We start from the raw sequence: 1,058,692 nt of genomic DNA, 5'->3' as shown, positions 1-1,058,692 counted from the left end.
ATCCAAACAGATGGGAGAAAACAGCCATCCAGTCAGCTAATGGCTCCTCCAAGCATTTGACAGTAGAAACACCTGTTTCAGAACTCATAAAGAAAAAATGATTAATGAATAGGTCATATTTTCATAATTAGAAAAGATCTGGGGTTCTACAGCTTATTATCTCTGTTTGAGATTTCTTTCCTGGATGCCTGGTTAATCTGAGACTAATTTTCCAAGTATTAGGTAGGCTTCTGTCCACTGACTTGAGCTCTGAGACAAAATTTAAGGTAAAAACTGCTAATGGATAACTGAAACAATGAAATACATTTCCTGAGATGAAGCCCTCCAAGGACAGAGATGGAGAAAGGTTTGGTCTCGATGGATGAGATCCAATTTCAAAATCCCTTTCTTGGCTATCTTAACATCTCTATACTCTAGTTGCTGCTTCTCTAGTGTACATTGAGAGGTGAAATAATTCCAGAGATGTATTGGGGTATGTCAAGAAAGGTGTTTTTTAATTTTTTTTAAAAAATATGCTGCCAACCTAGTAGCACAACTATATCCATTCTGAAGTTATACAGATTTTTTTTCTTTTCTTGCATGAAAATTACATTTGGTTGTTCATTGTACGCTATGACTATCATTAAGTGTTGTACGTTATGATTCTTGATTCTTAATGAATGTACCTTTTCTTTATGTATACTGAGAGTATTTACACCAAGACAAATTCCTTGTGTGTCCAATCACACTTGGCCAATAAAGTATTCTATTCTATTCTGTTCTGTTCTATTCTATTCTATTCTAAATAAGGGAGGATTTTTCTTTATAAAAAAAGTTCACTTACAACCCTGATGTATTTATTTAGCCTTTCTGGCATGACCTCAACAGGATTAAAATGGAGATTAATTTTCTTGCACTGGTTTAAACATTAATGATTTCAGTGAATTTTTAAAAAATCCTATATAATGAGAAATCTGCCTTATGCAAAGTCTTGGCTTTAGCTCTGAATAGGCTTCTGAAATTGACAAGAAAATGAAATGTTTGATATGACTGGATGAATTAAGTACTACAGAATTGAACTTGACTCCTGATGACTGCATAGAAACATGTCTGCTGTATTTATTTGCCTCTTATAATACATTTTTTTAGTTCTTCCAAGGATATGCCAACTGATCACATTTATCATCATCTATGGTTTTCTATTCTTCCTCTCTTCAAAAGCCTATGAAGTATGATTTTTTCCCCCCTGGTTTTTCTATTCACATAATTTCCTCAAAGTATGTGAGTTTTCTACTTGCTGTTTATCAGTACATGGTGCACATTGATCCACCAAGTCTGCCAGACATTTGAAGACAGAAGAACAACCATAGCACAAGTGAAGTGAGCACTCCAAAGCCAGAGCTGCAAATGCTGCAATACCTGGTGCTCATACATGCCTGCCTGACATGTGGCAGAACATTTTGTGCCCATATAGGCCTTACCAGCCACCTGCGGACACACCGTGGACAGCCTACAACCTATTAGATGTCAAGGTCCTTTTTGAATACGATGGATGATCAGTGCATAGAAGGCAGTCAGTCTTTAGTTGGCCTAAGAGTGGTTGTTGTTGTTGTTGTTGTTGTTGCAATATCTAGTACTCTCGTCATCCACTTTCAAATTTTATAAGTCATAATTAGAAGTTATCTATACTTTTGTTATTTTTTTTAGAACGTCCAATTTAGCCATGTATTATGGAAAGGTCATAACTTTAGCTATTAGCAATAGCACTTAGACTTATATGTCGCTTCACAGTGCTTTACAGCCATCTGTAAGAGCTTTTACAGAATCAGCATATTGCCCCCAACAATCTGGGTCCTCGTTTTACCAACTTCGGAAAGATGGTAGGCTGAATCAACCTTGAGCTGGTGAGATTCGAACTGCCAAATTGCTGGTAGCCAGCAATTAGCAGAAGTAGCCTGCAGTACTGCATTCTAACCACTTCGCCACCATGGCACTTAGCTATTATGATATTCATTTTCATAGAAATGTACATTGTGATTTTTTTTCCTAATTTGTCATTGCCAGCTAAGGTTAATCTTATCTTTATTTGTATAAAACGCCTCCCGTCTCTATTATTTTATCAAAATAAAAGTACTACCTTCACTTCTTTATTGTCAATTACACATTCACTGAACATGCTGGCTGATATTATTCATAGTATTGTATTAATATTTTTGCATGCTGCCCATTCTCTAAAGCTCTGAGCAGCTAACAATTAGGAGTTAGCAAAAAAATGAGCAAAAAAACTCTCTGGAAATAATGTGACAAAAATCTGAATATATCAGAACAATGTAAATAAAAAGTGAAAGAAACATATATCTGCCAGTTTATCTTCTCAATATTTAACAATAGCCCAGAATTTTCACTTTCTATTTTCCATTTTTACTTTCAAATTAGTTTGAACTCTTTTTTTTTAACTTTTGATTAACAATATGGTATTGTATGTTCCAAACAAGTAGTGTTTTATTTCAGCTGTTATTTGCTTAATCCTTTTCTCTGCATACACTGTTTACTCTCATGGATATTAATATATGTATGTACTTCTCCTATCCTTTTCTATTAATCTTATAGAATATCAGTGTCTTTTCCTACTCTGAACCACTCTGTTTCTCCAGCTCTTAACAATAATTTCTTGTTTATTGTAACATGTTCTTAGAAAAATAAGCAGGTGAGCATACCAATTAGCCCTAATATAGTGCAACTTCTGGCATGGTTGATACCATGAAACAAACATAAATCTCTAGTATTTTCTTGCTCTTTTCATTATCCATCTTAATATTTTATACATTAGCTAAATGAACTCACTTTTTTCTGCCTGTTCTAAAACTGTTTTGTTCATTTGACATTTCTGTCTTAATACATCACTCTACTCTTTATTTGTAAGTTTGTAAGCAAAATTTCCAAGTTTGAGTAATTAATGCAACTATTTGGTACTTCGCACCTTTCCCCTCTTCTTCAGGTATCTTATACATCAATCTTCTTGAAGCAACACACTCTTATTTCACATTTGTCAACATATCAGCAGGAACACTTAAACTGCTTCTTCTGCAGTTTTAAAATTATTCATTGAGTTATGAATAATTTGTGCCTAGTGTTTTTCGATTCATCAACTAGTCTACTGCTTAATCATGTCTCACTTTCCAGCAAAAACAGTTCTTAAATATTACTAGTTACATGTATATGCTGCCCAGCTCACAATGACTCTGGGTAAGTTACAGGTTCTCTTTCTACGTATCTTTTTGTCAATGTATCATTTAATGTAATAGTTTTATCTTTAGTCACATTTGCCTCTGATAAATTTCTTCCATGATTGTTTTTAAGAATTCTTATCATATGTGTACGTTTACTTGTGTTTTTTATTAGCTTCTTAAAAGGACCTCTTATTTCCCTTTTCTGACCCTAGGGTACTGCTCCATTTGTTGTCATTCTAGACTAAATAGACCTTTCCTTGTCTTTCCTTATTTCGTATTAGTTAAGGTGCTGGCCTAGAAACTAGGAGACCGTGAGCTCTAGTACTTCCTTAGGCATGAAAACCTGCTGAGTAACTTTGGACCAGTTATTCTCTTTCAGTCCAATTCATCTCACAGGGTTACGGTTGTGGGGAAAATAGGAGGAAGGAGTGTTACAGTATAAATGTTTGCTCCCTTGGGTGATTTATAAAGTAAAAAGGTAGGATAAAAATCTAATAAATAAATGTTCTTGTTGTTTAGCATTTCCTTCTTCCATCATTCTTTGGCTATCATAACAGCTTATTCTGGAAACATATGGACTTTTTTTTCCTTTTTGAAATTCTAAGAATACATTTCCACTTTTTTTTTACAGTGTTTTGCTTTTATTTCTTCCTATAGCTCCTCAGATTCAATTTTACAGAAGTTCAGCATGCTAAATCAGACTCCAAGTTGTATCTTGTTGGCACACATACTCTTTAATGGACATTGTTACACTATAGGGGGTAAAATTCTATTTAAATATAATTTAATTGTAATCCATTAAAAAACAAATCAAATTTAGTTTTCATCTCAGCCCAATGCACTATTGAGTATCTATTCTTGCATTCTAATAAGAGCCCATCTATGATCTTCACCCTAAAAATGTTATGCACTGACTGTCAATAGTTCTGCAGATAGTCAGATAGGAATATTTTTACCTTAACTCAAAGGTGGATACTGTAAAGTATATACTGTAAAGCAGTGGTCTCCAACTGGTGGTCTGCAAGAAAATTTTGGTGATCCGTAGAGAACTGTCACCCCCAAAAGCAATTAATCCAGGCTATGCAGGATCAAAAGGCTGCACCGCCCACATGGCCCATGGGAACACAAGGCTTGCGTCACTTGCATTGCAAACTACACGAGATAGAGAGGGAGGGGGGAAAGGCAGAAGGGGGAACTTGCCCCCTCACCCCATGCACCTCACCTGGCCACCGGCTGCTTCTTTCCACTTCTTTCTTCTTCTGCTTTTGATGCATCGCAAGCAAAGTCTTTCTTTGTCTCCCCAAACTTCTGCCAGCAATGAGTCTTTGGGACCCTGCAAAGCATCCTGCTCCAAGAGGCTATGCCGGCAAAGACTCATTTCTCACGGAGTTTGGTGGAGGAGAAAGAAAGACTTCTGCTGCTTCTGCTGCTTTCCTAGCAGGAAGCCCAAAGTCTCTCTCTCCCCTGAGAACGAAGCTGGTGTTGTGGTTCGCCGACAGCAGGTGCGGACGGCTAAGGTCTTGGAGAGTGAGGACTCAGATGAGGGGTCTGCGTGATGCAGGGATGGGGCCAGGACCATCAGGGAGTGGAATGCTGCCTTCAGAGATTGCGGAGGCTGGCAGCAGTGATGAAGAGGTCCCTGAGAAGCCTGTGCCCAGTGCTCATGTGCTCAGGGCTGCTTGAAGGAAAAAGCAGCTGCAGCAGCACGGGTGACTGGGGAGTAAGGCTGCAAGGTAATGGCCCCTCCCTTAAGAGAGAAAAACCAGCTGAGAACCGGAGTTCTTTGCAGGAAGCAAAGAAGCAAAGAAGTTTTTGCACTCAAGCCTTGTGGATGCTCGGAATATCTTGGCTGGTATTTGGAGACTCTTCATGTTTGACATATTTCTTAGTAACTTTATCTAGTGTTCTTGGCAGCCTTGCACAACCTTGGCAAGGCTCATTCTTATCAGAGACAATTAGTTTGAAACAGCCTTTTAACTGGGAAGGAACGGAATTAGTAAAGAATCATTAAAATGTTTTGCTGTTACCTCTGTTTCATGTTTGTTTCCTTGGAACAAGGTTTGGGTCAGAACAGCTGAGTGGTATCCTGCAATGTCAAATAAAGAATGATCGATCGGTAGGAAAATGGGGTGGGAATTTTCTGCAGACTTAGATTTTCCCAGGGTCTCTGTCTGCAGAGACCCTGGGAAAATCCCTAGAAAAAGTATTAACTATTAATTATTATTATTAATAATAATTAATAGTGATATTAATAGTTATTAATAATTAACTATTAAAAATTATAACATACTAGTGAGCTCACAATCCCCTTCTCCACAGCCCAGGGCTTGTTGGATCTGTGATGCAAGCTGGGGGAAGTCAAGGAAACTGTGGTTAACAGCAACCCTACAATTCAGGGTTGATATGACCTTGTAGATTAAAGTTTACAACCCAAGACAAAGTGTTCTTCAAATTTAGCTTCCATTCTAGCCCCTCTGTGATCACCCAATCAAATGAATGAGAGCTAGTGTGGACTAGTAGTTTAAAGGGTGGGCTATGAATAGAAAGATTCAGAGACAAGTTCATGTGCAGCCACAAAAAAACATGGTGCATTATTTCAGGGCAGTCTTCTTAATCTAGCCACAAGGTTGTTGCCATGAGGAAAAATAGGAAGTGGGAGTGCTTTATTCTCCCTCATGAGCTCTTAAATCCCATATTTTTTAGCCAGGTTGATTTTATATTGTTTTTATGATATTGTATTGTATTTGTATTATTAGGAATTATTGGTTTATTTTTTAATATTGTAATATTAAAAATTATTAATATTGCAAGCCACTCAGTTACCATGTGGCAAGGTAAGCGGCTAATACATTTTACCAATAAAAAAATAAATGAACAGTCAGATGGAGATGTAAGGTATTCCAACCTCAGCTCTTGAAAGAATGACAAAATATAATTTTAAAAATAAATAACAGCTGTGTCAAATATTTTCTCTAAATTTTTATTAAAATAATGTGCAAAACTGTGGTGCTTAAATGTTTCAGAAACCCTGGGGCCTTCCTCTTCCATAAATTCAAACCACCCGCAACTATCCTGCCTGACCCACCACATAGAAAATTAGCTAAGCGGATAGGTACTGTGTTTACAGTGATTTAGATGTAATCTATAACATACATCTTTCCTCCCGATCTAATTAATTCCTCTAATAGAATTAATCAGCACCCTAAATACAAGGCTTGCTAGCAATTAAAAAAAATTAAAAATGCTATCTATCCTAAAATACAATTATCCCGACAAACTCAATTACACACCTCAGTTCCTTCTTAAATTGTGTTGCTGACTTGTTTCTTCAAACCAACCTGTGGCTTATTCAAGTTTTGATTGTTAAGTGAAATCACCACTCTCTAAATCAGATGGTGTTTACAAATATATATATATATATATATAGCCAGGGCACTTTATTACCCCCATGGGTGAAGTTAAATTGATACATGGAAACCAAATTAGTAAAGCCAGGCAGAAAGCAGCTTCTTTGGGGGGTTTTCCTCATTCATGTTAATGCCTTTTCTATTAGAAGAACATTTCACCTTCTTCAGGATTTCACAAAGACAAATCACCATTTCAGGCTCTAGAGATCAAAAAGAATTTAGATCCAATCAACAAACATCAGTTACAGATTTTTGAATGGTGGATGTGACGAGTGGAGACTGGTTATTTTCAAATCCAGCTTTGAAAGAGGCAATGTCTTCCTAAGCTGCTGGCTTTCTCTTTGCTTATTCTTCTTAGATGTATGTTTAGGGTTTTGTAGCTCATGGAGTTTCTGCTATTATAGCATTCCATTATCCCCGATGATAGTAGGAAGTCTACAGTCAGGCTTAATTTGAAAGAGAAATGGGAGAGTATTCAATAAAAATTTGAGTTGATACTTCAGGTAGTCCTTGACTGAAAACCATTCATGATTGTAGTGGCTGTTCCTGGCACTGAAAAAGTGACTTATGACCATCTACACACTGAAAATTATTGCAGCATCCTTATGCTCACATGATCAAAATTTAGCTTGATCATATTTTTATTTATTTATTTTTATTTATTTGATTTGCCAATTGTTTACAAGATAATAAGTATAAATGTATACATAGTTGTGAATACATGAAATGGGTACATATAAGAAAATAAAAGAATAAGAGAAACAATAGGACAGGGACGGTAGGCACGTTGGTGCGCTTATGCACGCCCCTACAGGCCTCTTAGGAAAGGGGTGAGGTCAATAGTAGACAGTCTAAGGTTAAAGTTTTTGGGGTTTAGGAAGAAACTACAGAGTCGGATAGAGTATTCCAGACATTGACCACTCTATTGCTGAAGTCGTATTTCCTGCAATCAAGTTTGGTGCGGTTTACTTTGAGTTTGTATCTATTGTGTGCTCTTGTGTTGTTATGGTTGAAGCTGAAGTATTCATTGACAGGTAGGACATTGCAATGTATGATTTTATATACCATGCTTAAGTCAGACCGAAGACGGCGTAATTCAAGGTTTTCTAGTTCTAGAATTTCAAGTCTGGTGGCATAAGGTATTCTACAACGAGTAGAGGAGTGGAGAACTCTTCTTGTGAAATATTTCTGGACTTTCTCAATTGTGCTAATATCAGATACATAATGTGGGTTCCAGACTGATGAACTGTATTCGAGTATTGGTCTAGCAAATGTTTTGTATGCTCTGGTTAGTAGTGTGATATTACCAGAGAAAAAGCTACGTAGGATTAGGTTAACAACTCTTAATGCCTTTTTGGCTATGTAGTTGCAGTGGGCTCTAGCACTTAGATCATTAGAGGTGAGTATTCCAAGGTCCTTTACAGAGCTTGGGTCATCAACAAGATCTTGACTATTCAGCTTGTATTTTATTTTCTGATTTTTTTTGCCAATATGTAAGACAGAGCATTTATTTGTTGAGATTTGAAGTTGCCATTTGTTTGACCATTCTGATACATAGTCAAGATCTTTTTGTAGGGTAGCAGTATTGTCTGTGGTATTGAACTGCTTTACATCATCAGCGAAGAGAACGCAATTGCTCTTAATATGATCACAGAGGTCGTTTATGTAGAGTATGAAGAGAGTTGGTCCTAGAACACTGCCTTGGGGAACACCACTATTGACAGGTACTGGATTTGATAGGACGCTCCCGATTTTGACCATTTGTTGTCTGTTTGCCAGGAATGCTTCTATCCAGTTATTCAGTTGTCCAGAGATACCATAGGATTTTATTTTTAGGAGTAGTTTGTCGTGTACCACTGAATCAAAGGCTTTACAGAAGTCTATGTAGATTGCGTCTATTGCTTTGCCCTGGTCGAGTTGTGTCGTCCATATGTTTTTGCAGTGTAAGAGTTGCAGATTACAGGATAGTTTTTTCTGAAACCAAATTGTTTATTGGAGAGTAGGTTATTTGTCTCTAAGTGGAGGATGATGGATTGGTTAATAATTGATTCCATGACTTTACAGGTGACGCAGCATAAGGAGATTGGCCTGTAATTTTCAACTAGGCTTGGGTCTCCTTTTTGAAGATGGGGATGACTGTGGCTTGTGACCATAGGTTAGGCAAGGAGCTGGTTCTGAAAGATTTTTCAAAGATTATGCTTAGAGGTTTGGCTATGACAGTGGATAGCTTTCTTAAGAAGTAGGCACATATTCCATCCGGTCCAATAGATAGAGATGGTTTTAGATTGCGTAGTGCTTTTTCAACATTGTCTTCTGTGAAATCGATATGTATTAGATCATTGTTGTTATCTGTGGTACGGCTAGGAAATACTGGGCATGATCCATTGCTGTTTACAAATACTGAGCCGAAGAATGTGTTAAAGATGTTGGCTTTAATGGTGTCGTCGTTGCAGTCTTTACCATCAGGTCCTATCAAGGGAGGGATGGACCTTGAGTCTTTTAGTTTGTTGTTTACAAAATTGTAAAAAGCACGGGTGGAATTGGTGCTTAGAAGGTTTTCCTCTTGTTTAATGTGATAATTGGTGCATTCGGTCTTTATCTGGTGGCATAAATTTTTGTATCGGTTTTTGAAATTGGCAACGTGACCAGATTTGTTTTCCGCCAGAGTGATCTCTTTTTGGATTGAAGTTTCCTTATTGATATGGGTAATCTGCTTTTTTGTTTTGTTTTGGGAGTTGTTGTTGGTACATATAGTTTGATGACTCTTTTGACTTCAAGTAAAAATATGTTGTAATGGTCTTCAACAGTATTGCATCCAGTGAATAGAGATTGCCAATCAAGGGATGAGAGATCGTTGTGTATAAGATCATAGTTGCCTTTTTTGAAGTTACAATTGGGGATTATGACCATGGAGATGCTTGGCAATTGGCATGCATTTATCATGGTTGCAGTTGTGGCTAGGAGAGCCTTTGCACAACTTCGTGTTGTGCTCCAATTGCGGCTCTTCCTGGATCAGGTTTCCCTATGCTCAGTTGTTCAATCCCTAGTTGGTCTATTGTAATGCACTCTACATGGGAATTACCCCTGAAGCACATTCGGAGGCTACAGTTAGTGCAGAATGTGACGGTGTGGGCAGGATTGGGCCCCCCAAGAATGACCCCTATAACACCACTGCTCTGCGAGCTGCATTGGTTGCCAGTCTGCTTCCGGTGCAATTCAAGGTGTTAGTGATCACCTTTAAAGCCCTTCATGGCATGGGTCCAGGTTATTTGAGAGACCATCTCACCCCATTAAGATTGGCCTGTCCCACTTGTGCCAGCAGAGGAGGTATTCTATGGGTCCTGTCAGCCCAATTATTCTGGCTGGTGGAGTCCAGGAGGAGGGCCGTTTCTGCTGTTCTTCCTGCCCTCTGGAACATCTTGCTCCCTGGTATGGGGTTGGGCCCAACCCTCCTATCCTAAAGACCTGGCTCTGCCAGTAGGCCTGGGCCTCCAACAGGGGAATAGCACAGTGGAGATGGTTGATTAACAACAGATCCCATCTCCCCTCATTCTGCTACTGCCCTCCCCATGTGTCCTTCAATTTTAATCTTTGGTTTTAAGTTATGTTTTAATGTAGCTATATATTTTTATGGCTGTAAGCTGCCCAGAATTATCTTATGGTAAGATGGATGGCCAATAAATTTTATAAATAAGTAAATAGATAGATACTGAAGCTGAAGCTCAAATATTGTACTTCCACCACCAAATGAAAAGAGAGGACTCATTGGAAAAGACTCTATTATAGTTGGGAAAGGGTTGGGAAAGATTGAAGGCAAAAGAAGGGGGTGGCAGAGGATGAGATGGATAGATATTGTCATCGACGCACTGGGCATAGGTTTGGGTGTACTCCAGTAGGAGGATAAGGGGAACTGGTGTGCTGTAGTCCATGGGGTTGCAGGGAGTGGGGCATGACTTAGTAACTGAACAATAACAACACCAATCAACTGCTACCCTGAGGAAGCAGAGTAGTGCCAAGAAATTGCATACCACCCTGTTTCCTCTCCTGGAGTTTGATCCAAGTTCTTTCTAGATCAGGGGTGTCGCATCACATGATGCATCAGGACTTTTTTGTCCTTCGCTAAACCGGGCGTGGCCAGCGCGTGATGCATCTGGCCCATAGGCCGGGAGTTTGACAGCTCATGATCAGGGTTGGGTTATGAACTCAAAATTTCATGAATTATATTGGAGCAAGGAATGGTTTTCAATGCAGGTGGAAAGCCAAGATTCAACCCTTATTATGCCTGTCTAAAAAGACTATTGGGTAAAATAGCAGCTAATATGAAAGCTCTCTGATTTAGTCCAGGGGGAGCCACTGCCAGGCTGAGTGAACAAGATGGATTAATAGTCTAACCTACAGCTGCCTCACATGAGTTTCTCCAACTAGATCTAAGCACCTGTGTAGGGAAAGGTGCCATCATTCGTGGTAGAGTTTAATCAGAAAGCAACCTCCTGCATCAAGTGGATAGTTTCAGCACCTTAGGTATGGTATTGTCTGAAATCACCCTTTGTTCATTCCGTGCATGTTTTTCCACAACAATGATGCATGAGCTGATACTCTAAAACGGCTACCGAGCTCATACAATATTAGATAAAAATTACAAGTGAGAAGCTATTTTACTGCTATTTATTTTCATCAGCTAAGCATCGCTCTCCTAAATGTCATTGCTGGCTGGTCGATATTGGTTTTTCAGTCTCCTGAAAAGTTTGGTAATTCTTTTTTCGCATCTTATGTATAAAAATCAATAATAGTTTGCAATTTGTTGAAACTGTGAAATGGCCCAAGTTGCTACTAATGTATTTCTGATTTCTCCTTGTATTATATTCCCATTTGCCCCACAGAATGTAAATGATTTATCCTCAAATTTAAGTCCTGTTTATTTGCTTTGCTTAAAGTGGTTCCTTAGATCTTAATACTCCCTGCACATCTCTCAGCCTTACTTTTAAAGTTGCATCAAAGAAAAATAAAGATGCCACCGTGGTATATGAAGATGAGAAAGAGTGTATGTGAGTTAATTTTATGCTGTTGTGGACCCAGTGAGCTGAGACTTCCCAGAATTCCCCAGGTCAAAAGGATGTATGAGCTGAATTCCTACGTTTGCCTGTTGCTGAATGACAATTATACTGCTTTACGATTACATCATGTACATATCAACCTGATCCATTGTGTTCTTCCTGAAACCCAACCCAAATGTTAACTGAATTCAAGCGTCATACAAATCTGTATTATGACTCTCTAAAGGACAGGGAAATCTGAACTATATAAACTGTTATAAGTTGAAGACTACCTGTATAATAGTAATAGTATATAATACAGAAGTAATACCGTTTAGTATAGAGGCAGTTGCTACAGTAATAATACTGTGTAGAATAGCAATAGAATTAGAATATAGGAGAGTAGTAACAGGAAGCATTCACATGTATACTTGTAAATTTACGTATTTTTATGACATTGCTTTGTTTTACAAAATAAAAAGTCTCCCCATCTCTTATCTATTTTTTATCTTCTATCATATTTATGTATATATGTATTATATATATACACACACACATACACACATATGTTCCTCTTGGCTTCTAGGTGCTCACTAAGAAAGGATTTTTTGAAATGACCATCAGAGCATTAGTATTTCCTATATTATTATTAACATGCATTGATGCTAAGGAGTTCTACTCCCCCTCCCCACCTGAAAAGAAATCTCTTCCAAATGCAAAACACAAGCAGAGGAGAGGAGTTTCAGTTTCACAGCAGCAACCAGCTTTAGTACAGAATAGTTAAGCTAAGCCATGCGCAGGCTCCTTGCTGTCTCCTTGCTCACAGTGCAAATACTGTTTCAGTTTCCATGTTTCAGTTTCCAAACAGCCCTCAACTTCTCACACGCTGACAGGACGCTAGCCAGATGAATACCGATGGATGCTGGTAGGCAGAGGCACAATTCCCCCCCCCCCCTTATTTTCCTCCCCAAAAACTAAGCTCAATCACATAGTTTCGTAGTGAAGCCCGGGTATAGAGCTACTAGGGAGATATACAAACTTTATCAAAGTCCAGTGTTTTTGTGTCTGTGTTGAGTCTAGGTGCATTTGGGTATGATTTAAAAAAGAATCCATGACACTATCTTCATTCATTATGACTATTTCTAAAGGCAATCTGCCCAAGTTCCATACAAGTATTTATTTTACTGTGCATTCACAGAGCTGGAATGATACATACTTCTTTAAAAACAACTTGTTAAAAGATTGCAAATCTTTAATAAATCATTGAATTACGCTTATTCTTCTCTGACCTTTCTGATGTTGAGCAACCATTTTATGTGCTGGGAAACCAACATTTGTTACGTGTAATTGTATGAAGTGACACCAATCTGACTTTTCGGAGCTCTGATTCTTGCCCCTGATTTAAGAATGAAAAAATGCATTTATATTTTAAATTAAGTTTTGGCATAAGGCATGGCTATTCGTTTAATTGGATCCCATTTTATTTTACAAGTTACACAAGGCAGCAAACATATCCAACACATCTGGCTTTTATGGGCAAAGGCAGGACTTGAACTCACAGTCTCCTGTTTTCTAGCCTAGTACCTTAACCACTAGACCAAACACATCTTAATACTATCTAGCAAGATTTACATACTATAGTAGGGCCACTGCAGGGATTCATATAACCTTCTGTGCATAATCAATGGTCCATAACCCACAATATTTAACTAAGCCAAAAATTGAGCATTCCATTTTATGGTGTGAACCCAAACTTTTTTATCATAACAAAGGGACAAAATGAAGAGGATGCAGCTGTGAAACAACTTGTTCCCTCCCTTCTGTATGCATATGTATACATATAAATAAAATCTAAGACTAGAATTCATGTATGTATGTATGTATGTATGTATGTATGTATGTATGTATGTATGTACGTACGTACACAGACACACACACACCCATGAGGTGTGTAGCTGACATGCTTTCCATGTTTTTGTGTGTCATTTTCAGTGAACTATGCAGTCAGTAATTTGTCTGGTCTCAGGTTGCCATCTAGTGTTTGACAATGCAGTACAACTTTTATTTGAAATGACTATGTTGCTACATTAATATAGTTATCTTCATGTTATCTTCTCCTGCAGATAGATTAGAAAAATAGAAATATGTGTAGAAATAGAGAATAACATTTTTAGGATTTGGATTCTACCTCAAGGACACTTATTCCCTGAGCCATGATGGAATCTTCTCAGGATATGAGATTCCAAGTTGTCAGCCTCCTGTAATTAAGCAATTAAATAGTTTTTTCTGCTGAACAAGTATTCATCCATTGCATTTTGCATTGCTGCTCTTCACATAGCAGTGACTCTTGGTGATATACAAGAAGCTGAAACAAAATAATAAAACTGAACAACCAATAATACAAATTTAGGGTTAAGAAAACTCATTCCAAATTTACCATGCAAAAAAAAAAAAAAAAAACAGCAATAAAAAACAATAAACCAACCAATAGAGCTCATTTGCCAACCCAACTTTGATCCCAGAGGAAACACTCAGGGTTTGAGTGCTCTATGAAAGGATAACTGGGAGAGGGAGCCATTTGAGTCTCTAGGGCTGTGATGGCGAACCTATGGCACCCTTGCCGGAAGTGGCACACAGAGCTATTTCTGCCGGCACGGGAGCCATCGCCCAGAACAAATCCACTGTGCGTGCATGTGCGCCTCCTGCCAGCCAGCTGATTGTCGGGTATCTGCCATGCATGCACAGGGGACAGGGCGCATGCAGGAGATGTGCATACATGTGCTGGGGCCGTGGCGTGCTGTGAGTCATGCAAGCATGCCCAGAGGCACACAGTGAATGCGGTGGGGTTGTGCGTGCATGCACAGGGGGGCGGGTGGTGTCACGCACACATTGCATTATAAGTGCGCCAGCGCGCACTTTCGACACCCGACGATGAAAAGGTTAGCCACCACTGCTGTAGGGGCATGATCTTCTACAGGTGCTGCCACTAAAAATGCCTGGATTCAAACAGATAATATTGCTAGATATAAAAGAAATGCAGACCACGCCCACCCCAGCTCTGCAAAGGCAAAAAAATCCTGATACATGCCGATATATCACTCAATAGAGTTTGACACCCATGTAGTAATCCAAATGAGAGGTGGCTAAGGTATTAGTCACCATAAACAAGGCCATGATCTACACTTGTTCTGAGTAGGACTCATGATTCCAAGAGACCTCCCAAATTGCACATCAGCTCAGGGACTGCTGTCCCATTCAAGGTTAAAGACCGAAAACCTTTGGATCTGGTGTCCTCAAAACACACAGCTGTTTAATCCTATAATGCAGGGGTCCCCAACCGTCCGGACCGGTACCGTCGCGGAACAAGCCTTACCGGGCCGCTGGTTGCTGGGCGCCACCATCTTTTTGGTAAAAAAGCAATTTTTCAAAAGATGAGCGGGCGCCAAAGTGCTGGTGAGCTTTTCCGGCAGAAAGCCATTTCTACCCGAAAAAGCTTCACCAGAAAGCGCTTTGGCGCCGCTGATTTGACGAAAAATCACTTCCGTGACGCCACCGGGAAGTGATTTTTTCGTCAAAAAGATGGCGGCGCCCAGCTGACGCCTGAACCGGGTCCGCGGCGCACAGCTGACGCCCGAACCGGGCCGCGGCGTCGTAAAGGTTGGGGATCCCTGCTATAATGCCTTTTCTCCCCCATACAAACCCTCACAGAGACTGGAAAGAATCTCAATAGCATTGCTTGGTTGGGCCAAGGTAGAGATTATCCATGTCAGCTGATGACCTTACCTAGGAAATTGGTGATGAGAGCTGTTGTCTTCTTTCTGAGTTTGATTTTGACCTAATCACACTGAAGGACAATTCTTACATCCAAGAAAACTCCTGGGGATTAATAGAAAAACGTAAGTACTATCTAATAAACCATACTTTGGAAGGGTGAGTATGGTTCTGCGTGAGCCTGAAGAAAGAGGCAGCTGCATTAATAAGCTACTCTTAAAATCTAATAATTTGGAACCCTGAAAGAAAGATGTGTCAGCTTAATGAATAGCAAAGCATTACTTTGCTCTCATAAGGTCTAGAGCAATTCTTCAAAATTGTTTTTGAAATATGAATAGAGTTGTTAGCACATATACTGTATGAAGAATTGCTTAAGACACTACAAGAGCAAAAGTGGTACCAGTCCTTTATGGAAGACAAGTAAACCAAAAGTCACGTAGGCCAATATTACTTTTATTATAAACTCATGGTATTTAGAATCTTGCAAATCTGAAAGGAAAGGGCTCGTCTGAATGTTTCATGCATATTACATCCCTGTTCCAGATTCCTTTTATCTGACTGTTGCATTAGCAGTGCTTCTTCCTCTATTATGAAAATACCTTGTTGGAAAAAAATACATTATCTCTTTGGCTTTGCAAATTTGCAATGGACTATAAATCAAAACAGAAAAAATGCATAAATTCTACTTACAGCACTAGATATCTGCTCGGAGTATGAGGATAATGGTGATAATGATGATCACCCAGACAAATGTACATACAGTAATATGTGGTACTGTAGTAGTAGTATGTTAGTAGCATGTGCTAGCAACTCAATGCATATTTCAAAAATAATTTGGAAGAATTGCTTGTGAGCAAAGTAATGCTCTGCTATTCATTAAATGGACTCATCTTTTTTTTGGGGGGGGGTCCAAATGATTAGACTTTTAAGAGTAGCTTATTAATGCAGCTGCCTCTTTTTTCAGACTAATGCAGAATATGCTCACCCTTACTGACAGGCCGGTAGCAATTTATTTCATTTTCATTTTCAGCATATCTGGTTTTGCACACTCCTTTTTGTTCAGCATGGAGCATTGAACAGCTCATGGTGTTCTCTATTGTTGCCCGTGTTTGGTGTCACAGGACCAATGGAGCTTTGAACTGTTCTTGAGGAACCTGTTGTGATTCGCCGGCAGCAGGTATGGATGGCTGGGATCTTGGAAAGCAAGGACTCAGATGACGGGCCTCAGTGGTGGGATTCATTTTTTTTTTACTACCGGTTCTGTGGGCGTGGCTTGGTGGGCGTGGCAGGGGAAGGATACTGTAAAATCTCCAGTCAGAGGTGGTATTTGCCGGTTCTCTGAACTACTCAAAATTTCCGCTACCAGTTCTCCAGAACTGATCAGAACCTGCTGAATACCACCTCTGACGGGCCTGCATGTGATGTAGTGATGGGGCCAGGACCATCAGGGAATGGAGTGCTGCCTTTGGAGATTGTGGAGGCTGGCAGCAGTGATGCAGAGGACCCTGAGGAGCCTGTGCCCAGTGCACGTGCGTGCAGTGCTGCTCATAGGAAAGAGCAGCTGCAGCAGCATGGGCGACTTGGGAGTAAGGCTGCAAGGTGATGGCTCCTCCCTTAAGAGATAAAAGTCAGCCTGAGAGACCGGTATTCTTTGCAGGAAGCAAAGAAGTTCTTACACTTTAAGCCTTGTGGAAATTCGGACTATCTTGGTTTGTGTATGAAGACTTTTTGTCTGGAATATTTCTTGGCAACTTAATCTACTGCTTTTGGCAGCCTTGCACAACCTTGGCAAGGCACGTTCTTATCAGAGACAATTAGTTTTATTAGCCTTTTAACTGTGAATTAATGGAATTTGCAGAGAAGCATTAAAAAGTTTTGCTTTTATCTCTGTTTGGTGTTTGTTTACTTGGAGCAAGGCTTGGGTCAGAACAGAACCAGAAAGCCAAAACATGATGTGAAATGCTCTTAGCTGACTTACAGCAGCTTCTCAGAACAATGTACCATCATACTGGTTTCAAAAACACAGTGGCCACACAATAGTATTAAGATTAAAGAGAACCTAAGTTAAAAATAAAGCCATTATTGCTGATGTACCATAACATAAAGCATTATTTTCATTGTTCTGTACACTAACTGAGGCTTCTGAAAGTAATAAACTCAAAGGTTATTTTCCTCTACCACTAGATGCTGCTCCTGCCGCATTATGAATTAGCTTACATGATTTTGTCCACTCAGCTTATTATATAATTCAATCGCATAACTTTTCTGGCAAAAAATGCATAACCTGGAGAAGAAGGATCTTTATTATATCTCACGTCCTCCCAAATCTGTAAACTTTGCTCTCCAAGCCTAACAATATATTCAGTTCTATTTGCACATACAATTATTTCCATACTTACCCTTTATCAAGGGCCAAAACAGTTCAGGCATATCTTGCTACAAAACATATAGAACAGTGATTTATTTTGAACCTAGTGCAGTAAAAATGGATGAGATTGATTTGGCTACAATATCTATTGAAAATACGCTTTAGTTTTTAAGACTTGATAAGAAGAAACGTAGTCACTTTTAAATTTGTATCACTGTTGCATTGGCCGCATCCATTAAAATTTGTGGTTTCTTATACTGATTGATTTTTTTTTGTCCCTTCCTCAGGCTCTGTATCTTCTTCTACACCCGGCACTGCCTGGGTGTAGCCAACTCTGAGACACATAATTCATTGTCACACTTGACCCTGGTTTTCCCCCATCCCTTGGGTGTATCGTAATTCATATTCTACAATGAATATTTCTATGGTCTTTTTAGAGTTGCCATTAGGCTAACCATGCTGAGTACTTTTCAGCATCTTTCATATATATTTAAAAATGCATATATTTAAGAATTTAGTTTATAATAGTAAAATCTAATAGCAACTAAACTTTTTTAAAAAGAAGAGAATAGAAGGAAGTAAAAAGTGCAAGAAGAAAGAAGAAGAAACCAAAAAGAATATAATAAAATATATATATACAGAAATAATGTCATTAATGTTTTAATTGCTTGAGTTTTATAGTTTGATATGATTTTATATGTCTTTTAATTTTTTATTGGGAACTGCCCAGAGTTGGTTGAAAGATGAGCTGCTATATAAATGTCTTAAATAAATAATACCTTAGAACTAACTAATGAGCGATTTCCTTGTGAACTGACAGTCCTTTAAAACAGGGGTCCCCAACCACCGGGCCACGGACCGGTAGCGGGCCGTGGAGCACTCTTTACCGGGCCGCAAAGAAAAAAATTTTTAAAAATGGCGGCTTTCTTCGCCTTCGGTGAATGCTGCTGGGATCGGGGATCAAGGACACAAATGAAAGAAGGGGAGGGAGGAAGCAACCGAAGCCTGTCCTGCTCTCTGGCTCAGCTCTCTCAGTCGCTTTCTCGCTCCTCCTTCTTCCTCCAGGAAGAAACTGCTTCAAAAAGCGGGGGTGGCTTTTCCTGTCGCCGCAGCTTCCCGAGCGCCCGTTTCACCCCACCCCGCCCGCCCGCCCGCTCGCAGTTCAATCCACAGTGCTCCGTTCTGCCTGCCTGCCTGTCTGGTTGTTTGGGAGCAGCTTCATTTGAGAATAATAACTATTCGCCTCTTTTATCAGCGAAGCTGCTCAACGCAGAGCAGGCAGGCAGGCAGGTAGAAACGGAGCACTGTGGATTGAACGCGAGCGGCGGGCGGGTGAAGGGAAACAGCTTCGGGAAGCTGTGGCGACAGGAAAAGCCACCCCCCGGCTTGGGCTGCTGGAGGAGCGATAGAGTGACTGAGAGAGGAACGAGGCAGACACCTGAGGGAGGGAGGGAGGGAGACACCTGAGGGATGGGGCTGAGGAGGCAGGGCGAGGCGCTCCCTGAACTTGGTGGTTTGCTGGCAGGCGTTTATTACCCGACTAGGTAACAACATCAGATGTTACCTAGTCAGGTAATGAAAGCGTCTGCAAGCAAACTACCAAACTCGGATTCTTCCCCTCCCTCCCCCGGTCCTTGAAAAATGTTTCTGCTTGAAACCGGTCCCTGGTACAAAAAAGGTTGGGGACCACTGCTTTAAAAGTATCTGCTGCCGTTGTGAACACAATGGCTAATCCCATCATCTCCCCCAGCACTCAAACCCATGGAAACCCACTGTCCTGTGGTCTGCTTGCAGGGAGCAGCTGTCTGGAGCTCATATGGGCAATCTCCCATCCTCTCTTTATCCAAGAGAGGTTCCAAAGAATTAGTCTTCTCACCAGTTCCTTGATCTTCACCAGGGTCATTAGCTCTGCTTTTATCCAGGTGTCTTCAAGTCACCATAACTCCTCTAGAAGTCCCCTATCCATCACACTCTGCCCTTTTGGCTCAGTCGTCCCTACAAGCTGAAAGAATTTGCCAGCAGATTCTCCTCCCCTGCATCAAAGCTGTCTCGAGGCAGCTTCATTTTTGAGTGACAACTTCTTGATCTGAACTCCCATTAAACCTAAATGAATGAAATAAAATAAAACAAGCTGCTCTCAGAAATTTGGGGAAGATTCAGAGTACTCATTTAAGTGAAAATAAATTAAAGATAGTGAGCTTCATTATCATAAATTGTGGAAGAGGTAGGCCAGGGATTGCTGTCAAAGCTTGCTCTTCTGTGTTATCATTCATTTTGCAATTAATCAGTAAGAGGAATTATTTCAAAAAGGAAAGAGTGTCTCTGTGGGGTTAGACCCTTTTGCTCCTGTGAATGGAGAAAGTGGAAAGAAGCAAAGATGCTTCCAGCCTCTGTGACAGTCTTTCTCAACAACGTACAGCACCGCAACACAGAGCCTTAGTACATAAGACAGCTAGCATCCTTATTCCAGCCCTTTCCTTTAAGATTAATATTTCTGTGATGCACATGGATAATCAGCCCATCCTGACAAGAGTGATTCTAAGCATTAGAAAACCCTGGAGGGATTTATGTTTCTAATCTGAGATTTGTGTCTACCTTTTCTCATCATTTCTGATTGTTTAAACTCCTCAGCCGTGAACATCTATTCTCTTGTTATCCATCACTTCAGGTGGATACCTTAGTTTAAAACTAAAACAAAAATGGTTCTCTCAGAATTCCTCATTCTATAATCTGTAATGAATTATGGATTGGCCCAGAACAAGAAATAAGAATTTCCTGGGAGTGGGGCTAAGACAGGTTCCTGACCTTATTGTTTTCAAGCCCCAGGCTCACAGAGCCCCCCTCTCAAAAAAATCCTGGGGTGCAGTTCCCAGAACTTCTCCATTGAAATATTAAATGTGATAGAAGAGGAAGTGTAGGAAGGAAAATCCATCTGGTTCAGTTCCAAGCTGGGAGAAAGACGCTGGAAATAACATGGAATCTGATTGGAAAGAAAGTTTCTATTTATTGGTGAATAGAACCAACTTACATACACAGCGGGCAGTTCTGAGTCAGCTGACCAACTGGTTTGGTTTGTACATGGACTTTTACAATCAGCCTCCATGTTATTTCAAAGTTCCAAAAATTCAGTGAAATCCTTGGCATCTCTAATTTGGACTGAGATTCTGGGATTGGAGATGGTCCTTCTGCCAAATCTGTAAGGCAAGGAGACAAAGGAGAATTGCTAGCTGATTGATGTTGAGCTGAGCATTTTGTGTCTTTGCTTACTTACGTGTTTAAAGCTATGACTTAAACATTAGGAAGATATGTACACACCTCAACGCTATACCTCGAAGCTGTAGAAGACCCCCAAATGTTATTATTCCATGTCATCCAGTAGACCAAGTGACCAAGTTTATAGCCTCTGCCTCTGAGAAAGAACATAATGAGCAAGGGAAGAGTTATCTGGCCCTTTTCATTTTTCTGAAAACAAATAGCTGTAAAGGGTTGTTTCTCCACTTCCTAACTCCCTTGTGGTGACCTTAACGCAAGTACACATTTTTCTTTGATAGATGTATGAGGGCCAGTGTACTCTCCACACCCTCATCCCACCCTTACACAATCTTGGGATTGGTCTTGGAGAATAACTCACAGCCAACTGTTGTTACTCAGCCAAGAATGCTAGAAAGGAGAGCCCAACATGGAGAAACTACATATAAATCCTGGACTGTAGCTTACGACTTCATTCTGGTCTTGAGAAATGAAAACTTTTCCTTTCCTCCCATTTTTCCCCTTGATTTTTAAAATTAATTTTTAAGTGTAATAAACAGAGGCTGTCCCAGATTTTAAACATGATTTGCTCACTGGAATTTTTATTTCAAAAAAGTGAGATTAAAATAAATCAACTTGACTTAGAGCTGGCATTTGGAAGTTCCTCTCATTATGTGGTTCCACAAAAAAAAAAACACCTCAGTTTTTTTCATTTTTAAGAAGGAGCAATGTAGCACATGATAATAGCTGTAATGGCCATTAACTAAAAAAAACTTCAACAGAAATCAATATGTCATACACCTTTCTTAAATCTGGTGGTATCTACTGCTAGAGTAGAGGAAGGAGTGAAGGGACTAGCAAGTTTAGAGTCCTTGCATGGCAGGAAGCAACACAGATCTATAAAGAAGCTTTCCCTAATGGACATGCAATGCCAGGAAAAATATTTTCATTTTTTAATTTACCATTTAACATACAAAGTCTTGAAAAAGGCAGTAGTAGGATAGTGACTCACAGTTAATTTAGTAAAAGCAATAGAGGATTAACTCAAGGCCATTGGGAATGGTTCTTTATATTGTTTTGCATAATCAAATTGACTAGGACTGAGCTCAAAGGCTAAGCAAGGCCAGGCCAGTAATGGGTGGAAGACCACAAGACATAATCATTTATTTATTGCATTTGTATCCTGTTGCAATTAGTTCAATTGACCTTTGCAACTGTAACTAAAAAAAACCTATCGTTTTATTCTATGTTATTGCCAAAGAATGATATGGACTTAAGGAATCATGCTGGATTCAGAAAATGTATCTCTTTAAAACAAACAGAGGATTCCCAAATTGTCACTACGCTTAAGAGTCTCATGTACTTGCTGCACAGGGAACTATAACAAAAAATGCAATTATCTGTTTTCCTCTGAGATTCTGCACCAGTTGGAAATTTAGAAGTTAACCAACTTAAATATCATTTCTGCTGTTTCTTTAAGAAATGTGAGAACATATCTGATCGCCATGACAACCATAGGCTGCCCAGTTTGCTTCTGCCTAAGAATCAGGAACTGTACATGCAAGATGCTTAAAGTATAAGCACAAGATTAAGAATAATCTCCTTAACTAGAACATACTCTTCAATTGCTGGTGTCTATTGGAGAAATGTCTGCAGAATATATATAGTATATTTCAGCAGCCTGAACTGAAAGCTCTTAAAGTGCAGCTCTTACATATATATGTTAGAACACTTGCCAGAATTTAAACACAGATTGTATCCTGACATATTACATTCCAATTTTCTTTTAATGCTGGGGTGCCCTATAAAAATGTGATCCACAATTAGTAACAAATTCAGTTTTACCCAGAATCCTTGAGTTTAATGGCACTTAGTTCTAAGTAGATACGCATCAGATACATGGATTATTTTTCAGTTGGGTTCCTTTCCTAATTGTATAAAAGGAAGTAAGTCAGAACATATTATTATGAATTCAGGAGTTGGTGAAGATAATATATCAAAGGATCTGTTTCATGAGTCCAATGTCCTTAAATCTGAAATATCGGTGCAGTTTAGGATTACTAACAATCTGGAGATTAGGTCATGGGTGACTGCTTATCCTTGGTCAATTGTGAAGCATTACATTGGTTTATCTAATATATAGCAGCACACACTACACCCATGGGCTTGGTTCACACAATACACTCTGATAAAATATAGTTGGTTAGTTCATGGTTTTTGTAGCGTTCGCAATGGACTAAGCCGAAGTCTTCACTCCGGTCCGTGTTTCCAGCGGGAACACGGACCGTTCCTACTGGCTGATGCCGTTTGACAAACGGCTATAAAAGGGAGCTGTCAAACAGCATTAGCTGTTGTCCGCCAGCTGGCTGCCTTGTTAACGCGGCAGCCGCGGCAACCCTTTATTGTCTCAATAAAGTTACAGCTGAAGTTCACTCTGAGTTTTGCCTCAGGTTATTCCGCCGCTCTACAACAGTTTTGAAATCCCTTGGTGATGTTTGAAGGTGCTACTTTCTCCCCTTTCAATACACAAGGAGAAGTCTATGGAGATTCTCAGTCATCCAGTTCATGCTTTTCCCGAAAGGCAAGCTGGACTTTCTTGGTTTTTTCTTTTTTCTTTTCTTGAAGACATTTCATTGCTTATCAAAGTAGCTTCTTCAGAACTGTTTTAATTTTAAAACTGGGATTGGAAAGATTGCACACAAATCTTCTGTCATAATAAAAAAATATAAAACTTAAAAACTCCAAAAGAACAGAAAATTACAGGAGTATTCACAATGGTCTGCTCTGGCAAGCAAAGGCTCTTGAGTAAGAAATATGTTTCTCATTTTCAGTCTCCTAAGGAACCATACAGAAGATTAATACTTGGTTCCAAATTTTATTCTTGGTGTTGCAAGTTAAGGGGATCTAAACTTGTAATACTAAGGATAAAACTTGAAACTTAAGATTAACCTTATTATGGATCCACCCTAAAAAAAAAACCAGAGCATTTAGATGGCTGCTGTGATGCCATCTTACTGGGGATATAATTACTTGTTCTTCCTATTCATTTTGAGAGAAGGAAGTCTGAGACTATAGCCATGATGGTGAACCTATGCCACATGTACTGGAAGTGTCATGTCACATGTAATGGGAGAGTCATGCACTCTGGGCACACCAGCCATCGCCTGTTGCTCTGGGTTGCGGTGTGCACACGCACTCCGGCCAGCTGGCCTTCGCGTGTGCAGAAGCACCGGAAACCGGAAGAGCAGCTCCCCCATCATGCATGCATTTTTGGTCGGAACCCGATTTGGTTGTGGTCAGAAGCATTCGTGACCAGAGGTTCTACTGTAATGGCAAAGGAAAAATTGTATCTGGGTAAGGTTGTTTTGTCACGCAATACTCTATAGTGGTGTCCTGATGGGAGTAGTTGAAACAATTTATGTCCAGAATGTGAGGAACCTATAGATATTTTCTCAGTCCCCTTTCTGGCTTGGGCAGTATAAAGAGCCTCAATGGAAGGCAGACATAGCTTTCATAAGTCATCTTATTAAAGTAGTTGTATTTTTGTCAGGCTTGTAAAAAGAATCCCCACAGATACAACACTTGGGTTGGTGAGAGTATCTCAAGTATCTCAAGTGTGAATTTCCAATAATATTTTTTATTTCAAACAATTCTGCAGAATCTGTAGAAATAAGAAAGTAATATTTTTGTCCAGGTAGTGTTGATAACTTGGGTGATATATTATAATTTAGGACTTGAAATGGTGACCTAGAGGTGGAGCTCTTGCCTCACAATTGGGAGACTGTTAGTTTGATCCTAGGTAGAGGCTAGTATTTGGAATAGACTCTCCTGCTCGAGCAGGGGGTTGGACTAGAGGATCTCTAAGGTTCCTTCCAACTCTGTTATTCTGTGTTCCAATCCAGACAGTTTTTGTAGGATGAATTAAAGTTAACAGCTCTTTTTAAAAAGCAAGAAAGAGAGAATTTGCTTGACTGCATGCTTTGTCTCTCTCTGCTGGTGGTCTAATGCTTATTATAACATTTGCAAGAGCTATTCTAAGACAGGTGCTCTAGTTGATGGCACCTGAATTCTAATGTAACAAATTTCCTGTTGGATCCCATGAAAAGCTTATCAAATATATTATCCTGTTTCATGCAGTTATTTCTGTGCGATGCAGGTCTGTTCCCCTTTCATATCAGGCAACAAAACAATGGTAATGGGCAGGAAGTGAAGTACATTTACTCACAGTCACCTAGGCAGCAGAATAGAGGGAACCAGGAAAAGAGCATAGGGGACCCTGTTAGGAATATGAGTCACCTAACAGCTATTTGGGTTAGAAATATATAAACCAGGATAAACATTTTAAAACTGTAACTTTAAGAAAATGCAAAACTGTAATTAGATTATGGTTTCTCAAACGGCCATAAGATGGAGCCAGAAACCTGGTTTGTTTCAGTCTGAGTCTCAGAAGAGAGTGTGAGTGTATCTCTGTTTCCTTCTGTTGGAAAGTATTGCCATTCCTCCATTTTTCCTAATTGACTGATATTACTGGATTTGATGTAAGTCTGATACTGAACTGTTTTTGACACTGGAATTTGATATTTGGATTATCCTTGGATTGAAAAACTGACTGATTTACCTGTGAATGACTTTTGGACTGCTTATTTTGGACTTTGCTTAAACCTTTCTGGAAGTAAAAACCTACATTTACTGTACAGTGTATCTGTGTGCTCTGTGTGTATTATTCCAACACTACTCTCTATACGTCTCCCTGTATGCGCTCATTCTCCTAACAGGGAATTACCTCAACAGATCCCAAAAAGAGGCATGCCAAAGATACACTTAAGCTCTATGGGCAGCCTCCTGAAGATAATTGGGAGAGCAACAGGTATCTCCATAAATGACTTAAATCAGCGGTCGCCAACCGGTGGGCCGCAGCCCACTGATGGGCCGTGAGAAAATTTTGGTGGGCCGCAGAGATATCTCACCCCCAGAGCACCCCCACAAAGCAATTAATCCAGGCTGCACAGAAACACAAGGCTGTGCCACCCACATGGCCCGCGGGAACCCTCCCCACCCACTCACTCCTTACCTGGTAAACTTGCCTGCTAAATTGCTATTTTTCCTTTTTCCGACCATCATCTGTTCTGCTGTGCTAGGAGATTTAGATTAGCTAGGAAGCAGGAAATGATTGGATTTCTTGCTTTCTAGCTAGTCTTTAGATCTTCGGCTCAGCACAGCCAAACCTCCCTTAGGACTGAAGGTTTGCTTGCAAGCAAATTCAGTGCCGACGCACGGCAAGCAAATTTGAGCGACTGAGCTAGCCGATGGCAGATAGATAGATCACTGAATGATTCTGTGAGCAACTCAATCTGCCTGCCTGATTTGCCTGATTTTGGGTAAAAGTTGCTCTTTTTTTAATACAAAATTCAATATTTATATAAATATTTATAATATTTACATACAAGCCATGCCCAGCCAGTCACATGACCACCAAGCCACACCCACAAATTAGGCCACACCCACCAAACCGGTTAGTGGTCCCTGGGATCTAAAATTATGAGTTTGGTGGTTCCTGCAGTCCAAAAGATTGGCGACCCCTGACTTAGATGAGGAAATAGAAGGAGAACTCATGAAATTTGCAGATGACAACACTAAGCTGGCAGGAATAGACAACACCCCAGAAGACAAGCTCAGCATCCAAAAAGATCTTGACAGATTTAAACAATGTGCTCTATCTAACAGCATGAAATTTAATGTGGACAAAAGCAAGGTTTTACACTTAGGCAGGAAAAACATAAGGTGCAGATTAGGTGAAACTGGCTCAAAAACCGTAACTGGGAGAAGGACCTTGGAGTCTTAGTGGACGATCCCTTAAATATGAGCCAGCAGTGTGCAGCAGCAGCTAAAAAAGCTAATACAACCTTGGTTGTATATACAGAGGCATAGAATGTCTATGGAGATTCTCAGTCATTCAGGTCATGGTTGTCCCAAAGGTAATTTTTCAAGAGGCAGCTGAGCTTGATGTTTCTTTCAAGGTGTTTCTCTTGGATGAGAAGCGAAAGCCTTCAAAGAAAAACAAGAAAAAAGAAAATCACCATATTACAAAAAGGATGTTGAGACTTTGGAAAATGAGCAAAGAAGAGCAACTATGACGATTAAAGGCCTGGATGCTAAAACAAATGAAGAACAGTTGCAGGATATGGCTTTGGCTAATCTAGAGAAAAGGAGGACGAGGGGGCATACGGTAGCAGTATCCCAAGGAGAGAAGCAACCTGGAATTGAGGATCAATTTCTCAATGGTGAGGACAATATTTTAACTGTTTTAACCAGTAGAATAGCTTGCCTTCAGAAGTTGTGGGTACGTCATCACTGGAGGTTTTAAGAAGAGATAGGACAGTCACTTGTCTGAAATGGGATAGATCTTCTGCTTGAGCAGCGGGTTGGACTAGAAGATCTCCAAGGTCCCTCCCAGCTCCTATTCGGATTGACTGTAACATGCTTCTCAAGCCATCAAAATTAATTACCCTTCTTGGGGTTAGTCTCAACAGAATGCAGTCTTGTAAAACTATCTCAACCTCCAGTCACTGCATTAAGCTTGTGCTGCAGGAAAAAAAATATCATTTATCCATCCCATCACCCTTGCAATTCAGTTCACTATTCTGAAACATAGGATTGTATACGTCAGCTGTGTGTTTGTATATACAGTATATTTGTGGTGGAAGACAGTAGTAGTGATAGATGAAGTGGTGCCAAGTGATAGCCACATCCGAAAGAAAGAGTATGAGAAGCCAGAGAAAGACCAGGGCTGAAGAGGAAGTAGAGAAGGTGTGTAAAGTAAAGCCCACTGCTGGTTGGAGCATTCAGGGCTGTGATCCTAAGCTTGGAGAGTAGCTTTGGATCCCAGGACTCTCTGTCCAGAAAACAATGCAATGCTAGGAACAGCTGAGATACTGCACAGAACCTTCAAACTCCCAAGGCCTCTGGTAGAGGATCCAGAGGAAGACCTGGAGGAAGACCCAAAACGTCCATAAGGGTGAGAAGCATTTCTAGCATTTTCCTGCAAGTGCAGGGTGTGCTTTTTCAATTATTGGGTGTGATAGGAATTGGCTGACCAGCTTCTTCCTAGATTTGGACATCCTATGTGTGTATGCATATGTCTATCCTCTCTTCCAGCATTAATCTCAAATCTAGAAACCAAAGGTGCCAGACACATTTGCCAAGACTACAGAGATTTCAATACCTTGATAATGGTGCAAATTCTATTACAAGCCAGCAGGTGCTGCTCAAGTCAAAAGCAGGATCTATTTAAAGAGCCCTTTCACATAGCTGGTATATTGCTGGTTGTTGACTCATGCTAAAAATGTTGCTCTCAAAAGTATGATTTACCTATAGTGAGTCAGCCAAAAGTTCTTCCTTTCCTCCCTTTAAAAAAGAAAAATCTTGTGTGACTAGATTAGAGGTGGATTGAACAATGCACAACCGAGATAATGTCACACTGCTCTAACCTACCTACAATATAAAAATAAATGTGCATCAGATAACAGAGACAGAATGTTGGGATGACTATTTGAAATGGCTATGGCACAAAAACTGAAAAGCTTTATTTGGGATTAAGCTACTAGCTTCAAGTGAAAAAAAAATTAAAGTAAAAAGTGATATTACAGGGAATCATTCCCTGTCACCAATAATACAATATCAAAAAGCTTAGTTATTCAGAAACAGGACTGTGGCGGTCATTAGTGGCCAGTCCAATAAATTTACAGATTAATTTACAAATTAACAGAGTTGGAAGGGACCCTGTAGGCCATTTAGTCCATCCATCTAGCCCAAGCAGGGCCATTTCTGACAAAAGGGCAGTCTCAGTCTCTTCTTGAAAGCTTCCAGTGATGAAGCTCCCACAATTTCTGAACGCAAGCTGTTCCATTGGTTGATTGTTCTCACTGTCAGAAAATTTATCCTTATTTTTAGGTTGAATCTCTCCTTGATCAGTTTCCAGCCATTATTCCTTGTCTGGCCTACAGGTGCTTTAGAAACTAGCTTGACCCCCTCCTCTGTGTAGCAGCCCCTCAAACATTGGAAGACTGCTGTCATGTCTCCCCTTGTCCTTCTCTTCACTAGACTAGCCATGCCCAGTTCATGTAACCGTTCTTCATATGTTCTAGTCTCCAGTCCTCTAATCCTCCTGGTTACTCTTCTCTGCACTTTTTCTAGAGTCTCAACATCTCTTTTATAGTGTGGTGACCAAAACTGGGTGCAGTTTTCTAGGTATGGTCATACTAAGGCTTTACAGAGTGGTATTAGTACCTCACTTGATCTTGATTGTATCCCTCTGTTAATGTAGCTTAGGATTGCTGTATAACCAATAAGGTAACACTGCAAGAGTGTGCAATTTGTGCACTGCCGGGTATTCCCTTGCTTCTGACATATTGGCCTTTTTAGTTGAGACTGACAACAATTGCTGGATTTTTTTTTTTAAAAAAAGCCTTCTTGTAGATTATAAGCAAAACTACAAAAGATTACAAGCCCTTCTGATAGCATAGTTGGGAAAGATCTCCGACACTTTGAATGACTTCTTAAATTTGAAGTAGGCTAAATGTAACAAGCATTTAACTCACTTTAAGTTTGCTCCTTATTCTTAAGTTACTTCTAACCTAGTGCACTATTTTGCCATTCTGGATTGGTTCCACTAGTCCCATCTTCAGTGCTTATGGACCAAAGTTTTGCACCCATTCTTAATTTAGCATTCTGTGATATAGACATATTTAAGAATTTCTATAATTTCGGGGAAGGTGAACAGTATCACCTGAAGTGCTACGACGCTGTTTTCAGAACTCTGACTCTGCATTAGAAAAAAAAAAAATCAGTGTCTGATAACTGAAGCATCAGATTGTTTAGAAAATGTTATCTTCAATTACATGATTTCACAGCAGATGTTTTAGAAATGACATTGAATAAGTTACATTTGCCATACTTTATTAGTTCATTATGTGTGAAAAACTGGGTTGTAGACAGAAAGGGAGAGAAGAATAAAAGTTTCAAAAACCTCTTTAATCCTGCTCCCAGGTCTCCTATTACCCCAGTACAGCACAGAAGAGTGAACTGCCTTCTCCTTTCCAAGACATCTAGGGATGATTGAAAATATTTCCAAAGGTTAGAATAAAAGACATCTCTGCAGCATGTATAGCTTTCATAAGAAAATGCTGCACGATTACATAGCAGTTGTGGGCACTATATCTCAAAGTAAATATTTGAAAAATGTGTTGAAGCTGTGACTGGTCAATTTTTCTATTGACACTACTGAGGCAATTTGGCAAGGGGGAGAAGCTGCTCAACATTCTTTGTATCACGCTTACAGGTGAAACTCGAAAAATTAGAATATGTGCAAAAGTTCATTTATTTCAGTAATGCAACTTAAAAGGTGAAACTAATATATGAGATAGACTCTTTACATGCAAAGCAAGATAGTTCAAGCCGTGATTAGTCATAATTGTGATGATAATGGCTTACAGCTCATGAAAACCCCAAATCCACAATCTCAGAAAATTAGAATATTGTGAAAAGGTTCAATATTCTAGGCTCAAAGTGTCCCACTCTAATCATATAATTAAGCCATAACACCTGCAAAGGGTTCCTGAGCCTTTAAATGGTCTCTCAGTCAGGTTCAGTAGGAAGCACAATCATGGGAAAGACTGCTGACCTGACAATTGTGCAGAAAACCATCATTGACACCCTCCATAAGGAGGGAAAGCCTCAAAAGTAATTGCAAAAGAAGTTGGATGTTCTCAAAGTGCTGTATCAAAGCACATTAATAGAAAGTTATGTGGAAGGGAAAATTGTGGAAGAAAAAGGTGCACAAGCAGCAGGGATGACCACAGCTTGGAGAGGATTGTCAGGAAAAGGCCATTCAAAAGTGTTGGGGACTTTCACAAGGAGTGGACTGAGGCTAGAGTCAGTGCATCAAGAGCCACCACACACAGATGGATCCTGGACATGGGCTTCAAATGTCGTATTCCTCTTGTCAAGCCGCTCCTGAACAACAAACAACGTCAGAAGCATCTTACCTGTGCTAAAGAAAAAAAGAACTGGTCTGTTGCTCAGTGGTCCAAAGTCCTCTTTTCTGATGAGAGCAACTTTTGCATTTCATTTGGAAACCAAGGACCCAGAGTCTGGAGGAAGAATGGAGAGGCACACACTGCAAGATGCTTGAAGTCCAGTGTGAAGTTTCCACAGTCTGTGTTGATTTGGGGAGCCATATCATCTGCTGGTGTTGGTCCACTGTGCTTCATTAAGTCCAGGGTCAACGCAGCTGTCTACCAGGAGATTTTGGAGCACTTCATGCTTCCCTCCACAGACGAGCTTTGTGGGGGTGCTGACTTCATTTTCCAGCAGGACTTGGCACCTGCCCACACTGCCAAAAGCACCAAAACCTGATTTAATGACTGTGGGATTACTGTGCTTGATTGGCCAGCAAACTCCCCATAGAGAATCTATGGGGCATTGCCAAGAGAAAGATGAGAGACATGAGACCAAACAATGCAGAAGAGCTGAAGGCCGCTATTGAAGCATCCTGGTCTTCCATAACACCTCAGCAGTGCCACAGGCTGATAGCTGCCGCATTGAGGCAGTCATTGCTGCAAAAGGGGCCCAAACCAAGTACTGAGTACATGCTTATACTTTTCAGAGGTCCGATATTGTTCTATGTACAATCCTTGTTTTATTGATTGCATGTAATATTCTAATTTTCTGAGATTGTGGATTTGGGGTTTTCATGAGCTGTAAGCCATAATCATCACAATTATGCCAAATCACGGCTTGAACTATCTTGCTTTGCATGTAATGAGTCTAGCTCATATATTAGTTTCACCTTTTAAGTTGCATTACTGAAATAAATGAACTTTTGCACAATATTCTAATTTTTTGAGTTTCACCTGTACAGCCCGACAGGTTGTAAGCCAGTGTTTCTCAACCTTGGCAACTTGAAGATGTGTGAGCTGTAACTGGCAGAACTCTGGAATTCATGTCACTCGAAGAATTCTGCAACCTGAAGTTCACACAACTTCAGGTTGCCATGTCTGAGAAAGTGTATAGATAAGACAATCCAGATGGAGATCAGGCTAGCACAATTGTTACTCGTTTTCAGACGAAGGTTAGAAAGGAAAGCAGGTTTAATTGACCTCACATGCTGTGTGGTCTTTTATTCTTTTTTTCCCTCTTTTCTTGTATTTTACTTTATATCATGTCTTTTGATGTGGGATTTTAGGACTGTTACTTTATTAGTATTTTAGTTATACTGTGGCTTTTATTTTGTATATATCGTGTAAAGCACAGGTGTCAAATTCGCAGCCTCACGCCTTTGCTAAACTGGGGTGGGTGTGGTTAGCACATGATGCATTTAGCCCATGATGCATTCGGCCCGAGAGTTTAACACCCCTGATGTAAGGCCTTGAACATATAGAAATAAATGTAACAAATAAATAAAGCAGGAGTAAGATAATAGATAACAGATAATCAGAGTTGGAAGGACCTTGTAGGTCATCTAATCCAACCCCCCACCCAAGTAGGAGACCCTACACCATTTCTGACAGATGGGAGTCCAATCTCTTCTTGAAAGTCTCAAATGATGGCGCTCCCACAACTTCCAAGGGCAAGCTGTTCCATTGGTTGATTGTTCTCACTGTCAGAAAGTTTCTCCTTATTTCCAGGTTAAATCTCTCCTTGTTCAGTTTCCATCCATTATTCCTTATCTGGCCTTTAGGTGCTCTGGAAAGTAGCTTGACTCCTTCCTCTCTGTGGCAGCCCCTCAAATATTGGAAGACTGCTATCATGTCTACCTTGGTCCTTCTCTTCACTAGACTAGCCATGCCCAGTTCCTGTAACTGTTCTTCATGTTTTAGTCTCCAGTCCCCTAATCATCCTGGTTGCTCTTCTCTGTACTTTTTCTAGAGTCTCAACATCTTTTTTATAGTGTGGTGACCAAAACTGGATGCAGTACTCTAGGTGTGGTCTTACTGAGGCTTTATAAAGTGGTATTAGTACTTCACTCGATCTGTGAATGAAATATGTTGTTTGCTTCTGCCTTTGCACATTGTGGGACTGCAGTCACCTGTGGCTTATTTTGAAAAGTCTGATTGAATAAACCATGGCTTCACATAGGGACTAAGCAAGGGTTGGAGATGCATCAATGAAATTTCCACACTGAAGTTATTCTTATGAATATTCATTCACTCATTTAGCGCAAGTTGTTACTTCAGATATGTTCCCTCAGGACTCACATGAGAAATAATATCTTTCCTACAACTTCATTGTACTACTTTCATATTGTTTTCCACTCAGTTAATTTTTACTTGGTAAGACAGATAAAATTAGAATGGAAACACCAGCCGGTCAAGCTATGGATTAGGGCAAATAGACCAATAAGGTAAAATGATTTGCTGAAGGTCAGCAAGCAATCAAGGACAGTGTGAACAGACAGCAGATCTGATTCTCCAGCTATGTGCTAATTAATGTGTAATCATCCATCTGCAAACAGTTTACCTTAAGAGATTATTGTAACAGTTAATGTCCTATGTTACACAAACATTTTTAGAATCTTTTTAGCAAAGCAACCATAATATCTGTTGTCATATTTTTAGTACTAATTCAAAATCAATCAAATATGGACAGATGGGGAAAGGAAAAATCTGTAATGATCTGTACATTATTTTTATTGGTTTCAATAGCCCAGGTACATCCTTTTAACTGCAGTGTTGATGGGAGAGCTGATGCCCAGTATATTCTAAAGGTGGATTGGAGGAGAATCAATTGATTTAATGAGAATGAGCTCATTAATTAATTCAACATAACTAAGTTAGCTGATCATAATTAGCAATACTAACTAACTGTACTTAAAGTTTGTTGTAACATCACTTCCTTGAATTTCTAAGGTCAAGCAGGCAGTCCTTAGTTCCAAGGTGGTTGTGCACCTGTGCTGAGGTTAGAAACAATTTGCCTGGTTTGAATTTGAAAGAACTTTTAGTTCCCAAAATGGATGATGGCGGTTTTATGTGATAACCTTTTGTGAAAGATCCTTAACATGAAATATGCCTTTTGTTGTCAAACTCAAGGTAAACCGCTTCAAACTCGATTGCAGAAAATATGACTTCAGCAACAGAGCGGTCAACACCTGGAACACCCTATCTGACTCCATTGTTACAGCCTCAAACCCTCACAGCTTTAACCTCAAATTGTCTACCGTGGATCTCACCCCATTCCTAAGAGGTCCTTAAAGGGGGCGTGCATAAGCGCACCAGCGTGCCTACCGCCCCTGTCTTACTGTCTCCATTTATCTGTATTTATTTCCTTTGTTCCTGTTTATGTTCATACCTATACTTGTTATCTTGTACTTGCACAACAAACAAACAAAGTAAATAAATAAATAAATATACTGAGTTAGCATTTTCACTGAACTATCCACAAACTGAAAATCCTTAATCATTGCTGTCAGTTGATATCCAATAGTGTTTGTGTGGACTGAATCTATTGCTTCAGCTCCATTGCACAGATTTTCAGTATTAATATTCATTTTTTAAAAAGTCATTGCAAATCTATTTTTTTATACTATGTATTTTTGTATCCTCAGAAAATCTGGCTGCTTTATTCTTTGTCTTGAAATCAGGTACATTTGTAAGGTAAAGTAAAAAAAAAAAAAAGGAAATTAGCATAGAAATTTGGGATCTGGCTCCCCTTATGCTCTGCTTCCTGCATTTTAGTTATTCATCAGCTAATGTTGCTTTTATCCCCTTTTGCGTGAAACCAGAAATTATCAAAAATTTCTGAAAGTGAGGGAACAAAATATTTAGTGAATCCTTTCTACCCGTATGCTTCTGGAGTGACATGTCCCCAAAGTACATGCTGAAATTGATTTATTTGATATCTGGAAGCTTTGGATAAATTAACTTTGTGTGTAAATTACAGGACAGTAGTAGGTTTTTAAGGCTAAACCTTTGGGAACTTGCGTATTTTCAGTTCAGTTAAAAGTCTGTGGAGATTCTCAGTCATCCACGTTATTGTTGTCCCGAAGGTGCTTTTTCAGGAGGCAACTGGACTTCTCAAAGAAAAAAGCAAGAAAAATCCACCTGCCTCTTGAAAAAGCATCTTTGGGATTTCAGTTCGATTCACTTCTTTCCAGTTCTAAAACAAATTATAAAACCAATGCAGAACAGATTTCAAAATAAAACTATATCGCATTTCCTCATGCATACTCACACTTTATTAAATACTGTATGAACTACAGACTATCAGATCCAGACATTATATTTAATACTCAAACACATACCTAAGAACAGCTCTGCTGGATCAGGCCAAAACCTATCTTAGCTCCGGGTTCATTTTCACAGCTGGTAAACAGAGTAATCATAAGCAGCATGTGGAAACTCTCTCCTTCTGCTCCCATATACTGGCCTGCAGACCCTCAGATCAGAAATCCCTCAAAACTTCTGTTTTTATTGAACAAGTTTACTTTTATTCAGAAAATGAAAATCAAAAATAAGAAAAGTAAACAGAGACAAAACAAAAACATTGGGGGAAAAAATCTGAATTAAAATTAAAAAAAAAAAGAAATTAAAATTAAAGAAATTAAACAGCTCAACTATCTTAGTGAAATACTTTTGTCCCAGAAAGGACATATTCATTAAACAAGCAAATCTCTTTAGAAAAAGGAACCACTCAAAAATGTAGATGGCTAAATTGCTGAGGATTTTCTTAAGGCAACAATAAAATAATCTGGCTGCTTAAGCTTGAGTCTCGAATGTGGGTGAGACCACATTTCTTGTTATTGTTTTCTACCCCTATTCTGTCACTATGTCCCGGCAATAGTCTTTATTCTTTATTAGTCCTGAATGACTTTATTCAATTCTCCCTTTAAAGCTATCCATGTTAGTAATCATCACCAAGTCTTATGCTGGCGAATTCTACTGTTTTAATATATATCGTGTGAATGCTTTAAATTATTTGTTCTAAATTTGTTCAGTTATATTCTAGTGGACAGTCCTAGTGCACAACCATTTAAATATGAGCCAACAGTGTGCAGCAGCTGCCAAAAAAGCCAACACAGTTCTTGACTGCATAATCAGAGGGATAGAATCAAGATCACATGAAGTATTAATACCACTTTAAAACGCCTTGGTAAGGCCACACTTAGAATACTACATCCAGTTTTCCTCGGCACGATATAAGAAAAGATGTTGAGACTCTAGAAAGAGCACAGAGAAGAGCGACAAAGATGATTAGGAGACTGGAGGCTAAAACATATAAAGAACAGTTGCTGGAATTGGGTATGTCTAGTCTTATGAAAAGAAGGACTAGGGGTAACATGATAGCTGTGTTCCAAAATTTGAGGGGCTGCCACAAAGAAGAGGGAGTCAAGCTATTCTCCAAAGCACCTGAGGGCAGGACAAGAAGCAAAGGATGGAAACTAATCAAGGAGAGAAGCAACCTAGAACTAAGGAGAATTTTTTTGACAGTTAGAACAATTAATCAGTAGAACAACTTGCCTCCAGAAGTTGTGAATGCTCCAACACTGGAAGTTTTAAAAAAGATGTTGGATAATCATTTGTCTGAAGTGGTGTAGGATTTTCTGCCTAAGCAGGGGGTTGGACTAGAAGACCTCCAAGGTCCCTTCCAACTCTTCTATTCTATTCTGTTCTGTTCTGTTCTGTCCTTTTCCAAATGTAATGACCTAAAATAGTAATGAGAGCCACTTTGGTGTGATGGTTAGAAATCAAGAGAGTGGGACTTCTACTTCTGCCTTAGGTACAAATCCAGTTGGGTGATCTTAGCCAGGTACTTTTTCTCAACACAAGGAAGGAGGCAAATTTCTTAAAAATCTTGCCAAGAAAACGGCAGTGACTTGTTCAGGCAACCTCTGCATACTGGATGCAACTGAGGAACCATTCTGTGTTTGAATGTAAGGTTCTAAGAAACTGGGCTTCTGTTTTTCCTCCCTAGCCTTGTTAAAGTACCCAACACAAACAAGCAGGCCTGATTAGGATCTCTACATGCTTTCTCCTTAGGAGTGGATAAGACTGAAAAAGACAGCCAGGAAAGAAATCGCTTCCAGTAGCAATTTATGTAGTTATTTCTTATTTCCCCTTTTCCCAATGTAGAACATAAAACACTTGGGGGGGAAAATGAATCACTGTCTTCCAAAACCTATGGGCATTGTTTATAGAAGTTTCCCTTAAATATTATAGTTTGGGAAATTTAGATACTGAACACAGCTTGATAGAAGAAAACAAATCCCCCCTTCACCAGAGTTTTCAACCAATTCATCATTTGGGCATGAAGCCTGAAACAAAGATTTAATTTTCCCTTTTTTATTTTGCTTCTGTATTCAATTCATACATCACACTAATCCACTGAAGCCATGCTTTGTTTTAACTGTAATTTATTGAACAAACTATAGCAGACTGCTTGATAGCAATGCTCCCAAATAAATGTTTACAGTGATGTTATTCTTGAAAACAAGAATCCATAGCTGGATTTTGGGATTGGTCTAGTTAAATGTTTTTCAGAATGTTTTTTTTAGGGGGGGACTAGCAACAGAGCCTGAAGATAGCCTTCAACAACACAATCCTAGGGACAACCTGGATAAAATCTTGAATTAACTTCAATTCCACAACTTTCATAAACAACAAGAAAATAATTCAAAGAGGGGCAAACTCAGTTCTGAGAAGAAGGCAGAGGAAAAATAAGGCAGAACATTAGAATGCCTATACTACTCCTTACCTTGTTTATTTTAAAGGACCCATCCAGGCATTTTTCAGGGATCTAGCCCTTTAAACAAGATTCACCTGAAAGGAAGAAAGGTGGGATGGGGTGGGATAGGAAGAAGATGACTCCACAGGAAGAGCCAAAACCAAGGAGAGGAGAAAGTAAAAATGGAAAATGAAGCCATGTGCATTGGAGAACAGAGAAATGAAGGGGACCAGGTAAGAGCAGCTAAATGATATAACATGCTACACTGGCAGCAATTGGCAGAACTCAGCCATATCTCCTTGAAGCCTGGATGCTGACAAAATCTCACGACAGCCTGGCAGGTATTTATTTATTAAATCAATTGATATAAGTGCCAATCTCACTTATATGCCAATCTCTGGGTGGGTAATGGGTAGTACAACAGTAGAACCATGAAAGGCCTTCAGGTTGGAATCACCCTAATATCTGGAGGGAGAATGTTCCAGAAGGCAGGTGCTACAGCAGAAAAAAACATCATGTAGGTGACAGGATCCAGAGCATATGGAGCAGAGGTGGTATACAGCAGGTTCTGACCAGTTCTGGAGAACCGGTAGCGGAAATTTTGAGCAGTTCAGAGAACCAAGAAATACCACCTCTGACTGGCCCTGCCCCCATCTATTCTCTGCCTTCTGAGTCCCAGCTGATTGGCTGGGTCTTCTTTTGTTGCCCTGCACAGGAGAACGGAGCTGGAAAGCAAGTTAGTAGGGTGGGGAGGGAATGGGATTTTGCAGTAACCTTCCCCCAGGAGTGCAGAGGGAATGGAGATTTTGCAGTATCCTTCCCCTGCCATGATCACCAAGCCACACCCACCAAACCACACCACGCCCAAGCCACGCCCACAGAACCGGTAGTAAAAAAAAATTGAATCCCACCACTGATATGGAGCATCTTGCTGGATTGGATAAGGTGGGCAGATACAACATTAGTGGCAACAACAAAACAAAATGGCAGCTCAGTGGGGAGTCAGGTCCTAACAATCAAAAGCTATAGGAGGCTTCAGAAGGTCCAAGCAAGGTCAGCAACTGTCCTACACTGTAAGAGACAGCAGTAGCTGACACCAGCCCGTACTAGATGCTCAGATGCTGGGCTGCAATTCTGGAAAAAAACTGAAAAGTCCAAGGTGAGCTAAAAAAAAAAAAAGGTCTATGTTAGTGGTGCCTCATGTGGCCTGACATGACTGACTGTGGGACAGTGTGGATTGGGAGGAAATGACCCAAGTCTACAGGTTTAGGAAAAAGAAAAGAGGAGAGGGAAATATAAAGGATATAGTCAAACATATCAGAATTGTAGACAATGTAGGATAGAAGATAAGGAGACATATGTTCTAGAAATGGAAGTAAGGTAGAAAAAAAGTGGCACAACACATTATATTATGAACAAATCCTTATTTTAACATATCTTTCTGTTATAAATCCAATTTTAAAAGAATGGCTCTTCCTTTTGACTCATCCTATCACCATCCCCTAACTGGGACCCTTTTCTAATAAGTAGTGGCTTAACTTAACTTTATGACTTCTTCTATGATTCAACCAGAGGGTCAGTGGTCAGTGGTTAAGACGCTGAGCTTGTCAATCAGAAAAGTTGGCAGTTTGGTGGTTTGAATCCCTAGCGCCGCGTAATGGAGTGAGGTCCCATTACTTGTCCCAGCTTCTGCCAACCTAGTAGTTGGAAAGCATGTAAAAATGCAAGTAGAAAAACAGGGACCACTTTGGTGGAAAGGTAACAGCGTTCCGTGCGCCTTCAGCATTTAGTCATGTCGTCCACATGACCATGGAAACGACTTTGGACAGCGCTGACTCTTCAGCTTTGTAATGGAGATGAGCACTGCCCTCTAGAGCCAGAAACAACTAGCACGTATATGCGAGGGGAACCTTTACCTTTACCTTTATCATCCAACCACAAAGCAGCTGCCTTTGGACTTTACAAAAACCAGGACTTGTAGTACAAGACAGATCTAATTCTTGGTTTAGAAACCCAAGCAGCACGCAATTTGAATTCCAGTGATACAATCAGCCACAAAATGTATTTAAAAACAGGAAAAAAAACCTGTTATGTTTGTTAATTGACCTTTATAGCCTAATGTTTAGAGCAAACACTGCCAAAAGGGCCCTTCAACCTGCTGTTGTGACAGTCTAAGTGTTATGAAAGAAGGACAAGAAATGTCCTTCTGTGGCAGGCAGCTTCCTTGTCTGAGGTATTGGATTAGGCTAATTTACAAGTTCCTTGTGTTAATTGCTTCAACCAGGAAAGACAAAGGGCATTTGGTTTTTATCTCACCCGCTTCTTGCCAAGATTGAACAGCTAGTACTAAACAGCTATAAAACATTTTGTTGCTGACTGCTGTAGCTTCCTCAGATTAAAGTAAAAAGAACCCCTTTTGCTCTTGGGCAATAACAGATCAGAGAAAATTATCACATATCCAGCATGTTTGTGAGTAACTGTCCATCAACATGGCAAGAGCTCCTTACAATGAAGTATGCAATGCAATTGTATCAATGAATTTATCAATGCCTCTTGCAGTTTTTCAAATTCTGAATAGGCCTGTTTAGATGGAGGCACATCTAAATAACGAGATCAGACACTCAAAAAAAAAAAAAAAAAATAGAAGGATGAAAACAATGAATAGAGTCAACCCATGGGAAAAAACAACCATATTTATTACCTGAACTGCAGGAGGTGTGTTTCCAGGAGGGAGGGGTAAGGAGTAAGAGGCAGCTCAGTTCAGATATTGTATGTAAAAGAAAGAGGATGAAGATAGCTCTGCTCTAATAGTTCACTGAATACGTTATAGATGCTTATAGAAATTTGGAGAGGTTTTGTCCATAGGTGTGCGACAATAAGTAATGCAGATTGGAAGAATCGCTATACGTCGCTATTATTTTGAGGCCTGCCAATGTAGTCTTTGCCTAGAAACATTTACGAAAGCAGTCGAGAACGCTAAATTGATTCTCAGTTAGAGCAGTCCCTTTATTCAAACTATTCACACATGGCATCTGAATCTCCAGTCATCTACACAATATGGGGTAAAAGCCGGAAGGATGGGAGTACACATGCAACAGAATCAAGTTTCTTTTCTTTTTAAGCAATTATTTTTCACCTACGATACGCCAAATGATTTTTTTTTTACTTCTACATCTTTCAAATGAAAAATTGTATGAGGTTAATAAAGAGACAACTGAGATAATAAATGAGAAATGCTATCAATATTTTGCATACACCTATCATATGTACTTCTGTACAATATAAAAGCTTGTTTTTTTGGTCCTAATTTAATATATCCTTATTTAATGTATTAGTTGATGGATGCAAAGTGAGATCTTGGCCCTGCTAGATAGGAAGAAGGTCCTCAATACATCCCTAAATCCTAAGGGGTGCTACTGTTACTTTCTGTAATGAGCTTCATCCAGAAAATCCTTAGAAACCTGTTTAGTATCAATCCCCACTATGACACCTGTTTTCTAAACCCATAAAGTTGTTTCCAAGATTAATTGGACTCCTGGTAATTTATCTAGATACATCCATGATATTTTATTGTCAAAAGTAGCTTGACCTTGTCTTCTTTCTGGATTCCCCCCCCCACACTCGAATTTCCCATAGCCTTAGATTTTCCAGTTTGTCCTTCATCTAAATCAGGGATCCCCAAGCATAGCTGGCTGGAGAATTCTGGGAGTTGAAGTCCACAAGTCTTAAAGTTGCCATGTTTGGAGACCTCTGATCTAAATACTAAACAGGGATGATCTCATTTAGCTTTCTACCTCCACCAAGAACACCTGGTATTGCTGAGGCACTCAGATTCCTCTTGAAGTCCAATCATCTGTAGAAGACTACACCATACACCTACTCAAAGAATTTTGTAGGCTAGACCATAACATTCTGTCTGTGGATCCTGATTAGTGCTGGTTGGGCCCTGGTTTGCCTTAACATTTGAAAAAAAGAGAAGTTGCCAGAGGTGGCTGAGAAGGCACTCTTTCTCAAACCTCAATTTTTTATTTGATACCTGTAGTGGCTTTCTTGCTCTTTCTGTCAAGCCTGATCCCATGAGATACCTAACAGCAAATTCATCATTGACTGAGGCTGTAGGAAATTAACAGGAACTAACAATAAGCTTGTCATTGGGATTCCTGGAAGACCTGATATTAGAACTTGTAAGACTGTCTCTTCAGTTTGTATATTTGAGTACAAATTTCACAGTGACAGGGCTTCTACAACATGCTGAAACATGGCATGTTTTGTCTTGCCTTTGGGGACAGAGGGCTCACTGTGATATACAAAGTCCATATGGTTTCTGAATGCTGATTTGTATCTTAATATTATAGGTGAATCCATGCATAAGAGTTCATTTTTACTAAGATAAAAAGATACAATGAGTGCATCTAATCAATGGAGAACTTAAGATGAAATCAAGAGAACAATTAACTGCAGAGGAATTTAGGTTTTGATGGTTTTTATATGCACAACTAAGAGACAGAGTTTTTAATCTGTAAAAGCACCAGGAACAGAATATCACAAAATTGAATTTGAAAATGAATTATGCATACATGATGAACATTTGGTTGCCAAAATGTACAAACTTTGTTAGGAATATAAGTCACCTAACAGTAATTTGGGTTGAAAATATATAAACCAGGATAAACATTTTAATACTGTATCTTTAAGAAAATGCAAAACTGTAGTTGGGTGTGTTTTCTCAAACGGCCATAAGATGGAGCCAGAAACCTGGGTTGTTTAGTCTTAGTCTCAGAAGTGAGTGTGTCTCTATTTCCTTCTGTTGGAAAGTATTGCCGTTCCTCATAATTGACTGCTGTTCCTGGATTTGATATAAGTCTGATACTGAACTGTTTTTGACACTGGACTTTTTATTGGATTATCCCTGGACTAAAAACTGACTGATCTGTGACTGACCTGTGAATGACTTTGGACTGTGTTTGAACTTTGCTTAAGCCTTTATTGAAAGTAAAAAAAACCTACATTTACTGTACAGTGTATCTGTGTGCTGTGTGTGTATTATTCAAACACTACTTTCAAATACGTCTCCCATTCTCCTAACAGGGAATTACCTCAACAAACTTTTGCTGAGATTTGAAATTGAAGAAGAGCCAGTTAAGGAATGCATGATAAACAAGCTAAGAATTTTGGTTATAATGTTCAAATGAACCAATGAGGGAGAATGTAGTTAAAGATTTAAACTTCACATTGTCTCATAATTTAAAAGAAAAGTTTTATAAAATAAAAGTCCATTGCTCTAGGGAAAAGTTCTGCTTTTTTCTGGAAGGAAATGTTTTTTATTTATAGGTATTGACTGAGAGCTTGTCATTAATTTTCATTCTTAATGGGAAAATAAAGTTTAACTTTAGAAATAATTTAACATTTGCCTTTTATATCTGGATAGTTGAACCTTTGGTATTTTTCAGTGATATGTTCCGGTGAGAATATATCAATTACTTTACAAATCTGTCACGCAGAATTAGTCATCACTGGTAGATTGATGCAGTCTTCCAAAATTTTCACAGTCAAAGTATCCAAATATTCCCTTCATCTTTGTAATGGTATGCAAGAAACACCTTGGGAGACTGGAGAAAGAGCTGCAGACTAGGCTACAATCAATTAGCCCACTCAAACAATGGGAATTGGTCAAACCTCTCAGAAAGGGACCCACCCTAATTTCTTGGACTAAAAAGCTTAGGAGGAGAGATTTATTTTCAGGCATGCAAGATTCTATTAATGTAATCTTACAGTCTAAACTAAGCTGGGAGGAATAGCCTAAACCCCAGAAGACAAGCTCAGGATCCAAAAAGATCTTGACAGACTTGAACAATGGGCCCTATCCAACAAAATGAAATGTAATGTGGGGAAAAGCAAGGTTTTACCCCTGGGCAGGAAACAACCAAAGGTACAAGTACAGATTAGGCAAAACCTGGCTCAAAAACAGTAACTGTGAGAGGGACCTTGGAGTCCTAATGGACGGTCCCTTAAGCATGAGCCAGCAGTGTATTAGCCAAACAGCTAATACAATCTTTGGTTGTATAAACAGAGGCATAGAATCAAAATCTTGTGAAGTATTAGTACTGCTTTATAAAGCCTTAGTAAGGCCACACCCGGAATACTGTATTCAGTTTTGGTCACCACATTACAAAAAAAGATGTTGAGACTTTGGAAAAAGTGCCAAGAAAAGCAACTAAGATGATTAAAGTCCTGGAGACTAAAACATGAATGGTTGCAGGATTTAGGTTTGGCTAGTCTAGAGAAAAGAAGGACTAAGAGGGACATGACAATAGTATTCCAGTATCTGAGAGGCTGCCACAAAGAGGAGGGGGGTCAATTTATTTTCCAAAGCACCAGAGGGCAGGGCAAGAAACAATGGATGGAAACTAATCAAAGAGAGAAGCAACCCAGAATTAAGGAAAAATTTCCTAACAGTGAGGATAATTAACCAGTAGAACAGCTTGTCTTCAGAAGTTGTGGGTGCTTCATCACTGGAGGTTTTTAAGAGACTGAGCAGTCACTTATCTGAAATGGTATAGGGTCTCCTGCTTGAGCAGAGGGCTGGACTAGAAGACCTCCAAGGTCCCTTCCAGCTCTATTCTGATTGTTTGAAAATAAAGCTAGTGTCCTTGGTAGTGCCTCTTTTCTACATTACCTCACAAGCCTGTCACTCACTACTGTCTTATCCACCTATCTATGACTAGAATTCATTAGTGTTTTTATATTGGGGCACGAATACCCTGCAGGCTTTCTGTAATTCACATTTCCTCTCTAAATTACAGCTGCACTTTCCAGATCATTTAATTTATTGAGCCGTTTTCCAAGTTTCTTTACCTTGAGATTGGAGGCTGGGATTATAAATGCAAGCAAACCTCCACAAAAAGTAAGTGATGCATTCTAGTCTGCTTCTGGCACCAAGACAGAAAATATGTTCTTCCAGCTGAGACAGTCATTTTACAAAGGCCTTTTCTTGGACAACATTTCTGTATCTTTCATCCCCCGCCCCCACACCGAAATTCCACAGACTCAATCTCAATCCTACTGGGCAGATCTAAACAAAAACTTAACTCAAATTTTGTAAACTGCCCAAAGTCACTATATGTGAATTCAGAACAGAATAACAGAGTTGGAAGGGACCTTGGAGGTCTTCTAGTCCAACCCCCTACTCAGGAAGCCCTATACCATTTCAGACAAATGGTTGTCCAAACTCTTAAAAACTTCCAGTGTTGGAGCATCCACAACCTTTGGAGGCAAGCTGTTCCACTGATTAATTGTTCTAACTGTCAAGAAATTTCTTTATTGGGTAGTTATATAAATTTGTTTAATTAATAAATAACAAACCCCTCAGGAAGAGTAAAATTATATTTTATTAAGATAGGCTATAATAACAAAATCTTGCAAAGCTGATTATGGGTTACAAAATCTTGCAAACTTTCCTTTTGGTATTTCAGTGAATCAGGGTGGAGCTGGCTGAATCTCTTCCATATGCTATCTTGCTGTTTAGAACTAAAATAATGTTTCAGCCCTATTTGCTTATGTGACAGTTCTTGTACATGTCTATTAAGGTCACTTACTTTTCTCTCTAGAAACCTGTATGATTCACATAATGTTAGTTTTATGTTTTTTCCAACACAACATGCAAAACATTCATTGCTGTCAGTTCCAGAACTTTTACTACACTGACATTTTAATAACTTTATTTTTTAAATCAAAAGTATTTAAATGTCTGACCCTTCTCAGTTGTGTGTTTTAATAATAGCATCTTTTCCACTGAACTTCATATGTGCAATAGCACTCAGTAACAAAAACTGTTAATTCTAAACTCTCTTTTACAAAGGATTTAATTTGAAAGCAATCTCATAATTATGAATGTAATTGTCATTTTCTTCAGTTACAAAATTATAAAACTAGGATTTAAGTGAATTATTTTCTTTTACTAGGTTAATTTGTTAAACTCATCACAAACTTTATTTTACAGGATCTAATTATAACTTTGATGCAAAATATATTACTAAGCAACAGGTATTAATTTGACAATGCCAGATTCCAGTCAGTACAATATTTCTTCCAACCAGCATTTTATTCTAGAAAAAGTACATCTTTTTTTTGTATTTTTTTTTAATTACCTTTGTGTTGATTTCAGTTCTCTGGAGTGGTAAAGAAGTTTCATGTAGTATGTATCTAAAGATTTATATGTCTAGGGAAGGGTGATTAATTATAAAAACAGATCATTTAGGACAGTATTTCCTTTGTATGCCTCTTTTTATATGAAAATCGTATTCAAACTTTTCAGAAGAAGATAAAAACTGATAAACACGAATATAGGGTCAAGAAAACAAAAAGACAAAAAAGACAAAAGTGTAGAAAAAAGAGATAAAAAGAAATAGAAAGATGCTTCCAATTTCCTATGGAGCAAATACAAGTTTAATTACAAAGTCGTCTCTTACTTTATAGTTATAAAAAAGTTCACTTTTTCTATTTTTCTCCTAATCATCAAAACCATGTAACATAAATGCATTTTTTCTCTGTTGCATGCAAAAAATTTTACTGTAAAGGGTTTTTCTCAGCCAAAAATATTTATACTGTCTTTTCTTTAATCAAGGAAGTCAATTGGACCATATCTGCAAGTTACCTCACTTTCATCAACCATTCCTCCATTGTGAGTAGTATTGAACCTACTTTTAAGGATATATTAACCTCACTGCAGTTGTCATATATATAAAAATAAATTTCCATGACTTTTTTCTATTTGTCTGTCCCTTAATCCAAAAAGAAGTTATTCTTTAACATTTTCTGTATGTATGTATGTATGTATGTATGTATGTATGTATGTATGTATGTATGCAGTATACATTCAAAGTGCCTTTATCCATTCTAGACCATTTCTCTGCTGAGAAATACCAATGGCATACAATTTTCTCTTTAAGACTTGAACATAAAGTAAAATGCAGGTAGTTTGAACCATATATTTTCTCATTGATACATTTATGTATTGCAAACAGCAACAAAAAACAGCCATTTTATTATCTATTCTTTCACTTGTTCTTTTTCTGTCTCAGAATTCAAAATAATTTGTAAATTTTAGCAATAACATGGTTCTCAATTGTATAAAGTTCTTTTTCAAATTTAGTTCCTACATTGTCCAAAACCATAAAATCGTTTGCTCATTTTATACCTGCCTAATAATTGTAGAAGCATATCTTTTTGTTATCAAAATTTTTCTTGATTTTATTTTATCGAGAAAATCCTAGTGTATAATGATAAGTTAACCATCTATGTTTACTTATCATTTCTCAAATATAAAATGCTTATTGGGCTGAGATCCACAAAGGTGTATTCATGCACCACTTGAATTTGTATGTATTTCATACTCTCCGAATAACCCACCTGCCTTTCTACACCTCTTATCAATCTACCTGTAACATGATTTGTGATTCCTTAGAATACACATCCACTGTGAATGTAACAATTACATATCCTAATAGTTGAGTGGATCCTTTTTCCATGAAATTAACATCGCAGCCTTGATGACTAGTTCAAAGATTTATTGTGTATCCTATGTTTTTTTATTTCTTTTAGGATAAATATTAAAAAGAAATATTCATAATTTGACTCTTAAAACTCATTTGCACCTAATTTTAGTAGGAAAGTTTGGGGAAAGAATCCTTAGCTGACTTGTTGCTGATCTCAAAAAGATGAACAAGCCCAGAATTGGGTAGCATTTAGATGACAAATGACCAAGAAAAGAGCTAAGAGCAAACATTTCAGAAGGCAATGGCCAACGACTTTTCCAATGTCACCAAAAGAAAATATACAGACCTGTTCAGGTAATCACACTGAGTCAAGCTCAACTCAAGAAAATCTTTACTCTTCTGTTGAATTAGCAATATGGTATTCATGAAAACAGCTCTTAAAACTTTGAAACTTTGGAAACTTGTTCTGAAAATAACTCCACGTCCTTGTTGTTTTTAAAAGGTAGCCCACTGCTGAGAATCCTATCGTTCCTGCTCTAATTAATGCTTGTTGCTCAGGGGTAGCCTTCATTTTTAGACAGTAGCTGGTCCTGAGTTCATGAACCTGATCCCCCAATAAATCTCCCAAAACAGGGTTGCTTTGGCTTTCTTCAATTCTGAAGAAGATGAATCTCTCAGTTCTGAGAGGCTGGCTCAGAGCTAGAAAGTATCTTTAAAGAAGTAGTAAAGTTCAAAAGCACAGTACACATTCAAACAATTCACCCCTTCCTCACCTGCTTTACAAACCATAGTCACCTCTCCACAGCTTCATGGAAAAATTTCATAGTTATCTTCCCTTGGCTACTTGATCTTTGTTGAACCTCCTCCTTTTTAAGCCATCTGAATCCCATCTGTTTTTCTTTGGCTCCATCAGCAACAATTCACTCACAGCTGACACCTCTTTGCCTGTGATCTTTTTTATTTTCAAGTAATATTTCTGTTTCTCTTACTTTTAAAGTTTTGACTCAGTTATGTCCTTTGTTTGTCTCTTGCTTCAGGCCAGAGGTCTCCAAACTTGGCAACTTTAAGACTTGTGGACTTCAACGCCCAGAATTCCTGAGCTAACATGACTGGAGGAGGAATTCTGGGAGTTAAAGTCCACAACTCTTAAAGTTGCCAAGTTTGGGGACCCCTGCTTTAGGCCAACTGTTTCTTCCACTCATCCTGCCCATTGCTCCAGGCTAACTTTTGCTTTTCTCCTTTTCTCTCCCATCCATAGCCAGTTTGGGGTAGTGGTTAAGGCACCAGGCTGGAAACCAGGAGACTGTGAGTCCCATCTTATGCACAAAGCCAACTGGATGCCCTTGGGCCAGTTCATCTAGTCCAAGGTTCTTCAAACTTGGCAAGTTTAACACTTGTGGACTTCAACTCTCAGAATTCCTGAGCTAACAGGAGGAATTCTGGAAGTTGAAGTCCACAAGTCTTAAACTTGCCAAGTTTGAAGACCCCTGGCCTAGTCCAACTTTAGAAAGCAGGGAATAGCAAACCACTTCCAATATCTTGCCAAGAAAACTGCAAGGACTTGTCCAGATCATTGCCAACAGTTGAGACTGGCTTGAAGACCCTAAATTAAACATTGAAGGTGCTTTGCACTCAACAGATTTACTGTTTTACACTATCCTCCAGACTTTGTTTCTTTCCTGTCAATTCTTTGGAACAAACTACCTGTTCTCCTTGAGAGATCCTCAATTTTGATTTCCTTGTGGGCTCTGCATTGTCAGCAAATAAATCCCTTATCTCTTCTATGCTCAGTTTACCTTTATTACTTTCTTTGTGCCTTAACATCTGAGGATCCTGTTTTCTCTGCTTCTGATTCCTTTTAGTTACTTAACCTATGTAGCCAGATTCCAAGCATCCAAGTTACTGTAATTTCCCTATTTGTCATGGTAAATTCGTATTTGCACCAGATTTATCCATCTTTTTCTTTCTGTTCTGCATGAGATTCAAAAAATTAGGAAGACAGTTCATAATATAAATGAACTTTTTTGCATTAAAACAGAAACTTTAAGAAGAGATTGGACAACCATTTGTCAGAAATTGTATAGGGTTTCCTGCATGAACAGGAAGTTGGGTTAGAAGACCTCAAAGTCCTTTCCATCTTTGTTATTTTGTTCCTCTGTTAAGAAGCTATTTTAAGATTTACAGGTAGGAAAAAAAAGACAATGTGCTTAGTTAACATGGGAACACATGGAAGCTAATATTTGCTGTTTTATTAAATAACATAGTGAAAAATAGCTTGCAAAATCCCTTTTGTTGATTAAGTTTTTCCCTGCAAAGGGAATGACCAAACCAACAATGGTATACATCATTGTAACCTTTCGGGTCTGATATTTATGGAAATATTTTCCCCCCAGAATGTCCTAGTTAAAGTTGTAAGCTTCTTGGTTTATTGCTAAATTCTTATGGACCGGGGAGAAAGTGCAAAGGAGATGAAGTCCTCATAAAATAGTCTCTGACAACAAACCTGATTTACTCGCACCTGACAGCTTTAATCAAATTGTAAATATATGGAGAATACAGCTATAACTAGATCTAGGTCTGGTTTGTCTCTCTTTTTTAAAAAAATAAGGTACTTTAAAAACTAATAGAAAATTAATCAAGCCTTTACAATTCACAAGGAATCACGGAGGCTGCCTTTTGCTTGGCAGACAAATTTAGATTCAAGGTTACAGTGCTTGATTTAAATATGTTCAGAGAAGATCCTTTTTGTTCCATACTAGCAGGCTTGTAGGCCTGCATTCCTATTGGTCCAGAAAAGCCGGGCCGTGATTGGACAAAACTAAGCGTTCTGATTGGTTCTTATTCGGCTGTTGCGATTGGGTAAAACCAAGCGCGGCAAGCTCAAATGCATGTCATAGGCTGCCTAGCCGCAGCCAGCTCTATAAAAGGAGCTGCCTCGGCTGGGAGCTTTTGTCTCAGTATCTGGTTTCCTAATAAAGAGCTGTTTTCACTACTTCAAGTCTCGCTCTCTTTGGGACCCACCGCCCAGACTTAACACTGGCGACGAGGATGGGATACTGAGACAACAGAGCTGACTAGCACGTGGCAGAAAGCGCATAGACGACCAGCAAGATGGCCAGTAGCGCCGTGCCACCCGCACCATTCGATCCAGCCAGCGAGGACTGGGAGTCCTAGATCGATCGTTTCTAAATGTTTTTGGAATCAAACAACCTGAAGGACGCCACCGGCAGCAAGAAGCGAGCGGTCTTTCTAACACACTGCAGACCTGCCGTTTTTAAAATGGCCAAAGCGCTCGCGAAGCCCGCAGACGTCAAGACAATGGATTGGGATACCCTAGCTCCCATCCTACGGAACCACTACGCCCCGGCAGTGCCGACCCTCATCCGTTGGCATGACTTTTACCAGAGGGATCAGCACGAGGGCGAGAGCATCGGAGAGTTCGTAGCCGACCTGAGGAACCTAGGAGTTTTGTGCGGATTCGCCAATCTAGATGAAGCCATGCGTGACTGAGTCGTCCTCGGCCTGAAAGACCCAGCTCTCCAAAACAGGCTGATGGCTAAAGGGGACATCTCCCTCGCCGACGCCGTAGCCGAAGCCACCGCAGCCGAGGCCACCCGTAAGTCAGCAGCGCGAATGCGGCATTCAAACAGAAACGACCGCCAACCCACCAGAGAGACAGCAACCGCAGCAGAAAAACACACAGCATGCACCCACCACGGCCACATCAAATCCTCTTCTGACAGCGAAGAGGAAGAAATTCACAGACTTCAGTCGGAATGCGAGCGATGAGACCGGCTTGGTCGTAAGTCGATTTACCAATGTGCTGGCTGCAGAGGAAATCACCCACGTTCCGAATGCAGGTTCCTGGACGCTGTTTGCCGTTTTTGCGAAAAACGAGGGCATATTGCCAAAGTATGCCGCAACAAATGAAACTCCAGCCCCTGACGATGGGGAAACAGCCCAAGAAGAAGTGATGGCACCCCCACCATGAACTGGGACCGCCAAAATGACAGCCGATGGAACCGGGACAGCCGACCCAGGAAGTTCATCGAGGTACCCAGAAGAGAAGAAACGCACCAAACAGTCACCATCGGCCACGCTTCATCAATAGACGCACGGAAGATACATGTAGAGGTCACCATCAAGAATCAACTTTGCACCATGGAGGTAGACTCCGGTTCCTCCCTCTCTATGGTCTCCTGGAGGACCATAAAACGACTAATTCCCAGCATCCACCGCCAAGAGCTAAGCGACCAAAAGCTAATATTAAGAGACTATCAAGGTAATCGCATCCCAGTCGCTGGCACTGGACATTTTAAGGTTTCCTTCAAAAACCACACCACCATCCTACCACTCACAATCGTCGATAAAGACCGACCCAGCCTACTCGGGTTGCAGTGGTTCGCACTGTTGGGGATCGAGATGGCAGGCATCAACCACACAGAAGGCGAAGACTGGGAAGCAACGCTCATCCAGGACTTCCAAGAAGTCTTCAGTGAACATCTAGGCAAGTACAAGGGGTCCCCCATCTCCTTTAATCTCAGCCCTGGCATCGCTCCCATCCGTCTCAAACCGCGCCAAGTGCCTTTTGCACTCAAGCCTAAAATAGACGAACAATTAGACAAACTAATAGTGCAAGGTGTGTTAGAACCCATCAATCATGCCCGTTGGGAGACCCCAATTGTCACCCCCATCAAACCTGATGTCTCCCTGAGAATTTGTGGTGACTACAAGGCCACCCTCAACAACGCATTGCAGCAGAGCGCCTACCCGGTGCCAGTAGTCCAACATCTCCTGCACTCACTAGGGGGTGGCAAAATCTTTGCAAAGCTCGACCTGGCTCAAGCTTATCAACAACTGCCAGTTGATGCTGAAACCGCCGAAGCCCAAACAATAGTAACTCATAGAGGGGCGTTCAAATGTAACCGGCTCCAGTTCGGGGTCAGCGTCGCACCGGGCATTTTTCAAAGTCTAATGGAGAGATTGCTGCAGGGAATTAAAGGAGTTGTGCCCTATTTCGACGACGTTCTGGTAGCATTAATTTCTATAACATTTTTCTACCCCAGAAAGCGACTGTCGCAGAGCCTCTGCATAGACTCCTTGATAAAAAGGCTTCCTGGATATGGGGACGGCGAGAAGAGCACGCTTTTCACCAGATAAAAAACCTTTTGACTTCAGACGCAGTCCTCATGCAATGCAATGAAACGCTACCTCTGACTGTTACTTGCGACGCATCACCTTTCGGGGTTGGCGCCATCCTGAGCCACGTTTTACCAAATGGAACGGAAGCCCCCATTGCATTCTTTTCCAGAACATTGTCCAAGCCAGAGAGGAACTATAGCCAGCTGGACAAAGAAGCCCTCGCCATCGTTTCAGCAGTAAAGAGATTCCACGAATACATTTATGGTAGAACATTTTCCATTATTACAGACCATAAGCCCCTACTTGGCATATTGGCGGGTGACAAGCCAACTCCACACATCTTGTCACCTAGAATGACAAGATGGTCTGAATTTCTTGCCGCTTATAATTACAAATTGATACATCGCCCTGGCAAGACAATCTCTCACGCCGACGCCTTAAGCCGCTCCCCCTTGCCAGACTTGCAAGAGGACCCAGCACCCACATTACCAGTCTTGCAAATTGAAACGATCCCCATGCCACCAGTAACCACACAAGACATTGCCCACGAAACTAGGAAGGACAGACGCTTGGCGCGAGTTCTCAGCTGGGTGGAGAGGGGATGGCCAGAAACCGAGCCAAACAAACTTTTTAAACCGTTTAAAAACTGGCAAACTGAACTCTTTTCGCAAAGAGGTTGAGTGTTGTGGGGAGACCGGGTAGTAATACCAGAGACACTACAGAAAAAAGTTTTAGACTTGCTGCATGACGGACACCCTGGTATTGTGGGCATGAAAGCCCTGGCCAGGAGCTACTCTTGGTGGCCAGGCATGGACAAGCAAATTGAAACCTGGGTTGCCGCTTGTAACAGATGCCAAGAGACTCGCTCGGCTCTCCCTAAGGCCCCACCATTAGAATGGGAAACACCCAGAGGCCCTTGGTCGCGCATCCATATTGACTTCGCAGGGCCAACCAAGGGGCACACCTTCTTAATCACTGTTGACGCTTATTCAAATTGACTCGAGGTGAGCACAATGAAGACAACCACCACGGAAGCTGTCATCAAGAAACTAAATAGACTTTTCACCATGCATGGTCTGCCAGATGTGATAGTATCTGACAATGGCCCACAATTTACCGCCTTGGCTTTTGAACAATACTTGGCAGACCGCGGCATCCGACACGCATTGACATCGCCAGCTCACCCGGCGGCGAATGGTAGAGCTGAACGCATGGTTCAATTTACAAAAAAAACTCTGCACAAAATGGAACATGGCAACATACACAAGAAGATCACCAGGATGCTTCTTCTACAACATATCACACCAAATACCACCACCAACAAGAGCCCAGCAGAGCTTCTGATGGGCAGAAGACTCAGGTCACCTCTAGACCCCCTGCACCCTGCTTACACCCCAGAAAAACCCCTTGGTTCCAGCAGCAAGCACCGTGCCTTCAAGGTAGGAGACACTGTTTTTGCCAAAAACTTTACAGGGGACCCACTTTGGATCCCTGCAAAAATCACCCAAGTCACAGGCCCCCGCTCCTACCGGCTCGAGACCACCGATGGGAGGTCGTGGAAACGTCATATTGACCAGCTAAGATCCAGGCTGGCCGCTTTCCCCCTCATAGACTCTAACCAAGGAATCAGGGGGGGGGAAACCTCAAGTTCAGAAAATGACCGAACATCTGTACAAGTAGAACACCCCCCACAGACATTAAACAAAAATCAACAATACTTACCAGCCAGAAGGGAGTCGTGGCAGATGGGCACTTCGCCTGGAAGCAGCAGCTGGACAAGCTCCACCAGCCCAGAGAGCCCAGGCGGGAGCAGCAGAGCAAACGACTCAACCGACCCGGAATCACCAGGCGGGAGTCGCAGCCAGAGGACCAGCTGACCCTTCCAGGCAGTTCCATCTTGCAGCTTGAGAGCGATGCAGAGCCCGTCCGAACCCGATGGTGAACAGAGACATTGTGAACTGTGCAAGTCTAGTAGGCAGGTATGAAGACCCGCCTACTTGCGTGATTACGTGACCCCGCTCCTTGGACAGAACCAAGAGGGGAGGGGTGTTCCATACTAGCAGGCTTGTAGGCCTGCATTCCTATTGGTCCGGAAAAGCCGGGCCATGATTGGACAAAACTAAGCGTTCTGATTGGTTCTTATTCGGCTGCCGCGATTGGGTAAAACCAAGTGCGGCAAGCTCAAATGCATGTCATAGGCTGCCTAGCCGCAGCCAGCTCTATAAAAGGAGCTGCCTCGGCTGGGAGCTTTGTCTCAATATCTGGTTTCCTAATAAAGAGCTGTTGTCACTACTTCGAGTCTCGTCTCTCTTTGGGACCCACTGCCCAGACTTAACACTTTTCTTTGTGAATCTCTTTTCCCTTTCACCAGGTAGAAAGTGATCTAAATAAGTAAGTGCACTTAAATAAGTAAGCAGGGAGCCTGACTAAATGCTTTAATTCTAAGACAGGAGGCAATTTAATTCAAGCATCAGTGTGTTGGGACTAAACTCAGCAAAATAAAAGATAGGACAGAGTCTTCCACTGAGTTAGATCAGTGCTGCATGCACCAGTCTTCTATAGCTTTAATAGAATTCTTTATTGGCCAAGTGTGATTCGACACCCAACAAATTTGTCTTGGTGCATATGCTCTCAGTCTATATAAAAGAAAAGATACATTCGTCAAGAATCATAAGGTACAACACTTTAATAATAGTCATAGGGTACAATAAGCAATCAGATCATACTAGGAAACAGCCAATAAAAATAGTTAGGATACAAGCAACAAGGTTACAGTCATACAGTCACAAGTGTGGGGGATGGGTGATAAGGAATGATGGGAAGATTAATAGTAATAGTAAATGCAGACTTTGTAAATAGTTGGACAGTGTTGAGGGAATTATTTGTTTAGCAGAGTGATGGCGTTCGGGGAAAAAACTGTCCTTGTGTCTAGTTGTTCTGATGTGCAGTGCTCTATAGCAGTGGTCGCCAACTGGTGGGCCGTGAGAAAATTTTGGTGGTCCACAGAGAAATGTCACCCCCAGAGCACTTCCCCAAAGCAATTAATCCAGGCTGCACAGGAACACAATGCTGCACCGCCGACATGGCCCGCGGGAACCCTCCCCACCCACTCATTCCTTACCTGGCAAACTTGCCTGCTAAGTTGCTGTTTTTCCTTCTTTTTCCTGACCATCAGCTGTTCCGCTGTGCCGGGAGATTTAGATTAACTAGAAAGCAGGAAATCATTGGATTTCTTGCTTTCTAGCTAATCTTTAGCCTTCCTTAGGACTGAAGCTTCTATTATTCAGTGAAAACTCAGGTAGCCGATGGCAAAAAACCCAGATCTCTAAGTGAATCTGTAATTCTATGAGCAACTCAATCTGCCTGCCTTTTTTGCCTGATTTTGGGTAAAAGTTGCTCTTTTTTTAATAAAAAATTCAATATTTACATACATGGTGTGTTGTGAGTTAATTTTGAGTTTGCTTGCAAGCAAATTTTATGTGACAGACTCAGCTAGCCGATGGCAGAAAGATAGATCTCTGAATGAATCTGTAATTCTGTGAGCAACTCAATCTGCCTGCCTGCTTTGCCTGATTTTGGGTAAAAGTTGCTCTTTTTTAATAAAAAAATCAATATTTACATAAATATTTATAATATTTATATACAAGCCATGCCCAGCCAGTCACATGACCACCAAGCCACACCCACAAATTAGGCCATGCCCAAGAACCAATTAAGAAATTTGAATCCCATCCCTGCCTCTGTGTGTTTATCTGTGTGTGAGAGAGAAAGAGAGGGAGAGGAAGAGGGAGAGAGAGAGAGAGGTTAGACCAGATCTCTCTCTCTCTCTCTCTCTCTCTCTCTCCCCCACCAAAGTCAGCAAGCCACCATCAGTCAAAATTCATATTAGTGGTCCCTGGGATTTAAAATTATGAGTTTGGTGGTCCCTGAGGTCCTAAAGGTTGGCAACCCCTGCTCTATAGTGTCATTTTGAGGATAGAAGTTGAAACAGTTTATGTCCAGGATGTGAGGGGTCTGTAAATATTTTCACAGCCCTCTTTTTGGCTTGTGCAGTATACAGGAAAATAATCAAACTTACTTTCCAATTCTACCTATAAATGCCAGAGATCTGCCACATTCTGCACCCAGAACAAATGTTCAGTTGCAAAATCATTGCCCTTCCCATTTTCTTAGTGCTGAATTGGAAATAACTGACAAAAAATTAGAGGGAAATGTTTGCAGACATTAGAAAGTGGTGTGAATATTAACTGAATCTGTTTGGATGATTTAGGTGAGAAATGAATTAATTGGGTTGTCTTGAAGAAATTTAAAATTAGTTATCTAAATTGCACCTTTACATATAAATATTTCAGTTCACACATTTGGTTTAGAGCTCCATCGATGAGCAAACAATGTGTTCCACTGTCCATATAAAGTCTTTTAATAAACTTTTAAGGATTGATTAAAATATGATAATTGCCATGACTCTTTGACAACCTCACCCAAAATATATGGCAAGGAAGATGGATTCAGAAAAACAAAAAATTACAGAGTTGGAAGGGACCGTCTGGATCCATCCAACCTTCTCCAGTACTCAGGAAAACAAATTAAGCCACCTTTGAGAGATAGCTGCACAGCCTTTTCTTTAAAATCTTCAGAATAAAATATTTTATCTTTTTATGAGTAGAATATTTAACCTTTGTACAGATTTTACAACAAGGAAATTTTTCTTCCTATATCTGAACATATTGTAGATAGCTGCTACTATCTGCTTGTAATATTTGTGGCAAGGCAAATGTGATGGAATGGTGTCTAGAAAGGAGGGTCTTTTCCCAGGAACAAAGAGACAACAGTAGCTTGGAATCTTTGGCATATAGATAATAAAACAGGCAAAGGCAGACCCTCTCAACAGTTCACAAGGTATCTCTGATAGTTATTCACAACTATGTATACACTTATACTTATTATCTTGTAAACAATTGGCAAATCAAATAAATAAATAAATAAATAAATAAAATAAAATAAATAAACTAAACCTCCTTCCCAGGCAGAAGGAAATCAACAACTAGCAGATGACCTGAATGTGTTTTACTGCAGGTTTGAAAGGAAACTACAGCCACCTATCTCCACAACCCACATCTCAAACACACCAACAACAGCCAAGCGTCCTACAACTGGCCCCAATCCATTGGGCTCACAGCCTCTGGTGATCACAGAAAAAGAAGTGCAAGATCTATTACACACTCAAAACCGTAGAAATGGTGGTAGACTTTAGAAGAAACCCTCCCATACTACCACCTCTTACAATACTAGAGAACACAGTATCAACAGTAGAGACCTTCAAATTTCCAGGTTCTACTACATCACATGGCCTAAAATGGACAGCTAACATATAAAACGTCATCAAAAAAGCACAACAAAGAATGTTCTTTCTGCGCCTACTCAGGAAGCTCCAACTGCCCAAGGAGCTGCTGATACAGTTCTACAGAGGAATTATTGAGTCTGTCATCTGCACCCCTATAACTGTCTGGTTTGGTTCTGCAACCCAACAGGATAGACACAGACTTCAGAGAGTAATTAGGAGTGCAGAAAAAAACAATTACTACCAACCTGCCTTCAATTGAGGACCTGTATACTGCACAAATCAAAAAGAGGGCTATGAAAATATTTACAGACCCCTCACATCCCAGACATAAACTGTTTCAACTCCTTCCCTCAAAACGACACTATAGAGCATTGCACACCAGAACAACTAGACACAAGAACAGTTTTTTCCTGAAAGCCATCACTCTGCTAAACAAATAATTCCCTCAACCCTGTTCAACTATTACAAAGTCTGCACTACTATTACTGTTAATCTTCTCATCACTCCTTATCACCCATCCTCTCCCACTTGTGACTGCATGACTGTAACTTTGTCGCTTGTATACTTATGATTTATATTGACTTGTTTCCTAGTATGATTTGATTGCTTATTGTACCCTATGACTTTCATTAAGTGTCATACCTTATGATTCTCAACTCCTGGCAAATGTATCTTTTCTTTTATGTATACTGAGAGTATTTACAACGAGACAAATTCCTTGTGTGTCCAATCACACTTGGCCAATAAAGTATTCTATTCTATTCTATTCTATTCTATTCTGTTCTGTTCTGTTCTGTTCTGTTCTGTTCTGTTCTGTTCTGTTCTGTTCTATTCTATTCCATTCTACTCTAAGTGTTGTGGTCTGGCAAGCAGTCTGTCTATAAGCAAGCAGCAATAAAGAAACTTCCATGCAGTAACTCCTCCTGTTGTTCTTGTTCCTTGGGTCTGACAGGAAAATAGTTCTTAACCATTTCTCGGTGGTTTCCCTTAATGTAATGGAACGACTATCACTTCCCCTCAATTTTCTTTTGTCCAGAGTGAACATTGCAGCTTCCTGTAGCCTATCGTCTCAGAGTGTGCCTTTGATCTCTATATCATCTTCGTCACTTTCCCATGAAGCTATTCTAATCTGCCAATATCATTCTAGAAATATGATGTCCAGATACATATACATTATTTATTTATTTGTCAAATTTAGGTACCGCCTATTTCACTCATCTTACTTCAGGATCACTGGTGCACTGGTTCACTGGTGCAGAATGGAAAGGAATGAGGATTTCATATATCTCTGAAACAATGTTTCATCTGAGCTAGAATTGGGTTCGTCTTTTGGGAGTTAGCCTTTTTAGCTGTTGACTCATATTGTTGGTTGAGGTTCAGTATATTTTTATTTATTTGTTTTATTTATTTATTTGATTTGTGAATCGCTTATGACACAAGTATAAGAATAAACATAGTTTTGAATACATGAGATGGATACTCATAAGAAAAATAAAAAGAAACAATAGGACAGGGACGGTAGGCACGATTGGTGCACTTATGCACACCCCCTACAGGTCTCTTAGGAATGGGGTGAGGTCAATAGTAGACAGTCTAAGGTTAAAGTTTTTGGGGCTTGGGGAAGAAACCACAGAGTCAGATAGAGTATTCCAAACATTAACCACTCTGTTGCTGAAGTCGTATTTTCTGCAATCAAGTTTGGTTCAGTTAACCTTGAGTTTGTATCTATTGTGTGCTCTTGTATTGCTATGATTGAAGCTGAAGTATTCATTTGCAGGTAAGACATTGCAATGTATGATTTTATATACTATATTTAGATTGGACCGAAGGTGGTGTAGTTCTAGGTTTTCTAGGTCTAGAGTTTCAAGTCTGGAATCCCCCTCTTTTATATGTCTCCCTAAATGTTTATATCTCCTCCCTAAATGTTATTTCTGCTTTTGTGAAGGGCAAAAACCAGGGGAGAGCTGCTACAGGTTCTCCCAGACCCATAGCTAACATTATGGCTAGTTCGGTGAACCACCAAATCCCACCCCAAACAATCAGTTACATGGTCCAATCAAGGTGCCATCTGGTCACCTGGTAATGTCACTCCTCTTCTCTTTGGCCAGGTGTTAGAATGTCCTTAGTTCCCAGGGGAAAGTATTTTATTTTGGCTACAAAATAAAATACTTTTAATAAAACAGCTGTCTCTGTTCCCTTCTCCCTATTCCTCAGCTCCAGTGTTGCAACACTGAAGCATCAAAATGGCTGCAGTAGGTCAGCTTCAGGGTTGACAATCTTGCGTTTAGCAGATGTTGGGTAGTTGAAATATTTCATTTTCATGACTCTTGTAGCTTCAGTTTTGTGTTTTAATATATCTTTATCTACCTCTTGTGAGTGATCTGGTGGTTTATAAAAGATTCCTAGCAAAATAACCATTCTGTTAGATCAGACCAGTGGACTTCTGAATAGACAATTTCATTCTTAATGTGCATCTCTTTTCTTGTGTTATTTGTTCCTCTGAAATAAGTTACATCCCTAAAGCCTAGTGTTCCATTGTTTTGATTCATCTCTGTAGAATTATTTATATTTGTGACTCTGCAAATATTTCATCTTGTTTGTTACTCATACTCTGTGCATTAGTATAGAGACATTTAAAATAATGAGTTAGACGCTATATTCGTTCTCTATTTTTTCTTTATGCCAATATTTTCTTTCTTTGTTAAATTAATGGTTTCCAAAAAAAACCACTGCCTTGCTGTTGTATTCAAACCAGTATTTATCATTTCATTATTTACTTGAGCATCATTAGTAGCACAAGTCACAATGATGCTCCTCCACATTTCCAAGAGTAATGATATGCAGCAAAGATTAATATATGTGGAAAGATCCTATTTGAAGAGGGTGGCAGTAGGTGGCAACACATAGCTTGAACTCAAAAGCTAAGTAGGGCTGAAACTTGCTAATCCTTTGATCCCTCCAAGAATGTTGTAAACTTGATTAGGAAGTTAACAAAAATCCTGTAGGAAGGCAATGGCAAGCCACACCCAAATAGTATTCAAAGTATTTGAAAAATACTTTGAAGATGATTTTTTATTTTGTGTCTGCACAATATGTCCCTGCTATTAATTCAAGCAACCCATAAAAGACAAGTTTCCAAATAAGATTCCAATGGTTGCCATGAAAACTATCTGAATGTCTGTAAACTCAGCAGGTGTTAAGATGACTATTTGAAATTGAAAAAGACCTTGGCCTCTGCAGAACTTTGAACGTGATGGCAGTTGGATAACTAAGGCCATTTGTGCTCTTTGGAAATTTAAAAGACAATTGCATCCCCTCCCATCTTCTCTTCTCTTCAAACTGGATTTGAAGTAGCCCAGTGCCTCAACCTTGAGCCACCAATAGGGAGAAGCTAAGAAAGGAGGAAGAGGAAGAAGTCTTCATGCCTTTGAAGTACCCTGTGTTGCAATCCTCTCATCTATCTCATTCAAATCTGCATTCATTATGAAAATCTAGGGAAGTTTTCCTTGAGTTCATTTAGAGGGGCAGCAGAAGGGGGGAAAGGAAGAGAAAGGGAGAGAAGGAGGAAGAGATCATGCATGGTCAGCTTGAAAAATGAATGTAGTAATGGGAGTTGAAACCAAGGCCAAACACTTATTAGATTATTCAGGCAATTAGCAATCCCAGGTCTTTTTTAAAAAATAGCAGCTGCAACAATCTTATTCTCAATTAATGAGAGAATGGTATCAGGGAAAGAGGCGGAACTCTTAGTCTTCATTATAGATGTAATCCAGAACAATTTCTATCAATATTATTTACTTCAGAGGAAAAATTTCCCAGTTGTTCAATAGTAGTCTTACAGGATTAGTAATCAGATAGATAAGGCCATTCCCCTATCATGGCCTAATTAGTCCCAAAGCAAAATCCAGGAATAAAGATCTATATCTATTTCTTGTAAAACACTTCTCCTTCCCAGTTTAATATAGAATTCACAGGGACAGCTTCCCCCAAAACAGGAACAATAAAAGTAGCAGCCAGACATACAAGATTAAACTAACCATAAATCCTTCAAAAAAAAAAAACTAAGAACATTACAGCTATAAAAAGCCTTTAAAAGCCCCTGACAATTTAATTTTAGGAACAAATCCAGCTTAAGTCTTAAAGCAAATATCTGAATGCTAACAGATAAGGAACTGAATAGCTTATTCACATCTGAGGCTAGTGTCAGATCCGTGTATCTGTCATTTCTTCAGTGGAAGAAGAAAAGGGGGGTAGGCTGATAAAGAAATCCTTTCTTGATGTAACCTGAATATATTTAATCTTATATCGAATTTGTATAACCCACACATGATATAATGGAGGGAGAAAAGCCAGATGGCCAGAACTATCACCTCTGAGAGGCACAACCAGGAGATGAGAAGATCATAAAAATTCCACAGTGAGATGTGTCTTGGGAATCTCTTGAAAAGTTCGCTCTAAAAAGGGGGTGGGGGAAAATGAGGTATGCCCTGGGAAACTGTGAAAAAAGATTGTTCCTTACAAAAGGGGTGGGGAGGAATTAACATACTGGCTTTTGTTTCACTAAATACACATCGAGATAAGGGGAGGGGTTCTAAACTCCCTTATGTATCCCTGTATGCCCGAGAGACCTCAGACGCTGCTTTGAACTCCTACAGGAATTGTCTCATCTCAATAAAGGATTCCTTTTTGATATGTTTTGATACGTTTTCAGAAGTTCATTCTAGTTGAGTGAATGGGAAAAGTTCTGTAGCTAGTCTGTTTCAGGTGCCTTGCAAAGCTCCATTCACAGCCAGCTGATAGCTGTGGAGATGCTGTTTCACTTAATGATGTCCAAAGGACTGATCTCATAGGTGTCAATGATCCTAGCACAAATCACATCACTGGAATCCAAAGATCCCATATTGTCTCAAGAAAAAGAGATGGTTATATGAAGCCGAGAAAGCCATATACCCAGGCACAGAAGGAAATCCTGCCCTGCAGGAAAATGACCATGCATTTCTGGCTATATATATTTTACCTGGAAAGGCTCTCTGTTTGGTAACTGTCCAAAGGAAATATTATTTTACCATTACCACCTGAGATCTGCAGAAAGCTCTATTAGCAAGTTGGACTAAGTCCTGATTTCCTGCACCTCTTCATGACAAGGTTTTCAGAATTTCAGGCTCCATCCACTTTTCTCATCTTAAAAGCAGCTCTCTTAAGACAGGGGCTTCCAACCTTGGCAACTTTAAGACCTGTGGGCTTCAACTCTCAGAATTCCTCAGCCACCCATGCCAGCTGGTGAATTCTGAGAGTTGAGTCTACAAGTCTTAAATTTGCCAAGGCTGGACACCCCTGCTCTAAGGCTCGTCACTAAGCCATTCTTTTGAGGAAAGAAAGCAGATGCAATTTATTTTAGTTCATGGATTTCTCAGCTGAATTGCAGAAGAATTGGATTCAAGCCTCAAGAATTGGTTCAAGTTTCACACGCAGCAAAGATTCATGGATTGGCATGTGACGTTCAGAAGACAAGGTCAAAGAGAAAGACATATATATTCAAGATCTCAAAGAATCTAAGAACTGTAAGGCATGAAACACACGGACATAAAAATCGCTGTTTTATTGATTTGTCAGTTTAAATACCAGAGCCCAGCGGTGGGATTCAATTTTTTTAACAACCAGTTCTGTGGGCGTGGCTTAGTTGGTGGGATGGCTTGGTTGTAATGTGACTGGCTGGGCGTGGCCAACTCAACATCACTCACATCAAGGCACGCATCTCCTTGCCTGGCCTCTCGTGACTGTGGGGATGCTGCAATAGTCGTAAGTGTGAAAAATGGTTATCAGTCACTTTTTTCAGTGCCATTGTAACTTTGAATGGTCACTCCACACAAGCAAAGTACCAGCAAAGGAGGGGGAAAAACTCCAGAGAAGTTCCTGAGACAGGAAGTCTAGTCCTGCCAAGAATGTAATAAGGGTTAATGGAGAGGCAGTTTCTGTAAGTAACACCAGAATGTTTCCTTTCTGCCTTCCTTACAGGATTAGGCCAGTAATTTCTTCTAACAACCAGTTCTCCGAACTGCTTAGAATGTTAACAACCGGTTCTAGCGAATAGGTGCAAACCTGTAGAATCCCACCCCTGCCAGAGCCTACTGCTACCTGGTCAAGTAATAGCTAATTACCTAAGAAGACAGCATCACAGATAAAATCGGTACTTCTCCTAGAAATTGTTCAAATCTTAGGAAAGCTTACCATGTTAATGCAAATACTTAAATCTGTCCATTAATAAAAAGTAGTGAAGAGGGAAAACTTATGGGTAGGAGGTAATGTGTTGTTGTATTGGTTTTTTTCTCAAAGTAAAATTGACATGCCAGAGAGCCTGTAGGATTCTGAATGTTGTTGGCATCCCCCAACCAGAAACAAATGTCATGCCCTATGCACACATGTAAAAGAAGTTTATTTATTTATTTCATTTATTTGATTTGTCAATCACTTATAAGATAACAGGTATAAGTATAAACATAGTTTTGAATACATGAGATGGATACGTATAAGAAAAATAAAAAGAAACAATAGGACAGGGACGGTAGGCACGATTGGTGCGCTTATGCATGCCCGCTACAGATCTCTTAGGAATGGGGTGAGGTCAATAGTAGACAGTCTAAGGTTAAAGTTTTTGGGGTTTGAGGAAGAAACCACAGAGTCAGGTAGAGTATTCCAGACATTGACCACTCTGTTGCTGAAGTTGTATTTTCTGCAATCAAGTTTGGTTCAGTTAACCTTGAGTTTGTATCTATTGTGTGCTCTTGTATTGTTATGATTGAAGCTGAAGTATTCATTTGCAGGTAGGACATTGCAATGTATGATTTTATATACTATACTTAAATCAGACCGAAGGCAGCATAGTTCTAGATTTTCTAGATCTAGAGTTTCAAGTCTGGTGGCATAAGGTATTCTGCAATGAGTGGAGGAGTAGAGAACTCTTCTTGTGAAATATTTCTGGACTTTCTCAATTGTGTTAATATCAGATACAAGATATGAGTTCCAGACTGATGAGCTGTATTCAAGTATAGGTCTAGCAAATGTTTTGTATGCTCTAGTTAGTAGTGTGATATTACCAGAGAAGAAGCTATGTAGGATTAGATTAACAACTCTTAATGCCGTTTTGGCTATGTAGTTACAGTGGGCTCTAGCACTTAGGTCATTAGAGATGAGTACTCCAAGGTCAGAGTTTGGATCCTCAACAAGGTCTTGACTATTCAGCTTGTATTTTATTTTCTGATTTATTTATTTATTTTGCCAATATGTAAGACAGTGCATTTATTTATTGAGATTTGAAGTTCCTGGCTTTGTATAAAGATGTATCATACAGGCCCCCAGTTGTGTGTGAGACATACTACTCACTGTCCTCAAACATTGCCAGCTGTTTGAAAATCCCAACAGTGTAGCAGCTAATTCAGCCTTCACTCTTGCGTTCTTCTTATTTATTTGATTTGCCAATTGTTTACAAGATAATAAGTTTGATCTACATGAAATGGTTACAATAAAAAAATAAAAGAATAAGAGAAACATTTGGTTTTCCTTTCTGAGTATGGCTCCTTTTTTCAATGGTTTTTCAAGGAACCTAGAAATTACAGCACTTCTCTTATCTCCATTGCTATGTTATCTGATAAGTCCAACCTTCCATCTGTCCTCCATACTTCATTAAAATTATTTTAGATGACCAGATCTTCTAAGATTCTGCCTCACTTTACCACATATCTATTCTTTTGTTTAACTGTACCTTTTAGGAAAGTTAACATAATTCAGCTGATGTAGCATGGCTTTGCTTATGTTTAGGACATTACATTATTTCTTGCCACCTAATAATGATAAATGATGTGAAAAGAGATTTCCTTGAACCGATGGCTCTCGGTACTGGAGCTATTTTTTAAAGCAAACATATAATATAGACATCTCTTGTGATAATTCTGTATTGGTAGAACAAATATACAGAAAGAAAAATAGTTGTTTTTCTTTAGTTTTCATTTTGGTTTCACTTTGACTTTTTTCTATGATATAGCATATTTATTATCTTATGCAAATAGACAATGTAAACAAATCTAAATCTCCCTAGCATTAGTTTCCAACCACCTGTTTCAATAACTTATGTTATAAAACAAGTATAAGATTTAGGGTTCAGAAGTGTTAACTAACCGAAAAAAATTAAGAAGTCCTATAAACAGAATAGAGAGTACAGTGGGATTATGTCTGTTGTGAATCAATAAAAGTTACTAGCATAAATGCAAATCAGGGTTTGGAAACTTGCACACCTGATTGGCCCTTATACAACAACTAGGGATTGGTCCATAAGTAGTCCCTGATTGGCCACTATTTTGACACTTCTCATTGGTTATAAGTTTGAACTTGTTGCACATGTCATTGGTTAATAAGGTAGCAGATAACCCTATAAAAGGGTTGCTGTTGCCCATAGCCTTGCTCTGTTCTGTTCTATTTACGATTATTAAAGAGTTGAAGTCACTGGTCAGATGTCTGGTCTCCCTTATTCCCCAAACTTAACAATGTCCATAGGCTGCATTGCCCTTTCTAATATCAGAACAATTGAGGAACATCAGACAGATTCTGCATTTCAATCTGTCTGCATTTCCAGAGCTTATTGTACAACAATCCAGCATAGCTCATCAATGCTGAAATTATAAGGAAAAACAAATACATTAACATAAGAATTGTTGTTAGATATATATTTCAGCAATAGAATTGAGAAGACATAATAAAACATAATAATTTTAATTGATAGGTAATAGACATATTTCTCTTGGTGGATATACAAAGTCACAATACTATATATATATATATATTTTTTTTTTTTGCAGAAATGGTGTAGGATCTCCCGCTTGGGCGGGGGGTTGGACTAGAAGACCTACAACTCTTTTTTCTCTCTTATTATCTGTTACTTGTTGAGTTAATCACTGCAGTTGTCAAGTTAGTAACACAGTTGTTAAATGAATCTGGCTTCCTTACTGATTTTGCTTGTCAGAAGGTTGCAAAATGAAATCATGTGACCCAGGGACACTTCAACTGTCAAAAATATGAGCCAGTTGCCAGCATCTGGTCTTTGATCATATGTCCATGGGGTTGCTGCCACAGTCATTAAGTGTGAAACATGGCCATAAGTCACAATTTTTCAGTGCCGTTGTAACATTGAACGGTTACTAAACAAATGGTTGTAAGTCAAAAACTATCTGTAAAGGGGGGATAAAAAAAATACCAATAAACACATTAGTGGGTTTTCCAACCAGCTATTAGCAGTGGTGGGATTCAATTTTTTTTACTACTGGTTCTGTGGGCGTGGCAGGGGAAGGATACTGTTAAAATCTCCAGTCAGAGGTGGGATTTGCTGGTTCTCCGAACTACTCAAAATTTCCGCTACCGGTTCTCCAGAATTGGTCAGAACCTGCTAAATACCACCTCTGGCTATGAGTATTTTCAGTAGCTGTTTACAGTAGAAGAGGCAGGAGTAAAGGCCTTATTCACTTTTCTAACTTTATCATCAAATTGTTGGACTAGGAATTGTATGCACAAAGCATATTGATGCAGCAACAGAAAATGTTTATAATTTCACATCAGCTCTGGCAGAGAGCTGTTATAGGGAAGTGGCCCAGGCATTCAGCTGTGAGTCATTATATGGTGAAATATCAGAGTGTCATTGTAAATCAGCCCCGAAGCCTATGTTTATACCAACACATTCATTATGGAAAGCAATCAGATTTCAAGTGGTAGCAGCCCCTTGGCCACTATTTCAAGGACAAATCAAAATAATAGGAAACACCTCTACTGCACCCATATTTGAAAGCCAACAAACACTAAAAGACATCATTTCTTATGACCAGACTAGTAGCAATTATTCTGTTGCATTCTGAAGAAACTGCAAGGGAATAGGAACTACTGTATTTGTTAGAAATTTTTTTTAATGCAGTCCACTGGATTTGTTGAAAAGTCAGACATAGATTGGAGAAGCAGCACACAAGAAGATAACAATATTTGAAAATATGGGACTTTATACATACTTTGTCTACCAGGCTCTTATACCCAAAAAGATGGAAAGAGGAGAATCCACGACAAAAGAATGGATTTTGAAATTAATGGAGATAGCTGAGTTGGCAAAATTGACTGCTTCAAATAGAGACACTCACCCTGGAAAAAAAAAATTATTGCACCTTGCAAGTTCTTTCCTACAAAAAAAGAAGAAAAATCAACTTTGGAGTTTGGAAATTGAGGATTAGATGTGATTTGGTTAGAAAAATACTGTGGATTCTTAATAATATGGTTGTGATTTATTTATAGTTGATAGGTTATTATATGTTAGACTAAAAGTGAACTAAGAACATAATGTGATTGTTTTTAATGTTATTATTAGTGTTTTGAAGGTTTTTAAGTATGGATATTATTTAATTAAACTTAGACAATGGAAGTATTACTATCTCTGTGTTGCAAAAAGTTGAAAGTCATCTTTGTTACATTGGTTTTACATATTTTTGTCATTTTGTAACTTTGCCTTTTTAATCCCTTTTCTTTTGCCCCTGAATATTCATTTATATTTTACTTTTTTAATTTAATGGAAATATTTGTTTTAAAAAATCTATCCTTGAATACTTCATAAAATATTCTATTTAATTAAAAAAAAGTGCTTGGTAAAATATGACGCCACTATCAAGAACCTAAATGTCTTTTCCCACCCATTCATAGTGGTCCTCTCTAATCTCAGCCATCCATTCCTACAACTATCACAGCAGCCTTCTTTTGAATGAATATTAAATGCTCTACAGTGTAGAGTCTACACCAATCCTTTTATCCATTGCCCCTGGCTCTGGGCAACATGTTTTTTAACACCACAACCCATGCATAATTTTAAAGGTGTTGCTAGGCATGTAGAACAAGCAAAGCAGAAGCCTTTTGTTTGTCTTGTCATGCTCAATACAGCTGTGATTTGGGAAATATCAGATCTGGCCATTCAGCAGTGAGATTCTGCTTTTTAGAACTGCAGTCTCTGGAGCTGCTTGGCTTCCCTAAATCATCCTAGTTAGTTCAGCCCTTTTCTGACACCTTTCCAACAATCTTATAGACTTGGGATCTAGTTTTACTTTAAAAGTTGGATTTCCAAAATGATAGATTTCCTTGGAATCTAAGAAATTCCCAACATGGGTCAGATTAAAAAAAAAATAGCACTCAACTGCTGAGGGCCATAGGGACCCTTGTTCTCCCTGCCAGCTCTTGCTCATATTGGTAAACCGGATGACTAGAATAGAAATCAGCACACCATTAATCTAGTTGAATGGATGGTATTGGAACAAAACATTGCAGCCAATGTCACGGTATGGAGTTTTCATCTAAGGATATGCCATTGCATTCTCCCCCTCACCCCAACCTTGATTTCTGACTTTTTTCTCTCCAGCTGATTCTTCACATGTGCTGACTTCTGAGCATCCTCAACAGTGGTGAGATGCTGCCGGTGTAACAACTATTTGCTAAGTGCACACTTTGCACACACATGCATGCTTTGTGTGTGAGTGCACCTGATGCACGCTATGCACAGCTGTTGAAATTATGTACCTTCAATGTTACTTTGGGGAAGTAACACAGCTGAGGCGCTGCAATCCGCTCTGCCACGCGAATCAGCTGAGCAGATATAGGTGAGTACAGTGCAGGGGCGGGCGGGCAGGCCCACATGATCGTCTGAGCGAACCAGTTCAGAACCAGCTGATCATTGGAGCTGGGGGTTCACCGGAACTGGTTGAACTGGCAGAATCCCACCCCTGATCCTAAGGTTTTCTTAATGCATCCCTTCCATTAGGACTCCATCCCTCCCTGCAATTTTTTCAAGACTTTTAATTGCTAGGGAGGGAGGGAGGAGGGAGGGAGGAAGAAGGAAGGAAGGAAGGAAGGAAGGAAGGAAGGAAGGAAGGAAGGAAGGAAGGAAGGAAGGAAGGAAGGAAGGAAGGAAGGACATAAATACTAATGAAACAACTGGTATATTGTAAACTGGTGATATTGGAACAAGGAATCCAGGGTGCCATTTTCCATTCATAAGGTGATCTTCCTCTCTTATCTCACAAAGGGCCCCATCTATTAATCTGCTAACAAACTATTAAGAGATTGTATAAATCTGAGCTACTTTATTTTAAACTCTTTGTCTATGTTTTTGCCTGATCTCACCATTGTTAGGATCAGCAGTTAGGTAACATCTGCCTTGACACTTATCAGAAGTAGCTAAAAAGACTGGCTGCAAAAGCTTCATTTATAGGAAGGGTTAGTTTAGCTGACCAGTTGTGCATTTAGAGGAAGCAAACAAAGTATTCAATGTATCCTTTTGTGGAAAGAGGATTAAACACAACCAACACGCAAAACATCTGAGCATAATCCTTGATTGATCCCTTACATTTGCAAAATATCTTGAAGTAATCGGACAAAAATTGAAAACAAGGAAAATTTGATTAGGAAATTCACAAAAACAGGCTGAGGAGCACAAGCAAAAATATTGTGTTTAGTGACATAATCATTAGGATACTCTGTCACCAAACACAGCATACCAGTATGGGGAAGACGTTATCATACCAACAAGACTGATGTTCATCTTAATATCCAAATAAGAATAATATCTGAAATCCTCAAATCCATGCCACTCTCAAGGCTCCATTTTCTTTTTAATGTCCCTCTTGATCTCAGGCAACATTTCCCCTCCCCCCCAACCTTTGGCACGTGAAACAGGCACGTGAAATGCACCAGCTGCAATGACAATGCCATTCCCATGACAGTTTGGTGGGGGGGTAAACAGAAGAAGAGCAGGTGGCAAAATTGTTCCTTTTCCTACCCCCCTGTGAACTCTTAGTCACCTGCAAGAGCCAGAATAAAGTCTGGAGTTACAACATGTTGAACTCCATCAGCCTTCACAAAAGCACTGGAGATGTCTCTGCTGAGGAAAATAAATCTCAACTTGGCTGCTATTGGAAGGGGAGGAGAAGGATTTGGAAGGAATGCAATTCCAACTTATGTCCCAAGCCAACTCTTCCTTCTATTGCATAGTAGTAAAGCCCCTCTCCACAATACTTTATATACATATTCCATGAAAGGCATATGGTGATCTAATTTACAGAGTTTTCTACAACATTTTATGAGCAAGTCCTTTGTTAACAAATTGACAGCAGAGCCTTGAAACTTTTGGAAGGAGGAGGCAAGATGAGAAGAAGCAATGGCTGAGGCAAGCTGGGTTTTATGTCTTTATTGAATATTTAATGGCTTATGAGATATAAGCAACTTAGAATTATTAAATGAGTTATAGGGTTGTAACTTACAGAGTTATAGTTTTGAAAAATGCAATGGGTGTGGGCTGCTTCAGAAGTGATGGTGATAAAACCAGAAGATAGAGGATCATGAATGAACGAGTGTCAAAGGAATTTGGACTGAATGTAAGAATGAATTATTGATATGAAAAAAAAAATACTTTGAATGGTTTTGTTCCCTGGAAAGAATGCATGAGTTTCAAACCACAAAGAAAAGTTGCAAATGGGTTGAGAGGAAAGAGAAAAATGAGAAACTCATTGTGATGGACCTGTTGAATTCTTCAAAACAAAAAAGGTGAAAAGTTTAATGAACAAACAATGATGTTCAGATATACCGGAAGTAAACGATGATTTGCCAAGACAGAAAGGTATGGACATGAATTGTATACAAAGTTTGTATATAATGTCTGCTGTGTAATCATGAAATATGATTCAGAATTGGCTCTTCCTCTTCTTTTATCTCTTTTGCTTATTAGTCCTTATTCCTTTTCTCTTCTTTGCATGGCATTGCTTACCCTAAAGCAGAGATGGGGAAAGATGGTCCCTTTAGGACTTGTGGACTTCAATCCCTGAGCCAGCATGGATTAGCTCAGGAATTCTGGGAGTTGAAGTTCATAAGTCATAAAAGGGCCATCGTTCCCCACACCACTCTAAAGTGAAGAGCATTGCATATATTTAATAAAGATCTATGAAGATATGCTAGATTTTCATCGTTTTAGGTCAGGGAGGTCAAACTCAATTTCATTAAGGGATGCATCATTGTTGCGCTGGACTTCGAGGGAGGGCTGGGATGGGTGTTATTAGATCTGGAGGAGTGGGCGCAATAACGGAGACAAGGCATCGGGTAGTGACTCAACTCTTTAATAGTGACTTCAGAACAGAGCAAAACACTTGGGCAGCAGCAGCTCTTTTATAGAGCTGGCTGCTGCCGCAATAACCAATGGGAACGAGTTTAACCGCACTTAGTCTTCCAATCAGGGATGGCCGCTGTCAGCCAATCAGGTTAGCTGAAGGCAGCCAATCATTGATCGCTTACTTGCGGGCCAGTGCAGGATTACGAGCCTGCAGTTGGAGCGAAGCTCGAAGAGTTTTTAATAATGAGTTTATTTAGTTAGTTCGTAACAGGTGTGGCCAAGGTGGACGTGGCCAGCATGATGTCACTCATGTTGGGGGGCACCTGTGGTGGCCCAAGCGCTCTGGCAGCAAAAATGGGCTACCAAGCTCAGTTTTCGGCTGTGACGGCTTCGTACAACTCTCTGCCAGGGAAAAAAGAGCTCGGGAGGGTCACACGTGGCCCTCACGAGCTCCATTTTCACTGGCAGAAGCACCACAGGCTGGTCCGTTGCTGTTTCCAGGGTGGCCCCACAGGCCAGATCTAAGCATCTTCATCCTCAGGCCTTGAGTTTGGCACCCTTGTTTTTAGGTTATTTTGCATATTTACCACTTCAGCTGGGACTAGAATTTCCATTGCTAAGCAAGGTGGTTGTTAACTGAATTGTGCCCAATTTTATGACTTTTTTGCCAAGCTGCTGAGTGAATCACCACAGCTGTTTATATTATTTATTGATTGAATATATTTATAAACTACCAATCTCTGTCACAGACTAACTCTGAAGCAAACTCGGCTTTCCCCATTGACCTTGCTTGTAGGAAGCCAGCTGGGAAGGTTACAAATGGTGATCACCTCACTCTGTGATGCTACAAACATCATAAATACATGATAAATACAAAGGCACCCAAATTTTGATCACATTACTGCAGGGATGCCGCAAAGGTCATACATGTGAGGACAGATCATAAATCACTTTTTTTTACTGCTGTTTTAACTTTGAATGGTCACTACAAGAATGGTTCTAATTTGAGGACTTCCTGTATACATATCTTGTTATGCTACTTTCTTTGAGTCAGAATTTACATTTCCCCCCCCCCTCCCTGGTGTTTCAGTGTGAATTTGTGACAGAACAAGACTCTGCAGATTACAGGTTGGCATATATAGTGTGCTATTGAGACATCTCTGTCAAAGCTACATGAAAACTGATACTATATGTTTAAACAAGGGGTGGCTAAATGGTGGAAAGAATTATTGCATACCCAGCAACCACTCTCTGTTCCTCAGTAGATATTTGTGATAACAGGATGAAATGTACAAATTTCCTTCTCGCTAGTGGCATTACACATGGTAATGGGAAAATAATGTTGCTGTCAAAGCAGAGCTTATTGGACTCTCCACTATGATAAATTTCTGATGAAATGACCTTTAATAATGTTGATGGGAAAACTGGTTACAATACTTTAATAAAATCAGTCTTGAGACATGGGGCTTTAACAGAGATTTCTTGACCCGGATAGCCTATAATAGATGTGGTGAAGAAGAACTTAATCTGACAGAATCTCCAGATGAAGATTCAGGCATTAAAGCCCCAACTATCTTCATTCTAAAACCTCTTTGAAAAAATCAAAAACCTCTTTGAAAGAATATCCATAGTGCTCTGCAGTAGTCAACAGGCAGGAAATGAGGGCAGTAGCCTTTTTCTGTAGTTGATGTTCCTCATCCACACATTCTAATAGTAAATATTAAGCCAGGGATAAGCAGCCTTTAATAGTCCAGATGGTGGTCAGCTAGAAAGTCCCTGTATCACTAGTAACCATTGCTAATGGACACTGCTGTTGAGAATTCTTCCTCACCATTACTTGCTGCACTACTGTCTCCACTAACCGGTACTATTGAATTTGGATTTAACATGATACGTTGAGCCAGCCATACTGATTTGTAATTTTAAATATATATTAAAAATATGTTGAGACTCTAGAAAGAATGCAGAGAAGAGCAACAAAGATGATTCGGGGACTATGGAATCTAAAACATATAAAGAAGGACTAGGGTTCACATGATAGCAGTGTTTTGATATCTCAAGGGTTGCCACAAAGAAGAGATGGGCAACCTATTCTCCTAAAGGCAGAATAAAAAGCAATGGATGGAAACTAATCCAGCTGAGAACCAATATTGAAATAACAAGAAATTGCAAGATCCAATCTGGGTTGGTCACTGGGACCAGAGGTTTACTCTTCCAAACTTTCGGACTTGTACTGGAGCCCATCTTCAGGAAACTTCTCTGTACTGGAACATGTGATTTGGACTATTCTATGAGTCATATTTGTTTTGTCATAGTTTTGCCTTCCTATTGGTTGATTGCTGTGTTGATGGTTGGCAATTGGCTGTTATTTACTTGAGCAGAGGAAACAGGGAGTTGGACCAGAAGGACCTCCAAGGTCCCTTCCAAATCTGTTATTCTGTTATAAGTTAGACTCATCATATAGTGAAATCCTAGCCAACTGCTGTTGATTTGAGTCCACTGGAGTCATATGAGTAGGTAGCATGCCAATGTGGGTAAGAGGAATGTTCAGTAAAGCATGGCTTAAAGGGGTGTGAGATCTAGGACATTGCCTCTAATTTTGGTGATATCATCAAAGGATTTAAACAAATCCTCTTTAAAACCATGAAACGTAGTGAATGCAAAGCGTACTTAAGCAAAACACATTTCCTCTTTTCTGTTTTAAATTTCTGCCCTGTTAAGCTTTATTAAACAACTCTGAGTTCTGAGAAAATTCTTTAGAATTTATTCTACTTTTTCCTTTCAGGAAAACACAGCAATGTTTTGCTTTGCACTGAGGCATTTAATTTACTCTGCATTTCTGATTTTCAATAGCAGCAGCCCTTCAACAGCTGATGGTGCCTTAGATTTTCTATATGTACTCTTACTACTGAAATATGGACTGTTCCACTTATATACAGCAAAATATGCCTAGTATTTTGCAAGGATTTCAAGATGATTCTTACCATGAACTGCAGACATTTTTTTCATTCATTGTTAAGATTGTCTGAAATGAAACACTTTGCCATGAAATTCAATTGCTATGTAGATTGTTTATAACCCTATAAAATATACCAATTTTGCTTAGGATGAAATATGAAAAATTCATATAGAACTATAATAAATGCGTTAGTAGAATGTTCTACCTGTAGCAATAAATCATGTCTGAGTAAATACTTGACTACTTCAGAATCTGTAAAACTATTTATCAACAGCTCAATTACCCTTTTGGAAGGCATACATATAGAAACCTTATTAAATCTGTTGACTAGAAAAATAACATTTTATTAGCGTCAGCCCTTCAAGATAGGCAAGGTCAGGAAACGGAAACAGCAAGGTTTCTAGAAATGCACTTTATTGTTACAGAATAGGACAAGAAATTTTTTTTTAATTGTATTTTTTTAAAGTGAAGAAAGAAAGGTATAATCTTGATTGATTATAATTATTTATAAATATGCCCAACTTGCTGAATCAACTCTAGGTAAACATTCAATTAGAAGGCATTATAAAACATTAAAACAATAATTAGGGAAATTAAATTTAAAATTCAGTTAAAATAAAGTAATAATAACAATTCCAAAACAGCTGGATACAACCTGAACATCATTGGCATCAACAAATTCTCCATCAGTCAATTGCAAAAGGCAGCTTTACTTGGAGTAGCTTACATCCTGCGATGATACCTATAACACCATCAAACATCCACATCTACCTATCCCAGGTCCTTGGGAAGGACTCAATAGATGGATAAAAATGCCAAATCTAGTCTGAACATCTGGTTGACGATACAACGAACCACAATCAAAGAATAATAACAAAACAGTAAATGATACAAAGAGCTTCGAAAGCCTGTCTCTCTATCCATCTTATATCATAGAAAATCAAGACAAGTTTTGTTTTCTCCTCCTTTTCTTTTTCTCAGGACTGAGTAAACTCTCAGAAGATTTTTAGCAATTCCTTCATTCCTTCTCCTCTAAAGGACCACATCTACATTCTTCCATAGCTGATTAGGAAAATGAGCAAGCCCTTTACCCAGCAAAACTGTTGGGTTTTTTAAAAAATTTCTGAAGATACCTACATTTTAAAGGTAATATTTATTTGTAATGTTATATACAAACAGCAGCGTAACTATATAATTATATGACTATGTTATAAAAATACAGAAAGACATTTAGTATATAAAAAGGGATATACAGTGAGAAATATAGTGAGTGGACTGACTTTGATCATTATAAAATAAATTATAGGGGACAAAGGAAAACAGTGCGCGGAGGCAAACCCTGAAAAATGAAAAAAAAAAAAATCCTTAAAATATAACTAAACAACAAACCAAACAATCAAATTTACATATAAACATGTATGTATCTGTGTGTGTATCAGGCTATTAAAATTATTTAACTCTCTCCTTGGGTGACCTAAGAAGCTTTCAATCTAAAGCAGATTTCAGGAAAGGACAGAAGAAACACCAAAGGTTTCTTTATTACACTGGTTATTCGAGGCGTTTTATGACTGCCCCCTTCTATTGAATAACTGCTCTCAAAGAGAAATGGATGCCCTCTCTCACTAAGACCTTGCTGGTCCAACAGCTCTTTGAGAAATAATGGGACCAGTGTTCTCCTAAAGTAAGATTTTTCTTTAGACCTGCATTTGCTTTGTTGTTGCTTGGCACTGTATGAGATTGTTGTTGTTATTGAGCTTTTGTTTACTGTTTTAATCTTTTTACTCTAATTGGGCATAAAAGCTGCTGAGAGTCTGTTTACTACAGAAACAGCTTCCAAGCCTGAGTAAATAGATCATGAATAAACTTCTGTTTTAGACTAGAAGAAAAACCCTGTCTGAGGCACAAATGGAAGCACAGGTCTTCACATCCTTTTATTTGCATGGCCCAAAGATGACGTGGGTTGTATCTCATCCCCTGAGCTCACAGAGCTGGTTTAAATTTGTATCTAGCTACTAGTTTTAAAGAAGAGTGGTATTTTCTCTCTTCTCCTGTCACAGTTTTGACATTCAGTATGTTTCACTAACTGTATTGTTACTGATGTTGCCGGGGTGGGAATCAATTTTTTTTACTACCGGTTCTGTGGGCATGACTTTGTGGGAGTGGCATGGCTTGATGGGCGTGGCTTGATGGGCATGGCAGGGGAAGGATACTGCAAAATCCCCATTCCCTCCCCACCCCACTAACCTGCTTTCCAGCTCCGTTCTCCTGTGCAGGGCAACAAAAGAAGATCCAGCCAATCAGCTGGGACTCGGGAGGCAGAGAATAGATGAGGGAGAGGCCAGTCATTGGTGGTATTTGCCAGTTCTCCGAACTACTCAAAATTTCCACAATCAGTTCTCCAGAACTAGTAAGAACCTGCTGAATACCACCTCTGGGTGGGATCTGTCCAAATTCCTCTGCCCACCTTAAGGTTGCTATGGACAGATTCATCTCTTCGCTGGTTGCCAAGTAGTGCTCTCTATTTTGGCTTGGAAGATAAGGAAGACCTGTTCTTTGACTTTTACAGAGGCATCTCCCTACATAATTTCTGACAAGGGCTTTGTGGATGCGTGTGCTAGGTCTTAAGTGATTCCTTTACGTGCATGACTTTAACAGACATTTAGACTTGCTTTTTCAATGTTTCAGTCCTGCCCTGCATAGAAGCAAAATTCAAATAATAAAAGTCAGGTGGGTCTTGTCAACTGTGTACTGCTGCCAAGATGTGTGGATCAATTTCCCACTACTTCTGCCAACAAAGGTGTTCTTGTGATTGTACTTTTTTGCTGTTTAAAAAAATGCTTTTTATTAGTATTTTGCCTATTCCTATGTTATTGGGGTGGTGGGGGTGGGGGTAGTTATCCCAGAAGCTACTACCATAAGTTATGAAACCACTGATGGATTCCTTAGTCACTCATTGTTACTTGCAGCAATTTGCAAAATAAATAAAACTTCATATTGAGACACTCAGGAGAAACTGTTTTATTTATTTTTTTGTAAGAGTGCACTATTTATATCAAGCCCATGTTGAAGAGGACAGAATACTTGGTTAACTGCAGAGGTGCCAACTTACTGTGAATTGTTTTCTTTGTATCTACTCGCATAAGTTTTATATTTCGATATGCTCAAATAATTAAATCCATAAAGACTCCTATTCTATTCTATTCTATTCTATTCTATTCTATTCTATTCTATTCCATTCCATTCCATTCCATTCCATTCCATTCCATTCCACTGCACTGCACTGCACTGCACTGCACTGTATTAACTTTCAGTTACAAAATCAGTATGCATGCAAAGGATGCAAGAATGCTAGACCTATCTTGATTTTTTAAAACTCCCTCTCCCCTCTAGATGTGTCTGGATAAATCGACAATTCACATATTGCATTGGTATGCAAAATGGAATACCTCAAAGTTCAATTTATTGTTATTAACTGAGAATTAAGAGGGGCTATTAAAATGGCTAAACCTTCTAACAAAGCATTAGGGAATGTAAAACAAACAAACCTTCAGACTAGATAAACAGGTTTAAAACAACAAGTGCAAGCAAGCACCCAGTAAAATTCATGAGGGAAAAGAATCCAAAATTTACATATATAGTAATGAAGTTTAATATGGGAATAAGTGAACAATAAACTTGGGAAACAGCTCCATAAAAACAATCACCATCATGTAATATTTCTGTAAAAAACAAAAGATGAATTCCACATAGGAATTATTAGAAAAGGATTTGAAAATAAAAGTGTTGCTGTTTTAACTAAAATCTGAAGTTTGTGTATCATCAAAAGCTAAAAATAAACTAAGAGAGAAAAGGATGGGAAGGAGGACAGGGAAATAGCTAAGCACACAATGTACCAGAAGTTACAAGAATATTCATATTTAACTTTCTAATCCTGGTGGTGCATGATATATGGCCGGCATTAATCTGCTTAGTCACGGAGTGTTTTATACAGAGGAAGCTATAATATATCTCCTCGCTCTAGTCAATAGTCACATTCTCAAAATGCATTGCTGTTAATCTATTTGATGATTATGTCCCTCTTCACTTACCACCACCAATAACATTCATACAGAAAAATGTCATGTTCTACTGCTCTAAAGCAGTGATCCCCAACCTTTCTTATGCCGCGGCCTGGTATCCCCAACCTTTTTTATGGCGCGACCCGGTACCGGCATTAGCTGGGCGCCGCCATCTTTTTGATGAAAAAGTGCTTCCGGTGACCTCACCGAAGCACTTTTTCATCAAAAAGGCATGGCGCCTTTCGGAAATGGCTTTCTGGTGAGCTTTCCGGGTAGAAATGGCTTTGATGAGTTTCCGGTGAGCCCGGAAAAGCTCACTGGAAGCGCTGGCGCCGCTATCTTTTTGATGAAAAAGTGCTTCGGTGAGCTTTCTACCCGGAAAAGCTCACCGGAAGCACTTTTTCATCAAAAAAAGATGGCGGCGCCCAGCAAACCAGCGGCCCGGTAGGACTTGTTCCACGGACCGGTACCGGTCCGTGGACCGGTTGTTGGGGACCCCTGCTCTAAAGCATCCCAGAGCTATTTTCCAGGTTCACATTTCAGGGGCTTTCAATGCGGATTGGGGGGAAAATGAAAACAAATTAATTTGTCTTTTCTAGAGCTGTGCACCAGACATAAACATATAGGCACAGGATAGGTCTTCTTTGCTTTTCTAGTCAGACTCCGATCCTATCTGAAGGCCTGTTCGTTTTATCAAAAGCCTTTCTGGAGGGAAGCATTTGATGATCATACTGTACTACAAAATGGCTGCCGGGTAAACTTTGCTTGTTCACAAAATAGTTGTCCTAACAAAGGTAGCCAGTGGTAAAACTTTCATTTATTTCTCTCCATTCAGGCACCCTAAGGTAAGCTTGTGATGGTTATGAGCACTGAGACTTTGCTTGGGAATTTGCTAATTTCTACTGGAAGAAAAATCCAGTCTGGTTGCAAGCCGAGAAAAAGCTGCTGGAAATAAAATGCAGGCTGATTGGAAAGAAGGACTCTTGTTTATAGATGAACAGAACAAACAACAGCATGTAGTTCTGGGACAGCTGATAAAATGGAGTTGAGATAGGTTGGATTTTATACATTGTTTGGGATTTTGTGTTTGAAATGCTCCAGGGATTGTATAATGTATTGAGCTTTGCATCTTTTGCTATTCTAATGGTGGTGGGTGTCCTAAAATATTATATCCTAAAAGTCCAGTCCTCTCCTTCTTAATCCCATTAGCTGGAGCTACAGATGTTTTGTTTGTGAATAGATTAGCCCAATATTTCTTAAGGGGCACAAAATATCCAACTTTAAAGACTTCAGGCATCTGCTGTAGGCTGTTGGGTCTGCTTTCTGCCTTTGTTAAGATTTTTCACCATTTCTCCTTTGGGGAAATATAATATTCTGCCTCTTTTAATATTCCCCAAAATATTTCGTTTGGTGCGGGGGAGGCTTCCTACATTTCCTATTTCATTTTTATTTTAAAAGGATTTTTAAAGAAAGAAACGCATGGAATAAAGAAAAATACCACGGTGAGATTTTTAAAAAGTACCAAAGTCAAAATAAAGAAAAAGTATTTCAGAGAATAGCATGAAAACACACTATTGAAAATAAAAACAGCATTGACTAACTAAAGAAAAGGACATCTTCTTTGTAAGCTAAGGTGCTGTAATTGATTATGATTCTACACTGTCATAGGCAAAGCAATTTAATTTGTAAAAACCAGGAGAAAAGAGAGCATAATTTCCTTTTCTCTCAATAACTGGGCTAACTCAAAAAAATAAATTGCATTTCTGTTATGCATTTCCTTCCCTGTTGTATGTCCACCTACTTCATCAGACAAATTTACAAGAATTAACTTTGTTAGCTGTTTTGTAGACTGTGGTTGAAGCTAAGTGCAGGAAGGAGTATGTTTGTTTATACGTGGAACTGTTTTCTTTGTCAGACTTTCAGAAGAAGTCTGTACTTATTTCCTGCAAATGGACTCCAAATTAAGATATATCTGACTGTTTATTTAAATCAATAGCGTTTGAATGTAGTTCTGAATCATTATTCCCACATGGCTATTTTACATTCTACTGTTTCATATAACACAGCAGCAAGGACAGCCATCAGGAGAATGCAGCCAAACAGCTTTTCACCCGAACAGAAGTGTTTATAAAAACCAAACAAATAAAGAAAACCTGAATGGAATAACTGTTGCTCAGCCAAGAGGATCTCTAACTACCAGGATACCTTTTCAACATTGATTTTTTTCCTGTCAAACATTTCCATATCTTCTAACATTCCTAAAGCCTCAATTACCCGGCTTTTTTCCTGAGCTGTGGGATAAGCCAGAGATGTGTTCACCCAGACAGATTATATGGTCTGTTTCAATTAAGTCAGTTTGGTCCAGTGATTAAGGCACCAGGCTAGAAAGCGGGAGATCATGAGTTCAAATCCTGCCTTAGCCATGAAAGGTAAGTCCCTCTCTCTCAGCCCAACCCACCTCATGGTTGTGGTGAGGAAAACACCTGAGCAGAGGATTGGATTTGAAGACCTCCAAGGTCCCTTCCAACTCTGTTATTCTGTTAACATAGGGGGAACAAGGTGTGTTGGAATTATTTGTAAAAATAATAAAGGAGCGATACAAATAAATACATGAATAAATCTATGTTTATTCAACCTGTTGTGAGTTTCTGTGTCTGTACATGGGTTTATTGTTCTTTTTTAAAACAGAATTTTATTATTTTTTAAAAAAAATTAAAATGTTAAAGTACAAAATTACAACCAAAGAGGAAAGGAGGGAAGAGGCTGAACAGGGAAAGTTAAAAAGTGACTTTAAAAAAACCCACCAAAATAACAAAAATAATAAAAAGGTAACTTCCTATTTTCTTCAATATAGATGCAGATATATAATAAAATACACTCTTGTTTTAGTTTAACAAAAAGAACCCTAAAAACATAAAGATAGAAACCAAACAATCAAGTATCTCTGACAGAAATGGACAGTTAAGAAATATGAAAAATAAATTAATAAAATTAAAAATAGTTATAGCAGCAGTACATGATATCATCTCTTAATCTGAATAAAATATATATTATCAATTCCAAAAATAGACACAATATTACTACATATTTTTGTAATGCACACACATATATATAATGGAACAACCTCTACTTTCAGGTTGAATAATTGCCTGAAAACTTAAGGTAAAAATGTATGATAGTTCTTTTTAAATTGAAAGAAACCCAGAGAGATTGCTGAGTTGCTCAAATTATTACCAAACATATTTGTTGCCTGAAAGTTTTTTAAAGAATCATTCAGCAAAATGTTTTTATCAGCTGGGTGTAGTCAGTCTGGACAAACATTCCATGTATAGTTTCCACTGGGCAGGACCCAGTGGAGAGAAAAGGCCAAAAAAAAAAAAAAAAAAGATTAAAACCTTTTGAACAGATCTGGTTTCATCCAGCAGAGGGCAGGAGTGCAGGCAGATCTCCAGGGTACACAAGGAAACAACCTACTAATTTTGTTTTGTGTCTTTCCCTGTCTGTGTGCTTGTGCACGTGGACAGCGTGCAACTTCATGAAATCCAAAGAAGATGATCTGAAGGCTGAATCTCTTTCATCCAATGAATCCCAACGCAGCTCCATATTTGTCTATGAGATGTATATTGTTCATCATCTTGTTTAGGTAAGCTTTTTCCTGTCCTGGCAGGCTTCTGTGCTCTGTGAGTTGAATCTGGTTTGTCTTTGGCCAGAGAAACACAGTTTAAAAATGGTTTTATCATCTTGCCTTTGAAAGCTTTTTTCTTTCCTGATTTTTTTTTAAAAAATCCATTGAAAACCATCATGTACAGCTGCTGTTTCTTTTTAAACAGGAAAGTTAAGCGGTGGCCTGCATGTTTATGCGCACGTAGAAAATCTCCACAAAAATTGGGGAGGATATAATTTTCAGACCATGCATTTTCAAATCAAAGGTCATTGTTGTTTCTAATAATGGAGATTCGCTTTTTTGTTACATTGGAATATTTTATTTCTTACAACAGGGATGTAAATCATTCGAATCTCTTTTGGGTTTCAGGTTCAAAGACAGAGAAGCTTAATTCACACTTGAGATTTAAAAGCAACAAGATTGATTCAATTCCAATTAAAGTGAGGTTTAAGGTTCAGTTCAATAAATGATTCAGCTCTAGACTGTAATGAGGACGTATCAGAATGCCTTCAACTGCTTCCTTTTTAGTAGAATATGATCAAAACATCAAAGTGATAGATCCTTTAGAGGCATCAAATTTGCCAAGTTGAAGCTGAATAGCTTCGAGAGTTTTACCACCATAATTTTATGAAATGTTTCCTCCATACCACTTTTAATGCATGAAGGAATGAAGAGAGGCATCTTCAATTGTCCATCAAAAGGCCTTTAGAGGTATTGTGTTAAAATCACTTCAAATAATGTCCTACTCCAACTTAAAAATAAAACAAACTTTCAAACACCTTTTAAAAGCTAAGCTTTAGTAAAGATGAAATAGTTCACCACTTCTTGACAGATGCTTTTCTAGATTGTTCATCTTGTTGGCAATAAGTAGCTCACGGCCTTATCGGTGAGATGGGTAGCATGCAAATTTAATAAATAAATGAATGAATATAAATAAATAACTAGCCAACTACTTACCTCTGCACTAGACAGCACATCACACTGAGTTCCTGTTTATGGAAAGAAAACAACATTAGAGGCTCCGCGAAGCCAGAAAGAATCAGAAAACTTATCAGATCTCTAGATCACTTTTAAATCCTGTTAAGGAGTTTGCTCTAGCACACAGGTGTCAAACTCAGTTGTGTCACATGACATATCATGATGTATTGTGATGTTTTTTGTCCTTGCAGAGCTGGAGAGGGTGTGGCCTGCCCGTGACGCATCCGGCCTGCAACCCGCCAGTTTGACAGACCTGGTCTAGAACTTCTTTCTCTATGGTATTGCTTGCCTGCCCATCACTCACTGTTTCTTAACCTTGGTGACTTTAAGATGTGTGGACTTCAACTCCCAGAATTCCCCAGCCAGCCTTGGTTGAGAAACATTGTTCTAGAATCTAGATGTTTGTTTTGGCACTTTGATAATTTTTAAGTCTCACAACCACGTCAAATTTTTAGCTTGGTCTTTTTAGTCACCATCTGTTTCTTTTTTCTGATTTGTATTCAGTTTTTAATACTTAAACTCCGCCAGATGCCTAGAGTCCAGCTGATTTCAGGCAATCAGATAAATGTCATACATACATGGTGATTCAAATGCATTTAATTCATTATGTAAAGCAACTCAGAGATTGACTCTGATAATTTTGTTTGAAGGAATGATTCAACTGAATTTCCTACAAATTGAATAATCCCTTTGGACTTGTGTATAACCCTTTAAAAATCCCTTATGGGGTAGCGAGCGGATTGTCCAGGAATGAAAAGCTATGGTCCTTCAGGTGTTGTTGACCCATATCTTCTACCAATCCAACATCTAGAGTGTTGTTAATTGTCTAATCTTGCAGCTGTGCCTTTTCTTGGCCTACTGCTGATCCCAGGAAAAGACAGGTCTGGTTTAAGATGATCCCAGCACATGCTGCCTGTAGGTCCACAATGCTCCAGATCACAGTTTGTTCTTCAAATCTGGATCTCTGTATTGTCCTACTATATAGTCAAGGTTTTCTGTGAAGAATATCAAAGACCTAGTTACACTACTGATCACATATATTAATGGATTTCTCAGGCTCTACTTCATCAACTCTGTCATACAATAGCAATAGCACTTAGGCTTATATACCACTTCACAGTGTTTTACAGCCCCCTGTAAGTGGTTTACAGGGTCAGCATGTTGCCCCCAACAATCTAGGTCCTCATTTTACAGACCTGGGAAGGATGAAAGGCTGAGTCAACTATGATTCGGTGAGACTTGAACTGCCAAACTGCTGGCAGCCAGCAGTCAGCAGAAGTACTGCATTCTAACCTCTGTGCCACCAAGGCTTTCCAAAGCCTCTTAGAGCATTTTCTCTTTTTCTTGCAGTTTAGCATTAATTATTATTGTAGTGGGTCGTACAGTCAGCCAGATGTTTAGATTGGATTTGGCATTTTATTCCACCTATTGAGTCCTTCCCAATGACCAGAGATAGACAGATGTTGTTTTTGATGGTGTTAAAAGTGCCATGACAAAATATAAACTGTTCCAACTAAAACTGCCTTTTGCAATTGATTGATGGAAATTTTGTCAATGTAATACTGTTCAAGTGGATCTCCAAATGTTTTGAGATTGCACCCAAAGCGCCTATTATTATTGGTACTATCTTTACTTTCTTTTGCCACAGTTATTCTACTTCTATTTGCATGCCTTTGTATTTTGTGATTGTCTCCTGTTCTTTTTCTATTCTGCTGTTTTCATACTGCCACATCTATTTCCCAGACTTTTTTGTCTTTTTTTCTGCCAATTTTATTATTATATGAAGTCACAGCTGCCACTTCTTTTGTTGGTGTTGGCCTTCATGCACATCACATTCTTCCCAAGGACCCAGGATGTCACAATGTGTATGTGTAGTATTTATGGAACCAAAAGCAGTGTGGCTTTTTGTAATTGACAGGAGGAAATTATGTCAATGCACAGATTGGCAGAGCTGTCCAACATTTTTTATATGACAACCAGTTTATTGATAACCATTGGGACCATCACAGTTGGTTTATGCCGTAATCTTTCAATTTCAGTTTTCAGATCTTGATACTTTATTATCTTCTCCAATTTTTTTTTGTCTTCTATTCTACCACTCCATGGTATTATTACATCAAATATACACACTTTATTCTGTTCAATCACAGTTATATCTGGTATGTTATGAGACAAGACTTTATCGGTCTATTTTTAGAAATCCAATATTTTAACCTGCTCATTTTTGGCTATTTTTTCAACTCTGTTTCTGTCAATTTTTCATTACTGGTACGTGGATATTATGGATATTCCAATGAATCATTTTGGCAACTGTATTATCTCATTGTTTATAATCAGTTCGTGCAATCTTGCATGAGTTGCATACATGGTCTATTATTTCTTCCACTTCTTTGTACAATCTGCACTTTTCAATTTTGATCTTGATTGCATGCGTTCAAATAGCTTACTCTCGAGCAGCCAAAATCAAACCTTCAGTTTCTTTTTTTAATATTCCAGTTGTAAGCCATTGCCAGGTTCATTCGCTTTCCCCTTGCTCTTTCCTAGAAATTGACCATATAATGGTCAATTGACAACATTCTGTTCATATTTTTATTACATTATTTCAATAATCATTTGAGGTTTTCCTGTGAATTTAATAAGTTCCAATTTTTAACTTGCATTGATGCTTATTCTTGGTGGTTTTTTACATAATCAACCAATGCACCCTTATTTCTTAGACAGTTTGTTTGACTTGAAGTAAACCTCTGCCTCCATTTCTGCAGGGCTGGTATAATCTACCAACATCACTACAGGGATGTAATGCATCTTGAACAGTCATCATCTTTCTTATTTTTGATCTATCCTATCCAATTTGGTTTGTGTCCAATTAGTAATTCCAGTAGTGTATCTTATTATTATCATACTGTCCAATTTATTCACCATCAAACTCCCAGTGTGCTTTAAACTGTACATGTGAGTTTACATATTAGGTTTGGTACTTGGACATGTTTGTGCATATCCATAAGCAAGGTCTTTTATTTTAAAAAATTAAGACTAATTCTGACAATAACAAAAACCATGTGACATGCTTGAAGTACTGATACACTGTGTTGCAATACACATCTCCTTCTATATTTCCCCTCCTTTTAAAGACAAGATAAAAAAAAAACACAATGGTGATTTTTTTTAAAAAAAAGAAACATCTGGTGAAAATTTTCCTCTCTAGAATTTTAGGAATGTATTAGAACTTAAATGTTTCTTTCCCATTGTCACAAATAATACATATCACATCTTTTAGAAAGGAAGGCCTTCAACCGCAACAATACAAGAGCACACAACAGATACAAACTCAATGTTAACCGCTCCAAACTTGATTGCAGAAAGTACGACTTCAGCAACAGACTGGTCAATGCCTGGAATGCACTTCCTGACTCTGTTGTTACATCCTCTAACCCCCACTCCTTTAACCTCAAACTAACCATCTCCGCTGATGAAATACTTGACATTTCACGCATTGGCCGAGAGCTCAATAACAGTGACGGCTCTGTAGCCCCACGCCTGTGCAGAGTCATTTGCAAAAATGAAACAAGCAAACGTAAATTCATTTATACTATAAACTCACTCGCCAAAACCAACACCAACCATAAGAACCTCCGTTCGCCCCTGACCTAACCATACAGCAACGTGCCCGCTCCCGTGTACTCCGCATTGAACTCAAAAACCATCTAGACAATGGAGAGAAGGACCTGTACATTGACTACCATGCTGACTGTATCAAAAGTAAGCCACGCAACCCAATACTCAGCTTTTACCCTCAACCACAACCCTACCTCAACCGATCCACCATCACCCAAGACTAGGCACGCACGCCCCCAACTACCTCAATTCCAACTACTGCCGGCCTTAAATGCAAACTACTCAATGCAAGAAGCCTCGTGAATAAAATACCTGAATTTCTCATCCTCCTAAATATGGCTAACTTTGACATTATATTTGTCTGTGAAACATGGCTCAATGCATCTCTCCCGACTCCATTACCACAGTAAGAGACTATCATGTTTACCGATCAGATCGTGAAAATCGTCGAGGAGGTGGTGTTGCTATCTTCTATAAAAATCCTTACATCTAAAAATATCCAAGTTACCCAGGAGCTTGCTCTTCCTGAGACCATCATCTGTGAACTATCCTTAAATATCACAATTCGATTCTTACTATGTTACAGAGCACCTGATTATGACATCGAACATGTAAACAAGCTAAATACATTACTAACATGGGCTGCATCCTGCCCATACCCTTTTATCTTTCTTGGTGATTTCAATCTACCTCATATTGACTGGACCCTAAATGATTGTACAACTGAAATCATACACACAACCTTCTACAATGCTATTACAAATCTGGGACTGGAACAACTAGTAACCAACAACACTAGACTAAACAACTGCCTCGATCTCATCTTCTGCAATAGTTTGAATTTAATTTACGGAATACAAACTACAGAACCCTTTTCCAGTAGTGACCACAATATGATTGACTTTTGTCTCAACATACGCCCACACAAAAATCACCACAATGATGTAATTCCCAATTGTAACTTCAAAAAGGCAACTATGATCTTATACACAACGATCTCTCATCCCTTGATTGGCAATCTCTATTCACTGGATGCAATACTGTTGAAGACCATTACAACATATTTTTACTTGAAGTCAAAAGAGTCATCAAACTATATGTACCAACAACAACTCCCAAAACAAAACAAAAAGCAGATTACCCATATCAATAAGGAAACTTCAATCCAAAAAGAGATCACTCTGGCGGAAAAACAAATCTGGTCACGTTGCACAATTTCAAAAACCGATACAAAAATTTATGCCACCAGATGAAGACCGAATGCACCAATTATCACATTAAACAAGAGGAAAACCTTCTAAGCACCAATTCCACCCGTGCTTTTTACAATTTTGTAAACAACAAACTAAAAGACTCAAGGTCCATCCCTCCCTTGATAGGACCTGATGGTAAAGACTGCAACGACGACACCATTAAAGCCAACATCTTTAACACATTCTTCGGCTCAGTATTTGTAAACAGCAATGGATCATGCCCAGTATTTCCTAGCCGTACCACAGATAACAACAATGATCTAATACATATCGATTTCACAGAAGACAATGTTGAAAAAGCACTACGCAACCTAAAACCATCTCTATCTATTGGACCGGATGGAATATGTGCCTACTTCTTAAGAAAGCTATCCACTGCCATAGCCAAACCTCTAAGCATAATCTTTGAAAAATCTTTCAGAACCAGCTCCTTGCCTAACCTATGGTCACAAGCCACAGTCATCCCCATCTTCAAAAAGGGAGACCCAAGCCTAGTTGAAAATTACAGGCCAATCTCCTTATGCTGCGTCACCTGTAAAGTCATGGAATCAATTATTAACCAATCCATCATCCTTCACTTAGAGACAAATAACCTACTCTCCAATAAACAATTTGGTTTCAGAAAAAAACTATCCTGTAATCTGCAACTCTTACACTGCAAAAACATATGGACGACACAACTCGACCAGGGCAAAGCAATAGATGCAATCTACATAGACTTCTGTAAAGCCTTTGATTCAGTGGTACACGACAAACTACTCCTAAAAATAAAATCCTATGGTATCTCTGGACAACTGAATAACTGGATAGAAGCATTCCTGTCAAACAGACAACAAATGGTCAAAATCGAGCGTACTATCAAATCCAGTACCTGTCAATAGTGGTGTTCCCCAAGGCAGTGTTCTAGGACCAACTCTCTTCATACTCTACATAAATGACCTCTGTGATCATATTAAGAGCAATTGCGTTCTCTTCGCTGATGATGTAAAGCTGTTCAATACCACAGACAATACTGCTACCCTACAAAAGATCTTGACTATGTATCAGAGTGGTCAAACAAATGGCAACTTCAAATCTCAACAAATAAATGCTCTGTCTTACATATTGGCAAAAAAATCAGAAAATAAAATACAAGCTGAATAGTCAAGATCTTGTTAATGACTCAAGCTCTGTAAAGGACCTTGGAATACTCACCTCTAATGATCTAAGTGCTAGAGCCCACTGCAACTACATAGCCAAAAAGGCATTAAGAGTTGTTAACCTAATCCTACGTAGCTTTTTCTCTGGTAATATCACACTACTAACCAGAGCATACAAAACATTTGCTAGACCAATACTCGAATACAGTTCATCAGTCTGGAACCCACATTACGTATCTGATATTAGCACAATTGAGAAAGTCCAGAAATATTTCACAAGAAGAGTTCTCCACTCCTCTACTCGTTGTAGAATACCTTATGCCACCAGACTTGAAATTCTAGAACTTGAAAACCTTGAATTACGCCGTCTTCGGTCTGACTTAAGCATGGTATATAAAATCATACATTGCAATGTCCTACCTGTCAATGAATACTTCAGCTTCAACCATAACAACACAAGAGCACACAATAGATACAAACTCAAAGTAAACCGCACCAAACTTGATTGCAGGAAATACGACTTCAGCAATAGAGTGGTCAATGTCTGGAATACTCTACCCGACTCTGTAGTTTCTTCCCCAAACCCCAAAAACTTTAACCTTAGACTGTCTACTATTGACCTCACCCCTTTCCTAAGAGGTCTGTAGGGGGCGTGCATAAGCGCACCAACGTGCCTACCGTCCCTGTCCTATTGTTTCTCTTATTCTTTTATTTTTCTTATATGTACCCATTTCATGTATTCACAACTATGTATACATTTATACTTATTATCTTGTAAACAATTGGCAAATCAAATAAATAAATAAAAATAAATAAATAAATAACCAGCATTGACCTCACCCCATTCCTAAGAGGTCTGTAAGGGGCATGCATAAATGCACCATCGTGCCTCCCGTCCCTGTCCTATTGTCCCCATTTATTTGTACCTATTTCCTGTATTCTTACTCATGTTTATATTTATACCTATTATCTTGTAAGTGATTGACAAATAAAATAAAATAAAAAATTAAGCCGATGCATTTCGTCAGTTCAATTTTCACCAGGCTCAAGCTTGGCTCATCCTTCTGAGGTGGGTAAAATGAGGACCCAGATTGTTGGGGGCAATATTCTGACTCTGTAAACCACTTAGAGAGGGTTGTGAAAGCACTGTGAAGCGGTATATAAGTCTAAGTGCTACTGCTATTGCTATATGGAATCTCCTCAAGACTTACTGTGTATCTGCTGGTACACAGATTCTAATTCACGGTTGTTAAGTGAATCTGGCTTCTCCACTGACTTTGCTGTCAGAAGGTTGCAAAAGGTAATCACATGATCCCAGGACACTGCAAACATCATTAATTTGAGCTGGTGTTATTTTATTGCACAGGGAAGGCTTTCTTTGTTTCTTAAAACAATGACTCATAATTTTTGCAAATTATCCATCCATTTACCCAAAGGGTCTACCTTTTATCCCTCTTTTCTAGATGGGAAGATTCAGTAGGAAAATTAAATCCCTTCTTGTCCAACCCAAGGAAAATATTGTTAGGTTGCACTGAATAATGTTCCTTTCCTATTCCCTTCTTTACAAAGAAAATAAACTTAAGGCATTGCAGATGATCACTCTCTTGAAAATCCACCGCAGCAGCCATGTTTTCCCACTCAGGAGATCACGGCCTTGGGCATGCAGCCATCATCAAAAAGCACATGGCGTAAATGTTTGTTTAGAACTTCAGTAGCAAAAATGATGATCTTTTTCCCCACCCTCAAATGTGCAGGACCTGAAATAACTGTGTTGTACACACGGAGCATCAGAAAATAAATGTAGTAACTGAAGCTCACATCTAATTTGAACTAGCAACAATCACAAAAAGGTTCTGGAAGATATTATCAATCCTCGAGTTTCTGCTTCTACCCACAAAGCATTGCCATATATAACAAAAGGCAAATGTTGCCAGTAAATCATTTTCTCCACTTTGATCAAAGCCATAAGTTACAAAGCTATAAAAGAGATTACATCTCAATTTATATTCCTTAGACCCAAAGCATAAAAGACTTATGTCCTTGGTGCAGCACATGCCTGCCGCAGGTCATCTCTGCTTTTAACCTTTCAAGGCCTATCTAGCTTGGCCAAAGTTTCCAGGGTCATCATCTCTGACAAATTTAGGCCACCCTGTGTGCTCATCCCAAAACAGTCTGCTGAGGATACCCTGGTGTAAAAAGAAAAGAAAAGAAAAAAAGAATGGGGGGTTTGAAGTATGCTTTCTTAATGGAGGCACCTACTGTTGTGTCTGCAGCTTGTAGAAGCTATTAGCTCAGCCACAGAATGCAGCTAGTCCTCATCTCACAAACGAGCCCAATATTTCCAATGCTTAAGTGAGTTTCATCCCCATTTTACGACCTTTCTTGCCATCGTTTTCCAATGAAACTTTTTATTGGTTTATCAAAATATAAAATACAAAAAAAAAAGTAACAGAAAACTAGATGGGGAAGGAAAAAAGGAAAAAAATACAGTGTAGAGAGGGAAAAGGAAAGAAACAAGCAGCAACTTCTGATTCTGTTTGTAGCACAATAGAAAATAACCGCAACTTTTCACTTTTACACAACAGTATGTACACTGCAATTGTCATGAATTTGAGTCAGTTGTCAAGTGTTTGAATGTTGAGCCTGTGACCACAGGGAGGCTGCAACAGTCATAAGTGTGAAAAATGGTCATGAGTACACACACACACACACACACACACACACACACACACCATCTTTGGGGAAGAGAAAGAAAACTGATTTCAAATCCTGAAGTAGAAGATGGGGAGTATGAATTGGAATTACTGAGCTGTTATCCCAATACAAAAAATGGGGCCACGTTGGACAATCTTCAGAACCAGTGGGATATATTTTAGAAAGCTAGGCAGGTCATTTGTCAGGATTAAGGTTTAGGACCAGCTGATATACAACATTATAAATTCAAAAAAGTAATTACTATTCAAGAATACAGTTTTCATACCTACATTGCAATATAACCTAAAGCAGATTACACATTAGAATTCAGGAAGAGAGGAAGGAAGGAAGGGAGGGAAGGAGGGAGGGAGGGAGGGAGGGAGGAAGGAAGGAAGGAAGGAAGGAAGGAAGGAAGGAAGGAAGGAAGGAAGGAAAGAAACCTTACAGTGGAGAGGAAATCCAAACCCCATTATCAGGGCGGTTTTCAGGAAAAGGAGAGACAAGGGAGAAAGTGAAATTGAGTGGATAGCAAGGAAAAAGAAAAAGAAGCCATTGCTTAATAGAATATTCTTTATTGTCCAAGTGTGATTGTCTTGAGTGATCTTGAAAAACCTAAACTGAGCTGGGTCTAATAAGTAGGCTGAAGATCCCCATAAAATCCAGGTGGTAGGCTAGACAGGAAAGGTGTTTTTTTTAAAATCTAAGAAGTTAACAGTTACTTGTGGTTTTGCCATGATGATTATATGGACCTGTCCATATAGAAATCACCAAGATTTGGCCTTGACCAGGAGTGTCTTCAGGGTATGGACAACACAAATAAGGAGGGTGGTGAGATGCTTCTAATGCAGGGGTGGGCAAACTTTTGGCTCGGGGCCGCATTGACTTTTAAAATTTGACAGGCGGGCCGGTCAGCACAAGATTTTTTGGGAATCGCCCCCCCCCCCCTCTTCTCCTCCTTCCCCTCCCCTCGGAGGCTCCCCTCCCTCGGAGGCCCCTGAGTCAGGAGTTGCTACCTCCGGCGCGCTCACGCTGCTCCAGTCCCGTGTTGCCTCGGGAAGGAAAGGCAAAAGGAAGAGCCGCGGCAGTGCTTTGCAACGGAGCAGCGGCACCGGAGGCTCAGGCTCAGCGGCTCCTGGTTTTGTCTTTCCTTCCCAAGGCAACGCGGACTGGAGCCGCACGGAGCTGCGCCAGCGTAGCAACTCCTGACAGCCCCAGCCGGACACCTGAGCGGAGCCCGGGCAAAACTGCCTCTTGCTGCTGCCGGAGCACCGCGGTCGCCTCCTCCAAGCAGCCTGCCCGCCCACCGGGCTTCCTCTGCCGCACGGCTCGGGGCCAGGCGCAAGCGCGCGGAAGGGAAGCCCGGCGGGCGGGCAGGCAGGCTGCTTGGAGGAGGCTCCGGGCTTCCCTCCCGCCAGGCGTGAGCGCCCGCGAGTTAAAACGAAGCCGAAGTTGCTGGGAAGTTGCTCGGTTTTCCAGGGCTTTGCAAAGGCAAAGTTTGCAGGCTGGAGCATCTTCCCGCCAAGGAGCGGAAGGGTTCCACCCGGCGGGTGGGGCGGGCTGCTTAAACTTTGCTCGGGCGGCACTTTAAAAGCCTGCTCCCAGCACCAGAGCAACTTCCCAGCAACTCGGCTTCGCTTTAACTCGCGGGTGCTCGCGCCGCCCGAACCGCACGGCAGCCCACTCCAAGCAGCCCGCCCGCCTGCCGGGCGGAACCCTTCCCGCTCCTCGGCGGGAAGACGCCCAGCCTGCAAACTTTGCCTTTGCAAAGCCCTGGAAAACGGAGCAACTTCCCAGCAACTTTCAGCTTCGCTTTAACTCGCGGGCGCCGCGCCTGGCGGAGGGGAAGCCCGGAGCCTCCTCCAAGCAGCCTGCCCGCCTGCCGGGCTTCCCTTCCACCGCGTGGCTCGGGGCCAGGCGCGAGCGCCCGCGAGAGTTAAAACGAAGCCGAAAGTTGCTGGGAAGTTGCTCGGGTGCTGGGAGCAGGCTTTTAAAGTGCCGCCCGAGCAGGACCGCCGAGCCGGAAACGGGCACCAAGGCAGGGCAAAGCTCCACCAGCAGCGGCCTAGCTTTAGGTGGCTCCAAGCAGCCCGCCCCGCCCGCCGGGTGGAACCCTTCCCGCTCCTCGGCGGGAAGACGCTCCAGCCTGCAAGCTTTGCCTTTGCAAAGTTTAAGCCTGGAAGCCCCGGAAAAAAAGGGGATCGGGCGGGGACTCACCTTCGGAGAGGTCGCACTCGAAGGTGATTTCGAACTCCCAGCCGAGGCCTTTGCAAAGTTCTTTCTTTCCTACCCCTAGATCGCTCCGCACTGTTTTGCAGCTTTGGGGGCCACGCGGCACAGGCCACCACGCCACGCCCAGCGATTTTTTTTCAGGGGCGGGCCGGATTGGACAGACCAATGGCAGCGATTTTTTTCAGGGGCGGGCCGCATTGGACAGACCAACGGGCCGGATGTGGCCCGCGGGCCGTAGTTTGCCCACCCCTGTTCTAATGCATATGAAAAATGAACAGCCATCTTTACAGCCGCTATCTTGACTTGTTTTGACCATACCTTGTGGACATCCCTCAACTTGACTCAAGTGAGAGGGTCCTTCCTTTTATATTTCAAGAATGGATAATTGGAGGGAGGGAGGGGGGGAGAGAGAAAGTGTTTACAGTTTCTGTAACATATTTTGATGTCTGTCTTCATATAATAAATACAATATAATCAAATACAATTAAGTATAATTAAGTTTTAAAACACTAAACCAGAACATTTTTAATTAGGGTTTATTGCAAAACCATAATGACCCAGTTTATACATAATGCACGTCATAACAGCTGAGCTCTCTCATTACTCTAAGCCCCAAACAAGCAGTACACATTATGGTTTAACATGATAAATGAACACCACCTATAAATGCTTCCCATATATTTTAAAATGTGGGGCGTGAATGTGTTTTTATAATTACAATTCCCTCCCTCCTTCCCTAAACTGTGCTGATGACTTGCTTTTTCTTAATAATCCTGAGAATATGAATATCTCAGTGCAGTAGCCCAGAATTAAGCCAAATTAATTGCTGAACATTTTAAATAGATTGATCCCAGGACTTTAACTCTACAATCGAAGGCAAAGCCAGGATTGAGTTACAGGATGAACGTATATCTTGGACCATGTGGAATATGAATCCTCAAAAGATCAGGGAACAGCATGAAACAATTCAAAGTCCATTTCAGGAAACATTATCCTTCTGTAACTAAGGCCACAGGCCAGCAATAATTTTTTTAAGAAAATCAGGAGTGTTCTGGTTTCCATCAGAAGCAACTCTGTAACCCATATTTCCACATTATGCTTTAGAAAAAGGGTCAAACAGCAAAAAAAAGAGAAAACGCAGAGAAGAGCTGATGCATCCAGCACTAAAGGATGTTTCTTCTGGATATATATGGCATTTCAAAATTAATTGAAAGTGGTGAATTTCAAACTCCATGCATATGCTTTCCACTTAAAATTAAACAATAAGGCTAGAGCTTTTATACTGCAGACCATCATTCTGCTATCATTCCCACATAATCAACGTCCAGAAAGAAGATAATGTGTCATTTTTATTATTTATTCATACATCTCTTTTCTTGCAATGAGGCCTGAAATTAAGCTTTTGGGGATCCTAGTGATTCCAGTCAGGGAGATTTACTCAGCAACCTTGTAGAGGCCTATTCAGAAGAAAGTTTGATTGATCTCAATGAGCTGATTTGCAGGTGAGCAAAGAGAATTTTGTAGCTTGACTCCCTAGATTAATTCATCACTGAAATCAACAGCATTTAACATGTTTCCACTTGGCTGATGGTGCTCCTGGATTTGAAATGAGCTCCTTTGTTGTCAGATTCCTCCTGACCTTGCAAAGGATTCTTCAAGGCTAAGCCTAGAATGAGTTTGTCATGCCCCTGTCAGAGTCTGAATCCGAGGAGGAAGACAAATGGCTCCATTGGCTTTTGAGGAAACTGGGGAAGGGCAAAGTCAGGCTGGGCAGAGCAGGGAAGAGGTAGAACAAGGGAGAGGGGGTTCAGAGGATAACCAAGGTCCACCCCCTCTTCATCCTAGGGCACGTAGAGAAGAACAGATAAGAGAGCAACGTGGGGTGCATGGCTTACGAGCGAGGAAAGGGCCCTGATTCCCTACACAAGGCACACCTGGGGATGGAGTTTAGAGGAGAGGCAGATGGTTAGGGCAGTTGTCGGGATCAATTGCTGGTTGCCGTTATCAGAGTTCCTGGCATCCTCCCAACTGGTTTGATTTCCTGCTGTGTTACTTCATTTCTGGAATTCCTTTTCTTACCCTGCCAGATTTATTACCTTATTTTGCCTTGTTGGATTTATAATTTAAAGTTGTCTGTTTACAACGTTTCCATTGCAGCTTTGTGGCAGAGTTTTTTCTCCAGACCGGAAGGTAACCGGGACATTGGGGACAAAGTTGGAGCTAACAAAGGGACCCATATTTATTCTCTGGCTGAATTGCCTTTGTGCTACGCCCTGGGTCATCACAGAGCTAGTCTGCCAAAGCTTAGACACAAATATAGTTTGTGTGTTCACCAACCTTTCTATGATAGGTTCCTTGTGGCAAACTACACTGCTGATGATTGAGCTTCTCCACTGATTTTCTTCACTAGGAGTTCTGAGTGCTGAGTATAGGTTTGGATACAGATCTCTTCAGGACTTGACTGTTTTCAACAAGTATTATGAGGGGAACTACAGGTAATCATCAACTTACAACAGTTCATGTAGTGACTATTCAATGTTACAATGGCACTGAAAAAAATTGACTTATGACCAATTCTCACACTCACAACTGTTGCAGCATCCCTGTAGCCACGTGATCAAAATTCAAGTGCTTGGCAATTGTCTCATATTTATGACAATTGCAGTGTTTTAGGGTCATGTGATCTCCCTTTGCAACCTTCTGACAAGCAATGGGGAAGCCAGATTCACTTAACAACCGTGTTACTAACTTAACAACTGCAGGGATTCACTTAACAATGGTGGCAAGAAAAGTCATAAAATGAGGCCAAAGTCACCTAACAAATGTCTTGCTTAGCAACAGAAATTTTGGGCTCAGTTGTGATCATAAGTCAAAGACTACCTGTATTCTCCTTCCGAAGAGTCAACTTCATCCTTTGGGTTTTGATTATAGCCTTAGAACTGCAGGTAATCAAAGACGTGTCTTTTACGTGCTACGGGGAATGTACAAGAAGTCTTTGACTTAGAACCATTCGCTTAGTGACTGTTCAAAATTACCACAGCATGGAAGAAAGTTACTTATGTCCAATACTCACACTTATGACCATTGCAGCATCCCCATGATGATGTCATCAAAATTCAGACAATGGGCAACTGGTTTGTATTTATGATGGTTGCAGCATTCCGAGTCATTTTTCATGTTTGCACTACACTATTTGCCAACTTTCTAGAGCAGGGCTGTCAAACTCGAGGTCCGCGGGCCAGATGCATCACATGGTGGCCATGCCCCTGCCCGGTTTAGCAAAGGAGGGAAATTGCCAATATATCATGTGATGATGTCATGACGACGTGAGTTTGACACCCCTGTTCTAGAGGGCTTCTGAAAGCAAAGTCAATGACGGAAGGTGGATTTGCTTAACAATTGCATAATTTACTTAACCAATGCAGTTTCACTTAACAACTCCAGTCACAAGAGTCAGGTGCAACTCATTTAATAATTGTTTTGCTTTGGAAATTTTTGTTCCCAATTGTGGTTGTAGGTCAAAGACTACCTGTATATCAGTAACAGCAACCTTCTCAAACTTGGGAGTTTTCAGATATCTCAGGCTTCAGTTCTCGTATTCTCGTTCCATCTGGCATTAGGCTTCGATGCTGCAAAAAAAAAAAAAATCTTAAATAGCATTCCTACTCATTAGGGGGCTCAGGAGTTGCTGCAAACAAATTATTGCCTCCCATCAGAGCAAATTTACCTACATAGTAAATGTGCTCTGAATTAGTTTGTGCTATGAGCTGATCTGAGACTATTCATTAGGGAAGTAATCCAATGTATCCATGTACTACAAGGCATGTTAATGCAGGGACGATCAAGGCGTGCTTGTAAATACTGACAATCGAAAGCAAATCTTGTGAAAGTTAACAGACACATAAATGCTGCTATTGAGCCCCTTGTAGAGACAGGGAATTTTCCTCTTTTTCAGGCATTCCTGAAATTCTCCTAGGATTATCTGCATGTATGTAAGTGTCAACCTTCATCCGTTTTTGGTGATTTGTGGTAACATAATATAATGTGGAGGTATTCGATAACTTTAAAAAGAATGAGAAAGTCGAAATGAAGAAATTGCACATCTGGATTGCATGTGCAGACTACAAATGCTACAGCAGGAAGCATCTAAGAAGCCAATTAATGGTTTGCTGGCAATATGCACAGGGTGTAAAGAGTCAGAATGAGAAATAGAGATATTTTATTCATTATTGCCTGCCATAACAAGTGAATCAAGGACAACATAGGTCAAATTTGGTTAAAAATGAATGATAGGTCATTTGATTTAGTCCCTAGGAAAAAATGAGGGGGGGGAATCCAAGGAAGGATGATTAACTTTACACTTTGTCTATCAATTCTGTCAGTGAAAAGTTCTCTTAATTTTTATTGATTTTCACAATGGTATTTTATTAAGTTTGATTGTCAATTCTGCTTACAGCATAAAATATGCATCTCCTTCCTGAAATAATGATTGGTGACCATGACAACATTTAAATTATGCAAAAGTTTGTTGATATACAAAATGATGAAAATGAATGGGAAGTGAAACAGAACGTTAATTGAAAATTGATAAAGAAAATGAAGAAAGTCTACCTGCCCAAAAACATCTGTATTTGTCTGTCTGTCTGTCTGTCTATCATCTAGACTAGATAGATAACCATGCTTGTATTGTTCTGAGGAATATTTGACATATTACTCTTACCACATAGAATAACAGAGTTGGAAGGGACCTTGGAGGTCTTCTAGTCCAACCCCCTGCTCAAGCAGGAGAGCCTATACCATTCCAGACAAATGGCTGTCCAGTCTCTTTTTGAAAGCTTCCAGTATTTTGAAAGGCTTATGCTGTCCCACCTGAAAACCATCATGAATCTGCTGTTAGATCCCATGCAGTTTGCATACCGAGCAAATAGATCGATAGATGATGCTGTTAACATGGCTCTGCACTACATCCTACAACACCTTGAATCTCCAAATACCTACGCAAGGGTCCTCTTTGTAGACTTCAGTTCAGAATTCAATACCATCATTCCAGACACTCTTCTAAGTAAATTAAACCATAGCAGTACCTGAACACACTTGTAAGTGGATCATAAGCTTCCCAACAGACAGGAAGCAGCAGGTGAAGCTAGGCAGAATCACATCTGATACCTGTACAATTAGCACAGGGCCCCCCCAAGGCTGTGTGCTTTCTCCACTTCTCTTCTATTAAAATACTTCTATTAAAATACTAAAATACATCTATTAAAATACTGAAGTTTTCTGATGACACAACAGTGATTGGTCTCATTCGAGACAACGACGAATCCACATACAGACAGGAGGTTATACAACTTGCCTCGTGGTGTAACTGGAACAATCTGGAATTGAACACACTCAAAACTGTAGAAATGGCAGTAGACTTTAGAAGAAACCCTCCCATACTACCACCTCTTACAATACTAGACAACACAGTATCAACAGTAGAGACCTTCAAATTTCTAGGTTCTACTATATCATATGACCTAAAATGGACACCTAACATAAAAAATGTCATCAAAAAAGCACAACAAATAATGTTTCTGTGCTAATTCAGAAAGCTCAAACTGCCCAAGGAGCTGCTGATACAATTCTACAGAGGAATTATTGAGTCTGTCATCTGCACCTCTATAACTGTCTGGTTTGGCTCTGCAACCCAACAGGACAGACACAGACTTCAGAGGATAATTTAGTTTACTTGATTGTCATTGCACCTGTACAATGAAATCAAACACCATCTTCAGTGCACATCATGACCATGAGCATGAAAATACTCAAACACATATCCTTCACCCTTCACACATTGAACTGGAAACCCCCCAACACCACACCAACACTGCACTATACAGCAGAATTCAAAAGAGCTACTGCCCTGGGATAGAAGCTGTTTTTCAGCCTATTTGTCCTTGTTTTTATTATTCTGTACCATCTGCCAGATGGTAATAGTTCAAAAAAAGGGTTCCCAAGATGAGATGGATCTTTGAGAATGTTTTGAACTTTCTTAAGGCAGTGGGAGCTATAAAGCTCTTCCAAAGAGGGGAGAGGGCAACCAATGATCTTCTGGGCAATGACATTAACCCTCTGGAGTGCTTTCCTCTCTACCACTGTGCAATTGGCAAACCATACAGAGGTGCAGTAAGTTAAGATACTCTCTATGGTGCAGCGCTAGAAGGTCACCAGCACTTTTCATTCAGTTGTTGTTTGCTGAGAAGTCTCAGGTAGTATAATCTCTGCTGGGCCCTTTTGACCAGTGCTGCAATGTGAACACCCCAGGTCAGGTCCTCTTTTATGGTAACACCCAGAAACTTAAAACTGGCCACTTGCTCCACTCGATCTCCATTGATAAGCAAGGGCTGGATGTCTAGTCTGTTCCTTCTATAATCCACTATAAGCTCCTTGGTCTTATTGGTGTTGAGGACCAAATTATTGTCTCCATACCACGAAAGCAACTGGTCCACCTCATCTCGGTAGGCAGACTCATCCCCCCCGGAGATAAGTCCCACCACTGTTGTATCATCTGCAAATTTAGCAATAGTATTACTAATGTGAGTGGGAATGCAGTCATGCACATAAAGAGTATAGAGTAAGGGACTCAACACGCAACCCTGTGGTATACCAGTGTTAAAAATAAGGGCTGAAGAGGTATGATTACCTAATCTGACCCTCTGAGCAGCCAGACAGGAAATCCATAATCCAAAGGCAGATTGAATTATAAAGCCCAAGGTCCAGAAGTTTAGACACTAGTCTATGTGGAAGAATTGTGTTAAACACAGAACTAAAATCCACAAAAAGCATCTTCACATAGCCCTCCCGCTGTTCTAGATGAGTCAGAGCAGTGTGAAGAGTGATGGCTATAGCGTCCTCTGTAGATCTATTTTTTCTGTATGCAAACTGGTGTTTATCAAATGTATGCGGAAGACCAGAAATGATGTGCTGGCAGACCAATTTCTCAAAGCACTTCATGATGATAGGAGCAAGTGCCACTGGTCTGTAATCGTTGAGGTTATTGATAGGGAACTTCTTTGGCAGCGGAACAATTGTGGAAGCCTTCAAACAAGATGGAATAGTAGACTGGGATAAAGACCGATTGAAGATCCTGGTAAAGACTCCAGCCAACTGATCAGCACAGTCTTTAAGCACTCGGCCAGAGATACCGTCAGGACCGGCAGCCTTTCTAGGGTCCACAGCCCTCAGAATGCTCCTCATCTCCTGTTCTTCCACAATGAGGTGGGGGCTACAATTGGCTGGTAGTTGTGTTTTATCTGTCTCTGATGTTTCCACTTCAAAGCGAGCAAAGAAATGATTCAGTTCCTGTGCCAATGAAGCATCCCCCTCAACAGGGATGACATTGGTCGGTTGATGGTTTGTAATTTGTTGAATCCCTCACCACACCTGCCTCATGTTATTGCTATAAAAATTATCCTCAATCTTCCTCTTATAATCAGTCTTGGCCTTCTGAATACCTTTCTTCAGATTAGCTCCGGCAACACTGTATCTTGCCCCATCACCGGACCTAAAGGCCTTGGTCCTGTCATGCAAGAGGCACTGGACTTCCTTGGTCATCTAGGGTTTCTGATTGGGATAGATCCTAATACATTTATCCACAGTGATACTATCTGTGCAGTGTTTGATATAGCATAGAACAGTTGCAGTGTGCACTTCTAGGTCAGGGTGGTAAAAGATGTCCCAATTTGTGTTCTCAAAACAATCCTGAAGTTGTTGGGAAGCATCTTCTGGCCAAGATTTCACTGTCTTTATTATAGGGAGAGCCCGTCTCCTAAGAGGGATGTAAGCTGGTGCTAAAAGCAGTGACATATGGTCTGATTGTCCCAAATGTGGTAATTGTATAACCTTATAGCCATGTTTGTCCAATATGTTTGCTCCTCTGGTAGCACACTTAACATGCTGATAGAATTTAGGGAGCACTTCTTTTAAATCAGTTTGATTAAAGTCCCCCACTATGATATGCACAGCATCAGGATGCTTATTCTGCTGATTACTAACTGTTAGGGTTTGGAGATTAACCCCTAGAAGAGTATTGCAGCAGTAGTCAAGCCAGGCAACCAAATGAGAGCGGAAGGGCCCCAGAGTATACACACACTGAACACAAACACTGTTTGTAGTTTAAATAGTTTTTAATCCAGTTAGAGTTTAAGCATTGTCATTCAGTCCATTAAGTCATTCACAGTATTTCCATCCAGTAAGACTCACTAGTATAGTCCAAGTTAAGAGTCCTTGCAATATCTTTATCAGCCGATAAAGATATCTTCTCCTCCTCCGGTTTCACTCTCCAGAGAAAAAAACGCTGGATATTCAGCAAACAGTAGCAAACAAAAACAGTTCAGTCACAGGCACTCACAGTCAGTAATCACAGTTAGTCGCAGCAACACACAGTTACAGCCAGAGACAGTAACAGCAAGACACAGTTACAGCAAGAAAACTTTCCAGCTTCTAATGCTTCCTTATATTGTAACTTCTAACCGCACCCTTAATCGGCTAATTGCCTGCTGCATTGTGCTTAAAGTGATAAGCACTTAAACCATGATATCTAAGTTTTATATATTTATTCACCCAAACCATATTTGGTATCAATGTTATACCTAACATACTCCCCTTTTGGGTGAAATAAATATATAATATCTTTACAATCTAACCCCATAATTTTCACAACTCTCCTGGTGCTTACTGGCACCTTGGGCTTTAGTAAAATTATCAGCTAAATTGTCCTCCGACATACAGTATTCTAGCTGAATCATCTTACTTCTTACAGATTGTCTCACGTTTAGGTATCTTAGATCTGTATGCTTGCTCCTTGTTTTTACTCCAATATTTGTGGCCATTTGAATTGCTGCCTGATTATCTTCATGTATAATTATAGGATAATCTACAGTTATACCTATATCAATTAACATTTGTTTATACATTATTAATTCTGTACATAACAAAGATAAACAGGAAAATTCTGCCTCCATAGTAGACAAACTTATATGCTGTTGTCTTATTGACTTCCAGCCTATTAATGTCTTACCCAGCATTATGGCTGTTCCTGAAGTCGACTTTCTAGTGTCTCTTTCTGATGCAAAGCTAGCATCTGCATAAGCACACAGAATTAAATCACCCTTTGGTTCTAAATACAATGAATAATTCATTGTCTTTTTAAGATATCTTAATATCCTCTTAGCTGCAATCCAGTGTCTTTCACATGGTGCAGAATTGAATCTAGCCAACTGATTCACGCAGTACGATATATCTGGTCTAGACCAATTACTAATATAACTCAAACTACCAATTAAAGATTGATAAATCACCTTATCAAACTCAGGGCTTTGTACATCAGTGTTGCTAAACTCCTGACTCATTGGAGTCTTAGCTGGCTTACAAAACTCCATCTTGTAATCTTTTAGTAATTTGCTTATCTTATCTTCCTGAGATATCTTAAAACCTTTCCGTGTTTTCTTTATATTCAAACCGAGATACTTCTTTATCTCCCCTAATTGCTTGATCTTTATTCTCTTTCCTAATGATGCTATTATTTTATTTGCTTCATCATTAGTTTCAGTTATCAATGCAATGTCATCTGTGAACAGTAATAATAATGATACTTTCCCATTTGTCTCCCTCTTAAACAGACATGGATCGGCTAAACCAGCTTTAAATCCTATATTGTCTAGTTCCTCCACAATATACTGGTTCCATTCATAGCCTGATTGTTTTAGACCATAGAGACTTTTCTTTAACAACCAACAATCATTATTATTCTTACTTTCACTTTTAATACCAACAGGTTTTTTCATATAAATAATATGTTTTAATGGGGCGTGCAAGTAAGCAGTTTCCACATCTAAATGGTTAACTATATAGTTTTTACTAGCTGCCCACACTAAAGCTGCCCTCAAGGTTGCTGCCTTAAGACTAGGTGCAAACACCTCATCATAGTCATTAGCATTCTGCCTAAAACCTTGGGCTACTAACCTTGCCTTATGGATTAAATTACCATCTTTATCTATTTTTACCTTAAATATCCATTTGCAGCCAATGGATTTCTTTCCTACAGGTAATTTGGCATTTTCAAACACCTTCATATCACTTAATGAATTCAGTTCCTTATTCATTGCTGCATACCATTTTTCTTTTTCCTTATTAGGATACTTTTCAATTTCTTCTACAGAATTAGGAACTTCATTAATCTGGCACACTGTGTTAGCCTGGTACCTATCAGGCGGTCTAGATACACGTGTAGTTCTTCTGGGAATTACAGGGCTTACAGGAGGACTTTGTTGAACTACTACCTGTTCATCTTCCTCATCCTGTTCAGCTATTGAATCTGTTTCTTCCTTTATGGGCACTATTTCATCCTGTATTTGTCTCTTTACTTTATTTTTAAAGTTACAGGGATAACTAATGGGTTTTCTATAGGATTCAATAATTACATCTTTATTGGCATCCTTTTCTAATTTCTCCCATCCTTCATATTCTAGAAATTGGGCACTAGCACTACATAACACTTTAGATGTGCCTTTCTCCCAAAATCTATATGCCCTATGGTTTGCCTGATAACCAACAAAGAAAAATCTTTTAGCTCTATGTTGCCCTTTTTTTCTGAGTTGTGCAGGAATATGCACCCATGCTGGTGCACCAAATGTGTGCAGGTAACTTAGATCAGGTTTCCTGCCATGCCATCTGGTAAATGGTATTTCACCTGTTGTTGTATTAACAACGTTGTTCAATATGTTATTAGCACACATTGTAGCCTCCCCCCACAAAGAATCAGGTAACCCAGAATCATTTAACATTGTTCTAACCATTGCCTGTAGTGTTTGGCCTCTTCTTTCAATAAAAGCGTTATGTTCTGGCCTGTATGGAGCAGACTTCTTATGCTCTATTCCAGCTATCTTAAGTCTGTTCTGGAATTTGTTATTAACAAATTCCGTACCATTATCTGTCACAAGGGTTATCAGTTGTCGTTTAGACTTTCTTTCAGCAAATCTAAGCCAATTGAAAAAATGTTGATATGTTTCAGTTTTGCTTTTCATTAAATAGCAAAACCCATATCTAGAATAATGGTCCATAATGCTCAGTATATATCTAGCACCCCCCATACTGGGTTTCTTTGGACCTATGATGTCTGCAAATACTACTTCTAAAGGTTCTTTTGTTTTGAAACCATTTAGCCTATTTGCAGGCAATAATTTGCTCTTATCTTCACAGCAAACATTACAACGTAAATATTTATCACAAGGTTTTAACCTTATTCCTTCAGATAACTCAACTGTACGTTTTAGCATTTTAAAATTTACATGCCCCAAACGCCTATGCAATAAATGGATACATTCATCATGAGGCTTTATATTATTAAATACAGTTTGAGCCTCCCCTTTCTTAGTATTATCTAAGACATATAATGTTCCATTTAAAGCTGCAGTTACCCTTTTGTTATCTTTTTCAATTATGCAATTATTATCTTTAAAAGTAATTACATAACCTAATTTTATCTAATACCCTTACTGAAAGCAAATTAAACTTTAGTTGCGGTACATACAACATTTTTATATCCTGGTTTATGTACGGACAACGTGCAAAACCTTGACCTTTCGCTTTCAGGTTCCAGCCATTTGCAAGTGATATATGTTGAGAGCTTTTAGACATTTTTATAAATTTTGTCTTATCTCTTGTGATGCAGTGGGATGCGCCACTGTCAACCACCCATAAATTATTCTTCACATCAGAGTTGCTAAACATGGCTAGTTCAAATGCTTTCTTTGGCTTTTTTACATTCTGGCTTTTTCTCTTTTTGCAGAACCTTGCCAAATGTCCTCTGCCTCCACAATTAAAACACTTTTAATTGTGTATGCTGTCGAAGATAAATTCTCTTCTTCCAGGTGCTTTACTTTGCTTTGCTGGTTTCTTTCAAGCTTTGAAGATAATTTCTCTTCTTTCTTATCTTCTCTCAGCTCGTCACGCTCACGCCTTCTTCTGGCTTCTTCTAATAGCCTGCCTGTAATCTCGGTTAATGAGAGGCTTTCTTTTGGCAATACCTCTAACGAAGTTACATAGTCATCATAGCTTTGATCTAATGAAGATAATATTATGTAGACTTGTTGCAGTTCATTAAATATAAGCTCTTTTTCTTGCAAATCTTGAAAAATGCTCTTCATACAGTTTAAATGAACTAACATATCTCCATTCCTCTGAAGATGCGTTCGAAAAAGCTTCCGTGTAAGATTTATATGTGCTCCTACACTGTCCCGAACATAAATCTTCCTGAGGTTCTCCCAGCAGTTTGCAGCATTTTCTTCTCCACGAATATGGACAAGCTGCTGATCACAGAGAGTCAGTCCTATGATGCATAAAGCCTGCTCATTCTTCAGTTTAAAGTCTTGTAACTTTTCGTTATCATCATCATTAGCAGGATCCCAGCTACTCACATCTGGTGGGTTTGCTATAATGTCCCACAAACCTTCTCTGCGTAGAAGTAAACTACATTTCATTGACCATGAAACATAGTTTGTTCCATCCAGCCTGGATATCATGGACAGTTGTGACAAATTTACTTGTGCCATTACTCTTCAGATATTTTGACTATTTTAAACTAATTAAAACAGTTTGTTTTTACAGTAATGTGCAACTCACACCAACTCTCTCTGCTATATCCTGGTTAGTTAGACTATGCTACTGGGCCCATAACCAATGTTAGGGTTTGGAGATTAACCCCTAGAAGAGTATTGCAGCAGTAGTCAAGCCAGGCAACCAAATGAGAGCGGAAGGGCCCCAGAGTATACACACACTGAACACAAACACTGTTTGTAGTTTAAATAGTTTTTAATCCAGTTAGAGTTTAAGCATTGTCATTCAGTCCATTAAGTCATTCACAGTATTTCCATCCAGTAAGACTCACTAGTATAGTCCAAGTTAAGAGTCCTTGCAATATCTTTATCAGCCGATAAAGATATCTTCTCCTCCTCCGGTTTCACTCTCGTTTTGGCTTCCTGGCTTGACTACTGCTGCAATACTCTGCTAGGGGTTAATCCCAAAACCCTAACATTAACAATGTTATACAAGAATCCCAAAGCGATGGTAGTATTGGCATCAGGTGGGATATAGACTGCAGCAATCAAAACCACGCTGAATTCCCGCAGAAGATATATGGGTCTACATTTAAGAGTCATATACTCCAGATCCATGGAGCAGTGGCTGTCTACAGTCTTTGTATTGATACACCAGCTTTTGTTCACATAAAGGCTTAAACCTCTCCCTTTGATCTTGCCAGAATCTCTACTCCTGTCCTGCCAGTGAGCTATGTAGCCTTCCAGCTCAATAGCTGCATCTGGAATGAGTGAATGAAGCCAAGTTTCTGTGATTAGCAAAACACAGCAGTTCTTGATGAATTTAGTCTTTGCAATCTGTAGCCTTAATTCATCCATTTTGTTAGTCAGAGATCTTGCATTGGTAAGAAATATACTTGGAATTGAAGGGTTGTGTGGAAACTTACTCAGTCTAAAGAAAACCCCCAGCACGGCATCCTCTCTTCCTCTTTCTGTTCTTCTTTCTCCGCCTCTTCCTCCTTCTCACAGGGATAGTGATCCATGGCTCCCCCCAGGGGCCTAGCTGCCTCCTTCGGTATGTTATGAGAATTTATAAAATCGTCTGTAATAGCCTTTTCACATTTCAGTCCAATTTGTAACAAGGCTTGCCAACTATGGTGGATTGACATTTGAAATGAGACACAGGGAACTGTCTCTGAGAAAAATGCCAACCCTGAGAGAACTCAGGTAGCAGTATTTATTGAGAAAAAACACAAGCAAAATATACAGTATGCATATTCAGAAAACAATGACCTCAACAGAATTACCTCACCAGCATGAGAACACACAATCTTGGAAAGTCCCAGATGTTACCTTGCTAGGATGAGATCATACAGCCACAGAAAGTCTCATGGGAAAGTTTGGAAAGTCCCATGAGAAAGCACAACTATGTATCTTGAACTTTCACCCATTTTCCTGTTCCTTCTAAACTGGCAGAATCAAAACAGAATGAGGCACTCTGAGCAAAGATACTCCTACCCCCACCAAGAATGCCCACATCTCCTAGACTTACTGCTAGTTATACAAAGGCCTTACAGAAAATGATAAAATGATCAATAGGTTATATTACCACATTCCCTCCTTTTTTATTTATTCAAAGATAGGGGTGTTTTAGTGGCATAGTACACAGTTCCCTCATGACCTGATCCCACACGCCGGAAGACTGAGGTACACATTTGTAATAGATTAGGAATACATTGAATAAAACAACATAATAAGATACATATAGCAATAATAATAACAACCCCTTGCAATAAGGAGCGAAACCATGATCCATCAGGAAGCCAGGACCACAGACTGTCCCAGAATGATGCATTAAACCCATCGGCTCCAGATTGATGCTGAGCAATACGATCTTCCATATCCTGAACAGTCTTTGTAATGTTTGGCTCATAATTATGTATAAAAACACAACAATGCGAATGAATTAAAGCACAAACTCCTCCTTGAGCAGCTAACATAATATCTAAAGCATATCGATTTTGCAAAGTAACTGTACGAATTTCAGACATTTCTACATTAATCATCTTAATATTCTTTATAGTATCATTAAACATAGCAACAGTAAAATTATTTAAAATATGAATATCCCTATAGTTCATAGCAATTCCCAAAGGCGGGATAAGACCTCGAGAAATTTGTGTCCATAGATTACCTCCCATGGTTAGACCCGAATCCAATTCCCGACGATTTCGGATCCGAACATCAGGAGGTAATGTATCTAACTTATAGATAACCGGAATGACAAACCCCAAAGTACATGTCCCTGACCAATTTGCAGGGATTTGTCGATATGCCCACAGTCCACATAAAAACCAAAACCCTTCCAGCTGTACATAACCTTGTTGACTTGCCGCTTGCATCAGCTGTTTCATGTCTAGATATTGATACTGGCCAAATGCGTCAGACTCATTTTTCCCATTTATCCAAGTTATGTTGTTCTCTGAACCATTTGTCCATTTAATAGTGTAATTGCAGACACTATGATTCCCCAAGAATTGTGAGTTTGTAATGTTTTGGAAACATAAATGTGCTGGAGACTGCAGTGCAGTCTTCACCTTGACCGTGAAGTTCATGGCATATGAAATGTTATGCTTTCCGGTCTGCAAAGTAGACCGATTAAATGGAACTCCATGTAGAGTCAGTCCTTCTCCCACTCTCCCAGGAAGGTGCATACACAACCAACAATTGGTGATGTTCAAGTTTTTGGCAGTTGTGCGCAAATCATTAATGTAATTATTATCTGTCCACAAATCATCGCCCAAATCTCCGGCACGCTGAACATGCTGTCGCTGCTCTCTCCGCACCCGAGCAGCCCAGGACAGATTAGGCAGAATCAGCAGGATCAGGAACCACAGATGCGCCATCCTGCTGTTCCGAAACTTCCTTCACAGGTGCCTGCGAATGATCAGGCCGAACACACCGACCAGGAACCCAACGAATTTGACCAAGATGTTCAACTGCTGCATAACCACGTCCCCACGTTATCAGCTCAGCAGGAACCCATGCCGGATCCGGAAGGAACCGCACCAACACCCGAGGTCTCACCGCATCTGTAGAAGGAGAAGAAAAATGCCTGCTGGCGCGGCCGCAGGGGGTTACCAGACAAATTTAAAAAATTTAAAGTATATAAAGCTAGATTTAATTGATCTTGAATCGCCGGAAGCCCCAGGAGCTTCCCTCCTTTTTTATTTAATTTAGTCAACATGGTCTTGAGCGTAGCATGTGAGCAACAAAACACACATTCACACGCTGCTCCAAACATCCTTGTAACAACAAAAGCAATCTTAAAATATCAGGTGATATTCCAGGAGACAAATAAGAACCTGCTACAAAGGGTAACAAATTATACACATACAATGAATCCACTATTAAATTAAAATCCTGATTGTGAAAATTTTGAAAAGCCAAAACTACAGCAGCAAGTTCTGCCTGCTGGGCAGACTTCTGCTCTGAAGTCACTTTTGTATGCCAAATTCCAGATTTATCTTTCCAAACACAAGCACCAAAAACTTTCCCTCCATCAGTAAAAATTGTAGGAGCATCTGATATGCCCAATGGTATCCTTTCTTACATTTTGGGCACACTGATTTAGGACGAACACCCTGTCTCATTGATCTCTTATTCTGCTGACTTTGACCCCCTCCAGGAGCCCGACATTGCGCTTTAAAATGTCCAGGCTTCCCACAATTGAAACAATTCCCCTTTTGAGCATGTCCTGTTTGTAAAGCCAGAGCTAAAGTTTCCATGTTAAAAGACTGACTCCCTACCTTTCTACATGCATTAATCAAATCCGCGATTTCTTGCTCTCCACTTGCTATAAGTGGATTTAAAATCTTTTTGCAATCTGTGTTAGCTTGTTCTACTGCTAACTTAAAAAGCAACTCTTTCTGGGCGAATTGATTATCAATTTGTCTTTCAATAGCCAATTTCAGTCTGCTAATGAAATTTTCATAGGGTTCATTGTTCCCTTGTTTAATGTTAGTAAAGGTCTTCTCACCACCTTCGCCGTCAGGGAGAGACCCTATGGCTTGAAAAATTATTTGTGGGAGAAGAATGAACCCTTCCTCAGGCATACCATCTCTCTGTTGTTCCACTGTTGTAAAATTACCAGCTCCGTAAAGCTGATCTGGGGTAACATTTGCTGTTCCCCTCTGGACTGCCAGCTGTCTCCATTTCTGATCTAACACCAAATATTGAGCTGGAGTTAAAATCATATTTAACAGAGCTTTCCAGTCAGCCGGAATCATTTTATTTCCATAACCAACTGCTTCTAACAATGCCTGAGTATATGGCGTTCTAACACCATATTCTTTTGCTGCTTGCTTAACTTCCCTCAAAATTCTGAGCTGTAAAGGCTTCCACTCCCGCTGGATTTAATGCAGCATCCATGACAATTTCTACTGGATTAAGTTGAACTTCTACTCCAAACTCCACCAAATCATCTCCTGATAATTCCCCTCTATTCTTTGCTTCTTGAATAGCTGCAGTAACTGCATCCACCTGAACCCTTAAAGGTAAACTCTTATCTTCTGACAAAGTATTTCTAGCGCCGGACAGTCCCCCAGATTTATCTGGAGGTGCCGTCGGCGGCAACAAACGTACCGCATGGTAAAGCGGCAAACCTTCTTCGGGGGGTGCTAGGAGCGGTTGTTCATAAGTAGCTAACGCATCCATAATCACCCTCCAGGTTTGTTAGGTATAACATTGATACCAAATATGGTTTGGGTGAATAAATATATAAAACTTAGATATCATGGTTTAAGTGCTTATCACTTTAAGCACAATGCAGCAGGCAATTAGCCGATTAAGGGTGCGGTTAGAAGTTACAATATAAGGAAGCATTAGAAGCTGGAAAACTTACTGTCTGACTTACTGTCTGTTACTGTAACTATGTGCTGTCTGTAACAGTGTGCTGCTGCGACTAACTGTGATTACTGACTGTGAGTGCCTGTGACTGAAATGTTATTGTTTGCTACTGTTTGCTGAATATCCAGCGTTTGTTTCTCTGGAGAGTGAAACCGGAGGAGGAGAAGATATCTTTATCGGCTGATAAAGATATTGCAAGGACTCTTAACTTGGACTATACTAGTGAGTCTTACTGGATGGAAATACTGTGAATGACTTAATGGACTGAATGACAATGCTTAAACTCTAACTGGATTAAAAACTATTTAAACTACAAACAGTGTTTGTGTTCAGTGTGTGTATACTCTGGGGCCCTTCCACTCTCATTTGGTTGCCTGGCTTGACTACTGCTGCAATTCTCTTCTAGGGGTTAATTCCTCAAACCCTAACAAGGTTAACAAAATTGAAGAAGGGGCACGAGGTTCCTCGTGCAAAAATTTCCCTATCTTTTTCCAGGACTCTACTTTAATACTACCTCCCTCCGGATATGACTTAATATTTTTCCAAACATACTGTAGTAAGTCCTCAATTTCTTTCTTTCCTACAGCACAACCCCTACTGCCAATTCCAAATCCAAAACTATTCCCAATGATCCCTCTCAATTCCCTGATGTGCTCTTTCTGAGCCTTGAGAGATCTCCCCCCATACTCACGAAAAGAATCTATCTTCGTCCAGCAAAGAAGATGAGGGCCCAGTCGACGTCCGCATGACGATGAGTATAGGATGCGGGAACGTATAGCTTTCCAAGCTATCACGTCGGGGTCACCATTTATGGTGGATTGACATTTGAAATGAGACACAGGGAACTGTCTCTGAGAAAATGCCAACCCTGAGAGAACTCAGGTAGCAGTATTTATTGAGAAAAACACAAGCAAAATATACAGTATGCATATTCAGAAAACAATGACCTCAACAGAATTACCTCACCAGCATGAGAACACACAATCTTGGAAAGTCCCAGATGTTACCTTGCTAGGATGAGATCATACAGCCACAGAAAGTCTCATGGGAAAGTTTGGAAAGTCCCATGAGAAAGCACAACTATGTATCTTGAACTTTCACCCATTTTCCTGTTCCTTCTAAACTGGCAGAATCAAAACAGAATGAGGCACTCTGAGCAAAGATACTCCTACCCCCACCAAGAATGCCCACATCTCCTAGACTTACTGCTAGTTATACAAAGGCCTTACAGAAAATGATAAAATGATCAATAGGTTATATTACCACACCAACTATAGATGCTCTTTGCCCCACGGGATTCAATCAAGGATAGGATCCAAAACACACACAGAATCATACACACCATACACTGAAAGAAGGAGTGGTTAGCTGCAGCATCCATGTGTGCAGCCATCTTGAAAGATAATTAGGACTGCAGAAAAAACAATTACTACCAACCTGCCTTCAGTCGAGGACCTGTATGCCGTACAAGTCAAAAAGGGGGCTGTGAAAATATTTACAGACCTCTCACATCCCGGACATAAACTGTTTCAACTCCTTCCCTCAGAACGACACTTTAGAGCACCGCACACTAGAACTACTAGACACAAGAACAGTTTTTTCCTGAAAGCCATCACTCTGCTAAACAAATAATTCCCTCAACACTGTTCAACTATTTACAAAGTCTGCACTACTATTACTGTTAATCTTCTCATCTCTCCTTATCACCTATCCCCTCCCACTTGTGACTGTATGACTGTAACTTTGCCACTTGTATACTTACGATTTATACTGACTGTTTCCTAGTATGATTTGATTGTTTATTGTACCCTGTGACTATCATTAGGTATCATACCTTATGATTCTTGACTCTTGACAAATGTATCCTAAGGTAAGCTGTTCCATTGATTGATTGCTCTTATCCTTAGAAAATTTCTCCTTAGTTCTAGGTTGCTTCTTCTCCTTCATTAATTTGTATTAACCATTGTTTCTTGTGTTGCCTTTTGGTGCTTTGGAAGATAGTTTGACCCCGATGTCATTTCTGATCTGGACAGAGAAAAATCTCATTTAAAAAAAAATTCCCTCACTTCCACCTTGAAACTAACTTGATTTTTGTTCTGATTCAATCTAACTTGATTTTGTTCTAACCTGATTTCTTTGAACAATTTGATTGCCGATGTTATCTACAGAATGTTTGTAGTTAGGTTTCAGTTAGTCAAAAACCAATAATAAATATGTCAGAGTATGCACAGTGTGACTAGGTGAGACAACCCAGATGCAAATAGAGTACACAGGTTTGTATTTACATATAGTGGTTTTATCCCTACAAAAGCATATATAAATACAAGTACTTTGAGACAGGCCTTGAACAAACAGCAATCAGTAATTTACAGCAGGGAAGCACACATGGAGAAAGAGATACGCCTCAACAGGGCCTCTCTTATAATACAGCCTCTTAAAGTGGTAGCAGACAAATAACCCTGCTGACTCATTACTATAATTGCATCATCATTACAGCATTACAGTATTACAACATTACAGTAGCTGGTCAGCTATTAAATCATCATTATCCTGATAAATGAGATGGATGTGTTTGGAGTGTATAAGAGTCTAAATGTGTGAAGTATCAGCCAGGGACTCATGTAGCTTTCAAAACTGAAAAGGTAATATGGTCCACACAATAATCTGAAGGATTTCATTAGGTGTAGAATCTGTGGCTCCCTCAACATCTTTGAATGATGTATCCCTTCAAATGTTCCTACTTAATTGCACTGAAATATAAATCTTCCTTTCTCTGGGAACTCAGCTCAGCTTATGTGGGATCTATCCCCCTAATTTTATTTCCACCACAACTTAAATAGAAGACTGAGCTAAGAAAGAATTGTAGTTTGATAGCAAACTACCAAACTCAGCCATCAAGTTGTAAGCCAACAGCTTAATTCTTTCTCTACTGACTTATGGATATTTTCTATCACCTGAACTTATTGATATTTTTTATCATTTTTAAAATGCTATAAGCCCTCCATCATATTTAAATAGAGAAAAACTTGAGCCAAGTTGCTGTTTCCACCATTACATACAGGAAGAGATTAACTCTGACCCAAAGCTTTTCTTGCTGCATATTAACCCATCAAGTGGATAAATTAATGGCACGGTGATTCTTTGGAGACTTTTAAATGTCTTTTATTGGCAGCGAAGAAGAAATACCCTAGTCAACCATGTAAAATACGTCTTTAAACCATCCAAAGGAAAACTCCCATTGGTCGTTGTTTATGTACAATGCTGTGCAATTACTTGTAAAGTCTCAATTTGTTGGCTGCAAGACCAACAGCAACAATGATGGAGAGTTTTGTTCTTTCAAATGAAGCTTTTAAAACACAGTTAAAAGAAGAAGAAAGTGTTTCTCCAGCCTTGATGAATTGACCAGGTCAACTTTATTGGAAGGAAGTTTGCAAGCATTCCTAGATCACTGTTTGATTTGGATGAGTGTTTTATCACAACCTCCTTGTCAAGCAGTTTAAACATTATTTTAAAATTTGAAATACAGAAATACATTCAGCATTAAAATGGATATGTCAAAACGAACAAACAAGACTTTTGAAAGGAATAGCAACATCTGTTCCCTAGACAGGCGAGATGAAATACAGGCTCTTTGGCAAAACTCAAAGAGTTTTATTGGCCTTTCATCTTGCTTGTCAACTTACAGAGTACATGAGCCAATCAGTTTTGCTTTAACCATGATTTGATTGTAAGCCATGTTTTATAAACCATGGCAATTAAAACAAAAATAATTCCAACCCTACCCAACATATTAGGGTATACTAGTCTGTGTAAATCAAACCTATGACATAATTCATGCAACAGAGTAATGAGGGAGTTCACATAATCCCAAAGGTGCTTTTTCAAGAGGCAAATGGACTCTCTGGGTTTCTTTGAAGATGTTTCAGTCCTCATCAGTGATGATAAGGAGTGCAGTTTGCTCTCAGTTTACTGTATATTCTAGTGTCTTACCCTGTCAGTATTGATGGGAATGGTCTTAGTTTCTTTGGTTGGTCTGTTTGCTATTATCTTGCTTAGCAGTTCATTCAGTGGGGTATTGCTTACTTCTTGATGGTTGGTCTGATGTTAATCTTGGACTTCATCTATGCTCACCTGGATGCTGACTTCTGGTAGGGAGGTGTTTTGGTCTTTTTGTTCCCCTTTTGACTTGTTGATAGTCACTTTTGCATAGTAGGTGGGTATAGTTTATATCTATGCATCTACTAATGGCGGTTCAAATCCCTAGCACTGCATAATGGAATGAGCTCCCATTACTTGTCCCAGCTTCTGCCAACCTAGCAGTTCAAAAGCATGTAAAAATGCAAATAGAAAAATAGGGACCACTTTGATGGGAAGGTAACAGTGTTGCGTGCACCTTCGGCGTTTAGTCATGCTGGCCACATGACCACGGAGACATCTTTGGACAGTGCTGGCTCTTTGGCTTTGTAACGGAGATGAGCACTGTCCCCTAGAGCTGGAAATGACTAGCATGTATGTGCAAGGGGAATCTTTACCTTTACCTTACTGGTGGCTAATTTGTCAGGCTAATAAGAATTAGTGATCTTTTGAAAAGCCACCAACCACAGTCAAAGAAGAGTACTCATTAGGGACTGTTTGCTTGTTTGCTTACTTTCTCTATAAAGAGGCTTATAGCTGTAAGGCTGACATAAACACCTGGCAGGAGAAGGCCAGGCATATTCAACCAGGGAACATTAAAATTCGCTCTTTATTCATATTCACTGGCCATGATTGTTTAAAGTGTTGTTTATACATCTAGTCTCTCTCAGTGTCTGCACTGTTCTTGCACAACCGGGCATGCTTTGGGTCTCTTCTGTCAAACATCTTGTTGGACTCTGAAGTTGTGTCTTCTTGGCCATGCCTGCTTTTGGAAGAGCATGCCCAAGAAACCTAGATGGCTCCAACCCTACTAGGTTTTTGTAAGGGGTTGAAAACCTGCTATTTCTCTAGATGTGCTGCTGTTGACAGGTTATTTTGTGTTTGGGGTTATTGTCTCTTTTGTGAGAAATCATATACATACACACATCTTGACAAAGGATGCTGGATTAGATAGAAATTTTGTCTGATTCAGCAGGATTCTTTTGCCGCAATAGCATACAACAACCTTAACCATGATAACTGGCTATGATATCTAGAGATCATAGGATTTATGGCTCATCATGTACAGGCATTGAGAGACAGAGGAGCATGAGGAGTACTGATCCATAGAGTGGCTGAGGGTTGATGACAACATGTACAGAGAGGACTGGATGCTGAAAATAAGTATGTACTAGGAAAATAGCTCTGATAAATAAGCTCTTCTTGAGTTTGCATGAAGACTGGATGAAGCTGGATATAGCAATAGCAATAGCACTTAGCAATAGCACTTATATACAGCTTTACAATGCTTTACAGTCCTCTCTTAAGTGGTTTACAAAGTCAGCCTATTGCCCACAACAATCTGGGTCCTCATTTTATCCACCTCGGAAGGATGGAAGGCTGAGCCAATCTTGAGCCTGGTGAGATTTGAACTGCCAAAATGCAGGCAGTCAGCAGTCAGCAAAAGTAACCTGCAGTACTACACTCTAACCACCATACCACTGTGCCTCATATGAACAGGAATTCCTAATTGTGTTAGGAAACTGGTTTGCCACACCAAACCTGCTTGATGATTTGGACATGGAACTGAAATAGCTCTCTATGATACCCATTATTTTTTGAATATGATTTGGGGTAATGTTCTAATTTGAAAGCCAAACAGATGTTGCAGCCAGATTCTGCCATGCTGCAGTTTTGGGGGTGGTCTTGGTGAAGGCTGTCTAGAAGATCATGCTAGAGCTATTGGTTACATGAGCACATGATACAATATTTATTCTGTATAATCAAATACAACACTGAGCCGAGAGGATTGTGAAAGGATGAATTCCCCAAGTTTAGTTGAAAAGAAAAAGTCTTTGCCTGGTTTATTATCAACTGCAGAGAAAGTTCAATAGCCAGCAGTCTAAAAAATAATAATAATAATCAAGGGAATTAACAAAAGGCCAGATGAGTCATCCTAACTTCCTTCCTATCTGTGCTTAATACCTCCAACTGACCAGGAATTTAGAGGGATTAGCTATCATATTGTAGGAATAAGATACCTCTGTGCTGTAGCCCTGTAGGCTGCTACATATATCCTTCAAAAGTCTAAAAATATTCAGGCACTATTCAGACAGATGTTTCAGCTTATATTCAATAGATATTCTGCAGTGGCTATATCTTTCCTTAACAGATTCTTTTAAGTTGACAGATTTAGTGATGCATAAACAAATTAAAAAATAAATAAAGATGAATTGATTGACTTGATCTAATTCTTTTGCTTGCCAACAACAGTACTTCCAGTGGGTTATATTCCTAATTGTAATAAAACATGCTTGGCATTATAATCGAGAATAAATAAAAAATAAAGCTCCACTCAAATGAAAATTCTAAGAGTAAGCATTGAATGTAAAGAATAGATGTAAAATGTAATGTAAAAAATAGATGGTAGTGTTTATATTATCCTGGCACTAAAATGGACTTCTCATGTTATAACATAGCTAAATCACAATGTCACACATGGAGGATTCTGATACTTACTAACTCTTCCAACATGAGAATGGCTGGATTCACACATCGCACTAAGCTGAGCTATAACGCACTGTGGTTATGGTTTGCACATTATAGATTATAGTTTAATGAGTTTGGCCATCTGAGTTTGGGAAGCCCAAAGTTAGGTTGTAAATCCCCACTTCCTCATTCTTCACCAGTTATTATTTTATCTTATATGATTGAAAATTATAAATTGTACATCTCGACAATTTTGCTTGTGTTAATTCTAAATGGCAAAATCTATGGCTTGTCTTTTTAACTTTTTCTCCTTCTTCTCCGTTTTTGTTTTATGTAACACTTCACTACTTGAAAGCTTGCCTCTTCGTATGTGTCTTTAGGATGGGTAATATTTTTGTTAGTAACAAATGAGTTTTATTTTACTGTGTGTCAAGATTGCTAGCTTTTCTGTTACTTTTCAACTTGTCCAGTGAGTAATTCTGTAAAAAGCCTTGCAGTTAAAATCACTGAAAAGTTTCTAGAAAGAAAGCCTATATTTGCTTTGTGGTTTCATATATATGTGTCTATGTGTGTGGGGGGAAAGGACCTATTTCAGTGTTGCGTTGATATGGGCTTGTAAATCAAGTAGTGTTATCAAGCCTTAGTTATTCATCACCATTCTTCCTTTTCTAAAATGGATCTTTTACGCAGCACCACTTAGTTTGTATGCTGCCCACATCAAAGCCAGCCTTATTAATGGTACCGCCTTATCTTTTTACTGTTCTCAGCCCACACAATACTCTGCCCCAGAAAGACGGCCTGCTTGTATTACACATGTATAACAGAAGTCTGCCAGATAAGTTGCCTTGTTGTTGCCAAGAATCAAGATAACATAACAAAACATTGTAACGTTCCTTATCCAATTCAAGGTGTTTTTTATTTACCAGGCCAGGATGACTTAGTATCTGCTTGTATATAATAGATACCACTCTAAGTGAAAGCTACTCATTTAGTAAAGGCAACAAAAAAGATATGCTGTAGTTGCGTCTCTAAACATTAGCCCATTCAAGATGCTTCCATTTGCTCTAGTCTTTCTTTCTTTCTGTCCTTTCTTTTCTTTCTTTTCTTTCTTTCCTTTCTTTCTTTCTTTCTTTCTTTCTTTCTTTCTTTCTTTCTTTCTTTCTTTCTTTCTTTCTTTCTTTCTTTCTTTCTTTCTTTCTTTCTTTCTTTCTTCTTTCTCTCTCTCTCTTTCTTCTCCTTCCTTCCTTCCTTCTTCCGTACCTACCTGTTAGGGATATACACCCTAGCAGAACCTGCACGGCAGTCAGGCAGTCAGGCAAATATGTGAGATAAACGTTTTTGTAGCTTACACTCAGTAAAACAGATACACTGTGCTAGTTAAATAGTTTATTCCAGTAATAGTTTTAGCATAGTCAAACAGTCCATATATCATACACTAGTTCAGTCCGTCCGGGGATTATTCAGTTGCAAAGTCCAGTGTTGAAAAAGTGGTCAGTAAACTTACAAATATCAGTCCAGTAATATATCTCTTCGCAGTAGAGATATAAAGAAGTCAAAACTCCTTTCTTCCTTCAGCAACAGGGAACACGCAGTTTATCAAACCATCAATCCATCATTGTCAGCAAGCAATCCAGTAAGCTAGCAATCAATCAAGTTCTCTTGCTCCCTCTTATGGCGATTTTACAGCCGCACCCAAAATTACATGCTTTGCAGTTTAAAGTGACACACACTTAAATTCACTATCATAGTTTATATATATTATTTTACCCAAACTACGTTAGGTAACCATGTTATTCCTAACACTACCTACTTACACCAAAGAGCAACAGAAAAAGAGTAGCTTTTGACCTGGTCTCACATTTTGTAGTTAAGAAGGAACCTGTCCAGTGATGTCCAATTTTTTTTATTACTAGTTCTGTGGGCGTGGCTTGGTGGGCATGGCAGGGAAGGATACTGTAAAATCTCCAGTCAGGGGTGGTATTTCCCAGTTCTCTGAACTACCCAAAATTTTGGCTACTGGTTCTCCAGAACTGGTCAGAACCTGCTGAATACCACCTCTGTGGTTGATGAAGAAAAGGAAACATACCAAGCTTCTGCTGGCATGAGCATCTGGCTCTTGTGAATATTAAAGATGCACGCTAAACACAAAATGCTTTGGCTCAGATCATTTTTAAATATGTGTTTGTCCCGTAATGATAATATATGTAAAAATAAATATTTTTAAATGAATCAGAGTAATCTGGTTGATATGGATAGCTATAGAAATTGAATGAATGGATGGATGGAGGAAGAATAATGAAGCAACCCCAAGTATTCTCAGTTTGGGATCTTCTTTTTTTCCTACTGGAATATAAACATGTCTTTGAATTCTTGCTCTCTGAATAACTGCAGAATAGTCAGATGGGAAAATTTTGTAAACCATCCAAAGTCCCCTATGTGTGAATTGGGCAGCTACACAAATTTGTTTAATACATAAATAAAAAGTAATAAAAAGAAGGATATTCAAATTGCACACACAGATTTCAGATATCTAAACTGATGTGGATGTGTGATGCTATTTAAATCCGGGGAAATAAGAAAAACAGGCAGAATGGGAAGAGGAGGTTTAAATAAAAACTCAAAGACCAGTAACTCGAGATTTGTTTTGGCAAACTTTCCTTTATTGCATTTATGATGAGGTCCACACATAATGGTAAGGCTTGACTCAGTTGCATTCTGGAACATCCCTATTTTTTTCCTCTGAGTTCCATCATTGCAACAAGACTTTTCAATTTAACTTGGGAACGTGCAAGTCCTGATCACCTGCAGAACAAGAGAAGCTGAGAGACCTCAGGAATGGTAGAGTTACCTTACAGACTTGAAACCTCTTTTTCTATTGCCTTTGCACATTTGTGGTTCTGTGCATGGTTATTCTTTTTCATCCCATTATTAATCTGTGCATGTCTGCATATCTCATCATGGTCCAGAATTTTTATACACCCATTATCCAAACGTGCTAGAATCCAATTTTTGAAAAGGATGATTTGGGGGGGAGAAAGGGTAACCAAAAATGTGCTGAAAACCTCTGTCAGGTTGAACTCATTATGATCCGTTGCATCTTTCCAACCAGCAAAATTTCACTTGTTGGCTTGGGGGTTTATCCAGTTTGATACAATCTGATTCACATTAGCCCAACTGATGTATGCATAGCATTTGTGTTGTTCTCAAAGACCCAAGAGTACACTTTTAATCATCTTCCCATCCACAGCGGTGGGTATCTGCAGGACTGGGTCAGAATATAAATGTTACTAAATAGAAACAGGGCTGGCATCAGGGAGATGCCTTTTCAATAATAATTGGTTAAAAAAAAAAACCTAACAATGGCATCCCGTCTTTTCTGTATATGCAAAAACAGCCTGTGCATTATCTAAATCTGTTTTTAGAAGACAATGCAGTGTTTTCGAAGGCAATGCAGATAGCCAGAGAGAAAGAGCTTCGGGTGAAATCGTGTTGTAACGTATAGATAGTTCTTGACTTACAACCATTTGTTTAGTGAGTGTTCAACATTACAGCGATGACTAAAAAGGTTGCTTACAACCAGTCCTCGTATTTATGACCATCCCAGCATTATCAGAATTGGAGGGCTTGGCAACTGGCATGTATCTGTGACAGTTTCAGTGTCCTGGAATCATGTGATCACCATTCACGATCTTCTCAGCCAGCTTCTGACAAGCAAAGTCAATGGAGGAAACCAACTTTTTTGATTAACGACTACATGATTCATTTAACAACTGAAATTATTCGCTTAATAGTCGTGGCAAAAAAAGTAATAAAATTGAGCATGGCTCACTTAACAACCACCTTGCTTAGCAGTGGAAATTCTGGTCCCAAGTCGAGGTCTATCTGTATTAGCCTTGGTCAGTGCCATTGTATCAACTGCTTTCTAGGAACAGCAATCTCAGTTCTGGAACTATCATACAGGAGTGATGGTGAAATACTAAACATTGTAGTCTTTAAGGTCTTCTCATCCAGCTTGTTGGAGCACCACTGAGCTCTGTCGCACCATCTTCCTGAAGCTCTTCCTTTGCTTCTTTGCACTCATTCTTCATCTTCATCATTCTGACTCTTGACATGATTTTGCCAGAACTATCCTAGTCATTGCTTCTTTGAATTCTTGTGAGCTCCTGCTTGTGTTGATCAAATATAGTCATCTTCAGTTGGCCTGTCCTTTAATTGCCTTTGATTCCTCCAAGCATTGAGGTCTTTTTCCAATAACTTTTGCCCTTGTATCATATGTCCAAATTTTTTAGCTGTTAGCTTCCTTATTAGAGCTTCTGGTGAGCCATCTGTTTTTATTTCATCTAGGGCTGAAGTTTTTGCTTGGAAAATATCCTCGGCCAAAATATCCTCCAATACCACAATTTAAAGGCATCCATTTCTCTTCATTCAACCTTTCTGATGGTCCAGCTTTCACAGCCATTTATTTATGACTGAGAAAACTATGCCCTTCACTACTAGTATTTTTGTAATCCTTATACCTTAATATCTTGTTTAAATACATCTTTTTTTTTCTCCTGTTGGAAGAAATATCCATCTGGTTCAGTTCCAAGTGGGGAAAAATACACTGGAAACATGGAGGCTGATTGGAAAGATGGTTTATTGATGAACAGGACTACATGGGTTTGAGGGCCTGGGCAGCTGACAACATGGAGTGGAGAATGAGGGGTTTTTATACCTTCTTTGGGTTTTGAACTTGAACTTCCTGTTCCTGTGCAAGAGCATGTATTCTATTGGTTGCTGTCACCATGGAGTTATGCAGGGGTCATAGCTGAGGTTGTCTGAGCTCCCAGGTTTGGTTGAAGCTTGGAGGGTAATGAATAAAGAAGCTTGTGTTCTGAAAGGGTGTTGGGCAATTCCTATTGTGTCTTAATGGCTTTGTCCTGGTTTTGGATCCTGAGTGAGGGCTAATCCCATCACTCTGAGGCTAAAGGTCTTTTGTCTTGTCGATAGAATGGCCCAGTCTTTCTTAATTGGCACCAAATATCTGCTGGGGCAGGGAGCTGGGGCTGAGTTTTTGTCTCCCTTAAGATTTCTATTTCTCTTTTAGGGGAAATTTAATATTCTGCCTTTTTAATATTTCCTAAAATATTTCATTCTTCTGGGAGGAGGTGGCTTCCCACACTCCCAAGTAGAGCGCTCAGGCCACCACTGGCGCCCCAGACACGAGTGACATCGAGCTTTCCATGCCCATTCTGCCCCCACTGAGGTCACACACAACCCTGATGCAGCCCTCAATGAAATCGAGTTTGACACCCCTGTTCTAGGACATGTCTCAGAAGGCAATGAGGTCTTCAACTCACCTCTGATATGCCTGATTATTCATGTTTATATCCTGCTTTTAGTTTATAATAATAATCCACATCCATACAATATGCAACATAATGAGCACTAAACACATTACAGTTTAGTATGACACCTCCACTCCCACATTAAAGTTTAGTGTGACACCTCCTGAATGATTCTATTAAAATTATCATTTGGTTAATTAACTGTTCAACTATTATGAGAATATCCTACCTGGGATACGAATTTGTGTTGGAGACTTGAATTCAGTAGGAATTCTTATTAGAAGGTATCTTCTGAACCGATAGCTGAAAGAACACTGCATAATTAAGTAATAGGAAGTATCATTAAAATGCAACACTTCTAGGCAAGTGTTGCCTAGAATGTAAAGTGTAGACTTAGTGCACCTATCAATGAAGTAAAGGCTATATTTACTTCAGGTTTATTTGAAGTAAAGGCTATATTTATTAAGACATAGATGAGGATGGAAAGTCTTCACTTCTACCTAAACCACAAATTGGAAGGAAGGAAGCATGGGGCGGGAGGTGGTAAGCAGTTCCCTTTATCTTTTAAACACATACAGTCATTTAATTGACAATAAGTCAGGTTACAAAGAGAGAAGGGATTGTATGTGTAGACCCTTCCCATCTATCCCATTTGGCCTAGCAATCAAAAAGGCTCCTACATTCAAACAGGTAGAGTCATCTCCAACTTTTTAACTTGAGCCAAGTCCTGCCTCTGCCATCTTCCTGGGCTTCCACCCCAAGTTTTGTACCTTGGCTGTAAAATCTTGACACAGTCCTAAACTCCAACTTTCTACCTTTTGGCTAGTCTTTATCTGTTCTCACTTATTCAGCTTTGGCAGTGCCACTGAGTCCTCTGTAGCAAACTACTTGGAATGTAATCCTGAAGAAGCTATATTTGCTTTGAGACTTGGCACTGGTGAATTAAAAACTAGTGCAGAAAACCTTAAGCTTCTTTTTTTCCCCCCAACAAAGGTGTTTAACGCATATTCTTTTACCAACTTAAAATTTTACAAATGAATGGGTTAGCTATTCTTGTGGCATACAGTTAGGCATCACATTCTGTAAATCTGAAACTTCTTGTTGGAGGATTACCAACTGAGCTGAGAAGAGAAAAAAAATGTACTTTTGTTTTGCAGTGCTTACTGACAAAATGAGAAATAATTTAACTATAGTATGCAGCCCTTTCTTCCTGCTCTGGAATAGGATGATTTGTCAATGACAAACAATGTGTTCTGAAAAGAACAAGACTTTTGGAATGTGTGTGTGTGTGTGTATCAAAATTAATTTCATGTCCTGTAGCTTTAATTTTGAGGGAACCAAATTAATCTCCAATACTGAACACTTCAGCAAGAGAATAATCAGGGAAGCCATCGAAATAGAGAAACACCCCCATAATATGAATAAATGGGATGATACCTCCCACCTACCAGATATATGGAAACTAGCCATTATCAACAAACGAGTCCCAGCCACAAAAACTAACACTGGACCCAAAACAACACATGACACCACCACCAATCTCCTCACCAGATTCAAACCCAAATCCATCCCATCGAAAGGCAACCACCGTCCAGAAACCAGACCACATCTGCATCACTAGCTGCCACACACTCCAACCCCCAAACTAAGCAAACTGACACATGCCATGAACATATAGCCAGACCTCAAACTCGGAGCCAAATCAAAACCTGGAATGTTACATCACAGCCATCTGCTCAGGATATCACATCACAGAACTCAGAAGGTTACACCACAAAACCTCAGGATGTTGCAACACAGCCAATGACCCAGGAGATTACAGCACAAGACCCAGGATGTCACAACAATAGCACTCAGAAGGTCATCACACAGCCCATTACTCAGGTCATTACAACACAGGAGGCTGATAGACACACAGCCAGTACCTCAGCCACACAGATTCTTACGAAAAAGCCAACCAATCTGCAAACATCAATTCCATCAACCAATCAAGAAATAACAACACAGCCAACCAGCCTGCTTACAACAGAGCCAGCACACCACACCTCCCCACCAGTATTTATAGAGAGACGGCAGCTCCGATCACACTTTACTTGCACAAGCATGAAGCCAAAAGCAGCAGCCTGAAGATGGCGAGTGGGACCTCGTTGAAACGTCACCAAGATACTCCCAATCTTACATGGGAAAAGACCTGAACACTCCAAAACCAAATCTACAAAAACTATGTGTGTGTGTGTGTGTGTGTGTGTGTGTGTGTATGGATGGATGGATGGTATTCAGCTTTGTTCAGGTATTTTCCCACGTCATTATAGTTGTGCTTTTAAAGTTGTAGCAACATTTTGGCAGAATCTCGTCTGCCATCATCAGGCTTGATGATGCACAGGGGACTTCATGCCCTGCCATATACATTGGACAGACCAATAGAAGAATAAGTACCCACCTGGATGAACACAAAAATGCAGTAAAAAAGCTGGAACACACTTCCTCACTAGTCCAACACATGAAAGCAACAGGTCATAGCATCAACTTCAATGGCACCAAAACCCTAGCCACTATAGAAAACCCCAGCCAAAGAATTATCAGAGAAGCCATAGAGATTGAAAAAAGACCTGAAAGCATGAATAGAAGAGATGACTCCACCAGACTGTCAATTATTTGGAAGCCTGCACTCTCAAACAAAAAAATCTCCACACCACAAGCCAGGCAAACACCTGGGCACAAACAGACTCCCCCTGATACCTCTAGCTCAAACACACCCCAACCAGGCACCCAGATGAAACCTAGCTTCCTAATAAATGATAGTCCTCCGTTTACTCAGAGCCAAGCCACACTAAAAGCCTCCAATACAGGAAACACAATGTTGCCAGCCAATCAAGACAAAAAAAGCTAAAAAACAGACAGAAGATATTAGAAACACCAATCAAGCAGAACACAGCAAACTCCAAGACCAATAAACACAGACCAAGACTCCCAACCAATCAGGTTGGGAGAAAAAACCATTCTGGCACAGTGTAGGCCAACACCAAATTTAAAACAGAAACGGCTGTGAAAGTCTGACTCACAGATGAATACTATACAGAAGCCTGATGATGGCAGATGAGATTCTGCCGAAACTTTGCTACAACTTTAAAAGCACAACTATAATGACGTGGGAAAATACCTGAACAAAGCTGAATATCATACATATAAATACCCGTGAAAACTTAAGAAAACAAATACATACATACATACATACATACATACATACATACATACATACACACGGTATATATACGGTATATATACGGCAGTGATTTACTACCAGTTCTGTGTGCCTGGCTTGGTGGGCGTGGCAGGGGAAGGATACTGTAAAACCTCCAGTCAGAGGTGGAATTTGTCAGTTCTCCAAACTACTCAAAATTTCAGCTATCCGTTCTCCAGAACTGGTCAGAACCTACTGAATACCACCTCTGATATACGGTATGTATATGTATATAGTATGTGTATATATATATTTTAGATCTCTTTCATGAATGCTTTTTTATCAAGTGGGATCCATTATATCACTGCCTTGGTTCATCTGCCATTAGTTTTTCTTGCTATGTGACCATTTCCATTTCCACTTCAATTCTTTCTTTATGAATAATATGTTTGAGTTAGTGTAATAATAAAAGGATTTAAAATCAGAAACTTTTTTCCCCTTAAGTAAACTCTAAAAGAGGCTGAATGTCTTTTAGTCAAATGTATCCCTTATGAATATTGGTGTTGCAAGGAATGCTATTTACCCCTAGATAAAAAGTTACCATGTTTGGGTTTTGCTTTTGCACGTTAGGAATGCCAGTAACATAGGATAGGATATATAAAAAAGGGTGTGGAAAAAATGGAGGCGTTTTCTGGAAGTAAAGTCAATATCATCCCATGAAACCAAATGGCAGAAGATTCAGGGAAGATTAAGAATAAATTATTGCTTTACACAGCACAGAATTAAATATGAATTTGCTATGGCAATGTGACATAATGGTCAGCAACAGGATGACTTATAAAAGGATTGATATAAATTATATGGAGAACATCCTCTTCTGCAACCAACACCCAGATAAGCAGGGATTCACACCAGAAAAACTTCAAGCAGGAAACAATGCCATAATCAAACTATCAGGAGAAAACTGCACCTTTACCGGCAGGGCAAGTTCCTGCATATTAACAACGAGCAAAACCCACACCATGATGTTGCCTAGTTGCATAATGTCTGTAAGCAAACAACAAAATTCAAGGAGCATCAAGAACTCCACAGTCCAATCCTGAGCTATGTATATTCTCTTTTGTTGAGATTGTAGAAAGTTAGCACCCACCCTTTCCTAGAAGAATGAAATATTTTAGAAAATATTAAAAAAGCAGAATATTATATTTCCCTGGATGAGAAATGGAGAAACATACTCTTGGAAAGCAGTCCCCATTTTTCTTAATAGCCCTCAGCAGATATCAGCACTTAAGCAAATACCCTCACCCAAGATCTAACAAAGGTAGGATTAGCCATTAAGCCATAATGGGAATTGCCTAACACCTTTTCAGAACACAAGCCCATTCATTGCATCATCTCAGTTGCACCACTCCCAGCAAACTTCAACCAAACTTAGCTCAGACAAACGCCTAGGATTTGTACATGGTCCCATGTGAGTCTGACATCAGCTAATAGAATACATGTTCTTGCATAGGAACAGGAAGTTCAAGTGCAAAGGCCAAGAGAAGGTATAAATACCCCCCCACACACACATACACTTTCAACTCCATGTGGTCAGCTGCACCAGAACTACAAACGTGGTTCTGTTCATCAGTAAATTGACCCTCTTTCCAATCAGCCTCCAACCTCCATTTTGTCTCCAATGCCTTTCTCCCAGCTTGGAACTGAACCAGATTGATATTTCTTCCAACAATATGAAGAATAAGACTTCACCTAATGACCGCTCATGACTATGGGGGAAAACTATGAATGATTTTTACTTTCTCTTTTATTACAATACTATGTGTAAAACTCCTATTAATGTGCAAGATCAGGCTTCAACTCTTTTTTCAAACACATTAATGCTGCTTCTGTGTTAGATTATCTAAGTATAAGTATATGTGTGGATATGGGAATGAACTACATTTCCCTGTAGCAACAGTAGGAATTTCAATGGAAGAAGAATATCACATTTACTTTAAACGTTATACTTAGAGAGAATTTGTATGAGATGCTTTATCATTATTATACAGTCTTGACTGCTAAAATGAATAATCCTTTTTCCAATAAATAAATAAATCCACAAGTGCTGGCAATGTAATGAGACTAGATTGTTTATTTTTTATATATATGTGGCAATAATAGTTAAAATATACTGGAAAACAATTCAGTGTAAAATGGAACATATTCTAAACATTGTAATTCCTTTACAACCTGAGATAATCTTACTAAATTTCACTAAACCAAGTAACCTTTTAAAATACAACTAATTGGCACTGAATAGGTTAGTAGTGCTAAGAATTCTACGAGTTAAGATTTTTTATTTCTTCTTCAGAACAATGGCTAACTAAATAAGGCATATGCCTTGTTTAGAATAACTTTTCATTTAAAAAATAAACCTGACATAGAATCCAATTTTAATAGGATTACATGCCATGTCCAAAATTCATTATTTTTCAGTTAATATCTCATTTAGATTCATAATGTAAATTATTGATTTAATGTATTGTTTACTATCAATGGTCTTTTGTAATGACTGAAACAGTGTTAATAATTTTTAGCTTCAAGTTTGACGTGACTTGTGAGTTCTGATTAAAAATGTATATGAAATATCTTATAAGCTTATAATGATTTATTACATTGTATTAGCTTGATATTTTAGGTTTGTTTCTTGTTTATCCATATTTCATTACATGTACCTGATTTTCTTATTTGTATCACCTACTTCTTTTATTCCTCCAAAAATATATGATAATAAAATGGGGGGAAGCATATGCATGATTATGCCAGACATCAGCAGATGGTGCTGTTGAACATCATCTTCCAATTTTTTCAAAAATGGAAAAGAAGAGATACTATTGATAATGATTAGAGGTCCAGGGAAATGTTTTAAAAATGGATGCAAATAGAACAATCAGAGAATTTCCTTTTTTTTTTTTTTCATTACACTTGGCATGCAGAAGTAGTTTTATTATTTACTTCCCTATAAAGTGTTCTTTGGAAGACAAATGAAAATCCCCGTTGTCATAACATTTATAGGATGTATAAAACTGTTAGCTTAATACACCTATTCAAATAAACTCCTGCAAAAGTGATGTCCCTTTTTTGTTCTGAAAATTATGTTTTACTCAATTCTCAGATCTGTAAATTGAGAAAAAGCAGATCTAACTTTTTTTATATTATATAAACTTCCCTTAGGGAGCATGTTTGGTACATTGGTTATGATACCAAGCTAGAAACCAGGAGACAGTGAGTTCTAGTCCTACCATCAGAGATGGTATTCAGCAGGTTCTGACCAGTTCTGGAGAACTGATAGCAGAATTTTTGAGTAGTTCAGAGAACCAGCAAATACCACCTCTGACTGGAGATTTTACAGTATCCTTCCCCTGCCATGCCCACCAAACTATGCCCACAGAACTGGTAGTAAATAAAATTGAATCCCACCACTGCCTACCTTAAGCACAAAACCATCTGGGGGGGGGCTTGGGCCAGTGATACTCAGCCCCAGGAAGCATGCAATGACAAAATTGAAGAGAGTTAATGCCCAAGTGGTCATCAGGAGACTGACTTGATGTCAGCGTTCCAGGGAACCTCCATTCCAATCAGTAACTCCGAGACAAGCATAATCTCAAAAGTACCTTTATTAGAATAGCACCTGGCACATCTGTGGAATTTTGAAACTAAAAGTTTCCCGGACTTCCCACAATGTCCCAAATTACAAACTATCCCCCTTTCTCTCATCATCACATCACATGAACCAATCCCAAAGTAAGTTCCTTTTTGTTCCTGTGCCACACTCCATGACCTTGAACTAACAAAAGAATTCTATTTTGTCTACTTAGAACTACTCAATTAAAATCACCTCCTCCCACTTTCTCAAGCTATGTGGCAGTGATGAATAAGGTTTCCAAAACTGACATTTGAAGGCACAAAATAAAATAAAAAAGACCCAATACTTCATAAAAACACAAACCCATCTCAATCAAATTTACATGAATCTGACTGCAACAATAAATACAAAAAAACCCAAACATTAAAACAAGATAAGAATATAGAAAAATAAAATTATGGCAATATTAAGATTGCACCAGCCAACATAGGGTAATCTCAACTTTAATCCTAGTAATGTACAGTGGTAGGATTCAAAATTTTTTACTACCAGTTCTGTGGGCGTGGCTTGGTGGGCGTGGCATGGTGGGTGTGGCAGGGGAAGGATACTGTAAAATCTGCATTCTCTCCCCACCCCACCAACCTGCTTTCCAGCACCGTTCTCTTGTGCAGGGCAACAAAAGAAGACCCAGCTGATCAGCTGGGACTTGGGAGGCAGAGAATAGATGGGGGGTGGGGCCAGTCAGAGGTGGTATTCCAAACTACTCAAAATTTCTGCTATCGATTCTCTGAACTATTCAAATTTTCCACTAACAGTTCTCCAGAACTGGTCATAATCTGCTGAATACCACCTCTGGTATCAATTATCTCTTCTCTAAGATTAACATGGTTATTTGGCATATATCCTCCATTCCATACAACACAGTTTACTGACTCAGGAGAGGCATCAGGAGAAAATTGATGATCAGCAGAGGTTAGTAAGCTATAGAACATTCCTATTCAACACCAAAACTCTATGGGTGGCCTTGGGATACAACTTTGTTGGAAGAAAACTATTGTTCACTTTTGATATCTGCTGTGTAATTTGATGTTTTCAGAGCACAGATCTCAAGACTGAACAGTGAAATTCTTGGCATCAACAAGCTGAAATAGATTGGAATGAGTCACTTCATGTCAGTGGAGTTTCATATTTGTCTATGTAGACAAGAAGGACCTAGAAGAAATAGAATAACCATCACAATGAATAAAAGGGTGTCAAGTACCCTTGACTATAACCCACTAAATAATAGAACAATCACAGTCCAAGTCCAAGACAAATCAGTCAAAATTATGATTAATCAAGCTCTATCTTCCTTATCACAAAAGAGGCAGAAGTTGAATAGTTCTGTACTGATTTGCACCACTAAGTCAAATAACACACAAACACAAATCAAAGCACCATACTAATTATAGGTTATTGGAAAGATAAAACTGGGTGAAAAATAGCATCTGGAATTATAGCAAAATTTGGTGTTGGTATGTGAAATGAAGCAGAAGACAGACTATCAGAATTTTTGCCAAGAAAAGTTAGCTTTTATAACAATGATCCAACAAACTCCAAGACACTCAACACATGGACATCATTGAATGGACAACATCAACTTAATTATGTATTCTGCAAACAAATATGAGAATATCTATTCTGTCAGCAAGAACAAGATTTCACTGTGGCTGAGATCATGAATGCATTGTGGCAAAATTACAAGTTAGATTACAGAAAATAAATAACTGATAGACCAGCAAGATACAGCCTCATCTATAATAATATGATTGTGCAATGAAAGTATAGAATAGATATAAGATATTAGATTTAATAAAAAGAGTGTCTGAAGGATTCGGAACATATATTTGTTTAAAATTGCAGCAAGCAAAAATTGAAACGCAAAGAGAAAAAGGGGATGAAATGGTTGTCTGCAGAACTTAGACAAAGAAATATCCTAAAAATAGTTGATATGCATGAAGGTTTGACCGTTGAACTAGAAATGGACATTCTGGAAAGTTAAATGGGCCCTAGAAAATGTTGCTAGTAATAGAGCTACAGAGGTTGAGTAAATAGAAGCTTTTCTATTTTGCAGAACCATTTAACATAAGATAACACAGTTAAAATGCTAGTTGTGGTTTCTAAGCATGTTCATAATGATCAAGAGACTGGAAGAAAATCAAATTATATCTCAATACTTCTCTCTTTGGTTAAAAAAACAGTGCCAAAGACTAAAAAACTGAATAATTACGCCTATCTCACATGTAGTGAGATAATGCTCGAGATGTTTGCAATCTGATTTCAACAATATAGGGAGCTATATCTCATGCAATCAGGTAGAGAAGATGGTGGCTTGCTCTGCAAATGTTGGTGGGAGACTCTATAATTTCTCAAAATATGAACAGACTTAACCATAGATCCAACTGGGAAACTGTTACCATCCTAGACAAATCAAGTCCAAAAATGCTAGACTTTCTAGAAGCCTGACACTGACAAATTAGTCAACAATAGACACATAGAGGTAAACAATATCTATCTACTGTGCAAAAGAGACAATCAACAACCCAAAAGGAGAACAAAAAGACCAAAACACCTCCCTGCTAGCAATCAACACCCAGATGAGAATAGATTAACTCCAAGATTAACATCAGACCAACAATCAAGAAGTAAACAGAAGTAAACAATACCTCAATCAAATAACTGCCAAACAAGCTAACAATAAACAGCCCAACAAAAGAACCTCCAAGAACATTCCCTCCAACACTGACAGAGCAAGCCACTAGAATATAAACTGAGAGCAAACTTCATTCCTTAGTAGCACTAATTATGTTACCTAGTTTGGGGAATAGAATAGAATAAAATAGAATAGAATAGAACAGAACAGAACAGAACAGAACAGAACAGAACAGAATAGAATAGAATAGAATAGAATAGAATAGAATAGAATTCTTTATTGGCTAAGTGTGATTAGACACACAAGGAATTTGTCTTGGTGCAAATGCTCTCAGTGTACATAAAAGAAAAGATACATTCAACAAGAATCAAGAATCATCAGGTACAACACTTAATAATAGTCATAGGGTACAATCAGCAATCAAATCATACTAGGAAACAGTCAATATAAATCGTAAGGATACAAGCGACAAAGTTACAGTCATACAGTCACAAGTGGGAGGGGATGGGTGATAAGGAATGATGAGAAGATTAACAGTAATAGTAGTGCAGACTTTGTAAATAGTTGAACAGTGTTGAGGGAATTATTTGTTTAGCAGAGTGATGACTTTCGGGGAAAAAACTGTTCTTGTGTCTAGTTGTTCTGGAGTGCAGTGCTCTAAAGTGTCGTTTTGAGGGAAGCAGTTGAAACAGTTTATGTCCGGGTTGTGAGGAGTTTGTAAATATTTTCACAGCCCTCTTTTTGACTTGTGCAGTATACAGGTCTTTGATGGAAGGCAGGTTGGTAGTAATTGTTTTTTCTGCAGTCCTAATTATCCTCTGAAGTCTGTGTCTGTCCTGTTGGGAACCAAACCAGACACTTATAGAGGTGCAGATGATAGACTCAATAATTCCTCTGTAGAACTGTATCAGCAGCTCCTGAGCTTTCTGAGTTGGCACAGAAAGAACATTCTTTGTTGTGCTTTTTTATGACATTTTTTATGTTAGGTGTCCATTTTAGGTCATGTGATATGATAGAACCTAGAAATTTGAAGGTCTCTACTGTTGATACTGTGTTGTCTCGTATTGTAAGAGGTGGTAGTATGGGAGGGTTTCTTCTAAAGTCTACCACCATTTCTACGGTTTTGAGTGTGTTCAGTTCCAGATTGTTCCAATTACACCACGAGGCAAGTTGTATAACCTGTCTGTATGCAGATTCACTGTTGTCTCGAACGAGACCAATCACTGTTGTGTCATTAGCAAACTTCAGTATTTTAATAGATGGGTCATTTGAGATGCAGTCATTGGTATATAGGGAGAAGAGAAGTGGAGAAAGCACACAGCCTTGGGGGGGCCCTGTGCTAATTGTACAGGTATCAGCCTAGCTTTATCTGCTGCTTCCTGTCTGTTAGGGAGCTTATGATCCACTTACAAGTGTGTTCAGGTACCGCTAGTTGGTTTAATTTACTTAGGAGAATGCCTGGAATAATGGTATAAATGCTGAATGTCTACAAAGAGGACCCTTGCGTAGGTATTTGGAGATTCAAGGTGTTGTAGGATGTAGTGCAGAGCCATGTTAACAGCATCATCTATTGATCTATTTGCTCGGCATGCAAACTGCATGGGATCTAACAGCAGATTCATGATGGTTTTCAGGTGGGACAGCACAAGCCTTTCAAAGATTTTCATAACTACAGATATTAGAGCAACTGGTCTGTAGTCATTCAGTTCCTTGACAAAGGGCTTCTTTGGCACTGGGATAACAGTAAAGTGTTTGAAGCAAGAAGGAACATAGCACATCTCTAGTGATCTATTGAAGATTCGGGTGAAGATGGGGGCCAATTGGTCAGCACAGACTTTTAAGCAAGAAGGTCTTGCTTCAAACTTTTAAGTTTTTAAGCAAGAAGGTTCTTGTCTGACCCTGGTGCTTTTCCTGGCTTTTGTCTGTAAAATAGATCTTGCACTTCTTTTTCTGTGATCACCAGAGGTTGTGAGCCCAATGGGTTGGGGCCAGTTGTAGGAGGCTTGGCTGTTGTTGAATGAAATGTAATGAAACATCCAAGCTCAGAGAGGACCAAGGACCCTTCTTTTCAACCCTGAGCTGCAAGTATTCACCTTTATTGCAAGCAGATAATATTCTGAAGCTAAGGCAACTTATGGGCCACTAGGATTAGGGGACTAAGTTAAGAACTCAGGCTCCACTATTAGTCATGATAGCTCACTAGATGACTTGGGTCAATCCTTACTTTTCAATCTAATTTTCTGTAATTTGTATGTAGTATCTTGAAAAGCAAAAGAGTAAAAACATCTAATATACATTATCATGCATATTTACTTGTTATGTGATTGTGGTTATTTAATGCTCCTTAATAAATCTTGCAATCTGCCTTAAATTCTGTAACGTTTCAGTACAGAGCTTCCAGACCAACCAGACAATGTCAGGGTAAAGAAGCATTTTTAATCTATATGAGCAACGAAAGAATTATGCTGCTACCAGCTTATTTTCATAGAAGACAGATGGGAACTGCACACAGATGTTGTATATCAGCTAGAGTAAATGAAAAATATGCTTGAATATTTTTTTATCAATACTAGCCTATATACCTTTACTTAGTAACATGTTCTATTTGTTTAAGCTCCCAGATAATCCTATCTTATATTGATCTTTTGTATTTTGTTGAAGTGGGAGGATTCTATCTCACAAGTGAGACTTTTTCCAATTAGTTGCCCGTTCTGTTGTTTCAGTTTAAAACCTGGGATATACAGTATTTCTGTCTTCCATTATTGGTCTGTAGATTCTAAAAGATTGGCTGCATCTAAAATTCACATTATATTAAGTCATGGGGAAAAGCCATAAATCATGGTTTACAAGGAATCGTCACTTGGTTCACACAAGCTACGTTGAGAATAAACAAACTACATTATGTGACTATAAGCATTATGCTTAAACCAGGTCAGTGATAGCTAGGGTGTTAATGTTTTTCTCCTTTTGTCTTGAAGGCCTTCAAGCTTTAAATTAAGAATGTCTTTCAAACATCTAACCTAAAAGAAAATGTTATTAGCTTGTTCATCTATCAATTAATTAACGTGGGGAAAAATATACAACTGATTTGTGTGCCATCAAGCTGGTGTCAACTTTTAGGAGCCACACAAGTAGATATTTTTCCCCCAGGAGAATCTGATTCCAGGTTCTTCAGGTCTTCCAACAGAGTGCCTTTTGTTGCTATAATTGAGTTTATCCAGCTTGTTGCTGGTCACGTGGTCATGCTCTTTTTCTCTTTCCTTCCATCTATCCTTAAGAGCCACGGTGGTATAGTGGTTAGAATGCAATATTGCAGGCTAACTCTGCCTACAGCCAGGAGTTTGATCCTGACCGGCTCAAGGTTAACTGAGCCTTCCATCCTTCTGTGGTCGGTAAAATGAAGACCTAGATTGTTAGGGGCAATATGCTGACGTTTGTAAACTGCTCAGTGAGTGCTGTAAGGCACTAAGGAGTGGTATATTAGTCTAAGTGCTATTGCTATCCCAGCCTTACAGACTTCTCTAGCAAGGTAACTTTTTGAATAGGTCCAAAGTATACTCATTTGAGGCTGGTCATCTGTATCTCAAGTGAAAGTTCTGGATTGATTTTTTTTTTCCTAAGATCCATTTCTTTTCGTTTTTCTTGGCTGTTCACAGTATTCTCAGGAATTTATTCCATCAACAAAGTGTGCAAAATTCTTTCTATCCTGCTTCCTCACAGTCCAATTTTTGCTTTTGTAGAGGAAACATGCTTGCCTGCATAGTCCTGATCTCTGTAGATATAGACATCTGAGGGTGTTTTGCAAGGCCTTCATTGCTACTTTACGAAATGCCATGGCATCTGTGGTGTATTTTTGAATGCACAAAAAATATAAAGACAAAACAAAAGTATCATTGTCTAGAAATGAATACCTTTTTAAAAATCAAATCAATATCTTTAAAAGATAACATTTTGAAATGCTATTTAACTCTCAGTAGTTTATTGAAAATGTGCCCTTTAGTTTTATAGACAGGAAATTAAGTTTTGGTTAAGAAATTGTTCCCTTATGCTCTAGAGCAATTTAAGTTACCCTGTAATTGGTAAACCTCTATAATAGAACTGTTTATTTTACTTGTTTACTGTTTTTATAGATTTAGCATACACAGTAATGGTTTGTATTTTTTTATTTACTGTTTTTGCCATATTTACATTATTGCATTGGAGGGTAATGAAAAAGACATAACGGCTACTTTTTTTGCATTAGAAATCTCTATTAGACAAAGGGAGACTACTCATACAGAGGGAATCCTTAAAACTAATCCTTTATCATGAATATTGTTGATCCTAGAACATATTTTTGAAAAATAAGCCTTTCCCCAATTTTAAAAGTAGGCGCAAATAACTAGGAAAAGGAGTGGAATGCACTAAGAGTTTATTATTGCTACCTCTGCACAAGAATCTGGTCTATTATCAGTCATGCTAAATTGGCACTAGGTAAGAGGTGCTATTCAGCAGGTTCTGACCAGTTCTGGAGAACCGGTAGTGGAAATTCTGAGTAGTTTGGAGAACCAGCAAATACCACCTCTGACTGGCCCTGCCTATTCTCTGCCTCCCGAGTCCCAACTAATCGGCTGGGTCTTCTTGTGTTGCCCTGCACAGGAGAACAGAACTGGAAAGCAGGTTAGTTGCGTGGGGAGGGAATGGGGATTTTGCAGTATATCTTTCCCCTGCCACACCCACCAAGACACACCTACCAAACCACGCCCACCAAGCCACACCACACCCACCAAACCACACCCACAGAACTGGTAGTAAAAAATTTTGAATCCCACCACTGGTCAACAGAATTCATTGGGGCTGGACTTGGGTCTCTTGTGGCTGTGCAATGACTCCAAACTGATGATACATTTAACTCTATCCTCCAGCTCAGCCTGCTCATCTCCTATACATAGACTACTAAGTTATGGTTGATACAAGTTCCTAAGTAATTCCTAAGCAAGTGTTGTTGTGTAAGATGCGAGTGACTGGGCTTTGAATTTTTTCCCCTTTGTCCTTATTTCCTATCTACTTCTACTTTGACTTCACTGAGAGATAGCTGCAAGAAAATCTTGACAACAATTAAAACATTCTTTCTTCTCCTAATTTGATGCATGTGCTGTGTAACAATAATTCACAACATGCCCTGCAATAAGTTACAAATGAGTCAACTTTTGAAAGACTAAATGGTCTTGCCACAGACAATGCTTGCCACAGACAAAGCAACCACCAGCCATTGCTAATCACCTTTATCAAGATGCACTCTGTGAAATCAGATTGTGCGGTTATAGAAAAAGGACAGTAAACTTTGGGGCAATTACACTTCAAAGGACTCATTTGTGAATATAGTATCATTATCTTCACACACTAAGTTATAGGCCAGGCAAATCACAATGCTAAGTAGTAGCTAAGGTGACTGTTACATATAATCATGTTCTTATTTATACTATATTAAACAGAAAAGTTAGATTCACATATGCTAAACAATTGCTTGTTTAACCACAACTCAAATTTACACAATAGTCCATGGATTTGCAAAGATATTCTTTCATCTCATTTAAGAGGTTCCTTGGGCCTTCTGAAGAAATCTGGAGATTATTAGGATAAGGAAATACAGGAAAATAGTTTCCTGGGATACCATTTTACTATTGTACAGCTAATTTTTGTTTAAAGACTAAAACTTGCATTAAATACTTTAGCAGCCTCAGCAGGTACCAACTCTAACCTGACCTTGGCTGGCCTCCAAAAGTCAAGCAGGACTTTATTCTGGTTAGTACTGACATAGGAGATCAACTGGAAATCCTTGAACTGTAGGTTAGATGGGAACATCCTGGAAAAAGGAAGTGGTAAAACCTTTAGGATTTTTGCAAATAAACTAAACATATTTCTCTGTGAAGTCCATAAGAATTGAGCTGAATTTGAAGAACTGGAACTTTGAATTTTGATGGTGTAGATTCCTTTTTCACTGTTCATTCTGAAATGCTGATATATAAGAAATTCATGTTGCATTCCTATAACCACTGATTTCACACAATACATCCAACTCATTGAACTTTGTAGAACATGACCTGTGCTGCTAGATCACATTAATTATAGTATATTGGCATCCTATCATATTAATTATAGTATATTGGCACCCAATGATCTATCTATCAATCTATCCATCCAGTGTTGCGATTCAACCGATGTTATAACCTGTTTGGTGATCACGCGCTTTGATCGTGCACACACCAAACACGCACTTTAAAAAAAGACCATTTTCAACTATAATACTTACATTCTACTGCAGTCCCGGTGAGTAAAACAGCTGAGGCGCGGCAGAACTGCTCTGCTGCATGAATCAGCTGTGCTCCAAAACAAGGAAATAAAGCACAGGAAAGAGCAGGGATGGGGTGGTGGTGAAATGATCACCGGAACTACTGGTTTTCCCAAACTGGTCCGAACCAGTAGAATCCCACCCCTCTCTCTCTCTCTCTCCCTCCCTCCCTCTCCCTGTCTGTCCATCCACCCACCCATCCATCCATCCATCCAGCCAGCCAGCCCGCGTTTGAGACCTGAGCATCACACAACAGGTTGAGCTCCTGTTCATCTAGCAGTTCAAAAGCATGCAAATGCGAGTAGATTAATAGATACCACTTTGGTGGCAAGGTAACAGCATTCCGTGCACCTTTGGCTTATAGCCATGCTGGCTACATGACCACGGAAAATGTCTTCTTTGGCAAGAAATGGAGATGAGCACCACACCTGGAGTTGGACAGGGAAATCTTTGCTTATAAGTGTTAGTCTGGATTGCAGCAACTCACCTATGGCAGCTATAAGATTGGTCGAGCAGCAGTCTACAAACCAGGATATCATAAGTTCTAGTCCTACCTTATACATGACAGCCTGCTGGATGACTTTGGGTCATTCACTCTCTCTGAATTCAATTCACCTCACAGGCTTGTTGTGGGGAAATAGGAGGAAGAAAGTATTAGGTATGTTCACTGCAACCAGTCATTTATAAAAATAATAAAGGTGGGATAAAAATAAATATAACAAAAAATAACCATAGGTTCTGAGTTTATATGAACAATGAGTTGTTCCTCCCAGCTCTCAACATCATTTGTAAAACATTACTATATTGGCAAAAGTCTGAGTTTCTATTATATTGTCTTCACTGCCTCTGTGCAGGCATAGAAATGTATTCTTTGTAATACAGATCTGGCTTCCTTATAGACTCAAAACATTGTTGAGGAGCGGATCATTTCAATCTTTTAATATAGATCGGAATGTAATTTTGCACTTCTTTGCTAGAGGAAACACCGTAAATGAGATAATGCATTAAAATGGAGGTTATCTTTCTCAAGACTTACTTAAAGAGGCAGAAAATGAGATGTTACATGAGGATCTGTCAGCCATGTATTTAGCCACACATCTTTCTAAGTATTTCATGCAAAGGCTCCACATATGTTTTTTTAAATACACTATAAAGCCTTGTTGTTTGCATCTCTACTCGAGTACACAGGGAAGGTGGGTGGATAACTCCTGGACTATGTAAATGAAGAAAATTAGATAATAATAATGAAGTGTAGAGAATCAACAAAATTAATTTTGTCTGCACATTTTAAGAAATGTCTTTCTCTTGCCCATCTGCATATGCAAAGGATTATTACCCATTGCCTAAGCTACTCCCTTCAGGGAGGATAAAACCACAGACAGATACTGAACGTTGTCATGCGGTAGATAGACAAGATATCCAGAGCAATCAAAGCAGAATAGTCATGTTAAAAACAGTTTGTCACTCTTGTGTCGGCAAGATTTAACAGCAGAGAAAGGAATCAGGAAAGTTAAAACCCATACATTGTACCCAACTGATTTGCTCTGGGTTGTCACTTGAGAGTTGTTTACAAAAGGTGTAAGTGTACGGAAATCAGTAGCAGTACTTCCGTTTTTCAATAATAATAAAATTTGATCCGGAGTTGCAGGCAGAGAAGCTCTGCTTGTCTGTTTGTGTCTCCACTTCCACTCGGGGGCATCACAACCGTGCAATGAAAACCCTTCTTTCTTTCTTTTTTTAACCTGTGGGACAATGCACCGTCTTGCTTCTGCTTCCCTGGAACAAAGTCCTAATGTATCCGGGAGACTGAAGCATTATGTATTTACACTGGTCTTCTGCCTGGAGAGTTTTCATGGTAGAACATTGACAGGAATTCCTTCAGGAGCAGAATCTATCCGAACAAAACAGCAACCTGACCAGCTAAAGAGGTGCGGATCTAACAAAATAAACTGACTGCAGTACAATTCCATTCCTGTGCCACCGAAATAGCATAGAAAATATGACCTCAGGAGGGAATTGCTGGTGCAAATGAAAATCAGATGCAGCAACGTAAAGACCGCAGGGCATATGGCTCATCCAGATGCACTGAGATTTATGTACCTAAACAGAAAAGTGTTGCTTATATATTGTGTTTCTCCTAGATGGGGATGAAAGCTACTCCAGGAGCTTTCCAAAGAAATACACAAGTAACAGTGGGGGAGGAATTTATTCATACCATGCATACGTACATATGTATGCATGCACACAAGAGCACACACAGAGTCTGCTTTGGGCTCTGAAAACAGGGGCACCAGCTTCTTATTCACTGCTTCTGCCAAATAATGCCCTGGGCAACTTTCAGCTAGGCAAACATTAGAGGAAAAGCAACAGCCTCAATGCAATTTCCCTCCCACCCACTTTCTGCTACACAGCTACAGTTTTTTTCCTGCAGATTCAAAGATGTTAATTGGGAGTTCTTCCAGAAGAAGACAAGATATAATGTGTGTTCTAAATAGCTCCTTAATTCCTTGCTGTTATGATGATTAAATTTAATTAACTAATTAAATGGAATCCCAAATGTTCAGGTAATGTTTTTAGAGGTTTGCCTGGTGTGGTTGTGTTCAGGATCCACTATTTTGTTAACACTACTGGTCTAGTAAGATATCATCTAACATCTCCCAAAACATTTTACATTATCTTTTTTCACTGGTTTTTTGTTTTGTTTTTTGTTTTGCTTTATTTTACTAGGGTCCACTATTAAAAGGCCAGATGATCTTGGAGAAGGGTCTATCTGCTTGGACACTTAAGAATTGACACCCACTGGAAAGAACATAATCAACTGATCATCAATCCATCAGATTAGGAGTTATAAATGGGCAATAGTATTCTGATTTCTCCTATAATGCTAATTCATAAATTATAATTTACCCAAAAAAAATGATTTCATACAAATATCATACTAAACCAAATCCAAAACAATCACAATATTTCTTAGTGCAGTGAGGAGGAGCCAGTCAGTATAAATCAAACTTAAACCAGCTTTTTCTCAAACAGGAAAGGCAGGTTTAGTAACTGAGGTCAACAGCAAAAAACAACAACTAATAACGGAAGATTTCTAAGAGTGTGGAAATTAACCAAGAACCAATTGCTTTAGTAATTGACTTTTCTGCACATAACAGTGATTCCCTCAAATCCTCTTTCCAAAATCCTCTTTCCCAAAATCTTCTAAAGCAGAGGTGTCCAGCCTTGGCAACTTCACCTGGCTGGCTGGAGAATTCTAGGAGTTGAAGTCCACAGGTCTTAAAAGTTGCCGAGGCTAGATACCCACGCTCTAAGGGATAAGCAGTAATTCCAACAGCAGGATAAGGCAAGCTTTACAGAGTTTGGAGCTAAAAGTTACCAATTTTTTCATAGGTAAATATAGTTTGGATATTCAAAATATATTTCTTCAAAATGCCCATCTCCTTCATCATACTGTGGGCCATGACATCCCTATCCAGTGGTGGGATTCAAAAATTTTTACTACCAGTTCTGTGGGCGTGGCTTCATGGGCATGGTGTGGCTTGGTGGGCATAGCTTGGTGGGCATGGCAGGGGAAGGTTACTGCAAAATCTCCATTCCCTCCCCACTCCTGGGAGAAGGTTACTGCAAAATCCCATTCCCTCCCCATCCCACTAACCTGCTTTCCAGCTCTGTTCTCTTGTGCAGGGCAACAAAAGAAGACCCAGCTGATCAGCTGGGACTCGGGAGGCAGAGAATAGATGGGGGCAGGGCCAATCAGAGGTGGTATTTGCCAGTTCTCTGAAATACTCAAAATTTCCTCTACCGGTTCTCCAGAACTGGTCAGAACCTGTTGAATACCACCTCTGTCCCCATCCCATCCTACAGCTTGCAGGATCAACTTTCTTCAAAATACGGTTGCAACATTCAGACTTCAATTTGACTGTTGATCCAGCTTCAAACATTATGGGACTGCCTGAAACAGATATATCCTGCAATCATATCCCAGGGCTAGTGTTGGCTCTTTTCCTTTCTTATTTGTACTGCCTAGTTGTTAAATTATTCTTGAAAAATGGCCTGGTGAGATGAGATGATTCATTTCAACCATTTGATGTAGCAGCTTCATGGGCCACCAGTCTTGTGTGGTTGATATGTGTGGTTTACCAGAAAAGGTGTCCATTTATATCAGGGGTGTTCGAACTTACATTGTCATGGCAGTGTCACATGATGTACTGGGATTTTTTTTTTCCCTTTGCTAAACTGGGAAGGGTGGGGCCAGCATGGGATGCATCTGGGCCACGGACCACAAGTTTGACCCCCCGATCTACATCATATTGTCTACTGTACACAGCTTGACTAACAGACCTTTCTCAATTCTCAGGGTCAGTGAGTACACTTACAACTATACTAAGCCAAGGTTTATCTGAGCCTTGATTTTAAACAAGCCAGAAACAAGCAGATGAGTTAAAAAAAAAAAAAGCAATGATTTATTTCTTCAAAGCAAGAAACAGCTCCTGCTTTGAATTTCTGTAGATTGAATCGAGGCACGGGGAAGGCACAAAACCAGAAAGGAATACTCTAAGAAAACTCACATAAACCATAAATCCTTCTTTGCACAGTATATTAGATCAGTATTGCAATTAGTGAGGCAACAATAAACTAAACTTCTAAAGTAGTATATTGCCTTTAAACAAATCCTGGTTCATTGTTCCCCATACATAAAGACAGTAAATTATGGCTTAGCGTGTTAATGGATCCAATAATTTTTGCACTTTCCTAATTTTTTCTCTAATGTTTTCCTTCAGTTACCTTCCCTGAATTCCTTACCTCTCATTTCCTTCTTTTCAGCACAATCAATGTTCTGGATTAATCATTAAGTATCAGTTCCTGATTCTCAGGACATTTCTGCACAACAACCTAACCTGCTTGTCATCTATGCTGCTCTGGGCTTTTATTTTAAAGCTGGGGTGTCAAACTCATGCGACACATCTGGCCCACGGGCCGGGAGTTTGACAGCCCTGTGTTGTGGCCTGTCAGCCACCGGCCCCTCCAGCAGCCGAATCAGAGGTGGAAGCATAGGAGTCAGGATCAGCATAAGGGCAACCTGGGAGCTCTGAGGGGGAAGAGGAAATAGACCTGGCAGAGAGACAGAGAGAGACAGAGGCGGAGCCTGGGCCATCCATCAGCCCTCAGATGGAAAGTCAGTAGCTCCCCAGGTCTGGAGATGGTTGATCAGTGGTGGGATTCAAATTTTTTTACTACTGGTTCTATAGGCGTGGATACTGTAAAATCTCCAGTCAGAGGTGCCAGTTCTCTGAACTACTCCAAATTTCCTCTACCGGTTCCCCAGAACTGGTCCAAAACCTGCTGAATACTACCTCTGTGGTTGATGAAGAAGAGGAGGAACAGCTGGGTCCTGTGCCTGATGCATGGCTGCGCAGAAGGCAGAGGAGGGGAGAGCAGTGGAAAGTCACAGGCCAATCCTTGGGACGGAAGAGCCAATACTGCTAGAGAGGCTCTGGAGATAAAAGGGGGAAGGGAGATTGTAGTGTACTCATGTACATACTTCTAATACTGCATTTCTATTGGTTAGTTAATATAGCTTAACGATTGGTTAATAAACGACAGTCTCGGATTGCGCCTGAGCGGCGGGAAGTTTGAATAAATGCCATTGGTTGCGAGCCGCGAGCAATGGGCTATAAAAAAAGGCTGCGCGGCTCGACTTTAGTTGAAGTTACTAGTTGCTAATAAAGAGCTGAATTCAAATCCGGTCTTCGAGTCTGCTTTGTCCTGGCGATAGAACAGAGATGATTAATGGTGTGGTAGAGAAGTGTTCATCTTCTGGCTGTATGGACTTGTGAGCCTGTGAGAGAAACTTTTTGCTGGGGCTGCCGGCATTCCTAATAAAAGAATCTTTTGAGTTCAGAGGGTTTATGGTGTTTGGGAAGCTGGGTCAAAACATCCTGTTTTAAAAAGGAACTTTGGAGCTTCTCTGCAAAATCTGGACTGTATGGGTTGCCAGTGGGATTAGGCTAATACTCAGCCAAACTAGGCCAATGTAGGATCCGAGTCATCTTTGTACTTCTCGTCTTCTCATTATTTTCAGGGAGGCCTAGCATTATAGGATGGCCCATATGTGTGAATGGCTGTCACTATATTGGACATTTCCTTCTGAGGACAGGGGGTGCCCCGTTTTGTCTCTTTCTCGTGGATACCCTGCCCCTGTTTTCTTGCTTTCTGCCATTTTAATTTTACATAATCCTCCTTTTCTTTTAGCTTTTCCTTCCCTTTTCCCCCTTTTTAATCTTGTATCAGTGAACTGAAGCTGTGGACTTTTTTTTTTTTTTTTACCTCAGTTATGCTTCTTGGCCCGTCTCCATTTTTCAATCCCCTTGCAACAAGCTGATGTGTCTCTAGGAGTGTGGTGTGATAATCCTTGACCACTATAAGCCATAGAACAAAAGGGAAAGATTGCATGCATGTGGCAGAGAGTGGTTAGGAGATAAAGGACAGGAAGCTTCATGAAATCTGGGGGAAACCGAAAAAATGTTTTCTGGGAATAATAAAGGCTCAAAGCAGTGGGAGCTTTTATATACCCAACAAAAGGGGGGGAAAATTTTTTTTCCGGGGTCTTTTTTAATTTTAAAATTTTGACACGGCCCACCTGGTGTCAATGCCTGTCATTACCAATGAAATGCAATCATTCAGTCACTCCCACCAACCCCCCCCCCCCCCCGGCCGGATTAAAAACCAACGGGCGGAGGCGCTCACCTCCCTAGGAAATCACTGTCAGGTCAGCCTTGGATCAACTGCTAGATTTTTATCAAGTCTTTGTTTTACGATGTAATTAGTCCTCGACTTTCAGCAGTGTGTTTAGTGACCATTCAAAGTTACAATGGCAGTGAAAAAAGTGACTTATGATCGTTTTTCACTTACAACCATTGCAGCATTTCCCATGGTCATGTGATCAAAATTCTGACGCTTGGCAACTGATTCATATTCATGACGATTGCAATATCCCAGGGTCATGTGATCACCTTTTGCGACCTTCTGACAAGCAAAGTCAATGGGGAAGCCAGATTCACTTAGCAACTGTGTCATTAACTTAACAACTGCAATGATTCACTTAACAACTGGGGCAAGAAAGGTCATAAAATTAATAAATGACTCACTTAGCAATGTAACTTTTGGGCTCATTTGTGGTCATTATGTCAAGGACTATCTGGAGAGAGAGAGACAGAAAGAGAGAGAGAGAGACACACACACTCTCTCCCTCTCTTTCTCTCCCCCTCTCTCCTTTCTCTCCCCCCCACTTCCTTGACACAGAGTGAGAGAGACAGAGACAAAAAAGCAGAGATCTCAGCAATCCAGGAAGAAATAGCTTCACACAGCAGATGCCAGACAAGTCAAGTAGCCAATCACAGCTAATCAATGATGGTTAACTAAATTGGAGGGGCTTAAGGTAGCTTGGCAGAAAAAATGCTGCTTTTGAGTCACAGCTGGAAAACAAGGGGCAAGAACAGGCCTTGCAATGAACCCAGTGTTGCCCATTCCTACTTTGTGGACCGTATTGGCGACTGGCTCAGCAGGATCTGCCAATTTGCCTTGTGCGTTCATAGAAGTTTCAGAAACAGCAGATTTAAAAACTAGCTTCATGAAAGCTTGGGGACCTTTGCTCCCTTTGCAGGCAACATTCCAAGCATTCTTCAGGCGTACATTTTTAGATCCAGCAAGGGACAAACTGATGTTCGACTTACAGTATTTCTCCAGGGAAGGTTTGTCTTGTTTGTTGAACATTTGCAAAGCTCTAAACAATGGGCAAATTGTATTGTTTCTCTCTCTTTGAATAAGGTTGTAGCTCACTGATCAGGCACATGCTTTGCATGCACACAAGGTCTTAGTTTGCTCAACCCATTGTCATTGTCATGTAGAACTGGGAAATAGCTCCCCCTAAATTGCTGTCAATCAAAGGCTGGGTTTACACATCATATTAACTTCTGCTCTTTCTAATTGATTGATTGATTGAGCCTAATTAATAATTTCAAGTTACTTAACTATTGTGGTTGGTTTCACACATAATCATAAAAACATGGTTTACAAAAGGCCAAGTTTACAATCACCTTATGGCAACTCCAAACAAACCATGTAATGGCTTAGCACATGTCGCCATGAATGAACAAGCAATACTGAGCTACTTGGATCAGTGGTTGAACTTGATCTAAGAGAGTCTCCAATGAGTTTAACCACTTTTGTCAGCGAAGAACAGATGTGCAAAGAGCTGCATTTGTATATTTAACCATAACTCAGACACTGATACATTCTGACATGCAGCAGATCCCTAATATGGACTCGCACAGTAGATTAAAAATTGTTTTTGCAGCACATTCCAACTTACATTGTTACAGCATCAGCTAATCAGGTAATGTCTCTGCCATGTGAAAAGGGGAAAGAGGAGAGAGAGCAAAGAAAAGAGAAAAAAAGAGAAGAGAGGAGAGGAGAAAAGAGAGGAGAGAAACGAAGAAAAAAGAGAGAAGTTAGAAAAGAAAAAAATAAAATAAAAAAAGTTGTGCCCCTATTATGCTGCAGAAGTTTGGGGCTGAACTTACAAACTTCTGAAGAATAAGCATCTGATCGGTCCTTAGTTTTTTACTTCAAGTTACAAAATATAAGAATATTACCTACCTAAGGTTACTGTCTATAAGTGCTATGAATTCCTTGTACAGACAAATATCCTCCTATTAATCTATTTGTCCAAGCATTTAACCCACTCAGCAAGTCCTTCTGATTTTTGAGAACATTTATAAGTACTATACAAATCTTCAGTGATTCTTCCTCCCTCCCCCCTTCTTTGGCAGGCTTTATGATAGAGCTAATTTTTGGTTATGAAAACAAACAAAAAGTTAAAGATAATAAATGCTTGGAAAGCATTTTTCTCCTGAGGCTGGATTTCTGAATTCTTAGCACTTGATTCCTCTTCAGAACATCCAGTGTCTGTCAAGTGGCTGGAATTTAAAGATACAGTTAAAGAACCGTCGTTGCTTAGGAAGAAATACACACAGAGAAACAATGTGGAATACAACAAAGGAAGGATATTAAAATCACATCCAGGAGGTAGTGAGGGAGCTAACACACACACTGTCTCATGAAAGACATCAACTTTCAATATTTCAAAAGAGCTACACTTTTTAAGATCTAAGGAAGCTCAACTGTGTTTTTGAAATGGCTGGGGAAAAAAGTTGCCTTTTTTTTTTTTCTTTTAAAGGTATTCATAGCCATTCCACCACCACCCACTCAAACTCGTGTTCTCCTTACTCTCAGGTCACTTCACAGGAAAGACTTTTACAGAGGAAGATAAATATGCATGTTTTCATGTCTGTAATATGTCATCTGCATTTTTGCTTTACTTGTGGCAAACTTTGGAAAGTCATGAAAATGTGTAAAGATTGTATTAATTATCTAAGACATTTTGACAGGATGTTCGCCTCGCACTATGTGATCAAATGATTTCATTACATAACATTATTTGATTGCAACCCAAAAGCTTGCGATCCAGTTGTGGTTTATTAAAAACAAAGGAAAAAGGAAAAAAAACAAACTAAATACAGCATGATTTAGTATAAAATGTGAAAGCATCAGCCGAATGTTGCAGCTTTTGAACGTAGCCTAGGGAAATATGAAATTTGCACTTTGATAGGGTAATTCACAAGTTCAAATCAAAGGAGATTTAAAATACCTATATAGGTCAAGGGGTGCCAAATTCATGTTGTCATGGTGCCGTTACGTGGCATATCGCAACTTTCTCCCCCCTTTGCTAAACTTGGTGTGGCTAGCGCATGATACGTCTGGCCTGCAGGCCGTGAGTTTGACAGCCATGTTATTATAGGTAGTCCTCTAATTACAACCCCAATTGGGGCAAGAATTTCCATTGCTAAGAAGGGCAGTTCTTAAGTGAGTCACACCCAATTTTACAACTTTTTTTAAATGGTTGCTAAGTATTTAATTGAAGTTGTTAAATGAATCATGCAGACTTTAAGTAAATTGGGTTTCTCCCAGTGTGGGAAGCCTGTTGGGAAGGTCACAGATGGGTTTCACATGACCATGGGATGCTGCAACCATCCTAGATACATGCTGAATTTTGGTTATATGATAATGGGAATACTGCAACAATCATAAGGCCTGGGTTTAGTGTATTTTTGGAATCTGTATCAATTATTTTTTTTCCTGGATATTAGTTATGTGGTTTTGCCCATGTTTCTTTAAAAGCACAATTTTCTTTTAAATATTGTGCACCACACAGAATCTTTTTGACAGTCCAATAAATATATATAAAAGCGAAATACCACTCATGCATCATCACAAAATCTCCAGAACCGTAAAACCTACAAACTTGAAATTTGGCACGCATGTTCCTTTTGGCTTCTAGGTGCTCACTAAGACAGAATTTTTTTTGAAATGACCATCAGAGCATTAGTATTTTGTATATTATTATTAACATGCTCTGATGCCAAGGCATTCTACTCCCCCTCCCTGACTGAAAAGAAATATGTTCCAAATGCAAAACACAAGCAGAGGAGAGGAGTTTCAGTTTCACAGCACCAAGCAACTTTAGTACAGAACAGTTGAGCTAAGCCACGCCCAGGTTCCTTGCTGTTTCCTTCTTGCTCACACAGCAAATACTGATTCAGTTTCCAAACAGCCCTCAACTCTTTCATATACTGATGGGACACTAGCCAGATGAATACTGATGGATGCTGGTAGGCAAAGGTACAATTTTCCCCTCTTATTTTCCTCCCCCAAAACTAAACCCAATCACATAGTTCCGCAGCGAAGCACTGGTACAGAGCTAGTAAATAAATAAATTAGATGACATCATATTTCTATGTAGTGTAGAAATGGCCGACATTTAAGATTATTGGCCGGTCAAATAATAATACTATGCATGATATTCATACAGTGGCTTTCTACTCTCTAGCTCTCTGTCTCTCTCCTCTAACTTTTATGGGACTGATTTGCATATAATATTCCAACCCAACTAAATGGCAACATTTAGTTGTCAGCTTTGGAAGCCATATTTTGAGCTCTTGGGTAAACTCAAAAACTAAATAGCACTTTAATGGACCAGCTATATTGCTAGGAAGAAAACTTTAAAAAACCCAGAAAGCAATATCAAACAAATATCTTATTATTGCCATATAAATTACATGGATATGCGGAAGACATTATTATGAAGGATCACTTTCACTTCAACACAGTGTCTTGTCATTCAATTCAACACAGTTTCTAGTCATTAGAAACTATTCATAATAGAAAAATGTTTCATGCAACTAACTGGCTCCTATGGCTTTGTCGCAAAATATGGTGATATCAGAAAGGGTGCTAGAAATATTCACAAAGGATAGCTCTAATGATGATGGTAAGACTTAATTGTTAAAGAAATCTGCACCTTCAGAAGCAGCAAATCAAATACAGGTAGTCCTCCACTTACAACCACAATTGGGACTGATGCTAAGTGAGATGGTTGTAAAGAGAGTCAACCCCAATTTTATGACTTTTTTGCCACCATTGTTAAGTGAATCCCTGCAGTCATTAAGGGAAGCACATGGTTATTATCAGAATCCAGCTTCCCCTTATGATTTTGCTGGTCAGAAACTGGTTGCAAATGGCAATCACATGATCCCAGGATTCTGACACCATCATAAATCCATGTCAGTTGCCAAGAGCCTGAATTCTGATATGTGACTGCAAAGATGCTGTGAGGGTCATAAGTATGAGGACCAATCTTCAGTTACTTATTTTTAGTGATATCATAACTCAGAACAATCACTAAACAAATAGTTGTAAGTCAAGAACTATCTGTGTGGAACTTCCGGTTTGCTGGGCTTCGGCGGCAGCAGGAATCCGCGATCGTGCACGGTTTCTGCTTGCGCTCGCCGCTGGAGTGCCCCGAGCCAGCCAGCTTCGGGGCTAAAGCCACCCTGTAGAGGTGGCTGAAGACAGGGGAGACCCAGCAGGGTTCTGAGGGGAGTCCGCACCTCCCCTCCTCAGCTGGCTTAACTCCCTTTTCCGAAGGCGGTAGAGCGGTGGTCAGAAATGGCCGCCTCAAAGAAGCACTCATCCGGAAAAGAATGTGCAGGAGGAAGCTAAGAAGTGAAAGTTTTGGCTGACCGGGATAAGAAGCAACATTCAAGATATCCTGGAATTTAAACTTTAAAAAAGATTCATCGTTCCCAAGGAAGATCCGGAAGCAGCGAATGAAAGTGAAAAGGGAAAGTTTGTTTTTTCTCACTCTCCTTCCTTACGTTGACAGCAGATGAATGAGAAATCGGAAAAACCCGCTTTGGCATCAGCAGCTAATTAAACTGAAAATCAAAGCCAAGGGGACAATAAAGATTTCTGAACACTGAAAAAACTTTTTTTCCGCTGTAAGTGGGAAGGGAGAAGAAAAGAATAAAGAGTAAGATCTGGCTGGAGGAGACTGCTTGGAATTTAAAAGAATTGAAAGTTAAATTGTAACAAGACTTCTAAAAGATACATTTTAATTGGAACTTTGTAACTGAATTGTAACCCCAGGAAGAGAAAGTGAAAAAAGAGGAAAGTGTTAAATGAAACAGCTTGTGTGTATTTGGACTGCTTGGTGACTTTGAGACTTTTGGAAATTATATTTTAATGATTAAAAATACTTGGGTGGTTATTTAAAAAAGTTTTTTATAATGGCATCACTTGTGGATGAACTGAAAATGGAATTCAAAAAATATAAAGAAGAGGAACAAGAAGGGAAGGGCTCTTTTGGCTCTGTTTTCCACTTTTTAGAAATGGCGATTTCTACCTATGAGAAACTACAAGAACAAGAAGATTGGGACAAAGAAGAAGCCATCTTTAATGAACAAGTAACTTTATCTGGGGGAGAAAGGGGAAAGAGGGGAAAGAGAATGGAGAATTTAAGACCTAAAAAAACAACCAAAAAAGGGAAAAATAAGGTGAAAAGTAGATATAATGTCAGAAAGCAACAGAAAAGAGGAATACAGAAGAGGGAAATGGAGATGGGGAGACAAGGGGGTAAAAAGGGCAGAGTGGAGAAGCAAGGGAGGAAGGAAGGGAAGAGAAGCTACAACGGTTTGAAACAAGATGTAAAGAAACAGGATTTATTTAGAGATAATGGGTAAAAATATAACTGAAAAAGAGATTCAGCAAAGGTACATATAGACTGTATTGTTGTATTTGTATTAGAAATAATGTTAGAAAATTGGAACAACATATGATTATAAAATGGGCTAAAATATTCAATGTAATTTAGTGAAACTTTTTCTTTTTCGAACAAAATAAATGAAATGAAATATGAGAGAATTGAATCAAGAAGGAATGGGAACATCTTAATTACATAATGTTTTAAAATAAGTGAAATGGGGGGGAAGTAATTACGCAAAATTTATAAGGGTTCCCACAGAAGCATGATACTTATTTGAAAAGGAATGTGTAAAATGTTTAAGATTTAAATGAATATTAATTTTAATGATAGAGTTCAACTGGTATGGATTGTTGTTTTAATTATATTATATATTTATATATTTTTTTCTTTTTTTAAAATATAGTGTGTAGCTTTAGAATGTACTAAGCAGAATCCGAATGAAAGTTATGTATTATAGTAAGTGTTAAATTTAGGGGAAAGATATAAAGGCGTCATACTCCAATCAGTGATTACAGGAGAAATTTTGTGTTAATGAGAAAAGATAATAGACAGTTGAAACAGGACAGACAAAGGATATAAGTATAATGATTTAAACTGAGATGAAATAAATAAAATAGAATTAAGAGAGTGAAAAGAGGGGAGAAGCTATATAGAAAATGTAGAATGGTAATAAGATATGGAATGGTATATAAAAGTGAGCATGAACTTGAATTTATCTCTGTACGAAGAGATGTAACCCGGGATCAAGCTGCTTTCAAAAAAGATGTTTTATGTTTTCATGTTTTGTGTTTGGTTTGCATGTTTGTTTTTTTAAAAAATTAATTTAAAAAAATTGGGAAAAAAAAAGAACTATCTGTGTCATGACAAAAAGTAGGACAAGGTTGCTATCAAGATATCTACCTGCAAACTATTCAGATACATCTGGCTGTTGGACTAGATGGTGTCTGATGCAACCCAACAGAGCCCTTCGTTGTATGATTTGTTGGTTTAGGTATCAGACATAAAACAAGAAGTTCTAGATTTCTGCAGACGAGTTGCAGAAACTGTAATCACATAACATACTGAAGCCTAAATTTCTCAACCAAATGTTTAGTACCTCAAGCAAATTAGTCCAGAAAAGTCATTGGGTTGACCATGGATAAGTGCATTGTACAAACAGCTCAGCTTAATTTCCTTCATAGGTTCATTGTGAAGATGCAGTAGATCAGTGCAGAGGGATGGTATGTTATCTTTGGTCCCTTTGGAGCCTTTTGGACCTCAGGGACCACCAAACTTATAACTTTAAATCCCTCGGACTAGAGACCCTGGGAAAATCCCCCAAAAAGCCTGCAGGAAAATTCCCCACCCTGTTTTCCTACTGATCGATCATTCTTTATTTAGGATTACAGGATACCGTCTCCAGCTCCTTTCTCAAGGCAAGAGAGAGAGAGAGAGAGACACTTTTGGCTTCATGCAAGGAAAGCAGCAGAAGCAGCAGAAGTCTTTCTTTCTCTCCTCCAAACTCCACCAGAAATGAATCTTTGCCTGCTCTTGGAGCAGGATGCCTTGCAGGATACCTTGCAGGGTCTTTCTTTCTCTCCTCCAAACTCCACCAGAAATGAATCTTTGCCTGCTCTTGGAGCAGGATGCCTTGCAGGGTCCCAAAGACTCATTTCTGGCAGAGTTTGGGGGAGAGAAAGAAAGACTTTTGCTGCTTTTCTTGCATGCAGCCGAAAGCAGAAGAAGAAAGATGTGGAAAGAAGCAGCCCAGTGGCCAGGTGAGGCATGTGGGGTGAGTGGGGCAAATTCCCCCCTCCACCCTTCCCCCCCTCCCATCACTACCTCCTGTTGTTCGCAATGCAAGCGACACAAGCCTTGTGTGCCCGCAGGCCATGTGGGCGGCGCAGCCTTGTGTTCCTGGATTAATTGCTTTGGGGGGTGCTTTGGGGGTGACATTTCTCTGTGGACCACCAAAATTTTCTCATGGACCATCAGTGGGTCCCTGGCCCACTGGTTGGAGACCACTGCTTTGGAGGACTATTAGATAGGAAGGTAAGAAATAACTAATACTTGAATTTCCTAAGCTGCTTCCTTTAGCAATGCAAGACAACTCCATGTAATATTGGAGACAATCTCTAGCTATAAATGGACAGAATGATGCCAGTAATAGCAGAGTAAATTTCACCCTTTACCTAGAGCTTTCTAAACTGACAAAACAGCTGCAAATGTATGATCTAGCTGGGACTTTAAAATGCAGGCAAGCATTTGCATGATTCTTATGTCAGGACTCCATCTTGACCTAACTTTATTAATGGATTATTTTCTCTCCATCCACATGGCTGCTTTTGCCTCTAGTAGAAAGTTAGCAGCTTAGCATAATCTTCTCCTAGGCATTATCCTTTTTTTTTCTGAAAGAGGAAGATGTGTTCCTGCTGCTGTTGTTATGAAGAATAACCTTTGTAAAGAGCAGCAATTTTTTTAAATAAAAAAGAAAACCTCCTAGATTGTTTAGGCTGCCTCTAATCAGGAAGGAATATAAATCTGTCTTCACACAAATCACTAAGATATGGTTTGCTCAACTGTTGTTGGTTGGGTTTCACAACACATGTGGGGAAACTGCAATAGGTGGGCCTCTACCACATACTAAGCTGTAAACAAACAAGCCACATGTTGCCTTTGATCTTTAGCCCCATTGTTATTTTTGGTTTTGCTTTCTGATATTGACTCTTGTCTTGTTTTCTGATTGGATAATAAATTTTGATTGTTCTTCATTTCTGATGCTCACCAGCTGACTCATTGACCGGACTCACATATCTTGCTAAGCCTTTACATAATTTGTTTGACTTAGTTTTAGGGATTGGGCAAACCCAGGCTTGGTGATTTGCAACCTGTAATGCATGCATTAGTTTGACCTGAGAATACGTATGTTAACCTTGTGACATAGTCCAAATCAGGAATAGTTACATTAATAGAATTTTGCAAGTCTGAAAATACCCTCCTGTCCCTCAATTTTACTCTCGCAAAAACTAGGGAAGGTCCTTTCCGAAATGCTTTTCCTCCTCCTTCTCCATTGGACTCAGATTTAATCAGATTGTTGTCTGGGCTTTGGATCTTCCTCCTGTCTCCCAAGCTTGTTCTCACATACAACATCTAAACTATGGCTTGGTCAAAGAAGCAAACTTAAATAAACTATACCTTAGTGCAATGTGTGAACACGGCTGTATGAAAAATAGTTGTGGTGGACCAAATATATTTCTAATAATATTTGCTGTTATTTAAAGCCACTGCAGTTCTTTTTTGATCATTTGAGAATTCTACTACCAAGCTCTTATAGGCAATCCTTGCTTTGAAATCTGTTAAAAATATTGTTGCACAAACTCTATGATTTAGCTGACTGGAAAGGGAATTTAATTCTAGAACCAAAGTTTATATTATTGAGTATCAGGTTCCCTGAATAAGGCTGAACATACTATATGTAAGGCATCCAGAAAGCATCCACAATATCAATCACTCCGAGTTTTGAAATTCATCTGCCACTATCCTTTGTCTTGCTAAGTCCTTTCAAATGTGATTCATTGTTGTACTATTTCATAAGGTTAACATTTTAGTTACTAACTTTAATTCAGATGTCTAGACTAGTGTAGGCGGAGATTTCTGTCAAAGACATCCTAGCAGGTAATCAGTAAAGGTAGGCTTCAGCACAAAAAGGTCTTGTGAAATGAAAAATGGGCAGCTTGGATGAATATTTCATGGCTTGGGTGTTCTTCTGTATTGATACCAAGTTCAGAACATGCACATCTGAAATTGTTCAGCTAACTGAGTCTATGATGCTGAATCTAGTCACTGGCATTCAATATGTTATGATATATTTCCCTTAATATGATCGACTCAGCTGATCTCAGAAAACTGGGAGAGCCTATACTTTGATAAGAGATTACCAGGAAGATGGGAAGGGAAAATAGCTGTATGGACTTGTCCCTGAAGTCACCAGGAATTGAGGTTGACTTGAATAAGACTTTACTGAAGCTTTTAACTGAAATGCAATTTCTCCTAAGGCACTTGATGCTGGCTCCCCAGCATGCTGTTGATTGTATATTACGTAAGTCAAGAAAGATTATTTACAGAGTATATTTATGGAACCATTAACTCACACCATGATTGAGTTTCTACCACCCAAGAAGTTTATTAATGACTTCATAAAACACACCCTGGAGTATCAACATGATCATGTGACTGATCTTCAGCTTTATATTTCATGACTGGGCTTAATTATAGAAGCGTTTTGCCATCAGTTCAAACATCACGGCAAGTTATTTCAGTCGGAGAGCTCAAAGTCAACCCTTTCACTTGCTGTAGGAGTCTCCTAGCTGGTTGACACGGGGTTATCTCACCCAGTTTCATTTCTTTGTCCTGCTACAGCTAATCACTGCAGAGACTTTGCACCTCTCAGGTCTTAAAGGTTTTGTTTCCTTTTAAATTCCTGCCCCAATAATTAAATAGGGACAATTATATCCATTTATCTTGCTTTGGAATAAAAAGATAATACAATTCCATATGCAGTTATTGAAGTATTGGTGTCAGGATGCAGACTGAACTAAAGAACATACAACTAGAACCGATGACCACAAGTGGGATCAGAATTTCTGTTGTTAAGTGAGTTATGCCCAATTTTGCAACCTTTTTTTGCCATGGTTGTTAAGCGATTTACTGTAATCGTTAAGTGAATCGTGAAGTTAAGCAAATCCAGCTTCCTCTATTGCAGGGTTGTCAAACTGGCAGCCTGTGAGCCGGATGCATCATGCACAGCCATGCCCACCCTGGCTCTGCAAAGCCAAAAAACATCATGATATGTCATGTGACGTGATCAAGTTTGACACCCATGTGCTGTATGAGCCATGGTGGCACAGTGGTTAGAGTGCAGTACTGCAGGCTACTTCTACTGACTGCCAACTGACTGCAATTTGGCAGTTCGAATCCCACCAGACTCAAGGTTGACTCAGCCTTCCATCTTTTCGAGGTCGGTAAAATGAGGACCCAAATGCTGACTCTGTAAACTGCTTAGAGAGGGCTGTAAAGCACTGTAAAGCGGTATATAAGTCTAAGTGCTATTGCTATTGCCTATGTTTGTCAGAAGCCAGCTGGGAAGTCACAAATAATAATCACATGACCCCTGGACACTTTACAAGCATTGTAAATATAAGCCGGTTGTATTTTGATCATGTGATTGTGAGGATTCTGTGATAGTTGTAAATGCAAGGACCAGTTGTAATCACTTTTTTCAATCCCATTGTAACTTGTAACTAGTCTCTAAAGAAAATGGTTGTAAATTGAGGAAGACCTGTAGAAAAGGAAGTGCAATGCAACAAATTCAAATATAAATCAGAATTGTTATCTTCGAAAGCAGGTCTTCAGATCATGAGGATGGCATTCAATCAAGAGAACTACAAGCTTTCTATGTTGCCTTTTTACATTCATCTGTCTTATGCCCAACAAAGTAATAGAGGTAAATAAATGTGACATCTATTCAAAAGCAAAATAAAAATAAACATTCTTTTTGATGTTGATGTAATTGACGCAACTTTTTATTTTCATGCAACGAAGGAAGACCTGTTACTGATACAAGAACATAGGGGGCATGCATAAGCGTCCCTGTCCTATTGTTTCTTTTTATTTTTCATGTATTCATAACTATGTTTATACTTATACCTGTTATCTTGTAAGCGATTGCCAAATCAAATAAATAAAATAAGAACTATTTTTTTTAAAAAAAGAAAAGAAACTTCTTTTTTGTTGTATTCTCAAAAGAGAATGCACTGAACTTTTTGTTGTTGTTGCAATAATCAAATTTATCCAAAGCTATGGTGTTAGGGAACATCACTAATGAATGTCTGCAAAGTGCTACACAGTCCCCTTGTAAACAGAAAATGCTATTATTAGCTTCTTTCTGGCTTGCTATGCAAGTGACCTATGTGATGGTTTTTCCATAGTGCCTACCTTCAAGTTTACAGCAGCCTCCCCAGACAGTTTTGAAATGTAATGGTTGCTGAGAGCATTTTATTCCAGACTTACAAAAAAAATGCCTCAAACCTGTTGAGAAGAGTAGCTTTTTAGTTATGGCTGTTCTAGCCATATAGGAAACAGACCAAGGCCAGGTTGCCTGTTGCCTGTTACAAGTGTGCTGCACAGGGAGAAAATGAACATGACTGTTCAGTGAGGTGTGTGTGTGTGTGTGTGTGTGTGTGTGTGTGTGTGATGTTGACCTATTGACCCATTTGGCAGGCTGGCTCTACAACAATCCTGCTGAAGGTAATCCAGAAACTATGCCGTTGCATCTGTCAGCATTGCCTGCCAGCATAGCACGAACTGGAAGGGAGGATCACATAAAACTTCACTCAAAGATCCTGTTTTCCAAGGGCTTGCCAGTAAAAAGACATTTATTAGAGCTCCCATGAATCAGGCAAAGCCTCCTGGCACACCCTAGTCTATAACCAGTGTTTTTCAACCTGGGAAACTCGAAAATGAATGGACTTCAACTCCCAGAATTTCTCAGTCACCACAGGAATTCTGGAAGTTGAAGTCCACACACCTGCAAGCTGCTCGGGTTGAGAAATGCTGATCTATACAGATGTGGAAGGTTCTTTTATTAAGCCAAAGAAACTAAACCAATCCCTGAATATTTGGCAGACCAAAATTTCCCCCCTCCCTGGTAGGGACTGGTGAAGCTGATAACCCTCTCTGGGTGAGAGAGGGTGAGGGCAAAATTGGTGTCTGTGATAGGGTGACAATTTCTGGTCAGTTGTAAGGAGCAATTGGTGGCATTGGGGTACCATGGTACAAACTGAGATATGGTGCAATCATTATTTCTTCCCATTTTTGTCCCTATTTTTCGGTATTTTAGTCCATGGTGGGAAATATCTTTTGCAATGATTAATATATGCGCTGTTTGGAAAGAAACTTTTTTTTTTTCCAAAAAACTGGTAAAAATTCATTGCTACCACATGGTAAATAATTCAGAAATTCAGGCTGGGTTTTGGTGCATTTCTCGAAAAATTAAAAGTAGGAGCAAGAGTAGAAATTTGTAGTATTTCTAATGCAGTTCTTTCTTTTACAAACTAAGGGTCCAAAAATGACTGATTGTGTTTTCTGTCATCAAATAATGTGTTAAGCGACAAGGTATGCATGGTGCTGAAGTGATATATGCAATTCCCCATTTAAATTATAGCCATGTCCCTGTGATGACCTGGGATATGGCACAAAGGCAACACAGTCAGATAATCAGCAGGAGTCCCTTTTTTAGCTCCAACTTTGCCCCCAATGTCCTGGTTACCTTCTGGTTGGAGAAAAACTCTCCCAGGAACAGCCTTTGGCTACAGAGAATCAAGTCAAAATGTGGTCAACAAAAACTGTAACTATAAGTCCAATCAAGGCAAGATGAAGAAATTAGTCCAGCAGGGCAAGAGAAGGAATTCCAGATGTGAGGGAACGATAGTAATCCAATATGGTTGGGAGGATGCCAGGAATGCAGATAGCCAAAGTCAACACAAGATAAACTCACCTTTGTTCCCAGCAGACGCCACGCTCAGCATGCATCTCTTTTAAACTCCCTTCCCAGGTGTGGCTAATGAAGGGAATCAGGGCCCTTTCCTCCTCCGTAAGCCATGCAACCCATGTTGTTCTCTTCTCCGTTCCTTCCTGCGTGCCCTAGGATGAAGAAGGGGTAGGCCTGGGTCTTCCTCTCCCTTGTTCTATCTATTCCCTCCTCTGCCCAGCCGGACTTTGCCCTTCTCCAGTTTCCTCCAAAGCCAACGGAGCCACACTCTCATTCCCTGCCAGCTGTTCATCTTCCTCCTCGGATTCAGACTCTGACAGGGGCATGACAGTCCCTCATATTCTTCCGCCCTGAGAAGCTTTCCCATTGTGGTTTCTCTGCCAGTTTATGGCAGTGGTAAAGTGTGGTCCTAGGACCCCTCCCCCTCTCTTCCCAATACCCTATCAGTGGTTTGCAAAATAAAAATTATTTGCCAGCCAATGTTGACAAATAATGCAATATTCAAATCTCATCAAACAACCACGAGAAGAGGTAGACGTAGCAGATGCAATTTTAATTTTTAATATGGCAAATATTAATAAATAGTCCCCATAGAAACAAAACTCTTTTGAGGGAGTCCTCTATAATTTTTAAAAGTGGGAGGAGAAAAAATGTTTAAGTAACACTAGCTTATTGGGAGAGTGGCAGTGCATGGCCTATAGGCAACTATCCACCCCATTCCATTTTTGTGGCCCTGAATTTATGCATCTGCATTTAGCAACAATGATGGCAACAGCATTAGTACTAGAGGTGGTATTCAGCAGGTTCTGATCAATTTTGGAGAATCAGTAGCGGAAATTTTGAGTAGTTTGGAGAACCGGCAAATACCACCTCTGACTGGAGATTTTACAGTATCCTTCCCCTGCCACGCCTACCAAGTCACGCCCACAGAACCAGTAGTTGTTAGGAATAACATAGGTTACCTAACGTAGTTTGGGTAAAATAATATATATAGACTATGATAGTGAGTTTAAGTGTGTGTCACTTTAAATGCAAAGCATGTAATTTTGGGTGTGGCTGTAAATCGCCATAAGAGGGAGCAAGAGAACTGGATTGATTGCTGGTTTACTGGATTGCTTGCAGACGATGATGGATTGATGGTTTGATAACTGCGTGTTCTCTGCTGTTGCTGAAGGAAGAAAGGAGGTTCGACTTCTTCATATCTCTACTGCGAAGAGATATATTACTGGACTGATATTTGTAAGTTTAATGACCTCTTTTTCGACACTGGACTTTGCAACTGATTAATCACTGGACGGACTGAACTAGTGTATGATATATGGACTGTTTTTGACTATGCTAAAAACTATTACTGGAATAAACTATTTAACTAGCACAGTGTATCGTTTTACTGAGTGTAAGCTACAAAAACGTTTGTCTCACATATTTGCCTGCCTGCCTGCCTGCCTGCCGTGCAGGTTCTGCTATGGTGTATATCCCTAACAGTAGTAAAAAAAATTGAATCCCACCACTGATTAGCACTTAGATTTATATATTATGTGATGATCCAGGGTCTGACACAAAAATAACCAAGTCACAACAATAGAAGAAAGTCCTTTTAATGCCTCCAACTTGGTCCCAATGTCCAATTATGGAGGGAGTAAATGCAGTCCACACCCAAAGTAACGTTAATTTGAAATAAAAAACCCAATACACCACACTGAAGGAATTACTATGGCAGGCAAGGATGATTAATTGCAGACTTCTACCAGTTGGGAGGAAGCCAAAAAACAGATAAGCTCTGACAAGAATGCATGCTTTGCTTCCAGCAACTTTGCCATGCGCAGTTTGTCTTTTTAACCAGTCCTCCCAGCTGCAGCCCATGAAGGGGATCAGGGCCCCTTCCTCCCCCATAGACCACACCACTCATATTTCTCCTTTATCCGCTCCTCCCTGCGTGCCCTAGGATGAAGAGGGGATGGGCCTGGGTCTTCCTCTGAATGCCCATCCGGCCTGTGCCCTTCCCCAGTTTCCTCCACAACACCAGAGCTACACTCCCACTCCCTGTCAGCTATTACATCTCTCCCTCAGAGTCAGACTCCAACAGGGGCATGACATATTACACCATAGCTCTTTATAGCAGTCTCTGAGCAGTTTACCATGTCAGCATATTGCTACCAACAATGGGTCCTCATTTTACCAATCTTGGAAGTATGGAAGGATGAGTCAACTTTGAACCCCATCAGGATCGAATCCCAGAATGTGGGCAGAGTTTTCCTGCAATACTATGCTCAAACTACTGTGCCATTAATGTTACCAAAACGGCAATAGTTGCAATGTACTAATTGCTGTGTTCAGAGACTAACAGCAGTCCTCTCTCTGGTCCGCCACCTACGCGGGAGCGCCGATCGCTCCCATTGGTTGATGCCGTTTGACAGCCGGCTATAAAAGGGAGCTGTCAAACGGCATCAGCTGTCGCCGCCAGCTGGCTGTCAATTAGTCCCGGCAGCCGCGGCGACCCTTTATTCGATAGAATAAAGTCTGTTAGCTTTAGCCTGGCTCCGTCTCACTCTGTAACCGCCGCTCCACAACACTGGCGACGAGGGCGGGATGCAGCAAAGACGACCAGGCAAGACAACTGAGCCGAAGTCACACTAAGAAAGAGCTGAAGCCGCTGCGAGCTGAACGAAGTCACTGTTGCTGACGCTCTCCAAAGAGCGCGAACTTTAAAGCTCCCCAGCTGAGGAGCCGAACGCCGCTTGGCAGGCGCAGCCAGAAACGCTTTTCTAAAAGCGAAAATTCGAAGTTCCCTCAGCTGAGGAGACCGACGCTGCCACTCTAATGGCTTCAAACCCGACATTCCCTCCCTTCCAGCCGGGGGCAGAGACATGGGAATCATACATGAACAGATTCGAATGCTTCCTAAATGCCATTGATCTGTCTGAAGCCACTGACCTGAGGAAAAGGTCCTATTTTTTAAGCTTCTGTGGGGCTACAGTTTTCGATACAGCCTCTGCACTAGTGTCCCCACGTTCTATAAAGGCTATTCCCTGGGATGAGTTGAGGGAAATCTTGTCAAACCACTATTCCCCCAGACCCTCTCAGATAGCTAGGAGATTGGCTTTTAGGAGGAGAGTTCAAGCTGAAGGGGAAACTGTGAGTCAGTACATGGCAGCCTTAAGGTCAGCTGCCATACACTGTGGATTTAGGGATTACCTTGAGGACATGCTGCTTGACCAAATTGTGGGAGGAGTTAGGGACCTAAAGCTACAGAGGCGGTTACTTGCTAAAAAAGATTTAACCCTAGCCTTAGCTATTGAGGAAGCTCAGGCTGCTGAGCTGTCAGAGCTATCAGCAGCTGAAATTCAGGGAAACCCCTTAAGGCAAGGGCACTCTACAATCCACTATGATGAGGTCTCCCAAGAAGAAGAAGAACCTCTTGAGGTAAACCGCCTCACACGTCCAAGACCCCCCCCCAGGGCTACCTAAGAAAAACAACAACCAGACAGTCAGACAGCACCCCAATTGTATGAGCTGTGGGGGTAACCACCCCAGATCAACTTGTAGATTCAAGAACGTTATCTGTTTGAACTGTCAGAAGAGAGGGCACATAGCCAGGGTTTGCCAAGCCGAGCAGTCCTCCACACAAAGACCTCAAGTTACTGCCTCCTACCAAAGGCAAGTTGAAGATTGCTACACGTATTACCACGCAGACAATAGGTCTAACAAAATAAGCATTTCTCTTTTTATAGAAGGTAAACCCTGCCGGAGGTGGACCCGGGTCTGCCCTCTCCATCATCTCATGGGCCACCCTGAAGAAGTTGCTGCCTTCACTCTCAAAGAAGAAGCTGATCAACTGCCACCTGACTCTTCGAGACTACCAGGGAAAGACCATTCCAGTCCTGGGTAAGAGCAAATTCCTCATTCAATTCCAGAACTTTAGAGGCCACTTGCCACTGGTGGTTGTAGATGGTGCCCTTCCTAGCTTGCTAGGACTAGATTGGTTCCCTGCCCTGGGCCTTAACATTACAGGGATTCACTCTGTGGTTAATTCTGAAGTAGATGCCCTCTTCAGGGACTACTCTGATGTTTTCAGTAGTGAACTAGGTTGTTATTCTGGCACCCCTATCTCTTTCGATGTGGGCCCACAAGCCACCCCAATCTGTTTAAAACCGCGAAGGGTACCTTTTGCCATTCGGCCTAAATTGGATGCAGAATTAGACAAACTTATTAAACAAGGAGTGCTGGAGCAGGTAGATTTTGCCAAGTGGGAAACGCCCATAGTCACCCCCTTAAAGAAAGATGGCAGTGTGAGAATCTGCGCTGACTATAAAACGTCCCTGAACCATTTCCTCCAGATTAGTGCATACCCAGTACCTGTAATCCAACACCTGCTACACTCCTTTGAGCCAGGTACAATTTTTGCAAAGTTAGACATGTCCCAAGCATATCAGCAATTTCCTGTGGACCAACACACTGCTGACTTGCAAACTATAGTTACACACAGGGGCACCTTTAGATGTAAACGTTTACAATTTGGAGTTAGTGTAGCCCCAGGCATTTTTCAGTCCCTCATGGAGAGAATCCTCCAGGGTCTGCCGGGGGTAGTACCATACTTCGATGACATTTTAGTCTCTGCCACCAACAAAACACAATTATTACTCAGAGTCAGGTCTGTCCTTGACAGGTTTAGGCAAAACGGGCTTAAATTGAAAAAAGACAAATGCACCATTGCCACCAAGCAAGTGGACTTCCTTGGTTATCGAATTGACGCCTCTGGAATTCACCCCATAGAAACTAAGGTTAGAGCCATCCACGAGGCACCCACACCCTCTAACAAAACAGAATTACAGGCCTTTTTAGGGCTCCTGAATTTTTATGCAGCCTTCCTGCCTCACAAGGCCTCTGTAGCTGAACCCCTACATAGGCTCTTAGATAAAAAGGCCCCCTGGCACTGGGGACAGAAAGAAGCCAACGCTTTCCAAGCAGTTAAGTCTCTTTTAACTTCAAACGCTGTTTTAATCCAATTTAATCAAAACCTACCCCTGGTGTTAGCCTCAGATGCCTCACCCTTTGGCATAGGAGCAGTATTGAGCCATAGGCTCCCAAATGGATCTGAGGCACCCATTGCCTACTTTTCAAGAACTTTCTCTGCAGCTGAGAGGAACTATAGTCAAATCGATAAGGAAGCCCTAGCAGCTGTTGCTGCTGTAAAATAATTCCACGAGTTCCTCTATGGCCATTGTTTTGAACTTGTAACGGATCATAAGCCTCTTTTGGGACTCTTAGCTGGCGATAAGCAAACCCCACAGGTACTATCCCCGCGAATGACCAGATGGACTCTGTTCCTGGCCGCCTACTCATACAAACTGGTACATCGCCCGGGGAAGAACCTGTGCCATGCAGATGCCCTCAGCAGATGCCCCCTGCCAACACCAGTCGAAGATCCAGCTCCCATCCACGCAATCTTCAACTGCAATGTACTTGACCTGCCAGTCTCAGCTGGGGATATTGCTGCCCACTCCAGAAGGGACCAAGTAATTTCCCAAGTCCTGGACTGGGTGGGGAGGGGGTTGCCTGATATTCAGTACGCCCCTGAATTCATGCCATTTAAGACCCGCAGGCAAGAGTTGTCTTCACTTCAGGGCTGTCTGTTATGGGGGACAAGGGTAGTTATACCACCCACCTTGCAAGAACAAGTTTTAAAGGCACTGCACGAGGGTCACCCTGGCATCGTGAGGATGAAGGCCTTGGCCCACAGCTACGTATGGTGGCCAGGATTGGATGCCTGGATTGCCAACTGGGTAAGCACATGCCAGCCCTGCCAGGCAACTAGAGCAGCCCCACCAACAGCTGCCCCAACCAGATGGGAAGATGCTGGGGCCCCTTGGTCCAGGCTGCATATCGACCTGGCTGGCCCTGTGCAGGGGAGGACCTTTTTGGTTGTAGTAGACTCGTTCTCCAAATGGACTGATGTGGCTTTGCTCCCCTCCACCACAACACTGGCTGTCACAAGGGCCTTGACCAGACTGTTTGCTACACATGGGCTCCCTGACACCTTGGTTTCAAATAATGGCCCCCAATTCAGTTCCAATGAGTTCGCAATCTTCGCAGCCAACCTGGGCATCAGACACGCCCTCACTGCCCCCTTTCACCCTGCAAGCAATGGGATGGCTGAGAGGGCTGTTAGGTCTGTGAAGGAAGTTTTGGCCAGGCTTGGCCAAGCAGACTGGCACTCCAAACTGTCCACTTACTTGCTCACGCAACACGCTACTCCGTGCCCCACTACCAACAAGACCCCTGCAGAACTTTTGATGGGCAGACGTCTCAGGACCACCCTGGACAGGTTGCACCCCCACTATGCTTCTAGCACACCACTGGCTTGTGACAGCCATGCCAGGGAATTCGCCCTGCAAGACCTGGTTTATGCCAGGAACTATGCAGGGCATCCCTTATGGCTGCCAGGGCAAATAGTCTCTATTACAGGACACAAGTCCTACAGGATCCTCTTGGAGGACGGACGAGTTTGGAGAAGACACATAGATCAGCTAAGGAGATGCTGGAAGAAGCCTGCCACCGAAATCCCGGTCTACCAGCCGCCGGACAACTCGGTCTACCAGCCGTCTGCCGCAGCCGACCCGCCAGAGGCCCCGGTCTACCAGCTGCCCGACAACCCAGCCTACCAGCCGCCGCGAGCCGATCGAGAGGACTCACCCAAGCAGCAGCCGGACACCAGGACTCGGACATCCGACAAGCTCCAGACGCCGCCCGGGGAGAGCAGGACTCGGTGGCAGCCGGCAAGCCTCAGGAACTGCGAAGATCAGGCCGTGAGCGAAAACGGCCAGCCCGGCTGCAGGACTACGCATGCTCGTGGCCAGGGGAAAGGAGTGCTGTGTTCAGAGACTAACAGCAGTCCTCTCTCTGGTCCGCCGCCTACGCGGGAGTGCCGATCGCTCCCATTGGTTGATGCCGTTTGACAGCCGGCTATAAAAGGGAGCTGTCAAATGGCATCAGCTGTCGCCGCCAGCTGGCTGTCAATTAGCTCCAGCAGCCGCGGCGACCCTTTATAGAATAAAGTCTGTTAGCTTTAGCCTGGCTCCGTCTCACTCTGTAACCGCCGCTCCACAACACTAATCATGGTGCCAGTTCTGTTTTAGACTTGCACTGCAATGTTTGGGTACAAGCCAGACTAGTGTCCTCATGGTGTGCCCCGGGCAAAGTGACTTTTTCACGGCTAAATAGTCTATACATTCTGGCTGCTGGACCTCACAAAGGTCTCCTAGCAGCATGAGTACCAAAAATAAAAACAACAGTTTATGTTGTATTCTGTCATAAAACTGCAATGTTGTATATGAGTGTATAAGTGAAACAGTTTGACTGCACATATTTTGTCTTTTCTCCATTCCCTCTGGAAGCCAGTTTCTATGATCAGGGTATTTCTCCTGTCACGTAACCTTACTCCCCAAGGCTCATTGTTTATGCTGTTGCAGTGATGGAGGTGTGTTTTTTTTCCTCATAACACACTTGTAATATTTTACAGTACTGTTTTAAGGATAAAAAGTTCTTTTTTACAATTTAATACTGTCCCTCAACATTCCAAAGCTGAGGAAAATAGTGACAACCAGAAATGTAACTTTATTACCGCACAGACCAAGCTTTCTGTGATTTTTGGAGGCCGAATACAGCAATTGTCAAACAATTTGAGAATCACTTTGGTCTAGCGGTTAACACAGAAGCCAGGAGATTGTGAGATCTAGTCCTGCCATAGGCATGAAAGCTGGCTGGGTGACCTTGGACCAGTCATTTTTTTTGTCAGTCCAGTCCACCTCACAAAGTTGTTGTTGTAGGGAAAATTGGAGGAGAAAGGAATATTTTGTATGTTTGCTGGCTCGAGTTACTTATAAAGTAATAAAGACAGGATTAAAAAAATCTAATCAATAAATATGAATAAAATGGTTGAGATTGCCCTTTAGAATTCATGAGTAAATTTATATGGCAACATTGCCAATTATGGCTTATTCAACAGAATATGATCATTGTCTGCCATTTGTCAGAAATGGTGTAGCATTTCCCGATTGGGTGGGGAGTTGGACTAGATGATCTACAAGGTCCCTTCCAACTCTGATTATCTGTTATCTGTCTGAATGTATTTGTCTAAATGAGGTCTGTTTTTCTCTTCCTAAACCTCAACATTTGCTGAAACTGCAACTTCCACATGCTTTAAATTCTGGCAACGTACTCCTACTGTAGTTGAAGCTCTGTAGTTAAAGTCTCCTCCTTGTCTGGGTTGAAAATAACCTATTCCCCACAAGGTGGCAGCAAAGAGTTTTCTACAGGTCTTTACTGCCATCCAGTGGTTGTCTGGGATTTTTCAGTAATCTGAATTTCTCATAGCATACAGCAGGAGGAAGATAGTTCCCAGGGTATTCCAGTGTTGTTGTTGTTTTACTTCCCCAAATATCCCACAATGCTGGGATTTCCTGGCAAAATTCCCTCCAGCTCCTACCCAAATTTAACTTCGCTTAGCTGTGGAACCCAGAAAAGGTCAGCTGGGTGCCATATAGTGCCCATATAGGGCAATTGAAGCAGCAATTTTCTGCCATTGCTGGTCTGCCAGCAGTTGGGATTTTCACTTCTGGTTCCTGGGAACTTGGAAACCAGTTCCTCCCTCCATCGAACTGCTGCCATCCTGCTTCCTGATTGTAGTTCTTTAGAAGAAGGGAGGCAGCCAACTAGTTTAGCTGCTTTCATGAAGAGTCTCTTGCAGCTCCAGGCAGGGAAGGAAGACTCTGTGTGAAACTGGCAGGAACTCTGATGAAACCAACCAGTTCTAGGATCCCTTGTGCTGAGATCAAATCCAGGGCAGCGGGGTGCTTTGGAATTAAAGATGAAAAACAAAGCAAAACAAAACCCACTAGAGAGGGTGGTTGTGTCTTGGACAAGACCTCAGGGGGAGAAAGCCAGAGAGACATAAATAAGACTGGCCTGCTGCGCGTAGGAGGAACTATTAAGTCTTTCTTCAAACATCCACCCAGCATGGAGCTATGTTGTCATTGCATCTTTATTGTCTTCATTTGCGGCACATTTACAAACTTGTTTATTGTTGCATTTGCTTTTTGCTGGAGAATTTGGGGTAGTAGATGATTCCAAAGACCTGCTTGGAGAAGACATAGCTTGGAGCTGAGATTGTTTTAATCTCTAAATGTTCAACTCTAGATAATTTAAGAGATGTCTCCCACAAAGTCTCTGGTGACACATCACAAACCATATCCTTTTTCTAAGATTTCCCCCCTCCCCAATTTCCCCCCCCCCCATTTGCAGTCTTGGCATGATGTGGTGTCTGCTCCAGAGGTGGTATTCAGCAGGTTCTGACTAGTTCTGGAGAACTGGTAGCAGAAATTTTGAGTAGCTTGGAATACTACCTCTGACTGGCCCTGCTCCTGTCTATTCTCTGCCTCCCAAGTTCCAGCTGATTGGCTTTTGTTGCCCTGCACCAGGAAACAGAGCTGGAAAGCAGGTTAGTGGGGTGGGGAGAAAATGGGGATTTTACAGTATCCTTCACCTGGAGTGGGTGGGAATGGAGATTTTGCAGCACCCTTCCCCTGCCACGCCCACAAGCCACACCCACCAAGCCACATCATGCCCACAGAACCTGTAGTAAATTTTTTTTTGAATCCCACCACTGGACTCTGCTTATCCAAATATTGGCTTTTCCAACTTAGTTTAATTTTTCAAGTTCAGCCAAGGAGAAGCGGCTGTATGATTATACTTTCCTTCTTATCAGGAAACCCAAGATTTCTAGAAAGGGTAGAAATCCATGGCCTTCTAGGTGATTGACCTCTAAAGAGCCCTGACCAGCAGGGTCAGTATCCAAGGATGAAGCAAAGTAAAGCCTAATTTGAATTGTGTGTTGGGCAGGGTTGTCTACAGATCAGGGATGGCTTCACAAACTCATTTACATTCCTAGATTTTTCCGTATACGCCAAAGTTTGGAATGTTACCCTTATCTGTATCTCAAGTTGTAGAATAATAATAATAATAATAATAATAATAATAATAATAATAATAATAATAATAATAATAATAATAATAATAATAATAATAATGATAATACTTTGTTGTCATTGTACGTATATACACAGTATACACATACAACGAAATTCATATAACTCCCAGAGACCAGACCCAACACACACACACACACACACACACACACTCTGGACAATCCCAAAACTCACCCCCACCTGCCAAATTCCCAACCCCCTAAAAACACACGAGCATCCACACAACAGACCAGGTAATACCATCCAAACAGCTCACCCATGGTGGTCCTTAAGTTCATTGTTAAGTGCAATTATAGCTCTGGGATAAAAACTGTTCAGAAAATGTGTGGTCCGAGTTTTAATTGTTCTGTATCTTCTGCCAGAAGGCAACAGTTCGCAAAGATTGAATATTTTGTTTAACAACACTCCAACCTCTTTTGTCTGAAAATTCAACAAACTGCTTGTTGGTAAAACACCAGACAAATGCGGTAAGGAAATGGTTGTTCCATGAACCATTGAAACAGATTAAATCACATTCTAAAATAATTCCTATTTATATCAGTAGCATAAGCAGGTAAGTCATTTATGAGCTCAGTTGTTATGTGTTTATTGCCTAGCTTTTTTTCCTAACTGCTACTATTTTAAGTATAACAACAATGTTCCTATACTCCGTGGTGCCTTTATGAAAAAAAAAATCTACATATTCTGATCTTTATTTCAAAGCACTAATTTGTACACGCCTATTCAGAAATAGGTCTGGTTAAGTATAGTAGCCTTATTGCTGAGTACACAGTAACAAGCAAATGAAACAAAATGTGTTCATCTGCAATTAACCATAGCATTCCCCAAATGAGTGCAGAAAGGACAATTGGTCAAATAGCAGCCGCAGGACATGTACAAGATTAAGATGATTTTGTTATATTAATTTTTGTAAGAAAAATGTACCTTATGCCCTTGTTGCTAAGTTGAATTTAAAAGCAAAACTGCACATCTTCAGAGTATATTTTTTTTTGAAATCTTAACTTTTTTTAATCCCACTTCTTTAAAATAAATAATTCAAGGTACATACTCCTTTGTTTCTCAACAATAATGTATGAGCTGAGTTGGTCTGAGAGAGAGAGTGACTGGCCAAAGTCACCCAGCTGGCTTTCATGCCTATGGTGGCACTAGAACTTACAGACACCTGATTTGTAGCCTGGTGCCTTAACCATTAGACCAAACTGTTTATGGAGATTCTCAGTCATCCAGGTCATGGTTGTCCCAAACGTGCTTTTTTTCAAGAGGCAACTGGACTTTCTGGTTTTTCTTTGAAGACGTTTCGCTTCTCATCCAAGAAGCTTCTCCAGCTCTGAGAACTAGGCAGTCCAGTTGCCTCTTGAAAAAGCACCTTTGGACATTAGGCCAAACTGGCAATTTCTTTTTTGTTTTTGAAACCCTAATTAGCTGTCAGATTTGTGCCCACAATCTATCAGCAATTTGAAAGCTATTGCCATGTGAAAGAGGACCCTATTTGGTTCCCACACCAGCCCCCCAATTCTGCCTTAAGGGACAAGGTCAAAGAAGCTTGCTTCTTTGAAGGGTGGCCCTCTGGGAGGAATGATGGAAAACAATTTGGAGGTACAGTGGCCAGAGTCACTGAGGCTCTCTCTTGTAGCTACACCCCCATTGATTGTTTCTTTCTCCCAGTCATCATGGGGCTGATTTTTTGAGAAAGATACAGAAGACAGCCCTATAAAGATGGGGGAGGGGGGGGGGAATCCAAACGTGTGCATGAAAATCTACCCTAGATATAAGCCTGGATCCTTGAGATGCTTCTCTTTATTGTGGTTGTTCCGCTCTGAGTGCTAAAATATGTATTTTGTTTGTTTGCTTCTTAAATTTATATGCTACTCATCTCATTTGCAAGTGACAATTTATCTTGAGGGTGTTTCTACAGCAGATTTCTGGGCAACTTGTAGCTTATTTTTGAACTCTCCTGGTAACTAGCTTCATACTTGCTCAACTCCAGTTTACACCCTTACTCATTACATACTTATTTACATATTTCCTCATCCTCGACTTACAACCATTTGTTTAGCGATCATTAGAGTTACAACGGCATTAAAAAAAATGACAACCAGTCCTCACACCTAGGATCTTTTCAGCATTCTCATGGTAACCAGATTAAAATTTGGGAGTTTGGCAACCGGCATATATTTATGATGGTTGCGTCATCCTGGGTTCCTATGATTGCCACGTGCAACCTTCCCAGCTGGCTTCAGACAGGCAAAGTTGACGGGGGAAGCCAGATTCATTTAACAACCACGGCAAAAATGGTTGTAAAATTGGGTGCAAGTCACTTAATAGCCATAATTTGCTTCAGCCGTGGTGGCGCAGTGATGAGAATGCAGTATTGCAGGCTAACTCATTGCTCATTGCCAGCAGTTCGATCCTGACCAGCTCAAGGTTGACTCAGACTTCCGTCCTTCTGAGGTGGGTAAAATGAGGACCCAGACTATTGGGGGTAATATGCTGATATTGGTAAACTGCTCAGGGAGTGCTGTAAAGCAGGGGTCCCCAACCGCCGGTCCGCGGACCGGTACCGGTCTGCGGAACAAGTCTTACCGGGCCGCTGGTTGCTGGGCGCCAGCGCTTCGGTGAGCTTTTCCGCAGAAAGCCATTTCTACCCGAAAAAGCTCACCGGAAGCGTTGTGTTGTTATTTGATAAAAAGTGCTTCCGGTGACGCCACCGGAAGCACTTTTTCGTCAAAAAGATGGCGCCGCCCAGTTGATGCCGGTACCAGGCCGCGGCGCCCAGCTGATGCCGGTACCGGGCCGTGGCATAAAAAAGGTTGGGGATCACTGCTGTAAAGCACTATGGAGCCATATGTAAGTGCTATTGCTATTGCTTAGCAATGGAAATTCTAAGTCCCAATTATGGTGGTACGTCAAGGACTACTGTACTTTTTCTCATAACACTACAGACTTTTTATGCATGTACTATATCCACACAAGTGGTTTGCTTCGCACAGCATGCAAAGTCATAGGGTTATTAGGCTTAGCGTGAAGTCTAAACCCAGATTATAATTCTAACTAAGATGGAGCACCATAATCACCTTGGTTTGCTTTTACTTTGTTACTTTAACCATTGTGCTTTATTTGGCCCCAATCTTAGGGAGGGAGGCTAATTAAGGATGACCTTCGCTTCCATCTTTCAGGCATGCAGAGAAATGTGGCCACCGCCAACCACATTGTGTCCGCGGCTGGCCCCAGCATGAAACGAGAGCACGGAGGAATGTGAGCAAGCATTGCATTTTCTCACAGGCATGGGAGCTCCCATCTTCATTAAGCTGCTAGGATTTCTTTAATATCCAAACCGAGGAAGCGTCAGCCAGCTGCTACAAATTACTGGGATATCTACTGACAGAAATAACTACCGGCAAACTGCTGCTTGCCCTGTTTCTTGTCTTAGATGAGTCTTTTATCCGTAGTTTCTTCTAAGCAAGATTTACTGTTGAACGCAGAAACAACCAGCAAATTGGGGCGGGAGAAAGCTTTCTTTTGAGAAGTTGTTACTAGGGACCTAGAAGGTGGCATCTTTCATATGTCATAAATTCTACGCTCAAAAAGCAGAAGAAGGGTGACAGAGTATCAGCTGTGTACCCACATGGACTTAGAGACCACCAATTAAAAATCTGGTGGTGAACAAAGGCAGGCAGGGTCGCTACTCCATTAGTTCTCTCTGTTCAAGAACCGTTTGTTAGATCTTGTCTCCGAGGACTATTTTTTTTGTAATGTTATTAACTGCCACTTGGCCCCTGAACAATAAATCAATAAATAATGAACTGGCAAATCCGTGCCAATTATAGCTCAGATGCAGGTTTAAAAGAGAAGGAGTTAGGCAGGATGTGGACAGAAGCCAAAAGTGAGGTTCTGCAGTGGGATCCTGTCCATTTTTCTTGTCTTTTTCTCATTAAAGTTTTTTATTTTTATGTTGTAACCTATAAAAATTTCAATTTCAGTCAAACAGTGTGTTGCCTAAGTACATGTCGTTTTAGAAAAGAATGATCAAAACATTTACAGCAATAGTCATTTCATTGATATTAATTCTATATAATGTTTGCTTATCCATTTTAACAAATCTCTCTTATAATATCAGATTTTTTTCTTACATTTCCACGTTTTCAACTTCTGCTTCTATTAGCCAACCATTGATAAAACCGGTCCCATGTGAAAAAAATATTTAATTTCCTCCTTTTCCTTAATTGTCAGTGTTAGTCTATCCATCTCTGCATATTCTAATGTTTTTTTAATTAAGTTTTCATCTGTCAGGATTTCTTTACTTTACCATTGTTGTGCAAATGCAATTCTAGCTGCAGTTAATACATGTAAAATCAAATATATTTTCACTCTATCATATTCTTCCGGTAGGATGCCCAGCAAAAATATTTCAGGTTTCAAGATCTACGTACTGTTTTGTCCTTTTTTTTCCCAACCATGTATGTATTTTTGTCCAATATTTTTTTGTCTTTGGGCAGGTCCACCACATACGATAATGTGAACCAGGTTTCTGATTACATTTCCAACACTTAGTGGACATGTCCATAAACATCTCTGCCAATCTTGTTGGTGAAAAGTGCCATCTATTAAATATTTTATACAAAAACAACCCATTTTTCTTTTAAACCTCTCCCCCCCCCCAGTATTTTTGAGATAGAGGGAGGGGCAACAGCTTCAAAGCCCCTCATATCTTCTCTCCATGGTCTGGAAAATGGTTTTGGGTAAAACTTCAAATATCCCAGCGCTTTCTATTTTTTTTTTTTTTTTACAAAAAAGATGACAACTGGACAAGTCCGGCAATGAAACCTCAGAATAGCTGGAAATACTGACATAATTGCATCCAGCTGTTTCTCTGATGCATCGCTTTGATTACAGAGCACCTCTCTGTTTTTTAAAAGAGTCCATGTAAAATGGAGACAAAGAACTTCAGAAAGCACTTAATGCCACACCATTCATTGCAGGTAATCCTTGACTTACGACCACAATTGAGCTCCAAAATTTCTGTTCTTAAATGAGACGTTTGTTCAGTGACTTTTACGACCTTTCTTGCCTCAGCTGTTAAGTGAATAATTGCAGTTGATAAGTTAGTGACAGCTGTTAAGTGACTCTGGCTTCCCCATTGAGTTTGCTGACCAGAAGGTCACAAAAGGTGATCACATGACCTTGGGGACGCTGCAAAGGTCGTAACTGTGAAAACATGGTCATAAGTCCCTTTTTTCCAGTGTCGTCGTAACTTTGAACGGTCACTAAATGAACTGTTGTAAGTTGAGGACTACCTGTAATTGGATAACATGATACTATCATTCTATACTAAAGTAGATTTAGGAATAATGATTTTTTTTAAATGAGGAGGAACAGTTTAATATGTATTTATTTAAATTAAATGTATATGGTCACCCATCTAATTCGGCAATTCAAGCACAATGATAATTATAAACATTTTATTTATATAAGTGTGTTTAACACATGTCTATGCTGCTTCCCATACAAATTCATCTCAAAGTGGTTTACAATAAAAACACTGAAAAATAATATTGAATGCCATCAATTCTAACTATGTGGCTAGAAGGAGTCAGAAATGATTTAAAGGTGTGAATCAATCAAACAAATTAGTTAACTGGTACCCACCTCTGTTCTTCTAATTTTAACAACTAAGAACTTTATTTCCCTCATCACCAGAAAATAAAATAGAGCTGAGGTTCCCAAGATACCAGACTGATGAGAAGCTATGTGCCCAATTATTTATCATTTTTAGGTAAACAAGCATTTTGTACTTTTGCGTCAACATCCAAACAATGCTATACTTGCCCAATCCATTCCTAATATTGTTCCAAATAAAATATTTCTTACTCCTACTAATGAATTGCAGGTAGTCCTCGGCTTACAACAGTTCATTTAGTGACCGAAGTTACAATGGCGCTGAAAAAGTAACTAATGACCGTTTTTCACACTTACAACCATTGCAGCACGTGATCAAAACTGAGACGGTTGTCAACTAGTTCATATTTATAATTTATAATTATGGCATTCTGGGGTCACGTGATCACCTTCTGACAAGCGAAATCAATGGGGAAGCCAGATTCACTTAACAAACGTGTTGCCTATTTTAACAACTGCAATGACTCGCTTAATAATTGTGGCAAGAAAAGTCTTAAAATGGGGGGGGAAAAACACACTTAATCACTGTCTCGCTTAGTAACAGAAATGCTGGGATCAGTTGTGACTGTAAGTTGAGGAGTACAGGTGGAACTTCTGGCCATGAACGCTTCCGTTTGTGACCAATTTGGGAGACGACCAAAGGGTTTTATCTCTGGTTGCGAACAGGTGCTCGGGTGGTGACCAAACACAGGTGCAGCTATTTTCTGTTCTGCCCCAATTTCCCCTTCCACGCCACACCATTTTTTCCCACGCATGCACTTCTGGGAATGTCAAAATCGGGTGATGACTGAATTCTCGGAACGGATTAAGGTTTAATTATATTAATTAAGAATTAAGGAACCTGAGGTTCCATTGTACCTGTAATTGCTTCTTCTAGTCTTGATTCAGTGGTGGGATTCAAATTTTTTTTACTACTGGTTCTGTGGGCATGGTTTGGTGAGCGTGGTGTGGCTTGGTGGGCATAGCTTGATGGGCATGGCAGGGGAAGGATACTGTAAAATCTCCATTCCTACCCCAATCCTGGGGAAGGTTACTGCAAAATCCTACTCCTTCCCCACCCCCACTAACCTGATTTCCAGCTCTGTTCTCCTGTGCAGGGCAATACAAGAAGACCCAAGCAATCAGCTGGGACTCAGGAGGCAGAGAATAGATTGGAGTGGGGCCAGTCAGAGGTGGTATTTGCCAGTTTTCCGAACTACTCAAAATTTCCACTACTGCTTCTCCAGAATTGGTTAGAACCTGCTGAATACCACCTGTCTTGCTTACATCACATGTCCGGTTCCAGTGGGCTTCTTCTTGTTGATCATCACTTCAACGGAACTGCTAACCTTTATTTGAGTCCTGGTACAAGGTAACCATCTCCATAGTTGTCTTTTTTACCTCACGTTTTTTTTCAGAGTCCAGCTTTCACAGCCATATTGTATATCCCCACAAGAAAGACCATTGCTTTAACTACTATAATCCGTGTTGTCATGGAAATGGCTTTATCCTTCTTGATCTTGTCTGAGTTTTGCATTGCTTAGTTCTATAGAATTAATCCCCTGACACTTCCAGCACACTGTCCATCTGCGTTCATTTCTTGGGGCCAATATAATAAAACTCGATTTTTCCATTTTTATTTTCACAATACATTTCCTTTGGACTAAAGAAGAGCAATTTGCCTGCATATCTCCATTTTTTTTTCTACCTCCAATTTTTATTCCCAACTTTCTTACTTCCCTATGATAGTGGCACTGAATTCTTAGGTAGTCCTCGACTTATGATCACAATTGACACCAAAATTTGTGTTGCTATATGAGGCATTTGTTAAGTGAGTTTTACCCCATTTTATGGCCTTTCTTGCCCCAGTTGTTAAGTGAATCATTGCAGTTGTTAAGTTAGCAATAGCAATAGCACTTAGACTTATATACCGCTTCACAGTGCTTTACAGCCCTCTCTAAGCGGTTTACAGAGTCAGCCTATTGCCCCCAACAATCTGGGTCCTCATTTTACCCACCTCAGAAGGATGGAAGGCTGAGTCAACCTTGAACCTGGTGAGATTTGAACTGCCAAATTTCAGGCAGCTGGCAGTCAGCAGAAGTAGCCTGCAGTACTGCACTCTAACCACCACTGTGGCTCAGTTGTTGAGTGAATCTGGCTTCCCCATTGATTTTGCTTGTCAGAAGGTCACAAAAGGTGATCACATGACCCCAGGACACGTTAGTAATGCCTCTTCTTGGGGATCTATATTTCTCTCTCATATACCCAGAAGTTTCTATTCTTGGACCTAACTTAAAATTTTAGAAGGTAGTCCTCAACTTACGATCACAACTGAGCCCAAAGTTTCTCTTGTTAAGTGAGTTTTGCCCCATTTTACCATCTTTCTTGCCACAGTTAAGTGAATCACTGAAGTTGATAAGTTGCTAACCTGGTTGTTAAGTGAATCTGGCTTCCCCATTGACTCCGCTTGTCAGAAGGTCACAAAAGGTGACCTTGGGACTCTGCAACCCATCATAAATATGAACCAATTGCCAACCATCTGCACTTTGATCATGTGTGACTCTGGGGATGCTACAACAGTCCGAAGTGTGAAAAATGGTCATAAATCACATTTTTTGGATGCCAAAAAGAGCTATTATAAGTCGAGGACTATCTTTACTGTTTTATTACAGTATGTTGTAAGCTGCCCCATGTCGTGTGCCTGTGAGATGGGCAGCATATAAGAGTCTCTGTGGCGCAGTACTGCAAGCTACTTCTGCAGCCAGCTGCCTACAGTTTGGCAGTTCAAATCCCAGCAGGCTTAAGGTTGACTCAGCCTTTCATCCTTCCGAGGTGGGTAAAATGAGGACCCAGATTGTTGAGGGCAATAGGCTGACTCTGTGAACCGCTTAGAGAGGGCTGTAAAGCACTGTGAAGCGGTATATAAGTCTATGTGCTATTGCTATTGCTATATGCATTTAAAAAATAAATACATGATTGAAGTTGTCCAGACCTTTGTGAAATAATTACTTATCCATCTCTGCAGAATTCATTGAACACGACCATGTATATCATTGTGTGTCGACTGTTATGTTTCCCAAACATCTATGGAGATTCTCACTCATCCAGGTCATGGTTGTCTCAACCTTTTGAGTTTCCCAAAGTTAGGTTTGCAGGACAGGATAAGTTAACAATTACATTGTTACACTCTAAACATCACACTATTACATTACATTATACTCTATACATCACACTACAATTTGATTAGGGTACATTTTTTGTGAAATTTGCATGGAATTCAGTTTAACTGTGGTGGCGTGATGGTTAGTGTGCAGTACTGCAGGGTACTTCTGCTGACTGCCGGCGGTCCGCAATTTGGCAGTTCGAATCTGACCAGGCTCAAGGTTGACTCAGCCTTCCATCCTTCCGAGGTCGGTAAAATGAGGGCCCAGATTGTTGGGGGCAATAGGCTGTGTAAACTGCTTAGGCTGTAAAGCACTGTGAAATGGTAGATAAGTCTTAAGTGCTATTGCTGTTGCTATTGTTATAACTACTACACTACTTATTTTATGAAACATGGGCACCCTGTAACAAGCAGCGAAAGACATCCACAAAAGTTGCTGAAGGAGAACCCAAGTATTTCTCTGGGGTTAGGGTTTGTCAGACTCCTGAATGGAAAATAACCTTACAACATAGTATGGGTGACTTGCAGGGCCAGGGCGACGTGCAGTAAGTTCACATGGTGCAATAGGATTGTGTGTTTGTTAGTAGGATTCACTGGGTTAGGGATTTTTCTCTCTTCACTGTGAGTTGTATTGAGTCGGAGGGGGGGGGGGTTGCATGAAAGACGCCTCAGCCAATCTCATTGTATACAATATGTTGTCTTCTGACAATAAAGGTTTGAATGTGTTTGTCCAGCCGTTGTTGTACAGATCCTTTTATCACGTGCAATAAGTACAGTTAACTCTACAACCACGGTAAATTTCACACGCTTGAGAGGCGGCGTCTGCTGGAAAGGAGAAGCCAACTTTTACGCATTGTGATAGGCTCAGGAACGAGGGGCAGGTTTGGAAAACAAAGGAGACGCCCCCTTTCCCCCCCCCCCCAAAAAAAGAAGAAACAACAACAACAACAACCAGCTGGGCATTAGCCGGACCCGCTTTCTGGACGCTATTCCCTTGGTGGTGGGGGGGAGTTCATAAAGAGAAGCACCACCAAACGCACGTGTCCCCGCAGCGCGCGCCCCAGTCCCGTTCCCCCCCACTTCCCCCGGCAGCGAGGATCCCAGTTTTCCTCGGCTGGGCGGGGCCGAGGGCAGGAGGGGGCGGAGAGTCGGCCGGGCGCCTGCGCCAAGCCATTCCTATCGCTACTCTGGAGCTCTTGCTCGGTCTTGGTGGAATCGAGCCCGGGCGAAAGGTAACAAAACAAGCGGCGTCTTTTGTATTGGCTTAAAGGAGCCGCGGTCGGTCGGTCGGTCGGTCGGAGCCCCTCGGAGGAGAGCAAAGTAGCAAAAGAAAGGGGGCAAAGAACGGCGGCGCCAAGTGAGGGGCGAAGAATCCGGGACCGGGCGCTGCCCCGAGGGGAAAACCTCTCGGCGGGGAAAGAGAATTAGCTAAGAGGAAGAGAACCGGCCGAGATCCGCGCAGGTTGGAAAAAAACCCCAGGAAGAGAAGCGGGGCAGGACGACGACCCGGTGGTTACGATGGGAACCTCGTTGGAGGCGCCGGTGGAAGAGGCTGCGGGCATGAACCGCGCATAGTCGCTTCGGTGATGGCTTGAGCGAAGCGGCTGGAAAGTTGCCGGAGAGCTTTTTGCTCTATGCCCGGCCGGTCGGGATCCTTTGCCCGGAGCAGCCCCGCGGTGGACGTCGGCTCGATCCTTTCCCCCCACCGGCCCCTCTCCCGGTGTAAATCCCCCTTCCCTTCCTTTTGCGCGCAACTTGGCGACCCGATCGCCATGTCGAAAGTGATCCAGAAGAAAAACCACTGGACGGCCAAAGTGCACCAAGCCACGGTGAGCCGCAATGCTCAGGGCCAGCTCGGGGTCACCGTCCTCGGGGGAGCGGAGTACGGAGAGTTTCCTTACGTCGGGGCGGCCGAGGTCGAAGGGGAGGCGGCGCTGTCCGGAGACAACGGCGAGAGCAAACTTGGCGAAGGGGAGCTACTCTTGGAGGTGCAGGGTGTCCGGGTATCCGGGTTGCCCCTCTACGACGTGCTGGAAGTTATCCGGAGCTGCAAGGAGCCCATTGTTTTCAAAGCCGTCAGACAAGGTGAGAGAGAGAGGCGGGCCGCTTGGCAGGACTTTGGTGCGGACTTCCAGACGGGGCGGTGGGGGGGGGGGCGCTGCGCTCCAGGAGCCTTTGCCTTCATTGTTTGCTGCCCTCAGCGAAGGGGGCGAGGGGCTATGAGGGAGGGTTGCCGGTCCTGATGCCTTTTTGGGGCGAAGTTGTGAGGTTCCCCCCTCCAACCTTTTTCATGAGGTGGGGTGGCTGAGGAGACCTGCCTGAATGGCTTGTTTTTCTGGTCAACACGCGCGACAGCGACGCTTTAGAGTTTAGACGACCTTTCCTGCCTTTCGTGGATTCATCTTCTGTGAAATATGTGATCGGTGGTTGTTTGTTATTAAAATGAAAGCATTCCGGTCGTGTTTTCCTCAGCCATCCATCCCGTGGGACTTCTAGCTCCTAAGGGTGCCTGGGACTTAGGAAGCCGCTCTTCCTAGAATTTTAAACCCTGGATCTTTAGGTAAAATGGCATTCTGCCAAGGCATCAATCAAGCGAAGGACTTTCATTGGTTTGCTGGATCTGCAGGGATCTTAAGTTGCCTCGGGTGGGTGGGTTCTGACTGTCCAGTCCTGATGAGATCCTAAAGTTATTGGCTTTTATTGTACGGTTCTGACAGATTGTTAGGGTTGACTCCTGAACTAGTTTGATTGCTTCAAATCAAGCTTGTTGGACTTGGAGCCAGGGATAATTTGCATGTGTTTTAATTTTTATCCTTTGTACTTTGAAGTATGAGCTATGGTTTCACTTTAGCAGTCCCTCCTGTAATGTACATGGCTGAAATCCCAGACCTGCCAAAGCAGTAATCTAAAAACTAGCTTAGCTCTCCCAAGATTGACATCTTTTCTGCAGCGTGGAGCTGTAGATACCCTATTGGGTTCATAAAGAATGGTGGCAAGTCTTTTAAAAAAAAACAACCTGCCAAGAGTCAGACAAGTTAATTCCTACTTGGCTCCAACTTGGGTAGCTTTCTTATATCTTTTGAAAGACTAACAAGGTTCTTTGGTACCCTTGAAATTATATAGATGTATTATTGCATAGCTTTTGTGGAATGCATGTCATGGAATGCATGTTAAGGATTAGTCAGTAGGTTTTTTTATCCTTGTCTAATTCTTGGAAAATTTGCAGTGTCTGTCTTAGAAAAGGCTGAATTTTCCCTTACTGGGCAATTTTTGTCCCTTGGCTTGGATGCAAAAAGTTCTTGGTCTTCCATCTATCACTTTGGCAAAGCAAAGAAACTCTCTCTTTTTTTCTGTGTAGTTTGAAAGATGTGCTTTCTCCCAGGTCCACTTTACAGTATAGCCCAGGGATGTTAAACTCAAGGCCTGCGGGCTGAATCTGGCCTGCAGGGTGCTTAAATCTGGTCCACAGGGCCATCCTGGAAACAGCAAAGGACCAGTCCTCTGGCCCTCAAAGAAATCCAGTTTGACACCCCTGGTATAGCTGGACCTGGCAGATGAAGGATGTGGTGAAATATTGGGCTTTAAAAAAAAAGGAAGGGTAACTTCTCGAAGAAGAAAATTGTTAGGTAATGTTGGGTGTGCATAAGCTTCAGGTGCTTATCAGATTCCAGTTAGGACTTTATCTTTTAAACTCACAGGCAGCCAGGCAAGAAATAGGAAAGTTTAATTTGTTTGAGTGACTTCTGAGTCATTTAGATTTTTTTTTAAGGTTCCAAAATAATGCAGCTTTTCTACCTTTTTCTTTTTCCAGAAATTTCTGTACATCCTGTTTCTGAGGATTTGAAAGTGAATGAATTAGTTTGTTTTCTTTCCTCCTGGACTGCAAAGTTGCACCAGGCAGAGCCACCTTCAAATAACATTTATTCATTTTGTTTTTATTGCAGCCAGCAGTCAGTCTAGTTTCTTCTCCTCTCCCCTTATCTTGGCATTATTAAAGGAGCTGAATAAACCTACAGAAGAGAAGGAGAAAGGGCCAGAAGCAATATGTTTTGTTTGGATGCAGGACATCAATTGGGAGAAATGCATTCACCTGAGAAACTGAGTCACTATTTCTGTCTTTTCTTCTTCCTCTTCTTCTTCTTATGGATCTTATATTTCTCTCTCCTACATCCTTACGTTTCTACTCTTGGACCTAACTTAAAGTTTTACAGGTAGTCCTCGACTTATGACCATAATTGAGCCCAAAGTTTCTGTTGTTAAGGGAATTTTGCCCCATTTTACCACATTTCTTCCGACAGTTGTTAAGGGCATCACTGCAGATGATAAGTTAGAAATCTGGTTGTTAAGTGAATCTGACTTCACTTGTCAGAAGGTCACAAAAGGTGATCACGTGACCTTGGGACTCAGCAACCATCATAAATATGAACCAATTGCCAAGCATCTGCATTTTGATTACATGACCATGGAGAGGCTGCAGTGTAACTGTGAAAAACGATCATAAGTCACTTTTTTCCAGTGCTGTTGTAACTTTGGTCACTAAACAAACTGTTGTAAGTCGAGGACTACCTGTACTTCCACATCCCCTTGGTCTATAAGTGACACGGAAAGTCCGATGTTCTTGTCCAGAATTCAAAAATATTTATGATCTTGGCAAAGTTTTCTTCAGTTCACTGAATGGGGAATTTCCAGGCCGGGTGGCAACTTCTGTCAAAGAGCCAAAGAAATATTTCACTTGACTGGACTTGGAGGAATTTCTGGAGAGAAAGGGGAAGGCTTCTCCTATGGCGAAGTATCCCTTTGAATTGGAACATTTTGATTTCTCTGCTTGAGGATGACTAAGATCTGTGTATGTGAGGTTTCCCGCCTCCCCAATGGAAGCATGTGATTGCCAGCTGCCTCCTTCCTTTACGTCAAAAGGATGGCATAGACTTTGCATGGAGAATGGATTATTTTCCTTCCCCTTCTCCCCACCCCCACCCGGACTGCTGCTTGCCAGGAATGGGTTATTTTCAGCTTTACTGAAATCCCAAACATTCCTTCAAATAAGAAACTCCCCTAGCAACAGGATGCCTCTGGATCGCTTTTAGTCTGTACAAAAATACATTTTCATGTTTTCTGCCTTGGGCTGTTCAGATCCCGGTGGGCACCCTCAACAGTAAGTAGGATCTCTTGATTAAGGAAGTTGAAGATGGGCAACCTGTGGCTCTTCAACTGAATTATACCAACTAATGTCTCTTACTGTCGGCCATCTTGATTGGGATGGTTGGGAGATAATCATCCCTCAGGAGCAGCAGGGCTTTTGAGTTTTTACCCTTGAAGCCAATTGAGTCTTGGCTGTCCACCAGGACGATAACAAGAGACTTAGCAACCTTGATAAAAGAGAATTGTTGTTCCTGAAGGGATACTTAAGCTGTTGGCGACCTCACCTGAGCATCTAGCAAGTGGCTTATCTGCCATGTGGGTTTTATCCATCTTTAAAGTATAAATTTATATAATTTGTATTAAGCATTTTGATTGTAATAGTAAAATCTAATCCAAACTAAACTTAAAGAAAAGAAGAATAGAAAGGAGTAAAATGCGCAAAAAAGGAAAAAAGAGAAGAAAAAGAAAAGACACATTCTGGTGAGAGAGAAGGTCCCTGAGGGTGGGCTCCAGCACAAGTCCGAAAGCCCAGAAAACTAAACTCTGGTCCTGATGACCAATCCAGATTGGATCCTGCAACATTGTCCTGGGACACGTACATTTGCCTTCATTCATGAAAAAAAATAATAGTAAAAAAAGAATATATAGAGAGGTGCCTCCAACTCCACAAGTAAAAACAAATGTAGTGACTTTGCCCTCCCCTCAAGATTATAAACATTTATCTCTTCATCCCATATCCCATCTTGTAACTATAAACAATTCCATAATGCATTATCTTTTCAATCCTGATGTCAACAGAAAGTCCATAAAGAGTAGCCAAAAATACCAACATATCTTGTTTTAACCATGATCAAAGGAACCACTTTCTATTTCTTCCTTTTACTTCTAACAATATTAATCTTTAGTTCATTCAAATATTGTCACAAGACTTTATTTTTCTTTGCTTTTTTTTCTTTGTTTCAATGCACAGGCCTTAACAAGCATGTTCTGTAAATACAATGGGGAAAAAATTAGCCAAGTCACTTCCTTGGTTTGTCATTTGTATTTCCCTTTTAAATTTTAAAAGCACTGGATTTATTTTGTAAATCCAAATGAAACACCCTTTTCTAAATCATTCTTTTGGACTGTCAGCTCTACATCCACTTTCAATACTTATCTATCTTATCAGTTATTCTTTTCTACATCTGTCATTTCTTCAATAAAGTCTTTTGGACATAGCCTGACCATAAAAGCAGACACAGATATTTTCTGATTCTGTTCTTCAGATGTCTCCTTCAATATTTTCAATGTCATGTTTTTCCAACATTTAATAAACTTTGAATTTTTCCTCTACCTAAAAAGTTTAGTCTCCATTAATGAACAGTTTTTGAAATAATTAAATTGCTTATTTTTGTTTTGTCTTGTAGAAACCAAAACAGAATAGATTTCCCAAGAGAAGCTATTTGTTTTTTTATAATTAATTCCAAAACCTTATTATCAAAGTTTCAGTATTTCAATTTTATGTGGACCTTTAGTCCATTTATAACTTTCTACGATCAAAATTTTATTTACCTGTTTATTCCAGATTCCTTAATTTGTTAAACACATGCATATTTTTTCTCATTCAGGATTGACATTTTCAAACATGATGTTCTAAAGGTCTCTCATAGCTTAGAAGTAATTGATGACCACTTGTGGGCAAATCTCCTGTCCTCTCATTATCCTGGGAGGTTCCAAGTAGCCAATCTATTCACTGGTTCCTTGGCCTTTGCTATGGTTGTTGGCTTTTGGAGAGCTAGCTTGTATTTGAAATACTTCTCGTGGAACAGCAATTTTATCCATATGGATATAAGGAGCATGGTTTGACTTGCACTTACAGTCATCTGGATAATATATTGTAAGCTGCTGTTAACTATATTAATTAAAAAGTGAGTCTATAGGACTGAACTTTAATGGTCTTTAAGTTTTAGAGAATAAATCCAATCAATCCTTGGCATAGTTTTCTTAATTCTGATAACCTAGACTGTTAACTGGGATTAGATGGAACCCTCAAATTTCTAGCCACTGTGTGGTTTTGTTTGTTTGCTTCTTTATCACAGTAGGTGAGTACTGAAAAGTTTAAGTCCAGCTGGAGGATGTGAGGTTGGGGAAAGTTCACGATGGTTAAGTTCTGTCATTAGTGACAGGCTTTTTTTTTTATGAATGTGAATAAATTTTGTCTGGATTTTTTTTTTTAATTATGCAAAGTGTACTTTTGGAAGGGTTGAGCAGTTTTAATAGTAACTTAAATAAAAAGATTCCTCTTGCACATACGTGCTGGTCGTTTCCAGTTCTAGGGAGCGGTGCTCATCTCCATTACAAAGCCGAAGAGCCAGCGCTGTCCGAAGACGTCTCCATGATCATGTGGCCGGCATGAATGAAACACCGAAGGTGCACGGAACGCTGTTACCTTCCCACCAAAGTGGTCCCTATTTTTCTACTTGCAGTTTTAGATGCTTTTGAACTGCTAAGTCGGCAGAAGCTGGGACAAGTAATGGAAACTCACTCTGTTATGCGGTGCTAGGGATTAGAACCGCTGAACTGCCGACCTTTCTGATCGACAAGCTCAGCGTCTTAGCCACTGAGCCGCCACTTAGAGACTCACTCTTGATTAAATCCTTGCAGTTTAAAAGAATGTCTGGGTTTTGTTTTTCCCCAAATAGTTTTTTGATGGAGTTTGTATCTAGAGAATTAATACCATGTTTCTCATAAAATAAGGCCGGATCTTATATTTTTTGAGTCCCGAAAAAACGGCTAGGCCGTCTTTTCGGGGGTGACTTAATTCCCCCCTTGCATCCTCATCTAGAGTGCCCCGCGGGCAGCTTCACCACCAGCTGCTCCTAATGGGTGATCATGGCGAAGCGTAGAGAACTCCCTACTCCCACCAAACACCTTTGCTGCAGACCCAAGACCTTTGGCACCCGCCGCTGTTGCTTTCCATTCTGCCCATTCCGCTGCCATGTTTGGAGCTGCTGCTTCCGTGTTTGGAGTGCCGCTGCCATTTGGAGTGCCGCTGCCATTTGGAGCACCGCCGCTACGTTTGGAGTTGCCGCTTCCATGTTTGGAGTGCCACTGCCATTTGGAGTGCCGCCGCCATTTGGAGCACCGCCACCACGTTTGGAGTGCCGCTGCCATTTGGAGTGCCGCCGCCATTTGGAGCACCGCCATCATGTTTGGAGTTGCCACTTCCGCATTTGGAGCTGCCGCCGTGTTTGGAGTGGCGGCGGTGCTCCAAATGGCGGTGGTGTTCCAAACAGCGGCAGTGCTCCAAACTTGGAAGCGGCAGCTCCAAACGTGGCGGCAGCTCCAAATGCAGACATGGCAACTCCAAACAGCAGCAGTGCTCCAAACAGCGGCAGCGCTCCAAACGTGGAAGCGGCAGCTCCAAATGCAGCGGCAGCTCCAAATGCAGAATCGGCAGCTCCAAATGGCAGTGGTGCTCCAAACAGCAGTGGTGCTCCAAATGTGGAAGTGTCAGCTCCAAACACAGCGGCGGCATGGGCAGAACGGAAATCAACAGCGGCGGGCGCTGAAGGTCTTGGGTCTGCTGCAAAGGTGCTTGGCAGGAGTAGGGAGCTCTCCGTGCTCTGCCATGATCGCCCATTAGGAGCAGCTGGTGGCAAGGAATTGCTGCCTGCGGGGCGCTCCTAACGGCAAGTCCCCCCACCCTTCCCCCCATTTTGCATGTTTTAAAATAGGCCTAAATTTGGGGGGAGGGGCTTAATTTCATTTTATGCTTAGAAAACATGCTGGGTCTTCCTATTGGGGGAGGTCGTATTGTTGGAGAAACACGGTATATGCATTGAAGAATATGAGAACTGCATTACAATAGTTGCACACATTTTGCTACATTTTCTATAATCACTTGGTGTTCATTATGGCTTAGAGGTTAATGCAAATGCAATGTTTTTCTAACTCTCTAACATCTTTTGGTGGGGTTCACCCAAATGTAATGAGCCACAAGTCAGTAAATCACACTTAGTAGTGTTAGTGCTAGAAAAGCAGCAAGCTTCTTCAAAACTCCTAGAACATTTTAGCATGGTTTGGATAAATTGAAAAGTGTCTTACGGTTTATTTGGTTTGGTGATTTTCTGACTATTGGAATTTTTTAAATCACTTCACATATTTGTACTACATGCTTTATGACTTTATGTGTGAATCTACTTGATTGTAGTTCAGTAAACCTTAGTTATACCAATAAGGACTTAGCAAAGTGTGGATGTTTCTTTTCCCATCAGTATCCACTGTTGTCCTAACGGTGAGAACAATCAACCAATATAATGGCTTGCCTTCTAAGTTGTGGATGCTCCATGACTGGAGGCTTTTAAGAAGAGATGGGACAGACATTTGTCTGAAATGGTACAGGGTCTCCCGCTTGAACTAGGACTAGAAGATCTCCAAGGTTTTTTCCAACTCTGTTATTCTGTGTTTCATTTCAGCCAGTGCAGTGTAACATAGTGCCAGAATTTGAACAGAAGTTCAGAAGAATGCTGAAGAGTGCAGTGGTGGCTAACCTTTTCGGCACTGAGTAACGAAATGGGAGCGCGTGCACTGGAAGAGCAGCTCTCCGATGCACGCGTGTGGGAGTGCCGGAAATCGGAAGCTTAGCTTCCCGGCACGTGCATGCACGCCAGCCACTTGTCTTCCAGTTTCTAACGCACATGCACATGCGAAGACCAGCTGGCCAGCATGCATGCACGCACAAAGACCAGCTGGCCGGTGCGCACATACACGCCGGGAGATGCTCTTCCAGTTTCTGGTACACATCCCGCGTGCACGAAGACCAGCTGGCCAGCGCTCATGTGCGTGACGGAACCTGGAAGAGCAATGGGCGACAGCTGGCGTGCCCGGAGAGATGGTTCTGTGTGCCACTTCCGGCACACATGGAATAGGTTTGCCGTCACGGCTATAGTGACTATCCCAAATTTGGATTGCAAAAACCAAGAGAATCATAAGTGGAAGCAAAGAGATCTAGGAAAATCTTCTTGCTGCTGTCTGGTAGTCATCTGGACTTTTGCAGCTCAGATCGGGCAGGCATTGCAAGAACTTGAAGGTCCGGTTCATATACTTGTGATTTGACTGAAGATCTCTGTCTTGTTTCAACATTATCCTGGAATTTGTAGAGGTTTAGCCTGGTGGCAGCTCTGGAATCTGCCTCGGCTGATGTAAATGATTTATGTATGGCAGTGCAAAACTATTTGTAAGTTATGGCAGCAGCTAAAGTGATTAGAAAATGTAGAGGCTTATTTTGAAAGCACTTTTCTGTTGATTATCTTAAGTCAAGATACTGAAATGAGAGGCAGAACTGATTTCCTTGAGAGACCATGGTTTAATTGTAATTAGGGCAGAGTGAAATGCCACAATCCATACTCAGCCTTTAATTGTGATATCATGTATGAATTGCTGGGAGTTAGGAATATAAATTTAACAAATTATTACTAATTATCATTCCTACTGTTATTATGTTGGAAATGGTGGTGGTTGAACCTAAAGGCTCACCACCTGTATTTGTTTTCAAGATACAGAGACAGGAAGTAGGAGAGGACCCAAAGAGAGGACCCACTAGCATTCGTTCTTTCAGTGCTCCTAACTTTTTAATTTATCCTTGGTGGGTGGAGATTGAGATAGACTGGCTGATCAGGTTAAGGCTTTTTTAAAATTTTTTAAATGAAGTATTCAGAAGCGAAACTATACAAGGAAGTCTCGTTTTGCTGCTGGTAGGAAAGATGATCGAGATATCACCAAAATGAAGGGAAACCAGCAAGGTGACATGCTGTAATGTACCACTGTTAGTGCCAGTTCTGGCTCTTAGTGTGCCAATGTACTGAACTGCCAAAATGCACTGAAAAGTCAGGCTAAGACTTTTGAGAAATGTTAAATTTTTCTTTCGTAGGAATCTTATTAAACAAAGAAGCATTTTAAAAATGTGAAATTGAGTTAGCATTAGTTTAAAGCTAGATAGGGCTTGCAAAAGCAACCATTACAAATTATTTACTCTTTTTGCCCCACTGTAACTTCATATAGCCCACTTTACATGGTGTTATGGGATCTTTTATTTGTTTTGAGTAGTTTTCCTAGAAATGCTGAAGGAGATTGCAATGGCAGGGGCAAAGAGAAAAAGCCATTGAAGGCCACTAAAAAGATCTTTAATTCTAGTTCATACCCAACATGCAATGCAATATGTAACATTAATGAGTTATCAGGACCTGGCATTGGACATGTCTAAATCTGAACTTGTTTGAAATCAACAACTCTTTGAGTTTGATTAGGAACTTGGTGTCCATTTTATGTGAGAGGAGCCATTGCTCAATCTAAGTTGATCAGCAAGAGATCCATTCAAGCATCATGATGATAGGGTCCTAACGCCATTTTATTCTAGCCCAAGGCTGTAGAAGAAAATCGATTTTTAAGAGCAGTAACCTTTCCCATAGTGCATAGGCACACTTTATTCTCCCCCCACCATCCACTAGTCCAATTGGTTTTTATGGATTTATGATTAAATGCAAAAACTTGTAAAACTTGTTTAAGCAGTGGCAAACATGGGAAGAATTTCCATATCACTGAGCAGTGATTTTCTCTTCCAAATTACTCTGATAACTGTTTCTAGCCATGTCTGATAGAATTTTCCTTTTCTCCTTCCTTCCTTCCTTCCTTCCTTCCTTCCTTCCTTCCTTCCTTCCTTCCTTCCTTCCTTCCTTCCTTCCTTCCTTCCTACCTATCTACCTTCCTACCTACCTACCTTCCTTTTCACATTTTTGAACTACCTGTTTCCCTCAAACAGGGAGGGATTATGGGACTTGAAGGACATGAGGTTGGGTGAATGATGCTACAATCATACTCACTAAAGACATGGAGAGAAATAATAGATCAAAAATTAAATTCATCAAGAAGTACAGTAAACCATTGAGTGCTTTTTGCCTTGACTTCCTGTTTTGATATCTTAAGGCAGAGTATAGCTATAAGGTTAGTTGCCTGATACTGAGCAGTATGGAGCAGCAATAAATGATTGGAAGATAAGATACTTCATGTCACCATCACCTATCTTATACCTTCCAAGTTATATTGCTATCTTTTAACGGAATGGATGATTCTGTACCATCAACTCATTGTTGAAGTAAAATGCAGTTACTTGTCCAAGGCCTGTATTGATTTGTCAGTTGATATGTGGTTATACTCCAACAATTTGGTGGTTCACCATTCCTCTGACGGTAGCTTATTGCCAGGGAAACCTAATTTTCCACTAACTTTTCCAATTTTGCACTAGTCTTCTAAAACATGCTGGAATTCTGTTTCACTTATTAAGCATGATGAATTTTCACTGAAGTAAATGCCCATCTCCATAATTTTTGAAAGGCTAGTCTGATGATTGCATTGGCTCTCACTTAAATTGGTGTTTCCGTGTAAGAATAGATTTCTACAAATTGGTGGAATGCTTTGAATTCCAATAGACAGAATAATAGTCAATAACCTCATTCTTTTCCTTTGTTTGCAACAGGGAAGTTGATCTGAAACTTTCCAAAATCTGCCCTGAAACTAACACGAGGCCAAAAAAAAAAAAAAAGTCTTAAAAAAGTGAAAACCTGCAGATGACATTAAAATGCAAACTTGTTTGTTCAGATTTGACTTGTTATCCTTCAATTTATATCTGAATTTTAAAATCAGTCTTGAATGGTAGGTTGGTGGTGGCTGAATATTATGAAATTAAGGAGGGTCTCTGTCAGTTTTTCGGTGAAAGAGGATCTGGTTTTTATAAAATTCATCTACTCTTACATTCCAGCCTGAGGATAAAAAAACAGTGCAAGTCTTCCCATACGCGATTCCTGTTTTATTCCAGTGGGGACACTGTAGTCTGTATTCCAATGCCATGTTTTAAGTGAATTAATTCTCCAAGTAGTGTAGCCGCAGTATTCAAAAACTTTAGTCAGTTTTCATGCTTAGACTTTTTTTTTAACCTGTAAGTATCTCTGGTTGCATAGCTGAGCATGTTTAATTTAATCTTTTGCAAGCTCTCGGGTTGCATCATTTAAAAAAAAAGTTTTGGGTTTCCAAGAATAAATTTCATTAAGCTGGTTTGAGAACAAGCTATTGTTATGTTGTTATCATTTGCCTTGCAGTTACTTCTCTCTATTTTGCATCCCAGGTAACTGACCTGCTTCATCCAAACAGTTCAAGTCTGCCATTTTAGGGCCAGGGCGTTAAGTTCTACCATGAAGGTGGAAAGTTAAAAACAGTGGTGGGCTACAACCGGTTTAACAATTGGTTCTGTGAGCGCGTGCACAGCGTTCAAAGTACAGCCATTTGAAGCTCAACTGCTTACCTTCTAGGGCAGCCCTGGTAAGTAGAACAGCTAAGGTATGGAAATCAGTTGTAGTGCATGAATCTACTGAGCCAGAAAGAAGGAAATATAGGACAGGATAGGACGGGGGTGGATGGGCGGGGCCAGCTGATGGTTGGAACTGCCGGTTTGCTAGAACCGGTCCGAACCGGCAGCAGCTCACTACTGGTTAAAAACAATGGTTAAATTAATTCCCATTTTCATGCTATTGTTTGTTTCCATTGAAGTTAGAGGGAAAAATGTTCTAATAAAACTGTAAGTGATTCTTAGATATTTGAATTTATTTTCACGGTTCAAGATCCTTTTCAATCAAATTGTGCAGCAACATATTCTTAACTAGCTGGACATTAAGAGTACACTTTCTGCACTTTGGTTTAGGGTTGTCCACTTGTATGTCTTCTCTTTGCTTCCAATATTAATTGCAATGGAGCTGGAGAATAATATGGAATTAATATTTTTTAATAATGCAATTACCAGGATCTAAGCAAAGTGCTCTTTCTCTAAAGCCTTTTCTGGTTCTGTTAAACAGATACATTAATGCCTACAGAGCAGAATTGCTGTGTAATGTACTGCTGTAATGTACAAAGACAACTAACTGTATAAAGATCTTGATAGCTAAACACTTTGGAATGCCAGAATGTTCTCTTTAGAATTGGCCTGATTTGAATGTGAGGGTGGGCTGAGGTGGAGTGGAGGATGGAGTGTGGCGGGAAACCATCTATCATTAGAACATGCTTGTACCTTAAAAATCTGGCTTCACCTCTTGTATTAGCTTTTTGTTTCAGCTGTTGCATTTTCTATTCCTCTCTGTGAATTAATCAGTCTAAAGTTACTACCCATACAGATTTGTTTATCCGAGTGATGTAGTTAAAATATTTTGAGGATCGCTAAAAGGAAAGGAACAAATGCAGTGAGTTAATGAAGAGAGACAGTGGTCCTGTTTTTCTGCTTGCCATCATATATATTGATCTGACAACATTAATTTGAGTCTGACCTGACTTTTCAAAACAGAGAAAGAGGATGGTGGATTTCTTTGCAGGGCTGGCATGAATTAATCCAAGTCAGCTGTGGAATGTTAGGCTCAATTACATTTACCAGTGTGAATGAAACAGCCTCTTTAATTCTGACATCTTTTCCCCTGAGGGTGTCTGAAAGGGATGTGGTGGCTTCAATAGTCTGTATTTTTTTCCCTTGTTTGCATCTCCTCCCTGGAAAACACTCCAGGGGTTTGGATAAGTAAGAGCAGGAGGAGAGAGAGAGACATATTTATCAGTGCCTCGGTGAATTTTTATGTAATTCTCCCATGAGCTGTTCAGAGCATCCAGTAGTGGGAGGTGCTTCAGTCTCTGCATGTGTAGGCTGGGCTTAATTTGTGGAATGCTCCTCCTCCTCCACAGGACTCCTCCCCAGTGTTCCCCAGTTCAGCCTCATGAGAGATAGGCAGTGCTTGTGATTCTTCCTTGGCCGAAACAGGAAAAAAAAATCCTTTCGTTGCCAGCAGGTTTGACAGTTAATCAGCTTGTCTTTAGCCTTCTATTCCATTCCGATTTCTAAAGTTGGCTTGCATTGTAGAGATTGCAGCCAGACAGGTCCAACTTAGGGAAGCGCCAATTCGCGCCCCAAAGCGGCGGGAGATTTTTTTGGCGCTGCTCTACGCCCCCTCCCCACAGCCGGTATTTCTACCCCTGCCATTTTGACTGATTGCCGCAGCGTTTTCTTTTAATCAGCGGCATGACTTTTCTCTCCAAACTGAGTTGTATCGCTCTCCCCCCTCCCTCTGAACACCATTTGGAGTGGAGGATTTAAACACTTGGTACCTTCCACCCTTCCCCGCCGCTTAGCTTCATAGAAAAAGCCATCGGAGGCTATTCATTTACAAGGCGGAAGTTTGCTGCTGAGGAGCGCGCCAAAAGATTAACGGCCGGAGGTCATCTTTTCTGTCAAGACCTCATGGCCGCGCGCCAGTATCCATTCTCATGCTGTGTGAGGTAGCTCTGCTCGGAGCAGAGGTTCCCTTCAGATATTCTGGGAACCATTATACCCTCGTCTTGATTTGTTTTCATTCGAGGCTATTCTTACATTCAAATTGTTGGCTTAACCCTCACAGCCCAATTAACCCAGCGGCACAACAGCGAGCACCCAGGCCTGTGTCCGCCTGTGTAGGGAAGCTGTTGAAGGCCTCTACCCTTATCAATCTGGGCCTTTAGGCGTTCGCAATTTGGCTGTTTGGCTTTGCTCTGCATGTAACATCGTGCCACTTAATTAACATTCTTATACTTATTATATATATATATATATATATATATATATATATATATATATATATATATATATATATATATATATATATATTAGTGCTTATAATAATAATAATAGTAATAGTAGTAGTAGTAATAATAATAATAATCAATTTCTCTTCAGTATAATATTTTAATTTCAATAAAATATTATTACTGAGATATGACTCATTTTAGATAAGTATTATTCAAAAAAAAAGAGAGAGAGAAAAGGGGGCAGTAAAATCATCATCAGGGCAACTGGTCTATCCTCAGATCAGGCCCCTGGGCGTGCCAACCACCTTCACAGTATTGCATTGTATAACAAGCATACTGCAATTACAATTTGAATCGAAATGGCAGACGGTAGCAGCTCTCAGACCTCATCCTTGAAGGCAAAAGCCAAATCTCAACACAAACCTAAGCAGGCTAAGGGGAATTCTAAAGCCTCAGAAAGGGACGCTATCAGGTGCCATAAAGCTTTACAAAAGGAGATAGATAAGCGCACTCGGGAGGCACACAATGTCTCACAGGACTTCCCTTCCTCCAGCCCAGGTCCGTCTCTTCCCATCCTCCTCCTCCCCTAGATCTCTCCAGGCGCAGCTTGGCTCCCCAAGGCCAACAGGCCCAAGTGCCTGGGATACCGACCACACGAAGGGCTCCCGAAGCCACATTCACTCCGACGGCTGCTGGTCTTCGTCAGGGCGATAGTCTTACTGAGGAGGTTCCAGAGAGGATGAAAGCCTGGATGGAGCTGGCAATCCGCCAGGGAATCGCAGCGGGGCTTCAGCACGCAGTTATGACCAGGGAATATCCTGTGATCACCGATCATGATTCCCAATCACTGAGGTCATTGATCAGGTCGGAGCAGCACCATACCCAGGTACATTTACAGGGGGAGGTCCCCCTCCAAGGGCCGACGGAGGAGGAGGAAGAGGAAGAAGTGGATCAAATTGATCAAATGGAAGAGACTGAATCAGGATCAATACATGATAGCGAGCCCCTGTCAGAAGCAGACCCCTTAGAAAGGGGAATGTCTGAGGATGAGGGCCTTATTCCTGACCAACTGTTTTCACAGGCTTATTCCGCCCACAGCTTTTCAGATCTCTCTTGTTTAAGGCAAAAAATATTGCACGCCTAAACAAGTCGACCCCTTCCACCACACCAACTCCTTCGGAAGAGGGACCAGACGATCTGATTTTCAACCAACCAGTAGTTGAAGCAGAGGTGATCCCAGTTCCTCCCATGTTTTCGGACCTGGTACAGAAGCAGTGGGCCTCTGCAGCGGCGTACACAGCCCCCACTGGATATGACAGGAAATATTTCAATTTGGCTCCTGATTTCTCAAAATTATTGAATACTCCCGAGGTAGATCAACCTATAGTGGGATTAGCGTCCTCCCCCATTCCCAGTGATGCACTGGAGGCATTAAAGCCGGAGGAAAAACGGACCGAGCTAGCCCTACGCAGAGCCCATCAGTCTGACGCGTGGGCCATCAGAGCAGCCACGGCCGGCTCTTTCTTCACACGTTCGTCTCTCAGATGGCTCCGCCTCTTACAGGAACATGTCCCTAATTCTAACCTTAGAGCGCATCAAGATATTGCTAAACTTATTGCTGGTGCTGAATTCTCAGCTGATGCAACTTATCATTCAGTCAAGTTTTCAGCCAGGGCCATTACTTCACATGTCACAGCGCGACGCTTGCTATGGTTAAAACATTGGCAAGCCGACTTTAAGCACAAATGCAAGCTGGCTTCATCCCCAATTGTGGGAGACAGACTGTTTGGCCCTTCCCTTGATCCGCTACTAATCGAAACCCGTAACAAAAAGAAAATTCTGCCTTCCCTTTTTCGGAAGTCAGATCCTAGAAACCCCCAGTCCTTTTGGAGGGAATCCTTTCGATCCTTTTACCAGGGATCCTTTTCACCCAGATACCAGAGACCCCCATCATTCAGACCAGGGCAGCAGCCAGATAGGTCTGACTTCGGGGATAGGAGCAGAAGGGGTGGCCAATCCAAAAGATCCTTTGGGGGAGCAGGAAACAGGCCTTTTCGGCATACAAGATAACTCCCGGGACCCGACCCCCATTGGCGGACGCCTTAAATTATTCACCGACCAATGGGACTCCTCAACCTCTGTTTCCTGGGTCAGAGACACGATCAGATTTGGCCTTGCGCTGGAGTTTCAATCCACTCCCCCAGATTTTTTCATGTCATGCCCTCTCTCCAGAGACCCGGTTAAACGTAATCTCATGGAATCGGCTATCCAACACCTACTGGATATACGAGCCATCCAACCAGTAGCTACCACTCAACAAGGGCTAGTTTTCTATTCACATCTCTTTGTTGTGCCCAAAAGTTCGGGGGGGTGGAGAGCGATATTGGATCTGAAACATCTCAACCGTTTCTTAATATATCGGAAGTTTAAAATGCATACTCTGCAATCTATCTTACTTGGCATCAGGAAGGGGGATGTCCTCACGTCCATTGACTTGACGGAGGCATAGCTGCATATTGCTATTCGGCCTTCCCACTATAAATTTCTGAAATTCTGTTATAATAACCACCGTTTTGAATATGTGACCCTTCCTTTCGGACTAGCTTCTGCCCCTAGGACCTTCACGAAGGTCCTCGCAGCGCTAGCTGCTCATCTCCGGGACATCCCCGTACGACTCCAGTGTTATCTCAATGACATCTTGATTTTGTCATCTTCCGCCCATCAAGCAGTCAAAGACACTCAGAACACATTACAATCCATACAAAAACATGGCTTCTCAATAAATTGACAAAAGAGTCAATTAACACCATCGACTCGGTTAACCCATCTGGGGGCTGTCATAGATACAGTGGAAGGCAAGGTTTACCTGTCACCAGATAGACTAAATAGCATTCAGCAATTAGTTAAGGAGATCAGGGGTCTTAAGTGGGTGTCCCTAGCTGGACTATCAAAATTGTTAGGCAAGATGATCTCATGTATATCTATCATCCCTTGGGCCCAGCTCCACACTAGATCCCTCCAGTGGTTCCTGCTTCCGTACCAGCGCTCTGGCCAAAGCAACTCCAAACACAAGGTCAGGGTACCACCAAAGGTCCTCACATCTCTCCTCTGGTGGACCAGACCAGTCATTAACAGAGGCTGCCTCTTCAAGGGGCCACACAGACTTACCATCACCACCGATGCCAGCCTGTTTGGATGGGGAGCTCACGTTCAATCGCTTACAACCCAAGGCCGCTGGTCCGCCATAGAACAGTCGTGCAGCATAAACTGGCTGGAGCTTCGAGCAGTACACCTGGCTCTCCGCAGCTTCCTTCCTCAGGTACACGATCAGCACATACTAATGCTGACCGACAACGTAACAGCCAAAGCTCACATAAACAAACGGGGCACACAGTCGAAACATCTCACGCGGGAAGCGGAGCGCTTGTGTCGTTGGGTGGAGACCAACCTACTTTCCATCAGAGCAGAGCACATTTCGGGTCTGTCGAATACACAGGCAGACTGGCTGAGCAGGGCCACCATCGATCAATTGAAGTGGCGCCTCCATTCCTCCCTGTTTCAAGAAGTGGTCAGGACATTTGGACAGCCGGTGGTGGACCTGTTCGCTTCCCCCCTCAACACTTCAGCTCCTGAGATTTTTTTCCAGGTACCCCTCGCAAGGAGCGGAGAACTTCAACTCGCTCTGCTGTTGTTGGCCCCCGGGACTCCTGTATGCATTCCCGCCCCTTCCACTGATTTCCAAGGTCATCCAGAAATTGCTAGACGAGAGGGCGGAACTACTTCTAGTAGCTCCTTACTGGCCCAGACGGCCATGGTTTGCAGACCTCCGCAGTCTCTCCGTATCGGCTCCATGGAGAATCCCGCCAGCCAGGGTTTCGTTAACTCAGTGGCCCCTTCAACATCCGGACCCTAAATGGTTGCACCTGACCATCTGGAGGTTGGGCGGAGTTGTCTGAAGAGCAAAAAGCTTTCCAACAGAGTTGTCACCACTATCCTAGCCGCAAGACGCCCCTCAACAACTAGCATTTACAATGCCACATGGTCCAGCTTCTGCAAATGGTGTACCGAGTCTCGAATTGATCCCACCTTTCCTTCTGTGGCTCAAATTCTAGAGTTCTTGCAAGAGGGACTTGACAAGGGGTTGTCACCTAATACGTTGAAAAGACAGGTGGCGGCCTTGGCGCCAGTTCTCACTTGTAAAGGCCTATTTTCTCTTTCCCATCATCCGCACATACGGTCTTTCCTTCAAGGAGCCACAAATTTACGCCTTCCAGCGGTACACCACTATCCCACCTGGGACCTTAACAAGGTTCTTGTTGCACTCACTAAGGGCCCTTTCGAACCCTTAAAATCATCAAGTCTACAATTTCTGATGTATAGTTTTCCTTGTAGCGATCACTTCTGCTCGTCGTATTTCGGAGATTGCAGCCTTGTCTATCAGACAAGATCTTTGTGTTTTCCATGCTGACTGGGTGGTCCTTTGCCCTGATCCTACATTTATACCCAAAATTAACTCGGCTTTTCATAGAGTACAAGAGCTGATACTTCCTAATTTTTGCCCCAGACCATCCCAAGGGATGGAACTGCAATGGCATAGGCTTGATGTGAGGCAAGCATTGCGAATATATAACAACCGCACAGCGGCTTTCAGAAAAACGGTGGCCTTATTCGTGTCCTTTCAGCCCAACACTCAGGGATGCAAGGTCTCACCTTCTACAATAGGCCGTTGGCTACGGGCCGCAATAGCGAAAATGTATCAGACTTAATCCCTGCAGGTGCCCAGGGGCATAACAGCTCATTCAACAAGGAGCGCTGCAACATCAGCAGCGTGGGCCACACAGGCACCAATAACTAAAATTTGTCAAGCCGCAACTTGGGCTTCCCCATCGCCATTCATTAGACATTATAAAATAGATGTGTTTGCATCCGCTGAGGCTTCCTTTGGCAGAAGAGTTCTGCAACAGGTCCACAGGGACCAGGAGGAGATTCCAGGCCAGACGGAGTCCCTCCCGTAGGACAGGCCAAGCTTTGGTATGTCCCACTACTGGATGCTCTGAACAGCTCATGGGAGAAAGGGCATTGGTACTTACTTGACACGCCCGTTCTCTTTGAGCTGTGAAGAGCATCCAGCCCCACCCTTTTTCCGTCTGGTGGGGTCCTTTTTCGGCCAACGAATTGTTAGGGCATTGAGGACAAGGGCGTTTATTTCTCTCGTCTTCGCCAAAACTGGGGAGCGCTGGGGAGGAGTCCCATGGAGGAGGAGGAGCATTCCACAAATTAAGCCCAGCCTACACATGCAGAACCTGAAGCACCTCCCACTACTGGATGCTCTTCACAGCTCAAAGAGAACGGGCGTGTCAGGTAAGTACCAACGCCCTTTTTTAACAGCCTTATGTATACAGAGAAGCGATATGTTAACTTTGTTAATAGATAACTTCAGTAAATAGTTATAGGCCGGGCTAGGGTGGAAAAGGTAACTGAATAATGATATAAGACATCATAGGGTGGAAGCACTATATCCTATATTTTGAGAAACCCATTTTAGTTTAATGTCAATAAGGTTTTTTTTCTCAGTTTTATTTGTTCTGAGCATGAAATATGGAAGTCTCTCTGGTCATGAGCACATTATTATTATTTATAAAACTAAGCATGACACGATACACCCAAAATTTTAGGAGATGCTCTTTCTTGAAATTGTCATGTCCTCTTTAAAAAAACCTGCTTTTCTGTTTTGCATTATTGTAATATGTATATACAGTGCGGTACTTCAAACAAGCATAATGCGCAAAACCTGGAAGTTTGAATAGATGTATCTAATGGAAAAGGCTATGCTGTATATTTTAGGACTGTAACTAGATGTACCTATTAACTTGCTGATTAGCATTTTATTTTAGCCTACCAACAGTTCTTTTTTTCCTTTTAACCAATTAAATAGAAGTTTTGGAAATCAATCCTGCAGATTTAGTGTTTCAGGGTATTCATTTTTTTGGACTGCTGAATCTTTCTTCTTGTTGTTCGGTGTTTTAGTTTTCTATTTTATAGTTTAAGATTATTTACTTTGTTGAGTGCTTTTCACCTGAAGTTCTTATTTTTGCTTGACTGATGGGAAGATTTACTAACTGTCCCCACTACTAGGAGTTTGATCCTGACCGGCTCAAGGTTGACTTAGCCTTCCATCCTTCTGAGGTTGGTAACATGATGACCCAAATTGTTGAGGACAATATGTTGACTCTGTAAAACGCTTAGAAAGGGCTGTAAAACCTTGTGAAGTGGTATATAAGTCTAAGTGCTATTGCTAAGTAGAAAACCTGGTCATTGCTGGAAATTAAGACAGATGTTTGCACATCTGTAGGACAACCTCTTGGAACAGGCTAATTCTTGTCTAGTCCTTAAAATTATTGCTTTTTCTCTCTCATAAGATTCCTATTACCTTTTCACGTGCCATAATTACTAGTTTAAGGATAACTCATAATATAGATTTTTATAATTTTTATAGTATTACGCTCATAATGGAATAAATTTGGGTTGTATTTTCTTCAACATGATTAAGTCATTCTTATGAACTAATATCTCCAAATGTAAATTTTTGAAGTTCAGTGACCACTGAGCAATTACCCTTCCATTATAAGTAACATTAAGTACAAGCATTACAAAATTAATGAACAAAAACATCCCCCTAAATTATTTAAAACCATAATCTTAAATAATTTAGCTAGATTTTGATGGTTGTTGTGTTCTTATTTTTAAAATGAGGATGATCTGTGTCACCCTATATACGCTTTTATCCTTCCACACAAATATTAACATTTAGCTGTTCTAGCTGTAAGCTCTGAGCTAACCACTGTTAAGACAGTTGGTATGTACCAGAGGGTATTCAGCAGGTTATGACCAGTTCTGGAGAACCGGTAGCGGAAATTTTGAGTAGTTCGGAGAACTGGCAAATACCACCTCTGACTGGAGATTTTACAGTATCCTTCCTCTGCCACGCCCACCAAGCCACACCCACAGGACCCATAGTAAAAAAATTGAATCCCGCCCCATGTATGTTTAAAAAAAAGGCCGGGGGCCATAGGGCATGCCTCAAAATAAACTTTGCTTATATTAGCTTAAATATCACTATATAGATTTATATAGATATAGCTGTTATGGTAGGGTCAGCAACTCTAAGATCATCTCTGTGGCTTCTAAAATCATGCTATCAAGCATTGATAACAAAATACCCTATTTCCTTCCTTCCTTCCTTCCTTCCTTCCTTCCTTCCTTCCTTCCTTCCTTCCTTCCTTCCTTCCTTCCTTCCTTCCCTCCCTCCCTCCCTCCCTCCAGGCATGATATTCTTCCGATTAAAATCGAATTCCAATTTTTTGGGAATCGCCCCTCCTTTCCCCCCACCCCTTCTTCTCCTCCTTCCCCTCCCCTCCCCTCGGAGTCCCCGAGTCAGGAGTTGCTGGCGCGGCTCCGCGCGGCTCCAGTCCCGCGTTGCCTCAGGAAGGGAAAGGCAAAAATGAAGAGCCGCAGCGGCGCTTTGCAACGGCAGCAGCGGCTCCTGGTTTTGCCTTTCCCTTCCCGAGGCAACGCGGGACTGGAGCCGCGTGGAGCTGCGCCGGCGGTAGCAACTCCTGACAGCCCCAGCCGGATACCTGAGCGGAGCCCGGGCGGTGCGAGCGGAGGCCGCTGAACGGCAGGAAAAGGGAGCTGGGCCAGCCACAGACCAGCCTCCGTGCAACACACCGCCGCCCGGCCCTGGTGAGGGAAGGCAGCGTGCGCTCCCCGGGCGCGCGGCAGGGGGTCTCTTTTGGCCGGCCCCGATTTTTTTTTTCAGAGCGGAATATCATGCCTGCCTCCCTCCTTCCCTCCCTCCCCCCTCCCTCCCTCCAAAATGGGAGCCAGAAGTGTCTGGAAGGCAAGCTATTTGCATTCATTTCTTAACCCCCATCCACAGGGTAAAGCCTAAATTGTACCTCTGAAATTTTGCCATTTTACCAAAACACCACTGTTTTATTTAGATACATGAATTAGATTCAGAATGTTGGTCTAGTCCAATGTGAAGGAGGTTGGGGGGGGGGGGTTGGGAGTGGAGGACAATGGAACAGTCTGGATTATCTTCACCATGGTCCATTTTACACATCTCTAATTGTAACCCTCAATTCAAAGGAAATTGCCTATCTCTGTACTAGGTTTCATATAGGAATTATGCCTTTATTTTTTTAACTTAGGTAACTCCTCTTTGATTAGTTTTAATTAAATTAATTAACTACCCAGGGTGGTTTGGATAGTGAGATGGATGACATCTAAATGTAATAAACGGATAAATTTTAATCGACTTATTTCAAATCAGGTCTCTTTCTCTTTAGTTACACTGACAATCTTTCCAAATAAATTTAGCCTCTGCTTACATGGATCAGGTTTAACTAAAACCCACAAAGATTTAGATGAGACATGTACATATATCACAGAGGGTTAAACTCACAAGGATAGTAAGGTCCTGTCTTCAATTTCATGATCAACCAGTTGCTCCAAATGTTCACAGTTAATCTATTTCTATTACTTATCCGCAAATGGTTCAATTCTAAGATGATGTTGATGTTGTTGATTAATAATAATAATAATAATAATAATAATAATTAATAATAATGTTATCCCAATTGTAATTGGAGCCCTTGGAGCAATATCTAAAGGGCTACCTAGCTATTTGGAAATTCTGAACTTATCAGACTTGTATAACCTGATTCTACAAAAAACCACCCTACTTGGAACAGCTTATATCCTCTGATGCTACCTTAACAGTTCCTAGGTCCTTGGTTAGGACTCGAGCTGTACCAACCAGTATTTAATCACTAAAGATATAACAAATAATAATAATAATAATAATAATAATAATAATAATAATAATAATAATAATAATAATAATAATAATAATAATAATAATAAATTTAGACTTTGGGCTCTGCAATATGAAGCAGAAAATAGAACCAGAATTGAAGACTTACAGCAATAGCACTTAGACTTATATACTGCTTCATACTGCTTTACAGTATTCTGTAAGTGGTTTATAGAGTTTGCATATTGCCCCCTACAATCTGGGTCCTCATTTTACTGATTTCAGAAGGATGGAGGTTTCTGGAGTTGACCTTGATCTAGTTAGGATTGAACTCCTGGTTTAATTGTAAAACTTGTGATAAGAATATGGTCTCTGCCTTTCAAATTGTCACTGTTAACCCATTCAAATCATTATTCAAAGGACTTTAACTTCCACTAGACTCATGCATATTTAATATCCAAGTGTAAATGAGGAATACTATCCTTTTGACTGGCCACAGTTATCTACTGTACTTTAATTGTAGACCTGAATCAATACTCTTTTAATCAGGAATCTGGATTTTTAGATGCTGCTAATGCAAAATATGTTCTAATTGAATATATTATTTCTGAACAAGGAAAAACCAAGTTTTACCAATTTTTGCAGAAATACTTGGTCTACAGGAGGTATACTAGCTGTGAAATAGTTTTGGTGTGGGATCTACCCAATTATAAATAAAACTGTAATACATCATGAACTGTTTGCTCTCAAGTCCAGCTGCTGTTAGACCCCAAAATATCTTTAATTTGTGTAATAAGAGAAGCAAATAATTCTAATATCAAAACAATTTATAACTCAAATTCTTACAGGTAGTTCTTGATTTACAACCGTTCATTTAGTGACCATTTGAAGTTACAATGGCACTGAAAATGCCAGCTTATGACTACAGGTAGTGCTCAACTTAGGATGATAATTGAGCCCCAAATGTATGTTGTTAAATGAAAAATTTGTTAAGTGGGGACTTCTGGTGGAGAGGTCACAGCGGAGCAGGAGAGCGATCTCTGCAATCCTGTATCCGAATTTTTGTGCTTGGAAGCTCTCAGAGGCATCGTGAAGCTTGGAGAGACACACGAATTAGAAGGGAAAGCCTAGGAACATAGTGGAGGAAAGCAACCGCCCACTGCGACGAGGGAAAGCCCTTTGAATCTGGTGCAAAAGAAACCCGGCATCTACGGCGGGTCCGAAGCTGTGACAGCCAGCTGCGATCGGGAAGCAGGAAAGTGGATCAACGCAAGACATCAGAAGAAGAACGGCAGACTGGGACAGTTTTTGAGAGGTGAGAGAAGAGAGTCCTGTGAAAGACTTTGACAGAGGGAGTCTCCGGAGAGAGTGAATACAGCGACTATTTGGCAGGGGATAGCGGAGCGAAAGGGAGAGGAGGAAATAGAACAGTTTGACAGCTGAGAGAGAGCACCGCAGAAGAAAAGATGGAGACTCTGTGAATAAAAACTGAAAAATTCTATGATTTGGATTGATTACTAGCAGAGCAGAAAAGAGACATTAGAGAGAACAATTGGAACTTTAATGGAGAACTGTAGCTGAATGGAGAGTGGAACCATTTTGATAGAAAGCTGTGACTGTGCAAGTTGAGAGTGAAAGTGACTAACTAGTTAAAGACAACTGAGGAAACAGGAAATGAGGAAAGGAATGTGACATTGTGCAGAAGAAAGGGAAAGAAGAAGGAAGAAAGAAGAAGAAAGCTGAAGTATTAAATTCAAAAGTGTATATTAAAAAAATCTAAAGCAATACACACACACACACACACACACGTATGTATGTATATATATATATATATATATATATATATATGATTGCTTGCAAGAAGAATTAATTCATCCTATTTCATAGATTGCTACATTCTTTATAACTGCTATACCCTATATATCCTTTATATCTTTCTACAATTTGATACCTAGGATAACAACTAATTAATTAATTGATGTATAACTAATTAATGACTATATATTGATTCATAGACTGAATTGAACTATAAGAAAGTTATAAGATATAGTATATAAGAAAAGAAAACAATCAAACACATATTTATCTATATTTATTGAATTATATATGTTTACTATATAAGCTATTATATTTAGAATTATACTTAATTAACTTATTAAAAGGATTAAATAAGATCAGAAAATTAAGAGGGTTACAGACTATTATAGATTATAAACAATAATGATATTTAGTTTTACATTGTTGTATAAATACATACATATATATATAAAGTGTGCATAAAATTAAGGAGAGACATTATTAAGTATATTAGACCTTGTAGTGATAAACTGAAGGAATTAGAATAAGATAAAAGGGAAGTGATAAACATAGAAAATGCAGAAGGGAGTTGATACAACGGATTATAATATTGAAATACTTTCTTAAGAACATAGCTAGATTTGGGAAGCCTAAGAAGTCCACCACGACAACTACTGCTAAGATTGGGAAGAAAACAACATCCAACCCAACATCAACGATAACATCACCAGCAGGACAACGTTCGATAGAGGGCATGCTGAATCCTGAGAAGGCGAGTCAGGTATCAAATATGCAAACAATTCAAATGGCCTTAACAACAATACAAGAAACGATGGTGAGAAACCATGCAGACTTTAAAACTGAAATGGGGGAAATGAAAGGTAAAATATGGAAACTAGACGAGAAGATAAGTACAATCCAAAAAACAGTAGTAAAGACGGAACATAAAATGAAAGCAGTGGAGGCAAAGGCCGAACAAATATAAGAAAGTAGAATCAATAGAACAGAAATTAATGGGAGAGAACAGGAAATTAGAAGAGGCAATTGCATATTTGGAGATGGAAAAGGCTGATTTCTTCCTCAGATTTCAGAATGTAACAGAAGAAAGGGGGGGAGGACTTGCCCAAACTAATGGCAGATCTCATAGCAGAAGTGTTACAAAAGAGAGCAAAGAGGTTCGAAGGGAAATAGATGAGGTATATAGAATATATACCAACTATACAAGACGTTTTAGATTTCCAAGAGAGGTTTATATACGATTCTCAAAGAAACAACTAAAAGATGAGATATACAAAGTGACAAGAGACGAACCGCTGAAATTCAAGGGAACAGAAATTGTAACGTTGAAACAAATTCCAAGAAGAATAAGGGAACATAGAAAGAAATACAGATTCCGGGCCGCCCAACTGAATAAGAATAACATCCTGTTCAAATGGCTCATCCCAGAGGGAATGTTAATATGGCAGGATAAAAAATTTAAAATAGACAGTATAGGAAAAGCGAGGAAATTTTTTGAACTGTATGTGGTATCAGGAGAAGACCAGAACAGCAAAGAGGAAGTGGAAAGTAGGAGCCAAGAAGAAGATCGGGTGGAGGAAAGAGAAACAGAACAAGAGGAAAGAGAGCTGGAAGAAGTGGAAAGAGAAGGCGTAAGAACGAGACACCAAACGAGAGCAAATAAGCTTCAACAAGAAACAACTACAGAGTAAGATGGCAGAAGAAATCAAATTGATTTCCATTAACATCAACGGTTTAAATTAACAAATTAAGAGGAAAAAAACGATAACTAAACTACAGAAACTGAACTTAGATATTATATGCCTTCAAGAAACACATATCTAGAAACATCAAAGTAAACTGTTAGAAGCACCAAAGTTAGGAGATTTATACGTATCTCTAGCCCAACAAAAAAAGAGGGGGATAGCAATATACATTAGGAAACATTTACAAGCAAACCAGGTATATGCAGACAAGGAGGGTAGGATTTTGATATTAGAAGTTTATATAAATTATAAGAAAATAGTATTGACAGTGATATATACGCCAAATGAGAAACAAGAAAAAATTTATACCAAACTATACAGAAAATTAGTAGAACAGGAATATGAGAACATATGCTTGCTAGGTGATTTCAGTGCAATAGTAAATTTAGGAAAAGATTACAGCAATGGAAATCCAGGGGAAAAAGGTAAAAGGAAAACATTACCAAAAGTATTCTATCAAATAGCGGAAGAATTAGGATTAAAAGATATATGGAGAGAAAGAAATCCAGTCAAAAAACAGTATACTTACTATTCAGCACCACACACATCATGGCCAAGATTGGATATGTTATGGACAAATGGGGAAATGGAATGTAATATAAAAGAAATAGAAATTGAATCTAACACATGGGTGGACCATAATCCCATTAAAATAATTTGGAAAGGATTGAAAAAAAAACAGAAGATGGATACTAAACAAGGAGATCCTAAAAGAAAAAGAATATGTTAAGATGATGGAAAAAGAATTGGAGTTCTTTCTGAAGGAAAACAAAAAACAACAAATATCAATTCCAAACCTATGGGACACGACTAAAGCATATATCAGGGGCCTAGCAATTTCATATAATACACGTAGATATAAGGAAAAAAAAGGAGAACAATCTAAAGTACTAGATACTCTTAAGGAGTTAGAAAAAAACACTAGAAAAAACACCACATAATAAGACAGCAAATACGGAGAGGATAATGATTAGACATAAATTGAATATTTTAGCACACGATGAATGGTTACAGGACATGAAAAAGATAAAACAGAATTATTTTGAACACGCGAATAAGCCAGGAAAGTGGCTAGCCTATAGACTTAAGAAAGAAAAAGAAAAAAAAGAGTAATTCAACAATTGAAAGACGCTGATACAACATCAAACTGAAAAGAAAAAACATATTGTTAAAAGTTTTTTTGAGGAATTATATAGTAGGGAAGAGGGAAATATCCAACATTACTAAGAAGGAAAAGGGCTACCTGTGATCCCAGAAATAGATAAAGAAGAGATAAACAGGGAAATAACATTAAGAGAACTGCAAGAGGCAATCCTGAAACAGAAAAACAGTAAGACACCAGGACTGGATGGTCTCCCAGGGGAACTGTATAAAATGCTCCAAGAAAAATTAGAAATGCAATTATTAGAACTCTATAATGAGAAACTGATGACAGCAAAATTATCTAAGTCATGGGGGGAGACATACATAACATTGATCCCAAAAGAAGATTCGGAACATCAATTAATTCAAAATTATAGGCCCATATCCCTTTTAAATGTTGATTATAAAATATTTATGTCTATAATGGCTGAAAGATTGAAAAAAACCCTTAATCAGATCATTCATAGTGACCAAAACAGATTCTTACTGAATAGACAAATTAAAAATAATACCAGAATGGTATTGAATATAATAGAATATTATGAAGCAAACCCAGGAAAACAATTGGCAATGGTCTTCCTCGATGCGCAAAAGGCATTTGACAATGTTAATTGGCAGTTCATAAGACAACAATTAAAAAGCATGCAATTTGGCAATACATTTATTAAATTGATTTCAACAATGTATACGACACAGACGGCTAGTGTAATAATGAACGGTGACAGAACAGAAACATTCAAGATCAACAAGGGAGTAAGGCAGGGATGCCCACTGTCACCCCTTCTCTTTATTCTTACCTTAGAAAACTTATTGGAAAATGTTAGGAAAAATGTAGGAATCAAAGGGGCTTTAATTAAAAAGGAGCATTATAAGGTACAGGCATTTGCCGATGATATAGTATGTTTTTTAGAAGATCCAGAGGATACAGGAGTAAAATTAATAAAGGAAATAGAGGAATTTGGCAAGGTCGCAGGCCTTAAGATTAATCAAAACAAAACGAAATTATTGACTAAAAATTTAAAAGATAAGCAAAAAAAAAAAAAAATGGAAGGAAAATTGGGAATGCAGAGTGTGAAAAAGGTAAAATACAGTATTTAGGCATTTGGTTAACAGCAAGATGCTCTTCAATCAAAAAAGATAACTATGACAAATTAATAATACAAATCAAAAAAGAATTGGAAATGTGGGGGAAATTACAGCTATCACTACTGGGGAAAATTGCGGTAATTAAAATGTCTACCCTACCAAAAATGCTATATCTTTTTCAAACTGTACCAATAAGATTGGATAAAACCTTTTTTAGAGAATTAGATCGACTAATAAGTAAATTCGTTTGGGATGGGAAAAAAGCTAGGATAAAAATGAAATTGTTAAAGGACAAAAGAGAAAGGGGTGGCTTTGGATTCCCTGACTGGGAAATGTATTATCAGGCTGCGGCTATGATATGGATTAAAGATTGGATCAACCTGGAAAATAGAAGAGTATTGTCGATAGAGGGTCACGACTTGCAGAGAGGGTGGCATAGTTTCCTATAGGATGGGAAATGTAAACAGCATGCATATTTTCAGAGACACATGATTAGAGATTCATTAATTTGGACATGGAACAAGATTAAAAAGAATCATTATACTAAAATACCAAACTGGCTCTCAACTATGGAAGCACAAATCTACCCAAATGCAATGGATCTGGGGAAAAAGAGGAATTACAAAGACCTATTAGACACACAAGGAAGATTAAAAACGAGACAAGAATTACAGCAACAAAATATAAAGATAGATTGGTGGCCATACATGCAAATTCAGGCAAGATATCAGAAGGACAAAGAACAATTTGGTTTCTGCATGGCAAAGCATCGATTAGATAAAATTCTATAAGAAATGGAAAAGAAAATGATTTCAAGAATATATAACTTTCTATTAGATTTTAAAATGGAAGAGGAGGTGGTCAAAGAGACGATGGTGGTATGGGCGAAAAATGTTGGCCACAATATAGACCTGGAAAATTGGGAGAGAATGTGGGGATCAAATTACAAACTAATTACATCCACAGCATACAAGGAAAATCAATACAAAATGTTCTACAGATGGCACCTTCCTCCCGCTAGATTGGCAAAAATGTTTTAACTCAGACCCAAATTGTTGGAAATGTGGAAAAGGAAAAGGCACTTATTTTCATACCTGGTGGACATGCCAGGAAGTGAAAAAATATTGGAATACAATTAGACAACGGATAGAAGAAATCATGAAACAGAAAATTGAATTTAATCCGGAAACTTTTTTATTAGGTATAACACAAAAATGCAATAAAACAGATAGATATATTATGTTACATATATATTAACAGTTGCAAGGATTTCGTACGCACAACTTTGGAAGGAAAAAAGGGTTCCACTGGAAGGCATGGTTATAAAAAACATAATAAATTGTATAGAGATGGATAGGCTAACAATGAAAATAAAAGTCAGAGAAGATTCAATTTATTATACCTGGGATGCCTGGTATGAGTGGTTTAGAAATAAAAATAAAATAAAATGGCAATTAGGAAAAGAATGAGGGAATATGTAAATATGTAAATATACCATGGAGAAGATTGGGATGTAAGGATAAAAGATATTGATCTATAGTAAGAGTAAGATGTAATGGTAAAGGAATAAGTAAATACATATACTGAAAAATGTGAGGAGAAGCAAAAGATGTCTTGATGTTGATAACAATGTATAAAGTTTTATTTTATGTTTTTAAAATTTGGAAACTTAATAAAATTTATTTTTAAAAAAAAAGGAAAGAAAAATTTGTTAAGTGAATTTATCCCATTTTACGATTTTTCTTGGCCCATTTGTTAAATGAAATTAGTAACCCGGTTGTTAAGTGAATCTGTGTTCTCTATTGCTTGTCAGAAGGTCGCAAAAGGACTCCCACACACTGCAGTCAGCATAAATATGAGTCAGTTGTCAAGCATCCAAATGTAAATCACGTGACCATTGGGATGCTGCAATGGGTCATAAGTGTGAATAATGGTCATAAGTCTGCAATTTGGCAGTTCAAATCTCACCAGGCTCACGGTTGACTCAGCCTTCCATCATTCTGAGGTGGGTAAAATGAGGACCCAGATTGTTGTGGGCAATAGGATGGCTCTGTAAACTGCTTAGAGAGGGCTATAAAGCACTGCAAAGCGGTATATAAGTCTTAAATGCTATTGCTATAAGTTGCTTTTTTCAGTGCCGTTGTAACTTCAAATGGTCACTAAGGGAACCGTAGTAAGTCAAGGTCTACCTGTATTTGTAGCATTGCAAAACGTGATCAAAATTTGGACAGTTGACAACCGGCAAGTATTCATAACAGTTGCAGCATCCTGGGGTCTTGTAATCATCATACGTAACTTTCTCAGCTGGCTTCTGACAAAGTCATTGAGGGAAGCCATATTCCTTAATGATTGCATGATCTACTTAACAACTGCAATGATTTCTTTAACAGCTGTGGGGGGAAAAGGTTGTAAAATGGAGCACAACTCATTTAAAAACTGCCTTACCAATGGAAATTTTGGGCTCAATTGTGGTAGTAAGGCCAGGGACTTACTTGTATTTGCTAGGTAATCACCTAGCAGAGAGATTTCAGTTGTTCAGGAACCAAGCTTTAAGGAACTAATTTTAAATGTCAGAGCAGAGAAGTCTTCTCTTTTTTTAATCTCCCCTCCTTTAAATTTCTTTGGGTTACAACTTTTTCACTCCCCGCCCCCCACCTTCATTAACTGATTTTATAGGCAGTTCAGAGTCATTTGCAACTAGAGTAGCCAGAAACTAAATCAATCACTCAAATCAATGAGCCAACCAAGGTCGCTTATCCTGAAAGAGACTAAATATATGTGGTGGCATATATACTTATATGAGCTCAAATAATCTTTTGAAATAAACATTATATTAGAATGGAATGGAATGGAATGGAATGGAATAGAATAGAATAGAATAGAATAGAATAGAATAGAATAGAATAGAATAGAATAAACAGAGTTGGAAGGGACCTTGGAGGTCTTCTAGTCCAACCCCCTGCTTAGGCAGGAAACTATACCCTTTCAGACAAGTGGTTGTCCAATCTCTTCTTAAAAACTTCCAGTGTTGGCACATTCACAATTTCTGGAGGCAAGTTGTTCCACTGATTAATTGTTCTAACTCTCAGGAAATTTCTCCTTAGTTCTAAGTTGCTTCTCTCCTTGATTAGTTTCCACCCATTGCTTCTTGTCCTGCCCTCAGGTGTTTTGGAGAATAGCTTGACTCCCTCTTCTTTGCTGCAGCCCCTGAGATTAAAAACAAGTGCTTTGTTTTATGGAAAGAGGATGTTCTGTTATCTTTTTGTTTTTCCTTAAATGAAAATATTCACCAATCCTTGTAAAACCTCAACTGGAATAGAAAGCCGGATGATCATCAGCAGGGATGTTTAGTGGCATATAGTTGGCAGTGGACACCCTAGTTCTGGCTGGAAAAGATGATGTACCTCAGCTGTTCTTGTTGCACAGTGCTCTGAAAAACTGGATTTGTTGAGTTGGACATCACAGTGTCCATCACATATTGTGAGGATATGAAAAAGAGATAACCGTTTATTCAAATGTGTCCTAAACCTTTGGAATAAAGCATGCTAATTAAGTCTTCCTCAGATAACAGTCTGCCTAAGCTAGAAGTACAGGCAGTTCTCAATTTATAACAATTCATTTAGTGACTGTTCAAAGTTACAATGGCATTGGAAAAAGTTGACTTAGCCTTCCACCCTTCCAAGGTGAGTAAAATGAGGACCCAGATTGTTGGGGGCAACATGCTGACTCTGTAAATCGCTTAGAGGGAGCTGTAAAGCACTGTGAGGCGGTATATAAGTCTAAGTGCTATTGCTAAATGCTATTTTTCACACTTATGACCTTTGCAACAGCCCTATGGTCATGTGATCAAAATTCAGGTGCTTGGCCACTGACTCATATTTGTGATGGTCCCAGTGTCCTGGAATCATGTGATCACCTTTTGTAATCAATGGGAAAGTCAGACTCACTTAACAACTGTGTTATTAAGAACTTAACCATTGTGGCAAGTAAGGTCGAAAAATGTTTGTTAAGGGCAAAACTCCCTTAACAAATGTCTCACTTAACAACAGAAATTTTGGACTCAATTGTGGTTATAAGTGAAGGACTATCTTGAAGAATATTCTTTCCCAGGTATTTATCAATAGTTCATTGTTGATTGTAGGCTATATTTTGAACTTTAAATTTTCATTCTTCCAAATGTCAAGTCAAACATAGAAATTGGCTTAGGGCTATAGGGAGAGATAATAGCAGGGGGGAAAATATAAGCATGTCATTTTATGTCTACCCAGTCCTTTAAGAATTTAAGAACTAATATCTCTGCATGGGTACTTATTTTTTTTCCTGCATGACTTATGTATATGATGCTTCATAGTAGGAGTTAAGGGTATTTTTCATTATTTAAGAATTGCATTGGGACTGTGGGAAAACAGTGCTTTATATTTTCAAGAAAACCTCCAGGAAAACAAGGAATAATGGATGGAAACTGAACAAGGGGAGATTTAACCTGGAAATAAGGAGAAACTGTCTGACAGTGAGAACAATCAACCAATGGAACAGCTTGCTCTCGGAAGTTGCGGGAGCGCCATCACTTGAGACTTTCAAGAAGAGGTTGGGCTGCCATTTGTCAGAAATGGTGCTTGGGCAGGGGGTTGGACTAGATGACTTATAAGGTCCCTTCCAACTCTGATTATCTGTTATTTAAGCTCCATATTTTGGGGGAGAAAAGATGGATTGAGTGTATGGATCTGTACATTTTTAGAAGCAAAATTCCAAGTGGCAATTGAGAAAACCTTCAATTGTTCTTTATGGTATGACAAGGATTTCACTTTTCTGTGTAAGTTCCCTGTCTAATGTGGAGTTATAGATAATTGTTGAAAAAGCTGCAATAATATCAGGATAATTTTCGACAGGTTACTACAGAAGGGCTTCTGAAGCCCATCTTAGAAATTATCTTGACTTATTTATTCTCTTACCACAGGAGAGCATAGAGAACAAAGTAATGTAATTATGGTATATGTGACAAAGCTCACACCTTAAAGTAGATGAAGTGATGACAACAGCTTTAATCAGCCTCCCCCAACTGGCCCAACTGGCCAGCTTTTCTGCATAAATACTTCTAAGATTATGGTCAAAAGCAGACAACTGAAGTTGTACAGCTATATGTGACAGTCTCTCTGTCTACCTACAAGTAATAGTGTATTATAACTCATTTTGTATATGGGTTAAAGATAGAAGAAGTGGAAATTATCTTTCTCTAATAAAAGCTTGCTTTTAATTGAAAAGACCTGTTGATATTGTTTTACTTGAGAGATGGGATGAGTGCTTTGGCCTACTGCTTTAAATTATAGTTAGTCCTCGATCACAATGGAGCCTGAAGTTTTTGTCACTAAGCAAGACATTTGTTAAATGGATTTTGCCCCATTTTACGGCCTTTCTTGCCACCATTGTTAAGCAAATCACTGGAGTTGTTAGGTTCGTAGCACAGTTGTTAAATGAGTCTGGCTTCCTCCATTGACTTTGCTTGTCAGAAAGTCGCAAAAGACGATCATGGACCCTGGGCATGGCAACCGTCATAAATATGAGCCAGTTGCCAAGTGTCCGAAATTTGATCCCATGACTGTGGGGATGCCGCAATGGTCGTAAGTGTGAAAAATGGTCGTAAGTCACTTTTTTTGAATTCCATTGTAACTTCCAACAGTCACTAAATGGATTTTTGTAAGTCGAGGATTACCTGTGCTGCTCATATATCCCTAGCCCATAGGGCAGAGGTGAAGGTGATATCTTGAGGCACTAAGCAAAGGAACACTAAGAATAATTATAAATTATTGCAATGATTATGCAATGAACATTTTGATGCAAGCTATTCTTAGAGCTGTAGACCTTAGTCCAGACGGCAATGGATTTTTTTTACATTTCTTCAGCAAATATTCATTCAGGCATCAAGTCCCACAATTCCTGGAACAGCCTTGTAAAGTATGACAGTATTATCCCCATATAGCAGCTAGAGATTATATGTTTTCTCTGCTGCTGTTGTTTTCAGTAGCATCTTGATACTCTGGCATTACTGCTTCTACTGAATGCTATGCTGTTAAATATTCAACTGCTACCTTTAACAAGCTTGATATGGTCAGTTGACATCCCTATAATTTATTGGCTTTATTTTGTTAAGGGCAGCTTGCCCATCCAAGAATGCCTGACTGGGTGGCTTACAGACCTCCCCAGACAATAATAAGATTAAAACTGAAGCATAAATTATAGATATACCAATATAACAAAATAACAGTGTCATAAATAATGCAATACAGGTAGTCCACGACTTACAGACATTAGTTAGTGACCATTCAAAGTTACAGCAGTATTTAAAAAAGTGACTTACAACAGTTTTTCACACTTATGACAGTTGCCACATCCTTATGATTGCATGATCCACATTCAGATGCTGGGCAACTGGTATGAATTTATGGCTTTTGCAGTGTCCCTGGGGTCATGTGATCACCTTTTGCGACCTTCTGACAAGCAAAGTCAGTGGGGAAGCCATTTTTGCTTAACAACCCTGTTACTAACTTAACAACTGCAGTGATTCACTTAGCAACAATGGTGGCAAAAAATGGTAAAATGGACAAAACTCACTCAGCAATAATATTTAGAATGATATACCGCTTCACGGTGCTTTTACAGCCCTCTCTAAGCGGTTTACAGAGTCAGCCTATTGGGTCCTCAACAATTTGGGTCCTCATTTTACCCACCCTGGAAGGATGGAAGGCTTGAGCCAGTGGGAATTGAACTGCCAAACTGCCGGCATCTGGCAGTCAGCAGAAGTAGCCTGCAGTACTGCATTCTAACCACTGCGCCACCGTGGCTCCTTAACAACTGCCTTGCTTAGAGATGGAAATTTTGGGCTCAATTGTAAATCAAGAACTACCTGTAACTGACACTAAGGAGCAATCATAACACTATCCACACAAAGAGGTATACAATAACTTTCTAAGATGTCTGTCAAGTTTCTTATACAGGCAAGATTTGAAGAGGCAACCCCTTGATTACTGTTTAGTCAATATACGTATTATCTGCAATTTGTGGGCATCTGCAGCAATTTCTAGTAGATTTGTTCTGCATTTCTTCTTGACTGCTTTGATCGTTGCCCGGGGATCATGATTTTTAGGACACCTTGTTCCATTTTCATTCTTCAGTCCCACCACAGTATTTAACAAGCTTGATAATTTTGAAGCTGAATCATAGCAATTCCTGTAGCTCTGTCCCTCTGTAAACAGACAAGGAAAAGAATAGATTCTTATTCCTTCCGCTCAGCTTTGCATGTTTTGTGTATTTGGCTGTTGTCCAAAAAGCCCTGTGCTGGAGTATGAGAGGAGAGCTGATTGGCTGTCTACATTAAATGTCAATCTTCTTTCATATAAATAATTCCCATTGCATGTTCTGAAGAGACCAGAAAACACTGTAGCTTCATAGCCTGAAGCTTTTGTCAGCAGCTGTAATATGTGTTGAACCTGTGCACATGGGGTGCGTACGTGTGTCTTCTAGAGGAGTGCACATGTTTCCTTGAGCTCAAAATTGGAGATAGGGAATATGAAGATGAACAGATTTGTATAGGAATTATGAAGGTTTCTTGTGAAATCTGTTGGGGATCTTTTAAACCAGACATCAGGAAATTGAACGAGGCATCAGACCATGCAAATAAAAACACAACTCATGCCTGAGCTTCACAATGCTGTAGCACAGGGGTGTCAAACTCCCATCATCATGTCGTCGTTGTGGCACAGAATTTGGACAAGATGTTGTGCTGCTAGTCAAGAAGTCTTTTGTTAGGTTTTGTATCTGCATTTCATCACCTCATGCTTCCAGTTATTTATTTAGGAGAGGCGCATGGCTGCCCAACTCAAACGATGTGAACCCGGGCGGAAAATAAAATCATGAAAAATACAAAAGAAAAATAATACATACCACTGAAATAAACTAAAGCCATTAAATAGTGACCAGGATTAAAATATACTACTAGCGATATAATTTTTATTAAGAATTGTGAGTATAATTGTAAAATCTAATGCAAACTTCTTTTCTTCTGAAAGAAAAAAAGAATAGAAAGGAGAAAAAGAATGCAAAAAGAATACAATAAACAAAGAGAAAAAAACATATAAAGAAGTGTCTTTCACAAGAAGTAAAAAAGAAATTTAGTGACTCTTCACCTTCTTTAAGATTACAAACCATTATCTCTGAATCCCATATCCTATCTCTTATTTATAAACAAATCCAGAAAGCATAATCTTTTCAGACCTAGTGACAACAGAAAGTCCATACAGGGGTGTCAGAAGTAACAATATTTCTTGTTTTAACTTTAATCATATGAACCTAAAAGATACTTGGTGCTAAACAGATTCTAGCAAAATCTTAGTTCAGTTAAAGAAAAACATTTTTCTCCCTGGATGAATTTCTCATCCTTGTCCATTTCAGAACTAAGTTCGGGGGGTGGGGGGGGAGGACTCTTTTTAAAGAACTCTTAAAAAATCCTTCTGTATAATGGAAAAACAATCTTAACTTGGCATCACCGTTACTGTCATTTTTTTTTGAAAGTTGGTAGTTTCCGCATGCTTTTAGAATAGGATCAACAGCCTAGGCATTTGCAGAAAAAGTGCCACCATTGAATGTTTCACCACCACCACCCTCCAGCCCCTCACAGGGGCTGTTCTCATAAATCAGATTATCTGAAATTATCTTTGAGATCTTTGCAAAAAATTCTGTTAAGAAATAAGTTTACCTTTGGTGTTTGGAAGCATATGGGAGATGGCGATGGCCGAGATCCAAATCATGTGTTTCTAATTTCTCTTTTTGCTGACCCCCTGCTTTCTTCCCGTTATATTTAAAAAAAAACCTGAGATGGCCTCAGTTGTGAGAGGCATCATAAGTCATCCTTTCTAGACCAGCAAACACATTTATTGCTGCTTGTAAATGGACAAATTACTCAGATTCAATTTGGGGTAATTTGGAAGACCTTGGGAGCAGCACATATAACTTTTTTTTAAATGAAATATGATATTATCTCATGATAGACTGTCTACTATTGACCTCACCCCTTTCCTAAGAGGACTGTAGGGGGCGTGCATAAGCGCACCAACGTGCCTACCGTCCCTGTCCTATTGTTTCTTTCTATTTTTCTTATATGTACCCATTTCATGTATTCATAACTATGTATATACTTATACCTATTATTTTGTAAGCGATTGACAAATCAAATCAAATAAATAAATAAATAAATAAATAAATTAATAAATTAATAAATAAATAAATGATAGCAGTGTTGTTCCACTACATGTATTTGAGGGGCTGCCACAAAGAAGAGAGAATCAATCTATTTTCCAAACACCGGAAGGCAGGACAAGAAACAATGGATGGAAACTAGTCAAGGCAAGAAGCAGCCTAGAACTAAGAAGAAATTTCTTATTTATTGAAAGAAATTTCAACGAGAACAATCAGCCAGTGGAGTGGCTTGTCTTTAGAAGTCATGGGTGCTTCCACTGGAGGCTTTTAAGAAGAGAGTACACTGGAATAGTACAGTATAGGGCCTCCTGCTCGAACAGTTGATTGGACTAGAAAACCTTCAAGATCCCTTCCAACTTTGTTATTCTGTTATTTTGTTCACTATCAACAGAGTGAACTTATTTCATCCCCCCGCCCTTTCCTGGTTAGAATAGAATATTCACAGGTGAATACATGAGAAAACGTCTTTTGGTCAACCTGGCTAGGAGAAAATACACTTGCCCATCTCCTAATGTGTGATGCTCCTGTTATACTCTTTGCTGACCTGGAAATTCTCATAATTCCCTTTTGCGTGGGAATTCTAGGAGATGCATGCCTAACCCTTCTAGAAAGCCCCAGTTAGAGGAAGAAAGATCTATTCTTTCTTTCTCTCCTGGTTTCAGTAGAAAGTATTTAAATGCTTAAAGAAAGAATCATTTCCAGTATCAATAGGCACTACTGAAATGAGGAAACAGTAGATAGCTTATTAAGGGATTAGTCATTTTAAAGCTCTTACCAGCAGCAAAATAAAACCTTAAAGATCATCAGTGTAAAAAACAAACAAACACCTCCTCTAAAGCATTTACTCTTTCCTGTAGTCTCAAAAATCCAATTCAATCTTAATTTACCTGTAGTTCACAAAATGTTTGGGAACGTCAGATAGGCATTATCAGATAAAGAGTCCAAAAGGATATGTCTTACATCTACAATATGTAAAGTGCAGATGCTTTCCATGAGCCATCTTAAAAGAGATTTAGTATGTATTTTCTGTAAGCATTTTGTTTCCTAGTGAAGTCACTCAGAGGTCAATTCACAAGCTCCTACAGATCTGTTTCTTTTATAGTAGCTTTGCTTAAAGTATGGTACCGCTAATCTCAAGAAAGCAGCATGCATGAACACCCCGCCCCCCCAAAAGAGAAAGAGGTCTAAAATCTGTCTTAAAGCTGTTATCTCCCAAGAACAGAACCGGCAGGAGAATTTGCAGTAACATAAAAATAAGAGGAGGAGAAAGAGAAAGCGAACTAACTGATATAGAAAAAGGCAAGCATCACCAAACTGGAAGGAAGTTTGTAAGTAGCCAACATTTCTGTTCATAAAGCAAAGTAAAAGAGGACAAAATCCAACCAAGCCTAGGATCTATTCCAAAGTGCATTAATGTTTCCACACATAGCAAAACAAAGGCAGGCAACTTTTTTTCTAGATAAATGGGTTTTCTAATAAATAATAAAGAGACACATGCGTAGTATCAACCTCTTAGTGTTGCAAAAGTGTGACATGATGTCATTAGAATGTAAGGTCAAACAAGTATCAACGTACTGCACAGAATTGGTAGGTTTAATATTAACTAGTAAGTTCAATGTCTTATTTAATCTTTCATGCTACCTCATACAAAAGAGCTGGGTCAAACATTTAACCAGATTTTATATCAACCTTTCTATTCTACAATATATTAATTTAAAAATAGTCTGCAGGTTATTTTTTAAAAGAAAACATTAAAAAGAGTTGAGTAAATAAACATTATTTCTACCGTTTTTTAAAAAAAAAAACAATAAAAAAAAGTTTTTAGCCCTATCGTATTATATATGCTGATTCTGGAGCTTATTTTTTAACATTTTAGTAGACCAGTGGCTTCAAACAAATATTGGGCACATACAGACTTTGTTTCCCATAGTTCCCATCCATAGGGAAAGACCAGATCTTTTCCATTCATAGAAAAGAAAATGCTGCTGATATTCTCCTATATGCTCATGAATATGAGTCTTCCTTTAGCCTTCAATTGACAACAACTGGTAAGAGAGCTTCAGTTTAATCACGTTTCGCTGAACAAACCTACAGATATAGTTTAGCGTGATGGGTAAGACTAGTCTTTGCACCAGAGGTGGTATTCAGCAGGTTCTGACCAGTTCTGGAGAACCGGTAGCGGAGGTTTTGAGTTGTTAGTAGAACCGGCAAATACCACCTCTGACTGGCCCTGTCCTCATCTGTTCTCTGCCTCCTGAGTCTACCTGATTGGCTGGGTCTTCTTTTGTTGCCCTGCACAGGAGAACGGAGCTGGAAAGCAGGTTAGTGGGGTGGGGAGGGAATGGGATTTTGCAGTAACCTTTCCCCAGGAGTGGAGAGGGAATGGAGATTTTACAGTATCCTTCCCTTACCACCAAGCCACACCTACAGAACCGGTAGTAAAAAAAATTGAATCCCACCACTGCTTTGCTCTTCTTTAATTTCGATGACACAGAACTGAAGCTGCCTCCTTGTTACTTCCTGCATTTTTAAGGCTGTCTATTCAACAGTATCATGCTGATATTGTCTTTGACGCTGCAGCTCAAAATACCAGTGTTTGATGTAATGTCTGAATCAGTAGATATGTAGACCCTCTTGAGCAGCAGGTAAGAAAACAGTTCTCATAGAAATACATATTACAGCTCCTCTGCTTGAAGTAACATTGCTGCTTAATAAGAACTGCTATAGTTGGGTGATCTGAGGGCATTCCAGACACATCTGCCTGTTGTAAGCTGGTATTTCTATTTTTACCAACTTATCTCCCTCATTCACCAGGGGCACTGATTCCTCCTTCCATGGGCAACAGTCATGCAGTATATTTTTTCTTGCTTGGGTATTTTTGGCTAATCTTTGACATGCGTGCAATTTTTTTTTAATATATAATATAATATTTAGGACAGTTTTTCCCAAACTGATGCCCTCTAATTACATTTGATTAATTTCCAGTTTAGCATGGTGAATTGTTGTCTGGGTATTCTAGGAGTTGTACTGCTAGCATATTTGGAGAACAGTAGAGTCGGAATCCTGATAGGGTATTCTCAGGTATAGGAGTGTTTGCTGCATTTAGTTTGCTGTTGTTTCAGCACTAACGTATTGTGTTCTTCGTGTTTTTTTCTTCTTCTCATCAGTTTTCCAGGGACTATCCAGATGGCACAATGTAATTAAACTTCTCCAAATCTGTTTTGTGTCTGTGTCTGTATGTTTGTGTATGTTTTTTTTAAAGAGATTGATAAATGCTTGACTTTCCAGAAAGAAGATAAAAATAAGTTGGGGATAGAGCCATTGTCACGGGTGGATAATAAGCTAAACCATTCATTCATTCATTCATTCATTCATTCTTTTGATTGTTGACCATCTCAGCAAGTGACTTAGTAGTGAAAAATCTGAAAAATGAATTAAAATACCGGGGAAGATGTCCTAAAGGTTTTAGAATCCATCCCCACTAACAGTCACGTATTTACATTTCAGGCATTGATTGCAACATCTTGAAGTCTGGTGACCACAATTTGTGATGTTTTGTCAGTTTCCAGCAAAAAAACTTCCATTCAGAAGAATAGGTTTGCACTTATGGCTGCAGCCTTTGCTTAACAATTGAAGATTCACTTAATGATCATTGTAAAACATGTCATAAAATCAGATCTCGTCACGTAGGTCCCTAAACTTAAGACCATAATGATTTGCAACCAGAAATCCAGTCCCAATTGTCACCTTAAATTGAGGACTGCCTGTATTTGTTATTCCCAGTAAATCATTGATTGTGGTATTATGATGGTCATTTTGTGACCATTTTGTGTAATCCCTAATAGAAGCCGCTGTGTGAAGTCACACAAAACCTCCTATCAAATGTGTCCATTTCCTTTGCCCTCTCCAGCATTGCTTAATCTCAACTGGTCAGTATATTTATATTTTTCATAACAACTTCTTTGTCCTAGGCCTAACCTAGGTCATATTGGAGATTAGATAACAAAGACCCAAATTCAAGTCCATGCTTGATCATGGACTCAGTGGACATGGATCAGTCAATCTTGGTGAGATAGAACTATTTCACAAGGTTATATGTGTCAATTCCTATATGTGTTAACTTGAGGTTTCAAAGTTAGCTTATAATGGTAAGAAGACTCTAAATAAATTAAGTAAGCTTTGGAGAGGAACATTAAGGTATGGAATACTCTGTCAGCAATCTGCCCCTTATCATCAAACTATATGTACCAATAACAACTCCCAAAACAAACAAACAAACAAAAAAAACAGATTACCCACAACAATAAGGAAACTTCAATCCAAAAAGAGATCACTCTGGCGGAAAAACAAATCTGGTCACGTTGCCAACTTCAAAAGCCGATACAAAAATTTATGCGACCAGATAAAGACTGAATGCACCAATTATCACATTAAACAAGAGGAAAACCTACGCACCAATTCCACCCGCGCTTTTTACAATTTTGTAAACAACAAACTAAAAGACTCAAGGTCCATCCCACCCCTGAAAGGACCTAATGGCAAAGACTGGAACAACGACACCATTAAAGCCAACATCTTTAACTCATTCTTTGGCTCAGTATTTATAAACAGCAATGGATCATGCCCAATATTTCCTAGCCGAACCAAGGAAAAATACAATGATCTAATACATATCGATTTTACAGAAGACAATGTTGAAAAAGCACTATGCAATCTGAAACCATCCCTATCTATTGGACTGGACGGAATATGTGCCTACTTCTTAAAAAAGCTATCCACCGCCATCGCCGAACCTCTAAGCCTAATCTTTGAAAAAAAATTCAGGACCAGCTCCTTGCCTAAACTATGGTCACAAGCCACGGTCATCCCCATCTTCAAAAAGGGAGACCCCAGCCTAGTTGAAAATTACAGATCAATCTCCTTATGCTGCGTCACCTGTCAAGTCATAGAATCAATTATTAACCAAATCATTATCCTCCACTTAGAGACAAACAACCTACTCTCTAATAAACAATTTGGTTTCAGAAAAAAACTATCCTGTAATCTGCAACTTTTACACTGCAAAAACATATGGACTACTGTTAGGTATAACATTGATACCAAATATGGTTTGGGTGAATAAATATATAAAACTTAGATATCATGGTTTAAGTGCTTATCACTTTAAGCACAATGCAGCAGGCAATTAGCCGATTAAGGGTGCGGTTAGAAGTTACAATATAAGGAAGCATTAGAAGCTGGAAAGCTTACTGTCTGTAACTGTGTGCTACTGCGACTAACTGTGTCTTACTGTGACTAACTGTGATTACTGACTGTGAGTGCCTGTTACTGAACTGTTATCGTTTGCTACTGTTTGCTGATTTACTGCGTAATTCTACTGAATATCCAGCGTTTGTTTCTCTGGAGAGTGAAACCGGAGGAGGAGAAGATATCTTTATCGGCTGATAAAGATATTGCAAGGACTCTTTACTTGGACTATACTAGTGAGTCTTACTGGATGGAAATACTGTGAATGACTTAATGGACTGAATGACAATGCTTAAACTCTAACTGGATTAAAAAACTATTTAAACTACAAACAGTGTTTGTGTTCAGTGTGTGTATACTCTGGGGCCCTTCCGCTCTCCTTTGGCTTCCTGGTTTGACTACTGCTGCAATACTCTTCTAGGGGTTAATCTACAAACCCTAACATTGGTTATGGGCCCAGCAGCATAGTCTAACTAACCAGGATATAGCAGAGAGAGTTGGTGTGAGTTGCACATTACTGTAAAAACAAACTGTTTTAATTAGTTTAAAATAGTCAAAATATCTGAAGAGTAATGGCACAAGTAAATTTGTCACAACTGTCCATGATATCCAGGCTGGATGGAACAAACTATGTTTCATGGTCAATGAAATGTAGTTTACTTCTACGCAGAGAAGGTTTGTGGGACATTATAGCAAACCCACCAGATGTGAGTAGCTGGGATCCTGCTAATGATGATGATAAAGAAAAGTTACAAGACTTTAAACTGAAGAATGAGCAGGCTTTATGCATCATAGGACTGACTCTCTGTGATCAGCAGCTTGTCCATATTCGTGGAGAAGAAAATGCTGCAAACTGCTGGGAGAACCTCAGGAATATTTATGTTCGGGACAGTGTAGGAGCACATATAAATCTTACACGGAAGCTTTTTCGAACGCATCTTCAGAGGAATGGAGATATGTTAGTTCATTTAAACTGTATGAAGAGCATTTTTCAAGAATTGCAAGAAAAAGAGCTTATATTTAATGAACTGCAACAAGTCTACATAATATTATCTTCATTAGATCAAAGCTATGATGACTATGTGACTTCGTTGGAAGTATTGCCAAAAGAAAGCCTCTCATTAAACGAGATTACAGGCAGGCTACTAGAAGAAGCCAGAAGAAGGCGTGAGCGTGACGAGCTGAGAGAAGATAAGAAAGAAGAGAAATTATCTTCAAAGCCTGTAAGAAACCAGCTAAGCAAAGTACAGCACCTGGAAGAAGAGAATTTATCTTCAACGGCATACACAATTAAAAAGTGTTTTAATTGTGGAGTCAGAGGACATTTGGCAAGATTCTGCAAAAAGAGAAAAAGCCAGAATGTAAAAAAGCCAAAGAAAGCATTTGAACTAGCCACGTTTGGCAACTCTGATGTGAAGAATAATTTATGGGTGGTTGACAGTGGCGCATCCCACTGCATCACAAGAGATAAGACAAAATTTATAAAAATGTCTTCAAGCTCTCAACATATATCTCTTGCCAATGGCTGGAACCTGAAAGCGAAAGGTCAAGGTTTTGCACGTTGTCCGTACATAAACCAGGATATAAAAATGTTGTATGTACCGCAACTAAAGTTTAATTTGCTTTCAGTAAGGGTATTAGATAAATTAGGTTATGTAATTACTTTTAAGGATAATAATTGCATAATTGAAAAAGATAACAAAAGGGTAACTGCAGCTTTAAATGGAACATTATATGTCTTAGATAATAGTAAGAAAGGGGAGGCTCAGACTGTATTTAATAATATAAAGCCTCATGATGAATGTATCCATTTATTGCATAGGCGTTTGGGGCATGTAAATTTTAAAATGCTAAAACGTACAGTTGAGTTATCTGAAGGAATAAGGTTAAAACCTTGTGATAAATATTTGCGTTGTAATGTTTGCTGTGAAGATAAGAGCAAGGTATTGCCTGCAAATAGGTTAAATGGTTTCAAAACAAAAGAACCTTTAGAAGTAGTATTTGCAGACATAATAGGTCCAAAGAAACCCAGTATGGGGGTGCTAGATATATACTGAGCATTATGGACCATTATTCTAGATATGGGTTTTGCTATTTAATGAAAAGCAAAACTGAAACATATCAACATTTTTTCAATTGGCTTAGGTTTGCTGAAAGAAAGTCTAAACGACAACTGATAACCCTGGTGACAGATAATGGTACGGAATTTATTAATAACAAATTCCAGAACAGACTTAAGGTAGCTGGAATAGAGCATAAGAAGTCTGCTCCATACAGGCCAGAACATAACGCTTTTATTGAAAGAAGAGGCCAAACACTACAGGCAATGGTTAGAACAATGTTAAATGATTCTGGGTTACCTGATTCTTTGTGGGGGGAGGCTACAATGTGTGCTAATAACATATTGAACAACGTTGTTAATACAACAACAGGTGAAATTCCATTCACCAGGTGGCATGGCAGGAAACCTGACCTAAGTTACCTGCACACATTTGGTGCACCAGCATGGGTGCATATTCCTGCACAACTCAGGAAAAAAGGGCAACATAGAGCTAAAAGATTTTTCTTTGTTGGTTATCAGGCAAACCATAGGGCATATAGATTTTGGGAGAAAGGCACATCTAAAGTGTTATGTAGTGCTAGTGCCCAATTTCTAGAACATGAAGGATGGGAGAAATTAGAACAGGATGCCAATAAAGATGTAATTATTGAATCCTATAGAAATCCCATTAGTTATCCCTGTAACTTTAAAAATAAAGTAAAGAGACAAATACAGGATGAGATAGTGCCCATAAAGGAAGAAACAGATTCAATAGCTGAACAGGATGAGGAAGATGAACAGGTAATAGTTCAACAAAGTCCTCCTGTAAGCCCTGTAATTCCCAGAAGAACTACACGTGTATCTAGACCGCCTGATAGGTACCAGGCTAACACAGTGTGCCAGATTAATCAAGTTCCTAATTCTGTTGAAGAAATTAAAAAGTATCCTAATAAGGAAAAAGAAAAATGGTATGCAGCAATGAATAAGGAACTGAAATCATTAAGTGATATGAAGGTGTATGAAAATGCCAAATTACCTGTAGGAAAGAAATCCATTGGCTGCAAATGGATATTTAAGGTAAAAACAGATAAGGATGGTAATTTAATCCATAAGGCAAGGTTAGTAGCCCAAGGTTTTAGGCAGAATGCTAATGACTATGATGAGGTGTTTGCACCTAGTCTTAAGGCAGCAACCTTGAGGGCAGCTTTAGTGTGGGCAGCTAGTAAAAACTATATAGTTAACCATTTAGATGTGGAAACTGCTTACTTGCACACCCCATTAAAACATACTATTTATATGAAAAAACCTGTTGGTATTAAAAGTGAAAATAAGGATAATAATGATTGTTGGTTGTTAAAGAAAAGCCTCTATGGTCTTAAACAATCAGGCTATGAATGGAACCAGTATATTGTAAAGGAACTAGACAATATAGGATTTAAAGCTGGTTTAGCCGATCCATGTCTGTTTAAGAGGGAGACAAATGGGAAAGTATCATTATTATTACTATTCACAGATGACATTGCATTGATAACTGAAACTAATGATGAAGCAAATAAAATAATAGCATCATTAGGAAAGAGAATAAAGATCAAGCAATTAGGGGAGATAAAGAAGTATCTCGGTTTGAATATAAAGAAAACACAGAAAGGTTTTAAGATATCTCAGGAAGATAAGATAAGCAAATTGCTAAAAGATTACAAGATGGAGCTTTGTAAGCCAGCTAAGACTCCAATGAGTCAGGAGTTTAGCAACACTGATGTACAAAGCCCTGAGTTTGATAAGGTGATTTATCAATCTTTAATTGGTAGTTTGAGTTATATTAGTAATTGGTCTAGACCAGATATATCGTACTGCGTGAATCAGTTGGCTAGATTCAATTCTGCACCATGTGAAAGACACTGGATTGCAGCTAAGAGGATATTAAGATATCTTAAAAAGACAATGAATTATTCATTGTATTTAGAACCAAAGGGTGATTTAATTCTGAGTGCTTATGCAGATGCTAGCTTTGCATCAGAAAGAGACACTAGAAAGTCGACTTCAGGAACAGCCATAATGCTGGGTAATACATTAATAGGCTGGAAGTCAATTAGACAACAGCATATAAGTTTGTCTACTATGGAGGCAGAATTCTCCTGTTTATCATTGTTATGTACAGAATTAATAATGTATAAACAAATGTTAATTGATATAGGTATAACAGTAGATTATCCTATAATTATACATGAAGATAATCAGGCAGCAATTCAAATGGCCACAAATATTGGAGTAAAAACAAGGAGCAAGCATACAGATCTAAGATACCTAAACGTGAGACAATCTGTAAGAAGTAAGATGATTCAGCTAGAGTACTGTATGTCGGAGGACAATTTAGCTGATAATTTTACTAAAGCCCAAGGTGCCAGTAAGCACCAGGAGAGTTGTGAAAAATATGGGATTAGATTGTAAAAGTATTATATATTTATTTCACCCAAAAGGGGAGTATGTTAGGTATAACATTGATACCAAATATGGTTTGGGTGAATAAATATATAAAACTTAGATATCATGGTTTAAGTGCTTATCACTTTAAGCACAATGCAGCAGGCAATTAGCCGATTAAGGGTGCGGTTAGAAGTTACAATATAAGGAAGCATTAGAAGCTGGAAAGCTTACTGTCTGTAACTGTGTGCTACTGCGACTAACTGTGTCTTACTGTGACTAACTGTGATTACTGACTGTGAGTGCCTGTTACTGAACTGTTATCGTTTGCTACTGTTTGCTGATTTACTGCGTAATTCTACTGAATATCCAGCGTTTGTTTCTCTGGAGAGTGAAACCGGAGGAGGAGAAGATATCTTTATCGGCTGATAAAGATATTGCAAGGACTCTTTACTTGGACTATACTAGTGAGTCTTACTGGATGGAAATACTGTGAATGACTTAATGGACTGAATGACAATGCTTAAACTCTAACTGGATTAAAAACTATTTAAACTACAAACAGTGTTTGTGTTCAGTGTGTGTATACTCTGGGGCCCTTCCGCTCTCCTTTGGCTTCCTGGTTTGACTACTGCTGCAATACTCTTCTAGGGGTTAATCTACAAACCCTAACAACTACACACCTCAATCAGGGCAAAGCAATAGATGCAATGTACATAGACTTCTGTAAAGCTTTTGATTCAGTGGTACACAACAAACTACTCCTAAAACTAAAATCTTATGGTATCTCTGGACAGCTGCATAACTGGATAGAAGCATTCCTGTCAAACAGACAACAAATGGTCAAAATTGGGAGTGTCCTATCAAATCCAGTACCTGTCAATAGTGGTGTTCCCCAAGGCAGTGTTCTAGGACCAACTCTCTTCATACTCTACATAAATGACCTCTGTGATCACATTAAGAGCAACTGCTTTCCCTTCACTGATGATGTAAAGCTGTTCAATACGACAGATAATACTGCTACCCTTCAAAAAGATCTTGACTATGTATCAGAATGGTCAAACAAATGGCAACTTCAAATCTCAACAAATAAATGCTCTGTCTTACATATTGGCAAAAATAATAATAATCAGAAAATAAAATACAAAAAGTCAGACTTTGTTGATGATGCAAGCTCTGTAAAGGACCTTGGAATGTTCGTCTGTAATGATCTAAGTGCTAGAGCCCACTGTAACTACATAGCCAAAAAGGCATTAAGAGTTGTTAACCTAATCCTACGTAGCTTTTTCTCTGGTAATATCACACTACTAACTAGAGCATACAAAACATTTGCTAGACCAATACTCAAATACAGCTCATCAGTCTGGAACCCACATTACGTATCTGATATTAGCACAGTTGAGAAAGTCCAGAAATATTTCACAAGAAGAGTTCTCAACTCCTCTACTCGTTGTAGAATACCTTATGCCACCAGACTTGAAATTCTAGACCTAGAAAACCTTGAATTACGCCGTCTTCGATCTGATCTAAGTATGGTGTATAAAATCATACATTGCAATGACTTACCTGTCAATGAATACTTCAGCTTCAACCATAACAACACAAGAGCACACAATAGATACAAACTCAAGGTTAACCGCACCAAACTTGATTGCAGGAAATACAACTTCAGCAACAGAGTGGTTAATGTCTGGAATACTCTACCTGACTCTGTGGTTTCTTCCCCAAGCCCCAAACACTTTAACCTTAGACTGTCTACTATTGACCCTACCCCTTTCCTAAGAGGTCTGTAAGGGGCGTGCATAAGCGCACCAATCGTGCCTACCGTCCCTGTCCTATTGTTTCTTTTATTTTTCTTATATGTATCCATTTCATGTATTCATAACTATGTATATACTTATAACTATTATCTTGTAAGCGATTGACAAATCAAAATAAGTAAAAAAATAAATCATTTGACCTCAGCTTCATATTTTAATTGATATTCATGTAAAAGGAAAGATCTCTCAAATGACCCATTTGAGTCTAGGAAGCACTTATTGCCAAGTCAGAGTGAACAAGTTAGTCTTCGTCTGCCCAACTTATAGTGTGAGAAACCTAAGTAAATATTTTATTATTGCTACAAATGTACAAGGAATTACATTTCCCCCTTGTTAAATGCCATGCTATTTCTCTACATATTCTTGTGCTGGGTACTTTTCATTTATCAGCCACCCTAATCCTTTTATACATTTGTTTATAGAAATATTTGTGGACATAAAGCTGTCAGTTTGGTTGTTAATTTATAGCTATTAGAATAATATACTCTGATGTTCATAACTACGAAATGTTCCCCTCCTTAGAGAACAGCAGAGAGACTGCATTCATTTCTGTCAGCATCTCTTATTTTCCATAGCTCTCTTTTTCAGTAACATACAATCTAGCCTGCCTTTTATACTTCCTTGTATAACGCACAGAGAGATGTGTGTTCACAATAGTATTTACTTTAGGGAGGAGGGAGAAATAAGTGCTCTTAATTGCATTCCCAGGTCAGTATCAGGGCTCTTTTCCTGAGGGAAAATGTCATTAATGCTCACATTACAAACACTAATAAAGTCTTCTCTCATATAGGAAAAAAAGTGAGTATTTTTCCTGAAAGCTGAGCATAGGACATATGGTTTGTATTTTTTTCTGAGCTCACCTGAAGGGATGGAATCGTTTTACTTATCTGACGCCTGTCTATTCAGAGTGAAGTCAACAAGGTCTTTTCAAGGATTGGAATAAAAGTAGAATGCTAGTGATGGCACTCAATGGGATTCAACTGGCCTAATTGAAAACTGAGGTCTCACCCTCAAACTACCTTTTCAATGCTTCCTCTGGGTCAACAATTTTGGTCACCGATATTAGCACACACACACCCTGCTCAGAAGCCCTAGGGTGCTATTGTCAATTGATTATTACATAGATTTATATACTGTAGTTGTCCATCTCAACAATGGTGATAGAGACACAGAGGTATGGTGCCATCTCACCATGGATTTCATGGTGGGCTTCATGGCTTCATGGGGATCCTGGTGCTATAATACTAAATGCATAAATCTTTTGACCAAAGTGGGGAAATGATTATATCTGAATGTAGGAGAAAGAGGGACAGAACCTTGAAGGTGGAGTCAAGCGAAGAATCAGCCTAGAATTGTGACATTCCCACAAGCAGTCCAAGTCCAGCCTCCTGAATTCCATTAACTCTGATCTAGCGCCAATTTTAGTTGACTAGATTCTTGAGAATAGACATGAGCAATACGTTAGGTTAATTGGTCCTAATTCTTTGTGCCTAAAATCGTGATATCCATAGATTTTAGTACTAAAATTTCCAAGTAAGTGTTGTCATGTTACAACTCCTGGCATTCCTTTCCATTGACTATGATGGCTGGGGATGATATGAATTGTAGTTCACAATATTTGGAGGGCCCTAGTTCCCCCCATCTCTGTTATATTCTGTGGTGAAAGGGGACTTTCAGGGAGAAACTATGATCAAATAAAATTTATATGCATCTCACTTTGTTAAAATAACAAGCTATCTTTATTTAGGCCATCACAGGCTGTTCTTCTAAACTGAAAGGTATATACAGAATTTATGATGAATGCATTCGTTTGGCTCATGTTTCTGTATTCAGGAACAAAATGCCTGTAACTATATAGCATATAAGTGAACTATAAGAAATCCATTTCTTGTATCGGATAATGGAGTGGTGGTAACCCAATAATACATCTTTAAGAGTTTACTATTACAGTTTTATGTGCTTCCAAGCTTTTTGCACTATATAAAATGAATTGTTATTTTAAAAAGTCTCTTGACTTGGATGTCTTAAAAAATGAAAAATCACCTAAAAGAATCTGTTTCAAAAAAAATGGACAAATGAACTCAGGAATTACATTCCTTAATTTGATATCACATTACTAATGGAAAATGTTATGTGGTATCCACATTGTTAAATTATTCCACATTGGGAGATTCCAAGTCAGAATCTTAAATCTTGATTTCAGATCTATGTTAATTATTAACATATTTCTAACCTACTTTGCCTGGATATAAAGGCAGTCCTCATTTACCAACCAATTTCTAGTTTGGTCTACAAAGTAGGTGTTGGTTGAACTTATTTTTTTCAGGCACAAGTACTAATAAATATGCCTATAATGTAATAATTCAAATACTCCAGATAAATGTAATTTACAACTACCATTAGAATTACTAGAAAGTAAAAGAATCTTAAGCCTTGTAGGTTTTTTTCTAACAAACTGGATTAATTTCCCCCCCTTCCCCCAGCTAATGCTATATACACAGGAGAAAACAATTGCAAGGTAACTCTTCTTAACAAAATAACAAAAATTATATTACTTATAAGATAATATTTAATGAGACCATTTGAATGCTAAAAAAGTGCTTGCAGTTCAAAATAGATTTAACACTCTTCTCCTCTGCAAATCTTCCCTCTCCAGAATAATTTTGCATATAACATTTAGTTTTTTAAAACTAACTTAAAAAAACATATTCTATGAGCTTTTAAACATATTTAAAATCTGACTAAAAACTGACAAAAGCAAATTTTATGTTACCAGCAGCATAAACAGAAATGATTGGATATGGGAATTGAACATTACCAAAATTATCTAACCTGAAGAAAAAAGTTTCTTGTTTTGGGAAAAAGTAATTATCAAGCATATATCCCTGCACATTCTTCTGGTGAGTATTCACAGTGGCTTAACAAGAAGCAATGTTTGTTGTTTGAGAAAATGCTGTGTAACAGATGAGAAAAAGTTGGAATAGTGGTGAGAGCGTTTTGTTCATTTGGCCAATAGTTGATTTTAATCTCTAATGCTGGTGCCTTTAGGCAATCTCTTCCCTTGGCTTCTCTTGGCTTCCTATCTGTAGATATGCCCCACGTCATTCCTTTATCTTATTGTTACATTGTGCTAATGAAACAATGCATGGTTAGATGTTTGAAGAGTATTTTTTAAAATACGTTAGCTTTCTGACAATAATCAGTGAAACTGATAATTATTGTGAGCTCTAAGCCGTAACTGAATTATAATTCAAAACAATTGGTTATGAAGTTTAAGACTAATTAGAGATGTAAAATTGTTATTCTTTGAAGAAGTTAGCTTAATAAACCCTTGGTCCTATTTTTAACCGAAAAAATATGGAAAATTGTTCATATGTCAAAAACAGAGATCAAAACCATTATCTGTTTTTTTTCTTCCTAGAAAACTCTGGGTCTAATTAAATGCCTTTTCTGTACCTGATAGGTTCCCAAGGAGAAATAATTCTACTTTTCCAAACTGGGTAAAGTAATCAATGAAGGTTTCCAAGATGGCAGAATGATATTCCCAATAATCTACAATGACTAAGAATGACCTTGTAGTCCTCTTTGATACAGCTCTTCAGAAAGGTGTAACTTTCCTTAATCACATATTTTAAGAAACAGAAATTGGGTTATGGATTTCAAAATTTTTACTTCTAAAATTGGAAGTTGTGCCAACAGTAACACAAATCACAGATGTTTCTTTCTGTAGACCCTCTTGAAGCATCCCTTGGCATGACATTTTATATCTCCTGCCCAAAGCAGGCTCTGCTTTCTCATCTTTTCTCTCTACCTGGAAACAGTCAATATTGTGACAACATTGTGAATTCTCTCCCTTTGCTTTACAGGTAATCCACCATTGGAACCAGAATTTTTGTTGCTAACCAAGGAAATTGTTAAGCAAGCCACATGTGATTTTATGATCATTTTTGCCATGGTTGCTATGTGAATCACATAGTTGTTAAGTGAATCTGGCTCTCCCCACATTGACTTTGTTTGTCAGAATCCAGCTGGAAAGGTAGCAAATGGCAATCACATGACCCCTGGACACCACAACTATCATAAATATATGCCAGTTGTCAAACTCTCAAATTTTCATCATATGACTGTGGAGATGTTGCAATGGTTATAAGTGCAAGGATTGGTCATAAGTCACTTTTTTTGGTGCCATTGTAAATGGTGGGTTTTAAGTTGACGAAAACTTGTATAGATATGCAGAGGTCAGATAAATTCACCAGTTGATGTCCCAAAGGTGCGTTTTCAAGAGGCAACTGGACTTTCTTGTTTTCTGACTGGATGATAGGGAATGGAAGGATTTATATTCCTTGCAGACAGATGGTCATTTGTCTTCTTTTAAAGAGTCGTTGAGGCCACTTGGAGGTTTGTCTACCTCCTCAGGGTCACCTGAGTAATGCAAATGGACCCTTCTTGGAACTACTAAAAGGACTGTGTTGTAGACTGGAGATAGATGATGTCATATTCCTCCCCCTCTGTTGAGAGAGGCCTGTTCAATTTTGACATGGCCTCTTTGACCTGGATGAATGAGAAACTCCATAAACATTCACCAGCTGATGTTATCATTTTGCACACTTTTCATTTATTGAACATTCTTGATGGAAAAAATAGAGAAACGTAAGGATATAGCTCCAGTGTTGAATTGGTCCAATAAAGAAGGAAGCGTTGTACTGTTGAACATATTCTTGATGTTGCACACAAACCTATCCGCTACTCATGATTGGAAAATAATAGTCTTTTGCCAAACACGAGTAAATAGAAACTACAGAGTAACATTTTGGCAGCCAGCCATGGTCAACACGATGGGGTTGTTTATAATGGAGAATCCTTTGAGAAAAACAGTTCTTCCTAGCTTGACTGGCAGGCAGGATAGTGTTTATGTAAGACATATGCTGCTTAAGGAAGTTATTTCCACAAACTATGCAGAAACATTATTCTGTTAAAATAGTAAGGATACAATTGGGTTTCATGTTCTCCCTCTTCCAATTATAATTATTGCACATAGAGAGCTAAGGGGCACCTCATTGATGTGGAGGCAATCTTCTTACCTCTGTACCTGGGTACATAATACATAAAACACATACTCATGTTTATTAGGTGACTGCAGAAACTAAGAGTCAGCTGAAATCTAGGAAGCCCTGATAGACACTTCTGGATTGCAGGCTGTGACTAACCTGTTTCTTGTTGCATTATTGCATTTTACAGTAATTGGATGCTGTTATTATTAAAAGCTATGTAGAGTTCTTACAATATTTGTGGATCTTAGGTTGAAGCCCAAGGGTTGTACATGGCAATCTATATGGCAAATGTGTTTGTCATGACCCTGTTGGAATCTGATTCCGAGGGGGAGGCCGAGCAGCTGACAGGGAGTGGGAGTGTGGCTCTGTTGGCTGTGGAAGAAACTGGGGAAGGGCACAGTCTGGCTGGGCAGAGCAGGGGAATGGTAGAGCAAGGCAGAGGGAATTCAAAGAAAGATCCAGGCCCACCCACTCTTCATCCTGGGGCATACAGGGAGGAATGGAGAAGGGAGCAATGTAAATTGCATGACTTATGGGGGAGGAAAGGGCCCTGATACCCTTCCTTAGCTGCAGCTGGGAACACAGTATTGAAAAAGGGAGTTTGCGCACAGCAACTTGTTGGAAACAAATCATGTATTATCTTGTTTTGTCAAGGCTTACCTGGGTTCCTGGCATCTTCCCAACTGTGTGTGTTTTGTTGGCCTTTGAAACCTGCAATTCCTTATCCTGCCCTTTCCAGTTAATTGCTGCAGCGTGGCTTGTGTTGATTTTTATTTACAGTTTATGTGTACTTTGTTTTCAGACTGAATTTCCTCCACTTAAAGACTGTTCTTGGGAGAGTTTTTTCTCCAGCCGAAGGTAACTGGACATTGGGAGCAAAGTTGGAGGTATTAAAGGGACTTTTCTTACTTATGTGACTGTGTTGCCCTTGTGCCATGCCCCAGGTCATCACAGTGTTTTTGTTTTTTGTTTTTTCCTGAACTGTGTAGGAAATGACTCCTTAAAGTCGTTTGTTGAAAGGCAACCCATTTAATGCATTTGTAAACATCAACTAAACACTTTGCACCAGAAACTGAAGCGATTTTAGACATCTTTAATGGCAAAAGAAACACCCTTCTGTGATATTATTCTTGTTCTTCATTGGAATATTAGAAGATTAAATGCAAAAACTACAGGGGAATCCATCTGTTAATTGTGCTTGGGAAGGTGCTTTGAAGAATTCAGTAGAAAAAGTTTCAGAGCAGTGGTGGGATTCAAATGTTTTTACTACCGGTTCTGTTGGGCGTGGCAGGGTAAGGATATTGTAAAATCTCCAGTCAGAGGTGGTATTTGTCAGTTTTCTGAACTTCTCCAAATTTCCACTACTGGTTCTCCAGAACTGGTCAGAACCTGCTGAATACCACCTCTGGTTCAGAGGTGACCAGAACTTTGCCATCCAGAGTTGCTTTGCCAAGATGTGGGGTCATATAAATCAAATAAATAAACATTTGGGAAGTGCAATAGGTTTATGTCAGGCTGAAGCAATACAGATCAGATTTTTGCTGTTTAGCGGACCAAAGATGAAATGCATGAACGTGAGAAAGAAAACTTGATTGTGTGTTAGTTGAATAGGCTTCAATTATAAACGTTTTGTCTGACTATGAAGGTTGATTGTTGAACACAATAGGAGCGGAGTAAACAGGGAGTAAACCTGTTTTTGCACTTTGCTATTGTCCTGCTGGTAGCTGTCTAAAAAGCTTGAAGGGCATCATGCCTCCTTGAAAACCTTGGCAGGAAGAAATCTCAATCTCATCTTTAGCCCTTAGGCTAGGATGTTAATTGCCTCAAATATGTGGAGTGTTCTGGGCTTTGCAGATGCATCTGGTTGGCTTCCTTGAGGTCAAAAGGTAGATTAGAGAGTCCTCGGGAAAGATCCTGCAGGGTCATTTATAGGATCTGAAAAAGAAATGTAAGATGTATTGAACTGGACGTTAAAAATCTCATCGTTGTCACATCACAGTGTGAAGGAATATTTGCATTATCTATTTTTTCCTCCTATTTCTCTGGCATTTTCTCTATTAAAAGTTCCTATCTGAGTTGTATTTTGAAATTGGGAGCTAGAGTGGGAAGGGCAGAATGTTAACGCTTGCAGTGTGCAATAACAGATGCTAATTAATATATGCATAATACAGAATTGGTTTATAATTATTGCAGCCCCCCTTATGGGAACCAATGGGGTCTAATAGTTCACTTTCTGGACCAGGAGCAGGAAACCTGAATTCTGATCGCTCCTTAGGCATAAAGCCAGGGGTGACCGAAGGCCATTCACCCCCTCAACCTTAGGAAGAAGGAGGCAGACAACTCTGAACACTGTCCCTGGAAAATTGCCTGGGCTTGTTCATGTAGTTGCCAGGAGCCAAGTCCAATGTAAAGGGGGGGGGGGGAAATTCCCTTGTGTTTGCTTATATATTTGTCAGCCTGTGCCAGACCTTAAATCATGTTGTGTTTTGAAACCCTGGAAGGACCAAAGTGCTTATATTAAGTGCTGATAACATGTTCATCCCAGATAGAATAATGTGGCTAAATACAGGGACCAGTTTCTATCTGATGTTGAAGTCCTGAAAGCTCTTGGCATTTTTCCCCCCTTGTTTCTTCTTCTGCCCAGTTGACTCTTTCTTCTTCTTCTTCTGGAGAACAATAGTGCCTTGTTACTCTGTTTTTGCTGTGTTTCATTCAAACACAACAGTTTCTTATGTAAGGGAAAGAGGAAATTAGAAAGGGCGTTGAAATAGGTTCCCTTCTGTTAAAATATTTAGTTGCCCTGGCCACATATTGAACAACAAGACTGTACTCTTATGTGTTTAGCTTCTTGAGAGTTGCTCCTTCCTTCCTTCCTTCCTTCCTTCCTTCCTTCCTTCCTTCCTTCCTTCCTTCCTTCCTTCCTTCCTTCCTTCCTTCCTTCCTTCCTTCCTTCCAGCAATTGCATGTGAATCCATGTGGTGAATGTAATTCTCATCTTGTCTGTTTTCATGTTCCAATAATGGCACCCTGGCTTGAAATGCTCTTTTATTGGCAGCAGGCTGACACTAAAATTATTTACTTTGTATCATCTGGTCAATACTTGCCCTTGCCTTTAAAAAACAAAAACAAACTAGGAATCTCTTTTCTTGCATTATGATGTTGGTTCTTTTAATTTTTCAAAGATTTGTTTGTTCTTCCCTTCATCATGTGCATTTCATGGGCTGTAACTTGGCCTGAAAACCTTATGATAATGAGCAGATTATAAATATTCAAAGAAACAAAGCATTTACTGAATGCAGACAAGGAACACTGTTATACCTATGTTATGATTATCCACAGGTAGTCCTTGACTTACAACAGTTCATTTAGTGACTGTTCAAAGTTACAATGGCACCAGTGGTGGGATTCAAATATTTTTACCACCGGTTCGTGGGCGTGACTTGGTGGGCGTGCTTTGTGCGTGTGCACACACTTTGCGTGCATGTGCCAAATGCGCACTTTGCACAGACACAGAGGTGTTTGTGCAGGCACAGAGGCATTCTAACTCACCTCCTGCAATCGATCCCGGTCGATTCAGCAACTGCCACCTGTGCCGGCGGGCGGGCGGGCGGGCGGGTGGGCACAACAGCGGCGGAGAGAACCAGTTCGATCTCTGCTGCTCATTGCTGCTACCGGCTTGGCAGAACTGGGCAGAACCGGTAGAATACCACCACTAAATGGCACTGAATAAAGTGACTTATGGCCATTTTTTTTCATAATTATAACCCCATGGTCGTGTGATCAAAATTCACATGCTTGGCAACTGGTTCACATTTATGATGGCTGCAGTGCCCCGGGGTCATGGAATCACTTTTTGTAACCTTCTAACAAGCAAAGTCAATGGGGAAACCAGATTCACTTAACAACCAGGTTATTAACTTAACAACAATGATTCTCTTAACAACTGTGACAAGAAAGGACATACAATGGGGCAAAACTTAACAGCTGCCTCATTTAGCAACATAAATTTTGGGCTCAGTTGTGGTCATAAGTTGAGGGCTACCTGTATTAATTTGTACACATTCTTTAGAAGGTAAGAGTAGAGATTGCATACCTCATGTTTGAATATTCTGGAATTTCTTTAATATGTGGATTCTTGATAGTGAGTACAGATTGTAGCACTTATTAATCATGTGTTTCCTTTTCTCTGAAAAGCTAGGGCTGATGCCAATAATATAAGTCAATCTCTGTTGTCTCAGTACAGTGTTTAACTCCAACACTGGAGGTTTTTAAGAAGAGACTGGACAACCATTTGTCTGAAATGGTATAGAGCTGTGATGCCAAACCTATGGCATGCATGCCACAAGTGGCACGCAGAGCCATTTGTGCTGGCACGCGAGCTGCAGGCAAACTTACCTCACTGCTCATGCCCGTGCCACACAGCTGATTTTTTTTCCCCCGGTTGGTTTGAGGCCTTCTTCAGCCTCCCAGAGGCTTGAAAGAAGCCTCTGCAAGGCTTCACAGGCCAAATTATAGTCCCGTTTTGTCACTTCCTGTAATACCGGAAGTGACGAAACGGGCCTATAATTCTGCCTGAGAAGCCTTGCAGAGGTTTTTTCCAAGCCTCTGGGAGGCTGAAAAAGGCCTCAAACCAGCCAAAAAATCAGTTGTGAGGCGCAGTGCAGGTAAGGGGGTGGGGGTGGGGATTGCGCGGGCATGTGCAGGCGGTGTGGGGAGTGGGGGCGTGCATTGCATTCTGGGTGCCGGCATGCGAGTACAGGCGTGCTGGCGCGCTCGTAATTTTTGGCACAGGAGCCCAAAAAGGTTAGCCACCACTGGTATAGAGTTTCCTGCCTCCAAATTCCCTTCCAAATCTGTTATTCTGAAATCAGTGTCTGGGCTGAATATGAGGAAGGGACTTCAAGTGGGGAGCTTTTATTTATTTATTTAAAATATTTATATAGCTATCCATCTTCTCTTACCGATTTTGAGCAGCTTCTATTCGAAGTCCTGTTTAAGCTTTGCTTCTCAAAATATTGAAAGTGAACCATTATGAATACAAGACAAGGTAAGTGTAAAACAGAGCTGTTCACGGGCCACGGGACAGATGTGTCATGCACTGGCCATGCCCATGCTCGGTTTAGCAAAGGGGGAAAAAGAATCCCGATACGTCACGTGATGCTGCTGTGATGCTGCGAGTTTGACATCCCTGGTCTAGAATACTTTAAGAATCTCACCTTTACAGTATCTATATTTAAACATATTTTAATAATATATTTTTTAAACATAAAAACATATTTGCATAGCTAAATGAAGGGAGGCTTCATATCATTTAATCTAGACTCACCGAGATCAAATACTTATCCAGCTGCGTAAGGTGTTACCAGTTAAAGCCCCTGTTTATTTTTCTAATACTTTTGTATTACTATTCATTATGATCATTCATTTGCCTGTCACAACAGCAGATGTATATGAGACTAACAGCTGTGATGAATAAGGCTAGGTTTTCCACTACATGTAAATCACTGAATCTTTTAAAAATATCTTCTCAGTTTTGGGACACACTTTCTCGTTCCTAATATTTTTAATTGTTTGCAAGCGATATGATGGCTTGTGTCTGAAAACTCTGAAATGGAGGTGAAGAAGTTGCTTTTCAAAGTCCCTCTTGCAGTACCTAAAATTAGATCTCTAGTATAACCTTGAATCTCAGGTGCTACCGATCATCTCTTCAGATTCTCCAGGGAGAGATTTCCTGTAAATTTTGGTACTTGGCTGAGTGAGAAGAATATTATATAGGGATGAAAGAGAACAATGTGGAAAGTAATTTCTAGACTGTCTTGTAGACTGGGAGAACATAACAAGAAACAAAGATTGATTTAGTTTGCAATAAGAGGTTCTCCCTCATCCATTCTGTAAACAATATCAGTTCAGAATGATTTTTTAAAATATAGAGACTGTTTTTTTATCATCTTGTGTTACTAATCTTGAAATGGCTAATTGTGTTGTACCTGAAAGTTAAAGGGTTCCCTGATCATTCTTTAGGAGAGGGGTCTCCAAACTGCAAATTTTAAAACTTGTGGACTTCAATTCCCCAGCCAACAAGTTTTAAAGTTTCCAAGGTTGCAGACACGTGATTTAAGACAAGACTTCCAAAATAGTGAGATGAGCCTCTTTTGTCTAGCATAAGTGTAAAAAACCTTTCCTTTTAAAAAAATCTCTTTATTAAAAATATAGATTCTCTGTATGGTTATATTAATTTGTGTTTGGATTTTTAAGGGATGTGTATATACAATTATATCTAACAGCATAGACAAATCCTTCATGATAAGATTATATCTAAGAGAGATATGATGGCAAAACATTTAGGAACCCATGTTTTAGAGTTACTATTTAAAATGAAAGTTTATTAAATCAGAAAGACATTTTGGTGTAATGCTTAAGGTGCTGGCCTAGAAACCAGGAGACTGTGAGTTCTAATCCTGTCATAGGTATGAAGCCATCTTGGTGACTTTGGTCCAGTCACTCTCTCAACACAATCCACTACACAGGGTTGTTGTTGTGGGGAAAATAGGAGGTGGAAGGAGTACTAGGTATGCTCACCACCTTGAGTTATTTACAAAGTAATAAAAATGGGATAAAATTTAATAAATAAAGATGCATTATTAACCTTAAGCTTCTTCTAAAGCAGGGGTGTCAAATTCACATCGTCACAGCGGCATCACGTGACATATCGGGACTTTTCTCCCCTTTGCTAAACCAGGCATGGGCGTGGCCAGTGCGTGACGCATCTGGCCCATGGGCTGTGAGTTTGACAGCCCTGTTCTAAAGCGTGCTAAAAACAGTTGCAATAGTTCAATAATTTGAATTTCATGTTCACATTTCCCCCCCTCCCTAAATTGTGAATGACACAAACTGGATTCACATATCACATAGAGCCATGATTTCTTTGCCACATAAATTGGCTGGGATCGTGCAACGTCCCAAACTATAAGCTAAGCTTGCAGGTTTATGAATGGAAAAATCTGGGTTCACACAAAACACTGAACTAAAACCAAACTATGATTTGGCACAGCATGCAGGTTTTGAAACCAAGTTTGTCTGAGTGTAAAGCAAGTATTTTATAGTGATGTGAGATAACTTTGCAAGAAAAAGCAATTCAGTGGAGATAGGAATGTCTTCAGGGAAAAGAGCCAGCCTGTTCTGCTAGATCTCTGCCATAAAAAAAGTTAATCACAACTTCTTCTGGGTTGCTGGGTTACCTTGCTTTAATAGAAATGCACAAGGCTGCTGGGAATAATCAGAACAACAGCAGAAAAAACACGCAGATAAATAAAATGCCACAAGTCCCAAAGAGATAACCCGTTGCTTCTTTAAAATAGTGGTTAGAAGGGGGTGTGGTTGAACTCCACCATTATATTATTGAATTGATTTGTGGTTGAGCAAAACATAGCAATCCTTCTTTAATAGCTCAGCTGCTTTTGTTTTGTCTACCTTGGTCAGAAGATTGGAACTGCTGGAAAAGATATGATATTTGCACAATGTAATCATTACTTTGGGAATGAAGTAAGAGGAATGCTATTTGATGGAAAGACAGCTATGCTTTAGTTAATCTAAAATAAAAGCAGTTGGACAGTGTCTTCAGTGGAGATATGATGCATGACTTTCACCTCCTGGAATATGTTCTGCCTTGTCCTTTTTCATAAATACTGACCTTCCCAGAAATTAATCTCTGTATTAATAGAAGAGAACATTTGTAGCTCAGTGTTAAACTGTGGGGTCCTTGGTGCTCTCTGAGGTTGTTTGTTTGCAGACATTTCATTACCCAACTAGGTAGCATCATCAGTGTTAGAGGGGACTGCTCTCTGTTTATATCCTAATGGTTTGCCCTGTCAGTGTTGGTGAGTGTATTCTTGGTAGAACTGCCAAGAACTATCTTGGTAGTTCTACCAAGAGCACTCCCACCAACACTGATAGGGCAAGCCACTGTATTATACACAGAGAGCAAACCCCAGTCCCCTCTAACACTGATGATGTTACCAAGTTGCGTAATGAAATGTAATCTCGTTTTCTGAGAGGATAAATAGATTGGGAGAAGGGTTAGCTTGGTTCAAGACTTGTGTGCATATGCCAAAATATTTAAGGACCTAAGAATGTAAAAAGCCTGCTAGGCTCCTTATACTGTCGCAATCAACAGAACTTTTCATAATCTTGTCCTGAGCAAGTTGAGAGACACAATGCCTCTTGATTATGGAAGAAATATGCAGCTATCATGACTTGTATCATTTGATAACTAAATTGATAGAGCAGTTTTTCTCAACTTTAGCAGTTTGAGAAGATGAGCGGACTTACCAAAGGGAATAAGGTGAGGTTAATATTGAAGCAGGCCAAGAAAATAGAGTGAATTTGATGAAAATTAAAAAGAGGAAGAGAATGAAATGAGCCGATCAAGCAGTTTTTCAAGGCAGAGAGAATGAAATTAAAAAAAATAAAAGAAGATAAAATAATTTGGGATGAAACCAAGTAAAGGGAATATTAAAAGGAGTTGTGTTAAGGATTTTGGATAGGCATGAAAAGTGGCATTGAAACATATGATACAGTTTCTTGAGAACTAACATATACAATGAAAAGGAAATAATAAATGCTGAAAAATGGTAAGGTAGTAGGTACAGTAGGTGTAGACAGTATATGCCTAACCACTAGGACTTGCTTTGAAATATGGGTCTTCATCAGTCTGCCCACAGGAGACAGGAAGAATGACAAAGATTGTCCCAAACAGTCCAGAGTTCTAGCAACAGAAAAAAATTACACATGTTGAGAGTCTGCAAGGAGCAAAAATGACAGGAATGCAAGCCTGGAGCATGGAACAGTCGCTTTCAAGTATGGAGCTAGGTCCAGGAGACTGTTTTTATATAGTAGCCCCAGGTAGTAGCAGGGTCATCAAGAAGGATGCAACTGCTGTCTCCTCTCAAGGAGACATGCCAACCATCTTTGCTCAGCCTTTCATAACTACCACTCCAGACACCTGACCAGAATCTGGTTCCTCATAATTAAATATGGTCCCACCTGCTCAAGCTTACCGTTTCCTGGGAAAGCTGCTTTCTCTTCAGCCTCATGGTCTGCCTGGCCTGACTCAGAGGATTCAGAAGGGAGGACATAATAGATGGCAGCGTACAAAATTTGAGAAGGTTTTTTTTTTTTTTGGTCAAGTGGAGGGTACATAGACCATTTTTCTCTATTCAACGGGCAAGAGAGAAACACCTGAATACGAGGAAGAACGTTTACTGTATGTTTCTTGCTTTAGAGAAAGTGTATGGTGAAGTAAGCTTGAATTATGGAAAGTGATACATCAATATGGAGTTGAAGACTGGTTCCTGACAGTCATAAAGAGATATTTGATGGGTATAAAAGCATATGTGAGAATAAATGGAACGTTAGCAAATGCTTTAATATAAAGTAGGCAGTAAAGCCAGGATGCTATTCTGTTGATGGAATAAATATAAGTGATGCTTGTTAGACATGGAGGGATAAATTCTACATGTACATTTATGCACAGGAACGTATTATTGTTTGAGAAGTTTATAGGACAAAAAGCTATATTTAGATGTAGCAGAAGTAGGGATTGCATGTAAGAATAGAACAGGTATGGCATTGCTGTAAACTAAATTTAGCTATATTTCTTTTTCTTTATCTTGTCTCAAATCTTTATTTTTTGTGTAATATTTTTGCTCCTTGCTTGCTGTTATACTTTTTGTACCATTTATTGGTTAAGAGAGACTTATCATTGGCATTTATCCTGTATTTCATATTACCAACTTGCTCTGTTTTGGGATTGAGATCTCTTTCTATTTCCGTTTTTGTTGCATCAGTGGTCCAAAGCCCATAAATATCGTAGATGAGTTTTGTTGCTTTCTTTCACTATAATAGGTTAGACCAGGGGTGGGCAAACTACGGCCCGCGGGCCACATCCGGCCCGTTGGTCTTTTAATCCGGCCCATCGAAGATTGGTACAGAATTAAGGTTTGATGTGAATGATTGAATGATTGCATTCATTTGATTTTGACTTGTAATGACAAGCATTTCGACACCAGGTAGCGCATTAGGCGCAGTGACTTGATTTTGCGGAGATTTTGCAGTTTTTATATGTATCATATCTTGTGCTGACCCGGCCCGTCTGTCAAATTTTAAAAGTCAATGAGGCCCCGAGCCAAAAAGTTTGCCCACCCCTGGGTTAGACTGTCACTAATGTTTGAGGTTCATTAAGTTTGCGATTCATTTTTCATGTATACCTAAAAAGCATTCATTTTGATGTATATGGCTAAAAATTCAGGCTCCTTTTCCCATTCATTTCATGTTGGATTATCACTTAGATTCTTGCCTGTCTAGGAACAATTCCTACAGAAGTGCATGCAAAAGATGAAAAGGCTATGAAGGAACTGAGTTGAGACGAATCCTGCACTTCAAAGAGCATGCAGTCTAATTAAAACCATCCATCACGAAGAAAGTGAATATGCTTCCAAGTTTTATTCTGCAAAAGGGAATGGTGCAAACTGCTAATCTGAATGTTGGCTTTCAGTTGCCAAGGAAATTATTATAGGTGTAATTAAAAATGTGCAAATGGCTTTGAAATATGTTATTTTGGAAATAGGGACCAGAGAAACTGCAGTGGCTTATCAAGTAATGTAAAGAGTGGCTGTTGAAAAGTATTAATGAAGTCGGGGCGGTGGGGGTGTTAATTTGGTTAGGACATGGATCCTGAGACTTCTGGAATGTTAGAGCACTTTGTGGGTGCTGTCATAGAACGACTGGGAGGCTCTTCATTCACAAAATGACCACTGGGGTAGGGATGGCTGATCATTAAAAAAAATTGCAGGTAGCCGAAACAGTCTTACAAAACTTACCACCATCTCTAACCCCCTCTTTGCCCTCATCTCTCTTTTTATTAACCTAGGTTTCATTTGTCCTTGAGAGGTTGTGGCCAACCTCAAAATATGTGGGCCTACTGATTTTCTTGCAAAGAAAAGATTCTGCAACTGGTATTTCATTTCAACATATGTTGGCTTATGGCCAGGTATGGTAGCAAACTTGGGAAGCGCTAAGAGATATTTTGATAGCCATGAGCCACCGTCCTATGGTGTGTTTGGCCATGGACTACTCTAGAAACAGTTTTACCAGTAATAAAAAGAAACTTAACATTTTGAAATATAGGCATTCCTTGACTTACAATCACAATTGGGACAGGAATTTCTGTTGCTATTGATGTGGATATCAAGTGAGCCATGGTTACCATAGTTGTTAAGCCAATCAACAAGCATTAAATGACTCCAGCTTCTCTCATTGACTTTGCTTCTCGAAAGTCCCTAGGAAGATTGCACACGTCAATCATGTGACACCCCCCTCCTGCCAGTCTTTATAAATACATGCGAGTTGCCAAGGGCCTGAATCACAATCACAATGCAATACATGTGTGTCCTCCGTGCATGTATGTACATCCCCTGTGCATGCATGTGTCCCCGTGCATGTGCCCAGTGCCCTACGCATACGCACACATCCCCCACCCATGCGCCCTGTCCCCCACACATCCGCAGCAGACCCAAAGACCAGCTGACTGTGGGCACACTGTGCCTATTGTAAGTGTGAGGACCTCTGGCAAACCACTTTTTTCAGTGCTGTTGTAACTTCATACAATCATTAAACAAATTGGCGTAAGTTGGGGACCAAGTGTATGCTATATCCCCATGATGGCAAACCTATGGCACGTCTGCCAGAGATGGCACGCATAGCCCTCTCTGTGGGCATGTGAGCCATCGCCCCAGTTCAGCTCCGCCGTGCATGTGTGTGCTTACCTCCTGCCGGCCAGTTGGTCTTTGGGTCTGCCGCACATGCGTGGGGAACAGGGTGCATGCATGGGAGATATGTGCATATGCGTAGGGCACGGGGTGCATGCACGAGACCCCATGTGCATGTGCGGGGGTGGGGGGCTTGCACGGGGGACTGATGAAGTTGCTTGAATCAGCAACGAAACGTCTCAGATTAACGAAGTTTGGTCCAGTTGCCATGATTCAATCTTTAAATACATTTGGCCTAGATCAGTGACGGCTAATCTTTTCAGCACCAAGTGCCCAAAGAGCGTGTGTGCGCACCCCCAAAATGCAATACGCGTGTTTCCCCAGAGCATGCCCCCACCCCCTGCGCATGCATGCTCATCCCCTGTGTCTCCGGCAGGAGCTGGAGCAAAGGACAGGAACTCACCCCACCCCATGGCAGCACATGGATCTTGAACATGATGTTGCTCACCTCAAACCCAGAGTCCTAACCATGCGGAGCCATTGTGCTCTTAAAGTAGAAAGAATATAAGAAACAAATATTAATTTTGTATTCAAACAAAATTCCTGGCTTATTGTTCCCTATCAAGCCAGAATCTGAAACAAGGTTTTGTTTTTGAATTGTGACTTCTGATTTGAATTTAAATGCAGAAATTTGTCTTCTTTTTAAGTCACTAGTTAGATCAATCACTCTTAGTGTGATTGGCTCCAGAAGATGGGTGGACGTATGACCTTGGTTTTTATGAAAATTACTCTGGAGGGAAAAAAAGCAAAGCAGCATCTTGACAAGAATCAATTTTTAAGTGGAAAAATGCATCACTTAAACCAAGAGTTTTACTTAGTAACAGAGTTCTGCTCTGGAGTATATTATGATCTTCTGGAAATAAAAAGAACAAGCAATCCAAGAAGAAGAAAATTAGCAAGCCAATATAGAAAAATTGTTGGTTAGATTTATAAAAAAAAAGATTCCCATTTTTGTGTTACTAATCTCTCCCAAGACTATTCATTATATCTTGCAGGTATACCAGAATAACTGTACTTGCATTAATAAAAAATTGTTATTGAGCCAAGGAAAAATACCGCTGGCCACCTTTCTTTCTTTATTCTTTGTCTTAATATTTAATCATAATCCAGATACTTTACTTTTGAAATAAGTCCCATTAAGTCTTCTTTGCTGATGTCTATGTCTCAATTTGATACCACATCTCTAGGTTTGAGAAGGGCTTTTAGGGAGGACCCTACTAGAATACTAGATACTACTATTTATCAACTGAGGTAGGTTCATGATGTGAGCAAAACTCCATTACTAGTTTTGTTAATAAAGTCAAGATACAGATAGTCCTCATTGTAAAACCATTTGTTTAGAGACCATTCAAAGATACAGTGGCACAGGAAAAAAGTCACTTACAACTAGACAACGCACCTACCACTGTTGCACCATCCCCACAATCATGTGATCAAAATTTGGCAGCTTGGCAACCACATGTATTTACGATGGTTGCAGAGTCTGAGGGTCATGTGATCACCGTTTGTGACCTTCCTAGATGGATTCTGACAAGGAAAATCAGTGGGGGAAATCAAATTCACTTAATGACCATATGATTCACTGAAGTTCTCAAAAGGTTGTAAAATTGGGTGTGGCTCATTTCACAACCAGCCTTGCTTAGCAATTTGGGGAAATTCTGGTCTCAATTGTGGTTGTAAGTTGAGGACTACTTGTATACACTTCACAGTTTGCTCAGGTTTTCAATCAAGCAATTTCCTTGCAGTTTTCAAACAAAAATTCCTCTATAATATTATTTCAATATGACCAGAAAGATTAATCCAGAATTGATTTCCTACTGCATACTGCTCCTAACCAATAAAGTACTGTATATAGGAGTATAGAGTATATTTCATACTTTCCAGTTTCCCCAAATTGCCATACTTCATATTGCTAGCCTTCAATATCTGTGATTCCCAATAACCAGGGTTTGGAGACATGCATGTTTTGGATTATACCCATGCTGTATTACATGGAAACAATTCCATTTTATGGGCCTGAAGCCCAGTAGATCAGAAGTATACACAAAAGTGACCACAATTTTTAAAAATATTGGATAAATAAGTCTTTGGACTTGTTACTATTGTATTGTATTTTCCAATTCAAAAATGTTTCTTTTCATTCATGTTGTAGCATGTATATCCAACTGGGAATTTATTAGATTATTTTAACATCAAATAGACTATGCCTTGGAACTATAAAATAGAAATGATCCAGCTTGGCTGTACGTTTCTCTTTGAATAAGATGTTCAATAGAAACGAAGGTGCAAAGTCAATATGATATACTGTAATTTATTTATAAATAATTTAATATCTCCCTTCAGAAAGTATATTTACTTAGAAAAAAGTCCTCCTGACTCCATGAGAACATAATTTTCACAGTAATATGCTTAGGACTAATATTCTGTATAATAAAGTACTTATTTTGTAGGTCTACCCTTTTTCAATCTCATCATTCCACTCTTATTTAGTAGGATACTCAAGTTCTGTCAGAATAATGTCCTAAGGTAGCACAAGAGGCTGAAGAATGGTAAATAGAATAATTCATTAGTGTGGGTCCCTAATAGTGAATGGAATTTTATAATACAGTAGTATTCTGACATGTCAGCTTCTCTTTTTTACGGAAGTGACAGTCTTTTTTGTGGAAAGAATATAAATGATAAATTATAGTTATTTCTTCCATATAGGGCAGAGGTGGGATTCTACCAGTTCACACCTATTTGCTAGAACCGGTTGTTAACATTCTAAGCAGTTCGGAGAACAGGTTGTTAGAAGAAATTACTGGCCTAATCCTGTAAGGAAGGCAGGAAGGAAACATTCTGGTGTTGCTTACAGAAACTGCCTCTCCGTTAACCCTTATTACATTCTTGGCAGGACTAGACTTCATGTCTCAGGAATGTCTCTGGAGTTTTTTCCCCCCTCCTTTGCTGGTACTTTGCTTGTGTGGAGTGACCATTCAAAGTTACAATGGCACTGAAAAAAGTGACTTATGACCATTTTTCACACTTACGACTGTTGCAGCATCCCCACAGTCATGAGAGGCTAGGGGAGGAGATGCGTGCCTCGATGTGAGTGATATGGAGTTGGCCACGCCCAGCCAATAACATGACCACCAAGCCATATCCACCCAGTCACATGATCACTAAGCCACGCCTACCACCTAAGCCATGCCCACAGAATCGGTTGTTAAAAATTTGAATCCCACCCCTGATATAGGGTAATTGTAACACAAGTGGTTCATCAGTGAAAATTATCCCTTTTCCTCATCTAATTATTCTTTGGCCTTTAAGAAAAAGCATCGTTGCTGTAAAAAGATCTTGTGAAATTCTAGTTAAGTACTCTGGATTTGACAGCGTCGACCAGATATGAGAAACAGACTCTCTAAAATGACTCAATCTATACTAATTTTTTTTTTTTGGAGCAAGGCTATTGTCAGACCTTCAAGGTCGACCAGATCTGGAAACAGACTCTTTAAAATATACTATAAGGCTATATTATAAGGCTATAACGACAGACTTTTGTATACTTGACTGCATTTTTTTCTTCTCCCCTTCTTATAAAGCCGGGGGATCAAGGAGGATTCAATCTGAGTCTTTCTCCAAAGTCACCTCCATGGTTTCATCCAGGATTGTAGAGTCTTGTAAGACTCAAGTTTCATCTTAACTGCCTAAATTGGAGCCTTCAAGAGATGCCCGCTGGTCCCCAAAATTGCTAGTGAAGTGTAATTCCAATTGGCCTTAGGCCCCAAATTCCTTAAAGGAATACATTCATGTTTAGCATATCTGCATCTTTGGGCCCTCAATTTGATTTTCAAATGATGTTTGCAACATCAAAGGTTAATTTGGTGGAGACCATAGAGATGGAATTACGGCTACGATTTAATGAATCTAGGTGAAGTTAAAGTATGCTTGTCATCTATTTAAGACTTTAATATTTTAATGTTTAAGAATTTAACATTAATTGTTAGTGCTATACATTTCTTGTCTTAACCATATTTTAATGATGGTTTTATTGTATTAATTAATTTAAATGTGATTTAAAAGTGTACAGCTTGGCTTGGCCCTTTTTATATCTAGGCACAGTTTGCTTTCACTAGTTTTCTTGTCACCCAAAGACCAAAGTGTAGCTTGACTCTAAAATGGCTGCACATGATTGAGACAGGAAACATTTTGTGTCTTACAAATGGTTCAGAATGAATGAATGGATACTCGCTTTTTATACCCTGTCTTGGAGGAAAACAAAACCTTTGTATTCAGAGGCATCTCCTGATCATTTTTCAGTGATCTTAGGACTTGCTGAGGGCCGATTGACATCAGCTGGTGACATCTGGAAAATATGAGTGGGATTTTTTTTCTTGAAAATCATGCTTCCATTTTCCTGAGGTAACTTCATTTTAATGTTGCATTTCTGATGGTACCTGATAAAGTCAGTTTATCTCGGATCCAGGGCAAATCTGGACTGTAACTATTGTGTGTATGCAGATAGTCCTTTTTTGTGAATGTTTTGAAATGCCAATATTATTATTTGTTATATATAATAATATAAATGCCAATTATATTATTATTATAGTATTACACTTCAGTTTGACTCTTCCCAAAAGTTGAGAGGGATGCATAGAGTCAGTTTAGACCATTATCTAAATTATCCAATTTGCAGAATACGTGTGTCTAACAGATGGGTAAGATTCACATTTTTTGGTGAACATGAGAGTGTAAATAGCTTTTGCCTCCACTTTCTAGCTCACATTGGGGTAAAGTGGCTTAAGCCAAGGAACCCCAACAAAATTAACCTCATCAGGGTTGAGATTTTTTAGGCACGGTGTGGGCATACTTGGGAGATGAATACCTTGATGTGGATTCTCTCTGTTTACCTGAGAGTAAAGTAGAACTTCCCATCCATTTAATTATTGTTTTAATTTTAAATAAATGCACATGTACACACCCCCAAGAGTCAAGTGAAAAAAGGAGCCCAAGAGATGCCAACCATGTCCATAGACATCACATAAGAGAATTCAAATTTAAATGATACTCTGACTTCAAACCAAAGTGGTTGGTTCAACCAAGAGAAGATGCCTTGCTTCAGATGATAAATTATTTATTTAATTTTTATCCACCTTTATTACTTTATGAGTAACTCAAGGTGGCAAACATTCCTAACACCCCTTCCTCCTCCTATTTTCCTCACAACATCAAGCCCTGAACTGAGAGAACGTGACTGGCCCAAGGTCACCCAGCAGGTTATGTTATATGGCGCCTAAAATGGGACTAGAACCCATCATCTCCTGGTTTCTAGAGCCAGAACTGTAACCACTACGCCAAACCTAGCTCTAAAATTAATAACGTTGTTATGGCTGAGTGAATATGGAGCCCAGTTTTCCTTGGCCAAATCCAATAATTTTGCCACCTCATAACTGATTCTGAATAGGCACATGTGTTTATTGAAATGATGATACTCCTAAAATCCATGTGGTGATGATCTGCAAAGTTGCTATTGATGCAAAAAGACAGATTTCTAGGTGTAGTCAATTCCCCATCAAATTCTGATAGAACATTCCACAAGATGAAATGATTATATCAATTTTATATGATAACGTGGAAAAAAGCATTCACCTCAACAGATCATGGACTGATTTGTAAATCAGAGAAATTTTACTCTGAATGTGATTGCTCATCTCCATCAATACTACGCCGCCTACGGTTGGACTTAAGCGTAGTACATAATATTATCTGCTACAATGTCCTACCAGTCAATGACTACTTCAGCTTCAACCACAACAATACAAGAGCACACAACAGATACAAACTCAATGTTAACTGCTCCAAACTTGATTGCAGAAAGTACGACTTCAGCAAGAGACTAGTCAATGCCTGGAATGTACTACCTGACTCTGTTGTTACATCCTCTAACCCCCGCTCCTTTAACCTCACCCCATTCCTAAGAGGTCTGCATAAGTGCACCATCATGCCTCCTGTCCCTGTCCTATTGTCCCCATTTATTTGTACCTATTTCCTGTACCTTTAGTCATGTTTATACTTATACCTATTATCTTGTAAGCAATTGACAAATAAAAAAAAAATTAAGCCGATGCATTTTGTCAGTTCAATTTTCACCAGGCTCAAGCTTGACTCAGCCTTCCATCCTTCTGAGGTGGGTAAAACGAGGACCCAGATTGTTGGGGGCAATAGGCTGATATTGAAAATACATGTTACTGTATTTTCTTTTCTTTTGAAGAATATGTTTGGATGTATATTCTGGAGAGCAGATGAAACCTGAGCTGGCTATACATTCCACCAAGGTTAATGTGAATCTCTGGTGTTAAGAAAGAATGCAGAGTGTGGCACACGTTGTATATGCATTCTGTGTATTTAATTTCAGCCACATATCCTGTCTCCAATGATTGTTAACATACCCTGCTGTGCTTTAGTCTTTTGCAAAGATTTCCAGACATTGGGTGGTCTTATGGCTGAAATTCTAAAGCCTAGGAAAGCTAGGTAACTGGAATTTCAGTGTTAATTTTAAATTTGCTTGTGTTTGAAAAGTGAGGCCAGAACAGTTCTCCATTTGATCAGATTTCTGGTTTAGCTTTGCAAAAAAAAAAAGTATGCTGTTTTCTTAGCTCCCCCTCTTCCCTCCACTCTAGTTTTGTTTAAAAAAAAAGTTATTTTTTAAATGGCTGCTGGGGATTTCTTTGAGGAAAGCCTGTTGAGAAAATGTTTTTGAAATTACAGGGATCTTGATTGTATCCTGCCTGTCCGTTAGGGTGCCTTTTATTTTCTCAATTAAGGAACAAACAAAAAACATATTGGCTGGTTCAACAGAGAAACTTAAGAGAAAAATGCGTTTGAGCATTTATTGTTAGATAAGTAAGGAATACAAATAGCTTTTGTGCCCTGAGATTTCCAGTGATGTTAATCATTTCAGAGTTCACTTATAGTCATTTTAACAGCCAGACAAGGGAAAGGAGGAAGGGGGGGGGGGAACATAACAAATTCTGCTTTCTTTTGTAGAGTTCTTGCTATGATCTTTGCCGTTTTTGGAAACCAGCCATAAAATAATTTTGCATGATTTAACCCATGGGGATTTCTTGGAAATTGACATTAAGAGAAAGAGCTGTGGAATTTTTTTTTTTTTTTTTGCTGCAAATCTATGTAGGGAATAAGCAGAGATGTTGGAGATAGATTAAAGGCTGATCTCCCATTAATGAATTCTGGCTTTGATTTTCCTCCCCATTTATTTATTTTGGTGTGTGCAGACACTTACTTATGTGCAAGAACATACATTTCAGTACTTACTGTGTTTGTAATGCAACAAACCAAGTTCTCTGGGCAGATAACAAAATGGCTAGATTTTTTTTTAAAAAAGCTGACAATATGTGGGATGCTACAGACAGCCATAAATGCAGATCCGTCACCAAGCGCCCCACATGCAGTCACATGATCAGAACCAGATCATAAATAAATACATGCAGACAGTTCCATTGTGACTTCACCAGGTTGGTTAAACAACCATCAAAAGTAAAGGACTACCTTTATTTGCTTTAAAGATACTGTATTTCCAAGCTGCTCAAGTCAGAACCAGAACCTTGAACTGGATCTGGAAAAGGGGTTATCCTTCTCCATCAACACACTTCTTTTCCTCTCCCCTTTTTTATACATTTCTTTAAAAAAAATTGCATATATATTCAGCTGGCTAAGCGCAACATCACTTGAGTATGTAGCAGGTTTAAAGCTCTATATTACATTAGCTGGAGTATTCCTAGTGCAGTGCAATTATCCAGGAGTAAACTTATTAGAGCATACGTAACTGAAGGCAATCAAAAATATAGCAGTAAGGAATTATGGGCCACAGATCAGTCTATAGCAATGTTTCCCAGTTTGGCAATTTCTCGATGTATGGATTTGAATTCTTAGAATTTTCAACAACAATCATCCTGATTAGAAAATTCTTAAAGTCTATAATTGGCAATTGACAATGTCAGAAAGCATGGATCATAGATCATAGCATCATAGATATATAGTGTTTCCAGGTTTTGTACTGGATCCTAAAACGATCCAGAGATACTACTCATGTCTCCACAAAAATAAGACTGGGTCTTATATTAATTTTTGCTCCAAAAGACGCATTAGGACTTATTTTCCAGTTAGGTCTTAGTTTTTGAGAAATACAGTACTAAATGCTTCTGTTTGGCTGATGATCTTAACTGGGGCATATTTTGGGGTAGGGCTTATATTATGAACATCCTGAAAAATCATGCTAGGGCTTATTTTCCAGTTGGGTCTTATTTTCAGGGAAACACGGTAGGCCAGTTCATTAATGGGAAACAGCCCTCTTTAAAACAGTAAACTCCCCCACTCCCAATACTATAATCCTGTTGTATCTCATGACTGTGCAGGTAGCCCTTGACTGATGACCACAACTGAGCCAAAAAATTATGTTGCTAAATGAGGCGGTGTTAAGTTTTGCCCCATTGTATGACCTTTCTTGTCACAGTTGTTAAGACAATCACTGCGGTTGTTCAGTTAGTAACATGGTTGTTAAGTGAATCTAGCTTCCTCATCGATTTTGTCAGGAGGTCGCAAAAGGTGATCACATGACGCAGGGGCACTGCAGTCACTAGCTCAATGGCTTAAAGAAACACAGTTGAGCAGCGCCCCCTAAAGTTGGCTATGACTAGCAGTAAACTTGCCGGGACTCCTTTACCTTTACCTCAGTGATCAGAGTTCTGGATTTCTTGGGACAGGCTTCATTCAAGAGGATCTTGAAATTATTTTTGTCACTGTCTCAGTGGTCAGACTTCTGCACCATTTGAAAATGTCTTCATTCATCTTATCTGACGCTTCTCCACCAGAAAGATAACATCTCCTGATCAGACTTTTTAAAACAGTTAATTCATAGTTCTTTCTTTTCTCCTCACCTTCTTTTTACTGTAACATACAAGTAGGTGTAGATGCAGTTGGACTGAGATTGATGAGGAGATTAGAATAGATCCATGAACAGCTGCCAAAAGGCCTCTAGCCACAAAATCCACTCTTTCTAATAATCAACCTACATCGAAATGACAGGGAACCTACTTCAGTTCTGCGGTCCCAACTCTTTGTTCCATTAGAATAACAAATCTATCCCAGTAATAGGGATGCTATTGATCAAACCTGCTTTGCCAGTTTAGGACAACAGTTTCAAACCTCTGATGAAGTGGAATTTGATCTGTAAAATTACTTGTTATGATGAAGTAGATGGGGTTTTTTAGGATGTTGTCTTTTTGTTCTTCTATCAAGATGTGATGGTTTTGTCCATTACAGAGGAAAGAGCTCTTCTACTCTCTTGTTAAAATGGATTTCAAAATGGATTTTGTATAGCAACAATTTTGGTTCACTTTCTCAATTTCCCTTGCTCTCTCTTCACGAAACTACAAGTAAAACTTAAAATTCATTTCCTTTCCAAATATCTCCATCAACCAATGTCTACAAAAGCTGATGTTTTAATGGATTAGGTGCACCCAATTCAATACTAGCAAATTGAATTTATCATCTGTAGAATCGGTGAGATGTGCCAGAGAAGAAATGAGTAATATCAAAAATAGATTTGTGGTTAACAGGGAAAATAATATTTTAACTGGATAATTAACTGTCTCACTCCTCCCTTTTGATTTAAAAGCTCTTAGTTTGCTGCTTTGTTACAAAATAGTTTTAAATGTCTTCTGGCAAATTTTATTTTGCATGTTAAATTGCGTACAAGTTATTTTCCATTGCTCTAGAAGGTAGTTTTGATAGTTATTTTGAATACTAAATTGATTTTAACAATTGCATGAGCAATTTCATGCAGTTGAATAATGTAACCATTGAGTTAGGGCAACAGTATCTTTCATCAAACAGGTATTTAATTAAATTTTCATTTATACTAATAAGTCTCCAGCAGCTGAGTAATTGTTGCAGTACCCAAACATTGCCTATGTGTTGCTTTTACGGGTAATTCTTCATTTTCCCACAGTATAAATTCTGAGTAATATCAGAATCCTTATAGACAAAAAATAATCTATAAATCTTAACAAAAACCTAGCTGTTGCCAGTAAAAACATATCCTAAACAAGTGTTCTGTATATGTGTGATTGATCCCCCGCACTTACATTGAAATGATGCACAAAAGCTACTATAAAGGTTCATTCATTATTGACTTTTGGGAAATCTGCATATTTGGCTAATACTATTGAAAAAAATAAATGAATATGCAAATCTAGAATGGAAAAAAATGTTTAATTTATTTCAGTTTGCATGAATAAATTCAATTAGATTTTGTTCATAAATTTCCATATAGATCCCTTCTTATCTGCAAAATTGGTTTGTTAATTGGTTTTATTGAAACGTTATTACTAGTAAATTTTTGTGTCTTTAATGTTACTGTATTAATCACTTTACTGATGGTTGGTCTTATATTGTATGCCCAGGGAAGGGTGGTTGACTTTCATTGTGATGAAGAAACATTTTAATAAAAACAGAGTTAGATTGTCCTGTGTCCACCCCAACAATGCCTTCTCTTTGCTCAAAACGTCTAGAAAAATGCAGTGAGAAAAAACTTCTTGAAGAGGGGAAGGACAAATGGCAGATAACAGTAACCTCAGCTATACTTCACTGGCAAAATTGATGCTTTCAAAAAACACAATGTCTTACCAAAGTATTCCAGGTTCTACACCAGTGTTTGTTTTTCAAAACAAACTTGTGTTTATCTTACACAGAGTTAGAATGCCCAATAGGCAAATATAATCACTATTTTAGATTTTTTTCCATCTTTGGATTAGATCCATAGGCCAGATCATAATCATTTTAGTGAGGGTGTTGAGAGACTTTGCATTCTTTGGATGCCACTACTTCAAAACCAGTAAAAAACACAAGGACTTTTATCGATTTGAAAATATATCTTTTTTCTTTCTCTCTGAGAACTTGACATCTAACATTTTTTATCTTTTTATCTTCTGATCTGATTAGGAAGTCTGTCAAGGAATGTGAAAAACTGAATGAATATAAACTCTGCATTTCTGTCCATGGGATAGTTTGCTCCTGATGCCACCGTTGTGGGGAAATCAACTACAGTTCACTTTGGATAGATTTTTCCTTTTTTTCTATTGGAATATGTGTAATATGGATCTCCTGTCTTGTCAGAGAGCATCACTAAATGCAAAATGTTTTTATGGGCCTCTTTAATTTGTTCAGGTTGTAAAACCAATAATGTTGATTTGTGGCAGTACTTTGAATAGATAGGCATATGTGTGTGTGAGCGCCCCAATTCATCTGATAGCTAAATTCCTAACTCCATTTTTGTGGATTCTATAGGGAACTGAGACCTTTATTTCTACTTTTTCAAAAAAAAATTCAAGCAGGCTGTTTAAACCATGCATATGCAAATTTTCTCTTACCTAGCTTTAGGCACAATGTGATTCTGGCAGTAGCCCAATTTTTTTTGCTGTCATGATCAGACAGGAACAAATTATTTTTTAAATGATCTGTTTGTCATGAAATATCAAAATGTATACCATTTTAATACTTTGCTCTTGTGTCCTTTGATTGTAATAAACCTTTCCACTCCATTCAACAGTTCTGGAGAGCATGGAGTTTTAGGAACACCTATAGCCCATAAGGTGTTTTCTTGTTTCGGCTTCGTGTGATGTTTAAACCCAGCCATTGTCGGTCTGCCAAACATTATTTACCATTTAGTGAATCTGGCCAGTTGTGGTTTAGTCAATGAATTTTGGGCAAGCAAAGCACTGTTGTATGACTTGTTATCTTAAGCATGAATGTAGACACATGTGGACCCTGGGAAAAATATGAGGTTCTAAATTAAGAATTTGTATGTGTTCCAGTACAATATAACTGGGGTATAAATTGAATGCAGACCAGCCACTTCCCATCTCTTCTTTCTTTGGACATCCATTTTTAGTTGCATAACAGATGACAGATAATCAGAGTTGGAAGGGACTTTGTAGGTCATCTAGCCCAACCCCCTGCCCAAGCAGGAGACCCTACACCATTTCTGACAGATGGGAGTCCAATCTCTTCTTGAAAGTCTCAAGTGAAAGGCAGGATGAAGTAACTGCCACTGCCACTGCCTCTACCCAGCAACTCACTAGCTTTGTGGTCCCAAAAAGTAAGCCATATCCCATTTTTTTCTGTACTTTTGGGGAATTTTCTCCTTCATTAAGGCATTTAATGTCTGAATTCAACAGCTAATGATTTTAAAGAAGAAAATCAAATTGCTTATTCTTTAGCAAATGGCAAGTTGCTGTCCTGTTTTGCTGGTGACCAGCACAGCACATACGAGTTGAATTGCCATTTAAAAAAGTTGGGGGGAGGGGAATCACATTTCTCAACCCTCTTTAATATGTGGTGCCACCTCTGGGAAATCCAAAATATAATTGGCTCCTAATGGTGAAATGCTGCTCTGTTCTATAATGGAGCCTTTTTGCCTGATCAGCAGAAGTTTTACATATCAACCAGAATAGAGCTGGAAGAGACCAACCCCCTGCTCAAACAGGAGACCCTATACCATTTCAGACAAAGAGGCTGTCCAGTCTTTTCTTAAAAACCTCCAGTGATGAAGCACCTACAACTTCTGGAGGCAAGCTGTTCCACTGGTTAATTGTCCTCACTGTTAGGAAGCTTCACCTAAATTCCAGGTTGCTTCTTTCCTTGATTAGTTTCCATCCGTTGTTTCTTGCCTGGTGCTTTGGAGAATGATTTGACCCCCTCTTCTTTGTGGCAGTCTCTCAAATACTGGAATACTGCTATCATGACACCTCAGTTCCTCTTTTTTCTAGACTGGCCATACCCAATTCCTGCAACGTTTTTTTGAGGAATCCAATAGATTCCTCAAAATTAGAACACAAAGACTGAAAAGGTTTCTTGTCCTTCATATTATTATTGTTTTTTGAGCCTCCAGATTCTACCTCTCATAAGTTGGACCTGCTGATTCAAGAATTCTTTCGTGACAAGTATGACACTTTAATAAGCTTGGCTTCTCTGTGCTTTTTACATTGCTTCCAAAACTCTGTTTGGTGAGCTGTGTGCACCTGATGCCCTGGCTGGACCGGTTTGACTAGTTTCACCTGTGGAAGGATCTACCTGCAAGCTGTGTTTAAAAATAAGTGTTGAAATCTCACCACCTTGGCAACGGTCTGTAAACAGCCTGTGAAGCAAAGAGTAAGGCCACCTAGAGAAACTTGACATACAGAGGTTGCTCTTCCTTTGATATCGCTGCACGATTGCCGCCTAGACCAGATGGGTCTTACTTCATTGAGACAATTTTGGGAACTTGAAATGTGCCCAGTAGATTTATAGCTGCCAATATCACATGCAGAGATAAAAATCAAGAGGATATAGGGAGCCAGAATGAAAGCATGTCTGCCCTCTCCTTTCAAAAACATATGTTCAAGTGAGCAGTTTGCTATGTGAAAACTATAACAGATAATCAGAGTTGGAAGGGACCTTGTAGGTCATCTAGTCCAACCCCCCTGCCCAAGCAGGAAACCCTACACCATTTCTGACAGATGGGAGTCCAATCTCCTCTTGAAAGTCTCAAGTGATGGTGCTCCCACAACTTCCGAGGGAAAGCTGTTCCATTGGTTGATTGTTCTCACAGTTAGAAAGTTTCTCCTTATTTCCAGGTTAAATCTCTTCTTGTTCAGATTCCACCCATTATTCCTTGTCTGGCCTACAGGCGCTTTAGAAAATAGTTTGACCCCTTCCTCTCTGTGGCAGCCCCTCAAATATTGGAAGACTGCTATCATGTCTCCCCTAGTCCTTCACTTTACTAGACTAGCCAAGCCCAGTTCCTGTAACCGTTCTTCGTATGTTTTAGTCTCCAGTCCCTTAATTAATCACCCTGGTTGCTCTTCTCTGTACTTTTTTTCTAGAGTCTCAATATCCTTTTTATTAGTGTGGTGACCAAAACTGGATGTAGTATTCTAGGTGTGGTCTTACTAAGTTTTTATCGAGTGGCATTAGTACCTCACTATAAAGTGTTTGCTATCTTAGTAAGCAGTTGCTTCAAGCATATAGGTAGTCCTTGACTTATGACTACAAGTGAGCCCAAAATTGCTATTGCTAAGCAAAACAGTTAAGTTTTCCCCCATTTTATGACCTTTCTTGCCACAATTGTTAAATGAATCACTGCAGTAGTTAAATTAGTAACACGGTTCTTAAGTGAATCAGGCTTTCCATTTTCTTTGCTTTTCAGGTCACAAAAGGAAAAAAGTCACTTTTTCAGTGCTGTTATAACTTCAGATAGTCACTAAATGAACCATCATAAGTGGTTCTGTACCAAGAATCTGTACCAAGAATCCCCAAAGCCAAAAACTTATCCCCTTTTGTGTTTCCCACCTATTAAATTGCCAAATAAGATACTTGAGTTTCTACATTAAGCTGACACATAATTATCACACTTCAAAGTTCAATAGATTGGTGTTTTCTTTTAAACACTTGGTTAAATGATTATATGAACTCACTGAATACTTTTATACCTACATGAACAGCAAATAAAGGGAAACGATTGCCTTTCTCTTAAACGTTTTCTTTTCAAATGCTTATCATTTATCTCCCTTTCTGATTTTTCTGGTTCATGAAATAATTTTGTTCATACTTGACTGGGATCTTACATATGCAAATGCAAAAATTGTTAGCAATGCATCGATAATCATACATGAATTCAGAATAATGTTGGTTTTTAAACGACTCAGTGTAAATACATTAATAATATAACTATATCTCCCCAGTAAGTACAGATTCAGTTGCAATGCATCAAACAGCTATATAAAGTTAATTCAGATTTTGATGACATACATTAAATATATTCTCTGTGCTAGAAATATTAAGACCTTGTAAAAGCAAGCCTGTATTTTTAAAACCCCTAATTATACCAAACCTAAAGGGGGCAATCATATATGCAATACTCTGGAAAAAAATTCCACTGGGCAAGGGGGCACACAAGATTTTACTTTAAATTTGTTATACTTTATTTGCTCATTTTATTTCTCTGGAAAATATCTGCATTGCATGAAGCAGTATCTGTCTACTGATAGAATTACTGTTCTCCAGAAATGTTTTTGTTAGGACATGATTGCAAGATTGTTTTAAAGCATTTCCTATTTTTCAATCGTATCTTTTAATACGGTATTGGAAAAAGGATTTGTTCCCAAAGCACCTGATTTTTGTTTTGAGATTTGCAGAATTGTATGTTATTGGTTTTTCTTTTTTCTTGCTTTGGTCTAATGTTTTTTGATGTATTATACATTACTTAGAGCCCCTTTGGCAATTGAGGCAATTGAGGTAGCTTATTTATTTATTTATAAAATAAAATAAACATTTTAATAAATCCTTGCTTCCTCCTTTTTGAAAAAATGTAATAGGCTTCTGGGCCTAATTCAATGCGTGGATTGTCACTTATGAAGCCATCAATGGGGTGGTACAGGATTAATTGGGGTCCATTTCTCAAGCATGATTCTTCCTTAAAATTGAAAACAATCTCAACCCTTTCTCCCATATGAAATGAAGAGGGGTTTCACTTGGGGGCAGTGGTAACCCCACATGATAAAACATGGAGAACTCTACAGTTGGCTCTTACCCCACTTCTGATTTAGGATAGCCCATAAAACCTGATATCAGAGGGCCTTCAGATTTCAAGATAATTGGGGGTGTATTGTTTTTAGAATATGTGTTTATTAAATCATTAAGACACCCTGTTTTGGTTTGTTGATGTGCACTATAAAGAGTCAGTTGCATTGGGGTGGTCTGTTGATATTGTAAAGATAAAGTATTTTTAGGCCTCAGAATTTAGTCATAGTAGGCCCTAAGGTTTTTAAGAAGGACAGTTACCAAACCAACATTTAGAGAACGCCTCTTAATTTCATGCTACTGTCAGCTCCGGAAAGTATTGGCCCATTTGTAAATGATGCATTCAATGGTCCATCGCATTTGCCACAGATGAGGCATCTAATCTACAGCCTTCCAGGTCCCCCAACTGTCCCCCAAACTCCTGCCGCGGACCTATACCCGACTCTTAGTTCTTTCCCTTAGTCAGGTTAAAAAAAACAGCCAATGGATAAAAAGTTACATTTTTTTTTGTCTGATAGAGATGCTTGCAAAGACTTCAGTCTCTCTAATGTTGTCTTGCAAAAGTTAGATGCTTCATTTGTAAAATGATGTGACCATGAAGTCCAGAGAATAGACTTGGGGTTTAAACCCCTCTGGGAAACTCCTCTGGCCTGAAACTGAAATCCTAAAATGTTTTGCTCGCAATCCTCTTAAAGCTTGTGTACAGCAATGCTTTCAGGGAACAGTGCTATCAATTATGTGTAATTAAGTATTACTGAAATAATAAAATGTATTTATTTTATTGCTAGGCCTCTCACCTGCATGCTCTCAGCAAGCCACAGCATTAAACAATAAAGGTAACCATTAATAAAAGATGACATTAAAGCAATACAACCGATACAAATGGACCTCATAAAATATCACCAAAAGAACTATTAAACATAAATGATAAATATAAAGTGCCAATCAGAAAGGGAAGGTTTATTCCCACTAAGTTTTTAATTCCACAAAGGTATTGGAAATTAATCATTTCAGTCTTCTTTTGCTCGTATTTGCATTCTGAGGTTAAAGAATATTTGAAACAACTTTGTCTAACTGATATCCTTCAAGTACAATAGAATAGAATAGAATAGAAAAACAAATCTTGCGAGTTTACCAGATGGATAGCATAGGGAACAAAGTTGTTATAGAATCTGGTAGACCTGCTAGAAATACTTCAGAGGGGAGCAACAGACACAGACCGTGAAGTGGGTGTGTGGGGTCTCTAACAATACTTCAAGCTCTAAGCACCATTGCACTTATAAGCACTGTCATGAATAACAGGAAGCGAACTTCTTATAATCTTCTCGGCTGTCCTTACCACTCTCTGTATGGACTTTCTATCTCAGGCACCATTGCCACCAAACCAAACAGTGATGCAGTTTGTTAAAACGTTCTCAATTGTGCCTCTGTATTAAAAAGTGGCCAGGACAGGAGGAGAAAGATGGGCCATAAGTCCCATATCGAATGGGGGAATATGGAGCATGTGATAGTAGGAGATCAACTGATTCAGACAGTGAAAATTGAAAAATTGATTCCCCATTTTACATATACTTAATATACAGAGTTCAGAGCTCCTGGATAATGTATTTGCTCCTAAGTATGGTATCTGATTATTGGTGGCCTCCTACCTGATTTGAAATTGATAAAACATGGCAAAACTGAAACATATTCATTTGTGGGTTATTGTTGTTGGTCAGCATCAAACATCCATGGGTCTTCTTCATAATACAGATAAAGTCCTTGACTTAAAACCATTTATTTTGTGATGGTTCAAAATTAAGCAGCACTGAAAAAAGTGAAAGGTCATAAAATGGGACAAAATGTCACTTAACAACTGTCTTGCTTACCAGTGGAAATTTTGGGCTCAAGACTATCTGCACAAAACTTTGTGTGCATTTTTATTTCAGTAAACATGCATCCCTTCTTACTATTTTCAGTTGACTCCTACCTGACTCACGGTGGCTTCCAAAATAACATGTTATAATAAAATATTATAATAAAATAGCCATGGTCCCAAATTCCCAACCGTATAATATAGCAAGATATATTCAAGCAAAAAAAATAATAATCAAGATCAATAGATAATAAAATTCTAATGACAGAGGGAGAATCTCCCTCAGTTTTTTGGAAATAACAGAAACAGTATTTCATTTTGTAGAGTATTGTTTTAGCAATCTTAAGTTATGTAAACTTCAACTCTCAAAATACCCCAGCCAGCATGAATTCTGGGAGTTGAAGTCCTCATATCTTAACGATGCCAAAGTTGAAAAACATTGCTGTAGAACAGGGGTGTCCAACCTTGGCAACTTTAAGACTTGTGGACTTCAACTCCCAGAATTCCTCAGCAAAGCTGGCTGAGGAATTCTGGGAGTTGAAGTCCACAAGTCTTAAAGTTGCCAAGGTTGGACACTCCTGCTGTAGAATTTCTTCTGATGCAGAGAAATACCATAGAGTATCCTCAGCTTATCCGTCTTCCTCCTTCTGCTACCTGTTCTTCCTGATTTCATAAAGTTGTTAAACAGTATCTATGTCCATGATTAAATCATTCAATCATTACTTTAGATCAGTCTAAAGCAGAATGGGGAGCGATGGCCCCTTTATGACTTATGGACTTCCAGTCCCAGAATTCCTGGGCCAGCCTGGCTGACTCAGGAATTCTGGGAGTTGAAGTCCACAAGTCATAAAAGAATCATCGTTCCCCACCCCTACGATTGTGCATATAATCAGGCAATAATCACGATGTAAATTCCCCAGGGCACAAGCTGAGGACAAGGTTAAGTTATTGTGCTGAAATTCAGCAGGTAAGGGTTGGTAAGCATTTCCGTGAGACACAGCTTGGGCAGCTCCAAGTCAGGCCTACCATCTTGATTTCTATGGTAGGAAGAAGGAGGGCATCTGAAAGTAGCAGTGATTAATAACTCACATGCTTATATCTTGTCATTTGAAGATATTGGATTGTAGCCATAAAACAAGAGGTAGCAGCTTTTAAATGACATTGAATTTAGCCATGAAGTCTTGTCAACGTGGTGCTTTTTGTGGCTTGAACTTTCACTGCAGGACTTTTCAGGAAGCAAGGGGTAATTTTATACAGGTACATCTTTATCACTTTATTTATAAAGACACAAAGTGCTGACTTTTCAAGGTTGGGGTAAATTTCCAATCTTGGAGAGGTTTTTTTTTTAAAAAAATAAAGATGCGGTTTAACCACAATCATATTTTTATGTTTTCTGTTGCTAGAGTGTAGTGGTTAGTTGACTAGTTTGTTATACACCAGACATTGGACTATGTAAATGAATTGCTGGATGCTCAGCTTAAAGTGGCTCAAAGCCGCACCTGTTTAATCAAAGCCGTAAATGCCTGTTTAGAGCAGCTATCGCTGACTAAATCTGAATTTAATGAAGCAATTTTATTTGAAAATACTGTCAGCAGGAAAGCTGGTGGCAACTGAGTCATTTGAATCCACCTTTTAATTCCCCAGCTGATCTCAGTCCTGGCTGTTGCCAATGAAAGGCCACTTCTGTGGACCTGCGTCCTAATTTCATTTCTGCAAAGCAGGTTATCCTTGTCCTGTAACCTTGTAATTACGTTTGTTCCATCTCTGCAGCATAGCCTGTTTTCTGTAAGCAAGAACAGGGCTTTGGCAAAGCAATGCAAGGGCATATCATACTGGATAGACAAAGTTATTTTCCTCAACGATATTATACAAACGCCGCAGACTTGATATTTGTAAGTCTTAAATTGGTGTTCCCCAGCTGGAAGTTCTAGGACCATGATGGCAAACCTATGGCACACGTGCCACAGGTGGCACGCAGAGCCATTTGTGCAGGCATGCGAGCCCCAGGCAAACTTATCTCACTGCACATGCGTGTGCCTCCCAGCTGATTTTCAGCCCATTTGAGCCCTTTTTCAGCCTCTCAGAGGCTAGAGGGAAGCCTCTGCAGCCTTTGGAGGCCGAAAAATAGGCCCGTTTCATCATTTCCTCTATTTCCGGAAATACCAGAAGTGACAAAACAGGCCCATTTTTCAGCCTGCAAAGGCTGCAGAGGCTTCCTACAATCCTCTGGGAGGCCAAAAAAGGCCTCAAATGGGTTGAAAATCAGCTGAGAAGCACAGTGCAGGTAAGGGGGCGGCATGGGGGATTGTGCGCGCATGCACAGGGCGTGGGGCGTGCGCACATTGCCTTCTAAGTGCTGCCATATGCACACACAATTTTTGGCACAGGAGCCCAAAAAGGTTAGCCACCACGGTTCTAGGATTTGTAGTTCAAAATATGTGGAGGAGCCTGGTCAACATGGTAATAAGGCAATTCTATATAGCCACCAACCTCATACCTCTTGCACTTTTGTGTGAATATACCATATCTTCAAGACTACGTCTTTGAGGTTTTGGTGGGTGAGAAAAGAGAAGGAATGGAGGGAGGGAGGAAGGGAGGAAGGAAGGTTGGCATTTGCGGGAGTAGGAAAATCTGTGCTTCAATCCATTCTCTCTTCTGCACTTATTTTCATGATGGTGTTTTATTTTCAATGAGGATGTTTAAAAAGGAAACTATCAAGGTGAAAGTTGAGGCAATGAAGCATCTTGACTTCAGGCAGAAGAGTCTGGAAGCCAGGAGGTAGGAAAAACAGGTTCCCACCAATGAGAAGCCATTTGTCTCCAGGCTCAAAACAAATGCTGTAGGGCTCCACTTCCCAAGCTTTTGAATGCTCTACTATGGCTGATCTCAAATTGATGCTGTCCTTCCATCATAGAAGGGTTTTTAAATGAGGCAAGGAGATTACATTAAAACCAAGATTGTTTAGAATAAAATGGATCTATGAGTTCCAGAGCAGCAGGTAGAACTTTTCTCAGGTCAGGAACCTAGCTGGTTCGAATCATGCCTGGGCTGCATTCCAAAAGCCATAGAACAAAAATAAAATTAATTGCCTTCTATTTATATGCAACTAAACTTTAGTATAGTTAATACATTTAATCTCCAGGCATGACTTTAATAAATTACAGTCTGGGAACACTAGTGGCTGTCAAGGTTCTGTGGATCTTCAAAGATCTTTTAACATTTGAAGGATCACCTCTTCCTGATTATATCTCACCCTATCAGGTTCAAGAGAAGAAGCATGCTGTAGGTCCAGTATGGGAGGGAACTACATCTGGTGGGACCCGGGAGAGATGCCATTTCACCATTCCACCTGAATTAAGACTGGCCCCATCTTTGACCTCCTTCCAAAATTCCTACGAAGCATGATTGTATCAACAGGCTTGGACATCTGAAAGTAATGGGGAATTAGTGAGGAGGCTGCAATACCTTTTCCATCAAATTCTGTCCGATCTGTTAATAGCACATACTGCTGTTTGTTTTTCATGGTATGCCACCCAGAGCCACATCTTGTGATACAGGCAGCTATATAAATAAGAATAAATAAATGGTTTGCAAGTCACTCTCAGACTGCAATTTATTAAGTATATTCCCAGTTTCCGTTGTGGAGCTGTAAGAAGCCATGGAAATATAACTTGTATACATTATAAACCAAGAACGTTGAAACTCATGTAGACTGTGGGGATCAAATTACTCATTGATTAAATTTCCAAGGGCTAAGACAGTCAGAGGCTTAGTATGGAATGGTGGTTAGAATACTGGAGACCATGTTTGTGTTTGACTAAATCACTATATGTTGTGTTCACGCAATAAACCAAGCCACAGTGTGTCCTGCTTGCCCATGTTTTAGTATGTTGTGTGAACACAGTGTATATTACTTTAGTCAAAAAGCTGTAAATAAACTGAAACTTGGCTCACTGTGATGTTTGATCCGAAGCTGTGTGAACCCAGGTGCATCTATGTTTGAATCCATACTGATCTGTGAAAATCACTCTGTGGAGCATAATTTTTGGCTAAGAATTACTTGCATATGCATCCTTAGTCATTTTCAAAACTCACCTGATGGAATAACAACATACATGACTTATTTTAAATATTATCACAAATTTAAAGGATATGGTTGCAATGTCTATGCATAAGATTCAAAATGCTGATAAAATAGAATTGTTAAGACTTGATTAAGTGAAATTGCTTTGCTGAAGTGTTAACATTTCTGCACACTTGCTCAATTATGCTCACTTATTTCTGTATTGCATTTGCTACAGCTTTAATATGACCAATTGAATCAGGTCTTCATAGCATACAAATTCATAGTTTCTTCTTAGCATTTCTTAGAAGTATTATTTTATTTATCTCTGTATTATTCAACATCTTCATAATTGAACAGTCTTCATTGATAGATATAATTTTTCTGTGGCTCATCAAAATAATTGAAGATACATTGGGAGGAGAAAGTAAATAGGAAAACTCAAATGTGTTAATTTCTTGCTCTTTTCAAGCAGTATAACAATTGGCACTTTCTTCTTGTGGATCCCTGAGGATTTAAAAATGAGGAGAGATTAAAACAAGTGGGTGCAAGACAGAATTTATTTTAAAAAATCTGTTTTCAAGTTCCAGTTCTATTTGAAATCTAATTGCGTCTCTGGGGGAGCCCTGGGAGCTGAAACTGAATGAAAATACAGATTTTGGTTTTTAAATTGATTTATTAATAGCTGAATTATTTCCCCTTTTATCACATGCTGTGAAAAGGTTCCGCTTAAGTTATGATAGAAACCACAGTCCAACAGGCTGAATCATGTCTTTTGACATTTAAACTGGTTCATTATAAAATATAGCTTTTGCTGAGCTACACAACTATATGCAACTAATCTTTAAATCGTTGCCTGGTTACATTTATGAATGACAATGCTATAGTGAAAAGTGAAAAATAGCTATACTTAACAAACTTACAGGTTTCCTTTTTCTGATTTTTTTTTTTAAATGCCAACCTTTTCCAACAATAAGGAAACATTTCCAGAGTTCTTTCCTTAGCTCTTTTCTTTTAAGAACTGTAAATTCTATTCCTTTTACTCCTGCCTACTGTCCTTTACTTTACATTTTAGCCCTATATGATATCCAGCCTTTTAACCCTTAGACTTCAGGAGGTCTAACTCAAGGTTTGAGTAGCCCTCTTGTTCTGAGTTGCTTCTCCGTCTCTCAATTCTTGCCAGTTTATTGGAGGGAGGGAAGCAATTACTTGTTGCTGGCTATAGCTGGTCTGCCTCTGCTGCTCCTTTCTCAGATGCAGTAGCTTCTAAGTCTCTGCTCCAGTGGTGGTATTCTACTGGTTCGGCCTGGTTTGGCCGAACCAATAGCTCTGAGAATCATCTGTGAGTGAACCAGTTTGTTCCAATGATCAGCTGCTAAGGCCTCCCACCTGCCCTGGCTCTATACTGACCTTTATTTCCTGGTTTTGAAGCACGTCAACTGTTGAAGACATAGGGAGAGTGCAGGATTACATGAGAAGGTCAGTATTAAACCCTTTGCGTGCGCGCATGCGCCCACCAAGCTACACCCACAGAACGAATGGTAAAAAAAAAAAGTTGAATCCCGCTACATCAACTATATGCTCACTACATCAACTGTTTTGGTCTCACCTTCTCCACACACAACTAGGTGCTGTAGCTCTCCAATACACTCTTATTTGTCTCTTCCACCAACACACACAACCTGGGCCCTTCAGCATTTCTGTTTTATCTTTCTGCAGATTGCTCCCTTGCTCTTTTAAAGTCCCAGGGAACAATCCATAAAGGACAATGTAATCCATAAAGAAGGAAAACCCATCAGCAACTTTGAGTCTTTCCTTCCAAACATAGTAAGAACACTGGACCTTCTGGGTTCAGGGTTGAACGCAGGAGCCCTATTGTTCCTCTCTTGACTATCATTCTGGGTATATTTCCTGGTACTGTTTGCATTGTCCTTGAGGGACAAATATGTGGGATTGGCAGGCTGTCAAAATAGCACAGGGGATGATTGTCTTTTTAGACCTTGTTCTTATGAAGACATAAGGACAGGTTGTTCTGGGGAAAGCCCTTAGGAACATATTGTGCTTCTGGGAGCAACGTAATTTGGGGCTGCAAATTCTTTGAAGAAGCAAGCAAGCAAGCAAGCAAGCAAGCAAGCAAGCAAGCAAGCAAGCAAGCAAGCAAGCAAAGTAGTTCCATGAAAATCCAGGCTTGGCTATTTGCAGTTTCTGCGAGAACAATCTCATGGGGATGCCATACTTGATATGCATGTAGTCCTTTCATCAAATAGCAGAGGTTCCTGTAAAAGAAGGAAAATTATCATTCAAACAGTAACATTGAGACACTGTGCTGTTTCTTCATATGCACAGATGAAGAGTTCAGAAAAAGCAGCTTTGCAAGGGCTACAATGCAATTCTCCTGCTTTTATTGCACAGTTGCCTGGCCTGATTTATAGAGTTGTTTTGCAATCTGCAAAAATCATCACCGTTCACTTACAGCACATTGTGTTGCTTTCACTATTTCTCTTTATATGCACACACAGCTAGATCAAAGGGGAAAAAAAAAAACCAGCAACAGACAATCTGCAATCCTCTTTGATGGGCTGTAGCCAGGAGCTGTCCATCTGGAAGCATGCTTGAAAATTTGGATTCAGCTTTGCTGAATCATGTAATAATGAGTGTATGACTGATAGGGACGTCAGGGGAATTTCCCTTTTCTTCCCTGTTTCCAAATTCCACCCAGCTTTCAGTGTAGTTTTGCCAGCATAGGAAACAGCTGTTTTCCCAGCCAGCATTCAAGGCCCAAAGGAACAAATGTTTTATTACAGTCCAAGGCTAGCTCATGCATTCAAGGCAAGAGATGACTCCCATAGCTGAGTCCAGCTCCTAGAACTTCAAAGTCACAGTGCAGAATCTCTACCATCCAGATGTGTTAGGCTGTAACATCAAGTTACTAGGGGGGAAAAGTAGAACTGGCTGGGGATTAGGAACATTTATTCATTAACTCAATGACTTGCTTTTACATGAAGAGCTCCTTTCATTTTATTTCCACAAAAACTCAGTGAGATAGATTGAGCTGAAAGAGGATGGTTGACCCAAAGATACTTAGTGGTTTTCCATGGCTGAGAGTAGATTTGACCCCAGGGTCTCTGCAAACTTATTCCAACACATTAACTCTTATTCCACTCTTTCTCACATGACTTCCTGGATTACCACCTCCAGAGGGCACACCAGGATGGGAAAAAGGTTGTGTATCCTCAATAAATGCAATCTTAGCAATAAGAATCTCTTGAGGAAGGCTTTAAGAATTCTTTTTTAAAACAAACACCTCTGCTTTTGCAGTGAAAGGGTATGGAAATTAGATGCATAGATGAAAGCTACATTGGAAATAAATTTAGCTAAATCATGAGATTTATGACATGATTTTGGTAGTCCCTTTGTCACATGTGGTGAAAGTTGATCATTCTAAGAAGAATCCTGATGGTTTTTCTTTTATTCTTTTTCAAAGTATGTAAACAGCTTTCTTTTTGTTAAAAAAAAACTACTTTTGGAACTTTAAAAAAAATGTATTGGCTTGGGAGATCAAATGCTATAGAATTGTCATCTCAATTTGTTTGATTAGTTGAAAGGACAGCCCTTCCCAACTTCAGTTTTTGCACCAGAGAAACAAAGCCATGATACCCATAATTTCAGAACTGCACCTTACATTCTGTCATTGCTTCAAATCATTACATTTAAAGTATGCTTCATTTGTTAGCTTTTAAAATACTGAACCACTTGAAAAGAGGTTAACTGGTATAGCAACCAAGAAACAAGCAGAAACAATGACAGGGCAAACCACTAGTATATAAGTAGAGAGCAAACCCTGTTCCCTTGCAGCACTGATGATGTTACCTAGTTGGGTAATGAAATGTCTGTGAGAAAACCAACTCAGAGAACACCAAGGACCCCAAAGGTTATTTGACATTTTTGAATAAAACTCGTCATTTCTGATTGTTTCTAACTTCTGTTGGGAAGGTAATGTTATTTGTTCCAGAAGGCAACCTCCCTAAAATAAAAAACTGAAATCAGACCTCAATCCTTTCCTCTGTGGGAAATTGAATTTGTTAAATTGCACCATAACTGGGACCCTGGCAATTTTTCAGAGTGTGATTGACTTCTTTTGTGGAAATGTTTCTCATATGGCTGGGGAAAAAAAATCTCATTTTTACTTTGTTAAAAATTCCAAACACAGTTGGGGAATTAGATGGAAACTGTATCCGTTAACATGTGTTTCCCTAAATTAAAAGGCCCCTGAAGTTGTTCTTTCTCCAGTACGAATATTATGGTATAGCATTCCACATGAACAAATTGCTTTGATACGTTTTTAGGTCTTGGTATTTTTTCAATACTTCTGATCTAGATGATTCCCCCCGCCCCTTCTAGTTTGTTTGTATGGGTAGGTGGGTGTCTTCTGTAGTTATAGTTAGCAATTTTGTCCCTTGCTGCTTACAAGAAAGCACGTTCCAGTCTTTGCTTTCCTTCTGGAACAAGTAATTTCCCAAAAGAAGTTGAAACAATCAGAATTGGCAGCGTTTTATTTAAAAAATGTTAAATAATCACTTATATACTTTTCAAAGTTGTTCAGTCTTTTTTTTTTTTAAACAAAACCAACAACTTGGCCAATATTATATTGGGTGTTTAAACGAATTCAGTCTTCTATATGCTATGTTCACTTGCAATCCTCAAACATTAATAGAAAATGAATACTGATGCACCACTTCTGTTGTTGCAAATTATGTTCAAGCATATGCAGAAAACCTGTTAATTTTCTTTAATCTTCTCGTGGCTGTTTATTTCATTTCATAAAATAAAAAAGCACCAATATATTTGCCAAGGGGTTCCATTTGAGAGGAACTCAAGCAGTGGCGGGCTGTTGACTGGCCACGTGGGTTTGGGTGAACCCGCAGTTTTGATTGCTGGCTAGGCTGGGCCCGCCCACCCGTTCCTGTGCTATGCTTTCCATATATAACTAACTTTCTTGCTCGTTCCCCCTGCCCACGCTGCCCAGCTGAGTTCCGCGATGCCCCTGCTGCCCTCACTGGAGCTGCCTGAGTTGATTAGCTGCATGTTTGAAGCTCCTTTTCAGTCCCAAAGGGACACACGCGTGCTCACAACTAGTGAACCGGTTGGTAACATAAATGCAGCTCACCTCTGAACCCAAGAAAAGGTAAAATGGTGCAAACCACAATTCCAGGAACATGGACTGCCTTTTGCTTTTGCTTTTATCCAGTTACTTTTGTTCCTTGACTCTTAAGATGGGGATTGGGAATGTGCAGGTGTTAGGGTTAGGCACCAAACCCTTTTTCTGCTCTTACTTATCTGACCTTGTTATACTCAGTTTCTACTATCAGGAACTGGAGAGAAAGTGGTTGCTAGTAAATAGTGGAAAATATGCTAGTTCTTGAGATAGACATTTCATACTTAAAAGCTTATGACAGTCCAAGGTGACCTTTCCCAAGGAGCCTATGCAATACACTTGATGATTCTAGACTGCTCTGAGATTTCTCTACATCAGGTATCAGTGGCCTCTTTAGAAGTCCCTGCTCTAGGGTCTAACCTTGCTTCCTTCTGTTTATTTCAATTTTGCAATTGCATTTGCAGAAACTCAGGGAGTAAGTCCACTTCTTGGCAAATTTGTATCCTACGCTGTTTACTGCAAGCAAACTAATGCAGCTGTAAAGGTACAGTCCTTTTATTCAGCAGAGTACTTGTGTGTTTCTGATCACAATCATCAGATATTGTAATTTTTCTAAGCCTCAAAATGCAGAAAACTTTTGTATTTCACTGGATTCTTCCTCTCATCTGCACCTCTGTAACTATCTGGTTTGGTTCTGCAACCCAACAAGACAGACACAGACTTCAGAGGATAATTAGAACTGCAGAAAAAACAATTGCTACCAACCTGCCTTCCATTGAGGACTGTACACTGCACGAGTCAAAAAGAGGGCTGAGAAAATATTTACAGACCCCTCAGATCCTGGACATAAACTGTTTCACTCCTACCCTCAAAATGATGCTGTAGAACACTGCACACACTGAAACAACTAGACACAAGGACAGTTTTTTCCTGAATGCCATCACTCTGCTAAACAAATAATTCCCTCAACGCTGTCCAACTATTTACTAAGTCTGCATTACTATCACTATTAATCTTCTCATCGTTCCTATCACCCATCTCCTCCTACTTATGACTGTATGATTGTAATTTTGTTGCTTGTATCCTTATGATCTATATTGACTGTTTCCTAGTATGATTTGATTGCTTATTTGTACCCTATGACTGTCATTAAGTGTTGTACCTTATGATTCTTGACGAATGTATATTTTCCTTTTATGTACACTGAGAGCATATGCACCAAAGACAAATTCCTTGTGTGTCCAATCACACTTGGCCAATAAAAAATTCTATTCTGTTCTGTTCTGTTCTGTTCTGTTCCGTTCCATTCCGTTCCGTTCCGTTCCATTCCATTCCATTCATAGGATTTTTTTGCTGTTTATTTTGACTGGGGGTACCTTTCTAAGTTTTCTTTAAGGAGGTTTTATAGAAGCATGGACTGTTTGAACTAGGACAAAAAACCCCGGCAGAAAAGTTGAAAAGTCACAAATCATCTTTTTCATAAGCTCCCATGGTCTTGTTTCTTGCTTTGGGAAAGTGACTTCATACAAGCAGAGTGCCTTCTATATTTATCTCCTAACCCCAGTGTGAACTCATGCTGTCATCAGAAGATTAAAAGGTAGAGAATAGGGACAACTAGAGAAAAAAATCTATAGTGTATCCTTATGGCCATGTAGAGTCACATAGCTTTTCTTAAAATGGAAATTAACTTTTCTTGAAAAAAAATATATAAAATTCCCTTTTTAACTTCAACTATCCAAAATATAAACATTTAGTAGTGAAGGAGATCAATTACAGAGCTGGGCAGATCATGACAAAACAGAAGTTTGGGGAAAAAGGTGATTATAAATAGATAGGTCCAGGTAAGTCATAATAGTCTAGAATAGAATTCTTTATTGGCCAAGTGTGATTGGACACACAAGAAATTTGTCTTTGACTCTAAGTGTACATAAAAAGAAAAAATATTCATCAAGAATCATAAGTTGCAACACTTAGTGATAGTCATAGGTTACTAAATAAGCAGTCAAATCATACTAGGAAACAATTAAAATCGTAGAGATACAAGCAACAAGGTTATAGTCATCAGTGGGAGGAGATAGGTAATAGGAAGTATGAGAAGAAGAATAGTAATATAGTCTTAGTACATAGTTTAACAGTGTTGTGGTAATTAGTTGTTTAGCAGAGTGATGACATTCAAGAAAAAACTCCTTGTGTCTAGTTGTTCTGGTGTGTGCAGTGCCCTGTAGTGTTACTTTGAGGGTAGAAGTTGAAACAATTTATGTCCAGGATGTGAGGGGACTGTAGATATTTTCACAGCCCTCTTTTTGACTCGTGCAATATACAGGTCCTCAGTGGAAGGCAGATTGGTAGCAATTGTTTTTTTCTGCAGTTCTAATTATCCTCTGAAGTCTGTATCTGTCTTGTTTGGTTGCAAAGCCAAACCAGACAGTTATAGTGGTGCAGATGATAGACTCAATAATTCCTCTGTAGAACTGGATCAGCAGCTCCTTGGGCAGTTTGAGCTTTCTGAGTTAACACAGAAAGAACATTCTTTGTTGTGCCTTTTTGATGACATTTATGATGTTAGGTGTCCATTTTATGTCTTGAGATATGATAGAACCTAGAAACTTGAAGGTCTCTTGTTGATAATGTGTTGTCTAGTATTGTAAGAGGTGGTTGTATAGGAGGGTTTCTCCTAAAATTTGCCACCATTTCTTTGGTTTTGGGTGAGTTTAGTTCAAGATTGTTCTGGTTGCACTATAAGGCTAGTTGTTCAACTCTTCTCCCCACCCCCAATACAGATTCGTCATTGTCTTGAATGAGACCAATCACTGTTGTATCATCTGCAAACCTGAGTACTTTAACAGAGGGATCTTTTGAGATGCAGTCATTGGTATAAAATGATGTTGATCTGGAAAAGTAGAGAAATTTAAAATGCCCATGAAAAGAGATAGGATACAGAATTCCATATTACAGAATATCTTTTTACAGAGAAAGGTGACCTGGAACCCAAACGAGAGTCAGAATTCAGGGTGATGTTTAAGCACCCAATTTTGTAGTTTGTAGGAGACAGTGAGACTTACTTAGCAGCAAATAAAAAAAAAACAAAATCCTAATGCAAGTCCCTTGGTAGATATATTTATCTATTACTTCAAAAAGGTCTTATATGGTTTTTTCCCCTGCTTATTTTTTTTTTTAACCTTACTTTTCCCCTGAAAAATTTCAAATTTTTATTGGAGTCTATGGAGACAAGGTTGCTTTGTGTTTTTCCCAGCCTTTGTTCCCAGCTCCTAGGGTTATGATTTTTTTTGTTTGGTTTTAAACTAATCTTTCTTCAGTAGAGGGAGACACTGAAGTAATCTGACTGTATATGTGATGAAAAGGCATGCCTCACACAGGGAAATAGCTTCCATGTCTGGCCTGTGGTCTGAGTGGCTGAGATTGTAGCATGCCATTCAGTATTAGTTTTAGAAGAACTCTGATTTTTTTTCACTTGTGGTCACAATACTTTAAAATAAGCTTGATGGGGTAATAGCTTACATCTCTAAACATTTGATTTATTGCATTTTTCTTTGCTCCCTAATTTTCTTATTCATTCCCATAAAGCAGCTGCTTCAAAGTCATTACTTCTCTCCCAACACTTGTGAGTAGGTTTACTTAGTGGGAAAGGCAAGGAGCTGTATTGGGAGCATTCTTCATGGAGTGCTTGTTCTACCATGGCTTACGATCCGTTGAGATGGGAGGACAAATAAGGGGGTAGGACATCCATTTGCATGGCTCTAATCAAAGATAGGTTTCTAGGTTTTCCAAGGGTAGAATCCATGTCTGGGAACCTCTACAAGATGGAACAAGATGAAACAGTGCTGTGATTTGGAACAGGGCAACATTCTATATTCTGAACTGATCCCTAAGGTTTGTGGAAGATTCTTAAGATTCCCAGTGCTGCACTTATTTTAAAGCTGAGGACACTTGTGACTTTTGTGCTACTTTTGTGCAACTTGCAAAAAGTAGTTGTGGCAAATACTCACAAATAGTGAGTAAGTCTTACTTACATAGTAAGGGTAGCTTAAAAGCAAAGACTGATCTGTGTATTTATTGTAATTAAATTAATACAATCTGTGTCTTCCTTAGCCATTATGTTTAGGTTCTTTAAAGCAGTTCAGGTGGGCATCTCCTTCATGTTATCTCTGCAATAAAAACCCCATGAAGTAAATTGCCTGAGGGTGTGGTTGACCAAGAGTCACTGAATTGTGTTTCCTGGGCTGAGAATAGATCTGTACTTTGGCCTCTTCAATTGTAAACCAATTCCTTCATAACTATATTATTAGTATCATTATCATTATTATTATTAATAATAATCATTATTATCATTATTATTATTATTATTATCATCATAATTATTTTCATTATTATTATAATGTATATAATTACTTTATATTTGTCTTTTTCTATTAGAGTAAATAATAATACGGTGACAAGTTGGTCAAGGGGTTGCCCTTAATTTACCCAGAGTAGTTTTCTATATAGCTTGATGCAATCTTGTCCCTTTGGGGCAGCAACTTCCAGATTTTCAGTCAGGATGGCCCAAGGAAACCTTCATTACAATCTGACATTTTACAGTTATCTCGGTGAAGGTTTCCTGCCTGAATAGGGGGGTTGGACTAGAAGACCTTCAAGGTCCCTTCCAACCTATTCTGTTCTGCTCTGCTCTGCTCCGCTCGCCTCCATTCCATTCCATTCCATTCCATTCCATTCCATTCCATTCCATTCTGTAAAGCCTTTGATTCAGTGGTACACGACAAACTACTCGTAAAAATAAAATCCTATGGTATCTCTGGACAACTGAATAACTGGATAGAAGCATTCCTGTCAAACAGACAACAAATGGTCAAAATCGGGAGCGTCCTATCAAATCCAGTACCTGTCAATAGTGGTGTCCCCCAGGGCAGTGTTCTAGGACCAACTCTCTTCATACTCTACATAAACGACCTCTGTGATCATATTAAGAGCAATTGCGTTCTCTTTGCTGATGATGTAAAGCTGTTCAATACCACAGACAATACTGCTACCCTACAAAAAGATCTTGACTATGTATCTGAATGGTCAAACAAATGGCAACTTCAAATCTCAACAAATAAATGCTCTGTCTTACATATTGGCAAAAAAAATCAGAAAATAAAATACAAGCTGAATAGTCAAGATCTTGTTGATGACCCAAGCTCTGTAAAGGACCTTGGAATACTCACCTCTAATGATCTAAGTGCTAGAGCCCACTGCAACTACATAGCCAAAAGGCATTAAGAGTTATTAACCTAATCCTACGTAGTTTTTCTCTGGTAATATCACACTACTAACCAGAGCATACAAAACATTTGCTAGACCAATACTGAATACAGTTCATCAGTCTGGAACCCTCATTACGTATCTGATATTAGCACAATTGAGAAAGTCCAGAAATATTTCACAAGAAGAGTTCTCCACTCTTCTACTAGTTGCAGAATACCTTATGCCACCAGACTTGAAATTCTAGAACTAGAAAACCTTGAATTACGCCGTCTTCGGTCTGACTTAAGCATGGTATATAAAATCATACATTGCAATGTCCTACCTGTCAATGAATACTTCAGCTTCAACCATAACAACACAAAAGCACACAATAGATACAAACTCAAAGTAAACCGCACCAAACTTGATTGCAGGAAATACGACTTCAGCAATAGAGTGGTCAATGTCTGGAATACTCTACCCGACTCTGTAGTCTCTTCCCCAAACCCCAAAAACTTTAACCTTAGACTGTCTACTATTGACAAGAGGTCTGTAGGGGGCGTGCATAAGCGCACCATCGTGCCTACCGTCCCTGTCCTATTGTTTCTCTTATTCTTTTATTTTTCTTATATGTACCCATTTCATGTATTCACAACTATGTATACACTTATACTTATTATCTTGTAAACAATTGGCAAATCAAATAAAAATAAAATAAAAATAAAAATAAAAAAATAAATTACTGTACTCATCTGCAGCCTTTGGATTCTTTTTTAATATAAGTTAGATTTATACTTTCTGCTTAGTGCATTTCTGAATCAAAGGAAATTTTCAGCATTCTAAGAGTACAAGAGTTTACTAGGCAAGAACGATCTGCTGCCTTTTCCTTGCAACCGAGGCTTGGAAACCTTATATTGAGGCTTCATTGCTGTGTTTCTTCCCATAACACTTGCCCTTCTCAACTCAGCAGCTTTGTAGATCCACGAGATGTGCCAAGACGAGAGAGATTTAGGACTGTGCTGTGAGCCGGACAGAGGAATGCGACTTAATCTTGCTTCACAAAGGGAAAACATACCATTTGCTTTGTGTCATTCTGTTTTAATTTAAACATCGTCTGGATAAAATGGAATTGATCCTTGTTGCAGCATTATTGGGTCAGCTGTAAATACAGCGGGCAGAAAGTATGCATTCATGCGGTTGGTCACATGAAGGTTAAATGTATAAAATACTTCTAGAGTTATAAAAGTCAAAAACTTTTATTTGTGGTGTGAGAATCAATCTGTGAGAATCAATCTAAAGCATCGCTTCTGCCTAAGGGGACCCTAATCCTTGGCAAATTCTTGGAGCCCTCTATACTATACAGCCCTTCTTTATTATGTTTATATTGGAAAATGCTGAGCTTTTTCCCTCTAGTAACAAATTGCAACCAGCTTGCCTTCTATTGAGGACCTATATACTGCACAAGCCAGAAAGAGGGCTGAGAAAATATCTACAGACCCCTCTCAACTTCTACCTTCAAAGCAATGTTGTAGAGCATCGCACACCAGAACAACTAACAACTAGACACAAGGACAGTTTTCCCCCCGAATGCCATCACTCTGCTAAACAACTAATTCCCACAACACTGTCAAACTATTTCCTAAGACTGTATTACTATTCTTCTCATCCTTCCTATTACCTATTTCCTCCCACTTATGACTATAACCTTGTTGCTTGTATCTTTATGATTTATATTGTTTTATATAGTTTCCTAGTATGATTTGATTGTTTATTTAGTATCCTATGACTATCACTAAGTGTTGTATCTTATGATTCTTGATTAATGTATTTTTTAATATACACTAAGAGCATATGGACCAAAGACAAATTCCTTGTGTCTTCCTTGTGTTCCTTCCTCACACTTGGCCAATAAAGAATTCTATTCTATTCTATTCTATTCTGTAAACTATTTCAAGTCTCCCCTCAGGACACCACATACCAAAACAACTAGACACAAAGACAATTTCCCCCCCATGCCATCACTCTGCTAAACATCTAATTCTTACAGCACTGTCTTATGCCTAAAGATATTTACCCATGTAGTAGAACTGTATTGCTATTATTATTCTCATCTTCTCATCTTTCTTATCTCTTCATCTTTCCTATTGCTTTTTCCTATTGGTATCTTATGAGTTATCACTTGTTTGTATCTTATGATTTATGATCTATAACTTACCATTTTGTTGTTTGTGTGTACACACAGAGCTTATGCACCGGAGACAAATTTCTTGTGTTTCCATTCACATTTGGCCAATAAAGAATATTCATATGTTCGTATAAAAAAATCAATAGACTTAGAACTTAGATTTAGAATAACTTTATTGTCACTTTTAAATGTACACAAGTCGGCATATATTAAAATGAATTTCATTGCATATAGCTCTCAAAGGGTCACCACCTCCAATATGTACTACATAAACATGACAAAAAATATGTATATACCCACATATATTACATGACACGGAGAAACAACACAGTCTAGTCCGGTTGTTATACATGTACAGGGCGAAAAAAAAGACATATCTTGTGAGTTTACCAGATGGATGACATAGGGAACAAAGCTGTTACAGAATCTGGTAGTCCTGCTAGAAATATTTCCAGAAATATTTTTAGAGATACACATTCTTCATTGGAATTGAAGTCAATCTCAAATAAAATGTATTCTCATCAAGCTGGGATATTTTGGACTACGGTTCTCATGATTTCTTGCCACAAGCCTTGCTGGTTGGAGCTGATGGCTGAAAACCAAGACATCTGGAGAGCTAGCAGGTTGCCTTCTCCAGCTGTATGAGAATATTGCAAACGTCATGAAATATTAAGCTAAGCTGCCCTGTGAGCTTCAGCCTGTCAGTGTGAATAATACAAGTCAAGCTAAAGTGTCCAAGTTAGAAGTTGATATAGTTGATGTATCCTGAAGCTTGAACAACAGGAGAGTTAAATAGAGCACAGAAACACATAAGGGATGGTGCCTGCAAACTTCCAATAAAGGAGTTTGTTTTGCATCTTGTTCACTTCTTCCTTGCCTCTTTCCTAGTGACCTGGTTGAGTACAATTTTCTTTCTGGAAAAATATTCTGGTTATATGTGTGGTTAAGAAGCTATTTTTCTCCCCAGTGATGGTCAAAGTCATTAATTTGGGTGTGGATTATCCCTTTGTTAAAAATCCATGGAAATTTCTCCTTTATCACAAAAGGTGTACTGTGCAGAACGTGGTGATGTTGAAGGCTGGTTTGCCTTTATAGTTCATTCTGTCATCACCGTCTCATAGCTAGAAGCTTTCAGGGGCAGGAGATTGTTGAGTTGACATGTTAATCATGTGTGAAACGAATGGCTGCTTTCCTTTGCTTCCTTTTTTTGTTTGCTTTGATATCTAAAATAAGATTCTGAATATATTCAGACCATAATACTTCTCAGAGTTCAGTCTTTCTGGAAAAAAGTATTTGTCTGCTGAGCCAGTTTTTCCTCATTATTTTGATCTGAAATACAAATAAGAGTTAGTGTTTCTCTAGATTGTGAGTCAGTATTAGCTGTTTCATGAACAGCAAATTCAATATTGGGTAAGTGCCGGTGCTACATCTTAATTAACAGTAAAATAAAGTAAAAAAACCAGCAACATAAAGATATTGATTTAAATATATTTTAGACTGGATCATGACCATATAAACATCCTCACTGTGTACATGTTTACATGCATATTCATATGTATATGTACAATACTTATCAGTCTATTTTTAGTTTAATTCAGTTTTAGATAACTATGATATATGTGTTATCTTCAGTCAATTAAAACACACAGATTCCTGATTATACTTATTCAGGTTTATTTAATTTTGTAGCCTGATGCACAAAGCAGCAATCAAAATGTTGTCAATTAAAAAAATTCTCATCATTTTTTTAAAAAAATATATCTTCGGAAAATTTAATTGTGGCAGCTTCTTGGTTATAGAGAAACCTGGCTAGTAGAAAGTAAATAAATGTGAAAAGCAAATACTAAGCATTTATAACTGAAGGTTTTTTAAAAGAAACATTTTCATATTATACTTTATGCTTTTAAAGTATAAAGTTGCTGGTGTTTCTTCATAAATGCAATGGCCTGAAACAGCAACATAATGGGGTTAATTTGGTTCCTAGTACAACACTGCTAAATTAGGAAGTACTATTGCTGCTAAATTAGGAAGTACAAATTTCAGCATAGCTTATTAAAATAGAACTGATTTAAAATTAAATTTATACTTCTTTGCTTCCCCTTGAAAGGAAAGTAAAAATTGATTTTTTCTTTCTTTCTAGCGTTTTCCTGCAGAACTGGGTCCACTTTCCCCCCCAGATCAACCAAGTGTTGCTCCATTGGTTACGACAGCAATTGGCTGACCAGCTTGTTGCCCCAATCCTGACATTGTGGGCTGAGAGAGAGTGACTGACCCAAAGCAAAATTAGAAAGTGACAGAATTGCCTCATAAATATGTCCAAGGCCCATAACTAAAACAATATTCGAATGCTGTTTTCATCATGTGATATGTTGGATTTTAACTTACTGTGTTGTATGAATTCAGTCAGTTATGATTTGTTTGGTGGGGAGGGTTTCCCCTCCTGTTCCTTATGCTTGCCTTGAGGTAGTTGAAGGAAAAAAATGTGGGACATCCTTAACCTTGAGACTCACAGGAATAATGTACACTATTAGTTGGGACTGAAGACAATCCTTACAGTTATTCCTGCAAGTGTAAAGTTTCAAATAGAACAGGGGTGGGTTTCAAAAAATTCAGCAATGGATTCTCTGCCCGGTTGCTGGGTAGATGTGGCCAGGGTGTGCATGGCCTAGTTGACCTCCTGCACCATGGCAGGGGGGGGGAAAGGCGTTTTTGCCTTCCCCAGGCTCCTCGAGCCTCTGGGGAGAGCAAAAACTGCCTCCCCTGGGCTCCGGAGGCCCTCCGGAGACTGAAAACGGGCCTGTTTCCTGACTTCCGGAACTTATGGGAGGCCCGTTTTCCCCCTTCCCTGAGCCTCCGCACGGACTCTGCACTTAATCTCACATCCAAAGCGGGCTGCATGGAGACTCCTGGGGGGGGGGGCAGGGGGGGTGGGCAGGGAGGGGCCAGCCAGGGGTGGGATTTGATGGTTCTCCAAACCAGCCATAACATTAGCAACGGGTCCTCCTGAACCTGGGTGAACCCGTAGGAGCCCAGCCCTGGACAGATGGTCTAAAGCATTCCTTTAAGGAGATGAGAGCTTGCTCCACATTAGATATTGTTGAAAGAAATATCCTTCTGGGATCAGTTCCAAGTGGGGAAAAAGACACTGGAAACACGGAGGCTTATTTGAAAAGATGGTTTAATGGGTGGACAGCAGGACCACATGGCTTGGAGCTGCAAAGTGAAAAAGAAAGGATGGTCACATACTTCAAGGTGAGAAAGTCAAGAAGGAAAGACCAAGATGCTGAGAGACCCTTGTATAACCTCTGTTGGACCCCACCTTAGTGTTTCCTATTCCTGCGTAAGAAATATATCCCATTGGCTGTCAGACTCCCAGGGACGGGGGTCTTAGCTAATTTTGTAGGCTTTGTCTGGACCACATGGCTTCACCTGAGTGTTGGCTGATACAATCTTCCCAGGCCAGGTAGTGAGATAGGTAGACCCTTTATTATATAGAACAGTGATCCCCAACCTTTTTTATGCCGCGGCCCGGTACCGGCATCAGCTGGGCGCCGCGGACCAGTTACCGGCATCAGCTGGGCACCGCCATCTTTTTTGATGAAAAAGTGCTTCCGGTGAGCTTTCTACCTGGAAAAGCTCACGGAGCTTACTGCGCCGCCATCTTTTTTTGATGAAAAAGTGCTTCCGGTGAGCTTTCTACCGGAAAAGCTCACCGGAAGCGCTAGCGCCGCCATCTTTTTTGATGAAAAAGTGCTTCCGGTGAGCTTTCTACCCGGAAAAGCTCACCGGAAGCGCTAAGCCGCCATCTTTTTTGATGAAAAAGTGCTTCCGGTGAGCTTTCTACCGGAAAAGCTCACCGGAAGCACTTTTCATAAAAAGATGGCGGCGCCAACAACTCAGCGACGGTAGGACTTGTTCAGCGGACCGGTGGTTGGGACCCTGATGTAAAATACTCTGGCCTAGGCCTTAATGGCTCATTAGCAAAGGTGGGTGGGCTGAGTTTCTGCTTCTCTGAGTTTCTACTTTACTCTTTTTAGGGGAAATATTCTGCCTTTTTAATATTTCCCAGGATATTTCATTTTTCTAGGAGAGGGGTGGGTGCTAACTTCCCACAATGTCATGACTGTACCTTGTTTACCTAGCTCACAAAACCTGCTGGTTATTATTGATTTCCCTGACATTTGCTGTATTTCATCAGGGGGTTGGATTAGAAGACCTGCAAGGTCTCATCCAGCTCTATTCTAATTCTGATTCTTCTGATTTTGACTGAGTTGCTTGATCATAGTTAGATACAAGAACCACCTCTATATTCTTAACTGCATACTTCTCATGACTGGCCTTTGGGTACCTCCTTTTGATGCACATCCAGGCAAGTCATGATTCAGAATTATAAACTATGAAATTGGTAATCTGCCTTAAACCACTCCAAATTGTTAGTCTTTCTCGTGTGGTGTAATATCTACTTTAGATCTTGGCCATCGCTTCCAGCGTGATCTTTTGACTGGTGACGGAAAAGTTTCTATGTAACTTCTGTTCTCTAGCAATGTTGTGGTTCCTGTTGGTCATGCTTCGTTGACCGAAAGCATTTTAAATAAGATGGATGACAGGCCCTCCTCTGTGCAGTAAGAGGTCTTGCTGCTGGCCATTTTGACTCCCTCAGAACACGACACTTTGTAGTATTTCATTCGTAGTAGAAAGCTGTGATAGTACTAAAATCTTCATTGGCACTGAAACCGTTTAAAATGTATGACGTTGGGAAGCCTTTCATAGGATGCTGTACACGGTTGAATGCTCTTATATTAAAAAAAATATTGAGAGGAGACTTCCTGGGGATAATTTGGTGGCCATAAAACGAAAACAAACATCCCCTTTCTCCAATAAAATGCTTAAGAGCCTTGGCTGGAGTGTTTCTGGTAGGGGGAAAAAAGATGTTTCATCTTATTTAGAATTGATCAAACTAGATATTTTGTGTAGCCATATTCAAGTAATGCTGTACATAACCCTGAGCTGTTTTCATGCTTGGAATAGCTATTGATTTATGTTTTTTTTAAACTATACAGTACAAATTTTAACTTATAGCCTCTAGATTCTCACAGCATGTAAATACTTCTATTCTGGTAACTGTAACCATGGAAAGCAAAGGGATGAGACTGTCCTTAAAGCAGAAGAGAAGAAAATCCTCCAGCTTCAAGTCCAAACTAGGATATAGTATAGGAATTAGATGAGGTTGAGTTTTATTTTTATTTTTTTAAAGATATACAGTAAAGTCAGAAGGGTAGCGGACATGGCATTTGGCATATTGTTCACACGTGCTTTTTGATTCTGTCAGGAATGGCTAAACTTTCAATGTTGGCAGCTGAAAGCAAACATTTTATGGGCGGCTGAGGGCTACAGTGTGATCTGGAGATGGTGTGGAGGAGACGAAGCCAGGATGTTCAAACTTTGCTTTATAAATTACACAACCAGGCCTATGGTTGTGTAGTTTATGATAGATGATCTGCATTAATATGCATTTATGCATGGATGTGCGAGTATGTGTACCAGACTACCAAGTTTTGATAATTGTTGTCAATATATGAATAGAGGTGAGATGCTGTCCTGTGTTTTCAAGTTGTCCAGCCCCGGGCTTGGTAATAGTTGTAGATATTAAAAGCAGGATATGCAGGATACAACTTATGATATTCTGCTATTCACTGTTACATTCTGGCAAGTGTTCTGAGTTAGCTTTATTCTTGGCATATTCCTCTTGCAATTGTTGGATTGATTCTTGACTTTAATGATGAGTAATTCTTAGCTCAATATAGGTTGATTGAGTTCTTTTACTATTCAGTGTCAAATATTTTATTACAGTATATACTATACTATAATAGATGGTACTAGACTAGGCTAGACTATACACTCCCTTTTTATGACCCTGTAATCCCTTAATTTGGGCTAGAATCAAGGGATTGGATGTAGCTGGATATTTACTGGCCGGATGCTCTTTCTGATGCCACGTGGAGTTCACAGCAGATACTTTTTCTTTGCGCCCTAGGAGAGAACCATCTGCTGCTACCTAGCCTTGAACTCTGAACCTTTGTCTTCATCACTAGGCTACCATATTGCTCACAATAGGATAGGATAGGATAGGATAGGATACCATACCATACCATACCATACCATGCCATGCCATGCCTCTTGAATTTATAAACTACTACTGGGGATGATGTACAACGGGACTTGAAGACAATAGAGGCATCAGAAATATTGCAGCTCTTTAATTCATAATTTACTTCATAGACCAGTCATTTCTCCTCCATGCTGCATCGAGAGCCCAGGATGGGTTGACTCCTTCCTATGAGGTCATTTAGCTGAGTCTGTACTAAGATATAAAAGCCAGCCCCCGGGAGAGACCCCAGCTTTTGACTCAGCTCCTTTCAGTCAGTAGCTGTGTCTCTGAAAGCGTTCTGTTAGATAGCGATCACTAGCGATCTTCAGTACTTTTTTTCCTCACATCACTATGGAATATTTTCCTGTACTTTCGTTTTTGTCTTTCAACAATGACCTAAAACAGTTGATTGACCTTTTGGGATGGCAACAAAACACTAACACTCCAAGACGAGATAGTGACTTATCCCTCACTTGGAGGAATACATTACTCTGCCTCAGTATCTCTGCAAATGATTTGGAGAAGATGAAATATTTTAAGTTTCTAAAATTATCTACAACACTTCAGGATGTGAAGAGTATTAAGTGTCTGGTGAGAAGAAACTGGAATAGGAAGAAAAGGAAGAGCCTCTTTCAGCTTAGATAAGCATTCTGGTGGGAAAGGGAAAGTTGGTGTAAACAACTTCCCATTAAAGATGCACTTTTGCAAACTTTTTTAAAAATGTTTTAAAAAATGTTCTCTTTTTAAAAAATGTTATGTTATTAGATTTTAAAAAAGCCTTCAAAACATTTTTCTGCCTTATGATTAGGTTTCTTGTTTATTTTCTGAATGTTGGTTATGTGGCTGTTTCATTTTCGGGAATTCCTTTATTGTTGTTGATCCTTTCATGTGATATGTCATTCCACCAACTGGAACAGTTTTTCTCTTTGGAGCCAATTTCAGATTTTAGATTGGCTGTCTGCCCCAAATCACATCAGGCTGGCACGAGATTGTGATCTCCCTACTATATTTTTAATGATGATATACTCTTAAGATTTCTGATCGTTGGGTTAAATAATGTGTGCATTCCTTCACATCCCAGCACATGTGTGCATCTATACATGCAATGTTACTTATACACACACACACACACACACACACACACCCCTCTTTCCTTTTTCCTTTGGAACTGTTGGTCCCGTCTGGTAAACCAAAATTCATCTAAACCTATGTTTTCTGTAAGCACTAAAGTATCCAAAGGGCCACCAAGCTGATGATGCTCTCAACAAGGGAGGTACAGGTAATACTCATCTTAGGACCACAGTTGAGCCCAAAATTTCTGTTGCTAGTTGAGACTATGTTAAATGAGTTTTGCCCCCTTTTACGACTTTCTTGCCACCGTTGTTAAGTGAATCACACCAGTTGTTAAAGTTAGTAACCTGGTGGTTAAGTGGATCTGTCTTCCCCATTGACTTTGCTTGTCAGAAGGTCGCAAAAGGGGATCACAATACCCAGGGACAATGCAGCTGCCATAAATATGAGCCAGTCGACAAGCATCCGAATTTTGTTCTCAGTGCGCTTAACAATTTCCCCTTCAACTTTTGAAGGAGTTTGAGGACTATAGTTTAAGTTTTCCAGGGTTAGGCTCCTTAATAAATATCAACCGTCCTCTGGGAGGCGTTTATGGGGGATGTGTTTTGTGAAGGTCTTTGTATCAACTGGAATTTTTGGATCACAACTTAAGAATAAATGTCAAAAGCAACATTTTTGGCTGGACCTTGTTTATATCCTGGTGACATGGAAATGACTTAATGAGAGAAAATAGTAGTCTCGAGGCGGAAGAATTACCAGATAGAAGCAATCAAGGAAGATTGAAGGCAGAGATAGAGTGCATTAAATTTGCTTGGTCAAGAGCCTTTTGCCTGAGCTCCAAAATAATAATTCCTTTTACTGATGGGCAGAAAAGTACATGCCTCTTGATTGAAAGAGCTCAGTCCTGCCTTCTCTTCACTGGCCTTGCCTTTTTATTTTGTCCAGATTGGTTTGTATTTCAGTGTTAGAGCTTCTTTCATACTGTGGAGATTTTCAGTCATCCAGATCATGGTTGTCCCAAAGATGCTGTTTACAAGAGGCAACTGGACTTTCTGGGTTTTTTTCTTTTTCTTTGAAGATGTTTCACTTCTCATCCAAGAAGAGCTGAAGAAGCTTCTTGGATGAGAAGCGAAACGTCTTCAAAGGAAAAAAAAAAACACCAGAAAGTCCAATTGCCTCTTGTAAAAAGCACCTTTGGAACATCATTCATACTGTTAATCTGTGGTTACCTATTAGTGGCATATGTCCACAATGCCTAACAACAGACTGCAAGACAGCTGAACTTTTATGTTTGATGGTTTCTAATCAGGTTAGATTAGAACACAAGCCTACAGGCATATCTGTAGCAACTACATATTTGCAAGCATTGCAAGCTGCAAGTATTTTCAGATACTATCAAAGGGGATTGAGTGATGATCTGGACGCTGGGTAATGTGCTTTTCAATCATAAGTGTATTATTTTCAAAAGTGAAGCGAGGGATTACAATGTTGTTAAGAGCAAATAGCAGTGGAAAAATCCCTTTGTTTGGTCAATCTGTTAAGGAATTGGATAACTTTCTTAACTTTATCTTTCACAAACACTTTTAAAAGCAATGAAGCTTGCACAATCCCTATCCAGAAGCCCTTTTTAAATCATCAGTCTTTTAGCATTTTACAAAGAGATGCAATAATTCAAATAATTCCAAACTAAAGAGAATTCATTCTCCATGTTTCCATTCCAGCGAAACTGACTATTGTAAACCAGAACTTCATTGCAGGAGAATGTGATTGTGAAAGTTGTACCTGTTGCATTTATGCATGGACACCTACCTATTATATGTAGTTTATTTTATAAGACAGAATTGTCTTGACTTCATTCTTCAGTGATTAAGGCAGAATGTTTCAATAGGTGAAAAGTTACAGAACAAGCTGCTGTTTGTAGAATCTTCAATGAAGTTTCTTACTCAGAGCCACACCTAGGAGGAAGTAGGTTCGTTTACTGTACATATTATAAGGCAGTTTAAGAAGGGACAGGATGTTCATTACTCACGTTTTAATTAAAATTAATTTGTTAACTCCGGCAGTGATTTGTTTAACAATCGTGGCCAAAAAAGGTTGTAAAATTGGGCACAACTCAACAATCACCATGCTTAGGAATGGAAATTATCTTCCCAATTATGATTGTAAGTTGAGGACTGCCTGTAGAAAACCGCCTTCTGCAACCTAGTCCCCTTCCCCACCTCTTTGAAGTGTGGGATTCCAATTCTCATAATTCCCAGTCAGGATAGTCTTGGAATTGAGTCATCTATGGTATAGTCTCCCTTGCCCGGAAACAGCAAAGGCAACATATAGCTGTTGTGCTAGGCAAGATGAATGATGTGTTCATGGGGAATTTGGATCTGTGGTTGCTTAAGCTTTTATTCCATGGCAACTTAATGTATGGGTTGATATCTTCATGGCTTATTTAATTACATTATAAGTCTTTGTTAGCACAGAACAAATCATTTTCAGCATAGTGCGCCCTCTAGTGGTGAATTGAAAAGAAACCTGTCTAAGTTTAAAATAAATGTTTACTTTTGCAAGATCTTCATGTAAATATTCCTCCCCCACAAGCCAATATCAGCTTTGTAAGAGTGATGCTGAGATTTTCTTAAAATCTTAGCAGATAACTGTTAAATCATAACAGTATGAAATTTAATTTCAGTTGGATTAAAAAGCAGTGGGTCTAGGAACAATGAAAATCCAATTGAAGAGAGAATACAGAATAAAATTGAAGAGAGAATACATTTATAAATAAAAACTGCACTGCATGTCAAATATCTGCTCACACTCTAAATTGTACTGTCCAATATAACGGTGAATTTAAAACAATTCTGCCTGGGATCCAATCTTCTTTTTCTTTGAACCCACTCTAGTTTTAAAGTAGTTACAGTGGGATGGCATCTCAATTTACTAATTTATTGAGTAGGTCAGCTCCAGTTTCTCTTGGTGTACTTTATCTTAGTTGGGAACTTTACTCTTGATTATGCAAACAAGCACTAAGAATTAAAACTAATGACATTGTGCATAAGCCTCTTGCATAGCTGTTGGATTTTTCTCCATTCTACTGAGTTTTTTCTTGCCTGTTTAATACCTTCGTTTGGTATTGGTAGTTATTCTAAGAATGTGCCATTGAATCTCCTGAAAAGAATTGGAGCAGATGCTGGAAAAAAGTCTGCATTTCTATTCTCCCCTTTCAAGATGCTATATTGTTTTAAACAGAACATTATATCAAGTGAGTGAGCAGTATGGTGGCCTAGTGGCAAAGACTCTCACCTCCCATTTGGAAGGTGAAGAGTTCAATCCTAGGTAGCGGCAGATGTTTCTCTCTCGGGGCACAAACAGAAAATATCTGTTGTGAACTCTGTGTAGGTGTCAGGAAGGGCATTCGGCCAGTAAATGCTCAGCTCCATTCAGTTGCCCTGACTCTATCCCGAATTAAGGAATTACAGGGTCATTAAAAAAAATGGATCAAATGAGTGTAACATGAATATTAGCAAACACACAGTCCTAGCAGTCAAAGTAGGTTGTAACAGGCCAATTCAGAATCTTCTAAATGATTTTGGCCTTCAGAATATCTGAAGGATCTTTTCTGGTTTCCTGAACCTATAAAGGAGGGTCTTATTTTTCTTCTAGATTTATCTGGATGGGATAGAAGAATCCTGGGTGCAGGGAGTATAAATGGCATTCTTGCAGGGACTCCCAGATTTTGGGGGGGGAAAAGTCTTAAGAACCAAGAGGCTGTTGAAAGAAGAATTTCAATCGATAAAATGCAATTAAAAGTTTATATTTCTGTTGTTGTTTTACTTTAGGCTTTGAATTATGTTTACATATGTGATGTCTGGAGGCAGATTTTCCCTGAGGATTCCAAGGATACCTCTCTTTAATTTAATTTTAATTTTCAAGTGGCCCAATAACATATAAAATTGGGCTGCCTTTGTTCCTAGCTGATGGACCGGGGCCAGGAATAGGATTAATTTTGTGCCTCTGGTTTTGTTTTATCTTTCATTGCTGCTGCTTTTTATATCTATATCTGTTCTTCATAGCCTGTGTCTCCATGTTTATTTTTGGTATTGAAACACCTACTCTAGCACCAGGACAAAATTGTAAGCAGAGTTCCCCAGTTTCAGATCTCGGTTTGCAATGTGAAACAGTATGCAGAATAAATTCTTCTCTTATGAATGCTTATGCAATAATAATTAGCTAATAATGGGTATCAAAAAGAATTCAGCAGAATGGCTTAAAACAGGGGTGTCAAACTCAAGGGGCCAAATCCGGCCCACAGGGTGCTTAGATAGGGCCCCTTGGGGCCGCCCTGGAAACAGTGAAGGACCGGTCCACAGTGTCTTTGCCAGCAAAAATGGAGCTTGGGAGGGCCGCGTACAGCTTTCCCAGGCCTTGTTTTTGGCCATAACGGCCTCCTACAGCCCTCTGCCAGTGAAAATGGAGGTCTGTTGTTGCTGACAGAGGGCTGCAGTAGGCCGTTGCAGTTGAAAATGGGTCCTGGAGGGGCACATGTGGCCCACCTGAGCTCTGTTTTCTTTTTTCTTTTTTCAATAATTTTTATTAATTTTCTTTTTTTTTTACATCGTAAAACATCATGGTATCAACAACATTCTTGGCATCTATACAGGATTTGATTTAAATATCACAATACATTATATTGCGTTTATCTACTATGAGCTCTGTTTTCACTGGCAGATAGCTGCAGGAGGCCGTCGTAGCCAAAAACAGAGCTCAGGAGTCCGTTTTTGCTGTCAGAGTGTTCAGGCCACCACATGAGTGATGTCAAACTGGCCACACCCACCCCAGCCACGCCCACCCCAGCCAAGGTCAAACACAACCCTGATGTGGCCCTCAATGAAATTGAGTTTGACACCTCTGGCTTAGAAGACACTAATTGTGAAATCCTGAAGTGATGCCAGATGGCACAGACTTATTCTCTGTTACCCCAGAACAGAGGACTAAAATTGGTAGGTCAGTTGTTTATGGGTCCCAAGAATTTTCCACAAAAAATTTTCCACAAAATTTTCCAATTTTCCAGATTTGCATTCTGATTTGGGTGATGTTGAGGATACAGATAAACCCCCAAGGGGCCTCAACGACTCTCACTGTGTTAACCATGCAAAGAATATAAATCCTTCCATTCCCCACCATTCAATTAGATCTGAAGAAGTTTCTTGGATGAGAAGTGAAATGTCCCCCCGCCCCTCTGGAAAAAAAATTCAAGTCAGTCCAGTTGCCTTTTGCAAAAGCACCTTTGAGGTAAGTTCTTGAGGAGATCCAGGCTAGATATCAAGAGCAATGTCATTACTCTATATCAGCCTTAGAAGGTATCCCAGACAAGAAGCTCTCTCTCTCTCTCTCTCTCTCTCTCTCTCTCTCTCTCTCTCTCTCTCTCTGTGTGTGTGTGTGTGTGTGTGTGTGTGTTTACTGAACATGTAATACCGTACTTAGCCTTGCCACCAGAGGCAAGGTTCTGACCAGTTCTGGAGAACCGGTAGCGGAAATTTTGAGTAGTTCAGAGAACTGGCAAATAACCACCTCTGACTGGGTCCACCCCCCTCTATTCTCTGCCTCCCAAGTCTCAGCTGATCGGCTGGGTCTTATTTTGTTGCCCTGCACAGGAGAACAGAGCTGGAAATCAGGTTAGTGGGGTGGGGAGGGAATGGGATTTTGCAGTAACCTTCCCCTGGAATGGGGTGGGAATGGAGATTTTACAGTGTCCTTTCCCTGCCATGCCCACCAAGCCACGCCCATTAAGCAATGCCATGCCCATCAAACCACGCCCACAGAACCAGTAGTAAAAAAATTTGAATCCCACCACTGCTTGCCATGTCTCTTTTTACTTTTCATTTGGTCTTTTCTTGAGGGTCAGTTTGGTCTCTATGATATTCAGTATGCCTTCCTGGTACAGTATATTAGCTTCAGTGTATCTTCCTCACTGTCCTTCAGATATTCTCCCAATGCCCCTTTTTCTTTTTTAACTGTCTGGTGTTTTTGTAGTGTCTTCATCCAGAATCTAGATGTTATTTCCATAGGACATTTTGGTTGGTTTTCATTGCTTTTTCCCCTGTGGATGGTAAAAGTGGCATATTTATTCAAACTCCATTGTGGTTTCTTGGCTGTATATACAGACAGTGTTGAGCAGAGTTTTTATTTCAGATGGTGTTTTTCCAACACCATCAGATTGTCCACGTAAAGGAGGTAGAACAACCTGGCTGACGTTTTTGATGTTTAATAGCCTTGGCCTGGTTTGTTCAGCATCGCTGACGGAGAAATCAGTGCAATGACAAACATTAGTGGCAGTAGTGAGACTCCTTGAAAGATTCCTCTCTTTATATTAATATCTCTTAGAGATTGACCAGCTATGTATTCCATTGAGGGAAGTCACCCCTCTTAGAAGAATGAAATATTTTGAGAAATATTTAAAAAGGCAGAATATTACATTTCCCCTAAAAGAGAAATGGAAATCTTAAGGGAGACAAAAACACAACAGTATCTTTCCTCCCCACTTGGAACTGAACCAGATAGATATTTCTCCCAACACCATTGTGCCATTGATCTTTACCCAAAGCTTCTGGTGTTTCTACTGACTCCTGTTATTTCTAGGCATTTGATTATCCAATAACGTGTCAGGCAGTCAAATGTCCTCTTGTAATCAATCCAAGCTACAATCAAGCTGGTCTCCCTTCTCTTGCAGTTTTCCAAAATCATTTTGTCAAGAAGTAACTGATCTTTTGTTCCTCTGCTGTTTGGGCAGTTTTCTTTTTTGCTCAAGTAGAAAGGTCTGTTCTCAAGTACATAGTGTTGGACTGTGCACCATACCCATTAGAAATTTGAAAGCAGATGATTGGCCTATAGCAGGGGTGTCAAACTCGATTTCATTGAGGGCCGCATCAGGGTTGTGTTTGAACTTGGGGGACCAGAGTGGATATGGCCAGCTCGATGTCACTCGTGTTGGGGGCGCCTATGGAGGCCCGAGGGCTCTGCCAGAGAAAACAGGTTCCCGAGCTCTGTTTATGGCTGCGATGGCCTCCTGCAACCTTCTGCAAGTGAAAACAGAGCTTGGGAGCCCCACTCCGGAGCTCCGTTTTTGCTGGCAGAGGCACCGTGGGCTGGTCCTTTGCTGTTTTCAGAACAGCCCCAGGGGCCAGATCTAAGCACCCTGTGGGCCGCATCTGGCTCCAGGCCTTGAGTTTGACATCCCTGCCCCATAGTTTTCCTGTAGTTGGCCTGTAGTTGCCCCTTTTGCTGGATCTTTCATTATCAGGTATGTTTTACCAGGTATTAAAAAACCTTCAATTTCACCTTCTTGTAAAAGCAACCCGACAGTGAACACGTGTAAGCCAGTCATATGCTTCTATCATAAACCAAGCAGTTCATCTTTCCCTTGTGCTGATCAAGTCTTCATCTTCCTTGCCCTTTTCTCCACCATTTCTTCCATTATTACAGGTTTTTCATTTCAGCTTCTTCTTTTCCACCTCACTTATCCAAGCTGCATTATTATATTTCTTTCTTCTTCTTCTTCTTCTTCTTCTTCTTCTTCTTCTTCTTCTTCTTCTTCTTCTTCTTCTTCTTCTTCTTCTTCTTCTCCTTCTTCTTCTTCTTCTTCTTCTTCTTCTTCTTCTTCTTCTTCTTCTTCTTCTTCTTCTTCTTCTTCTTCTTCTTCTTCTTCTTCTTCTTCTTCTTCTTCTCCTTTCTTTCTTCTCCTTCTTCTCCTTTCTCTCCTTCTTCTTCTTCTTCTTCTTCTCTTCTTCTCTCTTCTCCTCCTCCTCCTCCTCCTCCTCCTCCTCCTCCTCCTCCTCCTCCTCCTCCTCCTCCTCCTCCTCCTCCTCCTCCTCCTCCTCCTCCATCCTCATGCCAGCAATGTATGATATGGAATGGATTGACTGCACTGTCAACATACAATAAGTCACTTTATTTTCCAATTTAGAAGGATAATGGATTGATTTAGAGTAGCTTTTAATCAAGGAACCTAGAATGTCAGCAGCAAGAGACAAGTTGTAGCTGTGTCTCTCTGCTCCCTGAGTGTAGACAGTTCGTGATAATTATAGCCACCAATTAGTCATAACTCGTGACGTAGTCTCCAATTTTTCTTCCGCTCTCCCAGTTTTTTATTTCTATGAACTAAGTCAGGATGTCAAACTCAAGGCCAGATCTGGCCCTCAGTGTGCTTAGATTTGGCCCATGGGGCTGCCTTGGAAACAGCGAAGGACCGGCCCCTGGTACCTCTACCAGGGAAAGCGAGCTTGGGAAGGCTCTGTATGGCTCTTGCAAGCTCAATTTTTGCTGGCAGAGATTGCAGGAGGCTATCTCAGCCAAAAATGAGCCTGATTTTGCTGGCAGAGCGTTCAGGCCACCACAGGCGTCCCTGACACAAGTGACATCGAGCTGGCCATACCCACTCTGGCTCCCCGTGTTCAAACAAATGATATCAAGCTGACCACGCCCCCTCTGCCCCCCCTCCCTGAGGTCAAACACAATCCTGATGCAGCCCTCAATGAAATGGAGTTTGACAACCCTGAACTAAGTCAAATACTATCTATATTCCTCTATTTTTCCCCTCACAAACTGATTTAGAATTAAGACTTGGTCTAATGTTCTTAGACCTGTCCCAAAATTTATTTGTTCCTTTGCTGGAATATTCTTTCTATCCAACCAATTCAGAAATTTCCTACAGAAATGTCTAGTTTAAAGTTAGTATTACAAAGTCTGGCTTTAAAATATTAATTAATCTTTAGTTGGCAAGGTTGCCTTTTCTCTCTCTCTTTTTTTTAAAAAAAAAAAATGGAATTATAAGTAAAGTCAACGCTTTTTAGGGCTGTCTGCAAAATAACTGATACAAATAGAGAGCGCTGCAGGTAGTTTGAGAGCGATGAATTTTTGAAATATTTTTCCCAGGCATTTTTTCCCCCTGTAGGCAACCACCAATTAGATGCTTTAAAAATTGCACAATGTTTTGAGTTGATATGTAGCAGAAGGTAATTAGATCTAGTCTGGCTGGCAGACAAAAAGTATAGAAAAAGAATATGTAGTTAGCAAAAGAAATTCAAAGCAGCAAGTTGGAGAGAAGAGAAATAAAATCTAGTATATGCCAGTCCTGTTCATGAAACATTTTTATACCTTTTTAAACCTTGCAACCTTTTTAAACCTTTCATTCTTTAATCTCATCAGCTATGCCTACAACTTCCTTGATTTTCCTCTTGGATCAGTTCGTTCCTCCTTCATATATTTATTTTGTGATTTAAGTCTCATTCACTGTTTCTATATGATCAATCTACCTTACTGTACTCCCTTAATATTACTTACATAAATTAATCTGTTTGCCCTTGTTAATGGTCCCATGACTATTGTTCTGCATGATCCATCATAGATTTTAACCAATGCCCTCAGATTTAGATAAAAAAATAGAGGATAATTTTGAAGTTCGCTTAACAACTGTGTCAAAAAAGGTCATAAGATTCACTTAACAACTGTCTCACTTAGCAATAGAAATTTTGGGCTCAATCGTGGTCGTGATTTGAGGACTATTTGGAATAAGTTTTTTCATGATTTTGAAAGATATCTGGCTTTTTCTTAGTATTGCTAGCGAATGCTGCAGTAGTGTACCCTCCTCTGGTATGGGGCTCTTCACACATACTGCAAAAAATAAAGATAAAAAAGGTTTTCCCAGTCCAATCATATCTGACTATAGAGGGCAGTGCTCATCTCCGTTTCCTAGCCAGGGAAACCAACGTTGCTCAAAGACGCTTCCATGGTTATGTGACTGGCACGACTATATGCCGAGGCACACAGAATGCTGTTACCTTCCCACCAAAGAAGTGCCTATTTATCTACTTGCATTTGCATGTTTTCAAAGTGCTAAGTTGGCAGGAGCTGGAGCAAGTAATGGGAGCTCACCCCATCATGTGGTCCTTGGGTTTTGAACTTCTGGTTGACAAACCCAGTGTTTTAATCATGAGGTCAACTTATAAAATCTCAGACAGGGTAACTTATAGTATATTGAAAGAGAATTACGGACAAAGCCTTCATAAGTTACCGACAGGATATCTATTTACGGAAGGCTCTTTCTGTAAAATTACGGCATAGCCTGAGAAATGGTGATGATTTATACCTTATTTTAACCGGCTTATTGTTAAATTTGTTAAACCGTTTCAGCTCCTATGATGTGCTGATGGATTGTCCTGAAAGATTGCCAGGAGATACATCAAATGAAGAAACAAATGTGCAATCACTGTTATTCAAGAATTTTGAAAATGAGGCAGGAACAGACACGTTGGTATATTTAGTTATATTTCATGGCTTTTCCACCACGATCCTAAGCATTAATCAGGGAGCTTAGAATAATAGTTCAGACTTGTAAAAAAAAAAAAGCATTGAGGCGCTTTTGATCTATCTTTGAAGACGCTGACAAGCAAGGCAGCTCTGGGCATGCTCTTGCAGCGCCAAGGACTGAAAAAGGCAAGACAATAATACTTCTTCTTCATCATCATCATCATTATCTTTTTCTTCTTCTTTTTCTTCTACAAATACGATTACTCTACCGCTAAACTAATTTCAGACGGGTTTGCTGCAAACTTTGTGTCTACCCAGGGATGCAGGTAAGGTATCCTTATTCGTGTTTCATAAGCTTTTTAAAAGAAACTATTCTTTGTTGCTTGACATGGAAAGGAAGCAGTTGTGTCAATCTTTTGCAAAGCTCCTATTCTGAGAAAGCAGTCTGCGCTCTTTTTGAACTATTTTTTTTTTTATTCTCTCTTTCTGATGGGAGCTATCAGCCATCTTGCGGAGAATTTGTGGGAACTTTTATTTGGGGAATGTTTTTACATTTATTGACCTTGCTGTTGCTGCTGAGACTTTTTTTTTTCTTGTCAGGCAAATATTAAAGTGGCAATTTTAGCTTTTATTCAAGGAGGAAGTAGTAGAAGTGTTTATATCTCATCTGTTTCCTCGGTAAAATAAATGAATAAATTTTTCCCACCACCCAAGACAGAATATCCTTAGATTTTCACCTGCTTTCATTCTTTAAAAAAATATTTAAATGTATTGGACTCCTAACTTCAGTAAACATAGGTTTTATTGATATTAATTAATGCACTAATCATAGTTCATTAAATTAAAATTTGAAGTTAATTTGATAATAATAATGTTTCATTAATCATCTAAACCAAATCATATTATCTCATTTTCCTCTTCCTTGCTGTAGTTCTAGTAGATATAAACATGTCTAAAAAGCTCTTAAATATATAAATAGGATAATGACAAGCAAAAGAGAACCAAGAACCATTAAAATTTCTGGAACATTACATTTTGCGTATTTTAAGTACTTTTACAAGCTCAGTTTCTACCTTTTAGAGTAATTTATAGTATTTTATATTCTATTGTGTAGATGTAAGATATTCACAGCATTAGTTTGAAGAATATACCAAAATAATAATTACATAGTTTTTTCAGTTTTTAAAAACATAACATTTATTAATATTTTTATATTTTTAAAGAATTACACTTTTGGAAGCAATATTCTAATGCACATTATGATTGAAGAACATTTGAAACATTATGAATGCCTCTTTTAGTCTTATACATTTTGTTATACTAACTCTAGCAATATCCTTTTACCATGCTCAAATCTGAATTAATTGCAGTAAATGAACCTAGTTAAATTTTACCAAACTTTAAATAAAAATTTTCTTTCCTTTTAGGTCTTTCTATGGGGAAAGACAGAGACATATACTGCAGATGTGAGAATTTGTAGATAGGAATTAACAAAAGGATTTGTAAGTTGGAATTAAAATGAAATAAGATTGTCCACTTCAATGTTTCTCAACCTGAACAAACTCTAAGACATGTGGACTTCAACTCCCAGAATTCCCCAGCTGATCATGTTATGTCTGCCATCTATGAGTTGAGATCCACATGTCTCAAGGTTACCTAGGTTGAGAAACACTGGTTTATTTGTTCAGGTTGCAATTGGAGGAAATACAGAAGATCAGGGGTGGGGCAGTCTTCCCCAACTTGTTTATTTTGGCTAGAGGCCTAAGTCCTCCCTCCCAGTTTGGCATGTGCTAGTGTAATTGAAGCAGGTTCTACCCAGACATAGATTATGATTAACCAAGGGAACCATATATGTAGTCATTAAACAATTAACATAGCTGGTGCTTTTTAAAAAAGTAGACTTCTATTAAGATAATTAGTTTTTATTTTTATTTTTCTTCCTTTAAGGTGCCATAAAATCTATTGAGAGTTATTTTTCCTTGTCTAGCTGACTGACAAGCCTATCCTTCTTGAAATTACAGTAGGACTGATAGGGATTGTGATTGACAAAAACTTATAAGGGGAAGAAAAACAATTTTTTCTTCTCTGTATGTCAGACATGTATTTTCTAATCTAGAGAACATGGGTATCCAACCTTTGGGCTTGCTTGGGCCCCATTAAGTGAAGAGGAATTTCCTTTGGGCTGCATATAAAATACATAATAACATCAGCGTATATAAATCACATAATTTTAAAATCCTATGATCTTGTGGGACCACATTACCAGTTGTCCAGAGCCACACACACACACACACACATACCCACACAACCCCACACACCATGCCCACACCCACCCACACCACACCCACACCCCGATCCCCACCTACCCACACTCCTCTGCTCTGTAAGCTGCATTAATTGCCAGTGTGCTTTTGGGTGCTGGTTGATATTGATGTCTTAGGGCCTGGTTACCTGAGAAGCTGCTTGTCTCTCATAACATTTGCTCTGTGATCTGGCAGTGCCAATGCACTTCAAATTTCTTCAATTAAACAATGCCATCTATTGGGATCCAGAACTGTCTTTCTGTAAAAGTACCTGCCCTCTGGAACAAGGCTTCTCCCCAAGATTTGGATGACTGCCTCTCTGCTGGTGTTTGAAGGATCTTGAACATAATGGCTATTCACTCAGGCCTTTGGCGAGTGTAATTGAAGCCAGCTTTAGATTTTGGGGTTATATGAGTAATTTATAAACCACACAAAATCATTGAGAGTTGGGCAGTATATAAATATAATTGATTATGATGACAATAACCTGGACCTATGTTTCTCAAGCATAACCACTTGAAGAAGGGTGGAATTCAACTCCCAGAATTCTCAGCCAACCATGCTGGTTGGGAATTCTGGGAGCTGAAGTCCACCTATCTTCAAGTAGCCAAGGTTGAGAAACACTGATCTGGATTAAAATGTGAAATTTTCTTAACAGCAGTGGTTGTTCTGTTCTGAAATGTTTATGGATTTCAGTCTAGTCTACCCTCCAAAGAGCAACCAAATCAAACCCTGGTTAATATAACCATTTTTTTTCAAACTCCTCTCAGTGCTACACAGAAGGTGGGCTGTATAATGGTATAACTAATACCAAGGTAAGTATTACAACTATGAAGAGACAGTTAGTTGAAATGAGTGACTACAGTCAGGCAAGGGTGTCCTTATCTCTTATTTGAAACCTAAAACAAATGTTTTTAATTGTACTTCAACTTCAATTACTTGATCCCTGATGGCTTGCAGGAGACATGAGTGGTGGGTGGGGATTTTACGGTGAGGAGAGAAAGAGAGAGAAAGAAATCAAATTGTATCCCATACAAACAAGTTGCAACCCCAATTTCATTGCTGTGGAAATGTCACCAATAAGAACACTATAATGAAAGCTGTATATCATCGGTAGTAGCTACTGATACTGCACAACCTTTCTTTTTTCCTGGGAAACAGTCATTTAAAACAGTAAGTGTTGTGGGCCACATGTTGATTTATGGATTCTTAAAAAACCCTTTCCTCTTGTTGGACTTAGAGAATTTTATTCATCCCAGCAGAAATCTGTCTACTCTCAGCCCTCAGTGATGGAATTTTTTTTAAAAAATGTGTGTATTACGGGGGTGATCCTCACCTTACAACCATCTATCTAGTGACTGTTTGAAGTTACAATGGCACAGAAAAAAGATAATTACAACCATTCCTTACACTTACAACTGTAAGAACATCCCCACAGTTATACGTGAACAAATTGCCAACCACTGTGTACAGTATTTATGACGATCTCAGTGTCCCAGAGTCACTTGCAACCTTCTCAGATGGCTTTTGACAAGCAAAATCCATGGGGAAGACAGATCTGTTTAATGACTGTGCAATTCACTTCAAATCTGCATTGATTCATTTAACAACAGTGGGAGAAAAAAAGACATAAAATCGGGCACAATTTCCTTAACTCAGTCTTGCAACAGAAATTTTGATCCCAGTTGTGGTCATAAATTGAGGATTACCTGTATTTCCATTGAAAAAATACTGTCAGAGCTTTCTTTAGAAGTAGCAGGTTCAGATTTTAAGGTTCCGTATTCCAGAAAATTTAAGAATTGTGCTGTTTTCGTTTCAAAAGATGGCGTGCTGATCGATCCTTTCAAAACCTACCTAAATTATCAAAATGGATGGCCTTAAATCTCTAGAAGCCAATAATAAGCACTATGGAACACCTATTACAGCTTTTAGAAATCTTAATTCCTTAGATTTCATTATGGTAAAATAATTTCAGATACAGTAGCTAATGTAGATGTGGTGGTGTGAGGTTAAATAGATCAGAAATGCTTTGTCTTATAGAGGGGGGGGGAAATCTGTATTTCCAGTGCCTTGTGGTTTCATCCCCTTCTCTCTGGAGATGATAATTGCCTTCGTTACATGTATGCCTAAACTGCTCATCATAGATTTACAGAAGAATGATAGCGATACATTTCATGCCTCTCTCAATTAGTTTGACATGATGTGTCCTTTGCTAATCCAGTTAGAATCTGAATTATGTCTTGCTGAAGCAATTTTTTTTTTTTTTTAACTTGGAGACTTTTGCAGACAAGTCACTGCCAAAACCTAAAAACTGCAAGTCCAGAGCAGACAGGCGAGCTGCTCTGTGGAGCCTTCCCTTGAAATTACAGGGTCTAATTTTATTATTATGTTTTTAAGATGATTTTAATGAAAAAAAATTTTTTTAAAAGAAAATAATCCCTCCAATGGGGAATGCTTGCTGACTCAAGGGAAAGCTCCACCCTTAATGTTGTTTTTTTCCTCTCAAAAATGCTGCTGGCCCAATGCAGAATGCAAATTGGTGTCGTGCGAAAATGATGGAAAGCTAAAAAACATTGCTTTATTTGGAAAAATGCCAATATCTACCCCCCAAAAAAGTCTCCAAGGTGGTTTGCAGAATTTGAAATGGAAAAGTACCCACAATTACAGAAGCAAAGCACATCAAAAGAAATAAAGAAAACAGATGCATTAAAATAAAGGAAAAGCTTGGTGAAAAAAACCCATTTTATTTCTTACTTAATTTGTTTATTATGCATGTTAAAAAATAGCGGGTGATAGAAGCGTGTGGGAGAATGCGCAATTTTCTTTCCTGCATGGCCTTTTATTGCACCTCTGGGATCAGAGACATATTTAAATCAATCAACCTGTCATTCTTTTTGTACATCCATCCATCCAGGCCATTTCATTTTTTAAAAAGCATTCTGACAATGTACCATACAAGGCTGAATGTATTTCTTGGCTCAAAATGCTTTACTCACCACAGATTTTGATCTCATAATGTCAAGATAGGAAGGATTAATTTTTTTCTCTTCCATTTTTGTTGAAATGATTTTCTGCTACTATGAAAAAATTTTTGCCCCCTTTGGGATGTGTTTTCAGTCCTGGATACTATAAAGCATCTACTAATCAGTTCAAGATTCTCCCTTACGTCCTTTTGCTTTTCCCAATCTTGATGTTAGAAAATGTTGGTGCATCAAGAATTGCTAAGATTTTCTTGGGCATAGAAAGGTAGTATCTGTCTTCCTTTTACTTCCCTCTCTGTCAGGGATATCTGAAGTATCCCATGACTATAGCCCATATATCAAAGAATGACTATCCCATGACTATAGCCCATATATCAAAGAAAACAGCTGCGAAAATAGTGTGGAAAACACCAGATGTGGTGAAAGTTTAAAATGTGTGAATGTATTAAAATGGTTTTACCTAGCACTGAACAACCTTGATATTCTTCTTAGGGACAGCATCCAAATACACATAAGAGTAAGTCTCGTTTAACACAGTGAGACATTTCTGAGTAGGCATGCTTAAAATTGTGTGAATCAAGGTCTCTTTACTGTTCCAAGAAGCTTTTCCCCCAGCATTTCAATTTTTATTTTGTTTGTTATCTGATGAGAAATATAGTGGTGGAGTTATCCCACAGGGTCTTTGCAGAAGTCAACTTAGACTGTCTTTGTTTTTGTTTTTTCTTTGAAAATGTTTCGCTTCTCATCCAAGAAACTTCTTCAGTTCTAATGAGAAGCGAAGCATTTTTCAAAGAAAAACCAAGAAAGTCCTGTTTTCTTTTGGAAAACTCCCTTGGGGACAACCACACCTGGATAATTGACATGTAGTGGTGCTTTCTGAGTTGGGTTGTTGGTTTGTTTGTCAGATGTTTTCACTATCCGACTAGGTAAGAGTATGGATAATATTACTCAGTTGGACAATGAAACATCTGTAAGAAAATAACCAATGTCAGAGAACAGCAAGGACTAAACAGGTCAGGTTAACCCTGAGCTACAGATATTCTGTCCCATTAGACTCATTAGACATTAGAGGAACATAGTGATTGAAAGTTTTTCTTTAAACAGGAGATGTGGTCTTATTCACAAATGATATTTATTTGAGTTAATTTTTCAACAATAGCAAAGCACACAGCTGACATTGGCTGGTCTAGAAAACTAAGCAGGATCAGTCCTGATTAGTACTGTATTTAGATCAAGGTGTCAAACTCAAGGCCCAGGGGCCAGATCTGGTCTGCAGGGTACTTAGATGTGGCTCGCGGGGCCTCCCTGGAAACAGCAAAGGACCTGCCCAAAACAGAGCTCAGGAGGGCTGCGTGTGGCCCTCTCAAGCTCAGTGTTCTCTGGCAGAGGGTTGCAGGAAGCCATTGCAGCTGAAAACGGAGGGCTAAGGATAGCCTCCATGCTCTGTTTTTGCTGGCAGGGGGTTGCAGGAGGCCGTCACAGCCGAAACGGAGCTTGAGAGCCTGTTTTCACTGGCAGGATTCTCAGGCCACCACAGGTGCCCCCGACACGAGTGACATCGAGCTGGCCAAGCCTACCTTGGCCACGTCCATCCTGACCCCCCAAGATCAAGCCCAAGCCTGATGCGGCCCTCAATGAAATTGAGTTTGACACCCCGATTTAGATGGAGGACTACTTAGAAAATCCAGAACTCAGAAACTGTGTAATTGAAAAACCATCTTGGAAATAGGAAATGGGACATTATGAAAATGTCTGGTAACTAAGATAGACTTTAAGGTGAATTTATTTTTTTGGGACAAGCTGAATATTTCTTAAGCGGCAAGATTGAAGCTCTGCCGAGTATGAAATGGAGTCTCTATAGCATTTCTGTTTTGTACAATATGTTTGTAGTATAATTACAGTGTGATTTTCCACCCTTTTCTGATACATACCCAATTATGGATAAATAAGCATTATTTTTAGATTATTCATTTTTGCAACCAGAATTCTATTTCAGGTAAACGGTGAAGCAGCTACTAGGCTAATGATTTATGAGAGGATTAAAAATGTAATTTTGGCAGAGCACTTCCTAAGATCTGGGTATTGTAAAATATGCTGTTATAGAACATTTGATTCTCAGACATCAGCTACACATTTTGGGGAAGGTGCCTTTCAAATGTTTGGTTTGGCATATAAAAATACAGGTATTGAGATGCTCCATAAGAGCATGGATTAAATTTTTGAATTCGATTTGAATAATATTTTCACTGGTTCACTTTGAATTTGCCAAAACTTTGTAAACATTCTTAAGAATGCAGTCTTCTGGGTCTAGATTAATTAATAAGTGAGTACATGTGTAAGACAGAATCTAGTTTATTAAGAATAATTTATTTAGAGAAGTTTCTCAGTCTTCTGGTGTCTTGGCAGAGGACTGAACTTAAAATTACTATTTCTGCTTGAGGTTTCATTTTGCCAAACTATTCAATGATGAGAAAATCACTGTAACAAAACTGAAGAATCTTTTTATTCAGATCATCCCCTGTAGTTTTTCTCGGCAGTGTATTTCCATCTGATGAGTGAAAAAAAAACCACCTAAGATATTTATAAAAAAAAATCTCCTTATACACTAAGCTGTGTAGCAACATCTTTTGTTGCTCTTCATCTTAGGTAGCATTCAAGTTTTTAGTCTAAGTACAGATACAACCTTAACCCCTGTTTAAAACAGACCTACCAAATTTCAATTTCTGGATTTTTAGTTTAGTAGGCTCAGATGTTTTGGAATGTACTTGCTGCTGTTTCTGGAGCCCAGTTCCAAGGTGTACACAATAGGTGTATATGTAAAAAAAACATTAGGGTTCTTCATATTCTTAGCTGTTTTCTTGTAGAGCTTTCATCACCCAACTAGGTAACACCAACAGAGCAAATGTAAAGTATCATGCTAACACCCATGGTGTTACCTAGTTGGGTAATGAAACATCTCCAAGAAAACAACCAGACTCAGACAGCACCAAGGACTCCATAGTTCAACCCTGAGGTACAAATATTCTCTTCTATAAGAACAATCTAATAAGGTTGTTAATAAACATTGTGATTATTAAACCATAATAAGCTTATGATTTATAACCCATAAAATTTCAGTATTTCTGTTTCATTTTCATATCTCTGTGCCTGATGCGTAATCTTAAGTACCTGAATATGACTGAAATTAGATTTATCCCCTGCCATTGCTGCTATCCCTTAAATTTGTCCCTAAATGTCATTTCAAACTACATGCTCTTCAGGGGTTGAGAAAACAGAAAAATCCAGGACATGTGAGGGCAGAGCATTATGCATCTAGGAATGCAAACAGGCTAGTCAATATGATTTAATATTTTCTCCGAGGGTAATTTTGGCAGCAGTCTTTATGAGACATTAACTAGCTAATATATTCCATTTTGATTTTGCTTCTAAGCTGCAGCCTTGGCCCTGTAAAACTGCATAGAATTTAGATTAAGCAATGAGAAAAAAGAACTTTGTAGAGAGAAACCATAAATTACAACCAAATGCTTTTTTTTTCTTTTTTTCTTTTGCATTAACTTTGTTTCAAACCCTTTCCATCCATCCAAAGATAGAATTACAGAATGCACATAGCAGGATGGTACAAGGCAGTGGTGCTTTGCTACCGGTTTGGACCGGTTTCACCCAACCGGTAGTAACAAAAGCCTCTGACGATCAGCTGAGAGGAGAAGGAAAAGCGCAGGATAGGCCCTGCCACCTACGCCTGCGCTTTTTTTCTTCTTTATCCTCTCAGCGGATTGGTGCTGCTGGTCTCAGCTGATGTGGGGAAAGCTGCGCGTGCGCGTTAGGGTGCCCACGCATGCACGTACAATCACCGAACCTGTAGTGGAACAGGTAGGATCCCACTGCTGGTGCAAGGATCTTTCCTCTGTTCCCTTCAAACCATGCAAGGTTAAGGGTGTGTTTAGGCAGAGTAGTTCTCCCATATCAGATTTCATGATCAAGGTTTCTCAGTGGGACGTCTGCCTTTCTCTGCAAGTCCAATGATCACAATTCTTTACATTGGGAATTTTCCTTTGTTTCAGAATCATGTTGTCCCATGTTGAGATGACAGCAAAGATGTTTCAGAGACACCAACTTCAGTCCTAAGATGGCGCCGCTGAAATCTGATTTCAGTGGTATGATCAAAGCCTGATTTCTTGCTTTCCCTCTTTTGAAAACAGTGATTGAAAAGAGGTGTGTTAAGCCTCCACTAAGCTTATCATACTTATTTTGGTTTGGGCTCCTTTCCCTGAGAATTTCCCAGCAAAGCAGGAAAGGGGGGAGATTTGGGGGAAGAAATACAAAAAGCCATTTCCTCCCCCCACCCACCCATATTTGTCCATTTTTAAAAATTGAGCTGCCACATTTGTAGCGGCCAATGAGAGATGTCAGCATCAGTTGGAGAGCCACAGTTTCACCACACTGCTCTAGGCATCGACATCCCTCTCCACCCCCCCCCCAAAAAAGAAAGATGAGATGCTAATTTGACACAGGGTTACAAGACTGTGTATCCTAGGGTGTGTGTGTGTGTGTATGTGTGTGTGTGTGTAATACCATATATATATGGTATTCAGCTTTGTTGGGGTATTTTCCCACGTCATTATAGTTGTGCTTTTAAAGTTGTAGCAACGTTTCGGCAGAATCTCATCTGCCATCAATAGGCTTGTGTATTGGATTTGTCTGTGTGTCAGGCTTTCACAGCCGTTTCTGTTTTAAATTTGGTGCTAGCCTCGTGCTGTGTTAGAATGGTATTTTCTTCATCCTGATTGGTTGGGAGTCTTGGTCTGTGTTTATTGGTCTTGGAGTTTGCTGTGTTCTGCTTGATTGGTGTTTCTAATATCTTCTGTCTGTAGCGTTTTTTTGTCTTGATTGGCTGGCAACATTGTGTTTCGTGTATTGGGGACTTGTAGTGCGGCTTGGCTTCTGGTGAATGGCCGGCTATCGTTTATTAGGAAGCTAGGTTTCATCTGGGTGGCTGGTTGGGGTGTGTTTGGGCTGGAGGTATCGGGTGTGTGTGTGTCTGTTTGTGCCTAGGTGTTTGCTTGGCTAGTGGTGTGGAGATTTTTTTGTTTGTGAGTGCAGGCTTCCAGATAATTGACAGTCTGGTAGAGTCATCTCTTCTATTCATGCTTGAAAAAAGTTGAAACCTCCCCACCAGTATTTATAGAGAGACAGCAGCTCTGATCATGCTTTGCTTGCACAAGCACGAAGCTGAAAGCACCAGCCTGAAAATGGCGAGTGGGACCTCGTCGAAACGTCGCCAAGATACTCTCAATTTTACACAGGAAAAGACCCGAACATGCCAAGACCTGAATACCTGTACCCGTGAAAATCTGCAAATATATACATGCATACATTCATAGTAAATCTACAAATATATATATGCATACATTCATAGTAACAATTATACGTGTATGTGTGTGTGTGTGTGTGTGTGTGTGAATTCTTATCACAAAAATCCTTTGAGGTGGATAAATCCATGCATATGTAAAACTTGGGAATCCTCTATAGTATTCTGTCAGAGAATATGAGGGAAATAAGGACTGCCAAATTCTGCTGTGGCGCACTGTACATATTCTGAAATTTGCTTCATTTAGTAATTTCCCTCCCAATTAGTTAGAAGGCTAGGAGGTACTGTCTCAATATATTTCAGGGTTTCAGATTGTGAGAGGCTGACATGAAGGATTTTAACAGATTTTTGCATCCGAATTAGTCCAGAGAATGGGGACTCTTGATTGATCCACATAATTAGTGCTGACATTTCTGACATCAGATGAAAGTGTTCTTGCATTTGATAATATGCAATTATCAAGAGCCTTCAAAGGCTCTTGCTGTCTGTGCCAGATACTGAATCCCAGTGATTCTTTCTGCATATTGTCCTCTGTTCTTTGTTTATCTCAGTGATAGATATGTCTGAAGGAAAAGATGACCATGATGATAATAATGGGTGCAGATCAAAGGTGGTATTCAGCAGGTTCTGACCAGTTCTGGAGAACCGGTAGTGGAAATTTTGAATAGTTCGGAGAACTGGCACATACCACCTCTGACTGGAGATTTTACAGTATCCTTCCCCTGCCACGCCCAACAAGCCACACCTGAACAGAACCGATAGTAAAAAAAATTGAATCCCACCACTGGTGCAGATCCTAGAAAATACCAGTTACTTTCATATGTATAATGACTATAAATTTAAAAGACGTTGGATGTTGAAAATGGAAAATCTGAATTGAATCCAATTGCAACCATAGCGACTCACTGGGTACTTTTTGGCCAGTCAACTTCTCTTGGGGTTGTTGCTGAGGGGAAAAATTGAGCCCCTGAAGGAAAAATGGGATATAACTCTAATAAATAAACACTAAAATTTGCATGTCTGTGGAGGTTCTCAGTCACCCAGCTCATGGTTGTCCTAAAGGTGCTTTAAAAGAAAGGCCACTGGACTTTTATTTTTAACACTCAATAACCACCTAATTGGTGTCCCCAGAGCAGGGGTGGGCAAACTTTTTGGCTCGAGGGCCGCATTGACTTTTAAAATTTGACAGACGGGCCGGGTCAGCACAAGATTTTTTGGGAATCGCCCCCACCCTTCCCCCCTCTTCCCCTTCCCCTCCCTCGGAGGCCCCTGAGTCAGGAGTTGCTACCGCCGGCGCGGTTCCGCGCGGCTCCAGTCCAGCGTTGCCTCGGGAAGGGAAAGGCAAAAAGGAAGAGCCGCGGCGGTGCTTTGCAATGGCAGCAGCGGCACCGGAGGCTCAGGCTCAGCGGCTCCTGGTTTTGCCTTTTCCTTCCCAAGGCAACGCGGGACTGAGCCACTGAGCCGCGCCGGCGGTAGCAACTCCTGACAGCCCCAGCCGGACACCTGAGCGGAGCCCGGGCAGAACTGCCTGTTGTTGCTGCCGGAGCACCGCCGGGTCGCCTCCTCCAAGCAGCCCGCCCGCCGGGCTTCCTCCCCCGCGTGGCTCGGGGCCAGGCGTGCGCCGCAGTTAAAAGGAAGCCAAAAGTTGCTGGGAAGTTGCTCGGGTTTCCGGGGCTTCCAGGCTTAAACTTTGCACAGGCAAAGTTTGCAGGTGGAATGTCTTCCCGCCGAGGAGCGGGAAGGGTTCCGCCCGGCGGGCTGCTTGGAGGAGGCGACCGGCGGTGCTTGGTTTCCTCCGCCACACGGCTCGGGGCCAGGCGCGAGCGCCCGCGAGAAAAAGGAAGCTGCAAGTTGCTCGGGTGCTGGGAGCAGGCTTTTAAAGTGCCGCCCGAGCAGGACCGCCGAGCCGGGAACGGGCACCAAGGCAGGGCAAGGCTCCACCAGCAGTGGCCTAGCTTTAGGTGGCTCCAAGCAGCCCGCCCGCCCGCCGGGCGGAACCTTCCGCTCCTCGGCTGGAAGACGCTCCCGCCTGCAAACTTTGCCTTTGCAAAGTTTAAGCCTGGAAAGCCCCGGAAAAAAAGCGGGATCAGCGGGGACTCACCTTCGGAGAGGTTGCACTCGAAGGTGATTTCGAACTCCCAGCCGAGGCCTTTGCAAAGTTCTTCTTTTCTTTCCTACCCGAGAGCGCTCCGCACTGTTTTGCAGCTTTGGGGGCCACCAGGTGCATGGGCGTGTCGCCACGCTCAGCGATTTTTTTCAGGGTGGGCGGGTTGGACAGACCAACGGGCGGATGTGACCCCGCGGGCCGTTAGTTTGCCCACCCCTGCCCCAGAGTCATCTGAATGAGAGAGTGGAACCATCATGGGACTGCTGAGAGAAATAAGGAGTCTTATCCCTTCCTCCTATTGAGGGAGAGCTGTTCATTTTTGACATAGATATAGGAGTGGGATTCTACCAGTTTGGCCCAGTTCAGGTGAACCGGTAGCTTCAAGGATCAGCTGTGAGCAAACGGGTTTGCTCCAACGATCAGCTTTTGGGCCCACCTGCCTGCCCCGGCTCTAGTCTGTGCTTTATATCCTGATTTTCATGATTCGTGGGTGTCAGCGTCAGCTGTTTAACACACAGAGATTGCTGGAGAAAGTCAGTAGCAAATGCTGTCTCTGCGCACATGCAAAGTGCACGTTTGGTGTGCTCACCGAACCGGTTGTTACACAGGTTGAATCGCACCCCTGCATAGATAGCTTCTTTGACTTCTCTTTCAAACCGGCGGTTCTCTCTGTCCAGAATGTGAACCTTGCTGTCTTCAAAGGAGTGGCCCTTTTCTGTCAGGTGCAGACAGGGTTTTGAATTCTGCCCTGATTCATTGGGGCCCCCAGAATTCTAATGACTGACTGCAAAGGGTATGCTTTCCTTTCCCCACTACTTAGTTAGAACTAAGGAAGCTTCTTGCGTAAGAGGTGAAACGTCTTCAAGAAAAAGAAAAACCAAGAATGTTGTGCATATTCTGAAACTTGCTGCTGTTAGCAAAATAAAGGTGGGATAAAAAATGATCAGAAAAAAAAATCAGTGGTGTAATATCTTTCTGGTTTCTTGTTTTAACCAAAACAGAAATTTTCTTCTCAATCTATCATCGACAAAAATGCTGGAGGCTCCATCACTTTATAATCTTTGCAATCTTTTGATTGCTGGAATTTAAAAAATAAAAATGGGAAAAAATTAGTCCTGCAGTAGAATTTAGCTTCCTTGATACAACCACATTACCACACTGGAGTTTATCCTTCACTTTTTTGTGTCTGTGGAGACCCTTAATCATTCAGGGCATGGTTGTTCCAAAAGTACTTTCCCAAAAGGCAAAACAACTTTTCTTGTTTTTTTTTTCCTTGAAAATGTTTCTGTTCTTATTCAAGAAGGTTTTTCAGTTCTGAACTGAAGAACAGAACTGACAGAACTGAAGAAACTTTTTGGATAAGAAGCAAAAAAAATTCAAGGAAAAAAAAACACAAGAAAAGTTGTTTTGCCTTTTGGAAAAGCATCTTTGGGCTTCACATTTCTGTTTGTGCATATAATTTGATGATGAGTGTGTGAATCATCCCTTGCCCCGAGAATCACTTTTCATCTGCTGTTCCCTCTACATCAGGACTGTTAATCTCCCAGCCCCTGGGTCGGATGCATTCATGCACTGGCCACACCCATGCCTGGTTTAGCGAAGGGGAAAAAAGTTGCAATATGTCGTGTGACACCGCCATGGCAATACGAGTTTGACACACCTGCTCTACATGGTGCCCTCTAAATTTCTTGTTTCAATTGGTCCTACTGTTTACAGGAATGTGTCATATACAGCTCTGTCGTGAAACAATTGAATTTGAATGAGGGGTCCTTGGTGCTCTCTGAGTTTGGTTGTTTTCTTGCGGATGGTTCATTACCCAAACTAGGTAACATCAGGGGCGGGATTCAAATTTTTTAACAACTGGTTCTGTGGGTGTGGCTAAGTGGGCATGGCTTCTTTTTTGCAGCCCCCCCCAATTTTTTTTGCTTTCTGGGCCTCAGGGAAGCCTCCTGGGCGAAGTACTAGGACAGTGAGGGAGATCCCGTCACAGCTGATCATCAAAACAACTGATCGTTGGGAGGGGAAAAAAAGGAAATACCTTAAGGAGTGAGTGGGAGGAGAAGAATGCAGTCAGCGATATCGCACATGCGCGATAAAGACTGACTGGGCGGGGAGGGGAGGGGTGGGCAGAGAGAGGTGGGGCCAGTCAGGGGCACAATTTGCTGGTTCTCTGAACTGTGCAGAATCATAACAACTGGTTCTATAGAACTGGTCCGAACTGGTAGAGTCCTACCCCTGGGTAACATCAGTGGTAGCAGGGAATGGGGTTTGTTCTCAATTTATATTCTAGTGGTTGACCCTGTCGGTGTTGGTGGGAATGATCTTGGAAGTTTTTTGGTTGGGCTGTTTATTGTTAGCTTGTTTGGCAGTTCCTTAATTGGGGTATTGTTCATGTTTTGATTGTTGGTCTGGTATTAATCCTGGTATTAATCGATGCTCATCGGCATGTTGATTGCTGGTGGGGAGGGGTTTTGATCTTTTTGTTTCTTTTTTAGCTTGTTGATTGTCTCTTTTGCACAGTAATGTTGTTTATGTCTATGTGTTTATTGATGACTGATTTCTCAAAGTGCTAGCCTTCAGGGATTCTTTAGTGCTTTGGGACTCGGCTTGGTCTAGGACAGTCATGATTTCCCACTTGAAATTATGGTTAAGTCTGTCTCTATGTTAGGAAATTAAAGATTTTTCATTATGTCTTCTGACTGCAAAATTCATCCATGAACAATAATTAGCAGTTTGAAGTATGAAATCTAAGGTTCTTCTTGCCTCCTCTATTATCGCTAACATTCGTTCCTAGAACTCTAGAATTTCAATGGAAAGTTAGCCAGAGATCATTTTTTTGTTTCTTTTTTGATAATAGTTTGAATAATGGAATGTAATTATTCTTCCCCTTGGGGGAAGAAAGGACACATGCTTATTGCTGGAATCAATCAGACAAAAGTGGAAGGAGCCCACAGTCACTTATGGTCATAGAAGGACTTGGGAAGGCTTGCTGTATTGGAAGGGTCTTCAAACTTGGCAAGTTTAAGACTTGTGAACTTCAACTCCTAGAATTCCTGAGTTAACATGACTGGAGGACGAATTTTGGGAATTGAAGTCCACAAGTCTTAAAGCTGCCAAATTTGAAGACCCCTGCTCTATTGGCTCAAGTAGTTTAATGAGGAGGTGGAAAGTTTGTGCCTTCATGCTTGCAAGATTCTATTAATGTAGCCTTACATTAAGTAGAATTAGTTTATCTTGTTGTGTTTTCTGTTTGGTTTGCTGGAAGGGCTGACACAGTCTGTAAGGATAATTTTTTTTACAGATGTCATAAGTGCCTGAGCATTATAAAAGATGATGGCAGATTTATTTTTCTCTCATTCTGGTGGAGTGTTAAGATGTCATAAATGTTTCACTTGTATTAAATCATGAGTGCTTAGTTAATTTTACTTTATTTATTTCATCTCAATTCAAATTATTGTACTTATATTCTTTGTCTGTCCTGTTTCAACTGTCTACTGTGTTCTCTCATTAAACAGAATTTCTCCTGTAATCACTGATTGGAGTATGACGCCTTTATATCTTTCCCCTAAAATTATAACACTTAATATAATACATAACTTTCATTCGGATTCTGCTTGGTACATTCTAAAACTACACACTGTATTTTGAAAAAAGAAAAAAATTATAAATGTATAATATAATTAAAACAGCAATCCATACCAATTCAATTTTATCATTAACATTAATATTCATTTAAATCTTAATGTTTTACACATTACTTTTCAGATAAGTATCATACTTCTATGGGAACACTTATAAACTTTCCATAATTAATTCCCTCCCACTTCACTTATATTTTATAAAACATTGAGTAATTAAAATGTTCCCGTTCCTTCCTGATTCAATTCTCTCATTTATCCCACTTTTTAATCATACGTTGTTTCCCATTTTCTAACATTATTTCTATTACAAATATAACAATACAATCTTATGTACCTTCACAGAATCCCTTTTCAGTTAAATTTTCACCCATTATCTCTAAATAAGTCCTGTTTCTTTACATCTTGCTCCAAACCTTTATAACTTCTCTTCCTTTCCTTCTTCCCTTTCTTCTTCTCTCTCCCCTTTTTACCCCCCTGTCTCTCCACCTCCTTTTTCCTCTTCTGTATTCCCCTTTTCTGTTGCTTTCCAACTTTGTATCCAATTAAGAAAGTTAAAAGAGAGGAGAAGCTATATAGAAAATGTAGAACAGTAATAAGATAAGGAATGGAATATAATAATGAGCATGAACTTGAATTTGTGTCTGTACGAAGAGATGTAACCCGGGATTATGCTGCTTTCAAAAAAGATGTTTTATGTTTTTATGTTTTATGTTTTGTTTGTTTGTTTGTTTTTAAAAATCAATAAAATTTTCAAAAAAATCATGAGTGCTTGGCAGTATCTGAATCCTGTGATTTCCAGCTGTGATTTTGGTAGTATCAAAGAATCTGGAACTTGCTAGATGGCAGCAAAAAGACAACAAATCACTCTATGCTACCATCTATTGGTGATCTGTTTGCAGCAAAGATCTGGTAATCCGATATTACTATAAAACCTGGGAGCTGTCCGTAATTTAAAGACCAACCCCCCACACCAACCAAAAAAAAAAAAAAGCCCCCCAAAAAAAAATAAAAAAAAAAAAAAAAAAAAAAAAACCACCAAAAAAAAACAAAAACCAAAAAAAACAACACACCCCCCAAAAACCCCCCCACAAAAAAAAAAAAAAAAAAAAACCCCACAAAAAAAAAAAAAAAAAAAAAAAAAAAAAAAAAAAAACCACCCCCAAAAAAAACACCCCACACACACCACCCCCCAACACCCCCCACCACACACACCCATCTGTTTTAAAGGATTAGTTTTTCAAAGTTTCCTTCCTTGCTGCCTTGGGACAAGATTGTCAAACCCGACTTTCTCTTTCTCTTTCTTTCTCCTTCCATCCTTCCCTCCCTCCCTTCCTCTCTCCTTCCCTCTGTCTCTTTCTTTATTTTTCTAGACTGTCCATCCCTCTCTGGATGATGTACGTCTGTTCTCCTTCTAGTTTCTTAGTGTCCTAAAGGCTACAATCTATATACCCAATAGAAATGGTTCCAGTGAAGTCGTTGAAAAAAGATAACGATGGTGTGATTGTTTTAGAAGTCTAGAATCTATAAAGGCCAGTCTTCAGTTTGTCTCAAACACTGTTTTAGTAAGCTAATCTTTCAGCCTTTATCTATGAAAAGAAAAAGAAAAGAAAAGAATAGAAAGACAAAGTGTATGAATAACAGTAAAGAACAACTTCAAAAGTTCTTAAACTTACTAAGCAAGGAGTTTCAAAATATATTGTTTAGTCTTAAAACCACTAGAAGAATTTTAAAACAAAGCAATGCAATATGAGTATATTCAATCATTTGAAAGACATACATAGTGCAACATAAATATGGAAAGTTTACAAGAAAAAGAAGGAAAAACATTAAATTATCACAAAAACTCCCAGTGTCCCTCAAAACAGCAGATCCTTACATATTAGTAAAGTTTAATGAGTTTACAATTTCACTTTTTCCATGCTAGATCCTGCTAGATGCCAACATTTAAGGGAAGGTAAAATCTGGTAAAACAGGTAGATACAGGGAGAGGCAGTCCCACAAATAAGTTGGCCCTGAGCCATTCAGGGCTTTAAACATGATAATCAGCATCTTAAATTGCACCAGAAAAGAATCTGGAAGCTAGTACAGCTCACCCAACAACGGTATGACCTGGACAAATTGTGTGGTACTTAAAAGTGCCACTGCATTCTGGACCAGTTCTAATTTCCAGATGATCTTCAAGAGCAACTCCATGTAAAATGTGTTTTACATTGCAGGCAGCCCTCGACGTACAACCACAATCTGATGCTAAGCGAGACAGTTAAGTTCATTTTGCCCCATTTTGTGATCTTTCCACAGCTGTTACTGCAGTTGTTAGGTTAGTAACAAGGTTGTTAAGTCAATCTGGCTTCCCCATTGACTTTGCTTGTCAGAAGTTCACAAAAGGTGGACTCTTGGACACTGCAACCATCACAAATACATGCCAGTTGCCAAGCATCCAAATTTTGATCATGTGACCATGGGGATGTTTTGTAACTTCGAACAGTCAGTAAATGAACTGTTGTAAGTCGAGGACTACCTGTAGACCAGTCAACACTGTTCAACTATTTACAAAGTGTACACTACTATTACTGTTAATCTTCTCATCACTCCTTATTCACCCGTCCCCTCCCACTTGTGATTGTAGGACTGTAACATTGTTGCTTGTATCCTTACGATTTATATTGACTGTTTCCTAGTATGATTTGATTGTTGATTGTACCCTATGGCTATCATTAAGTGTTGTACGTTATGATTCTTGATTCTTAACGATTCTCCTCCATGCTGCATTGAGAGCCCAGGATGGGTTGATTCCTTCCTATGACGTCATTTAGCTGAGTCTGTACTAAGATATAAAAGCCAGTGACCAGGTCAGGATTCTTGATGTTTTCTGAGCTTGGTGGTTTTCTTGCAGACGTTTCATTATGAAACTAGGTAACATCATTCGGTACACAGACCAGGGTGTCAGTGACTGTGAATAAACCTCCAGGTCCAGGAATGCAAACAATTTGGCACCACTTTCACTTCTGAGGATGCCAGCCACAGTTGCTAGAGAAACATCAGAAAGAGGATGGGTACCAACACGAGTTCGAAAACTTGCAAGACTAAATCTCTGATCTGGGTGACCGACTCAGATTAGATCCTTCAATAAATTATCCTGGGACACTTCATTTGCGACTCAGGCCTATTAACTGGGAAATTCTCCACCCTTAGAACGGGAAATCTTTACTTTATTTTATATGTCAGTTCCAGAGGTGGTATAAGAATAGAATAGAAATAGAAATAGAAATAATAGAAATAATAGAAATAGAAATAGAATAGAATTCTTCATTGGCCAAGTGTGGTTGGACACACAATGAATTTGTCTCAGTGCAGATACTCTCAGTGTACATAAAATAAAAGATACATTCGTCAAGAGTCAAGAATCATAAGGTACTACACTTAATAATAGTCATAGGGTACAATAAGCAATCAAATCATATTAATAATAGTCAATAAAAAGGATACATACAACAAAGTTACAGTCATACAATCATAAGTGGGAGGAGATGGAAGAAAGGAAAGAAGGATGGGAGGATTAATAGTAATAGTAATGAAGACTTAGTAAATAGTTGAATAGTGTTGAGGGAATTATTTGTTTAGCAGAGTGATGGCGTTCGGGGAAAACACTGTCCTTGTGTCTAGTTGTTCTGGTGTGCAGTGCTTTATAGCGGTGTTTTGAGGGTAGGAGTTGAAACAGTTTATGTCCTGGATGTGAGGGGTCTGTAAATATTTTCACAGCCCTCTTTTTGACTCGTGCAGTATACAGGTCCTCAATTGAAGGCAGGTGGGTAGTAATTGTTTTTTCTGCAGTCCTAATTATCCTCTGAAGTCTGTGTCTGTCCTGTTGGGTTGCAGAACCAAACCAGACAGTTATAGAAGTGCAGATGATAGACTCAGTAATTCCTCTGTAGAACTGTATCAGCAGCTCCTTGGGCAGTTTGAGTTTCTGAGTTGGTGAAGAAAGAACATTCTTTGTTGTACTTTTTTGATGACGTTTTTGATGTTAGGTATTCAGCAGGTTTTGACCAGTTCTGCAGAACCGATAGTGGAAATTTTGAGTAGTTCGGAGAACTGGCAAATACCACCTCTGACTGGCCCCGCCCCCATCTATTCTCTGCCTCCCGAGTCCCAGCTGATTGGCTGGGTCTTCTTTTGTTGCCCTGCACAGGAGAACAGAGCTGGAAAGCAGGTTAGTGGGTTGGGAAGGGAATGGGATTTTGCAGTATCCTTCCCCCAGGAGTGGGGTGGGAATGGAGATTTTACAGTATCCTTCCCCTGCCATGCCCACCAAGCCATGCCATGCCACGCCCACAGAACTGGTAGTAAATTTTTTTTGAATCCCACCACTGGTCAGTTCCAAACTAATGCTAATACATTTATTTTGATAGGACTGTTCCTTTCCCTGCTGAATTTGCATAAAGTTTAAGGGTCCATGACAAATGATGGAGGGGGAAGTTAAAACAAAACTCGCTTACTCAATATTCTGAAGACTGGGGTGTTTGTGAAGAAATGTCAGCCTGAATAATGAAAATGAGTCTGTGGATGTTCCTACGTGATGACTGAGAGGAGATTTTATTAATTAGTTCATTACAGATAGCTTTCCAAGCTCCAATTTTCTTTTCTTGTTCTTCTTCCCTTTCATTACGGAGCAGTTACTCAGCACAGGAAAAAGAAAGCAACTAATGATTTATGGGGTATGCTTAGATAGGCAACAAAACATCTCAGTTAAATGGATAATTTATGTATAAATAAAAAGGAAGAGACAGATTTTTATAGATCCAGTGGTACAAACGGCAGTAAATTAGCACTTTGTTACAGCATTGCATAACGTTTAAACTAAATGATGTGTACATGTTAACTCGCAAACTTGGCTGTATACAATCATGTCTGTGTACAATCATGCAAAGAGTTTCTGCATTAGGTTTGCTTGATATCACGTTAATGTCCTTCAGCCAAGTTTTGAGAGGGCATATCATAGAGGGCGTGCATAAGCGCACCAATGTGCCTACCGTCCCTGTCCTATTGTTTATTTTATTTTTTTATTTTTCTTATATGTATCCATGTATTATATGTATCCATGTTTTTACTTATACCTATTATCTTGTAAGCAATTGACAAACCAAATAAATAAATAAATAAATAAATAATAAATAAATAAATAAATAATAAATAAATAAATAAATAAATAAATAAATAAATAAAAATAAATAAATAAATAAAAAAATAAATAAATAAAATAAATAAAATAAATAAATAAATAATATGGATTAAGAGAGTTAACTGTTTAGCAGAATTTAGTAATGTGGAATCTCCTTAAAGCTTTAAAACGGCTAGTCTATGACTAGTCTAGAGAGAAGAAGGACTAGCGGTATTCCAGTATTTGTGGAGCTGCCACAAAAAAGAGGAGGTCAACTTATTTTCCAAAGCACCAGAGGCAGGACAAGAAGCAATGGATGGAATGGATAGAAATTAAGCAAGAAGAGAAGAAGCAACCTGGAATTATGGAGAAGTTTCCTGACAGTGAGAACAATTAACCAGTGGAGCGACTTACTTTCAGAAGTTGTGGGTACTTCATCACTGGAGGATTTTAAGAAGTGAATTAGCTACTTGCCTGAAATGGTATAAGGTTTTCTGCTTGAGCTGGGGTTGGACTAGAAGACCTCCAAGGTCCCTTCCAGCTCTATTCTGATATACAAAATAAAAGTTAATAGCCTTTTGTTTATGTCCAGTTGTTTTTATGCCAATTGGCAACGGCAGAAGCCCAGAAGATTTAATTGGTATCTGCATTTGACAAAAAAAGTGCAGAAAGTCAACTTGTTTGATTTTTATAATGCTATTCCTGTCTTTTCCTGTTATTAGTATTGTGTGAGAGAAATTGCTTGGGAACTAAACAACATCAAACACCTTTAATTCAGCTGTTCTTAGTTACATTTGACTCAGTCTCTTAGAAATAACTTTTTAAATATATAGTAAGGAGAACCTTTATATTGTGGGCAAAGTGTGCCAAGCGGAGCTGTGGGGCTTTATTATTTGTTTTTATAAAAGGGAGTGAAGAAAGGTCTTCCAAACTTAGGAGTGGGGAGTTAGTAATGACTCCTGGCAACTTTAGCCATCACAGTCAATGTTGGGAATTACAAGCCAGCTATATTGGGAATATCACAGGTTTTTCAATTCCTGCCCTACATCAGTACTACACTGTGGTGGATTATAAATAACTTGCTTTCTTTTAGCCTTTAGAAAAGCAATGAATGCATGAATTATTGTATAATTTGGATAATTTTCTGAGGGAGCCTTTTTAATGTCTATTTTTTTAATTGAACATAATCAGTTGTACTGTTGCAATCATTTAGATGTTGGTGTCTTATTTGTTATTGCTTATACTGCCTAAAAACAAATGCTGTACATTTCCAGAGACTTTAAACGGAAGAATTCTGCGAATCGTAATGCAACATGTCTGGATAGCATCAGGATAAGAAAAACAAACCTGAAAAGAATGAACTGCCTCTGATCTTGAAAGGACAATGGCTAGGGATTCTTCAAAATAGCAAACAAATTTGCAAAGCCCACACCTTTTCCTCTATGCTTCCTTGAGAAAACCCTTTTTTCCCCTTGCATCAACAAGTTTGCAAATTCCCAAGAATGAATTCAGGTTTGTCTGCCTCTGGTGTGCAGAGCTGAGTCATCACCAATTATATAGTGTTCTGCTGGGGATAAATGTTGTTTATAGAAGATGATTTAAAGGGGAAAGGAAAATGCTTGATGCAGAGAAGTTCAGGACAGTGTGCCAAGCGGAGCTGTGGGGCTTTATTATTTGTTTTTATAAAAGGGAGTGAAGAAAGGTCTTCCAAACTTAGGAGTGGGGAGTTAGTAATGACTCCTGGCAGCTTTAGCCATCACAGTCAATGTTGGGAATTACAAGCCAGCTATATTGGGAATATCACAGGTTTTTCAATTCCTGCCCTACATCAGTGCTACACTGTGGTGGATTATAAAATTGGGAACAGCCATTTCCACTGTCATGTGGTTTTATTTTAAAAGGCTTAGTAAGAAGCAACATTTTTTTTGAACCAAGGGGTTAACTAACTTCCTTCCTTCCTTCCTTCCTTCCTTCCTTCCTTCCTTCCTTCCTTCCTTCCTTCCTTCCTCCTCCTCCCTCCCTCCCTCCCTCCCTCCCTCCCTCCCTCCCTAGGCCACTTACCAAGTCTTCAGCCCCTTCAGAAGGCCAAAAGGGTGGGTGTAGATCTCACCTCAGGGCAATGTTGTTCCTGGAGGTGAGGGTGGGGGAAATCCATGACAGAAATGCCTATTTTCCTCAATTCTGCCCTCTGGAATTCCTCGACTGATGGGTTCTGCAGCATGTTTCCTTTCAGACCCAGGTTGGATGGGCCAATCTCATTTGGGGGTGAGATGGTTCTTCAGGTAGCCTAGATCCATACCATGAAGGACACATACAAAATGGGTTCAAAAATCTGACCTTTGAAACCTGAGACAATGACTGCTACTGTGGGCTCCTGCTGAGGTCATATGATCTTCCGAGATCATTTCACAGCCAGTCTCGCAATCCCTTGCTTCCTCCCTCACCCAACACAGCCGCTTACCTGCCTGCTGGAAAAGGAAGGAAAGGGAGGGACGGAGGGATAGTGAGGAAGAAACTCCCAGGTATCCTTCCCGGCCAATGTTCCTCTGCATGCTCCCCCAACTTATTTCCTGTCCACCCCCCCTGCACCTTCCCTGACTCATGTAGTATCTCTTGCAGACCTCCAGGTACCCTTCCTGACCCACACCTCCAACACAGGGATGGGCTGCTGGGGGTTCACAGGGGTTCAGGAGAGCCCCTAGCTAAGATTCTGTGCAGTTCGGAGAAACCCTAAATCCCACTCCTGGCTGGCCCCGCCCACCCCACTCTGCCCCTCACAGGAGTCCCCATGTGGCCCCGCTTTGGATGCAGGTAAGTGCAGGGTGCGTGTGAAGGCTTGGGGAGGGCAAAAAACCCGGGCCTCCTGGAAGTTTGGGAAGGCCAGAAATGGGCCCGTTTCCAACTTCCAGAGAGCCTCCGGAGCCCGGGGAAGCTGTTTTTGCTCTCCCGGAGGCTCAAGGAAAGCCTCCAGAGCCCAGGGAGGGCAAAAATGCCATGGTGCAGGAGACCGACTAGGCCACGCCCATCATGGCCACACCCACTCAGCAACCGGGCAGAGAACCCTTTGCTAAAATTTTTGAAGCCCGCCCCTGTTCCTATATGCCTTTCATGATCTGCAGGACACTTCTTAAATGCCCCTATTATCCTTCTCGACTGGTGCTGCCTCCTGCCGCCGCACTCCGGAACAGTTCTTTCTTCCCTTCCCCCTGACTATCTGCAGTGTAAAAAGCTTTTTCCAGATTCCTCAGGTGATCGCTTCTCCTGCCCACCCCTTAGATCAGTGGTGTCCAACCTTGGCAACTTTAAGACTTGTGGACTTCAAGCAAAGCTGGCTGAGGAATTCTGGGAGTTGAAGTTCACAAGTCTTAAAGTTGCCAAGGTTGGACACCCCTGCCTTAGATACTCCAAGCCCTCCAAAACTTCTAAGGCTAGTCCTCTCCCTTATAACCAGCAAAGTCTAGACAAACCCTTTCTCCCAACTGTTCTCTGATCCTAAGCTCTCATTGCATTGCCCCCTTCCAATGGCATCCTTGGAGGGTTTTTTTTTTTTTTTGGAGAGGGGAGGAATAGGATTTATATGGAATTTATTGGTAGCAGGTTTTTTTTTTAACTGTAAACAAAGAGAACAATTTTTCATCAAGCATGCTTATCTCTGGTAAATCTATTTCATTTGCAGAGTTTTATGGGTAACAGGATATCGTTTTTCTTGGCAGTAAACTTTGGGGAGGATGTGGTGTTGACTATTCAAGAATCTTAAGGAAAATTTGAAAGGAAAAGATTAACATTTGTAGTTCCCTTGAAATCTATCTGAACTAGCTTTAAATGATATGCAAGTGATAATGCAAGTTAGATATTTAGAAGAAGGAGCATAGCAACACTTTTCATTTATGAGAAATATTTATAACGCATGTGACTGACATCAGCAAAGTTATCAAAAATTCATTTCTCAATCTTCCTAATATACAGTATAAACATCTTTTTTCCTCCCCACAATACATATGATATCTATCTATCTATCTATCTATCTATCTATCTATCTATCTATCTATCTATCTATCTATCTATCTATCTGGTTGTTATCGCTGCCCATCTCCCCCACAATGGCATTGGGTGATGTACATGATATAAACAGAACAATTAAAAACAAAACCTTTAAAACTATTGAAAACAACTAAAAACACAAAGAAAACTACACAGAATGCATTAGAATCTTACATAAAATTCAGCCATTCCTAAGCCTACTGATAAAACCTAGTGTTCTGAAAAGCAAAACACAAGGAAATTCATGCACTTTACAGGTTGTTATTAAATGCACAAAAAGCTGTATTCTGTTTTTGCACCTGCCCCATAAATTGCAGAGAAATTTATTGCCATGCAAATGATTTGTAATTTAGCAGAACTAACACAACTGGTACAGTTATAAAAGAAACATGCACCACATTTTAAGGGAGCATCTGGATGACTGAGAATCTCCATAGATTTTTCTATTCTATTCTATTCTATTCTATTCTATTCTATTCTATTCTATTCTATTCTATTCTATTCTATTCTATTCTATTCTATTCTATTCTATTCTATTCTATTCTATTCTAATATAACAGTATAAGAGAACTGGTTAACAGCTGGAGATGAACAGGTTTCGATACCAAGCTTTAAGACCGGGTTCACTCTGGCACATGTATGCTGCATATAAGATATGATGCTTCTTCTGTTGTATTTTTGTCAGTTGCCGTGTGTATTTCCTTCATATATTTAAGATAAGGCAGCTGTATTAAACTGGCACTTTGTCCTCTTTGCTGGCACTTGCATTAGCAAAGTGGTTCCTTTCAAATAGAAAACAGATGTTCCAGAGGCTAATGATACAGAAGAAATTGGAACAGGGCTTCAGTATATGCGATAAAGGAATGGGAAAATGAGTAGGAGCAAAGAAAGAAAAAATGACATGTCTAATGAATTAATGAGAAAATGCTTGTTTGTGGGAATTGGATTTTCATTTTAGCCAAAATAAATTGTTTGGTTAGCTCAGAATATTAGGGGAATCCATTTCTGATATTAAAATTACTTAGAAAGGGTCTTAAGACCCTTTTTCTAATAAAACTCAGTTTATTTTCTAATGAAAACCAGAGTGCCCACATTCACTTGTTTTTCTCATGACCTATCTTTGCCCTTCAGCTCTGTACATTTCCAACCTTTATTGACTGTTGGACAGGGAAGGGAACAGCAGCATCTTCTCCCTCGAGCCGCTCGGAGCATCCAGACTGTGGGATGTGCTTCTGAGTCCTCTTCTTTCAGGCTGAGCTTTAGACGAGGAAACGCTCCGCCCCTCCCACGTGCATCGCGCAGCGTCTCCCCAGTCTTTTGCTCAGCCTCGAAGAATCAGGCTGCGTTCAAAGAGCTCCTTGGCTGTTTCATTGAATCCTCCGTCCTAATAAGGTCTGCTTCCTTCCTCCTCCTGTGCAAAGGGTCAGGACTCAAGGGAAATTTTTCCCTGTCCTCAGGGCGAAGATTGCTGGGCTTGCAGCGCCTTCAGCGACGCCCCCCCACCCTTATCAGATCGCTGTCGCTGCCTGCGCGCGTTGCCTGTGGCACGCGCTCCTCCTCTGGATTCCCCCACCCTAAACGCCAACCGGGAGGGCTATCGCCCTAGGGCTTTAGGAGCGCCGAGCTGACCGGCCAAGCCTTCCTTTTCTTCCGTCCCAAGGCGCCCAGGCAGTTCAGCTCGCGGACGCCATTTTGGCTCCACCTCGTGGCCGGGCGCTGAAAGTTTCTTTTTATTTAATATTCAGCTGCGGTGAATTAAATCTCCAGGCCTAGGGTTAAAGCCTAGCTGCCCATCGAACTGCCTGGCTAGTCTTGGTTAGTGCTTGTTGGCCTCCCGCAGCCCTTTTCGGGCGAAGTTGCAGCCTCCCCCTCCGGTTTTTTTCTTCTGTTGTCTGGAGGCTGGCTGCCAGAGGCCTCTATTCAACTCTAGGCCTCAGGCGTTATTCGACTGATTCGGCACTGAGAGATATACATCCAAGGAAATAACTATAATAGAATTTATATTTGATCCAAATACAAAAGGAATAATAACAAAAAGAAATAATTTTTTGGTACAGCAATTTTTCTCTTAAGATATTGGATATATGGAGTACCTGTATATTCAGCTGATATAAAGAATATAAAAAGCACTACAGAAAGGAACAAAACAGGATTACATAGCTAAATATATATATATATATTTCTGTTATCTCTGTACAAGTAAAATTCCAAAGGGGGAGCGGGCCAGCCTCATCCTCACCCGGCCTTATCCAGGCCTGATCTGGGTGAGCCAACCCCTTATTAATCTCTATTGTTCAATATGGCACGACAATTCCTCTAAACGCCCTTCATTGAAGGCCAAGGCAAAGTCCCACTATTTGGCGCAAGCAGGACAAGGAACCTAAGGGCTCTAGAAAGGACAAGGAACCTTCCAAGGTTTCTCAACGTGACGCCTTAAGGCGCCACAAGGCGTTAGAAAAAGAGTTCGACAGGCGTTCAAGGGAGTCCCGCTCTGAACCGTCTCTACCTCCTCCTCCACCCCTACCTCTATTCAACCTTCTCCCCCAGGCCTTTCTTCCCTACCTAGGCGCAGTTCGCCCAGGGTCTCCCCGACCCCCGGTCCTACGATGAGTCTGACACCCGAAGCCACTTTTACACCCACGGCTGCTGGTCTGCGCCAGGACGAACCTTCTACATCTGAGGTGCCACCTCACATCAGGGCTTGGATGGAATCAGCCATCCGCCAGAGTGTTATAGAGGAACTACAGCACATGTCCAGATCAGGCTCTCCTCGAGTCTCCAGCACGACTCCTTGTCTATCAGATCCCTTCCACAACCGGTCCCCGGTTGCTCAGGTACTTCTCTCAGAGGGACAGCCCTCCCCGGTTGGGGCCCAGGTTGAGGAGGAAGGGGACTTTAGGGATTCGAGGAGGAGGATTCCCAGATGGGATCCTCCCGCTACAGTGAACCTCCCTTAGAGACTGACATCATGGAGGGGAGATGTCCGAGGACGAGGGCACTTCGACTGACCAACCCTCCTTTGGGGGCTCTTCAAACCACACATGTTCAAGTCCCTCCTTCTTAAGGCCAAGAATGTCTGGGCCTTCTTTCCCAGGCCCCTGCTGACCTCCCCCCATCCCAGAGGGCCCAGAAGATTCCATTTTCACCCAACCAGTGGTTGAAGCTGCGTCATCCCTTCCCCCCCATATTCGTAGATCTGGTAGCGAAGCAACTATCCTCCACAGGGACCCTCCCACACCTCCCAGCCAAGACAAGAGGTTCTTTAATCTCGATTCGGCACTGTCCAGCCTCCTGAACATTCCAGAGGTCGATGACCCTATTGTGGGTCTAGCTTCCTCCTCACACCTAGTGAGGCCCTAGAGGCCTTGAAACCTGAGGATAAGCGGTGGAGCTGGCCCTGCGCAGGCCCACCTATCCGACGCCTGGGCCATTAAGTCAGCTACCGCCTCTTTTTTCACTAGGTCCTCTATCCGCTGGCTACGCCAGCTCAGGGAACACGTCCCAAGCTTCCAACCTGAGGGCGCACCAGGACATTGGCGGTTAGGTGGCTGCAGCCGAGTTCTCGGCTGATGCCACTTACCAGTCGGTGAAATTCTCTTCCAGGGCCATCACGCCCCATGTCACGGCTCGTCGCCTGCTATGGCTCAAACACTGGCAGGCGGACGAAAGAATAAGGTCAAGCTGGCCACTGCCCCTATTACAGGAGACAAACTGTTTGGCCCGGCCTCGAACCCCCTGCTGGTCGAGGGTCGCAGCAAGAGGAAGTACTTGCCTTCCCTTCTTCGAAGATCGGAGACCAGGGGCTCTCAGCCCTTTCGGAGGAGCTTTCCCGCCCTTTTCTACCAACCCCCTTCCCGCCCAGATTCCCCCGACCCTTCCTTCCGATCCCAGGATCGCACGGACTCAGGCGACAGGACCAGGCAAGGGGGTGGTTATAAGAGACCTTTCGTACGTGGGAGGAAGGCCCTACCGCAGAAGGTAGAGCCTCCTTCTCCCTCCCCATTGGTGGCCGCCTCAGCCACTTCGCCGCCCAATGGGACAAATCCACTCCGATGCATGGGTTAGAGACACAATAAGGTTTGGTCTCGCCCTCGAGTTCAAACCACTCCCCCTGATCGCGTTTCTTCCCATCCCTCCTCAGGGGATCCCACCAAACGCTCATTAATGGATGCAGCCATCCATCACCTGCTTGATATTCAGGCCATTCAACCTGTCCCTCCGGCTCAGAGAGGAAAGGGATTTACCCCATCTCTTTGTCGTGCCCAAACATTCTGGGGGCTGGAGAGCCATCCTAGACCTGAAACGCTCAACCGTCACCTTATCCAGCGCAAATTCAAAATGCACACCTTGCAATCCATTCTCCTAGGCACCAGGCGCGGGGAGACTGGCTGTCCTCCATAGATCTCTCTGAGGCATACCTTCATATTCCTATCAGGCCCTCTCATCACAAATTCCTTAGGTTCTGTTATAATGGCCTTCACTATCAATACGTGGCCCTACCCTTGGGCTGGCTCAAGCCCCCAGGACCTTCACCAAGGTCCTGGCGGCCCTGGCGGCCCACCTCTGGAGAGCATTCCCGTCCGCCTCCACTGCTACTTGGACGATATCCTTATCCTGTCCCCGCTCCAAGTCCCAGGCAGTCAGGGATACCAGGGTCACTCCTTTCGCCCACGGGCACACGGTTTCTAGTCAATTGGCAAAGAGCTAACTTACCTCTTCCACGAATCAACCACCTGGGTGCCATAATTGATTCGGGTCTCAGAGAGTTTTTCTCTCCCCAGAGAGGTTTCTTAGCATTCAAACCCTGGTCAAACAAATTAGACGTTCTAGGAGGGTGGCCTTGCTTGACCTCTCTAGATTGTTGGGAAAAATGGTGTCATGCATCTCTGTTATTCCCTGGGCCCGCTTACACAGCAGGCTCCCTCCAGTGGTTCCTGCTCCCGTTCCAAAGATCCGGAAGAAGCAACTCAAAGATCAGAGTCAAGGTCCCTCCAAAGGTCCTCACGCCTCTTCTCTGGTGGACCAATCCGCCATCAACAGAGGCCACCTCTTTGCGGAGCCTCAAAGACTCACCGTCACTACCGACGCAAGTCTATCCGGTTGGGGGTTCAACTGCACTCTCGGGCGCAAGGCAAATCAAGATGCAGCATCAACTCACGGGTTCTGCGCTGCTTCCCCCAGATCCGCGAAGGCAAACAGATGGTCACGTTCTCGAACAAAGATGCAGCATCAACTGGCTAGAGCTCCATGCCGCCCATCTGGCTCTGCGCTGCTTCCCCCAGATCAGGGCCCGGTGACCAAGCAGAATGGCGACTTCATCCATCCCTGTTCAACGCCCAGGATCGGCCCCAGTGGTGGATCTGTTACCCCATCCAACACACAACTCGGTTTTCTCGTATCCGCTCAACGAACCTGCTGCCAGCCCCAGGGCTCCTATATGCCTTCCGCTCCCGCAGCCCAGAGTCATTCAGAAGCTTCGGGAAGCAGACCTTCTCCTGGTGTTTGGCTGCAGCACTTTCGCCCCTGCGCCAGATCCCCCAGGTCTTCCTCTCAGGGGCCTTCTGTAGCTTCAGGAGACCAGATCTAGAGAGTAGTAGTAATAGCAATAGTTGTCAAGGTTTCATACCCAGTTATAGCAATTACTCACTCCACAATGCTCATGCTGAATTAAGTTTAAAAATGACTTACAAAATCCATATGCACGTATGTTCATTATACATGTTATTTTCTGGGTCTCTTCTTCCTAACTTTCATATCAACAATGATGTGGCATGTTCAAGAGTTCTGCCCGAGTTTACCAAACAGTTTTCTCTTGTGAAAATCAAATTCCAACAGTGTTTAACTTTTACAGTTACGATCTTTGAGCCATTGCTTCTGAGACCCATGGCCACATTGGTTTCTTGGAGGACAGAGACATGTATAGCTGTTCGCTGTTTTCAGATTCAAGGAAGGACACTCTCCCACTGGCAAAGTAGAAGTAGAATCAACTACTACATGTGGAATAAGGATAAAAACTTGATTGGATTAGTCATTTGACCTGACCATATCAAAGGTATAAAGCTAATACAAATACACAAGTAGATACAAAGAAAACAATAGAACATGTTCATAGTAAGTTGTCACCTTTACAGTTAACCCAGTGGTGGGATTCAAAAAGTTTTACCACCGGTTTGGTGGATGCGCTTTGTGCATGTTCACACACTCTGCGAGTGTGCACACCAAATGTGCACTTTGCACAGGTGTAGAGGCATTCCAACTCACCTCCTGCAAGCCTGCACTCTCCCGGTCGTGCAAAGCAGCTGCACTTCAAAAGCGGAGGATAAAGGTGAGTATGGGAGCCCAGGCGGGTGGGCCCAACAGCAGTGGGGAGAACCGTTTCGGTCTTCGCTGCTCATCGCTGCTACCAGCTCAGCAGAACTGGGCCGAACTAGTAGAATACCACCACTGAGTTAACCCCAATCTCACCTAACTATTCAGTCCTCTTCAAAATGGCCTTTGAAATGAAGAGTTTCAAAACTCTGGATGATCCCTATTGCCATGAACAGTCTAGCAACACCTCCCGCTCAGCAAACCCAATCAAATCTTAGAGATCTTCAGACCCCTTGTAACACTAGATGTAAGATGAGCAACCTTAACACGAGTGCATTGCACCATCAGATTCAGATAGAATAGAACAGGACAGAACTGAATAGAATTCTTTATTGGCCAAGTGTAATTGGAATTTGCCTTCACTGCATAAGCTCTCTGTGTACATAAAAATACATTCATCAAGAATCATAAGATACAACACTTAGTGATAGTCATAGGATACTAAATAGCAATCAAATCATACAAGGAAACTAAATAAAATAATATAAATTGTAAAGATACAAGCAACAAGATTATGGTTACAAATAGGAGGAGATAGGTAATAGGAAGGATGAGAATAATAGTAATACAGTCTTAGTAATAGTTTGGCAGTGTTGTAAAACAGTGTTGGACATCAGAAAAAAACATTGCAATGAAAGAAGTCAGCGTAGTGAAGAATGTCATAGACCAGGCAAGCTGCTTTGCTATACAGAATCTTCAAGGAAAACCCAAGTAACCAATCAGTTTGCATATGCGAATACATCAGGTTCCTTCAATCTCATATCTGCAGATGACTGACTGAAAGGGATACATTACAAGCCATTCCCAGCTAGCTCCCCTTCTTGTTCTCTCACAGAGATGATTGATGTAGGAGATAACCAGACTGAGCCTGATGGTGGGGTCAAATGCATAATCAGTCTGGAGTCCCTACACTCCAAACGAGACCTAAGTGCATTCCCCTTGACTGTTATCAGGCACCAATTTGCCTTGACCATTAGTAGATCAGATTCTTGTGTATAGGAACCTTGAAATGAACTTGTAGTACTTTTGAATCCTATCCTATTTGAATCCTATTTCTTCTCCTCATTTCTTACACCTTACAATTAATATTACAATGATTCATATATCAACGGGGAATCTAGCAGGATGGAAGAATAAACTACGTGATCTACCTGAATTTCTGTGCAATGTTGGTCTGCTTGCAATAAAAGAGATCTGGTTAACATCCAGAGATGAACAGATTTTGATACCTGGCTTTAAGCCCTGGATCATCCTGGCATGAAAAATAAAAGGTGCTGCATGTAAAATAGAGAGGAGAACCACTGGCCAACTCCTGGAAAAGTATTAAAAATTGTGATATTTCACACATCTTAGCATGCCGGGTTCAACCAGTGGGAATTTCTGAAGGTGTAGGAAACATGGCTTAAGTTGTTGAACTGATGCCTTATTAATGGTATGTTAAACAGAGTTGGGCAGTCCCATTTGTTATCAGAAAGGCCTCTTCATTAATCTTTTCTTTGCTCTTTGTATTATGAGGTGAGTAGAAGACAGAATCTTCCAGAAAATGTGTTAATAAAATATGGGAACTCATGGTTGAGTTTAAAATTGCCTGTCAGATCTGACAACACAATCAACAAAATGGCTCAGATAATGTCCTACTTCATCTTTTTTCTTTCTTTTTAAAGAATCTTTTGAGGTGAAACAAAATCCTTGCTTTTTTTTATTCAGAGTGATGAACTTTTGTTTTAATGTGGTACAATATATTATTTAACCTGACAGGATTGCTTATTGCTTTTTTGTTATTTCCAAAATGTGAATAAATGTACCAAGAAAAATGGATTGATGTATTTTGCCAGTTTTCCTCTTATTCTGTGTAATTCTGCATTATCCTGTATCCTTTCAGCCAAATTCTGAAAGATCCATTTCCCTTTCTCTCCCTATCGCCTGAGGTCAAATAGTGTCACTCAAAACAATTCATGGTTTATTTCATTTATTCCAAGTGGATAGCTCTAGGAACCAAAGTTCACAATCTTATTTTTGTAAAATATTCCATATTGGTTTTATCATGGCATCGTATTATGAGGGCTGAAAAAAGGAAGATCATGGTTCCTTGCAAGAAGATAGAAGAAAATGAAAAAGTGGGATTTTGGAAGTTCTGGAATAGATTTTTTAGAGTTTATTATTTTAAAAATGATCCTGAAAAAAATATTATGCATCAATCCAGTAATATAACTAAATATTCATACTTAATTGATAAAACTGCTGCCAGCTAAGTGGACAACTGAAATGACTGTGTTTCCCATGTAGTTCTCTTTTATGGTAATGAGCCCCTCCATTCTATACATTTATTTTTAATGGCATACACACACTTTTCATCTTCTTCATTTTTGACTAAATGAAGACTTTTGCATCAGTGTATAAGAGGACTTCAGTGTTATAGCCTCTGGCTGACGAATGGCCTAAAAAGTGATAGGAGACTCTATTTTAGTTTCTAAAGGGAAAAAAAAGTCCTTGAATTTGTTTCTTCCACATGGAACTCATCAGGGGTGGGATTCGACCAGTGTAACTACCGGTTTGGTGATTTACAATTTGTACGCGCATGGCCACAATGGCCCTTTCAGGAGAGAATCAGAGTTGGGAAAGTCCATTGTGAGGAAGATGGAATGTTGAGGTCATCAGCTGAACAGAACAGAACAGGAACAGAACAAAATACAATAGAATTCTTTATTGGCCAAGTGTGATTGGACACACAAGGAATTTGTCTTGGTAGAAATGTTTCAGTGTACATAAAATAAAAATACATTCATCAAGAGTCAAGAATCACCAGGTGCAACAGATAATAGTCATAGGGTACAATAAGCAATCAAATCATACTAGGAAACAGTCAATATAACAGAAGATGGAAGATTGGGGTTTTTCTAGGTTGCCATTTCCTTTAAGGGCTGCAACTTGGGCTTTACTATTGGCTGGTAAATCATAGAATTATAGGGCTGGAAGGAATCCTGGAAGTCTTTTAGTCCAACCTCCTGCTCTAGGAAGGAGTCTTATACCATCACACTCAAATGATTGTCCATTCTATTTTTTTTCAAAATCTGCAGTGATGGAGCACGCACAACCCCAGGAGCCAAGTTATTCCATTGATTGACCGCTGTTAACTGTCAGAAAATGACTCTTTACTTCCAAGAGATTAAGAGAGAGACAGCTTTCACGCCCCCCCCCATTCTTCTCTAAGCTAGATATACCCAGGGGTGGGCTTCAAATAATTTAACAACTGGTTCTCTGCCTGATTGCTGGATGGGTGTGGCCATGGTGGGCGTGGTTTAGTCGGCCTCCTGCAGCACCCTGGTTGCAAAACGGGCCATGGGGGGGGGGTGCCCTCTCTGGGCTCCAGAGGCTCTCTGGAGGTTGGAAACAGGCCCATTTCTTCTGGTCTTCTGGAACTTCCAGGAGGCCTGTTTTTCTCCCTCCCCAAGACTCCATACGGGCCCTGCACTTACCTGCAATCCAAAATGGGCCTCATGGGGACTTCTGGAAGAGGAGGGGTGGGGTGGGTGGGGCCAGTCAGGGATGGGATTTGCCGGTTTGTTGAACTGGCCATAAAATTAACAATCAGTTTGCCTGAACCGGTGCGAACCCGTTAGCAGCCCACCCCTGGACATACTTAGATCTCTTTCCCGCTCATCATACGATTTAACCTCCAGATCCTTTATTGTGTTTGTTGCCCTTCTCTGCACACTTTCCAGAGTCTCAACATCTTTGCATCATGGTGGATGTAGTATTTAAGTGAGGTATCAGTGGTGCAATGTAAAGTGGTACTGCCACTCTTGTGTTGACTCCATCCCTCTGTTGATGTGAGGAAGCTTCTGGTTTTTTGTTTTTTGTTTTGGTTTAGAGAATATTGCAGAAGGGGACAGGAACAGTCGGGGACAGGAACAGTCAATTTAGGTTTGATAGTACAGAGAGTCCTTGACTTACACCACAATTGAGCCCAAAGTTTATGTTGTTAAGTGAAACATTTGTTAAGTGAGTTTTGCCCCATTTTTCCACCTTTCTTGCTACAGTTGGTAAGTGAACATTGCAGTTGATAAGTTAGTAACCCAATTGTTAAATGAATCTGGCTTCCCCATTGACTTTGCTAGTCAGAAGGTTGCAAAAATGATTACCTGACACTATGAACCAGTTGCCAAGCTTCTGAATTTTGATCACATGACCATGGGGGATGCTGCAAAGGTTGTAACTGTGAAAAACGGTCATAAATCACTTTTTTTCAGTGCCATTATAACTTTGAATGGTCATTAAATGAACTGTTATAAGTTGAGGACTACCTGTATTCAGCAAAGAGATGGACTGGATTTGATCCTGGTCTTGTCCAAAGAGGTGGTGGTGATACCACTGGTGGTTGCAGCCTCCATTTTATTTGTTACATTTATTTTCTCCATTATAACTGAATGCAAATTAATTTCCTGAGTGATCTTAATCAAATGATATCAATACTAAGCCTGGTTCCAACAGTGTTACCTGTACTAGATTGTGTACTTTTATTTGGAAGACGGTACCCATCAGATAGTGCAAGTCAGTAGTTAACTTCTTGGGGAGCTCATGAAGATGGAGTGCAAAGCCACTGTATTACTTCTGATATTGCCAGAAAAGGCAATTCAAGTGTACTTCGCTGAAAAGTAACAGCTATTTTCATTTCATTATGAAGTGTGTCTTAATGCAAATCGGATGTATACTCTGGATTTTATTCCTTATCAGTTTCCACAGAAATAATTATTCAGCATACTAACCATATTTGTCCCCACTGGATGACAAAATGGCTGTGGATTAATCTATTTTCAGAGTTCAAAGAGTAAATGATCAGAAACCTGGCAAAGATTGAATCTAAGCTTGCCATGTTGTGTAAATGTATCTACCAGCTTCTTTAACTAACCTAGGCTTTGTTTGCGAACTCATCCAGTTTTTAGTAAACAGAAGATTATCTGCTTATAGAATTTATCCTGTACGACATACTTGTCTTTATTTTTTGTTTTCATTTTGCTCTAAGTATAGAAAGTGAGATCTACCTGACACATGCACCTGAAGATGTTAAGAAGTGACCTCTGTCTGTTTCTTTCTTGGTTAATCTAGATATATTTATTTTTTGTTATGGGGTGCACCTGTTCTCTGTTTGGTGATGGACTGGTAGTTAGTTGGCTTTAATAAAAATGGAGCTGGAGGGTGATTGATGATTCTCTCTCATGCATCGCCAGAGGTACCTAGTTGGCTGTTTGAAAACATGTAACTCTGCAATTTTATTTTGGAAAAAAAATGTTTTTAGCATTATTGTCATAAACAACTGCAGCCACTTGATAAAATATAAATTGGCCACCTAGGAGAAAAAAATGAACAAAAAAATTTCATTGTTTTTTTAAAGAAAGATCTGTTTAAAAAAGGTTAAAGCTTTCTCTTTTACTAATATTGGTTCTGTTGAGTATGCCTTTTTTATTGCATTGTGTTTGCTTTTATGCTGAATCATTGCAGTTGCAACTGTAACCTTTACTGTATTTGGGGGAAAACATTCTGACTTATATATTATTAAATGCCTAAATGTTGGTTAGTTCCAGTTCTCACCAAAAAGGAAAGGAAAAGGAAAGGAAAGAAAGGGAGGGAGGGAGGGAGGGAGGAAGGAAGGAAGGAAGGAAAAAGAAAGGAAAAAAAAAGGAAAGAAAGCAAAGGAAGGAAGGAAACAAAAAAGAAAGAAAAAAGGAAGGAAAGAAGGAAGGGAAAAAGTGTCATGCCACATTTAAAAAATTCAGATAGGTACCCAGATCAGTAAAAATAAAAAGTATCTACATTTACTCTCATACTAATTTACTTAGAAAATTAGGTATTTTGAAATTCCATATTAATATTTAGGACTAAATCAAAATGCATAACATTTTGCTGTCTGAAGTTTTTATGGAATACAAATCATAAAGAGAAAGGGAGAAGCCTATTCTTTTGTAATCATAAAGTCTACATGGTGGGAATATTAACAGAAGAAGCATATGTAATGACAGTTTTATTTGTCCATCCATTCTTCCATCCATCCATCATCTGTCTGTCTGTCTGTCTATCTCTCTGTCTATCATCTATCTTGTCTGCCTGCCTGTCATCTATCTAATGTATATGCCACCCATCTCATTATCAAGTTAATTAATTTCAAGTTAACTTTGACCCTCCAACTTCCAAGGACAGCTAGCTTTTAACTTCTCAGTTCATAAGTAGGTACATCTGAAGTAACAGGGTACCCAAATTGGAGTTGGGCCACACAGCCTAAAAATTCTGGCAGGTGGAAACTCCAGGCACCTGAAAACAAGAGATAGGTGAAGATTTTGACAGACAGTCCTTGCCAATTTCAGTCATAAGCCAGGTAGTTAAGATGACATTTTTATTCATTCTTTTAATATTCTGAACAGCAAAAATGACAGGCAAAAAATCATATTTCTACAATATTAGCAGGAATCCTGTGCCTAAAATGGAAAACAGCAGGAGCCAAAAAAAAAAGCACTGTTAATGCTTTAATAAAGTAGCAGAACAGGTCTTTCTGAAACACTAAGAAGGATGGAAATCGTTTTTGAGATTACAAACAGGACAGATGATTATATATACTAGAAATGTATCATGCATTCAGACAACCATACGTAGCTAGGATTGTATATGTAGCAGATTGCTTGTTTCTGGTAATATCAGGCTGATTCTCTGTACTGAGTTCAAGTACTGTAGTTTTGTTGAATCACAGTGCTCAACAGTCCCATGGACAATGGTGAAGGTCCTCAACATTTAAGTTAACATTTTTTGGAAAGCCAGCATTTCTCTATCCGTGGTAAATTGAAGTATGGGAAACTATATGCTGATCAGCAGATGTTGCACATATAATTGGCTACATCACCACTATTTTTGGCAGCCTCTTCGTGAGAGCTGTCTTATTAGAATTGGCCCTGTGCTCATTGTGGAATAAATGAGCATCTATACCAAGTTAAAAAAACAACTTTCTTTTGAAAGATGGTAACTAATTAATTTGATTTGTATTATACTTTTTCTAGGGGAACTCAGAGTAGCCTAGACAAAACTCCCTTCCCCTGTTTTCCACCAAACAAGCCTGTGAGGTAGGTTGACTTGAGAGAGAATGAGTTTATCTAACACAGTGTGACACAACCTGGGCCTCTCCAATCTTAGTCCAGTATCTTGATTACTACAACACACCGAGGAGAAATTTCTCATATGAAATTTCTCATATGATTTTCATTTCTCATATGAATCCATAACGTGCAGAGCAAATACCACCTTAAATTGATAACCCTATTCTCAGTTTGGACTGTGGTTGTTAGTATCTTGTAGGAAGCCTGATGGGTAGTGGAATTGATCATAGACTATCCATGACTAGAGACCGAGAACAGAGTAATTAAAGAAAAGAAAGATAAATTAATCTATACATAAAATTAAAAATTGGAAACAGTAATGGTGTTGTTATAATATTTCATGTGGTATGTTAGAATGAAATATCTGGACTTCAAAGAGTTAAAATAAAATTGAATGGGAATACTGATACAGTTTTTGATAATTTTTCTCATATTCAGAATGCTTAATTTTCAATTTAATTCCCATAAATAACTTCTAGCCTTTCTAAAAGAGCTTAATAGTATATTTTATACCTTAATTCTGCAAAGTACCACATTAGGCAGATGTGAAGATATGAATCAAAACATCACTGTGCCAAACTGCCCATTAATGAGTGGAATAAATCTCTTGATCTTGGCAAAATGTGGCAGAACAATCTGTACTATTCGATTCACAACCTGAAGTTGTAAAGTTTAATAATATCACTTATTATACCATCTTGAACAAGTAAATAATAATTCTAGAAAAAGGTTTGTAATAACCTTTTCTCTTTCTTGTTCTCTTATAAGGGCCTCCTAGTTGCAAGATGAGCTGCAGCAACAATAAAAATATTACTGTGTGGGGAGAAATAATTTGCCTTGGAGGAATTTTTCTACAAATTAACTTCTTTTTTTAAATATAAATTTTATTTGGGTTTTCACAAAAAACATAATACAAATAAAACATCTTTTTTTTGAAAATAGCATGATCCTGGGTTATCACTTCTTCATACAGACACAAACTCAATTTCATATTCATCTTTGTGTTCTATTCTATATCTTATTACTGTTTTAATATTTTCTCCATAGTTTTTCCCCTCCCTTGGTTTTCTCAACTTTATTTTTAATTATCTATCTAAATGCAATTATATATCTTTTTTAAAGTTTCAGTGTCTTTCCAATCATTATATTTATACTTTTGTCTGTCCTGTTTCAATTTTATATTATCTTTTCTCATTGAACAAATTTTCCCCTGTAGTTACTAATTGGAGTATGACACCTTTATATCTTTTAATTTTATCCATTCAACTCTTATTTAAACTTCAATTTATGCCTTTAAAATTATAACATTCAATATAGTACATAACTTCCAATCAAATTCTGCTTGTTCAAATTCACTATGTTCTTAAAAAAATTATATATATATGACAATAGTAAATAAAACACTCATTCCATTCCAATTCAATTCTATCATTAATACTAGTTAGAATCTTAACGTCTTTAACATTTCTTTTCAGTTGAATATCATACTTCCTTGTGAACACTTATACTTTCAATAATTAATTCTTTTTTTTTTTCAAATCATTAATAATAATTAGAATGTTCCCATCCTTTCCTAATTTAATTCTCTCATTCACTTTATTTCATTTATTTATTAACAAACATTTCACTGCATTACAATAAGTATTTTATCCATCATTTTAATCATACATTTTTTCATATTTTCTAAAATTATTTCTATTTCTAATATAACAATACTATCTTATGTACCTTTTCAGAATCCCTTTTTCAATTAAATTTTCACCCATTATCTCTAAATAGGCTTATACTTTCAATCCTTATACTTTTTCCCTGTTTCTCTATATCTTGTTTCTGTCTTTTATAACTTCTTTTCCTTTCATTCTACCCCCTCTTCTTCTCCCCATTTTGCCCCCTTGTCTCTACTTCTAATTCTCTCTTCTGTGATCCTCTCTTCTGTTGCTTCCTAATATTGTAATTATTTTTCAAATTATTCTTTTTTTTGGGTTGTTTTTTCAAATCTTAAACTTTTCACTCTTCCCCCCCTTTCCTCCCCCCCCCCAACATAAAATTACTCGATCATTAAAGATGCCTTCTTCTTTGTCCCAACCTTCTTGTTCTACAAGCGTTTCTTGTTGTTTCTCATAGTTCCAGATCTCCATGTCTAAAAAGTGAAATACGAAGCCAAAAGAACCTCTTCCTTCTTGTGCATCTTCTTTCTGTTTTTTAAGTTCCATTTTCAGTTCTTCTAAAAGTGATGCCATTTTAAACACTTTTAAAAAACCACACGATTGATTTTAGTCATTTAAATCCAATAGCCAAAAATCCAAAAATCACCAAGTAATCCAAATAATCCAAAACTGTTTTTTCTTGCTTCTTGTTTCCACTTTCTCTTCCTGGGCTTCTATTATTTTGTTACAAAGTTTCAGTTAAAATTTATCTTTTAGGAATCTTGTTAAAGTTTCACTGTATTTTCCTTTTAGTTCCAGGCAGTCTCCTCCATTTTTCGAGATCCCACCCTTTTATTCTTTCCTTTTCTCTCCTTTCCTGCTTTTAAAGGTTTTTGAGTATCCAAAAGTCTTTATTATCCTTTTGACATTTGAGGATTTTTGTCAATTTCTTTCTTAAATCTCTTAGCTGTCAGTATAAGAAAGGGAAGGAAAAAAAAGCCAAATCCTTTCCCTTCCCTCTCCCTTTCACTGCTTCAAAGTCTTCTTTGGGAACAATGTTATTTTTTATAGTTCAAATTCCAGGGTACCTTACGTTGTTGCTTTTTCAGTTTAACCTGGTCAACCAAAACTTTCTCTTCTTATCTTCCTCCTGCACATTCTTTTCTGGTCGAGTTCTTCTTTGAGGTGGCCATTTCTGACCACCACTGCAACCGCCTTTGGGAAAGGGAGTAATAGCCAGCTGAGGAGGAGAGATGCGACTCTCCTTGACCCTGCTGGTGGTCTCCCCCCTCTTCACCACCTCCACGGGATGGCTTAGCCCCGAATCCAGGCGGCTCGGGGCGCTCCGGCAGTGAGCACGGATTGAAACCGCGCACGATCACGGATTTTGGTCTGTCACCAAAGAAGTTCAAACGGAAGTCGCCTACAAATTAACTGCTTAAGGCAGAGTCTTCCACTTATGAGAAAAGAGTGGTATTCCTATTCTGTAGCTCAGCAATCCACAACATTTCTAGATTGGTGCCCTGGCCCAGCGGGAAGTGGTAGGCGCATGCACTCACCTAGCTCCATTTGTTTGAGTGGCAGGCCTGTGTGCCCTCAACTTGCACAAATAGTGCTTAACATGTGAGAGGAGGGTGCTTGCGCTCATGCTCAAAGCTCCACTTGCAAAGTGGAGCTTCGCACGTGAGCGCTTGCTCATTTCTTGCAGCCTGGTTTTGAACTGGCCACAACCTGATCGTGGGGGTTTGTACCCCCCTGCTGTACTCACTCTCGTTAAACAGGTAGTGCTCAACTTTAAACAATGACAGTGATAATTTTTAAAAATATAGTTCTCTATAATAATGATAAGGGAACTCTGCAGTTCTCCTCCTCCTCCATTAAATAGAAAAACCACTGATATTTTTGAGAATTCAAACTAAATCAGAATTCATGTTTGCTTTTGGCTTAACATAATATGTGAATGCAGCATTGCGGTTTATAAACTGTGATCTGTAGCTTAATATATTGAGTGGTTCAGTAGAATGTCCTTTCTTGGAAGCTGTTGGGATCTATTTGAGGAGGAATAGGATGAGATCTACAAGATAAGATGGTATGGATGTAAAGACTTCAATTTCTCCAGTATACTGTAGCATGTTTTGGGTCCCATTAACAAAGCAGTGCCTTCCTTGTGGATGTGCCTGCCTTTTGGAACAGCGGTAACCATAAGTCCCTGGTTCTGTGACCTTTTATTTTCTTCCATTCAATTGTATCCAGTTGTTGGAGATTGGTCAAGTTCCTGAAGTTTTCTTATCCAGGTTTTTCAGAAGTAGCCTACCATTGCTTCCTTCCTAAGGCGGAAAGAAAATGACTGGCTCAAGGTCACCCAACTGGCATTGTACTGAAGATGGGACTAGAAGTCACCATCTTCTGTTTCTAGCCTGATGCTTTAACCACTGCACCAAACTGGCTTTTTTGGGTCTTTTATGAAAGCCATAAAGACCTGTCTTTCTCTGCAGGCCTTAAGACAGGATTTCAATGGTATTTGTTGTGTGTATTGTTGTGTGTTGTGTGTATTGTTATTTGAGGTGTCTAATACTTACTGTCTGGGTTAGCCTATTTATTTATTTTTTCTAAATGGGGACAATACTTACGTGTCAAGAGATAGCTAATAAATTGATTAAACAAATGAACAAATAATGTAAAAGAGGATTGTAGACAAAATAAGCATTTTTCCAGCTGGAAGCAATTAAACACCTGGTTTTGAAAATAATATTATTTAGAGTTTTGCTATTATAGAAAAAGTGCTGAGCCAGTCCTGAAACAACTGTGGCAGAAACAGATGGATATTTGGATTGTACAGCCAAAAGTGTTTTGTGGTCTGGATTGTTTATAACATCTAGAAAAACTGGAATTATAGCCAGAACTAATGAATCTAAGAATCAGTAAAGGAATAAGGACTTATTATGAAGGAAACGCTTGGGTTGGCGGTAGCTACATCTGGGTTTCCTATTCAGTGGGAATTGTATCCTGTTGGTGTTGTGGCCAGGAACCACCCTGCCATGAGGCGGTGACAATTTGACCACTGATACTCTCAAAGGATTGTTAGACTTGCTATTTTCTGTATTATTAAGTTGGAAGTAAACAGATGCATTTGAGGTTAGCTAACCAACTACTCAAGTACTAAATGAAAAGCCTACCTTAATTATGGAAATCTTTCTCATAGGTAACAATATTAACTGTCTGATCTTTAGAATGATTATAATCAGTGGTGGTATTCATTTTTTACTACCGGTTCTGTGGGTGTGGCTTGATGGGCATGGCAGGGGAAGGATACTGCAAAATCCCCATTTCCACCCCACTCCAAGGGAAGGATATACTGTAAAATCCCCATTTCTACCCCCACCCTACTAACCTGCTTTCCAGCTCCGTTCTCCTGTGCAGGGCAACAAAAGAAGACCCAGCCGATCAGCTTGGACTTGTGAGGCAGAGAATAGATGGGGAAGGGGCCAACCAGAAGTAGTATTTACTGATTCTCTGAACTACTCTAAATTTTCTCCAGAACCGGCCAGAACTGGCTGAATACCACCTCTGATTATAATTAGTTGATATTACCAACAGAAGTTAGTATGAATTTCAGTATTATTTTTTAGATTGGAACATTGTCGAAAAGGTGGCACATTCACTTGCTAAAATAAACTTCTTAAGTTCTTGAAAGCTTAGCTATGGGTTAATAGAATTGGGTAAAACCTATGCCGAGGCCCACAATAACAGCCGTGGGAAGAATAAACCAGTGATTTGGCTTGAGCATTAATTCCATAGCTTTGTATCGTTTCTGTTGCACTTAATATACTCTACCCCTGCAGGACCAGTTGCTGAATACCTTCTGTATATTTTCTTTTCATTCTTCATTGCTTTCTACTCTGTATGGTAAATAGCAGCTTAATATTTAATTTTCTCAGTGTGCGCAGACATCAGTCACGGTTCATAAGAATATTTAACAAGTAATGTGTACCGCTAAGGACAAGGCATCTCCCATGAAAATGCAAATTGGACATGCTCTTTTTTGGTTGGCTAAAGGTAACTGACCCTCAACACAGCTGGCAGGGATTGAAGGCAAGCGCCATCTAGCTTGTCTTTTTTAACAGCTGTGGTGAATCATGTAAAAATCAAAACTTATTCTAGGCTCAGGGGCCCTGGAATCTCCTCTAAGGCTTTGTGGCTTTAGAGAACTGAAGTCTGGTATGTTGTCTGTGCCAGAAAATTTTCATTTCTGTTTGATGCACAGAGCTGTGGGTTGCAGAACTGGTAGGCTCTTTAACAGAATAACAGAATAAAAGAGCTTAAAAGGGACCTTGTAGGTCTTCCAGCCAAACCCCTACTCAAGCAGGAAACCCTACACCACTTCAGACAAATCTCTTAAAAACTTCCAATCTCTTCTTAAAAACTTCCAGTGTTGGAGAATTCACACCTTCTGGAGGCAAGTTGTTCCACTGGTTAATTGTTCTAACTGTCAGGAAATTTCTCCTTAGTTCTCGGTAGCTTCTATCCTTGGTTAGTTTCCATCCATTGCTTCAAGGTGCTTTGGAGAATAGGTTGACTCCCTCTTCTTATGGCAATGTCTCTCTACCTTTTGGTTTCTGCAAAACTAGGATATTTCACTTCAGTGTTACAAGTAGGAAGGCCGCTTGCAGGTATTTAGTAGCAGTGACCTTAGGTAGGCAAAAGTATGACATAATGTAGCATTATTTTCAAAGAATCTAGCACGCATGACATTGCGCTGAGAAATATTCTTGCTTCCTCATTGTTTTTTTTACCATGCTGTACTTCCAAACATGGCTATATACTTGTATGTTCATTTCTTCTTTTCCACCACCCATGCTAAAGTATGCTTCATTTCCTGGACTTCCTTGGAAGATTACAGATCCTTCTGAGATCTATGGCCAAGGACCAAAGGATTTGAGGGATCCTTAGTGCTCTTTGAGCCTGCTTGTTTTCTTGAAGACGTTTCATTACCCAAGCTAGGTAATATGTGCACTAACTAGGTAAAAGTGCATAAGTACTGATGATGTTTCCTAGTTTGGGTAATGACCCTTCATGTCAACCCTGCGCTACCAATATTCTCCTTTATTAGTATCACAAGGACTGCTTGGAGACAATCTCATTCAATGCCCATGTTGCTTCTGAATTCTAGAAGGTGAGTAAGTGTATAGTAAGATTGCCTGCCCAATCCCTAAAGAAATCTCCAGGGACTCTTATAGTCATGTTCACCAAGCACAAGGGCTTTTTAAATTGGATTTAATCCATCTCAATGGACGTTGGATAAAGTGACAATACGCAGGTTTACCAGAAAGGGATGTAGCTTCCCACCCATAACATAAACCCATTTTTCAAGAACTTTCAAAATGATTTAACCTTTAATCTTAATTTTATAAATATTCAGACTATTGCACAACGATCCTTATAGAATGGTTGGACAGTGAATACGGATGGTCCTTGACTTGTGACCATTAGTTTAGTGATCATTCAAAGTTGTAACAGTGCTGAAAAAAATAACTTACGACCTGTCCTTGTTCTCACAATTGTTGCAGCAATCCTGCCGTCACGTGATCAACATTCAGCTACTTGATAACCGGCATGTTTACAATGGTTGCAGTATCCTGGAACACACACACACACACACACACACACACACACACATCTTTACTGAATTTCAACCCCTCCCAAAATAAAAAATAAATGAGCAAAAAGAAGAACTGAAAAAAGTCAAGAAAAGCAGGATTAAAGGGCCAAACATAGAAAGAATAATTTCCAAATTTCTTTGGCATATAGATAGACAGATAGATGGATGGATGGATGGATGGATAGATAGATAGATAGATAGATAGATAGATAGATAGATAGATAGATAGAGATAGATAGATAAAAAACACATCAAGTCTTACTCTAAAGTTCACAATCATTTATATTTTTTCTATAATTCCATATAATTCTGATCATTGAATTTGAAATAGAAATCAATCATAGTCATAAGTCGATACCTACCTGTACCAGTTTCATCAAGTGCTTTCTTGTAGAATATCACGAACGACAGGTCTAATCCTCCTCCTATAATCATTCCTTTCCCTATCATGCCTGTTATCAAATAAATAACCACTGATTAAGGAGCACATATAAATTCTCAAAGCCTATTGTTGCTATGGTTTTGGCTTAGGAAGATAGAGGAGAGGAAGAGAGAAATGTGTGGGACTCTGGAAAAGGAAGGGCTTTTCTTCTTCTTTCACATGAAACATTTCTGAATCTCTGGGTAAAAATTCTTCATCTGCTAGCGATTGTGATGTAAAATTGCTAGAAGTGGGAGGCCAAGTTTGTGAGGCTTAGCAAAACTTTGTTAAGACGGGAACAGGCGTGTTTTGGGGCTAGACAAGGTTGTGCTTCGGAAGTAATGAGGAACAGGTAACCTTCCTCTGTGTTCAGAGCAAGATGAGTTTGAAAGAGATTAATCAAGTTTGAAATCTTTTAATATCTCTTAGAAGTCAAATTGAATTGAATACTTTATTTGGCCAAGTGTGATTAGACACACAAGGAATTTGTCTCTGGTGCAGAAGCTCTCAGTGTATATGCAAAGCAATAGAATAATGGTAATCTTAATCATAACTGGCTGCAAATTTAATTGAATTCCCACTTCCCATTTTTTTCTTTTCCTTTTCTTTATGCTTTCAACCTACCTGAGAAAGATTAGGCATGCTTTTCGTTTCTCTTTGGGTTATATCCATTATCCCTTAGTCATAATTGGAACTAGAGGTTCAGCCTGTTTCCTTTTCCAAAAAGGCTGAAAATGATTTCCCACCCCCGTTACTGGTTCTTTGATTTTATTAAATGTGGTGTTGTACTAGCATTTGGCACATAATAAGCATTTCCTGAGCTGTTGTGAAAGAGAAAGGTCTTTGGATTCTGCAGTCTACGAATCCATTCATTTACACACCCTTGTTTTATTGGGCCAGTTGGAGGATACTCAAGAGATAGGCTCCAAATGGTTTGGAGTTGAATAGTAGAGTCCGTGTGGATTACAGTAAACCGGTCTTTTCTGCTTCTCTCCAAGAATGGAAGGGCTTAAAATAATTTTAGCCTATGTTTTCAGAAGTTAATATATTTCAGGTATTTCCTTCCTCAACCCAGGGGTGGGATTCTACCAGTTTGGACCAGTTTGGGCGAACTGGTAGTTCCAGTGAGTGTTTGGCCCCACCCACCTGCCCCTGCTCCCTCCTGTGCTTTATTTCCTGGTTTTTTAGCACAGCTGATTCATGCCGCAGAGGGCCTGAGCTGTTTCAGTCACAGGGCTGCAGTAGAAGGTAAGTAATTCATCTGAAAAAGGGCTTTTTTAAACGTAGAGCATGCATGCAAAGCACACATTTGGCGCGTGTGTGCCAAACCGGTTGTTACACCAGTTGAATCGCACCACTGCCTCAACCCATGATCTAGTACAGTGTGGGAATAAACTTTGGCTTGGGTTTAGGTACTGATTAATCTAAGACCTTATACATACATGCTTGTTTAAAGGTCACTGAGATAGTGCAAGGAAATTAAAAACAAACACTAGAAACAATCAAGCAGCTCAGACAACTGTAAACAAGTCTGTACTATATCTAATTATTGTAATCCACAATGTGATTGTGCTTGCTATGGACTAAAATCTCAATAAAAGGGAGCACTGGAATTTGCTCTAGGCTCTCATCCCGAGAACACATGCCTGTGCCTTATTTTTCCATGAGAGACCACCACAGTACAGGGGTGTCAAACTCAAGGCTCGGGGCCCAGATCCGGCCCGTGGGGTGCTTAGATCTGGCCGGCGGTGTCGCCCTGGAAACAGCAAAGGACCAGCCCACGGTGCCTCTGCCAGCAAAAACGGAGGCCATTGCAGCTGAAAATGGCACTCGTGAGGGCTGTGTGCGGCCCTCCCAGGCTCCATTTTCACTGGCAGAGGGTTACAGGAGGCAATCGCAGATGGAAACAGAGCTCGGGAGCCCGTTCTTGAACAGAACAGAACACTCAGGCCACCAAAGGCGCTCCTGACACGAGTGATGTCAGCTGTCCACGCCCACTCTGACCATGCCAACCCCAGCCCACTGAGATCAAACACAGCTCTGATGCGGCCCTTAATGAAATCGAGTTTGTCAACCCTGATCTAATAGGATACTTCTGTTCTTGTTCCAGAAAACAGGACCTACGAGGACCGAAGTGTATGTAATGCTAAAGAAAGAGATTTATAAACACTTCAGGAAGGGTTTTATGTTGGAGGGGTTGTAGTATAAAATGGGTGGGTGGAAGAGAAACACCACACAGGTAGAACTGTAATACAAAATGACTGGGACTGTATTATGCATAGACTCTCCAGGGCTTTGTGATGGTGGGTTTGGGGATTTTCTTTTTAAGGCCAAACATTGTTGGTTTTAGCAACAGAGGTTAACCGAGTCTCCACCTGGGCAACAGATAAAGGCAACTGTGCCTAATTTTGCTTTAGCCCAAATCTTTGGGATCCTAAATATCCATCCTTGTCCTAGCAAGCAGTTAGTTAGGCACAGGGCTTTATAGTTCTGTCAAATTCCTAGAACAATTCAGTGAAATAGAGGTAACCCTTGACTTATGACTGTCGTCCATGTGGCATCCAGCATCCATTTACATCCACTTGCAGTATTCCCATGGTCACATGACCCCAATTTAGAAGGTTTTCTTTTTGCCGGAAAACAAAAAACACCCAAATAAGGTTGGTCTTTTCTACTTATGACTGTCATGACATAAAATGGAAATTCCAGGCTACGTTACAGTGGGAATTTGAGGACTATCTATAAGTTGTTTTTCTAGTTTGGAAGCAGTAGGAAATAAGCGTGTGAGAGATACGGTTACGATTTGGATGATGAGATTTAAGTTGAGTAAATGTGTTTTGTTTGCTTGATGTATAATCCTGCCTATCCCTCAAGAGTCCAAGCAATGTGAGTTGCAGATTATTTTGCATCCCTAAACTAAGCTGGCCAATGGTGCCACTTCCTGCAATTGCAAAGATTTGCATGATTAGAACAATTTGGAAGGAGAGATCGCTTTGGTATCCTAGTGTTCTCCTAAGCTTTGGTATCCTAGTGTTATTCAGCCTTAGGGTAAAATTGGCTTTGAGTGCCAAGGCAGGCACTCTCTCTCTCAGTCCAATCCACCTCACAGGGTTGTTGTTGTGGAAGAAATAGGAGGAGGAAAGAATTTTAGGAATGTTCACTGTCTTGAGTTATTTGTAAAAATAATAAAAGGTGAGGTGGAAAGGAAAGGAAAGATATAGTACTCTTCTTCATTTTTTCCTCATTTTTCCTTATTTTTTCCTCATAGCCCTGGCTTCACAGGAAAAAGGCAGTTGAGATTGCAATGTGAATGTCTCACTTACATGGCCTAGGGGCCAAATTGTAATGTGGGGTCAAAATTATAGTTTGCATAAATTCTGGATTGCTTAATTCAGCAAACGCAACATCCTTGATTGGCCCAGGTTCAGAAAGTACTTCAGTTGAACTTCAGAATACAGGTAGTAGTCAACATATGACCACAATGGAGCCCAACATTTCTGTTGCTAAGCAACAGTTGTTCAGTGAGTTTTGCGTTGTCATAGGAGGGGTGTGTGAAAAGGAAAATTTGAGGGTCAGAGATGTTGGGAGGTTGTTTGAAATTTGAAATGGGGGATGTTTTTGAAGTCTCCTATGGTTTTTGAAACGTTCCCATCTCTTCGCATGGCGAGTCGGGTGGGTTGATATCCCATGGCTTTTATACCCATCCATTTTATTAGCCTTTTAAAAGACCATTATGTCCTGCTGAAATGGCTGCACGATGTTTAGTTTCTGTTGGAGAGTTCTTGATTCGTGGACCAACGCAAAGGAGTTTGTGCTCAGCTTTAATGAGCAAACAAGCAAAACATTTTGAAAGAAAAGTGCGCAGATAATACAATCCATGGCTCAAGGACAACTCTTGTCCACTTTCCCTGCTTATCCACTGAATACTTGAGCAGCCGATTTCTTTCTTATATTTGACTGTAGCTCCATTTACAAATATGAGCTAGTAGCGCCCCCTGCTGCCCAGAGGTGGTAAGAGGAATTTGAAAATTCCAAAATTCAAGAGTCTGGGGAGTGTGGAAGAACTTAAGCAATTTATATGCAAATAAATATTGTAGCGTGGCGTTCCTGAGGATTAAAAAAAACCCTTTAAATTGTAGCAGCAAATATTTACCAAGTAAGACGGCTGCATGGCAATATCTACTGTTATTATTTTCATATATAGATTGCACTAGACTGGAAAAATAAGATGTGAGAAGTGGACTTCACTGTTTGAGCTAGTGGAAAGTTTTGCATAGCCCAAGTGCAGCGTGACCTGCAGATAGTCCTCAACTTACGACCACAATAGGGACCAGAATTTCTGTTGCTAAGCAAGGTAGTCAAGAGAGCTGTGCCCTATTTTACAACTTTTTCCCCCAACAATTCTACATAAATCAGTTGTTAAGTGAATCACATGGATGTTAAATAAATCCAGCTTTCCTTATTGACTTTGCTTGTTGGAAGGCCGCAAATGATGATAGGTAGGCACGCTGATGCGCTTATGTACACCCCCTTTTATGCTAAATCACATGGTTCTGTATAACTATAAATATATGCAAGCCTATTTTATTACTGCTTTAAAAACAACTGCTTTCAAAAAACTTTTGCCAGAGCAATTTATTGTGGCTTATTTTCCAGAGTTTGCTTGCTTTATTCATAACTTTTTTTCCCCAGAGTTTGCTTGCTTTTTTCATAACTTTTATAGTTTAACCCAATCAGAAGATAAACTATGTGTAAAATAGATAATGCAAATAACACAAATAATGCAATGAACGCTAATCATGTCTGCCAGGATGGACACTTCTTAGCCATGCACTGGGTTTAATAGCTTGGTAGTATAAAGCTGTTTGGACTCTTGTTCAAAATGCCAGGAGGGAAGAAGCTGTGGAGACATCTGGAGCAAGCCATTCTGCAGATGTTCTTACCAAATGAGCAGATTCAGTATTGGCAAGGAAGCGTCTGATGTATTTTGGAACTATCATGTTTTAATTAAATATAGCACAGTGTTACATAATCACAAATAAGCCCCACTGAGATCAGCAAACTTTACTCTGAGAAAATGTGTGCAGAGTGATGTCAATTATCTCTTAAAAACCTCCAGTGATGGAGTAGCCACAACTTCTAAAGCAAGCCATTCCACTGATTAATTGTTCTCACTGACAGGAAATTTTTCTTTAATTTTAGGCTGGGTCTCTCTTTTCATGAGCTTCCAGCTGTTATTTCTTGCTCTGCCCTCAGGTGATTTGGAAAATAGGTTTCACCCCCTTTCTCTGTGACAGACCCTCAAATATTGGGAGACTACTATCATGTCACTCCTAGTCCTTCTCTTTGTTGAGCTAGGCATACCCAACTCCCGCAATTGTTCATCATATATGGGTTAGTCTGCAGTCCCCTAATCATCTTTATTGCTCTTCTGTACACTCTTTCTAGAGTGCGGAGTGACACGGTATTGTTTTAAGAAGAATTCAGATTGCTTCCTATAATAAGTATGAATTATTTCCAGTTAATGGAAGCTTATGAAAAAGCTTTCTTTTTTAGTTGTTACTCTTCGTTTTCCTGTGTTATACCAAATTACAGAATTGCTAATATTGTTGACTAAGGTATATTTTACTATATTTGCACAGCAGAATAAGCCATAATGTGGTTTATTTGGTTTTGGCTCAGGGTGCTGTGAATCTGGCCATTATGGTTGGTGGACCATGACGCTTGGATCAACATGTTATTGTTGTAGTTTATTGAATAAATCATGATTAAACAAATATTACTTACCTTAATGAGTGAATATGATCTTGATATGAAGATGACTAAATTCTTGGCAGATGGAATATAAGTGTTAAGCTATGTATTGAGTGATATACTTTCATGGTCTACTCTTCAGAATTGATAGAAGGCATAAAGATGCAATTGAGAAATACTGTTTCTCAGTTCTTTCTTTTATAGTGGTAAACAACTGTTTTTTAAGACTAATTAAATCTGTCGGTTCTGAAAAGACATGGAAATAATCAGTGTTGTCCTGAAATTAAATCTGTGGCTTTACCACTAAAGCCCTTTGTTGCAAATTAAACTGAAAACATAGGAAAAAATGGGAAAATTACTTGACCGTGAATTAAAGAAAAAGCAATCAAAGACTTTAAAAGATACCTAAAAGAAGCTGGCTCCAATTGCCTCATCAGTCAAATAGTCTGTGGGATTTTAATGAGAATTGGTTGTGGTTATCTTTACATCTGTAACTGCAAAAATAATGAAATTTTATTTTCATCATAAGAGTTCTTTTGAACAAACAGTCTTTTAATATCAAGTAGCTTTTCTGGAGGTATTTTAGCTATGTTTTATCAACACAGTTCTCTCTCTATGAATCAAATTCTGAGAAAAAAATATAACTTATCTGTCTGTCTCTCTGTCTATCTGTCCATAGCTATACTTAGTTTTATAGTAGAACATAAATTTTCATTCCCTGGAAGGTTTAATTCAAGGTTCAAGTAGTGTTGTGACAGATCTGAGATGGAACCTTTGAAGAGCCACTATAGCATTGTGGTTTGACTCTGTTCTTCAGGTTAGGAATTCTGCAACTTTTAACAGAATCACCAGGTATTCCATGTAGAACATATGTGGACAGGAATAAGAGGAAAACATGCTATAAAGAATGGATAGGACACCATCACTTCAATTCCCTCATGATTTGCTAGCCAATCTGTTTCAGTAAGATGTGTCTGCTCATCTATTGTGAGATTGCTGACAAGGGTTGATCTGTGGAAATGGACTGGTTGATGGATTGCTGGTTGTGTCTTTCTGCAGGAATTGGACAATTATATTTACTGCCTCCTAGAAGGAAGTCCTATGATTCTTACATTTAAAAAAATAGAATCTTTGTAGTCAACAGGATTTGCTGCAGGTATACTACTCTTTACTGTAAAAAGAAAAAGAGAAGTTTGAAACCAGAATGCAGTCCCAAAGTTGCAATCCTTGATGGCACTCTGACAAACTGGTAGATCTATCAGGTATCCCAGCTAAATTATTCAAAAAGATCCTTTCTCATTTCTCAGACCAGAAAACTCCAAGAGTCTAAATCACATCAGTGTGCATGACGCTTCCTTCACTGTGCTCAAAACAAGTGACTGTGTACTATGCATCAAATAACCTCAAATATAAATAGAGCTTCATGGCTGTCATAAGAATAAATTAGCGATTCTTTTTCCATTCTGCTAGAAATACTATGAAACGGTTGTATAAAACAGCTTTAAATAACATATGCTCAAAATAAGGCATGTATCATGCTTTAATTAGCCTGAAAGGATGCCTGCCAAAGCAAGGAATCACTAAGATTGTTTCTGTGTTCGAATTTTGTTTCAATTTGGGTGGATGCTGTAGACGTCTAAATCCTCGTATAGAATGCAATCGTTGTCCTATTGCAGAACAACCTTTTGAAATGGAGACTTAATTTGGACCTCAGGTATTTTGTAGGTGTGCAGGAAGTTCAGGAAGAGAAAATGTGACAAGCACCTTCCTCTACAACAAAATCAGCCGGAGATCTATTTTTGGCCTGCAGCATCCCCTACAATATTATCTGTGAAACAGCTCACTTTCTTCTGTCACTCCCTTGGTAATGAGCCAATCCAGGTTAGCAGATGTACCATAGTCACCTATTCACACAATTGTTAGAATTAATCTGGAAAATGTCACATTCTTTGACTCAAATGCTTATTTGTCTAGCAAGGGAGAAATCCCAGTGCCTTCATTATATATCTGGTAATAGCACCCACCCACACACACACCTCTAATGAAAATGCTGTCACCAGTAAAAAGAAGTTTGCATTTGACTTCATGGTAGCTGACATATCTTTTTCGATATGATTCATGCACTGTAAGCAGATTCTGAGCTGTCAAGAGATTTAACAGGCATCCCGTGTAGAAACAGCATTAATTAATGCCTGGGCAAGACAGAGCCAGCTCTCCTACAAAAGCTCTCAGCCCTATCGCTTTGGCGTTGACTCTGTTGATTCTACTTCTTCCATTTCGCTTTAGTGCTCCACAGAGAGAGTTTGTGTACCAGGAGGGGGCCTCATGCTGCTAACCACCTCATCTTAGAAGTGACAGAGACAGTTGTTTCAAAGGAACAGCTTTCACAAGGTCTGAACTGAATGTTCGGAAACCAGACTAGTCTAGTTAACAAAGCCTAACAAAGCAGGTGGCTTCAAGCCAGTTCCACTGTACAAAGAGGAAAGAAATGTGGGAGTTTAAAGCTTTGATTTCCCTGTAAATAGGTTTTGAATTTGAGATGCAGTAATAAGTGGGATTTTGTTCACAATGGCTTCATTAGTCATGTCTGCAATATATCTACTTGTTAGAAAGCCCTCTTGAGTTCTTGGATGCTTCTTGTGGCTGCTTCCCATTCACTTTCTCAAGGAAAGCTTGGTTCATGTATTCATTTATGGATCTTGCTACTTCTGGAGGAACCCTCTCTGTTGATTGTTGATAAGCAGTTTATTCCAAAGAAGTCAGCAATAGGTATTCTAGTGCCTGAAGGAAATTACATCTGAACCTTGAACACCTGTGGACTTCAACTCCCAGAATTCCACAGCCAGCATGCTAATATCACCTTGATCATAAAAGATCGGGGATTCACACATTTTCAAGATGCCAAGATTGGAAAAACTTGGTTTAGGTGATATATACCTACTGAGCACATTTCACTATAAACTCACCAATGACATAATGTGTTTCCTTTCTTTTATTATGTAATAAATAGAAGTTACTGTTTTTTCTTTTTAAAAAAGGAGCAATCTGAGAAGACTCTTTACCTCTTGTGGTAAAGCAGAGCAATTGCAAACTTCTGTTAAAATTGCCAAAGTTGAGACATGTTGATCAGGAAAAGACCTACTTAGGATCCTGTCCTCTTGAGAAGTGAGAGGAAAGGGGCCAAAGAACAAATTTCTCAGGGTTGTCTGTGCTGTCCAGCCAGTATATAGTTAATAGGGAACTGGGATAGTTAGTTAGGAATTGGGAGCTGTCCCTTAAGGGAATACATCATGGTAAATGTACTTAAGGTATCCTGGGAAATGTAGTCCATTCATGTGATCACATCAGTAATCCTGATTGGTCACTGAATTGACCCTTGGTGGGTTGGGGGAGGTTCCTTCACTCTTGCACGGACTCCAGCATCGTGTGGGCGTCTCTCCCCTTTGCTCCACTACTATGGGGTGAAAGATCACTATCCTTTAGTACCATAAAGTCAGTTATGCAGAGAATTGGACATTGAGAGGAATCTCGATGTAACTGTGAGTTATACTTGAGGATGCCTCATGAACCAATAAAGAGACTTCGTATGAATGCCTTTGTGGAGTTTAAATCTGTCTGCCTTTATACATTCAGCCAGTATTTATAAAGGGCAGAACAGTGTCCTTGCCATTATGACTGTGCTGTTCACATCTGGCTTCCTTACTCCTGCCTTCCTGAAAGGTGCCAAAGATATTTCTTTTCATTGAGAGTTTAGTCACTCAGTGACTGGGCAGCCATCAAGAATTTTGTTTCTTGTTATTTTAATTGAGGGGCATGAGAGTTGTGATTTAGGAAATGCTTTGATTTAATGTTCGATGTTTTTATACTCACTAAATTGCCCAGAGTTAGTGCGTGGTTTACAGATAGTCCTCAAATTAGGAATGTAATTGAGCCTGTCAACTATGATTGTAAGTCATGATGGTTGTAAAACAACTCACCATGTGACAGGATCCAGTTCAACAACCTTTTTTTTTTTTTTTTTGCAGCAGTTGTTAAGCAAACACTGTGGTTATTAAGCGAACCCATTCTTTCTTAAGGGGTGGTTTTTTTTTTTGCCACATACTGGAAATAAATGTTGGTTTCTGACAAAAAATATTGTAAATCACAGCCACGTGGGACACTACAAGTGGATGTAAATGTGAGCTAGTTGTCAAAGATGCAAAATACGTTCAGGTGACTGCTGGGGGGTGAGGATGATGTCCAAATTTCAAAGTTGGATTGTAAGTAGCTTTTTTTGGGGGGTGGGGTGTATTGTAACTTTGAATGGTGGAGTGGTGTGGTGGCCTAGAGGTGGAGCTCTCACCTCACAATCAGGAGACTGTGAGTTCAATCCTAGGTGGAGGCAGATATTTCTCTCTCTGGGCACACTGAGAATATATCTACTGAACAAAACCCCACATTGGTGACATGAAGGGCATCTGGCCATTAAAACACTCTGCTAGCCCCAATCGGTTGTCCAGACTCCACCTCTTAAGGAATTATGGGGTTGTTAAAAGAAGAAGATTGTAATTTTGAATGGTTACTAAGCAACTTATCATAAGTGAAGGGTGCCCTGTTAACATTTTATCGATTAAAAATGGTTGATTGAACTATGACAATAAATGACAATGAATATGAAACCCTTGTATCACTGCTTGTAGAGCAGATGGGTGCAACATGAGCTTGAAACCTAGGTGCACAGCAATGTTTTACACAAACTGGCTTTTTATATTGATGATAGAGCTGTCCTTTTGGTCATGTCTGACTCTTGATGATTTTCTCTCCACATCTTCTGATCATGCAGTATTTCTTTGCGTTGTTCTATGTTCTGGCTGGTGTCACCTTTGATGGTGTCCAGCCACCGTGTGCTTTGGGCAGCCTGGTTTCCTTTTACTTTTAATTGAAGGCTTCATTAAATCAAGACTTGACAAGAGGTATCCACTTTTAGAAGAAATAATTACACATTTGGGAGGAGTTTGCACCAGTGGTGGGATTCAATTTTTTTTTACTACCGGTTCTGTGGGCATGGCTTGGTGGGCGTGGCTTGGCTTGGCTTGGTGGGCGTGGCTTGGTGGGCGTGGCAGGGGAAAGGATACTGCAAAATCCCCATTCCCTCCCCACCCCACTAACCTGCCTTCCAGCTCCGTTCTCCTGTGCAGGGCAACAAAAGAAGACCCAGCCGATCAGCTGAGACTCAGGAGGCAGAGAATAGATGGGGGCGGGGCCAGTCAGAGGTGGTATTTGCCGGTTCTCCGAACTACTCAAAAGTTCAGCTACTGGTTCTCCAGAACTGGTCAAAACCTGCTGAATACCACCTCTGGTTTGCACTCTTTGGAAATGGTGAGAAAGAAGTCCTTTGGATTGTGTGTAAATGCACCAGCTCCCTTGCTTCAATCAGAATAGAGCTGGAAGGGACCTTGGAGGTCTTCTAGTCCAACCCCCTGCTGAACCCCCGCCATACCAACGGTCCCCAACCTTTAACGGGTTTGTGCCTGGGGGGGAAGAGGAGAACCAGTGCATTGCTCACACAAGTATATCTGCGTGCATTTGTTCGTGTTGCCTCATCACTTATGCAAGTTGTTCTGCATCAGCCAGTCGCTCACATGCCCCGGTTCTGAACAGGCTGTGGCCCAGTGCTGGGCCACAGCCCAGGGATTGGAGATCCCTGCCCTATAAAAGCCACAAGTATAAATGAGCTATATTAGCTTTACTTTCAGGGTCATGCAGAAGGCTGGAATAAGTGATGCTCCTGAGGAAACACGTATTTTGTCACCAGACTTGAAATTCTAGAACTAGAAAACCTTGAATTACGCCGTCTTCGGTCTGACTTAAGCATGGTATATAAAATCATACATTGCAATGTCCTACCTGTCAATGAATACTTCAGCTTCAACCATAACAACACAAGAGCACACAATAGATACAAACTCAAAGTTAACCGCACCAAACTTGATTGCAGGAAATACGACTTCAGCAATAGAGTGGTCAATGTCTGGAATACTCTACCCGACTCTGTAGTCTCTTCCCCAAACCCCAAAAACTTTAACCTTAGACTGTCTACTATTGACCTCACCCCTTTCCTAAGAGGTCTGTAGGGGGCGTGCATAAGCGCACCAACGTGCCTACCGTCCCTGTCCTATTGTTTCTCTTATTCTTTTATTTTTCTTATATGTACCCATTTCATGTATTCACAACTATGTATACACTTATACTTATTATCTTGTAAACAATTGGCAAATCAAATAAATAAATAAATAAATAAATAAATAAATAAATAAATAAATTTTAAGGTACATACTGTAGTTAGACTCTCTTAAACGATATATGGACTCAAAGATTCCCCCACAAATTTTATTAGACATGTGGCTAATTCGTACTCCTGCTAGTTGCTGTGTGTAATTTTTTTATTAGCATCTCAGCCAAATGATGGAATCTGGAAGTGATGGCAGAATCTCAGGGTTTTTTTGGGAGTAGTTGCTTAGACATATGGTTCTTTTTCCAAAGAGGTTTGTATGGCACTCATTTAAAGTAATGCACAAAAGTGTCATATGGTATTGGGCTTGCTGTTTTGATATTTGCCGTGAAGATTCAGGAAAATAATTACCAACCAATGCAATATTTTGATGTTTTACTTCTGCTATCCACTCAACTTCCCCCCCCCACCCACCCACCCTCCGGCCGCCAATCTTTTGGGTTTCAGCATCCCAAGTGTTCCATCTGTCATGCATTGCTCAGTGCTTTGTTCCAGGATTAATGGCCTTTACAAAGCTGTCTCTGGCTAAATTGGTTGGTTTCCCATTGCCGAGTGAAGAAACTTGGTTCCATGACAGGTCTGATCACAGCCAAGAAGATTCCGTGCTTAAATGTTTTCAGCTGGTGGGAGAATTTGGTCCTGTAATCTTTAGAAGGCTCCTCAGATAGTGAAGGAAGATAATGACCCCTTGGCTGTCTTTATGAATGAGGCAATGGTGGGAGAAAAGAGAGAGAGGGAGGGAGGGAGGGAGGGGGAGGGAGGGAGAGAGAGAGAGAGAGAGAGAGAGAGAGAGAGAGAGAGAGAGAACATATAGTGACAGATTTCTCTAATCCACATGAAACATTCAACGTGACTCTAGTATTTCTTCATTTAGGAATGTATCCAGTTGGGCTTCTTCTTCTTTTAATGTTCATGCTTTGTTTTGTCTTTTTTTTAAAAGCACAATTAGAGCAAGCCTCTGATGAAATTCATGAAATTCCCTGATGAGAAGACATCACACTATAGTATTTCTTTTCTTTAACTTTGGTGGGAACAGAGTGAAGACCCCAGAGGTCTATTGCTAGAGGAAGTTTGAGACCACCAACCTGTAAGATATAGATTAATCTGGTGTTTCTGCTACATTTGCATTTTCTCTGCCAAACTTATTATTTTATGTCTAGGTCAATCTCTGTACAACTGATCACCAAGAAACTGGTTGAAACAGATGTGTGATAAAATAGCTGTGTTGTCCAGAAATTGTCATCAAGCCATTGTGAAGCATTGCATGGAATGTCTACTTATCCATTTTGTATTTACAAGTGCTAGAAAAGAACAGAGAATATATCCTGTTGATCATGGTCAATATGAAGAGGATCAAAATGGAGGACCATCTCCAGTGATAACTTAGGCAAAGATTGTCTTCAGACATAGTGCTTAATGAAAACACTACTCTATAATCCCAGTTAGGTTTGAACCTAATCATAACTCAGAAACAACACATGAGCTTCTGTCCAGTTAGAAAGGAAAGAAGCAGGGATCTTGGTTAAAAATTGATTTGTTTAGCAACTCTTTCTGGAAGGATAAATCGAATTGGAATGGAGTGATAGACTATCATCGACAAATATTTGTCTCCACCCCTCCAAAAGGGAGGAGGCAAATGATAGACAGGAAGGTAGTAATGGAAGCTTCGCCTTCCCTGGCCGTTACAATTTAGTTTGAATGATAACAATTATGAGCAAACATGGGCACAGGTTTAGAAAATATTTGCAAGAGTATGTTACAAGACTTAAGAACACTGTAAACTAATAGTGCCTAATTAAAAGTATATATAAATGAACATTTTTTCTTGTAAGAACTACTGCTGACAATGATTTGATGCTTTTTAAAATTCTATTTTAGTATTTATTTTGAAAATACAGAACCTTAAAAAGGAAAATCAACCAATGACAAAAGCAATTAAAAAGAAAAAAAAAGAAATAAAATATGTGTGTGTGTGTGTGTGTAAGTAATTACATATTCTGTTTCTTTCATATATACACATGATCTTAAGGAGCAATAAAAACATTTTAAACTATTTAAACAACGCTGGTTTTGCCTACATGATTTGATTCAGATGTGTGTTTGATCTTCTTGGTTAATAGAGTTGATTGCAAATTGCCGCAACCAATTGACTGATTATTATTGTATGTAAAGGCAGCAAGTCTGTGTATCGAAATTATCTATTTTTTTTTTTCTTTTACTGTGGCTTTTTTGTGTGTGTGAAAGCAGTCAGCTCATTTCTCATTCTCACCCTGCGTGACAGAAGGTTATTGGATAATTGAGTCTGTCCTTGAAGAGAGATGACAGCTTTTGCTAGAAATTTGACAGTTGACTGTCTTTCAACACAGTTGCCTTGCTGGGTGACTTCGGAAGAGAGTGGTTTTGACTGTGCTTTCTTTTTCCCTATTAAGGATCTTGAGAATCTGTCATTTGATGAACTTCAACAATTATACCTTGGAAAAAGATATCATGCACCTGAATCTGCGCCACTTGGACATTTTCATTAAATTGATTGATTGATTATGTGCTATCAAGTCATTTTCAGCTCCTAGCAACCCCAAGGATTTCTCCATGATGATCTGTCCATAATTAGTCCTTCAGGTCTCCCAATGGTGCACTCATCGGCACTGTTATCTCAGTCCATCCACCTTGCTGTTGTTTGTCACCTCCTTCTCTTTCCTTCTACTTTCCCCAGTGTTCTCCAGAAAGCCTATTTCTGAGAGCTAGGTCAATAATAGAGAATACAGTAGTCCTTGATTAATGGCTATCTTGATTAGTGATGAATGAAGGTTATGATGGTGCTGAAAAAGTCATTTTATGACTGGTCTTTCTTGCAGCATCTCCATGGCCTCATGATTTGGCATTTGTGTTCTTCATAACTGGCTTCTGCCAAGCAGAGTTAGTAGAAAAAACAGCAGTAAAAGTTATGGTCTTGTGGTATCTGACTTAACAACTGTGGATGATTTGCTTAATGACCATGGAGGAAGTGAGGCCACATAAATCCATTGTAATAATCTGATGGCTTAACAAAAATCATGTCATTTATCAATGGAGTTGGCAGTCCCAATTGTTGTTGTTGGGCGAGGACTACCTGGATATGTAGTTCCTGGCTGAACTGCTGGTTGTTGTTTTTTTTTTTTTGGTGTTCTCTGAATTATTTTCCTGTTGATGTTTCATTATCAAGGTAGGTAATATCATCATTACATTTCTGGTGCTCATTTGCAACTGCTTCTAATGTTTAGGATTTAATGAGTAACAAAAGAATCACAAGCAGCACTATGTTGTTGTGACAGTAGTGCTAATAGGTCATAGTTTCGTACACCTGTAGTACCTTGGTTTGCAAATGGTTTTTTTTAAATAAAAGTTTTATTTAAGTTTTCACAAAGCATACAAATACAAATAAAATATCTTTTTTTGAGAACACCGTGGCCCCGGGTTGTCACTTCTCCATACAGACATAAACTCAATACATATTTATCTTATACATTCTAATCCATAACTTATAACTATTTTCACAATTTTTTCAATAGCTTTTCCCTTTCTTTACTTCCTATGGCCTTATTTTAAAATATCTCATTCCTTTCTTAATTCAATTACATATCTTTTTCTAATTTTTAAAATCTTTCTAATCAATGTTTTTATACTTTCGTCTGTCCTGTTTACAATTTCATATTATCTTTTCTCATAAAACAAAATTTCCCCTGTAATTACTAGACTGGAGTGTAACACCTTTGTATCTCTTTTCAAATCTTGTTTAAAAATTTAAGTTACAGCTTTACAGTTATAACATTCATTTTCTAACCTCTATTTTATAACACATACCTATTTTCAATCGAATTCTGCTTGGTACAGTCCCTTAAAAATACACACTAAATTCTTAAAATAAAAAAGTATATATCTGTGTATATATGTATAACAATAATAAATGGAATAATTATTCTATTCAAGTACAGCTCTGCCGTTAATATTAATAACAATTTTTTACATTTCTATTTCTTTTAACAAACATTACCTAGTAATATCAGTTGTCTTTCACTTTAATCATATTTCAATATTTTACTTATTGCTGTCTTTAAATAAAAAACAAACAAACAATAGTTATTAACAATAGTCAATAAAGTTACTATTCTTATTCAAGTTCATCTTGCCAACTGATAAAAATCTTCCATGTTTCAACAGAAAGGGGGAAAGCAGAATAAAAGGGAGGTGGAGAGACAAGGGGTTAAAGAGGACAAGGAGAAGAAGAAGCAAGGGAGAAAGGAAGGGATGAGAAGCTCTAATGGTGGGGAGCAAGATATTAAGAAGCAAAAGTTTTTCAGAGATAATGGATAGATCTTATTGTTAATGGGATTCTAGAAAGGTACATAAGATTGCATTTTTATATCTGTATTTAGAAGTAATTATAGAAAATTAGAAATAATATGTAGCTTAAAATGTGATAAAATATCTAACATAAATAAGTGAAATTTTTGTTAAGAAAAAGAGAGTACTGTAATGAAATATGATTCAAGATTGTGATGTGGGGGGTAATAATTGTGGAAAGCATAAGTGTTCCCACAAAGGCATGATATTCAATTGAAATGGATAAAATGTTTAAGATATAAATGATTGTTAAAATTAATGATTAGAACATGGTATACTAGCAAAATCTTTTGTGAAATGAGATTTGAAGTAGAAGAAGGAGGAACATTTCAACGAAATATTGAGCTATAATATGTGATGTGGGGGGATAATTATGGAAAATAGGGCTCTCATAAAAGCATGTGATTTAATTGAAAAGTAATGAGTTAAACGTCTAAGATATGAATGAATATCAATACTAATGAATAGATTTGTATTATTTTTGATAATATAGTATAATTTTAGAATGTACCAGACAGAATCCCAATGTATGTTATTATGTATTTTATATTAAGTACTATAAATATAAGGGAAAAGATAAAGGCATCATACTCCATATAGTGTACAGGAGAAGTATTTCTTCTTTTTTTTAAAGAAGAAAAATAAATGATTGGCTGGAATAGAACAGACAAAGAATAATAAATATTAGGATATGAATTGAGAGGAGGGAAAAAAAATTGAGAAAATGTAAAGGAGAGGAGAAGTTATATAGAAAATTGAAAATGTTAATAAGATATGAAATGGTATGTAAAATGAATATGAAACTGAACTTGTGTCTGTACCAAGAGTTTTAACCCGGGACTAAGCAACTTTCAGAAAAGAGATTTTTTATGTTTTGTGTTTATGTGTATTTATGTATTGTTTGTCTTGAAAATAAAACTTGTTTAAAAAAAAAATCTTCCATGTTTCTTTTCAGTTTTTTTTAAGCTTTCTTTTTAAATCATTGAGAGCCTTATTCTCTTAACAAATATTCCACTACACATCAATAGAAAATTTTTCTATCACTTTAATCATCTAACCTATTTTCTAACCCTTTTCTATTTCTAATATAACAATGCTATCCCATGCACCCTTGCAGAATCCACTCCTTAAGTTAAATTTTAATCATTGTCTCTGTGTCTTTTAAATAGGTTTATACCTTTAATTCTTGTACGCTTTTCCTGTACCTCTATATTTTGTTTCTGTCCTTTGTAGCTTCTTTTCCTTTCCCTCTTCCCCCTCTTCTTCTCCCTCCCCTTTTTATTCCCTTTTCTATCTGATTCTCCCTTCTGTGATCCTTCTGCTTCTTCCTGATATTATAATTACTTTTCAAATTACTCTTTTTTTGGTTGTTACTTCAATGAGTTTTTAACTCCCTTTCCCCCCCTTTCCTTTTTTTACCCCGCTTAAAATTGCTTGGTCATTAAAGATGGCTTCTTCACTGTGCCGCCCTTCTTGTTCTGGCAGCGTTTCTTGTTGTTTTTCATAGTTCAAGATCTCCATTTCTAAAAATTGAAATATGAAGCCAAAAGATCCTCTTCCCTCTTGTGCTTCTTCTTTTTGTTCTTTAAGTCTCATTTTTAACTCTTCAAGGAGTGATGCCATTTAAAATTTTTTTAAACAACCCCCAATTGATTTTATTTTGTTTCATTAGGATCCTCCATCCAAAGTTCCAGGAATCATCCAATAATCCAAAACTGTTTCTTGCTTCTTTTCTCACTTTCTCTTTCCAGGGGCTTTGTTATCTTGTAACAAAGTTTCAGCTACAGTGTATCTTTTGCAAGCCTTGTTAAAATTCCACTATTGATTTTTTTTTAAAGTTCCAGGTGGTCTCCTCCATTTTCCGGATTCCACCCTCTTTTTCCTTTTTTCCCTCCGCTACTTTCTTTCTTTTTTTAAAGAATTTTTTTTAATTATCCAAGAATCTTTATCCCTTTGACCCTTTATTTTCAGCTAGAAATAGCCTATTAATGTCAAAGTGGATTACTATCAATTTCTTATTTGAATCTCTTCTTCTTAACGTTCCAAGTCAATTAAAACTGTCAGTGTGAGAGGAAAAAAAGCCAGTTCTGTTTCCTTTCCCTTTCTCTTTCACAGCTTAAAATCTTTTTTAGGAATAGTATTAGTCTTTAAAATTCAGGTTCCAGGTACCTTAAATAGATGTTCTCCATTCAACGCAGTCAGTCAAACTTTCTCCTTTAAACTTCCTCCTGCACAATCTTGTCTGTTCGGGTTCTTTGAGGTGGCCATTTCTGACCACTGCTGCAACCACCTTTGGGAAAGGGAGTAATGGCCAGCCGAGGAGGAGAGATGTGGCTTTCCTCAACCCCGCTGACGGCTCCCCCATCTTCACCACCTCTATGGGGTGGCTTCAGCCCTGAATACGGGTGGCTCGGGGTGCTCTCGCAGCGAGCACGGATCAAAACCGTGCATGAATGCGATTTCGGTCCATCACGGAAGAAGCCCAAACCGGAAGTCCCCTTGCTTTGCAAATAGTTGTGAGGCAGGCAAGGAAGTGATTCTGTGGATTCATTGGCAAACCTTAGTGCTTCTCTGTTTCTCACCACTGATTGGGGCAATAAAGTATTCTAAAATCTGTATGATCAAACTATATCTCTCTCAAATCTGTGGTGGTGTTACAATATATCATCTTCTCATCAGGTGATTTTTCTTTCTTTGTTGTTATTATATTGAGATGCAGCTTTCAAATGAATCTTGATAGAAGAGCAACGTGCTTGTATAACATTACCCAAAAGATGTTCCTTAAAAGTTGATTACTTGATTAACGATGTAAGATCATTTGAAGAATTACACTACCTGCACAATGGATCCAAATCAAAGACAAATTTGTTTTAGATGAAAACTAGTAGTCATATTTTAATAGCATTACTACTAGATTTTCAAGAGTTGCCTTTTCTCAAGTCCTGTGAAAGGTTGATATTTGCATAATAAATCATTGTACTCCTTTTGCTACAAAGTAATTTCAAAAGGCTGATCATTGTCTCTAACCAGTTTTGATATGAAAGGTAAACACTAGGAAATGGTAATAGTACCATTAAAGTCATCCACATTTTCTCTCCAGAAAGAATGTAATAGCATTCTTCAAGCCATTAGAGGAGAAAAATGAGAGCTGTGCTAACCTGCAATAATTACAATAATAAAGAGGAAAGGAGCACTCTAGGTATTACAATAGAAAAAAAAAGCTCATTAGATATCCTTATCCAGATAGCGCCTACTCCATTTGAGGAATATTAACCTGTACATTAAGAGCCCAATCTCAGTTATTTGAAAAAAGTATAAGATTACAAGCTAGCCTAATTTAAATTGGCACTTGCTGTCACAATTTTTATTCATTTTAAAAGGAGGACGAAATAGGGTAACCCCTTATCCATTTGCACCCGTATCTGTTTAGATGTGTATTTTTCATTCTAAGTAGAAGTGCCCTAGAATTTGGAACTCTAGCTAGATTTTAAAAAAAAACCAGCCTAACAAATTATTTGCTGTAAAGTTTAATGAAATATTCTTCATAAATAGAGAATTTTGAGGTTTTGAAAATTACTACTTCTGCAATTTACTTATCTAGGAACTTTTAACGCCAACATAGCAGAGATTAGGGGAAAGACGTTCCAGCATTTATATTACTACATAGAGAAATGCCCTATTCTACTACTTTACTATTTAAAATGTTCCCCATATACCCCAGGAGTCAACAGGACAATGTTTATCATTTAATCCAGCCAAGCTCCATGATGGATATCTCTTTAGTTTTTAAATTACTTTATGTAATTCAGGGGAAAAAAGGATTTTCCAAAGCAATCCCCTCTATTTCCATCTTTACTATTGTTTTAAAATTTAAATTGATTGAATTAATTACATTTAATGTAATAAATTAACATTTATTATTGCTGGTTATCACCTTTAAAGCTCTACGTAGCTTAATACCAGGATATTTGAAAATGTTTTTTTTTTAAACTTTCTGTTTATTTGCTTCCTTTTTGAAATCATTGCAGTGTCCCACTTAAACTTTCTGATTGGATGAATTTTACACATTTGACAGACAAATCTTTAAGAGCAGCTAGGAATTCTGTTTTTATTGCTGATTTTATGGTATGGTTTGTTTTGGGTGTTCGATAAGTTAAGATAATAAAATGAAACAAATGTTAAGCTAATAATTCAATAAAAAATTTCAAGCATCACTCTCCTTCCAGCTAAAGGGAGGATGGGACCTATTCTGTTATAATAAGAATTTTCCCGCACTGTTTGCTTAGAAGCTTTCTTGTGTCTGTGTGTTTCATGTTGGAGACTTAATAAAAATGAAAAGTGCTAGCAATAACATATTGGCAATTTCTCCAGAATGCTGTTTTTTTGCTGAAAAGATAAAATAGTTCACAGTACACAATGGTGTCCCATTGTTATATATTTTTATGAGCACCTTTTAGAAATGACCTTAAGTTTACATCTTCTATCTCGCCTCATGTTAAATACATCTCAACTGTATCTCATCAAAGTCAAGGGCAATAGTACTGTGGTTTTATTTTACAAACTATTGAATTGTGCGTTTTTCTAGTTAACCTAGTGGAAGTTGACTGGATGACAGCTGAGAATGCTATTCAAATGGGCTAAGTGTCTGATGTGTAATTTCCAAGGTAGGGCAGTTGGAAGTTCCTAGGGTTGTGATTTCTGATCCGTTAACAAGTATGCATCTTTTTTTTTAATGTATTCATAAGAAAAATAATGAAAATACCATGAATCTGATGATTAGGCACACTGCTGAATATGGCTCACTTTAAAGCTACTCATGTCTGCATTTTTTTTTTCTCTCAGTGGAGATCATACTTTAGCAACCCAGCCCCCCTAATCCCCTCTATATGATACTGCAGAACCCTAAAACTAAAATAATTTAATTTGAATTAAAATAATAATAATTCAAAGGAATAATTGGAATCTCAAGAGTTTGCAGAAAACTTAAATTTGTAAATATTTTGTTGTGAGTTTAGTTTAGTTTACTTTATTGTCATTGCAACTCATACAACAAAATTAAATATCATCTTCAGTGTACATTATGACTATGAAAATAAAGACAAACACACATCCTTCACATTCTATACATTGAATTGAAAACCCCTGATATTGCATTAATATTGCACTATACAGTAGAAATCAATAGAGTTACTGCCCTGGGATAGAAACTATTTTTCAGCCAATTTGTCCTTGTTTTTATTATCCTGTACCATCTGCCAGATGGTAATAGTTCAAAAAAAAAAAAAAAAAGGGTGCCAGGATGAGATGGATCTTTAAGAATGTTTTGAACTTTTTTAAGGCAGCGGAAGCTATAAAGCTCTTCCAAAGAGGGGAGAGGGCAACCAATGATCTTCTGGGCAATGACATTAACCCTCTGGAGTGCTTTCCTATCTGCCACTGTGCAATTGGCAAACCATACACAGGTTTGAAGAAGAAGAATGTGAAATGGACAAAATCTTGCAATGGTTTGAGTTTTTGTGGGGTGAGGTGATGGTATCCAACCACAGAAAATGTGTAGCTGGTTTTTAAGGAAATCCCTCCCTCTGTCTGTTGTTAATCATAATGTCTTGGATGTAGTCCAGGACATATGGCACATACCAGATTGCAAAAGCAGATTTCAGAGAAATGGAATAAACTGTGATTTGGTATATTCTCCAAAGACCTTGTCTCTTTGGAACCTCTCTATCCTTCCCTAAAAATTTTAAGACAATCATTTTAATGGATATGTATGGCTTTTTTTTTTTTTTTTTAAATCAACTGGATGAGATTGTTTGGGGGAAAACACTGGTAGTCCGGGAAACAGGTAGTCTTCAATGTACAAGCACAGTTGGAACCAGGATTTCCAAGCAAGGCATTTGTTAAGGGAGCCATGCCCAATTTTACAACATTTTGGCCAGGATTGTTAAGCTGTTAAATGAATCATGCGATTGTTAAATGAATCCAGCTTTTCCCATTGACTTTGCTTATTGGAAGCCAGCTGGGAAGATTGCAATTGATGATCACGTGACCCTGGGACACTGCAGCTTTCGTAAATGCATGCTGGTTGGCAAGCACTCAAATTTTGATCACTTGAACATTTATTTATTTATTTATTTATTTGATTTGCCAATTGTTTACAAGATAATAAGTATAAGTGTATACATAGTTGTGAATACATGAAATGGGTACATATAAGAAAAATAAAAGAAGAATAAGAGAAACAATAGGACAGGGACGGTAGGCATGTTGGTGCGCTTATGCACGCCCCCTACAGACCTCTTAGGAAAGGGGTGAGGTCAATAGTAGACAGTCTAAGGTTAAAGTTTTTGGGATGCTATGAAGGTTATAAATGCAAAGACTGGTGGTAAGTAATTTTCCCCCAGTCCCATTGTAACTTTGAATGATCACTAAATGATTGTACATTGAGGACTATACCTGTGGCAGGGACACACTCTTATCTTTCAACTTCATATTCTCCTCCTGGAATGGAGGCCACTTTGCATAAGTAAAGTAATAACCAGCAGTCAGCACGGGTTTGTTAAAAACAGATCATGCCAAACCAATCTCATTTCATTCTTCAACACAGTGACTAAATTAGTAGACCAGCAAAATACTGTGGACGTAATATAGTTAGATTTCAGCAAGGCATTCGACAAAGCAGACCACAACCTACTTCTTAGTAATCTAGAAAAAAGTGGAATAGATAGCACCACCACTAGATGGACTCCCAACTGGCTGGCAAACCGTACTCAACGAGTAGTCCTTAATGGGGCTAAGTCTACATGGAGGGAAGTAAGCAGTGGGGTGCGACAAGGTTCCGTCTTAGGCCCAGTACTCTTCAATATCTTCATTAACGACTTAGATGAGGGAATAGAAGGGGAACTTACCAAATTTGCAGATGATACTAAGCTGGCAGGAATAGCTAATACCCAAGAAGATAGGCTCAAGTTCCAGATGGATCTTGACAGACTAGAACACTGGGCCATATCTAACAAAATGAAATTCAATGTAGAGAAAAGTAAAGCCCTACACTTAGGCAAGAAAAACCAAAAGTACACATATAGACTTATGAAACCAGGCTCAATAGCAGTAACTGTGAGAGGGATCTTGGAGTCTTAGTGGACAACCAGCTAAATATGAGCCAGCAGTGTGCAGCAGCAGCCAAAAAAGCTAATGCAATCCTAAATTGTATAAACAGAGGGATACAATCAAGATCAAGGGAAGTACTAATACCACTCTCTAAAGCCTTAGTAAGACCACACCTAGAGTACTGCATCCAGTTTTGTTCACCACATTATAAAAAAGATGTTGAGACTCTCGACAAAGTACACAGAAAAGCAACCAGGATGATTAGAGGACTGGAGGCTAAAACATATGATGAATGGTTGTAGGAACTGGGCTTGGCTAGTCTAGTAAAGAGAAGGACCAGGGGAGACATGATAGCAGTCTTCCAATATTTGAGGGGCTGCCACAGGGAGGAGGGGGTCAAGCTATTTTCTAAAGTGCCTGTAGGCCAGACAAGGAATAATGGATGGAAACTGAACAAGGAGAGATTTAACCTGGAAATGAGGAGAAACTTTCTGACAGTGAGAACAATCAACCAATGGAACAACTTGCTCTCGGAAGTTGTGGGAGCGCCATCACTTGAGACTTTCAAGAAGAGATTGGACTGCCATTAGTCAGAAATGGTGTAGGGTCTCCCGCTTGGGTGGGGGATTGGACTAGATGACCTACAAGGTCCCTTCCAACTCTGATTATCTGTTATCTGTTATCTGCATAATTGGGTTTAACAGAAGTTGGAAGGGACCTTGGAGGTCTTCTAGTCCAACCCCCTGCTCAAGCAGGAAATCCTACACCTTTTCAGAAAATAGCTGACCAATCTCTTCTTAAAAACATCCAGTCTTGGAGCATTCACAACTTTTGGACGCAAGTCATTCCACTGAATAATTGTCCTGTCAGGAAATTTCTCCTTGGTTCTAGGTTGCTCCTCTCCTTGATTAGTTTCCATCCGTTGCTTCTTTTTCTGCCTTCAGAGAATAGCTTGACTCCCTCTTCTTTGTGGCAGCCCCCTTGATAATGGAACACCGCTATCACCGCCACTCCTTCTTTTCTTTTTTGATTTAATTGATTGGATTTAATTTAATTTAGTCTAGGCATAACCACAAGAACAAGCAAGAACAACTGGATTTAGTGGATTGTTTTATTTGTAAAGACAATGCCTTTCTCACTCAATTATTACAGAAATAAATCCGCTCCTGAGATTATTCTCGTTATCAGGGAATTATCCTGCATGCTTTATTTGCAGCTTCTCTTTAATGCATTTAATGATTGGGCCTAGCTTCATATCTCTGAACATAAAGATAGAAGGTTGAATGGATCCAAACGGGTTTGTTTTAACTTTAATGATTTTTCTGCTATAGTGTCCTCTACTCTTCCTCCACCCCCCACCCACACACAGTGTGTATTCACAAGGGGAATATAGACATAAAATAGGAAGGTGGGGAAATACTCATTTTCTTTTCTAAAATGGAGCTGTTAAAAAAAAAAAAAGTATAAGGCTGGTTGGTTGGCCAGTCCTGGTGAAGATATTGGCCTAAAAAGGAGAATAACCAGTAAACTATGAATGCTTGTGATTTGCCATGCTATCTGATAGTTAGGGTCATGTCCATAGTTAGCTTATGTTTGGTGTATCATGTTAAATGAATTCCCTCTGTAGAGTACAACACAATGTTAAACAGTTTAAAGAATTCAGCTGCAAAAGCTGTTGAAGAACATGATATAAGTGGTTACCTAGATTAATATTGTGTGTCAATGTCTTGCTTTTCCATAAATAATGCAGCAGTTAGTAAAGCCAGTTGTTACAGTGAGAATCAGTGTGTTCTAGTGATTTATCTGGACTAGGTTTGGAGAGACTCCATCCAAATCCAGTAACCTCAAGTTTTGAAAGCTCTCTTGTGTATTCGTAGACCAGTCAATATATCTCAATTAAATTTACTCCATAGGGTTATTGTAAGGAAAAAGGGAGCCCTCAGATGTTTCCAGTCATGTTTTTTTTAAAGAAAAGGTGGAATATAACCCAGCGTAATTTTTAATGGCAAATTTTACAGATCCTCACTAAGTTTATTATGCATCCTCTTCCTTGTGCCCCATTTCCTGGTAATGCATAATGACAAGAAATTGATCCTTCTCATTTGTGATATTTAGTAGTCACCTAATACATTTGCTATGTCATGATAAGGAATTTTACAAGATGAATAAAAAAATTATGAACTTAATGAGTTGATCAGTTCATGTCATTGCTAGCTTAGCATCATACTTAAAGTCTGATGACTGTTGGATTATTGCTTGGAACCATTCCAAGCTTATAAAACAGCAGTCGCCAACCGGTGGGACACAGCCCACGGGTGGGCCATGAGAAAATTTTGGTGGGCCGCAGAGAAATCTCACCCCCAGAGCACCCTCACAAAGCAATTAATCCAGGCTGCACAGATACACAAGGCTGCACTGCCCACATGGCCCACGGGAACCCTCCCCGCCCACTCACTCCTTACCCAGTAAACTTGCCTGCTAAATTGCTATTTTTCCTTTTTCCAACCATCATCTGTTCTGCTGTGCCGGGAGATTTAGATTAGCTAGGAAGCAGGAAATAGTTGGATTTCTTGCTTTCTAGTTAGTCTTTAGAACTTTGGCTCAGCACAGCTGAACCTCCCTTAGGGCTGAAGGTTTGCTTGCAAGCAAATTCAGTGCAGACTCACAGCAAGCAAATTTGAGAGACTGAGCTAGCCGATGGCAGATAGATAGATCACTGAATGATTCTGTGAGCCCGCTTTGCCTGACTTTGGGTAAAAGTTGCTCTTTTTTAAAAATAAAAAATTCAATATTTACATGCATGGTGTGTTGTGAGTTAATTTTGTGAGTTTGCTTGTAAGCAAATTTTATGTGACAGACTGAGCTAGCCAATGGCAGATAGATAAATCTCTGAATGAATCTGTGATTCTGTGAACAACTCAATTTGCCTGCCTGCTTTGTCTGCTTTTGGGTAAAAGTTGCTCTTTTTTTATAAAAAATTCAATATTTATATAAATATTTATAATATTTACATACAAGCCATGCCCAGCCAGTCACATGACCACCAAGCCACACCCACAAATTAGGCCACACCCACAGAACCGGTTAGTGTTCCCTGGGATCTAAAATTATGAGTTTGGTGGTCCCTGAGGTCCAAAAGGTTGGCGATCCCTGTTATAAAACACTCTGGATTGTTTTGCAAATGACTTGATGAGAGTAGCTCTCTACTAGCAGAAGAAAGCTGATGTATATGAAGTAGTCATTGTAAGATTTGCAGACCATTCAAGCTTTATGCTTTGGACAACAAGGCCTGACTCTTTGCAACAAGCAAATGATGCATAGGTAACACTGTTCATATGTACTCTTCTTCTACTTCTTTCAGGAACATGGGAAGGTCACGCATGCATGTGCAGGGGGCAGGGGAGCACAGTGGGGTCACATGCACATGTGCAGGGGGTGGGGAGAGCATGAATGGGGTCGTGTGCGCATGCCCAGGGGATGGGGAAGCGCGGGGGGGGGGGTCGCACGTGCATTGCATTATGGGTGCAGGCACGCATGCGTACTAACGCACCTTCGGCATGCGATGACAAAAAGATTAGCCATCACCAAACTGGCTATCATGGGCCTTTAGTTCCTTTTTTTCCCCGGAGGTGCCAAAACCTACAGATTCCCACCCCACCTAGTAAGGTATAGAAGCTAGAAATTTGTGGAAAAAGACATTCCTGGCATATAAACATCTTGGATTTTGTGGTCTCTTTCCACCCCATGTAGTGTATTTTTATTTTGATATTCATGTGCAGTTTCCAAACTCTGGCCTCTGATCTTAAAATCCATTCTTTTTAAATAAATGCAAATTATTAAAAAAATAATAATTTCTTTGGAACCTGGACTGTCAACTTTTCGTGCAAAGCATATATATTCTTATATTTTTATTTTATTTCTAGTTGTATGGGTGATTTGCATGAATATTCTTAAACCTATTTTCTATAAAAATGAATATATGATATATATATATATATATATATATATATATATATATATATATATATATATATATATATATATATATATATATATATATATATATATATATGGTATTCGGCTTGGTTGGGTATTTTCCCACGTCATTGTAGTTGTTCTTTTAAAGTTGTAGCAACGTTTCAGCAGAATCTCATCTGCCATCATCAGGCTTCTGTATTGTGTCCGTCTGTGGGTCAGACTTTTACAGTCTGACCCACAGACGGACATACAGAAGCCTGATGATGGCAGACGAGTTCTGCCGGCGTTGCTACAACTTTAAAAGAACAACTACAATGACGTGGAAATACTCCAACCAAGCTCGAATACCATACATGTAATACCATGAAAACTTAAGAAAAATATATATATATATATATATATATATATATATATATATATATATATATATGTATGTATGTATGTATGTATGTATGTATGTATGTATGTATGTATGTATGGTGTTCGGCTTAAGAAAACAAAATATATATATATATATATATATATATATATATATATATATATATATATATATATATATATATATATATATATATTCTTAAGTTTTTGCGGGTACTTACATGTATGGTATTCAGCTTTGTTCGGGTATTTTCCCACGTCATTATAGTTGTACTTTTAAAGTTGTAGCAACGTTTTGGCAGAATCTCATCTGCCATCATCAGGCTTCTGTATTGTGTTCGTTATATATATATATATATAACAAAACGTGCAGTTATTTTGATATCTGACATCTAGAGGCAATGCAGAAAGGCATCTCCAGTGGCAGTGTATTGATTATGCTGTCCCATCTGTCACTTCTTTGGAAAATTATAAATGCTTCTGAATTAGGAAGATGTGCACAGTTTTTAAATCATGTTTTGACTGTTTGATGTAGACATCTTTTACAAGGTTGGCAGAAGGGGCTGATTGTGCATATATTTAAAAATGGGAAATATGCCATTAGCTTCTGCAGAATAGAGTGTAAATGCGAATCTCCTCTTTATGTTTTTCAGGTAAGGAATTACATTCACTGAATCCAGGATGCCTTTCGAACCTGACAGATGTTTCCATTTTACTGTCATTTGTAAGCTTCTAAATCATGCAAAAATGTTCTAGCTTGTGAAATTAGGGAGCCGCTTGTAAGTATTTTTAAAAATCCTCTTGATAAAATATTTTTAAACTGCTGGACAATTCCTGTTATTATATATGAATGGTTTCCTGCATGTTGCAAAGGATTGGCTTAGATTATCGTTTTGGTTCCAGTTAAAAAGCTGTATCATTCTATGATTCCTTAAGAGAACAATCTTCTCTTTTTTTTAATGTCCGTGTCTGCTTTATATACAGCTAAACACATGGTTAAAAAATAATAATCTGTAATGAAGAGACAAAAAGTGCATAAGCAAACAAACATTTCCATCTTCTGGGAATAACCAGCAGGCTAATAAACATAGAAGGTACATTACAACTTTTTCCTAAGAAATTAGTGCAGCTCATCACTTTTCTTCCTTTCTAGAAGAAAAGGATTCTGGTTATTTCCCTCCACCCCAACACCTTAAATGTTTGAACAACCAGGAAGGATTCATGTTGTTGTTGGCACATATCCCAATTTTAATTGCTTTCAGGGACAAGAAGTATAGATTCTAGGAAGCTTTTAGTACTAAGGAAACGGACTAATTCTTCTCTTAGTTCAGATATTGCTGATCAGATAAAGTAGCAAATATATTTATGACTGAGATAATTGTATTCTACAAATAATGCTAGTATATACTTCTATAATGTATATGGCATATTTTGTAGAATATTTTATGGGGTTGTTCATGATCTGGTTCCTAGGACCACTGAATGCCAGGTCAGAAGCAATTTGTAGAAGCTTGGCCAACTGGCTGCATTCTCTGAGTAGTGATTATTGTATTAGTTAGGCTGGATGGCACTCTCTGGTTGGGGAAAGGGTAGAGAAGGGGGACATCCAATATTGGGGGCAGGAGTAGGGCAAGCAGTAATATCTCTACAGTAGTGGGCAGAAAACAAACTGTTCATGGGGAGCTTAAATCTATACCAACACACTTGGTAGTGTTTTCCGACCCAGGATGAGGTCATGGATCGCAGTTTTGGCTGCTTCTACTGAATGTCAGGTTGGTCTGTGATAAGCCCATCCTCCTCCATGGGTGTGAGAAAAAACTTGCCATGTGTGATAAAATCTGAAATAAATACTGACGGGGTAGAGGGATGATCTTGGCTGGATCAGCAGTGGAATTTCCCAAAATGAAGAACCTGAGGATTTCTGGGTATGGAGTCAGAAGCAGCTCAGGTGTTCCTGGAAACAGTGGATCTAACATTCAGCAGAGTTCACATGCTAGATCACAAGGCATGTGAACTGTTTTGGGTTTTGGGAGATGGTAAAATTTGGAGATAGCATTACTTGGAGATAGCATTTGGGAAGAAGAACTGGCCGATTTGGCCCTTGGTCTACCTGTGCAATACAGAGGCCACATGATGCTGTCCCAGAAGTGGGTGCCATTTAAGAGTGGCTATAATTCACAATTCAATCTGTGTAAGAAGGCTGTGAGCTGTGGTGGTGCAATGGTTAGAGTGCAGTACTGCAACCTACTTCTGCATCCAGCTGCCTACAATTTGGCAGTTCAAATCCCAGCAGGCTTAAGGTTGACTCAGCCTTCCATCCTTCCAAGGTGGGTAAAATGAAGACCCAGATTGTTGGGGGCAAAATGCTGACTCTGTAAACCACTTAGAGGGAGCTGTAAAGAATAGAAGAGAAGAGAATTCTTTATTGGCCAAATGTGATTGGACACACAAGGAATTTGTCTTGGTATATATGCTCTCAGTGTACATAAAAGAAAAGATACATTCATCAAGAATCATAAGGTCCAATATAGGGTACAATAAGTAATTATATAAGTACTATATATAATACAACAAGCACTATAAAGCAGTATATAAATCGAAGTGCTATTGCTATGTGGCAGAGTAGTTGCTTCCCAATAAAGATTTATGAAAAAGATAAGTGGATGAGTTGTGATGGGGCATGGGAAGTAAAGTGTGGGACCCTGGGGGATGAAAGCAGGGAAAGCAGACCCAAGACCTGTGGGTGTGAGAAGCGAGGAGTGCCTTTTTTTTTTTTTGGAACAAATTTTATTAATTTTTAAAGACATACAAAACATAAATACACAAAAACACAAAACATAAAAACATAAAAATCTCTTTTCTGAAAGTTGCTTGGTCCCGGGTTAAAACTCTTGGTACAGACACAAATTCAAATTCATATTCATTTTACATACCATTTCATATCTTATTAACATTTTCAATTTTCTATATAGCTTCTCCTCTCTTTTAAATTTTCTCAATTTTATTTTATTTATCTCCTCTCAATTCAAATCATAATATTTATTATTCTTTGTCTGTTCTATTTCCAGCTATCCATTTATCTTTCTTCTTTGAAAAAACCTTCTCCTATACACTACACTAAATGCCTTTATCTCTTTCCCCTATCTTTATAATACTTAATATAAAACACATAACTTTCATTGGGATTCTGTCTGGTACATTCTAAAATTATACTATATTATCAAAACCAATACAAATCTATTCATTAATATTGATATTCATTTATATCTTAGACATTTAACACATTACTTTTCAGTTAAATCACATACATTTCATTACAGTACTCCCCTTTTTCTTAACAAAAATTTCACTAGGTTATACTAAATATTTGATCACATTTTAAATTACATATTATTTCCAATTTTCTATGGTTATTTCTAAATACAAATATAAAAATGCAATCTTATGTACCTTTCTAGAATCCCTTTTTCAATAAAATTTATCAATTATCTCTAAAAACTTTTGCTTCTTCACATCTTGCTCCCCACCATTAAGGCTTCGCATCCCTTCCTTTCTCCCTTGCTTCTTCTTCTCCTTGTCCTCTTTACCCCTTTGTCTCTCCACCTCCCTTTTATTCTGCTTTCCCCCTTTCTGTTGTTTCCTAACATAATGTCCCCTTTTCACCTTAATCTTCTCTTTTGGGTTGTTTTTCCAGATCTTAAAGTCTTCTTTTCCTTTTCTCTTTCTTTTTCCCTTCTCCGACCAAAGTTATTTGTTCATCAAAGATGACTTCTTCTTTGTCCCCACCATCCTGTTGCTCATTCAACTTTACATAAGTATAAACCGCCATTTCTAAAAATTGAAAAAGAGTGCCAAGGACATCTTTCCCTTCTTGCTTTTCTTTTTCATATTTTTGATATACAAGTTTCAGTCCATCCACAAGTGATGCCATTGTGTAGAGAAAAAGTTTTCCAAACAATCACCCAAGTGCTTTTAATCAGAAATAATTCTCAAAAGTTCCAAAATCACCAAACAATCCAAACAAGCTGTTTCTTTTAAATACCTTTTCCTTCTTCACTTTCTCTTTCTGGGGTTAAAGTTTAATCACAAAGTTCCCTTTAAAATATATCTTTTAGAAGCCTTGTTGATGTTTAGTAACTCTTTAAAGTTCTAGGCAATCTTCTCCTTATTTTCAAACTTTGCTCCAATTTTTTTCCCTCTCCCTTCCCACTCACAGCCAAAAAGCTTTTTCCCATCCGCTGTCACGTTAGGAAGGAGAGTGAAACGAAAAAACAAAACAAAAAACTTTTCCTTTTAGAATATTCGCAGCTCGTAACTCTCACAAGAAACAATGTATACTTAGCAGCCTTCAAGATTCCAGATCACTTTCTCTTGCTTTGTCCCAGTTGAAAGCAGCTTTCATATTTCTTCCAGCTTTCTCCCTCCTGCACCTGCTTGTCCGGCTGCAGATTTCTTCGTGGTGGCCATTGCTGACCGCCGTTCCTCTGCCTTGGGAGAAGGGGGTTTAGCCGGCTGGGGAGGGGGTCTGCGACACCCCCAAGCCCCTGCCCGGATCCCCTGTCTTCAGCTGCCTCTACGGGCAGCTATATCCCCCAGATCCAAATGGATTGGGGGAACCTGATGGCGAACGCAGCAGGGATCGCGCAGTGTCGCGAATCCCTGCCGCCGCCGAAACTTGCAAACCGTAAGAGAAGCGAGGGGTGCCTTATCACCTACTATGTCCTTCATGGCATAGACCAGAGATCTTCAAACTAGGCAGCTTTAAGACTTGTGGACTTCAACTTGAGTTGAAGTCCACAAGTCTTAAAGCTGTCAAGTTTGAGGACCCCTGGCATAGACCCTGGTTGTTTGAGGGACTCCCTACCTTCAGTAATTTCTGCTTGTCCCACACATTTTGACAAAAGTTGACATTTATCCAGGAGATAAATAATGTCTCCTGGTGGGACCCAGGAATGGCTGAACTAAGGCTTAGTCCAATGTATAAGACACTGAATTTTATACAGATGAGTTGTACCTTGTAGATGGATATAACCAGCTAAAATAAAAAAAATGGTGCTACTTTCATTATTCCAGATTCTAATTCACCTCTGATAGGAACAACTAACTAAAATTTATTCCTGTGCATATTTTTTATGTATCAAAATGGTATGTAAAATTGTAAGATAAGAAATTCACTTTGGGATGAGAGCTTAGACTACAGAAATATGACTGCCACTATTAACTTTCTGGCATGTTTTCAAAGCTGTTCCTTGTTCAGAAGAATTGCTAATAGCCTTATGCTGTGGATTCTGTTTTCTGTGAGACATTTGCCACCATTCATTCACAGATATTGGATTAGTCAATACTTCTTCAATTGGTAGCCAGTATATTGGCATGTTTAGTAAGCTGTCATCTAAGCAGATGGTCAGAAAATATCTGGCAGCACAGAACTCTGTGCATATTAATAAATATTTTCGCATAAATATAATGGACAAACTTCAGCCATGTTGGAAGTGAAGCCTGTATGCAGAATATTAATTTACACAAGCGTATGTGTCTGTATATGTAAAATATTTAATGTTTAAATTTTAAAAAATGTTTTACGTTTGGGGAACCTTTTACAGAATTACAGACTTGGGAGGATAAATTTAAAAATGGGAAAAGAAATGAAAAGGTGAATTAAAATGGTTGTTTTGTTTCAGCTGCTGCTTGAATAAAATTATAGAGTGACCACTAAAGTTATTTGAAGAGATTTCACCGTGAATATAGTTAGATCTAATTACTTGTATTTATAAGGAAAGGTCCGATACACAATGTTTCATCATGATGCCTAGCATGTTTTCAATCTATTATAGTTCTTGATTATGTACACATTATTACCTATGTCCTGGGAAAGAAGGAAATTCATGGCTTCTTTCTACAGTCAATTTAGAGAAATTCACCGGACAGATATTTGAATCTTTTATTAGTGCCATTAAGAGTATTGTCTATCATCAAATTAGAGGTAGTAGTTTTAATGACCATGAGATCTGAATCATAGAAGAGCACAGCTTACTTATCTTTGGAGGGATATACTTGGCCCTATAAGTCTCAGGGAGAGGCGTTGTACAGTATAAGCCAGTGGTCTCCAAACTTGGCAACTTTAAGACTTGTGGACTTCAACTCCCAGAATTCTCCAGCCAGCTATGCTCCACAAGTCTTAAAAGTTGCCAAGTTTGGGGACTCCTGGTATAAGCAGTAATATGTAAATGTTACAAATTTACATACCAGCCTCTCTCTTTATGCATATAATATAGATTGCAACTTATTACTTACTTATATCAAGGACCCCAAACTTGGCAACTTTAAAATTCGTGAACTTCAACTCCAGAATTCCACAGCCAATATGCTTCAAGATTCAAACATCTGTCCAGTGAGTTTCTCTAAATGGGCTGCAGAAAGTAGCCATGTATTTCAGTACAGTCAACCAATACACCGGTGGGAAATGAAGCTTTAAAAGTTTCAGAATGATTACTTAATTTTGCCTTTTCTTTCAAAATGGCCCAAATATGTACCATTTTCAGACACCAGGTGGCAATAATACCACCAATGTGTTCATTTGGAAAACATATTCTACATAGGGAGATCCGAAGACTAAAAAAATCCAACATGTGTGAATGAATATCTAGATACCAAGTTTTAAAGGATAACTAAATTCCTAGGTGTTTAGATTCTATTCTAATATGTTCCTTTTTATATGAATATAACTGAAAGATTTTAAAATATATTAATTAAGTTTGTGGGAAGTTGTTTAAAGTTTGACATTCTGTGATAGTGTAAATTCACTGGTGCAGAACGATTTGCAGAATAGAATTCTTGTTCTTTTTAACTTCTCAATGGCTTTCTATAATCATTGCATATCTTTTTAGACTGGCTTCGGAGGTTAAATGTGGGGACGCACTTTTATTCTACTTTTCAAACTTCAAACTTTCAAAATTCCCTTTGCTTTTAACAATCTTGGCCCTTCAAATAATGTTCTAGAACAATTTCTTTTCCTTTTTAATTTGTCCCTTCTGACAAAGTACTTCAAAACTTTAATGGGACTCTTTTGGAAATCCAATATAGGAAAGTTATCCAAGTCACTCGTCAGGTTTATTATTTGCATGTCTCTTTTAATTATTAAGACTTCAGGAAATCTGGAAGTATTAATGCAAAGGAAATAATATTACTAATATTACATTACAGCTTCTCCAGTCCAGAACTGTGGGTCAGAGCATCTGAAATTAATGTTCCTAATAAATGTCAGTTGCTTATTGTCTATATTTCGTATTTTGCTTTGGCCCAGAAAAGCTAGGCAAAGCAAATACAGAATGATACTATAATAGTATTTTTAAAATCTAATCTGAAAAAGGAATTTAAAGGCTCACGAATAGTACTTTTTCTGGTTTTATTAATGTGTTTTTTATAATTGACAAAAGGAATTTCTTCTTACTGTTAAATATGGGATTTATAGCAATAGCACTTAGACTTATATACCACTTTATAGTGCTTTACAGCTGGGGTGCATCCATAGTTTTGTTGTACTTGTACAATGACAATAAAGTTCTTCTAATTCTAATTCTAATCCAAGAAGCTTCTTCAGCTCTGACAGGATAGTGGGGAATGGAAAATGGAGAATTTCCTCCTAACAAAGCACTGAATGGAGATCATATATAGATGAGTTTAAGATAGGCAAAGGAGTGAGACAAGGGTGCCCACTATCACCTCTGCTGTTTATTTTATCCTTAGAAGTGTTACTTGCCACAATCAGACGAAATTCAAGAATAAAAGGGATCAAAATCAGATAAAAAGAATTCAAGGTCTGAGCATTTGCAGATGACCTTGTATTCATAGTGGAAGAACCAATAAAAAATGGACAAGTACTTCTTCAAGAAATAGAAAAATTTGGAGAAGTTGCAGGATTGAAAATAAATAAAACTAAAACTAAAATGATAATTAAAAATTGCACTGCAAAACAGAAAATAGAATTACAAAATAAAATGGGACTACAGAGTGAAAAAAAATATTTGGGAATATGGCTATCTACTAGGTGTTCGTCAGTTAAAAAGACAATTATGCTAAATTAATCGAACAAATTAGGAAAGATTTGGAATTATGGGGGAAACTACAATTATCAATATTAGGCAGAATTGAAAATGAATACCCTACCAAAATTGATGTATCTCTTTTAGATGATCCTGATAAAATTAGGAAGACCATTTTTACTGAATTAAATAAAATAACAACCGAATTCGTCTGGCTGGGCAAGAAACCACACATTAAATTAAAACTGATGCAGGATAGTAAAAGCATAGGTGGTTTTGGGCTACCAGAATGGGAACTTTATTATCAGGCAGCGATATTAAATTGGGTTAAGGACTGGGTTAAATAAGACAAAAGAATACTAACAATAGAAGGTCATGACCTCCAGGAAGGTTGGAACGCATACTTGTGGGAGAAAAAGGCAAAACGCATGCCTATTTTAACCGACATTTAATAAGAGATTCGTTAATACAGACATGGAGAAAAATTAAACATTATATGAAAAATACCACGTTGGTTGTCAACCATGGAGGCCACAATATACCCAAATAGATTGGGCTTAGGAAAAATGATAAATTATAATGAATTATTAAACACCCAAGGGAAACTAAAATCAAATCAAGAACTTAAAGAACAGGGAATTACAATCAATTGGTGGCCATATCTTCAAATTCAAAACAGATACAAAACAGACTCAGAAGAATTTGGATTTGATAAGGGGCAAAATCAATTAGACAAAATATTAACTGGACAAGAACAAAAATTTATATCCAAAACACATAGATACCTGTTAGACTTTAAAATGGAAGAGGAAACGGTTAAGAATACTATGATAGCATGGGTGCGGAATTTCGGATATAATATAGATTTAGAAGAATGGGAAAAATTATGGAATATAAACTATAAATTAACAACAGCCTCAAAATATAAAGAAAATTTATACAAAATGTTTTATCGATGGCACCTAGCCCCGGCAAGGTTAGCCAAGATATACCCAAATATCAGCCCAAAATGTTGGAAATGCCAACAAGTTGACGCTACCTTTTACCATATGTGGTGGCTATGCCCCAAGGCCAGGATCTATTGGACCAAAATCAAAGATTGGATACAAGGAATCACAGGACATCAAATTGAACTCAAACCAGAACTCTATTTATTGGGAATAATTAAAGACCGATACCCGAAAAAGATCAAATACATAATCTTACATATTCTAGTAGCAGCCAGAATAGCTTATGAGCAAATGTGGAAAGGGCCTAATGTTCCAACAGAAGAATTAGTCTTACAAAAAATAATAGACTGCGCAGAAATGGATATGCTTACATTAAAAATGAAGGAAAAAGAAGAATCCGATTATTACTCAATTTGGCATAGATGGTATGAAAGGGTTAGAAAAATCAAGATAAGGAATGAAAAGCGAAGATTATATAGAAGAATCCTTAAGGGAATGATATATAGATATGTAGATATATAAAATAGATAAAGATAGATATTAATAACAAGTATAAGTAAGGACAATAATTATTGGTGATGTATATGAATAGATGATAGAAAATATAAGATAATATTGTATGTCGATGCAAAATGCTGTTGAAAATGTAAATACAATTTGTACTGGTGGAAAAACAATAAAAATTATTTTTTGGGGGGGGAAAAAGCACCTTTGGGACAACCATGACTTGGATGATTGAGAATCTCTACAGACTTCTAGAACAGATAGGTAGTATGTATAGTGATGAAAGCATCAGTTTAGGACCAGGGGTTTGAGTTCTAGTTCTACCTTAGGCACAAAACCAGCTGAGCTGCCTTGGTCCAGCCACTCTCTCGTGTCTAAAACCATAGAAAGGCAGCAATGGCTAAAAACTTTTGAAAAAACTTGGTGAGAAAACTGGAAGAATTTTTCCTGGCTATCTCTGAGAATCAGTTAGGATTGAACCGAAGGGGGAATGGGGGGGAATCCTACTTGAAAGAAATTGATTGCCCAAAACCAAAATTGTTATCTTTTCATATGCAAAGAGAGAGCAGCCCCTCTGACAGTGTTGTGTATCCCAGCAGTGATCTAACTACCATTCTCTAGGGCTGAACTTAAACAAACTGGGAAAACTTTAAAGGCTGGATATTTATATTAACTAGTTAGAGATTGCACTAAAATGGTTTGTAGTGTTTCTAATGATTTTATGGCTGTTTGAATCTGGTTACTTAAAGGTTTCAATCTGGTAATTTTGGTTTGTTATTAAAAAAAAGGCTGGAATGAGGGAGGTATTTATGCGTATCAAGTTTCTGTATAAATGCTTGATGTAATTGCATGTGAGTTCGAAATGATTCTGTGCCAGACATATATACATTTAAAGGATGTCTAGCCAGCTTTTCAGAATCTCTAAAACCAGGTGTATAAATATAAAACTAATCGACATGAAATGGAATAAAAATGTGAACCACACAAGAAGCTGTGTGAAAAACACAGATTAAAAATACAGACAAAATGCCTATCTTATATTAATGAAATTTCAACAGTCTGATTTTTACGTTTTAAAATCAATGTGATATTGAGACTTTTTGGAATGCAACTGAGCACAAATTGGAGCCACCTAAATTAATCTGCAGCAAATTAATTAATGCATTAAAAATAAACCTTCTGAAACACTTAACAAAAATGTACGCAGTCATATTTTGTTTCTGTTTGTTTCTTTCATCTGTACGCACACGCACTTGTATATTATTATTACTATTTTGTTCTTCCTTCATTTTTTAAAAAAATCAAACTTTATTGCATCTCCTTTTATTACCCATTAGAAATAGGTTGCTTACCACTTCAAGTAAATAAACAAATAATAAATAAATACATAATCCAGAGTCACTTCAAAATGAGATGGGCAGCAAATAAATTTATTTAGTAATAAATAAGTTTCACAGCAGATAAAGAAAGATTTATTGATGTTACTTGTTTTTACATCTCCTCTGCATTTTAGATGATACTTCCAATTTTTGTTTAAGGTTAAAACTGAGCATTGACTGGATTCAGTGTTTTTAGTTTTGGCTTAGTGTGCTACATGAATCCAGTCAGTCATTATAAAATGTAAACCATTGTTTATGGCCTGCAGAAATGAGGGAATCTAGTCATTGTAGTTTGATAGTTCTTCATGGATTTACACAATACATCGATGCCTTTGGTTCATCTGTCCTAGGTTCTGGCCTCATCTGCTCAGAAACTTCATAGCTGCTACAGAATAAAGTCTGTTCTCATCCTCTGTACTTGGCTTCAGTTTGTACAGGTAGTCCTTGACTTATAACAGCTCATTTAGTGACAGTTCAAAGTTACAAGGGCACTGAAAAAGTTACTTATGACTGTTTTTCACAGTTATGACCTTTGATCACAGTTATGACCTTTGATCAAAATTCAGATGCTTGGTAACTGGTTCATACATAGAGCTGGTGCTGTGTCCCAAGGTCATATGATCAGTTTTTGCAACCTTTTGACAAGCAAAATGAATGGGAATGCCAGATTCACTTAGCAACCAGGTCACTAATCTATCCACTGCAGTGATTCACTTAACAACTGTGGTAAGAAAGGTTGTAAAATGGAGCAAAACTCGCTTAACAAATGTCCACAACAAGATTTTGGGCCCAATTGTGGTCGCAAGTCGAGGATTACTGTATCAGTTTCTCTTTTTCTCATCTCAACTTTGCTCAAGATTGACAGAGAGTTGTAGAAACCCTTCAAGCTAATTAATTCTTTATAGTACTTTGTTCATCTGGGGATGATTTCTCTTGTGATTTATGACAAAATTAAACACCTTCAGATGGAAATTAGAAAAAAATGCCATAAAATCAATTAAATCACACAGCAAGCGACAGTAGAAAAGGGCGCGGGGAGTAGTTCCACAACTAGGATTTTGACTGTGACAAAGAATTCAAAAGTTCTAGTGAAAGAATTGCACAACTATTTTGTCTCAGGTGAGGGTGATAGTAATATTTAATGCGGTAACAAGGCCAGGCATCCTCTGGGATTTTACTGCGTGATAAATGTCATCAAAGCTCCTTGTTGAAACAACCAAGGTAAGCAGAGAATTTTGAATTCTGTGATAGGGTAACTAATGCAGATTAAGTTGATTTTTTTTCCTATAGAGCAAGTTTGGTCTAGTGGTTAAAGCACCAGGCTAGAAAGCAGGAGATTGTGAGTTCAAGTCCTGCCTGAGCCATGAAAGCCAGATGGGTGTTATTTGGCCTGTCCTTCTCTCTCAGCCCTCACAGGTTGTTATTGTAGGGCAAATAGAAGGAAGAAGGTGTGTTAGTTATGTTCTCCATCTTAAGTTATTTGTAAAAATAATAAAAGTGGGATTAAAATAAAATAATTTTTTTCTTCACAACATCACTTTCTGCATAACATCAATGCAGATGAACAGTTTCTTTCATTTCTGTTCATCCAAAACAGGGGCTATCATAAAATAAATGCAAAAACTTAACTAAATATGTATTGTGTCTGTATAGAGCTGTATATTTAACCACCTACACCCAAAGACATTCTTACACTAATTCCCAGTGGGTGACAGGCAATATATTAGCTTTGGAAGCCTTCATTGATCTAATTCCTCTTCTCTGTCCCTCCCTCCCTCTCTCCCTCTTTCATTATTTTTCTGAAACTAGTTTCCATGGTGATCACTGCAGCTTTGATGGTTGTGAGTCTGGAGGAGGTTGATAGTTCATTAAAACTGAGTTGAAAGAAGCATGGGGGTACCTGAAGAGTAGCTTTCCATCAAGAGTTTCCTCACCACCACCACTTCCCACAATCTCTCTTTTTATGAAAGAAGCTATCTTTAAAGAAAGGAGGGATAAGTAGCAGACTAGAGAAGAATACAGGAGATATTCTGCTCTTATGCTCTGTGATTCCCCCTTCGCCCCTGAGCTACCACAGCTTAAAAGAGACATATTTTAACATATATACTAAAACTATATATACTAAAACCCCACTTGTCATACTCTTTAATTAGGCAAATTGGTGCATCATAGGGCAACCATTTTTTTTTTTGAATCAAGGTACCTCAAATGGGCTTACTTTCAGAATGTGTTCCAAATTCAGACTCATGACTCCTAAGGAGGTGAAATTTGGTAAAGTTGTGGCTGCTTCAGGCTACTGGCTGCTGCAGCACTACTGTTGCAATCACATGATCTTCGTTTACAGTGTTCTGTGACAGTTTCCTAGCCAGTCTCGCAATCCCTCGATCCCTCTGCCACTCAGCAGGAACCACTTACCTGCCTGCTAGAAATGGAAGGGAAGGGATGAAGGCAGGAATAGGGATGATGGAAGGCAGGGAGTGAAGGAAATGAATCCTTAGCATACCTTTTCTGCCCCAAGCAGCCTCCTCCCCCCACACATTTCCCCTGTGTGCTTTTCTTGACCCATGGGGCACCTCTTGTGTCCAGGAAATGTCCCTGATCTGTGCAATATCTTTCATATATTCCAAGCAGAATGATGGACAATGACCAGGATAATGTATTGGCTGCCTCAAAATGGCAGGAAATTCCACTACCAATTTTTGTAAATTGATGCAGGAGGATGTCAGGATGCATAAAAATATGGATTTTGAATGCTGCCTTTGCCCCTGAGGTTACAGGTTGCCCACCGCGTTACAAAGCATTATTGGTGAAGATGAAGTATTTTCTTTTGTGCTGGGAAGTATTACAAAAACTACATAATTTTTGTTTCATCTCCACATCTTGCGTTTCTGATCCTGGCATTTTAATCTATTTTTCCTTGAAGCTTTGACCTTTTTCATTTGTCTTTTTATGTCTGTTTTTTTAACCTGCTCTTCTTTCTTACTCTTCACGAAAAGTCATAAATATGTATGATATTCATATTCAGTAAGTAAATGTCCTAATTTTTGATTTAATGGTATTTAAAGATATGAATTCATTATAACGCTGCTCAGAATGGCTTGTTTTTATGCACAGATAGTAGTTTGCCATGAATTAAATGCCCAGCAACAAGAATGAATATATTGTCATAACTAATTACTACATTTATTATACTTAATAATAAACTTAGGGTAACAAAGCTAATTCCTTTGTTGATGTGCATTTTGGCAGTTATTTACCCTATGGGTTAAGAGAACCCTTATCAAAAAAAAAAATGTCATGTTTGATTGCTAGACTGATAGCAGAGAGTAGGGTAATCACTCTTATAATAACCAAAAAGAAAAGATATACTGTATTATACCTGGACAATTCTTAAATTATGTTAGATTTCTTTTACGGAATAATCACAGGCATAGTATGTGTGGCCTACAACACAACCTTCTAATGGCTGCCTAAACATATTTACTGTTAATCCATATAATCTGCCTATTGTGAAGACCTGCTCTCTACCACTGACTATGCTACAGAAGACACGGAGCCCCGTCTCAAAGCCCATAGCCATCCTTGCTGCCCTCACCCACAAAACAAAATAGAATAAGAGTTGGAAAGGATCTTGAAGGTCTTCTAATCCAGCCCTCTGCTGAAGCAGGAAACCCTATACCATTTCAGAGAATTCTCTTCTTAAACACCTCCAATGTCAGAGCACCCACAACTTCTGAAGGAAAGTTTTTCTACTGATTTATTGTTTTCACTGCCAGAAAATTTCGCCTTGAATCTAGGTTGGTTTTCTCCTGGATTGTTTTCTACCCATTGCTTGTTGCGCAGCCTTCAGTTGCTTTGGAGAATAGGTTGACACCCTTTTCTTTGTGGCAGCTCTTTAGATATTGGATACTGCTACCCCTAGTCCTTGTTTTTATTAAATTAGACATACCCAAGTATTTTGGCATGGAAATAGCGAAGTTTCTCTCAGAAGATAGAAGATGATTTGCAGACCTGTTTTTGAGTGCAAGGGAGACTATAATGCTAGGATCCGGTTATGTTCTCACTTAGGATATAAACATGACCACATGTCATCACACTTGAGGCTCCATATCACAAATAATCCATTGTCGGTGCACACCAAGGTGTTCAGGAATAAAAGTAGCATGGAAGTCCTGACTCCTCACTTATATGGAACATACATTTTTTAGAGAAAATTCACTCATTCATAAAATGGAATATTCAGATATGGCTTTAAAACACAGTAACTCACTACTTCTTCCCTGGGGGTAACTACAACTGTATGTATAATGGTTTTTTTGGAAAATGATGTAGATGTCCTGTAGACCACTCCATAGCTGAACACTTTTCTCACACAAAACCAAAGCCCCTTTCTTGGAGTCTGGTTCCAACAATATGTATGCAGCAGCTGGATCTGGCTTGCATAAAGCCAGCTGACCACTATGTTGCCAGTTAATAGAGTTTGCAGTCCTTTGTAAAAGAAAGAAAAATGATTGGGTGGAAGGACTGCAAATTACAAGCAGCGCCTTGGCATATTTTCTGTACTAAGATTGGTAGCAACTTTCCTGCCGTTGGGAACACTTGAGTTTCAGCCAGAGGGAACCAGTAGTCACCAGTCTTATAATGGCCTCACCAAGAAGCTGTATAGAAAAGAACAGTCCATGGTCTATTTCAGATGAATGTTAAGAACATTCTGGGAAGCAGAGTGGTTTTATGGATAAGGATTTTAGTTTGCAGATTTTTCTCTGATTTGGAAGAAAACATATAGGGGATATTTAATTAGGTTCTGCTGGTTATTTATAAAACCCAAGAAACCTTGAAGTAACATCCAGTAATTTTTTTCCGGTAGAATAAGGCTGGAAAGCATATGGTATAATTGTGTCATCTGTAGAAGGAAGAGTTGCTATTAAAACATTGCCACATCCAGCAAGATTTTGCTGAGGACAGGAGGACAGATTTTTCTTCATCAAATGAGTGTCCCCAAATACAATCTTTTTCTAAAGTAAAGATAAAAATAACATTGAAGCAACCTTGATTCTGGGTGACTATATTCAAGCAGTTTTCTTGGTAACTTTATGGAAATGATTTGTCATTGTCTTTAGCTGGGCTGTTTTTTTTTTTTTTTTGCTGTCTACCAACAGGAATTCTTAGGTAACAACTACAGTTATGTTGCTTAGCTTGTGAGAGTATTGACTGTTTGCCTAACATCAAAAATTTGGTATCCCCCACATTTTTTGTGGCCGCGCCCAAAATAAATTTGCCCCCCCTAAATTAAGAAAACTTCCCCACCAAAAAAACACCAAATAAAAAAAAAAAAAAAATGAAGATATCAAAAATTTTTTTAATTTAAAAAAAAAAAAACCAAAAAAAAAAAAAAAAAAACAAGCCAAAAAATAAAAAAAAAAAAAAAAAAATAACCCAAAAAATACTTTAAAAAAAAAAAAAAAAAAAAAATAAAAAAAAAAAAAAAACAAAAAAAAAAAAATCAATAAAAAAATTTTTTTCAATCTTTTTTTTTTTTTTCTCGTCACATAACTGACTTAAATGTAGTGATTTACTTAACAACCATGCCCAAAAAGGGTGGAAAAATCAAGTCTAATTCATTCAACAACATCCTTGCTTATCAATGGAAATTCTGGTTCTAGTTGTGGGTGCAATTCAAGGATTAACTGTACTACTTCATGTACGTTGTGTTACAGAAGACAGGTAAACATGTAAATGTGAGTCAGGGTTATCAGGAAACACCTATAATTAGCACAATCAACCAATGCTGGATGAACTGACTCCTAGTCAACCACTAATTCATCTGGAATTGTAAATCCAGGAGAACCTCAACTACAGACCTGATGTTTTATGGAAAGTGTGACCTTGTGTAGTGTCAAAACTAGAATCAGGTTTGATCAGATATTGACAATCAACAAATTCCCCTCCTCCAAAGATTTAATTTAAATACTTTTAAAGCCATTTGGAGTCTTCCAGTCATATGTTTTTTCACCTCCTGCATTTTGACTGAACCACAAGTAAAAAAAGAAACTTTGCGATGACCCATTTGAGGCAGTTTTGTGGGAGGATTAGAATATTTAAACCCTAGTCTACAAAATCCTAGAAAATGCCTTTCCCTTTTCAAAGTAAAATTCTATTAGGTTAAATTACATTTCATGCATCTCCAATGGAAAAAATTGATCAGATTCACCTCACCCCTGTGAAATCTTGATTATTATTTTTTGTTATTACTCAGTTGCCAGCCTTCTCTGACTCTTCATGACCCAATGGAAATCATATTAACCAGGATAAGAAACAAAGAAAGATGGAAAGGAAGTGTGTGTGGCATTACTTTTAACAATGATTGTTTTTAACAGAGTACAGAACCTGCACAAAAAAAGTTAGTGGAGGGGGATGGAACCCCATCTGCTGCTCATTCTGGTATGCAGTGGAGAACAAGTGCCAAATACTCTATATATACCTTTATATTTTCTATATATTTTTTAACCGTGTGTATTTGTGGGAAGAAGGATAATATTAGATGGATTTGCCAGATCAGATTCAAATGCCAGAATTATTCTAAATGTCTTCTTGTGAAATACTTTTTCGGATTATAAACTAAAACACCATGTGAAAATAAGGAGGTGAAATAAGGCGTATGGAATAGAAATTAGTATATAGGCTGTTTCATTCATTATGCAAAATATTTCAGTACTATAGTGTTCTACAATGATTCTATGTTAGGAATTAAATGCTATTTGAAGATTCCCTTTTCACTTACATCCTGACCTGAAGTGTTCAGTATCCAGTAGCACCGAATTGTGGGATGCATCTTTCAGCCACATAGTATACTTAGACTGGGCAAAGTGTTTAAGAGAGATGTTCATAAATCTATTTATGTAAATGAAGCATCCTTCCCTGGAGTATTAAAGTAGCTGTATCTTTAGAGGGTTTAGCCAGGCTGTCTTTTTTGTGAATGTATATGTGAACAGCTGCTTCACTGGTGGTCCCATGAAAAGTGTCATGTTTTCCCTGCCCTGTTTTCTCCAAGAAAAAGACTAGTGTTGTAGCACGTCAATACCCCTAGCATTAAATGTCTTTAAATCCTAGCACCTTCTCTCCAGCTAGGCAGGAAATAATAGGCGAGCCTTGATTTCTAAAGTCAACGTTTTGGAGGTATGTTCCCAAAACCTTAACAGTGAGGCTGTATATGTAATCTCAACTTACAACACATCACTTATGACCATGCAGAGTTATGACAGACCTATCTTGGAGCCGCTTACAACTTGGATTCAAGGTTCTGAAGATGTTCCCTGACCTGGTCATATAATTAAACTTTGGATACTTGGCAACACAGCTGCATTAATGGTCATTTCCAGCATCCCATAATTACCCGATCACATATTATGATGGCTTTGCTGAAAACTAATACTTTGGATTTCATTGGACAATTTTTTCCCCCAAAAAAAATTCTTTTGGTGATTATGATAGACCTTTTTAAACTGTACACAAATATAATTTCAGAATGACTGTATCATGTAGTGACCATTAAGTGGTGAATAGGACAGGACAGGACAAGACGAGAGTCTGAATTTTGATCATGTGACCATGGGGATGCCGCAGTAAGTGTGAAAAAATGGTAATAAGTCACTTTTTTTTCCAGTGCTGTAGTAACTTTGCACGGTCACTACACAAAATGTTGTAAATGGAGAACCATCTGTATTGCAAAGCACAGGATAGGTTAATGGAACCTCCTAAGCCAATTCATGCAGACCAGAGGTGTCAAACTCAAGGCCCACTGGCTGGATCTGGTCTACCCAGTGCGAAGAACAATTAGGCAAGCGTAGCTCTGGCCCAGTCTACCATTGTGAAGAGGAAAGATCAGGCCAGCATGGCATTGGCCCAGTCTACCCAATGCAAAGAAGAAACATGCCAGCAGTTTGGAGAATGGCGTCAAGCTGGCCATGCCCACCCAGTTGACCACACCCACCCATCCCCCTGAGATCAACCGCAGCCCTGATGTGGCTCTCAATGAAATTGAGTTTCACAACCCTGATGCAGACCATCTGAAGCCTCAGTGCCAGATGTGAATCTGGTGATTGTCTTGGTGTAAAAACTGTCTCATCCTTCCTCTCCATCCCTTCAGCAGCAGCTGTCAATTTAAAGCAAGGTTTTGCACAGTTGACTGATCAAACAAGCTGCAAGGGATTTTTTTTTTCTTTTTTTCTTTTTTTATGGTGAAGCACTTTTTAATAAAAAGCCATTATTGGAGACAAAACTTTATCTTCTGTCTCTAATAATAGCAGTAGTTATTAAGGCAAAAGAAATTGTTTTTATCCAAATGTAAAAGCCAGCTTCAGACTCTGGCTATGTCCGACACTGTGGCCTTTTTGTTGTAGCATTTGATCTCTTTTCAGTGGCAATTATTTCTCAGTTGAATTTTACTCCAGATAACAAAAACTATCATACAGCGGTTCCTTCAGGGCACAAAGTAGTTGAGCAAGTAGCCAGAAATTATTTTAAATAAGTATGTAACTTTTTCTTGTGAGAAGAAAGAGGTCAAAAACATTGCTTACCTTTTTTGTTTCTAGTCTGATGTAGATAAAATGGCAAAATTTGACTTTCTGCTGCGTGAATGAACTGTAGCAACCCTTGTCTCCTCTCCCGATATCTTTTGTCCCTCAGAGGAGGCAATCAGAAAGTTCAGTTTCTGATTTTGTATAAAACTTTGCAACCTTTGCACATGGGAAACATGACATGTTTTAATCATGGTTATTGAGAATAAACTTGGATCCCTGAGGTAAATGTTTTCTGTTTTGGAGGATCAGAAATAAAAATACAGTAGTCCCTGACCATTCATTTAGTGACTATTCAAAGTTACAATGGCACTGAAAAAAGTGACTTATGACCCGTCTTCACACTTACAACCGTTGCAGCATCTCCATGGTCACATGAACAACAGTTGGGCAACTGACTTGTATTTATGCCAGTTGTAGTGATCCAGGATCATGTGATCATCTTTTGTAACCTTCAGACAAGCAAAGTCACTGGGAAAGCCAGTTTCACTTTAACAACCACATTACTAACCTAACTGTCATGCCCCATTGTAAAGTGACTCCAAGGGAGAGGAGGAACAGCCAACAGGGAGTGGAAGTGTGGCTCCGGAGGTTTGTGGAGGAGGCTAGGGAAAGGCAGAGGCCAGCTGAGCAGTCAGAGGAAGACCCAGGCCCATCCCCTCTTCATCCTAGGACATGCAGGGAGGAACGGAAAAGGGAACAACATGGCTTATGGTAGAGGAAGCAGCCATGATCCCCCTCATTGGATGCAGCTGGGAGGAATAGTATATAGGAGGGGCGTTTAAAACACATTGTTGCTAGAAGCAAAGCGTGTTTTATTTCTGGCTGAGGTTTATCTTGGTTGGTGTTCTTCGAATGGACTGTGTCTTGTTATCTTCTTGAAGTTTGTAATTAATTATCCTGGTCTGTTGTGGAAATTCCTTCAGTGCGGTTTGTTTTGGTTTTTTTGGTTTTTATCTGTTCTTTGAGTTTGGACTGTATTATGGAGATTTTGGAAAGAGTTAAATCTCCAACTGCGAACAATTGAACAGTGAGGCCAAGTTGGAGGTATTAAAGGAAATTGATTTATGTTTGGGAATTTATTTTGTGTGTGCCGCTTCCCGGGTCTGCCATCATCAGGCTTTTGTATAGTGTTCGTCTGTGAGTTAGACTTTTACAGTGGTTTCAGATTTAAATTTGGGGCAGCCTATTGCTGTGCCAGAATGGTTTTTCTTCATCCTGATTGGTTGAGAGTCTTGGTCTGTATTTATTGGTCTTGGAGTTTGCTGTGTTCTGCTTCTAATATCTTCTGTCTGTTTTTGGGCTCTTTTTGTATCTTGATTGGCTGGCAACATTGTGTTACTTTATTGGAGGCCTTTAGTGCAGCTTGGCTTCGGGTAAATGAACGGCTATCATTAGTTAGGAAGCTGGGTTTCATCTGGGTGCCTGGTTGGGGTGTGTTTGAGCTGGAGGTATCAGGGGGATCTGTTTGTGCCCAGGTGTTTGCCTGGCTTGTGGTGTGGAGATTTTTGTTTGTTTGTGAGTGCAGGCTTCCAAATGATTGACAGCCTGGTGGAATCATCTCTTCTGTTCATGCTTTCTGGTCTTTTTCAATCTCTATGGCTTCTCTGATGATTCTGTGGCTGGGGTTTTCTATAGTGGCTAGGGTTTTGGTGCCATTGAAGTTGATGCTATGACCTGTGGCTTCCATGTGTTGGACTAGTGAGGAAGTGTGTTCCAGCTTTTTGACTGCATTTTTGTGTTCATCCAGGCGGGTACTTATTCTTCTATTGGTCTGTCCAATGTATGTGGCCGGGCATGATGCACAGGGGACTTCGTATATGCCTTGGTTTTCCAGGTCAATTTTGTCTCTGGGGTTTCTGAGGATGGCTGCTATTTTTCTGTCTGTTTTGAAGGCAGTCTTGATGTGGTGTCTGTATAGTATCTTACTAATTTTGTCTGTAGTGCCTCTTATGTAGGGCAGGACAGCTGTTTTCTTAAGTTTTCTTAAGTTTTCGCGGGTACTTACATGTATGGTATTCAGCTTTGTTCAACGAACAAAGATGAACACAGTACAGAAGCCTGATGATGGCAGATGAGATTCTGCCAAAACGTTGCTACAACTTTAAAAGCACAACTACAGTGACGTGGGAAAATACGTGAACAAAGCTGAATACCATATATATGTGTGTGTGTGTGTGTGTGTGTGTGTGTAGCATGTATGTATGTATGTATGTATGTAGGAGTGTATGTGTATAATAGGCAGCCCTTGACTTGAGATCACAATTGAGCTAAAAATGTATGTTGTTAAGTGAGACACTTGTTATGTGAGTTTTGCCCAATTTTACAACTTTTCTTGCTACAGTTGCTAAGTGAATCTTTGCAATTGTTAGGTTAGTAACAAGGTTGTTAAGCAATCCTGGCTTCCCAAGTGACTTTGCTTGTCAGAAGGTCACAAAAGGTGATTACATTACCCCAAGATACTGCAACCATCATAAACATGAGCCAGTTGTCAAGCATCTGAATTTTGATCATGTGGCTATGTGGATGCTGCAAAGATCATAAAGTGTGAAAAATGGTCATAAGTCCTACCCTACCCTACCTTCTCCTCTCCTCTCTGCATTTATCTATTTACGAAAAAAACACATAAAACATTGGAGGAGGAATGGGAGGACCAAAGAATATGGACAGTTTTCCTATAGTTCATAGTGTAGCTTTCTTAACTCCTGGAAGCTAATGGCTCAGTATATCTGGGAGCAATCAGGTTTCATAAGACTGTCCTGTTGTTTTGAGAGCTTGGAAGAGGAAATACTGACAGGCTAGAAGAGAAGGAAGAGATGGGCAAGAAGAGGATGCTGGAATTGGGTATGTCTAGTTTAATGAAATGAAGGACTAGGGGTGATAGGATAGCAGCATTCCAATATCTAAGGGACTGCCACAAAGAAGCGGGTTTACCTATTCTCCAAAGCATCCGAAGGCAGGGCAACAATGTTAAGAGTTTGCAGCATAAATTCATGTCCAGAAAACACACTGATGACTGATTCAGCAGGATCATGAACTTCTTTATAAACATGTTAACATATTGAAGTAAAGTTTACAATACCATTAGTAGATTCTTTCAATGTAACATAAGCAAAAACACAAGCAGCAGCAGCAGCTCAGAACAGATATCAGTTTTAGCAAGCAAGCAAGTCTAGTTTCACTTTCAATTCTCAGCAAAGCACACAGAGCCAAACCACACCCAGGCTGTCATCTCCCATTGGCTGGTCTGTTGCCATGCTTACTTTGTTAATCATGTCTCTGCCAGTTAATGAATATACTCTGACAAACAAGCAATGAATGGATACTAATCAAGGAGAGAAGCAATCTAGAGACAAGGAGAAATTAACTGACAGAACAATTAATCAGTGGAATGATTTACCTCCAGGAAATTGTGGGTGCTGTAACACTGGAAGTTTTTAAGAAAAGACTGGACAACTGTTTGTCTGAAATGGTACAAAGTTTCCTGTCTGAGCAGAGAGTTGGACTAGAAGACCTCCAAAGTCCCTTCCAACTCTGTTATTCTGTTACTAGATGAACATTATACATTTGAGACCAACGTAATATGAAACTCAAAGAAAACAGAAGTGTTTATGCCAGAATCTTGCAGGATATCACGAGAATATGCTTTCTCTCTTGCTAGAGAAGAGGAAGCTTGATCAAGCTTGAAGAACCTCATGATTGGTATCTTTCATTCTACTTGGAAACAGTCCCTGTTTAAACCTTTGATGTGAAACTCAAGGTTGATCGGAGAAATTGTATGTTGTGAAAATAGTTACTTCCTCTTTGAGGAGAACGCTACTGTGTGTCAATGGGAGATTAAATGGTCCTGTTGTAAGGACCTCCCAAGTGGAAAGCATGAGACTGCCAATTAAAGAGGTGTTCCTAGATGATTTGATTGTGTTAGCAATCTGGCAGAGGGTAAAAGTGTCTGTTTTGGAAGTTTCATGTTGCTTACATAAATAATAATTAATGTCTTTGATTTGTATTACACCTGTGTACACTGTGCCTTTCCAATTTTCTGGCTCGAATTGTTCTTGCCAAATATAATGGAGATAGAAGTGGCAAGGAGACACTCAGAATCTATACAGTACATAAAATTTTACAGTCCTCTCTGGACTAATCTGTTATCCCAGATAAGGTTTTTTTTTTACTGCAGGTCAGTATAATAGGTCTTTAATGGGTCCTTAACTGGAAATCTGCGATGTCAGAATCGGCAGAGGTGGGGAAAATGACCTATTTGATCAGGACAAAACAATAAGGGCTTTTATAAAAGACTGGAAACCCTTTATGGATATCTAATATTTTGTTGCTAATCCAATATAAAGGATGGGAAAGCAAAGTTAGATTGTTTTTGCTGGACTGAGAATATACTCTGTCCTGTTTTTAAGAAAATCAAAAGGCTGCATTGTTTAAATCATGGGAGTCTACTGCTATTTGCCATTTCCATTCGTGCTCTTTTTTTGCAATCTATTAACTTTTAAGGTTAACTTATTAAAACCAGCAATGCCTGGACATGCATAGATATAAGCTTCTCTTTTTTTTTTGCAGCCTTGAATGGAAATAAAAATAGAAGTAAGTGAAGAGATTCTATCCTCTTGGTTCATATGTAATATGTTTTTCATTTGATTTTAATGCTGAGCTATACACTAACAGCCTTCATTTTCATTATTAAGCTACAGGGTGAAAATTGCTTGGTTGTTCTTTCCTGTATTGTAAACAGCCACCTGTTTCAATGTATATAAATTTTGACTCCAGTGTATATTAACAGAATGCTGAAGTAATTTTTCCCCTCCTGCAAATTACTCTATTCTCTGTGACAGCATTCAATATCAGTTGATGAATGTCAAGCCTTTATGGATAAGACCTTTAATTTCCTAATGTTTGCAATTGGAAAAGCTGCTTTGGCTTGCATGGTATGTCCTGAATTCAGTGATCCGTATTATCACCAGTGAGCAAGTCAGCAATCTGCTAGCAATATTTCTGACATTTCGGCAGTAGCTACAGCCATGGAACCTGCACTAAATGTTCACACTCCAGTGGCAGGACCGTAAAGCAGCAATGCGAAGTAGTGTATACTTCTCCATTGCACTGCCATTCACAGTCTTAATTTCTTCTTTCTATTCAATGTTCTGGGGAAGGAACATTGACTGCTGAAGCACTGGGACTCCTTCAGAAGACCTTGGGATGCTGTCCAAGGTGCTACTTTCCTTGAAGTGGTGCAGTTGCAATGCCTACTGCTACAGTATATTTTTGATTTTCTTTGAGTATCTTTTGAAGGAAGGAAGGAAGGAAGGAAGGAAGGAAGGAAGGAAGGAAGGAAGGAAGGAGGAAGGAAGAAAGGGAAGGAAGGGAAAGAGGGAGGGAGGGAGGAAGGAAGGCAGGAAGGAAGGAAGGAAGGAAGAAGAAAGGAAGGAAGATTATTATGGAATCTTCTCTAAAGATGTAATGGATCCTTATCATTAATACACCAAAAGTACAGGTTATCTTTTCTATCTCTATATACAGGTAGTTCTCAACTTACAACAGTTCATTTAGTGACCACTCAAAGTCATAATGGCACTGAAAATATGACTTACGACTATTTTTCACAGTTACAACTTTTGCACCTTCCCATGATCATGTGATCAAAATTCAGATGCTTGGCAACTGGTTCATATTGATGACCATCGCAAGATCATGCGATCACCTTTTGTGACCCTTCTGACAAGCCATGTCAATGGGGAAGTCAAATGTCAGCTTTGGAAGCCATATTAGCACCGGAAGCTTCCATACTGCCACATTCTTGAGCTTGGGAAAATGGGAGGGGGGAATTTCTTGGAGCGTATGTGGTTAGACATAATGGCATTCTTCTTCTAGGTCAAGGTCATGTTATTTCTGCACATGGTGGAGGAGTAATTGGGGGATGTCTCAAGTTGGGACGGATGGTGATTGGGGCATGAGATGCAATGAGGGGGTGCAGTGGGTGGAGTTGTAATACTTTACTTATTGAAGGGAAATCCAGAACTTTCAGATTCGGGATTTCCCAGATGTGCCAGTTTGCTACTCTAATAAAAAGAACTTTTGAGAAGATGTCTGTCTCGGAGTTATTTGTTGGAATTGAGTTTTTTTGGAACGCTGACATCAGATTCACTTAACAATTGGGTTGCTAAGTTATCGATTGCAGGGATTCACTCAACAGCGGTGGCAAGATAGGTCACAAAATGGGTCAAAACTCACTGAACAAATGTCTCCCTTAACAACAGAAATGTTGGGCTCAGTTGAAGTCATAAATCAAGGACTACCTGTACAATTCTCCTACTGTCCTTAAGTTTAAAATAAACATATGCAACAATAGGGAACTGGCCAAAGAAGTAATAAGTTGAATGGATGTGGAAGCAAATACAAGAATGTAGACTGCATAGTTCTACATTTTCTGGTAAGATTAAGCCCTCATAGGGTTCAGACAACCGCTGTAAGAACCAGAATACAGCAAGAGCAGAGAGTGATATAAGTGATGTCCCCATTCATTCATTCCCAGGATTTGTAAATTAGAGGCACAATAAACCCTTAATTTTATGGATCTTTTGTTAGGGACCTTTGAATGTAATGGATACAGTCTAGATTTTAGGCAATGGTGGCTTTCACCCCAATCGGTGAACACAGTTTTGTCATTGGATGACTCAATGTAGACAGTGTTTGTGCATTTTGTGTATATTATGTAAGATTTGTAAAATCCCATTCATCTCCCCCCCCCCCCAGCACACACTCCCCCCTCTAGCAGCTCAATGAATTGAGAAGGTTTTGAATCTAATATAGTAGAGTGTTAAAGTTGTAGAAGGATTTGGATTTAACCGTTCATTGACCATGGGTTTTGTCCCAGCTAATTCAATAACTTCACCTGGTTCTTTTTGTCAGGATAAAATGAGCAAAATTTACCAGGTATGCCACCTCTCCTTTGCATAGGAGAAAAAAACAATACTAAATGTGTAATAAAATAATAAATAATATAATAAAATAATAATGACATGGGGTATAAAGAGATTAAGGTATTTGTGTTGCTATCATATCATCCTGCCACAGGAAAATTATAAAGCATGCAATCATAAGCATGTATTTGAAGCAGTAATGATCCATATATTTCCACCATTTACATACAGATATTCCTCGGCTTACAACCACAATTGAGCCCAAAATTTCTGTTGCAAAGTGAGGCAATTCTTAAATGAGTTTTTCCTCATTTTACGACCATTCCAGCCACAGCTTTTAAGTGAATCACTGCAGTTTTTAAATTAACACAGTTAACAGAATGAGGTAGGACTTATGACTTATGAATCTGGCTTCCCTTTTGACTTTGCTTGTCATAAAGGTTGCAAAAGATGATCATATAACACTGGGACACTGCAACCATCATAAATATAAGTCAGTTGCCAAGCATCTGAATTTTGTCCATGAGTCCATGGGGATTCTACAAGAGCTGTGTGAAAAACGGTTATAAGTCACGTTTTCCATTGCCATTTGTGGCTTTGAATGGTCACTAAATGAACTGTTGTAAGTCGAGGATTACCTGTTTTCAAGTTTGTTTCCAGGGTAGAAACAAACCAGAAATCCAGGGTAGTCACCAGAATTTGAAAATGTTTAGAGTACTTGGAGGAGGTGGACACCCAACTTTGACACTTGACAGCAAACACTGTAGATGCCAATTGATATTTTTGCTATGGCCAAATAAGGCTTCTACTATTCTCTTTCAACAAAAAAAGGTCCTTTGTGAGATTGGATGGTAGGCAGGAAAATACATGCACTCAGAAAAAGCTCGGTCTTAAATTTACTTCATGTGATTCCAAAGGCATCAGAACAGGAATATACATAGTTATTGTCATTAGAAGCTCCACCGAGGTCAGAAATGCAAAACTAAGAAAGAACCTTGGAGGTGTCTACACTCTACAGAGCATAATGGTAAAGATATAATTAAAGCAAGTCTAACTCTTGGTGTTTGTTAACACATCAACAATGCAGAAGTAATTTCTACTGCAATGTGTTTCTTGTTTGTTATGGTTGCTTTTCACAACTTCCTCTTAAATTGAAATGACCGACAAAGGTTATCTCAGATGTTAATGTTTTCTATTCAGAAGTGCAGACTGAAATTGAGATCGACATTTCTTTCCACACAATATTTACCTAATTGAATAATAACATAAACTCTGCATGAAACATTCATATCTTTGCATCATTTGGAATGGAAAAAAATGGTTCTAAATAAGGATTATGAACCTCTTTCCTAACAGCCACTGACTAAAAGTAATTATGGTTCAGAGTTTCCTAATGAGGGTTTGACAGCTAGTCAGACCACCCAGGAGAACGAGGGGGCAATATGTCCCAGAGAGATGCATTTATTACAGAGAGCTTTTGTGATTTTGAAGGAAATGCAGCTTTACAAATTACAGGGTACATCTCTGTGACATAAGCTGAAAATGCTGTTTTGAATGGTTCTTCCCTGTTTTTTTTTTCTCTTCAGAATGTCAAATTCCAGAGATTTGGCCATAGATATTAATTCTGTTCTGGAGGGGCACTCTGGGCTACAAATAATTTTGTGTTAGACTAATTATAGTTTAATCCATGACCATCCAAGGAATATGATTGGTGCAAAACTGACAAAAGACAAAAGGATCTGTTCTTTCATACAGTTCCTAATTAATTTCTTGGACCGGCTTCTGTGAGATGAAATGGGCATTGGTTTGCATATTCATGAAGCAACGGTCTGTCAGTGGCTGGCCATGATGGATAAAGGCAGATTTAAATTCCACTCAAATACCAACAAAAGAACAGGGTAACTTTTTAAAACCCTGTCGTAAAGGAAGCATGAAGTTGGTTGCTGCATGAAAAATATTTCTGTGCCTCATAGACTCCATGTACACTACCTTTGCCTTCCCGATGTCTAAGACTACACTCCCCACAATCCCTTTTCACAGATGGGGATTGACGGGCATTGTAGTTCAGAATATCAGGAAAACATCTGATTGCCTACCCAACTTATTTTGTGTCTGTGCAACAATGGGCAATTGGATGGTTGGTTTGTTCTCTTTATTGCCTCATATGCACAGATTTTTGTGATAATGGATTTGTTCTCCAGTCTAGCTTTCTTCAATGCCACAAACTTTTTAGTTTAACTCAAAATCACTGTGTGTATGGGTTCCTGTGTCTGAATGTATATTTATATACCTGTGTTTATTCTTATATGCTTATGCCCCATAGAACAAGAAGACTATATTAATGATATAGTTAGAAAAAAAATAGCATAAATAATTTGGGACTACTGTTTCTATGAAGAGAACCCGTTTAATGTAATGATTAGTCATTGGCTAGAAACTGGGAGATGTGAGTTCTAGTCCCCCTTTAGATACAAAGCCAGGTGGGTAACCTTGAACCAGATGCATTTTTTCAGCCCTAGGAAGGAGGCAGTGGCAAACCACTTCTGAAATCTTGTCATCTAGTCCAGCAGTTACCAGGATTCAATAATAATTCAAAGGCTCTCTGTCTATGTCAAAACACTGAATGAAATAGAGTTCTTATTTCAAGTTACCATACTTATGGATAGACAGGTGATTTCTCTCCACTATATATTTCATACCAATGTATTTATTTATCGATGTAGCAATATTGGCTCTTATTATGAATGGCTGATTTGCCATTTTTGTTTAACAACCTATCTTTTTAAATTGTTGTTGTTAGTGGTGAAGTCATGTCCGACCCATCGCGACCCCATGGACAATGTTGCTCCAGCCCTCCTGTCCTCTACTATCTTCTGGAGTCCATTTAAGCTCACGCCGACTGCTTTGGTGGCTCCATCCAGCCACCTCATTCTCTGCTGTCCCCTTCTTCTATTGCCCTCAATCTTTTCCAGCATTAGGCTCTTCTCCGGCGAGTCCTTCCTTCTCATTAAGTGGGCAAAGTATTTGACTTTCAATTTCAGGATCTGGCCTTCTAAAGAGCAGTCTGGGTTGATCTCCTCTATGACTGCCCGGCCTTGCAGTCCAAGGGACTCACAGGAATCTTCTCCATCACCACAGTTCAAAGGCCTCTATTCTTTGGTGCTCAGCCTTTCTTATGATCCAACTTTCACAGCCATATATTGCAACTCGGAAAACCATAGCTTTGACTATAATCTTTTAAAATACACCCCAGTTTAACTTAAGAGAGGAAAGCAGAGATATAACCATCAGTTGTGATGAAATTGTTCATTGATTTGGAGGCCCTTGTTCATTGAATCAGTGTGGAAAATTCACCAATAGAAAGGACAGTAATGGAGAAATTGGTCTGTGTGCCAATTGGGGAGTTTTTATCTACCGCGTGTCCACGATCACCCTATACATTGCTGATGAGAGCCCAAGGGGCAGATCACGAGTGCATAATCAACAGCCTCTTTTGGGGGAACACTGGAAAGACATTCACATGGGTTTATTCAGCGAATGTATATTTCCTAACAAACATGGAACTACAGTGGAACCTCAGGTCGCGACCATAATCCATTCCAGGACTATGTTCGCAACCAGATTTGGTTGTGACCGGAAGCATGACCGTCTGCGCATGCGCGGACCAAAAAAAAAAAGGGCCTCGATCAGTCATCTCTGGACACACCATAATGCGGTAACAATAATGATATTGAGGTTTTCATTGACAACAATGGATGAAGAACCAGGCTTGTGTTGTCAAGAAGCTTAAAAAGTTGACATTGCCCCCATCATGTGATTTTGAATGAAAAATGTTACATTTCCTTTCATATCAGTTATTTGTCCATGAAGAAAACAATTGTCTCTTTCTTCTACCGATTGTCTCTTTCTTCATATCTTTGGTCTGCATTTTGACTCTCAGTCACTTGGCCTAAATGACCAAATAATGACACTTCTTTTGTACTGACAACTCACTTCTATATTTAGTACACATTTAGCTCCTGTTTGTTAGAAGGTTAATATAGGTTCTAATATTTTTTCAAGTACTAATTTTACTTTCTTTTCTTGCAATAATTCTATTTTCAATTAGCATTGAGAAGTAATGTGTATTAGTGCCAATTCTACTGCTCCTTACATTAAAGGACCATTACAATATATTTATGAAGATTCACTGCAGGAACTTAAAAGTTAGATAGTAGTCCATGTCTCAGTGCAATTACTGTTATGCAGGATAAACTGTAAATAAAAAACATGAAATGTGCCTTTTTTCACCAACTCTCTCAATGTTTTTGTGGCAGGGAGGACTTATTCTTGAAAATAAACTTGCCCTTTCCAAACTGCACATAGTGGAATATTAGGGAAACTTGCTTCTCAGAGAAGGAGATTGCTGTGTTAGTTCATGAGCTAAACTTAGCAATCGAGAAATAAAGGCAAGTTTTGAGGTGAGAAAGCTTAACAAAGGAAAGGGGACGTGGAGGGAAGAGGGGAAAGTTGAAGGGAAAAGGAAAGGGGAAGGGGAAGGTAAAAGGAGAGAGGAGAGGAGAGGAAAGGATAAAAATGTTCTTGGTTCACAAGAATATAAATGATCTTGGTTCACAACCCTTTAGAAATGTGTCAGTGTCAGTTTGATGCCATTGTAATAAAAAAATGAAAAATTGAAAAGTAGAGAGGCAAAATCCTTGAGAGACTGCTCTAGAGGAACTGATGTACCTATAGGTTTTTTTTGCACTGAAATTTAAAGTGGAAGGGTGCTGATAGCAGCATGTGTGCAAGAATTGCTTCAAACAAGTAAAAGTAAAGTAGTGAAGTATTGGCCAGTAAAATAACATTTGTTAAGTCTTAACTTGTCTTGCCGATGAGAAGAGAGTGTGTCCATCTATACCAAAACACACACATACTCAACAATCGATTGTCTTTCGAATGAAACAAGCTTATGGAAAGCTCAGAAAGGGAAAATATAAAGCCAAATAAATCAAAACTGTGAAATAAGAAAAAGGGAGTAAAGCTACACATAGTTTATAGAAACTCCATTCATTGGATCTCTTTGTATTTGTCTATATTTTCTCCCATTAAATACATAAACTGCTTTTTATTCCATAAAGTTGCCACCTCAGTTTCCCCCTTCCTTTCTACCCATTGTCTCTTTCTTCATATCTTTGGTCTGCATTTTGACTCTCAGTCACTTGGCCTAAATGACCAAATAATGACACTTCTTTTGTACTGACAACTTACTTCTATATTTAGTACACATTTAGCTCCTGTTTGTTAGAAGGTTAATATAGGTTCTAATATTTTTTTCAAGTGCTACTTTTACTTTCTTTTCTTGCAATAATTCTATTTTCTTCCCTTTTCTTCCATGTCCATTTTCACCCAAGATTCATTCTTGACACTACCAAAATACAGTCTGACTCACCTTTCACACCTGCTTGTAGATTAACTCTTCATCGTTATCAACCCATTCAATCATGTTTTAAAATGTATAATTCCTTTTTCTTTCCTATGTATGAAATGTTTAAACCATGTGTTTAAAATAGACACCTTGTCCATTGGTTTGTTTAGTGACTCTTCAAAGTTAAAACAGCACTGAAGAAAGCGACATGACCATTTTTCACACTTACGACCGTTACAGCATTCCCATGGTCATGTGATCAAAATTTGGATGCTTGGCACTGACTCGTATTTACGACGGTTGCAGTGTCCCTGGGGTCTTGTGATCCCCTTTTGCGACCTTCTGACAAGCAAAGTCAACGGGGAAGCCAGATTTAGTTAACAACCATGCTATTAATTTAACAAGCACAGTGATTCAACTTAACCATTGTGGCAAGAAAGATCTTAAAATGGGGCAAAACTCCCTTAACAGCTTAGCAACAGAAATTTTGTGCTCAATTGTGGTCATAAGTTGAGGACTACCTGCACATAGTTGAGTTTTTGATATGGCAGCTTAGCTCAGTATTTATTCAGCATTCTTCTTCCACTGTCACGAGAGAACTTCATATATTTAAGCATATATATCTGAAAATGAACTTTGCATATACATTCAGAAGGAAGGAATTAATATTAAACATTTTGTCCCATAGGAGGAAGAAAGACCTACATGTTGCAATAGAAATGGAGGCGGGAAGGGAGGCGAACTGACAGAGAATGCCAAGTTAAGAATTTCAGCCAGAGCTTCATTGTCTTCAAAAGATTCAGAGTCACAAATGTGTCAGCTAGAACAGATTTGATTTTAAAAGTAATGACGCTGAATATGCTTTGGCATATAAGGCCTCTCTCTAGGTAGTGCTATGACACTTAGCTGCCAGGTTCGTTCTGGATAATTCAGTTACAAAAAATAAAAAATAAAAAAATCAGGTAGTAGAATCCAGCTGCAATTATGGTCAGTGCAATTGCCCTGAAGCTTGGAGAGACTGAAAAGCTGAAATGCTTGTTGAGTTCCTTCTTCTACGCAGCAACAGAAGCCAATCTCTCTGCTGCCTGGAGCTTTCTTTTACATTGATTGAGTGAGAGAAGAATCGGGCGCTGGAGGATTCAAAGCTTTTTAAAATACTGGGTGTCCCAACCATTGTACCGCCCTTTATCAAGCTGCTCCTCGTAGTACAGATTCAGGTTTACACCCGAAATGTGAAAATATGCATTTGACAAAGGGAAAGGAAACAGGCAGAACAACTGTCGTGGGCGTAGATCAGGTTATCTTGAGTCAGATACAGGTAGTCCTCGACTTTATGACCACAACGGAGTTCAACATTTCCCTTGCTAAGCGAGAGACTTTTTAAAGTGAGCTTTGACCCATTTTGTGACCTTTCTTGCTGCAGTGATTAAGTGAATCACTGTGTTCTGACCCAAACCTTGTTCCGAGGAAACAAACATGAAACAGAAGTAACAGCAAAACCTTTTAATGATTCTTTATGAATTCCGTTCCTTCACGGTTAAAAGGCCGTTTCAAGCTAATTGTCTCTGATAAGAACGAGTCTTGCCAAGGTTGTGCAAGGCTGCCAAGAAAACTATTTAAAGTTACTAAGAAATATTTCAAACACAAAGATTCTCCAAACACCAATCAAGATACTCCGAATGTCTACAAGGCTTGAATGCAAAAACTTCTTTGCTTCCTGCAAAGAACTCCAGTTTCTCAACTGGCTTTTATCTCTTAAGGGAGGGGCCATTACCTTGCAATCCTTACTCCCAAATTGCTCATGCTGCTGCAGCTGCTCTTTCCTTCGAGCAGCCCTGCACGCACGTGCTCTGGGCACAGGCTCCTCAGGGACCTCTTCATCACTGCTGTCAGCTTCGACAATCTCCAAAGGCAGAATTCCACTCCCTGATGGTCCTGGCTGCATCCCTTCATCACATGCAGGCCTCTCATCTGAGTCCTCGCTCTCCGAGACCACAGCCGTCCGCACCTGCTGCTGGCAAACTACAACACACTGTAATTGTTAAATTGGTAATCTGGCTGTTAAGTGAATCTGGCTTTCCCATTCACTTTGCTTGTCAGAAGGTTGCAAAAGGTGAGGACATGACCCTGTGGCATTGCAACTGATTTATTTATTTATTTATTTATTTATTTATTATTGTTATTAATATTTAATATTCTCCCATGGCGACTCAAGGTGACTTAGAGAATATAAAAACCACATTTAAAACAATAAAACTAATAAAAAGAATGAAATAAATTAATACAATAAAATATACTATAATAAAATACAGTTTAATATAATAACGTATAGTATAATATTTATTTATTGGGTTTATTATATTATAATATACTATAAATACCTGCCAGTTGCCAAGCATTCGAAGTTTGATCACATGACCCTGGGGATGCTGCAGTGGTCGTGAGTGTGAAAAGCGGTCCTAAGTCACTTTTTTCAGTGCCATTAGAACTTCAAACAGTCACTAAATGAATGGTTGTAAGTCAAGGACTACCTGTATGAAACTTTTAAACTTCTATTTGGTGACTGAAGTCATTGTCCAAATATTTTTTTTAAAAACCCCTAGAATGCCTCCTCAGCATCTAGATGAAAATGTACAAATAATGGAGAATATTTGTAACTCAGGGTTGAAATGAGAGGTCCTTGGTTCAATACCCAAACTAGGTAACATCATCAGTGCTAGTCCTGATGATATTACTTAGTTTTGTTAATGAAACATCTGCAAGAAAGCAACCAAGCTCAGAGAGCACCAAGGACCCCTCAGATAAAAAAATATCCCACAAAGTTAGACATACCGGTAAAAAGCTCCTGCTTTTTAGTTCATACATTCGGATTTTGATCTGGTTTCTTAATTTCACATTACTTCGATCTGCATTTCCCAGGTTTTTTAATGCATGGTTTTTTTGATGTGTTATTGAACTAACTACACTGCCAACCACCAATCAAATCCATGGTTATCAGAAGCAGGTGAAATTAGTCCCGTCAGGCTTTGTGATGTGGAAAAGGCATCTGACGAGGGCCTTTCTTTGCTAGAATTGCTTTTCTTCATAAAGTAGGAGAGTGGAACTGATTGTTCTCTACTTGTTTCATGTGGAGAAAATAGTTTCAAAAACAATGTTCACGTCAGCAACTGGTCAGAGATAACTGCTGAGAAAAAGAGAGCCCCTGGCTATGGTATAGGAGCTAATCAACACCAAGCTCAGCAGGGTTTGGAGAAGGGCCCAAGAAAAGAAGAAAGATGCCAGCAGGCCTTCTTCAAGCCATAAGTTGGACCTTCTTCCTCAGGTCTGGTTCCTGCTGACTGAAATTGGCTTCTTCAACTTTTTAAGGTGGCTCGGGGGATATCACGGATGAAGCCTGAAGCTTCCTGTGTGCAGAGCTACTAGCAATGGCAACAACATTTTTGGTTTATATACCATCCCAGAGCTTTAAATCACGCTCTGGATGGTTTACACCATAGAAGCATTATTTGCGTGTTGCCCTTAATAATCTGGTCTCTCATTTTACTGAGCTCAGCAGGATGGAAGGCTGAGTCAAACCTTGGGTCTCTCAGGATCGAACTCTCGGCTGTGGGCAGAGTTCATCTTCAATATTGTATTTTAAGTGCTGCGCCACCAGGGCTCCCCCAGGTTTCCAACTTAATTCATAACATCCAGGAAAATGTTTGGAAGGTGAGAAGGATTTTCCACAATGGAACTCTGGCCAGATTTTTGTTCACAAGGAGTCTAATTTCTCCAATGGCTCTTCTGTTATCAGGTGATGAAAGATTAGAAAGGTTACTACTGTTGATCCAGTAGTTAAAATTGGAATTCTTTTAGACTGATTTTTTAAAAAAAAAATGTTTGTTTTTGCTCTCTGCACTTTGTTCATCTCTTTTTTCCCTTCAGTGTTTTTTCTTCTTCTTTTGCTCTTCACCACTTTGTGTTAGTTATTATGTTCTTTGTAAAAATAACATTTACTTTAAAAAGAATGTAAAGCAGTGAAGAATTTAAAGAGGGAAATGAATTTTCAAGTTCCATTTCAGTATAATCATTTAAGATTCCTACTTTATAAGAAACACCTGCTTTCATTGTTTTTATCCCTTGTCAGGTGGGTTTTTTTTTAAACGTTTATGCAACAGTATTTTTTTTCTGATAACAAAATTAGATGCGGATATTCAATTCTTGTTTCAGATCCAATCTTAGCACAGGATTTTGTAATTATGTTTTAGGAAACAGGGTGGTTAGAACATCCTGAGGCATCCAGAAATGGATGTCTTTTCATAGCTGTGTTGTAATATTTGTTTCTCTGCTGTCTGATCATCTAGCATTCCTGGGTACTATTTTAAGGAGATGGTTGACATGACTTTGGAATTATTATTATTTTTAAAATCTATATAGGTAGCCCTTGACGTATGACTAGAATTGAGCCCAAAATTTCTATATCTAAGTAAGACATTTGTTAAGTGAATTTGGCCCATTTTACAACCTTTTTTTGCCACAGTTGTTAAGTAAATCACTGCAATTGTTAACTTAGTGATGCAATTGTTACGTAAATCTGGCTACTCCATTGACTTTGCTTGGTGGGACGTTCAACAGAAGGTGATCACATGACCCCGGCACACTACGACCATCATAAATATGAGCCAGTTGCCAAGCATCTAAAAGTTGATCATGTGACCAAGAGGATGCTGCAATGGTTGTAAGGATAAAAAATGGTCATAAGTCACTTTTTCAGTGGTGTTGTAACTTTGAACAGTCACTAAACGAAATGTTTAAGTCGAGGGCTACCTGTAATTCACCTTTTGAAGGTTGAAAAGGACCCTTTTTTCCCATTTTGAATTTGTTACTTTGATTCTGAAGTCAACAGGCTACAGTACAATCTGAATACAAACTGATGGTGTTAGTGGGTTTGCTCCAGAGGTGGGTATTCAGCAGGTTCTGACCAGTTCTGGAGAACCAGTAGGATAAATTTTGAAAACCGTCAAATACCACCTCTGACTGGCCCCACCCCCATCTATCCTCTGCCTCCTGAGTCCCAGCTGATCGGCTGGGTCTTCTTTTGTTGCCCTGCACAGGAGAACGGAGCTGGAAATCAGGTTAGTGGGGTGGGGAGGGAATGGGGATTTTGCAGTAACCTTCCCCTGCTGCACCCATCAAGCCACGCCCAGAGAACCGGTAGTAAAAAAAAAGTTGAATCCCACCACTAGTTTGCTCACATGCACTTGGGATTCTCCAGTAATCCCATTTGATTTTCTGGACAGGCATTGGAGCAAAACATTCCTGCTTCTGTGCAGAAAGTGGTTGAGATGAAAAGGTCAGATTTTTTTCTCTCCACCCCTGCCTAAATAAAGAAATGATTAATAGTTTTGGTAATTCCTGCTACTGGGAATACTTACTGAATTTGCTGAGGCTGTAAACCCAGGGAACATCTGAATTTAATGTGAGCAAATAAAAAAAAAATTAGGGATACGGAAACAAGCAGAGCAAGGGATGGGTGGAATATTTTCCAAACCTTTTTAGCAGAAGTTAAAGGATACCTGCATTTGCTCCTGTGTAATGAAGTTTCCTCTGTGTACATGTGTACTGGGAAATAAAGAGTTTTAGTTCTCTGTCAATTATTAATAATAGACTGTCCTGCTCCAGTAAGAAAATTCATTGAATGAATTTATATTTTATTTTATTATGGAATTCATGTACTGCCCACCTTGCCTAGAAGCAACTCCAGGTGATTTACAATAAGTAAATGTTGGTTTTGGCCTTGAAGACCCCCTACACGCCTTCCTTTTCAAAATTGCACTTATTCTATTTTACCTGATCCCTAGGGAAGCATAATACAGGTAGTCCTTGATTTAAAACAGTTTAATGACCGTTCAGAGTTACAACAGCCCTGAAAAAAGTGACTTACGAGCATTTTTCCACACTTACAACTGTTGTGGCATCCCTAGGGTCTTGCGATCAAAATTTCAACACGACTGACTCATTTTTATGATAGTTGCCGTGTCCCAGGGTCATGTGATTGCCCTTTGACAAGCAAAGTCAATGGGGAAGCTAGATTCACTTAACAACTGCATTACTAATTTCACAACTTCAGTGATTCACTTAACAAGGGTGGCAAGAAAATCTCTGAAATGGGGCAAAGCTCACCTGACAAATGTCTCCCTTATCAACAGAAATTTTGAGTTCAACTGTGGTTGTAAGTCCAGGACTACCTGTTTTTATACAGTTTTGATGTTTTTAATTGTATACCACTCGGAGTAACTCTGTGGGTGAAATGGGCTGTTTCTAAATTTGATAAATAAATAAACAGAAATGCAATCAAGATATTCTTAATCTCAGGCAACATTTGTTTGTGGTTCCTCTCACTTCCCAGTAGAGAAGGACTGTCAAATTCCAGGCCCATGGGCCAGATGCGTCATACATTGGCCACGCCCACGCCCGGTTTAGCGAAGTCCCGATACGTCACATGATCCCGCTGTGACAATGTGAATTTGACTCCCCTGCAGTAGAGCATCTTCTTTCTTGTCTTAAATGCTATTTTAATTTGCTCGGGAAATGCTGATAATGGAGCCACCCTATCCATTTTAAAAAAATGGAAGCAAGACTGAAGGCTGCTTTTAGAAAGCGCCACTGTGGGAGGGTTCTTTCATTGCATCGCAACTGTAGTGTACATCCTCCTCCTCCTCCTTCTTCTCCTTCTCCTCCCCCTCCTCCTCCTCCTTCTTCTTCTTCTCCTCCCCCTCCCCCTCCCCCAGTTATGTGGAAGGGAAAAGTGTGGAAGAAAAAGGTGCACAAGCAGCAGGGATGACCGCAGCCTGGAGAGGATTGTCAGGAAAAGGCCATTCAAAAGTGTTGGGGACTTTCACAAGGAGTGGACTGAGGCTGGAGTCAGTGCATCAAGAGCCACCACACACAGACGGATCCTGGACATGGGCTTCAAATGACATATTCCTCTTGTCAAGCCGCTCCTGAACCACAAACAACGTCAGAAGCATCTTACCTGGGCTAAAGAAAAACAGAACTGGTCTGTTGCTCAGTGGTCCAAAGTCCTCTTTTCTGATGAGAGCAACTTTTGCATCTCATTTGGAAACCAAGGACCCAGAATCTGGAGGAAGAATGGAGAGGCACACACTGCAAGATGCTTGAAGTCCAGTGTGAAGTTTCCACAGTCTGTGTTGATTTGGGGAGCCATGTCATCTGCTGGTGTTGGTCCATTGTGCTTCATTAAGTCCAGGGTCAATGCAGCCAACTACCAGGAGATTTTGGAGCACTTCATGCTTCCTTCCACAGATGAGCTTTATGGGGATGCTGACTTCATTCTCCAGCAGGACTTGGCACCTGCCCACACTGCCAAAAGCACCAAAACCTGGTTCAATGACCGTGGGATTACTGTGCTTGATTGGCCAGCAAACTCGCCTGACCTGAACCCCATAGAGAACTATGGGGCATTGCCAAGAGAAAGATGAGAGACATGAGACCGAACAATGCAGAAGAGCTGAAGGCCGCTATTGAAGCATCCTGGTCTTCCATAACACCTCAGCAGTGCCACAGGCTGATAGCTTCCATGCCACGCTGCATTGAGGCAGTAATTGCTGCAAAAGGGACCCAAACCAAGTACTGAGTACATATGCATGCTTGTACTTTTCAGAGGTCCGATATTGTTCTATGTACAATCCTTGTTTTATTGATTGCATGTAATATTCTAAATTTCTGAAATTGTGGATTTGGGGTTTTCATGAGCTGTAAGCCATAATCATCACAATTATGACAAATCATGGCTTGAACTATCTTGCTTTGCGTGCAATGAGTTTATCTCATATATTAGTTTCATCTTTTAAGTTTCATTACTGAAATAAATGAACTTTTGCACGATATTCTAATTTTTCGAGTTTCACCTGTAGATAACAATCGACATATTGCAAGATTTCTTTAGGGTTACATTTTTTATTAATGCCTAATTGCAAGTTAAGATAAGGCGATCCAGATTGAATCCCTAATACTGTTTAAATTCAGATTGGTTAAATTGGCAAGAAATTTATCAGCAGGAACAAATGTATTAACAGGAACACGAGCGTGATAAATTTGATAGCAACCGGTCTGCGTAGAAAATACTCAATTTAAAAAAGTTACTTAATTAAATAAAGGTGAACATTTCATTATGTTCTAATGGAAGAAATAAGTGTCGATATGTTTCAAAACATTTATTGTATTTAATGAAGTTTTATACTGTTTCTCATTAAAAAAGCAATATTGAAGTTGTTTGCAGTAAAACAGTACACTACTACTTTTACTCAGCCCATTTATTAACTGAGTGCATAGCTCTTTTGTATATTCGTAAGTATTGGCTGCATATTGAGATTATATCAAAATGATATCACATGTGTGGTGATATTACAGCCTAAATCCTGCCATTACATAGTTGTGTTCCAATGTCGGATGCTTTGTATCCCTACTTGCTCTTTCAGATGCCAGAAAGCTGCTGGTATCTCATTATCTTCTGTCAAAATATGTAAGAAATAATACCCAGTGTTTTGTCATGTATTAATAGCAAAGTATTCATGATTTTCTCCAGATGAGCTGTGAAGAGCATCCATTGTTTGGGGATAATGCTTCTGTCGCTCATTTGATAGGCTTTAATTGGGAGGACGCTCCTCCTCCTCCACGGGACTCCTCCCTAGTGTCCCCAGTTTTTGCTCAGCCTTCGTGGATATAGGCAGCTTAATTTCCTTTCTCTTGGCCGGAATAGCAAAGGCTTCAAAAGGAGTCAACAAAAAGGTTTGCTTTTAAACTCTAAACAACTCCTTTAAGGCTTTTACTTTCAATGAGTCAAGCAGCTCCCTACGATATATAACTCGAGCCAAGGGAGCTCACCGTAGCTTCAGATAATGATCTCTCGCCCCCAGGACGATAGGAGGTGATAACACCTCAGCTGCATGGCTAACAACTCACATTACGATCTTTTCAAGCCGAGCCGCTACGATCGCCGCTGCTGCTACGATCGCCGCTGCCCGCGCCCGATGGGAGAGGCTCCATTTTAAAAGGGTCCAAGGCTTTTTTCTCTCCCCTGGGAACACTGTCTGGGGTGGGGGCATCAGCGCCCATCTGCCCCACCACGCCTTTTTATTCAAGGGGAAACTCTGCAGTATCGACTCCCCACAAGGCGTGGAAGTGCTGCTGAGCTGATTTAACTCATTACGCGTCTAAAGAGATAACGGCTGGTGCCATTGCAGACTCACTAACCATGCGGTAGTGATCTGCATTTTATTTCTGGAACTGTGAGAGGCTTTTCTTTCCCTAAGCAGGGGTCTCCTTCCTGGAACCTGAGAGAAATCACCCTAATACGTGTGTGTGTGTGTGTGTGTGTGTGTGTGTGTGTGTGTGTGTGTATTCAGATATAATTATTCTATTTTGGACCCTTATTCATTAAGGAGGAAACTGTTGGCTTATGCCCTCACAGAATTAAACAGCAGTACCACAGCGAGCACCAAGGCCCATGTCCGCCTGTGCAGGAAGCTGTCGCAGGCCTACATCTTATTTCAACAATTCCTCCTTTCTAGGCCTATGAGGTGTTCCTAATTTGGCTAATTTGGAAATAATAATATTGATAACAACATAATAATAATGATAATAATAATAGGAACAAGAATAAGAATTCAGTATTCTTACATAAGATTATACAAAACTGGGGAGCACTGTTTTAGGGTTCCCTGGCCATTGCTGGTTCAGGCCCCTGGGAGTGCCAACCGCCCAACATTTCAGCCTCATTAACAGTAAAATTTAATAAGCGGTCACAATGGCAAGCGGCAGTAGCTCAAGAGCAATGTCAAATTCTCAAAACAAATTGAAGCATTCAAAGTGTATCTCCTAAGCAGCAGAAAAAGACGCTAACAAGTGCCATAAGGTACTAGAAAAACACATGAAGAAGTTCATGTGGGAGGATGAAGAAAATTCTCAAACCTCATCTCCTCCAGGCCTACTTCAGCTCCAATCCCCCTCTGCAACCACTCCTGAATCTGTCTGTGTAATCCAGATGCAGCGCAGCTGCACAAGATCAGGTAGCCCATCTAGATCAGTACAAGTGACTCGAAGTGACTCTGTGGCCACATTGCTCCAACAGCGGCCAGATTCTGTCAAGATGATGACTTACTGGAAAAGATATGACTGTGGATGGAATTAGCAATATGCCAATGTATCTCTGCGGAGGTGCAGCATACTGCTCTGAACAACAGAGCGCTCCTTCTGACTGGAATTCCCTATAACTCCGGTCACTAAGCAGGACAGAGCATCCTTACCCTCAGGTATCTCTCCACAGGAGATTCTGTAGTTTCAGATATACTCCCGCAAGGTATATAGAAGAAGCAAGGGCTATTGATCGGGTGGAGCCAGAGGACTCTGAGTTCTCCTGCTCAAATTCTCAAATTCTAGTTAGATTCGCATCAGCTCACATAAAAAGGTGATGGTTGATGCTACATCTTGACGACTAAAACAACGCCAGCATCATTTTGTTTATAAGAATTCCATGGCATTATCTGTTGAGAAGCCACATCCCCTCACAAGAATCTCCGTGAGGGTCCAGGGGACATTTATGCCGATTATGGACCTCTTTCTGAGGTTGACTATTGGGCTTCCTTTTTCAGTTGGCAGCCCTCACAGAATTCTAGCAGCACAGTAACAGCGAGCACCAAGGCCTTTGTCCGTCTGGGCAGGAAGCTGTTGAGCGCCAGTCAATGCAGGATCTCCCAATTGCAATACAGGTCCTGAAAGGTGTTCTCTATTTGGCCTCACAATTTGATTCCATATTCAGTCATCTAATTATGAGTTTGGTAACAGCACAACATGTTAGTAGCTGTGCACAGATATAACAAAAATATTATCAATAATAACAATATTAATGATATCAATATTATTATGAATAATAACATAATAACAAATTGAATTTACAAAAAAACGGGGAGGGGAGAGCAAATATCAAGAGGTTTCCCTGCCTCTGTTTATATCAGTCCTCTGAACCAGTCAACAGTCCATTAATATCTCATACACATATACATAGATATAGCTATCTCACCTTGTGGGCTTTAGGTCAGAATCTTCAAGGGCAACCAAAAATACCCCCAGAGGACAACAAACCAACTCAAAGTAGGTAAAAACGTCCTAGAGAGACCTCTAAGGCAACAAAGGATGCCAAGAGACACCAAAATGCATTAGATGAGCATATCTTAAATTAAAAAAAAAATGCATGAGGGAGGTTGAACAGAAGTCTCAGTCCTCTTCCCCAGCCAGGCTGGTCCCAGTTCCAGAGTGCTCGCTTCAGCAGCACATATACTAAAATTGGAATGATACAGAGAAGATTAGCATGGCCCCTGCACAAGGATGACACACAATTTGTGAAGTGTTCCATATTTCACCTTGCCTCCATCCCTGGATCTCTCAACGCCATCCAGGAGAGCCTCAGAGAGACCGGTTCAACCCAGGCCTTCAGCAGCACTACTTGCCTGACAGACAGTTGTGGGACCACACCAGAATTCCTCCTCCCAGAGGATATCCCTGACAGATTGAAGGCCTGGAGGGACATGGCAATTTGAAGAGGCATCGCAGCCGGGGCACAGTAGAAGTTGATGGCTAGGCAGCCTCCACAATCTGACCTCGATTCTCACTCGATTTAGTTACTATGCAGAATAGACCTTCATTACCAGCAGGTACCTCCTTCAGGGGAGTATTATATAATCCAGTTACACATTCACATGATGCACAGGATGAGGGAGAACTAGAGACCAGATGGAACAGGTTGAGGAAGGGTCTACTCACAACAGTGACCAAAATCTGTCAGAGGCGGATCTCCTAAAAAGGGGGGCATGTCAAACATTGAAGGCATTAAGCCAGACCACCGACCTTCAGGTCTGTTTCGCCCTCAGACTTTTTTCAAGTCTCTGTTGTTTCAAAAACAAAACAAAACTACTTACTGCCTTGATATTCCATTTCCCCTCGGCCCAACAATCGTTACTATAAGGGGGGGTCAGATGATTTAATCTTCTCCCAACCAATAATGTAAGAGGAAGTCATAACTGTCCCACAGAGGTTCTTGGACCTCGTCCAGAAACAAGGGGTCTTTTCAGTGGCGTATACCCCTCTTACAGGATATGATAGCAAATTTTTAATTTGGTTTTCTCATTCTGCTAAATTTCTCATCACCACGATAGTAGATAAAACAATAATGGCAATTATCATCCTCCTCTGCAATTCCTACGGAAGCAGAAGAGGCTCTCAAGTCAAAGGATATACAGGGTCGAGTTGTCCCCATGTAGGGCATGTCGATCTGATGTGAGGGCCATAAGAGCGGAGTCGGCCTCATCCCCCTTTTTTTTACTAGATCGTCTCTCAGGTTGCTCCGCCATCTGAGGGAGATTATCTCAAATTCCAATATCAGGGCACACAAGGACGCCGCAAAACTCTATTAAATTATCTGCTCAAGCCATGGCATCTCAGGTTACTCCTCGCCTACTGCTATGGCTCAGACATTGGCAAGCAGATATCACACAACTAATGGAAGCTTGCTTCCTCCCCAATATATGGCGATAATTTGGTTGGTGGTGCCCCTGAGCTATCACTGATAGAGACTAGAAGCAGAAAATAAGTTCTTCTCTTTTCATAGACCCCAAAATAGTCCTTCCCAGCTTTTGGGAGGGTTCCTTCGTTCCCTCTACCGGGGACTTTTTCTCTCCAGACTCCAGGGACCGTCTGGACACATGAATCACCAACAGTCAGATAGTTTCCGATCTGGTGATAGATACTGAAGGGGAGGGCAGAGCAAGATAATCTCTTTTTTTTTTTTAAAACAAGTTTTATTAATTTCAAAAACAAACAAATCATCATCAACCGTTACATATTTGAACCTTTTTCCATTATAAATTTTACAAGTCAGATAAAACCTTATCTTATACAATACAATTCTATTTTAAACCAATTCTAAATGAGCATAAAAACATCTCTTGTCCTCTATTTCTTTCTGACTTGATTATCGTCATTCTCTTTCTGTGTTTCTAGAAGGTTTCACCAATATTTCTCAAAAACATAAACAGACACAAACAAACATATAAAAATCTTTTAGTAAAGTAACTTGGCCCCGATACCTCTCTTTATATGGGCTTTAATTATATTCATGCTCATCTTACAGATCATTACCTATTTTATTTACCATTCTGTATCTTCTATATATACTTCTCCACACATTTCACTCTTCATAATTCTATCTTATTCAATCCATCTTAATTTAAATCATTATATTTGTATCTTTTGCCCATCCTTTATTATCCCTCTATCTCATTCCTTATAATGAAAAAAAAAAGAATTTCTCCTGAAATCTCTAATCAGAGTATGATGTCTTTCTATCCTCTCCCTAAATATTAGATTAACATTTAAAATGACACCTAATATCCAATCTGATTCTGCTTGGTACATTCTATCTATTAATTTTTACTTTTAATAACAATAAAAACAGAGTAATAAATCAAAAATGTTTAAATACATAGTATCCTCCTAAATACGTAGTTAAATAATAAATCTAAATAATAAATCTTATAGCATTCTCATTGCCTTTCCCTTCAATATTTTATTACATTTTAAAAATCAATCATTATTAAACATTTCAACATTTTAATTTCTTATTAACTCTTAAGCCATTCTAATTTTCTATTTCTAATACAAATATTACAATACCGTCTTATGTACCTTGCAAAATCTTTTTAAGAAAATTTATACTTCACCCTTTATCCCTAAAAAGATTCCTCTTTTCCCATCCAATTTTAAAACTTTGTGGTTTTTCTCCGCCTTTCCCCTTTCTTTCTTCCCCCACCAGATCTTCCTACCCCCCTTCTTCTAACCTCTGTCTTGCTGGCATCCCTTCTCTGTTGTATTCCCTTTTTCTCTTGTTTGCTATCATTGTATTTATTTTGCATCATATTTTTCTCTTTCTTAAATGTTTTTTAGATCTTAAGTCCTTCATTTTCCTCGCTTTCTTCCTTCCTTCTTTCTTAGATAAATTTTGGGATTCATTAAAGATGGTGTCTTCGTCTTCTTCTTGTTGTTGTTCCATCTGTCGCATTGTCTGTTCATAGTTAACCAGCGCCATTTCTAAAAATAGAAAAGCTTTTTCCATACCATCTTTACAGGCTGCTTTTATTTGCTCATATTCATCCCTCAGTTCCTCAAAGGAGAAAGTCATTATAAATCTTTTCTTTTCTTTTTCCCTCTTTCTTCTTACTCCAACCAAAATATTCCAAAAGAAAAGTAAGACAATCCCAAAGTCCACAATCCTCAATCAATCCAAGCCAAGCCAAAATTTCCTCTTTCTCTTCCAGGGGTAGTATCAGACAAAGGAAAAAAGAAAATCCAAATCTGTGTTTTAAAGCCTTATTAAAATTTTATTTCTGTCTCCAAATCCTTAAGGCATCTCCTCCAACAAAATCCAACCAGATAAATATATTTTTGTCCTCTCCCTTCCGATTTATCCCATAAAGCTAGTTTTACCTGAAAAAACAAAACAGGTTTCTCAATATCCGTTTGTTAATTCCGTCGGGAGGGAGAGTAAACTTTCCTTTTAGCACCTCAGAATTGCCGCTTACTTTCTCTTGTGGAAAGAATCATCCAAAAAGCCATCACTTCCAGGAATTAAATTAAATATATCCCAGAGTCCTGGATTGACCAAGAAGACTTTCACTTTTAAAAACTTTCTCCTCTTCCTCCTGCGCATACTTGCCCAGCTGCCGGCTTCTTTGTGGCGGCCATTACGGACCGCCGCCACGCCGTCTTGGTAAAAGGGGTTCTGCCGGCCAGGGAGGGGGTCTGCAACACCCCAAACCCTTTCCGGATCCCCCTACCTTCAGCTGCCCCTGCAGGGCAGCCTTGCTCCGCAGCCTTTCGGATCGGAGCCCCAAAAGCGGCTAGCGCGGCAGGGATCGCGCAGCTTCGCGAATCCCTACCGCTCGCAAAGCCGACAAACCGGAAATCAGCAAAAGAATCTCTTGAGGAACATGAAATAGAGGTCTCCGAGGCACAACATAGGCCTCACGACTGTGCCCCTATTGGTGGAAGCCTCAAGCCTTTCACGGAGAGATGGGATGCCTCTACCTCTGTTTCCTGGGTTAGAGGTATCAGAAGATTAGGCCTGGCTATAGAATTTCCATCCTCTCCCCGGAACCTTTGCATTACTTGCCTTCTCTCTGGGGATCCTGTTAAAGGGAGCATGATGGAGACAGCTATTGTTCATTTATTGGAGATCCAGGCAACTAACCTGTGGCACCAGATCAGCAGGGGGCAATTTTAGTTTTAAAATGACTTAATTGATCCATAGTTCATAGGAGGCTTAAAATGAGTATACTGAACTCCATACTTCTGAGCTTCAGAAGGGGCAATTTTCTACCCTCCATTGACTTAATGGAGGCCCATGCCCACATTCCAATTAGATCCTCACATAGCAAAACTCTTAGTTTTTGTTATAATACTCAACGTTTTGAATACATTGCACTGTCTTTTGGGTTGTCATCTGCCCAAGGTTCTTACGAAGGTTCTGATGGCTCTGGCTGTCCATCTCAGGGGAACACCTGTTAGACGGCAGTGTTATTTATATGACATTTAATTATTATCTTGTTCATATAAACAGGCAAAGGGGAGGCCATAGCATCGGTCATCACTAGGAAAGACTTGCAGCCCATCTCTCATCACCCACGCATATGCCATTTTCTTGCACGGGGCTACAATTTTACAGCCTCCTGTAGTGCATTGATATCACACGTGGGACCTCAACAAGGTCCTTACTGCACTCAAGAAAACTCCCTTTGAGCCCATGTAGACCATGTGTCTCCATTCCTAACGTACAAGGTGGTTCTCTTGGTTGCCATTACATCAGCCAGTTACATCTTGGATATAGTAGTCTTGTCAGTTAGACAGGAGCTCTGTATTTTTCACACAGACAAAGTGGTCCTTAGTCCAGATCCATCTTTCACCCATAGATAATTTTGGGTTTCCACAGACCATAGGAACTGATACTCCCGTACATTTGTCTGAAACCAACATAAAATCTGGCACGACAATGCCACAATCTAGATGTAAGGTGAGCTTTCTGCATATATTTCAACTGCACAATGTGTGTTAGGAAACAAAGGTTCTCTTCGTTTCTTTTCAACCACCCACCATTGGGTGCAAGACCCCTTCCTCAATGACCAGTAAGTGGCTGAGAGCACAATTCCCAAGTCCTATGAGACACAATCTCTTCCTGTCCTCAGGGGCATCACTGCTTATTCGACCTGGAACGCTGCGATGTTGACAACATGGGCCACAAGCGCCAATAGCGAAAATTTACAAGGTGACAACATGGGCCTCACCATCGCCTTTTATTTAGAAACTATTAGAATGATGTCTTCGCCTCTACGGAGGCTGCCTTTGACAGGAAAGTGTTACAAAGGGTCCATAGGGACCAAGAAAAGGGGAATCCGAACAGATGGAAGCCCTCCCGTAGGACACACCAAGCTTTGGTATGTCCCAAACAATGGATGCTCTGAACAGCTCATCTGGAGAAGGGGCGTTGGTACTTACCTGACACGCCCTTTCTCTGTGAGCTGTGAAGAGCATCCATCCCCACCCTTATTCATCTGGTGGGATGCTATTCCGGCCAAGTATTAGAAAGGGTGAAGGAGAAGAAATACTTCATCACTTCGACTTCGACAAAACTGGGGACGCTAGGGAGGAGTCCCGTGGAGGAGGAGGAGCGTCCTCTCAATTAAAGCCCAGCCTATCAAACGAGCGACAGAAGCATCATCCCAAACAATGGATGCTCTTCACAGCTCACAGAGAAAGGGCGTGTCAGGTAAGTACCAACGCCCCTTTTCTTATCTTGTAATTATTTTCTCTTATGATGAGTGACATATCTGTGTTAGTCATAACACTTCCAATCTTAGATATCTCAACAAGAATTAAGCATGAATGGTATTTTGATAGATTGAACATTTCACACTTGAGCAGAATATCTACCTTGAACTGATTACAACTGATTGAGTTGTAAGTGCAAGTGCAAATGGCAATATAATATATGGTTTTAAATTCAGATACAATTTTGAAAATCTGGGGTCATGAGAAGGAAAAGGCTTGCAATGAAAAGCAAAAACATTTTGTTGGTTGTGTCTGGATGTATGGATGTATCAATACGTGCTTATATATGTATGACATATATATATATATATAATATATTTATGAATGCCCAGAGTTGCTTTGGATAGTGAGATAGGCAGAATATACATTTAATAAAGAAATAAAAATAAAATTTTGTGACTATTAATTTCAATTTTTGAAAGTCTATAAATAAAGTAAATGTTACAAATGAGCAATTAGATTAAACATTTAGTTAATACTATGCATAACTTTGAACAAAAAGATTACATTCTTAGAACTCATTTTTAAATTTAGGAATCAATGGTCTGCAGTTTGAAACTTTAGCTTCTTGGTTTATGGTTAACTGATATATATGATGCACAAACACAAACACATTTCAGGTTTATTTCTGGCTTATTCATGGACCCTTTCCACCTTCACAGATGTATAAACTAAGAGGATCAAAACAGAAGAAAAACAAATTCAAACAGGTTCGTTGTGCTTATCTGCAAAAAAGCACATTCTGGTTTGTTTCTGCCTTGTTGAAATTATTACTAAATCATGTAATATGCAAAACGTGTATTCACACAATCACTATGTACTGTATCTGTCCATTACTGATTTTGAAATCCTGTTCAAATGCCTAATCACATGTATAATACATTAAGCATAAACTGATTTCACTACAAAGTATAGATGCCACGGATTAAACTTAAACCCTTTCTTGTCATGCTTGTTTTCTGTGCATGTGAATATTTTTTTTTCCTAAATGGATGAGCTTTCCGAAACGTCATTCTACCATCTGTGATTCTATGTTGTGATTATGCAAACTCATCCTCCTAGCTAAGATAAAAATAGCAGTTGCCAATACAATGAACAGACAAAGATGAGCCTATTCACAAAAACAAGCAAGCCTGTTCTCCTCTGTGAAATTAAATGAACAAGAATTTTGCCATTACAAATTACCTAAGTATGGGTGTCTGTTTGGAAAAAGAGTACTTGCTGGAATGTCTATGGGGAGATTCTCAGTCATCTACATCACGGTTATCCCAAAAATGCTTTTTTCAAGAGGCAACTGGACTTTGTTTTTTCTTTGAAGACCTTTCGCTAAAAGACCCAGGTCACTCTTTCGAAGACAACAAAGTCCCTAATAAAAATATAAGCAAGAATACTGCAATTCAACAAGCCTTTCTTTCTGCTAGTTATAATTTCTGTTGCATTAACGATCTCTGTGTTTTCTGAAGACAAATTCTTGGTAATTTTAAAGCCAGCTGTTTTTCCTCAATAGCGAGCATGCTGATGCATAGCTGTGTGGTGAAAATGGAGCTATGTTGTACAGAAGGCTAGAAGAGGAGACTAAATAGTGGGAAAACCGAACTGCCCCAAGGCCTGCAGGATCAAAGGAAAGTACTAGAGCCAAGGTAGAAATAAATGGACTTAATACCCCCTGGTAGTAATAATGTCAAATCAATCAGATCTAGCGTCGATCGCAAAGTGGTGTAAAACACTGATGCAAAAGTATCCTTAACTAGGTTTAATATGTTGTACAGACCCAGCCAGCGTACATTAGAGAAAGGCAGCCTCTTAAATCCAAATGCATTTTATGTTTATAATGGATAATAAAAAAAAATAGAACAGCCCTCTGTCTAGTCATTTAACACTAGTAAAAATTTACGTTGGGGTGCTTCTCTTTAATTTTGCTTCATTTAATTTTACTGGCATGGGCTTTCTCTCATTCGTGTTTGTATTTTGAGATGGTTTCCCCCCCACACACATTTTTTTTACTTATCTTCTTTGCCAATTCTGTTATGTCTCAATGTAGGCAACTCATTTTGTAAGCTAGCAGCTAAAGCTGCTGAAGGCTTTGTTCATAATAAATTATGAATTATTAACTGCTTCCAGTGGAAAAATGGTGAATAAAATGTGACCCCTATTCTTACATATGTTCACCATTAGGAAACCTGCTACTAAAGTATTTTCAATTATTACATTTCTCATTTTAAAAACTGCTCTGTTATCCTGTGTTTTCCTATTGTTGCCTAACACTGCGATCATTGGCTTTCAAAATGTCTTCGGGTACCACTTCGTACCTTGGAAACTGTAAACAGCCAACATCTTTCATCCCCTTTCCTGATTGCAAAAGGGCTGGCAAACTTTTCCTGCATCTTGACAAAGAAGATAGGTTGGAGAGAAAAGGCTGAACATGTTTTAAATAGCTGAAGGTCCAAGGTTCAACTTTGTCTCCGTGAGAATAAGCACCCCTTTCTCTGACATGATGGCTTTCGTACAGGGCACCTTAAGACAAACAATGTGGCCTTTTAAAGATGGACATTCATAAACCATATGTGTCCTAGAAATCAGAAAAGTACAAACAGGAGACAATATTTGTAACTTAGGGTTGGGGTTCTTGGTCTCTATTTTCTTTTAAATGTTTCAGCACCCAACTAGGTAACATCATCTGTGCTAGGGTTTAGGACTAGTATGGATGATCTTACTGAGTTGGGTAATTAAATGTCTGCAAGAAAACTACTAAACTCAGAGAGGACCAAACAACCCCACAAATCAGAAAGGTTTTGTTTATTTATATGTTCAAACCTCTACAAATGCCCAATAACTCAATACTGAATTTGAGTAGATAATCTTCTCTAGCATTCCATATCAAGATAGGCTGATGAAGAAAAGGGACACATATCAATCCCATCAGTGCAAGTCTGAGTGCTTTTAAAAATAAAATGTAAAAGTAATTTGCATCTTTGTCATTTATTGTTTACCAAAAGGGTTTGATATGTTTTTTTTACAAAACAATCCAATCACTCCTCTTCATTATATGCTATGATTTGACACTACAGAACATAAGCCTTTATTTTCCATGCCACATATACATTTGTATGTGGTTTCTTTTTTAAAAATTATGTGTTGAAATAGCACATGCTTGAATTTAGGGAATGAATGGCAGGTCTTAAAACTGCACACTTTTTTGGTGGACTTATTACAAGTTTAGCTCCGTATCTGAGACTGGGCAGTTTAATATGTCATTTCTATTCATTTGAGGCATTCAGGTTATTGTCATTCAATATATAATGGCTTCATAAATTACATTGTTTCCTTCTAAGGACAGTAAGGAAATTCATTTGTTTTCCAAGCCCTACGCATGAAGTAGTTACAATAGGAATCTAGTGGCTAATCTTATGTGTTGCTGGCAGTAGAACAAGACATCATGGCTTCTGTTAGATTGTAGTATTGGTAAGCCTGCAATTTCAACTAAAACATGCTGAAATAAGTGGAATTTACTCCCTATAATGTTGCAGAGGATTAATATGTTACTCCTAGCAACATATTCACTGAATGAAAACTATTTAATAATAGATCTTGCTCTGCTTACAGATTGCTTGTTGTGTTTACAGCTTTAATAGCCAGTACTATTTTTTTCAATCTTAGTACTGGTTTTTATTGTCATCTCTGACAATATGTTATGCTCGGATTTGTTTACTTTCTTGGGAAGTCATGTCTTAGCAGTTTGACATGCAGCCTGAATTGGAAAATTAGGAAGCTTAATATGAGAACAATGTAAACTAAAAATGTAAAAGTTAAGCTATTGACCTTACAAATGACTTCGGGGATTTATTAGTAAGCCATCAGAGAATTTCACAACTGATATGCAGCAATAGCATTAATAACTCTTGCTGCATCACACAACTCTTGTCTTCTGACTGTAGTGCAGAGATATATATTCTCCCCATGTATCATTTCTTGGAATTTATATTCATTTTTTTTATTTTAATGTAAAAATGTTTGGTTTTACTTTGTGCCATATCCAAGAGTCCCAAAAGATGTGCCATATGAAAAAGGCATAATCTTAATTTGCTCACTCTTATATTGTTTTTGTTACTTGCATAATATAAATCAAATGTGTTATTGCCTAACAAAAGTAAGAAAGCAGTGAACTGTTTACTGTACTACACATTTGTGCTGCAATCACACTTCTATCCATAACTGTGAAGATAAGGAAAAATTAATGGATTCCCCTGTCCAATCATGTCCAACTTTAGGGGGCAGTGCTCATCTACATTTCCTAACTGAAGGAGCTGGTATCCAAATACACTTCCATGGTCTTGTAGCCAGCATGACTATATACTGAATACCGAGGCACACAGAACGCTGTTACTTTCCCACCAAAGTGGTACCTATTTATCTACTTGCATTTGCATGCTTTCAGATTATTAGGTTGTCAGGAGCTCAGGTGAGAACTGGAGCTCATGAGGTGCTTGGGTTTTAGGTGTTTTATTGGGATTATGTTGTAGAATTCTAGGTAAATTATGAAAAAATTGTTGCATTATGTATTATTTTATGCTAATTGTCCCAGGGAGTTGGGTTTTTAGCATGCAGTCAAACAAAACTCACATCGCACAAAGACTTTCTGGTGGGCTAGCTTTTTAAACTAAAAAAAAAAACAATAACAACTATAAGTCTCATCAGCCATGTAAGGTATATAATATACAGTAAGTGGTAGCTAAACTGCAGTATCCTCTCCCAGTGTTTGACTTTGAAAAATTGTGACATGCAATCAAGCAGTAAATCAATTATGTCTTACTTCCTTTTAGTGATTAGTTCTCTGCCTCCAATAATCTACTTTCATTACCATTACAAAAAGTGTGTTTAACTTAACGTCTTGTGCATACAGCCATTACCAAATTTACCCTTTAGAGTCAATCAAGGGCATTAATTAAGTTTGACTGGCAATATTTTGTGGCTAACAGAACATTGATTTTCTTCTTGGGTCTTCTCTGGAACACTTTCTCCATTTGTGAATAATTAGACACGAATTTTCAAATTTTCATCCAGAAATTCTTCAAACAATCTTTCAAAATTTCACTTCAGCAGCCAAAATAGCCTAAATCCAATTTAGTTTATCAGAAATTGTTTTCTTTTCCTCAGGCTTTAAAATTTCAGCTGTGTTTTTGCCAGCATATCAGCCTATTTTTACTTCTGGAAAAATAATTTTTACCTCCTGGAAGAGCTTCTGCAGAGAACTTTATAACCATCCAAGTACAATGGATCGTGTTTGAGAAATGATTTGATCATTGTTAATGTGTTAAGACCCACAGTCCTTGGTGCTCTCTGAGCTTGGTGGGTTTCTTGCAGACGTTTCATTACCAAATTAAGTGCATCAGTGTATTGATTATGTTACCTGGTTTGGTAATGAAATGTCTTCAAGAAAACCACCAACTTCAGAAAGCACCAAAGACCCCACAGTTTAACCCTGAACTACAAATATTTTTTCTAATGTATTAAGAAGGTAATAATTCCTAATATTTTTCATGGGGTACCCTTACATTTACTGCTAAAAATTGTTCTATATCCTAGATTTGGAATTTCTGGTAAGACTTCAGGGAGAAAAAGTTGTTCTACATCACCAAATGAAAAAATGTAATTTGAAAAATGACTATTAACTAGGGAAATAATTTTTAAGATAAAGCTTACAAATTTCACAAATGCCCTAGAAATAATGCAGGCAAAAATATCAGTAGTGAAATATATGCTGCTTAACTTCTTGACATTTTCAATTACAGTGAGAAAGAATGAATTTATGATTTATAATTTTTCTTTCTCATAAAATTTGGTTGTGGTTGATTGGCCTTTTTTTTTCATCCCTTACTTTCTCCAGGAACTTCTCACCAATACAGATGTTTTCTTTTTAATGGGTATATTAATCATTCTAATTCTTAATTTGGTCTTAATATTTCATTTCACTTAGATAAATGCACTGTTACATTTGATCCTTTAGATGCTCATTCCTCACCTTTAATCTTTGGCATCAGGTCAGGCAGGTTTGATGATATGTTTCTCTCTTTTTCACTAACCTCAATCTTTGATGAGTATTCTTCAGGGACAACAGAGAAGCACAAATGAATCAGACCCAATTGCCCGTTAGTGTTTTCAGGCATGGTGATCATTTAAGAGAAAGCTTTTTGTCCCATTGAAAGGAAATATAGCAGGGGTGAGCAATTATGGCCCTTTTACGACCTATGGACTTCAACTCCCAGAATTCTTGAGCTAGGCTGGCTCAGGAATTCTGGGAGTTGAAGTCCACAGGTCATAAAGGGCCACAGTTGTACACCTAGGTTTATAAAAAATCATTTGCTGCTTTGCTCATTTGTGGCCGGATAGATGATGTATAGGTAGTCCTTGACTTACAACAATTTGCTTAGTGACCATTCAAAGTTACAATGGGTACTGAAAAAGTAACTTATAACTAGCACTTGCACTTATGATAATCATGGAATCCCATGTTCATGTGATCAAAATTCAGGCACTTGGCAACTGACATCTCTTTACAATGGTCATGTCAGGGTTCTAAGTAACAGCCCAAATGAAATCAAAACTCCAAGGCCAGAGGTTTCCTCAAAGTGTAGATTTATTAGACATGTCATATTGGTACAGCTGGTGAAACCCAATTCTGAAGTTCCCTGGGTTTGCCGCACCCAATTCAAAGTTCTTTCGCCCCCGAATCCTGGGTCATGTGATCACCATTTGGGACCTTCCCAGCCAGTTTCTAAGTCAATGGGGAAAGTTGGGTTTGCTTAATGAATGCATGATTTCAGTTAACATCCTTGGCCAAAAAAGGTCGTAAATTTGGATGTGACTCATTTAAGAACCATCTTGCTTGGAAACAGAAATTCTGGTCCCAATTGCAGTCATGTTGAGAACTACCTGTATTTCAGTTTAATTTAATTCATTTCATCAATTCATCAATACAAAATATGAAACTATTTTTGACCTATTGGGTTTATTTGATATTTTCATAGCATGCTTTGGGCAATCCCACAAAATGGTTGCTACGGGTCAGGGGTGGGATTCAAATTTTTTAACAACCGGTTCTGTGGGTGTGGCTTAGTTGGTGGGCGTGGTTTGGTGGTCATGTGACTGGGTGGGCGTGGCTTGGTGGTCATGTGACTTGGTGATCATGTTACTGGCTGGGCGTGGCCAACTCAATAGCACTCACATCAAGGCACGCATCTTCTCACCTGGCCTCTCATGTCTGTGGGGATGCTGCAACAGTCGTAAGTGTGAAAAATGGTCATAACTCACTTTTTTCAGTGCCATTGTAACTTTGAATGGTCACTCCACACAAACAAAGTACCAGCAAAGGAGGGGAAAAAAAACTCCAGAGAAGTTCCTGAGACAGAAAGTCTAGTCCTGCCAAGAATGTAATAAGGGTTAATGGAGAGGCAGTTTCTGTAAGCAACACCAGAATGTTTCCTTCCTGCCTTCCTTACAGGATTAGGCCAGTAATTTCTTCTAACAACTGGTTCTCCGAACTGCTTAGAATGTTAACAACTGGTTCTAGAGAATAGGTGCAAACTGGTAGAATCCCACTCCTGCTTCAGGTGAATTCGCCTATTCATGAAAAGGTTGATTTTTTGTCCATTACAAAACTTCCACTTGTTGGGAGGGAAAAGAAAAACTGGTCAAGTAGTTCTGTTTCTTCTAGCCATGCTCTTTACTATTGTCACTTACTTTGAAGTACAATAAAATTCTTCATTTGAGGTCTGTGTAAGGGCCAAAGATTTCCTTTCTTTTTATATTATAAAAATGAAATGAAATAAAATAAAAATCGGGGAAGGGTAGGAAGTCTGGATACTGAAAGATTGGTTCATAGATATATTGCTGCTGATTGCTAAGTTGAGCTCTTAAGTATTTTTACTGTTAGTTTGCAATATCCAATGACTATTAAATAGATATCAGCTCCCTTCGTCATTGCATTTCATCTCCTCTGTAAATGTGAGATACAGTGCTAATAGCTTAAGTTACTGTCTGCTGCACATTTAATTGGCAGGTAGCCCTAGCCAACTCCATGAAACTCATTCCAAATAAATGTCAAGCTAAGTCCAAGCACAACAGATCAGCTAGAATTCAGTTCTTTATTTGCTTATATACAGTACAGTAGATAGAATCTCGTCAGACTAAACCTTTTTTACTCTTACCCTACAGATGTAACCTGGGAGATTCTAGAGTAAGGGTCTTCCAACTTGGCAAGTTTAAGACTTGTGGACTTTAACTCCCAGAATTCCTGAGCTAACATGACTGGAGGAGGAATTCTGGGAGTTGAAGTCCATAAACACCATCAAACTCACCCACCCCCTTTTTTTTTTTTTTTTTTTTTTTTTTTTCTTCCTTTGTACCCATTCATGTATTCACACTATGTAACTAACTTACTAAGAAAAAAAAAAAATAAAAGTCTAAAAGCTGTCAAGTTAGAAGATCCCTGCTCTAAAGAGTGGGTATTCTTTACTTTCTTCCTCAGTCTCCTATCTAGCTCCATGTTGTGCAGCCTCTTGTCTGGTTCCATTTTCTAGAATGTGTTCCCTCCTTCTTGGGATGCTGCCAATTCACTGTTATCTATCACATCTCCTTAGGCACTATCTCTCATAGTAAATAAAGGCAGAACCAGTTCTCTTCAGAGGTGGGGGAGTATGTTTTTAAATTGGCTTCAGTCATGGGTCTGAAGGAGTGTGGCAGCTCACGAGGTTAGGATGCTGGGCTACGCTTACTTTCAAGATCCGGTTACTGCTACAGGGTAGCGTGAGCTCCCATCACACACTCCAGCTCCTGCCAACCCAGCAGTTCAAAAGTAGGCAACAATGAGTAAATAAATGGGTACCACTTTGGTGGGCAACTTTAAAGGGACATGAAAGGAGCCCCCAACTCGGCATCCCCCAGGCAACAATGATGTTACCAGCAGATCCTTTTGCCACAGAAATACTTCAGTGCTTCTGACACACAAGTCGTAGTAGTAATAGTCACGGTCTAAATCTGAACAATCCTAAAAGATTTGTGTCTAATAAGCCCAAACAAGATGATAGAAGAATGGTCAGTGATATATGTGAAAATATCTATTTTTGATTTTAATTGCGGTGAATGGAGCTCAGGAAGTAAAATACTCTCAAATAATAACTCACCCTTAACAATATTGTAACAAACTGCCTTGACCAATGTTAATTAATTGCATTAGCCTATGCTTGTTGGTGGGAAACATGTCTCTGAACAGTTAATCTGTGATGCAGAAGGAAAAACTTTACAAACTGTGGGATGAAATCCCCTTTCATCACTTTGGCACTTGGCCAGTGAGACTGCTGATGATTGCACCATTTTAACAGCTCCATAACTTACCAGTTTGGGCTTCACTAAGAAGACTGGAAGGGATCAATACAAAGTAATACAGCACAAAATGTTGTCATGTCAGTAACAGCTCCTGGGATTAGATATATGCCAGAAACAATAGTTTAGACAGCTCTGGTGTATTAATCAATAGCGAAATAACTATAGATTGTATTTGGACCCAACAGTTTAGATACTTTGATGGTATGTGCTGTACTGCACATACTATACTATTTTTATCTACCAATAGAGGAGAATATTTGTAGCTCAGGGTTGAAATGAAGGATGCTGTCTGAACTTGGTTGTTTTCTTGCAGATACTGCATTACCCAAACTCGCATTGGTGATATTACCTACTTTGGGTAATGAAATATTTGCAAGAAAATAACTAAGCTCAGAGAGCACCAAGGATCCCTCATATTTTTATGTGCTAACCTGAAGCTATTCACTTTGCTAGAAATGTACATCAGATTTATGTTTAACCAACTTTTCTAGAGAAAATAATTTGCTCTACCTGAAACTGAAATATACATAAAGGCATATGTGTTGTATATATGTCTTGGATTAGAACACTATAATGGTGTGGATGTTATATATTACAACTTGAAGAAAGAACTTTACTACAACCTGGATGGTTGGTTCCCAGGGGTTCATGGGATATTATTACTCTATCCCCTCAGCGGTCTGAAATAATATTTGGAAAAGTATCAGAAGTCATTAGAAACGTTTAAGCAGCAGTATCCTTGTTTTGTATTGAGTGAAACCAGATTGGAAAAAGATTAGCATGGTTTTAAAATTAGTGGAAGAAACATCAATAGCCTGTGCTGTATTTATGATGCTATCCCGATAGCTGAAAATGCAAAATGTCTGCAAGCTCTACTAGTATATCAAGGAGTAAAAAAAGGACTAAAGTTAAATGTAAAAAAGAGCAAACTAAGGCCAATAGGTAGGACAACTACCCTTGGCAATGAAGGTATCAAAGTGGTGGATAACTTCTGCCATTTAGATTCAACCATCAACAGTAAAGGAACAAGCAGTCAAGAAATCCTTGGCAGAGCAGCCATGAAGGCCTTGGAAAAGATGTCCCAAAGGTGTTTTTTTCAAAGGCAACTGGACTTTCTTTGTTTTTCCTTCCAAGGAAAAACAAAGAAAATCCAGTTGCCGTTGAAAAGGCACCTTTGGGACAACCATGACCTGGATGACTGAAAATCTCCACAGGTTTCGGAGAAGATATTCACATGCTACTATATCTGGACTTACAAAGATCAGAATAGTACAAACCATGGGATTCCCTGTGACACTCTATGGAACTGAAAGTTGGACCTTGGAAAAGCAAGATAGACTATTAACACTTTCAAACTTTGCTTTTGGTGAAGGCTCCTGAGAATACCACAGTTGGCCAAGAAACAAACTGATGGATCGTTAAAGAAATCAACCCAGAGTTCTCATTTCAGGCAGAAATGACCAGGCTCAAATTATCCTCTTCCATTCACATTATGCAAAGACCTAGGTCTTTTGAGAAGGCTCTAATCTGGGAAAGGCAGAAGAAAAAGAGAAGTGGATGACCCCTAGCGTGGTAGATGGACTCAGTTACAATGGCAATTGATGCACCATTGGAAGATCTGAAGGACCAGTTTGGAGACAGATCATAATTGAGAAAAACTATGTGGTCAATTTCACATTGTTCATGAACCCCAAGACATTTATTATATGAAAATAATTTAATAACTAATAGTATTATGCAGGAACCAATCTGGTTGGTTACCAGAACCAGAGGTTTTGTCTTCCATAATAATAATATTATAAACAACAACAATGAATAGTCCCATGAACTCTTGGGGATTGATAGTGATCATTTTGGGCAACCCTGATTTGTGTACTTACTGAGTTGTCACTATATATAATCAATCAATCAGTCAATGATTCATTGTATCTGTAGGAAGTCACTGCTTTCTTTTCACTGCCAGCAGATTGAAAGAAGGGTAGGTACTCCTGCAAGACTGGCAAAGATGTTCCCAACCAGAAGCCCAGAAGCCTGGAAATGTAAAAGTAAACAGGGCACCTTTTTCCATATGTGGTGGACATGTTGAGAAGCCAAGAGTTAATGGAGAAGAATTAAAAAGTGGGTAGAGGAAATAATGAAACAAAAAATTGAATTCAGACTGAAACTGTTTCTATAATAAGGGGAGATTATACTGTTTCTATAATAAGGGGAATAATAAGGGGAGATTATACTAAGACAGACAAATACCGTGTTTCTCATATAATAAGGCCGGGTCTTATTTTTTTTTGAGCCCCGAAAAAATGGCTAGGCCGTCTTTTCGGGGATGACTTAATTTCCCGCCCCTTGCATCTTCGGGCGGGTGGCGACGGCTTGGATGTTGACCTCGGCGTTGGTGGGGCACTTCAGATCGGAGTCAACGCAGGCAGCACCATATCCGGGTGTGCAACAAAAGTACTTCCTAACGGCAAGCCCCCCACCATTCCCCCATTTCACATGTTTTAATATAGGCCTTAATTTGGGGAGGGGCTTAATTTCATTTCATGCCTATAAAACATGCTGGGACTTCCTATTGGGGGAGGCCGTATTGTTGGAGAAACAGGGTATATTATTTTACATATAACAATTGTGGCCAGAATTGTGTACGTACAGAACTGGAAACAGGATAATATACCATCTGAGGGGAGAGTGATAGGAAAAATCTTGGACTGCACGGAGATGGACAGGCTGACCTTAGAGTTAAAAGATAGAGGTGAAATGGAAAAGATGTCCCAAAGGTGGGACGCCTGGTATACCTGGTTAGACAATAGATACAAAAGTAACACGGTAACTAATGTATGAATATGAATGTTGACGATGCTGTAACATTGTTGAAAATGTTGATATGTTATAAATTGTTGGAAAATGTTTAATAAAAGGTACTTAAAAGAAAGAAAGGAAGGTAAAAAAAGGTCTAAGAAACACATTTGTTCATTTTATAATGCATTCTAGATGCAGTTAATCTTGCGTTCTACCCGTCACTGTTTTCACGTGATGATGCTTGTTGAATTAAAAAAAAACTGAATGACCTGTGCCCTGGAAGACTTTTTCTGTTCCTGCATTTATGAAGATCCCCCCAACCCCAAAAAAAATCCTCTTAAAGGGATCCTTCACTGAGGGAGAATGGCTTTCCGTGTTAATTAAAACAGAATAATTGTTGAGGAGACATTTGAACTTGGATTTCCCATGTGCACTGAATGTAAATATTCTGCTAAGCACTAAGCAACACTTTAAATATGTAGTGTCAGCAGTTATAAAAATAGCTTTTTTTAAGTGAATTCAATAAAATAGGTGTTTAGAGCTTTCAGCTCTGCAGATTTTCTTTAATAGGAGGAATTATCATTTCCAGAAGTATTTGATCTGCCTGCTCTCTAAACATTGTCTTCTATGCCAGTTACAAAATAATGTCAATGTTTCAGAGATTCCATTCTGGGATTTTCTGGTAAAGACGCACTGGAAGTTGATATGTATTTCTGATACCAGTGTTAATAGGACTATTGATTATTAGTTTGAGAAATACTGTAAGAAACTCAAAAGGCATCTGCTGTTTTTCATTAAAAAAACATTGGTAAAATACAGTTTTTACTTTTCAGTGCCAGCTCTTGGAAGCCATGTAATTCACTTTTCCACAAAGTTTTGAGAATTGTTACTTTATCCAGGAAACTTAATCATGTAGCAAGCATACCCATTGTAAGAGTTCTGATGTAAGTCATAGATCGTTGTATGCTGATCTTGGCTTGCTCAGATCATAGTTTTCTATCTTACTTTATAGTTAATGATCTTGATTATTTAAATATAGGAAGAAAAGGGAATATTATGACTTTGCCTCTAGGGGTTCACAGTTTTTTTTGCATGATTATCTTTTTCAGAAATTTCCCATGATATAGATGGTATCTACATCAGCCCTTTTCTGACAGTTCCCAGTCCTGGAGCACTGGGATGACTGGAAAAGAGCTAATGTAGTTTCCACCTTTAAAAAAAGGGGGTGGAAATGGATCCAGGAAACTACAGAACTATCAGCCTAACATCAATACCAGGAAAGATTCTGGAAAAGATCATCAAGCATCGAATATGTGAATACTTACAGGCAAACAAAGTCATAACCAGAAGCCAACATGGGTTTGTCAAAAACAGATCATGCCAGACAAATTTTATTGTATTCTTTGACAATGTAACAACATTAGTGGACCAGAGAAATGCTGTGGATATAATTTACTTGGATTTCAGTAAGATATTACAAATACTTTAAAGTAGACCACAATCTATTGATAAGATAGAAAAATGTGGGCTAGACAGCATTGCCACGAGATGGATTTATAACTGGCTGACCAATTATACACAACATGTAGACCTTAATGGAACTGCATCTACATGGAGGGAAGTATGCAGTGGGGTAGCCCAAGGCTTTATTTTAGGCCCAGTACTCTTCAAAAATGTCAGCTATGATTTAGACAAGAGGAAAGAAGATCTTATCAAACTTATCAGAACTTATCAAATTTTCAGATGAACCAAACTGGCAGGAATAGCCAGCACACCAAAATATAGGCTCAAGATACAGAAGTATTTTGACAGACTGGAACACTGGGCCCTATCTAACAAAATGAAATTCAATTGTCAGAAAAGTAAGGTTGTACATTTAGTTAAGAAAAACCAAATCCACAGATACAGAATAGGTGGTACCTGGCTCAAAAGCAGTAACTGCGACAGGGATCTTGGAGTCCGAGTGGACAATCACTTAAATATGAGCTAGCAGTGTACCACAGCTGCCAAAACAACAACCACACAGTTCTAGGCTGCATTAACAGAGGGGTAGAATCAAGATCATGTGAAGTGTTGGTACCACTTTATAATTCCTTAGTAAGGCCACATTTGGAATATTGCATCCCGTTTTGGTCATCACAGTATAAAAAAAGATGTTAAGACTCTTGAAAGAGTGCAGAGAAGAGCAACGAAGATCATTAAGCAGACTGGAAGCTAAAACATGAGGAACAATTGCAGCAATTGGGTATGTCTGGTGTAATGAAAAGAAGGACTAGGGGTGACATGATAGCAGTGTTCCATTATCTCAGGGGATGTCACAAAGAAGAGGGAGTCAAACTATTCTCCAAAGCACCTGTAGGCAGGACAAGAAGCAATGGGTGGAAACTAATCAAGGAGAGAAGCAACCTAGAATTAAGAAGAAATTTACTGACGGTTAGAACAATTAATCAGTTGAATTGTTTGCCTCCAGAAATGGTAGATGCTTCAACACTAGAGATTTTTGAGAAGAGGTTGGGCAACCATTTTTCTGAAATGGAATAGAGTTTCCTGCTTGAGGAGGAGGTTGAACTAGAAGACCTCCACGATCCCTTCCAACTCTGTTATTCTGCTATTTCATAACAGTTGCAGTGATTACTACCAATATTCAAGCCTATATAATAACCACTGCCTATTTTTTATTTTAGAAGACCAAAACAATATTGAGTTCTACATTCTCACCCTGTTGTAGTTAGCCAGCAGCAGGTGCGGATGGCTGAAGAGAGCGAGGACTCAGATGAGGGGCCAGGACCATTAGGGAGTGGATTGCTGCCTTCAGAGATTGTGTGGGCTGGCAGCAGCAATGAGGAAGTTCCTGAGGAGCCTATGCCAAGTGCACGTGCATGCAGGATTGCTTGCAGGAAAGAGCAGCTGCAACAGCACGGGCAACTCGGGAGTAAGGCTGCAAGGTAATGGTCCCTCCTTCAAGAAGATAAAAGGCAGCTGTGGAGCGAACATTCTTTGCAGGAAGCAAAGATGTTTTGAAACTCAGCCTCGTGGACATTACAGTATTTTAAGCTGGTATTTGAAGACTCTTGTGTTGTGAAATATTTCTTATCTGTTATTCTTGGCAGTCTCACACAGTTTTGGCGAGGTTTGTGCTTATCAAAATTAATTAGTTTGCAGCAGCCTTTTAACTGGGGATTTGTAAGACTCATTAAAAGGTTTCTGTTTCCTTTGGTTATTATTTGTTTTATTGGAAAAGGGTTTGAGTCAGAACAAACCCCCCTGTCTTCAGAAACAGGAGTTTTATAATTGTATTGTTGCTGCCAAACAAAATATCTACTGTATTATATTTGGGTTTGCTTTCAAAAATTCCATCATAGTGGTATCTAAAAATTTAAAACATTAAAATAAGGCATGGGAATAAAATAATGACAATTGGTTTAAAAATAATATTTTATTTTTTGGATGATGAGATGGGGTGGCACATCAATTTAATAATAAATTTAAAAATAAATGTGTTTGTACCCTTCTTGTGAACAGCCATGGTGGTGCAGTGGTTAGAATGCAGTATTGCAGGCTAATTCTGCTGACAGCCAGCAGTTTGATTCTTACTGGCTCAAGGTTAACTCATTCTTCCAAGGACGGTAAAATAAGGACTTCCCCCTCCTTTTTTAAAAAATAAAATAAAATTCTCTTCCCCCCTTTTTGGTTTTATAAAACCAAAAAGGGGGAAAGAGAAAATCAAAAATATATAAGCTGTTTCCAGGCAACTGTAGCTATTTGTAAAGGATATAGTTCTTTCATGTAATGCAAAACCAGTAGAATTTTTTGTTTCATGAAAAGGTTTGAATGATATACAGTCAAATTGAAACACGATGATGATGATGATGATGATGATGGAATTTGAAAGGGTGTATTCAGGCCTGTGGGAGTTTGCCCTACTGGAACAGTTTTGTTCCTGTTTATAATCATTTTACATATCTGGAGAATAAATTTCCTTGGCCTTCAGGGATTATGAGAAATAGACGACTTCTCTTTCTCTCTCTCCCCCTCCCTCCCTCCCTCCTTCTCTCCCTCTGCCCATCTCTGCCTGTTTATCTATCTTAGAGCAGTGATCGGTCTTAAATGGAGAACTGCTTCTATAAAAAGACTTAGAGGTTTCTCACTTATTATTTTTAATTAAGTGTTTCAAATTCATTTTTAACTACTGGATGTTAAATCCCTACTGGCCTGTGACCAGATGACTAATGACTTCATTTATTGACGTATATGATTATGAACACAGAAGAAGATATATGATTTATATTCTACATCGATCTTATGTGCTGATGCTGCAGAATATTCTACCATAATATTTTATTTACCCGAATAAACATTTCATTACCCTATAATAAATTTGACCTAATTCCTTGTATCTTTCTTGGTGACTAGACGTAAGATTCATTCTAATATAGAAACCTGACGATTTAAAGTGGAGAATGCATTCTTTTTAGCTACTATACATTCATACGTGTTTTTATTAGACTGGGGAAGCCAGAAAGACCTGACAATAAATGCTGGTATTCCAGTTTACTTATTCCAGCTTGGATATAAGCCAAGAATGAATAGGAATCTATGTGTCTCACCTTGTCCCTGAATGATTATATTTTTTTACTTCAGTTTATACATTTGGCTTTAACTGGTTCATTTAAACCAGACGCTTTATTATGCCACATAGGCTTAATGTTGATTTATAAACTAACATTTTAAACCCTAGATTCACAGTTCTTCCCACTGATATTGAGTTATATTTACATGTAAGAAATCCATCATTTGGGTTGAAATCTGCATGGATTAATGGGTGTAATGTAGGAATAGTAGATTATTCTCTAATATATGTAAATAGAGGTAGCACTTAATGTTTGCATTGTAGCTAGAGCCTGTTGTGGTGAAGATCTTGTTAATAAGCAACTTCTCGTTTCTATATCCTTATGATCTAAAAATTATCACATTTTTTTTTTGTTTAGCTTGGTGAGTAGAGACATGAAGGGGGAAAAAGCCATTTTCAACATTTTCATTTTATCTAGAGTGGTTGTGGTTGCCTAGTGGTGAAGACGCTCGCTGCTCATTCCAAAGGTTGAGAGTTCAATTCTAGTCAGTGACAGATGTTTCTCTCTCAAGGTGCAAAGAGAAAATATCTGCTGTAAACTCCACTTAGGCATCAGGAAGGGCATCCAGGCAGTAAAAGTTCAGCTCCATTCAGATTTTACTCCAAATGAAAGGATTACCATGTCATTTTTGTGTTAACCAAAAAGAACTGTGATGTGAAGGGGATGATAAGAAAAAAAGAAAGATGGGTTACAAAGCCACTGGCATCATATCTCTGCGACAAATTCATTTCTGATAATCAACCATCTATAGAAGAAAGGGACATATAATAATTGAAGTTACAAATCTAATACTCACCAGACAAGAAGACATTAATCTTTCTTTCTTTCTTTCTTTCTTTCTTTCTTTCTTTCTTTCTTTCTTTCTTTCTTTCTTTCTTTCTTTCTTTCTTTCTTTCTTTCTTTCTTTCTTCTCTCTCTCTCTCTCTCTCTCTCTCTCTCTCTCTCTCTCTTTCTCTTTCTCTCTCTCTCTCTCCTTTCTTCCTTCTTTCCTTCCTTCTTTCTTTTCCTTCCTTCCTTTCATCCATCCATCCATCCATCCATTCATTCATTCTTTCATTCTTTTCAGGAAGTCGTCTGAACAAAGACCTGAGACATTTTCTCAACCAGAGATTTCAGAAAGGATCTCCAGATCATGAGCTTCAGCAAACTATTAGAGATAACCTTTATCGCCATGCTGTGCCTTGTAAGTAATTAACATCTCTATTATATTTGGCATAACAAAATGTAAGTTCTGTTTAGGGATATCGTTTTAACCTCAGATAATGGCACTGCTGTTGGAAATTATTATTACTATTACTATACTATTATTATTACTATTACTATTATTATTCTCACATTGGTGAAAAAAACATTGAGATTGCTTTTCCAGTAGATTTGTTACACCGAGAAGCAAGAAAGTATGGATGGTATACAGAATATTCCAGATGTAATCACTGATCTCATGGTGACTTAGACTCTAAATCAGAGGTCGCCAACCTTTTGGACCTCAGGGACCACCAAACTCATACTTTTAGATCCCAGGGACCACTAACTGGTTCTGTGGGCATGGCCTAATTTGTGGGTGTGGCTTGGTGGTCATGTGACTGGATGGGTATGGCTTGTATATAAATATATAAATATTATAAATATTTATATAAATATTGATTTTTTTTATAAAAAAGAGCAACTTTTACCCCAAATCAGGCAAAGCAGGCAGGCAGATTGAGTTGCTCACAGAATCACAGATTCATTCAGAAATCTATCTGCCATTGGCTAGCTCAGTCTGTCAAAATTTGCTTGCAAGCAAACTCATAAAATTTGCTTAAGCAAACTCACAAAATTAATTCACAACATACCATGCATGTAAATATTGAATTTTTTTATTTAAAAAAGAGCAACTTTTACCCAAAATCAGGCAATCAGGCAAAGCAGGCAGGCAGATTGAGTTGCTCACAGAATCATTGAGTGATCTATCTATCTGCCATCGGCTAGCTCAGTCTCTCAAATTTGCTTGCCGTGAGTCTGCACTGAATTTGCTTGCAAGCAAACCTTCAGTCCTAAGGGAGGTTCAGCTGTGCTTAGCTAGAAAGCAAGAAATCCAACCATTTCCTGCTTCCTAGCTAATCTAAATCTCCTGGCACAGCAGAACAGATGATGGTCGGAAAAAGGAAAAATAGCAACTTAGCAGACAAGTTTGCCAGGTAAGGAGTGAGTGGGCGGGGAGGGTTCCCGCAGGCCATGTGGGCTGAGCAGCCTTGTGTTTCTGCGCAGCCTGGATTAATTGCTTTGGGGGGGTGCTCTGGGGGTGAGATTTCTCTGCGGCCCACCAAAATTTTCTCACAGGCCACCAGTGGGCCGCAGCCCAACGGTTGGCACCCGCTGCTCTAAATGATTACAATTATCCAAGGGGACTATATTTTTGGCACTTGGCAACTGGGTCATTTTTGACTGGGATTTATACCATTATTTTTTTTGAGAAACCTGCATTTACTTCGATTTCCAGGCAGGAAAAAAAGCCCACAGCAAACAATGGGATTGCTTAACAACCACTGCAGAAAAGATAATAAAATCAGATCCGATCATGTGATAACCTGCTTTAAGACCATCAGGATTTACGATTATATTTGTGGGGCTTAATTTCAGTTATAAGTTGAGCACTACTTACATTTCCCTTTAATTTTCTCATTGAGGACTACCTATATTCCCCTTTAATTTTCTTCCCTCATGCCCTAATTTACAATTTCTAATTCCAATTTTATCCTCTGCATAACATTGCTTATCCTGAGAGGGAATAGCATGATGTGTGTGTGTGTGTACGGACACACACACACACACACACACGGAACTTCAGTTCTAATGCATCTGGAAGGCAGTAGGTTGGGAAGGGCTACATGAAAATGCGTATGCAAGGAAATGTCCGCTGTTTTAAATCTTTTGTATATGTATATCTCTTGCTGACTTCCTTGAGAACATTTATTTTCCTTTCCAATTTGCAGAAACGACAAATAAAGCCAAAGAAGCTAAGTTTTCTGTTGGTTCCATTCTTCCTGCGTTGCCAAGGTTACATCTTGAAACGCTTCTGATCTGATTCTTTTCTGTGATTTATTGGGCATGGTTAGGAGCTAAACTCCTTTGGTTGCTTTTAAATCTCACCCAGGGCCACGATTATAGAAATAGATTTGTGTTGCATGTTGGATGGAGATGGAAAAGGGCCCCGTGCTATTTTATTCCCACCCCTCCCCAAAACAGGAAAAGGAGTTAATGATGCTGAACAAGAAACAGTTCAGTTTTCCCCATGAATATGAATGCATGTATTTGTAGCTCACTTCTAGGGAGGAGAAGTAATAGTCATTTAATGCTACCTTGACTGAGCTACTTGTCAAATATTATGCTGCCTTTCCTGTCTTTCTTTTCTTTACAAGGTTCAGCCATGATAAACATGCTCAGGCTTGTATTAAGCTACTATACATATGATTGTCTGCAGCTGGGAGTTGGTGGTAGATGGGACAAGAGAAGGAAGAGAGGGGTTTTTCTTAGAGGTTGCATACTATTTTTGTTTTAATCCTTTGATACATGTGACCAGAAAATCCAGTGCTCTGGGCCAGTCTCTATTGGTAGTGGATTATGAGGTCGAACATTTTTAAAATGGAATTCCCTGCTGACTATGAAGTAAACATGTTAAAGGCCCACAAGGTCGCTTGCACAGAGCAGACCTTGGCTGCCTGCTGATTGTTTATTGCTGCAACCAGAGGACTTATGGAATTGATGATTAATGGCCCTAGAATATGTAGATCAGCTTCTTGCCTCAGCATCCTGGGTGAGTTTGTTAGAAATCTGTGCATTTGAATCTAATAATGCAATTGCATGTTGTGCAGCCACATTAAAAAACATATCAGGTTAATAAAAGGATTCTACCAGAGAAATCTTGCTGGGTGCAGGCACCACTGGTACCATGGTAATTTATCTAGAAGACCTGGAATTAGGCATTACTCTTGTTTTCTGAAATAGGGAGAACTTGCTTGGAAGAAAGAGCTAATGTCAGAGTTGGACAGTCACAGATATTCTGTATTATATAAGCAGTTGGCTTGCTGATGATGAGATGGGAAGGGAATTCCTTGGGAGATAGTTAATACCTCATTGTGGGAAGAGATGTAACTACTGATCTTGAAAAGATGTAAGCACTGATCTGGTGTGGTTACAACTTAATAGGCTCTTTCTCAATTGGGAATACTAGACAACTATTGCCCAGTCTCCAACCTTTTCAGGAAGGTTTATTGAAGCAATGTGGAATCAACTACCCAGCACCTAAAGAAAATAGATTATGTTGCCTTCCACTGTCAGGGTTCAAGGCTAGACATGAAAAGGAGGCGGCATTAGTTACACTAGTGGGAGACCTTCGTTGGGTCATGGATGGTGAAAGGGTGTTCATCTTAAGTCTTTTAGGTCTCAGTGGGTTTTCATAATACTGGTTTACTTATTTAAATTACTAAATTGATTTATATAGCCACCCATCTCATATAGGGGCTCTAGGTAGTGTACTATAAAACAGATAAAATACATAGTATAAAAAATAAAACAAAAATAAATAAAATAGCTGTTTGATAGCAACCAAGCGCTATCAAACAGCTATCAACATAGCTAGGAGACTGGTTCTGTCACACACCCAAGTCTGAGATTTCCCTGCATATTTGGTAGTACAGTTATCCCACCGTCACCTTTGACAGCCCGAGAATCTAAGCAGGATCCCTTCTGAGCTCCACTATGCAGCTGCAGGCTACACTATCTATTATATGATCATTCCCTAGGCTGCATCTCTTTGGTCCATGTCCCAAGCTCATTCTCAGAAACCATTATAAGTGTCAGATTTTCAAATACCGGTGCCATTAACTGCCTGCCCCACCACATTTTGTACCAGTTGAAGCTTCCAATAAGGGCATGAAAGACCATGAGCAGGAACCCTTGTACAGGAACAGGTGCAACTATACATGACACTGTGCAAATTTCTAGAACAGGAGCTATGAATCCAAGAGAATTCACGATTGTGTACCTGATCTATTTGAAGTAGAAGTATCCCATTCAGAAGGTGGAAGATCTCCAGAACCATTTGGTTTTGCTTGAGTTGAATCAAAAGCTATTGTGCCCCATTCAGACACCCATATACTCCATGCACTGAGATAGAACCTCCCCAGCATCACTCTGGTAGCCTAGGATGGAGATAGAAAGTTGATGGGGTCCTTGGTGCTCTCTGAGCTTGGTTGTTTTCTTGCAGATGTTTCATTACCCAAACTGGGTAACATCATCAATGCTAGTCAACATCAACCCTGAGCTACAGATATTCTCCTTTGTAGATATAAAGTTGAATATTATCTGCATGCTGATCATATCTCACTCCAAGCCATCAGATGAACTCATACAGCATCTTCATGTAGATGTTAAATAGATGGGGAGAAAGTCCCCTACAACACCTGAAAAGGAGGGTTCTGGCTTGACCTCTCCACACACACCCTCATCACTGACCGGAACCAGCTACAGAGGAAGAAGAAGAACCAGCACAACCCTAAATTGTCCACCTGCAACTCCTACAGTTGACTCAAAAGGATACCATGATCTGCCAAGCTTACCTTCATCATTGTCTTTGCCTATCTCTTTTTCATTGGGTTCCTCATCCCAGTCATGTCGGGGATATGACCACGGAAACATCCCATAGATCATCAAGTGAAAATTATAGGCAAACGAATGTGTATTGGCCATATACACCACTGGCCAAGTTTTTCTTTATACTGGCTAGGCTTCCTTTCGTGCACTGGCTGGTGGCTTCTTTTGTGGATATATAGGCAATTCGGAAATGGTGTATCAAGCAAAAATGAACACCAAAAGGAAAGCAATACAAAATCTTAATTTTAGTCCCATCTTTATATAGCCTACTCCACTTTACCATTCAAAGAGGAAGTGTTTAAAAATGGTCTACAAAATCTGAAGCCTCACCCAATTCCCCCCCCCAAAGCACATGAACCTTAAGCTAAAATTTAGCAGCACCAGAACTTGAATCAGAGAAATCTACAACTAGCAGTAAATAAATAAGCATTATTGCACTCCTGTGTGAGTTTCACAGAGGCCCTGTACAGTATGAATAAAAAGAAAAACGACTAGGAAGGATGCGAGGTGGGCTGAGAGTCGATATGAAAAACAGATTAGGTGGAAATGAAACATACATTTCATGCTTTTTAAAAATTCTTTCTGGAGAGAGTTCCCTTCGGAATCTTCTTCAGAAAGGCATTCTCTCTCCCAGGTGTTCTAGGGTTATTATGATGGTTTTGGCTCTTTCCTGTTCTGTCAATTCCAGTTCTTAAAAAAAAGCACATTCTGTGGAGAAATACTAAAGGTTTATCTACCAATTCTTCTGCATCTTAGGCAAGTAAGTTAATTATTTCACCCAATTTGTCCTAGGTTTCTAATCAGCTTATTGGAATGGAACATTTTTTGTGGCATCTTTATCATTCATTAATATTTTCAGAGATAATTTTAATTACACTATGCCCTCTCTGGAAGTTACTAAAGATGTTGAAGACTGTGTAACTTGCCAGCACACAGGAAGTCCTTACAGTGTGTGCCACATATAAATTATATGAAGGGTTTTTTAAAAAAAAATTTCTCAAAAATCATGCTCAAGAAAAGTAGCCCATAAATCAGCAACATGTTGTGCAGTGTTCTAAATAAGAGGTAAAGGAATACATTAACAATAACATCAGAGCTAACACAGAGATTTGTAGTCACTGAGATAGTTCAGGTACCCCTCCTGTCAGGCTCCAAAACCCAAGAAAGATACATTGTGATTCTTCCAAGGAGATTTCTTTATTGTTCCTCACCTATAGACAGAATCTTGCTAGACTAAAGACAGAGTCTTGCCACACAAAGCATAATCTTGCCGCACAAAGTATAAACTCTAGGAGCTATTAGGGAGCAGCTATCTTCATCCTTTTTCTCTCACACAACTATCTGAACTGAGTTGTATGTTGATCCTCTGGAATGCACCCTCTTCCTCCTGAGAAGTCAGACTACATTCCATTACATCTTCCTTTCCAAAGACTGTTCCATAGCTGTTATCCCATGATGCAGAAAGATTTCTCTGGGGTCACTCAAAATAGGACTTTATAACACTAGCAGTTACCAGAAACAAGAAGTAAAGTACGAAGACCTTTCTAAAGAGCTCTAATTTCTATGAGTTGTTACCTGACTCTCTGTGTGTGATATTCTAGTGATCTCAACATTTTCACCAGACATACTTTAAATACCTGTTGTGGCCATGGACCCCAAAGACTTAACTAACTTAAAATTTAAATCGTAACAATTCTTCAAGCCTTCACGGAACTCCTGTGATGACATCACAGCCCCCCAAGGGTCCGCAGGCCACAGGTTGAGAACCACTGATCTAGAATGTGTAAACAACTTCTCGATTTTTCTTTTTTAAAGTTGAGGAAATTGCCACCGTATTTCTGTTCCCCATTGTCTGCTTCATTATCCAATGCATAATTCATGCAAACTAATGATTTTCTGCCTTCTGATATGCAGAATTGGGGATAGGTCTCCCCACCCAAAAAAAAATGGGAAAGTTGGTTATTGATTGCATCCCTTTCCCTTAATGTCCGGGGGATACTGTAATCTGTGGAAACTCATGCAATAAGAATATAGCAGTCACATTTGCTGCAAAAGACTGTAACCATGGATACAGCATTGGTCACTGCTTTTGGATACAAATTGGGAAGTGATGATGGCTGCTGCTGCTGCTGCTGCTGCATCTTGGGCATTGTAAAGCTGCCATCATGGACCAGTTGGGAAAGATTTAATTGAAGATGCTGGATGGGTAGCAGTAGGAAAGGGAGCACTGTGTTTCTCTGGAGAGGTCTTCCTGTGGGGAAGGTTTTGAGCAGAAGATGCAATGAATCTACTGACTGTATCCCTAAAATGAGATGTGCTGGAGTAAGAAGGTTATTATGTCTTCCTACACCATGCATCCAGCACAGTATCTCGCTCTGAGAAATATTTTCTTGAAGTAAGGCAAGGGGATTTTGTGTACTTGACTCTTATGCTGACCTGTACTGCAATGTATCTTCCACACTAGGTGAAGATTAATCAATTTAATTTTCCAGGTTTGGAGAGAAAAGGGACTCTTTTTCCTTCTGCATTTTTTTTTTTTTTTTGGCCAACACTGTAGAGTTGCTTCTGCTTAAAACTGGCCAAAGACTAATAGAAAATGCGAATCCCCTCTGTTGCTTAGCTCAACGTCTATTATGGGGTTTTTTGCCAGTAATTTTCTTAATAGAGATTGTGGGAAGAGAGTTAATGATTTAGTGACCTTGTTTCTTTATTAATTCTTAGCACTCTTCAGTTTGCTCCCATCCTGACTAAAGAGCAAAGAGGTTCAGAAAATGGTTTTGTTTCTTTATGGCAAGGAGTCTGCACTAGGGGGCTTAAATAGTTTCAAAAAGTATTTGATAGAAAGTTAGGAACCAACAAGGAAGAAGTTGAAGCCTTTAGCAGATTTATTAGTGTACTTAATTGTTCTTGGGGCATTCAAAGTCTAAAGCCCAGTCACTGGAATATTTTTTGAATCAGAGGAACAATGAGTTCAAGTGGAAGAAGGCCATGGGAGTTTTTCTTCCTTCTACCAAACTCTAATGATGCAACACCATTAAGAGAAAATTAAAAGAGTTAAGGCTTATTATGAATCCTCCTTTCAGTAGAACTGGATAGCCATCTGGGAAAATGGACTTCTCTGAACTGAAGCTTTAATAATTGAAAACAGCCCACTGTATTTGTCAATTATGTTTCTATTGCTAACATTCCTTTTGCCTTTCTTCCAATAGCCGAGGAATAAGCAATGTGATAATCAGAGCATCAATGGGTATGAAGATGCCACCAGTGACACCATCACACACTTTGCCTTCCCTTCTATTTTTATTGTAAGAATAAATAAATTCATGGGAAGCCGACATGGTGTGAAGTCAGGCTCCAACTTCTAGTTTCATTTCTATTTACAAGAATGCCCTTGGATCTCACATGGGTTCAAAAGCCAATCTTCAAATGTTGCTCCTAGAATAACAGAATAATTAGAATTGGAAGGGATCTTAGAAGTCTTCTAGTCTTAACTTCTGCTGTGTTAAACAAGCCCCAGTTGGGTCCATCCATGTTTGTTTAGCTGGTCTCACTGACAAAGAGGAGCTATGTAATAAATAACAGAATTGGAAGGGACCTTGGGGGTTTTCTAGTCCAACTAGATGCAAGCAGGAGATCCTATATCATTTTGGACAAATAATTGTCCAATCTCTTCTTAAAAACCCCCCAGTGTTGAACCACCCATTATTTCTGGAGGCAAGGCGTTCCACTGATTAATTGTTCTGTCAGGAAATTTCTCCTTATTTCTAGGCTGGTTTTATCCTTGATTAGTTTGAATCCTTGCTTCTTGTCTTGTCCTCAGGTGCTTGGAGAATAGTTTGATCCCTTCTTCTTTGTGGGAGCCCCTTAGATATTGGATCACTGTTATCATGTGACATGGAAATGTGCTTGCTGCTTCAAAAAAAAAAAAAAGACAAAGATAAAAGGATTGGTAGGCACCTTCCTTGGTATGTTAATTGAAGATTGGGAATGAAGGTCTTACACTATGTTGCCTGTCTGCTGCATGGCTTTTGAATGTCCATACTCATCATTGCAGCCATTTTATGAATAAGTAGGCCCACTTCCGATAGCCATTTTGTGAGAGCACTTCTGAGTCCCTCGTTATGCCAAGCGTACTCTAAAATACTGTTGACTTCTGTCTTAATATCCTCAATTTTTTTTAATATCCCCCCCCCCTTTTTTTAGCTTTGTGCCATCTTTGAAAAAAAATTACTACACTTTTTAACCTCCATCTATTTTCATATTCACATCTCCCATTCTGGGCTACAGCATAACTGGACCTGCTGATAAACTGTGTTTGCATAGTTGGATATTTTGGCTGCAGTCCTAAGCATATTTTTTAAAAAGTCCCACTGGTCTGTGTGGGATTACATTTCAAATAAATGTTCTTAGAATTAGGCTCCTGTGACATAGTGGAATCAAACATATCGGATTTCAGGCTGCTCCTGCGATCAAGATTCTTAAATATTTTACACATTGCTGCAGATTACATGTTACTGCTATATCTTTCAGAAACTTTGTGTGGGGTGAAGGATCCAGAATACCTTTACCTTACTGTGTTGCCTCTCCATTCTCATTGGTTTCAGTATTTCTGCTAAAATCCAAGCAAGATTTTGAACTCCTGAGTGGAGGGATGTGTTTTGAGAGACCTGAAAATTCTGCTTGGATTTCAGCATGGACCTTTTAAAAAGCCCTCTCAGCTGGCTGCAGAGGCTTACAACCTTTACCACTGGCTTCCCCATTGATTTTCTGGGAAAGCCAGCAGGGAAGATAGCAAATGGTGATCACATGTTTGTGGGCATTTGGCAGTTGGTTGTTAAGTGCAAACAGGTTGCCATGTTCCCAGATTGTAATCCCCTGATTGTAGGGGTGATACAATAACCATAACCTCAGGCACAAGTCGTAGGTCTCTTCATTCAGCACCATTGTAATTTTGAATAGACGCTGAATCATAAGTCAAGGACTGCCTGTACTGTGAAATAACATAGATGAAATATCTTTGGTGTCTACTCTGTTTAAAAAAAAAAGGGGGGGGGACCCTCTCTGCTTCAAAAGTGGTACTTTAGATGTATCAATAATCAAAGGCTTGTCTTCCAGGAAGAATTACAGCTTTGAGCTATGAAATCAAGGTTGCTGGCAAGTTGCCAAAGCAGATTGTTTAGGAGTGGACAGGAGGTGCTTCTCAGTTTTGCAGCTTTTAAAAGGCATTTTAGTGTCAGAGACTGCAGCTTAATTTGTGATTTTAAGAGCGAAATGGCGAACATTATTGTTATTTAACTGAGAATGTATAACCAATGACCCTTGAAGGGCAACTGCATCTTGAAAGTGAGAACTGGTATGGTAAGATGATCTAGTACAGTGGTGGCTAACCTTTTTGGGCTCCTGTGCCAGAAATTGTGTGTGTGCTTGCACATGTGCACTCGAGTGCCAGTACCCAGAACACAATGCGCGCGGACCCTCCCCCATGTCCCCTGAGCATGCGCATGCGATTCCCCCCCCCCTGCTGTCCCCTTACCTGCACTGCGCCTCCCAGCTGATTTTTGGCCCGTTTGAGGCTTTTTTTGGCCTGCCAGAGGCTTGAGGGAAGCCTCTGCAGCCTTTGCAGGCCGAAAAATGGGCCCATTTAGTCACTTCTGGTATTTCCGGAAATACAGGAAGTGATGAAACAGGCCTATTTTTTTGGCCTGCAAAGGCTGCAGAGGCTTCCCTCAAGCCTCTGGCAGGCCAAAAAAGGCCTCAAACAGGCTGAAAATCAGCTGGGAGGCGTACGCATGCACAGTGAGGTAAATTTTCCTGGGGCTTGTGTACCCACACAAATGGCTCTGCATGCCACCTGTGGCATGCATGCCATAGGTTCGTCATCACGGATCTAGTAGATATTAGACAACTTTGCAAACAATACTAAAACAAACTATGATTAAACTTCCTTTTTTAAAACTACAACTGTGAGCAGGAGATTGGAAGATCTTGGGTTTTTAAAAATAAATAAATTAATAATTACTGTTATATTCACATATGGATGGACTGTGGCTATTTTTAGTCTTATCTACAGAACAGAAAAACAAGCCAAATTCTACCTTGACTAGCTCCAGTTAGTTGGAGATGAAACATTCTAAAGTTCTCCTCACAGCTGCATAGAGATTACAGAAGGGAAGGAAGTATGCACTAGCCAAGTTTTATCTCCGTGGTGCTAAGTTTAATGTTGGATGAACGATAAACTGTAGTTTAATGTTGAATGAGGTTGAACTCACTAGAGGCACCCAGAAGTATCTTCCATATCATAGTCTAATATATTAATGGAATTAATTTCTATATTAATAGAAATGTGTTGAGGGACTTCTCCAGTGGCTGTGTGCTAAATTTTAGTCCTGTCAGAACAAAAAAGTAAAGTAACTGCTAAATATTATCAGAGAGGTTGCAAAGTGAAAAGAGAATGCAAAACACTGACCCTTTCATCTGAAGTTGAACCATCTGTGTTTGATTTTCACATCTTGCTGAGTTTTCAGTTAATGTGACTTCACAGTTGGATTCTCCATTTGTTGCTCCCACATGCTAAGTGAATTGGTTCCAATATGTACTGATGCAGACGTTGGCTTCGTCCTGAAAGCCATCACATTTTCATTGTGCCATGAGCATTGAAACACAAGTGCTTCAGTTTAAGAACTTTCAGTTAAATGACAGTAGATGAGATTACATATACAATTTCCAGCATGGAATGAATGTTCTTCTGAACTGTATATAACTATGGCGCATTGTTTCCATCAGTATGGTATTTACCTCTCTAACAGTGTACCTTATACCATACATCTCGACCTAATGCACAGTTTGAAACTAAACGGCTGGAAGCTTCTTCAGTTTGCTCAGCTTTGCTTGGGTATCTCCAAAGCAGAGGTGGTATTCAGCAGGTTCTGACTAGTTCTGGAGAAGCAGGTAGTGGAAATTTTGAGTAGTTTGGAGAACCAGTAGCAGAAATTTTGAGTAGTTTGCAGAACCGGTAGCGGAAATTTTGAGTAGTTTGGAATACCACCTCTGACTGGCCCTGCCCTCATCTATTCTCTGCAACCCAAGTCCCAGCTGGTTGGCTGGGTCTTCTTTTGTTACCCTGCAGAGGAGAACGGAGCTGGAAAGCAGGATAGTGGGGTGGGGAGGGAGTGGGATTTTGCAGTAACCTTCCCCCAGGAGTGGGTTGGGAATGGAGATTTTACAGTATCTTTCCCCTGCCATGCCCACCAAGCTACGCTGACCAAGCCAAGCCAAGCCATGCCCACCAAGTTACGCCCACAGAACCAGTTTTTTTTTTTAATCCTATCACTGCTCCAGAGGATCCTTATTTATATAGATAACCAGATTTTCCCTTCTCGAACAAAGATTACTATCAGCTTCCAGTCTAAGTCTTGCACAGTACACTTGGACACACATACTATTTATTTATTTTATTAGAGAGTTACATTTAGTGCCAAATCCTGATTTTTATTAAATTGTTGATTCCTACTGTTGAATGAGTAGAAATCTGTCTATGTTGTTATGATGTTTATACAGTATGCCAAATGCACAGCTCAGCATCATTTAAGATTAATTTCTCCAAAAACAAAGGAGCCACAGAAAAATTGCAAGAAACGTATCCTTAATCCCAGATTCCTTCTGATACATTCCAAAGCCTTTGTTGTCTTTGAGGTGCTATTCTAAGGCTTTCCTTTTTGAACTGAAGAGTATTACTATTTTTAAAATGTAAAGGATGGAAAAATGATCTCAGTTGGGAATATTTCCCTTCTACATGAAACTCCTAGGTGACATCATCTATGGCAGGGCTGTCAAACTCCTGGCCCCCGGGTCAGATGCGTCATTTGCTGGCCACGCCCACACCCGGTTTAGCAAAGAGGGAAAAAGTCCCAATATATCAAGTGACGCCGCTGTGATGACATGAGTTTGACACCCCGATCTATTGGCATGTTGGGAAGGTTGCAAATGGCGGTCACATGACCCTGGAATGCTGCAGTTGCTGTAAACACATAGTGCTTACACATTGCCCAGCACCCAAATTTTGATCACGTTATCATGAGGATGCTTCAGCAGTTTTAAGTGGACCTGTTGCTACTTTTTTTCAGGATCATTGTAACTTTGAACAGTTGCTAAACAAATGGTTGAAGTCAAGGACTATCTGTCTATTTCCACACTTGGCCATTCATGTGAAGTTGTTAAGGCTGGATGGGGGTGGAGAACAGAGGCTGCAGAGTTAAATCATACCAAGATTGGGTGGTTTGGACTTTTGAGTCCCCTGAGTGATTTTTTATCTTTCACTCTGTAGAGTTGCATTCCTCCAAACAGAGTTAATGCACAATCTGGGGTTCTTCCTGAGCTCATGTCTTCCCCTGGCAGCAAGGTCTTTGCACAGATTTGTGTTGTGTATCAGTTGTGCCTAGTCTGGACTGAGAGGCTCTGCTCACTTTCTGGACTGAGAAGCTCTAGTTATTTCCTGATTCGATTACTGCAATGGAGTTTACATGGTGCTGCCCTTAAAGAACACTTGGAAACTTAAACTGGTCTAAGAATGCAACAATGTGTGCAAGTTTGAGCATTCAGAGTTTCTCCAATTAAGTTGAACTTTACAATATGCTTCTGGGTACAGTTCAAGGTCCTGGTTATCACCTTTAAAGCCCTTCATGACATGAGCCAGATTAATTGTGGGACCACCTATCTCCAAGGGTTTCTGCTATTCTACCTGATCTGTCAGGTTGATTATGCTCCACATCACCTCCATTAAACAGGGTCATCTTGCAGCACCAAGGAGGGATATGATTTATATAATCAGCTGGGTGTAGAAATTAAGATGCTAGCCTAGAAGTGGGAGAGTGTGAGTTCTGGTCCCACCTTAGGGCATGAAAGCCAGTCACTCTGTCTTAGCCCAACCTATTTCATATGATTGTTGTAACAGGGAAAAGAGGAGGAAGAGGAAGGAACATCATATGTGAGTTATTTATTTAAAAAAAAGCAGTAAAGACAGGATAAAAATAAATAAATATCCACCCAAGTCATATAGGTGATTCTGGGTGAATTACAAGGATTAAAACATAGGAAAACTCACAACATATTTAATGTAAGTTTATCTGATGATGAATTGCTTATATGGCACCTTGTCCTTTTCTTTCTGTGTGCTGGGTTACTTTTAACTTCGTTATGAATTTAGTTTTGTTTTGCTTTATAAAATGGTTGCTAGCCATCTAGATTTATGTATTTAAGATGGATGGCCAAATAAACTTTGTTAAACAAGAAAACAAATCAACTGGATTTGTTTTTTGGATTTGAATGCTAAGTGATGGGCCAGCACTCAAGAAGAGCATGTAAGATCTCCCTGCATCCTAGGAGACCTTGAATGAATTTCTGGAGCACCAGACATTCTTCTACAAATTATTGGTGGTGCAATAAATACCATATTTACTTAAAAGGACAGTTAGTCTTTTCCTTCAATGACTTACCTTGACTAGTAGAAAATCCTCACTCCCTTCTAGCATTGATGATGTTACCTATTCAGGTACTGTAAGAAAACAGCCAAGGTCAGAGAGCACCTCACAGTAAAAAGTCTATTTAGATTCACTCAGAATACAATAGGAGGGGTAGAGTTTCCTCCTCTCCCCCAGGTTCATTTTTGTGTTTGTATGCATTTGTGGTGCACCTCAACATTAGATTCATTTGACTTTTTGCTGTACCATAGTTTAATAACCTAATATACTGAATAAACTACTCAGAATGTAGCATATGAATTAGGTCTTTGTCTGCTTTTTTGATTAATTAATTCTGAGTCTGTGAAAGACTCCCATGGTATGATGAGAGGTTCATTCTATGAAAATATCCTCAGTTGCTCTTCCTGCACAAGTAATAATTTTAGAAAAAAATGTCCATTGGCTCCAAATATAATTTTTTTTAAAAAAAAAATCCTTGAAGGTCCAAGATTGTTGTTCCTGTCCCAAACATGAGCTGCCTTATCCATTCCTCCAGTGAAATCCATAACCCACAGCAGATGGAGGTGTGGAATGTATAGTTTGGCTCTTGCAAACAGCAGAAATCCGGCCTTCTGGGCAGACAGTCTGTCCAGGATTGGCAAGCTGATAGTGAAAGCAGCTCAAGCAAGGCAAGGGAAATGGCTCCCTTCCAAGCAAAAGGCAGGAGAGCCAGACACACAAATGAAATCTGTAGACTGGTATCAAGAATTTCACGGTGTGGGCAACTTGGATGCCTTATGCAAAATGGGCCTTGATTTTCCAGGGTTCCCAGGGAATTGGCTGCACTGATAAGACAATAGTTAGTGAGGTTGAAGGCTGAGCCAGAAAGGGCATCCCAGGAGTCTAATCATAGAAACACCTGAAAGTACTTTAGATGGAGTCTGATAGTTGATGACACAACCTAATAAGAGTAAATTGATCAGCAAGGATTTAACCCATTTTATTCAGAGAATTCAGATAACAGATAATCAGAGTTGGAAGGGACCTTATAGGTCATCTAGTCCAGCCACCCACCCAAGTGGGAGACCCTACACCATTTCTGACAAATGGCAGACAATGATCATATTCTGTTGAATAAGCCATAATTGGCAATGTTGCATATATATATATATATAGTAGTCCAATCTCTTCTTGAAAGTCTCAAGTGATGGCGTTCCCACAACTTCCTAGGGCAAGCTGTTCCATTGGTTGATTGTTCTTACTGTCAGAAAGTTTCTCCTTATTTCCAGGTCCACATCCAGACTCACATTCCCATAATTGGCCACAGGTCTTGGTTGTAATTAGGACACTTACATATTAGCATTAGTCAAAGTGGGGTGATTTTGTAGTAGAAGAGAACACAGAAAGCAATGTAGCAAGTAGCAATCTGGTTTGTGAGGTCCTGTCTGCTAACTCCAAGACATTGGGCCTAAAGGTATAACAGGCAATGTGATATGCAGGACAGGAAATGTTTCAGCTGTAGTCCCAAAGGTGCTTTTTCCAGAGGCAATTGGACTTTCTTGTTTTTCTTTGAAGATGGTTTGCTTCTCATCTAAGAAGCTTCTTCAGTTCTTCAGCTCATCCAGCTTTTTAAATGGGAAGCGAAACGTCTTCAAAGAAAAACAAGAAAGTCCAGTTGGCTCTTTAAAAAACACTTTTGAAACAGCCATGATCTGGATGACCAAGAATCTCTATAAACGTTTCAGCTGTATTTAAAGTGTTGGTCAATACCTTTTTAATATGAAATTTTGTCACACTTTTTTAAAAATAGGGTCCCAAGTACCCCTGCCTCCTTTGAGGAGAGACATTATGACAATGTTCAGTAGGAAAGAACAACTAATTTTACAACCAATATGAAAGGAATTAGATATTCTCTGATTGAGACATTATGACAATGTTCAGTAGGAAAGAACAACTAATTTTACAACCAATATGAAAGGAATTAGATATTCTCTGATTGAATTAATAGTAGAGGCAAAGTCAAGTGGCATTTTCGAAGAGAGATTCAGATGCAGTATTTAGGTTGGAGGGAGAAGCTGACCTGGATGAAGGCAAGATTCAAACAGTGTGATTTCCAGGTTTTGTTCTAAAATTAATCTGGGGCTTCTGAGGGAAAGGCAGGGACCATTAAAAAGAAACAAACTACTCCATTTGCACAGACACACCTTGTGCATCCATAGGTAATTCAGCCTTTGGTTCTGTTGCCTTGCAGTACCATTTTGGCTCTTCTTTGGGAATTTGCTTTGTAGTAAGCTGCAGAGAAAAGGCTTTCGTGGAAGGAAAGGGATTCCCAAACCCATCTGTTGGGATTTCACTTGGCAACAAGTCCCTGGGGCGTTGGGGTCCTGTTGGCCTACATCTCCATTCCCTGGAGGAATTGTGTTGCAGGGCTGCCTTAGTTCACACTCCTAGCTTTCCACCCAGATGGAAGTTGTTGTCATGTGTTAGAAATGTCACCAATAACATAAAAAAGCCTGGCTCCTGCCTCTTCTTCCCTTTCGGTGCTGCCGGCTGCAGCCTCACCATCACTTTCCCCCTCTGCGTCTCCCCCTTTTTTTTGTATGTGTGTCATGTGGCAACTTCTCTGATGCGGTAAGCCCCGACCACCCCCCATCTTCCACTCCTCAGCCTTGCCAGCCTTTCCTCTGGCGCTCTCTTTTCTGGAGGGGGGAACACCCCCCACCCGCTCTCTCTCTCTCTCTCTTTTTTAACCGCAGCGGCGGGGATCGTTCAGTGCCCCGACTTTCTAGAGGCGAAGGCGACACAAAACGAGGATTAATCCGGACCGGGCAGCGTTTGGAGGGAGCAGGCAAGTGGGCGAAGTGTATGTGTGTGTGTGTGTGTGGGGGGGGTGTTTCATCTGGAGAAGAGTCGGTGTCGCCTTTCCCTCCCGACCCGCGCAGCTTCGGGCGGGCGGGAGGGAGGGGCGGGGGTCCACGCCGGCTGCCTTCGCCCTTTGGCCAGCCCGGGAGGCCAGATGGCCGTTGGGAAGGCTTTTCGGGGGGTCCCTAGAAGCGAACTTTGCGGGAGGCCCGTGCCTGGCCCCGGGCGCGCCGTGAAAGAGCGGGGTCAGTGGAGGCGAATAAGCCGGGAGCCGGGACCAGATGCCGGGCGCACAATGGGTGCTTTTGAGAGCGCGGCGAGGGTGAAGCGTGTGGCGCGGGGTTTTTGTCTTGCCTCCGCATTGCAGGTTGGAAAGGGGCCGCTCCGCTTTAATGAAGCGAGGACGAAAGGGGGTCGTTCGCGGGGTGGGGTGGCGCTCCCCCTCCCTTTCCGAGGGAGGAGGGGGAAGCAACTTGTTTAAGAGTGGAAGGAAGGGCAGCCAAGCAGCTGATGGCTGGCTGAGGGGAGAAAAAAGGCGGTCTCAGTGCTTGGGCTGGGGGCGGAAGAGGAAGAAAAGGCGGTGGGGGAATCTCTCAAGGTCTCCCCTTGCATATTCATGGGGGGACGGCAGGTGTTGCTCTAAGTATTCTCTCCCCCCGCCTTGGAGGGTCGCTCTGACCGCCAGAAGGGTGGCTGGCCAAAGGATGAGGCGACGTACTGGCTTTGCAAAAGAGAATCTTTGTGCCCGAAGCAATTCAGTCTGAATTTTAAAAAACAGAAAGAGTGCGGGGGGAAGCTTAGCGGCTCCTCAGGCATTCCTGCGTGTTTGAATTGGGGGGGAAGAGGGCGGAACTGTCAACCCCATTTCCAGTTCATCCCCGGAGCCTAGGAATGGGGGTGGCGAGGGGGAGGCGAAGCATGTGAGTAAGCGGCGCCCGCACGGAAAGGAGCGCGGGGCTCCCTGAAACCGACAGCTGCGCGCTGCGCCCCGGAACGACCCACTTTTGGGGGGGGCGCACGAGGCTGGCCCGCCGAGGTCGGAGCCGGAGAATTTCCCCTCAGGAAGGGGACGGCGGAAGCGAGCCTTCCTCCTCCAAACGGCCCCTAGGGACACGGCAGAACGAAGGGGATTCGCCTCGCGGAGGGAAAGCAGGTTGGCTCCTGAGCCTTGGACGGCAGATGCTTCAGGGAGGTCAGGCGCTTGCATTGGCTGAAGCTTTAGTCTGGCTCTTTGGCGAGCGTTTTTCCGTTAACCCGTTGTTGGGATCGCTGGTGAGGTATTTGTGTATGTGTGTGTGTGTGTGGGGGGGGGGGTCTGAAATATGGAAGGTTTACAGTGGCGTTAAATAAAAGGTTAAATTTGATTTCCTATGGCGGGGGGTTTCATTCTTTCGATAGCCGGGTTGTGATTCTGCTACATTTCCCCCAGTCATTAGAGCGACGTTAACCAGTCGTCGTAAAAAAAAATGCTATCTCTCTAACCTTGCTTTTGTTGACATATCCTATTTCCATTTCACAAAGATCTGCTTTGCCACGGTGAGATGTCTTGTGTGTCAAATTGCATCCCACTGCATGGAAGGAAGGAATGGCCATAAGCCTTGTGCCTCCTTTGTAAAATCCTCTAGTTATTTCTTTCCCAATTAAATGTGATGTACTTGTTGCAGGGACCTACTTTTCATTTGATCCCTGGGCTAAGGATGCCTGTAATTTAGTCCCTCCAGGCGGATGCTCTGTAGGCACATTGGACTGCAGTCTCCTTCAACCTATAGAAGAGGGTGGGATGGTGGCAGCTGTAAACCAGAACATCTGTAACATCAAGTGTGTACTGCGGAGAGCTGGTATAGGTTAACCAGATACTTTGGTTTCTTTGAGGAATTAATGTTTGACTTAGTTTGACTTAATGTTATACCTGGTATGTTTTTAAGTGTGATGTGAAATTAGTGAATATGTAATTATGAATTAAAAAGTTAGAATATCCCTTTGCATTCTGTTTTTCCCCCTGGGAATATGTATATACAGTATTTCAAAGAATACAAAAAGAGTCTTGCTGGACCAAATTTAAGCTCCTTCATGTCCAATGTTCAGTTCAGATACTGTTCAGCCACATACAGGTTCACCAGTAGGATCCATGTAGGATATCATCTCCCACTCATAACCAGTGTGAAGTTGCATGATGCTACCCATTCTTTGTAGATGTTTTAAATAGAAGACCATGGCTAATCTTAACTTCATTGATGTTTACAGTAGACCAATTTGATGAACAGCAATACCTTTTGTAACAGTGATTTGAATTCCATATCAAGTCCACCTGCCCATGTGGGATTTATTTGTGAAGAAGGACATTGATTATGTTGACAGGCAAGCCATTTGAGATTCTCCTCAATCCAGTCCTATTAATTCAATTTCTCTTCATTTTATCAATCTTCACGCTATTTATTTATCAGTCTGCTAAGCTACTTAAATACTATTCTGAACCAGCAGGCAATATTTACAAGTGTAATGTGTCTTTAATATTGACATAGATGGCAGGAGCATCTCAAGATTAACTATCTACTATTTAAATGATTTGCTTTTAAAGTAGGAATGGCAGGAAATGGGCCATAAAATGGAAGCATGAAAGAAAAGCCTACAATGGCATATATGATATACTCCCCATCCCCCCACCCCCAGTTATGGGTGGATATATACACGATATTTCATACTATTTGCATACTATTGGCATGTTAACTTGAATTAAGAAAAACTTTCTTACGCTAAATAAATGTTTTGAAAACATTTTATGATAAAATGTGTAGGCATTTAATTTAAAACTTTAAGCTCCATGAGGTCATGATTTGATTGTTTTCTTCAGACAGTTCATTATTAAATTAGGTAACATCATCAATGCACTGATGAAAACAACAAAGCTCAGAGAGTACCAAAAACCTCACAGTTCAACTCTGAACTACAAATATTTTGTTCTATTATTATGTACTTTAGCCTCTACATCATGATCTCTGTGGTTTATATAACCCAGGTTATATGCCTCTGCAAACCTTGTTCATAATTTTCCAAAGCTTATAGAACTGTTGGTGGGAACTCTGTTCCTATGCATTAGCTCCCACCAAACTCCTTTTGTTCATTCTTTATTGCCACAGCATTAGTATAGCTTATCCCTAACTCTGATCATATTTCTTTATAATTTGTGTTTTTCCCTTCTTCTTTTTTTTCTTATTTTACTCACTCTTTCTTCACCTTTCCTTGAAAACTCTTTACAATTATTTGTTGGATCATGTTCTTCTTTGCAGGAATCTAGCCTTCAGCCTTATGACCACTTGGTGCTTAACCAACAATGCTACATGGCCAAACTCTGTCTCTTCAATGGGCACAAATTGTGTGTATTTTGCCTAGGTCACAGTATAAACACTTGTAAGCACTAAACAGCTTATCATCATCATTCTTTCTCTGTGGGAGCAATCTTTAAGGGTGGCAGACTACAAAGACATTGTAGTCCCCTCCCTCCATTTTCCTTCAAGCCTCTTACAATGTTACCAAAATTGAGAGATAGCTTCTTTGTCTCTTCAAAGAAGAGATCTTATTGATCCTATTTTTTACTGCTCTCCAGATTCTCATGTCTCTGCTGTGTGATTATCAGCACTGAGGAAAATACTCATTAAAGGTCAAAGTCTTCTAAAGAATCTACCACATTCAATTCCAAACAGAAATAAATGGAAAAAAAGGGACAAAGCCGATGTTATTCTCTCCAATTCCAGGTCCAGCTGCCTTGAGTTTCCCTCCACAATGTTGATGGACTCTCCAATTTGAACTGCCTAATCCTCACAAACTTCTGTTCAAGCATAGAGTGACATGGAACTGATATTCCTTCAGACTATTTTCTAATTTTCTGGGGTACTTAATTTTAACTCCCTCCTTCCAGTAGTCATAAAATCATCAAGATTATGCCTAATGCCCACTCTGTTTCTAAAAGTTTTCTCTTCCTGATTTTGTTGCTTTTCTTCCCCAGAAGTTTATTGGTGTTTTTTTCCTCAGAGATTCATTGATCTTCTTGGTAGCAACCTTTTCGCCATTCAGTTGGACCAGTACTCAGTGGAAGAGCCAAAGATACAGTAGGGTAGAGTATTTTAGTATTAGCTAGTTACAACCACATCAGGAAATTTATTTGACCGTAGATTTTTTTTCATTGCTATTAAGCCATTAGATCTCCTGTCATTCTATAGTACAACTAATACTGATTTCTGTGAATCTGATAATTATGCCTTTGACATTTCCTTGGTTTGTTTGAGATTTTGAACTTAATATGTTATTTAAGTTGGAGACTAAATGCCAACTTTCAATTGGATGGCCTCCATTCTGTGGGGTGGAGAGGTAGTAGTGGCAGAGAACGGTAGAAGATCAGGCATACAGTTAGTCTAAGATATTATTGCTTCAACAGTCCTCAATTCAGTTTTTTTCTAGTCATGTCAAGCCAGATTTTGTGGCATCAACTTTTTGTCATTTTGAGAATCTTTATAAAGTAGGGAAATTTTGTTTTCCCAAGTCAATTGTAATAAAGGTATCACAGTCAAGTTCCTATCACTGTTAGTGTCCAGAGATAAGAGGAATACTTCACTTTTGTTGTATCTTGTACTTCAAGCAAGATACCTTCTGAGCTGATCCAGCTCCTTTCAGTAAGGACGAGACTTCCATTCAGTTATTGATTCCCTCTATTTTGCATCTCGGAGGAAACAATTCTACAACTTTTCTTGGGCAAGATAGAGAAGGATAGAGAAGGCTTCTTGGAAGTCTTCTAGCTAATTGGTAATTCTTCCAGGGCTTTCCTTGAGAACAGCTTTTCAATTCCATGCAGTATCAGATCGATCAAGCTTTAACTATTTTCTTGCATTTGAAACAGATAAGCTTGTTTCCCCCATTTCATCAGGTGGTATTTCTCTTTGTTTGAACTTGCTAGAGAAATATTTCCTGCAAGGTTTATAACATAAATAATCAAACCAATCCCTGTGCAATGTAGCACTGATTTTGACAGTGGCCATCAACTAGATATGAATGGCAGGCATCCTCAACCCTATGGATGAGTGAGTAAATTTGGAATTTTCAAACCATTGGGGTTATTTTTCAGAATGTTTGATATGTAAATCTTCATGCTCATTTTTAACTTCTTAAAAAACATTAAAAGTATAATTCCTTTCATATATGGGAATTGCTCCAGTACTTTCTTTATTTTGATTGAACCATTCTGTATTTCTTTCCATATCTACAATAGCTTTCTTTGCTAAAGTAATTCATCTTTACATTTTTAGATTAGTCTTCATCATGAAAGGGGCTTTGCAAAATAACATTCCAAAAAGTAATGATGATTTAGAAAATGTAACACTCCTTTATGGGTCAGCAGTGTTAGAAAAGATGGGACAGAGCTTACATATTATGGAGTTGTGTATCAAATATGTGAGAATATTTCAGTTTGGGGGTAACATTAGTTACTTTACGCTTCTTGTTTAGATATTGTACAAGAAGAGCTGGATTATTCTATGGTGATATTTTTTTTAGAAAGACCGTTTTTCTTTTTGATAAAATATGTTAGAAAAGGTGCTATCAGACTCCTGATTGTTCGTTTACTCTAAGTAATTGTCCTTTTGAGGAATTTTGTTGGAGTCAAAAAAAAACTTCTTGGATGAAATGCATAACAATTGGCTTCCTACAGATTGGTTTATTACAAATTTCAATGATTTCTAAAGAGTTTTTGTTGACTTCAGTGAAGGGAGCTAACTATTAAAAGTAAAATATTACAAGGGAGTCTAGGTTCTATTAGTTGAGTCCAGCTGGAAGGAAAACAACATAAATTATAATTATGCTGGAGCTGAATTAACCTTTAATAATCCTTACCACTTCTACTACAACTGTTTCATAGGCAATTTCATTCAGAACTTCTAACACCACTGCAGAATGTTGATGTTTCTAAAATTCTGAAAAGATTAAATGTGGAACATATAGTGTGAGAACTGTGCTGTTCTCAGTCCCACTCTGTATCATAACAATAGGTTCTGTTATATTAACCAACTATCAAAAACATTGATTTAAAAGCCTAACCTTAAATAAACATACATTCACATACTCAATCTTACATTGTTGAGTACAAGTGGGATCATATAGTGGAAAGAAAAAAATGCAACTGTTCAAAGCATTAATTTAGAAGCACAGACCAATTGCTCGGGGTTTTTATTTTATTTACAATGAAAAAAATTGTCTTTAAATTTCAGTCATATATCTGTTCCCTAAAATGCTCCCACAAAGAAACCAAGTACCTGAACTAAGGTTTGTGCTGATACTTCAGAGATCTCACATTGATATTCTTTTTTATCCTTCCATTCACATTACCAGGGAAACTTCAACATAATTTATGATGTGAATGCTTGCAAAATTAATGTATGAAAAAACTGAGCTGTTGGAGTAAGATAATTGGATGTAATTGTGTTGGAGAAAAATGGTGCATTAATTTCTTTATCATTCAGATGTCTTTATTTTATTTTTAAAAACCCTCACTTGTATGCTGCTCTTAAATATTCTGATAGGCATCGTGATAATCCTGCATAGACTCCTTAGTTCTTAATCCTGAGCTGCTGTCCATTTTTAATATCCATTAGAATTTCATCAGCATTTATATTTATTTAGAAGATTTGCATTGCCACCCAGCTCACATAATCAGTATGAGTATGGATGTGGTGGTGTAGATGAAATAAAACTAAATGAAAAACAATGACTGCAGATTAAGCAGAACATAAAAAATAAAATAAAATATATAGTCAACATATCAAACAACATATCATATGACTGGGGTCAACCCAATGCAAATTCAGCCTCCAAAAAGGCAGGGCCTTTTGTTGTCCTGACACAACACCTGGATGACAAATCAGGTTTTTTTAATCTTTCCAGAAAATTAACAAGGCCATGGTTATCTAAACCCTGTGGGAACAGGAAGATCATTCCACAGAGCAGGTCTGCCACAGAAAATAATCTTAATATATTATGCTTCTTAATGACTACATGAAGATTTTTTATCTAGCAAGTTCCGTGATGACAATGATTCAGATTTTCATTCAAGTTGAAGATTGAATTACCAAATTCAGGGGTATATAGAAATTATTGTTGGAAATAGATATTCTGATCTTGCCTCTTGGCACCTTTTTGAGTGTCCTGGTTTTCCTCAAAAGTTATTCTTATTTTCTTTCAAAATAAGAATAAAGGATTAACTGTGGATTATACATGCTAACAGTGGGTTAGGCATACATCATACAGCAGCTGTAAAATTAGTGGCATAATCTATAGACAGTCAAGATATACAGCAAGTGCAACTGAATTAAAGAAGGCTAACATAATAAGATTCAGGAAGAAGACTTACAGTCTTATAAACATGTTTTTTTAAAGAATTCAGATTCTTGAACTATCTAGAGCAGGGGTCCCCAACCACCGGGCCGCGGACCGGTACCGGGCCGTGGAGCACTCTCTACCAGGCCGCAAAGAATTTTTTTTAAAAAAAATGGCGGCTTTCCTTCACGTTCGGTGAATGCTGCTGGGATCGGGGATCAAGGACACAAATGAAAGAAGGGGAGGGAGGAAGCAACCGAAGCCTGTCCTTCTCTCTGGGTCAGCTCTCTCAGTCGCTCTCTCGCTCCTCCACCAGCCCAGGAAGAAACTGCTTCAAAGAAGCGGGGGGGGGGCTTTTCCTGTCGCCACAGCGCCTCCGAAGCGCCCATTTCTCCCCACCCCGTCCGCCCGCCCGCGGCGGGTTCAACCCAGTGCTCCGTTCTGCCTGCCTGCCTGCCTGCCTGCCTTCATTAATGGTTGAATCGGAACAGCTTCGGCTGAGTAAAAGAGGCGAATAGTTATTATTCTCAGCCGAAGCTGCTCCCAAACAACCAGAAACTAAGGCAGGCAGGCAGGCAGGCAGAACGGGACACTGTGGATTGAAGCGCGCGCGCGCGGGCGGGCGGGGTGGGGGTGAAACGGGCGCTTTGGAATAGCTGCAGCGACAGGAAAAGCCCCCTCCTTCTCTTCTCTCCCCGGTCCTTGCAAAAATTTTCTGCTTGAAACCGGTCCCTGGTACAAAAAGGTTGGGGACCACTGATCTAGAGCAGAGATGTCAAACTTGCATCGTCACGGTGGTGTCATGTGGTGTTTCACAGCTCCCCCCCCCATTGCTAAACTGAGTATGGATGTGGCCAGCGCACAACAAACCCTGTCTGTGGGCTGTGAGTTTGATAACCCTGACCTAGAGAATAATTGTCTGGTCTGACTGGCAACATATTTGTATGGTGTTTGTTAAATTTAAAAATACATTAAAGCAGATACATTTTCCCAGCCCTGCGTATTTATGTCAAAGGGTATCCTTCCTTCCTTCCCTCCTTCCTTCCTTCCTCTTTTTTATGTGTTTGTCTGTTCCTCCCTCCATGTCTTCTGTCTGTGTCTGTCTGTATGTCTGTCTGTCTCTATCTATCTATTATCCATCCATCCTCCATCCATCCATCCACCTATCATCTATCTATCATTTCTACCTCATCCATCTCACCTAAGTAAATCTGAGTGGTTTATATCATCTCTCCAAAGTACACTTTTTAAAGGCTTCAATCAAGTTCAGGGAACCTGATCTAGGTTATAATGCTAACTTAAGAAGTGGGAATGGTTCCCAGAAGGGGAAAGTTGCTGTGGAACTCTGCCAATACCCAGAATTTTTGAAGGCATTTTTTTATTCCTTGGAGGTATGCTAATTAAAATTGTTGATGCCTCTGTCCTTGGTTGCAGTTTCCTTTCTGGCAACATTTTGTTACTAATTCTTGTTCAAATATTTGTATTTGAATAGGTTTAGAAGACCTTTAATACCTGTACAAGTTTGATGGAATAAAGAAAAATTGATATTTTGCAGATTAAAAAATAATGACAGAAAAATGTTTTTATATATAATTGTATTAAGAATTTTGATTATAATATAACATCTAATACAAACTAAACTTAAAGAGAAGAGGAAAAACGTGAAAGGGAAAAAAGTAAGGATATAATAAAGACAAAAGAAATATAATTTTCTTCACAACCAGGAGAAATATATTTGGTGACTCTTCACCTTCTCTAAGGTTGCAAACAATTATCTCTTAATCCCATATATCCCCTTAGTCATAAAGCATCAATCTTGTCAGCCCCTAAATCAGCAGAAAGTCCTTAAAGGGTTGCCAGAAATAACAACGTACCTAGTTTTAACTTTGATTAAACAAGCCCACTTTATATTCCATCCTTTTATTTCTAACAATCTTTATCTTTGTTCATGCAACTATTATTGTAGTATTTGATTTCTTTCTGTCTTTTCTCTGTCCTGTCACACAGAATTCTTCAAGACTAAAACAAGTGTCTTTAGGGGAAAAAAATCAGTTCACTCTTTTGGTTTGTCATTTGTAATCTATTTTGAACTTCAAAATATGAGCCAATTTCTTCTGTTGATCCAATGAAATGACTTTTTGTAAGCCATTCTCTTGGCCTATTAGTTGTAAATCTACTTTCAAGACCTATCTTGTCAGATAAAATTTGTTCTATATTTGTCATTACATTAATGATATCTTACAGCCATATAGTAGTCTATCCCTAGAAGCAGAAGACATTGTTGATACTGTGGCTGCTAATTTCTGACTCCATTCTTTAAAATCTCCTTCAATATTTTCATTATTATAACATTTTGCATTTTATAAGCTGTAAGTTTTTCTGGATTTTCTGTTGAATTCATGTATGTATGTATGTATGTATGTATGTATGTATGTATGTATGGCATTCGGCTTTGTTCGGGTATTTTCCCACGTCATTGTAGTTGTGCTTTTAAAGTTGTAGCAGCGTTTCAGCAGAATCTCATCTGCCATCATCAGGCTTCTGTATAGTGTTCATCTAATGAACACTATACAGAAGCCTGATGATGGCAGATGAGATTCTGCCAAACGTTGCTACAACTTAAAAGCACAACTACAATGACGTGGGAAAAATACCGAACAAAGCTGAATGCCATACATGTAAGTACCACGAAACTTAAGAAAACATATGTATGTATGTATGTATGTATGTATGGTATTCAGCTTTGTTCGGTATTTTCCCACGTCATTATAGTTGTGCTTTTAATGCTTTTAGTGCTTTTTTTAGTGCTTTTAAATAATGACGTGGGAAAATACCTGAACAAAGCTGAATACCATACATGTAAGTACCCGTGAAAACTTAAGAAAAAACACACACACACACACTGATATAATAATATAATATAATATAATATAATATAATATAATAATATAATATAATATAATATAATATAATATAATATAATATAATATAATATAATATATATATAATATAATATAATATAATATAATATAATATAATATAATATAATATAATATAATATAATATAATATAATATAATATAATATAATATAATATAATATAATATAATAATATAATATAATATAATATAATATAATATAATATAATATAATATAATATAATATAATATAATATAATATAATATAATAATATAATTAATATAATATAATATAATTAATATAATATAATATAATTTGAGCAGTGTGGTGGCCTAGTGGTGAAGATGCTCGCTTCCCTCCTGGAAGATTGAGAGTTCAATCCTGGGCTCTTAGGGCGCAAAGAAAACATATTTACTGTGAACTCTGTGTAGGCATCAGGAAGGGCATCCGGCCAATAAATGCTCAGATCCTGACTCTACTCCAAATTAAGAAACTACAGGATCGTGAAAAGAGAGTTTTATATAATAAAAACATTAATATATTAAAATCAATAAAATTTTGCACTATATATTGATCACCCAATATAATATTGTATTGAAAAGTAAAACTTGCAAGAGAACATGAATGATTTCAAAAGAATAATCCAGAAATAAAGATAGAGCAATCATGAAGCTTTGTGAGAAGCAAATATTCTTGATAATATTTGATACAAGGCTTAGTAATCATTAGCCTACTTTATATGTCCAAGAATATAACATTGGAGGTGGAACAGTTTTTCTACTTGGAAAATAATTGTGATTTCTTTGTCTTTGTGAGGACAGTATATCAGTTGAGCTTTTATGGAAATGAAAGTTTTCAGGGTTGGTGAACTGCCACAAAGCAGAGTTCGGCATTACCTAGCTATAAACTGGATGACTTATGATCAGATATAGGTTCTTGTTCTAGATGATCAAAATATGAAGCTTCCTATTAGCTGTAATTGAGTCAGAGTAGGAATGTTGTATTCTGCCAAAATGGTTGGTTCCTGATCCATCCATAATTTAATGCCTAAATAATGTCTATGGACTATTATCTGTAACAACTAATTGGGACCACTAATTGGAAACTGTACACGCATCTCAAATTGTAAAAAAAGTTTCCAAAAGCTTTGAAGTTTCTAATGATCACAACTTAAAAATTGTTCATAGGTATGAGCCAAGAACTCAGTTAATGTAACAGTATTTGGAATGACCTTTGGAAATGAGGGAAAAGCAGCAGCTGCAGTTCTAAATAATAGTTTTTCAATGGATTTTTTTTTAATCTCTCATTTAACTTAAAATGGTTTTCCCTTACCATCTTCAATGAAAATACTGTTTTCTTTGTTTTACCTTTCTTTCAAGTATTTAAAAGCAGGCAACATTTCAACCCAGAGTAAATTGTTTTTTTATCCTCCCAGTTCTATATATAGTCTGCATCTGAATTCTGCTTTTAGGTAATGGATTGTACCATATGCTCTGCTAATCCTTTGAGATCTCTAAAGTTGTATTTACCCTGTGAGCCATAGAAATGAAAATAAGTGATGATTTTTTTCACACTTAGCTCTGAAAGTGAAGAGCAATGTTATTATAACATTATAATGCTATATAATCAATGGACAATTATATTAAAGGCTTGTAAATCATAGCTGGTTGCAAATGTGGATTTCCATTATCTAATATGGTTTGTAACTTTAAATTGGAAATCAAACAACCCCCTTTCTCCTTGATCTTCAGCAGCATCAACAAACAATCTCATTTCAATCATATTTTTTCTTTGTTGAACATTTGAAGAGAGTTAAATATGATTAAATTTGTAATAACTTTATCCAGTTAAGTAGTTATTAACCTTTTGAAAAAAAATATTATGAAATGTAACATTTTAATAATTTGATATTTCACCAAATGTTTGCATTCAGGAATATTTTCAAGGCAGGAAAAACAGACGCCAAATTCATTTACACCTATCTTCAGTGCCTTTAGGGTATTCTGCTCTACTGTTCATTGTAGAGATTTTAAAGTTGTACCTATGTGTAGATCTGAAACACTCTTAATTGTAAAGGGAAAATTAGGTTCTGGAATATTATATAACTGACAATTTATGCAATAGGGAAAGAGAAATGGATTAAATCAGATTACAGCAGTTTTAGTGAAAAGCACATAGAATGACTTTATTTTTTTTAAATAAACCCTATTAGAATTTTGAAGCCAGAATAAAAACTAGCAAGAATTAATATTGAGACTGAAAAAGAGTTAAGAAAAAAGAAAAGAGCAAAGAGATCAAAGAATAGCAATAGCATTTGTATACCGCTCCATAAAGCTTTAGTTTACAGCACCCTCTGGGCAGTTTACAGAGTCAGCATATTGCCCCCAACAATCTGGATTCTTATTTTACTCACATTGGAAGGCTAGAAGGCTGAGTCAACCTTGAGTGGTAAGGATCAAACTCCTGGTAGTGGGCAGAGTTTACCTGTGATATTGCATTGTAATCACTGCGCCACCAGGGCTCTGGCTCTGGAAAAAAAGAAAGAAATGACCAGATTTTCTTTTATAGCAGTTATAAGTATGAATTATAAGTATAAGTAAATTAACCTCTTCATTTATGATTACAGAATTGTTAACATTTTCTACCTGGTGGCACAATAGTTAAAAAGCAGTATTGTAGACTAATTCACTGTTCAGAGCCAGGAGTTTGATTTTGACCAGCTCAAAGTTGACTCAGCCTTCCAAGGTTGGTAAAATGAAGATTCAGCTTGTTGGGAAAAGACTGTAAACAGACTGTCTGTAAAACATCAAACAGTGCTGTAAAGCGCTATGGAGCCATATATAAGTGCTATTGCTATTATTCTTATTATCAGCTTCATTTTTTCATTGTTTCACACAGAGTCAATGATGGATTTCCAGTCATTGTTAACTTTAGACAATGTCCTATCTCTGAAGCGAAGAAACAAAATTCCATGATTTTTTTTCCAGATGCCTATCCACCAATTTCAAAAAACAAGTCTCTGGTTTCAATTGTATATGGATTTTTACAATCTTTAAAATCTTGTATTGTTTATATGTAATTGATCTCAGAATTTTGCCTTTTTTTACATAACTACTTAACATAATAAAATGTTCCTTCTCTTTGGTAATGTTTCTATCATGTCTGAAGACTCTTTGTCATAAGTCTGAAGACTCTTTGTACATTCTAGACAGGTGTCTTTTTGGTTACATGAACAAACAATATATCATTTTATAAAAAATATCGTTAAGACAGTGTAAATTTTGGTCCTTTCAATCACATTTCCACTGTTCCAGTTGTATATTATCATCAAAGTTTTTATCCCATTTTATCATACAGCCTTTCATTTGTTCTTTGCCTGTAGAATGACTTCATAATTGAAATAAGACCATATTCTTTTTCCATGACATCCTAAAGAGATAAGTAATTGGAATGATGTCATAATTATCTTTCTTTTGTTCTTAACTATGTCCCCTTCAAAAGGAGGAGATAAACATTGTTCCTATAGGATCAGTTTAGTTTCTTCTTCACATTTTGATAAAATAATTCAGTATTTACTCAAGAGCAGAATATTGTCCTCTTTCCATCCAATCGTTAGCTGAGTTGATTGAAAGCAGTTGGAAAGTCAGATTATTGTAATGGATGGAAAATAAGCCACACAGAAGGCTTCTTCTATTTTCTGGCCACAATAAATTAAATATACTTGCCTCAGTGGGTGGGAATAACTAGTCAGCCATAGCTAATCCTGGAAGCTAAGAAGAGTTGTTTCTGGTTGGTAACTTGTCTGAGGGCCACCTGGAAATTCTAGAGTTGGAATAAAATAAAGAAATAAATAAATCCTGTTTCCAAAAAACCTGCATGGATGTGGTTACAAAGAAGCAAACTCAAATCAACTGTGTCTTTACTTTGTGAATTGAAAACCCTTTTAGAAACAGATTGGTCCTGGCCCTAGATTCAGAAATATATATTTAATATAAATATTAAAAATTTTGAACAGAAGAATAAAACTAATACAAACCAAAATAGAGCAAAAATAAAAATGAAAAAAATGAATGAAACAACTGCAGAAAAATAGAAACAAAAGAAAAAAAGACATAAACAAATGACTGGCTTCTGATCTGTTTTACAAATTATAAATACAATTATAATTAGACATTTCTCTAAAGTTATATCACAACCCTCTTCTTTCTAAAATCTCTCGTGACTTAATAATCAAAACCATAAATCATAAGTTCATTATTTGAATTCTCCTCACAGGGAAATGGTTGGAAAATGTAATAAATAAAAAAAATATTTTTTTAAAAAAATGCAAAATAACCATATGGGGTTTTCATTAACCAATAAACAGAGAATTATCTTTTTCAGAAGTATGGACTATGCCTAGCATTCATTGATCCCTTACTGCCATTCTGGGAAGCACAAACACTGATATTTTCAGCACTTTATTCTTAAATAGTTATTAGATGAATTTCGGGCAGAAAGGGAATGGAAGGATGGGAAGAAAACCTTGGAGGATTAACAAGGATTTACACTTGAACAGCTTGAATTAAGCCCCTATATTCAAGCTTAGTTTACTGGCCAACCAATATTTGCAGTTACTCTCAAATCTGTCTCTTGGATAGTTTTTCCCCCTCATGTTTATTTTTTGTAGATGCAAATAATTGCCGAGAAAGAGGAGAAAAAAATATAGGGCTATTTCTTGAATGAATGTTTATGGGAAAGCATTTGGCATAAATTTCCTGCTAAAGAAGATGAAGCTAGTCTTTTTAAATAAGTTTTTTTTTAAATTCCTTATTTTTTACAGGAATAATTATTCTTAAGTTCTGTTTGCATTCAAGATGACAACTGGTGGATGTGTTTTAACAATGTTCTTTGAAATTAATGTAATTTCTCAAGCTCTTTTCCAGCCAAAACCACAGCATCAGGAAGCAAAGAAAAGAGTTGTACATTGTTACATTTACAGAGACAACAAGTGAATAATCCTGCTACTGCCTCTGTCTCCTCCTCCTTGTAAACTTTTCTTTGGCTAATTTTATTGTTCTGAAGTTTGTAAGTTGTCCTAAAGTTTTAAATACACTTACCTTAGGGACTCAAAATAGAATTGCGGAAATTCTAGTGAAATCCCATACTTGGTCGAAGAAGGCAACTGCTGTCCCAAAGGTGCTTTTTCAGGAGCAATTGGACTTTCTTGTTTTTCTTTGAAGACGTTTTGCTTCTCACCTATGAAGCTTCTTCTACTCTGACTGGATGGTGGGGAATGGAAGGATTTATATTCCTTGGAGACAGAGAAGCTTCTTAGAAGAGAAGCAAAACATCTTTAAAGAAAAAACAAGGAAGTCCAGTTGCCTTCTGAAAAAGCACATTTGGGATAACCGTGACCTGGATGACTGAGAATCTCTACAGACTTAAGGCAACTGTTGAAATACTATTAAACAGCACAATAGATTTTAAGTTGTAAGTCAAGTACAGCAGTTCTGTTTCAAATATTTTGTAGAAGGGGATGGAAGTTTAATATTAGTATTGAAGCAGACCAGTGAATTGAATGAGAAACTGGAATAAAGCACTGAACCCCGGCAGTGCTTATGCAAGGATTTCATGAGCCTTGTGAGATTCTCATGTTATTTGGTTACCCAATTAGAAAAAAAAGAGTTATTGGTGAAACCTCACAGGGTAAGTGAGCATAAAAAGTGTGTATTGACATTCTAATTAGTCTGATCCTTTTAATATTTAAGCATTATTTTTATTGGGAAAGAACTTTTAATTCCATTATCTTTAAGCACAACAGTAGCTTTTCTTTATCAGAATTTTCAACCATACAACTCTCTAATAATACCTGGTGCTATTCCAGTTTTATCCTTTCTGCAACTTTGATCTCTCAAAGCCTAATTATATTAAGGTTTTTGAGAAAATGTTAGTGAAAGAAATCCTTGATGTGACTTTTCTTTCACTGTTTCTCTACCACTCCTGATTCATACCTTTAAATCAATTGGGACATCATTTTTTCAGATAATAATTTCCAAAACTCTTTTTAGGTTCATTCACTTGAGTTGTACACTGGTGTCTGTTAGCCTTCTGTATCACCAGTCAAGTGTGGCTTTTCAAAATTATTTTCCCCCATACTGTTTTGACTCAGTTTGTGGCTTTAGTATTTGAAGCAAGGGAGGCACATTTGCAAGCCATTGACTAATCAGCTGCAGATTTTTTTAAAAGAATTGTGGACCATTGCATTGAATTCGCTGTTGGAAGAACCAGGGATAAAAAATAGATTTTGCATCCCACATTTTCCACTCCATGTTGGTTTTGTTATTTTTTTTTTCTGCCAGCAAATCCACACAGCAAATGTCAAAGGCTCTAATTAAGTATTTCCAAAAATGGTAACATTGGTAACTGCAGATCCCTGGAGTTTATTAGCACTTCCTCCATCACCGCTATTCTTTTTTTAAGGCATTGGAAAATGTCATTACTGGGTATGGCGAAAAGGAACACTGAATTTCTATAAATTCCTCACTAAACTTACCAAAGGAGTATATTTCCAATACCTTCCCAGCCAGCTTCTGACAAGCAAAGTCAATGGGGAAAGCCAGATTTACTTAAGGACCACATGGTTGACTTAACAGCTGCAGTGATTCGCTTAAAAACTGTGACAAAAATGTCGTAAGGTGAGGCACAAATCAGTGAATAACTGCATTGCTTAGGAACAAAACTTTGGGGCTCAATTATGGATATAAGTCAGGGACTACATGAATTGAGCAAATGCTTATCAACCAAGGACTACATGTATGGTAGCTGTTTCTCACCACACTTCATGGCACTAAGCCTGGTGAGCTCTGAACGGAGCTTCTGTTCCTATTCTGCAAAATGGGAAGGTAATAAAACAGGGCTAGATAGGACTTAACAATTTAGAGCATTATATATCATTACATTGTACTATTGCTTATTCAAAGAAGCATAGATTTTTGATGGGAGAAAGTCATTTGTTTCTTCGCATTTGTCAAATATTTCTATGTTGTATCCCTCTTGCAGACAGGTAGCCCCCAGATTGCTTTAAGAAGCTGACAGAGCAGATGGTAGTCAGCTATTTGTTTATGCCTGTATGTCATTCTCAGAAGCATCTCTGAATTTGTTTGTTTGTTTGTTAAAAAAATATACAGCTACGGTGACTCTGGGTGATATATAGAGGATTAAGACAATAGAGAAAAAAACACATTTTGTATAAACGTATGCATCTACACCACTAATTCAAAACAGTAGTAGTAGTAGTAGTAGTAGTAGTAGTGGTGGTAGTGGTAGTAGTAGTAATGTAATAATAATGTAACATACACTGGAGTCTAAAACTCATTGCATTTCAATTGAAAAAAAACCAGATTAAGCTGGTTTACTCTGATGACACAAATGCCTGAGGTAATACCCACATCTTCATTACCTTAGAAAAGACCAAGGGATTGGGGCATCTAAATCTCCAGGTGGACACTGCTCCATAGAGCAGGTGCTGGGATAAAAAGGGCATGGCTCCTAGGTCCCACAATATGACATTGGGATGTGGTGCACACCAATCCTGCCAATTCTGGTGGGACAAGCAGACAAATGGTGGTAAGGCAGTCCTAATATGCCATATAAGGCTTTATAGGTGCCAATAATTTCATTTATTATAATTATTAATTTAATTCAATATTGGTGCTGCTGAACTCCAGAATGTATAAGAATAAGATGTGGCAGGCCAAATGGTGACAAGTAAGATCGCATGAATAAACGCAAATGTACTATGTCCCAGGATAATGTTGCAAGATCGAATCTGGGTCAGCCTTACACGGCACCACATGAATATGACTCACAGAATAGCACAAAGCGCATATTCCAGTTGAGAGAAGTTCCCTGAAGAGGGCTCCAGCCCGAGTCTGAAAGCTCGGGAGAGTAAACCTCTAGTCCTGGTGAGCAACCCAGATTAGATCTTGCAAGTAAGATCTGTTCCAGAGGATAACAGCAGCTCCACATAGGGTGAGTGGGACTGGAAATCTTCCTAACATTCATTATATAGAAAACCTTAATCCACCTCTGCTAGATGTATCTTTGACTAAACTGTTAACTTAATTTCAACATGAAAAGTGGGTGCTAACAGATGGATGAGCTATTAAACTGACCAATATTCTTTCATCACCATATCATAATGGAATAATTGCTGTTCACGCCCAAGATTCAAGTCTTCAATTTAAGCTTCTAATGTTTAATTAGAATAGAACATTCACCTAGATTTCCAACTCTGCCATTCAGAGCCCTAATGCAGACTTTGAAATTTAAATGTCAAATGATGTTTTGTCTTAAAATAAAGTTGTTTTACACTTGTTGGCACCTGTGGGTCGTTTTGATTTTGGTAATGTTGAATATGAAATGTTATAAGCTGTCAATTATAAAACAGTAGATATTGTTATGTAAGCTTCAAATTTGTAAGATTATCAAATATCAGTCAAATATTTAAACATCAGTTGTCAAAGACAGATAATATGTCTCGTAAAAAACGGGAATACTTAGAGAACAGCTTGTGAATACTCAGCATCAAATTCACACGGTTCTTTTGACATACTGCCATTTTGGATGGTCTTACATTGATTTCTTGTTTGCACACTTTTCAGATGCGTCCTTCTGGTGTTTCCAAGATATTTTGATGATAAAGAGAAAAACAAGTCAGACAAATTCTTCCTGTGAGCATCTGACATTCATGGTTGTGTGTAAATTTTTGTTTTTCAAAGTCAGCTGCACAAAAAGTATTGGAATGGTTGATTCTTAAGGAGCTTCACTTCAGAAGTGTGAAGTCTAGTTATTGTTTATTCTTTAAACTAAATTTTAGTTACAATCTTTTAAAGATAAGAGTTGGAATGTACTTATGCTTCCAAACTGCTGCACTGCTCTTCCAGATTTCCTTTCCCCCGTTTTTAATGGCAACTACTAAAACAGGCATAGGAATGTTTTATGAGCTGACAATCCAATGTGATCAGCTTTTGTGACCTTCTGACCAGAAAAATCAATGGGGAAACCAAATTTGCTTAACAACTGTGTGACCAACTTAACGATTGCAGCGATTCGTTTAACCACTGTGGCAAGAAAGGTCATAAAATGGGACACAACTCACTTAACAAATGTCTCACTTACCAACATAAATGTTGGGCTCAATTATGGTCGTAAATCGAGGATTACTTGTACAATATGAATCCAGCTTATGCTCTGCCTAGATTACTTGAGTGAGCTGCCTAGCACCTTTCTTTTTTCCCTACCATCCCAGGCACATGCAGCTTTGCTTCTAGATTTTTGAGTAGAGGGAGGAATATAGCTTCTTCCCTTCTTCTCCTTTTAAAAGCCCCAGGTTCTTCTCAGAGATATAATTCTGTCTTCTGTTGTGCCATTACAGGGTCCCCTCCCCGTGTATGTGCAGTGGTCTCTTATTACTAGCTCAATCAATCCACTACCAGATACAGCCCTCATCACTAAAGGTTATGGACTGTAATCTTCCATGCTGGTTCAAAGTAGGTTGATAGGTAGATGTTTTTCCAGGACTGAGGGGAAATACAGGTGTCAACCATCACTCTAACAAATATTCCCTTCCCTACTGTTTCTGGGGAAGCAACATCTAAAATAATGAATGTGTGCTATGTTCTAAAATTATACCTCTTTTTTTGCCCAAAATTATCAGATTCTTAAGTTAATTTGTTAAATTTTATTTAATTGGTTTATACCTGTTTTTTTAAAATACAGGAATAGGCTACAAAGCAATTGGACTCATCCAGAAATTATGGATTGCTAGATGACCTATGACCCACTGGGTCATCTTCTCAGAGAGGTTTTCCCTGGCTATACAGAGAACATGGCTGGGCAAAAAAGTAGTGGAAGCTATTGTGATTACTAACTCCTGCCAGGTTCCCCATTGACTTTGTTTGTTGGAAGTTGGCAGGAAATGTTGGGAATCATGGTCACACTGACTGTGATCAGATTGACAGGACCTGATATCTTTCCTACCATACTAAGAAGCACCAGAGGGTCAGGATACCTGAACAGAGTTTTGGAATAGTTTCAGAATCTTTCAATGAATATAGGAGTTCAGAATCTTATGCACATTCAAAAAATAAATTTGCAATGAATATGCTAATAGGGATTTTAGTTACCATAAAAGGGTTCTTCTATTATCTTTTATAGTTTAATTTAATTAAACATCCAACTTGAAACAGATTTTTCTTCTATAGAATATGAAGATCTTTTATAGATACTCTTGCTTTTTTTTTTTTGCTAGCTACAGATATAATTCTCATCATTTTAAGGGGTTATTTAAATAAAATTCATTTGAAATTAAAACAATATATATTATTATATGATCTTGAAAGACATGTTTGAAAATGAGAATGTTTTATCTTAATGGGATTCTTTTAATATAAACTAGAAATAATGCATTGCTGTTGAATTACCTGTTTTAGGTGGCATGTGATTCCCTGTTATTAAATAACGGTCTGTTGTTGACTTTTTTGACATTTTAAAATGTCTGACTAGCTTAATGCAGTTATTCCCTTTTTCTCGGAACACTTTGAAAATTCTTGTGAATTTTTTGAGAATTAAAGATATAGACTGAGAAATATTATTTTTCATAATATCTTTATTAAATTTCAACAACAAACATTGAAATACAAACCAACACAGAGTACTTACAAGAAAACCAGAATATATTTTTGGATCTGAAGATTAGAGTGGATTATAGAGAAATATTGTAGTTTTTGAAATACAAGGTTATATATATTTGATAATTTGCTATGCCTTAGATAAAATTAAGAGAAGAATTTTTATGAATTTTGGTTTTTATTAACACATTTTACAGATTGGTGTTATTTGTTTAAATTTAGAGATGTAGATTTTGTTATATTTCTGTACTAAAAGGAAGTCTGCCGTCATTGTTGTTATAATTTCATTTGATGTATAATTTTTGCCACTTTTAATTTGTTTCTTTATTTCTTTTTTTCTGATCTGCTTTTCTGTATAATCTTGTTTTATTATTTTATTATACTCTAAATTTTAAGTTGCCAAAAAACCCCAATGCACTGTAATAGTTCTTTAGATAGCAAAGATCATATACTGTGGTCTCTGATGGAAACAGTTCATAAAGATGGAACATTTTGTTTATTTAATAATTTTATACTCTGTCTTTCAAGTTGAAGTAGGGCTTGTGAGGCTTATAGTAGAAAGCAAATGTAGCAACAAAGTTAGGCAAGAATTAAAATTGGCACAGCAGGAAACAACTATTCTGAATCCTGACTGAACTAATATGTAAACTTGGAAGACCAAAGGGAGTGGGGGGGGGGGATCAAAATCATTTGAAAGGGCAGGTGGAAAAACCTACTGTGTCTGTATCTGTTTCTAATTTTACTTCTTCCCTAACAAGACAAGAGTCGTGTTGAACCTTTGAAGTTTCTGCTATTTCTGAATGTGGAGTTGGATTTCTCTCAGAAATTCAACTCTTAAGTGTACAGAAACCATGTATGCTAAAAACAAGAAGGAGCAAATACAGGCAGTCCTTGACTTACAACTAGAACTGAACCCAAAATTTCTCTTACTAAATGAGTTTTGCCCCATTTAATGATCTTTCCACAGTTGTTAGGTGAATCACTGCAGTTAAGTTAGTAATACGGTTATAAGAGAATCTGGCTTACCCATTGAGTTTACTTGTCAGAAGGTCACAAAAGATAGGTCACATGACCCTGGGACACTAGAACCATAGTAAATACAAGCCAGTTGCCAAACATCCAAATTTTGATCAGGTGACCATGGCGAAGCTGCGTGAAAATCTGTGAAATGTTTCATATGTGTGAAAAACAGTCATTTTTTTCACTGTAACTTTGAACAGTCACTAAACAAATGGTTGTAAGTCGAGAACTACGTATAGAAATTTTAGGAATATCACTGATATGAATTGCAAGAATCTTAATTTTGGTGATAACAACAACAACAACAATCTATGAGACTTGGGGTTTCACACATCATGCTAAGCAACAGTTGGTTGGAGTTTAGGTTTATCTATAAAGTAGTTTATTATTTCTGAACTACATTATATAACATACTAAGCCTTCTGTTTTGTTGAGATATGTCAACCCTTCCTATATTTGAAAAAGGCTGCAAAGTTAATTCTTTCATTTCATCAAGATATTTTGATTGGGAAGAATTAACTCATTTAGTAGGATTATTGTGGTAATAGTAATAATAAAGGAACTTCAAAGAGGAAAAAAAGCAGTAAAACTAGTGATGCTTGTCAGATTCACTTGTCTACCTTGGGATTTTGCAGCTGTTTAGGTAATGTAATGGCAAGCCCTTGGCAGCTCCATTTCTGGCATCATCATTTTCATGGCCATTAAGTTTGAATGCTTTTCTCCTTCCCTACCTCTGCAAAGGTGAGGCACATTTTTTTCTGGGGATTTTTTTTGAATGGTGAGGGACCAAGAGTGAGAAAGACCCACAGTTTGCAAAAGAAGTCCAGTACATGCAATTTGCTTCTTCAGACACATAGTTATGAGAGCGAATTGGCAATTGCTTTAGATGCTTTTCAGAATTTCTCATTCCCAGCATGTGTGGATAATTATGTACATGGATTCATTCATATATTTTTGTCTTACTGCTAAATTATATGTGTTTGTGAGTCTGGCATGAAATAAACTTTTCTGTCATTTGGGAAAGGTAATGACAATGTACAGTCCTCTTGAGTTTATTTTCTTAATACAAAAATCATGCTGCTATTCTTTTTGACAGAAGAGCAGCTACTTAAAGGTGTTATGCATCAATAAATAAATTCAGCAGATTTTTTTATCACTTAACTGTCCTAGGTTTAATAGCAGAGTAGCGTCTTCTTTTAATGCATCCTCTTAACACAATATAAGTTGGGGTAAACAACCTTTTTATTCTTCAGATCTTTTTGGATTACAACTCCTTTCCATAGCATTAACAAAAGAACCTTGCTTATAACATTGGTAGCCTAAACATGGCGGATTCCAAGGCTTTTATTTCTCTTGTAAGTTTTACGAAAGAATTCAAGGTCCTAGTTACTTTGTCAAGCACTTGGAGAGGGAATAAGCTATTCATTCCGACAGCATAAAAACTGTAACTTTTGTAAAAGATCTGTAAAGTTTGGATAGCTACTTTTTTTCAAAAATATATATATAGATAATGGGACTGAGAGCACAGTTTTTATAGATAGTTGTGTGTCTCTTAATAATATATTGCATAATCTTATTTGTGCTGCAAATGACTGCACTTATTCAACTTTGGCTGATTTCAGAAGCTAAGCTGAATTATCAAAGAATTTATCAAAGACGACAGTAACAAACTAAATCATACAAACCATCTAACAAGTAACTTCTACTGTCTAGCATGGATCTAGTCCACATTTGAACTTGAATCAAGGGTATTTTCAGGTACTGCCATTTAGATCAGGGGTCGGCAACCTTTTGGACCTCAGGGACCACCAAACTCATAATTTTAAATCCTGGGGACCACTAATATGAATTTTGACTGATGGTGGCTTGCTGACGTTGGTGGGAGAGAAAGACAGAGAGGCAGGGGTGGGATTCAGATTTCTTAACAACTGGTTCTTGGGCGGGGCCTAATTTGTGGGTGTGGCTTGGTGGTCATGTGACTGGCTGGGCATGGCTTGTATGTAAATATTATAAACATTTATGTAAATATTTATTTTTTTATTAAAAAAGAGCAACTTTTACCCAAAATTAGGCAAAGCAGGCAGGCAGATTGAGTTGCTCACAGAATCACAGATCCAGAGATCTATCTTTCTGCTACTGGCTATCTGTGTCTGTCACATAAAATTTGCTTGCAAGCAAACTCATAAAATTTGCTAGCAAGCAAACTCACAATATTAACTAACAACACACCATGTATGTAAATATTGAATTTTTTATTAAAAAAGAGTAACTTTTACCCAAAATCAGGCCAAGCAGGAAGGCATATTGAGTTGCTCACAGAATCACAGATTCACTTAGAGATAAATGATTTGCCATCGGCTTCCTGCACTGAATAATAGAAGCTTCAGTCCTAAGGAAGGTTCGATTCTGCTTAAAAGTAGAGCCAAAGATCTAAAGATTAGCTAGAAAGCAAGAAATCCAACCATTTCCTGCTTCCTAGCTAATCTAAATCTCCCGGCACAGCAGAACAACTGATGGTCTCAGAAAAAGGAAAAATAGCAACTTAGCAGGCAAGTTTGCCAGGTAAGGAGTGAGTAGGCGGGGAGGGTTTCCGCGGGCCATCCTTGTGTTCCTGCACAGCCTGGATTAATTACTTGGGGTGCTCTGGGGATGACATTTCTCTGCGGACCACCAAAATTTTCTTGCGGACCACTAGTGGGCCGCGGCCCACTGGTTGGCAACCACTGATTTAGATGACTTGGCTGATCTTGGAAAACCAATGTAGGATGGGATCTAGTTAACATTTGTGTGGGAGGCAGTGAGAAATTCCAGGGATATGGATTAGATTTGGAAGGTATACAGTAAAGTAAGTACATAAGTAAGTAAGTAAAGGTAATAAAAACACATTTATACTGTTGCCAAGAAAAAAGAATAGTTCGCACAGTCTTGCAGAGATATAATCAAACACCCTGCTTAAAATAATTAGCTTTTAGCATTATTGTATTTGCATTTGTCAACACTGAACTCCTGCTTGCCAATTTTGAGAAATTACTATATATCCTAAATAAAAGAAGAAAACAAAGATTGTGCTGTGGAGGCCAAGCATTTCACTAATGGCAAGTTGCTTGGACTGAGAAAATGCAAAAGATTTTGGAGGCTGATTATGGTCCACAGTTCACAATAGATTGTCTGAGATGAACTAATTTTCATGGTTAAAACTACTACTGCTATACATTTATATCATTCAGATTGAATTTGTGCTGAACATAGTAACATTTGGTGTTAAGATGCACCTGCTTATTGTGTTCTGTTACCCTATATTATTAAGAGGTTAACTTGTTTCATAATTTTTCACCTGATCTTGGTTTCAGATATGTTATAAATGTCTTTTTTGAACTATTACTTTTAATTTGTTGTCTCCTGTTTTGGAATTTGTTTTGTTTTTTAACAATGCTTTTAACCATAAGAGATTAAAAATGTGTAAATAAGGTTATACACATTATATAACTGTCCTGAAACATTTTAAGATTGTAGATATGTTTTAAAGCCAAATATGAAGAAGAAATTCAGGAAATGGTAAACACAACTAAATTAGAATATATTAAGTTCCATCCATATTACAGTGAAGTCAAATATACATATTTTTTCACATTAAAAATTAAAACAGTTTAATTATAATGTGAATCTAATATATGATTATATATTATATATATGTATGTAAAAGCAACTAGTTGTAACTTTTGGTATTATCTGTGTGGAACTATTAGTAAAGTTTGAGAAGTTGTACTCTTCAAATGTAGGTTGCAAATCATTGTGATTAATATACACAATTTAGATACAAGAATCACATGATGGCTGTGTTAAAATGTTTGTTACCTGTTTACTGGGCACAGTTTAATATACTAGTATTGACTTTTAAAAAACACTTAATAGATTAAGATAAAATTCACTGATAGATTTACACACATTACATAACTGTTTGGGTATCACAATCTGCTGGAGAAGTTCTTGTGTATGTTGTGGTTGTCTGATACTTATTCAGAGAAATATAGAGACAAAAACTATAAGGATCAAACAAAAGAATGTGCCTTTGAATAAGAATAATACCACAAGCAAGAGATGTAAAAGAGATGTCCATTGCTGAACCCTGGGACAGTCGATGTCTCTGTAGAAGACACAGGGTCTGAATTTCATTAAAATAAAAGGGACTATAGGGATAAAAAAAATATGAGAGCAGAATCTGAAGGAGGAAAAGAGATGCAGCAATTCCTTATGTGAAGATAAAGAAAAGAGTCATAGACTTTGATGACTTACTACTATGAGGAACCGGTACAGAAGTATGTTACCTGGATCCATTGCCTGAGAAAATGGGCTGATTATTTGAAATACAGATTGAAAGAGAATAGTTTCTAAGTCTCAAATGTGGCCTCGCAGTTGCATCCTCTTGCTAATCTGTATGAGCAAATAACACTGGGAAGACCTGCAGCATCAAGGGTTTTGAAATTTGAGGAAGAGAGTTCTAGAATCCAAAGACCAAAGTACTGTTTTCATCTATATCATTCCAGTGCTCTTTAGATAGCTGAAGGGATGTAAAGGAGAAGATGGCAAAGACGTTTTCTTTGTTGCTTCAAAGAGCAAGATATGAAATAATGGCTTTAAGTTACAGAAAGGCACAGATCCTGATTTTCTGAAGAATAAAGCACTTTGACAGCCGAGCCAATTAGGCAGAGAAGCAGAAGATGTGTTCAGGTTAAGGCTAGAAATTATACTTTAATTGAGATTCCTGAATTGTTGGGTTTGATGGCCCAAATGGTTGCCTCTAATTACAGGATTTTGGATATTTTTTTTTCTCATTTGGGCCAGCTCAGCTTCCTTCTGCTGTAGTTTTTAACATTTTTACAGAATGTAAAATAGATAAGTGAAAACATGCTTTGGAGGGGAAAAAGAGAGCTCTGTCTCATTGCTTCCCAGCATTTTAAATGTTACACCCAATTTTATTTTGGCAGTGTAATATTTGACTTAGCATCAAATATATATATGCAAACATTGTATCAACAATATTTAATGAGCTGAATTTTAATGAAATGTAAATTCAAATAATGTTACTTTGTTCCTCTAAACAGGGCAGCATTTTTTCCTCTCCAGGGTCATGATAATCAAATTTAGGTCTAGGATGTTTAGGCACCAGCCATGCTCACTTCACACCCAGCCATCCACCTCAGCCAATTCAAAACCAGCTTTCCTCCTCTGCTGACCCTTCCCCGGCCATTGTCCACAGCAAATGGCCTCCTGGCCCTCTATCCCCTGCCCTTTGTCCCTGCCCTTTCACCCAGGCACTGTATGACCCAGACATTTTGCTACACAGGACAAATAGTCTGCATCCAATCAGATGGCAGGCAGAAGCAATGGTGCTGCAGGGACAGCGTGTGATTTGCGGTGGGCAGGATGAACGCAGGGGCTGTGGGAGGGGCAGCGTGCAATGCAAGATTTTTTGTTAAAGCTCCACGGATGCTCCACAAGTTTTTTTTAAAGGGGCTGTGCTTTCGGACCAATTGGGTGGCTCCAGAGCCTTGGTTCTGACAGCATGTTCTGGAGAGAGAGAAGAATGGAAAGTGTGGGGGGGATGTGTCTGTGATTAAGTGTAATGTTTATATAGCGTTACTTGCATGTGTAAGTGTGAATAGAATATAGAGAATAGAATATAGACACCACAATAGGGGCGGATTCGGGGCTCTGCAATTTGCAGGCTCTTCCAACACTCCAGCGTACCAGCGTGGCTCTCAGCTCACCTCTCCCAGACCCCCTCCCCCCCTTTCCCATGTGAATCTGGTTTCAGTTCCCCTTCCTCCTAGCACCTGTATGGCCTCCAGTCCCCCATGGAACCCTTACAATGCAGGGACTCCACTGGATGAAACATACCTGAATGATTTTTCAGGAGACAGAGTGGCAAAACCTGAAGGCTGAGTCAAAAGAGGAAGCAGTCTAGAGTCTACGTAGTCACAAAACAGGTTTAAGTCCAACTGCTCTTGAATTCTGTTGACCCTTATCTAATGCCAAGATAGTGCTAAAGATCTTTAGTCGAGTAGATTCTTGTGTACAGGCTTGATTAGTAATAAATCAAATTAATTGCAACTTTATGTGTGGTCTTTTGCACCTGGCAGTCTTCGTAACTTTGATCAGTCACTAAGTAACCAGTTGTAAGCCTGTGAACCATTCCAGGACTTTTTGCAAAACCATATCTTTATAAGCTCTGTAAGGCTCTGAGAGTAGGAGATACTTTCACCTCAGGAGATACCTTCACACTGAGAGTAGGAGATACTTGTTGTTACTGTTACTGAGAAGGAGTAGAGACTCCTCTGAGAATGCCTGCTATTGAGTCCTCTCCTCTTGTACCTCAAGATAGGAAGCAACCTACCATCTGAACTAGATGGCAGAATCCATCTGGGAAAGGCGTCCTTACTGATATTGAGACGCTGACCCACATATGGCTTTATGGGTGATAACCAGCATCTTGAATTATATTTTGAAACACATCAGCCAACACAGCTTCCATAACAATGATATAATGTGGCAATAGTGAGATTGGTCAGTAGGCCTACCTACAATTTGCATCAACTGAATCAACTGAATTCTCAAATGATCTTAAAAAAAAACTCCATGTAAAGCAAATATCAGTGGTCCATACAAGATAACAAAGAGACTGTCCTGTCCTTTTTTTTTTCCTGCCTCCTATCCACAACTTTTGTAGAACGGCACCTGAGCAAAATATTTTTAGTCCTAGGCATTTGTTTGTTTGCTTATTCATTTATTTATACACTCTGTCTAATTAAATGGGCTAGAAACAAGTTGAGAGTTGTAAGGAGCTTTCCCCTTTTTCTCTGCATGACTGCTCTCTTTGCTGACATCTATATAAAAACCTCGTAGGAGGAGGAGAAATATGTACAGCAAGTAGAAACAGTGAGAGAGACTGAAGCAGCTAATTTGTAGGTTATTGGGTTGAATGCTCAGCCCTGAGTGTCTTAAACTTGTAATAAAAGCTACACAGCAGAATAGTTTGTCCACAGTTTGATAGCAATGAACTCTGAAGGAGGCCTTGTCCGTGCTCTGAATATTTTTAGGTTTTGATACCTGGATCAAACTCATGAGTATTCTCTTGCCTGGTAACAAGTAATTAACTACTTAATTACTTAATAGATTTCCTGAAGCAAAATATATAGTTGATTATCCTGACACCAGGTTTTAATACATAGTGTCTTTATTGGAAAGCAAGCATAGTACGTGGAAACTAAGGCACAGAAGAACAATGATTTGAATAGGATGAACAGTTTTACTAATCTGGACTATCGTCATAAGACTATCAGATTTGGACTGCGAAATTCTGGACAGCCACTAGGTAGCTACAGTAGGGTGCAGTTGAGAAAAATAATTGCCATCTAATGATCACCTGAGTGTCTGCAGCAAAGTTTGGGTGGCTGAGGCATACATAGAATTGTAGGGCTGGAAGGCATCTTGCAAGACTTCAAGTCCAACCATTGTGCAACCAAGCCAGGGATTATTTTATCATCCCGGACAAATGATTGTCCAATATTTTCTTGAAACCTCCAGCAATGGTGAACCCACAACTCTGGGAGGCAAGCTGTTCCATTGATTAATTGGTCTTGCTGTCAGGAAATTCCTCTTTATTTCCAAGTTGCGTCTCTATCTGACGAGCTTCCACCCATTGCTTCTTAACCTGCCCTCAGGTGCTTAGGGAAATAAATTGATGTCTTCTTCCCTGTGACAGCCCTTCGGTAACAAGACTGTCTCCCCTAAACCTCTTCATTAGACTAAACATACCTAATTCATGAGTGAGTGTTTTGATCTGTGTGAAAAATTCTGTGCTTGTGGACTCTTTGAGTATAAGAAGTTATTTTTAGTTCCTCTGATTCCCTTAATTATAACAAAACATAGCTGTCAAATTTTTATATTGGGTTGTTTCCAAAAACAAAGCAAAGACAGACAGAGGAGTCCAAAAGGACAGTAATAACCAACCTTGGGTAGAATCCAATCCTGGGACAGATGAAGACATAATTAGGGTCATCTCTAAGTATATACTTGTCTCTCTGGATCAGGAATTTAAGAGTGACCTGATGTCCCATTGAAAAATGAGTAAAATTTGATCTGTCCTGTGAGGTGATGCCTCTTCTTCTGACATAGCTCGTATTTTAGAGACAGAATTAACTGCTTGAAATCAGGTGACTAGCTGGTCTAATTTTAGGTTACCTGTATATAATACTTGGAGATATAGTGGCAATAGGCTTTGCTTAATTTAGATTCATGTTCTTTTTGTTGTACAGCTTTAGCCCTACTATGCTGCCTTATTTGGAGATTTTTATCTTTTAAAGATAACAACAGAGCATCTTCCTCATGTAGTAGACATTGCTCAATAGGCTAGCATAATTGTCCAGAAAGTATTTAATATTTCATGAGTGTGAAGGTGAAGAACAGATACGTGATAAAGAAGTAATTAGCCATTGTGTTAAATGGAGTAATGTATCGGAGGGTGAGATAAATGTGTTAAAAAGTCTTTTCAACTTTTTAGAGCATATTTGCAGCTTTAAATTGAGCTAGGATAGTATGATATATCCTCATTCATACAAGTAAAAAATTAATACATATTGTGAAAAACACATTCCCCAAAAGTATGGTACATACAGCAGACCATATACTGTGCTCCAATTAATTTGGGATCTTGCAATAGGGAAAATTATCTTGATGTCGACTATTCCAAACTTGACTCCAAAGTGATTTACTGAAGAGAAGGATCTATACCAACTTTCTAGTGCTTGGATTTGCTCATTATTTTTGAGGACAGTAGGTTTAGGGTTGTGTTTCTCAACATCAGCAACTTTCAGAAGTGTGGATTTTAATTTCCAGAATTCCCTATCTTGGGGAATCCTAGAAGTTGAAGTTCACACATCTTAAAAGTTGTTGAGATTGAGAAACATTGTGGCTTAGAGAAAGGCTGAGGTACAGAACTAACTTCTGTTAAATAAGTAGCATGAGCACTGTAGAAATGGTGAGGCTAAGTAAGAAGTGGTATCATTAAACCAAGAGAAAGTAGGATAAAAACTCAAAATGAGTATATTTCTTTGTTCCATAGAAACATGAAGCATGAAAGATCTTATTTCCTTATTTGTCATAAATACTTGGATTATCACAGAGGGTATAATTGATCCTATCAGTTATTGGCTTTGTCTTTAATTCAAATGGAGAATTATTTATCCCAAATGTCATCCACTTAAAATGCAGACAATATCCTGTTCCTCAGTTTCTGAGTATCTGATAGCTGATTAATATCTCATGATGCTTCAGTAAAACATAATTTTCATAATTCAGCTCCTTTTTCTTATATCTTAGTACAAAAAACATTTCAGCAAGCGTCCAGTACATTTAATATATTTTAGCTGTGCATTGTAGTGGTATTTTCACTAACTGAGAATCCTATCTACTTCCGAAAAAGAGCAGGGGTGCTTATGAAGGAATGTGAATAGCTTTCAAAAAACATTTTTCTGCACTGTTTCCCAAGCATTAACAGCAAGGTTATTCATTCGCAGTTTTCAACAGAATATGAATAGAATAGAATAGAATAGAATAGAATAGAATAGAATAGAATAGAATAGAATAGAATAGAATAGAATTCTTTATTGGCCAAGTGTGATTGGACACACAAGGAATTTGTCTTGATGCAATTTATTTTGCAATAAAATTCTACATTAATTTATAACTCACTTTCCCATTAAAGACAGTTGGGTGATAAACTTTATTTGATTTTTCTTTAGCGTAATAAAATAGTTTGATTACTTCCAGTTTCTATAATGACATCATTAGTTTTGATTGTAATGAGAGCTGAAACAAATTTTGAAAAGAATTACTATCTTCCATGTAGGCATTTTTGCAACGTGAAAAATGAATTGATAATTCATTCTGTCTTTCTCTGATTCAGTATTATGACAGGAAAATGGATTGTTTTATACTTCTATGTATGTCTGTGAACATTATTTCATGTTTGAAAGAATTCTTTTGGATACGTTAGGGTCTATCAGACTTCACAGATGCAATAGATAACAACAGGAACTTCTGAAGAAAGGGCTATTATGTTTAATTTGTAAAGCTTTAAAAGAGCACTTTGAGAAAGCAATAGTCACTTTAAATTTTATTTCACCCATATTATACTTAAGTAATTGTATGTTATCTATCCTCTCACAATTGTACATATATGTAAAAGAAGTGTATCAGTGAAAGCACAGCAATAATAATAGTAATAATCAAAAGATAAGATAGGAAAAACGGATATTCCTTTCTCTGTGAGTGTGCATGAGAATCCCTTTTTTGAAATTATATCCTTCAACTGTAGTTGCTGCAAATGAAGTTAATATGATTTTTTTCCCTCCAGTGTTACCTGATCATTTGAACTGATTGATTGATTTTAAGTTAGTGACCTGCATACACGTACTCTTGAGAGGGATGTTGGCTATATTATCTTAACTACATTAGAAATCCTAGATAGCCCTGAATTGTGTGAGCATGTCTGTGATAAATCCAATTTTGAATTGTGTATGAATGTGCCAGAATATGCCAGATAATATCTTTATTCTTAATTTAGCTGCAACTAGGTTTGGTAACATAATCTATACCTTCTGTACCAGGGATGGGCAACGATGGTGCCTTTATGACCTGTGGACATCAACTTGAAGTCCACAGGTGGTAAAGGGGCCATAGTTGCCCAACCCTGTTCTTTAGCTTTAGTCTTATTTGAAGGTCTTGGTTGATCAAAGCCGAGGGTAACAAGGGTAACAGAGGTCAATATATGTGAGTCCATCTCATGATGAACATAGCAAAAAATTAATGTCAGGAAGGAAAATGAATGGTAATAATAAAAGAAGCAGTTATGAATACTAGAAAAAGTAATGCAATATCCAGAATAAATGTGACCTGCAGTTAGAGAGTAGAATTTTTTTTGCTAAGTGATGTAAATGGATTGGTAGGGATGAAGTAAGACAGTACAGAAAATATGATTGGGCTCTTTGGAAATGGAAGGATAAGTAATGACTTTTGAATACTTTATACTTTAAAAATATCTGTTTTGAATACACAGTTAATCATAAATCTATCATATACACAAGGAAAATGAACGAATATAAATCTAACAATCATGTTTGAACTAATTGTTATGAAAGACTGGGAGATTTTTGGGCATCAAGGTGATGAAAAGTTCTAAATATGGGACAAATCATATGTTTCGTAAGAATGAATTCATGGCAGGGAGCAATAGACATAAAAGAAAAGATGTGGAAGAAACTAGAAAAATTACTACAAGAAAGGAAAGTACAGGACCAGAAAGTCCAAGCGCTAAGTGATTAAATGAATCTCCCAACAGAATAAATGGAAAATAGATGAAAAGAAAAGGTATGATTGCAGCTTAGATTTAGAAAAAGCACCACTAAAGAGTGTTGGGTTGTCCAAATGTATAAAAAGGTTGCTTGGTAAATGAGGAAGTAAAAGAACCTGTGAATGAGGAAAAAACATACATATATACATATCTTTATTATAGTCATTGAATATGATATAACAATCAGCCACAAAAGAAATGAAATAATGCATATCCTTGCTAAGAAGAATTAGAATGAGGGAAAGAGAAATCTAGTCAAAGAGAAAAAAGTACAGTTAAGATTAAAAGAGCTCCCCCCTTCCCCCTCCCCCAAAACCTATGGAGTGGTTTTGGTGGAAATAAAAATAGTTTTTGGAAGTTGATGAAGAGAACTAAGCAAGGAGTCCTCAGCACATGGAACAGAATTAAAAAATAAAAGTGATGGGATGATTTGGGATAAAGCTGAAAAAAGGGAAATACTGAAGAAGGAGTTTCAGGTATTTCTATGGAAATGATTTTGTGATATTGAAGATTGAAGTTAAATCCATGCTATAAAATTAGTGTAAAATAATGAAAAGGAAGTCAACATTTTTTTGAGAATGTCAGAAAATGGTAAGGGCCTGTGTACCTGTGGTGGAAGTTGGAATGGAATGGAACGGAACGGAATAGAATAGAATACTTTATTGGCCAAGTGTGGTTGGACACACAAGGAATTTGTCTTGGTGCGAATACTCTCAGTATACATAAAAGAAAAGATACATTTGTCAAGAGTCAAGAATCGTCAGGTACAACACTAATGATAGTCATAGGGTACAATAAGCAATCAAATCATACTAGGAAACAAGTCAATATAAATCGTAAGGATACAAGCAACAAAGTTACAGTCATACAGTCACAAGTGGGAGGGGATGGGTGATAAGGAGTGATGAGAAGATTAACAGTAATAGTAGTGCAGACTTTGTAAATAGTTGAACAGTGTTGAATGAGGTTAGAACGTAGATAGGACTTATGAATGAGGCAGCTGTATAACTTGTCTCTGTGAAGACTGCATCTATCTCAAATGATTTGAGGAATCCCATTATCACTCCCTAATAGAAAAAAAGGATATAATAAGAGTAAATGACAAAGTTATGGGAGTTTTATTTTGTTATGAGAAGTCCAAGCCGCTGTTGTGGCTCCACTACATGTAGAGTGAGCTGTAATATGACGGAGCAGGTAAGCCTTGTGCTGCGTAAGCCCTAACAATGGTTGCTCTAATCCAGTGGTTCCCAACCTTTTTTTTGCCCCGCACCCCTAAAGAAATTTCACTCGAACTTCGCACCCCCTAAAATAAATAATAAATAAAAATGCCAACATATAGCCAATATCCTATTATTTACCTGGACTTTTCTCGCACCCCCTGGAATATCGTCTCGCACCCCAGGTTGGGAACCCCTGCTCTAATCCATCTGCCTATGGAAGAAGAGGAAGCTTTCTGACCCAAGGAGTTCTGATGAAAAGTGATAAACATAGCCTCTGTCTTTCGAAAGGAAGCTGTTCTTTTCATGTATATGTGAAGGGGTCTTCTTACGTCTAGCGTGTGCCAAAGTCTCTCTAGGGTGAGATGAGTTTGGGCAAAAATTTGGCAAAATAAGTTCTTGCACCCTATGGAAAAAGGAATTGACCTTAGGTATAAGGGTCGGATCCAATCACAGGACTACGTGATTGGGATGGAATATAGAGAGTTCAGATCTTACCGACAGGGCAGCCAGCTCCGATATCCTCCTGGCCGATGTAATGGCCACCAAGAAAATTACTTTATAAGATAGGTATTGTAGGTTAACAGTTCTCAAGGGCTCGAAAGGTGGAACCGTAAGGGCTTGCAGCACCTTAGAGAGATCCCAGGTGGGAAATCTATGTATGACCGACGGTCGTAAATTTGATGCTCCTTTGAGGAACTGGCGAATTAACGAGTTCCATGTTAATGAGTCTAGCCTTGTACATGCTAGCACCAATGAAAGTGCCACCACTTGTCTACACAGCGTTGCTGGACCAAGGCCCCTGTCCAGTCCTGCTGCAAAAACTCTAACATCTGGGAGGTTGAAGCCTCTGTGGGGTCGAAGTTCCTTCCCTTGCTCCAGGTACAGAAAGCCATCCAAGTGGTTTCGTAAATTCGGGTAGTGGATTGTCTTTTGTCTACTTGTATGGTGTTAATAACTTGAGATGAAAGATCAGCCCCCCTCAGCAATCGTCTCTCAAGTGCCAGGTGGCCAAGTGGAGCCACTGAGGCTCTGGGTGTTGGATTGGCCCCTGGCTGAGAAAGATCCTGTCAGGGAGTATCCTCCATGGGCGTGATACTGACAGACTGACCAAGTCCACGAACCACAGCCTCCTGGGCTAGTACGGTACCACAAGGAGAATCTCCGTCCTTTGTTGCAGGGTCTTCTTGATGACTGCTGAAATGACAGGCAATGGAGGGAAGGCGGAAAGGAGTCTCCCTGGCCACTGACAGCGAAGGACATTGACTCCCTCCGCCCTTGGGACAGGAACCTAGAGAAGAAACGTAGTTGATGACTCATTTCAGATGCAAAGAGATCCACTAATGGGTGTCCAAATCTGTTAGAGATCTCCTGGAAGAGAAGAAGGTGCAAGGCCCACTCTGTATGACCTATTGTGGATCTGCTCAACCAATCTGCTCTGACATGCAGCACCCCTGAAATATGCTCAGCTTTGATTGAAAGTAAGTTCTTTTCCACAAAAGAACAAGAGGCCTCTTTCTGTAAAGCTCTAGATTGCGTCCCTCCCTGACTATTGATGTGCACCTTAGTGGCCACATTGTCTGTTAGAAGGAGCACATCCTGTCTTACAATTAGTGACTCAAATTCCCTGAGAGTGAGGTGGGCCGCTGTTAACTCTAGCCAATTGATACTGTGTTTTAAGTCATTATTGGTCCAAATGCCCTGCGCAACCTTGTCCTGACAGTGGGCCCCCCATCCTGATAGACTGGCATTGGTAGTTATGGTTATACGTTCCTTCTCATTAAATGAGCACCCCTTATCTAAGGTTGACAAGGTCCATCAAAGCAAGAATGTTAACACTGGGTGGCAATCTCACTCGGATGGGTGAGGTTCCCTTTGCTTTCTGAAATGGGAGTAAGAACCGCTGCAATTCACAAGAGTGCATATGTGCCCATGGTACTATATTGAGGCAAGATATCATTTTGCCGAGTAGTTGAGACATTTGGGCAAGGGAAGCCATCCCGGTGGAATGGAAAAGACCAGGTAACAATTGAAGATCCTCCCGTCTTTGTTGTGAGAGAAAAACGTCTTTGGCCTTTGAGTCTACTATCGCACCTAGGTGCAGTAGTCTTGTTGAGGGATCAAAATGGCTCTTTTCCCGGTTAACCAAGAACCCATGGAATTCTAAAGCCTGCAGGCTGGTCATTAAGTCACAGGTAGCTTGATCCTGAGAGACCAACTGAATTAAGATATCGTCCAAGTAGGCCAGTATCCTGATTGGTACAGTTCTAAGGTGAACTGTTAGAGCATTCAGGATCTTGATAATTGTCCTGGGGGCTGACGCTAAACCAAACGGGAGGGCTCTATATTGAAGGTGTCTGCCCACGTAACAAAACCTCAGATACTGACAATGGCCAGGTAGGATAGGTATGTGTAAGTACACCTCTGTAAGGTCAATTGATGTTAAATAGTCCATATGTCTCACACTCTTTAAAATAGATTGAAGCGTGTGCAGCTTAACATGCGATAAATAATAAAACAGTTTAGTCTTTTGAGGTTCAAAATAGCCCTCCAGCCCCCTGAAGCTTTGGGAACCATAAATAATAATCCGTGGCCCTGTTCTTCCTCTGGGACCACTTCCACAGCTTGGATTGTTAGGAGGTGCTGAATCGCCTCCTCATCAGCTTTCATCTAGAGGTGTTTGTTGACACCGGGCAGTGGATGAAAAATCTCAGGGGACAGGATCGGAATTCAAGGACAAGACCCAACCTTGTTGTATGTCTAACCCAAGTATCCGAGGTCATTTGTTCCCATTGGTCTTCAAGAAACTCAAGTCTGCCGCCAATAGGAGCCATTGATTGCTTATTTGTATTTGCGAAAGGGCCTGTTGGAGGACCCTTGAAATGGCCGTTTGGCCTTTGGCTGCGATCTTGCCTTGTAACAGCTCCCTTGCACAGGTTGGGTGTCTTGCCGCTGGCCGAAACTTCCTTGATTCCTTTGATTATTTGCCCTGTAGAAAGATGCACAAAAGGAACATCTATAAAAGGGTGAGAACTTGGTTTCTCCCTTCTTCAAGACTGACGGCAAGATCTTACGTTTGTCCCTTGACTCGATGAGAACAGGATCTAATGGCGCACCAAACAATTTGCCTCCTTTATACGGTGCTGATGCAAGTTTCCATTTTCTTTTGGTATCTGCCTGCCAATATTTGAGCCAGATTAAATGACGAGCAGCCACCGCCGAAGACGGCATGGATGTGAACTTCACGGAGTTCAGTGTTGCATCTGCTATGTATTCTGATGCAGCAATCACCTTGTTGAAATCTAGGTGGGCTCTGATGTTGTTAGTTGGTACTTGTTGTTGCATTTGCCGTAGCCAAATCAGCGATGCTGTGGTGAAAAAAGATGCCACTGTGGCGGTTTTGACCACCCATGCTGCTGCCTGGTGTGTCTTTCGCCACATTAAGTCCACCTTTTTGTCCTCACCTTTGAGGACATCATCTTCATCATTAAGTGTGGCTGAAGAAGAGGCGAGTGCTAGTACCGGATCATCGACTTCTGGAAGCTGCAGAACTGCTTCTTAATGGCATGTCTACATTGTAAAAGTGTTTGTCGAAAGCAGTCACACCAGGACATGAACCAGGGCAATCTAATTGTCTTTGGACCGTATTAAAAAAGATTTCGTAGGAAGGAATTACTTCCGTTTTTTCCTTTGGGTCCATAAAAAGGGCTTCATTGCCCTCTGTCTTATGCGAGGAAATTGGTGCCTCTGTATTGAACTCTAACCCAGTCGCGCTCTTAGCCATGGCCAACAATGGTTTAAATAAATGAGGCCTAAAAAGTCCTTTGAACCCAGATTTTTCTGGTTCAGTCTCCTCCTCAGATAGTGCCTCAATTTCTCCTTCCTCAACAGAATAATCTGATGGTTCCTCCTCTGAGGAAACCAGAAAGTAAAGTTGTAGTACTGCAGATTGTTTCGCGATTTGTGATGTTTGTTGCGGTGAGTGAAGCCTAGGCTAGAACTCTACCTGAACAGGTGGTCTGTCTTGCTGAGTTCCCCCTGTCAGTCCCTGTCTAATTAACTGGGTGAACCATTGTTGTACCTCTGTGGGCATTAAGTGCCCTCCTAAATTTTGCAGTTGATTGAAATCAGGGATTGTATATGTTGTTGCTCTGGCTGCCCCAGCCTGTTGCATTGGCACCGGCTGTGGTGGAAAGGGAGGCGCCAATGGGTGTGACCCACTGCAATGAGAGCAACCTGGAATTTCTGCAGCCTGACCGTTTCTAACTGTCTGCCCCTGAATTTCTATGTCTGAATCTTCTTGGGATTGAACTGGCTGACTTGCCTGATCCTCCCTAGGAGGGCTGAGTTGTATTAGTTTTTCTTGCTCTCTGGAGTTCTTTTCTACCTGCCTTACCAAGGCGTTATGAAGCTGACACTCAGCCTGTTCATCTGCCTTGGTTTTCCTATTTGCTGTGGCCTTAGCCCTGATTTTGTCTGCCGCCTCCTGAACAGAACCCCTGGCTTTGCAGGTTCGTTTACCCCTTCCTTTCTGCTGGGTGTCAGCAGCCTGAAGTGGAGACAGTGTGCTGGAAGAATCATTCATTATTTTACTTTGTGTTTGTGAGACTCTATCTGATTATAATGAAGTCCCTGTAATTTAAATAGTTCAACTCCAGTGGGATAACTGCTAATGGTGAGCATACCTACAAAGGTGATTGAAAACTTCTGGCTTTATTCTATTGGCAGTAATAAGCCAGCTAAGATTGATTAGTTCCCTAAATAGCTAGATGATGTCAATCAATGCCTGAAGCCCACATTTGTTAGAGTCAGCAGAATTTTTTTTTTTTTTACCAGACTGTGACTTGGTAACAGCAAAACAAAAAATCAGCATAAAAAATATCACCAGACTGTTTGACGGATCAGCAGAAAAGAGCACCAGGCAGTTTGGCTTTGAAACGGCAGAAAGGATCAGCGGGAGGAAACCCCAGGCTTGGAAAATGGCCGTCTACTTCAAAATGGCACTCCCGCCAAATTTAATTACTATAGCGCCGAAATTACCGTTCCTGGAACTGCGCACCCATTGATCCTCAGCTCTGCTTAGGCAGCGCTCCCTTATTTGGGCAGGCTGCCTAGCAGGCTTGTTGATTCAGGAGCCCCTCAGTACCTTCCACTGTGATCATGACTCCCTTCATCGAGTAAAGCACCAAATGGGTCTCTGCTAGTCAGCTGTTAGGCGCTAAACTGTTCTTGGCTCCGTACCTTGTTCTCCCGTGCTCTGATATGTAGCGCTCCCTTAATGCGGGCAGGGTACCTAGCAGGCAGATGAGTCTTAAATGCTTCCAGTTCCTTTATCTAGGTTCTGGGAGCGAGTTGGAGGAATTTGCGATCGGACGTAAGATGGAGGCTCCGTTGTAGAACAGGCAAGCACTAGCTGAGATTGTAGCTTTTCTGTTCAGTCGAATGAAGCACAAAGGCAATTTAAAGCCTGTCGTGCTTGTAGTCCCTTTAGGACTGTTGTGTGGATTATTTCCAAAATAAAAAATCAAGTAATTTTAAGCTACCAGCATTTATCTATTTATAACAGAGGAGCTATCAAGCAGCAGTCTAGATCAGCCAAGACTGAATAGAAGAACTGGAGATGGTGGCCCAAAGGGGGTGTGTCATCAGTTTTTTCTATTCAGTCTAGCCGAACAGAGTTGAATACTTCGCATGCATGGATCCTGTCAAACCATTCTGGAGAACAAGGAATAAATAGTAAGTACAGAAAGCATGGTGAGATGTGTGTTTTGATGTAAGATAATTTTATTTAACTGGCCTTTTCTTGTTTCTGTCACACTTTTAATTATTATTTTTTGGTTATGTTTCCCTTATATTTTGCATAACTCAGCTTACTCGGAAAGTAACTAGTGTGAGAATTATGGATAGATGATTTCACAAACTATTTTGTCACAAACTACAAATTTGGACTTCCTCTGTACTTCCATGTAACCATCCTACGTATGGTTCAAGCCCATCTAAAAGGCACAAAGTGGATGGCATGTTTTCATTATACACATGAAATCTATATTTTTGTCTTTATTCACACCAAAATGCTATTAAAAATGCATCAAGAAAAAAAAAGGATTTAAATGATACAGGGCATTCAAAAGAAAAAGATAAGCAATAACAGTACCAATAGCCAAGACCAACCAAAACCAAGTTTAGAAACAACAACGATTGTTATTTCTTTCCTGTGAATTATGTATACACCACTGTATGTCACCTATTTATTTTTGTACTTTGAATAAACAAATCAAAAACATTTGATTTATGTTAGTTCTGCATTCACTGTGTAGGTTTGTTTTTCACAAAGTGAAATGTATAAGCATAGCTTGTTGTGGGCTTGGGATGCTAGCTTTTGTTTCGGGAAAATAACACATTGGAATCATAGCTTTGAATTTAATAGAAAGTTAACATTTCTTCTAGTAAATCATTTCTTAGAAGGAACAAAATAGGGATAATTGATGTGGGTACACACACTCTCATAGATTTCATTCACAGTGAGTCACAATAGGGCAGCCTGTCTTGCTAAAGTTTATGAGAAAGTTCTGGTAATTTTTGCATCGAAAGAGTGCTCAAATAAGCTGAAAAATGCCTTTTTATTCTGATAGTATAGAATAATTACTTTTAGATAGTTTTGATCATATTGTCTATTTGTAAAGTGTTTTGTAGCAGAGTTTTCTTTCTGTATCTCAGCAATGTATTTATATATGATACAATGCTATAAAGTTAGGGAGCCTCTGGCAGAACAAGCCTTGGTATTTTCTTATTGTAAACGTTTTGGTGTATAAGACCTGGGTGATAATGTGTATGATTTGCCTCAAAACCTGCTCATTCAATTAATTTTGTGAAAACACCATAGTGCTCAAAGTTAGGAAAACTGCCAAAGAGCTGCAAGAAACAGAAACTCAAAATACAAAATTGAATTACAATAAATAGGCAAATATATATTGAATTATGATAAGTAGACCAACAACTAATCTTCAGATTGCTCAGTTATGAATGACAAAACACATTTTAAAAACACATTTGCAGTTTGAATATCCATAAGGATTTGTAGCCAGGTCTGTGAGCAATAAAGCTTCCATGCCCATTTTGCTAAATGAACATCTCTTGGTAAATGGAATCTCATTGGGAATAACCAGCTCTGACTTTCACCTCAAGGAAGACCTGGATGGGTATAGAATGTGTAGTGGTTTCACTAAGAGTCTGCTCTAATTACCCTCCTTATGTGAGAGAACGTTCTCATCTGGGAAACCTGTATTTCTGAATGATCTGACAAGAATTTATAGTAGTCTGGCATGAGGAGAATCAGATGTTACGCTCTTCTTGTTAATTGAGCCCCGAAAGACTCTGTGCTTATCTTTGAACAAAGATGATCATTTCAGAATGCAGTCAAATGCCTAGAAATCCCACAGAGCAGATCCTCTAGGAACTGTACTATAACCTTCTATTACATGGTTTATAGCAAGGCTTTCCAACCTTGGCAACTTTAACACTTGTGGACTTCAACTACCAGTATTCTCCAGCCAGCATGACTGGATGAGAAATTCTGGGAGTTGAAGGCCACGAGACTTAAAGTTGCCAAGTTGGCATCCTTGGTTTATAGGTAACTAACATGCAATATAAACAATTAAAACTGGGACATTTTTTCGACACAGTGGAGGACAGGAGGGCCTGGCATGCTGTGGTCCATGGGGTCTTGAGGAATCGGACACAACATAGCAACTGGCCATCATAGATGAACCCAGCCCTTTTTCTACAGTATTTATAATAAATAGTTGAATTTGTCTTGATTAACAGAGTCAGGTTAATTCTTGGGTCATGATGCTTGAAGTATAGATCTGTCCCTAAATATTTCAACGTGAAAACTCATATCATCAGTCTGTAGAATTTTTTTTTACTTCCTTCTCAATTGCTCCAACATATCAGGAGTCTTGATATAATCTCCACATTAGAATGAATTCAAAATTTTGTTCATAGTCCAAATCTATGATGATTCTTCCTGACATGAATGCACCGGGTAAAAATTTCTTGAGCCAAAGAAACGTTTATAGCCGAAATTATTTCTGAAAGAGTTATGTACATTCTATACTCTTTATAAATAACTTTAGCAGTAAATATAACTTGGAATATATCAATCTGTCATGTACACAATAAAAATGTGGGGCATTTTACTCCTGAATAGAGGATATTGTATTACTGTCAGTATCTAAACTGCTTAAGAATAAGAGATGGATTGGTTGGTTGCTTCCTTTGTAGAACTCAGAATAGCATTTTGACTTCATGACCATTTAGTAACAATAAGATTTAATAACTTGCCTAAAGCAGTGTGGACTACTCTGTACTCGGGCTAGATTTGAACCTGGTTTTCTTTTTTTTCAGCATTACACATGGTACAAGATGAATATTTGCTTGTAAAGCAAACCAAATGTTTTAGCTAAGCTATGTCATTCATCACTCTGAATTCTTCCCATATCAGGGTGCCTACTGAAACCAGTCTTCATATCTCAGTCCTAAAGCAAGGCAGCTAATCAAATTGCCAAATCCATGATTGCTGATCAGTATTCCATACTGATAAGAGTTTTCAAATAGCCCACAACTAAGTAAAACAAAGTGAAACCAAAAAGGAAAGAATACTGTTAACATCTGTATGTGGCTTGATATAGATGAAGCAGGTCTAGTTTTTAATCAATCTTTGAGGTTTTTGTGCTTTAAGATTAATTATTTTCTTTTTTTTTTAATCAAGGCCATCTTTTGTTATTTATTCCATAATTGTGAAGCAGAGAATCTGAGCTCTTGTTCCCAGCAATATTTGGAAACCCCAAAGTTCTTTGAATGATGCTTTCTTCTATCTGCTTATGCATAGACAGGCACTAGCAGAGAAGAAAGCCTTGCAAAAATGCAGTAATACCACACATTTTATAGTAGTTCCTAGGTGGGCAACTTGATATTTTTCCTACAGTTTTCACACAACTGGGAACAGAGCCACTGAATTGTACACAGAAAGTAGAACAATCAATTTAAGATCTCTAGGTTCTTCTTTCCCTTTTCCTCCCAGTCCTTATATTTATATACATTATTATTTTTAAACTTCTATATCCATTACCAATTATATAACTAGGCAATCAAAAGCTAAGCAGAATATCCCATATTTATTACTGAAATAACTTATAATATTAAATCAGCCTCACAGTAGCAGTCTGGTTTCAATCATGTGAGAAAAAAACTGAATAAGGGCTCTTGCTAAAATCCATATTCCATAAAGCAAAGGTGGAATGGAAAGGAGAAAAAAAAGAAACCCCTTGCACTAATAAGCATTAAGTTAATTGACTGATCTAAGTTGATATAATTATATCAATTAAAAGTAATGCAAAGTATAAACATAATTGTTGTAATGTAAATGCATTAAGCAGGATCAACCCACTTTTAAAATAAGTCCTTGTCATTTTCCCTTCCTGTTTTGTTTAGATACATGTTATTTACATACATACACTTCTGATTATTAGGATCACACACATAACTTGATCTCCCACTCCTCCTCTTTTCTGCAAATCCTTGGCCTTGTAAAGCAATCATCTCTTCTAGCAATACAGACCAGGAAATTGAGTAGGAAATGGTCCTTTGCCGTGCTATTAGCAGATACTTTGCTACTGCACTATTGAGGACCCTTTCTTGCCCTCTGCCCCTGCTCTCTATGATAATCGAGGAGATGGATGAGAAAGGGGATTGATATGATGAAAAAGAGGATATTATAGATTTACAAAATTGCTATATGATTTTCATTAAACGAAATCTCAAAGCTGTTTACAGTCACCAAAATAATGCAGTTCAAGGGAATATAATTTGTTATTGCCCACCTGGTCGCCACTATCTTCCCAAAATCATGAATAAAACAACTCCTGAGCCATAGCCCAAGGAGAAACCATCTTTGAGAGAAAACTGGGAAGAGACATTCACAATAATAGAGTGGACTCAAGCATGTACCTCTACAGTATGTCTTTTAGTTGTTTCATAATGCTAAGATTGGGTTTAAACCTTTAGCATGAGCCAGAATGCTAAACCCTGCAGCTTGAATATGTAGTTAAAAATGGATTTCATAAAGCAATTCAGCAAGTGCGGACAGGAGGAAATTGGGCCCAAATCAAATGAACCAGAACATAATCTGCTCACAGTCAAGGCTAAGTGAAGAGAACAGGAGCAGACACAGGGATGGGGTGTGTGATAGGTCACTGCAAATGCATTGGCATTGCTGGATATGATGGAGCTGAAATAAAGTAGAATATAATTATTTTAGTAGGACACTTGCAAGCTGATTTGTTTTATATGCCACCAAATCTTTCAAGATGGCTTACAATAATGTTCTTTTAGTCCATCAGTTCAACCCTGTTTCCTGGTGATTACACAGGCAAGTTCCTGGCAAAGTTTTCAAAAGTGGCTTGGCAGGACCAACTTTATAGGGCTGAGAGAGAATACCTGGGCAAAGTCACCCAGGATTAAACACCTAAGGTAAGATTAAAACCCATCATCTCCTGGAAGTTGAGCACCTTAACCATTAGACCAGCCTGGCACTCCAACAGCATAATGATTTTTATATTGTATTTTGGGTTTTTGTTCTTGTTTCTAATCATGTTCTAGTTCTAATTCTACTTTCTTTTTTTAAAAAAATATTTTTATTGAACATTTCTCAACAGTTTATAACATATATACACTATTTACCACACTACAGCATCGCAGATACTCGTATATACATCATAATTACATTACTAATCTTTACTTTTATAATCTAATCAACTGTACCATGTGTCTCAGACCAGATTGTATTCCGATTCACCTCTATCTTTTAATTCTAGTGTAAGCCTGTCCATCTCCACGTAGTCTAAAATATTTTTATCACTATCCCTTCAGTGGGAATAGTGTCGTGTTTCCAGGTTTGTGTATATACAATTCTGGCCACAGTAGTTATATGCAAAATAATATATTTATCTTTTTTGCTGTAGTCTCCTCTTATTATCCCTAGGAAGAAAAGTTCAGGTCTAAACTCAATTTGTTGGGTCGTTATTTCCTCTAGCCATTTTTTAATTCTAGTTCAATAGCTTCCGGGCATGTCCACCAAATGTGAAAAAAGATACCTTGACTGTTTTTACATTTCCAGCATTCTGGGCTTCTGGTTGGGAACATCTTTGCCAGTTGATTCTAATTAAAACTAATTCTGCTTTCTAATCACATGTTCTAATCACTGTAAACCACCAATGTATTGTCAAATCTAAATAAATAAATAAAGTGGCAACAATGGTACATTGGAATATCTGCAATAAATAAAACTTGCCTGCAAGCAGCTACATAATAGCCCAGACTTAACAACTGTTGGTAAGACAGATAAAAAATCTAGATAGTGGACATTGTAATACCTGGGGGTAACTGAATAGAACAATTAATTAAACAAACTAAAGAAAACCACAAAATATCAAGACCTGCAAATAGTAGTAGAAAGATTGTAGCAAAAGAAAACAAAGATAGTACCAATAATAATAGCCACCTTGGGTGGAATCCCAAAACATCTGGAGCGCCACTTGAATATCATTGGCATTGACAAAATCATAATCAGTCAATTGCAAAAGGTAGCTTTGCTTGGAACAACTTACATTCTGTGACGATAGCTTTAATTTTATTAAACAACTATCTCAGGTTTTTGGGAAGGACTGGATAGGTGGACAAAAATGTCAAATTCGTCTAAACATCTGGCTGACTGCAACTACCCATAATAATAATAAACAATACAACATCTATGATAAGAAACAAGAAATTAACCTATAATCTCAAATAATACCACAGGATTACTCTGTGACCCAGATAGATGGAAGTACCTAGTCATCCCTTTTCTAGCCACAAAAACAAAGCAGGATCAGGCAGTTACTACTTGGATAGAAACCACTAGAAAATATTACAGTTTTAGGGTATTGATTAATTTAAAATAAAATCCCAGAAAGAATCAAAGAGAAGGGATATTTGCATTGTTCCCCTAGAAGATTGCATAGGAACATCTGATTAGCCATCAGGAGTTAAACTTGACCCAATGGAGCCTAGCCTTTTATTTTATTCTGTGGTTTACATTGATAATTTTTAAAGGTAAGATTCAATATCAATTTAAAAAATATTCTGGGTATTATGGAGTTAAATTTCAACTCTTTTAAGTTTATCATTTTTTTCCTAAGCAAAGATGGAAAAGCTAGAGCAAATATTTCTAAGGAGAGGACATGATACACAATTATCCTTCCCTCCCCTTCCCCTTCTTCTTCTCCTCCCCTCCTAAAACTTTCAGAGCCCATGTTCTGCCATCTTCCTCACTGACAGCCAAATGAACACTTTCTGGTTTAACCTGCTGCCAACTATAGCATTTATTCTGTTCAAAGGAGTTTGAAAGGGAAGGATCTTTTGGATTGAAATACTATTATATTTCAAATTGGCAAGAACTAAGTTTTCAGCAAGAACTCTGCTTAAAAAAAGGACGGCTGGAATCTTTTGAGGACTACTTTCTACACTGAGATACATCATATAATTGTGGTGAGATGTCATAGGAAGCTTTATAACAAATATAACAGCTATTGTTAAGTATAATCAGGCCCATGTGAGTCATGAAAGAGTATTGACCCACTGGCCTATTTCAAAAGGAGTTGTATTAGTTTAGATTTGGTCATGAAGAACAGTCTGGACCATTTTTTTCTTTTTTGGTCTCTTCCAGAAATAATGATCTCAAAGATGATACCAGAGATCTTTCTAAACACATATAATAGTTTTGTTTTTGGTGTTTAGAAAGATCTCTGGTATCATCTTTGAGATCATTATTTCTAATGATCATGTTGTCATCATGTGACATATCGTGACTTTTCCCCTTTGCTAAAATGGGGGTGGGGGTGGCCAGTGTGTGATGCATCCGGCCCACAGCAGGGGTGTCAAACTCACAGCCTGTGGGACGGATGCATCACGCACTGGCCACCCCTACCCCCATTTTAGCAAAGGGGTAAAGTCGCAATATGTCACATGATGACAACGTGACAGGGCAAGTTTGACACCCCTGCTCTATAGGAAATTAATGTTTCATTAAGTCAAAATGATAATATTGAGGAAAAGAGGGATACATATAATTAGCCAAACTAATTTGATGTCAGATTAACCAAATTAGGGAAGCAGTCATATTTAAAACTATCAATAGTGGATAGTTTCAAAATGCTGCTCTTCATATTCACAATGAGAACAACAGGATGGTGAAGAATTCATCTTAGAATTGTATTGAACAATAGGTGAATTGTACAAGCAATAGCCGATAAAATTTTAACCATAGACTTCATCTGGTTTCTGGGACCTGTCTCCAAGACTGAAATTCAAAAAGAGCCCAGAATTTATCAAAAGGATAGCAAGCTGTAAGATCAAAAGGATAGCAAACTGTACGTCTATTGCTACACATGGGAAGAGGAACAAGGTTCCAGAAGTGCAAAAATGGAAGCAATTTAACAACCTAGTTATAATGAGAAGACTGGTTTATCTTAATGCATTATATTTGGGCAGGAATTTTAGCTATGCTACAAGGCTACAAGTCACTAAATGGGTGCATTTAGAAAATACAGTGACTTGTGTGGTATCCAGCTTCTAAATGTAGGAGATCCATAAATCCATCTAAGGTATTTAAAATTTATTTATTACTTGCTCATTTCAGTTTTGGATTGCACAGGCAGATGTTTAGACTGGATTTGGCATTTTTGACCACCTATCTAGTCTTTCCCAAGGACCTGGGATAGGCAGATGTAGGTGTTCCAAGTAAAGCTGCCTTTTGCAATTGACTGATGGTGATTTTGTTAATGCCGATGGTGTTCAACTAGTGCCCCAGTATAAGAAGACTATAGATAAATTGAAATGTATTCAGAAACCAGAAACCAGGATGATCACAGGACCAGAAATGAAGTGCAGCAAGAAGAAATATGTAGGAATTGGGTATGTTTAACTTAAGAAAGAGAAGATGGGCTGTTTTGAAATAATCAAAATTGGTATCACTGGTAGAAGAGGGTTATGACCTATTCCTTTAGCCTTGCAGAATACAGCACCTGAAATTAACAGAAAGCAAATTCTAGTAGAATATTACAGAAAAAAATCTTGAGAATCCCATCAATATCTGTGGAGATCCTCAGTCATCCACGTCGTGGTTGTCCCAAAGATGCTTTTTCAAAACTTGTGTTTCCAAAACAAAATCCAGTTGCCTTTTGAAAAAGCATCTTTGGGATCATGGATAATGGAATCAATTCCTTGGATGCTTGAAATAGGCTTCTCACAGGAACGTTTGTTTGGATCAACACCAGACTCTAAAATACATTGGAAATGAAGGAAAAGTCACAAATTAAATTTCCAGCAAAAAAAAACACCAAAAAGGGGGTTGCTTCGGGTCCCCCTCTGGAGGGGAAGTTAGAGGGAACCACCCCCCCCCCCCCCCCCCCCGCCCGGCCCCCCCCCCCCCCCCCAACTCTGCCCCCCCCCCCCCAGGAGGCCCGGGGGCGCCCGCCCCCCCCCCCCCCCCCCCCCCCCCCCCCCCCCCCCCCCCCCCCCCCCCCCCCCCCCCACCCCCCCCCCCCCCCCCCCCCCCCCCCCCCGCCCCCCCCCCCCGCCCCCCCCCCCCCCCCCCCAGCCCCCCCCCCCCCCCCCCCCCCCCCCCCCCCCCGCCCCCCCCCCCCCCCCCCCCCCCCCCCCCCCCCCCCCCCCCCCCCCCCCCCCCCCCCCCCCCCCCCCCCCCCCCCCCCCACCCCCCCCCCCCCCCCCCCCCCCCCCCCCCCCCCCCCCCCCCCCCCCCCCCCCCCCCCCCCCCCCCCCCCCCCCCCCCCCCCCCCCCCCCCCCCCCCCCCCCCCCCCCCCCCCCCCCCCCCCCCCCCCCCCCCCCCCCCCCCCCCCCCCCCCCCCCCCCCCCCCCCCCCCCCCCCCCCCCCCCCCCCCCCCCCCCCCCCCCCCCCCCCCCCCCCCCCCCCCCCCCCCCCCCCCCCCCCCCCCCCCCCCCCCCCCCCCCCCCCCCCCCCCCCCCCCCCCCCCCCCCCCCCCCCCCCCCCCCCCCCCCCCCCCCCCCCCCCCCCCCCCCCCCCCCCCCCCCCCCCCCCCCCCCCCCCCCCCCCCCCCCCCCCCCCCCCCCCCCCCCCCCCCCCCCCCCCCCCCCCCCCCCCCCCCCCCCCCCCCCCCCCCCCCCCCCCCCCCCCCCCCCCCCCCCCCCCCCCCCCCCCCCCCCCCCCCCCCCCCCCCCCCCCCCCCCCCCCCCCCCCCCCCCCCCCCCCCCCCCCCCCCCCCCCCCCCCCCCCCCCCCCCCCCCCCCCCCCCCCCCCCCCCCCCCCCCCCCCCCCCCCCCCCCCCCCCCCCCCCCCCCCCCCCCCCCCCCCCCCCCCCCCCCCCCCCCCCCCCCCCCCCCCCCCCCCCCCCCCCCCCCCCCCCCCCCCCCCCCCCCCCCCCCCCCCCCCCCCCCCCCCCCCCCCCCCCCCCCCCCCCCCCCCCCCCCCCCCCCCCCCCCCCCATTCTAAGTAAGAGCCTTTACGGAAGCCATTTATATATGCTCATAAAGTGTTACGATACTTCAAATATGAATGCATCTGAATGGGGTCAATATATTTGTTAATTAACTACTGAGCAGTGTTAATAAATGCTGCTATATTTCAGTATAGTTTTTAAGCAAGGGATATTGTTTTAAAGTTAATGATAGCAACATATTTTTTTCTCGGTGTCATCTGGTTAGAGATAACAATCTGTGAAGAACAGACACTGGTCATCAAATTCAAGATTGTTGTCTAAGCACTAGAATGGAGAATTACATGTTTTATTAATAATAATAGTTCACTAAAGAGTGGTCATTCAGTACTGCTTAGTCATTTATTTGGATTTTTCCCAATGAAAAATGATCTATTTCCCCTAAATTAGACACCAAAAGCTATTCTCTGAGTACTGATTAATATTATGGAGGCTTCTGTACATTCTTAAAAGTTTAAGTTCACTTCAAGGCAGGGATTTCTCTTCTTTTTATCACCCCCACAAAAAACAAGTGAGGGAAGCTGGTCTGTGGGAGCGTGGCTCAAAATCACACCCGAAGTTTCTTTACTGCAAAACCACACTGACTCTCCTGTCTTTTATCTAAATAAACTACATTCTTATAGTTGAGAAGATAAATATTGTAGAATCTCACCAGAATGAAGTAAACTCAGATTTCCTGAAAGCTAAAATGTCTAAATAGTTTCTGCCCACCCAATTAGATTGAGAAAAGTGGGCTTCCTTTAAATTCCTTGTCTTCAGAAATGTCTTCTACAAAGTTCTCAAAGATGGAACCTTTTTATCATTGTCCCACTTCTCTGGAAGAACACCTATGTAGAGATTCAACTTGCTCCAATATTAATGGAATTTAGGAAGACAATAAAAACTTGGTCATTTCAATTGGCATTTGAAGGGAAAATAATTTGAAAGTGATTTCTTTGGTGCAAGAGAATATGATTATAAATGTTATGATTCCTTATCATTGGAATATATTATGTATTGTCATTTATCATTTGGTTATTTTGGCTATTGATCTTGTTAATGTATGTTAGGTGGTAACCTGCTGATTGGTTAGACTAACTTAGAAGTCTTAAATGACCGTATAAGTGAATTGATGAATTAATGAATATGTTTTGTAGTTTCTTAAATGCATTAGTCATTTACATATTCTACTCAGAAGTCAAACTAAAAGTATTTTTCATGGAACAACCTAATCCTTGGACCAAACTGTTAATATGAATGTTGGGCCACATTACCAAAGGCATATTATTGATCCCATTGTCTTTAGTTCTTTTGGGAAAGCAGTTTATTTCTAGGAGGAACTAATCTCATAGTTAATGGATATTAGTTGTTCATGATGGATATTAATGATTCTTGAGAGCATGTGCAGAGGATGTCATTTTCTAAAGCTATTTTTAAAATATTGTAGGTTTTTGGAGTTTGGTATTGTTACTTTTGGTCACTTTCCAGTATAATGCATTTTCTTCACTCCTTATTGGTGGCAGAAAATATTTGTTATTATGTTTTTGACATCTTATAATATTCATATCCATATATTCTTCTTTCAGAAATTTCTCATGGTAACCCACCATTGTCTTATCCATTTATTCACAGTGTATCTCTGCTTTGGTGAATTTGCAATGTGGGAGTTTTCCCAATGGAAAATTCCCTAGTGGGGAATCACAGTTTAATATATCTGTGTATCTGTGGAAGCCTATTACAGACTCATTGCTTTTATCATTTTTCCCTGAAAATACTTTTTACTACTTCTGGAAATTTAGCATTCTGTTGCAAGTTCCTCAGATTATTCTTTTTTTCTAGATTTCACTTACTTTTACTGAAATTATGAAGACTGTAAGTGGATCTTATCACAACAAATTTGGTATACTTTTTCTCTGCAAACAGTATATAGAGTACACTCCTGAAGCTGTCTTGTTGGCTATCACTTTTCCCTGCTGATTCATGGAAAGTTGGGCATATGATCTTCAAGATGACCTCACTATGTTTTTAAAATTAAGCTTTGCCTTTCTAGTTAGGGACTCTTCTGTATTTTTATTTAGGGAGCATCTTCAGTATGTTTTCCTTGTGTGATATCCCAGTGAAAATAATTAGGTTAAAAGGATTGTCTTGAATGCTATTTTTGGTGGCAAATGGGATATAAATTCAGTCAATAAATCAGGTAAACAGCCCTGAGTGATTACTTCCTAAAACTCTGAACAGTAGCTATTTGTCAGAGTAGACATCATTGGCCCGTATAGATCAATAGAGTTAGCTGGCATAAAGCAACTTCCTATATTTCAACTCTCCAGCAAGTAATTCTATCTTGGTTTGTCTCTTTATCTCCCTACTACATATTTTTGTTTCCAAACAGATGTTTACTTTGTATTATTTATTCTGCATGAGCAGGATTGACTTCTAAGACAAGTTTAATAGTAAGTTGATTGTAACTATCTCTCCCCCCAAAACACTTAATGGTTAATGGGTTTTAAAATCTCACAATGAATCTTGTTTCCACTTAATTTAATAGCTCTTCTAATTCAGATAGAATTTTTGGTTATTTGCTTACATCTAGAGAGGGTGACAAGAAAGAGAACTGGATGATGTTTTATACTCAGTACTTTAAATTGGGCATGCATCCCCTTGAAGGGCTGATCAGAGATTGGGTTTAACCAATTCCGATATCTCTACCTAGCATTCTTAGAAAATAAATTCAGAATATATCAGACTAGCAAATTTCATTAAAGGCATGGGCTTTGGTGTGCCACAGCTCACTTCATCAAATGCATGGCGTGACTGAACAGATGTAGGTTTTTAATTGGGAGGAGGGGAGGGCAGGGGGAGACAGAATGATGATGCAGTTGCGCGCTACATGTGAGACTGGGTAAAAGTACCCTATCAATTAAAAATGGCAAAGTATTAAACAACCATTGTGTTTGTTGAGACCTCCTCAGAGTACAACATATGCCCCTTCCTTTTTTTTAAATTCTGATCTCTGTTGAACTTTCTGATTCTTACATCCAAGAGTTAGATATTTTAGGAAGATGAAATAAGTTGCAAGGCAGGGAAGGGGCAGGAGATCATTTTAGGCAGGGCCTTCAGTGCTCAACCCAACATCCAGCTAGCCTTTCTCTTTCTCTCTTGCTGCTGAGTGCCAGGGTCATGTGATTTGCTTAGTGGGCGATGCGAAACTCTTGTTTATCCAAAGGCCATGTGGAGATGGGGTGGGGGCTGACCAGGGGGACAGAAGGCACTGGCCTCGTGCAGGATTTTGGTGGCTGAATAGCTTGCACAGAACTGAATTGGATAACTGGGCAGGGGACTAATTTTCTGTGCCTGTGGGCTTAATAAAAAAGAAGCAGCTGCTAGTAACTGCTTGCTCTGATGCATGTAGATGAGACTGTGGACTGCAATAAAATAAAAGGGGGGTGGGTAGAATCTCAAAAGACTTTTTTTCCTCTACATCAGCTCCAGAATCTCTGCTTCTCTCCCTCCCTCTCTCTGATTCTCACACATGAAGTTGCGCTGAATCAGGTAAAAAGGATCTTCCGTTCTCTTTCGAATAATATCTTTGTTGGGTTTATTTGATTGACGGAGAGAAGAATGATGGAATGAATTGAGCGAGCGAGCAAATGAATGAATGAATGAAGCGGTGCTGAGAGAGAGAGAGAAAAAGATTCCAATTATATTGGCCAAGCCTTTTCAGCCGACTCGAGTCGCTTTGCCAGGTTAATAAAGGGAGACCTGGCTCTCATTAAAGAAAAGGGAGGGGGAGAACTGTGCAAGGCTAGAAATAAGCCTCAGTCAGTAAGTTCTTGTTTGCATCTGTCGATGCACCAGCCAGCCATGTTTTTCATGTGATTATTCTACTATGTTGGTTCTTGCTGAGATGCTCACAGTCCTTTCAGAGGCACTGCTACTACAGCTTCACGCAAAGGTGAAGAAACAGAATAAGCTGGTGCTGGATGGCTGATATTACTGGGGTTCCCCCCCCATCCAAATGGAATAGTGAAGAGGTAGGAATATTTAAATTATATACTTGTAGGCAGCAGTGAAAATCTCTCCCCTCCCTTCCCCCAGCTTTCTTCGTTCTGTTTATTGTTTCTGTTAGTGAAAATCATTTTCTTCCATCATGCTGTGTTTTTAAAACGTTGGAATAAGGCTGTATTGCAGCTGAGGTAAAATGGAGAGGCTGGGAGGAAGAAAAGGCTGGCCTTTTGTATTAAGAGCCATTGTGCTTTTCTCTGTGTCTCTTAACAACCCCCCCCCCTTTTTTTTTTTGCAATCCAGTAGCCCAGCAGCCCTTCTTAGTTAACTGTCTCTTGCCTGCAGAAATAGGCTTGCCAAAAAAAAACAAAAAACAAATGCATCCTAAACATGTTTTAGAATCTCCCTGTTAGAGAAGGCTGTGCGTTTTGCTAAACCTGTGTTTTCCTCCACCCATTTGTGGACAAGCTATTCTCCCACTATCACTTTTGACTCCTTAAGTGGTTGATATGCCTTTCAAATTGCTCTCAACTGCAGGCTGTCATGTTTTATAGACTGGATTTAATAAAACCTGGTGGAAATAATGTGTAGATGGTGGAAGAGGCATACTTTCTCCTTTATTCGGAAATGCTGAGGATGACGTCCTAACACATACACACGCTTACACACACACATTCACATATGCTTAAGATATGTGTGATGTACTCAGACAGCATTGACTGAAAGAATCCCATATTTAATTGGTGAACTGTTCCAAAACTATAACAATCTGTTCATATCACCTTCTTGTTTTGAATGATTCTGCTTATCCTTGAATTGTTGGGCTTCCGTAGTGTTTGGCTGTTATCCTGAAATGCTAAATAATCTGTTTGTAACCTATAATAAATACAGCAAGAGAAGCAACTGGGTGAGATTAAAAAAAAGTGTAAAGGCATGATGATTTAGATTAATTTTAGCTGATGTGTAAAGGAACCTCCTTTTGTATCACAAACACAAGATTTGACATAATTGTGAAAAGCCTTTTAAAGGAATGAGGCTTTAAGTTTCCTTTGGAAAACTTTAATGTTGATTGCCTGTGTCTCAGAATTGGAAGCTAAGTCTTTTGTTTTGCTCTTTGCCAAGGGAGAGAAACATGGTGATATGTGTTGTCTTCAAACAGATGGGAGCCCTATATTAAAATTAGAAAATGCCTGTAGTTACTGTTGAGCTTTGGGTGACAAATGACCATGATTCTGCTGAATGGTGTAGCAAAAAAGCATCTTACGAATCTGCCCAGCTGTGTCTCTTACACGCACATACTTGATTAAACATTAATAGGAGACCGTCTTCTCTCGTGCTTACTATCAGTAAAAGTGGTAGTTGTAATTTACTGCAACTCAGCAGCTAATGTCCCAGGATTATTGTGTCATGATACAGATGGTTGGGACTGTTGTTTTGTTTCTGATTTCTGTCTGTACTGAGAACAGATGTGAAAGTTCTCTGGTAAGTCAGCCGCCTTTGTGCTTCTCATACTTAGGAAAAGTTTGAACTCTTTCCTGACTGTATATCATTTTAAATTGTGATATAGGCTTCCTTTGAGAAGAAGAAGAGAGAGGTTGGATCAATCACCTCCATGTTATTTCTTCTGCTGTTTGTATTGTTTTGTATTTCTTGGGCATAACAGTAGCCTACTTGGTTGTTCCTTAAACCAAGATATCAGAAGTGTTTTGTGAATCCTATCAGGCTACTGTAAATAATCAGGTTTCCAGATTTTCTTATTGAGTCTTTGAGGCTCTTTTACATATCATAATCCAACATGCTGGCTTTTTTTACTACTTTCTGTTGAAAATTGTGTTTGGGATTCATATTTTTTTAAAGTTAAATATTTGTCAAAGCCATTATTCTTTTATTTTCCTGAGATGTCTTATTAACAGCTTTTTTTGGATAGTTAGGGATACTGTTTGGTTAGTCTCAGAAGACTTGTTGGTGAATTGTTAAGTGGATTATATGTACTGTTCTCATGTGCTTGAAAAAGAAATTATTCCAGAGAGCTATTCAGTTTCACTTAAGTATATCTAGGTTATTAGTGGCAAAATAATTCCTTTGCGGCTCATCATGTAAACGCAGTACATTTTGTTTGTTTCCTTATATGAAACCATAATGGAATATTCTTTATATGGAATCATAGTGAAATATTTCTATATTTAACTGGAATCTGCTCCAACAGTATCCAAATCAGATTTAATTTAGGATCTCTTCCCCATCCCCACCCCCCATTCCAATTGAACATTTTCTATATTTAAAAGTGCATTTCTCTTTGGTTTGATTTTGAAATTGGACATGTTCCCATCTGGAAGACAAATGATTGAGACAGAAGGTTGAAGGATTAGATGTAAGCAGAGAGTTGGCTACTTTTTATCAGCATGTCTTATTTCTTCTTACACTCAATCCCATCCTGTTTTGCTCCATACATGATTGGATTGGGTCCACATTTAAACACACATATATTAGAGCTGAAACCATTTGAATATAAAATGACGTAAAATATAGAACATAGAATAATAGGATTGGAAGGAACTTTGGAGATCTGCTAATGACATAAGGTCTCCCTGCTCAAACAAGAGGCCTTATATCAGGGGTCTCAAATTCAATTTCATTGAGGGCCTCATCAGGGTTGTGTTTGACCTCGGGGGGGGGGGCTAGGGGGGCATGCCCAGAATGGCCAGCTTGACGTCACTCCTGTCAGGGGCACCTGTGGTACCCTGAGTGCTCTGCAAGTGAAAACGGCCTCCCGAGCTCTGTTTCCGGCTGCAATGGCCTCCTGCAACCCTCTGCCAGTGAAAACAGAGCTTAGGAGGGCTGTGTGCGGCCCTCCCAAGCTCCATTTTTGCTGGCAGAATCACTGCAGGCTGGCCTTCACTGTTTCTAGGATGACCCTGCAGGCTACAACTAAACACCTTAAGGGCCATATCTGGCCCACGGATCTTGGGTTTTCACACATACAAAATACAAGTAAAACATCTTTTTTTAAAATAGCATGGTCCCGGGTTGAACTTCTTTATACAGACACAAAACTCAATTTCATGCTCCTTTTTGTGTTCTATTCCATGTCTTATACTATTCTACATTTTCTACATAGTTTTTCCCCTCTTTTAATTTTCTCAATTTTATTTTGATTATCTCATCTCAATTCAAATAATTATATTTATACTTTTGTCTGTTCTGTTTCAATTTCATATTATCTTTTCTCATTAAACAAATTTTCTCCTGTAGTTACTAATTGGAGTATGACACCTTTATATCTTTTAACTACATCCATTCAACTCTTATTTAAACTTCAATATATACCTTAAGGTTATGACCTTCAATATAATACATAATGCATAATACATAACTTCCAATCGAATTCTGCTTGGTACATTCTTAAAAAGATTATAAATATATGTAATTATAAACCTTCATTCCATTCCAATTCAGTTCTTTCATTAATAATTAAAATCTTAACATCCTTAACACTTCTTTTCAATTAAATATCATACTTCCTTAAAGACACGTATAATCTCCATAATTAATTTTTCCCTTATTTCTCTTCACATATGTTTTGTAAATCATTAAATATTCATTTTGTTACATTTGTTTATTGACAAGCATTCCAGTGAATTACAATAGCTATTTTATCAAACATTTTAATCATACATTGTTTCATATTTTCTAAAATTATTTCTGTTTCTAATATAACAATACTATCTTATGTACCTTTGGAGAATTCCTTTTTCCATTAAATTTTCACCCATTATCTCTAAATAGGTCCTGTTTCTCTATATTTTGTTTCTGTCCTTCTTTTCCTTTCTTTCTTCCCTCTCATCTTCTCCCTCTTCTCCCTCTTACCCTCTTGTCTCTCTACTTCTAATTCTCTCTTCTGCATTTCCCTCTTCTGTTGCTTTCTGGTTTTATACTTATTTTTCACTCTATCTGTTTTTGGAGTTGTTTTTCCCAATCCTAAACTTTCCATTCTCTTTCCCCCTTTTCCTTCCCCCCCCCACCTAAGATTACTTGTTCATTAAAGATGGCTTCTTCTTTGTCGCAATCTTCTTGTTCTGCAGGCATTTCTTGTTGTTTCTCATAATTCCAAATCTCCATTTCTAAAAACTGAAATACGAAGCCAAAAGAACCTCTCCCTTCTTGTGCATCTTCTTTGTACTTTTTAAGTTCCATTTTCAGATCTTCTAAAAGTGGAGCCATTTTAAATAGTTTTAAACAACCACCCGACTGATTTTAGTCATTCAAATACAATAACCAAAAATCCAGAAATCATCAAATAATCCAAATAGTCCCAAGTTATTTCTTCTTATTTATTTTTCCACTTTCTCTTCCTGGGGTTTTTGTTGTGATATTTCAGTTAAAATGTTTCTTTTGGAAGTCTTGTTGAGATTTTGCTGTAAGTTCTTTTTAATTCCAGGCAGTCTCCTCCCTTCCAGATCCTGCCCTTTTATTCTTTTTCTCTCCATTCCTGTTTTCAAAAGCTTTTGATTATCCAGAAATCTTTATTATCCCTTTGACTTTTGATTTTCAGCATTAAATGACTATTAATGTCAAAGTGGATTTTTTTCCAATTTCTTGCTTAAGTCTCTTAGCTGTCAGTATAGGAAAAGGAGAAAAAAAACACAAATCTTTTCCCTTTTCTCTCTCCTTCGCAGCTTAAAAATCTTCTTAGGGAACGTTATTGTTTTTTTTTTTTAATAGTTTCAATTCCAGGGTACCTTATTTGTTGCTTTTGCTGTTTGACCTGGTCAACCAAAACTTTCTCTTCTTATCTTCCTCCTGCACATTCTTTTCCGGTCGAGTTCTTCTTTGTGGTGGCCATTTCTGACCACCGCTACAACCGCCTTCGGGAAAGGGAGTAATGGCCAGCTGGGGAGGAGAGATGTGGCTCTCCTCAACCCTGCTGGCAGTCTCCCCCTTCTTTACCACCTCTACAGGGTGGCTTAGCCCCGAAACCAGCCGGCTCGGGTCGCTCCAGCGGCGAGCACGGATCGAAGCCTCGCAGAGACGAGGTTTTGGTCTGTCGCCAAAGAAGCTCAAACCGGAAGTCCCTCTAGTGATACAATCTTGATTCAGGTGCCCCCATAATAACAATGCATTACTGCAAAATATGTTGGTTTACAAGAATGCCCTTTTGGTTAGAATTTTGCGATCGTATCTAACTATTCCTGGTTTTTTTTTTCCTTCAAAGGCCTTTTATCCATGGTTGATGACCTCTGCACACACTTGTTTGCCATTCTTAAAATGTTATAATCAGAACTGGATATAATAGTTTAGATGCAATTTTAGCAGGTGCAATGGAGAGTAACGATGATTTAAGTTTCAGTTATTGAAACCTTAGAAAATAAACAAGACTACTGCAGAAGTTAAACCAGCTTTTTTGCTGGTTTAAATTTTTCCCTTTTGAGGCAAAACAGGCAAAATTGAATCCCATATACCAAGAAGTGTTGACCTGGATCAGTGTTCCTCTTAGGACAAGGTTTGATGAATAACTCTTGCCCTATTTGTAATATTTTGTCCTGTCTTATCATTATAAGCAATCCTGAAATAGATTTCCTCTAATAATAATTTCCTCTAATAATATAACTTCCTGAAATCAGATTTGTACAGAGAAGAATTTCTGAAGTATTATTTGATTTATTTTATGGATTCATTTTCCTTGCTTTTACCCTTCTTTATTCCTTCCTTGATTTAGTTTTCTTCCAGACACCATGGGTCCACTGTGATGTTCTCACATTAGATATTCTGACTCAAAATTAGCTGAGGGAGTATTCAAAACTGTTCTCTTTGCTTAGGAGTGCACTGCATTACTTCTTTCTGAAAAACACTCTGCCAGTGGAGTTGGAATTATATTCAGTGATGGTCTGCCATAGCACTGGTTATGTTCCAAAATATAAAGTAGTTTATGATACAATGTGTTATATTGCTTTTTTTTTACAAATCAAATTTCTTGAGGGTTATAAAACTAAATAATGTTCTCTTATGGATTCCCATAAACCTATCTGTTTCCCTTTTTCATTTCTTTTTTCCTAAAGGTATACAGAAGAGAAAAATATATATTACATATTTTCTAAGCTTCACAGCGTGATGGAAGATAGATAAAGAAAAATCAAACATCACTGTAGAATTGTGAATTCTTCTCCTGAACTTTAATAATAGGACTATGTTACCATTTGCACTGAAATTCTTTTTTATTACTCCCTTTATATTCAGAGCAATCATTGTGGGCACACATACATATTGGACCTAGTGTCTTTTTTTTCCAACTTAGTTTGGTCTATTTATTGTAAAGTTTGCAGATTTGCATACAGAATAGCATATTGAAGTGAAAACCAATAATTGTACTTTTTGTTTTGAAGGATATGATGGATAGTCTGTCTTACTTCATGCTCCAGCTAACAATAGATTGTCAGATTGGAAATTTCTCCAATCTCTGCCTACAGTCCTTCTTTTGGGGCACCTTATCCAACTTCACTTTATGTCTTGATTTACAGTTTGCTGTTCCAACATTACAAATCATGATTTGATCCTTGTTTGTAATCCTGGATGCTAGTTTGTATACACTTTTAGGTGTAGAAGTGCTCAAAGTTTGAGTGGCATGACAATCTTCAGTTCATCAAAGTCCAGTGTCCACTTCTAAGCCCGTGAAAGGGATATAATACATTTCCACTCTGGCAAACAATGTGTTGCTGAATTAGTGACATTAAATTGAGCTGTTAACATTTTAAAAAAATATTTTGAATGGGCTCCTGATGAAGACGTCGGAGTTAAAGGTTTAACGTGGACCCCATTCCATTGCACATATGTAAACCAAATCTAAAACCAATACTAGCCTTTAAATTAAAGAGAATCACTCCTACTTACTTGAAATATTATCTATCCATCTCAATCACTTCTTAATATTTGGAGACCTTCTTCCCCAACGAGCAAAAAATCATTATGCTTGCTATCCTTCTAGTATCTATGGATACTAGTTTTGGTCAGGCAAGAATATTTTTCATGTTTGTTCCCCAGGGAAGAACTGCAAAGAATAGTGCTGATCCCAGCAAGAGAAAGCAATGTAACAATTCAAAATAATATTGCATTGCGCAAATAATATATTCAGCCAAATGCTGCGATTCACACCTTTTTGTTCAGAGTATCATCATTCCTCATACCAAAGATACATAAATATCAAGAATTCTAAGACAGCTTTTAAATTTTGGAAGTAAAATTACTGTACATTTCTGATTAAAACACACAACTGCTTAGACTTTTATACCCTCTTGTAAGTACCATTATCTTCTCCCAATTTTAGATATGGCTACAAGGAGGCCTCGACTTACAACCATTTGTTTAGCAACTGATTAAAGTTACAACAGCACTGAAAAAAATAACTTACACTGGGCCTCACACTTACAACTGTTGTAGCATCTCCATGGTCACATGATCAGAATGTGGGCACTTAGGAACCGACATGTATTTACAACAGTTACAGAGTCCCAGGGTCATATGATCTCCAGTTGCAACTTTCCCAGTCAGCTTCCAACAAGCATACTCAAGGGAGAAGGCTGGATTTGCCCAGTGACTACATGATTCACTTAACAATTTCAGTGATTTGCTTAACAACCCTGTGGAAAAAAGGTGATAAACTTGGGTGTGATTTACTTAACCACCACCTTGCTTAGCAATGGCAATTCTGATCTTCATAATGTGGTTATGCATAAGTCAAGGACTATCTACAGTACTTGAAAATGAAACCCAGATTGGTAGACGTGAAGGAGTATTATAATTTCAAGTGACTTTTAAGCATTTTCATTGTGATGTCTCTATATTGCTTTTTTATTTGCAGTTTCCTCAGTTAATAAGATCAACCATCTTGAGGTGTTGCCATTAGGTACCTGATATACTTTCCTAACTTCTTCACTCTTTGTAAATTGTATGTATAGTGCAGCCAAAGTATTAATAAGGAAGAAACAGCTGGGTGATTACAGTTATACTTGCACAGAAGGACACCTACACATGGCAATATTTTAAGAAAGGCAACCTTCATTGACAGCTTCGAAATGCAAGACCATTGACATCCATACTTGCAAGCCAGCTTGTTATAAACATAGCTATTTTCCTTCCAAGTTTGGCAGCTGTGACAAATGACTTGTCAGGATGCAGAAAGTTATACTAGGATGCAGTAGTACTAGGAAATGTATTTTGTGATTTAAGCAATACCCCCTTGGGGTTTGCACTGTCAACCTGTCTCTTATTTATAGTTTTCTCGTGGAGCATAAGTTTGCATATGCTGCCATAAAATGCAGGGATTATGTTAGAAGGCTTTTCAGAGAAGATTAGAAAAACTTATTGAGGGCATTCCTCTCACGCACTAGAAGATTAATTAAATCTTGATACACCGAAACATTCATTACAAAATGCTAAGAATAAGTAAGAGGGCCATCTTCTCCCTTTTTTATTTCTAAAACATCCTTCTCTGCCTGTTGCTTTCCAAATGTGGTGTGGTTTTAATTTCCATGACTCCAAATTATTTGGGTATATTGAAAGCGTTCAAAAGGATTGGTGTTATACACGATCTGATTCAGCCACGTACTTCATTTACGTTCATTTTTTGTTTATGGCTTTTAATTACTTTTTATTATTTTGCACATGTAGAAGGGCAACAGAGCAAGATGCTTTTTTTCTGGAATTATCTCATATAATCTCACTTTTTAGCTTGAAGAGGTTGTCATTGGTACCTGGAAAGAATACACACACACACATATAATTTCATCTAGATTAGTAGAAGCCAATAAAATGTAAATGTTAAATGATCTTGTTCAAGTACTAATGTCTAGGAGCCATCTAACAATTGAAGTACAGCATTGTTTATATATATAAAAAAACAGATGCTGGATCAATATATGCCCTCAGCTTACAGCTGATTGCGATATGATCTACAGTTTCATGAGGTGTGAATCCTATTCATCAGGTAGACTAGAATCCGGGTTTCATTATTGCTAGTCCAACACCAACACAGCATCACTCTATCTGTGGGTTTTTTTCGGGGATTTTTGAAAATAACATTGCATCTAGTTGTAGAACTGGAGCAGCACATATATAATTATGAGGGATAAGCAACACTGAGTATTACCAATTCTAATATAATTAGAGTCAATAGAGCCGGTAAGATTCAGGAATGTCAAATAAGATATTCACCAAGTAATTTTATTATAGTTGATTTATTTATACATTGCATCTTTCATAAAACATAGATTAATATTGCATGAAATCATTGTGAGTGATAAAGTGGGAGAGAAATTCAGCAGGGACCCAATACTTTTGCTTGGGCATGAGATAAGTAGATTGCAAACTACTTTGAGTGATTCACAGAAAATAAAATGATAATTAAACACTGTGTTAGCAGATTTCATGAAGCAATTAAGGTGGAGGTTTGTGGTTAAGGAAAGAGAGAATGCTTAAGAAGCTAGACTTAGGCTCAGGAAAAGTCAATGTTAAATTCTATGTTGATTTAATTGGAGTAACTGCCGGAATCCTGACACCCTGAGCCATGGATATGTACTCAAATCTATATTTCACTGGATTGTTGGTGTGATGTTCAAATAAAGAGAGAGCCCCACATAAGCCAATTTTAGTTTCCAGAGAAATTGGATGATGATGATGAATTTAAATGATAGGAAAATTAAACTGAAATAAAACTATTAGCATTATAAAAGATTACTAACATAAGCATCATAACTACATTATTCAATCCATTCAATAATTAATATAAAATTAATTACATAAAGACATAAAATTAAGTGCTGAACCTGAATGAAAAAAAAATAGTACTAACAGAGGAAAATACACAACAATATGACTGAACTAAATTAACAGTACACTCCAAGCATATTATAATCCCTGACATTGACATAACCCCAAAACCTAACCATCTGGGGGTTCCTTTGTCTCTGGGAGAACCCAGTGTTGGAGGCCCATCTGTACACTCCAAATATTCAATCTGATAAGAAAAAGCCACTTCACTCAGACCAACAAAAAATCTGAGCCAAAAAATTAAAAGAGCACCAAAAGAGAAAGACAAGATGACAATGCTTGATCAAAACTGTATGTTACCTGTTTTATCAGTCATTGGGAGCTAATAATGATTAGTAATAGCAACAACAGTAACTATTAACTTTTGACACTATAGAATTATTCCTTCCATTATTTCTCATTATCTCTGAAGTTGATGGGGGGTGGGGTGGGGAATCAGTTTTCAGATCCAAATGTTTTATTCCTTTAATTTAAGCATTGGGGTTGGTTTTTTTTATTTATTTTGCCAACATGCACAAGTACATTTCTCCCATGGTAAAGCTTCATAGATCTTACTTCCAACACTTTTGATTCCTTGAAAGCAATATAAGAAATGAGAGAACAGCCATTTGGTTTGAGGTAAATTCTGTAAAAACAGATTGGATATATGTTTCCTTACAGAATAGCAAACATGGTTTGGTAACTATTAGTGACTAGTTAACCAGCATTGCTGGAATGAATGACATAGTGCTCTTTAACAGGTTTGAGAGCTGTGGGATTAGCCTGCCAGTCATTTCTGACTCTAGGACTCAGTGCTCGTCTCTGTTACTTGGCCAAAGGAGCAAGTGTTGTTCGAAGACAATTTCTGTGGTCATGTGCCCAGCATGACTATGTGCCAAAAGTGCATGGAATGCAGTTAACTTTCTACCAAAGTGGTACCTATTAATCTACTCGCATTTGCATCTTTTTGAACTGCTAAGAGAGCTTAGCACTTCTTCGTTATTACTGATGTTTATTAATTTTTAATATTTTTTCCATTGGAAAGAAGACAATATACATTTGTGCTTTTGGCTTTTAGCATTTTCAGAGGTATCAGAACTTCCTATTATATTTTTCTCAGACAAAATAATAATCTTGCCCTAGAACAGCCAGAGAGATTACTCTGCAATTCTGTGACTCACACTTGGGAAGATCTTGCTTCCAAGAATATCAATAGGATTCAAGACTGAATGCTCCCAAAATAATGAGTGCCTATAAATAACTTCACAGAATTTTGTCAAACAAACATTGTGATGAGCTGAACTCACAATGGAGCCACAGTGCCAACCTTACTGGCAACTGGTGGTTTCCATTAACAGCACATATTTTTTGGCAATGGGATCTGAACATAGCAGTAAATGGAATTCATGAGGGAATTTTGAAAGAGAAGAACTGCAGTCATTACAAATAAAACGTACTGATAATTGCTTTTTCATTCTGAAATGTGCTATCCTAGGATGCTTGGAATAATTTTGCTCAAACATGATTCATTTAAAGAGCAGCTTATTCCTTTGACAGATCAGTGGTTCATATACTGTATAAATGGGAGTGGTCTTGAACAGAAATGTTAAGCATAATTTAAAAAGGTCAACATTTATAAAATTGTAGTTAATGGGAAATTTCATTGTGTTTTAGCTAAACGATTTGCTAATTGTGGCAAGATATTTTTTGGAGGGAGGGACTAAGTTTGACAAAATTAATAGTGATAAATAAGGTACCACAGATCAGTTTACTAAATCTGAGTTTCTTGAAAGGATAAACACAATAATCTGGGGAGATAGCAATTGCTACATGTTATTAGAGCTTTCCTCTGTCACAAATGGAATAAAAAAAGATGCATATTGGATGGCAATGTAGTTTTTCAACATAATTTTGTTAGAAATTCTGTTTATCCATAGCATTATAGCCCTACAGATCAAATAAAGTCTACAGTCACCATGGCTCTTGCTTAACCATTTTAACTGTCACAGGAAACTCTCCTCAGAACAAAAAGACTATAGAGTATAACCATAGATTATACTCATCCAAGTTACAAACACTGCCATCTACTGGCTGAATACTTCTGTAGTTGTTGCAATACAAAATGCATTCTGACATGGATTCCAACAAATTTAGCAACAAAGATTAGAAGGTAGCAACTGCATACTATTAGGGGTGTTTGTGTGCATGTGCTTCCAAGATACCATTGACTTCTGGCAACTGCCTAGATTGGTCCTCCAGTTTTATTTGCAAGATTGCCATTCCTTTCTTTCTAGAACTGAGAGAAAGGGGATTGGTCCAAGGTCACCCAGCTGGCTTTGTGCTTAAGACAGGACTGCTAGAACAAGAGCAACCAGGATGATTAGGGGACTGGAAACTAAAACATACGAAGAACGGTTACAGGAACTGGGCATGGCTAGTCTAGTGAAGAGAAGGACCAGGGGAAACATGATTGCAGTCTTCCAATATTTGAGGGGCTGCCACAGAGAGGAGGGGGATCAAGCTATTTTCTAAAGCGCCTGTAGGCCAGACAAGGAATAATGGATGGAAACTGAACAAGGAGAGATTTAACCTGGAAATAAGGAGAAACTTTCTGACAGTGAGAACAATCAACCAATGGAACAGCTTGCCCTCAGAAGTTGTGGGAGCGCCATCCCTTGAGACTTTGAAGAAGAGATTGGACTGCCATTTGTCAGAAATGGTGTAGGGTCTCCCGCTTGGGCGGGGGTGGGTGGCTGGATTAGAGGACCTACAAGGTCCCTTCCAACTCTGATTATCTGTTATCTGTTAATTCACAATCTTCTGGTTTGTAGCCTGATGCTATAGCCATTTACTTGTTCATAAACTCAGTGATTCTGCTTCTGAGTAAAGACATATGAGATAATTTACCGATTTATTTTTGCTTTTTCAGATACTTTACCAGTCTAGAACTGCTAGAACTAATTAGGAAAGGTGTGGCCAGAGAATAAGCAAATATTGCTTTTTTAAAAAAAAAGAATTCAAACTTTATGAATAATGTTTTTGCAAGCAGTCTTTCAAATGTTAATTAGATTTAAGCAATTTTTCATGTTTTCAGCAAAATCATCCCTTACGACCATTAAAAGATAATGTATTAGAAGATGACCCAATATCCAAGCCAACTTACTTGGAGTACTAATGCAGTGCTTTTTAAAACAATATAATATAGAGTTATATACAATACATAAATTACCTCCTCAAATAACAATTGCAGCATTAAAAGACAAAGGTCCTTGTATTGTTGGTCTCAGTATAATAGAATTTTGCATTACAAAAGCAAAATATCCATATCAAATTTACACCCAAAGATATAAAGGCATTAAAACAGACAGCTTTAAGGCAAATGATTTTACTCACCAAAGTTGCCTCTTGTCTACTTTTCATGAGAATTCATGTATGATGCATAATATGCAGCCGATGATATAGTTTCTCAAATTGGCCCTGCCTTGTCCTGAACATATTAAAGCAGATCACTGTGATTTTTTTCCTTATTTAAAACCACTTGTAATTGAGTTATGTGGAAATTGTTAGATTGAATTTTTAATTGTTTTTTTAAATGAAACGACCACAAATGTATATAATTTGATACAAACTGCATTTTTGTACAGAAGTGAACAAAAGGTTCTGTGCTTTGTTAGAAATGTAATGCGGTACAATCAAATTATTATGGTTAACCAAAGCTTGGAGAACCTGGGCTCTCTTCTCTTATATACAGTGTTTAAAAAGTTGCTTTACAGCAAAACTACATAGGAAAGTTTACAAGATGAAGTGATTTCCAGATTTTTCCCCTTTAAACATATGAACTAAATGGCTGAACCATGCAAAAGAATTAAATCAAAGGTAGTTTGATTGCATTCATTTTTTAAAATAAGGAAAGACAGGAAAAAGTTGAGAAAAAGTCAGCTGCTAATGTGGGAACATGTACCCCACATATTTTGAAGGTGATGGAAAACAATTTTGAATGTCAGTAACTGCCTACCATGTCTGGGCCAATTTCTGTATCATGTGGGGGGTGGTGGTGGAAGGAACTTGGCACATTGAAACCAGTTTTTAAGATTATGCATAATCAATTCTTAAAGTGACCACAAAATTGCATTCCTAGTCTCTTGATTTCCTCCAGTAAATCTGCAGGGAGTCAAAAACTCAAACGAATCCTCGTCATCTAATAAGGACTCAGTCATTCACCCCCAGTTCTTTCTTGTTCTTGGGTAGATAAAACCTATTTTGATATACTGGTGTAAGCTTTCATGGCATCAATGAAGTAGAGATTATCTTTCAGACTAAATGGTCCAGTTTTCTGGCATCTTGCCAGCAGATGTGATTGGCATCTTCAGAGGTAAGAGGACCTTGTGGTGTCCCTCAGGCAATTGAACAGGAACTGACTCGGCTCTTGTACTTGAACCTGACAAGCTGAACTCTGATTGGCCCATGTCATGGGAATCCAAGAAAGCTGGGTTCTGATTGGCTCCATGTTCAACTCTGAATATTTAAGCCAGTCAACCAACACAATGAGGCCAATTTCATAATCGTTTGAATGGGATAAGAGTCTTGGTATTGTACTGAGTTGACAATTTCTTCTAGGAAACTGGGGATTCTTATGCCAAAAATGATGTATAAGAAAGAGAATGTTAATGTCTCTGGTTTGTGCATCTTTTACATCAGGGTGTATGCCTTTCAACAGCATATACTCCAGAAAGGTCACACTCCCTACTTAACAGATGAAACTAGGACTCATTCTGAGAAGAAGTCTAAGTTTTTAAAGAGTGAATTGGGGGTACCCCAAGCATTTACAAGGCTGAAGACCCTGATTTGGCATTTTAAACTCTGTTCAAAACTAGCTAAATATGCAAAGAAAATCTAAATCTTTGGCCTTAGGCTACAAAAGAGATGTTCCTGAGACATTTTAAAATCCAAAACTTAATATGTCCATGATAGAGATACCTAAACTTATCTCAGTAGCTGAATTGAACAGACTTTTTTGGTATATCTCTTCTTTCTGGATTCTTCTTTCTGGTAGTCACCTTACGATGAGATGGGCAGCAAATAAATTTAATAAATAAAATAAAAACAAATAGTTCTGAAATTCTTGTGACTGTTAGTAAATATGCCATTAACATTAGTGCAACAGATCATGGTCATATAAAAAAGAATATTTTATTCTATAAAAACGAATTCAGAAACCCACAGTTGAGAAATACTGATACTACTCTTAACTAAAATGCCACAAATGGATATGCAACTGATTAAATCCAACAGAATAATCAATTATTTAGGTATCTTCTCTCTTTTCGTGGTAGATTTTTTTTATTCTCATCGATTATAAATATATAACCAGATAAACAGAATTGTAGAAATGTCAGAGAATTGAATCAGATTTATATTTGGAAAAATCAGTATAACCAAATTAGTCTTTTTCTAGTAATATTGCTTTAAAGTTGTTGTATATTTCTAAAAGTAGCAAATTGTGTTTTGATTCACCTTCATGGTTTACAAGAAATGTCTCCTTAAGCCCATATGTCATCTACCTTTTGAACATTTGACTCCAAATGCATTGTAAATGAAATTGTTGTACCTTTGTGACTAAATAAGGTATCTTAACTGGATTAGAACATCTGTCTTCCTTTCAAACTGAATAGAGTAAGATTTATATTCTAGCTACTTGTAATTTCTCCAGCATAGTCCCTTTATTGCACCTGTAGCTTTCACCTTTTAATGCAAGAATCAGCTGCTTTTTCTAAAATAAATGGGATCTGTAAATGTACTTCAGGCAAGATTTTTAAAAAATCCTTTTTCATTTGACACTGATAGAAGGTTGGGAATAAGTTATAAAAGATGGGTCTAAACAATGGCATGAAGGATGCACACCTTGGAAAAGTGTGTATTCCCATGGAACAAAGCAAAACTCATTTACTTTTCATCAGGTTTGTTATGTACAATTCTATGACAATTGACTTGTCAGGTCTCAGCAACGTTTCCTTTTGACTTTTTATCTGCTACATATTTTAATGCTTCATTTATTAAATTGCAAATTACTGAAGTTTCTCAGTGGTTTGGAATAACCTGAAACCAGGGTTATTAAAAATCCAAAGTTATAAAAAGACAAAATAGAATATCCTAAAATAATAATGTAAAGCCTGTCAATCTTGAAACCAGCAAAGAGATCTAATTCCTTAACACACCAGGGATTACCGTATTTGCTGGCGTATAAGACGACTGGGCGTATAAGACGACCCCCCAACATTTCCACTCAAAATATAGAGTTTGTTATATACTCGCCGTATAAGACTACCCCCTCTTCCACACACCTTCCACTTTTGCACTTTTTTTTTTTTTGACGCACTTTTCTGCTTTGGACAATTTTGAAATGAGCTAATCCAATTTTGAACCAAGAATATGCAAATAGCTATGGAGTTTAGAAATGAGTTTTAAAAATATTTTTCATTGCTTACCATTAAGCGTAAAATATGTTGTAAATAAAATGAGAACACAGGAAACGTTCTCTTCTCAATACAGCTGATCTCTCTCTCTCTCTCTCTCTCTCTCTCTCTCTCTCTCTCTCTCTCTCTCACACACACACACACACACACACACACACACACACCAAAAACCCGGACACTGAAAAGGCTGCCAAGGAACAGTATATTCAATGCCTTCTCTTTAATCAAGAAACAAGCAATTCCTTAGAATCTTTTTTTTTCCCCAAGTGGCCCTCTTTAAAAAAAAAAATGGAGGTAACACTTTCATTCAAAAAGTCTTCCAGTATCTGGAGTCGCTCAGACATATTGAAGTGAGGCAGGAGAGTAAGTGAAATTTGAAATGATCCAGCTACCGTTTTCTTCCCCTCCCGCCCGAAGGCCATTATCTCCACGTCAAAACGAACGAGGGGAGGCAAAGAAGCCAAACACGCTAAAAAGGATCTCTTTATTTTCCTACACAAGGTCACATCTACTTTTCCGCATTCAAAGGACAACCTCTCCTCACCACCACCACACACACACACACACCCCAATACCCGCAAACAATGTTCTGGGCATTAATCACCATTGCTACATTAACCTGGTAAATTTATACCCTGCCTCCCCCAGTGTTGCTTTGACGGCAGGATTTCACACAGCGGGCGCCGCCGCTCTCTTCTCCACTCTCCCACCGTTCGCACATATTGGAAGCACCGTAAAACCTGATAACCCACCCGGGGGCTCCCCCATCCTTAACCTACAGCCGCCCGCATGCAAAACCTGCGTGCAAAAAGAAAAAAAGAAAAAGAAAAGTACGCCGCACGTGAGGATCTTCGAATCCTCTCCTCCCCACACCGCTAAGGAAGGAAGAGGGGGAAAGGTTGCGCAGCGCGTGGCGAGTGACACCCGCCACACACACACACACACACACACACACACACCGCTCCCCCCCCAGCCTCCCTCCCGGCTGCAACTCAAGCTCGAAGTGGGAGTCGGAGTCCTCCCGGCGTATAAGACGACCCCCCCCACTTGGAGGCATGTTTTTCAGGGCAAAAAAGTCATCTTATACGCCGGCAAATACGGTATACGCTACAGTAATCCTTAAGACATTCATTTAATGATTGTTCAAAGTTTCAATGGTCCCAGAAAAAGTGTCTTAGGGCCCACCCTTGAAGTTATGACCATCACACCATCCCCATAACCATGTGATTGTAATTTGGGCACTTGGAAACCAATTAATATTTACCATGGTTGCAACATCTTACAGTTGCATGATCATGTTTTGTGACCTTCCCAGCTAAGTCGATGGGGAAAGATGAATTTGCTTAATGAATGTACAGTTCATTTCACAATTGCTGTGATTTGCTTAACGACTGCAGTAAGCATGGTCATAAAATTGGGTCTGGTTATATGGTGACTCATTTAATGACCACATTCCTTAGCCATCAATATTCTGGTCCCAATTTTGGTCGTAGAGTCCTGGAACAACATAGATTGATCCTATGGAAAGAGAGCACAAGAGCTTTAGATGAATTTCCTCAGATGATCTCAGGCAATTTGGATTATATATATTTTTTATTTATGTACATTGTATTCATTTTAGAATGCTTTGGTCCCAAGCATTTTGTTCCACTTTTCCCTGACAGCTGTGTTGTGAAGCGCAGGTGTAAGTCAAGCGAGGACTAATACCACTCTATAAAGCCTTAGTAAGACCACACCTAGAGTACTGCATCTAGTTTTGTTCACCACATTGTTAAAAAGATGTTGAAACTCTAGAAAAAGTACAGAGAAGAGCAACCAGGATGATTAGAGAACTGGAGACTAAAACATATGAAGAACAGTTACAGGAACTGGGCTTGGCTGGTCTAGTAAAAAGAAGGACCAGGGGAGACATGATAGCGGTCTTCCAATATTTGAGGGGCTGCCACAGAGAGGAAGGGGTCAAGCTATTTTCTAAAAGCACCTGTAGGCCAGACAAGGAATAATGGATGGAAACTGAACAAGGAGAGATTTAACCTGGAAATAAGGAGAAACTTTTTGATAGTGAGAACAATCAACCCATGGAACAGCTTGCCCTCAGAAGTTGTGGGAGCTTCATCACTTGAGACTTTGAAGAAGAGATTGGACTGCCATTTGTCAGAAATGGTGTAGGGTCTCCCGCTTGGGCAGGGGTTGGACTAGATGACCTATAAGGTCCCTTCCAACTCTGATTATCTGTTAAGCTGTCTGGGCACAGCAAGACATACCTCTGAAGTGGGCCCCACTGATGAGAGAGCTCAGATGCCAAGTGAAAAAACTAAAGGCTGCACTAGTTGAGGAAAGGTGGGAAAAAAGGGTGTTACACATGGCATCTGTTCTCTCATACACATCACCACTCTGTTGTGGCTTGTTGACACAAACCACTCTCAGGAGTTGAAAGAAAATGGTAACAACAGTATATGTGTGTCTCTGTGTATTCAATTTTGCCACTACAGCATATTCTTCAATTTTAGTCTCATAATCTGATATTGTCAGCAAGGTTTCTCATTTCCAGCATTTTGCCAAGTTTGTTCTTGAAGCTGTCAACATGTAGCTTAGTAAATTGTGATAATTTTCATTCATGTTTCTGGAAAAATGTTTCTGTAACATCTTATACCAATTCTCCCTTAAATTATATTTGGGAGTGAATGTAATGGACTCCCTCCCCCCATAATCCTCCCCATTGATTTACTGTAATTGCTTGTTTGAAGTTTTCCATTTAATTTATCATGCAACTTTTGCTGAATTTGATTTGTTGAATCTTTGTAATAGCAGTATAGACTCAGCAGCAATTTGTAAATACATCTTAATAATTCATATTAGTTTTGTGTAAAAGTTTCAATTTTTGTCTTCTCTCTCAATATTTTTTTGTCCTTGCCAGTCCACAAGATATTTTTCTGACATCAAAATGGATGTCATTTGGAATATAAAGTTTCTCTTGGAATACTACACCTTTCAATATCTTGTTCTTTTTATTTCCATAATTTAATTTTGTGTGTGTGTGTATTCTTTTCAAATACTGTAGAATTCTATGTATTTTGCCAAATCTTTTGCTATCTCTCAGCCAGTTTGTTTTTCCATAAAGTCATCTACTTCAGAGGTTAAATATCTCATTATTATATTAGTTTTCTTTTCATTAATTTTACATCTAGAAAGGCAGCCAAAGTCTTTGATTACTTGCATCAAATGTCATATATAACTTTGTGGTTATATTATTGCCAGTACTTTTATTGTCTGCATAGTGTTTCATCTTGCATTCCTCTCCTCAAATTTAAATCTTATTTGTTTATCTGTTCTCATCTGGTTTGCTAGGGCTTCCAAGGCTCTTTATATTTTACTTCCAAATAGTAAAGGTGAGAGGGGATATCCTTGCCTTGCACCACCACATATTTGCTTGCAGAGAGTATTTCATTTGTTATATTATTTGCTAGTTGCCTTTGGTATATTTCTCCACTAAAACATGGTTTTAAACTCAGGTTTTCTGGTCCACGTTCCACTGCATCAAGCTTAAAGCCTAACAAATACATGTGCACAGGTTAGAAGCGGCAATCTTTGTAATTACTTCATAGCAATTGTTCAGGGTTTCAGACTGTGTAGGGCTATCATACTGTATGTGAGAGAAAAAGGAACAGCCTAGAAAAAGAAACAACCCACACAATTATTATAATCTATAATTTTACCCTAAGTGTACAGGTATATATGCCTTGACTGGAGAGAATAACAAAGAACTGTGTAAACCGAAGCTAAAAGACTTTATAATTTTAGAGCAGTGTGTATTACATGACAGTGTAGGACATAAAGAATGGAAATTCCAGCCTGCATAGGTAAAACCATTTTTTTCAGCTAACAGCTAAAGTGGCTCAATAGCAGGATGAATAATCTTGATGAGCCTTTCCTGTTATGGGATCTTGGAAATGTGTTGTTCTTTATAAAGCCAATTCACAATTAGGCATAAAAAGAGTTTATTTTTGTTTTTAATTGTGAATTGGTCAATTCAAAACTCTTCATTGTTGTAAAATGCCCAAATGAAAATGGAAATTATGGATAAGAAGGCCATTGACTGAATTTTATCCCAAGTTTATTCAGTAATGCATTGATATTTTAGATTCCAGGATGGAATCTACATTCTCTAACTTAAAGGATCTAAATAAATTTCTGGACAATCTACTTTCAACCTTCCACTTCACCTGGTTGCTCTCCAAATGTATTCCATTCACCCATGTTCAAGAGGATTTCACAGTTGAACTTATCTTTTATTTTTTTTACATCTCAATGTGCAGCATGCTTTTCTGAGGTGTTTTTCAAAGGAAAAAAAAGAAATGTAACAAAAATGATACAGAAAACAGAATTATGCACAGAAAGAGCAAGGAAGAGAGTAAGTCTATGCAGAGAATAAGCTCTGCATGTACACCCAAATAATTTATTCTGAAGTCAGTTATGTTTCAAATATTCTGAGTTGCAAAGATTTTTTTTTTAAAAAATTGTACCAATAAGCTGTGGAATACTACTGTGTGTTTTGGAAGGGGAAAACGTGTTTATTCTTTGATATTAAAGTATCACCAGAAGAAAAGAGAAAGAGAGGATACACACACAAAGATTTATTATATTGCTTTTCCAACCCTGTCTCCAGATGACTGGATGAGATACAATATCTAAGAAAGCTGTAGAGATACAGTTGAGTGCCTTTTCTGTCTAACAATTTTGTAAAAGCAATCAGCATTTAAGCTTAGGAGATAATCAGTTTTTAATTGCCTATACTATCTTAGGTGAATGGAACATGCCCATGTATTTTTCCTACCCCATAACTCCCCCTTTTTTTGCAGTGGGCTGCAGATCTAATGAACTCTCTCCTTTCTTTGCCACATTTATGTATTTCCTTCCATTTGTCCATGTTGGGTTCAACAACAGCTGATGACCGATGTCAGAGCTTGGAGCAAACAGCTGCTGATCTTATTGTTAATTCTAACTTTCCCTGCATATATATGGATATATTTGCTCAATTTGTAATCTTTAATGGAATTTTGTGCAATATTACTGTTTTTTTTTAATCATATATTTTTATTTTATTCAAAACGTTAAAATACAAAACTCCAAAAAAAGACAACCCCCCAAAAAACACAATACAATCAAAACATTAAAAAAAAGACAAAGGTTCATAAAAAAGGCCAATACATAAACACGTTTTACTACTACTAGTTGAATACTGATTAATACATTAGTACCACATTAGTTCCCAGCCCTTGCGAAACAGGCCCTCCCAAAAATTTTAAACTACTAAATCTTTTTGTAAATTATTGAACCATCTTCTATCAATTATATCAGTGACAAAGTAGTTAACGGGAAGAATAAGATGGGATGGGATGGGATAGAATAGAACTAGAGCAGAACAGAACAGAATAGAATATTTTTATTGGCCAAGTGTCATTGGACACACAGGGAATATGTCTCTAGTGTTCTGGTACATACAAACAATAAAGTGATGAATCATAGATCATAAATCATAAAATACAGCAATAAATCATACTCAATGAATAATACTAAAAACAAAACACATTTAAAGTTTCAAAACACTCTGTTAACAAACTATTATTGTAATCCATTCATAGAAAGTGCAATATTACAGAAAAAGTTTTACCTCTGCAATTTCTCCTAAAATAATAAGGTTTTCCTGATCATGCATTTCTTTGTTATTTAATTGCCACCCCCATCTAATGTCTTCTGTTTCAGTCTCTTAGTAGCAGAAGAGGTGGGATGGTTAGGTGGCATATGTACAATTATTGCATTACAAGGTTTTGATTCATTTCTTTTTTAATGCATCCATGAGTGCCAATATATAACATGTGAAAATAATTTACATACCGATAAGGAATTCCTGACAGCTTAGTAGTTTAATTACAACATTGCACAGAGAATGCTACTGCTATGAATCGAAGCTGGTGCTGGAAATGTGCTTTTGAGACTAATTAGGCAGAGAAATAGGAAGCATTTCTTTTTTCCATTATGATGGACATAGAAAAGATTCTTGGTTATATCTTAAGTCATATTAATTTTTAAAAATGTGGAAGAAAGTTACAAGTAATAAAGCTACTCAGGCCACACAAGTGATGAATTATTGGTAAAGTATTGATCATGTCATGAGCACTTTTTGTTAAAAAAAAGTAAGTTGGCGCAAAAGAACCAAAATGATATCTCTGCATATATAGTCCTCGACTTACAACAACTTGTTTATTTATAAGCTGGATATGAAATTACAATGGCCACCCCACCCTTATACCGCATGGTCAAGTGATTGCATTTTGTGGGCTTAGCAATCGTGATCACATGATCCTGATTTGCAACATTTTTTTTTTGCTGAAAGCCAGCATTTGCTTACAGCAAAATATGCCCATTGCAGACAATCCATTTATATAACAGCTTAATTAAGGCATTCCCTTAATTACTGCGGATTCATTTAACGACTATGGTAATTTGTTTTAATAAAAATGTCACATTGCATCAGTCACATCATGACCCACATTTCAACTGGCATAACTTATGACCATAATTCTGGGCCATAAATCAGGAGCTATGTATTCAGGTAGTCTGCGACTTACGGCCCAAAATTTATGTTGCTGAGACAGTTGTTAACCGAGGTTTGCCCCGTTTTACGAACTGCCTTGCCACAGTAAAATCCCTGCAGTTGTTAAGTAGGTAACAGGGTTGTTAAGTGAATCTGGCTTCCCCACTGGCTTTGCTTTCCAGAAGGTCGCAAAAGACGATCACATGACCCCTGGGAACTGCAACCGCCATAAATAGGATTTAGCTGCCAAGCACCTTAATTTTGATCATGTGACTGTGGGAATGCTGCAAAGCTGTTAAGTGTGAAAATGATCATTGTATCTTCAAGTGGTCACTAAACAAGGATAATTGTGTTACAAGCGCTCAAATGTTTGTAACTAGGCATACTTAAAGGTATTTAAAATGTCTGGGATTTAGTACCGTTTTTTTTTAAAAAAATGGAATTTCTCATAGAGTTTGGGGAAAATTTCAACTAGTTCTTCAGCAGCAGTGACAAGGGTATCCCTCAGTTCAGTTTAGAAGTGAGGCAGTAGTTGAGGGCATTTTTGGCAAATTATCAGGAATGTTGGGTTTTTTTCCCATGAAAAAACATGCTTGGGCTTGAAAGCTAAACAAGGTCAGGCCTAACTGGTACTTGGAAGAGAGGCTATCAGGAAATCCTAAGAAAATACAGCATACCAAATCATTTCTTCCATGGTTGCTTGCATGTAGTCCCAAGCTTGACTTAAAGATTTTAGCAAAATACAGGTAACCCTTGAACTGACACCCATTTGTTTAACCACTATTTGGTGTTACAACAGAACTAAAAAAAGTGACTTATGACCAGTCCTTGCACTTATGATTGTTGCAGCATCCCCATTGTCACATGATCAAAATTCAAGACCTTGACGCCTGACATGTATTTACGAGGATTGTAGTGTTCCAGGTCATGTGATTGCCATTTGCAACCTTCCTAACTGGCTTCCAAAAAGTAAAGCCAGTTTTGCTTAATGATTACATGATCCACTTAATAAATGTAATGATTCACTTAACAACGGCTGCAAGAAAGGTTGTGTGACTCACTTAATAACTGCCTTGCTTAGCAATGGAAATTTTGAAAGTTGGGGAATAGCTGTAGTAGAGTATCTTAATATATTGCTTTGTATGATCATTGATGCATTTACATTAAGAGCTGTGGTGGTGCAGTGGTTAGAATGCAGTATTGCAGGCAAACTCTGCCCACAGCCTGGAATTTGACCCTGACAGGCTCAAAGTTGACTCATCTCTCCATCCTTCCGAGATTGGTAAAATGAGGACCCAGATTGTTGGGGACATATGTTGAGTCTGCAAACTGCTTAGAGAGGGCTGTAAAACACTATGAAGCAGAATATAAGTCTAAGTGCTATTTCTATTGCTACATTTAACATTGTGAGGTTTATAATGTTAGATGTCTTTGATATATTTGTTTTGGTCTCCTCATAAGGGGAGGTCAAAAGTTACAGGGAAAGTGTTCACCACTGCTGCAGCCTTTTCACACTACTTTGAAAGATAAACATAGGGATTGCCAAACTCTCTTTTCCTAGGTTGAAACCGAAGCTTAGACTTTTAATTTCCCTCTGGGGAATGTTTGCTTGGCTATTTCTGTACAACCTCTGAAGATCTGCTTTTCATCCTTAGTTTAAAATCTTGTTTGCATTTTGAATACTGGAGTAAATATCTATAGAGAAGAATAAATAGTTCAAGGCTGAAATGAAGGATCCTTGGTGCTCTCTGAGTTCGGTTGTTTTCTTGCAGACGTTTCATTATTCAATATAGGTAACATAATCAGTGCTAGTAAGGAGTGGAATTTTCTCTCCTTTTGTATTCAGATTAACAGATTTAACAGATAATCAGAATTGGAAGGGACCTTGTAGGTCATCTAGTCCAATCCCCCGCCCAAGCGGGAGACCCTACATCATTTCTGACAAATGGCAGTCCAATCTCTTCTTGAAAGTCTCAAGTGATGGTGCTTCCACAACTTCCAAGGGCAAGCTGTTCTATTGGTTGATTGTTCTCACTGTCAGAAAAAAATATCCTTATTTCTAGGTTAAATCTCTCCTTGTTCAGTTTCCATCCATTATTCCTTGTCTGGCCTACAGATGCTTTTAGAAAATAGCTTGACCTCCTCCTCCCTGTTGCAGCCCCTCAAATATTGGAAGACCACTATCATGTCTCCCCGGTCCTTCTTTTTACTAGACTAGCCAAGCCCAGTTCCTGCAACCATTCGTTGTATGTTTTAGCCTCCAGTTCTCTAATCATCCTGGTTGCTCTTCTCTGTACTTTTTCTAGAGTCTCAACATCTTTTTTATAATGTGGTGAACAAAACTGAATGCAGTACTCTAGGTGTAGTCTTACTAAGGCGTAATAGAGTGGTATTAGTACTTCCCTTGATCTTGATTGTATCCTTCTGTTAATACAACTTAGGATTGCATTAGCTTTTTTGGCTGCTGCTGCACACTGCTGGCTCATATTTAGCTGGTTGTCCACTAAGACTCCAAGATCACTCTCACAGTTACTGCTATTGAGCCTGGTTTCACTCAGTCTATATGTGTACTTTTGGTTTTTCTTGCCTAAGTGTAGGACTTTACTTTTCTCTACATTGAATTTCATTTTGTTAGATATGGCCCAGTGTTCTAGTCTGTCAAGGTCCATCTCTAGTGCAGGAGTCTCTAAACTTGCCAACTTTAAGACTTGTGGACTTCAACTCCCAGAATTCCTCAGCTAGGAATTCCCAGAATTCCTCAGCTATGGCCCTGTCAGTATTGGTGGGAATGGACTTGGTGGTCCTTTTGTTGGGCTGTTTCCTATTAGTATGTTTTGGCAGTTCCTTGATTGGGGTATTGTTTATTCTTGATTGTTGGTCTGATGTTAATCTCGGTGTTAATCTCTGCTCATCTGGGAAATGATTGGTGGTGGGGAGATGTTTTGGTCTTTTGTTTCCTTTTTGACTTGTTGATTGTTCCATTTGCACAGTATGTAGATGTTGTTTATGTTTATGTGCCTATTGATGGCCAATTAGTCAGAGTGCCAGGCTTCCAGGTATTCTCTAGCCTAGTGTTTTTGGACTTGGCTTGGTATAGGATGATTTAACAGTTTCCCAATAACTATAGTAAAATCTGTCCATGTGTTGTGAAACTAAGGAGTTTCCATCATGTCTTCAGAGTGCTAGTTGGTATTTATGGATGAGTTCTGCTACTCTTCTGCCTGTTTGTCCTACATAGTGGCTGTTGCAGTCCTTATATTTGTATATTGTAGATGACTACAGTTTCCTCCCTCTCCCCTGGGGCTTCTGGTTTACTTAGGGTGTTTTGAAGGGTGACCATGTGCTTTGCGCACATGAACAGCTTTCTAAAAACACTTACCTGCTATGTTGCTACTGGGGAGTAACACAGCTGAGAAGCAGCAATCTTTGCAGCGCAAATCAGCTAAGAGGCTATAGGTAAGTACGGTGCAGGGGCTGGTAGGCAGGCCCACATAATTGCCGGACCGAACCGGTTCACTGCCAGCTGATCGTCAGAGCTAGGAGTTCGCCTGAACTGGTCCGAACTGGTAGAATCCCACCCCTGAATCTAAGTGATATCTTATTAATACTACATCTCCATAAATAACAAGATTCAGGAAATGATTGTTTAGCAAATGTCATGTGACTTTTTTTTGAATTCCCCATTTCTTTCTTCATCAAGTGTCATTGTCTAAAGATGGGTGTGAACCCCACAACTCCTGCACAGGTTGACACCCACATGACAACACAACAGAAGACAACAATTAGGAAGCCACTAAAAATATACACACAAGCTATATTTCAACTAAATTGCATTAAATCAGAAACATGCTTAATACTATCTACCGCATTGAGAACACTAGTCAATATTCTAAAAAATATGTTTTTGTAGGATTTTCCCCCTCAAAATGTAGAGCAATGGAATGTTGCTATGGATACTATATCCCAAATTATATGCTGTAATTAGAAAGTGAGATACTTTCAGGCAGATATTTCCACATACTCCCGGTTACTCTTTGCAAAGATGCAATAATTTCATGGTCATATAAGTGTTGTCATCATGCTTTATTAGCAGCCTGTATTTTATCTTTTCCATTTCTTTTTGCTAAAGAATAAAAGAAAAATTAAGAACTAGAAGTGCAAATTTTGAAAGCTGTAGATATTCACAATTTTTTGTTCCCCAAATTAGAAAAGGTGTCCGTTTCGATGTTATCAGTGATATTCATTGAATCTTCTGCATCTACTATAGTCAGATTTGCAAGTAGTTTATTCTTTTAAAAAAATAATTATTAAAAATCCTTCCTTTTGACATTATTTTTATGTACCTTGCTTCTACTTCTATTTTCCCCCCCATTTCTTATATTCACAATACTGTCAGAAATATTTTTCTACGTTAAATGTATTGCTGGATAACCAACTTACACCAAACATAAGTGTTTTCAGTATGCCTATATGGCAGCATTACTTTTAAGAAATGGATCTTGAGACTGTCTATGTGCATTTTAGTTGTGGGCTTCGGCCAGCAATATTTTGGCTTTCAAGCTAGTCTATAGTTTAAAAATTCAACCTTGCATGGAATATTATAGGTAAGCTTGTGATAAAACTAGGCTGTGGTTGTGCTTCAGGCCTACTCCTTTTCTGTGTTGTGCATAACATTGTTTACCCTAAAAGGGAAGAGCCTAATGAATATTTATGTAAGAAATTGCATAAAATAATTACTGTTCTAGTACATTTATTTTGAACAATGGTTCAAACCTGGGCTGACCAAGTGATACTGTTGAGGTTCTGCCTCAACAGTCGGGCTCTGGATGGGGAAGAATGAGCTCATCTCAAGATTGGGTGGCTGTGAGTTTTGAGGCTGCCCCAGATTAATTGATTTTCCAATCTTTATCTCTGAATGGGGAAACATCCAATTCAGAGTCCTGAATGAAGAGCCCTGGTTAGTGTGCAGTATTGCAGGCAGACTCTGCCCAGAGCCTGGAGTTCGATCTTGTCGAGTCTCAAGGTTGACTTAGCCTTTCATCCTTCCAAGGTCAGTAAAATGAAGACCCAGATTGTTTGGGGCAATATGCAAATAGTACTTACATTGTAAACCACCCAAAGAGTGTTGTAAATGGGGCGGTATATACGCCTACATGCAGTTTGTATCTCCTCAGACAAAGCTGATGCACACCACAGGTTTCCTTTTGGAGTCATTCTTGTTACACGAGCTGGACTTTTACACAGGTCCATCTTATGTGCCCAATCCCACCTGTTCCTAGATCATGAATCCTTACTTGTGCCTTAATCACCATCTCCCAGTTGGATTACAAGTATAGTCATATCTTGGTACTCAACTACTCATTGAATTTGGTACCTGGCACATTTTGATTAGAAAATTTTATCCCATGATTTGTTTTTTGTTTGGTACTCAACGCGCAAGTTAGAACTTGTCAGTGTTGGTTACCTCATAACTCGCTACCCTTTCCAACCAAAACAAAGGGTCACATGTTAGACATGTGGTAGCTCTTGCCCTGTGCATATCCCTTGCAGTCTTATCTTGGCTTCTATGGTCATTTTGTGTATTTTTTCCCCATTTTTTTCTCATCAGTGCAGTTAAAGTGAAATTTTTATTTTATTTAATCTAAATATTTATTGATTTTTTAGATTTATTTCTCATGCAAAGCAATGATATACAACTCCATCTTTATATATTGCCTTAAAACATGCATTTTATTTGGTTTGGGAATGCATTAGATTTATTTACATTATTCCTTATGGGGAAAAATTTTATTTGGTACTCATTTTTTATATTTGTCACACCTCCCCGAATCAATTAACGACGAGTATCAAGGTGCCACTGTAGTACTTGACTTACAACCACAAATGGGAGCAGAATTTCCATTGTTAAGCAAGGCAGCTGTTAAATGAGTTGTGCCCAATTTTATGACCTTTTTCTGCCATGGCTGTTAAGCAAATCATGTTAAGTGAATCATGTTTTTGTTAAGTGAATCTAGCTTCCCCCCATTGACTTTGCTTGTCAGAAGCACACAGGGAAAATCACAATGCCCTAGCAGGCTGCAATTCTATAAATACATGTCCCAATTTTGATCATGTGACCATGGGGATAATACATAAGCGTGAGGACTGGTTGCAAGTCACTTTTTTCAGTGCCATTGTACCTTTCAAATGAATGTTTGTAAGTCAAGGACTACCTGCACTGCATCATGGTGTAGCTCAATGGTGGGATTCAAATATTTTTACCACTGGTCCAGTGGCATGGTTTGGTGGGCACGCTTTGCATGTGTGCACACACTTTGCGTGCATACGTGTGCCAAACGTGAACCTTGAAGCAATAGTAGGAGCTGGAGCACAATTTGGTAGGAGTGGAATATTGAGCAGTAAGTACTAGCCTTTGAGTGCTTGTGTGGCTGTTGCCTAGAGCAGGGGGCAACTTTAAGGGGCAACTTTGGCAAGCTTGGCAACTTTAAGACTTGTGGACTTTAACTCCCAGCTTTGCTGGCTGAAGAATTCTGGGATTGAAGTCCACAACTCTTCCAATGTTGGAGACCCCTGGCCTAGAGACCTTTGTGGTTGTGTTGGCTCTTTGGGGTTTTGGAGACAACTAACCTGGGTATAGTTTAAAAGAACTTGTGACAGTCTAGAATGAGGGAGAATGAGCAGTTACAGGTCTATCTTATTATGCCCATGTGATGCCTTTTTCCACAAGCTTCTTTGGCTCCCAGTGGCCTTCCAGATTCAATTCATGGTACTGGTTGTCCTCTATAAAGATTACATCTACATCCTCCCATCTCCCTTGACATCAGCTGAATGTTCTGCCATCTTCTAAGTTCCTCAAGACAATAGGTGGCCACTGCAATCCTGCAACACTCCATTATTTGAAGCCAAACCATTAACACAACTTCTTTATGGTGCCCAGCTGGAACCCTTCTCCAAATCTGCACTATTAGAACATGTTCAATCCAAATTCCTAAGATGGGCCCTTCAAGCCGCTAAATATAACTCTAATGCCACCTTGAGACTACAGTATAGACAGGCCTCAAGAAAGTAGAGGCCAGAGGATGGATGACCATACTTAATCACTGTTTCAGTCTATCCTTTTTCCTAGCCAAGTGCCCAAACTTTATTGCCAGTGAACTCATCAGATCCTCTTTGACTTCTAATCTTGAAGTACCTAATCACTGGACGGCCTTTACTCTAGCACAGCCGTCCTTGAAGGCTGATACAAGAAGATTCCCCTATCCAGAAAGACAATGTCCCTCTGACTCTGAACACATAGCAACTACAGAACTTGTACTTCTGCAATGCCTGTACTACAGAGAGATTCATGCTCACTTCATCTCACCATTATGGCATAAATATGCAGAATGCACAGGGCACTGCTTCGCTTCCCCACTGATCTCATATACTGACCCTGCCACAATATATAAAATTGCCAGGTTCTATGCAGCTGCACTTAACATTTGTCAGAAAATGACCTGTGCCACAAGCCAGTTTTAATGAGCACCTAGAATACTCTGATTTATGCTAATTTACTTTGCCGTGTACCCCTATGTCTAGCTACTGCTCCTACTCTCCTTTTAAACTTTTTAGAGATTCTCTTTAGGCTTTTGTTTTAATATTTTTTACCTTTTTATATCCCTGTACTTTTGTTGTCTTTATTTTCTTTAATTTCTTGCACCCCACCCTCCTTATGCTGGTCCTTTAACATTGGTAAAGGTTTGATTTGAAAATAAATCATAATTAAAAATATCGAGTTATTTGAAGTATGAGTCCAACCTTGATTGATTGATCGATTGATTGATTTGATGTATATTATTATTATTCTTTTTTGGTTCAGGGGCTCAAAATGCTATAGATAGCACTCCACCCTATTTTTCCTTCCACAATAGCAACACTGGATTACAGACAAATCTCTAGCTATAATATTGAAACTGAATTTTTGGGGTTAAAAATATTTTAAATAACAGCTGCTGGCTTGTTTGTGAATATCCTTAAAAAATGACCTGAACATATGAAGTGCTGGAATTGAAGACTAGATCTCCCTATTTCTAGTACAGCTTAGATTTATTTATACTGCCAAATGGATTTAAGAACATATACCTGCAAGTTATTCCTTGTCTCCCATTTTTAACTGTTTAATTCATCTACCACAAGGTTGAAATTACTAGTGAGCAACTAGCTATCGTTGACGCTTATTAAATCTGGTAAGAATTGGGAGTTTAGCAGATTCTCTGGAGCACAGGTCCTGACTTGTGGTTGTACATAATCTGCTATTTGTGTATTAATTTTGCAAAAGCTAATTTCTTTTTGAGATTTGGGTCTGTCTTGGGGTTGAAATGATAAAGATGAAACAGCTCTTTTAATTAAAATAGTAAAGCCCAAAGAATATCCTTGCCATTATTCTGAGGTTTGATAACAGATAATAACAGCATTTTTCTTTGGAAAATAACATTAATATATTTACATCGGGGGGGCAGAGAGGGAGGTAAAAGATATATATTATATTATTATATATATATATATATATATATATATATATATATATATATATATATATATATATATATATATTATATTATATTATATTATATTATATTATATTATATTATATTATTATATTATATTATATTATATTATATTATATTATATTATATTATATTATATTATATTATATTATATTATATTATATTATATTATTATATTATATTCCTGTACATTTTACTGGAAAATCTGTTACATTTTTGAATTTGCATGTGTTATAAACCCTCAGAATTTACATTATCTTACCTTGCTTACAAAATTAATAGGGTTTTTTGTTCCTAAATTATTATTTGATAAGGGAGTAAATAATCCTAAATTATTTACATGCAAGTGAGCATATAGTCTAAATTTCTTTCAATTTTGTACAAGCAATTCTCCATGCTATTATTACTTTTATAAAGTTCAGATAATGTCATTTTATCTCAGATAAACATGCTGTTTCCACTGTCACAATTTGTCTCTCTGAAGAAAGAACCTTTAATATCTTATTTAAAAATGCCCGTGTTATACAAAAGATGTTGTGAGAGTATCTTCTTGTAGAGTAATAATAATAAACAAACAACTGATAATAGGTCAGACCACTACCAGATCAAGATACAAGGACAAAATATCCCTTTCATACAAAAGAATGACTTTTAGCCTGTCACATTTTGCATTCAGGAGAAAGAATCACAAGAATATCTGTATAAATAGGACTTGCAGGTAATATACAGCAGTTCCCGAAATAGTTTCATTATCTTTGCTACAATAAATTAACTTGTTAGAGCTTTGGTTCCTTTGGAAGTCTACACTTAACATTTCTTACCACTTGAGTGAATTTGACAGGTATTTTTGTACAACTCATTGTGCCATTTCATTATTTAAGAGTTATTATTTTTAGATGTTTTACAAATAGACTTTTTAATTTCAGAAACTAAAAATATGCTGGATAATTAAGAAGGTATTGTTACAGCTATGTCATATAGCTCCTTGCAGCTACCATAGATGAACAAAAGCAGCATAAAGTATGGAAAATCTATAAAATGCGTCAATTTGTGTAACTTAGAATATAGTCTTTCAGTGCTCAAGTTCTAGAAAAGTCTGCATTTTAAATGTTGATTACTTATAAACATATAGAAGGATATTTATTTTTGGTATTTTTATTGTTTTAAATAGTTTTTATTCTTTTAATTGATTTGATCATTTTGGAGTGGTAAGCCGCCCAGAGTCATTGGTTGAAATGAGTGGCAAAAGAAATTGAATAAATAAAAAATATGAAGTCAGTAAAGAAATTTCCAAGAGTAGCATTAAGAAAAGGCTTCTAGTTAGTTCCTTCTCTTGTAAATGCCTCATATGTAGTACTTCTGTAGGTCCTATAAAAAGGTACATTTAATATCTAGTGAAAGTGTTCTTGTTTTTCCTTTTCCCTACCATGTTTTTCCTTATATGTTTTAATATCAATAGTTCATGAGAAAGAATATAAAAGTACTACTGTATTGGAGTCATGTCTGATTGTGAACTTCCTGGGAACATCTGGTTGGCCCCTCTGATAAATAAGACAGTGTACACCTCTTGAGTTATACAAGTTGAGTTGTCCCACTGTGGCGAGTTAGCTGTGATGGGAACTCTGAGGTGAGTCGACTATGATGAGTCAGCCGCAGCAAATTATCCCATTGCAGGATTAGAGCAGGGTACTGGCTGGGGAATTCTTGGAGTTGAACTCACAAAGTTGGCAGGTTTGGAGACCCTGGACTAAAGGAATCTTTGATTTTATCAATTAGAATTTCTCTTATCAATTTAAAATAGTTACTGGTGGCATATCTCGGGATTATCATTTTATATTCAAGTTTTTTTAGCGGCCAATAGCTTAAATGCCCTATTTAATTGCATAGTTTATAGATACTATATTTTCAAGGAAGTTTGTGTGGGGACTCTGGGCTGTTATTGGTAGGTTGTTTTTTTTAATCAAATAGCAGTGGAGGAGTCCTATATCCTAAGCTGGCTATCATAAAGGATTGTGTTGCCTTCTACATCCTCTCATGTTGAACCCAAACTTTGTGGCTTTCGTTGCTGCTTTGCAGTTTTTTCTGACCTTTCATTGAATAATGGAGGTTCTTCACTTCAGTGGTTGAACTGTATCAGCATTTCATTGTATGTTCACATCTTTGGTGTCATTGACCTTTAATATAGCAATTCAGCAAGGAATGTGCTATAAAGAAGTATTAGTGATTCCTCATCCAAACTATTTTTCACTTACATAAATGAGATGTTAAATTTTAAGTTTTCAGGTCTCAGCCCATATGACATTTGAAGTGGTCTCTAGTATTTTAATTAAAACCATAATAAATCTTAGATGGGAACATTATGCTACATCAAGTACTGCTGAGAAATGTATTCCCAGGTATTTTCTAGTTTCTTTCATTTTTGGATTTTTTGCTAGAGTTCATAAAGCTTTTAATACCCCTCTTGCATTTATCTATTCTTTAACTCATTTGATTCAAAATTTGCTTTTAATAACTGAACTGCAAATTATTCATCAGATATGTTCATATATGATTACAAAAGTAAACAAATGGCTATAAGTGCTGGTCAGTTGCCAAGTGCCCAATGCAATCACATGAACATGGGGAGAATCCTGCTTGTTAGTAATTTGGAACCAGCTCATAAATAGTTTTTTTTTGTTGGGGGTGGGGCTGATGTAACATTGAACAGTCACTAAGCAACCATAAGTCATAAGTCGAGGATTACTTGTATACTTATCAATCCAGGATGCACATATTTTCTATAATTATACCAGTACATAGTATTAATATTCTGCTCTGTTAATGATACCAGTTCATCTAGTGTCCATCCACCATAAACCCTGATAACTTTAAGACTTATGGACTTCAACCAGGGGTGGGATTCAAATTTTTTAGCAACCAGTTCTGTGGATGTGGCTTAGTTGGTGGGCATGGCTTAGTGGTCATGTAACTGGATGGACGTGGCTTGGTGGTCATGTTATTGGCTGGGTGTGGCCAACTCAATATCACTCACATCAAAGCATGCATCTCCTCGCCTGGCCTCTCATGACTGTGGGGATGCTGCAACAGTCGTAAGTGTGAAAAATGGTCATGTCACTTTGAATGGTCACTCCATACAAGCAAAGTGCCATCAAAGGAGGGGAAAATAACTCCAGAGAAGTTCCTGAGACAGGAAGTCTAGTCCTGCCACGAATGTAATAAGGGTTAACGGAGAGGCAGTTTCTGTAAGCAACACCAGAATGTTTCCTTCCTGCCTTCCTTACAGGATTAGGCCAGTAATTTCTCCTAACAACCGGTTCTCCGAACTGCTTAGAACCGGTTCTAGCGAATATGTGCGAACTGGTAGAATCCCACCCCTGACTTCAACTCCCAGAATTCTCCAGCAAGCCATGCTGACGGGGGAAAATCTAGAAGTTGAAGTCCATAAGCCTTAAAATTGCCTAGCTTGGACACCCCATCTTAAAGAAATTGTACTAGGATGAGTTATGAAGAAGGAAGACACAGACAGGGAAAGACTTGCCCATCTCCTGGGAAGTAAGGGTAAGATAACAGCCTTTTCGTATTCTATTGAAGTTTTTCTATTCTCTGTCCTTTTCCTATTCTATTGAAGTTCATTAAGTAATTCATCACTAATGTAATTCTGGGGAACCCAGCTAATGTAAATCAAATGTATAATAACAACCACTTTCCTTAAGGGCACCAATTTACCCTTTATTTTGCTTTCACTGCCCTGTGGAAGGCTTTTGTTAATATTACCAGCAAAGCCTAGGAAGATATAAGGCAGAGCTGTCAAACTCCCGACCCAAGGGCCAGATGCGTCACACACTGGCCATGCCCACGGTCGGTTTAGCAAAGGGGGGAAAAGTCCCAATACGTCACATGACGCTGCCGTGATGACGTGAGTTCGACACCCCTGAAATAGGGGATTTTAAGTACTTCTGAAGTTTGGCACATTGGTCTGTTATTATTGTGGTTGTTGTTCTAATGTTTACAGTTGTGATGGCTATAATTAGAAACAAAATGAACCAAAGTCTTGAAGGCCTGATCTATTCAATTCAATTCCGCTGTTATTGAAATGAAGAATGTGCAGCTAAGCTTTGTGGATTTTTACTGAGCTGGAAAGGGAAAAGAAAGTCTTCTTGAGCATCTATCTGATCCTTTTTGTAAGACTCTTCAAATGAATGAATTCTGACTGCCGCTTGTGGGTAGAAAGGCCGGAGTGAAGGGATATGTCCTTCTTAAATAGTCCTTCTGCCTTTAGCAGGGGCTTTAAAATGGATTTCTTGGGAAGCCTGGAATTCCTTGGCAGAGGTTTATTAAGGTGAAGGTGAATAATAATAGATAAGTCTCCCTGGAAATTAGCTTGCCCATTATTTCTGACCTTCTGTGCTGTTCGAATGAACTTCACAGGTCTGCACACTGATCAGTATGAATTGGGCACCCTATACTAAACTTAAAGCATAATGACAGCCAGTTAATCTGCATTATGACTCTGCTATACTTGAGATCTGTAGGAGATTCAGAATGGTAAGTGGTAAATAATGGTGGGACATGATGTTAACTTTTGTTTTGTCTTTTTTCAGACCTCTTTGTGTTACACTTTTCTTTTGATGAAGAAAAACTTATAACTCTTCTCCCTGCTTAGTCACCTAAGTGGTGACATTCAGGTCTATCCCTCTATATGGTTAGAATGCAGTACTGCAGGCTAACTCACTGCTCACCCCAGGAGTTTTATTCTGAGTGGCTCAAGGTTGACTCAGCCTTCCATCCTTCCAAGGTCAATAAAATGAGGACCCAGATTGTTGGGGGCAATAGGATAGGCTGACTCTGTAAATCTATTAGAGAGGACTGTAAAACACTGTGAAGTGGTATATAACTCTTAAGTGCTGTTGTTATTCAATTTTCCACAATTTGTGAAGTCTCCACTACTTTTATTAAAACTCAGGTTGGCTGTCTCTTTCCACTTATGACTATAACAGTGTTGCTTTTATCTTTACAATTTATATAGTTTTATTTGTTTCCTAGTATGATTTGATTGCTTATTAGTAACCTATGACTATCACTAAGTGTTGTATCTTATGATTCTTGATGAATGCTTTTCCTTTATGTACACTGAGAGCATTTGCACCAAAGACAAATTCCTTGTGTGTCCAATCTCACTTGGCCAATAAAGAATTCTATTGTATTCTAAAATCTGGGACACTGTAAATTCTAGTCTTGCCATAGGCACAAAGCCAGCTGGATTACCTTAGGCCAGTCCCTCTTAGCTGTAAGATGCAGGCAAGGGTAAATCACTTCCGAAAATCTTGCCAAGAAAACCACAGGTATTTATTTAGGCCATTGTCAGCAATCAACACTGACTCAGAAGCACACACAACAAAAGAGTCTGGTCAAAACACACAAAGAATAAATCTGGCAACTTTTCCTTGAACAAAAACTTGAGCATATGGTCAAGCATATGTAGACAGTTCAGATACAAGGATATAAAGAGAAAGATGCTGCTTTGACTGCTACAAGCATCTAGACAGTTTCAATCATTCCTATGCTATAATCAGGAAGTTAGGGCTTAGCACCAGCTACCACTCAGTCCTGTTGTTACCCACGTTCTGGCACTTGCAGGGTTATCTTAACCTTCTACTTGTAAGTAAGGAACATTCTTATTTACAGAGAAACTGAAGTTACTATAGCTAAGGAGAATTCTATCCCAGATGTAACTTTATGCATCCATTTTTCACGCTTCCCACAATGAATTTGTCCATATGGATGGATGGATGGATGGATGGATGGATGGATGGATGGATGGATGGATGGATGGATGGATGGACGGACAAATAAATAAATAAATAAATAAATAAACACAGACAGACAGACAGACAGACAGACAGACAGACAGATAGATAGATAGGGATAGAGAGACACAGGCAGGCAGACAGACAGACAGATAGATATGGATATATGTTGTTCATCAGGAAAGATTTGCTAAGGAGTAGTCAATTCTTAATTTTAGCATTCCATCTAACTTCCAATCTGGAATGCTCATTATGCAAATTTCTTTATAATCCTCCTCCTGATCAACATTGCTGAAAGGATTTTTTTTTCTCTCTTAGAAATATTCATGCTGGCTCACATGGAATCTGTCGTGCATATGTACATATATGCATGAAGCTTCTCTCCATCAGACATTGATGCTCAGCATGTGAATATCCACAGGAGACTGATGTCACTTTGACAAAGTTGGAGGGGGGTTATGCATTTCTTAACAAGTGACGACAGCTTCTCTTTATTTTTAATCTTTTAACCTAGTCTTGGGGAGTAGAATCTTAACAGGAAAGTGTACTGAACAAACTGTAGAGTTGTCCATGTGCGTATTCATGCAGGATATGTCTTGAGGCATCTGTTACAAATAGACCCAAAGCGAGTGGGAAGTGGGATCTTCCATTTTAAGCTTGACTTCCAGAAGCCAAGTATAAAAGTTGTTCCTTTAGAATGTTGGCCCTGATGGTTAAGAAAGTGAAAATGATAGTTCTATGGCTGAACTAAATTAAGGCTATATTTGAATGAAATTCCCAAGTCCTCCTCCCAAAAAAAATACAATGGATAAATTCAAAATGCTTGGATGTTGTCTCAGACCTGCTTTTTCTAGATAAATGCATTCTAAGAAATGTATTTTCTGAATGACTGGAAGGTGCTTTGGGCCCACCTTTGTTTGAGTAATTAGGAATGGTGAAAACCAAAGTGGACACTGCCCATCTTTCTGAAGGCTTCTTGCATTCCAGCTCCAAATCTTTGTCCAAGTTGCCATTTCCAAAATGAACATGGGTGTTACATATGATGAGTGCACTGGGATTAAATGCAATGGGATTAAATGACATTTTACTTAAGGAAATGCTTGAAAAAAATCTGTTCTTTGAGCTAAATGCTGGAATGTTGATGCAGCCCTACTACAAATGTTTGTTTTCTCCAATTCTTACTAGCAGAACAACCGAAATACCAAGTGTCACTTAGAAACAAACATCACAACTCCAGACTCCTATTTGTGTTTAGGGAATTTAGTACTTAGTTGTTCGAATATTTAATGTTATTCCAGGAAGAATATAAAGGCTTGGGCTGATGATCTGGTTTCTGATTCATTTTATTTTCCATGTAATGCCAAGAGAACCCACTGACCAATTATTCTTTTCATTTTCCGTTGTGTTCTAACCTACTTAACAAACAACGATAAATAAATCACATACAAATAAATGGCTCTTTTTCACTGAATATAGAAAAGTAAACTTCTTTTCTTAGAGGCATCTTTCAGATGGGACAAAATATCACAATTCTGATTTAATTCTACATATTTAGTCCTTTCAACTTTTTTGCATATGGATTTATCATCCAATGGATTAATTAAATCTTTGTATGTCCAGTTGCCATTAGGACTGGATGGGATAGACAAAATTTGAGGGGTCTGCGGCTTCAACTCAGCCTTTCAGTCTTCTGAGCTGATCCAATATGCAAATCTGGGATAGACTTTTTTATTTTATTGGTCCTTTTCGATTCTGAGGAAATAGTTGTTATTTGTTTATTTAGCAATGGCACATTAGCCAGGAAACTACAGTGTTAATACACAATAGATTGGCTGTCAATGTCGTTCACCTAAATGGTACCTATTTATCTACTTGCATGTAGCATGCTTTGAACTCCTAGGTTGGCAGAAGCGAAGGCAAGTGAGGCAGGCAGGCAGCCTGTCTGAGACAAACCACACCTATCTCCACATAACCATCTTCATCACCACTACCCAAAATGGTGCCATATTGACCACAGTTTTTGACGGTGCAGTCTCAATCTTTGGTAGTCCACAGATGGTGGAATGCTGAGGATGCTGTGCCATTCTGGGTTGATTTCTTTCATTTCCTGTTTGTTTGCATAATAAAAACAACAGAGAGACTGCCTATCACTGGATTTTTCTAATAGAAGGAGAGAAAAGGAAATCCATTTCCCCCATCCCATATTTCCAACAACCATTAATTCATCTAGATATACTAACAAAGCAGCAATTCTCAAAGAGTGCTGTATTGATGTTTATTTTTGCTTAGTGTGTGGTATGATTAAACCCAGTTTTGGTTACTCAGTAAATCATAGTTAAACACATTTGTGGCACAATGTGGTATACAACCCAGCTTATGTCTTAATACGACAAAGGTCCAAATGCAGAAATAACATTTCTGTAGGAAACTAGAGGTACATTTTAGCCTCAGAATACTACTGAGAACTCAGTTATTTCTGATGCCTGTTAAGAGGGAAATGTTTATTGAATAAGTAAAATAACTTCCAGAGTCATGGATATCTGAGAAAAAACATTCTGAACCAAGACGTATCATGATTTCCCTGTGAACAAGAATTATCTAAGCTAAAGATAAGTGAGCAGAGTGTCTTTCTTGCTAAAAATTGGCACGTCACAGAAGCCATATATTTGTAAGAATGCTATGAGGTTATCCCAGTTGGAGGTCCATTAATTTTCAAGCATCTCACGGCTCCTGTACTTTGTGGGGGAACGGGGGAATGCATAGAAATGTTTGTGGTTTTCATTGCTGAACAAGGAACGTTAAATGTGGATAGCTTTATAAATACGGATTGAAAATGAAATCAACTGGAATTTGATTACGGTTTACTTAAGTCTTTTCCCAGTAGTTTCTACCAACTCAATTCTGTCCAGCAGTTTGGGCATGCTTGTGTCTCACCAAACAATCTGGTAGGGACTAAGTGAAGTGTCTTCTCTATTGTAGCCTCTGCTCTTTGAAACATCCTTCCTTCAGTATGGCCCTGACCCACAGCTTTAAAACCATGGCTATGTGCCCAGGCCTGAGGCCCTGAATATGTTAAGTCCATTTCTTGGCTATAGTGACAATTATTATATTATGTTAACTGCTGTATATATTTATTTTTGTACTTGTTTTTTAATTGTTTTAATATTTTTTTTTACAATTTGTCTCTGCCCATTAAATAAATTAGGAAGTAAATTTGCTACCATGAGATATTTTCATTGATGGACAAATTTGCTGAAAATCAAATTTTCAACAGCTATGAGACTTGGTGGCCATTTATTGCCTCCAGAATCATGGGCAGCTTCCTTCCTTCCCCTTCCCTTCCCTTCCCTTCCCTTCCCTTCCTTCCTTTCCTTCCCTTCCCCTTCCTTCCCTTCCTTCCTTCCCTTCCCTTCCTTCCTTTCCTTCCCTTCCCTTCCCTTCCCTCCCTTCCCTTCCCTTCCCCTTCCTTTCCTTTCCTTCCCTTCCCTTCCTGTCCTTCCTTCCTTCCCTTCCCTTCCCTTCCCTCCCTTCCCTTCCCCTCCTTCCCTCCTCTCTTCCCTTCCCCTCTCCCCTCCTGCCCTCCCTTCCCTTCCCCTCCCTTCCCTTCCTTCCTTCCTTTCCTTTTTATTAGTTCTTATTTTAGTTTATTTTATTATTTTTGAACTTTATTACCCTTTGTGGGGATCAATAGTAGAGGAGAGGTCTATGTTCATCTTTGTTTTTTTATGGATCACATTAGCTGGGTGGTTGGCTTTTGGTTCAACCCAGCAAGTCGCTTATTCTTTCTTGATTAAAAATTTAGCTGTTTACAGAAATATCTATCGCATATCTACTAGCAGTTTGTCTTTCAGACCATGTACTTCAGTAACAGGGCTTTAGCCCATAAAAGTTATATCTTCACATCTTTTTAGAAGTCGAAAGCCGTGGTCAGAATTCAGAGACACCACAAAATCCAGGGCTTTCATCAAAATGAGGCATCCCATTGCAAGCTCCACTCTTTTTATGTGTGACCAATGTTATCATGTATATTCCCGAGGGGCGGAGCTTGCATCATGATGACGCAATGCTGTTTTCATCATTTCTCTTTTTTTTTTTTGTAGACATCTCTGGATTGTATACACTTAAAGGTATTTCCTAATCTGGGTGTTATATACTTCTTAATTGACACACTAGGCAGTCATTGCTCTTCAATTACTGATATGTTGCATCTAAGTGACCGCTTAGAATCTGGTCTGATTATCCTGTGCAGATTACGAAAGTGTGATCGAAATAATAGTAAGGAACGGGAAAATCAAAGCCTACATTTGAAATACCTCCTTAAAAGCGAATAAACTGATATGACCTCTCCAACTCTAAAAGCAATTCTATATTGCTCACGGAAAAATCTGCTGAATTGCTTACTGCCCCAAGGGAGAGCTTACATTTTTTTCCCCCAACAGTTAAGTGACTCCATTCCACAAAATGCTAAAGAAAAGTTGATGGATATTGTTACTTCCTATGTTACTATGCAACATGAGAATTGGTATACAACAGGGATGTTTAAATCATAGTTAGACAGCTCAACTTCAAGAAGCACAAGGTTCTTGAGAAGATGATGGTATCATATTCCAGGAAGAAATAAAAGGGGAAATCTTTTTGTTTTTGTTTTCCCCAGCCTAATGAGATCAAGTAACTTTCTTACAGGGTGTGTGTGTGTGTGTGTGCGTGCGTGCGTGCGTGTGTGTGTTTGTTTCCTTTGGATTTATATGGGTAGTTATCCCCTTACATTCCTATAATTTCAGTAAATGGAGATCAAGAAGAAGCTCTCTTTTATCATGGCATTTTCTTACCATTTAGGAAGGGGAATATTCTGTCCTGTTCCTTCTCTGATGCTAATACGGGATTGCTAGTCTAATGTAATTTACAATTTGTTGTGTGGTAATATATGTGCTGTTATCAATTAACTTTCTAGAAACCTTGCATGTTCAAGAGTGAACCAGAAAAACTGCATTGAGTTGAAGGCATTCAGCAGATCTTTCTGTGAAGATAAACAATAGCAAGAGTATAGGTTCACTATTAATGTAATCTTATTGTTTTATTAGGGTGGGTGTAGCTGAGTTCTCACCTTTAGACCCAAAATCAGGTTTGAGAGATCTTTTCCAAGTGATTGCTTTTCCTTGTTAAGAGTCAGAAGGTTTAGAAGGCACAGTGCTAGACCCAAGATTTGAGATCTGATCAGTACAATTAAATGCAGGTATTCCTCGACTTATAACCATAAGTGGCCCATAATTGAACCTGGAATTAGACCTGTATGACGTGCCAGTCATTAAGCAGATCTTCATGTGACTGACTCGGATTTTATGACATTTTTATGGCAGGAATTAAGCAAATTCATGATCATTAAGCAAATACCATGGTCATCAAGTGAACCAATTGTCTGCAACGGGCTATTTTGCCAGGAACCGGAAGTAAACGCCAGTTTCTGGCAAAAAATGCAACTCACGAGAGGCTGCAAATGGCGTAAAATGCAGGCCAGGAGCCATATGCCCAAAATGCAATCAAGTGACCGCGGGAAGGAACGGGAAAATAGCTATCATAATTTTGAATCAGTTTGTTAAGTATCTTTTGGGTGGTCTGTTATAACTTTGAATGACCACTCAGCAGCTGGTCATAAATTGAGGACCACCTGTAAGTAAAGAATGGAAATCTCCATAATGTGACTAATACAAAAGGCTGATGGGCAATGCTCTCTTTATGATAGCTGCCATTCCAGTACCAATGGAAACACACATATACAAGTGTGTTTTCTAATTGGGCAACAGTCGGTTCCAGTGAAAATCATGATGTCCCTTTATCATATACCAGAGATTTATTCCTAGGAAACAAAGGGTAAGATTGAAGGCTCCATTCTCCATTTTGAGAGCAGATGGCACCTTGTTGAGCCATGGTGGTGCAGTGGTTAGAATGCAGTACTGCTAGCTAACACTGACTACAGCCAGAAGTTCGATTCCTGACCAGCTTCAAGAGTGACTCAGCCTTCCAAGGTCAGTAAAATGAGGACTTAGATTGTTGAGGGCAATATGCTGATTCTATAAACAGCTTAGAGAGGGATGTAAAGCAGCACGACACGGTATATAAGTCTAAGTGCTATGGCTATTGTTACTTCTCCCACTGGATGTCTTGCAATCCAGAACTTCTTCCCCTCCTTTTTCTTTCTGCATGACCTTTCTAGAAATCTGTTTTCTTCCCTATAGTTTTATCTCTAATTCTTATACCCAAGAACTGGAAAGATGCTGCAGATAGCCATAAATGTGGCCATGTGACCATGTGGGAGGGGGTCATAACTTTGAATCTGGTTCATAAGTACCTCCAGGGAGATATGTGATAACTTTGAACAGTTGCTAAGCAACCATCTTAAGTTGAGGATTACCTATACTTCCAAAATATCATGGTTAGTTTGAGAACCAGATTTTCAGTGCCCTCTTGAGTCTGTCATTTGCACTCATCTTCCATACTCCTGGCTGCTAAATTTTATTAAAACCAACTTTTAATAACTTTAAAGACAGAATATTAATAAATATTATCCAGGGACCACCAAGGGTGTTTCAACATATTTTCATACTGAAGCCACATGTCATATCACTACTAATACCAGTTCAGAAAAAATATACTCTGCATCTGTGTTCAATACGTGTGTGTGTGTGTGTGTGTGTGTGTGTGTATTTATTTATTTCATGACTGGAGGGGGGGGAAAGGACTGATAAAAAAATGAATTAAAGCATAATAGTGTATATAACTTCTATAGCTAGAAGAATGCAATTCTAGAGATACTTATTTAGAAGTACGCCTTATCAAGTAAGGGTAGCCAGATATTGTAATATTTAATCACTTTTATTTCAACTAATAACTACCACTGAAGGACAACAAAAAGGTATCACATTTATAAAATCCAGTTGTTCAATCTACGGTTACAAAGGACATGCAGACTGCAAACTTACAAAAAATAGATATGTGTCACTGGTTAGATTTCTAACCAGTGTAACTATAGTTAATAGTAGCAAATATGTCAACACTCTTGGCTTCAAACACAACTAAAAATAACTAAGACTAAAATACAGTATACTAAAATATGAATGCTAACAGAAACTCTATATTTGCCCCTAATTTTCTACTGAAACAAACAGAGATTGCTTTAACCTTTCTTCCTTACCAGGAGAATGGTCAAACAAATGGCAACTTCAAATCTCAACAAATAAATGCTCTGTCCTACATATTGGCAAAAAAAAATATCAGAAAATAAAATACAGGCTGAATAGTCAAGACCTTGTTGATGATCCAAACTCAGTCAAGGATCTTGGAGTACTCATCTCAAATGACCTAAGTGCTAGAGCCCACTGTAACTATATAGCCAAAAAGGCGTTAAGAGTTGTTAACCTAATCTTACATAGCTTTTTCTCTGGTAATATTACACTAATAACTAGAGCATACAAAACATTTGCTAGACCAATACTTGAATACAGCTCATCAGTCTGGAACCCACATTACGTATCTGATATTAACACAGTTGAGAAAGTCCAGAAATATTTCACAAGAAGAGTTCTCCACTCCTCTACTCATTGCAGAATACCTTATGCCACCAGACTTGAAATTCTAGACCTAGAAAACCTTGAATTACACCGTCTTCGGTCTGATCTAAGTATGGTATATAAAATCATACATTGCAGTGTCCTACCTGTCAATGAATACTTCAGCTTCAACCATAACAACACAAGAGCACACAATAGATACAAACTCAAGGTTAATCGCACCAAACTTGATTGCAGGAAATACTGCTTCAGCAACAGAGTGGTCAATGTCTGGAATACTCTACCTGACTCTGTAGTTTCTTCCCCAAACCCCAAAAACTTTAACCTTAGACTGTCTACTATTGACCTCACCCCTTTCCTAAGAGGTCTGTAGGGGGCGTGCATAAGCGCACCAATGTACCTACCGTCCCTGTCCTATTGTTTCTTTTATATATTTTTATTTTTCTTATATGTATCCATGTATTCATAACTATGTATTTACTTATACCTATTATCTTGTAAGCAATTGACAAATAAAATTAAATAAATAAAATAATAAATAAATGCTGGTTTGCAGCAGGTAGCAATAGGACCATATGAAGAGATTAAATCATTACTGTTTTCCTTTGAACACATCGATTATACAAAGATTAGAAAATAGAAGCCCACATCTCATGGGAAATAAATTTCTTTAGGGCTCTCAAGGGAACACTTTGCAGCAACCCTATTGCAGCTAGACTGAGGGGGAAAATGGATAATGAATCTGACATGCCTATTGTTGTGACAAAAAGCCAACATCTTATTTCACTATACACTAGAGTTAAGTCCCATGAACAGTCATTTTTCATTTAGTTTCTCAGATATTAGCAAACTTTCTACTTTCAAATCTCTATTGAATGGAACTTTTTTTTAAAGCCATTACATTATGATTTTGTGCTAAAGCATGATAACTTTAACCATGGCTGAATGAATAAAATGCAAGCCAGGTACATACAACATGCTGAGCCATAAAGCATGGTTTCCAAATCATGGCTGGTTTTATAGGACACACTTATAGCAATAGCAATAGCATTTAGACTTATATACCGCTTCACAGTGCTTTACAGCCCTCTCTAAGTGGTTTACAGAGTCAGCATTTTGCCCCCAAACAATCTGGGTCCTCATTTTACCCACCTCGGAAGGATGGAAGGCTGAGTCAACCTTGAGCCTGGTGAAAGTTGAACTCCCAAATTGCAGTTAGCTGGCAGTCAGCAGAAGTAGCCTGCAGTACTGCACTCTAACCACTGCACCACCCCGACTCTGTTAGAATAACAGAGTTGGAGGAGACTTTGGAGATCTTCTAGTCCAACCCTCTGCTCAGGCTGGATCCTATACCATTTCAGATAAATCATAGTCCAATCTCTTTCTAAAAAACTTCTAGTGTTGGGACACACACAACTTCTGGAGGCAAGTTGTTCCACTGATTAATTGTTCAGTACCAGAGACCTTTGGTGCCCATAGTGTCTAATGATTAGCCTATCTTGATTAATCAGGCCATGTGGTTGGCTTATCATTTTAGGGTAATGGGCAAACTCAGAAAATGGGAAGCGTTTAACCATGATAAACATGGACAGGAGACATCTACTTGAATTAAAATTAGAACTTTTCCTTCACAGAGAACCATCACGTTCACAGGAATACATGAAGGCAGGATAGAACCAAAACTGATGCTGTTTCATTTTGACTTTGCTCTTTTGTCACATTAACTATTAACTTTTGCCACCACAGTTAGATATGTCTGGAGGCTCATCTAAAGATGTTAAAAGCTACCTCCTGGAGGCACACTATATCCATTTTTTGTTTTACCAATTTCTTTAAGGTTTGATTTTGTTTAGAGGAAGAATTGAGTCCATTTATGTTTACTGACAATATTTTCCAATTATTTTCCATTTTCCTTCTTTGTTGTTACTATCTAGTTCCTGTTGTTCTTTGCCTCTGTTTGTGCCCTTGTTCTTACTCTGTTATCTTCTTGTGGTCTTTCTTCTCTTTTCTCTACCTCTCCTTCCTGCTCATTTTCTTTCGTTTCTAATTGTTGGTCTTCTTGGCTGCTCAATTCCAATTCTTCTCTGCTGCTGCCCGCTTCTTCTGTTCCTACCAGTTGGGTGTGGAAGTCTTGCGCCTTTTTCCAAGGTATCTATCTTAATCTTCTTCCCTTGCCATGACACAAACATTCGCTCAGGTGTTATCTATCTAAACAGTATGTTATTTTTATTAAGTCGAGCAGCCAGGAAGCGATATTCTTTCCGTTGTTCACACATTCGGGATTTGCTTTAGCGTAATAACTTCTTTTCCTCTATAGGACATAGGCTCATCTCTGGTGATTTTGTAGATTATATCCCTCACTTTTTTTCCGCACAAAATGGATGTGGACCTCCTTCGGCAATCTAAATCTTCTGGCATAGTTCGTGTAAACTCGGTAAACTTTGTCCAATTCGTTAATTATTTCGCTCTTATCTCTTTGGAGAGCTTCTGCTATTATTTCAGCCATTATTGCTGTTAAGTCTTCTTCCTTCTTCTCTTCCATATTCTGAAATCGCAGGTAGAATGAGGCTCGCTCCATTTCCAGCTGGATCAAAGAGTTTTCCACTTCCTTATTCCGTTCTTTCATTTTCTGGTCCACCAATTCCAACTTCTGTTCTGTTTTTTTCTGTTCTCTTCTCAATCATTTGCAGTCTTTAGTCGTTTTTTTGTAAAACCTCTTGGATCAGCTCATCTAAAGATGTTAAAAGCTAGATCGGGGCCCCTTGCCATACTTCTTTGAATTAGCACAGTCAAAAGAAAAGAATGGTAAAACTGCACCAGATTGGTCCTGTTCAGATAGACTTCATCGACTTGGAGATGATTGCAAAGTCCACCTGGTCCTGCTGAAAGAAGAAAGAAAGCATTAATAGCTGCTTGCTGTTTTCCCCGGTATCAACCAGTAGGTGCAGAGGAACACAGAGCTAACCTTAAGAAAGCAGTGCAAAAGTCCTTAGGGGAATTGTTAAGAGAAACTAAATGGAAAATAAGTGGCAACTCACCAACTTCCACACATCAGCCCCGGAAAAGGAGGGAACATGAGAAAGAGATTCAAAATAATCCGCTTTGATTCATTTTGGTACAAGAGGAACAGAGAAAAAACTATTTTTCAAGCTTCTGCTTTTATATCCAGGAATGATACAGTAACATTCATGTATAGATTTCCATTTCCGTTGCTAAGCAAGGCCATTATTAAGTGAGTCACACCTGATTTTTTAATGATCTTTTTTTGACATGGTAATTAAGGGAATCACTGGATCTTTAAGTGCAGCACACATTTATTAAGCAAATTTGGCTTCCTCCATTGTCTTTGTTTCTGGAAGCTGGTTGGAAAGAGCGCAAATAGCAATCACATCCTGGGACACTGCAGCCATCATAAATCCCTAAATCCAGGCCAGATTTTCTTTATGTGACAGTTGTAAGTACAAGAACCAATCATATAACTCCCTCTTTTCAGTGCCATTGTAATTTTGAGTGGTCACTAAATGAATGGTTGTAAGTTGAGGATTAGTTGTAACTAATGGATTTCCTTGTTTTTTGTTTTGAAGACCTTTCTCTTCTCATCCAAGAAGCTTCTTCAGCTCTGATAGGATAGTGGGGAATGGATGGATTTATATTCCATTCCAATCCCCACAATCCTGTCAGAGCTGAAGAAGCCTCTTAGATGAGAAGAGAAACGTCTTCAAAAGAAAAAAGGAAGTCCAGTTGCCTCCTGGAAAAAGCACCTTTGGGACAACCATGACCTGAATGACTAAGAATCTCTACAGACCTTGTGGTGCTTGTTTCCTCACTTGGCTCATCTCAAAGGATTGACAGCAGGAGATCTGGCTTTTTCCCCCCGAAAGGAAGTTCTGGTTCAGATCCAAGAAAATCAAAAAAAGCAACCAGAGCTTAATTGCTTTTATTGCTAAAGTGAGGCTTTAGTATATACTCCTCACCTATACACGCCTATCTCTCCAGAGATGTGCAAGTGCTGTATTCTGCTATAGTAATTGGTCTTTAAAATCCATCTTTGCCATCAATGCTCTCCACTTTCAGGGAACTGAAGCTCAGTCGTGGGGCTTTGCAAGGAACTACACTGCCAGTAACTAGGGATGTGGTGCATACCTCCTTCAGATGGCAAAATACACATTGCTTAGAGCAACAGCTGTTGGCCCTTCTTCTTTTTCTCTTCCCCCCACCCCCACTCGCAGCCCCGCCAGGAGTCAAGAAGGAACAAAAGTCTTTTGTCCCAGATAGCAGCTGTCCCTCCCTTCATTAGCGCACCACACTGCAGAGAGAAGGGGGCAGACACAGAGACCACTTCCCACCTGCAGCAAAGACGTGTGCAAGGAAAAGGGAGGAAGTGACTGAGAATCGGGAGACTTTGGCCCTTCCTAGAGCTTCTGTGGTTGTAAACCTGCTCCAGTAATGTTTCCTGCCTGCTGCATTAGCAAGCAGTTAAATGAAATAAATGTTTAGAATACAAAGGCAGGCATTCATATGTATATAGCCGTCCTGGGAAAGGAAAAAACTTGCAAAAAAAAAATACACAGACACACACACATGACACACACATACACACACACACACACATGCACACACACATATGCACACAAAACATACCCATTATTCCATTTCATTCTGTTAGTATCTCAAGCATTGGAGTCTGCAGCTAGCTACAGGGATGACAAATTGACAAAACAGATATTACGACGTCACAAGTTGCAGCCTTTTGTACTTACATTATGATATTCGGGGCAAGTATGTAAGAGGCTGAGTTTGCATTGTGAAGTCACAATGCATACTTTCTTTCTCTCTGCCCTCCCCACCCCTCCAGTGGATGTCAAGGGGTGATTTTTAGTATTGTCTTGCTCAGTATGGCAGGTTTTATTAAATGTATCTTCTTGTTAAGAAATCGGCTCAAATGAAGCTTTGCAGATGGCCTGTACAGGAATTGCCATCTAGAGGTCAAGGATAAAATAATAGGTATTATTTTCCACCTGCTTTCTAGTCAAGCCACATCTTTCTTGAAGCATCTTATATTTTAGTTGCTGTTCTGATTCAGTTTTGGCACTTTATTCTCAAATCATTCAGCCAGGTAAAGTACCTTGGCAGTACGTCAGAAGTAGAAAAGTTAGATGCCCTGATTGTGTTGAAAGACTGGGTGCAATTTTTATCAGACTTTTTTTTAATCACAATTGACTGGGAAATTGCTAATTATATGTCATTATATGGTTATACTTTTTTGCCTAGTCAATAACCAGGTTGCCCCTTCTGAAGATGGAACAAGTTGCCTTGTTGCCTTCAGCAGATCTGCAGAACTCTGGCTGTCCCCTGTGATTTAGGTGACAGAGGCAGAAGGAAGCAGACCTCTGCGTTTGTCAGCTGATGTCATCAGCAGAAGATGACCTTTAAGTAACCTAGGCTCCCTTAGTTGCTGAAGATATTAAAGTTGGCAAGTATATGACTTCAGTATTTAGTTCAAAAGTTCAGAATGGAAAGAGGGGTCCATTTAAAATGGCCTCATTTGAGAAGAATAGAACAGGGTCACAGTTACTGCTTAACTTTAAGCTCACACTTTGTACATGACGTAACATTTGCTGGGAGCAAATGGAAGAGAGCCATTCCAATTTAGAAAGGGTATGAGACACACAAAGAGGCTATTATTTGTAGTGAACCAGTTGCCCTAGAAATTCTGTCTCTCTGTCTCCCTGTCTCTGTCTCTCTCTCTCTCTCTCTCTCTCTCTCTCTCCCTCTCTCTCTCTCTCTCTCTCTCTCTCTCTCTCTCTCACACACACACACACACACACACACACACACGAGATTTTGAAGAAGCAGAATAGAAAGAATATAGATGCTTTGAATGTTGGTGTTGGAGAACCAACTCCCGAGAATACTATTAGGTAGCCAAGAAAATAAATAAATAGATACTAGAGCACATCAGTTTAGAGTTTTCACTTCAGGTACAAATGGTTAGGCTCAAACTTTCATATTTTGAGTGCATTATGTGGAGACCTATTGTAGCTTTCGTAAGAAATCCATAATGTTGGGAAGGGTAGATGAATTAAAAATTAGGATGACCAGCAACAAGGTGAGGTGGATGGATTGGTGCTTTGTTGGAAGACCTGAAAGACCAGGTTGAGGACAGATCATTCTGGAGAAAATCTATCTACATGGTAGCTAATAATCAACACTGACTTAATTACATGTAATCAATCAACTAATCACATTTATATTTCATCTGAATAGAATTATGCCTTCCTATTTTTATTTTTTTTAAAATAGAATAAAAGGAATATACAGAAGCCATCAGCAATGTGATACTTTCTATCTTTCTTTGAGTACTTCTCTAAACCTGCAAGGTCAATGCCCAAGCTCCTGGGGTTAATGGAGTGAAAGTTTAATGTTGTGGAAAGCATAGGTTGAGGACAAATGCCACTGAACATCTGCAAAAAAAGAGTGGTATCGGGGGTTTTTAAACTCGCATCTTTTGGAAAAATTCTTCAGATTCACCCATCTTCACACCATAGTGCTGAGAAACATGACTTAACAATGTTTCTTTTTATTTTTCTTATATGTATCCATTTCATGTATTCATAACTATGTTATACTTATAACTGTTATCCTATAATCGCTTGACAAAATAAATAAATTAAATAAATAAATGTGATAAGGACTGAAGGAAGAGTGGGGAGAATGCTAAATTGTGGTTTGATCAAGAGACCAGGCTGTATTTTCTTGTTCTGAGCTAAGTGCATGTGCATATGGGGTTGTGCAAGAGGATACCAAATCAAAACTGTTTTCATGATATTGCATGCAAGTATAAATTGGCAAGATCATCTAGATGGTATAAGGTAAATTTGGGATTACCATATTTAAGAAAGCATGGACAGTAGTTTTTGGGAGGCCAAGAAATTGTAGGACAGGGCTGTCAAACTCCCGGCCCACAGGACAGATGCGTCATGCGCTGGCCAGGCCCACCCCCAGTTTAGCAAATGGGGTTAAAGTCCCAATATGTCATGTGATGCAGCCGCGATGACGTGAGTTTGACACCCCTGCTGTAGGAGAAGGAATGACAGAATCTGGGAGTGGAATGAATAGGGAAATCAGCCTAGAATCATTATGTAGGCACAAGCAAATTAAATCCAAATTCCGTCAGGTGCCTAACTCTGATCAGGTGTTGATGGTTAGTTGAAACAAATGCCTGTATATAGACTTTAGTAATAAATCAGTTTAATTGGACCTTCATGTGTGGACCTGGTCTTTTGCACCTCATAAAAAAACAGCCTTAAGTATCTAGACCAAATATTCCACCAATCAAGCATTATATCATTATTCTTATTTGTATTAAGCTAGGAGTCCTTGCTAGATTCAAATCGGAGAATATTGGATTGATATAGAATAACAATAATGTAAAGTAGACTGTTTTGAATCTGTAATGGTTTTCCCAAGCCATGTGATTCATTTTAAGACTAGTATATGTTTTAATTGCTCTGTAGTATTAGATAAATGTTTGAATCTAATGGAAAATCAATTGAGGTTACCAAATGCGAGTTCTGAAGTGTCATTCTAAGATTATGGTAAGCAAGTTTGGAATAATTTAGCTGCTGAGTGTCAACATTTATTAAGCAGTATAAGAGGAAACCTTGCACATCCAAAAATCCCTTGGAGAAGGGGAGAAAAAGATAACAAGAACCATGATTTTTCATACTAACTTCCTGATTTAAGATATAATTTAAGATTCTTTAAAAGAGTTTACAGCTAGGAGATTCAAACCAGTCATTCTGTTTTTGTGACAGATTTGAAACTTGTCATATTTAAAGGCTTTTGCAATATAAATAAAACCAAGGAAAGCAAGTTCGATTTCTCTGCCAAATAAATGGCATTCTTGACATCTAACATACTTGCAATAGATTTTATAGAACAGTAAGGCTTTTTTTTGAAGATGCTAGAACAGTAAGACTTTTTTTTGAAGATACTATAATGCACATAAATTTTAAAAGTTCTTTGTTTGCAAATATTGGCAGACATTTGATAAGATTTTCAATAAACTTACATTTGCATTACAGCATTTTTACATCAAAATTTGCTTACATGAAATTTATGCAGAATTCAGTAATTTCTTGTGACTGTTTCTTGGTTGTTTCATTTTTTGCCCCAAATATCGAAATTCTTCATGTATTGTTGTGATTTCTAATGCTAACATCTGATTAAATGAGCTGCACTTCATAAAAGCATATGCCTTTTAATAAAATTGGTTTGTCTGCAAAGATGCTACCAGATTTTTCCTGGTTGTTTTTTTTGAGCAAAACATAGACGAACACAGCTCTCCTCTTACAAAACTAACCCTTTTACGTTGGTTGTTATTTTGTGCATGTTGAAAAGAAAACTTATGTTTGGATCTCTACTCCAGGAACATTTTCTGAGTGTGGTTCCATAAAATCAGTTGCTTTTCAGAATTTGTTACCGACATGATAGCAACCCATTTGCTGCATGTTCAGCTCATGAATTCAACTAAGAATTTGGCACTTACCGTTAATGCAACAATGCTAGAAAAACATACTGCTTTCGATTTTCCTGTGTTTGTATTTCTCTGCTTAAACCACATTGAGGAGGAAAATGTCCCTAGGTTGGTGGTAACTGTGGTTTAGACTCATTGTAAACACCCCAGATGGTTCATAAAATCCTTTTCAAATGCCATCTGTCAGGCGTGTGTCCAGCCAGCAGCCTGTCATTTTGCTGCAAGAAAAGAGAAGGCGGGAATTCCTTTACCTCTTGTTTCCCTTAGTTTGTTTCTGAATTGCAGTTGGGGGAACGTTTGCTTTAAAGCCACAAAGCCAGAAGCGACCATTGCTCTTCAGAATTCAAAATACGGATGTTTGTAGCTTGGTTAGTTCCACGGAAGGAGAAGTTACACAGTGTCACTGATCCTGTATCTTAAAGTTAGACCATGGCCTTGTAATAAGTTGCCCATTTCTTGAGGGCTTTTTTGGCAAAAAGACATGCCTGGAGCCACAAATAAAATTGAAAGAAGGTAAATCAATGGACCTTTAGCTCAGTCAGTGAGGAGAGCTCAGGAAGAGCAGTGAGCTGATACAAACCAGCCCATTTCACACGGTCAGATGTGTTAGTTCTCAGCACTTGGAACAAAAAAAAAAATACTACTAAAATCACATTTGTATAGAATTCAAAGCATTACAGCTGTGTCTCACTCATAGGGTGTATCTTTTCCCTAATATGAATAATATATAGATTTATTTTCTCCTCGTTGAGTCTCCAAGGATACAGGAACTGTGTTTTGCAGAGATACTCAGAATAAAGTACCTCTACCTTTACCTCTACCCGGAGAAAGTTAAATATACATCACTCAGAGTGCTTAATGTTCAATTTTTATTTGATTGTATCAAGATTATGAGAAACAGCTCTCCCTACCCCTTCCCACTCTATTTTATGCAAGTATTATCCTATTTGGGAAAGCTTTGTGAAATTAATTCATATTTCCTTGTATAAGTAGGCTAGGTATTTGAAAGGAATGAAAAACTATAAGTAAACTGAGAAATATTGCTATTCAGCATGTACTTGGTAGATTAAGAAAAACAGTTAGACTATCATAGAAACAGAAGATGCACAAAACAATATCCCTTGAAGGATGGCATAGTTAAAAATGTGAATATATTATGGAAATAAGCTCACGTTATAGAAAGATTCCAGTAAGAGAACCAGTGCTATTCCCTAAATAACCACTCAAATAGAAAGAACTTAAGAAATAATTTCTAGAGAGAAAATTCTTTTCTTCTCTCTTCCTCTCCTCTCCTCTCCTTCTCCCCTCCCCTCCCTTCCCCTCCCCTCTTTTCCTCTCCCCTCTGACAAGCAGGGAGCAGAGCAAATGAAATAGTGATAGTTATCCATACTTGGGCAAAGAGGTGCTGCTTTAAACTCTCTATTGGCTTCTCTACACTGACTTTTAACACAGAAGATTCCACCTGGCCACCACTGTTTCTCTCAGCATTATCAAAATGTAATATTTGTGTCTTTCCAATAGTACTCTTGTAACATCAATATTCAATATTGTTCTATCTGTTTTTTCTTTAATTAGGCACCACACGTCCTCCAAGAGAAGGAGAAGTGCCTGGTGTGGACTATAACTTTCTAAGCGTACAAGAGTTTCTTGAACTCGAGAAAAGCGGAACTCTTCTTGAAGTAGGAACCTATGAAGGTATGTTCTGAGACACCTTGAATGTTGAAAGGAGAACATCTTGGGAAATTTTAAGAGGACATTGTGACACTCCTGAGTGTTTATAAGGAATCCACTGAAATATTTTGTGGGGTGGGGGGAGGAAATCTTATCTGTCTAAGTAGACCTCTACCACAACACAAAAAAATCAGCAATAGAAAGAATCCATTAAAGTTTAACATTATGTATTAACATTAGTTGCCTACAAAAATATATGACTGTATATTTTCCTCCATTGGTGAACCTTATGTCCAATGTATGCAGGTAATCTTCGACTTACAACAGTTCACTTAGCGTCCATTCAAGATTGCAACAGCACTGAAAAAGTCATTTATCCATCTCATCCTGGGCACCCTTTTTAAAACTATTACCATCTGGTAGATGGTACAGAATAATAAAAACAAGCACAAATAGGCTGAAAAACAGCTTCTATCCCAGGACGGTAGCTCTTTTGAATTCTACTGTAGAATGCAGTGTTGGTGCGGTGTCGGAGGTTTTCAGTTCAATGTATAGAATGTGAAGGTGGTGTGTTTGTGTTTACTTTCATAGTCATAAATTGTACACTGAAGATGGTATTTAATTTCATTGTACGAGGTGCAATGACAATAAAGTAAACAATTATGTCTGTTTTTTTCACACGTTTTTCAACCATTGCAGTGTCCCCATAGTCACGTGATCAAAACTGGGATGCTTGGCAACTGACTCATATTTATGATGGTGGCGGTGCCCTGGAGTCACCTGATCACCTTTTGTGACCTTCTTACAAGCAAAACCAATGGGGAAACCAGATTCACTGAACATCTGTGTTACTAACTTAACAGTTGCAGTGCACGAAAAAAAGGGGCAAAAGTCACTTAATAAATAATTCACTTAGCAACAAAAAATTGGGACTCAATTATAATTATAATTAAGATTTAATTATGGTCATAAGCCAAGGACTATCTGAGTACAATAGCCATAGAGCAGGGGTTCCCAACTCCCCCACCCCCGGTCCATGATTTGTGAAATGGGCACAATTCGTTTATCAACCTCCTTGCTTTGCGGCGGAAATTTTGGGTTCAGTTGTGGTCATAAGTCAAGGACTAGCTGTGATATTGAGGTTTATTTCAGCCTACATCCTAATGTGTGCTGTGGTGAACAATTATTTATTGCTTCCTGTAATTTGTTTATTTGAAAATGTCTGGGTGTCTGGATAGCTGGACACATGAGCCTAAATAACATTGAACTTCATTGATTTGTTAATGATCTTGCAGGCCATTTAAGCCCCTTTTAGCTGCAATGCTATGCATTCTTAATTAGAAGAAAGCTTCACAGAATTGAGTCAAATATGTTCAGGGCTATTTTGTATTCTCTTCTCCTGCTCCTCTACTGCTCATTTTGCTAATGTTTAAACTCTCTCAAGTTTACTTCACTTTCTTTTTAAGCTAACAAAGATTTTGCTAGTTGGAGATTTTTGAAAGAATAGGAAATAATTCTTATAATAACAAATACAAAGGCATTCTGCAGAGGCTTTCTAAATAAGAGGTTGCTATGCCAATCCAGCCACAAGAGGTGATAATTGATATATTTCTGGGTGTCTTATAGCAATTATCATAACGCCTTTTCTCAGATTATCAGGAGGATGAATGGCTGTATATTAAAAAGAATGACTGAAATGTTCCATTAAAAAGAAGGGGAGTGGCCCTTCTTACAAAATTTAAGAACTATTCATCAAGTCTGTTTTCTTGCAAGTTTAATAATAGATCTTTATCATTTTCCCCTCTTTTGCTGCGTACGGAAATTCTTTTCAATCTGACTCAAAACTTTTAAAAATAAATTAAATGCAGATCTTCACTAAAGGGAAGGTCCATAGGGAAAAGAACTACGACACAGGTAGAAATTTCATCTTGCTACTAAAAACAATTGAGTCTTTTTACAGAATAATACAGTTGGAAGGGAGCTTGGAGGTCTTCTAGCCCAACCCCTTGCTCAAGCAGGAGACCCTATAAGCATTTCAGACAGGTGGCTGTCCAGTCTCTTCTTAAAAATCTCCAGTGTTTGTGTACCCACAACTTCTGGAGGCAAATTGTCCCACTGGTAAATTCCTCTCACTGCCAAGAAATTTCTCCTTAATTCCAGGTTACATCTCTCCTTGATGATTTTCCGTCGATTGCTTCTTGTCCCGCCTTCAGGTGTTTTGGAAAATAGACTGACTCCCTCTTCCTTGTGGAAGGCCCTCAACTGCTCTTCCTAGTTGTTCTTATCATTAAAGTAGACATGTAAAGAGCATTAAATAAGAAACGCTGCCAGCCGGCCCCGTCATAATGTTCAGGACCAGCCATCAGAGCCAGGCTTTAAGGCTCTTTTGGAAGTTTCCTGCCTCACAGGGGGGTTGGACTAGAAGACCTTCAAGGTCCCTTCCAACTCTCTTATTCTGTTACTCAGAAACCAGGAGTTTGGGTACAGACTTCACCATATTGCAGAGGGCAGGAGCCACAGCAGAAAAGGCTCTTTTCCTGGACCCCCTACCAGCTGAACTTCTTTGGCAGATGGGATCCAAATAGGCCTCTTTCATGGAGCGAACGGGACAGATTAATCCCACTGAAGTGAGATAGCTTCTCTGATACCCATGCCATAAAGAGCTTTGAAAGGTAATGACCAACACCTTGAGTTGGATCCAGAAGTAAACATTACTTTGAGGCAGGGGTGGGTCGCTATGGGTTCGCCTGGGTTCAGGCTAATGTAGCTAATGTTATGGCCAGTTGGGCAAACTGCCAAACCCCACCCCTGGCTAGCCCTGCCCACCCCACCCCTCCCACCCCGCCCTGCCCTGCCCCTCCCAGGAGTCTCCACACAACCCATTTTGGACGCGACGTAAGTGCCGGGCCCGCACGGAGGCTCAGGGAGGGGAAAAAACGAGCCTCCTGAAAGTCCAAAAATGGGCTCGTTTCCAGCCTCCGGAACCCGGGGGAGGCAGTTTTCACCCTCCCAGAGGCTCTAGGAAAGCCTCCGGAGCCTGGGGAAGGCGAAAACACCCTCTCCCTGCTGTGGTGCAGGAGGCCAACTAGGCCACGCCCACCATGGCCACGCCCACCCAGCAACTGGGCAGAGAACCCATTGCTGAAATGTTTGAAGACCACCCCCGCTTTGAGGTTTAGTACAATAATTTAGAAATATAAATTTAATATAAATATATACTTTGGTTTTCTGGACTTTTACAGGGACCTTACAATAGGAAGCAATCCTACTAAAAATCTTGTATTTCTTTTGTTTATCTTCTGCTTCTCATCTTTTTTTTAAAAAAACAACAACAACAACAACCTCTAACCACGCTTTGCTAGTCACAGAAATAGAAATCACAGTACAAACTTGCCTAATTCTTTGTTTGTTTCATTCATTCATTACTATTGATGAGGCAAGGAAGTTTTCCTCTTCGCATATTGTGGGAGCCACCACATTATTAATTAAATGTGTATTTTTTTTTATCACTAAATTATGATGGCTGCATAAATTCACTGCAAAATGTAAAAGGTTATGTAAGCACGATCCTGGCTTAGGCGAAGATTATGATGATTAGACAACCATTGATTGGAATTACATGTAGACTTTCCCCGCCCCCTTTCTGGTGGCTCCCCAAATAGTTTGTAAAATTGTGATGCATTTTCTTCAGGATTCCTTCTCTTTCCCACCACCCCCTCATTCCTTTCCTTTGCTTTCAGTGAATAGCCTGCAGACTAGAGGTTGATTTGTTCTACATAAGCTTTGCTTTGACTGCTCTCATTACTTGCAGTGGGTGTGTTGTGCTAAATCATAGGGTAGGGCTTTCTTGAGTCGACGACTGAAGTAATTTACATCATTAGGAGGTAAAAGAACAAATGGGGTACAATTGAAGAGCTTCGGAAATCGGGATATTTTTAAAATATATATATATGAAAATCAACATACACCTAAGACCACTGGATCAGATAAATATTATAAATATTTCCAAATATTAATGGAGCAAGCTATTGCAGTTAAGAGAATGCCCACATTTCAATAGTTAACTTTAAACTGACCTACCCAGTTTTATAACCTCTATTATGGATATGCAGATGAAAGCTTTCAGGCTTTACCTTTTTAGAAAGAAACAAGGATATTTTATTCTATTAGTTAATATTTAGGGGAAAACTGAATTAACAGGAAGCCTTTATAAAGGTTATCAGTGAATTATTTGTTTCTACTTGTGGTGTAAAACATATGTACCCATGTGAAATGTCTCACAACTGTCTTGGCATTTGTTTCTCCACATTGTGGGAGAACCAAATGTAACCTTTAATTACAATGGGCGACTAAAACCAGGTATAAATGACATTTTCCAAAGGACAGTGTGATTTTACTGTGATTCCGAGAAAAGGGATATAGGTAGAAAGCAGAATATTAAAAAATCCTTTCTGTACAAGAAAAGGTAGTTCTTGGGAAATTATCTGTAAACTTAAATGTTTAAGAAGTTGTGCATAGTTTCTTAATATCTGGCCTAATATCCTTTTAATTGCTGTGTTGAATGAGATAGAAAAATGCAGTGTGTGTGTTGGGGTAGTTTAAGGTAGCAACTAAATCGTTGGACTGAGATTAGGAAGACTCAGGTTCGAATTCCCATTCACTTTGTGATTTTAAGCCATTCACAACTTCTCAGGTTAACATTGTACAGAATTCAGTTATATTGCCTTGTTTCCCCCTAAGACAAGCAGGATATAAATGTCATGGTAAAGGAGGTGCTCCTAGATTGGGAATTATGGATTGTAAGTGACAGCCCAAACTCCATTTGCTGTTGAATTTTACCATGAAAAATAATTGGGCTTGGTGTCAGTTTATGTCCTAGTTGTCTCCAGTCCAAGGCAAAGAAAGGAAACCTGAAGCCTTAAAGCCATCCATCAGGGATGAACTTTTGGTCTGCAAAACTGCTACAGGTCACAGAACACAATCTTCTCCAACCAACCTAGGCTCAAGAATTTAGAGACCTAAGAACAGTGAATAGTTTCCACATAAGAGTGACAATACTCTGTTTTGAATACTAAACTGGCAGGAGTTGTTCTACACCCTTGTTAAACCAAGTGGGAGATGAACTGAAGCAGAACATGAATGATTGTACCAGTTCATGGAATGACACCATAACAAGATTGTCACCAGTTGTTTCGTCTACAAAACTAGAGACTTTTATAAAACCATTTTTAAGGGAAGTAGCATTCCAAGGGCAGAGTGTTGGGAGTAGGTAATAGGAAGGTGCTACTGAAGATAAGGAGGCTGACTGGAAGGTGGATGACATGTGTGGAGTAGAGTAACAGATAGAAGAAAAGATTATTGGCAATTCACTCCCTTCTACCCAGGACATAGCATATTAGTGATGCTTGAACAGAGTCCACAGGATTGTCTGGGACGCTATACATCCTTGTTACCCTCTGGGAGGAGGTTTCACTGTATCGGAAGCAGAACATCCAGATTCTGCCACAGTTTTGTTCCACCTAGCATCAGTCTTGTGAACTCTCAAGTTTCCTTTTTCCACTATGTATTCAAAATGGATAGTGACTAATATTTATATGTATATTTGTGTATATGTATATCAATCAATAAATGCAGGTCTTGGCGTGTTCGGTTCTTTTCCCGTGTAAGATTGAGAGTATCTTGGCAACATTTCGACAAGGTCCCACTCGCCATCATCAGGCTGGTGCTTTCAGCTTCATGCTTGTGTGAGCAAAGCGTGATTGGAGCTGCCGTCTCTCTATAAATACTGGTGGGGAGATTGGCTGTGTTGTTATTTCTTGATTGGTTGATGGAGTTGATGTTTGCAGATTGGTTGGTTTTTTCGTAAGAACACATGTGACAGAGAGATTGGCTGTGTGTCTGTCAGCCTCCTGTGTTGTAATGACTTGGGTCATGGGCTGTGTGATGACCTTCTGAGTTCTATTGTTGCGACATCCTGGGTCTTGTGCTGTAATCTCGTGGGTCGTTGGCTGTGTTGTAACATCCTGGGGTTTGGTGGTGTAGCCTCCTGAGTTCCGTGATGTGATATCCTGAGCAGGTGGCTGTGATATGACGTTCTGGGTTTTGGTTGGCTCCAAGTTTGAGGTCGGGCTATATGTTCATGCCGTGTGTCAGTTTACTTGGTTTGGGGGTCAGGGGGTGTGGCAGTTGGTGATACAGCCATGATCTGGTTTCTGGATGGTGGTTGCCTTTCGTCTATGGGATGGGTTTGAGTCTGGTGAGGGAGGTTGGTGGTGGTGTCATGTGTTGTTTTGGGTCTGGTGTTGGTTTTCATGGCTGGGATTCATTTGTTGATGAGGGCTAGTTTCCAGATGTCTGGTAGGCAGGAGGTATCGTCCCCATTTATTCATGTTATGGGGGTGTTTCTCTATTTTGATGGCTTCCCTGATTATTTTCTTGTTGAAGTGTTCTATATTGGAGATTAATTAATTAATTAATACCTCCCGCCTACTGGACATCTGGAAACTAGCCCTTATCAACAAACAAGTCCCAGCCACGAAAACCAACACCGGACCCAAAACAACACATGACGCCACGACTAATCTTCCTCACCAGACTCAAACCCAAACCCACCCCATAGATGAAAGGCAACCACCGTCCAGAAACCAGATCACGGCTGCATCACCAGCTGCCACACACCCCGACCCCCTAACCAAGCAAACTGACACACGCCGTGAACACATAGCCAGGCCTCAAACTCGGAACCAAACCAAAAACGGAACATCACATCACAGCCATCCACTCAGGATATACATCACGAAACTCAGGAGGTTACACCACAAAACCTCAGGATGTTACAACACAGCCAACGACCCAGGAGATTACAGCACAAGATCCAGGATGTCACAACAATAGAACTCAGAAGGTCATCACACAGCCAAGTCATTACAACACAGGAGGCTGATAGACACACAGCCAATATCTCAGCCACACGTGTTCTTACGAAAAAAACCAACCAATCTTCAAACATCAACTCCATCAACCAATCAAGAAATAACAACACAGCCAATCTCCCCACCAGTATTTATAGAGAGACGGCAGCTCCGATCACGCTTTGCTCGCACAAGCACAAAGCCGAAAGCACCAGCCTGAAGATGGCGAGTGGGACCTCATCGAAACGTTGCCAAGATACTCTCAATTTTACACGGGAAAAGACCCGAACGTGCCAAGACCTGCATATCTGTACCCGTGAAAATGTACGAAAACTATATAAATATATGTGTGTATGTGTGTGTATAGAGAGAGAGACAGAGAGAGAGAGACAGAGAGAAAGAGACACACAGAAACAGAGAGACAGAGACAGATTGGACAATAATTTGTCTGCAATGGTATAGGTTTCCTGCCTGATCAGGGGGTTGGACTAGAAGATCTCCAAGGTCTCTTCCAACTCTGTTATTCTATTCTGTTCCGTTCCATTCCATTCGTGTGTGTGTAGCATGTGTATGTGTATAGCATGTATATATGTGTGTTATGTATGGGTAGATACATACTTTCTTTTCAGAGCAGGCAACAGAATTTCATTTTTAATCTGGGCCAGTGGGCTCACAGTAAAAAATGATAATAGAAGTTATTTTATCTAATCAATTGTTTGCTAGGCAGCACAGGGATGGAGATGAAGTAGACCATGGTTCCAAGCCCTTAGGGTGCTGTTCAGTGAGTGGAGGTGGCCACTCTGCTGTCAAATGTGCCAGGTATGCCACTGTTAAGGATCGGCCATCTTTTTGGCTGATAGGTACATTCAAAAATATGAAAACATGTCACGAACGAATGTACCAAATGGTTTCCATCTGGGCATACATAATCAGAGAAATATGATTTTTTTTTCAGAAAGGAAGCTGAAGAGGAAACTTTCCCAATCTCTGTACCTTCTACCTCATTCTGATTTTTCTTTGTCCACCTCAGCTGACATGAGACTTTTATGGAACAGAGGATTATTCTTCCAAAAAAGTGTGCAGCCAATAAATTTAGCAAGCAAAGAAAGAAATGCCCAGTTTCTTTTTTCTTTCTTTCTTTCTTTCTTTCTTTCTTTCTTTCTTTCTTTCTTTCTTTCTTTCTTTCTTTCTTTCTTTCTTTCTTTCTTTCTTTCTTTCTTTCTTTCTTTCTTTCTTTCTTTCTTTCTTTCTTTCTTTCTTTCCAATTAAATGAATTGTTTTTTAAAAAAATATTTGAGGGCATTACAGCATCATGGAAGTTATCAGAAGAAACTGTGTTGTTTATAGAACCTTTGTCGACTATTTCAACACAACTGTTACAGGAAGATGGTCTAAAGAAGTGCTTTCTTTTCCTATTTCTCCCCCCCCCCAAATCTTTTTCAATCTTCTTCCCCATTCATCATCCTGCTACCCTGGCATTATTTAGAGCATACAAATAAGAGAGGCAGGATGTGCTGTAAGAGCACTCATTATTCCCATTAATGCTTTTACTAGAAGAAGCCATTTCCTCTGTATCAATAATGTATACATGTGCGTTTCAAATCCAAAATGAAGAAGGAGTTTAAAGGTCCTACATCTGCACTGAAGCTAAAGCCTTTATGTTCATTAGAACTGATTTATGCAAGGCCTTTGAAAAGGAATCACTCTATTGAGTAATTTTCCTCAGCTTCAGTCTCCTCCAGAAGCGAATTATAGAAGGTGAAAATCAGGGTATGGGTGAGAGAAAGTTCACCCCATTGAAAACTTAAATGGGCTTTCCCATCTCTCTGATCCAGAGAGATTTAGAAAGTAGCATCCTGTTAATGGTCTAGTCTAGTTTCTAGAAGTATTTGTATAACAGAATAAGGGACCTTAGAGGTCTTCTAGTCCAACCCGATGCTCGGGCAGGAAACCCTATACTATTTCAGACATAGCTGTCCAGTCTCTTCTTTGAAAACTTCCAGTGTTGAAGCATTCACAACTTCTGGAGGCAAGTCATTCCACTGATTAATTGTTCTGTCAGGAAATTTCTCCTTGGTTCTTGTTTCTCTCCTTGATCAGTTTCCATCCATTGCTTCTTGTCCTGCCCTCGGGTCCTTTGGAGAATAGCTTGACTGTGGCAGTCCCTGAGATATTGGAAGACTGCTATCATGTCACTCCTGGTCCTTTTCCATAAACTAGTCATATAATTCTAGTATGGTTCATCTTAAGGTTGTACTTCAATATATGACTTTTTTAAAAAAAACCTAATAAATTGATGTTGGGCTAGATTGCAGTGTTAAGGTTTGGCTCTTAGCTGAAACTAGATCATTCCTGGATAGATTTTGTTCTATAAAGCACCTAGCATATTTCTGTGCACTGAACATTATTACAGAAACTGGAAGGGTGGCTTGGCATTTCTCAACCACCGTCATCAATCTCCATTTCCCAAGATTTTAGTATTCTCACTGCAACATCTGCAAGGCCTCACACAGTGATATCAAAAATCTCTCCAGATTTGGACCCACAAGAAGAAAAGTGCCCATTAAAAAAAAGGTTTAATATAAGCGGGGTTGTCATAAGTGACATTTGCAGAGTGACTGATACCCTGGTGTTTGCAGATATGGCATTTGTCATTCCTTTGTTAACAATGCCTAGGAAATTCAGTTTTCCTGTTTAGGAAGAATTAATCAACTTACATGACTGAGTTTACTGAATCCAGGGAAGCATTTAATTAAGAATCTGCAGTTATTTCAAACAAGAATGGGCAGCCCATGAGCTTCATGAGATTTCAAATGCTGCTCCCTACACTTTTTTTTTTTTTTTGGCAGTCATTTTCTGAATATTTTGAGCAGGAAACAACTGTCAGATAGATTTAACACATCTAAAAAATATTTTTTCTTAAAAATCTACACCCCGAGGGCTCTCCCTCGGAATCTGAGCTATGCCAAGCCCATGGATTTTAACAGTTCCTGGCAGGTACAAAGCTCAACAATTGCAGTAGGATAAATGTGTAACATTTTCCTGGTGCCATCCTGAAAATCTCCAAGCATATGCTACCAAGATGGGAGATAAAATGACTCTAACGTAGTTGGAAGAGCTTTTCCTGGACATCCATTTTTGAGAAGAACAGCTTCCACATTTGACATGCAGTTGTCTAGGAGTAATTTTCTGTTGTTGAAAATTAGATGTATCTGATCTGTCTTTTGATTCTCTTTTTTTATTTCCAACCATTAAAAGCTTATCCTTCTAAAGCAGGTGACATGGTTTTATATTCTAGGCTGTAGGTTGCATTTTTTTTTAATGTTGCTTTTAAAAAATGAACTTACCATCTGCTGAGGATATTTATTAAAGAACATGATCTCAGCCTTCCCTTATTTTTCCAGGTGATGATAGAATTTTGTGAGAAGTTCACTGTCAGTATGTTTCAGTGTTAAAATGCATTTCTTTGGAGATAACTAATCAAAATTCAAACGTAATTTTTTTTCTTCCCTTTTTTCTTCCATTAGTCTCAGTTGCCTTTTATTTTGTTTAGATCTTATATGTGTGGTGCCCCTAAAACTGCAGACTTTGTTTCTCCTTTTAAAATAAAAATGGTTATGTTGCTGCAAAATAACACAGCAGACATCTGTTTAAAGTTTTCCAGTTGATGGGAAGTCAGGGTCCGCAACTTATTCATACCTGTATAAAATAATTTAGGCTGCCAGGACTGCATTGTTTCTAGCATTTTGCAGATTTCCCTGACATTGTATATCATACGCTAAATAAATACTAATGGGGAAATGCCTATTGTTGCAGCTAGTGAAGGGGAGAAAAGGAAAACTTTGAATGGGATGGCATACAAACTTGCAAATTTAAAATAAGATCCCCTCTGAGATTCATACTGGCTTTCCCTAATAACCTGGTTGTTCTTCAAGGCCTTGATTTTGGTAATTTTGTCAGCACCAATTGTTTTTAAGTGCTTGCTTAGGTCTTTAGGCACAGCACCCAGTGTGCCGAGTACCACTGGAACCACCTGTACTGGTTTATGCCAGAGTCTCTATAGTTCGATTCTCAAGTCCTGATATCTGGTGACTTTTTCAAGTTGTTTCTTATTGATTCTGCTGTCACTAGGTATGGCAATGTCGACAATCCATACTTTTTTCTTCTCCACAATCGTGATATCTGAGGTATTGTGTTCCAAAACTTTGTCAATCTGTATTCAGCGGTGCCGCCTTGACATAGCGGCGGGTGGGTGGGGCTTAACTGTTCCAATGAAGCTGAGAGCTGTGCTGGCGGTAGTGCAAACTACCAGCAGGTCCAACCATGTCAAAGAGGTCTCGGCCGAGGAGGAGAACTAAGGGCAGCCAACAACCCATGCAGTGAATCATGGTGAAACACAACCGAATGAAGCCTATACCGGCTTGGTCGTCGCCCAGGTTAACAAGGACCGCTTCGGGTGTTGGGGAACCTGGGCACCTGTCAACAAGTGGGCTACAGACCACGGGTCCCATAGCTGAGCAACCAGGGCATGGGCCTGCAGGGCTACTGGAAGCTGAACAACCTCAGAAATGGCAGAAATACACCATGTCAGAGAACCGCACTCTAATGAAATGCTACTACAAAGCAGAACCGGAAAAATGAGGCTACCAAAAAAGGATGTACTTATTATTATTATTATTATTATTATTATTATTATTATTATTATTATTATTATTATTATTATTATTATTATTATTATTATTATTATTATTGTTGTTGTTGTTGTTGTTGTTGTTGTTGTTGTGATGATGATGATGATGATGATGATGATGATGATGCTATGTAGAGTGGCAGGATTCTTTTCCTTCCCTTTTTAAACTTATATTGTGAGCCTCCTCCGCCAGCTGCAACTGGGTGGTGCCTAAATTGAATCAAATAAATAAATAAAAAGTGTTTCTATTTCCTAGGTAACTATTATGGAACACCCAAACCTCCCAGCCAATCCCTCAGTGGGAAAGTGAATAATGCTGATGCTTTGCAAAATCTCCCCTCAAGTTCCAAGCAGACAACTCCCAAACGAACCAAGTCCTACAATGATATGCAAAATGCTGGTTTAGTACATGCAGAGAATGAAGAGGATGACACCCCTGAAATGAACAGTAGCTTTACAGGTAAATCTCTTAATTTCTCTGTCTCCCCCACTTCTCTTTCGGTCTCTCTTTCTCCCTCGATGAATTGGAAGATCAGGAGAATCATGATCCATGGAAATCAGTATTTTTTTCATGAGGTAATTTCCTGGGATTGGCTGCATTCTGTTAACAATATGATTTTTTTTCTAATTTCAAATTTAAGATATGCATTGCAGCTTTTAAGAGAGTAATCAGAACAATCCTGAGGAAACAATTAATTTTTAATTTTTGAATTTAAGCTATCAGATGGGGGTCACCAAAGGCTATTACACTGGTTGGAATTTGGCTCCTAAGCAATAACCCTGTGTATTTCTTACTTAATAGTATATTATTTAATATGTCAGATTAGTGTTTGTCATCTTTGGTGGCTTTAAGACATGTATATTTCAACCCCCAGAATTCCCCAGCCAGCATTATTGCAATTACTGCAATTAGACAAGTATCAGAGTAATATATTAACTGTAATGTGTGGTAAGACACATAAGACAACATTGACAGATTGAAAAAGGTTGTTGCTGCTAACAACAATCCTTTTTTTTTTTTAAAAAAAATCACCTGATGGAGCATAATTGGAATGTCTACATCCTATTTCGAAGAGGACAGTTTCTTGGGAAAAACTCAATAGATAGATAAAAATGCCAACAGAATGTCAAAGTAGCAACAATGATGCATTGGAATATCAGCAGGAGACGCCACTTGCTTGTAAGCAAGAATTGTTGGGACCACAAAATAGACAAAGTACACAAAGTCCTTGGCTTGCGACTGGTCACTTAGCAAGTTACCACGGACCTCCTCGAAGTACTTACAACTCAGTTCCAAAGTTCCCACTGCTAGCTCTCCTCCCTCACAGTCACCTGTCCTCCACATGTCAGGAGTTCAGCAGCTGACCTGTATGTACAACCATTTGTGCTCACCCATGATTACATGACTGCATTTTTACCACAATTTTGCTGAAAAGTGGCATTTATTTCAACAGGCCCATAGCAAACCTTTGTTTAACTTAACAACCATGGCATTTACTTAACCACTGACAAGCATCTGCTACATAACACATCAGACCTAACCACTGTTGATAAGAATGTAAAAAAAAAAAAATCTGGATAGTGGACATTGCAATAGCTGGAGACAACGGAATTCCAAACTGCTGCATATCCCTACTTTTCATAACAAGTAAAATGAGTCATGCTTTTAAGGAACAGCTGCTTTGTGGAAACCAGCAAGACAGAGAATAGAGTCCGATATTCTGATTTTTCTGATAGCTTTGAAAAAGTTTCTCTAGATCAGGTGTGTCAAACTGGATTTTTTTGAGGTCCAGATCAGCATTATAGTTCTCCTCCACTTTCTCTGAGTTTTTTCCTAAGTTTCAGAAATCCAACCAGAAATATTGTACTTAGGACAGTTATATCAACTCTTGATCATTTTAGTTCCATTCTATTTTCTGTAGCTTTTCCAGGCTACAATGTTATGTTTTCTGCTTTGTAGTAATTGTACTTTTATATATTTTTTCAGCCATTTAGAAGTATGTATCAGGTTCTTATTTATTCACTACTAAGTCAGAGTCCATAAACATGTATTTAAAGTTTAGGATTTTTGGGGGAGGGGGTTGTATCTCAGTACGGATTTTTATATTGAAACTGTCTTTGTTATTTTAAGACTCATTTTCCAATTTTGAAAGCTCTTTTTAAAATGTATGTGTGTGTTACGGTCCATAAATAATGTACGTCCCTCTTAGCTATTTGCTCGTTAATGCCACGTCATTGGTGATAATTTGTTTCTAAAAAAAGAAAAGAAAACTGATCTGTCCCTCATTCAGTCCAGTGTGAAAGGGTCTAAAACTCTGTATCATTCTGAGTTAGTGAGTGGAGAGTCTAAACTAGGGGTGTCAAACTCACAGCGTCACGGCAGCGTCACATGACGTATCAGGATTCCCCCCCCTTCGCTAAATCGGGTGTAGGCGTGGCCAGCGCATGACGTTTGACAGCCCTGGTCTAAACCAAGTAGGGATGGAAACAAAAAAAGGGGGGCTTTATAAATATTCCAAGTAATAATCTCTTTTTATTTATTATGTTCTTCTACAGCAGAATCCGGTGAACAAGACGAGCACAATATACACAGTATAAGAGATGCAGCTCTCCCATCTCTGAATAGTAGCATCACCACTGCTTCCACCACGGAACCATCTGAGAAGCTCCCTCAATACCTACCTCCTTGTGCAGAGGAACACTTGGGTCCTCTGCCTGAAAACTGGGAGATGGCTTATACAGAGAATGGAGAAGTCTACTTTATAGAGTAAAGTGTATTTTCATTTCTTTTTTAACCTTTAGGTTCCATAAACTTCTCTGGGTTTTGTCTATGGAGATTCTCAGTCATCCAGGTCATGGTTGTTCCAAAGAATAGAATAGAATAGAATAGAATAGAATAGAATAGAATAGAATAGAATAGAATAGAATAGAATATGAATTAGGATGGATTTATTGATAGGAAGCGTGATTGAACACATAGGAATCTTTTGACGCGTGATTGAACACCAGTCTTGGTGCAAATGCTCTCAGTATACATAAAAGCAAAGATACATTTGTCAAGAGTCAAGTATCATCAGGTACAACACTTAATAATAGTCATAGGGTACAATAAGCAATCAAATCGTATTAGGAAACAGTCAATAAAAACAAGCAACAAAGTTACAGTCATACAGTCATAAGTGGGAGGAGTTGGATGAAAGGAAAGAAGGATAGGAGGATTAATAGTAATAGTAATGCAGACTTAGTAAATAGTTGGACAGTGTTGAGGGAATTATTTGTTTAGCAGAGTGATGCCGTTCGGGGAAAAAGCTGTTCTTGTGTCTAGTTGTTCTGGTGTGCAGTGCTCTATAGCCTCGTTTTGAGGGAAGGAGTTGAAACAGTTTGTGTCTGGGATATGAGGGGTCTGTAAATATTTTTACAGCCCTCTTTTTGACTCGTACAGTATACAGGTCCTCGATTGAAGGCAGGTTAGTAGTAATTGTTTTTTCTGCAGTCCTAATTACTCTCTGAAGTCTGTGTCTGTCTTGTTGGGTTGCAGAACCAAATCAGACAGTTGGTGCTTTTTCAAGAGGCAACTGGACTTTCTGGCTTCTTGCTGAAGAAGCTTCTTGGATGAGAAGCAAAATGTCTCCAAAGAAAAAACAGATAAGCCCAGTCACTTCTTGAAAAAGCACCTTTGGGACTTTCTGGGTTTTCTGAACATGGAGAAGAATTCTGGAAAAGAGTTGAAAGTTCATTGAATTTCTGAAGGTATAAACTATTTATCTGCCTTAACTTTGTGAAATCTTAGTCTTATAAGAGATCCCCATCTCAAACTTTGAAGTTATAATAATCCCAATAGAGCTGGAAGGGACTTTGGAGATCTTCTAGTCCAACCCTCTGCTTAATCAGGAGACCCTATACCATTTCAGGCAGGTAGCTGTCCAGACTTGTCTTTAAAAACCCCAGTGATGAAGCACCTACAACCTCTGAAGGCAAGCTTTTCCATTGGTTAATTGTTCTCACTGTTAGGAAGTTTCTCCTTAATTTCAGGTTGTTTCTCTCCTTGATTAGTTTCCATCCATTCTTTCTTATGCTGCCCTCTGGTGCTTTGGAAAATAAGTTGACCTCCTCTTCTTTGTGGCAGCCCCTCAAATATTGGAATACTGTTATCATGTTACCCCTAAGTACTTCTTTTATCTAGACTAGCCACACCCAATTCTTGAAACTGACCTTCATGTTTTAGTTTCCAGGCCTTTAATCATCTTAGTTGCTGTGTTTTTTTTTATTTTATTTTTGGAGAAGATTATATAAGGAAAGAGAATAAAAAAGGAACAATTTGACAGTGTCCTGGATGAAGTGAAGAGATTTACACAGGCATTTAGATGGGGCCAGGCTGATCTTCCATGCTGACAGATCTTCTATTGATATATGCATTGTAATTAGTCTAGTAGCCCTTGCTCCATTGAGTAAGTACCATAGTGTGCTACTTTTCAACTTTGGAGGTCACTCCCAAAAAAGTACCTTCTGTTACAGGCAAGATAAACTAAGCTTGTGATAATGACTAGGGCAAGATTATTTCTTCCTTGTATGATAATGATGCTCCTTGACTATTTGGAAGTACAACCTCCAAGTAGCCTAGGTCTCATGACTGAATGATTCATCCAGACTATGTGTTGCTCAGTTTAGCTGTTTCAGGGAATGGGCATCATGGTGGCAGCCTTTGGATCTTTTATTCAGCAATTAATCATCATGTATCAATTCATAAATACATTGTACTGAATCCAGTAGGGTTTGTTTCAAGCAAATGCACATAGAGTTGTTCATGTAGTGACATTTCTTCATGTAATGCTGATAGTAAACATTTCATTGATATCAGCACTCTGGCTGCTGATAGAATAAATTAGAAGCTAAATTCTTACCGTATGGTAAGTTATTAAAAACAATCAGTGGTAACTGCTTTACGGTCTTCACAATTAGTCATCTTTATTTTCTACAGTAAACAAATTATAGGATGACAAACTAAAAAAAACAAACCCTAATTTTCATTTATGCAATACTTAGCCCAGAATTTGCATTGTTCTGCCTCCATAAATATATCCCTCACCTTCAGTTTGGAAGGATATTCAAACATTTTACAACTTCCTTTTATGATTTTGAGGTATAAATTGTTTTGTACCTTGGCAAACCCAGTGTTTTCCATTGTTGTTAATTTGCTTTGCTTGTTGGAATTCTATGGCTTAATTTACCAACCGGTGATTAATTGCCTAGAAATGCACAAAAGAATTGAATAGATGGATTCTTTTTGCATTGCAAGGGTGGGTAATGTAGTATGTGAAATGGTGACCTTCCACTCCAGCTTTCACATCACTAGTAATGGATAGCAGGGATGTGAATACTCTCCTTTGAAAGCACAACTGTTATTTAATAGTAAGTCTTCAAAGGAACATGTATATTCTCCTTCACATAATGTCACAGGAGGATTAGATCACTTTGATGATTAAAACATTCTTTTGAGATTTGTGGAAGGAACCATGGTATTCTGTTTCAACAATACAGAATTTCTGTGTTTTCCTATTTATTTGTGGATACAGGCAAATGCATTGTGGCTCTTTGAATGAAGAACTGTGAATAAATCATAGGGCTCAGCTGGGTTGTAGACACACCAAGAATTAAAATGACATCTTCTTTAAAAGTCATAGGAAACTGCAACAGTGGAATGGGGAATAAAGAACATAATTGTATATGGTTCACAATCCAATCATGCAGCTCAAAATAACAGAATAACAAAGACAGAAGGGACCTTAGAGTTCTTCTAGTCCAACTCTTGCTCGTGCAGGAAACTCTCTAACATTTCAGGCAAATGGTTGTCCAATCTCTTCATTAAAAAACTCCAGTAATGGAGCACCCATAACTTCTTGGGCCAAGCCGCTCCTCTGATAAATTGTTCTAACTGTCAAGAAATTTCTCCTTAGTTCTAGATTGGTTCTCTCCATTTTCTGAAAATAAAAATTATGCCGACATGTTATTTTTTTTTTACTATGTTTTTTTATGAAACTCATTTTTTTATTTTTTTTATTTATAGTCATAATACTAAAACAACGTCTTGGCTAGACCCAAGGTGCCTGAACAAACAGCAAAAGCCTCTAGAAGAATGTGAAGATGATGGTAAGACAATCAGTGCTTAAATAATTTGGGAAGTCAACCTTTTCTTGTTTTGAAAGTCAGTAGTTTACAATTCAGGCTTGATTCTCTGGCTGCAATCAAACTTCAGTTGTTTAACAAGTCATCATGCATTAATGACAAGTGATCTAAGAATCACAGGTTGGTCTGTAATCATCTTCAGCAGTTGGCAGCCCTCAAGAAGTCTTGGGTCACGAGAGTCCACAGAATATCCCAGCATGGCCTGTAGTCTTAACACAACTGCAGTGTATAAATCTGAGTGAGCAATGCTTTTGTAGCTAGTGAAAAAACCCTTTAAAAAAATGGCTAGTAGGCCTCTAAGAGTTTCAGAAGACCATTGGTGACATGATGTAAGAGAAGGAGCACAGGGGAGATTTTTTAGTGTTCTCCTCACTGCCATTTTAATTTTGTTTTGTTTACTACATAGTTTCAACAGTATGATCATATGGTACTCCAAGACTTAGAGGAGTCTGGGGAGCTCCATACATCTTATTGTTTGCCTCTCCTTGATCTTTATCCAAAGAAATATTCCGCCAGCTCAGTGAAGCTCAGATGTGGGTTGAGTGAGACAAACATACAGCCGTAGCAGCTGCACACAAAGGTCTTTGGTTGGGTGTGTCTGTATAGGAAACAATTCTTTTTTGATGGCGTGGAAGTGGGGGAAGAATATTCACATTTTGTAGGAATTATGAAGCCATACACCCAGCAAACACCCACCCTGGAAACAATTTTGTAAGTAAAGATAAAACCACCAGCAGCAATAGTAGTAATAAAAAATTGGTACAGATCATCCTTGATTTATGACCAGTTGTTTTGTGAACATTCAAAGTTACGACAGACCTCTCCCCCCAAAAGCTACTTATGATTCAATTTCAAACTTATGTTGTCATTTTCTCCCCCACAGTCACATCATCATTTGGGGGGCTTGGCAACCAACTTACCTTTACAGCAGTTTGCAGCTTCCCACAGTCACATGGTGACTCTCTTAATGACCTTCTGGTCTCAATTACAGTCATAAGTCAAGGACTAGCTGTTCATAAATGAAAGGAAAACAATAGCAAAATAAGTAGTGCACATTTTAAGATTAGTAAAAATGTTAAGGAAAACAAGATTATCACCTTTAAAAGAGCACAATGCACATACTCAAAGGCCCTCTAGAGCAGGGGTGTCAAACCCTCGGCATCATGGCGGCATCATGTGACGTATTGGTACTTTTCTCCCCTTTGCTAAACCGGGCGTGGGCATGGCCAGAATATGTGTTTGACAGCTCTGCTCTAGAGAGAGTGTTTGATGAATAAGGCCTTGTACCAAAATAACCATGCATTTAATGGCCATCAACCTTGTCTCATCTCATTAGTTGAAACATCTAATTATGGTTACAGGGTCTTGGCAAGAAAATAAGGAAGATGGTCAAAATTATTTTAGGATTAAAGGATAAAACCAGATTTCCAAGCTAGGTAGTGTTTTAGTTATTATCGTCATTGGTCCTCTTAGATTTTTTTTAAACTACTGGAATCACAATTATAGGAGGTATAGTTTCAAAATCACTCTGGGTAAAAGAACACTAGACATCAGAGTTATGAAATCATGTATTTTTATTATCATATGCATTTGGTGCCAAAGTCACTTTATTAACTTTATTGAAGGCAAATGTGTACTGGTACTTCTTTTTTGCAGAAATATATTTTGCAATATATATTCTATATATTTTTTGCAATGCTATATTGGCAAAGATTTAATTTTGACTGTTTCTGAAACACTGAAGGAAGGAAATTAGTGTCCACTTTAAGAAACCAAACTACCTTAACTTGTTAGGCATGCATTGAGAATAGGAGAAAAAGAAAAGAAAATGTATTAAAAAAAAACAATATTTTTTTGCAGGCAGAATATATGTCATTTGAAAACATTTCAAAAAAGGCTAAGCCTAAATCATTTTCCGAGTTCTAAAGTTCTAAAGCATTTTCAAAATTCTCTTTTGAGCATGCAAATATAGGCTAGTTCTACATATATAAAGAAATATTTTCTTAATGTAACACTGTCATGGATTCTCTATGGTTCAAAAGATTTTCTTAAACTCTAGAATTAGGAATGATAGATGTGGGCAAACAGATATTCAAGCAACAAATTAGAAGGATGTTAACATCGTTGATGGTGTTAAAAAGCTAAATGCCACCTCCCTCTTTAAACATAAACTAAATTGACATGAAAAACCAAATATTTTTTACATACATACATACATACATACATACATACATACATACATACATACATATCAGAAATAATAAACTTCTGCTTTGAAGGTACTTCCATAGCATGTTTTTCAAATATATCTTGATTTGAGAATAAGGCTGCAGAGATGGACAAAATCTTTTTGGCAGACAATCGCTAAAAGCACGTCAACCACTTGAAAAGTGAGTAAATTCAGAAAAACCCTTGCCAACTTCCATTTCGATTTAACTTTTTGGAGAGAATGTTCTTGCTGTCTTTTAAAACGAGTTTATCACACTTATTTTCAAACTCAAGAAACTATACTGGTTGCGTGACATGGCTCCTGCATATGAACACATAGAGTGATGGTTTTATGATACCCATCCCTGACTTGATGTTCTTCAAATACATGTAAGTCCTCAAGTTGCAATCATTCATTTAGTAACCATTTGAAATTAACAGCAGCGCTGGGGGAAAAAAGTGACTTGTGACCTTTTTTCACACTTATGATCTTTGCAGCATCCCTGTGGTCCCATAATCAAAATTCAGATGCTTGGCAATTGACATGCATTTATGATGGTTTGACAGCCAGCTTCCAACAAAAAAAAAAAGTCAATGGGGAAGCCAGTTTCACTTAACAATCATGGTACTGACTTAACGACTGAAGTGACTCACTTAACAACTGTGGCAAGAAAGGTTGTAAAATAGGCATAATTTGCTTAACCACTGCCTTGCTTAGCAATGGAAATTTTGGGCTCAATTGTTGTCATAAGACGAGGACTACCTGTAGAGGTAGTCCTTGACTTACGACCACAATAGAGCCCAAAATTCAGGTTGCCACAGTTGTTGGCAAGAAAGTGAATCATGGCAGTTGTTAAATTGTGAAGTGGTGTAGGGTTTCCTGCCTAAGCAAGGGGTTGGACTAGAAGACCTCCAAGGTCCCTTTCAACTCTGTTATTCTAGTCTAGTCTAGTAACTGGGTTGTTAAAGTGATTTCCCCATTGATCTTGCTTGTCAGAAGGTTGCAAATGCTGTTCCCATGACCCCAGAGCACTACAACCGTCACAAATATGAATCAGTTGCCAAGCATCCAAATTTTGATCATATGACCATGGGGATGCTACAATGGTTCTAGGTGTGAAAAACTCTGTAACTTTGAACAGTCACTAAACAAAGTGTTGTAAGTCGAGGACTACCTATAAACCAGACCCAAATTCATGGAAAACTCCCTGTCAGTATGGCATTTACTTATTTATTGAAACCATTTATATAGCCACCTGTCTTATGCTGAGTTCTGGAGGCTCCCAATCAGCAGTTATAACAACTTGAGTAATAAACGTAATGCATAAATATATCAAAGTGCTTGAAGTTCTGAGACATAATGTCCAAGGAATTGGGTGGTCTTTAATCCGGGAAGCTTTACACATCTTAGTTTAGACCTGTTGGCTCATTGAGTCCTGTCTAATCAGTGTCCAGCCATCCAGATGTGCCTGAATGATAAGTCCAGCATTCCTCACTGTAGACCATGCGAGTAGGGATTCGTTGGCATATTTGGACTTGAATACTGCACAACCCTGAACAGATCCATTATCTCCACAAGCATTTACATTTTATGTTGCTTCAACTGCCAATGGCTTTAAATGCCTATGGAGATTCTCAAATCATCCAGGTCATAGTTGTCCCAAAGATGTTTTTCAAAAGGCAGCTAGGCTTTCTTGTTTTGTTTTTTTTCTTTTCCTTGAAAAGATTTCGTTTCTCATCCAAGAAGCTTCTTCAGTACAGTTGCCTTTTCAAAAGCACCTTTGGTTCAAATGGCTTTGGTAAGTGTTTCCTGTTCTTGCTACCAGTAAAATTGCCTTCTATTGATTCCGATTTCTTTTATATTAAAAGTGGTGTCTACTACCTGAATCATAGTATGCTCTATCTGAAATTGAGAAAACATTATTATGCTTATTAGAAAAAAAAACATACTTAATCAATACTGTTTGCATTGTGACTGATAGATTCTTTACAAATATAAATTAATCTAGCTGGGAACGTTACTTTGTTTTTGGTGTTTTGATGCTGAGAAGTCATGTCTTTTTAGAAGACATGACTGATGTGCTCAAATGAATCCATGCCTGTCCTATAATTTGCTTGCAAGTTTTATCATTTCTCATTTGCTGATTACAGTTTTGTTTCTTAATATAAAAACAACAACACACACTCTCATTCATGCCATCATTTACAGATAAAAATTCTACGCTTTAGTGGTATTTTTAAATGGAGTACATTCTTTGCAAGTACTTTCACATGAAAGCGTTTCTTAGAATAGAGTAAAAGACATTTGCTTTGAAATTCATGCAATTAGCCCATTTTGAAGCTAGGTACGTCGGCTAAAAATGCAGTCCTAAGATGACACCAACTAGCAAGCATGCATTATATGATGTGTCAACTCGTTCCAATGAAGTTGACCCAGGAGTTATAATTAATCATTTCCATTAATGGTTTTATTTAATAGGAAGTTATAATTGGTCATGAGGGTTTTTATTTTAATTATTGTGGAATGGAAGTACAAGTAGTCCTTGACTTACCACCACAATGAGCCCAAAATTTCTATTGTTAAGTGAGAAATTTGTTGAGTGAGTTTTGCCTTTTCTAAAGGCCTTTCTTGCCACAGTTGTTAAGTGAATCACCATTGCAGTTGATAAGTGAGTAACTCAGTTGTTAAGTGAATCTGGATTCCCCATTGACTTGGCTTGTGAGAAGGTCACAAAAGGGATGACATGACCACAAGGATACTGCAAGCATCATTAAATTTGAACCAGTTGCCAAGCATCTGAATTTTGATCAAATGATCATGGGGATGCTACAAAGGTCGTAAGTGTGAAAAATGGCCATAAGTCATTTTTTTAGTGCCGTTGTAACTTCAAACGGTCACTTAAAAGAACTGTTGTAAGTTGAGGACTACCTGTAATATTTTATCAAACCAGATTTGGAAACAGCTGAATTGCACCTGGTATGAGACTTTGGTTCCTTGTACAGAGAAGAGTTCTGATTTGAATATGTTCACAAATTATCATAAAAATAACATGCAGGAAACCACTTAAGCCTTTCTGCCATTCCCTGAAATGAATGGAAATTCCAAACATGCAAGAATTCGCCATGCCCAACGCCCTCGATCAGTACAGTTCATTTGTAATCCTTGAACGTTTTTGATTGTCCTGCAATCTTCTCTACCCTTTGGCGGATTGAAGAGGAGATCCATGCTTTTACTTTTGCAGTGCCAAATGTGTCTTTAGCACAGTTGCCAAAAGCTACATGCTTTATAGTAACCAGAGTGTTGTGGCGGCATGGGTTTGGGCAAAGTTGGTATGAAACGTGTGGTGTTGGTTCTGCTGTTTACTGGAAGGAATTTCTTGCTTGCTGCTGGTGTCTGAATGTTTCTTTTAATTTTTTTTCTATCTCACTGCTCTTCCTTTGGAGAAGAAGGGGTACACACGGAAGAACTGGACAGTGAACTAGGTAAATCATCCATCTCTCATTTTTTTTGCTCCATTGGTTGGACTGCCATATTAACCACTTAGCATCTTTTTTCTTTGTATCACTTTTTCCTTTTTTTTAATTTCAAGCAATAACAACATGTAGCTTGGCTTCTGCACTGAACAGCATTTGCATAGGAATAACATTTTGGGATCAATGAATGCCCCGTTATTTTCTTCCTCCATGGCATTATTGTAACTTTTTCTGCTTGACATGGATATAGTTATAGGACATTAAAGGACTTTTTCCATGGGCTTAGTGATAATTCTAATTATTGGCTCCTTCCTGTTTAGTTTTGATGTTAAATTAGGAACTTGAGTTTTGAGTCAAACTTTGTGAAATACTGCAGCTTTAGGATTCCAGGATACATACAAAGACTATGCTATTTTGGTACAAAAAGTTCTTATTTTTTTCTTGTGGGATATATATGATGCCATATGGCTTAAACAGTACTTAAAGTATAAAATGTGCTTGCAAAGACCTAGAATTTGAAACTGACATTTTGAGATCATCTAAATTGCCATCCTAATTCTGGTTGCTGAGTATTTTTAGGCATACTTAGAATAAACATGTAACTGGCATCATGCTACATAACCATGAAACCCTAAAACGATGCAGCTCAATTATTGAATTTTATTCCTTCTGTGGAATTCAAAAAGCATCAGTTACATTTTGAATGGAAGGTGTAATTTACTTGATGCAAGATGAACTGATTTAACTATGTGTTTGCAATCCTTCTGGGGAAAAATAAGGAAAAAGTTTAGCAAATTAGTTGCAAAAGAAAATTATGTTTCCTGGCTTGCCTTTCAACATATAAAAATAGTGACATGCCTGTTAATGCACCTCTTTCCATTCTGTTCGTAGTCCTCTCTTTCTCACAATTACACATTATTGAAGGTTTTTTTGCTACAGTGTTACCTTGGTACTTGTCATTAATTAGTTCTGGGAGGCACAGTGAGTACTAAAAATGATGAGTTCCAAATAAACCATTGACTTGCCAGGTGACCCTTTGTTTCAGCCGGGAAGGACTTCCAATATTTCCATGATCTTCCCAGCATGGGGGACTTCCTGTCTGCTCTCTCCAGCGATCCCCTTCTTCCTTTTGTAGCAACTTCCCGGCATGGCTGACTTCCTGTCCATTTTTCATGTCCGTCCCCCTTTTCCTGTCGAAGTGCGTCAAGTACCAAACATATGAGTACCACAACAACATTTTAAGTCAAAATGTGTCAAGTCCCAAGCACTGAAGTACCACTCTATATATTTTCCCACATGTCATGGCAGTGATCAGCTGCCAAGGCAACTGGCTTTTTGGGGTCCAGAGACAGTGAGCACACCAATAAATAAAGGGCTTTAGACTTTGTTATTAGCTCAAGCAAATGGTTATAAAAGCATCATATAAAAACATACATATCAAGCAAGATGACACCCCTATCTCTTACATGCTCTCAGGAATTCTTTAATAACCACAACAGAGGTAAACCACAGTGGCCAGTTTCCAGAGTACCTAGTGCTAGGTTTTATGCAGAAGCTCCCAACAAACAACAACAACCCCAATATTTTTAATTAAAACCCAGTATCATGAATTCATGGCCTTGCTATGATCAGGAAACTTGCAAGACCTGATCTTGACTGGATGGCATATGACTTGAAAATCTGAGACTTTCGAAGGTTTGCAGAAAGCAATAGCAGACTTATATACCACTTCACAGTGCTTTACAGCCCTCTCTAAGTGGTTTTACAGAGTCAGCATATGGCCCCCAGTAATCTGGGTCCTTATTTTACCCACCTCGGAAGGATGGAAGGCTGAATCTTGAGCCCATAAGACTCAAACTGCTGGAAGCAGGCAGTCAGCAGAAGTAGCTTGCAGTACTGCATTTTAACCACTGTATGATTGTAGCTATGTGGAGATTCTCCCCCACCCTTCTTCTTTATTCATATATTTTGTTTAGTTAAAATTTAAATAGATGTATATTTTTTTAAAAAACACACACATTTTAAGCAAATTATCAATAGCTGCATTGTGCAAAACCAGAGAGTGTGCTTTGCGTAGAGCTTTGATTGGTTGCACTTGGTTTTAATGGTTGGGCAGCTGAAGGACCTTCAACTTTCATTTATTGAAGTAACTCTTAATAGTTCCTCTGGAGGACATTGAACCCTGAGAGGTATAAAAAATAGCACCACATACAAAACCAGAAATAAAAGGAATGAAATAAGAGCTGGGATCTACTTGGCAGAAGTGGGTTAGGGCCAGGAGCATGTGATCACTTAGGATGATCTACTTGATAATTCTTTTAGAGAATTTGGCCATAGTTCTTATAATTACTTATTCTTAAAACACTGTATCAAGTAATTTACCTTTATAAGCTAAACACCGACAGCCTGATGTATTCAGCCAAGTGCACACTTCCTTCAATAGGCACACATTTTTATCTGTTTAGATTTCTGCCTTAAGTGTGGAATACAGAAATATTCTACAAAGAATGTAGGACGAAGGGGAATGGGAAGTTACTTAGCGTTGATTGTATGTTACTATTATTATTATTTTAAAAAAATGTGTGTGGTCTCTTTTGTTGTTGTGCTTCCAAGTCTGTCTTGACTCCTAGTGAACTGCCTCAGACAAGTCCCTATAGTTTTCTTGGCAAGTTCTTGCAAGTGGTTTGCCACTGCTTTCTTTTTGGGACTAAGAGAGAGTGGTCCAAAGTCATCCCACTGGCTTTGACAGCCTGAGGCAGGATGAAAATTCACTGTCCCTGAGTTTATAATCTGCCTTAGATTATTACCTCAAACTGGCTTTAGCGTGTGGTCATAGCAGATGAGAAAATATCTTCTTCCATCCCCCATCCTCACTTCCTAATTAATTAATGGAACCTATTACCCAGTTTGCAGGCCCCCACAAGATCTTTTTATTCTTTACAGCCAAGTGGAATATTGGAAATAAATTCTATAGATTGAGGGGGGAATGGGTTTCCTGTATCTATTACAACTTTTCAAAAAGCTAAATAGAAGTGGACCAAAGATTCTTATGGGAAGCAAAGCATGACAGGAAAAAAAAATGGCTTTCGAAGTAGACTGGATCTAACCAGGGCACTCTATATTTTATTTTTAAGGGGATGCTTGGAATTTCTTTCCTAAATAAATTAAAATATCCTATTGATAGGGATTTGGGGCTGGAGAATGACCAAAGTACGTTATACAAGTTTTATCCTGAGTTAGTTTGTTTCATTAGCTTACGTAAGACTCTTATCCTCAGAGATTCCTCATTTGTGTAGGACTTGAAAAAGGCCATTTTTTTTTTAAACTCTGTTGCCAAATATTTTCTCATCACACCTATTGCCAATTAGCCCCACATTTCCTTTCTTCGTTTTCTCAGGAAATCCAAAAACTCTTCAGATAGATGCCATGAAAAGCATGTGGGTGGGAGAAATTGGAGGAAACCTGTTTTTTATTTGCAAACAAGGAACATGTGGAGCAAAACTTGTTCAATATTTTTCCTTGATTTTTAGCCAGTTCTGGGTTCGTAATATAAACTTTGAGTAATTAGCCCATGTGTGTTTATAAGGGATTAATTCCTTTTCAGTCTGGAACTGTTTGTGTCCGTATGGCACACTAGTTGGAGCCTGCAGCTAGCACATTGAAAAACACAGAGATTTATGTGCAAGCGTCTGATTCTATAAACAGCAAGGTTTTATTTTGTATACAATAGTACTTACCTGAGCTTAGCTACTTCCCCCCCCCTCCTTGGTTGCGCAAAGGATTGCGCTGTTAACTACTGTGTATTTCCTGATGAATAAAAAAATACGATCTCTGATCATCTTTGAATACTTATCCTGCGGTTGAGTAAGTTAGGATACGCCCCCTCCATTTTGCACATGGATGCCTTTAAATGTCAAAAGCAGCGCACTCGCAAAATAACAATGATTTGCCAAAATGAAGAAACAAGCAGCATGAGGGGCTCTACCTGCATCTGGCATCTTGAACTACGTAGAAAAAGAGCATAGTTTGAAATGCCGTGGCAAAAGTTTTTTTTTTGTCATTTGCCTTCCAGTCCCCCCCCCATATGCCCCACTATGCAGCTAATAAACTATCTCTTTTTGGGGATATTTTCCTAAACTTTATGCTTATGGTTTTAGTTCAGAGGGAAAGAAAAGCAGTTTTTTCTTGTGTTATACCATATCAAAATTGCAACAGGGCAATTGATCGCTGCTCAGTTGTCCACCTGGTCATAAGCCAGCATACTTTAGTTCCATTTCCCTTGTATCATGTCCCGCTATTCCTCGTGTGTACATGTGTGTGTGTGTGTGTGTAGATGATAGATAGATAGATAGATAGATAGATAGATAGATAGATAGATAGATAGATGATAGATAGATAGACAGACAGACAGACAGACAGACAGACAGACAGACAGACAGACAGAATTCCAACACTATAGAATAACAGAATTGGAAGGGACCTTAGAGGTTTTCTAGTCCAACCCCCTGCTTAGGCAGGAAATCCTATACCATTTCAGATTGGACAAATGGTTGTCCAATCACTTCTTAAAAACTCCCAGTGTTGGAGCATTCACGACATCTGGAGGCAAGTTGTTCCACTGATTAATTGTTCTGTCAGGAAATTTCTTAGTTGTAGGTTGCTTCTTTCCTTGATTAGTTTCCACCCATTGCTTCTTGTACTGCCCTCAGGCGCTTTGGAGGATGGATGGCTCAACAGAGAAAGAGAGAGAGAAATAGAGATAGGGATAGAAAAACATAGAGATAGAGATACAAAGATAGAGAAGATAGATTTGTTTGAAAGGCAAGAATTCCTCATATAATCCTCTTTATGCAGTCTCATGTAATATGAGCCTAGAATGTTTCTGGGGTTCTTTCTTATTAGTGTGCCAGTAGAAAAATGAAAATCCTTATGTAAAATTCTACTCTCTGGTAATCTTAAGTAAGGTAAAGATATGAAGCCATTTTTTAAAAATTTTTTGCCTTTCTCCCTTCCTCCATTTTGATCTCTCTCTCTCTCTCTCTCTCTCTCTCTCTCTCTCTCTCTTTCTCTCTTTTCATATTCACATACACATACCCCCTTCTGCAACACAAGTATCCCTAATTTGAAATCTGTAGACAGAGCACAGGTGAGAGCAATTGCCACACCTGTGACAATGCAGCATTCAAATAGTATTCTTTCACAGGATTTACAGTGAATTTTTCATTAATCAAGAAAACAAAAGAGCGAAATTAAAAAGGTGAATTCGGATACACACTCCCACACTTTCTCTCTGTAAACTAACCTATGTTTATAGAAGTATTTACGCCTTCAGTTAGCAAATCTTCAGGCACAGAGCTCTTTACTTTCCCTCTGCAATCCTCCTCCTCTTATTCGTGCACTCTTTCTCCCTGCAGTTGTTATAACAGTGAAGATTACTTTATGGTGTGATTAAAGGATAATGATTCAGTGACAAGTTTTGTAACATGATAAAATGACGGTGTGTGCACAGAGATTTGCGCTGTCAGCTCTGGGATTCTAAGTCATTTCAGTTGTGATAGAAATACGAAATGCCTTGATAGCTAACAGGTACTTGCTACAAGTCAGACCTCATCAGCTAGATCCTGGAGCCTTCTTCAATCAGGGGCCTTCCAAATATTTTGGATCATCATGGCTGAGAATCCTGGGATTTGTAGTCCCAGCACTCCAGGCAGAATTTGATGTGATTTCATTTAAACTTTTTTACATTAAATGTAATGGAATTTGTTGCTGAAGATTCTATAATGTTCTCCTTTTGCTACATTAAAAATTACAACTTGAGCTCAACTTTTAGAAAAGTTTTGGAGAGAAAGACTTTTGGAAGTCATTTGTCCTCTTCAATGAATCACCAAATCATTATTTGTTAATTTTGAATTTACTTTTAATGTGTTCTTTCAGAGGTGGTATTCAGCAGGTTCTGACCAGTTCTGGAGAACCGGTAGCGGAAATTTTGAGTACTTTGGAGAATTGGCAAATACCACCTCTGATTGGAGATTTTACAGTATCCTTCCCCTGCCATGACCACCAAGCTACGCCCACCAAGCCACGCCCACAGAACTGGTAGTAAAAAAAATTGAATCCCACCACTGTGTTCTTTGTTTGTCTTTTTGGATTAACACTGTAATGTTTTAAGTGTTCAAACGTAACTTACATAGCAGTATCAGAAACCTCAATGTAATTGTTAACATGGTTCTTATATTTTACAAGAGTTATACAAAAGCTCCTGGATCACAAAAGTTTCTCTTAATCTGCATTCTTTGCACTACTACAACTTTGCTATCTTTCTGAATAAGATTTGCATGCTCTTTACTCTTAAGTAGCAAAATAAGACCCAGGGATCCATAAATGTTAATTCCATTGTCTGAATGCTTGGTTAAATCAAAAAGTAAGAATAAGTGGGTATGCCTTAAATGGAATCATTTTCTTCCTGGAAAAAAATGTTTTGTCATTGCATTCGTGCATTTGTATGTTTTAAATAAGGAACATTGCAGCTTTATGGAAAATAGTGGGGGTGTGCAGAATTTTTCTATGTGCAAAATTAATATGCTTAAAGAAAAGTTTATTTGTTTGTTTCTAGAACTACCTGCTGGTTGGGAAAAGATTGAAGATCCTGTATATGGTGTCTACTATGTAGAGTAAGTCTTTTGTAACAGATTACTTTGTAGGAACACATGCCACAGAATAATGTTCAACTGCCATGGAATTTCACCTTAATTTCACATTTGCCATTCAAACAAATTAGCAGTCTTGATTGTGTTTCCCTTTGTTTATTCTAGTGCTATATTTTGTTAACAGCATACACTTGCTTGTATCCCATAGGAAAGATTCCAAGAACGAGGCAGAAAGATTCGTGATTTATTGCTCTTGAGCTCCCCCTAGTGATCTTTTGTTGAAAAATCAGTATTTCAGCCGGCAAAAAAATGAGGGTTCCTAAATACAAAGTTGAAATAAAACATTCTGACTAAGCTGTACTCTAGAAATAAAATATGACAAAGCTAAGGAATATTGCCCGAAGTTTCATATTTGGGTTCTTTAAAAAAAAGATGCTTTGCAAGAAAATGCATCCTAGCCGAACAAATTCCTATTGTATCAATCATTACTTTTAATAATGGAGAATTTAAAAAACTAATTTAAATGTATAAAATCAATATTAGTCACATGGAATTCTGCAGTGTTTAGCTGTTCAATACAGAATGAAAGAGCAAATCAAAGCTTCTATGTTATTATCATTTTTAAATGAGCTTAATCTGGATGGCAATAACCTCATCCTTTTTAATAATCTGTATTCAGCATTATCCATATTACTCACTTGATAAAAATGCACATTTAAATATAAGTATGTTCCTATTTATAATGGTGACTTATAGCAATTTTGAAGAAAAGTAAAAGGATAATTTTCAAAACCCCTCACCTCCATAATAATAACATTTAATAATTGGGTACGTTTGTTTTAGATTATACTCTCTTGGTACTATGGACACAATTGGATACTTATTAAAATATGAAATTTATTTTGTAGAAAATATCAAGAGAAAATAATTAATTATAATAGATAGGAAACCTCACCACTATTTTCTGGACCACAGTTTGGATAAGGAATTGAGCACATCCAAATGGCTGTTTCTTTTACATTTATATATTATGTGAGAGATTAACTAGGATGTTCTTCAGATATATGGGGCACCACAGCTTGTTAGAATCCATTGGTCACATGGCTAGGAATTCAAGAAGTCTGGAGGGATACTGAGTTGAGATCAATGATGGACACCTGCCTATCAGAACCTCTTTTTTTTCCCCATTTCATGTGCCTCCCAAAACCTGTTTCAAAAATTGGAAGAGTTTCTTGAATATTTTTTAATGTGATCTGAGAAGCTTCTTTGGGAATAGGAGATGAATAAAATTGTCAAGTCGTTTCTATAGTTAAGTAGTAACCTTATTAAGAAATTGTCCATTGGAAATTATATACATCTTTTAAAGATGTAATCCTTCAATATTTATGCTGCAAAAGTAGTTATACATATCTACACATAGTCCATGCAGGACAGAGTTTCATGTACACGTAAGCCAATTTATTTCATTTATACTTGTTTAGAAACAAATATGCCTTTGTTTCATGCAGCTGTTGAATTTCATGCATGGTTTGCTGTAGAGCTAGAACAAACTTTATAGAGCAAATTTGGCATTTTAAAATGGAACAAAAATCAGTCGGTTTTTTTCCTGATAAATATAGATATAAAGAAAAATAGAACAGAACAGAATAGAATAACTTTATTGACACTTCGAACGTACACTAATAAGCATACAATAAAATTATTCTTTGCAAATAATCTGCCTCAATATTTATATAACATAATGCCAATATATCTGATAAATAAAGAAATAAACTTTGTGATTTTGATTTTAGGGGCAATCTATTTCACATTACAGATGTGAGGATCATGTTTGTCCAAGCAACTGGGAAATTATATTTAATTTTAATTAGACTGTAGTTGCAGTTGTTGCTCTGTTGATTTTTTAATTATGTCATGTTAATAGTGGTTAATGCTATGATTAATATTGTGTTAAGGGCCCCAAGTACTATACTTGCATTTGAAGAGAAGGATGTCGTTCTTTTAATAAAAAGAAAGAAAAGAGATGCATAGAGTAGGTTGAGGGATGTAGGATTTATAGATTTAGCAGAGTTGGAAGGTACCTTATAGGTCATCTAGTCCAACCCCCCCATCCCACCCAAGCAGGAGACCCTACACCATTTTTGACAAATGGCTGTCCGATCTCTTCTTGAAAGTCTCCAGTAATGAAACTCACACAACTTCTGAAGGCAACTTCTGTTCCATTGGTTGATAGTTATCCCTGTCAGAACATTTCTCCTTATTTCCAGGTTGAATCTCTCCTTGATCAGTTTCCATCCATTATTCCTTGTCTGGCCTTCGGGTGCCTTGGAAAATAGCTTGACTTAAATTGGGATGAGGTTGGGGGAAGGAGGAAAGAGAATATGAGTTGTTAATACTGATGCAGGTTACAAGTGAGACAGATTACTCCTACTGTATCAATTTCTGGACATGGAACCTCTCTATTAAGATATTTGTAGCAGTTTAATTTTACAATACAGGTAGTCCTTGACTTACAATAGTTCATTTAATGACCATTCACTAAAGTTAAGACCATCCAAGTTACAATGGCACTGAAAAAGGTGACTTACAACCATTTTTCACAGTGACAACCTTTGTAGAATCCCTATAGTCGTGTGATCAAAATTTGCATGCTTGGCAACTGGCATGTCTTTATGATGGTTGCAATGTCCTGGGATCATGTGATCACCATTTGTGCCGTTCGGGCAACAAAGTCAATGGGGAAGCCAGATTCTCTTCACAACCCTGTTACTAACTTAACAATTGCAGTGATTTACTTAACAGCCATGGCAAGAAAGTTCATAAAATGGGGCAAAACTTATTTTAGCAACAGAAATTTTGGGCTCGGTTGTGGTTGTAAGTTGAGGACTACCTGTAATAAAGAATATGTTTCCGTTTTTTTTACATAGTCTTCTAACCTGAATTTATGGTGAAATGTCATGCTCCTGGTGGAGACTAACTCTGAGGGAGAGGAGGAACAGCGGAAGTGTGGCTCTGGAAGCTGGGGAGGAACCTGGGGAAGGGCAGAGGCCAGCTGAGCAGCTAGAGGAGGACCCAGGCCCATCCCCTCTCCATCCTAGGGCACACAGGGAGGAGAGGATAAGGGAGAGACGTGGTCTACTCGGGAGGAGAGGGCCTTGATCCTCTTCATGGGCTGCAGCTGTGACAACTGAATAAGAGGACGGACTTGTGTACAGGCGAACGCTGGAAACAAAACGTGGAACTATCTCTAGTTTATGGTTCCTCTATGAGTTTGGCGTCTTTCCCAGTATGTGTTCTGATATCTGCGGACGTCCTCCAGCCCTTATCTTGCCTGGTTTGTGTTGCTTTTTTCCTCCCTCTTGTAACTGTTTGTGTGGGAGTTTTTTGTCTTCCGTCAAGGATATTTGGTGCTTGAAAGCAAAGTGAAGGAATAAAAGGGCCACCCCAATATAATGGAGGTTAAGAAAACGGCCAGGTATAAGGAAATTCTAAATGACCAAGGGAACTCAAAGAGCAGACAGAAATTGGAAGAGCAGGGAATAAAACTGGATTGGTGGACCTATATACAAATTCAAATAAGATATAAAAAAAGACAGTGGGGAATTTGGAATAGATAATGAAATACAAAAACTAGATAAAATCTTGATTGGCCCAGAGGAGAAATTATTATCGAAGTTATATAAACATTTATTAGAATTTGAAAGAGTGGAAGAAATTGTGAAAGGAACGATGATTGCATGGGGTAGGAACGTTGGACATACTATTGATCTGGAAGAATGGGAAAAGATTTGGAATGTGAATTGTAAAATAACAAAATTGGTGGCATATAAGGAAAACCGACAGAAAATGTTCTATCGTTGGCATTTGGCACCTTCAAGACTGGCTAAGATTTACCCAAACTTAAAACCAAATTGTTGGAAGTGTGGAGAACAACAAGGTACCTTCTTTCATTCTTGGTGGACATGCCCCAAAGCGAAAAAATACTGGAAAATGATTCAAACGTGGCTAGAAGAGTTAACTAAAAACAAAATTGATTTTGTCCCGCAATTATTCTTCTTAGGAATAATTTAAAAAAAACTATAATAGAAAGATAAAATGTCTTATATTACATATATTAACAGCAGCAAGAATTTCATATGCTCAGTACTGGAAGGAAAACTCTATACCACCTGAAGGCTTAATAATAATAAAAAATTAGAGTGTGTGGAAATGGCTAAATTAACTATGGAATTAAAAGGGAAAACAGACACAGTATACAATGCAGTATGGGAAACATGGTTTATTTGGATAGATAATAGATATAAAAATAGAAAATGTAAATAATGTATATAATAAATAAGACGGTATAATAGTATTATGCATTGTAAGTTTTGATAGGACACATAAATGTATATATAATGTCACAGTGCTGTTTAATAACTATTGGTATTATGTACAAATAGAAAAAAATTCAATAAAGCATTATTAAAACAAAAAAGGAATAAAAGGGGCTTCACCGGGTTTTTGTGACTGTGTTTGTTTTGTATCCCACCCTGGGTCATCACGTGAAATATCTGAGAAGTTCCAATTTCTATTATTTTAAATCAGGACTGTATCCATAGGTTTTTTTTTAACAGACTTCCAATTTTTTGTTTCCTTAGCAGATGAAGCACAAATTAGGTAATTTAAGACCATTCCATATTTTGATCAGATATTTTAGAGAAGCTAATTATTTGAAACTTCACCAAGCCAAACCATACTCAAACCTACCTGGGTTTGTACTTTTCTTAGAATATTTGAAAGTTGCTATGTCAGATAAGTTGTTGCAATTCATAGATCAACATTTGGCACGGAGTAAAGGAGCATTGCTCCTGCAGATTTTACATCTAATGTTTGCCCTGTTTTGTTTTTTAAAAATCTTAAGTCTCCCTATCATTTTTGCACTTTGCACCAAGAGTTTCCTTACTAATGGCTCTGTTTGCTTCTCTGTTTTAGCCACATCAACAGGAAAACACAATATGAGAATCCAGTTCTGGAAGCAAAAAGGAAAAAGCAGCTTGAACAGCAGCCCCCGCCAGCACAGCCTCCACCGCAACCATCTGAAGGTTGGCACCTCCTGAATAGAATGACCAGGGTTGAAAAAATGCCCAAATGCCACACATACACACTTCTCTAAAGTTTCATATTTTTGATAAATGACTGAACAGTCCTGGCTTCCTTCCTGCACGAAGACACAGGGAACGTGAGGTTATTTAACTGGAATATTTAAGACAAATAATCTGCTCACCCAAATGGTTATGTGGCCACTATGAAAAATCTCTTTGGGACTCTACGGAGGGTCTCTATGGAGAATCCTATGCAGTTGTGAGTTAACTATTGAAACTTGAATTTGAAATATGCATGCTTGAGACATGTCTAAAGCACTATTTGTGGAAGAAATGGAGCCTGATAGGTATTCTACATGTTTAGTTCACAAAATGCCATGTACAGTTCTTGTAATCACACATGCACAAGGACACATATACACTTATGAAAGACAAAAAGATAAGACTGCAAAAACTTTTTGAGTGCAGCTTGAAGCTAATACAATTGCATTCTGTATGCACAAATTGTCATAAAATTATATTAAAATTGTTCCAAAGCAAACAGATATCATCTCAAACTAGAGTGATTCATTATAACAAGGTAGCATTATTTGTTTGTGTGTATATATATTTAATATTCTTATCTGACTACCTGAAACCAACTGAACTCTAGGTGGCTTACAGAGTGCAGGAATTAAATAAGAAAAAAATAACTAAAAATACAAAGCTAAAAATGATCAAAATGTAAAAGTACTGTCCGGAAGTGTCAGGCATAAGCAACTAAAACCACTTGTGTAAACTTTATTGTTTATCATTAAATTGCTAGCTTTCCCTGGGAATGACCAGATAGGACTTCATGGATTCATGCTTATGCCGTTTACAGCAGCGTAATGAGTCTACGCTCAGCCCTTGCTTGACTCCATCCCTCCAGATCAGAGGTGGGCTGTTGCCAGTTCAGACCAGTTCATCCGTACTGGTAGTTTCGACCACTGGCTGCCCCCCACCCCGTGTATCCCATCCTATTATCTCACTCTCTGGCTAGCTCGCCCTACCCACACAGCCCAGCTGTTTATTATTCCAATAATTTCTGGGGGACAAATTTGTTTAATAGATAAATTATGTCTGTTATATCTCAGTACTTTCTTCCATTAATCATTTTTTAAGTCTTAATCAATTTTCTCTTCTGATACGCAAAATAAATGAATATAAGGGTGGCAGTCTAAATAACATAAGTATTCTAAGATCTTGTTTACCCCTGCAGTGATAGGTAATGGTGCAGCTCATAGTGGCCAATATGTTCCATCCACTGGTTGGTCTCCCACTCAGGTTTCCAGCTTTTGCTTGGCTAATGGTGTTGCCTACACTTGTTCCTGAGAACACTTTGAGAAATGCCCATAAAATCTATTGTGACAAGCCTTCTGAGGAAAGTCAAAGGAAGGGGACTGTGCCTAGAGACACAATGGGCTTGTATTAACAGTACAAAACCAGAGTGGTTCATTGTGTGGCTGGATCCTATATATCAGGGCTCCCCACCAAACCCCTGGTCCATGGACTGGCACCAGTCCACAGCATGCAAGAAACCAGGCCGCACAAACAAGCAAAGCCCCATCCACACGATGCACGCAACACACGAAACGGCACCCCCTCCAATCTGCAGAAAAAACCTTTCTCCACGGCACCAATCCCTGATGCCCAAAAAGCTTGGGGGGGCCACTACTATATATAATATTCCAATAGCACTTCCTGTTCCAGATGATACAGTTCAAAAACAAATGTGCTTTGAATATTCTAGTCGGCATGTAAATGCCCTTTGGATTGTAGAAGCAATGGACTATTTAATGGTGAAAACAGTTAAAATACTCTAATACTCTTCTGGAAGGCACTGAAGACCTGGTTCTGCCAGCGGGCCAGGGGAATCCCAGAGCGAGATGGGGCCCATCAAATGGCTCATGTGACCTGCTGTCGTCATGGTGGGGGAGGGGAGTTGGGAGGTGCCTTTTTTCAGATTTTGTTCTATTGTATTTTATTAATTTATTTGATTATTTTTGTTAGTTTTTATTGGGGTTTTTTTGTGTTTTTTTTAAATATGGTTTTACATTCTGTAAGCCACATCAAGTCGCCATGGGCAAATAGGCGGGAATATAAATTCAATAAATAAATAAATAAAAACTCTGTTTTCTTCTCTTTTTTTTCAGAATGGGCTGAAGAGAATCCTCCCCTTGCTCCTCCTCCTGTTCCAAACCATATTCCCAGTAACCAGGAGGCAGTTAGAGATGTTCCAGTACAAGGTAAGTTGCTATGAGTGTAATGAAAGGTTTTTTGTTTTTAAAGTGTCAAAGGAAGAATATTTATCCGAAAATTAGACCTTAGGACCTTCAGGAACATTCATCCCAACTTTACACCTCCCTCCAAAATTGTTTCCTGTCCTCACTGGCTTTGGTCGGTTTAGATGCTTCTGGGATTATCACAACCAGATCATCATCTCCAAATAAGAACATACAGGTAGTCCTTGACTTACAACAGTTCATTTGTTGACCATTGAAAATTACAACAGCACAGAAAAAAGTGACCTATGATGGTTTTTCACAGTTACCACCTTTGCAGCATCCCCATGGTCATATGATCAATATTCAGATACTTGGCAACCGATTTTTATTTATGATGGTTGCACTGCCCAGGGGTCATGTGAACAGTTTTTGTGAACAGCAAAGTCAATGGGGAAGCCAGATTCACTTAACAACTGAGTTACTAACTTAACAACTACAGCAGGGGTGGGATTCAAAATTTTTAACAACCAGTTCTGTGGGCATGGCTTAGGTAGAGGGTGTGGTTTGGTGGTCATGTGACTGGGTGGACATGGCTTGGTGGTAATGTTATTGGCTGGGTATGGCCAACTCAGTATCACCCACATCGAGGCACGCATCTCCTCGCCTGGCCTCTCATGACTGTGGGGATGCTGCAACAGTCATAACTGTGAAAAATGGTCATAAGTCACTTTTTTCAGTGCCATTGTAACTTTGAATGGTCCCTCCACACAAGCAAAGTACCAGCAAAGGGGGGGGAACTCCAGAGAATTTCCTGAGACAGGAAGTCTAGTCCTGCCAAGAATGTAATTAGGGTTAACGGAGAGGCAGTTTCTGTAAGCAACACCAGAATGTTTCCTTCCTGCCTTCCTTACAGGATTAGGCCAGTAATTTCTTCTAACAACCGGTTCTCCAAACTGCTTAGAATGTTAACAACAGGTTCTAGCGAATAGGTGCGAACTGGTAGAATCCCACTCCTGAACTACAGTGATTCACTTAATAACTGTGACAAGAAAGGTCATAAAATAGGGGAAAACTTAATAATTGTCTCACTTAGCAACAGAAATTTTCGGCTCAGTCGTGGTTGTAAGTCAAGGACTACCTTGTAATGCTTATTAATTCAATATTATTAATTCCTACTATTCATCCTAGGAAGTAACTTTCTGATCATTGAAAATCTAGAATAACAGGAATAGAAAATGCCATAGTTGTATAACATAATTGTACAAGATTATATACAATTTTCATACCTAATCTCTCCTTTCCAGTGTGTCTAAACTAAACCAGACGAGGGTGTCTAAGGTCTTACCAAACTTCAGGCAGACATTCAGAACGATGTAATAATACGGTGTTGTTGTTTTTTAGTGTAAACTGATGTTTCCCTCTATTCTGAGAAGAATATTATTTTCCATAACGTTACATTCTTACCTGCTCATTCTTTGAGGTGTTCAGAGTAGCAAGGAAATGCTCTCTCTTTTCTACTAAAAAATTCTGTACTCGTGAAAAGCTGCACTTGAGTCTACCCTTTTCAACACGTTTCAGGGTGCCAAACTGAAATGGGAAAGGGAGAATTAGAGAATATTGGGCATCTGCAGCTTGATACCAACCAAATGTACTACCCTGTTTCTCCAACAATACGGCCTCCCCCAATAGGAAGTCCCAGCATGTTTTATAGGCATGAAATGAAATTAAGCCCCTCCCCCCCCCATATTAAGGCCTATATTAAAACATGCGAAATGGGGGGAATGGTGGGGGGGCTTGCCGTTAGGAAGTACTTTTGTTGCACACCCGGATATGGTGCTGCCTGCGTTGACCCCGATACGAAGTGCCCCACCAACGCCAAGGTCAACATCCAAGCCGTCGCCGCCCGCCCGAAGATGCAAGGGGGGGAATTAAGTCACTCCCGAAAATACGGCCTAGCCATTTTGGGGGGGCTCAAAAAAAAAATAAGACCCAGTCTTATTATATGAGAAACACGGTGGCAGTATAGAAGCTCACTGTGCTATTGTATATACAGTATGTTATTAATAACATGCAACAAGAAATTATGAGTAAAGGATGGGAATTCAGATGCTGGGTGGCAAGAGACTATCTCTGGGGAGAAGCTATGGGCATTACCACATCCCCTACTTAAAGTCTTCCTAGACGCAATCAGAGGACAAATACATCATTGATCTGGTTTGATTTTTGTGGACAGATTTATCTTTTGAAGAAGTACAACATTACTCTGTTTTGGATTATTTAGCATTAACATAAGAAGAAAGTATTAAAGATGTTCTGACTTAGAATACTTGGGAAGGACCAAGTTAAGATTTTTTTTTCTGTTGCTGTTGAATTAATATGCACATACAAATCAAGACCTGCTATACTTTATTATTTGTTTCATTTCAATCACGCTTGTGATTGTATAATTTAAAACAGGCCATAGAACTCCTCCTGAGTTCCTTTGGAACTATGAAAATATTTGGAGAGATTTTCTGCTATAGCAGCCAATTCAGAAAAAGGTAGTTTATTCACGTGGAAAATTCTGCCTTTTAATTGTTGTTCCTCTAAAATGTACTTAACGCACAATATATAATTGCCCATTAATTAGAAAAGCTGTAATGTATAATTTGAAAAGCTTTGCAGCTATTTTGGAGAGCTTTACTCCAAAAGAAACCTGGGGAAAGCTTATTGATCTCAAATGCACCCACCGTTTTGTCAAAGAGGCTGAATCATAGTCTCAGCGTGTGTGAGCCATTCATAGGCCAAGTTAAACACATACCTGGCCTTTCGATTTCAGCTGATAAAAGCTGGGGCTTTAATTGCCTGTGATGGTGCACCAGAAATACAACAAGGAATTAATATATACAAAAATGATGCAAAGCTGGCATTCAATGCACCCCTTTTATTCAAAATTCAAAATTTATTTTATTTTAATTGATATTACATAGATTAGCAAATGGTCATATATGTATATACATACTTTTCAGGCAGGGGAGGGATTCTACCAGTTCGCACCTATTTGCTAGAACGGGTTGTTAACATTCTAAGCAGTTCGGAGAACCGGTTGTTAGAAGAAATTACTGGCCTAATCCTGTAAGGAAGGCAGGAAGGAAACATTCTGGTGTTGCTTACAGAAACTGCCTCTCCGTTAATCCTTATTACATTCTTGGCAGGACTAGACTTCCTGTCTCAGGAACTTCTCTGGAGTTTTTTCCCACTCCTTTGCTGGTACTTTGCTTGTGTGGAGTGACCATTCAAAGTTACAATGGCACTGAAAAAAGTGTCTTATGACCATTTTTCACACTTACAACTGTTGCAGCATCCCCACAATCATGAGAGGCCAGGCGAGGAGCTACGTGCCTCGATGTGAATGATGTTGAGTTGGCCACACCCAGCCAATAACATGACCACCAAGCCATGTCCACTTAGTCACATGACCACCAAGCCACACCCACCACCTAAGCCACGCTCACAGAACCAGTTGTTAAAAATTTGAATCCCACCCCTGCTTTCAGGGTCAACAGCACTCTATAGAGCATAACTAAGAAGTAAGAAATAATAAATTAAAGGTATATGATAAAAAGAAAAGGAAATGGAAACATAATTAAATCTAGTTAATAGCAATTCCATTCATACAATTGCAGCCTTGCAAACAAACTTTTTTTTGTCCCATTTGTACATCACGCTGTAGATGCTTTCTGTTGTTTAACTCCTCACTTCTTGCTTTCTGAAAATCTCATCAACTCCGTCCAACTATAACGTTCTCAATCTTACTCTCGGTCTCCTCCTTTTATTTATTCCTCCTCCATAAGCTTTCAGTTTCAATCCCTTTCAATTCTACTCCATGGGACAAGGCAACTTAATCTTGCCTCTTTTGTGCTAACAAACATTTCTGTTTGAAGCTCCTATTGCTTCATGTCCCTCCTTGGCTTTATTGTACTGGACCATCCTCTATCTCTTTAGAGTCACTTAGGCGAGATGGATTTTTTACCCATACAATTAAATCAAATCAAGTCATGTCAAATCAATCAATAGTTTTAATTCTTATTGCATTCAACTTACTTTTCTATTTCTCCAGACAGGTCTAACTATCACTTCCATAAAATAAATTAGATAGTAGTACACTCTTATGCACAGCAATTTTTTTCCACAAACGTTCTTTGCACAGACCTTGTTCTGCTCGCTACCTTTCTACCAGCATTTGAAAATTTAAACACTTATTATCCATTTCCCCATGTTTTTATTAACCCTTCTAACAAGATACACTTGCTCTAATTTTTCATCATTTATGTATTGCATAACATCCATGCTTCTCATTGTATCCTATACAGTAGTCTGTCGAACATGTGCTGAAAATTGCTTGATTTTCCAACAACTTGAGATTAATTGCATAAAGAAGTACATGTCACATTGCCAACTAAGACTCCTCTAATGCTACAATAGAAGAGAATATAGATAGATGGGTGGATAGTAGAGATAGATAGGTAGGTAGGTAGGTAGGTAGGTAGGTAAATGAGACAGAGAGAGAGAGAGAGAGAAAGAGAGAAAGAAAGAAAGAAAGAAAGAAAGAAAGAAAGAAAGAAAGAAAGAAAGAAAGAAAGAAAGAAAGAAAGAAAGAGGTTGAATTGTGCTGTCCCTGGTACTCCCTGAGCTTGGTTGTTCAGTTGTTCCAGATCTTTCATGATCTGACTAGGTAATATCATCTGTATGAGTGAGTGCAGGGTTCATGTTTATATTTGGTAGCTTGATTTGCCAGTGTGGTTCTTTCTTTGGTAATTCTTTGATTAGAGTATTGTTTCCTGCTTGATAGTTTGTCTAGTATTAATCCCTCCTTATCTGGGTATTGGTTGCTGGAGAGGATGTGATTCCTTCTTACTTTATTATTGGGTCTTTTGAATGGTATATCCTTTTTTTTAATGGTGGAACAGGTGAGGAATTAAAAACAAAAGGCAATCTATGTGGGGGGTTTTTCTATATGTCTCTGGCAGATTTTTATGAATGTCAATCATCCAGAAATTCCCTAGTGTTTTTTAATTTTGCTTGCTCTAGGATGGGGTGACAAACTTGCGTTGTCATGGCAGCATCATGTAATATATCAGGACTTTTTTCCCCTTCACTAAACCGGGCGGGGGTGGGACCAGCACATGACACATCCGGCCTGCGGGCCGCGAGTTTGACACCCCTGCTCTAGCATGCTCACAATTTTTCACTTAAAACTATGGTTGAATCTGTCTATTGTGAGATTAAGGAGTTTTCATAATGTCTTCTGGCTGCTAATTGGTGTTCATGTATCCTGCCTACTGGTCTTCTGCCTATCTGCTCTTCATAGTGGCTGTTACACATTGATTTTAGTCCAGATAAGAAGCATGACAACGAACACTAATTCGATCTTCATTGCAAGATTCTATTAATAGAATCTTGCAAGTCAGAAAATATCTCTCCTGTCCCTCACTTCTACTCCTCTGAAAACCAGGGATAGTCCTTTCTCAAGTCTACTGTCTCTATTCTTCCTTCCTGTCTCTATCTAATGTCTCCCAAGGTCATTCCCACATACCATTGTAGGGTGAAGATAAGGTGCAGGGAAGATCAGCTGACAGGCCATTGGAATAAGTCACGTTAGAATAGTAGCAATCTTGGTATCTGAGAGAAGGGAGGGAAAGAGGCCTGGAAAAATTAAATGGTGAGTAGACCTGTGGTAGGTGCTATACTGGGGGCATCAATGGCAGAAGCCAACATAAGAAAAGAAAGATAATAAGCAAATTGAAAAGTAAATGGTATAGTAAATAGTAAATGATGCTGTGAATTCAGAAAATGAAAAGTGCACATCAGATTTGACTTTCTCTTCCTGACTGGAATTTGTTTCATCTGAAACCTGGAATAAGCAATATTTTCTGGGTCTCAGTTCTGTTGAGGTATGATCGCCTCAGAATTATTTAGCAGAACCCCCTGGGTTTGTCCTAAGTTTTACACTATAGATTTTCCCATTTGATACCCCTTGTGTTTTTCAATGTTTGGGTGTGGGCAAACTTCTCAGAAGAGGAAAGCTCAATCAAGTTCTAACATTTAGTCCTTCTGAGGGTTAATTCATTGATAGAGGAGAATATTTGTAGTTGAAATAAGGGGTCTTTGGTGTTCTCTCAGTTTGGTTGTTTTCTTGCAGACATTTCATTACCAAACTAACATCATCAGTGCTGATGGGAGGTTAGTTAATTGCTCCGCTGGCAGAAGTTAGAAAAGAGAAGGATACTGTAGAGAAATTAGTGCATTTATTTTTCCTGACTTATAAACTTCTGGAATTTTCACAGCAGGGAAACCATTTTTCACCCGGAACCCATCTGAACTGAAAGGGAAGTTCATTCACACCAAACTGAGGAAAAGCAGCAGAGGCTTTGGTTTCACTGTGGTCGGCGGAGACGAACCAGATGAATTTCTCCAGATAAAGAGTTTGGTGCTTGATGGGCCTGCAGCACTGGATGGCAAAATGGAAACAGGTAGCTTGACAGGAAACTCCTGGATTCTCTGCTCTAATGGGAGATCAGCCACGGAAAAGTAGCGTAGTTAATCTGAGTTCAATCATGTTAAGTTTGCCTTAATTTCTATCTCAAAGCAAAGGAAGGGAAATAACACATTCCTCTGGATAAAACTAGAAGTTCCATTCCACAGTTTTGTTCCACACTCTTTACAGTACAGTTTGCCAGCTGTCTGGGTGATGTGGGTGCCTTGTTTTAAAAAATCATGATTGTCTTGCCTCCTATAAAATTTCATGTCAATCCACTGAGAGTTATCATTGGTGGAAACTAGATGAAATAAAGAGGAGAGACAGAGACAGTTTGGTGTAGTGGTTAAGGTAGTGGGTTAGAAACCGGAAGGTTGGGAATTCTAGTCCCACCATAGACACAAAGCTTGGGCCAGTCACCTTTTCAGCCCTAGGAAGGAGACAACAGTAAGCTTCTCAAATCTGGCCAAGAAAACTGCCGAGACTTCTTCAGGCAATCACCAGGAATCAAAGTTGATTCAAAAGTTTTTTAAAAATCTCTGATTTAAAAAAAAAGAGCAGCAGTCCTACAGTTAATAACTTAGCCTCTGTACATCCACTTGTCTTTTAAACAAAAAGAAAACAATGAAATATTCAATCAAGAGCCCCTTTAACTAATACAATGCTAGAGAAAAATTAGTAGTCTACCAGAATCTAAACCTCAATTATTCTATTCTGGCCAAAGGGCTTTTTCCCCAAAAAAACCAAAAGAAAAGAATGTCAAGCAGGTTATAGTGTCTCTCTATAATGTGTCTATATATAGCACTATAAATAGGTTATACTGTCAAACCACACAGGCATAAAGCCATTACATTGTAGAAGCAAAATATTACAATCTTCCGAATTTCTTAATAGTAGAGAATTAAATCTAAAGGACTTGTGTGTATTTTTAAAACATGTGCTATGTCAAAGCCAAAATGTTCTGCCATTTTTTTGGATATAATTCAAAACAAAGTCCTTCACTGTGTGAGTCATATTGAGCACACACAATGTAGCACTGCTGCACTTAACAAACCTTTTGAAGGGACAAAACATATTAGAGCTTAAAAATGCAAAGAGTAAATTTCCAGGACACTGAAGGATAATCCCATATCTGCTACAAACCTCATTTTATACAGGCAAAAGAGTTTTATGTAAGCAATTTCTTTTTCAAAAATAAAAACATCAAAATATTTCTTCCCAAGTGAACTGAACTGTAACCCAATCTATCAAAAAATATGTTTGAGATGTTTTAAAACAACTAAAAGCAAGAATTCCTTCATCTTTATTATTGGTTAAAAGTGAAGCTTGACTGCTGAAACCAGTGCAGTCTTTTCCAGTCAACAAAACGATTCTTCTTTTTTCTTAAAGTATTTATCAGTAAGTTAGTTTATTCTCATTCAAGAATGAAATTTATAATACTACAGGAATATTTGATGATTTCCATGTTGGAATATATTTAGTATTATAACAGTGTTTGTTCCGCTTTATATGACATGCTATTATTGTTCCCTTTCCTGGGGAATTTTAGAATGTAAGCTACAGGTAGTGCTTAATTTACAACCACTCACTTAGTGAACATTTGGAGTTACAACAAATATTCAAAAAATGCCATGAATACAATTACGCACCCAAAACATTGCATTCTATCACCCACGGCATTAAACACAGATCCAAATCCATTATTTTGTCCCCAGGAACTCATGTGCTTAGTTATGTAAGGTAATTTCTGAATTTTAAAATGCTATATTAAATATTAATATAACATAAGCATAATAGTTTTAATATATGTAATATTCTGCTTTGGATTCAATGCTTCCTTTTTCATAATCTCTGAATTTGTTGTAGTGAAAGATGGCTATGCAAGTTTTAGTTTCACAAAAAGAAAAATTATTATAATAATTTTTAATAATTGATAAGCTAAAATCACTCTTTGTCTCTGTTACATAGCATTTTGAGTTATTTGATGCCAAGATAAATGAACTCCCTGGATACATTTCCTTGAACAGTGTGTATGTGTGTGTGTGTGTGTATATAATATGGTATTCAGCTTTGTTCGGGTATTTTCCCACGTCATTATAGTTGTGCTTTTAAAGTTGTAGCACAATACAGAAGCCTGATGATGGCAGATGAGATTCTGCCGAAACGTTGCTACAACTTTAAAAGCACAACTATAATGACGTGGGAAAATACCCGAACAAAGCTGAATACCATACATGTAAGTACCCGCGAAAACTTAAGAAAACACACACACACACACACACACACACACACACACACAGAGAGAGGGGGGGGAGAGAGAGAGAGATTATATTTGATAAAACTACTAGTAGTAGTTCTTGTTCCTCTTCCGCCTCCTTCCTTTTGCTATGCACTGAATGAAGCAAGAAGTTTGTATGATAAACTAACAGAGTTTCAACCATCTGTTCTGTAGGAGATGTTATTGTCAGCGTGAATGACACATGTGTCCTGGGCCACACCCATGCTCAAGTGGTCAAAATCTTCCAGTCAATTCCTATCGGTGCCAGCGTGGACCTGGAACTGTGCCGAGGCTATCCTCTGCCTTTTGACCCAGATGATCCCAACACAAGCCTGGTGACATCTGTGGCCATTTTGGATAAAGAACCGATCATTGTAAATGGGCAAGAAAGCTATGACTCTCCGGCAAGCCATGGTAGCAAAACAGGGAAAGTCAACGGGATGAAAGAGCAGAGACCTAGCAGTCCCGCTGAGGTTTCTTCCAATGGATCCCACGGCTACCCCAATGACACAGTCTCCTTGGCTTCTTCTATAGCAACGCAACCTGAACTCATAACTGTACATATAATTAAAGGGCCAATGGGCTTTGGCTTCACTATAGCAGACAGTCCTGGGGGTGGGGGACAGAGAGTGAAGCAAATTGTCGACAGTCCAAGGTGCCGAGGTCTAAAAGAAGGGGACCTTATAGTTGAAGTCAACAAGAAGAATGTGCAGAATCTAACTCACAACCAAGTTGTGGATATGCTGATTGAATGTCCTAAAGGAAGTGAGGTGACACTGCTGGTACAGCGAGGAGGTAGGTTTTTTTTAAATTTAATACCAAAGTACTCTACTTAAAACATTGGTGTCTAAATATACATAACTAGTTTAAATTGGCTAAAAAAAAAAAAAAGATAGCTGCTGGCTTTTAATTTAAATATTTTTAAACAGCATTGCGAAAACATCATAAAATATTGCATGGTATTATTTTGAGTTAGCCCTGGTCCTTGTATTTGCCTCTATCTATTTGTATCTTTCCCCCTTCTCCACACTCACGCTTTCTTATTTTTACAAGTAACTCAAGGTAATGAACATAAATGTGTTAGAAAGTTTGCTTAGTGTGTTGATTTTTTTAAAGATATAAACACTACAGGTAGTCCTCGACTTGCAACATTTCATTTAGTGACCAGTCAAAGCTACAATGGCACTGAAGCCAGTAACTTATGTCCTTTTTTCACACTTTTTTGACCATTGCAGCATCACCAAGGTCATGTGATCAAAATTTGGATGCTTAGCAACTGGCTTATATTTATGATGGTTTTAGTATCCCTGGGGTCACGTGATCCCCTTTTGCGACCCTCTGATAAGCAATATCAATGAGGAAGCCAGATTCACTTAACAACCAGGTTACTAATTAACAACTGCAATGATTCACTTAACAACTATGGCAAGAAAGCTTGTAAAATGGGGTGAAATTCAACAAATGTCTCACTTAACAATATACATTTTGGGCTCAATTGTGGTCATAAGCCGAGGACTACCTGTATTTAGAAATTGATGGCTATATTACAGGCATAGATGGCATTTAAACTTTCTTGACCTAAATATGATTAGATGGGAGTTTGCTTGTTTGCTTATTGAAAAGTTAAAATATATTTTTTTTTCATGGAAACATTGAACTTGTCGAAGTCAGGTGATTCATAATGTGTCTCATTTCTGTCTTAATTTTTTAGTACATTTCAGTTGACGATTTTATTACAGAATCATAACAAGGGGTTTGCTATCACCTTGCTTCAGTTGTTATGCTCACCTTCCTATTACTACAGAAAATTCATTTAATTCTTGGTACTTAAATACATGTTTGTTTCTCCATGTTCTCCGTTGTTTTAATGTATAGAGGAAGAGCCATTCATCCCTTTGACTTCATCTATCTTTTTTCACAGAGTACTTCTCAAGTTGTCTAGAATCAAAAACAGACAATATTTTAGGCCTGTGGATTCAATTGGATATTTGTGTGATTGAGAGATCTTCGCATAAGATAACATTCAGGGAGGTGTTGATTTACAAAATGGCTGCTACCATGGATGTGACCACTATAAATTATGTGTTCATCAGAAGGCAAAAAGGAGTGGGGTTGCCTCTTCTCTAGTTTGAAACTACTAGAATATTTGTACTATGGTATTCCAAGTTATCTTGTTTTATTATTTTAATTTTCCAAGAAAGCAAAGGGACCAATTTACAACCTAAAGGCAATTTTGGATAACTTATGATGTGCATATTGACTCTGATGTGTTATCAGAGGACGATTCACAAGCACGAGAGTACCTATGGTTACCACAGTGCCTAGTCTGTACAATGGTGGCCTTGGAAAGAATGTGCATATCCTCACGTTGGTTGTAGTTTCTTTAGCAAAGGTGGGTATTTTCGCTGTGGGATCTGCATGTAGTCATTTAGTGTCAAGCACTAGGGAAGTCAGGAGACCCTGCAGTTCAAATGTGTATAAAGATTTATTGTAAACTTAAGCTCCCTATAAAAATCTGAACCACTAACGGTCAAGGAAAATTAGTGGGAGTGAAGAATAGAAAGGAATGCAAGATGTACTGGACTTAGATCTCTTGTGGGTGTGCAAGGACTCATGACTGATGATGCATTTAACCCCTCCTTCGGCCTCAGCCTGGTCATCTTCTATATCTAGTAGTGTATTTGTGGCTGCAGTCCCCAACCTCATGATAGGTAGGGCTGATATTTCAGAAGCATTTCTTGGCTGAGAGAGTCTCATGGATCAGATGATGCCTTAAAGATTGCAGAATCTAATTGCACTTATTTCATCCTTTGAAATCTACAAATCCCTACAGATGTTGGATCAATTTTTCCATTTGGAGAGGCCAAGAGACAAAATCAGATAAAATATAGCTAGTGCAAATTATAATGCATGCATTTCATCCCCTTAATCTAAACTCTACAAGTAAAACATGGATCTGAAAATAACTGCTAATTATCACATAATATTTCTGCCCATTCCTCCTGAGCCTAGAGTAGAAAGTATAGCCTTTAGACTGAAAAAACACCCAGGGTGTTAGTCACCTTCTGTTCAAGTGACTTTGTAATGAAAGCTTCTCAATTTCTATTCATTGTATTGATAATTCATCAAGCCCTTGGTAGGTGTAATCACTCAAAAAATTGACTTCATCTCTCTTTAGGACATCTCTCGGTCATCACCTTCTCTTATCTGCAGCGCCACAATAACAAGCAGATCATTGGAAATGCTGATCGTTTCTTTATCTCTGATTTTCACTATTTGTGTATGTGTAACTATGCATTTCATTGTTTCCATCTGCATGGTGGGATTTCTCATTTCAGTGTCATAGATTATGCTAAAGGCTATCCCATTCTACGTAAACACCGTCGAATCTCTTATTGTTGTTCTTGAATAGCTTGAGTTGTTCAGTATCCACTCGCATAGTAAGAATCTTACCCTAGACTTTGGAAAAGATGTTGCAGCTGCCACATTTAAAATCCAGTATTACTGAGCTGTCTCATTTTAGTTTTCTATGTTATTTTTGAGAGTAATTTTAAAAAAAAAAGATGCATGAAGAACAAGGGATGAAAATCCCTACTTTGATAGTTCCAACTCCAAAATGGAAAGCTTACATTATGGCAGACTGGCTAAAGTTGCCTGTTTTCTTCTTGTTGTTAGTATAAGGACAGATGGACAAGACAGCTTAGCCTTGGCTAGAGGAAAAGAGTATCCAGGGTATGATTTAGAGCAGCGGCCCCCAACATTTTGGGCACCAGGGACCGGTTCCGTGGAGAGAGGTTTTTCCCCAGACCGGAAGGGGCGTGGTTTCACGTGCTGCATGCATCCCGCGGATGGGGCTTCGCTTGTTTGCATGACCCAATTTCTGGCATGCTGTGGACCAGTGCCGGTCCACGGACCAGGGATTGGGGAGGCCCTGATTTAGAGTACCATGATATTTGCATGCTGTCCGAACCAGTGCTATTCAGGTAGTCCTCGACTTACGACCATTTGGTTAGTGCCTGTTCAAAGTTACAACCAGGCTTCACACATCTGTCCCTTTCAGCGTCTCCACAGTCACATGATCAAATTTCAGGTGCTGGGCAACTGACATGTATTTATGACAGTTACAGTATCCCTAGATCATGCAATCCTCATTCGTGACTTTCCCAGCCAGCTTCTGGCAAACAAAATAAATGATCAAAATCAGATTCACTTAAAAATTGTGTGATCCACTTTAACAAGCATGGGATTTGCTTAATGACCGCAGCAAGGAAGGTCATAAAATTGGGCATAACTCGCATCACAACTGTCTCCTTTAATGACAGAAATTCCAGTCCCAATTATGGTTGCAGGTCCAGGACTCTACCTGTATAGAAAAGAATGAGTGGGTTTTTTTTAACAAGTACATTAACAGCACACACAAAGTTTTAAGGGCATCCTTGAATTTTCCAGAGCTGTTTGTTTTATGTAAATAAGATAACCAAAAATGCAACAGTAATGCTCCAGTATATTTTTTTTAGTAGTTGTTTTGGAGAGGAAATTTTGACAGACATCACCCCCATTCTGTCAGTGAGGAGAGCATCACTTGTGAAAACTCCTCCTTCTACATGACTCGGTTCTTTTTCATTTCACTTCTACCCTGTTCTTTCCTCGGTTGTGCTGCCAGAACCAAAAGTTCATATGATACACAATTTCTCCTTTTTGTTGGGCTCCTTCTGGGAGGGATTTCTGGCTCTTGGTTTAGAATCAGACTCTTCATCATTCTTGAAGTACACACTGTTGGGGCTACCTCTCCTTCTGATGTCCCTTTGGAAACAGCACCTGGGAAAATGCCTTATTCTTAGGCGGGGTGGGCAACTATGACACCTTTACAACCTGTGGACTTCAAGTCCCAGAATTCCTGAGCCAGCATGGCTGATGTCTCAGGAATTCTGGGAGTTGAAGTCCATAAGTTGGAAAGATGCTATAGTTGCCCATCCCAGTTCTTAGGTCTTGATTTTACTGATATGCCATTTCTGCCCGGTCAAGCTCAGGTAAGCCTCCTCAACATAGCAGAGATGCGCCAAAGATTCTTTGGTCATGATTACAAATCAGGCTGAAAAATATCAGGAATGTACATGTAGTAGATGTGACAAGTTCAGCCAGCCTCCAAGCCACTGGTATTTCTTCACAATTATGCCTCTCTTTTAAAATTCAAGGCGCACATCCAGAGAGAGGATAGCCTGTAAAATATTTACGATAATGCATCCACCATTAGAATCTTGATTCCCCATAATTAGATCACTTGTGCTGACAGATTCTTATCTCTGCTACCACTGGAACAAAGAGAAAGTGAATGAAGGAGAAAGCAGTATGAAGAATTCTTTTTGTAAATTAGCATTTTGAAAACTCCTTTAGTGCACTATCAGGTATACTATTCCTCTCAACTAACCAATAAAATTAGCTTGTCAGTTCTGATAGGGTCAATTTCTAAGTTTCTGTAAGAAATTTTATTATGTATTTGGGATAGGTGCTTGGACCACTGGGTAAGATCTACGTCATTCATTACTTTCAAAGGGTGTCAATACACAAAGTACAATAAGCACATTTGTATAAACAAATTACAGATAGTCCCTGATGTACAACAGTTCATTTAGTGACTGTTTGAAGTTACGTCACTGAAAAATATAACTTAAGTCCATTTATTCACACTTAAAACCATTGCAATCACCCTGACCCTAACCCTAGCCCCTTAGCTTCCAGTTTGTTTTTCCATTATTACAATCAAGTGAAGAAGGCAGGAGTGCTCCTATCAAAAGTGGAAGCTGTAATTCATTACTTCCAAATGAGGCAAGATTTGGAAGCAAGCCTTAGCCATGTCTTCATTATCCACAAACTAGATTAGAGTAGCAGGAGGTTACAATTTACTGAAATGCCCTCACTAATTGAAGAAGTGAAGTGAGAGAAAGGAGAATTCATTGCAAATGTGAAGATCTGAGTCTCCATTGGTTCACGGTCAGATGCATACATTGGAAATGGAGAAGATTTGAACTCCCGTGAATCTTCTTACAAGTGATTGTCCTGCCAAAATAACTCTAGAACTACAGCATAAAATCCAGGAAGTCACAGAGAACCCATACAAAACATCCAAAGGTCTTTAAGACACTATTCTGTGGTTAAACTCAATGTTCATGATTCTACCTTAAACAAAATATCTAGATGAAAATATGCTCATTAAGTAAGCAATTGCTTACTAAGAAGAAAATTAATGCTTTTCTCAAAGTTGCCCAAACATTTTTCAATTACTCTCTAGCCTTCTGGAGGTATATTCTGTGGACAGATATATCATATTTTCAGACTGTATGGCTACAATTATGTCTGATGATCAGCAAACATTGCCATCAACAATTGGACTCTCATAACATCTCTCATGTTAAGCATAGAGGTAGAGCATTATGTTTCAAGTATGCTTTGCTGTCTGAAAATCTGGGCTATTTGCCATCATTGAAGGAAGGATTAATTTTTGCTTTGTGTGAGAGAATTCTGCAGGAAAATATTAAGCCATCTGTCTTGTCAAGGGCAAGTCGGTCAGATAGCAAGACAATGAACCCAAGAATGAAGGTATATCTACAAGAGAGTGAATGATGAAGAAGAAACTCTTAGAATTTCCAAGACAATGTCTGGATGGAAACACCATATAAATATTATGGGAAGACCTGAAATAAGCAATGGATGCTTGAAAATCTTCAAATATTACTAAGTTGTAGGAGTTAGCCTTGGAGGTGTAGGCAGTAGTTCTTACAAGTAATCTAAGAACCAGTCACCACCTATTGTAAGTTTTGCTTGCAGTCAATGTAGCTAAAAGGAATACAACCAGATATTGACCCTGAAGAGTCAAGTACTTTTTTTATTTTATTTTTGCACATCACAGGTTGAGTTCATGTCTCAAAGAATCAACCACCAAACTTGTATTGTTTATTTTGTCAAACGCCTTTTAGCCTTTTGTTAATGTGTGTGGTCAGTTATTCTTTCTTTTTTCTGTACCTATATCTCAGCTGAACATATACTGAAGTTTCAGTATACAATCGTTGTTAAATTAACGTATAGATTCATTTGATGGGTAAATTTGTAGAAGATAACATTTTTTAAAAAATGTGTGAAGATATATAAGTACTGATGTCAAGGCTTGCCATCTGATCACTTTCAGAATGAGAACAATCCTTTCTGTTCCTAGGCTGGAGTCTTCTGGGAAGCAAACTATATCCACTGTCAACATGACTATACGTACATCTTTTCAAAATTATCTTTCCTTCCCCATCCCACACGATCCCAGTCTTTTCAGAATGCAAAACAGAATATTGAAGCTCACCTTTAAATTTTCTACATGTGCATGACAAGAATTTCACCGGTAGTATGTAAGCCAGTTCTTAAATGAAAATATTTATTAGATTTTATAATATTTAAAAATCCCAGTCACTTCATTTCCCCACTTGCATTTCTTTGAAAATGTTCCTGATCCTTGCTATCAAAAAGTCACAAGGCCTGCATCTCATAGCATTTCATCAATCCCTAAGGAACCCTCCCTCAATGGTAACAGTACTTCTCATCCATTAATCAATTCCACAGGATAAGGCACAGTATTACCAACTGGACAGAGTGTTTTCCCATGTGATAAATGATTGGCATTGTCAGAATTGACAACACTGTTTGACTGTGTTTCCCATAGTGATACTGTTGTGCAAATGTGAGGAAAATTCAGGGAGAAGATAGGCTCAAGAAGATAGGCTCAAGATCCAGATGGATCTTGAAAGACTTGAACACTGTCTAACAAAATGGAATTCAGTGTAGAGAAAAGTAAACTCCTACACTTGGGCAAGAAAAACCAAAAGTACGCATATAGACTGGGTGAAACCAGGCTCAATAGCAGTAACTGTGAGAGGAATCGTGGAGTCTTAGTGGGTAACCAGCTAAATATGAGCCAACAGTGTGCAGCAGCAGCCAAATAAGCCAAAGCCTAAGTTGCATTAACAGAGGGATACAATCAAGATCAAGTGTGGTACTAATAGCACTGTATAAAGCCTTAGTAAGTACCTAGAGTACTGCATCCAGTTTTGGTCACCACACTATTAAAAAAATGTTGAGATTCTAGAAAAAGTACAGAGAAGAGCAGCCAGGATGATTAGGGGACTGGAGGCTAAAACATATGATGAACGGTTGCAGAAACTGGACATGGCTAGTCTTGTAAAGAAAAGGACCGAGGAGACATGATAGCAGTCTTCCAATATTTGAGGGGCTTGCACAGGGAGGAAGGGGTCAAGCTATTTTCTAAAGCTCATGTAGGCCAGAAAAGGAACAATGGATGGAAACTGAACAAGGAGAGATTTAACCTGGAAATAAGGAGAAACTTTTTGATAGTGAGAACAATCGACCTATGGAATACTTTGCCCTCAGAAGTTGTGGGAGCTTCATCACTTGAGACTTTGAAGAAGAGATTGGACTGCCATTTGTCAGAAATGGTGTCCAACCCCTCCTGCTTGGGCAGGGGGTCACAAATTTATTGTGGCGTAAGCTTCATAAAGTAGAGTTAACTTCTACAGCTACACCTGATAAAACTCAATCTACTAAGACTTATGGTACAATAAATCCACCCAGTGGCCTTTAAGCTGCTGAAAGAATTTTTAGTTTCTCCCATGAGCTGTTCAGAGCATCCAGTAGTGAGCATCCAGTAGTAGTGGGAGGTGCTTCAGTCTCCGCATGTCTAGGTGGGGCTTAATTTGTGGAACGCTCCTCCTCCCCCACGGTACTCCTCCCCAGTGTTCCCCAGTTTTTGCTCAGCCTCGTGAGATATAGGCAGTGCTTGTGATTCTTCCTTGGCCGAAACAGGAAAAATTCTTTCGTTGCCAGCAGGTTTGACAGTTAATCAGCTTGTCTTTAGCCTTCTATTCCATTCCGATTTCTCAAGTTGGCTCGCATTGTAGAGATCGCAGCCAGACAGGTCCGACTTAGGGACGTGCCAATTCGCGCCCCAAAGCAGCGGGAGGCTTCGGAGCTGCTCCGCGCCCCCTCCCCACAGCAATATTTCTACCCCTGCCATTTCGACCGATTGCCGTAGCGTTTTCTTTTCATCAAACAGCGGCGTGAGTTTTCCCTCCAAACTGAGTCGTATCGCTCTCCCCCCCCTCTGAACACCATTTGGAGTGGATTGGTACCTTCCACCCTTCCCCGCCGCTTAGCCTCATAGAAAAAAGCCATCGGAGGCTATTCATTTACAAGGCGGGAGTTTGCTGCTGAGGAACGCGCCAAAAGATTAATGGCTGGAGGCCATCTTTTCTTTCAAGACCTCATGGCCGCGCGCCCGTATTCCTTCTCGTGCTGTGTGAGGTAGCTCTGCTCGGAGTAGAGGTTTTCTTCAGATATTCTGGGAACCATTATACTCTTGTCTTGGTTTGTTCTCCATTTGAGGCTATTCTTACATTTAAATTGTTGGCTTAACCCTCACAGCCCAATCAACCCAGCGGCACAACAGCGAGCACCCAGGCCTGTGTCCGCCTGTGCAGGGAAGCTGTTGAAGGCCTCTACCCTTATCATTCTGGGCCTTTAGGCGTTCGCAATTTGGCTGTTTGGTTTTGCTCTGCACGCAAGATCGTGCCACTTAATTAACATTCTTATACTTATTAACATAGATAGATATATATTAGTGTAATAATAATAATAATTGTTGTAATGATGAGGCAGTCGAGTTGTTTGATCATGAACAACTGAATCATGATGACTTTATTGGAGTCTAGTCTTGTATTTATACACATTTTTAATTATCCTCCATCATTGGTTAACCTTGGTTACTGCTTAACTTTTGTTACTGTTTAGCACAGTAATTAATACAATTAATTATCTCTAGTTAAAGTCTAACATATGTTTACTTCCTCTCTCTATCCTCCTTTAGATTAGTGACTTTGTTTGCCTGAGTTGTATTTGCTTGGAAACATTCTTTATCTGAGGTTTGCCATCCAAGATTGGAACATTCCTGCAATTACAACTCTACAAATAATAATAATTTTCTCTTCAGTATGATATTTTAATTTCAATAAAATATTATTACTGAGATACGACTCATTTTAGATAAGTATTATTTAAAAAAAGGGGGGGGCAATAAAATCATCATCAGGGCAACCGGTCTATCCTCAGATCAGGCCCCTGGGCGTGCCAACCGCCTTCACAGTATTGCATTGTATAAAAAGCATACTGCAATTCCAATTTGAATCGAAATGGCAGAGTGTAGCAGCTCTGAGACCTCATCCTTGAAGGCAAAAGCCAAATCTCAACACAAACCTAAGCAGGCTAAGGGGAATTCTAAAGCCTCAGAAAGGGACGCTACCAGGAGCCATAAAGCTTTACAAAAACAGATAGATAAGCGCACTCAGGAGGCGCACAAAGTCTCACAGGACTTCGCCTCCTCCAGCCCCGGTCCGTCTACCTCTTCCCACCTTCCTCCTCCCCTAGATCTCTCCCTTTCATCCAGGCACAGCTTGGCTCCCCAAGGCCAACAGGCCTAAGTGCCTGGGACACCGACCATGTGAAGGACTCCTGAAGCCACATTCACTCTGATGGCTGCTGGTCTTCGTCAGGGCAATAGTCTTACTGAGGAGGTTCCAGAGAGGATGAAAGCCTGGATGGAGCTGGCAATCCGCTAGGGAATCACAGCGGGGCTTCAACATGCAGTTATGACCAGGGAATATCCTGTGATCACCGATCATGATTCCTAATCACTGAGGTCATTGACCAGGTCGGAGCAGCACCATACCCAGATACATTTACAGGGGGAGGTCCCCCTCCAAGGGCCGACGGAGGAGGAGGAAGAGGAGGAAGAAGTGGATCAAATTGATCAAATGGATGAGACTGAATCAGGATCCTGTCAGAAGCAGACCCCTTAGAAAGGGGAATGTCTAAGGATGGGGGCCTTATTCCTGACCAACCTGTTTTTACAGGCTTATTCCGCCCACAGCTTTTCAGATCTCTCTTGTTTAAGGCAAAAAATATTGCACGCCTAAACAAGTCGACCCTTTCCACCACACCAACTCCTTCGGAAGAGGGACCAGAGGATCTGATTTTCAACCAACCTGTAGTTGAAGCAGAGGTGATCCCAGTTCCTCCCATGTTTTCGGATCTGGTACAGAAGCAGTGGGCCTCTGCAGCGGTGTACTCAGCCCCCACTGGATATGACAGGAAATATTTCAATTTGGTCCCTGATTTCTCAAAATTATTGAATACTCCCGAGGTAGATCAACCTATAGTGGGATTAGCATCCTCCCCCATTCCAAGTGATGCACTGGAGGCATTAAAGCCAGAGGAAAAACGGGCCCTACGCAGAGCCCATCAGTCTGACGCGTGGGCCATCAGAGCAGCCACGGCCGCCTCCTTCTTCACCCGTTCGTCTTTCAGATGGCTCTGCCTCTTACAGGAACATGTCCCTAATTCTAACCTTAGAGCACACCAAGATATTGCTAAACTTATTGCTGCTGCTGAATTCTCAGCTGATGCAACTTATGCAGTCAAGTTTTCAGCCAGGGCCATTACTTCACATGTCACAGCGCAATGCTTGCTATGGTTAAAACATTGGCAAGCCGACTTTAAGCACAAATGCAAGCTGGCTTCATCCCCAATTGTGGGAGACAGACTGTTTGGCCCTTCCCTTGATACGCTACTAATCGAAACCCATAACAAAAAGAAAATTCTTCCTTCCCTTTTTCGGAAGTCAGATCCTAGAAACCCCCAGTCCTTTCGGAGGGGATCCTTTCGACCCTTTTACCAGGGATCCTTTTCACCCAGATACCAGAGACCCCCATCATTCAGACCAGGGCAGCAGCCAGATAGGCCCGACTTCGGGGATAGGAACAGAAGGGGTGGTCAATCCAAAAGATCCTTTCGGGGAGCAGAAAACAGGCCTTTTCGGTGTCTGGAGGTCGAGCGGAGTTGTCTGAAGAGCGAAAAGTTTTCCAACAGAGTTATCGCCACTATCCTAGCCGCCAGACGCCCCTCAACAACTCGCATTTACAATGCCACATGGTCCAGTTTCTGCAAATGGTGTACCGAGTCTCGAATTGATCCCACCTCTCCTTCCGTGGCTCAACTTCTTGAGTTCTTGCAAGAGGGACTTGACAAGGGATTATCACCTAATACGTTGAAAAGACAGGTGGCGGCCTTGGTGTCAGTTCTCACTTGTGAAGGCCTATTTTCTCTTTCCCATCATCCACGCATACGGACTTTCCTTCGAGGAGCCACAAATTTACGCCCTCCAGAGGTGCACCGTTATCCCACCTGGGACCTTAACAAGGTCCTTGTCGCACTCACTAAGGGCCCCTTTGAACCCTTGAAATCGTCAAGTCTACAATTTCTGACGTATAGAGTAGTTTTCCTTGTAGCGATGACTTTTGCTCGTCGTATTTCGGAGATTGCAGCCTTGTCTATCAGACAAGATCTTTGTGTTTTCCATGCTGACCGGGTGGTCCTTCGCCCTGATCCTACATTTATACCCAAAATTAACTTGGCTTTTCATAGGGCACAAGAGCTGATACTTCCTAATTTTTGCCCCAGACCATCCCAAGGGATGGAACTGCAATGGCATAGGCTTGATGTGAGGTGAGCATTGCAAATATATATCAACCTAACAGCGGCTTTCAGAAAAACAGAGGCCTTATTCGTATCCTTTCAGCCCAATACTCAGGGATGCAAGGTCTCACCTTGTACGATAGGCCGTTGGCTACAGGCCGCAATAGCGAAAACGTATCAGATTCAATCCCTGCCGGTACCCAGGGGAATAACAGCTCATTCAACAAGGAGCGCTGCAACATTGGCAGCGTGGGCTACACAGGCACCAATAACTGAAATTTGTTGAGCCGCAACTTGGGCCTCCCCATCGCCATTCATTAGACATTATAAAATAGATGTGTTTGCATCCACTGAGGCTTCCTTTGGCAGAAGAGTTCTGCAACGGGTCCACAGGGACCAGGAGGAGATTCCAGGCCAGACGGAGTCCCTCCCGTAGGACAGGCCAAGCTTTGGTATGTCCCACTACTGGATGCTCTGAACAGCTCATGGGAGAAAGGGCGTTGGTACTTACCTGACACGCCCGTTCTCTTTGAGCTGTGAAGAGCATCCAGCCCCACCCCCTTTTTTTCCATCTGGTGAGGTCCTGTTTTGGCCAACGAGTTGTTAGGGCATTGAGGACGAGGGCGGTCTTCGCCAAAACTGGGGAACGCTGGGGAGGAGTCCCGTGGAGGAGGAGGAGCGTTCCACAAATTAAGCCCAGCCTAGACATGCGGAGACTGAAGCACCTCCCACTACTACTGGATGCTCACTACTGGATGCTCTTCACAGCTCAAAGAGAACGGGCGTGTCAGGTAAGTACCAACACCCTTTCTCTCTCTTTTGGTCTCTGAATAATGAGATTTTAATTCAGTCATCACTATGGGTATGAAACTCTGTGAGCAAAGATGTTGATCTAGCAGGAGTTTTAAATATAAAAACTGTATGATTTTGAATAATCCTATGGACTCTAGTTTTGTCCTGGTGTTTTTTAGCAGACGTGATATAATATAACACAAGGTGGCACAGCAGAACCTTATATTGTGCATTAAAAAAGGCATGTTTTAACAAGAGGTGAGATTCTCCATTTTCCCAGTTATGACTTACACACCAGTAAATCAAGCAAGCATTAAGTTGTCTCAGCTAAGAGAGATAAACAGTATTTTACTCTGCCTTGCTGAAAGCAGATTGCAATGTCATGTTTGTCACAAGTGGCTTCTATATATAATTTTGGAAGGTTGAAAACGTCAGTGTTTGGTTCAAATAAAGATTGTAGCTGGGCAATTGATTAAGCAGCCTCATTGAAAGCTACAAAATTCAACACAAATAGGATGAACGGTGTGCCTAGAATACTCTAAAAGGAATTGACCTCATTAATTGATTGCCTTTTGAGTCATTAATGGAATAGGCATGCCTAAGCCCATTGGATATTTTTCCCCTATTTTTTTCATGTCCTATAAGTCTGTCCTTGTTTTTGAAAATATATAAATCTCAACAAATGTTATTAGTCGTTCTCAAATATTCTGTCTTTGAATTCCAGAAACTGTTAATTAATTGTTCATCATCATCATTCTATATCTACTACACAGTTCTTTTCTGTCTTTCGATAGAAAGAATGATAAATGTTAATAGATTTAGTCTAGGTTTCCATACTCATTACATAAATAGTAATATGGTTTGTTTGAGTTTGACTCAAGATGATCTATGAATCTAACTAAATTCTTATTTGTGATTTAAGGCAACATGTGACTTAATCAACAGAGTGCAGTTAAGCAAATTAAGGTCTAGTACAATGTATAAAAGTGCTCTACTTGGCTGGATTAATTTGTTGTTGTTCAGTCACTAAGTCATCTCCAACTCTTCGTGACTCCATGGATTGGTGCTTAACAGCACACCAAGCCTGCCTGTCCTTCACTGTCTCCCAGAGTTTGCCCAAATTCATGTTTATTGCATCAATGACACTATCTAACTAATGGGGCCCTTGGACTTATCTACCCAGCCCAGGCAGGCTGTTTCTGGACAACCTCCCATAGGCACATCTCCTCCAATGAGCACTGCCCTGGCCAATCCCAGAGGCAACCTTCACCCCTACGGTCGCCAGCCTAAGACAGGAGGAGGGATTGCCTGAGACTATCCCCATCGAAATGAGGCAATGGATGGAGATGGCGATTCAAAGGGGCATTGCGGCTGGAGTTCAGCAATCCATCAGGACCAGACACTTCTCAGCCGCTTCGGATGCGGGATCCCTGTCCGCTCGATCCTTTGCGCATATCGGATAACATCAATCTCAGGTATTCCCCAATATTCCTAACATACCAGCCCAGGGTCTTCGGGAGGAGGTGGAATTAGATGACCAGGATGTTCCCATGGAGGGGGGATCAATCCATCAGATGGTCAGATGGACTTGGGGTTGTCAGAGGCTGACCCGCTAGAACGGGGAATGTCGGACGACGAGGGCCTCATTCCGGACCAACCTACTTTTTCTGGCCTTTTTCGCCCGTACCTCTTTAAATCCTTACTGTTCAAGGCAAAGAACACCGCTAAAGTAGGCATATCAAACCCTCATCCATTGTCAACAGGGTCTCAGGACGAATCTGAGGATCTAATATTCTCACAACCGGCTAATGAGGTGGAAACTATTCCTGTCCCTCGTATGTTTGCTGAATTAGTACAAAATCAATGGGCATCAGCAGCATCATACCCAGCCCCAACAGGGTACAATAAACGATATAATTTGGCACCAGAGTTTTCAAATTTTCTCAAAATGCTGGAGGTGGATGAGCCCATTGTGGCACTGGCCTCTTCTTCAACCTTTCCCAACGAGGCCGAGGAAGCCCTGAGACCGGAAGAAAAGAGAGCAGAGTTGGCACTCCGTAGGACACACGTTTCTGACGCCTGGGCCATTAGGGCTACTACAGCGGCGTCCTTTTTTACATGGTCCTCCCTCCGATGGCTCTTCCACTTGAGGAATATATTGCTGGCGTCAAATGTCAGCGCCCACCAGGGCATAGCTAAAATTATTGCATCAGCAGAATTCTCCGCCAATGCCACATTTAATGCAGTCAAATTCTCGTCTAGGGCCATAGCATCTCACGTATCAGCACAGAGACTGCTATGGCTCAGGCATTGGCAGGCGGATACCAAGCATAAATGCAAGTTGGCATCAGCCCCAATATCGGGGGATAAATTATTTGGCAGTGTCTTGGAGCCCCTCCTTATAGAAAATAGAAACAAGAAAAAAGTGCTTCCCCCTCTTTTTCGGAGGTCTGAAAACAGAACTCCCCAGTCGTTTTGAAGGGGTTCCTTTCGGCCCTACTATCAAGGCCCATACGTTTCCAGATCTCAGAGAACATCAGGCTACAGACTCAGTTTTAGACAGGATAGGTTGGAATCTTCCGATAGAGGTCAGCGGGGAGGCCAAAACAGAAGAAACCCCAGAGGTACCGGAGGCTGATTTTTTCGTCGCCCCAAGTGAATCCTTGACAGCAGTTCCCATTGGAAGGCGGCTAAAATTGTTTGCTGATCAATGGGACAGCTCCACCTCTGATGCGTGGGTCAAGGACACTATTAAGTTTGGTTTGGCGCTAGAGTTTCAATCCTCCCCCCCCCCCGAACTTTTTCATTAGGAGCCATAGGTCCACGGACCCCATTAAGAGGGCATTGATGCAGGAGGCTATCAATCATCTTCTACATATTCGGGCCATTAGAGAGGTTCCATCTGAACAGCGGGGTCAAGGCTGTTACTCTCTATTGTTTGTGGTCCCAAAGAGTTCGGGGGGCTGGAGGGCAATTCTGGACCTCAAATGTCTGAACAGATCGTTGGTTTATTGAAAATTCAAGATGACTACTCTCCAGTCCATTCTGCTCAGCATCAGAGAGAACGATGTCCTGACCTCTATAGATCTCACAGAGGCTTATCTACATATACCAATTAGACCTGCTCACTACAAATATCTTAGATTTTGCTATTGTGGTCGGCACTGCGAATATATCGCCCTACCATTCGGTCTGGCTTCGGCCCCTAGGACTTTTACCAAGGTCCTTGCGGCTTTGGCTGCCTCACTCAGGATCAAATCTATTCGCTTACAATGTTATCTGGATGATATTTTAATTTTGTCATCTTCCAGACATCAAGCAAAATTGGATACCAAGATTACTCTGGAGACCCTTCAGGGTCATGGCTTTTCCATAAATTGGGATAAAAGCCATTTGATCCCCTCAGCTAGGTTAGTTCATTTAGGGGCAGTGATAGATACCGTGGAGGGCAAGGTCTTTCTCTCTCAGGACAGGTTTAACAGTATCTAGTCTTTGGCCAGAGAGATCAGAGCCTTAAAGAGGGTTTCCCTGGCAGTGCTGTCTCAACTGTTAGGGAAACTGATTTATTGTATTTCCATTGTGCCTTGGGCTCGATTCCATTCTAGAGATCTGCAATGGTTCCTGCTACCTTTCCAGCAATCCAGAAGAGCCACTTCCAACATTCGGATAAAGGTACCGCACAATGTTCTACGATCGCTCCGCTGGTGGTCGGAAAAAACGATAAACAAGGGGTGTCTTTTCAAGGAACCTTACAGGGCAACGATCACAACCAATGCCAGCCTGGTAGGATGGGGAGCTCACTTCCAATCCCACACTGCGCAGGGAATTTGGACTATTTCCAAACAGTCACAAAGCATCAACCTGTTGGAGCTGCGAGCAGTTCACCTGGCCTTACGCAGTTTTTCACCCCTTTTCCAATCACGCCACGTTCTGGTCTTGACAGACAATATCACAACCAAGGCCCACGTAAACAGACAGGGGGGTACCCATTCCAAACTTCTGATGCTGGAGACGGCCAAGTGGGCCAAGGCCAATCTGTTTTCGCTCAAGGCAGAACACATAGCAGGGGCCTTAAACACACAAGCAGACTGGCTCAGCAGGGCCACGATAGATCAGGCAGAGTGGCGCCTACACCCGTCTCTCTTCCAGGAAGCAGTGCGGAGGTTTGGGCAACCAGTGATTGATCTATTTGCCTCTCCTCTCAACGCCCAATTGCCCCGGTATATTTCGAGGTACCCGACTCAGGGGGTGGAGGCCGTCAACACTCTGCAATGTCAGTGGCCTCCCGGACTTCTATATGCGTTTCCTCCACTCCCGGTAATACCCAGGTTGATCCAGAAGTTATTGGAGGAACGAGCGGAATTGATATTGGTCGCCCCTTACTGGCCCAGGCGAACGTGGTTCGCAGACTTACAGGACCTGTCGAGAGAACAACCTTGGAAAATTCCACCATCAAAGGTTTCCCTCTCCCAAGGGCCGATACTTCACCCGAACCCACAATGGCTCAGTCTAGCCGTATGGAGGTTGAGCGGAGCCGTTTAAGGGCCCAACAGATTTCAGAGGTTGCTATTGCCACCATTCAAGCATCCAGACGGTCCTCAACAAATCGTATATACGAGGCCACGTGGTCCGCCTTCTGTCGCCAGCGGTCTAAGATCGACCCAACTGTCCCATCAATAGGACAATTATTGGACTTTTTACAGGAGGGGTTGACCAAGGGCCTATCTCCAAATACTTTACGCAGACAGGTGGCGGCTTTAGCCTCGGTGATAGCCTGGGATGACCTCTGTTCCATAGCGCACCATCCACATGTCTGCAGCTTTCTTAAGGGTGCTGCAAACTTACAACCTCCTGTAATTCACCGCTATCCCACCTGGGACCTCAACAAGGTGTTAACCGCACTTACAACTGGCCCGTTCGAGCCTTTAAGAACCACTAGTCTTAAATTCCTGACATATAAGGTGGCCTTCCTAATTGCAATCACATCAGCTAGGAGAATTTCCGAATTGGCGGCATTGTCAATGAGAAAGGACCTGTGTGTGTTTCATGCGGACAGAGTGATTCTCCAATTGGATCCATTGTTCACTCCTACAGTAAATTCAGCCTTCCACAGAGCGCAGGAGTTGGTCCTTCCAAATTTTTGTCCGAAACCATCTCATAGACTGGAGCATCAATGGCATCGACTTGACGTTCAAAAGGCCTTAAGCATCTATCTAGACCGCACGGCGGCATTTCGAAAATCTGACACTCTATTCCTATCCTTCAATCCATCCACTTTAGGGCAAAAGGTATCGTCGACGACCATTGGTAGATGGTTGAGAGCCACCATAGCTAAAAGTTACAAATGCCAGTCCATCTCAGTTCCTCAAGGCATTACAGCCCACTCAACAAGGAATGCGGCAACATCAGCAGCATGGGCCACACGGGCTTCCATAGACAAAATTTGCAGAGCGGCAACTTGGGCTTCACCATCTCCCTTTGTCAGAAATTATAAAATTGATGTCTATGCCTCAGCAGATGCTTCATTTGGCAGAAGAGTCCACAGAGTTTAGGAGTGGATTTCGATCCAGATGGAGTCCCTCCCTAAGGACAGGCCAAGCTTTGGTATGTCCCACTTCTGGATGCTCTGAACAGCTCATGGGAGAAAGGGCATTGGTACTTACCTGATACGCCCGTTCTCTGTAAGCTGTGAAGAGCATCCAGCCCCACCCATTTCTTTCCGTCTGGTGGGGTTCCGTTCCAGTCAGGGAACTAGATTAGGTGATGAGTCCCGGACTTTGGCACTCAGTCTTCGCAAAACTGGGGGACGCTGAGGAGGTGACCTGTGGAGGAGGAGGAGCGTCCCGGAGTTTTAAGCCCAGCCTTTCCAGACGAGACTGAAGCACCTCCCACTTCTGGATGCTCTTCACAGCTCACAGCTCACAGGCGTATCAGGTAAGTACCAACGCCCTTTTTATTTTAACAAAATGATCAAATTAATGTATAATAAATATAACAAAGGCTTTATTCATAATAGCTAAATTGAATTAAATTAAAATCAAATGTTTTGAGCCAAGGACATTCAGAGAGTGCAAGATGCGAGATGGGATAAAACAAAACATTTGCTAGACCAATACTTGAATACAGCTCATCAGTCTGGAACCTGCATTACGTATCTGATATTAATACAGTTGAGAAAGTCCAGAAATATTTCACAAGAAGAGCTCTCCACTCCTCTACTCGTTGCAGAATACCTAATGCCACCAGACTTGAAATTCTAGACCTAGAAAACCTAGAACTACTCCGCCTTCGGTCCGATCTAAGTATGGTACATAAAATTATATATTGCAATGTCCTACCTGTCAATGAATACTTCAGCTTCAACCATAACAATACAAGAACACACAATAGATACAAACTCAAGGTAAACCACACCAAACTTGATTGCAGGAAATACGACTTCAGTAACAGAGTGGTCAATATCTGGAATACTCTACCTGACTCTACCTGACCTCTTCCCCAAACCCCAAAAACTTTAACCTTAGACTGTCTACTGTTGACCTCACCCCTTTCCTAAGAGGTATGTAGGGGGCGTGCATAAGCGCACCAACATGCCTACCATCCCTGTCCAATTGATTCTTTTTATTTTTCTTATATGAATCCATTTCATGTATTCATAACTATGTTATAATTGCTTGACAAAATAAATAAATAAAAATAAAATAAATAAACAAATAAACTGAAGTTTTATGAAACCAGATTGTGAAGGTTGGATATCAGAGGATGTCATCTGTAGGTCTACACACAAGGCTAACACTTCAGTATTTTTGCCTTGGTATTTAACAAGAATTAGGTTGATTTTCTTATAGGAAAATGAAAGGTTCTTTTTATGCATACACTCATGCCAATGCTTCTTTTCATAAATGATATATATTTAAGTTTATAAACAAGTAATTTTGTTGAAGTAGCAACACATCAAGACTTTTTTCTCTCTCTCTTTGCTCTTCAGATCAAGCCGACAAATGTTTGACTTTTAAATTAGTCTTTAATATGACTTTGCTGGCAAAATTTTCTGCAGTTACTTTAGTATCCTCCTCCTTTCTCCTCAAATAAAAATATTATTGCTCATTAGTGTAAATAATTAAGAGCTTCTTCTTTTCCTTTTAAAAGTCCTACAAATAGATGTATTTATCCAGTAGTGTGCTTGTTCACCTTTGTACTAAAAAGTTTGATTGCTGGAGGTTTCAGGTGTCCATTTGTTTACAGTAAGAGTGAAGCTTATCTTTCACAAAATAAAAATGTTCCTTATTCCAAAGTCCCAGAAAAGCTGGGCAGAGCATTTGGGGATTCTAATATGTTTGCGTCCCCAGGAAGCCCCCATTAAGAAGCTTAGGTTTCCGAGGCACGGAATCAACTTGAAATTGCCAAATGTCTATATTGATTCAACAACTGTGGGTCTATAAGCAAACAGAAAATCATCAAACCCAATGGTCGACTGAGGACTTTTTGAAATGCTTAAAACAAGGTTTGGACATTTTTTGCAAGTCATTGCTCCAGAGGCTTTCCCATTTCATGAAATGGTAGCCATGAAGGATATCCCCATTTACAAAGCACCACTTTACCAGAATTGGCCCAGCAGTGCTGCAGCTGCCAAAATAGCTAATGCAGTCCTAGGTTGCATCAACAGAGGGATGGTTTCAAGACTGTGTGAAGTGATAGCACTGCTTTATATTGCACTGGTAAGACCACACTTGGAATACTACATCCAATTCTGGTCACCCAAGACACCAAAAAAAGATGCTGAGACCCTAAAAAGGGTGCAGAGAAGTTCAACAATAATGATGAGGGGTCTGGAGGCTAAACCATACGATGAACAATTATGGATACTAGGTATGTCTAGTCTAATGAAGAGAAGGACTAGGAACAATATGATAGCAATCTTCCAATACTTGAGGGGCTGTTACAGAGAAGAGGGAATTAACCTATTATCCAAAGCACCTAAGGGCAAGATAAGAAGTAAAGAAGGTCATTAAAGACAGATCCAATCTAGAACTAAGGATAAATTCCTTGACAGTGAAAACAATTAATCAGTGGAACTCCTTCCCTCCAGAAGTTGTGGGTGATCCAACATTGGAAGTTTTCACAAAGAGACAGCCATTTGTCCAGAATGGAATAGGATCTCCTGCTTATGCAAGGGTTGGACTAGAAAACCTCCAAAGTCTATAAACCTCCAACCCTATTATTCTATGTTCTAGTTTCTCCTGCTGTAGATTATTCTTTACTAAGTACCTTTCTTTTGGATAGATTTTGAATGTATAAGTTATGTTTGCAAACAGAGCAGTAGGCTTTAGTTCTTCAGCATCTCTAGTTTTCAAGAACTTTTGATTGTTTGTTTATGAAACTTTATCCTTCCTGAGTTCGAGATGACTCTTAAGTGATCTGTATATTATATATTATTATATACAATTAATTAACAGTTAAAACAATGCAACAAAGGCTGTAGTAAAGTTATCCTATACATCCAAAGCATCGCTCCTTTGTAGCTTTTCATTTTCTACCCTGCATGATCTACATTGGCCTTCTACAATAAATAAGTTTTAACAAAGCTAATATCACAAAGGAAGCAGCCCCTTTTACCTTTAGGGCAAGTTATCCCACCTGAGAGGGATCCATTGAGAGAATGTCCCCTTTCTCTCAATATGTGGAGAATCTTAGCAACTTTCTGTGATTTTCCAGGTAAGCTATATTTGGAATTCAGAGAAGTACTTGGAAATAGATGTCACTGGAGGCTGGCATTTACTTTGCAATGTGCCACTACTGTTCTTTAAGATTAAAATAATGTTTGAAAAGTGTAAAAGAGTCATTTGGTACAGGGAGCACAACAGGTTCCAATGGAAGCATCTATGAGCTCATTGATTATGGATGTTTACTTGATTAGTTCCTGCCCTTAAGGTATTTTATGTGGTGCTGGTATGATTCACAAATCCACAGACAACCTAAGCCAACTATTTTAAAAGAAAATAAATAGTTCCACTTTCATAGCTCGGCGCAAATGCTATGCAAAAAGGAAGTATTACTACAGTAATAATGTCCATCATTGATAGTTATGCACAATATTGCAAGCACCAAGAATAATTCCAAATTGCCATACAGTGATTTAAAAAAAAATCTTTAATAGTTCACAATTATCATTTCCCTTCAGCAACCTGTGTAAAAACAAACTTTTATGAATGATGAACTTTAAGCAGGATGTTTTGCTTCAGATGTTTCTGATAATTAGTTTAGTGTATGTGTTCTGTTTTCTTCATTTCAGATGGACCTCCTGTGTAGCACTAATTGGAAAATGACATTTTGTGTGTGTGAAGAATATAATGGGTATATACAGTCTCTATATAGCCTCTGCAGCCTCTGCTTTTGGGATGGGCTTTGATTTCTTTATTTAAAAACTACTGTGAATGTTTATGTCCAGTAGAGGACAGTATTCCACATTTAGATGGATCACCTATGCCAGAAATATTTGTTCCTTATGCAAGTTCCAATAAACTTCTTCCTCCATCCCTAATAAATATGCTTATTAGGTTTTTAAAAAAATGTATACAGCAATGTCCCCTTTATCTTTTCTTTTTCTACTGGCCTTTTTTTTTTTGTTACTCAGGTCTGTTCAACTTTGATGAAAGATAATACAGCAATCTCTCTAGTGATAAATTAATATCTATCTCAGCACTTGATATTGCAAGGTAATTTACCATCCTTCTGCCAGAACCAATGAAGTCAGCAGTGTAAGATTCTTCTGATGTTAATGAATAATTTATTAATTAAGATAGCCATGCATCTGAGTCTCCCTGGATGTATTATGTTTTATTTTTTTTATTTGCTACAAGTGCACTCTGGTCAGCAACAAAAATAAATCCTAAAATCCTAATCCAGGACCAAGAGCAGGGAATAAGCTGCAGTTGGGTTGGAAGCATATCTAGTACTTCCCAGCTGTTTCCTCTGATGCATGAAGGAAAGACAGATTGGCTAGTAAGCATATGAATGAAGTGATTTAACATAATAACAGAGTTAGAAGTGTTAGGGTTGGAAATCTTCTATCTAATTCCCTGTTGAAACAGGAGAACTATACCCCTTTCAGTCAAATGGCTGTCAAATCTCTTCTTAAAAGCCTGCAGTGATGAACCACCCACAACTTCTGGAGGCAAGCCATGCCACTGGTTAATTGTTCTCACTGTCAGGAAATTTCTCCTTAGTTCTAGATTGGTCCTTGATTAATTTCCATCCATTGCTGCTTATCCTGCCTTTAGGTGCTTTGGAAAATAGGCTGATCCCTTCTTCCTTGTGGCAGCCCCTCCAATATTGGAACATTGCTGTTATGTCAGTACCCTAGTCCAAGGGTATCAACCTCGCGTCACCACATGACATATTGGGACTTTTTCCCCCTTTGCTAAATTGGGCAGGGCGGGGCCAGCACGTGATGCATGGCCCACAGGCCGTGAGTTTGACACCTCTGCCCTAGTCTTTCTTTTCACTTGATATACCCAAATCCTGCAACCATTCTTCATATGTTTAGCCTCCAGCCACCTGTTGCTCTTTCCTGTATTCTTTCCAGAGTCTCAACATGTTTTTTTAATAATATGGTGAGCAAAACTGGAGGCTATATTCCAAGTGTGGTCTTACCGAGCTATTATAAAATGATACTAACACTTTACATGATCTTGATTCTATCACCTCTGTTAATGCAGGACTACATTGGCTTTTTTGGAGGCTGCAGCACACTGATGGCTCATACTTAAGTAGTTGTATTCTTCTTCTGTTTTTGCTTCCAAACTATTGATGTTATCACAAACACTGATTGAAATGGTAGTGTCTTAGTGGCCATTCTTATAAATCAAACAAACCTACCACTTCGTTCATCTATGCTCTCTCAAATATTCAAAGAAATTATAATAGTCTCCTTGGCTCAGTTGAAAAACCTATCATATACCCCATATTAAGTTTTTAATTTCTCATTTCGCTCAATAACTGAAATATGCTGAAAAGTTATATTGCAGTTGTGGCTTAGTGCCTGATTAGTTCTTACATTGTGGATTTTTTTTCCAAGTCATGGTAGCTTCCATGACCAGATGAAAGCTCTTGCTAAGTCTAATAAGATAGAGAAACGAGGTAGGGTTGCTGGCATGAGTGCAATGATGCCTATTACCTGGATGTTTCTGGATTTTTGAATGTGGCTTTACAGTATGCACAAAGTTCTGTGCAATTATTGGGTGTCTATTCTACAAGGTGAATACAGAATGTGTATTAAAGGGAAATGCTGATTAAAAGTATTGCTTCAGACAATCCCCTGGCAGAAGTTGTCATTCATGTGTTAGCTTGAGAGTTATTGTTTTTGATCCAATATCCAAGAAGGACCAGACTGGAGATAGAAGCTCTAGAAATTAGACTGCTTAATGGGAACATTTTGGTAACCAAGAAAGCTGGCATGCAGATTTCTTACCAAACCTAACTTGCTGCATAGTAATGTTCTACTACATCTGATGTTACAATCCAGAATGTATCATTCAGTATTACTGAAGTTTTACTAATTTGTGGATTCGTTGGTCATATTTCTTCCACAAACTGAGAGTTCATTGGGTTTTTACATTTAAATCTGCTTGCTCTTCATTCTTGAATACTTTCCTAATAAGGTTGAGGATTCTTGAAGTATTAAAAAAAAAGCCCTGTTGATTTTTTATTACAAAGCCTAAATGAAAAATGAAAAAAAACAAAAAACCCACATTTCAGATACCTTGGACAGAATGTGAGACTATAAGGCAAAAGAGATTGTCTTAGGAGTGCAAATGAAAAGTTAACCAAGGATGTTCTTCCTTCATTCCCCATCAATCCCAAAGGAATGGGGTGGGATGTTATAAGATAAGGGCATATTGAATCCAGCTGCACCCAACATTTTCTGACAACTACAGAAAACTCATCCAGAAAAAGGTCCCTGAGGAGTACAGTTAAGGGATGGCTGAGATCATTAATATCAGCTGCTTTGAATAATTTACGTAATCTCCATTGGTAAATGCTCAGCACTTCATGTTTTTATTTATGGCTCTCATTTCTCACACCTGCTCCATGGAAATGGATGTTCATCGCCCAAGAATGCTGACTTAGAATGACTGGAAAACCCGGTTTATTATTTGGAGTAAGCATTCAGATGCCCACTGTCCAGCCACTTCCACCTCTCTGCTCCAGTAAATAGAAGCAAACAGAGACTACAATGAAAAAAATATTTATATTATTGTTTGGAACCAGACGTTTAGACTGATTTATATATTTAAGGTGTCTTGTGGAGCAACAAGGTACCGCCCAGATTTTGCCATAAATCTAAAGTGGTCTATCCTAGCTATTTTCGGATGGCCTCAGATTGCAAAGGAAGTGAACTGACAAAAGCAGGCATACCAGCAAAGTTGCTCTGAACCACAGGCCAAAATTCTCAACAATTCTGGGTTAGCATTTTGCAAAACTACATTGACTCCAAACCCTTACTATTCAGCAAATATTCACTTTTCATATTTAATTTGACCTGTTTTCTGAATGTTTTTGATGCTATACTCCACCAGAGGCCAAAGAGGGAGAAACTCAAAAATACCAATAGTCCTTAATTTGCAATCATTCATTTAGCAACCATTGAAATTGCGATGGCCCTGAAAAAGTGGCTTACGCCTGGTCCTCTCACTTATAGCCATCGCAGTGTCCCTGTGATCACGTGATCAAAATTCAAGAGCTTGACATGTAGTTATGATAGTTTGGGAGGGGGGGGAGATCATAGGATCATTTCCCATCTGACTTCCGACAAAGGCAATAGGAGGAACTAGATTTGCTTAACAGCTATAATGAATCATTCAATAACCATGGCAAAAAAGTCATAAAATCAGACATGTCTCATTTAACAACTGCCCTATGTGCCTATAGACTGAAATCCAATTGTAAAGTCATGGGCTATCTGTGGTATGCTTCAATGTTCCTTGCACTGAAGAATTTTCAGGTTTTATTGTAAAAGGGAACCTATTTCTGGCTTGTTTGTTCTCTAAGGACCATCACATTATTTGCCTTTGAGTAACCTGCCACAGGAAGGGTTTTATAAGCATAGACGCTTTCAATTTAATTGTTTAATTAATTATTTTCTCGATACCACATGACCCCAAGTCAGCTTGTTAACATAAAAAAGGGCTTTCAACAAAAGGATTTCTAGGGAGTTGCTAGAAAATGCAGCTTGAGCATGCACCCTGCGACTGTTTCCTAGCTACAATTACTCTCAATAGACAATTTAGGGTGTAGATGATATGGACAATCTGCGGAGAAAGCAGCCCTGCTCCTAACACAAGCATATCAGAACTAAAAGCATTTAATTCACTGTTTATCTCTTTTGGTGGATAGTATTCTGGTTAAAGGGAGCCATAATTTGGAGGGCATCACTCTACAGGCTCATGGGATGACCCAGTGGCATGGATCTTAGTGGTTTATTAGCAATAAGTCTGTGTTGTTTGGTATCTTAATGCATGATCAACATTCTTTATACATGTGCTACTCTTTTTTTAGTCAGGCATGTGATCTTTAGCATTGGGTCATTGGAATATATTAAAGAAGCAATTCTTTAAAAGGAAGGAAACGTGTTGAGCTTTTTTACATCATAACGCTGAGTGTGAGGATCTATATCTGAAACAATCACTTTGCCCATTTGTTCCATTGTACGTTTTTCTTCAATTCTTGAATTATTATTTTTTGTTCCTTACCTTTCTCCATGAGGTTAGGGACCTAGTTTTCTTTCTTTCTTTTTAAAACCAATCAGCTCACATAAGCGCGTAATCCTGTTTCCAGATGGACATTGTAGTACAAAAAGTGGTGACAAGGAAAATCTCTTCATCCCATCCTTTCCATTTGCAGCACACACACACACACACACACACACACACACACACACACACACACACAGAAAAAGAAAAGAAAAGAAAAGAAAGAAAATGCACAGCAGTTTTAAGGGTCTACATTCAAAATGCAAATACCTCCTCTGGGCTTCTCCCCTGAGTTTTAAAGGGTTTTCTTATTTGCATTTTCATCCCTCCTTCTGTCCTTAGCGGTCCTTTCTTTATTCAGATGTACTTAGTGGTGCATTCATTGTGAATCTTCTGTACTCTGCACAGCATAGCTAGCTGAGGGTCTCCTCGTACAGTGATGCAGACTAGACTTGGCAAGAAACTTAGAGGGGTTGCCTGTAGCATCCACCATAATAATTGACCTTGCTTTTCATTAAAATGTTGTCCTCCTTTGTTCTTTCTCGGCTTTGGCTTTTGTTTCATCGATGCGTGGTGAAAAGAAGTCTGAAATGCTTTTGCCTTTTGTTAAAATGTTTAGGGTCTGTCTGTCTATCTATCTATCTATCTATCTATCTATCTATCTATCTATCTATCTATCTATCTATCTATCTATCTATCTATCTATCTATCTATCTATCTATATCACCGTCCTCTTGTTTATGCACCACCCCACCACCTTTCCAATTGGTCTGATAAATTTCACACGCTGCTTGCATCAAAAGGTAATATCCTCAGCTTAATTGTAAGCTAAATCTCTCTTAATCCAGGGGAGCATTTGAGATTCTATCCAAGTGTTCAATTTCCCAGGCCACTGAGGTCTGTGAATTTCTTTCTCCAGCCTCCAGGCTGCTGCAGCACAAGTCAGCATAGCTAATGCAGATAGATCTCCTCCCCTTCCACGCACAGTCTCTCTCTCTCTCATACACACACACACACACACACACACACACACACACACACACTCTTTCCCTCTTTCTCTCTCTCTCTCCCCCCACCCCCCTGTCTCATTCCTCTCCTCCCACCAACTCTATACTCCCCCACCCTTGAGAAAAAAAAAAGCTGTGCTTTGATTCGATATGAACAGACTGGCAACTCCGGTGCTCCAGCAACATCTGACATAACTCTGCAGATGGCTATGTTCGGATGATACACCTAAGGCTTGGGGGTGTGTGTGTTTTTTGTTTTTCCTTCAGGACGGTAAAGATCTATATGCTAATCCTCTCTTTTTCTCCTTGTTGCCATCTTTTGCAGGATTGCCAGCCCCCAAGAAGAGCCCAAAGTCGGTAAGCACTTTTCAGCTACTAGACCTGTTTGATTATTTTTGTCTGGGGCGTGGGTGGGTGTTTCTTCAAATACAGATAAAAATAAGGTGGGAAGCTAGATCTATATAGTCGGCTCCCAATCCTTATCCCCCACCCCCACCCCCACCTTAGCCAGTCCCTTTAAAAGTTGCCCGATAACCATTTTATTGCTGCACTAATTGCTTGGCATGGCTTTTGCTGAAAGGGGGTGGGGAAAGCAGGGCAGAAAGTGGTTAATGAAATTGATGCGGGCAGGAAGGCTTGCCTTGAAATCAGTTGAGTAACTTACATATTTCTTCTTTTAATATTGGGCTACGGAGGCATTTAATTTAGACTTGAAATGCCCTTCCTTCCTTCCTTCCTTCCTTCCTTCCTTCCTTCCTTCCTTCCTTCCTTCCTTCCTTCCTTCCTTCCCTTCCTTCCCTTCCCTTCCCTTCCTTCCTTCCTTCCTTCCTTCCTTCCTTCCTTCCTTCCTTCCTTCCTTCCTTCCTTCCTTCCTTCCTTCCTTCTTCCTTCCTTCCTTCCTTCCTTCCTTCCTTCCTTCCTTCCTTCCTTCCTTCTTTCTTTCTTTCTTTCTTTCTTTCTTTCTTTCTTTCTTTCTTTCTTTCTTTCTTTCTTTCTTTCTTTCTTTCTTTTCTCGGTGTTGAAGGTTCGTCCCCCTTTAAAGATAGTACTCCCTATCGGTGACTACAATGGTTTTGAGCTTTTTAATGTGCTATATTATGAATAGTGCATGGTGGGGGGGAGGAAATCTTGGGGGTGGCTGCCTAACCGTATTATCAGAGAAAATCCCTTTTGATCAAATACAAAAGGGTATCTTTGTTGTTTTTCCCCCCGCAGCTGTAATGAGCTGCCCGGGCATTTTGCTTATGTGAAGCAGTTTTCTTTGGAAAGGGAGATCATCCTTTATTGTTCTTGCTTGAATTTAGCAGCATTCAGTATGCTGCAGGTTGGATTTTCCTTCTTTTTTGCCTTTTTTTTTTTTTTCCTCCCAAGAAGAGAAAGAAGGGAGGGATCAATGTTTTATTGTCCTTGCTAATCTCATTTCTTTGCAGAGCAGTTACCTGGTTGAGGTGTTAGCTAATAGCGTGGAGGTGATTGCAGAGAAGTGTAATTAAAACGGGCGATGTTGCAGACCTACACATGCAGACCCAGAGGAATAATGTAAATTACCTTGGCTTTCTAGGGAGTTAGCTTCTGTGGGAGGAAAGTTTTCTCATTTGTTGGATGGTGAGTAAGGAAGTAGACAGGGTGATCTCTAGCCATTTAGTCTTTGGATGGCAGGGAAGGAGAGGATTGCAGCCACATGGTTCTTCTAGGGCCCCTTAGGATGAAACCCCACCTTTGTGTGACAAAAGGGGGGAGGGGGAGAGAGATGTGCCGAAATCCCTTGCCAGTCTCAGTGCAACTTTGCTCGGTGGAGGGCAAACCCTGATATCACAAATGTGGTTTCTCCTGGCTTAAGCCTGTGCTGATTAAAGTCACACATTCCCCAGGCCTCTATTACGATCGGGTTTGCTTTTGAGGCAGACAAGCACCATTTGTACTTAGTCTCAAATCCAGAATACTCTGGGTTTAATTTTGTGTCACTGTCAGCAAAGGATTTAGCCCTTGGTTAAAATGGAAGCAGGTGTGCAAAATGTGGGAGGGGAATGGGCAGGCAAGCAGGAAGGGCTCCCCGTTTCTCCCTATCCCTGGAATTAAGTAAAAAAAAAAAATCGGATGAATGGATCCAAAACTTTGCCGCGAGAGCCTTCTCCCTTCACGCAAGTTCCAGAACACCTCCTCTCCTTATTGAGAGGCTGTCCCAGGTGCCTGCCTGGTGAGGGGCTCAAGAAATTCATAAGAAGCTTCAAAATCTTCCGTATGGAATTTGAGATCCATTTAGAGAGGATTTGGATCATTCTGCTGAGTGAACAAAGAGATTGTTTACAAACAGCTGTCATTCTAGAGCTGCTCCTTCTTTTCATTCATCCCCCTTTCCATCTGTCTCAAGCGTCAATTCTTTACATAAATGGGGAGTCTTGGAATGTTGCATTGCTGAGAGCCCATGCCACACCTCCTTTTTTTCATTTCCTTCAGAAGAGGGAAATTCTTTAGGAAATATAATTTTATTTTAAAAAGAAGACTTTCCAAATTTCAGTAATGTCATGCTGATTTGTGTATGTGTGTGTGCGTGTTGTGTTTATGTTTTAATAACAAAACGGCTTTATCTGAAGGTATCGTTTTGCTGGTAGCAAGAAGCAGAAACAGGAGATCTCAGGAGATTTTTCTTGATGTCACTAGAGATAAAATCAATCACAATATTGTAACAGGGATGTTTTAAAGTATGGGGGAATTAAAAGTATATGCTCTGGGAATCCATATTGCTAATGCTTGAAGCGTTTTTCTCTAGACATGTAATAATCCACCCTTCTCCCCCACCCCTCATGGGATTTTTCTTAATCCAATCCTTGAAAATGCTGTACAATATTATCCAGTTGGTTGCTGTTATTGGATGAAACCTACTTGTTGACAGCTTTCCAGGATGACAGAACCTTTTTGCCCTTGAAGTCCCCAGCGGCTACTAACATGGTCTGGCGGTTGTGTTTCTTTCCCCCTTCCACTTTCCTAGTTTTGTTTCCAGGAGTCCCTTAAACACTAATTATTTCTTGATCAATAATAGATTAGCTGTTGTTCTGTGAGCAATGTGCAGCTTCCTCTCATGGCCACCCTTCTCCTCAGTTGTTTGAATTAAATTTAAAAATACACCTTAGCAAACCTTTTGCTTTCGCAATCCGTTATGCTATGGGGGTAATAACTCCAAACAGACATGTTGATGATGTTGACGTTTTATTCTGCATTGGTCAGGTCCCGCCCTGAGTATCGTGCTCAGAGAATGACAAGGAGTATGATCAAGGGACCAGAATATAAATCCTATGAAGAGAGAGACTGAAAAGACCTGGAGATACTTAGATTTGAGAAGGGAAGACTGAGCAGGGGCGTAGAAGCACAAAGACCTGAGGACAGAGAAGATGAGAATCCCTTCTCTGTCATCCCAGAAGGTTAGGCATGGGATTCAAGCTGCAAGAAGGCAGGTTGCAGTTGAGATTCCTAATAGTAAGAGCAATTTGATTGTGGAATTAATCGTTCGGAGAGGTGGTGGACTTCCCTTCACTGGATGAATGTCTGGAGATTCTCCATCATCTAGGTTATGGTTATACCAAAGATGCTTTTCCACAAGACAACTGGACTTTCTTAGTGTTTTTTTTTTTCCCTTGAAAACGTTTCGCTTCTCATGCAAGAATCTTCTTCAGTTCTTGATGACTTCACTGAATGACTTCAATGTTTTAGCTTGGTTTCCAGTACTGAGTAGGGAGTTAGCTTCAGTGGCCTAAATGACCACTCTACTCTCTTAGGATATCCAAACCTGTTGGTAAGTTTGAAGAGCAAGGAAGATGACCTTGATAGAAAAGGTCTGGGCAAAGGGGACTGGAACATTTTTAAACTCCACAAGTAACAATTAGAAGTGGGTCAGGCACTCCCTAATTCACTGAACCCATAAGGATAAGGAGAAGGTACAACAAAATCAAACTTACAAGATTTCCTCCAATCTCGAGGAAAGTTGTTTTTGCTTTCCTGTGGAGTTGATTTCATGGTCTAGTCTACCTGGTGAGATTGATAGTAGGAGTGATTTTCCTGAGCATTGTTCAAGCTTGGTCACAGTTTTACATTGCTTCATGAGTAGGATGGGAATATGATGGGAGTTGTCATCTAAATAAAGCTGAATGCATCTGCTTGTGAAAAACAAATGGACTTAGCTTTTCATAAATACAAAAAGGTGCCATTGTAGGAGGAAACTTGTGTTAATTTGCAGTGGCAAAAAAAGTCAGGAGTTTGGTAGCACATTTTCCAGCTAATCAATTTCATTAAAATGGCAGCTCATTGCCAGATGCTGCACGTTCCAATACATGCTTAATCATCATATAAAAATAGAGGAAAAATTAACATTGCTTACTAAATGGAATGAAGATACCTTAACTCACTATAACAAATAGGGAATCTCTGTAACTGCTATGGAAATTATCAACTTAGTCATTTTCAGATGACAAGTGGTAATGCTATATGATACAACTGCATATGTAGAATGAGTAAGGGCAACCATTTTGCCAGGGGAATCAGATAAACTTTGATGATATTACTTCTAGTCCTATCAATAGAGAAGGATGTATCTATCAGTTGTTAGGGCAAGTCAAAAGAAAAATTACATGGAAAATGGAAGTTCTCTTTACTGCTCTGAATCTGCTGTTGTAACTGATTTGGAGTAGTTTCTACCACTTGGTAGAAGCTTGTGAATAAAGAGTTAAGTTCATCTCCATCATAAAATCAATGATAAAGAAAGCACTCTAACTACAAATGGATATTGTAATCTTCAACATTCTATGGATGCCTTCCAGGTTGTTTGGACTTTAAAAAATAGTGTTAGTTGGTTGACAATTTTGGGAAGCACCAGCCTAGAGAAAGATGGAACAGCTGTTACCGCATAGGATGATTGAAATGGTGAAGATAAAAAATGATGTATATAAAAATGATGACATTGTCTATGTGTTGCATTTAAGCTCATGTTATTCACACTAGAAATGTCATTGAAACAGAAGTGGTCTTCTAGACTTGCAAGTACCATGAAGGAAGGAGACGAATACACGTCCACTCTTTTTCTCAGGGACACCATTTTTTGAAGACTTCTTCCCATTTATTTATGAGGTGCTATACCTTTTATATGAAATGAAATTGCAAAATTGATTTCACTTTGCCTTCGATTGTATGCAGGAGTTTTTAGAACACAGACTAGTGCCAGTTGAGAAGCAAAACATCTAATAATTTTCTTCAGCTGCCTTTCTTTCAGTTCCAGATAAATAAATGTGACCAGAGTCAAAATCACTGCTGCCATTCCAGCAAACTGAATTGTATGGCATTTCCATTTGGAATGAAAGCACCAAAGTACTGAAGCTAAGGAAAAAGTAGGATTGAATCATGGACTATAATAAGACATTGCATCATTTTGGAGGAAAAAGTAGTATTTCAGGAAGACTGCCCATTATTAAAGATATGCTTAGCTTTTATAGGCAACAACAGAAATTAGCCTTTTGCTTCTCGTTTGCTTTTCCAGTTTTAAATTTGGCAACCACCTTTTGGAATGGATTTATCTCTTTATCTCTCCAAGCCCAGTAGTCTACCTCTTGCTTATGTAACATATAACATGTGACCTTCATTCAAATCTCATTTTAGTTTAGGTATACAGTTCATTCATTTATCCTTTTAGTCTTCTTTTCTGCTTAGCTTGACAGAGTTTTTGTGACTAGCAGCATAGGACAGGGCATCAAAATATCAATATTTTTTTTATTCATGGAATGAAAATACATGGAAATACTGTAAATAATATTCTTGTTGTGTCAGTAAGTATAAGGTAGAAGACTTATTTAAAATCTCAGTATTTTGTGTGAATTTTACATTCTTCCATTGTATATTTAAAGCTCAAAACCGCAATGGTGTTCATACATGATATCTTTATTTTTACATTTTGACCATATATCTTCATTTTCCCATGCCTATAAAGGTCCCCTTCACTATAAACTTGCTGGATCTTATGACGACTAATTGTTATGGCTGTGACACTATATATGATAATAATAGTGATGGCCGCATTTATCATTTTTACATATAATGTTTCTGTTTCTCTAGATATGCCCTCTAAACTTTCTGTTTAGTCTTATTAAATAAAATTTGAGTGCTGAAATTCCCAAGACATTTTTGAAAGTGAAGATGAAGTAGACATTTTATAAAAAAGTTTCTGTAATAGGATATACATATCAGCCCTGATCCAATTCAGATTTGCAGTTCAAATCAATTTGCTTGAAGTGTGTGTTTTCCTATGCATTTGTGTTTCTCTTTGATTTGGATTTGCAGTTTTGGAAAAAAAGGGTCATTTGTGTATGTGCAAAAGTTTATCAAATTGATTTGAAGGCACCTATACTTGATTTAACTCATTGATTTGGTTCAAAGATTCAATTTGACGGATGATTTCGCTCAAATTGCTCTCATATCAAATCTCTGAATTGAAGCTTCCTACAATTGTTGGTTTTGAATGATTTTCTCTCATATTCACTATGTTCTTCTCTTATTTCTACTATTTTTTGGACGTTTTAACCTCTCAGTCACATTTTGTAAGTGGGGAGCGATATAAATTAGCTAATTAAATAAACACTCTACTTTAAGCAGGTCAAAATATGCATATGGATATTTTTACATTGATACTAGATTTCTAACATAGAAATCTAAAGAAGTTACCGAATGTGTTTACTTTGTTAATATTTTTGAGTTAGAGTTCATTCATCATGCCAAAGCATAATGCGGTTCATTCAATTTTTCATCAAAATGTATAAATCCAACCAATTCTGACCTAACTCGGTAGTTAAGTAAGGTGTGATCTGAACTCCAGTTTGAGTCTTTATCGGGGTGTCAAACTGGCAGCCCGTGGGCCGAATGTGTCACGCACAGGCCACACCCACCTTATCTTTGTGAATGGAAGAAACATCACGAAACATCATATGACGGCAACGTGATGCGGCGAGTTTGACACCCATACTTTATATCATTCAATTGAACAAGGGAACATGAGAAATGCTTCTGATCTTGGAGAGTTTTCAAGGGTCCTAAATCTATGCTAAAACCATCATTAGGTAATAGGAAACACTATTATTTTTATTACTTCTTAAATTTGTCTTCACTAGCACAGTTGCGACCAATTCTCTATTTTCCACTGGTTGTCCTGCTTGTTAGTTGATCCTGCCCCAGCCATAGTGGTTGTATGTGTTACTTTTTCTTTTGCTATCTCTAGGTGCCTTTGAGGGAAAAAACTAAGTGCTATTGGCAGTTGTCTCTCTTGAATTACTACCTTCTTCTAAAAATAAATTTGATTGGGTGACTAGTTGAGTGGTTGGGGTTTGTCACAGTTCTATCCATCTTTCTCTGAAACCTTGAGATGTTGCACCATAAAATGTAGTCCCCCTACAGTTTATGGCACAATAAGCTTGTGAGATAATTGAGGCTAAGAGAGAAGAAAGACAGGGGACAAAGTCATTGAGTGAATTGCCATTAAATGGGTTTATTCAGTCCAAATATAATGCCTTAACCTGTTACTCACCCTAACAATCTCAATCACTCTCACTTTCTCTTTCTCTCTTTCTCTCTCTCTGTAGCTTTCTTACTATGTATTGGAATGGACAGAAGAAAAACAAGGTAGTGAGCAAAGGCTTAGAATGCTAAGCTGATTAAGCAATAGTTTAGTTCCCATAGTTTGCTGTTTTGCTTCTCGTTTGCTTTTCCAGTTTTAAATTTGGCAACCACCTTTTGGAATGGATTTCCCTCCTGTGCCTTAATTTCTGTGGGCATACTTAAGTGGGAACACTCAAAAGGGCAACTAAAATGTTTTATGCTGTTGTACTTGAAGAAAAAGCAATTGTCTACATCCAAAGGTTGTTTTCACAGTATGTTTTTTTTTAAAAAAAAACAGGCGTGAATTAGTCATACCTGATAGGGAGAAAATTGGCCACATTTAAGCAACGGAAAATGTAGTACTTGAGAAAAGAAAGCTAGCTAATGTTATTCAAAATGTCATTTGAAGTTAATTTTTTAAGTCTGTTGGGAGTATATCATTTTAGAAAAATGTCATTGATGGGACAAAAGCTCCTACAAGGTGTCAGTAAAGCCACAAAGCAATTATTGCTTTTGGAATTGCCACACCCCCTCAAGAAACACACTTGTATTCATTTAAAACAAAATAGCACTTTCAGTCATATAAAGCAATATGAAGAGTTGCTTTATTTTCTATGCTCATTTGTGCTTCTTAGATTTTACTCATCACTGCAAGGCCTGGGTTGCTATCGTTCCATAGCAGTTACTAATAGATATTGTCATATTTTAGGTCTTATAACATAATTAGTATAAGAGTTCAACATAAAATAGCTATTACAGAATGAAATCCTACTTTTATTATATTTTTTAAAAAGCCATACACCTCTATAATTTTGTTGTGTTTGGCTACCTGGGATTTAAATTTATTATTTTCCAATTGTCCCAAAGATGCTTTTTCAAGAGGCAACTGGGCTTTCTAGTTTTTCTTTGAAGATGTTTCATTTCTCATCCAAGAAGCTTCTTCAGCTCTTATTGGATGCTGCGGAACGGAAGGATTTATACTCCTTGCAGACAACTGGTCATTTGCATTCTTTTAGAGAATCATTGAGGCCACTTTGAGGCTTATCTGTCACCTGAGTAATGCAAATGGATGTGCAACCATGACCTGGATAACTGAGAATCTCCGTAGACATTTATTTTCCAATTGGTTAAAATAATTTTTACTACTTTAAATTGTTGTCATATATGCATAAGGACATGGTTGAATATCCACACTAGTGATACGGGGGAAGTGGCCTTTCTTCTCCATTCTCACTGTAGGTGGTGACCCTGCAGCAATTTTTGGGGTAACCCATGCCCTCTTGGTGTATAGAAAACAGGAAGCTATTACTGAAGGTTGTAATGAGATGTGGCAAATATTTCTACACATAAAATCACTTCTATTTGTTCTGCCCACTCCACATGGAGAGTATCAACAATGACTTGGGTAGAATCTAGCAGTTTAACCCAGGATTCATTTAAGTTTGTGAAGTCTGAGAAAATGGACAGGGTGATTTGTGGTTTGAGCTCTGCCGCTTGTAGGATTGATTCATGCTCTATCTCAGATACCATCCCAGAGGAATTGGATGTGGGGCAGAAGATTAGATCTTATATCAACTCAGCAAGGGAGTATTTGTTCTACCTTGAAGGGGGCATTATATGCCATCTTCCTGAATGTGGCAAGTCTTGCTATGTTCTGCCTGCTTCAGTCTCCTCTTCTTAGGGCCAATTATTGAGGGAATGGTAAGGTTCCAACTCCAGACTGTTCTAGAGACAACAGATGGTCTGGACCACATTGGTTGCTCTGATGGACAGTCTTTGTTCAGCCTGGTAGAGGGAAATTCATGGTTACTGCCTAACTTGACCTCTGGAGTGGCCTTCCCATTATTGACCATTGGTGATGTGTTTACATATCATCTATAGCAGGGGTGTCAAACTCGCGGGGTGGATGCGTCACGCGCTGGCCATGCCCACGCCCGGGTTAGCAAAGGGAGAAGAAGTCATGATACATCACATGACATGAGTTTGACACCCCTGATCTATAGAGTTGGGATTTTCCATGGTTCTGCCACCCGAATGGACGCGGCCACTTTCAGAACTCACAGCTACTAATTGAGAGGTGTGTGGAATCCATGGGAAGGGAGTCTTTGCTGTGCTACAACAGCATGGAATTTGATGAACTGGCTGTGGTTACCCATGCCCTCATCATCTCTCAAATTTTATACTGCAATACTCTACATGGGGCTGTCTTTGAAGACTACTCAGAAGGAGCAATTGGACAGAATGCAGCAGCCTGCCTAGTCATGGGTGAGAGGCACCAGTACTACCTAAGTGCTATGAAAGTGCTATGGTTGCTTCCAGTAGACTTCTGAGTACAATTCCAAGTGCTCGCTTTAACCTATAAGGCCCGTAGGTAACTGCAGGACCGTGTGCTTCAGATAGATCTGACTCATCCAAATTGGGATACCAAGAGTTCTAAGGGAGAGGGCATGAGTGCCCTGCTTCTTATGTTAGGCCCCACTCCCTAGAATAATGTACTGCTAAGGAGCTAAATGGAGCCTCCTTAACAGTCATTCAGAGAGTGGTGAACCCTTATCTCTTCTGCAGGCCTTTTTAGCGGGATGTTTTGGGATGTCTGCTGCATTTGCCATCTTGTTCTGTTTCCCCCCTTCAGTTCTAGTTTGGTGGTGGTTATATTATTTTTGTATTATTTTGATGTTGTCTGGTGTATGGTGGGAGACCCAGAATCCTTCAAATCAGGCAACTGTTTTAAAAAATGAGTGGATGAATGTTGAGTTCAGGTAGTCCTTAACTTACAACCATTTGTTTACTGAGAGTGGATGAATGTTGAGTTCAGGTAGTCCTTAACTTACAACCATTTGTTTACTGAGAGTTCGAAGTTACAATGGCACTGAAAAAAGTGACTTATGACCAGACTTCCCACTGAATGACTGTTGCAGCATCCCCATTGCCATGTGCTCAAAAGTTGGACACTTGGCAACTGGCATATATTTATGATGGTTGCAGCATCCCAGGGTCATGTGATCACCATTTACGACCTTCCCAGACAGCTTCTGGCAAGCCAAAATCAATGAAGGAAGCTGGATTCACTTAATGACTGCATGATTCACTTAACTGTAGTGATTCACTTAACAGGCTTGTTTTTAAAAAGCTTGAATAATTGGTTATGACTCACTTAACAATTAGCTTGCTTAGTCATAGAAATAATGGTCCTCAGAGGGTTGGACTAAAAACGTCCCTTTCAACTCTGTTATTTTACTCTGTTCTATTATGGTCATAAGTTGAGAACTACCTGTAGTAATAGATGTCACTGTTTTGATGTTGGGGTGATGTCTTTTTTTAGCATTTTAGCATATGGGTTTATGTCAGTTTTTTTAATCAACTGCCAGGGGAGTAAGTGATATAAAAATGCTGTTACAATAATCAATAAATATATTATTTATGAAATGCTACCGAAAAGCACTTCTAAAACTTTTCTTTTAAATATGCTACATATTTCAGACAAAGCTTTTTGGAACGCTGAATATTTTTGACAATGAAATGAGCTTAGGTAGCTCCAGATTGTAGGATCCAACTCCATAATTACATTTTCTCCTGCTTGCTCACATTCCCTATTCCTTTTGGCAGGTTCTCGCTGGCATAATTTTTCATAATTGTATTATAGTCTTCTTCCTCAGTTGGAAACATGATCCTAATCAGCAAGGACACACACTGCGGTAGAAATTCTACCTTAGAGATGTAACAGTTTGGAACTCTAGCAGTATTTTCTTGCTGTCAATCAGTTTAGAAAAGCAAGCAGCCAATCAGGTTTGTCTACAATGTGGTGTCATAAGTCAGATTTTGGGGGAAAGGGATGGTAGGGAGATAGAGTATCTGCCTGCAGCTTCCACCAGAAAGCTGAAATTGATATAGATGGAATTGGTGGATGATACCATTGCAGTTTTTCTATCAAAGAAACATGCTAAAAGAGTTGTTTTTCAGCATAGTCTCTGACATGTTGTTTCAATGCGTTTTGACCAAGCCCTTGCTTTTTAAAGATATTTTTGTACTAAGATGTAAGAGCTACAGTTTAGTTGTTCTGTCTGGTTTCTTTTATATTTCATGTTTAGTGATGATGTTATAAAATTGTGCTTTGAAGCATATGAAAATAATTGGCATTGATAGATTAATTCAGTGTTTCTAGACTGTCATTCAGAGTTCTGTGGTATTTTCAGTGAAAAGATTAGCATGATCAGACAAGATTCTTTGAAAACCATTGTCTATCTCTTTTAACATTAGTTGCTCAAATGTATTGGACTTAAGGAAAGTGTCCTTATTCAACAACATGCTTTCTATCTCACAAGTATCTTAAAACACGATGTAGAAAGTAATCCAAATATTCTCACTATCATAGATATTTCAAATAAGAGGTTGATGATTTTCAGAGTTTGGAAATTTGATTTGATTTGGTTTCAATCATTATTTTGAGATTTGTTTCATATTTATGATGCGCCTGAATATTCTTATGTACAGTGGAAACAGAACATTATTCCAGGTCTGGGTTATTGTAATGTATATTGATTTTGTGCTGTCATGACTGCTGATGAATAACAAATAAATGGAATCTGCGTAGTTGCACACACTGCTTTGTTCCCCTGAAGTTGATGTCATTTATTCTCACATTGTTTTGGCATTATCATTTATTTAGAATGAGAATCTCTTCTGTAAATTTCATTTCACTGAACCTAAACGTTGTAATGAATTATAGATAGGCGATCTAATCCCCACACTGGATTTTTTTTTTTGTCCCATGTTTAACGATCTATTGTAAGACAGAATAGAAAGAGAATTCAGGAAAAGACAGTTTACATTTCTTATTAGAGCCTAATGGGATTCAGTTGGCAAGGAATCCTGCTTTTGTACCAATGTAAGAATTCAGAGCAACTTTGATTTTAGCTATCTAACCTATTGAGGGGAAACACAGGTGATGTTGTCCCTGAATCCGTCACCCATATGTGTTGATTCTGTTCAAGGGTCTATTAAAGTAAGGTAGACAGTTTTCCTGGCGAAAAGCAGATTAAAACAAGAAATATTGCACCCCTTCAAATTTAATTTCTGGTAGCTGTTTTTTTTATCCGAGAAAAACTCTATGTTTGAGTACAAGTCTCAACTTCATTATGATGGCAAGGGAAACTTTGTGGATCTGCTTGTGCTGTGTACAGTATTTAGGGGAGAGTGAAAGCCACTGAGTCATTGTACATACGGAAGAGAAACAATTTGAACCTGTCTGACATGATCCATTCCTTGTTCCTATTCCTGGGTTTGAAATGCTGTCCTCAGCAGAAGATGACTCTTTTAAGTCCCTAATCCATACAGAATCCTTGATTGGGGATATGTCTATGTAGTATCGGAGGGATGCCAGTGTGGTTTGTGATGGATGATTTTCCCTTCCTCCGTCATTCTATCTTTCTATCATTGGTTGAATTTTCCTGCGCTCAGCAAAAAAAAATAAATGGAAATCGCCAAAGCCCCAAAGTGCCCTTATGTATTTATTTAGGAACTTGCAGAAGTGCTGAAGCTAGAGGGGGGGAAAAAGGCTAAGGGAAATTGCTTGCTTGCAGATCATTAACCTTCTTGGGATTCCCCATCCCATCCCTACTCTTCCTTCTTTTCTGGCTCTCTTCCTGGACAGCAACCTCTTGAACGGAAAGACAGCCAAAATAGCTCCCAGCACAGCGTCTCCAGCCACCACAGCACCCACACGGCTTCACCGATTCACAGCACTCAGGTGCTTCCTGAATACCCTGTTCCTGAAACACCAGCAACAGACCAGCCGGACAACACAGGGCAGAAGAAGCCAGATCCATTCAAAATCTGGGCCCAGTCCAGGAGCATGTATGAAAGCCGACGTGAGTATGCCACGAGATATTATTATGCTAATGGCAGCTTTAGACAGCAGCGTCTATTCGTTATGATCAACTTCTGACTCCAGGAAAACGTTTGCTTGGACTGAAAAGAATACATTTGCCTTTGATTGTATTAGTGGGATACGTGAGCAAGGGATGCTGGCTGTGGCTGGAAATGGGTGGGGAAAGAAACCAATATTTTGCAACTAGGAAGATTAGCAAATTATCTGTAATTGGAGGAGCATTGCTTACTTGCAAGAGGTAGATTGAGGGCTTAACAATGACCAAAGAAGGACCCATATTTTCAGTATTATGACTTCGGGTGGGAGGGAGAATGTCTGTTTATTTCTCTTTTTCATTTAAAAATGAATCCATTCCTAAAAGGGTAGATTGTCCAAATGCTTTTCTCAGAAAGACAAAACTGGTCAGCATTTCCTGTTTGTAGTTAATCTCTACAAAATCTTATGCTCTCAAGCCTTGATCTTGAAAAGGGATAATTAAGGAATTAGTTAAAATTGAACGTTACAATAGTATGCTTAAAGGACCTTTGGGTAGGAGCATCAGGCCCTTGTGTGTTCAATTATTGCGTTGTTTTTCATTAGTCAGGTTAACATTTCCTAGTTGGCTATTTGAAGTACAAAGGTTTAAATCCAAAAATGCTGTAATCCTAATTAAAAAAAAATACAGGTGCATGGCTGATAAACCATGCTTATCTTTATTATTATGTGTTGTTCCATCAATGCAGAAAACAAATAAATACAGTAAGCAGCTTTTATTGTAGTTATTAATAGATTCCGTCCACAAATAATTCAATAGAGAGTTGATTTGATTCCAAAGGATTTTGTTTATTGATTATTCTGACTATTTTAATGCATTTCTTTTTTCCCTCCCCCCCCTCTTTTATTGATGAATTATTTTATGATGAGATTGATAGCCAATATACTCTTGGGACAGAGTGTGATACAAATAAAGTAAATAAATAATAAGTAAAATTAAAAATAGATGTCATTGAATATACTTTTGATTTTAAATAATGGATTTGTTTTTTTAAAAAATAGCATCTTTTACAGCATGAATTATCATTTAAGAGTGACTTAGGGATAAAGCAGCTTTGAAACTACATACATGAAAAAGTGCCATTTGTCATGTGGAGTTGGGAATTTTGCACTGGCTATAGTTAACTGAATGGACTTAAAGTAAAATCAGCGTGAAATGTATTGCATGAAGGGTAGGAATACGTTGGTAGGGACTTTGAGGGTAAAACAATGCCAAAGTCTTTTTATTGCTTGGTTGTTCCTATCGTATTACTCATATTTGTTCTAAGAGAACGACAAAGGACATTTCTCCATACATTCAATTCTAAATAGCATAACAAACTTGTACACTAGCCTTTTACAGGTGGGTGGATATCTGCAGGCTAAGAATTAGACCCAAAGTTCTTCCAAAAAGGGCAAATACTATTCTGAGCTTAAAAGTACATCTTCCATAAAATATTAACAAATTTATTTTTGTGTTTCAGTTCTGGAAATCTGGGATAAAAATATGGTCAACTTATTAACTTATAGATTGCTCTGGACTATAGAGCCAGTCTATACCCAAGGTTCATCCTTCCTTTGTCTACCCAAAATATTAGTAGACTCTCCTCTCCCCCTCAAAATGTTCAACTGTTTTAGAGTAAGAAACAGTTAAGCATTGGTTTCTGATAATCAGAAGACCAAGGTTAAATCCTACCTTCTAGGAAGAACCTCAGAGCCAAGGGAGGCCACCTGATCTATCTAACACTACACCAGAAAAAGAGCAGATGCAGGACCAGGCCTTGTCCCTTCTCATCCTATAAAACAGTATTTCTCAACCTTGACCACTTAAACATGTGTGGACTACAATTCCCATAATTTTCCCACTAGCAATTGCCCATTATGATTGGGGTACTCTGAGAATTGTAGCTCACACATCTTCAAGTGGCTAGAGTTAAGAAACGCTGTTACAAAACAATGGCAAGAATCCCAGTTGCCAAACAGTCACATAAGCAAAGGAAAATCTGCCCTATGAAGTTTGTGTAAAGTGCGAGTTTATGATTTACCATTGCCTTCTAGATTTGAAGAAATGGTTTTCTTCTTTTCCTCCTTCACTTGGGTGTCTTGGTGTTTTTTTTTAGCTTAGAAAGCTGGTAGCAGGGTTGGCTGCACAATTGTTAAGTGACAATGACTCAAGGGAGGTAGCAGTTGACTGAAAAACTGGCAATATAATCCTTAATATGTGATATTAAGAAAATTCTCAACTCTGATATTCTAAATCCAGTACAATTCTAATGCAAATTACAAGGGGAAACTAGCCCCTAATATTTGGGAGCTTATTAGTTGCACATTTAATGTAAGCATGTAGCTTAGCCTAAAAAGATTTGGTTAGTTTTTGCATTGTCATCATGCAACTTCCGTTATATGGAGTTTTTGTCTCCTGTTCCCTCCCTCAATCATCCCCGCAGTAATATTTATTATTTATTTATTTTTATCCTTCTTTTATTTATTTATTTTTATAAATAACTCAAGTCTGCAAATATATCTAGAACTCCTTCCTCCTCCATTTTTTCCCAACAACCAAAGATGAGTAAAATGGGACTAGAACTCACCATCGCCTGGCTCTAGCCTGGTGCCGTAACCACTAGATCATATTTGTCTAAGACCCCCTCCCCCATAGCTATAATACTGCCAGCTAAACAGTTTATTAGAAATAGCTAATTACTAATTAGAATAAGAGCAACAGATTCAGCTGCAATCTGTTCTCCCTGCATCCGTGTGTGTGTGTGCGCGCGTGTATCTCTCTCTGTCTATCTATCTATCTATTTATCTATCTATCTGTATCTATCTGTCTGTCTGCCTGCCTGCCTGCCTGCCTCTCTGTCTGTCTGTCTATCTATATAAACACATGCATACATATATATTAATATATGTATATATGTGTGTCTGAGTTTTTCTCAACTTCTCCATCTACATATTTAGGCAACACTACATATTTAGGCAACATGCATGTTAGGAGTTTTGGAGTCCATAATTTTGGGTAAGGGGGTTTCTTCATTGCTAGAGGTCACAGTGAATGTGCTGTTATGTTGTTGTTACCTGCTCTACAAGTTTTCATTACTCAAAGACTCCCCTGGATGCTGACAGTTCCCCGTTTAAAAAGAAGAAAAAAGTAAAGGATGTTTCTCCTTGAAATGTAATGTATAAAGTCAGGATGGATGCAGCTTCTGAGGACATATAATGTAATCTATAAATATACTCTATACAACATATTCATACATAGGTTTATTCAGTTCCTAGTTGATTAAGTGTGGCCTTTTCTCCAGGTTTGATTTCTCCAGACTCCATGTTTCTTCAGAAAGAAAGGGGTTTTGAAAGAATTTTCAAAATCAACTTATCTTTTAGGATATTAATGCCTACTGAGATTTTTAAAAACTGCAAGAGTGTTTTGTTGCACATCAGTGCCTCAAAGGCTGGTAGATGGATTAAAGGGGATTTCTCATAGTAATATTGTTCCACCTGGGTTGAACAAAAGCAGCCCGTAGAAATGCTGTAGTGTAAACTGTATGACCATTGACACTTGCATAGGGTTTTATCTAATGCATATTTTAACATTATATTTGCTTTTTAAAATGTAATAACATTTTTAAAAACATTAGCACTTTTTTTTAGAAACGAGGTAATCAGAATTAGCTTAGAACATTCTAGTTTTAAAATTTGAACTTTGAAAAGTTCAAATTCCTTGAAATATTAATTTTGCCGTTATTTCAATTTTGCTGTTGTTTACCATTTAAAGAGACTATTCTCAACTGATCATTATTATTTAAATCTATGAACAGAATTATCCTTTACTTTAAAATATTTTGGATTTTAACCAATAATAATGCATGAAGAAACATTGACAATAAAAGCCAACATAACAAAGAATATTACTGAATATTAGTAAGATTATAGGGGAAATACAGTAGAAGAGAGAGAATAACCAGATATTTTAATCCTGATTGATCGATTATGTGTTATCAGGTTGATGTTGACTCTTAGTGACCACATAGATTTTCTCCATGGTGATCTGTCTTTAATCTAGTCCTTCAAGTTTTCCAATGGTGGAATTTTCACATCATCATCATCATAGTAATAATATGTAATAAGTTTAGTAATAAGCCCATTGATACAATCTCAAACCAACTGGAGCACCATCAGTATTGTCAAATTCACCATCAGTCAATTGCAAAAGACAAGTTGACTTGGAACAGTTTACATCATGTGATGATATCTGTAACATTATCAAACATCCACATCTGCCTATCCCAGGTTCTTGGGAAGGACTTGATAGGTAGATAAAAATGCCCAGTCTGAACATCGGGAACATCTTAATTACAGTCAATTGCAATTACTCAGAACAGCTTATATCCCATAACAATACCATCAAACAATAAAAGCTGTTTTGGGGACTTCGGTTCATGCAAGATCTGATGGGCGGCTGACTACCAATTGCTCTGTTTGATCCATCCCAGAAATGCAAATGAGAGTAGACTGCTTCTGAAACTCAATCTTTCGCAGCCCTCCTTGGGCAAGCAGTCTGAGGGCTGATGTGCGTTTTGTCAATGAGCTGATGTTCCACCTCTTATGTGGATTGCCATCCAAATTTTCCCATACTTTAGACACAGAACAATTTTTATTGTGTAGAAACCTGTTTGGTTCCCTAGGCTTTCCTTTAACCAGTTCTCTGTTTGTGATTATGTTTGTGTGTGTGTCTATTGCCTGACCTCAGAAAATAATTCTAAGCCGGAAAAAAAACTAGATGATTCCCTTGCGCCCCAACGTTGCTTAAGACTACTGAAGAATGTTTTGGATTAGAAATGTATACAGGGCAAGTTAGAACAGTGGGCATAGCCCAGTGATGGCTAACCTTTTCAGCTTGGTGTGTCGAAAATTGGGAAAAAGTGTAGCCTTCCTTGGGTCGTGTGTCACTTCAAGAAATATCAATAATTTGGTTTATGACGGACTGGGCTGGGGTGATCACACAGGGCTGTGAAACTCGTCTCCCTGGTCTCAGGGCTGCAGGTGCAGGATGTGGGAATCGGAAGGCCACCTTACAGGGCTGTGAACCTCATGGATCTCCTTTCCTCCTGTAGCGTTCCTGAGGTAATGAAACTGACAAACCTCAGTTTATGGCGGTTAAAGCTGGTTCTCTGCTGCAAAGATCTTGCGGCAGAGGTGACACCACGCCTCCACGCAACAAGCAGGGAGCAGGGATTGAAGCAGAGCACAGGCAGCCTCTAAATGTGCAGGTTTTCCCCACACCAACAGGCGTGTCAGTCAAAGTGCCTCGGCGTGTCACGAGTGACACGCGTGTCATAGGTTAGCCATCACTGGCATAGCCTTTGAATAAGCCAGATAAAGCCATCCGGAAAACCTACCTGGATATTTCAAATCTGTCCCATCTGCAATGAGAAGTGAATCTTCTTAAAATATAATTTGCTCTATACAGGTAAATGAATCTGCCCTCTCAGCAGATTCAACCTGAATTTGCAGTGTTCCCTGGCATTATTTTTACTCCTTGGCTTCTCCTTACTTGAGACAGAGATACCAATAGTATCTTAATCTTTCAGAATAAAAATAGCCTTTTTCTTCAGAGCACTGTGTGTGCAGACTGCTAAAATGCTCCTGCATTTCACAAAGCCAGGCTGCTTCTGATGTTCAGGTTGCTGGCTATGGAGGATTTAATCACAGAGATATTTCAGCAAATCTGTGCAAATCCTTATTTGTCTTAAAGGGAACAGAACAGAATAGAATAGAATCTTTATTGATTTACTCATTTGACCATATCAAATGACTAAATCAATAAAACTAATACAAATATACAAGTAGATACAAAGAAAACAATATGACATGTTCATAGTAAGTTGGCATCCCTACAATTAACCCAAACTGATCTAAATTCTGTCTTCTTTGAAATGGCCTTTGAAATAAAGCATACATCTTACTAGTGGTATGCAGGTTCATTCCCTGCATGAAGTAAGATAGTTTCTTCTGGTTGCCCCAGCATTTTTTAGTTTTCAAACAGCAATAGCATTTGGACTTATGTACTGTTTCATAGTGCTTTATAGCAGTCTGTAAGCAGTTTACAGAATCAGCATATTGCCCCAACAATCTGGGTCCTCATTTTACTGGCCTCGGAAGGATGCAAGGCTGAGTTAAGAAAGGCTTGAGCTAATCAGGATTTAACTTCTGGCAGTAGGCAGAGTTAGCCTGCAATACTGCATTTTAACCACTCTGTCACCATGGCTCCTAAGACTCAAAGCAACCAGCCCTTTCTGCAGAGTACAGTTTGCAGTCCAAAAAAAAATTGTCCAATGTCTTCAATGGCTGATGCTGCTCAAACTTTCAGTCTTTCTTCACGTGAAACTCCATGAAACCTCCCATGTCTCTGCGGAAGACTGGCAGAGCACATCCATGAACACCAACTAGCAGTCAGAAGACATGATGAAAATTCCTTAACTTCACAACATATAGACCGACTTAGACATAATTTTAACTAGGGAACTGTGAGCATTTTAGACCAAGCCAAGTCTAAAACCATAGAGAATTCTTGGAAACCTGGCACTCAGATAGATTGGCCATCAACTGGCATATTGACATAAACAACATCTACATGCCGTTCAAGAGACATTGAAAAATACTAAAAGGAAACAAAAAGACCAAAACTCACAAGCAATCAGCACCCAGATGAGCATAGATTAATACCATTAGACCTAACAATCAAGAAGCAAACAATACTCCAAACAAGGAGCTGCCAAACAAGCTAACAGTAAACAACAGTTCAATCAAAGGAACCATCAAGACCACTCCCACCAACACTAATATATTAATAAGTAATAATAATGCAAAACAAATCAAAACAGTACTTACTTTCTTGCTGATGTCCATTCCTTCAACCAAAAAATGTCTGCTATTAGCAACGCAATGCCTTCCTTTTTTCCTCAGTGAAATTCAGTCATCCCTTATTCTACCTATATTTAAAAGTGGCTTATTTTAAAGCAGGGGTGTCAAACTCGCAGCATCACGGCAGTGTCATGGGATGTATCAGGACTTTTTTCCCCTTCACTAAACCAGGCAGGGGTGGGGCCAACACGTAACACATCCGGCCCACGGGCCATGAGTTTGGCAGCCCTGTTTAAAGCATTTAATCAAAATATTTTGGCTATATTTTTTAGAGAAAGTGCTCAAATGTAAAATTAACGAACATACAGATTAAAACAATACATAAAGTGACAGAAATAAGAATTAGCAGAAGATTCAGGTCATAGGATCATGAAATATAAATGGACCTCAAAGAATGTAGTCCAGTCTCCTGCTAATTTAAAGAATCTGCAGTTGATGCAATTTTGATCTCTACTTAGAAATTCTTAATTAAGTAGTGTTCATCATTGATCCATTCTGAAATAGCATGTACATTCCAGATGTTCTTTAGGGTGTTTCCTTGCCTTGAAATTTGAACCTATTTTGCTTGGATCCTATCTTAGATCCAAGATGTATGTGACAGATCCACCAACCATGTGATAATATTAGAAGATGGTGGTGATACTATTTTTCTGAGTAACAGGAAGCACCAGTGGTTTGAAAAGTATATCCAGATACATTCAAAACAACTACAGTATCATATAAATCCATAGATACCTCATTTACAACATTAACTGTGTTTACAGTCCATCAATTAATCAATCAGTCAGTCAGTCAAGACTGCAGGATATGTTTCAGTATGCTTTCCATAAGACTAAAGAATGGTTTCTGTGCCAGTCAGAAGCATGCAAAAGTAATGACCAAAAAGTACAATTGAATGTAATTTAGGATGACTCAGGACACTGAATAGCCAACCTGCAGATGTCAATAGCAGTGCAGAATCATTCCACTTGTGAACTGTAGAGTGTGTAAATTCATCAAATGCAAACACCCCCATTATTTCCAAATAGAACTAAAAATAAAAATTTTATAGTACAAATCTGTGTAATATTGTTCCAGGAAATGGCATGTTTTAGAATGTTTATTAACATATGTATGCGAATACAAATGGTCTTTATAGGACCACTAAGATGAGTTTTATATTATTCATGTCTAAATCATTGTTATATGGTGAGTAATCTTGGGTCAATTTCAAATATATAGTTATTATTATCAACATCATGTTATTAGACAGTTCCAAAACTATAATGGAGCTCAACCTTAGCAGACAAACCAGCTACTTTTCTCTTTTAAAAAACTAGTTACTTACTTCATGACATCTGAGGAGTGGCCCACAATTAATATATTATTTGCTTTCTTACTGTTAGATGCATATGAATTCAGTTGTCCTTTTGTACATAAACAAGCAATTGCCAATGCTTTCCATTAATAATAACTGTGTCCTCTTCGCTGATGATGTAAAGCTATTCAACACCACAGACAATACTGCTACCCTTGAAAAAGACCTCGACTATGTATCAGAATGGTCAAACAAATGGCAACTTCAAATCTCAACAAACAAATGCTCTGTCTTACATATTGGCAAAAAAAATCAGAAAATAAAATACAGGCTGAATAGTCAAGACCTTGTTGATGATCCAAACTCTGTCAAGGACCTTGGAGTACTCATCTCTAATGATCTAAGTGCTAGAGCCCACTAGTAACTACATAGCCAAAAAGGCATTAAGAGTTGTTAACCTAATCTTATGTAGCTTCTTCTCTGGTAATATCACACTACTAACTGCAGCATACAAAACATTTGCTAGACCAATACTCAAATACAGCTCATCAGTCTGGAACCCACATTACGTATGTGATATTAACACAGTTGAGAAAGTCCAGAAATATTTCACAAGAAAAGTTCTCCACTCCTCTACTTGTTGCAGACCTAGAAAACCTAGAACTACTCTGCCTTCGGTCCGATCTAAGTATAGTATATAAAATCATACATTGCAATGTCCTACCTGTCAATGAATACTTCAGCTTCAACCGTAACAATACAAGAGCAAACAATAGATACAAACTCAAGGTTAATCGCACCAAACTTGATTGCAGGAAATACGACTTCAGTAAGAGTGATCAATGTCTGGAATACTCTACCTGACTCTGTGGTTTCTTCCCCAAACCCCAAAAACTTTAACCTTAGACTTTCTACTATTGACTTCACCCCTTTCCTAAGAGGTCTGTAGGGGGCGTGCACGAGCGCACCAAAGTGCCTACAGTCCCTGTCCTATTGTTTCTTTTATTTTTCTTATATGTATCCATGTATTCATAACTATGTTTTTACTTATACCTATTATTTTGTAAGCAATTGACAAACCAAATAAAATAAATAAATAAAATAAAAGTGATGAACTAATATTTAGATTAGCATTATTTTCAAGAACCATCCTTTACCTATTCATGGTACCCTGAATCCAATGCGGCCAATGCTGTGCCCTGAATCCAAATAGACAACCTATTTCTTAAAAACATAGATTTAGCAGAAGTTGCTTTTTTCCCCCTCTCCTCTTTGTTTTGGTGTCTTAGTCTAAAATTTCCTTGAGGATTGCTGCAATCTGTTATTGTGCTGCCTGCATGCTTTACAAAGCTGCCATATCCTATGTAGGGGCCATCTATCAAAGCAGCAGTGACAAAATGAATTAAACTGAATTGCAGATGTGTTAATGAACCCCTTTGAAAGGCTTAAACAAGCATTAATTAAAACAATGCAGAAGAAGGTATAAACCTTTTTTTAGAGCTTTAACAACTATTGCATTCTTTTTTTTAATATTTGGATTTTATTTGCAGTCAAACGCTAGATGTGGGGCTTGTAAATCAGATAAACAGAAAAGCACATGAAGCAGTTCCTTAATCCATAATTAGATAAGTTTGAAAAATGTGAGAGCAAGGGAAATTGGACATTTTTGATGAAGCAGCTTTAAAACAAAGTGTGTGTTGGGGGAAGGTTTGAAGTGCTTAACCTTGCGTGACTAGGAAACAAGCAACCACATTTAAACATATAGCTAGTCCTCGATTTAAAACTGTAATTGAGACCAGAATTTCCATTGCTGAGCTTAAGTGAGTTTGCCTAATAACCAATGATTCCCAATTTTGTGACCTTTTGGCGGGGGGACATGGTTGATGAGCAAATCACCCTACTTGTCAACTGAATCATGTTGGTTATTAAGCAAAGCAGTCTGGGAAGGTCACAAACGGTGATCACATGACTCTTGAGACACCGCCACCATTGTAAATACATGCTGGTTGCCAAGCACCTGATTTTGATCACATGACTGTGTGTAGGGATGCTGTGACTCCTTGCACACTTGATAAGTGTGAAGACGGGTTTGTTAAAAACAGATCATGCCAAACCAATCTCATTTCATTCTTCAACACAGTGACTAAATTAGTAGACCAGCAAAATACTGTGGACATAATATAGTTAGATTTCAGCAAGGCATTCGACAAAGTAGACCACAACCTACTTCTTAGTAAGCTAGAAAAAAGTGGAATAGATAGCACCACCACTAGATGGACTTGCAACTGGCTGGCAAACGGTACTCAACGAGTAGTCCTTAATGGGTCTAAGTCTACATGGAGGGAAGTAAGCAGTGGGGTGCCACAAGGTTCCATCTTAGGCCCAGTACTCTTCAATATCTTTATTAACGACTTAGATGAGGGAATAGAAGGGGAACTTACCAAATTTGCAGATGATACTAAGCTGGCAGGAATAGCTAACACCCAAGAAGATAGGCTCAAGATCCAGATGGATCTTGACAGACTAGAACACTGGCCCGTATCTAACAAAATGAAATTCAATGTAGAGAAAAGTCCTACACTTAGGCAAGAAAAACCAAAAGTACACATATAGACTGGGTGAAACCAGGCTCAATAGCAGTAACTGAGAGGGATCTTGGAGTCTTAGTGGACAACCAGCTAAATATGAGCCAGCAGTGTGTAGCAGCGGCCAAAAAAGCTAATGCAATTCTAAGTTGTATTAACAGAGGGATACAATCAAGATCAAGGGAAGTACAAATACCACTCTATAAAACCTTAGTAAGACCACACCTAGAGTACTGCATCCAGTTTTGTTCACCACATTATAAAAAAGATGTTGAGACTCTAGAAAAAGTACAGAGAAAAGCAACCAGGATGATTAGGGGACTAGAGGCTAAAACATACAATGAACGGTTGAGGAACTGGGCTTGGCTAGTCTAGTAAATAGAAGGACCAGGGGAGACATGATAGCAGTCTTCCAATATTTGAGGGGCTGCCACAGGGAGAAAGGGGTCAAGCTATTTTCTAAAAGCATCTGTAGGCCAGACAAGGAACAATGGATGGAAACTGAACAAGGAGAGATTTAACCTGGAAATAAGGAGAAACTTTCTGACAGTGAGAACAATCAACCAATGGAACAGCTTGCCCTCGGAAGTTGTGGGAGCGTCATCACTTGAGACTTTGAAGAAGAGATTGGACTGCCATTTGTCAGAAATGGTGTAGGGTCTCCCACTTGGGCGTGGGGGTTCGATTAGATGACCTACAAAGTCTCTTCCAACTCTGATTATCTGTTAATCTGTTAACTGGACAAAGATCACTTTTTTCTGTCCTGTTGCAACTTTGAATGGTTGCTAAATGGATGGTTTCAAGTCAAAGATTGCCTGTATCCTATATGAAAATCCTATTGACCCTATTTATATGAGCCTCGGTGGCACAGTGATTAGAGTGCTGTACTGCAGGCCACTTCTGCTGACTATTGTCTGCCTGCAATTTGGCAGTTTGAATCCCACCAAGCTCAAGGTTGACTCAGCCTTCCATCCTTCCAAGGTGGGTAAAATAAGAACCCAGATTGTTGGGGGCAATATGCTGACTCTGTAAAACCGCTTAGAGAGGGCTGTAAAGCACTATAAAGCGGTATATAAATCTTAAGTGCTATTGCTATTTGTAAAAGTGCCCAGCTTCTAAGCAGTACGGCCCTTCGTGTGGCAAAGTAACTAGAAAGGTCAAAGGCAAAGTTTGAGTTTAATTTGGACTGCATAGCTTGGTAGGCTTTAAGGCATGGGCAGTGGTCTTTACTTGGTGGAGGATCCTGACCAGGCCTGCTACAGACATAGAGATAAAACTACAGAAAGAATTCCTTTGCACATTCATTTTGAATCCAGACTTTTTTATTCAAAACTTTGGATAGAATAGTATATTGCAGTGCCCAACAGTATTCCAAGTGTGGTCTTACTAAGACATTATAAAGTGGTATTAATACTTCATGTAATCTTGATTCTATCCCTCTGTTAATGCAGCCTAGAACCGTGTTGTTTTTTTTGGCAGCTGCAGCACAATGCTGGCTCATATTTGATTGTCCACCAAAATTCCTGTCACATTTGCTACTATTGATCCAGATACTACCCATACTATACCTGTGCATTTGGTTTTTATTGCCTAAATGTAGAACCTTACTTTTTTTCAGCATGAATTTCATTTTGTTAGATAGTGCCCAATGTTCAAGTCTCTCAAGATCCTTCTGTATCTTAAGTCCACCTTCTGGCGTGTTGGCTATTCATGCTGGCTTGGTGTCATCCACAAATTAGATGTTCTTCTTCTAAATCATTGATGAAGATAATGAAGAGTACTGGGCATAAGACAGAACCTTGGGGTACCCCACTGTATACTTCCCTCTATGTAGATGTAGTTCCACTGAGGATTACACATTGAGTATAAAAGGACTTGAATCTGACTGTTATTAGGCTACTGCTCAATAGTATGATCATAGATCCTTGAACTGGTCACTGGTTTTCAGATTAATTGAAATTTCTCATAGGAGTTTATATAATTGATGTCACCACAGTTTTGTTTATAATTTGGGAAATCTGTGTCTGTATCAGCTGGGCCTACATGTTTGATATTAATAATCAAAATCTATGCTGGTAGAATTAGTTCATGTACAAGTAATGAGTATTCATAATAAAAAAAAGTCACAAAAATGTTTTATTGCAGCAGAAGTTCTAAAACAACTCAAAGCAAGGTTTTATTCAACTTCCTCCTGCTTCTGGGTACCTCTCATTTTAAAAGGGTAAAATAAATCAATATTTGATTGAAGATCATTAAATGTAATTTCCTGTACATTTTGTTTTCTAACCCTGTATTCATTCTGGAATTCATGTTATCAAAAGCAAGAAATGCTTCTTGCTGCTTTTTTTCTAAAACCTAGTTAGAACATGTTTGTATCTTATATTTTGGTACAATTATTCCAAGTTCAAATTTTCTAGCTCTAGATAAATCTATTAAAATTGGTGGGTCTGTTGTAATCCTTGGGAGCTGTAATTTTGGGGGTGTCATGTTAGATATGAAAACAGATGCGAAATTGAACTGAACCAACAACAACAAAAAAACAGATTTCATTAAGCTTTGCAAAATGTTAAAATTAATATTCACAGCTATGTCACCTTCGCCTACGACTGGACTGAGCAAGGGTGAAAGAGAAAGAGAAATCAATTCAACGAGTTTTGGAGAATGTAAGAATGAGTTGAGAATTTTATATCTTGTCTTGCTGTCCATCATGTAGTAGTGTTTGTGATTTGGGGGAGTTCATGTGGCTGGGTTGGTTGGAGATTTTGGCATGAAGCATGAAATGTACGAAGAGTCACTAATGCTTTCCTTAATGTGTCACTGTCAACCAACATAATAAAAACAAAATATTCTAGCTGAAGTATTAGCATTGCTCTATTTAAAAAAAAAAAAGATTTACCTGTAGCCACCTGTTATCATTCCTTCCATTCATCCCATGTTAACAACTCTTTTTATAACTTTTGCATGAAATCATTGAGAGACTGCAATAACGAGTCAGTATGGATAAGCCATTGGCGTGAAAATTGATCCTTACATCATGGGAAACAGATTTAAATCATTGTAGAATACTTGGCAGAGGGTTCCCTCCCTCCAAGAAGGTTTCTAGTCCTTTAAAATGTCCTTTAATTTGAAATGATAATTATGCTGATCAGCACTTAACTGTGCTCATCAGTCTTCAAACATTGTTTTCAAAATAAACATTAATGGGAGGAAAATCAGGCAATAACATTTTAAATTTGGAATCCCCTTCACATTTATTTTGTCCATGTGGCTTGTTTCTAACCAATGCCATTTGGTCAGTTTCTATCATTGCATCAGGGGAAATATCAGATAATGTTGAGATTTCATGTTTGATGACAACTTCCAGATTACCAGCCATGTAACTCCATTGCCATCTTTAGCTAGCACTATAACCAATTAAATGGCCTCCCAAAGATATGGAAACTATATCAAGAGGGACTTAGAATAAAATTTTGTTTAGCTCACCACTCAGTCAGATGCTAAGGTTAGCCATGTACTTGGATCAATTGATGCAAAAGGCTGTAAGATGAGTTTTGATTCACTTTTGGTTATGTTGTGCACATGTGTGTTTGTAGTTCATGTTGCCATTATCTTATTACTATCTCCTTTCCCTTCAAAGGAGATTCACTGTTAGACTGTGTCAACAGTAATGAAAATAAGGATGTATTGAGATTCTTGAGAAGTATTTGCTGAATTGTAAGCGGTCACACGTACTAGAGTTTATATTTGATTGGATTGTTTCAAATCCAAACCACTATTAATGCTCTGTCCAGAGATCCTCAGAATTAAAATTCATAGCATCAGTGAGGTAATGATAATTGCATGGAATTATGAGTGCATTAGAATCAATGAATGAATCATTAATATAAATGGAATAAGTGACTAAGCCTGGAATAATATACCAGAGCAAACAAACTTCTTAACCTTGAAAATGTCATCTTCCTTATGGTAAGTCACATTTTCAGGAATAAGTTTCCTTGATAGACTAAAGATAGACTAAAGCAACTTTACTTTATTTGCTATCGTGCTACTTTTACTATTTAAAAATAACTCCACTGTAAGGGGTGGGTGGGGAAGCAGCATTATTCTCATTACTTTTTTCTAACTAAACTGTGCAAGAACTGCAAGTAACGTAGGTAGAACGTATTTTTGTTTGAGAAAATAGAAGAAAAGAAAGCTTTAATTTGGGATGAAAGCATTCTAAAGTTCACAGGTTAAAATAGGTGAGAAAGTGCTGCTGAAATGTTTTGCAGAAGCTATTTTGCATATATCAAACTAGTTCTTAACATATTTCACCTAGACCTAATTGGAAGAAATCTTTAGCTTTTGTGAACTAGAGACAGCAGCCAAGACCAATTAGTTTGGCCTTCAGCTTGAGTTAATGGCAAAGTTCACAATTTTTTTTATGCAATTTGACTTGCATTTAAGCTGCAGTAAGATAATAACTTTCAGGTAGCGAAGTATTGACCAACCCTATCATCTCACTATTCTGTCACTATACTTAGAAAATTGTGGAGCTGTAGCTCAGTGCACTAATGCACGCAGGCTTTAGAGCCACTTTATTGTCATAAACACTGGTAGGTTAAGATGATAGGACATGGAAAACGTAGACAGAAAAGAATAGATGTAAGAAGAAAAACCAATGTACAGCATATGTGCATTTTTTATATTCCAACTATTTAGTTCGTGCACTAATTTAATACTTAAACTCTTAGTCATTCTCCATCGTGGAGAACAAACTGTCAACTGCTTGATTTAATGTTACCTACAGCAAACAGAATCCAGAATTCATTTTATTTAAACTGGATGTCATCGGCTTCCTTTCAACACTTCCATGAAAGGATGGGGACTGGGTTTGACCTGTTCTTTTGCTCTGGGATCATTTCTGTATCTGGATGACTCTGGCACTGAATTTTTAAAAGCCAAAGGAAGCTTTCAGAGAAAACATTTCAAAATATCTTGGAACTCACCATTCATAGAAATAGTGGGATTAGTTCCCTCCACTCAAATATTTCAATTTTAAAACACCATTTCTTAACTGCATAAGAAACTTTATGTTTTGATGCATTTAAAAGTAATTGTTGGTACTTGACTGATACATTAGTATGCTTATACAGTCTCTTAAAAGATTCAATTTCCCTGTGGAATACTGTATTTTATATATTCTGATCCTGTTAGTGCAACAATATTATCCTCTGAAAAGTTTCAGAAATGTAATGGTCAGAAACAAAGTACATCTTAAAGTACAGGATGAGAATTCAGGAAAAGAAGTTTCCTTTCTTGCACAAATGACAAAATAAGGTTTATGCTTAATTTACTGTCCTGGGTTGCCATCTGCCATCACAGATCATAGACTGTGAATGATCCAGCATGTTATGTTTATCAAAACAAAGCAAATTTCACCCTGAATACCTAATACTCCATTTGCTCAATACATTCATTTTGTTACTTACTACTACTGCTGTTGCATCATGTTACTGAGCCTTGCTAATGTTTCAGGTTGCTGCAAATCTCTGCAATGCATACACATGCCACACTTTGCCATTTCTGGGGAAGAAACGAGAGGAAGGGAGAGGGAAGGAGGGAGGGAGGGAGGGAGAGAGATCAAAATGAACAAAAAACATTGCCTTCATTTTGAATCATTTTTGTAGCCAAATTTCAGTGAAGCATCGTGACAGAATCATTTATTTAGCTGATGAGAAAAGGAAAAGCTGAAGAAAGAAAACAATTCCCAAACCAGAACAACAGCCGGAAAGGGAAAAGTCACTACAGGCAGGCAGTGTGTTATTAGGGCTGTGGCATCCTAGAAATGTTCAGGTCTAAAATGAGTTTTGCATTGATTATGCTTGCAATATGACATTGAAGCTGCAACCATTAACAAGAGGGCTGATGCACATTAGTCTTTTTGCTATGCACTTAATCTTCTTTCAGTGCTGAACCTGGGTCTGATCAGTGGATAAATAGAGCTCTCACCTGGGGGAGCGTATATAAACCTGCGTATATAAACCTGGATGTATACCGTAGAAAAGATATATTCTTAGTCAATGTAACAGATATTTTACAATATCAGTAGCTCCAGCCATTTATAGTACTGTCAACTGAATTTATGCTTGCAATTTTTTTAAAAAAGGCTTGCAAATGTTAATTATTACAAAAATTATTTCTCCTGATTTGTTTTCCATTCCTTATCTCTCTTTTGAAAAGAAAATCAACAGTACTATACTTCTAATGGAGTTATACTCTCTAACAGGATCTCATTTGTCTAATGACAAAAAAACTATCTACTCATTATTTCCAAAAAGGATCAGGGATTTATAACTGACGCTAGCATCAACAAATTCTGATAATGCGGCAAAGTGCAAATACTTAATTGGCAGTCAGTTGGCATCTGAAATAAAACCCATGCTTTAGGTTTACTGAGAACTGAAAAAATAAAATACCTTGACCATATTAAAGGCCGTCTATAGCAGATAGTTTTGAATTATTGCAAAAACAGGGAATCTAAATTCATGGATTCAAGAGTTTGCTGAAATTGTTCATCTATGATAATATCATATTTTCCAAGTTGATATTGTGTTTTCTTGTATATGCAATTGTATTTCACATATAAATTAGTGGTTTGTATATTTGGTATATTTCTAGTTGTATCTCTGTTCAAATCCCATCCAGTTTTAAAGATTGACAGAGATTGACATTAACATCTTTTAGGTTTAAAAGAAGTTTGTTTTGGATGCATATAGTGCATCTATGTAGTGCCCTACTATGCAGTGCATAGTGCACTACTATGCAGTGCATAGATGCATATTATGGCATGGATTACAATTGGACATACATACATATTCAAATCTTGAGTGGGTAGTTTTTCATTGAACCAGAAACATAATGTCATAAAAATGGATTCCGCAAAAATCTCTTTTACCAAGTATGAGAAGAAGTTGATTATATTGGTTTTGCAATTCATTTGGCTGGTGAAGACCAGATGCACTGGACTATGGGCCAGCATACCCTGAAGTTCTGGCACATGTATCTTGGAAGTATGATATATGCTGCATGTTATTCCTCTTTTTGAAAACTCTCAAGCAATGATTGGCAACCATATAAACAACTGTTCCAGAGAGAAAAGGCTTCGATTGCTTTGTCCTACTTGTGCTTTATTCCAAAATAGACAAATGTGTTACTTTCTGATATTAACCTTTGTATTTCATGTGACAGGTTTATAAAGATAAGACGTAAGTAAATTAAAAAAGACGAGTTTGGATCTAAACCAAAACTCAAATTTACAATAGTTCTAATCCTGATTAAATCTGGATCAAAGTCATTGGCTTGGTTTGCAAGGTTTTGAAGATGGGTATCATATTTACATCGTCTCAAGAGCAAATGGCATCAAATATATTTAATTTAATTAGACCATGAGAAGATCTTCCAGAAGGCCTTGGAAGCTGTGCCATTTTAATTTTAAAATAGTATAAATAACAAAGGGTGCATTTTGCAAACTACATCTCCTTCATTGTAGAAAATGGATGTCATTCCTTGCAAATCAAATTGCTGTCTTGCCCTAAATAGAGGGCAATGCCATTGTATATCTGTGTTTTGTAATCCCTTGTTCAATATACTCTGATTAAAAAAAAAACACATTCAGCTAATTATAAATCATGAATTCCTTCTACTTCCTTACAGTTCCAGATTATCAAGAACAGGATATATTTCTCTGGAGGAAAGAAACTGGTTTTGGGTTTAGAATTCTTGGTGGAAATGAGCCTGGGGAACCAGTAAGTATCCAAAATTAGCTTTTTTTATTTTTCATATCTTCTTAATTTCTAGGATCATCTTCAGCAAAATATGGCCCTGCTTATCTAATGTATATTGCTAGCACAGCCTTTGACTGTCTCTTGGATATGGCACTTGATTGTGCTAGCAAAAAAAAACAAAAAACCAAACCAATTGAAAGCAATGTGAATAGCTATGGTCCTACTTCAATCCAGCTCAAATATGGGTGGCAGTTTCCACCAGCAAGTGGCTTAGCCTTGAAGCAGTTGTACTGAGCTAAACATTGAACAGATGTTATCAATTTTAGTCTGTTGATGATTTGAATCCAGTTAAAGGTAAGACTTCTTTTAATCTGCATATACAGTCTCATTTAAGAGAAATTTACAAGAACTAAAAATGAGTTTGTGGTGAAATTTTGTATCTGTGTTGAGTTCAATTCCCTTAAGAAGGACATTTCAGTAATATAAAATACCAATTGAAAATTGTTTTTTTTTTTTTTTAATTGAAACTGTACCAGAAATAATTAATCAAACCTGCTGGTTGTTTGAAATAGGAAAGTAGTATTTTCCCCCCTGTGGAATCAACTGGTTACTACAATGTGTTTCATTATCCTTTTTGTGAATATGTTTCACAGGTCTAGGTTAGATCTAGGTAATCCAAATCTTTTTGGATATTTGGTGCGTGAATCCATTAGGATAAGAGTTCTGATTTGGAGCAGTCTTTTCAAAGGTGTTTGGGGTGTAGGTAATCCTGATTTGTTTCTTGAGCAAGTGACAGCCCTTCTCATATACATTTACTTCCTTTTCACAGATTTACATTGGTCATATTGTGCCATTGGGTGCTGCAGATGCTGATGGTCGCCTGAGATCTGGAGATGAATTGATCTGCGTGGATGGAACACCAGTAGTTGGAAAATCACACCAGCTTGTAGTCCAACTTATGCAACAAGCTGCAAAGCAAGGCCATGTCAATTTAACTATCAGACGCAAAGTGGTATTCACAGGTAAGCTTCAATGTGACTGTGTGGTTGTTTTATTTCTATTCTATACTTGGAAGAATAGTGTATTGTACTTGGAGGAAAACATACAATAAGGGGACTTCGGTGCTCTCTGAGCTCAGTTGTTTTCTTGCAGATGTTTCATTATCTAAATTAGGTAACATCATCATACATCATTGTGTAAAAATACAATAGTTGAAAGAAAATTTACTGTAAAGGTACTGAATGTAACCTAGCAAAATTACAGAAGTGATCAGGATTCATGCTGAATATTCTCCTATAAAAGTTGCCTTGTTACATTTGACCAGATTCATTTAGCTCAACTATCTGTTTACAGTAGATGCTTCTAAAATTACACTAATATTAATGTGATAGTCATACCCCTACTATTTATTCTCAATTTCTAGCATAAAAGAGTGTGTGTGTGTGTGTGTGTGTGTGTGTGTGTGTCAGGGGTTAAATTAATCTAATGAAGATTTGATGGTACTTTATGGAGGTCATCTATGCAAGTAGATGACTTCCAGATATTCAAGAATTCCAGCCTTCAGTATACTCAGTGGAAAGGCTGAGAATGTCTTTCCTTAACTGAAGCCTGTATTAAGAGTATCTTCTTAGTGATCCTTACTTAGAATTATTCCTCAAATTAGGAAAAACAATGGGACACACTTAGTAAAATGCAGTATAAAAGAAAAAGAATGAATTATTGTACACATTCCAAAGAGTAATACAACTTTTTGTCAAACCACTAAATTCTATGATAGAAAAAATAAGTTGACATACTAAATCTTTGATCTTTGATTTGAATGGTACTCTTAATCTTGGAATATCTTTGAGCAAAAACTTATCATGGGTATTGTTCTCGAGTATTAGTGTCCCCCCAGATGAGTGCCACTATTGAATAGACATATATAAAATGAAAGCCTCAGATGAACTTAGGAATATAGAAACGTGTAGAAAAAGATTCTTCCTAAATGTTGTCCCAATAGCAGATTTCTCCCACCTCTTGAGTCCCTCAAGATATTTTGTCTTACATCTTCCTTAATTGTTCACCATTATAATCAATTGATACAAAGCAGGGACCTAATGTATCAGCTTTATATTTTGGTCTAATGCTCCTAAAAACTTGACATTGCTGAAAAAGCTGTTAATCCGGGGTTGCGTCTTTTTCACACAGTCCCCAAAGCAGAGAATGAGGTTCCCTCTCCAGCTTCTTCTCATCACAGCAGCAACCAACCAACTTCTTTGACCGAGGAGAAACGCACTCCGCAGGGGAGTCAAAACTCACTCAACACTGTCAGTTCAGGCAGTGGCAGCACCAGTGGAATTGGTAGTGGTGGGGGAGGAGGCAGTGGCGTCGTCAGCACTGTGGTCCAGCCCTATGATGTAGAAATACGGCGTGGAGAGAATGAAGGTTTTGGATTTGTCATTGTGTCTTCAGTTAGTCGTCCGGAAGCTGGAACAACTTTCGGTAAGTGCAGAATATGCTTCTAAAATTTAGATTTTGGGACGGGGTTTATGTGACTCCTATCAATATTTTAACTTCAAAAGGACCTGGAGACATTCCAGTTATGCTTTTGGCTGGGAGGGTTATCCTTAATGCATCTGTAGTGTTTATTGAAGAAATAAGCCTTCACCAATGACCAAAATAAGAACAAGGGAAAAGGCAGCAACTCTAAGTTAACAGAACCTAAATTGTTACACTATAGCAGGGCTGTCAAACTTGCAGCCCATGGGCCAGATGCATCAGGCTCTGGCCACACCCACGCCGGTTTAGTGAAGGGAGGGAAAGTCACGATACGTCACAGGATGATGCCCTGACGCCACGAGTTTGACACCCCTGCATTAGAGTACAATGATAATAGTAATTACAAATTACAAAACAGTAATTAAAATTCACAAATGTGCCCCTTTCTATTTCAATAATGTGACTAATTGGAAAGTCAGGCTTTGGTAAATGTTTGCCTCCCGGGTCTTGTTCAAAGCTGAATTACAATTTTTGTTTTGTGTTGACTTTGTTTTCTTTCTAAAAGAGACATTTTGAAATTGGGATTCTAGAAATAATGGCAGCAGGAAGAGGGGGAGGAAGACAACAGGGGGTGTAATCCTATGCTTAAAGTAAGAACCCTCCGTAGCATATGGCTTTTCTTGAGATAAACAGATTAGGAATTTTTAAGAAGATACTGTAAAGGAAACATGTGCTAGCAATGTGGTTTATGTAGTTGGCATGGCATTCCTTTTGATTCACTTTTTAAACATAGCATCATTCATGAGGAGAATCTGTCTCAGGTAACCTCTCTTTGCTTATGAGTGTTTTCCCATTTACCTTCTAGGTAAGGCTTGACCTTGCAGGTGATCCTTGCAGATCAAACACCTGCAGCCTCTTCTTTCAATTCCCCCACCATTGCATGTAACACATTTTAAATTAACTAAAGCCTAAATCAATGGTGAATCGCTATTCCATTTATATTTCTCTCTTAGCACAGGGATGGAACTGAGTGGCTTAGATAGTCTTAAGACATTCCTACGGAATAAAAATAAATAAATAAAAATACGATGGAAGCTTCTTATCTCTAGAGCTTTTTAATCTGGATTTAACCCTGCACCTAGCTAAAACTGCTGATATCCAAATCAATCTAAATGTAATTAGAGATGGGGTTCACCTCTTGACTCTGAGGCCTGTTTATATATTTATTGCTTAAGCAACAAAAAAAGATTCATCTTCCAATTTTCATCTGTCAGCCCTATACATACCAGGTGCTAGCAAATGGAAGAGTTTTCAAACTTCTTTTCCACTCTTGAAGAATTCATATGGTTCTTGTTTGCATTCATTTAATTAAAAAAGCACTTGGAATCATGTGAGATAGTTATTTGATCTTAAAAGTAACATAATGAATGCCTATTAAAAACCATAACGACAAATAAAATAAGGCAGCAAATATCATCTGAAACCACTCAAATCCCACCCATTTAGTACAAACTCATAAGTATAGGAGGCAACCCTAAAATGGTAAAAATGTATGTTCCAAGCCCAGAGAATTTTATTGCAAGATTTATTGAAGGGATAGGATGGTCTGTTAAATAAAGGTAATTAAATGTTTACTTTTCCAGTTTGGTTGGAACACCAGTGATTAATGTTCATTTCTGAAAGTTTCTTGAAAGCTAGACATACAAGGCCATGTGAAAGCAAATTTATGTCTTGACTTCAAGTTAATCCCTCCCTTCTCCTCTGCTCCCATATTCTGCATGAAATCCTTGTCCTTGGCTATACAGTGCTTGCCCTGTAGCTATAGGAGGCTTTATAGTTTTATATAGGTGGTCAACAAAAGTGGGTTGGACTAGGCCAAAACTGTCTTTTCTACAGACTTGTGGGTTAGGTTTGTTCATTCCTAATTTTTTTAGAAATTAACCAAGAAATATTTTTATTGTATGGTGGTTATATTTAAGAATAAGTCATGACTACTGCTATCTGTTATGAAAATAATCCATTCTACGAGTTATAATGGACTTTGGATAATATATGGCTGATCATTTAACTCATCCTTCATTGTGATTTTTTTCATGTTATCACAACATAGACATATTTCTAAAATTACTAATACAAATACAGTACAAGCATATTATATTTGGATGGCTTGATAAAATCTCCATTCACACACACAAATGAGGCCTCCATAGTCATCATGGCCCCATGCAAAGTGAGTGAAGTAGCTGCTTCAAAACACAATTATGTGCAAAGTTCTAAAGAAACATACCCAGATGTGGGCAGGAAACATTGACAAAGCCAAGTTAGGTAAGGGTACAATCATATTTGATATTAGTTCAAATTGCAATTCCAGAGATGAATTTTTGTGGAAACAAAATTGGCAAATTGAGATAGAAATCAAGTCAGAACGCCAGGAAAATAAAATGTCCAAAGAAGAGTAGAGTAAGCAGTAGCAGTAATGGTTTAGATTGATCGTAAAATATATAAAAATATAAATACATAGTAATCAATCATTTGGAATGAAGCAAAGCCATTAAAAGTTCCTTATTTTATAAATAAAAAATATTCACTGGTTTTCTATATTCTATAAGCAAAAAATGAAGATACAGATATATGGATATAATTACAAGTAATTCTGTTACTCAGTGATCATACTGAAAAATAGGTACAGCTTAATCTGAGGAACAGCCTGGTGTAGCTAACCTAATCACTGTTGCAAGTTAGATTATGTAATCCATTAAACTGGTGCATAAAGTAACTCCTTTTTATTAAAGATAGAACATTTTCATAACTTCTAAATGTTATTTTAAAACAGCAGTAGGGCAGGAAATCATTATACAAGTCATTATACATTATACAGTAGGAAAGAGTTCAATCTAGCTTTCTGAACTGTGGAAAATATACACAAATTTAGGATGGATCAAACCCAATAATGAAAGTTACAGGTATAGATCAAGGCCAACAAGCCTGTTACTCTCCAAAGACTGATTTAAGATTAGTAAAGGCATGATATAAATAAATATAAAATAAAATGAATAGTAATTTCCTTTGTTCCTCATCATTACCTTCACTGGCTGAAAATTGTGTTACTAGAAACATTTAATAGAGTTGATTAGGAAAAAGGTACTGTAAACAGTACTGTAAAAAGGAAATTTTTCCTTGTCCCTTACTGTCATCATTTAATCTTCCATCCTTAACATGCATATTTAAAACTATTAGCTATGAAAATAAGAGTTTAAATTCTTGTATTTAAATTCTTGAGTTATTTGGGGTATATTTAAGATTTCCCACTTTTTTTGTTGATAGTTTATATTAAATTGTGTTGAAAGTAAGCATTTTTGGAAAGCTCTATATTCTCCCTTGGTCCATCTTTAGTGGCTACTTGTTCCTGGCCTCAATTAGTTCCTTCTCCATTGTAGTAGAAACTCCTGACTCCCCACTGCTTTTATCCTTATCTTTTTGTAGAATCTATCCTTCTGAGTTTGAATTAAGAGAAAACTCATTCCTTGGTAGGCAATATAATGATTGTCTTTCAAAACGGAGAAAGAACAAAACATTGGCAGAGATTTTAAGCATCATTGGCTAAGATAAAGAATGAGACAAAGTTGGGTTCAAGGCAAATCAAAGAGGCTTGGGTTGCCATTCAACAATTTCAGATTTACAAGTAGAATCCTCTGAGATTTTATTCTGAAGGCTGCTGAGCACAGTGGCAACCCATTCAAACATACCATGCGATGTAACAAGAAGAGCCTTTTGTGCAGAAGAGAGCACTACGAGAAGCATAGGAAGCGCTGATTAGCACATTTTAATATTTGTACTCACAGAGTCAATTGCCAATGTTTTGAACACTGGCAGCAAAAGCTCTCCTTTAATAACGTTTGCTTGATGCATTAATTAATTAACCCTTAACCTTCTCTTTCCCTTTTCAACCCTTTTTCTCCTTTCCCCCTCTCGTCATGTTCCCAACGTATTTAAACAATTTGTTTTAAAAAAATGCACACGCGCAAAAACAAAAAAAATCAATTCAAAAGCAGGCAATGCATGTGTGGCCATGCCTCACAAAATAGGTCGGATTATTGAGGGGAGCCCAGCAGACCGGTGCGGGAAGCTGAAAGTCGGGGACCGGATATTGGCCGTTAATGGATGTTCCATCACCAACAAATCACATTCGGACATCGTCAACCTAATTAAAGAAGCAGGAAATATGGTTACTCTGCGCATAATTCCAGGGGATGGTAAAGTATATATTCTCTCTTTCATTCCACTACCCTCTTTCCTACAGTACAATATTGCTCTGAGCTGCATTGCTCTGTTTTGCCTTCTTCTCCTGATTTTCTCTCTCTCTCTATGTAGAGGTAGTCCTTGACTTACGACTGTAATGGACCCTGGCAATTATGGCCCAAAGTTGTGATTGTCATAATGTGTGTCATTACATCACCAATCCAATATTAGGAGATTTTTTGTAGGGGTCATTAAGTGAGTGTTGAGGTTGTTAAGTGAACCCATTGTTTGCTATGGGCCACATTTTTGCTGCAAAGAAGAAGCAAACCTCAGTTTCTGACAGAAATGTGATTTTGGGTCACTACAAATAGCCGTAAATGTGGGCCGGTTGCCAAGCTCCCCAAATGTTGTGATGTGATGGCAATGAGGGCCACCGTTGTAGCTTTGGAACCTGGTCACAAGTAACTTTTGGAGTGTCCGTCATAACTTAAGTCGAGGACTACCTGTGTGCTGGGGCATGGAGAGAAAACTTGCTACTTTTATTTAAAAAACCAGATACAGTGTTTGCAAGAAGTCTCTCTTTCTGTATATGAGAGCAAAGGTTTTTTTCCTCCTGATTAGTATAAGGAATCCATGTATCCTGGGTGTACATTATAGTGCATATGCTTTCTAGTATATATATAATACAATATATACAATATATAGTATATATAATACAATAGTGTATTGGTTTGCAAGTTAGTCTCTGTATTAGTTAGATGCACAGTCTATCTCAAGTATATTTGAGCTAAAACTAGGTTTGGGTTGTGTCGTAATATAATATAAACTATTAATAGTAAACTATTACTATTATAATTTATATTATATACTAATATAAACTATTACTGTCATGGTTGCTTTTTATGACTATTACTGTCATTATCCATGGAGTAAAACACAGGTGCAATTAAATCTACTAATGTAGTCAACCCTTTATCTTCTGATGGCCCTGCAGAATTTATCTTTTGATGAGGAGGAAGTGGAGGAAACCGGGCCTTAGCCAAACTTCATTACAGAGTGGTATACAAGTCTGAGTGCTATTTGCTATACCTTACTAAAAACCAATATATGAAAACCTCAGCTGATTATAGACCACTTGAGCTGGAAGTTAATGTCTAGGGGGCCATTCTGATTTCACCATATGAAATATGAATGGAATGTAAGAGGAGTAAATATATTCATTTATTTATCAAACTTCAAACCCATCTCCTTCATGGAGTAAATAGTAAAGAATGTGGATTAAGGAAATAATGAAAGAGAGAAAAATATTTTTTTTCTTTCTGAAAGTGAGGGAATGTTTACAATATGATTAATAATAAAGGTTGAATGAAGATGTTCTGATCTAGGATTGTTGAGCTGATGGATACATGAAGGAAAAGGAAGATTGTAGTTGTGTATTAAAGGGCTACTCTCAGGCACAAAGGATCAAAACCATAGATTGAGTTGTAGCTCAGAAATATTTACTGTTCATGACTATACATAAGAATCAAGTCAACTAACAGCCAGCACTAAATTGGTCCTGGACAAGGGTTGACAAAATTCAAGGGTGGGCTGGACGTGGATCTCTTGTGGCAACACAAGGACTGCAAGAAGTGATCATACATTTAACTCTGTCCTCCAATGCTGTCTGTTTTTCTCTACGGCTACAACATCTTTCAGAACATATGAATTGAATTGCGATAGTAGCAAATATCTGTAGCTCGGGTGGAGGATGAAGATGAAGGTTCGTTCTCCGAGCTTGTGGGTTGGTTTCTGAATGTTTGATTACCAGGCTAGATAACATCTTCAGCAGATTTTAGGGGATGTCAGTTTCAGTGTTCTTCTGTTCACTGATGACTCACACCTGATCCATCACAAGAACCTCACTTGAGACACCCACACCCGAAGAAGAGTGACATCCCCTAAACTCTGCTGGAGATGTTACCTAGCCTGATAATGAAAATGAATCACTTGTTGAGAGCAGATATTATAGAAATCAACATTAGTAATGGTAATAAGTTATGTTCCAGTAAATTCTTACAATGGAAACACAGGGATGGATTTAGGGACGATGTAACATGTTGGAGTTTTGGACAATAAGAAACATGAGCAGACAAGAAAGTATAGAAATACAACCAATTGGGATAGTCAGAGGCCTAGAATAAATGAAAACGTTGAAAATGGTGAGTATGTGTTTGGGAAAAAAGATCTCCTGAGCAATATGTTTTGAATGCTAGATGCTAGAATTAGTATTTTAAAGTTTTTACATGGGAATGGTAGCGAAATGTCAGGAATCGCTTTGAAACGAATGCTGTAAAAGTTACTATAAAATTAAAAATCAAAAAGAAGTCACACATGCTATGAGAACGTTGAAAAATGGTAAGGTTATAAGTATAGAGAAGGGGTGTCAACCTGGCCCACAGGATGCTTAGATCTGGCCCATGGGGCCGCCATGGAAACAGTGAAGGACTGGCCCACAGTGCCTCTACCAGCAAAAATGGAGCTCGGATGGGCCACGCACAGCCTCCCCAAGCTCCGTTTTCGCTGGCAGAGGGCTGCAGGAGGTCATCACGGCCAAAAACGGAGCCTCAACAAGTGACATCAAGCTGGCCACACCCACCCTGGCCATGCCTATTCCCCCCCCCACCCCCCGCAAGGTCAAACACAACCCTGATGCAGCTCTCAATGAATCAAGTTTGGCACCCCTGGTATAGAGGATTAAACTGGAGAAATGTTAAATGAGCATATGGTTCATATTGTTTACTTCTAGGGAAACAATAGTAATGGAGTAACAATATGACTTTTTAACGTGTGTGTGAAACCGGCATCTGTGCCCAGTAATAGAAGAGATACCATTATTATTCCCTGAAGGAAGGTTTTAGCAAGAGTGAATGGAAACATTGTAGAGTATTAATTTGCTAAGCATGTTTGGAAGATATTTGGCAAAATTGTGATCAAAAGGCCCTAGGAGGAGATAGTGACGAATTTGGTAAGTGCAGTGCAGCTTCTGGTCAAGCAGGGAATGGACAAACTGGATTTCTGCTTTTCAGCAGCTCCTTGGGAAAAAAAAGTGATGGCAGCTTTGTTGATTCAGAAGTAGTGCATCTTAAAGTGAATAGTTTTGAACTATGGATAGTTTAGTGCACTTACGGAGTTGGAAGTTGGTTGCTGAATTCAATATCAGGTATATGATAGATGTGATATTCAGGTAGAAATATTTGGTCGTGTGTGTGTGTGTGTGTGTGTGTGTGTGTGTACAAATAGTCACATTATCGTTTCGAGCCCAAATTACTTGCAGAAAATGTTTGGAAAACCGAATGATATAATGAGCAGTATGAGCCTAAAAAATGGAATGACTCATTATATATAACGTTACATGAAAATGTTTAGGTACCTATGATCAAATTATATATATATATCAATAAATCCCTAAGTTAGCAAGAGTTTACATTACCTCTGTATGGTAGAAAGTGAAACATGAGATCTGATAGAGTTGGAAAGTACCTTCTGTGAAACTAGATTCATATTATGTACTCTTTGGAACAATATACCATCAAGGTTTGGTTGGCTCCAACCCTGTTAGCTTTTCATAACGCTATAGAAAAACTTATCTACACACACACACACGCATACACACACTTTGGGTTGAGTATTGGTTGAGCCTCTCTGGCAAATGGTTTTGGAATGTGAAGTTGCTATAAATTGTATTGTGAGATGTTCCTGTGGTTTTTAAGTTCATTTTGCTCCATTAATCTATTTTGCTCTGTTAATCAACTAAAGTCACAATTTGCAAGTTGGGTGACCATATCAATAGCTAATAAATAAGTTCAAGTATGGAGAACTGTTTCAGTGTTGCCTATTTTTTTCAGCAGGTCATTTGCAGTGGTCTATAGGAAGATCTGACCAGTTCCAGCAAAGATTTTTCTCAGTCTTCCAGGTCCAGACTTGTATTTAATAGTTATGAGTAGACCTATTGTAGGCCTTACAAGCCTTGCACCTTTTCTAGTCTTACTGACAACTTTATTGCACAGTTTAAAAACGCAGCAATGAACCAACAGTAAGAATGGCAGATTTCAGCATATGCCAAATCATCACAATTTTTCTTCCACCTCACCCTCCTTGCAGATTGGGATGATTGTACAGAAAAGGATTACAAGAGAGTAAGTAGGCATACAATGTGGAACACACAGCAAAAGGAATGTGCTATCGCTGACTGTTCGCCTAGGAGCCACAAGCATGCTTGACAAATAGCCAGTGCATCAGTGGTGGGTTTCAAAGTAGTTTACCACCGGTTTGGTGGCTTGGTGGGCATGCTTTGTGCGCACGCATGCCAAACACACACTTTGCGCATGCGCAGAGGCTTTCCTACTCACCTCCTGCAATCCTGTAGTTTAAACAGCTGGCGCATGGCAATCTCCTGTGCCGCGCAAAGCAGCTGCGCTTCAAAAGCAGGGAATAAAGGTCAGTATGGGAGCATGGGCAGGCGGGTGGGCCCAACAGCAGCTCGTCTGAGAGAACCGGTTTGGTCTCCACTGATCTTTGGTGCTAACCGGTATGCCAGAACCGGGCCGAACCAATAGAATAGCACCACTGTTCTGATGTGTATTCTCCATTGTGTGCCTGTTTACTCTCTTTTAATCCCTTTCTCCCCAGTGAATGTAAATACAGATAATTCCCTTCTTGCTAACTATCCCAATTCCCAGGGTAAACATTCCAAAGGGTGGAAGAATGGGGACAAAGGAAAGCTAAAGTAAGATTGAAAGCAGAGTTACAGTCACATGATTTTCCACATAGCAACCATGTCATTTAGGAACAGAGTTGCCAGTTTTAATTGTGCTCACTAAACGAAGACTACCTGTATTTAACTAGGATCGCGTGGTCAGTGAAGTTTTTGAACCTGAAAAAAAGTTAAATATTTCAGCAAGAGACCAACCTGAAACTTACTTCTCAGTTAAGCAGTTTTAGGGGGGAAAAGATGTGAGACCCCAGACATGAAATTACAGAGAGATTTGAAATATGTGGTGCACAGAAAGATACTGAAAATTATTGATCAATTGGAAGAGCTCTGAAAGAAAGAATGTAAGAATAGTAAGACCCTGCACTGGTTATAGAAAATATTTAGAAGTTGTTTTCCATTGCCAAAGTAAATGACTAACTTAGAGTGTGTCCAAATGTTTGTTGTTTTGTAATTTTGAATTTATAAACAACAACACAAAAGAATAAATATGCATTCCCATTTTCAGGAAGAAATTGAATCCAAGCTTGTAACAGGTGTAGCTTCTGTCAGCTTCTGTTCACAAAGAAATTCCTAGAAACATACATTTGACTAAGGATAACTAAATTTTTGCCTGCAACTGTAGGGTATATTTTATTTAATTTATCTAATTTAAATAACTACTCATCTTATCATCCAGAATCACCATATAAGGGAGAGGAACGGCATAAAAATTTAATCAATAAAATAAATAAATCTCACAAGTAAATGACTCTGGGGGAATGTACTACAAAATTAAAATAATAAATAACTAAACTCATTATCATTAACAAATATTAAAGCACTAGAACACTATAAAAACAGGTAAAACAAAATTAATAAGACAAAGGGATGTTGATGTTAATGGAAGTTCCTCACTGTGTCATTCATCCCCTAGGACCGTGATGGCAAACCTATGGCACATGTGCCACAGGTGGCACGCAGAGCCATTTGTGCGGGCATGTGAACCCTGGCCAAACTTACCTGCACTGCGCATGCACGCACCTCCCAGCTGATTTTCGGCCCGTTGGAGGCCATTTTTGCCTCCCCGGAGGCTCGAGGGAAGCCTCTGTGGAGGAGGAGGCAGACAACTGAAGTTGCAAAAGTATATGAAGAAAAAGTGATTGAGCTGTGAGAAAGAGGAAAACCAAGAAAGCTGGGCTGTCACAAAAAAGACATTTAAAGAACAAAAGTTTAGATATAATGGAAATAAAGATGGTTTGCAAAAAGAGAAACTTAAAGAGAGGTACAATAAATGGAATAGTCCTGATATAAGCTAATTTCAGCTGTATTTTTTTGCTTGTTTTTTGAAAAATCACCCTTTATTTTCCCTCTCTTAGTAATTCCTCCATTTCTGCTATCCACATCTGGTTGCTTTCCCCGAAAGGCAGCTGACTGACGGATATCCATCTTAGTATCCACTCTCTACTATTTTATCTCTTCCTTACTTAATATATGTTGTCAAGTATCAACAAGTTATAGCGACTTCCTCAATATTCCTCTGGCTTCATAATGTACAAAAAAGAGGAAAAAATAATCAAATAAATTTAACGTCTTGTACTTCTTTGATGTGTGAGCTTCAGAGTCCCACTGTCATGCCATTCACTCCTGAACAATACTTCTTCATCTCATTACTTGTTGGTTACATATATTTAGTAAACCTCTTTCTCTGCTTTGCCTTCTTTTTCTTGCTCCTGGTTAGGCCTACTCTCCCTTATGTTACATCTTTCAAAAAAAAGAAAAAAAACAGCACATCACACAAAGCAACTTCTGGTGCTAAAAAATGTCCCTGCGAAGGTAACACACTCCTGTGTTAAACATGTCTTGAAATAACTCTCATTTCAGCATCTCTATTTCTATATTTCTGGGGACAAAAATGTTATGAACCAATTGCTTAAACCAGTGGTTCTTTCTATAGGGAGAAATTGGGAAGTGGACTCTAGTTTTGTAAAATTGTTGATATCCGTGGAGTCTTAAAATACCATCAATAAATCTAATTTTTAAATTTATATTCTATGTTTCTAGACCACCCATCTCCCTCAAGGAAGGGCTCTGGGCGGTGTACGTTCAGTGTGTTTAGGAACTTGCTTTTTGTGTTACTGTAAGTGTAAGTTGTGTTACTATAAGTACAGGGGGAGATAGTTGGTTTGCATCCTTTTGCTTTTTTTTCCTGGGTATAATCTGGATGTTTGCAGTCTGCAAACAAAGGCCATTGATAAGCACATTGCCTTATACTAAGCTTGTTGTTTTTCTGAGATTGAGGGAGACTTAAAGGTTTTTCTTTAGCTTTAACAGTGCTTTTAAAAATCATTATCATTTTAAACAATGCTCATCTTCTAGCTTTTGAAGGATGTTTCCTGATTGAGGACATGCCCCCAAACCCTAACCCTAACCAGAAATATTATCAGATGATGCATTTGTAAGCTAGTCTTTTCATTCTGCAATCTGACACACCAACTTTAATAGGTACACTATCTGATTTTTGACTGCTATGACATTTTAAAGTCTAATACAATATATATTAAATTATATTGTCATTGTTAGTCATCCAGAGTTCTTTCGAGGAAAGAAATTAATATTTGCTAGATGTGCTGTTATTTGGGAAATAAAAAATTAAAGGTATTGAATGCTTAACAAGTTGAATATACACTTGCTGCCTACCTGTTTCTCAAAAAGAATGCCTCTAAGAATGTATTTCTCTTTACTATCATTCATATTTATTTTGGTGATATTGATTAGTTTATGAGTCCTAAGTACTTCTATTTTTCTGTTGCGCATCTTTTTATCAGTTTGCTGCAGCCTCTTAGACTACTTTTCATGCTTCTTCGGTAGAACTGAAAATGCCCATGGAAAGAATCCCTCTGGGTACCTTTGGGAAATTTAATTAAAGTTGGAAAAAACTGTATGTTCACATGAAAGATAGTTGTAGAATGAAATTGAGAGTATTCATGCATTCCATCAACCATTTTACAATTGAAGGCAAGACCAAGAATCCTACAATCTATGTACATACACTTCAGATTTTCTTCTTTGGAAAAAAAAAGGTTTTTTTCCCAATCAAATTGAACAAAAATGTTTTTTTTAAATACAGAAAGCATGTTGATCACACCATTTCTCTTTAAACTATTTCCTGTCAGCTAGTTATACTGCAGAAAGAATCAACGAAAGTAACATAGTTGTATTTTTTTGCTAAGAGTCTAAAGCTAAACAGGATTTGAATTTTATCCCAGTTCTAGCATCTCAATTATACTGAAGATCTTTATGGAAATCGATGGCTGATTTTATAGTCATGAAAAGTCTTAAGGTTCATTTTTGGTGTCAGCGTTCCAGAAAACCTCCACTCCAAAAAATAACTCCAAGACAGACATCCTCTCCAAAGTTTTTTTTATATAAGAATACTAAACTGGCACATCTGGGAAATAAAGTTTCGGATTTCCTTGCAATAAGTAAATACTACAAATCTACCCCCTGCACCCCTCATTGCATCACATGCTCCAATCACCATCCGTCCCAGCTTGAGATGTCCTTTCAACCAGGTGCAGAAATAACATGACCTTGATTTAGAAAAAGAATGCTATTATGTCTAAACCACATACACTCCAAGAAATTCCCCCTCCCATTTTCCCAGGCTCAAGAAAGTGGCAGTGTGGAAGCGCCTGGTGCTAATATGGCTTCCAAAGTTGACATTTGAGTTCATTGCAAATACGTTTTTTCATTAGATTCAGATAGTCTAAATTTCATTCTCTGTGCAATTCAATGTATTTATACCCTTTTCTTATACATCTTCTATCCTATTGAAAATCCATCCATGAAGAAATCAGTGAACTAATTTATGTTAATTCTTGTCTAAAGATTGCAAATTTCATTTAAAGTTATGTATGACAGTTCAATCTAAAATGGTCATCAGTATGAGTATTATGGGTAAAATAATTCAGTTTTTGAAAGTTCACACAGAATGGTTCTCTTGCCTTTTTATGTATACAGTCTTGCCAGGTATATTTAGAAGACAATTGCAGACACAACCTTTTCTACTTGCTATTGAGTAATCACATAGTTGGCAGTAAGGGGTTTAGACTTCTAAAGAAATTGGGGGGGAAAACCCTTTCTTTTCCTAGTAATTTTATTACACTTATGCAAGATTTGATAAAACATTGTAAAAATAGAGCAATGTGATATAACACCATTTGGTAGCTCTGTGCTAGGTGACCTAGATTCATTTAGACAAAAGATTCCTGCTGAAGAGGCAATATGATTATTTTCATCAAAGTAAATATTTATTTCACTGAAGCATTTTATATGGTCTCAAATCTTCTCACTGTCTCCTGCCTGTCACTTCCCAAAGCCAGAAGGAGCTTCTATACAGACATTGCATTTGGACAAAAGATTCTTTGAACCACAGCCTGGTCATGATTGAGATGGATGTTCCCCAGTATGGCTCACCAAAGCTTGGAGTAAGGCATTCCAGGGAAGGAAGACAGCACATCCTTCATAGCACTCACAAAAGTCGACATGTGTCTTCTTCAGCAGCATTTCCAAAGCTTTTTGGCAAGCAGGTTGAAGGCCATGAACAATTCATCTTAATGGTACTGGCTGAAAGCTTTCCAAGCAGACTGAAATAAAGCAACATGAAGCACCTTCAAAGAAGGGCTTTGCTTGGAGCTCTGTTGAAGAAAAGCACCCCTTTGAATAATTGCACAGTTCTCCTATTTAAAAGAATTAAAAAGGACGCTATAGCCATCACTCTTCACACTGCTCTGACTCATCTAGAACAGTGGGGGTGCTATGTGAGGATGCTTTTTGTAGATTTTAGTTCTGTATTTAATACAATTCTTCCACATAGACTAGTGTCTAAACTTCTGGACCTTGGACTTTCTTATTCAATTTGCCTTTGGATTATGGATTTCCTGTCTGGCCACTCACAGAGGGTCAGATTAGGTAATCATACCTCTTCAACTGGTATTCTTAACCCTGGTACACCACAGGGTTGCGTGTTGAGTCCCTTACTCTATACTCTTTATGTGCATGACTGCAGTCCACTCATGCTAGTAATACTATTATTAAATTTGCAGATGATAAAACAGTGGTGGGACTCATCTCCGGGGTGGGGGATGAGTCTGCCTACCGAGAGGAGGTAGACCGGTTGCTTTTGTGGTGTGGAGACAACAACTTGGTCCTCAACACCAATAAGACCAAGGAGCATATAGTGGACTATAGAAGAAACAGACCAGACATCCAGCCCTTGCTTATCAATGGAGACCGAGTGGAGCAAGTGGCCAGTTTTAAGTTTCTGGGTGTTACCATAAAAGAAGACCTGACCTGGGGTGTTCACATTGCAGCCCTGGTCAAAAGGGCCCAGCAGAGATTATACTACCTGAGACTTCTCAGAAAACAACAACTGAATGAAAAAGTGCTGGTGACCTTCTACCGCTGCACCATAGAGAGTATCTTAACTTACTGCACCTCTGTTTGGTTTGCCAATTGCACAGTGGCAGATAGAAAAGCACTCCAGAGGGTTAATGTCATTGCCCAGAAGATTATTGGTTGCCCTCTCCCCTCTTTGGAAGAGCTTTATAGCTCCCACTGCCTGAAGAAAGTTCAAAACATTCTCAAAGATCCATCTCATCCTGGGCACCCTTTTTTTGAATTATTACCCTCTGGCAGATGGTACAGAATAATAAAAACAAGGACAAATAGGCTGAAAAACAGCTTCTATCCCAGGGCAGTAGCTCTTTTAAATTCTACTGTATAGTGCGGTGTTGGTGTGGTGTTGGGGGTTTCTGTTCAATGTGTGGAGTGTGAAGGATGTGTGTTTGTGTTTATTTTCATGGTCATGATGTGCACTGAAGATGGTGTTATATTTAAATGTTATCTCAACACTATTGTATGCCCCCCCCCCCAAAAAAAATCCTCCTGTCATCTTTCTTTTTTATATATCATTTTCTTTTTGGCCTTCTCTATATACTTCCCACGGGCTTCCGAATAGCCACTGTGAGACACATAATGTTGGAACTTGAAAGTTTTTCTGTGTGATTCATCCAGATAGTTTAGAGTTCTTTATGAGGGAACAATGCAAAGCTCTTGGAGAATAAGACTCAAAGCTATATTTCAGTCTCTTGAACAATTTGATGTGTTTGGCTACTCAGCTTGATAGCTGAATAATGATATTAGAAATAGTTTCTTGGTGGAATTTAAAGAGTGCACTAGAAAAGTCTTCTGTACTCTTGAAATCTCCAGATGGCATGGCCAAAAGCTAATGGTGATTGGTCATTGTGTATATCTAACACATCCAGATGGCTTGGGAACAGTGCATTATAAAATCTCAACAGTTTGTAAATTAATCATTGTGTATGTTGTTCCAATATGAATCTATTTGACTATGACAGGGGTGGGCAAACTTTTTGGCTTGGGGGCCCCATTGACTTTTAAAATTTGACAGACGGGCCGGGTCAGCACAAGATTTTTTGGGAATCGCCCCCCCCCATCCTTCCCCCCCTCTTCTCCTCCTTCCCCTCCCCTCGGAGGCCCCCTGAGTCAGCAGCGGCACCGGAGGCTCAGGCTCAGCGGCTCCTGGTTTTGCCTTTTCCTTCCCAAGGCAATGCGGGACTGGAGCCGCGCGGAGCTGCGCCGGCGGTAGCAACTCCTGACAGCCCCAGCCGGACACCTGAGCGGAGCCCGGGCGGAACTGCCTGTTGCTGCTGCTGGAGCACCGCCGGGTCGCCTCCTCCAAGCAGCCCGCCCACTGGGCTTCCCCTCCGCCGCACGGCTCGGGGCCAGGCGCGAGCGCCCGCGAGTTAAAAGGAAGCTGAAAGTTGCTGGGAAGTTGCTCGGGTTTCCGGGGCTTCCAGGCTTAAACTTTGCACAGGCAAAGTTTGCAGGCGGGAGCGTCTTCCCGCCGAGGAGCGGGAAGGGTTCCGCCCGGCAGGCGGGCTGCTTGGAGGAGGCAACTCGGCGGTGCTCCAGGTTTCCCCTCCGCCATGCGGCTCGGGGCCAGGCACGAGTGCCCGCGAGGAAAAAGGAAGCCGCAAGTTGCTGGGAAGTTGCTCGGGTGCTGGGAGCAGGCTTTTAAAGTGCCGTCCGAGCAGGACCGCCAAGCCGGGAAACGGGGCACCAAGGCAGGGCAAGGCTCCACCAGCAGCGGCCTAGCTTTAGGTGGCTCCAAGCAGCCCGCTCCAAGCAGCCCGCCAGCCGGGCGGAACCCTTCCCGCTCCTCGGCCGTAAGACGCTCCCACCTGCAAACTTTGCCTTTGCAAAGTTTAAGCCTGGAAGCCCCGGAAAAAAAGGGGGATCGGCGGGGACTCACCTTCGGAGAGGTCGCACTCGAAGGTGATTTCGAACTCCCAGCCGAGGCCTTTGCAAAGTTCTTCTTTTCTTTCCTACCCCGAGAGCGCTCCGCACTGTTTTGCAGCTATGGGGGCCACGCGGCACAGGGCAATACCAGCGAATTTTTTTCAGGGGCGGGCCGGATTGGACAGACCAACGGGCCGGATGTGGCCCGCAGGCCGTAGTTTGCCCACCCCTGGACTATGAGCTGTGGTGGCGCAATGGTTAGAGTGCAGTACTGCAGGCTACTTCTGCTGACTGCTGGCTGGCTGCAATTTGGCAGTTCGAATCTCACCAGGGTCAAGGTTGACTCAGTCTTCCATCCTTCCAAGGTGGGTAAAAGGAGGACCCAGATTGTTGGGAGCTGACTGTATAAACCACTTAGCACTGAGAAGTGGTATTGTATTTATTTATTTGCTTGTTTGTTTGTTTATTTATTTATTTATTTAGGAAATCCTTGAAAATGTTGCTGTACAAGTGTGAAAGACCAGATACAGCAATTAACATGCCATATACAACTTTGTAAAACATTGTAAAAATTCCTAACTTACTGTTCAATGTAGAGGAATTTTAAAACATTTATCTTATTTGCTTTATATATTTTTAAACTACAGTTTAAAAAACCGTTTTCACGAAGCCATTCAACTCTTCTTTTTTAAGGGTACAGTTTATTTGAGAGAAATTTAAGGCTGATAAACATTCACTTGTAGAATTTAGGATACAAGCTAAAGTTCACATTTTCTTACTATTTATATATGTAGTTCAAATTTTCTATAATGCGTTGATGACAGGTGTTGGGTACTTTTATGTTAAAACATTTTTGTGGTTTGAATGTCAGATTAAATTGCAGACAGGAACCAAAAAACACTGCCTAAAATATGTATATGTAGTTTCTATTTGAACTGTAGAATTGAATCAGCATTTATGCAGTTGAATCAGTTTAGGGTAGGAATAATTAGTCTGGTGCTCTTCTGATGTTTTGGACTAATTTCCTTCAGATTATATACAGAATTAATAATGACAAGTCATTATAGAAGTTTCTAACCTATCTGAAGGAAAACACTTTGCTTACCATTGAGTTAGAGGTATGGTGCTTATCAAAGGTCTGTTCACTGAATATGTTTTTATCTAAACATTCAGCATGGAATCGGCATTAAGAAGCTTGTGAGTAGGATTGGCTAATAATAATTCACTTATTTACTTATTTATTTGGCACATTATTCACCCAATTAATGATGAGCAATTGAATCTTGCTTGGAAAACATTGTGTCTGCCTGTTGTGTTGGATTACTAACAGACTTGAGCATGAAATAATAAACGAATATTTTGGTTTAGGAATACCACAGACTAATACTGAATTTTCTGCTTATTTATTTCTATACCTTCATTGCCCCTTCTTTGATTTAATCAGATTAAATCACTGTGACCTATGCAATTTTATCAAAATCAATACAATATCTGATGTGATTATCATGACAAGGGCAGCTGAAAAACATAGGTCACCGTAAGCTCTTGTACTAAATGATAGCATTGGCAAATGAATCCAAGGTCATGGGGGATAAAGGGAAAAAAACCTGGGAAATTGTGTTAGAATCTTGGGAAGCAAAAGGATATTAAACTGTATTGAAATGAATTCATGAAAATAAGAGGACTTTTAAACAATAGGATAAGATTAAAAGTAGGGAAGAAAACTGCTATACAGTCTGTAGCCTTGATTTGATATTCCACGCTATTGTTCAAAGCTACTGTGAGAGAGCAGAAATTGTTCTTGTGATTTTCATCATTGCATTGGGTTTTTTTCTTTGCTCCTTTCCTTCATAGTAAAGATTTGTAGGCAGTATGTTCACAGGTGTATTGTTAAATAAAAACTTATGTACAGTAGTATGTTTTCTGTTATTGGATTTCCAAAATCTGAACTAGATCTGAGCAAATCCCTCATGAATAGTGTTGAGAAATGTATTTGATAACTTCAAAAGGGTTACCTCAGCCAACAAGAAGCTGTGCGCATATCCTAATTACATGAATAATCTGATGCACTAAAAGCATTGTTTTATTTTGCAGAATCTTCCAATGCAACGTTATTGACCAACGCAGAAAAAATTGCTACAATTACAACTACACATACTCCTCAACAAATGCCACAGGAGAACAGGTTAGTTTAATGCTACCCTCCCTTAGAGTGGCTGGGTTGTAATCTCCATTCAGTATTTCCCACGTATCTTCACTCCCATAAATCTGATCTTATTTTTTACTCCTTCTTTCCATGATTAATTTGAACAGAAACAATGCAAAGACAAAACAGGAATCCCAGTTTGATTTCAAAGCACCAACAGCCTCCCAGGTAAGGCTATTTGCTGCCCACAGTTTTACCTCATTAGCTGCAGCTTGCACATTAACAATGTTCTTCCCCTCTCTGTATAAACTGTATTTATGTATGTATTTCCCACATAAAGTTCAATGTATCTGCATTGAGTGCTTTCTTAGTTTGTCTCTGCATGTATGTACACATGTGCTACTGTGAGCCGCCCAAAATTGTGCTCTAAACTTAGTGACCTTGCAAATCTTTTAAATAAGCAATGAAACAAATACAGAGCAAATACGCTTTGCTGACAATGGTAGCAGTGGTGTAGTTTGTGTACATGCATACATGCCAATTACACTAACAGGATACCTCCCAAACAATTGTACCAAAACTTCTGAAAGAAGCAGCTGTTTCAGCACTTCTAAGTGGTCTTAACTCAGATTTGAATGACTTAATTAACGAACTTTTGGAGAACACTAAGGTAAACTATACCACAAGATTTCTGTCTTTAAAAATGGGAGCTATCTTGTTTTTGATATAAGAATTGAATTGAATTTTTAAGGAATCGATTAAACATAGCGGTTTGAAAATAAGTCTAATTTAATACAGGGGCATTTTCCATATTTCGTATGTCCTGTGTTCATTTTAATGATATACCAATCAGCCTGATCATTTGAACCAATGCTCTTCTGCCTATAATTTAAATCTTTTTGATGGTTAAGGTTGCACATTGTATTTTATTACCTTTTTCCAGCCAGAACAAGATTTTTACACTGTGGAACTTGAAAGAGGAGCTAAAGGATTTGGCTTCAGTCTGCGAGGTGGCCGAGAATATAACATGGATCTCTATGTCTTGCGGTTAGCAGAAGATGGGCCTGCTGAGAGATGTGGAAAAATGAGGGTATGTTACAAGCTCACATGAGCTACCATTTCTCCTTTGCCTTATCTGCAGGCCAACCTTTCTACTCAGTTTCCTCCTTTTTTTCCTGTTTCGTTGCAGAATACAGATGACCTTATTCAAGCCATCAGACAAAAATCATCAGCAAATGATTTTTTTTTCTTTTGTTATGTCTAAAAGTGAAAAAGCCTTTTAGCCCATATAAATAAATATGTGCTTAGATTATTGATTTTCCTCTATTCAATGCAGATATCTCACTGCTTCAGATGCCATTCTCGAAATTGCTCTGCATTTGATGCCATTCTCAAAATTGCTCTGCATTTGAACTGTTTTATGTGACGGTGTTTTGTTGGTTTGTTTTAGAATGGCTACATTTTTAAACAAGGCCTCATAATTCCATCTGTAGAATTTCACTTAAGAAGTCCTTAGGACTTACAAGCTTAAATGTGCAACATTTTCTGGACCAAAGATCACCGTGCTTAATCTTTGAGTGCCATGCCAAATATTGAATACCCTCAAATAATAGGCAGGGTCCCTACAAAAAAAATACTTATTTCATGTACACATACATTTAATTAAAATTATTCTCCAGTATAAAACTATTTAGAGATTTCCCCATCCCGTCACTACAAAAATACGTTTTCAAAATCTATAGAAACTAACCATATGTCTTTGCAGAAATAATTAAAATAGAATACTAGAGTTGGAAGGGACCTTGGAGGTCTTCTAGTCCCTATACCAGTGGGCCGCGAGAAAATGTTGGTGGGTTGCAGAGAAATTCCACCCCCAGAGCACCCCCCCAAAGCAATTAATCCAGGCTGCATAGAAACTCAAAGCTGTGCAGCCAACATGGCCCACGGGAACCCTCCCTGCCCACTCACTCCTTACCCGGCAAACTTGCCTGCTAAATTGCGATTTTTCCTTTTTACGACCATCAGTTTTTCTGCTCTGCCAGGGGATTTAGATTAGCTAGGAAGCAAGAAATGGTTGGATTTCTAGCTTTCTAGATAATCTTTAGACCTTCGGCTTTGCTTTTAAGCACAGCTGAACCTCCCTTAGGACTGAAGGTTCTATTATTCAGTGCAGACTCACGGCAAGCAAATTATATGTGACAGATTGAGCTAGCCGATGGCAGATAGATAGATCACTGAATGATTCTGTGAGCAACTCAATATGCCTGCCTGCTTTGTCTGATTTTGGGTAAAAGTTGCTCTTTTTTTATAAAATATTCAATATTTACATGCATGGTGTGTTGTGAGTTAATTTTGTGAGCTTGCTTGCCAGCAAATTTTATGAGTTTGCTTGGAAGCAAATTTTATGTGACAGACTGAGCTAGCCGATGGCAGATAGATAAATCTCTGAATGAATCTGTTATTCTGTGAACAACTCAATCTGTCTACCTGCTTTGCCTGATTTTGAGTAAAAATTGCTCTTTTTATATAAAAAATTCAATATTTATATAAATATTTATAATATTTACATACAAGCCATGCCGAGCCAGTCACATGACCATCAAGCCACACCCACAAATTAGGCCACACCCACAGAACCGGTTAGTGGTCCCTGGGATTTAACATTATAAGTTTTGTGGTCCCTGAGGTCCAAAAGATTGGCGACCCCTGCCCTATACCATTTGAAACAAATGGTTATCCAACATCTTTTTTAAAACTTCCAGTGTTGGAGCATTCACACCTTCTGGAGGCAAGTTGTCCCACTGATTAATTGTTCTAACTGTCAGGAAATTTCTCCCTAGTTCTAAGTTGCTTCTCTCCTTGATTAGTTTCCATCCACTGCTTCTTGTCCAGCCCTCAGGTGCTTTGGTTCCTAGCTTGATTCCCTCTTCTTTGTGGCAGCCCCTGAGATATCAGAACACTGCTATCATGCCACCTCTAGTCCTTTTCATTAAATAAAACATGCCCAATTCCAGCAACCATTCTTTATATGTTTTAGCCTTCAGTCCCCTAATCAACTTTGCTGCTCTTCTCTGCCCTCTTTCTGGAATCTCAACACCTTTTTTACATTATGGCGATCAAAAGTGGGTGCAGTATTTCTAGTGTGGTTCTATAGGCCATCCAGTTATGCATTTATCTATAGGCTTCAGAAAAGGAGAGAAGGATACATAATCCATGGTCACCCTTTTTTGTTCTCTTTTTTGTTGTCGATGTTGTTCCTAGTTTATTTTTTTCTTTTTACCTATGTAGTTTTTTAAAGCATTAGTCTGGATATTTTAACTTGCTTGCTTTAAAAAAAGAATAAAAAGCAATGTTTTTCCATACCACTGTCTTATTAGAAGTAGCACATTTACAACAAAATCTCTATCAGGGCACTATAAGCAAAATTGGTTAACTTGCCATCCTCGCATTGGGGGTTAGATACATGGATATTTTCAAACTATCATTATCCATCTTTCTTTCTTTCTTTCTTTCTTTCTTTCTTTCTTTCTTTCTTTCTTTCTTTCTTTCTTTCTTTCTTTCTTTCTTTCTTTCTTTCTTTCTTTCTTTTTTTCCAGGTTTTTTAAAATCATGTTTGTAGGTCTATGCCAGGGGTGTCCAACCTTGGCAACTTTAAGACTTGTGGACTTCAACTCCCAGAATTCCTCAGCCAGCAAATTCTGGGAGTTGAAGTCCACAAGTCTTAAAGTTGCCAAGGTTGGACACCCCTGGTCTATGCCATACCACTCCAAAATGGAATAGTACAGAAATCTTAGTAATAGAATTTTACCAGTAAATTACTCAGGATCTCATCTTTAATTTAATATGTGTTTTTTGTACCTTTGTCACTAGAAACTTTCCAAAATGCTACATTCCCACTTCAAAATCTTAACGCTGGGCTCATGTTCAATTCTGCACTTTGGCAAACAGCTCATTCCACATTCTTCTATGTGATTTTCCTGCCAGCATTTTACTTTAATCATAAGAGTATTTTATTTTCACAGATTGGGGATGAAATCCTGGAGATTAATGGAGAAACCACAAAGAACATGAAGCACGCTCGAGCCATAGAACTAATTAAAAACGGTGGCCGCAAAGTTCGCCTGTTTCTCAAACGTGGAGATGGCTCTGTACCGGAATATGGTGGGTCAAACTATGAAAACATTCCTTATCTTGCTCCGGGCATCACACCATGAATGATATATCTCCAAGATCTGAAGCGGGGATTCTTCTTTTTTCCTTTTCTTTCTTTTTCTCTTTTTCCACCAATGTCTTACCAACCTTGACAACCGTGGTTAATTGCCTCGCTTGTGCTGAATTTTCTCTACACTTTTTCATCCTTTGCTTGCTACTATGGACTTTTGTGGGGGCACAGTGTACAGGCAAGACCATCTTCAGAGCAGTATTTTGGTGATCCAAGGGGGCAAAAACATATAGACAAACCAAAACTGTACTATCCTGTCCGACCAAACAAGGAATGTTTCTTGAACTGTGCCAAACTCTTTCTCAGCGGATGAATGGTTCTCTCGTCTTCTGATCAATGCAGAGTTGGGAAATTTGTGTTATCCTTTGGAAACTGTTGTCCTTGGCTTTTGTCTGTAACCATAGGCATGAATTCCACGATGGTGTCTGGGCTTTTACTGTCCCCGTACATTTATGTAAATATTTATAAATTTATTTTTAAAAACGTATGCAATACAAGAATATATTCACTTGGATTCCCCTCCTGCCCTTTTCCTTTAGATTGTTTGTTCACAACTGTGTCAGCTATGAACAAATTAATATTGCCATTCTCAATGTTTATTCTAAGAGAAGAGATGTTGTTTTATTTGGTTGCCGAGGGATATATCTGCATTAAAAAAAAAAAATCCCACTTGTATTTAAGTTCTGTAGTATTGGTTTTGGGTGGCTTAGTACTGTATTATGATGTCCTATTTATTTGAGATAGCTATTCAGATATATGCCCTAGATGTAGGGCTTTTCCCAAATATAATTGGTTTCCAACCAGTTATGAATTATAAGCACACAAATGAACAGGTGTCCTTTATGTTTCCCCATATTTGGGATAATATACCAATAAATTATATTTCTTTTTATTCCTAGTGTGGAGCAGTATCAAAGTCCCAACTATTGTACTTTTCTACTTTTGTTCTCCAGAGATGGGAGAAGTGGCAAAACAACACGTGGGTGGGATCTTTCAAAGGTTATAATTGTATCCCCACAAATTACCAAAAAGAGAAAAAAAATTCTTTATTTTTTCACTCCATTATATTAGCACCAGGTTGAACTGGTCTTATAAATGAATCGGTGAATATCTATATACCAATTCAGTTTGTCTTGAGAAAGATGGACTTGTCCTCATTGATAAAGGCCCAGTTATATTCCTTGTAAAGCTGCATAATCTGAAAAAAGGTGGCTTATATTCATTTTAATAAGTGGGGTTTTTTTAGAAAAAAAAATAAAAGAATGGGAGATTATATATAAGGTGTCAGCAAGAGTGACCTCTAAGAAGTGGAAAAAAAACTTACGCAGTCATTTAGGGCAGAGGTGGGGAACAATGGCCCTTCTATGACTTGTGGACTTCAACTCTCAGAATTTTTGAGCCAGCATGACTTACTCGGGAATTCTGGGATTGGAAGTCCACAAGTCATAAAAGGGCCATAGTTCCCCATCCCTGGATTTAGGGCAAAGTATTTTGGCATGCTTTCAGATGAGAACATTGCCCTTAAAGTTCTTCTGGCGTTGCCTCTAATGCCAGTTTCTTAAAAGGATTCAGTTAGTATGCCTCACATAGACTTGTCCTTTTTTATTATTATTATTATTATTATTATTATTTAGAACATCCTGAAAACTTCACACAGTCAGACGACTTAGTAGTTTAGCCAACTCACTCTACCATTTTAATCCATGTCATGATTAAAATTCCTGTGTTTGCACTTCTGTTGTACACTTAATTGGCCATGTTTCCGCAGGACTAAAACTGTGTAATGTTCTTTATGTTCTGTCTTTTTCCTATGCTCTTTTGGCTGTAAAGTATTGTACCATATGCTAAACATTGCAAATATAGCCTATCAAAAAGTGTTTCACATCTTCCAGAATGTCTGTTGCCCTGAGGAATGAAAAACTTAACATTAGGGTTTGGGGGCAAGGTAGCTTCTTTTTGTCTCTTTGTTAGTTTGTTCTCTCTCTCTCTCTCTCTCTCTCTCTCTCTCTCTCTCTCTCTCTCTCTCTAACAGTCTGGGCTGCGAGTCGCTTTTGAAATCCCCTAAGCAATTCCATTTTCAAATCATGGGCTGCACAGTGGCTATTTTACAGTTGCTTGCAACTTTGGGGGGTGAATTGCTTCATTCCTGTCCGTTGCAGTCACTAACAAATTGCTCCAAAAAAAAAAAAAAGAAGAAGAAGAAGAAGAAGAATGAGGTTCCAGTATTTTTTTCTGACTCAATTGGAACATGCTTCTCTGAGGAGGCTGTATATTTTTGTAATGAGTTTTGTACTTCTCTTCAATGTCATAGTCTGTAGTGGGTTTCTTTTGGTCGTTGTTGATTGTTAATTGTTTTATCGCTGACATTCTGTTTCACTGTCCCAATTATGTCTCTCTTCTCTCCTTTGCACTCTCCCACTCCAAACTGAGACTTTGGTTGTCTGGGTTGTTTAGTCACCTTTTTTTCCAATGTTTTAAAGTACACTGTCTCGCTTTAACAATTGCTGTTTCTGCAGCCTTATATTTGGATGATGCCTAGACAATCCTGACTGGGAAAAAAAATAAACTTTTCTTTATTCTAATATTTTTTTAAACAAATGAAGATTTTTTTCCCCCCTTACCTCCTTATTATAGGGAATCTAAACATTCTACCTTTTTTCTTTCTCTTTCTCCTACTTTTCTTGGTGCCGGGGCTCTTCCTTCCTCAGCGATGATACCTCCTAATCTCACTGCATGCATGAGAAATGACAAGCTCGGGGAATCTTGCTTCTACCTTATGGGCCATAATCAAACTACGGTTTGTAGCTAAAATCAATACTAGGTGTTTCTGTGCTGTGGCCTAATTCTCTCACCTTGCTTTCCACTTTGCTAAACTTCTGCATATACGGCAATTCATTCTGAGCATCCTGCAGAATTGTAAGTACCCCCCCCATACCCTGTGGCCTTCTGCAAGAGACCACAAGATGCCAAATTGACTTGGCCTCATTTGAAGATGGAACAGTGGTCCTTCATTTCTGAAGTCTTATGGTGTAAGCAATCCATGGTTTCCTCTCAGAAATCATCCAAAGCCTGCAGAAAAGCTAAGCTCACTATGCCTGTCCAGAAGAGAGCTTGCATCAGGGAATTTTATTTCATATTCAGGAGAAAAGAGAGAGGAATTTGGGATTCCAAGGAATGTTGTGATTACTTATTATCGTGTTAATGTTCTCAAACATCTATTGGGCACATAATCATTTGGCTTAGAATCCAGGAAGTGGTATCACACAAAATATTTAGGAGGTTTTTCCCCCAAAGTAATAAACAATTACAGTACCAACCTCAAAACAATTGAATTGCCATTTTTAAAGCAATTCATTATCAAGTATTGCAAAGTACATGTACAAAGGTTGCTCCTGTGAGATGATTTGCTGCTTCTGCTTACAAGCATCTGTGTTTACTGCAACAGGATAAATGTAAATATTTTACCCGATATTAATGCAGATCTAAAAGACTGTTGCATTGATAAGATCGGATCATGTCTTCCCATACCCTGCTGCTCTCATTGTGTGTGTTTAAGTTCAATCGTTGTGGCAAAACCAAAATTGTCCTCAATGCTTGCACGTGTTATATATGAAAGTGGGGCTAAGTTGTGTGTTCATTGAGTGTATTTAAAACAGACAATCAGTCTTCTGATGTCTGATGATTCTGGGTGGCTTACAACTGAAAGTGTAAGGTACAAAAAGAAAAAAAAGAACCATGAATGATACCAAAACAACTGATTACACGACCCACCCCAAAAAGGACCCAGCAGGGGTTCAACTTTTACTCTGTCCCAGAAGCTGGAAGAATAGCTTGTTCTTCCTGAGCATTATCAGAGTGACAGCTGTCCAGAGCTTTGGAGAATCTCATTCCAGAGTTCTAAGAATCAGTTCTGAAATAATTAAAAATACATCTGTCTTCAAAGCTTAGTTACAAGTTACAAGCCATCTTCCAGATGTAGTTTTCTTTTTTTAAAAAAAATGTAAAACATTTTTAAATTATTTGAATCGCTAGTTTTTATCAGTAAATGAAAAGAATAGGAGGCTATGAAGGAGTTCACTACAAAGGCTTTACGTTATATTCTGATTTGGAGCTGGGGGGAAAAAGTTAACTTTCCCATTCCTGATCCTGTAGAGACCAGAATTTAACTAGAGATTTGACATTGCCTTGAGAAGCATCCATACTAATGTAGAGCACTCATCCTTTGTTGTTTTGCTAAAATTAACAAAAGCTTCAGGAAGCATCTTTTTGACTGCTTAACAGTTGCTTGTTTTTTGTTAACTAATGAAGTCTTCAGAATAATGACTGGTATCCAAGTCTTAAATTCAGGCCACCATTGCCAAACATTGTGTTGTTATCTTTTTTTCAGACCCCAGCAGTGACAGGAGCAGCCCAGCCACAGGTTCACAAAAAGTTTTGGAAGTGAAAAATATGCAGTACGACAGACAACACTTACCCTTGGAGCCCAGTTATCCACCAGATCTTCACAAATCACCCCAACATGGAGAAAAGCGGATATATTTTAAGGACCCCCAAAGCAGCAGAGAGCTCGGCAGACAATCAAATGAGCATCACACATGGAATGGAACTTCTAAAAACAGCAATAGCATCCCAATCCGAAAAAAGGATAGGTCACCCGAAAAAAGGCACGAGCGTCCACCAGAGAGAGTGGCCATCAATGGACCAAAACGAAGACCTCCTGAAAAGAGGAGAGAAGGTACAAGAAGTGCTGAAAATACTCTGGAGAGAAGAGACAGGTATGAGAGGAGAAGAGATTTTTCTCCAGAGAAACGAAGAGAACGATCACCAGCTCACCGACGGGAAAACTCACCCAGCAGAAGAAGACGGTCACTCGAAAGACTTATGGATCAGAGGAGATCACCAGATAGGAAGAAGGAGAGCTCACCTCCGGAAAGGAGAGCGAAATCAACGGACAGGAGGAGAGAGCGAACCCCTGAACGAAGAAGGGAGAGGTCTCCCGATAAACGAAACAAGAATGGCAGAGTCAGCTTTTGGGAGAAGGAAGAAGGCACCCTGAGATATGACACAAACAAAAGTAACAGGCACCCTACGGAACAAAGACGGAGACCCTATAAAGAGTGCAGCACTGACCTCAGTATCTAGTGGCTTTTGAAGCCCTACCTACAATACTTTTGCAGCCTTTCCAGCTTTCAGAGTTCCTAGGAAGGAAGGTAGCAAACCTCAAATGCCTCTCGCAGCCACCATACAATTAAAATCTTATCGTCACAACGGATTCACGTGTTTTGCACATGGTGTGGACAATATTAAAGTATATGCATTTCAAATCATATTTGCCAAATGTTCATCCCAAAGTGTGATGAAAAGTTGTGTTCCTTCCTAACACACCGTTGTGAACATTAGATTCATTGTACTTTTCTGTGGCTTAGTTGTTCCATTCTTGGTTTTATGGTGGGCAAGCCAACAGTAGTTAAACATTTGTGATCAACCACACTGTTTTTGTTGATTACTTCATTGCAAACATGAATTTATGATTGTCTAAAGAATGGGTTGGAGGATTGATCAGTAAAACTTTGAACTACTGTGGAGGGATTTTTTCCCTTTACCAATAACAAACATAGTTCTCAAACTAAGATAGCTATTTGAAGAGACTACTGCTGGGATGAAGGATATTTATACAGATCTACACAGCACAAGTGGTTAAGGAATGTATAGTGTGTTCCATTGAACAATAAGTACTTTTGGGTCTCCTTTAAAAGGAAATAAGGTGGCCAAGGATTGGTAGTCATCATGCATGGCATCATGCGTAGGATAAACCATCATGTTTGTTCAATAATTGTGACCATTAATGAAATTTCACAAAGGCAGCGCCACTGTTTGTTCTTGTTCAACCAGTAAAACCATTCAGATGAAATTGGAGCCTGAATAGTATCGCTTGTTTGCCTTGAAAGGGAAGCTGACATGACTTTGATTCCTTATTCAAGAAGCCTTTTAAGGAACAAATGTTTCTTTCATAGGCTGAGTTTAAATGCTTTCAGGCCAGTTTAAGTACTCTTGTTGCCAAATGGAACTGTTTCTTTGGGTTTCTAAGTTTTTTTTTTAATTATTATTATTTTACCTTTTTTCCTTTCCACTTTCTGGTGCACTCTTACTTGAGACAAAAGGAAATATGTTTGCAAAATTGTCAAAAAAAAAAAGTTAAAAATTGTGGTATGGAGTTCTTGAGGGAAAGCTGTGGTTTGAGCTCTGTCACGAGTGGAATAAACCTATTCAGGATTCTTTTCTGTTGGGTGTTTTCATGCAGCAAGTTTGTTCGGTAAATATACTGTAGTACCAATAGCAGAATTAATGGATTACTGCCTAGCTGAGCCAAAAAAAAGAAAAATTGCCGTTACTGTTGGACCACTTTTTAAAACTGCTGCTTTTTATTTTACAGTGCATTGATGTGTACATGTAATACTGTTTCACTGGGTTTTTTCCCCTCCATATGCTCATGCACAGGCACATATACATAAAGAAAATAAGATTGCAAGTCTATCACTGTTATTGCCCTGGTACTGTAAAGAAAAAGGAAAGACAAAGTTGGCTTATCATTGTGTATACAGACTTTAAATTGTAATTAACAGAGCCTGTTGAAAACAAACAAAACGAAACTGTTGCCTTTTTGCTTGTATAAAAGAGACTTTATGAGAATTTAGTTGTGAGGAATGTGCTACGTGTTTATATTTCTGGGGGGGAAATGGAACAAATTGATTCACGGGGATATATTTTAATGTAAACTGAATCAGGTATGTAAAGCTGTTTTAACAGAAGACAATATAAGTAACTTGGAAGATTTTTGTTGATTGGGATATCATATCATGTTTCCACCCTTTTGTGGGGTGGAAAATGACTCTTGGAGGCCTCGGGATGAGGTTTCTGTTCTTCAATTATCATTTCTTACCATGTGGTCTAGTTATAGTGCTGTTTTTCTGTGTTGACGAGAAGCATACATGGGCCAATCTTTTTTATAAAACCCTATGCATATATAAATACGGCATTGTTCATAGCTTTATTTGAAAGATTGGATTTATACATGACAATAGTCTAAGTAGATGTGGACTTTACTCAATATAAGATTCTTTCCTTGGGACAAAATACAATGTATATGATGTAGCTACAATGAAGGAAAGAGTCTCTGAATGCTATTTTTATTATCAAATAAAGATTTCCATACAAAGCATCCATGTGATTCCAGTGGTACAATTAAGGAAGAAATGCTGTGTATTTGTCTGGATTTTTCTTGCTCTATTTTTGACACCACATTTCACAAAGCAACACAAGCTTTGGGTTTCTGGCCAAATGTTTGTACCTCCTATCATCGTGAATATTTGCAACTCAGGGTTAGGTACGTTATTTAATAATGAATGAAATGTTTGCAAGAAAACAACGAAACTCAGAGAATGCCAAGGATTCCATTATCAATATTGTTTGTGCAGTTTTGGAGCAAATCATGTCACCCAACAGCTGAAGGAGGAAGATTCAAATAGACAAATTAAACACGCAATCTGCCTGCAATCAATTTGGTCCTTTGCATGGCTAGATTAAAAATAAATATCTCCTGGTTAAAGCCTTGAAAAGGGCCTGCTAGTTGGTGAATTAGTAATATTGAGATAGGCTGCTGTGATCCAAGAACAGCCTTTTCTTTGGTTTGTCTTAGAAATCTTCCTTTCTTTGATTTTATATTTCAATTAGTTTTAAACACAGTGGATGCCCCTCCACTGACATCACTGATTTGGAGCAGAGGTGGTATTCAGCAGGTTCTGACCAATTCTGGAGAAGCAGTAGTGAAAATTTTGAGTAGTTTAGAGAACCGGCAAATACCACCTCTGACTGGCCCCGCCCCCATCTCTACCTCCCGAGTCCCAGCTGATTGGCTAGGTCTTCTTTTGTTGCCCTGCACAGGAGAACGGAGCTGGAAAGCAGGTTAGTGGGCTGGGGAAGGAATGGGGATTTTACAGTATTGTTCCCCTGCCACACCCACCAAGCCACACCCAGAACCAGTAATAAAAAATGTTTTAATCCTACCACTGATTTGGAGCCCAGAACATCCTAAAGGAATTCTGTTAACAAAAGAAAAAAGAAAAAAACCTGAATGAGAAAAGACTACATTTAAGACTTTTCAACTGTCTTGAAGCCAAACTGGAGTAGAAGTATAACAATGAAGGCTTGAATAAGTTGTGATGAGAAATATCAGTGGAGCAGCAGAACAATAATTGTTTGATGATTTGCTTATGGATCTGGGAGTTAAATCAATAAGACAGTAGGCTGCTAATTTGCAAAGATAATTAAAAGACGTTCAAACTTAGCCAGGGGTACCTGAGAATTAAAACGATTGATTTTAATTTTACACTGGGGAGAAAGAACAATTCTGTTCTCAGATGTGATGAACAGTCACAATCCAGAGAGGCATTCAAAGTCACTTTGCCTCCTGTTTCTTAATGCTGCTTTATTTTGCAGCCACTCCATTTAAAAATATCAGAGGTGAGAATAAAACGACATTACATTTAAGGATTACAAATCTTGACCTGATAATGTGCAAAAGAGGTTTTGTTGGGTTGTAGCTGTTATTTTAGTGCTAACCACTATCAAAATTGTTCTTTGATTTTAGCAGCTTAATTATCATATGCTACCATGTAATAAGGACATAAAATACCTTAGGACAATATTTATTCTCAGATACTATTTTTTTCATTGATTAAATTGGCAGCATTGGACTATCCCATTTGTCTATAAAGAAATCTGTTGAAATGTTTTAGCTCAGGTCTAGATACTTTACATAAATGTGGAGATTAGCAATGTCTTTTTGCAACGCTGCATTAATTCAGTGACATTACAGCAAACAAACAAAGGCTCAAAGCACAGCAAAACACAAAAGAAAGAAGGAACATAAGGCACTTGTAATTTAAGCAGTATAATCACTGGTGTTGAGTACTTATGTGAGAAGCAAAAAAAAATTGGAGATTAAATAATTCCATCTAACTGAAATAAATATAGTAAATGTGTGGACATTTTAAGATCTCATTTCAATAGCAGCTTATATGAGAAAGAATGTACATGAAGGTTTTTTTTTTAAAAAAAACAACTTATTTTTGCTAAATTCAGAAAATATAAATACAATGTAATGACTGGCCAGTAATTTGAGGGAAAATGATGTTTAGAAAGAGAATAGATTGGGTAATGTAAACAAGAAGGAAAATTAAAAGATGATTAAAATACCATACAATAGGAAAAGAAAGATTTTAAGTTTATTGAAGATATTTTTAAATGAAATCTATATATATAAAAGTGAAATACCACTCATGCATCATCACAAAATCTCCAGAACTGTAAAGCCTACAAACTTGAAATTTGGCACATATGCTCCTCTTGGCTTCTAGGTGCTCATTAAGGAAGGATTTTTCGAAATGACCATCAGAACATTAATATTTCAGATATTATTATTATTAACACACTCTGATGCTAAGGAGTTCTACTCTCCCTCCCCACCTGAAAAAAAATATGTTCCAAATGTAAAACACAAGCAGATGAGAGGAGTTTCAGTTTCACTGGAGCAACCAGCTTTAGTACAGAACAGTTGAGCTAAGCTATGCCCAGGCTCCTTGCTGTTTCCTTGCTCACACAGCAAATACTGTTTCAGTTTCCAAATAGCCCTCAACACTCACACACTGACAGGATGCTAGCCAGATGAATATTGATGAATGCTGGTAGACAGAGGCAGATTTTTTTTTCCTTATTTCCCTCCCCAAAAACGAAGCATGACCACATAGTTTCGTAGCAAAGCACAGCTAGTTCATTAATAAGTATTTTTAAATATCTATTAAAATAGATCTATCTGAGGAGAGAACCAATGGCAAAATAGTAGTGGTGGAAAATGTAAGAATTAAGAGCAGGGTGTCTACGTGCTCAGCCAAGTACAAAATCCATACTAATTTTTGAGAAGATTTGCTTTTATTTTCCCCTGCATTCAAACGTTAGCCTTCCTTTTTCCCACAACTGATTAATACTTTTCTGGTCACATTGAGTATTATATATACAAGTTATAGAATCTACAACCATGTTTGTAATCAATCTTATGAAGCCATTTAGACAAAACATAAACAAGCTCTGGTAAAAATGTAGAGAAAAGACAATATTTCTGATTTCTTTAAATAATCACTTCTAAAGTGGCAATGCCTTCCAAAGAGTTCATTGTAGCATTCACTATTTGCAATAAACATATAGTCCTTGACTTACCTTGCTTTATGACTGTCACGACTTATAACAGGTTCCATTATGGTTGTAAGTTGAGGAGTACCTGTAGGCAGTACTGTACAATTTTTTTCACCAATTGAATTGAATTGAATTGAATTATTGGCCAAGTGTGATTGGGCACACAATGAATTTGTCTTGGTACAAATGCTCTCAGTGTACATAAAAGAAAACACTAGTGACTACACATATGACTCTGAGAGTTTAAGAATATCAAGGTGGACTGTATATACTATTCTAATGAGAGTTAAAGCAGACAATGATGATTTGAATAGTATCTGGCCATCTCAGTAGGGTTTGCTAGCCATTAAACCACAGTAGAATTAGTAAATTACTAAACTTCCAAAAACCAAATAACACAGACATCCCATTGTGGGTTGAGGTGTGTTTTACAAACAGATGAAAAGAGTCTGGTAAAGATTATTGTAATATAAACCCTGTTCACTAGATTGTTCAAAAGAAATAGATGCCCCTTGATTCCAGATCTACTTTCCTTAAACTTCCATGATTTTTTTTAGGATGTAGTCCTCATGATTCCACATAGTTTGCTTTAGCAAAACCAATCATAAAGTTTCAAGTAGTAAACTCAACTCTCTGGTGTCGACCGTCAGTTGCATTAATTAAATATCTTTCATGGTAGTATAATAGTTCTAATTTCTACTTGAAAAGGGTCTCTTAAATGGAATGATCTTTAATGTAGCCAATTCTACACTATGAACTATAACATTCTTGATGCATAATGGTAAGATTGTGTAGCATATCTTATAAAAGAGTAAGTACTTGTGTTTTAAGTATTTTCTTTGATGGATATATCTTGTGTTCCTATATAGCCCAATTTAGCTCAACATATCTACAGTATAGACTCCCTGCTTCTGAAGTGTTAGAACATAACTGAACTCAGGAGAAAACTCAGTGTAATTCATATTGTTACTCCTGATCTTTAAACTATACATTACTTAGACTTCCTTCTTCTTTCTGAAGAATAGGCTACTTTGATCCCATACAGTCCCATACAAATAGAGCCTGTAATTCAAAGAATTATCCATAAAAGCTGGATCTATTGTATTGAAAAGAGAGAGAAGAAAAGAGAGGCAGAAAATGTCTACCAGAAAAAAATATTGTCCTTCAAGTTTGTCTTCTTGTTATTGGTAAATACATTTCTTCGGTTGAAGCAGCACTTACATTTAATATATATCTGGGGCGGGAGGTGGGGAAAGGAAGATTCAATATTAGGTCTTTGAATCAGCTAATATTTCAATTTGTTGATTTGAATGGTTGAATCACATTAGTCTGAATAATCCATTTGAATTGATGACAGGATAATGGATTCATGCTACAGGAAAGCAAGTTCAATTCAAGGTATTTTTTCCCCTAACAACAAAAGCAACAGCGGGGAAACAATTACAAAAGAGAGAGACTCCCTTTGGCTGGGTGTGTGTTCAAGTACAGGAAGGACAGCCAAGTCTTAATTTGGAGGAAGTAAAATGGCCCAGGGGAGTGCTCTCCAGATTTACGATTGAGATTTATTTTGCATCTCAATCTCTACTAAAAAAAAAAAATGGCACTGGATATAACTACCAATTTCAGCTGCAGCTATCAAATCTGTCCATGGCAGCCACTGAATTGCATAGAATTACTGAGCATATGGGATATAGGATAGCACACTAGCAACTGTACAAAACACAAGCTCATGGTTGCAACAACTGATGAAAAACTGCCTTGCATTTCACATTCCCATTGGAACATGTACAGATCTCTGCTAGATCAGGACAAACACCCACTTTATAAAAGGACACGAACCAAACACAACATAATTTTTTGCTCTCCTCCAGCTTTCTCCAACTAGATATGTCTAAGAAGCAAATAAGCTGACAGAAAAAACAGCATCCTTTCCATCTGGAATGGGGAAGTTAAGATGCTATCCCCTGAAATGAGATGCAAATATGGTCTCTACTCCTTACCGGTACTTTACTTGTTAAAGCATCATTGATACACTAGAAGTGTATCATATTCAATTTATTATGCAGCCCCCCCCCACCTTACACATTTTAGCCATTCTGAGCAGCTCATGGTTTATTTATTTGTTTGTTTGTTTGTTTGTTTGTTTATTTATTTATTTGATTTGTCAATTGCTTACAAGATAATAAGTATAAGTATATACATAGTTATGAATACATGAAATGGGTACATATAAGAAAAATAAAAGAAACAATAGGACAGGGACGGTAGGCACGTTGGTGCGCTTATGCACACCCCCTACAGACCTCTTAGGAAAGGGGTGAGGTCAATAGTAGACAGTCTAAGGTTAAAGTTTTTGGGGTTTGGGGAAGAAACTACAGAGTCGGGTAGAGTATTCCAGACATTGACCACTCTGTTGCTGAAGTCGTATTTCCTGCAATCAAGTTTGGTGTGGTTAACCTTGAGTTTGTATCTATTGTGTGCTCTTGTGTTGTTATGGTTGAAGCTGAAGTATTCATTGACAGGTAGGACATTGCAATGTATGATTTTATATACCATACTTAGATCAGACTGAAGACGGCGTAATTCAAGGTTTTCTAGTTCTAGAATTTCAAGCCTGGTGGCATAAGTACAACGAGTAGAGGAGTGGAGAATTCTTCTTGTGAAATATTTCTGGACTTTCTCAACTGTGCTAATATCAGATACGTAATGTGGGTTCCAGACTGATGAGCTGTATTCGAGTATTGGTCTAGCAAATGTTTTGTATGCTCTAGTATTAGTTAGTAGTGTGATATTACCAGAGAAAAAGCTACATAGGATTAGGTTAACAACTCTTAATGCCTTTTTGGCTATGTAGTTACAGTGGGCTCTAGCACTTAGATAATTAGAGATGAGTATTCCAAGGTCCTTTACAGAGCTTAGATCATCAACAAGATCTTGACTATTCAGCTTGTATTTTATTTTCTGATTTTTTTTGCCAATATGTAAGACAGAGCATTTATTTGTTGAGATTTGAAGTTGCCATTTGTTTGACCATTCTGATACATAGTCAAGATCTTTTTGAAGGGTAGCAGTATTGTCTGTGGTATTGAACAGCTTTACATCATCAGCGAAAATAACACAGTTGCTCTTAATATGATCACAGAGGTCATTTATGTAGAGTATGAAGAGAGTTGGTCCTAGAACACTGCCTTGGGGGACACCACTATTGACAGGTACAGAATTTGATAGGACACTCCCAATTTTGACCATTTGTTGTCTGTTTGACAGGAATGCTTCTATCCACTTATGCAGTTGTCCAGAGATACCACAAGATTTTATTTTTAGGAGTAGTTTGTCGTGTACCACTGAATCGAAGGCTTTACAGAAGTCTATGTAGATTGTGTCTATTGCTTTGCCCTGATTGAGTTGTGTCGTCCATATGTTTTTGCAGTGTAAGAGTTGCAAATTACAGGATAGTTTTTTCCTGAAACCAAATTGTTTATTGGAGAGTAGGTTGTTTGTCTCTAAGTGGAGGATAATGGATTGGTTAATAATTGATTCCATGACTTTACAGGTGACGCAGCATAAGGAGATTGGTCTGTAATTTTCAACTAGGCTGGGGTCTCCTTTTGAAGATGGGGATGACCGTGGCTTGTGACCATAGGTTAGGCAAGGAGCTGGTCCTGAAAGATTTTTCAAAGATTATGCTTAGAGGTTTGGCTATGGCAGTGAATAGCTTTTTTAAGAAGCAGGCACATATTCCATCCAGTCCAATAGATAGAGATGGTTTTAGATTGTGTAATACTTTTTCAACATTGTCTTCTGTAAAATCGATATGTATTAGATCATTGTAGTTATCTGTGGTTCGGCTAGGAAATACTGGGCATGATCCATTGCTGTTTACAAATACTGAGCCAAAGAATGTGTTAAAGATGTTGGCTTTAATGGTGTCGTCATTGCAGTCTTTACCATTAGGTCCTATCAGGGTGGGATGGACCTTGAGTCTTTTAGTTTGTTGTTTACAAAATTGTAAAAAGTGCAGGTGGAATTGGTGCATAGAAGGTTTTCCTCTTGTTTAATGTGATAATTGGTGCATTCAGTCTTTATCTGGTGGCATAAATTTTTGTATCGGCTTTGAAATTGGCAACGTGACCAGATTTGTTTTTCCGCCAGAGTGATCTCTTTTTGGATTGAAGTTTCCTTATTGTTATCGGTAATCTGCTTTTTTGTTTTGTTTTGGGAGTTGTTGTTGGTACATAGAGTTTGATGACTCTTTTGACTTAAGTAAGAATATGTTGTAATGGTCTTCAACAGTATTGCATCCAGTGAATAGAGATTGCCAATCAAGGGATGAGAGATTGTTGTCTATAAGATCATAGTTGCCTTTTTTGAAGTTATAATTGGGGATTACATCATTGTGATGATTTTTGTGTGGGCGTATGTTGAGACAAAAGTCAATCATATTGTGGTCACTGCTGGAAAAGGGTTCTTTAGTTTGTATTCCGTAAATTAAATTCAAACTATTGCAGAAGATGAGATTGAGGCAGTTGTTTAGTCTAGTGTTGTTGGTTACTAGTTGTTCCAGTCCCAGATTTGTAACAGCATTGTAGAAGGTTGCGTGTATGGTTTCAGTTGTACATTCATTTAGGGTCCAGTCAATATGAGGTAGATTGAAATCACCAAGAAAGATAAAAGGGTATGGGCAGGATGCTGCCCATGTTAGTAGTGTATTTAGCTTGTTTACATGTTCAATGTCATAATCAGGTGCTCTGTAACATAGTAAGAATCGAAATGTGATATTTAAGGATAATTCACAGATTATGGTCTCAGGAAGAGCAAGCTCCTGGGTAACTTGGATATTTTTTAGATGTAAGGACTTTTTATAGAAGATAGCAACACCACCTCCTCTCTACGAATTTCACGATCTGATCGGTAAACATGATAGTCTCTTACTGTGGTAATGGAGTCAGGGAGAGATGTATTGAGCCATGTTTCACAGACAAATATAATGTCGAATTTAGCCATATTTAGTAAGAGGAAAAATTCAGGTATTTCATTCGCAAGGCTTCTTGCATTGAGTAGCTTGCATTTAAGGCCAGCAGTAGTTGGAATTGAGGTAGTTAGGGGCGTGCATGCCTAGTCTTGGGTGATGGTGGATTGGTTGAGGTAGGGTTGTGGTTGAAGGTTAAAGTTGAGTTGCGGGTTGTGTGACTTACTTTTTTTTTTTTTGAAACAAATTTTATATATTTTAAAGACAAACAAACCATCATTAACCATTAAATACATAAAACCTCTCCATTATTAATTTTACAAGTCAAATAAAATATTATTTTATACAACATAATTCTATTTTTCACCATTTCAATATAACCATATAGATATCTCTTAACAAATTTCTCATTATTTCTCTTTTCGTATTCAATTTCATTAATTATTATTAATTTTCTATATTTATCCAGTTTATAATCATCATCTTCATTCCTCTCTGTCTTGTTTAACATTATTCTCATCCAACATTCCTCCGAGGTTTTATTAATTCTCAAAGAAAACATAGACACACAAAACACAAAAATATAAAACTTCTTTTAAGAAAGTAGTTTGGCCCCAGATTACCTCTCTTTGTATGGACTTCAATTAAATTCGTGCTCATCTTATATACCATTACCTATCTTATTTACCATTCTATATCTTCTATATAACTTCTCCCCGCTTTTCACTCTTCTTATTTCTATTTTATTTAATTCATTTTAATTTAAATCATTGTATTTATATTTTTTGTCCATTCTTTCCAAATTATCCATTTATCTCATTCCCTACAGCAATTTTTTTTAAAAAAAATTTCTCCTGAAATCACTGATCAAGGTATGATGCCTTTCTATCCTCCCCCTAAATTAATATTTAAAATAACACCTAATACCCAATCTGATTCTGCTTAGTACATTCAACCTACTAACCTCTAAAGAAAAAAAATAATAAGTCCATAATAATTAATATAATTAAATAATAAATCTAAATTTTAAATCTTATAGCATTCCAATTGTCTATTTCAAGAAACAAGTGCTACAATAATGAGTTTATAATAAGATCAAAACAACAGTAAATTAAACTTTTTAATTAAACTCAATATTTTAAACATTCCTTTTAATCTTTTATTAAATTTTAAAATCTATCATTACTAAACATTTCAATATTTTAGTCTTTTGTTAATTCTTATAACATTCTAATTTTCTATTTCTAATACAAATACTACCATACCATCTTATGTACCTTGCAGAATCTTCTTTTAAAGAAATTATACATTACCCTTTATTCCTAAAAAAATTCCTTTTTTCCCATCTTGTTTTATACCTTTGTGGCTTTTCCTCCCTTTTCCCTTCCTTTCTTATCCCACCTAACCTTTTTACCTCCAGCTTCCCCTCTCTCTGTTGTATTCCTTTCTCCTTTTGCTCAGTAACATTAACATTGAATTGGTTTTGCATCTTATTTTTTCCTTTCTTAAGTATTTTTTTAAATCTTAAGTCCTTCATTTCCTTCCTTTCTTTCTCCTTTCTCTCTTAACTAAATTTTTAGATTCATTGAAGATGGCGTCTTCTTCTTCTTCTTCTTCTCCTTCCATTTCCTCCATCTGTTGTTGTATTTGATAATTAACAAGCGCCATTTCTAAAAAGAGGAAGGCTTCTTTCACAGCGTCCTTTCTTTCTTCATATTCTCTAAGTTCATCAACAGATAAAGCCATTCTTTATTCTTCTTCTTAAAGCAACCAAAATGTTTCAAAAGTTAGAGCAATTCCCCAAAGTTCCAGAGAGAGTCAATCAGTCCAAACAAAACACAAAGTTCTCACTTTCTCTTCCTGGTGAGGTATCAAAGGGAAAGGAAAAAACCTCCAATCTATATTTTAAAGCGTTGTTGCAATTAATTTCTGGTCTCAAGATCTTCAAGGCATCTCCTCCGACAAATATATATATATATATATATATATATATATATATATATATATATATATATATATATATATATATATATATATATATATATATATATATATATATATGTTCTCTTCCTTCCCACTTATAACAAGAAGCCAAGTTTTTACCTTTTATAAAAAAAACAACAGGTTTCTCAATGGCCATTTGTTGATTCCATAAGGAAGGAGAGTGAACTTTCCCTTTCAGCACTCAATTTTGCCGCTTGAAGTCCTCCTCTGGAAACGAAGTATTATTCAGAAAACCATAGTTCTCAGGATTAAACGCCTCTTAAAATCCTGGGTCAGCCACAAAAACTTTCTCTTAACAACTTTCTCCTCTCTTCCTCCTGCTCAGTCTTACCCAGCTGCCAGCTTCTTTGAGGTGGCCATTACAGACCGCCACTTGACCGTCTTGGGAGAGGGGGGTTTTGCCGGCTGGAAAGGGGGTCTGCAACACCCCCAAACCCCTCACCAGCTCCCCCTATCTTCGGCTGCCTCTTCGTGGCAGCCTTAGCCTCCAGATCCGTGGATCGGAGGCACCAAAGCGGCTAGCGCGGCAGGGATCGTGCAGGATCGCAAATCCCTGCCGCTAGCGAAGCCGACAAACCGGAAGTCGGTTGTGTGACTTACTTTTGATACAGTCAGCATGGTAGTCAATGTACAGGTCCTTCTCTCCATTGTCTAGACGTTTTTTGAGTTCAGTGTGGAGTACACGGGAGCGGTCACGTTGCTGTATGGTTAGGTCAGGGTGACAATGGAGGTTCTTATGGTTGGTGTTGGTTTTGGCGAGTGAATTTATAGTGTAAATGAATTTACGTTTGCTTGATTCATTTTTGCAAATGACCCTGCAGAAGCGTGGGGCCACAGAGCCGTCTCTGTTTTGAGCTCTCGGCCAATGCGGGAAATGTCAAGTATTTCATCAGGGGAGATGGTGTTAGCCTTTGAATTAAGCCAAACGGGTAACAAGAGGTGTTTGATCCAAGAGGCTCTCAATGGTTCTATTTATTCTGGTATTTTTAACCTGTGCAATATTCTTTCACATTTTTTTTTCCAGCAAGAGACAATTAAGAAGCTGTAAAATGCCTATTACAGCAGTCTAAACACACAAGAATGGCACCCCTGGGGACACAATGCTAGCCAATGTGTTTTTAAATGGAGCTTTAACAAAAGAGAAATTGTCACACAGAAAAGCAAGGTCTTTTTAAAAACAGTACTTGCTACAAATACGTAGGGGCTGATTGGAGTGTGGATGCTGATGAATGATTTCAGTGGCTGAATTACTGGCCTGTACATCATTTTGTCGGTCCTAAATATTATAAATATATCAATTGAAACAGGAATTATGCCATTATATCAGGTGACCTGGTACCTTCTTAATAAGTTGTGTTGATGTATAGATGAGGAACAAGAAAACACTAAAAACCTACAAAAAGCCTTTTAAAACCTCAGCCTCATTGTAAAAATGTGTCAAAACACCTGAAAGCAGCAATTCCAATAACAAAAGAAGCATTTTGCTGTTGAGGACCATACTGAACATTCAGAGCCAGTTTGGCCTAGTGGTTAAGGCGATGGCTTTGGAACCAGGATATCATGAGTTCTTGTATTGCCTTAGACGTGAAAAATTAGCTAGGTGACTTTGGGCCATCACCCTCTTTCACCCCAACACACCTCACAATGTTGTGGGGGAAATGGGAGGTAGAATGAACATCAGATATGCTCAGCACCTGGAGTTATTTGTAAAGAATAAGTGGGATAAAATATAGGTGGGATAAAAAGTCAACTAAATAAATAAACATATTTTTCTTGCCTTCAGAAAATGTAGCCACCTCATTTGCTATGATTTCAAAAGGTTTTGGATATAAATCTTAACCGGACCTGTTCATTCATGAGGCAAACTTTAGCTAGGCAAAACCCAACTTGGGGGGCGGGGAAGACACCATAAAGACCATAAAATTGCTGGCCACCAGAAGATTTTTCACTATCTGAGTGATAGAATTACAATTACCCAGACTGATTTAGCTCTGTGGTCTCATGTTGTTGTTCAAATAAAAGCTTTTGAATAGTCTTAAAAGAAGATACCATGTAGAACATAGTATGGGGGCTGAAGAACTCTGGAAGGTTGGAGTACAAACCTATTAAAGTCGCTGTGGTTGAGAAATATTAATAGTGAATGCATTGCAGTAAATGTAACTATGATAATGGACATGGTGCTACAGCCACCATGTAGAGTTGTAATTGCAAGAATGTTCCAATCTCGGATGGCAAACCTCAGATAAAGAATGTTTCCAAGGAAATACAACTCAGGTAAACAAAGTCACTAATCTAAAGGAGGATTAGAGAGAGGAAGTAAACATATGTTAGACTTTAACTAGAGATAATTAATTGTATGGATTACTGTGCTAAACAGTAACGAAAGTTAAGCAGTAACCAAAGTTAACCAGTGATGGAGGATAACTAAAAATGTGTATAAATGCAAGACTAGACTCCAATAAAGATCATCATGATTCAGTTGTTCATGATCAAACAATTCGACTGCCTCGTCATTACAACACCACCATCTGAATGTCCAGGACTCTCCAAGAGGCTGAAGGTCTCATCTGTCAAAGTGCAGTGAACAAAACCGAAATTCATATTTGGGCTATAATTATTCAGGTCTAGTCTGGTAAGGGGGAAATAATTGGAGCTGATATCCTATGTTAAGCTTGGGATGCCCAAAGTTTGGATAGCCAAGATCCAAAACACTTTTGATTGTTTGATGGAAATTAGCAAAGCCCAAATGAATTGGCTTTGTAGAATTGAGAAATTTCTAAACCACTTGTGTTCAGAATGCAGTTTCTATAATCTGGGAGTTACACAGATGGATTTTTCAATGTATTATATTTTCCTAGGCATTGCCAGCTTCTTCTATACAATTCAAACGTGGCTGAAGTTTCAGGGTGTGGGTTTAGCTAGGAAGGACCTTGCTTGGAAGCCAAGAACTGAAGTCATTTCCATGCTGCTACCTTACCCAATAATCACTTTGGTTTAACTGTGGGGCCTTTTCACCTCCCTTTTCCATAGTTTAATGGAAAACCAGCTGTATGCTACAGTTTCCCATCAACTTTGGTAACGGGCAGTTGCCTGTTGACATCTGCTCAACTTTCACATTGATTCCCAAAGCAAAGCCAAATGGGTTGCTGAATATTCAGACTTAGAAAGACATAGAAATGATCCCACAAAAAAGGTGCCAGGCTTTGAATGACCATGTCAGCCATGGTTAGTCCTGAATAGGATTTGCACCTCACACAGAATCTGTTGGGGCTCACTGTATAAATGGAGCATAATATCCTCCCCTCAGTGTGACTGTGGAGTCCCACGTCAAATTGTAGATCACATCTAGGACACAAAAGCTGAATGAATTGTCCTTTAATGTATTGCACTTCAGTTCATTTTATTGAAAATTTCTTCTATTCTCAGCTAAGTAAACAGCTAAGGAGCCCTTCTTGTATTAGAACCTGAACTTGCAAGAATTTGTATATTACTGATTGTAATGACTATGAGGGAAGAAAAGGATTTTTCATTTTTACAGCAGCTAGGTCTAGTATCTGATTTTTTTTTCATATAAACAATGCTGTGCTTCAATGGTTACATGACCTAGACATTGGTATTTGAATACAGATCTTTTTAACATTAATATTTTATAGTTTTTTTTAATCTAGGTGAAATATTAATGTATATTGCAAGTCCATGTATGATATGCCATATGCTAAATAAATAAATATTGACTTTCTGCCCTGGGGAGAACTTGGTTGGCCAAATTGGAGGGGTAGAAACAACTGAGAGAAGATGGTTCCTTCAGTAAGCCCATCAAGGAGGTTCAAGGTGATAACCAGCACCTTCAATTACATTTAGGACTCCCTGGAAACAAGGCAATTCACAGTGGTGTTAATGATGTTGAATATTCCACACCTTTACTATTTGTGCAGCTGCATAATGCACCAATTGAAACTTTCAGATGGTCTTCAAGGGCAGCCACATGTAGAATGCATTGCCCTAGTCCAGATAAGAAGTCATGAGGACATGAGTAACCTTGACCAAAACCTGCCAATCGAGGAATAGACACAACTGATACTCCACCCTAAGGGGTGCAATGGGCTTCCTGGCCATGGTCCTCTTCTAGTGAGTCAAAGAGGACCCACCCACCCCAAATTGTGCACTGGGATCATCTGAAACAATGTCATGCCATCCAGGATGGTGGTAGAAAAAACTTGTCACCAGAAGGCTTAAATACCTAAAGCCACTCAGTCTTGCTTGAGTTCAGTTGAAGCCCATTGCACCAATCCAGACCCTTATGGCCTCCAGGCACTGAGACAGGACATCCACAGCATTGCTCAGGCACACTGGGGTGAAGATACAGAGTAAAGCTAGGTATCATCAGCATATTGATGATACTTCACCCCGAACTGTCAGATCATCTTACCCAGCAACTTCATGTAGATATTTACTAGGAGAGGAGAAAGAACTGAGCTCTGGAGCATCCCGCAAAGTAGGGGTCATGACTGGAATTCTCTCCCCCACCCCCAATCAACACCAACTAGAACCAACCTTGGACAAAGAAGGAGAACAAGCGCAAGACACTGCTGCTCAACCCAATTCCCCAAACCTGTCAGAGGATAGCATGAATGATGGTATCAAAGGCTGCTGAGAGATCAAGAAGAGCAAAGGCAGTCACATTATGCCCATTCTTCTCCTGCCAGAGGCCCTCTAAGAGTGCGATCAATAATCCAGCCAAAACCCTATCAAGAAGAGCCAATATAATCCACTTCATCCAGGGTCCTCTGAACAGCTATGCAACCATTTTCTCCATAATCCTTCCTAAAGACAGGAGGACAAAACTGGGAGATTGTGTGGATGCAATAAGGGTGGAGACATAATCACATAAAGGTGGTGAACCTTTACTACCACGAGACTCTAGCTTGTCTTTGGTTGTCTTCATTCCCTGTCTTTATCAGTGATGCTCTAGGTGTCTCTTAACCCTCTTGAGCGATCTCAACTCCTCTGTATACCATGGGCAGTGCCAGGAACCATGGTCACGGAGAGGCCACTCAGGCACAATCTAATCCAAGGCTGCAACGGTGGCCGAATAGATTCTCTACAATCTAAATAATATTGTTTTATAGGTTTACTTGCATTGGTCTTCTCACTGTGTACTTTGATTAATCCTTCCACTAGATCAGAAACCCGTTTGTAGTTTTTAACTTCCCTTCTTCAGGTCCCTTTTTGATAAAAGCAGCCTCAAACCAATTCCTGCTTTCTTCTTTTTGGCTTGTTCTTTGGTTTTGATCAATCTTATTTCAAATTCTAATTATTCATTCTCTCAGAGTACTCACAAGATCTGACTTCACAGACTAATCCTGATGGACTTTAAACTACATTCATCAAAGGATCCATTATGCCTTGAATGCTTCTGGAAAAAAATACCGAGGTTGTGTAAATTTGGGAGGACAAAGAAATTCAAGGAGATTCCAGACTAGTTTGGATTTACCTGAAAGATAATCAGATGCCATTCATTTGCTCAAAGTCATCTTAAGCTTCGGTAATAATAGCTTTCTTTGAACATGTAACATAGAGGTAAGTTTTGCTGATGAGTAAGTATTTGGTGGTCTATTCAGTATAAATATCTCAGATGCAATAGAATCTTGATTGGGGCACCATCTCCCAATCACCAAATTGTTTCCTCCTCCTTAATTATCATTATTATCATTATCACAATCAGTTCAAATAACACGAAGTCATAGATGTCAGTTCTTTAGCCAGTGTTGGGCTTCATGCACATTGAGTTCTTCCCAAGAATCCAGGATGTCATAATATATTGGTGTAGTATATGCGCACATCCAAGTAGTGAGGCCTTTTGCAATTGATAGATGGAAATTTTGTTAATGTACAACTTTTCTAAGATTTTTGTCCAAGTTTTCTTTTTGGTATGGCTGATAAACCACTGAGACCATCACATAATCTTTCAATTTCTATTTTGAAAGATTTTGAAACTTTGTAATCTTCTCCAATTGTCTTCTATCATATCCTGGTGTTGTGATTCCGAGATTTGAACCTGGTCAGTCAGCAGATGTAGGTTCGAGCGATGAAGAAGATCTGGCACTGAGATTCGAGCCTGCATTATTAAGTGACTTAGAGGGGAGTCAAGTAGAGGGAGAGGAGTTGGATCTGAGAGATGAGCCTGATTTATTGGAGGTTTCGGAGTCCGCTCCTTCCCCTGAATCTACTTCCCTGATTGCACCCCAGCTGTTAACAAACAATCAGGAAAATGTGCCAGAAGTCCCCAGTGATGACGACACTGACGGATGTTGGCTTGACGCTAGGACTAGAAGAAGATTGAAACGTCAATCACAATTGGAAAAGAAGCGTCGAGCCAATGATTAATTAATGAGACTGACACACACACCCTCTCAGAGGATATAAGGGAGTGTACGAGTTCGTAATCTTTGCTGGAAACAAAGTGGATTTTGCTTTGGAAAGAAGTGCATCTGACTACAGCGTTGTGATTTATGGACTATACAGAATTGCCAGACAGATTCTAGGAGGATTGCGAAAGGACTGTGAAAACAGAGCAATTAACTCTTCTGTCTCTGGTTTTGTTTGCGTAAAGTATTTGAACTCTGGAACTTGAGATTCTCACCTGTGGATACAGGTGGGACAGAACATCCTGGTATTGCCACACGATTCTCCTTCTCCTTCTCCTCCATCTTCTCCTTCTTTTCCACCTCCATCTTCTTCTCCATTTTCATTTACTCCATCAGGCAAAAACATACCTAATCCTTTTGGCTCCTGTTTACCCCACAATGGCAATCCTATGAGGTGGGTTGGGCTGAGAGATAATGACAGGACAAAGTCACCCAACCAGAGAGACCTAAAACGTGGTGCAATATAGAGAAGGGATCATCGCCTAGTATCCTCCTTTTCATCTGTATTCTGCCACCATTAGGTACATAAATGGGTTAAAGTTGGAACAACCAAAGATTTCTCCCTTTGGGAATACCCAGGCTATTTATCCAATCTTGTTCCTCATTGCTTAGGAAAGTTATGCACTTCTTGATTGATATAGACTTTTCATTTAGTCAGACACAGATAATGAAATTTGGGAGTAATTTAAACAAAATACAATAGGTTACAAATATGATAGTTATATCAATGTGTTAGAAATACAGTATATATGTACTTGAATAATAATTGTGTCAGGATTCTGGCAGTTACTCCAATTAATTTATAGTTGTCAAATTGCATTAGATACCTCTATATAGAATTGTAATTTTAGATAAAATGATCAATTATATTTTTTCCTTTGGTTGTATTAAAAATATTTTCTATGTCCTCCCTCCCTCCCTCTCTTCTTTCCTTCTTTCCTGACAATGGATGTATTTTATCTTTGGGGTTTTCTCCCATTTGCCATTATTAAAAAGAAATAAAAGAAATAACAACAACAACAACAACAACAACAACAACAACAACAACAACATTATTTTCAGAAATGAGTTGTCCTTACCTTTTTCCTAGGGCTGAGAGGGAGGTATTATGCCTGCATTCTTAGCAATGGAGTTGCCAGTCCCAACTGCAGTTGGTGAGTTGGACCATAAGGCAGGCTGAGTGTGAAGAATTGATGCTTTCAAATTGTGGTGTTGGAGAAGACTCTTGAGAGTCCCTTGGACTGCAAAGAGATCAAATCAGTCAATCTTAAAAGAAATCAGCCTTGACTGTTCTTTGAAAGGACAGATACTGAAGCTGAAGCTCAAATACTTTGACCACCAAATGAGAAGACAGGATACATTGGAAAACACCCTGATGTTGGGAAAGATTGAAGACAAGAGGAGAAGGGGGCAACAAAGAATGAGATGGTTAGATAGTGTCATCAATGCAATGAGCATAAATTTGGGCAAACTCCAGGAGACAGTGGAGGACAGGGGAACCTGATGTGCTATGGTCAATGAAGTCATGAAGAGTTGGACATAACTTAGCAACTGAACAACAACAACAAAAAAGTGAGGACTACTAAGTGCACCAAATCAAAATCTTGAGACAGAAAACCAAGGAAATGTGGTTCATAGCTTGGTAACAATGCAGAAGGCTCACTTTCATGTGCCAGAATTGCAGTCTTCTTACAACTAGGACTCATTTATTTTGGTCATGGCATGCAGGGGAATTCACTGGAGAAAGCAGTTTGTTTGGAAGAGTTAGCAGTAAAAGGAAACCAAGCTGCCAAAGAACACACGGGCTGGATACTATCAAACCTGACACCAGCCAGAGCATGGAACAACTAAAGCAGTGCAAGATTGGAAGATGTGAAGAGACCTGGACCATAGAATCACCAAGAGTTGGATACTGAATGGGTAACAATTTCATCATCATCATTATCAACAGCCTGAGCATTCTGAAAGGGCCTCTTCTGTAGATCTTAGCAGACAAATGGGTTCATCACACTCTCCCTGACTATATACTGTATTTATTTTATTTGATTTATTTGATTTGTCAATCACTTACAAGGTAATAGATATAAGTATAAACATGAGTATGAATACAGGAAATAGGTACGAATAAATGGGGACAATAGGACAGGGACGGTAGGCACAATGGTGCACTTATGCACATCCCTTACAGACCTCTTAGGAATGGGTTGAGGTCAATAGTGGATAGTTTGAGGTTAAAGGAGTGGGGGTTAGAGGATGTAACAACAGAGTCAGGTAGTGCATTCCAGGCATTGACCACTCTGTTGCTGAAGTCGTACTTTCTGCAATCAAGTTTGAAGCGGTTTACATTGAGTTTGTATCTCTTGTGTGCTCTTGTATTGTTGTGGTTGAAGCTGAAGTAGTCATTGACTGGTAGGACATTGTAGCAGATAATTTTTTGTGCTGCGCTTAAGTCTAACTGTAGGCGGCGTAGTTCAAGGTTGTCCAAGCCCAAAATCTCAAGCCTGGTGATATAGGGTATTCTGTTGTGAGCAGAGGAGTGTAGTACTCTTCTCGTGAAATATTTCTGGACTCACTCGATTATATTAATGTCTGATATGCAGTGCAGATAGATACTTGGAGTCAAGTCTCAAACATTCAGTGAAAATGGGACTCTACTGATTTTTGAGAGGACTGAGGGATTGGAACTAAGTACCTTCTCGCCTTTGGGAAACTAAATGGCCCATTTACTTCTCAGAATGAAGCCAAGCAGCACCGTTGCTTTGCTAATCTGGTTCAACAGACCCAAGCGACATTTGCAATTGCTAAAAGGATTTCTAGTCACCTTCTGCAAAATTCATCCTCTGGCTTTTGCATGGACCAGTCAAAAGCTGCAAAGGTTGTTCAAGACAAATTGCAAAGTATCATCTCTTCACCTCAATAAAGCAGATTGCGTTGCTTCAGAGTGCAAAGCTGCATTTACAGAACTAGTAAGTTTTATTTTTATATATTTTATTTATTTGACAAGCATGTTTTTGATAACAGATACAATTAGGAACATGATTATGAGTACATGAAATGGGTAGGGATAAAAGGGGACATTAGGACAGAGATGGTAGGCATGTTGGTGCTCTTATGCACGCCCCTTACAGACCTCTTAGGAATGGGGTGAAGTTAATAGTATACAGGCTAAGGTTAAAGTTTTGGGGGTTTGGGGAAGAGACCACAGAGTCAGGTAGTGCATTCCAGGCATGGACAACTCTGTTGCTGAAGTTGTATTTTCTGCAATCAAGTTTGGAGTGGTTTACCTTAAGTTTGTATCTATTGTGTGCTCCTGCATTGTGGTGGTTGAAGCTGAAGTAGTCATTGATAGGTAGGACATTGTAGCAGAGAGTTTTATGTACTACACTTAGGGCAGACCGAAGGCAGTGTAGTTCTAAGTTTCTAAGCCCAAAATTTCAAGTCTGGTGGCATAAAGTATTCTGTTGTGAGCAGAAGAGTGGAGGACTCTTCTCATGAAATATCTCTGGACTCTCTCAATTGTATTAATGTCTGATATGCGGTGCATGTTCCAGAAAGATGAGCTGTATTCAAGAATTGGTCTAGCAAATGTTTTGTATTAACCTCTAGTTTAACTAGAGTATTAACCTCTAGATAAAGCCATGTGAGGTAGGGGTTTTGTTGTTGTTGATGGTTTGCTTCTTTACTTAAGGCATGCACTTGTCAAGCTTGGGTAAATTGACATATCAGTATAATTTGAAAGAAAAATCAAAAGACAGACACCTGCAAATTAAACAGTAAACTAAATTAAATAGCAATTAGAATGTCAAGACTCCTGCATTTAAAGTGTTATTTCCTTTCTGATCTTAAGAAAACAGATTAAAGTGTTGGAAAAGCAGATGATTATCCATTTATTTATTGTAATTTAGAGGCTGCATGACTTTAGATGACTCTGGGTGGATTACATTTGAAAAGAAAAGAAAGAGGTCTCAAGCACCCAGCACTCTACAATAAAACATCCACTTTGATCATGTCAGAAGTAGTTAGTTGATGCTAATGGTTCCCCATTTGTGGGGGGTGCTCAGTGGGGCTGAAGCTTGGAGGGGGTCATTTCTCAGTAATGGGGCCAGCTTTCTGTAAAGACTTCCCAAGGGAGATGCAATTGGCTCCAGCATTACCAGCTAGGAACAATTGGAAATGGAACTTCTGGAGGTGTATTTGGGGCTTGATGCCAGGTGTTGTTTAAGGGCTGAAAACATTGGTTCATTGAAACAGCACAGCACAGCAATCCAGGGCTGGAAGATGCCTCAGAGGTCATCTAGTCCAACCCTCTGCTCCAGCAGGAGACCTTATGTGGTTAGGTATCACTGTGCTATTATTGGTTTCTTTGTTTGCTGAGCCACCGAGAATATAATTATGACTGTGGTGGGATTTAATGTAGTTTAATGGCTAAACTACAACACCCAGCACTCCTAGCTAGGATGGCTACTGGTGAGGCAGGTGGGGAGGCACAGTTCAACAACATCAGGATGGCTTTCTCCTACAATTGTATTAATCCCCTCCCTCTAAGATCTCTACCTATGTATTTATAACATTTAAATCCCACCACAATCATAACTATATTCTTGTTGGGATTTGTTTAATAACCAAGAATAGAGTTATGATTGTGGTGGGATTTAAATGTTATAAATACATAGAGCAGGGGTGTCAAACTCGCAGCCCACGGGGTGGATGTGTCACGCAATGGCTACCCCCACCTCCGTTTTAGCCAAGGGGAAAAAAGTTGTGCTACATCATGTGATGACAACGTGACGATGTGAGTTTGACACCCCTGATATAGAGTCAGATCTTAGAGGGAGGGGATTAATACAATTGTAGGAGAAATCCATCCTGATGTTGAACTATGTCTTTCCACCTCCCTCACCAGTAGCCATCCTAGCTAAGGGTGCTGGGTGTTGTCGTTCAGCCATTTCAAGAGGGCTGCAAGGGCCTTACCCTAACTATGACCTACAGGTAGTCCTTGCTTACCAATGTTAATTGGAACTGGAAACTCATTGTTAAGTGACATGGTTTAAGTAAAAAAAAACATGTGACTGCTTAGCAGTAGCAGTTCTGGCAGTCCTGGCTGCTGTCATTAAATGAGAATCATGTGTGTCATTAAGCAAGGATTTCATATGACCACAACTTCCAATTTCCTGTTGGCTTCTCCATTGGCTTTAGGAAGCAATGGGAAGCCAGCAGGAAAGCTCACAAATTGTTAGCATATGGCCACAGGGATGCTACAACAGCTGTAAATACAAAGACTGATCATAAATACCACTAGTCCAACACTGTTATAAGTTTGAACGATTGCTGAATGAGTGGTTGTTAAACAAGGATCATCTGTTTGTCTAATTGCATCTTCTGGTTTAAATGTTTTAACACCTGAGTTTTTCTTCCCTTTCCACTTCCAAGATTTGATCCTAATGTTCAACTTTAGAATAAATAATATCACTAGAATGATCAAACAATGCAACAGTTTTGGATACATATCCAATATCAGATAAATAAAAGATTAGAGCAAAATACTGGGTTGTTGTAGTGACCGTTCAGAAGACCATTTCAAGGAGAGTGTGGCATCTTTTAATTTCTCCTTCATATGAAGAACGAGATAGAATCTTAGAGGTCATTCTGAGTCATAGTAACGTTCGGCTGGCTTGTTTTTGTTTTTGCCTGGGAAATAAGAAGAGGGAAATCTTCCCACGGTTGTTGGAGAACCTCAGGATTGTTTGAGTCAGCGCTGGCTTATCTGTCTAGTTCCCAGGCTCTGGGTTCCTATCCCAGGGTTCTGTCAGTTTGCAGATGCACCCCCTAGTCAAGGTCAGGTCCTGTAATTTCAGTACCATGCAAACAGGGTCACAAGGTCTTAGTTTCAGACTTTAATAAGACCCTGGTATTATCTCTTGAGTTTGGGTCATTGGCACAGACGTAGTGGAGGCTGCCTTGGGTGTCCTCTGGTGTCATTCTCCTGGAGCTCCTGAAGGGAGATTGGGTATCATCCTGCATTGTTATCTTCTACTTTCTTGTGTTTATGTTTAATTTGCCTGCTGCAGTTAAACAATAAAGCTTAAACTCTTCTTATTCACTGGTGTATTGCTTCTGGATCCACAAAGAATGAATTGTTTAGGCACATGATTGCTGCCTGCCTGGTCACTTGAGAAAATAGTGGGTATTTTTAACCTAAAATGCAGACATAAATAATTAAAATGTTCCTTTTTTAGTGTGTTTTTCCACCCTAGGAAAAAAAATAGTAAGAAATGCCAAAGGTTCCCACTCTTGATGTTTATTTGGGCATTGGGTACTAAATGTGTGATGGTGTTCTCTTGAGGGAATTATTGTCCTTCTTTCATGGCAGTTTTCTTTGTTGCTTGTAGTAGATATTAAAGCTTCCCCAACTCTCTGGAGTGGAGCAATTTACCAATACTAGGTGTATGAATACATGAATTTGCCCAATATTTTCAGTTTGGTGCTGTTTAGTTTCAATGATGTGAACTTGGAGGAAAAAAGAAAATGAGCTAGGACTTAGATAAGCCAACCAGCTGTAGAAGAGTTCCAGTTTCCGGCCAGTATGTTTTGTTGATCAGTTGATCAAGGGGGAACAGAGAGGGGTGAAAGGAAAGATTGTTAGGAGACAGAAGACCCTTTGATGACCCTTCCTGAATTGAACTGGAAACCTCCACCCCAGAGGTGGTATTTTTTTTAGTATTTATTTGTCAATCGCTTATAAGATACAGGTATAAGAATAAATATAGTTTTGAATACATGAGATAGATACTTATAAGAAAAATAAAAAACAATAGGACAGGGACAGTAGGCACGATTGGTGCGCTTATGCACACCCCCTACAGGCCTCTTAGGAAGCGGGTAAGGTCAATAGTAGACAGTCTAAGGTTAAAGTTTTTAACCTTAGGTTTGGGGAAGAAACCACAGAGTCAGGTAGAGTATTCCAAACATTGACCACTCTGTTGCTGAAGTTGTATTTTCTGCAATCAAGTTTGGTGCGGTTAACCTTGAGTTTTTATCTATTGTGCGCTCTTGTATTGTTATGATTGAAGCTGAAGGTAGGACATTGCAGGTAGGACATTGCAATGTATGATTTTATATACTATATTTAGATCGGACCAGAGGCGGTGTAGTTCTAGGTTTTCTAGGTCTAGAATTTCAAGTCTGGTGGCATAAGGTATGCTACAATGAGTAGAGGAGTGGAGAACTCTTCCTGTGAAATATTTCTGGACTTTTTCAATTGTGTTAATATCAGATACATGATATGGGTTCCAGACTGATGAGCTGTATTCAAGTATAGGTCTAGCAAATGTTTTGTATGCTCCAGTTAGTAGTGTGATATTACCAGAGAAGAAGCTACATAGGGTTAGATTAACAACTCTTAATGCCTTTTTGGCTATGTAGTTACAGTGGGCTCTAGATCATTTGAGATGAGTACTCCAAGGTCCTTGATAAAGTTTGGATTCTCAACAAGGTCTTGACTATTTAGCTTGTATTTTATTTTCTGATTTTTTCTGCCAATATGTAAGACAGAGCATTTATTTGTTGAGATTTGACGTTGCCATTTGTTCAACCATTCTGATACATAGTCAAGGTCTTTTTGGAGGGTAGTAGTATTGTCTGTGGTGTTGAATAGCTTTACATCATCAGCGAAGAGAATGCAGTTGCTCTTAATATGACCACAGAGGTCATTTATGTAGAGTATGAAGAGAGTTGGTCCTAAAATACTGCCTTGGGGGACACCACTGTTGACAGGTACAGAATTTGATAGGACTCTCCCAATTTTGACCATTTGTTGTCTGTTTGACAGGAATGCTTCTATCCAGTTATGTAGGTGTCCGGGGTTACCATAAGATTTTAGTTTTAATAGTAGTTTGTCATGTACCACTGAATCAAAGGCTTTACAGAAGTCTATGTAGATTACGTCTATTGCTTTGCCCTGATCGAGTTGTGTAGTGAAGTCCATATGTTTTTGCAGTGTAAGAATTGCAGATTACAGGATAGTTTTGTTCTGAAACCAAATTGTTTATTAGAGAATAGATTGTTTGTCTCTAAGTGGAGGATAATGGATTGGTTAATAATTGATTCCATGACTTTACAGGTGACACAGCATAAGGAGATTGGTCTGTAATTTTCAACTAGGCTGGGGTCAGCAGGTTCTGACCAGTTCTGGAGAACCAGTAGTGGAAATTTTGAGTAGTTTAGAGAACCGGCAAACTGCTCAAAATTACCCACCTCTGACTGGAGATTTTGCAATATCCTTCCCTGCCCACCAAGCCATGCCCACAGAACCGGTAGTAAAAAAAAATTTGAATCCCACCACTGCTCCACCCCTTTCTCACATTCAGGTATATGTGCATGAAGGAGCCAATGTTGTCTGAAGACATTTTCTATGGTCATGTGGCCAGCATGGCTATATGACAAAGGCATACGGAAAAAAAGAGACACACACATACACAAATGTATACATATACATATATATGTATATTATATACATATACACAGGTATGTTTATTATAAAGAACATAAAATTAACGCAAATTGATAAAGAGTAAAAGATGCAAAGAAGGAAAGGAAGAGAAGAAAGAGAAAAAATGCAGAAAGGAAGAACTGACAGAAATAAAAGGAAGAAGCAATTTCTTCTGCAGCAAATATAAGTGCAGTTACAATATTAATTCTTACTCTATAATTACAACAAAGCTCACTTTTTTCTATTACCCATATTTTTTTCTAATCATTAAAACGGCACATCAGAAGTACTTTTTTTTTGTTACACGTAAAAGGTCTACAAGGGGTTTCCAGTCTGCAATAAATATTGTGCCTCTGCCTACCAGCATCCATTCATTGGCTAATGTCCTGTCAGTTTGTGAGAGAGTTGAGGGCTGATTGGAAACTGAAACAGTATTTGCTGTGTGAGCAAGAAGGAGACACAGTCTGGGCATGGCTTAGCTCAACTGTTCTGTACTAAAGCTGATTGCTGCTGTGAAAGTAACACTGAAACTGAAACTCCTCTCCTCTGCTTGTGTTTTGCATTTGGAACAGATTTCTTTTCAGGTGGGGAGGGAGAATAGAAATTCTTAGCACCAGAGCGTGTTAATAATATATCCGAAATACTAATACTCTGATGGTCATTTCAAAAAATCCTTTCTTAGTGAGCACCTAGAAACTATATATGTATGTATGTATGTATGTATGTATATGTATATGTATATGTGTATATATATATATATATATATATATTTCTTAAGTTTTCGCGGGTACTTACATGTATGGCATTCAGCTTTGTTCGGGTATTTTCCCACGTCATTGTAGTTGTGATTTTAAAGTTGTAGCAACGTTTCGGCAGAATCTCATCTGCCATCATCAGGCTTCTGTATGTATATATATATATATAAAAACACCCATGCCATCCAAATTTCAGATTGTAACTTTCTAAATTCAGTAGCCTTCTATTTCTTAAGAATGTCTACTCTCATCCAAAGTAAGCAACAGGGAACAAAATGTAGTTTCAAATTTGGAAAGCCGAATCTTCCTTTTTCTTTTGCATCTTGTAGCACCTTATATTAACTTGTGTTTTTCCCCCTCCTCGCCATGCAAATTTAGATTGGTCCTTCTTACATTGTTTAAACGGTACATCAATTTTCAAAACAAGCATTGTCTGAAGCAAAAAGAACATTCTAGGTAAAACGTTCATCTGAATTCTAGAAGTTCTACTGGGGAATTCTGGGAGTTGAAGTCCACACAATTTAAGATTAAGAATCCCTGAAATGGACCATTTGTCCTTGGCAGAAAGTCAGAGGGGTGAGTTGGGCTTGTGGCTTTTAGAGAGAACTGTGTTAGTGAATGAAAGTGGGTGGGGAGAATTATCTGCCTCTGAAGAAAAGCTGCCAATGTGAAGTTGTGACATTTATTGCGAGTAAAACATTTTCTTTTAAAAGTTAAATAAGCTACAGACATCTATTTCCATATTCCATATTCATGAATATGCAATGAGATAAAGCAGAAATAATGTAAACCAGATTTACAGTCTAGAGGACTGCTGGTACTATAGATGATACTGTATTAACAAGTGGAGCATGAAAGATATGTATTAAGGGAGGAGCATATATATAGTCCTTGACTTATGACCATAATGGAGCTAAGAATTTCAGTTATAAACCATGACAATTGTAAGTCCTGGCACTTAATGTGACTCACCCCAATTTATGACTTTTCTTTGTAGTGGTTGTTAAGGTGAATGCAGTGGATATAAAGCCAATGTGGCAATCATAAAACAAAACCGATCATTCCTATGGGTATTTTTTTTTTTTTTTTTGGCTGAAAACTGGCTGAAAAAGCCAGAATTGGGCAAAAAAAAACCTGTTGTAATTCAAAGTCATGTGCCTGGAGAATACCATTAACTGGCTGTAACAGTGAGCCAAACACCTGAAATACATGTGACTGGGGGTCTGCATGTGCGAGAACCAGATGGTAAAGACCTTTTGGGATATCCCTTGTTACTTTGAATGGTTGCTAAGCAGAGGTGGTATTCAGTAGGTTCTGACCAGTTCTGGAGAACCAGTAGCGGAAATTTTGAGTAGTTTGGAGAACCAGCAAATACCACCTCTGACTGGAGATTTTACAGTATCCTCCTTCTGCCATGCCCACCAAGCCATGCCCATAGAACCGGTAGTAAAAACATTTGAAGCCCACCACTGTTACTAAGTGACCAATCATTAAACAAGGACTACCTGCATTTAGAAATACTTTGGAAATTGTAGCCTGTTAAGCTTTTTGGATGCTTTTCCAGTGCAGTCCGAGTGAAAGAAAATGTTTAAAATACTTTAAGACATTAATTATCTTACCACCACCATTCAGAATTCATGCTAAGAGCCTTTGTGATACCTAATGTCTACCTCCATTCAAATCATGAGTCTCGAGCCGCATCTTTCAGAGTTTTTTTTAAAAAATCATATATTAGGAGTGAACATGTCGGTGTTACCTAGATGCAGCCGATACTGAGCCACATCATTCATCTCACCCTTGACCCTAGTCTTCCCCCACCCTCTGGATGTATATTCTCCAATGGGACACATCCACAGCTAAGAATCATCAATCATGCTCTCCAGTAATAATCTTGCGTGCCGGAAACTTTGGCTGCCTAGCAATTATCTATAAAAATGTTAAAGTATGTATTACTCCCCCCATTCCCTTTCTGCTGACAACTCTAAAAGACCAGATAAATATTTTTTGAGTTGACACCTAACTTTACCAAAATGCTTCCTCCAGGAGCAACAGCGACTACAGTAGTATTGAGCTTTTAACAAAAGTCTACCACCTAACTCTTCCCCCCTGAAGTTTGTAACATAAAATAAAAGCAGCTGAGCATCATAAAACCAAGCATCAACATAGCCAAGAGATTGGCATTCTCACACTTCCAGGATCCCAGGATCAGGTACAAAACCACGTTTTAAGGGGCTTGCAAAAGGCCAATGTCAGCATTCCAGAAAAATTTGATTCCAACAGATAACTCCAAACGAGACATGTTCTCAAAGTTCCCTTTTATTAGAATAGTAAACTGGCACATCTGGGAAATCCCGAATCTGAAAGTCCCAGGTTTCCCTCCAATAAGTAAAATATTACATATCCACCCCCTGCTCTCATCATTCCATCACATGCCCCGATCACCATCCATCCCAACTTGAGACATCCCCTGCACTACTCCTCAGCCAGGTGCAGGAACAACATGACCTTGACTCTGAAGAAGAATGCTATTATGTCTAACCACATACGCTCCATGAAATTCCCTCCTCCCATGCTCAAGAATGGGGTAGCGTGGAAGCTTCAGGTGCTAATATGGCTTCCAAAGCTGGCAGCCAGCAGAATTGGTGCTAACCTAATCTCAGGGGGATTGATATTTCATAGGGAGGGTCCCAGAGCAGAAAAGGCTATCCTTCTGATCCCTGCCTGCTGACCCTAACTGACAGAGTCTGGAGCGGGCCACTCCTGCCAAACCAGGTGGGATAAGTGGAAAGAACTGGGGAGAGACAGAACCATAAATAGCCCAGAACCAAACCATGAAGATATTTATATGCAAACAACTGGAAGCCAATAAAGTTCATTGAGGTTTATTTTTTAAAAAAAAAATGCAGAAATTGAAGGAGGTGTGATGGCTCAGCAGACGCTGAGCTTATCAGCTAGAAAGCTGACAGCATGTGGTTCAAGACTTCCTGTCTCAGCTCCTGCCCACCTAGCAGTTCAAAAGCATGCGAAAGCAAGTAGATTACAGATTAACAGAGTTGGAAGGGACCTTGTCGGTCATCTAGTCCAACCCCCCGCCCAAGCAGGAGACCCGACACCATTTCTGACAAATGGCAGTCCAATCTCTTCTTGAAAGGCTCAAGTGATGAAACTCCCACAACTTCCAAAGGCAAGCTGTTCCATCGATTGATTGTTCTCACTGTCAGAAAATTTCTCCTTAATAATGACGATGACGATGATGATGATGACAACAACAACAACAACAATAATAACAACAACAATAACAACAACAATAACAACATAACAACAATAGCAATAGCAATAACAATATTTTATTGTCATTGTACGTATATACACAGTATACACATACAACGAAATTCACATAACACCTAGAGACCAGACCCAACATGCACACACACACACAATCCCCAAACACAACCGCACCCACCAAACTTCTGTGCCGCTGAAAAACACAAGCATCCACACAACAGAACAAGTAATACTGTCCAACAGGTCACTGATGGTGGTCCTTAAGTTCATTGTTTAATACAATTATAGCCCTGGGATAAAAACTGTTCAGAAAACATGTGGTCCGAGTTTTAATTGTTCTATATCTTCTGCCAGAAGGCAACAGTTCAAAAAGATTGTAAGCAGGATGGGAAGCGTCTCTGAGAATGCTGTGAGATCTCCTCAAATAGTGAGATGCGAAGATGTCATCCTTATTTCCAGGTTGAATCTCTCCTTGTTCAGTTTCCATCCATTATTCCTTGTCTGGCCTTCAGGTGCTTTAGAAAATAGCTGCACCCCTTTCCTCTCTGTGGCAGCCCCTCAAATATTGGAAGACCTCTATCATGTCTCCCCTGGTCCTTCTCTTCATTAGACTAGCCATGCCCAGTTCCTGTAACCGTTCTTCATATGTTTTAGCCTCCAGCCCCCTAATCATTCTGGTTGCTCTTCTCTGTACTTTTTCTAGAGTCTCAACATCTTTTTTATAATGTGGTGAACAAAACTGGATGCAGTACTCTAGGTATGGTCTTACTAAGGCTTTATAGAGTGGCAATTTATCTATCACTTTATAGAGTGGTAGATTAATAGGTACCACTTGGTAGGAAGGTTCCGTTCACCTCAGCATATACTCATGTTGGCCACATGACCACAGAAAATGTCTTTAGATAACACCGAACCCTCAGTTAAGAAATGGAGATGAGCACCACCCTTTAGAGTCAGACATGATTGGACAGGAGAAACTGTTATCTTTACTAGTGCAGAGATTTGGCCCTTTGGTCAACAACAGGGCTGGTATGAGAGACTTGCTTTTTATAAAATGGCTGTCAAGATGAAGACTGATAGTCACATTTACCAAGAGGCAAATAGTCCTGGTAAAATCTCGGCAGGCCTCAAAAGGATTTTGCAAATAAATGTGAGGGTAGAGACATTCTTAAGTACACAAAGGCATTCATTTGTTTAATTAATAGGATCTGCATCCATTTGCAATCCATGCCTCAGTTATAAATAACAACAGCAATAAATATACTTCCATTTCAGGAGAGATGCTTTCTGGCTTTCTTAAAAGCCAACTCCCTAGACTGCCCTATGTGATTTTCATCTCTTGTTATAGTTTTCATTTATACAAAATTAGCAGGCATGATTCTCACATTTATTGTTTGTCTGAGTTTACACACAGCCTGAAATGAAATAAGAGTCACATTCTGTAATATCATTTATCATATAAAGTGTCTTATACAGAAGGAGATTCAAATACATTAAGAAGTAGATGAGAGTGAAAACTCACTTATTCTTTTACAGAGGGTGGAAAAATGTAACAATGAAACATATGCCAGTTAAATATCAAAGGAAAAGCTGCTTCATCTTGCAAGGATATTAGGAGACAAGACTGCACAAAGAGCAACAATATGTATTTATTTGTTTATACATGTTAAGATTTTTTTTAATCCATCGACCACACACTTAGCAATTGTGGTACTCCAAAAAGTAACAAGTCATAGAACAAAAACCAAAATAGATTTTAAACTTCAGTTTTGAATGAACATTAAAGCAATTAAGCATAATCAAGAAGGGTTAATCCTCGTCTATTTAATACTTCTCCCTTCTATCACATTAAAATAATTCATTTTGGTTGCAGCATTTAGGAGATGATACTTAAGCCTTCAAGGGCAGGGGTGTCAAACTCAAGGCCCCTGGGGTGGATCCAGCCTTCGGGGTGCTTAGATCTGGCCCTTGGGTGAAGGAACAGTGAAGGACTGGCCCATGGTGCCTCTGCCAGTGAAAACGGAGCTCGGGAGGGCCATGTGCTGCCCTCCCAAACTCCTTTTTTGCTGGCAGAGGGCTGCAGGAGGCCATCACAGCCGAAAACAGATCCCGCAAGCTTTGCACATGGAGCTCCATTTTCTCTGGCAGAAGGTGGCAGGAGGCTGTTGCAGCCGAAAACACAGCTCGAGAGCTCATTTTCACTGGCAGAGCGCTCGGGCCCCCACAGGCGCCTCCAACACGAGTGACATTGAGCTGGCCACGCCCACCCTGGCCACGCCCATCCCGGCCCACCTGAGGTAAAATACAACCCTGATTCGGCACTCAATGAAATCGAATTTGACACCCCTGTTCTAGAGGATGTGAAAATGCAGGTGAGGTTTTATTTTATTTAGTGTATAGTGATTAGTTTAGTGATTCACAGAGGTAGTTCCAGGTCTTCAAAGCATGCAAAACATCCAGCTGTTTCTTTTCCTGATAACCTGCCTCTTTCCTTTGTTTTAGCTCATGGAAGAAGCTGGTACCCTCCAGAGAAGATTCTGAAGCTACATGGACTCATACTACGTCTTCCTGCTGGGAAGAAAGTAGAACTGATTTTTTTTCCCTTCTCAATCAATAGAAACAACTCCCATTGGCAAAGTGCATCCACGAGTTACACTTGCAATTCCCCATTTCTTAAAAAAATAAAACACCCTCATAACATATTTTCTTTCTTTTTTCTGTAAGTCTTTGTTGGCATTCCTTTTGTTCTCTCATTTTTTTTGCCCCCAAAATTATAAACTTAAATTTCCATAGTCCTTAAAATGCACATTCCTTTTTTTTTTTTTAGCTGCAAATGATGATATCAGGAATTATTAACCTGTTCTACTGAATCTTTTTCTCTCCAACATAATGACTACAAATCTAAGACGACTGGGCTTCCTCCATCCCCAGTGCTCATAATTTAAGGGGAAGCATCCCATAAACGGCTTCCAGTAATCCAGTATTCAGCTAGCATGCTAAAGTGCTGTAAGTCTCTGGCTGTATGAAACTGCTAAATTATGTATTACCGCAGCAGATTCACTGCAATTAGGGATGTCTGAGGATGACTTGAAAAAAATATCTGTGAATCCAGTGATTAGGTTTACACGTGCGCAAAGGTAAACCAACCAGCCACATTACAGCATCCTCAATATTTAGATGGGTTAATGTTAGGCACAAAGAATCAGGATCATTCATAAAGTAGCAGCATAGAAGGTTTCTTCAAACTTGTACTTAAGAATCTAGTCAACTAATGGTCAGCACTAAACTGGTACTAGATAAAGCAACAGAATTCAAGAAGGTTGGACTTGCAAGGACTCTAAAGTGATGACATATTTAATTCTGCTTCCCTAGCTTTGCATGCTCTTTTACAGGTTTCATCAGCTATGCCCCTAAATAGTTAAAACAAATATCTCTTGCTGTTCTATAGTCTTTCCCTTCTGTCTCTATCCTTTATCTCTTTGCAACAAAAAACAACAAAACCCCCAACTCCCAGTGGAGGTACTTCTTTTGTGCAAGAAAAAAGCAATAAGTAAATAAGTAGATAAATATCCTATCTATTTTCCCTAGTGCTCTGTATTACCAATTGAAATCTTCTTGACTACAGTGTGTATATCTTGGGAAAACGGCAATAGAAATGATACTGCCTTAAATAGAACGAGGAATGTAGTGGTGTTTTTTAAAATATATATTCCATGGCTGAGCTGAGCCTTCCAGAGAAGAGAGCATATTAGTTGATGCTGAAAACAAAAGATGCAAGGCAGCATTGGTCATGCTTCATGAGACTGCAAAAGCTATTATCCTTCCTGAAAGGTGAAATATTTCATGAGCTAGAACATTTGGCACATCCATGCTGTGCAGTGCACAGTGATGTGGAACTGAATGCCTTCTCACTTGTCCTGTGCTTGTACTTTGTTTATTCCCTTTAACCACTTTAACCACATGCAGTACAGTGGTTCCTCCCTTTGCAGATTTGTGTTTTTCAGATGAAGAATGGATCTAGCAGTAGAGTGCACTGGCAGATGTGCACAATAGTAACGCCGAAGCCCTTATGGCAGAGCTACTGTCGGAGCTTCCATCACACCTCTGCAGCTCTACTTCACTTTGATAGCATCCTGCCACAAAGTTTGGGGAGAGGGGCTGGGAGGATATAGGGAGGGGGATGAAGGGAACCAGAAGTGCCATCCAGAGACAACAGTTGAATGATCCAAGGACACAAGCATGGGAACAGAACGTGAATCCCACTGAAAATGTGCTAAACTTTAGAACTGTTACCAAAACAACTTGTTTAAACCTTATTGGTCACTAACAAGATGACCAAGGAGGGGAAAGTCTGGGAGAGGAGAAAATTACCTGGTTTGCGCAGGTAAAGTCAGATCTGACTTTGCTTACACACTGTAACTACTTCGCTTTAGTACAAGCATACCTTACACTGCAAATGGAGTCAAGGATCTTTCTTTCCTAAATTCTCAAGCTGGGACAGACTTGACAGCTACATATAAAGAACAAAAAGTGTGTGTGTGTGAGAGAGAGAGAGAGAGGGGGGGGGTAGAAGCAGCATACTCAACTTTTTTTAGAAATATAACTGCTGCATTGCTATGGAACCTTGTACTAACAACCTTCCCCCCAATTCTGGCCATCTCACATCTGGCAAAGCCATTAAGAAACAATGTTCATACAAGGGGCAAAGTAGTTCTTTTTACTTTCAAAGTGGGCCCCTCTAATAAAAAGAAGTCCTTATTGTTCAATTGGAGAAAATCTGGCCTTCCTTCTTGGAATTAAGAGAAGCAGATCTAAATCTATAGCAGGTAGCATCACCTGACTAATTATGGATAAGCTAAGTAAGGTCAGACTAATTAATAAATGGATGGAGGACTACCAGAAATCCCAGGACTGTAGGATATATAGGAAATGAAAAACAACTTTTTTTTTCAAGAATTCACTTCTTCTTTGGTGGAAGGAGGTGGAGGAGGAGGAAGAGGTTGTTCACAAGAAGTTTTATTTGTTAAGATGTAAGATTAAGATTTCCATGTTAAATTGGGCTCAAAGGAACTCTAGATAAGGTGAGTCACTAGCTACAGAAATTGTCCCATTTATCTTATGTTTTTAACTGGCATTGATGTTTACAATAATATCTTTCTCCGGCTCAACTTCTAACACAGGAGTGGAACATGATATAAACATATTTCACAAAATTCCAGGCTCAGTTGTGGTTATAAATTGAGGACTACTGAAAGCTCAGATGATTAAAGTTGAAGCTACTGTGCCACATGATACTTCATATAATAGAATTTTATGAAGAATAATAGCTGAGCCAATCAGATGGAATGTTTGGGGGATATACAGTGAAAGAGGACACTGGGAAGGCAATGCTTTGTTAGTAAGACCTTCCAAAGTTGACATACAATTGATTGAACTATGTGGAGCTAGCTCTTTGTAAAAACCTGTTGTTAAAATTTGCAAGGGCCTTTGATTTAGCCTTACTCACAGCTCTTAATTGACTGAAGCTTTGGACAAACAACTTGGAAGCACCCTGGAAAAGAAACTTATCAAAGTTGTTCTTGTTATTTTTTGCTTTGTTTGGAATTTTGAATTGAATTGAATGTTCTCTACTGAGAATCCACCTGAGGTAGTAACTACTATTCTGTTGCAGTGCATTCTTAATTATCTGTAAGTATTCACTTCTAGAGTGTCTGAAGGCTTTAAGAACTTTATGATAGATCTCCATTTTGTCTTGTGATAATTACAAAGCATGTAGCTGAAATAATATTCTACAGAGCATGTAGCTGAAATAATATACCACTGATGAATCTTTGACTTCTGCCCATGTTGGTTCTTGGTGGTGTAGCTGTTTTCTTGTCCATGAAGCTGAGGGGAAAAAAAGTAGAATTCTTGCATCTTTCATGTGGAAGCTGTTTATTCATTTATCCTTCTCTTTTCTCCAACTTGTGGTTCTGCTCTCTCCTTTTCTAAGACACACCAACTGGAATGAAAATCTGTTGACAGCAATCCTGAATTTATCCCAGGAGATTAACTCTTTTTAGAAAAGCTCTTGGATTATTAATATAACATCACTGTAAAAGAACCACTAGCCAAGAATGCCCAGATGACACCTAGAATAGTGTTACAGTTGAAAAATGGGAATGTTGAGGAGGAAAGCTCCTTCCTTATAACCATGCTATGAACCAGCTGTTTTTGATCTCTTGTACCACTAAATTCTGGGGCTGATATATTTGATGTTTCTCAAATCATTATGATTGAATTCCTCTATCCTCTCTTCCTTCCCCTATTTACCTGAGTGAGTCTTGGAGAATTATAGATCTGCCATTTATATCTTGGCATAAAGAGAAGTACATGTTGTACAATAATCACAAAGTTGGCAGATAATAGATTAAAGACAGCTCATCTGTGGGAGAAATGAGTAAGGCTTCAATCTTTTGGTATTTATTTTAATGGAGGGTTGAGAGAACATTTTTTGTGCTTTTCGGATCCTTCTCTTGTCAAGGATGAAAATTCCATTCTAAAAGCTGCTTGTTAAAAGCTTTTGAGCCAAACTGAGAGATATTCAAATGTTTGTTCAAGGTGCATTCACATGTTTGAGGCAGGGATGGGATCCAACCGGTAAAACTACCGGTTCTTTTTTTTTTTTTTTGAAAGTTTTATTTGGGTTTTCACAAAAACAAAATACAAATAAAACATCTTTTTTGAAAATAGGATGGTCCCAGGTTATCACTTCTTCATACAGACACCAAACTCAATTTCATGCTCATTTTTATATTCTATTCCATATCTTATTACCATTTTATATTTTCTACATAGTTTTTCCCTCTTTTAATTTTCTCAACTTTATTTTAATTATCTCATCTCAATCAAATCATTATATTTATACTTTTGTCTGTCCTGTTTCAATTTCATATTATCTTTTCTTATTAAACAAATGTTTCCCTGTAGTTACCAATTGGAGTATGACACCTTTATATCTTTTAATTTTATCCATTCAAACTCTTATTTAAGCTTCAATGTATACCTTTAAGATTATAGCATTCAATATAATACATAACTTCCAACTGAATTCTGCTTGGTACATTCTTAAAATACACACTATATTCTTAAAAAGAAAAAATTATATATATATATGTAAATAAAGCACACATTCCATTCCAATTCAATTCTATCATTAATATTCATTAAAATCTTAACATCTTTAACATTTCTTTTCAATTAAATATCATACTTCCTTGGGAACCCTTATAAACTTTCCATAGTTAATTCTTTTTTTTCCATATTTCTCACTTATATTTTTATAAATCATTACTAATAATTAAAAATGTTCCCATTTAATTCTCTCAATCATTTTAATTCATTTATTTATTACCAAACATTCAACTACATTACAGTAAATATTTTATCCATCATTTTAATCATATTTTCTAAAATTATTTTGTTTATAGTATAAAAATGCTATCTTATGTACCTTTGCAGAATCCCTTTTGCAATTAAATTTTCACCCATTATCTCTAAACAAGCTTATGGTTATAATCCTTATATCTTTTCCCTGTTTCTCCATTTCTTGTTTCTGTCTTTTACAACTTCTTTTCCTTGCCTTCTTCCCTATCTTCTTCTCCCTCCCCTTTTTACCCCCTCGTCTCTCTACTTCTAACTCTCTCATCTGTAATCCCCTCTTCTGTTGCTTTCTAATATTATACTTATCTTTCAAATTCTTCTTCTTCTTTTTGGTTGTTTTTTCTAGTCTTAAACCTTTCACTCTCTTTCCCCCCTTTTCTTTTTTCCCCCCACTTAAAATTATCTGATCATTAAAGATGGCTTCTTCTTTGTCCCAATCTTCTTGTTCTGCAAGCGTTTCTTGTTGTTTCTCATAGTTCCAGATCTCCATTTCTAAGAATTGAAATACCAAGCCAAAAGAACCTCTCCCTTCTTGTGCATCTTCTTTCCATTTTTTAAGTTCCATTTTCAGTTCTTCTAAGAGTGATACCATTTTAAAGACATTTAAACAACCACCCGGTTAATTTTACTCATCCAGATGCAAAAACCAAAAATCACCAAGTAATCCAAATAATCCAAGGCTGTTTCTTTCTGATTCTTTTTCCATTTTCTCTTCCTGGGGTTCTATTATTTTGTTACCAAGTTTCAATTAAGATGTATCTTTGAGGAATTTTGTTGAAACTTCACTGTAAGTTCCTTTTAGTTACAGTTCCATTCCTTAATTTCAGGCAGTCTCCTCCATTTTTCCAGATCCTGCCCTTTTATTCTTTTTTTTTCTCCTTTCCTGCTTTTAAAAACTTTTAAATATCCAGAAATCTTTATTATCCCTTTGACTTTTATTTTCAGCTTAGATGCCTATTAATGTCAAAGTGATTTTTTTTCCATTTCTTGCTTAAGTCTCTTAGCTGTCAGTGTAAGGAAGGGAAGAAAAAAAAACCTAATCCTTTCCCTTCTCTCTCTCCTTCGCAGCTTCAAAATCTTCTTTGGGAACAATGTTATTAAATTTAAATTCCAGGGTACCTTATTTGTTGCTTTTGCTGTTTGACCCGGTCAACCAAAACTTTCTCTTCTTATGTTCCTCCTGCACATTCTTTTCCAGTCGAGTTCTTCTTTGTGGTGGCCATTTCTGACCACAACTACAACCGCCTTCGGGAAAGGGAGTAATGACCAGCTGGGGAGGAGAGATGCGGCTCTCCTCAACCCTGCAGGCAGTCTCCCCCTTCTTCACCACCTCTAGGGGGTGGCTTAGCCCCGAAACCAGCTGGCTCGGGGCGCTCCAGCGGCAAGCACGGATCGAAGCCTCACAGAGACGTGGTTTCGGTCTGCCGCTGACGAAGCTCAAACTGGAAGCCATAACTACCAGTTCCGCTGCTCTGCATCATGTGCGATTGTGCGAGTTGCACGAGTGCAATTTACAACCTGCTGAGCTGCCCGAACAGCCGAGCAGCACTGTGTGCGGGTGCGCAGCGGTTGGAAAAGCCCTTTTTTCCTGATTTTTCAACCGCAGCTGTGCCGCACAAAGCAGCTGAGGTTGAAAAAGCAGGAAATAAAGGACAGGTAAGAGCCCAGGTGGGCAGGTGGGCCAAAACAGCAGCAGACATAGAACCGGTTCTATGTCTGCTGCTCTTCAGAGCAACCGGTTCTACAGAGGTGGACAGAACCAGTAGAATCCCACCCTTAGTTTGAGGGGTTTCCATGCTCCTCTTTTCATTGCTTTGCTTGAGCTCAGATTAGAAAGAGAGGGAAATAAGCTTCAGATGGGCTAAGGAACACTTCTCTCTAAGGACTAAAACCCCAGTCACTTCATTCTGGCTTAGAAAACCGTTATCACCTTTATTGAAGGGTTGTGAATTAGCAATGCCAGCTCTTAACTGGAAACAGAGGGGAATACATAGCAATAATTCCAAGTTGCTAGAAGTGGGAGTCCTTTTAAAAAAAAAATGCCGAATATTTTTTAAAAAATGTTGAATGAATGAAATGCTGGACAACCAGTCATAAGCAGACTGGACAACCATTTGACCAGGATGGTATAAAGGTCTCTTGCTTTGAACAGGGGGTTGGACTAGAAAACTTCCAAGATCCTTTCCAGCCTTGTGATTCTATGTTCCGTGAATAAAAAGGTATGTTTCAAGGTTTATTAGTAGCAACTACTTTTATGTTCCTAGATGGAAAGCTTCACTTATCAAATACCATAATTAACTATTGGCTGATGGTTGTGGAAAGATGATGCTGAGGAACCTAGGGAGGGATATATGAGATTATCAGATTGCCTAATCATTAGTCTGGTAACAATCCTGTGAAGTTATTTGTAGGGTGGAACAGTTGTTGCTCCAAAGTCAAGTAACACATTTCATAGCTGATTGGGATGATGGGAATCCTTTTCTGAATGAGAAATTTCAAAGGCATAAACTTGCATCATCTTCAGCTTTCTTCATCAGATACTGTGAGGTGGTTAAATAGATGCAGGATTTAAACTAAGAAGAGGTGGAGGGAGGGAAAGACTGGATGCGTTCTGGTTCCCATAGACCAGGGATGTCAAATTCATGCCCGCGGCCAGATGCATCATGCACTAGCCATGCTCACTCCCGTTTTAGCAAAAGGGAAAAATGTTGTGATATGTCATGTGATGACAATGTGACACTGTGAGTTTGATACCCCTGTCATAGACTAACACAACTCTCCCCTTACAATAGCTAAGTAGACTTTTGAATGATCCTAGTTAGGATGATCATTAAAATATAGTATTTCCTTTAGATACAAAAAAAGATAATTGAAACTTATATCTTTATAGTTTTTTGGTACTTCTAAACCAAGGGTCTTCAAACTTGGCAAGTTTAAGACTTGTGGACTTCAACTCCCAGAATTCCTGAGCTAACATGACTGGAGGAGGAATTCTGGGAATTGAAGTCCACAAGTCTTAAAGCTGTCAAGTTTGAAGACCCCTGCTCTAAACAATCCCCAAACTTCACAATTCCCTCTCTTATGGACTCACTTGCTTCCCCACAATCCCTTCTTAACAGTACAGCTGTTATATAGCTGGGTGTTATGTACAGCTGTTTGTGGCTATTTGAACTTTATCTGTCTAGCAAGGTCTTCCTGAACTCTAATTATTCTTCTTGAGTTCTGCTTTTTGGACTGCCTTTCTGACCTAGTCCTTGGTCATAGATTCCGGCTTCCCCCACAGGCACTTGACAACTTCAATGTCAAATTCTTTGACAACTAAAACCTATTACTGAAAACAAACTCTAAGGAGATAGGAGTGAAATAGGCTCCAAACTCTAATCTCAGTATCCTCTACTGTGATCAAACACATCTCAAGGTCCATCAAGGATGTTGAAAGCAAAGTGACTGGACAAATTGAGTTGGTGCACTCTAAAAATTACCATATCCTCTTGTCAAAAACTACCTCTAGCTATCGCCGATGAATCTTGTGGTTCTTCAAATCATAAATACGGTTTGTGAGGTTTTCTTTTATTGCTCTGCACTCCCTGCTCCCCTTCTATATATGTATATTTTTAAAAAGTCAACTCTCCTGAAGATTCCACTGCTCTTGAAGTCCTTTTGAAGATAATGTTACATAGTGGTCCTGCTTGCAGAGCAATACTGTTGATGTGCAAATGAATTCAGCTGCCATGAAACATAGAGTGAACAAAAAGACAGTCAACTTGCTGTGCTGGCTCGTGGAACAATCTTGTTTCACCCTAAATTAAATAAAAAGAAATAAATAAAAGGGGGGGATGGATGCACTCATGACACCAAAGATCTGAGACACTTCTTCAAATAGCCAAATTAGATGAATTATGCACTGTGAGTGTAGCTGTTAATTCAAATGGCTAGCACGCATATCTTCTAAATTGCATGGTTTCTCCTCTATTTGTCATAGGGGCACGAACCTCTTTTTGTGTGTGTTTTCCGCTCTATCTGAAATTTTGCAACTCTCTAATAAGGGACAGTGAGGCTGGAAGAGGAAGGACAAAAGCATTGTGTATATTCTTCTTTCTTCTTCTGCTTCCCAAGCTTGGATTGTTCTGCAAAGCAAACCTTTGCACTGCCACCGAAAACAGAAAAGTAGCAAAGGTGACCTCATGGTTTATTTACCGTATTAGGAATCTTAGTTTTACTCTGGACACAGCTGAGTTAGGATCTTCAAGAAATCCAAAACAAACTCCAAGTCAGTTTTACGAAACCAAGATCTGTTAGAAAAGAAGTAATCCAAGTGACTGAGCAAGTGAAAGAAGCTATGCAACATCAGAAAAGCTCACTTTGTTGTATTTCTGCATAGTGTGTCCTTAGTTTGGGCTTCCCTTCTGCACATTGCAAAGTAGGAGGAAATATTTGTCAGTACGCTATTGCTAATGGCTTCTGCATTCTTCTAAATTATTGTCTACCTGATGTATAATCAGACTCGCAAACAGCTACCAAATTGCACATGATGAAAGTTGAGCCCAATTTATGAAGATTTTATTGGAACAAACTGACAAAGAATATTTTTGCTTCTTTGTCTCTAATTAGGTTAATAATGTATTATAAAGTGTAGGAAGATTTGATATGACTGCCAGCAGAAGCTGGCAATGGCTAATATCGGATTTAATTTACAACTGGATGCTTTTATCTAATAAACTGCAGAGCTGTCACCTGGTAGTATTCTTAGTTATACACTGTCTGCTTGTGCCATTTTGTTGCTCAGTTTTCTTTTTCAGAGATTTTGCTCTGTAGGGACATGAGGTTTCCTTTCTTCGCTAGCTAGTGAGCATAGAACGGAGATTACTAACAATATTGATAATTTCCACATACATAAAGGAGGATGAAATTAATTATTAGCATTTCAAGTATTATGATTTATAAAAGGAAGACATCCTGATTATATGGGCTTGGGGAATGAGGACTGACCACAATATTATGTGGAGAAATATCCAGGGAACAAATTTACATCATTCCACTCAGGCTGATAGGGGAATTCTGGGAACTACAATCTCAACATAGCTGGAGGAGACCAGACTGTGGATGGTGGCCTTAAACCTCAGGAAATCCATCCAGTGGATTCTTTTTTAAAGAAGTTTTCTCCATCTTGCCATCAGTTATGAATGTTAGGACAATATCCTCTGGAATTTACTTTCTGGGCAACACCTGGAAGTAGGGACATCTGCCAGTAAAAATGTCAGCCTGACTGTATAATTTCAGCCCTCATTTTAACTATTTGATCCATTCTACTTAAATCTCAAGAGGACATCAAAATGGTTTTAAAAAGCAACGAGGCTGCTGACGGTTTCATTTATTAAAAAATGTTAATACATTAAAAAATAGAGTTCTCCAGTGCTTTAATTCTTTTTCTTCCTTACTATGGCCTGAGCTCGTAGATTGCCTACTATTGGGTAGGTTTTCTGCTACTTGAGAAAAAAAAAATGGCTCATCTGAAACCCAACCCTGCACAATCAGTAGCTGTCCTGGAAATGGTGACACTCAGAAGTCAATGCCATGGGAATGGGTCAACCTGCCACAGCCAACTCAATGCAGCCAACTCATCACAGCCAACTCATCAAAGCCAACTTACTGTGGGACAATTTGACATGGTCAACTCACCACTGCAGAACAATGTAACAATTCTATTCAATTATTTTATGTATATGTGTGTGTGTGTGTATATATATATATATACATACATATAATAACACACACACACACACACACACATATGTATAAGTGTATATATCATCTCTGTCATCTCGTTTATTGACACCTCCCGCCTACCAGCCATTTGGAAACCCGCCCTCACGAACAGACGAGTACCTAACATAAAGAATGACACCAGACCCACACCCACGAGGGCTACACAAGATGCTACCACCACACGTCCACGTAGAAAGCAGACTCACACCCACACAGAAGATGAGACACGACCACAGACCAGAAGCCGCACTACAGCTGCATCACTACCCGCTTCAAACACCTCCGAGCCATACATGAAGCGAACTGACACCCACCATGAAGATGCAGCACGACCACGAACGCGAAGCCAAACAGCAGGATCACAGTTCACCAGCTCAAATCCCCCAGCAACTAAGACTAACCTGAGCACAACCAAGCCCCCACCTGAACAGAACACACCTACAGCCAATCAGAACACGGCCAACCCCCCAACCAATCAGAACACAGCCAACCCCCAACCAATGAGAACACACCCCCACCCAATCAGAACACAGCCAAGCCCCCAACCAATCAAGTCACACCCCCACTAGCAGTTAAAAGGAAGAAACAGCTGCAAGCTCACATTACTCTGAGAAGCACAGAGCCGAAGACACAAGCCTGAAGATGATGAATGAGACTTCATCGAAACGTTGCCTAGATACTTCCAATCTTATGCGGGAGAAAACCCGAATAACCAAAGATCTATCTATCATCTCTCTCTCTCTCTCTCTCTCTCTCTCTCTCTCTATCTATCTATCTATCTATCTATCTATCTATCTATCTATTTGGCATTTAGTCTGTCCCTCCTTTTGCATCCTTTCTTTAATGATTATATCCCATCATTTCTTTGATACTATTGTAACTCTTGTCCTGCAGCAAGTTGGCCGTGGTAAATTGACTGTGGCGAGTTAGCTGTGGCGAATTGGTCATGGCAAATTGTCATAGACCCCAGTGCCAATGGGTGCTGTAGAGCTTTTTGTGCACAGAAATATCCCCCCCCCTCTCTCACACAAATGCAGACTTGTCTTTGGCTTTTTCATTTGACCTTTTCACAATATGCACAACCTGGATTCAAGTATCCCTTGTGAATTGCACTCTGAGAAGGCTGTTGCTTGATTCTGTTGTCAGACACAACTGAGCAATTGCTGTCATTCCCTTGTCAAAGAAAGAAGTGGATATGAAGCATACTGTGAGAAATATTTCAGCAAAATAGGAAGGCTTGTCTATGCGTCCACAACCAGGCAGGTGAAATGAGAATTTTGAGCAAAGCTGTTTAATATGTTTTATGTTTTCTTTGATAATTTTGGAGATGGCAAATGCAGATGAGATGCAGATATACTGCAGTATTCCTTAACTTGGTACCACATAGGTATGGAGGACAGGTGATTCACAGAATTCTCAGCCAGCATGATTGTTGCATCCCCAGCACAGGTCTGTCTAGCTTAGTGAAGGGAAGGTTTAGGAGTGACATGGAGTTTAGGAGTGACAGGAGAAGACACGGCTATCTTCTGGTACTTGAGGGGCTGTCACAGAGAGGAGGGGATTGACTTATTCTCAAAAACACCTGGGTAGGACAGGAAGCAATGAGTGAAAGCCCGTTAAAGAGAGATTCAACCTTATATTAAGGCAAGGTTGGGCAAACTTTTTGGCTCGGGGGCCTCATTGACTTTTAAAATTTGACAGACGGGCCGCCAACGGGCCGGATGTGGCCCGCGGGCCGTAGTTTGCCCACCCCTGTATTAAGGGTACATTTCCTAACAGTGAGAACAATTAAATTAAACAGCTTGCCTCCCAGAGTTGTGGGAAATCCATTGTAAGCAAGGCTCCATGGCAATGGAGTTCCTCAAAGATTACTTTTATTGGAGAAATCATATTGGCACGTATCTGGTGAAAATCAACTCTGGAAACTCCCGCAGTTTTCACCTTATTAGTAGTAAAATATTTTCTACTTTCTCAAAACAATCAGTCACATGGTCCAATCACTGTGGAATCCAACAACCGGGTGGCATCACCCTGCAAGAAGGTCCTCGGTTCCCAAGAGAAAATATTTTGTTTTGGCTACAAAAATCTGCCTATCTCAAATCCCCCTCCCTGAAGTGGACAAAATGGCTTCAGTCAGGACAGCTTCAGGGCTGACAGTCTGAGTGCAACACTCTGGATTAGCTGACATTTGTAAAATGGGATTAAAACATTTCCACGAATGGGAACAGTACACATACTAACCATATTTGTTCAAATGCACATCAGACTGTAACTGAAAGGTGGGCATTGAGTTTCATAACTAATCCAAAGCAGTAAAGCAAGGGATTCTCGGGAATTTACTATCCAGACAAACTGAATCCCCATCCCCTGATCAAAACTGGCTGAGCCTTGCTTGGATTAAGATTCCAGTCCATTGCCAACTTCAAGCACTGGTCTTTGGCTTGAACTACTTTCCTAGATTTTGAGGGGAAAGAAAGACAGGTTTGGATGTCATCAGCATAATAGTCTGTGACACTGAAGGCTAAAGAGTCTTCCAGATGATCAGCATTTCTGCCATCCAGACTTTCTGGAGAGAGATTAAAATCTGTTTTTCGTATTTCAGCACAATCACATTCATCTGTTTCTGCATTTAGGGCTTGTAGGGAACCAACAGCCAATTAGGGTTTGCCTTTCCTGGCTAATATCTAAGCACACAGAACTGCCAGAGAGTCAACTTCCAATCTGCTACTTTTAAGACTGTCAACAATTGTAAGTCTGGACCAATTTACTCAACTTCATGCCTAAAAGCCCCCAACTCCTTCTCTATTTTCCAAAAAATGTAAATAAATTGCTACCATTCTGTTCTTCTGTGCGGAGTGGTTTTATGTGCTTGCTTTTGAATTTTGTTCTGTAATCAAATATTAGAACCAGGTTGAGGAAAACTCAAATCTGAATTGAGTAAAAGATAAGATGGATTGTCAAAAGTATAAAGTATTGAATACCCTTCAAACTTTTCCACTTAGGGAAAGAGGGTGGGTGGGTGGGGGGCAAATTACTATTACTTTAAAGTACTCATAAATCAACAATTCTGCATTTGAATGTAGGCAAATGGTAGCAAGGACCTTGAATAGGAATCACCCAATCCCATCTTACAAAATTGTCCCTTGAAGAAAAAAAAAATGGAACTATTGCAGGAAACAGACTCCCTAAGGACTACTGGAACTTTGTTTTATTGCAGGGTATAATTAACAAAAACTTGAAAATCTGACAGAAATTCTCTCCCCCTTCCACCACCCTGCCTTCCCATATATCAGAGCATCAAGGCAAGGTAATCTTGGGTTTCTCTCTCATTCTTCCCCCCTTATGTAGAGGATTTTTACATAATAACTCTGACCTCCTTCTTCAAGGTCTTCTTGGTATTCTACATTGTGCCACAAGTCTTTCAGTTATAATAGAGATGTAATAAATAAAGGGTTTAACTTGCACGCTGTCAGGAACACACACCTTCATCTGGAAGGCCACCAAGATTTGAGGTCTTTTTATCTAACTATTAAATGGCATCAGGGCCAAGAACAAAACCTGAAGAATGTTATAAGCAAATGGTAGCAAGGACCTTGAATAGGAATCACCCAATCCCATCTTACAAAATTGTCCCTTGAAGAAAAAAAAATGGAACTATTGCAAAACAGTGGATGTAATAGTTCAGGGGTGTCAAACTCAAGGGCCGGGGGCCAGATCCAGCCCATGAGGAGCTTAGATCTGGCCAGAGGTGATATTCAGCAGGTTCTGACCAATTCTGGAGAACCGGTAGTGGAAATTTTGAGTAGTTCAGAGAACCGGCAAATCCCACCTCTGACTGGAGAGTTTACAGTATCCTTCCCCGTCACTTCCTCCAAGCCACGCCCACAGAACTAGTAAAAAAAATTGAATCCCACCACTAGATCCGGTCCACAGGGTTGCCCTGGTAACAGCGAAGGGTCTAAGCTCCATTTTTGCTGGTAGAGGGTTGCAACAGGCCATCACGGGGGTTGACAATCGCAGCCAAAAATGGAGTTAGGGAGCCCGTTTTTGCTGGCAGCGCACTTGGGGCAACACAGGCATCCCCTGACACGAGTAACGTCATATTGGCCATGCCCACCATGGTCACGCCCACCCTGGCTCCCTGAGGTCAAACACAATCCTGATGCAGCCCTCAATGAAATTGAGTTTGACACCTCTGTAATAGGTCATTTCCTGAACTCTGTCATCATCAGCTAATCAGTTGTGAAAGTTGCATTTGTTATTATCATTTGCTATTATCTATTGGATATTTTTTTGCTTTAACTTGGGCCTTCTTTCAATAAGCACACAGAACTAAGTTTCTTGCCTTCTTTTATTAGGCAACTTTCTTACACGAGAATTTTCCTTGCTCCGAATAATTGCATTCAAATGTTATCCATTATTTAGATAGCTAAATCTATATATAATTCATTAGTAACTTTCCTATGAGTTCCTTTGAGTTCTAATTTGAGCTAATACGGCTGGAATGAAGAAGTGTAAAATTGTGTGTCTCAGGGAAGTAAAAGCAAAAACAAAAAAACCCAACCCCAAAACAAATACAAGTCATAGGCCAAATTTCCAGGGTCTGTTAAATCCAAGATTCGTGGATATTTATGCAGAAATGGTTTATAAAAATGTTTTGCTTTTTCTGTTTGTACAGTAATAAATCACAGCATCAAAATTATCCCAACTCAGCCTGATTAAAGTAAAAATGATGCTCTAAAACAGGAGTATCAAATGGATGGAGCGCCCACAACTTCTGAAGGCAAGCTGGTCCACTGATTGTTAGGGAATTTCTCCTTAGTTCTAGGTTGCTTCTCTCCTTGATTAGTTTCCATCCATTACTTCTTGTCTTGCCCTCAGGTGCTTTGGAAAATAAGTTGACCCCCTCATCTTTGTGGCAACCCCTCAATTATTGGAACACTGCTATCATGTCACCTTTTGAGTAAACCTCTAAGGATCAAGAGACTAAATGCTATAGATATCCCCCCGTAAATTTAGATTAAATAGATCAGGGGTATCAAACTTGATTTCATCGAGGGGCACATCAGGGTTGTTTTTGACCTCAGGGGGATAGTGTGGGTATGGTCAGCATGGGCGTGGCCAACTTGACATCACTCATGTCAGGGTCAGCTGTGGTGGCTTGAGTGATCTGCCAGCAAAAACGGGCTCCCGAATTCCATTTTCGGCTGTGACAGCCTCCTGCAACTTTCTGCCACTGAAAATGGAGCTCAGGAGGGCTGCACACAGCCCTCACAAGCTCCATTTTCAGCTGCAGCAGCCTCCTGTAACCCTTTGTCAGTGAAAACAGAATCATGCTAAATGTGGCCCTCCCAAGCTCCATTTTAGCATGCACTGTGGGCCAGTCCTTCACTGTTTCCAGGGTGACCCCATGGGCCGGATCTAAGCACCCTGCAGGCCAGATCTGACCCCCGGGCCTTGAGTTGGACCCCCCTGCTCTAAAAAGAGCAGGTTGATCTGTTTGAAATTCAGAGCATGAAACGCTCAATGCCCTGGAAATAAAATAGGAAACATTTCAGTCCTGGACTTGTGGTAATGAATCTTGCAGCTTTTCAGAAATGTTCCTTGCCTGCAGGAAAGCTCCTCTTTTTCTGTCTTATTCTTTTGGTGCTTGAGAATTCCTTTCAGATTTTTATCTTTTTTTAAAATTTTTTTGGCTTGTTTGGGTTTTGTTTTGTTTGAGCTTTATTATTCATTGATGGCAGGTGGCAGATCTCTCTTTAAAGCCTTGCCTTGTCCAACAATATCATTTTCGTTTACATTAAAGAAAGTTTCTATTTTTTTAAAAAAAAGAAACTCAAAGGGAGCGACCATTCAATACTTGGATCCCAAAATTCTCTATATTATAAGAAGAGCTTTAGTGGCAACCACAACAGATCCTAAAATTTCCATTGCTAAGCAAGGCAGTTGTTAAGCAAGTTTTGCCCCATTTTACAACCTGTTTTGTTATTAAGCGAATCACTGCAATCGTTAAGCAAATCATGTGGCCATTAAGCAGATCTGGCTTCCCTCCATTGGCTTTGCTTGTTGAAAGCTGGCAGGGAAGGTTACAAATGGTGATTATGTGATCCCGGGACAGTGCAAGTGTCACAAATACATGCCAGATGCTAAGTGCCTAAATTTTGATCACGTGACTATGGGGATACTGCAATGGCCGTAAGTGAGAACTGGTCATAAATCACTTCTTTTTCAGTGCCATTGTAACATTGAACAGTCACTAAATGAATGGTTCTGTTAAGGACTACCTGTATCTGGTTTCTCGGCTCTGAAACATTTGCACCAATGCTTTTACAGTTGCTCCAGTTTAAGAATAGAATAGAGCAGAGCAGAGCAGAGCAGAGTAGAGTAGAGTAGAGTAGAGCTGGAAGGAACCTTGGAGGTCTTCTAATCCAGCCCCTGTTCAAGCAGGAGATCTTATACTATTTTAGACAAGTGACTGTCTAGTCTTTTTTTAAAAAAACCTCTCGTGATGAAGCACCCATGATTTCTGAAGGCAAGCTGCTCCACTGGTTAATTGTTCTCACTGTTTAGGAAGTTTCTGCTCAATTCCGGGTTCCTTCTCTCCTTGATTAGTTTCCATCCGTTGTTTCTTGTCCTGCCCTCTGGTGCTTTGGAGAATAATTTGAACCCCTCTTCTTTGTGGAAGCCTCTCAAATATTGGAATACTGCTATCATGTCACCTCTAGTCCTTTTTTTCTCTAGGCTAGCCAAACCCAAATCCTGCAACCATTCTTGATATGTTTTCCCAGATCAAATCAGCATCTTCCATTTCCCAGTGTAGAAAGGGCTCACCTGATGTAAACATAAGAGGGGAGTCACGGGATTAATTTCACGGCCTTCCTGTTGTGTGCTTGCTCTTTTTCGCTCCCCGCATAATGGAAGGAAAAGGGAAAACGGCACAAAACCCGGCCTTTCGGTTTGATCTCTTTGATCCTTCGGGGGCTCAGCAAGTCTCGCCAACCTCTCAGCAACACTTTCTGGGATTTTTGGCTGAGCACACGCCACTTGCGTGCTTTGTCCTCAGCTGCCTAATTCCTTGTGGTCTTATTTTACATGCTGCGTTTTACATCGCTTTCTGGAAATGTTATATGCAGTGCTGAAAGATATGTGTGCGGTTTGTGAAGGCAGGCGAGCCCTGCTCTTGCTCTTCAGTTAATTATAGATGCAGTTCTTGAGGGTGATGTCTGGTGAGGCAAAAAATGGAGCTTCCAGAGGAGACTCAGAAAGGCTCTGACAAAACTGCTTTGATTCGTTGGCCAACGTCCTTCTCTTTCCCACTTTGTTAAGTTCAAGTATCTCTGTTTTCCTCACATGCGCTGCTTGTTGTAATTGTTAGAAAACAGCACAGCTGATCATACTGCAGATGCAGAGAAAGACTAACGCAGCCAGGGAAGATGATGGGAGCATTAAAGCAGAGTCTAGGCCTCTGTTGAAGAAACAGTCTGAAAGTTTCAACCTTGCTTAAGCTCATTGTGATCCAGCTCCCAGGTGTAGAGTTATTCTAAACAAACAGACAAATAAATAAGAGAACCTTTTCCATATCTGGTGCCACCAGTGGTGGGATTCAAAATGTTTTACAACCAGTTCTGTGGGTATGGCTTGGTGCGTGTGGCTTGGTGGACATGGCCATGTGACTAGGTGGGTGTGGCTATTTTTTCTGCTTTTTTTGCAGCCACCCCTATCTGTTTTTTGGGCCTTCTGGACCTTTTTGCTTCCAGAAGGCTCCTCTGGGGCTCCGGAAGGCGAAAATGGAGGGAGGGGGCCCTGAGCCCCTCCCTCCATTTTTTGCCTTCCTGGGCCTCAGCAAGGGGAATCCCAGCACAGCTGATCATATGAACAGCTGATTGTCGGGAGGGGAAAAAAGAAAGAAATACCTTAAGGGGTGAGTGTCAGACAGGGTGGGTGAGCGAGCATCAGGTGGGTGGGGCAAGCGAGCCAGTTGCGGCCGGGTTGGGGACATGGCCAGCCAGAACTTATTACCAGTTCAGTGACCTACACCAAATCCTTGCTACCGGCTCGCCTGATGCGGTGCAAAGCAGCTGAATAAATGGGTGCCACCATTTAGATAAAAGTTTCTCAACTTTGACAACTTTAGGATGTGTGGACTTCAACTCCCAGAATTCCCCAGCCAATATGCTCCCAAGAATTCTGGGAGTTGAAATCCAGATGTCTTCAGATTGTCAAGGTTGAAAAACCCTGACCCAGATTTTGATTGGAAAAAAACTGTGGAGGATTGGATGTGCTTAGTCCTTGGAGAGGACGCCACCAGGAAACTGCAAGGGAAATTTTTAAAAAAATAACAAGAAAAGGCAATTGCCAACTATCTCTTTATTGTAAACTTTGATGTCTATGTAGTGAGTAATAGTTGGGTCTGATTCACAGAAGTCTTTCCTTTTATGGACTTTCTAATTGATTTGTTGAAATTAATGTAAATCCATATGCTTCACTCTGGTGAATTCAGTCTTCAAAGATATTCTATCAAGTATTTGGATAGAAATAATCAACAAACAGCATCGAATCACAGCAACTGGGTTTAATCCAGTCCTAAACCCTACCACTATGGAATCATGTCTCAAATAATGATGTAAAAATAAACAAAACTGTTTTTTAGATGTTTTCTAGAGGACAAGAAAAATGCATGGTATACACCTAGAGACCTACATCATTTGTTTATCTTGTGTGGTGTGGTTTCCTTGATTTAAATGTTACTTATGCAGCAGCCCTTTCCTCACATTCCGTCACTCTTGCAAGGTAGAACAGATAGGAAGCACAGCCAGATGAAGCTAGTTCTAGTTTACGTTAAGGTTAGTGTTAGTGTTAATACACTTCTCCCTCCCCGTCACCCTTTATGGCCCATGAAACTAGGGAAGGTTCCTTGCTAGGGTCACATTCCTGCTGTGGGGTAAGCTGCCTTTTATCTGACCACCAGAGGTGGTATTCAGCAGGTTCTGACCAGTTCTGTAGAACCGGTAGTGGAAATTTTGAGTAGTTCAGAGAACCAGCAAATACCAGCTCTGACTGGCCCCGCCCCTATCTATTCTCTGCCTTCCGTGTCCCAGCTGATCGGTTGGGTCTTCTTTTGTTGCCCTGCACAGGAGAATGGAGCTGGAAAGCAGGTTAGTGGGGTGGGGAGGGAATGGGGATTTTACAGTATCCTTCCCCTGGAATGGGGTGAAAATGGAGATTTTGCAGTATCCTTCCCCTGCCACACCCACAGAACCGGTAGTAAAAAAATTTGAATCCCATCACTGCACAATAAGTTAGAAACCAGGAGACTGTGAGTTCTAGTCCTTAGTCATAAGAGCCAGCTGGATGACCATGGGCCAGTCACTCTCTCTCAGCCCAACCCACCTCACAGGATTGTTGTTGTGGGAATAATAAGATGAGGAAGGTATGTGGGATGTGTTCACTGCCTGGAGTGATTTTTAAAAAAATATAAAGGCAGGATACAAACAAACAAATAAAATCATCTTTACATATACAGTAGTTCTTAAGACTTCCACTTAGAGCAGTGTAGGTGCATTTTATTCTTTTTCTAATTGCTCCATAATCTGTCAATGTGACAAGGACTAATAGCAGGCCTGGCTTAAACTATTATCAGAACCTTAGGACAAAAAGCCCACTTATTTTTATTTATGTGCTGGGTCTTAACAAACATGGTAACTAATTCCCTCTGTCTGTGGAATTAATGCAGAGGTAGCTCCAACCTTTATATAGGCAAATGTGGCATTGACTGACCAAACTGAACATAAATGATAAGAAGTGATTAATGTTATAAAAACGCAATTACTATTTGACATTAAGAAGGTGTTTTCAGGGCTCCCCTCATTCATGTAGATGTGCATGGTATACAAATGGAACTTCTACCGATTGCTGGCACCAAATAAATTGTAAATGTTTTATGATGTGTCACCATTTAAAGAGAAAAATGGCAAACCATTTGTGGTCTCTCATTTGTTTACCGTATATCTTCGCTTTCTATTCCTTTTTGGTTGAATCTGTGCAGATTTTAAAGCAAGCTAGGTGGAAAGAATGGTTGTGAACATGTCTGTGTCTATTGTATATCTATATCATCTATATCTATCTATCTATCTATCTATCTATCTATCTATCTATCTATCTATCTATCTATCTATCTATCTATTCACATTCATACATACATACGTATATGTATATACATACATACATTATTTCTCTAAAGTTACATTATGACTCTCTTTTTCAATAATTAATCCTGCCATCAAAATCATAAATTATAAGGTTACTTTTTCTGCTTTATGCAAATATCCACCAGCAGTTCCAGCAATAAACATACATATTATCTTTTTCTCTCATCAAACAAAACAATTTGGCCATCTCAACAAGTTTCACCATCTTCAGCAACCAATCCTTTGTTGGTCATATTTATCAAATTTGTTGCTGGTTATCTCACTTTGAAATGACTTGTAGTGCCAAATCTTTCCATCCCTGTGCATGCAGTAATCTCATTGCAATTATCATATACAAAAACAAAGTTCCATGACTTTTTTCCCAACTGTCTGTTCATCAGTCCCAAGAGAGAGGATTCTGGTCTCAATTGTATATTAACCTTTACAAACCTTTGAATTAATTCAGGCATTTGAAATCAACATTTTCTAACTTTCTTTGCATATACGTGATTCAATTACTCTTTGTTGTTCATATTTTCAACATAAATTTGAAGAATTTATATATTCTAGACAATTTATCTGGTGTTATATACCAATGGTACATTGTTTTATAACTGTTGTCTTTAAGATTACAACTCTGTAAATTACAATCCTTTCAACCATATATTTTTCCATTGTTTGATCTGTATAATATACATATTCAATAATATAAACTCTTTTGTCTACTTGAAATATTTATCGGAACTGTAAACAAACAGTAACAACTACATCTTTCTGCTACATATTATTCTCTTGGTTTTATTTTGTATTCCCCTTGGCAAAGTACTGGTGTCTCACAATATGTTACCCATTTCTATTTGCATATTATTTCTTATCTTTTCGCTTATTATTTCTGTTAAATGTTTCTTGGGCTGAGAGCCTTAAAGGTGTTTTCAGACACAGCTTGGATTTGTACCTATTCTATGTTCTCAGTATGACATTTTATTTATCCATTTATTTGTTTGTTTGTTTATTTATTGCTTTCTGAATTGCTCATATCTTTCAAGTAGGGGCTTTGTCCAGCCTATGTGTTACATAAGAGAGCCGTATGTATACCATAAAATATAAAACATAAAAAGAGCTGTGATAGCGCATTGGTTAAAATATAATAACAAAGGTTAACTTTGCCGACTGCCAGCAGTTTGATCTTAACCAGTTCAAGGTTGACTCAGCCGTCCATTCTTCCCAGGGTTAGTAAAATGAGGACCCAGATTGTTGGGGAAAATATGCTGACTCTGTAAACTGCTTAGAAAGGGTTCTAAAACACTATGAAGCAGTATATAACTCTAAGTGCTATTGCTATCATGATTTTTAAAATCCACGTTAAATTTTACTTAATTTTACTAAACATGATGCCACCCAAATCTCAGCTCTTGTCTTTCTAACCCCAAGAGCCTCCTATTTCTCAGCAATACCCTACTCTTTCATCCAAACCAAACAATAAGCTTCAACATTCAATTTCAAATCAGGTTGATCCAATCATCTTCTTTCCTTTACATTTTGTAACACTTTATATTTAACAGGTGCTTTTTTCCCCCTTGCCACGCAAATTTAGATCTAGACTTTTACCAATGTTTAATACACATCAGTTGTCAAAACAGGTATTATCTGAAACAAAAACATCATTCTAAGTAAGACACTAATTTTTGTTATGTAAATTCCCCCAGCAATGTCAATTGTAGCTTCTCCTGTCTTAACGTAGCTTTTTAACTTCATTCTATGACTTGATATAGTTATTTTGAAGTAGCATACAATTTGTATTTGTCATGATGATACCCAAATATTTTACTGGTTGTTTAATTTCAGACATTCTTGAAAGGAAAGCATCTGTAGGTTCATCATGTGTTTAATTTCATGTTTCTCCTTCTAATTTGGAAATCAGTAAAGAGGCAAAAGAATGAAAGATAATGCTGCTTAATGCTGTCTTTCCAAGTCTTTCATTGCTGACTAAGATGATCCCATCATGGAACTGTTTGTAAATATAACACTGGTGCACTCCAAATCTCGTCTCAGTCAATGAGTAACAATGAAGAGGGTCACTCTCAAGACTTTAACCCATCTGGTTCTAACTATTGGATTGAATGTACATCCCAGTATGATTCAGAAGTCATCAAACAAGGTATCAGGAGGAGAACAATGTCTACCATAAAACAAGATTAAGCAGACAGATGGCAAAAGGATTGGATGGTGGTAGGTGGTAGGGCTGATAGGAATTGAATGCTAAAAGCTGACATGGAGGATGTTTTGATGAAACCCTTGTGTATTGATGAAATCTTTAAATAAACCTAGGAGTCTCTGTGGATTTTATTCCATTAGTTGTTGCCAACTTGAGGGGGTGATACTCATCTCCATTTCAAGGCCACTGAAATGCGCTGTTCAAAAACATTTCTGTGGTCATGTGGCCAGCCTGACATCATGGAGCATTATTACCTTCCCACTGAAGTGGTACCTGTTTATCTACTTGCATTTGCATGCTTTCAAACTGCTAGGTTGGTGGGAGTTGGGATGAGGATGGGAGCTCGCCCCGTCACATGGCACTCGGGTCTTGAACTCAGGCTGCTGGCTTTCCAGCTAACAAGCCCAGCAGGGTCTTAACCACTGAGCCGCCGCACTACCCTAAACAAATCTAGACCAAGACAAAAATCCAGAGATGTACAGGACAACCTGAAAAACTTCCCATTTCCTGTGCCATTTGAGAAGCAGCTCTGTCAGTAGGATAGATCAAATAATAGGTTGCAATGCACTTAATTTCTTCAGGCCAAAGATGGAGTAAGTCACAGAAATTCAATACTTATTTTTAGGATTACAGAGAGTTACATTTAGGAGATCTACTTTATGACCTCTCCTGATGCAATTTCGGGCTAGTAATTTATTCCTGAAGTTGGTCTTTTAATTCCTCCTCTCAAAAAGAGAACCATTATTCTGCAGAAATGCTTTGTGAATAAATTTCATGTCACCATTTTTTTTAAAAAAAGGTACGCAGTTCATGCAAATTGTGTCAGTGATCATTGCAGATAAATCCTGCCAGTTGAAGAACATTTCAACTGCTTGTAGTCTGGCTTTGCAGCAGAAGAGATGGTTGTTTGATTAAGTCTATCTTATTGGGGAAAATGAATGAAATAAAGAAATCTTCCCTCAATAGGGAAGATGAGAGACACATTAATACGTTACTTGCATCCTTTGCTGCCTGGGCACTATCCCAAAGCAATTCTTTCCTCATCAGCCAACTCAAGTATGAATAGTTGCTTAAGTCAAAGGAATCACATTTGGATGGGCGACAACACATAATAGAGGTCAACAAAGATTGTATCACTTGGTCTTCACTTGAATGGCCAGGCTGTAGCGTAGCTAGGGATAAGCATCTTTAGATTGGACTGGCAATTTATAAGCTTTTTTTTCTTTTCAACATCACAACTGAATCTGTTGTACAAGCAAAACTCGTGGCCGCCATCCAGACCTTTGATAAATTGCTTTACAGCTGACCTAATGAGATCTTCATGACAGGAAGTTTTCTGCACTGGCTTATTCAACAACCTATTTTCTGTTCCAGAAGTCACAGCAGGGGAGAGAGAGAGCAGAAGAGAACAAGGGAGAGCCATGCTGCTGGGTGAAGATTAATCTGAGATATTATGCCAGATTGTCTTCATGTGTAAAATATGTGCCAGACTACAATTTATCTGCAGCTGATTAATTGCACTTATCACCAAGGGAAACAATGCTACCTCTTGACCTATTTGATGCAAGTCATGTTTTGTTCTTTACTGGACTAGGTTCGTGTTTATTTTTAGTTTTTCTTTTTTTAAACAATTGCTCCTTCTAGTTAGAATTTCAGGAATAGATTTGCTGTTGGGGAATTATTAGGAAAGAATATAAATATAATTATTATATCAGCTTAACTTCCCATAAAAATGATGCCATTAGAACCCTTCTGTTTTTAGGGGACCCATCACTAGGGACAACCCTTCACAAAATGGTTACAGGGCACAGAACTGATGGGTGCAAGGTACATTATTTGAAGAAAATTATTACAATTGTATTATCATTATTATTAAAATTATTATAATTATGATTATTATTATGATTCATTGCACAGTCAGCCAAATGTTTAGATTAGATTCACATTTTTATCCAACTATGGAGTCTTTCTCAAGGACATGGGAAAGGCAGTTGTTGTTGTTTGATAGTGTTGTCATAGGACAGGGGTGATAGTATTGTCATAGGACATTGTTTGATAGTATTGTTTGATAGTATTGTCATAGAACGGGGTGTCAAACTTGCATCGTCATGGTGTATCATGACTTTTTCCTCCTTCCCTAAACCGGGCATGGGCGTGGCTAACATGGGCCATGAGTTTGACAGCCCTGTTGTAGGATGTAAGCTGTTCCAAGTGAATTATCTTCTGCAATTGACTGATATCGATGTTGTCAATGCTGATGATCTTCAAGTGATGCTCCAGGTGTTTTTGGATTATAACCAAGGTACCTGTTATCTTATACCACAGTTGTTCTACTTCTATTTGCAAGTCTTCATACTTTGTGATATTCTCAGTTCTTTCTCTTCTCTTCTGCTATCTCCAGGTATTGCAATATCTCTTAATCCAAATTTTTGATATGGCACCTAGTGTGCCTATAACCACTGGAGCCTCCCCCAGCTGGTTTATCCAAACCACTTTTGATTTTCAGAACTTGATACCTGGTTTATCTTCTCCAATTCTTTGACATCTAGTCTATTACTACTTCTATTCTACTTCTTATCATTATCAACCACTTAAGGTTCTAACTCCTTCAGCAAAGTCTTTCTGACTTTTCCATTTCCTTCATCCTCTGACTGAGCGGAGCAACAAGAGGGATCAAAAAGATTCCAGGGCATTTCTTTTCTTTGGTATATAATTTTTATTAAAGCTTTTAGATAACAAGATAGTAACTCAAACTTATGTAAAGAAAAAAGAAAAAAAATAAATCAAATAAAAAACAAAGACTGGAAAGCTTAATGATTGAGAGAAGCTTCCAAACGAAAGAAAGATCTGCAACAGTAAGTAACAGTAACACAAATAATAACATCCTCTACTATAATAAAGCCAACTCAAAAATACAAGCCAAAGAAAATGAAAAAAAATTCTCAAGCACCATGAGAATTAAAATTGAGCCCATTTCTTATGGGAAGATAGCTTTTCAACATCTGCAAGATGGATTTCAGCGAGGTATCAAATAATATTTCATTTGTGTGAGATCTTAGTTCTTTGGGGGTCACTTTCTATTTTATGATTATCTAAGAATTTGGTTTGATCTTGGCATATATCCCATTGAAAATCGCATTATAGGCTGGCAGCTTGAAATATGGTGATGGTTTTAATGGGTTGTACATTGAATTTAAGTCATGGCCATAGGCCTTGCATTATCATTAACCCAGTGGAATGTATATTGCTGACCTGTGCCTCAGTTGTGGTCCATGTTTCAAAAATGGATTTTTCTTCTATCCATTGGCCTTGGTATGCTCTCATAGTGTACAATAGCAAAGTAATGTCCATTCACCCTCTTTATATCTGGGAGATACAACTGAGTTTAAACCAGAGGTGGCATTCAGCAGGTTCTGAACAGTTCTGGAGAACCAGTAGCAGAAATTTTGAGGAGTTCAGAAAACCAGCAAAGACCACCTCTGACTGGCCCCGCCCCCATCTATTCTCCGCCTCCCAAGTCCCAATTGATTGCCCTGGAAAGCAGGTTAGTGGGGTGGGGAGGGAATGGAGATTTTGCAGTATCCTTCCCCTGGAGTGGGGTGGGAATGGATACAGTATCTTTCCCTGCCATGCCCAACAAGCCACACCCACCGAACTGGTAGTAAAACATTTTTTTAATCCCACCACTGGTTTAAACTAACTTTCCTATAAAGAAAACATAAACAACTTTTTAAAACCCACCCTTATCATCATTACCTTGGGAGCGTGCTCCAACCTGATCTAGAAAATCTAGATCAGGTATGTTTTTGGAATTAAAATGATGTCTTCCTTCTTTCTGCTTTTTTTCTTAATTTGAGTTGTGAAAGCAGATTTGACATAAAGATTTGTAACCTCTGTGTACTTCAGTATCTCATTATTATATTAGTAGCATCTGTTTTTCCCTCTGGCTGGCTGTAGAAGTAGGGTTCAGTGGTTCTGGGAGTGGGAGATAAAATGTCTGAGGGGTTCTTGGTGCCCTCTGACCTGACCCACCAATAACTAATCAATGGAATCATTTGCCTCCCAGAACTGTGGGTGCCTCATCACTGGAGGTTTCCAAAAATAGACAGGACCACCATTGGACCAAGATGGTATAAGGTTTCCTGCTTTGTGCAGCTGATTAGACTAGAATATCTTCAATGTTCCTTTCAGCTTTATGATTCTATGATCTAGAGGAGAGGCCTCCAAACTTGGCAACTTTAAGACTTGTGGACTTCAAGTTTGGGGACCCTTGATCTAAAGATTCAACCCATTCATACATTTCTTGCCCCCACCTCTGAGTCTATGAGTACTTCTCTCCCTCTTCCTTCTGGCTTTGTGTAGCTACAACCCCCACCCTGAATTTCTCTTTCTTCTTTTTCAGGAACCCTTTCCATTTCCTCAGTCTCAATTTCTTGACTTAACTCTCATTTCAAGAGATGGGACGCTCTTTTGATTTCTCTCATCAATTATGCAGTTGTCCTTACCAACTTCCCTGCCACTCCCTCTCCATTATGTCACCATCCTCTCAAAGATAGATTGCTGGCAGGTGCAAAAGCTTTATTGTGAATGGCCAGACGTGTGGTTTTGGTTTGTGAATGCATTTGAAATGGAACTCTTGAAGAAGCAAATATCTGTCACTGTCACCTGCTATCACTCAAGGACATTCTCTGCCCTGCTAGCCCTGTCCAATGAATTGAATATTCCAGTTTCCCCACCTTGCAAAGAATCCAACAATAGGATATCATTCAGATTCTTCCTTCCACCTGCCTCTAAGATGAGCTGATAGTGGAGATGGAAAGAGTGACAGAAGTATATAAGCTGCAAGGAAGGCACTCCAAGATCGGAATGAATGAGTAGGAAATGGTGAATTTTCAGTTTGGCTGGAAACTGCAGGGGAAAGGTCACAGACCTGGGTTTCACTGAGAATAAGCCAATAAATTTGGCTCCCTATCTTGAAATTTTAGGCTTAGATAACTTAGAACTACACCGCCTTCAGTCTGACCTAAGCGTAGTACATAAAATTATCTATTGCAATGTCCTACCCATTAATGACTACTTCAGCTTCAACTTCAACAATACATGAGCACATAATAGATACAAACTCAGGGTAAACCGCACAAAACTCGATTGCAGGAAATACGACTTCAGCAATAGAGTGGTCAATGCCTGGAATATTCTACCTGACTCAGTGGTTTCTTTCACTAACCCCAAACACTTTAACCTCAGACTGTCTACTGTTGACCTCACCCAATTCCTAAGAGGTCTGTAAGGGGCGTGCATAAACACACCAACGTGCCTACCGTCCCTGTCTTAATGTTCCCTTTTATTCGCATCTGTTTCAAGTATTAATAATCATGTTTATACTTATATATATTATCAAATGCATGCCTGACTAAATAAATAAATACATCTTCTTAGATGGTTGTGTGAATATGATAAATCTATTTATGATTTCTAAAAGCGGCAAGGGAGGGTTTAGGGTTGACTCCTAATGATTACAGAGTGCTTCTTGTAAGAGGCCTTGGCATGATCCTTAAGAAGGCACTAAATGATCTTAGAGAAAAAGGGAGGCCTGTGGTATGGGGAGGAAGGGCAGGAGGCAATCAGCAACAGATGTAATGGTAGACATAGATGTTCTGACCCAAACCTGGTTCCAAGAGAGCAAACACAAGACAAAGGCAGCAGTATTACCTTTTTATGTTTCAGCTAAGAATCCTGTTTCTTCACAGATAAAAGGCTGCTTCCAATTAATTAGCTCCAACAAGAAAGAGCCTTGCCAAGTTTTTTCAAGTCTGCCAAAAAACAACAGATAAGAAATAGTTTACAAGAGTCTTCAAATACCAACCGTAATGTCTAGGAGGCTGAGTTCATAACGTCTTTGCCTTCTGCAAAGAATGTTCGCTTTACAGCTGCTTTTTATCTTCTTGAAGGAGGGGCCATTATCTTGCAGCCTTACTCCCAAGTCACCCATGCTGCTGTAACTTCCCTCTCCTACGAGCAATCCTGCATGCATGTGCACTTGGCACAGGCTCCTCAGGAACCTCCTCATCACTGCTGCCAGCCCCCACAATCTCTGAAGGCAGCAGTCTACTCCCTAAGGATCCTGGCCCATCATCTGAGTCCTTGCCCTCTTCAGCCATTCGCACCTGCTGCTGGCTACCAGAACAATAGATGACCTACAATGGATGACCTACAATCCACATAGATGATCTACAATACAGCTGAGTGGAGACATCAACTATGTGATTATAAATAAATTCATCCATGAGTTAAAAGTTAGGAGAGTTGTCCCAACAGGTAATCCTAAATTTATGACCACAATTGAGACCAGAAGTTATGTTGCTAAGTGAGAAATTTATCAAGTGTGAATTTTGTCTCATTTTATGACTTTTCTTGCCACATTTGTTAAGTGAATCACTGCAGTTGTTAAATGAATCTGGCTTCCCCATTGCTTGTCAGAAGGACACAAAAGATGGTCACATGACCGCTGGACACTACAGCCATCATACATATGAACCAGTCGTCAAGCATCCAAATGTAAATTACATGACCATGGGGATGCTGCAATGGTCATAAGTGTGAAAAATGGTCACAAGTCATTTTTTTCCAGTGACTTCAGTTCATCACTAAATGAACTGTTGTTAAGTCAAGGACTAACCTGTAGTGTATACAGAAGCAAAGTCATTTGTTTTAAGGTGCCATTTGTCTCACAATTTGTGATTGTGTATGATGGGCAGAGGATAGGTGAAATTTCACATCCAAGAGTTGGAATGTGTTGGGTCTCTGTCACAAGTTAAGTGAAGGGGCAAACTAGCTATGGTAAACAAACAGGCATGACGACTGAGGGTGAAGGAGAGGTCACAACAGGATATGATGTGTGTTCCATTTGCCAATGGGGTTGACTAGTAGCTAAGATGCTAAGCTTGTCGATCAGAAAAGTTGGTGTTTGGTGGTTCGAATTCCTAGCACCACGTAATGGAGTGAGCTCCTGTTACTTGTCCCAGCTTCTACCAACCTAGCAGTTCGAAAGCTTATAAAAATGCAAGTAGGAAAATAGGGACCCACTTTGGTGGGAAGGTAACAGCGTTCCATGCACCTTCGGCATTTACTCAGGCCAGCCACATGACCACAGAGATGTCTTGGGAGAGCGCTGGCTCTTTGGCTTTGTAACGGAGATGAGTCCTAGAGCCGGAAACTACTAGCACATATGTGCGAGGGGAACCTTTACCTTACCAACTGAGAGGCCTTCAGTCAGTCCAGTTTCTTGGTCAGATAGACCAGACCAGGAAATCAATTCCACAGAAAGGCTAAACCTACTTTCATTTGAAACCATTTACAATAATAACAATCTTGCTAGTTTGACTGTCTTCTTCCTTCTTATAATTCCGTGAAATAGTGACATATCTGCCTTAGACACTCCTGAATGTTATCTCATTGTAGACTTTAAGAATGCTTCAGTCCCTTTTGCCTGGACAACAGAGCCTGCTGTAAAGAATAAGAAAGATGACCTTGACAGAGATTGACCAGATCTATTATCAAAGTAATAAGGAGGGGAAAAAAATGTCTTAAGTCCAAAGCAAGCAGAAAGTATGCGTAAGCCACTCAGGCAGACACTCCATAATTCACATGGGTATAATAAGGGGAGGAGGCACAGCACAATTTCTTGTTTTCTCTTCCCTACGTTTGCTAACAGCCAGCAGGGAAGGAATGAAGGGACAGCCTGAGATTTAAAACACATTGTCAAAACACATAGTTGGCAGGCAAAGAAAGAAAAAGTACTTGATGAAGTATGTGACTAATGAGAAATTGGGACCCTGAAGGCTGTGAATCGTGTATTCTGGGGAATCAAGAGTGATGTCATTTGGATCCCAATGAATATTCAGATTTTAAGTCCCTAGCCAATCCATTTCCAGAAATATTGACAATAATGATTTATTATTCAATTTGTATGCTGTCTGGCTCCCAACAATTCTAGGATACTCACAATAATACCTTTAAAATATATATATATATATATAATCAGAAACCAAAATAAGGAATAAAATTTGGTAGCAAGATGACCAAAACCAGATTGGGTGGAGAATCCAAGGGGGCTACACTCATTCTCACTAAAGGCCAGGGAGAGGAACCAGATCTTCAAGCCTTCCATAGGCTAAATAAAGTTGCAGGCATCCCTGATTATTTCCAATTATCAGATATGGAGATTATGTGCACTCTATGATGACTTATGAAGACAAGAATCAACAATCATTGCTCCCAAGCCTCGCAAGAGACTGAACAGGGCATATCGGCAGGTTCCCAAAGATGCTTTTCTAAAAGGCAACTAGACTTTCTTGATTTTTTTTTCCCCTTGAAAACATTTAGCTTTTTATCCAAGAAGCTTCTTCAGTTAGAACTGAAGAAGCTTTTTGGAGGAGGGGAAAAAACCCCCCAAAGTAAGTCTAGTTGCCTTTTAGAGAAGCATCTCTGGGACAACCATGATCTGGTTGATTGAGAACCTCCATAGACATGCAGCATGTTTGCGTGTGATGGAGCATTTGGTGAAGTTGCCTGTGACCTCAGAACCTAAGAAGATCTGCTGATGTATTCTAGTGAAGGAACCTGGGTGCTCTCTGAGCTTGGTTGTTTTCTTGCAGACGTTTTGTTAGATTTTGCAGCAGAAATTCAAATCCAGAAAGCACATGCAGATGACGGATTCAGCAGGATTCATTAACTTCTTTGTACGCATAATAACATTTGAAATAAAGTTTACAATACCAGTAGTAGATTCTTCCAACGTGGTAAAGGTTACAAGCAAAAACCACAAGCAGCAGTTTCAGAATTCAGAGCAGAGACTAGAGCCACAACCAGGCTACTTCCAGTTTCACTTTCCAATTCAGCTCCCGTTGGCTGGTCTGTTGCCATGCCTATTCATTGGCTGACTTTGTTACTCATGTCTCTGTTAGTTCATGATTATTCTGACACATTTCATTACTCAACTAGGTAACATCATCAGAATACTGATGATACTGATGATGTTAGCTACTTTGGGTAATAAAATGTCTGCAACAAAACAACCAAGCTCAGGGAGCATTAAGGACACTTCATTCCAACCCTGAGCTACAAGCATTCTCCTTTAGATGTACTCAGGGGTGGGCTGCTGGGGGCTCACAGGGGCTTGGGAGACCCCTAACTAAGATTCTGTGGGGCTCGGAGAGCCCCCAATAACCTCAGAAAGACAAGCAGCAAAGGAAAGCTCTTAATAGGCTTAATTGAACTTCTGGGCATTCAGTCAAGAGCATTTCACACCTCGTAAAAGTGTTGCAAGCTAGATAAACAATCCACTCAGCGGTTGCAAGGGAGAGCCATTGAGAAAATCAGATAACATAGCCACTAGCCTCCGAAGGGATTAATTCCCAAATAATAACTCCCACCAGAAACTCCACTAAAACTCCAAGATCCCTCTCACAGTCGCTGCTTTTAAGCCTGGTTTCACCCAGTCCTTTATTTAAGTATTAAATGAACGAAATAACAAACAACTTTTTGGTATATATCTTTTTTTTAGGTAATTAGGGAAAAGAAGCGACATCGAGTTGGCCACACCCACCCAGTCACATGACCACCCACCCACGCCCACCCACCCAGAGAGCCCCTTGCTAAAAAATTTGAAGCCCATCCCTGGATGTACTATAGTGTCAATTAGGGCCTGAAAGGTAACAATTATGATTAAATGTCAGAGCACACATCTGAATGTCTGACCTCTTAATGTCTACTTGCTCTAGCAATTGAGTCAATGAGGGGTGAGACTGTCTTGTTATAGGAGGATTAAAGTAATCTGCCCTTAGAATGGCCCTCTTCCCCCAAGGGCAACACTTGATTCTTTCATGGGCAAAGGCAGTCTCAGCAAAGAACTCGCATGCCAAGTGGCTGAGCTCTCTGCAATAGAGATATAGACCCTTGTGAAGTGACAACTTTTCTCAGGTAGAAAGCAGAGGTACATGAGGTCAACTTTTGAAGTCTCTCAAATGGAAGGGAGAAAGGGAATGAAAGATAATAGTGGCATATTCCTTCTGTAATATTCTGTCTCCATTCCTTGAATTTTCCAGCAGTGTCCAGGTAGACCTGGATTCATGCTGTCATAATCCCTGGGGTGCCATGGCAAATGAGCTACTCTGACAGATCTTCTTTGGTCAATTAACTCTCTTTCATTCCTGTCCACATCCTGAGCTAGAAGCTGAAACTCAGCAGCCTATTCCTGTGCTGAGCACTTAGTCTATCATATGTGATGGATTTCACAGTTGGCAGATACTTGCATGACCAGATCCTTGAAGTTAGGTCTCAGGCAGGTCTCAGGCATGCACAGTAGTCTAAATCCAAACCTTTGTTGAATCAGAAAGAAGCTGCCCACTTCAGAGCTATATGGGATGGGGAGAATTCCTATCCCAAGAGATTCAGACATAAAATGGTTGCAGAAAATCATAAACTTTATCTCTCAATCAAGCAAACCTGTCAGTGTAAATAGTGGACAGAGACCATCAAAGCCCAGTAAAACCATACTTTGGAGAACCAAAAGGTTCCCTTCTCAGATGGGTTTTAAAAAGAGAACTGAGCAGCTCATTTTTTTGGTCTTTTTCTTTTGTGCTTTTCTCTTCTATGTCCACCATGTTAGCACCTTTCCTAAAGCTGTCTAAATGCCAGATTTTTAAAAAAGAACTTTAAATCAAAGAAAGCTGAATTGAAGATCTAGAAGAAATATAGTAAAACGAAGGATTAGTAAAAAAGTGGATGTGAAATTGGAATGCTGGCTGCTGAATGTTGTTCTATCTTCTTTCCTCTTACCATTTTTATTTCGTGTATTCCTGGGTGAAGATATATAGCCGCTGAAGGGAAAACTCTTCAAATTGGTTGTTCAATTCTCCTTTTAGTTCTCCTTTTGTGAAAAGGGAACTTCATGAGGACAGTGGTGTCACCCAAGCAGGAAAAGCCCAAAGGGAACATCAGGCCAGCCATAAAACAAACTTGCATAGGAAAAGGAATCAAATAAAAGGCATTAAAGAAGGACTTCCGGTTTGCAACCTTTCGGCGGCGGCAGGGATTCGCGACCGCGCGATCCCTGCTGCGTTCACCGCCAAGGTTCCCCCGATCCATTTGGATCTGGGGGATATAGCTGCCCGCAGAGGCAGCTGAAGACAGGGGATCTGGCAAGGGGTTTGGGGTGTCGCAAACCCCCTCCCAGCCGGCTAAACCCCCTTTTCCCGAGGCGGAGGAACAGCGGTCAGCAATGGCCGCCACGAAGAAAAGCTGCAGCCGGACAAGCAGGTGCAGGAGGGAGGAAGCTGAAAGAAAAGTGAAAGTTGATTCTAACCGGGACAAGACGGGAGAAAGTGACCTGGAATCTTGAAGGCTGCTAAGTATATATTGTTCCCTATGAGAGTTTAAGCTGCAAATATTCTAAAGGGGAAAGTTTTTTCTTTGTTCTACTCTCCTTCCTAAAGTGACAGCAGAAAAAAAAAACCTTTTTGGCTGTGAGTGGGAAGGGAGAGTGAAAAAAAGAATTAGAGCAAAATTTGAAAATAAGGAGAAGATTGCCTAGAATTACAAAGAGTTTAAAAACTTCCAAAAAATATATTTGAAAAGGATTTGTGATTACTTTAACCCCAGAAAGAGAAAGTGAAGAAGAAGAAGGTATCTAAAAGAAATAGTCTGTTTGGATTGTTTGGTGACTTTGGAACCTTTGGAAATTACTTCTGATTAAATCATCTGGGTGGTTGTTTGGAAAAAAAATTTCTCTACACAATGGCATCATCTATGGATGAATTGGAACTTATATATCAAAAATTTGAAAGAGAAAAACAAGGAGGGGAAGATGGTCTTGGCACTATTTTTCAATACTTAGAAATGGCGGTTTATACTTATGTGAAGCAGAATGAGGATGATGGGGACAAAGAAGAAGGAAAAGCCATCTTTGATGAACAAATGACTTTGACTGGAGAAGAGAAAAAGCAAGAGAAAAAGGGAAAAAGGTCTTTAAGATCTGGAAAAATAGCCCAAAAAGAGAAGAATAAGGTGAAAAGGGGACATTATGTTAAGAAACAACAGAAAGGGGGAAAGCAGAATAAAAGGGAGGTGGAGAGACAAGGGTTTAAAGAGGACAAGGAGAAGAAGAAACAAGAAAGAAAGGAAGGGATGAGAAGTCCTAATGGTGGGGAGCAAGATGTTAAGAAGCAAATTTTTTTTAGAGATAATGGATAAGCTTTATGGTTAAAGGGATTCTAGAAAGGTACATAAGACTGCATTTTTATACTTGTATTTAGAAGTAAACATAGAAAATTAGAAACAATATGTAACCTAAAATGTGAAGAAGGAAAATAAAGGGCTGGCTGGAATAGAACAGACAAAGAATAATAAATATTATGATATGAATTGAGAGGAGATAAATAAAATAAAATAAAATTGAGAAAATTTAAAGGAGAGGAGAAGACATATAGAAAACTGAAAATGTTAATAAGATATGAAATGGTATGTAAAATGAATATGAATTTGAATTTGTGTCTGTACCAAGAGTTTTAACCCGGGACTAAGCAACTTTCAGATAAGAGATTTTTTATGCTTTTATGTTTTGTTTTATGTGTATCTATGTATTGTTTGTCTTGAAAATAAAGCTTGTTTAAAAAAAAAAAAAGAAGAAGCCCCTTAGACAAAAGCCCAAATAATTAAGAAAACTAGGGAAACAAGAAAAGAAAACCCTTACAAACACAAGACATGCCAAATCAGCAAAACAAACAGACAAAAGACACAAAATATATTACAAAGGAGACAGACAGGAGATTGCCACAAAACAAATATAAGAAACCATTAAGCTAAAAAAGATTAGGACGAAACCGATAATCCAATCAAACCACCCCGCAAAATTTGCCTTCTGCACCCCGCGGAGTTTACCCTCCGGCGGGAAGAAAGACAACCCCTGACAGGATTTAAAACATTAAGAAATACAAACACAAGCACTCACACAAAAGGAGAAAAGGGTATAAAAATCAGGGACTTACCATTCGAAGCTAGCTAGCCCAGGAATGCAGACTTCTTGCTATCTCTCGCCTTCCTGAAAAATAAAAAGATCCAGCTTTCAAGCAGTTGTCCGTATCCTTGCGCCGGAGCTCTCCCAGAGGGAAAATCGAAACCTCAGAAGAAAGACATTTTGACAGCCTTTCAACACTATTTGTCTTTTGCTCCTGTTAATTCTTTAAAATTGATAAACATAATTAAAGGCTCACAGTTTTTTTTAAATTGAATTACCTCCAATCTTTTTAACAGAACTTTAGCACATTCATATATATTAGGCTGCAGTGAGAAAAGTCAGAGGAGATAAACACTCTCCTCCTTTTTCAAATAAAGCAGAATAGAGGAAAACATATCCAGGAATAGATAGAAGTGAAAACATACTGAGCTGGCTTTCTCCAGAGTTGTTGAAGAGTGCAATGAGGAGATTGCAGTACAGGATATAGTACAAAGCAGCGACAATTTAGCTGACCATTAATGAGTTGCCAGAAGTTCAGAATTCTTGCGTAAATCCTTGAAGGGTGGATGATGGCTAAATGTGGGAGTCGGAGTCAGCATTCAAGGCATTAGGTGTTCTGACCTGGACTGAACACTAAATCATGGCTCTCATCTCCGAAAATTCCACAACTTTGTTCAACTCCATGCTTGACTTGGCTGAGAAGACATTCATTCAGCGAGAGGTTTAGATTTTATTGCAGGTGGGACTGCATTAACAATTTATTGCCCACGGCTAATGCCAAAATAGAAATAGCTTAAAGATCCTCATAAGATTAAACTTGCTGTCAGACTGGCCACAAGTTAAACCGTCTAAATATAAACAATCTTTGGCTTTATTTGTTGAGAAAGGCATAGTTTTACTAGAGGTTAAGTGGTGTAATGCAGCTCTGCAAAGACAGAACTGAGAATTGTGTGCCAAAATTCCTCACTTCTATCCTCTCCTGCCCCCCCACAAGCTACCCAGCCTACTGTAACCAAGCAAATCAGTCCATGCAAGATTTTTCATGATGGTCAATCTAAGTGCATCTTGGTATGCAGTTCCCTCCTTCTTCCAGCTGGATGACCTTGGGGCAGCATCTCTAGGTGGTGCAGCCTCTACTTTCAATTCCCCAAGCACAACCCCCATCCCCCCAGCTCATGGCAGTCTGTCACCACATAACAACAAAGCACAGCAAGCATACGGTGACAGCTGACACTTGTGTTATCTTTCCAAAATAATGGATATTTGATGTGATGCTTGTTTGGTTTGCAGTTGAACATTTGCATAACAACCACCTTAAATCTGGGAGCGGATGGTTCCTGGATCAGCCACCTCAATCCTTACATTCCCTATTTGTCGATGAAATCAAAATAATTCTGCTTTGATTTGGAGGTTTAACAGTTTCCATTGGTTCGGTATCTTTTCCTGGTTTTGGAGGGTGGATTATTGGTTGGTTTGAGATTTAAAACTATCTCTAATTCTCCAAGCAATGAGCACACTAACACTAGGCTACAGCTGCTACTGCTGCTTTCTGCTTCAGGGTGTAAAAGATGGTGCTTGGTGGGCTATAAATATTTTTTACGAGCTGCCATATTAGCAAGGTTGTTTTACAAACAATTCAGAGCAACATGTTTCCTTAGGCCACCTTCATGTTTCATTGTTACATGGAGGATTGCATGGAGCGGCTTGTCGAAACAAAGGCTTCCGGAATTCTGCTAACTCCACATGGAAGGTGCTACAGAGACATTTGGAGCTACAGAAGAAGTGAGAAGCAATGTGTTAAGTGTGAACTTTTACTGTTGCTTTTGCCAAGCGAGAATTACTCTGGGAATTTCATTTTATTCTATAATTGTTCAAACATATTTGCATCTCAGTAGATTCTGATAGTAACTTTCCTCCCACCAAATGAAACATTAGAATGACCTGTTATGTGCCAACTCACACTACATTCCATTATTTCAAAAGATAGCACAAATCTTATACACTGGTGTTGTGACTCGGAGGTTTGAGCCTGCTCTGTTAGAGGACACAGACTTGGATAATGAGGAAGAGGAGGATTTGGCTCTGAGGTTTGAGCCTGCTTTGTTAGAGGACACAGACTTGGACGATGAGGAAGAGGAGGATTTGGCTCTGAGGTTTGAGCCTGCTTTGTTAGAGGATTTTGAATTGCCTTCCTCCCCAAGACTTTCCTCTTCAGCAAGTCCTTCCTCCCTGGTTGTGCCTCAGGTGTCGGCAGATAACCAAGAGGGCGTATCAGAGCCCCTGGCTGAGGAATGTTGGTTTGATGCGAGGCAAAGATGCAGGCAAAAGCGTGAAATGCAACGTAAAAGGACAAATCAGAGACTGAGATGAGAGACTGACACGCCCCACAGGGAATAAAAGTGGGTGTGTTAGCTCTGGGTTCTTGTTCGGGACAACGTGTTAATTTGTGAGAGCAGCTCCGAAGGATTCTGTGTGGGGGGGGCGATAGCCTGTGATTTATGTTCTTGCTTTATTATCGGACTTGGCAGACAGCTTGTGTGAGACTGCCAAGGACTTGCCTGGCCAAAGGAATTTAACCCTGTCATTACTGGACTTGTCTGCTTGTGTATATTCCTTTGGAAACTTGGACTTCTCACTTCGTTGGCACAGGTGAGACATAACACACTGGCATTCTGTACATCTGTGTCTGTTCACGTGTAAGAAGATCTATTTAATCTAAATTGATGGGGGAATACTTATAGCATTTAGTCTCTTGATCCTTAGAGGTTTACTCAAAAGGTGACATGATAGCAGTGTTCCAATAATTGAGGGGTTGCCACAAAGTTGAGGGGGTCAACTTATTTTCCAAAGCACCAGAAGGCAAGAAAAGAAGCAATGGATGGAAGCTAATCAAGGAGAGGAGCAACCTAGAAGGCAGGAGACATTTCCTAACAATTAACCAATGGAATGGTTCGCCTTCAGAAGTCATAGGTGCTCCATCACTGGAAGCATTTAAGAAGAGACCGGAGAGCCATATGTTTGAACAGTATAGGGTCTCCTCCTCAAGCAGTGGAGTGGACTAGAAGACCTCCAAGGTCCCTCCCAGCTCTGTTATTCTATAAACAGCTTAAACAGCTTCTATTCAGTTGCTGTTTTGTTTCAGCTCTGGTACCTTTCCAGAAATGCAAGGAATATGCTTTTAAAAAAACAATCCCACCCAACGATATTAAATTTTGCATCTATACCAGTCCCTAGTTTTGTGTGAGTTTGTCACAAAAATTACTGTTAAGGATTGTGATGCACATATATGACATTTAAATATTGTCAGAATTTTCATCTTAGCAATGATAGCCCAAGAAACTTTGAGACATCAGTTTTAATATAGTGTTATTGGTGGCATTTCAATTGTTTTTTTTTCATGAGGTGATACAGTACAGGTGTTTCTTGTACCAAATACTTTGCTTTTGTCTCTAAATATACATCAGAGATAAATAGCATTTACACTTGCGGTTATGTATTTCATTTTTCAATACAGGTAGTCTTCGACGTATAACAATTTGCTTAGCAACTGAAGTTGCAACGGCACTGAAAAAAGTGACTTATGACTGTTTTTCACATTTATGACCGTTGTAGCATTCCCATGATCAAGTGATCCAAATTCAGATGCTTGGGAATTGGTTCATATTTATGATGGTTGTGTCAACTCGTGAAGCTTTCCTGACCTGCTTCCAAGTTGCCATAGGCAGGGGGATGGCAAATCGTGCCTCACAGCTGCACCAAGGAATTCACACCTCAGTCAAAACAAAACACATCCTAACCCACCGAGTCAAGGCCATCTCCACAGAGACCCATAGCAGCTGGAGGGAGTGACTTCTATGGCCCACGAAATTGCTTCGTTGGGGAATGTGACTGATGACACACCTTGAGGGGAGGGGGAAACAGGGTCAGCAAACTGGGTGAAGTCAGAGCTGGCTTTACTTAGGTTGTGCCAACGTGGCGCTCCTAATAAACAACTGGATTTTTCTTCCACGATGGCTTGAGGCTCCTGATTTTATTAGGGCGTCGGTTGGAACCTTGACATGTTGCAGTGTTCCAGGATCATGGGATCACCTTTTGTGACCTTCTGACAAGCAAAGTCAATGGAGAAACCAGATTCCGTTTACAACTGTGTTACTAATTTAACAGCAGCAGAGATCCACTTAACAACCATGGCAAGAAAGGTCATAAAATGGGGGCAAAACTCACTTAACAATTGTCTTGCTTAGCAACAGAAATGTTGGGCTCAATTGTGGTCACAGGTCGAGGACTACATGTAAAAGGTTGTAGAGTGGAAGGTGGTTTAAAACAGTGGACCGGGAACTGAGGAACAAAGCATCCCTGTGCATGGGCTCAAACCAGGAATTTGTTTTCAGTCAATGAAGTGCCTAGAGAAGAAGCATAGTATAATGCTGAGATATTCTTCTAGGCTAGTGGCGTCACACTTGATTTCATTGAGGGTTGCATCATGGTTGTGTTTGACCTCAGGGGGCATGGCAAAGATGGGCGTGGCCAACTCAACATCCATGTTCCTTCGTGATGGCTTCCTGCAGCCCTCTGCCGGTGAAAACAGAGCTCCATTTTCACTGGCAGGAGCACCATGGCCCAGTTCTTTGCTGTTTCCAGGGTGGCCCGACAGGGCAGATCTAATCACCCTGCAGGCCGGATCCAGCCCAGGGACCTTGAGTTTGACACTCCTGACACTAATGCATGTTCCTACTGCATAGATAAAATGGGGAGAGAGGCCAGTGTAATCTGCCTTGAGCTCCTCAAAGAGAGGCAGGATAAAAACTGAATATAAAATAAACAAACAACTGGAATTTTCTGCAGGCATCCTATTAGAGAGAAGAAATATTCACACGTTGAGCCAATTCATGCTGCGAAACAGAGAATTTGTCCACACAGAGTCCAGCTGTCAAAATGCATGCTGTCACCTGCGTGAAGGGTGGGGGCTATTACTATCAACTCCTCAAAGATTTTATTAACCAACTACTCCGCTTTTCCAAATCAGTTGCCTTGGTTTCTAAGGCTGACAGATGCTATATTCAGCACATGTTCTTGATTTATGTCCAACAGGCAGCTAAGGCACATAGCCTAAAGAAGATCAGAGCATGAGTGACTCTGGATAAGTGGTCTCTCTCAAGAAGGTCACAGTTGGTACATCAGCCAAAGTCAAAGAGGTTGTTTGATCCCTCAAGGGTTGCAAGAGATTAATAACTATTGTAGAAACTGATTTTTGCAATAACTCTATCTAGGAAAGGTTGAACACCACTCACTCCAAAATATTTCCATCTTATTGGAGTCAGTCCCAATTTGTTTTCATTCATCTGAGACCATTACTGCTCTTAGATACTATGGCCTCATGAAATTGAAAAAGAAATTATGGTGACATAAGAGATTAAATCACTGGGAAAGGGGAGGGAAGGAGAGGAGGGAAGGAGAGGGGAGGTCTAAAAGCATATTGGCTCACTGAATATCAATAATCTTCCATAACCAAATTTTCTGCCCCAAATTAATTCTTAAAACTGATATATAATGCAAATAAAGATTCAAATGGACAGATGCGAATCAGCAGATATTGATATTTCTCCTGCCAGCCCTCTCAAAGCTAAAAAACATCTAGGATGCATGAACTAGACAGATTCTAAGAGTTTCAGAGAGGACTCTTTAATGCTAGTCTCTCATAACTAAGGAATCTGTATGGGAAAAGTTCAAAGAAGAGCAACTAAGATGATCAAAGGCCTGGAGACGAAACCATATGAAGAAAAGCTGCAAGCTTTGGGTTTGGCTAGTCTAAAGAAAAGAAGGATTAGGGATGACATGATAGCAGTATTCCAATATTTATGGGGCTGCCACAAAGAAGAGGGAGTCAAATTATTCTCCAGAGCACCAGAAGGCAAGACAAGAAACAATGGATGGAAACTAATCAAGGAAAGAAGCAACCTGGAATTAAGGAGAAACTTACTAACACTGAGGCCAATTAACCAGTGGAACAGCTGGCTTTCAAAAGTCGTGGGTGCTCCATTACTGGAGATTTTTAAGAAGAGAGTAGAAAGTTATCTGAAATAGTATACGTTCTCCTGCTTGAGCAGGGGGCTGGACTAGAAGACCTCCAAGGTCCCTTCCAGGCAGCTCTGTTCTGTTCTATTTTCCAGCCCTCATATTTTATAGTCAGTTAAATTCCTCAGCCACTATGGTCATCTGGGGAATTCTGGGAGGTGAAGACTACAGGTCTTAAAGTTGCCAAGGTTGGACATTCCTGTTTTAAAGACCAATTCCAGTCTTGTATGTGTCGTAAGCTCATAGTGGCTTCTCATCACTTGGAAATCCCGTGACAGAAGAGGGCTCAAGTGACAAAATGTGCCTGCCAAGGAACTTGGTGATGGAAGCCACTGGTGAACCAATAGAAGCTACACTGGTATCACGTGCATAATGGCCTCCAACTGGGAATTCTTATGCAGAGAGATAGCCTGTTACTTTTAGCTGCTTCTCTAAGCCAGGGGTCACCAACTTTTTGGACCTCAGCGACCACCAAATTCATAATTTTAAATCCTGCAGACCACTAATATGAATTCTGACTGATGGTGGCTTGCTGACATTGGTGGAAAAGTTGGTCCCCTATTCCAGAGCTGCAGTTGTCACAAGACTGGGGTAGGGGTGTCCTATTTTTTTACCCAGATCCTTCACCTGACTCCTGGGCCGCTTCTTTCGTGGCCAAAAAGAGTGAGCGACATGCCTTGCCTGGCTCCCCACCAGCAAGCACTGAAGCTCCACCACTGCCGCTGGGGGGAGAAAGAGAGAGGGAGGGCGAGAGAGAGATTCAATCTAACCTCGGAGAGCTGGCAGTGATCCTCTCTCTCTCTCTCTCTCTCTCTCTCTCTCTCTCTCTCTCTCTCTCACACACACACACACACACACACACACACACACACACAGAGAGACACACAGGTCCCTCACCCCCCACTCCCTCCAAGGCAGTCACATTCCTTCACTAACCTGCTTTTCAGCTCCATTCTCAGGGGAGAGAGAGACAGAGACAGAGAGAAAAAAGAGAGAGAGAAGAGAGAGAGAGAGAGACAGAGACAGAGAAAGAGAGAGAGAGAGAGAGAGACAGAGCAGAGAGAGAGAGAGAGAGAGAGAGAGAGAGAAGAGAGACAGAGAGACAGAGAAAGAGAGAGAGAGAGAGAGACAGAGAGAGAGAGAGAGAAAAGAGAGAGAGAGAGAGAAGAGAGAGAGAGACAGAGAGAGAAGAGAGAGAGAGAGAGAGAGAGACAGAGACAGAGAAAGAGAGAGAGAGAGAGAGACAGAGAGACAGAGAGAGAGAGAGAGAGAGAGAGAGAGAGAGAGAGAGAAAGAGAGAGAGAGATGATATCCTGTGATCCCAAATAAAGAACGATCAATCGGTAAGAAAACAGGGCGGGGAATTTTCCTGCAGACTTTTTTGGGGATTTTCCCAGGGTTTCTGTAGAAGAAGCAGAAGCAGCAGAGACCCTGGGAAAATCCCCCCCAAAATCTGCAGGAAAATCCCCCACCCTGTTTTCCTACTGATTGATCATTCTTTATTTGGGATTGCAGGATACTGTGTCCAGCTCTGTTCTCATGGGGGGAGAGGGGGAGACAGAGACTTTTGGCTTCATGCAAGGAAATCAGCAGAAGCAGCAGAAGTCTTTCTTTCTCTCCCCCAAACTCCACCAGAAATGAGTCTTTGTTTGTGAGATTTGTCATGCCAGTGCAGCCTCTTGGAGCAGGATGCCTTGCAGGGTCCCAAAGACTCATTTCTGGCAGAGTATGGGGGAGAGAAATAAAGCTGCTTTCCTTGTGTGCAGCCAAAAGCAGATGAAGAAAGAAGTGGAACGAAGCAGTCCGGTGGCCAGCCAAGGTATGTGGGGCAAGTGGGGCAAGTTCCCCCCCTCTGCCCTTTCCCCCCTCCCCTCACTACTTCAGGTTGTTCGCAATGAGAGTGATGCAAGCCTTGTGTTCCTGTGGGCCATGTGGGCAGCGCAGCCTCGTGTTCCTGCACAGCCTGGATTAATTACTTTGGGGGGTGCTTTGGGGGTGACATTTCTCTGCGGACCACCAAAATTTTCTTACAGACCACCAGTGGTCTGTGGCCCATCGGTAGGCAATCACTGCCCTAAACAATAGCCAGTTATTTGTTAATCTGCAAGGTGCTACTTTAGGAATGGAAACAACTTCAGACTTCAAAGAAATCCCTGAAGTAAAATGCGCTAATAGCTTTTGAAGACTTTTATTTTTTAATGCAGGAACCATATTCTTACATTTCATTAAAATGATTTCTAATATACAGCTGTAAAATAAGAAAGGGGGTGAGAATCTCATCTTCAAAAGGACGCCTCAGAAACAGAAAGCCAAATGAGGGGTACCTGATAAAATTATCTTGTTAGAAAATATACTTCATATATAGTAATTAAAAAAATTGCCCATCTCGTTTTTTCAGGGAAGTGAGACTATCAATGTTTGAAGAGCCGTATAAACTTTTAACTTAAGTTTTGAAAACCCTTTTATTATTATTATTTATGGGCAGATATTAATTTAAAAACTAGATTACATAACTGTGAAGTTAAAATATGGCTGAAACTGCATTGCGATGTTTTGCATGCCTTTATATAGGTGGTCCTCAGGTTACACCCTTTCATTCAGGGACTACTCAAAGTTACAATGGTACTAAATGAAAGGTATTTATGATGAGTACTTGTAATTCCGGTCACTGCAGCATCCCTGCAATTCCATGACAAGCAAAGTAAATGGGGAAGCTGGCAGGAAATTGTAAATCATTGTGATCATATGACGATGACAACCTGAACACTCAGTCCTTGGTTTACAATGGTAATGGGACTGTCAAGATCGCCAACACTAAGCAACAGGTTCATGTGACATTATATTTTACAACTGCATCCCTTAGCAATGAAAATTCCAGTCCCAATTGCCATTGTAAAGAAAGGACGATCGGAATGTACACACCTCTCACACTTTTAAGATAAGCAACATTATCATTGTATCATTTGGGAGGTGATCTGTAGCTTTAACTGAACCATCAGGAATAATATCCTAAGGACTCTACCTGGATTTTTTTCAGTAATGGTGCTACCACCTCTTCTAAGGAAAACCTTTAAGCAACTGTAGAAATTTTCTTTTTTCCCATTAGGGCGATGAACACTCCAAAAATTATTCAGAAGAAATGCTTTGAATTTTCATGGGAGCACAGCACCTCCCTGCAATTCATTAAAGCAGCTCATTTCCCTCCCCCTTCCCAGTTTTCTGAAAAGAAAAAAAAAACTGATAGGGAAAACCTGATAGCAATGAATAAACTGTCTACTGTGGACCTCACCCCATTCTTAAGAGGTCCTTAAAGGGGGCGTGCATAAGTGCACCAGCCAGAGGTGGTGTTCAGCAGGTTCTGATCAGTTCTGGAGAACCGTTAGCGGAAATTTTGAGTAGTTTGGAGAACCAGCAAATACCACCTCTGACTGGAGATTTTACAGTATCCTTCCCCTGCCATGCCCACCAAGCCACGCCCACAGAACCAGTAGTGAAAAAAAAATGAATCCCACCACTGGCACCAGAGTGCCTACCACCCAGTGGTGGAATTCAAATGTTTTACTACCGGTTCTGTGGGCGTGGCTTAAGGTCACGTGACTGGGTGGGCATGGCTTGGTGGTCATGTGACTGGGTGGGTGTGGCCAATTCAATGTCACTCACGTCAAGGGGTGCCTCGCCTGGCCCCTCCCCTCCCAGCCATTCCTTGTCCACACCCAGTCTCAACATATTTATAGTTCTGTAAAAATGTTGTTCACCTTTTTTTGACTTTATTATCTACATACTATAGATGTACTTTCATGGACCACTGAAAGGAGGAAATGGCTCACATGCTTTGCCCAAGAGGGTGACAGGCAACAGGCTTTTAGGGAGCTGCCAGAAAGAAGGGGGGGCAATATATTTTCCAAAACACCAGAAGGATGGAAACTGAACAGAGAAACAAGCAACCAGACATGATATTTTTCCGATTAAAATCGGAATTCCGATTTTTGGAATTGCCCGGGCGGTGCGGCGGAGCCCGGGTGGGCGGCGGGCAAGCGGCGGGCGGGCGGGTGAGCGGCGGGCGGGCGGCAGGCGGTGCGAGCGGCGGGCGGGCGGTGCGTGCGGCGGGTGGTGCAGTGGCGGGCGGGCGGTGGCGGCGGGTGGGGCGGGCGAGCGGCAGGCGGCGGCGGCGGGCGGGCAGGGCAGGGCGAGGCGGGCAGGGTGCGGCGGGCGGGCAGGGCGAGCGGTGGGCGGGGCGGGCGGGCGAGCGGCGGGCTGGCGAGGTGGGGCGCAGCAGCGGCAGGGCGAGTGGCGGGTGGGGCGAGTGGCGGGCGGGGCGGTGGGCGGGGCGGGTGGTGCGGCGGCGGGTGGGTGGGCGGCGGCGGTGCAAGCGGCTGCAGGCGGGCGGGCAATTTCTTGGTGTGCGGTGGGGGTCTCTTTTGGCCGGCCCGTTTTTTTTTTCAGAGGGGAATATCATGCCTGCAAGCAACCTAAAAGGAAGGAGAAACTTCCTGACAATGAGAACAATTAACCAGTGGAATTGCTTGCCACCAGAAGTTCTGGTGCTCCAACACTGGAAGTTTTTTTCTCTGAAATGGTATAGAGTTCCCCCCAAGGTCCCTTCTAAGTGTTATTCTGTTATTCTGACACCTTTCCCAGGACCTCTACTCAGAATTTGACATCCTCAGAGTTTTCCTGCCTGAGCAGGGGATTGGACTAGAACAGTGGTCTTCAAACTTGACATTTTTAAGACTTGTGGACTTCAACTCCCAGAATTCCTCCTCCAATCATGTTAGCTCAGGAATTCTGGGAGTTGAAGTCCACAAGTCTTAAACTTGCCAAGTTTGACTAGAAGTTTACCTCCGAGATCCCTTCAGCCCTAGATTGCTGTGCTGTTTCAAAGAGTCTTCTGAAGCCAGGGTTTGTGTCCTTCCTTCTTCTCCTTTTTTTCTCTCTCCCTCCCTCCCTCCCTCCCTCCTTCCATGTATCTATCTATCCACTCATCCATCTATCTTTCATTTTCTCCTCCTTCCCTCTTTCTTTCTTTCTCTCCCTTCCTTCCATCCCATTTTTCTTTGTCTATCCCTTTTCTTCCTTACTCTCTCTTTTTCTTTCTTTCTTTCCTTCCCTTTTCTCTTTCTTTTCTTTCTTCTCTCTTCTCTCTCTTCTCTCTTTCTCTCTCCCTCCCTCTCTCTTTCTCTCTGTCTCTCTCTTTCCCTCTCTCTTCCTCTCTTCCTCCCTCCTTTCCCTCTAGGAAAGGAGACCTATCTGAGACACACACAGGCTTCCAAGTGCCCGGCAGAATCTCTCATTACAAGGGTTCATCCCAGCCAGTCTCCTGTCCTGCATTGCCTGAAAAAGCCATCCTCCCCTCCCGCTTTTGGTGCTGGGAAATTCAAGTGAGGTGTGTGCTGTAGCCTCACCCCACCCCCCCAGCAGCTCTGGGCCAGGCAGCTTTCTCGACTGTCTGAAACCTTACCTTCTTTCCTTCCACACTGAAAAGAACACACAGTGGCTATAGGCTTCTTCAAGCAGCTTTGCTGCACTTCTCCAAACCGCCGCCACTGCTGCATCCTAGCCACTGGCCACGCAGGTCTACCCCATTGACCCTGCTGGTGCAGCACTCCAAAAGAGGTGGTTGGAAACAGCTTTTTTTTCGGTCCCAGCCCCCGCCTTATTCAGCGCAACCGGACAGACGGCTGCTCCCTTCCTTCTCTGCCTGTTTGTTCTATATGGCTGAGGAGGAAGAGAATAGTCGGCTGTGGCTATCCTGCTTTAGCTATTTTGCCATAGAACAAATCTTGCCTAGCACGTACACCTCTCAGGGCAAATTCCACTGACAGGACTGAAACTGACAGGATTAACTCCAAAAGTCTGTGTCAGCTAAAAACTGTGTATTTGGTATTAAGACATGTTTACCTGAAAAGTATCAGTCATGAAGTTTGCTCCTTGTGTCACGTAGCTTGGTTTCAATGATTAACTCTGTAACTTCATTGTTTCCTGCAATCACCCCGCACCCCCGTCTTTGAATCAGCACAATAAAAGAGGACAGCGCAAAGCAATCGGGGCCGCCGGGACCATTCCATCTGCCCCAGGCGCGATGTGTTTCCTCACCTAAAGAAACTATTTGTTTTGTGTCTTTTTCTTTGTGCTTTGGCACTCACCCTTGCGAGGGCTCCGCTAAATTATTTCTTGAAAGGAATTCAGCAACAGACTGGAAAATCGAATCAACGGACCGGTCGCGCCGACGCGACAGCTGGGGCTCGTCGGATCCCTCGTCCGGGATCCCTTCGATTTTCTGGTTTCATGGTGTGACTTCTGTCTAGGGGTGCATCGCCTTCACTCCCATTTCTACGCACCTGGCATAGGCTCCGTACGAACGTAAGTAATGGGCTCCTCACTTTCCAAGGTTTCGTCAGGACATAGGGACGAACTTTACGATTTGGTGAAGAAGGCTAATTCCTTTCAAAAAATCAATGGTACCACTGTGTACCCTATTTCTAAGAAATCTTTAAATAAATTTATAATTTACATTGAGGCACATTGTCCAGCCTATCCATCTGCTGGAACTCTCAGCCATTCTCTATGGGAAAAATTAGGGAAATATCTACACGAAATTCCTAGAGCTCCCATGGATATACTCATTTCTTGGAGAGCGATCATGGCTGCTATAACTACTGTTTATCCTCCTTCTAGTATTCCTGAAACATCTTTTTCTCCTGTTTCCTCTGATTCCCCTTCTTCTTATTCAAAAACTACTAAGCCTCTTGCGGCTCATCTTGACACAATTTCTTCCTTACCACCTCCGTATCCTGACATTTCTTTTCCTCCTCCTTCCGCTCCATCTTCTCTTTCTGACTCTTCTCCGATAAAACCTTTGGGAGGTATTATAACTAATCTTCTGTCATTACCTCTGCCTTTAGAAACGGAAGATCCTTCTGCTTATCCTATGACTATTATCCCTGGTGCAGCGGGAGGCAATGTTCACAGCAACATTGAGTTTAAAGTTTTAAAAAATATAAAAGATGCAGTTACAACTTATGGATTACATTCTCCTTTTACTTGGGGAATACTTGATTCTTTGGTCACTGCTAATACTGTTATGTTACTTTATGACTGGAAAATGCTTTTCTCTATGCTTATGACTCCAGCGCAATATGTTGTGTGGCAATCTGAATATGAAAAAGGTGTTGAGGCTGAAATTCGTAGGGGTCTGCCTGCTGGAGTAACTGTAGATCATTTAATGGGAAAAGGTCAATCCTCTACATTGCAACCTCTGGGGACGTGATTTACTCTCTCAATTTCAGGCTTATATTCAGCTGCCATAGTTTTTCTATCTAAATGTCTATTTCTCCTTTATCCCTTACTCTTAAAACCTCTATTCCTGTTTGGGTGGATCAATGGCCTCTCACCAAAGAAAAATTGGAGGCTTTACATCTTCTTGTCCATCAACAGTTAATAGAAGGACATATTGAACCATCCACCAGTCCTTACAACACCCCAGTCTTTGTAATTAAAAAGAAATCTGGCAAATGGCGCCTCCTTAATGATCTTCGAGTCATTAATTTAATTATTCAACCCATGGGACCACTGCAGTGTGGCCTGCCTAATCCTAATTTGATCCCAGCTGGATTTGATCTCATAATAATAGATTTAAAAGACTGTTTCTTTTCCATACCTCTGGCACAAAAAGATAGGATCATCTTTGCCTTTACAGTACCAGAGCTTAACAACTCTAAACCCACCTCTAGGTATCAATGGAAAGTTCTTCCACAAGGTATGCTAAATTCACCAACTATGTGTCAATTTTTTTGTCAATGAGGCTCTGCGGCCTTATAGATCTCAATTTCCTAGTTTTCTTGTATATCATTACATGGATGATATCTTAATTGCTGCCGATGGGCCAAAGGGGACGGTCCAAAAAACCTTCCCGATCCTCTTGACCACATTAGCAAAAGCAGGGTTACATATAGCACCTGAAAAAATCCAGTCTCACTACCCAATGCAATATTTAGGCCACAAGGTTTTAGCTTCCACAGCATCTCCACATATTCCTTCACTCACTTCCCCAGCCAACCACGCTGGTTCAATTACAGCAGTGCTTGGGGGTTATTAACTGGGCTCGACCATATCTTGCTCTAACCACACAGATGCTATCACCACTCTTTCAAGCACTAGTAGGATTGAAAAATCCTGCAGATAAGGTCTATCTTTCAGATCAGCATCTAGAAGCTTTACAACAAGTAAACACAGCCCTAGCCACCCGGTGGGTAAACCGTGCACTCACAGACACACCACCTTCTCTTGCTATCCTTTCCACTCATCAACTACTGACTGCAATAATTGTCCAAATATCAGATGCAAGAAATCTTCATATCTTGGAATGGCTACACCTACCACACACTCCAAAAACATCTATTTTTACTAGAGCAGCGCAAATGGCTTCTCTTATAGAAAAAGGGCGTAAGAGAACCAAAGCCCTGATGGGAATGGATATTTTTACATTGTATATTCCTTTTAAGATCACTCAATGGGAACCTCTTTTTCAGACTTCCACAACACTGCAGGATGCGTTGGAAGATTGGTGTGGCCAAGTGTCGTGCCACCTTCCCTCTGATTCACGACTGCAGGTGTTGCGGACAGTTCCTTTTGTTTTACAATCACCTTTTGTCCAACAGCCATTGAAGGAAGGCTTCACTGTATTTACTGATGGTTCAAAAAATATTGGAGCATGTACATGGTACGAAAATGCTCAATGGCATAAACATTTAACTACTTCACAAACATCAGCACAACAAGCTGAATTAGCTGCCTTCCTATTGGCGTTGTCTCTTTTTTCACAACAACCTTTAAATGTAATATCTGATAGCATGTATGTTACCCAGATGGTTGCTCATATTTTCGATGCATATATCTCCCCTGTTACCCCTCCCTCTCTCATGACACTTTTTTTGCAGCTTCAGACCCTGTTGAAGAAACGAGGGAAACCTTTATTTGTAGCCCATATCAGAAGTCATCAGCAATTGCCTGGATTCCTAGCAGAAGGCAATCATATGGCAGACGAGGCTTGTAAAATTATGGCCTCCTCTCCCCTTCTCCAACAGCCTTCACCTGGGGAGAGTCATGATTATTTTCATCAAAACAGGAAAGCCCTAGTGCGACAATTTGGAATTACATATCAAGAAGCCACGGCAATAATTCAACAATGTCCAACATGTAGCTTGCAGGCCAAAGGTATCCCTGAAGGCGTTAATCCTAGGGGTACTCAAGCCTGTGATACATGGCAAATGGACATCACTCATTATCCTCCCTTTGCTCCCTGGAAATACATTCATGTATCAGTAGATACTTATTCAGGGTTTATTATAGCAACATTGCAAAGAGGAGAGGCTACCAAAAATGTTATTAATCACTGTATTCGATCATTCGTAACGTTGGGATGTCCAAAAATTCTCAAAACAGATAATGGTCCTGCTTATGTCAGTTCTCCCTTTGCTGAGTTTTGTCATAAATGGGCCATCATCCATAAGTTTGGCTTGCCCTTCAACAGCCAAGGTCAAGCGATTGTGGAGAGATCGCACCAAACCTTGAAACAAGCCCTTGATCGGCACTTGGGGAAAAAAGGCTCAGGCCCCCCGAACCTCCCAACATTGCAAAATATTTTAAATGTTTGTCTTTACACTCTTAACTTTCTCAATCTTACTGGCTCTCCTCCTGCCACGGCGGCTTCTCGCCACTTCACCAAGCCAGTAGTTCCCTCTTCCCGTCCTCTTGTCTATTTCAGACAGCTTCCAGATCCTGCATGGAAAGGTCCTGCACAGCTCATCACCTGGGGAAAGGGTTACGCTGCTGTCCAACTTCCTGATCGAGTGCTTTGGGTTCCTGCTCGCTGTGTCAGACCTTACCATGGCAAACCTGACTCTAACTCTAATCTTTCTTCTGATATCAATACTTCCTGTCTTTTCTCAATTTAGGGCATCTCCTGATGCTATTTTTGCTTTCCTTGCTGACACTGTTACCTTTGTTTTTAAAGATAATCTCCTTCCTGCATGTAATTATGTTTTCCAACACAACGGTCATCTCCTTTCTCCTACTTCTGACATAACTGTTTACTATTACTATTCTTCTTGTTTAATATTTTTAACTATACATGTCACTCCACTTACTATAGGTTCCTATTCTTGCTTGGGGTTTTTCCACAATCACACCTATTTCAATCACACTGTTCTATTGCTTTCCACTCCTTCAGTGGCATCTCCTCCACTATCCTCTGTTTTCCTTACATTGCCCTCTCTAGCTAATTCTGAGCTACCTTTTCCTGGAGACAAACTACGATGGCATCTTCGTTGCTGCTTTCCACCTTGTGATGTCACCAACTGCATATGGCATCATCCATCTTCCTGGGTTCCTGATCGCTACAAACCACCTGTCACGCGAAGACGCCACCTCATCTATGACGATACCCATCGCAAGACTACGGCTCTCATTCGAGCTCGCCATCTTCGGTATCCTGCCTTCATCGGTGACAGCTCCATCTCTAAGCAGCCTGTGTCTCATGCTATTCCACGATTTGGCTATCATCACACTCCTCGAAGCATACAACCATCCTCTACAAATGAACATCAACCTCAAACTTATACCTGGACTATCCTTGACTTTCAAGGAAAAATTTTAAATACCACCACTAACTATACTCGATGGCCATGGTTTCCTCAGCTTTTCATGGATTTTGCTGAAATGGGAACAGGAGTCGAAAAATTCGCAGACAAAAAATTGCAAGCTGATACATGGGACAAGCAAGGCTCCTGCTCTCCAGCACCTGCTGACAACTATAGACTATATTTTTGCCCTGCCCACAGTACTGGCACTTCTCGTTCTGCCTGCGGTGGGGTAGTTGACAGATATTGTAAAAAATGGAGTTGTGTGTCCACAGGTCATATCTGGTGGGAAGCACCTACCAAAAATGACTATATTCATATTACCCGTGCCCAAGCACAGCATTCCTGCTCTTCATGGCCTTGTTGTGGACAGAGAATGAATTCACTCATAATCACCTTTACTGCACAAGGAAAGACACTTGCAAAAAAAACAATGGATGGTTGGGTTTACTTGGGGAGGGCGTCAGTGGGATGGTCAAGGAGATGAAGGGAATGTTTTTACAATTCGCCTCTCGATATCCATGTCCACTTATGATGTTGGTCCCAATCCCAATTTGAAATCAAACTTTCTACAAAACCCAATATCCAGGTGAATCCATTAGTACAGTTGGTCAATTCTTCTTTCACATTGCTAGCAACTACACTTAATGATTCATCCAAAACTGATCAATGTTGGCTTTGCTTATCTGATTTGCCACCATTCTACGATGCAGTAGCTTCCAATGAACCCATTAGTAACTCCACCAGTGACACACAATGCCGATGGAACACTTCCTCCATCACTATCACTGACATAGTAGGTCAAGGATGTTGCCTAGGACACATACCTGCTAATTACTCCCAATATTGTCAGAATGTTTCATCTGGGTATCACTGTAATGTATATCTACCAAAAGAAAGATCAAACCTTAACATTGGAGGCTACGGTCCTCTATACACCACCTCCAATGGCAATATCAAGGCTCGCCTCAAGGGACAATTCTTTATCCCAGGTAATAATTCTGTATGGGCCTGCTCCACTGGAGCCACCGCTTGTGCTCATGGTGATGTTCTTATTGCTCAGGGACCCTTTTGCATTCAGGTAAAATTACTCCCAAAGATCACTTTTTATCCAGGGTCGGAACTTGTTAATGAACTTGAACCTCCACAATTCCCCCTTCGTCAGAAACGAGAAGTCATAACAGCTGTAACACTATCTGTATTGCTGGGTCTTGGAGCCGCAGGTGCAGCCACTGGGGTAGCGGCTCTAGCTGTTGGTCATCAACAGTTAGCAACCCTCAGTTTACAAATAGATGAAGATCTCAAACGCATAGAGACTTCAATTTCTGCTCTCCAAACTTCTCTCTCATCTCTAGCTGAAGTGACTCTTCAGAACAGAAGAGGTCTAGATTTGTTATTTTTAAACAAAGGGGGATTATGTGTAGCAATAAAGGAAGAATGTTGTTTTTATGCTGATCATTCAGGAGTTGTCAAAGATTCTATGGCTGAATTACGTAAACGTTTGAAGGATAGAGAGAATGAACGACAACAAGGTCAGCCATGGTATCAAGGCATGTTTAATTTTTCTCCCTGGTTAACCACTCTATTGTCTGCTCTAATAGGTCCTCTTGTGCTATTGCTTCTTGCTTGTACTATTGGTCCATGTGTATTAGGACGTTTAGTTACCTTTTTGAGGGATCGTTTGAATACCCTTGATAATGAAGTTAACAATACTCAAAAAAATGGTTAGCTTTCTCACAAAAGATCTTGTCAAAAACCTTTGTTGGAATGGTCCTCTGACCTAGAGTCAGAGGAGGAAATAGACACTATTAACTCCTTTTCTCCCAAAGAAGTTTTGTTAACTCTGCCCAGCCACGATTCGGGGATGAGGACTTTTCCTCGTATGAGTTGGTTCTGCAAGGCATCAACAAACCGAAGGGTTTGTTGCCACCTTATGGGACTACTCGGGAGGAGAAAGGACTCTACCTAGAATCATGAGCACAAAAATAAAGAAAAGGAGGAATTGTGGCTATCCTGCTTTAGCTATTTTGCCATAGAACAAATCTTGCCTAGCACATACACCTCTCAGGGCAAATTCCACTGACAGGACTGAAACTGACAGGATTAACTCCAAAAGTCTGTGTCAGCTAAAAACTGTGTATTTGGTATTAAGACATGTTTACCTGAAAAGTATCAGTCATGAAGTTTGCTCCTTGTGTCACGTAGCTTGGTTTCAATGATTAACTCTGTAACTTCATTGTTTCCTGCAATCACCCCACACCCCCGTCTTTGAATCAGCACAATAAAAGAGGACAGCGCAAAGCAATCGGGGCCGCCGGGACCATTCCATCTGCCCCAGTCGCGATGTGTTTCCTCACCTAAAGAAACTATTTGTTTTGTGTCTTTTTCTTTGTGCTTTGGCACTCACCCTTGCGAGGGCTCCGCTAAATTATTTCTTGAAAGGAATTCAGCAACAGACTGGAAAATCGAATCAACGGACCGGTCGCTCGACGCGACAGTCGGCCAGTTGGGAGAGGCTTCTGGTGCTGCAAAAGGGACGGCTAGACATGTGGCCACCTACTGGCTAGCTGTGCCAGGCCAGGACGGGCTGGAGGAGGTGCATCCACCGGGAGGAGTGTGCTCTGGGCGGATAGGCAGGTGGGCAGATGTCCCAGGGCCTCTGCATATGCGCAGTGCATATGTAGTGGCTGCACTTATGGTGCACATGTGCAGCAGCTGCAGGATATCCGCCCGAGCTGCACCCAGCCGCCACGTGGTAAGGAAAGCTAGGAGAGTGACCGGGGCAAGTGAGTGACTGGGCAACTGGGTTGGGGGCGTGGCCAGCCAGGGGTCGCCACCGGTTCGGCGACCCACACCAAATCACCACTACCAGTTCTCCCGAGCCGGTGTGAACCGGTTGAATACCACTCTGCTACCACCCCTGTCTTACTGTCCCCGTTTATCTGTATTTACTTCCTTTGTTCATGTTTATGTTCATACCTGTACTTGTCATCTTGTACATGTTTGACAAACAAAGAAACAAAACAAAATAAAATAAAGGATAGATAAACTATAGCACCAATATATAGAGGAGACTTGTTGGAACAAAAGCCTTACCATTCAAGGTAAAACTTTGATGACGATGATGAAATCCATAGAACCCTTATCGATTGAAAGAAAGAAAATTCTTATTTAAATTCCCTCAATTTTGTCAAGTGAATTTTAGCATTATTGTGTCTGAATGGGGAAGAAAAATCTCCCTCATGTCCCACTTGATATCTTCAACCTTCTTATACCTTCCCTTTTGACTGTATGACATCCACAAACTTCTTGTCTCAACAGAGCTTAAATATTTCTGCATACCTTCTCTAAGTCTTCTTGGAAAATCTTGTCATTACCTTTTTTTTTAAAACCTACCATCAACCATTTTTGAGAAACTTTAAAAAAAGGTGGGATAGCAATATTTATCTGGCAATTTAATTAAATATTGAGTTGTGACTCAATTCAACACAGTCCCGAATTTCAGTCACTCTTTGTTATTGGAAAACTGCTTTATCAGTAATCAAAAAGCTGCTGGGTATATCTTTTAAATTTTTCTCCAGAGTTTGAATGAAACAGAAGAATCATGTAATATTTTGAAATGATGGATTTTATACTCCAAATGATTAGATTCTTCTTGGGGATTATATGTGGGTTTGGAAAGGACATTCCTGTGGGCTGCAGACATAATAAATGCGTAAGAAACTATCAATCAGATTATTTTATTTTTATTTATGCAAACTGGTTTATATGTCAATCCATCTCACTGTGGGCAGACAACATGATTTAAAATGCAATATCGTATAAGCACAATGCATCTAAAAAAAATTCCCAGCTGACTACACAGAGAGTGGTGCAATTTGTAATGTTCCCTCCCTTAGTTTTGCTCTACAGAGAAAAATGTTATGACTTTCGATTGGAAGTGATAATTATAGTAATCATTTTTGGCATGGATTGCAATTGTATTCCATTTTTGTATTGTATTTCTGTGTATCTCTCTCTCTCTCTCTCTCTCTCTCTCTCTCTCTCTCTCTCTGTCTGTCTGTCTGTCTGTCTGTCTGTCTATATTTTATCTGTATGTGTATATGGATTGTGTGTGTGTATATATATATATATATATTCTTACAGGAAAAAGGAGATGAAATTTCCTACTCTGGCTATTTTCCAGGTAAAAGCTAGGTCCATCCACATCATGTTATAAGAGCTGTTATAGTACACCATCGTCTTCCTGTGCTTGTTTACATGGTAGGTGAAAAGTTGTTTCTTGTAACAAGTCATCCTTTATGCAATATAGAATAAAAAGAAGCACACGCCGAAAATCCATCTGATATAGCTTCAGGCTGGAAGGAAAAGTGGGTTTGGTGACCTTGATGTGTGTGCTGCAGTTGTTATGGCAACAGGAGAGTAAAAGCACTGTTGCTAAGGCACACAGAAGTAAGGCAATTTCCCTCTCGCTTAATGGTCACTCTTCTGCAATAAGTTAATTTGGAATCTGCTGCAAGCAAAAACAAGAAAAGTCCATGAGTCAGCAAAATACATCTTGGAAACAGTCAGAAAAGCCAATGCTGGGTGGATAATAGAGTTAAGCAGTAATCCAAAGTAAACATTGTAAGGGCCGAAGCGTATTCAAGCACAAATTTGCAAGATACAAAGAGAGAATACAATAAAATAATAGAGTTGGAAGGGACCTTGGAGGTTTTCTAGTCCAACCCCCTGCTGAAACAAGAGTTCTCACAACTTTTCTGACAAATGGCTGCCCAATCTCTGCTTAAAAACCTCCAGTGATGAAGCACCCATAACCTCTGAAGGTAAGTTGTTCCACTGATTAATTGTTCTCACTGTCAAGAAATGTTCTCCTGAGTTCTAAGTTGGTTTTCTCCTTGATTTGTCTCCATCCATTCCTTCTTGTTCTGCCTTTAGGTGTTTTGGAGAATAGGTTGACTCCCTCTCCTTTGTGGCAGCCCTTTAGATATTGGAACTAATCTCTGAGCCATTCTTTGTTCCTCAATACATCCATACTCTAAATAGAAACTTCCTTCCTGATGGTTTTGATTATTCTGCTTCTAGACATGCTGTGCTAGTCAAGAAGTAAAGCAAAGAAGCCACATGATTCAGTTCAGTGCAATGCTTTGTGGTGGCTTAATTCTCATGACACTTTTTTAGCAATCTCAACTAATACTTTTAAACCCCCTTCTGACTTCAGCCATGAAAGAACATCTAAAACCCATTTTAACCAGATGAGAAAGGATGCTCCAACGTGGACACATCTTGCATTGATGTATCTTCTGGATTGCAAACTAACATTTGTAATGTATGTTTTGATAAAACATAATCATGGCACAAAGGGACTTCATCAGACCTAACATGCAGTTTGGGCTGATGAATAAACAAATTATTCACTGCTGTCTAACTTGCCAACTATCAAGCACCAATTGACTTTGATATGCCCCAAACCAGCGCTGGCATATTGTTAGAACTTTGCATAAATTATAAACAAAAATTTGCAGCTGCAAACAGAAATTGACAGAAATTAAACCAGGTGAGGTGTTCATAATCTTATGTTCGGATCCTCTCCCCTCTCATTTTGTGCTATATAACATTCAATACATTGGCAAACAAGAACTGTATAAATCCTGGAAACCCACAAGATATCAAGTACAAATGAGAGGAAATGTGTGTAAATATATGAAGACGAAAATAGATACAATTTAGAGAGATATAACAAAAGCATCCCTCTTCAAACAGATCAAACAGATAATCAGAGTTGGAAGGGACCTTGTAGGTCATCTAGCTCAAGCGGGAGACCCTACACCATTTGTGACAAATAGCAGTCCAATCTCTTCTTGAAAGTCTCAACTGATGGCGCTCCCACAACTTCCTAGGACAAGCTGTTCCATTAGTTGATTGTTCTCACTGTCAGAAAGTTTCTCTTTATTTCCAGGTTAAATCTCTCCTTGTTCAGTTTCCATCCATTATTCCTTGTCTGGCCTACAGGCACTTTAGAAAATAGCTTGATCCCCTTCCTCCCTGTGGCAGCCCCTCAAATATTGGAAGACTGCTATCATGTCTCCCCTGGTCCTTCTCTTTACTAGACTAGCCATGCCCAGTTGCTGTAGTCGTTCTTCATATGTTTTAGTCTCCAGTCCCCTAATCATCTTGGTTGCTCTTCTCTGTACTTTTTCTAGAGTCTCAACATCTTTTTTATAATGTGGTGAACAAAACTGGATGCAGTACTCTAGGTGTGATCTTACTAAGGCTTTAGAGAGTGGTATTAGTACTTCCCTTGATCTTGATTGTATCCCTCTGTTAATACAATTTAGGGTTGCATTGGCTTTTTTGGCTGCTGCTGCACACTGCTGGCTCATATTTAGCTGGTTGTCCACTAAGACTCCAAGATCCCTCTCACAGTTACTGCTATTGAGCCTGGTTTCACCCAGTCTGTATGTTACTTTTGGTTTTTCTTGCCTAAGTGGTTTTTCTTGCCTTACTTTTCTTGCCTTTTTGGTTTTTCTTGCCTTACTTTTCTCTATATTGAATTTCATTTTGTTAGATATGGCCCAGTGTTCTAGTCTGTCAAGATCCATCTGGATCTTGAGCCTATCTTCTTGGGTGTTAGCTATCCTGCCAGCTTAGTATCATCTGCAAATTTGGTAAGTTCCCCTTCTATTCCCTCATTTAAGTTGTTAATGAAGATATTGAAGAGTACTGGGCCTAAGACGGAACCTTGTCGCACCCCACTGCTTACTTCCCTCCATGTAGACTTAGCCCCATTAAGGACTACTCGTTGAGTACAGTTTGCCAGCCAGTTACGAGTCCATCTAATGGTGGTGCTATCTATTCCACCTTTTTCTAGATTACTAAGAAGTAGGTTGTGGTCTGCTTTGTCGAATGCCTTGCTGAAATCTAAATATATTATGTCCACAGTATTTTGCTGGTATAATTTAGTCACTGTGTTGAAGAATGAAATGAGATTGGTTTGGTATGATCTGTTTTTAACAAACCCGTGCTAACTGCTGGTTATTACTTTACTTGTTTCTAGGTGTTGGCAGATCTGTTTTTTTATTATCTTTTCCAGTATCTTCTCGGGTATTGATGTTAGGCTGATTGGTCTATAGTTTCCTGGGTCTGTTTTTTCTTCTTCCTTTTTTGAAGATGGGAACCACATCAGCTCTTTTCCAGTCCTCTGGTAATTCTCTGGTATCCAGGATTTTTGAAAGATATGGTGCAGTAGTTCTGAAATGACCTCTGCCAGCTCCTTTAAAACTCTGGGATGTAATCCATCAGGCCCCAGTGATTTGTTTTCATCAAGATCAGACAGGTATTCTCTTACTATTTTTTTTGCTTATTTTAACTTTTATTTCTGGTCTGTCTTTTACAGTTATGTTTTTGATGGGTTGAGCTCTTTTAGGCTCACAGGTAAAGGTAGCTGCCGATGTGTTACTTTTCCACCAATGATGCTTCTGGTTTATTTATCAATATATATGTAGCCCTTAATATTTATAACCAAGCTCAGCAATGGATCTCCAACAGGTATAAACAAAGAAGAGACATAGAATTGTAAAGAAGCTCAGTGCCAGCAAAAATAGACTCCATGATATAAACAAAAAACGCACAAACACAGAAAAGTACTTCGTTTAGGATCAAGGTTCCCCATGATTTAGGTTAGGAAATTTAATTTCTTTTGGATTAGAGTCATATAATTTCCCAAAGATGTTCTCACACCATCTAACTGCTGTATTTTGTACTCCTGGCAGATTCTGGATTCTCCTGAATTGCAGCCTCAAGACAATGCATTAATGCCAATCATTTTCCTCCTTGAGAATTAAAGAAAAGCAGATGAGTTTTGGATGGATTCTTCAGTATCTCCTAATCAGATGGTTTGGCTTGCTTGCTTGTTTATTTAGCTTTTTTGTGTTTCTGACTTTTTGAGGGAGCTAAATCAAATTCTTCTGTGACCACAACTTAGGCTATTTTATATATTGGCTCTATTTTACAAAACCTTGGGGGGAAAAGGGTTTTCTTACTTTTACAGAATAAACAATCTATAATATTAAATAAGAAAAGCAATAGAAACCTACATTTGCTTTTTCTTTTGTCTGAGTACTCCTTCTACTTCAAGAAAATGCCACATTTTCTACCTATAGGTTTTAAACCATGCTATTGGTTACAATATATTGATCTAGCATTAGTTGTGTTGGTTTTCTGATTATTCATCCCTTTATGGTATGAACAAGACATGTGTCTTCAAATATATTTCTAAGCTGGTAAAAAGAAGTTTGTTGCTGTCATTATTTCCAATATTTGCATATCTGAAAAAAAAAATACAATAACGGAAGCTAGATTTTTAGGACATATAGAGAAAAATAACTCCCTGGGACTGTCTAAACATTGCTTTCCTCACAATAATAGAAAGATATCAAATCTTCCAAATCTTTCCTGTGATGTTTTTTTTTTAAAATAGTAATACATAATTACCACCAGCTACTATGAATAAGTCTTGCATATTCATCTAGCCAAATATGCTACTAAACATACTTGGAAATAATCGCTACTTCACTGAGATGAAATAATCGCCACTTCACTGAGATCAACTCAATATGGCTCACTACAGTTACTATTCTGTATTAAATATTTTCCAGAAGAATCTATGCCATGTTTCAGCTGAGGTGATTGTATCTGAACTTCACTTGTAACATTATGGGCATAAATTATGTTTAGGGATGGCAACTTTAATCTTCCTGATATGGATTAAATGGTACAATAAACAAACAAACAAACAAACAAATAAATAAACAAACAAATAAATAAATATCTAAGATCTGATTGTTTAAAGATAAATGTGTTTCTAATGTGCATGTTTCTGGAGCTCCCAAAAGGTTTGGAAAATAGAATAGAGGGCACCTATCAGGAGCACAAGCAGTTATGAGTCGTGGTGGTTAGAATGCAGTACTGCAGGCTACTTCTGCTGATTGCCAGCTACCTGCAATTTGGCAGTTCGAATCTCACCAGGCTCAAGGTTGACTCAGCCTTCCATCCTTCCAAGGTGGTAAAATGAGGACCCAAATTGTTGGGTGCAATATGCTGACTCTGTAATTGCTTAGAGAGGGCTGTAAAACACTATAAAGCAGTATATAAGCTGAAGTGCTGTTTCTATTATGTGAAGATTGTCCTGGTGTCATCATTCAGTTATAAGTCAAATGCACAGCTGGGAAAACTAATCTAGAATTTCTATGTCTGGTAAGGTTGTATTTTAACGAGCATGATCATCTTTCAGATAATAAAACAATGTTTTCTGAAATGTAAACAATCCATACTAGCTGGAACAAGGCATCACAGACTTGAATTGCTTAAAATTCTCCAGTCTCAGTTGAGGCTGCAGACTCCAGTTATACGGCTTTTTGCTAATCTATATTTCATGCTGGCATTAAAAAGAAAATGATGACAAGAGTGCTAGTTCTATTTGGTTGCTGAAAACGAGGCAATACATCTCCGCAGTAACAGCAACTAATATTTCTCTATAAAGTTAATAAAGCCAGCTTTCACTAAAAACAACAACAACTAGAACTGTGTAAGAGAGAATAGACTTTGTCTATAATATAAATACAGAATATCTTGAGATACACATAACCCTTTATCATGCAAAGAGCACCCTATTTTATGGAAAGAAGATTTTAGGTGAGATAGTTGTTGATAGCGTATAATGTTAGATCCAGGCAATCCTTGACTTGTGACAGTAATTGAGCCCACAATTTTGGTCCTAATTTGGGACAATCATAAAGCTGATCACCATGTGACCTCAGCCAATTTTACAACCTTTTTGTGTGTGCAGCTGTTGGAAAGCGACGGCGGTTATTTAGTGAACTCATTGTTCACAGTGGAGTGGTTTTCAAAGAAAAGTGGAAGTAGATGCTAGTTTTTGCCCAAAACATTTTAAACATTGCACTTCTATAACTGTCTGGTTTGGATCTGCAACCCAACAAGACAGACACAGACTTCAGAGAGTAATTAGAGCTGCAGAAAAAACAATTACTACCAACCTGCCTTCCATTGAGGACCTGTATACTGCAGGAGTCAAAAAGAAGGCTGTGAAAATATTTACAGACCCCCTCACATCCCAGATATAAACTGTTTCAACTCCTTCCCTCAAAACAACACTGTAGAGCACTGCACACAACAAAACAAGTAGACACAAGGACAGTTTTTCCCCTGAACACCATCACTCTGCTAAACAAATAATTCCCTCAACGCTCTTCAACTATTTACAAAGTCTGCACTACTATTACTATTAATCTTCTCATCGCTCCTTATCATCCATCCCCTCCCACTTGTGACTGTATGACTGTAACTTTGTCGCTTGTATCCTTATGATTTATACTGACTGTTTCCTAGTATGATTTGATTGCTTATTGTACCTTATGACTATTATTAACTGTTGTACTTTATGATTCTGGACTCTTGATGAATGTATCTTTTCTTTTATGTACACTGAGAACATTTGCACCAAGACAAATTCCTTGTGTGTCCAATCACACTTGGCCAATAAAGAATTCTATTCTATTCTATTCTATTCTATTCTATTCTATTCTATTCTATTCTATTCTATTCTATTCTATTCTATTCTATTCTATTCTATTTTATTTTATTCTATTCTATTCTATTCTCTAAACTGCAGTCATATGACCATGAACTACTCCAAAGCAAATGTGGACTGATTGCTGTGTGCCAAAATGCAATCATATGACTGTGTGGGGAAAGGTGGACAGACAATGAAACTCTGAATCTGAATCCTAATTCCCTTTTTTAGAATCTGTTGTAAGTTTGAATAGTCGTTAAATGATCAATTTTAATTCAAGGATTACCAGTATAGTAAAATTATCCTGCCTTGGATGGGAAAAACGTACATGGTGTTAGCAGGTCACAAGACTTTAATGGCAAAAACGGAATAGTCAGTGTCACAATTGCCCTGGTTTTTTGGTGGAACCCTATCAACATAACAAGGGAGAATAAATAAACATGGTATTATAGGACAACCATAGTAAAACAAAGCCTAACTAGACCATCACTGTAAATACTGCATCTGCAAGGTAATTTTGTAAATCAGCCTTCCTTAACTTTGTACTCTCAAGATGTTTTGAATTTCAACCCTTTCAATAATTCCCAGGCAACGTAGACATGGTCCATACTCACTGGCTATTATAGGAATTGTAGTTCTATCACCTGTGAAAAGTATCAGGGGGAGAAAGCTTTTGTTGCTGTTGTTGTAATCTATACTCTTTTCCACTTGCAGAATAGTTGAGGTGGCTGAAATAAAATATCCCCTTGGAATCTTTAAATGAGTTTAACCATTTCTGCCCACTGTCTTTTTTAACACACACACACACAAAAAGGAAGTTATCACTTGGAAGCTAATCACAACATAACCCAAAGATGATTAAGCCCAGATGTCTATACAGAGGGAAAAACATTTTTTTTGCCCACCCTCTGTAACTATAACTCAGAATACAACAAATTAGGAATTCGGTATTTCATGTTTGGTTGATGGCCATTCTGCATTAAGGAAGTCTTTGGGTCAAAACTAACCTCACCCAACCCAACCCAACCTTTATCTCAGGACCCAAAGACAGCAAAAATAAATAGAAAACAAAGAGCTGAGAAATAGTACAGTCCTCCTAAAACCCTCTTCAGTTTTTAACTTGCAGAATAATGGTTCATGTCAATAACTATGGCACAAAGATATCCTAACCATTCATAAAGTTTATTATCATGACAAATGCTTTCTTTGTGTAGGTACTCTAGCTCGGGGGGTGTCAAACACACATCATCATGGCTGCGTCATGTGATCTATTGGGACTTCCCCCCCACCCTTTGTTAAACCGGGCGTGGGCATGGCCAGCGTGTGACGCATCCGCCCACGGGCCAGGAGTTTGACAGCCCTGCTCTAGCTATTCTGGTACCAAAGTGTTTTTCCCCCCGAGTCCCAATGCAAATAATGCCACACAAATAATCTACAGGGCCTCTAAGCATGGTTGATAACTTGGTTATGGTTCTTAGCAGGACTTTTCTCTGTGCCCACTATATCTCCAACTGCTAAGAGCTGTTTGGAAACCTAGTTGGGAAAGAAGCATCTCACCCTGCTTCTTTCGGCATCTCTACCAGACCTTGTAAAAGGTCCTCAGGTGTCAGGCCCAGTGGCGTGTCAAGAGAAGTATAAAAAGAATGAAAGTACCACACTTATCTCTACAACGATTACATCATCAACACTAAGATTGTGCATGCAAACACCTTCCAACAATTTTATACTTTGTTTCGGAGCATATTCGCAAAATCCTGAACAGACAGACATATTTCAGCCAGCTAAAATGAGACAGCACGGTGACCATCTGCACTTCTTAAACCAAAGCATTCCACGATTAGGGAATACCCCTGAAAAACAAAATCTTCTGTCCAGTTATAAGTGTGGATCATTCATGCCCATAGGGTGAGTCTGGGAACATACATAGAATGACATTGGCACAAATGAGTAGGGCAGGCTATTTTAAATGTGTTGTGCTCTCGGTCTTGCTTTGATGGTCTGAATATTTGTCCCAGGCTTTACTGCTGATCTTCGGAACCTATACATTTAGATAGAGATACAGACTGGTTTGCCTTGCCCTCCCTGTTGACCCTGACTAGCTCTTTGCTGCAGAAAGTACCTTATGCTAGATTCTCAGTCTCAGACTGTTTGACCTTAATTTTTGCCTTCCTAGACAGGACAATTTCAAGGTCTCATTTAGTTATCCAACTTAAAATACAGCAACTGCATCCCGAAATTCCTCTTCATCTTGAGGGTCATCCATGTGGAACATACTGCATAATTAAAATACCCTTTTTTATATGAGTTGATGCTATCTTCATTCAGCAATTTTGGGAGGTCCTGAACAATTCAGGTCACTTTCCAAGCTAGCAACCTGTTCCCTGGAGGACTGGAAATGGGAATTTCTCTTACCATTTCATTTTTTTTTTAAAAAAAAGATGAACTATATTTCCCTTGGTTTCTGCAGTAGGTTGGACCTGTTAGATCAGCTCTTCTTTTGAAAGTTCACAAATGCTGAAATCTTTGCATTGCAGATATTTGAGAGATGTTGTTTAAATAGCTGATTGCTTTTATGCTGCCATTATGTGTACTTTTTTGTGTTTGTTATTCTTTTTAAAAATTTAATATTTTCATTATATTTTATTCATGACACATGATGTGTTTTGATGGCTTCAGTAAGTACTTGGGTTATAAATCCATAATACATAAATTCATTGCAAGAAGAGACAGAAGTAGATCTCTGTTACCTAACTTTTCTTACAGATACATCCTTGATCTCCAACTGATGGCACGTTCTGCTGGTCTTAAATAGATAAGAGGCTAAACAGGATGTTTTTGAAAGTGTCTCTTGAACAAGGTGTCAGTTAATAAAAGTACATCCCAATTGCTTTGCATCAGTACCAAACCAAGTTACTACTTAATAACTTCACTATTAAAAGTAGTGTTAAGAAGATATTGTCTGAGCCCAAAATCATGGTCGCAAGTCAATTATGATTGTTTAGTGTGTCACATCCACTTAATGATCACACTCCATTTTATGACAATTTTTGAGGTAGTCAATAAGCCAATGTCTTTAAATGAACCATTGTTTGTTATTGGGCATTTTTGCTGGAAGTAAACGTTGGTTTCCAGTAAAAAAAAACAAAAAACCTCATAAATCGAAGGATGCTGAAAACAATTGGCAAGTGTCCAAAATACATTCACATGATTGCAGGGAGTGCCCAGCCATTGGAACTTCAAATCTGGGTCACAACTACTTAGTACATTAACAGAGTAACAGAGTTGGAAGGAACCTTGTACAGTGGTGGGATTCAATTTTTTTTTACTACTGGTTCTGTGGGCATGGCTTGGTGGGTGTGGCAGGGGAAGGATACTGTAAAATCTCCAGTCAGAGGTGTCATTTGCCAGTTCTCCGAACTACTCAACATTTCCGCTACCGGTTCTCCAGAACTGGTCAGAACCTGCTGAATACCATCTCTGTCCTTGTAATTCATTTAGTCTAACCTCTTGCTCAAGCAGGAGACCCTCCCACCATTTCTGACAAATGGCAGCCCAATCTCTTCTTGAAAGTCTCAAGTGATGGCGCTCCCACAACTTCCGAGGGCAAGCTGTTCCATTGGTTGATTGTTCTCACTGTCAGAAAGTTTCTCCTTATTTCCAGGTTAAATCTCTCCTTGTTCAGTTTCCATTCATTATTCCTTGCCTGGCCTACAGGTCCTTTAGAAAATAGCTTGACCCCTTCCTCTCTGTGGCAGCCCCTCAAATATTGGAAGACTGCTATCATCTCTCCCCTTCAGTCCTTCTCTTCACTAGACTAGCCAAGCCCAGTTCCTGTAACTGTTCTTCATATGTCTTAGCCTTCAGTCCCCTAATTATCCTGGTTGCTCTTCTCTGCACTTTTTCAGGATGTGTTGTAGCTTCAAACGGCCAGACAAGGAATAATGGATGGAAACTGAACAAGGAGAGATTTAACCTGGAAATAAGGAGAAATAATGGAACAGCTTGCCCTCGGAAGTTGTGGGAGCACCATCACTTGAGACTTTCAAGAAGAGATTGGACTGCCATTTGTCAGAAATGGTGTAGGGTCTCCTGCTTGGGCGGGGGGTTGGACTAGATGACCTACAAGATCCCTTCCAACTCTGATTATCTGTTATCTGTTTACTAAGCTGCTGGTCATAAGCCAAGGACTATCTCTCCTATTAAATGTAGGATCAATAGATTTGGGAATTGATTAGCCCAAGAATCCAGTGGGACTCTTTCCATCTCACTTCCAACTTTCTTTAAAACAAAATCAGCACCAGTGAGGTAACTATGCACTGGTTGAAACAAAAGGAATCAATTCCTAACCCCTCCCCGGGAACTCCAATAAAAACAAGATAGAAAGATCACCTTCTGATGGCAAATGCAATTTATATTTATCCTAAGTGCCTTTCAAACGTTCTACTGAAAGCAAATAATTAAGATAGAGAAGCCTGTTAGCATAGACTTCACACTGACATAGAATGTTAGAGAAAACCTTTAGCTTGTCTCCAGAATGACATTAATAGCTCTTGTCCATTGGCTTCAGTCTTTAGCCATTAGTCAAACACAGAGGTCAGCATTAGGCAAATGCATGGTCTTTGGCATGCAGAGGCAAATTAGTAAATTAGCAGAATTGCAAATTATTCAAACCTATTCCTGCCCCCTTTGGCACATCTTCATAAACTCTTTGTCATTCATTGCAATAGGGGCTGTTCTTTCTACTACACACAAAAAGCCCTTAGTTGCTTCCTTCCAATCCTTGCTGTCTGGTTCTCTAGTGCTTCCTGAGCAAATACTGGCGGCATGTAAGAACCAATATTTCTCTTCCTCTTCTGTTGACCCTTATTCCTTCTTTCCCACCCTTGACTTTTCTCCTCTCTTCTGTATTCTGGCCTAATTCTGCTCCTTGTTGTAACTCTGAACTTCCCTTCTGGCTATGTCGCTTTTCTTCTACTGTTTTCTGACCTCCTCCACCCAATATGTTTTTTAGCATTCTTTGATCTTCTCTAATATTTTCTCCTGCTGTCCTCCACCTGAACTTGGTTACCACCACATCTTTTTGGTCTTGCCCTGATCCATCACCCTGTCTTTTATCCTTGCAGCTGCTTCCAAGCCATCACTCCTTCACCCTATATTAGTCCCTGCCACAAGCCCAACCACACTGTACAACTTCAGATATTGGTTTCCCTCTCTGATGTGATTTCTGGCCTTGATCTACCCTTCCCTCTGTTTATTCTTGGGGTACCTGCTCTCTATCTTGCTTTCTCTCTCCCCACCTTTTTGCTAAGTGTTTTCTTGACATACCTTAGTTTCTCCTAAGGTTCAGTCCATCCCACTCTGTCTAACTTTAATTCTCTAACCTTTGAATCAGTGTAGCTCCTCCTTTTCTAATCTGCTTGCTTTGCAACCCTATCCTACCTTTCTATACTACTCAGCCATGATGTCAAAAAGAGGAGAGTTGCATTCAATCTGATAAAAGAGAATTTGCGTTGGAATTTAAGAGAAGAAAATTTCAGGCCATGTTTAATGGGTAGAAAGAGTAATAACCAATGTGTAGGTGTGATATCTTGTCTTTCAATCAGCAGCCTCCTGGTTTTCAATGTTTCAACAAAGATGCCATGATGGAACTTGTCTCATTCATCTACAACTTAAGATGGAAGGTCTGTAGCAGCCAGAATGTAGGATAGACAGGCAGAGCGCATCCATGAATACCAACTATAGGCCAAATGGCATGATGAAAATTCCTTACTATCACAACACATAGACAGACTCAACCACAATTTCAGCTGGGAAATTGTCAGCATCCTAGATCAAGCCAAATCCAAACATGCTCAGGAATTCCTGGGAGCTTGGCAATCAGACAAATCAGTCATCAATAGACACTTAGAAATAAATCATAGTTATATATCATTCAGAAGAGACAATAAAAAAGCTAAGAAGGAAATGAAGAAACCAGAACATATCCTTTCCAGCACCCTACAACTGACTCTGGTGTGTGTGCATCTATGTGTGCTTCCATCAGAACTCCTATATCAGATTGTAAGTATCTTTTGGGGGGGAGTCTGTTGTAACTTGAATTGTTGCTAAGTAATTGGTTTTTAAGCAAGGACTTACTTCTATAGAAAATGATAATACAAAAAAATGTGAACATAGAAGTGTTTCTTCTTTTAATTGTTGAATTGTTGCTAAGTAATTGGTTTTTAAGCAAGGACTTACTTCTATAGAAAATGATAATACAAAAAATGTGAACATAGAAGTGTTTCTTCTTTTAATAGGTGACGTCAATGGAGCAGAAAGCTTGGTAGATGCCAAGAGACAACTATGTGGAAACTGCTGGTGTCCCTGGACACAGGGCTGAAAATCCTAGCCCTTCCAGCACAGAATGGGATAACTCACCATGGCCAACTTGCTGCGGCCAATTCACTGCTGCCAATTGGCCTTGGCCAACTTGCCATAGCCAGCTCGCCATGGCCAGCTCGCCACAGGGTAATTCACAGCGGCCAATTCAGCATGGGAAAACTCACCGCAGGACCATTCATCAATTTTATTTATTTAAAATAATTTTAAAAAGTATTTTAATTTTTGTCATTCTCATTTCATTTTGGGTCTCCTTTTGTATCTTTTGTTTAATGTTTCTATTTCACCATTTCTTCCATAGTATATAATTGTCCCGCAGCAACTTGTCCCACAGCAAGTTGGCCGTGGCAAATTATCCGATGGTGAGTTGGCTGTGGTTAGTGATGCCCTCATTGCCCTGGAAAGACCCTCAGTGGCAAAAACATTGAATCAGCAAGTCCATCAGTTTCTGTATCTTAATGCTTACTAGGTTATAGCTTGGTTCAGCCTAAGAATTGGTAATATTGAAGCTGGTTTTTTTTTTCCTTTTTGAACTTCTCACATTCTCTGCCATCGTTCCGTTCAATGAACTCAGAGAAGTCAGGACTCTGACACTAGGGTTAGGTTCAGATGTTATCTTTATTGAGAACATCATGTCGGCAATTAGAAAAGTGAAGCTAGCTCTAAATAGTTTCCCAGCTTATGGATAATTAAAAGAATAAGATTCTCCCATTCCCTGTGTCTTTTAGGTTGGAGGTCTCCAACCGTGGCAACTTTAAGCCTGGGGGACTTCAACTCCCAGAATTCCCCAGCCAGCTTTGCTTTGTTGAAATCCCCCAGGCTTAAAGTTGCCAAGGTTGGAGACACCTCTTTTAGGTCACATGGGCCAATCAGATCAGCCACAAGTTCCCGTTCAGTTCCGACAGCCTTGGTCCGCACGCCGGCTGTTAGATGTTTTGATTAGCAGCTGAGGCACCAAATTCCTAAATTCCCCCATCTCTCCCCCAGGGCTGTCTTAATGCATGGGCCTGATGGGCACTTGCCCTTGGTCCCCATGAACATAGGCCCTCCATATCAATCTCGTATGTTAACATATGTCAATGCACCTTGTATACGACCTCCCCCAATAGGAAGACCCAGCATGTTTTCTAGGCATAAAATCAAATTAAGCCCCTCCCCCCAAATTTAGGCCTATTTTAAAACATGCACAATGGGGGGAAGGGCAGGGGGACTTGCTGTTAGGAGCCCCCCGTGGGCAGTAATTCCTCGCCACCAGCTGCTCCTAATGGGCGATCATGGCAGAGCGCAGAGAGCTCCCTACTCCTGCCAAGCACCTTTGCGGCAGACCCAAGACCTTCAGCGCCCGCCGCTGTTGATTTCCCTTCTGCCCATGCCGCCACCACATTTGGAGCTGCCACTTCCACGTTTGGAGCACCACTGCTGTTTGGAGCACCACTGCTGTTTGGAGCACCACTGCTGTTTGGAGCTGCCGCTTCTGCATTTGGAGCTGCCGCTGCATTTGGAGCTGCCGCTGTTTGGAGCACTGCCACTGTTTGGAGTTGCCATGTCCGCATTTGGAGCTGCTGCCGTGTTTGGAGCTGCCGCTTCCGCATTTGGAGCACTGCCGCTGTTTGGAGCGCCGCCACCATTTGGAGTGCCACCGCCACTCCAAACATGGCGGCAGCTCCATATGCGGAAGTGGCGGCTCCAAACATGACGGCGGTGCTCCAAATGGCGGCGGCACTCCAAACATGGAAGCGAGCCAACATCGCGGTGCTCCAAAGCTGAGCACCAAACAGAAACGTGGCGGCGGTGCTCCAAATGGTGGCGGCACTCCAAATGGCAGCGGCATTCCAAACACAGAAGTGGCAGCTCCAAACGTGGCGGCGGTGCTCCAAATGGCGGCAGCATTCCAAATGGCAGCGGCACTCCAAACACAGAAGTGGCAGCTCCAAACGTGGTGGCAGTGCTCCAAATGGCGGTGGCACTCCAAATGTTAGCGGCACTCCAAAAACAGAAGCGGCAGCTTCAAACGTGGTGGCGGAATGGGCAGAAGGGAAAGCAACAGCAGCGGGTGCCAAAGGTCTTGGGTCTGCAGCAAAGGTGTTTGGTGGGAGTAGGGAGCTCTCTGCGCTTCACCATGATCACCCTTTAGGAGCGGCTGGTGGCGAGGCTGCCCGTGGGGTGCTCTAGATGAGGATGCAAGGGGGGGAATTAAGTCACCCCCGAAAAGACGGCCTAGCCATTTTTTCGGGGCTCAAAAAAATATAAGACCTGGCCTTATTTTATGAGAAACACGGTAAATACAGCAACGTACCCCATTTATTATGTATTTATTTGTTGGAAGTGCCAATAACATAAATATATGTTTAATTTTATCGCATTTTGCATTTTTATTCCTGTGAGTAGTTGTCGTAGGGGCACCAGTACACTGCTTTGCCCAGGGCCCATAATGCTGTTAAGATGGCCCTGCCGTCCCCCTGTGAATGGCAATCAAGAAATGAAAAAGAAGTAAGCATGAGAAAGAATGGCTTCTACTGAAGTCGTTTTGCTGGTTGACTCATCACAGTTTGAGTTATCCTATGCTTCTTTATTATTTATTCAACGTTTCAACAATTTAAAAAAGAGAAACAAGTTCTCACATTTTACAGCAATATCATAGCAGTGTACATGTCCTTTAATAACGGTTAAGTTCATTTACCATAGATATATCTGTAGCTAATTTACTGATTCCTTACTTACTACTCTACTGTTAAAGTACAATACTTGTTTATCTATATTGCTTTGCAAATCTATACACCGAAGTTGCTATTATGACTCTTCTAAGTCCCCGTTCAGTTTTTAACATATGATACTTGCTTTAAGATAACCCGTGCTCTATTGGAAACTAATGAAAAAGTTAATATGAACAGATGAAATATTATTTCTTCGATGACTGTGTATTGCAATGTGAGTTCTGGAGGAGGGGTCCTTGCATCATATATCATTAGAAATATATATTGAATTTGACATAGTCTCCCAAATATCAACTTCTAGGGAACAATTTCCAGGGGCCACCTTGTTCCTAGAGACCAATTTTTCATGAGAAATAGCTCTAACTCTGTTTTCTACTAAATCATCTTGGAGGAAAGAGGCATTCACCTTAGTTTTATTTGCAAACTTGTATCTGCCTTTTCGCTGGTATTTTGTCTTGTCAATCCATCAAACAAAGACCTTCAGGAAACTGAAGGCAATGCATATTTATTCTCTAGGCACAGATCATTTGTCCTGCTGGGTTTTGAAGTGTGCATTGCCTAGACTGTTTTCATTAGAAAGATACCACTGATGATGGAAAAAAAATAAGCATGAGAGGCTTAGTTCGTGACACACATCCCAGAAAACATTATGATTCTTGCACTTAAAAATGTGTCCCACTTTTCACCTATCCAAACATATATAACAATGAATCCAGATTGTATGTATTTCAGGAAAAGAGCAATAGGATTTAGATTGGCATATACAAAATGGTATATAGCATACTCTTAAACAAATGGCATGTTTTTCTAATGATCCTCAAACCTTTTAATTTTGGATAATCCTATGCCATCATGGTTGGCTTTCCTAGAACACACTATAAGTCATCATGGGTGGGCATGATAGCATCCATATGCACCAAGGTGCAGATAACAGCTATGAATGTCCTCCACTACATACATACATACATACCTTAATTGCTCAGAATCTCATTAGTTTGTAAATCCCAAGGCATTTTTGACTTCTTGCTTGTAATCTCATGAGTAAATAAAAATAATTAGTGAGCATCACCAGGTACAGATTAAGTTTTAAATCATTTTCCACATGCTGGGAGATTATGCTCCTCCACGCTCAAATATCATGTTACTATCCTAATGAATACCCAATTTCTAAATCAAAGGTTCTTGAAATGTAACCCAGATTTTTTTTTTTGAACAGTTGTTTAGACTGGTTTACTTGGGTTGCAAACTGAATTGCAATTTTCTCATAATCTGTGCGTGATGAAGGGACCAAGGTGAACATGTATCCATCTGGCTGTTTTTGGGGTGGGGGCAGGGGTGGGATTAAAATTCTGTAACAACCAGTTCTGTGGGCGTGGCTAGGTGGGTGTGACCTTGTGACTGGGTGGGCGTGGCTCCCCTTTTTTGGCACCAGTGCTGCACCCCCCCCCCCTCTATTTTTTGCTTCCTGGGCCTCAGGGAAGCCTCCTGAGTGAAGCAGTAAGTAAGTGAAAGGAATCCCGGCACAGCTGATCATAGGAACAGCTGATCGTTGGGAGGGGAAAAATACCTTAAGGAGTGACTGGGCGGGGAAGAATGCAGTCAGCAATGTCGGGCATGCTCGCAATGTTGCGCATATGCGATAAGGACTGACTGGGCAGAGAGGGACGGGCCAGCCAGGGGCATGGTTTCCTGGTTCTCCAAACTGTGCAGAAACATAACGACCGGTTCTATAGAAGCAGTTGTTGGAACTAAGCAGCCACCATGAGAAAGAGTTGGCAAAACAGCTGGCTCAGTTCAGATTGAATCTGACCGAGAAGGAGGCTCAGCAGAAGTACTTCACTGAGGACTGCGAGCATGGGCTTTCCAAGCAGAGGGAAGACCTGGAGGCTCAGTGGCTGAAGTGGTCAGCCAGTTCCAGGCCATAATGCAGTCCCACTGGAACATGGCCCACCAGCTCTTTGCCACCAGTGGCACTTTACCCAAAGCCCCACACCAGGAGGCTGAAGCAGCCCCCTGTCGGAATTTCTGCCCCCCTGACCCACACAAAAAGACCCTGAAGGGGAAGACTCTCTGCAGCAACACAAATGTTCATTGCACGTATCTGGCCCAGGAGGCGGAGTTTGAGGACCTCTGACTTAATGCAATATAAAAAAATGCAAATAATTTTTCTGTGGACCACCAGAATTTTCTCGTGGACCACCAGTTGGTGACTGCTGCTTTAAAAGGATGCAGCAGGCAGAATTTAGGTGAAAAAGAATGCAACAGGCAGGGCTTGCATTAAAAAAAAAAGATTACTGGCAACTTACTTTAACAATTATGTCAATTAGAAGAAGATGCACACAAAGCTTCTATATTTTATGAGACTTTGTAAACAGTTATGAAAGATCACAGGGAAGAGGGCATTGATTTATTCTCCAAAGCATCTGAGAGCGGGACAAGAAGCAATGGGTGGAAGATAATCAGTGGAAGAACCAACCTGGAACTAAGGATGAATTTCCTGATGATGAGAACAATTAGTCAGTGGAATGCTTGCCTCGTAGAGTTGATGGTGCTCTATCACTGGAAGTTTTCAAGAAAAGATTGGTCATTCATTTGTCTGGGGTGGGTGGAATAAGGACAAGGGTGGACTAAGAAACCTCCAAGATCTCTTCTGGCCCTATGATTCTATATGACCCAAATCAGATTCTCTGAGTTTGATGTAGACCAGAGGTCTCCAAACTTGGCAACTTTAAGACTTGTGGACTTCAACTGGCAGAATTCTCCAGCCAGTCCACAAGTCTTAAATTTGCCAAGTTTGGGGACCCTGATGTAGACGGTCAGCATATCTATAAGATCCACTCCTCCCCACCTCTAACATAATACCAGTATCTAATGTGGCAATGCATTAGAGACAAACTCCTTCACACAACCCATAATGAAGCATTTGAACTTCTAGCCACAACATGTACTGACAGCTCATTTCTTAAAGGGCTTTCAAGAGAAATGAAGCAACATAATTGCTAACCAATCTATTGGGAACTATTAGCCATGGAATCTCTGAGTTTGAGGTAACCTTTAATCTTAGTAAACTATTATTTTAACACAGTAGAGTAAGCTTATTATACTTATGGGTTGTGAATGAGAGGAAGGCATCAGCATGGATACCTATGTATCCATACACATATCCATCCATCCTTCATCCATCCATCCATACACACACATTGGCAACACTGAAGCCTCAAATGATGATTTCTCTCTCTCTCTCTCTCTCTCTAGAGAGAGAGAGAGAGAGAGAGAGCAGAAAAAAGATGTTAAGATATTAACTAGGCAGAGGTGGTATTCAGCAGGTTCTGATCAGTTCTGGAGAACCGGTAGCGGAAATTTTGAGTAGTTTGGAGAACTGGCAAATGCCACCTCTGACTGGCCCCGCCACCATCTATTCTCTGCCTCCCGAGTCCCAGCTGATCGGCTGGGTCTTCTTTTGTTGCCCTGCACAGGAGAAGGCAGCTGGAAATCAGGTTAGTGGGGTGGGGAGGGAATGGGATTTTGCCCACCAAAGCCAAGCCATGCCCACAGAACCGGTAGTAAATTTTTTTGAATCCCACCACTGATACACACAATCACATTGGCAACACTGAAGCCTCAAATGATGATCACACACACACACACACACACACAGACACACACACACAAAGCAGAAAAAAGATGTTAACTAGGGCAATTCTTCCAACCTTCTGCTATCTTAACAGTCTTGGTTTTTGTTTTTTGTTTTTAATTTGAAGGCAATTGTTTAAAACAATTGCAAATAAATGTTGCTGCTGAATCTTAGTTGAATGCATTCAACATTCCAGATAGTTAAGTGGTGAGGACCAGGGGTGGGATTCAAATTTTTTAACAACTGCTTCTGTGGGCATGGCTTAGTTGGTGGGCGTGGCTTGGTGGTCATGTTATTGGCTGGGCATGGCCAACTCAATATCACTCACATCGAGGCAGACATCTCCTCACCTGGCCTCTTACGACTGTGGGGATGCTGCAACAGTTGTGTGAAAAATGGTCATAAGTCACTTTTTTCAGTGCCATTGGAATTTTGAATGGTCACTCCACACAAGCAAAGTACCAGCAAAGGAGGGGGGAAAAACTCCAGAGAAGTTCCTGAGACAGGAAGTCTAGTCCTGCCAAGAATGTAATAATGTAATAAGAATGTAATAAGAGTTAACAGAGAGGCAGTTTCTGTAAGCAACACCAGAATGTTTCCTTCCTGCCTTCCTTACAGGATTAGGCCAGTAATTTCTTCTAACAACCGGTTCTCCAAACTTCTTAGAATGTTAACAACCAGTTCTAGCGAATAGGTGCGAACTGTTAGAATCCCATCCCTGGTGAGGACTGAGAACTGTTCCCCATTCTCACACCCACCTGGATCACAGAATAGAAATTCAGTAGCTGTCATGCCCCTGGTAGAGTCTGACTCTGAGGAAGAGGAGGAACAGCCAACGGAGTGGGAGTGTGGCTCCAGAGGTGGTGGAGGAGGCTGGGGAAGGGCAGAGGCTGGCTGAGCAGTCAGAGGAGGATCCAGGCCCATCCCCTATCCATCCTAGGTCACGCAGGGAGGAGAGGATCAGTGAAAAGCAAGATCTACTCAAGAGGAGATTACCATGATCCTCCTCGTGGCTTGCAGGTGGGAGCTATGTATATAAGTTTCCAACTGCGCAGTTAGAATTGCTGAAGTCAATTAGTGTTTACCTTGAAAGAGGCTTATCTTTGTTGGCGTTCTTCCCATGGACTTTTCTCAGTTATTTTCCTGGAGTTTATGATTAGTTATCTCGGCTTGCTTCAGAACTCTCACCAATGCGGTTTGTTTTGGTTTTCTGTTTGCCTCATTATTTACTTTTGTGACTTTAAACTGTGCCTAATAAAACAGTGAAGTTAAGTTGAAGGCTTTACTGGACTTTAATATATGTTTTGGGTTTGGGGACTTGAGAGACTACGGGTCATCACAGTAGCAAACTGCTGAAAACTGCAGATGATTCCTTACTGTTTGGGGATTAGAAAGGAAGGAAAAATAGATATTTTGAACCTCCAGTAGATTTAACGTACATAGAAACCAAGTGTCCCACATAAAACTGGAGGGAGGGGAATGGATTAAAAATTCTACCCTGTAATCTCTGGTGACACTCTAATATTCTAACCTACTTAAGGTAACTTTTGGCAGAAATGCAGAAAAAGGAGAACCAGAACAACTCTCCTTCCCCACTAGAAAAAGGTTACTTGCCTGCAGGCCATTTTTTCTTATGCCCGGAGCTTCTACAGGTTCTTATAGAACAATAAAGGCCTTTTGATTTTAATTCCCTTTCCTGCATTACAGCACAATATCCACTATTTGCCCCTGCAAGATCAGGAGACGGATGGAATGCCAATTCTCATCAAAACTTTTCTTTAATTTCTCCTGCTCTTACAAAAAAAAAAAAAAAAAAAGCAAACTGGCTCCATTTTCCAATTTCTGAAGCAACCTTTTAGAGGACACTTTATTTGACTCGTTCTTTTCTAATAATCCCTGATTCCCAGCCTTCTCTGGCCTTAGTTTGCTCAAACTCTCTTGCTAAGTTTTATATATCCATGATATATACATAGCATTGATATCTATTTTATATATATCTATTATATGTCTGTCTGTCTATATCTATCTATCTATCTATCTATCTATCTATCTATCTATCTATCTATCTATCTATCTATCTATCTATCTATCTATCTATCATCTATCTATCTATCTATCTATCTATCTATCTAACTATCTATCCATCTCTCTCTCCCCTCTCCCCCTTTCTTCTTCTCCCTCTCTCTCTTTCTTTCCCTCTCTCCCCCTTTCTCCCTCCTTCCCTCTCCCTCCCTCTCTCCTTCTCCTCTCCCTTTCTCTCCCTCTCCTCCCCTCTCCCCCTCTCCTTCTCTCTTTCTCCTTCTTGCCCTTTCTCTCCCTCTCCCCGCTCTCTTCCTCCCTCCCCCCTCTCTCACACACATCATGATACCTAACCTAGTTCCTGCCTAGTTGCCTAATGAATGATTGTGGCTAAGCAACATCCATTGGATCTGACCTTTGTTCATCGATGTTTATCCACTTATGCACTGAATACTTCATATGAGCTGAGCAAACAGATTAATAGCAAATGAGAGTTTAACCTTGTAAGGATGGAGAAGGCTTGGAAAGAATGTGTGTGTGTAAATCCATGCACTCCACTATTCCCGGATATTTTTATCCTCAGCTCCCTCTCGTTCTTCCTTTCGTAGCACAGATTCCACATCTTTCTATTTGCTCATTTTCTTTGCTGCAAACTCCAGGAGATTTTTTTCCCCTCATTAATCCTTTGAGCTTTTTAGGAGAGATCTGCATTCTGTAGAACAAAGCTGGGTTGCACTGATATTTTTATGTCCCACGGGATAAATGAAAATGCCAGGGGTGACTCTATTCATTTCACTAGTATTCCTGGCCACTTTTGATTGCTAAAAAGAAAGAAGAGAGGGTTCAGGCAGAGAAAGAACAGAGAGGAATAAAAGAGTGAGGTAGACCAGAAAGATTCAGATTTCCCCCCCAAAAATAGGGAATGGAGAGAGACCCTTTGAAGTATCCCAAATAGGCCAGACCTGTTGCAATTCTCTGCAAAAATTAAGATTTGATATGAATTTGCAATAGGGAAGTTTGGAAAGGAAATCAATACATCATTTTCTCTTTCCCTTTTAGGATATGGAAGGTAGCTTATCTAAACAGAGTTTTATAAATTATTATTTAGCAACAACTGTACTCCTGCTTTTCTCTTACTATTGCCTTTTCCCAGTTTAAGATAACAGATTGCCTTCCTGAAAATCAGGCAGATGTTGTTGGCATTCATTCAGCATAATTCCAGCTCCTTGCTGTTATATCTTCACCCTTTGGCCAGATGGTTGCCTGCTGCCATAACTATACCTTTGTTGCTATTGCAAGCTTGAAGAGTTGCAACTCCTTATAATTCCTTGCAAAAAGTTGTTGGGAAACCTCTCTCGGATGTGAGTGATTTTTCGCTGTCAGATCCTGCATTCTCATCATGTTGCCATTATCTGTTTGCAATTCAGTTGTCGGGGTTGACTTGGGATGTGGACTGGTGGGTGGCTATGTCATTCCATTGTAATTCCCAAGAGCTATGTTGTGCCATATATATATATATTATAGGACACATATGGTAGAAATATGCTTCATGTTCATGGATTATGGGAAGATTTGGGAGGGCTTTTTCATTGAGGTGAAAAGGTCTCACTCGGATGATGACCTGTACATAACTCAGGGCCTTCTATTAAATGGCTTGGCAGAAATATGTAAACAGTGTAATTGTAAACATACTTTTAAGGCAAAAGTTACTTCAACTGGGAGCTGGGTTATTTGCAGGGATGGGCTTCAAAAGGTTTAGCAAAGGGTTCTCTGCCCGGTTTCTGGGTGGGTGTGGCCATGGTGGCCATGGTCTAATTGGCCTCCTGCACCATGGGGGTGTGTTCCAGAGGTTTTCTTCGAGCCTCTGGGAGGGCAAAAATGGTCTCCCTGGGTTCTGGAGGCACTCCGGAAGCCAGAAACAGGTCCATTTCCAGCCTTCCCAAACTTCGGGGAGGCCTGTATTTCACCCTCTCCGAACCTCCGCATGGGCCCTGCACTTTCCTGCATCCAAAACGGGCCAAGTGGGGACTCCTGGGAGGGGCAGAGTGGGGTGGGCGGGCCCAGCCAGGAATGGAATTTGGGGGTCCTCCAAACTGCACAGCATCTTAGCTAGGGGCTCTCCTGAACCCCTGCAAACCCCCAGCAGTCCACCCCTGGTTATTTGATCCTGTCTTTTGACCTCTCAGACTCAGGGGGTGGTGGAATGATGCACTTACATGTTTTTTTTTTAATATAAAAAGTTTTTTTTTTTTTTATAGCAACAACAAAAACAAATAAAACCTTTCTGTTCAACAATGTGCCACTCTTTGTGCACATAGTAACATTATCATACATATTTTATTTATATATGTTTATAATCATTCTAACCAGTATTTTATAGCACATATATCACTTAATATATTATCCTTAACATTGTAATTATTGATTTTCAATGATATATTTCATGTTCACTTTCTTACTCTATTAACTCATCCGTTTATCAGTAATGATATATTATACTGTACTTACATATTTCGATTTCTTACTCTTCTATCCAGCCATTCATAAAATAAATTCCAAATTTTATAATAATCTTTTTCTTCTTGTTCTCTAATTGCCACTGTCAATCTACTCATTTCTGCACATTCCATTATTTTCTTAATAATTTCCTCATCCATCGGAATTTTCTCATTTTTCCAATTTTGTGCAAATACAACTGTAGCTGCTGTTAGTACATTGATAATCAAATACATTAATTCTTTATTGTAACCCTCAGGCAAAATTCCCAATAAAATTGTCTCTGGTTTTAAGTCTATAGGCTGTTTTATTATTTTCTCCAGCCACATGTGTATTCTAGTCCAATACTTTTTAGCTTCTGTGCATGTCTACCACATATGGTAGTATGATTCTGATGACTTCTGACATTTCCAGCACTTTGCCGACTGATCTTTAAACATCTTGGCAATTCTCATTGGGGGTAGATGCCACCTGTAAAACATTTTATACAAATTCTCTTTATAGCCATTGACATAGTTAATTTATAGTTGTTGGACCATAATATCTGCCATTTATCCAAGTCTATTCCATATCCAAAGTTTTTTCCCATGCAATCATTGAGTCTTTTACTTGTTCTTCCTCTAATTTCACTCCTAATAAATAACCATATATTTTTTGAACAACTTCTCTTCAGTGCTTGTTAGGATTTTATCCAATTCAGTCAATTCCTTATAAAACTAGCTATCTTAATGTCTTTTTCATACCTTCTATGTCTTTGCAAATACAAATACCAATTTATATTTATCCCTTGTAACTCTAATTCTTGCTTTGTTTTGAGTTCACCCTTTTCATTTAAAATTTCTTCATATCTAATAATGTGTTCCTTTTTAAAGAGCTGTGGATATGTAAAAGCTTCTAATGTTGATAACCAGGCTGGTATTTTCATATAATGATAGTCTCTTATTTTTTCCCATACTGTTAATAAAGCATCCCTAATGCAGCGTCTTCTAAAATATCCATGTACCTTACTTTCTTTATATCATAAAAATGCATGCCACCCCAATTGTAAATCATTCCCTTCTAGTGTTAATAATCTGGCATTTTTCAATACAATCCACATCAATATTGTTGCCTGATAAATATAGTTCCCAATCCAAAACCCCTTCTCACCCTTGCCTCCTGCAATAGTTTTATCTTAATTCTTGTCTTTTTCCCCTGCCAAATAAATTTCAACATCATTTTATTTAAATCTTCAGAATATTTTTTTTCAATCTAATTGGAATCGTCTGGAATAAGTATAATATTTTTGGCAATATATTCATTTTAATTGTCACAATTCTACCTATTAAAGATAGTTGTAAGTTCTTCCATTTTTCCAAGTCCATCGCAATCTGTTGTAATAATCTCTCATAATTATCTTCTTTAAGTGTTCCGCATCTAGCTGTCATTTGTATCCCTAAATATTTCCCTTTTTAAAATTTGAATATTTAATTTGTCCATTAATCTTTTCTTTTGTTTTTCTGTTATATTTTTTGCCAAGATTTTTGTTTTTTCTTTCTTTATTTTCTATCCTGCTACTTCACCAAACTCTATTTCTCTAATCAACTTAGGGTCTGTTTCCAATGGTTCTTCCAATATAAAGACCAAATCTTCTGCAAAAGCTTGTAATTTATACTCTTCCTTTTCTATTTTCATTCCAATGCATTTACATGTTGATGGACATCACATCTGGCAAGGATGGGGTTGTCAGGCCCTTGGATGATGTACCAAGGTTTTGATTGTGATGGTGATTCTGAATTTAAAAAATATTTTGATGTTAACTAGTTAGGGAGGGCAACATTCGCTATTCTAGAAAGTCCCATACTGAGAGAAATGGGGGAGAAAACAGTCTGACCTGAAAGGTCCCAGACTTATAACTTCTTTCTATCTGAACTATGGGTGTCCAACTTCTGCCTTGTCTAGGTCACATTGAGTGAAGGGGAATTGTCTTGGGCCACATATAAAATATATAACATATTTAATGAAGTTAAGAATCACAGAATAAGAATAAACTTAAAGGAAATGCAGGATATGAAGAGCAGGGGAGGGTTGGCACTTCCAAATTGAGAGTTGTATTATAGTGCAGCCTCTTTAGTATGGTTGAAGGAATGAGTGAATTTAACCAATAAGAGAATATTATTCTTAGAAGGCCATGACTTACAGAGGGGGTGGCATGCTTTTTTATGGGATGTTGGGAAAACTAGCCGGAAATATTTCCACAGACCCCTAATCAGAGATTCATTATTGACTAATTGGAAGAAAATACAGAAAAAACACTATTTAAAAATACCAATTTGGATCTCAACAATGGAGGCGATGATTCACCCAAATAATCTGGATATTACTAAAATGATTAAATATAAGGACCTATTGGATACGCAAGGAAATCTGAAATCGTGGCAAGACCTTCAAGATCAGGGATTAAAAATTGATCGGTGGGCATATCTTCAAATTCAAAGTAGATACAAACAGGACAAGAAAGAATTTGGAATTAACAATAAACGCCAGCAATTAGATAAAAATTTATTAGGATCAGGCAAAAAAAATATAACAAAACTTTATAATTATTTATTAGAGGTAGAATTAGAAGAAGAAATTGTTAAAGGGAACATGATAGCCTGGAGTAGGAATATAGGACGTAGTATCACCATAACAGAATGGGAAAAGGTCTGGGGTAGAAATAACAAAATTACAAAATTGGTAGCATACAAAGAAAATGCCTATAAAATGTTTTATAGATGGCACCTTCCTCCTTTGAGATTAGCAAAGATGCACCCCAATATGAGTCCGAATTGCTGGAAATGCAAAAAAAAAGAGAGGGAACTTTCTTCCATATGTGGTGGTCTTGTACAGAAGCTCAAAAATATTGGCAGAAAATTAGAAATTGGCTGGAGGAAATGACAAGAGAACAGATCGAATTCAAACCAGAGGCCTTTCTATTAGGGATCTTTGATAAACAAATACCAAAAAAAGTGAACTATATAATAATACATATTTTGACAGTGGCCAGATTGACTTTTGCACAATGTTGGAAACAGCCTCATGTTCCATCAGAGGAGATTATTATTCAAAAAATTTCAAGTTGTGCAGAAATGGACAAATTAACCTTGGCATTAAAAGATAAAGACACTTCAATATACTACAACAGCTGGAACTGCTGGTACAAATGGATAGACCAAAGATAAATTTCACACTAAAAGGCAAAAGAAGATAGGATAGAATTGTAGTGATATACAGATATATGTAAGGATTAAGTGTGTATATAGCATAAAATAAGGATAAAAAGGAGGTCTCACAAACTGTTGAAGATGAAAAAGTTTTTAATTGTTTTCTATCTTTTTCTTTCTATTTTCGTCTTCTTTTCTTTTTCTCTCTTACATTTATGTATGTGTTGTTGGTCTGTTTTAATTGTAAAATCAATAAAATGTTTTTTTTTTAAAAATCACAGAATAAGGTTGACAGTTTATGGTCAAGCAACCTAGAACTAAGAAGAAATTTTCTAACAGTGAGAATGATCAATCAGTAGAATGGTGTACTTTAAGAAGTGGTGGGTGGTCTATCATTGGAGGTTTTTAAGAAGAGACTGGGCACCCATTTGTCTGCAATACACCATTTCAGGGGCTTCTGCTTGAGCAGGGGGTTGGACTAGAAGACCTTCAAGGTCCCTTCCATCTATGATGATGATGATGGGACTGCATTACTAGCTGTCCAACAGCATGTGAGTCAAAGACCATGGATTGGGCAAACTTGATCTAAACCTTCATGTGATTTTTACGGATCAGGGTTGAAATAAAAAGCCATGATATGATTTGGGCCAGTGGTGGGATTCAATTTTTTTTACTACCGGTTCTATGGGCATGGCTTGGTGGGCGTGGAAGGGGAAAGATACTGTAAAATCTCCAGTCAGAGGTGGTATTTGCTGGTTCTCCGAACTACTCAAAATTTCCATTACAGGTTCTCCAGAACTGGTCAGAACCTGCTGAATACCACCTCTGATTTGGGCTATGTAACATATCTACAGCGTATAAATATCAGTGGGTCACATTGTAGCTAAGCAGATACCACTTAAAAAGCTATAATTGGTACAGATGTGGGGATAATCGCTCCCCTCCCCTCCCCAGAAACTGATGACAGAAACAAATAGCAGAAATATAATTTGACTGGTATTCATAGTAAAGGAAAACAATGCTATTCAGTGAGTGATTGTACTTTTCTATTAGGCATTTTCAGACTACTGATTTTCAATTTGTATTCTGGGTTCTTTTATAGCACAAAATTGATATCTATTTACATCTAAATATTTCTACTCTGCCTTTCTGATTAAAAAGTAATTAAAATAGATTATCAATATAAATCATGTTGAAATTCAAGTAGGGATGTAATCAAAATAGAAGCAAGAGTGTAAACAGTATCCATATAGGTTGATCTTAAAAATGGTGTCTAAAATTGTGGAAGGGTTATATTTTTATAGTCTACTGAAGATATAGCTAGAATGTGTTCTTTGAAATGGTCCAATACAGAATAATTCACCTCTTTTATATCCAGAAAAGGATTAGAACTTATAACTGTTTCAAATACAGCAGCAATAATTTAGGTGAGCAGTGGGGTCTTTTGTGAACTAATTGCCCACCCTTAAAACGTTTTGCAGTATATTAATTCTTCTACCGCAATCATTAAGAATTTATTGGATCCCATATTGCTGATTGAAATCAATAGTAGAATTATAGATGCCTATTTGTAAATGATAAGAAGGATTAAAGTGGCTTTATTAGGGATAGTTGTACAGAAGGGACCGCTGTCTAAGCTGGCCAGCACTTGATCTTCCATTTGGCGGCTTCTGTATTTGGTCTTCTAGCTGGACTTTGTGAAATTGGATTGAGGTCATGCAATCGACTCTGCACACATTGGGGTAAATCAATCATCTCGCTGCCTTCCTGCAAGAAACTGACTGTCAATTGGGATTAATCAGTTCCTTTCGTTAACCACCTCCAAAAATCATTTGCATGTTTAGCCTCATGCTAGAGTCTCTGACATAAAAAGAGCACATTGTCAATTGCACTTTTGTTGTGAACAATGATGGAAGGGTGACTTTTTCTCCCAGCAAAAGCTTTTTGTTTAGTATATTCAGCATTTTTAATTCATTCATGAATTCCTTTATATTCCCCCTCCTCTCTCTCCCTCCTTCTCCCTCTCCCTCTTTCTCTCTCTCTCTCTTTCCTCCCCAAATTTGTGAAGGTGAACTTGGTGCATGGAAGAACTTCAATGCTCAGCAATTTTGGTGTTACATTAAAATCACCAAGGATCTGGCCCAGATGGTATAAGCAAATGAGGATGTTCAAAGGACTTACGGTTTAATGAGACTTTAAAATGTTAAAGTTAGCTTTGTTGTTGCTACTGTCACAGTTTTAAATCACTCTAATGTGGGATCAGATAGCTTGGCTTTTGAAGTCCAAACAACTTCCTGTATCACAGAGATTTTACTGGTAGATTATTTTGCATGCTGCAGAAAACTGCTTATTGGAAGGTGTGATCGGTTTACTGAAAACAAACATCACCTTTAAATAGCTGAATAATGCATATGCGCATGGATTCCACAAAATTTATTTTCATGTAATTCCTTTAGTTTTTATGGGTGTCATTAATGGGATTTCTTAGGTATGGATGAATCAGTCAGATTCTGTTATGTATTAGCTCTGAAACGTGGCTAATATAACAAGAGTTGTGATACAATCTCGGAAGGATAAATTAACACGTCACCCAAAGCAGCAGATTAATTGGCATATTTGTCAATTGGTCCTTTTATGGCAGTTGGTCAAGAACAGGATTTTCAAGCAATTGGATCAAGCCAAGTTTTCTTAAGTTCTGCTATGATTATACATACACGCGTCCATATTTAATTTTCCCATAAGGATAATATCTGTTGCTCAGGGTTGAACTGTGGAGTCTTTGTTGCTCCCTAGCTCTTGGCTTGCAGATGTTTCATTACCCAACTAGGTAACATCAAGAATATCCAGTGATGTACCCGTCATTGCTCTAATTGGATCCATCCATTTTTCTGCTGGTTGTCCTTTTCTTCTCTTTCTTTTTACCTTCCCCAGCATTATGGGCTTCTCCAGAGAGTTAGGTCTTCACATAATCTGTCCAAAATATAATCATTTGAGCCTCCAAATGATTGCTTTCATGGTGTGAAGACTATAACTTAGTCCTCAACACCAATAAGACCAAGGAGCTTACAGTGGATTATAGAAGGAACAGATCAGACATCCAGCCCTTGCTTATCAATGGAGACCGAGTGGAGCAAGTGGCCAGTTTTAAGTTTCTGGGTGTTACCATAAAAGAGGACCTGACCTGGGGTGCTCACATTGCAGCCCTGGTCAAAAGGGCCTAGCAGAGATTATACTACCTGAGGCTTCTCAGAAAACAACAACTGAATGAAAAACTGCTGGTGACCTTCTACCGCTGCACCTTAGATAGCATTTTAACATACTGCATCTCTGTATGGTTTGCCAATTGCACAGTGGCAGATAGAAAAGCACTCCAGAGGGTTAATATCATTGCCAGAAGATCATTGGTTGCCCTCTCCCCTCTTTGGAAGAGCTTTATAGCTCCCACTGCTTGAAGAAAGTTCAAAACATTTTCAAAGATCCATCTCATCCTGGGCACCCTTTTTTTGAACTATTACCATCTGGCACAAATGGTACAAATAATAAAAACAAGGACAAATAGGTTGAAAAACAGCTTCTATCCCAGGGCAGTAGCTCTTTTGAATTCTGCTGTATAGTGCAGTGTTGGTGTGGTGTCGGGGGTTTCCGGTTCAATGTGTGAAGGGTGAAAGATGTGTGTTTGTGTTTATTTATATGGTCATGGTCATGATTTGCACTGAAGATGGTGTTTGATTTCATTGTACAAGGTGCAATGACAATAAAGTAAACTAAACTAAACTAGTCATTTGTGCCTCAAATCAGCCTCTGAACTGATTTGTTCTATGATCAATTTGTTTGTCTCCTAGATTTTTTTCCAGGGTATTCTCAAGGGTCTTCTCCAACACAAATTTCAAAGGCATCAATATTCTTTCTAGCCTACTTTTTTAAAAGCCCAACTGAGAGAGAGAGAGAGGCAGAGGGAGAGAGATATGGATAGATAGAAGATGAGATCGATGATATAGATAGATAGATGATGTAGAGGACAGAAAGAGTTAACTAAAAAAACTCTCTGTGCCCATCTAAATCCCATAGTAATATCATACTTAAAAATGAATTATGTAAACGTTTGCAGATAATTACCACCCGCTGTACGGATTCTTGTACAGGAATTAAGCATGTGAGCAGGAAGAGCGCTCTGAAGCAAAGGTGGGCAACTTTGCACCCTGTGGACTTCAAGTCCCAGAATTCCCATGGTGGCTCAGGAGTTCTGGGAGTTGACATCCACAAGTTGTAAAGTTGCCATAGTTGCGCCCCTCTGCTTTAGAATATGTCTGTGTTACCGAGACATCAGGAGCTGGGAGCTAGTCATCAAGCACCTACTTACCCTCCTCATCATATGGCTCTCACTTCTAAATGTAACTAATAAAATATTGAATTTATAATTAGCTGTTTTATAAAATTATTAGTTGATTCATTCCATTAAGTCATGCCTGCCTGGTGTAAATTCTGCAGTGCTAATATCAAGAGGTCAAGCTGACAAATTATTCCAAATCACACTGCTCAGCTATGTAGGTGAACTTGTCTGGCCATGGGAGCTAATTAGGTTCAGATCTTGCAGGAGAGACCCTCAGAATATCCCAGGGTTATAGGCTAGAATGGAAAGTCGAAACATTCTGGAGGAAAGCTGTGATTAACTGCTTCTATGCAAGTTATGTGGTTGGATTCATGAGCATGACTTAACAATGCCTCCACTTATTCTGTACTGTTCATTCAGTAACTGGGCATAATTTTGGGCACCAAACTACTGTGGAAAGTTAGCACCCACCTCTCTCCTAGAAGAATGAACTATTTTGAGAACGATTAAAAAGGCAGAATATTACATTTCCCTGGATGAGACAAGAAGAAACATGGTTTAAAGACAGAAAGCAGCTCACTGCCCAAAGCAAATATTTGAAAGTCTGGGTCAGCCTATCTACAAGACAAAAGACCTTCAGCTCCAGGGTGATGGAATTAAGATATGACCCTCCAGGACAAAGCCATTATTCCATAATAGGAATTGCCCAACACCATGGGTGGGATTCAAAAATCCCAGCCACCAGTTCGCTGCCCAGTTGCTTGGTGGGTATGGCCACGGTGGGCATGGACTACCAGAACTTCCAGGAAGGCTGTTTTTTACCTTCCCAAGGATCCAGAGGTTTTCCTCAGGCCTCTGGGAGGGTGAAAATGGCTGCCCTGGGCTCTGGAGGCACTCCGGAAGCCGGAAACTTCTGGTACTTCTGGAAGGCCCATTTTCCCCCTCCCAGAGCCTCCGTGCAGACCCTGCACTTACCTGCATTGAAAATGGTCATGTGGAGACTCCTGGGAGTGGGGAGGGGTGGGCAGGGCCAGACAGTTGGTTCAAATACCAGTTCGGCAAACCAAATGCAAATTTAACATCCGATTTGCCTGAACTGGTCCAAACCGGTAGAATCCCACTGCTGCCCATCGCCCCTTCAGAATACCTCTTCATTGCATCATCTCAGAGAGTCCAAACTTCAATCAAACCTGGGACTCAGATAACCTACAAAATTAACTATGACTCCTACAACAGCCAATAGAATACATGTTCTTGCACAGGAACAGGAAGTTCAAGTGCAAAGCCCAGGAGAAGGTATAAATACCCCTCTCTGACAACTCCATGTGGTCAGCTGCCCAGAACGCCCCCATGTACTTCTGCTTCACATTAAACCATCTTTCCAATTGGCCTCGATGTTTCCAGTGTCTTTTTCCCAGCTTGGAACTGAACCAGATGGATATTTCTTCCAACGCTACAAAATGCACTGGGCAAAACAGAAAATGTTAAGCTATATCCAAGCTAGTTTTGAATATATCCTGGCACAAATATTTGAATCTGCTGTGAATTTCTATTTCTCTGACAAGGTGTTATATCAAAAAGAGTATCAATGCAATGCCTCTCAAATTAGAAGTGCGAAACAAGCATGCATGCAAGACTGTGTCATTTAACACTGCAGATGCAAGCCATGTTTGACAGACATTTCACTGCTGTCTACAAACCTTTTCTTAACATGAGGAGGACAATGTGCTAGAAATGGATTCTGGGCACCAGCCATCTTTTCTTCTTCTGCATCTGATCTCCCCCAGTTACTGTATATTTTTGCACTGATGCATTGGAAAATCTGAATAGAACGTGGGCCCATGTTTTTAAAGTATCAGCTCCTATAATATATGCAGCTTTTCATTCATATAAATTGTTATAGCGCATATGGCCTCATCTAAACACTGTTAATTTTGATAAACAGATTGTGGATCAAACATGCTATGATCACTAAAACACTGGAAAACTGTGATCTCAGATCTGTATACACAAAAGTGGACCGCATTCATCACTGACTTTTCAGTATTATATTCTGCATTTCAGAGGAAACAAATGATGAAAGAGGAAAGAATTTATTAAAACTCTCTTGTGCATTTTCCAAATGTATTTTGTCAGTTTGAAAAACTCACTGGAGCTGATTTGAGTGTGTGTGCCTGCTGTTTGCTGAAGGGACAACAAGGAGCTGTCATGTTATATGACTGTAAATCTATTTAGATCAAGTTGGAGCTTGCCAAATTATGAAAAAAAATCAGATAGCCTGTACAACATGAGCTGCACTGGCTACTAGTTTGGTTCCAGGTGCAATTCAAGGTGATAGTAGTAGACCTACATGGCTTGGGGAGTGGTACTTATGGGATGTCTCTTCCTGCTTGTTTCTATCCATCCAATCCAATTTGGCAGGGAGAACCATGCAATGGGTATCATTGGCCAAGGAATTTCAAGTGGTGGTGGGCCCTTGAAGAGCACAATCCTTTCTGAGATTAGGTTGAATCCCACCCTGCTGGCCTTTGATAAATCTTTGGAGACCTGGTTCTGTGCCCAAGCCTGGGGCTCCAGGTGTGTGATGGAACATGTTTCCTGTTGAAGGCATTGTTTAAGGTAGTTTTCTGGATATTGTATGTTTTTGGGGGGTTCATTTTAGTTATGTGTATGTGTGTGCATGTGTACAAGTAATCCTTGATTTAGAACCATTTGTTTAGTTACCTTTCAAAGTTACAATGGCACTGAAAAAAGTGACTTATGACCTTTTATCACATTATGGCCACTGCAGCCTCCCCATATACACATGATCAAAATTCAGATGATTGGCAACTGGTTCATCTTATAATGGTTGCAGCAGTGGTGGGATTCAAATTTTTTTACTACTAATTTGTGGGCGTGGCTTGGTGGGCGTGGTGTGGCTTGTGGGGCATGGTAGGGGAAGGATACTGTCCCCATTCCCTCCCCACCCCACTAACCTGCTTTCCAGCTCCATTCTCCTGTGCAGGGCAACAAAAGAAGACCCAGCTGATCAGCTGGGACTCGGGAGGCAGAGAATAGATGGGGGCAGGGCCAGTCAGAGGTGGTATTTGCCAGTTCTCCAAACTACTCAAAATTTCCGCTACCATTTCTCCAGAACTGGTCAGAATCTGCTGAATACCACCTCTGGGTTGCAGTGTCCCAAGGTCATGTGATCATCTTTTGAGATCAAAAATAGTAACTGTGAGAGGGACTTTGGAATCCTAGTGGACAATTTCCAATAATTGAGGGGCTGCCACAAAGAAGAGGGGGTCAATTTATTTCCAAAGCACCAGAGGTCAGGACAAGAAACAATGGATGGAAACTAATCAAGGTGAGAAGCAACCAGGAATTAAGGAGAAACTTCCTAACAGTGAGAACAATTAACCAGCTTGCCTCCAGAATTTGTGGATGGTTCATCACTGGAGGTTTTTAAGAAGAGACTGGATATCCACTTGTCTGAAATGGTATAGGATCACTTGCTTGAACAAGGGGTTGGACTAGAAAACCTCAAAGGTCCTTTGCAGTTCTATTCTGACCTTTTGACAAGTGAAGTCAATGGGGAAGCCAGATTCACTTAACAACAATGACTAGAAAGGTTGTAAAATGGAACATAACTCACTTAACAACTGCCTCGCTTAACAACAGGAATCTGGGGTTCAATTGTGATTGTACATTGAGGAACAGGAACTAATTTAAATGTTGTGCATCACCCAGAGTTATGTGAGTGAGATCGGCAGCCATATACATTGAATAAATAAACAAATATGCCCCATCGTTTAAAGACAAACATAATCTGGATTTCTGTGATTGGTTTTGCTTTCTTCTGTAGGCAGAAGGTCTACCTACAAAGACAAGCATAGTGCGAGCAATGATATTCCCTGTGACGTTCTATGGAAATGAAAGTTGGACTTTGAAGAAACAGAATAGGAAGCTGTTGGTACTTTTGGTATTGGAGAAGACTCCTAAGGATAACATTGACAGTCAAGAAAACAAACAAATGGATCATCAGACAAGCCAACCCCTGGTTATCACTTCAGGCACAAATGACCATAATTTGAGCCTAGTTATCCTACTTCAGACACACTATTCAAAGCCTTGCTTTTTAGAGAAGACTCTATCGCTGAAAAAAACAGAAGGAAAGCAAAAACAGAAGAGGGCAATCAGCAGCAACATAGATGGACTCAATTACAGTGGTGATGACATCAGTGTTTGAATACCTGCGAGACCAGGTTAGGGACATACCATCATAGAGAAAATATGTCTAGATGATTGCTAAGAGCTGACACCAACTTGATGGCATATAATCAATCAAGCAGAAGAACAAAACCTATAAGCCACGGATATGATGCATCTCCCATTGCTATCTTCAGATATATGTCAGAGTATATTCATTAACTGGCAGAGACATGGTTAACAAAGTCAGCAAGTGAGTAAGCATGGCAACAGACCAGCCAATGGGAGCTGACAGCTTGGGTGTGGTTTGGCTCTGGGTGCTTTGCTGAGAAGTGAAACTGAAACTAGATTTGCTTGCTTGCAACTGATCTCTGCTCTGAGCTGCTGCTGCTTGTGTTTTTGCTTATGTTACGTTGAAAGAATCTACAAATGGCATTGTAAACTTTACTCATATTAATATGTTTATAAAGAAGTTAATGATCCTGCTGAATCAGTCTGTGTGTTTTCTGCACTTGAATTTCTGCTCCAAACTCTAACAATATCAAACATTGATTACAAAATTGTAAATTTTAATACAACTGAAGGAAGAAATATATGACCTGGTAATACTCTAATTTTGATTACATGAAAATTAAATTTGTGTTGCATTTTTGGTCTGGTCCTCTCTGTTGTTTTTGGGCACAGCCTCCATCATGACAATCAAAGACTAAATATGGACCATTATCTGGAAAACATCCACTTTGGCCCCTGACTTACTGGAAGGTATCTCAAAGCTGATATCCTTCCCTGTCCCATTAATGAAAAAATGGCTATTTCTTTCCATTCCTCCTAATTGTTATACAGCAATATCTCCATTTGTTTTTCTTGCATTTTCCTCCCTCTCTCCCTGACTACTTCTTCTTCATTTTGTTTTTACAGTGAGGAATTATATAATGGAAAACACAGTTACACATGTTATACAGACAGTACACACTTTGTGCTAATATTTCATTTAAACTGCCCAATGCAGCAAAAAGAAAAAAAAAATTGCTTTATTGTCATGGCCATTCTGTTGCTCTTCTTTTCTTTCTGGAAGATTGAAGGAGAGTTAAATTGTACATAAATAGAATACTGATGTTCAAGAATGACTTTTCAAGGCAACATTTTCTGATTAACAATTTTCAATATTTGATCTCTGAAACAGAAAACTTATTTTCCCTACATATTGACTTCTTTCTCTTTTAATATATTTTTTCTACAGTACAGTTTATAAACTGGGGCTTTATACAATCAATCAATCAGAATAGAGCTTCCAGTTTGAAGGGCTTCGGCGACAGACAGGAATCCGCGATCATGCACGGTTTCTGCCTGGGCTCGCCACTGGAGCACCCCGAGCTGGCTGGTTTCGGGGCTAAGCCACCCCATAGAGGTGGCGAAGAAGGGGGAGACTACCAGCAGGGTCGAGGAGAGCTGCATCTCTCCTCCTCAGCTGGTCAAACTCCCTTTCCCGAAAGTGGTAGGAGTGGTGGTCAGAAATGGCCACCTCAAAGAAGTACTCAACCGGAAAAGAACGTGCAGGAGGAAGATAAGAAGTGAAAGTTTTGGCTGACTGGGCTAAGTTGAAAAAGCAATAACTAAGGTACCCTGGAATTTAAATTTTACAAGAAATAACATCGCTCCCAAAGAAGAGTCGGAAGCAGCGAAAGAAAGTGAAAAGGGAAAGGTTTGGCTTTTTTTCTTCTTCTCTCTCCTTCCTTATATTGACAATTAAGAATAAGAAATTGGAAAAATCCACTTTGGCATCAATAGGCAACTAAGCTGAAAATATAACTAAATGCCAAAGGGACAATAAAGATTTCTGGACATTAAAAACTTTTTCTTCTATAAGCAGGAAGGGAGAGAAAAAGAATAAGGGCAGGATCTGAAAGAGGGAGGAGACTGCCTGGACTTTAAAAGAATCTAAAGTAAAATTTCAATAAGACTTCTAAAAGATACATTTTAACTGAAACTTTGCAACTAAATAGTAACCCCAGGAAGAGAAAGTGGAAAAAAAAGAAAGAGCAAAAAGAAACAGTTTGTGTGTATTTGGATTACTTGGTGACTTTTGGATTTTTGGCTATTATATCTGAATGACTAAAATCAATTGGGTGGTTGTTTAAAATTTTTTACAATGGCATCACTTTTCGATGAATTGAAAATGGAACTTAAAAAGTACAAAGAAGATGCACAAGAAGGGAAGGGTTCCTTTGGCTTCGTTTTTCAATTCTTAGAAATGGAGATTTGGAACTATGAGAAACAACAAGAAAAAACTGCAAAACAAGAAGACTGGGACAAAGAAGAAGCCATCTTTAATGAACAAGTAACTCTATGTGGGGAAGAAAAAGGAAAGGGGGGAAAGAGGATGGAGAATTTAAGACTTAAAAAAACAACCAAAGAAAAGAAAAATAATTCGAAAAATAAGTATAATACTGGAAAACAACAGAAAAGGGGAATACAGAAGAGGGAAGTAGAGGTAGAGAGACAAAGGGGTAAAAGGGGGAGGGAGAAGAAGAGAGGGAAGAAGGAAAGGAAAAGAAGTTACAAAGGTCCGGAGCAAGATATAAAGAAACAGGACCTATTTAGAGATAATGGGTGAAAATTTAACTGAAAGGGGGATTCTGTAAAGGTACATAAGATTGTATTGTTATATTAGTAATAGAAATAACTTTAGAAAATTGGAAACAACATATGATTAGAATGAGGGATAGAATGGTTAGTGTAACTTAGTGAAATGTTTGTGAATAAAGTAAATGAAATAAAATAAATGAGAAAATTGAATTAAGAAGGAATGGGAACACTTTAATTAGTCAATGTTTTATAAAATATAAGTGAACGGGGGGGGAACTGATTATGGAAAGCTAATAATTGTTCCCATAGAGGTATGATATTTAATTGAAAAGTAACGTGAAAAATCTTAAGACCTTAATGAATATTAATATTAATGATAGAATTGAATTGGAATGGAATGTTGTTTTAATTATATACATTCATAATTTTTTCTTTTTTTTAAAAGAATACTGTGTGTAGTTTAAGAATGTACCAAACAGAATCCGAATGGAAGCTATGTATTATACTGAGTGTTATAACTTTAGGGGAAAGATATAAAGGCTCCAATCAGTAACTACAGGAGAAATTTTGTTTAATGAGAAAAGATGATAGACAATTGAAACAATATAAATATAATGATTTGAATTGAGATGAAATAAATACAATAAAATTGAGGAAATTAAAAGAGGGGAGAAGCTATGTAGAAAATATAAAATTATAATAAGATATGGAATAGAATATAAAAATGAGCATGAACCTGAAATTGTGTCTGTACGAAGAAATGTAACTGGGGATTATGTTCCTGTCAGAAAAGATGTTTTAATTGTGTTTCTTTTCTTTTTGTGAAAACTCAAATAAAATTTACAAAAAAAAAAAAAAAAAAGAATAGAGCTGGAAGGAATCTTGGGGTATTTCTTGTAGCTCAAGCAAGAGACCCTATACCCAGTGGTGGGATTCAATTTTTTTTACTACCGGTTCTGTGGGCGTGGCTTGGTGGGCATGGCAGGATACTGTAAAAGGATACTGTAAAATCTCCAGTCAGAGGTGGGATTTGCTGGTTCTCCAAAGTACTCAAAATTTCCACTACCGGTTCTCCAGAACTGGTCAGAACCTGCTGAATACCACCTCTGCCTATATCATTTCAGACAAGTGGCTATCCAATCTTTTCTTAAAAACTTCCAGTGATTTAGTATCCAAAACTTCTGGTGGCAAGTCATTCCACCGGTTAATTGTTCTCACTGTTAAGAAGTTTCTCCTTAATTCTAGGTTGCTTCTCCATTGCTTTCCTGTTTTTCCCTGTGCCAAATTGTTCAGAGAAGCATACCTAGACCAATATTTCTCAAACTTGGCAACTTTAAGCTGTGTAGACTTCAACTTCTAGAATTCCTCAGCCAAACAATTTTGGGAATTGGAGTCCACACCTCTGAAAGTTTGCCAAGGTTGAGAAACATTAACTTAGGGTCAGCCCTGAAGCTGACCTGACTGAAGCCATCTTTACAGCTCCATTGTGGCAACTGGACTTTTGCTTGATATTGGTCTATTACTTGGAACCCTGACACTTAGATTATTCCCTCTTTATTATTGACGCTTCTTCTAAGCCATCAAATTCCAGATGATGATTAGATGGAGTGAGGTTTTTCTGTCTCTCTGTACTATTGCCTGGTGGTCATCTGAATTTTTGCAGGTCTTAGTAGTCACAACAATCTTGTGAGGTACTAAGTTTCATGGCTTATCCTAGTATTTATGGCAATCCATGTCTCTTCAGTCAAAACTACAAAGGATAATTCACCAATTGACTTCATAACTAAGGCTTCACTCCTGTGTCTTTTACCTGAGAATAAATCTTATTAAATTCTGTGGGATTTATTTCTGAGCTAACCATGTATGAAATGGTTCTATCAGTTTCAATGAGCCTTTCACAAACTCATTACAAGTACTCCATCCACTTTCAGACAGATTGAACTGCTATATTGTCCTGTACCAAAATCTCCATTACAGGACCATGGGCAGTTTTTCCAATGTTTTGTACATGTATATGCATCTCTACAGCCCTCTGATCTAGGCAGACTTTAAATTCAAACGACATCTAATGAGATTAAACATAAGAGGGCAGTGTTACGTTGAATTAAGGTTCATAAAATGCAATTAGTACTGACACACACTCTGGCAGTTTATAATCATCTAAATGTAGTAGTATTTCTACCATGGGGACATTTATTACTTTTGGAAGAGATAGCACTGAAGAAACAGGGAACAATGTAGGCAATTATTTTATTTATTGTTATAGAAGCCCATGTATTTGTTATAGGAATTATTTGGTTCACTCCTGATCTGACAAACTGTTCTATCTGAAATTGAAACTCATGCTTTAAAAAAAAGCCATTGCTTAGACAAAGATATTACTAACAGCAAATAAGTCTGCCAGCTTTATATCTGATAGAAGAAAATAGGTCCTTTTTAAAACCAGCCTTTTTTTAAAGGCATTTATAGCCAACTATAATAGGATTGTCTTGACACTTCATAGTTTTAGAATATGGAAAACCAAAGGTTCCATGGATCAATTATCTCTCGGGCACAAATGCTGTCAAGGACATCAGCTTCTGACTTCCAAAAAACTTGGAAGGGATGTTGTACAGCCAGAAAAAGAAATGCAGAAATAACAAACATGACATTAAAAGACCAGGAAAACCTCTTCATGAAGGAAAATAAAACTCCTTTTCAGGGGGTGAGTTCATGAAAAAGATGAGTAATTGGAATGTATTAGAAAATTATGAAATAATGCATGCTATGATAAAAATAGGAAGCTTTTTTCCTTCTCTCATAATACCAGGATATTGGATTATTTGATGAAATCAATGCTGGAAGATTCAGGATTGATTAAAGGAGATACTTTCTCATACAACAGATAGTAACATTAGGCAACATAGGTGGTTTTGGTGGCTACTTTGGACTACCTGTCCTATTCTGGCCACCTCTAGACTGGAAGTTGGGAATTATTGCCCTTTTATGATCTGTGAACTTCAACTCTCAGAATTCTTGAGCCAGGAATTCTGGGAGTTGAAGTTCCCGGGTCATTAAAGCAGCCATAGTTTCCTGACATATAGACTTCAACTTCCAGAATCCTTAGTAACAACAAAACTGCTTGGAAAAGTACAGAATAGGATCTATACATATTTGGAGGATGCTGAAGTTGGAGAAGACTAAGATCATCACTGACTATTCATTATGATGGTTAAACTTTTTGACAATTGGGTGTAGCACACAACTGAATGCCAGTTGCTGGGGAAGCAATACTCAGAATTACTCTTGAATTATCTGCATTGGCTGCTTCTATGTTTTTTATCAGCTAGATCGTTCTTCTGAGCCAAGAGGACTATTGTTATGGTCTGTAAAACATCCAAGGAAAAATTGTTTGATACTCGTAAGAACTAATGGTCCACACTGACCAGAAGTCAGTGTCTCCTGGTTTCTAAAAATGCACCAGAAAGCAAGACAAGAAGCAATGGATGAAAACTGAACAAAGATAGACTAAGGAGAAATTTCCCGACAGTAAGAACAATTAATCAGTGGAACAGCTTGCTCTCAGAAGTTGTAAATGCTCCAACACTGGAAGCTTTTAAGAGATTGGACAACAATTTCTCTAAAATGGTATGTGGCAGTGATGGCTAACCTTTTCATCATCACGTGCTGAAAGTATGCTCATACGCATGTGTGCCTGCACCCATAATGCAATGCATGCAACCCCCCCATGCCACCTGCGCATGCACTCTCATCTCTCATGCACGCCTTGCCCCCGTACTTGCATGGCAGACACCCCAAAATCAGCTGGCTGGTAGGGGGCCACGTACGCATGCGCAGTGGATCTGTTCCAGGCGATGGCTCACATGCCGGCAAAAATGGCTCTGTGTGCCACTCCATTTCACCATCATTGGTATAAGGTCTCCAGCTTGAGAAGGGGGTTGGACTAGAAGACCTCCAAGGTCCCTTCCTACTCTGTTATTCTAGCCTGGTGCCTTAGCCACTAGCAATCATATTTCCTATTCTTAGACCAGAAAGGCAGATGATGTTGAAGGTTTTAATAATTTGCATGGAAAGGGTGTGGTTTAAGTCTTTAGATCTAAAATATATATTGAAATTTTCCCCACACTGAAAGGATTAAATAGAGAAGAGAAAAAACATTGGAGGGTGTGGAAAGTGGTGAGGGGGGAAAAAACGGTAGAGCGATGAAATCTAACTCTTCATTTCTCTGGCACAATAGTCCCTATGTGGAACAGTCTTCCCTACCCTGATATTAAAGTTTTTGTTTTTTAAACGGCTCACTTGGAAACTACCTATTTTGGCATAACAGGTAGTTGATCTTAAAATAGAGTTGATATGTTCTCAGCAAGAACTCTAGAGCAGTAGAAATGTTCGTTGGAACTGAGAGAGGAATAATGTTTCTTGAAACATTTCATATTGTTTCCTGCTCAATGAGACTCCAGGAATCTACTTTTGAAAGAAAACCTGTAACTTCGCACCATGTTTTTTTATCCAGTTGTGGCAGTTGCCACACATGAGTGACTTTAACAGCATCTCCTCCTCCTCCTCCCTCAGCCCACTTATAAACTGAGATCTTGATTTCCAACAACCAAAATGTTTTTTTTACTGCATGTGTTCCCCATCTTGACTTTAAAAGCTTCTTATTGTTTGTGGTGATAAAAGCAGGCATCCGAGGTTGGATGCTTGTTTGGCAAGATGTGTCAATTGTTGATCACTCACTGCTGTCTTATTCCTATTATAAACCATTGGTTTTTTTTTCTATTATACATTTATAATGTTAAGAAAATGATATTTCTAGGAGAAAAAACATTTATAATTCTCTTTCCATTTCATTAAAAGAGGATATCTGTAGCCCAGGGTTCAGGGCTGTCAAACTTGTGGCCTGCAGGCCAGATGCGTCAGGCATGGGCCATGCCCATGCCCAGTTTAGTGAAGGAGAAAAAGTTACAATATGTCATGTGATACCACCATGCTAACACGAGTTTGAGACCCCTGTCAGGGTTGACCAGGGGAGTCTTGATGCTCATTGAAGTTGGTTGTTTGCTAGCAGACATTTCATAACCCAACTAATAATATCATCAGTGTGAGAGAGGGTGGGCTTTGTTTCTTATCTGAAAATGGGCTGCTGGAGGGGATATATTATAGTCCTTGTTTCCTTTCTTGACTTTTAAAATTATCTCTAAGAGAGACAATAAATAACACTCAGATTCTTCTCAGGAAATCAAGAATAATGGAGTATTGCAACTGAATGCCACTCCCTAATAGCAGTAACACTTAGACTTATTCACCACTTAATAGTGCTTTACTATCAGCAAACAATCAGTAGAAGTAGCCTGCAGTACTGCACTCTAACCACTGCATCACTAATAAGGTAAAGGTTCCCCTCACACATCGTGTGTTTCCAGCTCTAGGGGGCAGTGGTCATCTCCATTACAAAGCTAAAGAGCCAGCTCTGTCCGAAGACATCTCAGTGGTCATGTGGCCAGCATGACTAAACATCGAAGGCACAGTTACCTTCCCACCAAAGTGGTCCCTATTTTTCAACTTGCATTTTTACATGCTTTCGAACTGCTAGGTTGGCAGAAGCTGGGACAAGTAACGGGAGCTCACTCCGCTATGCTGCACTAGGGATTTCAACTGCCGAACTGCTGACCTTTATAATCGACAAGCTCGGCATCTTAGCCACTGAGCCACTAATACTGACCATTTATTTAAGGCTGGTCATATGGATTCCTATTTTTATTAGCTTGAATAGAGCCAGCATATAGTTTCTTTTTGCTTCAGTTGGAAGTTTGGAGATTGCACTCCACAGCATCAGTTTTACTATGTGAACTTAAATACCCCCCCCCCCTTATTTTTGCTTTTATATATAAACAAAAGATAAGACTTACTGAAACCAGACTTTCTGTTTTACATTAAAATAAAAATCTCTGCCAAAAGGTAGCATAGTAATGAGAACAAATGAGCTTTATTCCCAAACCTACACATATACAGAGAGAGAGAGAGAGAGAGAGAAAGAGAGAGAGAGAGAGAGCTATAAAGGCTGGTGTCTAAAACTATTGTGGACATAAACACAAGGACAGATTTGGTGCGCGCACACACACAGATATATATGATGAACTCTGAAAAGAGACCTATTGCCCGAGATTGTGAAAACAATACTTATATTACAAACTCACCTGCTTATCTATGCATAAGAAAGAACAGGGATTCCAGCAAAGGATTCCCAAGAGAAACCTATTGTCTCCACTGACAGGGAATGTATCTAATGTATTGTTCTGTAACTCACTGTAATCCCTATTTTTGATTTTATCTAGCCTTGATTGCTGCTGCCCATGCATATTTCCTTTTAGCCAATGGGTAAACATTGGAGTTGTAGGCTACAACTTGTAGCCCTAACAATGCACAGTGACAAATATGCAAGGATAGGCCGTTTCGTTAAATTATTTTCATCCACATTATATACAAGACTCAACATTGGAAAAGTGTTCTCATATATTAGATTTCAAAACAGATGAGAATTGGGTATCTCTAGTGAATGAAGGATGAGGGGCAGGGGTGGGATTCCACCAGTTTGCACCTATTCGCTAGAACCGGTTGCTAACATTCTAAGCAGTTTGAAGAACCGGTTGTTAGAAGAAATTACTGGCCTAATCCTGTAAGGAAGGCAGGAAGGAAACATTTTGGTGTTGCTTACAGAAACTGCCTTTTCTTATTACATTCTTGGCAGGATTAGACTTCCTGTCTCAGGAACATCTCTGGAGTTGTTTTTCCTCTCCTTTGCTGGTACTTTGCTTGTGTGGAGTGACCATTGAAAAAAGTAACTTATGACCATTTTTCACACTTACGACTGTTGCAGCATCCCCACAGTCACGAGAGGCCAGGCGAGGAGATACGTGTCTCGATGTGAGTGATGTTGAGTTGGCCACGCCCAGCCAGTAACATGACCACCAAGCCATGTCCACCCAGTCACATGACCACCAAGCCATGCCCACCAACTAAGCCACGCCCACAGAACCGGTTAGTGAATGTTCCAACAATGGAGATTTTTAAGAAGAAATTGGACAACAATTTGTCTGAAATAGTATAAGGAAGTGATGGCTAACCTTTTCCAAGTTGCGTGCTTGCATGCACCCATGATACAATGTGCACTCGACTCCCCCCACCTTCCTGCACATGCACACACGACCCCCTGCACACGCACCGCATGTCTCTGCACATGTGCGTGCGATCCCCCTCTACATGCACATGCAATCTCTATTCACTGGATGCAATACTGTTGAAGACCATTACAACATATTTTTACTTGAAGTCAAAAGAGTCATCAAACTATATGTACCAACAACAACTCCCAAAACAAAACAAAAAGCAGATTACCCATATCGATAAGGAAACTTCAATCCAAAAAGAGATCACTCTGGCGGAAAAACAAATCTGGTCACGTTGCCAATTTCAAAACCGATACAAAAATTTATGCCACCAGATAAAGACCGAATGCACCAATTATCACATTAAACAAGAGGAAAACCTTCTAAGCACCAATTCCACCCGTGCTTTTTACAATTTTGTAAACAACAAACTAAAAGACTCAAGGTCCATCCCTCCCTTGATAGGACCTGATGGTAAAGACTGCAACGACGACACCATTAAAGCCAACATCTTTAACACATTCTTCGGCTCAGTATTTGTAAACAGCAATGGATCATGCCCAGTATTTCCTAGCCGTACCACAGATAACAACAATGATCTAATACATATCGATTTCACAGAAGACAATGTTGAAAAAGCACTACGCAACCTAAAACCATCTCTATCTATTGGACCGGATGGAATATGTGCCTACTTCTTAAGAAAGCTATCCACTGCCATAGCCAAACCTCTAAGCATAATCTTTGAAAAATCTTTCAGAACCAGCTCCTTGCCTAACCTATGGTCACAAGCCACAGTCATCCCCATCTTCAAAAAGGGAGACCCAAGCCTAGTTGAAAATTACAGGCCAATCTCCTTATGCTGCGTCACCTGTAAAGTCATGGAATCAATTATTAACCAATCCATCATCCTTCACTTAGAGACAAATAACCTACTCTCCAATAAACAATTTGGTTTCAGAAAAAAACTATCCTGTAATCTGCAACTCTTACACTGCAAAAACATATGGACGACACAACTCGACCAGGGCAAAGCAATAGACGCAATCTACATAGACTTCTGTAAAGCCTTTGATTCAGTGGTACACGACAAACTACTCCTAAAAATAAAATCCTATGGTATCTCTGGACAACTGAATAACTGGATAGAAGCATTCCTGTCAAACAGACAACAAATGGTCAAAATCGGGAGCGTACTATCAAATCCAGTACCTGTCAATAGTGGTGTTCCCCAAGGCAGTGTTCTAGGACCAACTCTCTTCATACTCTACATAAACGACCTCTGTGATCATATTAAGAGCAATTGCGTTCTCTTCGCTGATGATGTAAAGCTGTTCAATACCACAGACAATACTGCTACCCTACAAAAGATCTTGACTATGTATCAGAGTGGTCAAACAAATGGCAACTTCAAATCTCAACAAATAAATGCTCTGTCTTACATATTGGCAAAAAAATCAGAAAATAAAATACAAGCTGAATAGTCAAGATCTTGTTGATGACTCAAGCTCTGTAAAGGACCTTGGAATACTCACCTCTAATGATCTAAGTGCTAGAGCCCACTGCAACTACATAGCCAAAAAGGCATTAAGAGTTGTTAACCTAATCCTACGTAGCTTTTTCTCTGGTAATATCACACTACTAACCAGAGCATACAAAACATTTGCTAGACCAATACTCGAATACAGTTCATCAGTCTGGAACCCACACTACGTATCTGATATTAGCACAATTGAGAAAGTCCAGAAATATTTCACAAGAAGAGTTCTCCACTCCTCTACTCGTTGTAGAATACCTTATGCCACCAGACTTGAAATTCTAGAACTTGAAAACCTTGAATTACGCTGCCTTCGGTCTGACTTAAGCATGGTATATAAAATCATACATTGCAATGTCCTACCTGTCAATGAATACTTCAGCTTCAACCATAACAACACAAGAGCACACAATAGATACAAACTCAAAGTAAACCGCACCAAACTTGATTGCAGGAAATACGACTTCAGCAATAGAGTGGTCAATGTCTGGAATACTCTACCCGACTCTGTAGTTTCTTCCCCAAACCCCAAAAACTTTAACCTTAGACTGTCTACTATTGACCTCACCCCTTTCCTAAGAGGCCTGTAGGGGGCGTGCATAAGCGCACCAACGTGCCTACCGTCCCTGTCCTATTGTTTCTCTTATTCTTCTTTTATTTTTCTTATATGTACCCATTTCATGTATTCACAACTATGTATACATTTATACTTATTATCTTGTAAACAATTGGCAAAACAAATAAATAAATAAATAAACCCCCGCACGCCGCATGCCTCTATGCATGCATGCGCATCTCCCATGCATGTTTCTCCTCCTGCGCATGCGTTGCAGATACCTGACAATCAGGTGGCTGGCAGGGGGCGCATGCACATGCGCAGTGGAGCTCTTCTGGGCAACCTCTTGCATGCCGGCAGAAATGGTTCTGCATGCCACTTCTGGCATGCGTGCCATAGGTTTGCCAATTATGGGTATAAGGTTTCCTGTTTGAGCAGGGGATTGCATTGCTCCAAGCTCTCTTCCGACTCTGTCATTCTGTTATTGTTCTACATGGATAGTCCATGGCACCAATAGTAGCATCTTATAGAGAATGTCTTTGGAGATTCTCAATCATCCAGGTCATGGTTGTCCCAAAGGTGCTTTCATCAAAAGGCAGCTGGACTTTGTTAGATAGAACCGAAGAGGCAGCATGAAGAAACTGAAGAAGTTTCTTGGATGAGAAGTGAAATGTTTTTAAAGGGGAAAAAACAAGAAGTCCAATTGCTTTTTGGAAAAAGCCTCTTTGGGACTATAGAGGAGAATCATTCATCCAGGAATGTTTTTAGCACCTGAGGGCAGGACAAGAAGCAATGGATGGAAACTAAACAAGGAGAGAAGCAACCTAGAACTCAGGAGAAATTTCCTGACAATTAGAACAATTAATCAGTGCAACAACTTGCCTCCAGAGGTTGTGAATTTTCCAACCCTGGAAGTTTTTAAGAAGAGATTGGATAGCCATTTGTCTGAAGTGGTGTAGGGTTTCCTGCCTAGGCAAGGGGTTGGACTAGAAGACCTCCAAGGTCCCTTCCAACTCTGTTATTCTATTCTATTCTAAAAATATAATAGTTTAGTCAGCCTCATGCTCCTTGCTATAACAGAAAGGATCTGGTATGAGTATTTGAAACAGTAAAATATACATTATGTTTAATTTAAGTTAAAATATAAATTAAGTGTTTTACATTTTAATCTTCGAATAAACTAAATTTTTCAAACAAAAAAATATAAATTAAGCCTCAAATACATCCCTGTTGGGGGTTGAGTAACTGTTTGCCTCCAAGCATAAAAGACGTAAGGAAGCAGTATTATATTTTGACTATTACGCATATTTTAAAGCCTGTTTACAAGCACATGGTTCTTAAGTGTCCTTATTTCTTATCCAGGAAAGATACTTTGAGTTGGGAATATGAGTGGGAATAATAGATGTGGCAAAGGCTGTAGAAAAAAATAACATTCTCCATCAAATGAACAGACACTTAACCCTATATTCCAATTCCTCTCTTTTCCTATTTGTAATTTTTAATAATGGAAGAAATGATAAATTTATTTAGCCTTGATATAAAAGACATTTAAAGAGCGCTTTTCTGTCCATAACCACCTTCTTTAAATAGCCCCAAGTGACTAAAGTTTGTATTTCAGAGGTATGACATCTTCAAAAAAAAAAATTAAGGTATCTTGTAATATTGCTTCAATTTCTGTAGGTTTGTGCCAGCAGCTTCCACATTTTCACAGCTTAGCATGTCCTGGAGTGTGTCAGGGCTTTCTTTTCTTTCAGAGAGCTCTTATCAGCCCTGGCTTCAGAAAGTGATAGATCTTGACAAGGCCTGATAGTGTAGAATATTTTGAAGGCACCAATTTCCTTATCTTGACAATTCTCTAGGCAAGACAATCGAATACAATGAGTTAATGTCCCACCAGTTAGAGAGGCTAAGCTGACTGGATCATATTGAAACTAACACCTGGATTTTAAAGCTACCTTTCCTAGAGAGGTGAAATTGGTTGCTTATAATAAAATACCAAAACACCTTAAAATATCTCATGTCACTCCTCCGTTTTAATGCTAGTGTCACCTCCAAATATCATTGTAGGATGTTTTTTATCCCTTTATTTCTTTTCATTCATAATATGTTTACTGAACATTTTTATTGTCTGTTGCCCATGGCTGAAAAGTTGTTTCACTAATTGAATCCCTACATAAATAAAAACAAATAAGGGTATTTTTTTCCTGATGTGATCTAAATTTAGTTCCTTAAAAATACCTTGTGATGAATTGGCATTATTATTTTTTTTAAAAAACCCTATTGCACTCATGCAAAACCACTGAGTTTTTTTTTTAAAAAAAAGCAAATATAGGTTTTAAGGGGAGCCTTGGACTTCTTGTTCCCTGTACATGATGATCCTGATTCATAATAATGGGCTTTTGTGGATTTAAGCAAATGGAATTAGAGTTGTATTGGGGTTAGCAGATACAGCAAGCTCACATAAATTTGCTTGCTGTCTGGTTTAGCCTCAGCCACGGAGAAGATAAACTGTGGAAAATCACTGGGGCTGTCCTAAATGTGCAAGAATGGGTCTTAGTCCCAAAGGTGCTTTTTTTCAAGAGGCAACTGCAATTTCTGTTTTTTTCTTTGAAGACATTTAGCTTCTCATCCTTGAAACTTCTTTAGCTCTGAGCTGAGGAGTGAAATGTCTTCAAAGAAAAACCAGTTGCCTCTTGAAAAAACACCTTTGGGACATGACCTAGATGACTGAGAATCTCCATAGACAATGGGTCCCTCCTTCCTTGCCTCAAATCTCTTCCTGCCTCTTTTTCTCCCTATCAGCCAACCAACCTGTTAATCCTGATACGATTATCTGTGTTGTTTAATTGCTTCCCATGCACCGTTCCAGGTAATTTTGTCCTGGAACACCATCTTTTTAGGAATGCAGAGGCAAGATCAATTCCATGATGCTAAAATTACAAGCAGCATGTGGGGTGCGAGCTTCAGCATGTGTGAAGCATATTGCTCTGGCTACAAGGGAAGGATTGTTGTTCTTTTCAGTTAAATCCCAAGGTCTTTTGCACAGTCATTCTCCTGTCTATTTTGCAAAGCAACCAATGACAAATACATTGCCAAGGATTTGATGGTTCACTGCAACTGTGACTCAATAAATATTTTCTCCTGAAACATAGGAAAAAATGCTTTAGTCTCGCCTACAGCTTTGAAGAGGTTTTGATATTTGTTGAGCTATCCTTTAGAACTATTTGCTAATTTCTAAAATGCTACATTGATGTTTGCTTAGCTTTTAGTGCCCTGTGATCAACAAATTAGTGTCTTTGACTCCCCTCCTCTCAGTTTTTTAAATTAAATTCCCCTCCTTTTAGTTCTGCAGTAAACAAAGCTAATTTGTACCTAATACCTCCTCTGTGGCTTTCCTTAATTGCTATATAGTTTTTCCCCTCCTATTTTGGCTAAATGAAATGCATATGTGCCTTGCTTTTAAGTCAATATTATTTGCATTTTGTGTTGTTGAAATAGGTATACCTTTGTTATCACTACAAGCATCATGTATATTTATCATAAAAGAGCAAAATGCTCCAAAGAGCAAATAAGATAAGGTTTGGCAGAATACAGGTATGTGTCTTCACACCTTCTTTTTCTAAAGGATCTAAACTTATCAAAACATGCAGTAATTCAGATAACACCCACCCACTGCCAATATGCTATGTCCAAGTATATATAATGCAAAAATCTACATACCTCAAGTTATCTATTTAGCAAACTTCACAGAACCAATTGAGATTGAAGATAAAGATTTCAGGCGCTTCATTCTAAAAAGCGGCTTTTCCTTTGCTGTCAATGCAAACATCAAAATAGGAAGGAAGGAGAAAAACACACTGCAGACATTTTTACCTTTAATATTAATAGATTTTTGTGATGCATTCTTCATTAAATATGACTAGAATGCATATTTGCTGCTTAATTAGAGACAGTGCAGATTCTAGGTTTTATTTAAGTGTATCAAAAGACAGAGACGTCAACAAAAGTCTGTGTAGTCAAAGTTATGTTTTCCCAGTTACAATGTAATGACTAAAAGTTGGACCATAAGGAAGGGTGAGCACCAGTGGTGGTATGCTACCGGTTCGGACCGGTTTGGACAAACTGGTAGTAAAAAAAAGCCTCTGATGATCAGCTGAGAGGAGGACAAAAAGCCTCCACAATCAGCTGAGAGGAGAGCATGTTCAGTCCTCCTATCCACTGTGTTTTTCTCTTCTTTATCCTTTCAGCTGATTGGTGCTGCGCACAGGGTTAGGCAAAGCACACCCACCAAGCCACACCCACCAAACTGGTGGTAAAACAATTTGAATCCCACCACTGGTGAGCACCCAAAAATTGATACTTTTGAATTGTGGTGCTGAAGAAGACTCTCGAGAGTCCCTTGGACTGCAAGGGGATCAAATCAGTCACTCCTAAAGGAAATCAATCCTGATGTTTTCGGAAAGTCATATATTGAAATTGAAGCTTAAATACTTCAACCACCAAATGAGAAGAGAGGACTCATTGGAAAAGACCCTGATGTTGGGAAAGATTGAAGGCAAGAGGAGAAGAGAACAACAGAGGATGAGATGGTGAGATAATATCACTGATGCAATGAACATGAATTTGGGAAAACTCTGGGAGACAGTGGAGGATAGCGGGAGCCTGGCATGTGATGGTCCATGGGGTTCCAAAGAGTCAGACACACCTTAGTGATTGAACAACAACAAAAACATTACCAGAAACACTAACTACCCACAATCTTAAAAAATCCTCAATTAAAAACTATATGCTAAAGCCAGAATTGTCTTTATTTGACACTAAAAACAATTCTTTTTTGGTGGATATAGACTTTGGAGATAAGATTTACAACTTCCCAAAGGTGAAGACCCTTAAGTTGACTTCTGGAAAGATTAAATCCTGTCTCACTGTTTCTTTAATATTCCTGGGGAGTGTCAACAAACACATGGATAGGAGTGATTTGGTAGACTTTGTCTCTTTAGACTTTCAAACAACTTTTGATGAAGTTCTTAAACAAATGCACTTCAGCAAACAGAGCAGTCACGACACTGTCCTATATTATAGTTCAATAAGTCATTAAAAACTGGAAATAAAGAATAGAACAAACTGGATAATTTTCAAAATGGTGGAATATAGAAAGAAGTTCCTCAAATTTCTATTGAGACTTTCAGATTGGTGAGGTTGATCTGAAGCCCTGTTCTTTCTTAGAATAGACAAAAGACTGCATCCAGATTAATTTTCACATTCCCCATGATTAAAGTCCCATTGATTCAGCATGGACTGAGTTGGGCTTCAACCAAAAGTAATTTTGACAATGAGTAAAGAATAATATACATTTTTGGGAACACTGCCATATAGCAAAAAACAAAGAGTAACATATTAATAGTTTCCACTACTTATATAATCATGCCAAGAAGAACTATTATTTCATTTCAGGTTTTAAGAAAAATGACTTTTTCTATGTGAAACAGAGGTCATTTTGACCATTGTTGGATCTAGTGGAATGGATTTATATACATATTAGATGCAAGTGTTTAATCGGAATTGGAAAAATGAGGTATATTGTTACCTAAATACCACTCAAGGAACAAAGATCTAAGAATTAAATGCAAAATCAAAAAAGGGGGGAAGATGGCTTCCTGACTATACACTAATTTTGTGCTTCTTTCTGAACATGAGAGTAATTTGTAGGAAACTATCCAGATCAATGAAAACATGAAAATGATATGAATAAATCAGTAAGAAGAATAACCAGGGGTATACAAAAAGTTCAAAGTATGTGGGAGCTGGTTTGCGAAATATCTCCTGAGAGTTTTTTCAGTAAAAGTTGTTTTCAGTTCTTTGCTTTTTTTCACTGTTTATTATCAGTTTCTCCTTGCCCATTTTAGGATCCAAATATCTGAAACTACACAAGCTGTAAATGACAATAGTATCCCTCAGTGACTGCTTCATATTCTTACAGTTTGGCACTTTCTGAAAAAGAGGCTGGCATGAAAGTAAAAGCTAGGGATTGTCCCCATGACAACACACTTCTACTACTTCTTTATTTTTACTCAGGAGAGGAAAAAATAATGTTTATTGATATATTGCTGGCTTGAGCTGTACCAATTTGGATGATCACTACATGGCAGTTAAAAAATGAGAGGGTTTTTTTTGTATCTGCTGGTTATCCAGATTTTTATAGTTCAGATATAGTAACAAGCTAATTAAGTACCACCTGAGACGCTTGTCTGTGAGGAGGATTCACAGCTGATTTAAAAAGGATACTCAGAGAGTCTGGTGAAAACCTATCTGTGCTTCTCGAGGCAATACCATCAGGGCTGGGATGCTGCTGGTTATAGCAACCGGTTCGTTGATCACGTGCTTCACGTGTGCTTGTGCCTAACGCGCACTGTGTGTGCATCAACACAACAAAAAAGTCCTTACCTACTATGTTACTTTGGGGGAGTAACACAGCTGAGGAGCGGCAATCCGCTCTTCCATGCTGATCAGCTGGGATAATAAAGATCAATACTGTGCAGGAGTGGTTGGGTGGGCCCACATGATTGTCACAGCGAGCTGGTTCTGAGATAGCTGATCTTCGGAGCAAGGGGTTTATCCGAATCAGTCCAAATCGGCAGAATCCCACCCCTGAATACCATTATGTGAGAACATGACAGTATTCGTTAAGTACTTGAAGGGACCTATGGGGTATACAAAAATACAGGACACAGAGTAATAGTTGTAAGTTAGACGAATGATTAAATGATTATGACATTATTAAATGATTAAATGTTATGAAATCCTTCCAGTTGATAACAGATTAACAGTGCAAGCAATGAGATGGTGAGTTTCCCCCTGAAAAATTGTTCAAGTAGAGGTAATGGTGGATTTGGGAATACTTTAATTTGGAAGTTTTATATTGAATGGGAATCTTAATAAATGCTAAATAGATTCTTCGAATGCATGATTCTCTGATCCAGGTGCAAATCACACTTATTGATTGATTGAGCATATTCCATCAAGTTGGTGTTCTGTTAGCAATCTCATACATTGATCATCCAAGGATGATCTATTGTTCTGACCCAAGCCTCGTTCCAAGCAAACAAATAACAAACAGAGATAAAAGCAAACCTTTTTATTGCTTCTCTGTGAATTCCATTCATTCACAGTAAAACACTATTAAAACTAATTGTCCCAGATAAGAACAAGCCTTGCCAAGGTTGTGCAAGGCTGCCAAGAACACTAGATTAAATTGCAAGGAAATATTCAAAACCAAAAGTCTCCAAACACAAACTAGGATAGCCCAAACTTCCACAAGACTTGAAATGCAAAAACTTCTTTGCTTCCTGCAAAGAATCCCACCTCTGAGGGCTGGCTTTTATCCCTTGCATCACCTTGCAGCCTTACTCCTGAGTTGCCTGTGCTGCTGCAGCTGCTCTTTCCTTCGAGCAGCCCTGCATGCACGCGCACTGGGCACAGGCTCCTCGGGGTCCTCTGCATCACTGCTGCCAGACTCCACAAGCTCCGAAGGCAGCCTCCCACTCTCTGACAGTCCTGGCCCCATCCCTGCATCACATGCAGGCCCCACATCCAAGTCCTCGCTCTCCAAGACCTCAGCCATCTGCACCTGCTGCCAGCGAACCACAACATCTATTCCCAACCTGGCCCTTCAGATATTCCAAAGGTGCACCCATTGTTGCTGTCATCAAGTCCATCTATCTTGTTGCTGGTCATCCTATTGCCTTTCCTTCCATCTTTCCCAAAATTATAGACTTCTCCAGAGAGGTAAGTCTTTGCATAATGCATCAAGAATATGATGCATTCACTTTGCACTGAGTGAGAACTCTGAATTACCTTGTTTATGATACATTTGTGTTTGTTTTTTTTGGATATTCATGATATATTGTGGAATCTTCTCCAACACCCAAATTTCAAGCGCTTTAATATTATTTTTATCCTGCTTCTTCAAAGCCCAACTTTTGGTTCTATAGAGTATCATACTGAAAACCACAACATCAGCAACAACATTGGACAACAATTTTTTTTCACCATGTTCGTCACTGACTGTACCTAGATTTTCAGAAAAGAAGTTTAAGTGTGAATACAGAAAATGAATCTTCACTGATATATTGCACATCATGATCTTATATGCTGTAAGAAGTTTGTCAACCAACTGAATGTAGCTTAGTGCTCTGTAGTTGTCAATCAAATTCTCAATGACATCCTTGAATGCTTTCCAGGTGATTTTCTCCGACCCCACTAACAAATCTTTGAGCTGTTTGTTATCGATGATGTATTGGATCTGTAGACCAAAATATGACTTCCTTAATCTTGGCATCAGTTATTCTCGGAAACATCTGACTCATGTAACAGAAACCTTCATTTCCCTTGTTCATTGCTTTCACACATTTCTTCATTAGTTTGAGGTTCATGAAAAAAGGAGACAACAATATCTATCTTGGGCCATCAAGTGGTTCATGTGCCACATTTTTCTGTCCTGGAACCAAATTCTTTTGGAGTGGTGATTTTTTTTTTTTTTATGTGATGCAACTCTTTTGCACAGCTGTCCTATTTGAATATATAACAACAATACTTGGTATATCTGAGCTCCATTCTAATCAGGAGAGCCACTACATTTAGATCTCCATAGATATTCCAGTTGTACTTGGTATGCTGAATGTATTTCAACAACAATTCTGTGTCTTCACATGTTTGTTTCATGTGTGCAGCATGGCCATCAGGTACTGAAGAGTGTCTATAAAATATATTTTTGGTTCAGGAACCAAAATCATTGTTGTACAATATAATTGGCCTTTTAGAAAATCCGCTTGAACCTCTAGCATCTTCCTTTCCATGTAAGGCTCTAATCTATGTTAAATTATCTAAATTACATTGAATGTCTGCAGAATACCATAAACAATCCATCAAATTATCAGGAGTGAATATTAGAATCCGATTTTATTTATAACTAGCCGATAACCTGGCATTGCCTGGGTATTTTTTTTTTTTATCCCAATCCTGTATTAGACAGGAAAACCCTGTAGTCGGGATTCACACTGTTGTACTGTCTCTCGTGCAGCATCGCAAATCTTCTATTCCTCTCCTCAGGAGTTTCTTGTCTATGCGGGTGTTTCATTTTTGTAGTGTTAGAGGTGTCTTACCTCCACAGTATTTGTTTCCAGAGGGTAAGTCATCTGTGTACCAGAGATGGTATTCAGTGGGTTCTGACCAGTTCTGGAGAACCGGTAGCAGAAATTTTGAATAGTTCATAGAACTGGCAAATGCCACCTCTGACTGGAGATTTTACAGTATCTTTCCCTTGCCATGCCCACAGAACCGGTAGTAAAAAAATTTGAATCCCACCACTGCTGTGTACCAAATTTGGTTGAAACTGCTCAAGGCTTTCCAGAGCTATGCTGGAACACACACACACACACACACACACACACACATGCACACACACCTGTTTTTTTATATATCAATAGTATGCACCTTGGGATGGCTTTCCCAATTTTGCAGATTTGTGTGAGAATCACAAAAATTGCTAGGGGGTATTGAAATATATTATGGGTTGGGGAAAGCAGAAATAAATTAGAGGCAATATAGTTAACCAAGGATATTAATGTATGATAGTAATGATGACAGTGCATATGTGATCACCTGTATTTAGGTACCTGAAGGAAAAATATACTCTTCATCTATTTTTTCCACATGTGGAAAAAGTATTTTGATGGTAGTTTGCAAGGGATTTAGTGCATATGTTGAAATAGTAAGAAAGTGGCTGGAGAAATAATTAAGCATTACACAGGTCAAGTTCTGGTATTTGGGGGCCCAGGGGCAAGAGACACTCTTATCTTTATGTTTCCTCTGCCAATTTCTTTTGTGTTTATATTCTCAACCAACCTACAATAAATGTCCTTAGAGAGTGAAACAATGATGATGAAGCTTCATTCTTATCGCTGCTTAAGTCAGTGTTTCTCAATCTTGGCAACTTTAAGATATGTAGACATCAACTCTGCTGGCTTGGTTGGAAAAGTCAATGAAAGCAAGATGAAATTAACTTGGAAGAGCAAGAAGCAACAGCTTCAAGAGCTGAAAGCACCAGAATTACTATGTGTGTTCTCTATGGCAGTGTTTCTCAATCTTGGCAACTTTAAAATCTGTGGAGCTCAACTCCCAGAATTTCCAAGATGTCTAATGATGCTGGTTCTGATTAAGCATGATCTAAGAGGACAATCTAGTCTTATGTGTTTTAATTGCATTTCTGCTTAATTTCATCCTAAACCATTATATTTGTATCTACAAGAACATCATTAGTGTATTAATTTTCTCATGCAGAATTAGCAGAATGTAGTTGATTGTCCTAGTGGACAATCATTTAATTCTAAATTGCTAATTCTGCATGAGAAAATTGTGGACAATCATCTAAATATGAGCTAGTAGTGTGCAGCAGCAACCAAAAAAGCCAATGCAATCCTAGGTTGCATTAACAGAAGGATAGAATCAAGATCACATGAAGTATTAGATCTGCTTTACAAAGCCTTAGTAAGACCACAAATGGAATGCTGCATCCAGTTTTGGACACCCCATTGTAAAAAAAGATGTTAAGACTTTGGAAAGTGTGAAGAGAAGAAATATGATTAAGGGCATGGAGGTTAAAACATACGAAGAATTATTGAAGGGATTGGGTATGTCTAGTCTAGTGAAAAGAAGGATTGGGGTGACATGATAGCAGTGTTTCCATATTTGAAGGGCTGCCACAAAGAAGAGGGAATCAAGCTATTTTCCAAAGCACCTGAAGGCAGGACAAGAAGCAATGGATGGAAACTAATCATTTCCTGTCAAACAGACAACAAATGGTCAAAATTGGGAGCATCCTATCAAATTCTGTATTATGTCAACAGTGGTGTCCCCAAAGGCAGTGTTCTAGGACAAACTCTTTCCATACTCTACATAAATGGCCTCTGTGATCATATCAAGAGCAACTGCGTTCTCTTTGCTGATGACGTAAAGCTATTCAACACCACAGACAATACTGCTACCCTTCAAAAAGACTTTGACTATGGATCAGAATGGTCAAACAAATGGCAACTTCAAATCTCAACAAATAAATGCTCTGTCCTACATATTGGCAAAAAAATCAGAAAATAAAATATAGGCTGAATAGTCAAGACCTTGTTGATGATCCAAACTCTGTCAAGGATCTTGGAGTACTCATCTCTAATGATCTAAGTGCTAGAGCCCACTGTAACTACATAGCCAAAAAGGCATTAAGAGTTGTTAACCTAATCTTACGTAGCTTTTTCTCTGGAAATATTACACTACTAACTAGAGCATACAAAACATTTGCTAGACCAATACTCAAATACAGCTCATCAGTCTGGAACCCACATTACGTATCTGACATTAGCACAGTTGAGAAAGGCCGGAAATATGTCACAAGAAGAGTTGTCCACTCCTCTACTCGTTGCAGAATACCTTATGCCACCAGACTCGAAATTCTAGACCTAGAAAACCTAGAACTACGCCACCTTCGGTCCGATCTAAGTATAGTACATAAAATCATACATTGCAATGTCCTACCTGTCAATGAATACTTCAGCTTCAACCATAACAACACAAGAGCACACAATAGATACAAACTCAAGGTTAACTGCACCAAACTTGATTGCAGGAAATACGACTTCAGCAACAGAGTGGTCAATGTCTGGAATACTCTACCTGACTCTGTAGTTTCTTCCCCAAACCCCAAAAACTTTAACCTTAGACTGTCTACTATTGACCTCACCCCTTTCCTAAGAGGTCTGCAGGGGGCGTGCATAAGCGCACCAATGTGTCTACCATCCCTGTCCTTTTGTTTCTTTTATTTTTCTTATATGTATCCATGTATTCATAACTATGTTTTTACTTATACCTATTATCTTGTAAGCAATTGACAAAAATAAATAAATAAAATAAAATAAATAATCAAGAAAGAACCAATCTAGAACAAAGGAGAAATTTCCTGACAGTGAGAACAATTAACTAGGGAATGGCTTGCCTTCAGAAGTTCATCACTGAAGGCTTTTAAGAAGAGATTGGACAACCATTTGTCTGAAATGGTATAAAGTCTTCTGCATGTGCAGGATGTTGGATAGAAGACCTACAAGGTTCCTTCCAACTCTGTTAATTCTGTGAAAGGGTTTAGATTATTATGCAGATATAAGAATAAAAAGGGTCAGCCTTTATATATAACTTATACATATGTGGTAGTTTGAAAAGGTGATAAGCAATGTAATTTAAGCCATAGAAACTTTTCCTTACCTTAAAAGTATAGTTAGTCTTGAAAAACTATTTCTAATTTTATATTCCAAAAATAACGATCTTCTTTCATACCCAAACCACTTGAGAGAAATTTCACCTCCTGTTTAATTCCAGCTCAATGATTTTTAACTTTCACTTCCTTCCACAGGATTCCACCTGGCAAATATCCCATTTATTATGAGTCCCAGATATGATAGAGTAATTTTATTTTAGGACTTAAGAAGAAGCAGAATATAAAAGCACAAGGAAATTTGTAATTTGTAGATATTTATGGAGAAATGACTAACATTTGCATGGATAAAATGATGTGTTTCAGGAAAGGACTGTTTGAAATGATACAAAGAAATGCCATTTTTGTTTTAATTGACTAAGATCATTACTTTAGTTTCAAAGAAACTCAATGGGAATGCAAGTGTGCAACAACTGAGATTAGGTTATAAAAATGTATGTCATTATTCCTACATTATCACATAGAAATGCAATAGTGATGGGCAAAATGCCAACCACAGAATTCCATTACTTTTTCTGGTGTGTAGCACACTCAAGTTTTTCAATTCTGCAGACTGTATAATATACAATATATAAAAATAAGGGCAAGTTCCAAGTTTTTATTGCAGGTAATAATTTTTGTTGTGAAGGTTTGTTTGTTTTTTAAAAAAAAACAGAATAGAAGAACTGGAGGAAAAACATCAAGAGATAATGTTTATTTTCCAAATCTAAAAACACCATTCTTCAGTAATGGAGATCCGTCCATCAGAACAAACTTGATAACCTTGCTTTTTTGCTTAGTTCTCTCGGTCCTCACTAGACTGGAGAGGCTACTGATTCAATAATAAACTTCCTACCTGAGGCAGAACCAGGCCTAGGCATCTGAGTAAAATAAGAACAAAACTAGATTCACTAATTAGTAAAGGAGAGAGTGGACAGCAATTTATGTGCTTCTTAAAGCTTCAGATACAATATACAGGGTAGTTCTTGACTTACTACTTCAATTGAACCCAGAATTTCAATTGGGTTAAGTGAGTGCTTGCCCCATTTTACAACCTTTCTTACCACAGTTGTTAAGTTATTGACTGCAGTTGTTAGTAACATGGTTGTTACGTGAATCATTACCCCATTGACTTTGCTTGTGAGAAGATCACAAAAAGGAGATCACATAACCATGGGATATTGCAACTGTCGTGAATAAGAGCCAGTTGCCAGCACCTGAATTTTAATCATGTGACCATGGGAATGCTTCACTGGTCATGAGTGTGGGAAATGGTCATAACTCACTTTTTTCAATGTTGTAACAGTTTCTGTGAAACATTGGAATAGATTTCACTGCTCAGAGATGTTCTAATATGCTTTGGTCTCATTTGTAGAACACCGGAGCAATACCAATCCTGGTATTTTTCTATAATTAGGTACAGTGATTTTACATGGTTGCTTCATTTTTAACTATTTGATAAGGTTTATGGTAGATGGATCAGGAAGTGAGTTATGTCTTTGAATTTCTAGTTAAACGATTGTGACAGTGCCTGATTGAGGTTCCTGGAATATTCCTTAGTTAAGATTCTCAGCAAGCTCCTTGTATAGACTGATATGAAGATTGATGCCAATGAATCTGACACTCTCCATATAAATCTCCTAGCAAATAAAGCTTCTTTAATAGATATCTTGACTCCACTGGATTATAACATTACTCACAGAGAGGAACATAAATTGCAATGCAAAGTCTTTAGAAAGGAGAGATTGAGGCAATTTCAATCAACAGAACCACTAAAGTGCCGATTAAACTTGTTCAACAACATGTTCAAAACAATACGTCTACACCATTAGAATTTTTTTTTTTATTGATTAGAAAACCAGTTACCAACCACATTCATCAATTGTATTTGCAGTTATATGAATCCAGAGTTAAGAAGCAGGGATTGGTTTTAACTTCAGACTGCAATATAGATTTACCCTCCATAAACAATATTTTCTTTCATTCAGAATCATCTACCAGAGAAGGACATAAATAACAATATAATCTTCTTTTTGATCATAAAATACATAAGCAAAAATGTGGCGACTATATGAAGCCACTTATAATTCAATGTTCAAAGGAGAATGGGTTCAGTTCTTTTTCATCGATTTGATGCGCTGTGATGGGAGATAATGCAGCTCTCTGAAAAGGAAATCTAATTTAACAAGAATGCCCAGGTATTATATATATTTAATCTGTGTGATGAAGAATACATCTTGTGTTCATTGAAAACACATTAGATATGGTTGTGAATGTTCTTATTCATTGATCTCCATCCTCCCACACACAAGGTTTTTGGATAAATATTTTAAACAATTGATGGAAAATGTCCCAGATCAAAGTGGTGACCTACTGGTGAAGATGCTCACCTCCCACTCAGGAAGTCCAGGGTTCAATCCTAGGTAGTGGCAGATGTTTCTCTCCTATGACGCTAAGAAAAAAATATTTGCTGCAAACTCCACATGGCGTCAGGAAGGGCATCCAGCCAGTAAATGCTCAGCTCCATCCAGTCATGAATGAAGGTGAATATACATGTCCCAGGGTAGTGTTTCAAGATCCAATCTGAGTCTGTCAGTGGGACCAGAGGTTTTCTCTTCCAAGCTTTTTGACTTGTGCTTGAGAGAAGTTCCCTTAGGATGGGCTCCAGCACAAGTCCGAAAGCTCAGAAGAAGAAAAAGTCTGGTCCCAGTGACTGACCTAAATTGGATCTTCCATCTGGTCACCCTGACTCTTCCCCTATGTAAGATATTACAGGTCAAGAAAAGGGAGTTTTTAATGAGATCTGCCCCGGTTCTCCATATTGGTTGATGGTGGAGATGGAGAGAAATTCCACAGAGAAAATGGTGTCAGAAAGAAAGAGGGAAAAAGAGGAGTCAGAAATGGAAAGAAAACGTGTTCATAACAGAGCTAATGGATATTCCATTCTCTGGCCACACCTGCTGCTTTTTTGACATTTTAACACTGTCCTCATTTCACACTGAAAAGAATCCATCCCTCAATGTAAGAATGATCTCCTCACCTATACTCAAGTGAGCAGTGGCCTGCCAATATTTTTTAGAAAACTGAGTCCGTTTGTGGATTTCTGTTGGGTATCAGGTGGTACATGCAACACTAATGTTATGTGAGCTGCATTGGTTGCCAAATTGTTTCTGAGTGCAGTCCAATGTGTTGGTTAGCATGTTAAATATATATTATTGCACTGTAAGCCACTCAGAATCACTCTGGATAGCAAGATGGGTGGCCTAGAAATTTAATGTCCCAAAGGTACGTTTTCAAGAGGCAACTGGACTTTCTGGTTTTTCTTTGAAGATGTTTCGCTTCTCATCTCAGAAGAAGCTGCTTGGATGAGAAGTGAAACATCTTCAAAGAAAAACCAGAAAGTCCAGTTGCCTCTTGAAAATGTACCTTTGGACAACCATGAGCTGGATGACTGAGAATCTCCATAGACATATAAATTTAATTGATCAGTAACTAAATTATCTAATATGTTTCTATGTTGAATACTCCCTAGTATTCCATAAAAAATATTGTTTAACTGTAGCAAGTATGCAGTTCCTCATTTTTTTTTTTTTTTTAAAGAAAAGGAAGGAAAAACTTTGCGAAACTCTTCTTGTGGCATCTTTCACATAGAGGAGAAAAATTAAAAACTTCAAGTTTCTGAAAAGAGTCTCATTATAAACAAAACCTGAAACAATGCAGTCTTTGCAGACTATAATGTTTGTATGGTGTATCACAGAGATCCTACAGTAATTGTTGGATGTTTCCTGTTTATGAAGAGATAATTGGAAATTGTTTTGTTTTCATGTGTTCCTTGAAATGAGACATATGTGTTTCTTCATTTATCACCAGGGCCAAAAGTTTTCTGGCTTCTGCCATTTAATCAAAGAAGAGAAACAGTCGATGAACCTTTGAGAGTCAAATTCTACTATGAATTAATGGGATGTTTTACCATGAAAGAGCAACAATTAAACTTGGTTTAAAATGAGCTGCAACAGTGGGTAAAAAGCTCTCTTATCTTGGAGAAATCGGGGATTTGGTTGAAGGAGCTACTGATTTATTTCTCCCCACTTCCTTAAACAGACACAAAGCCAAATCTTCCAGATTCTTTTGTCAGCTTGCTGAGAATCTACTGAGTCACCTTTCCTCATATATATATATATATATATTATATTATATTTTTTTTTTATATATATATAATATTTATTTGAGCTTTCACAAAGAGAAAAGAAAATACAAAAAAACATCTTTTTTGAAAGTAGCGTAATCCCGGGTTACATTTCTTCGTACAGACACAAATTCAGGTTCATGCTCATTTTTATATTCTATTCCATATCTTATTACTATTTTACATTTTCTGCATAGCTTCTCCCCTCTTTTAATTTTCTCAATTTTATTTTAATTATCTTATCTCAATTCAGATCATTGTATTTATATTTTTTGTCTGTCCTGTTTTAATTATCTATTATCTTTTCTCATTAAACAAAATTTCTCCTGTAGTTACTGATTGGAGTATGACGCCTTTATATCTTTTCCCTAAAGTTGTAACATTCAATATAATACATAACTTCCATTCGGATTCTGCTTGGTACATTCTTGAAATACACACTGTATTCTTAAAAAAAAAATTATAAATGTATATAATTAAAACAACATTCCATTCCAATTCAATTCTATCATTAATATTAATATTCATTAAAGTCTTAACATGTTTAACATTACTTTTCAATTAAATATACTTCTATGGGAACACTTATAAACTTTCCATAGTTAATTCCCCCCCCCCTTCACTTATATTTTATAAAACATTACTATTTTACATTTTCTACATAGCTTCTCCCCTCTTTTAATTTCCTCAATTTTATTGTATTTATTTCATCTCAATTCAAATCATTATATTTATATTTTTTGTCTGTCCTGTTTTAATTGTCTATCATCTTTTCTCATTAAACAAAATTTCTCCTGTAGTTACTGATTGGAGCCTTTATATCTTTCCCCTAAAGTTATAACACTCAGTATAATACATAGCTTCCATTTGGATTCTGTTTGGTATATTCTTAAACTACACACAGTATTCTTAAAAAAAAAAACCAATTATAAATGTATATAATTAAAACAACATTCCATTCCAATTCAATTCTATCATTAATATTAATATTCATTAAGGTCTTAAGATTTTTCACATTACTTTTCAATTAAATATCATACCTCTATGGGAACAATTATTAGCTTTCCATAATCAGTTCCCCCCCCCTTCACTTATATTTTATAAAACATTGACTAATTAAAGTGTTCCCATTCCTTCTTAATTCAATTTTCTCATTTATTTTATTTCATTTACTTTATTCACAAACATTTCACTAAGTTACACTAACCATTCTATCCCTCATTCTAATCATATGTTGTTTCCAATTTTCTAAAGTTATTTCTATTACTAATATAACAATACAATCTTATGTATCTTCACAGAATCCCCCTTTTAGTTAAATTTTCACCCATTATCTCTAAATAGGTCCTGTTTCTTTATATCTTGCTCTGGACCTTTGTAACTTCTTTTCCTTTCCTTCTTCCCTCTCTTCTTCTCCCTCCCCTTTTTACCCCTTTGTCTCTCTACCTCTATTTCCCTCTTCTGTATTCCCCTTTTCTGTTGTTTTCCAGTATTATACTTATTTTTTGAATTATTTTTCTTTTCTTTGGCTGTTTTTTTAAGTCTTAAATTCTCCATCCTCTTTCCCCCCTTCCCTTTTTCTTCCCCACATAGAGTTACTTGTTCATTAAAGATGGCTTCTTCTTTGTCCCAGTCTTCTTGTTTTGCAGTCTTTTCTTGTTGTTTCTCATAGTTCCAAATCTCCATTTCTAAGAATTGAAAAACGAAGCCAAAAGAACCCTTCCCTTCTTGTGCATCTTCTTTGTACTTTTTAAGTTCCATTTTCAATTCATCCAGAAGTGGTGCCATTGTATAAATTTTTAAACAACCACCCGATTGATTTTAGTCACTCAAATATAATAACCAAGAATCCAAAGATCACCAAATAATCCAAATACACGCAAGCTGTTTCTTTTTTGCTCTTTTTTTTCACTTTCTCTTCCTGGGGTTACTATTTAGTTGCAAAGTTTCAGTTAAAATGTATCTTTTAGAAGTCTTGTTGAAGTTTTACTTTAGATTCTTTTTAATTCCAGGCAGTCTCCTCCCTCTTCCAGATCCTGCCCTTATTCTTTTTCTCTCCCTTCCTGCTTATGAAAAAGAAAAATTTTAATATCCAGAAATCTTTATTATCCCTTTGGCATTTTGTTTTATTTTCAGCTTAATTGCCTATTGATGTCAAAGCAGATTTTTCCAATTTCTTATTTAAGTCTCTTAGTTGTCAGTATAGGGAAGGAGAGAGAAGAGGAAAAAAAGCCAAACCTTTCCCTTTTCACTTTCCTTCGCTGCTTCTGACTCTTCTTTGGGAGCGATGTTATTTTTTGTAAGTTTAAATTTCAGGGTACCTTAGTTGTTGCTTTTACAATTTAACCTGGTCAGCCAAAACTTTCACTTCTTATCTTCCTCCTGCACATTCTTTTCCGGTCGAGTTCTCCTTTGTGGTGGCCATTTCTGATCACCGCTGCAACCGCCTTCGGGAAAGGGAGTAATGGCCAGCTGAGGAGGAGAGATGCGGCTCTCCTCAACCATGCTGGTGGTCTCCCTCCTCTTCACCACTTCTACGGGGTGGCTTAGTCCCGAAACCAGCCGGCTCGGGGCGCTCCAGAGGAGAGCCCAGACAGAAACCGTGCACGATCACGGATTTCTATCTGTCGCCAAAGCCCTTCAAACCGGAAGTCCCACCTTTCCTCATATTGTTGAGTGGCAACCTGTGCACCCCCCCCCAATGCCTTATCTGTGCCTTGTCATCACTGTAAGCTTGCATTTACAAATTTCAGTAGCAAAATGGCTGCTGATGCAATTGTTTGTTCTTCTTTATCCCCACCAAAGAAAGGGGAGAATGAAAGTGAGAAGGATCCCACTGACATTTCCACATTTAACTCTTCTGAAAATAGCCTGGAAGTGCTATTTATGATCACACTTGAGGAGCCTTGTTAGAGAGCATTTTTCAGGGAACTGGGTGTGGAAATTGAAGTGATTCGTCTCCCATGCCTGAGAGTAAACTTAAAAAAATATGCAGCTTCACTCACATCAGCTCCAGATTTTTTTTTATTATTTTTTTTTGCAGCCTAATGGAAGTTTGGAAGACTGAACTGTAGCTTTTTAAAGTTTCCCATAACTGCTTACAAGACTAAATCTAGTATTGAGCTGCATTTGGAAAATGAAATGTTTTGAGCATGAATCTTGGCCTCTAGGTCTGTGGTTGCTGGATTGTGGCTCAAAGAAATTGTCTTGCCTAATTTAAGGAGGACTTAAAATAGGAGGATAATTAGTACGAATATATTGATTCTCCATACAAAGGGGTAAGCATATACTGAATACATTTGGCTTGAGACATGCATAAAATTAATCTATAATATGGTTTCCTTCTTTTATTTTAGCATCAATTGCAAACCTAGAAATGAAAGTTATGAAGAGCCATCCAGACGAGGATGGATTTTATCATGATGTCTGACCAATTTGACTTCCACTATAGAGACTTGGCTGGAGAAACTGAGAGTTTTAGTTTTCAGTTATGAGTATATTTAGCAGCACTACCTCTCACTGGTCACCAAAACAGTGAAAGGAATTGAACCAGAGACTGAAAACTGTGACCTACTCTCTTGTCATCTTTCAGTCTACCCTTCATGGTCTGCCCTTGAAGGTCATCAGAAATTGCAACCAACACAAAATCCAGGTGCTTCTTTGCTGACTAGCACAAGCCAATTCAGCCAAAGAACACCTATTTTGTGACAACTGTCTTGATTCCCTGTAGATTTCTGGGCCCAATTCAAGGGACTGCCTCTTACCTCTAAAGCTGCCTATTGCTTTGGGGACTATCTTCTGTAGATATCCCTTGGACTGCAAGGCGATCAAATCAGTTAGTCCTAGAGGAGATCAACACTAACTGCTCTTTAGAAGGCCAGATCCTGAAGATGAAACTCAAATACTTTCTAATGAGAAGGAAGGACTCACTGGAGAAGAGCCTGATGCTGGGAACGATTGAGGGCAATAGAAGAAGGGAATGAGGTGGCTGGATGGAGCCACGGAAGCAGTTGGCGTGAGCTTAAATGGACTCCAGAAGATGGTAGAGGACAGGAAGGCCTGGAGGAATGTTGTCCATGGGGTCACTATGAGTTGAAAATGACTTTGCAACTAACAATAACAAAATATTCAGATTCCATGCAGTTCCCTTTGGAAACACCAATCTTTCATCTAGACATTTTCTTACATTCTTTCCAGCTAATCATAAGGTGATAATCTGAAAGAGGCCATCTACATGAATAATGTTGAATTAAATAAAGGAATAAAATCTGTTAAGTTTGAAAAATAAGGAGACCAGACATCTGACCAGTGACTTCAACTCTTTAATAATAACAGGAATAGGAATAGAACAGAGCAAACTCTATGGGCAGCAGTAACCCTTTTATAGGGTTGGCTGCTACCCTATTAACCAATAACCTTTGTGATAAGTTCAAATAATAACCAATAAGGAGTGGCCTCATCCTGACCAATCCCTGTTCGTTGTTTGAGGACCAATCAGGTGTGCAGGCCTTCAAACCCTACTTTGCATTTTATGCTAGTTACTTTATTGATTCATAACACCCCTCCCCCTTGGGCTCCGTTTGAGGGGAGCTGTAACAAAATCCTCAAGGTAGACAGGCCGTTTGGTCTGTCTAGATGATTTCCGTGGCTCCACCGGGTTTTGCCCAAAGTCTGGTTCCGGTGGAGCGTTTGGATAGTCTCTATTTTGTTCCGTTTCGCTGCACGGTGCTTCCGTGCTGCTTTCGTTGAGGTTGTTTCTACTAACTAATGGTTCTTCGGGGTTTTGCAGTTCGGATTCCCCCAAGTTCAAGTCCCCTGGAGAAATCAACTCCCTCCCCGTTTCATTTGCCGGTCCTTCCCTGGGCCGAAAGGTATCCGTTGGTCTGCAATCCGTCATATCGAAGTCAATTTCCTCGATATTTCCTCCCCCCTCAGTTTGGGAACCCGGGGATCCATGGCCGCTGGGTGGCAATCTCGAGCGGAGCTGGTCTATGTGGCGTTTCCACACCCTCCCCTCTTCTGTTAGTAGGCGGTAAGATCTGGGCCCTGTGAGGTGGGTGATGGTTGCGGGTATCCACAAAGTGTCGCCGGAAAAGTTTTTTGCAAAGATTAAATTGCCTACCTTAAATTCCCGGCATTTGCTGCTGGAGCCGAAAGGCTTTTCGGGTGCGTATGCGGGGTGGAGCCGGTCAAGGTGCGATCGTAGTTTCCGCCCCATGAGAAGTTCGGCGGGCATTTTGTTGGTGACGCTGTGGGCGTAATATGCTGCAACAATAAAATTCGATTGATTTTTTCATCGATGTCTCCGAATTCCATTTTGTGGAGGGTTTTTTTTACAAACTGTACCATGCGTTCTGCACGTCCGTTTGCCGCAGGGTGCGCAGGCGAGGTCAGCGCATGGTGGATGCCCCGATCAGCAAGATACTGTTCAAAGTGTAATGCAGTGAACTGTGGGCCGTTGTCCGAGACCAAAACGTCCGGGAACCCATGTGTGGCAAATAGTCTATTTAATCTACTGATAACTGAGTCCGTTGTAGTTGTATTCATCCGATGGATCTCGAGCCAATTCGAGTAGGCGTCGACTGTAATAAGGAAGGTGTGTCCCCTTGTAGGCCCCGCAAAGTCAATGTGAATACGGGACCACGGTCCCCTTGGGGTTTCCCATTCGGTTGGGCTTGCTTTAGGTGGGGCATTACTGACGTCTTGGCAACGTTGACAAGTAGCGACCCAGGCCTCGATTTTCTTGTCGATTCCCGGCCACCAGGCATAGCTTCGTGCGAGTGCTTTCATCCGCACTATGCCCGGATGTCCGTCGTGTAATACCGCTAACACAGTTCGTTGTAGTTTGTTCGGAATTATAACTCTATCTCCCCACAAGATGCAGCCCTTTTGGGAAAATAGTTCAGTTTGGCGGGCTTTAAAGGGCGCCCAGTCTGGTGATAGTTGTTCTGTTGGCCACCCACGCTCAACCCAACGTAGGATGTGTTGCAGGACCGGATCTCGTTTTGTTTCGAGGGCAATGTCCCTCGCAGTCAATGGCGGTGCGTGCAGGGCCTCAATTTGTAGCGTTGTAATGGTCAGTGCTGGATCTTCAACTGATTCTGGGAGTGGTGCTCTGCTCAATGCATCAGCGTGGAGAATTGCTTTTCCTGGACGGTGTTGCAAGGTGTAGTTGTACGCCGCCAAGAATTCAGACCAACGAGTCATTCTGGGGGACAATATATACAGGGTTGGTTTATTTCCCGCAATAATCCCCAATAGTGGTTTATGATCAGTAATTATTGTAAATGCACGCCCATACACATATTCATGGAATCTTTTAACTGCAGCCACAATAGCTAAAGCTTCTTTATCCAGCTGACTATAATTCCTTTCAGCTTTAGCTAGAGTTCGTGAGAAAATGCGACGGAAGCTTCTGCTCCGTTTGGCAATACGTGGGCCAGGATTGCTCCAACACCAAACGGCGAGGCGTCGCAAGTAATAGTCAATGGCAGAGTTTCGTTGTACTGCATAAGTACAGAATCAGAAGTTAGCAGTTTTTTAACTTGCTGGAAGGCGTTTTGTTCCCGTTGCCCCCAAACCCACGTTGCTTTTTTGTCTAAAAGTCTATGCAGTGGTTCAGCTACCGTTGCTTTATTTGGTAGAAATACGTTATAGAAATTGATAAGTCCAAGGAACGCCTGAAGATCTGCCTTGTTCCTTGGAGTGGGGGCCCTCTTAATTGCCTTCAATTTGTCCTCAGTGGGATGGATCCCTTGGCTGTCCAGGAGGTATCCCAGAAACTCTACCCTTTCCGTGCATAAGTGGCATTTATTTCTTTTGACTTTGAGGCCGGCGTCTTGGAATTTTTGTAAGACCATTCGGAGTCGTTTTTCTAGAATGTCTCTGTTAGGGGCGGCGATGAGTACATCGTCGAAATACGGTACGACCCCTCTTATTCCTTGCAACAGTCTCTCCATTAAGCTCTGAAAGATCCCGGGAGCGACGCTCACCCCGAACTGGAGTCGGTTGCATTTAAACGCACCCCTATGGGTGACGATAGTTTGCGCTTTGGCGGTGGCAGGGTCTACAGGCAATTGCTGATATGCCTGCGCTAGATCTAATTTAACGAAAATGTTTCCGCCCCCCAAGGAATGGAGCAGGTGCTGCACTACTGGCACTGGATATGCACTTTGCTGAAGTGCGTGGTTAAGGGTGGCCCGATAGTCTCCGCAAATTCTCAGTGACCCATCAGGCTTGATAGGCGTAACTATTGGAGTTTCCCACCGGGCGTGGTCGGTGGGTTCCAGCACGCCCTGGGCTATTAGTTTATCGAGTTGTTCATCGATTTTAGGTTTCAGGGCGAACGGAACCCGACGCGGCTTAAGGCGGATGGGTGCTACCTCAGGGTTCAAATTAAATGATATCGGGGTCCCCTTATACTTGCCTAGTCCGCTCGCGAAGACGTCTCAGAATTCTTGCACGAGGGCCTCCTCCCAATCGTTGCTCTCGGCCCGGTGAACTCCGGCTACGGTGATCCCGAGCGGCTCGAACCATTGTAGGCCTAAAAGGCTAGGCCGGTCACGGTCAACAACAGTCAGTGGCAGTGCGACGGTGCGGTCCTTGAAAGAGACCTGGAATTGGCGGGACCCGACGACGGGAATTCGATTACCCTGGTAATCTTTGAGTATAACCCTTTGAGGGTTGAGGTCTTGGCGGCGAATTGTTGGAATAAGCTGCTGGAGCGTCTTCCAAGATACCATCGAGAGGGATGATCCTGAGTCTACCTCCATCACACAAGGTTTGTTTTCGATCGCGACCTTCACCCGGATTTTTCCAGCGTCTAAGGATGTAGCGTGGCCTATGGTGATTGTTTGGTGGGTTTCTTCCCGTCTGGTTTCTTCGCACCTGGGGTTAGTGGTGGACGGGTTGTTTCTGTAGGAGTGGTTTCCCCATTGGTGGTTCAGTTTGTCTCGGTGTGTACCGAGGAATCCTAAAGACTGGCATTCGCCTGTCGGGGTTTGGAGTTGGAGGCTTGTTTGCTTCTGCAAACCTTTGCGATGTGGCCTCTTTTTCCGCAAACGCGGCAGACTGCGTCGAGGAATTTGCAGCTGGATCGTGGGTGACTCGCTCCACATCCTGCGCAAGGTCGATTTGAACGTTGTGTGAACTGGTCTCGTTCAGTTCGGAGTCGGTTGACCTCTTCCTCGTCACTTTCTGATGGGGATTCTAGGTCTTCGTGGTGAGTCGATACTGGGTGTCTCTCTGGGCGAGGCGAGGTATCATCGGCGAGTTGGTGTAGCGGTGCGCTGGTACGACGCATTCATGCTGCCAACTTTTTAGTAGCTTCCGCTGCCGAGGCTTCTTTAAGGGCATCGGTAAGGCTGATGTCCCCCTTAGCCATGATTTTGCTCTGGATTGTGCAATCGTCTAAACCCAGAACTAGGCGGTCCCGGAGGGCTTCTTCTAAGTTGGAGAACTCGCAGAGGCCTCCAAGGTTTCGAAGGTCTGCGACGTAGTTGGCAAGGCTTTCGCCCTTCCGCTGGCCTCTCTGGTAAAATTCGTGCCTTCTGACTAATGTTGGCACGGTGGGCGCGTAGTGGGCCCGTAGCAAAGGCTCGAGGACATCCCAGTCCATTGCTTTTACTTCGGCTGGCTTGGCAAGTGACTTCGCCATTTTAAACACAGTAGGCCCGCAGTGGGTTAGAAAAACAGCTCTTTTTTTGCTGGCCGTTGCATCTTTCAAGTTGTTGGTCTCCAAAAACATTTGGAACCTATCCATGTATGACTCCCAGTCTTCGGTTTCTGGGTTGAATGGAGTGGGTGGTACGGCACCGCTGGCCATGATTGCCGTTGATAGTGCGTGTTCGACCACGTGCTCTGTTGGTTGCTCTGTAGATCAGTCAGCTCTTCGGTCTCTGCATCCCATCCTCGTCGCCAGTGTTAAGTTTGAAGAATAAGGAGACCAGACATCTGACCAGTGACTTCAACTCTTTAATAATAACAGGAATAGGAATAGAACAGAGCAAACTTTATGGGCAGCAGTAACCCTTTTATAGGGTTGGCTGCTACCCTATTAACCAATAACCTTTGTGATAACTTCAAATAATAACCAATAAGGAGTGGCCTCATCCTGACCAATCCCTGTTCGTTGTTTGAGGACCAATCAGGTGTGCAGGCCTTCAAACCCTACTTTGCATTTTATGCTAGTTACTTTATTGATTCATAACAAAATCCTTTATTTTATTTTGGCTTCTTCCTCTCATCATTCAAAAACAAATAAGTCTTCTGCCCACCCAAATTCGACTGAAAATAAATATATATGTATGGTATTCAGCTTTTTTTGGGTATTTTCCCACGTCATTATAGTTGTGATTTTAAAGTTGTAGCGATGTTTCGGCAGAATCTCATCTGCCATCATCAGGCTTGTATATTGTGTTTCTCTCTCTCTCTCTCTCTCTCTCTCTCTCTCTCTCTCTCTCTCTGTGTGTGTGTGTGTGTGTGTGTATATATAATTTGATAATTTCCATTAATTCATTTTAAAGGATTTATAGCATGACCTGGTGATAAGCAATAAATTCATAAATCTGTATTTAATACCTTATATGAAGTCACTAACTGGAAAAAAAATTATCTTCTGATCAAAGCTTATAGTTAATGAAATATCTGCAGTTCACTCTAATCTGATGTGCTTCAGAAATGTTGGCTCTCTTGCTGTTCCACATCACCAAATTGTAACAACCTTTAAGGTCAGTGGAGAAATGGATGATCTAATCAAGGCACTCTGGTAAAGTACACAGTGTTACCTTGCTTCCTGGAAACTCTGGCATTGCTTAGGCTTCCTTGCGTACATAGTGTATGTACTTGGTACAGTAAAGTGTTGTTTTCTGAAGCTTTTTATAAACAGCCACTTCCAATGAGGCAGATGTTCCAGAAATGATTTACAATCCTGCTTCTTCCCGTGTGTGTCTTTATGTCGTCATGAATATTAACTGAGTTTACAACATGTGTCTGCAGGGAACATGGATCAGAAAGGAATTCCAATAAGATTAATCTCACCAAAGAAGCACTTGGCTATTTTAATCCCAAAAAACAAAATAAATCCAAACAATATAAAAAATAAAAAAATCTGCATGCTGCTGCAGAGAGTTCTTGCTACTGCTCTTTATCTCTAATTATGAAAAATTATAAGGATCTCTCCTGCAAATGTCAGAATTTACAGAAGACTAAATTTAATCCAGCCCACTATTTACTGGTGTATTAATTCTACTAAATTTGTGAAGGGGATGCTACAGAGCAGGGGTCACCAAACTTTTGGACCTCAGGAACCACCAAACTCATGATTTTAAGTCCCGGGGACCACTAATATGAATTTTGACTGACAGTGGCTTGCTGACGTTGGTGGGAGGGAGGGAGGGAGGGAGGGAGGGAGGGAGGGAGGAGAGAGAGAGGGAGAGAGAGAGAGAGAGAGAGAGATCTGATCTAATCTCTCTCTCTCTCTCTCTCTCTCTCACACACACACACACACACACAAACACACAGAGACAGGGATGGGATTCAAATTTCTTAACAACCTGTTCTGTGGGCGTGGTCTAATTTGTGGGTGTGGCTTGGTGGTCATGTGACTGGCTGGTGGTCATGTGACTGGCTTGTATGTAAGGCAGGCAGATTGAGTTGCTCACAGAATCAAAGATTCATTCAGAGATCTATCTTTCTGGCATCGGCTACCTGAGTCTGTCACATAAAATTTGCTTGCAAGCAAATTCATAATATTTGTTAGTAAGCAAACTCACAAAATTAACTCACAACACACCATGTATGTAAATATTGATTTTTTTTATTTAAAAAAGAGCAACTTTTACCCAAAATCAGGCAAAGCAGGCAGGCAGATTGAGTTGCTGACAGAATTACAGATTCATTCAGAGATCTATCTTTCTGCCATCGACTACCTGCACTGAATAATAGAAGTTTCAGTCCTAAGAAAGGTTTGTCTGCTTAAAAGCAGAGCCGAAGATCTAAAGATTAGTTAGAAATCAAGAAATGCAACTGTTTCCTGCTTTCTAGCTAATCTAAAACTTCCGGCACAGCAGAACAGCTGATGTTGGGGGAAAAAAAAAAGGAAAAATAGCAACTTAGCAGGCAAGTTTGCCAGGAAAGGAGTGAGTGGGCGGGGAGGGTTCCTGCAGGCCATGTGGGTGGTGCAGCATTGTGTTCCTGCGCAGCCTGGATTAATTGCTTTGGGGGGTGCTCTGGGGGTGACATTTCTCTGCGGGCCACCAAAATTTTCTCACGGACCACCAGTGGGCCACAGCTCACTGGTTGGCGACCACTGCTATAGAGAGAGTGCTACACAAAAGGATATAACTTCCTATATGTGTAGATATATAATGTCATGTCCAAATGAGATAGAGGGAGTTATTTTGTTTTAAAAATGTGTCATAACAAGATTTCCATGATAGCCTGAAGTCTTAATTTACCTTGATACTTTAAACAGCTTTAAGCCCCCCTCTCCTCCTCCTATACCAAGATGGCATTAGAATTGAAATTTTTTGGTCTGTTCAAGTTGGATTTTTTAAAGATTTAACAGATTAGCATTGTAGTTGGAAGGGACCTTGTACTGTAGGTCATCTAGTCCAACCCCCCGCCCAAGCACCATTTCTAATAAATGGCAGTCCAATCCAGCCTCCAGTTATGAAGCACCCACAACTTGCAAAGGCAAGCTATTCCATTGGTTGATTGTTCTCACTGTCAGAAAATTTCTCCTTATTTCTAGGTTGAATCTCTCCTTGATCAGTTTCCATCCAGAGGTGGTATTCAGCAGGTTCTGACTAGTTCTGGAAAAACAGTAGTGTTTCCCCCATCTATTCTCTGCTGATCAGTTGGGTCTTCTTTTGTTGCTCTGTACAGGAGAATGGAGCTGGAAAGAAGGTTAGTGGGATGGGTAGGGAATGGGATTTTACAGTAACCTCCCCCCAGGAGTGGGAGAGAATGGAGATTTTGCAGTATCCTTCCCCTGCCACGCCCACCAAGCCACACCCACCAAGCCACACCACGCCCACCAAGCCACATCCACAGAACTGGTAGTAATTTTTTTTGAATCCCACCACTGTTTCCATCCATTATTTCTTTTCCAGCCTTAGGGTGCTTGACCCCTTCCTGGAAAATAGCTTGACCTCTTCCTCTATGTGGCAGCCCCTCAAATATTGGATCACAGAATAACATCTGGAAAACCAACTTAAGTTAAGGGCATTCTATTTATTTTGGAATTAAGCCAGGCTGAAAGGTAAACAATGTGTATTTATTAATTGATACACGTGTATCCTGTTTTTACACAAAACGGTGCTTGAAGTTGCTAGCAGCAGCTGAATATCAAGCAAATCAAAAACCAAAATAAAAATAGGTAAAACAGTTAAGTTGGTTCCTAAGGTAAAAAAAACAGCTGCAACTTATTTATGGTCAACAAAAGGCCTTCCAGGCAACATACCATCACCATTTTCTTAATAAATAATAAAATAAATAAAAGGTGTATCATCTCTCTCTAGCAACAGCCCTGTAAAGTATGTGTATAAGTGTCCTGCTTCCAGAATTGTAAGCTTAAATGGTTCAGGATTGTGTCCTGCAAAAAAAAAATGATATACTATGTAAAGAGGAGTTGTTTCAACAAAACTACAAAGTTGACTGAAACCAGCCATGTGGCCTTTTTCAGGCAGAGAGGTTAATGGCTTAGCTTTGTTTGGGGTTTTATAAAACGTTCTGTGGATTGTTGCAGTGCATTTAAAAGGACACATTTCCCATTTAGAATTTTAAAACACAATCCTTCCCTTTTTCTATCTCTCTTCTAAATCACTGGTTCTCAAGGGAAACTATATAAAAATAAACAAACCAAATATTCTTATCCACTGTAGGGAGAAAGAGACAGAAAAAAACACCCTTTCTGATTAATCCTCTGCATCTGGTCTTATTGTTTAAATGGTATTTAAAGTAAAACACAGGCATAGACACCAAAATGGAATCTGGATTTCTTTTTCATCTAGTAATGCAGCATGTCAAGTCCAATAAAATGCTGCCAGCACTTACTTTCTTTCTTTCTTTCTTTCTTTCTTTCTTTCTTTCTTTCTTTCTTTCTTTCTTTCTTTCTTTCTTTCTTTCTTTCTTTCTTTCTTTCTTTCTTTCTTTCTTTCTTCCTTCCTTCCTTCCTTCCTTCCTTCCTTCCTTCCTTCCTCCCTTCCTCCCTCTCCCTCTCTCTTTCTCTCTCTGTGTGTTTCAACATTTTTAAAAATTTATTGGTCATTTTAATAGTCCAAGAGCCAACAAGAATATTAGAAGTTTATAATATAGATGATTATACCAGCAATTTTGCACATATTGTATATCGTTAATAGTTTAACTACTAATCTTCCTTAGATTTTTAAGATCAACTAAATTCAACTGTATGTTGTTTCCAAGATGCTCAGTGATATTTACAGAGATATTAAAAAATAGAGGCACTTTTAGAGAACATTTGACCTATCACTGGATTACAAACCTTTCTCTCATTTTGCCATACTTTGCAAAGACCTTTTGTTTGTTTTGACAGTGCTCTTTTCCTGAAGAGCAATTACAGCTAACTGTATGTTTCCAGTCTGTATTCATTATAGGTCTCCAATTGGTTTAGTCTTTTTGTCCTTTAGACAGTGGAATTGCACATTAGCTTCAGTTCAGACCCTGTGCTTATGGACGTGTAGAATGACTAAGATTTCTAATGTGAACAGAGTAAAAATAACTTCCATCTTGGTTATATCGCTTAAGGAAGTTAGATATGTTGCCCTCTCTTTGCGCCTTACAGCTGTGCGTATCGGTGTGTGACTACATGGGGGAACAGGGTTTATTTTTTATGCCAGTGAAGTTTCTTGACTCTTCTACAATGCCAGTGCAATTTTATAATCTTCTCGATATAAAGGATATAACGTATAATTATAATTAAGTAATTGAAGCCTGATTTTGTTTCATTCCATGTGCTGTTAAGTCAAAAGAGAGTTAACTGAACTTAAACCCATTAATTAAAATTCTCTTATAACTATGTATGTTTATTTGATTCATATCACATCTATTTAGGGGGCCGTTTGTTCTATGCTATTGACTGGAAGCTATGCAGCTCTGTTTACTTCAGGAAAACCATAAATGTAAGTCTATTAATCGTTTTGTATATTAAGACTGCAATTCTAAATGCGGCTTGGAAGGAAAGTTTCACAAAAAGGTCTGGGAGCCCTTTCCAAGCGTGTCTTCCCCTTTCTCCCTTCTGATTTTCTTTTTTAAAGAATGACCTTCCCCATCAGGTAGATTTCCAAGCATATTAGTTAGGACAGGAATCTGTGCTTTCTTAACCTTCTGTCATCTGCTAGCTGGGAAAATAAGCTGCAATAAAAGCAAGAGATCATGAGAGGTGCTGTTAGAACTGGCCTGGGCATTTGTGTATGGAGGCTGCCATTTTGTCAGGAAGGAAGCAAGATTTTCCTCTGGGGAAGAGGATAACATAGGGACTGAGAAGAAGACAGAGGTGACTTTAAAGAGTCCTGCAGCAAAGAAGGCAGGGAAGAAAGGACCAGGAATCTAATGAAGTGTTGAAGCTTGATAAAAAACTGAGGCACCCTCAAAAAACAGAATCTGCACAGAGGAAATTAGAAGAACAGAAGAAAGCTGGTGGAATTAAAACACAATAATAATAAAAAGATAAATAGGAATGAAAATAAGAAGGAATGAGAAGGAAACTTTAGAGGGGCTGGAGTGAATGCAGCATTACTTAAAGAACCCAAGTTACCAGTTTTGGCAAAGACTGTGTAATAATTTGATTTATGGCCAGCTGTTTATATACAACAATGTGGAAAAGGGAAAAAGCATAGGAGATTTTATATACAAAAGTAAAGTGTTAGGAACACTCAGTAAAGAAGGCAATAGTTAATATGTAGTAGCAGTAAGCCTGAGGATTAGGACATTGGATGACGTAGGCATAGGAACAAGAAATAAGATTTACAATTTATGTTAGGAAAACTAAAGTTCTACTTGGATAAACTGCTCAGCAAAAAATAAATCCTTGTAAGAGAATAACACAGTCCTATTTGTCATTCTGCTTGTATCAGTACAACCTGGAAAAAAATGGTCCATGTTTAGTTGGCTGGGTGGTTATTCAGAAGCCACCCCTATTTAGTGTATTTAGGATTATATTTATATTTGTTAATATTTCTGAATAGCATTGTTCACTGCACGAACCAGATTTTTGTCTGCCCAAATTTGACCTGAGACCCAGGAACTGAAATGAATGTTAGCGTTATGATTACTTCAGACCTTACCATAGACAAGGATCTAGAGAATGTTAAACCATATGCTAGGATTCCTTTTCTTTTTGAAATGGTATAATAAGAAATACGTTGTACCAGTAAACATAGAATATAGAATAATAGAGTTGGAAGAGAACTTGAGGGTCTTTTAGTCCAAGTTCTGCTTAAGCAGGAAATCCTACACCATTCCAAACAAATGGCTGTCCACTCAAAGAGATTTCTAGAAGGGAACTTGGAGTCTTCTAGTCCACCCCCCTGCTCAAACAGGAAACCCCATACTACTTCAGACAAATGGTTGTCCAATCTCTTCTTAAAAACCTCCAGTGTTGGAGCACCCACAACTTAGGGAGGCAAATGGTTCCATTGATTAATTGTTCTGCCCATTAATTTCTCCTTATTTCTTGATTAATTCTCTCCTTAACACCATCAATGCCAACTGCTCCACCACAATGACCAAGCCATAATCACACTACGTCCAGATAAGCAGCTGAGCTGGCTGGGGAGAGGTCTTAATGAGGTACCATCAGCCCAAGTGCTAATTAATCTCAGGCAGCCTGCCCTCTCACAATCCTAAAAGACAAATATATATATTTTCTGAGCACACAGATATAGTTTTATAGTTTGGGGCCCAAATCCCATATCCGCTATTAAGATTTACAGACGATTTTCCTATGCTTTAATATATCCCAATGTGTCTATGACTCAGACTTGTAGTATTCAATCATTTGAATCAAGTTATGTATATTTTAACTTTCTGTGCAAATTAAAGTGTACCCATCCTACCAACCATTTTGTAAATGAACTTTCATACTGAAAAAAGAGCGTCAAAGTGGCAAGAATTTTTTCTCTCCAAAATTCCCAATGAATTCATCTAAACAAGCTGGAGATCTTGTGCTAAAATCATAAAACTTAATAAGATTTTAATGTAGAGTAGGCACATTTTTGTTTAATTATTCCATACTGAATTTGGGCACAGAAAAAAAGTCTGTCTTCAAGGTGATTAATGGCCTGATACCAAATCATGGTAAGAAGAAATGAAACTGTCAGGCCTCCAAAACCAAGAAACATACATGTTGATTGTTCTCAGCAGGTGTCTTCATTGTTCCAAACCTATGAAAAAATCTTGCCAAATTGAAGCAGCCTAATGCCTACCTCAAGCATATACTCTGGGAACTATTAAGGAGGGGCTGTCTTCATCCTCTTTGTCTCACACAAGCTATCTCAACCCAGTAACCCTCTTACTCCTTTGGAATGCACTCCCTCCCTCCTGGGAAGACGCCCCTATACATTTCATCAGTGAAAAGCAGTCACCAGCCTGGAATACACAAAGACCCTAATTATGGACTTCCCATAAGCTACCTGGAAAAGAACATCTTCATTAGGAAAAATTGGGTATTACGCAACATATCTCTTATTAGACCAAAGAAGCAATGAAAAAAACCCCTTTTATGGGAAAAAAACTATAAAGAAATAGATATGAAAATCTTTGGGTGTCGTATCTGTTACATGTTTATTCTAAGAAAACAAGAACAAGGTTTTTTCTTAGAGTGGAAGTAAATGTGTACAGCAAATATTTGAATATAGTAAATTTGATTAGGTAATTTGTTATCTGTTACCCAAGGATACCAGCAATCATAATATGTGTTTCTTAAATATGTGTTTCTTAATGCATATTTGTATTCAGAAACAAAATGGAACTGATTGTATTTTTATAAAGCTTGAACAATTTTCATCATTTTTTTCAGGGATTTTTTTTGTTTCTTGAAAAAAGAAATTATGTTAACCAAAGCAATGTTTATCTGCTCAGCTTTTCAAACTCTTGTACACAGTCAATCCTCAATACTTTTCATCGGAAGCAAGTTGTTGCACTGAATTTACATGGGACTGAATGTAAGCAAGGTGTACTTCAAACTGCAACTTCACCCTCTTTTCCATTTACTTAGAAAGAAATTGCACTATACCTTGTGGTATTTATTCCCTGATAACTGCATTGAGCAGAGCCCTTTCTATTTGTAGTGCCAGAGAAGCCAAATTCAGCTTCCTGTGCAAAGTTGATTTAGTAGTTATGGCCTGGATTCATTTTGAAAATATGACAGAATTTCTTGGAACATGTGTAGAATCTCATTTTTTTTAAATCATGGGGTCATCCAACTTTTCTTTCCCTTCATAATGAAAGAGAACATTTTCTGTTTTTTAGAATCACCAGGCATGATTACATCTCTTTATTTGACTATTTGACTTTATTTGACTATTTGAAAATGACTTGATTTAGACATTCTTTATTTCAAAGGAGGTTGATTTAAAATATTTATAATCATGTTAAACCAAGCCCTGGCTTTGGTATTTGGGAGAAGGCCCATTTTCCTAGGGAGTAAAAGAATTTTAATAACAATTATTCAGATAGGGAAGGGTACGTCAGTGTTACTTTGCAGAATGTGGCTGATTTTCTTTTAAAAAAACATTTATAAAAGCCTTTAGATATGTGTATGTGTGTGTATATGTATGTATTTATATATGTATATATGTGTGTGTGTGTGTGTACACACACACACACACACACATGCATATACACACATACATGCATACATACATCTTGCAGGTGATTCTTCTACAAAACAATTGCTCTACCGTGTAGGATTTTGTGGCCACAAAGAAGGACTAGGGGTAACATGATAACAATATCTAAGATGCTGCCACAAAGAAGAGGGAGTCAAGCTATTCTCCAAAGCACCTTCATGCACCTAAACATGAAGTAATGGGTGGGAATTAATCAAGGAGATAACCAACCTAGAACTAGGGAGAACTTTCCTGACAGTTGCAATGACTTGGCTCCAGAAGTTGTCGGTGCTCCAACATAAGAGGTTGTCAAGAAGAGAGTGGACAACTATTTGTTTGAAATGGTTTAGGGTTTCCTGCATGACCAAAAGACCTCCAAGGTTGCCTCAGCCTTCCATCCTTCTGAGGAGGATAAAATGAGGACCAAAATTGTTGAGGGCAATATGTTGACTCTGTGAACAGCTTGTAAAGCACTGTAAAGTGGTATATAAGTGTAAGTGCTATTGCTAAGGTCCATTCCAGCTCTTTTATTCTGATTTCTCCATCTTGCCTTTCTGGCTGAAAATTAAAAGATTTGTTTCTCATCTTATTTTTCTGTTGAGTTTTGTTTTTAATTCATCTTTCTATGGAATGAAGAAAGGGGCATGAACAATTTAGCACAACATTAATAATAATACCTGTAACAGCAACATTTTGGGGGGTGGGTTGGGTTGGAGGTTGATGATCTGTATACAGGAAATATGAAAAGGCTCCCCCTTTTCTCTTTTTCACTTACAAAATTGGCAGATAGATGAGGGGCCAGCATAGGTTGAGAACCCCACTTCAAGAACGCTGGAAAGGATTTGGTTATGATTCAAAAATATCTTTAGATACTTTTGAGTACAGCATTCCGACTTTGAACATTTTCCTCCATTTAAAAAACACCTTCTACCACCCCTAATTAAGGGCTAGATATATCTACTATGCTAATTCTAAATTATACAGTATATTTGGCACTGTAGCCTGGGATATAGTTTGTGAATAAACAGCAAGAATCTTAATGGCTTTCATTTTGTTGTTTGGTGCCCAGAATCATTTGCTTGTGAGATGGGGGGGGTTATATAAATTAGGCAAATAAATAAATAAATCATGACACTTTAAACAAATACATAAAAATCAACTCAGCCTTTCCATTCTTGCTGCCAACTTTCTGGCAGCTATATTTGGTAACTATTGTCTCTCGTTCAGGAAGAAAGAAACAGATTTTCCATGTTTCTCAACTCAGAATGTAAAGTAGCATATCCTTTGCAGAAATTCAAATGCAGCTGATTATGGAGAGACTAGACAACCACCCATAGTTGTGTACCATTCATAAAAAAAAATAATCACCCTGTGGGTTATCTGTGTCTTCCTCAGTCTGGTAGAGGACCTTGGAGTTTGGGGGTTTGGCACAGTCTCTTAGCTGTTCCTAGCACTGCAGACTTCTGGACGGAGAACCTCAAGTGCTGTTCCTGGGTTGTTCCTGTAATGTTTACATATTTCATTGTGCTAAATCCATGCAAGCTACCTGCATTCATAAAATGCCAGGCCTTCTGGAAACACTATGCAGGGATGGGAGAAGGTGGACAAGAGAGAAGAAAAAGCAGATATGTTTTTAACAGATAACAGATAATCAGAGTTGGAAGGGACCTTGTAGGTTTAGTCTAACCCCCCGCCTAAGTAGGAGAACCTATACCATTTCTGACAAATGGCAGTCCAATCTCTTCTTGAAGGTCTCAAGTGATGGCGCTCCCACAACTTCCAAGATAACAGATAACAGATAACAACTTCCAAGATAACAGATAATCAGAGTTGGAAGGGACCTTGTAGGTCTAGTCTAACCCCCCGCCTAAGTAGGAGAACCTATACCATTTCTGACAAATGGCAGTCCAATCTCTTCTTGAAGGTCTCAAGTGATGGCGCTCCCACAACTTCCAAGGGCAAGCTGTTCCATTGGTTGATTGTTCTCACTGTCAGTTTCTCCTTATTTCCAGGTTGAATCTCTCCTTGTTCAGTTTCCATCCGTTATTCCTTGTCTGGACTTCAGGTGCTTTAGAAAATAGTTTGACCCCTTCTTCTCTCTGGCAGCCCCTCAAATATTGGAAGACTGCTATCATGTCTCCCCTGGTCCTTCTCTTCACTAGACTAGCCAAGCCCAGTTCCTCTAACCGTTCTTCATATTTTTTAGTCTCCAGTCCAGTTTTTCCTTGACTTCAGGATGCAATAAAAAATTTTCAGTGTGAAACTGGACTGCCCTCAATATTAGACCTTTAAAAACCAGCTTATGTATTCTAAAGCAATTGTTCTTTCTAGCATCATCTGTTATGTCTCACCTGTGCAAACAAGGTGAGAAGTCCAAATTTCCAAATGAATATAAACAAGCAAACAAGTCCAGTATTGACAGGGTTAAATTCCTTGAGCCGAGAAAGTTCTTGGCAGTCTCACACAAGCTGTCTGCCAAGTCCGACAATAAAGCAAGAACATAAATCACAAGCTATCGCCACACACAGAATCTTCTGAAGCTTCTCTCACAAATTAACACGTTGTCCCGAACAAGTTCTCAGAGTGAACACACCCACTTTTATTCCCTGTGGGGCATGTCAGTCCCTCATCTCAGTCTCTGATTCGTCCTTTCTTTCTACGTTGCAACTTACACTTTTGCCTGCACCGTTGCCTCGCATCAAGCCAGCATTCCTCAGCTTGATCCTCAGTCAGAGGCTCTGATACGGTCTCCTGATTATCTGCCGACACCTGAGGCACAATCAGGGAGGAAGGTCCTGCCGAGTAGGAAAGTCCTGGGGAGGAAGGCAATTCCAAATCCTCTAACAAAGCAGGCTCAAACCTCAGAGCCAAATCCTCCCCTTCCTCACCGTCCAAGTCTTCGTCCTCTAGCAAAGCAGGCTCAAACCTCAGAGCCAAATCCTCCTCTTCCTCATTGTCCAAGTCCTCGACCTCTGACAAAGTAGGCTCAAACCTCCGAGCCACAACAATCATCTTGATTAGAATCAGCTGAACAGATTCGTGATCACAAATTTTCCTAACCTGCAAATGTAATACTTTGCACCAGAGGTGGTATTCAGCAGGTTCTGACCAGTTCTGGAGAACTGGTAGTTTGAGTAGTTTGGAGAACTGGCAAATACCACCTCTGACTGGAGATTTTACAGTATCCTTCCCTTGCCACACCCACCAAGCCACGCCCACAGAACTGATAGTAAAAAAAATGTGAATCCCACCACTGCTTTGCACTCTTCTTCTAAAGGTTCTTTCGAACAAATTCTCCAAGTGCTGAATTCCGTGCTAATAGGGCAAATGATTCTGAAGCTTAAGGAGCAGGGCGAGACAATCTGTCAAACAGGCTGGGTGCAAGGTTAGCACTCAAAACCAGATGGCCTTATTTGAATACTGATACTACCATGGCCAGGTTCCAGTCAAGCCATCTGGTTTAATGATAATCCTCTGGGCTAATATCAAATGTAGTACACAAACTATTCTTGTATGCCTTATCCCGTTATGACACCCAAGTGACCAGAAGTACCAGGAACCTCTGGGAGGGTGCAAAACACACACTTGGACTGACACCTACTGGAAAGGGCCCACAACTGAAAGCTGTGATCAGGGGAACAAAACTGGGCTGGTTAACATGCCCTATGAAACCAGGCTTACCTGTTCTTCTAGCTCTTCAACTGAGGCAATATATATTACATACAGAAATCATTACGAACTTTCATAAAGGTACGTTTCATATAGTATAAGATCAAGTCTGAACCAGCCGGGTTCTTCTTATGCTCTCAGGCTAGATAGCAGAAGAATGAATGAATGAACTCTTTATTGGCCAAGTGTGATTAGACACACAAGGAATTTGTCTTGGTGCATATGCTCTCGGTATACACATAACAATAAAAGGTACATTCATCAAGAATTATAAGGTCCAACACAATATAGTCATAGGGTACAAATAGGCAATCAAATCATACTAGGAAAGAGTCAATATAAATCGTACAGATATAAGCAGGGAATTATTTGTTTAGCAGAGTGATGGCGTTCAGGAAAAAAACTGTTCTTGGATCTAGGAAGGAAACAAGAAACAAGGAAAATTTACAATAGCATGTATGAAAACTAGGATATTAAAGAGAGATTTTATATAAGGTTAAGAGGAATACTACATAATAAGCATATTATTTTCCTTCCTTAAAATAAAAGTTGCATTGATCCATACAGTTCAGAGTGGTAGCTATTTATAGATACTCATTTCATATATCTATCTTTTCTCCTTAATTAAGGCTCAAGATCAATTTGATGCAAAGAATCTAAATTCTGAATAGTTATCAATTAACATAGTCCTTATTATTATAGTCTTCACTATTATTATTGGGTTTATTATGGTTCATTCAACAATCAGCCAGATGTTTAGACTAGATTTGGCATTCTTATCCACCTATTGAGTTCTATCAAAGGACCCGGGACATGTTGTTATTTGATGGTGTTAAAGGTATCATCACAGGATGTAAGCTGTTTCAAGTTTTGCAAATAATAAGTAATGATTTATTATTATTGTCTTCACTATTATTATTGGGTTTATTATGATTCATTGAACAGTCAGTCAGATAGACCGGATTTGACATTTTTATTAACCTATCAATTCCTTCTAAAGGACTTAGGGATGCCGCAACAGTTGTAAGTGTGAAAAATAAGTCACTTTTTTTCAGTTTGCTGTTACTATGAATGGTCACTAAACCAAAGGTTTAGTTGAGGGCTACCTGTATAACCCAAGGCAGATCTGTTAAAGGAACAAGTCAGCGCATTTCAGCTCCAGCCAAGTCTTCAAAAAGATGACAAACTAAGAATAGAATAGAATAGAATAGAATGGAATGGAATGGAATGGAATGGAATGGAATGGAATGGAATGGAATGGAATGGAATAGAATGGAGGGGAAGAGAAGAGGAGAGGAGAGAAGAGAAGAGATGAGAAAAGAAGAGAATATGACTGATTAATTATTGATAGATATTTATGTTTGAAGTATGTGCCCTTGGTTGATAGCTTTACCCTCTAAGACCATTTCTCAGTCTGCTGAAACTCAACATGTATTTTTGGATCCTCAGATGAATTATTTTTGTGTTTAAAATGTGAGGGCTTGCCTTAAGGATAACAGAAGGCTTAAAAGTTGCATTTTTAAGGCCACTTTGTTCCTTAAGTAAAGGAAGACCTTAAAAAAAGAAACACTGATAACAAATTTCATTAGTTCAGTCAGCGCCACCAATGACTGTCTTGTGCCAAGCCAAGGTTTTAATATAAAAAGGCTGAGAGATTAAGTAGTGGCAGTAAATTGTCAATGGTGTCTCTTAAATTATGGAGCGCTTTGAAGTCTGAGGTTTCCTTCTTCCCATTATATGGTACACAAAAAGAAATTCTCATCTTCTGAAGCAGAATTTTTAATGCTATTTTAATTTCAATTAACATTTCTCCCTCTTTCTTTCACTTTCCTCCCATTCATCAATGTGCTTTAAAGGCTAGGTGCCTAGTAATGTGAAAGGCTTGACATTTAGTGCTTATTAATATTAACCTGTATCTTCTCAAAATTCTTTTTTTTTAATGAGATTTTCCCCCTCCATCCTTAATGGACAAGCAATCCTATATCCACAATAATTGTAGACCTTTGTATGGATTATAACATGTTCTCTTCTAATTAAAGGGTCACACTTATATGCTTTATGAGAGAGGGGTGTTAATCCATGTAATATGTTACCAGTGGTCTTTAAAATAAAAGTAGCCTAAAAACCTCTCTCCATCTTATACCCATCTCCACACTACCCATCAGTTGCATTTATTTTTTAGGCAGAGCTACGTAAAGCTATTTTGGTATCCTCATTCCAAATTTAAGCTCTCTTGAGGCTGGCCTTTATTTAATAACTGGATCAAGAGCCTTGGTGGCGCAGTGGTTAGAGTGCAGTACTGCAAGCTACTTCTGCTGCCTGCCAGCTGCCTCCAATTTGGCAGATCGAATCTCACCAGGCTCAAGGTTGACTCAGCCTTCCATCCTTCTGAGGTGGGTAAAATGATGACCCAAATTGTTGGGGGCAATATGCTGACTCTGTAAACTGCTTAGAGAGGCTGTAAAGCACTATAAAGCAGTATATAAGTCTAAAGGCTATTGCTGTTGCTATTTTTTAAAAAAACCTTTTCTGTCAACAAAGTCCCCTGCACTAGATAATTTTTAGCAGGAGTGTGATCCAGGAATACCATTCTGCATAATGTCTATGGAGATTCTCAAACATTCTCATAAGGCAATGAACTGAAGAAGCTTCTTGGATGAGAAGCTGAATGTTTTCAATGGAAAAAAATAATCAAGAACTTCCAGTTGCCTTTTGAAAAAAAAAAGCATCTTTGGACACTGTGCATAATGCATTGGTATGACATTGAATTGTGAAAGGTGTCCTGGGGTTCAAGTTTCTCTTTAGTGTCTATGAGTCTATGGACTCCCCCCACCCAAAAAATAAATATGCTGGCAAGTGGGCTTATTCATTGGCAGAGTCCAACTGCAACATCTGTGCTTTGAGGAAAGCCAAGAAAGGATAAGGGACAGGCTGGTGGTTCCATCTTCTCTCCAGAAAGTTCACTGCCCTGTGTAGGTTCTCCCAGGCATAGCACTGATACCCCAAAGGAATCCATTGCCACCCACACTTAACAGAATAACAGAGATGTAAAGGACCTTGGAGGTCTTCTAGACCAAACAGGAGACCCTATACCATTTCAGACAAATGGGTGTCCAATGTCTTCTTAAAAACCTTCAGTTTCATTCTCTTATTGGCATATAAGAAGGAGGCTGCCTCATCTCTTTCCCAAGTGCAAGAGTTAAATTGCTGACAAATAAATGCACTCATAAGTCAAAGAGTACTACAGGGTGGCGAAACCACTAGTCTCTCTTTCTGCTTTTTCCAGGTTCACTCATCTATATAGAGGTAATTGTCAATTTATGAGCACAATTGGGACTGGAAAATTCATTGTTAAGCAGTGCAGTCATTACATGAGGCATTACGCTACCACACCCAATTTTTTTTTACAAATTTGACATCATGTGACCATGACTTGAAACTTCCTGTGGGCTTCCCCATTGGCTTTGCTTGTTGGAAAACGCTGGGAAGGTTGTAAATAGCGACAACATGACTCTGGGGTGCTACAACCATTGTAAACATCTGTTGTTTGCCAAGTGCCCAAATAACAATCAAGTGTCCATAGGCAAGCTGCACTGTTAAGAAGTGTGTGGGCCAGTGCTGTTCTAACTTTGAAGGTTGCTAAATGAATGAATGTAAATTGAGGACTATACGTAATGAGTCACCCTAAATTTCAGGAGGACATAGGAGTGCTGCTAGGACAAATATGAGTTCCAGGGAGCCTTCTCTTAGATTGCAGGTGCTAATAGAATGCAGATATGCAATACAGGCAGATTTCTGAGGGTAGGTGTTTAGATGGCTACATCAGGGGTGGTGTTCTGACCCACACTCTTTTCCAACAAATCAAACACAATCCAAAAGGAACAGAAACCTTGTAATACTTTTACAAAATAATTAGGTGTGATAAGCACAAGTCTTGCCAAACTATGCAAGACTTGCCAAAAGATAACAGACAAGAAATAATTTGCAAAATAAGAATCTTCAAATACCAACTCAGGATACTGGAATATCCATGAGACTGGAGTTTCAAAATGTCTTTGCCTTCTTCAAAGTATATTCATTTCATATTCTTATCTTCTTGAAGGAGGGGCCATTACCTTGCAGCCTTACTGCCAAGTCGCCCGTGCTGTTGTAACTGCTCTTTCCTCTGAGCAATCCTGCGTGCACGCGCACTTGGCACAGGCTCCTCGGGAACCTCCTCATCGCTGCTGCCAGCCCCCAACAAACTCTGAAGGCAGCAATCTACTCCCTAATGGTCCTGGGCCCTCTTCTGAGTCCTCGCTCTCCTCAGCCATCCGCACCTGCTGCCGGCTAACCACAACAGGTGGGCTTCAAAATTTTTAGCAAAGAGTTCTCTGCCCGGTTGCTGGGTGGGCATGGCTCAAGACAGCTCGACGTTCAGGTGTGCTGCTAGAGGTTTTTCCAGTACCTGGTGGACTGGGGTATGTGGTTGTCCATCATCTCTATGTAGATGAGAAGTCACCCAAGTACACAAGAACCCCCTTATAAAGATGTTCATGTAGCACCTCGTTTATTAACTGCATGAACACCACCAGGGGACCCTGTAGTCCGAAAAGCATGACTTTGAATTGGAAGCTCCTTAGGGGGCAGTTGACAGCACCATGGCAGCAAGAGGGGGGGGTGTTTTTGCCCTTCCTGGGCTCCGGGGGCTTTCCTCGAGCCTCCGGGAGGGTGAAAATGGCCCCCTGGGCTCTGGAGGCTCTCTGGAAGCCAGAAACAGGCCCATTTCCGGCCTTCCTGAACTTCTGGGAGGCCCATTTTTCACCCTCCCTGTGCCTCCGTGAGTGCCCTGCACTTACCTGAATCCAAAATGGGCCCCATGGGGACTCCTGGGCAGGGTGGGGTGGGGTGGGTGGGACCAGCCAGGAGTGGAATTTGGGGATTCTCCAAATTGCATAGAATCTTAGGTAGGGGCTCTCCTGAACCCCTGCAAACACCCAGTAGCTCACCCCTGGTCTACATTGATGTTGGAAGTTGTGCCATACCGGGATATTCTGGCCAGTCTTTCTCTTTGCAAACCTTCATAATGAGAAGAAGACATGTCTTTTCAAAATGAGCTTCTTGTTTTTTTGGATTTCTGACAACATAACTAGGGGTGAGGGAGGGCTGGAACGACTCTTGGCATTTGAAATATATTTTTATTATTCTCCTCCCTTCTGCCTCCTCAGGTTATTGGAACATCAAATGTTACAACCACAGCTTCAAAGAATTATGCAAAGACCACATCTGGTTACAATAATGCTAACAAAAAGAATATTACAAGACAAAGTGGAGCATGAACAACTTGCTTACTACAGGGACACATCAACCCAAAGATTGTTTTTCTTTCTTAATTTTTTTGTAATATGTAGAAAGAAATGGGGTCATTGCCCAAGTTGGTTTTTCTGTAAATCTTGTACGCTTCTAGAAATAGTCTAATATTGGATTAAGTAAAAGACTAGGAGCAGATTAAACAATATAGTCCAAGAGAATAAAACAATAAATAGGCAAGGGCAGGCAGAAGGCAATCTAGATCCAGTGATTCTTTCTCCAAGCAAGTACACAGAATTAATTATTTAAAAGTGTTATTCTAAGGACCTTTGACTTTGCTTACAAAATAGTAGCTATTAAGTCTCACTTGATGCTTTATTTGGAAAGGCAATTCAAATGTGATTCAGCTGAAACTCTAACTCAGACAGATATTTCACATTTGAAATACACTTAGGCAAGAAAAACCAAAAGTACACATATAGACTGGGTGAAACCAGGCTCAATAGCAGTAACTGTGAGAGGGATCTTGGAGTCTTAGTGGACAACCAGCTAAATATGAGCCAGCAGTGTGCAGCAGCAGCCAAAAAAGCTAATATAATCCTAAATTGTATTAACAAAGGGATACAATCGAGATCAAGTGAGGTACTAATACCACTCGCTAAAGTCTTAGTAAGACCACACCTGGAGTACTGCATCCAGTTTTGTTCACCACATTATAAAAAAAGATGTTGAGACTCTAGAAAAAGTACAGAGAAGAGCAACCAGGATGATTAGGGGACTGGAGGCTAAAACATACAACAAACGGCTGCAGGAACTGGGCTTGGCTATTCTAGTAAAGAGAAGGACCAGGGGAGACATGATAGCGGTCTTCCAATATTTGAGGGGCTGCCACAGGGAGGAAGGGATTAAGCTATTTTCTAAAGCGCCTGTAGGCCAGACAAGGAATAATGGATGGAAACTGAACAAGGAGAGATTTAACCTAGAAATAAGCAGAAACTTTCTGACAGTGAGAACAATCAACCAATGGAACAGCTTGCCCTCAGAAGTTGTGGGAGCGCCATCACTTGAGACTTTCAAGAAGAGATTAGACTGCCATTTGTCAGAAATGGTGTAGGGTCTCTTGCTTGGGCAGGGGGGTTGGACTGGATGACCTACAAGGTCCCTTCCAACTCTGATTATCTGTTATCTGTTATCTGATTAAGAATGGAAATATCAAGTTTGATGTCATTAAAAAAAAATGACCCAGAAAAGAAAATCTACTTGATTTTCCAACTCAATTCAAATTGGAGTAAATTGATGAGTTGAATCAAATCAATGATTTGAATCAGATCAAATTGTTCCTTATACCTTAATTTCTAATTACACTTATTCTAATAATGCCCTTTGAAACAAATGTGATTACCCATTCTTCTGTTTCTAGACCATTGCATCAGAAAGAAAACTCAGATTTGCCCACCTGTATGAGTAAGGCACAACTATACTTCCTCAACTAGAAAAGAATTACTAATACCAGAAATGGAGTGATAGTAATTGTTTGCTTCTTATTACAAGATGAAAATAATTAAATAAAATAATGTATACAATCAGCTGAATTCACATACTGTACTAACTGTGGCATTTCCAATTTGGAAAGATGTGACTACTGGTGTATTTAATCTTGTTTTTTTGTATGTAGGTCAATAAAGTGTAACAAAGGTAATATTCCAGTTAGGTCACTTCAAAATAAATTATGTCGATTAGTTGAAGTTAGAAAAGACTTCTGTAGGCAAATGCAATATTGCCAAATTAACCACACATTTATGACAGATATTTAAAATGGCTGATAAATAGCCATGTTGGTTAGTTTGTGTTTGGGTTCTTAAATATATGAGGTGCATAGTGATAAAATGATTGATTTTTGCCTTAGATTAAAAAAAAATAGAGGGCCCTTTTGGGTAAAGCTCATATTGTGGTAACAATATAGAACATCCATGTAATGTTCTTGGTCACAATCAACTTGTGGTTTACCATTAATCTACTAGATTTTTTCAACAACTTGCCTCCACCATCATGTAGCTTTCTTGGTTATCTTCTACCCAAGTTCCAACCAATCACTTCAGGTCCTGCTTTGCATTTCAGAATCAGCCAAGGGCTGCCAGAAGCTGCCACTTAATTCTGGGGAATGGATCTACCTGAAATCTATTCAGTCTCTAGGTGAATATGCAATTCAGTCCTGGTTTACTGGTTTGTTTGTTTTTCCTTTTCATTTAATCCAGTGCTATTGAAAATCTACAGAAATTATAACTGGTCCAAAATAAGATGTCAGATTTCTTAGCAGTGCAAAGTATAGGCTTTCTACTATTCTACTTATAGGCCTTCTGTTCTTCTACTTGGTGGTATTCAGCAGGTTCTGACCAGTTCTGGAGAACCGGTAGCAGAAATTTTGAGTAGTTCGGAGAACTGGTAGCAGAAATTTTTAGTAGTTCAGAGAACTGGCAAATACCGGTTGACTGACTGGCCCTGCCCCCATCTATTCTCTGTCTGCCAAGTCCCAGCTGATCAGCTGGGTCGTCTTTTGTTGCCCTGCACAGGAGAATGGAGCTGGAAAGCAGGCTAGTGGGGTGGGGGTAGAAATGGGGATTTTACAGTAACCTTCCCCTGCCACACCCACCAAGACACACCCACAGAACCGGTAGTAAAAAAAATTGAATCCCAGCACTGCCTTGCGGATCTTCTAGTTCAACCTCCTGCTCAAACAGGAGACTCCATACTATTTCAGAATAGAATAGAACTCTTTATTGGCCAAGTGTGATTGAACACACAAAGAATTTATCTTTGGTGCAAATGCTCTCAGTGTACATAAAGGAAAAGATACATTCATCAAGAATCATAAGATACAACATTTAGTGATAGTCATAGGTTACTAATAAGCAATCAAATCATACTAGGACACAAATACAACAATATAAATTGTAAAGATACAACCAACACAGTTATAGTCATAAGTGGGAAGAGATAGGTAATAGGAAGAATGAGAGGAATAATAGTAATATAGTCTTAGTAAATAAGTTGACAGTGATGTAGGAATTAGTTCTTTAGCAAAGTGATGGCCTTCGGGGGGAAACTGCCCTTGTACTATTTCAGACAAATGCTTGTCCAGTCTCTTTTTGAAAATGTCCAGTGATAGAACATCGACAACCTCTGAAGCAAATTGTTCCATTGGTTTAAACATTTCTCCTTAGTTCTAGGTTGCTTCTCTCCTTGATTAGTTTCCATTCCTAAACGTGTGCTGAAATATCTCTCCTGACTATGAAAACATCACACATAATGTCTGACCAAGGTGACAAGTTTAAGAATTGTTTATATGTGTTGTAATGTTGTAATGAACTTTTTTATATATTTCTTTTTTCTTTACTATATCACGGTATTGTTTTCGTTTCTTTTCTGTTTTTCTATTTTTTTTTTCCTTTTCTGCACTTTCTATTTTTTATTTTCTTCTTTTATTTGTTCAGTTTGTATTAGCTTTTATCTCTTTCATGATCATCTTTGGAATAAAATTTCTATTAAAAAAGAGTTGTATAATCAAAAGATGGAAAATAATAATAATAATAATAATAATAATAATAATAATAATAATAATAATAATAATAATAATAATAATAATACCGTGTTTCTCCAACAATACGGCCCTCCCAATAGGAAGACCCAGCATGTTTTCTAGGCATAAAATGAAATTAAGCCCCTCCCCCCAAATTTAGGCCTATTTTAAAACATGTGAAATTGGGAGGGAAGACGGGGGGAAACTTGCCTCTATGTCTTGCTATCAGCTGCTCCTAACAGCCAATCATGGCGGAGCGTGGAGGGCTCCCTTACTCCCATCAAACACCTTTGCCGCAGACCCGGGTCAGCAGGTGGGCGTCGTCGGTGTGGATGTCCGCCGGCAGCGTTTCAGCCGCTTCTCAGGCCTCCATAGCTTCCACAGTTCCCACCAGTGCTGGCGCCTCTCTCGCCAGCATCGTCTCCCAAAACAACATCTGAGTCGCTCCCGCTTTTCTCCCATCCCCGTAACAACAGGAAAAAAAACATTTTCAGGTACCTGGAAGCGTCGCACGCTGCATTTTGGTTTAATCCCGAGTGGCTGGGTGGGCATGAGAAGAGCTGAGCGAGCATCTCTGCTGCTGCTACCCTTGGTGCTCCAGCCTCGGGCTCTGCAAGTTTCCAAAAGTCCCAGTGCACAGCCCGTTCCTGCATTCCAAGCTCCCAGGCCGAGCTACAGCTGTCCCTCTCTCACCAGCGCTATCTCCAACAACAGCAGCAGCAGCGGCGGGAACCATGGAAGTTACAGAGGTGGCTCCCCCACCCGAGAAGCGGCTGAAATTCTGGCATAAAACAGTGCAGGTGGTTCCAGTGGTACTTGGCACACTGGGTGCTGTGCCTAAAGACCTAGGCAAGCACAATTGGCACTGACAAAATCACCATTGGTCAGCTGCAGAAAGCCACCTTACTGGGATCTGCTCGCATAATCCACCGATACATCACGCAGTCCTAAACACTTGGGAAGTGTTTGACTAGTGATTTGTGATACGAAACCCAGCATAGTCATCTCGTTTGCTGTGTACACTATTGTTTTTTTGTGTATAATAATAATATAATTAACAGCTGCTTTCCACCTATTCAGGGTATAGCCTATAATGCAGATCATCACAATTAACAGATAACAGAATAACAGTTGGGAGGAACCTTAGAGATCTTCTAGTCCTACCATCTTCTCAGGCAGGAGACTCCAGACAAATGGTTGTCCAATCTGTTTTTGAAAGCCTCCAGTATTGGAGCATTCACAACATCTGGAGACACATCTGGAGACAAGTCATTCCACTGATTAATTGTTCAAACTGTCAGGAAATTTATCCTTAGTTCTCGGTTAGTTCCTCAATTAGTTTCCATCCATTCCAGCAGTGGGATCCTACCTGTCCCACTACCTGTTCAGTGATTGTGCACACACACCTCATGTGCGTGCACCTAAGATTCGTGCACCTAAAAGTGTGCGCGCAGCTTTCCATCCACCAGCTGAGGCCTGCAGCGCCAATCAGCTGAGAGGATAAAGAAGAGAAAAGCGCAAGGATGTGAGGGCTGATCCTATGTTTTTCTCTTTCTCCTTTCAGCTTTTCCCCCCTTCTCCCAGCTGATCGTTGGAGGCTTTTTTTAAATTACTGGTTTGGCTGGTAATTTTCGCTACTGGTAGCAAGTTTTGCTACCGGTTCAGGTGAACCGGGCTGAACCAGTAGCACACCATCACTGATCCATTCCTTCTTGTCCTGCCTCCAGGTGCTTGACCCCCTGTTCTTTGTGGCAGCCCCTTAGATATTGGAACATTGCTATCATTTATCATATTACCCCTAATTCTTATTTTCATCGATTACCAATCTTCAATTCATTTCTGCGCAAACATCTTGCAATTGAGTCAAGGCAAGTTATCTATGGCCTCTGACCCAGCACAAGGATGCCACTGTGAGAAGTCAAGGGACGTAGGGTACTAGTAAGAGCGATGGTACATTTTAATTAAAAGTGTTAGGGCTTCTGCTCCAGTACGTGTTTTATATTTAGTACCGGTAGGTAATTCTTTTTATGATGATTCCCGCCCCGCTTCTCTGATGAAACAGCATTATTCCATTACAAAATTAACAAGAAAATAAATCTGTAATTTCATTTCTTTCTCTCTCTCCTCTCCATTAGCTTTGGTAGGAAAAAAAAGAGAGAGATTAATCAAGGAGCAATTTATCTCCAATTCCCGAGGAGCAATGCTTGGCAAAGAAGGGCAACAAGTGTGAAGAGGAAATCACAATTTACTAGTGCAAGGAGATAGACTTTTGTGTCTGGAAAGGGATTTTACCCACTTAAGAGTCCTCCCCACACCCATCACCTGCTAATGTGCCTAATTTGGCTTCTGATGATGTTTATGCCTAGGACACTTTCAATTTGGGTTCCCAAGACCATCTTAAATGACCAAATTAAATGACCTCTGACTGATAATAGTCCAGGCTTTGCTTGAAAATATTGGCATAAAAGGACTTTACCATCTCCCTTGGTCATTAGTTCCTCTTGCGTTCTTTTGCAGATTAGGGATTTTCCGGCTCAAAGACCATAATCACCAATTCTTGCCTTTCTTGATTTTCTTACATGATATTCCTCTCCTGTTAGCAGGTAGCAAATCTAGCCTTGTATTCTACATAACACTGAACCATTTTAATTCCACTTTGATGTGATTCTAGAAAAGCTGTGCCCTAGTAGCTCTAAAGCACCTGTTGGAAGAAAAATCCTTCTGGGTTCAGTTCCAAGTGGGGGGAAAAAAGACACTGGAAACATGGAAGCCACTTGGAAAGATGGTTTATGGATGAACAGGATGGGTTCCTGGGCAGAAAAGGGAAGAGATGCTGAGAATGCCTGGATTTTATGCCCTCTGTTGGGCTTTGAATTTGAGCTGGTGTTCTGATTGGTTGTCAGACTCCCATGGGGCCATGCAGGGGTAACTTGGTAGGTTGTCTTTTGAGTCCCAGGCTCTTGCTGGGTGATGATGTAATGAAAAGGCTTTGGGCAATTCCTATTATGGCTCTGCCTGAAGGAGGTAGAACTTTGTTATGTAGAATAGATCGGCCCAGGCTTTAATGGCCCATTAACAAAGGTGGGAGGGGGTTGAGTTTCTGCCTCTCTGAGTTTCTACTTCTCTTTTTAGGGGAAATATCCTGCCCCTTTAATATTTCCTAGAGTATTTCATTTTTCTAGGAGAGGGGTGGGTTTTACTTCCTACACATCCTTAAATATTTTTGAATGGTCTCAAAGGCTGGAATGAGTTACTTTAAAAAAATCCACTGTCTTCAAAAACACAGATTTACATGTCATAGCTATGTGACTAGAAATCTAGAGATTTTCTTGCACATTTGTTTGTGCATTACTGCTTCTAGCAACGTTACATCAATTGTAGCTTAGTGTGCAGGTTTCCAGTGATGGCTTTCACAAGTCTCCATTTACATTGAAGCTGCATTCTGAAAAAAAGGAAGCTTTGCTTTGAGGTACAAGCAATACTGGATTTGTGTAAAACCATATAAGAGGAGGGGAAAAAAGAAAGATCTTCTCTAGGTAGGGGTTTAAAAAGTGACAATGGACTTTTGCATCACTGGACAATAATTTCTAGTTATTACCCTTTCATAAAAAATGTCTCTGTGCTTTGATAAATAATTCACTTCCAGCCCATTTATCTGTATTAGTTTAGGCTGAGTTCGGGGTTCCTCAAGGAAGAGAGAATTTCTTTTGTAAGATAATGTTAAAAGAGACAAAAATCTATTCAACCCAGCATAAAGGATCTTGAGAGGGAGATAAGATTAGATTACGCTTGACCAAGATCAGTAAATTTTAAACAGAAGCCCAGAAAGAATTATGTAGGTGAAAGGCGAAACACAGAAGAAAGGTTGCAAGCTGTCAGCTAATGAATTAAGGCGACAAGGGGAAGAATCAGAGGAGGGCTGATCTTACGAGACAGAACAGCTCTCCTGCGACCAGTTAGATGAAAAGAAGGACACACTCTTTTTTGCCTGAAGAAAGCACTATTTAAGAACACAGCAATTCTCTTTGTGCGTGTAACATAATAACGTACACAAGCCAGATTTTTTTTTTTAAAAAAAGCACATTGCAGTATTTAAGAGCTTCGCTTGCATTAAACATCTCTTTTGGAAAAATACTTTATTAGTTTTACTTTTAAAAGAACAACACAACTACAAATTATGTACAACAAAAAGAAAAATAGGCCTTGGCATAGACCAAGAGGGAGAGAGAGGAAAGCCTAAGAGAGGGGAAAGGGAAGAGTAAGGGAGGGGAAGGATAGAGTAGGGAAAACAGTTAAAATAAAACCATATTTTGTGACTGTCTGTAAGATCCTTTCTTCTTCAAAAGTATCATCGGCAGTGCTTTTCTTTATCTCTGCTTCGGAGGCCCTCGGCCATAATTTTCCTAGAGATGATCTATCTTTGGTTTAGCCAATTATACAAAGGATTCCAATTGTTGTAATATGATGAGGATTCTTTATTTTTTAGTGCTTGGGTTAGTTTGTCCATTTCGGCGCATTGTAAAATTTTCTGAATAACTATATGTTCAGAGGGAATGGAAGATAATTTCCAACACTGGGCAATGCATTAAACATCTCTACTGTCCATCCACACTCATCTTTTCTCTCACCCATGCTTATTCCATCAGCACTGGAAGACTTTGTGTAATGAGGGAATTGTCAGGGGATCAGAAAACTGTAATGAACAGACTCTAGTAAACAAGGGTGTTAAGTTTGGAGAATAAGGAGACCAGACATCTGACCAGTGACTTCAACTCTTTAATAATAACAGGAATCAGAATGGAACAGAGCAATGCTATGGGCAGCAGTAACCCTTTTATGGGGTTAGCTGCTGCCTTATTAACCAATGAAAATGCGCAACAGGTTCCAACTACTGACCAATAAGGACAGTCCCAAAAGTGGCCAATCAGGGACTGGTTCTGGCCCAATCCCAAGTTGTTGTATAAGGACCAATCAAGTGTGCAGGTTTTCAACCCCTAATTTGCATTTAGGTTATTCACTTTTATTGATTCACAACAAAGGGTGTGCAACCAAAGTGCCTAGCTGAAAAACCTCTGGGCATCTCCTGTCAAGTGCCTTTATTAAGGGGATGTGCATGGTTTAAGCCTTTAAGACTTGCACTTCCCCAAAACATGAGCTCTGTTCTGCACGCTCTTCCAAGAAGTAAAAGCTGATTTTTTTTTAAGCTATTACCTTGAAATGAACTATCTGCAAACAGTTTAGAGTTTATCTTGTTGGTAAAGAGAACAATTTATTTATTTATCTCCTTGTTTGTTTGTTCATATCTTGTCATTATTATTATTTTTTTACAAATAATTGAAGATTACAAAGATATACAGCACCGCTTCCTCCTCCTATTTTCCCCGCAGCAACAACCCTCTGAGGTGAGTTGGGCTGAGAGAGAGTGACTGGCCCAAAGTCAGCCAGTGGGCTTTCTGAGCTATGGTGGGACTCGAATGCATGGTCTCCCTGGCATCTTCACCACTAGACCGAACTGGCTCAATACAATTTCATTTTCATTCAGTTTAGCCAAGAAATAAATAAGTTATCTACATTCTTAAGAAATAAAACACACAAAATTTTACAGCATAACACCACTATCCAGTGTTTTCATTTTATAAGGCTGTACTTCCCCTTAGTAAAAAGCAAACAAGTTGTATCTCTTGATTTGCAACATTATGGAGATTCACAAAACTTTAGATTTCCCAAAGGAAGACTTCAGTTTGGAGTTGGGTGCAACTATCTGGTGCAATAATTATTAGTTTGGAAGACGTATAACATTCAAAGCTATCTTTATAAGAGAAACGGGCTGAAAATACCAGAATGAAAGTGTACATGGAGATATACATAGTCTTTACTTAGGACACAATAAACAAATATCCAGGCCTCAAACACTGAATACCTGCCTTAGCAGTAATACTTGTAAGCAAGATGTTCTTGAGGATGAATTCATTATAGACTGAAGATGAATTAGCAATGTGATGTAGCTGCAGAAAAGCCTTATGCAGTTATAAGTTGTATTAAAAAGTAGAGTTTCTAAATCATAGGAAATTATTATTTCACCTTCCAATGGTGCTTCCAGGTTTGGCCAAATTATTACATATTCAGTGAGGTTGATTGGGTGTTAGAAATGAGGGCTGCACAGTAATCAAGGGAGAATGGATTTGGAAGATGTTGTGGGCGTGAAAGGCTGTTCCTTGTTCTGCACTCCCATGGCTGCCACTACATGATCCATATATTTCAGGAGATGCTGAAAATAAAATGGATGCTCCACATGACCTTTTGAATCTGAACCACTACACAGCTTGATTTGAAACTAAGAGGAGAGATTGAAAAAACCAGGATTGCTTAGTGTTGAGAAAAGAAATTTAGATAAGATATGGTGGAACTTTGCAAATGCACTCTATGAAACGATGTCATACAGAAGAATGCTAAAGCCTGTTTTTTATTATCCCAAAGGGCAGAACAAGTTGACTATTAAGGGGAAAAAAATCTAATAGAGGACTTTGACAGTGGAACCAATTGGTTTCCACCTCTTCAAGCAGAGGCCAGACAGCCATCTGTCATGGATGTTTTAATGTGGATTTCTGTCCAGGACAGGCAATTGGATTTTTTTTGTCCTGAATGGCCTCTTCTAAACCTTTCAATCTATGACTATGTGATAACACAATAATACAACAGAAAAAAGTCCAATAAAAATCATATACACAAGGAAGGGAGAATTCAGCCAGCTTGAAGTAATCACAACTTTTGCAGAAATACAGAACTTTAGAGCTCGCCCCCACCTGAAACAACAACCTAGAACAAATAGGAAACACTTATGACAATTTTAAAAAAATAAGCTTTTGCAAGGGGAATGGAAAATTTTAAAGAAAGTGAAATTGAATACCACATCCTGGGAAGGACATGCTAAGTTGACTATTTGCCCGATACAAGACTTGAATATTGTTGTTAGGCTCTCATGTTATTTATCATTGCTAAAAGTGATTTAGTTATTAATCATTATTAATGATTTAAGAATGATATTTGTAGGACAGCTAGGCTCCAATTTAAGATGGAAGGCTAGCCAAATGTCTTAATGATTTCTACTCCCATTCAAGGGGTGGAGTTCTTACCATTCCCTTCTGACATGAAGACTTGTGTTCTTCCAGCATGTACACACCGATAATGTGCTCACTAATTACTATTGACATGAATTAACTCTAGTGATTTAAATCATCACTTCCAGATATTATTAAGAAAGATAAATTCTGGATAAACTCTGCCCAGTGATGTGTTCAGTGTTTTTGGCAAGTCACTTAATTTATTATTTTCCCAATCTATCCTTTCCAAGAATCTGGATTGTGTTGTTCCTCTGTGCAGTAGATTATGGAGCACAGCAAAAACAAAACAAAACCAGTAGAAAGGTGGAAGAATTTGCTACCACAAGGAACTTTTTCCTTCATTTTTCTTTTTAAGCATATCCACATTCATAAGTAATTTCCCCATCCAGTAATAATCCAAGGTTTCTGAAAACTAAAATATGAAATTATTAAAATAATGAAGTATTTAGTTTAAATATTTTTAATTAGGATTAAAAACAAAAATTAGGATTAAAAATAAAACAAGAATAAATAGGAAACTTAGGAAAAACAAGAATAAATATACACAACCTTTTCTTCTTCAGAATTTTTATGCCTCTTCTATGAAGGATCTCATAATTCCATCTCATCACAATGGTCTTTATTATTTATTTAGCATATGGCGTACATAGCCAGGGAAGTCTACAATGCTTTTTACCACAGAGTAGTTCGGACAGCCTGTTAGCTCATTTTTTTTCATGCATGCACACTATCCACAGAACACCACAGGGGGATGAACTAACTTTGTATAGCTGGCTAGCAGCATTTGTGGAATGTTGGATCATTTATTTATTTATTTGATTTGTCAATTGTTTACAAGATAATAAGTATAAATGTATACATAGTTGTGAATACATGAAATGGGTACATATAAGAAAAATAAAAGAATAAGAGAAACAATAGGACAGGGACGGTAGGCACGTTGGTGCGCTTTATGCACGCCCCTACAGACCTCTTAGGAAAGGGGTGAGGTCAATAGTAGACAGTCTAAGGTTAAAGTTTTTGGGGTTTGGGGAAGAAACTACAGAGTCGGGTAGAGTATTCCAGACATTGACCACTCTATTGCTGAATCTGGGCTTACTGCCTTGCATCCGGGCAGGTCTAGTGCTATCTCTTGCTTCTGCACAGAATACTACTGGCTTTTCACATCAAAGTGGTACCTATTTATCTACTCGCATTTTTAAAATGCTTTCAAACTTCAGGCAGGAGCTAGGAGCAAAAGTCAGGATCTCACTCTGTCACACGGTGTCATGGGCTTGAATTGTTGGGGTGACAACCATCTCTGGCCAACAATTCCAGCATCATTAAGCTGCTGTACCACCATGCCCCCTTACAACTTCACTTTGTCCTTTCTGCTCTACTGCCAGTCCTTTTTTCCTTTTCTTTTAAAAATGGCATTTTTAAATTTTGCTTTCAGCTACATTGTCAAGGAAGGCAAGGAACCCATTTTTACATGTAGATGAATGCTTAATGTTCCTTTCTGGCATTTGAGGTTTGATATGGTATCTTTTTTAATGAACAATATTTTTCACAGCTTCGGTATCCTGCTATCAGTTTGTCTCAATTCAAATGGATGGCATGAAGTCATTAAATTTCATCAAAGGGGTTTTTTCCTTGCTGAGAATGTGCAGCGTATTAGACAGTGCTTCCCAAGTGAATTTAAATAAGCAAACAATGAAGTAACCTGTTTTTCAATGCAGAAGAGGCCTTATTTATAGATCTTCTGATCCATAGGACCTCTGTGATAAATACAGCAATATAAACATGACTATAAGGATATCTTTGTATTCCCTAAAACAGAACAATTTATTAAACTCATTGGCATTCTGCTGTTTCTCCAAGGATAGGGACGTTAACAGCATTTATCGGCTTATCCTGTTTTCCTTCCTCGTTTTTCAGGTAGTTGAGAGAAAGTACAATGGAATACAGAGGTTGCAGCAATTAAATGTTCAATCCAAGGCATTTTTATTGTCAAACTGAAGTATTGCGTGTCTGTACATGTGTGTGTGTGTGTGTGTGTGTGTGTGTTTTCCAAGAGCAGACATGCTCAAGTCCAAGAACTGGACTTGAGCATGTCTGTGTGTTTGTATCTGTGTTTCTTTACTTGAGAAGAAAGGCAGAGAAAAATCACATAAGATTAGCTATCTCTTAGATCAGGGGTGGGGAACTGTGGCCATTTTATGACTTGTGGACTTCAACTCTCAGAATTCCCCAGGAATACTTAGAGTTGAAGTCTGCAAGTCATAAAAGGGCCATAGTTCCCCACCCCTGATCTAAGAGATAGTTAATTTGATTTTTCTTCAGAATTCTGGGAATTCAAATCCACAAGTCATAAAGGGGCCATAATTCCCCATCTCTGTCTTAGACAAAGGGACACAAATAAATCCTTATTTTATTATCTTTAAAATACTATTTAACTCTCTAACCACTTCCTACTCTCTCCTCATGATCATGAGGACTCAGCACCTTTGAAATAGGACCTCAATCAGAAATAATGTCCAAGTAAATGGATATAGGATTACTGCTTTATGCTCAAGGAAGGAGCATTCACATGACATTCATTCAACCAATGCATTTCACTTCAGAAAGGTCATGACTTCCAATAAAGTCTGAGGGATGTCAAGATTTGAAGATGGTAGCATTTCCAGCATATTTAAAATAATTATCTTTGCTTTCACATTTCAGAATTTTTTACAATTTGCATCTTTGCCAAGGGTTTGAGCCTGTCCCTTAGGTTGAGCTCAGCTGCATTCACTCATGTCATAGGCTTGGTAAATAAATGTACACAAACTACAACAGAGTATTTGTACATTCAAATATTACTGAATTGATCAGGTCTCAATAATGCCCCCTGGAATTCCTTGACCAATTGAGTTTGCAGCATGCTCCTTTTGCCAGCATGGGTGGGATGGGCCAATCCAGGGATGGGATCCGACCGGTGTAAATACTGGTTCCGTGATTTACGATTTACGCTGCACGTGTGTGTGAATCGTCGTCAGCTTGCTGCCTGGACAGCTGAGCAGCACTGCCCGTGGGTTGAAAAAGGTAAGAGCCCGGGCGGGTGGGTGGGCCAAAACAGCAGCAGACATAGAACTGGTTTTATGTCTGCTGCTCTTCAGAGCTACCGGTTCTACAGAGCAGGACAGAACCGGTAGAATCCCACCCCTGGGCCAATCCCATTGGGATGAGATGCTTACCTGCAAGGAAGTCTGATTTTGACATGATCTATTTTTCAGGTAATTTATTTATGTATCTACATTACAGGTAAGCCAGACTATAGAATATATTAGGCTTATCTGATGTGGGTGTCCTCCAGATATGTGGATAAACCCCTAGAACTTCTCAACCAGGCCAGCTATTGCTGTGAAGTGTCCAAGATGGGAAGTCTATATTGGAGACTTCTGTTTGGGTTGTTGGAAATAAGGTTGATTTTTGCTTGAAGCATTTCTAGTACCAGTTACTATGTTTGGATATGAATGAATACCTTGATATACAATTCCCTTTTTTCCTGAATAAGGTGAATTGTCTGTACTGCTTGTAATGTTAGTTTCTATCAGCTTGTAGAGCTGAATGAATATTTGATGTAAAGTTGGGTGAATATTACTAGCTTGTAGTACCTTCTGAGAGGGTGAAGGCTGCTAAAACTGAGATACAAGTTTTATGCAAGATCAAAAAATAGTTTTTAAATTCATTTGCATTGTAAAGTCTGTTCCAATATATAGTGAGAGTATCATCAAAATATACAGTATTTTCAGAGGGAGAGAATAGATTAGTTAATTTTCCTGTAATATTTTGGGGTGATAGTGAAGATAACTTTTAATGAAAATATACATCTTTCCCTAGGTCAGTAACTTGAAATATTTTGTTCTAAGGGGGAGATTTATAGGGAGATATGACTAATGAAAATTATTTTTGTTTACACTTTTATTTATTTTAGAAATTCTATGACAATCATCTGATCAACTCTGAGTAGCATATGATAGAAAAATATAAATATAAATCCCTAAATAATATTCCACAATTCCCAGAAAGCTCAACTTAATCAACTAAATAAAAACAACAATATATAGCTTACAATGGTCATCAAGTTGCCATTGCTTTGGGTGTCAAATTCCTTTTAAAAAGAAATGTCTTCATTGTACCAAATGAAAAGAAGTTAGGTATACCTCTGTATACATCATGTTCTATATAATGATGGGGCAACCACCAAAAAGTCCTGCCTCCTCTCTTTCCATCTCTTATGGAAGACGGACTACTTAACAGACTTTATGTATTTAAAGTTCTGTTAATTTTGTATCAAAATCAAAGAAACTGTATATTTTTGTTTTTCCCCTGTGTTGGAAGCACTGAAGCGCTTCTGCAGCACAAGGATTTTCTGGTGATATCATCATTGCCCAGGGAACACCCAGTTGTGAGCTCCTTTTATGTCCCTTGAAGTTGCCCACCAAAGTGGTACTCATTAATCTACTCGCAGTTGCCTGCTTTTGAACTACCAGGTCAGCAGGAGCTGGACCATGTGATGGGAGCTCACGGTGCCCCACAGCAGCAATGGCAGATTGGCAGCCCAGCATTCTAACCTCATGAGACACTACTGTCCGCTGCACTCTCTGTATATTCTTTTGTGATACATTAAGTGTATTATTAATCTCACTGTGCATTCAATAAGTGACTGAAGAATTAAATTAGTAGGAGAAAACTATACAGGCAGAATTCCTTTCATGTCACTTACCTGTCGAGTCAAAGACCAAGCTCTTAACTCCATTTCATTTCCATCTACCTAAACCATCTGATGAATTTTACCCCACCGCTGGCAATGAGGTAAAATATTTTCCTCAAGGTGCAGAGAACTGACTAGCTTAACATGACAGATTGGGTGATACACTCTGCTATACTCTTCAAGGCAAGGAATAGCTGGAGGGTTCCATAAAGAACTAACCAGGAAACATGTTGACACTGCTTTTCAGTAGAATATGTAGACCATATTTAAGGTAACCTTAATTGGAATTTTCCTACTCTTTTTTCCCGAGTTCCTTATTTAGCAAAGTATGTGTTTGTGGGTGCAAGTAAGCCAATTAGAGACAGATGCTATGGTTTAAAATAATGCTTCTTTTAAAGAGTTACATGCTTCAGTTAAAAAATATTGTAGTAAATTGGGTTATTTTTGTTGTTGATTGATTAAGCATGCCTGTGATCTTGTATTGTTGCCCAGTTGTTCTGGATTCCTGTATATGTTGCAATTCTCACTGTAGTTGAGGAATTTCAGGAAAGCAAGCAGGAGGTAGAAATCTAGCCCTTTTGTTGATCAGTCAAAAAGATACATGATGTTACTCTTCTATATCCTCCTATATTCTTTTTTGTATCCTCCTGGTGGGGAGATGAAAAAGATAGACATAGTCCAGCGTTTCTCAACCTTGGCAACTTTAAGGTCTGTGGGCTTCAACTTGCAGAATTCTACCTGCCAGTATTTGCCACAGCTGAGAAACACCGATGGAAACTATTCTCCCTGTAAGAATGTTAATGATATCCATCTTCCAATCAGGTGAAAGTTGAGAAGAAACAAAAATGCTCACTTGCTTGGTATCTCTACTCTTAATGCCTCCAGTGGTCAATAAGATAAAATATAATGCATTGCTTCTGAGGCTACATATTGCTTTGCTCTGCCTAGAGGCAGGACTAACTTCCCATGTAAATAAACCCACCCTTCATCAGAGCTACTGACTGCCTTCCTCTTCTTGTCTAACATGCATTGTTGTGAATGAATTTTCCATTTGATTGGCAAGGAACTTCTATGATGGTGGTTATATGCACAGGGTTCATTCCTGCAAGTGTTCATCAAAAGATGTTAGCTTGGCATGTATTTTCACTAATGACCATGGCACAACAACACAGCCTCTTCACTATTTTTTGTGTGTTTCTCCACCACATCTAAATTCCCTTAGAACATTTGGGGAGGGGGAGCAAGATATCTTCATAGTCATTACACATTTCTCCTTTGAGTCAAAATAAGAATGCCAGAATTTAGTTGTTGTTTTTTTATAGCTGAGGTGCTTTTAACAATGCTACTTAACACTGGACTTAAAAGCATGTTCTCACATCATCAGTCACTTACTGATGAAAAAGACCAAATGTTTATAGGAACCACTGCAAAATGTTTTGGTCCTATAAGGAATATGCCATTCGCTAATCATTACAACTAAACATGTGAAAGAAGCTACCAGGGTGTGGGGTGTGGGGTGTGGGTGTGGAATGTGTCTGTAGTAAAATTCAGCAAGGTTGTGGAGTGCATACCTGTATCTTAGCAACAGGTGTATGGAATGTCTATTTGGCATAATGTGTGTTTGTTTGACTAACGGATGAAATCAGTGTCATATTGATGGATCACATAAGACATTCCAATTTTCTCTCTCTTGTAACTGAGTTTTTAATAAAGAGGGGGAGAATGTGTGTGTGTGTGTGTGTGTGTGTGTGTGTGTGTGAGAGAGAGAGAGAGAGAGAGAGAGAGAGAGAGAGAGAGAGAGAGAGAGAGAGAGAACATTTAAACATACAGAATCTTACTGTAAAGGCTCTAAAAACCAAGAAAGTGTTGTGGCCGCCAGCTGCCAGCAGAGATTCAGACGATGAGGAGGTTGGGGAGGGACTTGGGCTAGTCCTAGAGTCTGGGGAAGTCTCTGATGGATGCTCTGCATTGGAAGCAGAAATAGGGCCAGGGCCGTTCAACATTTCCCAGCTGCCTTCAGAGTTGGAAATAAGTGGGGAAGAAGAACAGCTGGGGCCTGTTCCAGATGCATGTATGCACAGAGCTGTCAGGAAAGGGGAACAACTGAGGACCAGGAGCTGACTCAGGAAGAAAGCCACACATGAACACTGAATGGCCCCTCCCTGGCTGGGGAATAAACAGATGCAAAAGAGGAGTAGTGTCGTAGGAGACAACCATTCAGATTTCTTTCGGAAGATTTGCTCATCATGGTTCTTGCCTCAGAGACTGCTTGAGAGAGTTTGATTTACAGCTTTATGGCTGGAAGCTCCTGGCCTGGCAATTATCCAAGGAACTGATAAAGTCTGTACTCTAGTTAACCCTTGGAAGGATTATTACCTGGACTTTTCTGGGTGTGAATGTCATGAATTCACAGTAGCTAAATAAAGAGGGGGTTTTTTGGGACAAGGAGTCTGTTTCTTGGTTCTGCTAAGGCTGGGTCAGAACAGTAAGATACACTGAGATTCTTCTAAGCCAGGGTTGTCAAACTTGCAGCCTGCAGGCTGGATGCGTCACATGCTGGCCACACCCACACCTGGTTTAGCAAAGGGGAAAAAAGTCATGATACATCACGTGACGATACCGTGATGACGCAAGTTTAACATCCCTGTTCTAAGCAGTTTCCTTTATTGTCCCTCACCTATAGACAGAACTACTTGCACCAATAAACATATACTCCAGAAACTACTAGGAAGGAGTCATCTTAATTCTTTACCTCACAAACTATCTAAACTTTTCTGTCTTTTCCTCCTCTGGAATGCATTCCCTCCCTTCTGGGGATCAAGACTGCATTCCACCACACCTACTTCTGACAATGAGAAGTCATCACGGTATCGTCACGTGATGTATTGTGACTTTTTCCCCTTTCGCTAAACCAGGTGTGGGTGTGGCCAGCATGTGACACATCCAGCCTACTTCCTTTTCCATTTTGATTCCAACACAGACTAGAACTCAGTGCAGGGTTGACTGCTGCCATATGTCTCCCCACATATGTCTAGTACTGGGCATTAGTAAGGTTGTTCCCTGAAATTACAAATAGTTTGATAGGAAAGATAACACCAATGAATCTAGAATTAAGAATACGCAGTAGTCTGCAACAAACTAAAGCTGGGAATGAGGAGCTAAAGAATAATCAATAAGGAGCTAAACTAATAATGGAATCAATATTTTTGACTAAGAAGAAAGCCAGAAATTGGATGCATGGCACAAGACCAGAAGCCAGGAGATCAGTGTCAAGGGCTAGCCAAAAAATACAAGAATTGCATTAAATCCAGGAAGTCTTTGTTGCTTAGGCAACAAAGAAACAGCACAATCAAGAAGTCCATTTATAGTGCTTCTTCTGCAGGATAAACTAGAGTCCTCAATCTTTCAACTTCATCACAAATAAGCAGTTGAAGAAATTTAATATGTAACCAAGACTAAGTTTGTGATCAAACTATACTTCAGTTGCAAAATTTTCCTACAAGCTGATATAATCTAAGAATACCTGGATTATACCCCACCTGGACAATGGTAGCATATCTGCTTCTAAGAACACATTTAAGTAATTTGTATCTTTAAAAGGAGAGTGTGCATTTGCAAGGGTCTATTTCTTCCTCATTTTCACTCCTTCATTTGCCACATCACCATCTTTCTGACCAGGAAGCTACTGTATAACTGAGTGAGAAAAATCAGCAGTTGGTTTTATGGTTGGAGAAGGGTGTGGGGATTTCATAGCTTAAATTCACCACATGAAAGACACTTACTTGACTGTTCTTTAAACATATTTTTGTCATTTAGAAACAAGGCGACAGAAGATTTTTGCCTTCGCAAGCATTTTGAAATAGGCCTATTATAGACACAATTTATTTGCCTAGTTGTCCCATAAAGTCTGTAGAGAGACAGAGGGGGGGGAGATGGAGAGAGAGAGAATGGCAGGGAGAGAGGGGGCGGGGGCAGAGGGGGGCAGAGAGAGAGAGGCACACACAGAGAGGGGGGCACACACACAGAGAGAGGGGGCACACAGAGAGAGAGAGAGGCACAGAGAGGGGGAGAGAGAGACACACAGAGAGGGGAGCAGAGAGAGAGACAGAGAGAGGGAGGCACAGACAGAGAGAGGCAGAGAGGAGGGCAGTGAGGGAGCAGAGAGAGGCAGAGAGAGAGAGAGAGAGGAACACACACAGAGAGAGGGAGGGCGGGAGAGAGAAAGAGAGAGAGGCATAGGGGGCAGAGAGAGAGAGGCACAGAGAGAGAGACAGAGAGAGGGAGGCACGGAGAGAGAGGCAGAGAGGGGGACAGAGAGAGAGGCACAGAGAGAGAGAGAGAGAGAGAGAGGCAGAGAGGGGGACAGAGAGAGGGGCAGTGAGGGGGCAGAGAGAGAGAGAGAGGAACACACATACACAGAGGGAGGGAGGGAGGGAGGGAGGGAGGGAGGGAGAGAGAGAATGCTAATGTCATCATGTTATGACTCATTTCTTTATAAACAGCCCTTTGTACAATTGCAGCTGTGGGCTCCATTGTCTTTGCTTCTCTCCTGCTCCCAAAATCTGTAACAGGCAGGTGATTCCATTTTTGTATGCCCTGAAAAATGACCTGGAAAGAAATACAAATCAACCATAGGGTTCCCGCCCCCCCCCCCCCGCCCCCGGCTTAGGCTTAAATTTGATTTAGAGTTTCCCAATGCGGGTGATAAATATCCCAGAAACACAAAGGCCAAATACTCTTAGAGGACTTAATAAGAATGGACTTAAATGCACATTTGCATTTTGCAGGAATATGCGACCTAAAATGTCAGTCACTTTTTGATGTTTGCATTTTAAAAAATATTGGTATACAGTTCTCTAAGTCAAAAATGCAAACAATCTATGTATATTATGGTGAGGCATAAACAATGATGCTAGCAATACAAGTTGCCTGATACTATTGTATAATAATAATAACATACAAATTGCAAGATGATTATGGAAAAGAAAAGTACATATTTGACCATCCAAAAGACTGGAGAAATAAGAAGTTAGAAAGGAATCCAAGTGGACCTTTTTCCTTTCTCAACTGAAGGTTACGTTTCTTCTAGCTGTAATTGGATTGGCTCAGAATCATGCCAAACAATTTCCTTGAAAATTGAGAAAGAGCTCTGTTTATTTTTGAACTGAATTCTTTGTGTTGTTTTCCCTGCTTCCACTTCTGTACACTTCCTTCCTTTCTCCCACACCTTTAAGTACATGAAGGGAAATGCAGAAGCAAGACAAGTCTTTTCCCTTTTCATATTCTGGTACATGTCATGATATTTCACAGCAGTTAAGGCCTTGTGTATTTTTCAAGAACTTCAGAAGCACAGCATAGCGTAAAATGTCCAGGTAATAGCGGGGTGCCATTATTCTCAATAGAGGAGTGTGAAGAGAGAAACCTACCTTTTTCATAATTCTGTGATGACCCAGGGCGTGGCACAAAAATAACAGTCACCAAAGTAGATAAATTCCCTTTAATGCCTCCAACTTGGCCCCCAATGTCCAGTTATCCTCGGCTGGAGATCAAACTCTTCCAAAAGCAGTCCGAAGGAAGGGAAGAAATGCAGTCTGAACCCAAAGTAAAGATAATAAACCAACACAAACCACGCTGAAGTAATTAACATGACAGGCCAGGATGATAAATTGCAGACTTCCAAAAGATAAGGCAGCACCCACAGTTGGGAGGATGCCAAAACCCAGATAAGCCTCGACAAAGATAATATTCACAATATTGCACATAAAGCATAAACAAATATTTATATCCTGCCAATAATTGTATACTGTTTATGGGAAATCTTTAATTCCAATAGAAGAGAATATTCGTAGTTCAGAGTTGAATTGTGGAGCCCTTGGTGCTCTCTGACCTTTGTGCAATAATATTGCTTAGTTGGATAATGAAAAATCTGCAAGAAAACAACCAAGCTCAGAGAGTACTAAGGTCTCCACAGACCTTTAGTTATTCATTCAGAATGGTTTGTATAAACTTATAACTTGAGGCTTCACCGAGTTTTGAAAAGACTTGAGTTTCCAGAAAAGCTCTACCAAACCATCTTCTATCATTACTGCTACTACTCATCCTACCATCACAAGATGGTTTTCCTATAATGATATGACTTGTAATAATTATCCATACTTCCCTGGCCCTGTGTAATTTCTCAGCAGTATTTGATATCAATCATGGGATCTTTCTAGATTGACTCTGGAGCTTGGAAATTGGACACTGACTCCACTTGTGCTCCTTTCTCTGGTGTCAGTTTCTGTCAGATTTGGTGATGGGGGAAGTGACTGAGCCCAAAGGGCTCAAAACTGTCCTCACTCTTATTTAATATCTGCAAATGGTCACCAGCATAGATCATTGTCAGCACAGGATCAATGATAATGAGCTTGCGGGTGTTACTTATTTCAAAGCATAATATCAAGACACTTCTGCCATAAAATTCCTGTCATTCACTTGTCACACCCTCAAATACACTAAAAGGAGTAGTAACAAATGCATCACAAACAATGCAAAGAACCCTAGTTTCCATTAAACTATATCTACACAAAACTGCCTTTGAGTTTGAAGAAAACACCTGGCAACCACATTCCAGCAAAGGCCTCAGAAAAGCAGGATCAATACCATGAAAAGAAACTCAAATCTCCCCACATTAGGACCCAGCAATACAATGCAAATAATGAAACAAATCATTTACATTATTTACTTCTATACTCAACACACTGAATATGGGGGATTCAAGTCAACATTTTCAAAAATTACACCCAGGCATTTAAAATGAGAAACCAATCAAATTGGAGAACTATGCAAACAACAATCGAAGACCTTCCAAAAATATCCCACCTGACATACACATAGACCATCCTTTAGTCTTATTTTGAGAAAACCCAAAACCCCAAGCATTCTCCCATTGTTTCAAATTGCAAAGAGGAATATTCAATAAACCAACCACTTCCCTCATATTCTCACTCCTAATCCAAATTGCACAATCATTTGTAAAGATACTAAAATGTATACCTTGAGGTAAAACCTGAGGTAAATCACCATTATATTAAACAAAGAAAATTTTAACGCTACTCTGAGGAACACCATTAGTCACATCCTGGAGGTTAAAAAAGGAATTCCACATGCTAGCTCAAATCCATCTACAAAGAAACAACCACCATAAAAATCTTCCCTGAATTTCCTATTCATATCTATACAGCAAACCTTTATGCCACACCAAAACATATACCTTTTCCAAATCCAAGAATACCACATTCACAAAAGCCTTTGAATAGAAGGCTCTCCAAATATCAGTTTCCAATCAAAACACATGACCCAAAGTTCTACACTCCTTCTTGAAAACCACGTTGAATATCCAAACGCAAACAATGCTTATCAAGGAATGTCATTAAGTGTTTGTTCAATACACATTCCATAGCTTTACATAAACAAGATATCAAGGCAATTGGTTGATAGGATTCTGGAACTGACTCACTGGGATAATAATATTCACATTCCCAGAACTAAGCAAAATGCTGCTTTCCCACACCATACTACAAAACATTATCAAAATTTTCAAAGATTTCCTCAGGCAAATTTCCCAGAATCTCATAGCTACGGTCATCTTACTCAGGAGAAAACTTTGAACCTAAACCCAAAGCTCTCTGAACCTTCCAAAAGGAAGAAAAAAATCCTGTCCAGATCTAGGATTAGCTCTCCAAGATAACCTCTTTATGCAGGTCAAAAAACCTTTTCTGATACTGCTCAAAACTAGCTGGCATTCTCAATGCCACTTAGATATTGAAAGACAGTTGCCAACTAACATCCCCCCCCCAAAAAAATTCATCTTTTCATTCACTGCCAAAACAATCACCACAAAGGAAGAGCTACCCTCCTCCCATCTTCCCAAACCAGCCAACTGCAGTTCTAACAAACCACCATGCATCTTCTTAGACTATCATTTGCCCAACTGAGAATCTCTCTCCATTTGCCCAACTGGATGCCATGAATGTCATCCCCAAACCACATTCTATTTTCACCCTCTGTCTCTATTTCTTCTTCCTTTTCTCTACAACATTTTAAAAATTTTGTAAATGATCCGGAATCACTCAGGTGAGATATACATTAGATAGATGGGTGGATTGATAGATCAGATAGATAAATGATAGATCAGGGGTGTCAAACTCAATTTCATTGAGGGCTGCATCAGGGTTTTATTTGACCTTGGAGGGGCCTGAGTGGGCATGTCCAGGGTGGGTGTGGCCAGCTCGACGTCACTCATGTTGGGGCACCTGTGATGGCCTGAGCGCTCTGCCAGAGAAAACAGGCTCCCGAGCTCCATTTTCACTGGCAGAGCCACCATGGGTCACTCCTTCGCTGTTTCCAGGGCCAGATAAAAGGACTCCACGAGCCAGATCTGGGCCTTGGGCCTTGAGTTTGACACCCCTGTGATAGATGATAGATAGATAGAATAGATGCATGATATATCTATCTACGTTATATCTATCTATCATATATCTACGTAGAATTGGTTGCAATGGTTACAGTTGATTTTCTACATGGGACAAATATCACGTCAATTAAAAACCAGGATCCATGAACACTGGGTGGCAGTCAAATGCCACAATCCTAAATCCTTAATCTCTACCCACACCAACACCAAACAGCACCAGTTCAATTGGAGTAACACAAAAATCATCCTACTACCCACCACACTCATGAGTTCATCAAAGCTTGGCACTACATAAGCAATTCCATCAACAGACACATTGACCTATCACCAGCCTACGAACCCCTCAGAATCCAAATCAATTGCACAGCCAACCAGAGACAGCACTGACCCTCAACCAACCCACGCAACCCTCCCCACACCAGCAATTCACTTTCCAATGACTCAGATCCTTATCAAAAGACCTATCACAAGAATCACAATTGACCCATCACAAGACCCTCACTTGACACACCCACACCTGAAACTGTTATAAACAGAAGAATACTGACATCCCCTAAACTCCACTGAAGATGTTATCTAGCCTGGTAACGAAATGTTTAGAAACCAACCCTCAAGCTCGGAAAACGATCCTTTACCCTCATCCTACACCTGAGCTACAGATATTCGCCACTATTGCATACACACACATGCGCACACACACACACAAGCACAGAGAGAGAGAGAGAGAGATGATAGAAGATAGACAGATGATAGACACACAGGTGACTGACTGACTGACTGATTGATTGGCATAGGTAAGTAGGTGGGTAGGAAAGTAGGTAGATGATAGCAATAGCAATAGCACTTAGACTTATATACCACTTCACAGTTCTTTACAGCCCTCTCTAAGCGGTTTACAGAGTCGACATACTGCCCCCAACAATCTGTGTCCTCTATATGATAGATGGTTAGGGTTAGGGTTAGGGTTAGGGTTAGGGTTAGGGTTAGGGTTAGGGTTAGGGTTAGGGTTAGGGTTAGGGAGAGAGAGAGAGAGAGAGAGAGAGAGAGAGAGAGAGAGAGAGAGAGATTTAAATCCAATTTAAATCCCTGTCTATCTGCTACATATGACACAACTGCACTCTATCTCCACCCCTTTTGTTTCCTCGGAAGCTTGGGGAGCCTTACGCTCTCCAAGTTCTTAACATAAATATAGAAAATCAGATAGCTGGAGGATAGTACAATAAAAATAGGATGTTTAAAGGAACAGCCCGTTTACCTAGATAGGTCCCTAAAAGCCTTTGTTGGATTAGAATGTTATCGGGTAAAAATAAGTATAACCTAATTTCTTTTACCTCTGGTTAAGAAGCTCAGGTGGACATTTAGCTTGAAATTAAATAACAAGGAAAGAGTCTGATAAAGATTTTTGTCTCTGAATCTTCCAGGAAAAGGACAATAAGAGGAAGAAAAATAAAAAGACCGTTTGATGTCGGGGAAGCAAATTATCCAGGATTTTAAGAAGCAGTTGATTATATTCAGAAATATAGGCTCAGAGATTGATCTTGTAGATTCAGTTTGAATTTTATTTTAGAAAACCTTCTTTAAGTGTCCCTTAATTGGCGCAACTGTTCTTATGATCTAAACAGAAACTATAAGGAAACTATCTCAACATCTGTTTGTTCAAATTGTGATGCATGTATGTATATTCATTCAAGATACTGCAGTTCCCTAATTTTGGGTATTTCCTGTTTTAGTCTAAAGTATATTATTTTTTGTTTACTCTTTGAAATATTTACTGTTTGTTTAATGTTATTTGTACAGATTTATTGTAAAGCATTTTGAGCACATGAAGAACAGGGACAATTTAAGAATGAAATAAGCAAATGTATAGGCTTGAAAGTGGATGCAATTTGTTCAGTTTTCCTTCTAGGATGAATTTACATACTCGCCCCCCCCCCACCCTATAAAGACAAAAACTGAAATGCTATTACCATTCAGTGTTTCTGTTCCTCAGAATCATGAATCATAGTTTATCAGCAATGAAAATGCATTATTCAAGTGAGTAAATTTGAAGTATATACAAAAATACACGACATTACGTCTTTTTTTTTTTTGGTCCTATCCCATATAACTCTCCTTGAATGACAGGCCACAGTTAAAACTCTGCCTGCCTTATTGTAGACTTTGGCATTTCTATCATAATTTTATAGATTCATAGTAAGCTGCCCCTTCCTCCTTCCTTCCTTCTTTCCACCTTACCTTATTCTCTGTTCTCCTTCTTTTTCACTTTTCTTAAATAATTTATTAAGCATGGCTTTTCCTGTGCACTTGTTAACATAGTGAACAAATTGTACGTTCTAGTACAGGATGATGATTCAGCCAGGGAAAGAAATAAACCAAAAATTCTAAGAATATAGTTGATAACAAGCTAACTGCTTTGTATAACAAGTTGCATAGAAGATTAGGCCATAAAAACTTTTTTGGTCCTAGTATTTCCAAATAAAGCCTGCTCTGAGAACTTTATAAAGCACTCAGATTTTTTTTTGGGGGGGGGGGGGGAGGTTTAGTTGGAGACTTTGAAAGAGCCTTAGACTGTCCTTTTAAACTTGTTTACTAAGATGTAAGTCCCTTTATATACACGCTTACTGCCAAGTAAGTATGAATATGGTTAGGGTCTACCCTGCCTGAATGTGCTAAATATTCCTTGAATAAATTTCATGAGCTTAAGCTCTTTTTGGAAAATGGAAATGTCTTCTGAGGTGATATCAAGCACTAGAATCGCATAAATTAAAACAAATATTCTTTTAAAAATGACATCAGTACCACTTAACTCTGTGCAGGCTGAAATGTGTTTATTAGGGCTGGGCATGCTTTGGAAATTATTCAGAAGTTTTCTGATTCTTGCACAAATACATTTGTCCTCTGCTATTTTTTTTAAAAGCAGATTGACTTTCCACAGAAGTCTGCCAAAGGATGCCATATCTACAAAGAATCTATTCATATGAGTCTTGAGGATACATTTGCACACATCCTTAGGATATGCAAAAAGGAATTTAGGTAAAGTTGCTCCAATTAATTATGAATCATTTATTTGTCAAGCATGTCATATCTTTAATTGAAAAAGAGAGGATCTGCCATTGTTGATACAACAGAATTAAACCTCCATTTCCTGCAAACCTGGCATTCATATGGAACAAAAACTGGTGAGAAGGTGATTTGTCTTGCTATTTGCCCATTCATATTTTCTTGGTTGGGGGAGCTTAGCAGTCATGAAGCTGAGCTTGTCAGAGAGAAAGCTAACAGCCTGGGTTCAAGATCTGAGTGCTGTGATCTGAGAGCGACAGCCGAGCTCCTGTTCTTTCCCCAGCTGCTGTCTAGCTGTCAGTTCGAAAGAATGAAAACGTGACTAGATAAATAGGTACCACTTCAGCAGGAGAGTAACAATGTTCCATTTTTGCTGCATACTTTGCACTGCAGCATGATGTCATGCTGCCATGTGATCATGGAAACGTAATGCTGGCTCCCTCAACTAGGAAATGGAGATGAACACACACACACACACACACACACACACACACACACACACACACAGAGAGAGAGAGAGAGAGAGAGAGAGAGAGAGAGTCAGATACGACTGGATAGGGGAAACATTTATTTTTACCTACTTTCTTGGTCAAATGTGTTATTGTATTGTCAGATGTGTTATTTGTCAACTCATAAAGCATTGACTTGAGACTCATGATTTAATTAGGCAATCGTCGGAACCCTGACAGTATTTATAAAATGAGAATTATGTACAATACAGCAATCGGTTAACAATTGTGATATTTATTTAGCTATCCATCATACAAACATCTGGTGTACAACAAGACCAAAGCAATAAATATCTAAAATCATGACCAACAACAAAAATTAAAAAGTATAAAAGCAGCTGAAACAAAATTAATAGGCAAAGGAATGTTAATAATACTGGAACCACCTCATCAGTTAAATTTTAGTTAAATCGCTATTTATATACCTTTCATTAGTTACCATTAACAACAAAGAAAGAGCCAGTTTGGGGTAGGGGATAAGAGAACAGATTAAAAAGTGGGAGACTATGACTTCTAGTCTCACCTAAGGCACAAAGCGAGTTGAGTGATTTGAGCCAGTCACTTTCTCTCAGCCCTAGGAAGGAGGCAATGGAAAACCACTTCTGAGAAACTGTGCCAAGAAAACTATAGAGACTTGAGCAGAAACGTGTAGAATACGAAAAGTGGATATTTGTACATCTGGTATAGGTGGTTATGATTTCTGGTAAGAGCTTTTTATAAAAAACTTATTCTTTCTGAAAATTTCAAGAATTAGTCTGTTAGGTCCACAATATTTCTATTATGTGCACAAAGATGCAGTTTTCCATACTGGGTTATTTTGGTTTTTGCAACAGCTTAAAATCAGCCCACCTGCAGAAATACACTGTTCTTTTTAACTTCTTCCTAAGTTCTATATATTTATTGACATTGCTCATTCTTACAGGAGAAAGAGGGAGTTCCTGAGGCAATTTCTTCATTATTATACTATTAATATAGCTGATGACTCAGATATTATTTAGAACCAAATCGGATCTCCTATCAAAAGTTGTTCAGCATCCCAAATCCTGAAAAATGATAGGTGCTCTCAACCTATATACTTTTTTCAGAATTTTATAATTAAATTCAAGTTTCTGCAACTCTGCAATTTCTCTGACTTTTGACTATGATCATAGTTTTAATGCAGAATTAGATTTCATTATTCTGTTTGCTCTGCTAAGTCATGTTGCCTATTTACAACCAGAGTTTGGCATGTTAGAAAGGCTTTCTCTGTTATTTTTTCTTTTTTCCTGATGTCAAAGCATTGTTCTGGGAGGCAAGGGAGAACAATGAAAGATCAAAAGTGGGAAACACTTAACATGTTGCTTAAATCAAGTATGATTAATAGCCTCTTGCAAACCTTTAAATGCAATACTTTACTGCTAAAAACAGGGATGGGTTTGTCTATCCCATATTCCTTTTAAAGTCTGAAAGTTAAAAACCAGAATAAACCTATACTTTAATTTTTACTCCTTTGTTTCTATCCCAGTTCACATCAGAACATAACAATGTGCATAGCACGTAATAAGTCTATGCATGTATTTCTTCCTTCATCCTTTTGACTTAGATGTCTCTAGCATTTTTTTTCACTGTAGACACATGGTTTTTTTAAACCAACTTTTTCTATCTATGTAAGATCACCAAATGGAGTCTTTATAATATTCAGTTCTAATTATGTTTCTCGAACAATTTAGCCAAACATTTGAAAATCTAGTGTTCATTTTTTTCTAAACAATTTTTATGGGGGGATTCAATTTTTTTTTACTACTGGTTCTGTGGGCGTGGCTTGGTGGATGTGGCAGGGGAAGGATACTGTAAAATCTCCAGTCAGAGGTGGGATTTGCCAGTTCTCCGAGCTACTCAAAGAGAACCGCTACTGGTTCTCCAAAACTTGTCAGAACCTGCTGAATACCACCTCTGGTCCCACTACTAAGCTGTTTAGATCCTTACAAAGTTTACAGATAAAAAAATGGTTTATGCCATATATAGTAAGTAATTGGCAGGGGATTCAGGAAAGACCAAAAGGAAGTACTTTTTCACACAGCATTAATTACAGAAATCAATGCCATAAGGAATTGCCTTAGCGATAGATGATACAAAATGGGATTAATAATTTTTTGGACTGGGGCAGGGGTGGGATTCTACTGGTTCAGACTGGTTTGGGCGAACCCCTTGATCCAAAAATCAGCTGGCAACGAACTGGTTCACTGCGATTAGCATGTGGGCCCGCCCGCCCCTGCTCTTTCCTGTGCTTTATTTCCTTTTTTAAGAACACAGCTGATTCACTCAGCAGAGCAGTTTGGCGTGCTTCAGCTGTTTTATTCACAGGGACTGCAGTAGAAGGTAAGTATTAGAGCTTTTTAAAATGCAGAGCGCACACATGGAGTGCGCGTTTGGCCCATGCATGAAGTGTGTGTGCATGCACGAAGCATGCAATCATCGAACCTGTTATGTTTGGAGAATAATGGAGACCAGACATCTGACCAGTGACTTCAACTCTTTAATAACAGTAAATAGAATAGAACAGAGCAAGGCTATGGGCAGCAGTAGCCCCCTTTATAGGGTTGGCTGCTACCCTGTTAACCAATACTAAGTGCATCAAGTTCAAACTAATAACCAATAAGAAGTGTCCTAAGTTTGGCCAATCAGGGGCTTGTTATGAACCAATCCTTGTTCGTTGTTTTAGGACCAATCAAATGTGCAGGCTTCCAAAACCTGCTTTGCATTTAGGCTTAGTAATTTTTATTCATTCACAACACCCCTCCCCTTGGGTTCCGTTTGAGGGAGCTGTAACAAAATCCTCAAGATAGACAGGCCGCTTGGTCTGTCTGGATGATTCCGTGGCTCCACGGGTTTGTCCTCAAGTCCGGTTCCGTGGAGCGTTTGGATGATCTTTATTAAGTTCCGTTTCGCTGCACGGTGATTCCGTGCTGCTTCCGTTGTTGTCTCCGCCAATCAGTGTTTCTTCGGGGTTTCGCAGTTCGGTTTCCCCGTGTTCAAGTCCCATGGAAAAGTCAACTCCCTCCCCGCTTCAATTCCCGGTACTTCACTGGGCCGTAGGGTTTCGTTGGCCTGCTATCCGTCATATCGAAGTCAATTTCCTCGATATTTCCTCCCCCTCAGTTGGTGAACCCGGGAGCCATGGGCGCTGGGTAGTAATCTCGAACGGAGTTGGTCTATGTGGCGTTTCCACACCCTCCCATCGTCTGTTAGCAGGCGGTAAGATTTAGGCCCAGTGAGGTGGGTAACGGTTGCGGGTATCCATAAAGGGTCGCCGGAGAAGTTTTTGGCAAAGATTAAATCGCCTACCTTAAATTCCTGGCATTTGCTGCTGGAGCCGAAAGGCTTTTCGGGTGCGTATGCGGGTGGAGCCGGTCGAGGTGAGATCGTAGTTTCCGCCCATAAGAAGTTCAGCGGGCGTTTTGTTGGTAACGCTGTGGGGCGTGATGTGCTGCAACAATAAAATTCGATTGATTTTCTCATCGATGTTTCCAAATCCATTTTGTGGAGGGTCTTTTTACAAACTGTACCATGCGCTCTGCACGTCCGTTCGCCGCAGGGTGCGTGGGCGAGGTTAGCGCATGGCGGATGCCCCGGTCAGCAAGATATTGTTCAAATGGTAATGCTGTGAACTGTGGGTCGTTATCCAGACGAGAACGTCCGGAAACCCATGTGTGGCAAATAACCTGTTTAATTTGTTGATAACTGAGTCCGTTGTAGTTGTGTTCATTCGATGGATCTCGAGCCAATTTGAATAGGCATCGACTGTAATAAGGAAAGTGTGCCCTTTTGTAGGCCCCGCAAAGTCAATATGGATACGGGACCATGGTCCTCTCGGAGTTTCCCATTCGCTTGGGCTTGCTTTAGGTGGGGCGTTGCTGACGCCTTGGCAACGTTGACAAGTAGCAACCCAGGCCTCGATTCTTTGTCGATTCCCGCCACCAGGCATAGCTCCGTGCGAGTGCTTTCATTCGCACGATGCCCGGATGTCCGTCGTGCAATACCGCTAAAACAGTTCGCTCCAGTTTGCCCGGGATTACGACTCTATCGCCCCACAAGATGCAGCCCTTTTGAGAAAACAGTTCGGTTTGGCGGGCTTTAAAAGGCGCCCATTCAGGTGATAGCTGTTCTGTTGGCCAACCACGCTCAACCCAGCGTAGGATGTGTTGCAGGACCGGATCTCGTTTTGTCTCGAGAAATGTCTCTCGCCGTCAATGGCGGCACATGTAGAGTCTCAATTTGCAACGTTGTGATGGTTGGGGCTGGATCTTCAACCAATTCTGGAAGCGGTGTTCTGCTCAATGCATCAGCGTGGAGAATTGATTTCCCGGGCGGTGTTGCAAGGTGTAGTTGTACGCCGCCAAGAATTCAGACCAGCGGGTCATTCTGGGGGACAATATATACGGGGTTGGTTTATTACCCGCAATAATCCCCTGTAGTGGTTTATGATCAGTAATTATTGTAAACGCACGCCCATACACATATTCATGAAAACTTTTAACTGCCTCCACAATAGCTAAAGCTTCTTTATCCAGCTGACTATAATTTCTTTCAGCTTTAGCTAAAGTTCGCAAAAAACGCGACGGGAGCTTCTGCTCCGTTCGTAATACGTGGGCCAGGATTGCTCCAACCCCAAAAGGTGAGGCGTCACAAGTAATAGTTAACGGCAAAGTCTCGTTGTACTGCATAAGTACAGAATCAGAAGTTAGCAATTTCTTTACTTGTTGGAAAGCGTATTGTTCACGTTGTCCCCAAACCCACGCTGCTTTTTTGTCTAAAAGTCTATGTAACGGTTCAGCTACCGTTGCTTTATTGGGTAAAAAGACGTTATAAAAATTGATAAGTCCAAGGAACGCCTGTAGATCTGCCTTGTTCCTTGGAGTGGGGGCCTTCTTAATTGCCTTTAATTTGTCCTCAGTGGGGTGGATTCCTTGACTGTCCAGGAGGTATCCCAAAAACTCCACCCTTCGGTACATAACTGGCATTTATATTTTTAACTTTGAGGCCTGTGTTTTGGAACCTTTGTAAAACTACGCGGAGTCGTTTTTCTAGAATGTCTCTGTTCGGGCGGCGATGAGCACATCGTCGAAATACGGCACGACCCCTCTTATTCCTTGTAACAGCCTTTCCATTAAGCTCTGAAAAATTCCTGGAGCGACACTCACCCCGAACTGGAGCCGGTTGCATTTAAATGCGCCCTATGCGTAACGATAGTTTGCGCCTCCGCGGTGGCCGGGTCTACAGGCAATTGTTGATATGCCTGTGCTAGGTCTAGTTTAGCAAAAACTTTCCCGCCGCCCAGGGAATGGAGCAGGTGTTGCACTACCGGCACTGGATACGCACTTTTGCTGAAGTGCGTGGTTTAGGGTGGCCCGGTAGTCTCCCAAAATTCTCAGTGACCCATCAGGCTTGATAGGCGTCACTATTGGGGTTTCCCACCGGGCGTGGTCGGTGGGTTCCAGCACGCCCTGTTCTATTAGCTTATCGAGTTGTTCATCGATTTTAGGTTTCAGGGCGAACGGCACCCGACGCGGCTTAAGGCGGATGGGTGCTACCCGGGTTCAAGTTAAATGAGATCGGGGTCCCCTTGTACTTGCCTAGTCTGTTCGCAAAACGTCTTGGAATTCTTGCACGAGGGCTTCCTCCCAATCGTTGCTCTCGGCACGGTGGACTCGGCTACAGTGATTCCAAGCGGTCTGAACCATTGAAGGCCTAAAAGACTAGGCCGGTCACGGTCCACGACAGTCAGTGGCAGTGCGACGGTTCGGTCCTTGAAAGAGACCTGAATCGGCGGGACCCGACAACGGGAATTCGGTTACCCTGGTAATCTTTGAGTATAACCCTTTGAGGGTTTAGGTCTTGGCGGCGAATCGTCGGGATGAGCTGTTGAAGCGTCTTCCAGGACACCATCGAGAGGAATGATCCTGAGTCCACCTCCATTACACAAGGTTTGTTTTCGATAGCGACCTCTACTCTGATTTTCCGGCATCAAGGGATGTAGCGTGGCCTATGGTAATTGTTTGGTGGGTCTCTTCCGCCTGGTTTCTTCTCGCCTGGTGGAAGTGGTGGACGGTTTGTTTCTGTAGGAGTGGCTTCCCCATTGGTGATTCAGTTTGTTTCAGGGTGTGCCAAAGAATTCTGAAGACTGGCATTCGGCCTGTCGGGGTTTTGAGTTTTGTTTGCTTCTGCAAACCTTTGCGATGTGACCTCTTTTCCCGCAAATGCGGCAGAGTGCGTCGAGGAATTTGCAGCTGGATCGTGGGTGATTCGCCCCACATCCTGCACAAGGTCGAGATGAGGGTTGTGTGAACTGGTCTCGTTCCGTTTGGAGTCGGTTGACCTCTTCCTCATCGCTTTCTGATGGGGATTCTAGGTCTTCGTGGTGAGTCGATACCTGGTGTCTCTCTGAGCGAGGCGAGGTATCTTTGGCGAGTTGACGTAGCGGTGCGCTGGTGCGGCGCATTCGGGCTGCCGACTTTTTGGTCGCCTCCGCTGCAGTGGCTTTAAGGGCATCGGTGAGGCTGATGTCCCCCTTAGCCATGATTTTGCTCTGAATTGTGCCGTCTTCTAGGCCCAGAACCAGGCGGTCTCTGAGGGCTTCTTCTAAATCAGAGAATCCGCAGAGGCCTCCAAGGTTGCGGAGGTCTGCGATGTAGTTGGCAAGGCTTTCGCCTTTCCGTTGGTCCCTCTGGTAATATTTGTGTCTTCTGACTAAGGTTGGCACGGTGGGCGCGTAGTGGGCCCGTAGCAAAGGCTCGAGGACATCCCAGTCCATCGCTTTTACTTCGGCTGGCTTGGCAAGTGATTTTGCCATTTTAAACACGGTAGGCCCGCAGTGGGTTAGAAATATAGCTCTTTTTTGCTGGTTGTTGCGTCTTTCAAATTGTTGGTCTCCAGAAACATCTGGAACCGATCCATGTATGACTCCCAGTCTTCGGTTTCTGGGTCGAATGGAGCGGGTGGTACGGCACCGCTGGTCATGTTGCCGTTGATGGTGCGTGTTCGACCACGTGCTCGGTTGGTTGCTCTGTAAATCAGTCAGCTCTTCGGTCTCCGGATCCCACCCTCGTCGCCAGTGTTATGTTTGGAGAATAATGGAGACCAGACATCTGACCAGTGACTTCAACTCTTTAATAACAGTAAATAGAATAGAACAGAGCGAGGCTATGGGCAGCAGTAGCCCCCTTTATAGGGTTGGCTGCTACCCTGTTAACCAATACTAAGTGCATCAAGTTCAAACTAATAACCAATAAGAAGTGTCCTAAGTTTGGCCAATCAGGGGCTTGTTATGAACCAATCCTTGTTCGTTGTTTTAGGACCAATCAAATGTGCAGGCTTCCAAAACCTGCTTTGCATTTAGGCTTAGTAATTTTTATTCATTCACAACAGAACCGGTTGTTATACCGGTGGAATCCCACCCCTGGACTGAGGTTATTGATGTTTACTCCTGGTGGCTTTATGCAACAGGCCAAACAATGGGTATCTTGTGAAGTCCTTGGTCCTCTCTGAATTACCCAAATAGGTGATATGATCAGTCAACTATCTAAGAGTGTTGTCATTATCGTCATCATAGTGATTAGAGCATGGTGTTACTTAGTCAGGCAATAATATTTCTGCAAGCAAACAACCAAGCTCAAAGAGCAACTAAGGACTCCATTGGTCAACCTTGAGGTGCAGATATTCTCTTCTAGTGGGATATATTCTCTATCCTGGTTTCTTATCATAATTTCCAGCCAATGAGTAGGGTAGGAACTTAGAGAAGTTGAAGTATAATACATTATGAGAGAATCAGGTTGTCAAAGCAGCTACTGGTAGTTATCATGATGTGACTCTTTCTATTAAAAATTGATAGCTTCTTGTCTTGGCTGGTCAGAAAATAGAATTGTGTCACAATATTTTATTATACAAATTAATTCCTCCTTGAAAGTTTGACAAGTGCTGATACCAAGACTGGAGGTGCTATTTTTCTTGTTAACATGACACATATGGGTGAACAGACAGGCCAGTATTCTCTGTTACTGAAAAGGTCACATCTATTTGCTCCTAATGAATAGATAAAAAGATTCTTTTAAAATAAAATAGAGTTAAGCATCATGGAAATATATCAACTGTTGTATTAAAAAAGGAACCTGATTATTGGTAATACCTAATAGTAAAGAATTAAGTGAATGTTCTAAAGCAGGGGTCTCAAACGCAATTTACCTGGGGGCCGCTGGAGGCAGAGTCTGGGTGAGGCTGGGCCGCACATAGAAGTGTTTAGCCAGCTAGCGACGCATGGAGAACGCACTAATATTATACTTTCATATCACGGTGGGGGCCACAGGATATCGTCCTGCGGGCTGCAATTGGCCCGCGGGCCACGAGAATGAGATCTCTGTTTTAAAGTGTTGGATTGAAGGATGCAATGAATTATTTTACTGCTGAAGCAGATATAACCTGAACAATGGACATTTTATATGTGTTGTAGTTTTTCTTTTGTTCTTCTTTTGCTTATGATGAAATGGGTTTGTTTGTTTTTTGTGATAGGGGGTGGTTCTGGGGTTTTATTACTTACAAGAATAATGTAAGCTTTGATTCCTTGCCCTATTTTTGAATCAGTAATTATCTTTTTATTTCAATCTCATCGTATTTTATTTCCAGAAAAAAAAAATGCCTACAAATCCCTCTTTTTCATACAGTTTGTCCTCCCTTAATTTATAACTGGGGTATAAAATCGTCAACATTTTAGATAAAACATTTGCATATCTCTTTTACTTATAACCAAAGAATAAGTCTTAATCAGTGTTCAATAGCTCTATCCTATACATTTGCAACCATATTGTGATGATATTCTGTGTAATAATAAGGAAGAAGCTGCTAGCAAGGCATTGTGTAACTAGGTCAGATACACATGCTGTATTTCCTCGAGATAATTTAAAGTGGGGGGAATGGTTCCATTAACGTTTGTGCCACATTTGTATCTGATCAACAGCTGTTGTAAAGCTTAATCCTTTGATTTAGCAAACAAAGCAAAAGGGGAAGGTGATCTCCCAGAAAGCATTACACCAATGCAAATGTATTGAATGAATCAGAATTGTAGGAATTGTTGAACTGTTCAGAAAGAACTTTAGAGGTATCACTGCACAGGAAGAATGCGAAATAACTCCAGGCCATTTATATTCCCTATACACTCCTATGAATGACTTTATAATATCTGTATTGGGTTTCACATGCTGGATCTTGTCAATCTGTTCAGACTGGCATCATTCAGCAGATCTGTGAAAGATTCAGTATGCTTCTGGTGAGTTATCTCTCTTTCTGAAACCTCCTATGAAGAGTGGGGGAGAGAGAGTCAGTTTGGTGTTGTGGTTAAGGTATCAGGCTAGAAACCAGGAGACAGTGAGTTCTAGTCCCGCCTTAGGCACCAAGCCATCTGGGTGACCTCGAGCAAGTATTGCCCCCCTCCTCTCTCAGCCCTGAGAAGGAGGCAAAGGCAAATCACTTCCCCCGCAAAACCACAGGGACTTGTCTAGGCAGTCTCCAAGAACAGGACACAATTAATAAAAGAGAATATAGTGAAGTCTGATCACTAGCACTGATGAAGTTACCTAGTTTGGGTAATGAAACATCTGCAAGAAAATAAGCAAGGTCAGAGAATACCAAGGAGTTTTCATTGGACATAATTGAACAGAAGATTAAAAATGAAAATAATAATAATAGATAATTAATAGATTTAACATTCAGAGCCAGAAATAATTCAAGGTTCAACTTTGTGTCCTGCTTGCTCTGGCTAGAACAGTCTGCTTACTAATTCTGGAGGACACATCTTTGGCTTATCACAACTCATGAGGAAGGCAACTTTTCCTTATCCTTTCTTATTCAGCATCCAAAAGTTGTGTTTTCTAACCCCTGGCAGCAAAAGTGGCACTGATCATCCATCTGTTGCACTGTATTTCGCACTTAATGATGCCTTTGCTTCAATTATTGTTCAAAAAACAACTTACATCTAAACTCTAGCAAGACAAAGGAGATGGTGCTGGATTATCAGTGGGTGGAGAGTGTTAAGTATGGAGAATAAGGGAGACCAGACATCTGACCAGTGACTTCAACTCTTTAATAAAGTGATAGAACATAACAGAGCAATGCTATGGGCAGCAGTAACCCTTTTATAGGGTTAGCTGCTGCCTTATTAACCAATGAAAATGTGCAACAAGTTCAAACTACTGACCAATAAGGACAGTCCCAAAAATGGCCAATCAGGGACTGGTTCTGGCCCAATCCCAAGTTGTTGTATAAGGACCAATCAAGTGTGCAGGTTTTCAACCCCTAATTTGCATTTAGGTTATTCACTTTTATTGATTCACAACACCCCTCCCCTTGGGTTCCGTTTGAGGGGAGCTGTGATAAAATCTCAAGATAGGCAGGCCGCTTGGTCTGCCTGGATGATTCCGAGGCTCCACCGGTTTTGTCTAATGTCCGGTTCCGTGGAGCGTTTGGATGACCTTTGTTAACTTCTATTTCGCTGCACGGCGATTCCGTGCTGCATTCACTGTGGTTGTCTCTGCTACTGCGTGTTTCTTCGGGTTTTGCAGTTCGCTTTTCCCCGTATTAAAGTTCCCTGAAGACATCAACTCCCTCCCCGCTTCACGCCCGGTGCTTCGCTGGGCTGTAGGGCCCCGCTGACCTGCTATTAGTTGTATCAAAGTCAATTCCTCGATACTCCCTCCCCTTGAGTTGGTGAACCGGGAAGTCATGGCCGCTGGGTGGTAATCTCGATCGGAGCTGGTCTATGTGGCGTTTCCACACCCTCCCATCGCCTGTTAGCAGGCGGTAAGATCTAGGCCCGGTGAGGTGGGTAACGGTTGCGGTGATCCATAACGGGTCGCCGGAAAAGTTTTTGCAAAGATTAAATCGCCTACCTTAAATTCCCGGCATTTGCTGCTGGAGCCGAAAGGTTTTTCCGGTGCGAAAGCGGGTGGAGCCGGTCAAGGTGCGATCGTATTTTCCGCCCCCATAAGAAGTTCAGCGGGTGTTTTGTTGGTCACGCTGTGGGGCGTGATGTGCTGCAATAAGAGAATTCGATTGATTTTCTCGTCGATGTTGCCAAATTCCATTTTGTGCAGGGTCTTTTTCACAAATTGTACCATGCGTTCTGTATGTCCATTCGCCGCAGGGTGCGCGGGCGAGGTTAGCGCATGGCGGATGCCCCGATCAGCAAGATATTGTTCAAAGGGCAATGCAGTGAACTGTGGGCCGTTGTCCGAGACCAACACGTCCGGAAACCCGTGTGTGGCAAATAGCCTGTTTAATTTATTAATAACTGAGTCAGTTGTAGTTGTGTGCATTCGATGAATCTCGAGCCAGTTAGAATAGGCGTCGACAGTAATCAGGAAAGTGTGACCTTTGGTAGGCCCCGCAAAGTCAATATGAATACGGGACCACGGTCTCCTCGGCGTTTCCCATTCGGTTGGGCTTGCTTTAGGTGGGGCATTGCTGACGTCCTGGCAACGTTGGCACGTAGCGACCCAGGCCTCGATTCTTTTGTCGATTCCCGGCCACCAAGCATAGCTGGGCGTGCGAGTGATTTCATCCGCACAATGCCCGGATGTCCCTCATGCAATACCGCCAACACAGTCTGTTGCAATTTGCCAGGGATTACGACTCGATCTCCCCACAAGATACAGCCTTTTTGGGAAAACAGCTCGGTTTGGCGGGCTTTGAAGGGCGCCCATTCAGGTGCAATTTGGTCCGTCGGCCACCCCCGTTCAACCCAGCGTAGTATGTGTTGCAGAACTGGGTCACGTTTCGTTTCAAAAGCAATGTCTCTAGCCGTCAAGGGTGGTGCATGTAGAGCTTCAATCTGTAGTGTTGAGAGGGTAGGGGCTGGATCCACAACAGCGTCTGGGAGCGGTGTTCTGCTCAATGCATCGGCGTGGAGAATCGATTTCCCCGGGCGGTGTTGCAAGGTGTAGTTGTAGGCCGCCAAGAATTCAGACCAATGGGTCATTCTGGGGGACAATATATACGGGGTTGGTTTATTACCCGCAATGATCCCCAGTAGCGGTTTATGATCAGTGATTATTGTAAACGCACGGCCATAAACATATTCGTGAAATCGTTTCACTGCAGCAACAATAGCTAAAGCTTCTTTGTCCAGCTGACTATAATTTCGTTCAGCTTTAGCTAAGGTTCGCGAAAAAAACGCGATGGGGGCCTCCGCTCCGTTTGGTAACACGTGGGCCAGAATTGCCCCAACCCCAAAAGGTGATGCATCACACGTGATAGTGAGCGGCAGAGTCTCGTTGTACTGCATAAGTACTGAATCAGAAGTTAGCAATTTCTTTACTTGTTGGAAAGCATGTTGTTCCCTTTGTCCCCAAACCCACGTTGCTTTTTTTGTCTAATAGTCTATGCAATGGTTCAGCTACTGTTGCTTTGTGGGGTAAAAACACATTATAGAAATTGATAAGTCCAAGGAACGCCTGTAGGTCTGCTTTGTTCCTTGGAGTGGGTGCCTTTTTAATTGCTCGTAATTTGTCTTCGGTGGGATGAATTCCTTGGCTGTCCAGGAGATATCCCAAAAATTCTACTTTTTCGGTACATAAGTGGCATTTATCTTTTTTTACTCTGAGGCCTGCATTTTGGAATCTTCGTAAAACCTCTCTGAGTCGTTTTTCTAGGATGTCTTTGCTAGGTGCAGCGATGAGTACATCGTCGAAATATGGGACAACGCCTTTTATCCCTTGTAACAACCTTTCCATTAAACTCTGGAAGATTCCAGGGGCGACGCTACCCCGAATTGGAGCCTGTTGCATTTAAATGCGCCCCTATGTGTTACGATCGTTTGCGCCTCGGCTGTGGTTGGGTCTACAGGCAATTGTTGATACGCCTGGGCTAAATCTAGTTTGGCGAAAACTTTTCCGCCGCCCAGAGAATGGAGTAAATGTTGCACTACCGGTACTGGATAAGCACTTTGCTGTAGTGCGTGGTTTAATGTGGCCCGGTAGTCTCCGCAAATTCTTAGGGACCCATCAGGCTTGATAGGCGTCACTATCGGGGTTTCCCAACGGGCGTGGTCGGTGGGTTCCAGGACGCCCTGCACTATCAGCTTATCGAGTTGTTCGTCGATTTTAGGCTTTAAGGCGAACGGCACCCGACGCGGCTTAAGGCGGATGGGTGCTATTTCAGGGTTCAAGTTAAACGAGATTGGGGTCCCCTTATACTTGCCTAGTCCGTTCGCGAAAACGTCTTGGAATTCTTGCACGAGTGCTTCCTCCCAATCGACGCTTTCGGCCTTGTGGACTCCGCTACAGTGATTCCGAGCGGCCTGAACCATTGGAGGCCTAGAAGACTAGGCCTGTCTCGATCCACGACAGTCAGTGGTAGTGCGACGGTGCGGTCCTTGAATGAGACCTGGAATCTGCGGGACCCGACGACGGGATTGGTTGCCCTGATAGTCTTTGAGTATAACCCTTGAGGGTTAAGGTCTTGGCGGCGAATCGTTGGAAGGAGCTGTTGAGCGTTTTCCATGACACCATCGAGAGGGAAGATCCCGAGTCTACCTCCATCACGCAAGGTTTGTTTTCGATGGCGACTTTTACTCGGATTTTCCCGGCATCAAGGGATGTAGTGTGGCCTATGGTGATTGTTTGGTGGGTCTCTTCCCGCCTGGTTTCTTCACGCCTGGTGGAAGTGGTGGACGGCTTATTTCTGTAGGAGTGGTTCAATTTTTCTCGGTGTGTGCCGAAGAATCCTGAAGACTGGAATTCGCCTGTCGGGGTTTGGAGTTCTGTTTGCTTCTGCAAACCTTTGCGATGTGACCGCGCCTCCCGCAATGGCGGCAAAGTGCGTCAAGGAATTTGCAGCCGGATCGTGGGTGATTTGCTCCACAGCCGGCACACGGTCGAAATGAGTGTTGTGTGGACTGGTCTCTCTCCGTTCGAAGTCGGTTGACCTCTTCCTCATCGCTGTCGGACGGGGACTCTAGGTCTTCGTGGTGAGTTGATACCAGGTGTCTCTCTGAGCGAGGCGAGGTATCAGTGGCGAGTTTACGTAGCGGTGCGTTGGTGCGGCGCATTTGGGCTGCCGACTTCTTTGTCGCCTCCGCTGCCGAGGCTTCTTTAAGGGCATCGGTGAGGCTGATGTCCCCCTTAGCCATAATTTTGCTCTGGATAGCGCCGTCTTCTAGGCCCAGAACCAGGCGGTCCCGGAGGGCTTCTTCTAAGTCTGCGAACCCGCAGAGGCCTCCTAGGTTCCGGAGGTCCGCGATGTAATTGGCAAGGCTTTCGCCCTTCCGTTGGTCCCTCTGGTAATATTTGTGTCTTCTTACTAGGGTTGGTACGGTGGGCGCGTAGTGAGCCCGTAGTAACGGCTCGAGGATGTCCCAGTCCATTTCTTTTACCTCTGCTGGCTTGGCAAGCGACTTTGCCATTTTAAACATGGTTGGTCCACAATGAGTTAGAAAGATAGCTCTTTTTTTGCCGGTTGTCGCATCTTTCAAATTGTTGGTTTCCAGAAACATCTGGAACCGATCCATGTAGGCCTCCCAGTCTTCGGTTTCTGGGTTGAATGGAGCGGGTGGTACGACACCGCTGGCCATGTTGCCGTTGATGGTGCGTGTTCGACCACGTGCTCTGTTAGTTGCTCTGTAGGTTAGTCAGCTCTTCGGTCTCCGAATCCCACCCTCGTCGCCAGTGTTAAGTATGGAGAATAAGGGAGACCAGACATCTGACCAGTGACTTCAACTCTTTAATAAAGTGATAGAACATAACAGAGCAATGCTATGGGCAGCAGTAACCCTTTTATAGGGTTAGCTGCTGCCTTATTAACCAATGAAAATGTGCAACAAGTTCAAACTACTGACCAATAAGGACAGTCCCAAAAATGGCCAATCAGGGACTGGTTCTGGCCCAATCCCAAGTTGTTGTATAAGGACCAATCAAGTGTGCAGGTTTTCAACCCCTAATTTGCATTTAGGTTATTCACTTTTATTGATTCACAACAGAGAGGGTTTCCTCTTTTAAATTCTTGGGAGTGCTTATTAGTCAAGACCTCACATGGCTTTTGGCTTCGTATTTCAGTTTTTAGAAATGGAGATTTTAAACTATGAAAAACAACAAGAAACGCCGGCAGAACAAGAAGGGCGGGACAACGAAGAAGCCATCTTTAATGACCAAGCAACTTTAAGTGGGGTAAAAAAGGGAAAGGGGGGAAAGGGAGTTACAAACTTAAGCATTGAAGCAACAAACCCCCCCAAAAGAGTAATTTGAAAAGCAATCATAATATCAGGAAGAAGCATAAGGGAGGATCACAGAAGGGAGAATCAGATAGAAAAGGGAATAAAAAGGGGAGGGAGAAGAAGAGAGGGAAGAGGGAAAGGAAAAGAAGCTACAAAAGACAGAAACACGATATAGAGGTACAGGAAAAGCGTACAAGAATTAAAGGTATAAACCTATTTAATAGACACAGAGACAATGGTTAAAATTTAACTTAAGGAGAGGATTCTGCAAGCGTGTATGGGATAGCATTGTTATATTAGAAATAGAAAAGGGTTAGAAAATATGTTTAGATGATTAAAGTGATAGAAAATTTTTTATTGATGTGTAATGGAATATTTGTTTGTAAAGAGAATAAGGCTCTCAATGATTTAAAAATAAAGTTTAAAAAAACTGAAAAGAAACATGGAAGATTTTTATCAGTTGACAAGATGAATTTGAATAAGAATAATAATTTTATTTACTGTTAATAACTATTGTTTTGTTTTTTATTTAAAGACAGTAATAAGTAAAATATGAAATATAGATGATTAAAGTGAAAGACAACTGATATTACTAGGTAATATTTGTTAAAAGAAATAGAAATGTAAAAGATTGTTATTAATATTAATGGCAGAACTGTACTTGAATAGAATAATTATTCCATTTACTATTGTTGTACATATATACACAGATATATATATATATATATATATGTTTTCTTAAGTTTTCGCGGGTACTTACATGTATGGTGTTCGGCTTGGTTCGGGTATTTTCCCACGTCATTGTAGTTCTTTTAAAGTTGTAGCAACGTTTCAGCAGAATCTCATCTGGGGAACCCAGAGCAGAATGGAGCCCATTAAATGGCTCGTGTGAGGTGCTGTTGCCGGGGTGGGGGGGTGGATTTTATTTTATTATATTAATTTATTTGATTATTTTATTCCTTTTATTAGTTTTATTGTTTTAAATGTGGTTTTATATTTGTAAGCTGCCTTGAATTGCCATGGGCGATAGGCGGCAATAGGCTATTCAATTGCAAAAGGCGGCAATATAAATTAAATAAATAAATAATGAGAGTCTAATCATGAACAAGCCCTTACTGCATATATATACACACACACACACACACATATTTACTTTTTTCTTTTAAGAATTTAATGTGTATTTTTAAGGGAATGTACCAAGCAGAATTCGATTGAAAATAGGTATGTGTTATAAAATAGAGGTTAAAAAATAAATGTTATAACTGTAAAGGTGTAACTTAAAATTTTAAACAAGATTTGAAAAAAGATACAAAGGTGTTACACTCCACTCTAGTAATTTCTAGGGGAAAATTTGTTTTATGAAAAAAGATAATATGAAATTGTAAACAGGACAGATGAAAGTATAAAAACATTAATTAGAAAGATTTTAAAAATTAGAAGAAGATATGTAATTGAATTAAGAAAGGAATGAGATAATTTAAAATAAGGCTATAGGAAGTAAAGAAAGGAAAAGCTATTGAAAAAATTGCGCAAATAGTTATAAAATACGGATTAGAATGTATAAGATAAATAAGTATTGAGTTTATGTCTGTATGGAAAAGTGATAACCCGGGGTCACGCTGTTCTCAAAAAGAGATATTTTATTTGTATTTATGTTTTGTGAAAACTTAAATAAAACTTTTATAAAAAAAAAAAAAAAGACCTCACATGAAAAAACAACACGTCCCTGGCAGTTAGGAAGGCTCAACAGAGACTTCATTTCCTTAGAGTCCTGTGGAAAAATCAGGTGGAACAATGGCTGATGACCTCTTTCTATATTGGTCCATGATAGAAAGTATCCTTACATACTGTATAACAGTATGGTACACTGGTTCAACAGTTGAGGAAAGGAAGGCACTACAGAGAGTGACAAATTCGGCACAAGTAACCATTGGTTGACCCCTAACACCACTGAATGACATCACCAGGCCTCATTGTTTCAGCAGAGTAAGGAAGATACTTGGGGACGATTCACATCCTGGTCAGTGTCTCCATTCTCACTTTTATCATCGGGCGGAAGATACAGAAGTATAGCCAGCTGGAAAAACAGCTTTTATCCATGGGCTGTCAGACTCGTAAATACAACTACAATCACTCCATGCATCCATGAAACATATGACTAGTTTTCTTTTCTTTTCCAATTATCTGTATAAAGGTTATTTTCTATACTATTCATGTCTGTATTTTCTGTTAAGGATTGCACCAGTAAATGCTAAACCCATTTCATTGTATACATGATGTACAATGGCAATAAATACTATAATAATAATAATAATAATCACCATCATAAATATTAATAAATTGGCTAGTGTGTGCATGGCCCCTCCTGACTAGTCCTGGTCACTGCATTCCACTAACTTTTGGTCCTGAGTTGCTGGCCATTTGAAGCAACAAACCTGCCAGGTCTCCTGCGTTCTGACCTAGGCTTCCCCAACAGCACAAAGCCGAGGTCCCATCCTGATAAACCTCTTTTATTTAATTTACAATGAATTCACTCTCCAACAAAGTCCTAGCCAACAGTTTTCACAATAATTCCCAATTACAAACCTTTATCAGGCTTGGAGAGGGGCCGGCCTATATCTCTCCGATGCTGCAATACTTGGCAAGCACGCCGGGATGAAGTAATTGTCTCCTGCAAAACCCCACTCACCTTTTGCTCCCTTTTATACTCTAGGGGAGGAACAATTCACCATCCATCTGTGACTTTACTTCCAAGTTGGCCCTTGTTCCTCAGTTGTCCCCTTTGTCTGACAACTCTGTGCATGCGCACACTGGGAACAGGTTCTAGCTGTTCTTCTGCCTTACTGATGTATGACTCTAAAGGCAGCTGATAACTGTCAGACGGTCCTGGCCCCATCTCTGCTTCCAACACAGAGCACTCGTCAGAGCCTTCTTCAGACTCCAGAACTAGCCCACGTAACTCAAAGGGCAGCAAGAACAATGAACAGTGGAACAGTGCTGTTTGGCTACCATAGATGGTCCACCTGTAAACTTATCTGAGGAACTGTCTCTTGGCATCACATCTACCTGACCTATCAGAGTGGCGAGGTAGGGAATGTTGCGAGTCCCATCCCCTAGGGAGATACACCTGTTGGGACCCAGAAGAAGGACCTTCTCTGTGGTGGCTCCCTCTCTCTGGAACATCATTCTCCCAGAGATTAGAATGGCCCTCACTCTAGCACTCTTCCAGAAAGAGCGGAAGACCTGGTTCTGCCAGTGGGCCTGGGGAACCCAGAGCAGAATGGAGCCCATTAAATGGCTCGTGTGAGGTGCTGTTGCCGGGGTGGGGGGGTGGATTTTATTTTATTATATTAATTTATTTGATTATTTTATTCCTTTTATTAGTTTTATTGTTTTAAATGTGGTTTTATATTTGTAAGCTGCCTTGAATTGCCATGGGCGATAGGCGGCAATAGGCTATTCAATTGCAAAAGGCGGCAATATAAATTAAATAAATAAATAATGAGAGTCTAATCATGAACAAGCCCTTACTGCATTAATCAGGGAATTGGAGGACATGAGTTCTAACATCCCTTCCAACTGTAGAAAAAGAGTACTGGTTAGAATGTAGTAATACTGGCTAATTCAGCTCACTGCCAGGAGTTCAATAATAACTGGACTCAAGGTTGATTCATCCTTCTGAGGCTGATAAAATGAGAACCCATATCATTGGGGTCAATATGCCAACATTTATAAACCTCTGTAAAGCACTATGAAGCAGAAACTTTAAAACTTTAACCTTTTTAAAAAAAAACTTTAAACCCCAAAAACTTTAACCTTAGACTGTCTACTATTGACCTCACCCCTTTCCTAAGAGGTCTGTAGGGGGCGTGCATAAGCGCACCAACGTGCCTACCGTCCCTGTCCTATTGTTTCTCTTATTCTTTTATTTTTCATATATGTACCCATTTCATGTATTCACAACTATGTATACTCTTATACTTATTATCTTGTAAACAATTGGCAAATCAAATAAATAAATAAAAAATAAATAAAAAAGTATATAAGTCTCAGTGCTGTTGCTATTGCTATATGATTCTAAGTGTCCCCTGACTGCTTCTGCTTCTCAGTCAGTCCCCTCTTGGGTACAGAGCCAGATGCTGTTGATAATGGCAGAGACAATTGTGTGTGTGTGTGTTTTAGGCACATAAAATTGAAGGTGCAAGTCCAGGAATGGTAAGGTGAATACAAAATATCATTTATTGTTGATTATGTTGATTGATCAATGACCTAACTTTCTGCCCTATGCAATCCCAGGGCATCTGCTAAGAACCACACCACTTTAAGGTTCTCTCCATTATTCGTTGGAGCTCTGGGTGTTGCATTTTTTTTCAAATATGCAAGTAACAATAAGACATGAGGTAAAGGAGCGTCCTTTTGTAGCCTTCTGTTCCAATGCTCACCTTTGAGCATTTTTGAATTGAAAGTGAGGAAAACTAATGAATGAGCAGTAGAGAGAAGATGTCCCTTTTAAGGTGTTTTTGATCCAGGACCTCCTATAGTCACAAATCAGCAAAATGTATAAGGAGATAGACCAACCTTTAATACTCAAAGAGCCACAAAGTTCCTAATTGGCAGTCTTCCTTTCAATTCTGAAGCCGACCAGACTCTATGGCAGTTTCCCCACCATAGAGTCTCCTCCTAGCGTGGCATCCTTTGTCCTCTACCTGTCCTAACCAAAACCCTATCAACTGTGGAACCGACCGGCAATAGGGAGCCGCAGCAGAGGGATGAAAGAGCCACATGCAACTCCAGAGCCGCAGGTTGCTGACCCCTGAGATAAGTGTTTGTGATCAATTAAGAAAAACTGTATACATAAAAATAGGAAGGAGGTCTTTTAAATAGAGATTTCAGACTCTCTACTTCCTTTCTTCTAAGAGCTGTATGGAAAACTCAGCAAGTTAAGTTTGAGTGTTGATTGTTGAGGCACTAATGTTTTCTGCAGAAGGACATAATGTATATGTTAAAACACATTTCCTGGGCTGAATAGAGAGAATAGAGAGAGTGGAATATGTTTTTTTCTGTTTAACAAATAATGCAGGGAAGCAAATCACAGAACTTCATATTTCTCTTACATTTGCTTTTTTTTTTTTTTTTTTAAATGACAGGATCAAGGGTTGAGAGTGATGGGGTAGCAAAAAAGGATTGATTGTAACTTTTTCCCCCTGGATGTATTATTTTAAAAATAATAATCATTACAAAGTGGAAGCCTTAGGTAGTTGGTACTATCAGATCCATTACAAGGACATTTTATTAACAACCAGTGAGGAGAATAAGCATCTCCTCAGAGTATACAATGAGGGGAATTCCACTACCAGCAAAGGAAATGATGTGAGCTTCCTCTGAGTGAGAAGGCCAAATGTTAACAATGGACTTCTATGCGTCTAGCCCTTCAATGTGCTGAATCACTTTATTGGAGCTTTTACTGCAATTAGAGTATTGTGTTACTCTGGGAAATGGCCTTCTTTTGTCTGGAAAGTCCTTTTCCTCTTAAGGATTCAGAATTCTTCTACATCCTGGTAATTTATATCAGTTAGGTAATAGGCTGCATCCAGAATTGTTCTCCAAGGCCAGATCCTCAAACAGCAGATCCGGTGGGAAGAAATACCAAAAGGTTTCCCTAAGTAATAAAGGAAATATCCCAGCTAGCCTGATTAAAACTTAGCCCTGTTCAGTTTAGTGGGATATACTCTCAAGGAAAACTGAGAAGTAATCCATAGGTTTCACAGCATCATATGGTTTTAAATGAGGATGGGGTGGTGGTGGTTATTTTGTTTGAGTCAATGTTTGTACCCAATTTCAAGGATTCCTCTGCTCCTACAAGATGTGTTGATGAACTAAACACACTGAACAGATTATTAAAACTTAAATTCCCAATGTACTGAAAAGACCAGGTATTCATGCATTCACTATAATACTTTGAAACTGACAGGAGGAATAACAGAATAACAGGGTTGGAAGGGACTTTGGAGATCTTCTAGTCCAACCCCTTGCTCAAGTGGAAAATCTTATATCATTTCAGATGAATAATTGTCCAATCTCTTCTTAAAAACCTCCAGTGTTGGAGCACCCACAATTTCTGAAGGCAAGCAATTCCAGGAATTAATTGTTCTATCAGGAAACTTCTCCTTAGTTCTAAGTTGCTTCTCTCCTTGATTAATTTCCACCCATTGCTTCTTGTCCTGCCCTCAGGTGCTTTGGAGAAGAGCTTGACTCCCTCTTCTTTGTGGCAGCCCCTGAGATATTGGGACACTGCTATCATGTCACCCCTAGTCTGTCTTTTCATTTAAACTAGACATACCCATTTCCTGCAACCGTTCTTCATATGTTTTAACCTCCACTCCCCTAATCATCTTTGTTGCTTTTCTCTGCATTCTTTCTAGAGTTTCAACATTTTTTAAATATTGTAGTGACCAAAACTGAATGCAATACTTCAAGTGTGGTCTTACCAGGCATTATAAACTGGCTATACAGTACTGTAGAGATAGTCAGATAGTGGTGTCAATTTTCTATAACAGCTCCAGCTAGGGAATTCCATGCAGCAAAGCTTTGACCAGCTTGAAGTTATTAAATTTTAAATGAAAATATATTTTTTTTTTCACCTAGTAGTATTGTCAGGTTTATAGCTGTATTCTTAGAGTTCTGACTAGGCTCACTTGATTATTTTGTATAAATACTATAAGTTTGCTTTGTTATGATGTAGACCAACACTACTACCGTTTCAAGACTAAGTCATGAATTGCATATAACTGTCCTGCTTTCTTTGATAGTGTCACATTAAAAAGAGAAAGACTGACAAAGAAGGAATAAAGTTTCAGATAATTAAGAAGATATCAGTACAATGGTGGGATTCTTTTTTTTTTACTACTGATTCTGTGAGCGTGGCTTGGTGGGCATGGTTTGGTGGGTGTGACCGGGAAAGGATACTGCAAAATCTCCATTCCCACCCCACTCCAGGGGAAGGATACTGTAAAATCTCTATTCCCTCCCCACCCAACTAACCTGATTTCCAGCTCTGTTCTCCTGTGCAGGGCAACAAAAGAAGACCCAGCGATCAGCTGGGATTCGGGAGGCAGAGAATAGATGGGGCGGGGCCAATCAGAGGTGGTATTTGCCAGATCTCCAAACTACTCTGGTCAGAACCTGCTGAATACCACCTCTGTAAAGGAAAGTGTACAAGATTAGCAATCATCCAAGGAAGGGCACCATTGTGGATAAACAGTTTCCAGATCTGGGGTGGAGAGACTTCTTTTCCTTAGAATTTAGTAACCTTCTGGAAGAGTTCCCTGGCTAATTGATCTTTGCTGCTGCTTCTTTTCTTCTTCTTTTTTTTAGAACAGAGTCACCCAGAATGTTAATTGTGCTACCTCAAAATATTTGCAGAAGCAAGTTCTGCAAAAACGGATCTGCCAATCAAGAGTCTTTCTTGGAGCAGTTATGGCAAATATGAAAATGAGATAAAAAGAGGGAACAATCATTCCAGACCCAGAAGGGCTTTCCTTTTAATTGGTTTTTTTTTTACTTTCTCCATTTGAATGTTCAAAATAGTAAAGGCAACTCTGTGATAATCCTGTAGGGCAAGGGTGTCAAACTCTATTCCATTAAGGGCTGCATCAGGGTTGTGTTTGACCTCGGGGGCCAGGGTGGGCCTGGCCAGCTTGACATCACTCCTGTCGGGGGCATCTGTGGCGGCCCAAGCGCTCTGTCAGAGAAAACAGGCTCCAGAGCTCCATTTTTAGTTGTGACAGCCTCCTGCCACCCTCTGCCAGTGAAAATGGAGCTCGGGGGGTGGGGAATGAGTGCACCATGGGCCGGTCTTTTGCTGTTTCTAGGACAGCCCTGCAGGCCAGATCTAAGCACCCCATGGAGTGGATCCAGCTCCCAGGCCTTGAGTTTGATACCCCTGTTTGTAGGGTCTCCTCAGTAGAGTCTAAATGATTTCACAAGGATTTAAATGGCTAGCATGGTTTTGAAGGTTTATTGGTTTACTCTAATGTGAACACTGCTAATGTTACTTAGTTTGGATAATGAAACTTCTACAAGAAAACAACCAAGCTTGGAGAACACTAAGAAACCATCTTTAAAAAAAAAAATATTTGTCAGAATTATATAGCCATCCATCTCACACAGTACAACAATCAGTTTCAAGTAATGTTGCTTTCTTTAGAAATATCAGACCCAAAGAATGGAGGTGTTGCACTGATCCCTTAAACTTGCCAAAAGATAGAACTTTTCATAAGAGCAGAGCTTGAATATTTGCCATACATTATTGCCAACAGTTGCACAAAAAAATCTAAACATGTTAATCTGAAAAGGTTTTCCAGTGCACGAACACACCGCAGTCCCTTATGCTGAATCAGGCCATTGTTCTGAGGCTCAAAAAGCCTGAGCCCTCCAAAATTTTAGGCAGAAGCCAGCCCAGGTCTAATTTGAAATATCTGTCCTGACTTTTTTCTGCAAAGTGCATAGACTTCAAAAGAAACTTTGGCTTTTTCTGAAAATAGGATCAGAAAATCACCCCACGTGTATTCTGCACAATGTGGTGTGAATAAATGTTGCGATCTTATCGAAATTGTGGCATGTTTGAACTTTCTTTCCTAAGAACGAAATGCATTGCTAAAATAAATAAATAATAAGCCCACTGCCCTAATGACTCGAGAAGCCAACAGAGGATTTGAATTAAAGTCTATCGTAAATTTTGATCTTTATGTTATCAGAAAGGGCTAGAGGTCTGTATTTGCTGACTACTGAAGATCCCAATCTTAGCATCTTCTAGTATAAATATCCCACCCCTTCGACAAAAGGATCTATCTTGGCTTCACCTTTAGCCTAAATCATTCTCAGACTTTCTGTACTCTTTCTAGACAATGTTGCCACAAGAATATTTATTTCCAAGAAAAGAAAATGATGGATTAACCTAGGTCCTTTTCCACAGCAATGCTGAGTCAGCAGGAGAAAAAAAAAGTGATCTAAGCAGCACTTTTTAGCCAACACAGCAAAAAAATAAATAAATCCCAAAATCAAATCAAAGAAAAAGAAGATAAACCCAGCACATGGCAATAAATTAGAAGCCTTGTGACTTCTTGTTTATTGGTCACAGACCTCTTAATAACATTTTGGTTATCTACGTTTCTTTGCAAATGAGACGACTATGATAAACAAAGCTATTGCTGGAAAAGATCTTAAATGGAATGATCAGAGTGCTATTTGATAAGAAATATCATATAGATGAGAAGAAATGCTACTTTTTATTGTTCTTGTGAAGTTTTTTTTTTTTTTGGGGGGGGAGGGGTAGTTTTAAATGATTTAAACCCGCAACTTTTCTAGAGACAAAAAAAACAAAACCAGTTTTGATCCCCTTGTCTTTTATTTTTGTTTGGGAATAATTTAAACGCTAATCTAGGTCAGGAGTAGGGGAACCTCTTGCCCTTCCAGATGTGGTTGGATGCCAGCTCTCAAAACACTAGGGCAGCAGGGCCAGGGATTAGAGAGTGTTTTCTCTTGTATTCTGAAGGAAAAACTTGGAAAAACATCCCCTTTTCTCCTAGGAGACATTCCTGTGCATCTACTTAAATAGGAAGAGGCAGTAAACAAAAACAAGGGTTCCATTGGGGAACAGAGACTAGGCTAGTCTGTCATTAATCGAAATGGCACAGTTGCATATATCCTATGTTAGCTTCCTTTCTGGGGTAATTTGATCTGTAGTTAATACTCTTTTCTGTCTGAATTGAACTGGGAGGCAGGAAAAAAAAATTACAATCTGTATACCCAGATAATAATTCCCAAAATGTTCCCTCTCAGCAATGCTAGCATTACATTGCTCGTAATTCAATAGACACGTTGTTCGTAATATGGTCTCATAGCATCAGGCACATGTTAGAAACCTGCTTTGTATATTACAAAAGTGAGAAATTCTGCATAAAATGAAATAGGGACTCTTTCAAGTTGGTTCTTGCTTAATGATGGTAACTGGGACTGGAATTTTTATTGCTAAGGGATATGGTTGTACAGTGGAGCTTTGGGTCGGGACTGGAAGCACAACTGACTGCGCATGCGCGCACTAAAAAAATGGTGCCGAAGGGGAAATCAGTGTGGAAAGGGAATCTTTCTGTGCCGATTTTGTTCACCACCGGATTTATGAATCATGACCCGATTCAAAAATCAGGTGGATTTGGTTGTGAACAGGAGCATTCGTGACCCGAGGTCCCACTGTATAGTACAATATCACATGACGTACTACTTAGCAATGACAGTTCCAGCAGCTTCCATCATTAAGTGAAAACCATAGGAGTTATTATGAGAGGACCTCATGTGAACATGACTTCCAACTTCTCATTAGCTTCCCCATTGATTTTGCTTGCAGGAAGCTGTCAGAGAAGGTCACCTGATATGATCACGTGACCATTGGATACTGTAAAGGTCAGAAATCTGGGCTAATTGCTGAATGTCCAAATTGTGATCACATGACTACAGGAGCACTTCGATAGCTGGTACCACTCATTTAGCAGCATTGTAAGCTGAATTGTCGCTGAACAATAAATGGGGATCACTTGTATACAAACCGATAAGAAATTAGTGATGATTACGTAGCATCAATTCAGTATCTATATTTAGGGATTACAAAGATAGAACTACTCCAAGATGAGCAAGAATTAGAAATGTACATTTTATGTCCACACTTACATAGTTGTTCGGATTTGTATTATAATATGTTTAGAATATGCTAACTAATTATATTGCTTTAAGGCCACCAAAGCCACCAAATCTTTGGCTCAAATATAAAATAGATCTCATGACACAAATTGGACTAAACCAGAATCTAGCCCAAAAGTCAAGGATATTTTAGTGAAACCAGAATTTTATGATTGTACTTGAGACCTAAGAGGACATGGCTCTGTCTTAAATCACAACAAAGAGACCACCAAATACACACTGGAAATGTCTGCTAGTTCAGTCTGCTATTTGGAATAGCAGAGCTTAAAAGCTTTAATATAAAAATAAATCTAAAGCCTTTTGTTTAAAAATTGTGTAGTGGAACTGAGAGATATGGAATGAGAAAAAAGCAAAATAACACCACTATCCAAAATTTAAATTGTTAAGAATCTTAATTTAAAGGGCAAATTTCCTAATCATGTTGGGTGTATAAATGAGGATATGAAGGAATTAACCAGCTGATATTTGTAAACAATTCCAGTTTTAGAACTTGAAGCTACTGTGCTTTGGATAGTTACAGGCCTACCCTTCCCCTGTCCCCAACCTCTTAATTCATATTCTCCCAATGAATTTTCTATGTCTCCTTTTGGCTTAAACTGAAAAATATGTTGAATCTTATACATAGGTGCTCCTATTCCCCCATTACTCTGGCTCTCCTCTTTTGCAAACAACCATAAATTTTCAAATTGTGACCAACTTTGCTGAATTCACAGAGATGAAGAGAAGCAGAGAAATAATTCATCAGTGAGATTGATAATGTGCAGATAGCAGTGAAAGAATTGTTATTTAAAAATGTATTTGGACAGATAAATGGCCAAGTCAACATAATTTATGTTCACAAATCACATAGGAAAGAATAATACTATGGAAAATAAAACCTCCAATTGGCAAACATGGTATTATTCATGAATGAAACATGCTTTAGCAACCCGAGTTGATGTGGAAATGTTGAACTCAAGCTCCAGCAAATTAAAAACAAAATCTTCCTTTTTAAGAGGGTAAAAGATCATTTCTGCCATTAGAATACAGATAGTTTGCATCCCAAGAACTACACAGGTCCAACAGATGCTTTTTATGCACCTCCAACAGATGTGTTTTATGCACAGGTGTCTTCTGGACCATTTCTAATTTTAAGTTAAAAGTAGAGAAAGTGAGTTAAGTAGAGAAAACATTTGGAGAACTTCACCCAATGAAGATAAATGCATGGGGCTGAAGAATCGTGGTATCTGGGGATGCTGATGTGTTGATTTGGTCACACCTATTTTCCTTTATCCATTTATGCCTCCCATGTGTTCCATAAGGTACATGTAAAATAGTGTCTGCTTGGACACTAAAACAAATATAAAACAGGTATGTACAGTAGGCTTTATAAAGAAACCTTATCTGCCATTGGTCCAAATTATAGCACTGTGAGATAGAATAGAGTAGAGTAGAGTAGAGTAGAGTAGAGTAGAGTAGAGTAGAGTAGAGTAGAGTAGAGTAGAGTAGAATTCTAGAATAGTGTGATTGGACAAACAAGGAATATGTGTTCATGCATAAGCTCTCAGTGTACATAAAGATATAAATGATAAATCATGATCATAGTCATCATAAATATGATGAATCATAGGATACAACTCAGTGATAATCATAGGATACTAAATAAGCAATCAACATAAATCATACTAGGAAACTAAATAAAACAATATAAATTGTAAAGATACAAGCAACAAGTTATAGTCATAAGCAGAAAAGGAAATAGGTAATAGGAAGGATGAGAAAAATAATAGTAATACAGTTTTAGTAAGTAGTTTGACAGTGTTGTGGGAATTAGTTGTTTAGTAGAGTGATGGTATGGGGGGAAAAATTGTCCTTGTGTCTAGTTCTTCTGGTGTGCAATATCTTATAATGTCATTTTGAGGGTAGAAGTTGAAACAATTTATGTCTGGATGTGAGGGGTCTGTAGATATTTTCACAGCCCTCTTTTTGACTCATGCAGTATACAGTCCTCAATGGAAGGCAGGCTGGTAGCAATGTTTTTTTTCTGCAGTTCTAATTATCCACTGAAGTCTGTGTCTGTCTTGTTTGCTTGTGGAGCCAAACCAGACAGTTATAGAGATACAGATGGCAGACTCAGTGATTCCTCTGGAGAACTGTATCAGCAGCTCCTTAAGGATAAATCTGTTTTGTGCATTAGGACTGGCTAGTAAAGTATAGATGGTGCTTGTAAGGATTGTAGAAGGAATGGCTATATTGGGGGGATAATACAAATGTCAGAATGAAAAGTAAAGGAGAATCTGAGGTGTGGGAGAGAATTCCAATTTACTGAATAAGAACAGTTCTGAGTAAACACACAAAGAATTTACTTGCAACAGCAGCTTTAAGGCCATATGAAAGGTCACTGTAAGAGATTCCACTTAGAAGGTTTGTATTTAGGGAATTTTGTTCACAATAGCATGAGTTGGTTCTTTCAGCCTTACCTCAAGGAATGTATGTTTTTCTTTGAGATCCTTTCATGAATCAGGCTCTGGACTATAAGACTAACAAGGGATTTTCTTTGTGCTTTGCTAGTAGCTTAGAAATGTAGTCTCTCTTTTTCTTTTATGAGAGGGAAGCCATTGCTTCCAGATGCAGGAAGTTGAAGCATGATGTATAGTACAAAATGTGAACTTGGATTTTTATGACCAGTTATGTTTCCCACAGTAGAGATACAGTCACAGTGAATGGTATTGTTAAAAAGCAATGGCACGGAAGAAGAAGAAGAAGGAAATTGTTCATCAGAGTGTTACTGGAATTTTTAGTAAATTATTTACTTCCTTATTTTGGAAAGAAGAAATGACATAGAAGCTAAAGCACATATACATATCAATGTGTCCAGCCATTTATGCTTCAGAATGTTATGCGAGCCAAGCAGAACAATTATAGCTTATTGAATAATAATAATTATTATTACCTTTATTGTCAGACTACATCATGTGTACAATGAGATTGGCTGAGCCAATAAACCACACTTCATACAACCACACACACACAAAAGGTGAAACCAGCTATGATATGGGTTCTACCATATAATGCAACGAGAAACAACCAATCCAACTTTAATTTTCTGTTCTTAAGACTTATAGGCAACTGTAACAATGTACTGCAAATATTAAATTCGCCCAATGTTGCAGGGATCTACAAGAAATAATATGGGATTTTGACTTTTTGGTATTAAGTGGCAGCATTTTAAATCTGAACAAGATTGCAGTAGGCTTTGATCATCAGGGAAGATCCAAGATAACTTGCTACTTGAGGGAGAGGTTATATAAAGCCTTTCTCATTGCATGTAAGGGATCAAAAATTGACAGGAATGACGACCGAACAAGGAAAATTTGAGGCATTTGGATTGTGATGACAGAGAACATTGGATTACACCAGGGGTATAAAACTGGATTTCTTCAAGGGCTGGATCAGCATTGTACATCTCCTCCATAGGCTGGCTGGGGCGGGGGGAGGCAGGACAGTGTTAAGTCTGGAGGAGTGGGCACAATAACGGAGACAAGGCATCGGGTAGTGACTCAACTCTTTAATAGTAACTTCAGAACAGAGCAAAACACTTGGGCAGCAGCAGCTCTTTTATAGAGCTGGCTGCCGCCGCAATAACCAATGGGAACGAGTTTAACCGCGCTTAGTCTTACAATCAGGGATGGCCGCTTTCAGCCAATCAGGTTAGCCGAAGGCAGCCAATCATGATCGTTTACTTGGGGACCAATCCGAGCTGCAGGTTTATGAGCCTGCAGTTGGAGCGGAGCTCGAAGAGTTTTTAATACTGAGTTTATTTAGTTAGTTCGTAACAGACAGGATGCCTCCTGCAGCACCCTGCTAGCCAAAACAGGGAGCAGTTGCTGCATATGGCTCCCCCACATCTCATTTTTGGCCTAGATGGGCTCCTGCAGCACCCTGCAAGCCAAAATGGAGTGCGAAAGGCCATCAAGGCCAAAAATGGGGCATGGGGGGGGGGGGCGTGCGCAGCCCTCCATGCACCAGTGGTGTATTAACCATTAAGCAGACTAAGCACGTGCTTAGGACCCCAGGCCCAAAGGGGACACCACAAAAACTTTTATGTAGCCTAAGCTTGGCTTTGTTTGTACAGTATGTACAAAGGAGGAGGGGCACCAAGATTTGTCCGTGCTTAGGGCACCAGTGAGTCTTAATCCACCACTGCATGCACTGTTTTGGCTGCCAGAGGCACCGTGGGCTGGTCCCTTGCTATTTCCAGGGTAGTCCCATGGGCCAGATTTAAGCACCCCGTAGGCCACATCTGGCCCACGGGCCTTGAGTTTGACACCACTGGCTTACACTAACATGATCCTCAATATTATTGAAGTAAAACCAGATCATTCAATGAAAACTAATAATAAATGCTTTTGCTTAAGCAGTTAGGTAGGATACATTAGATGAAAGTCATTGGAGAAGACCCTGAAGTTTTGAAAAATGGAAGGTGATCAAAAAAAGAAGGTGCCCAAAGAAAAGGTGGCTAGATACTATCACTAATGTCTGAAAAAGCAGTTGGTAACAGACAATCCTGGAGAAATGATGGCCATCAAGACACAAAGCTTCAACAATGACTGAACAACTTTACAAGAATTGCATGGCACACCCAGTTGAGTGGCAATTGACTATTACTTGCAGGTCTGATAACCGGAGATATTCAGAAAACCAACTGAGGGTAATAGACTGTAACTTTGTCGTTTGTATCCTTACGATTTATATTGACTGTTTCCTAGTATGATTTGATTGCTTATTGTACCCTATGACTATTATTAAGTATTGTACCTTATGATTCTTGATCTGATGAATGTATCTTTTCTTTTATGTATGCTGAGAGCATTTGCACCACGATAAATTCCTTGTTTGTCCAATCACACTTGGCCAATAAAGAATTCTATTCTATTTGTTGTTTAGTTGGGTAGGTAGGAAGTCTATGTTGTGTATATGACCTGCCCAAGAAAGTGGAATGACTTGAAGGGGCTTCGTCAGGAACAAAAAGTAGAAGTATTTGTGGTTGCAGCTTGGAATACACACAAGATGGAACATGGCTTATTTTAGGAAAAAGTTATGAAGATTAACGAACCTAACCAAAAGAAAGCATGTGTGCTGTTTCCCTCCTCTCCTTCACCATTCAAATGAAAGAATATCAACTACAGCCATGATAATCAGCATAAATAGCTGGCAAAATGAGCATTAGAAAAGGAGGAAAAATGTACTTTAATTAGGCATCTCTGCATGGTACAGAGGGATTAAAGAATTAATGTACAGTCAGAGATAAGTGTTACATGAAAGTGTTATTGAAGCACATCAATTTCTCTCCTCCCCCTACCTTTCTGTATCTCATTAGCAATACTTGCCCAGTCATCTTAAATACATTTGACCAATCTAATCATATTCTACTGCAAAATAAAGAACTCAAATAATTATTCAACACCAACTCAGTATTTGGGCCCAGTTCAGAAGACTCTGAGATGTGTTGAAAACTGTGTGCTCCTCATTACATGAAATGGATTAACATTCTTCCATGCATCCAAGTGGGTGGACCTTGAGTTGATATGATATGATATGAAAGGGCCAAGTCTGGAAGATATGAATGCCTTAGCAGGCTTCCGGAAGGTGGTGTTTCTTCTGCCATTCAGAATAACTTTGGAACATTTCATATAGCATATAGCACTTAGACTTATATACCGCTTTACAGTGCTTTACAGCCCTTTCTAAGTGGTTTACAGAGTCAGCCTATTGCCTCCAACAATCTGGTTCCTCATTTTACCCACCTCAAGGCTCAAGGCTGAGTCATCCTTGAGCCAAGTGAGATTTGAATTGCCAAATTGCAGTCAGCAGAAGTAGTCTGCAGTAATGCACTCTAACCACTGTGCCACCATGGCTCAATATTATAACTCTGAGTGGAAATCTATGTCTGCTTTGCACTTGATAGAACATGTGTCTGAATATTCTAGCACAGTGGTTCTCTATGTGTGGTTGGAAGACCACCAAAGGGGGGTGATGCCACAGGAGATCCACAAAGGCTTGAAGAAATATTATTATTTAAATCATGAGTTAAGTCTTGGGGGTCAGTGGCCATGGTCCGTAGCCACAAAAGGTATTTAAAGGAGGTCCATGGTGAAGAAAAGGTTGAGAATCATGTTCTAGAACAGGGGTCCCCAACCACTGGGCCCTGGACTGGTACCGGTCCGTGGAACATTTTCTACCGGGCCGCCGGTTTGCTGGGCGCCGCCATCTTGTTTTGATGAGAAAGTGCTTCCGGTGAGCTTTTCCGGTTGGAAAGCGGCGTTTGGGTCCTGAAGGAATCCTCGCACCTTAGTTTCATCGAAGAGGGGGGGCGGCTCCGAACAAAACTAAGGCGCGAGGATTCTTTCAGTCCCCAAGGCAAGGTGAGCCGAGCGACCGTCCCGAAGCCGTCCCGAAGCCCATCAATAAAGGTACAAAGGAGGAGTTGAAGGTGGCGGGGAGAAGCAGGGGACGGCTGGCTGGCCGGTCGCTCGGCTTGCCTTGCCATGCGTGCTGATGCCGGTACCGGGCCACGGATCATTTTGTGATGCCGGTACCGGGCCGTGGCACAAAAAAGGTTGGGGGCCACTGTTCTAGAACATGCAGGTTTATGTGAAAATTGCTTTCCAACAGCTCCACTTCCTTCTGGCATTCAGATACATGTTCAGTCAAGGTAAAGAGGAGAAAGTGAAGGATGGAATAATAATGTATGAATGAGAAAAAGGAGCAGATGGTTGAAATACAAGAGTAGGTACTGAGATATGAACCTTGAGGACAGAGATTGTGGGTACAAAGATCAATGGTAAAGGACATGCTTTGCCTAAAAATGATCCAGGAATCTTAAGAAGAAAAAATTAGTAGCAGATTAGGATTAGGTAAAAAGCAAATTAAATTCATTCTAGGTGGAAGGACATCCTTTTGCACCAAGAATCAGGAAGAAGTAACATGTGAGGAATCTACTCCAGAGTTATCTTTTGCTGGACCTCAAAGTTAGAGTAGAATGATGCTTCTCCCTACAAAACTAAAATGCTCTCAACTTCTGGCCCCCTCCTTCCAAAGTAGCAAAGGTTTAAACCAGTGCTTCCCTGAATAAATTAGTTGGGTCAAAATGTTTTTTCTTTGAGTAAAGACACATTAATCCATTACCCAATCCCAACAGATTTAAGTCATTCCAAATTAAAGTGTTTTACCTACGTTCTATGGAAGGATATTCTAAGTAGCAATTTGGGATAATGAAGGATAAAGTTTGGGAAGCAAATTTCAAATATACCCACTGTAGCAGTATGTTCACACATGAAAGTATGGAAGAATGGAAATGATATTTTGAGAAAGGAAAATAGTATCAAATTCTTGGCTGCCTTTCCTATCTGGAACTTTTCCATTTTCCATTTCATTATCCATCAGGCTACACCTTTTAAAGTTTCAATATTTTGTTTTTTGGAAGGGAAGTGTGTTTAAAATTCATCATAAGAAAGATTTATGTTGACCGAAGATACTTGCTGTTGGTGTTTAATTTTGTCCTAATCATGGCCTTCTACAGTTTTTCCCCAATATATACATCATCTGTAATTTTTCAAATTACAAAGTGCTTTTTCAGGAGGAAACTGGATTTTCTTGTTTTTTCTTTGAAGGCATTTTGCTTCTCACCCAAGAAGCTTCTTCAGCTCTGACTGGATGGTGGGAAATGGAAGGATTTATATTTGTTATAGACAGATGGTAATTTGCATCCTTTTTGAAGGTTGTTGAAGCACTTGGAAGTTTATCTGTATCCTCAGGATCACCTGAATAGTACTAATGGTTCCTGTAGTCTGCACTTTTTTCTAGAAATCCGTTCATACTCCTACATCATTAGAAGGGTCTTCATCCCAAATTGCATAGTTAAAAGTCTGTAGAAATTCTCAGTCATCCAGGTCATGGTTGTCCCAAAGATGCTTTTTCAGGAAGCAACTGGAGTTCCTTTCTTTTTTTCTTTGAAGATGTGTCACTTCATACCATAATTGTACTTCTGCTACTGGTGCTTCCTTCTGGGATGGGGGAGTGGGGGGGGGAGGGATAGATAGACAAAGAGAATGATTGAGAGAAAAAAGTTCTGTTTATTCCTCAGAAATGATAATGTATGCAAATATTGCTGATTTTTATGCTTATATGGAAAGAAAGGAAGGTTGAAAAAGTGTGTCAATTTCAGTTGTAATTTTGGAAGAAAGATTAAATTGGTCATTGGTTAAAAGCATTTCTTATAACCAATCTAGCTAGTCTTTCTTCCAAAATTCATTCATTTCAGCTTTCACGTCTTTCCAAAGTTTTGAAAATGGATTCAATACTCATTATTTAACAGCTATAGAGTCTTTCACTACCTGGCTTTTGTTAAATAGGAGAGAGGTCATGAGATTTTAGCATAATCCATTAATAGATTAGAAGCTAAAATGCTGAATTAACTGGAGTATGGTCCAGGTAACAATAACAATGAAGAATATACCCTATTGGATGGTACTTGTATTCTACAGCCAATAAAATATAGTTAGTCTTCAGTTAGTGATTGCCTCATTTAGCAACCATTCACAGTTACAATGGTGATGAAAAAAAAACCTTTATGGCCAATCCTTGCATTTATGACTTAAGGAAAGTTGAAATAATATCATAAGCACAATCATGGTTTTACTTAGCAACCACTTTACTTAACAATAGAGCTGCCAGTCAAATTGTGTTTACTAAATGAGGACTACCTCTTCCTTTTTATAGGCAAGGTCTAGGGTTTTGCAAACTTAAGTTACCTTTTTGCGGTATTCCTCACTAATGAATACATGAACAGCATTAAAATCCTTGGTCCTTATTTTATTATGATGATATTCTTAGCTTTGGAAGTAGCTGGTGTAGAGTTGGAGGCAATTTTTAATTTAATAAAATAGAGTATGCTGCCAAAGATTACTATTTCTTCCTGCAACAAATAATGTAAGCTTTTTGGCTCTGATCTGATCTGTGAGGGTGACCTTTTTTCGAACCATGAAATCAAAGCCTTATGTCTCCTTGAAGCCTCCACCATGTGTCTGATCAAAATTATTCAGTACAAAGATTCAAGCTTTGAGTTGTTAGCAAAATCTAGCTAGAAATAATATGAATACTTTGCTGTAGGGTTTTAAGGTTATCAAATGTTTTTTCACCTACTATCTGTGGGATGAGAAATCTTCATCTTTGTCCTTTTAGATCTCTTTGATTAAGCATTCTTTTTCCTGAAGAGGGAGGCTGAATATGGCCCTTGAAGGTCAGAAGGTAGAAAGGACCAGGACAACTAAATTTTATTTAAGTTGGATGTTTTCTTCACTTTCAGATGATTGACTACAGGTGCGTATCTCAATTTTGTTGTGGGTTTTATCCTTGTCTTTATTTTATGAAAAATATTATTTTGGTTTGGTTTTGGTTTGGTTTTAATTATTATTGTAGGAGTTTTCTTTCTTTTTCTTTGCTATTATATATCACCCAATAGCAATAGCACTTAGACTTATATATCACTTCAACTGTAATTGAAGCTGAAATAATCATCAAGTTGTTGCTGTTGTACGTTGAGGCACCATGTGACCTGATCCAATTTTTCAGCATTTTTTGCAGCAGTTGTTAAGTGAATTCATTTTACCTAATGGGTGTCCCGCTCCCAAATAGGAATAGCACTTATACAACGCTTCACAGTGCTTTACATCCCTCTCTAAGCAGTTTACAGAGTCAGCATATTGCCCCCAACAATTTTGGGCCCTCATTTTACCCACCTTGGAAGGATGGAAGGTTGGGTCAACCTTGAGCCTGGTGAGATTCGAACTGCCAAATTGCAGGCAGCGGACAGTCAGCAGAAGTAGCCTGCAGTACTGCATTCTAACCACTGCACCACTGTGGCTCTTAGAGGCGCAGTGGCTCAATAGCTTAATAACACTGCAGATGGTCTCAGCTCCAGAAGTTCGAGCCCAAGCACCGTGTGGCAGGGTAAGCTCCTGTCACTTGCTTCAGCTTCTGTCTGTCTAACTATTTGAAAGCATGTTCTATGCAAGTAGATAGATAGGTACTACTTCAATGTGGAGACGAGTTGGCACTCTGTGCAGTCAGTCAGATTCCTGATGGCTTTGAACCTTCCCAGTTGCAGTGTCCATTTGTGAGGCAGCTCTAGGAAGGGAGGGGAATTTGGGTGATGCTGCAGGAAGAACCATTTGTTTTTCTCTCTGGTATGAAGCCAGCTTGCCCTCCTGTGGTGCATCTTGGGAAGTTTGCAAGCATGTCCTATAACAGGACTGGTTACCTTAGCAAAGCCAAACTACTACTTGCAATAACATTGTAGTCTCCTGGCTAATGTAACAATGCCATACACTAATAATAATAATATCACCTAGAAACCTTTTGAAATTGGGGCAGGTTATATGTAAAATTAAGCAAATAATTTAAAAAATGATATAATTCATCACTTCTACGTAACCATTTCTCATTTCTATCACATTAAAATTTCAATCCAACAGCAACATTGCAGCCTTGGGCTTTAGGATGAACATCTCACCTTACATAGAATTGCAATTGAAGTTTACCAATAGCTGTTGTATTTGCCATTTCATCATTTTAAAGTATTTTTATATCCAACTATTGTCTGCCTGCAATATTCTCAGGAGTCTTCCCCAGTTACATTCAAATATTTTTTTTTAATGAATGAGGACTTCAGGGTTTGCAGGTATGCATGCACATGAATGAAGCTGTGCTTACTGGATGGATGAATAGAAAATGCAGTGCTGCAAGAATGTATATTATGGTTCTCCAAAGTCAAGTAGATTCCTGTTTTAAATTTTCAACCCTTTGCTTCAGGGCCTTTTTGCAATCACTGAAGGATTGGTGCTGGCCTATAACTCCAATAGGATGAGAAATGGAAGTGAAACACCAATATTTTTCATGATGAGAATCTGGAGTTTTCTTTCTGGAGTTTTTATGGACAGTAATGTCATTCCTTTTTTCTTGAAGTCTAGTGGCCAAGAGTAATTGTGTAGGGGTATCTTCAGGAGGAGCCAAAATAGTCAGGATGTGGCAGCAATTCATGCAATTAAAAATCTACCTCTTTTTAATGTGATTCTCTCCCCCCCCCCCCCCCAATCTGCTTTTCAGATATTCCTTACATTTGAATCTCTAAAATATAGCTTATTCCAGGAGGTTTTTTTTTTTGCAAACTCTCTTACATTTCTACCAAAGCCTTCAGAGTAATGTATAATAAAATAAAATAAAATGTTAAAAGAGCCCCGAACCTGAAAAGCAGTGTCAAGATTCTTGCCAGAGTAACACTGCTTCGTGAAAATTGGCAGCAACAGGTACTTTGCAGAGGAAGAGATTGCAACTATTTTATTATTCAGGATTTGCATGACACAGACACACTCATGTGTACATACCCCACTTCATGCATTCATTTGTTGGGATTATGAGCTGAGGCAAAAGAAACAAAATACATGTATTATATGCATATGTATTGTAATCATGGGCATAAGTTATTCAGCTGGACTGTCATGAACTGTCAGAGACCTGAGATATTGAAAATTATTTAATAGAATAAATAAATATCTCTAGACAATAAATAATAGGTAAGTAGAAGTATTTTTCAACTCATTACAAGCAATGGCTTTAGTGGACAGGAGACGTTATTGTGCCGGACAGTTTAGGTGTGGAAACATCAAAGAGAACTGGCTCACTGCTGAACCAAGAAGCAAAGAATCTCCACGGGCCAGCATATTTCCAGGAAACCTTGGCCCTTGATGGCTGAAATGATTCTTCTTCAGTATCTGACATTGGGTAGCTCTTTGTGCTTTACTATACTCCGTCCCTTGCTGTAAGGATTGAAGCCTAATCTGCATGAAGAAGAAATGTCCCTTTAAAAATAAGAAAGAGAAAAGGTGCCTTTTGTGATGAATATCATAGTTGCTTCAAGAATTGTAGTAGATGATGGTAACCAAACTGCAAAAAATCAATACTGATCCACCGGTGCCTTTCGCAGTGAAATGGTCCCGTATCAAATCATTGACCAAAAATCAGAATTCTGAGTTAAATGGAGTCATTCTGTCTTTATTCTGACTACAAGTTCAGAGGGGACTGACGTGTTCTGGGTCTCTTCAATAAAACCATGTTACTCATGAAACTGTCTTTGTTGCCTTACCTGGTCTTTAGAATAACATCTATTCCACCAAAGACTTTTAGAAATCCCTTGAAGATCTGGCTGCTCCCAAAGATACTGAAGCCAGAATGAATAATAGAATTGGAAGGGACCTTGTAGATCAGGGGTCGCCAGCCTTTTGGACGTCTGGGACCACCAAACTCATAAATTTTAAATCCCAGGGACCACTAATATGAATTTTGACTGATGGTGGCTTGCTGACATCGGTGGGAGAGAGAGAGAGAGAAATCTGATCTAACCACTCTCTCCCTCCCTCCCTCCCTCTCCGTCTCTGTCTCTCTCTCCCTCTCTCTCTCTCTCTCTCACACACACACACACACACACACACACACACAGGTAGGAGTGGGATTCAAATTTCTTAACAACCAGTTCTGTGGGTGTGGCCTAATTTGTGGGTGTGGCTTGGTGGTCATGTGACTGGCTGGGCATGGCTTATATGTAAATATTATAAATATTTATGTAAATATTGATTTTTTTATAAAAAAAGAGGAACTTTTACCCAAAATCAGGCAAAGCAGGCAGGCAGATTGAGTTGCTCACAGAATCACAGATTCACTTAGAGATCTATGATTCTGCAGTTGGCTACCTGAGTCTGTCACATAAAATTTGCTTGCAAGCAAACTCATAAAATTTGCTAGCAAGCAAACTCACAAAATCAACTCGCAACACACTATGTATGTAAATATTTATTTTTTTTATAAAAAAGAGCAACTTTTGCCCAAAATCAGGCAAAGCAGGCAGGCAAATTGAGTTGTTCACAGAATCACAGATTCATTCAGAGATCTATCTGCCATCGACTAACTGCACTGAATAATAGAAGCTTCAGTCCTAAGGAAAGTTTGGCTCTGCTTGCAGAGCCGAACATCTAAAGATTAGCTAGAAAGCAAGAAATGCAACAATTTCCTGCTTTCTAGCTAACCTAAATCTCCCGGCACAGCAGAACAGCTGATGGTCAGGGGAAAAAAGGAAAAATAGCAACATAGCATGCCAGGTAAGGAGTGACTGGGCGGGGAGGGTTCCCGCGGACCAGGTGGTCAGTGCAGCCTTGTGTTCCCGCACAGCCTGGATTAATTGCTTTGGGGGTTGCTCTGAGGGTGACATTTCTCTGCAGACCACCAAAATTTTCTCATGGACCACTAGTGGGCAGCGGTCCATGGTTGGCAACCACTGTTGTAGATCATCTAGTCCCACACCACCACCACCCGCCCAAGCAGGAGACCCTACACCATTTCTGACAGATGGCAGTCCAATCTCTTCTTGAAAGTCTCAAGTGATGGCGCTCCCACAACTTCTGAGGGCAATCTGTTCCATTGGTTGATTGTTCTCACTGTCAGAAAATTTCTCCTTATTTCCAGGTTGAATCTCTCCTAGTTCAGTTTCCATCCATTATTCCTTGTCTGGCCTTCAGGTGCCTTGGAAAATAGCTTGATCCCTTCCTCTCTGTGGCATCCCTTCAAATATTGGAACACTGCTATTATGTGTCCCCTGGTCCTTCTCTTCACTAGATGAGTAAACTTGCCAAATTGTCTTCCCCCAAATGAGGCACTTTTATTGCAGTGACTGCTTTTTGTTTTCCTACATTGATGTTTGTAAACCTTTTGTAAGCCAGAGTCACTTGGCGATTGGGCAGCCTTAGAACTTGAAGAAATAAACCAACCCTGTGATTGCCAAGCAGTGTTTAACATGCTGGTGAGCCTTATTTCCCCTTGGCACCCTCAGTTTCTCCATCTCTAGGATCTGAAGGACAGATTTCTGAAAAAGGGAGCCCTCCAGAGGCTGTTTCTGGGATTTTGTACTCTGTTTATCCTCAAGGGAGACAATGTGTTAAAAATAAAACCCTTTTTAAAAAAATGCTTCCTTAAGGAAATGTGACTTCTGACAAAAAAGTAGTTTACATCCGCAAAACATTTTGGCATGTCATAATTGAATTACTGTCCAACAGAACATTGCACGTTTCTGTTCAAAATGGTTTGGCACAGAGCATTGTAAAAAAAAAAAAAACAAAAAAACCGTTTGGATGCAGAATAACCAAATATCTGCCACACCCTTTTCAGTCTCAGCTAAAAAGAATGCCAGGAATATACCAGTCATAAGGTTGGTTCTAAGCAAATCTGCTTATGTAAAAATAAATAAAAATAATGACAGGTTGACTTATATTCAGCTTTCTCATATGAGTACAGCAGAATTAAAAGCCATAAGAAAATAATATGGAAAACAACTTAAATTTGCTTAGCCAATTCTACACAGCTGTTGCTAGATTGTGGGGAAAAAATGTTTGGAACATGCCAAAAAAGAGCTGATGAATAAGATGAAGGAAAGAGAACATATTGGCATTGAACATGTTCCTTCCTACTTGAAAAGACCAGTGAAGTTCTTTGTAAGAAAAGGATTTACTTGCATTGTTTTTATTAACGAAAATTGAACTATAAGCATTTTATGTTTGAAAGTATTACGTGTAGTCTCAGCTGGTGTTGGGAATAGCTGAATGCAATGCTGATGACTGTTTATTCGAGATCTGTTTTATTCACTTTTTGAAGATATGAATTCTGTAAAATTCTTGCCAGATCTATAAACCATAAGCAGCCTTGATTCTAGCTTATCCAGATCCATAGACTAGACTTTTCAAACAAACAGACTCATCCTGGAAGAAAACAATGACATGCCACTTTGGTATCTTGCCCAAAAATGACATATACGGCACTAGAAGTCAAACTTTTAAAAACTTTTTCATCACCATTCTTATCGTAATCATCATCATCATCATCATCTCCAATGAGATTTTGGCATGAAATTGGTATGAAATTGGGCTAGAGAAATCTGCTCTGGAAATCTGCCATTCTGTTACTTGCGTATGCAACGTTAAAAACGTCTCCTAGAATTTCCCATGAGAAAAAGGGCCAAGCTTTCCCAAATACACATGCATAAGCAATAAATCATATATCCAAGATTGCTTCATGGTTTAACTCTGATAAATCACCTCAGGAGTTCAATGATAAATGTCCTTGAACTTACTGTTAAAACAGAGCATAAACAACTGTGTTTCCTTCAAGCGGTTAATGGGCCTACAGTTTTTAAATTGCTAGGGAACTCCACGGGGTACTATCCTATTGGGACTGTTGATGAGAACATCCAGAGTGTTTCCATATTTCCTGGGAAACAATTTATCAGGCACTACCCGAATGCAGTCCAAGGAAATTATGGAGCTATTGGAGGAGAACGTGTGCGTGGATTGTAGTTCAGTAGTACAAGTACCTTCATTTTGTGCAGAGGTCCTCAGACTTGGCAACTTTAAGACTTGTGGACTTCAACTCCTGGAATTCTCCAGCCAGCATAGCTGCCAAGTTTGGGAACCCCAGATTTTCATTTCTAAAATCCCAGGTTCAATATTTGCCGTTCTAGAGGGAGTACAAAACGCCATTCCTGACATTTTGCAGAATCGCTGTCTGTAACTGTTTGTTGATAGCTGTGTTACAGAAATACGAGGAGTAGAAAGTCTGTGGGAGAGTTCAGAGTTGCCTGAGTAGATACCTTAATGTGGATTAGAAACAAGACATTTCGACCCCATAAATGAATGGCTAGAAAACTACAAGGAATAGGGATATACAAGACAAAGCTGTAACAATAAAGGCTCCACACAATTAATTTAATACATGTAACATAGGTTTCTCCCCATAATTTTAGCTTTTTAATCATTTTTTTAAATTTCATCCTGGGCTCCCTTTCTTTCTCCTGGTCCTGCGACCTTGGAACAGCATTCAAAGACTTAATGTAATGAGGGGTCCTTGGTTGTTTTCTTGCAGAGGTTTCATTACTCAAACGAGGTAACAAATGAGGTATCAGTATTAGTAAGGAATAGGGTTTTCTCTGATTTTATATTCTAGTGGCCTGCCCCATCAGTGATGGTGGGAATGGTCTTGGAGGTTCTTTTATAGTTTATGGTTAGCGGCATCTAAAAAGACCAAAGGAGTAACTTTTAGTTGACCTATTAAGTGCCTAGATAATCACCCTGGGAGCCCAAAGTTGTCGGAGCATAAGAAGGTTATTGGAGAGCATGATGGATGACTCTTGGAGATGGATGTGTCTCATTGGAGAAGTCACATCCAGGGGGTGGGGAGGAAGACCAGGGTCAAGGGGGAAATGTATGATGTAATTTAGTATCGGCTACACCCAGCTAACGCCAACATGGCCACTTCTAATAAATCAATTTTCTTTTCTCTGAGGTGTGGCTAGAAACTTTTGATTTGAATGGGGGTGGATTTGTTGGAGCCCTGACAGCTAGGCTGTTTATCTGTTCTTTAATTGGTGTACTGCTTACTTCTTGATTGTTGGTCTGATGTTAATCTTGGTGCTAATCTCTGCTTATTTGGGTGTTGATTGCTAGTGGGGAGATGTTTTGGTCTTTTCAAATGTCTGCAAGAAAACAACCAAGCTCAGAGAGCATCAAGAACCCCTCATTTCAACCATGATTCTTCTTCATCAGTATTGAGTGTAGTCTTTGACTTCCACAATTTTATACGTTCAAAACTAGAGTGTAAATAATCTCCTGGCAGAAAATCATAGCCTGGTCACAGAAGACTTCTCTGAAGGGAGAAAGAATCTCCCGAATCAATCCCCAACCATCTCAAAATAGGGCTGGGAGAATCTCTTAGCACTTTGTTGTTAGATTCATATAATTCACCCAATGAAGAATAGCAGAGATCTTTGTTTCTTCAGACAGTTTCTTCAGACAGTGGGGGTGGGGAGAAGAGGTATCTTTTTGCCCTCAATCCCATAGAGTTTAGTTTTGAGTGAGGCAAAACCTTTCAACCTTGACTAACATCTTGCCAAGTTTCAAGATGTGAAACTCCTTAAAAGGAAAAAAAAAATGAAAATACATATTCCATTCACATATGTTTGGAAATTTGGAATGCTTCAAAGAAAGTGTTCTTACATTTTTATTCTACTTTCTGGAGCAACACCTTTCCAAGTGACTCGGGCTATAAATCTGAGAGCCATAGGTTTTTTTTTTCCCCCGCATTACCTCCAGCTTTCAGAAGAAGTGGGGGAAACTTCTCTTCATAAATCTAAAGAAATCCAACACTTCACCTGCTTTGGGTCATATTGCTCATTGTACTCAGAACCCATTTATCTGGCTCGAAAGAGAAAGGGGCCAAGAACAAAGGAAGAAATGAAGGCTGAATATGCTGGCCCGAGTCCCATACAGGCTCGAGCTTCTCCATTTCATTGCTGTCAGCTCCTTTGTTTCTCCCTTCCCTTACCTCCATCCCACACTTGAGGTAAAAGTATCCAGCTAGCAGAGGCATCCTGATTAATTTCACCACCTCACTGATTTCCTAACAATGTGTTTCGTCAGGGGAGCTGAGCTGAATTTCAAATCAGATTTGTCTGGATATTTGCTGCTCTGTCTGCTGAAGGACAGATGATTATATACCGCCCTAATGGACTTCTGGCTTGCCATCACCTCGGGAGCCTCTTAGAGGAACCATTTTGCCTTCATCTGGTATCTTTAACTTTCGAAATACGATATATCGCAGCCCCGGGGCTCAATCTAGCCCAGAGCACATGCTGGATGGGGGAAAATTCTGTTGGTTGGTTGTGTTACACTAATCAGCAGTCTGGTGAGGCCAAGATCTTCATGAAGGCCAGAGGACTAGCTCCAGTTCATGGATCCCCCTTTTCAAGCCAGAAGGATTGCCTATTATTCAACAAAGGCTGCACATATTCATTTATTCATGTATGCAATGATTCATGCAAGGCCAAGCTACTAAATGGTGAATGTTAGCTTCAGAAACTTGATTTGGTGGCTCTGAATCAAAGACTTCAAGACTGTGGCCCAAAGTATTGGGAGGGACACTGGTTAGCTCAAGAGCTCTCCAACAGTGGGGGTTCATAGGAAGGAGGATAATTTTAAAAACAAAACCCTTCAAGCCTAATTTGAGCACTGTCAAAATTCATTCTTGGCTTTATTCTGCCTGGGCAAGTCTGAGAACTGTTGCAATTTATAGACTAAAGCGTATTTATTTTTGTACACCCCTTAACCCAATGCAATCCTTAGTTCACACTAAGGAAGGAGGGCTCCAGCATAAAGCCCTGCCTTAGAATCCAGATTGGATTCTTGTGAGGGTCAATACCAAATGATTAAAACAGTGTCTAGCTTCCTGGCTGATCAGTAACTCAAGACAAAGCAGCATTTCGGGATAAGCTAAAGGCTAAAGCAGAGGTATGCCAAAACAAATAAGCAGGATATGTCAACCTAAGTTTTCCCAGGTCCTTGTAACAAAGTTCCAACCAATCAGGATACAATTCACAGAAGTGCTTCTTCATGTGGACATCTGCCCCCGCCCCACCCCTGAGGATAAATTTTCAATAAGTTACCCATGATAAGGGAAAACCCTGGAGGCAGCTCCAGCAGCTGAGATGTCATTGCCCTTTTCTTGGTGACTGCATGCATACATATTGTACGCTGCCAATTCAGAGATTTCAGGTCAAGTGTGGGAATGTTTAGGCTAGGAACCAATTTGCTTGATCACATTTCTCATTAGGCTGCAGGACTGGCTTCCTAATTGAGCAGCAGAGCGATTACTTTCTCCCCTTCAACCTCCATATGTCTGAAATATTGATTTATAGAAATAAAGCCAAAACAGTGATTGGTTTTTTTTCCTCTGTTTTCTTCCGATGTATGCATGTAAACTCATACATAAACATAAATATAAATACACACTCAACATAGACATAGACATGGAATATATACTAATATATATGCCTGTGCCAGTGACTCTGTCCTTGTTAATTTTATATACGTACATATCTGGAAATGTTGAGTTTATAATACATGATCATGATTACCAGGGGGAAAAAATAGATTCTTTCTTTGATGGGTCCATTTCTTTAAACATCCTTCCTGAATGCAAGCTGTTTGTTTGTGGAATACAGTTTCTACTACATTTTTATGCTGATGCTTTTACTCAGAAATAAAAGCTGCCCAGATGAAGCCTCTTATGTTATTCCCAGACCATGGATTGCTCTCCCCCGGGAACTGCTTTGGACCTCTATTTTTTTCCACTCAAGAAAAGAATTAAGAGTTTCTTCAACCAGGCCTTTTCCATTATGCTAAGAAGAATTTTAACTGTTCTTGCTGATTTTAAACTTGTGTATATTTTATCTTAAGCTTCTGAATGTAGCTTCAGGCAGAAATGTAGGTTTGGAATTGAACTGATCAAACAATCAACATCCAACCCACAAAATGAAATAATTTATTCAATTTCAGTCTTGCCTTTTTACTCAGCTGAAGGCTTAAGAATGTCTTTGCATGACACTTAGAGACACAAGAGGTTTAATGCGATCTTTTGGCAGCATTTAGTCTGCGTTTGACAGAATAAAATAACAAAAATAACAGAACTGGAAGAAACCTCAACAGAATAATAGAATAACAGAGTTGGAAGGGACCTTGGAGGTCTTCTTGTCCAACCCCCTGCTTAGGCAGGAAACCCTACACCATTTCAGACAAATGATTGTCCAATCTCTTCTTAAATCTCTTCCAGTTTTGGAGCATTCACAACTTCTGGAGGCAGGTTGTTCCACAGGTTAATTGCTCTAACTGTCAGGAAATTTCTCCTTAGTTCTAAGTTGCTTTTCTCCTTAATTAGTTTCCACCCATTGCTTCTTGTTCTGTCTTCATAGGCCAGCTTCAAGTGCATCTGGCAGCTTGTGACCTACTAAACAGCTGACTGGAGAATTGCATTTTGTTTTCTCCTTTGATTTTCTGTGGCTGCTGAAACAGCTTTTCTTGCTTTTTTTTTAAAAGAAAGAAATGACCTTTTTTAAAGTAGAGGAAAACAAATCCTCGTTTTGATGACGCCAGCTGCCCTGGTTTCTTAAGACTCAATGCAATAACTTCAGTGAGGCCATTCTAAAAGAAGTGATTGAACACTGTGAATTTCCCCATTCCATCATCCAGGACATTATCCTGAGTCTCCCTCTTCTCATATATAGAAATAGCAATAGCATTTAGACTTATACACCGCTTTATAGTGCTTTACAGCCCTCTCAAAGCAGTTTGCAGAGTCAGCCTATTGCCCCCAACCATTTGGATCCTCATTTTACCCACTTCGGAAGGATGGAAGGCTGAGTCAACCTTGAGCCTGGTGGGATTCGATCTACCAAATTGCAGTGGGAGTAGCTTGCAGTACTGCACCTTAACCACTGCGCCACTAAAAGAAAGACTCCCTAATCTGCCTTTAAATTATTTAAGACAAATCTTTACACTGGGCTTAGAAGTGAGTTGAAAAAGTAATGCTGATCATATGGGATATTATTTCTCTTGCTTACTTAAAGGAGTCTCCAGATACTTGTTCAGAAGTTCATACTAACTCTTTCCACTGAATTAATAAATAAAATGGAGAGGCAGAGTTCTCCATCGTCTACTATCCCTGTGGATGAAATGCTAATTCAAACTTATAGATGACTGAGGACAGGGAATAAAATTCTTCTTATTTAATGTATGTTTCCTAAATTTATACTCAAATTAGTACAGAATTTTAATCCCAGGCCCACAATTCCTTGAATTACAAGGTGAAGCTAGATAATAAAAATGTCTTAAAATTAGTACATTGTGTAAAAAAAATAATCCCCCAAGAAAATAAAAATGTACGTAAGAGGAAGCATACATACTGAAATATATACCATGAGGAAAAGAACATTTAAAAATATGTACATTGGGAGAAATGGGCAGCAATATGCATACAGATGTTTGTGCCATCTTTTTAAAAAGAAATCACCAATAAATATGTTAAGAAGTTGAATTTCAGGTAAAATATTAAACTCCAGCTTGTTGTGAAAGTCATGAAAGCAGAGTTGTGAGTCCCCTTCATGAGTTTGTGTTGTGATGTCTGAATGCTCCTTTTATAGTTTTAGTTTTTCTTGTTGTTATCTTGTTAAATCTTTTCATTTTAACTTTCTCACTGGAAAACAGGAATATAATCAGAGTCCTTTTGGACTGGAGTAGTATATATTTGTAAAAGCAGATAGACAGATAGATAAATAGACAGATAGATTATAGATAGATAGATGATAGACAGACAGACAGACAGACAGACAGACAGATGGATAACAATAGCAATAGCAGAGTTATATACTGCTTCACAGTGCTTTACAGCCCTCTCTAAGCCATTTACAGAGTCAGCATATTGCCCCCAACAATTTGGGCCCTCATTTTACCCACCTCAGAAGGATGGAAGGCTGCGTCAATCTTGAGCTAGTCAGAATCAAACTGCTGGAAGTCAACAGAATTAGCCTACAATACTGCATTCTAACCACTGCACCATGTCTCTTCATGATAATAAATAGACATAGACAGTGGTGGGATTCAATTTTTTTTACTACCGGTTCTGTGGGCGTGGCTTGGTGGATGTGGCAGGGGAAGGATTCTATAAAATCTCCAGTCAGAGGTGGTATTTGTTGGTTCTCTGAACTACTCAAAATTTTGGCTACCGATTCTCCAGAACTGGTCAGAACCTGCTCAATACCACCTCTGGACATAGATAGATGATAGCTAATACAGACAGACAGACAAATAGATAGATTGATAGATTGATAGCTCCATAGATCGATAGACGATAGACAGACAGACAGACAGACAGACAGACAGACATATTTTAGAGATTGTAATGGCTGAAATGGAGCTGGTAATTCAATTCAGTTAGTTCTGCTGAAAAAAAATATTAGTTCTATAGAAATATCACATGACCTTAACATGTGTCAGAATTTCTCCTCTCAAACATTTTCTTCTCTTGTGACCATAGCTGTTGTTTACCTATTACATCAGTATACTTTAGAATTTCTTCATAATTTCTTTGGATAATTTTTTCAATATATAATTAGCATTCCTCCCCCTTCAGGAACAATGAGATTGGTTGATAAAAAATATGACACATCCTGCAATATGCTTAGAGATGCAGATGTTTAAAGAAAGGATTACTGTACCTCTTTTTCTCCACTGAGTTTCATATGTTGCTGGTTATACCCTCATCTTCTTCAAAAAAGGAGAGGAAAGGAGAGCAGAGGAGAGGAGAGGAGAGGAAAGGAAAGGAAAGTTAAAGGGATAACACTGTATGCTTCATCAATCAATAATTTCATTGCTCTCAATTTAAAATGTATTAAGTCTTCAAGTATCCCCCAGGATGTAATAAAAACTAATAACTGTTTTCTTAGTGAATTTTGTGGGAAGCTAGGCACATTCACCCTTCACCAAGTTTTCAGTATTAAATCTTGTAAGTTGTCCTTTAAAATTTCTTCACATTGTGACATATTTGAATCTAAATTCTGGATTCAAAATTATTTCCCATCTAAAAACCATGCAGAGCTGAACACCAGTATAATTGGAGATTTTTTCTAAATTTCATGTAGCCTTGGTACGTATTAATAAACAAGTATGTTTGGCAATTTTTCATATATGTACGTTTTTTATGTTCTTGTCTATCGTCCTTTTAAATCAGAAGGCTAAAATAATAATAACAAAAAAACTCCCAAGAGAAATTGTCCCAATTAAGTCAGTATTTTTATAAACAAAAATTGCAAAGGCAAACCAGGAAAGGCAATAAACTGGAGAATGATGAGATGCATATTACTTACTGGTGAACACAGCAGTCAGTATTGGGAGTTGAGATGAAGGATTTAAAACACAACAGATCAAGGAAATACCACAAGATTAAGAACCAAACTGAGACTTGAATGCCAAACTGTAATGAGTTTATTCAACCATAAGCCTTCCTTCTTAGCAAGGCCCCTGTCCAAAATTTCTCTTGCAAAGAAAAAAAAAAAAGAAATTATGATAACTGGGAAAGCCTAGTGCTGACTGAAGAGAGATGGATTTCTCTTAAAGAATTCTTACGATTATGTTCATATGGCAGTACGTTCTATCACATTGTTTCATCATAATTTGGAATCAAGGGGAAACCTCTTTTTCCTGTACTCCCTATATGAAATACATCTCCCGTGTATTTTCCAGATAACCTATGCTTTGAATTTAGGGCAGGACCAGCAATGCTTCTGGACTAGCACCTTTAGTTACTGCTGGCACTATGCAATACATCTGAGTTATGCATAGAATCTGCAATGGGAGGAAAGCACAGCTGTGAGGATTACAATGTGCTCCATGACAAGTTTTTAATGCTGCAAGGGGAATGTGACAACTGAAAATACAGATTTGAAAAAAGCAGCTGGGACGCTATTTCCTGTTGCTAATCCTGAAACACAAAGCGCCTTCTTTCAGAGTGGAGGGTGCTGACTCTCATCCTATCATTAATTCGCCTTCCATTGAGATATTTATGACAGAATCAAGAATGCTAAATAATGGACAGTAAATGAAAACAAGAGGTTCCAAATAAAGAATGTTGACCTCTAATCTAAATACATTGAATTATTTTCCAGATGTACAAATGTTGTGTAAAGACTTAGGCTGAAAACAACCGTTTATCGTTGAAATTATTATGACTGGTTTAACTGGATGTGGGTTGCCCTAACAACTTCCAGTGAGGCACATCCCAGTATCTATGAAATCCAGCCCAGCTGTCAGGACCCCAAGTAATAGACCCATAGCAAGCAAAACTTCAAGGCTGATGAATCTCTCAAAGAATAGCTTTATTGGATATATCATTGGCACAGATCTGGTGAAAACTGACTCTGAAAGTTTCTGCAGTTTTCATCTAATTAAAAATAAAAGATTTCCTACAACCTCAAACAATCAGTCACATGGTCCAATCAAGGCGCCGTCTGGTTGCCTGGTGACATCACTCCTCCTTCCTCAGGCCAGGTGTGAGAATATCCTTGGTTCCTAAGAGAAAGTATTTTATTTTGTCTACAACACCCCAGCTATCTCTAATCCCTCCTCCCTATCCCTCAGCTCCAGTGTGGCAACACTGAAGCTCCAAGACGGCTTTGATCAGGTCAGCTTCAGGGTTGACAACAGCCGTGTGTGCTCACATTAATGACCACATGTGTCTCATTTGTGTCAGATGGCTGCAGGAGCAATCTCTAAGTGACTTTGTTCAGCCCACAGCTTCACATACTTGCTTATTTAATAAAAAAGAGAGTCTTTTTTCAAAGACAAGGACAACTCTTGTGTTTCCGAGACCTTTTGTGAAGAGAAGCAGCCCAGAATGAGGCCACAAATATTTTGACCTATTTTTAATGTCAGCCTATCTATATTTTCTCAGTATTAATGTAGAACACGGTGGTGTCATGTGATGTATCAGGATTTTTTTTCCCCCTTTGCTAAACCGGGCATGGGGATGGCCAACGCATGATGCATCCGGCCCGTAGGCCGGGAATTTGACAGCCCTGATGTAGAACATAGATCATAGGGTTGGAAGGGGCCTCCCATTCTCTTCTTGAAAACCTCCAATGCTGGAGCACCTACAACTTCTGAAAGTAAGTTGTTTCACTGATTAATTGTTCTCAATGTCAGGAAATTTCTCCTTACTTCTAGGTTGGATCTCTCTTTAATTATATTCATCCTGTTACTTCTTGACTTATCCTCAGATGCTTTGGAGAATAGGTTGACCTGCTCTTTGCTGTGACAGTTCCTCAAGTATTGGATGACTTATCGTTCATGAAATGCTGGAAAACAGTGTTAACATTTGCTCAAAACTGGAAAAACGATGGAGGAGGAGGTGATTAAGAAAATAATGGCATGTGCAGAAATGAGTAAATTAACATTAGTAATTAAAGAGCTAGAAGAAAGAGAGTATTATAAGATTTGAGATTTATTTTATTGATGGTTAGAAAGTAGAGTAAAAAAATTAAAGGGTATAGTAATAATGATATACTATAATTGATCTTTCTGAATAAGTTAAAACATGAATCTAACCTAGTAAGAGTTGGGATTGCTTTCAAGGATAGCTGGAAACTGAAATAAAAAACCAACAAGACTGTAATAATGATATAATATGTTGATTAGAATATAATAAGAATGTAAACTCAATAAGAAATGTATACAAATATTATTATGTGCACAAGATATATGTACCCAGTCGACACATTGTATAACTGAAAGAAGGTTTTATTTGTTGTTTTTGCTATAAAAATAAAAAAAACTTTTACAAAAAAAAAGTATTGGAAGACTGTTATCATGTCACTTCTACTCCTTCTCTTTGTTAGTACTAGGCATACCTAGTTCTCTCAATTATTCATCATATGGTTGAGCGTTCAAGACCCCTTATCATTTTTGCTGTTGTTCTCTGCCTTTTTCTAGGGTCTCAACATCTTTTTTGGTATCATGGTGATGTGATCTTGATACTCATCCTCTAATTTCACATTTTTTTTTCCTGAGGTTGATAGAAACCTCCCATGAATAGGAACATTTTCAAAGATCTTATGTAACCAAGATTTTCAGCCATATCTCTCAGCTCTCTATAGTATCCTTAAGGGAGATAGTTTAGAGGACTATCAGGGAAGAAAACAGCAAAAATGTCATATTGCGCATAATATTTTTGGTCAATGCTTCTTTGTACAAAAGTTAAAATAAATTTTCTAAGAATATATTTCTCCATCAACTTTAGTACAAACAAAAAGGTTATATTTCATGTTTACACAAAGCCATCACTCCCACTGAATTGTCTACAGTGTGTCTTCACTTACAGGAAAGCATATATCTCTTTGCTTTCTTGCTGGTAAAAAACATACACTACACATTTCCTAAGTCTTCAGATCACTTCAGAGAAATGAAGTTTCAGTACTGTGGCTAAAGTAATGATTTACCATAGCATTTCTCAATCTTAACCACTGGCTGGCTGGAAAATTCTAGGAGTTGCAGTCCACACATCTGAAAGTTGCTGATGTTGAGAAACTCGGATTTACGATATACCTATTTACGAGAGGTGAAATCTCATGTCCCAATAGCTCACTGTATATCTAAACATTCCTCCACAACATTTAGCTTACTGTTCTGCAAAGTAGGTGATATTTTTTTTCTGTATTCAAACGTCCCATATGTATGCTAACCTTGCTTTTCTTCCAGCAGGCAGAAAATTATCAAAACAATTTTGTAGCAATATAACTCCACAAGCCAAATATCTCCTTATCCTGAGGCTCCTTGGAAAGAGTCTGTTTCTGAATTTGATTTCAGCTGCCAGTCAAATTCTCTTAGCCAAGTGATTCCTCCCCACCACAAGATCTCCCACCTTACTTGGTTTACATATCTCAGAGAACAGGGTTGAATCCAATGCCTCTTTTTTTTTTTTTCAAATTGGCTTCTGGCTGCTCTGACTGGTACCATGAATCAAACAACTAATCTTGGTCTTTTCTATCTGCATCTAGCTTTAGAGCACATACTTTGCAAACAGGAAACTCCACCACCAACTGACTAACACTGTTAGTGGTAGTCAATGACAGAAAAGTCCTCTTCATGAGAATATAGAAAGCAATTGCCAGCCAGAGCAGACCATAATATGTTACATAGGTATATCTGAAACAAGATAAGGCATTTTTTGTGCTGCATGACTTGTCCATATAAACAAAGCTACTAACTCCTAACTTTCTGTCTCTTCTCCTTTCTCTTATTCTTATAATTGTGGAGGGAAAATTGGTTCTTATCTGCATGCAGGGGTATCTACTTTCAGACTTTCAAACACAGGGGATATCCAGTATATACAATTACAAAGATAAAAAAGGGAAACAGATGTTTAGAATATTGCCATGGTAGGTATTTCTCTCTATTCTAGCTGTAGTAGAGCCTTATCGAAAACTTTACATACTGTATAAATATTTTTTTTAAATCTACCAAGGCTTATTTCTTCATTTCTGGGTAGACTGCCATTCCTATGTGTCCTGTTTCACCTTTTATTCCCAAGGATTGCTCATTTCCTGGGAATGTTTTCCACAGTATCTTTTTTTTTCCTCCCCTCATCACCTCATCACCTCATGAACAGATTGAAGCCTGTGATTCTCTGCTGCTGTTTGCAGTATTTCACTATGGAAATCCATCAGCTGTTCACTTAAATCCTGCATCTCTTCAGCCAATCCCGAAGGAATGCTTTTCCTTGAAGCCCGAGTCAGCTTTGATCTCACACAGCAACAGCTTGAACAAATTTTTATCAAGCCATTGTTGTTTCAAGTACGAATCTTCCATTTTAATTGTCTTTCCAGGATTATTTGGAAGCCCTTCATTTGCTGTTTGCACACTTTGCATTTTGCAAAATATATTGCTCCTATGTCTTCATTCTGGTTCCAACACAGAAGTTCTCAACATCTCTCAAGGAAAAAAAATATAACACGACTAACACCACCCATTGCACATCCCTCTAAGGTGGGTTTACTTTTCTTTGTGAAAAGTCTATTATGTTTAGAACTAGTAAATTTGAGAACTGAATAAGAAGTGTATGTGTCTGTTTGTGTGTATGTCTGTGTTTGTGCATTTCCTATGGCTACACTCCTATTACACTTTTTCTTTGTGAACAAGACAGGAAATCATTCATTTATACATTATTGAAATTAATAAACTTTTACTGAAATTATCAAAATATAAAATGAAAATGAAAATAAGGATTGTAGAGAAGTGGGGAAGGGAAGGAAGGAGAATAGAGAAGTTGAGGTAAAGAGAAAAATGAAAGAAAGCATTAACTTTAAACTCCTTTCAACACAGTTGCATAAAAGTAATAAAGTTACAGCCTCAATTTTTTACTTTTGCATATTTAGTATATACTAACTATTTCTATAACAACAAACTTATCAAATCAGCAAATCCCAAGGTAAGAACATTTTCCCCAGAAACGAAGTTAGATGTATTCTTTTCTTTGATTAAAACAGTTAATTTGGTCACCTCTGTGACAGCAAATCATTCTCAGCAAGAATCTTATAATGCCTAAATGAAATGCCTACTTTCTCCACACCATTAAGTGTGCGAATAAGCAGATTTGTTTCTCTTGTATTGTGAAAGAAAGGAACATAGCTTAGGGTCCTTTTCTTTTGTTTTTATGAACACTACAAGCCTAGGTTTTGTTTTTATTAACATTACCATATAATTCCTAATTTTCAATTCCTAATTTTGGTGCATCTACGCAACAGATAAAATCATGGCAAGGAAAATCATCTTCATACACTATCATATTCAGCTCATCTCTCCTATTGACATGGCAGCCTTTGTAGGGGAATTCCATAGGCTGATCATTTGGGTTGTCTGCCAGGAACAGACAAATTATTTTATTTACTATCTCTGTCAGTATCACATATTTTCATTTATAGGTTTATTCCATCCATTTGATTTTTTTAAAAATCCTTGCACAAATTAGATTTGAATACGTATTCTGAATGTATTTTCTCAGTCTTGTACTTAAAGCCAAGACTCAAACATCTGAATGACATTTTCAGGTATTCATGGTTCCCCAAAGAGACAAATTAAATTGTTTTTTTGGCTTTTACTAGGATGAATTCCCCGGATAAACTGACAAATGTCATCGACTTTAGACTTTTAAGATTTTACAGCTCATTTAACAGCTCAAGAAAATTGTGTCATTTTCTTATAGAAAAATAGCTCCCAATCCCCCTCCTTTCTACATTCAGATGGTCAGCACCATAAATTGAGATTTGTTCCCACAAACAATTTTGCTCTTTCTTCCTTTCTCCCACCTCTTTGTGCAAGTCAAAGCTACGCTGATCTGCAGTTTTCATTTGTGCAGGAGCAGAAATGTCTGGTCAGAAGTTTCTACACAAGTAACTTAACAATGACTTCATTCACTGCTCTGTTTTTTTTTTTTTAAAAAAAATCTCCATTTCAGACATAATAAGAAACCATTCTTGACAGAAAACTTTTTGTTGGCTTACTCATTAATGAAAAAACAAAAAGGAGAAGAGGAGAGGCACAACTGAATACAAATCCCCAATATATTTTTTTTTACATTTTGTCATATTAAGGTGAGATGTAACTATCCCAACACAACTCATGGGTTCATAACTCATATAGGTTTCCCTTGACTTATGAGCATAATTGAGTACAGAATTACAATCATTAAGTTGTGCTGGTCATTAAGTAGGTCATCGCATGATCGCATCCAATTTTATGACCTTTGTTGTGAACCCATTGTACCTAATGAACATTTTTACTTCTGCTGGAAATCAAAAGTAAGCACCAGTTTCTGACAAAAAAATTCATATTTTGTAACTGGGATCATGTGATCGTGGGATGCTCCAAATCAAGGGTCTTCAAACTTGGCAAGTTTAAGACTTGTGGACTTCAACTCCCAGAATTCCTGAGCTAACATGACTGGAGGAAGAATTCTGGGAGTTGAAGTCCACAAATCTTAAAGCTGTCAAGTTTGAAGACCCCTGCTCCAAATGGCTGCAAGTGACTGCCAAAATATGACCACAAGACCATGGGGCGGGCATCCATCAGAACTTCAAAACAGGATCATTAGTAGCTCTTGGGAGGTCTACTGTAACTTTGAATGGTCACTAAGAGACCAGCCTTACTTCGAGAACTACAAGCAAGAGAGTTTGTTGAGGATTTTGTTAACTAATAATTGTGTATCTGCCATACTTTCAAAGGGCAGGGATAACATGACATTATTTTTCATAATTTTCTACATGTTTGGGAATTATTTATTTACAAATATATATACAGTAGTACATGAGCATATACATAAAAATGTGCATGTATACCAGGTTTATGTGAAGATTATTCCTGTTAAATTAATTAATTAAACCTTGATGAAAACAAATCACCGGGGCCTGATGGATTACATTCCAGAGTTTTAAAGGAGCTGGCAGAGGTCATTTCAGAACTACTGCACCATATCTTTCAAAAATCCTGGCACACCAGGGAACTACCAGAGGACTGGAAAAGAGCTGATGTGGTTCCCATCTTCAAAAAAGGGAAAAAAAACAGACCCAGGAAACTATAGACCAATCAGCCTAACATCAATACCCGGGAAGATACTGGAAAAGATAATAAAAAAACAGATCTGCCAACATCTAGAAACAAGTAAAATAATAACTAGCAGTCAGTACGGGTTTTTTTAAAAACCGATCATGCCAAGCCAATCTTATTTCATTTTTCAACACAGTGACTACATTAGTAGACCAGCAAAATACTGTGGACATAATATATTTAGATTTCAGCAAGGCATTTGACAAAGTAGACCACAACCTACTTCTTAGTAAGCTAGAAAAAAGTGGAATAGATAGCACCACTACTAGATGGACTCGCAACTGGCTGGCAAACCGTACTCAACGAGTAGTCCTTAATGGGTTTAAGTCTACATGCAGGGAAGTAAGCAGTGGGGTGCGACAAGGTTCCGTCTTAGGCCCAGTACTCTTCAATATCTTCATTAACGACTTAGATGAGGGAATAGAAGGGGAACTTACCAAATTTGCACATGATACTAAGGTGGCAGGAATAACTAACACGCAAGAAGATAGGCTCAAGATCCAGATGGATCTTGACAAACTGGAACACTAGGCCATATCTAACAAAATTAAATTCAATGTAGAGAAAAGTAAAGTCCTACACTTAGGCAAGAAAAACCAAAAGTACACATATAGACTGAGTGAAACCAGGCTCAATAGCAGTAACTGTGAGAGGGATCTTGGAGTCTTAGTGGACAACCAGCTAAATATGAGCCAGCAGTGTGCAGCAGCAGCCAAAAAAGCTAATGCAATCCTAAGTTGTATTAACAGAGGGATACAATCAAGATCAAGGGAAGTACTAATACTACTCTATAAAGCCTTAGTAAGACCACACCTAGAGTACTGCATCCAGTTTTGTTCACCACATTATAAAAAAGATGTTGAGACTCTAGAAAAAGTACAGAGAAGAGCAACCAGGATGATTAGGGGACTGGAAGCTAAAACATACAATGAACGGTTGCAGGAACTGGGCTTGGCTAGTCTAGTAAAGAGAAGGACCAGGGGAGACATGATAGTGGTCTTCCAATATTTGAGGGGCTACCACAGGGAGGAAGGGGTCAATCTATTTTCTAAAGTGCCTGTAGGCCAGACAAGGAATAATGGATGGAAACTGAACAAGGAGAGATTTAACCTGGAAATAAGGAGAAACTTTCTGACAGTGAGAACAATCAACCAATGGAACAGCTTGCCCTTGGAAGTTGTGGAAGCACCATCACTGGAGGCTTTCAAGAAGCGATTGGACTGCCATTTGTCAGAAATGGTGTAGGGTCTCCCGCTTGGGCAGTGGGTTGGACTAGATGACCTACAAGATCCCTTCCAACTCTGATTATCTGTTAAATCTGTTAAATATACTGCTTTGCAGAGGGGGTCTTCAGCAGATTCTGACCAGTTCTGGAGAACTGGTAGTAGAAATTTTGAGTAGTTCAGAGAACTGGCAAATACCACCTCTGACTGGCCCTGTCCCCATCTATTCTCTGTCTGCCGAGTCCCAGCTGATTGGCTGGGTCTTCTTTTGTTGCCCTGCACAGGAGAACGGAGCTGGAAGGCAGGTTAGTGGGATGGGGAGACAATGAGTGTTTGCAGTATCCTTCCCCTGCCACACCCACCAAGCCACGCCCACCAAGCCACAGTACGCCCAAAAAGCCACGCCCACGGAACTGGTAGTAAAAAAGTTTGAATCCCACCACTGCTGCTTTGGGATCCAACAGATAATGTATTCATTTACATAATTGCTGAAATTTTCCATAAATGGTAAAGATTTTTATTTCATTGCTTTGGGTTATAAATCAGTCTTCCTAACCTTCTTATGACACTCAACTCCAGATTCATTCATCCATAGCCAGTGCAGCTATTTATGATGCAAGTTATAGCCCAGTGGGGAGTGGAGGAGGAAGAGGCACATATTAAGGCTGGCTGTGATTATTTCCTATAAAAGCAGAACTGTATATGTGAGGAGAAGGGGACAAGAACTACTGCTTGCAACTCTTGCCATGCCCCTTTTTATAGGCATTGTAGAGACGTTGAATCAACATAGGAGGTTTTCTGTTGTCATAGTTCTGTCTTGCTTTACCTCATGCACTTTATCCTTTGCATTTGTGATCCCCTCAGTAAGACTGCCACATTAACTTTATCGTACTGTTCCATTGTTGGAAGAAATATCTTTCTGGGTTCAGTTCCAAGTGGGGAAAAAGACACTGGAATCACAGAAGTTGCTTGGAAAGAAGGTTTATTGATGAACAGGATCACATGCCTTGGAGATCTTGGGCGAAGAAAAAGGGAAGAGATGCTGAGAGTCCCTGAGTTTTATACCTTCTCTGGTTTTGAACTTCCTGGGGCACAGGAAGAGTATCCTGATTGGTTGCTGTCAGAAGTCATAGCTAGCTTTGTAGGTTGTCTGTGTGCTAAGTTTGGTTGAATCTTGCTGGGTCATGCAATGAAGGGCAATTAAATGGCTCTGCCTGAAGGAGGTAGATCTTTGTTATGTAGAATAGACTGACCCAGGCCTTAATGGCCCATTAACAAAGATGGGAGGCTGAGTTTCTGCCTCCCTTTTAGGGGAAATATTCTGCCCATTTAATATTTCCTAAAATATTTCATTTTTCAAGCAGAGGGGTGGGTTTTAACTTCCTACACCATAACAAACCATGCTAACTAGACCTCTGATTATGGCCTTCCAATTCTAACATCCTTTTATTTCTCAGCAAAACTCATTCTTTCATCCAAACTAAACAGCTGCAAAGTATGGTTTAAAGTCAGGTTATCCTAGTCTATTCTGTCTTTTGCATCTTGCAGAATTTTATATTTTATCCTTGGTTTCTTGCCCTGACATCTTTTTACTATTATTTAAAAGTTGCATCGTTTTCCAAAAGTGATTTGTATGCAATAGAAATATAATTCTAGTTAATGCATTCTATTTATCACAGAAATTCTCCTAAACATTGAGGATTGAAACTTTTAATAAATCTTTATTAAAGATTTATAATTTTAGTAATAAATCAGTTATAATTAGCTATATAATAAATTAATCATAATTATTATGAAATAAAGTACAATTCATATGGGACATAGTAATACCCAGACAATTTACCTTGTTCTCAATCCAAAAGCCAGTTTTTCTGCTCAATTCTTTTTGATCTTCCATCCTCATAATTTCATTAACACTTTAATTTTCTCTTTATTAATTTTAAGTTTCTTCCTTTTTTGTTTTTTATTCTATGGAAAAACATGCTTAATAAATAAATATTTGGATGGATGGATGGATGGATGGATGGATAGATGGATAGATAGATAGAGATAGATAGAGATAGATAGAGATATAAAGACTGACATGCATTTCTCCTTCTCTTATACAAAAGATAGTCAAAGTGCAACAATCTTGAGTTTTTCTCTCATTCTCTCTTTCATTCCCAGAACAGATCCCACTTTCTTCAAGGCCATGATGCAACTTTTAAATAATGGCAAAAAGATTTTGTATATCAGGACAAGAAATCAAGGGTAAAATCCTCTACAATTTTGGGCACAGGTTTAGCATTCTACAGAAGTGTTTAGAAATGGGATTATTAATAGAAATAGTCTCTGTTTACATGGCTTACCTATTTATGGTCGGTTGGAAAAACACACACATTTTATAGAGTTTGCACAACATGCTAAACCTTAAAAAAAAAACACACACACACATTTGATTAGCCCGAGTAACAGATATTATTCAGTAGAAGATTGTTTAATATCTAAATATCCAATATCTAAAACACTGCTACAAAGAAGAGAAGGTCAAGCTATTCTCCAAAGCACCTGAAGGCAGGACAAGAAGCAATAGATGGAAACTAATCAAGGAGAGAGACAACCTAGAACTAAAGGAATTTCCTGACAGTTAGAACAATTAATCAGTGGAACAATTTGCCTCCAGAAGTTGTGAATGCTCCAACACTGTGGTGTTTAAGAAAGGCCTGGACAACCATTGTCTGAAATGGTTTACGGTTTTCTACTTCAATGGGGGTTGGACTAGAAGACCTCCAAGGTCCTTTCCAATTCTGTTATTCTGTTAAAGCTTTAATCTTTCTGATCAGTAACAGAAAGCACCTTTACCCCTGCAATCTGTTGTTTGGGCAATTTGATAGGTAGCTTAACCCATGATTCAACAAAGCCATCTACATTTCCCTTTTCACCAGGAATCAACGTTTAATCAAAGGTTCACATATATGCATACAATGTCCATTGTTTAGCATTTCTTTTCCAGTAGACAAATTGCCATAGAGGGAGAGGAACCAAAATAGAGCCATTGAAAAGATTCTTTACTATATCCAGAAGGCCAATAAATTTGACTTTGCAGAGTGGGGTGGGGGGAATACGTACACTTAGGACAATAAATATGACAAACTTTTATTTCGTCCAAATATATTTTTTGCTTTATATGGAATTGGAATTTGGATTCCAATTCCTAGGAAAGATCAAAAATTGCATGAGAGAATAATACAAAAGAGGCACTTCTTGAGAAATATGAGACTAAGTCAGTGACACATTTATATTGTTAAAACCCGCTTCTTGTATTAAATCCAGTGTATTTAGTCCAGTAACCAAGTTACAAGTTCACGTTTTACATCCATAATCTATATTAGGGGTTCTTATTGAACCTGGCTGAGTTCCAACTTGGATCAGAAAGCTTTAGGGAGAATCTATGGCTCCACAGTTAGAACATTGTTCCTTCAGAAGTTATCAGCATCAATTTTAAGACTGTTCTTAAACTTTAGATGTGCTTAACATTTCAGAAAGTTTCAGAAAGAACAAAAGCAAGTCTGCAAACATTTTCTGCCCAGCCATCTTTGTTAGTTGTAACTGGAACTCATTCAGCTCACCAGGAACCGTTTGAATTGAACAAAGGAGGAGATTCCTGTAAAGTTGTGTATTACTTCATCTTTATCAAAACAGTCTCAATTCTTAATCTTACTCTTACATTCCACTCTTTTTCTGAAATGCCTCCTTTCCGTGCCAGTCCATTAATTTACTAGATCAGTCCTGCCTCTAAAGATTAACTTTTATGATTTTTCCTATTGTGTATCAGAATGTCTTCAATAACCATTAAAAAAAAAACAGATTAACTCCTGTGTTGCCCAAAGTCTAGGATGACTCCCTTTGTAGCCACACAATCCCAATTTTGGGTATGTGAATTCTGTATACCTTTCCTCCCACTCCCAAAATTAATTTTGGTGGTTCCTAACAATCTCAGAAAGGCTAATCAGGATTGAAACATCCTAGTATCCAGACCAAACTATTTTTGTGTTTTGTCAAAGTAAACTCCATGTCCTTCTTGGCATCAGCAATCGAGCTCAACACAAAGGACACTTTACCTTTTTTTGCCTTTAACAAAGTATTTCTGTAATTTGCCAATGTTTTATTTTTCAACAAGCAACATTTCAATGATTTCCATAGAAATTACCAATCAAAGAACAAAGGAGATTAATCAATTAGTCCAATTGTAGAAAATTTCCCTAGTGGTTTTCTCTAAACCATGACTGAATTTAGATATACTCCAGAAGGTACATTTTGCAGGAAGTATTTAAAGGACATCACTAAGGGTAGGGCTAAATTTTTTCAGGTGTGTGTGTGTGTGTGTGTGTGAGAGAGAGAGAGAGAGAGAGAGAGAGACAAAGAGAGAGGGAGGGAGAGGGAGAGAGGGAGTTTTCAGGATTTCTTTAAAAAATGTAAATAGGAGTGTCAAACTTATCAGGAGCTTAAGAACACAATTTTATTTTAAGCACTGACTTCCACAGTGGGCTTGGTTAGAGTGGCAATGGGTGCCTTGTTGGAAGATCAGAAGGACAAGATTGGGGACAGATCATCCTATGTGACTACTAAGAATCAGCACTGACTTGAAGGCACTTGGATGGGTGACTTTGTACTAGTCCCTTTCTCTCGGCCCAACCCACCTCACAGAGTTGTTGTATGGAAAATAATAATATGGTAATAATAACAATAATAATAATAACAACAACAACAACAGAATAACAGAGTTGGAAGGGACCCTGTAGGTCATCCATTCAAACCCCCTGCTCAAGCGGGAGACCCTATACCATTTCTGACAGATGGGACTCCAATCTCTTCTTGAAAGTCTCAAGTGATGGCGCTCCCACAACTTCCGAAGACAAGCTTTTCCATTGGTTGATTGTTCTCACTGTCAGAAAAATTATCCTTATTTCTAGGTTGAATCTCTCCTTGATCAGTTTCCATCCATTGTTTTTTGTCTGGCCTTTGGGTGGTTTGCAAAATAGATTGTTCCCCTCCTCTGACATCCCTCAAAAATTGGAACAATGTTATCATGTCACCCCTGATCCTTCTCTTCACTAAACTAGCAATGCCCAGTTCTTGGAACCATTCTTCATATGTTTTAGCCTCTAGGCCCCTAAATCATCTTTGTTGCTCTTCTCTGCACTCTTTCTAAAGACACAGGAGGAAGGTGTGTTAGATATGCTCATCTCCTTGGGTTATTTATAAAAATTATAAAGGAGGGATAAGAATGGTGTAGGGTCCCCTCCTTGGGCAGGGGGTTAGACTTGATGACCTACAAGGTCCCTTCCAACTGTGTTAATCTGTAATCTACATGTAAATAAAATAGTGAACAAAATTGCACACTGGTAATTTGGTGGTTGCCACCAAATTTCTGTAGTGTACTTTAGCAGGGTTTTTGTTAAGTTTGGAGAGTAATGGAGACCAGACATCTGACCAGTGACTTCAACTCTTTAATAACAGTAAATAGAACAGAACAGAGCAAGGCTACTGAGCATGCAGAGACCCTTTTGGACAGCAAGATTAACCAATAACATATGCAACAAGTTCAACTAAAAATAAAATAAATATTTGGCCAATTTAGGGCACGACCAATCAGGTTTCTAGATGAGGGTCTATGGTGCATTTAGATGTTCTTGCAAGTAGGCCCACAAGCCAGGACAACAGTGTTACAATGAAGGTCGATAAGCAGCCAGCAAAAAACCCCAAACCAAAAAAAAAAAAAAAAAAAAAAAAAAAAAAACCAAATGTTTTCTCTGGAGAAGGAAAGATCAGGTGTTCATCTGTATTTGCTCTGGATAGTTCTTCAGTTCTTCATGCGGCCGCAGGAATCAAGTGTCTTACAGTCAATCGTGGATTGAGTAGCTTGAGAGCCAAGGGACATGTTCAAAACTGCTATGTAGCCTTTATGGACGCTTGAACCACTGGACCCCCACTTTCTTAAATACTATAGGACACAATTAATTAACAACTTAAAAGAGATCTTCCAAATGGCAGGAAAAAATAATGCCAGTCAGTTGCCTTCTTTTCTGAATCAGGCAGAGAGAGGAAAAATACACTATCTAGAAGGAGTTTGACTTTATGCAAAAATCTTAATAAGACTGTGATTTAAGAAAGTTTTAAATAGATAAAAAGGGAAGTAATTTCAGAAAGCAGAACATTTTTTTTTGAAAAACAAAAATGAAAATGCCTTTGAAAATTGTAAATTGACCAGACAAACAAACAGACCTTCGTGGGAATACTGATTGTTTATTATTATGGAAAGTATTGGTGGGTTTTACAAAATAAGAGTAATATGATCCTCACAGTGTCCTAATTAAAGAGCTAATTGGGAATAAAATGTTAAAGGTAGAGAAAAGTAGAACAGGAAGAATGATCAGAAACCTCTTTTGAATTTTTTTTCTTTATAAAAGAGGGAAATTTGTGACATGATTTTGATGATTAGAAAGAATAAGTTATTAGAAAGAATGGAATTATGATGGAATCTGAGAGAGAGCTTTATTTATTATTATATGTATAACTGCAAAGAAAAAGATTATAAACTGCTTTATAGTTTTTCAGATTTTCTGTTACTGTATTTAATTTTCTTTTTCTTTTTTTCTGTCTCCTTTTTCTTTGCCTCTTTTCTTCTTTTTCATAGTTACTATACTATATTTTTTCTTTGAATGTACTTTTTATTATATAAGTAAAATCCTTTAGGAAAAAAAAAAACAAATTATAAATCCTCTTTACTGCCTGCTTAGTTCTCTGTAAGAAGAAATTGTAATCCTACCATTTACACAATGGGAAAACTAATTCTGTGAAACAGTTGGTTCCATTTGTGACTTAGGTGTTTGGGGTTTGGATTTGTGTGTGTGTGTATGTGATAGAACAAAATGAACTTTATGATTTTGTTAGCCAAAAGGGATTATTTATCCATTTGTTCCCTGCTGTGAAGGTTTTCACAACACAAAAGTATTAGATGGATGTGATTGTAACTATCCTAAAGCAAATGACTGATTGATATATAAGGCCAGCCGAAACATGATTTATAACTCTGGATGGAGCGCAGTTATAACACCCTCATCACCCCCAAGAAAATTAAAACTGAACAAGTATGAAACTAGTATAACAAATCATAGCCATGCATGAATCGTACTTATGTACTATGGCATTGCTATCTTACAAATTGGAAATATAGAACAGTTGTTTTAATTTTTGATTGTGACAATGGTATTTTATGAGTTTTTACCCTCAAGAAATTGTGTGTTCTTAGCATCTCCTCTGGACTGAGAGCAGGGGATATAAATGTTATATCTTTGTGGGATCCTTTTAAATCTGTTCCCCCTTATTCTAGCTCAGATTTTGAAATCTACCTTGTCAGCTAATGCAGCAGCCCCCAACTTTTTGGGCACCAGGGACCAATTCTGAGGAGAGAGATGTATCCGTGGACTAGAGCAGGGGTCCCCAACCGCCGGTCCGCGGAACAAGTCTTACCGGGCCGCTGGTTGCTGGGCGCCGCCATCTTTTTGATAAAAAGTGCTTCCGGTAAGCTTTTCCGGGTAGAAAGCTCACCAGAAGCACTTTTTCATCAAAAGATGGCGGCGCTCTCCGTGAGCTTTTCCGGCAGAAAGCCATTTCTACCCGAAAAAGCTCACCGAGCGCTGGCGCCGCCATCTTTTCATCAAAAAGATGGTGGCGCCCAGTTGATGCCGGTACCGGGCCGCAGCGCCCAGCTGATGCTGGTACCGGGCCGCGGCGTAAAAAAGGTTGGGGATCACTGGACTAGAGGGAGTGTGGTTTTGCATGCTGCCTGCATCCCACGGATGGGGCTTCGCTTGCTTGCGTGGCCCGGTTTCTGGCATGCTGCGGCTCTGTATCAGTCCACAGGCTGGGGATTGGGGCAGTGGTGGGATTCAAAATTGTTTGCTAGCGGTTCTGTGGGCACGGCTTGGTGGATGTGGTGTAGCTTGGTGGGCGTGGCAGGGGAAGGTTACTGTAAAATCTCCCTTCCCTTCCCACCCCACTAACCTGCTTTCCAGCTCCGTTCTCCTGTGCAGGGCAACAAAAGAAGATCCAGCCAATCAGCTGGGACTCGGGAGGCAGAGAATAGGTGGGGTAGGGCCAGCCATAGGTGGCATTTGTTGATACTCTGAACTACTCAAAATTTCTGCTACCGGTTCTTCAGAACTGGTCAGAACCTGCTGAATACCACCTCTGGAGTGGGGACTCCTGAGCGCATGAATCAAGCTTGAAGATTGGCTTCAGATTACAATAACTCTTTGACTTCTGAAAAAAGTAAGGCTGTAAGCAAATCTTTTCCCTGGGATTAGATTTGTGGCTCATTTGTGGTTATCAGTTCTTAGTTGATTTAAAGGCTTTCCCCCATATGTTTCAGTTTGACATGCAAACACAACATTTGGCTACTACGGCAAGCAAGCACACAAATGACAGACTGCAAGGTATTTTAAAGACCAGATTAGCAACTGCCCCCCCCTTTCTAATGCAAAAGTAGGTATAGTCAACGTGATTCAGCTTAATGATAGGGGCTGGATGAAGGATACTGTGGGTAGGTTTTCGATCTACAACCATCCATTTACTGAGTTACACAAGTACTGAAAGCAGTGACTTAGGACTGGTCCTCCCCTAAGGACTGTCGCAGCATCTTCTTGGTCACATGCAGTGATGGATTTCAAAGTAGGTTGCCACGGGTTCAGTGGGCGTGGCTTGGTGGGCACACTTTGCATGTGCGCACACACTTTGCACGTGCACGTTCAAAACACACTTTGCGAATGCACAGTAGCTTTCCTACACTCTTTCCTACACACTCCTGCATTCTCCCAGTCGCTTCAACACCGGATGCACGGCAATCTGCTGTGTCGCACAAATCAGCTGCGCTTCAAAAGCAGGAAATAAAGGTCAGTATGGGAGCCCGGGTGGGTAGGTGGGCCCAACAGCATCTCATCAGAGAGAACTGGTTCGGTCTCCACTGATCTTCAGCGCTACTGGCATGCCAGAATCGGGCTAAACCTGGTCATATGATCAAAATTTAAGCATTTGGCAACCAGCATGTATTTACAACAACTGTAGCATCCTGAGGTCATGTGATTGCCATTGGCAATTTCCCCAGCTGACTTCCGACAAGCAAAGTCAATAAAAAAGTAGGATTTGCTTAATGACCATGGGATTCACTTAACAGCTGCAGTGATTTGCTGAACAACCATGCCAAAAAAGGTGGTAAAATTGGACAGGGTTCACTTAATGAACACCTTGCTCTAGCAATGGAAATTCTGACCCCAATTGAGATCATAAGCTGAAGACTAGAATCAGAATCGAGCTGGAAGGGACCTTGGAGGTCTTCTAATCCAGCGGTCACCAACCGGTGGGCTGCAGTCCACTGGTGGTCTGTGAGAAAATTTTGGTGGGCCGCAGAGAAATCTCACCTCCAGAGCAGCCCCACAAAGCAATTAATCCAGGCTGCACAGAAACACAAGGCTGCGCCACCCACATGGCCCGTGGGAACCCTCCCCGCCCACTCACCTGGTAAACTTGCTTGCTAAATTGCTATTTTTCCTTTTTCTGACTATCATCTGTTCTGCTGTGCCAGAAGATTTAGATTAGCTAGGAAGCTGGAAATGGTTGGATTTCTAGCTTTTTAGCTAGTCATTAGATATTTGGTTCAGCACAGCTGAACCTCCCTTAGGACTGAAGGTTTGCTTGCAAGCGAATTCAGTGCAGACTCACGGCAAGCAAATTTGAGAGATTGAGCTAGCTGATGGCAGATAGATAGATCACTGAATGATTCTGTGAGCAACTCAATCTGCCTGCTTTGCCTGATTTTGGGTAAAAGTTGCTCTTTTTTAATAAAAAAAATCAATATTTACATTCATGGTGTGTTATGAGTTAATTTTGTGAGTTTGCTTGCAAGCAAATTTTATGTGACAGACTGAGCTAGCCAAAGGCAGATAGATAGATCCCTGAATGAATCTGTGATTTTGTGAGCAACTCAATCTGCCTGCCTGCTTTGCCTCAAGCAGGAGATCCTATACCTTTCAGATAAGTGACTGCTCAGTCTCTTCTTAAAAACATCCAGTGATGAAGCACCCACAACTTCTGAAGGCAAGCTGTTCCACTGGTTAATTATACCACCCATCCATCACTCCCATTTATTTGATATAAATCAAATCAATAAATAAATAGTTTCTAGTTTAACTGTGCAATCCAGTGCCCTTCAATATGGTTGTAATGAGAGCGACCAATTTAGAGGGCTTTAAAAGGAGACAAGTGTAGGAACTTCCGGTTTGTCGGCTTCGCGAGCGGCAGGGATTTGCGGCTGCTGCGCGATCCCCTGCCGCGCTAGCGTTTTGGGGCTCCGACCCACACGGGTGCGAGCTGGCTGCCCTGCAGGGGCAGCTGAAGGTAGGGGATCCGGAGAAGGGATTGGGGTGTTGCAGACCCCCTCCTGGCCGGCAGAACCCCCTTTTCCCAGGACGGTGCAGCGGCGGTCCGTAATGGCCGCCACAAAGAAGCTGGCAGCCGGGTAAGAATGCGCAGGAGGAAGTGGAGAAAGTGATTGGGAGGAGAAAGTTTTTCTTGGCTCCTAGGACTCTAAGACATATTTAATAAAATTCCTGAAAAGTATGACTTTCTGAATAATACCTGCCAGAAGAGGAAAAAGCGGCTGCTTGAAGGTGCTGAAAGGATAGCTTTCCCTCTTTTCCTACGGAATAAATAACTGGATATTAAGAAACCTATTTTTAGGTGGAAATTGGTTTTAACGATGAGTGGGAAGAGAGAGGATTAAAAGAAAATATTTGTATGCTAAGATTTTGTTGGAGCAGATGCCTTAAGGATTTGAAGACTAGAATATATTGTAATAAGATTTTAAACAGATTTGGACTTTCTTTCTCTTTGATTGATATTACCCCAGAAGAAGAAAGTGAGAACTCTGCCTTGGTTTGGACTGATTGATAACTTTGGGACTGTTTTATCTTTTTATTTTCTTTTTGAATATTCTGGTTGTTGTAAGAAGAAAGAAGGAGAAAAGAAAAGAAAAGATTTATAATGGCTCTTTCTGTTGAGGAACTAAGAAAAGAATATGAACAAGCAAAAAAAATGGTAAAGATGGTGTGGAAGAAGCTTTCCTTTTCTTAGAAATGGCGCTTACTAATTATCAACAAACATTACAACAGATGAAGACAGCAGAGGAACAAGAAAGAAAGGAAGGAGCCATCTTTAATGAATCTCAGAATTTGATCCAGAAAGAAGGAAGAGAGAAAGAAAAGAAAAGAAGAGAAAAGAAGAAAACTAAAGGACTTAAGGACTTAAGATCTAAAAAACATTTAAGAAAGGGAAAAATAAAGTGCAAAACCAATATGATGATTGTAAACAAAGGGGAAAAGGAATACGACAGAGAAGGGAAGCCGGTAAGGCAGAGGCTAGAAGAAGGGGGTAGAAAGGTTTGTTGGGAGAAGAAAGAAAGGGAAAAGGTGGAGAAAAGCTACAATGTTTTGAAATTAAATGGAAAAAAGGAATTTTTATGGATAATGGATAAAGTATAATTTTTTTTAAAAAAAGATTTTGCAAGGTACATAAGATGAGATGGTAGTATTGCAATGGTTTAAGAGTTGATAAGAGATTAAAATGTTAAAATGTTTAAAAATGATTGGCTTTAAAACTTAATAATAGGAGAGGTTTAGAATATTGTTTTAATTAAAGAGTTTAATAAAATTATGGTATTGATGTTATTATAAAATTTTTATTATAGTATTTCTTTTTAATATTTGGATTTATTGTCTAATTATGCACTTAATTGTGTTGGATGTATTAGTTAGATAGAATGTACCAAGCCAAATCTGATTGGGTATTAGATATTATTTTAAAGATTAATTTGATTAACTTAGGGGGAGATAGAAAGGCATCATACTCTGATTAATGATTTCAGGAGAAACTGATTTTTTTTTTTTTCATAAGGAATGAGACAAAGGGATGATAAAAAATGGACAAAAGATACAAATATAATGATTTAAACTAAGATGATTAATTAAGGTAGAATTAAGAAGTGTGAAATATGTGGAGAAGTTAATATAGAAGGCTTAGAATGGTAAATAAAATAAGTAATGATATGTAAGATGAGCATGAATATAATTGAAGTCCATGAAGAGAGAGACACCTGGGTCCAAGTTACTTTCCAAAAAGATTTTTTTATGTTTTGTGTGTTGTGTGTATATGTCTTTTTGGGGGAGAATTGGTAAAAACTTGTAGAAATATAGAATGAGAATAATGGTAACTAAGTCAGAAAGAATCAGATGAAATAATAATAATGATATTGAATAAGAGTAAAGAGAAGTAAAGAGAAATAGAATAAGAGGTTTTGGTATATTATATGGAAATGGTTTAAAACAGAATCATAATTTATCTGACTTGTTAAATTTACAATGGAAAAAGGTTTAAACATGTAATGAATAATGATAATTTGTGTGTTTTAAAAATTAATAAAACTTGTTTAAAAAAAAAAAAAAAGGAGACAAGTGTTACGATCGGCAGAGAGCTGAGCGGGAACTGAAGTTCCTTCCCATTGGCTGAGCTGTCTGACAGCGAACCATATAAAGGGAGCTGTCAAACCGCATCAGCTGTTGCTTGTGTCTGTCAGCCAATCTGCACATTCAGCAGCTACCGCGGCAAACCATTAACCATTAAGAGTTGCAGTAAATATTCAGTAGTTAATAAAAAGTTATCTTCTGAGACCATGGACATCGTCTTTGCCTTCACAAAACTGGCAATGAGGGTGGGATCAACGCGGTAAAGGTGTACAAGATCCCTGAAGAATTCAATGCACATTGTGAAGTTACCTCAGCAGGCTGATGAGATGTCTTCCCATCCATCGTTCCCATGTTTCTATCCTACAACGGAGATGTGGTATTCTTACACTAATAGATTCGAGTGTTTCTTAGATGCTGCTGACTTGGCGGACATTTCAAATCACAGAAAAAAGCTTATTTTCTAAGTTTCTGTGGGGCAGCTGTATTGGTGCCACAATCTGTGAAAGAGGTTTCCAAGAAATCCTTAGTAATCATTATGCCCCCAGCCTTCCCGAATCGCGAGGCGACATGCTTTTAGGCGGCAAGCACAAGCAGAAGGGAAGACTATTAGTATGTACATGGCTGCACTCCGAACGGCAGCATTACAACGCAGTTTCAAAGAGCTTGATGACATGCTGCTTGATCAGCTGGTTTGCAGGGTGAAAGACCTCAGACTCCAAAGACTAAGGTTGGCTAAGGGTGACCTCACATTAAAAAATGGCCATAGAAGAGGATCAAGCTGCAGAAATGTCCAATCTCTCTGTGGCTGAGATCCAAGGTGCGACTAGCAGTCCAGTGGCAAAGCCAAATGCTACTGTACATTTTGAAGAATTTACCCCTGATGAGTTTTTAGATTATGGCGAAGACGTTAATCACCTCACCAGTTGCCAGCAACTGCAACAGCAAAGAAGCTGGAACCCAGGAAACAAACCTCAACAGTTTCCTACAGCGCAGGTAATTTGCTTGAGTTGTGTGGGTAATCATTTAAGACCTGCCTGCCTGTTTAGAAATGCTACTTGTTTAAACTGCCAGCGAAAGGGCCATATAGCTAGGGTCTGCAAATCTGGAAAGAAACCACCACAATCGCAACCACCAGCTAGGTACCAGAAACAAAGAGATGAGTGTTTTACTGTTACTAGAGCATCTCCCACTGACTCTCTAAACAATTTATCATAACAGCTGCACATCAATAAGCTTCATGTAACCATCTCATTAGAAGGTAAAGAGTGTCCAATGGAGATTGACACCAGTTCGTCTCTGTCCATACTTTCCAGGAGCACCCTCAAGAGACTGATTCCGACCATCTCCAAGAAGTGACTTCAACCTTGCAATCTGTCTCTCAAAGACTATCAAGGGCAGAACATACCAGTCATAGGAACAGGCAAGTTTGCAATTGATTTTCAAGAGTTCAAGATGCGTTTACCCCTTACTATTGTAGAAGGCACTTTGCCTAGTTTGCTGGGGTTAGACCCTTTAGGTCTTAAAGTGACTGGCATACATTGCACTCAAAACCAAGACTTTGAGTCATTATTAGCTGAGTTTAAAGACGTCTTCAACGGCAAGTTAGGCCATTATGTAGGCTCCCCAATTTCTTTTGCATTGGACTCACTATCAGGTTGAAGCCCTGACGTGTTCCTTTTGCATTGAAACCAAAAGTTGATTAAAAAATTGATAAATTGATATCCCAAGGGGTCCTGGAGCCTGTGGATTATGCACTATGGGAAACCCCTAAAGTGACCCTGATTAAACATGACGGCTCTATCAGATTATGTGCAGACTATAAGAGCACATTGAATAAGGCCTTGCGCACTAACACATACCCTGTGCCTGTAATTCAACATCTCCTCCATTCAATTGAAAAGGGTACCCTATTTGTTAAGCTTGACATGGCCCAAGCGTACCAACAGCTCCCTGTCGATGAAACAACTGCTATGGCCCAAACCATTGTGATGCACAGGGGAGTGTTCAAGTGTAAACGCTTGCAGTTTGGGGTATCTGTGGCTCCTGGCATATTCCAATGCCTTATGGACCGGTTGCTGCAAGGTATCCCTGGCATTATACCATATTTTGATGACATCATCATCACTGCACAAAATGCATTTGTGGCTGCCGGGAAAAATAGTAGCAGTCACTGGGCCTAAATCCTATAAGAGAGGTTTGTCGGATGGCCGAATATGGTGCCGACATGTAGACCATGTAAGAGGGCATTGGGCAGATACTCCGGAGGACCCAGCAGATAGCGAGTTGACCGGTGCGCAACAATATGATTTCGGAGAGGCCGACATGCCGAGGCTTGAAATAACTGTCAACGAGCCACCACAAGAAGTTGACCTACCTTCCAAAGTTCCTCCACCTGATCCCAAGTCAGCTCCAGAGAAGGATCCCACGATGCCCCCATCGACGACTGAAGGTCCTGCAAGCGATCTTTCTTTGCTGGCCAGGCAAGCCAATTTATTTATTTATTTATTTATTTATTTATTTATTTATTTATTTATTTATTTATTTATTTATTTGATTTGCCAATTGTTTACAAGATAATAAGTATAAGTGTATACATAGTTGTGAATAGATGAAATGGGTACATATAAGAAAAATAAAAGAATAAGAGAAACAATAGGACAGGGACGGTAGGCACGAAGGTCCAGCCAGACGAGACAACTCCCCACCTATCTCAATGACTATGCATGCGCCTAGCTGATGGGGAGGGGTGTTACGATTGGCAGAGCTGAGTGGGAACTGAAGTTCATTCCCATTGGCTAAGTGGTCTGACAGCAAACCATATAAAAGGAGCTGTCAGACCGTGTCAGCTGTTGCTCATTTCTGTCAGCCGATCCGGACATTCAGCAGCTACTGTTAACCATTAAGAGTTACAGTAAATATTCAGTAGTTAATAAAAAGTTATCTTCCAAGACCATGGACGTCATCTTTGCCTTCACAAAAACAAGACAAAGGCATGGAAGAAAAGGCTGCCAACACTTCTCAATATATCTAACCTGTATTGGATATATTTGCCACTTGAAGTTCCTTATAAAGGTAAAAGACAAAAAAAAAAAAACCTAGTTAAAGAAGAAAAAGAAAAATTCACTTTCATCCAACAACCACCCCGTGCTAACTTTAGCAACCTGCTGGCCCAATTCCTGAGGGCAAAGCTAGATCTTCAATGCTTTCTGATGGCCAATAGGTCAGTGCCATCCATATTTCTGAAGGGAAGCTGTAGCACATGATTGTCAAACACACTGTGTCATGTTGCCATCACTTGATGTTTCGCAATTCACGGAGGTGGGATGGGCGTGGCCTGCAGGTGATGCATCCAACCTGCAACCCATCAGTTTGACACCCCTACTGTAGCTTAACTCGGGCACCATGACAGAAAGACATGCTTCTGAGACCCCACCAGGCCTCACTGCATCACTGAGGACCCTTAAAGCATGGCAAATCAAATAGGGAGACAGAAATCATTGGAGACAGGCAGTCTTGCAAGTAACCTGGCCTCATGTCATGTAGGAGTTAAGAGAGAACAACCAGTCCCTTCAGTTGCACCAAGAGGTCTATTGGGATCCAGTGCAATTTACATAACAGTGGTATAACATGGACATATTGAGGTATACTCATTTGTGCCCATGCTGGTATAGTCTCAACCAGAACGCTCTTGGTTAGAGCATCTGGTGAGATGGACAACATAAAAGGCCAATAAACAAACAAACAAGCAAATAAATAAATATTGTTACTGAGAGGAAACTAAAGCTTGATTTAGAGTTGCCTGTAACTGCACAGAGGGCGGCAACGCTGCATACTTACCATGTTTTTCTTAAAAAAAAAATAGACCCAATCAGAAAATAAGCCCTAGCATGATTTTTCAGGATGCTTGTAATATAAGCCCTATCCCAAAAATAAGCCCCAGTTAAAATTGTCAGCCAGGTGGATGTATTTAGTACCATATTTCCCCCAAAATAAGACTGATCACCTGAAAAATCACCTGAAAATAAGCCCTAATACATCTTTTGGAACAAAAATTAATATAAGACTTGGTCTTATTTTGGAAGAAACATGGGTTCACTATGAAGAGGTTGACGGGTAACCATAAATTGCAGATGGCTGCAGACAGGCCAATGTGCACACCTCCCAAATCCCAACTGCGCATTGTGCAGAGGTGCGAGTCCTGTATGCTGATTGGTGGATTTGACTTCCTAAAACATCAGGATCATTTCAGCACACTGAAGCCATAATGTGAACATTCACAGATGTACGAATGCAACAGCTATGCAACTGTTTCTGAACAACAGACATATCAGCTATGGTGGCGCAGTGATTAGATTGCAGTACTACAGGCTACTTCAGCTGACTGCTTGCTGCCAGCAGTTCAACAGTTTGATTTTCACTGGTTCAAAGTTGACTCAGCCTTCTATCCTTCTGAGGTCGGTCAAATGAGAATTGCTGTTGGGAGCAATATGCTGACTCTGTAAACCACTTAGAAAGGGCTATAAAGCACTGTAAAGTGGTATATAAATCTAAGTGCTATTGCTATTGCTATGTTCCCTGACTTACATTTATGCCTGAGGAGAGGGGAGTTCAGCTGGTACATTGTTCTGGGGCCCGTGGAGATCAAAGGGGGCCCATGAAGGGCAATTTTTTTAAAAAAAAATTACAAAACCAAATTTTTAAAAAGAAAAACAGCGGAACAGTGTGTCAACTTGGATGTGCCTGGGGGTGGGGATGGCATTGCAGGAAAACACTCCAAAGCTGGATCAAATCAACTCTTCGGACGGCAAACAGCAAGGAAGGAAGGCGTGTCCTTCCCGCGCAGCAGCGGCAGCAATGATCGTCCTGCTCTCCACCTCCTCCTTTCTCCCCTTCTCCCCAGTTCTTGAAGAATGAACTTTGCAAGGATCTGTGCACACCAGCCGTGCCAAAGGGTAACTGGCAAGAGGTGGCTTTAAAGCGCAGGAGGATAAACCGGAGGAGAAGGGCGGGGGCAGGTGAGGGAAGCGTCACTTTTCTTTCATTTGTATAGACTAGAGCGAATCGGGGAAAAAACACATCTACTTGTGGGCTGCGTGTAGTGGTGGGATTCAATTTTTTTTTACTACCGGTTCTGTGGGTGTGGCTTGGTGGGCATGGTAGGGGAAGGATACTGCAAAATCTCCAGTCAGAGGTGGAATTTGCCAGTCCTGTGAACTACTCAAAATTTCCGCTACCGGTTCTCCAGAACTAATCAGAACCTGCTGAATACCATCTCTGGCTGTGTGGACTCCAATGCTGCTTCTCCATACTTTGTCCTCACAACCCCCTTTCCCCCCCACCACTTCCTGATCTGCTTCGCTGCCCTGGCAGCCCCCCCACCTTTAATGAGCCTCTCGGTTGGTTAGGAGTTACGTGACATTGGTGCAGGGACTAAGGCGAAATCCACAGGGTGGTGGAGAAGGGGAAGGGAGATGTTAACTTAATGTGTAGTAGATGAGGAGACCCATGTTAGTCTTGTTCCATCACTTAATAATCCTCTCATGGGCCCTGTTTGCAATGGCAGATAAGTCTAATCCAGGCTTAAGGATGAGTCACCTCACACGAGCAGGCCCCTTTGATCTGTTAGCTCAGCCTAAAGCTGAGAGGTTTTTTTCACCTGATGCGAATTAGTCAATAATAACACAGAGGTAGGTGGAAATATATTAAAGTCCTCCCTTCACTTTTCAACTAAATTTTATCAACATTTTTGAGGACTACCTGTAATGATGCTGAAATATTCTTTAAAATGGTTCTTCCCCCCCTTGTCAATCAAATGCACGTGTACTAGAAAAAATGATTCTTAATGATGCTAATCACATCACTCATAACTGGCCACATGGGTTCATTTCTCCTTTCCTAGCTCCAAGTTCCAAGTTCTTTTCAGGTTATAATTTTTTATACGCTGATTGCTCCACTGCTCTGGCAATGGTTGAGATTTGTGGAAGGTTTAGATTCATTCAAGTCACACTCTAGTGTGAGTTTACCCAATTTCATGCCTCCAGACTAACCCATGAACCAAAACTTGGCTATTCTTGCAAATATAAATGCCTCCCAATATCACTGTTTCAAATGTGTGTAGAAAAGGTAACTTTGGGCGACGGAGTATACAAAGAAAAGTGCACTGATTTTGTCATATGAGAGCAGAGTATTTGCAAAAAAGAAATACTCGGTATATAGTTGTTAAGGAGGAGAACAGTTTATCGTGTCATGGGCTGGATTTTTTGCAGCCCAAATCTGGTAGCCAAAGTTCATCTTTCACACTAAATGACTCAATGGAGACAACATAAGAAGGCAACTAATGAATCTTAGACTCATATGGAAAATAGCTCTTCTCCTAACACTTTCCTAATGAGGTGAAGTCCAGTTCAATCTGATAGTAGCTGGAAAAGTGCTTGGCAGAGCAAACCAATCTGTAAAATCACCCACAACTGTACCCAGTTGGGGGTTTTTTTCCCTTTTAGTTTATGCTGTCACTACAGCTTTTCCCAATGGAAACAGCAATTATTACATTTTATTTTATTTGGTCTTTTATTTCTCTGTTTCTTTGTTTTCCTGGAACCTTCATTTATATTTCTGAATTAAAACCATACTAATTAGGCACTCCACATCCAATAAAAATAAAGCAACAGCAAGAGAAGGAAGGGGGGAAAGAGGCAAAGAAATTCCTCTGTTCTCTTTTTAGTTTACCTACTTTAGCCAAATTCAGAAATAATTCCCCTCAGCTGAGGTTAACCTAGGTCATTTAATCTCTCAAAAGCTCAGTTTGGTATTTCAGAACGGGAATGTAGTGTGCATTCTCATATACTGCAAATCTGAGCCATACAACATCAGAGACATTTCAACATTTCAAAGAAAAAAGCTCAAAATTATATTGTAAATAGGCTTTTCTCAAAAGCTTCTCACTTGTTGAAATCAAGGGAAAGCTGGCTGAGCAATCCATCACAGCTCCAGAGTAGATATTCAATCAGTATTGTTTATGTACTCTGATCCAATGTTTCTGTATGCTGAAGGTTTACACATTGTTCAGGATGCATAGCAGCCAGTGACTTCTACCTTAAAGAAAACTTACAGAGCAGGTTGCGTGCAAGACATAAGTATTGTATTTATTTACTTATGTCTTTGAAATACTTATAGCCTGATCACTATCATCAGATACTCCATATGCATGAAAACAATGCATAAAAATAAGATAACAATAAATCTAAGTTAAATAATGAATACTTTGTTTTAAGACTGACAGTAATGAATAAGCAAAACAGACAAAGGAACTTAGAGACAAAACACAAGGAATTAAAAAAAAATCTTTACTGGGTGCCAAATGACATATAATGTAGCACTACATTATGTCCTACTCTCAGTGGAAGAACATTTCAAAGCCAGGGGTCACAATAGAGAATGGCCTCTCACGTGTCCCCTCTTTGAGGGGTCAAAGAGGGCATCTTTGTCAAAAATTGAACAGCCCTCTCTCAACAGAAGGGGAAGAATACGACATCATCTATCTTCAGTTTAAACAGTCCATTCAGCAGTTCCAAGAAGGCTCCACACCCATTTGCACTATTCAGGTGACCCTGAGGACACAGATAAACCTCCAACTGGCCTCAACGACTCTTTAGAAGAATGCAAATAACCAGCTGTCTGCAAGCAATATAAATCCTTCCATTCCCTACCATCCAGTCAGAGCTGAAGAAGCTTCTTGATGAGAAGTGAAATGTCTTCAACAACAAAAAACCACACACACACACACTCATACACACACACACACAAGTCCAGTTGCCTCTTGAAAAAGCACCTTTGGGATATTCATGACCTGGATGACTTAGAATCTCCATAGACATGTCCCCTCACATTTTATTTTGTTAGGATTAGGTTTAGGTTTTATTTGTTAAGTTTATATAGCTTTCCATTTTGCACAAAGTCTGGGCAGCAGACTTGAAACCTAAACTTAAAACATTCTACACAATCAATTTAAAACAATAAAAATGGATTCAACAAGACACAAGAGGGAACATATAAGATACAATGCAGCAAACACAGAGGCTCTCTACCACTAGGGACTACCCAGGCTTGGGAATGTTTTGAGTGGTTTCTGGAGACCATAAAAGATGGGGCTCAGGAAGGATGATATTCCAGAAGGTGGGTGCTCTGGCAGAAAAAGCCTGCCTCCTAGGTCCCCTCAGATGGAATTCTTTTATAGTTGGGACCTGCTGTGTGCCTCTCCTGTTGGGACTGGTTGATGTAATTGTGAAAAGGTGGTCCCTCAGATAACCAGGCCCCATAATTCCTTGTGGGACTTTAAATGTCAAAATCAGCATCTTAAATGAGACCTGGAAGCAATGAAGTTTATGGAACAGAGGTGTAATGTTGTATCCTTCTAGGGGTACACATAACTGCCTATGCTACTACATTTTGTACCAGCTGAAGTTTCTGGATACTCTGCAGGGCAGTCAACTATAGATATCTTACTATCATCCATTTGGGAGGTGACTTGGGCTTGAAAAACTGTGGGCAGATCCTCAAAATCCAGGAACCAGCACAACTGTTACATGACCTCATGTGGAACAAAAAAATCTCCTAGCATGCCTTCATCTACTCCTTGAGATGCATAATGCATCTCTCCTAGCTGTGAGATGATGAGATGATCCTTTGGGGGCAGAACTTACATTCAAAAAGAGACACTTCCTTGTGTATTGGAAACCTAAACAATTAAGCGTTACCATTACTTGTGGGAGCCATTAGAAATAATTGGCATTTTTTTTTATTGTTAAGGCTAATTCCTAACTTCTAAGTTCCTTGAATTTAAACTGAATACTTCATCTTGCCATTTTCCCTCTGATTAATAATGATGATTAATGGTAAGTTGATCTTTCTCTAACTGTACTTATTGTCCTCCTACATGTGATTGTCCATTTATGTTCCCTGCACTCCTTCTCTAAGAATTTCTAGCCGGTGATAAAACTTTGATATCTAGATATACATTAAGTTGCTCCCTAAATATGTTGAGACGCTAGAGAGATGGCAGAGAAGACCAAGAAAGACGATTAGGGGATTGGAAGCTAAAACATGCAAAGAATGATTGCAGGAATTGAAGATGTCTAATTTAATGAAAAGAAGGACAAAGAGGGTTGATATGATAAGAGTTTTCCAATATTAAGGGGTTGCCACAAAGAAGAAGAACCTATTTTCCAGTGTATCTGCAGGTAGGACAAGAAGCAATGGATGGAAAATAACCAAGGAGAGAACCAACCTAAAACTAAAGTGAAATTTCCTGGCAGTTAGAAAATTAATCAATGGAATGATTTGCCTTCAGAAGTTGTGGGTGCTCCAACACTTTAAGAAGAGACTGGACAACCATTTGTCTGAAACATTTTAGGGCTTTCTGCTTGAGCAGAGAGTTGCATGAGAAGACATCTAAGGTCTCTTCCAACTTTATTATTATTATGTCTGTCTATATATCTATCTTCCATCCATCCATCCATCCATCCATCCATCCATCCATCCATCCATCCATCCATCCATCCATCCATCCATCCATCCATCCATCCATCCATCTCCAGTTCCTGAAGAGCTTCCAGGGCAAAGTGTTTCTATCTCATCAAAAACTCTATCAGTTCAGCTTAATAACCTTCCTTCCAGCCAAACCATTAAAAGTTCAGTCTCTGAATGGTTTGGTTGATATAAAATTTAACCCCTTCTCTGCAACTATATTATTGTCATGGGGAAATTTTAGATACCATCAAAAATAGGCCCATTGCAAGCATGATGCTGGTTTCTAAAATAAGGTGCATGTTTTGGTCAATTGTTCTGGCACAATTGTTCTGCAATAGAGAAAGCAGGTCTCAGCATCTCCTCCAATCTCACTGGCAGTGGGATTTAATGGAAGATTGCCTTTAAAGAATAGTCTTGTGTTCATTTATTCACCGTCTCTGCCATCCGTACAAATGAAACAGCATTTCTTACAACTGGTGTGCTGGCAATCGAGAATACAACTTTTCTTTTTGCTGAGCAAAATAAATAATGCAAAGTACAAACATATTTGAATTTCAATTTAAAAGGGGAAATTATTAATTTAAAAGACGACAGTAATACAGTGGAAATGTGCTAACAAGGGGAAGACATTTCCTGCTTCAAAAGCTGAAGCATTTATCATTTTAAAAAGTTCCCTAAAAGAATGAAGAATAGATTCCAGCTGACAGCACATAAGATGATATTGGTCCTAGTTCACGGGGGGATGACTATATTTAGAAGATCATATATGATTAAAAAGAGAGGTGAACTAAGCTTAAAAAATGTAAAAGAATTCATGGGATTTTTATAATAATGGACAGAAGCTGGTAACTTCCACCCACACTTCCTAATGAAAAAATACCTTGCAAAAATCACATGTTGCCCATATTCAATCAGAGTAAAGAATGCTGGCAAAGAAGATTTAGTGAAATACATGGATAACAATATTGTAAATAAACAAAAGGAATATAGGGTACACCTTTGAATATATTTAGATCTAAAGGTAATCCTTGACTTACAACAGTTCAAAGTTACTGACTGTTCAAAGTTACAATGGCACTGAAAAAACTGACTTATGACCATTCTTCACACTTACGACCATTGTAGCATTCCCCATGGTCACATGATCAAAATTCAGGTGCTTGGCAACTGTTTCATATTTATGACAGTTGCAGTATCCTGGGATCATATGATCAGCTTTTGTGACCTTCTGACAAGCAAAGTCAATGGGGAATCCAGATTCATTTAACAACTAACTTAATAAATGCAATGATTCACCTAACAACTGTGGCCAGAAAAGTGGCAAAAGCAGGAAACTCACTTAACAAATGTTTCACTTAGCAACATAAAATTTGGGCTCAATTGTGGTCATAACTTGAGGACTATCTTTATTGTGGAAAAATGTGATGCTTAACATTTTAATATTACAGAAGAAGCCATAACGCATTTGGGAATACATTCTTCATACTTCTTTGGACATCATTTCCTCGACATTAACTACTTCCAAATTCTACTAATTTCAGGGTTAGAGTTAAGTTCATGATCCAACCTTGAAAAATCCATAAGGCTACAATTAATTCACACATTGATCTGAGATTAGACTGCAGGCATCTCCTTCTGGGCACCCATATGCATCTCTTTCTAGGATCTCTCAAGCCGAGCAGGTGAACCGGTAGCTGTGAGGATCAGCTGTGAACGAACCAGTTTGCTCCAACGATCAGCTGTTGGGCCCACCCACCTGCCCCAGCTCTATTCTGTGCTTTATATCCTGGTTTTCAAGCTCAGCTGATTCCTGCGGCACAACGGATTGCTGTGCATCAGCTGTTTAACACACAGAAATCGCTGGAGAAAGTCAGTAGCAAACGCTCTGCGCACGCTCACCAAACCGGTTGTTATACCAGTTGAATGACACCCCTGCCTACATCTAATTGTTTTGGCCTGCAAATTGACAGAACAACAGATCCAAATCCAACACGGGAGGTTTTGAAAGAGAGATCGGACAACCATTTGTCTGAAAATGTATAGGGTATCCTGCTTGAGCAGGGGTTCGACTTCCAGAACCGGGCCAAACCAGTAGAAACCCACCCCTGAATGTTGGGACAGGTTTTTTTCCTCTCTCAGGCCATCTCTCTGTCGAAGACCTAATTGTCACAGTGCTGTCTAATGTCTGTGTGTATTTACCCATGTACCATGGCTGTAGCATTACTAGTTAGCCTTCCGTCTATCCTTCTTATTCCACTCTCTTATTGGTATTATTATTATTATCTCTTTTATTCATTAGACATGAAAGTCAGTCAACTGAACATTTAAAAATTTATCACAAATATCATTGACTGGTGCTGATGATTGATACAGGTTGCTGCCAGCATTCCAGGTATCAACCAAGTATCTTCTTAAAATGTACGATATTCCGAGTAGCGCAGGTTTTTTGCAGTTCCTCTGGTGTTCTCACAGGAAGCTCCAATTTCTTGATGTATTTTATAAAATTCTTGGACATAATACCAAGTGCCCCAATCTGTTACTGTACATGTTTCATCCAGAATCGTATAGTTTCAATATTTCATGATTTTTTCCAGTTCTTTTTCTTCAACTCTGGCGTTTCCCGGTATAGCGATATCAATAAACTGTACGCTTCAGTTTTTGGTGATATCTGGCATGTTGTGCTCCAAATGACAATCCATCGAAAATCCCACAAAATCTTCACCATCTCATTTTCGACAACTTTTTCTACTTTGTTCCCATTACTTTCGGATACAGGTAAGTTGTATTTTTTACATAATGACAATTTATTATTATTACATAATAAATTATTATTATTGTTGTTGTGGTGGTTATCTTTATTCTGTTGTTTTGCATGTACATTGAAAGCTTCTGCCCCAGAGACAAATTCCTTGTGTGTCTAATCCCACTTGGCCAAGTAAAGAATTCAATTCAACTCAATTCAATTTGAGAAAGTTGACCAACATAAAATATGCTCAACTGTGAATAATGCACACTGCCTGTCTGTTTTTGTGCCATAGAAGCCAAGAAGTGCAAATTTATACAAAGAGACTTTACAATAGCAATGACACCTCTTCCAAGGATCTTGCAAAGCCATCTGTTGCACAGCTATGCCGGTTTCCTTCAAATTTTCTCAGTTCTCTCTAAAACAACATATGTCCACAGCTTAGACTCTACATTGAGAGCTATCTGTAGTTCTCAGTACTTCTTAAACACACACACACACAACTAGCTTTACTTTGACAGTCTATAAAGACTGCCTGACTTTTTCCACAATTTCTAAGAGTTTGTTTTATATGGTTATGCAGGATAGACATATTAACAGCTAATAATCAGGCATTATCACTTTAAAACATTATAATAATTAAATGATGTTCAAATTAAAAGTAAACTAAACTCTTCACGAAAGATGGTGGTGGTTGGCATAATTTCCAAATCTGCCACTACCTCATAATTGAATTTTCTAGGCCAAATTAGGAAAGAAGGAAGGAAGGAAGGAACGAAGGAAGGAAGGAAGGAAGAAAGGAAGGAAGGAAGGAAGACAGATAGACAGATCGATCCAGGAAAAGTCATAGGTTCTGATTCAGATCCAACTAAAATAGACACTTCAGCCTAATGAGTTTTAAAAATATTGCCATCTATTGGCTTGAAAATTAAAACTAGTTAACTTTCAATGAAGCATCACCTATGATCCATTTGCTCTGACTAGGGATTAAAAAGAAATCCGTTCAGGATACAATCTGAGTTGATCATGGGGGCCAAAGCTTTATTCTTCTCAGCTTTCAGGATCATGCTGGAGCCCAACCTCAGGGAACTTCTCTCTCTCCCTGAAGATGGGCTCCAGCAAAAATATTTGGTTTATAGCCATTCCAGATGTGTGCTATTTGTGTCCCTAAATGTTCTGAAGGATCTTTCTGCCTTCAGATCTGAAGCATCACCCACACTGGTCTTCTGCAATTTCTCCAATCCAAGAATAGCAATAGCACTTTGACTTATATACCACTTCACAGTACTTTAAGGCCGTCTCTAAGTGGTTTACAGAATCAGCATATTGTCCCGAACAATCTGGCTCCTCATTTTACCCACCTCAGAAGGATGGAAGGTTGAGTCAACCTTGAGCCAATCAGAATCGAACTGCTGGCAGTGAGCTGAATTAGCCTACAATACTGCATTCTAACCACTGGGCCACCATAGATGTTAATCACAACTCCTTTCATCTGGAGTTAAGGCCACAGGGAATGATTGCAATGGCTGATGTACAAATATCTACTCATGCCTTAGGTCCAGTTAACTTATTTATTTATTCTTGCAATGACCATGATAAAAAAAAACCACTCTTTGTGATGTGGTACTATTTATCTAGTCATTATCATCAACTGCTTTCTTTGTTAGCTTCAGTACTGCATAATGCATTTGTTGAACCATGTGAACATTCAAGTACTTTAGGGCAAGTATCTCCAACCTTGGCAACTGGTTGGGGAATTCTGGGAATTGAAGTCCACAAGTATGCCCTGCTTTAGAGCCTGTGCCATTCTATAAAAAATTCTAAGAAGTTTCAACTTTGCTGAACCATGGAGCAGTAACTTAATGAGGAACTTCAATAAATGTTTCCTTTTTAATGGAGAAAAATGATATTAAACTTGTCTCTAATAATGCTCTTTATTTTCCCTTACATTTTATACAAAGATTTATTAAAGAAAATTTTAAAGGAGGCATGACATTTGGCCTATTTTCGTATTTGATCTTGGGTGTAGTAAGTGCTGAAAATCCATTTTCACAAAGTTAGGCTGAAAGTAAAGAAGCAGAAGCTTTGTTGCCAATTTCACTTAAAAGCTCTTCTCTGTGAACTCCGTCCAAAACTTTTTTAGCGGTTTTTTTTTCCAGTTGTTTCAGTGTGAGTAGAGAGCTGCCAATATCTCTCCCTTTTAGACATTTAGAAAGGACTTTGTTTAGCTAGCGAAGCTGAATGGATTCAAAGCTTAAAAGAACTTGTTCTTGATTCTTGGGGCTAGTTGCTTGGGATAGAGGAGTGTTACAAGAAATGTACTTTTAAAATACTAATTGATGCAACAAACACCTCTAAGATTAGCAACCAAAGAGATAATGGTAAGAAAAGAGAGTTAAGAAAAAGATTAATACATGCAAATAATAAATAAGTAGTAGAAGGACAGCCATAAAACAGGCTTTAAAGGGAATGGTATATGCACACATACATTTAAATGTTTAATATTAAATATATTTAATATTCTTTTAAAATTCTTTTTAAATTAAATTAATTTTAACTGAATTAATCTATATTTAATATTCTTTTGCAATTGGAAAAAATTGCATATACATCGTAGAGGGCAGAGATATTTTCCTTCTAGAGTAAACAAACCAGCTTTGCAACAGAACACTATCAGATCTAATTATACCTCCCCTAAATACCTGTACATTTCATTAAAATGTAGTCTCTGTTCCTTTGGCTCAAGGGAATGGAAATTGTTTTCATCAAAATAAGTAATAAACATCTGCGTTGCGGAAGATATTAGGAGCTAGAGGTATTCAGAGGAAGCTGATTAAGAAGCTGGGCTTCTATGTGGAAATAACTTCAGGTTCGGCCTGAATATTATTCGAAATAATATAAAAGGATGAGTTTCAGAGATGGTATTCAGCAGGTTTTGACCAGTTCTGGAGAACCGGTAGCGGAAAATTTGAGTAGTTTGGAGAACCGGCAAATACTACCTCTGACTGGCCCCGACCCCATCTATTCTCTGCCTCCTGAGTCCCAGCTGATTGGCTGGGTCTTCTTTTGTTGCCCTGCACAGGAGAACGGAGCTAGAAAGCAGGTTAGTGGGGCGGGGAGGGAATGGGATTTTGCAGTACCCTTCCCCCAGGAGTGGGGAGGGAATGGAGATTTTACAGTATCCTTCCCCTGCCATGCCCACCAAGCCACACCATGCCCACCAAGCCATACCCACAGAACTGGTAGTAAAAAAAATGTGAATCCCACCACTGACAAGCTTCTTTTTGTTTGCTAAAGTAACTCCCTAGATATACCATAGCCCCAGTTATTTGTTCCTTACTGGTTGTTCCTTAAACCCTAATTTGCTTCTGTTGTTCACCAACTCTTTGGATCACATCATCCAAAGATCCTGACTTGTTCAGTCCTGACTTGAGTTATAATCTTGAGCCTTAGATGCCTCCCGGTTCCTGGCCTGCTCAAATTCTTCCCCACAGCCCAGTCCCAACCAGGCAAGTGTCAGCCCTTTGAGATAGGCAAGCAGCAGGGATTCCAGGAATGCTGTTTATTGTTGCACAATGAAGTGTCAGGGTTCTTCTTTGCCCCATCTTATACCAAACAAAATCAAGGCAAGGTTATCTTGAGTTTCTTTCTCACACTTCCTACCTTCTCTTGACTGAGTTGTTCATTTTACCTCCCTTAACAGCTCATTACTCTCTTCTCTAGACCAGTCCTACATTCTTTCATGCCAATTAACTTTCCTCTTTCATTTTATTTCTCACCTGTTATTGCACTCCTCTTTGGAAAAAGCTAGTTTCTAATTTATTTATTTAGCACATGTACATGCTGCTCAGCTTGTTGAAGTGACTCTACGTGGCTTACAAACATTTAATTAAAATGTATTATAAAACATTAAAACAATAAATAGGGATTTCCAAGGTCCTGTCTAACTCTGTGATTATATGATTATGTGAGTTAAGCACATGGCCTAAGAAAAGAACATTGCTCATAACTGCATGCTTACCAGCATGTTTGTTTCTTTTAATCACTATAGATGGGTGGGCTTCCTATGCATTGTGCTTTATTTGATTTTAATTTTGCAGGCATAAATTGATATATCAGAGAAATAATTAGAGCAGGGATGTCAAACTTGATTTCAGGGTTGTGTTTGATCTCAGAGAGGTCGAGTGGGCATGGCTAGGGTGGGCATGGCTTGATGTCACTTGTGTCGGGGGCACCTGTGGTGGCCTGAGCTCTCTGCCAGTGAAAAGGGGCTCCCAAGCTCCATTTTTGCTGGCAGAGGGACCACGGGCCGGTCCTTTGCTGTTTCCAGGGCATTCCCGTGGGCCAGATCTAAGTATCTCGTGGGCCAGATTCTGCCCCCGGCCCTTGAGTTTGACTCCCCTGAATTAGAGCAAAGATAGGCACTGTTCAAGAGCTATTGGTGGCCTACAAACACTTCTTTAGTGACCTGGGAGGATTCTTCTTCAAGATTTGTTCAAAATAATGGCTTGGACTCCTGCCATATTAAGATACAACATTGTAAAGCCATAAATCCTTGCATGTAGTTAAATTAAAAAGAGGGGGGAAGCTTTAAACTCAGAAGAAACAAACAACTAAAACCCTATCTTTGTTCATTGCTCATTGTCTTTCTGGTACTTGCAGCTTTCTAGAAAAAAAAACATACTAAGTATGACTCCTGGCTACCAGAACATAGCCTCATCTTGTCCATATATGAGAAGGTGGACAACCTATGTGTCATGCTTTCAGAGATTAGAAAAATAAACAGAATGTCTCTGGGCAAGCCAAAAAAACAACAACAACAGTGGGTGTGGAAGCAATTTCTCACTTCCTGTAGGCTTCCCCAATGACTTTGTGGAAATAGGGAGCATCAGAAATCACAATCATATGACCGCAGCAGACAGTGGTGGTACTGCAGGAAGTCAGGCAGAATGGTTATGGATACAATATTTCCAATACAACTGATCTGGAGAGCCTTAAAATTTCAAACCCATAGGAGTGATGAGTCCTGGATTTTGGATGCATTCTTTAAGTTAACCAATTAGAGGTAATGCCCAACTGAAGGTTACAAATAGCAGAGTTTTAGTAGTATGTAGATAATGGCTTATTGTATGACTCCATTTATTTCACAAATAATTCATATTCCAGTTCTACAGAGGAATTATTGAGTCTGTCATTTGCACCTCTATAACTGTCTGGTTTGGTTCTGCAACCCAACAGGGTAGACACAGACTTCAGAGGATAATTGGGACTGCAGAAAAAACAATTACTAACCACCTGCCTTCAATTGAGGACCTGTATACTGCACGAGTCAAAAAGAGGGCTGTAAAAATATTTATAGACCCCCTCATATCCCCGGACATAAACTGTTTCAACTCCTTCCCTCAAACGACACTATAGAGCACTGTACACCAGAACAAGTAGACACAAGGACAGTTTTTTCCTGAACGCCATCACTCTGCTAAACAAATAATTCCCTCAAAACTGTCCAACTATTTACAAAGTCTGCACTACTATTACTATTAATCTTCTCATCACTCCTTATCACCCATCCCCTCTCACTTATGACTGTATGACTGTAACTTTGTCACTTGTATCCTTACAATTTATATTGACTGTTTCCTAGTATGATTTGACTGCTTATTGTACCCTATGACTATTATTAAGTGTTGAACCTTATGATTCTTGATTCTTGACGAATGTATCCTTACTTTTATGTACACTGAGAGCATTTTGCACCAAGACAAATTCCTTGTGTGTCCAATCACACTTGGCCAATAAAGAATTCTATTCTATTCTATTCTATTCTATTCTATTCTATTCTATTCTATTCTATTCTATTCTATTCTATTCTATTCTATTCTATTCTATTCTATTCTATTCTACTTCCTCCCCAAAACTGTAAGCAAGATTCAGGTGTTGGTTTTATAGGCTAACCTGCTTTAGATATTTGTATAGAGTGATTTCTTAGAAACATTCGTCTTAGTTGGCAGAGGCGCACTAGTGGCATTACATGTAATAACAATCTCACAGCAGCTGTGGTTTGCTAGGTGGAAAGCAGTTATTGCATAAACTTGGCTCGTAGATTGATTTTGTACGTTTTTGATGAGCAGATATTGTGAGTTGCTTGCTGTTAGTCCACCATGCAGGGTCTTGTTACAGAAAGGTGCCATCTGAGCAGTGAAATTGTGACAGCAACAATAAGAAAGGAGTTGCACCATGACCTTTGCTGGAAAAGCAAAGGATTGCCCCCACCCGCCCTTTCCTCAAACTTCTTAATCAATTTTGTAACGTTAGGAAGACCCAGTGAAAGTGAATGACAGCTGTATTGCAGGAAGCTGCCAAAGGCTCCTCTTGCTGGCCAGTTTCCATCAGTTCTGTTACTACACGTTCCATCCTGAGCAGCAACATTGGCAAACAGCAACAGTTGCACAAAGTTCAGATTAGTTCATTGCAGCACAAGTCTCTCCTATTTCTCCAACGGACTTGAGATGGGTTTTTAAACGACACGTTGAACTTTCAGAAAAAGATACAAAAATCAAAGTAAGCTTTCATGTCCTACTGAACTCAGAACACAACTGTGGCAAATATGGAGAAATATTCCGGGGGGGGGGAGTACAGGCAGTCCTCGACTTATAACAGTTCATTTATTGATGATTCGATGTTATAACAGCACTGAACAAAGTGACTTATGACCATTTTTAAGAGCTGTGGTGGTGCAGTGGTTAGAGTGCACCTTCCGAGGTGAGCAAAATGAGGAGGATCCAGATTGTTGGAGGCAATTATGCTGGCTCTGTAAAACACTTAGAGAGGGCTATAAAGCTCTGTGAAGCGGTATATAAGTCTAAGTGCTATTGCTATTTTTCACATTTGGGACTGTTGCCGCATCCCCATAGTCACATGATCAAAATTCGGGTCCTTGGCAACTGGTTCATATTTATGATGGTTGTTAGTGTCCCAGGATCATGTGATCATCTTCTGCAACCTTCTCATAAGGAGATTCACTTAACAACCATATTACTAACTTAACAAATACAGTGATTCACTTAACAACTGTGGCAAGGAAGGTCATAAAATGGGTCAAAATTCACTTAACAAATGTTTTGCTTAGCAACAAAAATCTTGGGCTCAGTTGTGATTGTCAGTGAAAGTGTACCTATATTCTGGAAACAGACATACTGAATATTGCCTCTCTCACTACCATGCACCATCCACCCACCCATCCCCAAATTCTTCATTCTGTGCAAACTTTAAAAGAGTACATTGACATTCATCTGGGTTGGTGGCAGCTACTTCCTTTTCCCTTTCTTTTTCAGCAAATCCCATTGGAAAGTTGACTTAATAGGGATCCTGTAAATGTGGCTGGAATGCCAATAAATAAGAAAATGGGCTAATTTTATGAGGCAGGAAGCTCTTCATGCAGGGTGCTGACACAGGATATTCTTTACATTTTTTTAATTAACTATGCCTCAGAAAGCAGTGGTGGGAGCAGAAAAGTCATAATAGTGTTTGTCTTAAAGCAGGCAAACAGAAATAGACAGGATTTACCAAACTGAGAGCTGCAAACCATGTCAGACGCCTTAAGGGTGTGCATAAAGTAGGGGGGAAATTGTCCTAAACTCCAAATAAAATAGCCTGGGGTATATTGTGTTCTGAGCTTAGAGTGTATCTCAAAAATATGGGGTGTTTAATACCAATCACACAACATGTTCCAAGTAGAGACTGTTTTTGAGTGTCGAAATAGTTTTGCACATCTCTTAGCAAGCCCCTATCCAACATTGGTTTTAAAGTCTCCCCAAGGTTAAATTTGTGCAGCCCCTGATGCCTTGCACACGTTTTTTTTTCAAACGTTCATTGAAGTGCAAATAATTAAAATTCAGCTTGCTCTCCTGGTTATTGGCCTTGTTGCAAGAGGTAGCTTGTGTGAACAGAAAGAGAATCCCTTCGGCTGTGAAGATGGTGAGCAGATCTAACGAGCTTTCTAATTCCTGCTCAAAATGGTTTTCAATCATTTGTGATCCCACATTCATCCCTGTATCAATTTGTCTGAAGCATTCAGCAAAACTAATCTATGCACGTTCAGTCAGGACTTACTTTGAAGCCTAGGTGCACCAGTTTGTAATTTCAATATAGGTGTAGTATAGAAGAAAAATGGAATACATTATTTTACATTTTCCTAGACCTACAGTACAGCTACCATTTGTAAAAACTTAAACGTATGCAAAGTTTACATCCCCTGTTGTGCTAAATGGTAAATTCCAAGCAATTTGCTCATCCAAACATCTGGGAAGGGGAGGAAGATTGAAAACCATTGCAATTTCCTTTTTTGCTTTCTGTACAATTCCTTTCCATTTCTTCTTAGAAAAAGGATTATCAGCAAAGTTTGAACTGAATCAAATTGTTGCATTTTAGTTCAATGTTCTGCAGTATTTTGCTGGGAAGAAAAAGATGAAGAGAAATTTAAAATAAGTAACTGGTAAAAATCCTGCTCTTTGTCCACATGCTGGTATTAAGATAAATGAAGTGTTGTAAGACATATCCATCTGGGTTCAGTTCCAAGTGGGGAGAAAGACACCGGAAACATGGAGGCTGATTGGAAAGATGGTTTATTGATGAACAGGACCACATGGGTTTAAAGTTCTGGGTAGCTGACCATCTGGTTTGATGAGTACATGGATTTTTATACAGTTTGTTCTACAGCATTTTGTAATTTAGAGGCTTGTTTTGTGTATTTTGTTATTTGATTTTAATTAGTTTGTCTCATGAAGGACGGCAATGAGATGGGGTTTTTAATCTTGTTTAACAAATGTAATTAATCCTAGATGCTGGCTTCCTTGGGGTTTTAATCCTGTCTTGAATGGATTATCAAATCTGCATTTCTAAAAGTTGGCCTCTTAGTTTCTACTTGGGGCAGAGAACTGAGGCTCTGAGTTTCTGTCTTTAGAAACATGTCTCTCCTTTGGGGAAAATATAATATTGTGCCTTTTTAATATTTCCTAAAATATTTCATTCTTCTAAAAGGAGTGGGTGCTAACTTTCTGCAATAGGCAATGCATTCAGTTTTGTATCTAAGTAATCAAACCCCTGGAGGGACGTGGTGGCTCAGTGGCTAAGACGCTGAGCTTGTCGATCAGAAAGGTCAGCAGTTCGGTAGTTTGAATCTCTAGCAACATGTAATGAAATGAGCTACTGTTACTTGTCCCAGCTTCTGCCAACCTAGCAGTTTGAAAGCATGTAAAAATGAAAGTAGAAAAATAGAGACCACTTTGGTGGGAAGGTAACAGCGCTCCATGCGCCTTTGGTATTTCGTCATGCCAGCCACATGACCACGGAGATGTCTTTGGACAGTGCTGGCTCTTTGGCTTTGTAACGGAGATGAGCACCACCCCCTAGAGCCAGAAACAACTAGTATGTATGTGCGAGGGGAACGCCATCACCCTGCTAAACAAATAATTTCCTCAACACTGTCCAACTATTTACAAAGTCTGCACTACTATTACTGTTAATCTTCTCATCACTCCTTATCACCCATCCCCTCCTACTTGTGACTGTATGACTGTCGCTTGTATCCTTGACTGTTTCCTAGTATGATTTGATTGCTTATTTTTCTTTAAATAAAGTTTTATTTGTGTTTTCACACATACAAAATATAAGTAAAACATCATTTTTGAAAATAGCATGGTCCCAGGTTGAACTTCTTTATACAGACACAAAACTCAATTTCATGCTCCTTTTTGTATTCTATTCCATATCTTATACTATTCTACATTTTCTATATAGTTTTTCCCCTCTTTTAATTTTCTCAATTTTATTTTGATTATCACATCTCAATTCAAATCATTATATTTATACTTTTGTCTGTTCTGTTTCAATTTCATATTATCTTTTCTCATTAAACAAATTTTCTCCTGTAGTTACTAATTGGAGAATGACACCTTTGTATCTTTTAATTACATCCATTCAACTCTTATTTAAACTTCAATATATACCTTAAGGTTATGACCTTCAATATAATACATAATACATAACTTCCAATCAAATTCTGCTGGTACATTCTTATAATACACACTTATATTCTTCAAAAAAAAAAAAAAAAAAAAGATTATAAATATATGTAATTATAAACCCTCATTCCATTCCAATTCAGTTCTATCACTATTAATCATTAAAATCTTAACATCTTGAACACTTCTTTTCAATTAAATATCATACTTCCTTAAAGACACATATAATCTCCATAATTAATTTTTCCTTTATTTCTCTTCACATATGTTTTGCAAATCATTAAATAGTCATTTTGTTACATTTATTTATTGACAAGCATTCCACTGAATTACGATAGCTATTTTATCAAACATTTTAATCATACATTGTTTCATATTTTCTAAAATTATTTCTGTTTCTAATATAACAATACTATCTTATGTACCTTTGCAGAATCCCTTTTTCCATTAAATTTTCACCCATTATCTCTAAATAAGCCCTGTTTCTCTATATTTTGTTTCTGTCCTTTATAACTTCTTTTCCTTTCTTTCTTCCCTCTCTTCTTCTCCCTCCCCTTTTTACCCCCTTGTCTCTCTACTTCTAATTCTCTCTTCTGCATTTCCCTCTTCTGTTGCTTTCTGATTTTATACTTATTTTTCACTCTATTTTTTTGGGGGGGAGTTGTTTTTCCCAATCTTAAACTTTCCATTCTCTTTCCCCCCATTTTCTTTTTTCCCCCCACCTAAGATTACTTGTTCATTAAAGATGGCTTCTTCTTTGTCACAATCTTCTTGTTCTGCAGGCATTTCTTGTTGTTTCTCATAATTCCATATCTCCATTTCTAAAAACTGAAATACGAAGCCAAAAGAACCTGTCCCTTCTTGTGCATCTTCTTTGTACTTTTTAAGTTCCATTTTCAGTTCTTCTAAAAGTGGAGTCATTTTAAACAGTTTTAAACAACCACCCGATTGATTTTAGTCATTCAAATACAATAACCAAAAATAACCAGAAATCATCAAGTAATCCAAATAGTCCCAAATTATTTCTTCTTATTTCTTTTTCCGCTTTCTCTTCCTGGGGTTTTTGTTGTGATATTTCAGTTAAAACGTATCTTCTGGAAGTCTTGTTGAGATTTTGCTGTAAGTTCTTTTTAATTCCAGGCAGTCTCCTCCCTTCCAGATCCTGCCCTTTTATTCTTTTTCTCTCCTTTCCTGTTTTCAAAAGCTTTTGATTATCCAGAAATCTTTATTATCCCTTTGACTTTTTATTTTCAGCATTAAATGCCTATTAATGTCAAAGTGGATTTTTTTCCCAATTTCTTGCTTAAGTCTCTTAATGTCAGTATAGGAAAAGGAGAAAAAAAAACTAAATCTTTCCCCTTTTCTCTCTCCTTCGCAGCTTAAAAATCTTCTTAGGGAACAATGTTATTTTTTTTTAATAGTTTCAATTCCAGGGTACCTTATTTGTTGCTTTTGCTGTTTGACCCAGTCAACCAAAACTTTCTCTTTCTCCTGCACATTCTTTTCCGGTCGAGTTCTTCTTTGTGGTGGCCATTTCTGACCACCGCTACAACCGCCTTCGGGAAAGGGAGTAATGGCCAGCTGGGGAGAAGAGATGCGGCTCTCCTCAACCCTGCAGGCAGTCTCCCCCTTCTTCACCACCTCTACGGGGTGGCTTAGCCCTGAAACCAGCTGGCTCGGGGCACTCCAGCGGTGAGCACGGATCAAAGCCTTGCAGAAACCAGGTTTCGGTCTGTCGCCGAAGAAGCTCAAACCAGAAATTTTTCAATGATTTGATTGCTTATTGTACCCTATGACTATTATTAAGTGTTGTACTTTATGATTCTTGACTCTTGACAAATGTATCTTTTCTTTTATGTACACCGAGAGCATTTGCACCAAGAGAAATTCTTTGTGTGCCCAATCACACTTGGCCAATAAAGAATTCTATTCTATTCTATTCTATTCTATTCTATTCTATTCTATTCTATTCTATTCTATTCTATTCTATTCTATTCTATTCTATTCTATTCCATTCCATTCCATTCCATTCCATTCCATTCCATTCCATTCCATTCCATTCTTTACCTTTACCTTTAATCAAATCCCTTCCCCCCATGTTCACATAGAAATAAATCTGTTTTTTCTCTGTTGTCCCTTAGGCCTGGTACTTTTAATCAGCCTATGGAAACTCTTTCCTCTCTTTTCATTAAAAAAATACCTACATTTTTTTCTCAGTTACAGTACTTTGATTTGCTTAACATTTATGGGGGAAGCCAACATTCTATTAAATTTTTGTTTTTGAGATCAGGGATGAGGAGACTATGATTCTGAAGGAGTTACTGATCCAAAATTACCATCATGCCTCCTAACTGGTCATGATGGAGGAACTCTGGGAATTCTAAATCAGTAAGATTTTTCTATGTCTTTTTTAAAATTAGTGTTCCATACTAGCAGGCTTGTAGGCCTGCATTCCTATTGGTCCGGAAAAGCCGGGCCGTGACTGGAGAAAACTAAGCATTCTGATTGGTTCTTATTCAGCTGCTGCAATTGGGTAAAACCAAGTGCGGCAAGCTCAAATGCATGTCATAGGCTGCCTAGCCACAGCCAGCTCTATAAAAGGAGCTGCCTCGGCTGGGAGCTTTCGTCTCAGTATCTGGTTTCCTAATAAAGAGCTGTTGTCACTACTTCGAGTCTCGTCTCTCCTTGGGACCCACTGCCCAGACTTAACACTGGTGACGAGGATGGGATACTGAGACAACAGAGCTGACTAGCACGTGGCAGAAAGCGCATAGACGACCAGCAAGATGGCCAGCAGCGCCGTGCCACCCGCACCATTCGATCCGGCCAGCGAGGACTGGGAGTCCTACATTGATCATGTCCAAATGTTTTTGGAATCAAACAACCTGAAGGACGCCACTGGCAGCAAGAAGCGAGTGGTCTTTCTAACACACTGCGGACCCGCCGTTTTTAAAATGGCCAAGGCACTCACGAAGCCCGCAGACGTCAAGACAATGGATTGGGATACCCTAGCTCCCATCCTCCGGAACCACTATGCCCCAGCGGTGCCGACCCTCATCCGTCGGCATGACTTTTACCAGAGAGATCAGCGCGAGGGCGAGAGCATCGGAGAGTTTGTAGCCGACCTGAGGAACCTAGGAGGTTTGTGCGGATTCGCCAATCTAGACGAAGCCATGCGTGACCGAGTCGTCCTCAGCCTGAAAGACCCAGCTCTCCAAAGCAGGCTGATGGCTAAAGGGGACATCTCCCTCGTCGACGCCGTAGCCGAAGCCACCACAGCCGAGGCCACCCGTAAATCAGCAGCGCGAATGCAGCGTTCAAACAGAAACGACCGCCAACCCACCAGCGAGACGGCAACCGCAGCAGAAAAACACGCAGCATCCACCCACCATGGCGACATCGAATCCCCTTCTGACAGTGAAGAGGAAGAAATTCACCGACTTCAGTCGGAACGCGAGCGACGAGACCGGCGCGGTCGTAAGTCGAGTTACCAATGTGCCGACTGCGGAGGAAATCACCCGCGTTCCGAATGCAAGTTCCTGGACGCTGTTTGCCGTTTTTGCGAAAAACGAGGGCATATTGCCAAAGTATGCCACAACAAATGAAATTCCAGCCCCCGACGATGGGGAAACAGCCCAAGAAGAAGTGATGGCACCCCCACCATGAACCGGGACCGCCAAAATGACAGCCGATGGAACTGGGAGAGCCGATCCAGGAAGTTCATCGAGGTACCCAGAAGAGAAGAAACGCACCAAACAGTCACCATCGGCCACGCTTCATCAATAGACGCACGGAAGATACGTGTAGAGGTCACCATCGAGAATCAACCTTGCACCATGGAGGTAGACTCCGGTTCCTCCCTCTCTATGGTCTCCTGGAGGACCATAAAACGACTAATTCCCAGCATCCGCCGCCAAGAGCTAAATGACCAGAAGCTAATATTAAGAGACTATCAAGGTAATTGCATCCCGGTTGCTGGCACTGGACATTTTAAGGTTTCCTTCAAAAACCACACCACCATCCTACCACTCACAATCGTCGATAAAGACTGACCCAGCCTACTCGGGTTGCACTGGTTCGCACCGTTGGGGATCGAGATGGCAGGCATCAACCACATAGAAGACGAAGACTGGGAAGCAACGCTCATCCAGGACTTCCAAGAAGTCTTCAGTGAACATCTAGGCAAGTACAAGGGGTCCCCTATCTCCTTTAATCTCAGCCCTGACATCGCTCCCATCCGTCTCAAACCACGCCGAGTGCCTTTTGCACTCAAGCCTAAAATAGACAAACAACTAGACAAACTAATAGCACAAGGCGTGTTAGAACCCATCGATCATGCCCATTGGGAGACCCCAATTGTCACCCCCATCAAACCTGATGGCTCCCTGAGAAATTGTGGTGACTACAAGGCCACCCTCAACCACGCATTGCAGCAGAGCGCCTACCCGGTGCCAGTAGTCCAACATATCCTGCACTCACTAGGGGGTGGCAAAATCTTTGCAAAGCTCGACCTGGCTCAAGCTTATCAACAACTGCCAGTCGATGCTGAAACCGCCGAAGCCCAAACAATAGCAACTCACAGAGGGGCATTCAAATGTAACCGGCTCCAGTTCGGGGTCAGCATCGCACCGGGCATTTTTCAAAGTCTAATGGAGAGATTGCTGCAGGGAATTAAAGGAGTCGTGCCCTATTTTGACAACGTTCTGGTAGCAGCCCCTACCAAAAAACAATTGGAAAAATGACTGAGGACGGTCCTACAGAAATTCAAAGACGCTGGCCTCAAGGTGAAAAAGGAAAAGTGCCAATTATGCACTGAAAGGGTTGAATTTCTTGGCTACCTCCTTGACAAACAAGGAATTCACCCCACAGATAAAAAATTGAAAGCCATCAAAAACGCCCCCAGACCAAAGAACAAAACGGACCTCCAAGCTTTCCTCGGACTCATTAACTTCTATAACATGTTTCTACCCCAGAAAGCGACTGTCGCAGAGCCTCTGCATAGACTCCTTGATAAAAAGGCTTCCTGGATATGGGGACGGTGAGAAGAGCATGCTTTTCACCAGATAAAAAACCTTTTGAGTTCAGACGCAGTCCTCATGCAATACAATGAAACGCTACCTCTGACTGTTACTTGCGACGCATCGCCTTTCGGGGTTGGCGCCATCCTGAGCCACGTTTTACCAAATGGAACGGAAGCCCCCGTTGCATTCTTTTCCAGAACATTGTCCAAGCCAGAGAGGAACTATAGCCAGCTGGACAAAGAAGCCCTCGCCATCGTTTCAGCAGTAAAGAGATTCCACGAATACATTTATGGTAGGACATTTTCCATTATTACAGACCATAAGCCCCTACTTGGCATATTGGTGGGTGACAAGCCCACTCCACACATCTTGTCACCTAGAATGACAAGATGGTCTGAATTTCTTGCCGCTTATAATTACAAATTGATACATCGCCCTGGCAAGACAATCTCGCACGCCGACGCCTTAAGCCGCTCCCCCTTGCCAGACTTGCAAGAGGACCCAGCACCCACATTACAAGTCTTGCAAATTGAAACGATCCCCATGCCACCAGTAACTGCGCAAGACATCGCCCACGAAACTAGGAAGGACAAACGCTTGGCGCGAGTTCTCAGCTGGGTGGAGAGGGGATGGCCAGAAACCGAGCCAAACGAACTTTTTAAACCATTTAAAAACCGGCAAACTGAACTCTTTTCGCAAAGAGGTTGCGTGTTGTGGGGAGACCGGGTAGTAATACCAGAGACACTACAGAAAAAAGTTTTAGACTTGCTGCATGACGGACACCCTGGTATTGTGCGCATGAAAGCCCTGGCCAGGAGCTACGCTTGGTGGCCAGGCATGGACAAGCAAATTGAAACCTGGGTTGCTGCTTGTAACAGATGCCAAGAGACTCGCTCGGCTCCCCCTAAGGCCCCACCATTAGAATGGGAAACACCCAGAGGCCCTTGGTCGCATATCCATATTGACTTCGCAGGGCCAACCAAGGGGCACACCTTCTTAATCACTGTTGACGCTTATTCAAATTGGCTTGAGGTGAGCACAATGAAGACAACCACCACGGAAGCTGTCATCAAGAAACTAAATAGACTTTTCGCCACGCATGGTCTGCCAGATGTGATAGTATCTGACAATGGCCCACAATTTACTGCCTTGGCTTTTGAACAATACTTGGCAGACCACGGCATCCGACACGCATTGACATCCCCAGCTCACCCGGCGGCGAATGGTAGAGCTGAACGCATGGTTCAATTTACAAAAAAACTCTGCACAAAATGGAACATGGCAACATACACAAGAAGATCACCAGGATGCTTCTTCTACACCATATCACACCAAATACCACCACCAACAAGAGCCCAGCAGAGCTTCTGATGGGCAGAAGACTCAGGTCACCTCTAGACCGCCTGCACCCTGCTTATACCCCAGAAAAACCCCTTGGTTCCAGCAGCAAGCACTGTGCCTTCAAGGTAGGAGACACTGTTTTTGCCAAAAACTTTACAGGGGACCCACTTTGGATCCCTGCAAAAATCACCCAAGTCACAGGCCCCCGCTCCTACCGGCTCGAGACCACCGATGGGAAGTCGTGGAAACGTCATATTGACCAGCTAAGATCCAGACTAGCCGCTTTCCCCCTCATAGACTCTAACCAAGGAATCAGAGGGGGGGGGGAACCTCAAGTTCAGAAAATGAACGAACATCTGTACAAGTAGAACAGACCCCACAGACATTAAACAAAAACCAACAATACTTACCAGCCAGAAGGGAGTCGTGGCAGATGGGCACTTCGCCTGGAAGCAGCAGCCGGACAAGCTCCACCAGCCCAGAGAGCCCAGGCGGGAGCAGCAGAGCAAATGACTCAACCGACCCAGAATCACCAGGCGGGAGTCGCAGCTCACCCTTCCAGGCAGTTCCATCTTGCAGCTTGAGAGCAACGCAGAGCCCGTCCGAACCCGATGGTGAACAGAGACATTGTGAACTGCGCAAGTCTAGTAGGCAGGTACAAAGACCTGCCTACTTGCGTGATTACATTACCCCGCCCCTTGGACGGAACCAAGAGGCTTGTAGGCCTGCATTCCTATTGGTCCTGAAAGCCAGGCCGTGATTGGACAAAACTAAGCGTTCTGATTGGTTCTTATTCGGCTGCCGCGATTGGGTAAAACCAAGCGCGGCAAGCTCAAATGCATGTCATAGGCTGCCTAGCCGCAGCCAGCTCTATAAAAGGAGCTGCCTCGGCTGGGAGCTTTCGTCTCAGTATCTGGTTTCCTAATAAAGAGCTGTTGTCACTACTTCGAGTCTCGTCTCTCCTTGGGACCCACTGCCCAGACTTAACAATTAGCATCTACTAATTCTTCTCTGAGGGTACAGAGCTCATCAGGAAAGGGGACTCAACCTTTCCTTTCCCTGCTATAAAAAAAGTAATCTTAAATTATTTCCATGTGGTTGATAGGATAATAATATAGCCAAGTATTCCTTTTCCAGTCAAAAGTGGAAAGGTTTGACACTATCCACAACAGAGGAACGTTTGATGAAGACAATGTAATTTGCAGAGATGGCTAAATTACTTTCTTTGATCACAGAAAAAAAAATCTAAATTTACAGCTGACTGGAAACCTCTGATAGACTTTGTGCATGAAATGGAAGAAAAATCCACACTCATGATCTGTGGGTTTGATTGGGGAAATCCCTCTGATTGATAGAAAAAATGAGTTTTTTTCATAATCATAAAATAATAACTTTGTAATTGTATTTGTATTTGCTGCAAAGGAAATCAGAAGCCCCTTTAACTTCTTTCATTATTGTCTCCACATTTTGCCTTTTTAAATCATTCTTTGCTTCCTGTATTCTTTATTAGTTTCTGATTTTTTAAATGTTCTTTGTAAAACTATTAATAAAAATGTATTGAAAAAAAAGAAAAGAAAATTCTTTTCCCAGGTTCCATTTGTACCCTGCCACAAACCTAGCCATGGAAGCAAGGGAATGGTGCTTTTTAGAGTTTTCTTATAGAAGCAGCTAAGGGGGTGTCTCTGGAGCAGAGGTGGTATTCAGCAGGTTCTGGCCAGTTCTGGAGAACCAGTAGCAGAAATTTTAAGTAGTTCAGAGATACCACCTCTGACTGGCCCCACTTCCATCTCTTCTCTGCCTCCCAAGTCCCAGTTGATCGTCTGGGTCTTCTTTTATTGCCCTGCACAGGAGAATGGAGCTGGAAAGAAGGTTAATGGGGTGGGGAGGGAATGGGATTTGTAGTAACCTGCTCCTGGAGTGGGGTGGGAATGGAGATTTTACAGTATCCTTCTCCTGCCACGCCCACCAAGCCACACTACGCCCACCGAGCCATGCCCACAGAATCGGTAGTAAAAATATTTTTGAATCCCACCACCTCTCTGAAGACATTTATAGACCATTCATATCACCTAAATGACTCTGGGAAGTTTACAATAAATACTCAATATTTCTGTCTGGGAGATAAAAAAAGATGGAGAAATATAATGGAACAAATTAAAAAGTATTGGTTTCTGTGTGGATATGTGTGACTAACTACCTTGTTATGGGGAAAACTGTCTCTCCCTAAGATAAATTCTCAGTAGAAAACAACAAAAATGAAGCACAGGAATATATTACACGCTGCTTTTACGTTGCTTTGAGAAAATGTTAGTTTAAAAAATGATTTAATCAGCTTAAAAGCAGACTCAGCTGTGCAGCCAGGCAATTTGTTCATGGTTAGTTTGGTTATGAGAAAAACTCATTTAAGGACACACAACGGAAAGCAAATGTCAGGCATTATGTGAGTGTGACAGCCAACAACTTGCCTCTCATGCAACTGTACCACAACAAGTATTTAATGCTTCATTGTTTGATTTCACATGGTAGCCAATTTCCATAGAACGAGGAATATTTGTGTAAAGAAATAAGCCAATATTCTACCCCATAGCTCAGAGAGGGAGGGAGAAAAAGAGAAAGAGAGAAAAAAGAGAGAGAGAGAGTTAAAGAAATCAAAATGGTTTTCAATGCCTTGGCATTTTCACTCTGGTGTCTATGCTTTAAGTGATTGAGTCCCATTGAAACCAGGTGAAATATTGCCCATAAACTGAGTCTATGTTGGCTGCCCTTTGAACTCCCTGTCCCTCAGTATACACAATCTGAACAAAATCCTTTCACATGAATGCAATTTTAGAACTGCACGGGAGTCTGTTTGTACAGAAATGTAATTACTGTCATGGGCCAGAAATTTATTCTTTTAGGCATTAGCTCAGTTTTGCTTCTTCTTGTCATATAACAAAAGCCACAAAATAATTTTCCCTTCCCCTTATTTATAAGGCTGACCTTCTAGTTATTACAGAAGCAACATTTTCACTGGATTCATATTAAGTATTTTCACTCAGGTCGCAATTTTTCATTTTAATCCATTCTTCCCTTTACATTAAATTAAAGCTGTAGTTTACCCTACACACACACCCCAGCAGTCTTGAATGCAGCCCCTAGTTTTCCTTCAAATATTACTATTTGAACAGGGTTTGTTCAGTGTGACAGAGGAAAATATCATACCAATAGGAGAGAATCATATGAATTGCATTTAAGTGCCTGAAATTATTTCATTCACACTTAAACCAAATCAAATGTAGGTTTTTGTTTGCTTGAAAATCAAGTCTAATTCTCAGTATGAAACTGATGACTTAAGTGCAGGAGCAATTCAGCAGAAACTGAATCGTTTGCCTTAGATGCAGAATAGTTTAGATATTCCTGGCACTGTAGCTTCATCTAATGATTATTACCTGGAAGTAAATTTTACTTGGATAGGATTTGTGTGCAAATGTATTTTATAAGCAAAGCTTACAACTCAACTCAATTTAAATAAACAATGAAACTTCAGTCAAAGCTCTGTGTACTTATAGAAAATGTTCTTGTGAAATCAAGCTTGATTTATTCACATTTTATATTGTTGAAATCCAAATTATATATACCATTAGTAATCCTACCATCTTTTTTTTACAGTTTTTTTCTATCTTTTTGTTCATCTACATGATACAGATTTAGATAATTTCTTTTTCTTTTTAAAAGCTATCCTATATTCCAGATTGATGGCTCCTGATATTTTTAATTAGTAGCAGGAAGAATTGTCTCACCAGTAACACAAAACCTATAAAAAGATGAAGTCCCAGAGTATGAATACTGGAAAATAGAAATGTTCAGGACAAATGGAGTGCAAAATACCTGGGAACATCTCAGAAATTATTAGAAGTACAATTTCATTTTATTTTTATTTATTTATAACCCACCTTTATTATAAGTGTTGTATTCTATGATACATTATAAATTACTCAAGGCAGAAAACACACATGGTATTCCTTCCTCCTTGTACTTTCCCCACAACAGCAACTCTGTGAAGAGATTTGGGCCCAGAGAGATTGACTGGCCCCAAATCACCCAGTTGGCTTTCATACCTAAGGCGGCACTAGAACTCAGTTTCCTGGTTTCTATCCTGGTGCTTCACTAGATCACTCCATTTCAAGGAGAAGACGACATTGGATACAGATTAGGAAACTAATGTAATGTAGAGATTTCAGTTAAGAATTAAAAGGGACATTATAGAATGAGGAAGATATTTATAATAACCAAGAATGTGTACCACCAAGCAGCTAATATCTGCATGAAGTAAATAAAAAAGCTTAAGTGCAAAATGCACCTAGAGTTGCAAGGGAAGCTGTAAATGGCAAAGAGACTTTGGGACTATGTCAGTAGTAAGTGGAAGAAGAGGAAGGCTGCTCTGAGAAAATGATAGGCAAATGATAAGTGACAGGGAGAGGACAGAGCTCGCTGGCTTTGCTTCCCCCAAAAAAAGAACTATCGACTCTGGAGCTCGCCTAACTGAGGCCATTTTGAGACTCCTGGGTTGCCACAATAGAGATGAGAGTTAGGGAGGGGGGAACAGAAATATCTGAGGTTTAGTAGCCAAAACAAAATAGTTTCCCTTGCAACCAAGAACATTCTCACAGGTGGCTGAAGAAAGGAGTGATGTTGCCCAAGCAACCAGTTTGCACCCTGATTGGACCATGTGCTGATTGTTTGGGGAAAGGGGAAAAACTTTTACTTTTAAGTAGGCGAAAAGTGTGGGAACATTTAGAATCAGTTTTCTAAACTGATGTGTCAATATGATATATCCATTAAAACTACTATTTGCAGAGCCTACCTGCCTTGGAGTTTTGTTCTCTACGGGTGTATTACTTGGAACCCTGACAGGAACTTGGTTCAAATAGAGCAGCTGACATAAGGATTAATTAAGCATGTGTGGAGGTGTTTAGGGAAGACTTTAGCTACATGCTACAACATGAATTCAAAATAATTCCTTACCTTCCACCTGCCTCTAGTCCATCTAAGAAGGTGACCTGTTTCCTTTTGCTCTGCTAGGGAGCAAAAATTGTGTTTTCTAATGCAGTTGCAAACATGCTATCCAGTGGCTATGCTTCATTTTATTGTAGTTAAAACACTCTACTCCATCTAGCTATAGCAGTGATGGCTAACCTTTTCGGCACTGAATGCCCAAAGCATGTGTGTGCACGCTCATCCCCAAAATGCAATGCACATGCGTCCCCCATGCATGCCCCCTGTGCATGCTCCCTGCCCCCTGCACATGCATGTGCATCCCTGCATGCATGCACATCCCCTGCACATGCACCCACCTCTGCGCATGTGCCCTGTCCCCCACATTCACCTCTCCCCCCATGCATGCATGGCAGAGACCTGAAGACTAGTTGGCCAGCATGCACGGCAGAGCTGAGCTGGGGCAACGGCTCGTGTGCCAACAGAGAGGGCTCTGCCTGCCACCTCTGGCACGAGTGCCATAGGTTTACCATCATGGATCTGTAGCCTGCTTCAGGAACATCTCTAATTTATTGGGGATCACCAAATCTGCCTTCCAATGCCATGTTTTTTAAACAGGATTATCAATGGAACAGTGGAACAGTTAGATTTTATTTTTACTTTAGCATGTTCACTGATACATACATTCTGCTATTTTTTTTTCCTTTTAGACAAAGTGGCAGAAAGAATGTATTGTAAAACATGTATTGTATTGTTGAATGTGTTGTATTGAATGTATTGTTGTTTCTTTTTCCTTTTTCCTTTGACACAACTGTGAAACATTTCTTTCTGTTTGACAGATAAAACAGACAAGAATCATTTCCCCTTTCTGGCTCAAGTAGCTGAACCAATGGTGAAATTGGAATTCTTCCTTTTCCTTCCTTTCTTTTTCACAAGCTTCCTAGTGAAAGTTAATTGTTTATCTTTTTGTTTTTTGCAACCAAGTGAAATTGGCACAAGTCAGTCACTGTCTCCCTTCAAATTATATTGATATAATTATAAAATTATAATTATAAAAAGTATAATTAATAAAATTATACTTCTGTTTTCAACCAGTGGATTTACCAGATGTTGAGTATGAAGGAAAGTCTAAGTGAAGACTTCGTATGAAATGTTTATCAATGAAAACCAGATGTCCCTAAAATCCTGGGTGAAACCAGACTTAATAGCAGTAACTGTGACAGGGATCTTGGAGTCTTAGTGGACAACCAGCTAAATATGAACCAGTGGTGTGCAGCAGCAGCCAAAAAACCTAATGCAATCCTAAATTGCATTAACAGAGGGATACAATCAAGATCAAGTGAGGTACTAATACCATTCTTAGTAAGACCACACCTAGAGTACTGCATCCAGTTTTGGTCACCACACTATAAAAAAGATGCCGAGACTCTAAAAAAGTGCAGAGAAGAGCAACCAGGATGATTAGAGGACTGGAAACTAGAACATACGAAGAACAATTTCAGGAACTGGGCATGTCTGGTGAAGAGAAGCTAGTCTGGTGAAGAGAAGGACCAGGGGAGACATGATAGCAGTCTTCCAATATTTGCCACAGAGAGAAGGGTTCAAGGTATTTTCAAAAGCACCTGAAGGCCAGACAAGGAAGAATTGGATGGAAACTGAACAAGAAGAGATTCAACCTGGAATTAAGGAGAAATTATCTGACAGTGAGAACAATCAACCAATGGAATAGCTTTGCCTTCAGAAGTTGTGGGAGCTTCGTCACTGGAGGCTTTCAATAAGAGATTGGACTGCCATTTGTCAGAAATGGTGTAGGGTCTCCTGCTTGGGCAGGGGGTTGGACTAAATGACCTACTTCCAACTCTGTTAATCTGTATCTAATCAGGATCAGGATCTGTATCCTGCCTCCAAAAGGAAAACCTACTATGTGCTTGGTTATCCAGCATGGACAGGAAAAGTAAAAAGTTCACAAATCAATGGCCTGGTAAATGTGGTCCAGACAGAACATCAGGTCTTCACTGTCATCAAAATGGTGGAAGAGAGTTAGATTTAGAAAGGTATATCATAAGTTGGCTTGTCCCAAAGGTGCTTTATCAAAAGGCAACTGGACTTTTTCCTGCTTCTCATCCAAGAAGCTTCTTCAGTTCTACAGAAAAAAAGCTTTCTTGAAAAAGCACCTTTGGGACAACTATGACCTGGATGACTGAGAATCTCCACAGCCACTAAATTTGGTTTAATTTGTAGTTGGTTTGTGAACAGGAGTCAAGTAGTTTAAGGAGGTGACGTAGGAAAGTCCTATGACTCCAGGATCATATTGATTAGACCTGAGAGTCTTGACTGAACTTGTGGATGGTATCATGGAGCTGAGCCCTGTCTGTGATTCTTGAGAAATCATGGAGAATAAGCATAATGCCAAAAGGAACAGAGAGGGACAGATTTTATCCAAATTACAAAAAGGGGTAGAAGAGGATCTAGGGAGCTGTAGGCTAATCTGCTCGACTCAGTACTGTGTAAAGCTCTGGAAAATATTATTAAGCATTTGGTTTGTGAACATTGCATTCATGGAAAAGAATGCACTGCTTAGCAAGAGTCAGCAAGTTATCAAGGACAACTTATGACAAACTAACCCAATTTCTTTTTGACATAGTGTGACTGGTTCAGTTGCTTACAGAATGAAATGAACACATTGTACCTTAACCTCAGCAAAGCATCTGACAGTCTGCCATGAAATTCTGTACAAAAGATGGCAAAATCTGAGCTACACTTATCCTACCAGTGAGAAAATTAGGCCAGTGGTTGAACAATCATATCAGGCAAATATATGTCAAAGATCTGAGATCAAGCTAGAAGGAAATATGAATGACAAATCACAAGACTCCATTCTAGGTATTTAAACAGAGGCTGGATGGCCATCTGACAGGGATATTGTTCTTACAAATTCCTGCACTGGACATGGAGATGGATGCAATTATATCTTTTTTTCCTCTTTTTATAAGTCTCAAAATTTTTTATTTCAGTACAATGATATTTATACAATATATTCTTGTAGCAAATTATGGAAATTATGTTATTGGATGTATTGGGAGTAAAGAAAAATAGATATATTATCAATGAGCTCGATATCCGTGCTTCGCTACGAAATTATGTGGTCGGACTTAGTTTTGGGGGAGGAAAATAAGGAGAAAATAAAATTTTCCCTCTGCCTGCCAGCATCCATACCAATTCATCTAGCTAGAGTCCTGTCAGTGTGTGAGTGAGTTGAGGGCTGTTTGGAAACTGAAACAGTATTTGCTGTGTGAGCAAGAAGGAAACAGCAAGAAGCCTGGGCATGGCTTAGCTCAACTGTTCTGTACTAAAGCTGCTTGGTGCAGTGAAACTGAAACTGAAACTCCTCTCCTCTGCTTGTGTTTTGCATTTGGAATATTTATTTTATTTTAAGATTTATTTATTTATTTATTTTTGTCAATTGCTTACAAGATAATAGGTTTAAGTAAAAACATAGTTATGAATACATGGATACATATAAGAAAAATAAAAGAAACAATAGGACAGGGACTGTAGGCACGTTGGTGCACTTATGCACGCCCCCTACAGACCTCTTAGGAAAGCGGTGAGATCAATAGTAGACAGTCTAAGGTTAAAGTTTTGGGGGTTTGGGGAAGAAACCACAGAGTCAGGTAGAGTATTCCAGACATTGACCACTCTGTTGCTGAAGTCGTATTTCCTGCAATCAAGTTTGGTGCGATTAACCTTGAGTTTGTATCTATTGTTTGCTCTTGTGTTGTTATGGTTGAAGCTGAAGTATTCATTGACAGGTAGGACATTGCAATGTATGATTTTATATACTATACTCAGATTGGACCAAAGTTCTAGATTTTCTAGGTCTAGAATTTCGAGTCTGGTGGCATAAGGTATTCTGCAACAAGTAGAGGAGTGGAGAACTCTTCTTGTGAAATATTTCTGGACTTTCTCAACTCAGATACGTAATGTGGGTTCCAGACTGATGAGCCGTATTCAAGTATTGGTCTAGTAAATGTTTTGTATGCTCTAGTTAGTAGTGTAATATTACCAGAGAAAAAGATTTCTTTTCAGGTGAGGAGGGGGAGTAAAACTCCTTAGCATCAGAGCGTGATAATAATAATATACAAAATACAAATGCTCTGATGGTCATTTTGAAAAATCCTTCTTAGTGAGCACCTAGAAGCCAAGAGGAACACACATGCCAAATTTCAATTTTGTAGGCTTTACAGTTCTGGAGATTTTGTGATGAAGCATGAGTGGTATTTTGCTTTTATATATATAGATATTAGCTACAATTTAGGATACTGATGTTACAAGCATTCAAATTATTTGGCTTTTTCATTCAAAGTATAACATTGGAAAGAAAAATAAATAAAGAGCACACTGTAACTTGCTTCAAGGTAATTGTTACATAATATAAGGTTTGGCCTTAAGTGTTATTTATTTCCTGACTTTATTATCTTTATAAACAGGTGAGCGAACATACCTAGCTTCCCTTCCTCCCCCTATGTTCACCATAACAACAGCCTTGTGAGGTGAGTTGGGCTGAGAGAAGAGGATTGGCCTAAAGTCTCCCAGCTGGCTTTCATCATTACAGATCAAATTATATCCAAGGTGCCTCAAAATCAATACATTCAATAGAAAAAGAAAGGGAAGGAAGAGAAAAGGAGGCAATAGGAAGATTGTCTGTAGGCAGATTAGTGCTCAGGAGACTCATATTGTCTAGCCCTACTAAGAGAAAAATATGAATTATAATGACATGAATTTTCAGGACTTTTTTTTTTTATCATAGTGAAATTGGGCCAAATTTGCCTCATCAAATTCAACTAAAATCTCCACTATACTTAAATTTCTGCTGTCTTTGAATATGATTTTTTTTTTTGTTTAACACTGTGAATATTGCCAGACTTGAGTATATATACACTATTTCATGAAACTTTTTAATTTTATTTATTTGTTTGTCAAAAGCTTACAATATAACAGAAACAAGAATAAACATAAGTTTAAATACAAGAAATAGGAACTAATAATTGGGGACAATAGGACAGGGGTGGTAGGCACAATTGTGCGCTTATGCACGCTTATGCACATACTGGTAGCAGTGTTGAACAGAAAAGATGGTGAAAATAGTGGGAGCAGAGCAGAAAGGGAGTGTCAGATTTGGAAGCCACGCTGCCACAGTTGAGCCTGGGAAAGTGGGAGAGGGGAATTCATTGGAATATATCTAGTTAGACATAATAAAATTCTTTTTCTGATTCAAGGTCAGGTTGTGTTGCGCATAGTGAAAGGAAGTCTTACTTTGGGACGGATGGTGATTGGGCCATGTGATGTGGTGATGGGTGTAGGGGATGGATTTGTAGTTTTTACTGATTGCAAGGAAGCCCGGAACTTTCAGATTCGGGATTCCACAGTTGTGCCAGTTACTATCCAAATAAAAGGAACTTTTGAGAGATGTCTATCTCAGAGTTATTGGTTGGAATGGAGGTTTGCTGGAACGCTGACAGGGAGCATATATCAAGTGGGACTGACCCTTGCTTCAGAAATATAGCTTCACTTTAATTTATGGTTTCATCCATACTTCAGAAATCAAACCCAGAGTTACTTCAGCTGTCAGGCGAACACCAGGGAGACCCAGAATCTAGCTCAGCCTCAGCCTAAGTACTGCACAGGGATGTTGTGTAGTAAAATTGAAGAAGGAAAGGCTATGTAGACATCACCAGCTGCAAGAACAAAATCGGGATATAAAGCCAAACTGTCACCAGTCAATCGATCGCTACATGCAAATTACTTAAAAGCGCCTCAGCTGAAGGGAGGAATCGGTCTTGCTTTCTACTGTCAGCCAGACCTTAGAACCAAAGGAATTGCAAGCTACAGGCCTGATGAATACAGGTAGTCCTTGATTTACAACTGTAATTGAGACTGAAATGATCATTGAAAGTTGTTGCTGTTGTACGCTGAGGCATCATGTGCCTGATCCAATTTTTCAGCATTTTTTTTTTTGCAGCAGTTGTTAAGTGAATTGATTTTACCTAATGGACATCCCCCACGCCCAACATCAATAGCACTTATATACTGCTTCCCAGTGCTTCATAGCCCTCTCTAAGCAGTTTACAGAGTCAGCAATTCCTCCCCCCCCACCCCCAACAATCTGGGTCCTCATTTTACCAACCTCAGAAGGATGGAAGGTTGAGCCAATCTTGAGCTGGTCAGGATCGAACTCTTGGAGTGAGGAATGAGTTCGCCTGCAGTACTGCATTCTAACCACTGAGCCACAACTATCAACTAAGCAACTGATCTATTTGCTAAAAATTGGAAGAGTGAGAAAATACCATCACAGGAAGAAATTATTAAGAAAATATTGGAATGTGCTGAAATGAGTAGATTGACATTTGAAATTAGAGAACAAGAAGATAAACAATTTTATGAAGTTTGGGACCTTTTTTATCAATGGCTAGATAATAAAATATAATAATAGAATATTTAGAATTTTAGGAAACAATGAATACATATTTCTTTTTTTTTTCCTTTGATACTATCCTTATAAAATTTTATTAAGATAGACTTGGTATGACTTTATGATTTGCTATAAAATAAATTAAGTAAATTATAGTTATCTCGTTAAAGTATGAATTAATAAAATTATAGTCAAATGATTGTTTAATAATGATATCAGGCTATATAATTGTTGATTGATAATATGAGCTATTATGTAATATAACTACAATGGAGACTATGAAATGGATGCACAAAAAAAAGTGGTAAACCAACCGATACACTGTCTGTAAACTCATGAAGGAAATATGATGTTTTTATGTTTTATGTGTTTTTGTTTGTTGTTAAAATTAATAAAACTGTTTTTTTAAAAAAAAAAACTAAGCAACTGATCATCAGTCAAGGACTAGCAGTATAAGTGGAAATATTCCCTGGCTTTCCACTGTGACCAAATTTTGTATTGTTGCTTATAGGCCTGAAGAGAGTCTGAAGAGGGCTGGGGATGAAGAGGTGAGCATTAAGTAGATAACATTTTGGGGAGCTGGTAAACCCTGGTGGCCATCTTTACACTGCTAAAGGGGAGTTCCCTGAGGATGGGTTCCAGCACACGTTTGAAAACTTGGAAGACTAAACCTCTGGTCCCAGTGATTGACCCAGAATGAGTTTAGAAGAAATGTATCATTCTTTATGCCAAGAAATTAAAAAATGCTTACTCTTGGGGAGGAAAGCTATGGCAAATCTAGACAGCATACTAGAAAAGCAGAGACATCGCCCTGTCAACAAAAGTGTGTATAGTCAAGGCTATGGTTTTTCCAGTTGCAATGTATGGCTGTGAAAGTTGGACCATAAGGACGTCTGAGCATTAAAGAATTGAGGCCTTTGAACTGTGGTGCTGGAGAAGACTCCTGTGAGTCCCTTGGACTGCAAGGCGATCAAGGTGGTCAGTCCTAGAGGAGATAAACCTTGGCTGCTCTTTAGAAGGCCAGATCCTGAAGATGACATTCAAATACTTTGGCCACCTAATGAGAAGGAAGGACTCACTGGAGAAGAGCCTGATGCTGGGAACGGTTGAGGGCAAAAGAAGAAGAGGACGTCAGAGAATGAGGTGGCTGGATGGAGCCACTGAAGCAGTCGGCGTGAGCTTAAATGGACTCCAGGAGATGGTAGAGGACAGGAAGGCTTGGAGGAACATTGTCCATGGGGTCGCAATGGGTCGGACACAACTTCACAATTAACAACAACATCATGCTTCATAATGGCACTATTTGCAGAAGGAAAGTATTCAAATTCAATTTTGCCTTATATCAGAAAAATCAAAATTTTGGTAAGCATGTAAAAAGTTTTTTGAAAGTTTTCTCTCCATTGTCTAACTGAATACAAAATGTTAAATTGTTGGCCTTTCATGTTGCTCATCAGTTATGCAGAATCGAAGGAGGAAGAAAAGAGAAAATTAGAGGACTAGTCATTTGTGGTAAGAACAATCAAGCTCAAATGGTGATTTGTCCCATTTTAAACCTCAACTATATATTATTCTAACAGTTACAACTTTGCCAAGCCAATTTTCTTGTGAACCAGTAATCAGCATGTTATTTTCGCTGCTATCAGATCTTTGAAAGATGACAAGATGGCTAAGAACTTCAACATGTGTGATACAAATTGGTACACCCTCCAACAAACCATATTTTAATTTGAGATGTCCCTGCTGCTTTGCGACAAAAGCAGAACAAAGAAACCGCTCGGTGAATCAATCAAGCAATTATCTGTCCTTGTGGTCCACAATGCAATCACATGTGCACAACAGTCAAAACTAGAATGCACTCTTGCACTGTTAAATTACCACACTTGGGTTTGAGTTATTAGTTATTTGAGTTATGAGCTATGATATCTCAACAAAAAAAAATCCAAATAACCACATGATAGCAACAAATGTTTTCTGTGTTTCTTTGCTGTTGGAATTTTATAGAATTTGGTAGTACATAATTGGCCTTAATCTCTGAACACCAATTCAGAGATTACATGGTAATTGGAATTACAGGCCACGGGGAAATTCTGTCCAGTTCATAGATAGTAATACAGGTGAAACTTGAAAAAATAGAATATCATGCAAAAGTTCATTTATTTCAGTAATGCAACTTAAAAGGTGAAACTAATATATGAGATAGACTCATTACATGCAAAGCAAGATAGTTCAAGTCGTGATTTGTCATAATTGTGGTGATTATGGCTTACAGAGAGAGAGAGAGAGCCTCTGGGGGAAGGGACTGTTGTTGCCGCCACCGCCATGTGTGGGAGCGTGCATCTCAGGGACCTAGCCAAAAACTAGCCATTTCTACAACAGCAGATCTATCTAATCAGTAAAACCCAAAATCAAAGTTACATTTTTTTTCCCACCTCAAGCACAAAGTCCAGAAGTGGTTTCCAAGTAGAAACAAAAGTACTTGTGTTTTTCTTTCTTTTTTTAAGCAGTCAATTTAGCCATTTCTGCTAACTCCATCACCTTTTGTAACCATTCATCCATTGTGGGGATTGAAGAGTCCTTCCACTTTTGCGCATAAATCTTGCTGCCATCAACATATATAACATCAAAGTTCCATTTTTTTCCCAAGTCTTTTCCCATTAAACCCAAAAGGAAAGTTTCTGGTTTTATCTTTAAGAAATTTCTGTATTAGAATATGAATACTCATCCAGTGATTTTTTGCTTCACTACATGTTTACCATAAATGATAGAAAGTCCATTCTTTACATTCATATGAAATTCCTTTATATATTCTTGACATCTGATGTTAAATACCAACAATACATCATCTTATACATTTTTTCTTTTAAACTGTAATTCAGTGTAAATTTTAAAATTTTCGTCCACATATTCTCCCATTGTTCAAACTTTACATTATATCCAAAGTTCCTTGCCCACTGAATCATACGTTTTACATATTCACTTTCCAAATTTAAATTCAATAACATTTTATAGACCTTAGCCATAATATGTTCATCACTACCACACAGTAGGATTTCCAATTCATTTAACAAAATCAAACTATTTTTCTCTAATTTAAATTTCTTTCAGTTTTAAGTATATAAACCAGTGGCAGACATGGCCTTCTGATTCTAGCTCTTCCTAGGATCAACAAAATTAACAGATATTATTTTACCATAAATCTACCAATGCGGTTTTGCCACCATTTCTTTTCTTTAAAAAAGCTTCCTGGGGGGACACTGAAAATGCTTCATAGAAAACATTGTTTTATATTTATTACAAACTCTAAAATGACAGGTCTAACAAAGTGGTTATTGATATCAAGATTTTCTTTCATCTTGTCATACCATAAATAACCGTGCCATCCAAATGTTAATTCATGACCTTTTAAATCAAGTGTCCTCTTATTCTGGAGGTTTACCCACTCTTTTATCCAGACCAAACAACAAGCATCAAAATACAGTTTCAAATCTGGTAAACCCAAATCCCATCTTTCTTTAACATTTTGCAGTACTTTGTAACTGATTTGGGGTCCCCCCCCCCGCCATATAAACTTAGAAATATCCATTTGCCACTGTTTAAATGGAGTATCAGTTGCAAGTATTGGTAACATCTGAAACAACCAAAAAAAGCATCTTTGGTAAGTCTTAATTACAGAAATTCTACCCAATAGTGATAAATGCAGTTTATCCCCTCTTAATATGTCCTTTTTAATATCATTCCAGAGAGGTCTCTTACTATTTCTAACACCCACTCTGATGACAGCATGGTTTACACTGACGTAATTGCTTCAAAAAAACTTATTGTTTCTCACCATTTGAACTGAGAAATACACAAGAATGATTGTTTAAAATAATGTTTAATCCATGGTGTTTTTTTAAAAAAAAAACCAGAGATAACCTCATCTTTTCCTTCCTAAAATGGAAAAAGAAAATTCCAGCCAATTCTGCCTACTTTGCCAACCATGCAATTAAATTTTCAAATGGCTACTTGTAGGATTTATACATGGAATGAATGAAATTTCTACAACTAGTGTCACAAAGTGCATTTTGCCACACTTGCCTAGCAAAATGGGCTGACTGAAATATGCACAGCCCATCACAGTAATACGTATGAGTATGCCATCCAGAGGTGGTATTCAGCAGGTTCTGACCAGTTCTGGAGAACTGGTAGTAGAAATTTTGAGTAGTTCAGAGAACCAGCAAATATGACCTCTGACTGCCCTGTCCCCATCTATTCTCGGCCACCCAAGTCCCAGCTGATCGGCTGGGTCTTCTTTTGTTGCCCTGCACAGGAGAACGGAGCTGGAAAGGAGGTTAATGGGGTGGGGAGGGAATGGGGATTTTACAGTATCCTTCCCCTGCCACACCCACCAAGCCACACCCACAGAAGCGGTAGTAAAAAAAAAATTTGAATCCCAATACTGATGCCATCCATCTTGCCCACTGCCAGCCCGTATGAACTAATCCTGGGAATGAGTAAAAATATGAATCTGAGTTTGGACTGTTATTGTTGGAAAATGGAAAAACCTGGTCTTGTTACACTCCAATCTCCTTAAACTAGAGGAGTTGGAATACACCTTGATCCTTGCTGTTTGTTTCTTCATTCTCTCTCCATTTAAAATAGAATAGAACAGAAAAACAGAGTTGGAAGGGACCTTGGAGGTCTTCTAGTCCAACCTCCTGGCAGGAAACCCTATAGCATTTCAGACAAATGGTTATCCAATCTCTTCTTGAAAACTTCCAGGGTTGGAGCATTCACAACTTCTGCAGGCAAAGTTGTTCCACTGATTAATTGTTCTAACTGTCAGGAAATTTCTCCTTCGTTCTAAGTTGCTTCTCTCCTTAATTAATTTCTACCCATTGCTTCTTGTCCTGCCCTCAAGTGCTTTGGAGAATAGCTCGACTCCCTCTTCTTTGTGGAAGACCATGTATTTCATATAGAACCTGTCTGAAGTTACAATTTGGCATATTCCAGAATTGGCTTCTTGCTATTAAATAATCAGCAGGCCCAATAAATTAAGCAGCAGGGGTTCCTAGGTTCCTTAACATCGGGGTGATGATAAGAAATCACCCTCCTAGAATTGATTGCAATTGATATGGAACTGAAGCATCCATGAACATTTCTAAAGAAAGTTTCCCCTTCTTTCTCTTCTCCTTCATTTTGTTCGTGAGGATTCAAACATTTTATTGGGAGCCTTTGGTTTAGCTTTCTTCCTTTGTAGTTTGTTCAGTAGAACATAGTTGCGGTTTGTTTTCCTCTTGTTTTACTAAGGGCATAGTTGCTTTTAGGATCATTTTCCTGTAACTTTATTGCAAACTATTTAGGGCTTAAATGGTCAACAAATGTGGTAAGTAAACAAATGGGAGCCATCTGCAGGAGACGTTAAATTTGTGGTTTGAATGTCTTGCTTTAGTGAGGACATGGCTGTTTCTAAAATTATTTTCCAAGATTTTTCAACTATTCATAGGTTCACAATGGGTTGCCAACAGCTTTTGCACACCAAACAATGAACACATTTAAGGCCCTCTGAGTACAGCCTTTGTGTACAATGCCCTGGCACAGTCAAAATTCTCATATAAGGAATAACATATTGAAGGGCTAACTTGTTCCTTTGGCTTGGGATAGGAAACCAGAATCAAATATGTATTTTATTTGTAATTTGTTGCATGCAAAATACAGCAAAGCCACAAGGAAATGCACATTAGTGCTCTATTTCTGTGATAGGACAGAGTTCTTCCTCATGGAATAGTTTCCTTGTTCTGCTCTTATCTCCAACGTTTCCTAGCGACTCCCCTCTCCTCAAAAATTGTTTTTGTGGATGGGGAAAATTTAGGAAAGATTAGTCACATTATATTACTGTAGAGACAAAAGATAAGATGGCAGGTCCTCATTGAGTTCAATAAAGGTAACTGTGGCAGTAATTGGATCTTACTTCATCTTACCTGAGGGCAGAGATTCTAAACTGAGAGAGGGCAGCTATGGCCCCTTAACAATCTGTGGGCTTTAACTCCCAGAATTCCTGAGCTAGCCATACTGAGCAATGCTGGCTCATGAATTCTGGGAATTGAGGTCCATGGGTCACAAAAGAGCCATAGTGGCCCACCCTTGATCTAAATACAGTTCTGTCCTCCCCTGGCAAAGAAGTTTCTGCTGCCCCCTTGAGAGTCCTCTTCATCTATCATTGATGGTTCTGCATTTCTTTGCCTAATGAAAGGTCCCTTCCACAAAACTTTGCCATATGATTGCGAGCACTTCTAGATAGAAAGGAGATGACGAATGACATATCCCAAAGTTTTCTGGAATGGCCCTTTCATTAGGCAAAGAAAGGCAGATTTGTCAGTGATAGATGAAGGGGACTCTCAAGAGAGCAGGAGAAACTTCTTTCTGACTGTTTTTATTTTGAGGAAGACATTTTGCTTCTCATCTAAGAAGTATTGTCAATTCTGGCAGGATGGTGGGGATGATGGAAGGATTAATTCTAACCTCAAAACTAATTCTTCCCTCACCCTCACTTTCCTGCTAGAATCAGTGAAGCTTCTTGGATGGAACATCCAACATCTTCCTCAAAAGAAAAAAAACCCAGTCCAGTTGCCTTTTGAAAAAGCACCTTTGAGACAACTGTGACTTGAATGACTGAGAATCTCCACAGAATGTGATGGCATTGACCAGAACACTTTGGAGCTGAAGAAAACTCAAAACAATAAAATACGTTCAGAGTAGGATCATTTGAGTCTGGTCATTTGTACCTCAAGTCAGAACTCTGAGTTGGTTGGTTTGTTTGATGATCCATCAGTTTGTTTTCTTGACTGTCCACAGGAGTGTATTAGAGTTTGCAGCAAAATTCAAATCCAGAAAACACAGAGATGACTGACTCAGCAGGATCAGTAACTTCTTGATAAACATAATAAAATGAGTAAAGTTTACAATACCATTTGTAGATTCTTTCAACGTAACATAAGCAAAAACACAAGCAGCAGCAGCTCAGAGCAGAACTCTAGTTTCAGTTTCAGTTCTCAACAAAGCACACAGAGCCAAATCACATACAGGCTGTCATCTCCCATTGGCTGGTTTGTTGCCATGATTACTCACTTGCTGACTTTGTTAATCATGTCTATGCCAGTTAATGAATATACTCTGACAGAATGTTCTCCAACACCAAACTTCAAAGGCATGAATACTCTTCCTATTCTGCTTCTTTAAAGACTAATTTGGAATGTGCTCAACATGGAGCTTTCCTTGAAGACCACCAGAAACTTCAACTGGTCCAGAATGCAGTAGCACACAAAATAATGGAGCCCCTAGGTGTTGCTCCTCTACCACTTTTGTTGCATGAGCTGCCCTGGTTTTGAGTTTCTTCTTTCCAAGTGCAATTCAAGATGCTGGTTATCATCTTCAAAGCCTTATATGGCACAGGGTCAGGATGTCTGCAGGACCTCTTTTCCCTAAGCACATCTACCCATCTTACCAAATAAGATAGGGTGGACATGGTCCTACTTCCTTGCCTTAAATATTGCTATCTGAGGGGAGCCGGGAAGCCTGTCTTTTCTATTCTTTTACTGTTGATGATTTATCCCAAAAGGCAGAAGATAACCACAACAGCAATATCTTCACTGCCGGCTTGAAGTATGATTAAACTGTCCATCATCATTAGTTTGTCTTTTAAATCAATTTTTTGCACCCATTAAAATTGGTTGATTTACCAGGTAGCTGACTAACTTGAACAGTCAATTTAATTGCTTGGCTGATTATCTTAGTCATTGTATACTTGTTGGCTAGCAATTTGACACTCTCAGGTTTGAAGAATCTTGAGGGAAGATCTAAATTTGAATGGAAAAACTGTTGGTGAAAATTTCCATCTTGAATCTTGGGAGGCTGTGAATATATCTCCCAAAAGTACCATTTCCCTCAGTAGTCTCTTAGCAATTATGCTACATGATGATCTACATGATGAAGATTTTCTCCCATGCGTTTCCTGTGGCAACAAATATTAGCTTCAGCAGAGTCTTTTCAACTAAAAGAGCATTCCTGCCCATTCAAAATTGTACAACCTTAACGTACTTGCCACCTGTAAGCTTGGCACAGCAATGGAGGAAGGTACATTTTGTCTCAGTGCTAGACAGCATACTATAATGTCCTGCTATTCCCTAATGTCCAGAGGTAATCCTAAATTGGATCTGTTGCAAAATATATTTTCCCAGCTACAAGCAGCAATAAATTGGTTATGCTAAAAACATAGATGCCAACTAGAATATCAGAAAAAGGTCCTGTAGTTTGGTTTCTGTAATGTAATACTTGCAGTGATTCTATGGCTATTCGCCATTTCAAATAAGCAGCAGGGAAATAGCTTAGTTTTTACAGTCTTGCAGCAACCAGATGTTGCAACCACCACTCAGGCATAAAAAAGATGGAGTCTATCTAATGATAATGATGGAATAGGTTATGTCCCAGTCTTGGCTTCCATCCTTGATGATATACGTATGTCTCAAAGTCGCTTCCTGAATGAAGCAGGGAACAAGGTTGCCCTCAAAATTATCCATGCCAACAGTTAAACATTTTTAAAGATTAAAATGTCTTTTATTTTTCTAAAAACATTGGAGTAAAATTAGCCTTTGTAGTCATACATTATGCATAGAATTGCTTCATAGTGAGGAATTAATGGGAAAAACAGAAGTAGACTGAAGCTTGGAGGTCTTCTTGTCCAGCCCCCCTGGTCAAGCAGGAGACCTTTCAGACAAGTGGTTGCCAATCTCTTCTTAAAAATGTCCAGTGATGGAGCATCCACAACTTCTGGAGGCAAGCTATTCCACTGAATCATTGTTTTTAGCTGCCAGGAAATTTCTCCTTATTTCTAGGTTGGTTCTTTCCTTGATTAGTTTCAATTTTTCAATTGAAGATCTTTTCGTCGCAAGAATGCACCCTCTGCCTTTACCCCTTGGCACCCTCTGCCCTTTTTGCTACTGTTTTACAAGTACGTTTTTATGCGTGACATAAGAAGGTTCAAAGAGGCTCAGTTCTTAGTCAATTCAAGTGAAGATGTCCTAGCCATGGGACATCTGTAGAAAGAGGACATACAAGGAAAAATATGTTGCATGGTTGTAATATGGCTCCATCCCTTTTGTACTTGCATCATGTCATCACACACAAATAAGGGAAGGGCAAAGCTGGTTTTGTGACAATGCAATGCATGTTTTTTATCACTTAGACAAGTGCTTTTTGTTCATTACTGAAAACTGCTTATCAGAAAGTATTCTGAACTTCAAGGAGCAGTTGTAAGTCCCTTCAGCCCTGGGGTATCTTTGAACAGTCCCTGAACAAGTGGTAGTAACTTGAGAACTACCTGTATTATAAAAACAATATCACCAAATGATGTTTATGTCATATTTTTAAAAAAAATCATTGGTAATTTCATTGATTTTCTACCCAATAAGAATATTTTGCGAGATTTTCAAATATATTTTAGTATACGTGGCAATCTTTAAGACAATTTAAATGTACCTGTTGTGGGTTTATGAGTTGTTACTCAAAGAAAAAACAGTTTTACTGAATGTTGGGTAATTTATCCAGGTTTGGGAAAGCAGGCACCTTTGCTTGCAAAGCCTCTGTCAGAAGTGCGGAACACTTTAGGGGTCAAATGAGTTTTGTTTTTTTTAAGCTCCTGTCTTGGTTTATTACCTTACCGAAATCTGCTTTGAAATTTCTTGAAGATCTTTCTTTTTCAAAAGAAGCCTTTGTGTTTTTGTTTCGTTTTCAGAGTGGGAGATAATTTATTCTGAATTTCCACTGGTGGTATTGTTTATTGAGGCAAATGGTAGAAGATTCTCTCTCTTAGTAGTGTTATTTCCTGCTTCATCTCCTTCTATCCCTTCTACCCCTCTGCCACTTCCTTGGTGGCCCACACTTCCCGAATTAAGGAAATCCAATTGAAAGCCTTCCCTTATGAATGCTCCCCTTAGGATTGAAATGAAGCATTGGAAAGTAAGGGGATTGGGGAGATAACAATACAACAACAACCAGAACATTCACCTACACCAGTGGTTCTCAACCTGTGGGTCGTGACCCCTTTGGGGCCGAACGACCCTTTCAAAGGGGTCGCCTAAGACAATAGGAAAACACATATTTTCGATGGTCTTAGGAACTGAGCCATAATTTTATGGTTGGGGGTCACCACAACATGAGGAACCGTATTAAAGGGTCAAGGCATTAGGAAGGTTGAGAACCATTGACCTACACCCTTAGGCATCTTTATAATTTGCAATTTAAATGCAAGAACATCAAACACCGCCCATGAGAATTTCATCACAATTCTCACCTCCACTGAAATTTTGAAGGAAAATTGTCTTTGATCAAACTTAATGACTGGAGAATTTATCTCTATTGCATTGAGAGTATCATTTGCAGTCTACTTGTCATTGATTAATCATATATCTGACCTGGATATCTCTCTCTCTCTCTCTCTCTCTCTCTCTCTCTCTCTCTCTCTCACACACACACACACACACACACACACACTATTTCTCAAGGTTGGTGAGACACTAAGGGTCCTTTACTCACTTAAGCATGTACTTAAGCATAACACAAACATTGAGCAATATATATATTTTCCATGTCCCCACAATTTTATCCTCAGCTAATGGGTCATCACAACTAATCCAGTAATGTGCTGCTTACCCAAGTGCAGTATGTATGTATGTATGTATGTATGTATGTATGTATGTATGTATGTATTTATTTATTTATTTATTTATTTATTTATTTTTACTTTGTCAAGCGTGCATTTGATTATAGATAGATAGATAGATAAATAGATAGATAGATAGATAGATAGATAGATAGATAGATAGATAGATAGATAGATATTTGTTTTCTTAAGTTTTCGCGGGTACTTACATGTATGTATTCAGCTTTGTTCGGGTATTTTCCCACATAATTATAGTTGTGCTTTTAAAGTTGTAGCAACATTTCGCAAAATCTCATCTGCCATCATCAGGCTTCTGTATTGTGTTCGTCTGTGAGTCAGACTTTCACAGCCGTTTCAGTTTTAAATTTGGGGCTAGCCTACTGCTGTGCCAGAATGGTTTTTTTCTTCATCCTGATTGGTTGGGAGTTTGGTCTGTGTTTATTGGTCTTAGAGTTTGCTGTGTTCTGCTTGATTGGTGTTTCTAATATCTTCTGTCTGTTTTGTGGCTTTTTTTGTCTTGATTGGCTGGCAACATTGTGTTCCTGTATTGGAGGCTTTTAGTGCAGCTTGGCTTCGAGTAAATGGACGGCTATCATTTATTAGGAAGCTAGGTTTCATCTGGGTGCCTGGTTGGGGTGTGTTTGAGTTGGAGGTATCAGGGGGAATGTGTTTGTGCCCAGGTGTTTGCCTGGCTTGTGGTGTGGAGATTTTTTTGTTTGTGAGTGCAGGCTTCCAAATAATTGACAGTCTGGTGGAATCATCTTTTCTATTCATGCTTTCAGTTCTTTTTTCAATCTCTATGGCTTCTCTGATAATTCTGTGGCTGGGGTTTTCTATAGTGGCTAGGGTTTTGGTGCCATTGAAGTCGATGCTATGACCTGTTGCTTTCATGTGTTGGACTAGTGAGGAAGTGTGTTCCAGCTTTTTTACTGCATTTTTGTGTTCATCCAGGCAGGTACTTATTCTTCTATTGGTCTGTCCAATATATGTGGCAGGGCATGATGCACAGGGGACTTCATATATGCCTTGGTTTTCCAGGTCAGTTTTATCTTTGGGGTTACTACACAAGCATCACATCAAGACTGCCTTCAAAACAGACAGAAAAATAGCAGCCATCCTAAGAAACCCCAAAGATAAAACTGACCTGGAAAACCAAGGCATATATGAAGTCCCCTGTGCATCATGCATCAGCTTTGTTCAGGTATTTTCCCATGTCATTATAGTTGTGCTTTTAGAGTTGTAGCAACGTTTGCCATCATCAGGCTTCTGTATTATGTTCGTCTGTAATACAGAAGCCTGATGATGGCAGATGAGATTCTGCTGAAACGTTGCTACAACTTTAAAAGCACAACTATAATGACGTGGGAAAATACCCGAACAAAGCTGAATACCATATATGTATATATATATATGTATATGTATATGTATATGTATATGTATAAACATGATTATTAATACATGAAATAGATACGAATAAAAGGGAACATTAAGACAGGGATGGTAGGCACATCGGTGTGCTTATGCACGCCCCTTACAGACCTCTTAGGAATGGGTAAGGGCAACCTCTCTTAAGCTTTGCCGCTATTACCTTGAATGTAATTTAGCTGACTGAGAAGAGTGGCAATTAAGGCAGGACAGAAATTGGCAATTAGGGAAACAAATTTCATGCCAGTGTAGTTTTCTTCTAAATCAATGACAAGTAGAGAATAACTCATCCATGGAGAAAGGCCTTAGAAAGGTCTCCTTTTTTGTTGGAAATATACAAATGTAACACATAAAATAGATTAAAATAGCACACTCAGATAGAGTTCCCTCTCAATCTATCCCAACCCATTTTATGTGTTACGTTTCCTATCCTTCCACTGGAAAAAGAGACCTTATAGGGCCTTTCCCCATGGAAAGTTTCTCCTCTCTTGTTAATTATTGCCTATAATATTGCTGTACGGCAACCGCTGTAATGAATTCATAGTTAACAGCTTACACATGTAGCAAGGCTATCAAACTATGTAAGGTGTTATTTTACCACATCAGGCGCTACTCTGTCAATAGCTAACCGGATAAGTAAGTGGAAAGTGCAGGCATTCAAATGGTAAACCTGGTTCTTTCCCTCTGCATAAAGGATGACCACTATTCAGTAGAGCAGGGGTCTCCAACCTTGGCAACTTTAAGACTTGTGGACTTCAACTCCCAGAGTTCTTCAGACAGCAAAGCTGTCTTAAAGTTGCCAAGGTTGGAGACCCCTGCAGTAGGGCAGTTGTATAATTGGCCTCATGAGATAAAACTATCAGGTCTGATTCCTGTAAAACAATTTGGGTCTAATGGGCAAAATATTGAATTCAGTGATCTTCAAAACCCAGCTGCCATAGGATTTCATGAATATTTTCATGCACCCTAGACTGAAGATACAATAAGCCCATAGACTCAAATATAAAATGACAAAAGCAAAATATGAACCCTTTGAGAGTAATGATCAGAGCAACTCCACATCAATGGACAAATGGAATGAACAAGGTGAACATTTAATGGTAAACGTGATAAACTAGTAGCAGACAATGTTAATCCAAAAACCCTGATTTTTTTTTATCTGAAATGAATGAACTGTAAAATTCTGTTGAATCGGTCCCATTAAAATGTATAATGCATTTAGTAAATTAAGAGAAAGGAGATTCTGAATATTAAGAAGCATTTACTTACTTACTTACTTACTTACTTACTTACTTACTTACTTACTTACTTACTTACCGTATACAATGTTAAGGAAAGCTATACATGTTAGACACAATGTAGTCCTGACAGCCTAGATTGCTAGTTCATTCTGTTGATTTGCGCGCTTATCCTTGGTGCACCGGGGGAAAAGGGGGGACTAAACTAACTAGTGGTGCTTGGATTGCTGGCTCTTCTGGGTTCCTTTGCCAGTCTCACCTTTCCTCACCTCGTGTCACAATGCCTTGCATCTGGCCAGATCCAGTGCTGGCTTCCACACACATGAACACAACTAGTTCCATCCTCCCCATCAAAATGATACCCATTTACCTACTTACAATATTGCCTGATTTTGAACTGTTAGGTGGGCAGGAGTTAGGGATCAAGTGACAGGCGCTCACTCTGTGTCACAAAGCTGTACTCAAACCATTGGATTGCAGACTATTTCTGGCTGGCAGTTCCAGTGCAATTAAGCCTCTATGCTACCACACCCCCAATTTGACAAATAAGAACTGTGAAGTAGAACAACATGTTGGTTAGAACCATGCTGAATTCCTTTGTCTAAAGATGATCAAATCACGACTGATGGCAATGCCACTTCAAGATGAAGATGATTTCATGCAGGGGTCTTCAAACTTGACAGCTTTAAGACTTGTGGACTTCAACTCCCAGAATTCCTCCTCCAGTCATGTTAGCTCAGGAATTCTGGGAGTTGAATTCCACAAGTCTTAAACTTGCCAAGTTTGAAGACCCTTGATTTAATGTATTCTTGAACTGAGCAGGGGATTTGTATTAGATAACCTTTAATATCCATGGTGGCACAAAAGCCATGGTAGTGCAGTAGTTAGAGTGCAGTGCTGCAGCTACTTCTGCTACCTGCTGGCTGCCTGCAGTTTGGCAAACCTCACCAGGCTCAAGGTTGACTCGGACTTCTATCCTTCTGAGGTGGGTAAAACGAGGATCCAGATGGTTGGGGGCATTATGCTGACTCTGTAAACCACTTAGAGAGGGCTGTAAAGCACTGTAAAGCGGTATATAAGTCTAAGTGCTATTCCTATTGCTATCCCTTCTAGCTCCTACAGAAAATCCCCACTTTAAGGCAACAAAACACTTCACTGTATTGGATGTCCATCATGTGGTAACAAGGTTTGGAAAAAGTTCATACATTAGGTACATTTTAATATATTACATTCATTTTATCTATCCCATTCACCATTTAATGGTTAGTCAGTTTTAGTGACCTCCTTCCATCCTATTTATTCACTAAATCAAGCATTTGCTGGATTTTTAATTTTTGGGGGGTTGATTCTACTATTTCACAGCTATTTGGGGATGCAATCCAAGAGATGCCTGCAAGGGTTGAGATTGTGCCTGGAATGTGTCTCCACCCTGCTTGGAAGAAGACATAGAGAAGTTGGATGCAAAATCATACTGCCCAGTCTTATTGAATATCCTACCGCTTCATTAAAGGGTGTTCAAAGATAGAAGCAATCTTTTGGAACAGATACAACAGCATCATCCTAGCTGTGAAAATGCTTCTAGTGGAAAGCAGTTCAATTCACCACACCTTTAAATTAAGTATTTGGTACCAGTGGGAGTGGTGATTAAATGAATATTTCATTGATGATTTCCAACGCTTTTGCTATCCAATAAAAAAAAAGCAATGCCAGGAAAGTACCCTTTGGGCGATAATCTCAGGCTCTAAATAATAGAAATTGGCCCTAATTTATGAGGAATCCTTTGTACGGCTATGACTGACTTTCCCAACGATTCCAGATTCTTTGTGTAATTTGTGTCTGGTTTCAGGCTGTGTTTAAATGAGTTTAATGAGAAATTGCTCTATCAGCTTGTTCTCTGTTCTCCGAAGAGGCTTTCTAATCAGACAGCCAGAGATAAACTAAATAGATTTGAGTTTCTAAAGGTCCTGGCAGTTCCTTCCGGAGTTTGAAATATTTCTGTTAACTGTTTTGCTGGAATCTTTCCAGGTTGTTGATTCTCAAACATCTTATTTGAAAGTACTGTTTGAGTTTGGATTCAGTGCTCCAGAAGCCAGCCCTCATTAAAGCTGTACATACAAAGAAAATATCGGGCTCCCTTTTGCTAGAGAGAAGATGACTCTGGATACTGGATACAATGGAGGTTAAGGAATATTTTTAAATTGTACCTGAATACATAGACCTCCTACTATATATGTGCAATAGTTTACTGAGAGCTTTCCCTCCCCCTTCCTTATCAGTCCTTCATAGAGGTTTGAGAGACCTTGCCATTAGCCTTAGAAAAAGAAATTGGTTGAAAAATGAAGATAAATTCAAGCAAGCTTCTCTTATTAAATTTCTGTCTCCATGGGTCGCCTTGGGGCAATCCCTCTTAAGGTTTGACAAAAGTGGTTGATAGCTTATCATATTCAGGTGAAGTGTTTTGGCAGGAACTAAGGAAGAATCACTGAAGGATGGGAAAAGATCACTCATCCTTATTTTCTTCATCTGCTAGGTAGGTGGCTATATAAAAGAGAAGAAATGGGCTGGATTACAAGCTACATTAGAGAAAAATCAAGATATAATCAGAGAATTAATCTCTGGGTACAAACTGATTCCTCAGTAACCTGATGGTTATGGTTGGAAGGTATCAAAGAATTTTAGGACTATCTTGGAATTTCTCAACTTATGCTTCCATCTGTCTTTAACTTCTACACTTGTACAACTTGTACACAAAAATGTACTTTAATACAAAGAATTAATAAGCATTTGGTGGCCTCGTTTCAAAGCCCATTTAGGTACAACACCTCTGAAACTTCTCATTGTTTGAAGAAATGAAATATAGTATATAACATGACCAAGATACAATCTTGTGCATTCGTATTTGGGAGCAAACTATCAAATGAAATGCAATATCTGGAAAGCAGTTTTAGGCTCAAGATATAAAGAAACACTTCTTCCTTTTGAACAAGTGTAATAAACTAATTTGGCAGTTCAGCAGTTTGAATCCCTAGCACTGTGTAACAGAGTGAGCTCCCGTTACTTGTCCCAGCTTCTACCAACCTAGCAGTTCGAAAGCATGTAAAAATGCAAGTAGAAAAATAGGGACTACTTTGGTGGGAAGGTAACAGCATTCCATGTGCCTTTGGCATTTGGTCATGCCAGCCACATGACCATGGAGACGTCTTCAGACAGCACTGGCTCTTTGGCTTTGTAACGGAGATGAGCACTGCCCCACTAGAGCCAGAAACAACTAGCATGTATATGTGAGGGGAACCTTTAATAAGCTAGTAGAATTTAAAAAGTTGTCTAGATCTTTTTTGTAGATCTTTTTTTAACTTTTTGTAAAGTTAAAATAGTTAAGAAATATGACAACCAGTTTGGTCTATGGTGAAGACGCCAGACTAGAAACTAGGAGATTGTGAGTTCTAGTCCTGCCTTATGCAGGAGGGACTTTGAGCCAGTCACTCTAATTGGACAAGCCACTTCACAAGGTTGCTTTTGTGGTGAAAATAAGAAGAGGAAGGAGTATTAGGAATTGTGAGTTTGCAAATACTGGAAATGCAACAAAGAAATCAGACCATACTACGATGTATGGTGAAAATGTGAAAAAGTTCAAATATATTGGCTGAAAATCACAAACTGGTTAGAAGGGACATGTAATTTTTCTCTTGGGAATCAATGTGGGGAAATATAATAAAGAGATAATATACCGAATAGTTCATGTCACCACTGCTGCGAGACTAGCTCTTGCCCAAAGATGGAAAGGAAACAATATCCCAGAAGAGATGGAAATAATTAGAAAAATTTGGTCATGTGCTGAAATGGATAGAGTAACTCAAGAATTAAAAGATAAGACTGAATCTGGCTATTACAAAATTTGGGAGAAGTTTTACCACTGGTTTAAAAAAGAAAGGAGTAATTGTATTAACGATGATTAACATTTATGTACATATGTAAGTTTGTGTTTTTTGTTATGTATGTACCACATTCATTGTTTTTAAATGTTTTTCTGCTTGTTGTTCATTAATAAAATTTACTTTAAAAAAAGGAATTGTTAGTTGGCTTTCACACAAACTCCACATCTGTGGGTTCTTGAATCGGCCAAAGACCACTCTTGCTCCATCTCTTGGAAAAAAAATCCTGGATAGTGCAGAAACTCGTGCTTGCCTGTTTGTCTCCTATCCCCTTGTCTGCAGGCTTTTCCATTATTTATTCAACAATATGCAACAGCAACAATGAAAAGAAGGACTCGGGGTGACATCATAGCAGTGTTCCAATATTTGAGGGGTTACCACAATGAAGAGCAGGACAAAAACCAAGGGATGGAAATTAATCAAGGAGAGAACCAACCTGGAACTAAGGGGAAATTTGCTGACAATTAGGACAATTAATCAGTGGAACAAATTGCCTCCTGAAGTTGTGGGTGTTCCATCACTGGAAGGTTTTTAAGAACCTGAGCAGGGGGGGTTGGACTAGAAGACCCCCAAGGTCTCTTCTGACTCTATTATTCTGTTAATATATTTGTGAGTCCAAAGGCAAGAGTTATTGCCACCTCATAAATAAGAATAAGAATAGCATAGCTGTGCAGAGCAAAGAACAAGTGGGCTGCTCCAGTCAATTCCTTAAATGCATTCATCTCAGTTTTGTGGACAATAGCTGCTGAGATAATTCTATCCCATTTATGAAAAGATTTGTGAATTTTATGAAGTGTTCCTAAAAATCAACTCAAAAGAAAATGTAATTCACACCCCATAACTTGTCCAGGTAAATGCTAGAGACATGTTTTTGGGGAAAGTCCAGCTAAAGTCCCAAGGAAAGATATAAACTCATCCAAGTGTGCAAGAAAGTGGCTTTTTCAATTAGATTTCTGCCAAAATTGTATTCTATGCTTTGAGTTGTTCTTTTCTACTTTCCCTCTCCCCTTCCCCCAAAGTGAAGAAAACTTTGCTGAACTTTTCATAGATGAGGAATGGGGCTTACTATGCAGAAATTCATTATTAGATGACCATATTCTATTTTGCCTCATTTCTTCAGCCCTCTGAAATTTGGGGTGTGCAAATAACATAAACAGTTCTGCCCAAAATGATCCACTGGAATGTTGTAAATTGGCTGATAGAACAAAACTTTAAACAATTTGTTTTTCTGGCTATGGGAAGCCAAGGAAACATGTAAAAATGTTACTGGGTTCTTCTCATCCAAGGACCAAAAAAAAGGTAAGTAGGTTCACAGATCACATGGATTGCTACTTCCTATCCAACCTAAAAAAAATAGTGGCCAAAGGATTTAGAAAAATATGAGACATGTTGACGGCTGAAGAAAACTTAGGAAACAGGATGCTAGGCCTTCACCCAACATAACTTCAGGCACAAAATGGAGTGGGAATGATGAAGTGCATGTGGCTTCATTTGCAGTGAATGATGTCACAACATATAACACAAACAAAGCTCCATTCCAGAGCATATTTCCAATTCTAAGGACATGATTAGCTGCAGATACAATTGCATTTCTATGACAATAAAACATTGCAGTCTGTGATTGAAAAGTGATAGCCCAAAACATCAGCACTTTGTTGTGGGTGAAAACATCTGGATATCGTGCTACAATTGTTGCAGATTTTTCAGGCTATAAACTATTTCTGGAGTCCAAATGATAATGCCAACAGCCCATTATTTTAGGGTGTAAGTGTGTACGTGCTATAAAAGAGGCTTTCAAGTGAATTTATTCTGCAGTATAATTCTTCAGATAATGTTCATATCTGGTCTTAAATCCAGTTGGAAAGAGGCCACGTTGATTTTAATTGGATTTACTTTCAAATAAATCCAGTTAAAATTAGCCACAAATGACGTTGAAGATCTTGTAGCTCTTCCAAAGTGGGTCTGATCTTATTTCCTTTACTTCTGTTTTTACTTATACATTGTATTATCATGCTTTCCTTTCCTTTATGACACATGTCACAGGGCAGACTTCTCCAAGACAGTGCTTCAGTTGATGCTAGCTCAACTCAAGCAACAAGAGTAGTTCTGATTCTTACAGAACAAATAGATAATGTCTATAGAGAAGATTCACTGAGGATGGTTTTGAACTTGTATATCTCAAGGAATTGAACAGAGTCCTCTATGATGTGAGCTCTGCACTTATGAACTTGACCCCATCATTCCTGGTTAATTAAAGCCACCAGGAGAAAACAGGGAGTTGGATTCTGATTGTAATTGATCCCTTCTTGCAGAATGCATTGGTCTGCTTCCACCTCAGGGGGAGCACCAGGAAGATATGTATACAAAAAGATCTGGATCTGGGGCAGTTCTCTATCTTGTCCCTTTATCTGAAAACCTTGCTAGGAGAATTGAATTATTATCTCTGGGACATTGTAACTTGATGAAGAGCCAAGAGTGTTTCTAAAATCTGTTATTTTCTGATTCGCCATTCCACCTTCCTTGGGTTGGATCTGGGCCTTTTTCTTCCCATGTAGGCCCTCACAGGCTCCAAGCATTAGATTTGCACAATTACTACCTCTCCCATTCAAGATTGAGATAGGTAGTTGGATGTCATCAGCATGTTGACAATAGCTGAACTCTTTTGACAAAAGAGCTTTCCCATTTGCTTCTTATAAAAAATAGGATATGGAAATAAGGATATGGAGAAACCACAAACTGGACCATACCATATTAGAGTGCTCCCTGAAACCACCAGTTGGATCCACACACTTAGGAAAGAGTAAATCCACCATAAAATGAAGCCTCCTATTCTCCCCTTTACCAATTACTATGAAGTATGCCATACCATAACCTTACTTAGAGGCCTAGCAGGTTAAGAAAAGTTACGCCACTTACATCTAAGCACAAGCCATCAGTAAGAATGATAATTCAGGCTTAATCCCATAGAATGGTCCAAATCCTTACATTAATCTGCTTCCTGTAGATCATGGGTGTCAAACGCATGTCATCACGGCAGTGTCATGTGACGTGTTGGGACTTTTTTCCCCTTTGCTAAACCAGGTGGAGGCGGGCCAGCACGTGACGCATCTGTCCTACGGGCCATGAGTTTGACACCCCTGCTGTAAATCTTTTGCTAGTTACCATATCTCTCCTTTCTCTTTTAAACCTTTTTCAGGAAGTGGAGATTGGTTAAAATAAGATAATTTTCCACCTCCACTAGACCCAGGATAGGAGCCCTGAGGAGGAAGCAAACCAATGTCTTATTAAGGCCATTGGGACTTTCCCATTCTGTAAGAAAGAATCGATTTCCAGTTTTCTCTTGGTTAAGTAACCAAGAATGATGGGATCAAGTTCACAAGTGCAGAGTTCACATCACAGAGAACTCTCTTCAATTCCTTGAGATCCACAAGCTCAAAAACATCAAGTGAATCTACTCCATAGACATTATCTAATTCTTCTGAAAATTCCCCTTTTGTTTCTTGAATTGAAGTAGTATCATACCCTGGTATAACACAAAGGCACACGCTTCCTTGGACAAATCTACCCTTTCACATATGCCAAGAAAGGAGATGTGAGTTCAAGTGGTGAGAGACCTAAGTATTATTAAAATGCTTGCAAGTATACACGCACAGTACACACATAAGGAATTTAATTGCAGATAATTATATAATGTTTATTTCCAGCTCTAGAAGTGTTTTGTGACTGGCTGTTTGAAAACTCTCTGGCTGTTGTTCCTCCTCATAATAAACACAGAGGCTATGATTAAGAAATTATAGACTATTTTTTGTTGATGTTCATCTCCTTTGGGATTATTCTAAAGACTTTCTATTTCATTTTAATATCAGTCTTATCAGTCTTACAAAGAAAATGTGTGCCGTTTAAGTACATGTTTTGAACATGTTTGTTTATAAAGTATATTTCTAAACATTTTAAGGAGAGCACTTTTTATTGGAATTCTTGGTGTTAGATGGGGATATACAACTCATGGTTCTTAGGCCAGAGGTCAGCCTCAACATGGGTGGCTGAGGAATTCTGGGAGTTGAAGTCCACAAGTCTTAAAGTTGAAAGTTTAAAGATCCCGACTCTAGGCTATATCACATGTGGCTTGTAATCTTTTTGAAAATGAAAGCTATACTTTTAAGGATTGTATAAACTATATTTAATTTAATTTAAAGGGGAGGAATTGTATAAACTACATTTAATTTAATTTAAAATATAGCTCAACTTTGTCCTTTGATAAAGGCCCCACCCATTTTTACACCCAGCACTTCATACCAAGATCAGATGCCATCTGCAGCCCATTTAAGGATGCCATATTCTTCACATGTAATCAATTTCTTTGGATAGTTGTGAAAAGACTGAAGATGTTATGATCACTGGATCAGTGTGGGCACACTCTTAGCTTGTAATGGATGCTGAATTTCAGCCATTTTTTTTAACCTCCCAACAATCTACAGCATAGGTGTCAAACTCGCCACGTCACACTACCATCAGTGATGTTTTGTGATGTTTTTCCCCTTCACGGAGCTGGGGTGGGCGTGGCCTGTGCATGACACATCTGGCCCATGGGCTGCCAGTTTGGCACCCTGATCTACAGGATATTTGGTACAAAGGTAGTTGATCTTGCCTATTACATGTAGAGATTTTGTATTTTAGATAAAGCTAAATAAAATAGTGTCTAATAAAATAGCATCTCTGCTTCCTACCTTAAAAATGAACGGATGAATAATTTCTCTCCCCCTTTTCATTTCCTAACTCCTTGTACTAAACTGAACTGTTGACCTGTCTATCTAATTTCCACATTTTCCACTAATACTATTTAAAATGATGTCTGATGCTGTGAATTCTTATACATTTGATGAAACTAGAACTATTTTTTTTAAAGCATTTTGCTTTTTTGGCTTTAGTGTCTCATTAGGAAGATTTACGATCAGAAGCTGAGCAAAAAAAAACTTTCTTAAATTATGCTAAAGTACTAATGATAAAACCTCTGGGAGGTCATGAACATGAAGCTTTAATGCTCTTTCAGAACCATCTGGTGTTAGATTACATGCAAGAAAAGAACACACTCTGGCAGGAATATTAATCTCCATTAACCTAAAATGCAGGCCAATATAATTATGGTGAAGAAAAGACTCCTATTAGATTTGAGCTAAATTGCTCTATAAAACTGCAGACATTCTTATAACGGAGTTGCCAACAAAAATTATTTATTTCTTGTATTTTTATTTGCCAAAATAATTTATGTTGTTTGAAAAGCTAGATTGAAACAGGATCAACTTTTGATAAAAATGTAATCTTAGGAAATATACCTTTCCTCTAACAAATGGCCAAGATGGTTTGAATACAACGAAATGCAAATGCATTTCATTAATCTAGTTCAAAGATACAGTCAATGAGCAATCTTCCAGAGAAGAAGTCATGGACGGAAGACACGATTGTGGCTAAAGAACAGGGAGCTGCTGAGCAGATTGGCTCCTTCAAACTTCTCTGGAGAAAGACAGGACTTGAGATTACTCACATTGGGTCCTTACAATTACTTCTTATATGGTAATTGCAAGATAATTTGTCGTTTTTGCTCTGGCTGCAGTCAGAGCCTTCAAAAGAACACTAAATTTGCATTTCCTTCACTAACCACCTTTAAAATTGCTTATTAACTACATTAAAGAAGTTATACACTTTCCAAAATGATAGGACTGGAAACTTTGGATGCTTGCTTTAGACCAAAAATATGAAACTGAAATTGTAAAGAAACTAACTGAAACTCTAAGAATTCAAAATAAACAACAAAAAAGCAAAACAGAGTTTTGGCTACAGAAAGTTTTGAAGAGATGAAAGGCTCGGAAAAGCCCTTCATGAATATTAACATTTTAAAATTAACTTTGCAAAATTAAATTCATTTTCATGGGAAATTAAAATTATTTTCAATATTGGAGACAATCAAATAAAGGAACTTTAATGACTTTCAGAGATACAGTTGAGGAATGGCAATGGGACTTTGAATCAACAATGTCAGCTGTTTTGTGTGTTTTTTGTGAATACCTCGTTCCCAGAAGAAGCTGTTACATCAGAAGATGCTGTTGGAGAAAAAGATTTGGAACAAAATCTATCTGATATAATTGTGGAGAACAGCACAAACAAGAATTTATTACTAGATGTTTTAAAAAGTCAGATGAAACTCTAAAATTTAAGAAGAAAATAAAACTGCAAATTCAAGAGGGCAATTGGAATAATTTCTTCCTGCTGGACTTACAAAACAGGCTTTATTTATTTTGTTTAATTATTTGTCAATCGCTTACAAGATAATAGATATAAGTGTAAACATGATTAAGAATACAGGAAATAAGTATGAGTAAATGGGGACAAAAGGACAGGGACGGTAGGCACGATGGTGCACTTGTGCACGCCCCTTACAGACCTCTTAGGAATGAGGTGAGGTCAATGCTGGTTAGATTGAGGTTAAAGGAATGGGGGTTAGAGGATGTGACAACAGAGTCAGGTAGTGCATTCCAGGCATTGACCACTCTTTTGCTGAAGTCGTACTTTCTGCAATCAAGTTTGAAGCAGTTTAACATTGAGTTTGTATCTGTTGTGTGCTCTTGTATTGTTGTGGTTGAAGCTGAAGTAGTCATTGACTGGTAGGACATTGTAGCAGATAATTTTGTGTGCTGCACTTAAGTCTAACCGTAGGAGGCATAGTTCAAGGTTGTCCAAGCCTAAAATCTCAAGCCTGGTGATATAGGGTATTCTGTTGCGAGCAGAGGAGTATAGTACTCTTCTCGTGAAATACTTCTGGACTTGCTCAATTGTATTAATGTCTGATATGCAGTGCGGATTCCAGACTGATGAGCTGTATTCAAGTATTGGTAAAAGTTTTGAATGGCCTAGTTAGCAAATCAATATTTCCGGAGGAGAAGCTTTGTAAGATTAGATTTACAACTCTTAATGCCTTTTTGGCAATGCTGTTACAGTGAGTTCTGGCACTTACGTCATTTGATATGAGAACTCCAAGGTCCTTGACAGAGTGAGGATCATCAACAAGGTCATATCTGCCTATTTTGTATTTGGTGTACTGATTTTTTTTTACCAATGTGTAGGACAGAGCATTTGTTGGTCGAGATTTGGAGTTGCCAGATGTTTGACCTTTCAGACACATAATCAAGGTTGCTTTGAAGGATAGCAGCATTGTCAGTGGTGTTGAATAGTTTTACGTCATCCGCAAAGAGGACGCAGTTGCTTATAAGGTGATCGCAAAGATCATTTATATAGATTATAAAGAGTGTGGGTCCTAGAACGTTGCCTTGGGAGACACCGCTGTTAACTGGAGCAGGGTTTGATATAGCGCCCCCTATTTTTACTATTTGTTGCCTGTTTGACAGGAATGCAGTAATCCTCTTATGGAGGGATCCGGAAATGCTGTAAGAGTTTAGTTTTAACAGTAGTTTGTCGTGTACCACTGAATCAAAGGCTTTGCAGAAGTCTGTAAATTGTGTCTATAGCTTAACCCTGGTCAAGTAGAGTAGTCCATATGTTTTTGCAGTGTAGGAGTTGTAGATTGCAGGATAATTTTTTCCTGAAACCAAATTGTTTTTTGGACAGTAAGTTGTTTGACTCTAAGTGGAGAGTGATGAATTGGTTAATGATTGATTTCATGACTTTGCACGTGACACAACACAGTGAGATTGGTCTGTAGTTTTCGACTAGGCTGGGGTCACCTTTTTTGAAGGTAGGGATGACCATAGCTAAGGACCATAGGTTTGGTAAGGAACTGGTTCTGAATGATATCTCATATATAATGCTTAGGGGTTCCGCTATGGTAGAGGAGAGCTTTTTTAAGAAGTATGCACATAATCTATCAGGGCCAATAGATAGGGATGGTTTTAGGTTTTGTAGTGTCTTTTCTACGTTATCTTCTGTTAAGTCAATATGTAGTAGGTCATTACAGTTAGTTGTTAAAGTTTTAAAAGTATTTAAGACAAGAAGTAACAATCATTTGAATAAATTAAAGGTTAGTATTTTATGTAAACAGAAGGAACATAAAGTTGATTTATTGGATCAGGGTTAAAATGGGTGTGCTATTTTTTGTGTGTGGGGAAGTCTTTTCTGGACTTGCGGATATATGGACTGGAAAAGATGTTATGTACTGAGAAAATTGAAATTCGGAACATTAAGTTTTATATTTATTAACTCAGAGGAGGTAAAAAGTGAAATTATATTTGTCATGATGAAGATGGGAAGATTCTTAGATTTTCTTTTCTTTTCTCTTTCTAGTTTTTCTTTCTTTTTTTGCTTCTTTGCACCTATTCTTTCTTTTTAGTTTGCATTATCATTTATTGTTATAGTTAAAACATTAAATAAAATATTATTTTTAAAAAAGATACAGTCAATGAGCCAAATCAATCTATCTAGTTTTATCTGGAAGACTATTCAGGTGAGGAGGGAGCTTTCTCTCTTTATTCTAATTTGGTTTTGTGACATCATGAAGTCAAATCTCATTATAAAAGTTTTGCTTTTTCGTGAATTGTGAGACTCCATAACAATAATTGGTCAAAAACCAGTGATAATTTCTGCAAACCAACCATAAAAACCTTTTCACTTCTTTTAACAGGAAAAAAGTTTAAACAAAATTTAAATAAAAGCTTTCTTTAAACCTTATTTAAATATATGCTTGTATCTGTGTGTATAATGTATTTTATTAGTGTTGTATATCAGTGATTGCCACACACTCAATAAATGAAATTTGGAAAAATTCTCGCCAGTGAAACAATATTTATTAATTAAATAGCAGAGGTACAAGACTACATCTCCTTTTGATATTCCAAGTAACTAGGAAATTGTCTGATTATAGACAATTTCTTGAAAAGTCTCTTCAGAATTTGTATGTAATAGTTTTATCAATATCAAAAGGCACTAATCAATAATGCAATTGGCTAATTTAGTCCAAAATCTATTCCTTGCACTGCAGTCAAATGCAGCATGAAAGTAAAAAAAGTTTTTTTAAAAAAAGTAACCCACAGTTCTGATTTACTTTGCACTGCACACTCATTAATCAAGTGAGCCAATACCTAAAACTATTATCTAAGGTTGAATGCCCATCTCTAAAGCTAGCTTGTTCTTTCAAAATATCAGAAGAATCCAATTCTCCCAATTATGCAATAATATTCTACAAATAATTTTGCAGAAGTATTCATAATCCTGGCTGGTTTATAATTAGATGGAAAACTACAAACTCACTTCTAAAAAGAAAAAAAGAAAATTCTTACATTCTACTTTGCAGGAAATTCAGCCTATAAATAATTATTATACTTAAGAAACTTAACAAGTTTGGACAATTTATCATTACACCTAAATCTTCCCAATAATGAAGAATTATCTTGGACTTTGCAGCAAGACAAGGAATTAATCAAAGTTTCCACCTCTTTGTATGAAACAGCAGGCTAAGGATCACTGGCTCCAAGATTTATATCAGATTGAAAACAGTCCTAGACCATTTATGTAAAATAAAATTGGTAAAACATTACTGCCAATTAGACAGGATAGGACTTGTGATTAAAATATCTCCACAAAACACTCATTTACATGTCTCTCTCTTTAAAAAAAAATATTAATCAGAATAAAACATATGAAGAAAACAAAAATAATGGGAAACAGGAAGGGAAAAGGGAAAAGGAAAGAATGTGGGGTACCCCGCATTCTTTCTAAAAAACTTTATTCCATGCCTGACACTAAACATGCATTCTTCAAATATATAAAATAGTATCCTTGAATATACTACATTTCAAATGTCAGAAAATGTTTTGTTCATTCAGATAAATATTTTATTTTAGCTTGGCTCTTCTTGTTCCTGCCCTGAACCATGAGAAATTTATGACATTTTCAAAAAGTATGAATTAATGATTCAGTCAAAACAATCAATCCATATGTCAAGCATGTATCATAATTATTCTGGGCTCTGAGTTCACTGAATTCTAATATGTATTGGCTTTACCCGTAGATGTAATATTGTTCATAATGTTCTATGTGGTGGTCCATTGGTTTGGATAATAACTGTGTGTATGATCAAATTAATTATTAGCTTAGGCCACAATTCATCCAGGAAGCATTTCCCAAAACAGGTAGTTAGTAGCTAACATGCTGTTGAAACGCCTTTTCACTTCAACTTGTTTGATGCTAATCCCAACGGGTCAGAGCTCTGTCTAAATGCCATTCTTTCAGTGTTCAGTGAATTAGTGGAGCAATGCACAGCTCATAGGCAATAGTACAGAAGCATGTGAAAAGAGTTGAACTGCATACAGTACATATGCTTTGAACTTGTCTTTTTGCACTACAGATGCTCATCTGCATATAGTACTATAGTAAATGTCTTTGCGTGTTTAAGATTTCCTTGGGACTTGCAATGAATGATGAAAAACCAGGGAAAAGAGATCCAGTGTATCTCTTTGCTTAGAATCTGATGATAATGTGGGTTGAGGTACTTTGAGGGTTCTTCTCCTCATTTCCAGTATGTTCAACAGGTGTCCTCTGCAACCTCCAAGACACAAGGAACAACTAAAATATATTGTCTTCCATAGCATCCCTCAAAGTAGGATGAAAAATATTGTGGGACTAATATGTATTCCTCTCATCTGAGTGAAGGGTATTCTGGAACCTGTGAAGGCATCAGTATTGCTTGATTCATAAGAAGATCTCCAAGGTCCCTTCCAACTCTGTTATTCTGGTTTTTTTTTTTTTTTTAATTCTCTACTGCTTAGATTCTTCCATTGAAGAAGGAAGCAAAAAGCACTTATGATTTCAACTGGAATCTTTGTAGCCTAAGGCATGTTTGCAAAATAGGAAGATTGAATTAGATTTTACTATTGTGGGTTTTGAAGCTTAGATGAGACAGGCATCCTGAGAAATCAGGTCCACATGCAGCCTTTGAGCCTATCTACTGGGGGACACCTCTGATCGCAGCTGATGGAAGGTTGATGTCCTGTGTTTCAAGCCTTAATGTAGAGTGCATTCATAACTAAGTCCAGTTCCATGGGCTGACAGCTTTTTTAACTCACAGTGAAACTCTTTATCCTTCAAACTCTTGTTGTGTAAGGTGAGACCAAATCTCACATGCTCTTAGTGATCTGGAGGGCTGCTAGTGGATATTGTTAGCGATATTTTGGTTTTTCTTCCTTTTCCATTATTATTACATGTAAATGTGTATGCTAGATGGCTCCTAGCTCCACTAGTAGTGAAACATTAATTCTGGTTGATTTATCCTTACATTAAATCCAGGACAGCCTGTTCCCTAATGCTTTTATTCTAAATATGCACACATCACCCTTTTTATCTAGCTCTTTTCACGCATACACACACAGGGAGATTTTTTTTAATTATCTTTTCTCTAAAGGAATCTTGAAAGGGAGAGAAGTGGAGGCCAGCAACAAAAGGAAGTGCATTAACAGGCACAAGAATGAAAGAGGGCAAAGGGCAGGAAGTTGCTAAGAGACCATGTCAACTCAGAGCAGGGAATTAATGTTAAATATCAAAGTAACTACTGGGAATGGCATGTTTTCTTAGAAGGCTTTTAGATACTAAAATGAGAATCTGCAGAGCAATGGTGCTTTCTAATGTTTAGAATAGTTGGCTCTACAGCCCACTTTTTAACAATGACCTTATGGAAACATGCAGAGAAGCGGCTACTCTTGATACAATCCATTTGTGCTGGGAAGTAACATAACTAGAGAGTAGAATGAATATGTAAATAAGGACAAACTTAATAAGAAAGAAATAGGCATAGAACACAGTGAAAACTGAATTATATCTTAGTAGAGTTTATCTTCTTTCTCTTGTTTATCATCTTTCTTCTGGTAATGATGGAGGAGGAGGACAAAAAACATCTCTAAGTGACTTCTGGAGTCATGTACTTATTCTAGCACTTAATTTGGAAGACAGAAAAGCAAAACTCCTTGCCTCAAACCACATCCTTCACAGTTAGAAGGCTAATGGAAAGACTCTCAATACAAGTTTGTGAGAAAAAAAAATACATGTTGAAGGAATCTCCAGCTGTTGTGGATCTTTCAAAATCTTCACCTTGTAAGGGGTAAATAAGGGAATCCGTTCACATTTGTAACAATGTGTTCCTTTTTGAAGCCATACAAGGATCACTTAAAGCAGGGATGTCAAACTCATGGCCCATGGGCTTGATGTGTCACACGGTGGCCATGCCCACGGCTGGTTTAGCGATGGGGAAAAAAGTCATATGTCATGTGACACCCCCGTGACAACGTGAGTTTGACATCCCTGACTTAAAGAATTTAACTTCCCAAACCAAGCACAATCTGTTCATACATTTTCTCTGCAACTGTGAGTATACTGTGGGTGTTCACTGCCATTTTCATGACATGCAATGTAACTCTGCTAGTGGGTATATAATGTGTAAGCATCATGTTTGATATCACCATTTTCTCTGCTTCTGTGAAAACTTCTTCACCCTATTTTGTCCACTTCTTTGTCTTGCCCATCCACCGACCCACCCAATAAAATGGTCAAGTGGTTTAGCCCATTGACTAAATTTGGGAGGCATGTGTTATAACAACGAATCATATAAAGGCCATAGCTATGACACATTTTGTGAACTTTGAGCTATTTGAATTTTCTCTGAATGCTTGTATAGTCTTCATGCACTAGGAGTGTGAGTGTTGTGTCATGCTTGATTACCAATCACTTAACTCCGAGTTGAGGTTCTGCAGATGCAGCTTATCATTTTCGACAACGGCACCTAAATAGATCTCAATGCCTAAACATCCTTGCAGTAATTGGTCCATGGCTCTTCGCCAAGCCTCTGGTCCAGATGCCTCACCAAAACAAATCTTTTATACTGATATAACCCTTTCTGTGTATTTATGGTAAAAAAACATCCTGAAATCTCCCTCAGTTTCTAGCTGAAAACAAGTCTCTGGCAAGTTTCTACAGCTGAAATGTCTCCAGTGATATTAGCAAAAATTTCCTCCATTCTAGACAAAGGATATTGCTCATTCTGGGATGGCAAATTAATAATATTTTTAAACTTATCACAGATCCTAACAGGTTCCATTCTTTAGGAGCCTCAGATTCAGATGGAACTCCAATTAACTCTGAAGAATTTCATCAGCTGTCACCTAATTCAGTTCAATGTCTATAGTGATTCTCAGTCACCCACATCATGGTTGTCCCCAAGGTGTTGTTTTCAAGAGGTAACGGGACTTTCTGTTTTTTTCTTTGAAGACGTTTTGCTTCTCATCCAAGAAGCTTCTTCAGCTCTGACTGGATGGTGGGGATATGGATCTTTCCATTCCCCATCATCCAGTCAGTGCTGAAGAAGCTGCCTCTTGAAAAAAAAAAGCACCTTTGGGTTCAGTTCAGTTTCTACTTTTTTGCATATGGTATATGAAGTGAGCATATGTTGCAAAATTTGCAAATGGGATTCTCCTGGATCACTGTTATACTTTTGAAGGAGTCCAATGTGCCAGGGCCATACACACATTATTCAATAATTGTGCAGCTTATGTTTGATGGTCTCTACAGTAATTTCAGTCTGTGGATGGAACTTCAATGCAGGAGCCATTTTTCCTGACAAATACAATCCAAGAGTCTCTTCCCATCTATTTGCATAACATATAACATTCCTTACTACTTGTTAAATTTCACCTTTTGTGTTATAGATTTCCAGGTGAGCTATTTTTTTTTCACTTTCCTTCTCCAATCCATCATTTCCCTATTGCAAAAACAAAAGTCAATTTTTGTTCATTGTTTACCTTTAGCAGATGGTTTGCTTTCTCTTGAGTTGCAGGCTCTCTAAATGCCACTTACTTTCTAGCATTTTCTGAAGTTTCTGCTTTAAATCTGCATTAAACTGATATTTATTTATTTATTTATTTGATTTGCCAATTGTTTACAAGATAATAAGTATAAATGTATACATAGTTGTGAATACATGAAATGGGTACATATAAGAAAAATAAAAGAAGAATAAGAGAAACAATAGGACAGGGACGGTAGGCACGTTGGTGCGCTTATGCACGCCCCCTACAGACCTCTTAGGAAAGGGGTGAGGTCAATAGTAGACAGTCTAAGGTTAAAGTTTTTGGGGTTTGGGGAAGAAACTACAGAGTCGGGTAGAGTATTCCAGACATTGACCACTCTATTGCTGAAGTCGTATTTCCTGCAATCAAGTTTGATGCAGTTAACTTTGAGTTTGTATCTATTGTGTGCTCTTGTGTTGTTATGGTTGAAGCTGAAGTATTCATTGACAGGTAGGACATTGCAATGTATGATTTTATATACCATGCTTAAATCAGACCGAAGACGGCGTAATTCAAGGTTTTCTAGTTCTAGAATTTCAAGTCTGGTTCAATATCTGTGAACCTCTGCCACAATGACAGCACAGTTCATTTTGACCTATTATTCTCCATACTGTAAGCTTATTCACATTTGCTTTTTATTGCTAGTGCAGCTGTATTGATCCCCCAGCAGCAGTTTCCATGGAGATAGCAATGTCAAATACTTTCTTAAATCTACCTCTGGTTAAGAGTATTTTTAGCATTGTCTTTGAAAATCCCACGATTCTCTCAATGAATTCTTTAGCCCTTAATCGCATGTGAAATGTTCAGGTATCTTTTTAAGTTTGGGTAATTATACCACAATAGATTCTTCTCCTTCTCTGTACAGTGACCTGAAATGCTCTACAACCAGTAATTTTGGAACCAAATGTCCTGCCTTAGTTTCACCACTTCTGCAAAACTGAATTTTGAGGGGTTTTTGCAAAGCAGTTAAATTTCTCAATCAATGATACACCTTGTTCTCATAAGATTCAGTAAAGAGGCACCTTTTATTTCAGCAAAATCTTGTTTCATTTAAAAAGTGGTTCAGCTCTGTTTATAATGCCAACTGGTCCATGGCACTATCAATCACAGTACTCTTCCTAATAAAGCCAGCTATCCTGCAGCCCCCCTTTTCTCCTTGTCTTTACTCACTCCAAATCTGATTGCCCTTTCTTCCTCTCTGGAGATAAAGCAAAGTTTGAGGTATGCTGCTTTTTTTCCAATGACTTTCATCACTACTGCTCTGCCTTTTTGTCTCATGAAACATAAACAAAAGACACTTAAGTGAGGAGCTTTTCTGATGCTTGCGTACTGATATTTCTGTAAGAACTCAACTCTGGCATATCTGGAAGAATTACAACAAAGCAGCTGATGGTGTTTAAGCAACAACACAGGATCACAGGCATGTTGAACTCATTAACATTAATAACCCAATATATTATAGTTATCAGCTTTAGGCCTATCCCTGACAGATACCTTATTCTCTGCTAAGAATAAACACAGGTTAATGGTCAAGTTTGACATACATTGCCCAGTATGCCAGAGGTACAACCAAACTCTAAGCAGGTTTCCGCTAATAATCGATGCAAGCTACGATCTCTAACATAAAAATTACCTTATAAACCAACATAATTGCCTGTATCCCAACAACTAGAAGGTACATACAGTATGCTGAAACACACATTTTTTTTGCCTATGTGTATTTTATTACCTTGCTTGAAAGGGAATGACATAATGACCTATCAATGACCAGTTTGGTGAAGTGGTAAACCCTCAGGGTAGAAACCAGGAGATGGTGAGTTTTAGTTCTGCCTTAGGCATAAAACAGCTGGGTTACTTTGAGCCAGTCACTTTCTCTCAGACCTGGGAAGGAGGCAATGACAAACTATTTTGAAAATCCTTGCCAAGAAAACTCCAGTTAGATAGATAGATAGATAGATAGATAGATAGATAGATAGATAGATAGATGATAGATAGATAGATAATGTATGTATGCATGTACAGGGATGGGATTCAAAATTTTTAACAACCGGTTCTGTGGGCGCGGCTTAGTTGGTGGTCATGGCTTGGTGGTCATGTGACTTGGTGGACATGGTGGTCATGTCATGTGACTCAATAACATGACCACCAACTAAGCCACACCCACAGAACCGGTTGTTAAAAAATTTGAATCCCACCCCTGGTCTGAGGGCTATATTGGCCTTCTCATTAAATAGCAGAATAATACAGATCTTGGAAGAGAATATTACTCAAGGGAAAAGGTGTTTTTTTTTAATGGGAGAATAAATACAGTTTTGTTAGTTTGCCATCTAAAGAAGAGAGGACAAAACCTTGCATCTATTCAATCCCATCAATTTAAGAACATTACTGGCTACAGATTTTGGGAATCAAAGACTAAGGATTACTGTCTTGGCAATTCTTTGTATGTCCCAATTCTCCACAGTGATAGTGGCCACATTTGAATTTATGCATGTCTGATTAAGTTCTTCTGCTGTCTTAACATTAAACCAGTCAGTTCTCTTTTGGGAATTCTCTTTTAGTTCCAGTGACTTTGGCAATGAATAATTTAATGGTGACAGAAATATGTAACATAAATTACTGTTACTTACTATGAACTCAAAGTTTATAGGCTTTCGTGGACCCTATTTTTTCTGCTCAACCTTCTCTAACATTTAACAATATAGGCAACTTCTTTCTTTCTTTCTTTCTTTCTTTCTTTCTTTCTTTCTTTCTTTCTTTCTTTCTTTCTTTCTTTCTTTCTTTCTTTCTTTCTTTCTTTCTTTTCACTCTCTTTCCCGGATTATTTTGTTTTCATTAGCAAGCAGCATTCTTTTATTGAGCAAGTAACTGTTCTAATGAAATCAAGCAACATGGAAGAATTGCACAATGATAAACCAAAAAAATCTCTTCAAGGTTACAATATAAATAGCTCTGGTAGATGGGAAATGTTTGCACATCTTAGCCATAAATTAAGTCAGCTGGCAGGGTTGCAGGTAGATTGATTCTGTCAAGGAGGGGAAGAATATGCACTCAGCTCCTGCTTTGATCCCAATGCCTCCACATTGCTTTTTCTTGATAAAATGCTCTGTCAGGAGGAACCTCAGACCATCAATAAAGCTAACAGAATGACAAGCAAGAGAAATGAAGCCTACCAAAGAAAGGAATTTCAGATTGCAATGGATAATTATTCTGGGGGAGAGCATAAAGTAGGCTTATCTGTAAACTGGGCTTTTTGTAGGAGATGCAGACAAACCTCACAGTGTGGAGCATCTGTAGACAGAGCTTTGAAGATTAGGCTGTTATTATTTAAGTAATTGCAATGGTGTAGTTTCATGCAAACTTAGATTTGGGAATCCATAAATGTAAAGGTGATGACCAACATTCTGTGAAAACTTCTCCTCTTGCCCCATTTTTTACTTTTGCCATTCAAAAAAATGCAAGGGAAGTATGTGCTCAACATAACAATTCTTAAATGCATGGTTTAAATATTTAGATTTTGATTAAATTTCAAATGCTAACACCCCGCTTCTGTGATCCATTTGGATTGCTACTTGCTAACGTTGTAATCCAAATACAAATTGCACCTATAAAAAGGTAAATCCTTTAAGACTACACAGCTATTAAAATCTGCATTTTAATCCTCATCTCATTATCCGGAATGGCTCTAAGTCTAAAACAATATCTTTGTCATCAACAGAAAATGAAAGCAGAAGATGCACCTGTAAAGAGATTCCCCACATCTCACAGTATCCTGGTTTCTATGGAGTTTCTTTAAGTAGCACATATTTTGTGCAAGAAAAGTACAAGTTTATCCCATCTTTCCTTGAAAAAAACTTGGAATAGACACAAGTCCTGGAAACAAAAGGCAGGAATGCACACGCAGGCCAACTACCAACACCTACACACTAAATCAGAAGCAACTATTTCTGCTGAACTGCAAAATGTTCAATAAGTCTCCTAACTTTTGCAGTAGATGATTGTCTTGCATCAGAAACTCAGCTGGTTCACATCTGGCATACCTGGAGGCCATATGAGAGAGACTCTGAGCTATCTTGGGCTAAACTCTGGGCCTTGCCAGGTTCCTGCCAGCAGGGCAAAATGAGGGAAGCATAGAAGCCTTCCCTGGCCTTCTACTTCATTTTCTGAAATACATTTCCTCTCATCAAACCAAAAGGCAGGTCATAAATGATTGCTTGCTCCAGGGCTGAAGTAAACTTTGGAACCAAAAAAAACCAGGAAGCCTAATAATCTAATTGTCACTTCTGTTATCTCCATATCAAAACCCAAGGCCATTTTCTTTCTGGTAAAGGTCCAATGCTGAGAACAACGGGCTAAAAAAGTTTTGCAGAAGCCAAAAAGGGATTCAGTTTTGGGTTTCTGTCTCCAAATTCAGTGTTTCTCTCTGTTTACAGATGAGAATCCTCCTCCTGCCCCTGTTGCTGCTAATACAGTAGGTTCACAGTCTCCATTGCTAATACATATTCATTAGCCAACATTCTGAAGAAAGTTGCGGGGTTGGGACAGCGTCATTATCTGACATGACAGCAGTTCTCCAGTATTTGAGGGGCTGCCACAAAGCAGAAGGCAGAACAAGAAACTATGGATGGAAACTGATGAAGGAGAGAAGCAACCTGGAATTAAGGAGAAACTTCCTAAGAGAACAATTAACCAATGGAACAGCTGGCCTTCAAAAGTCATGGGTACTTCATCAGTGGAGGTTTTTAAAGAAAAGACTGGACAGCCACCTGTCTGAAATGGACCAGATATGATAGCAGTGTTCCAATATTTGAGGGGCTGCCACAGAGAGGAGAGGGTCAATTCCAAGGCACTTGTAGGCCAGACAAGGAATAATGGATGGAAATTGATTGAGCAGAAATTCAACCTAGAAATAAGGAGAAATTTTCTGACAGTGAGAACTATCAACCAATGGTATAATATAATAGTAACCAACAACACTAGACTTAACTGCCTCGATCTCATCTTCTGTAATAGTTTGAATTCAATTTACGGAATACAGATTAAAGAACCCTTTTCCAACAGTGACCACAACATGATTGACTTTTGTCTCAACATAAGTCCACACAAAAATCATCACAATGACAGAATCCCCAATTATAACTTCAAAAGAGGCAACTATGATCTTATAAACAACGATCTCTCATCCCTTGATTGGCAATTTCTATTCTCTGGATGCAATACTATAGAGGACCATTACAACACATTTTTACTTGAAGTCAAAAAAGTCATCAAACTATATGTACCATTAACAACTCCCAAAACCAGAAAAAACAAATTACCCAAAACAATAAGGAAGCTTCAATCCAAAAAGAAATCACTTTGGCGGAAAAACAAATCTGGTCACATTGCCAACTTCAAAAGCCGATACAAAAATTTATGCCACCAGATAAAAACTGAATACACCAATTATCACATTAAACAAGAAGAAAACCTGCTACGCACCAATTCCACCTGCACTTTCTACAATTTTATAAACAACAAACTAAAAGACTCAAGGTCCATCCCACCACTGAAAGGACCCAATGGTAAAGACTGCAAGGACGACACTATTAAAGCCAACCTCTTTAACACATTCTTTGGCTCAGTATCTGTAAACAGCAATGGATCATGCCCAGTATTTCCTAGTCGAACCACAGAGAACTACAATGATCTAATATATATCGATTTTACAGAAGACATTGTTGAAAAAGCACTGCGCAATCTAAAACCATCTCTATCTATTGGACCGGACGGGATATGTGCCTACTTCTTAAAAAAGCTACCCACTGCCATAGCCGAACATCTAAGCATAATCTTTGAAAAATCAAAACTATGGTCACAAGCCACGGTCATTCCCATCTTCAAAAAGGGAGACCTCAGCCTAGTTGAAAATTACAGACAAATCTCTTTATGCTGCATCACCTGTAAAGTCATGGAATCAATTATTAACCAATCCATTATCCTCCACTTAGAGACAAACAACCTACTCTCCAATAAACAATTTGGTTTCAGGAAAAAGCTATCCTGTAATCTGCAACTGTTACACTGCAAAAACATATGGA

General features: G+C 39.3%; 3 protein-coding genes, 1 long non-coding RNA gene and 1 other non-coding gene across 28 annotated transcripts; all 5 read left to right on the top strand.

Moving 5' to 3' along the window:
* The first annotated feature begins 82,425 nt into the window (after nucleotides 1–82,425).
* Nucleotides 82,426–99,104, top strand: LOC148131995 (uncharacterized). The gene is made up of 3 exons (XR_015747272.1): nucleotides 82,426–82,560; nucleotides 96,900–96,984; nucleotides 98,946–99,104. It is a non-coding gene; the product is annotated as an uncharacterized LOC148131995 (long non-coding RNA).
* A 63,648-nt stretch (nucleotides 99,105–162,752) lies between these two features.
* On the top strand, nucleotides 162,753–164,093 carry LOC148131994 (uncharacterized). Its single transcript, XM_087954074.1, has one exon. The coding sequence runs from the start codon at nucleotides 163,248–163,250 to the stop codon at nucleotides 163,893–163,895; it is 648 nt and encodes a 215-aa protein (XP_087810200.1). The 5' UTR covers nucleotides 162,753–163,247; the 3' UTR covers nucleotides 163,896–164,093.
* A 16,376-nt stretch (nucleotides 164,094–180,469) lies between these two features.
* Nucleotides 180,470–705,105, top strand: MAGI1 (membrane associated guanylate kinase, WW and PDZ domain containing 1). Of its 24 annotated transcripts, none has more exons than XM_087954578.1 (25): nucleotides 180,470–181,373; nucleotides 440,244–440,360; nucleotides 566,175–566,294; nucleotides 578,128–578,331; nucleotides 580,428–580,638; nucleotides 583,936–584,018; nucleotides 589,710–589,745; nucleotides 596,350–596,407; nucleotides 601,358–601,467; nucleotides 603,642–603,734; nucleotides 610,040–610,225; nucleotides 612,683–613,303; nucleotides 640,966–640,997; nucleotides 653,920–654,136; nucleotides 667,560–667,637; nucleotides 672,670–672,761; nucleotides 673,570–673,762; nucleotides 674,931–675,224; nucleotides 679,274–679,474; nucleotides 693,613–693,703; nucleotides 693,832–693,892; nucleotides 694,608–694,754; nucleotides 697,687–697,825; nucleotides 700,595–700,683; nucleotides 702,274–705,105. In XM_087954578.1, exons 1-25 carry the CDS (start codon nucleotides 180,923–180,925, stop codon nucleotides 702,328–702,330), a joined length of 3,981 nt encoding a protein of 1,326 aa, XP_087810704.1. In that variant the 5' UTR covers nucleotides 180,470–180,922; the 3' UTR covers nucleotides 702,331–705,105. The 24 variants fall into 24 exon arrangements, 23 of the variants coding, with proteins under 23 accessions (XP_087810704.1, XP_087810703.1, XP_087810691.1 ...); XM_087954577.1 differs by having other exon boundaries at nucleotides 679,271–679,474; XM_087954565.1 differs by having other exon boundaries at nucleotides 589,707–589,745.
* On the top strand, nucleotides 195,808–197,405 carry LOC148131993 (uncharacterized). Its single transcript, XM_087953581.1, has 2 exons — nucleotides 195,808–195,942; nucleotides 196,179–197,405. Exons 1-2 carry the CDS (start codon nucleotides 195,808–195,810, stop codon nucleotides 197,124–197,126), a joined length of 1,083 nt encoding a protein of 360 aa, XP_087809707.1. The 3' UTR covers nucleotides 197,127–197,405.
* LOC113419993 (U6 spliceosomal RNA) lies at nucleotides 416,748–416,853 on the top strand. The gene has a single exon (XR_003371997.2). It is a non-coding gene; the product is annotated as a U6 spliceosomal RNA (small nuclear RNA).
* Nucleotides 705,106–1,058,692: the final 353,587 nt, after the last annotated feature.

This window comes from Notechis scutatus, chromosome 2, assembly GCF_049901735.1.
Source record: "Notechis scutatus isolate UNSWTSFEM ecotype Mainland chromosome 2, rNotScu1.2, whole genome shotgun sequence".
Taxonomy (NCBI): domain Eukaryota; kingdom Metazoa; phylum Chordata; class Lepidosauria; order Squamata; family Elapidae; genus Notechis; species Notechis scutatus.
Note: the sequence above shows the minus strand (reverse complement) of the source record. Positions and strands in the feature narration are given on the sequence as shown.

Bases quoted from the DNA above. Each gene is read 5' to 3' on its own strand.
- MAGI1 (XM_087954555.1), top strand. From the start codon at position 180,923: ATGCCCGGCCGGTCGGGATCCTTTGCCCGGAGCAGCCCCGCGGTGGAC. The intron at 181,374-440,243 runs GTGAGAGAGAGA...CATTCTTTTCAG, and splicing joins TTTCAAAGCCGTCAGACAAG to GAAGTCGTCTGAACAAAGAC. The intron at 440,361-566,174 runs GTAAGTAATTAA...TTCTTTAATTAG, and splicing joins TTATCGCCATGCTGTGCCTT to GCACCACACGTCCTCCAAGA.
- LOC148131994 (XM_087954074.1), top strand. From the start codon at position 163,248: ATGGCTTCAAACCCGACATTCCCTCCCTTCCAGCCGGGGGCAGAGACA.
- LOC148131993 (XM_087953581.1), top strand. From the start codon at position 195,808: ATGGAGCTGGCAATCCGCCAGGGAATCGCAGCGGGGCTTCAGCACGCA. The intron at 195,943-196,178 runs GTACATTTACAG...CTCTTGTTTAAG, and splicing joins CGGAGCAGCACCATACCCAG to GCAAAAAATATTGCACGCCT.